At 38.0% G+C, this 1,153,433-nt stretch overlaps 2 protein-coding genes, 2 non-coding genes and 2 pseudogenes across 11 annotated transcripts; 2 read left to right on the plus strand and 4 right to left on the minus strand.

The window, feature by feature from the left end:
* Positions 1–785: 785 nt before the first annotated feature.
* On the minus strand, positions 786–104,368 carry YIPF6 (Yip1 domain family member 6). 2 transcript variants are annotated; one of them, XM_061137372.1, is made up of 7 exons: positions 104,020–104,368; positions 86,505–86,633; positions 85,382–85,460; positions 82,644–82,686; positions 80,284–80,409; positions 79,486–79,643; positions 786–1,329 (listed from the first exon to the last, which is right to left on the minus strand). In XM_061137372.1, the coding sequence occupies exons 1-7, from the start codon at positions 104,074–104,076 to the stop codon at positions 1,256–1,258; spliced, it is 666 nt and encodes a 221-aa protein (XP_060993355.1). In that variant the 5' UTR covers positions 104,077–104,368; the 3' UTR covers positions 786–1,255. The 2 variants fall into 2 exon arrangements, with proteins under 2 accessions (XP_060993355.1, XP_060993354.1); XM_061137371.1 differs by lacking the exon at positions 786–1,329 and adding an exon at positions 77,368–77,544 and having other exon boundaries at positions 104,020–104,357.
* A 6,987-nt stretch (positions 104,369–111,355) lies between these two features.
* On the minus strand, positions 111,356–111,458 carry LOC133053245 (U6 spliceosomal RNA). Its single transcript, XR_009692178.1, has one exon. It is a non-coding gene; the product is annotated as a U6 spliceosomal RNA (small nuclear RNA).
* Positions 111,459–156,799: 45,341 nt separating this feature from the next.
* On the plus strand, positions 156,800–156,871 carry TRNAG-CCC (transfer RNA glycine (anticodon CCC)). The gene has a single exon. It is a non-coding gene; the product is annotated as a tRNA-Gly (tRNA).
* Positions 156,872–181,702: 24,831 nt separating this feature from the next.
* OPHN1 (oligophrenin 1) lies at positions 181,703–932,640 on the plus strand. Of its 7 annotated transcripts, none has more exons than XM_061136930.1 (25): positions 181,703–182,359; positions 182,501–182,658; positions 366,025–366,120; positions 416,778–416,839; positions 437,123–437,194; positions 499,777–499,878; positions 508,993–509,103; positions 515,752–515,856; positions 517,604–517,733; positions 520,231–520,334; positions 525,615–525,706; positions 530,636–530,714; positions 532,596–532,629; positions 533,169–533,231; positions 536,427–536,501; positions 673,703–673,787; positions 679,112–679,170; positions 680,314–680,419; positions 708,936–709,095; positions 766,062–766,209; positions 782,983–783,306; positions 800,251–800,416; positions 801,507–801,557; positions 805,730–805,771; positions 931,974–932,640. In XM_061136930.1, the coding sequence occupies exons 2-24, from the start codon at positions 182,505–182,507 to the stop codon at positions 805,761–805,763; spliced, it is 2,412 nt and encodes an 803-aa protein (XP_060992913.1). In that variant the 5' UTR covers positions 181,703–182,359; positions 182,501–182,504; the 3' UTR covers positions 805,764–805,771; positions 931,974–932,640. The 7 variants fall into 7 exon arrangements, with proteins under 7 accessions (XP_060992913.1, XP_060992914.1, XP_060992911.1 ...); XM_061136931.1 differs by lacking the exon at positions 931,974–932,640 and adding an exon at positions 924,920–926,855; XM_061136928.1 differs by lacking the exon at positions 931,974–932,640 and adding an exon at positions 807,000–813,094.
* LOC133052154 (G2/mitotic-specific cyclin-B2-like) lies at positions 885,748–887,239 on the minus strand (annotated as a pseudogene).
* An 85,757-nt stretch (positions 932,641–1,018,397) lies between the features above and the next one.
* LOC133051608 (large ribosomal subunit protein uL4-like) lies at positions 1,018,398–1,019,791 on the minus strand (annotated as a pseudogene).
* Between the last annotated feature and the right edge of the window lie 133,642 nt (positions 1,019,792–1,153,433).

Below are 1,153,433 nucleotides of genomic sequence, written 5' to 3' on the forward strand. Positions count from 1 at the left end.
ACTATAATCCCCATGGGGAAAAAGTAAGAAAACAATAAAAAACTACAGTAAAAAAGATTACAAAGAAATTAAAATAGTACAGTGAAAATATATATTTAACATAAAAGAAGCCTAGAGAACTATTAATGGAGGATAGCAGTTCATGGGGTTGTAGAGTCGGACACGACTGAGCAACTGAACTAAACTGAATGGAGGATAAGTGAAAGTCGCTCAGTCATGTCTAACTCTTTGAAGTCCCATGGACTGTAGCCCACCAGACTCCTCTGTATGTGGGGATCCTCCAGGAAAGAATCCTGGACTAGGTTGCCATGCCCTCCTCCAAGGGATCTTCCCAACCCAGGGATCGAACCCAGGTCTCCTGCATTGCAGGCATATTCTTTACTGTCTGAGCCACCTGGTATCAGTACTCACATTGAATGCAAATGATTAAAGCACTACAATCAAAGGCAGAGATTTGAAGAATGGATATAATGTAAGTATGTGCTATTAATAAGAGATATTCTTTTTCTCAAAAACACAAATAAATTGAAAGCAAAATGATGGGAAAAGGGGACTTCCCTGGTGGTCCAGTGGCTAAGACTTCCTGCTTCCAATGCCAGAGGCCTGGGTTTGATCTCTTGTCAGGGAGCTAGATCCTACATGTTGCAACTAAGAGTTCACATGCCACAGCAAAGATGAAAGAGCCCTTGTGCCACAATTAAGACCCAGCACAAGCAAATAAATAATTTTTTTTTAATTCACTTCAGTTGGATTTTTCAACTTTGTCACTTCACTGAAAGCATTGTTTTAATACTAATAAATATAATAAAATACTGGGAAAAGATATACCATACAAACAGTAATCAAAAGAGAGCTGGAGTGGCTATATTAATATCAAACAAAATAGATAAGATAAAATTTGTTCAGTTCCGTTCAGTCATTCATTCGTGTCTGACTTTTTGCCACCCCATGGACTAGAGCATGCCAGGCCTCTCTGTCCATCACCAACTCCCAGAGTTTACTCAAACTCATATCCATTGAGTTGGTGATGCCATCCAACCATCTCATCCTGTCATCCCCTTCTCCTCCTGCCTTCAATCTTTCCCCTCATCAGGGTCTTTGCAAATGAGTCTGCTCTTCGCATCAGGTGGCTAAAGTATTGGAGTTTCAGCTTCAGCATCAGTCCTTCCAATGAATATTCAGGACAGATTTCCTTTAGGATGGACTGGTTGGATCTCCTTGCAGTCCAAGGGACTCTCAAGAGTCTTCTCCAACATCACAGTTCAAAAGCATCAATTCTTCGGTGCTCAGCTTTCTTTATAGTCCAACTCTCACATCCATACATGACTCCTGGAAAAACCATAGCTTTGACTAGAATTTGTTACTAAAGGCAAATATATTGTAATGATAGAAGAGTTAATCTATCAAGAAGATATAATTATAAATGTATATGAACCAAAAAATGAAGCCCACAAGACACATGAAGTAAAAACAGATACGAAGAAATAGACAATTCAACAATACTTGATGGAGACTTCAATGATTCCACTTTCAATTACACATAGAACAGCTAGATAGAAGATCAACAAGGCCTTAGAAGACTTGAACAATATTATATACCAACTATACAGCTCATAGAACACTCCATACAACAACAGCAGAATACAGGTTTACCTCAAGTGCACATGGAACATTCACCAGGATAGATCATAACATTATGATATAGGAAGTCTCAATCAATTTGAAAGCATAGAAATTATACATAGTATGTTCTACAACTACAATAGAATAAAATTAGTAATTGATAACAGAAAGAACTTTTGGAAATTCATAAATACGTGCAAATTAAGTAACATGATTGCAAATAACCAATGGACCAAAGAATAAATCATAAGAGAAATGAAAAAAAACTTTGAGATGCATGAAAAAATACTAAACACAAAACTTATGAGATATCCTCTCTAGGGTTTCTTTTACAAGAACACTAATCTCATTCAGGAAGGCTTCACCCTCATGACCTAATTACCTCCCAAAGGACCCACATCTGAATACCAACACATTAGGGGGGTTAAGATTTCAACATATTCATTTTGAGGGGACACAAATACTCAGTCTGTAGCATGAAATGAAGCTAAAGTAGTGCTTAGAAGGAAATCTATAGCTTCACAAGTCTATATCTAAAAAATAACACAAATCAGTAATCTAAATTTCTACTTTAGGAAACTAGAAAAAGAATAGCAAACTAAGATCTGGGCAGCAGAAGAAGAAAATAAATATTTGATAGAAACTAAATGTTATAAAGAATAGAAAAACAATAGAAAAAAATCAGTAAACCCTATAGTTGATCCTTTGCAAATGCCAAAAATATTCACAGACCTTTTACTAGACAGATGAGACAGAGAAATTAAAATCATTAAAATCAGAAATGAGTCTTGCATGTTATTTTTCACTTTTTCCTTGCTGCAAATGGGACCTAATTAAACTTAAACACTTTTGCACAGCCAGAGAAACCATAAATAAGACAAAAAGACAATCCTCAGCATGGGAGAATATATTTGCAAATGGAACAATGGACAAAGGATTAATCTCCCAAATATATAAACAGCTCATGCAGCTCAAAAAAAAAAAATGGGTGGAGGACTTAAACAGACATCTCTCCAAGGAAGATATACAGAGGGCCAACAAACACAGGAAAAGATGCTCAACATCACTAATTATTACAGAAATTCAAACCAAAGCTACAGTGAGGTAGCACCTCACGCTGGTCAGGATGAACCATGCATACGTGCTCAATTGTGTCTGGCTGTTCGTGACCCTATGGACTGTAGCCCACCAGGCTCCTGTGTCCATGGGATTTTCCCTGCAAGAATACTGGAGTGGGTTGCCATTTCCTCCTCCTGGGGGTATTCCCGACCTAGGGATTGGTCAGAATGCCCATCATCAAAAAGTCTACAAACAATAAATTCTGGAGAGGGTATGGAGAAAAGGGAACCCTCATGCACTGTTGGTGGGAATGTAAACCCTACAGCCACTGTGGAGAACAATATGAGGTTCCTTAGAAAACTAAAATTAGAGTTACTATATGACCTCCAAATCCTACTACTGGATATATACCCTGAGAAAATCATAATTCAAAAGGACACTTGTACCCCAATGTTCATTGAGGCACTATAATAGCCAGAACATGGAAACAACCTAAATGTCCATCAACAGATGAATGGATAAACAAGATGTGGTACGTATATACAATGAATATTACTCAGCCATAACAAGAAACACAATTGTGTCATTCTCAGAGACATGGATGGACCTAGAGACTGTCATGCAGAGTGAAGTAAGTCAGAAAGAGAAAAACAAATATTGTATATTAGTGCATACATGTGGAATCTAGAAAAATGGTATAGGTGATCTTATTTGCAAAGCAGAAATAGAGACACAGACACAGAAAACAAACTTGTGGATACTACAGAGGAAGGAGGAGTGGGATGAATTAGGAGATAGGGATTGACATATATATACTACTATGTATAAAATAGATAATTAATGAGAATCTAAAAAAAATTATGCTTCTCCAACAAGAAATTAGAAGAGCAAAGTAATTCCAAAATAGGGCAAAGTAAGGAACTAATAAAAAGTATAAATCAATGAAAATGAAAACAGAAAATCAATAGAGAAAATCAATGAAATTGTGCATGAATGCTCAGTTGTGTCCAACTCTTTGAGTCCCTATGGACTGTAGCCCCCCAGACTCCTGTGTCCATGGGGTTTTCCTGGCAAGAATACTGGAGTGAGTTGCCATTTCCACCTCCAGGGGATCTTCCTGACCCAGGGGTTGAACCCAGTTCTCCTGAATTGGCAGGAGGATTCTTTTACCACTGAGCGATGGAGAAATCCCAACAATGAAACCAAGAGCCGCTATATTTTAAGTCCAATACAATTACGAATACTTTGCTGAGACTGACAAAGGAAAAAAAACACACACACAAATTACCAATATCAGGAATTGAACAGAGGGTATTAATACAAACCCTGGGACACCAAAAGGATAATAAAAGAACACTACAAGCAACTCTACACACATCAATTTGATAACTTAAGTGAAATTGACCAATTACTTGGAAAAGAAATTACTCCAACTCATCTAATATGAAATAGATAATTGGTTTTTCCAGTGGTCATGTATGGACGTGAGAGTTGGACTGTGAAGAAAGCTGAGCACTGAAAAATTGATGCTTTTGAACTGTGGTGTTACAGAAGACTCTTGAGAGTCCCTTGGACTGCAAAGAGATCCAACCAGTCCATCCTAAAGGAGATAAGTCCTGGGTGTTCATTGGAAGGACTGATGCTGAAGCTGAAACTCCAATACTTTGGCCACCTGATGTGAAGAGTTGACTCATTGGAAAAGACCCTGATGCTGGGAGGGATTGGGGGCAGGAGGAGAAGGGGACGACAGAGGATGAGATGGCTGGATGGCATCACCGACTCGATGGACATGAGTGTGAGTAAACTCCGGGAGTTGGTGATGGACAGGAAGGCCTGGCATGCTGCGATTCATGGGGTCGCAAAGAGTCAGACACAACTGAGCGACTGAACTGAACTGAACTGATAACTATTAAAGTAACTGAAATCATAATTTTAAAACTCAAGCTCAGATTGTTTAAATTGAGAATTCTACCAAATACTTAAAGAATTAACAAGTCTACACGACATCTTCCAATAAATAGAAAACAATTTCCAAGTCATTTACGAGGGCAGCATTACCCTGAATACAAAACCAGACAAAGTACAAAAAGGAAAACTATAGACTGGTATCCCTCATAAACATATACACAAAAATTCTTAATAACATATTTGCAAATAGAATTCAGTGGTATATAATAGAAATTATGCACCTTGACAATATGAGGTTTAATTAAGGACCACAGGGATACAAGATTGGTTCAGTATTTGAAAATAAAATAATTTAATTCACCTCTTTAACAGGCTAAAGAAGAAAAAATCACAGAATCTGAACAGTTGATGCATAAAAATCATTTGACAAAATTCAGCGTGCATTCTTGATTTAAAATAAAAACTCTCAGAAAAATAAGAATAAAGGGCAACTTCATCAATTTGATACACATTTTCTGTAAAAAACCTAAAGCTAACATTATACTTAATGATGAGATCTTAAATGTTATCCCTCTAAGATCAGGAAAATTCTTACCACTTATTCAACATAGTTCTAGAAGTCCTACCAATAGGCAAGAAAGAAATAAAAAATGTACTGATTACAAAGGAGAAATTAAACTGTCCCTATTTTCAGGTGGCATGATTGTCTACACAGAAAATCTCAAAGGATCTACAAAAAAATTCCTAGAACTAATGAGTTCAACATGGTCATAAGACACAAGATAAACATAAAAATCAGTTATGCATCTGTATACTTGCAATGAACACATGGAAACCAAAACTGAAAAATACAATACCAGCTACAATTATTCAAAATATGAAATAAATAATCCAACAATGCATGCCTTTTGTATAAGTTTTTCCCCTATTCATCACATTATATAGATTTATCCATGTTGTTACATATATAATTTCATTCCATTTTGTTGTTGAGTAGTGTATTATTGTATATCACTGTCTGTTAATCATTTCTCATGTTACAGACATATGGATTGTTTCCAGATTGGAGCTACTATGAATAAGGCTACTGTGAGCATTCATGTTCATGTCTTTGTGTGAATATGTTTCAATTCTTCTTGAATACATACTTAGGTGTGGAATTGTTGTGTCATAGGGAATGCATATGTTTAAAAGAACTGCCTGTGTGTGCTAAGTCGCTTCAGTTGATTTCAACTCTTTGCAACCCTAGGGACGGTAGCCCTCCAGCTCCTATGTCCATGGGATACTCCACGCAAGACTACTGCAGTGGGTTGCCATGCCCTCCTCCAAAGGAAAGAATTGCCTAACTGTTTTTAAGGTGGTTATAACATTTTCACTACCCATTTATAAGATTTATGGTTGTTTTACATCCTTCAAAAGATTTGGTATTGCAGTGTTTTTAATAATAAATATTCTGGAGTGTATGTAAAGCTGTCTCGTTGTTGTTGTTGTTTTTCTCTGAGACATACTTGACATATCTGGGGCCACTGGAGAAGGGAATGGCAAACCACTTCAGCATTCTTGCCTTGACAACATCATGAACAGTATGAAAAGGCAAAAAGTTAGGACACTGAAAGATGAACCCCCCCAGGTTGTTAGGGGTCAAATATGCTACTGGAGAAGAACAGAGAAATAGCTCCAGAAAGAATGAAGAGGATGAGCCAAAGCAGAAATGACACACAGTTGTGGGTGTGTCTGGTGGTGAATGTAAAGTACGATGCTGCAAAGAACAATATTGCACAGGACTCTAGAATGTTAGGTCCATGAATCAAGGTAAATTGGAAGTGGTCAAACAGTAGATGGCAAGAGTGAACATCGACATTTTAAGAATCAGTGAACTAAAATGGACCTGAATGGGCAAATTTAATTCAGATGACCATTATATCTACTACTGTGGGCAAGAATCCCTAAGAAGAAATGGAGTAGCCCTCATAGTCAACAAAAGAGTCCAAAATGCAGTACTTGGATGCAATCACAAAAATGACAGAATGATCTGTTTGTTTCCAAGGCAAAAAATTCAACATCACAGTAATCCAAGTCTATGCCTCAATCACTAATGCAGGAGAAGAAGTTGAATGGTTCTATGAAGACCTACAATACCTTCTAGAACTAACACCAAAAAAATGTCCTTCTCATCATAGGGGACTGGAATACATAAGTAGGAAGTCAAGAGATACCTGAAGTAACAGGCAAATTTGTCCTTGGAGTATAAAATGAAGCAGGGCAAAGGCTATCAGAGTTTTGCCAAGAAAATGCACTGGTTATAGAAAACACCCTCTTCCAACAACACAAGAGACAACTCTACACATGGATGTCACCAGATGGTCAATATCAAAATCAGAATGATTATATTCTTTCTCACTGAAGATGGAGAAACTCTATACAGTCAGTAAGAACAAGACCTGGAGCTGACTGTGACTCAGATCATGAGCTCCTTATTGCAAAATTCAGATTTAAATTGAAGAAGTAGGGAAAACCACTAGGCCATTCAGATATGACCTAAATCAAATCCCTTATGATTATACAGTGGAAGTGACAAATAGACTCAAAGGATTAGATCTGATAGACAGAGTGCCTGAAGAACAGAGGTTTATAACACTGTAGAGGAGGCAGTGATCAAAACCATCCGCAAGAAAAAGAAATGCAAAAGGGCAAAATGGTTGTCTGAGGAGGCCTTACAAACAGCTGAGAATGAAAAAAGCTGGCTTAAAACTCAACATTCAAAAAACTAAGATCGGGGGCTGTCCTAAGATGGGAGGAATAGGATGGGGAGACCACTTTCTCCCCCACAAATTCACTGAAAGAACATTTGAACGCTGAGCAAATTCTACAAAACAACTTATGAATTCTGACAGAGGACATCAGGCACCCAGAAAGGCAGTCCATTGTCTTTGAAAGGAGGTAGGAAAAAATATAAAAATAAAAAGAGAGACAAAAGAGGGAGGGAAGGAGATCCGTCCCGGGAAGGGAGTCTTAAAAAAGAGATAAGTTTCCAAACACCAGGAAACACTCCCACCTGCGAGTCTGTGGCAAGCCTTGGAACCTCAGAGGGCAACAAAACCGGGAGGAAAAATAAATAAATAATTAAAACACACAGATTATGTGCCTAACAGCAACTCCCAGCAGAGCAGCAGCCCAGACGCTCACATCCTGACTAGCAAGTGGGGGAGTGGCAGGGAGGCGCGGGCTGCATTGCTTAGGGTAAGGACTGGGCAAATACCCCGAGGGCAATCTGAGGGAACTAACTTGAGATAGCAACCCAGATTGTGGGATAGCTATCCTGTGAAAAGCCCTAACCTAAGACACCGCCAGGCCGGCTCACAAAACAAAGGACTGAGCAGAGCTAGCTGGCTGCGGACCAGACCACAGGAGACAGGCAGGCGAGGGCAGCCAGAGCTGGAAGCGGGCAATTGAGGCCCCAGAGAGGCACCCTATACCAAAATGCAGTCAGACTTCTCTGCTAACCAAGACTTCTTGGGATTCTGGATGGTCGACACCTGACAGGAGGGTCACAGCCAGAGATCAGCTCCCCAGAATAGACACACGGCACACCTGGAAAGGTGCGTCCTGTTGTACACCCAGAAAACGGAGCGGCTGGGACAGGGGCGGGGGAGGGACGATAAGACGCATTCCCCAACTGGGGGCGACTGCCCTTGACAAGCACCTGGTCACCTGAGCTGCTTGGACCTGGGAAGGGCACAAAACGCAGGGTCAACCGAGTCTGTGCCTTTGTGGAGTACCTGAGAACCTGAACCTGAGTGGCTTAGACCTGGGAAGTGCATGCAACCCAGGACCCACCGCAGACAGTTCCCGGCAGAGCAACCTAGAGCCTGAACAGTGTAGACTGGGAAAGCACACACAACGTGAGCGGGGGCAAACCCAGTGTGGCCAAGACACTGTGAGCACTCCCTACACACACCAGTGATATTTGTTTGCAGTGTTCCTCCCTCCCCAGAGCATGACTGAACAGGTAAGCCTAAAAAACTGATCACCACCGCCCCCTTGTGTCAGGGCAGAAATTAGACACTGAAGAGACCAGCAAACAGAAGAAGCTAAAATAAACAGAGGGAACTGTTTTGGAAGTGACAGGTGCAATAGATTAAAACCCTGCAGTTAGCAGCAACTACATAGGAAGGGGCCTATAGATTTTGAGAAGTACAAGCTGGATCAAGGAACTATCTGAAAATGAACTGACCACCCCACACTGTTCACAACACAAGAGAAAGTCCTAGATATATTTTTACTATTATCATTTTTTTAAGTCCTCTACTACTCCTTTAATTTTCATTTTTATAGCCTACTATTACTTTACAAAAAAACTCTATTTTTAAAGCAAACTTCATATGTATGTATATATATATGTTATAATTTTTGTGACTTTGTTTTTTTCTTTAATATTGTATTTTTGAGAATCTAACCTCTACTCTAGATTTTTAATCTTTGTTTTTTGGTATTTGTTATCAATTTTGTACCTTTAAGAACCCAATCTTCAGTACCCGTTTTTACTTGTGAGCGAGATTACTGGCTTGATCACTCTCTCCCCCTTTTGACTCTCCTTTTTCTCTACCAGGTCGCCACTATCTCCTTCCTTCCCCTTCTCTTCTCTACCCAACTCTGTGAATCTCTTTGTGTGTTCCGGGCTGTGGAGAACACTTAGGGAACTGATTACTGGTTAGATCTGTCTCTCTCCTTTTGATTCCCCCTTTTATCCTCCTGGCAACCTCTGTCTCCTTCCTCCATCTTCTCTTCTCTGTGTAACTCCGTGAACCTCTCTGAGGGGTCCTTACTGTGGACAGCACACAGGGAAGTGATTACTGGCTAGCTTGTTCTCTCCCCCTTTGATTCCCCCTCTTCTTCTCCTGGTCACCTCTATCTCCTTCCTCCCTCTTCTCTTTTCCACGTAACTCTGTGTACCTCTCCAGGTGTCCCTCACTGTGGAGAAACTTTTCATCATTAACCTAAACGTTTTATCATCAGTGCTGTATAGATAGAGAAGTCTTGAGGCTACTGGAAGAACAAGACTGAAATCCAGAGGCAGGAGGTTTAAGTCCAAATCCTGAGAACACCAGAGAACTCCTGACTCCAGGGAACATTAATCGATAGGAGCTCATCAAACACCTCCATACCTGCACTGAAACCAAGCACGACCCAAGGGTCAAGAAGTTCCAGAGCAAGATATACCACGCAAATTATCCAGCAACACAGGGACATAGCCCTGACCTCAATATACAGGCTGCCCAAAGTCACACCAAACCCATTGACATCTCAAAACTCATTACTGGATACTTCATTGCACTCCAGAGAGAAGAAATCCAGCTCCACCCACCAGAACACTGAGACAAGCTTCCCTAACCAGGAAACCTTGACAAGCCACCTATCCAACCCCACCCACAGTGAGGAACCTCCACAATAAAGAGGAACCACAAACTGCCAGAATATGGAAAGGCCACCCCAAACACAGCAATATAAGCAAGATTAAAAGGCAGAGAAATACCCAACAGGTAAAGGAACAGGATAAGTGCCCACCAAACCAAACAAAAAAGGAAGACATATGGGACTCTACCTGATAAAGAATTCTGAATAATGATAGTGAAAATGATCTAAGATCTTGAAAACGAAATGGAGTTACAGATAAATAGCTTGGAGACAAGGATCGAGAAGATGCAAGAAAAGTTTAACAAGGACCTAGAAGAAATAGAAAAGAGTCAATATATAATGAATAATGCAATAAATGAGATCAAAACCACTCTGGAGAGAACCAACAGTAGAATAACGGAGGCAGAAGATAGGATAAGTGAGGTAGAAGATAGAATGGTAGAAATAAATGAAACAGAGAGGAAAAAGGAAAAAAGAATTAAAAGAAATGAAGACAACCCCAGAGACCTCTGGAACAATGTTAAACGCCCCAACATTCGAATCATAGGAGTCCCAGAAGAAGAAGACAAAAAGAAAGACCATGAGAAAATACCTGAGGAGATAATAGTTGAAAACCTCCATAAAATGGGGAAGGAAATAATCACCCAAGTCCAAGAAACCCAGAGAGTCCAAAACAGGATAAACCCAAGGTGAAACACTCCAAGACACATATTAATAAAGTTAACAAAGATCAAACACAAAGAACAAATATTAAAAGCAGCAAGGGAAAAGCAACAAATTACACACAAGAGGATTCCCATGAGGATAACAGCTGATCTCTCAATAGAAACTCTTCAGGCCAGAAGGGAATGGCAGGACATACTTAAAGCGATGAAAGAAAAAACCTACAGCCCAGATTACTGTACCCAGCAAGGATCTCATTCAGATATGAAGGAGAAATCAAAAGCTTTACAGACAAGCAAAAGCTGAGAGAACTCAGCACCACCAAACCAGCTCTCCAGCAAATGCTAAAGGATCTTCTCTAGACAGGAAACACAGAAAGGGTGTATAAACTCGAACCAAAAATAATAAAGTAAATGGCAACGGGATCATACTTATCAACAATAACCTTAAATGTAAATGGGTTGAATGCCCCAACCAAAAGACAATGACTGGCTGAATGGATACAAAAACAAGACCCCTATATATGTTGTCTACAAGAGACCCATCTCCAAACAAGAGACACACACAGACTGAAAGTGAAGGGCTGGAAAAAAATATTTCATGCAAATAGAGACCAAAAGAAAACAGGAATAGCAATACTCATATCAGATAAAATAGACTTTAAAACAAAGGCTGTGAAAAGAGACAAAGACGGACACTACATAATGATCAAAGGATCAATCCAAGAAGAAGATATAACAATCATAAATATATATGCACCCAACATAGGAGCACTGCAATATGTAAGACAAATGCTAACAAGTATGAAAGGGGAAATTAACAAAAACACAATAATAGCAGGAGACTTTAATGCCCCACTCACACCTATGTATAGATCAAATAAACAGAAAATTAACAAGGAAACACAAACTTTAAATGACACAATAGACCAGTTAGACCCAATTGATATCTATAGGACATTTCACCCCAAAACAATGAATTTCACCTTCTTCTCAAGTGCACATGGAACCTTCTCCAGGATAGATCACATCCTGGGCCATAAATGTAGCCTTGGTAAATTAAAAAAAATTGATATCATTACAGGCATCTTTTCTGACCACAATGCAGTAAGATTAGATGCCAATTACAGGAGAAAAACTATTAAAAATTCCAACATATGGAGGCTGAACAACACCCTGCTGAATAACCAAAAAATCACAGAAGAAATCAAAAAAGAAATCAAAATATGCATAGGAACGAATGAAATTGAAAACATAACAACCCAAAACCTATGGGACACTGTAAAAGCAGTGCTAAGGGGAAGGTTCATAGCAATAGAGGCTTACCTCAAGAAACAAGAAAAAAGTCAAATAAATAAACTAACTCTACACTTAAAGCAACTAGAAAAGGAAGAAATGAAGAACCCCAGGGTTAGTAGAAGAAAAGAAATCTTAAAAATTGGGGCAGAAATAAATGCAAAAGAAACTAAAGAGACCATAGCAAAAATCAACAAAGCCAAAAGCTGATTCTTTGAGAAGATAAATTAAATTGACAAACCATTAGCCAGACTAATCAAGAAACAAAGGGAGAAAAATCAAATCAACAAAATTAGAAATGAAAATGGAGAGATCACAACAGACAACATAGAAATACAAAGGATCATAAGAGACTACTATCAGCAACTATAAGCCAATAAAATGGACAACTTGGAAGACATGGACAAATTCTTGGAAAACTACAACTTCCCAAAACTGAACCAGGAAGAAATAGAAAATCTTAAGAGACCCATCACAAGCACAGAAATTGAAACTGTAATCAGAAATCTTCCAGCAAACAAAAGCCCAGGACCAGACGGCTTTACAGCTAAATTCTACCAAAAATTTAGAGAAGAGCTAACACCGATCCTACTTAAACTCTTCCAGAAAATTGCAGAGGAAGGTAAACTTCCAAACTCATTCTGTGAGGCCACCATCATCCTAATAGCAAAACCTGACAAAGATGCCACAAAAAAAGGCCAATATCACTGATGAACATAGATGCAAAAAATCCTGAACAAAATTCTAGCAAACAGAATCCAACAGCATATTGAGAAGATCATACATCATGACCAAGTGGGCATCATCCCAGGGATTCAAGGATTCTTCAATATCCACAAATGAATCAATGTAATACACCACATTAACAAATTGAAAGATAAAAACCATATGATTATCTCAATAGATGCAGAGAAAGCCTTTGACAAAATTCAACACACATTTATGATTAAAAAAAAAAACCCTCAAGAAAGCAGGAATAGAAGGAACATACCTCAACATAATAAAAGCTATATACAACAAACCCACAGCAAACATTATCCTCCATGGTGAAAAATTGGAAGCATTTCCCCTAAAGTCAGGAACAAGACAAGGATGCCCGCTCTCACCACTACTATTCAGCATAGTGTTGGAAGTTTTGGCCACAGCAATCCAAGCAGAAAAGGAAATAAAAAGAATCCAGATTGGAAAAGAAGAAGTAAAACTCTCACTGATTGCAGATGACATGATCCTCTACATAGAAAACCCTAAAGACTCCACCAGAAAATTACTAGAGCTAATCAATGAATATAGTAATGTTGCAGGATATAAAATCAACACACAGAAATCTCTTGAATTTCTATACACTGAAAATGAGAAAACAGAAAGAAAAATTAAGGAAACAACTCCATTCACCATTGCAACAAAAAGAATAAAATACTTAGGAGTATATCTACCTAAAGAGACAAAAGACCTATATATAGAAAACTATAAAACACTGGTGAAAGAAATCAAAGAGGACACAGATAGATGGAGAAATATACCATGTTCATGGATTGGAAGAATCAATATAGTGAAAATGACTATACTACCCAAAGCAATCTACAGATTCAATGGAATCCCTATCAAGCTACCAACGGTATTTTTCACAGAACTAGAACAAATAATTTCACAATTTGTATGGAAATACAAAATACCTCGAATAGCCAAAGCAGTCTTGAGAAAAAAGAATGGAACTGGAGGAATCAACCTGCCTGACTTCAGGCTCTACTACAAAGCCACATTCATCAAGACAGTATGGTACTGGCACAAAGACAGAAATATAAATCCATGGAACAAAATAGAAAGCCCAGGGATAAATCCACACACCTATGGACACCTTATTTTCAACTAAGGAGGCAAGAATATACAATGGAGAAAAGATGATCTCTTTAACAAGTGGTGCTGGGAAAACTGGTCAACCACTTGTAAAAGAATGAGACTAGAACACTTTCTAACACCATACACAAAAATAAACTCAAAATGGATTAAAGATCTGAATGTAAGGCCAGAAACTATAAAACTCCTAGAGGAAAACATAGGCAAAATACTCTCTGACATAAATCACAGCAGGATCCTCTATGACCCTCCTCTCAGAATACTGGAAATAAAAGCAAAAATAAAAAATGTAACCTAATTAAAATTAAAAGCTTTTGCACAACAAAGGAAACTATAAGCCGGGTAAAAAGACAGCCTTCAGAATGGGAGAAAATAATAGCAAACGAAGCAACTGACAAAGAATTAATCTCAAAAATATACAAGCAACTCCTGAAGCTCAGTTCCAGAAAAATAAGCGACCCAATCAAAAAGTGGGCCATAGAACTAAATAGACATTTCTGCAAGGAAGACATACAGACGGCTAACAAACACATGAAAAGATGCTCAACATCCCTCATTATCAGAGAAATGCAAATCAAAACCACAATTAGGTACCATTTCACACCAGTCAGAATGACTGCTATCGAAAAGTCTACAAGCAATGAATGCTGGAGAGGGTGTGGAGTAAAGGGAACCCTCTTACACTGTTGGTGGGAATGCAAACTAGTACAGCCACTATGGAGAACGGTGTGGAGATTCCTTAAAAAACTGGAAATAGAACTGCCATATGACCCAGCAATTCCACTCCTGGGCACACACACCGAGGAAACCAGAATTGAAACAGACACATGTACCCCAATGTTCATCGCAGCACTGTTTATAATAGCCAGAACATGGAAGCAACCTAGATGTCCATCAGCAGACGAATGGATAAGAAAGCTGTGGTATATATACAGAATGGAATATTACTTAGCCATTAAAAAGAATACATTTGAATCCGTTCTAATGAGGTGGCTGAAATTGGAGCCTATTATACAGAGTGAAGTAAGCCAGAAATAAAAACCCCAATACAGTATACTAATGCATATATATGGAATTTAGAAAGATGGTAACAATAACCCTATATGTGAGACAATAAAAGAGACACAGATGTATAGAACAATCTTTTGGACTCTGTGGGAGAGGGCAAGGGTGGGATGATTTGGGAGAATGGCATTGAAACATGTATATTATCATATGTGAAATGGATCACCAGTCCAGGTTCGATGCATGATGCAGGGTGCTCGGGGCTGGTGCACTGGGATTACCCAGAGGGATGGGATGGGGAGGGAGGTGGGAGGGGGGTTCAGGATGGGGAACACATGTGCACCAGTGGCGGATTCATATCAATGTATGGCAAAACCAATACAATATTCTAAAGTAATTAGCCTCCAATTAAAATAAAAATATTAAAAAAAAAAAAAACTAAGATCATGGCATCCAGTTCCATCACTTCATGGCAAATAGATGAGGAAACAATGGAAACAGTGACAGACTTTATTTTCTCGGACTCCAAAATCATTGTGGCTGTTGACTGCAGCCATGAAATTAAAAGACGCTAGCTGCTTTATGACAAACCTTAGACAGCTTATTCAAAATCAGAGATTTCCCTTTGCTGACAAAGGTCCATATAGTCAAAGCTATAGTTTTTCCAGTAGTCATGTATGGATGTGAGAGTTGTACCGTAAAGAAGGCTGAGCACTGAAGAACTGATGCTTTCCAATTGTGGCACTGGAGAAGTCTCTTTAGAGTAATTTGGACAACAAGGAGATCAAACCTGTTAATCCTAAAGGAAACCAACCCTGAATATTCACTGGAAGGACTGATACTGAAGCTGAAACTCCAACACTTTAGCCACCTGATGCGAAGAGCCAACTCATAGGAAAAGACCCTGAAGCTGGGAAAGATTGAAAGCAAAAGGAGAAGGGGTTGACAGTGGATGAGATGGTTGGATGGCATCACCAACTCAATGGAACTGAGTCTGAGGAAACTCCAGGAGATTGTGAAGGACAGGGAAGCCTGGTGTGCTGTAGTCCATCGGGTCACTAAGAGTTGGACATGGCTGAGCAACTGAAAAACAACAATAATTGACATGATATAAAATTCACAGTCTTGAAGTTTGCACTTCATTGATTTTTAATGTATTCATTATGTGCAACTACCACCACCACTATATATACATAGAACATTTCTATTACCCCATACATGGTAGCAACTAGTCCCAATTTCTCCTCCCTATGTCCCTTGGAAACCACTAATCTGTTTTGTCTTTATGGATTTATCTGTTCTGAACGTTTCATTTGAATGGAATCAAATAATATGTGACCTTTGTAACTAGCTTTTTTTACCTGGCATAAAGTTTTCGAGATTCATCCATGTTGTAGCAAGTAATAATACTTGTTTTTTTAAATGGATGAATAATATTCCATTGTATGGATTTACCACATTTTGTTTATTCATTCATCAGTTCATGGACTTTTTGATTGTTTCTACTTTTTGGCAGTTATAAATATTGCTGCTATTATCATTTAAATAAGTTTTGTTTGAGCATATATTTTAAATCCTCTTCATATGTATCTAGGAGTGGAACTGTTGGGTCATAAGGTAATTCTGTATTTAATTTTTAAGGAATTGTCAAACTGTTTTACACAGTGACTACACTATTTTATATTCTTTCCAGCAATGTATCAGGGCTCTAATTTCTCAGCATCTTCACCAACATTTATTATTGTCTTTATTTTTGATGATAGCTATCCTAATGGATATGAAGTAGTGTTTCGTTGTGGTTTTACTTGCACTTCCTTATTGGTTAATTATCTCAAGCACTTTTTAATGCACTTATTGGTCATTTATATATCTTCTTTGGAGAAATGTCTATTCAAATCCTTTACTTAGTTTTATATTGGGTTGTCTTTTTATTTATTGTTGAGTTTTAAGTTTTCTTTATATATTTTGGTCACTTGATAATGATATATAATTTGAAAATATTTTCTCCCATTCTCTGGGTTGTCTTTTCACTTTCTTGATAGTTTGCTTTGACACACAAGTTTTTAATATCTACAAAATCTAATTTGTCTTTTTTCTTTGATTGCTTTTACTTTTGGAGGCATATATAAGAAGTAGTTGCCTAATCCAAAGTCGCTCAGATTTACACCTATTTTTAAATCTAACAGTTCTATAGTTTTATATATTACATTTAGGTCTTTGATACATCATGGGTTAAATATATAGGATGTGAGGTAGGGAACAAAATTCATTCTGGTTATCCAGAATATCCATTTTTGTCCACATTATTTGTTGAAAATACTATTCTTTCTCATTGATTGATCTTGGAACTCATTAAAAAAATCAAAATTTATCTATTAAAGTCCTAACCTCCAGTACTTCAGAATGTGATTGAATTTGGGTTTTTAAAGAAGCAATTATGTTAAAATGAAGTCTAAGGGTGGGCCCTAGTCCAATATAACTGGTGCTCTTATAAGAGATCTGGATACAAACATACACAGAGAGAAGACCATGTGAGGAAATACGTTGGAGGTGGCCATCTAAATGCCAAGGAGAGCAGCCCAGAAGCAATCATTCCTGACAAAACCTTTATTTCAGATATCAAGCATCGATAATCATGAGGAAATAAACTTTAGTTGTTCAATCCATGCTGCTGTCTCTGGTACTTTATTATGGCAGACTAATATAACTATAAACATATTGATTTATTTACAGACTCTCAGTTTTATTTCACTGGTCTATATATATATCTTTCTTTTTATTCCAGTACCACAGTCTTGATTATTACAGCTGTGTAGTAAGTCTTGAAATTGGTAAGTCAGAGTGCCTCAACTTTTCAAGATTGTTTGTCTATTTGAAATTCTTTGCTATTCCATAAAATTTTAGCTTTTACAATATTCTGTATATGAAACATTTTCTTTCTCCATTTATCTGTCAATGGACACTTAGGTTGTTTCCACCTCTTAGTTATTGCCAATAATGCAGCAATGAATATGGAAGAAAAATATATTTACAAGATCTTGTTTTCATTTCTTTTGGACAAATATGCAGATGTAAGATTGCTGGATCATGTGCTAGTTCTATTTTTATTTTCTTGAGAAGCCTCCATACTGTTTTTCATAGTAGCTGCACCATTTTACATCACCCACCAACCAATTTCTCTATATCCACCAACACTCATTGTTTTCTGTTTTCTGGTTGTTGTTGTTGTTTTTTTTTAACATAATGGCCATCATAACAAGTGTGAGATGATATCGTGTGGTTTTAATTTGCATTTCTCTAAAGATTAGTGGTATAGAATATTTTCATATAATTATGAAATTATTCATAATTTAAATAATTTCAAGAAATAATTTCATAATTTCAATAATTATTCATTATTTCATAATTTGGCCATTTGTATATTTTCTTTGGAGAGATGTCTATTTAACTCTCTTGGCCACTTTTTAATTGGGTTGTTTTATTTTTGTGCTATTCAGTTGTAGGAGTTCTTTATATATTTCAGATACTAACCCCTTGTCAGATATATTGTTGCTGATTTTCAGTTGCTAAACTGTGTCGAACTCTTTGTGACCCCGTGGACTACAGCATGCCAGGCTTCTCTGTCCTCCACTACCTCCCAGAGTTTGCTCGAATTCATGTCCATTGAGTCAGTGATGCTATACAACTATCTCTGCTGTCCCCTTCTCCTTTTGCTTTCAATCTTTCCCAGCATCAGGGTCTTTTCCAATGAGTCAGCTCTTTGCATCAAGTGGTCAAAATATTGGAGCTTCAGCATCAGTCCTTCCAATGAATATTCAGGGTTTATTTCATTCAGGATCCACTGCTTTGATCTCCTTGCAGTCCAAAGGACTCTCAAGGGGCTTCTTCAGCACCACAACTCAAAAGCATCAATTCTCTGGTGCTTAGACTTCTTTACGGTCCCACTCTCACATCCATACATGACTACTGGAAAAACAATAGCTTTGACTATATGGACCTTTGTCAGCAAAATGCTGTTTCCTCCTTTTAATACACTGTTTATGTTTATCATAGCTTTCCTTCCCAGGAGCAAGCGTCTTTTAATTTCATGGCTGCAGTCAATGTCTGCAATGATTTTAGAGCCCAGGGAAATAAAATCTGTCACTGCATTCACTTTTTCCCCTTCTATTTGCCATGGAGTGATGGGATAGGATAGATACCATGATCTTAGTTCTTTTAATGTTGTGTTTCAAGCCAGTTTTTTCACTCTCCTTTTATTCTCATCAAGAGGATATGTCAGATATATAGTTTGCAAACGTTTTCTCTCATTTCATAGGTTGTCACCCTGTTGATTATTTTCTTTGCTGTGCAAAAGTTTTTTAGTTTGATGTAGTCCACTCACCTAACTTTTGCTTTTATCACCTGTGCTTTTCATATCATATCCAAGAAATAATTGCATTAGTAATTGTATTAACCAATGCGGTAGGGCTTTCTCCCTTTATTTTAGAATTTTACAGTTTCAGGACTTATGTTTAAGTCTTTAACTCATTTTGAAATACGTCTTAGTCTGCTTGGGCTGCTATAACAAAATACTACAGGCTGGATGGCTTATAAGTGAAAGTGAAAGTGTAGTCACTCAGTCGTGTCCAACTCTTTGCGACCCCCATGGACTGTAGCTTGCCAGGCTCCTCTGTCCATGGAATTCTCTGGGGTAGAATACTGGAGTGGATTGCCATTTCCTTCACCAAGGGATCTTCCTAGTCCTGGGATCGAACCTGGGTCTCTCACATTGCAGATAGATTCTTTACCATCTGAGCCACAGGGAAGTCTGGGGTGGCTTATAAGCAACAGAAATTTATTTCTCACAGTTTTAAAGACTGGAAGTCCAAGATCATGGTTCCAGCACAGTCAGTGAGGGCCTCTTCTGGGTTGCAGACTTCTTCTTGTATCCTTCCTGGTAGAAGAGGGCAAGGGAGCCCTCTCAGGCCTCTTTTCTAAGGACACTAATCCCATTCCTGAGGACTCTACACTCACAACCTGAGAACTTTCCAAGGCCCAACTTCCTAATACCATCACAATGGCTACTAAAATTTTAACATATAAATTTTGAGGGGAAACATTCAGTCCAATTATTCTGTTCCTGTTCCCCACCCTCTGACATTCATGTCCTTATCACATGCCATCAATTCAAAACTGTAAATCCAAAGTCTCATCTAAAGCATCTAGAGGAGATATGGGTGAAACTTAAGGTAAAATCCATTCTAGGGGGAATTTCTATCCAGCTATGAACTTAAAAAATCAAATAAGTTATGTGCTTTCAAAATACAATGATGAGACAGGCATAGGATAGACATTCTTATTCTAAAAGGGAGACATAAGAAAGAAGAAAATGGAAACAGGTTCAAAGCAAGTCCAAAATTTTAATGACCACTCAAGTAGAGGAACCTTCTGGACACACTGGAGCAGCGGTCCTTCAGTTTTTGGCGACCCTGCCCCTACAGCTTTGCTGGCCAAAGCTCATTCTGCAGCTCTAATGGATTGGAGTCACATGCTTGCCACTCTCTCATGCTAGAATCACACACACACACACACACACACACACACACATATGTCACCTGCCAGTCTGCAGTTGCAAGGATAGTCTGGCCCTAGAGTTCCATTAGACATTGCCTTAGCAGGGTCTGTCCACATAGTCCTCTGACTGGGTCATGTACCTGTGGCTAAAAATGACACCATACTTCAAAATCTAGGTGGGGCCACTTCCCTGGTGATCCAGTGATTAAAAATCCACCTTCCAATGCAGGGGACATGAATTCAATCCCTACTCAGGGAACTAGGATCCCACATGCTGTAGGGAAACTAGGCCCTACAGCAAATTAGTGCCACAACTTTCTAGTGCCACAACTAGAGAGGCCCATATGCTTCAACTAGAGAAAGTCTGCATGCCACAACAAAGACCCAGCAAAGCCAAAAAAAAAAAATCTAGGTGGAGGTAACCATGATCCCATGGCTTAGGCACTCTACACTGGTAGAGATAGCACTGCACCTACACAGCCAAATTACACCATCTGTACCCTTCAGTGGAGAAGGAAATGGAAACCCACCCCATTACTCTTGCCTGGAAAATCCCATGGATAGAGGAGCCTGGTAGGCTACAGTCCATAGGGTCACACAGAGTCGGACACAACTGAGTGACCTCACTATGCTACCACTATGTACCCTTCAAAGGGGTAGATGATTTTAGTACAGGAATGCAAGGAGCAGAGTTGTGAACTCATTCTGCCCCTCGGGCCCTTTCACCATGGGCTTATGATGGGAGAGGCAACCCCAGTGGCCTCTGAAATGCCTTTGAGGACATTTTTCCAATGTTTTAGACAACAATAAATCCCTATTTCTGTTTAGATGTCTGAGTAATCTCACCATTTTCTTAATGAATAGCACCTGGCTTCCATTGATATGATGATGCATACTATTCTTCTTAACAAATTTGGTCTTTGTGTTTTCTCCTGACAAGCTTTCTAATTTCTTTCATCAGGAATAGAGAGATCAGTTTGGGGAGAACCAGCATCTTAACAATATCGAATCTTCCAATACATAGATGTGGTTTATATCACCACTTACTCAGGTCTTTCTTAAGTTTTCTTAGCCATGCCTTGTAGCTTTCAGAGTGAAGATCTTGTATGTTTCTTGTTAAATTTACTCCTAAGGATTTTATGTTTTTGATACTATTGTATAGTTTTGAATTTAATTTTCAAACCTATACAACTAGTATATAAAATCACATCTGATGTTCTAACATTAACCTTGTATCCTCCAAACTTGTTAAATTCATTTATTAAGTCTAGTAGTTCTGCAAATTTCTTAGGATTTTCCATGGAAACAATTATGTACTCTACAAATATAAATAGTTTATTTTTGTTTTATATAATTTTAGACCCTTTATTTTTCCTGCCCTATTGTACAACACTCAGTTGTGGATGTGACTGGTGATGGAAATAATGTCTGATGTTCTAAAGAGCAACATTGCATAGGAACCTGGCATGAATCAAGGCAAACTGGAAGTGATCAACCAGGAGATGGCAAGAGTGAACATCGACATTTTAGGAATCAGTGAACTAAAATGGACTGGAATGGGTGAATTTAACTTAGATGACCTTATCTACTACTGTGGGCAAGAATCCCTTAGAAGAAATGGAGTAGCCATCATAGTCAACAAAAGAGTCCAAAATGCAGTACTTGGAAGTGGTCTCAAAAAACACAGAATGATCTCTATTCATTTCCAAGGCAAACCATTCAATATCACAGCAATCCAAGTCTATGCCACAAGAAGTAATGCTGAAGAAGCTGAAGTTGAACAGTTCTATGAAGAACTACAAGACCTTCTAGAACTAACATCCAAAAAAGATGTCCTTTTCATTATAGGGGATTGGAATGCAAAAGTAGGAAGTCCAGAAATACCTGGAGTAACATGTAAATTTGGCCTTGGAGTACAAAACGAAGCAAGACAAAGGCTAACAGAGTTTTGCAAAGAGAATGCACGGGTCATAGCAAACACCCTCTTCCGCAAGAGAAGACTCTACACATGGGCATCACCGGATGGTCAATACTGAAATCAGATTGATTATATTCTTTGCAGCCAACGATGGAGAAGCTCTATACAGTCAGCAAAAATAAGACCAGAAGCTGACTATGGCTCAGGTCATGAACTCCTTATTGTCAAATTCAGACTTAAATTGAAAAAAGTAGGGAAAACCACTAGACCATTCAGGTATGAACTAAACCAAATCCCTTATGATTATACACTGGAAGTGACAAACAGATTCAAGGGATTAGATTTGATAGACAGAGTGCATGATGAACTATGGATAGAGGTTCATGACATTGTACAGGAGGGAGGGATGAAGATCATCTCCAAGAAAAAGAGATGCAAAAAGGGAAAATGGTTGCCTGAAGAGGCCTTACAAATAGCTGTGAAAAGAAGAGAAGTGAAAGGCAAAGGAGAAGAGGAAAGAGATACCCATTTGAATACAGAGTTCCAAAGAATACCAAGGAGAGATAAGAAAGCCTTCCTCAGTGATCAAGGCAAAGAAATAGAGAAAAACAATAGAATGGGAAAGACTAGAGATCTCTTCAAGAAAATTAGAGATACCAAGAGAACATTTCATGTAAAGATGGACACAATAAAGGACAGAAATGCTGTGGACCTAACAGAAGCAGAAGAGATTAAGAAGAGGCAGCAAGAATACACAGAAAACTATACAAAAAAGATCTTCATGACCCAGATAATCATGATGGTGTGATCACTCACCTAGGGTCAGACATCCTGGAATGTGAAGTCAAATGGGCCTTCTTAGGAAGCATCACTATAAACAAAGCTAGTGGAGGTGAGGGAATTCCAATTGAGCTATTTCAAATCCTAAAAGATGATGCTGTGAAAGTGCTGCACTCAATATGCCAGCAAATTTGGAAAACTCATCAGTGGCCACAGGACTGGAAATGGTCAGTTTCCATTCCAATCCCAAAGAAAGGCAATGCCAAAGAAGGCTCAAACTACTGCACAATTGCACTCATCTCACATGCTAGTAAAGTAATGCTCAAAATTCTTCAAGCTAGGCTTCAAGAGTATGTGAACCATGAACTTCCAGATGTCCAAGCTGGATTTAGAAATGGCAGAGGAACCAGAGATCAAACTGCCAACATCTGTTGGATCATAGAAAAAGCAAGAGAGTTCCAAAAAAACATCTATTTCTGTTTTATTGACTATGCCAAAGTCTTTGTGGATCACAGCAAACTGTGGAAAATTCTTAAAGAGATGGGAATACCAGACCACCTGACCTGCCTCCTGAGAAATCTGTATGCAGGTCAAGAAGCAACAGTTATAACCAGACATGGAACAACAGACTGGTTCCAAATCAGGAGAGGAGTATGTCAAGGCTGTATATTGTCACCCTGCTTATTTAACTTATATGCAGAGTACATCATGAGAAATGCTGGGCTGAATGAAGCACAAGCTCGAATCAAGATTGCCAAGAGAAATATCAATAACCTCAGATATGCAGATGACACCACCCTTATGGCAGAAAGCGAAGAACTAAAGAGCCTCTTGATGAAAATGAAAGAGGAGAGTGAAAAAGTTGGCTTAAAACTCAACATTCAGAAAACTAAGATCATGGCATCTGGTGCCATGATTTCATGGTAAATAGATGGGCAAACAGTAGAAACAGTGACAGACTTTATTTTGGGGGCCTCAAAAATCACTGCAGATGGTGACTGCAGCCATGAAATTAAAAGACACTTACTCCTTGGAAGGAAAGTTATGACCAACCTAGACAGCATATTAAAAAGCAGAGACATTACTTTGCCAGCAAGTCAAGGCAAACAAGCAACAAGCAAGGCATTACTTTGCCGTCTAGTCAAGGCTATGATTTTTCCAGCAGTCATGTATGGATGTGAGAGTTGGACTATAAAGAAAGCTGAGTGACGAAGAATTGATGCTTTTGAACTCAGATGTTGGAGAAGACTCTTGAGAGTCCCTTGGACTGCAAGGAGATCCAACCAGTCCATCCTAAAGGAAATCAGTCCTGAATATTCATTGGAAGTACTGATGCTGAAGCTGAAACTCCAATACTTTGGCCACCTGATGTGAAGAGCTGACTCATTTGAAAAGACCCTGATGCTGGGAGAGTTTGAAGGCAGGAGGGGAAGGGGACGACAGGATGAGATGGTTGGATGGCATCACCAAGTCAATGGACATGAGTTTGAGTAAACTCTGCAAGTTGGTAATGGACAAGGAGGCCTGGCGTGCTGCAGTCCATGGGGTCGCAGAGTCAGACATGGCTTGAGCGACTGAACTGTACTGAACTCTCCGATAAGTTGTGACTCAAGGTCTCTAATGTAGTTGCACTTTAGATATTGGCAGGGGTTTCAGTCATCTGAAGACTTGCATAGGGCTGGAAGATTCACTTTCAGGATGACTCAGTCACTTTGCTTTTGGCAGGAGTCCCCAGTTCCTCACCATGTGGGCCTCTCCATCAGCCATCTGAGTGCCATGAAAATATATCAGTTGACTTAATCCAAAATGAGTGATCCAATACAGAAGGAGCTTAGGGGAAGGTACACTGACTTTTTATGACTAATATCTGAAATGATACAGTTAATTCTGCTTTATTCTGTTCATTAGAAGCAACTCACTAATGAATATTCATCCTATTCATTGGAAGCAACACATTACTGGCACTTGACCCTTAAGGGGACAGAAATAGGGTCTGCCTTTGAAGGAAAGAGTCACAAAGAATTGGTGGCCATATTTCAAAACTACCACAGTTTTCCCTCTGTCTACAAATTATTGATATTCCTCCCACATGCAAATTACACTCACCACTCCCAAGGATCCCCAAAGTCTTATCCAATTATAGCATCAGCCTGAAGCCCAGAATATCATATAAATCAGATCCAGGTGTACTTGAAGCTCCCCTCTTGCAGTTCTTTAAATATAGTTTCTCAATTACTGTTCCTCTCAACTTGGTGACCATGAACTACAGAGACAAACTATTTGCCTTCATCACTCCACCCCACTCCCATTACTCAACATACAGTGGTTAGAAAGCACAGGATAACCTATAGAGATATTGCTCTACAAAAAAGAGAGGAAATAGAAGGCACAAGGGAGTCACTGCTTCATAAGCAATTCTGAAATCTACCTGTGAAAATGTTGGAAGTTTCTTGATTCAGTCCTCCTCCTATCTGGGAATAATTCTCCATGGCTCTTGGCTCTGGCCCCCTGGAGTCTTGTTTCCACCTTCCAGGTAATCTTTCCTTTTCCTTGAAAGATAGTCTATGTTTACACTTGCAAAGTTTTCTCATATTTTTTCCTGCCAGAAGAGCTTTGGGGGTCCAAATGTCTCATTTCATTTTGTACTGTTTCTGCCCCTTTCAGTCCAAACTAATAGTGTTTCTCTAAATACAATTCTCTTTAAAACTTTGCAAGTCTTCTGTGAATCTTATTAATGTTTACTCTATTACATCAAAGACTCTCCCCAAAATATCTGTGAATTAAGTTCTTCCTAGCATTGAACTTCTTCTGAGAGTACTGAAGGAGGGTACCCTTAAGCTTCTTAGAAATTCTATTGCTTGACTGGCTGCTCTTTGAGCCGTGACCTTGGATCTTTCTGAAGTCTTAATAAAGGACTTTATAGTCATACTTTACTTAGGCTTTATCTCTAGAACATGCTATCCTGAGAAATCCCTGTTGTAAAGCCATTTCTTAAATTTTAGCATTATTTATCCCTTAGACGATTTAGAAATCTTCAAGAGCAGCAAATCTGGACTCCTTTCACGTTTCACTATAAGCAGCATGAAGAAACCATGCAGTGCCTTCAATACTTTAGCTGGGAGTTTTCCTAGCTGGACCATCCAGTTCATTGTATAAATTTTCTACTTTCCAAATAAGTTCAGGTGAAAGTGTTGCTAAATTTTCTGCTACTACATAACAAGGATTCCCCCTGCCTTCATTTTTCAGTAACATTCTTTACTTCTATTTAAATTTACATTGGAAGCCTCCTCAAAGTTTTAGATTTCTACTAACAATCTGCCCAAAAAATATTAGCTTCTCCTTCCAGTTTTTGACTGATTCTCAAGTCATTCCCACATTTTTGGATATCTGTTATGTTGGCATCCCACTTCCAGGTATCAAAATCTGTGTTAGTATCTAAAGCTGCACGACAAATTACTCCAAAACCCAATGATTTAAAACACACAGACACAAAATGTATTATCTTATAATTTCTGTAGGTCAGGAATTTGGAGTGGCTTATCTGAGAACATTGGCTCAGGGTCTTTCACGTGGCTGTAGTCATGATATAAGCAAGGTTGCAGTTATATGAAGGTTTGAACAGTGATACAGGATTTACTTTGAAAATTATTCACTCACATAGCTGTTGACAAGAGGCCTCAGTTCCTTACCTCATGGGTCTCTTCTTAAGCTGTTTGAGTGTCCTCATGATGTAGCAACTAACTTCACCCAGTGATCGATCGATAAAAGAAAGCTCAGAAAAAGCCACAGTGCCTTTTACGACCTAGTCTATGAAATGTGACACTGTTACCATTGCTTTATGCCTTTCATTAGGAGCAAATCCTAAAGGAAAGGGGACTTAGGCTTCACCTTTTGAAGAAAAGAGTGTCAAAGAATGGTTGACACATTTTAAAATCATATTTTAAATCATCATAATCCTTTGCTCCCAGCATATCATGACTGAGATGGGTGGGCAGAATACTCTAACTTAAGCAATAAAGAAGGAATACTCAGAGACATTAAGTGGCTTGACTGATACTCCACAATAGTTCTCATTGAACACTCAGTCTAGATACTCGGAGACAGCCAAAATAGAGGTAAATAAACAGGAATCAGACAATTCTACATCTTCTGAGAATGATGCTGTATATTTTCTATCTTCTTAGCCAGAAAATATCTCATCTTTATATATGCCACATTTTTTTTAAAATATGACAGTCTCCATGATCAGTGCTGTACATGCATTAACTTAGTTAAGATTCACAAAACTCTATGAAGTAAACATTTTATCATATCAGTTTAGAGGTATGAAATCTGTGGCTCAGGTTAAGGAAGAAGGAAGTAACATGACTGCAGAGCTAATGGCACAAAAGCCAAGAATCCAAAGGTTTGTCAAACAACTAGACTGCTTTAAACAGTACACAAGATGAAAAGTTTCCATCTTAAAGCTCCAAGAGAAGTAAAGATGAAGACTATCTGTGATTAGCCTGACTAGCAGTTGTATTATCAATGTATTTTAAGAAAATATGGCTTTAAAAGAATGAAAACTATCATTTATTGAGCACCTGTTATTCTCTAGACGCTTGACTCATGAAAGCTCATTTCATCTTCAAAACAGATGTGTGGGTAGAGTATAAGTAGCCCATTTTACAGAGGAGGAAACAATCTTTACAGATGAGAAAACACAAAGAGATGAAATTACTTGTTTTAAGTAGCACGAAAATAGTCAGGTGTGTTTCCAAAGCCTGGGTCCATGACAGTGATTTTTTATGAACTCCATATAGACTCAATATGGCCGCTAAGGTTTAATGAGGCTGGAAGGTGCTCAACAGAGCCGATTCCTTTGTTTTAATCTAGTTTACATAGTGAGCTTCTGTATATTTGAGTCAAGGGCATCTTGGTTTAAAAAGAAGAAAAAAAAAACCCACAAAGCCATTGTCAAGTACACCATAAAGCTTTTTTTGAGTCTACAGGTTTATGAAAACTTTATATTTATAGTTAATGCACTCTCATCACTTCTAACATCGTCTTTAGGTAGAATTGTGACAAAGTTTCCCAAAGGAAAGACAATAAACATGAGTTTAAGGAAGTCTAGGTCTTCAGGGAGTAATTCAGATGGTGGTTTGCCAGTAATTTAATAATTTTTATTCTGTTTATGACATTGTAATAACCATCGTTCTGGAGGAGGAAATGGCAACCTGCTTCAGTATTCTTGCCTGGGAAATCCCATGGACAGAGGAGCCTGGCAGGCTACAGTACACAGGGGTCACAAAGAGTTGGACATGACTTAGCAACTGAGCACACAATAACCATCACTGTCTATTTCTGAAATAAAATTAATTATTTTAAGTAAAAATCATCTTGAAAAGTAATAATTAGGAATTCTAGTTCTGGGTAAGCACATTTTACAATGTCTCTTCCACTGAATGCAGTTATAAGGCATGGTAGCATGAATGGAGCAGATAATTGAGGACTCCGAAAAGTAAACAGTAACAGGAGGATTGGAGGATTGGAAAAGAAAGTTGGAATTTGAAGTACCACTTCCACTGGCAGTGAGTTTACAGTTTTTTTTTTTTCCCTTGAGCATTCCCTAACCTGAATTCAGTACAGCTCCAAACCCAGAAGTGGGCATTAGTGAAGATATAGTTCCAGGAAATCTCTAGTTTTAGTGTAAGGAGGTGAAAAGGGATCCCCCTAATGCTTAAAAACAGTGCAAAAATTCCCTATTTTCCTTATGTGCTTTTTTCTCCATTCTCTTGTGCTCCAGTCTCCTGTTGCAGTATTGGTAGTGGTGGCAACAGTAACAAACAGGAGGCAACATATAAAGAGAGGGAAATATTCCTCAGGTGAACCCCTTTTGCATGTTTTCCTCTCTGTTCTCCTGTCACTTGGCCCTGAATATGGGCACAGTTGCTGAAAGTGCATGACAGAACAGAGTAACTAAAGCCCTAGTTTAATGGCTAGAGGATCAAAAAGAAGAGCTACAGAAGCAGAAAGTACCAGGAAGGATCATGGAGAGGGAGAAATTCAGAAAAGTGATCTTTAAAACTGTTTATGAACTCCTAAGCTTGCATTTCCAATTTTATGTGCATGGACCTGATCCAAAATAACATACATAGATTTTGAAAAGTAAGTTAAGGGATAAAATACTAGCAAAGTTCCAAATTGGTTATTGAGTAGAACTCACTTGGGCAGATTTGATTAGAACTGTAAAATCTTTGAATGAGCAAAAACTAAAATACAGCCCATACTAAACCTACCCTAAAATAAATATCAAAAAGTCTCCTCTAAATAGAAAAGAACCATCAATAGAAAATGTAAAACCACAGTAGGAAAGGCAAATATATAAAAGAATTGAAAATCACTTAAATAAGTTAGCACATAGGTTAAAAAACAATAAAAAATTTGTAAAAGCAATTTACAGGAAAAGGATAAGCATGACGATGTAAAAATAGGACATCAAAACCTGTGGGAGGGGAATATAAAAATGTAGATGTTTTAGAATAAGTTTGAACTTACATGACTATCACATTAAAGCTAGTAGATACAGTTATGGGTCAACATATTTGAATTCCATGGTAACCACAAATAAAAAGCACACAATAGAGTCACATAAACCAAAAAGAAAGGAACTCAAGAATACCACAAAAGAAAATCATCAAACATCAAACAGAAAAACAAAAAGAATTTAAAATGAGCAAAAGTAAATTATAAAAACAATTGGAAAACAAGGTTTAAGATGGCAATAAGTACATACCTATCAAAAATTATTTTTAATGTCAATGGATTGGGTGCTATAATCAAAGACATAGAGTGGCTGAATGGATACAAAAGCATGACCCAAAGATATGCTCCCTACAAGAGACTCCCTCTTCATGGATCACAGCCTTGTGAAGAGGCTTGCATAACTCAGTGAAGCTATGAGTCATGTCATGCAGGGCCATCCAAGATGAACAGTAATAATGAAGAGTTCTGACAAAACATGGTCCACTGGAGAGGGAAATGGCAGCCCACTCCAGTATTCTTGCCTGAAGAATCCCATAGACAGCATGAAAAGGCAAAAAGATATGACACAGGAAGATGAGCCCCCCGGGTCAGAAAGTGTCCAATATGCTACTGGGGCAAAGTAAGAGGGCAATTACTAATAGCTCCAGAAAGAATGAAGCAGGAACAACACTCGGGTGTGGACATGTCTGGTGGTGAAAGTAAAGTCTGATGCTGTAAAGAACAATATTGTATAGGAACCTGGAATGTCAGGTTCACTAATCAAGGTAAATTGGACATGGTCAAGCAGGAGATGGCAAGAGTGAACATTGACATCTTAGGAATCAGTGAACTAAAATGGACAGGAATGGATGAATTCAATTCAGATGACCATTATATTTACTACTGTGGGCAAGAATCCCTTAGAAGAAATGAAGTAACCCTCATAGTCAACAAAAGAGTCCGAAATGCAGTACTTGGGTCCAATCCCCAAAACGACAGAATCATCTAGGTTTGTTTCCAAAATCCATTCAACATCACAGCAATCCAAGTCAATGCCCCAACCACTGATGCCAAAGAAGTTGAAGTTGAATGGTTCTATGAAGACTTACAAGACCTTCTAGAACTAACATCAAAGAAGATGTCCTTTTCATCATAAGGGATTGGAATACAAGTAGGAAGTCTAGAGATACCCGGAATAACAGGGAAGTTTGGCCTTGGAATACAAAATGAAGCAGGGCGAAGGCTAACAAAGTTTTTGTCAGGAGAAACACACTGGTCAGAGCAAACAGTCTTTTCTGACAACCCAAGAGATGACATGGACATCACCAGATGAAGCAGGGTAAAGGCTAACAGAGTTTAAGTAGATACAGGGTAACAAGAGTTCTGTTGTTGCTGTTGAGTCACTCAAATCGTGTCCAACTCTTTGGGACCAACTTGGACTGCAGCATGCCAGGCCTCCCTGTCCTTCACCATCTCCCAGAGTTTGCTCAAACTCATGTCCATTGAGTCGGAGATGCCATCCAACCATCTGGTCCTCTGTCACTCCATTCTCCTCCTATATTGAGTTCTATACTGAACTATATCTGAGACTGAAACAAATACTAAGGGAAAAATCTTCTCGGGCTTCTAGCAAAAGGAGGGAAAAAGGAAACATTAAAAAATAGCCAGAGCACTCTGCACTTAGAAAGGCCTGCACTCGGGAAAATAGAGCCTAAACTGTTGGGGCATTATGAGGGCCCAATTGTCAGAGGGAAGGGAAATACCCAACTCCAGCCAACTGTAACCAACCTGTGCCACCAAAAGGGGGAGGAAAAAACTGAGAAACACTTGTGGAATACATAGTTCAGAGGCACAGGCTCACTTAAAGACTGAGACCTAATTATAGGACTACAGAATGCTTCCCCTCTTCCCTCACTTTCCCACATTACTAAAGGTCTATTTACAGCAATTCTTTTTTATACCTGGTACATCATGTCTGGCTATCAAGAAAAACATATAAGTACACCAAAAGGCAAAAACACAATATGAAGAGACAGCAAGCATGAGAGCCAGACATTGAGGGATGTTGAAATTATCAGATGAGGAATTTAAATAACTATGATTAATATGTTAAGGGTTACACAAAGAGACACATTTCCACTCCACTGACCTGATGCTTTCTACAGACTTGCCAAAGGAGTAAAAGTAACATGTGCCACTTCTAAGAATACTGTTTACCAGGAGCCATTGGGTGATTCATCCCACTTTATCTTTTCCCTTTCACACAAGACCAACAACATTCCACATAAGGAAAGCTCCTTCAGTCTGAGCCCCTAATTAAGATACGGTAGAGAAGTGCCACCAATGGCCTGCAAAGGATATAAGTGTGAGTGAGAAATAAACATTTTTGTGGTAAAAATATACATATATTAAGGGTGCTAATGGATAAAATACATAACATGCAAGAACAGATTGGTAATGTAACCTGGGAGATGGAAGTCCTAACAGCCAAAAAGATATCCCAAAGATAAAAAAAAAATCAAAAACAAAAAACACTGTAACATAAATGAAGAATGACTTTTTCCCCCTAGATAATACACATGTTTCGATGCTGTTCTCTCGAAACAGATCACCAGCCCAGGCTGGATGCATGAGACAAGGGCTCGGGCCTGGTGCACTGGGAAGACCCAGAGGGATCGGGAGAGAGGGAGGTGGGAGGGGGGATCGGGATGGGGAATACATGTAAATCCATGGCTGATTCATGTCAATGTATGACAAAAACCACTACAATATTGTAAAGTAATTAGCCTCCAACTAATAAAAAATAAATGGAAAAAAAAAAAGAATGACTTTGAGGAACTTATTACTAAACTGGACATGGTTAAGGAAAGAATTTTCTGAGCTAAAGATATATCAATAGAATCCTCAAATACAGAAAAGCAAAGAGAACAAAGACTGATGGAAAAAAGAACAGACCGTCCAAAGACTGTGGGACAATTACAAAATGTGTAACATATGTGTAATGGGAATACCAGAAGGACAAGAAAGAGGAACAGAAGAAATATTTGAAGCAATAATGCTGACAATTTCAACAAATTAATGCCAGACACCAAATCCCAGATTCAGGAAGCTCAGAGAACCCAAGCAAGATAAATACAATAAACAAACAAATTACACCTACGCATATCATTTTCAATTTACAGAAAATCAAAGATGAATTTTAAAATCCCAAAAGAAGCCAGAGGAAAAAACCAGCTTGACTACAGAACAAAGAATTACATACAACTTCTCCTCAAAAACCATGCAAGCAAGAAGAGAGTAGAAAAAAATATTTAAATATTTAGAGATATAAAACCACCAACCTATATATCTGTACCCTGGAAAGCGATCCTTCAAAATGAAAGAAATGAAGGCTTTCTCAGACAAACAAAAATATGATGAAATTTGTTGCCAGGAGAAGTGCCATGCAAGAAATATTATAAATTCTTTAGAAAGAAAGAAAATAATACAGGTCAGAAATGCAGATCTATGTAAAGAAAGAAAGTAAGTAAATGTTAGTCGCTCAGTCATGCGCGACTCTTTGCGACCCCATGGACTGCAGTCCACCAGGCTCCTCTGTCCATGAGATTTTCCAGGCAAGGATACTGGAGTGGGTTGCCATTTCCTTCTCCAGGGGATCTTCCCAACCCAGAGATCGAACCCGGGTCTCCTGCACTGCAGGCAGATTCTTTACCGACTGAGCTACAAGGGAAGCCCATGTAAAGAAAGGAAGAGCACTGAAAAGCAAAAAAATGACAGTTAAATAAAACTTTTATTTTTCTTATTTTTAATTGATCTAACAGATAACAATATGTTTAATATAATAATAGCAACAATATCCTCTATTATAGATACTGATGTATATGTCTCATGTACATGTACATACATTTATGTATGCTTATATATAGTTGAGATAAATGACAGCAATGATACAAGAGATGGAAGAAATTAGGATTATTTTATAATTCTAAGGCATTCACACTACCTGTGAAGTGGTATAATGTTATTTGAAAGTGGAGTTGGATTAGGTATAAACGTATATTGCAAAATCTAGGGCAGTCACTAAGAAAAGTTTAAAAAAGAATTATAACTAATGTATTAAGAGGGGAGAGAAAATGGAATCATATAAAATTCTTGATTAAAACCACACATACCAAAAAAAAAAAAAAAAACAGAAAAAGAATGTAAGCTAAAATGAGGGGGGAAAAGGGGCAACAAATAGAAAATGGTAATGAATATGATAGACATTATTCCAACTACATAAATAATCACTTTGAATGTCAATGGTATAAATGCATCAGTTAAAAGACAGATTGTCAGAATAGATCAAAAACCCCAACCCAACCACAAACCCAACACTTTAAATAAAGACACATACACATTGAAAGTAAATAGAGAAAAATATGCCACAGTAACACTAATCAAAAGAAAGCAGGAATAGCTATATTAATTTCAGGCAGAACACACTTCAAAGTAAGAAAAGTTATCAGGGATAAGAAGAGGCATCATGTAATGATAAAGGAGTCCACTCTCCAAGAACACATAAAATTCTTTACATGGATGTTCCTAACAACAGAGCATCAAACTGTTGAGGAGAAAACTGGTAGAACTTCAAGGAGAAATAGGTGAATCCACTATAGTAGTTGGACCCTTCAGTATCCTTCTCTCAGTAATGAACAGATACAGCAGACAAAAATCAGTAAGGACATAGTTGAACTCAACAATGAAGTGAAACTGACAGTCGTGTCCGACTCTTTGCAACCTCATGGACCATACAGTCCATGGAATTCTCCAGGCCAGAATACTGGAGTGGATAGCCTTTCCCTTCTCCAGGGGATGTTCCCAACCCAGGGATTGAACCCAGGTCTCCAACATTGAAGGAGGATTCTTTCTTTCTTCTTCTTCTTCTTTTTTTTTAATACCTATAAGAGAGTTGTTTCTGCAGGAGGATTCTTTACCAGCTGAGCCACAAAGGAAGCCCAAGAATACTGACTCAAGTGGGTGGCCTATCCCTTCTCCAGCAGATCTTCCTGACCCAGGAATCGAACTGGGGTCTCCTGCATTGCAGGCGGATTCTTTACCAACTGAGCTATGAATTCAAAAATATCATCAGTCAACTGGCTATAACTGACATCTATCCACTACTTCATTCAATAACAGCAGAATATACATACTTCTCAAGCTTACATGGAACATTCACTAACACAGACCACAGTCAGTCAGTTCAGTCACTCAGGTGTGTCCAACTTTTTGTGACCCCATGGGCTGCAGCACTCCAGGCCTCCCTGTCCATGACCAACTCCCGGAATTTACTCACACATGTCCATTGAGTTGGTGATGCCATCCAACCATCTCATCCTCTGTCGTCCCATTCTCCTCCCACCTTCCACCTTTCTAAGCATCAGAGTCTTTGCAAATGAGTCAGCTCTTCGCATCAGGTGGCCAAAGTATTGGAGTTTCAGCTTCAGCATCACTCTTTCCAATGAATATTCAGGACTGATTTCCTTTAGGATGGACTAGTTGGATCTCCTTGCAGTCCAAGGGACTCTCAAGAGTCTTCTCCAATTCAAAACATCAATTCTTCAGCACACAGCTTGCTTTATAGCCCAACTCTCAAATCTGTACATAACTACTGGGAAAACCATAGCTTTGACTAGCCTGACCTTTGTTGGCTTTAATATGCTTTTTAATATGCTGTCTAGGTTGGTCATAACTTTTCTTCCAAGGAGCAAGTATCTTTTAATTTCATGGCTGCAGTCACCATCTGCAGTGATTTTGGCGCCCCCACCCCAAAAAATGTCTGTGACTGTTTCCTTTGCTTCCTCATCTATTTGCCATGAAGTGATGGGACCAGATGCCATGATCTTAGTTTTCTGAATGTTGAGCTTTAAGCCAACTTTTTCACTCATTCATCAAGAGGCTCTTTATTTCTTCTTCACTTTCTGACATAAGGGTGGTGTCATCTGCATACTTGAGGTTATTGATATTTCTCTTGGCAATCTTGATTCCAGCTTGTGCTTCATCCAGACCAGTGTTTCTCATGATGCACTCTGCATATAAGTTAAATAAACAGGGTGACAATATACAGCCTTGACGTACTCCTTTCCCGATTTGGAACCAGTCTGTTGTTCCACGTCCAGTTCTAACTGTTCCTTCCTGACCTGCATACAGGTTTCTCAGGAGGCAAGTCAGGTGGTCTGGAATTCCCATCTCTTTCAGAATTTTTCAGTTTGTTGTGATCCATACAGTCAAAGGTTTTGGTGTAGTCAATAAGGCAGAAGTCGATGTTTTTCTGGAACTCTCTTGCTTTTTCAATGATCCAAAGGATTATAGCAGTTTGATCTCTGGTTCCTCTGCCTTTTCTAAATCCAGCTTGAACATCTGAAAGTTCATGGTTTATGTACTGTTGAAGCCTGGTTTGGAGAATTTTGTTTATTACTTTGCAAGCATGTGAGATGAGTGCAATTATGCGATAGTTTGAGCATTCTTTGGCATTGCCTTTCTTTGGGATTGGAATGAAAACTGACCTTTTCCAGTCCTGTAGCCACTACTGAGTTTTTCAAATTTGCTGACATATTTAGTGCAGCACTTTCACAGCATCATCTTTTAGAATTTGAAATAGCTCAACTGGAATCACATCACCTCCACTAGCTTTCTTCAATGTGATACTTCCTAAGGCCCACTTGATTTCACATTCCAGGATGTCTGGCTCTAGGTGAGTGATCACAACATTGTGATTATCTGGGTCGTGAAGATCTTTTTTGTATAGTTTCCTGCGAATTCTTGCCACCTCTTCTTAATATCTTCTGTTTCTGTTAGGTCCATACAATTTCTGTCCTTTAGGGAGCCCATCTTTATGTGAAATGTTCCCTTGGTATCTCTAATTTTCTTGACTCGATCTCTAGTCTTTCTTATTCTATTGTTTTCCTTTATTTCTTTCCACTGAGTCAGAGGAGAAACATTTAAAGCTGAGAGTGAAACAGCTGATCTGTGGCAGCCTGAATGCAATGAGAATCAGACAGTCCTTGCCACAGCCACACATATGCAGGGCAGGAACGCAGATCTCCTGGAAGGGGCAGCAGCTGGGAGCTGGAGTTTAGGAATTGTGGAGCTATCCGAGGGCAAGGGCTGCTGTTGACTGTGGAGAGATGGATCGAGGGGATGTGAGGGAGGGGATCATGGTGGGAAATGCCTGTGGAGGAAACCCAGGCAGCCATGGAAGCAAGGCGATGCTGCTGAGCCATGCATAGGGGGTGGAGCCATCACCATAGCCTCTCTCTCTCCACATGCCAACAAGGGCAGCTGAACAACAGAGAGCTGGCCCATCAAACGCCTGACACACTGAACTACAGAGTAGGACTCCACCCAGGGTGCTCCTTTCAGTGACTGATGTGCAAATCTATAGAGTAAGACCCCAGTCACGAGGGCCCCTCTATGTGCCTGACGCACTAAACAGAGAAGTACCCCAGGCAAGGGATCCCTCTAAGTGCCTGAATGTGCGGAGCTACGGAGAAAGACTGGCCAAAGAGGCCTGATAGCCAGCTATAAGAGGCTCGAAAAAAGACACTGATGGGGCCATAACTCCTGCTGTGGAGGCAGTCTGTGTCCCTGACCACTTGGCACCTCCAGGGTCCCCGCAAGCCAAGCAGCTGCATCACCTTCACACTCAACTCTCACTGGGGCAGAGCTGCCATAGGCAAAGAAAAAAAGTCTTGCATTTAGGCATGCAGTGTTGCTTCAGTCCTGTCTGACTCTTTGAGATTCTGTAGACTGTGGCCTGCCAGGCTTCTGTGTCAGAGAAGGGGTTCTCCAGGTAAGAATACTGGAGCGTATTGGCCAATACTGGTTACCATACCCTTCTAGAGCAGTATATTTCCTGCTGCCCTACCCACCAACCCCCCTGAGTATCTGGTGCTGCCAGAAACCCTGTGACCAAAGCAGCTGCACTACTTCCACCTGGCCCTCACAGGGGCAAACTCAAGCCCTCCAGGAAAGCCTCAGGAGCTAAACTCCAGTGGGACGACCCACATGTAGAGGTGGAAATAAAACCACAATTGAAACCCATGGGCACTGTGGCTAAGGACGAAGACCCAAAACCTTCCCACAAGCTGTACAAACTGCAGATTAAATCCACACAATCAAATAAGACTCTGTGTCTATGGAATATATAAAAGGCCACTGAGAGCTCCCACAAAAGAAAATGCACTAGCTCTGACAGCTATGGACATTGGAAGCAAGAACACACAGGAGTAGGGCCAGATTAGAATCTGAGTAGCCCCCACAGCAGGTCCAGAGATCAGTAAAGTGTTGGAGGGCATCCTAGGGAGGTAAGGCGGACTGTTATTCCCAGCACGGGAAAGTACTCTGACAGCAGTGACTCAAGAAAAACATTTATTATTCTAACTTTTTGACTTGTTCTGTAGATTCTTTTGGATTTTTTTCTTTTTTTTCCCTTGCCCCTACCCCCAGCTTTATTGTAGTCATCGATTTTATTGGCACTAAGAAATCCAATTAAACTTTTGACCTTTTTAATTTTTTTTCCATTTATTTTTATTAGTTGGAGGCTAATTTCTTTACAATATTGTAGTGGTTTTTGCCATACATTGACATGAATCAGCCATGGATTTACATGTGTTCCCCATTCCAATTCCCCCTCCCGCCTCCCTCCCCATCCCATCCCTCTGGGTCTTCCCAGTGCACCAGCCCTGAGCACTTGTCTCATGCATCCAACCTGGGCTGGTGATCTGTTTCATCCTTGATCGTATACTTGTTTCAATGCTATTCTCTCAGAACTTTATTTTTCTTCACTCACATTTTTTATTGTCATAAACCTGTGCCTCTACATTGGGATTTTGCAGTTCTGTGGAGTTTTCCTCTTTTCTTTTCTCTTTTTTAAATTTTAATATTTTAAACCTATTATTATTTTTCTACATTTATTCCTTTGTTTGCTTTTCCTACCATTCTTTTCCCCTTGCAGTTAATCTTTCACATATATAAATCTTCTTTATCTACCTCTATTTAAATTTGTATACCTATTTTTCTTTTCTTTCTCTCTTTTCCTCTCAACATATTTGTTAGTTTTCTTTTCATTGCTTTATTCCCCAGTTGGCACCTTGCTTTAGTTTTGTTTTCCAGTTTGTGCTTTAATTAGTTTTGTTCTGGTAAATATAATTTTTGGTTTCCTTTGTTCACCGGGTCAATCTATTGTGCTTAATTTTTGTTGGGCTGTTTTGATTTTGCTTATGGGTGTATATGTATATGTGTATACTCAGTCACACTTTCTATTGTTGTTATAAACCTCTGCCTCTACATTGGGCTTTTGCAGTTCTGTGGAGTTTTCCTTTTTTTCCCCCTTTCTTCTTTATTCTTCTGTTTTTTCTCTCTTTTCTCTTTTTTTATAATTATAATTTTTAATTTTTAAAAATCTATTATACTTTTCTACATTTACTCCTTCATTTTCCTTTTCTACTGTTCTTTTCCCCTTGCAGTTAATCTTTAATGTATATAAATCTTCTTCATCTCCCTCTATTTAACTTTGTATATCTATTCTTTCTTTCTTTCCTTTCCTTGCAACATATTTGTTAGTTTTGTTTTCATTGCTTTATTCCCCAGTTGGAACCTTGCTTTAGTTTCCTTTTCCATTTTGTACTTAAGTTAGTTTTGTTATTAACTGGTAAATACAATTTTTGATTTCCTTTGTTTGCCAGATCAATCTACTGTACTTTATTTTTGTTGGGCTGTTTTCACTTTGCTCATGGGTGTATATGTATATGTGCATATTCCACTATTTTAATTATTATTTGCCTGATTTTGTAACCGCCATTTGTCTGGGGTTCAACTTTGGTTTCTCGTTTTTGGATATTTGTTTTACTCTCCATTAATGCCATAAAAAACCAACTGTGGAATCTTTGTTCCTGACCAGAGATCAAACCCTGAGCCTTTGGAGTGGGAGCACTGACTCCAAGACCCTAGACTACTAGAGAACTAACCCTAGGAAGTATCAAATAGTGAGAACTCACACAGAGTAAATCACTTGAATACAAGACACTGCATTATCCAACCACCAGTAGCACCCTGTGCAGGATGCCTCATCTAAACAACAAACAAAACAAAAATACAAAACCAATCACCAGCAGACAGGAGTACCACCACACTCAGCCTTGCCTATCAGAGGAAAAACAAACAAAAACTCAGCACAAATCTCACCCTATATGAAGCTCACACAAACCACTGGACCAGGCTTAGGAGGGCAGAAACCAAAAGGAAGAAAGAATTCAACCTTCTTCAAGGAAACAATTCAACTTTCCTTGAAGCCTGGGAAAAGGAGACCTCAAACACAATAACTTAAAAAAAAAAATGAAAAGACAGAGAAATACTGCACAAATGAAGGAACAAACTAGAAACACAGAAGTCCAAATAAATGAAGAGGAAATAGGAAAATTACCTGGAAAAGAATTCATAATAATGATAGTAATGATGATCAAAAACCTTGAAAACAAAACGGAGAAAATGCAAGAATCAACAAAAAAAGACCTAGAAGAATTAAAGAATAAGCATACAGAAACAAGATAATTACTGAAGTTAAAAATACTCTAGAAAGAATCAAAAGCAGACTATCTGGAGCAGAAGAACGAATCAGTGAGCTGGAAGATAAAATGGTGGAAATAACTTCTGAAGAGCAGAATAAAGTAAAAAGAATGAAAAGAGCAGAGGACAGTCTCAGAGACCTCTGGGACCATGTCAAGTGCACCAACATTCGAATTATGGGGGGCCCAGAAGAAGAAGAGAAAAAGAAAGGGTATGAGAAAAATTTTAAAGTTATTACAGTTGAAAATTTCCTCAACATGGGAAAGGAAATAGCCAATCAAATCCAAGAGGCACAAAGAGTCCCATACAGGATAAACCCAAGGAAAAACACGCCTACACACACTAATCAAACTAACAAAGACTAAACACAATAAAAGCAGCAAGGGAAAAGAAACAAGTAACATACAAGGAAAACCCCATCAGTTTAACAGCTGACCTTTCAGCAGAAACTCTGCAGGCCAGAAGGGAATGGCAGGATATATTTAAAGTACTAAAAGGGAAAAATCTACAACCAAGATTACTGTATCCAGCAAGCATCTCATTCCAAGTTGACGGAGAAATAAAAAGCTTTTCGGACAAGCAAAAGTTAAGAGAATTCAGTACCACCAAACCTGCTTTACAACAAAAGTTACACAGACTTATATAGTTAAGAAATACAAGAGAAGAAAAAAGATCTACAAAGTCAACTGCAAACAATTAAGAAAATGGTGATAGGAACATATCTATCAATAATTACTTTAAATGGAAATGGATTAAATCCTCCAACCAAAAGACACAGGCTGGCTGAATGGATACAAAAACAAGACCCATATATATGCTGTCTATAAGAAACCCACTTCAGAATTCAAGACACATATAGACTGAAAGTGAGAGGATGGAAAAATACATTCCATGCAAATGGGAAGCAAAAGAAAGCTGGAGTAGCAATCCTCTATGAGACAAAATACACCTTAACATAAAGAAGATTACAAGAGATACGGAAGGACACTACATAATGATCAAGGAATCAATCCAAGAGGAAGACAAAAACAATTGTAAAAAATCTATGCACCCAACATAGGAGGATCTCACTATATAAGACAAACACTAACAGACATAAAAGGAGAAATTGACAGTAACACAATAATAGTAGGAGACTTTAACACCCCACTCACACCAATGGACAGATCATCAAAACAGAAGATTAATAAGGAAACAAAAGTCTTAAATGATACATTAGATGAGATGGATCTCATTGATATCTTCAGGACATTCCATCCAAATGCAGAATACACCTTCTTCTCAAGTGCACATGGAACATTCTCCAGGATAGATCACATATTGGGTCACAAATCAAACCTCAATAAATCTAAGAAAATTGAAATTTTATCAAGCATCTTCTCCGACCACAATGCTATGAGACTAGATATCAATTACAAGAAAAAAATAAGAAACCCAAACATATGGAGATTAAACAACATGTTTCTAAATAACCAACAGGTTACTGAAGAAATCAAAAGGGAAATAAAAACATTTCTAGAAACAAATGACAATGAAAATACAACGACCCAAAATCTATGGGATGCAGCAAAAGCAGTTCTAAGAGGGAAGTTTATAGCAATACAACCCTACCTCAAGAAACAAGAAAAACATCAGATAGACAACCTAACTTTACACTTGAAGCAACTGGAAAAAGAAGAACAACAACAAAAAAACCCAACATTAGTAGAAGTAAAGTAATCATAAAGATCAGAGCAGAGATAAATGAAAAAGAAATTAAAGAAACAATAGTAAAGATTAATAAAACTAAAAGCTGATTGTTTGAGAAGATAAACAAAATTGACAAAACATTAGCCAGACTCATCAAGAAAAAAAGAGAGAAGAATCAAATAAACAAAATTGGAAATGAAAAAGGAGAGGTTACAACAGACAATGCAGAAATACCAAGGATTATAAGAGACTACTATGAACAATTATATGGCAATAAAATAGATAACCTGGAAGAAATGAACAGATTCTTAGAAAAGTTCAATCTTCCAAGACTGAACCAGGAAGAAACAGAAATTATGAACAACCCAATTACAAGCTCTGAAATTGAAGCTGTGGTCAAAAATCTCCCAGAAAACAAAAGCCCAGGACCAGATGGCTTCACAGGAAAATTCATTCAAACATTTAGAGAAGAGCTAGTGTCTATCCTTCTAAAACTCTTTGAAAAAATTGCAGAGGAAGGAACACTTCCAAACTCATTCTATAAGGCCACCACTAACCTGATACCAAAACTGGACAAAAACAACACCAAAAAAGAAAACTAAAGGCCAATATCACTGATGAACATAGATGCAAATATCCTAAACAAAATTTTAGCTAACAGAATTCAGCAACACATCAAAAAGCTCATACGCCATGATCAAGTTGGGTTTATTCCGGGGATGTAAGGATTCTTCAATGTACGCAAATCAATCAATGTGATACACCATATTAACAAATTGAAAGATAAAAACCATATGATAATCTCAATAGATGCAGAAAAAGCCTTTGACAAAATTCAGCTCCTATTTATGATTAAAACTCTTCAAAAAATGGGCATAGAAGGAACCTACCTTAACATAGTTAAGGCCATATATGATAAGGCTACAGCAAACATTATTCTCAATGGTGAAAAGCTGAAAGCATTTCTCCTAAGATCAGGAACAAGATAAGAGCGTCCACTTTCACTACTATCATTCAACATAGTTCTGAAAGTCCTAGCTATAGCAATCAGAGAAGAAAAAGAAATAAAAGGAATCCAGATGGGAACAGAAGAAGTAAAGCTCTCATTGTTTGCAGATGACATGATATTGTACATAGAAAACCCTAAAGATAGTATCAGAAAATTACTAGAGCTAATCAGAGAATTTATCAAAGTTGCAGGATACAAAATCAATACACAGAAATCACTTGCATTTCTATATACTAACAATGAAAAATCAATTAAGGAATCAATCCCATTCACTACTGCAACAAAAAGAGTTAAATATCTAGGCATAAATTTACCTAGGGAAGATGAAAGAATTGTACATAGAAAATTATAAGGCACTAATGAAAGAAACCAAAGATGATATAAACGGATGGAGAGATATTCCATGTTCCTGCGTAGGAAGAATCAATATTGTGAAAATGACTATACTATCAAATGCAATCTACAGATTTAATGCAATCCATATCAAATTACCAATGGCATTTTTCACAGAACTAGAACAAAGAATTTCACAATTCATAGGGAAACACAAAAGACCCCAATAACCAAAGCAGTCTTGAGAAAGAAGAATGGAGCTGGAGGAATCAAGCTTCATGCTTCGGGTTATACTACAAAAAAGCTACAGTCATCAACACAGTATGGTACTGGCACGAAAACAGAAATATGGACCAATGGAACAAGATAGAAAGCCCTGAAATAAACCCATGTACCTATGGGTATCTTATTTTGGACAAAGGAGGCAAGAATATACAATGGGGCAAAGACAGCCTCTTCAATAAGTGGTGCTGGGAAACCTGGACAGCTACATATAAAAGAATGAAATTAGAACACTTCCTAACACCATACACAAAGTTAAACTCAAAATTGGTTAAATACCTAAATGTAAGATCAGAAACTATAAAACTCTTAGAGGAAAACCTAGGCAGAACATTCTATGACATTATTAAAAGCAACTAGAGAGAAAGCCCATAAGGCAGCAATGGAGATCCAGCACAATCAAAAATAAACAAAGATTTTAAAACATTATAAAAAAGACTAGTAAGCAGAAATCCTCAAGAATATAAAAGAGCTGAATAACATTATCAATCTGCATTTGCTTATTAGCTCAAATAAATTTTTGCTGATTCCTTGTAGTTTCACTTCTTTGATTTCAATCTGGATGTCTTTTCTCTTTTTCTTGCCTAGATTTCTCTGATAGAACCTCCAGTACAATGTTGCATAGAAGTGGCAAGAGAAGGGACTTCCCTGGCTGTCCAGTGGTTAAGATGCCAAGCTTCCAATCCAAGGGTCTTGAGGGTCAATCCCTGACTGGGGGACTAAGATCCTGCGTGTTGTGGGTGTGGCCAAAGAAAGTGGCAAGAGCAGAAATCTTTGTCTTGTTCCTAATCTCTAGGGTGGGGAGATGGGAGGGGGCATTCAGTCTTTTATCAGTAAGTAAGAAGCTGGATGGCATCACTGACTCGATGGACATGAGTTTGAGTAAGCTCTGGGAGTTGGTGATGGACAGGGAGGCCTGACGTGCTGCGATTCATGGGGTCGCAAAGAGTCAGACACAACTGAGCGACTGAACTGAACTGAACTGAAGAGGGTAACAGGCAGGAGGGCTAGGGGCCCCCAAACAGAGGAAATAGGCTGCAAGTGTCAGACATTTTTAATCTCTCTTAAGCAGCAAGAGAAAACAAACTACAAGTGTCAGATTTTTTTCCCTTCTCTATACAAATTCAAAAGGGGGTTTCTTTTAAAATTCTGTGTTGCCATGATGGCATCTGAACTTTTCTCAAACCTTGAGCTAACCAATGCATTTTTCTTATGGAAGTGTTCTTCTTAAGCTATGTTAATGAACTACACATTTACCTTAGACTCTGTCTTTCTTCAAGTTGGTTCTGCCTAAGATTCAGAGCTGGCTTGACACACCAGTATGTTTTACTCAACAAATCAGTATGTTTTACTCACACAAATGTTCTCTTAAGCTATGTTAATGAGACTATGTATTTGCTTGGAAACCTGCTTTTCTTCAAGATTCATGTCAATCGTTTTATGGCCTGAGATGACTCACCTTGTGCCAATGTTATCTCAAAATGCATGTTGTGGGTGAGGAGCCTGGTGCCACTCTCTGAGTTTTGAGACATTTCCTTTCTCTAATTAACAGCATGCTAGTAGGTATATAATCTCCCACTAAAAACTAGCAGGGGACACTCTTTCTGCCCCCTTCTGATGTCTATGTCAGAAGCCTTCTCTGTCTCTTTTATACTTTAATAAAACTTTATTAAGCAAAAGCTCCTAGTGACCAGGCCTCATCACTGGACCCAGATTGAATTCCTCTCCTCTGGAGACCAAGAATCATGGTGTCTTTCATGGCTCAGTAGCAACCTTTCATCTTGGGGGCTCATCCAGAATTCTTCAGGAAAAGGTAAGGATGCTTGGAGCTCTAGTTCTTTGTTCTCCTAGTGAACACGTTTTCTTCTGTACTTTACTAGTTCTACGGTGTGCTTGTGTGTGTGTGATTGAAAGAGACACACATGTGCTAACCAAGTGAAAGTCGTGTCTGACTCTGCAACCCCCTGGACTATACAGTCTATGGAATTCTCCAGGCCAGAATACTGGAGTGGGTAGCCTTTGCCTTCTCCAGGGGATCTTCCTAAGCGAGGGATCAAACCCAGGTCTCCTGCATTGCAGGCGGATTCTTTACCAGCTGAGCTACAAGGGAAGCCCTGTAGCTGTGTGCTAATCTATGGTTCAGAGGTGACCTCATATGGCTTATGGCAGAAACCCTGTCGGGGGATTATACCGACCTGATAATGTCAAGAGGTACCCAATGTCTCCTCCGGGGGAGTGGCCAGAGATGGACGAAGTGTGTGGACTGAACTCTCCTTTCTCAGTCAAACTTTCCAGTCTCTTTGACCATTTCATAACTTTCTGGGAATTAGAACTACTAACCTAATCTGTCAGATTATAGACTTTGAAGAGACTCATGATCTATGCTGTTACTGTGTACTGTTACTTAGGTCCCAAACTAGATTGGTAGTCAGGAAGCACGTAGCCTCACTAGGAGTTGAAAGTTCTGAAGCTAGATGGAGGTCTAGCTCCAACAGCATCTCCCAGGTTAAAGTTTACTCAGATAGGAAGTACAGTGGGCTTCTTCCTTTAGTAATGCTAGCTCTTAGTAGACCAGAGGAGGCTCTACAGTGGTTTTGTCCCAACTCCTTAGATATTCTTTCTGTGGAATTTATGGGAATTAACTGGAAGGACTGACCCTAATAACTTGAGGACCAATATCACTTTTTCCTCACTGGCCAGCCCTTCACTGTTTCTTTTGCTATCACTTATACTGGTGTAGTAATGCTCAGAAGGAACTTCTTTGCCTTATGTTTGTCTCTTTATGATTTACTGGTCTTATTGTAGTCAGGAATATACTCAAGGTTGTGCACAGGCACTCAGGAGACAAATGTTTCACTTAGTGGTCTTAGTTTGGGAGACATTCTGAAAGGTTACTCTGATTGCACCTCGGGTGGCATCAGAGGCAAGGAAAGGTTTTAATGATGAGGAACTGGACATTAGTCTGGGATGCCATCAGGTTTACCCCTGATGCATCTCCACCCCACCCCGGTGGTACAACAGGGAGGGACAGTAGTGGCATACCTGTGTCAGTAAGAGACAGGTTAACTCTGGCCAGGGAAGGAAGCTTAGGTGGAAGACCTGTCTCCACCTCCATCTAGAGCAGGGAGGGACGCCTCCAATAGAAAGATGGCACTGGTCGCTTTTTTTTCTCTCTTACAGATGGGAGCTAACAATTCCAGCCTCACTCCTTTGAACTGTATCCTGAAAAACTGGGATAGATTTGATCACCAGAGCTTAAAGAAGACACACCTGATCTTCCTATGTGATACTGCATGGCCACAGTATCCACTGGAAGATGGCAAACACTGGCCGGTTGGAGGGTCTCTTAAATATAATACTGTTTTACAATTAGGCAGGTTCTGTAGAAAACAAGGGAAATGGGTAGAAGTAGCATACATGTTGCCCTTTTTCTCTGTGAGACAAGCCAGATTTACGTCCTAAGGGTATAGATTTGGGTATGAAACTTTCAGCTCCCTACTCTGCTTTATGATCTTACTTGGAAAGAAGTGATGTATATCCTGGGACAGACACTAACTCCTGACTCAAAAAAATCGAATTTGGGGGAAAGCTGTTGCCTATGGAGATGAATGGTTTGGTAATAAATCAGTAGGAAAGAGGGAGGATGAGATAGCCGCCCTCCACCCTGGGAATAAGGTGGTCCCGACTATAGAACCAGATTGGGACAATACCACAGTTAAATGAAGATGGGATCAGAGTCATTTTGTCAGATGTGTTATTGAAAGACTCAGGCAAGCATGTGCTAAGACATTATGCCAAAGTGGCAAACATAGAACAGGAAGAGAAGGAAGCTCCTGATAAATTCCTAGATAGCCTGCTGCTGCTGCTAAGTCGCTTCAATCCTGTCCGACTCTGTGCGACCCCATAGGCGGCAACCTACCAGGCTCCTCTCTCCCTGGGATTCTCCAGGCAAAAACACTGGAGTGGGTTGCCATTTCCTTCTCCAATACATGAAAGTGAAAAGTGAAAGTGAAGTCACTCAGTCATGTCTGACTCTTCGCGACCCCATGGACTTCAGCCTACCAGGCTCCTCCATCCATGGGATTTTCCAGGCAACAGTACTGGAGTGGGTTGCCATTGCCTTCTCCAAGATAGCCTGAGGGAAGCCCTTTGCAGATTCACTGAGACTGATTCCAAAAGTTAAGAGGGAAGAGTGATCTTCAAAGACAGATTTCTCGCTCAGTCGGCTCCAGATATCTGCCGTAAACTACTAAAACGGGCTTATGGGCCAAATCAGTCTTTAAATAATCTGTTGCAACTGACCCAGACAGTCTATTACAGCAGGGAATATAAGGAAAATAAAGAAAGGCAGAGAAAGACCAAGAACAGGCGGAAGCCCTTGTAATGGCTGTCAGAATCGTTCTTAAACAGCCTGAGGAAAAAGGCAGGAGGGACCTAGGTGAAAAGGGATGAGCTTACTATTACTGTGGAAAAGGGGCACTTCAAGTGGGATTGCCCTCAGGCATTTAAGCCGCACCTGGCTCCATGTCCAGTTTGCAAGGGACCACCCTGGAGGAAAGACTGCCCCCAGAGGCAGGGATCGGACTCTCAGGACAATCAGAAGTGAATGTACCTGGGGATCCCCACACAAGCTTCTATCCTAATTACACCTGAGGGACCCCAGGTATTAATGACTATGGGGGGGGGGTCAATCTGTTGATTTCCTTTTGGACACTGGGGCAATTTACTCTGTGCTTTCTGGCCCACTTTCTCCCTGATTCGCTTCCACAATGGGACTGTCTGGGTGAGCCAAACATTATTATTTCAGTCATCCTCTAAGCTGCAACTGGGACTCTGTGCTATTTTTCACACGAGTTTCTGATCGTGCCAGAGTCTCCCTCACCCCTTTTGGGGAGGGATATACTGAGCAAGGTCCATGCCTCTGTTTTCATGAATATGGAACCTTCCCTTTCTCTCTCATTAATTGAACTAAATGTAAATCTTAGAGCATGGGCTAATGAAAAAACTGTGGGCCGAGCACAAAATGCTATTCCTGTAGTTGTCAAGCTCAAAGACCCACACGTATTCCACATCAAAAGCAGTATCCTCTGAAACCCGAGGTTAAGGAAGGGTTGAAACCCATCATTGATCATTTAAAGGAGCAGGGGCTATTAATACCCTGTAACAGTCTATGCAACACTCCTATATTGGGTGTAAAGAAGTCAAATGATAAATGGAGGCTAGTTCAAGATTTACAAATAATAAATGAGGCTGTAGTTCCTTTACACCCAATAGTGCCTAATCCTTATACTCTATTGTCTAAAATTCCTGAATGACCCAAATATTTCTCAGTAATTGATTTAAAAGATGCCTTCTATTCTGTACCATTGTTTGAGGAAAGTCAATTTTTATTTGCCTTTGAAGATCCTACTCAGCCAGCTTCTCAGTTAACCTGGACAGTTTTGTCCCAGGTATATCAAGACAGCCCCCATCTATTTTGGCAAAGTTTGTCATGGGATCTACAAAAGTTTAGTAGCCCCAAGGCAGTGGTGCTACAATATGTAGATGATATTCTGCTCTGTGCTGAGACAGAGGAATCTTGCTCACAAGCCTCAGAAGACTTCCTAAACTTTTTGGCTGGCTGCAGTTATAAGGCATCAATGGAAAAGGCTCAGTTTTGTCAACATCTGTTAAATATCTGGGCCTGATCATATCAGAAGGGACTAGGGTCATAGGCCCCGAGAGAATTAAACCTATACTAGGTCATCCTCTACTTATGATTTTGAGACCATTGAGAGGGCTTTTGGGAGTCACAGGCTACTGCTGCATTTGGATTCTGCATTATGGAGAAATTGCCTGGCCTTTATATAAACTTATAACTGAAATTCACCAAGCCGAAACTGACAAACTGGTTTGGTCTCCAGATACTCAAAAGGCTCTGAAGGCTCTTCAGACTGCTCTCCTGAAAGCTCCTGCTTTGAGCTTGGCCATAGGGTCAGAATTTAATTTGTCACTAAAAGAAAAGGTATGGTCTTGGGAATTTTGACACAACCTCAAGGGCCTCACCAGCAGCCTATTTCCTCTGTTTGGGGGTCCTTAGTCTTCCTGCCCAGTTGCACTCATCACACATGCTATTAAAGTAATTCTCAAAATTCTCCAAGCCAGGCTTCAGCAATATGTGAACCGTGAACTTCCAGATGTGCAAACTGGTTTTAGAAAAGGCAGAGGAACCAGAGATCAAATTGCCAACATCCACTGGATCATTGAAAAAGCAAGAGAGTTCCAGAAAAACATCTATTTCTGCTTTATTGACTGTGCCAAAGTCACAGTCTGTGACTGTGTGGATCACAATAAACTGTGGAACATTCTGGAAGAGATGGGAATACCAGACTACCTTATCTGCCTCTTGAGAAACCTGTATGCAGGTCAGGAAGCAACAGTTAGAACTGGACATGGAACAACAGACTGGTTCCAAATAGGAAAAGGAGTACGTCAAGGCTGTATATCGTCACCCTGCTTATTTAACTTCTATGCAGAGTACATCATGAGAAATGCTGGGCTTGAAGAAGCACAAGCTGGAATCAAGATTGCCAGGAGAAATATCAATAGCCTCAGATATGCAGATGACACCACCCTTATTGCAGAAAGTGAAGAGGAACTAAAGAGCCTCTTTATGAAAGTGAAAGAGGAGAGAGAAAAAGTTGACTTAAAGCTCAACATTCAGAAAACTAATATCATGGCAACTGGTCACATCACCTCATGGGAAATAGATGGGGAAACAGTGGAAACAGTGGCTGACCTTATTTTGGGGGCCTCCAAAATCACTGCAGATGGTGATTGCAGCTATGAAATTAAAAGACGCTTACTCCTTGGAAGGAAAGTTATGATCAACCTAGATAACATATTAGAAAGCAGAGACATTACTTTGCCAACAAAGGTCCATCTAGTCAAGGCTATGGTTTTTCCAGTGGTCATTTATGGATGTGAGAGTTAGACTATAAAGAAAGCTGAGCGCTGAAGAATTGTTGCTTTTGAACTGTGGTGTTGGAGAAGACTCTTGAGAGTCCCTTGGACTGCAAGGAGATCCAACCAGTCCAACCTAAAGGAGATAAGTCCTGGGTGTTCACTGGAAGGACTGTGACTGAAGCTGAAACTCCAATATTTTGGCCACCTCATGCGAAGAGTTGACTCATGGGAAAAGACCCTGATGCTGGGAGGGATTGGGGACAGGAGGAGAAGGGGACGACAGAGGATGAGATGGCTGGATGGCATCACCAATTCAATGGGCATGGGTTTGGGTAGACTCTGGGAGTTGGTGATGGACAGGGCGGCCTGGTGTGCTGTGATTCATGGGGTCACAAAGAGTAGGACATGACTGAGCAACTGAACTGAACTGAACTGAACTGAGTCTTTCTGCCTGTTACCCTCTCATGCATATGGTATTAGCTGTGGATATCTTGTATATGCCCTTTATCAGGTTGGGGATGTCCCCTTCTACTCCTCATTTATTGGGTTATATTTTTTCTTAATCATGGAGTGTTGGGTATGTTTATTGACATGATTTTTGTTCTTTGTTCTTTTAATATGGTACAGTACATTTACTTTTGTATGTTGAACCAACTTGACTGGGATAAATCCCACTTTGTCATGGTCCTTCTACTTAATCTGAGGGTTAAAGTCATGAAATTTGTGTTTTATTAGCAAAAGGAAAGTCACAAAAATCAACAGTACTAAAGTGAGTCCAGAAATAGATGACAGAAATATGGCTGATTAATTTTTGATAAAGTTATAACAGCAATTCCATAAAAGGTAGTTCTTTCAATAAATATATGGATATCCATATGCAAAAAACTGAAAATTGACTTAAACTGACACTTTATACAAAGTTAATTAACAATTTATAGCCAAATAAAGCTGGGAATAAATTAATTCAAAATCTGTCATAGATATAAATCAAAATTTCATGAACCACACAAAATTGCCCCTCATTAAGAACCACTGATACAGATATAAAATGTAAAGCAGAAAATACAGGAGTAAATATTCATGACCTGGGGTTATCCAAATAGGTCTTAGACATGTCACCAAAAGTATAATCCATAAAATTAAAATCTGATAATTTGGACTTCATAAAAATTAAAAACCTTTGCTCTGTGAAAAATACTGCTAATAGAATAAAAAAACAGGCTAGAGATCACGACATAATATTTGCAAATCATATCAGACAAGTGACCTTTGTCTGGCGTATATAAAAAACTCTCAAAACAGAACAGAAAAAAATACAAGCAATCCAACTAGAAAATGGGCAAAATACATAAACAGACATTTCACAGAAGATATATGAGTGGTAAATAACCACATGAAAAGATGTTAAACATCATTTGCTCTTAATGAAATGCAAACAAAGTCACACATGAACTTTAACTACAAACTTACTAGAATGTCTGAAATTCAAAAAATACTGACAACACAGGGTGTTGACAGCATGCAAAGCAACTAGAAATCTCCTATATTGCTGGTCAGAATGCACAATTTTATAGCCATTTTGGAAAACAGTCCAGCAGTTTCTTATAAACTAAACCATACATTTACCATATGATTCATCAATCCCTTTCCTAAGTAATGCTATAGAATTTAAAACTTATGTTCACATAAAGATTTGCACAGGGATATTCATAGCAGCTCTATTTATAATAGCACAAAACTGGAAAACAACACAAATGTCTTTCATGTGGTGGCTGGATAAACTGTTGTATAATACTTACAATGAGGTGGTAATCCACAATGAAAAGGACACATTCACACAACTTAGATGAATCTAAAATGTATCAATATTATGCTAACAATGATAGAAGTCAGTTTCAAAAGATGATAGGTTGTATGATCCTGTTTACATACTATTCTCTGTAAGACAAACTGTAGCAACAGAAAACAGCTCAGTAGTTGCCAGTGTTTGGGTTGGTGGAGGGTATCATAGGCTATAAATGCACAGTACTATGGGGATATATTTTGGTTGAAGGAAATATTCTATATTCTGATAACACAAATTTATTTCTATGTATACACATAGAACTGTATACCCCACAGAAAGGTCAATTATTACTGTGAGTGAAAAAAAAAAAACAAATCTGGCAACTGTAAAATATCTGTTCCCATTGTGAAATATCCTAGACAAAGCAATACACTCCAAAATTACATCACAGTTTATTACAAAGTGCTTTCACATAATATAGTCCACTTAACCTTCACGATGAATTCAGAAACAGGGATATTATATTCCCATTTCACATAAGCGGAATATGTGACTTACTGGAATTGACTCCCTCCAAGTGTTTATATAGTATATATATCTATAATACAATAATATAAACAATTATATATGTATATATAGCCAGTCTATATATCAAATATATGTGTGTATACATATATGTGTGTGTATACATATATATGATATACATTATATGAATATATTATATAAATTATTTATAAATATATTATATATGTAAATATACAAATTATTATATAAGTATATTATATTAATATATATGACACACACACACACACACACACACACACACATATATATATGACATAGTCAGTGGCCAAAGCCAGGGTGAAATCCAAATCCAGTTTATCTGATCCATAGTCCAGAGCTTTGTCCACTTTTCATGCTGCCTGTTCCAACTCAGACTTCCAACATTTTAGGTGTGTAATACAGAGCACATCACTTCATCTTAGTGTCTTAATTTGTAAAATGAAGATGATAATGCTTATTTGACATAGATGAAGTGACGTCTATTATGTTTTTGATTCCTCACATCTCTTTCTATTAGGGACCTGTCCCTCATCCACTGTGTGATTGCCGACAGTTATCAATGTGCAGGAGTCCATCTCCACCACCACAGAGAGAGACACTTAAACAATTAATTGGATTGCTCTATTCCCCTGGACACAGTGTTCCAAGGGAGTGCAAGTTACCCAGGCCAGCTTCATCCTTGTTGCTATGAGAGAAAACACCTGTCCTTCAAAGAGCTTGATTTGAGCTCTAAGGACCATGTACATTGTGAGCAGCTGAAGGCCATATTTGCAATTATACACTGCAGATGGTGATTGCAGCCATGAAATTAAAAGATGCTTACTCCTTGGAAGGAAAGTTATGACCAACCTAGATAGCATATTAAAAAGCAGAGACATTACTTTGTCAACAAAGGTTCATCTAGTCAAGGCTATGGTTTTTCCAGTAGTCACGTATGGATGTGAGAGTTAGACTATAAAGAAAGCTAAGTGCTGAAGAATTGATGCTTTTGAACTGTGGTGTTGGAGAAGACTCTTGAGAGTCCCTTGGATTGCAAGGAGATCCAACCAGTCCATCGTAAAGGAAAGCAGTCCTGAATATTCATTGGAAAGACTGATGTTGAAGCTGAAACTCCAATACTTTGGCCACCTGATGCGAAGAGTTGACTCATTTGAAAAGACCCTGATGCTAGGAAAGATTGAGGGCAGGAGGAGAAGGGGACGACAGAGGATGAGATGGTTGGATGGCATCACCAACTCAATGGACATGGGTTTGGGTGGACTCCGGGAGTTGGTGATGGACAGGGAGGCCTGGCATGCTGTGGTTCATGGGGTCGCAAAGAGTCGGACATGACAGACCGACTGAACTGAACTGAACTGAATACAGTCTATCAGAGAATGAAGCCAATCCCCAGGGCTGACAGATGGGTGAAGACACACAACAAGTCTTAAAGACATTGTTTGAACATGTGGATGATTCAGTTGTGCCAGAAGTTAGGCCAGCCCTCTGGACTTCCAGGTAAGTGAATATGTATATAGCTTAAGTTGGCTGATTTTCTGTTACTTGCAAACAGTTTATGAATATTGTAAAATCAAAGAGATTTTATATATATATATATATATATATATATATGTATGTATATATAAAATGTCTAGTCCCAGGGTCTGGCACATAGCTGCCACTGAATAAACATTAATACTGTTATTTAAATCTCCATCCACCCCAATCACCTCCTTATTTTTTAATATACTAAATTAACAAATATAGATCAAATACTATGGAATTTTTTTCCTCTTGCTATTCAGCTCATCTGAAGACCATATTTTGCTTATTTTCCCAGCATTTCTGCATGTATTTAGATGAAAGCCTCCAAAAAAAAGGAGTGGGGAGACATGGCAGAGCAGGGCAGGTCTTCACATTCTTGTCCTACCAGGGACCCATTTCCTACAAAAAATTGCCAACTATTTACTTCATAGAGAGCCAAAGATTTACATATTCTGGATATTTCATGTAAATGGCCTCATAATATATTATCTTTTATGCCTGTTTTCTGTTATTTCATATAACGTTTTAAAGTACATGTTCTACCATTTAACAGTACTTCATTCCTTTCCATGACTGAATAATGTTTCTATTTTTATTTGAGAGTCTTATCTTAGTTATATACTTGTTCATTTACATCTCCATTTATTTAGCATTCCTTACAGCATTAATTTCATTCCTTTTTCTACCTAATGACTTAATATTTTTTCTCACGTCTTCCATTCTAGTGCTAGGCATCTCAGATAGTGGAAAAAGCACAGGGTTTTTACTCAGACATGTCTAGGGTCAAACTGTGGTTATGTAAGGGATAAGAAGATGGTAGTCAATGACACACTGCTACACAAACACTATCAATGACACACTGCTACACAAGCACTAGGATAGCTAAAATTATTAACACCAAGTTTATAAAATGAGAAATACCAAGTGTTCAGGAGGATGTAGAACAATGGAACTCTCACACACCCACTTGGGTAAACTACTTGGCAATTTTTTACAAAGTTAAAAATACATACATTTACCATGTAACTCAATAATTTCCTTCCTAGGTATTTACCCAAGGTAAATGAAAGAACAGCTCATAAAACGACATGAAAGACAGCCCTCAGATTGGGAGAAAATAATAGCAAATGAAGAAACAGACAAAGGATTAATCTAAAAAATATACAAGCAACTCCTGAAGCTCAATTCCAGAAAAATAAATGACCCAATCAAAAAATGGGCCAAAGAACTAAACAGACATTTCTCCAAAGAAGACATACAGATGGCTAACAAACACATGAAAAGATGCTCAACATCCCTCATTATCAGAGAAATGCAAATCAAAACCACAATGAGGTACCATTACACGCCAGTCAGGATGGCTGCCATCCAAAAGTCTACAAGCAATAAATGCTGGAGAGGGTGTAGAGAAAAGGGAACCCTCTTACACTGTTGGTGGGAATGCAAACTAGTACAGCCACTATGGAGAACAGTGTGGAGATTTCTTAAAAATCTGGAAATAGAACTGCCATATGACCTAGGAATCCCACTTCTGGGCATACACACTGAAGAAACCAGATCTGAAAGAGACAGGTGCACCCCAATGTTCATTGCAGCACTGTTTATAATAGCCAGGACATGGAAGCAATCTAGATGCCCATCAGCAGACGAATGGATAAGGAAGCTGTGGTACATATACACCATGGAATATTACTCAGCCATTAAAAAGAATTCATTTGAATCAGTTCTAATGAGATGGATGAAACTGGAGCCCATTATACAGAGTGAAGTAAGCCAGAAAGAAAGAACATTACAGCATACTAACACATATATATGGAATTTAGAAATATGATAATAATAACCCTATATGCAAAACAGAAAAAGAGACACAGATGTACAGAACAGAGTTTTGGACTCTGTGGGAGAAGGGGAGGGTGGGATGTTTCGAGAGAACAGTATTGAAACATGTATATTATCTATAGTGAAACAGATCACCAGCCCAGGTTGGATGCATGAGACACGTGCTCTGGCCTGGTGCACTGGGAAGACCCAGAGGAATAGGGTGGAGAGGGAGGTGGGAGGGGGGATTGGGATGGGGAATACATGTAGCTCCATGGCTGATTCATGTCAATGTATGACAAAACCCACTTCAATATTGTAAAGTAATTAGCCTCCAACTAATAAAAATAAATGAAAAAAAAAAAGAAAAAAAGAAAAAAAACGACATGAACAAAAATGATCATAGCTACTCTATTCAAAATAGCCAAACACTGAAAGTCATGTGTGCGAGTCTGAGTCCTCTGATAGGGCTGGGTAAAATGTGCTAGATATGTATCAGGGAAAATCCCGAGAGAAAAAATGAGGACAGAGTTAAGGGAGATTAGAAGAGCCATCAGATCATCATGCAGGTCTGATATCGACTGAAGAAGAGAGAGAAGGAAAGTTGGCTGAAAGCATTTTTGACTATAGTGCTGTTCTAAGAACAGTATAGTGAGCCAGTCCAGGAGTCCTTAAACCAAAATCGCCCAGCAGAAAAATCCCATCGTCCAGGAATGAACCTGTCTTGGTATTCATATCACACTCTCATTGCAGGAAGCACCCTGTGGGAAATGTGGCTTTGGTGACAAATTATAGAGTGCAGATGAAATGTTCCTTAACAGGAGAATGGACTTTACTTATTTTTAATTTGAAAAGAATTTCCACATACAAGAAAGTTCTCTATTTCTTCTATATATGCTAGCTTTTATTATTATTATTTTATTGGAGTATAGTTGTCCAAGTGGATAGTACTGTTGTTTAGTTTCTACTGTACAGCAAAGTGAATCAGTCATACATAAACTTATTGGGTTGACCAAAAAGTTCCTTTGGTTTTTAAGTAAAAATAAGACACATTTTTTCTCATTTTCACCAAGAACTTTATTGAACAACATATTCACCATTTTGTTCCACTACCATTTGCCATTTTTCAGGCAACTTGATAATTCCATCTTCACAGAACTTTTTATCTTTTTGAGCAAAGAAATGTTGCAGGTGCCTTTTACAGTCTTCCAGGGAGTTGAAAATTTTTCCATTAAGAAAATTTTGTAAAGATCAAAATAAATGGAAATCTGAAGGTGCAATGTTCAGTGAGTACAGCAGATGAATCAGAACTTCCCAGACAAGCTTTATCAGTTTTTGCCTGGCCATCAAAGAAACATGAGGTCTTGCATTATCCTGATGGAAGATTATGTGTTTTCTGTTGACTAACTCCAGACACTTTTCATCAAGTGCTGCTTTCAGCTGGTCTAATTGCGAGCAGTACTTGTTGGAAATCATCCTTTGGTTTTCTGGAAGGAACTCATAATAGAGGACTCCCTTTCAATCCCACCATGTACACAACATCACTTTCTTTGGATGAAGACCTGTCTTTGGTTCATTTGTCCCACAGTCTCTTCTGTTCCACATTATTGTACAGTATCCACTTTTTGTCACCATTTGTTTTAAAAACAAACTTAAAATGTTTTAGTTACATTTCGGTAGAGAATCACATTTGGAAGTATGGTCAAGAAGTTTTGTTTTGTTTTTTTCTGCTTATGTGGAACCCAAACATCAAAGTGATTGACATAACCAACCTGGTGGAAATTATTTCAATGCTTGATTTGGATATTCTGAATATGCCAGTGATCTCCTGCATGACGTAACATTGACTGTTCTCAATTAATGTCTTGATCACTATCAACTTCAACTGATCTACCCAGCCATGGAAAATTGTCACACAAAAAAATCTCAGCACAAAATGACATGTTCAATCACACAGAGCACCTTCTCCATACATGGCACATTTTTTTGTGTGTTTCACTTGCATTTTTAACTTTCTTGATATAATAAAGCATAATATGCCAAAAATGTTGCTTTTTCCTTCCATCTTCAATATTAAATTCACTAAATTTTGTAACTTTTTAAATGCATGGTGACATAACAGCTGCATTCTAACAAAATTGTTAGAATGTTAGAACCAACTAAGTCATACTAGAGACATATTACCAAAAAAAGGGAATGAACTTCTTGGCCTTCCAGAACTCTTTTTTAAAGATTTCCTTCCCATTTAGGTCACCACAGAGCACCAAGTGATTTATAGTAGGTTCCCTGTGCTTTACAGTAGGTTCTCATTAGTTATCTATTTTATACATAGTAGCTTATATATGTCAATCCCAATCTTCCAGTTCATCTCCACCCTCCCCCCATTACCCTTGGTATCCATACATTTATCCTTGATGTTTGTGTCTTTATTTCTGCTTTGCAAATAAGTTCATCTACACTATTTTTCTAGATTCTACATGTATGGATTAACATAGGATATTTATCTCCTTCTGACTTACCTCACTGTGTATGATATTCCCTAGGTTCACCTATGTCTCTGCAAATGACACGATTTCATTCCTTTTTATGGATGAGTAATATTCCATTGTGTATATGTACCACATCTTCTTTATCCATTCCTCTGTTGATGGATACTTAGGTTGCTTCTATGTCCTGGCTATTGGAAATAGTGCTGCATTGAAAACTAGGGTGCATGCATCCTTTTGAATTATGGTTTTCTCTAGGTATATGTCAAGCAGTGGGAATCCTAGATGATATGGTAGTTCTTTTTAAGGAACCTACGTGATGTTCTCCATAGTGACTCTATCAATTTATACAATTTATATTCCCATCAACAGTGTAAGAAGGTTCCCTTTTCTCCACACCCTCTCCAGCATTTATTGTTTGTAGATTTTTTGATGATGGCCACTCTGGCCCATGTGAGGTGATACATCATTGAAATTTTGATTTGTATTTCTTTAACAATTAGTGATGTTGAGCATCTTTTCCTGTGCCTCTTTGCCATCTGTATATCTTCTTTGGAGAGATATCTGCTTAGGTCTTCCACCCATTTTTTTGATTGTGTTGTTTGTTTTTTTGGATATTGAGCTGTGTGAACTGTTTGCATATTTTAGAGATCAACCCCTTGTCAGTTGCTTCATCTGCAAATATTTTCTCCCATTCTGAGGGTTGTCTTTTTGTGTTGTTTATGGTCTCTTTTGCTGTGCAAAAGGTTTTTAGCTTTATTAGTTTTGTATTTATCTCATTTGTTTATTTTTGTTATTCTCATTACTCTAGGAGGTGGGTCAAAAAAAGATCTTTATGTGATTTATCAAAGATTTATCAACACTCTTGCAAATAGTATTCTGCCTATGTTTTCCTTTAAGAGTTTTAGTGTCTGGCCTTCCATTTAGGCCTTTAATCCATTTTGAGTCCATTTTTTTATGGTGCTAGGGAATGTTCTAATTTCATTCTTCTATATGTAGCTATCTAGTTTTCCAAGCACCACTTATTGAAGACACTCTTTTCTCCATTGTATGTTCTTGCATCCTTTGCTGTAGATTAATTGACCATAGGTGTGTGGGTTCATCTCTGGACTTTATATCCTGTTCCACTGATCTGTATTTCTGTTTTTGTGCCAGGGCCATACTGTCTTGGTTACTGTAGCTTTGCAGTATAGTCTGAAGTCAGGGAGCCTGATTCTTCCAGCTCTGTTTTTCTTTCTCAACATTGCTTTGGCTATTTGGGGTCTTCACTATTTCCATACAAATTACAAAATTTTTTTGTTCTAATTCTGTGAAAAAATGCCATTGGTAATTTGATAGGGATTGCACTGAATCTGTAGATTCCTTTGAGTAGTACAGTCATTTTCACAATATTGATTCTTCTAATCCAAGAAGATGGTATATATCTCCATTTGTTTGTATCATCTTTTATTTCTTTCATCAGTATCTTCCACTTTTCAGAGTACAGGTGTTTTGCCTCCTTAGGTAGGTTTATTTGGAGGTATTTTACTCTTTTTGTTGTGGTGGTAAATGGGATTGTTTCCTTAATTTGTCTTTCTGACCTCTTGTTGCTAGTGTATAGGAATGCAAGAGATTTCTGTGTTTTGATTTTGTATCCTGCAACTTTACTATATTCAATGATTAGCTCTAATAGTTTTCTGGTGGCATCTTTAGGATTTTCTATGTATAGTATCATGCCATCTGCCATCAGTGACAGTTTTACTTCTTCTGTGCCCACCTGGATTCTTTTTCTTTCTTTTTCTTCTCTGTTGTGGCTAAGACTTCCAAGACTATGTTGAATAGTAGAGGTGAGAGTGGACACCCTTGTCTTGCTCCTGATCTTAGAGGAAATGCTTTTAGCTTTTTAACACTGAGAATAATGTTTGCTGTGAGTTTCTCATATAAGGCTTTTATTATGTTGAGATAGATTCCTTCTACGTCCACTTTCTGGAGAGATTTTTTTTTTAAATCATAAATGGGTATTGAATATTGTCAAAAGCTTACCTATAAAGGTGATCATATGGATTTTATTCTTTAATTTGTTAATATAGTGTATCACATTGATCAATTTGTGTATATTGAAGAATCCTTGCATTCCTGGGATAAATCTCATTTGATCATGGTGTATGATCTTTTTAATGTGTTGCTGGATTCTGTTTGCTAGTATTTTGTTGAGGATTTTTGCATCTAGGTTCATCAGTGATATTGGCCTATAATTTGTGATGTATTTGTCTAGTTTGGTATCAGGGTGATGGTGTCCTCATAGAATAAGTGTGGGAGTGTTCCTTGCTGTAATTTTTTGGGAAGAGTTTGAGGATAGGTAGGTGTTAACTCTTCTAAATTTTTGATAGAATTAGCCTGTGAAGTCATCTCGTCCTAGACTTTTCTTTGTTGGAAGACTTTTAATGATGGTTTCAACTTCATTACTTGTGATTGGTCTGTTCATATTTTTATTTCTTCCTGGTTCAGTCTTAGAAGGTTATACTTTTCTAAGAATTTGCCCATTTCTTCCATGTTGTCCATTTTATTGGCATATAGTTGTTTGTAGTAGTCTCTTATGATCACTTGTATTTCTGTGATGACAGTTGTAACTTCTCCTTTTTCATTTTTAAGTTTATTGATTTGAGTCTTCTCCCTTTTTTTTCTTGATGAGTCTGGCTAAAGGTTTATCCATCTTGTTAATCTTCTCAAAGAACCAGCTTTTAGTTTCATTGATCTTTGCTATTGTTTTGTTTGACTTCATTCATTTTTGTTCTAATTTTTAAGATTTCTTTCCCTCTACTAACTTTGGGTCTTTTGTTCTTCTCTCTCTAGTTGATTTAGGTGTAAGGTTGGGTTGTTTATTTTTCTTGTTTCTTGAGGTAGGATTAGTTTGCTATAAACTAAGAAATGCTGTTGCTGCATCCCATAGGTTTTTAGGTCATCATGTATTGGTTGTCATATATTGCTAGGTTTTTTTTTTATTTCTCTTTGATTTCATCAATGATCCATTGATTATTTAGTAGCACACTGTTCAGCCTCCATGCATTCCTGTTTTCTATTTTTTTTTCCTGTAATGTACTTCTAATCTCATTGTACTGTGCTCAGAAAAGATGCTGGATATGATTTCAATTTTCTTACATTTACCAAGGCTTGATTTGTGACCCAAGATGTGATATATCCTGGAGAATGTTCCATGTTCACTGGAGAAGAAACTATATTCTGCTAATTTTGGATAAAATGTCCTATAAATAGCAATTAAATCTATGGTGTAATGTGTCATTTATGGCTTGTGTTTCCTTACTGGGGCTTCCCTGGTGGCTCAATGGTAAAGAATCTGCCTGCAATGCATTTTCTGTCTGAATGTTCTATCCATTGGAAAATGGGATGTTAAAATCCCCCACTATTGAGTTACTGTCGATTTCCCCTTTTATGGCTGTTACCATTTGCTTTATGTACTGAGGTGCTCCTACATTGGGTGCATGAATATTTACTATTATCTTTTTCTTGGATTGAGCCCTTGATGGCTATGCAGTGTTCTTCCTTGTCTCTTACAATAGTCTTTAAAGTCTATTTTGCCTGATACAAGTATTGTTACTCCTGCTTTCTTTTGCCCGGAATATCTTTCTATTCCTCCACTTTCAATCTGTATGTGTCCCTAGGTCTGAAGTGGGTTTCTTGTAGACAGCATATATCCTGATGTTGTTTTTGTATCCATTCAGCCAATCTGTTTCTTTTGGTTGGGGCATGTAATCCACTTAAATTTATCAATATGTATGTTGCAATTACAATTTTCTTAATTGTTTTTGGCTTGTTTTTGTATATCCTTTTGTGTTACCTACCTATAGAAGTTCCTTTAACATTTGTTGTAAAGCTGGTTTGGTGGTACTGAATTCTCTGAGCCTTTGCTTGTCTGTAAAGCTTTTGACTTCTCTGTCAAATCTGAATGAGATCCTTGCTGGGTAGAGAATTATTGGTTGTTGGTTTTTACCATTCATCACTTTAAATACATCAGACCACTCCCTTCTGGCCTACAGAATTTCTGCTAAAAAATCAGCTGATAACCTTATTGGGATGCCTTTGTATGTTATTTGTTGCTTTTCTCTTGTTGCTTTTTATGTTTATTCTTTGTATTTAACTTTTGATAGTTTGATTTGTGTCTCAGTGTGTTTCCCCTTGGCTTTATCCTGTATAGGACTTTCTGTGCTTCCTGAACTTGGGTGACTATTTCCTTTCCCATGTTAGTTGTCAACTATAATCTATTCAATTATTTTCTCAGACCATTTCTCTTTCTTTTCTCTTTCTGGGAACCCTATACTTCAAATGTTGGTATATTTAATATTGTCCTAGATGTCTCTGAGACTGTCATTTCTTTTCACTCTGTTTATTCTGCTCATCTGCAGTTATTTCCACCATTCTATCTTAAAACTCACCTATTTGTTCTTTTTCCTCATTTATTCTCCTATTAATTCCTTCTAGTGTATTTTTCATTTCAGTTATTGTTTGTTCTCTAGTTCTTCTAGATCCTTGTCCCTCTAGGTTTCTTGGATCATCTTGACATACGTCTATTTTATTTCCAAGGTCTTGAGTCATCTTTACTCTCATTCCTCTGAATTCTTTTTCAGTTATATTATTTATTTCACCTTCATTTACCTTTTTCTTGTGGGTTTTTACCTTGCTCCTTCATCTGAAACATATTTCTCTCCCATCTTATTTTGTCTAACCTACTGTTTATGGTATCCTTTCTCCAAGCTGTAGGGTCATAGTTCCTCTTGCTTCTGTTGTCTGCCCCCTGGTGGGTAAGGTTGGTCCAGAGGCTTGGGTAGGTTTCCTGGTGGGAGGGACTGGTGCCTGCACTCTGGGGGACAGGGCTGCATCAGGTGTTGTGTTCTGGGGGTGTCTGTGAGCTTACTACAGCTTCAGGCAGCCTGTCTGCTAATGGTTGGGACTGTGTTATTATCTCTCTGGTTGCTTGCAGTGAGGTGTCCAGGACTAGTACCTGCAGGCAGTTGGAGCTGGGTAGTGATGTCAAGATAAATACCTCCAGGGAGCACATGCCAATTAATATTCCCCGAGTCAGGGAATTCTCCAGCACTCCAGTATCTTAGACTCAGTGCTCCCACCCTGGAGACCAAGGCCCAACTCCTGCCTGGGGAACCAAGAGCCTGTAAGCTTCATGGCATGGTTAGAGAAAAGGGGAAAAAGTAAAGAAACAAAGCCCAAGACAAATTATAAAAACAATCCCAAACAAACAGAAACAACTCAGCAAAAAAAAAAAAAGAAAAGAAAAAGAAAAAAACCAAGAGAACAACCAAAAAAATGACCTCCAAAATGAAAACAATCAATAAAGACTAAGCTAATAAAAACAAAAAATAAAAAACAGAAAATAACAAAAAAGTAAAAAGAAACATAAAAGACACATTTTAAAAAGACATATTAAATATCTTTAAAAGAATAAATAAAACAACTGAATAAGATCAAACAATTGTAAAAGAATAGTAATAATATTTTCCTGTGGCTTCCACTATCAGTGTCCTTGCTCCCATAGTGAGTCACAGCCAACCCTCATCTCCCCAGGAGGCTCTCCAATACCTCTATCTAGTTCTCTGGACCTGCTGTGGGTATTGTGGGGTAGCTCAGACTCTGAGCCCTGGGCTTATCTTTGGTTTTGGCCTCACCTCTGCATGTTCACTACCCTCAAGTGTCTGTTCCCCACTCAGCTGAGAGGGAGTAAAACCAGGGGCTGATTGGGGCACCTTTACTTACTCAGGAGGGGCATGGCACCCACAACTGGGGTATGCACATAGTGCCTGTGGCAGCAGACAGCAGCATGCAGTTGCAACAGACTGAGGCATGGTCTCTCTGGTGGAAGTCTCTCCCAGAGCCCACAGAGGCAGGAGTTGGCATGTGGGGGTGGTGGTGGTCCCACCCTTTGTGCACCACTCAACAACAGCTCCTTGTTTCCTAGGCAGACCACACTTCCTCTAGGAGCATTCCTGGCCACGGAGCCCCTCATTCCTGTTCCCTCTGTTTTATCCATGCAGCCAACAGCAGTCTTTTCCCCAGATCTGATCTCTCAACCCCACACTTTAGCACTCAGTCCCCTCCAGCATTGGCTGAGTTTCCCAGGGCTGATCTCTTGAGACGTCTTTGGCATGGGTGGTACTCAGGACCTCAGAGCCTACGTGGGTAGAGGCCTTGGCTTGAGGGGTGAGTGACTCTGCTCAGATGAGTGCCCTTCCCAGTGCCTGCAGAGGCAGAAGCCAGCAGGTGGGAAAGGGGGTTGCAATGGTGGCTCCAACCCTTGCATGCCACTCAACAATGATGCCTTGGCTCTATGGTGTTCCAGGCATCTTCCACAAACTTCTCCTGTTGTGGAGCTCCTCACTCCTGTCCCTGCAGGCTGTCTTTTCACACCCAACAGCTGTCCCCTCCCTGGATCTGCACTCCCAATCCCACTTTCCAGCACCCAGTCCCCCTCCATAAGAGAAGACACATGACTCAGTCTGGGGTGTGCTGGGCTGTGACCCAGACCGTGCACACAGTCCTTACTTTGTCCTGCCTTCCACATACCATTTACTGCATTCCCCTTCAGTCCCCCAAAATGTCCCAGCAGATTTCCCCACTGTGAGGGGGTTTTTCGTGCAGGGACCTCTCCTCATCTTCAGCTTCCTGCCAGGCATGCTGGTCCCTTCCCAATTCCTCTTTTCTTTCATCCTATCTGGCTGCAAAGGGATTTTTCTTATTCTTTGAGGTGTCTGAAGTCTTATGTTAATGTTCAGCAGGTGCTCTGTGAGAATTGTTCCATTTGTATATGTATTCTTGATGTATTTGTAAGGAAAGCTGAATATTGCATCCTTCTATTCTGCCATCTTGACTGAGAATGGGTTTTTAAAACCGTGGGATATTTATACCATACAATACTCTTCAGCCATAAAAAGGAACAGACTATGGATACATACAACAAAAAGAATCAACTTATAAAACATGCAGAGTGGAAGAAATCAGACACAAAAGACTACATGAAATTCTATTGGGTTGGCCAAAAAGTTCACTCAGGTCTTTCCCAAATGAACTTTTTGGCCAAACCAACAGAATGGGAAAAACTAAAGTGACAGCAAATCGCTGATTGTCTGGGAACAGGGATTGGAGGACATTGCTTACAAGGGGACACAAAAGGCCTTTTAGAAATGATAAAAAATATTTAATATCTTGATTGTGGTGCTGATTATACAACTACTTACACTTGTCAAAACTCATCAGCTTGCACATTTAAAATGAGCACTTTATTATATGTAAATTATTCCTAAAATGTACTGAAACAATATTTTTACAGAGATTGCTTGGTGCACTCAATGCCTAGTCCCTCTTTTTCTTTAATAGCAATAGTCCACCTTTATTTGGGGCAGCAAATTCACTTAGCTGAAAGAGCACATTTCTCCAACCCCCCCTCCACACCCCAGCTATATATGCCTGATATAAGTTTCCTAGCAAGGAGATATAAGCAGAAGTGCTGTGTGTAACTTCTCAGAAGACAGCTTAAAGGGAGCTGACTTGCCTGGGGAAAAAAAATTACTCCTTTGTTTTCCCCTACTTCTAACTGCTGCCTGGTATGCATATATAATAGACTAGGCTCAGCAGCTGTCTTAGACCATGAGATAACCTCCAGGAAGGAAACTAATACTGAGGATGGTGGCACCAAGAAATTGGAGCTTAGGTCCTAGGTGATGCCAGGGAATCACCATACCAACTCCAGACCTCCCACCTCTAGACTTTTTTATATGAGAGGGAAATAAATCTCTATCTTATTTAATACATTCTTATCTGGCATTTTTTTCTACTATATGCAGTTGAACCTAATAATAACTGATTATGCTGTTTAGAATCAGACCTGGGCTCAAGTCCCAGCTCTGCCACTTACTGTGTGGCCTTGGATAAATAATTTCACTTCTGAGTCTCTGCTTTCTCATTAGTAAAATGGTACTAATTATACACAATTTGCAGGGCTAGTGTGAGGGAGGACTCAATGAAAGCATACACTGAACGTCAGCATATAATCTCTCCATTATAGTAGAGCAGCAGGCTTTCCCCTTTCCAGAAAAGATTGCTAACCATACAGAATGAATAGCCTCATGGGTCACCAACTACTTCAATACACTGCATAAAAACACATCTCTGGGCTCCCATAGCCTCTACTAACATGCTTCCCACATTGTAGTCAAATTTATCCCTTTATCTCTCTCTCCAGTCTCTCTTTCCCTGTCCCCCCTGGGATCAGACCTAACCCTACTCCTGTTTCCCTCCTACCCGTCTTCTGGAATGACCCTCCTGAGTCTAAATCAACCAACAAATATTGAGTGTCTATCATGTACCAGTTTCCTGGCCAGGTTCTAAGGATAAAAAGTTAAATTAGCCATGATTTTTGTCCTTTTATATCTCATGATCTAGCAGAAAAGTCAAACAGGTGAGTATAATTCAACTTAATTCAGTATAAAGTGCAGTGACTGATATGAACTTTACCACAAGGCAAGAAAATGTTACCTCCATGAAAGGAGAGGCTATCTTGTTCACTTTAATCAGCACTCAATAAATATTTACTGATGGAATGAAGGGTATTATGGTAGCACAGAAGACAATACCTAAACCAGGTGGAATAGGGCAGGAGTTAGAAACTGCCCAGGAGGAGGGCAGTTAACTTCCTGAAGAAGTAAGGGCAGGCTGATTTTTAAAGGAAAAGGCGGGTATGGAGAGGAGACAGCATGAGCAATGGCACAGAGGTGAGAAACAGCACAGTGGGTATTTGGGAACAAGTAGTTCATTGTTGCAACAGCACAGAATTTAAGGCCAGGAACTGAAGCTAGAGAGGAAAGCTGGGTCAGATAACAGAAGGCCTTATAATCCATGTTATAAAGACTTTCAGCTTTATCCTAGAGAAGATGGGGAGGCAGTGGAGAGATTTAAACTGAGGAGTTGTTGTTCAGTTGCTCAGTCTTATCCGACTCTGCAACCCCATGGACTGCAGCATGCCAGGCTTCCCTGTTCTTCACTATCTCCCGGAGTTTGCTCAAACCCATGTCCATTGACTTGGTGATGCCATCCAACCATCTCATCCTGTCCTCCCCTTCTCCTCCTGCCTTCAATCTTTCCCAGCATCAGGGTCTTTTCCAATGAATCAGCTCTTAGCATCAGGTTGCCAAAGTATTGGGGCTTCAGCTTCAGCACCAGCCCTTCCAATGAATATTCAGGGTTGATTTCCTTTAGGATTGACTGGTTTGATCTCCTTGTTGTCCAAGGGACTCTCAAGAGTCTTCTCCAGCACCACAGTTCAAAGGCATCAATTCTTTGGCACTCAGCCTTTTTTTTAAATATATATATTTTATTGAAGTATAGTTGACTTACAATGTTTCAGGTGCACAGCAAGGTGATTCAACTATATAAATACACATATATTATTTTTGAAATTATTTTCCATCATAGGTTATTGCAATGTATTGACTACAGTTCCCTATGCTATACAGCAAACCTTTGTTGCTTATTGCATATCTATTTTTTAATTAGAAATCTAGCATTCTATTCATACTAAGTCAAACAAGTGGAATCAAATGTGATAATTTTTTAGTTAGGCAAAAATTCATAAGTTTTCTAAAATATATATTATACATATTTATATCTATGTATACAAAAGCTTTTTTACTACACTTGATAAAGGCTTGAGAAAGAACATAAAAAAAAGAGATGGAGAGATTGGAGAACATAAACTAAATGAAATGGGAGCACTGAATACAAAATAACAAATGTGAAACAAACTAGATAAAAGTAAAAGATCATCATATAGTCCAGTTGTTTTTAAACATGACTATTCAGACACAACTCAGTGACTGAACTAACTAACTAACTAATTTATTAGAAACATATCTGGAGCTCTGGAGAAAAAAAGCCTTTTTTATTGCCCAGCTCTCACATCTGTACATGACTACTGGGAAAACCATAGCTTAGACTATATAGACCTTTATAGGCAAAGTAACATCTCTGCTTAATAAGCTGTCTAGGTTTGTCATTGCTTTTCTTCCAAGGAGCAAGCATCTTTTAATTTCATGGCTGCAGTCACCATCCACAGTGATTTTGGAGCCCAAGAAAATAAAGTCTGTCACTCTTTCCATTGTTTCCCCATCTATTTGCAGGAGAGCTGTGGTCAAATCTATAAAGGAGGTAACTCTGACAACAGTATAACAAATAGATTTGAGCAGGTCAACTACATAGAGGTTTCTTGCTATAGTCCAAACAAGAGAAAATGAGGACTGAAACCAAACTGTAAGTGAGGATAGACAGGAAGAGATGGAGTTGAGCTGAGTTCAGTGAGTAAAACTAGCAATATTGTTGAGAATAAATATAGGGAAGTAGGAAGAAGTTAAGGGCAAATTTTTAGATTTTTAACTTGGGTAACTGGATATAATGGTAATGATCTTCTCTACAATAAGGAACATAGGAGGAGGAGCAGACTTTGGGGGGACCAGTCAAAGCCAGTTAAGACATGACAAGCTTAGAGACCATATGGGACTTTCAAGTGACCATCCAGCAGGCAATTATTTCTATGTCATGTTAGATATCATACATCAAAGTTCTGGATAAGATTTCAAATTTATCAGAATTCTTCAAACTAATTATTGGCTCATCCATCCAGGAGTAGAGCTTGCTGTGTTTGGACACAGCTAGATTCAGGGCTCAAGCCTCCTGAAGTGTTCCTCAGTTGTCAGATTCTCTTTCTATAACTCATATTCTTTTGCTGTCTTCCTCCAGGTGGAGAAAAAGTTGGCCACTGACCACCCTAGGCCTGTATCTTTACAACTCACTATCCAAAAGGAAGACAGTCTTTCCTACTTTTTCTAGCAGAAAAGACTAAGGAGGCCTCTGATTAGGCCAACTTGGACAGATACTCATCCTTTCATTAATTACTGTGTTGAAGAAAAGGAAATAACTTGATTGGCTCAATTGGGGCTTCCTAGGTGGTGCTAGTGGTAAAGAATCTGCTTGCCAATGAAGAAGACATAAGAGATGAAGGTTCGATCGTGGGTCAGGAAGATCCCCTATAGGGTATGGTAACCCACTCCAGTATTCTTGCCTGAAGAATCCCATGGACAGAGGAGCCTGGAGGGCTACAGTCCACAGGGTTACAAAGAGTTGGACACAATTGAAGTGACTTAGCATGTGCACACAGGTCTCATGTCTACTTCTGTGGCAGGGAGGATATGAGCACCACAGATGACACCTCACAGTACCAGTGAGGGAGGAATTCTTCAAAAGAACTAGAAAGAGGATGGAAACGCACATTGAACAGGCAATAGCCTACTGTGGCAGTTGAAATTATGAGAGTAGATTTCACTGTGTAGGGAGTTTGTAGATTGAGAAGAGCAGCAGGCAGAAAGGAAGAGGAGCCCATTAGTAAGAAATAGGTGATTATGAGAACCAGCAGTTTGATTATCATGGACAAAAAGAGGAAATTATTTCCAGGAGAAATTAGGAGTGATAGTGTCAATGCAGAATAGTAATGTAAGGACTTGGCAATTAGGAATGAGAACACTAAAGTGAGCATAAAAGCCAGACTGCAGTTAGTTGAGGTGTTAGTTACATGTGAGGGTAGACAAGTTTTTTTGAGAAGTTTGTATGACAAGCTCTAAAGCTTAACCTATCAACTATATTCTGAATCAAAGTCCTTTTCATCTTTGGGGTGTTACTCCCTCAATAAACTCTTTTCCTTGGAGCCTATAACTCTCATGTGCTCCTTCCTATTTCATTGTTAAATATGCACCTATCCACTGACCAATACAGTGTTGGTTTCCTTTTTTCTTTCTTTTTTGATATCAGGTTACAGTCCTATTTAGGTATTCTACTCTCTGATGTTATAGAAAGAACAGACGACCAAAAGCAAAGAAAACTAGGTTATATTCTGATTCCTTTCAGTAACGTTGGATAAGTAACTTTCCCTCTCTGGGACTTAGCTTTTCATTGGTAAAATGAGCAGATTGAATCAAAATGAGCAAATTGAATCAGTTACCTCTTAAATTCCTTTCATGTCTAATGTTCTGTGCCTGAAAAGACCGTTCCTTCCTTCTCATCTTTCTTTTTGCAGCCCTGCCCTCTATCAACTATGCTTGTCACCAAGACTGAGACAACGCATTCTCTCAACATGCATCACATCTGTCAGCTCAAACCTACGTATCTATGATTTCTACAACTCTCCAGACTCCTATTTCCAGTTGTCTTTAGGATATAACCATTTTGATAGCCAAACTTGGCACCTCTACAACTGTTCTCAGAAACATGGCATTTTCCCAAACATACAGAAGAGCATCTTTCTTGCTCCTGGCACTTTCTTCCACCTTTCTCCCAATCCAGTTTCTCGTGTTCTCACTTATTCCTTCAAAGTCACTCTCATCAAGACATTACCATTTCAGAACATTTGGAGATGCCTGATTTCTTACCATGAGACCTAGCTTATGATTTCCTACTTTTCAATACTTTCAATAATTTGGTCTCACCTTATTCCACTAACTTCATTTCCCAAATTCAGTTGAATTCACTTCATTAATGTGAGTTATTAGAAAAATCACTGTATTAACAACTTTCCAATTGTGTTCTTAAGAGACTGGCTGGCTTTGTAACCCAAGGCGTACTACTTCATTTCCCAAGCCTATTTCCTTAACTACAAAATAATCTTAGTTTTACCTACCTCACAGAGTGAAGGAAGATGTATAAAAACAGCTAGAAAACTGTCACAAAGCACTGTGATTGTGTACAGGACAATGTGCCACACTCACACGTGCACACAGATGGCTTTACAGGCTTGCCTGCTCCCTCTCACCTTTGCTCATCAGTATTCTCTGCCATCTGGAATGCTCTTCCTCCTCTCCTCTTGGATGAAACATTCTCAATATTTCAAAGACTTTCCCCTAGTCTTACTGATGACTATGACATCTTATGTGGTACCAAAAATAAGAATCACCATGTATTTCAACTATTGTGTCAGTGGAGTAGGGAATATAGTTTCTCCACACAGACTGTATACTGAGGGGGGATAGTCTACAGCACAAAGCTGAAAGCTGTTTCTCACCACACTCGTTTAAGCTGCATGATTGATCTGGTTTAGTTTCATTTAAGTGGGTAAGCATATGATTTTAGTTTGGCAAGAAACTGATATAGGGGACTATGGAGTCATAAAACGTGAGTCTCAATCCTGGTTGCACCACTATGTCCCTTTGGGCAACTTTTTTAACCTCCTTGAGTCCCAGTTTCCTCAACTGTGAGATTAATGATACCACCATCAACCTCAAAAGACTGCTGTGATTAAAGATACTGTTGCAGCAGGCAGGTAGCTAGATATGAGCAGAGAAATGGGGGCAGGAACCAGGGTGCAAAAGATCATGCAGCTTGTAAACAGCAGGGGTCCGTGGACAGACAAAGTAAAGCAGACTGACAGGAAACCATACCTTTTGGGTGATAAGTGTTGGAGAAGCAAAGAAAGGTGGGGAATCTCCTATGTTCAAATGTGACCTGTTGCTCATTAGGCTCTCATTACAATAAAATTGGCCTTATATATAAGGACCCATCATGAACCAACACCATGACAATTACAAGCTAAATAAGGACAAAAATCCCTCCTGCCCTCTGAAAGATGAAGCTGGGATGAAAATCAGGGACTACTACCCCGAAACCCCTCCTTCCCCAGTAATTATTCCATCCCTTCATTTGTATACCTCTCATAACTGGCTTGCCAAAGAAATCCAGAGCGATAGCTCTGTCTGCCCACTCCTCCTGAGAGAGTATTCTTGCTCAAAGTCACTTTACTTTCTCAACTTCTCTGCTTGTCTCCTAATTCTTTTGCAGTGAGGTAAGAACCTAACTTCACTGGGAACAATGATTACAAAACAACTATTATGGAACTTTTCTGGTGGTCCAGTGGTTAAGACTCCATGCTTCTAATGCAGGGAACATTGGTTCCATCCCTAGTCAGGGAACTAAAGTCCCACATGCCCGCGGAGTGGCAAAAAAATTTTTAAAACAAAACAAAACAAAACAAAAAAAAACAGCACCTGGTAAATATTCTTTGATCAGTAAATGCGACTTCCTTTCTAACTTGCTGGCTGTGCAATCCTACACAGCATTCGATATTTTCTGATGACAGTATATCTGAAAATACTATGCAGCAAATATCCCCCTGCCTTTCAGCACAAGAAAGGCACATGCAAATTCTCCTTTTCCAGTGTTTTTTATTTGTACATTTAATATTCACAAATCATTTTACAGATTTATTCTTTTCACAGGTTCTTTATAGGAAAGATGAGGATTAAAACAGCATATTGAAGAAGACCAAGAAATACCAGCAGTGATGATGCAGAGTACAAATGCTCTGAAAGAGAACAGAGTGAACAAGAGCAGCATGTGGCCACTTCCTAAGAGGCTGGAACACTAAATTCATTAAGGCAAAACCTTTATTTACTGTGTTATTTCTCCCTCCCACCTAGTTTACCCAAGTAGAAAAGCATTCTATTCTCATACTACTGCTCTCTGAGGTCTTAGGAATATAGCTGGTACTATATGTGACCAACGGCATCTCTTGACTATAAACACCTGAATAGACAAGTTAAATTTTGATGTGTTAACTATCCCTCTAGAAAAAATAAAACAAAGAGGCAGAAGCTGCTTGATTATTAAGACCTGATTCTTAAGATTCTTAAGATCCCTTAAGGGGGAAGGATGTGTGTGTCTGGTGGTGTGAGGAGGGGAGGGGCTCAAGGAGTGAGGGCAGCAAACCTAACTTCCCAATGTACAACTGCTCTTGTGCTTTCCTCAGATGCTGCTAAATGTACTGCTCTAGTACTCAGAAAAAAAAGAACAGGTTATTGACCACCTATAACTGTAGGTTGTAATGGCTAATAATGGGGAACATACCCTGGGGAGGGTTTATTTCATATGCATAACAATGCAGTTCAAAACTATTGTCCTACTATGATCTCAGATAATGTGTTTTCCTATTTTAAATCAATTTACTGTGTGACCTTGGATGATTTAATTAATCTTTCTGTGCCTCAATTTTCTACCAGTAAAATGAGGATTTTGGAAAAGACCCTGATGCTGGGAAAGATTGAAGGCAGAAGAAGAGGGCGACTGAGGATGAGATGGCTGGATGGTATCACCAATTCAATGGACATGAACTTGGGCAAACTCCAGGAGACAGTGAAGGACAGGGAAGCCTGGCATGCTGCAGTCCATGGGGTCATGAAGAGTCGAATACTATTTGGTGACTGAACAACAACAAAATGAGGATTGTACCACTTTATGTTGAAGATTGGAGGAGACGCACTGGCCAAATCAACAGACACAGAAAGAAGACTGATGGCTGCCAGGGGGTGGGGAAAAGGGAAACAAGGAGTGACTGCTAATGGATATGGGGTTTCTTTGTGGAATAACAGAATGTTCTAAAATGAGATAATGGTGATAGGCGCACTATTATGTAAATATACTGAAAAATCACTGAACTGTACATTACTTTAAAAGGATGAATTTTGTGGTAAGTGTATCCCAATAAAGATGTTATAAAAATTCTTAAAAAAATAGAAGTGTTTGGTACACAGTAAGTGCCCAATAAATGTTAGCTATTATTAGTAGTAATATTATTGTTACATTATTATTTAGCCATCCTATGGCCTAAGTAAATCCCTAGAAATTATTTTTAATAAAAGCCCACAGAATCCAGAAAAGTATTTCTATTTTACATATATGATATATGGATTAACATTCACACATTTATTCTATCCAAATTGTCTGAGAAATGAACAGTTTAAGAATCACAATTTCAGTATTCTAATCTGGAATAAAACAACTGCATGCAATGGATGTCTGATCATATCAGGATAGGTTTTAGGTAAATTTCAATGACTTGAAGCTACCCAAGAATCTGAAATGATGGGAGATTTTCATTTTCATCTCCAGGAATAAACAAGAAGTCCAAACACAGTTAAGTGCTTAGATTATGTAGTGTACACAGTTAAACTTTCAAATATATGCTTACTAGCCTTCTAATCACTTTTGGGGGGACACTTTATAAAAAAACAACTAAACAGTAAAATGTTTACCATGCCCTGTGGTCCCCCTCACCTTGCACAAAAGAAAATCCCCAACACAACAAAAAGATACAACTCAACTCACGCAATAAGTCACTTAAGAGGCAAAAGGCAAAAGATCTGACAATTAGTGACTGAATTTTAACACTACTGCATAAAGATATTTGCATCAATTGAGTTTTTTATAATCTGAACAGCAATTAAATCCAATCTTCAACTTTCCTATTGCTAGAAGAATATGACAACAGTCAATCTCAGAAGTAGGAGCAGCAAGTGATAAACCACAATGGCAGTAATGCACCACATTAGGCAATGATGCTCACATGCTTGAATTTCATCTAAAACATGAAACCTTCCAATTCTTGGAACAGAGTTTCCTTTGTTCGAGTCCTTTTCCCTTCTGGTCTTGCTTTCTATAATTAGCCATGTGCCTCTGCAGCAAATCAGGGAAAGTTGTTTTGAGGGTTACGACTTCCAGATATTCAGATCTTCTGTGCCAGAAAACAATGCACTTTTTTGCATATATTAATATTTATGTATGCCCTCAAACTGACCACTCATTTTCAGAAAGATAATTTCAAATAAAACTATTCCCTAAGTCACCCAAAACCAACAGATTAAAACAGAACAAGTTACCTTAACACCCAATATGTGTAATACCCTCCCTCTACCCCCAACCACACACAGACCCCCACCAAAGTTGTGGCCTTAGGAATTTCTGATCAAATATTTAGCCTGAGTAAAATTCAGTAAAGATTTAATTCCCTTTTAAGAAGCATGATTATTTCTTTCATTTTACATTATAATCATTGGGACAGATTACAAAACAACTTTGGAAGAGAGTGTGTTTCATGAGAAGTTAGAAAATTTCAGACAGTGGAAACAGATGACAAGTTAGGACCAATTTCAAACTTAGAACCAGTTTCAAAATATTTCAAAATATAAATATTTACCAGTTCAAGAATGAAATATTGGCTTTGTCCTAACAGGATTTATTTTGAAATTGTAAAGGGAAATTGAAACAAATACATAACCAAAATATCTGGACAAGACCAGGACAGAGAGACCCACTTTGCAATGCTCTGTAATTGAATATCATTCCAAGGACTCATTTGTCCTAGTACTGTTCACTTGGTCTTGGTTAATCCAGGGATGAGGAAAATATGCTTTTAAAATTACATATCAATGTGTAGGTCATCTTCAAATGCAAATGAATAAATATTTAAATTTCATGATAAAGAAAAAATGTGGAATAAGAAATTGCTATATTTGTAAGTAACTGTATATTTACAGTGTTTTCTGCCTGACTCCTAATTTTTGTCTATTAAGAGTTCGTCACTGTGCAATTTACAGAAGTCAGCAGCTCATGTTAACTTAAAGGAGCCCCAATTAGCTCAGAATCAGCCTGTCTCAGACACTCTGCTCCCTTCAGACTTGTGTGCATAAACAGCTGAGAATACAAGTAGGTGCACATGTGCAAAAAAGTAGCTGTCTAAAAGAAATCTAACTGGCTTTACAAATAGAAGTTTAAAACCAAGAAAATAAACCGTTATTTCCCAACCTGAAAAACGCACCTAATCAAAAAACTGCTAAGCCCATTAGTAGAAAAGGTGGCAGCTGTAAACTCAACTCATCCTATGTAATGCTTTAAGCATGTAGCTATTCTGTCAATCAGCCATCAGAACACTAAATCCCTCCATGTTCACATGGTTGAATGCAGCCTTCTGATTTAGCTTTACTTTCTAGTTAGAGGCCAGACTACACAGAACAGCAAGAAATTCCTTAGAGTTATGTTGTATCCAAACTGCCTCATTCTACCCTGAATAGAAGGTGCCCACATGACAATATGCATCAGGGACCTACCAATCTAAATTTCTGAGGTCTTCTACTTGGGTAAGTTCAAGCATTGGTCCACTAAGAGCTTCAGTCGAAGAAAAATTACATGTTCACTGCTAATATCTTAGCTTGCAAATGCAGAACTTGGGAGTAAGATTAAAATTAAAGTGTCACTAAGAAAATTAAAGTGTCACTGAGCTGCTATTTAACATGGCAGAGAGGTGACTATACAGAAAGACTAAAAAAACTTATGCTTTAGATGTCCTTTGATTTTTTTTAAGCAACAAGTGCAGAATTGTCTCTAATCAAAATCTGAATTTTGGTTAGTGCATGTTTTCTCCTCCCACATCTATGAACCCCCTTCCCAACCTCTATCATTGTCTTTTTAAGCTTAAGAGAAATAAAATAGACAGGCTATCCCTTCTTATTTATGAAAAGAGAGGAATATTCTAATAGTCATAAGGCAATATGTTTAAGAGCTGCACCTGAACTGGTATTCTCAAAACTGAAAATATAGTTACCAACTCTATTCAACTTGCAGAATGAATCCATGTTGCTTTCCAAGTCATTGGCTGTCACCCAAATGAACCACAGTGATCCCATCATGCCTTAGGAGGCATTATATTCTGTGTACTATGCACACATATTTTAAAGAAGTAACATTAAGAGGGAAAGGACAGCTTTTCAAACAGTTCCTTACATAAATTGTGACGGTGCTTTATGGCTCCCTTTTAATCACCTCACACACCCAGTTACCAAGTAACTCCAAAATAGACAAAAGAGGGCCAGAGGCAAAGCTTCGTGGTGAACTGCATCTTTGAGATGAGTTTTGAATTCCCTGGTTTTTAATTTCCATTTACTGAGGAGTGAAGGTGAGAATCATCCAACTGATGACAAAATAAAACAAGAAAACAGGATAAACGGCAAGGGCTTTGCGGTTTGGAGGCTGGCTATCAGCAAGAAAAGCTGTAGAAGCTAAACAAAACAAAACAAAAGGAATATTTAATACAATACGAGTGCCACAACTATTAACATTTACTAAACTTGAATGTGCTTGGCATAGTCTGGGACACAGACTTATATACTACAAGTTCAGTTATATTTGTGACCTTAAAATTGCATTTGGCAGCAGCTGAGAGCTGCTTGGTTCAAGCATGGAAAGCTTCTTTCCAACCATTTTAGATAGAAACCTTTCTAAAAAGGGGTTTCTTACACTTTTCTGAGAAGCTACTGAACTGTGCTAAAAAGGCTTACAAAGCTCCTATGCCAAATGGTCTCACACTGTTGTATTTTTTGAGTAACTGCTCTTATTATGAACTCTTTTATTATCTATTTCTCTGGCTGTGCCAGGTCTTAACTGCAGCACACTGGATCTTCACTGCCACATGTGGGATCTTCACTGTAGCATGCGGGCTCTTTAGTTATGCCATGCAGGCTCTAAGTTGTGGGATGTGGAATTTTGTTCTTTGACCAGGGATCAAACCCCAAGCTCCCTGCATATGGAGCATGGAGTCTTAACCACTGGACCACTAGGAAGGTCCCTATCAGCTCTTTTAGATGCCAACCCTCCTGACCATTCAGGAAACACCTACTCACCTTTTTATTCAATAATGATCCTTCAAGGAAATCTTTCCTGAACAACCATCTGGCATCCTACCACCCCAGGTAGAACCACCCACTTACCTCTTCTGTGTCCCCACTATACCTGGCACAGACTTCCATTGCCCACCTGGAACACTTCATGGCCCTTAAGTGTTTACATGCCTAGATTGTGAACTCAGAGGATAGACACCATGCCTAGCACAATGCCTGACACATAGTTTGTGCTTAATACACATTAGCTGAATTATAAGTACCTCTCTCTCTTCTAAGATTCTACTTGCTGAACCCTGGTGGGCCTGGACACTGGACAACTAAGCTATTGAGAACTACATGTACAGTAAATCATCAGACTCTAAGTGAGGAAATGAGGGGTTTTTCCACAGGCAGTTGAAGTGCTCAAGCTTAATAGTCTTTGGGACAGCAGTTCTGGCATTCTCAAACCTTAGTTTGGATCACTTCTTGGATTTTAACCATTTTCTAAAACAAAGGGATGTTACTGCACACAAAAATATTAGGCAGCCTATCTATCCCATTAAAAAGAAGCTAGTGAACACTTTCAGTTTAAGGTGGGATTTCAAGAGAATTTTAGGGATGTACAAATAATGAATAAACAGCATTCATCGCCACTGCTATAGGCTCTCCTTAATCTTTAGCAGAATTTTCTACTGAAGCAGAAACGTACTATGTAATGATATTTAACAACTTATACTGGGTGGTGCTATAGTACAGTTCTAAAAAGGTATGTGATCTACTTGGGTTTGACACTTGACTCCCCTATTCTCTAGTTATGTGTCCTAGGGCAAGTTGCTTAACCTCTCTGTGTCTGTTTCTCATCTATAATTATGGGACCAATAATAACACAGTTTTTATTTATTACAGTTGTTGTGAGGGTTAAATGAGATGACATAAATCAAGTACTTACAACAGTTCCTGGCCTATAATAAGTAATCAGTAAATGCTAACTATTATCATGATTAATTTGTCTGGAAAAGGCTCAAGTCATTTCTCAAGTCACCTATGCCTCCTATATGCCAGGACTAAGCTAGTTCTAGTGTAATGTCCTTTCCCAACCCTATCCATTATTTAAAGATTGAAGAAACAAGAAAGATGTGACTCCACATCTCAGATGTCCAGATAGCCAACTCAGATAAGATGGACGTTATCCCTACTGAAAGCAGATGGTTCTATGGATGACATTAGCAAGAATCATACCATTAATGTGACTTATAAGTTACACTGCTCCTCACCTGGTCTTCATCTCTAACCCATATTTTCAGTCTGCTCTGCTACCACAGAGATTAAGTACATTCTTACCTACTATAGACCAGGCAAACATGATGATCACCACAAAAAGCCGGACCATGAAGTTTATTGGTCCTGGCTCAGCCAAAAGTACCAGCCGGCAAACCAGCATTGCCATTGTCAGGGGAAGTATACAGTATCCCAGCACACAAAGGCTCTGAAAAAAAGATCTAAAAAACAACATATATCCATAAAGATCATAAATATAGTTGATCTATATCATGATGCAATTTATTATACAGATTTCTATGTATCATGGATCATTACTTTCCTCCAGTTAGATATTACCTATACCCTAATGTTCATTTTATGAGGATAGGCCTCTGTATTAAACATATGCCTTAGTTTTTCTCTCCCCATACTCTCCTCCTCTCTACTTGAATGCCTTAACAGTCAGCCATTTAGGATCTAGATGATCTACTCTAATTCCTAGAGACCTCTTTCTCCCACTAAACTGCTAAGATTTTGTTTCTTAATCTTTTCTGGTTTATAGACCTATTTGAGCATTTGTTGAAAGCTATGGGGCATCTGTTCCCAAAGACAAATGTAATCTTCTAACACAAAACGTTCTGCACATAATTTCAGGGGCTGGAGAGAGAACATCTGAAGCTTATCAAAGGACCCCAGATAATTTAACATAATTTAATTCAACTAGGTTATTTCTGTTCAGTGTCTTTAAGAGAACTTTCCTTTTGCTCTCATTTATTTTGATTTTTCTTTTTGAAAAATACATAACAAGCCAGACTTCCTTAAAAAATCTAAGATATGCAACCTAGAAATGGAAAAAGGATGCATTTTAATAATACTCACATGTTTCCTCCAAGAAGTTTTGAGTTGAGGGTGATGGTAACTGCACCAAACCAGACAATGACAAACACTTCTGCAAACTGGGGCCCTCCATCTTTTTCGCTATCTACAGAGCCTCTTTGAAGCATTCTGTGACAAGGAAATGGCATGAGAATTGCCTAACCTTATTTAGAGCAACACAGTTAAGGTACGGGTTCTCAAACTTTGAATCAGGGTGCTGCTCTATATCTTACCTGAAGATCTGTTATAGGTTGTACAAAAGGAAAATGCCACAAGCATATAGCAAGGCTCCCTTATTTCAAATTCCAAATCCCTCAGGACTATAAGGGATGCCCCCTTTGATCCTGTGGGAATGTTTAAATGGATTACTGAAGACCTTTTTTGGTTAAGCAGAGGATATAAACTGAAGGCCTAAGTGTGACTTACGGACACGAGGTTGCTGGTCCATATAATACTTTTAAAAGGTCTTAAATTCATTTTATTTTAGAATTGGGAGATTTCACATAAAAATATGTATTTCTGGATTTTCTTAAAAAATCAGATGAGTTTCTTTCACCGGGCCTGCATTTCTACATGGCAACAATCAGGTGCAGTTGACATAGCAGCAGATTCCTTCACAAGGGCTTTTGGTCACCAATTTGCAACACATGCATATACACATTTGAATTTGTAATTCTTGGGTTAAGGTTCCAGTTCTGGCATTTAAAAATGCAAACAGCCTATCTATTTAGTTGTTGATCTTTTAAAAATCAAAACATACAGATTACCACTAAAAAGCTTTCTTTGAAACTGAGTAATTGAACAGTCACTTAAATCTTAAAAATTTAACACATAAATAAACTGTTTTGAATTTTGGACTTACACTTGTACTCTGTGTCATTATTTTCAGTAACAGAATAAATAACATCACCTCAAAACTTCTTTTTTAACAACCTCTTCTTATTACAAAGTATAGACAAATCACACTGTAAGTTTTGCACTGCTATGCTATTTGCCAGCACAGGCTTTTGTATTCTATGGTTCTGCATACTCCATTCCGAGTCCTGACAATTTGATGAGAAGAATGATAGCCCTGATCACTTGTTCTCTGGAACTCCTATTACTTCAGCATGGTATGACAGAAAGAGGATTAACTGGCCTGGAAGGCAGGAGACTCAGATATTGATTGTAATTCTGTCACCAGATATGTAAACTAGAGCAAATCACTTGATGTCTTAGGACTCCGATTTTCTTCTCTGCAAATAAGCAGGATTAAATTCCATAATCTCTAATCTTTCAAAACTAAAAAAGTATATGCTCAGAGCTTTTAATATAAACACTTACATCAAGGCACTGGATTATGTCCCTTGATATGGTTATTAAAAGCATAAGATAGAGCACTCCACGTTTTTACCTAAATTACCAGGCACTTGACTTTACATTTAAAAAGGGTTAGAGAAGCCAGTAAGAAGTTTGAATCTACAATCACAATAGGTTAGGCCTGGAAAGGACCCTCAACCATCTACTTTTATAGATATGGAAAAGGAAACCCAGAGAGGTTAGGTAGGAAGAGATGTGTAATAATCACAGAGGTAGAGAATGGGCAGTCAAGGAAACCTGAAGTGGAATTCCAGGTCTACCATTGATTGATTATGTGGTGTTTAGTTCAGTCCTCAATCTCTTTGAACCTGAGCTTGTCTGTCAAAAGAGGAGAATAAATATTCACTTCTTGTTATGGGGATAAGAGAAGGTATTTAAAAGTTTTTTTTAGAGGTCCAAAGTTACTCTGCTGATAGCAAAGTTAGTATTAGAACCCAGAAATGGATCCTAGTGTAGTATTTTTTCCACTCTACCAGTGGTTATATTACCCTCTCCAGCAGAACTTTTGCTTTCCTTTTTCTGTCCTCTTCCCCTTTACATACAATGAGTATGAAAAATACAACACTTTGTGAAACAAGATCTTGCTTTGAACTCAACCACTTCTAGTTTAATCTCTCTTATACTTTTAGCAAAATTTTAAAAGAATTATGTTTGCAAATAAATACTACTTTAATTGTTTAGTACTTAAACCTTTAAGATACTTAATTCACTTAGCTTAATGATGGGGAGGTAAATGAGTGTGAATAAATATTGAATAGAAATGACTAAAACAGGGTAAGAACTCACTGATAAATGAGGGTGGGCATAATTTTCATATCTTTAATTCCATCACTCTTTGAACTGATCTAGAAAGCTACTTGACTTTTTAGATTTAAATGCATAAGGAGTATAATTTGTCAAAGTCCAAAATGAAAAATTCAGTCAAAATCCCCTTCAATTTTGAAACTCCATGAAAAAAGTTTAGTCTATCTCAAATGACAAAGAAAGGAAATATAAGTACTTACAATGCAAGCGTCACACAAAGGATCAAAGGGCCCCATAAATCCCCTACAAGAAAAGAAAAGACAGAAAATTGTTAAGACACAGGCATATAACATTTTCTGTCTTATATTCTGCCATTCTTGGCATTCAGACATCAAGGCTTTCTCTGTCTGCCCAAAGCTTCCACCTCTCCTATCCCTCTATTGGCCTTCTCTGCTCCCCAATTCTGAATGCCCTTCTTCATATATCCTTTAAATTTTGCTCATTTCATACAACACAAATCACCCCTCTCCCCAGCTACTATGGTAAAGAATCTGCCTGCAATGCAGGAGACCAGAGTTCAATTCCTGGGTCAGGAAGAGCCTCTGGAGAAGGGAATGGCAATTCACTCCAGTATTCTTGCCTGGATAATCCCATGGACAGAGAAGTCTGGTGGGCTACAGTCCACAGGGTTGCAAAGAGTCAGACACGACTGAGTGACTAACACACACACCACCTACTAAGCCACATTCCAGCAAGCTATCATTAAAGACCAATAGGCAAGGAGTCAGAAAACGTAAATGCCCCACCCTGCACAGTCGGAAAGAAGACTAAAGCCAAGTCACTTCACCAATCTGAGACTACGTTAGACAAGGCAAGTATAATCAGGCTCACCTCAAAAATATGAAAAATGAAGTTGAGAAGAAGAGATGTGCCCAAGTTAATATAAACAGTTAAGTGTAGGGGTAGGACCAGAACCTAGAAACAAAACCAGAATCTTCTGATTCCCACTACAAAGTCCTTTCTACTCTACAATACAGCTTTCCTTTCATAATTACTACACTGAACCAGTACAGAACTGCTGTTCTCATAAAGTGAGAAAACAGCCCAACATTGGTAATTTCATAGGGTTAAATGTTAACAAATAACATGAAAACTTTTTGAAAACTATAAAGGCTCTGCCAATATCAGATCTAAGCACAGTGGTTCTCAACCAATAGCCGTTGGGTGATTAATACACCAATAGTTCAGGAACATAAAGCTTAAAGCACAATTATCTTCCTCAAATAATATGAAAAAGGGTACATACTACTTCCAACTTTAACTTCACTTGTACATAACTTTACCTGAAAGAGTAATTTTGACACCACTGTGGAATGTTTGTAAAAGATGTAAAAAAAAAAAAAAAAAGAAAAATCACAATCCTAATACTCTAATAGACTATGTTTACTAGGTAAACAATAAAATTTTCATCTCCCAAACTGAAACTCCAACCCATTAAACAGTAACTCCCCAATATCCCCTCAGTCCCTGACAACCATTTTACTTTCTGTTTCTATAAATCTCACTATTTTAGGTACCTAAGTAGAATAATACATATTCTTTTGTATCTGGCTTATTTTACTTATTGACTTCATCAATGTTGTAGCATGTATCAGAATTTCACTCTTTTTAAAGGATAAGTAATATTCCATTCATATATGATATATACCAAGGTGTATATAACATACTTCATTTACTCATCCATCCACTGATAGACATTTGAGTTGTTTTCATCTGCTGCTATGAACATGGGTATACAAATATCTCTTTGAGTCCCTGCTTTCTATTCTTTTGGGTATATACCCAGAAGTGGAAGTACTGAATCATGTGGTAATTCTCTACACAATTTTCCAAGGAACCACCATGCTGTTTTTCACAGTGGCTGTACCATTTTACATCCCCACCAGCAATGCACAAGGGTTCCAATTTCTCTACATCCTTACCAATATTTGTTATGCTCTATTTCTTTGAAATAGAATTTGTTATTCTCTATTTCTTTGAAATAATGGATCTGAAGTGGCATCTCATTGAATAATACAGCTTTTGTGAGGAAGAAACTTCAACCTCAGAAAAGTTAACTGTCTTATCCAGGATCACACAGCTTGTGATGGAACCACTATCCAAAATCACACAGCTAGTGACAGAATCACTATTCAAAACCCAGATTTGTCCATGCTCTTTCCACTATATACCAGCTGTAGCAAATCATGTGTTAGCTTCAACCCACAATGTACTTTGCTGAAAAAGTATTCTGACACTGCAGCCAATCACCACAGTGATGGCACATTTGCCACATATTTGACATCCCTATGTTACAGCAGAAATGCTGCCAAAATAGAAGGTACACTCATATCCAACATCATTGTTACTATTCTCAAACAAATGAGTCATTTTTTTTTTGATAAATGGTACTAAGAAAAACCAAGAATGTTTGAAAAGGAAAACTAAAAGTCTAACAATTTCGAGAATAAATTCTAAATAATAGCATAATTTTCTGCAAAAACTGTTTTGAAACTCTTAAAGCAGTCAACAATGATCGTTCTGAAAATAGAAATGTCAATAAAGTACTATTAATTTGTTAATCCTTAGTGGGTATTAGCTATTACTCTTACTCTAATGTAACATTTTAACATTTTGTCTTTCCCTTGGAGATCATTAAGTTTCTTGGCTGAACAAAGTCACTACGTGTTTGCCATTTACAGAAATACTTTTTGCAGTGTCTATTACAGCAGGTGAAAATATTCAGTCTATGTTTATTGATGAAAACAATATATTAAGCAAAATCTTCCAATCTCTGAAATTCCATCCTCAATTTTTAACTTTGTTCAAAAATGTCACCTATATTTACATATTTTTCATCATGCGAAATGATATCAGTTTTATTATCACAAAGCCTTACAAATGCTTATGATAAGGTATGATGAAAAATAGCAAAGCCTCGAAAACCACACATACTTACAATCTCTCAAAAGAGTATTACTTTTCCTTGGGTACAAAACATGCATGAATTTTTTCCCAACAGCTTTTAGATCACGCATCTGAAAGATAAAAACAATATGCTGTACTGTAATAACCAAGGCTGCTAAGTAGCCACTTCAATTTGCTCAAGTTTTTTATTTCAATCCCCCTAGGAGCCCTTCATTGAATTTTAGAGCCATAACTCCAGTCTAACTCCTTCACCATACAAACAAACCAGAGAGGTGTGGTTTTTGTATTAACTCCTTTTTCTATTAACTTTTCCTTTAACTCCTAAAGCCAACATCTAACTCTACTACATTCATCAGTTCTGCTGATTTTGATTTTTTAAACTCTGCAAAAGAGAAATACAGCCCTCTTAATATGCTACTTAAAGAAATGAAAATAATAGCACTAGTAAAATCTGTTCTGCAAAACACAGCATCTAACTTTCAGTTCACACATAAGGTCATAAGAGCCAAAGGGCCTGCTCCTAAGCTACCACACTCTTCACAATATGTAAAATCAATTAATTTTCAACATTCCCATTCATTCTGGCAAAAGAGTCCTAGAAGTCACATTTTAAAAAATCAAGACATTTGGAAAAAAAATCAAGACATTTGAAGAAGGGAACAGTCATTTAACTTCTCAAAATATAGTTGAGGTATTCTGTCCTAATTTTTTCACCTAGAAATTTCTTCACATCATTAATATTCTTTGAAAACATGATTTTTAATGGTTGTTTACCATTCTACCACACAGATGTAACATAATCTACTTAGCCGATTACTCTTCTGTTCAACTTTTCCCCACTATAAAGGCTGCTGTAACAAACATCTTTGTATAAATATTTTTCTTTTAAAATTATCTTTGTATTGAATTTTTTCTCCTTATACTATACAGAATTATCACCTTAAAAAATGTGAACATTTTAAGTTCCTTAATATCCATTACAGCCAAACTGATTTCCAAAAAGGCTGTACCAAATTATTCTCTAGGGGAGAATCTTAAATTTCAATAAATAAAATACACTGAAAATCAGTGAACCAAACAAAAATATTACAAAGTGCTATTAGTTATTTAGCATATGACACTGAACAGAAATTCTTTCAACCCATCTAACTTACAATGGTATTCTGAACAGACTCATTTAATGTGGAGCTGTCAAATTCCCGAACGCGTGATCTCACAGGAATGGTGATTTCTCCTTCCACAGGGATGTCTTGTGGGATAGATATATCAGAAAGGCCTGCAAACTGAGAAGAGTTAGGGAAAAAAATTTAAAGCCTGTAATATACTGCAGGATTCCCCCAAAGATATCATTTCCCAGTGAGCAGGACTGTATCTTTTTATAGGGTTTTATACAGTTTTTAAAGTAAGGTGTTAGTTCACCAAGCATTGAACAATACAGTTAACTAAAATTCTCAAATACTTGTTTCTTTTAAAGAAGGAGATGGAATATCTTTTTTTTCCCCAAAGTTTCTGTATCTTTATGTTTTTTTTTTTAATTTATTTTTATTAGTTGGAGGCTAATTACTTTACAATATTGTAGTGGTTTTTGTCATACATTGACATGAATCAGCCAGATGGAATATGATGAAAAAAGTTATCAAGTAAATGGCATAGATATTTTATGTGCTTTCCTAGTGGTGCAGTAGGTAAAGAATCTGTCTGCCAATGCAGGAGACACAGGTTTGATTCCTCAGTCAGGAAGATACCCTGGAGAAGGAAATGGCAACCCATTCCAGTATTCTTCCCTGGGTAATCCCATGGACAAAGGAGCCTGGTAGGGGGTCAGTCCACAGGGCCACAAAAGAATCAGACACGACTTAGCAACTAAAACAACAACAATAGATATTTTCTTGGCCTCAAACAGTTTCTTTCAAGCATGAAATCTTAACAGGACATAGCTGGTAAGATTGTAGAACTATTGAAAAAAAGTGACCTTTCAGTGATCACATCTTAGCACTGTCATGATTCTTTTACACTTCTGCTCTTTAGTTAGCTCTAGTGGCCTCTGCTGGCTAAGAAGGAACATTATGTAAAATCTAAAAGAAAACTGGGAAGAACACAGAAACAGTAAAGCACATTATTTATCCTCTTTTTTTTTTTTTACCAGATTATTGGCAACCACAGATCAAATAACATTTCCAAAGTGAACTGCAAGACTGTAAACTTTTAAACTCTTACATTCATATGCCAAACTTGATTATTGTGATTGAAACTCTAGAATCTTCAAGTTTCTAAGAGAACAGAAGCAAACCCTCCTCATATGGTTCTTGGTCCAATGGGTCTAATGTTTAGTGTACAACAGTTGCAGATAAATGAAACAGTTGCAGTACAGTAAAATTCTAGAAAGAATGAGGTTGTTCAAAAAATTTATTAAAAAAACAACTTTTTGATCACAGTTTTATTAAACGTACTTGAAAATTCTTCACACATTAGACTGGCAAAAATCCAAGTTTGACAACACACTCTGCAAGTAAAGCTGAGGGGAAAGAGCATTCACGGTTGGTGGGAAGGCAAAATGGTACTAGGCCCTACAGAAGATGAATCTGGCAATATCTAGCAAATTTACATATGGATTGCTCACCACTTTTAGGAGTCTAAAGCAGTAAATATACAAAAAGACATATACACAAGGCTCCTCATTACAATACTACCTGTAAAAGCAAAAAAAAAAAAAAAAAAAAAAACCCTGAGAATAGCCCAAATGTCCATCAACAGAGAATTAGTTGAATAAAGCATGGTATGTCATAATGGAATGCTATGCAGCTGTAAGAAGAATGAGGATATCTCTAAAGAACCATCTGGTTGGCCAAAAAGTTCCTTCAGTTTTAAAGTAAAAATAAAAGACACATTTTTCATCTTCACCAAGAACTTTACTGAACAATGTACTCACCATTTGTTCTACTACCTTCTGTGATTCTTCAGGCAACTACATAATTCCATCTTCCCAAAACTTTTTATCTTTTTGAGCAAATAACTATTCTAGGTGCCTTTTACAATCTTCTAGGGAATTGAATTTTTTTTCCATTAAGAGAATTTTATAAAGACCAAAATAAATGGAAATCTGAAGGTGCAATTTCTGGTGAATACAGTGGATGAATCAGAACTTCCCAGCCAAACAATTATGTTTTTGTCAGGTCATCAAAGAAACCTGAGGTCTTGTGTTACCCCGAGGAAGATTATGCATTTTCTGTTCACTAATACCGGACACTTCTCCAAGTGCTGCTTTCAGTTGGTCTCACTGGGAGCAGTACTTGATGGAAGTGATCTGTTGGTTTTCCAGAAGGAGCTCATAATAGAGGACTCCCTTCCAATCCCACAATGTACAAATTGACTTCTTTGGATGAAGACCAGCCTTTGGTGTGGTTGGTGATGGTTCATCTCACTTGCCACATGATCTCTTCTGTTCCACACTGCTGCACAGTATCCACTTTTCATTGCCCAAAACAATTTGTTTTTATTTTTTCATTTATTTATATTAGTTGGAGGCTAATTACTTAACAATATTGTAGTGGTTTTCGCCATACATTGATATGAATCAGCCATGGATTTACATGTGTTCCCCATCCTAAACCCCCCTCCCTCCTCCCTCCCCATCCCATCCCTCTGGGTCATCCTAGTGCACCAGCCCTGAGCACTTGTCTCATGCATCAAACCTGCACTGGCGATCTGTTTCACAATTGATAATATACATGTTTCAATGCTATTCTCACAGATCATCCCACCCTCGCCTTCTCTCACAGAGTCCAAAAGTCTGTTCTATACATCTGTGTCTCTTTTTCTGTCCTGCATATAGGGTTATCGTTACCATCTTTCTAAATTCCATATATATGCATTAGTATACTGTATTGGTGTTTTTCTTTCTGGCTTACTTCACTCTGTATAATGGGCTCCAGTTTCATCCACCTCATCAGAACTGATTCAAATGCATTATTTTTACTGGCTGAGTAACGTTCCATTGTGTATATGTACCACAGCTTTCTTATCCATTCGTCTGCTGATGGGCATCTAGGTTGCTTCCATGTCCTGGCTATTATAAACAGTGCTGCGATGAACATTGGGGTGCACATGTCTCTTTCAGATCTGGTTTCCTCAGTGTGTATGCCCAGGAGTGGGATTGCTGGGTCATATGGCAGTTCTATTTCCAGATTTTTAAGGAATCTCCACACCGTTTTCCATAGTGGCTGTACTAGTTTGCATTCCCACCAACAGTGTAAGAGAGTTCCCTTTTCTACACACCCTCTCCAGCATTTATTGCTTGTAGACTTTAGGATAGTTGCCATTCTGACTGGCGTCTAATGGTACCTCATTGTGGTTTTGATTTGCATTTCTCTGATAATGAGTGATGTTGCGCATTTTTTCATGTGTTTGTTAGCCATCTGTCTGTCTTCTTTGGAGAAATGTCTGTTTAGTTCTTTGGCCCATTTTTTGATTGGGTCATTTATTTTTCTGGAATTGAGCTTCAGGAGTTGCTTGTATATTTTTGAGATTAATTCTTTGTCTGTTGCTTCGTTTGCTATTATTTTCTCCAATTCTGAAGGCTGTCTTTTCACCTTGCTTATAGTTTCCTTTGTTGTGCAAAAGCTTTTAAGTTTCATTAGGTCCCATTTGTTTATTTTTGCTTTTATTACCAATATTCTGGGAGATGGGTCATAGAGGATCTTGCTGTGATTTATGTTGGAGAGTGTTTTGCCTATGTTCTCCTCTAGGAGTTTTACAGTTTCTAATCTTACATTTACATCTTTAATCCATTTTGAGTTTATTTTTGTCTATGGTGTAAGAAAGTGTTCTAGTTTCATTCTTTTACAAGTGGTTGACCAGTTTTCCCAGCACCACTTGTTAAAGAGGTTGTCTTTTTTCCATTGTATATCCTTGCGTCCTTTGTCAAAGATAAGGTGTCCATAGGTTTGTGGATTTATCTCTGGGCTTTCTATTTTCTTCCATTGATCTATGTTTCTGTCTTTGTGCCAGTACCATACTGTCTTGATGATTGTGGCTTTGTAGTAGAGCCTGAAGTCAGGTAGGTTGATTCCTCCAGTTCCATTCTTTTTTCTCAAGATTGCTTTGGCTATTCGAGGTTTTTTGTATTTCCATACAAATTGTGAAATTATTTGTTCTATTTCTGTGAAAAATACCGTTGTTAGCTTGATAGGGATAGCTGAATCTATAGATTGCTTTGGGTAGTATACTCATTTTCACTATACTGATTCTTGCAATCCATGAATAGATTCTCCATCTATTTGTGTCCCCTTTTATTTCTTTCATCAGTGTTTTATAATTTTCTATATATAGGTCTTTTGTTTCTTTAGGTAGATATACTACTAAGTATTTTATTCTTTTCATTGCAATGGTGAATGGAATTGTTTCCTTAATTTCTCTTTCTGTTTTCTCATTGTTAGTGTTTAGGAATGCAAGGGATTTCTGTGTGTTAATTTTATATCCTGCAACTTTACTATATTCATTGATTAGCTCTAGTAATTTTCTGGTAGAGTCTTTAGGGTTTTCTATGTAGAGGATCATGTCATCTGCAAACAGTGAGAGTTTTACTTCTTCTTTTTCAATCTGGATTCCTTTTATTTCTTTTTCTGCTCAGATTGCTGTGGCCAAAACTTCCAAAACTATGTTGAATAGTAGTGGTGAGAGTGGGCACCCTTGCCTTGTTCCTGATTTCAGGGGAAAAGCTTTCAATTTTTCACCACTGAGGATAATGTTTGCTGTGGGTTTGTCATATATAGCTTTTATTATGTTGAGGTATGTTCCTTCTATTCCTGCTTTCTGGAGAGTTTTTATCAAATACATAGCTTTTATTATGTTGAGGTATGTTCCTTCTATTCCTGCTTTCTGGAGAGTTTTTATCATAAACGGATGTTGAATTTTGTCAAAGGCTTTCTCTGCATCTATTGAGATAATCATATGGTTTTTACCTTTCAATTTGTGGTGTATTACATTGATTGATTTGCGGATATTAAGGAATCCTTGCATTCCTGGGATAAAGCCCACTTGATCATGGTGTATGATCTTTTTAATATGTTGTTGGATTCTGTTTGCTAGAATTTTGTTAAGGATTTTTGCATCTATGTTCATCAGTGATATTGGCCTGTAGTTTTCTTTTTTTGTGGCATCTTTGTCTGGTTTTGGTATTAGGGTGATGGTGGACTCATAGAATGAGTTTGGAAGTTTACCTTCCTCTGCAATTTTCTGGAAGAGTTTGAGTAAGATAGGTGCTAGCTCTTCTCTAAATTTTTGGTAGAATTCAGCTGTGAAGCCATCTGGTCCTGGGCTTTTGTTCGCTGGAAGATTTCTGATTACAGTTTCAATTTCCGTGCTTGTGATGGGTCTGTTAAGATCTCCTATTTCTTCCTGGTTCAGTTTTGGAAAGTTATACTTTTCTAAGAATTTGTCCATTTATTCCAAGTTGTCCATTTTATTGGCATATAGCTGCTGGTGATAGTCTCTTATGAACCTTTGAATTTATGTGTCGTCTGTTGAGATCTCCCCATTTTCATTTCTAAGTTTGTTGATTTGATCCTCTTCCCTTTGTTTCTTGATGAGTCTGGCTAATAGTTTGTCAAAATTGGTTTTTAAAAATGGAATGTTTTCATTATGTTTCAGTAGACAATCACATGTGGAAATATGGTCAAGAAGTTTGGGTTTTTTTTCTGCTTAACTTATGTGGAACCCAAACATCAATTAACATAACCAAACTGGTGCAAATGATTTTCAATGCTTGATATGGATATTTTGAGTAGGTCGGTGCTTTCCCACCTGATAATATAACTTTGATTGTTCTCAATTAATCTTGATTTGATCACTTTCAACTTCAACTGTTCTACCCAACCATGGAGCATCAACCAGCACACAAAACTTCCCAAACCACTTTTGACATGTTTTATCAGTCACAGCACTTTCTCCATATACTGCACAAATCTTTTTGTGTTTCAGTTGTGTTTTTACCCTTCTTGAAATAATAAAGCATGATATGCCAAAAATGTTGCTTTTTCCCTCCCATCTTCAATATTAAAATGGCTATACAAAAATTCACCATTTTGGTAAATTTTTACAAAATGAATGTGATATGACAGCAGTCACAAGCTAACAAAATTGGTTCAAATGAAGTTAAAGACAACTAAGCATTTCTTCTCAGCAATCATCCTCTCTGTTTTTTTCAATCTAACCTTATTGAATCTTTTGATGGCTAAGTTTAAGTAATCTCTCTTGGTAAATGTCACAATGCACTTGAAAAATGTGGATTATTTTCAAATATCTTTTGATATTGATTTCTAACATAATTCCACAGTGAGTGAAAATGGCAACCCACTCCAGTACTCTTGCCTGTAAAATTCCACGGACAGAGGAGCCTGGAGAGTCCATAGGGTTGCAAAGAGTCAGGCACAACTAAGTGAGCACAAGAGAACAGATTCTGTATAATTTCAATACCATTAGACCATGAAAATTTTGCACTTTATGTCCCTGGATATGTTCCAGTGTCTCTGAGTCTACAGTCTATGGGAATGTGAATAGAATTTGTATCCTACTGTTGTGTGAACTGGTTCACAGTGCTTTTCAGATCTACTATATCCTTCTACTTCTCTGTATATTCATATATTAATTTTTGAGAGTTTGATATTGAAACTCCAAATAAAAATCATAGTTTACTTAAAATAATTGTAATATACAGTGGAACTATATGCAATCTTGTTCTGTATTTTCCAAGTCTCCTATAAATGTGTTACCATACTTTCATAATTAAAAAAATAAAAATTAAAAGAGACAATGATGCACTCCTTGGGGCCATCTTACAGATAAAACCAAACTTTTTCACCACCTCAATATTATGGCGTGTTAAAAAAGAATGTGAAGAAAAGTTTGTATACATGCTACCTCTAAGAAAGGAAGGAATACACATACACATACACACATATCTGAATGTTACCTTTTAAAAATAAGAAATAAATCATGCAATATGACTTAGAAATGATCCCTGAAAATATAGTCTTCCCTCGTGGCTCAGACGTTAAAGAATCCGCCTACAATGCAAGAGATCTAGGTTTAATCCCTGGGCTGGGAAGATCCCTTGAAGGAGGAAATGGCAACCCACTCCAGTATTCTCACCTGGAGAAACCCATGGACAGAGGAGCTTGGCAGGCTACAGTCCATGGGATCACAAAGAGTCAGAATGACTGAGAGACTGAGCATGCACACACAAAGTGACTTAAGTCACATGCAATGTAAGTAGTATTTATAGATTTTTTTTTAAAGCTTCCTATTTTGGAAAGGAGGGGGAAAGGTGGAGGAAACAAGGAGACAAGTTAGGCTTCTTAGAATACACACTGTTCTGTATTTATGACTTGAAATCATATAAATACTTCACAAAATTATTAAACAAAATTAAAATTTAAAAGTAGTCCCTAAAACTGAAAGAAAAATGGAACAAATGAACCTGCTAAATTAAATACATAACCACACAAAGAGTAACTATCTCAAGTGAGCTTACAACACTGAAGTTTGATTTCTAATCAGGATATAGAAAGCTGCAATAAGCATTCCATCCACTAGAACAATGAAAAAAAGCCAGATTAATTACAAAATCATAATTTTCCTTGAACCCATCTGAGCTGAGGTTTTAGGGCAACCAAGTAGCATGAAAGAAATCTAAGCAAAGACACACACTTCCAAGGAGATGGGACATGAACACTTGCTCATCTGCAGCAAAGCATGAGAACAACACTGGGTAACACAGATGGCACTCAGCTTTCTTTATAGTCCAACTCTCACATCCATACATGACCACTGGAAAAACCACAGCCTTGACGAGATGGACCTTTGTTGGCAAAGTAATGTCTCTGCTTTTTGATATGCTATCTAGGTTGGTCATAACTTTCCTTCCAAGGAGTAGGCGTTTTTTTTTTTATTTCATTGCTGCAATTACCATCCTGCAGTGATTTTGGAGCCCAGAAAAATAAAGTCAGCCACTGTTTCCCCGTCTATTTCCCATGAAGTGATGGGACCAACATTTAGTTTTCTGAATGTTGAGCTTTAAGCCAACTTTTTCACTGTCCTCTTTCACTTTTATCAAGAGGCTCTTAAGTTCTTCTTCACTTTCTGCCATAAGGGTGGTGTCATCTGCATATCTGAGGTTACTGATATTTCTCCCGGAAATCTTGATTCCTGATTGTGCTTCTTCCAGCCCAGCATTTCTCATGATGTACTCTGCATAGAAGTTAAATAAGCAGGGTGACAATATACAGCCTTGATGTACTTCCTTTTCCTATTTGGAACCAGTCTGTTGTTCCATGTCCAGTTCTAACTGTTGCTTCCTGACCTGCATACAGGTTTCTCAGGAGGCACATCAGGTGGTCTGGTATTCCCATCTCTTTCAGAATTTTCCACAGTTTATTGTGATACACACAGTTGAAGGCTTTGGCATAGTCAATAAAGCAGAAATAGATGTTTTTCTGGAACTCTCTTGCTTTTTTGATGATCCAGCAGATGTTGGCAATTTGATCTCTGGTTCCTCTGCCTTTTCTAAAACCAGCTTGAACATCTGGAAGTTCACGGTTCACATATTGCTGAAGCCTGGCTTGGAGAATTTTGAGCATTACTTTGCTGGCGTGTGAGATGAGTGCAATTATGTGGTAGTTTGAGCATTCTTTGGCATTTCCTTTCTCTGGGGTTGGAATGAAAACTGACCTTTTCCAGTCCTGTGGCCACTGCTGAGTTTTCCAAATTTGCTGGCATACTTAGTGCAGCACTTTCACAGCATCATCTTTTAGGATTTGAAAAAGCTCAACTGGAATTCCATCACCTTCACTAGCTTTGTTCGTAGTGATGCTTCCTAAGGCCCACTTGACTTCACGTTCCAGGATGTCTGGCTCTAGGTGAGTGATCACACCATCGTTATTATCTGGGTCGTGAAGATCTTTTTTGTAAAGTTCTTCTGTGTATTCTTGCCACCTCTTCTTAATATCTTCTGCTTCTGTTAGGTCCCTACCATTTCTGTAAGAGTCAAATGGTAATGCTAGAAATAAAAGAACATAGTAACAGACTCAACAAGGTCAAACAAAGAAATCAGCGATAGGTCAGTGAAAATTATCTAAACAGAAACAAGAGCTGGAAAAGAAAATAAACACATATATTAAGTCATTCTATTGTATACCTTAAATTTATACAATGTTATATGTCAATATTTCAATAAAACAGGAAAAAAAAACATAAGACCACCCCAAACAGAATACAGCATGCAAGAACTGTGGGGTTGATATTAAATAATCTAATTTGTATATTATTGAAATCCCATGAGAGATAATGGATCTGAAAGCATATCTGAAAAGGTAAAGGCTGAATTGTTTTCCAGAATGACGAAGACCTCAAATGATGGATCCAAGTCCAAAAAACCCCAATCAAGATAAATACCTAAAGACAAAACAAAAGCAAAAATCCACAAACCTAGACACATTCACACTACTGAAAACCAAAGATAAAGAGGAAAACCTTAGAGGTAACCAGAGGAAAAAAGACACAATAGACATCTCACTCAAAACAATGCAAGAAAGAAGACAAACACACCTTTAGAGTGCTGAATGAATAAAACTTTCAACCCACAATTCAAAAAACAACAAAAATAGCTATTAAAAATGAAAGGCAATACATGTCTCAGGTTCATGGGAGACCACCAGCCACATCCATGGACTATGGGGCTCTGTGCAAGACATATCCGCCTGTGCCTTTGGCCTCTCCTCCAGAAAGAGGAAAAAAAAAAAATGGAGCAGAGGGAAAAGGCCCTGAGGTCATTCATACCAAACTCAAAGGCCCAGAAACTTGGAGCCTTCCAGAATATCCTTGACTTCCTGTTCTTGATGTCCTGTCCCAAGTAACAGGACATCAGTGAAAGTTGAAATGACAGCTGTCTTTTCAGGCATATGTGATTTTGCCATGCAAAGGAGCCAGAATCACAGATAACAAAGATGCTTCTCAGGACTGCAAACTCCAAACACTTTTATTCATTCTCCCAGTATGATCTCAGAAACAAGTATGTTTTGAAAACCCTCTACATACTTAAAATGGGTGATTTTTACTGAACAGGCATTATACTGGAGTAACACTGATTGAATTAAAAAGCCATTTAAAGAGGGACTAGTTCCCACTTCTTTGAAATGACAATGCTGCTGTAAAGCAATAATTGACTATTTCCTGCCTTGGATGAGGGATAACTGCTTTCCCTTTTTGTTTCTCAAAGAAAAGTGTAAACCTCTCCTGCTCCCTAAAATAAAATGAAATAAAATTAAAGTTTAACAGCATCAAAACATGAATTATGACTTTATACACTTACAACATACTCTAACCAACTCTCAAGGTAACACTGTCTTTGCTCAATAAAAGTCTTATAATAACCCCCTCCCAAAAAAAAGCCAGCAAAATAATGACTTTTCTCAGATGAGCAAAAACCTGAAACATGCATTCCAAGAAATGTTAAACAATAATCTTCAGAAAGGAATATGATATCAGAAGAAGGTTTGTATTTCCACAAGGAAATGAAGATCTCCAGAAGCGGTTTAAATGAAAGTCAATATAAAATGCATTGTTTCTTATTTTTAATGATCCTAAAAGGTAACTGCCTAAAGCAGAGGTCACCAAACTTTTTCTGTGAAAGATCCAAATGTAAATATTTTAGGTTTTGAGAGCTAAATGGTTTCTGTTGGAACTACTCAACTCTGCTTCTGTAGCATGAAAGAAGTCAAAGACAGTACATTAAAAAATGAAGTGCAGCTGTGTTCCAATGAAACTTAGGTGGTGGGTCAAAATTATAAAAATACAACATTTAGGAGAGAGCTGGAAGTTTGAACACTGACAAGATATTTGATATTAGGGAAGTATTGATTTTTTACATGTACTAATGATATTGTGGTTATATTCTTTAAAAACAGAATTCTTATCTTTTAAAGATACATATTAAATATTTATTAATGTAATGATGCTTGGGATTCGTTTTAAAATAGTATAGAAGGGAGGTGGGTAGGGCTACAGAAGAAAGAAGACTGGCCATAAACTGGTAATTATTATTGAAGGTTGGGTACACAAGAGTGCACTTTATTATTCTACTTTTGTATATGTTTGAAACTTTTCTCAACAGAAAGCTAAAAAATAAACAAAAAATCCTAATTTTAGGGGCCACCTAAGTTTGTTTTTCTTTCTGCCTCCCCTACCCAAGCCAAAATGAACCTAAATATAAACAAATCTCTAGATCTTAAGAGTTTACAGGAAATATGTGGACAGAGGCACCTACTAAAAATAGAAGGATACAATAGGCCAAATACAGAAAGTGGAGAATTCTATAAGACAAATGACTTTAAACAAATACATTACATCAAAAAGAGGACACATATATTAAAAGAAATTTATTATCCAAATGCAATTTGACCTTGTTTGGATCCTGATTTGCACAAATTGTAAAAACACATTTTTTTTAGAAAATTGGTAGATGAACTGAGATTAGATAATATTAAGGAGTGATTATTATTATGTGTGATAATCAAAGAAAACAAACAGTCCTTACCTATTAGAGAAACATACTGAAGTATTTATGGGTAAAGGGATACATCTGGGATTTGCTTTAAAATACTCATAAAAGATCATGAAAGACAAGGAAATACTGAAGAACCATTACAAACTGAAGAAAACTAAGGAAAAATAACAATTAAATGCAATGTGAGATCCTGGACAAGATCCTGGAAAGGGCATTCGTGGAAATCCTAATAAAATTCAAATAAGAACTATAGTTTAATAGTGTTGTATAAACATTAGCTTCCTGGTTCTGATCTTTGTACTATGGTTATATATAATGTTACCACTAGAGGAAGCTGAGTGAGGGGTATACAGGAACTCTCTGTGCCATTTTTGCAATTTATCTATGTCTAAAATTAGCTCAAAATAAAAAGGCTATTTTAGAAAAAAATGTGGTAAGGGAATAAATGAAATAATAGCAGAATGCTGAAAGTTATATGAGATTTGTTATACTACTCTTTATTTTATTTAAATGTTTGAGGAACTCTCCTGGTGGTCCAGTGGCTAAGATAAGACTCCCCAAATAGGGAACCCAGCGTTCCATTCCTAGTCAGGGAACTAGATCCCACATGCCACAACTAAGACCTGTCACAGCCAAATAAACAAATATGTAAGCAAACAAATAAACATTTTTAAAAATAAAAGTAAATATATGAAAGCTCACATAATAAAATGGTAAAATATTTCACTTTCTTGCTTCTTTTACCACCTCAAACTGCTCTCCTTCTTCTCCTCTTCTCTGATCAAACTGCTCTTCACTCTCTTACTTGCTTAATCCTTTGTAATCTGTACTGGTCTTCCCACAACTTTAGTGACACTGCTAACAGTGACCTCACAATCAAGAAGTATATGAATCCTGGGATTTCCCTGGCAGTCAAGAGTACTCTGTGCTTCCAATGCATGAGGCATGGGTTTGATTCCTGGTCAGGGAACTAAGATCCTACACACTACAGGTTGTCCAAAATAAATAAATAAATAAAATCTGCAATTAAAAAAGGGAAATATAAGAATCCTTTCTCAGTTTCATCTTCTGAATATTCTTCAGCACTTAATGTGTAAACCACCCCATTTTGAAGTCATTATTCTCTCTTCACTACTATGATACTGTCCTTTCAAACTCCAGGATTTCATGTTTTGAGTTATCTTGTTGCCTGCTACAGCTAGGGTAGGCAGGGCAGTGCAGAACGAATGGGCTTTGAAGCTGAATGGCCGTTCCTTGGAAACAACACTGCTATGAGAATTAGGTAACACCTGCAAGTCATGTAGCACATAATCAATGCTCAACATGTGGCATGTGGACAGCCTTGGTTAAGGGTGCAATTCTCCTGGAGGCTGCAAGAGTTCTAATCCTAACTTCTTCATTTACTACCTGTGTGACAATGAGCAGGTTCCTTTGCCTCTCTGTGCCTCAGTTTCCTCATCTGTAAAACTGAGATTATGGTACCATCATCACAGGGTTGTCCTGAGGAAGAAATATACTAATAGAAGTAAAGCACTTAAGTAGCAGGCTCACAGCAAGGACTAAATAAACATTAGGAGCTCAGGGTCCCAGGGAGTCAATTCAGGTTCTGTCACTGTTGTAGAATAAATTATTTGGCTAACCTTTGTTTCCTGTTTCTGGGAGGTAGACTCTAAACTCCTGGGTTTTCCCAAAGGATAGTAATGTTTTCGTTATTCATAATGAGCCTTAACAGTTTAGCTAACAAGTGAGTCCTGGTAGATCCTTACTTTATGCTAATGGTGACTCAGCATAGGGGCTAACCACTCCTAAAAGACCAAACGTAAGATTAGAGGATTGAGGTTAAGTTTTGAGTACTGTGAGGACTTCCCTGGTGGCTGAGATGGTAAAGCGTCTGCCTACAATGTGGGAGACCTGGGTTCGATCCCTGGGTTGGGAAGATCCCCTGGAAAAGGAAATGGCAACCCACTCCAGTACTCTTGCCTGGAAAATTCCATGAATTGAGGAGCCTGGTAGGCTTCAGTCCATGGGGTCACAAAGAGTTGGACACGACTGAGCGACTTCACTTGAGCACTGTGATACAAACCTGGTCTCTTGGGAGTGGAAGAAAAAACGATCCAATCAATCACACCTATGTAATGAAACCTCAATAAAAACTCTAGGTATGTGGGTGAGTTTCCCTGGATGGCAATATTCTACCTACTGTCTGTCATACATCAACGTATCAGGAGGGTAACAAGGTACTGCCTTTACTCCCCTGAGAGAAGACAAGGAAGCTTTGTGTTACAAACTATCTCAGACCTCAACCTACACATCTCCCCCTCTTGCTGGTTTGGACTGTACCGTTTTGCTATAATAAAAGTGTAATTTTAAGTATACCATTGTCCTGAGTTCGGTGAGTCATTCTAGTGAATTACAGAGCCTGACCATAGGAACCCTTGAACTTGCAGGCAGTAGTTCAGAAGTGAGGGTGGTCCTGGGAACCTCCAAACCTGTGGCTGGTATATGAAGTGGCCAATCTTTTGGAAGACTGGGCCCTTAACTGGGGAAGTTTGGCCTAACTCCAGTTACTTGGTTTTGGAAGTGACTGTAGTCACTAAAGTGCCATGTGATTCCCACTCACCCCTCATCCCAACCCTTCCTCAATATCTCTTCTCCAGAGAATCAGTAACATTGCTCAGTGAACTGAGCCAGGATATGAAGCTCTCCAGCCCCATATATGAGACAGTGCTACCAGGCCCTCAGCTAGTGGACCTTGCTCTCTGACTAGCCCCTTGGTGAGGATGAAAGGTGACTTGGACCTCAGGTCCTTCCCCTTCCTCTGTGCTGGCAGGCTTGTGCACATACATACATATGTGTATAAACACATGTGCACACTTTGCTGCCTGGCTTGGGCCAATGAGGGGAGCAAGTAAAGGCAGGGCCAAAAACACACAATAAATGTGGGGACTGCAGCCTTAAGAAAGCACTTGGGAGCAGATGGGTCATACTACTGGACAAAATTCTGAAGAGAAAAAGAAGTCAACAAGGTCAACAAGTGGGCTGGGGTGGATGAAATCAAGCAGGAAACAACTTGGTCCAAGCAGGCGGGAAGGGGCTTAGTGGCATGGTCCACCTGGGACCAACATCCTTCCAGACCCTAGGCTACAGTGATTATTATGGCTCTTTTTTCTGCTCCTTAAATAGATAGGCAATAGACAAGCATTACCCAAGATTCTATATTCTCAACTCTATACAGATGATTCCAAGTCAATCTCTCTAGTCCTGACCTCTTGTGAGCCCTGAAGTCCAGATTTTAGTGTCCAACTACCTGCTGGATATCTATTGGATGGCCTGCCAATATCTGGAACTAAACACTTCCAAAAGTGAATGAATGAATCAACATTTAGGGCCCTCATCCTCTTGTGTATTTCTGTTTAGGGTATCACTTTCCTCCCATTTATCTATAGTCTTGTTTTTCAAAATGTGATATTGGGAGCAGCCACACCATCTGGGAGCTTATTAGAAACGCAGAATCTTAGGCCTCATCTCAGACCTACTAAAAGAGAATCTGCAATTTAATAAGATTCCCCAGATGATTGCTAGCATGTTAAAGTTTGAAAAACACTAAGACACATTCTCCCTAGCACTGTAAATCCTCGAGGATTCTGCTTTTCTCAAATCTTCACATCTACCGCTGCTATAATCCAGGTAGCCATCACTTCATCCCAGAACTACTGCAACAATTGCACTGGTATTCTAGATTCCACACATTTCCCATGGTAACTTTTCCTTTGTTATGCTGTCAAATTCATGATTTAAAACCCTTCCCTCCTCAAAAATTTCCACTGACTCATTGCCTGTTAAACCTCCCAGCATAGTAGTCAATAAAAGGAAATAACACTTATTGCATGATTATTATGTGCCAGACACTCCACTAAGGGTTTTATGTGTATTAACTTATTCAATCCACCGAACAACCCTGTATTACTTTATCTCCATTTTACAGATAGGGAAACTGAGACATGGAGAGATTTTGGTAATTTCCCCAATATCCCACAGCTAGTTAAATAACAGAGCATAGAACCAAACCTAGACAATTTGACTCCCAGAGCACACAAAGCCACTGTTCTACACTGCTTCTCTACTTCAGTAGCTTTATCTTTTAAGGCTTCTTTTCTAATACTTCCCTGTGCTTCAACTAAAGTAACCTCTCTGTTGTTCTACAAATACATTAGTATCTCCTAACCTCTGTATCTTCACCGATGAGAGTCTGTGTAGCATTAATGGTAATAGTCTTGGTTTCAGAAGCAGACCCAGGTTCAAATTTCAGCCTTGTTACCCTACAGAAATCATCAAATCTCTCTGAGTCTCATCTCCTCACCTACAAGTAAAACATAGTCTAAACACCACCTAACTGAAATAGTTGCTATAAAGTTTAGAAAATATGCAAAGGATGTCTAGCACAATCCTGGCACATATCAGGTAGTCAATCATTCATAGCTCTTATGTTCACATCCTACCCATCCTTTGAGGCTCCCTCAAATATAACTTCTACCATGTTGCCTGCTTCATCACTTCAACAAGACATGATAGCATCTTTTAAATTATGTTAAAATGTTATTTGTAACTTTCTTACATACTGTCTTATGTTAGCATTGTATGTTTGTCTTATGTCTAAAATCAGACTGTAAGCACCAGAAGGACAGGCCGTTTGTATTTCTTAAAGCAACTAGCATAGTGTATTACACTTTGTGGGAGTTCAACAAACACTGCTGAATAGAATTGTATTAGATACTGAGTAATGAGTAATCAGAACCACTAAAATTAATTGGGGGAAAGCTTCATAAAAGAGAAGTGGGGCAGTTTAGATGAAAAACAGGAACTAAAAACATCTAAACACCTGTAACTATGGCATACCATGCCCTATGCTTATATTAGTTCATTCAGTACTCTGACTCTGTGGTGACTTACTATCATTTTCCAAAAGGCAAAACGGGTTCAGAGTTATTTCCTCAAGGTCACAAGTACTCCATGAGAACTTGGACCTACTCACTCTCTTTCACTGTTGTATCCACCATGTCTAAAAGAGTGCCTGGATCGTAGTGGATGCTCAATAAATATTTGTCAAAAGAATGAAGAGATGAACAAATAAAGCTAGTAAGCAGAACCATAACTGGAATCAGTTTCACCTGACTCCCAGGTCAGTCCTCTACTATGTTGACAATTTAAAACAGAGAAAAGGAATGTACCATTTATTGAGCACCTACTCATAAACACTATTTGGGACATGACTAAACGTTGTTTGGGAGGTGGGATGGGGGGCAGAATGTTGAGTTGACACTACTCAGTCATGGTACTAATTTTATTAGACGCTTCACATAAATTATGTCATTTCAACTTCCTAAAAACTCTTTGAGGCAGGTATTTTTATCTCCATTTTACACATGAAGAAATACTCTCCATTAAATGACTTGCCCAAATTCACACAAGTGCCAGAATGGGTGATTCCAGGCCAAGTAATTTTAACTCCAAACCCTGTGTTCTTAAATACATGTCCAGGCTTTGGACTTGTGGTACTTGCAATAGAAATTCTGTCCTCTGCAGAGACAGGCGCAAGAGATCATCATGAAGAGGACTGCAAGGAGCTGTGACAAGGGAGGGCAGGGATTAAAACAGGACGACTGGGGTTCACTGAGCAAATAAATAATCAAGTTATCATGTCCCATGAGAATCAATCTCTCATTAATCTCAGAATGCTGCTACTCCATCGAGGACTAGTGACAAGTCTCGATAAAATAGGGGACAGCAGATGCAGATACTTAAATCGCCTAAAGCTCAGCATTTAACAAAATGAAGGGGAGGAGGACAAGTGGTGAGCCTGCGAAAGGAAAGTGAATGAGAGTTTCACAAGAAGGCGTGGAAAGAAGTAGAGGGGCGGTGGCGAGGGGGATGGGGGGGCAGTCAGCCCAAAGAACAGGTAGAGGGTTGGGACTGGATCTGGCATCTGATACAGGAAGGGCCTGTCGGGAGGAAGAAATTCCAGTACTCTCAAGTACAAGCCCGTCACCCTACTTCCTTAAGGGGCACTTTGCCTCACCCTCGGTCCCCTTTGCCGCAGATCCCAAGCTCACCAGGGGCCTGGGCGTTGTTGTCCCCGGGTCTCCTGGAGACTCCACCGCTTCTGCCATCCTGGCCCTCCTACCGGTCGCTCCCACAGGCCTTTGCGGAACCTGAGACGTGGAATTCCGTGGCCCGTCACCGCGTCTGCGCGAGGCGGCCGCGTCACCAAAAAGCGCCTAACAGCTGCTGGCGGCCCTGGCACTGGTCTCTCGTCTTCTGGGTGTTGGACAGGGGGTTCGTGTCGCCTCAGTTCCTTTCTTCGGGGCCAGGAGTGTCGCTAAATACGCTCCCTTTTTAACATTCAACCCTGATTTTCAGCTGGCTCCGTATGCCAGAAGACTGCTGCTTCCTTCTCTCACTCCTCCCCCGGCTCAGCGCCACTCCCCCTCCAGCGCATGCTTCCGGCTCTCAGGCGGAGGCTCGGTGTGCCGCCCCCAACCTCACACCACAACTGCACTTTAGGGAAAAACCCTGCCCCTCCCCCAGCGGCCGAGCGGCTGTTTCCCAGCTGCTGAATAAAAGGATGAAGCCTTCCCTACCAATTGCTCCTTCTACTGTTGGCCCTAAGCGATCTGGGGCAAGTACTGAAGATGTTCCAGGCTGAAAGAGAATGAATATTAAAGTAACTTTTTAAAGAATACTCCTACATGTCCCTATCTCTTTTTCTGTCTCATCTCAGGACTTTCTCAGTGTATCAGACTCCAGTTCACCTCGCCCCAGGCTAAAATGAGATCAGGCAATGCATCCATTGTTGATGTGAGCAATACGCTAGAGTGCCTCTTGGGGCAAGTAAATACTAGTTTTCCACTTTTAACAAACAGGGTAGGGGATGATGTGAAATAGGGAGTTTTATTTTTGGGGGGCAATCTAGGAAAGCACACAAGTAGTAAACGTAAAAGAATGTGGCTGTAGTGTGATGAAATTCCCAAACTAATGAGGGGTGTGTGTGTTGTTCTGTTTTGTTTAAATATTCTTATAACTCACCTTGTAGGACCAAGCACATTTTCAGTACTTGGGCAAATACTGATGGGAATAATATTAAAAATTAGGCCAGTAGATATGAAACTTTAAAAAAACGTTACAAGAGAATATTATGTACAATTCCCCAGGCCCAGCTTCAGCCTCCCATACCTCCTCCACCATCCCTGCCAGTACCATTCTCACCCCCCAATGCCACCCCTACCCTGTCCTGACCTCAGCACTCTTATCAGGTTACCAAGTCCCTTCTGGCTTCCCTGAGGCCTTTAATAACCTTTTCTGTTTCCTTGCCAACCTCCAAAGTTAGTTATCTCTCCCCAACTGAAAACCACGACTATAACACCTAACCTTATCTCTTGGCCTCTTTGCCACTGATTTCAAGATGGCCTTGGTGCTGGCTTAAGAGGAGGACAGGCCATACAACAATTGTTGAGAAAGTCAGTGTTTGGCTTACCTAGGCGTTATTTCAGTCTAAAAATGCCAGTGTTCCTCATTTAACTAATAGGGTACAAGGTGAATGTGAGATAATATGCTATGAAGAGAGAAACTCAGGAAAGAAAGTTGAAGAGGAAGGGGGTGGCATAGGGTTACACTCCCAAAATAGTAATTGTTTTCTGTTCTTAATTGCAACCATATCTTAACAAAATTTCCAAACTGATTCATTACTCTTTAATATGCTACATCCATTACCCTCTGTTACACTGTGAACATTTACCCTACATCACGAGTCACAGGACTTGGCCCAAATTGCTTAGAAACTTTGTAAGTGGTGGAAGTGGGATTAACAGACCAATGGGTATGAAGAACTTTGTTAGTTGTTCTAACTCTGAAAACAACTGGAAAATATTGAGGAAACAGGCAGTTTCCTGAAGAAATGGTCAAAACTCAAAAAAGAAACAGCTTATTTCATTAGGACAAAATTTTGGAAGAAAATAAATTTTAATATAAAAAACAAGGTGCAGAACAGTTTACATGGTATGCTATCATCTCTGTAAAAAAATAGAAGGGAATGTATATCCATGTATTTGAATATTCAGACTATGTCCCAATGGCTACAAAGAAACTGTTAACAGTGGTTGCCTCTGAGGGAGAAACTGGTGGACTGGCAATAAAGTGGGAGGGATTGTTTATTGACTTTCAAGGGAAGGCTATTCATTGTATGAACTTTCATCCAGTTTGAAATTTTTACTATATACTTGTGTTATGTGTTACTTAAAAAAAAAAAAAGAGTTGACAAAGAGCTATCCTTCCCTCCCACCCCCAAGGTACTGAATGGATTTGAAGGCTACTCTCAGGGAGGAAGAAATTTTCCTCTATTCATCTACATTCTTCTGGCTTGTCTAAGAATTAAATTGACAGGAGAAAGATTAACAGGAGAAAATCACACAAGGTTTAATAACATTTCTGGGAAGAGACCCAGAAAAACTGGTAACTCACCAAGATGGCCAAAACCATCACCTTAAATATCATCCTTAGCTAAAGACAAAATAGGATTTTGGGGGTGGGGAGAGTGAGTTATGGGAGGTTACCAGGAAAAGCAACAGTAAACAAGGGTGATTAAGGAAGATTTAAGTAATTCATATTTATGACCATGGTCAGAACAAGTATGATTGGTTGTCCAAGTGAAGGCCTCCGATCTAGCAATATCAAAAGTGGCTCAAACAGAAATATAACTTCTTTCTTCTAGAGTAATTTTTCTAAGGGTTGTCCAATTAGAGCCTTGGAGAAACACACCAAGAAGTTCTTGATGTAGGTAATTGACCATAAATCCAACAATTGGATTAATTTTTAAACTCTACATGGGACTTGTGCCCCTGATATAAAAACATTTGAGTTATGTGCAAAAGTCAAAGAAATGAAAAAAACACTATAAATAATCATGTGGGTCAGATCCAGCATCTGGGCAAAGCTATCTCCTTCTAATGTCTTCTTCTTATCCTGGGGTGGAAGTAGTTTCTCCTCTGTTTGAGTATTATTTTAAGGTGAGTTTGAGGTCAGCAGTCCTCTCTATTGACAAGTCCAGTGCAGGGTCCCTTTCTAAGTGGGAAATAGGAATCCAAGAATCAATTCTCTTCAGTTATGCTGTGTATAACTGGGGCTTCCCTGGTGGCTCAGATGATAAAGTGTCTGCCTGTGGGAGACCTGGGTTCTACCCCTGGGTCAGGAAGATCCCCTGGAGAAGGAAATGACAACCCACTCCAGTACTCTTGCCTGGAAAATCCCATGAACAGAGGAGCCTGGTAGGCTACAGTCCATGGGGTCACATAGAGTCAGACAGGACTGAGCCACTACTTAAGTAACTAAGTAAGTAATGCTGTGCAAGAGTTAATTAAGAGAATCTGACAAGGGTCCTTTAATCTAGGTTGGAGAGAGTCATTTCAATGATCTCTTTTATATTATACATTATCTCCTGGATGTAGGCCATAGGTCACCCAGTCTTCATTCAAAAATAGATCTATGTGATAAGCTTCAGAAACAATCTTAGTATATCTTTTTAATAATTGGACTAAACTTTTGTCACAATGCAACATAGTGACAAGGATATCCATGAAGTGAGTCTTGGGCAGTAAATACAAAACCTCAAAGACAATTAACAACATTAGAACTCAGAATTCACAGAAACAATCATTTTCTCTCTAAAATTACCCTAATTTCTACAAAATATACCCAAATGAAATGAAGACTAACTTGTTTTCAAAAGAAGTCTGGTTTCAGTAAATTTTGCCTGATTATTTGCATAACTAATCATGCAGGCTTTTTTAAGTTGGCTCTGCTGGAACCTTCCATAAGGAATCTCAGATTGAATTTTAATAAAAGGCCTCTTAAGATCAGAAAAGTCATACCAAAGACTTGTCATCAGATCTGCCTGTACTATTTATATTTATATAGATACATATAGATCAGGTAAATACCCGTCTGCTTGGGGTCCTCAAAATATTTTGAGGTTCTTGGCCTTCAAGGATGTAACCTTTCTTATTTACCTGGTAAGGCTGCTGGGCTCCCTGTAAGTAAGGTAACAGGTTGTTTTTCCAAAGGGCTTTGTTATGGTTGTTGTTCAGTCACTCAGTCGTGTCCAACTCTTTGCATCCCCATAGACTGCAGCACACCAGGCTTCCCTGTCCATCACCAACTCCTGGAGTCCACCCAAACCCATATCCATTGTGTTGGTGATGCCATCCAACCATCTCATCCTCTGTTGCCCTCTTCTCCTGCCCTCAATCTTTCCCAGAATCAGGGTCATTTCCAGTGAGTCAGCTTTTCACATCAGGTGGCCTAAGCATTGGAGCTTCAACTTCAACATCAGTCCTTCCAATGAATATTCAGGGTTGACTTCCCTTAGGATTGACTAGTTCAATCTCCCTGCAGTCCAAGGGACTTAAAAGAGTCTTCCCCAGTACCACAATTCAAAAGCATCGATTCTTTGACACTCAGCATTTTCCACAGTCCAACTCTCACGTCCCACTGGAAAAATAGCACATGACCACTGGAAAAAGCACAGCTTTGACCATATGGTCATACTCATTGGTTTTTTTCCAATGAGTTGACCCTTTGCATTGGATGGCTGGCGTGTTGGAGCTTCAGCTTTAGCAATAATCCTTCCAATGAATATTTAGGATTGATTTCTTTTAGGATTGACTGCTTTGCTCTCCTTGAAGTCCAAGGAAATCTCAAGAGTCTTCTCCAACACCACAATTAGGGGCATCAATTCTTCAGTGCTCAGTCTTCTTTGTGGTCTGGCTCTCACATCTGTACATGACGACTGGAGGAACCACAGCTTTGACTTTGTGGACCTTTGTCAGCGGGGTGATGTCTCTGCTTTTGAATATGCTGTCCAGGGAATATAGCTGAAGATGTCAAAGAAATTAGAAGAGTGTGAAAAGAAGTGGAAACAATTTTTTAAGTGTGTGGATTGAAACTTTATATAAAATTTTTAAGTATAATATGAATTAACAAACAATAATGGGAATCCTTGTGCACTGTTAATGGGAATGTAAATTGGTGCAGCCACTATGGAACACAGTTTGCAGTTTCCTTAAAAGAGGAAAAATAGAACAACCTTATGTTCCAGCAAGCCATTCCTGGGTATATATCTAAAGAAAATAAAAACAGATATAAAAAGATATCTGTACTCCCATGTTCATTGTGTGTTCACAACAGCTAAGGTAGATTCATAGGTGTAGCAGTGCTGGACTTTCTCTGCTCTCAGTGTAGCAACTTATCTGATTCATAATCCTCAAGATGGCAGAGTAGAAGGATGTGCACTCACCTTCTGTGAGAACACCAAAATTGAAACTAGCTGCTGAACAACCATCAACAAGAGGGTGCTTGAACCCACACAAAAAAGATACCGCATGTCCAAGGACAAGGGAGAAGCCACAATGAGATTGTAGGAGGGGTGCAATCATGTTAAAATCAAATCTCATACCTGCTGGGTGGCGACCCACAAACTGGAGAACAATAATACCAAAGAAGTTCTTGCACTGTTGGGAAGGTTCTAAGCCCCACACTTCAGACTTCCCAACCTGGGGGTCTGGCAAAGGGACTGTGAATCCCCAGGGAATCTGACTTTGATGTACAGTGGAATTTGATTACAGAACTTCCACAGGACTGTGGAAACAGTGACTCTTGGAAGGCACAGACAAAACCTTGTGTTTCCCAGGGGAAAGGAACAGTGACTCCACAGGAAACTGAGCCAGACCTGCCTGTGAGTGTTTGAGGGTCTCCTGCAAAGGTGTAGGTCAGACTTGGCCTGCTGTGGGGACAGGAACTCTGGCAGCCATAGTCCAGAAAGGTGCATGTTGGCATAAGTCCTTTTGGAGGTTGCCTTTAGCCCTACCATAGAGCCTGTCGACTCCAGTACTGGGCACCTCAGCCAAACAACTAACTGGGAGGGAGCACAGCTCCACCCATCAACAGAAAACTGAATTAAAGATTTACTGAACATGGCCCTGCCCACCAGAGCAAGACCCAGTCTTCCCCACAGCCAGTGCCTCCTGTCAGCAAGCTTGCACAATCCTCTTATCTTCTTCTTTCATCAGAGGGCAAACAGAAGAAGCAAGAACTACAATCCTAATGGGCTTCATGGCTCCATAAAGTTCACCTTAGTTCTTTAAAGCTATCTGGTCATATCTGATTCTATGGATTTTCTCAAATATGACATTCCAGTCAAAACCATGGTAATGTAACCCCAATGTTTCCAGTATGTCCTGTTCTAAGAACAGATTCTTATCAAACTTATGCAAATAATTATATTGCCATAAAAATAAGAATCCTCACTAAGAGTTTCTAAATTCTGTAGGAATTTAGAGAGAAAAGATGAATGTTACAGTTCTGCTTACAAAGTTATAATGTATCAATTGCTGTAAGTCCTAGTTAACTTAAGGGGAACAGTTTCCTTATATTTGGACAACAAAGATTAAAAGCTAGTAATATTTCAGACAAAAAGTCATACACACTAACATTCAGCCTATGTAATTAATTCTTGTTGATCATGATCTTCTGTTAACAGTCTTATGAAGTCATCAGTTTCCATTATAATTATTTAATTTCTTAACTAGTTCACTGGTATGAGCTGAAAATTATCAGAAACATGATGTGTCAAAAGGCCCTTTCTATTAATATTTTTGAACATGAAACATTTTTGCAAAAGCATCAGAGTACAAAAATGACTATCTATTGAAGACAAAAGACTTAAAAAGCAAGGTTAAAAACCTGTTTACAATGAAATCATCAAAGAAATTTGCTATTGTAGTGGCATATAATATTAAAATAATAGCTAGAATTATGATTGATGACATCACACTGGGACATATTTAAATTTTAGAAATTTCATTTGATTTCTCGAACATTTATATTAATGGCATTTATCTATACAATGCAACCTAAGAAGGTTTATCACTATTCATTTAACAATGCTTCCCATGTAATTTAACTTACCAAATAGGTCTTAATTAGTTTAATGTCTTTCTTTGATAAGCAGAGAAAACATCTTGAGGTGTTCCAGGGGTGTTCTAGAAAACCTCAAAGTTAGCTAGAGGTAAAAAAAACTTCATTTAGAACTTGATTTGGGGGAAGTTTGTCAATTATATTAAAAGTGTTAAAACAATAAAATAGGATCATAGGTCACTATGTAACAATACTTAGTTATCCACCCAAAAGTTATGAAAGATTTCAAATGCAAATACAGAAATTACAACAGTTTACTCAAAAGGTAACAAAAAAACTTTACATATATACATATATATATACATTCTTTGACATGTTCTTTTTCATTATGGTTTATCACAGGATATTGAATATAGTTCTCTATACTAGACAGTAGGACCCTGTTGTTTACCATTCTATATATAATAGTTTGCATCTGTTAATAAAAATATAGAATGCTTCTGAAATTTGTGTGTCATCCTTGCACAAGGGTCATGCTAATCTTCTCTGTGTGATTCCAATTTTAGTATATGTGCTGCCAAAGCCCGCACTCTCTCTTTCTATTTTAAAACTAGCTTTAGGAACTAAACAGACATTTCTCCAAAGAAGACATACAGATGGCTAACAAACACATGAAAAGATGCTCAACATCTCTCATTATCAGAGAAATGCAAATCAAAACCACAATGAGGTACCATTACACACCAGACAGGATGGCTGCTATCCAAAAGTCTACAAGCAATAAATGCCGGAGAGGGTGTGGAGAAAAGGGAACCCTCTTACACTGTTGGTACTAGTACAGCCACTATGGAGAACAGTGTGGAGATTTCTTAAAAAACTGGAAATAGAACTGCCATATGACCCAGCAATCCCACTCCTGGGCATACACACTGAGGAAACCAGATCTGAAAGAGACACGTGTACCCCAATGTTCATCGCAGCACTGTTATAGCCAGGACATGGAAGCAACCTAGATGCCCATCAGCAGACGAATGGATAAGGAAGCTGTGGTACATATACACCATGGAATATTACTCAGTCATTAAAAATAATTCATTTGAATCAGTTCTAATGAGATGGATGAAACTGGAGCCCATTATACAGAGTGAGGTAAGCCAGAAAGATAAACACCAATACAGTATACTAACGCATATATATGGAATTTAGAAAGATGGTAACGATAACCCTATATGCAAAACAGAAAAAGAGACACAGATGTACAGAACAGAATTTTGGACTCTGTGGGAGAAGGCGAGGGTGGGATGTTTCAAGAGAACAGCATTGAAACATGTATATTATCTAGGGTGAAACAGATCACCAGCCCCGGCTCGATGCATGAGACAAGTGCTCAGGCCTGGTGCACTGGGAAGACCCAGAGGAATCGGGTGGAGAGGGAGGTGGGAGGGGGGATCGGAACGGGGAATACATGTAAATCCATGGCTGATTCATGTCAATGTATGACAAAAACCACTACAATATTGTAAAGTAATTAGCCTCCAACTAATACAAATAAATGGGGGAAGAAAAACAAACTACTTTTAGGACAAAATTACTTTATCTTCCTGGAAATAAATGTGTTTCCATTCCTCATATCTTCTTTTTTCTTGAAAGCAAAGATGTTTTCTTTATTAATTTTAGTGGTTTTAATTACATATTTTAATTAGAGTTCTCAACTCTTAAAAACCTTCATTTCTAACAAAAACTAAGAAGTAAGCCATTATGAATATTTGCATTCTGTAGATTAGCAAACTTCTAAATACTACTTATGATTTTTTAAAACTATGTGCTTTTTTATAGAATATATCTCCATGTGGCACCAAACATATTTACTAAATAGTCCTCAATATCTTTAGTTTCTCTGTAAAAGGAAGCTTATGTTTAGTAATTAATGTTACAGTATCTTATTAGGGGATGATCTAGATAGTCAATAAACTTTTGTCATTTACCTTAAATTAGCAAAACTCTAAAGTTTGAAGTTGCCAAAAAGATTTAGAGAAACTCTTAAGTAGACACACCATAAAACATGATTACTCTTAAAGAGTTCACTTAAAAACTCTGAACACACACTTAATTTACTATTAAAAAATTTTATTATATCAAGTCATTTTTCTGGCTGACAAATTTTCAGCAGATGTAATAAGATCTTATTTAACTTCTTATAAATCTAGGTACAACAAAAGTATTATATTTAATGCTGATAACTCTAAAGACATATCTATATTTATAAAGAACTAAACTATCTAATACCAGACATTAATTCAATACTGAATATTTCCCAAATCTTGTGAAGCTGAAATTCATTTTAGTTTCTTTTATATTTCTGAGAATTTATCTAAGTGCTTAATTTTCTTTAAACCAACCAAATAGGACTCTTTTACAAATTAATTTTGACTATACCACACATCTACAACATACACATATATGTAGACACACACAAATAGAGATCCCTTAGTTCCAATTCCAAATTTTCAGCCTTGTCAGGTACAATAAAACAATACCCATTCATTATAGAAAAGGTCAGATTTGAATTGGGTTTCTGGCAGATGGTCACTTATTTAGGTGGCAAACCCCCCCCCTTTTTTTCTACTAATATTTATTGAGAAGACACTGAAGACTTATACTTGTCCTTGACAAGTCAAGTTCCAAATGACCTATCTCCCTATTCATTTTCTTTCCATAAAAATTACATTCCTGAAATTTGCACTTTAAAAAGATGGCCTAGATAAAACCTTCTGGAGAAGACCAAGTTTCACATCTCAAAGGCTCAGGGAGAGAAATGCAAGATCCTTCTAGGAGGGCTTTGTTCCCATGAGGCCAGAATTTTTTTTTCTTTTAATACTTACAAACCTCTGAAGATAAATAGGGGAAATTTGGGTTAATTAGTGTTGGTTGTTGCTCCAACCCTTTGTGTCCAACCCTTTGCGATCCCATGGACTGTAGACCACCAGGCTCCTCTACCCATGGCATTCTTCAGGCAAGAATACTGAAATGGGTTGCCATTCCCTTCTCCAGGGGATCTTCCCAACCCAGGAATCAAACCCATGTGTCCTGCATTGCAGACCGATTTTTTTTTTTTTTTTTTACCATCTGAGCCACCAGGGAAGACTAGGGGATGTTTGAGGGAGAGAAAACAAACAAACAAAAAGATTGATGGGCTTTGAATTGTTTCTCAAGCCATGCCTCTGATCCTGAAAAGAGTATATCTGTAAAATTGAGTACTGCTGTACTCAAGGAATTGAGTGCATGCATCCTTTGCCCAGCCACTTCAGTTGTATCTGATTCTTTGCGACCCTATGGACTGTAGCCCACCAGGCTCCTCTGTCCATGGGATTCTCTAGGCCAGAACACTGGAGTGGGATGCCATGCCCTCCTGCAGTGGACCTTCTCAACCCAAATCTGCCTGCATCTGCCTACATCTCCTGCACTGCAGGCAAATTCTTTACCACTGATCCACCTGGAAAGCCCACGAAGAAATTGAGAAGTCACATCCTTGGTGGCTCAGCTGGTAAAGAATCTGCCTGCAAATGAGGGAGATTGGATTTGATCCCTGGGTTGGAAAGATCCCCTGGAGAAGGGCACGGCTACCCACTCCAGTATTCTGGCCTGGAGAATGCCATGGACTGTATAATTCATGGGATTGCAAAGAGTCAGACACAATTGAGCAATTTTCACTCACTTTCATAAACATCAAAGGATGGACATACCCGTCCACCTATGTTGGGATGCTTTTCTTTCCCTCTGGGTATGTTTAGCTTGGGGGAGAAGGCCAAAAAGTTCCTTATCAGGCTGTGAATATCAGCTGTGTTCACTAGTTTAATCAGACCAATGGCCTCCCATCAAGGTAATCCATTTACAAAAACTTTTGAGGATCCTCTCTGCATTTAAGGAATTCTTTAACTATGGCCCTCAGTTCACCCCTCGGCCCAAAGAGGATTGCCTACAGCCTCAAGTGGTCCCATTTCTAAAGGTAACTGCTTAACAGTCTCTTCAGAGTGGAAAAGCAATTCACACAGAAGATTATAAGAATGAGTACTCAAATAAAGGAGGATAGAGGGGAGTAGGAGCTATGTCAATCTTACAGTCTTTTGTTTTAGATACTTTTTATATCTTTAATCATTCATTAGCCTTATACCCACAAATCCTTCAAAGAAGCTGTTTTGGAAATTAGAAGTCTTTGGGGACTTTGCATACCAATTAAAATAGGTGCAAGTGTTTAAGATGAGCACTTTCTAAAATTTTAACAATTTCAAAGTCTTTCAAATTCTGAGGATCCTGTTGTCTATTGATGTTGTTCAGTCAGTAAGTCATGCATGCCAGGCTTCCCTGTCCTTCACTATCTCCTGGAATTTGTTCAATTTCATGTCCATTGAGTTGGTGATGCTATCTAACCATCTCATCCTCTGCCACCCTCTTGTCCTTTTGCCTTTAATCTTTCCCAGCATCAGGGAAATGAGTTTTCCACTGAGTTGGCTCTTTGCATCAGGTGGCCAAAGTATTGGAGTTTCAGCTTCAGCATCAGACCTTCCAATAAACTTTCATGGTTGATTTCCTTCAGGATTGACTGGTTTGATCTCCTTGCAGTCTAAGGGAATTTCAAGAGTCTTCTCCAGCACCACAAATCAAAAGCATCAGTTCTTCAGTGCTCAGACTTCTTTATGGTCAAACTTTCACATCCATACCTGACTACTGGAAAATTCATTAACTGTGACTGTACAGACCTTTGTTGGCAAAGTGATGTCTGTTGGAGTAGGATCTTAATAGCGACTCAACTCAATAAGCCTTTTTGTAGCTAAACCAAGTATGTAAGAGGCTTCCTGCAAGAGATCACAAAGGATGCAGCCCTCACAAGATGCAGACATTTCACTCCCAAGGATGTTCTAAGAAAGTAAAGACCTTCATTGTACAAATGGAAACAACAAAGTTTGAGATGACAAAGGTTGCTTATGGACTGAGATCCCTTATGACAAACTCCCCTGAGAGCTGACTCTGTCAGACAAAGAATTTCTCAGTTTGGAATTCCAGTATACTGAGTGACTGCCAAATGTACATGCACCTTCTGTATTTTAGAGACAAGTCTTCAGGATATATAACAAGATTAAAAGAAAACCTAATCAGACCAATAATTTTCCTCCATATGACCAAAGACACAAAAGACAGAAACAACAACAAGAAAACCTGACTGTGTCTGGGAGGAAAAGGATTAACAAACCTAGAATACTCTTCCACATTTCAAACCAAAAGTCACTAAATCCAAGGAGCTAACTCTACAAAAATTTATTCCCACTAACCTAATTTTAGAAAAGAGAACTCTTACCACTCTAATTTCCAGCAAACCCTGCAGGCAGAGGTCAAAGAAACTGACAGATATGGTAAGAATTTTTACCTTCTGCCAGCTTTCTCTAACTGCATGCATAGAAACTAAATTTGGAATGTCAACCGAGTCTCATCTTGGCCATTTCAGGGCAAGAGTTCCTTTAATTCACAGTGTAAAAGGACTTGTGAATTTAAATTCTCTAAACTGGGAAAATCCTCTTCAGTGTCTGTTAACTGAGGAGTCAGGTACCTTTTTATTCACAGCCAAATAAAACTCAGGATTGTCAACCAATAATTGGTAGATCTGAGAATAAGAGACGCTTATTCAATTTCATCTGTACATACATAAACCTGGCTGGGGTATTAAGTCAGAGGCTTTCTGACTCCCCTCATTTCACTGTTTGGGAAACTCTTACCCACTTTAAAGTTTGTTTGTTGGAATGAAATTGTTAATGAAATTATATGGTGAACCCATGTGCTGTTTGTGAGTTGAACTCCTCTAGATGTCACCCTAGAGTCTTTTCAGCTCTTTTATGTGTCTCAGCTTCTCCCTCATTCAGTCTAAAGCCACCATGGGGTGCTTAGAGTACTGCTTGGTCAACTTTTACATCGTGTGTCACTAGGTGAGCAAAATTTTAATTAATGAGTGGTTTTCCCCATTGGACCACTGCATGGTATGAGGACTTGCCTTCACCACTCCCATAAATTTCTCAATTTCTGAGAAAGCCATAATTGGCCAGAAAGAGCTGTGTCCCCTTTCCTTTTTTTTTTTTTTTTAAAGCAGAGAACTGTCATATGGTGTCTTCACTTTAATTCTGACAAATTCTATTAAGGTAGTCAAGTTGAGAAAAGATGTTAGGCCTGTCTCCTACCTAATCACCAAGTCCAAACTACTCAGTGTCTTTCAACTGAGCAAATCTTCCCAAGTCCAAACTACTCAGTGTCTTTCAACTGAGCAAATCTTCCCAGTGTTTCTCAACTACACACTTTTTCCAGTGTCTCTAAACTGGGAAAATCCTCACTGGTCTGGACTTGCTGAGGAGCAGGATGAACATAGGACCAGGGCTTCTAGGATAATATAGTTCAGGTGGGAAGTATGTCTTGGGTCCTTCATGGTTGCCAAAATCATCAACAACAAAAAATCCCCAAACAATGTGAGAACTATAAATTTCAGTTTTATTTTGGAACTTAACTGAGTACTATAGCCTGGGAGAGACAGCCTCCCAGATAGCTGTGAGGAACTGCTCCAAAGAATTAGGGGAGGAGCCAGTATATATATATGATTTGGGGGGAAGGCTGAGAAATACACATAGCTGTGGTTGTCTGAGGAGGACTTACAAATAGGTGAGAAAAGAAGCGACATGAAAAACAAGGGAGAAAGGGAAAGATATACCCAACTGAATGCAGAGGTCCAGAGAATGCAAGGAGAGATGAGAAAGTTTTCTTAAGTGAACAATGCAAAGAAATAGAAGAAAGCAATAGAATGGAAAAGACGAAAGATCTCTTCAAGAAAATTGGAGATATCAAGGGAACATTTCATACAAGACTGGGCATGATAAAGGAAAGAAACACTAAGAGCCTAACAGGGACAGAAGAGATTAAGAAGAGGTGGCAAGAATACACAGAAGAACTATATAAGAAAGATTTTAATGAACCAGATAACCACAATGATGTGGTCAACTTATCTAGAACTGGACATTATAGAGTGTGAAGTCAAGTGGGCCTTAGGAAGTATTGCTATGAGCAAAGCTAGTGGAGGTGATGGAATTTTAGCTGAGCTATTGAAAGTCCTAAATGATGATGCTGTTAAAGTGCTACACATATTGTCATCAAATTTGGAAAACTCAGCAGTGCCCAAAGTACTAGAAGAGGTCAGTTTTCATTCCTATCACAAAGAAGGGCAATGCCAAAGAATGTTCAAACTACCATACAATGTTGCTCATTTTACATGCTAGCAAGGTTATACTCAAAAACCTTCATGCTAGTCTTTGACATTATGTGAACCAAGAACTTCCAGATGTACGAACTGGGTTTAGAAAAGGCAGAGGAACCAGAGATCAAATTGCCAACATTCGCTGGATCATAGCAAAAGCAACAGAATTCCAAGGAAAATCTAATTCTGCTTCATTGACTATGCTAAATCTTTTGACTGTGTGGATTACAACAAACTGTGGAAAATTCTTCAAGAGATGGGAATACCAGAGCACCTTACCTGTCTCCTGAGAAACCGGTATGTAGGACAAGAAGCAACAGCTAGAACTGGATGTGTAACAATGGACTGGTTCCAAATTGGGAAAGGAGTGCATCAAGGCTGTACATTGTCATCCTGCTCTTTTTTGCAGAGTACATCATGTGAAATGCTGGGCTAGTTGAATCACAAACTGGAATCAAGATTGCTGGGAGAAATAATCAACAACTTCAAAAAAGCAGATGATATCACTCTGGCAGAAAACAAAGAACTAAAAAGCCTCTTGATGAGGGTGAAAGAGGAGAGTGAAGAAGCTGGCTTGAAGCCCAACATTCAAAAAATGAAGATCATGGCATCCAGTCCCATCACTTCATGGAAAATAGATGGGGAAACGATGGAAACAGTGACAGATTTTATTTTCTTGGGCTCCAACATCAATGCATATGGTGACTGTAGCTATGAAATTAAAAAGACACTTGTTCCTTGGCAGAAAAGCTATGACAAACCGATAGAGTGTATTAAAAACAGAGACAATTACTTTGCCAACAAAGGTCCATATAGTTGAATCTATAGTTTTTCTAGTAGTCTTATATGGATGTGAGAGTTGGGCCATAAAAAAGGTTGAATGCTGAAGAATTGATGCTTTTGAATTGGGGTGCTGGAGAAGACTGTTGGGAGTCCCTTGGGCAGCAAGGAGATGAAACCAGTCAATCTTAAAGGAAATCAACCCTGAATGTTCATTGGAAGGACTGATGCTGATGCTGAAATGCTGATATTTTGGGAACCTGATGTGAAGGGCTGAATCATTGGAAAAGTCCCTGATGCTGGAAAATTTGAGGTCAAGAGGAGAAGGGGGCAGCATTGGATGAGATGGTTAGATATCATCACTGACTCAATGGACGTGAGTTTGAGCAAGTTCTGGGAGAAAATGAAAGACGGGAAAGCCTGGCATACTGCAGTTCATGGGGTTGCAAAGAGTTGGTCACAACTTAGTGACTGAACTACAAAGCATACAGCTCAGTAAAATGTTACTTCTAGTCGTGAAGTTCAGGTATCTCAATTATTTTAGTGCTTTTTTATGTATGGGAATATGCAAGAATCTGGGGTCAATGAAATTCTTCCTTAGATATGCATTGCATCTTAACTATCTAGGGGCCCATATATACAAAACAAAGAATGCTTCATCCTAAATTCCTTTCAGTGTGTGCTGTAGGTCAGTGACTGCAACAGCTAATGACTTGGTACTTGATAACTTGAATGGCAGGTGATTTTTTTTTTTTTTTTACAAATTAAGTATATTAATAAAGTATGAATAGAAATGTGCTTACTTAACATGGTAAAGAAATCTGTATCAAACCAAAAGCAACCTCTTGCTATACCTGGCATTCCCATGAAACACAAGAACAGAAGAATGTTTATTATCACAACTATTTGATACTGTTCTGGAAGTACTAGGCAATGCAATTAGACTTTCCTCACTTTGGGGCCAAAGCCAGCCTTGCTCATTCTCTCTGAGGCAATTGGTCCCCATGGACATCCTCATCCATTAACCATATCTTAACCCTCTCTCTCAAATGTACAAGCAACCTTCCAGCTCTATAAACTTTAGGAATGTTTCCCACTTTCAGTATTTTCCTTTCTTGGCACTTGCCTCTTCCAAAGTATAGCATTTCTCTGTATAAACACTCCACGCTTCCTAGTGTAAATATAGTTTCTCTTTTCTCCTGTTGTAAAAAAATTAGTGATAAACCTTCCCTAACCTCTCTATTTACCTCCACCTCTTTCCCTGTTGCTGTCTTGCCCCAGCCCTTCCCTTATTCCATTCTCTAATCCTTTCCTCTTCCCTGGGGTTTTTATAACTCTTATCTCTACATCAGTCTCCAAAATAAGTTATCTTTCTAACTCCTCCACCGTATATTTTATCCCTGAGCTTTCCAAGAGCTTTCCAACTGGGCTAGGAAGAGGTCAGGTTAATAGTGCAGTTGTAGATTTAGTCAGTATTCAGGTTACCTGGCGGGGAAGGCAATGGCACCCCACTCCAGTACTCTTGCCTGGAAAATCCTATGGACGGAGGAGCCTGGTGGGCTGCCGTCTATGGGGTCTCATAGAGTCGGACACGACTGAAGGGACTTAGCAGCAGCAGCAGCAGCAGCAGCAGCAGCAGGTTACCTGGATGCCGTTTCAGGCTACACACACCTGTTCCCTGTTTAACAAATACGGTAGAAGACTGGTATAAGGTGGAGTACTTTATGTTTTTGGATAGGTGATCCTTAAAAAATCCACAGTTACTCTTGAGATAAAAAGTTGTGAAAACATGAACAAACTCACGAAATAGTAATTGACATACTTTTTCAGGTAGGAGTATATCTAGCAAAATTTATAATTGTGTATACCTATATTATTTTTATTTTTTTATTTTTTTTAATTGTGTATACCTATATTAATTATTCTGTTTCAAACCATCTTACTTTTATTAGAACAGTTGATATGTTACTTCTTTAATCCATAAAATTACATTCAGATACTTAGTGTGTGTCTTAGTTGTAATTTTATATCAAAAGAGATTGTTTCCAGTTTATTTTTCATACTTACACTTTTTTATATATTATTATTTTTGACTAATACTTTCCCCAGCATTTCACTATGAATATATTCAAATATATAAACATGTTCAAAGCATAATAGAGTAAAATGTGAAAAAATAGTACAGTGAGCAACCATATACGCACCACCTGGGTTCTACACTTGACATTTAGCTGTATCTACTTTATCAGATCTCTATCCATATATCCATTTATCAATCCATTCATGCATCATTTGTTTATTATATGCTTCAAAGTATGTTTCAGACATTAGTATATTTCATGCCTAAACATTTCTGCTTGCAGTTTTGAAAGAATAAGATGGTTGTTTGTGTATTGACATATAAAGATGTCCATGATACAGTAAATTGAAGAAAAAAAACAGCTTATAAAAAACACCATTTATGTTAAATGCAAGGATTATGTAGACATAAGAATTTAATTGCCTAAACAATAGACATTTATACCTTATTTCTTCTTATCAGAACTTCACTTTTGTTCAGTGTGGCAATGTGTCCAGGCCCAAATATTGAATCATCATTGATTCAAGTAGTTGGTCTAATCCTGATAAAACAGAGCCTGAGACAAGGACTTTCATATATGTTGATGTTGGGAGGTGACTGCAGGCAACAGGAGTAGGAAACCAGGAAGAATGAAGCAGAAATGGTAGGAAAGTCATTGTTGTTGTTCAGTTGCTCAGTCATGTCTGACTCTTTGCGACTCCATGGACTGCAGCACGCCAGGCTTCCCTGTCCTTCACTATCTCCCAGAGCTTGTGTTCTGTGTCCTTTGAGTCAGTGATGCCATCCAACCATCTCATCCTCTGTCATCCCTTTCTCCTGGCTTCAATCTTTCCCAGCATCAAGATCTTTTCTAATGAGTTGGCTAGTCTCATCAGGTGGCCAAAATATTGGAGCTTAGAAGGTTATGTTTTCAAGCTGTAAAACTGGGGATAGATCTCACTGAGGAACCACACAGAATGTACATGTAGAATCATCCTTTGGAGGGACAGAAGACTGTAATGTTTCTCTACAGCTCCCATATCTCATTGTTCAAGGGCCACTATATGGAGCATTCAACTCATTGCACTTCAAAACTTATGCATGCTTCAAAATGGCAGAACAGATTCCTACAGGCCTATGACAGAAAGTGAGATATATCACAGTATAGACAAGTGATATCAGGTTTGACATGCTTGTAGAATGTTAGGGTTAGGAGGATGTGAGGCAGGGCATGAAAGGTGTTTGATGCCCAGTCCACACACACGATGATAGAGATCTGAAAAATAGTGGTGGCACTGGGAGTGCCAAGGAAGAAAGTTTTCTTTCATTTTTCTTTACATTTATAAAAAGAGAGGCAACTTTGTGAAGTGAATAGGCACACGAATTTTGGACCAGAATACCTGCATATGAAACTCAACTCCACCATTTACTTCTCACTTGACTTTTGTCAAGTTACAAAACTTCTCTGTGCCTCAGTTTCATTATTTGTGAAACAGAGACAATAAGAATACCTTCCTTATAGAGTTGTGAGGACTACAGTTAAATGTTAGCTACTAATACTTATAACAGAAATACAGATTTGCTATAAAGAATCAGAATATGTAAATATATAAAATACAAAGTTGTGTCCTTTATTTGTTAGAATACTGTTGTTTTCAAGTAAAAGAAAATCTACCTACACTGCTACTGAAGCATTGGAGATAAAAAGTTCCATAAATGGGATATTGAGATGGGAGGCTTCGGGCTCACACAGTTGAAGGGGGACATAAAACTATTCTGTCAGCAAAGTCAGGTCAAATGGCCAAGGGAGACTGAGGTGTGAAATGGAACTCAGATAAACTAAATGGTGAATGTTAGTATTTGGCTAGCCAAGGGGAGGTGCTCCTTTCCTTACCTCCTTCTTTTTTTACTTCTGCCTCTTTTTCTGGCACTTTACTATCTTGCTTTTTAGCAGCAATACCTCCTCTTTTGTAACTAGGAAATGGGAGAATACGGGGCTGCTGTAGAAGAATTATTTTGGCTCAGTTGACAAAAAGAACTAAACAAATATGATACCTAGTCAATGTTTGCTCTGAATAAATTCATCTGAAAAGTGCACTTTTGAAAAGAAAACAAAACCTATGCAATTAGATTGTCATTAAAATTACCTCGGAACAAAATGTGCCTGTAGGTCTCTGCATTTCTTCCCACCTTTCCCTAACATCTCATTTTAGAAAGGAAGATTGTGAATAAGGAAATGAGGAAGGATAGAAAGGGATACACTGAGGAACGAAAAATAGCACCTCTCCTCTTACTCTAAGTAATCTACAATATGAAAAGCACCATATTGGAATCATTTTAAAGTAAGTTTCTTCTATCAGTAAGATTGGGAAAAGAGAACAGTGTGAGTGGACATAACAAAGGTGGGCAGAGGGCACTAAGTTTCCTATACTTAGCTGTCCCTTAGGATGAGTACATGACTGACTAATATCTGAGTTACTTGTGTGTAAATTTAGTCCAGCTCTCCAAATTATTTTCTACCTGTTTGTGTATGAATTACTGTAAAACCTCACTTCTTTAATATATATGAAATGAGTAAGAAATTAAAGCTCAGGAAGAAACAAGACCACCTCACTTCTATGCTTTGATCCTCTTGGGACATACAATTCATTGATCTACCAATATTTTACTAGCTGGCCTTCCTCCAACTGATGTCCTCCCTTCCCTCCTTATTCAGTTTAAATTCCATTGATAATTGCTAGCCACTCCTTTGCAACACTCTCAACTCACTTGCCCCACTTTTACTTTAACATTGTTGTTGTTCAGTCACTAAGTCATGTCTGACTCTTTGCAACCCCGTGAATTGTAGCTCACCAGGCTCCTCGGTCCCCCACTATCTCCCAGAGTTTGTTCAAACTTATGTCAATTGATTTGATGGTGCTAACTAATCATCCCATCTTCTGCTGCCCTCTTCTTCTTTTGCCTTCAATCTTTCCCAGCATTAGGGCCTTTTCCAATGAGTGGGCATATAGCATCAACTGGCCAAAGTACTGTAGCTTCAGCTTCAGTAACAGTCCTTCAAAATGAATACTGAGGGGGGATTTAGGAAGATGGCGGAGGAATAGGATGGGAAGACCACTTTCTCCCCCACAAATTCATCAAAAGTTCATTTGAACGCAGAGCAAATACCACAAAACAACTTTTGAACGCTGGTAGAGGACACCAGGCACCCAGAAAGGCAGCCCATTGTCTTCGAAAAGAGGTAGGACAAAATATAAAAGATAAAAAGAGAGACAAAAGAGTTAGGGATGGAGACCCGTCCTGGGGAGGGAGTCTTAAAAGAGAAGTTTTCAAACGCCAGGAGGCCCTCTTGCTGGCGGGTGTGTGGGGAGTTTTGGAATCTCAGAGGGCAACATAACTGGGAGGGAAAAATAAATAAATAAAACCCACAGATTACAGGTCTAACTACAACTCCGAGAGGAGAAGAAGCCCAGACACTCGTATCTGCCACCAGCAAGTGGGGGCTGAACAAGGAGACCTATATATAGAAAACTATAAAATACTGGTGAAGGAAATGAAAAATGACTCAAATAGATGGAGAAATATACCATGTTCATGGATTGTAAAAATCAACATATTGAAAATGAGTATACTACCAAAAGGAATCTATAGATTCAATGCAATCCCTAGCAAGCTACCAATGGTATTTTTCAGAGAACTAGAACAAATAATTTCACAATTTGTATGGAATTACAAAAAACCTCGAATAGCCAAAGCAATCTTGAGAAAAAAGAATGGAACTGGAGGAATCAACCTACCTGACTTCAGGCTATCCTACATAGCAACAGTCATCAAGATAGTATGGTACTGGCACAAAGACAGAAACATAGATCAGTGGAACAAAATAGAAAGCCCAGAGATAAATCGATGTACCTATGGACACCTTACCTGTGACAAAGGAGGCAAGAATATATAATGGAGAAAAGACAATCTCTTTATCAAGTGATGCTGGGGAAGCTGGTCAACCACTTGTAAAAGAATGAAACTAGAACACTTTCTAACACCATAGACAAAAATAAACTCAAAATGGATTAAAGATCTAAATGTAAGACCAGAAACTATAAAACTCCTAGAGGAAAACATAGGCAAACCACTCTGATGTAAATCATAGCAGGATCCTCTATGACCCACTTCCCAGAATATTGGAAATAAAAGCAAAGTATACAAATGGGACCTATTTAAATTTAAAAGCTTTTGTACAACAAAGGAAACTATAAGCAAGGTGAAAACACAGCCTTCAGAATGGGAGAAAATAATAGCAAATGAAGAAACAGACAAAGGATTAATCTGAAAAATATACAAGCAACTCGTGCAGCTCAGTTCCAGAAAAATAAGCAACCCAATTAAAAAATAGGCCAAAGAACTAAACAGACATTTCTCCAAAGAAGACATACAAATGGCTAACAAACACATGGAAAAATGCTCACCTTCACTTATTGTCAGAGAAATGCAAATCAAAACCACAATGAGGTACCATTACACGCCAGTCAGGATGGCTGCCATCCAAAAGTCTACAAGCAATAAATGCTGGAGAGGGTGTGGAGAAAAGGGAACCCTCTTACACTGTTGGTGGGAATGCAAACTAGTACAGCCGCTATGGAAAACAGTGTGGAGATTTCTTAAAAATCTGGAAATAGAACTGCCATATGACCCAGCAATCCCACTCCTGGGCATACACATTGAGGAAACCAGATCTGAAAGAGACACGTGCACCCCAGTGTTCATTGCAGCACTGTTTATAATAGCCAGGACATGGAAGCAACCTAGATGCCCATCAGCAGATGAATGGATAAGGAAGCTGTGGTACATATACACCATGGAATATTACTCAGCCATTAAAAAGAATTCATTTGAACCAGTCCTAATGAGATGGATGAAGCTGGAGCCCCTTATACAGAGTGAAGTAAGCCAGAAAGACAAAGAACATTATAGCATACTAACACATATATATGGAATTTAGAAAGATGGTAACGATAACCCTATATGCAAAACAGAAAAAGAGACACAGAAATACAGAACAGACTTTTGAACTCTGTGGGAGAAGGCGAGGGTGGAATGTTTCGAGAGGAATCGGGTGGAGAGGGAGGTGGGAGCAGGGATTGGGATGGGGAAGATGTGTAAATCCATGGCTGATTCATATCAATGTATGACAAAACCCACTGAAATGTTGTGAAGTAATTAGCCTCCAACTAATAAAAAAATTAAAAAAAAAAAAAAAAAGTCCTCTAGTACTCCTCTACTAGTCCTTAATTTTCATTTTCAATACACTATAACCTTACCAATTCTGGGCATACACACTGAGGAAACCAGATCTGAAAGAGACACGTGCACCCCAATGTTCATCGCAGCACTGTTTATAATAGCCAGGACATGGAAGCAACCTAGATGCCCATCAGCAGACGAATGGATAAGGAAGCTGTGGTACATATACACCATGGAATATTACTCAGCCATTAAAAAGAATTCATTTGAACCAGTCCTAATAGATGGATGAAGCTGGAGCCCCTTATACAGAGTGAAGTAAGCCAGAAAGAGAAGCCCTATTTTTTAAACTGAACTTCATATATATTTTTAAAATTTTTCTGTGTGTGTTTTGGTTTTTGTTTTTAATATAGTATTTTTAAGAGTCTAATCTCTACTCTAGATTTTTAATTTTTGTTTTTCAATATATGATATAAATTGGGAACATTTAAGAATCCAATATTCAGTTCCCATTTTTATTCAGGAGTGTGTTGATTATTCTCTCCCAATCTTGACTCTCTGTTTTCTACCTCAGAACACCTCTATTCCTTCCTTTCCCCTTCTCTTCCCAATCCAATTCTGTGATTCTTGGTGGGTGTCTGGGCTACGGAGAACACTCTGGGAACAGACAGCTGCGTAGATCTGTCTCTCTCCTCTTGAGTCCCCCTTTTTCTCCTCCTGCTCATCACTATCTCCCTCCTCCCTCTCCTCCTCTTCATGTAACTCTGTGAACCTCTCTGGGTGTCCCTAACGGGGGAGAATCTTTTTGCCATTAACCTAGAAGTTTTATTATCAGTGCTGTATAGTTGGAGAAGACCTGAGACTTCAGAAAGAATAAAACTAAAATCCAGAGGCAGGAGACTTAAGCCCAAAACCTGAGAACACCAGAAAACTCCTGACTACATGGAACTTTAAGTAATAAGTGACCGTCCAAAAGCCTCCATATCTACACTGAAACCAACCACCACCCAAGAGCCAATAAGTTTTAGAGCAAGACATACCAAGCAAATTCTCCAGCAACGCAGGAACATAGCCCTAAACGTCAACATACAGGCTGCCCAAGGTGACACCTAACACATAGACCCATCTCAAAACTCATTACTGAGTACTCCATTGCTCTCCAGAGAGAAGAAATCAAGTTCCATGCACCAGAAACCATACACAAAAATAAATTCAAAATGGATTAAAGATCTAAATGTAAGACCAGAAACTATAAAACTCCTAGAGGAGAACATAGGCAAAACACTCTCCGACATAAACCACTGCAAGATCCTCTATGACCCACCTCCCAGAATATTGGAAATAAAAGCAAAACTAAACAAATGGGACCTAATTAAACTTAAAAGCTTTTGCACAACAAAGGAAACTATAAGTAAGGTGAAAAGACAACTCTCAGATTGGGAGAAAATAATAGCAAATGAAGAAACAGACAAAGGATTAATCTCAAAAATATACAAGCAACTCTTGAAGCTCAATTCCAGAAAAATAAATGACCCAATCAAAAAATGGGCCAAAGAACTAAACAGACATTTCTCCAAAGAAGACAGACAGATGGCTAACAAACACATGAAAAGATGCTCAACATCACTCATTATCAGAGAAATGCAAATCAAAACCACAATGAGGTACCATGACACGCCAGTCAGGATGGCTGCCATCCAAAAGTCTACAAGCAATAAATGCTGGAGAGGGTGTAGAGAAAAGGGAACCCTCTTACACTGTTGGTGGGAATGCAAACTAGTACAGCCGCTATGGAGAACAGTGTGGAGATTTCTTAAAAAACTGGAAATAGAACTGCCATATGACCCAGCAATCCCACTTCTGGGCATACACACTGAGGAAACCAGATCTGAAAGAGACACGTGCACCCCAATGTTCATCGCAGCACTGTTTATAATAGCCAGGACATGGAAGCAACCTAGATGCCCATCAGCAGATGAATGGATAAGGAAGCTGTGGTACATATACACCATGGAATATTACTCAGCCGTTAAAAAGAATTCATTTGAACCAGTTCTAATGAGATGGATGAAACTGGAGCCTATTATACAGAGTGAAGTAAGCCAGAAAGATAAAGAACATTACAGCATACTGACACATATATATGGAATTTAGAAAGATGGTAACGACAACCCTTTATGCAAAACAGAAAAAGAGACACAGAAGTACAGAACACACTTTTGAACTCTGTGGGAGAAGGTGAGGGTGGGATGTTTTGAAAGAACAGCATGTATATTATCTATAGTGAAACAGATCACCAGCCCAGGTGGGATGCGTGAGACAAGTGCTCGGGCCTGGTGCACTGGGAAGACCCAGAGGAATCGGGTGGAGGGGGAGGTGGGAGGGGGGATCGAGATGGGGAATACGTGTAAATCTATTGCTGATTCATGTCAATGGATGACAAAACCCACTGAAAAAATAAATTAATTAATTAATTTAAAAAAAAAGGAAAAAAAAGAATTAGACATTGAACAACGGACTGGTTCAAAATTGGGGAAGGAGTATGACAAGGCTGTATATTGTCACCCTGTTTATTTAACTTATATGCAGAGCACATCATGTGAAATGCCAGACTGCATGAATCACAAGCTGGGGTCAATATTGCCAGGAGAAACATCATCAGACTCAGATATGAAGATAATATGATTCTAATGGCAGAAAGTGAATAGTAATTAAAGTGACTCTTAATGGGGATGAAAGAAAAGAGTGAAAAAGCAGACTTAAAATTCCACATTAAAAAAAAAAATAAACAATGATCATGGCATCTGTTCCCATCACTTCATTGCAAATAGAGGGAGAAAAGGGGGAAGCAATGACATATTTTATTTTCTTGGGCTCCAAAATCACTGTGAATGGTGAGTGCAGCCATGAAATTAAAATATGCTTGCTCTTTGGGAGGAATGTTATGACAAATCTAGGCAGTTTATTAAAATGCAGAAACATCACTTTGTTGACAGAGGTCCATATAGGCAAAGCTATCGTTTTTCCAGTAGTTATGTATGGATCTGAGAGGTAGACCATAAAGATGGCTGAGTGCTGATGAACTGATGCTTTCGTACTCTGATGCTGGAGAAGACTCTTGAGAGTCCCTTGGATAGTAAGGAGATCAAATCAGTCGATCCTAAGGGAAATCAACCCTGAATATTCATTGAAAGGACTGATGCTTAAGCTGAAGCTTCAATACTTCGGCCACCTGATACGAAGAGCTGACTCATTGAAAGAGACCTTGATGCTGGGAAAGATTGAAGGCAAAAGGAGAAGAGGGTGGCAGAGGATGTAATGGTTAGATAGCATCACCAAGTCAATGGACATGAATTTGAGCACAGTCCGGGAGATAGTGAAGGATAGGGAATCCTAGCATGCTGCATTCCATTCCATGGGGTCACAAGAATCAGATACAACTTAGTGACTGAACAATAACAACACATTAAGGATTTTATGTCTTCTTGGAGAATTATCCCTTTTATTATTATGTACTATCTCTATTTTTTTTATTTTTTTAATCTCTATTTTTTATAATATTACTTGTTCTGAAGTCTATGTTTTAATATAGACACTCCAGCCTTCTTTTGTTTAGAGTTTGGTTGGTACTTCATTTGCTGTATTTTTTACTTTAAACACAGTAGATTTTTATATTTAAGGTGATTTTCTTATAAACAGCATACAATTGGAACTTTTATCTATAGTTTTTTATCCGTTCATGTTTAAAATTGCTATTAATATACTTGCAGTTACATATCCATCATCTTGCAGATTTATTCTATGTTTGTTCCATCTGACTTGTGTTTCACTTCTTTTTTACAATTTCTTTTTGATAGACTTTTGTATTATTCAATGTTTTATCCTTTTTTGACTTATTAGCTATAACTCTTTGCTGTGTTGGTTTAGTGGTCACTTTGGGGTTCATATTAAATATCTTTAATATATCACAGTCTACTATACTGTTTTATTTATAGTATGAGAACTTAACATTTTGCTGCAATTTTGCACTTCCATTTGTCCCCTTGTTTTCATATATCTTACTTGTATATACATAATAAACTCCATCATACACTGTTGTTAATTTTTCTTTAAACAGTCAGCTATCTTTTAAAGATATTTAAATAATAGAAAAGAACATTTTTATATTAACATATGTAGTTACTTTTTTTTGTCCTTTCATCCTTTGGTGTAGACCCAAGTTTTCCACTGATATAATTTGTCTACCATTTAAAGGAATTTCTTTAAAATTTCTTGTAATGATGATTACAAGAAATGTTAACTGATGATAAATTATTTCAGCTGTTTTATGTCTGGAAATATGTTTATTAAAACTTCAGGGGGATTTGTAACAGTTTATTGAAATATAAACTCAAACTACCGCACAATTGCACTCATCTCACACACTAGTAAAGTAATGCTCAATAGTCTCCAAGCCAGACTTCAGCAATATGTGAACCGTGAACTTCCAGATGTTCAAGCTGGTTTTAGAAAAGGCAGAGGAACCAAAGATCAAATTGCCAACATCCACTGGATCATTGAAAAAGCAAGAGAGTTCCAGAAAAACATCTATTTCTGCTTTATTGACTATGCCAAAGCCTTTGACTGTGTGGACCACAATAAACTGTGGAAAATTCTGAAAGAGGTGGGAATACCTGGCAGACCACCTGATCTGCCTCTTGAGAAACCTGTATACAGGTCAGGAAGCAACAGTTAGAACTGGACATGGAACAAAAGAATGGTTCCAAATTGGAAAAGGAGTACATCAAGGCTGTATATTGTCACCCTGCTTATTTAACTTCTATGCAGAGTACATCATGAGAAATCGTAGGCTGGAGGAAGCACAAGTTGGAATCAAGATTGCTGGGAGAAATATCAGTAACCTCAGATATGCAGATGACACCATCCTTATGGCAGAAAGTGAAGAAGAACTTAAGAGCCTCTTGATAAAAGTGAAAGAGGAGAGTGAAAAAGTTGGCTTAAAGCTCAACATTCAGAAAACTAAGATCATGGCATCTGATCCTATCACTTCATGGCAAATAGATGGGGAAACAAACAGTGGTTGACTTTATTTTTCTGGGCTCCAAAATCACTGCGGATGGTGATTGCAACCATGAAATTAAAAGACACTTACTCCTTGGAAGGAAAGTTATGACCAACCTAGACAGCATAAAAGCAGAGACATTACTTTGCCAACAAAGGTCCGTCTAGTCAAGGCTATGGTTTTTCCAGTGGTCATGTATGGATGTGAGAGTTGGACTATAAAGAAAGCTGAGCACAGAAGAATTGATGCTTTTGAACTGTGGTGTTGGAGAAGACTCTTGAGGGTCCCTTTGACTGCAAGGAGATGCAACCAGTCCATCCTAAAGGAGATCAGTCCTGGGTGTTCATTGTAAGGACTGATGTTGAAGCTGAAACTCCAATACTTTGGCCACCTGATGTGGAGAGCTGACTCATTTGAAAAGACTCTGATGCTGGAAAAGATTGAGGGCAGGAGGAGAAGGGGACGACAGAGGATGAGATGGTTGGATGGCATCACTGACTCAATGAACATGGGTTTGGGTGGACTCCGGGAGTTGGTGATGGACAGGGAGGCCTGACATGCTGCGGTTCATGGGGTCGCAGAGTCGAATACGACTGAGTGACTGAACTGATTGAAATATAATTCACATATCACATAACTCACCCATTAAAATATATAATTTATTGACTTTTAGTATACTCAGAATTAAGCATTTATCACCACAGTCAATTCTGTAACACTGTGATCATCTCAAACATAAATCCTGCACCCTTACCATTTCCTGTCAATAAGTGTAATCATATGACATGTGGGTTTATTTCACTTAGCATATTTTCAAGGTTTAGGCATGTTGAAGTGTGCATCAATATTTCATCCTTTTCTATGGCTTAATATTCCATTGTACAGATATGCTGCGTTTGGTTATCCATTATCCATTCATTAGTTCATTGAGATTGGGTTAGTTTTCTTCTTTTGTCTACTATGGATAATGCTGCTATGAACTTTTTCATATGAGTCTGAATGTGGACATGAGTTTTCATTTCTCTTGTATATTTACATAAGAGTGGAAATACTGAATCATATGGTAACTGTATGTATTAACTTTTGAGGAAGTATTAGGTTGTTTGACAAAATGGTTATACCATTTTGCATTGCCACCAATAATTTATGAATAAATTATGAATTTATACATATATATAAAATATTGTATATATATATTTATATTATATAATAGCCATCCTGTTGGGTATGATATGATATCTAATTGTGGATTTGATTTGCATTTTCTTAACAATTATTGATGTTGAGAATGTTTTCATTTTTCTCTTTGGCCATTTATGTGTCTCCTTTGGAGAAACATCTATTCAAATCCTTGACCCATTTTAAAAATAAGTTATTTGTAATTTTTATTGTTGTATTATTTATATATTATTGATATATATTCCCTATTAGACATATGATTTGCAAATATTTTCTCCCATTCTGTGGGTTCGCTTTTCACTTTCTTGAATGGCACTATCTGAAGGACAAAAATTTTAAACTTTGATGATATGAGATTTATATTTTATCTTTTGTGGCTTGTGCATTTTGTCATAGCTAATTCAAAGCCATGAAGATTTGTTTTATATTTACCTTTTACAATTTTCACTCTTTTACTATGATCTATTTTATGTTAAAATTTCTGCATGATGTAGATATTTATTTTTCTAGATTTGTATCTCATTTATCTAAAACTATTTGTTAAGTTCTGCCTTTTTCCGTTGAATCATCATGCACCTTTGTAAAAGATCATTGACAAAAGATGTATGGATGTGTTTCTGTACTCTCTATTTTCTGTTTATCTGTGTCTTTTTCATCACTATCAACTGTTTTTATTACTTTAAGTCTATATTTAATATTGAAATAAAGTCAAGTAAGTCCTCCTATTTTTCCTTTTTAAAATATGTTAGATTATTCTAAGTGTTTTGCATTTCCACATAAATTTTAGAATTGTTGTATGATTGGGTTCTCATGAAATTTATAGATCAGTTTAGGAAGACTTACAATCTTAACAAAATTGAGTCTTCTAATCCAATAAATATGATATTTAAATCTTCATCTTATCAATATTTTAAAGTCTCTATTGTATGTATCTTAGATGTCTTTTATCAGATTTTTTTCCTAGCCATTCAGTTCAGTTCAGTTGCTCAGTTGTGTCTGACTCTTTGCTACCCTGTGGACTGCAACACGCCAGGCTTCCCTGTCCATCACCAATTCCTAGCCATTAAATATTTAATATATTTGCATTTTGATAAAGTTTTGACTTTCTACTTGCTTGTAGAATACAACTAATTTAAAAAATATTTTCTTACTAAATTCATTTATGTGAATTATTGTTCTAATAGTTGCTTTATTTTTGTTAGATTTTTTCTATTCTTGTGGATATGTAGCAGTATTTCACTGAAGTTTTGATTTGCATTTTTGATAATAATGCTGCATACTTTCAAAATTTACTTTCTTTTTACTTGGATATATTATGAGTCATACTTTTTACAAGATTTTTTCTTCAGTTTTCTTTTCCTGTTTATTGACATAAAACTGACATAAAATTTATATGCTTCACTCTAAGTTTAAGGCTTAAAGCATAATGATTTGACTTACATATGCAGTGAAATAATTATCTCAATAAGTTCAGATAGCATCTATTTTCTTATCAGATGCAAAAAAGAGAAAAAGAAAAAATACTTCTCATGTGACAAGAACTCAAAACTTACAGTTTAAACAACTTTTATATGTATCATACTATATACATAGCATTAGCTGTAATCATGATTTTTTTGTACATTATATCCCATTTATAGATTTAAAAAACTCTTTATAATTGACATGCAATGTTATATTAGTTTCATTTGTACAACATAGTGATTGAACATTTATATACACTATTAGATGATCACTAGGATAAGCCTAATTGCTATTAATATCTGTCACTATTTATAGTTATTACAATATTATTGACAATATTCTCTATTTAGTATAGTATAGTCTCATGACTTATTTATTTTATAACTGGAAGATTGTGCCTCTTAATCCTCTTCATCTGTTTCATCAGTTCCTCAACTCCCCTTCTCTTTGGCAAACACCAGGTTGTTCCCTACGTCTATTAATCTGTTTCTGTTTACTTTTGTTCATTTGATTTGCTCTTCAGATTTCACATACAAGTAAACTTGTATTATATTTGTCTTTCTCTGTCCAACCTATTTCACTTAGTGTATACCCTTAGGCACATCCATGTTATTTCAAATGGCAAGATTTCATTCATTTTTGTGGCTGAGTAATATCATATGAGGCTTCCCAGATGGTGCAGTGGTAAAGAATCCACCTGCCAATGCAGGAGACACAAGAGGGGTTTGATCCCTTGATTGGGAAGATCCCATGGAGGAGTAAATGACAACTCACTTCTGTATTCTTGCCTGAAAAATTCCATAGACAGAGGAGTCTGCCAGACTACATTCCATGGGGTTGCAAAGAGTCAGACACAACGGGGTGACTAAGCACTATATATATATATATATATATATAAGCAATATATATATATATATATGTATAGAACCATGTGGTTCTATACACTACATATATATCTTTATCCATTCTTGTATCAATGGACACTTTGGCTGTTTCCATATCTTGACTACAGTAGATAATGTGGCAGTGAACATAAGGGTTTTGAATTACTGTTTTCATTTTCATTGGGTAAACACCCAGAAGTGGAATTGCTGGATTGTATAGTAATTCTATTTTTAATAAGTTAAGGAACCTCCATAAGATTTTTCATAGTGACTGTACCAATTAACATTCCAAGAGTGAATGAGTTCCTTTTCTCCATAGTCTGTCCTGTAAACATTTGTTATTTTTGTCTTACTGACAATAGCCATTCTGACAGACATGAGTTGATATCTCATTGTGATTTTGATTTGCTTTTGTTTATTTTTGTATTAAAGTATAATTGATTTAAATATATTAGTTTTACATGTGCAGCATAGTGATTCAATATTTTTGTAGATTATACTCCATTTAAAATTATTACAAAGTAATGACTGTATTTCCCTGTTATACAACATATCCTGTTGCTTATGTATTTTATACACTAGTTTGTATCTCTTAATTCCATATTCTTATCTTGTCCCTCCCTCTTTCCTCTCCCCACTGGTATCCACTAGTTGGTACTTTATAACTATGAGTCTGTTTCTTTATTATCCATTTATTTGTTTTATTTTTTAGATACTACACATAAGTGATAAAACAGTATTTGTCCCCTTGTCTGACTGATTTCACTAAACATAATAGTCTCTAGGTCCACTCACGTGACTTTCCTGATAGCTCAGTTGGTAAAGAATCTGCCTGCAAAGCAGGAGACCTTGGTTTGATTCCTGGGTTGGGAAGGTCCGCTGGAGGAGGGATAGGCTACCCACTCCAGTATTCTTGGGCCTAATTGTGGCTCACCTGGTAAAGAATCCGCCTCTGCCTGCAATGCGGGAGACCTGGGTTTGACCCCTGGGTTGGGAAGATCCCCTGGAGAAGGGAAAGGCTACCCACTCCACTATTCTGGCCTGGAGAATTCCGTGGGCTATATACATGGGGTTGCAAAGAGTCAGACATGACTGAGTGACTTTCACTTTCAAGGCTGGATAATATTCCATTATATATATAATACATACATATACAATATATGTTCTATATATAATACATATATATACAGCAGCATTTTTGCAATATTTCATTGTGTTTTGATTTGGATTTCTCTATTAATTAGTGATGTTGAGCATCTTTTCATGTGCCTGTTAGCCATCTGTCTTCTTTGGAAAATGTCTATTCAGGTATTCTGCCCATTTGTATTTCTTGCTTTATTTATTAATTGAAGGATAATTGCTTTACAGTATTGCATTTGTTTCTACCAAACATTAACATGAATCAGTCATAGGTTGACCCATGTCCCCTCCTACTTGAGTATCCCTCCCACCTCCCTCCTCATCCCACCTCTCTAGGTTGTTATCAAGCCCCAGTTTGAGTTCCCAGAGTATTCCCATTATACAGCAAATATACAGCAAATTCCCGTTGTATTCTTCCCATTTTTAAAATCAGGTTGGAGTTTTTTGATATATATATATATATATATATATATATATATATAATTATGAGCTTTTTATATAGTTTCAAAATGAACTCCTTATTGGTCATATCATTTGTAAATATCTTCTCTCATTCAATAGGTTGTCTTTTCATTTTGTCAATAGTTTCTTTACTGTGCAAAAGCTTTTAAGTTTAGTTAGATCTCATTTATTTATGTTTGCTTTTTTCTTTTGCTTTAGGAGATAGATCAAAAAATATATATTGCTACAATTTATGTCAAAGACTGTTCTGCCTGTGCTATCTTCCAGGAGTTTTATGGTTTCAGGCCTTATATTTAGGTCTTTAATTCATTTTGTGTTTATTTATGGTGTAAGGAAATGTTTCAATCTCATTCTTTTATGCATAGCTGTCAGTTTTCCCAGCACCACTTATGGAAGAGACTATCTTTTCTCCACTGTATATTCTTGCCTCCTTTGTCATATATTATTCGCCCATGTATGTGTTGACTTATTTCTGGGCTCTCTATTCTATTCCACTGATATTTGTCTGTTTTTGTGCCAACACCATACCGTTTTGATTACTATAGTTTTATGTTGTAGTCTGCAGTCAGGGAGGGTGATACTTTCAGCTTTGATCTTTTTGCTCAAGATCACATTAGCTATCTGGAGGCTTTTGAGATTCCATAAAATTTTTAGAATTATTTTTTCTAGTTCTGTCAAAAATTTCATGGCTATTTTGGTATGGAATGCATTAGAATACCAGGTAGATTGTTTCAGGTAGTATAGATATTTTAACAATATTAATTCTTCCACTCCAAGAACATGGGTATCTTTCTATTTCCTTCATCAATGTTTTATTGCTTTCAGAGTATAGATCCTTCACCTACTCGGTTAAATTTATCCCTAGGTTTTTAATTTTTATGATGTGTTTTCTTGCTTTTTCTTTCTGATATTTCATTACTAATGTATAGTAAAGCCACAGATTTCTGTATGTTAATGTTGTATTCTGCAAGTTTACTGGATTCACGTATTAGTTCTAATAATTTTTGGTGGAGACTTTAGGGTTTTTTATCTATATATAGTATTATGTCATCGGTGAATAGTGTCAGTTTTACTTATTCCCTTCCAATTTGGATGCTTTTAATTTCTTTTACTTCTCTGACACTGATGGCTAGGACTTCCAATACTATGTTAAATAGAAGTGGTGATAGTGGACATCTGTGTCTTGTTTCCGATTTTAAATTAAAATTTTCAGATTTTCACAATTGAGTATAATGTAAATTGTGGGTATGTCATAAATGACCTTTATTTATGTTGTGATATGTTCCCCCATACCAACTTTGTTGAGAGCTTTTATCATAAATAGCTGTTCAATGTTCTCAGATGCTTTTTCGGCATCTGTTGAGATGATCATATGATTTTTTTACTTATTGTTATTGTGTTGTATCACATTAATTCATTTGCAAATATTGACCCATCCTTGAGTCCCGAATAATCTCATTTGATCATGGCATATGGTTCATTTACATATAGATTTAGTTTGCTAATATTTTTTTGAGGATTTTTGTATCCATATTTATCTAAAATACTGGCCTGTAATTTTCATTTTTGTAATATCTTTGCCTAGTTTTAATATCAGGGTACCATAGTTGAAAATGACACATGTAGCTCAGTGTTCATTGCAGCACTATTTACAATAACTAGGACATGGAAGCAATCTAGATGTCCATCAATAGATGAATGGAATAAAAAAGCTGTGGAGCATATACACAGTGGAATATTACTCAGCCATAAAAGGAAGGTATTTGAAACAGTGCTAATGAGGTGGCTGAACCTAGAGCCTATTATACAGAGTGAAGTAAGTCAGAAAGAGAAAAATAATATCATAGTTTAATGCATATATATAGAAAGATGGTACTGATGAATCTATTTGCAGGGCAGCAATGGAGACTCAGACATAGACAACAGACTTATGGACCCAGGAGGGTTGGACGAATAGAGAGAATAGAATGAAAACATACACTACTATATGTAAAATAATGGGAATTTTCTGTAAGACTCAGGGAACTCAAACTGGGGTGCTATGATAACCAAGAAGGGTGGGATGGGGTGGGAGGTGGGAGGGAGGTTTATGAGGGAGGGGACATATGTATACCTATGGCTGATTCATGTTGATATATGGAAGAAACTCGGCTTTCCAGGTGGCTCACAATAAAGAATCTGCCTTCAATGCAGAAGATGCAGGAGACACAGGTTCAATTCCTGGGTCAGGAAAATCCCTTGAAGGGGGGCATGACAATCTACTCGAGTATTCTTGCCTGGAGAATCCCATGGACAGAGGAGCCTGGCAGGCTGCAGTCCACAGAGTAACAAAGATTTGGGCACAACTGAAGCAACTGAGCATGCATACACGTGGCAGAAACCAACACAATATTATAAAGCAATTATCCTTTAATTAAAAATAAATTAATGTTAAAAAAATCAGGGTTAATTGTGTACTCATAGAATGTATATTGACACCCTGCTTATTTAACATATATGCAGAGTATATCATGAGAAATGCTGGGCTGGAGGAAGCATAAGCTGGAATCAAGATTGCCGGGAGAAATATCAGTAACCTCAGATATGGAGATGACACCACCCTTATGGCAGAAAGTGAAGAAGAACTAAAGGTACTCTTGATGAAAATGAAGGAGGAGAGTGAAAAAGTTGGCTTAAAGCTCAAATTTCAGAAAACTAAGATCATGGCATCTGGTCCCATCACTTCATGGCAAATGGATGGGGAAACAGTGGAAACAGTGCTGACTTTTATTTTTCTGGGCTCCAAAATCACTGCAGATGGTGACTGCAGCCATGAAATTAAAAGACACTTACTCCTTGGAAGGAAAGTTATGACCAACCTAGACAGCATAAAAGCAGAGACATTACTTTGCCAACAAAGGTCCGTCTAGTCAAGGCTATGGTTTTTCCAGTGGTCATGTATGGATGTGAGAGTTGGACTATAAAGAAAGCTGAGCACAGAAGAATTGATGCTTTTGAACTGTGGTGTTGGAGAAGACTCTTGAGGGTCCCTTTGACTGCAAGGAGATGCAACCAGTCCATCCTAAAGGAGATCAGTCCTGGGTGTTCATTGTAAGGACTGATGTTGAAGCTGAAACTCCAATACTTTGGCCACCTGATGTGGAGAGCTGACTCATTTGAAAAGACTCTGATGCTGGAAAAGATTGAGGGCAGGAGGAGAAGGGGACGACAGAGGATGAGATGGTTGGATGGCATCACTGACTCAATGAACATGGGTTTGGGTGGACTCCGGGAGTTGGTGATGGACAGGGAGGCCTGACATGCTGCGGTTCATGGGGTCGCAGAGTCGAATACGACTGAGTGACTGAACTGATTGAAATATAATTCACATATCACATAACTCACCCATTAAAATATATAATTTATTGACTTTTAGTATACTCAGAATTAAGCATTTATCACCACAGTCAATTCTGTAACACTGTGATCATCTCAAACATAAATCCTGCACCCTTACCATTTCCTGTCAATAAGTGTAATCATATGACATGTGGGTTTATTTCACTTAGCATATTTTCAAGGTTTAGGCATGTTGAAGTGTGCATCAATATTTCATCCTTTTCTATGGCTTAATATTCCATTGTACAGATATGCTGCGTTTGGTTATCCATTATCCATTCATTAGTTCATTGAGATTGGGTTAGTTTTCTTCTTTTGTCTACTATGGATAATGCTGCTATGAACTTTTTCATATGAGTCTGAATGTGGACATGAGTTTTCATTTCTCTTGTATATTTACATAAGAGTGGAAATACTGAATCATATGGTAACTGTATGTATTAACTTTTGAGGAAGTATTAGGTTGTTTGACAAAATGGTTATACCATTTTGCATTGCCACCAATAATTTATGAATAAATTATGAATTTATACATATATATAAAATATTGTATATATATATTTATATTATATAATAGCCATCCTGTTGGGTATGATATGATATCTAATTGTGGATTTGATTTGCATTTTCTTAACAATTATTGATGTTGAGAATGTTTTCATTTTTCTCTTTGGCCATTTATGTGTCTCCTTTGGAGAAACATCTATTCAAATCCTTGACCCATTTTAAAAATAAGTTATTTGTAATTTTTATTGTTGTATTATTTATATATTATTGATATATATTCCCTATTAGACATATGATTTGCAAATATTTTCTCCCATTCTGTGGGTTCGCTTTTCACTTTCTTGAATGGCACTATCTGAAGGACAAAAATTTTAAACTTTGATGATATGAGATTTATATTTTATCTTTTGTGGCTTGTGCATTTTGTCATAGCTAATTCAAAGCCATGAAGATTTGTTTTATATTTACCTTTTACAATTTTCACTCTTTTACTATGATCTATTTTATGTTAAAATTTCTGCATGATGTAGATATTTATTTTTCTAGATTTGTATCTCATTTATCTAAAACTATTTGTTAAGTTCTGCCTTTTTCCGTTGAATCATCATGCACCTTTGTAAAAGATCATTGACAAAAGATGTATGGATGTGTTTCTGTACTCTCTATTTTCTGTTTATCTGTGTCTTTTTCATCACTATCAACTGTTTTTATTACTTTAAGTCTATATTTAATATTGAAATAAAGTCAAGTAAGTCCTCCTATTTTTCCTTTTTAAAATATGTTAGATTATTCTAAGTGTTTTGCATTTCCACATAAATTTTAGAATTGTTGTATGATTGGGTTCTCATGAAATTTATAGATCAGTTTAGGAAGACTTACAATCTTAACAAAATTGAGTCTTCTAATCCAATAAATATGATATTTAAATCTTCATCTTATCAATATTTTAAAGTCTCTATTGTATGTATCTTAGATGTCTTTTATCAGATTTTTTTCCTAGCCATTCAGTTCAGTTCAGTTGCTCAGTTGTGTCTGACTCTTTGCTACCCTGTGGACTGCAACACGCCAGGCTTCCCTGTCCATCACCAATTCCTAGCCATTAAATATTTAATATATTTGCATTTTGATAAAGTTTTGACTTTCTACTTGCTTGTAGAATACAACTAATTTAAAAAATATTTTCTTACTAAATTCATTTATGTGAATTATTGTTCTAATAGTTGCTTTATTTTTGTTAGATTTTTTCTATTCTTGTGGATATGTAGCAGTATTTCACTGAAGTTTTGATTTGCATTTTTGATAATAATGCTGCATACTTTCAAAATTTACTTTCTTTTTACTTGGATATATTATGAGTCATACTTTTTACAAGATTTTTTCTTCAGTTTTCTTTTCCTGTTTATTGACATAAAACTGACATAAAATTTATATGCTTCACTCTAAGTTTAAGGCTTAAAGCATAATGATTTGACTTACATATGCAGTGAAATAATTATCTCAATAAGTTCAGATAGCATCTATTTTCTTATCAGATGCAAAAAAGAGAAAAAGAAAAAATACTTCTCATGTGACAAGAACTCAAAACTTACAGTTTAAACAACTTTTATATGTATCATACTATATACATAGCATTAGCTGTAATCATGATTTTTTTGTACATTATATCCCATTTATAGATTTAAAAAACTCTTTATAATTGACATGCAATGTTATATTAGTTTCATTTGTACAACATAGTGATTGAACATTTATATACACTATTAGATGATCACTAGGATAAGCCTAATTGCTATTAATATCTGTCACTATTTATAGTTATTACAATATTATTGACAATATTCTCTATTTAGTATAGTATAGTCTCATGACTTATTTATTTTATAACTGGAAGATTGTGCCTCTTAATCCTCTTCATCTGTTTCATCAGTTCCTCAACTCCCCTTCTCTTTGGCAAACACCAGGTTGTTCCCTACGTCTATTAATCTGTTTCTGTTTACTTTTGTTCATTTGATTTGCTCTTCAGATTTCACATACAAGTAAACTTGTATTATATTTGTCTTTCTCTGTCCAACCTATTTCACTTAGTGTATACCCTTAGGCACATCCATGTTATTTCAAATGGCAAGATTTCATTCATTTTTGTGGCTGAGTAATATCATATGAGGCTTCCCAGATGGTGCAGTGGTAAAGAATCCACCTGCCAATGCAGGAGACACAAGAGGGGTTTGATCCCTTGATTGGGAAGATCCCATGGAGGAGTAAATGACAACTCACTTCTGTATTCTTGCCTGAAAAATTCCATAGACAGAGGAGTCTGCCAGACTACATTCCATGGGGTTGCAAAGAGTCAGACACAACGGGGTGACTAAGCACTATATATATATATATATATATATAAGCAATATATATATATATATATGTATAGAACCATGTGGTTCTATACACTACATATATATCTTTATCCATTCTTGTATCAATGGACACTTTGGCTGTTTCCATATCTTGACTACAGTAGATAATGTGGCAGTGAACATAAGGGTTTTGAATTACTGTTTTCATTTTCATTGGGTAAACACCCAGAAGTGGAATTGCTGGATTGTATAGTAATTCTATTTTTAATAAGTTAAGGAACCTCCATAAGATTTTTCATAGTGACTGTACCAATTAACATTCCAAGAGTGAATGAGTTCCTTTTCTCCATAGTCTGTCCTGTAAACATTTGTTATTTTTGTCTTACTGACAATAGCCATTCTGACAGACATGAGTTGATATCTCATTGTGATTTTGATTTGCTTTTGTTTATTTTTGTATTAAAGTATAATTGATTTAAATATATTAGTTTTACATGTGCAGCATAGTGATTCAATATTTTTGTAGATTATACTCCATTTAAAATTATTACAAAGTAATGACTGTATTTCCCTGTTATACAACATATCCTGTTGCTTATGTATTTTATACACTAGTTTGTATCTCTTAATTCCATATTCTTATCTTGTCCCTCCCTCTTTCCTCTCCCCACTGGTATCCACTAGTTGGTACTTTATAACTATGAGTCTGTTTCTTTATTATCCATTTATTTGTTTTATTTTTTAGATACTACACATAAGTGATAAAACAGTATTTGTCCCCTTGTCTGACTGATTTCACTAAACATAATAGTCTCTAGGTCCACTCACGTGACTTTCCTGATAGCTCAGTTGGTAAAGAATCTGCCTGCAAAGCAGGAGACCTTGGTTTGATTCCTGGGTTGGGAAGGTCCGCTGGAGGAGGGATAGGCTACCCACTCCAGTATTCTTGGGCCTAATTGTGGCTCACCTGGTAAAGAATCCGCCTCTGCCTGCAATGCGGGAGACCTGGGTTTGACCCCTGGGTTGGGAAGATCCCCTGGAGAAGGGAAAGGCTACCCACTCCACTATTCTGGCCTGGAGAATTCCGTGGGCTATATACATGGGGTTGCAAAGAGTCAGACATGACTGAGTGACTTTCACTTTCAAGGCTGGATAATATTCCATTATATATATAATACATACATATACAATATATGTTCTATATATAATACATATATATACAGCAGCATTTTTGCAATATTTCATTGTGTTTTGATTTGGATTTCTCTATTAATTAGTGATGTTGAGCATCTTTTCATGTGCCTGTTAGCCATCTGTCTTCTTTGGAAAATGTCTATTCAGGTATTCTGCCCATTTGTATTTCTTGCTTTATTTATTAATTGAAGGATAATTGCTTTACAGTATTGCATTTGTTTCTACCAAACATTAACATGAATCAGTCATAGGTTGACCCATGTCCCCTCCTACTTGAGTATCCCTCCCACCTCCCTCCTCATCCCACCTCTCTAGGTTGTTATCAAGCCCCAGTTTGAGTTCCCAGAGTATTCCCATTATACAGCAAATATACAGCAAATTCCCGTTGTATTCTTCCCATTTTTAAAATCAGGTTGGAGTTTTTTGATATATATATATATATATATATATATATATATATATATATATATATATAATTATGAGCTTTTTATATAGTTTCAAAATGAACTCCTTATTGGTCATATCATTTGTAAATATCTTCTCTCATTCAATAGGTTGTCTTTTCATTTTGTCAATAGTTTCTTTACTGTGCAAAAGCTTTTAAGTTTAGTTAGATCTCATTTATTTATGTTTGCTTTTTTCTTTTGCTTTAGGAGATAGATCAAAAAATATATATTGCTACAATTTATGTCAAAGACTGTTCTGCCTGTGCTATCTTCCAGGAGTTTTATGGTTTCAGGCCTTATATTTAGGTCTTTAATTCATTTTGTGTTTATTTATGGTGTAAGGAAATGTTTCAATCTCATTCTTTTATGCATAGCTGTCAGTTTTCCCAGCACCACTTATGGAAGAGACTATCTTTTCTCCACTGTATATTCTTGCCTCCTTTGTCATATATTATTCGCCCATGTATGTGTTGACTTATTTCTGGGCTCTCTATTCTATTCCACTGATATTTGTCTGTTTTTGTGCCAACACCATACCGTTTTGATTACTATAGTTTTATGTTGTAGTCTGCAGTCAGGGAGGGTGATACTTTCAGCTTTGATCTTTTTGCTCAAGATCACATTAGCTATCTGGAGGCTTTTGAGATTCCATAAAATTTTTAGAATTATTTTTTCTAGTTCTGTCAAAAATTTCATGGCTATTTTGGTATGGAATGCATTAGAATACCAGGTAGATTGTTTCAGGTAGTATAGATATTTTAACAATATTAATTCTTCCACTCCAAGAACATGGGTATCTTTCTATTTCCTTCATCAATGTTTTATTGCTTTCAGAGTATAGATCCTTCACCTACTCGGTTAAATTTATCCCTAGGTTTTTAATTTTTATGATGTGTTTTCTTGCTTTTTCTTTCTGATATTTCATTACTAATGTATAGTAAAGCCACAGATTTCTGTATGTTAATGTTGTATTCTGCAAGTTTACTGGATTCACGTATTAGTTCTAATAATTTTTGGTGGAGACTTTAGGGTTTTTTATCTATATATAGTATTATGTCATCGGTGAATAGTGTCAGTTTTACTTATTCCCTTCCAATTTGGATGCTTTTAATTTCTTTTACTTCTCTGACACTGATGGCTAGGACTTCCAATACTATGTTAAATAGAAGTGGTGATAGTGGACATCTGTGTCTTGTTTCCGATTTTAAATTAAAATTTTCAGATTTTCACAATTGAGTATAATGTAAATTGTGGGTATGTCATAAATGACCTTTATTTATGTTGTGATATGTTCCCCCATACCAACTTTGTTGAGAGCTTTTATCATAAATAGCTGTTCAATGTTCTCAGATGCTTTTTCGGCATCTGTTGAGATGATCATATGATTTTTTTACTTATTGTTATTGTGTTGTATCACATTAATTCATTTGCAAATATTGACCCATCCTTGAGTCCCGAATAATCTCATTTGATCATGGCATATGGTTCATTTACATATAGATTTAGTTTGCTAATATTTTTTTGAGGATTTTTGTATCCATATTTATCTAAAATACTGGCCTGTAATTTTCATTTTTGTAATATCTTTGCCTAGTTTTAATATCAGGGTACCATAGTTGAAAATGACACATGTAGCTCAGTGTTCATTGCAGCACTATTTACAATAACTAGGACATGGAAGCAATCTAGATGTCCATCAATAGATGAATGGAATAAAAAAGCTGTGGAGCATATACACAGTGGAATATTACTCAGCCATAAAAGGAAGGTATTTGAAACAGTGCTAATGAGGTGGCTGAACCTAGAGCCTATTATACAGAGTGAAGTAAGTCAGAAAGAGAAAAATAATATCATAGTTTAATGCATATATATAGAAAGATGGTACTGATGAATCTATTTGCAGGGCAGCAATGGAGACTCAGACATAGACAACAGACTTATGGACCCAGGAGGGTTGGACGAATAGAGAGAATAGAATGAAAACATACACTACTATATGTAAAATAATGGGAATTTTCTGTAAGACTCAGGGAACTCAAACTGGGGTGCTATGATAACCAAGAAGGGTGGGATGGGGTGGGAGGTGGGAGGGAGGTTTATGAGGGAGGGGACATATGTATACCTATGGCTGATTCATGTTGATATATGGAAGAAACTCGGCTTTCCAGGTGGCTCACAATAAAGAATCTGCCTTCAATGCAGAAGATGCAGGAGACACAGGTTCAATTCCTGGGTCAGGAAAATCCCTTGAAGGGGGGCATGACAATCTACTCGAGTATTCTTGCCTGGAGAATCCCATGGACAGAGGAGCCTGGCAGGCTGCAGTCCACAGAGTAACAAAGATTTGGGCACAACTGAAGCAACTGAGCATGCATACACGTGGCAGAAACCAACACAATATTATAAAGCAATTATCCTTTAATTAAAAATAAATTAATGTTAAAAAAATCAGGGTTAATTGTGTACTCATAGAATGTATATTGACACCCTGCTTATTTAACATATATGCAGAGTATATCATGAGAAATGCTGGGCTGGAGGAAGCATAAGCTGGAATCAAGATTGCCGGGAGAAATATCAGTAACCTCAGATATGGAGATGACACCACCCTTATGGCAGAAAGTGAAGAAGAACTAAAGGTACTCTTGATGAAAATGAAGGAGGAGAGTGAAAAAGTTGGCTTAAAGCTCAAATTTCAGAAAACTAAGATCATGGCATCTGGTCCCATCACTTCATGGCAAATGGATGGGGAAACAGTGGAAACAGTGCTGACTTTTATTTTTCTGGGCTCCAAAATCACTGCAGATGGTGATTGCAGCCATGAAATTAAAAGACACTTGCTCCTTGGAAGGAAAGTTATGACCAACCTAGGCAGCATATTAAAAAACTGAGACATTACTTTGCCAACAAAAGTCTGTCTAGTCAAGGCTCTGGTTTTTCCAGTGGTCATGTATGGATGTGAGAGTTGGACTATAAAGAAAACTGAGCACAGAAGAATTGATGCTTTTGAACTGTGGTGTTACAGAAGACTCTTGAGAGTCGCTTGGATTGCAAGAAGATGCAACCAGTCCATCCTAAAGGAGATCAGTCCTGGGTGTTCATTGGAAGAACTGATGTTGAGGCTGAAATGCCAATACTTTGGCCACCTAATGCAAACAGCTGACTCATTTGAAAAGACCCTGATGCTGGGAAAGATTGAGGGCAGGAGGAGAAGGGGACGACAGAGGATGAGATGGTTGGATGGCATCACCGTCTCGATGGACATGGGTTTGGGTAAACTCCGGGAGTTGGTGATGGGCAGGGAGGCCTGGCATGCTGTGGTTCATGGGGTCGCAAAGAGTCAGACACGACTGAGCGACTGAACTGAACTGAGAATGAATTGGAATGCAGCATCCTCTTAAATTTTTTGGAATAGTTTGAAAATATTGGGTGTTGTTTTTTCTTTTTTGTTTGTTTGTTTTTGTTGTTGTTTGTTTTTTTTCTTTAAATGCTTGGTAGAATTTCACTGTGAAGACTTCTCTTCCTGGACTCTTGTTTACTTAGAGATTTTTCAATTAAAATTCAATTTCACTACTAGTGATCAGTCTGTTCAGCTTGTCTGTTTTTTCCTAATTGAGTCTTGGCAGGTTGTAGGCTTCTAAAAATTCATCCGTTTCATATAAGTTGTCCAATTTGTTGACATATAACTATTCATAATATTCTCTTATGATTTTTTAATCTGTAGTATCAGTTGTTACTTATTACCTCATTCATTTCTTATTTTATTTGAGTCCTCTTACTCTTCTTCCTGATAAACTGGTTAAAGGTTTATCAACTTTGCTTGTTTTCTCAAAAAGCTAGCTCTTGTATGAATGTATAAACGAGATTCCCACTATCCCTACCTACTATCCAGCGAAACCATAGTCAAGGGAATGGGCTTGGTGGAATCAGCAGGGAATGAAGACCCTGTTGAGTTTAACTCTAGCCTGACATGGTCAAGAGATGTGAGAGGTGTAGAATAAGTGGGAGGCCTTCAGCGCCCCCACCCCCACCCCGTCCCCATGAGGGAGTAGAGTGGGGTCTGCCAGCCTTGCCGCCAGTGAAATACCACTACTCTGATCATTTTTTTCAGTGACTTGGTGGTCGTGGGGTCAAAAGGGCAAAAGCTCGCTTGATCTTTATTTTCAGTAGGAATATAGACTGTGAAAGCAGGGTCTCACAATCCTTTTGCCCTTTGGGGTTTTAAGCAAGATATGCCAGAAAAGTTAGCACAGGGATAACTGGCTTGTGGCAGCCAAGTGTTCATAGTGATGTCATTTTTTGATCCTTCAATATCTGCTCTTCCTATCATTGTGAAGCAGAACTCACCAAGCATTGGATTGTTCACCCACTAATAGGGAAGGTGAGCTGGGATTAGACCCTCCTGAGACAGGTTAGTTTTACCCTACTGATAATGTGTTGTTGCCATAGTAATCCTGCTCAGTACTAGAGGAACTGCAGGTTCAGACGTTTGGGTATGTGCTTGACTGAGGAGTCAAAGGGGCAAAGCTACCATCTGTGTGATTATGACTGAATGCCTCTAAATCAGGAGAAGGAAATGGCAACCCACTCCAGTATTCTTGCCTAGAGAATCCTGTGGACAGAAGAGCCTGGTGGGCTGCTCTCTATGGGGTCACACAGAGTTGGACACGACTGAAGCGACTTAGTATGCATGCATGCTTTGGACAAGGAAATAGCAACCCACTCCAGTATTCTTGCCTGGGAGAATCCCAGGGAGAGAGGAGCCTGGTGGGCTGCCACCTATGGGGTCGTACAGAATCAGTCAAGACTGAAGCGACTTAGCAGCAGCAGCAGCCTCTAAATGAGAATCCTGCCCAGGCGGAAGGATACGGCAGCGCTGCCAAAGACTGAGTTGATCTTGATAGCCGGTTCCCCGCTGTCCCGCAGGTAGGCTGCCACACTGGCCCCTTGGGACTGGGGTCCGGTGCAGAGAGCCCTTAGTCCTGGGACATGGGGCACCGCCAGAAAGGCGGCTGACCCCTCACCCATCACACACCACACATTTGTGGGGAACCTAGTGTTAAACCATGCCTAGATGACCTGCTTCTGGGTGGAGGTTTCTTTCATAGCAGAGCAGCTCCCTCCCTGCGATCTATAGAAAGTCAGCCCTCGACACAAGGGTTTGTAAAAAAAAAAAGAAAAAAGAAAAAAGGAAAAAAATAAAAAGATAACAACTACAAAAAAGCTAGCTCTTGTTATCATTGATCTTTCGTGTTTTGGATGGCGGGTGCTTATTTACTCTCTGATATTTATTATTTCCTTCCTTCTACTGATTTTGGACCCAATTGGTTTTTCTTTTTATAATTCCTTTAGGTAGTCAATTAGATTGTTAGTGGTTTTTCTTGTTTACTGAAGAAGGCCTGTATCTCTAACTTCCCTCTTAGAACTGCTGTTACTGCATCCTGTAGGTTTTGGAGCATCGTGTTCCCATCTTCATTTGTCTCAAGGTAATTTCTGATTTTTTATTGATCCACTGGCTTTTAGCAGCATCTTTAGTCCCCACATGTTTATGCTTTTCCATTTTCCCTTCCTATAATCAATTTCTAGTTTCATATAGTTTTGTTATTGTTTTTCTGTCTGGATGATCTGTCCATTGATGTAAGTAGGGTTTACAGTCCCCCACTATTAGTATGGGGCTTCCCTTGTGGTTCAGATGGTAAAGATTCTGCCTGCAGTGAGGGAGACCTGGGTTCAATCCCTGGGTCGAGAAGATCCCCTGGAGAAGGGAATGGCAACCCACTCCAGTATTCTTGCCTATAAAATCCCATGGACAGAGGAGCCTGGCAGGCTACTATCCTTACGGTTGCTAGGAGTCAGATATGACTGAAGTGACTTAGCACTATTAGTATATATTATCAGTTTATCTCTTTATGTTTGTTTATATTTCCTTTATATATTGTTGGGTGCTCCTATATTGGTTACATATATATTAATGAGTATGATACCCTCTTCTTGTATTGATCCATTGATCATTATATACTGACCTTCTTAGACTTTTTTATAGACTTTGGCTTAAAGTCTATCTTTTCTCATATGGGTATTGCTATCCTTGTTTTCTTGTTGCTTATATTTGCATGGCATATCTTTTTTCATCCTCTCATTTTCAGTCAGTGCCTTTAACACTGGCATGAGCCTCTTATAAGCAGCATGTAGATGGGTCTTATTTTTTAGCCAATCAGACACCCTATATCTTTTGATTGGAGCATTTAGTCCATTGACATTTAAAGTAATTATTGATAGGTATGTACTTATTGCTATTTTGTTACTTGTTTTCCAGTTGCTTTTGATTTCTTCTCTGTTCATTTCTTCTTTTTATTTTCCCTTGTGGTTTGATGATTTTTCTTTTATTACCATGCTCATTTTATTTTCGGAGAAGGCAATGGCAACCCACTCCAGTACTCTTGCCCGGAAAATCCCATGGATGGAGGAGCCTGGTGGGCTGCAGTCCATGGGGTCGCTAAGAGTAGGACATGACTGAGCAACTTCACTTTCACTTTTCACTTTCATGCATTGGAGAAAGAAATGGCAACCCACTCCAGTGTTCTTGCGTTGAGAATCCCAGGGTAGGGGGAGCCTGGTGGGCTGCCGTCTATGGAGTTGCACAGAGTCGGACATGACTGAAGCAACTTAGCAGCAGCAGCAGCAGCATTTTCTTTTCTTTTTAGATTTTGTGTTCTATTATAGTTTTTTATTTGCTTACCACGAAGTTCATATATGTTGACCCATAGCTATATCTAGGTTTAAATTGGTAGTCATTTAAGTTAAAATATTTTCTAAAAGATCTATACTTTTTACTTCCTTCATACACATTTTGTGTTTTCAATGTCTTATTTTATATCTTCATGTTTATCACTTCATTGTTTATTCTAGTTACAGTTACAATGACAACTTTCTGTTTTTTGAGCTTTGTACTAGTTTATTTAAGTGGTTGATCCTCAGATTTTACTATATATTTGTCTTTCTTGGTGGTATTTTTCCTTTCCTATGGATTTTTACTTCTTGTTATAACAATATCTTTTCCACTTAAAGAAGATCCTTTAGCATTTCATTTAGGGTAGGTTTAGTATTGCTTAATTGTTTTAGTTTTTGCTCATCTGAGAATTTCTTTATCTCTCCAATCCTAAATAATACTCTTACTGGGTAAAGTAACCTAGTTTGCAGGGGTTTTTTTCCTTCCTTTTTATCACTTTGAATATATCATGCAACTCCCTTCTGGCCTGAAAAGTTTCTGCTGAAAAATCAGCACATAGTCTTATGGAGGTTCCCTTGTATATGACCTTGTTTTTCTTTTCCTGCCTTTATAATTTCTTTTTATCTGTAACTTTTGCCATTATTATGATTTATCTTTGGGTTAGTCTGTTTGGATTCCTCTTGTTTGGGTTCTCTGTGTTTCTGTATCTGGATATCTGTTTCATTCCTCAAGTTTGGGAAGTTTATAGCCATAATTTCATCCAGTACTTTTGACCCTCCTTTCTCTCTCTTTTCTTTCTGGGACCCCTATAATGTGAATGATTGTATGCTGCATGTTATCCTAAAGATCTGTTCAACTGCTCTCACTTTTTAAAGTTTGTTTTTATTCTTGCTTTACTGATTTGGTAAAATTTTCTACTATTCTATCTTATAGATTACATATGTGTTCTTCTGTGTCACTTAGTTTGCTATTAATTCCTTCTAGTGTGTTTTTCATTTCAGTTATTGTATTCTTCATTTCTAATTCCTTCTTTTATCTTCTCTTTACTTTTAAAATTCTCACTGTATTCATATACTCTTTTCCCTAATTCAATTAACATTCATATTACTAATGCTGTGAATTCTTTATCTGATTGTTTATTTCTGTTTTATTTTTTGCAGGGGTTTTCTCTTCCTTTTCAGTTGAGACCAGTTCCTCTATTTTCTCATTTTGCTTAACTTTCTCTGTCTCTATGAATTTAGGTGAAACAGTTACCTGTTGTGTTCTTAAGGGGATGTCCTTAGTAGAAGCATCGCTATGCAGATTGTTTGTGCCCAGTGCCTTTGGTGGGAGAGCTGGATTTGATGTTAACACAAGTCATAACTTTCCTCATGGTGTGCTGGAAGCTATCATCTTGATAGGAACTGGACTGGAGATTGACTTGTGCTAGAATCAGGTGTGTGATAGGGCATCCCCTCTGCTTCAGTTCAGTTCAGTTCAGTCACTCAGTTGTGTCCAACTCTTTGCGACCCCATGAACCACAGCACGCCAGGCCTTCCTGTCCATCACCAACTCCAGGAGTCTATGCAAACCCATGTCCATCGAGTCGCTGATGCCATCCAACTGTCTCATCCTGTCATCCCCTTCTCCTCTTGCCCTCAATCTTTCCCAGCATCAGGGTCTTTTAAAATGAGTCAGCCCTTTGCATCAGGTGGCCAAAGTATTGGAGTTTCAGCTTCAACATCAGTCTTTCCAATGAACACCCAGGACTGATCTCCTTTAGGATGGATTGGCTGAATCTCCTTGAAGTCCAAGGGACTCTCAAGAGTCATCTCCAACACCACAGTTCAAAAGCATCAATACTTCAGCGCTCAGCTTTCTTCACAGTCCAACTCTCACATCCGTACATGACCACTGGAAAAACCATAGCCTTGACTAGATGGACCTTTGTTGGCAAAGTAATGTCTCTGCTTTTTAATATGCTATCTAGGTTGGTCATCACTTTCCTTGCAAGGAGTAAGCGTCTTTTAATTTCATGGCTGCAATCACCATCTGCAGTGATTTTGGAGCCCAAAAAATAGTCTGACACTGTTTCCACTGTCTCCCCACCTATTTGTCGTGAAGTGATGGGACCAGATGCCTTGATCTTAGTTTTCTGAATGTTGAGCTTTAAGCCAACTTTTTTACTCTCCTCTTTCACTTTCATCAAGAGGCTTTTTAGTTCCTCTTCACATTCTGCCATAAGGGTGATGTCATCTGCATATCTGAGGTTATTGATATTTCTCCCGGCAATCTTGATTCCAGCTTGTGCTTCTTCCAACCCAGCGTTTCTCATGATGTACTCTGCATATAAGTTAAATAAGCAGGGTGACAATATACAGCTTTGACGTACTCCTTTTCCTATTTGGAACCAATCTGTTTTTCCATGTCCATGTTGCTTCCTGACTTGTGTCCATTTTGTTTAGTTTCTTTTCTTAGGATTTGTCTTTAGCTCTCATTTGGAACATATTGTCTTGTCTCCTCATTTTGCCTAACTGTTTCCATGTATAAGGTTTCTGTGTATCTATTTATCTTAGCCTTGAAGGAGTGGACTTATGTAGAATGTTTCCTGTGTAGTCCAGAAAAGCAGTCTCTTCTGGTCACCAGAGCCAGGCTCTCCCAGAATATCACCTGTGTAGACTACATGTACCTTCCTGTTGTGGTAGTCCCACAGTTGCCGCAGGTGCATTTGTGAGTGGGGCTGACAACCAAGCCAGCTGGATGTGAGACTAAACCATGACTGTTGTGGATGGACTTGTGGGTGTTACTGACTCCTGTTTGGAGGGCTTTCTGGCCTGGCCAACAGCAGTGCAGGTGTGCTGGTTGGCTGGGTTGGCTCCCTGGGTGGGAACCACTTTGGATGTACACAATTCTAGCTGACTCTGCCCTCCAGGTGTTACAGAGTGAAAGCCACTCTGAGGGGTCACTAGTCTTGTCTGAGTTCACCCAGTAAGTGTGGCATGGTGGGAGTTGCTTTGGGAGTGTGCCAGAACTCTTGAGGCTACTCGCTGGGTGTGGTAGCATGAGAGCCTCTTTGGACCCAAATGTGGCTGCCCACCAGGTCTGCTATTATGGTAGCCAATTTGAGAGAGGAGGGGCTGGATCTGACTGAGACTGCTCAGCAAGTGTAGTGAGGTGGGAGCTGCTTTGGAGAAGTGTGGGTCCCTATTGAGGCTTACCACCAAATGTGCCAAGGTAGGGATGTTTTGTGCTTTTTAATGTGCTTGTCTCTCATTTCTATATTTGCATTTATAAGTTATCTGTTAAAATATTTTGCATGTTTTTATTTAGGTTGTTTTTACTTTATTATTGAGGTTATTACTTCTTTACATAGTCCAGATATCATTCCTTTGTAAGTTTTATGTTTTGTATATATTTTCCCTAGTCTGTGGTTTGTCTTTTAATTTTCTAATATCTTTTGATGATACCTCTTTATTTTCACTGTAATGACTCTTGTTAATTATTTATTTATTTGTCCTATTTTAAATTTGTGGGGCCTCCTGAATCTGTTCATTGACATAGTCATCAGTTCTAGTAGATCTCTATTATTATGTCTTTATTGTCGCATTCTGTGTCTTTTCCACTTGTCATCCAATTAAGCATGAGCTAGACATTCTCACTGAGTTCTCCATTCTCTTACTTTCCCTTCTGCCTGACACTTTGGCTCAGATGGTAAGAATCTGCCTGCAATGCAGGAGACCCAGGTTGGATCCTTGGGTCTAGAAGATCCCCTGGAGAAGGGAATGACAACCCACTCCAGTATTCTTGCCTGGAGAATCCCATGGACAGAAGAGCCTGGCATGCTACAGTCAGTCCATGGTGTTGCAAAGAGTCAGACAGGACTGAGTGACTAACATTTTCTGTATCATTTCTTCTAACTTCTCTTCCGGATTACTAATTTTTTCTTAACTCCTTAATCAGTTGTTAAATCTGTTCATGGAGTTATTTTTCCCTTTCCTTTTTATTTTGAAACAATCTCAATCTCACATGAAACTTGAAATTACAGTACAAAGATGTTTTTTCTAACCTATTTGAGATCAAGTTGCCAACAAGATGCTTTGCCAGCTGTCAATATTTTAGTGTGTTTTCATAAAAGCAAAGGGCGTTCTTTTACACAAGTACCATTAAAATTAGGGAATCATCTTTAATACATTAATCCTCAGATCCAATTCAAATTTCTCCAGGTTTCTAATATCTTTCTTTAGAGCAAAATGACCCAGTGCAGTATCATGTGCTGAATTATTGGTTTCCTTAGATTTTTTTTTTTTTTTTCTGTCTGGAATAGTTTCCCAGTCTCTCCTTGACTTTCATAAGCTTGCTGTATTTGAAGATTAATGAATGGTTATGGTGCAGAATGTTCCCTGATTTGGGTTTTTCTATTTTCTTCATGATTAGGTATATATTATGCACCTTTGACACAGAGATGATGCTGTATTCTTATTGAATCCTATCAGGTGTCACTAAATTTTACTTAACCAAAAATAGAGTTATCATATGAGCCAACAATCCTACTCCTGGGCATGTATCCTGAAGAGATTAAAACTTTAATTCAAAAAGAGATGAAAGGTTGTTGCTGAACCTCGAAAAGATGCCAGGATTCTTGGCCTCCGGAAGAGAAGAATTCAATCTGGGGCCAGAGACGAGGCTTGATCGCTCAGAGCTTTTGTGTAATAAATTTTTTATTAAAGTATAAAGGAGATAGAGAAAGCTTCTGACATAGACATCGGAAGGGGACAGACAGAGTACCCCCTTTCTAGTGTTAGCAATGGAGTTATATACTCTCCAATGAATCCAAAGAGTGTCTGGATGTTGTAAAGACCTCACCAGACCTACTTTCATAATTTACATTTTAAGATAACAGGATTAGCCAGAAGGATGAATCCAGAGACTGTCCTCAGGCAGGATACATTATTGTTATATAATCCTTTGTAAAGACCAGACCTACTCCCATAATTTACATTTTAAGATAACTGGATTAGCCAGAAGGTTTACTCCAGAGACTATCCTCAGGCAGGATGCGTTATTGTTATATAATCCTAAGGAATGTAGAGGAAAGAAAAAAAAGTTTGTCCTTTCTTCCTTCTTGAGAATTCCAGACTCCTCTCTCCTTGGGGACCCCTAGACTTCTTATCAACCTGCCTGGGAAATGACTCAGATACATGCATCCCAATGTTCATTGCAGCATTATTTACAGTAGCCAAGACACAGAAGTCACCTAAATGTCCATTGACAAGAAGAATGGATAAAGAAGATGTGGTACATGTATACAACAGAATAGTACTCAGCCATAAAAAATGAAATAATGCCATTTGCAGAAACATGGATGGACTTAGAGATTGTCATACTGAATGAAGTAAGCCAGACAGAGAAAGACAAATATCATATGTTACCACTTATAGGTGGAATATAAAAACTGATACCAAATGAACTTATTCATGAAACAGAAATAGACTCACAGACATAGAAAACAAACTCATGGTTAACAAAGGGGATAGTGGTAGTGGGGGAGAGATAAATCAGCAGTTTGGGGTTAACATATACAAACTACTATATATAAAGTAGGTAATCAGCAAGGACCTACTCAATACCTTGTCACAATTTATAATGGAAAAGAATCTGAAAAATCATATATATATATATATATATATATATATGTAAACGTATGATCAAATTACTTTGTTGTACACTTGAAACTAAGATAACATAGTAAATTAACTATACTTTAATTTAAAAATGATACCAGGACTTCCCTGGTGGTCCAGTGGCTAAGACTCTGCACTCCCAATGCAGGGGCCTAGGTTCAATGCCTGGTCAGGGAACTAGAATCCACATGCTGTAATTAAAGATCCTGCATGCATCTATGAAGACCCAGTGTAGCCAAATAAATAAACAGATAAAAATAAACATTAAAAACTACAAAAAACTTACAAAACTCTCCTAGTATCTCTAATAACTAGTTGTACATTCTTCAAGATTTGTCTTATAGAGACAAATCATATGAAAATAATGACAGTTTTATGTATTCTTCTGTGCTGTGATTGTGCTTAGTCGCTCAGTCATGTCTGACCCTTTGCGACCCCATGGACTGTAGCCTGCCAGGCTCCTCTGTCCATGGGGATTCTCCAGGCAAGAATACTAGAGTGGGTTGCCATGCTCTCCTCCTGGGGAAAATTCCCAACCCAGGGATCGAACCCAGGTCTCCCCCATTGCAGGAAGATTCTTTACTGCCTGAGCCACCAGGGAAGCGCTTAGCAAATCATTAATTTTTCTTGTTTTTTGCTGATTTAAACTATGAATAGGAAATGGTGATTGTGGGTCTCACTGCCTTTTTCTAATTTTAGAGACAATACTTCCAACATTTCCTCTTTTAAGACACTGTTGTATGATTTTTGTTGTTTCCCTTTTTTCAGATTAAGGAAGTTCCCTTCCAGTCACAGTTTGCTAAAAGTTTTCAATTAAAAAAAAAGTTGACTTTTTGTCAAATACTCTTGTATTTACAGTGATAATCTTATGTTTTTTTTTTCATTTATTCTAATAAGTAGTAAATGTCATGGAGAGATTTCCTACTATGAAATTACCTGCATTGATGGAATAAACCCTGCTTGACAATGGCATATTGGACTTTAGGACACTGTAAGATTTAGTTTTCTACAACTTTTTTAGACTTGATATATCTATATTCATAAGTTAAATAGGCTTTTCCTTTTCCTTTCTTGTACTGTTCCTTTGTAGTGTTGATATCAAAACTAGTCTCATAAAATGAGAAACTGGAAGATCTTGCCCAAAATTGGAATATTTTCCTTAAGTATTTGGAAGAACTCTTCTATAAAATTATCTGGTTTTGGGAGCACAGAGAAGATGGTGGAGGAGTAAGACAGGGAGATTGCCAGCCTCCCCCAAATACATAAAAAACTCATCAAGATATGGAACAACTCCTACAAAGCAACCTCTAGGCGACAGCAGAAGACCGCAGGCCTCCAGGGGGACAGGCTAAGCTCCTTGAAATGAGGTAGGAGAGATGAGAGAGACATAAAAAGGGAAAAGATGGAGAACTTTTGGGCAGTAGCTTGTGCCCCAAGAGAGGGAAGGAACCCTGAAACAGGAGTTCCCACACACAGGGAAACTCCCTAACGGGCAGGCCCAAAGGGGAGCTGGGAAGTCTTCCAAAACCAGGCAAAGCAGGGACTTGGAGGGCAGTAAACAGAGAAAGCTGTACTTCTCAGCCCATTAACAGCTCATGGACTGTGGCTCCAAACAGACAGTGGGTTCGGGCTCCGGGAACCGAGTGGTGTGGCATACAAACCCAGCCAGCGCACACAATCCTTGCAGCACAGAGGGCAGGCCCAGGTAGCCTAGTGTGATGGGGCAGACAACCCCAGCCAGCGCGCACAACCCTTGCAGCACAGAGGGTGGGCCCAGGTAGCCGGCAGACAAACACAGCCAGCGCAAAGAGTGGGACTGGGGTGCGGATAGAGGGGAGACATAAAAACTTGGGCAGCACACACAAGCCTCCCTGCACAGCCAAAAGAAGAACAAATAACCCCCGCGACAAAGAATGCAGGCAGTGAGACGAAACAAATGGACATAAACCCTGTGATGCAGAGGGCCAGCATGGGAAGCTGAAACAAGTCCACACTAGCCCAGTGATGCAGAGGGTGGACCTCGGGAACTGAGAGTCAAATGCACACGGCCCTACGATGCAGAGGGTGAGCTTAGGGGGCTGAGGGAAGCCCACACAAGTCGCTATGATACCGAAGGATCCACACAAGCACCTATCTAGCAAGTTTCGGCCAGCAGCACAGGGCGGGACAGGGAAACAGAACCACTGGCAATGATCCCAGGGAGAAGTAGGGAACTGGTGGCACTGCAGTTATCCTGAGAGAGCCACTTTGAAGCAGTTGCAGAAATAGACTTGCCTAATAACATGAAAACTAGAATGACTGCCCATAGGCATACTGAACCCACAGACACTCCAAAACCTACTACTGGACACTGCACTGCCCTTCCGAGAGATGAGATCCAGCTCCATCAACCAGAATACAGGGACAAGCTCCGCCAACCAGGAAAACAACACAGGACACTAACCCAACCCCATCCACAGAGGCAGATTCCACAACTAAGAACTATGACCTTGAAAACCGTTTAAAATTTTTTCCCCTTTTTTTCTTTTTTTCTCTTATAAATCATACTGTTTATTCCCCCAGCATATCTCCACCTTCATACCAGCATTTAGCTGTGCTGTGGAGTTTTCCTCTTTGTTTCTCTTATATATAAAAAAATTCACTTTAAGATTCTTTCTTCTTATAAATCACACTGCTTATTCCCCAACATATTTCCACCATCACATTAGATTTTTGTGGTGCTGTGGAGTTTTCCTCGTTAAAAAAAAAAATTCACTTTAAGATTTTTTCTCTTTTTTTCTGATAAATCACATGGTTTATTCCCCCTACATGTTTCCACCTTCATATTCGCCTTTGCAGTGCTGTGGAGTTTTCCTCTTCGTGTTTATTGTCCAAAAAAAAAAAAAAAAAAAAAGCAAGAAAAAAATTCATATTAGGTTTTTCTTCTTTTTTTCTCCTCATTTTCTTTTTCTTTTTACTTGAGTTTTTTTTATTTTGTTTTGGATATGTTCAACTGCTTTCCCTACTGTTCTTACCAGCTGTAGCTATTTCTGAATATATAGAAACCCTTTCCACACACATCTATTCATCTTTGCTTTCCTATTTTTCTTTTTCTCTCTCTCTTTTTAATTTTTTAATCCTCTTCTCCACCCCTTCCTTTTCTTTTTTACCTCCCTTCTCCTCTTTCCTTTTTCTCTTTTTTTATTCTCTTCTTTTCCCTTTATTCTTTCTTCTTTCACCAAGTAAGTTAATTGTTGAGCTCTTTATGTTATATTACCCAGTTGGCCTTCTGCTAATGCTCAGATTTCCAGATTGAGCATTAGCTAACTCTGCTTTCAAATGGTTGATATTACCTCTGGTTTTCCTCACTCATCAAGTCAATATCCTGTACTCTTTTCTTTAGAATGCTTTGGTTATAACTGTATGTGTGGAAGTGTGTATGTGTATGGCCCAGTATTTCTGTAATTACCTACTTGATCTCCTACCACTAGAACACAGAACAAGTCACCCCCAACAAGAAATCAACACAAACCACCCAATCAACATTTCCCTCCAAGGGCAAAAATCAAAAGGAATAAGTAATACAACCATAAAACTTGGGAAAAGGAGACCTCAAGTGAGGCAAGTTAGAAACAAAAGATGATGAAAAGACAGAGAAATAAAACACAAATGAAACAGCAAGGTAGAAACTCACAAGACCAAATAAATGAAGAGGAAATAAGTAATCTCCCTGAAAGAGAATTCAGAATAATGATAGTAAAGATGCTCTGAAGACTTGGAAATAGAATGGAGAAAATGCAAGAAGCATTTAACACAGTTAATACAATCACAAAGGACATAGAAGAAATAAAGAATAAGCAAACAGAGATGAATAACACAATTACTGAAGTTAAAAATACTCTAGAAGGAACCAATAGCAGAATAACTGAAGCAAAGGATCAGAAAAATGAGCTGGAGGATAGAATGGTAGAAATAACTGTTGAAGAGCAGAATAAAGAGAAAGGAATGAAAAGAAATTAGGAAAGCCTCAGAGACCTTTGGGACAATCTTAAATGCACCAATATTCGAGTCATAGGGGTCCCAGAGGAAGAAGAAAAAAAGAAAGGCAGTGAGAAAAATTTTGAAGAAATTATAGTTGAAAATTTCCCCAACATGGGAAAGGAAACAGTCAATCAAGTTCAAGAAGCACAGAGAGTCCATCAAAGGTTAACCCCAAGGAGAAACACATCAAAAGACATATTAATCAAGCTAACAGAGATTAAATATAAAGAAAGAATATTAAAAGCAGCAAGGGAAAAGTAACAAGTGGCATACAAGGGAAAACCCATACGATTAACAGTGACTCTTTCAGCAGAAACTCTGCAGGCCAGAGAATGGCAGGATATATTTAAAGTACTGAAAGAGAAAAACTGACATCCATGATTACTATACCGGGCAAAGATTTCATTCAAAATTGACAAAGAAATCAAAAGCTTTATGGACAAGAAGAAATTAAGAGAATTCAGCACCAACAAACCAGCCTTGCAACAAATACTAAAGGGACTTACATAGCCAGTAAACACAAGAGAAAGGAAAGACCTACAAAAACAAATCCAAAACAATCAAGAAAATGCCAATAGGAACATATGTATTAATAATTACCTTAAATATAAATAGATTAAATGAACCAACCAAAAGATACAGACTGACTGAATGGATACAAAAGCAAGACCCATATATATGCTGCCTACAGGAGACCCACTTCAGACCTAGAGACACATACAGACTGAAAGTGAAAGAATGGAAAAAGACACTCCATGTGAATGGAAACCAAAAGAAAGCTGGAGTGGCAATCCTTATTTCAGACTAAATAGACTTTAAAATAAAGAATGTCATAAGAGATGAAGAAGGACTTTACATAATAATTAAGGGATCAATCCAAGAAGAAGACATAACAACTGTAAATGTCTATACACCCAACATAAGAGCACCTCAATACATAAGGCAAACACTAACAGGCATAAGAGGAAAAATTGACTGCAACACTATAATAGTAGGGGACTTTAACACTCCACTGTCATCAATAGATGGATTATCAAAACAGAGAATCAATTAAACACAAACCTTAAATGAAACATTAGACCAAAGGGACCTAATTGATATCTTCAGGACTTTCCATCCAAATGCAGAAGAATACACTTCCTTCTCAAGTGCACATGGAACATCCTCCAATATAGACCACATCATGAGCCACAAATCAAGCCTCAGTAAATTTAAGAAAATTGAAATTGTATCACATATCTTCTCTGACCACAATGCTATGAGACTAGATATCAACTACAGGGAAAAAAACAGCAAAACCCACAAACTCATGGAGATTAAACAATACATTACCAAATAACAAAGAGGTTACTGAAGAAATATAAAAAGAAATCAACAGGTTCCCAGAATCAAATGACAATGAAAACACGATGATCCAAAGCCTATGGGTCTCAGCAAAAGCAGTTCTAAGAGGAAGGTTTATAGTGATACAATCATACCTCAAGAAGAAAGAAAACCATCGAATAGACAGCCTAACTCTACATCTAAAGTAACTGGAAAAAGAAGAACAAAAAAACCCCAAAGTCAGCAGAAAAAAGATCATAAAAATCAGAGCAGAAATAAATGAAAAAGCAATGAAGGAAACAATAGCAAAGATTAATAAAACTAAAAGCTGGTTCTTCGAGATTAACAAAATTGACAAACCACTATCCAGACTCATCAAGCAAAAGAGGGAGAAAAATCAAATCAGTAAAATTAGAAATGAAAAAGGAGAGGTTATGACAGACAACACAGAAACACAAAGCATCATAAGAAAATATTATGAAAACAATCAACTTCACCTTTTTCTCAAGTGCACACGGAACCTTCTCCAGAATAGATCACATCCTGGGCCATAAATCTAGTCTTGGAAAATTCAAAAAAATTGAAATCATTCCAATCATCTTTTCTGACCACAGTGCAGTAAGATTAGATCTCAATTACAGGAAAAAAATTGTTAAAAATTCAAACACATGGAGGCTAAATAACACGCTTCTGAATAACCAACAAGTCATAGAAGAAATCAAAAAAGAAATCAAAATATGTATAGAAACGAATGAAAATGAAAACACAACAACCCAAAACCTATGGGACACTGTAAAAGCAGTGCTAAGGGGAAGGTTCATAGCATTACAGGCTTACATCAAGAAACAAGAAAAAAGCCAAATAAATAACCTAACTCTACACCTAAAGCAATTAGAGAAGGAAGAAATGAAGAACCCCAGGGTTAGCAGAAGGAAAGAAATCTTAAAAATTAAGGCAGAAATAAATGCAATAGAAACTAAAAGGACCATAGCAAAAATCAACAAAGCTAAAAGCTGGTTTTTTGAAAAAATAAACAAAATAGACAAACCATTAGCAAGACTCATTAAGAAACAAAGAAAGAAGAACCAAATTAGCAAAATTAGAAATGAAAATGGAGAGATCACAACAGACAACACTGAAATACAAAGGATCATAAGAGACTACTACCAGCAGCTGTATACCAATAAAATGGACAACTTGGATGAAATGGACAAATTCTTAAAAAAGTATAACTTTCCAAAACTGAACCAGGAAGAAATAGAAGATCTTAACAGACCCATCACAGGCAAGGAAATCGAAACTGTAATAAAAAATCTTCCAGCAAACAAAAGCCCAGGACCAGATGGCTTCACAGCTGAATTCTACCAAAAATTTAGAGACGAGCTAACACGTATTTTACTCAAACTCTTCCAGAAAATTGCAGAAGGTAAACTTCCAAACTCATTGTATGAGGCCACCATCACCCTAATTCCAAAACCAGACAAAGATGCCACAAAAAAAGAAAACTACAGGCCAATATCACTGATGAACATAGATGCAAAAATCCTTAACAAAATTCTAGCAAACACAATCCAACAACATATTAAAAAAATCGTACACCATGATCAAGTGGGCTTTATCCCAGGAATGCAAGGATTCTTCAATATCCACAAATCAATCAATGTAATACACCACATTAACAAATTGAAAGATAAAAACCATATGATTATCTCAATAGATGCAGAGAAACCCTTTGACAAAATTCAACACTCATTTATGATTAAAACTCTCCAAAAAGCAGGAATAGAAGGAACATACCTCAACATAATAAAAGCTATATATGACAAACCCACAGCAAGCATCACCCTCAATGGTGAAAAATTGAAAGCATCTCCCCTGAAGTCAGGAACAAGACAAGGGTGCCCACTCTCACCACTACTATTCAACATAGTGTTGGAAGTTTTGGCCACAGCAATCAGAGCAGAAAAAGAAGTAAAAGGAATCCAGATAGGAAAAGAAGAAGTGAAATTCTCACTGTTTGCAGATGACATGATCCTCTACATAGAAAACCCTAAAGACTCTCCCAGAAAATTACTAGAGCTAATCAATGAATATAGTAAAGTTGCAGGATATAAAATTAACACACAGAAATCCCTTGCATTCCTATATATTAACAATGAAAAAACAGAAAGAGAAATTAAGGAAACAATAACATTCACCATTGCAACAAAAAGAATAAAATACTTAGGAGTATATCTACCTAAAGAAACAAAAGACCTATACATAGAAAACTATGAAACACTGATGAAAGAAATCAAAGAGGACACAAACAGATGGAGAAACATAGCGTGTTCATGGATTGGAAGAATCAATATTGTCAAAATGGCTATTCTACCCAAAGCAATCTATAGATTCAATGCAATCCCTATCAAGCTACCAACGGTATTTTTCACAGAACTAGACGAAAGAATTTCACAATTTGTATGGAAATACAAAAAACCTCGAATAGCCAAAGTAATCTTGAGAAAGAAGAATGGAACTGGAGGAATCAACCTGCCTGACTTCAGACTATACTACAAAGCCACAGTCATCAAGACAGTATGGTACTGGCACAAAGACAGAAATATAGATCAATGGAACAGAATAGAAAGCCCAGAGGTAAATCCACGAACCTATGGACACCTTATCTTTGACAAAGGAGGCAAGGATATACAATGGAAAAAAGACAACCTCTTTAACAAGTGGTGCTGGGAAAACTGGTCAAACACTTGTCAAAGAATGAAACTAGAACACTTTCTAACACCATACACAAAAATAAACTCAAAATGGATTAAAGATCTAAATGTAAGACCAGAAACTATAAAACTCCTAGAGGAGAACATAGGCAAAACCCTCTCCGACATAAATCACAGCAAGATCCTCTATGACCCACCTCCCAGAATATTGGAAATAAAAGCAAAACTAAACAAATGGGACCTAATGAAACTTAAAAGCTTTTGCACTACAAAGCAAACTATAAGTAAGGTGAAAAGACAGGCCTCAGATTGGGAGAAAATAATAGCAAATGAAGAAACAGACAAAGGATTAATCTCAAAAATATACAAGCAACTCCTGCAGCTCAGTTCCAGAAAAATAAATGACCCAATCAAAAAATGGGCCAAAGAACTAAACAGACATTTCTCCAAAGAAGACATACAGATGGCTAACAAACACATGAAAAGATGCTCAACATCACTCATTATCAGAGAAATGCAAATCAAAACCACAATGAGGTACCATTACACGCCAGTCAGGATGGCTGCTATCCAAAAGTCTACAAGCAATAAATGCTGGAGAGGGTGTGGAGAAAAGGGAACCCTCTTACACTGTTGGTGGGAATGCAAACTAGTACAGCCACTATGGAAAATAGTGTGGAGATTTCTTTAAAAACTGGAAATAGACCTGCCATATGACCCAGCAATCCCACTTCTGGGCATACACACTGAGGAAACCAGATCTGAAAGAGACACGTGCACCCCAATGTTCATCGCAGCACTGTTTATAATAGCCAGGACATGGAAACAACCTAGATGCCCATCAGCAGATGAATGGATAAGGAAGCTGTGGTACATATACACCATGGAATATTACTCAGCCATTTCAAAGAATTCATTTGAATCAGTCCTAATGAGATGGATGAAACTGGAGCCCATTATACAGAGTGAAGTAAGCCAGAAAGATAAAGAACATTACAGCATACTAACACATATATATGGAATTTAGAAAGATGGTAACGATAACCCTATGTGCAAAACAGAAAAAGAGACACAGAAATATAGAACAGACTTTTGAACTCTGTGGGAGAAGGTGAGGGTGGGATGTTTCAAAAGAACAGCATGTATACTATCTATGGTGAAACAGATCGCCAGCCCAGGCTGGATGCATGAGACAAGTGCTCGGGCCTGGTGCACTGGGAAGACCCAGAGGAATTGGGTGGAGAGGGAGGTGGGAGGGGGGATCGGGATGGGGAATACGTCTAAATCTATGGCTGATTTATATCAATGTATGACAAAACCCACTGAAATGTTGTGAAGTAATTAGCCTCCAACTAATAAAAACATTAAAAAAAAAAAGAAAATATTATGAGCAACTATATGCTGATAAAATGGACAACCTAGAGGAAATGAACAGATACTTAGAAAAGATCAGCCTCCCAAGACTGAACCAGGAAGAAATAGAAAATATGAACAACCCAATTACAAACACTGAAACTGAAACAGTGATCAATAATCTCCCCCAAAACAAAAGCCCAGGGCCAGATGACTTCACAAGGGAATTCTATCAAACATTCAAAGAAGAGCTAATGTCTGTTTTTCTGAAACTCTTCTAAAATATTGCAGAGGAATGGAACACTTGCTAACTCATTCTTCAAGGCCACAATTACCCTGATATCAAAACCAGGAAAAATCATGGAAAAAGAAAAGTATGGGCAATATCACTGGTGAACATACATGCAAAACCCCTCAGCAAAATTCTAGCAAACAGAATCAAACAACACGTTAAAAAGCTCATAGTCATATCTGACTCTTTGCGACCCCATGGACTGTAGCCTGCCACACTCCTCTGTCCACGGGATTTTCTAGGCAAGAGTACTGGAGTGGGTTGCCATTTCCTTCTCCAGAGGATGTCTCTGACCCAGGGATCGAACCCGGGTCCTGCATTGTAAGCAGACACTTTACTGTCTGAGCCACCAGGGAAGTCCTACACCATGATCAAGTCGAGTATATTCCAGGGATGCAAGGATTCTTCAATATATGCAAATCAATCAACATGATATACTATATCAACAAATTGATAAATAAAAACCATATGATCATCTCAATAGATGCAGAAAAAGCCTTTGACAAAATCCAACATCCATTTATGATAAAAAACACTTCAAAAAATGGGCATAGAAGGAACCTACTTCAGCATAGTAAAGACCATATATGAAAAGCCCACAGCAAACATTATTGTCAATGGTGAAAAACTAAAAGCTTTCCCTCTAAGATCAGGAACAAGACAAGATTGTCCACTCTCACCACTATTATTCAACATAGTTTTGGAAGTCCTAGCTACAGCCATTAGAGAAGAAAAAGAAATAAAAGGAATCCAGATCAGAAAAGAAGAAGTAAAACTCTCACTGTTTGCAGATGTCATGATACTATACATAGAAAACCAAAAAGAAACTATCAGAAAATTACTAGAGCTTATCAGTGAATTCAGCAAAGTCACAGGATACAAGATCCATATGCAGAAATCACTTGAATTCTTATATACTAACAATGAAAAATCAGAAAAAGAAATTAAGGAATCAATGACATTCACCAATGAAACAAAAAGAATTAAATATCTAGCAATAAACCTAAGGAAACAAAAGACCTGTATACAGAATACTATAAGACACTAATTAAAGAAATCAAAGATAACATAAACAGAGAGATATTCCATGTTCCTGGGCTGGAAAAATCAATATTGTGAAAATGACTATACTACCAAAGGCAATCTATAGATTCAGTGCAATCACTATCAAATTGCCAATGGCATTTTTCACAGAACTAGAACAAAAAATTTCACAATTCATATGGAAACACAAAAAAGTCCGAATAGCCAAAGCAGTCTTGAGAAAGAAGAATGGAGCTGGAGGAATCAAGCTTCCTGACTTCAGGTTATACTACAAAGCTACAGTCATCAAGACAGTATGGTACTGGTACAAAAACAGAAATATAGACCAATGGAACAATATAGAAATCCCAGAAATAAACCTACGTACCTACGGGTACCTTATTTTTGACAAAGGAGGCAAGAATATACAATGAGGCAAAGACAGCCTCTTCAGTAAGTGGTGCTGGGAAAACTGGACAGCTACGTGCAAAAGAATGAAATTAGATCACTATCTAATGCCATACACAAAAATAAAATAAAAATGGATTAAAGAACTAAATGTAAGACCAGAAACTATTAAACTCTTAGAGGAGAACAAAAGCAGAACACTCAATGACATAAATCAAAGCACGATCTTCTATGACCCACCTCCTAGAGTAATGGAAATTAACATGAAAATAAACAAATGGGACCTAATTAAACTTAAAAGCTTTTGCACAAAAAAAGGAAACTACAAACTGGGCAGATCTTTGGTCTTCTTTTAGTGGAATGATGTGCATATATTAGGAATTCAGATATCTACATTTCTAAGAATGAGAGATGTTGAGCAACTTTTCATGTGTTTGTTAGCCATCTGTCTGTCTTCTTTGGAGAAATATCTCTTTAGGCATTCTGCACATTTTTTTAAATGGATTATTTGTTTTTCTGATTTTGAACTACATGAACTGCTTGTATATTTTGGAGATTAACCTTTGTCAGTTACTTCATTTGCAGTTATTTTCTCCCATTCTGAAGGTTGTCTCTTCATCTTGTTTACAGTTTTCTTTGCTGTTCAAAAGCTTTTAAGTTTAATTAAAACTTCAAGGTCCAATTTGTTTAATTTTGCTTTTATTTCCATTACTCTAGGATGTGGGTCAAAGAGGAATTTGCTGTGATTTATTTATGTCAAAGAGTGTTCTGCCTACGTTTTCATCTAAGAGTTTTGTAGTGTTTGGCCTTAGATTTAGGCCATTAATCCATTTTGAGTTTATTTTTGTGTATGGTGTTAGACTTGAAGTGTTCTAATCTCATTCTTTTACATGTAGCTATCCAGTTTTCCCAGTGCGACTTACTGAAGATGCTGTCTTTTCTCCACTGTATATTCTTGCCTGCTTTGTTAAAGATAGGGTACCCATAAGTAGATTTATCTCTAGGCTTTGTATCTTGTTGCATTGGTCTATGTTTCTGTTTTTGTTTCAGTACCATACTGTCTTGATGACTGTAGTTTTGTAGTATACTCTGAAGTCAGGAAGGTTGATTCCTCCAGCTCCATTTTTCTTTCTCAAGATTGCTTTGTCTATTCAAGGTCTTTTGTGCTTCCATCCAAATTGTGAAATAGTTTGTTTTAGTTCTGTGAAAAATGCTACTGACAATTTGATGGTGAAACTTGCTTGTAAAAGAATATGAACCTAGAGATTTATGATAGGGAAAATTTTTACTACTGCTTCTTTGTCTGTATAAATTATCTTTCTTTTTGTTCCTATTTTGGCTTTTTATAGATATATATTTGGTTATCTACTTCATTTATGTTTTCAAATCTATTAGCATGTAATACATTTTATTGTTTTAATCTCTATTGTATCTTATTTAATCTTCTTCTCATTTACCTTATCCTAATCCTTTAAAATATTAATTAGTTTTGCCAATTTCTATCTTCTTTTTTGAGAAGCAGTTTTCTTTTTGTAAATCTTAACTATTGTTCTTTCTCTTCTCCATTTCATTTTCTCTCATTCTTATTCCTTCTCTATACTTTCTTTATGCACTTTTTTCCAGTTTATGAGTTGAATGTTTAACTTCTTTTGTTTTTACCATTTCTTGTTTCCTGATCAACTAATACCATAAATTTTGACCTATATGCCTGTATAACATTTCTGAGTGTGGTCCCCAAATTCTGGCGTGTGTAGCTTTATTATCATTCTATTCTAGTGCTTTTAATTTTTTTACATTTCCTTTTTAAACAATGGGATTATTTTTTAAATTAATTTCTGTTGGAGTATAGTTGATTTACAATGTTGTGTTTCTGCTGTATGGCAAAGTGAATCAGTTACACATATACCCACTTTTTAAAAAATTCTTTTCCCATATGGGTCATTACAGGATGTTGAGCAGAATTCCCTATGCTATACAGTGGATTCTTGCACATTATCTATTTTAAATATGGTAGTGTGTACATGTCAAATACAAATTCCCAATCTATCCTTCTCCTCATGTTTCCTATAACAAAGGAGTTATTTATCAATATGTAATTCATTCCCAAATATATGTGAAGCTGTTAGCTGTCCTTTTTTTAAAACTAATTTCTCACCATACTGAATGAATTTTCATAGCAGCCTTCCTCATAATAATCCCAAAGAGGAAGCAATCCAAATGACCATCAACTCATGAATGGAAAAATAAAATGTGGTGTGTTTATACAATGGACTTTTATTTGGCAATAAAAAGGAATAAAATGCTGATATATACTATAAAATGGATGCACCTTGAAAACATTATGCTATGTGAAAGAAGCGAGACACAAAAGTTCACATAGTTTATGATTTTACTTATAGGCAATGTCTGGGGTAGGCAAACCTATAGAAGCATGGTAGATTTATGGATGATGGAGGCTGTGAAGTGGTGGGTTTGGAGGGCATTTTTTTTTTTGAGATGGTGAAAATATTCTAAAATTTATTGTGATGACAGTTGCTCAATTTTGTGAATATACTGAAATACGTTGAATTGTACATTATAAATGTATTGTATGAGAGCAGTGAAAGTGAAAGTCACTCAGTCGTATCCGACTCTTTGCAACCCCTCTTTGGACTATACAGAATTGTCTAGGCCAGAATACTGGAGTGGGTAGCCTTTCCCTTCTCCAGGGGATCTTCCCAACCCTGGCATCAAACACAGGTCTCCCACATTTCAGGCAGATTCTTTACCATCTGAGACAACCAGGAAGCTGAAACCAAAACTAAAAACAAAAACAAAAACAACCCCCTCCCCCGCCTCCAGAGCTTCCTTAGTGGCTCAGATGGTAAACAATCTGCCTGCAATGCGGGAGACCTGTGTTTTATCCCTGGGTCGGGAAAGTCCCCTGGAGAAGGGATTGGCTCCCCACTCCAGTATTCTTGCCCAGAGAATCCCGTGGACAGAGGAGCCTGGCAGGCTACAGTCCATGGAGTTGCCAAGAGTCAGATGCAAATAACACTTTCACTTTTCATGAAATCATTTTAGTGAGTAGTGACAAAAGTTTTTAAAACAATGAAATAAAGTAGAATAGAAAATAGTAAGGCACAGTCTATGCTGTATTTTGTGAAACTTATTTTCGTTATTTATATGCATATTCTGATCTCTGATGTACTGTATTTCTTACTGTGTTCATCATAAAAAAAGTTCTAATTGTACTGAATTAAATGATGCTCCTTGAGATTTTGTTTTTCTTTTTTGTCTTAATTTCATTCTTAACGAGATATGCTCATAGTAACAATCGAAACTGTTCAGAAGGGTGTAAAATGAAAGGTCCTCTCTCTCTTGATCCTATTTCCACTTTCACAGATCAAGACCATTAAAATTATTTTTGAATAAATACATATACAAATGTACCCAGTCCCATTTTTATTGATTCAATTTATATATATTACCAATTATAATATATAATATAAAACACACAAAATGATAATTCTCTAGATAGTAACATGAAACTAGTTTTCAGTTTTATTCAGTTATATGCCTTGAACCATACTAAATAATTAGTTTTATGTGTGCATAATCTCCCATTGCATGCATGTACATCGTTTGTATATTCAATTCCATAATTGTCATTTCAGGGATTTCCCAATTGGCTACTACAAAATAACGCTATAGTGAATGTGTTTGTCCATATCTTTTCATACTTTGATGAAATCTATAGCACAAATTCCTAAAAGTAGAACTACTTGGTCAAGGGGAATATGCATTTAGAATTGTGGTGGATATTACCAAATTGCTTTCCAAAACATTCATACCAGTTTAAATTTCCACAATCTGTCTGTGAGACCTCTTGTCTCTCCTTGTTAGCATCAGTGTTCTGCAAGACTTTATAAAGTTTGCCCAGTGTAATGAAAATGATATCTCAGCACAGATGCAGGCTAGCATAATAGTTAAGAGTGAGGTCCTGGGGTCCCAGCAACTAGATTTAATTCCCAGGTCAACCACTTCCAAGCTGTGTGACTTTGGATGAATTAGTTCATTTTTCTAAGCTTCAGTTTCCTCATCTGGAGAATGAGGAATGGCACTGTTACTTCAAAGGATGATTGCTGTTACAGTGGTTAGGTAGGTATCTTGGATGGAGAGGCAATTGCAACCCACTCCAGTACTCTTGCCTGGAAAATCCCATGGATGGAAGAGCCTGGTAGGCTGTAGTCCATGGGGTTGTGAAGAGTTGGACACGACTGAGCGACTTCACTTTCACTTTTCACATTCATACATTGGAGAAGGAAATGGCAACCCACTCCAGTGTTCTTGCCTGGAGGATCCCAGGGACGGTGAAGCCTGGTGGGCTGCCATCTATGGGGTCACACAGAGTTGGACATGACTGAAGTGACTTAGCAGCAGCAGCAGCAAGTATCTTGGATATAATAAATGTTAATGTTTTCCTCTACCTTTCAGTAATTCACATTAACTTAAACTTCAAAGTTGTTCTTAAGACTAAAAGTAGAGTAACATAGTGGCCTAATTAAGACTTTTGGAAATTGAAATGCAAATTCACCCACAATTCATTTTTAGTAAGTTTTTGAAACCACTTTCCTTCCTGTGGTAATGTTGGTTTAACAAAGAAAGAAAAAATGATTAGCATGTACTGGGTCCTTGCTGAGCATTGCCAACATACTCTTGCCTTCTTTAGACAACCATCTTGGTGTCCACTGTGTGCAGTGTCCATTTATAAAATCACTAATATTATATTATTGCTAATTTTGGGAAAAGGACAAATGTATATTGTTTTGGAATACTTTATTAAAGTATTTTACTTTAAGTATGAATGCATATTCATTTGCAGTCACTGACAGATTATTCTGAACATTTGTATACTACTTCTTTTTTGATGAAAAGATAAGAGATAGAAACATTCTTTGCTAGGCTTGATTGTCTGAAGGCTTCTTCATGGCATATAACACTTGAGACCAGAAACCTGTTGAAAAAATATTTTAAGTGTTTTATTTTTCCTAATTTATCATTCTAACAATTCTGTTAAAAAGTATGTAACATGCTATGTGCTATGAGCAAAACCGACCACATATAAAATGTTACACAAATACAAAGATCTTATACAAATGCCATACTTATTTAATCACATTAACTTAAGCATTAGCTTAGAATCAGATGTAAGTGGAATTAGTGTGGAAGCTGGAAAACCTAACTGTTGCCAAAATGTGGAGTAGAAACTTGCACTCATGTTATTAATCAAAATCGTTATTGTATGAGGACTCTCATTTCTCAACCAGTGTTTAATAGATAAAACCCCATATCAATGCATAAGATTGGATGACTGTATGTGGACCGCCTGCATCAGAATCAACTGTGGCACTTGTGTAAAATTAAGATTTCTCAAAGATTCACTTATCCCCCCCCCACCATTTTCTGATTCCTTATTGTTTCTAGGCCTCAGCCTGTATTACCTGGCCTCAGCCCATACCTGAATCTGTATCATGTCATCAGATTCACTGTGAGAGAGGTATAGGAAAATCTACATTTTCAACAAGTACCATAGATGATTCTTATGCAAGCCAAAATTCAAGGATCTTTAGTAGAACCTTATGATTTAGGTTCCACTATGCGCTAGTCATAGCAAACACCCTCTTCCAACAACACAAGAGAAAATTCTACACATGGACATCATCAGGTGGTCAATACTGAAATTAGATTGATTATATTCTTTGCAGCCGAAGATGTAGAAGCTCTATACAGTCAGCAAAAACAGGACTGGGAGCTGACTGTGTCTCAGATCATAAACTCCTTATTGCCAAATTCAGACTTAAATTGAAGAAAGTAAGGAAAATCACTAGACCATTCAGTTATGACCTAAATCAAATCACTTACGATTATATAGTGGAAGTGACAAATAGAATCAAGGGATTAGATCTGATAGACAGAGTGCCTGAAGAACTACGGATGGAGGCTCGTGACATTGTACAGGAGACAGTGATCAAGACCATCTCCAAGAAAAAGTAATGCAAAAAGGCAAAATGGTTGTCTGAGGAGGCCTTACAAATAGCTGAGAAAAGAAGAGAAGTGAAAGGAAAAGGAGAAAAGGAAAGATATACCCATTTGAATGCAGAGTTCCAAAGAATAGCATGGAGAGATAAGAAAGCCTTCCTCAGAGATCAATGCAGAGAAATAGCAGAAAACAATAGAATGGGAAAGACTATAGTTCTCTTTAAGAAAATTAGAGATACCAAGGGAACATTTCATGTAAAGATGGACACAATAAAGAACAGAAGTGGTATGGACTTAACAGAAGCAGAAGATATCAAGAAGAGGTAGCAACAATACACAGAAGAACTATACCAAAAAGATCTTCACGACCCAGATAACCACGATGGTGTGATCATTCACCTAGAGACAGACATCCTGGAATGCAAAGTCAAGTGGGCCTTAGGAAGGATGACTACAAACAAAGCTAGTGGAGGTGATGGAATTCCAGTCGAGCTATTTCAAATCCTAAAATATGATGCTGTGAAAGTGTTGTACTAAATATGCCAGAAAGTTTGGAAAATTCAGCAGTGGCCACAGGATTGGAAATGGTCAGTGTTCATTCCAATCCCAAAGAAAGTCAATGCTAAAGAATATTCACACTACCACACAATTGCACTCATCTCACACACTAGCAAAGTAATGCTCAAAATTCTCCAAGTGAGGCTTCAGCAGTACATGAACAGTGAGCTTCCAGATGTTCAAGCTGGATTTAGAAAAGGCAGTGGAACCAGAGATCAAATTGCCAACATCTGTTGGATCATCAAAAAAGCAAGAGAGTTCCAGAAAAACATCTACTTCTGCTTTATTGACTACCAAAACCTCTGACTAGTGAATCACAAAAAAAACTGTGGAAAATTCTTCAAGAGATGGGAATATCAGACCACCTGAGCTGCCTCCTGATAAATCTGTATACAGGTCAAGAATCAACAGTTAGAACTGTACATGGAACAACAGACTGGTTCCAAATCGGGAAAAGGGTACATCAAGGCTGTATATTGTCACCCTGCTTATTTAACTTATATGCAGGGTACATCATGTGAAATGCTGGGCTGGATGAAGCACAAGCTGGATCAAGACTGCTGGGAGAAATATCAGTAACCTCAGATATGCAGATGACACCACCCTTATGGCAGAAAGTGAAGCAGAACTAAAGGGCCTCTTGATGAACGTGAAAGAGGAGAGTGAATAAGTTGGCTTATTCAACATTCAGAAAACTAACATCATGGCAAATAGATGGGGTAATAATGGAAACAGTGAGAGACTTTATTTTATCGGGTTTCAAAATCACTGCAGTGGTGACTGCAGCCATGAAATTAAAAGTCACTGCTCCTTGAAAGAAAATCTATGACCAACCTAGACAGCATATTAAAAAACAGAGACATTACTTTGCCAACAAAGGTCAGGCTAGTCAAAGCTATGTTTTTTCCACTAGTCATGTATGGATGTAAGAGTTGAACTATAAACAAAGCTGAGCACCAAAGAATTGGTGCTTTTCAACTGTGGTGTTAGAGACTACTGAGAGGCCCTTGGAGTTCAAGGATATCAAACCAGTCAATCCTAAAAGACATCAGTCCTGAATATTCATTGAAAAGTCTGATGCTGAAACTTCAACACTTTGCAACCACCTGCTGCGAAGTACTCACTCATTTGAGAAGACCCTGATGCTGGGAAAGATTGAAAGCAGGAGACGGGGTAGACAGAGAATGAGATGGTTGGATGACATCACTGACTCGAGGGACATGAGTTTGAATAAGCTCCGAGAGTTGGCAATGGACAGGGAAGCATGGCGTGCTGCAGTCCATGGGGTTGCAAATAATCGGGCATGACTGAGTGACTAAACTGAACTGAGACAATTTTCAAAAGAATTCATTTTACTTTTTCATATGTGGAGAAAAGTAAATGATTAACAAGCATTGTAAAGAAATATTTTAATGAATCTAGCTATGGTCCCACATGGGAGAGATGAAACAGAAACTGGAATATTAAGTTAATACTGGATATTTAGTTTGCTTTCTTGGGCAAGTTCATTGCCTTTCCTAAAAATCTATAACATCTAATTTCTTTACTTTCCCTCTCTTCTGATTCCCTCTGGTTCTGGTTCCAGCATGAAGGATGGACAGACAGACACATCAAACTAATAAGCTCTTATCCTGGATGACCTGAACTGAACATTGTTGGCCCTTACAGCTGTCCTGCAACTCCACCTTTTGTTATCCACTAAAATGATTAACTCAATTTCGTGTTCTAGTTCTTAAACTCTGAGAGTCTTTGCCATGTTACAAAGCTGCAGACCCTGTCAATGTCCTGAAAGTTGAGATAGTATATTAATTACACCACAAATCAGATTAGAGTTTCTATGTGAGCTGAAATGTTAATTACTCTGAATGTGCCTCTTTAGTTTCCTATGATGATGATGAACAGGGATCAAGTTCTGTTATTTTACATATATATATATATGTATACACACACACACACACACACACACACACACACACACACACATATATATAGAGAGAAATGTTTTCTAGGAATATCATTGTGAATAATGACTCCTCCCTGCCTCTGATGCTATCCATCAGAACAAGAACAATGAAGAAGCATTGAATTCAACCAACATTTATAAAGGAGTTATTATGTGCCAGGGACTTTCATATACATTACCATGGTTAATCCTTAGAAGAAGGTACTACGCCAAGGACAGTTTACATGAGTTGTTCAAGGTCACAGCATTTCTAAAAAGTGGAGTCAGATTCAACTTCAGGCCTCTGTTACTTGTATTTCTTCAAACTCAGTATTCTTTCCACAGCATCACAGCTGAAATAGGATGATTCTTTAGGGATGAGGTATTTGTTGTGAATTAACACTGTGGAGGTGTTGTTACTTTGATGTACAAGATGCATGGGAAATAGGATTTCTGTCCCCTCCACAAAAGTTTAAAGACTTTATTTTTAGGGCAGTTTTAGGGTCACAAAAATTGAGAGGGAGATACAGAGATTTCCTCTATATCGTTGCCACCAACATATGCATGACTTCCCCTCATTATCAACATCCTCCACCAGAGTGGCACATTTGATGAACTTACATTGAAACTACATCATAATCACTCAAAGTCCAAATTTTACACTAGGGTTCACTCTTGGTGTTGTACATTCTATGGGTTTGGACAAATGTATAATGAAGTGTATCCACCATTATGATATCATACAGAGCATTTTTACTGCTATAAAAATCCTTTGGTATTCTACCTATTCCTTTCTCTCTCCCCTCCTCACAATCCTGGCAACAACCGATCTTTTTACTGTCTCTGTTCAGTTCAGTCGCTCAGTCGTGTCTGACTCTTTGCGACCCCATGAATCGCAGCATGCCAGGCCTTCCTGTCCATCACCAACTCCTGGAGTTTACTCAAACTCATGCCCATCGAGTCGGTGATGCCATCCAGCCATCTCATCCTCTGTCATCCCCTTCTTCTGCTGCCCCCAATCCCTCCCAGCATCAGGGTCTTTTCCAATGAGTCAACTCTTCGCATGAGGTGGCCAAAGTACTGGAGTTTCAGCTTCAGCATCAGTCCTTCCAATGTCTCTGTAGTTTTGCCATTTTCAGAATATCACATGGTTGGCATCATTTAGTATGTAGTCTTTTCAGATTGACTTCTTTCACTTAGTAATATGTGCATGTATTTCCTCCATGTTTTTTCATGTCTTAATAGCTCATTTCATTTAAAAAAAATTTTTTATTGGAGTATAGTTGATTTACATTGCTGTGTTAGTTTCTGCTGTACAGCAAAATGGATCAGTTATACATATACATCCACTCTTTTTTATAGATTATTTTCCCATATAGGCTATTACAGAGTACTGATTAGAGTTCCCTGTGCTATATTACATATCCCAGGACAACTTCCCTGCCCTTATTTTATATATAGTGGTATGTATATGTCAATCCCAATCTTCCAGTTTATTCCCCCTCCTACTTTCCACCCCACCCCTGTAACCATGTTTGTTTTCTACATCTGTGACTCTATTTCTGTTTTGTAAATAAGTTCATTTTTATCATTTTTTTAGATTCTGCATATAAGTGATATCATGATAGCACGTTTCTTTTTAGCCCTGAATGATATTCCATTCCATGGATGTATCATAGTTTATTTATCCATTTACAAATTATGAATAAAGTTGAAAGGGAAACAATTTTCAAGTCACTAAATTCATTTAGTACTATTTGCTAAATGATGTTTGCTAAATATTTGCTAAAAATGATTTACCTTTCCCACCTCTTTTCCCCACCTCTTTTCCCCAGTCTTTAAAAAGAAAAGCATACCTTTCAAATGTCAGGAATCTTACTGTGATACTTTGACTCAGGCTGTATAAACCCTTGGGGCTAAGTAAAACAACAATTCAAATATTCACATCCAGGAATCTTCTTTAACTCAAGACCCTGTAACTTACCTCTTCCTCATCCATCTCACTAACAGATGCATTTCAAATAAAATTTTATATTTTATGTTTAATAATAATCATGATGTATAATATCTTCATGCTATTTTTACCTATTATGTATGTATAACAATTGCAACTATAACTCAATCTAGAAGACTTTTTATAATTAGACACTTATGGCTATAAGGAAATAAAAATAATTCAGCTTCTATTTATGTACCTATTTTGTTGCAGAAAAATTCAATATGGAGTTCAGTAGAGGACTTTCTACTATAAAAATATATTATGATAGGCTATGATTCTGTGGGAAGAATGTAATGGATATTTGATTTCAAGGAGAAAACAGAAACAATGCATTTTTCCTGATGGTTAAAGATAAGTTTACACTTTCAAGTTTAATGTTTGATGATAGACATCAATTTCCCTGGTTTCTAGAATCCAATGAATATCTTTAAATATGTAATATAAGTTTTATTTTAAATTTTCAATATGTATAGTATGCTAGAAATTATACCTTTTTCAACTGTTTAAACATGATGAAAAAATTTAGATGTTAACTTAGAAATGAGTGAGGGAGTAAATAGCTTCTCAAAAAACTTTAGGAATTATGTGAACAAACATTTGAAGATACCAATACTATAGGGGGTGTTGTCAGGGTTAGGTTTAGTGTGTGGAAAGCATCTAGGATAAGAATTAATACTGCTATTAACTGAAGGACTAAGTTCTAATTTTAACCCTCTTTCTTCCTTGGTATTTGGTCTAGGACACTTTTATTTCTCTGCACTTTAGCTTCATTGTCTAGGTAAAGGATAACACAGATGACTGTAAAACACTTTGAGTGCAGGGATTAGATGATAGCTAAACATTAGTAATGTTAATGATAATTTTCATCATGATGAAAATATAGGCCTAGGCTCTATAAATCAAGAAATGAAGCAGGTGTTCAATAAATGTTTGTTGAATTAGTTGATGAATGTTATAGGGAATCTTCCTACAATGAAAGACCATTTACCCATTCCTTGGGCATCTTCCCTTAGTATCTGCATTGGTGTTTTTAAAGAAAATGGACATTTTCTCATAAAGAAAAATGTGTAGGAAATAAAATCCTTTCCTGGGACGTGGCTACCTATTAATTCTCAGAAAGTTTCCTCATTGGACTCTTGTCCATTACTGTGATATAGTGTAGTGGTTAAGAGCAAGGTAGGCTCCACATGTAGGACAGATGGCTAGTGGGAAGCTGCTATATAGCACAGGAAGTTCAGCTCGGTGCTCTGTGATGGCCTAGAGGGGTGAGATGGGTGATAGGAGGGAAGCTCAAGAGGGAGGGAGTTCAAGAAGGAGTATATATATGTATACATATATCTGATTCACATTGTTGTACAGCAGAACTGTATACTTGGCACTCTAAAGCAATTATACTCCAATTGAAAAAAATAATTTTTTTTGAAAAAAGCAGGGTAGGCTCAAGTTTAAATTAGCTGAGATTAAGTCACTTAACGTCTCTTCAACTCAGCTGTGTCATCTTTAAATGGGTATAATAATAAATAATAATACTAACTTCATAAGATTGTTTTGAGGATTCATGAAGTGGGTTATGGGCTTCCCAGGTGGCTCTAGTGGTAAAGAATTTGCCTGCTGATGAAGGAGAAGTACGTTTGGTCCTTGGGTGGGGAAGATCCCCTGGAATAGGAAATGGCAGCCCACTCCAGTATTCTTGCCTGGAAAATTCCATGGACAGAGGAGTTTAGTGGGTTACAGTCTATGGGGTCCCAAAGAGTTGGAAACGGCTGAGCCACTGAGCATGCACTCCCCCGTACATGTGCGAATTGGGTTATGGGATTATAGACTGTGTGGAAGGTAAATATTTCTCCCATAGACATCCATGTCACAATCCCTAGAATGTGTGACTGTATTGTCTTACATGACAAAAGGACTTTGCAGGCTTGTTAAGTATCTTGAGATGGGGAGATTATCTTGAGTTATTGGTGGGTCCTTAGAAGAGAAAGAGGGAGGCAGGAGGGTCAGTGTCAAAGTGATGCAGCGGGAGAGAGACTTGACTGGCCACTACTGGCTTTAAAGATGGAGGAAGGGGGCTATGAGCCAGGGTAAGTGGACAGCTTCCAGAGGCTGGCAAAGGCAAGGAAATGGATTCTCTCTTAGAGTCTCCAGAAAGGAACACAGCCTATTTGACATCTTGATTTGGCCTACAGAGTTCTATTTTTAATTTCTGACTTCCGAAGGTGTAAGATAATAAATTTTTGCTATTTCAAGTCATCAAGGTTGTGATAATTTGTTACAGCAGCAATAAGATACTAATGCAGGTAGGGAAACTGTTACTACTCTATTTACAATCTCCTTCAGTTCTGGCTTTCTTGGCTTTCTTCACAAGGCAATGTAATCTAAACACTTTCCCAAAATTAAATTCAATCTTTTTGCTCATGTACACACTATTTTCCAGCCCCTAGCTACTGTTAGTCTAAAGGCAGCCACCTGTAAGAGTAGCCCTAATTCTCCTACAATAGACAATGGACAAGAGGCCTGTCAGGGAAGCTGCAAGACAGTTTATAATATCCTTTTTATAGCTTTTCTACTTACACATGGAAAATCACATGCTTTAATCAACAGCCAATGCAATGAGTTGGATCACAAAAACCACACTTTGTGGTCCTATTCAGGGAAAAATGAATTCCTAAGTATGGCCTCCTTTTCTCTGGCAGGGGGTTCTGAGCTTAACACAGAGATCCAAGAGCAGAAGTCAACCCTTCAGGTAAAAGGCACATGGGAATTAGAGCTCATAGAAATGGGAAAGGGAGGAGAAATAGAAGTGGGTCAGTCAGAGGGAAGCTGGAAAAAGAAAGGAAAAAAACAACAAACAATCCAGCCAAATAAAGAGAAGTGAGAGACATCATCCCACAGTTGATCTCTCCTGGGTTCTCACTGCCTCCCATTTTGGAAGCTTTCCAGGTATATTCTAGGGGTTTCCCAGGTGGCTTAGTGGTAAAGAATCTGCCTGCTCATGCAGGAGATGGTGGGGAAGATCCTCTGAAAAAGGAAATGGCAACCCACTCCGGTATTCTTGCCTGGGAAAGCCCATGGACAGTGGAGCCTGGTGGGCTACAGTCCATTGAGTCTCAAGAGATTCCCACACGGCTTGGCGACTGAAAAACAACAACTAGTGCGGGCGCACCTGCCCCTGGAGGCTGCGCTGGGACAGCTATTAGCTCGGGTGGGCTGGGAATACTCTTTGTGAGAGCCGGCGCCCTGGTGCGGTAATGCGGAGATCGCAGGAAGGAGTCACAGGGCGCGAAACGGAAAGACTACATCTCCCAAGCCGCCACGCTTTCCAGCTGGAGTCTAGGGAGCTGACTGCTCCCCAGTTTCCGTAGGGAAGCGCCGGGCTACCGCAGCTATTGTGCGTCGCGCTGTTGCCCTCCTCTTCCCGTTCGGGCGTCTTTGGAGGAAGGCTACGTTTCGTTGTCGCCCGGCTTAACACCTCTGGCGCTTAGCAGGACAACAGGCCGCTCCCTCGGACCAGGAAGAACTTTAGGAGACGGCAGATTCTGGTAAAGAGACCCTAGGGTGCAAGTAAGATACAGTTTAAGGAACCCGAGTATCCTGCCTCGGTACATGGGCTTCGCCCGGGAAGGGCGGAGGCGCTGGCTTTAAGAAGGGGGAGGGGACTGCACTCCGGGTTACCCGCGGAGCTCGGCAAAGGAAATTTTCTGCTGGCTCGGCAGCTGGGAGCAAGGAGAGGCACCTCCCACCCTCAGTGCTCACCCCCGCCTACACCCTGGGCGGGCCGAAGTGTCACGTTTGCAGTTGCTCGGGAAGGATCCGGCCGCTCTCTGGAGGAGAGACGAGTTGGTTTCTGCTGCCTGTCAGGGGAGCGATGACTAGGGGTCATGTTGCTTGTTAAGCAGCACCCCGCCGGGCTCCAACTGCGTTAGTTAGCTCTCCCCGTCACCTGAAGCAATCGCCGGGCCGCCCGTTTCCGGTACAGACCAGCCAGCTGTCCCCAGGAATCTCTTCTGAACAGGTATCTGTCCTCTAAAAGGAGGGAGGCTACAGCTTCCTAAACGGGTCCTGCACTCTGCGCAACCCATCTTTTCCTCGTACTGTGCCACTGATGCTCTTGGTCTTTGTGTCTTTCCTTTCTCCTTCCAATCCCTGTCATCAGAACCATGGGGCATCCCCCGCTGGAGTTCAGCGACTGCTACCTGGACAGTCCTGATTTCCGCGAGAGGCTCAAGTGTTATGAGCAGGAACTGGAGAGGACCAATAAATTCATCAAAGATGTGATCAAAGACGGCAACGCGCTTATCAGCGCAATGAGAAGTAAGTGGAAGACTTCGATGAACAGTTTCCGTGAGCCGGTGGCTCTGGCCTTTGGAGATCTTCCACACCCCAGCCCAAGTGTCTGAGGCTCATGGTTTTCCGGATATTTTGGAAGTGGGGTCAGTAGAAGTGGAAGTTGGTGGCTACAACTAGAATTGGGGTTTTCCCCTTTAGTGGTTTTGGTTTTATGAGACAGGATCTGTAGCTGAGGGACTGTCTTGTTCGGCAGCTATCCTTTCTTGTCAGACTCCTGTTCTAAAGGGACAGGCCGCCTGTACTGTTGGACATGTTTATACCCATGTATGAAAGGAACATCTAAGCTGACCCATGTATGAAAGGAACATCTAAGCTGACCAAGGAACTGCCCCACAACCTCCTAAAGAATTGGAAATTCAGGCCAGCAGCTTGAGTCAGGGTTTTGTTTCTGCTTGGCCTCTGGTTGCTGCAGATAAATATGGGGGTAGTAAAAAATTGCCAATGGCAAGTTATTTTCTAAGGAAAGCACCTTTGCCTTAGTGTTTTTTTTTTCTCTTTAAGTTACTGAGTTATGGTTGTGTTCAACGTTGGTCTAAGTTCAGAATTATTAAATGACCTCATGTGCCACTGAATTCTCCTTGCAGGTGGAACAAAGACCTGCCTAGTCCTTAGCAGGAGGAGCCCAGCTCCCTGGGAGCATAGTAGAGAGCTCAGGTTGGGAGTCACCAGGCTGAAGGAACCTCACCTAGCTTGGCTTTCCAGGTCCTCAGAACTAAGAACTCTGGGACCCTCCCCCGCTTCCCCACTGTGTATAGATTTTTTTTACTTCTGCTAGTTGGCAGAAGGTTTGGAGTAAGACAAAGAATAATAAACATCCCCAACAAGAGTGCAGGCAGATCAATCCATTGTGCCAAAGTATATACCCAGAAAAATGGAAGATAGGGAATGGGTGGTGATAATTCATTTTTTCTCTTCTTGGTTGAAGGATGATTATGAAAAATAAAGTCAAAGTCACTGGCAAATATATTCTGTATACCTGTAATATTTTTTTCTGAGTGGATTTATCCCACAAATAGTGTGTCTGGTCCAGTGTGGGGACCTTCTTAAGGCAAATACAGCCAACCAAGAGCAAGGAGATAAGACTTGGCAGCCGCAGTGCAGTGGTGTTTGTTGTGCAGCTCCCCTGATTTTCCCCTTGGAGTCTGGGCTTTCCCTGTATATGTTGTCTGCCTACTTTGGTCATAAGTGTTGCAAGTTCCCACTTGTTGTTTCATTGAATTGGATCATGTGATGGTGTGTCTTATTTTAGTCTGAACAAGAGTAAACTCTTGGTAGCATCTTAAAGATGGGGTATTTGAAATGCTGATCCTTAGAGACTTTAGCCCAGGGTTTGGGGTGTGTTGCCACTTAATAGACTTCATTGAGAGGTTAAAGATATGCTGGTTGTGCTACAAAAGTAGTTAGAAAGGTGAGGGTTCCTGAAAGGAAAAGCGGGAAATGTTTGGATTTTCTTTTTGTTTACTTGTTCCAGTAAACTACTTAGTGCAGTATTCATAGTTAAATGAAGCTCATCTAAGCCCCCACAAGGGACTGACTTTGTGAAGTGTAGGATAAGCTGAAAGTATTTGTGCTAAAAAATGAGTTGTTAAGGCGTATCAGAGAGATTAAGATCCTTAAGAAAAAAAATACAGTTCAATAAAATGGTTGAGGAAGGGCGAAAGTTTTCTAGGCAAGTGGTAAGTTACGGTTTTTATTCTTTCCTTTTGGGGGATTAAAAGTGGTGAGAGTCGACAATTATGAAGGTTTAAACCTTTGCATATGGGCAGAAGATCCAAGAGTTATTTTGGCTCACGGGGTTCTTGGTATTTATGGTGGTTTTCCTTTCCTGAGTATACACAGAAAACCAAAAATAGGACAGTTAGGAAATAAAACCCAGCAGCTAACCCAGACTCCATTTCTTTTCTTTAAGTTACATGATTCTAAAAACATGATTTGCTAGAGGCAAAGACAGGATGTTTCCCTCTGTTTTGACCACAATAATGTTTATACTCCCACTGTGCTTCCTCAAAATGGGCTAGCTGGGCAACTTTTTCAGAGTATGTGAGGTAGACGCAAAACAAAGGTATACTTTTGCTTTGTATGGAGGAAAAAGGAAGAGAGAACACTGGATTTAGATTAGAAGACCTAGGTTACAATCTTGGCTTCACAATTTTGGGATAGGAAGGCACATATCATATATTTCAGATATAAAATGGGGGTAATTATATGCACCTCACAGAGTTGCTTTGAGGCTCAAAGGAGTTAATGGATTGTGAAAGTATTTTGTAAATGGAAACAGCTAAATATTTTAAGTTGTTGATAATACATCTTCAGGTTAATAATATACTGGCTGAATATACTTTTTGTAGGTTTCTAAAGGGAAATCCATAAACAAAAGTAGTTGGAAACATTTTTTTGCTGTCATCTTGTTGGAAAATTCATTCCCTATATTGGCGTGGCTCAGTGATTAATTTTGTATATGTGTGTGGATTCATTTTGTCATTTGGAATCTGGCATTAAAAGTAAAGAATTATTGGCACTTTTTCATTTAATTTATTAAATTGGCCATCAAATCAACTGGTTAGTGTTTCTAGTAACCAACAAAACCTGGTGCTTCATGCTTCAAAAATCAGCTGCAGTTTTTGTTTAAGTTGTTAAGCTAGTTGGAACTTGATTTCCTGCTTGTGTTTGATTTTGTCCAGAGCTCTAGATAAGGTTTTAGTCACAGCTGTGTGTGATAATTAGTTTATCAAATATGGATCCTATTTGAATATCTAGATTTCCTTAGATCTGTGCTCAGAGGTAATTGATGTTATGAATGATATTCAGTATGTCTTCTTTGGGAAAGTGGCTGATTTGCCCCCTCCCCTTCATTGTGATCTATTCATAACCGTTGGAGTGAAAAATGGTGATTATAATTTAAATCAATGACAAATAAAAACATTGGCACTCTGAAAGGTGAATATATTGCCCACTTTTCTTTTTGTTCTTTTTCAAAAAATATTTATTTATTTGGTTGCACTGGGCATTTGGGATCTTTTGTTGTGGCTTGCAGGCTGCCCCATGGCATGTGGAATCCTAGTTCCCCCACCAGGGATTGAACCCATGTCCCCTGCATTGCAAGGTGGATTCTTAACCATTGGATCACTAGGGAAGTCCCTGTTCTTTGTTTTTATATTGGCAGCTTTGGTCCCTGATGTTGTATGAATATTTTCTATGCACTTAGGCTAGGTATTTACAGCAAGTGAACATTATACACCAAATAAATGTTATATAATTCAGTGAACATGTATCATTCATTCAGTAAATACTCATTCACATACTAAATTCAAGCCACTGTTCTCAGGGTTGTTACAAATGTTACAGAGAAAGTCACAGATGGGATCCTGCCCTCATGGAGGTCCTAGACTGGTAAGGGAGATAAGGTATGTGTAGAGATCACTAAAGTATAAGGTAGTAGATATGGATCAGAGCCATAGAGTGGGACAGGTGGATATCATGGTATACAACATGACAGAGAGGTCATTTCCCTGTGGAAGGATAAGGGAAAGCAAAGGAGAAAGTAGCATTGTAGTTGGGCAGAATTGACTTATCACTTATTTAGCTGTTCCTATATGTTGTTGTTATTCAGTTGCTTAGTTGTGTCTGACTCTTTGCAATCTCATGGACTGCAGCAGGCCAGGCTTCCCTGTCCTCCACCATCTCCTGGAGCTTGCTCAAACTTGTGTCTATTGAGTCAGTGATGCCATCCAACCATCTCCTCCTCTGTCATTCCCTTCTCCTGCCTTCAATCTTTCCCAGTGTCAGGGTCTTTTCCAATGAGTTGGCTCTTTGCATCAGGTGGCCAAAGTTTTGGAGCTTCAGCTTCAGCGTCCATTCTTCCGATGAATATTTCCTTTAGGATTGACTGGTTTGATCTCCTTGCAGCCCAAGGGACTCTCAAGAGTCTTCTCCAACACCACAGTTCAAAAGCATCAGTTCTTTGGTGCTCAGCCTTCTTTATGGTCCAACTCTCACATCCATACATGACTACTAGAAAAACCATAGCTTTGACTATGTGGACCTTTGTTAACAAAGTAATGTCTCTGCTTTTTAATGTTCCTATATGCCAAGAATTAAAATCTTATAACAGACTTATGAGGCAAGGATTATTATTTCCACTCTTTATGTGAGAAAACTGAAGTTCAGAGGGATTAAGTAACTTTCTCAGCTGATAGGGGCAGGAGTCTGAATTAGAGCCCAGATCTGACTCTGAGGTCCCTGAATTGCACTATATTCAGGACAGGGAATTTCATGTAGTAGGAATGACATAGAGAATGTAAAGGGATAGCAAATAATTCAGGCCATCTGGGTTATATGGTGTAAGAAGAGAAGTTTGGGAGATGACCTTGGAATGGAAGGCTGAGGGCCTTGACTGTGCATGACCTGTTAAGTATTTTAGGCTTTTCTTTACAGGCAGGGAGTATTAAAAACGTTTTTGGTAGCAGAGAGGCATGGTCTGAACTGTGTTTTAGGAAGATTCATCTGAGAGTGATATAAGATGTTCCAATTCTAAACAAATATTTGTGACTTTTCTGCAGATTATTAGGAACTTTAAATTTTCTTTGATATCGCTCAGGGGTCAGCAGACCTCTTCTGTAAAGGGCAATATTTTAGGCTTTGAGAGCATGTAGTCTCTGTGGCAATTACTTAATTGCCATTGTTGCGAGAAAGCAGCTATAGATAATATGCACATGAAATGAGAGTGGCTGTGTTCTAATAAAACTTTATTTATTGACATTGAAAAGTAAATTTCCCATAATTTTCATGTCACAAAATATTATCTTCCTTTGAATTTTTCAGCTGTTTAAAAATATAAAAACCATTTTCAGCTTAGCTAGAGCAGGGGCATACAGAAATAGCTGTGGGCTGGGTTTGATTCAGTGGTTGTAGTTTGCAGAACTTTAATATGACTAGTTAACCTAAGTGGATTTTTTTATTGGTGAGGCAGTGAATATAGTTATTGGTAAAACATAATGCCATATTTAATATTTTCCATTAGTTTATTTAGTTTAGTTTATTTTAATTTGGTGTGCTGTTAATTATGCCTGCACTGGATTTAGGGTTCACAGGTTCCAGTGCTGTCTCCGTGGCCAAGGAGAAAACAGAAAAGTATGAAGCTATTGGAAGTGGGTTAATAGGACTGGAGTGATTGGGGTAAAATACAGCAGCTTCATCTTTATTACAAAAGCCTTCACTTTCTTTAAAACTGTGATAGCTAAATGAAATGTATTCACAGCCTGGATTCAATCAGGTTGCAATTCCTGAGCTAGATGATCTACTTCTAACAGTCTAGGAGTCTTGGAAATGGGCTAAGAAAATGAAAGGTGGTAGTCTCCAGAAAGAGATTTCTCTGGGAAAGCACCACTAGACACTGCAAATGAAGAGAGGCATAATGATGGTATAGTGGGAAAAAACCCTAGATGTGATGGGTATGGTGATGGTTCTGCTACTAAGAGGATCTGTGACCTTGGTAAGTCATTTTGCTGGGGTCCTTTGTCTGCAGTTTTACATAAGTGAGGATGGATAGGGGATATGTAAGCCCACTTTCAGATCTAACATTCCATGACTTTTTCATTGCATATTATAATTTAATCATTTGGGAAGGGAATGAGTAACTTAATTATAGGATCTTATTTTATACCTACATAAATTTTCACATTATATTAGTATACTGACAGTATTTAATTAAATACAAAAAAATAACATAAATTTAAAGTAATCATTCAAAAACCAAGGATAACATACTTTATATGTATAAAACAGATGTCAGAAAAAAGAATTATATCATTAAGCTCACTCATATACATGCACAAACCACAAACACATAGGCTGTATTGGACTAATGGAAACTTAGGTTTTAAAAGAATGCAAAAATGTCAATTTCTTACATTCTGTACTTTTAAAGATAAAGAGTTTTAGATGTTTACATTAAGGTGACTTTTTGGGGTACCTGTTCAGCTCTTGCTTTGGCCACTGGGACACTTATTTGGTAAGTTTTTGTTTTCCTGAAAGGATGGGTCAGTTCCATCTTTGAGGCAAATTTCATTTTGAATATACTTCATGGAGCCATCTCTAGCTTTACACACAGAGAACCTGGGTGCTGGTTCCAAATGTGCCACCTCCTAGCAGTATGACTCTGAGTAAGTCTTTAGTTTCATGAACCTGAGTTTTCCCATTTCTAAAATTAGAGTTTTGGTCAGTGAGCTTTAGGGTTCCTCCTGGTTTCCTCATTCTGTTTTCTGGGCTGCTACTGTATTGCACAGTCAAGCAACCTAAATTGATTCCATTGTAAACTTTGGAGCAAATTCGCCTTTCCTCTGAGAGAACGGACAAAAGGAAAATCGAACTGATATGTTTGATGTGAATAAATGACATGAATCATGCTAGCCTATTTGGTTATTCCCTTGATGAATGCTTCTTGAGAAGTGCCAACCTGGTGCCTTTCGGTTCTGTCCTGAACAGCTCTATACTGAGGGAGACCAAAACTTTTAATCCCTTTGGAGTGGGTGTAGTGCTATGGTGTGCAGGGAGGAGTTGGTGATGTAAGATACACATTCTCAGTCAGCAGATGTCCTGTCATTATCCTGGTGATAGTTAATCAGTGCCTTGGAGGACATGGTGTTGCAGTCGGCTCTGTATCTGCAAGTTTTGCCTCTCTGGATTCAACCAACTGGGGATAGAAAATATTTGGAAAAAAATTCCAGAAAGTTCCCCAAAGCAAAACTTGATTTGCCACATGCTAGCAACTATTTACATAGCATTTACATGAGATATTATAAGTAATAGGAGGATGTGGGTAGATTATATGTAAATACTACACTATTGTATATAAGAGACTTGAATATTCTGTGGGTTTTGGTATCCACAGGGGTTCTGGAACCAATTCCCCACAGATACTGAGGGAAGGACTGTATTTTAGATATTCTGAAGAGTAGCTCAGATCAATGTAATGAGTATGTTATATGGTATTGCTCTTAGTAGGTATGAAGCAAAGTCAAATGGAATTTCATAGAAGGCCCTCAAAAGACCACATTCCAAAGTAGCCAGACTGGAGTGCTGTGGGGCTAGGGTAAAAAAGTGAACCAAGCCAGCCTTTCAGTGTGTGACCATTTACAGGAAGGTTTTTTTTTTTTTTTAAATGGATGGTGAATGGTACAGGGAAGATTATGCCTTGATTTGCTTATTAAGAAAAGTTTTTCAGAGTTTAAAGTGATGAAGGAAAATTACTTTTCAACTTCATTTTTACAGCCTTGTTTTGTAAAGCATAGCCCAAACCTTTTGTTTAATCTGCCATCTGTTTCTCTAATCAGTTACTATAGAAATTTCCTAAAAGTCCATAATGATCTGGAAAGATACATGCTTTTCCAGAGGAGTTTCCTGGAAATCTTGAGCTGAATTTTTCACCTCCTACCTCCTTCGGGTGGAGGGCACTCATGATGCTTTACTGGGCTTGTATCAAGTGCTAAAGCCTTACACAATGTAAAGGTAATTAATTTTAATTCAAAAAGGATTTACGAAGCATCCACTATGTGTCCAGCAACTGGGCAACTGGAGATACAATGGTGAATAAGGCTGATATGGGCTTTGCCCTCTTGGAGCATACATTAAACGTCTGATTACTCACTTACATAATTTAATTACAGTTGTGAGAAGAGCTATGAAGAAGTTCAGGATATGATATATATTCTATCACATATTACAAAAGTGGATCATTGTAGGGGAAAAATGAGCTAGACCATGGGGATACAACTGTCCATAGCAAAAAAGAATAAACTGAAGGGAAAGAATTCTTAAATCAAAGATATCTGCTCTACTGCTGTGTTAGTTAACAGTCCTAATAATGAGCAAGACTCTCTAAGTGAATGAAGAGTGCCTCTTAAACTCTCAGTAGGGTGCAGTATTATCTCATGGTGTTTTGGTCACACTGCATGGCTTGTGGGATTTCAGTTCCCCGATCAGGGATTGAACCTGGTCCACAGCAGTGAAAGCATGAAATCCTAACCACTAAGCCACCAGGGAACTCCCCTCCTTCTCCTTTTATAATTATATTAAAAATGTTTTTTGAGTAAGTAACACATGAACATGGTAAAAATTTCAAAAGGTACAAAAGGGTAAGCCTTTTCTTGCCTCCTGTGTCCCAGTTTCCCAGTTCTTCACACTAGAGGTAACAATTGGCAATTTTTTGCTTACCTTTTGGAAAGACTTTTCCTGGTGCTTTTTTCAGCTTCCACCTACTCAGGAATGTGTTCATTGTAGGCAAGCTGTTAGTCATACTGGAGCAAGATTTCTTTAGGATTGTACTTGGAGGGAATGGTAAATTAAAGATCTCATAAAATCAGCTCCTCCATAAAAACAAAAAGGACACTGGCAAAAATTGTTAGAACCAACTTTTTCAGAACTCTGTAAATGAACCAAAAGGCTCATGACAATCTGAAGAGTGTTTATTGATGGAAACACATTGAGCCTTAGTGGCAGCAGCTTTTGTGGCATTTTATTTTATTTATTTATTTATGTATTTTTTATTAGTTGGAGGCTAATTACTTTACAATATTGTAGTGGGTTTTGTCATACATTGACATGAATCAGCCATGGAGTTACATGTATTCCCCATCCTGATCCCCCCTCCCACCTCCCTCTCTACCCAATCCCTCTGAGTCTTCCCAGTGCACCAGGCCCGAGCACTTGTCTCATGCATCCAACCTGGGCTGGTGATCTGTTTCACTATAGATAATATACATGTTTCGATGCTGTTCTCTCGAAACATCCCACCCTCGCCTTCTCCCACAGAGTCCAAAAGTCTGTTCTGTACATCTGTGTCTCTTTTTCTGTTTTGCATATAGGGTTATCATTACCATCTTTCTAAATTCCATATATATGTGTTAGTATGCTGTAATGTTCTTTATCTTTCTGGCTTACTTCACTCTGTATAATAGGCTCCAGTTTCATCCACCTCATTAGAACTGATTCAAATGCATTATTTTTACTGCCTGAGTAATATTCCATGGTGTATATGTACCACAGCTTCCTTATCCATTCGTCTGCTGATGGGCATCTAGGTTGCTTCCATGTCCTGGCTATTATAAACAGTGCTGCGATGAACACTGGGGTGCACGTGTCTCTTTCAGATCTGGTTTCCTCAGTGTGTATGCCCAGAAGTGGGATTGCTGGGTCATATGGCAGTTCTATTTCCAGTTTTTTAAGAAATCTCCACACTGTTTTCCATAGCGGCTGTACTAGTTTGCATTCCCACCAACAGTGTAAGAGGGTTCCCTTTTCTCCACACCCTCTCCAGCATTTATTACTTGTAGACTTCTGGATGGCAGCCATCCTGACTGGCGTGTAATGGTACCTCATTGTGGTTTTTGATTTGCATTTCTCTGATAATGAGTGATGTTGACCATCTTTTCATGTGTGTGTTAGCCATCTATATGTCTTCTTTGGAGAAATGTCTGTTTAGTTCTTTGGCCCATTTTTTGATTGGGTCATTTATTTTTCTGGAATTGAGCTTCAGGTGTTGCTTGTATATTTTTGAGATTAATCCTTCATCTGTTTCTTCATTTGCTATTATTTTCTCCCAATCTGAGGGGTATCTTTTCACCTTGCTTATAGTTTCCTTTGTTGTGCAAAAGCTTTTAAGTTTCATTAGGTCCCATTTGTTTATTTTTGCTTTTATTTCCAATATTCTGGGAGGTGGGTCATAGAGGATCCTGCTGTGATTTATGTCAGAGAGGGTTTTGACTATGTTCTCCTCTAGGAGTTTTATAGTTTCTGGTCTTACATTTAGATCTTTAATCCATTTTGAGTTTATTTTTGTGTATGGTGTTAGAAAGTGTTCTAGTTTCATTCTTTTACAAGTGGTTGACCAGTTTTCCCAGCACCACTTGCTAAAGGATCTTCTCTAGACAGAAAACACAGAAAGGTTGTATAAACGTGAACTGAAAACAACAAAGTAAATGGCAACGGGACCATACCTATCAATAATTACCTTAAATGTAAATGGGTTGAATGCCCCAACCAAAAGACAAAGACTGGCTGAATGGATACAAAAACAAGACCCCTATATATGCTGTCTACAAGAGACCCATCTCAAAACAAGAGACACATACAGACTAAAAGTGAAGGGCTGGAAAAAAAATATTTCATGCAAATGGAGAACAAAAGAAAGCAGGAGTCACAATACTCATACCAGATAAAATAGACTTTCAAATAAAGGCTGTGAAAAGAGACAAAGAAGGACACTACATAATGATCAAAGGATCAATCCAAGAAGAAGATATAACAATTATAAATATATATACACCCAACATAGGAGCACTGCAATATGTAAGGCAAACGCTAACAAGTATGAAAGAGGAAATTAATAGCAACACAATAATAGTGGGAGACTCTAATACCCCACTCAGAACTATGGATAGATCAACTAAACAGAAAATTAACAAGGAAACACAAACTTTAACTGACACAATGGACCAGCTTGACCTAATTGATATCTATAGGACATTTCACCCCAAAACAATCAACTTCACCTTTTTCTCAAGTGCACACGGAACCTTCTCCAGAATAGATCACATCCTGGGCCATAAATCTAGTCTTGGTAAATTCAAAAAAATTTGTGGCATTTAAATTTAACCCGGCCTCTCATTCCCTTCTCCAGAGCTTTGTGGTAGCCTTGAAAACTAACAGCCCTTTGACCACAGTAGCTATGGAAACCAGTAACCTTTTAACACCTTAGTGGGGAGACTGGGTTTGTAGTTCGTCAAAAACTCACAAACCTATAGTCTTGTCATTGATGACAAGATGACATGTTGTCATCTAATATGTCTTAAAGCTAGCTAGAGAAGCCTTATTCACACAGCTTCTCATTACTTCACCTGACTTAGAGCTAGCTCAGTGGGAAAAGTTCTATCCCCAAGATGTTTAACATCACAGGTGATTTAGCCTAGCTGAAAATAAGTAGGGCAAACAAAAACCTGGCCAAAACATAAAAGGGGAATGAAACATATAATGGGAGCTTTGAAAAGACCTGACATATTCCTGGGATCTAGATGGCCACATGCATGCCCTGGGCTGTGCATGTACCTAGAAAAGACCCGAGAAGGCCTTTTAATAATTTCTCTCCTATGACTGAAATTGAGGTAGTTATAAACTGTTTGGCTAAATGTTGAAGAAATGATCCAACATGCAACACAGAGCACCTCAGGAAAAAATATAGGACTTAATGGTTCAAGACATTTAAGGAGATCTGTGAACAGTTATTAGCTGGCCACTTATCTAACCAGGCAGAGATTTCAGGGGCCACACACTACAAGGAATACAAATATTATAGAATCTGTTTAAGAAATATGTCTAAACAAACAGCGACAATGACAGTGACAAAACAATAACAACAAAACCTGGGGGAAATCTGATTTCCAGAAGAACCATATTATATTGTCTGTCTGAAACATCCCATTTTCTACAAAAAATGATCAGATATGCAAAGATACAGAAAAGTATGGTCCATACACAGGAAAAAAGCTGTCAATAGAAACTGTCCCTGTTGGAGTCTAAATGTTGGAATTTAGACAGAAAAATGAAATCAGCTAATATGTGTGTTAGTCTCTCAGTCGTGTCTGACTCGTTGTGACCCCACAGACTCTAGTAACCTGCCAGGCTCCTCTGTCCATGGAATTCTTTAGGCAAGAATACTGGAGTGGGAAGCCCATTCCCTTCTCCAGGGGATCTTCCTGACCCAGGGATCAAACCCAGGTTGCCTGCATTGCAGGCAGATTCTTTGTCATCTGAATCACGAGGGAAAGAACTAAAGGCAACCATGTCTTAAGATTTAAAGAAAAGCCTGAGAACAGTGTTTCACCAAAGAGACAAGGAAAGCCTGAGAACAGTGTTTCACTGATACAATATAAAGAGATGAAAATAATAAGGAAGAGTCAGATAAAAATTCTAGAGTTGAAAAATAAAATAGCTAAAATGAAAAATCCATTAAAGAGGCTCAACAGTGGATTTGAACTAGCAGAAGAGAGTCATAGAACTTGAAGAGAAAGAAAAGATGAAAAGAAAATGAATAGAACCCCAGAAATTATGTGACACCATCAAGTGTATCAACATATGTGTAATGAGAATCTCATAAGAAGATAGAAAAAAAAAAACAGAAAGAATATTTGAAGAAATAATGGCCAAAACTCTCCAAATTTGATGAACAACACTAATATCCAGATCCAAGAAGCTCAAAAAACCCAAGTAGGATAAACTCAAGAAGATCCATACCTAAGATACATTATAGTCAAATTGATGAAAACCAAAGGCAAAGAGAGAATCTTAAAAGAAGCAAGAGAAAAATAACTCATCGGGTGAAAAGCACCCTCAATAGGATTGAGAGCTGATTTCCCATCAGCAACCATGGAGACGGGAAGGCAGTGGCTTGGCATATTCAAAATGCTGAAAGAAAAATGATGTAAACTAAGAATTCTTTATCAAAACTATTCTTTTAAAATAAGGGAGAACATTCAGAAAAACATGTTGTTCTGCTTTATTGACTATGCCAAAACCTTTGACTGTGTGGATCACAATAAACTGGAAAATTCTTAAAGAGATGGGAATACCAGACCACCTTACCTGCCTCCTGAGAAATCTGTATGCAGGTCAAGAAGCAACAGTTAGAACCAAACATGGAACTAGAGACTGGTTCCAAATTGGAAAGGAGTATGTCAAGGCTGTCTATTGTCACCCTTCTAATTTAACTTCTATGCAGAGTACATCATGAGAAATGCTGGGCTGGATGAAGGACAAGCTGGAATCAAGACTGCTGGGAGAAATATCAATAGCCTCAGATATGCAGATGACACCACCCTATGGCAGAAAGCAAAGAGGAAGGAAAGAGCCTCTTGATGAAACTGAAAGAGGAGAGAGAAAAAGCTGACTTAAAACTCAACAATCAAAAAACTAGGATCATGGCATCTGGTCCCATCACTTCATGGCAAATAGATGAGGAGACAATGGAAACAGTGACAGACTTTATTTTTTTGGGCTCCAAAATCACTGCAGATGATGACTGTAGCCATCAAATTAAAAGACACCTGCTCCTTGGAAGAAAAGTTATGAGAAACCTAGACAGCATAGTAAAAAGCAGAGACATCACTTTGCTGACAAAGATCCATATAGTCAAAGCCATGGTTTTTAGTCATGTATGGATGTGAGAGTTGGACCATAAGGAATGCTGAATGACAAAGAATTGATGCTTTTGACCTGTGGTGTTGGAGACAACTCTTGAGAGTCTCTTGGGCTGCAAGGAGATCAAGCCAGTCCACCCTAAAGGAAATCAGTCCTGAATATTCATTGGAAGGACTGATGCTAAAGCTGAAACTCCAATACTTTGGCCACCTGATGCGAAGAACTAACTCATTTGAAAAGACCCTGATGCTGGGAAAGATTGAAGGCAGGAGGAGAAGGGGATGACAGAGGATGAGATGGTTGGATGGCATCACTGACTCAATGGACATGAGTTTGAGCAAGCTCTGGGAGATGGTAAAGGACAGGGAGGCCTGACGTGCTGCAGTCCCTGGGGTCGCAAAGAATTGGACAGGACTGAGTGACTGAACTGAACTGAAGACATGCTCAGAATAACAGAAACCAAAACTGAGCTAGCAGAACTGCCTTACAGGAAATACTAATGGGAGTCCTTCAGGATGAATTAAACAATGATGTATGGTAATTTAAATCTGCACAAAATAAGAGTATCAGTAAATGTAACTATATAGGAATATATGAAAGGCAGTATAACTGTCTTTTTTTTTTTAGTAACTCCTTTCTTCTCCATATGATTTAAATGACAACTGCCTTGTGCAGTAGTTAGAAAACTGTTAATCAGCTTACAATATATAAAAATGCAACATGCACAAAGGAGGGGGATGAAACAATTATATTGTAGTAACATTTCTGTTGGGTTCCTCCCTGTAGCTCAAATGGTAAAGAATCTACTCGCAATTGGGGAGATCCCGGTTCGATCCCTGGGTGGGGAAGATCACCTGGAAAAGGGAATGGCAACCCACTCCAGTATCATTGCCTGGAGAATTCCATGGAGAGAGGAGCCTGGGGAGCTACAGTCCATGGGGTTGCAGAGTTAGACACGAATGAGTGACTAACGCTTACTTATGAAACATTTCTGTATGTTTTCTAAGTTAAGTTAAAATTAATCTAAACAATATTGTAATTTTAATTCTGAAGTTAGTCACTAAGAAAATAAAAAAATATAGTGAAAGTGAGAATCAAAATAGTACAGTAGACAATATTTAACACAAAGTTAGTAATGGGAAAGTAGAGGAAAAAAGATGACATACAGAAGACAAACTAAATGGCAGACAAATCTTATCAGGAAGATAAAATGTAAATGAAATACACACTTTTAGTAGAAAGGTACAGATTGGCAAATTGGATAAACTGATCAAAAATGGATTAATTAATTGAAATACATGCTGTCTTTTAAGATACACATTTTGTGTTCAAAGATACAAATACGTGGAAAGAAAAAGGATGGAAAAATGTACCAGGTAAAAAACAGTAACCAAAGAGAATTAGAATGACTATATAAACATCAGACAAAATATATTTTAAGACAAAATTTTCATGACATACAGACAAGACATTTTATAATGGTAAAACCATAAATATATCAGGAGGGTATCACTTATAAACATATGTACCTAACAATAGTGCCCCAAAATTCATGTAGCAAAAGTGGGCAGAAGTGAAGGGAGAAGTAGATAGTCTAACAGTAATAGTTGGAGACTTCAATACTGTACTTTCAGTAATGGATAGAACTACTAGACAGAGCTCAATGAGTAAATAGAGGAATTGAACAACACTATAAACGAACTAGATCTTCTATAGACATCTGTAGAATACTTGTACAGTAGCAGAATACACATTTTTCTTAAGAGCACATGGAATGTTTTCCAACACAGACCATCTGATAGGCCATAAAACTTGCCTGAATATATTTCTTTATACAAATTATGTTCTGTAGCCACAGTGGGATGAAATTAAAAATCAATAACAGAAGAATATTTATGCAGTTCATAAATATGTGCAAATTAAATATCACACTCCTGAGTAACCAGTTGGTCAAGGAAGCTATCACAAGGGAAATTAGAAAATATTTTGGAATGAATAAAAAATGAAAATTCAATGTGCCAAAACTGATGGAATGCAGCTAAGCAATGCTTAGAGGAAACTTTTATAGCTTTAAACAACTATATTAGGAAAGAAAAAAGATCACAATTCAATAACCTGACCATTAAGAAACTAGAAAAAAAAAAAAACCAAATCTGAAAGCAAGTAGAAGGAAAGAAATGATAAAATTACAGCAGAACTAAATGAAATAAAGATTAGGAAGATCTCTTTTCTCTGTTTAAAACAGAAAAATTTAAAAATCAATAGTTGGTTTTTAAAAATAACAACACTGAGAAACCATTAACGAGACTGACAAGAGAGAAAAGACTCAAAATATTAAAAGCATAAATGAAGGAGGAGACGCTATTACCAAACTAAAAAAATAAAAATAAAAAAGAGCAAATGGGAATATTATAAATAACTGTATGCTAATAAATTATATAGTTTAGATAGAATGGGCAAATTTCTAGGAGGACCCAAACTACCAAAATTGACTCCACAATAAATGGAAAGTCTGTATAGACTATAACAACTGTAAAAATTAGTGGGTAGTATTTTGAATCAGTAATCAAAATACTACCCACAAAGAAAAGCCCAGGCTTAGATGGCTTCACTGATGAATTTTTCCAACCATTTAAAGGAAAATTAATACCCCATTCTTCTCAAACTTCCAAAAGTTAGCAGTTTCTTAACACATTCTTTGAGGCTACTCTAATCAGGATACCAAAAACCAAAGACATCACAAATAAACTATTGACCTAATTCCCTTAAGAATATAGCAGCAGACTTCCCTGGTGGTCCAGTGATTGAGAGTCCAGCTGCTGGTGCAGGAGACATGGATTGAGTCTCTGGTCCAGGAGGATTCCACATGCCATGTGGCAACTGGGCCCAGGCACAACTACTGAGCCTGCACTCTAGGGCCTACCAGCTGCAATTACTGAGATTCAGTAGTTGTGTGCCACAGCTGTGTGCCACAGCTACTAAAGCCCTTGTGCCCTGGAGCCAATGTTCTACAACAAGAGGAGCCATAGCGATGAGAATCCCACCCATCACAACGATGAGTAACCCCTGCTCACCACAATTAGAGAAAACTCGCATGCAGCAGTGAAGACCCAGCACAGTCAAAAATAAATAAATAAAAAAAATATTCAAAAGAATATAGATGCAAAAACTCTCAGCAAAATACTAGCCAAACCAAATCCAGCAACATATAAAAAGAATTATACATCATAAGCAAGTTAAATTTATTCTAGGAATGCAAAGTTAGTTTAATATCTGAAAATCTGTCAGTATAATAGTGTAATATTTATATCATACAAAATAACTGGAATAAGGGGAAAACATCATCATATCAACAGATGCAGATATTTTTAAAAGTCCACTACCTTATTATGCTAAAAACATTAAATGAACTATGTATGTTAAGTGACTGGTTGTCTCGGGCTGAGAGAGAGGGTTAGGATTATTTTGACTACTAATAGATAAAGGATTTCTTTTGGGGATTGTGAAATTTTTCTAAAATTAGATTGTGATGATAGTTGCACAACTCTGTGAGTATACTAAAAACCACTTAATTGTACACTGTAATACATGAATTTTATGGTATGTGAGTCATATCTCAAAGCCATTTTTTTTAAAAGACTGCTTGGAGAAACAGAGGTCCTTGGCTTATGTACCTACATCTTCCTTTGGCTCTTCCTTATAGAACAAAAGACCTGGGAAGTTGCTTAGAAAGCTTCACATCCATTCTGTTGAGTTTATATCTAGAGAAAGGAAGCAAAGAGAGAACCACCAGGGACCTAGAGCTAGAGTATGAATTGGGGCCAGAATTAGGTTTTCTGGTTTCCCATTCCAAGGCTCTTTCTGTACTGTACTCTTAAGTAGGTTCAGTTCAGTCACTCAGTCATGTCCAACTCTTTGCAACCCCATGAATCGCAGCACGCCAGGCCTCCCTGTCCATCACAAACTCCCGGAGTTTACTCAAACCCATGTCCATCGAGTCAGTGATGCGATCCAGCCATCTCATCCTCTGTCGTCCCCTTCTCCTCCTGCCCCCAGTCCCTCTCAGCATCACGGTCTTTTCCAACGAGTCAAATCTTCGCATGAGGTGGCCAAAGTATTGGAGTTTCAGCTTCAGCATCAGTCCTTCCAATGAACACTCAGGACTTATCTCCTTTAGAATGGACTTGTTGGATCTCCTTGCAGTCCAAGGGACTCTCAAGAGTCTTCTCCAATACCACAGTTCAAAAGCATCAATTTTTCGGCACTCAGCTTTCTTCACAGTCCAACTCTCACATCCATACATGACCACTGGAAAAACCATAGCCTTGACTAGACAGACCTTTGTTGGCAAAGTAATGTCTCTGCTTTTTAATATGCTATCTAGGTTGGTCATAAATTTCCTTCCAAAGAGTAAGCGTCTTTTAATTTCATGGCTGCAGTCACCATCTGCAGTGATTTTGGAGCCAAAAAAAAAAAAAAAAATGAAGTCTGACACTGTTTACACTGTCTCTCCATCTATTTCCCATGAAGTGATGGGACCAGATGCCAAGATCTTAGTTTTCTGAATGTTAAGCTTTAAGCCAACTTTTTCACTCTCCCCTTTCACTGTCATGAAGAGGCTTTTTAGTTCCTCTTCACTCTCTGCCATAAGGGTGGTGTCATCTGCATGTCTGAGGTTATTGATATTTCTCCTGGCCATCTTTATTCCAGCTTGTGCTTCTTTCAGCCCAGCGTTTCTCATGATGTACTCTGCATGTTAGTTAAATAAGCAGGGTGACAATATACGCCTTGATGTACTCCTTTTCCTATTTGGAACCAGTCTGTTGTTCCATGTCCAGTTCTAACTGTTGCTTCCTGACCTGCATACAGGTTTCTCAAGAGGCAGATCAGGTGCTCTGGTATTCCCATCTCCTTCAGAATTTTCCACAGTTTATTGTGATCCACACAGTCGAAGACTTTGGCGTAGTCAAGAAAGCAGAAATAAGATGTTTTTCTGGAACTCTCTTGCATTTTCGATGATCCAGCGAATATTGGCAATTTGATCTTTGGTTCCTCTGCCTTTTCTAAAACCAGCTTGAACATCTGGAAGTTCTCGGTTCACGTATTGCTGAAGCCTGGCCTGGATAATTTTGAGCATTACTTTACTAGTGTGTGAGATGAGTGCAATTGTGCAGTACTTTGAGCATTCTTTGCCTTTCTTAGGGATTGGAATGAAAACTGACCTTTTTCAGTCCTGTAGCCACTGCTGAGTTTTCCAAATTTGCTGGCATATTGAGTGCAGCACTTTCACAGCATCATCTTTCAGGGGTTTGAAATAGCTTACCTGGAATTCCATCACATCCACTAGTTTTGTTTGTGATGCTTTCCAAGGCCCACTTGACTTCACATTCCAGGATGTCTGGCTGTAGGTGAGTGATCACACCATCGTGATTATCTGGGTTGTGAAGATCTTTTTCGTACAGTTCTTCTGTGTATTCTTGCCACCTATTCTTAATATCTTCTGCTTCTGCTAGGTCCATACCATTTCTGTCCTTTATTGAGCCCATTATTGCATGAAATGTTCCCTTGGTATCTCTAATTTTCTTGAAGAGATCTCTATCTTTCCCATTCTGTTGTTTTCCTCTATTTCTTTGCATTGATCGCTGAGGAAGGCTTTCTTATCTCTCCTGGCTATTCTTTGGAACTCTGCATTCAAATGGGAATACCTTGCCTTAAAACCCTGGATGTTCTTTATTGAGACTGGGGGTGCTTTTATTTGAAGTGACCCACTTGGCAGTGAAGAACTGTGCTAGTGAAAAGTTTCCTTTCATTTTTTTCCCTCCATTATCATGGCTGTGATCAGGTGGTGTCCCTGTTGAGCAATCTAGCCCCAATTTAATTAAGGCCTGGTTATGTTTTCTTTTTGTGCCAGAAGAATGGCAGTATATTACATCTTGGTGGTGTGCCACCTGTCCCCTTTATTTCCTGCTCCAAGAGCCTATACCAGCTGGTTGGGCAGTTCCAGAGGCCTCTCATCTTCTCTGCTCATCTGTTGGCTTTTTACAGCAAATGCAGCTGCTTTTCATGTAGAACATAGTGTATATTGGGAAGTGTATGGCGTTGCTAAAGGGTGACAAAGTCCTCCCCCCATGTTATTTTTATCCCTAGGCTGCATGGAATTTCTCACGAGAGGCAAGCAGTAGGTCCAGCCCTATAGTACCATATTAGGAATTTCAAGGCAGTTCTTTGCAAAAGGTTTTCATTAAGGACTTCCCAGAAGCAGGAGAGCCACATTTCAGCTTCCAACACTCTTTCCAGAGTCAGGCTGTTGTGGAAAGAGCCTTTCCCTGTGATTGAAAAAATATGTATTATGCATGTGGCAGTTGACAGCTGGAGACTAATCCTGAACTCATCCATCCTGAATTCATTAGGTGGGGGGAGGAGGGTGGATAACAAGCCATTGAGGTATTTTATAGCTGCCCCTTACAACTTTTGCTTAGAGCAGGAAAAACAAAAACTGAAAAGAGAGTTCTTAAGAGAATGTCTCTGCCACCATTATCACTATGCTGAATTTCTCTTGCTCTTAACATTGGAAATATTGATATCTTTTCATATTTGGTTTATCTGGAATGATTTGTCTTCTAGATTCTAAGCCCAGTGTTCCAGGGTTTGTGGAAGTGATTGTTCTGTTGTGGTACTAAATGGGAAAGCAGTTGGGTAACAACTCAGTCAGGGAGTATATGGCTGAATCAGCAGAATGAAAGGGGAGGGACATCTGGGGTTTCTTGGCATTTTGTTTGCATTTCCTTTGTGAAAAGCACATGTTGTGTAACTGTTCCCTTTTCTTTTTGATTAATGGGCAGTATCTTGCTGGAAATGGACTCATAGAATTCTAAGGGAATTAAGAGAACATTTCGTAGTGTATATGTACCACAGCTTCCTTATCCATTTGTCTGCTGATGGGCATCTAGGTTGCTTCTATGTCCTGGCTATTATAAACAGTGCTGCGATGAACACTGGGGTACACGTGTCTCTTTTAGATCTGGTTTCCTCGGTGTGTATGCCGAGGAGTGGGATTGCTGGGTCATATGGCAGTTTTATTTCCAGTTTTTTAAGGAATCTCCACACTGTTCTCCATAGTGGCTGTACTAGTTTTCATTCCCACCAACAGTGTAAGAGGGTTCCCTTTTCTCCACACCCTCTCCAGCATTTATTGCTTGTAGACTTTTGAATAGCAGCCATTCTGACTGGCATGTAATGGTACCTCATTGAGGTTTTGATTTGCATTTCTCTGATAATGAGTGATGTTGAGCATCTTTTCATGTGTTTGTTAGCCATCTGTCTGTCTTCTTTGCAGAAATGTCTGTTTAGATCTTTGGCCCATTTTTTGATTGGGTCATTTATTTTTCTGGAATTGAGCTGCTTGTATTGTAATTGAGTTGCTTGTATATTTTTGAGATTAATCCAATATTACTCAGCCATTAAAAAGAATTCATTTGAATCGGTTCTAATGAGATGGATGAAACTGGAGCCCATTATACAGAGTGAAGTAAGCCAGAAAAATAAAAACCAATACAGTATACTAATGCATATATATGGAATTTAAAAAGATGGTAATGATAACCCTATATGCAAAACAGAAAAAGAGACACAGATGTACAGAACAGACTTTTGGACTCTGTGGGAGAAGGCGAGGGTGGGATGTTCTGAGAGAACAGCATTGAAACAAGTATACTATCAAGGGTGAAACAGATCACGAGCCCAGGTTGGATGCATGAGACAAGTGCTCAGGGCTGGTGCACTGGGAAGACCCAGAGGGATGGGATGGAGAGGGAGGCGGGAGGGGGGATCGGGATGGGGAACAGATGTAAATCCATGGCTGATTCATGTCAGTGTATGGCAAAAACCACTACAATATTGCAATTAGCCTCCAACTAATAAAAATAAATGGAAAAAAAATAAAATTAACCGTGAACAGTTTTGGCATGTAAAAAAAAAAAAAAAAGAGAGAGAGAGAGAACATTTTGTTTAACTCTTCCATATTCCAGATGAGGAAACAAACCTAAGAGGGGATGTTCCTTGTCTAAGGTCACTGAGACAGTTAATCACAAAGTCAGTATGGGAACCCAGTTATCAGTTCCACTCTTGGGTTCTGTACAGTGTCACTGTGCCTTTCGAAAATAGTCTCTACCCTTCACCAACCTCCTTTTTGCTGAGGCTGTGATTTTTTTTTCAGAATCAATTTCAACTTGTGAAAGAAAATAATTATTTCCTCTTCACTGCTTCTTGCCAAGAATGCACCTCCAGTGTTGATCTGAAGGCAGCCAAGCATTTCACAGACTTGCAGGAATGGAGTAGGGGAAGTTCAGGAAATCTGAAGTCACTGATGTACTTTTTCTGGTTCGCCCTTCTTTAGTAGGAATTTGATGAAATAGAAGATTAAAAAACAGACCTTCTATGATAGAACATTTACCCCTAGATATGTGGAATTTAGAGAATCCAATTATGAATGAGGAAGAAGCAACTCTAATACAAATTGAATTGAGATTTAGGATTGGTCATGTTTGTACTGGGCAACAGTAAGGCTGAGATCCATGAGCATGATCTCACTCAGGTCGACCAATTACCTGGATGTGGGCAATAGATAGAGATATGGGCATAAGCTAGTATTTGCAGAGCACTTTATAATGTACAAGCTACTTCAACATACGTATTTAACTTAATCCGGGAAGAAAAGTGTTACCTCTGTTTTATAGATGAGGAAACTAAGGCTTACAGAGTTTAAGAACTTCATGCTGCTAGTCAGTAGTAGAACTAAGATTTTCTGAATATTTGCACTGTTCCATTTTTATTTTATTTCCTTTAATAATGAAAGAGAATATAAGTGCTGTTCAGAGGAACATGTGGTCAGAAAGTAGAGTTATGAAGACGAGACATAAGGCCTTCTGTAGAGAAATGGGAGCAGCTATTAGTACACACCTCTACAGGAAGTGGCCATTAGGATAGGCTTGTAAGCTGGAGAACAGCAGTAGATGAATGGTAGTTAACAGGACCAATAGACCAGAGCTTGTGGTAGAGTTTCTGGCGTCATCAAACTTGGGCTATTCTGTGAAGGTTCCTCCTGAGAAGACTGTCTGAGAAGACTGCTAAGAAGACTGTCTAGACCAAAGTAGAGGCCTTAAAAGGAGAATTCTCTGAAGTCAGTGGAGGCGGTTAAAAGGAATTAGGGAAACTTCATACTGGATGAGGGAGAGGGTGATCCTATGCTTTTTTGATTACATCTTTAGGATGGAATATAAACCTAAAATTGTAAATTAGTTAACAAGGAAGGAAAATAGGGACATATTTAATAGGCTGTTTGGATTTTGATTCTGAAAGTTTCATAGGTGGTGCAGACATTTATTTAGCCAAAGTTATCTGTGAATATTGAATTTTGGGGCTAATACACATCTTGTTCAAAATCAGCTTAATTCTTATGTGAAGTTATTTGTTTGAACTATTACCACAAATAATGACATTTCATAAAAATAATAGTAGTATAACATCTTTCTTAATATTTTTCAGTTTACCAAACAGTTTGATCTCTACAACAACCCTGTGAACCAATCAGGCAGGATATTGTTAATGTTCTTTTTATATAGATAAATTAACAAAGGGAAGATAATGGTTTCACAGTTTTATAGATGAGGAAATTGAAATTCAGGGTAGTTAAGTGATTTGCTTAGAGCTACTCAGCAGTGTGTGGCAAATAAGATCAAAACCCAGATATTCTGGCTCCTAAGGGATGCAAATTTTCTACTATGCTCTGATGTGTGCTCTGTAGAAAGGGGTCAGTACTTATACTTTACAGGATGTGTATGGGAAATTTGTGTCTCTGGCCTTTCCTGTATGGTGCATTCCTGTAATAGTTACGTTGTTGCAGGAACGGAGACCCCTTCCAGGGCTTGAGAGTGGACTCTTGTCTAACACTTGGCAATGAATTGTCTGAGGATGCGCATGTGCTGACAAAGCAGGAGACTTTATTGGGAAGGGGTGCCCTGGCAGAGAGTAGTAGGTTAAGGAAATCCTGGAGACTACTCTGTCATGTGGGTCACAGTCTCAGGTTTTATGGTGATGAGATTAGTTTCTGGGTTGTCTCTGGCCAATCATTCTGACTCAGGGTCCTTTCTGGTGGCACATTCACTCAGCCAATATAGATGTCAGTGAGGGGGATTCTGGGAGGTGGTAGGACACATCCTTTCATGAATTCTTCCAGTTGGTGGTGGCTTGTTAGTTCTGTGTTCCTTACCAGGACCTCGTGCCATGAAATAACTCACACAAATGGTTACTGTGGTACCTGGCCAGGGTGGGTGGTTTTAGTCAGTGTGTTCCTGTAACAACTTCCCCTTGAGAGACTTCATACTCAGGATACTTCTTGGGAATTGGGGTGGAGGTTTGTTTCATCTATAACTACTTACAGCTAAGAGTGGTTGTAGTTCTGCCTAGTAGAGCAGAAGTCTCCCTCTACCTGATCTAAATCAAGGTATTCTGTGCCTGAAACCAGTATTTACCCTCATAGTAACAGCAATTCAGCCAGAAACTGTTGGACCCTGTCAGAGATGAAACAGATAGGGGCCAAACAGGAGGCCTAACAGGACAGTCATCACCAGGCCTAGAAAAGGAAGACAAAATTTGGAGTGAGGGATGCAGGATATGTGACTTTCTTCTGATTGGTTGGTGGTGAGGTAACAGGGTAGTACTCCAGGAATCTTGCACTCAGCCTGGTTACCATACTCCACTTGGGTGGGGACTCCAGTTCTGCAATGAAATCAAAGGTATTGCTATGGATATTCCTTGAATAGGAACCAGGACCTTGCACCAAGGCTGTACCACCACTTTACTGCTCCTCCCCTGTTCCTGTATCCCCTCCCTTCCCTGACCAGCAGTGGTTTGAGTCTGCCCTTTGGAACTCAGGGAAGGTTGAGGATGCTGAACAAAGCCTATATCCTACAAACAAGAAACAGGGGACACAGAAAGGATTTGTACTGCAGAGTCCCAGAGTCCTGCTCAGTTTTAACTCAGGGAACTGGGCAACTATGGCTCTGACAACTTCCTGTCAAAATGGGGCATAGTGCTGCCTTCAGTTTGGAGAATAGACACTGAATTGGAAGTATTCGAGTTCCAAGTCCTGGATGTGAGTCTTGTATGATTAAAACCTCAATCCCTTGGTGTGCCATTTTGTTGTAACAGACCCAATTAGGAGTAGTCGGAGGAGCAACAACTAGAATTTTAATAGACAAAATAAATCTCATTTCTTTTCAGAAGAATAAGCCTGAAACCAAGTCTGGACCTGGCATTTTGGGGGCACTTATAGCCAGGTAGCCAGTTGTTTAGTTTTATCTAAGTAGGTTTTAACGTTTAAGGTAGTATTGACATACAGATAACAGGTGCTATTGGTCATCATACCTGTCTCTTCTTTTTGTCAATGTATGATCTAAAGCAATTTCCTTGTCTAGAAATGTAATACAAGAAGAAACCTTTAAAAAGTAGGGTTGCAGTTACTGGCTGCCAGCAGACATGGTTTGAGAATATTCAGGGACATCTGGTGGGATCCGCAAGGCGGACACAACTCAGAAAACTCAAGTTCCTGTAAAGAGCTCGTCTGAATTATACCCATAATGTCACCTAGTTATTTCCTTGGGCGTCTGAACCATAACTACTCCAGTTTGACTTCAATTGTCCTTAGTAGCCAAATCAGATGTCACCATTAACAATGTTAGTGTTTCTCTAGGTATGAGAAGATGCAAGAATTGGGACTCATCAAATCTCCTGAAAATATCTAACTATCTTAAGGCCTGTTCTGCCAGTATTTCCCAGAGCACAGAGTGCCTCATTCCTGATCTCCACCCTGAACTCCTTTCAGGGAGTGTTGCAGGTCAGAAGCTGCAGTGGGCATGGTCTAATCTTTGTAGAGGTAGGTGGCAAGTGCCAGTTTGCAATTGGCAGGGCTTATTCATGGTCATAAATTTGATCATGGTTTGGGTAGTGCATATCATGACCATTTCATCCCATGATGCTGGGAATGCTTATTCTCAGGTCTGGCAAAGATTTTGCTGATAGGCCACTTAATGTGCTATTACTGGATTAGGCCCTAAAACAGTATCCAAAAATTCTCTGGACCACCTCTCTATATTAGCCTTTTATGTATGAGGAAAATAAGAGTGGGCTCTTGTCTAACGTTCAGAAATGAATTGTCCAAGGTGACACATGGGCTGACAAAGCAGGAGACTTTATTGGAAAGGGGCACCTGGGTGGAGAGCAGTAGGGTAAGGAATCCCAGGAGAACTGCTCTGCCACATGGCTCACAGTCTTGGGTTTTATGATGATGGGATTAGTTTCTGGCCAATCATTTTGATTTATGGATCCTTCTTGGTGGTGCACACATTGTTCAGCCAAGATGGATCCCAGCAAGGAGGATTCTGGGAGGTGGTAGGACATATGGCATCTCTTTTCGACCTTTCCCAAATTCTTCCATTTGGTGGTACCTTGTTAGTTCTGTGTTCCTTACCACGACCTCTTGTCATGAAATAACTCATACAGATGGTTACTATGGTGCCAGGGTGGGTGGTTTTAGTCAGTATGTTTCCCCTAACAATCTGATTCTTCCCGATGTCTGTCTCAGCTCTGATTTGGCTTTGCATCCAGCCTTCTGCTGTTCCTTGAGCCTTTCCTCCTAACACCATCTCCTATGCAACTCTTTCTCTGTAAAATCCTCAGTGTCACCTGTTGCCAGCTGCCATTTCCTTCTCCCTCCCTTTCAGAGACCTTGACTTAATGTTCCTTGTTTTTTTTTTTTTTTTCATTTATTTTTATTAGTTGTAGGCTAATTACTTCACAACATTGCAGTGGGTTTTGTCATACATTGACATGAATCAGCCATGGAGTTACATGTATTCCCCATCCTGATCCCCCCTCCCACCTCCCTCTCCACCCGATTCCTCTGGGTCTTCCCAGTGCACCAGGCCCGAGCACTTGTCTCATGCATCCTACCTGGGCTAGTGATCTGTTACACTATAGATAATATACATGTTTCGATGCTGTTCTCTCGAAACATCCCACCCTCGCCTTCTCCCACAGAGTCCAAAAGTCTGTTCTGTACATCTGTGTCTCTTTTTCTGTTTTGCATATAGGGTTATCATTACCAACTTTCTAAATTCCATATATATGTGTTAGTATGCTGTAATGTTCTTTATCTTTCTGGCTTACTTCACTCTGTCCAGTTTCGTCCATCTCATTAGAACTGATTCAAATGAATTCTTTTTAACGGCTGAGTAATATTCCATGGTGTATATGTACCACAGCTTCCTTATCCATTCGTCTGCTGATGGGCATCTAGGTTGCTTCCATGTCCTGGCTATTATAAACAGTGCTGCGATGAACATTGGGGTGCACGTGTCTCTTTCAGATCTGGTTTCCTCAGTGTGTATGCCCAGAAGTGGGATTGCTGGGTCATATGGCAGTTCTATTTCCAGTTTTTAAAGAAATCTCCACACTGTTTTCCATAGCGGCTGTACTAGTTTGCATTCCCACCAACAGTGTAAGAGGGTTCCCTTTTCTCCACACCCTCTCCAGCATTTATTGCTTGTAGACTTTTGGATAGCAGCCATCCTGACTGGCGTGTAATGGTACCTCATTGTGGTTTTGATTTGCATTTCTCTGATAATGAGTGATGTTGAGCATCTTTTCATGTGTGTGTTAGCCATCTGTATGTCTTCTTTGGAGAAATGTCTGTTTAGTTCTTTGGCCCATTTTTTGATTGGGTCATTTATTTTTCTGGAATTGAGCTTCAGGAGTTGCTTGTATATTTTTGAGATTAATCCTTTGTCTGTTGCTTCATTTGCTATTATTTTCTCCCAATCTGAGGGCTGTCTTTTCACCTTGCTTATAGTTTCCTTTGTTGTGCAAAAGCTTTTAAGTTTCATTAGGTCCCATTTGTTTATTTTTGCTTTTATTTCCAATATTCTGGGAGGTGGGTCATAGAGGATCCTGCTGTGATTCATGTCGGAGAGTGTTTTGCCTATGTTCTCCTCTAGGAGTTTTATAGTTTCTGGTCTTACATTTAGATCTTTGTTCCTTGTTTTTATGTCTGGTTACCTGTCCTTACTCTGATGTGTCACCTGCCAACCTCCAAATTGTGATTTAAATTCTACTGGACCCTCTCATGCCACATATTAGCCCCCTTTCAAAGGAGCTCAAAAATATTGGTGTGCTTTGGTGCTATTTAGTACTGATCCTTTTGCCTTTCTCTTAACCCTGTGCCTTTAATCAGCTTCTGCTTCCCTGGCAGTTTGGGGATAATTGGCATATTTCTTAGTCAGAGCCAATTGTATAGATTTCTTTGACAGCAGGCAATTTTGCCCTAGTCCATATCTGGCATTAAGTGAAAGTCACTCAATTATGTCCGACTCTTTGCGAACACATGGACTATACAGTCCATGGGATTCTCCAGGCCAGAATACTGGAGTGAGTAGCCTCCCTTCTCCAGATCTTCCCAACCCAGGGATCGAACCCAGGTCTCTCACATTGCAGGCGGATTCTTTACCAGTTGAGCCACCAGAGAAGCCCATATCTGGCATTATTACCAAGGTGACTGCTATTGTTTTATCAAGTCTAACAAGTCCAGCAGGTCTGGCTGATTGAAGCATTGCAAAGAGGCACTTGCTTGGTAAGTCTCTCCAGAGAGAATTCTTTTCTTCTGGTAGTGGTCTCACCCTCAAGGAGTTAGTAGCCCCCCTCAGGACTCACTTTCTCAAAGTGTGGCTCTCTAGGAATTTCTGGGTGTTCTGAAGGCTGCTGGTCAGCTGTAGCTTTGATATTTCTTACGGGAGGTTGTCTGAATTTCTGCATCAGGTCAGAATTACTAACATGATATTTAATAAAATCTATGTGTCCTCCCATTGGAACACCAGAGAAGCTATCTCTGATCTGTCCATTGGACCAGAGAAGGTTTTAATTTTCTAATGGTGACAAGTACATTAAGTAGAATGGATACTCACAGGCCTTGTTTACTTTGAAGTATTTTATAGCCTCTAACTTTGAGAATAACTGATTGAGGAACTTTCTAGCCTTGCACCTTTGCTGTTTGTTCCTTCTCAGGAGTTCTGGGCACAAGGGCGAGGGAAAAACAAAGAGTAACCTGATTTCTCAAAGAGGTATCCTTCTTAATTTGCACTAAAGCAGGGGTCAGCATACTAGGGCCCATGAACCAAATTCTGCTCACCACCTGTTTCTGTAAATAATAATATCTATTTTTGTAATAACATTTTATCAGCACGTAGCCATACTCACTTGTTTACATATTGTCTACAGCTGCTTTTCCTCTAGAATGGCAGAATTGAGGGCCATTATAGTTCTCAAAGACTAAATTAAGCTGTGAATTTATTGGCTGTTGTTGGATAGGGCAGGACATTGAGTTTGTTGAGTGTTTCTTGGACCTTCTTATTGTTCTCCATCTTGAGCTGAGTTTGTGAAGAGAGATATGCAAGGAAGTGGTTTTGGAAATAGCCTACTTCCTCGTAAATAATGAAGATTTTTAGAATCCATATGATGTTACTAGGTGTTTTCCTGTTTGAATGGGCAAAATCTCCATTATCAGTGATGCATTCCTAGTACCTACCCCAGGGCCTGACACAATCTCAGCTCTGGTATCAATAAGCTATCATCCAGGGGTTCTGTTTTTCCCAGTGGCCAATCAGAAACATACTACTTCTCCAGTGTAGAAACAGTTTGCTCTTTTTGATTGTTGTTATTTCATCATGAACCCCTATTTCTTTCCCATTATAGACAGTCATTGGATTTTTTTACAAAGGCCCTGAATAGCTTGTATACATTTATTGATTTTGAATATTAATTTATTTTTATTTTATTTTTTTTTTTCAGAACTGATTTCCTTTATTTTTTTTTCCAGTGGGTTTTTTCATACATTGATATGAATCAGCCATAGATTTACACTTAACTGGTCTATTAAATATTAAGCCCTAAGGTACATGGTGTATGTGTGTGTTACTAGCTCAGTTGTGTTTGACCATTTATGACTCCATAAACTGTAGCCCGCCAGGTTCCTATGTCCATGGAATTCTGCAGGCAAGAATACTGGAGTGAGTAGCCATTCCCTTCTTCAGGAGAACTTCCAGACCTGGGGACTGAACCCACATTGCAGGCAGATTCTTTACCATCTGAGCTACCAGGGAAGCCCAAGGTATATGAAAGTGAAAGTGAAAGCACTCAGTCATGTCTGACTCTTTGTGACCCCATGAACTATACTCCATGGAATTCTCCAGGCCAGAATACTAGAGTGGGTAGCCTTTCCCTTCTCCAGAGGATCTTCCCCACCCAGGGATCGAACCCAGGTCTCCAGCATTACAGGCAGATTCTTTACCAGCTGAGCCACAAGGGAAGCCCAGTATATGGTACAACTAAATAATATATAAATAATGTATGGCTCTGCTGGAAGGGAAACCCATGATTTCGGATGTATTATTTATCATAAGAGATAAATTAGATGACAGGAATCTCCTTCTCTCTCTGACAAATTTGGAAATTGCTGGTTCATTAAAGGGGCTAGACCAGCATTTCCCTTTATAGTTAACAATGATGTAATATACCAAGTAGTGAAGGTGACAGGACAGGAACCACAAAAGTCACAACAGGGCATGTTGCCTAGTCAGACTTTCTCCACTGGTCAGATAATATTTCACTGAGGTCTAAAGAAATGAAATGTTATGAACAGGAGTACCTCTCAGCTTCCATGGTATTTATTCATTCCTTGTGATTGATTGGTATGATTATGGTATTTTGCTGTGATTATTCTGATATGATTTAAAAGGAATTTTTAAAATGTGACAGTTGCTGGATGCAATTTCATATTATTGGTGGTACTTTACTAAAACGGACCAATTAGGCATCTAAAACCTGGTTGATTAGACTAGCCTATATTTTATTCTCTTACATAAATAGGGCAAAGAGAATAAGAGCTATAGTATTGGGGTGGGGGTCTGGGAGTTCATGGAGTCCACTGGAGTGGGATTGCTTTGTTTTCCAGGCATCAAAACCAACCAACATAGGTAAGAGCTAGAGAAGGAATTAGATTGTTGCCTTGGTGGTGTTTTTCATCGTTAATTTCTGTCCTTTGGGAGCACTAGAAACTAGTTTGTTAGGGAAAATATAACTTTTGGACCCCAGGGCTTTATAATTAACTCTTCTTTTTTTTTTTCAATCTAACATAAATAACATTTGGGACTAAGTGGTCAAAGATACAGTTTTGGTTGAAGTTATATTACTGAGTTTAGGTATTTCAGCATATTCTCTATCTAGGAAAGAGAGCTAGCTCATCAGTAAGGCAGCATGGTGAGGCTTAACACAGTGGTTGCTCTTGTGGGAGTATTGTCATTGAAGGAACACAGACCCATGTTTGTATTCCATATCTGCCATGGACTAGTTGGGTGACATTTGGCAAGCTACCAACCTCTTAAAGTCTCAGTTTCCTCAACTGTAAATGGAGACAGTAATACCAACATTGGGTCATTGAGTGTATTAATAAAATAACATTTAAAAGTAGCATGCCTTTAATAAATGTTAGTCTCTGTTAGCTAAGAATTTTCTTAAAAAACATTTTTATTGAAGTGTAGTTGATTTACAATATCATGTTAGTTTTGGGTGAAAAACACAGCAACTCAGTTTTGTACACACACACACACACATATTCCTTTTCAGATTCTTTTTCCTTATATGTTATTGCAAAATATTGAGTATAGTTCTCTGTGTCATAGTTAAAAAATATTTATGGCTTTATTTGTGGCATAAATAAACTTTAATTTAATTAGCAACTTGGAGTTTGGATATAGGCCATTTCTCCAGAATTCAAAAACATGTTTTACAAAGAGAAGAGCAAAGAATGTGAATCATATTGCTTTCTGTCATACAGCTCTGCAGTTACTCTAGTGACAGTAAAGTAGGGACTGATCAGAAAACCTTCTAGGCTGGCTTATAAAAGCAACTTCATTCACAAAGAAAGTATAGGTATGCCTGGTCTTGGTCTCTTTTACTATAATAACCATTTGAGTAAGATTAACATTGTTATTTGTAGTGCCCTTGAGTGTGATGTTATATAATACCTTTGCTTTGACTGAGAAAGAGAACACTTGGTAGGTCTGGTCAAAGTGCCTAATCCTTAGTATTCTCTAAATGTTTTATTTGAATTGAATAGTGAGACCTTATTTTACAGCAGATGAATTGAGACACAGAACAGTTAAATGGCTTATCCAGGAATTAACACACAGAGACTGTGGCCTTGTCCATATGGGACCTGGTTTCCTGCCCTGGTTTCTTAAAACAAATCCTTCCGTTTCCAGCCTGTCTTTCCTCTTGCTCAAAGCATATTTTGCGGTATAAAGACTTCCTTCCCCTTTCCAGTTGGTGATTTGCTTTTACCTAAATTAGGAGAGTGGGTTAAAAATGCAGACAGAGTGTATATGGCAATTCAAATGTTTCATATAGGATTTTGCAGTTGAAATCACAACAAATAGGGACAACTCTTTTTGTCTGTTTCATCAGAGCTGAGGTTGAACAAAGGGTCTTGGGCGGGGCTGTGGAAAAGGATGGGTGGTCATGGCATAGATTTGTATAGACAGATGGTGTTGGCTTGGAAGAAAACAAACTAACAGTGGTGTGTGTGTGGGGTTATAGAGAGTATATCTCCTCCCACAGCCTGAATCTTTGAACCTGATTACATTCCCCAGGGACTTCACATTGATTTACTTAAAGTTGCTTATTCTGATAGAGAAAGTCATAGGAGGAAGGCTAATGTACACTAATGGGGCTGTGTGTAGAAATCCTCTTTTTCAATATGCAGACATCCTCTGTCTCTAGAAAACTGGCCTCTGTTTGAACTTATCACTATGCTCCAGTTGTTGCAGAAGTAATTTAGAAGCCCTAGAAGAAATATATAAATAAGGGCACCAGGCTTAAGTTGGAGAGGAATAGTTTCACATTTAATGGCAGACTGTTTGGCCTCTTTGTCTTTCCTCTCCCTTTGCTTCCTGTCTGATGTTGAGTCATTGCAACAGCTCTTTATGATTGTAGGGAGCCTTGGCCAAAGAGGGAATGGAACCCAGGCATTTTGATTTCTGATCTGATATCTGGACTACCTTCAGAATGCTCCTGGAACTTGTATAAATGAAGAGATGCTTTTAGGGTTAATACTAGACAAAAAATTAAATACTTCTATACGAAAAGCCAGCCTTTGTTGCTTAGTTGTTTTCTTCCCCTTTCAGGTCCCAAGTACACAGCTGAGATGGGCTTACTATCTTTCTCATGTACTGTTTTAGACAAATTCTTTTTTGTTCATAGAAGTTCCTTCTGATTGTCAGTATGCCTTACGAGGTCAGGAAAGAGATATGTTTAATAGAGTCTGATGAATAATTTAATATTATTTTTAATTATGGTAAAATATATATAACATAAAATTTACCAGTGTAACCATTTTAAGTGTTCGATTCAGTGGTTTTAAACAAATTCATATTGTGCAACCATGACCACCATCCATCTCCAAACTAATTTCATCTTTCAAACTGTAAAGTCTATCCTATTAAATAAGAATTCCCATTCCTCTTTGCCTCAGCTCCTGGTAACCATCATTCTGCTTTCTGTCTCTGTGAATTTGACTCTTCTAGGTACTCCATATTATGAACTCACACTATTTGTCTTTTTGTGACTGGCTTATTTCACTTAGCACAATGTCCTTAAGGTTTATTCGTGTTGTAACATGTATCAGAATTCCCTTTCTTTTTTAAAATTGAAGAATAATTGACTTACAATATTATATTACTTTCAGATATACAGCACAATTATTCAATATTTTTTACACATTACAAAATGATCACCATAATAAGTCTAGTTGCCATCTGTCACCATACAAAGTTATCACAATACTATTGACCATATTCTCTGTGCCAAACAATAATTACTTCTCTGTGATTTATTTTATAAGTGAAACTTTCTGTTTCTTAACTTCCCTCACCTATTTCACTCATCCTACCCACCCCACTCTCTTCTGTCAACTGCCAGTTTGCTCCATGTATCTATTAATCTTTTGTGTTGTTTTATTATGTTTGTTCATTAGTTTTGTTTTTGAGATTCCAACTATAAGTGAAATCATGTGGTGTTTGTCTTTGTCTGCTTGACTTATTCCATTTAGTATAATACCCTCTGGACCATCCATGTTGATGCAAATAGCAAAATTTCATTCATATTTATGACTGAGTAATGCTCCACCATATGTATTTATGTATGTATGTTGTTCAGTCATTCAGTCATGTCCAACTCTTCACAACCCCATGGACTGTAGCATGTGTGTATGTATGTATGGATAAAAATATCTTCTTTATCCATTTGTCTGTTGATTGGCACTTGGGTTGCTTCCATGTCTTGGCTATTGTAAATAATGCTGCAATAAATAAGGGGTGCATGTAGCTTTTTAAAAAAAATAAATTTATTCATTTTAATTGGAGGTTAATTACTTTACAATATTGTAGTGGTTTTGCCATACATGAATCAGCCACAGGTGTATATGTGTTTCCCATCCTGGATCACCTCCCACCTCCCTCCCCATCCCATCCCATCCCTCTGGGTCATCCCAGTGCACAAGCCCCAAGCACTCTGTCCCATGTATCAAACCTGGGCTGGTGATCCATTTCACATATGATAATATACATGTTTCAATGCCATTCTCCCAAATCATCCCACCCTTGCCCTATCCCACAGAGTCCAAAAGACTGTTCTATGTATCTGTGTCTCTTTTGCTATCTTGCACATAGGGTTATCATTACTATCTTTCTAAATTCCATATATATGTGTTAGTATACTGTATTGATGTTTTTCTTATCTGGCTTACTTCACTCTGTATAATGGCTCCAGTTTCATTCACCTCATTAGAAATGATGCAAATGTATTCTTTTTAATGACTGACTAATATTCCATTGTGTATATGTACCACAGCTTTCTTATTCATTCGTCTGCTGACAGACATCTAGGTTGCTTCCATGTCCTGGCTGTTATAAACAGTGCTGCGATGAACATTGGGGTACATGTGTATCTTTCAATTCTGGTTTCCTTGCTGTGTATGCCCAGCAGTGGGATTGCTGGGTCATATGGTAGTTCTATTTCCAGTTATTTAATGAAACTTCACATTGTTCTCCATAGTGGCTGTACTAGTTTGCATTCCCACCAACAGTGTAAGAGGGTTCCCTTTTCTCCACACCCTCTCCAGCATTTATTGCTTGTAGACTTTTGGATAGCAGCCATCCTGACTGGCGTGTAATGGTACCTCATTGTGGTTTTGATTTGCATTTCTCTGATAATGAGTGATGTTGAGCATCTTTTCATGTGTTTGTTAGCCATTTGTATGTCTTCTTTGGAGAAATGTCTGTTTGGTTCTTTGGCCCATTTTTTGATTGGGTCATTTATTTTTCTGGAATTGAGCTGCAGGAGTTGCTTGTATATTTTTGAGATTAATTCTTTGTCAGTTTTTTTGTTTGCTGTTATTTTCTCCCATTCTGAAGGCTGTCTTTTCACCTTGCTTATAGTTTCCTTTGTTGTGCAAAAGCTTTTAAGTTTCATTAGGTCCCATTTGTTTATTTTTGCTTTTATTTCCAATATTCTGGGAGGTGGGTCATAGAGGATCCTGCTGTGATTTATGTCATATGTCGGAGAGTGTTTTGCCTATGTTTTCCTCTAGGAGTTTTATAGTTTCTGGTCTTACATTTAGATCTTTAATCCATTTTGAGTTTATTTTTGTGTATGGTGTTAGAAAGTGTTCTAGTTTCATTCTTTTACAAGTGGTTGACCAGTTATCCCAGCACCACTTGTTGAAGAGATTGTCTTTTCTCCGTTGTATATTCTTGCCTCCTTTGTTAAAGATAAGGTATCCATGGGTGCACGGATTTATCTCTGGGCTTTCTATTCTGTTCCATTGATCTATATTTCTATCTTTATGCCAGGACCATACTGTCTTGATGACTGTGGCTTTGTAGTATAGTCTGAAGTCAGGCAGGTTGATTCCTCCAGTTCCATTCTTCTTTCTCAAGATTGCTTTGGCTATTCGAGGTTTTTTGTATTTCCATACAAATTGTGAAATTATTTGTTCTAGTTTTGTGAAAAATACTGTTGGTAGCTTGATAGGTATTGCATTGAATCTATAGATTCCTTTGGGTAGTATGCTCATTTTCACTGTATTGATTCTTCCATCCATGAACATGGAATATTTCTCCATCTATTTGTGTCCTCTTTGATTACTTTCATCGGTGTTTTATAGTTTTCTATACATAGGTCTTTTGTGTCTTTAGGTAGATATATTCCTAAGTATTTTATTCTTTTTGTTGCAATGGTGAATGGAATTGTTTCCTTAATTTCTCTATTTTCTCATTGTTAGTGTATAGGAATGCAAGGAATTTCTGTGTGTTAATTTTATATCCTGCAACTTTACTATATTCATTGATTAGCTCTAGTAATTTTCTGGTGGAGTCTTTAGGGTTTTCTATGTAGATGATTATGTCATCTGCAAACAGTGAGTTTTACTTCTTCTTTCCCAATCTGGATTCCTTTTATTTCTTTTTATGCTCTGATTGCTGTGGCCAAAACTTCCAAAACTATGTTGAATAGTAGTGGTGAGAGTGGGCACCCTTGCCTTGTTCCTGATTTTAGAAAAATGCTTTCAATTTTTCACAGTTGAGGATAATATTTGCTGTGGGTTTGTCATATATAGCTTTTATTATGTTGATGTGTGTTCCTTCTATTCCTGCTTTCTGGAGGGTTTTTATCACAAATATATGTTGAATTTCGTCAAAGGCTTTTTCTACATCTATTGATATAATCATATGGTTTTTATCTTTCAATTTGTTATTGTGTTGTATTACATTGATTGATTTGTGGATATTGAAGAATCCTTGCATCCCTGGGATGAAGCCCACTTGGTCATGATGTATGGTCTTTTTAATATGTTGTTGGATTCTGTTTGCTAGAATTTTGTTAAGGATTTTTGAATCTCTGTTCATCAGTGATGCCTGTAGTTTTCTTTTTTTGTAGCATCTTTCTCTGGTTTTGGTATTAGGGTGATGGTGGCCTCATAGAATGAGTTTGGAAGTTTACCTTCCTCTGCAATTTTCTGGAAGAGTTTGAGTAGGATCGGTGTTAGCTCTTCTCTAAATTTTTGGTAGAATTCAACTGTGAAGTTGTCTGCTCCTGGCTTTTGTTTGCTGGAAGATTTTTGATTACAGTTTCAATTTCCATGCTTGTGATGGGTCTGTTAAGATTTTCTATTTCTTCCTGGTTCAGTTTTGGAAAGTTATACTTTTCTAAGAATTTGTCCATTTATTCCAAGGTGTCCATTTTATTGGCATATAATTGCTGATAGTAGTCTCTTATGATCCTTTGTATTTCTATGTTGTCTGTTGTGATTCCTGCATTTTCATTTCTAATTTTGTTGATCTGATTCTTCTCCCTTTGTTTCTTGATGAGTCTGGCTAATAGTTTGTCTATTTGATTTATACTCTCAAAGAAGCAGCTTTCAACTTTGTTGATTTTTGCTATGGTCTCTCTTGTTTCTTTTGCATTTATTTATGCCCTAATTTTTGTGATTTCTTTCCTTCTACTAAGCCTGGGTTCTTCATTTCTTCCTTTCTAGTTGCTATAGGTGTAGCATTTGGTTATTTATTTGATTTCTGTCCAGTTTTTCGAGATAGGCTTGTGTTGCTATGAACCTTCCCCTTAGCACTGCTTTTACAGCATCCATAGGTTTTGGGTTGTTGCGTTTTCAGTTTCATTCATTTCTATGCATATTTTGATTTCCTCTGTGATTTGTTGGTTTTTCAGCAGTGTGTTGTTCAGCCTCCATATGTTGGAAGTTTTAATAGTTTTTCTCTTGTAATTGGCATCTAATCTTACTGCATTGTGGTCAGAAGAGATGCTTGGAATGATTTCAATTTTTTTGAATTTACCAAGGCTAGATTTATGGCCCAGGATGTGATCTATCCTGGAGAAGGTTCCATGTGCACTTGAGAAAAAGGTGAAATTCATTGTTTTGGCTTGAAATGTCCTATAGATTATCAATTAGGTCCAGCTGGTCTATTGTATCATTTAAAGTTTGTGTTTCTTTGTTAATTTTCTGTTTAGTTGATCTATCCATAGGTGTGAGTGGAGTATTAAAGTCTCCCACTTTTGAAATTAGTGGTTTTTGATTTTTTAAATATTCAGGAATTTCTATATAGTATGGTAGTGCATTTTTAAATTTTTGAGGACTCTCTATATTATTTTACATAGTGGTTGCACCAGTTTACATTTCTATTAAAAGTACATGAGGGTTCCTTTTCCAGCACATCCTTGCCAGCACTTGTTTTTTTTTTTTGTTTTTGTTGATAGCCCTTCTGACAGGTGTGAGGTGGTATCTCATTGTGGTGTTGAATTGCATTTCACTGATAATTAGTGATGTTGAGCATTGTTACATGTGTCTGTTGGAAATCTGTATATCTTCCTTGGAAAAATGTCTGTTCAGGTCCTCTGCCCATTTTTTAATCGTGTTATTTGCAGGTTTGTTGTTGAGTTGTGTTTTTTGTTTATTTTGCATATTATCCCCCATCAGAGTTATTGTCTTCAAATTTCTTCTTCCATTCACTAGGTCACCTTTTCATTTTGTTATTTCCTTCAATGTGCAAAAACTCTTTAGTTTGATGTAGTCTCATGTGTTTATTTTTGTTTTTGTGTCCTTGCTTGAGGTTACAGATGTCAAAAAATACATTGCTAAGAATGACATAACAAAGTGCCCATGCTTTCTTTTAGTTTTATAGTCTCAAGGCTTAAGTTTTTAATCCATTTTGAGTTAGTTTTGTAAAGTTGTATTTTATGTATGGTGTAAGTTGGTGGTCCAGATTAGTTTTTTTACATGTAGGTATCCATTTTCCCCAACATCATTTTATTGAAGACACTGCCTTTTCTCATTGTATATTCCTGTTTCCTGTGTTACAGATTGACCATATGTGTGAGTGTGTGTAATTTTGGGCTATTTTGTTCCACTGCTAGGTGTGGAACAAAATTTGTGTTTTCCCGCCAGTATCGTAGTGTTTTCATTATTATAACTTTGCAGTACAGTTTGAAGTGATTCCTCCAGTTTTGTTCTTTCTCAAAATTGCTTTGACTATTCAAGTTTTTTTTTTGTGGTTCTATACAAACTTAGGATTATTTGTTCCAGTTCTGTGAAAAATGCTGTTAGTATTTTGATAGGGATCACACTGAATCTGCAGATTGCTTTGGGCAATATGGACATAATAAAAATATTAATCCTTCTAGTTCATGTACATGGAATATCTTTTCATTTCTTTGTATCTTCTTTAATTTCTTTCATCAGTACCTTACAGGTTTCAGAGTACAGGTCTTTAAAAAAAGATGTTAGTCTCTCAGTCATGTCCAACTCTTTGTGACTGTAGCCTTCCAGGCTCCTCTGTCTGTGGAATTCTCCAGGGAAGAATACTGGAGTGGGTAGCCATTCTCTTCTCCAGAGGAGCTTCCTGACCCAGGGATCTAACTCAGATCTCCTGCATTACTTACTCTCTGAGACATCTCTTCAGTTAAAGAGATTCCTAGGTATATTATCCTTTTTGATGAAATTGTAAATGAATTGCTTTCTTAATTTCTGTTTCTGATAGTTTACTGTTAGTATATAGAAATGCAATAGATTTCTGTATATTAATTTTATATCCTACAGTTTTACCAAGTTCATTGATGAGCTCTAGTAGTCTTTTTGTGGTATATTTAGGATTTTCTATGTATAGTGTCATCTTCAAACAGAGACAGTTTTACTTCTCCTATTCCAATTTGGATTTCTTTTTTTCTTGTCTGACTGCTGTGTTTGATTCCAATACTTCCAGTACTGTGTTGAATAAAAAGAATGGTCATCCTTGTCTTATTCTTGATTTTAGAGGACATACTTTCTTCAGTTTTCACTATTGAGTGTGAGGTTGGCTGTAGGTTTGTCATATATGGCCTTTATTATGTTGAGGTATGTTTCTTCTATACCAATTTTTAAAGAACATTTGTCATGAAAGGGTACTAAATTTTGTCAAATGTTTTATTATGCATCTATCAATAGGATCATGTGATTTTTATCCCCTATTCTCTTAATGTGCTATATCAGGTTCATTGATTTGTAGTTGTTGAGCCATTCCTGGAATAAATCTTACTTGGTCATTGTGTATGATCCTTTTAATGTGTTGTTCAATTTGTTTTGCTTATCATTTGTTGAGGACTTTTGCATCTATGTTCATCAGGGCTTGCTTGTAATTTTCTTGTAGTAATTGGCCTGTGATGTCCTAGTCTGGTTTTGGTTTGGGTCAGGGTAATGCTGGTGTCATAAAATGAGTTTGGAAGTATTCCCTTCTCTTTAATTTTTTGAAAGAGTTTGAGAAGGACTGGTGTTATTTCTTCTGTAAATGCTTGTTAGAATTCACCAGTGAAGCCATCTGATTCTGCACTTTTGTTTGCTGGGAGATTTTCGATTGCTGATTCAATCTCCTTACTAGTAATCAATCTATTTAGATTTGCTGTTTCTTCAAGATTCAGTCTTGGAAGGTCCTATGTGTCTAGGAACTTAAGACGCTTCTTTTGGGTTGTCTAATTTTTGTCATATAATTGTTCATAGTATTCTCTTACTATTTGTGTATTTCTGTAGTGTCAGTTTTTAATGTCTCCTCTTTGATTTCTGACTTTATTTATTTGAGCTATATCTTGATTTCGTGGTGAGTCTACCCAAAGGTTTGTCAGCTTTGCTTATCTTTCAGGTCTTGGTTTCATTGATATTTTCTGTTGTCTCTTTAGTCTGTATTTCATTTATTTCCACTCTCTTCTTTGTTATTTCCTTCCTTCTACTGACTTTGGGTTTTATTTGTTCTTCTTTTTCTATCCTGGAGGTGTAAAGTTAGCTGTTTAGTTGAACTTTTTTCTTACTTCTTGATGTAGGCATGTATCACTGTGAACTTTCTTCTTAGAACTGCTTGTGTTGTATCCCATAAAATTTTGTATAATATATTTCCAGTTTCATTATTCTGAAGATATTTTTTGATTTCCTTGTTGACCCATAGGTTGTTTAGCAGTATTTTGTTTCGCTCTATGTGTTTGTATTTCTTCCATTTCTCTTCTTTTTTTAAAAAATGATTTTTTAATTTATTTTTGGTTCTTCTGGGTCTTTGTTGCTGCACAGGCTTTTCTCTAGTTGCAGTGAGTGGAGGTTACTCTCTAGTTTCAGTGCACTGGCTTCTTATTGCAGTGGCTTCTCTTGTTGTGGAACAAAGGCTCTAGGGTGTGTGGGCTTCAGTAGTTGGGGAAAGTGGGCTCAGTAGTTATGGTTCCTGGGCCTGAGAGCACAAGCTCAGTAGTTGTGGTGCATCAAACCCGGGTCTCTTGCTTGGCAGGCAGAGCCACCAGGGAACCCCCATTAGGTCTGTTAATACTTGTCATATTTAGGTGCTCCTATGTTGGGTGCATATATAATTGTTAGATTTTCTTCTTGGATTGATACTTTTATCATCATGTAATGTTCCTCCTTGTCTCTTGTTACAGTCTTTGTTTTGAAATTTGTTTTGTCTCATATAAGTATAGTGATCCCAACTTTCTTTTAGTTTCCATTTGAATGGCATGTCTTTTTTCCATCCCTTTACTTCATTCTTTGTTTGTCCTTACATCTGAGGTGAGTCTCTGTAAGCAGCATATAGATGGGTCGCTTTTTTAATCCATTCAGTCACTATGTCTCTCTCGATTGAAGGATTTTGTTCATTTTCACTTGAAGTAGTTTATTGATACACGTGTGTGTATTGCTTCCTGGCTGTTTTATAGTTTCTTTCTTTTATTTTCTTCTTCTCTTGTTCCCTTCCTTTGTGGTTTGATGATTTTCTTTAGTGGTATGCTTAGATTCTTTTCTCATGTTTTTTGGTATATACTATAGAGTTTGTTTTGTGGTTTTCATAAAGCTTACATATAACAATCTATTTTTATAGCCGCCTGTTTTAAGTTGATAAAATTATGTTTGAACACATTCTGAAACTACATTTTTACTCCCCCCAACATATTATGTTTGTGATGTCACATTTTACATCTTTTTATCTTGTGTATCCTTTATTGTACCTGTAGTTATCTTTACCACTTTTGTCCTTTAAAGCTTCATGTGTTGTGCTTAGTCACTCAGTCGTGTCTGACTCTTTGTGACCTCCTGAACTGTAGCCTACCAGGCTCCTATGTCAATGGGGATTCTCCAGGCAAGAATACTGGAGTGGGTTGTCATGCCCTCTTCCAGGGGATTTTCCCAAACCAGAGATTGAACCCAGGTCTCCCACATTACTGGAAGATTCTTTATTGTGTGAGCCACCCGGGAAGCCCTTAAACCTTCATATTTGGTTTATAAATGATTAATCCACTACTGTGACTATATTTATCTTTACCCGAGAGATTTATACTTTCATACATTTTCTTGTTAGTAATTAGCACCCTTTTTTCATCTTAAAGGAGTCCCTTTAACATTTCTTATAAGGCCAGTTTAGTGGTGATGAAATCCTTTAGCTTGCTTCTACCATTTGACTATTGTGAATAACACTGCTGTGAACATGGATGCACAAATATCTCTTGGAGACCACACTTTCAGTTCTTTTGGACATATACCCCAAAGTGGAATTTCAGAATTATATGATAGTTCTATTTTTATTTTTTGAGGAACTTGATAAATAATTTAAGATTTTTCTTCAGGATCTGTAATATTTGCATGAACTAGTCATAAAAGCATTGCTTTGATTCAGACCCATGATGTGTCCAACCCAAGGTTTATGGACATTGGACATTTGTTTTGATTTAAACCCATTAGAGCTGGTTTATGGGCAGAGTGACATCACCTCACAGAGTTATCAGATACTAAAAAAATCTAATTTCTCTGTCTTGATTCCATATTAATTTTTCTTATAGTTGCATTCCACATAACTTGGAGTAAAGAATTCCCTGAGTCTACCACATGAAAATATTACATGAAAAGCCTTAAACTGATTATTTGAAACTTCAAGAGGATACCTCCTTAACTTTTGTGATTTTAGACTTGCTTAAAAAATATACTAACATTTCCTTACCTTGTGTGACTCTAAAGTTTTCTATTTTCAGTCATTAGCCCCTAACTTTTCAGACAAAAGAATTGTAATTTTTCTATTTGCACCTCATTTTAAAATATATTAGTTTCTTGGCCAGTGGTTTTTTTTTTTTGGTCCTATCCCTGGATCATCTCTAGCTCTCATATGACATTCTGAACATTTGTCCTTAGCATTCCAGCTCATTGCCATGCCTTGGAAAAAGATTTTAGCCTGCAAAGTTTATAATCCTCTGCCTGGTGATGATCACCATTTAGTTTGGCTTGTATTTTGGGGGAAGGAGTCCATACCTCCTCCTCTCTAGGACTGTAGCTGATAAAATGTTCTTCAGAGGTAACTGCACTTATAGAGATGCTCCAGAGTGCCCATCAGAGTTTCCTTGGTTTCCTAGAACCAGAAATCAAGTCCCAAATCTTTGGTAACCAGTTCTTAGGTACAGATAATCTTTTAGAATCTCAGTTTCCTTATGTATGAAATGGGATTAAAAACACTTGCACTGTTCACCCCACAAGATTATCCTGAGAATCTAGTGAGATCATAGAAGTTAGAGTATTTTCTTATTAAGTGCTTGTAAGAAAGTTGAATAATTGAGACTTAAATACTGTCTTGTTTAATTGAAAAGTTGTATCTCACTCTTCTGTGGCCCCACGGACAGTAACCTGCCAGGCTCCTCTGTCCATGGGAATTTCCAGGCAAGAATACTGGAGTGGGTTGCCATTTCCTTCTCCAGGGGATCCTCCCAACCTAGGGATTGAACCTGCATCTCTTAGTCTCCTGCATTGGCAGGTGGTTCTTTACCACTAGTGCAGCCTGGGGAGCCCCCTAAAATACTGGAAGGTGTATCAGATAATTTTGCTTCCCTGGCTTAATTTATTCTGTCCCATGGGCCAGTTGCTGAGAATAACCAGCTAATCATTCATAACATTGGTCTCATTGCTTCATTACAGCAATAGCACTATGCATTTGGATGTCATTATTCTAACCTTAACATCTAGAATATAATTGGTACTCTATAGCAGTTAGCCCCCAAAGGCCTCAAATACATAAAGTGATTTTCAATGGGCACTCTAATTCATGGTAGAGGATGTGTTTTTCTACTCCTGAGAAAATTAGAAGTAGAAACTAGGGATGTGAATGTGAAGTGGGAGGAAGTCTAGAAACAGAACTTTGATATGAAAAGTTATTGGCAATTGAAGTGAAATTCAGAAAGAGACTAGAAATATCTGAAAAACAGATCTCTAAATCATTGTGCTTTGGGCACATTTTGTGTAGGAGTCTGTAGTTCTACATACTTGAACACTCAACAAGTCTATGACAAATTCAAATTAATTGTTGATGTCATTATGATGAAATTGAGTTATGTAAAATGCATTTAAGAAGATAGGAAAGTATTAAATGTTAGCTTTCCATTAAAATGGTTAAAATAAAAAAAATCTCAAAAAAAAATTCTCAGTGCTTAAAAGGATAAGCTTTATTTATGTTGATAATTAGTTTTCTTTAAGTTTATTATCTCATAATGCTAAATAAATAGGATATCACTGTATTAATATTAGTCATTATATTATATGAGTATTTTTATTTCTTGCAGTTGGATAATTTTGTATTGTTATCCCTAATGTATAGGTAGAGGGCATTGACAGGGTATTATTATGCCAAACTTAGAGCATCACTTGGAGAGAAGAGCAATACATGGTTCTTTCTTCTGGTATATTACCAAGCTCTATAAATTATAAATTGTATAGAACTTTCCTATAGGCATAGTCTCATTTACCTCCATCATGATCCATTGAGGTACATGTTGCCACCTCTGTTTTACAAATGAGAATGCTGAGGCTTCTAGGATCAATACAGTCTGATCATATAAGTGGTAAAGCACTGGATTTAAATTTTGTCTTTGACTCATAGCTTTTGTTTTTACCAAGTCTTCCACATGGGTATCATCTTTTGCTTTGTGTTTTAGAACACTTCTGGAAAGGAAGTTAGGACTTATAAGCATCATTAATCTTATTTTATTGTCTGAGGAGATTGAATGGGAAGATCAATCCATGTTAATTGCCAAGGGTCACATGATGACTAGAATCCAGGTCTACTGATTCCTGGGACATTAGCTATTTAAAAAATAGTTTATTTTGAATTATCAATACTTTCAAACTTACAGTGAAGTTTAAAAATAACACAAAGAACTTCAGTACATCATTCATTCAGATTCACTGATTGTTAACATGTTGCTAATTCTGTCTCTGAATATTTCCATATTATTATTTTTTTCTGAACCATTTGAGAATAAGTTGCATACATCATTAGCCTTTCCCTTGAATACTTCAGCGTGTATTTCCTAATAACAAGGATGTTTAGAAAGGAATCAAGGTGGTGGGGGAGTTGTTGGGTGTGGAGTTCATCTCTCTCCATGGGTGCATTACAAATATATCTACAGATATAACAGTTCTCCAGAACACTGGCTGAATAATAGTGGGAGTCCCTGATGACTGGAAAGGATTATATGAATCCACGCATGGCTGGATAGGACAAAAGAAAGAAGGAAGAAGGAGGAGAAGAGCAAGTAGGACTGGACTTGCACTTTGGGGTGGGGGAGCTGAAGTAGGGGAGAGACTCCCATAACCAGGGCAGTTGGTTGGGACAGAAGCATTTAAGGCTATCAGAGGAAGGTGAAGCAGCTGATCTGTGACAGTCTGAATAGAGTGAGAATCACACAGATAATCTGTGCCATGGTCCTATACACCTCAGACAAGGTTGTGGGTCTACTGATGTATGCAGGGCCTGAGAGATGGAGTGTGGCGTTTGGAGAGAAATCCTGGGGCAAAGACTGCTGTTGACCATGGGGAGATGGCTTAAGGGGACTGGAGGGAGGAAATCCACAACAGGGAATGCCTTTGGAGAGAAACTGGGTAGCCATGGAAGCAGGGAGCTACTTCTGAGTCATATGCAAGGGGTAGATCCACCACTGTAGCCTCTTTCTGTCTACATGCAGGCACCATTAGCTGCGAAATAGAGAAGGATCCCAGCAAGGGAAGCCCTTTGAGTGCCTGCTGCTGGAGGCTAGAAAAGGCTCCTAATAGAGTTATATCTCTTGTGCCTATGGCCACTGGCTTCCCGTGCACCTGGCCCTGCTGAGTTCTCTGCAATTCAAGCAGGCATGCCACCTCCTTGCTGTACCTTCACTACAGCAGACCCAAGTTCTCCAGGGCAGCCTCTTGGAGCAGACTCCTGTGGGTGGTCCACACACAGAGGTGGAGATAAAACCACAATGAGCTCCAGGGGTGGAGCAACTAAGGAAGAGTATTGAAAACTTTTCTATCATCTGCACAAACTGCAGATTAAATCCACATGATTAACTAGGTAGACTGTATCTATGGAATATATGAAAGGACAATGAGTTTTCCTCAAAAGAAAACACTATAGCTCTGGAAGCTGTGGATATTGGAGGCAAACACATGTGGAAGTAGGGCCAGATTAGAGTCTGAGCTGTTCCCATGCCTGGAGACCAGCCCTCCCCAGCACTGGAAGGACTCCTAGGGAGACAGAGGCGGGCTATGGCTCACAGCAGGAGCAAGGACATTGAAAGCTGGGACCTTAGGAAAATACATATTAGTATTTTTTGATTCATTCTGTTGTTGGCTCTTTTTTTTTTCTCTCTTTTTCCTCTGTTGTTGTGGTTGTTGTTTTTATTATTATTATTTAGGCTTTTGGGGTTTTTTTAAAAATCATACTTTTTATTTCCTTTATATATTTCTACAACTTTGGCTTTCTGCTGTTCTGTGTCTTTAAAAAGATATATATATATCTTTTTAAAATATACTTCTGTTTTAACTTTGCTTTTCTATTTGTTTGTTTGCTTGTTTGTTTTTTACCATTTTTGTCTTTTTGTCTTGTTTGCTTTATTCCTCAGTTGGCACTCCGGTTAGGTTTTGTTTTCTAACTTGTGCTTTAGTAAGATTAGTGTTTAATCACTTGATTTCGTTTTTGGTTTCTTTTGTTCTCCAGGTCGCTCTCTTGTAATTTGTTTTCTTTGGTCTGTTTTGGTTTCTTTTGTGTGTGTATGTTCCTTCATTTCTGTTTCTGTCTGTCTGGTTTTGTTTTTACCATTTGTCTGGGTTTTGTTTTTTTGTGTGTGTGTTTTTTGTGTTTTTTTTTTAAAAAATCTTCTTTATTGAAATGACAAATGGCTGGTGGGGTCTTGGTTCCCTGATCAGAAGTTGGGCCTGAGCCTCTGGTGTGGGAGCACCGAGTCCAGAACTCTAGACTGTCAGAGAACTCCTGACCCCAGTGGGTAATGATCAGTGAGAACTCCCATGAAGGCCTCCATCCAAATCTAAGACCCAACACTACCCACCTGCCAGCAGCACCCGGCAGTGAATGCCTCACTCAAACAACAAAGAAGACAGCAACACAAACCCAACCATCAGCAAGCAGACAGACTGTCCAGATATCCCAAAACACAGCATGTCATAGGGCTCTGCCCATCAGACAGAAGAAACTCATTTTCACCCACCAGAATGCAGAAAAAAGTCCCTCTCAACATGAACCTACACAAGCCACTGAAACACACTCGTCCACTAGGGGCAGAGGCCAGAAACAAGAACTACAACCCTACATCCTGGGAAAAAGATACCTCACACATAGTAAGTTAGTAAAAATGAAAAGTCAGAGAAATATGATGCAGATGAAAGAACAGGGTAAAGACTAACATGACCAAATAAATGAAGAGGAAATATGCAAATTACCTGAATAAGAATTCAGAGTAATGACAGTAAAGATCATCTAAAATCTTGAAAATAGAAATGGAGAAAATGCAAGAAATATTTAACACATTTATCAAGGACCTAGAAGAAATAAAGAACAAACAGTGATGAAAAACACACAATTACTGAAATTAAAAATATTCTAGAAGGAATCAATAGCAGAATAACTGAGTCGGAAGAACAGATAAGTGAGCTGGACGATAGAATGGTGGAAATAACTGCTGAAGAGCAAAATAAAGAAAAAATAATGAAAAGAACTGAGGACAGGCTTAGAGACCTCTAGGACAATATTAAACACACCAACAGTTGAATTATAAGGATCCCAGAAGAAAAGAAAGAGAAACGGTTTGAGAGAATATTTGAAGAGATTATAGTCAAAAACTTTCCTAACATGGGAAAGGAAATAGTCAAAGTCCAGTAAGAGCAGAAAGTCCTATTAGGATAAACCCAAAGAGAAACACACTGAGACACTTATTTATCAAACTAAGAACATTTATTAAAAACCCACAATGTATCTATTAAAATCAGGATATTTAACACTGATATAATACTGCTATCTAATATAAAGTCCATACTCAAATTTCACTAATGTTCTAATAATGATCTTTATGGCTGTTTGTCCAGGTCCTAGTCTAGGATTATGAATTGCTTTTATTTCTCACTGGATTATTACTCTTTATATAATACCTTGTTGCTCCCCTTAGCCCATTTTTTCCTAAAACTTTATGAAACATTTCTTGGATGAAAGATGTACATAAAATGAATTAAAAGACAATAATGGGAACGTGGGCACACTTTACTTTGTACTCACCTCAGGTTGCTTGCATCCTCTCTGAACCTCACCTACCACCTAGACCCGCTGAAGATGTTTGTGCCATCCCTCCAGTGTTCTTGAGATGTGATCATGGCACTTCTCTTTTAGAATTTTCCTTGATCCTATGTGGTACAGCTGTATCCTTTGCTCAAGAAATGCTCTACTAATCAGGCATTGTTTCTGGTACAGTTCCTGATGTCATAGAGGTCAGAATGCTGCTTCAGTTGAGACTTATCACTTCTCCTTTGCATTATGCTCTTGAGCCTGGGATTGCATAGAGGGCATATACGAGGAAGCTGCCAATTGGCACAGCTCTTTCAGTGATAGGGAGTTTTCCATTTTTAGAGTTAAAAGGCACAATTGGTTTTTGATTTAGCTGCTGAGCACTGAATCTCTTTAGATTTTTACAGATTTAAAGCGTATATCATTTCAACATAAATTTCTCCAAATATAACACACTCCTGCACTCATGCAAAATGATTGCTGATCTCTTAGAGATGAGTGACAGTTTAAAAAAAAAGCAAATGATTTTTATATTTCAATTGTAACAATAAACACTATCGTTTTCTCTAGGATATTTCCTATCAGGAGTTGTTTCTCCCTGATTTGAATTTTTAAAATTTGGTTTCCATTTTATTTGGTGCCTTTTCCTCTTTCCATAAGGATCATCTCAGTAATCTATTGTGTTAAAGTTAAAGGCATTTGACTGTGTTTTTCTTTTTTTTAAACTGGGCTCTGATGCAGTGGTGTGAAAGCTTCTATCATAAGACCTCTGAGTTACAGATTCCTGAATAAAGTGTCCTATTAGAGTGTGCAAACTTAAAATATTTGGCATTGTTCTCCTTTTCCTATTCAGCACACACGGACAGTTGGCAGCTGGAATTGTGTCTTAATTCTCTGTCCTAGGCTTTGTTTCCTTCATCATCTTTCCAGTTCACCCACTTCATGCTGGCCTGTTCAAGTTCTGTCTTCTAGGAAGTTATAATTTTTTCTAGGCAGGGTATCAAAAGGTTGAATTTTTATTTCAAATACTTCTGTATAACTCTTTGTAGAGTTTTGTGGAAATTCCTTTCAATTTTATATTTTAATGTGTGAGTAAGTGCTAATGTATGTTTTTCTCAGGGAACAAGTCTATAGTGTTCAATTCCCAAAGTTTAAAAACTGCTGGCCATATTCAGAAGTGAGTGGTATGATATATGTAAGTGATGAGAGAAAAAACATACAACCAAGAATATGTACCTGGCAAGGTTTTCATTCACTTTTGAAAAAGAAATCAAGAGTTTTACAGGCAAGCTAACATTTTAAAAGGCCAGTACCATAAAAGCAGTTTTATAAGAAATGTGAAAGAAATTTTTCTAAGTAGAAATGAAAAGGCTACAACTAGAAATATGAAAATTATGAAAGGAAAAATCTCATTGGTAAAGGCAAATATACAGTAAAGGTAGGACATCAATCACTTGTAAGGGTAGAAGGAAGGTTAAAAGACAAAATTGGTAAAGTCATCTATATCCACAATAAGAAGTTAAGGGATTTATAAAACAGAAAGATGTAAAATATAATGTAAAAAATGTTAAATGTGGTTGAGGGTTGTAAAAATGTAGGGTTATTAAAATGCATTCAAACTTAAGAGATCAGCAACTTAAAATAATCACATATATATAGATTGGTATATGTAAACCTTATGGTAATCATAAACCAAAAATTTGTAGTAGATACATATACATAAAAAGAATAAGGTTTTTAAGTGTAACACTGAAGATAGTCATGAAATCACAAGGGAAGAGAGCAAAAGAAGAAAAAAGGAACAAAAAAGTATCAAAATAATCCTCAAACATAATAAAATGCCAATAAATACATACCTATCAATATTTACTTTAAATGTAAATAGACTAAATGCTATAATCAAAGACATGTATTCACTGCTATATTTTAAATGGATCACCAGCAATGACCTACTGTATAGCACAGGAAACTCTGCTGAGTGTTATGTGGCAGCCTGGGTGGAAGGGGAGTTTGAAGAAGAAAGGATACATGTATATGTATGGCTGAGTACCTTTGCTCTCCACCTGAAATGATCACAACATTGTTATTTGCCTATACAGCAACATAAAATAAAACTTAAAAAAAAATAGAGTGACTGAATGGATAAAAAAGTAAGATCCATCTATATGCTGCCTACAAGAGACTTACTTTAGGGCCAAGATACATACAGATTGAAGTAAAGGGATGGAAAAAGACATTCCATGTAAATGCAAACTAGAAGAATGTTGGGTTACCATTACTTATATAAGACAAAATGGACTTTTAAACAAAGACTGTAACAAGAGACAAAGAGGGTCACTATATAACACTAAAAGGATCAATCTAAGAAGATATAACAATTGTAAATATATGTGCACCCAATATCAGTTCAGTTCAGTTCAGTCGCTCAGTCGTGTCCGACTCTTTGCGACCCCATGAATTGCAGCACACCAGGCCTCCCTGTCCATCACCAACTCCTGGAGCTTACTCAAACTCATGCCCATCGAGTCGGTGATGCCATCCAGCCATCTCATCCTCTGTCGTTCCCTCCTCCTGCTCCCAATCCCTCCAAGCATCAGGGTCTTTTCCAATGAGTCAACTCTTTGCATGAGGTGGCCAAAGTAAGTTTCAGCTTCAGCATCAGTCCTTCCAATGAACACCCAGGACTGATCTCCTTTAGGATGGATTGGTTGGATCTCCTTGCAGAGTCTTCTCCAACACCACAGTTCAAAAGCATCAATTTTTCGGTGCTCAGCTTTCTTCACAGTCCAACTCTCACACCATACATGACCACTGGAAAACCATAGCCTTGACCAGATGGACCTTTGTTGGCAAACTAATGTCTCTGCTTTTTAATATGCTGTCTTGGTTGGTCATAAATTTCCTTCCAAAGAGTAAGTGTCTTTTAATTTCATGGCTGCAGTCACCATCTGCAGTGATTTTGGATCCCCAAAAAATAAAGTCTGACACTGTTTCCACTGTCTCCCCATCTATTTCCCATGAGGTGATGGGACCAGATGCCATGATCTTAGTTTTCTGAATGTTAAGCTTTAAGCCAACTTTTTCACTCTCCTCTTTCACTTTCATCAAGAGGCTTTTTAGTTCTTCTTCACTCTCTGCCATAAGGATGGTGTCATCTGCATCCAATATAGGAGCACTTAAATGCATAGAACAGTTATTAGTAGATATAAAGGGAGAAAATAAGAGTAACAATAATAGTAGTGGACTTTAATACTCCACTTACATCAATGTACAGATCATCCAGCTAGAATATCAGTAGAGAAATACTGGCTTTAAATGATACACTAGATGAGATAGAATACACATACACACAGACACACAGACACAGACACACACACACACAATATTCCATCCCAAAGCAGCAGAATGCACATTCTTTTCAAGTGCACATTGAACTTTCTCAAGGATAGATCACATGTGAGGCCACAAAACAGGGCTCAGTACATTTAAGAGATTGAAATTATATCAAACATCTTTTCTGAACCCAATGTTGTGAGACTAGAAATCAATTATAAGAAAAAACTTGCAAAAATACAAACTTGGAGGCTAAAATATATGTTATTAAACATCCAGTGGGTCACTGAAGAAATCAAAGAAAAAATAAAAAATACATGTAGACAAAAAACACAATGATCCAACATCTATGGGATGCAGCAAAATCAGCTCTGAAAGGAAAGTTTATGAGGATAGTAGCCTAACTCAGAAAAGAAGAAAAAATCCAAATAAAAAACCTAAAGTTACATCTAAAGGAACTAGAAAAAGAAGAACAAAGGAAACCCAAAATTAGTGGAACGAAATAAATAATAAGGTCACAGCAGAAAAAAATGAAATAGAGACTAAAAAAAAGTAAGATCAATGAAACTAAGAGCTTGTTCTTTGAAAGGTAAAATTGAAAGTATTTAATCAGACTTATCAAGGAAAAAAAGAGAGGGCTCAAATCATACTTCCAGATGGTATATTTGACAATAGGTTAGCATCCAACATATACAAAAATCTTATATAACTCAACATTAAAAAACAAACAACCCAATTAAAAATGGACAGAAGAATTGAACAAACAGTAAATCACTTAGTAAATCCAAATAATTATCACAAGAAGAAATAATTTTTTTCCATTTTAATTTTCTATCTCTATGAAATGATCGATAGTCGTTAAACTCATTAAACTTATTATGGTTATCATTTCATGATGTATAAGTCAAATCATTATGCTGTACTGTTAAGCTTATACAGTGCTGCATATCAGTTACATTTCTTTAAAACTGGATGAAAATACCATAATACCAAAAACAAAACAAAGCAAAACAAAAACCTCCTGGCTATATGTTGAACCTGTCTTGGCTCTTTTCATTATGAAAATGTGTGGATTATTTGAAGACTTGATTTTATAAGAACTCATCTGAGTATCTTATCAGGGTTTATTTCTTTGGTCTCTAGTTCTTGGTATAGCACTATCTATAACTCTTATTGGGCAGTTTGAAGAGAACGGATCATGATACCTGTCAAAATAAGATATGCAACAGGATTATTTATACCTGGGTTTTAATGCTGTGATTTATGCTGACATCTAGTTAGCATTTACTTTGTCTTTGTTTTGAGTCAAACCCAGCTATGCATTTTCCCCACATCCTGCTGACTTCCTCATTTGATTCATGGCGTCCCCAACTGTGTGAGTTGGCCAGACTTGAAACCTCAAAGACAGCATCTCTTTCTTTGTGCCAAGAACCTCACATCCAATAAATGGCAAAGCCTGGGAAATTTACCTCCAGCAATGTCTTTTGCATATCGCTCTATCTTTCGCCTTCCCCCTCACACTGCATTTCAGCCAACCCTTTTTCTTTTTGCCTGAGCAAAAAATGTTCCCCAGCTATTCCTCTTTTTCATTTAGTTCCTCTCTTTTTCATTTAGTTCATCATTTACTAATTCCAGATGAAGTATTCCAAACCAAAGCATCCATAATACCCCTTCCTATGTAGATAGGCTAAGTGGCTTATCATTCTGTGAAACTCTTTTTTTTTTTTAAAGGAATATTCAGCCTGACCTTCAGGAATTTCCAGATTATGCACTCAGCTGTCTTTCTCCATCTTGTTTTCTGCCAATTCCATTTCTGTCGTTTGCTTCCAAGCTAAATTGGATTCCTCAGTGTTCTCCAAAACTGTGCTCAGCTTTGTTCCACTTCAGTCCTTTTTACTCAAGCCATTTCTTTTTCCTGGAATGCTGTTACCTCCACCCCTCTCTGTTTGTTGTAATCCTTCCATCTTGCAAGGCCCATCTCAAATCTCACCTTCTTGTATTCCTCCCAGGTACTCTCAATTGAATGTGATTTCTTCCTTATTTGAATTGTTATCTGTGTCACATGATGCTTGTGTAAGCTTTGATGTTAGATATTTATACACTCATCTTCACTGCTACATTGGATGCTGTCTTTGGAAGACAAGAGATGTTTCTTAATAATCTTCATGTTATTGAACAATATGAGGCCTCAAACCTTGGGACTATCCAGTTTTCAGTTTATTTGCACAACTGAGTTGTTTTCTTTAGTTTTTTTTTTTTTTATTGCTCCAAGTTTATTTTGAGTCTTTGTAGACCAGTCCCAAATACCACCTTCTGAGTTAGAATTACCACTCCCCACTTGATTGTGACTTATATGTTGTTTATATAGCCATCTATCTTATTAGTCATATTTGTGAATATCTTCCCTACCTTCATGGGAGAGGCATTGGTTCTGACTAATCTTTGTATATCTCATGCCACTTAGCACAGTACCTGGCTCACAGAAAACATTCAGTTAACTACCTTTAGTTGAATTGAGTAACTCTTTCAATACAATTATCTTAAAATTTCTATGTTGTTTTCACTTTTTTCCAAGGTAGGTATTCTTGTAACCAATGAATTCAGGTGAAAGAGTTATTTATTGTGGTCTTGGTGGTTTGCGCTTAGGTGGGAGCATCGCTGTGCAGACTGCACATGCTAGTGCCTATGGTGGGAGAGCTGTATTTGATGAGGACACAAGTCATGTCTTTCTTCAGGGTGTGCTGACAGCTATCACCTTTGTAGGGTGTGGGGCTGAAGATGGAGGGACTATAGCTGGATCTTGGTGTGAAGTGTGACCTCCCCTCTTCTCAGTGACCGTCACCACCCTAGTGGGAGTGCACTATAATCCCAGGTTGCTGGAGCAGTAGTCCTGAGTGGGCTCAGTTTCCTTTAAGTGTGTGATTTCTCTGTCTCAGCCTGGAACTTTTGCCCTAAAGTGAGCAGTGCTGAAGCAAAGGGGACCCAGGTGGGTTCTCTACTTGTGTTGTCTGTAGACAGAGTTTTGAGATATCTCTGATGTGTTGCCTGTGTAGGCACCAGCAGTTGTTCCCCTCACTCTGTTCAGATGCAGCCTTGAGTCAAAGTTCCCTTTGTCCCTCGTGGCCAGTCATTGTCCCCAGTTCCTGTGATCTCTGCCCTGTTTTGGAGCCAAACCACAAGGCAGGCAGGCCCTGCGTGGACTCTGGGTATTTAATGGGTCATGAACTGAGGTGACAGGCCACAGCCAGAGTTCTGGGCTATTGTTAGCACTGTTTGAGTATGTGCCAACAATGGTGGCTGCCTCCCCACCCAGATGCTTCCCCAGTACTGACTCGCCCCTGCTTTCAACAGCTGAGATTTTTGCTCAGTCATTGCAGTCTTAGATCCAGTGTTATGCTGTCTTGTTAAGTAAGTGGAAATGCGTTATTCGCTGGGGTGTGCAGTGAGGCAGTCACAGGTACCCTGTCAGCCAGTAGAGCAGTCTTCAATCTGCCCTCTGTGCTCTTCACGGGGAAAGCTAGCATGTGCATGCTCCTCACAAGTGGAGTCCAGTCTTCCACAGCCCTTCTGGTAGTTCCAGTGACTCTTCATCTTCCCTGTGTAGGACCACAGGACTGGGATGCCCAGTTACACCCTAGGGTGTGTCTCTGCCTTTTTCTCCCTTTCCTCTGAGATCCCCCCAGAGTTGCCAACTTGATCACTTTCTCTTCCTACCTGATTATGTGTGGATTTTACTTAGAGCTTTGGTTGTACAGGAGTCCTTCTGCCAGTTTCCAGTTAGTTTTCAGTGAGAATTGTTCCACATGCAGATGTACTTTTGATGTGTTTGTGGAGGGAAGTGAGTTCTGTATTCTCTTACTCCACCATCTTGATAAATCTCCTCAAAGGTTTATTTATTTATATTTTTATTATCATGCATGTCCTTGGAGGTTTGGCTGGGCACTCTACTTATCATAGATTCTCAGGCTAAGATTCATGGTGCTTCATTTTTATACATGCTTTCATGATAACTGGGGAAGGGGAAAAATAACATGAGGGATTTCTTTGTGGCTCTTAAAACTTTTATTAGAAATGACACATATCATTTCTGGTCATACTACATTTGCTAAAGTAAGTCACCTGGCCATAGCTGCATTTATAGGAGGTGGGGAGGTGCAATCCTAGTAAATGCCTTGATGGAAGAATCAGCAATATTTGGTGAGCAGCACTAAGATTTACCTCGGCTTCCCAGCTGACTCAGTGGGTAAAGAATCTGCCTGCAATGCAGGGGGTACAGGAGATGCAGGTTCGATCCCTGGGCTGGGAAGATCTGCTGGAGGAGGGCATGGCAACCCACTCCAGTATTCTTGCCTGGAGAATCCCATGGACAGAGGAACCTGGCGGGCTACAGTCCATAGGGTCACAAAGAGACACGACTGAAGTGACTGAGTATAGCACAGCACAGCCCATTAATATCTACCAAACATGGTAGTAACTTCATGAAAGGAATATCTCAGCAATCAAATTCAGAATGCTTAGAAAGGGTAGGCGAGAGGGATAAGGAAGTGTTCAGCTCAATCAGAACTCAAGTCCTTAAGAAGTAGTTAGCAATCACCGTTTATATACTAGGCACTGGATAGTGTGGTGAACAAGGCTAACATGGTCTCTGCCTTCAGGGAATTTATATTCCAGAGGAAGGCAAACAACAAGTAAGCAGACAAATAAAATGATTCTAAGTTGTGATAAAATTGTGAGGGGAATAACAAAGCCTGAGAGAATAACAGAGGGAGGGTTTCTTTTGGTAGTGTGGTTACAAAAGACTTCTTAAAAGAGGTGCTATTTCATTTGAGAACTGAATGATAAGAAGGCACCAAACATAAAGATCTGGGTAGGATATTAGGAAGAACATTCCCAGCATAGGGAACAGTGATGCAGAGACCCTAAACTTGCTTCCCCCCCCCTTCAAGATACTAAAAGAAGAGCAGTATGGTTGGAAGGTATTGAGTAGTATTGACCAGCAACTGCCTGGTCATTCAGGGCCTATAGGCCTGATAGGGAGATACAGTATGAACCCATCAGAGCATTTAAAGCAGGAATGTTTAAGTGGTGTGATTGATATTTTGAGCTTACTCTGGCTGCACTGCAGAGAATTACTTCAGCATGGGCATTAGGTGGTAGCTGCAGTAGAGAGATGATGATGGCTTAGACTAGAAATGGAAAAAAAAGTGTGTTAGAGACATATTTATGAGTTTAAATCAATGGGATTTGGTGATGGATTAGATATGGAAGGTGATGGAGAGAGAGATATCGTGGATGATTACCTGGTTTCTAGATGGATGGCGGGACTATTCTATGAGACGAGGGATTCCTGGAGAGGACCAGTTGTGTGAGGGAAGATTGGATGTTTCATTTATATATATTGAAGAGTCTTCAAAACTCACAGTCTGAGTAAGCACACTGCCTGTTGGTCAGTGCTTTAGCTCACTGATTCTGTGTAAATGTTACCCTCATTTAAGGCAGGAGCACCAGAGCAAGTGATGTCTTCCTTTTTTAAAACAAATTATTTATTTTTTAATGGAAGGATAATTGCTTTACAGAATTTGTTTTCAGTCAAACCTCAACATGAATCAGCCATGGGTATACATATATCCCTTCCCTTTTGAAACTGCCTCCCATCTCCCTCCCCATCCCACCCCTCTAGGTTGATACAGAGCCCCTGTTTGAGTTTCCTAAGACATACAGCAAATTCCCATTGCCTATCTATTTTACATATGGTAATATAAGTTTTCATGTTAGTCTCAGCATACATCTCACCCTCTCCTCCCCTCTCCCCATGTCCACAAGTTTATTCTCTATGTCTGTTTCTCCATTGCTGCCCTGCAAATAAATTCTTTGGTGCCATTTTTCTAGATTCCATATATGTGCATTAGTATATGATATTTATCTTTTGCTTTTTGACTTACTTCACTCTGTATAATAGGCTCTAGGATCATCCACCTCATTCGAACTGACTCAAATGTGTTCTTTTTTATGGCTGAGTAATATTCCATTGTGCGTATGTACCACAACTTCTTTATCCATTCATCTGTTGATGGACATCTAGGTTGCTTCCACGTTCTAGCTATTGTAAATAGTACTGCAATGAACAATGGGATATATGTGTCTTTTTCAATTTTGGTTTCCTCAGGGTATATGCCTAGGAGTGGGATGGCTGGGTCATGGTAGTATGAGACTTTAACACCCCACTCACACCAATGGATACATCATCGAAACAGAAAATTAATAAGGAAGCACAAGTCTTAAATGACACATTAGATGAGATGGATCTCACTGATATCTTCAGGATATTCCATCCAAATGCAGAAGAATACGCCTTTTTCTCAAGTGAACATGGAACATTCTCCAGGATAGACCACATCTTGGGTCACAAATTGAACCTCAGGAACTTTAAGAAAATTGAAATTGTATCAAGCATCTTTTCTGACCACAACGCTATGATAGCAGATATCAATTACAAGAAAAAAAAAGAGTAAGAAATACAAACACATGGATATTAAACAATACATTTCTAAGTCACCAACAGGTCACTGAAGAAATCAAAAGGGAAGTTAAAAAATTTCTAGAAACAAATGATGATGAAAACAAAACCTATGGGATGCAGCAAAAGCAGTTCTAAGAGGAAAGTTTATAGCATTACAATCCTATCTCAAGAAACAAGAAAAATGTTGAATAAGTAACCTAACTTTATACCTAAAACAACTGGAAAAAAGAAGAACAAAAACCCCCCAAAATTAGGAGAAGGAAAGAAATCACAAAGATCCAAGCAGAAATAAACAGAAAAGAAATGAAAGAAACAATAGTAAAGATTAATAAAACTAAAAGCTGGTTCTTTGAGAAGATAAACAAAATTTACACTTAGCTAGATTCATCAAGAAAAAAGAGAAGAATCAAATCAACAAAATTAGAAATGAAAAAGGAGAGGTTGCAACAGACAATGAAGGAATACAAAGGATTATAACAGACTATTATGAACAATTATATGGTAATAAAATGGATAACCTGGAAGAAATAGACAGATTCTTAGAGAAGTTCAATCTTCCAAGAATGAACCAGCAAGAAATAGAAATTATGAACAACCCAATTATATGCACTGAAATAGAAACTGTGATCAAAAGTCTCCCAAAAGGCAAAAGTCCAGGACCAGATGGCTTCACAGGAGAATTCTATCAAACATTTAAAGAAGAGCTAATGCCTGTCCTTCTAAAACTCTTTCCAAAAACTGCAGAAGAAGGAACACTCCCAAACTCATTCTACGAGGCCACCATCACACTGATACCAAAACCAGACAACACAAAAGAAGACTACAGGCCATTATTACTGATGAACAAGGATGCAAAAATCCTCAACAAAATTTAGCAAACAGAATTCAGCAACACATTGAAAAGCTCATACACCATGATCAAGTTGGGTTTATCCCAGGGATGCAGGGATTCTTCAATATATGCAAATCAATCAGTGTGATACACCATATTAACAAATTGAAAGATAAAAACCATATGATCATCTCAATAGATGCAGAAAAAGCCTTTGACAAAATTCAGCAAGTGACTTCTTTACAAGCCTGGCAGCTCTGTGTTCCTATGTGGTTTCTTTTCTGCCATTAAGTGCATGGTCAAAAGTGTTGGAGACATCTTTGTGGGTTTGAAAATTTCAAGCGAAAAATGTTTTGGCTTGAAATCTTTGGAAACCATTCCATAGGGTTGTTATAACTACAGCTGACATCAATTAATGGAACAGCAAATGAAAATCCAAAACATCCAAAGATTATTCAAATGCTGGGGCACTGTTGAAGAGGATAATCTTTAAGTTAACCTTTCTCCCACTGTATAGAGCGTAAGAAGAATGTATACACATGCAGTCATGAGAAACTATTAAAGTTCCTCATAAGAATAATAGCAAATGAAAGCTAGTAAATGGAGGTGGAGAGAAAACACAGGAGGCAACATAAGATCAAAATCAGCTCTGGTTTCTTTGCAGTACCTTGTGTCCCAGTCTGGTAATTTTCCTCCACATGCTCTGGTCTGGATAACAGCTTGCTTCTCAGTCTTTCTTTGAATCCCACTTCCCCCTGCAGCCCCAAACAAAATCATGGAATTCTATTTTTGTTAATGTTACAGGATGGAATAGGAAGGAGCCAGATCTGAGAAGAAGAAAAAAAAAGTAGCAAGGAGGAACAATGTTAGATATGCCATTGCTAAAAGAAAGCTGGTGGTGATAATGAAAAAAGTCCTGGGAATTAAGAAAGGGTTAACTAGTTAACTTAACAGAAAAATAAAAAGCCAAAAGAAACAGGCCCTAGGGCTGTGTTGAGGTCACAGTGTGGAGACTGTTCCAGCTACCTGAAAATCTGCAGGTTTGCAGTGAAATGTAATTGGCTTCACTGATAAGAGGCTGGGATACTGGGAGAAGCCTATTTTGTAAGCTTGTTGGGAATCCTTTAGGAAACACCTGTGGTCCCTAGTTTATAGCCAATTAGAAGTTAGGAGCAAATAAAAAAAAAAAAAAGAAGGAAAAGGTTGTTATCCTTGCTATCAGTTCAGTTCATTTCAGTCGCTCAGTCATGTCCAACTCTTTGCGACCCCATGAACTGCAGCACGCCAGGCCTCCCTGTCCATCACAAACTCTCGGAATCCACCCAAACCCATGTTCATTGAGTCGGTGATGCCATCCAATCATCTCCTCCTCTGTTGCCCCCTTCTCCTCCTGCCCTCAATCTTTTCCAGCATCAGGGTCTTTTCAAATGAGTCAGTTCTTTGCATCAGGTGGCCAAAGTATTGCAGTTTCAGCTTCAACATCAGTCCTTCCAATAAACACCCAGGACTGATCTCCTTTAGGATGGACTGGTTGGATCTCCTCGCAGTCCAGGAGACTCTCAAGAGTCTTCTCCAATACCACAGTTCAAAAACATAAATTCTTCTACACTCAGTTTTCTTTATAGTCCAACTCTCAGATCCATACATGACCACTGGAGAAACCAGAGCCTTGACTGGACGGACCTTTGTTAGCAAAGTTGTCTCTGCTTTTTAATATGCGGTCTAGGTTGGTCATAACTTTCCTTCCAAGGAGTAAACGTCTTTTAATTTCATGGCTGAATCACCATCTGCAGTGATTTTGGAGCCCAGAAAAATGAAGTTAGCCACTGTTTCTGCTGTTTCCCCATCTATTTGCCGTGAAGTGATGGGGCCGGATGCCATAATCTTAGTTTTCTGAATGTTGAACTTTAAGCCAACTTTTTCACTCTCCTCTTTCACTTTCATCAAGAGTGTCTTTAGTTCTTCTTCACTTTCTGCCATAAGGGTGGTGTCATCTGCATATCTGAGACATATTGATATTTCTCCCGGCAATCTTGATTCCAGCTTGTGCTTCCTCCAGCCCAGTATTTCTCATGATGTACTCTGCATATAAGTTAAATAAGTAGAGTGACAATATACAGCCTTGACGTATTCCTTTTCTTATTTGGAACCAGTCTGTTGTTCCATTTTATCTAAATAGAACTTAAATTGCAGGCTGAGAGGACATTAAAGAAAATTGTGTTGAACTCTGCTGGAGGCTATTTCCATACAGCTTCTGCTTAGCAGTCCCAAGGTGAGCACTACTTACCATGGGGAGATAGTTTTTATTAGCTGCACAGGGAAGATTAGCCCTTCAATCTAGAGACAGCCACATACCTCTGGGGGCAATCTCCTCTGAGAATATGGGGAGTGATGCATGACTTTCTAACCAGTTACTACTGACTGGGGCTCAACCTGCAAATAAGAGTATTCATTAGTATTGAGTCAGGAACTCCCTAGCAACGTCAAACTAAGTTTCAAGCCCTAGACATAGGGAGAAGGCATGTGGCTTTACTTAGCTTCCCCAACCTTGATGCTTATTGTTTGTACAGGGAAGTCCTGCCTTGTTCTGTTTCAGGGAGGAATGGCTGAGAGTCCTACCAGCCAACCTCCACCGTCAGTAATCTGTTCGTCTGAATATGTAAAATGCCTTTGAAGAAGGACCCTAGACTCCTCAAGTATCCTGAAATCATCCTGATATTGCCTTCATATAAAATAGTAACAGAACATATAATGGAAGAAAAGACCCCATTTAATTAGCAACAGAAGAAAGAAATACCTAAGAATAAACAACTAATATACAAGTTGTACATGAAGGAGAGTAAGTATTAGTGAGCAACACCAAAGAAGACTTAGACTAATAGAAAGACACTTCATATTCTTAAATGGAAAGATAATATAAAAGTATCAATTCACCTAAATAAAGAGTAGGATAAATTAAACTTAGTTCAAATAAAGATACATTTTTTTTGTTAATCTGGTTGTAAAATTCATATGTAAGAACAGGGAAGCATGGGACTTCCCTGGTGGTCCAGTGGTTAAGATTCCACACTCCCAATGCAGGGGTCCCCAAGTTTCATCTCTTGTTGGTGAACTAGATCCCACATTCTGCAACTAAGAGTTTGTGTGCTGCAACTAAAAGACCCCACATGCCTCAACTAGAAGATCTTGCATGCCACAACTAAAACAATAATAAAAACAAGCAGGCCTGAAAACCCAGAGAAATTAGGAAACAGGGAATAGTTAGGGGAAATTTATTTCAGCGGAGATTAAAAGTAAAATGCCATTAAGCTGCAGTAGTTAAAACAGTGTAGTACAGATACATCTGATAAAGATGGCATTGCAGATTATTGGGGAAAAATGAATTATTTAACAAAGTGGTTGGGACAACTTCTTCAGGAAGAAGAGTTATTTCCATACCTCATACTTAACACCCAAGTAAGTTACAGATAAATCAAATAATTAAATGTAAATGTAAATCAAATAATTAAATGTCAAATATAGGGCCATTAAACTTCTACAAATAGTGGGAGTGTTTAAAATTAGAGTATGGAAGGATTTTAAAAATAGGACATAAAATTAGGATGTAATAAAATGAAAAGTTGATATCTCTGAGACCATGAAACTCAAACTTTTGTATGGAAAAAGAACATCATATAAAGTCAAAATTGAAATGAGTATTGTTCATACATTGCTGTAGTAGAAATTGGCAGAACTTCTGTGGAGGGAGTTCAGCAGTTTAAGTCAAAATTTTAAAATGCACATATCTTAACCCAGGAATTCTACTTCTTTGATTTTATTCTATAACTATACCCAATATGTCCATACATGTTCAAAAAGATATATATGCAATGATGATCTTCATTGCCAGTGTAATAAATTGCCACAAATTTAGTGGACTGAAACAACACAAATTTATTCTCTTATAATTTTGGAGGTCATAAGTCCAAAATCAGTTTCACTTGGCTAAAATCAAGATATAAGCAGGGCTGGATTCTTCCGGAGACTCTGAGGGGAGACTCTGCTTCTTTGCCTTTTTCAACTTCTAAGGCTGCCTGTATTCCTTGGCTTGTGGCCCCTACCTCCATCTTTAAAGAGCATCACTCCAGTCTCTACTTCTGTTGTCACATTGCTCCCTTCTCTCCCATTAACACTCCTGCCTCCCTCTTGTAAAGACCCTTGTGATTATATCTTGACTTATCCAGACTATTGGTGATAAATGCCCTATCCCCACATCACTGAGTTAATCACATCTGTGACATCCGTTTAGGAATGTAAGGGAAGATAATAATAGGTTCTGGGGATTAGGACATGGCTATCTTTGAGAGAACTTATGCATCCTACCATAGACATGTTCTTGTATACCCTATCTCTAGAAGAATAAGAAATTGCTAATGATAAATGTCTTTTTTGGACAGAGAAACCTGGAGGCTGGGGACAAGGGACAAAGGACAAAGACAGTACTGCAAACCTCTTGTGCTTTTTGTTTATGTATCTGTAGTCCCTGGAGAAGGCAATGGCACCCCACTCCAGTACTCTTGCTTGGAAAATCCCATGGATGGAGGAGCCTGGTAGGCTGCGGTCCATGGGGTCGCTAAGAGTCAGGCACGACTGAGCGACTTCACTTTCACTTTTGACTTTCATGCATTGGAGAAGGAAATGGCAACCCACTCCAGTGTTCTTGCCTGGAGAATCCCAGGGATGGGGGAGCCTGGTGGGCTGACGTCTGTGGGGTGGCACAGAGTCAGACATGACTGAAGTGACTTAGCAGCAGCAGCAGCAGTCTCTATTTTTAAAAATGTGATATATGCTCATTGTAGAAATTTTAGAAATTGCAAAAAAGAGAAATGCATAGAATATTAATCATAATCAACCATACAAGCTGAACAACTGTTAATGTTCTTGGTATATTTCCTTCTATCATATTTTCTATTCATAATTATGTTTGTGATAAACAGAATAAATGGCTTTCCAAAGATGTCCAAACCCTAATCTCCAGAATCTGTGAACATGCTGCCACACATGGTTAAAAGGACTTTTGTAATGTAAGTGAGGATTGTGAGATAGGGAGATAATCCTGGATTATCTGGGTGGACTCAATGTAATCACAAAGATCTTTATAAGATGGGGTTGCAAGAAGGTGAGAGAAGGAGAGCAGGTGATCTGTAAAGGAAACCAGTGGTACAGTTATGTAACAAAGAGCCAAGGATAAGTACAGCCATTAGTAGATGAAAAATGGAATGGCTGAATTCTTGGACTTCTCTCCTCTAGAATTGTAAGAGAATAAACATGTCATTTAAAAATATTGACAGTTTGGTAATTTGTTACATTTAGGAAACTAATGCAATGTCTTTAAATGATAAATATTTCCCCATGTTCTTTAACATTTTTTGTGCATACTATAATGATCCCTTACTTAATATTATTATTTATGTATTTGCTTTCTCTTCTAGACACTAAATTATACAAGGTCAGGGACCATTTATGTCTTTTCCCCCAACTTTATTAAGATATTATTAACATATATGTATGTTTAGGGTACACAACATGATGATTTGATATGTGTATATGCATGCATGCTGTCACTTCAGTCGTGTCTGACTCTGTGCCACCCCATGGACAGGAGCCCACCAGGCTCCTCTGTCCACAGAATTCTCCAGGCAAGAATACTGGAGTGGGTTGCCATTTCCTTCTCCAGATATGTGTATATATTTTGAAATTATTACTGCAATAAGGTTAATTAACACCTTTGTCCTATCACATACTTTTATTGGGTATGTGATGATGACATTTAAGACCTATTCTCCTCAAAACTTTCAACTATCAATATAGAATACTGTACTGTAAATTATACTATACAGTTAATATTGTACTGGTGATGGACAGGGAGGCCTGGCGTGCTGCAGTCCATGGGGTCGCAAAAGAGTTGGACATGACTGAGTGAATGGAACTGAACTGTTAATTATAATCACCATGTTGTCTACTTGAGCCCCAGAACTTATTCATCTTATATCTGGAAGTTGGTAATCGTTGACCAGTATGTCCTTGTTTCCCCAAACTCCTAACCTCTAGTGAGACCATCAATCTATTCTCTATTCCTTTTTTTTTAAAAAAATTTTTATTGTTATATTATCTTTTGGCCACAGTGCACAGCATGTAAGATCTAATTCCCTGACCAGGGATCAAACTCGTGCCACCTGCCTTGTCAGCAGAGACTCTTAACCACTCTATCACCAGGGAAGTCCCTCTCCGTTCCTTTTTTTTTTTTTTTTTTAATTACAGTGATACAAGTAGCTGTGTTTATTATAGTAAGTCAGTAACAAATGAATTCATATTCTAATAGCTTTTTTATACCTAGTAGTTTGTACCTCTTAATTGCCTTCCCCATTTTGTTCCTCCCCTCACTCCTAAACCCACTGATAACCATTAGTTTGTTCTCTATATTTGTGAGTCTGTTTCAGTTTGTTGTATTTATTCATTTTATTTTTTATATTCCACATATAAGTGAAAGCACAATATTTGTCTTTATATGACTTACTTTACTAAGCATAATATTGTCCAGGTCCATCAATGTTTTTGCAAATGGCAAAATTTTATTCTTTTTTATGGCTGATAATATTCCATTGTGTGTGCATGTGTGTGTATGTCACATCTTCCTCATTCATTCATCTGTTGATGGAATCTTAGTTTGCTTCCATATCTTGGCTACTGCAAATAATACTACTATAAAATATTGGAGTGCATATATCTTTTTAAATTTCTGTTTTTATTTTCTTTGGATATGTACCCAGGAGTAGAATCACTGGATCATATGGTATTTTGAGATTTTTGAGGGCTCTCCACACTGTTTTCCACAGTGGCTGTACCAATTTGCATTCCCACCAACAATGTACTAGGGTTCCCTTTGCTTCACATCCTCACCAACATTTATTATTTGTTGTCTTTTTGACAATAGCCATTCTGACAAATGTGAGGCGATATCTCATTGTGGTATTGATTTGTTTTTTCCTTATGATTTGTGATGTTGAACATCTTTTCATGTGCCTGTTAGTAATCTGTGTTTATTCTTCAGGGAAATGTCTATCAGGTCTTCTGCCCGTTTTTTAATTGTGCTGTTTGTGTGTGTGTGTGTGTGTTTTCATTTTGAGCTGTATGAGCTCTTTATTTTGGATGAAAGTGAAAGTGTTAGTTGCTTAGTCATGTCTGACTCTTTGTAACCCTATAGACTGTAGCCCACAAGGCTCCTCTGTCCATGGAATTCTCCAGGCAAGAATATTGGAGTGGGTAGCCATTTCCTCCTTCAGGGTATTCCCGAGCCAGGGGTTGAACTTGGGTCTCCTGCATTGCAGGCAGATTCTTTACCATCTGGGCCACCAGGGAAGCCAACTTGTTAGACATATCACTAGTAAATATTTTCTCTCATTCAGCAGGTTGTCTTTTCATTTGTCGATGGTTTTCTTTACTATGCAATAACATTTATATTTCTTAGGTTCTGTTTATTTTTGTTTGAATTGACTGAGGAGACAGATCCGAAAAATATATTGATAAAACTTAAGGTCAAATGAGTGTGCTGCCTACGTTTTCTTCTATTAATTTTATTGTTTCTAGTCTTATATTTAGATCTTTAATCCATTTTGAATTTCTTTTGTATATGGTGTGAAAAAATGTTGTAATTTCATTTTTTTACATGTAGCTGTTGTCAATTGAGTGTGCTGCCTACGTTTTCGTCTATTAATTTTATGGTTTCTGGTCTTATATTTAGATCTTTAATCCATTTTGAATTTCTTTTGTATATGGTGTGAGAAAATGTTGTAATTTCATTTTTTTAAATATAGCTGTTCAGTTTTCCGAACAAAACTTATTGAAGAAAATGTCTTTTCCCCATTGTATATTTTTGCTTCCCTTGCCATAGATTAATTGATCGTGTATGTATGGATATATTTCTGGAGTCTCTATTCTGTTCCATTTGTCTTTCCTAGGTATTTTATTCTTTTGATGTGATTTTAAATGGGATTGTTTTCTTGCTTTCTCTTTCTGATTAGTATATAGAAAAACAACAGATTTCTATATATTAATCTTATATTCTGCAACCTTACTGACTTTATTAGTTCTAATAGAGTCTTTTTGGTGGATACTTTAGGGTTATATAATTGAAACGAAGAAGTACTTGCAGATGACATGATGCCTTTTATTTTTCTTCTATGATTGCTGTGGCTAGGACTTCCAATACTGTATTGAATAGAAGTGATGAAAATGGACATTCTTGTCTTGTTCCTGATATTAGGGGAAAAGTTTTCATCTTGTTACCATTGAGTATGATGTTAGCTGTGTGTTTATTTTAAATGGTCTTTAGTATGTTGAGGTTATGCATTTTCTGCATTTATTGAGATTGTCTGTGATTTTATTTTGTCTTATCTTTCCTTTTGTTAATATGGTACATCATATTGATTTGTGAATATTGAACCATCCTTAAGTCCCTGGAATAAATCTCATGATCATGGTATATGATTCCTTTTATATATTGTTGAAATTGGTTTGATAAAATATTTTGTGAAGATTTTTGCTTCTGTAGTCATCAGAGATGTGTGTGTGCTGAGTCACTCAATGTGTCCTACTCTTTGTGACTCCATGGACTGTAGCCTGCCAGGGTGCTCTTTCCATGGAGTTTTCCAGGCAAGAATACTGGAAATACTCCAGGGGATCTTCTGACCCAGGGAGCGAACCTACATCTCTTGTATCTCCTGTATTGGCAGGTGAATTCTTTACCACTCTACAATCTGGGAAGCTCCTCCATTCATCAGAGATATTGGCCTAATTTTCTTTTCTGGTAATATCTTTGGTTTTGGTGTCACGGTAATAGTGGCCTCAAAAAATGAATTCGGTAATGTTTCCTCTTAAATTTTTTTTTTTTTTTGGCAGTAGTTTGGGAAGGAGAAGTATTATGTTTTCTTTGTATGCTTGATATTCAATCGAATTCTCCCGTGAAGACTTATGGTCCTATACTTTTTTGGGGGGGGTTCTTTGATTACTGATTCAATTTCAATCCTAGTAATTGGTCTGTTCAGGTTATGTCTTTCTTTTTGATTCAGTTTTGGAAGATTGTATGTTTCTAGTAATTTATCCATATCTTCTTGGTTGTCTAATTTGTTGGCATATAACTGTTCATAGTATTCTCTTATGATTGTATCTTTGTGATATCTGTGGTGAAATCTCCTGTTCAATTTATTATTTTGTTTATTTGGTTCCTTGCTTTTTTCTTATTGAGCCTGGTTAAAGGCTTACCAATTTTGTTTTCAAAAAACCAGTTCTTGGTTTCATTGATCTTTTTTTGTTGTTGTTCTCTATTTCACTTATTTCCACTCTGATGTTTATCATTTCGTTTCTTCTGCTGACTTTGAGTTTTGTTGTTTGTTGCTAATTCCTTTGGATGGTAGTTTAGGTTGTGTATTTGAAATAGGCATGTGCTTACTGCTATTTTGTTACTTGTTTTCTCATTTTTGTAGTTCTCTGTTTTTCTTATTCTTTAGGTGTTGGTCCCTTGTGGTTTGATGATTTTTCCTTGTGTTTTATTTGTGTTCCTTTCTAATTTTTGTGTATCTATTGTACATTTATCATTTGTGTTTAAAATTGATAATCCCTTAAGTTCAAACACATTCTAAAAATCTACATTGCTCACTCTTGCCTCACATTTTGTGTTTTGGAGGTTGTATTTTACATCCTCATGTCTATCCCTTAACTATCTATTGTAGTTGTAGTTGACTTCACAATTTTTGCCTTTTAATCTTTGTACTAGCTTAGTTAAGTGATTGATCCACAGTTCTTTACTATATATTTGCCCTTGCTTATGGGTTATTCCGTTTCTTATAATTTATTTCTTCTAGCCTTTTTCACCCAGAGAATGCAATGGCACCCCACTCCCGTACTCTTGCCTGGAAAATCACATGGACTGAGGAGCCTGGTGGGCTGCAGTCCATGGGGTCGCTGAGTTGGACACGACTGAGTGAATTCACTTTCACTTTTGACTTTCATGCATTGGAGAAGGAAATGGCAACCCACTCCAGTGTTTTTGCCTGGAGAATCCCAGGGATGGGGGAGCCTGGTGGGCTGCTGTCTATGGAGTCGCACAGAGTCGGACACGACTGAAGTGACTTAGCAGCAGCAGCAGCAGCAGCAGCCTTTTTCACTTAATGAAGATCCTTTAACATTTCTTGTGAGATGGTTTAGTGTTGATGAACTCTTTTAGTATTTGCTTATCTGAGAAGCTTTTTATCTTTTTCAATTCTAAATGATAACCTTGCTGGGTAGACTGCCCTAGGTTGTAGACTTTTTTTCCATTCAGCAGTGAAAATAAATCATGCACTCTCTCTGGCCTATAAAATTTCTGCTGAAAATTCAGCTGATAGACTTATGAGGATTCTCTTGTATGTGGTTTTTTGTTTTTCTCTTGCTGCCTTTAAAATTCTCTCTTCACTTTTTGCCATTAACATTATGATACATCTTGGTGTAGGTCTCTTTGGGTTCATCTTGTTTTGGACTGTCTGAATATCTGTACCTGAATATCTGTTTCCTTCTTCCTGTTTGGGAAGTATCCAGCCATAATTTCATTAAATACATTTTCTATTCCTTTCTTTCATCTCCTTCTGGGAATTCTATAATATGAATGTTATTATGCTTGATGTTGTCCCAGAGGTTCCTTAAACTATTCTTTTACAATTTTTTTTCCTTTTTAATGTTTTGATTGGGTTATTTCAAATATTCTATCTTCCAGTTCTTTATGCATTATTTGCTATCACCCCATCTATTAATTCCTTCTAGAGAATTTTAAAATTCAGGTATTGTATTCTTCAGCTCTGACTGGTTCTTTGCATATTTTCTAGTTCTTTGTTGAAATTCTCACTGTGTTCATCTATTCTTTTCTCAGTTCATTTAGCATTCTTATTACTATTGCTTTAAACTCTTTATCAGGTAGATTATCTGTATCATTAAGGTTTTTTCAGATGTGGCCTTGTTCTTTTGTTTGAAACACATTCCTCTGTCTTTTCCTTTTGTTTAACTTTCTCTGTCTCTATGATGTTAGGTGAAACAGTGACCTATCCTAGTCTTGAAAGGTGTTCTTGTGTGGTAGCTCCCTTATGCAGTCTACATGTGTCCAGCGGCTTTCATGGGAGAGCTGGATATTGAGTGGGCAATGGCTGCATCTTTGCCTGGGGTGCACTGGCAGCCACACCTTGGTGGGAGGTAGGGCTGGAGTTGAAGCTGCCAGAGCCAGAGATAGAGCCATGTGTGAGCCAGAGCTTCTCCTATTCTCAGTGGCCATTATTGCCATAATGGGGAAAGTGACAGGACATGAGAGGCTGGAACAGGAGTCCTGAGGGAGTTGGGTTCTCCTGGGTGTAATGGTATTCTTTGCCTTGGTTGGGACCCTGGTTGGGGTTTGGGACTGCAGTTTTGTGCTGGTTTCATTCTGTTGTGTGCATGCCTTGGTTAGAGACTGGTTTGGGGCTAGAGGGGTTGGTGCCACACTAATGAGAGGCTTTCCTTCCTGCTGTAGATGGTGGTCTCTACTCTGGAGCTAGGTTTGTTCCTCTGTAATCTTGGTATGGACGTGTACACTGGCAGTGACTTCCTCAGCCCTGTTTAGAGGCAAGGCTGTAGTCCAAGCTAGCTCCATTTCTTCTAAGTGTGAGCACACTCATTGGCAAAAGCAGCCTCTGCCTTAGTGGGCAGCAGCACTGGAGAAAGAGGAGCTGGAGCAGAATCCTGGTACTGGCTGGTTGTGTGTGGTGGAGCAGTCCTACCAAGCTGGCTAGAGCCCCAGGCAGCTTTGAATATGCTGCCTCTGTATTTGCATTCTTCAAGAGTGGAGTCTTATTTTCTTCCAGGTTTCTGGGAAACCTGACTTATTTTCAAACCAGGTAAGGGGGGTCACCCTTCCAATGTGGAATCATAGGACTAGGGTACCTAATATGTGGCTCAGACTCCTCACTTCCCAGGGAGGATCACAGACTCTGATATCTCCTTCCTCTTCTGGGTCTTCCAACATGGGTGCATGACCTGACTAGATCACTTCTCTTTCCTTCCGGTCATACTCTGTGTGGATCTTCCTTTACAGTCGTGGTTGTGAAAGAGCTGTTCTGCCAGGTTATTTTCACATGCAGTTGTATTTTGGATGTGTTTGTGAGGGGAGGTGAGCTCAGCCTCCTCCTGCTCAGCTATATTTATCTCTCTCCCCTACTCTCTAAATTCATCTTTTTTTAGATTCTACATATAAAGGAGAATATATAGAATTTGTTCTTCTTTCTGACTTATTTCACTTAGCATAATGCCTTCATGGTCCATCCATATTGCTGCAAAATGCAGGATTTCATTCTTTTTAAATGGCTGATTAATATATTATGTTATATTTATCCAGGCAACATTATGTTGTTTCTGTGTCTTGGTTATTGTGAATACAGTGAACATGGGGATATAGGTTTCTCTTTCAGACAGAGATTTCATTTCCTTTGGAAAAATATCTGGCAGTCAAATTGCTGGATTGTATGGTAGTTCTATTCTTAATGTTTTGACAAATTTAAATACTGTTTTCCTTAGTGGCTGTACCAATTTACATTCCTATAAACAGTACACAGGGGTTCTTTTCTCTACATCTCCTCTCTAACATTTACTGTATTAAATTTTTTATCCATTCTAATAGTTATGAGGTGATATTTTATTGTGGTTTTGATTTCATTTCATGATTAGAGATATTATGCATTTTTTTCATGAACATGTTGGGCATTTGTATGTCTTCTTTGGAAAAATATCTGTTCTGGTCCTTTGCTAAGTTTTAAATCACGTTACTTTTTTGGCTATTGAATTGTTTGAATTAATTATACATTTTGGATACTGTCTTATCAGATGTCTAGTTTGCAGATATTTTCTACCATTCTGTATGTTGTCTCATCACTCTTTTGATTGTTTCTCATGCTTTGCAAAACTTTATTAGTTTGATTTGGTCACATTTGTCTATTTTGCTTTCACTTTTATTGTCATATCAAAAAAATGTTTTAAAGACCAATGTCAAGGAGCTTTTCTCATCTGTTTTCTTCTAGCAGTTTTACACTTTGAAGTCTTACATTCAAATCTTTAAGCCATTTTGAGTTAATTTTTTTTTCAAATTTTAACATGGTAAATATTTTTTGGGTGTTTTTTAAAAATTAATTTGTTTTTTATTGAAGGATAATTGCTTTACAGAATTTTGCTGTTTTCTGAGTTAATTTTTGTGAGTGGTTATAAGATAGGGGCCCAGTTTCATTCCATTGCATGTGTGTATTTAGTTTTCCCGACACCATTTATTGAAGAGGTTATCCTTTCCCATTGAGTATTGACTCCTTTGTCAAATATTAGTTGACCATGTTTATACATGGGTTTATTCCTGGACTGTTAATTCTTTTCCATTGTTCTATATGTCTGTTTTTATGCCAGTCGCATTCTGATCTGATTACTATAGCTTTGTAATAAAGTTTGAAATCAGGTATTATGATTCCTCCAGCTTTTTTTCTTTTAACTCAGGTTGCTTTGGCTATGTGGGTCTTTTGTTGCTCCACATGAATTTTAGGATTTTTTTCCTATTTTTTCTAATATGCCATTGGAATTTCGGTAGAGACTGCATTGATTCTGTCTATGACTTTAGGTAATAATGGACATTTCATAATACTAATTCTTGCAATCTATGAACAGGAGATATCTTTCTATTTATTTGTGTTTGTCAGTTTTTTCACCAATGTTTATAATTTTCAGTGTGTAGATCTTTCATCTTTTTGGTTAAACTTATTTCTAGGTATTTCATTCCTTTTGATGCTATTGTAAATGGGATTGTTTTCTTTATTTATCTTTCTCATTAGTTCATTGTTATTATATATAGATGTAGCTGATTTTTATATAGTGGTGCTATATAAGAAGGTATAACTGCCTTCTGTTTATGTCTTGATCAGCATTAGAATTCCACTGTCTTTTTCACAGTGGGCTCTTACTGGCTACTTATTTAATGTCAATGAATTTGCAATATCTTACTATTATTTCATTTTAGATATTAAGGTATTAGATATTTTCCCAATGCTTTGCTTTTTTGTAAGTAGCTCTAGCCAAATATAGCTGATACTGCTATTGATATTCCTACTGCTACTACTACTAAACTCTTAAGTGCTGTAATTACTTTATTTCAGCTTAATCTTAATGAAAACCTCATGGGATTGGATGCTGTTATACTGTCCCTTTTTCTGGATCACAGTAAGTGGCAGAAACCTAGTTCTGTCAGATCTAGCACTAAACTGATTGCTCCATTCTACTGTCGACCCACAAATTGGATCATATTGTATATGCTAATTTTGATAACTTGCTTTTTTACTAAATTAAACATCATAAATATCTCCTCATATGATTACAAAATTTTTCTATCATATAAAAATGTTGCTTAATGTTCCATTGTATGTATCTATTATTAATTTATAGGTCCAAGATCTTATTACTAAATATTTTAGATTATTTCCATTGCACATGTAATTAAATTTGTTTCCAGTTTTAACATGGAAAAATTTAAATATGCACAAAAGTAGAGAGGATAATATAAAGAGCAGTTATGTACCTATTGTTCAGCTTCAATAATTGTTAATGTATGGCCTATCTGTTTTATCTATAACCCTCATGCAGTATTTTTCCCTGGGCCTGGATTACTTTGAATCAAAATTTGCAGACTGTCATTTCATCTGTAAATACTTTATCATTGAACACACTTTTTATACTCTACAGTTATAGTGATAGTATCCTAGTAGCTTACTAATTCAAGTTACCTTAGAAATGAGTATTCAGAGACAACCTGGTAGAGCTAATATCTCACTTTGGTTGGAAAAAGCACAGTTGGATATCTATCATCCATGATCTGCAAATGAAAATTGTGGGTATTCCAGGAGGGGAAAAAGTTCAGATCTATGGTTCTTAATCCTGGCTGAACATTGGAAATACCTGAGATACTTTAAAGGTAGTGATCTCACTCCCAGAGATTCTGATGGAATTGGTCTAGGATGGGGGACTGCTAATTTTTTTGTTATTTTGGTAGAATATACATAACATAAAGTGTATCCTTTTAACCATATTTAAGTATACAATTCAGTGGCATTTAATATATTCACAATGTCATACAACCATCACCACCCCACAATTCCAGTACTTTCATTATCTCAAACAGAAACTCTGTACCCATGAAATAATTCCCTGTTTCCCTGTCCCCTCAGCCGCTTGCAATCGCCATTATTCTTTTTGTTTGTATGGATTTTCCTATTTTAGATATCTAATATAAAGTGGGATCATATTGTATTTGTCCATTTGTGTTAGGCTTCTTTCACTTAGCATAAAATTTTCAAGCCTCATCCACATTGTAGCATGCATCAGAATTTCATTCTTTTTTGAGGTGGAGTTATATTGCATTTATGTATCACCATATTTTCTGTATCTGTCAATCTGCTGATAGACATTTACATTTTTTCTGCCCTTTGGTTTGTTGTGAATAATGCTGCTGTGAATGTTGGTGCTTGAATATTGAATATCTGCTTGAATTACTGCTTTCAGTAATTCCAGAGTGAAATTATTGCTGGATCATATGGTAGTTCAATACTTAGTTTTTAGAGGACTCTCATCCTGTTTTCTACAGTAGCTGCACCATTGAATTTTACCACCAGCAATACACAAGAGTTCTAATTTCTCCACATCCCTGACAATGCTTGTTCTTTTCTTTTTTTATAGTAACCATCTTAATGGGTATGAAGTGGTATCTCCTAGTTTTGATTTATATTTTCCTAAATGGCTAGTGATATTCAGAGTCTTTTCATTTAGTTATTGACAATTTCTATATGAGAGAAATATCTATTCAAGTCCTATGCCCATTTATGAATTGGATTGTTGTTTTTTGAAAAATTTTTATTGGAATATAGTTGATTTACAATGTTGTGTTAGTTTAAGGTGTACAGAAAAGTGAATCAGTTATATATATATATACATATATCCATTGTTCTTTTTTAGGTTATTTTCCCATATCAGCCATTACATAGTATTGAGCAGAGGTCCAGTAGGTTCTTATTAATTACGTATTTTATATATTGTAGTGTGTATATGTCAATCTCATTCGCACAATTTATTCTTTTCTATCTCCTGGTAACCATAAGGTGGTTTTCTACATCTACATTTGGTTGACTCAAATTCTGTGTTGTAAATTAGTTCATTTGTACCCACTTTTTAGATTCCACATAGAAGTGATATCATATGCTATGGCTTTCTGTGTCTGACTTACTTCACTCGGTATGACAATCTCTAGGTCCATCCATGTTGCTGCAGATAGCATTATTTCATTCTTTTTAATGGCTGGGTAAGATTCCATTGAATATATGTACCACACTTCTATATCCATTCATCTGTCATTAGACATTTCAGTTGTTTCCATGTCCTGGCTGTTGTAAACAGTGCTGCAGTGAACACTGGGGTGCATGTATCTTTTTGAATTATGGTTTTCTCCAGGTGTATGCCTAGAGGTGGGATTGCTGGATCATATGGTAGTTCTATTTTTAGTTTTTTAAGGAACCTTGATATAGTTCTCCATAGTCTCTATTATCAATTTACCTTCCCACCAACAGTGTAGGAGGGTTCCATTTCTCCACACCCTCTCCTGAATTGATTGGTTGTACGTTGTTTGATGATGGCCATTCTGCCTGGTGTGAGGTGATACTTCATTGTAGTTTTGATTTGAACGTCTCTAATAATTAGTGATGTTGAACATCTTTTCATGTGCTTTTTGGACATATGTTTGTCTTCTTTTGGAGAAGGAAATGGCAACTCTTTCCAGTATTCTTGCTTGGGAAATCCCATGGACAGAGAAGCCTGGCAGGCTACAGTCCATGGGGTCACAAAGAGTTGGACACAGCTAAGTGACTAACACACATGCACACACACACATACACATACCCCTTCTTTGGAGAAATGCCTGTTTAGCTCTTCTATCCATTTTTGATTGGGTTGTTTTCTGATATTGAGCTGCTCTTTTTATATTTGGAGATTTTATATTTTGGAGATTTTATTTAAATTTTAATCCATTTTGATTTTATTTTTGTGTATGGTGTTAGGAAGTGTTTTGATTTCATTCTTTTGAAGTAGCTGTCCAGTTTTCCCACCACCACTAATTGAAGAGAGTATTTTTTCTCCATTGCATTATTCATTATTGACTGACTCTTTTGTATTTCTTCTAGGTCCTTGTTAAACATTTCTTGTATATTCTTAATCCTTGTCTCCAGTCTATTTATCTGTAACTCTGTTTTGTTTTCAAGATTTCGGATCATCTTTACTATCACCATTATTAATTCTTTCTCAGGTAGACTCCCTATCTCCTTCTCTTTTTTTGGTTTGGTGGGCCATTTCTTTACGTGTTGAATACTTCTCTGCCTTTTCATTTTGTTTAGATTGCTGTGTTTGAGGTGGCCTTTCTGTAGGCTGGAAGTTTGTGGTTTCTCTTTATTGTGGAGGTTGTTCCCTGTGGGTGGGCTTGTACTAGTGACTTTTCAAGGTTTTCTGGCTAGGGAAGCTTGCGCCTGTGTTCTGGTGGGTGGAGCTGGATCTCTTCTCTCTGGAGTGCAATGAAGTGTCCAGTAGTGAGTTTTGTGGTATCTGTGGGTTTGGCATGACTTTTGGCCACCTGTATTTTAATGCTCAGGGTTGTGTTCCTGCATTGTTGGAGAATTAGCATGGTATGTCTTGCTCTGGAACTTGTTGGCTCTTTGGTGGAGCTTGGTTTCAGTGTAGGTATGGAGGCTTTTGGATGAGTTCTTGTTAATTAATGTTCCCTGGAATCAGGAGTTTTCTGGTGTTCTCAGGTTTTGCATTTAAGCCTCCTGCCTCTGGCTTTCAGTCTTATTCTTACAGTAGCCTCAAAACTTCTCCATCCATGCTGCACCGATGATAAAGCATCTAGGTTAATGGTAAAAAGATTCTCCACACTGAAGGACACCCAGAGAAGTTCACAGAGTTACATGGAGAAGAGAAGAGGGAGGAGGGAGATAGAGGTGACCAGGAGGAGAAGAGGGGGAGTCAAAAGGGGAGAGACCAGTCTAGCCATTAATCAATTCCCTAAGTGTTCTCCACAGCCCAGGACACCCAGAGAGAGTCACAGAGTTAAGTAGAGAAGAGAAGGGGGAGGGAGGAGATAGAGGTAACCTGGGGGAGAAATGGGAGAGTCAAAACGGGAGAGAGCAATCAAGCCAGTAATCACACCCCTAAGTGAAAATGTATACTGAAGATTAGATTCTTATGGGTACAAAATTGATAACAAATACCAAAAAGCAAAAATTAAAAATCTAGACTAGAGGTTAGACTCTCAAAAATAGAATATTGAAAATACAAAACACAATCAAGCACAAAAATATATGAAATTTGCTTTAAAAATAGGGTCTTTTTTGGTAAGGTAATAGTAGCTTATAAAAGTGAAAATTAAAGGCATAATAAAGAACTTAAAAAATAAATTGAAAATGATAATAGTAAAAATATATCTGGGAATTTCTCTGGAGCCGTTGTGGGCAGTGTGGGATCAGATAGTTCCTTGTTCCAGCTTGTATTTCTCCAGGTCTATAGGCCCCTTCCCAGAGAAGGCAATGGCACCCCACTCCAGTACTCTTGTCTGGAAAATCCCATGGATGGAGGAGCCTGGTAGGCTGTGGTCCATGGGGTCGCACGGAGTCGGACATGACTGAAGTGACTTAGCAGCAGCATAGGCCCCTTCCAATGCTTCTTCAATGTTAAGTACAGGGTTTTAATTTGTTGCTCCTGTCACTTCCAGAGTGGTTCCCTCTTCTTTATTTATTTTAGCTTCCTCTGTTTGAAAGTTTCTTCAGTGTTTAATTTCCACCCTGACACAAGGGGATGAAGATGGTCACTTATTTAGGCTCACTTGGTCAGTTGTGGTGTGGGGAGGGAGGAACACTGCAAACAAATATCACTGGTGTGTGTGAAGAGTGCTCGCAGTGTATGGACCATATTGGGTTTGCCCCTGCTCATGGTGTTGTGTGCTTTCCGGATCTACACTGCTCAGGCTCCAGGGTTCTCTGCAGGGGTACTGTCCAAAGTGGGCACTGCGTTTTGTGCACTTCCAAGGTCTAAGCTGCTCAGGTCGATTCTTGGGGACTCCGCAAGGGCACAGACTTGGTTGGGCATGCGTTTTTTGCCCTTCCCAGGTCCGAGCAGCTCAGGTGACCAGGTACTTGGCAAGCTCACTGTCCCAGGTGGGCTGTGCATCTTAATCACGTCCCTGGTCCCGGCCGCTTGGTTTCCCAGGTGTGCTGCAAGAGCATCGTCTCTGGTATGCCCTGTGTCTCTGGGGAGATGATCTCAGGCTGTGACCCTCCTGGCAGATGTAAACCGTTCAGGATCCAAGGAAGACTTGGTTAGCAACTGGAAGCCTGCTCACAGTTTGGTGAAGGATGCTGGTCTCTGGGGCTGAGATTGCCCCTTGCCTTCTGGCTCTGGCTGTGGCATGCCTGCCTCTGTGCCTCTGGCAGGGGGGAGTGGCCTGTACACAGCTGGCTACCTCTCCTTTGGTGTTTGCTCAATCCTTTGTGCTGGGAGCGGGCCAGGCTATGGAAAAGTTCTGTTTTTTTTTTTTTTTTCCTCTCCCTCTGGCTATCCCACAGTTTGGGTTGCTATCTCCCATTAGCTCCCACAGATTGTCCTCAGGGCATTCAGGCCTGGTCCTTACCCTAAGCACTGATGATGCAGCCCACGTCTCCCTGTCCAGCCCCCCTTGCTGGTGGCGGATGTGAGCATCTGGGCTACTTCTCCGCTGTGAGTTGTGGTTAGGGACCTATTCTCTCTCTCTTTTTTTTCCTCCTGGTTGTGTTGCCCTCTGAGATTCCAAAATTCCCCACAGACCCGCTGGTAAGAGGGTTTCCTGCTGTTTGGAAACTTCTCCTTCACGACTTCCTCCTCAGGACGGATCTCTACCCTCTTTTGTCTCTCTTTTTGTCTTTTATATTTTGTCCTACCTCCTCTCAAAGAGAATGGGCTGCTTTTCTAGGTGCCTGGTGTCCTCTGCCAGCATTCAGATGTTGTTTTGTGGTAGTTTCTCATTCAAATGATCTTTTGATAAATTTTTGGGGGAGAAATTGGTCTCTGCGTCCTATTCCTCTGCCATCTTGGGACTGTTTTTGTAGGTCTTTTGGGTTTGTTTTTGTAGGTCTTTTTCTTCCCCTGTGTTCTGTGTCTGGAGAAATTCCTTTAGCATTTGTTGTAATGCTGATTTTGTGGTGCTGAATTTTCTTAGCTTTTGTTTTTCTATGAAGCTTTTGATTTCTCAGCCAAATCTGAATGAGATCCTTCCTGTGTAGAATAATCTTGCTTGTAAGTTTTTCCCTTTTATCACTTTAAATATTTAAAGTGCTCTTGCCACTCCCTTCTTGCCTGAAGATTTTCTGCTGAGAGACCAGCTGTTGACTTTATGGGATTCCCTTGTATGTTATTTGTTGCTTTCCCCTTACTGCTTTTAATACTTTTTCTTTGTGTTCACTTTTTTGTTACATTGATTTACATGCATCTCTGCATGTTTTTCATTGGGTTTATCCTGTACCGGACTCTCTGAGCTTCCTGGACTGGGCAACTATTTCTTTTCCCATGTTAGGTAAGTTTTCAAATAAAATCTTTTCAAATATTTTTCAGAACCTTTCTCTTTGTCTTCTTCTTCTGAGACCACAATAATTTGAATGTTTGTGTGCTTAATGTTGTCCCAGAGGTCTCTGAGACTATCTTCACTTCTTTTTAATTTTTTTCTTTTTTCTGGTCCATTGTATTTATTTCCACCATTCTATCTTCCAGCTCACTTAGCTTATCTTCTGCATCAGTTATTCTGCTTTTGATTCCTTCTAGTGTATTTTTAATTTTAATTATTATGTTGTACATCATTCTTTGTTTCTTCTTTAGTCCTTCTGGTTCCTTGTTAAATGTTTCTTGTATATTCGCCATTCTATTTTCAGTATTTTATATCATCTTTTCTATCATTACTTTGAATTCTTTCTCAGGCAGATTGCCTATTCTGTTCTCATTTATTTGGCCTTAAGCATTTTTTTTTTTTTTACCTTGCTCCTCAGTGGCAATGCATTTCTGTGTCTTTTCATTTTTTTAATTTACTGGATTTGGGATCTCCTTTCCACAGGCTGCAGGGTCTTAGTTCCTCTTTCTTCTGTTGTGTCTTCCCCCAATTGGTAACGTTGGTCCAGTGGTTTGGGTAGGCTTCCTGTTGGAGGTCACTGGTGCCTGCATTCTGGTGGCTAGAGATTGATCTTGTCCCTCTGATGGGCAGGGTCATGTCAGGTGGTGTGTCTTGGGTATCTCTGAGCTTTGTATGACTTTAGACAGCCTGTCTGCTAATGCATGGGATTTTGTTTCTGTCTCACTAGTTGACTGGTGTGAGGCATCCAGCAGTGGAGCTTGCTGTCAGTTGCGTGAGGCTGTGTCTTGGTATTGATATGGAAACCTCTGGGAAATCTCTTGCTGATTAATAGCCCCTGGTGCTGGGAGTTTGCTGGCAGTCCAGGGTCTTGCACTTGGCTCGAACAGCTCAGAGGCTCAGGCCTGACCTCTGGTCAGAGAACCAAGACCCCACAAACATCAGAGCATGCAAGAGGAAGAAAATAATCATTAAAGAAAAAGAAAGCCAACAGACAAGTCCCCCAAGACAAGTGGTAAAAGTAAAACCAAAGAAACAAAAACACACAAAGAAACACCCACAGACACACAAACTGACAAAAAAGAAAGAAAAAAAGGAAATGAAGAGAGTAAACAAGCAAATAAATGAACCCAAAGCCAAAAACAAGCAATAAAAACTAAAGTAAGAAAAACAAAGCAGCAAGCAAATTAATTAAAAAAAAGATAAAATCAGAACAAATGAAAGAAGGAAACAGCTGCAAAACACAGAACAAAAAAAAATGTAAAACTGGAAAATTATAGAATATAGTTTAAAAAGGTGATAAAAACAAAAGAAAAAATGAAAATAAGGAAAAACTGCCATATAGAAAGAAGTAAAGTAGAAAATAAAACAAAGTAAGATATATATTAAAAATGGAAGCATAAAAAGAAAACATAAATAGAAATAAAATAAAAGAATAATAAAGGAAAACAACAGAACAGAATGAAAGAAAAAATAGTACTACTACTATTAATATTATTGCCCTCAATTGTCAGTTTCCTCATCCCCACATTGAGCCACAGCCAATCTTCACCTCCACAGGAAGTCCTCTGATACTTCTAGGTAGGTCTCTCAACATGCTGTGGACATTGTGGTACCAGTTCAGAATCTGACCTAGCCCAACTCCCCCATGTCAGTTCAGTTCAGTCGCTCAGTCGTGTCCAACTCTTTGCGACCCCATGCATCGAGGCACGCCAGGCCTCCCTGCCCATCACAAACTCCCGGAGTTTCCTCAAACTCATGCCCATCGAGTCAGTGATGCCATCCAGCCATCTCATCCTCTGTCGTCCCTTTCTCCTCCTGCCCCCAATCCCTCCCAGCATCAGGGTCTTTTCCAATGAGTCAACTCTTTGCATGAGGTGACCAAAGTATTGGAGTTTCAGCTTCAGCATCAGTCCTTCCAATGAACACCCAGGACTTCTCTCCTTCAGGATGGACTGGTTGGATCTCCTTGCAGTCCAAGGGACTCTCAAGAGTCTTCTCCAACACCACAGTTCAAAAGCATCAATACTTCAGCGCTCAGCTTTCTTCACAGTTCAACTCTCACATCCATACATGACCACTGGAAAAACCATAGCCTTGACCAGATGGACCTTTGTTGGCAAAGTAATGTCTCTGCTTTTTAATATGCTATCTAGGTTGGTCATCACTTTCCTTCCAAGGAGTAAGTGTCTTTTAATTTCATGGCTGCAGTCACCATCTGCAGTGATTTGGGAGCCCCCCAGAATAAAATCTGACACTGTTTCCACTGTCTCCCCATCTATTTCCCATGAAGTGATGGGACCAGATGCCATGATCTTAGTTTTCTGAATGTTGAGCTTTAAGCCAACTTTTTCACTCTCCTCTTTCACTTTCATCAAGAGGCTTTTTAGTTCCTCTTCACTTTCTGCCATAATGGTGGTGTCATCTGCATATCTGAGTTTATTGATATTTCTCCCGGCAGTCTTGATTCCAGCTTGTGCTTCTTCCAACCCAGTGTTTCTCATGATGCACTCTGCATATAAGTTAAATAAGCAGGGTGACAATATACAGCCTTGACGTACTCCTTTTCCTATTTGGAACCAGTCTGTTTTTCCATGTCCAGTTCCAACTGTTGCTTCCTGACCTGCATACAGGTCAGGTGGTCTGGTACTCCCATCTCCTTCAGAATTTTCCACAGTTTTTTGTGATCTACAGAGTCGAAGGCTTTGACATAGTCAATAAAGCAGAAATAGATGTTTTTCTGGAACTCTCTTGCTTTTTCGATGATCCAGTGGATATTGGCAATTTGATCTCTGGTTCCTCTGCCTTTTCTAAAACTTGCTTAAACATCTGGAAGTTCTCGGTTCACATATTGCTGAAGGCTGGCTTGGGGAATTTTGAGCATTACTTTATGAGTGTGTGAGATGAGTGCAATTGTGCGGTAGTTTGAGCATTCTTTGGGATTGCCTTTCTTAGGGATTGGAATGAAAACTGACCTTTTCCAGTCCTGGGGCCACTACTGAGTTTTCCAAATTTGCTGGCATATTGAGTGCAGCACTTTCACAGCATCATCGTTCAGGATTTGAAATGGCTCAACCGGAATTCCATCACCTCCACTAGCTTTGTTCGTAGTGATGCTTTTTAAGGCCCACTTGACTTCACATTCCAGGATGTCCGGCTCTAGGTGAATGATCACACCATTGTGATTATCTGGGTCATGGAGATCTTTTTTGTACAGTTCTTCTGTGTATTCTTGCCACCTCTTCTTAATATCTTATGCTTTTGTTAGGTCCATACCATTTCTGTCCTTTATCAAACCCATCTGTGCATGAAATGTTCCTTTGGTATCTCTAATTTTCTTGAAGAGATCGCTAGTGTTTTCCATTCTGTTGTTTTCCTCTATTTCTTTGCATTGATCGCTGAGGAAGGCTTTCTTATCTCTCCTGGCTATTCTTTGGAACTCTGCATTCAAATGGGAATATCTTTCCTTTTCTCCTTTGCTTTTTGCCTCTCTTCTTTTCACAGCTATTTGTAAGGCCCCCTCAGACAACCATTTTGCCTTTTTGCATTTCTTTTCCATGGAGATGGTCTTGATCCCTGTCTCCTGTACAATGTCACGAACCTCCATCCATAGTTCATTGGGGTCTCTGTCTATCAGATCTAGTCCCTTAAATCTATTTCTCACTTCCACTGTATTTTCATAAGGAATTTGATTTAGGTCATACCTGAATGGTGTAGTGGTTATTCCTACTCTCTTCAGTTTAAGTCTGAATTTGGCAATAAGTAGTTCATGATCTGAGCCACAGTCAGCTCCCAGTCTTGTTTTTGCTGACTATATAGAGCTTCTGCATCTTTGGCTGCAATGAATAAAATTAATCTGATTTCGGTGTTGGCCATCTGGTGGTGTCCATGTGTACTTTCCCCCAAAGTCCACAGTTATTAACACTAGAGCAGCCTCAAATTGTGGGAGCCTTCATTTGTTCAGATAGTCCACAGCTGCAGGGCTTATTAAGTCAGTTGTGGGGATTTAATCTACTGCACTTGCTGTTCCTGCGCTCTCTTCTCACCGAGAGAATTCCTCCTTTTTTTTAGTTGTACCATCCCTGGGGCTCAGCAGGCTGTTTTGGGCACACTTATGCAGGTTGGGGTGAGGGATGGATATGGCAGCCACAGTTGGGATGTGTGGGGAGTGCCTGCAGCCTTTAGAGGATGGCAGGAATTTGCAACAGTCTGGGGCATGCCATGTACTCTCCCAGGGATGTTGTCCCTGGATTATGGGACCCTTGGCAGTGGCAGACTGCAAACGCTCCCAGTAAGGTGTAAGCATTGTCTTGTGCTTGCTCACAGGACCCTTGGAGGGACTGGTCGCAGCAATAGCAATCCCTATCTTCATTCTTTTGTATGTGGATGTCTAGTTTACCTAGCATCACATGTTGAAAACCCTGTTAGTTCCCCATTGAATGATCTTGGCATTTATATTGAAAATCAATTGATCATATGTGCAAAGGTTTATTTCTGGGATCTCTATTCTATTCCATTGTCCTATATGTCTGTCCTTATGCCCATACAATATGGTTTTGATGACTATACCTTTGTAGTAAGGTTTGGAATCAGAAATTATGAGTCCTCCAACTTTATTCTTCTATTTCAAAATTGCTTTGGCCATTTTGGGGTCCAAATTGAGGCCATTCAGATTCCTTATGGGGTTTTTCTGTTTCTGCAAAAACTGTTATAGGGATTTTTATAGGGCTTACATTTAATCTGTTGATTACTTTGGATAGTATTGTCATTTTAGTGATATTAAGTTTTTCAGTCCATGAGCATTGTTATTGGTCTTTAATCTCTTTCAGGAAATTTTAGTTTTCAGTGTGGAAATCTTTCACCTCCTTGGTTAGATTTATTCCTAAGTTTTATTATTATTATTTTTGATGTTATTGTAAGTGGAATTGTTTTCTTAACTTCCTTTTTGTTTTGTTTATTACTAGTATTTAGAAATACAACTGAGTTTTGCATGTAGATTTTGTATCTTGCCACTTTGGTGAATTTGTTTATTAGGTTTAACATTTTCTTGTGTGAAATCTTTAGGATTTTCTAGACTTAAGATCATGTCATCTGTGAACAAAGATAATTTTACTTTTCCAATTTGGATGCTTTTAATTTCTTATTATTCCTTTAATGCTCTGGCTAGAACTTCCAGTATTATGTTGAATGAAGGTAGTGAAAGCAGACATCCTGGTCTTGTTCCTGGTCTTAGAGGAAAAGCTTTTGTGTTTCACCATTTAGTATGATGCTAGATATTGTTCATGGGGAAAGAATACTGAAGTGGTTTGCCATTCCCTTCTCCAGTAGACCACGTTTTGTCAGAACTCTCCATCATGACCCATTTGTCTTGGGTGGCCCTACTTGGCATGGTTCATTGTTTCATTTAGTTAGACAAGGCTGTGATCCATGTGATCAATACATTAGCCGTCATTAATTTTGTTGGAGGTCTGGTTATACATTAGGTAATGCAAGAGGCAACAATCTTAGAAAATAGATATAGGTAATATAGCTAGTAACATTAATAAGATTATCATACAGCAGAGAGACACAAAGCATAAATAATTTGAAAACAACAAAAAGATAACAAATTTTCAATAACCGGTATAGTTAGTTGTAATTTGGTCACAAAGAGTTACAAAGAGTTGGACATGACTGAGTGACTGAACTGATGATGTTAGATGTGCACTTTTCATATATGACCTTTATTTTTTTTTTCTGATTTTATTTTATTTTATTTTTTTTTTATTAGTTGGAGGCTAATTACTTCACAACATTTCAGTGGGTTTTGTCATACATTGATATGAATCAGCCATAGATTTACACGTATTTCCCATCCCGGTCCCCCCTCCCACCTCCCTCTCCACCCGATTCCTCTGGGTCTTCCCAGTGCACCAGGCCGGAGCACTTGTCTCATGCATCCCACCTGGGCTGGTGATCTGTTTCACCATAGATAGTATACATGCTGTTCTTTCAAAACATCCCACCCTCACCTTCTCCCACAGAGTTCAAAAGTCTGTTCTGTATTTCTGTGTCTCTTTTTCTGTTTTGCATATAGGGTTATCGTTACCATCTTTCTAAATTCCATATATATGTGTTAGTATGCTGTAATGTTCTTTATCTTTCTGGCTTACTTCACTCTGTATAAGGGGCTCCAATTTCATCCATCTCATTAGGACTGATTCAAATGAATTCTTTTTAACGGCTGAGTAATATTCCATGGTGTATATGTACCACAGCTTCCTTATCCATTCATCTGCCGATGGGCATCTAGGTTGCTTCCATGTCCTGGCTATTATAAACAGTGCTGCGATGAACATTGGGGTGCATGTGTCTCTTTCAGATCTGGTTTCCTCTGTGTGTATGCCCAGAAGTGGGATTGCTGGGTCATATGGCAGTTCTATTTCCAGTTTTTTAAGAAATCGCCACACTGTTTTCCATAGTGGCTGTACTAGTTTGCATTCCCACCAACAGTGTAAGAGGGTTCCCTTTTCTCCACACCCTCTCCAGCATTTATTCCTTGTAGACTTTTGGATAGCAGCCATCCTGACTGGCGTGTAATGGTACCTCATTGTGGTTTTGATTTGCATTTCTCTAATAATGAGTCATGTTGAGCATCTTTTCATGTGTTTGTTAGCCATCTGTATGTCTTCTTTGGAGAAATGTCTGTTTCATATATGACCTTTATAATGATGAGAAAGTTTTTGTCTACTCCTATTTCTTTGAGTATTTTTATCATGAAAGGGTGTTGAATTTTGTCAAATTTTTTTTGCATTGATTAAGATAATCATGTGTCTATTTATATATTCTTTCATTGCATTGATTGATTAATTTGTGTGTGTGAGTTTAAATATCCTTGCATTCCAGGAATAAAACTTATTTGGTCATGGTCTATAATCCTTTTAATATGCTGTTGAATTTGGTTTGCTTGTATTTTGTTGAAGAGTTTTGCATCAATGTTCATAATGGATATTGGCCTATGGTTTTCTTGTAGTCTTTTTAAAAAAAATAATTTATTTATTTTAATTGGAGGCTAATTACTTTATAATATTGTGATGGTTTTTACCGTGAAGCAGGGCACTCAAAACTGGTGCTCTGGGACAACCCAGAGGGATGGGGTGGAGAGGGAGGTGAAAGGGGACTTCTTGTAGTATTTTTATCTGGGTTTGTATCAGGCTAATGTTGGCATCATAAAATCAGCTAGGAAGTATTATCTCCTTTTCTGTTTTTGAAGAGCTTAAAACTGATTGATCAATGACAATTTTTAAAGCTCCCCAGGTGATTCTAATTGGCAGGCAGTGTTGATAGCCATTGCTCAGCCAAGTGTGGTTCCTGTGCCAGCTGCAATGACATCACATGGGAGCTTATTAGAAATGTAGAATATTGGGTTCCTCCCCACACCTACTGACACAGAATCAGCATTTTCAATAAGATCCCTAGTTGACTCCTATGCACATTAAATTTTGGGACATGTTGGTTTATATTAGAATTGTGACAAGTGATTGAGATTACTTGATAAGGCTTATCTGGGGTAATTGTTTCCCAGGCTCAGATAAGATCCACTGACTCAAACTCTGGAGGGGAGGAGCCTGTTAAGCTCTCTTGTAAAAAAAAAATTAAAAGTACCCCAGGCAGTTCTTATTTTCTGTGAAAGTTTTGAGAAACTGCCTCGGAGATGGAGCTAAGCAGTGCAGTGATTCTCACTTTGGGCATTCTGGAGCAAAGGGACCTAGTTGAACAGCAGGGTGGTAGGGGGTCATGGGGGAATGGTTGTAGTCCTTGATGCAGGAGATAGGACGAGAGACTATTTTTAACTCATACCCTTCTGTACAGGTTGAGTTTTTTCCTCTCACGAACATGTATTGTTTTCAAAGTTAAAAAAAAAAAAAAAAAAAGAAACCCTAAAAGGTGATTTTTTTTAAAAAATTTACATTCTGAGAGATTTAGATTTACTAATTCTGAGGTGGGGCTAGGAATCCACGATGTTTAAAAAAACTCCCAGCTGAATTGGTAGCAGCTGCGCTTCTCTTGTGGCTCAGCTGGTAAAGAATCTGCTTGCAATGTGGGAAACCTGGGTTCGATCCCCGGGTTGGAAAGATCCTCTGGCGATGGGAAAGGCTACCCACTCCAGTATTTTGGCCTGGAGAATTCCATGGACTGTATAGTCTGTGGATTCACAAAGAATCAGACACGACTGAGTGACTTTCAATTGCTTTGCCTCTGTCCAGTTTGTTCCCTACTTTAGTGCACTCGTTCCCCTATTGCCTGGGTTATCTTCCTAAAAAACAGATCTGATCAGTAGATATTGCTTGGATGGATGAATCCCTTTTACTCTTTGCTTGTAGTTGACTCCCCCACCCCCTGCCCCCGTCTAATACCAAACTTCTTAATAAGACATGTTTAAGATTCTTTATAATCTGACTGCAGCCCATATCTTCAAGCTTCTTTTTCTATCATTTTCTTCTCTCTATATATGTATATTCTCTATTCCACATACCAAACTAATTACTATGTTTTGAACATAGCTGGAAGTCTTGTGCCCATATCCTTGCTTAAGATGGCATTCTTTGCCTGTGCTGTTTGCTTTGCCTGCCATGCCCTTCACAGATTTTCTCAGTGTGGAAAATGCACTCACTCTTCAGGTTCCAATTCAACTTTATTCTCACCCATGAAGCTTTATGCATCTCACCCAAACACGGTCAGGAGATTACTCTATATTGTTCCAGTGACTTTCAGTGATCTATCCTTTGTTTTTGAATTGCATTCACAGCATTGTGTTGTAATTATTTAATGTTAAAGTCTATCCTGTGACTTCTCCAGGTCGTGGACCGTATCTTCTTTGCCTCCATTGCACATAACACCTAGCAGAGTTTTGTCAGATAAGGGCTCACTGACAGTTTATTGAATAATCATTTATTTGTTCATTCTGAAAATATTTATTGAACATATCCTGTATGCCAGGAACAGTTCTAGGTGTTGTAGATACAGTAATTAAAGAGACAGACCAAGTCCTTTCTCTATGGATCTTGAATTTTAATGGGGAGAAACATAAAATACACTAGTAAACAAGGTATTTTCTGATAGTTATTAGTTCTATGAAGAAAATATAACAAGATAACAGGATAGAGAATATTATGTATATTGTATTTTTAAAAGAAAATTCTGGCTTCTGCAAGTTTAATGGATTATAGGAGTGAGGGTGGAAGCAGGGAAGTTATAAGTCTATTGCAATAATCTGGGCAAGAGATGATGATGGCCTGGACTAACGTGGTGGTGGAGGTGATGAGAAGCACCTTGGGATTCAGGATATATTTAGAAAGTGGAGCCATCATTGCTTATTATTTGTCAATGTATTAGATGGGCGGAGGGGAGGGGAAGGGAGAAAAATCAAGCATGAGTCATAAGTTTATTTGTCTTGAGCACCTGGATCATGTGTGTGTGTGTGTGTGTGTGTGTGTGTGTGTGTGTGTGAGAGAGAGAGAGAGAGAGAGAGACAGAGACAGAGAGATATTGAGAGTTCTGTTTGGACATAATATTGGATTAACCAAAAGATTCCTTTAGTTTTTAAGTAAAAATAAAAGACACATGTTTTATTTTCAACAAGAACTTTATTGAACAATTTACTCACCATTTGGTTCCACTACCTTCTGCCATTTTCCAGACAATTTTCTTAATTCCATCTTCCCAAAACTTTTTATCTTTTTGAGCAAAGAACTGTTCCAGGTGCCTTTTACAGTCTTCTAGGGAATTGAAATTTTTTTCCATTCTGAGAATTTTGTAAAGACGTAAATAAATGGAAATTCGAAGATGCAGTGTCTGGTGAATATGGTGGATGAATGAGAACTTCACAGCCAAGCTGTAACGGTTTTTGTCTGGTCATCAAAGAAACTTGAGGTCGTTATCCTGATGGAAGATTATGTGTTTTCTGTTGATTTATTCCAGTTGACTAATTCCAGATACTTTTCGTCAAGTGCTGCTTTCAGCTAGTCTAATTGGGAGCAGTACTTGCTGGAAGTAATCCTTTGGTTATCTGGAAGGAGCTCATAATAGAGGACTCGCTTCCAATCCGACCATGTACACATCACCTTCTTTGGATGAAGGCCTTTGTGTGGTTGGTGGTGATTTATTTCACTTGCTTCACGATCTCTTCTGTTTCATGTTTTTGTACAGTATCTACTTTTCATCTCTCATCACAATTTGTTTTAAAGATGGAACATTTTCGTTATGTTTCAGTAGAGAATCACTTGTGGAAATACGGTCAAGAAGTTTTCTTTTTTCTGCTTAATTTATGTGGAACCCAAACATCAAAGTGGTGAACATAACCAAGTTGGTGTAAATGATTTTCAGTGCTTGACTTGGAAATTTTCAGTATGTCGGCCATCTCCCATGTAATATAAAAGTTGATTGTTCTCAATTAATGTCTCGATTTGATCCCTGTCAATTTCAACTGGTCTATCTGACTGTGGAGCATTGTCCAGCGAAAAATCTCTGGCACAAAACTTCCCAAACCACTTTTGGCATGTTCGATCAGTCACAGCACCTTCTCTATACGCCGCACAACATTTTTTTTTTTTTGCCTTTTCAGTTGAGTTTTTAATCTTTCCTGAGATAATAAAGCATAATATGCTGAAAAATTTTTTTCTTCCATCTTCAGTATTAAAATGGCTACATTTTTTTTCACCATTTTTGGTGAATTTTTATTCACCAATTTTGATAAGTTTCTAATGCATACTGATATGACAGCTATCACAATACAATCTAACAAAATTGTTTCGAATGACGTTTAAAGACAACTAAGCACTATTATAGCCATCTTACAGAAAAAAAAAATGGATGAACTCTTGGGCAAAACCAATAAAATTTGAGATGCCTATTTGATATGAATAAAGCAAGATTACCTTTTTTCAGTCTAAAATTTCTGAAAATCATTTTGCTGAGGCATGCAAGTTGCTAGAATTTACCCAGGTTTCTTTAATATTGTACACTTTGCAAATATTAGATGGAGACAAGATGTTGTTTTCCCCTCTCCTTCCTTATTCAGTTTACAAAATAACCTGACTGACACAACTAGCCTTTAACAAGGGCTATGTAGGTCTATGAAGGTTGTGGGTAGAATTGGCCAGGATAGGTTAACTTGTCAATGGCAGGGAAAATAGCTGAGTTGTCAGAATCAAATATGGGTATTAGTTTCCCCAGAATAGACGAGAATTTACTGGTAGCAAAATATTCTTAGATGTAAGACACTGCTAAACAGTAAGGATTATTGTTCAGTATTGGGTTTGACCTTATTTGAAACATTAGACCCTAGAGTTTGAACAGCAGCCTCGTGAGGCCACTGGCAAAAACTACTAGCACAGTTTAGGATTTTTATATTTCTGGAATTTGAGGCTACGTTGTAGGAGACTGCTGCCAAGATGGGGCTGGCCACAGAGGTCTGCTTTTTCTCCCAAAGAAAATTACTGCTGTTTGAAATACACTCTTAAAAGGAAAGGGCTTTTTCACTATAGCTTCTTGTCTGGTTTCAGGAAAGGGTTAAATTTGGCTTAGATAAGCAGTGGGTTTGGATGGAATTATTACAATTTGTGTCCAGAGAAGTCAGAGAGTGATTTTTTTTTCTCAAAGCCATCTTCTCAAAAGATTCTATTTAACAGTTGACCCTTCATTGGGGTGTGAGAGACTTTGATTTTTTCTCTCTGGCTGCTGGTATTGTATCAGTGAGTTAACTGCTCATTTATAAAAGTTTGTGGTTAAAACCATGGGATTAGAATTTTTATTCCAACTGATTTACTTTCTGATTGACAAGTAGTAGACACAAAGAGTTCATTGTTTATTATCCGTAAGGCCGAGTATACCATGCAGTTTTGTGGGAAGAATTTCAGAGCAGACATTAAAAATAGGAAATTATATTAATAAGCAAAACCTCTTCAACTCCATCCTCTAAACTCTTGGGATGCAGCTGATAAAGAAGCATTCATGCTTTTTTTTTCTTTTATTGGGCTGAAACACATGAATCCAGAAGGGTGAACATTTTGCTGTTTTATGAATTCTTTTCCAAACTTCTCTTACTTGCCCCTAACTCAGACTTACTTGGATTTCAAATGTGAACAACAGCCTAATGGAATTCACTGTTTGTGTGTGTGTTTTTTTTTTTTAAACAAAAGGTTGTTAAAGAACATCTGGTTACAGTTAATAAAGTTCCTTGTGTATGTGTGTGACTGTGTGTAATATATCTCCAGTTATAAGGTTCATTTCATTCCCAGATTTAGATCTTCTTCTTAATGCTGTGGGTTCTAGAAAAGATTTTGTTAATTACACGTTTTGTGAAGTTGCTCAGTCATATCTGACTCTTTGCGATGCCATGGACTGTAGCCTACCAGGCTCCTCCATCCATGGAATTTTCCAGGCAAGAGTACTGGAGTGGGTTGCCATTTCCTTCTCCAATTTACACGTTTTAGAGCATGATTAAATGCAGGGTAAACTTTTCTATTTTTGACCAAGCAAAAGATGACTGATGTTTCCCCGCTCTTCAGAATTAATAGGACAATCACAATGTAGCAGTTTTCCTTGGCCGATGGAGTGAAAGATTTTAAGGGCTGATGAGATCTTAATTATTTTATCCAGTTATTTCTGGGAGGGACAAGTAATGTACTCGACATTTTGAGCAGCAGGTTCTTCACTGTTTGTCTGTGTTCTGCACATTGCTAGCTCTCCCTCCCTCCCCTGCAAAAAATGCCAGTAGTGTTCTCTGAGTCTTGCCAAACTAAATCACCTGCACACGTTTCCAGATGCCCTATGGAGTAATACTACTTTGAGATTGAGAACTACTGCTTTACTTTAAACCCCTCATCTTTCAGAGGAGGAAACTGAGGACCAGAGAGACCTGCTCAAGGCATAGAACTATTGAAAAAACTGAAATGAAACCCAGCTCCCTTGAATCCTTGCCTAGTGTCCTTTCTTGCACTTTATTTTGAAGGGCTTATTTAAATACTTCATACTGGTACCTTTAGTGGTTTTACGGACTTTTTTTTTTTTTCTGCTGTTAAGGTATTCTTAGCATTCATATGGTGAAAGGACAGTAGAGTGGAATTTAATTAAAGAATAGTAGGTTGTTGTTCAGTCTCTAAGTTCTGTCTCTGTGACCCCATGGACTGCAGCACACCAGGCCACCCTGTCTTGCACTATCTCCCAGAGTTTGCTCAAATTCATGTCCATTGAATCAGTGATGCCATCCAGCAATCTCATCCTCTGTCATCTCCTTCTCCTCCTGGCCTCAGTCTTTCCCAGTATCAGGGTATTTACCAATGAGTTGGTGTTCGCATCAGGTGGCCAAAGTATTGGAGCTTCAGCTTCAGCATCAGTCCTTCCAATGAATATTAAGCATTGATTTCCTTTAAGATTGATTGGTTTGATCTCCCTGCACTCCAAGGGACTCTTCTCCAGCACCACAGTCAATGCAAGGATGGGTATGATAAAGGACACAAATGATTAGGACCTAACAGAAGCAGAAGAGGTTAAGAAGAGGTGGCAAGAATATACAGAACTACCCAAAAAAGATCTTAATGACCCAGATAACTATGATGATTTGGTCATTCACCCAGAGGTAGACATCCTGGAGTGTGAAGTCAAGTGGGCCTTAGGAAGCATTACTATGCACAAAGCTAGTGGAGGTGATGGAATTCCAGCTGAACTATTTAAAATCCTAAAAGATGATGCTGTTGAAGTGCTGCATTCAAAATGTCAGCAAATTTGGAAAACTTAGTAGTGGCCACAGGAGTGGAAAATGTCAACTTTCATTCCAGTCCAAAAGAAGGGCAATGCCAAAGAATGTTCAAACTACTGTACAGCTGTGCTCATTTCACATGCTAGCAAGGTAATGCTGGAAATCCTTCAAGCTAGTCTTCAACAGTGTGTGAACAGAGAACTTCCAGATATACAAGCTGGCTTTAGAAAAGTCAAAGGGACCAGAGATCAAAGAATAGTATATTCTAATCTTATTCGACCAAGAAATTTTGTGCATGTCTCTTGTGTGACAGTTGGAAAAATGGACCTCTCATAAGACTCTACTCTTGACATAATATAAATGGAAATGGATGGTGATATGAAAGAAATTCCTTAAGCATCTAGAGAGTGATCTATTTTAAGTTGATATGCAATGAAATGCTTACAATCCATTTTCTCCTTTCCTCTCTATAGTTCCTTCCCAGTATTCAGTAGGAATCACCAGCAGCATTTTTTTTTCTTCAGTCACTCCTCCTCCATAAGTTGTAGATGATGTACAGATTTCTTCTCATTTTCTAGTTGTTTTGTCCAGATCAGAGTGTAAACTGATCAGGTGCATGGAAAAGACTGTTACTTCTGGGTCTTGGCTTTGTCACCAGTAAAACTAAGGCAAACGAGAGCATGAATTGAAAGTACAAGTTGGAGCTGTCTGAGGATCCTTGGGCCTTATCTCCTTCTGGATAGCCTATTGTTTTTCCATTTGTTTTTTCCTTGCTTTCCATGTTGAGCTTCCCTTTGGAGGACTTTCCCCCGACACTTCTGTTTAGTTACTTTTTGATCATGGCAAAACTTTTTCTGAGTGGACCTTTCCAGTCTGTAGCTGATCTTTTTAAAAATCCTCTTATTAGGGTCTTTCCCAGAACAAAAATTTTTACTTTTATAGAGTCCCATTTATTTAATTTTCTTTATAAATCATGCTTATGGAGTAATGTGTAAGATGTCACATAACCCTATGTCACTAAGATATTTTATTTTTTGTAGAAGTTTTATAATTTTAGGTTTTATATTTAGATATATGATCTATTTTGAGTTTATTTTTGTTTAAGTTTGTTGTTCAGTCTCTCAGTTGTGTCTGACTCTTGGCGACTCTATGGACTGCAACACACCAGGCCTCCCTGTTCTTCACCATCTCCTGGAGTTTGCTCAAACTCATGTCCACTGAGTCAATGATGCCATCCAACTATCTCATTGTCTGTTGTCTCCTTCTCCTCCTGCCTTCAGTCTTTCCCAACATCAGGGTCTTTTCCAGTGAGTCAGCTGTTCACATCAGGTGGCCAAAGTATTGGAGTTTTAGCTTCAGCAGCAGTCCTTCCAGTGAATGTTCATGGTTGATTTCCTTTAGGATTGACTGGTTTGATCTCCTTGCTGTCCAAGGGACTTTCAAAGAGTCTCCTCCAGCACCACAGTTTGAAGGCATCAGTTCTTTGGCTCAGCTTTTTTATTGTCCAGCTCTCACATCCGTACATAACTACTGGAAAACCATAGCTTTGACCACATGAATCTTTGTAGGCAAACTAATGTCTCTGCTTTTTAATATGCTGTCTAGGTTTGTCATTGTTTTTCTTCCAAGGAGCAAGCTTCTTTTAATTTCATGACTGCAGTCACTATCTGCAGTGATTTTGGAGCCCAAGAAAATAAAGTCTGTCACTGTTTCCATTTTTTTCCCCATTTATTTGCCATGAAGTGATGGGACTGGATGCCATGATCTTAGTTTTTTGAATGTTGAGTTTTAAGTCAGCTTTTTCACTCTCCTCTTTCACCTTCATCAAGAGGGTCTTTCCTCTTTACTTTCTGCCAAAAGGGTGGTATTCTCTGCATATCTGAAGTACAAGGTACAAGGCTTAAGTTGAGCTTTTTTAAACATTTATTTGGGCTTTTTTTACCTATGGATGTCCAATTGTTCCACACTATTTTTTGAAAATCTCTGCCACTTCTTAAGTGTAATATCTTGGGAAATGACTTAACCTCACATGGATTCAGCTTTCTCAAAACCGAGGATACTAATAGGTCCTACCTCCTAAGGTTGCAGTGAGGATTTCAGACTATATGTTTAAACACCTAGTACACAGTAGATAGTAGTAGCCATTATATTTATTTTATAGAATTTCAAATTTTGAGATTTTACTTTATGATTTATAAAATTTGAGAACATATGGTACATTATTCCTTTTAATCCCTTCCAACGATGTTAGGGTGTATGGATAAGTGCTGAGGTGGTGTTCTGATGGGTTCTATTGAGATGATGACTGAAATCATTTATAGTCAGGAAGTGATAGCAGTATCCAGTTGGGAAGGGAGCTGAGTCCAAGGCCAGTTCAATAAGGCAAGAGTGTGTAGCCAAAAACAGGAAATGAAAAGTGAATTCAGATGCTGTGGAAGTCAAGAAGAATTCAAGAAATTCTTCCTTATTAAATAGGTGAAGGCAAAAGAGTTTTGGACCTCAAGTATGACCAAAGTAGGATATTGAGGTATATGGAGTACTTGCCTCATAGCTTAGTTTTATGTCTTGGCCTTGGTTTTTCACTTTAGGATGGATTTCACTAGCTGTGTATGAAGTGTTTTGCTCTCTGTTCTCCAAACAGATCTAGTCCAAGACTGTTTTGCTGTGAGCACTGTTGTTTTGGTGCCAATAGCCTGGGGATGTGCCAGGTTTCCTTTGGGTAGTGTTTCTAAAACATACTGCTCAGGAGAGCTGAAAAGGCTGAAGAACCCTCTCAGGAAGCTGATTATGCCTGTGGTAGGTCTTCATCTGGGAGCCATTTCACAAGCTGGATACCACTGCCATTTTATTGTTCCTTACTACGCTCTCTGGCATTTCATGCTGTGTTGGCTCCCCTGGAAGTCTCCTTAGAAAGAGAGAAACAGCTAGCACCTTCAATGTGTGTGTGTGTGTTTTACTTCCTTTCTGATCAATGTTATGAGATCCTTAGGTGAATTAATCTTTTGTGACAAGCATGTGTAAGATACTTTAAAAGGTATCTTGTGCTCTTAAATGGAAAAGTTGTAGTCACAACCAGTCTGACCAGAGATCCTTATCAGGCTGGTCAAGTGTAAAGTTTTACCACTTGGAGTGTTGTCATTGGAAACTTAGAATGCTGCTGAAATTGCCTGAGCTGCAGGATATGACAAAACACATATGTTTTATTGCACAGTTCTAAAAAGCAACTTAATGTTGTAGTTTAGGTATAAATCTTCAAGATAATAATGGCACTTGACTTCAACTCTTTGTAGTTTAGAAATCCCTGTGCTATTCTTTATTTAATTTGATTCTTACAAAAGTATGAGAGAGAGAGAGTACAAGAATTATTATTTATATTTTACAGATATAGTGCTGTCAGTGTGTTCCAACTGGCAGGGCCTGGGATATCATCCATGGTGGTCAAGAGCACAGGCTCTGAGGCAGATTGTTTACTTAAAACATTTATTTTCAATTTTGAACAGAAGTGTACAGTTCAGTGGCATTAATTACATCTGACATGTTGTATAACTATCACCTGTTTCCAATTTTTTTCATCACCTCAAACAGAAACTCTGTAACCATTAAATAACTTCCCATTGCTTTCTCCCCTCAGCCAGTAATAACCTCTGATCTACTTACTGTCTGTATGAATTTTCCTGTTCCAGATATTTCCTATATGTGGAATCATATGCTATTTGTTTTTTTAATCTGGCTTATTTCACTTAGCATAATGTTTTTAGGGTTCATCCATTTTGTAGCACATATCTTCTTATTGCCAAATAATGGATATTTTATACACACATACTCACACACCACATTGTTTATTCATTCATCTATTGATAGGTATTTCACATACTGGCTATTGTGAATGAATAGTGCTGCTATAAACAATCATGTACAAGTTTTTATTTGAATATGTTTTAAGTCCCTTTGGGTATATACCTAGGAGTATATTTGCTGGGTCATATGATAATTCTATGTTTTGCTTTTTTGAGGAAGTTTCAAACTGTTTTCTAAGCAGCTACAACATTTTACACCCCCCAGCAATGTATAACATTTCCAACTTCTCAATATTCTCACCAACACTTATTATTTATTTATTTTATAATTATTGCATTAGTTATGAAGGGGGTATATTGTTATAGTTTTAATTTCAGTTTCCTTAATGATTAAAGATGAGTGTTTTTTCATGTTTATTGGCCATTTGTATATGTTTTCTGGAGAAATGTCTATTCAAGTCCTTTGCCCATTTTATTGCAAAATGGAGTTGTTTACCTATTTGTTATTGAGTTGTAGGAGTTCTTTATGTATTCTGGATATTAACTCTTACCAGAAACATGATTTCCAAATATTTTCTCCCATTCTGTAGGGGACTTAGTGTACCTATATCCACTCTTTTTTAGATTTCCTTCCTATTTAGGTCACCACAGAGCATTGAGGAGAGTTCCCTGTGCTTAACAGTAGGTTCTTATTAGTTATCTGTTTTGTATATAGTAGTGTATATATCTCAACCCAAATCTCCCTGTCCATCCCACCCTCTTTATCACCTTGTTAACCATAAGTTTTTCTCCATCTGTGACTCTGTTTCTGCTTTGCAAATAACTTCATCTATACTACTTTTCTACATCCCATATATAAGCAATATTAAATGATGTTTGTCTTTCTCTTTCTAACTTAACCTCACTCTGATGATGTCTAGGTCCAGTCGTGTTGCTGCAAATGGCATTATTCCATCCCTTGTTATGGCTGAGTAATATTCCATTGTATATATGTACCACATCTTCTTTATCCATTCCCCTGCTGATGGATATTTAGGTTGCTTCCATGTCCTGGCTATTGTAAATAGAGATGTAGTGTACATCAGAGTCCATGCATTCTTTCAAATTATGGTTTTCTTTGGATATATGCCCAGGAGTGGGATTCCTGGACCATATGGTGGCTCTATTTTAATTTCTTAAGGAACCTCCATAGTATTTTCCATAGTGACTCTTACCAATTTACATTACCACCGACAGTGTAGGAGAATTTCCTTTTCTCCATACCCTCTACTGCATTTATCGTTTGTAGATTTTTTGATGATGACCATTCTGATTTGTGTGAGGTGATACCTCATTGTAGCTTAGATTTGCATTACACTAATAACTAGTGATGTTGATCATCTTTTCATGCTTTTTTTTGCCATCTGTATCTTGTTTGGAGAAATGTCTATTTAGGTCTACTGCTCATTTTTTTTTTTTTGATTGGCTTATTTGTTTTTTATATTGAGCTGCATGAGCTGTTTAATCCCTTGTAAGCTGCTTCATTTGCAAATATTTTTTCCCATTCTGAGGGTTATCTTTTTGTTTTGCTTATGATTTCCCTTTGCTGTGCAAAAGCTTTTAAGTCCCATTTATTTTTGTTTTTATTTTCGGTACTCTAGGCAGTGGGTCAGAAAAGATTTCACTGTGATTCATGTCAAAGAGTGTTCTGCCTATTTTTCCCCTAAGAGTCTAATAGTATGTGGCCTTACATTTATGTTTTTAATCCATTTTAACACTCAAAATGGTGTTAGGTGTTATGGTGTTAGGGAGTGTTCTAATTTTATTCTTTTACATGTAGTTGTCCAGTTTTCCCAGATCACTTATTGAAGAGATTGTCTTTCTTCCATTGTATATTTTTGCCTCCTTTGTCATAGATTAGGAAGGCAAGATGCATTGGTTTATTTCTGAACTTTCTATCCTGTTCCACTGATCTATATTTCTGTTTTTGTGCCAGTGCCATAGTGTTTTGATTACCAAAGCTTTAAATTGTGAAGTCAGATAGCCTGATTCCTCCAGTTCTGTTTTTCTTTCTCAAAATTGCTTTGGATTTTGGGGGTCTTTTGTGTTTCCGTATGAATCATAAAAGGTTTTGTTCTAATTGTGTGAGAAATGCCACTGATAATTTGATAGGAATTGCATTGAATAGGTAGATTGTTTTGGGATAGTATAGTCATTTTCACAATATTGATTCTTCCAATCCAAGAACATGGTATATCTCTCCATCTGTTTGTGTCATCTTTGATTCCTTTGATTAGTATCCTACATTAATAGTTTACTGAGTACATGTCTTTTATCTTTTTTGGTAGATTTATTATTAGGTATTGTATTCTTTCTGATGTGATTGTAAATGGAATTGTTTTATAATTTCTTGTCACGGAATGTTTGACGGGAGGATTCCTATGTGCTGTGCTGTCTCTCATGAGTCCTTTGTCCCTCTTCAAGCGGAATAGCACGCTGCTCCCAGGGACTGAGGTCATTGTGTGAGGAAGGCTTGGGTCTCCTTTAGTAAACATTCTCTTTAGGACAAAACAGCTTAGTCTCATTCCCCTTTCTTGAGATATGGATTGTGTCCTGACCTTGTGACTAACATTACCCCTTGTTCCCTTAGTAACGGTTGCTGTACGTTTGGTTTTCTGATCTCTATCATCCCCAAAAGAAGTTTCTTGTACCACAGCCTATATATACTCATAGAGAAATCATTAAAGCACCTTTGCTCCATCAGAGCTTAGGTCCCCGGGTCTTTTTTTCTCTCTCTCTCTCTTTTACTTTCTTATCGTCGACTCCATACCACAAGGTTCCGGTCCATTAAAGGACCCCAACAATTTGTCTTTCTGATCTTTCATTGTTAGTGTACAGGAATGCAATAGATTTTTGTATATTAATTTTGTATCCTGCAACTTCATCAAATTTATTGATGAGCTCTAGTAGTTTTCTGGTGGTATCTTTAGGATTTTCTGTGTAAGAGTCATGTCATCTGCAAACACTGACAGTTTTACTTCTCTTCCAATTTGGATTCCTTTTAGAGGGTTCTTTCAGCTCTTCACCATTGAGTATGATGTTAGCTGTAGATTTGTCATATATATCCTGTGTTTTTATGTTAAGGTTACTTTCCTTTAAGCCTACTTTCTGAAGACTTTTTTTTTTAAATCATAAGTAGGTGTTGAATTTTGTCAAAAACTTTTTCTGCCTTTATTGAGATGATCATACAGTTTTTAATCTTCAATTTGTTAATGTCATGGATCACATTGGTTGGGCTTTCTCAGTGGCTCAGTGGTAAAGAATCTTCCTGCAATTCAGGAGCCACAGGAGAAGAGAGCTTGATCTCTTTGTCATGAGGATCTCCTGGAGGGGGTCATGGCAATCCACTCCAGTATTCTTGTGTAGAGAATCCCATGGACAGAGGAGCCTGGCAGGTTACAGTCCGTGGAGTCACAAAGAGATGGACATGACTGAGCGACCCAGCACAGCAAAGCACTCACGGTATAAATTGTAGCCCTGGTGATATTATTTCTTTGCATAGAGGTTAGGCCTGTGAAAAATGCATGCATAGCAAATTAGTGGGTTCTGCTGATTATCTGGAGAATGCAATGGCACCCCACTCCATTACTCTTGCCTGGAAAATCCCATGGATGGAGGAGCCTGGTAGGCTGCCGTCCATGGGGTCGTGAAGAGTCGGACACGACTGAGCGACTTCACTCTCACTTTTCACTTTCCTGCATTGGAGAAGGAAATGGCAACCCACTCCAGTGTTCTTGCCTGGAGAATCCAAGGGGAAGGGGAGCCTGGTGGGCTGCCGTCTATGGGGTCACACAGAGTCGGACAGGACTGAAGTGACTTAGCAGCAGCAGCAGCTGATTATCTAGTTTCTAGTAAATAGTGATGTGACTTGGAGATGGCTTTTTAAAATTTCTTTGATCATATTCATTCAGTTTCCTTAATCACTGTTTTATGGTTTTCAGTGTATAGGCTTTTCACCTCCTTGGTTAAATTTATTCTGAGGTATTTCTTTTTGACACAATTTTAAACGGATTTTTTTTTTTTTTTTTTACTTTCTGATACATCATTGTTATTGTAAATAAATGCAAGAGATCTCTGTATATTAATCATACATCTGCTACCTTGCTGAATTCATTAATTAGTTCTAATAGTGTTTGTGTGAAGTCTATAGGATTCCCTGTATCATGCCATCTGCAAATAAGGACAATTTTACCTTTTCCATTCCAATTTGATTGCCTTTTATATCTTCTTCTTGCCTGTTTGCTGTGGCTAGGACTTCCAATACTACATTAAAGGAAAGTAGTGAGAGTGGGCATCCTTCCTTGTATTGTTCCTGAATTAAATGGGAAGGCTTTCAGCTTTTCATTAAGTATTATGTTGGCTGTGGGTTTGTCATAAATGGCTTTTATTATGTTTAGGTATATTCCCTCTATGCCCACTTCAGTGACAGGTTTTTATCATGAATAGTTTTTGAATTTTTTCAAATACTTTTTCTGTGTCTATTGAGATGATAATATGGTTTTTGTCTTTTCCTTTGTTAATGTGATGCATCACACTGATTGATTTGTGTATGTTGAATTGTTCTTGCAACACTGAAATGAATCCAACTTGATCATGATGTATGATCCTTTTTATGTACTGCGAGATTTGGTTTGCTAATATGTTGTTGAGGATTTTTGCATCTGTGTTCATCAAAGGTGTTGGCCTGAAATTTTCTTTTTTGTAGTGTCTTTGTCTGGTTTTGGTATCAGGATGATGATTCATGGAGTGAACTTGGGAGTGTTTCCTCCTCTTATATCTTTTGGAATAGTCTGAGAAAGATTTGTATAGGTTCTCTGTATGTTTGGTAGAATTCCCCAGTGAAAGTGTCTGGTCCTGGACTTCTGTTTGCATGGGGTCTTTTATTATTATTATTATAGAGTCTATTTCACTTCTGGTGATCAGTCTGTTCAAATTGTATGTTTTTCTTGACTGAATTTTGGCAGACTGAATGTTTCTAGAAACTTGTCCATTTCTTCTAGGTTGTCCAATATTTGGCATATAACTGTTCATATTATTTCTTACACTTTTTGCATTTGTGTAGGAATAGAACATTTTAAATTGGTGCTTTCCCTTTCTGGAATTATATACAGATAAAGTGGAATTTTGTAATTCTCTTTTGAGAGCATTCTTGAATGTACAGTCATTGGAGAGGAGAGAGAAAATAATGCTACTGACTTCCTAGCCTATGTCTTCCCCTTCCTGTGACATAGTCATGTAGTTGAAATCTGCTTGAGGGAAACACCAAAAGAATCTCTGATAAATAAAGAAGTCACTAAAAGATAATATATGGGCTAAGAGATTTGAAAATATGGCAGAGGCAATCTTCAATCTTACACCTCAGTAACACTTAGCATGTTAAAGGCTCTTTCTGTGATGAAAATATGATTTGGTTATTTTTTGGCTCATAAAAGCTTTTGTAGGTTGAAATTTAAATTTCCTTGTGTGGCATTCAAGGCTCGTCACAGTTTTTCTTCTATTTATAATAATTCTTAAGTTTTATTTCCTGCTGCTTCTCCTCATACCCCCTACTGTCAACTGTGTTCTCAGAATCTTTCTATTTTTTTCCCCTGGATTCATTGTCTCTTTATTTGCTATTTTCTCTGCCTGTAATTTCACTTCCTTTCTTACTTGGGTGAATATCTCTTTACCTTTTTTTTTTTTTAATCCGTATATTCCAGGGATATGTGTGGGGAGCTTTTTTGTTTGTTTTTACATTTATGCAGTTTATATTGCTTGACCCATAAGTAACACTTATAAGTTTAATAGGGCCATAGTTTTAAAGAGTATTTACATTGCCCCACTGTGCATATGGGTTTCTCAGGTGGCTCAGTGGTAAAGAATCCACCTGCAATGCACGAGTTGTAGGAGATGCAGGTTCAATCGCTGGATCAGGAACATCCTTGGAGGAGGGAATGGCAACCCACTCCAGTATGCTTGCCTGGAGGATCCCATGGGCAGAGGAACCTGGTGGGCTACAGTCTGTAGGGTCGCAAAGAGTTGGACACGACTGAAGCCACTTAGTACGCACACATGCACTGTGTGTACTGAGCCTGTTTAATATTGAAAAATAAAGAAAAATGAATTTTCCATCACTAGGAAATATAAATTTGACCATCTAAACTTATAAACCCTGACTAAAATATAAGTGACCATTTCATCCATTCCCTGGTGGCTCAGCCTGTAAAAAATTGAAAGACTCATTTCCTAGGCAGGTTGATAAGAAGTCTAGGGGTCCCCAAGGAGAGAAGGGTCTGGAATTCTCAAGGAGGAAGAAAGGAAAAACATTTTTGTCCCTCTAAATTCCTTAGGATTACATAAAAAAAAATGTCCTGCTTGAGGACAGTCTCTGGAAAAAACCTGGCTAATCCTGTTACCTTAAGGTGTAAATAATGGGAGTAGGTCTAGTGAGGTCTTTACAAACTCCAGATATTCTTTTGATTCACTGTAATAACTAACTGGCTGCAACAGACCCTGCAGAAGTGCCCCAGCTGCGAAGGAATATGCAGAAGCTCGCCAAATGGGGCTACCAAACGCTGGAGGTCAGGGGCCCCGCCCGAGAGGAGCTACCCCACACACAAGGTCAGGGGCGGCAGCCGAGAAGAGCAAACCCATCTCCAAGGAGTGGCTGCTGCGGGGCACAGTAGGGCTGAGAGGAGCTACTGCACGTTCAAGGCCAGGAGGGGTGGCTCTGAGAAGATACCCCTCGTCCAAGGTAGGGAGCAGCAACTGCGCTTTGCTGGAGCAGCTGTGAAGAGATACCCCATGTCCGAGGTAAGAGAAATCCAACTGGGACAGTAGGTGTTGCGAGAGGGCATGAGAGGGCAGACACACTAAAACCATAATCACAGAAAACTGGCCAATCTGATCACAGCACCACAGTTGAGTCTAACTCAGTGAAACTAAGCCATGACGTGTGGGGCCACCCAAGAGGGTCGGGTCATGGTGGAGAGGTCTGACAGAATGTGGTCCACTGGAGAAGGGAATCGCAAACCACTTCAGTATTCATGCCTTGAGAACCCCATGAACACTATGAGAAGGCAAAATGATAGGATACTGAAAGAGGAACTCCCCAGGTCAGTAGGTGCCCAATATGCTACTGGATATCAGTGAAGAAATAACTCCAGAAAGAATGAAGGGATGGAGCCAAAGCAAAAACAATACGCAGTTGTGGATGTGACTGGTGATAGAAGCAAGGTCTGATGCTGTAAAGAGCAATATTGCATAGGAACCTGGAATGTTAGGTCCATGAATCAAGGCAAAATGGAAGAGGTCAACCAGGAGATGGCAAGAGCGAATGTCGACATTCTAGGAATCAGCAAACTAAAATGGACTGGAATGGATGAATTTAACTCAGATGACCATTATATCTACTACTGTGGGCAGGAATCCCTTAGAAGAAATGGAGTAGCCATCATGGTCAACAAAAGAGTCCAAAATGCAGTACTTGGATGCAATCTCAGAAACGACAGAATGATGTCTGTTCGTTTCCAAGGCAAGCCATTCAATATCACGGTAACCCAAGCCTATGCCCCAACCAGTAACACTGAAGAAGCTGAAGTTGAACGGTTCTATGAAGACCTACAAGTCCTTTTAGAACTAGCACCCCAAAAAGATGCCCTTTTCATTATAGGGGACTGAAATGCAAAAGTAGGAAGTCAAGAAACACCTGGAGTAACAGGCAAATTTGGCCTTGGAGTACGGAATGAAGCAGGGCAAAGGCTAATAGAGTTTTGCCAAGAGTACGCACTGGTCATAGCAAACACCCTCTTCCAACAACACAAGAGAAGACTCTACACATGGACATCACCAGATGGTCAACACTGAAATCAGATTGATTATATTCTTTGCAGCCAAGCTATGATATAAGGAATACTAATTTTGCAAGAATTTTGGTGAGGGAGAAGATGTGAATTTAGAGATAAAAAGAGATCTTAAACAACAGTTTAACAGAGCAACCTGTCAAGAAATACACATTGGCCTGGGAATCGGTAGACCTGGAGTCTACTTCTGAGGCTGCCAATTACAAGCTCTGTGACTTTAATAGGAACAAGAGGCTAGGATTAGGGAGGGCAGTAACATTGACAGAGCATCTCCTATGTGCCAGGCATATGAGTTATATAAAATGACAAGGGAGAACTACTTTCCCCAAGATTTTTTCCAACTTAAACATTCAAACATATTGTCTATTAAAACAAAGTATAGAAGCAGATGCTCTCAGTCATGCAAAATTCATATTCTGAGTGTTGGTTATATATGCAGTTTTATAACTGGAGGGCATAGCTGGCAGAGAGAAGAGCATCTAATCAAGTTTTGAAAAGGGAACTAGCAACTGTGAAAGTGGATGATGGAGAAGAAACATAGTAGCTGTATGAACAGGACCAGAGCAAGAAATCTATTACAGGAATAATGAAACATGAGACTGAAAAGAAAGAATAGAAGGAACAGTTTATTAAACACTATCAAATCAATCAATCGCCAACAGTCTACAAAATATATGATATGCATAGAGAAAAAGACTGGAGGAAAATGTCAAAAAAGTGGTTTTCACTGAGACTGTCCATGAGTGTTACTTTCTTATTTATACTCCTCTGTATTTTTTAAATTTTCTTAGTGACTATATACTACTATTATTATAATGGGAAAAGAAAAACCCTCATGCAAATGCTGATTTACTCAGCATCTATTTTGTGTCAGGAACTGTGGCAGGTATAGGGCTACAAACACAAACAAGAGGGCGAGTATTTTGGCATAGGATGGGTTTCATAAAATAATGATTTATATTTGGCTGTAATTTCAAAGATAAAGAGAATCTCTTGTGCCTGTTCGGTACATCACAGGTGCTTTGATCTCCAACCCTCAGAGATCCTCAAGAAGCTATTGAGAAGTGAATGTATGGGAGTGTTGATTTCAGACAGTGGAGAATCTGAGCTGCCTTTGTAAAGCAATAGTGTTTGTCATTCATCTGTGCCAGGTTGGTCCAGGTTCTAAAGGCTTGTTCTGTTGTGTGGCATGCATGTAGTCATGTGACCCAGCCAACACTGTGCATCCCATCATGTGAAGCCACCTCATCCCCTTCCAACCCTCACTAGCAAAGTAAACATTATATTGTATTAGCTCAAACTACAGATTGAAAAAAAAATTGCTATTTATAATGCAGTTCTTCATAGACTTAAGTGTATTCCTAATTTAATGGTACAAATATTAATATACATACTATACAGTTCAGATTTTAAAGTTCATATTTTTATATCCCTGAAATGTAAGATGTCTGTTACACTGCAGTACTAGATTTGTTAGTGAACCAAAAACAGCATTTATGGATGAAAGTGAAAATGAGTCGCTCAGTCATGTCCGACTATTTGCAACCTCATGGACTATACAGTCAATGGAATTCTGCAGGCCAGAATACTGCAGTAGGTAGCCGTTCCTTTCTCCAGGATATCTTCACAACCCAGAGATCAAACCCAGGTGTCCTGCACTGCAGGCAGATTCTGAAGGTTGTTGTTGAGCATGCAAAGATGTCGGGATTCTTGACCTCCGGAGGAGAAGAATTCAATCTGGGGCCAGAGACAAGGCTTGATCACTCAGAGCTTTTGTGTAATAAAGTTTTATTAAAGTATAAAAGAGATAGAGAAGGCTTCTGACATAGGCATCAGAAGGCGGCAGAAAGAGTACCACCTTGCTAGTGTTAGCAATGGAATTATATACTCTCTAATTAGTTATTCAGTTCAGTCACTCAGTCGTGTCCGACTCTTTGCAACCTCATAATCGCAGCACGCCAGGCCTCCCTGTCCATCACAAACTCCCAGAGATGACTCAAACTCATACCCATCGAGGCAGTGATGTCATGCAGCCATCTCATCCTCTGTCGTTCCCTTCTCTTCCTGCCCCCAATCCCTCCCAGCATCACGGTCTTTTCCAATCAGTCAACTCTTCGCATGAGGTGGCCAAAGTATTGGAGTTTCAGCTTCAACATCAGTCCTTCCAATGAACACCCAGGACTGAGCTCCTTTAGGATAGACTGGTTGGATCTCCTTGCAGTCCAAGGCACTCTCAAGAGTCTTCTCCAACACCACAGTTCAAAAGCATCTATTTTTTGGTGCTCAGCTTTCTTCACAGTCCAAATCTCACATCCATACATGACCACTGGAAAAACCATAGCCTTGACAACATGGACCTTTGTTGGCAAACTAATGTCTCTGCTTTTTAATATGCTATCTGGGTTGGTCATCACTTTCCTTCAAAGGAGTAAGCATCTTTTAATTTCATGGCTGCAGTCACCACCTGCAGTGATATTGGAGGCCAAAAAAATAAAGTCTGACACTATTTCCACCGTCTCCCCATCTATTTCCCATGAGGTGATGGGACCAGATGTCATGATCTTAGTTTTCTGAATGTTAAGCTTTAAGCAAACTTTTTCACTCTCCCCTGTCATTTTCATCAAGAGGGTTTTTAGTTCCTCTTCACTTTCTGCCATAAGGGTGGTGTCATCTGCATATCTGAGGTTATTGATATTTCTCCTGGCAATCTTGATTCCAGCTTGTGCTTCTTCCAGCCCAGCGTTTCTCGTGATGTCCTCTGAATATAAGTTAAATAAGCAGGGTGAAAATATACAGCCTTGACGTACTCCTTTTCCTATTTGGAACCAGTCTGTTGGTCCATGTCCAGTTATAACTGTCGCTTCCTGACCTGCATACAGATTTCTCAAGAGGCAGGTCAGGTGCTCTGCTATTCACATCTCTTTCAGAATTTTCCACAGTTTATTGTGATCCACACAGTCGAAGGCTTTGGCATAGTCAATAAAGCAGAAATAGATGTTTTTCTGGAACTCTCTTGCTTTTTCAATGAACCAGCTGATATTGGCAATTTGATCTCTGGTTCCTCTGCCTTTTCTAAAACCAGCTTGAACATCTGGAAGTTCACAGTTCACATATTGCTGAAGCCTGGCTTGGAGAATTTTGAGCATTACATCACTAGCATCTCAGATGAGTGCAATTGCGTGGTAGTTTGAGCATTCTTTGGGATTGCCTTTCTTTAGGATTGGAATGAAAACTGACGTCTTTCCAGTCCTGGGGCCACTGCTGAGTTTTCCAAATTTGCTGGCATATTGAGTGCAGCACATTCATAGCATCATCTTTCAGGATTTGAAATAGCTCAACTGGAATTCCATCACATCCACTAGCTTTCTTTGTAGTGATGCTTTCAAAGGTCCACTTGACTTCACATTCCAGGATGTCTGGCTCAAGGTGAGTGATCACACCATTGTGATTATCTGGGTCGTGAAGGTCTTTTTTGTACAGTTCCTCTGTATATTCTTGCCACCTCTTCTTAATATCTTCTGCTTCTGTTTGGTCCATACCATTTCTGTCCTTTATTTAACCCATCTTTGCCTGAAATGTTCCCTTGGTATTTCTAATTTTATTGAAGAGATCTCTATTGTTTCCCATCCTGTTTTTTTCCTCTATTTCTTTGCATTGATCGCTGAGGAAGGCTTTCTTATCTCTCCTGGCTATTCTTTGGAACTCTGCATTCAAATGGGAATATCTTTCCTTTTCTCCTTTGCTTTTCGCTTCTCTTCATTTCACAGACACTTGTAAGGCCTCCTCAGACAACCATTTTACCTTTTTGCATTTCTTTTCCATGGGGATGGTCTTGATCCCTGTCTCCTGTGCAATGTCACAAACTTACATCCATAGTTCATCAGGCTCTCTGTCTATCAGATCTAGTCCCTTAAATCTATTTCTCACTTCCACTGTATTTTCATAAGGGATTTGATTTAGGTCATACCTGAATGATCTAGTGGTTTTCCCTACTTTCTTCAATTTAAGTCTCAATTTGGCAATTAGGAGTTCATGATCTGAGCCACAGTCAGCTCCCAGTCTTGTTTTTGCTGACTATATAGAGCTTCTCCATCTTTGGCTGCAAAGAATATAATCAATCTGATTTCAGTGTTGACCATCTGGTGATGTCCATGTGTAGAATCTTCTCTTGTGTTGTTGGAAGAGGGTGTTTGCTATGACCAGTGCGTACTCTTGGCAAAACTCTATTAGCCTTTGCCCTGCTTCATTCCGTACTCCAAGGCCAAATTTGCCTGTTACTCCAGGTGTTTCTTGACTTCCTACTTTTGCATTTCAGTCCCCTATAATGAAAAGGGCATCTTTTTGGGGTGCTAGTTCTAAAAGGACTTGTAGGTCGTCATAGCTTTAAGCAAAGCTTTGAAAAGCTAACAAAGCTAACAACTTCAGCTTCTTCAGTGTTACTGGTTGGGGCATAGGCTTGGGTTACCGTGATATTGAATGGCTTGCCTTGGAAACGAACAGACATCATTCTGTCGTTTCTGAGATTGCATCCAAGTACTGCATTTTGGACTCTTTTGTTGACCATGATGGCTACTCCATTTCTTCTAAGGGATTCCTGCCCACAGTAGTAGATATAATGGTCATCTGAGTTAAATTCATCCATTCCAGTCCATTTTAGTTTGCTGATTCCTAGAATGTCGACATTCGCTCTTGCCATCTCCTGGTTGACCTCTTCCATTTTGCCTTGATTCATGGACCTAACATTCCAGGTTCCTATGCAATATTGCTCTTTACAGCATCAGACCTTGCTTCTATCACCAGTCACATCCACAACTGCGTATTGTTTTTGCTTTGGCTCCATCCCTTCATTCTTTCTGGAGTTATTTCTTCACTGATATCCAGTAGCATATTGGGCACCTACTGACCTGGGGAGTTCCTCTTTCAGTATCCTATCATTTTGCCTTCTCATAGTGTTCATGGGGTTCTCAAGGCATGAATACTGAAGTGGTTTGCGATTCCCTTCTCCAGTGGACCACATTCTGTCAGACCTCTCCACCATGACCCGACCCTCTTGGGTGGCCCCACACGTCATGGCTTAGTTTCACTGAGTTAGACTCAACTGTGGTGCTGTGATCAGATTGGCCAGTTTTCTGTGATTATGGTTTTAGTGTGTCTGCCCTCTCATGCCCTCTCGCAACACCTACTGTCCCAGTTGGATTTCTCTTACCTCAGACATGGGGTATCTCTTCACAGCTGCTCCAGCAAAGCGCAGCTGCTGCTCCCTACCTTGGACGAGGGGTATCTTCTCACAGCCGCCCCTCCTGACCTTGAACATGGAGTAGCTCCTCTTGCCCCTCCTGCACCGAAAACAAGACCTGGAGCTGACTGTGGCTCAGATCATGAACTCCTTTTGCCAAATTGAAACTTAAATTGAAGAAAGTAGGGAAAACCGCTTGACCATTCAGGTATGACCTAAATCAAGTCCCTTATGATTATACAGTGGAAGTGAGAAATAGATTTAAGGGACTAGATCTGATAGACAGAGAACCTGATGAACTATGGCTGTAGGTTCGTGACATTGTACAGGAGACAGGGATCAAGACCATCCCCATGGAAAAGAAATGCAAAAAGGCAAAATGGTTGTCTGAGGAGGCCTTACAAGTGTCTGTGAAATGAAGAGAAGTGAAAAGGAAAGGAGAAAAGTAAAGATATTCCCATCTGAATGCAGAGTTCCAAGGAATAGCCAGGAAAGATAAGAAAGCCTTCCTCAGCGATCAATGCAAAGAAATAGAGGAAAACAACAGAATGGGAAAGACTAGAGATCTCTTCGAGAAAATTAGAGATACCACAGGAACATTTCAGACAAAGATGGATTCGATAAAGGATAGAAATGGTATGGCCCTAACAGAAGCAGAAGATATTAAGAGGTGGCATGAATACCCAGAAGAACTATAGAAAAAAGTTCTTCACGACCCAGATAATCACAATGGTGTGATCACTCACCTAGAGCTAGACATCCTGGAATGTGAAGTCAGGTGGGCCTTAGAAAGCATCACTGCGAACAAACCTAGTGGAGGAGATGGAATTCCAGTTGAGCTATTTCAAATCCTGAACGACGATGCTGTGAAAGTGCTGCACTCAATATGCCAGCAAATTTGGAAAACTCAGCAGTGGCTACAGGACTGGAAAAGGTCAGTTTTCATTCCAATCCCTAAGAAAGGCAATCCCAAAGAATGCTCAAACTACCACACAATTGTACTCATCTCACATGCTAGTAAAGTAATGCTCAAAATTCTCCAAGCCAGGCTTCAGCAATACATGAACCGTGAAATTCCAGATGTTCAAGCTGGTTTTAGAAAAGGCACAGGAACCAGAGATCAGATCTCCAACATCGCTGGGTCATTGCAAAAATAAGAGAGTTCCAGAAAGGCATCTCTTTCTGCTTTATTGACTACGCCACAGCCTTCGACTGTGTGTATCATATTAAACTTGGGAATATTCTGAAAGAGATGGGAATACCAGACCACCTGACCTGCCTCTTGAGAAACCTGTATGCAGGTCATGAAGCAACAGTTAGAACTGAACATGGAAGAACAGATTGGTTCCAAATAGGAAGTGGAGTACGTCAGAACTGTATCTTGTCACCCTACTTATTTCACTTATATGCAGAGTACATCATGAGAAACACTGGGCTGGAAGAAGCACAAGCTGGAATCAAGTTTGCCAGGAGAAATATCAATAACCTCAGACATGCAGATGACACCACCCTTATGGCAGAAAGTGAAGAGGAACTAAAAAGCCTCTTCATGACAGTGAAAGGGGAGAGTGAAAAAGTTGCTTGAAAGCTTAACATTCAGAAAACTAAGATCATGGCATCTGGTCCCCTCACTTCATGGGAAATAGATGGGGAGACAGTGGAAACAGTGTCCGACTTTACTTTTTGTTGCTCCAAAATCACTGCAGATCGTGACTGCAGTCATGAAATTAAAGGACGCTTACTCCTTTGAAGGAAAGTTATGACCAACCTAGATAGCATTTTAAAAAGCAGAGACATTCCTTTGCCAAGAAAGGTCCATCTAGTCAAGACTATAGTTTTTCCAGTGGTCATGTATGGATGTGAGAGTTGGACTGTGAAGAAAGCCGAGTGCCGGAAAATTGATGCTTTTAAACTGTGGTGTTGTAGAAGACTCTTGAGAGTCCCTTGGACTTCAAGGAGATCCAACCAGTCCTTCGTAAAGGAGATCAGTCCTGGGTGTTCATTGGAAGGACTGATGTTGAAGCTGAAACTCCATTACTTTGGCCACCTCATGCGAAGAGTTGACTCATTTTAAAAGACCCTGATGCTGGGAGAGATTGGAGGCAGGAAGAGAAGGGGACGACAGAGGATGAGATGGTTGAATGGCATCACTGTCTCTATGGACATGGGTTCAAGTCTACTCTGGGCGTTGGTGATGGACAGGGAGTCCTTGCGTGCTGTGATTCTTGGGGTCGCAAAGAGTTGGACATGACTGAGCGTCTGAACTGAACTGAACGGAACTGATACCATAGCTTGACTGATCCACTGACCAACGTTAGAATGGCTCCTTCATTTGGTACGAACTCAGGCATATCCAGAGAACTTTTTGGCAAAGTTAGTGATAAAATCAATAATTTTTGGCTCTTATGTTTTGAATTTAGGCCATTGGACCAACTGGGTTCCCAGAGGAGAGTTCCTATTTGTCTCATAAGGAAATACACATTTGAATATATTCAATATGTTCAAACTCTATATAGGTGTTAGGAATTTGGTTATGGCAGTGTTAATTTAGTTTTCACGAAATCATAGTATGTTAAAGGTGGGAGAGACCTTTGAAATCATGTCACTGTAGCCCCCTCATTTACTGATGAAGGAAATTGGGTGCAAGATTACTTAGCTGTGAATATCCGAGACAGTACTAGGAGATCAGGCCCCCTGTCATTTGTTCTAAAAGACACTAGAGGATATGCCAAGTAGGAGCCAGGGGATAGGTGGAAGATATGGGCTTTGGATATGTGTCCTTCCTCTGACATATTATAGCAAGTATCATACTGACAAATGTCAAGTGGTCTACAGTTCTGCACTTGCTTCTTATACTCTGGTCCTGTCTTGTATATACATATGAGAGATTATTGAAGGTAGTTAAAGAAATTGGATTGTTTTCCCAGAAGTATTCTCTGAAGAGCAATTGAGATTACATTGCCTGATTTTTTACAATGAACACAATGTAGAATATAATGGTTTGGAGGCTTTTGATTTCCCTTGTAAAAAATAGTAACATTCTAAGCATACAGAGCTTTGAAGAAAACAGCTGGTGTTTGTGGAAAGAGATCTGACCTGGTATTAATTATTAGAACACATTAAGCCAGAACTCATTGTGAATTTTTCACAAGGTCTTTCTCCTTTTCTTGGCCTAGGTTTCCAATGGTGTACAATCATAAGTTACATTGGTTCCTCTCATGTGTCTTCCTGTACTGATATTCTAGGTTCTAGGGGCATTTTTAGCATTCTCCTAAAGCAGCCACTTCTCTCAATCACTTGATGTATTCCAGGAAGTGTCCCCATTATCTCCTTATTGCCTAATTAGATTGTTTCACGTTATAGACTAATGGATATGTTGTGCTTGTCATTTCTACAGATCTCTTTGTCTTCTCTTGAATCACTATTGTTTCTTTTCTTGCTCATTTCTCTTTGGACTCTATTGTACTCCTATTAATAGTGGTTTGTCTTCTTTTTTTTCATTTTTTTTTTTATTAGTTGGAGGCTAATTACTTCACAACATTTCAGTGGGTTTTGTCATACATTGATATGAATCAGCCATGGATTTACACGTATTCCCCATCCCGATCCCCGCTCCCACCTCCCTCTCCACCCGATTCCTCTGGGTCTTCCCAGTGCACCAGGCCCGAGCACTTGTCTCATGCATCCCACCTGGGCTGGTGATCTGTTTCACCATAGATAGTATACATGCTGTTCTTTTGAAATATCCCACCCTCACATTCTCCCACAAAGTTCAAAAGTCTGTTCTGTATTTCTGTGTCTCTTTTTCTGTTTTGCATATAGGGTTATCGTTACCATCTTTCTAAATTCCATATATATGTGTTACTATTCTGTAATGTTCTTTATCTTTCTGGCTTACTTCACTTTGTATAAGGGGCTCCAGTTTCATCCATCTCATTAGAACTGGTTCAAATGAATTCTTTTTAACGGCTGAGTAATATTCCATGGTGTATATGTACCACAGCTTCCTTATCCATTCATCTGCTGATGGGCATCTAGGTTGCTTCCATGTCCTGGCTATTATAAACAGTGCTGCGATGAACATTGGGGTGCAGGTTTGTCTTCTTGATCACATCTCTGTTCAGGTCTTCAGTTCTGAGATTACACCTTTCATTTAGTGCTCAGGGTACTCCACTTCTTTATTGTTTCAGCTAGTTTGGCTCCAACTATAACAGTATGTGTGTTTCAAGGTCATGCAGTTGGCACTTCTGCTAATAATGGTCTTTATAGCTCCTTTAAAAGAGGTATTTATTTACTATTAAAATACTCTTGTAGTAACAGTGAAAACTAATTTTACCCATAAAGTAAGCTTTAAAAAATTTTTATGCACTTATTTTACTCATATGTGTTTATGTATTTGTTTTTGAGTTTTTCCCCCCAAAGAAGTCAGTGCTGCAACATAAAAGTCATTGAAATAAAGAAGAGGAAAAGAAATCACCTCAGAATGCAATCACTCTAATTTTCTTGTTAATTAATAACATATTGTTTTATTTACTTCTGATTTCCCCTCTTTCTTTATTTTATTTTTTTAATTAAGTATTTTAATTGGAGAATGATTATTTTACAATATTGTAGTGGTTTTTCTCATAGATGGACATGAATCAGCCATTGGTGCACATGTGTCCCTCCCATTCTGAAACCCACTCCCACCTCCCTCCCCATGCCATCCCTCTGGGTTGTCCCAGAGCACTGGCTTTGGGTGCCCTGCTTCATGCATCGAATTTGAACTGGACTTCTATTTCACATATGGTAATATATATGTTGCTATGCTATTCTCTCAAATCATCCCACCCTCACCTTCTCCCACAGTGTTCAAAAGTCAGTTCTTTACATCTGTGTCTCTTTTGCTGCCTTGCATAAAGGAACATTGTTACCATCTTTCTAAATTCCATATATATGCGTTAATATACTTTGTTGGTGTTTCTCTTTCTGACTTACTTCACTCTGTATAATAGGTTCCAGTTTCATCTACCTCATTAAATCTGATTCAAATGCATTCTTTTTAATAGCTGAGTAATATTATATTGTGTGTTTGTACTACAACTTTCTTATCCATTCATTTGCCAATGGACATCTAGTTTGCTTCCATGTCCTAGCTATTGTTAACAGTGCTGCAACGAATATTTGGGTATACTTGTCTCTTTCAATTCTGGTTTCCTTGGTGTGTATGCCCAGCAGTGGGATTTCTGGGTCATATGGCAGTTCTATTTCTAGTTTTTTTAAAGGAATCTTCACACTGTTCTCCATAGTGGCTGTACTAGTTTGCATTCTCACCAACAGTGTAAGAAGGTTCCCTTTTTTCCACACCCTCTCCAGCATTTATTGTTTGTAGACTTTTTGATGCTGGCCATTGTGACTGGTGTGAGATGGTACCTCATTGTGGTTTTGATTTGCATTTCTCTGATACTGAGTGATATTGAGCATCTTTTCATGTGTTTGTTAGCCATCTGTATGTCTTCTTTGGATAAATGTCTGTTTAGTTCATTGGTGCACTTTTTGTTGGGTTGTTCATTTTTCTGGTATTGAGCTGTATGAGCTGCTTGTATATTTTGGAAATTAGTTGTTTGATTTGCTATTATTTTCTCCCATTCTGAAGGCCTCCTTTTTACCTTGCTTATAGTTTCCTTCCTTGTGCAAAAGCTTTTAAGTTCAATTATGTCCCATTTATTTATTTTTATTTCCACTATTCTGGGAGGTGACTCATAGAGGATCTTTCTATGATTTATGTCAGAGGGTATTCTGTATATGTTTTCTTCTAAGAGTTTCATAGTTTCTGGTCTTACATTTCGATCTTTAATCCATTTTGAGTTTATTTTTTGTATAGTGTTCGCAAGTGTTCTAGTTTCATTCTTTTGCATGTGATTGACCAGTTTTCCCAGCACCACTTGTTAAAGAGATTGTCTTTTCTCCATTGTATATTCTTGCCTCCTTTGTCAAAGATAAGCTTTCCATAGGTGCATGGATTTATCTCTGGGCTTTCTATTGTGTTTCATTGATCTATATTTCTATATTTGTGCCAGTACCATACTGTCTTGATGACTGTAGCTTTGTAGTATATTCTGAAGTCAGGAAGGTTGATTCCTCAAGTTCCATTTTCTTTCTCAAGATTGCTTTGGCTATTCAAGATTTTTTTTGTGTTTCCATACAAACGGTACAATTATTTGTTGTAGTTTTGTGAAAAAATACTGTTGGTAGCTTGATAGTAATTGTGTTGACTCTATAGATTGCTTTGGGTAGTATACTCATTTTCTCTATATTTATTCTTCCAATCCAAGAACATGGTATATTTCTACATTTATTTGTGTCATCTTTCCTTTCTTGCATCAGTGTTTTATAGTTTTCTATATATATATGTCTTTTGTTTCTGTAGGTAAATTTATTCCTAAGTATTTTATTCTTTTTGTTGTGATGGCAAATGAGATTGTTTCCTTCATTTCTCTTTCTGTTTTTCATTGTTAGTGTATAGGAATGCAAGGGATTCCTATGTCTTAATTTTATATCTTGCAACTTTACTGTATTCATTGATTAGCTCTAGTAATTTTCTGGTGGTGTCTGTTGGGTTTTCTATGTAGAGGATCATATCACCTGCAAACAGTGACAGTTTTATTTCTTTCAAATCTGAATTTCTCTTATTTCTTTTTCTTCTCTAGTTGCTGTAGGTAACACTTCGAAATCTATGTTGAATAGTAGTGGTGAGAGTGGACACCCTTGTCCTCTTCTAATTTTAGAGGAAATGCTTTCCCTTTTTCGCCATTAAGGATAAAGTTTGCTGTGGGTTTGTCATATATGGCTTTTCTTATGATCTGGTGTGTTCCTTATATGCCTGCTTTCTGGAGAGTTTTTTAAATCATAAATAGGTATTGAATTTTGTAAAAATCTTTCTCTGCATCTATCTATCTATCTGAGGTTTCTAGGAATTTTTTGATTTCCCTTTTGATTTCTTCAGCAAGCTGTTCATTATTTAGAAATGTATTGTTTAATCTCCCCGTGTTTGTGTTTTTTACAGTTTTTTAATTTTTACTTGTAGTGAAAATCTAATCTCATAATATCATAACAGTGTGGTCAGAAAAGATGCTTGATATGATTTCAATTTTCTTAAATTTACTGAGGTTTGAGTTGTGCCCCAAGATGTGGTCTTTCCTGGAGAATGCACTTGAGAAGAAGGTGTATTCTGCATTTAGGTGGAATATCCTGAAGATATCAATGAGATTCATCTGGTCTAATATATCATTTAAGATTTGTGTTTCCTTATTAATTTTCTGTTTTGATGATCTGTCCATTGTTGTAAGTGTGGTGTTAAAGTCTCCTACTATTATTGTGTTACTGTCAATTTCTCCTTTTATGTCTGTTAGTGTTTGTCTTATGTATTGATGTGCTCCTGATAGCTTATGGTGAACAATGTTGGATTCGTGATCTCTGAAGAAGATTTAGCTTCAGTACCAGGGACCAGGCTTGATCACTCAAGAGCTTTTGTGTAGCAGAGTTTTATTAAAGTTTAAAAAAGGACAGAGAAAGCTTCTGACATAGATATCAGAAGTGGGATGGAGAGTGCCCCCTCTATAATGTTAGCAAAAGAGTTATATACTTTTTCTATTGGTTATTAACAATAAATCAAGAGAATGTCTCAAGGTTGTAAAGGCCTTTTGGACCCACTCTCACAACTTACATTTTGTGATAATGGGAGTAGACATAACAATAGAAAGATCTTACTAGACCTACTTCCACAATATACATATTAAGATGACAGGATTAGTCAGAAAGTTCTTAAGAAGAAGAAATATGTCCTAGAGTAGGAGACATTGTTGTTATATAATCATTGGTATAGTGTTTAAGGAAAATCATATCCTTGAGCAAGATGAGTTTTTTGTTGTGTAATCATTAGCTCTGGGCTTAAAGTAAAAAACCTTTTATGTGACTAAGAGGAGGGAGTGTAAAAAAATGTTTGTCCTTTTCTCCTCCTCAAGAGCCCCACACCCCTTTCTCCTCCTTGGGGATCCCAGACTTCTTATCAACCTACCTAAACATTAAGTCTCATATTCCTCCCATTCCTTTTAGAAGTAGGTTGCCAAGGGTTGGCATTTTCATTCTATAACTGCTTCCTGCTGGGATGTGGTGCTGTCCCTAAATTTTTAAGGCAAGATATTTTCCTAACCCTCATATTGAGGGTTTCTGATCCAGGGGCCTCAAGTAATAGGTGGAGGAGGCTGTGGCATTCGTAGAAGCCTGGACAACCATTTGTAACTTAAAGCTTTTGAACGGTTCAAAACAAATCCAGTTACACAGTTACAGGTGCAGGGAGCAAACAGTTAAAACAGAACAATTAGAATTATTATGATTAAGATAGTTTTCCACCATGGGGAGTTAGTTAATGTTTACCAAAGTGAGGTGACTGAGGCTTCAGGAGTATCTATAGCCTGAATCATCTTGTTCATGTGTTTAGTAAAGTGAGTAACATTTGTGCTCATATCTGGTATATATATACAACATTGCATATGAATAATGACACAAGTTCCTCCTTGTGCAGCCATTAGAATATCTAAGGTCAATCTGTTTTGTAAAACCACCTTTCTAATTTGTATTTGTCTAGCATTAAGGGCTGAACTAGCTTTTTGAGAATCTTGTAAAGCCTGTTGAGTAAAGTTACTCAGAGTATCAACTCTGTATAGCATAATATCTGTAGTTCCTAGAGAGGGAGTGAATATTTTTAAATACAGACCTTGCCCAATGAGTTTTAGAGTGTGACAGATTAGCAGCCTTCTCTGGAAGCTTTGAAAATATTAGGCCATGAGTAAAAGCTAGACCTAGGGTAGATCTCCCTATCCAGCCAGGGGGAAGCCATGCCCATAGGTAAAAGCCACACATCCAGTAGGTCCTGTTTGGAGCAAGCCAGACTGAGGGATCCAGTCCCAATCAGTGTCTGGCCAGCCAAAAGGAGGAACTGAACTGGGATTGGAAAACAGGAATGATTACATTGCTTATTTCCTGAGGCAAAAATCTCAATTGCTTCCTGTCATTATAATTAAGTTGTTGGCTAACTTCTGGGAATGGCTCTATTTGTTCCTAGTATATGGGGGTATTAGATAGTAGGCATAACTTTTCAGGAGTTAGCCATATGACCTCATCTCTTATTTGATAAACATCAGGTAGAAAACCACCAGATCTAGACCCGTTTACCTTCTTATATGTAGCGAAATAGTCATTAAACCAAGATAATGTATAATTAAAGTTAAAAGTCACATTAAACCCATAGTTAAGGTACAATATGTTATACCAGTCCATCTTAGGGTTGTTAGATGTCATCACAGAGTTCAGAAAATTATTTTCCTTGAAATAAAGAAACCCACCATGGGAAGCTTTCAACTGATGAAGAGGGGGATGCTCCACAGACCCAGCAACTAGACTAATTGTGAACTGTGGAGTAAGAAAGAGCCCAGGACAGGAAGGCATTGTCTTGAGGGTCAAACGGCAGACTCAGGACTTTTGGAGCCAGTAGAAGCAAGCTCGTATATGTTATCAGACCCGTCTCTCTTCCTGGCTCAAACAGTGGCTTGTTTGACTTAGCAGCTGGGTCAAGAGTCACCTCCTGGAGTTCCTGTAATGTCTGTTGAAAAGCTAAAAGCTGAGTCACATAGTTAGTTATTTCTGAGGCTTCAGGATCTATAACAATATCTGTGCATAAAAACAGTCTGTCATAGAGACAGTCCCTTCTTAGGGGCAGTTCAAGCCCTCCTTAAAACTATGGGTAAAACTTTAAACCAACTGTCTTGGGTTTCCTGTGTTAGCTTATGCAGATGCTTCTTAATAATGTCATTAACCTTTTCAACCTTTCCTGAATATTGGCGTGTCCAGGAATAGTGTAAGTGTTAATCTGTTCCTGGAGTTTTGACACCCCTTGAGTTACAGCAGCTTTAAAGGTGGAGCCATTGTCACTCTGAACTTTAGAGTTTAAGATTCTGCTCACATCATGAGAAATCAGTACAGTAAGATTTCGCCCACTAGTAAACTTAAGAGCTTCAGGCACTAGCCTGGCAATAGAAGCTACAGGTTGTTGGTGAGGGCCTTGGGGTTGTGTCATACCTCCCAAGGCCATACCTTTTCTTTCAGTAACAAACAGATTAAACTCTGACCCTGTGGGCAGGTTTAAAGCAACCTAGATCATCTTTACTATCATTATTCTGAATTATTTTTCAAGTAGTTTGCCTATTTAATCTTCATTCATTTGGACTTGTGTATATCTGTGTTGTTCCTTCATTTGTGCAGTGTTTCTTTGACTTTTCATGATTTTTAAAAAACTTATTGTGTTTGAGGTCTCCTGTTTCAGGGTTTGAAGTTGAATTCTTTCTTCCTTTTGGTTTGTGCTCTTGTAGGTTGGTCCAGTGGTTTGTGTAAGTTTCTCATGGGATGTGAGTTCCTCTGGTGGGAGTAAGTGAGTTTTTTTTTTTTTTCCTCTGATGGGCAGGGCTGAGTGAGGTGGTAATATTGTCTACTGATGACTGAGTTTGTAGTTTTGTCTTGTTTGTTGTTTGGATGAGGCATCCTGCACAGGGTGCTACTGGCAGTTGGGTGATGCTGGGTATTGTATGCAAGTGGTTGCCTTTGTGGGAGTTCTCCCTGCTGGATACTTCCTAGGGTTAAGAGTTCTCTGGCAGTCTAGGGCCTTGGAGTCAGTGCTCCCACTCCAAAGGCTCAGGGCTTGATCCCCGGTTGTGAATGGAGATTCCACAGGTGGTGTTATGGCATTAAATGAAATTAAAACAAAGACGCAAAAATGAGAAACAAAAGACTCACCCCAGACAAATGGCAATTACAAAATCAGGCAAATAATAAGTAAAATAATAGAATATACACAGATACATATATACCCATAAGCAAAATCAAAACAGTTAAAAAAAAAAGTACAATAGATTGACCTGGCAAATAAAGGAAACCAAAAATGATATCCACCCGTTAAGAACAAAACTATCTAAAGCACAGACTGGAAAACAAACTAAAGCAATGTGCCAAATGGGGAATAAAGCAACAAAAACAAAACAAACTAACAAATATGGTGAGAAAGAGAAAGGAAAGAAGAAAAGAAAGAATAGAAATGCAAAGTTAAATAAAGGTAGATAAGGAAGATTTATATATATTAAAGATTATCTGCAAGGGGAAAAGAACAGTAGTAAAATGAAACAAAGTATTAAATGTAGAAAATTAATAACATTAAAAAGAGAGGGGAGAGGAGCCAAGATGGCGGAGGAGTAGGACGGGGAGACCACTTTCTCTCCTACAAATTCATCAAAAGAATAACTGAACGCAGAGCAAACTTCGCAAAACAACTTCTGATCGCTAGCTGAGGTCATCAGGCGCCCAGAAAAGCAGCCCATTGTCTTCGAAAAGAGGTAGGACAAAATATAAAAGATAAAAAGTGAGACAAAAGAGCTAAGGACGGAGATCCGTCCCGGGAAGTCTTAGGCGGCATTGCTTGGGGTAGGGTCCGGGCCTGAGTGCCCTGAGGACAATCAGAGGGAGCTTCTGTGAGTTGCCAACTTGAACTGTGGGAGACCAAAAGAGAGAGAGTAAATTAACCGGCCCGAACACACTGCCAGCCGTTCGCAGAACAAAGAGACCGAGAAAGTCCAGAGAAGAGCTCGCAGGCTGCAGACTGGCCCAGCCCCGCCGGAGGCAGGAGGCAGGGGGGAGGGGAAGGTTGCGGCGAGACACAGGGCGCAGGCACCCGACCGATGCGGGCGGGGACTGGGGCTGGGGACGCGGAGGGCAGAAGGCGCAGGCACCCGAATGGCGCCAGCGGAAACTGAGACTGGGTCCGTGGAAGGGAGTGGGCGTGCCACACCTGGGGAGAGTGTGCCCACCAAGCCCCTGGCTGCCTGGACCACTCTGACGGGGAAGGCACTGAGAGCAGGTGCAGCTTTTCGTTCCACGCTTTTGTGGAACACCCGAGGGCTGGAACCTCGTGCAGCGCGGGGCGTGCTCCATATAGAACAGCCGGGAGCCGGAGCAGCGCAGACAGAGAAAGCAGCATCAGCCCCTCCCGGCAGCGCCAGCCCGTCCCTGTGGCGCAAGCCCGTCCCCACAGCACCAGCCCCTCCCTGCAGCGCCAGCCCCTCCCCGCACAGCAACGAAACTAGCTACCTGAATAAGAGTCCAACTCTGCCCGCCTGTGTCAGGGCAGAAAGGAGGCTCTGAAGAGACCGGCAAACAGAAGCCAAATAAACAAAGGGAACCGCTTCAGAAGGGACTGGTGCAACAGATTAAAATCCCTCTAGAAAACACCGAATACACCGGAAGGGGCCTGTAGATATCGAGAAGCGTAAGCTGGAACGAGGAGCTATCTGAAACTGAGCCGAACCCACACTGACCGCAACAGCTCCAGAGAAACTCCTAGATATAATTTTACTTTTTTCTCTTTTTTTTTTCCTTTTTTAAAAATTTTTTCTTTTTTATTTTTTCTCTTTTATTTTCCTTTAAAATCCTCTATGACTCCCCCATTACTCCTTAACTTTCATTTCCATAGATTTTTATGATTTTTTTAATTAGGGAAAAAAATTTTTTTTCTTTCTTTTTTTTTCTTTTTCTTTCTTTTTTTTTCTTTTTCTTTCTTTTTTTTTCTTTCCTTTTTCTCTTCTATTTTCTACTTTTCTTTTTCTCTTATTTCTTTTAAAGTCCTCTAGTACTCCTCTACTACTCCTTAATTTTCATTTTCAATACACTATAACCTTACAAAAAAAAAAAAAAAAAAGCCCTATTTTTAAACCAAAGATTATTCTCTCCCAATCTTGACTCTCTGTTTTCTACCTCAGAACACCTCTATTTCCTCCTTTCCCCTTCTCTTCCCAATCCAATTCTGTGAATCTTTGTAGGTGACTGGGCTACGGAGAACACTCTGGGAACAGACAGCTGCGTAGATCTTTCTCTCTCCTCTTGAGTCCCCCTTTTTCTCCTCCTGCTCATCTCTATCTCCCTCCTCCCTCTCCTCTTCTTCATGTAACTCTGTGAACCTCTCTGGGTGTCCCTAACGGGGGAGAATCTTTTAGCCATTAACTTAGAAGTTTTCTTATCAGGGCTGTATAGTTGGAGAAGTCCTGAGACTACAGGAAGAATAAAACTGAAATCCAGAGGCAGGAGACTTAAGCCCAAAACCTGAGAACACTAGAAAACTCCTGACTACATGGAACTTTAAGTAATAAGTGACTGTCCAAAAGCCTTCATACCTACACTGAAACCAACCACCACCCAAGAGCCAATAAGCTTTTGAGCAAGACATACCATGCAAATTCTCCAGCAATGCAGGAACATAGCCCTGAACATCAACATACAGGCTGCCCAAGGTCACACCTAACACATAGACCCATCTCAAAACCCATTACTGGGCACTCCATTGCTCTCCAAAGAGAAGAAATCAAGTTCCATGTACCAGAACACTGACGCAAGCTTCCCTAACCAGGAAACATTGACAAGCCAATCGTCTAACCCCACCCACTGGGTTAATCCTCCACAATAAAAAGGAACCACAGACCTCCAGAATACAGAAAGCCCACTCCAGATACAGCAATCTAAACAAGATGAAAAGGCAAAGAAATACCCAACAGGTAAAGGAACATGAAAAATGCCCACCAAGTCAAACAAAAGAGGAGGAGATAGGGAATCTACCTGAAAAAGAATTTAGAATAATGATAATAAAAATGATCCAAAATCTTGAAAACAAAATGGAGTTACAGATAAATAGCCTGGAAACAAAGATTGAAAAGATACAAGAAATGTTTAATAAAGACCTAGAAGAAATAAAAAAGAGTCAATTAAAAATGAATAATGCAATGAATGAGATCAAAAACACTTTGGAGGGAACCAAGAGTAGAATAACGGAGGCAGAAGATAGGATAAGTGAGGTAGAAGATAAAATGGTGGAAATAAATGAAGCAGAGAGGAAAAAAGAAAAAAGGATCAAAAGAAATGAGGACAACCTCAGGGACCTCTGGGACACTGTGAAATGCCCCAACATTCGAATCATAGGAGTTCCAGAAGAAGAAGACAAAAAGAAAGGCCATGAGAAAATACTCGAGGAGATAATAGCTGAAAACTTCCCTAAAATGGGGAAGGAAATAGCCACCCAAGTCCAAGAAACCCAGAGAGTCCCAAACAGGATAAACCCAAGGCAAAACACCCCAAGACACATATTAATCAAATTAACAAAGATCAAACACAAAGAACAAATATTAAAAGCAGCAAGGGAAAAACAACAAATAACACACAAAGGGATTCCCATAAGGATAACAGCTGATCTATCAATAGAAACCCTCCAGGCCAGAAGGGAATGGCAGGACGTACTGAAAGTAATGAAAGAGAATAACCTACAACCTAGATTACTGTATCCAGCAAGGATCTCATTCAGATATGAAGGAGAATTCAAAAGCTTTACAGATAAGCAAAAGCTGAGAGAATTCACACCACCAAACCAGCTCTTCAACAAATGCTAAAGGATCTTCTCTAGACAGGAAATGCAGAAAGGTTGTATGAACGTGAACCCAAAACAACAAAGTAAATGGCAATGGGACCACACCTATCAATAATTACCCTAAATGTAAATGGGTTGAATGCCCCAACCAAAAGACAAAGATTGGCTGAATGGATACAAAAACAAGACCCCTATGTATGCTGTCTACAAGAGACCCACCTCAAAACAAGAGACACATACAGACTAAAAGTGAAGGGCTGGAAAAAAATATTTCATGCAAACGGAGACCAAAAGAAAGCAGGAGTCGCAATACTCATATCAGATAAAATAGACTTTCAAATAAAGGATGTGAAAAGAGACAAAGAAGGACACTACATAATGATTAAAGGATCAATCGAAGAAGAAGATATAACAATTATAAATATATATGCACCCAACATAGGAGCACTGCAATATGTTCGGCAAACGCTAACGAGTATGAAAGAGGAAATTAATAGTAACACAATAATAGCGGGAGACTTTAATACCCCACTCACAACTATGGATAGATCAACTAAACAGAAAATTAACAAGGAAACACAAACCTTAAATGACACAATGGACCAGCTAGACCTAATTGATATCTATAGGACATTTCACCCCAAAACAATCAACTTCACCTTTTTCTCAAGTGCACACGGAACATTCTCCAGAATAGATCACATCCTGGGCCATACATCTGGTCTTGGAAAATTCAAAAAAATTGAAATCATTCCAGGCATCTTTTCTGACCACAGTGCAGTAAGATTAGATCTCAATTACAGGAAAAAAATTGTTAAAACTTCAAAGATATGGAGGCTAAATAACACGCTTCTGAATAACCAACAAATCATAGAAGAAATCAAAAAAGAAATCAAAATATGTATAGAAATGAATGAAAATGAAAACACAACAACCCAAAACCTATGGGACACTGTAAAAGCAGTGCTAAGGGGAAGGTTCATAGCATTCCAGGCTTACATCAAGAAACAATAAAAAAACCAAATAAATAACCTAACTCTACACCTAAAACAATTAGAGAAGGAAGAAATGAAGAACCCCAGGGTTAGCAGAAGGAAAGAAATCTTAAAAACCAAGGCGGAAATAAATGCAAAAGAAACTAAAGAGACCATAGCAAAAATCAACAAAGCTAAAAGCTGGTTTTTTGAAAAAATAAACAAAATTGACAAACCATTAGCAAGACTAATTAAGAAACAAAGAGAGAAGAACCAAATTAACAAAATTAGAAATGAAAATGGAGAGATCACAACAGACAACACTGAAATACAAAGGATCATAAGAGACTAATACCAGCAGCTCTATGCCAATAAAATGGACAACTTGGATGAAATGGACAAATTCTTAAAAAAGTATAACTTTCCAAAACTGAACCAGGAAGAAATAGAAGATCTTAACAGACCAATCATAAGCAAGGAAATCAAAACTATAATCAAAAATCTTCCAGCAAACAAAAGCCCAGGACCAGATGGCTTCACAGCTGAATTCTACCAAAAATTTAGAAAAGAGCTAACACCTATCTTACTCAAACTCTTCCAGAAAATTGCAGATGAAGGTAAGCTTCCAAACTCATTCTATGAGGCCACCATCACCCTAATTCCAAAACCAGACAAAGATGGCACAAAAAAAGAAAACTACAGGCCAATATCACTGATGAACATAGATGCAAAAATCCTTAACAAAATTCTAGCAAACAGAATCCAACAACATATTAAAAAAATCATACACCATGACCAAGTGGGCTTTATTCCAGGAATGCAAGGATTCTTTAATATCTGCAAATCAATCAATGTAATACACCACATTAAGAAATTGAAAGATAAAAACCATATGATTATCTCAATAGATGCAGAGAAAGCCTTTGACAAAATTCAACACACATTTATGATAAAAAAAAAACCCTCAAGAAAGCAGGAATAGAAGGAACATACCTCAACATAATAAAAGATATATACGACAAACCCACAGCAAGCATCACCCTCAATGGTGAAAAATTGAAAGCATTTCCCCTGAAATCAGGAACAAGACAAGGGTGCCCACTCTCACCACTACTATTCAACATAGTGTTGGAAGTTTTGGCCACAGCAATCAGAGCAGAAAAAGAAGTAAAAGGAATCCAGATAGGAAAAGAAGAAGTGAAACTCTCACTGTTTGCAGATGACATGATCCTCTACATAGAAAACCCTAAAGACTCTACCAGAAAATTACTAGAGCTAATCAATGAATATAGTAAAGTTGCAGGATATAAAATTAACACACAGAAATCCCTTGCATTCCTATATACTAACAATGAAAAAACAGAAAGAGAAATTAAGGAAACAATACCATTCACCATTGCAACAAAAAGAATAAAATACTTAGGAGTATATCTACCTAAAGAAACAAAAGACCTATACATAGAAAACTATGAAACACTGATGAAAGAAATCAAAGAGGACACAAACAGATGGAGAAACATAGCGTGTTCATGGATTGGAAGAATCAATATTGTCAAAATGGCTATTCTACCCAAAGGAATCTATAGATTCAATGCAATCCCTATCAAGCTACCAACGGTATTTTTCACAGAACTAGACCAAAGAATTTCACAATTTGTATGGAAATACAAAAAACCTCGAATAGCCAAAGTAATCTTGAGAAAGAAGAATGGAACTGGAGGAATCAACCTGCCTGACTTCAGACTCTACTACAAAGCCACAGTCATCAAGACAGTATGATACTGGCACAAAGACTGAAATATAGATCAATGGAACAGAATAGAAAGCCCAGAGATAAATCCACAAACCTATGGACACCTTATCTTTGACAAAGGAGGCAAGGATATACAATGGAAAAAAGACAACCTCTTTAACAAGTGGTGCTGGGAAAACTGGTCAACCACTTGTAAAAGAATGAAACTAGAATACTTTCTAACACCATACACAAAAATAAACACAAAATGGATTAAAGATCTAAATGTAAGACCAGAAACTATAAAACTCCTAGAGGAGAACATAGGCAAAACACTCTCCAACATAAATCACAGCAAGATCCTCTATGACCCACCTCCCAGAATATTGGAAATAAAAGCAAAAATAAACAAATGGGACCTAATGAAACTTAGAAGCTTTTGCACTACAAAGGAAACTATAAGTAAGGTGAAAAGACAGGCCTCAGATTGGGAGAAAATAATAGCAAATGAAGAAACAGACAAAGGATTAATCTCAAAAATATACAAGCAACTCCTGCAGCTCAGTTCCAGAAAAATAAATGACCCAATCAAAAAATGGGCCAAAGAACTAAACAGACATTTCTCCAAAGAAGACATACAGATGGCTAACAAACACATGAAAAGATGCTCAACATCACTCATTATTAGGGAAATGCAAATCAAAACCACAGTGAGGTACCATTACATGCCAGTCAGGATGGCTGCTATCCAAAAGTCTACAAGCAATAAATGCTGGAGAGGGTGTGGAGAAAAGGGAACCCTCTTACACTGTTGGTGGGAATGCAAACTAGTACAACCGCTTTGGAAAACAGTGTGGAGATTTCTTAAAAAACTGGAAATAGAACTGCCATATGACCCAGCAATCCCACTTCTGGGCATACACACTGAGGAAACCACATCTGAAAGAGATACGTGCACCCCAATGTTCATCGCAGCACTGTTTGTAATAGCCACGACATGGAAGCAACCTAGATGCCCATCAGCAGATGAATGGATAAGGAAGCTGTGGTACATATACACCATGGAATATTACTCAGCCATTAAAAAGAATTCATTTGAACCAGTCCTAATGAGATGGATGAAGCTGGAGCCCCTTATACAGAGTGAAGTAAGCCAGAAAGATAAAGAACATTACAGCATACTAACACATATATATGGAATTTAGAAAGATGGTAACGATAACCCTATATGCAAAACAGAAAAAGAGACACAGAAATACAAAACAGAGTTTTGAGCTCTGTGGGAGAATGTGAGGGTGGGATATTTCAAAAGAACAGCATGTATACTATCTATGGTGAAACAGATCACCAGCCCAGGTGGGATGCATGAGAGAAGTGCTCCAGCCTGGTGCACTGGGAAGACCTAGAGGAATCAGGTGGAGAGGGAGGTGGGAGCGGGGATCGGGATGGGGAATACGTGTAAATCCGTGGTTGATTCATGTCAATGTATGACAGAACCCAATGAAATGTTGTGAAGTGATTGGCCTCCAACTAATTAAAAAAAAAAAAAAAAAAGTCTTTGGCTTGAAAAAAAAAAAAAAAAAGAGAGAGAGGGGAAAAAAAAGAAAAAAAGGAAAATTCCACAGAACTTCAAAAGGCCAACTAGAAATAAAAAGAGTGATTGAAAAAGAATTCTCAAAAGCTCAATTAGACTTGATAATACTAATAAATTCAACAACTGCAACAACAGAGGGGGAAAGAAATCCAGAATAAAGTACAGAACAAGTCAAAATAGAAAAATAATAAATGTTTTTCTTGAGTCTCTGCTGTTAGCGTCATTTTCCTTGCTGGGAATTACAGTCTACCTCATCTCCCTAGAATGCCCTCCAAACTTCTGTGGTCTCTGGATCTGCTGTGGGGGCAGCTCAGACTCTAATCTTGTCCTACTCCTGTGTTTCTTGCCTCCAATGTCCACAGTTGTCGCCAAGTAGTGTGTTTTCTTTTGTGAGAACTCTCACTGTCCTTTTAAATATCCCATAGATACAGAGTCTGCCTAGTTGATTGTGTGGATTTAATCTGCAGCTTGTACAGCTGGTGGGAAGGTTTTGGTTCCTCTTCTTTAGCCACACTGCCCCTGGGTTTCAGTTGTGGTTTTATCTCCATCTCTGCATGCGGATCATCCACAGGGGTTTGCTCCTGAAGCTGCCCTGGAAGACTTGGTTCTGACCCAGAGAGTGTCAGGTGTGGAGATGGTGCAGCTGCTTGGGTAGCAGCGGCCCTGGCAGCACCAGGTACTCAGGGGAATTGGTGGCTAGGGCAGCAGTAAATTTGGTGCTCTAGAAGGATATGGCTAACCATGCCAGTATTGCTTCCTGGAGAACCTGCCAGACAGAGAAGCCTGGCAGACTGTAGTCCACAGGGTTGCAAAGAGTTGGATACGAGCAAAGCAACCCAGAATGCACATAACTTTTTCTCGCCTGAGTCAGCTCTGTCCCAGTGAGGATTGAGTGTGAAGGCGGTGCAGCTGCTTGGGTCCTGGGGACCTTGGCGCTGCCAAGTGTGTGGGGACACGGACTGCCTCAGCCACAGGAGCTATGACCCTATCAGAGTATTTATCTAGCCTCTGGCAGCTGGAGATCAGAGGGTCTGTTTGGCTAGTCCTCCATTTTTCCGCCCATTCAGGCATTTAGAGGGCTCCCCTGCCTGCGATCCTTCTCTGTTGCTCAGCACATGAGGCACATAAAGGGGCCCCCTGGCTGGGATCCTACTCTGCTGGTGTTTGACAAGTCAGGCACTAAAATGTCTCCCCTGACTGGGGTCCTTCTCTGTGGTTTGGTGTGTCAGGCACTTAAAGGGGCACCCTGGCTTGTGTCCTACTCTGTTGCTTGGCCCATGTCAGATGCTTGAATAGTCAGCCTCTGTTGTTCAGCTGTGGATGCTGGTGTGTGAGGAGAGGAGGCTACGGCGATAACTCCACCCCATATGCTTGACTCAGCAATATCACCTTGCTTCCATGGCTGCCTGGCTTTCCTCTGTAGGCATTATCTACCACAATCACCTTCCTCATGTCCCCTCGGGATGTCTTCCTTCAGTCAACAGCAGACCTCACCCTTGGATTTCTCTACAGTCCCTATGCTCCAGCTCCCAGTTGATGTGCCTTGTATGGGACCTGTGTCCCTGTCCAGGGCATGTATGACTGTGGCAAGGATAGTCTGTTTCATTCTCATTCCGTTTAGGTTGCCACAGATCAGCTGCTTCATTTTCAGCCTCAAATGTTTCTGCTCTGACCAAAACAGTTTCCCCGATGTGGTGATAGGACCCCTGCTTCAGTTCCCCAACCCACCAAGGGCAGGTCCAGTCCTGCTAACTATTTTGGTTTTCCTCCTAATTCCTTCCTCCTACCCAGTTTTAAAAGTGAAAGTCACTCACTTGTGTCCACCTCTTTGCAATCCCATGGACTATACAGTCCATGGAATTCTCCAGGCCAGAATACTGGAGTGGGTAGCCTATCCCTTCTCCAGTGGATCTTCCTGACCCAGGAATCGAACTGGAGTCTCCAGCATTCCAGGTGGGTTCTTTACCAACTGAGCTATTAGGGAAGCCCACTGAGTTTTCCATGGTTCTATATATGCTTTTCTGGTGGCCAGGTACTCCTGACCACTCCCAGCTGGTGTTCTGCAAGCACTTCTGTGTCGGAAGGTGTATTCCTGATGTATCCATGGAGAGAAATATACTCCACATCCACCTACTCCTCTGCCATCTTGTTCCTCTCCAACTTTTATTCTTGAATTGTTTATTTCTCCCTTCAATTTTTTCACTATTTGCTCCATGCATTTTGATGACTCTATTGTTAGGTACACATAGGTTTATGGTTTTTATAACTTCATGATGGATTAGGCCTTTTATCATTGTGCAGTGTTTTTCTTTATTTCCAGTATCATTTTTTATGCTTTGAGATATGTTTTATCTGATACTTATATAGCCACTAAAACTTTTGTGTATCTATTACATCTTTTTTCTTTTATTTATATTAGTTGGAGGCTAACTACAATATTGTAGTGGTTTTTGCCATACGTTGATATGAATCAGCCATGGATTTACATGAGTTCCCCATCCTGAATCCCCCTCCCACCTCCCTCCCCATCCCATCCCTCTGGGTCATCCCAGTGCACCAGCCCTGAGCACTTGTCTCATGCTCCAAACTTGCACTGGCGATCTGTTTCACAATTGATAATATACATGTTTCAATGCTATCCTCTCAGATCATCCCACCCCCACCTTCTCCCACAGAGTCCAAAAGTCTGTTCTATACATCTGTGTCTCTTTTTCTGTCTTGCATATAGGGTTATCATTGCCATCTTTCTAAATCCCATATATATGAGTTAATATACTGTATTGGTTGGAGAAGGAAATGGCAACCCACTCCAGTATTCTTGCCTGGAGAATCCCATGGATGGAGGAGCCTGCTGGGCTAGAGTCCACGGGGTTGCAAAGAGTAGGACATGACTGAGCGACTTAACTTTCACTTTCACTGTATTGGTGTTTTTCTTTCTGGCTTACTTCACTCTGTATAATGGGCTCCAGTTTCATCCACATCATTAGAACTGATTCAAATGTATTCTTTTTAACGGCTGAGTGATATTCCATTGTGTATATATACCACAGCTTTCTTATCCATTTGTCTGCTGATGGGCATCTAGGTTGCTTCCATGTCCTGGCTATTATAAACAGTGATGGCGATGAACACTGAGGTACATGTGTCTCTTTCAGTTCTGGTTTCCTTGGTGTGTATGCCCAGGAGTGGGATTGCTGGGTCATGTGGCAGTTCTATTTCCAGTTTTTTAAGGAATCTCCACACTGTTCTCCATAGTGGCTGTACTAGTTTGCATTCCCACCAACAGTGTAAGAGGGTTCCCTTTTCTCCACACCCTCTCCAGCATTCATTACTTGTAGACTTTTGGGTAGCAGCCATTCTGACTGGCGTGTAATGGTACCTCATTGTGGTTTTGATTTGCATTTCTCTGATAATGAGTGATGTTGAGCATCTTTTCATGTGTGTGTTAGCCATCTGTATGTCTTCTTTGGAGAAATGTCTGTTTAGTTCTTTGGCCCATTTTTTGATTGGGTCATTTATTTTTCTGGAATTGAGCTTCAGGTGTTGCTGGTATATTTTTGAGATTAATCCTTTGTCTGTTTCTTCATTTGCTATTATTTTCTCCCAATCTGAGGGCTGTCTTTTCACCTTGCTTATAGTTTCCTTAGTTGTGCAAAAGCTTTTAAGTTTTATTAGGTCCCATTTGTTTATTTGTGCTTTTATTTCCAATATTCTGGGAGGTGGGTCATAGAGGATCTTGCTGTGATTTATGTCGGAGAGTGTTTTGCCTACGTTCTCCTCTAGGAGTTTTATAGCTTCTGATCTTACATTTAGATCTTTAATCCATTTTGGGTTTATTTTTGAATTTGGATTACTCTCAATTGTCTATTGCTTTTTAAAATTTTATTTTCTAAAATTCATCTGAAGATGTGTATATATTATATATTTTTTTCTTCTGGTTTTATTGAGATATAGAACTCTATAAATTTAATGTGTACAGCATAAAATGTGTACAGCACTTGCATACATCATGATGTGATGGTCACAGCATATTTGGTGAATATTTATCATATCATACAGAGGCAAAATTCAATAGTAGAAATCTCTTTTCCTTGTAATGAAAATTCTCAGGATTTGCTCTTTTAACTGCTTTCATATATAACATACAGCAGTGTTAATTATATTTACCATCCTGTACTTTACATCTCTAGTACTTATTTGTGTGTGTGTGTGTTAGTAATTGAAACTTTATTTGTAAAACCATCATTGTTTTATTAATATTACAGTGACAGAGCATGCAGTAAATAGTATTAATTATAGACTAAACATAAAGTATTAGTACTCAGATATAAAACATCTCCTTGACATATTGTGGAAACTGGCCATGAATCACTTCCCATGAACATAAAAAAATAAGCTCACATTCTTTTATTTTTATTAATTTTATTGGAGTATAGTTGATTTACAATTTTGTATTACTTTTTGCTGTTCAACAAAGTTAGTCAGTTATACATATACTCTTTTTATGGCTTATTTCTCCATATGATCATTATAATGTATTGAGTACAATTCCCTGTGCTATACAGTAGATCCTTATTAGTTTATTTATTTTATTTGTGTGTGTGTGTGTGCTTAGTCACTCAGAAATGTCTGACTCTTTATGACCCATGGTCTATAGCCTGCCAGGCTCCTCTGTCCATGGAATTTTCCAAGCGAGAATACTGGAGTGGCTTGCCATCTCCTACTCCAGTGGGTCATCTTGACCCAGGGATCAAACCCACGTCTCTGGCATCTCCTGTATTGTCAGGCAGATTCTGTACCACTGCACCACCTGGGTAGTCTATATATATTACTGTGTATATGTTGGGATCTCAATCTCCCATTTATCTCTCCCCGCACCTTCCCCTCGGTAACCATAAGATTGTTTTCTGCATCTTTATTTCTGTTTTATAAATATGTTCATTTGTACCACTTTTTAAGATTTAACATATAAGTGATATCATGCGATATTTGTCCTTCACTGTATCACTTACTTCACTGAGTACGACAGTCTCTAGGTCCATCCATGTTACTGGAAATTGAATTATTTCATTTTTTTTTTTAATGGCTGAGTAATACTGGCCTTCCCTGGTGATTCAGTAGTAAAGAATGTGCCTGACAATGCAGGATATGTGGGTTTGATCCCTAGGTTGGGAAGATACCCTGGAGATGGAAATGGCAACCCACTCCAGTATTCTTGCCTGGGAAATCTCATGGACAGGAGAGCCGGGGTCTCAAAAGAGTCAGAGATGACTTAGTGACTAAACAATAACAGCATATACATTCATAATAATATATGTTGTTCAGCCATAAAATATTACTCCACCATAGAAAAATAATAAAATATTGCTATTTGCAGTAACATGTATGAATTTAGAGATTGTCATACTGAGTGAAATGTCAGACAGAGAAGAGCAAATATCATGTGGTAACATATATATATATATTTATACACCACATCTTTATCTATTCCTCTGTCAATGGACATTTAATTTGCTTCCATGTCCTGGAGATTACAAATACTGCCACAATGAACATTGGGGCACATATATCTTTTCAAATTGTGGTTTACTCTGGGTATATGCCCAGGAGTGAGATTGCTGAATCATAAGGTAACTCTATTTTTAGTTTCTTAAGAATATCCATACTCTTCTCCATAGTGGCTGTATCAATTTCCATTTCCACAAGCAGTGTAGAAGTGGCAACCACTTTTTTGTTCTCTGAATGTATGACTGTTTCTGTTTTGTAATTTCATTTGTTTTATAGATTCCACATACCGATGAAATCATGTAATATTTGGGTCTCTGCCAAACTTAGTTAGTATAATACTTTCCAGGCATATGCATGTTACTGCAAATTGCAAGATTTCATTATTTTTGTGGCTGAGTAGTATTCCATTGGATGTATATCCCACATCTTCTTTATCGGTTTACTTATTGATGGGCACATAGGTTGCTTCTTTATCTGGGCTATTGTAAATAATGCTTCAGTGAGCATAGGGTTGCATATATCTTTTTGAATTAGTGTTTTTGTTTTCTTCAAATAAATTCCCATGATTAGAATTAGATCATATGCTACTTTCAGTTTTTGAGGAATACCCATACTTTTTCCATAATGACTACACCAGTTTACATTCCTACCAAGTGCATGAGGCTTCCATTTTTTTCCCACATCATTGCTGACATTTGTTGTCTTTTTGAAAATAGTCATTCTGACAGGTGTGAGGTGTAAGGTGATATCTCAGTTTGGGTTTGAATTGAATTTCCTTAATGATTAGTTATGTTGGGCATCTTTTCATGTGCCTATTGCCCAGCTATATGACTTTGTTAAAATGTCTACTCTTCTGTTTTAAAAATTGGGTGGTATGTTTTTTTTTTTTTTTTTAATTGTATGAGTTTTCTGTGTATTTAAGATGTTAGCCCTCAGATTGGTGAGAATGGGGATCTTTGTCTTGATCTTGGAGGAAATGCTTTCAACTTTAATCATTCTTTATGTTGTTATTTGTGGGCATATCATATATGGTCTTTGTTGTATTGCTGTATATTCCTTCTATACCCATTTTGTTGAGAGTTTTTTTTTTTTCCTCTCATAAATGAGTATTGACTTTTGTCAAAAACTCTTTCGGTGTCCATTGAGATGATCATATGATTTTTATTCTTCGATTTGTTAATGTGATGTATCACACTGTTTAATTTGTGGACATTGAACTATCCTTGCATCCTTGGGATAAATCCAAATTTATCATGTTGTATGATCCTCTTAATGTATTGTTGAATTCAGTTTGCTAATATTTTGTTGAGGATTTTGTGTATATGTTCATCAGTGATTTTGACCCCTAATTTTCTTTTTGTGTAATATCTTTGTCTGACTTTGATATCAGGAATGATTTCATGAACATTCTTTCCTATGCTTTCTTTGGTAATAATTTCAGGATAGGTGTTAACTCTCCTCTAAATGTTTGGTTGAAATTATCTGTATTGAAATTGAATCAGTAATAAAAACAACTCCGAAACAGACAATAGTGAAAAGTCCTGCACTTTTACTTGCTGGGAGTTGTTTCATATTACTGTTTCAGTTTCACTACTGGAAATAGGTGTGTTCATATTTTCTGTTTTTCCTGGTTCAGTCTTGGGCTATTGGACATTTCTAGAAATTTGTCCATGTCTTCTATGTTGTCCATTTTCTAGGCCTGTAAGTATTGGTAGTTATTGATTATGACCTTATGTATTTATGTGGTGTCGGTTGTAACGTCTCCTTTTTCATTTCTGATTTTACTTATTTGGGCTTTCTCATGTTTTTAGCCCAAAGTTTATCAATTTTGTTTACATTTTCAAAAAAAAAGCCAGCTTTTAATTTCATTGTTCTTTTCTATTATTTTTTAGCCACTATTTTATTTATTTTTATTCTGGCCTTTATGATCTTTTTCCATCTACTAACTTGTGGTTTTGTTAGTTCTTTTTTTCCCCTGGTTCCTTTAGTTATAAGGTTAGGTTGTTTATTTCAGATTTTTCTTGTTTCTCGTGGTAGCCATGGTTTCCTATAAACTTTCCTCTTAGAAATACTTTTTCTGTATCCCATAGATTTTGGACCACTGTGTGTTCCTTTTCACTTGTCTCTAGATATTTTAACTTTTCAATTTCTTCAGTGATCATCAGTTGATTAGTAGCATATTGTTTAACCTCCACATGTTTATGATTTCTGCAGGTTTTTTCTTATTGTTGTGTTCTAGTCTCATAAGATTATGGTCAAAGAAGATACTTCGTGTGCTTTCAGTTTTCTTAAATTTGTGGAGACTTGTTTTTTGGCATACCATGTAATCTGTTTTGGAAAATGACCCATGTACACTTGAAAAGAATGTAAATTCTGCCCCTTTTGTATGGAATCTCCTACATATATCTATTGAGTCCAATGGTGTAATGTGTTATTAACGAGTTTTTTTTGGTTAATGTTTCATTGTACATCTTCCGTCTGGATTACATGTCCATTTGCTATAAGGGGGATGTTAAAATATCCTATTATTGTTTTGTTTCTATAAATATCTCCCTTAGTATCTATTAATATGTGTTTTATGTATTTAGGTGCTTCTATGATGGGTGCATATGTATTTATAATTGTATTTTTCTTTGATTAATCCCTTGATTATTATGTAATGCCCTTCTTTTGCTCTTGTTACCTTCTTTGTTTAGAAGTCTTTTTTTTTATGATAACATTGTTGCTACTCTGGCTTTATTTTTATTTCCAGTTGCATGGAATTTATTTTTCTATTTTCTCACTTTTAGTCTGTGTGTGTTGTTAGATCTGAAATGAGATTCTTGTAGGCAACATATATAGGGGTCTTGTTGTTTATCCATATAGATGGGCCTTGTTTTTATATCCATTCAAGTACTCTTTATCTTTTGATTTGAACATTTAGTCAATTTACATTTAAGGTTGTTTTCCTTATTGCTGTTTTGTTGTTTTCAGTTACTTTTGAGTTTCTTTTTTGTTTCTTTCTCCTTCTTTCACTATCTTCCTGTATTATTTGATGACTGTCTTTAGTGTTATGGTAGAATTCCTTTCTACCATATTTGTGTATGTATCTGATATGGATTTTTGGTTAATGGGTTTCATGAGGCTTATGTATAACAATCTATAAGTATATCTGTACCTATATATGTGATTATTTTAAATTGTTGATTTTTTAAAGTCAACTACGTATTAATAACTATATCTTTTTGCTCCCCCACCCTGTTCACTTGCCTTACCCAGTGACTCTGTGGTAAAGAATCTGCCTGCTAGTTCAGGAGATGTGAGTTCAACTCCTGGATCAGGAAGGTCCCCCGGAGAAGAAAATGGGAACCCACTCCAATATTCTTGCCTGGGAAATCCAATTGACAGAAGAGCCTGGCAGGCTAGAGTCTATAGGGTTGCACAAGAGTCAGACATGGCTTAGCGACTAAATAACAGCAACCCCATTTACTGTTTTTGACATCATGTTTCATACCTTTTTCTTTTAGGTTTCCTTTATACACTTATTCTGGATATAGGTTATTTTACTGCTTTTGCTTGTAACTGTCTTACTCGCTTTATACATCCATGATTTACAAACTTTACTGTGTATCTGCCTTTATTAATGAGATTTTTTATTTTATAATTTTCATATTTCAAGTTGTGGCTTTTCTATTGCTTGTAGAAATCCCTTTAACATTTCTTGTAAGGCTGGTATGGTGGTGCTGAAGTCTTTTAACTTTCACTTGTCTGTAAAATTTTTTAATGTCTCCATTAAGTGTGAATGAAAGCTTTGCTGGGTAGAGTATTCTCAGTTGTAGATTTCCCCCTTTCATTTCTTTACATATATTGTGTTACTCCCTTCTGAACTGCAGAGTTTCTGTTTAAAAGTTATTGTTGTTCTGTCAATAAGATGTGTCCAACTTTTTGTACCCCCATAAATGCAGCATGCCAGACTTCCCTGCTCTTCACCACCTCTTGAAGTTTGCTCAAACTCATGTCCATTGAGTCAGTGATACTATCTAACCATCTCACCCTCTGTTGCCCCTTTACTCTCTTGTCCTCCATCTTTCCCAGCATCAAGGTATTTTCCAATGAGTCTGTTCTTTGCATCAGGTGGCCAAAGTATTGGAGCTTGAGCTTCACGCATCAGTCCTTCCAATGAATATTCAGGGTTGATTTCCTTTAGAATTGACTGGTTTGATCTCCTTGGTGTCTGAGGGACCCTCAAGAGTCTTCTCCAGCACCACTGTTGGAAAACATCAATTTGTCAGTGCTCAGCCTTCTTTATGGTCCAATTCTCACATCCATACACGACTACTGGAAAAACCATAGCTTTGAATATATGGACCTTTGTCACCAAAGTGATGTCTCTGCTTTTTAATACACTGTCTAGGTTTGTCATAACATTCCTCCCAAAGAGCAAGTATCCTTTAATTTCATGGTTGCAGTCACTATGCTCAGTGATTTTGGAGCCCAAGAAAAAAAATCTGTCACTGTTTCCACTTTTGCCCCATCTATTTGCCATGAAGTGATAGGACCAGAGTCATGATCTTAGTTTGTTGTGTTGAGTTTTAAACCAGCTTTTTCACTCTCCTCTTTCAGCCTTATTAAGAAGCTCTTTTCCATATATGTGTATTCATATATGTTATTTATCTTTCTCTTCCTGTCTTACTTCACTCTGTACAATAGGCTCTAGGTTAATCCACCTCATTAGAAGTAACTCAAATGCATTCATTTTTATGGCTGAGTAATATTCCATGGTGAGAAGTTGAGTGGGCTTTAGGAAGCATCACTACAAACAAAGCTAGTAGAGGTGATGGAATTACAGTTATGCTATTTTAAATCCTAAAAGTGCTACACTCAATATGCCAGTCAATTTGGAAAACTCATCAGTGGCCACAGGACTGGAAAACGTCATTTTTCATTCTAATCTCAAAGAAGGGCAACGTCAAAGAATGTTCAAACTACCATACAATTGCACTCATTTCACATGCCAGGAAAGTAATGCTCAAAATTCTCCAAGCTAGGCTTCAAAAGTACATGAACTGAGAACTTCCAGATGTTCAAGCTGAATTTAGAAAAGGAAGAACCAGAGATCAAATTGCCAACATCCATTGGATCATAGTAAAATCAAGAGAATTCCAGAAGAACATCTACTTCTGCTTCATGACTACACTGAAGCCTTTGACTGTGTGGATCAGAACAAACTGTGGAGAATTTTTAAAGACATGGGGACTACCGGACCACCTTATCTGCCTCCTGCAAAACCTGTATGCAGGTCAAGAAACAGTTAGAACCAGACATGGAAAAATGGACTTGTTCAAAATTGGGAAAGGAGTACATTAGGGCTGTATATTGTCACCCTGCTTATTTAGCTTATATGCAGAATTCATCATGCAAAATGCCATGCTGGATGAAACACAAGCTGGAATCAAGATTGCAGGGAGAAATATCAATAAGCTCAGATATGCAGAAGACACCAGCCTTATGACAGATAGCAAAGAGGAACTAAAGAGTCTCTTGATGAAGGTGAAAGAAGAGAGTGAAAAAACTGGCTTAAAATTCAACACTCAAAAAACTAACATAATGGCATCTGATCCCATCACTAAATGGCAAAGAGATGTGAAAACAATGGAAACAGTCACTGACTTTATTTTCTTGGGCTCGAAAATCACTGCAGATGGTGACTGCAGCCATGAAATTAAAAGATGCCTGCTCCTTGAAAGAAAAGCTATGACCAATCTAGACAGCATATTAAAAATCAGAGACATTACTTTGCAGACAAAGGTCCATCTAGTCCAAGCTATGGTTTTTCCAGTAGTCATGAATGGATGTGAGAGTTGGATAATAGGGAAGCTATGCACCAAAAAAATTGATGGTTTTGAATGTTTGCGGTGTTGGGGAAGACTTTTGAGAGTCCCTTGGACTGCAGAGGAGATCTAACCAGGCAATTCTAAAGAAAATCAGCCCTCAATATTCATTTGAAGGACTGATACTGAAGCTCCAATACTTTGGCCACCTGATGTGAAGAGCCAACTCTTTAGAAAAAATCTGATGCTGGGAAAGATTGAAGGCAGGAGGAGAAAAGGATGACAGAGGACAAGATGGTTGGATGCCATCACCGACTCAATGGACATGTGTTTGAGCAAACTCTGGGAGATGTTGAAGGACAGGGAAACCTGGCTTGATATAGTCCATGGGTTTGCAGAGTCAGACATGATTGAGCAAACTGAACAACAACGATATTCCGTTGTATATGTAGCAAAGCTTCTTTGTCTATTCATCTGTCGATGGACATCTAGGTTGCTTCCATGTTCTACCTATTGTAAATAGTGCTGCATTGAACACTGGTATATATGTATCTTTTTCAGGTTTGGTTTCCTCAGTCTAGTGGGATTGCTGGGTCTTATGGTGGTTTTATTCCTAGCCTTTAAGGAATCTCTGTAATGTGTCCATAGTGGCTGTATCAATTTACTTATGCACCAGTAGTGCAAGAGATTCCCTTTTCTCCACACCATCTCTAGCATTTATTATTTGTAGACTTTTAATGACTGGTGTGAGGTGATATTTGATTGTAGTTTTGATGTGCATTTCTCTAAAAATGAGCAATGTTGAACAACTTTTCATGTGTTTGTTAGCTATCTGTATGTCTTCTTTGGAGAAGTGTCTGTTTAGGTCTATTCCCCACTTTTTGATTGGGTTGTTTGCTTTTCTGGTATTGACTTGTATGAGCTGCTTGTATATTTTGGAAATAATTCTGTTGTCAGTTGTTTCATTTCCTATTATTTTCTGCCATTCTGAGGACTGTCTTTTAACCTTGTTTATAGTCTCTTTTACTGTGCCAAAGCTTTTAAGTTTAATTAGGTCCCACTTGTTTATTTCTCGTTTTATTTCCATTACTCTAGGAGGTAGATCATAGAGGATCTTGCTTTGATTTATGTCATCGTGTGTTCTGGATATGTTTTCCTCTTAGAATTCTATAGTTTCTGGTCTTACATTTAGGTCTTAATCTATTTTGAGTTCGTCTTTAGGTATGATGTTAGAAAGTGTTCTAATTTCATTCTTTTACATGTAGCTGTTTAGTTTTCCTAGCACCACTTATTGAAGAGTCTATCATTTCCCCATTTTATATTCTTGCCTCTATTTTCAAAAATAAGGTACTCGTAGGTGTATGGGTTTATCTCTGGGCTTTCTATCTTGTTCCTTTGGTGCATATTTCTGTTTTTGTGCCAGGACCATACTGTCTTGATGACTGTAGCTTTGTAATATAGTCTGAAGTCAGGAAGGTTAATTCCTCCAGGATCATTCTTCTTTCTCAAGTGTGCTTTGGTTTCTCTGGATCTTTTATGTATCCATATGAACTGTGAAATTTTTTGTTCTAGTTCTGTGAAAAATGCCATTGGTAATTTGATAGGAAACACATTGAATCTGTAGATTGAAATTGGTAGTATAGTCATTTTCACAATATTGATTCTTCTAGGCTAGGACCATAGAATATCTTTTTATGTTATCTTTGATTTCTTTTATCAGTGTCTTATAATTTTCTTTCATACAGTCCTTTCATCTACTTAGGTAGATTTATTCCTAGATATTTTATTATTGTTGCAATGGTAAATGGGATTGATTCCTTAATTTCTCTTTCTGATTTTTCATTGTTAGTATATAGGAATACAAGTGATGTATGTGTATTGAGTTTGTATCCTGCAACTTTGCTAAACACCACAAATATTTTGTATTGGGATGTAGCCAGTTAACACTGTTGTGATAGTTTCAGGTGAACAGTGAAGGTACTCAGTATGGCTGAGGTTATTGATATTTATGGTTGAGGTTGCTGACTCCGTCTTACGATTCATCCATTCTGGCATTTCACGTGATGTACTCAGCAATCAAAGCAAATAAATAGAGGAAAACAATACAATGGGAAAGACTAGAGACCACTTCAAGAAAATTAGAGATACCAAGGGAACATTTCATGCAAAGAAGGCCCAATAAAAGATAGAAATGGTATGGACCTAACAGAAGCAGAAGAGATTAAGAAGAGGTGGCAAGAATACACAGAAGAACTGTACAAAAAAGATCTTCACGACCCAGATAATCATGATGGTGTGATCACTCACACTCACCTAGAGTCAGACATCCTGGAATAAGAAGTCAAGTGAGCCTTAGGAAGAATCACTATGAACAAAGCTAGTGGGGGTGATTGAATTCCAGTTGAGCTATTTCAAATCCTTAAGGATGATGCTGTGAAAGTGCTGCACTCAATATGCCAGCAAATTTGGAAAACTCAACAGTGGCCACAGGACTGGAAAAGGTCAGTTTTCGTCCGAATCCCAAAGAAAGACAATGCCAAAGAATGCTCAAACTACTACACAATTGCACTCATCTCACATGCTAGTAAAGTAATGCTTAAAATTCTCCAAGCCAGGCTTTAACAATACGTGAACCGTGAACTTCCAGATGTTCAAGCTGGTTTTAGAAAAGGCAGAGGAACCAGAGATCAAATTGCTAACATCCGCTGGATCATTGAAAGAGCAAGAGAGTTTCAGAAAAACATCTATTTCTGCTTTATTGACTATACCAAAGCCTTTGACTATGTGGATCAAAATAAACTGTGGAAAATTCTGGAAGAGATGGGAATACCAGACCACCTGACCTGCACCTTGAGAAACCTGTATGCAGGTCAGGAAGCGACAGTTAGAACTGGACATGGACCAACAAACTGGTTCCAAATAGGAAAAGGAGTACATCAAGGTTGTATGTTGTCACCCTGCTTATTAACTTATATGCAGACTACATCATGAGAAATGCTGGGCTGGAGGAAGCACAAGCTGGAATCAAGATTGCTAGGAGAAATATCAATAACCTCAGATATGCAGATGACACCACCCTTATGGCAGAAAGTGAAGAGGAACTTAAGAGCCTCTTGATGAAAGTGAAAGAGGAGAGTGAAAAAGTTTGCTTAAAGCTCAACATTCAGAAAACTAAGATCATGGCATCTGGTCCCATCACTTCATGGCAAATAGATGGGAAACAGTGGAAACAGTGGCTGACTTTATTTTTTTGGGCTCCCAAATCACTGCAGATGGTGATTGCAGCCATGTAATTAAAAGACACTTATTCCTTGGAAGGAAAGTGATGACCAACCTAGACATCATATTAAAAAGCAGAGACATTACTTTGTCAACAAAGGTCCATCTTGTTAAGGCTATGGTTTTTCCATTGGTCATGTATGGATGTGAGAGTTGGACTATAAAGAAAGCTGAGTGCCGAAGAACTGATTCTTTTGAACTGTGGTGTTGGAGAAGACTCCTGAGAGTCCCTTGGACTGCAAGGAGATCCAAGCAGTCCATCGTAAAGGAGATTAGTCCTGGGTTTTCATTGGAAGGACTGATGTTGAAGCTGAAACTCCAGTACTTTGGCCATCTGATGCGAAGAGCTGACTCATTGGAAAAGACCCTGATTCTGGGAAAGATTGAGGGCAGGACAAGAAGGGGATGACAGAGGATGAGATGGTTGCATGGTATCACTGACTCAATGGACATGGGTTTGGGTAGACTCCGGGAGTTGGTGATGGACAGGTAGGCCTGGCATGCTGCGGTTCATGGGATCGCAAAGAGTCAGACGCGACTGAGCGACTGAACTGAACTGAACTGAACTCTGCACAGATGTGAAATAAGCAGGGTGACAGTATACAACTTTGACATATCTCCCTTTCCCAATTTAACCAGCCCATTATTCCTTGTCCTGTTCTACCTCTTGCTTGTTGACCTGCATACAGGTTACTCACAAGATAGGTAATGTGGACTGGTATTGCATTCTCTTTGTAAAATTTTTCCACAATTTTTTGTCATCCACACATTCAGAAATAGATGCTTTTTTTCTTGTTTGTTTGTTTTTTTCCTGAAACTCCCTTGCTTTTTCTTTGATTCAACAAATGTTGGCAATTTGATCTCTGGTTCCTCTGCCTTTGCTACATCTATCTTGTACATATGTAAGTTCTTGGTTCACATATTGTTAAAGTCTAGCTTGAAGGATTTTGAGGATTACCTTGGTAGCATGTGAAAATAACTGCTATTGTATGCTAGATTGAACATTCTTTGGCATCGTCTTTCTTTGGGATTGGAATGACAACTGATATTTTCCATTCCTGTGGAAACTATTTAGTTTTCCAAATTTGCTGAAATATTGAGTGCAGCACTGTAAAAGTATCATCTTGAAAATTTTAAGTAGCTCAGCTGGAATTCCATCACCTCCACTAGCTTTGTTTGTTGTAATGCTTCCTAAGGCCCACTTGACTTCACACTCCAGGATGTCTAGGTGATTGACCACACCATCATGGTTATCTCGGTCATTAAGACCTTTTTTTGGATAGTTCTACTGTGTATTCTTGCCACTTCTTCTTAATCTCTTTTGTTTTTGTTACATCCTTTCCATTTCTGTCCTTTATTGTGCCCATGTTTCCATGAAATTTTCCGTTGATGTCTCCAGTTTTCTTGAGATCTCTACTCTTTCACATTCTAATTTTTTTCTATATTTCTTTGTATTGTTCACTTAAGAGGGCTATCATATCTCTCCTTGCTATTCTTTATAACTGCATTGAGTTGAGTATATCTTTAAGTTTCTCCTTTGCCTTTTGTTACTCTTCTTTTCTCAGCTGTTTTTCAGGCTTCCTTACAATACCACTTTCTCTTTTTACATTTATTTTTTCTGGGGAATGGTTTTGGTCACTACCTCCTGTACAATGTTATGAACCTCTGAGAATTGTTCTTTTTTAAAGTTAATTTACTTAATTGAAGGCTAATTACTTTACAGTATTGTGGTGGTTTGACATATATTGACATGAATCAGCCATGGGTGTACATGTGTCTCCCATCCTGAAACCCCCTCCCACCCCCTTTCCCATCCCATACCTCTGGTTGTCCCAGTTCACAGTCTTTGAGTGCCCTGTTTTATACATCAAACTTGGACTGGTTGGTTATTTCACATATGGTAATATACATGTTTCAATGCTATTCACTCAAATCATCCCACCCTCACCTACTCCTACAGAGTCCAAATATCTTTTCTTTATATCTGTGTCTCTTTTGTTGGCTCACATATAGGATCATCTTTACCATGTTTCTTTTTTTTTCATTTTATTAAAATTTTAATTGGAGGCTAATTACTTTACAACATCAGAGTGGTTTTTGCCATACATTGACATGAATCAGCCATGGGTTTACATGTGTTACCATCTTTCTAAATTCCAAATATATGTGTTAGTATACTGTATTGGTATTTTTCTTTCTAACTTACTTTACTCTGTATTCATAGGCTCCAGTTTCATCCACCTCATTAGAAATGATTTAAATGTGGTCTTTTTAATAGCTAAGTAATGTTCCACTGTGTATTTGTACTACAACTTATCCATTCATCTGTCAGTGTACATCTAGCTTGCTTCCATGTCCTAGCTTTTGTAAACAGTGCTGTGATGAACACTGTGGTACACGTATCTCTTTCAGTTCTGGTTACCTTGGTGTGTATGCCCAGTAGTGGGATTGCTGGGTCGTATGGCAGTTCTAGTTCCAGTTTTTTAAGGAATCTCCATACTGTTCTCCATTGTGGTTGTACTAGTTTCCCACCAATACCCTCTCCAGCATTTATTGTTTGTAGACTTTTGGATAGCAGCCATTCTGACCGGTGTGAGATGGTACCTCATTGTGGTTTTGATTTGCATTTCTCTGATAATGAGTGATGTTGAGAATCTTTTCATGTATTTGTTAGCCATCTGTATGTCTTCTTTGGAGAAATGTTTGTTTAGTTCTTCGGCCCATTTTTTGATTCGGTCGTTTATTTTTCTGGTATTGAGCTGCATGAGCTGCTTGCATATTTTTGAGATAAATTCTTTTTCAGTTGCTTCATTTGCTATTATGTTCTCCTGTTCTTAAGGCTGTCTTTCACATTGCTTATAGTTTCCTTCATTGTGCAAAAGTTTTTAAGTTTAATTAGGTCCCAATTGTTTATTTTTGCTTTCATTTCCATAACTCTGGGAGGTGGGTCATGGAGGATCCAGCGGTGATTTATGTCGGAGAGTGTTTTGCCTTTATTGTCCTCTAGGAGTTTTATAGTTTCTGGTCTTACATTTAGATCTTTAATCCATTTTGAGTTTATTTTTGTGTATGGTGTTAGAAAGTGTTCCAGTCTCATTCTTTTACAAGTGATTGACCAGTTTTCCCAGCACCACTTGTTAAAGAGATTGTCTTTTCTCTTGTGTATATTTCTGTAAGACAAGGTGTCCATAGGTGCGTCAATTTAACTCTGGGCTTTCTATTTTGTTCCACTGATATATATTTCTGTCTTTGTGCCAGTACCATACTGTCTTAATGACTGTAGCTTTGTAGTATAATCTGAAATCAGGCAGGTTGATTCCTCCAGTTTCATTCTTTCTCAAGATTGCTTTGGCTATTCAACTTTGTTTTTTTTGTATTTCCATACAAATTGTGAAATTATTTGTTCTAGCTCTGTGAAAAATACTGTTGGTAGCTTGAGAGGGATTGCATTGAATCTGTAGATTGCTTTGGGTTGTATACCCATTTTGCTATATTGATTCTTCCAGTCCATGAATATGGTATATTTCTCCATCTATTTGAGTCTTCTTTGATTTCTTTCAGCAGTTTTTTATAGTTTTATATATATAGGTGTTTTGTTTCTTTAGGTAGATATATTCCTAAGTATTTTATTCGTTTCATTGCAATGGTGAAGTGAAATGTTTCTTTAATTTCTCTTTCTTTTTTTAAATTATTTTTAGTGTATAGGAATGCAAGGGATTTCTGTGTATTAATTTCATATCCTGCAATTTTACTATATTCATTGATTAGCTCTAATAATTTTCTCATTGTGTCTTTAAGGTTTTCTATGTCGAAGATCATGTCATTTGCAAACACTGAGAGTTTTGCTTCTTTACCAATTTGGATTACTTTTATCTTTTTTCCTTCTCTTATTGCTGTACCTAAAACTTTGAAAACTATGTTGAATAGTAGTGATGAGAGTGGGCACTTTTGTCTCGATCCTGACTTTTGGGAAACGCTTTCAATTTTTCACCATTGAGGATAATGTTTGCTGCAGGTTTTCATATATAACTTTTAGTATGTTGAGGTATTTTCCTTCTATGACTGCTTTCTAGAGTTTTGATCATAAATGGTTGTTGAATTTTGTCAATGGCTTTTTATGCATCTATTGAGATAATCATGTTTTTTTATGTTTCAATTTGTTGTTGTGTTGTATCACATTGATACAACAATGTTTGGAAATACTGAAGAATCCTTGAATCCCTCAGAAGCCCACTTGGTAATGATGTATGATCTTTTTATTGTGTTGTTGGATTCTGTTTGCTAGAATTTTGTTTAGGATTTTTGCATCTATGTTCATCAGTGATATTGGCCTGTACTTTTCTTTTTTTGTTGCATCTTTGTCAGGGTTTGGTATTAGGGTGATGGGGGCCTTGTAGAATGAGTTTGGAAGTTTAACTTCCTCTGCAATTTTCTAGAAGAGTTTGAGTAGAATAGATGTTAGCTCTTCTCTAAATTGTTGGTGCAATTCACCTGTGAAGCCATCTGGTACTGGGTTTTGGTCTGTTGTAAGAATTTTGATTACAGTTGGACTTCTGTGCTTGTAATGTGTCTGTTACGATTTTCTATTTCTTCCTGGTTCAATTTTGGAAGGTTATACTTTTCTAAGAATTCATCCATATCTTCCAAGCTGTTCATTTTATTGTCATATAGTTGTTGATAGTAATTTCTTATGATCCTTTCCATTTCTATTTTTTTCTGTTGTGATTTCTCCATTTTCATTTCTAATTTTGTTGATTTGATTCTTCTCCCTCTTTTATTTTTTTGATAAGTCTGGCTAATGGTTTGTCTATTTTATTTATCTTCTCAAAGAATCTGCTTTTAATTTTTGTTGATTTTTGCTATAGTCTCCTTTGTTTCTTTTTCATTTATTTGCTTTAATTTTTATGATTTCTTACCTTCTGCTAACCCTGTGGTTCTTCATTTCTTCTTTTTCTAGTAGCTTCAGGTGTAAAGTTAGCTTATTTATTTGATTTTCCTCTTCTTTCTTGAGGTAAGCTTGTATTGCTGTGAACCTTCCCGTTATCACTGCTTTTTCTGAATCCCATAGGTTTTGGGTTGTTGTGTTTTCATTTTCGTTTGTTTCTATGCATATTTTGATTTCCTTTTAGATTTCCTCTGTGATTTGTTGGTTATTCATAAGCGTGTTATTTAGCCTCCATATCTTTGTATTTTTAATAGTTGTTTTCCTGTTGTTGACATCTAATCTTACTGCATTGTGATCAGAAAAGATACTTGAAATGATTTCATTTTTTTGAAATTTCCAAGGCTAGATTTATGGCCCAGCATGTGGTCTATCCTGGATAATGTTCCGTGTGCACTTGAGAAAAAGGTTAAATTCATTGTTCTTGTGTGAAATGTGCTATAGATATCATTTACGTCTAACTGGTCCATTGGGTCATTTAATGTTTGTGTTTCCTTGCTAATTTTCTGCTTGGTTGATCTATCCATAGTGTGAGTGGGATAATAAAACCTCCCACTATTGTGTTCCTGTTAATTTCCCCTTTCATACTTTTTAGCATGTGCCTTGCATATTGCGGTGCTCCTATATTGGGTGCATATATATTTATAATTGTTATAACTTCTTCTTGGATTGATCCTTTGGTCATGATGTAGTTTCCTTCTTTGTTTCTTTTCATGACCTTTATTTCACAGTCTGTTTTTGTCTGATATGAATATTGCTACTCCTGGTTTCTTTTGGTCTCCATTTCCGTGAAATATATTTTTCCAGCTCTTCGCTTTAGATCTGTGTGTGTCCCAAGGTTTGAGATTGGTGTCTTGTAGACAGCATGTATAGAGGTCTTGTTTTTGTATTCATTCAGCTAGTCTTTGTCATTTAGTTGGGGCATTCAGTCCATTTACATTTAAGGTAATTATTGATAAGTATGATCCCGTTGCCATTTATTTGTTGTTTTGGGTTCAAGTTTATACACCTTTTCTGTGTTTCTTGTCTAGAGGATTCTTTAGGAGTTGTTGAAGAGCTGGTTTGGTGGTGCTGAATTTTCTGAGCTTTTGCTTGTCTGTAAAGCTTTTGATTTCTTCTTCATATTTGAGTGAGATCCTTGCTGGCTTTAGTAATCTGGGTTGTAGGTTTTTCTCTTTCATCACTTTAAGTGTAGCCTGCCATTCCCTTCTGGCCTGAGGAATTTCTATTGAAAGATCAACTGCTATTTTTATAAGGCTCCCCCTGTGTGTTATTTGTTGCTTTTCCCTTACTGCTTTTGTTTATTTATTTATTTTTCCATTTATTTTTATTAGTTGGAGGCTAATTACTTTACATTATTATAGTGGGTTTTGCCATACATTGACATGTATCAGCCGTGGATTTACATGTGTTCTCCATCCTGATCCCCCCTCCCGCCTCGCTCTCCATCCTGTACCTCTGGGTCTTCCCAGTGCACCAGCCCTGAGCACTTGTCTCATGCATCCAACCTGGGCTGGTGATCTGTCTCACCCTTGATAGTATACATGTTTCAATGCTATTCTCTCAGAACATCCCACCCTCGCCTTCTCCCACAGAGTCCCAAAGTCTGTTGTGTACATCTGTGTCTCTTTTCCTGTTTTGCATATAGGGTTATCATTACCATTTTTTAAAATTCCATATATATGCGTTAGTATACTGTATTGGTCTTTATCTTTTTTACTTTTTTTTTTTTTTATTAGTTGGAGGCTAATTACTTCACAACATTTCAGTGGATTTTGTCATACATTGACATGAATCAGCCATGGAGTTACATGTATTCCCCATCCCAATCCCCCCTCCCACCTCCCTCTCCACCCGATTCCTCTGGGTCTTCCCAGTGCACCAGGCCCGAGCACTTCTCTCATGCATCCCACCTGGGCTGGTGATCTGTTTCACTATAGATAATATACATGCTGTTCTTTCAAAACATCCCACCCTCACCTTCTCCCACAGAGTTCAAAAGTCTGTTCTATACTTCTGTGTCTCTTTTTCTGTTTTGCATATACGGTTATCATTACCACCTTTCTAAATTCCATATATATGTGTTAGTATGCTGTAATGTTCTTTATCTTTCTGGCTTACTTCACTCTGTATAATGGGCTCCAGTTTCATCCATCTCATTAGAACAGATTCAAATAAATTCTTTTTAATGGCTGAGTAATATTGCATAGTGTATATGTACCATAGCTTCCTTATCCATTTTTCTCCTGATGGGCATCTAGGTTGCTTCCATGTCCTGGCAACTATAAACAGTGCCCCTACTGCTTTTAATATTTGCTCTTTGGACTTGATCTTCATTAGTTTGATTAATATGTGTTTTGGGGTTCTCGAGAGGGACACCCAGCAAGGGACATCCAGAGAGGTTCACAGAATTACATGGAGATCAGAAAAGGGAGGAGGGAGATAGAGGTGTCCAGGAGGAGAAGAGGGGGATTCAAAAGGGGAGAGACCAATCTAGCCAGTAATCAGTTCCGTAAGTGTTCTTCACCACCCAGAACACCCAGAGAGATTCACAGAATTAAGTAAAGAAGAGAAGGGGGAGGGAGGAGATAGAGGTGACCTGGGGGAGAAATGGGAGAGTGAAAAGGGGAGAGAGCAATGAATTCAGCAATCACACTCCTAAGTGAAAATGGATACTGAAGATTCGATTCTTGAAGGTACAAAATTGATAACAAATACCAAAAAGCAAAGATTAAAAATCTAGAGTAGAGGTTTGGCACTCAAAAAAACAATATTAAAAATTCAAAACAAAATCAACCACAAAAATTATTAAAAAAGAATATATATATGAAATTTGCTTAAAAATAGGGTCTTTTTTTTGCAAGGCAATAGTAGGTTGTAAAAATGAAAATTAAAGGAGTAATAAAGAACTTAAAAAATTAAACAGTGTTAATAGTAAAAATATACCTAGGAATTTCTGTGGAGCTGTTGTGGGCAGTGTGGTGTCAGTTCAGCTTCAGATAGTTCCTTGTTCCTGCTTGTTCTTGTTCTCAAGGTCTATAGGCCCCCTCCAGTGCTCAGTCAATGTTAACTACAGGGTTTTTATCTGTTGCACCTGTCACTTCCAGAGCAGTTCCCTCTCCTTTGTTTACTTTGGCTTCCTCTATGTTTGCAGTTCTCTTCAGAGCCTAATTTCAACCCTGAAACAAGGGAGCAAAGTGGTCACTTATTTATCCTCACTTTTTCAGCTGTGTTGGGAGGAGGGCGGGACACTTCAAACAAATATTGCTGGCATGTGTGAGGTGTGCTCACAGTGTATGGATCACACTGGGTTTGCCCCAGCTCAAGGAAGCTTGTGTTTCCTGGGTATACATTGCTCTGCCTCCAGCGTGCTCTGCAGGGTCACTGCCCAAAATGGGCCCTGCATTTTGTGCACTACACAGGTTTAAACCACTCATGTTCTCAGGTACTTCACAAGGGCACAGACTCAGTTGGGCATGCGTTTTGTGCCCTTCCCAGGTCTGAGCACAACAACACAACACAAAAGAAGACTCTACACGTGGACATCACCAGATGGTCGACACCAAAATCAGATTGATTATATTCTTTGCAGCCAAACATGGAGAAGGTCCATACAGTCAGCAAAAACAAGACCGGGAGCTGAATTTGGCTCGGATCATGAACTCCTTATTGCTAAATTCAGACTGAAATTGAAGAAAGTGGAGAAAACCCCTAGACCTTTCAGATATGACTTAAATCAAATCCCTTATGACTATACAGTGGAAGTGAGAAATAGATTTAAGGGACTTGATCTGACAGACAGAGTGCCTGATGAACTATGGATGGAGGTTCATGACATGGTACAGGAGACAGGAATCAAGACCATCCCCAAGAAAAAGAAATGCAAAGAAGCAAAATGGCTGTCTGAGGAGGCCTTACAAATAGCTGTTAAAAGACAGGTAGTGAAAAGCAAAGGAGAAAAGGAAAGATATACCCATTTGAATGCAGAGTCCCAAAGAATAGCAAGGAGAAATAAGAAAGCCTTCCTCAGTGATCAATGCAAAGAAATAGAGGAAAACAACAGAATGGGCAAGACTAGAGATATCTTCAAGAAAATTAGAGATACCAAGGGAACGTTTCATGCAAAGATGGGCTCAATAAGGGACAAAAATGGTAGGGACTTAACAGAAGCAGGAGATATTAAGAAGAGGTGGCAAGAATACACAGAACTCCACAAAGAATCTTCACGACCAAGATAATCACGATGGTGTGATCACTCACCTAGAGCCAGAAATTCTGGAATGTGAAGTCAAGTGGGCCTTAGGAAGCATCACTATGAACAAAGCTAGTGGAGGTGATAGAATTCCAGTTGAGCTATTTCAAATCCTGAAAGATGATGCTGTGGATGTGCTGCACTCAATATGCCAGCAAATTTGGAAAACTCAACAGTGGCCAGAGGACTGGAAAACGTAATTTTTCATTCCAATCCCAAAGAAAGAGAATGCCAAAGAATGCTCAAACTATTGCACAGTTGCACTCATCTCACACGCTAGTAAAGTAATGCTTAAAATTCTCCAAGCCAGGCTTCAACAATACGTGAACTGTGAACTTTCAGATGTTCAGGCTGGTCTTAGAAAAGGCAGAGGAAACAGAGGTTAAATTGCCAGCATCTGATGGATCATTGAAAAAGCAAGAGAGTTCCAGAAAAACATCTATTTCTGCTTTATTGACTATGCCAAAGCCTTTGACTCTGTGGATCACAATAAACTGTGGAAAATTCTGAAAGAGATGGGCATATCAGACCACCTGACCTGCACCTTGAGAAACCTGTATGCAGGTCAGGAAGCAACAGTTATAACTGGACATGGACCAACAGACTGGTTCCAAATAGGAAAAGGAGTACATCAAGGCTGTATATTGTCACCCTGCTTATTTAACTTATATGCAGGTTACATCATGAGAAACATTGGGCTGGAGGGAGTACATCATGGCTGTATATTGTCACCCTGCTTATTGAACTTATATGCAGGTTACATCATGAGAAACATTGGGCTGGAGGAAGCACAAGCTGGAATCAAGATTGCCGGGAGAAATATCAATAACCTCAGATATGCTGATGGAACCACCTTTATGGCAGAAAGTGAAGAAGAAATAAAGAGCCTCTGATGAAAGTGAAAGAGGAGAGTGAAAAAGTTGTCTTAAAGCTCAACATTCAGAAAACTAAGATCATGGCATCTGGTCCCATCACTTCATAGCACATAGATGGGGAAATAGCAGAAACAGTGGCTGAGTTTGTTTTTCTGGGTCCAAAATCACTGCAGATGGTGATTGCAGCAATGAAATTAAAAGATGCTTTCTCCTTGGAAGGAAAGTTATGACCAACCTAGAAAGCATATTAAAAAGCAGAGCCATTACTTCGTCAACAAAGGTCCATCTACTCAAGGCTATGATTTTTCCAGTGGTCATGTATGGATGTGAGAGTTGGAGTGTAAAGAAAGTTGAGTGCCAAGGAACTGATGCTTTTGAACTGTGGTGTTGGAGAAGACTCTTGAGAGTCTCTTGGCTTGCAAGGAGATCCAACCAGTCTATCCAAAGAAAATCAGTCCCGGGTGTTCATTGGATGGACTGATGTTGAAGCTGAAACTGCACTACTTTGGCCACCTGATGCGAAGTTCTGGCTCAGTGGAAAAGACCCTGATGCTGAGAAAGATTGAGGGCAGGAGGAGAAGAGTACAAGAGAGGATTAGATGTTTGCATGGCATCATTGATTTGATGGACATGGGTTTGGGCGGACTCCGGGAGTTGGTGATGGACAGGGAGGCCTGGCATGCTGCGGTTCATGGGGTCGCAAAGAGTCAGACACGGCTGAGCAACTGAACTGAACTGAACAGGTCCTTGCACTCAGGCGACTAGGTATTTGGCGAATGCACTCTCCCAGTTGGACCGTTCCTCTTAATCACTTCGCTGGTCCCAACCACTCAGTTTCTGGAGTGCACCATGAGAGCACTGCCTCATGTGTGCTGTTGTCTTCCCTGGGGAGGTGATTTCAGGCTGAGACCCTCTTGGTGGATGTCAACTGTTCAGGATCCCAGGAATACCTGATTAGTAGCTGGGTGTCTGCTCAGAGTTTGGTGGAGGATGCTGGTCTCTGGGGCCGAGATTGGAGCAGCCCCTTTTCTTCTGGCTTTGGCTGTGGGATGCCTGCCTCTGTGCCCCTGGTGGGGTGAAGGGTGCTATATGCAGTCAGCTAGTTCTCTTTAGGTATTTGCTGAATCCTTTGTTCTGTGAGCAGGCCAGGCTGTGTGTTAGAGCCTTTAGTGGGTAAGTTCTCTCTCTCTCTCTCTTTTGTCTTTGGCAATCCCACAGTTTGGGTTGCTATCTCATGTTAGCTCCCTCTGATTGTTCTCAGGGCATTCAGGCCCGGTCCTTACCCTGAGGACCGATGATGCAGCCCGTCACTCCCTGTCCAGCCCCCACTTGCTGGTGGCAGATGTGAGCGTCTGGGCCACTTCTCCATTGGCAGTTGTGGTTAGGCACATATTTTGTGTTGTTGTGTTTTTCTCCTGGTTATGTTGCCCTCTGAGATTCCAAAACTCCCCAAAGTCCCATCTGTGAGAGGGTTTCCTACTGTTTGGAAACTTCTCTTTCACGACTCCACCCCCAGCACGGGTCTCTATCCCTAACTCTTTTTGTCTTTTATATTTTGTCCTACCTCCTTTAAACCCAGAATGCCTTTCTGGGTGCCTGGTGTCCTCCTCCAGCATTCAGAAGTTATTTTGTCGAAGTTGCTCAGCATTCAAATGATCTTTTGGTGAATTTGTGGGGGAAAAAGTGGTCTCCCTGTCCTACTCCTCCAGCATCTTCTCTACATCTGTCCATTGTTCTTCAGGCAGTCTGTCTACCAGATCTAATCCTTTGAATCTTTTCATCACCTCTATTGTATAATCATAAGGGATTTAATTTAGGTCATATCTGAAAGGTCTGGTAGTGTTCTCTACTTTCTTCAATTTAAGGCAGACTTTTTCAGTATGGAGCTCATGATCTGTGCCACAGCTTAAAAGTTAGCTGATAGCTTAATAAGAGTTCCTTTGTATTTAATGTGCTGCTTTTCCTTTGCTAATTTTAATATTTTCCCTTTCTCTTTATTGTTTTCAATTTTAATTAAAATGTGTTTTGATTTGGTCACCATTAGCCTGATCCAGTTTTGGACTCTCTATTTTTCTTGCAATTGGATACCTGTTTCCTTTCTCATGTTGGGTACCTTTTCAGCTACTGTGTTTTCAACTATGTTCTTTGCCCCCTTCTTTTTTTGGGACTCTTATATTGCAAATGTTAGCACACTTGCTGTTGTCACTGAAGTCTCTTTTATTGTCCTTATTTCTTTTCATTCTTTTTTTCTTTTTCTTCTTCAGCTTCAGTAATTTCCATTACTTTGTTTTCTAGGTTGCTGTTTACTTTAAATACTGTTTTTTTCTTTCTAGGATTTTTTTTAAAATTTACATGATTATATTCTTCATCTCTGTTTGGTTCCTCTTTATATTTTTAGCTCTTTGTTAAAACTTCTAACTTCTCCTCTTTTCATCCTGTCTTCTGAATTCTTTGGATATCTTTATTTTCATGAGTTTGTACTGTTTATCAGATTGATTACCTATCCCCACTTCACTTAGTTCTTCTTAAAGGGTTTTATTTTATTCGTTGCTTTTAACATATTCTTTTGTCAATTCATTTTGACAAATTTGTTGTTTTTATTTTTATCTATCTGGTTGTTTGGTTTCATTTTCCACTTTGGAGAAATGGCCTTTTATAGGAGCTATCCTGTGTATCCCAGCAGTGCATTTCCCACTCATCACCTGAACTAGATGCTCTAGTGGTGACTTTTATGACATCTGTGTGGATCCTTTGGTTGTGGGGCACTGCCTACTGTGGGCTGTCTAGTAGATGTGATTGGCCCTTGGTATAGTTGATGCCAGGCCCTACCTTGTGTGGAGGCTGAAGGCTACTGGTTGGTCGCATAGGTCATAAACTTTCTTAATGTGAATTCCTTGGTGGGGTAGTGCTGGCCCAGTTTGGGGTGGAGCTGGGTTCTTGGGTGGGTGATTGTGGGTTTGGGGGTTCCAGGACTACTATCACCATGCTAGTAAGCAGGCCAGTTCCTGATACCACTGATTGTGGTGTTCAGTGTTTCCCAAAACTCATGAGTGCTGTTGGATCCAGGGGCAGCTGACTAAGGGTTCCAGGGTGTTTCACAGTTGGTGTTGGCCTGCTAATGCATAGTGCTGGTTTCTGGGACCAGTGACTGAGGGGCCCAAGGCCCAGAGTGTTTCTCTGCTGATTGGTAGTTCCTAGTCTTGGTGAGTCCCTGGGCTGATGCCTGGAGGATGCTGATCCACAGTTCAGTGGATCCTGGTGCTGATGCCCATCCAGTGGTATGTGAAGCTGGTCCTGGGGCTCGTGTCAGCCAACATTTGGGTAGAGTCAGGTCCTGGGGTCTCTGGTTGCAGGACCCTTGGTTTCCTGGAGTTGTTGCCAGTCTACTTTTGGGTGAGTCCATGTCCCAATATCTGCCTGCAGATCCTAGGTAGTTGCAGGGATACTGATGGTGCACTGCTGTGTGGACCTCAGTCCTGGGCCTTCTGATCAACAGGGCTAGCTCCTGGTATGACTGTAGACTGAAAAGGTGTTCAGGCTGGTGGACTGATGGAGAGTTGGGCTATGTCCCTCTCTGGATAGCTGCTTGAACTCAGGCAGCCCAAGACTCATGTTGAGACATTAGTACGTAGGCCTTTTTCTTTTTCTAATAAGCTAGAGAGAAGTTTTCAAAATAGTGATTGCCAGCACCAGTGTTCTCATGGTAGAATGTGCTACTTCAAATGGCTGCCATCAGTGTCTCTGTTCCCAGGGTTAGCTTCAGTTTCTACCTGCTTATCCAGGAGCCTCTCCAAATCAGCAGTTTGTTCCTTTCACATGGCTGCTTTTACCAGGGAGTCCCAGAGTGTGTGAGTTTCTGGCATACCTTAAGAGGGGAATCTCTATTTCCCACTATCCTTGGCATCTCCCAGAAGTATGCCTTACTGGCCTTGAAAGCAAAATATCCTGGGTGTTTATCTTTCCCATGCAAAACACCTGAGTTAGGGAGCCTGACATGGGATTTGGATCCCTTGCTTCTTGGGGAGAACCTCTGTAATTTAGTTATACTCCCAATTGTTGGTAACCTACCCAGGGTTGTGTGTCTTCAGTATACCTGTCTCTGCCCCTCTTATTCATATCCTTTTGGTTCTTTCTTTGCATCTTTAGTTGCAGAAGGTATTTTTTTGCTAGTCTTCAGGTCTTTCTCATGGATAGTTTCTCTGCAAATCTAATTTTGGTATGCACTATTGTTTCTCTTGACTGTTCTTCCTTTGTCTCTCATCTCCTATCTTCCCTACTGTTTGAACCTGCCCCTTGGAATTCAGAGTAGATCGTGGAGGCTGTATGAAGCCCATTTTCTGTAATCAAAGAAATGAGGGACAAAGGAATGCTGCTTTTGTGCCCGGTAGCCCCACAGGGTTCTGCTTGGTATCAATGTCCCTTTGTAGAATATTGATATTAAGCCTGTATGCATATGTAAGACATCACAGTGAACAAAGGAAACTACAATTTTTGAGCATATATTCTGAGAAACTGTATATGTTATCTCATTTAGTCCCTAACTATTTTACAAGTAGTGATACAATAAGTTTGCAATCTATTTTCCAACTCTATTCGAATACAAACATTGAAATCCAACATTAAAAACCAATTATATAAAAATCCAACTACACCAAAATCCATAACTAAATAAAAATTCAATTATATAAAAATCCAATAGGAGAGATAGATGAGGCATGGTGTTTATTAAGGGTGTTAATAAGAGCATTTTATTGCACTCTTCTACCTCTTCACCAAGAAAAGCACATAATTGTGACTTGTCTTATTATTAGCTAGAGTCTGTTAAAATTTAGCTGTCATACTACACTAATTATGTTTTTGATTTAGGGGAAATCATGCTTCCTTCCTGTACTTCAGTCTTTTCATTTTAAAATAAGCTGTTTTACCAAAAACTCTTTAAAATATCCTTTTAAATTTCATCTGTTAGTTTAAGATGTGCTAAGGTGTGAAATTTAGTGATTATTGAACGCTATAAGAACTTTTTTCATAGTGAACTTTGAGAATTAGAGAAGCAAGTATCTTTCTGGTATGGATTAACTATCAGCATCAATATCAGATTAAGATTTATTGGATTGTATTGGCTGAAGTAGAAAATGACAGCTTAATTATGGAAAATTTCCCTGTCAAAATTGGGCCTTAGAGTATGATTAGAGGCTCTTACAAGTGAGAGATAAGCCTGAAATTAATGATACTTGTTTTCTGATACAGAGTTCAGTAGGTTCAGTCAGTTCAGTTGCTCAGTCCTTTCTGACTCTTTGCGACCCCAGCACTCCAGGCTTCCCTGGCCATCACCAGCTCCTGGAGCTTGCTCAAACTCATGTCCATTGAGTCGGATGACAACATTCTCTGTTGTCCCCTTCTCCTACTGCCTTCAATCTTTCCCAGCATCAGAGTCTTTTCCAGTCAGTTCTTTGCATCAGGTGGCCAAAGTATTTGAACTTCAGCTTCAACATCAGTTCTTCCAATGAATATTCAGGACTGATTTCCTTTAGGATGGACTGGTTGGATCTCCTTGCAGTCCAAAGGACTCTCGAGAGTCTTCTCCAACACCACAGTTCAAAAGTATCAATTCTTTGGTGCTCAACTTTCTTCATAGTCCAACTCTCACATTCATACATGACTACTGGAAAAACCAGAGCTTTGAGTAGACAGATCTTCGTCAGCAAAATAATGTCTCTGCTTTTTGATATGTTGTCTAGGTTCATCATAGCTTTTCTTCCAAGGAGCAAGCATCTTTCAATTTCATGGCTGCAGTCACCATCTGCAGTGATTCTGGAGCCCAAGAAAATAAAGTTTCCATAGTCTATCCATCTATTTGCCATGAAGTGATGGGACTGCATGCCATAATCTTTGTTATTTGAATGTTGAGTTTTAAGCCAGCTTTTTCACTCTCCTCTTTCACTTTCATTAAGAGGATCTTTAGTTCCTCTTCACGTTCTGCCATAAGGGTGGTATCATCTGCATATCTGAGGTTATTGTATTTCTCCCAGCAATCTTGATTCCAGCTTGTGCCTCATCCAGCCTGTTGTTTCACATTATGCACTCTGCATATAAGTTAAATAAACAGGGTGACAATATACTGCCTTCTTTCCCAATTTTGAACCAATTCATTGTTTCATGTCCAGTTCTAACTGTTGCTTCTTGACCTGCATACGGATTTTCGTGAGGCAAGTGAGGTGGCCTGGTATTCCCATCTCTTGAAGAATTTTCCACAGTGTGTTGTGACCCAAACAGTTAATGGCTTTGTCATAGTCAATAAAACACAAGTAGATGTTTTTCTGGAACTCTCTTGCTTTTTCTATGATCCAATGGATAAAGAGTTACTTTTTGTGTGATGAGTTACTGTCAGGGTGATGGTGCTCATTTTCTATATTTTATCACAGCCCTTTGATATATAGGTTGTGTGTATGTGTGTACATGTATATAGATGCTTTGAAGTACCAGTATTATTGGCTGTATATTATTACATTATATGTAGTATTTATATACATTTCTTGGTCACCATTATATATATGGACTGTAATATTGCTTTAATAAGGGCTAGAGTGTGAACTTGGAGCTGCAGCATTTTGGTTCTCTGTAAGTTTGAATAGGCTAGAAACTAGCTGATTGATAGAGTAGTCAGTCTCTGAAGAAACTGTTTTCCTGTGGTAAAGAAACAAATTGGCCCCTAAGGGACATTTGCTATTGTCCCTGCATTCAGGCAGCAGAATCTGTTCACTTTACCTCCTGTGTGTATGTGTGTGTGTGTGTGTGTGTATATATATATATATATATATATATATATATACACATATATATATATATATAGCAACAGCCTATGTTCTTATGGTTTGAAGACTTTAATCTTTCTGCTTAAAATAAGTTCTACACATGAAAAGTTAGAGCAGGAAAAATATTGGAGTGGTTATAAAGATTATAAAGATTTCCCCTCTATCCTCTTTGGCCCAGAACTCTCCTCTTTTGTTTTCTCAAAAACTGAATCTTTTGCAGAGCCTTTGCCAAGCAGAATTGGAGTTTTCCCTTGGGAATCAGGAAAGGCGTAGTACTCAGCAAATTTGAAGAAAGAAAAGCTTTTCAAATGTTAATGAGTCTAAGCAGGACCCAGGACTCTTTTGTGTTTTAGGGGGCAGATTAAATACATAAGCAGTATAACCTTTCCCTGGCGTATAGCCATGTTCTTAGTATTGTTGGTTATAACTGCAGTAAAGGATTACAAAGGTAGAAATCCCCCAGATGGCATCACTCTGAACTTGGAATTCAGTACAACTCCCAAAAGTCACAGTGAGTGAAAAAGTACTGACAATACCAGGCAACTTTTTGGGTGCCAAGTTTTCACATTTTCTTTAGTTTTCTCTATGTCCTTAACCTTGGCTGTTAGTGACTGCTGAACTGCCAACTGCTGCCACAAGCATTATATAGGAAACTTGAGGGGAAAAACTCTGCTTTGGAGAGAGCACAGGAGCTCAGGGAAAACCCAGTTACTTGTTTTATTATTATCATCGCTACTTATACTATTGATGCAAAGTTAAAAGCACAAAGAGTCATATAAAAAAAGATTTTTGGATCTACCCCTGAAGATGAACACTTTGTCATGTTTGCTTCATTGCTCTCTTTCTCTCAACAAAACATTACAGAGATAGTGAAATATGCTTTTAACTCTATCACCAGTATTCAATGAAAGGAACCACAACCCTGAATTGTGTGTTTATACTTCTTGGTCATATTCTAGGGGATATATATACATACATATATACATATATATATTTCTAGGATATACACACATATGTCTAGGATTACTTTATATATATGTTTTTTCCTCAAGTGGCATCATACAACATGTACCATTGAACTTAATTTTTTTACTTAGCATTATTCCTTTTAGATATTTAGATTTTTTTTTCTATTTCTTTTTTTTCCATTTATTTTTATTAGTTGGAGGCTAATTACTTTACAATATTCTAGTGGTTTTTGTCATACATTGACATGAATCAGCCATGGATTTACATGTATTCCTGATCCCGATCCGCCCTCCCACCTCTCTAGATGGAATTTAGAAAGATGGTAACGATAACCCTATATGCAAAACAGAAAAAGAGACACAGATGTACAGAACAGAATTTTGGACTCTGTGGATATTTAGATATTTTAACACTGAGATACATATATATATATATACACATATATATATATATACACATACACACATATGTACATATGTACATATATATGTACATATATACATACATATACATATATATACATATACACATATATATACATACATACATATATATACACACATATATAATCCCTTTTCTTTTTGTATAATGAAAATACAACTGTTATGAATGCTGCTGGGGAAAATTAAAAAATAAAATTTTCTGCCAATCCAGGAAGTATTTTCATAGATGTAGAAAAGAAAGAAAACCATTTTATGATTAAATAAGCATTAAACTATAAAGAGGAGTTGAACCATGAAGAAGGCTGAGCAGCAAAGAATTGATACTTTCAAACTGTGGTTTTGGAGAAGACTCTTGAGAGTCCCTAACCAGTCAATCCTAAAGGAAATCAACCCTGAATATTTATTGGAAGGACTGATGCTGAAGCTCAAGCGCCAATACTTTGGCCATCTGATGCAAAGGTGCCAACTCATTAGAAAAGACCCTGGTGCTGGGAAAGATTGAAGTGAGGAGGAGAAGGGAATGACAGAGGATGAGATGGTTGGATGGCATCACTGACTCAGTGCACTTGAGTGTGAGCAAAGTCTGGGAGATGGTGAAGGACAGGGAAGCCTGGCATGCTGCAGTCCATTGGGTCACAAAGGGTTGGACATGACTGAGTGACTGCACAACAACAAAGCATTAAACCAAACTGGGTTGCAAGTGACAGGCAATCCAAGAAGACTGCAATGATAGAAAAAAATCTTAACCCTATTAAATAGCTAACCGAATATAATCCATTATGTAGATATTCCAATATAAACCATAAACTGACCTCAAGTAAAATGACTTGACAGTACTATTTGCTATACAGAGTTTAATCAAAGTGCATCTGGCAATTGGGGTGGCCATGAATTAGTTAATTCCCTTTGTCCAAAGGAAGGAAAAAAAATGAAACTTTTCTTATCTCTGTGATAAGCAGGCAATTAAGATTTAACTAGGGGCCTAGGCCAAACTTCCAGGTTACAGGGAAATAGGACCTGTCTTCCTTGTTGTTGCTGTTCAGTTGCTAAGTCATATCTGACTCTTTGTGATCCCATGGATTGCAGTATGCCAGGTTTTACTGTCCTTCCCTATCTCCCGGAGTTTGCTAAAGTTCATGTCCATTCAGTTGGTGATGCTATCTAACCATTTCATCCTCTGCCGCTCCCTTCTCCTTTTGCCTTCAATCTTTCCCACCCTCAGTGTGTTTTCCAATGATTCGGCTCTTTGCTTCAGGTGGCCAAAGTACTGGAGCTTCAACTTCAGCATCAGTCTTTCCAATGAATATTCATGGTTGATTTCCTTCAGGATTGAATGGTTTGATCTCCTTGCTGTCCAAGGGACTCAGGAGAGTCTTATCCAGCACCACAATTGGGAAGCATCAATTCTCCAATGCTCCACATTCTCTATGGCCCAACTTTCATATCTGTACATGACTCTTGGAAAAACTATAGCTTTGAGTCTGTAGACACATTTTGGAAAAGTGATGTTTCTGCTTTTTAATATGCTCTATAGTTTTGTCATAGCTTTCCTTCCAAGAAGCAAGTGTCTTTTAATCTCATGGCAGCAGGTACCATCTGCAGTGATTTTGGAGCCCAAGAAAGTAAAATCTGTCACTGTTTATACTTTTTCCCCTTCTATTTGACAAGAAATGATGGGACTAGATACCATGATCTTAGAGTTTTGAATGCTGAGTTTTAAGCCAGCTTTTTCACTCTCCTCTTTCACCCTCATCAAAAGACTCTTTGGTTCCTCTTCACTTTCTGCCATTAGAGTGGTATCATCTGCATATCTGTGGTTATTGATATTTCTCTCAGCAATATTGATTCCACCCTGTGCTTCATCCAGCCTGGCATTTCATATGATATACTCTACATAGAAGTTAAATAATCAGTGTGACAGTATGCATCCTTGTCATACTCCTTTCTCAAATTTGAACCAGTCTGTTTTTCCATGTCTGGTTGTACATGTTGCTTTTTAACCAACATACAAGTTTCTCAGGAGACAGGTAAGATGGTCTGATATTGCCATCTCTGTAAGACCTTCCCACAGTTTGTTGTGATCCACACAGTCAAAGGCTATAGCTGATGAAGCAGAAGTATGTGTTTTTTCTAGAATTCTCTTGATTTCTCTATGATCCAGTGAATGTTGGCAATTTGATCTCTGGTTCCTCTGCCTTTTCTAAATCTAGCTTGTACATACTGTCTTGATGACTTGATGTCTTGATAAATGTAGCTTTGTAGTATAGCCTGAAGTCAGGAAGCTTGATTCCTCCAGCTCTGTTTTTCTTTTTCAACATTGCTTTGGCTATTTGGTGACTTTTTGTTTTCATATAAATTGTAAAATTTTTTGTTGTGGTTCTCTGAAAAATGCCATTGTTAATTTGACAGGAATTGTATTGAATCTGTAGATTGCTCTGGGTAGTATGGTCGTTTACATGATATTGATTCTCCCAATCCAAGAACAAGGTGTATCTCTCCATCTGTTTATATTGTCTTTGATTTGTTTCATCAATATCATACAGTTTCTTGCATGAAAGTCTTTTGTCTCTTTAGGTAGGTTTATTCCTAGGTATTTTATTCTTTTTGTTGTAATTTTGAATGAGATTGCTGTCTTAGTTTCTCTTTCTGATTTTTCATTGTTAGTGTATAGAAATATAAGTGATGTATTAATTTTATATCCTGCAACTTTACTATAGTCACTGATTGGCTCTATTTTCTGGTGTCTTCTTTAGGGTTTTCTATATATTGTATCATGTTGTCTGCAAATAGTGTGAATTTTACTTCTTCTTTTCCAATCTGTATTCCTTTTATTTCTATTTCTTCTCTGATTGCCATGACTTGGACTTCCAAAACTATGTTGAATGATAGTGGCAAGAGTGGGCACCCTTGGCTGTTCCTGATCTCAAAGGAAATGATTTCAGTCTTTCAACATTGAGAGTAATGTTTGCTTTGACCTTGTCATATGTGGCCTTTATTATGTTAAGGTAAGTTTCTTCTGCACCAATTTTCTGTAGAGTTTTTTTTTTTTTTTATCATATATGTGTGCTGCATTTTGTCCAAAGCTTTTATCTGCATCTATTGATATGATCATATGGTTTTTATATCTCACTTTGTTAATGTGGTGTATCACATGTATTAATTTTTGTATATTGAAGAATTAGTACATCTCTGGAATAAATCCCACCAGCCACATGACACAGAAGAGAATGAAAAAAAAAGAAACAAAAAAGAATGAACAGACAAAACTCTAGGAGAAATGATAAAAGTAAAACTAAACAGACAAAAGCACAGAAAGAAGTTCACACACTCACACTCAGTAAAAGACAAGAACTGAAAAAAAAGAGAGAAGAGGAAAAGCACAAAAGGGGAAACAAAAGAGAAGAGAGCAATCAAGCCAATAAGGAAACCCATAAATGAAACAAACACTAAAAACTAAAGTAGCAAAAAAACAAAACTGAAATTTAAAGAAATGCAGAAAGCCAACTAAAAAATTGCAGGGAAAGCATAAAACAAAGGCTTTGGAGAAGGAAATGGCAACCCACTCCAGTATTCTTGCCTGGAGAATCCCATGGACAAAGGAGCCTGGTGGACCACAGTCCATGGGGTCGAAGAGTCAGACACGACTGAGTGACTAACACACACATCAGCCTTTTTCTCACTGATACTAAAATAGCTTTGAACTGTTAGAAGAAAGTGACATGCGTGGACTAGGGTCTCCGCCTACGACCCCGGCTTGAGGAATTGAGGGGCTGTTGCTGCACCCGAGCTGCTCTTCCAGGCGCTGACGGGACAGAGGAGTGAACGGCCGGCCTTTCCTTCCTCTGCCCTCCCCCCAGACGGCGTCAGAAACCCTCCTCTCCTCCACGTGCGCGTCATGATTTACGTGCTGGTCGGTATGGAAGCAGCTGTGTTTTAAGAAGTTGGACTTTGGCGAGTGCTTCCGGCTCTCCAGCACCACCTCCGTCTCAGGCGACTCTCAAGGGCACCTGGTGGGCGGGGACGGTGCCACAGTGTTGGCGTGGGACTGAGCGAGGCTGGCCCCGTGCCCCATCCGGGCTCCCTGTGCCCCTTCGTTCCACCGTAGCCCGACAGTGACTACCAGCCAGGAAGCCAGAGGCCCCGCTGGAGGTCACTCACCGCAAGAAAAGGTCGAGGTGCCTTGGGTGTCCACGTGAGCGGCCTGGCCTCCGCTCCCCTCCCTTCCTTCCTTGCAGTTCGGGCATGGAGCGGGGCTACCGCGAGAAAGCACTAAGATTTTGTTAAAAAATAAACTTGGATTTGTAGCAAAAAAAAAAAAAAAAAAAAAAAAACCAACAAAGGCATCAATACAATGATAAGGAAAAATATAGAAATAAAAGAGAGATGAAAACAAAAGGAAAAAGTGTAAAACAACAAAGAATTAAAGATAGCAAAATATAAACTATAGTTAAAATAGATAAAAACAAAGGAAAAAAAGCAAAAACATGGAAAAAATGCATTGTAGCAAATATACTGTGGAGTTAGGAAATAAAGTAAATTTATTTAAAAATAAAAGCATAAAAACTGAAAAGGTAAATAAGAAAAATTAAAGAATAATACAACAAAAGAACAATGAAACAAAGGGAACATAAATGTATATATATATATATATAGAGAGAGAGTGGGCTTCTCTCATAGCTAAGTTGGTAAAGAGTCTGCCTGCAATGCAGGAGACCTGGGTTTGATTCCTGGGATGGGAAGATCCCCTGGAGAAGGAAATGACAATCCACTCCAGTATTCTTGCCTGGAAAATCCCATGGACAGAGGAGCCTGGCACACTACAGTCCATGGGGTCACAAGAGTCAGACACAACTTAGCGACTAAACCACCACCAAAGTGGTAGTAAGAATATTTTCCTATTGCCTCTGTTGTCAGTGTCCTCACCACCACAGTGATCTCAGCTAATCTGCCTTCTCAGGGAGTCCTCCAATATTTCTAGGAAAGTCTCTGGACCTGCTGTGAGCACCTTGGGACCAACTCAGACTCAGATCTGACCTTAGTCCCGATTGTAGTTGCTAAGTCCACAATTGCCCCCAATGTCCACAGCCTCAATGTGAGAACCCTCATTATTTATTCTGACAATTCACAGATGCAGGATTAGGAAGCCAATTGCAGAGATTTAATCTGCTACTCCTGTGGCTACACAAATAAAATTCCTTTCTGTTCTTTGGTCATACAGCTCCTGGTGCTTAGCTTTGGTTTTGGCATAGTCTCTTTTTGTATGTTGCCCTCTGGTGTCTGTTTCCCACCCCCCACCTCCAACCCAGACAAAAGGGGGTTAATGCAGTGGGTGATTAAAGCTTACTTGCTCACTTGGACCAGGGAGAGGGAAGAATATGGTGGACACATGTGGGATGTGTTGGGAGGAATGTCTGTTTCAGTAGAGGCCTGCAGGAATTTGCTACAGACTAGAACGGATTGTGTGCTTTCCCAGGGGAACTGGCCCCGGGTCATGGGTCCCTCAGCAATGTCAGGCTGCACAGGCTCCTAGGTGGGTATGGGCAGTGACCTGCGCTTGCTCACCACTCAGTGGGAGTGGCAGGGCTCTTGCTCCCACCTCTAGGTCAGAGACCACAGCCATGGGTCATCCCACATCTGGCACTCTGGAAATCAGTGCCCTGCCATCTGTGAGTGCACAGAGTTAGAACATCCCTGGCTGACCCGCCTTTCTTGCCTACCTGGCGTTGAGATCTCTTGCATCTCTGGCAAACCCAGACGTTTTTCAGCACCCTCTCAGCTGTTTCATAATACCCCTTCAGACAGTCTTCATGGCAGTCAACCTTAGTCTTCTCCCTGAGGTCTAACCTCTGAAGCCTGAGCCTTAGGACCCATCTCCCACCAGCCCTGGTGTGCATGCAGACAGTTGTTTCAGAGGGGCGGGTGCTAGTCTGGCACTGATCTCTGTGCAGAATTCTCTCTGCTTTACCTTCTGCACACATGTTACTGCACTCTCCTCTGAGGTTCTGAAGCTCCTCCATGAGGGGGTTTCCAAGTGTCAGAAAATTTTCCTCTTTCACAGTTCCCTCCCAGGGGTGCAGGTCCCATTCTGATTTATTTGTATTTTTTTTTCTTATTTCTTTTGCTCTACTCCATTGTGTGGAGATTAGCTTACCTTTTTGGAAGTCTGGGGTCTTCTGCCAGCATTCAGTAGGTGTTCTGTAGGAGTTGTTCCACATGCAGATGTATTTTTGATGTATTTGTTGGGGGAAGTTGATCTCCACATCCTACTCCTCTGCCATCTCGAAGGTCCTCCTCTCTTTTTTTTTACATGTGTCAAAGTTTTGCTTTCCACATTTAGGTTAGAATCCATCTAGTTTTACTTTTGTGTACGATGTGAATAGGTATCTAAATTTTTTGTGTGGATAGACAATTGTCCTAATATGTTTTATATAATAACATATCATTTTTGCACTGGTTTATCATGTCCTCTGTGTCATATACTGTTTTTCCATATATATATGGATCTGTTTCTGGGATTTCTATTTCTACTCCATCTAGTTACTTGCTTCTCCTTGCACTTATACTGTCTTGATTATTATAGCTTGTAACAAGTCTAGCCTATTGATAGGGAGAGTCTGACTAACTTGTTCTTAAATATTCTCCTGACTGTTCTTGGTTTGGGACTTCTCTATTGAATGAATGCATTTATCAAGTTCCATAAAAATTCTACTCATTATAATTGCATTTAGCTTATAGACTGACCGCTTATTATATCACGTTTTCCCATGTTTGGAAATGGATAATTATTTCCCCAATCAGGGGGCATTTATGTCTTTCAATATTGTTAAAAAATTTTTACATGAAATTCATGCACATCTTCCTTAGATGTATTTCAGGGTAGCTTATTTTTTTAGTTGTTATAATCAATCCCTTTAAATTATATTTTCTAATATATTTTTGACATATAGGAATTCTATTGAGTCTTCATGTTTATTTTTAAAATTTCTATTGAAATACAGTTGATTTACAATATTATATTAGTTTCAGGTATACTGCATAGTGATTCAAGTTTTTTTTTTTTTTTATTTTTAGTTTGTACACCACTAAACATTATCATAAGACCGTGGCTGTAATTCCTTGTACTATATAATATACAGTATCCTATAGGTTTTATCTCTTCATATCATACCTCTAATGGGCCCCTCCAGCTTTCCCTCTTCCCACTGGTAACCCCTAGTATGTTTTCTGTAACTGTGAATCTGATTCTGTTTTACTATATATTCATTTTATTATTTTTTATATTCTGTGTATAAGTGGTATCATACAGTATTTGTCTTCTCTGTCTGATTTATTTCATTAAGCATATTGCCTAGGTTCATCCTCATTGCTGCAAATGGCAGAATTTCTTTTTTATGACTGAGTAATATTTCATTGTACATATGAATTTTTATACCTACCATATCTTCTGTATAGATTAGGTTGTTGATGGGCACTTAGATGCTTCCATATCTTGGTTGTTGCTGCTATGTTGTGCATGTGTCTTTTTGAGTTGGTATTTTAGTTTCTTCCAGATATATACCCAGAAATGGAATTTCTGGGTCATGTGGTACTTCTATTTTTAGTTTTTTGAGTAACCTTCATACTGTTTTTCATAGTGGCTATGCCAATTTACATTCCTACCAACAGTGTACAAGAGTTCCCCTTTCTCCACATCCTCTCCAACATTTGTTATTTGTATATATTTGTAGCCATTCTGACAGGGATGATGTGATATTATTGTTTGGATTTGTATTTCTCTACTAATTAGCAGTGTTAATCATCTTTACATGTGCCTGTTAGCCATCTGTGTGCCTTCTCAGGTCTTCTGCCCATTTAATTTGGCTGTTTAGGATTTCTTGGATATTGAATTGTGTGAACTGTTTATATACTTTATATACTAACCCCTTGCCAGGTACATCATATGTAAATATTTTCTCCCATTCAGTACATTGTTTTTTTTTTTTTTTTTTTATCTTTTCAGTGGTTTCCTTTGCTGTGCAAAAGCTTTAAATTTTAATTAGGTCCCATTTGCTTATTTTTCTTTGTTCATTTTGTCTTAGGACACAGATTAAAAAAATATTGCTACCATTTATGTCAAACTGTTCTGCTTATATTCTCTTCAAGGAGTTTTATGGTTTCAGGTATTACATTTACATATTTAACCCATTTTGAATGCATATGTGCATATAGTGTGAAGAATGTTCTAATCTTATTCTTTACACAGAGGCGTCCAGTTTTCCCAGCACCACTTACTGAAGAGACTGTCTTTTCTCAATTGTATATTCATTTTTCCTTTGTTGTAGTAGACTAGTTGACTAATAGGTGCATGACTTTATTTCTGGGTTCTCTATTCTGTTCCACTGATGTATGTGTCTGTCTTTGGGCCAGTACTGTGCTGTTTTGATTACTGTAGCTTTGTCATATAGTCTGAAGTTCGGGATTTGTCACATATCTAGATTTTTTCTTTTTTTCTGATGATTGCCTTGTCAATTGGGGTTTTTAGTGTTTCCCTAAGAATTTTAGAATTGTTTGCTCTAGTTTTGTGAAAAATGTCATGGGCACTTTGAAAATGACTGCATTGTCTGTAGATGGCTTTGGGTATTAGGGCTGTTTTAACAGTATTCTTCCAATTCAAGGGCACAGGCTATCTTTTCACTTCTTTGTATCATCTTTAATTTCCTTCATCAGTGTTTTGTAGTTTTCAGAGAATTGGTCTTTCTGTTCATTGGTTAAGTTTATTCCTTGATATGTTCCTCTTTGATGAAATTTTAACTGATATTTTCTTAACTTTCCCTTGCTGATATTGCATTATTAGTGTATAGAAACAACAGATTTCTGTATGTTAATCTTATATCCTGTAGCCTTCCTGAATTTATTAGTTCTAATTGTTTTTTGGTGGACATTTAGGGTTCTTCATATAATATATCACATTCTCCTCACATAGTGAGAATTATTCTTCTTCCCTTCCAATATGGATAACATTTATTTCCTTCTCTACTTTGCTATAGGTAGGACTTCTAATTAATATGAATTTTTCTTGGTTCAGCCTTTGCTTGGTTCTTTAACTCAGATGACCATTATATCTACTACTGTGGGCAGGAATCCCTTGGAAGAAATGGAGTAGCCATCATGGTCAACAGAAGAGTCTGAAATGCAGTACTTGGATGCAGTCTCAAAAATGACAGAATGATCTCTGTTCGTTTCCAAGGCAAACCATTCAATATCACAGCAATCCAAGCCTATGCCCCACCAGTAATGCTGAAGAAGCTGAATTTGAATGGTTCTATGAAGACCTACAAGACCTTTTAGAACTAACAGCCACAAAAGACGTCCTTTTCATTATAGGGGACTGGAATGCAAAAGTAAGAAACACCTGGACTAACAGGCAAATTTGGCCTTGGAGTATGGAATGAAGCAGGGCAAAATCTAATAGAGTTTTGCCAAGAGAACACACTGGTCATAGCAAACACCCTCTTCCAACAACACAAGAAAAGAGTCTACACATGGACATCACCAGATGGCCAACATCAAAATCAGATTGATTATATTCTTTGCATCCAAAAATGGAGAAGCTCTATACAGTCAGCAAAAACAAGATTGGGAGCTGACTGTAGCTCAGATCATGAACTCCTTATTGCCAAATTAAGGCTGAAATTGAAGTAAGTAGGGAAAACCACTAGACCATTCAGGTATGACCTAAATCAAATCCCTTATGACTATACAGTGGAAGTGAGAAATAGATTTAAGGGACTAGACCTGACAGACAGTGTGCCTGATGAACTATGGACAGAGGTTTGTGACACTGTACAGGAGATAGGGATCAAGACCATCCCCATGGAAAAGAAATGCAAAAAGGCAAAATGGTTGTCTAAGGAGGCGTTACAAATAGCTGTGAAAAGAAGAGAAGCAAAAAGCAAACGAGAAAGGAAAGATATTCCCACTTGAATGTAGAGTTCCAAAGACTAGCCAGGAGAGATAAGAAAGCCTTCCTCAGTGATCAATGCAAAGAAATAGAGGAAAACAACAGAATGGGCAAGACTAGAGATCTCTTCAAGAAAATCAGAGATACCAAGGGAACATGTCATGCAAAGATGGATTCGATAAAGGACAGAAATGGTAAGGACCTAACAGAAGCAGAAGATATTAAGAAGAGGTGGCAAGAATACACAGAAGAACTGTACCAAAAAGGTCTTCACAACCCAGATAATCACAATGGTGTGATCACTCACCTAGAGCCAGACATCCTGGAATGTGAAGTCATGTGGGCCTTAGAAAGCATCACTATGAACAAACCTAGTGGAGGTGATGGAATTCCAGTTGAGCTATTTCAAATCCTGAACGACGATGCTGTGAAAGTGCTGCACTCAATATGCCAGCAAATTTGGAAAACTCAGCAGTGGCTACAGGACTGGAAAAGGTCAGTTTTCATTCCAATCCCTAAGAAAGGCAATCCCAAAGAATGCTCAACCTACCACACAATTGCACTCATCTCACATGCTAATAAAGTAATGCTCAAAATTCTCCAAGCCAGGCTTCAGCAATACCTGAACCATGAACTTCCAGACGTTCAAGCTGGTTTTTGAAAAGGCAGAGAAACCAGAGATCAAATTGCCAACATCGGCTGGATCATTGAAAAAGCAAGAGATTTCCAGGAAAATATCTATTTCTGCTTTATTGACTATGCCAGAGCCTTTGACTGTGTGGATCACAATAACCAGTGGAGAATTCTGAAAGAGATGGGAATACCAGACCACCTGACCCACCTCTTGAGAAACCTGTATGCAGGTCAGGAAACAACAGTTAGAACTGGACATGGACCAACAGACTGGTTCCAAATAGGAAAAGGAGTATGTCAAGGCTGTATATTGTCACCCTGCTTATTTAACTTATATGCAGAGTACATCATGAGAAACGCTGGGCTGGAAGAAGCACAAGCTCGAATCAGGATAGCCAGCAGAAATATCAATGACCTCACATATGCAGATGACACCACCCTTATGGCAGAAAGTGAAGAGGAACTGAAAAGGCTCTTGATGAAATTGAAAGAAGAGAGTGAAAAAGTTGGCTTAAAGCTCAACATTCAGAAAACTAAGATCATGGCATCTGGTCCCATCACTTCATGGGAAATAGATGGGGAAAGAATGGAAACAGTGTCAGACTTTATTTTTTTGGGCTCCAAGATCACTGAAGATGGTGATTGCAGCCATGAAATTAAAAGACACTTACTCCTTGGAAGGAAAGTTATGACCAACCTAGACAGCATATTAAAAAGCAGAGATATTACTTTGTCAACAAAGGTCCGTCTAGTCAAGGCTATGGTTTTTCCAGTGGTCATGTGTGAATGTGAGAGTTGGACTGTGAAGAAAGCTGAGTGCTGAAGTATTGATGCTTTTAACTGTGGTGTTGGAGAAGACTCTTGAGAGTCCCTTGGACTGCAAGGAGATCCAACCGATCCATCCTAAAGGAGATCAGTCCTGGGTGTTCATTGGAAGGACTGATGCTGAAGCTGAAACTCCAATACTTTGGCCACCTCATGCGAAGTGTTGCCTCATTGGAAAAGACCCTGATGCTGGGAGAGACTGGGGACAGGAGCAGATGGGGATGACAGAGGATGAGATGGCTGGATGGCATCACTGACTCAATGGACATGAGTTTGAGTAAACTCCGGGAGTTTGTGATGGACAAGGAGGCCTGGCGTGGTGCAATTCATGGGGTCACAAAGAGTCGGACACGACTGAGCGACTGAACTGAACTGAACTACAGAAACCTTTGACTGTTTCTCAGAGCTCCTAGACAGTTGGTTTAGATAGCTTCTGGTTGTTTTCGTTTGTTTGTTTGTTTTGAATTTCCTCTGGTGGACTAAGAGCCTGGAGTTTCCCAGCCTGTCATTTTTTTAACCTCTACCCCCATCCCTTTTACTCTCTTCTTTTGTTATTCTTATTAGGGCCTCTTGTCTTTCTGCCTCTTTAATTTTCTTTTATATTTTCTTAATGTTTAATTTTCTATGCTGTACTGGGGATGATATTCTCAGATGTTTTTCCAGTTCAGTAGCAGTATGTTGATTGTTGTTTTTCTTATCATGTTAAAATTAATACTTAATTTTATTATTTTTATTGGTTATTGCTGATAAGAAATGGTATGTTTGATTATTGTCCCTTCTGAGATAATCTGCACATGGATTCTATTTTTTACTTTATCTCTGAATATTATAAGTATACCTATTAAATTACCTTTTAGATTGTACTGTAATTCTGGTTCTCTCAGAAAATAGTATTCTGATTTATTTTAGCTCTCATGTTACCTTCCTTGTATCAGTTGTAGTTTTTGACTATTGAATTCTCCTGGGTTCAATGGACATGAGTTTGAGTAAACTCCGGGAGTTGGTGATGGACAAACAAACTTAGGGGCAATATTAAACAGCTCAATCACCAAGAAAAAGCAGAAAAAAGACATGAAAAGCATGCCAATAAACAGACCACAAAAAGGATACTTGTTTATGATATGAGAGTTGAACAAACAGTGTTGACAGCTTTGAACATCTACTTAAAACATTTACTCTTGTCTTGTAAAAATTAAAGTCGAATTGGACGATCAGTGGCTCTTACATAAAAAAATAAATAAGGGATTATGGACTTGTCAAGAGTATGATAAAAGATACAGAATTTCATTTCAAGTTCCCATAAATTCTGATGTCTACTTTAAGAATTCTTCAAGATGATCTTTATGGTCTCTTTTAGCTCTCACAGCCTTGAGTGTATAATTTTGCCTCTTTTAAATAAAGAACCCATTCACTAAGACTGATTTGAACAATAAATCCTGTTTCTAATCTAAACACATAAAAATGCTGAGTAAAACGCAACAAGTGAGTGTCTCTGTGTGTCTTTTAAAATAACCAATAGACATAAAAAGCAAGAAAAAGAAACTCTCAAATAGTAGAAATAAAGAGGAAATTCAGAACCAGAGCATAGAATAATTGCTGAGTCCAAGTAGCCAATGGAAGGGTATGAGTTCTTTGAAATTTCCTCATGTACCCTGGATTCTTGAGGTATCTTTAATGGGGCAGTTATCCTTTTACTTCTTGGAGCTTGCTGGTGCAGGTTCATGATCAATTTTAAAGTTAATTTCTTTTAACCTATTTGTGAAGTACAAATTTGAATCTCAACGAAGAAAAGCTTGTGGTTCTGGATCACTGTTTATTTTACCTCAGTGTTAGACTGACTGACTGCTGTATTCCCTGCAACATTTTAGGCCAGTGGGTTTCATGCAGAAACTTCATTCTAGCATTCACCTCCTAAAGAATATTACCCCTGCTTGTTGATAAAATTCCAACTCCCATATACAGTCACTTCTTTTTTTCATGGTAATTATCTTTTTAAAGTCATTAGAAACACTGACTTTGTGGCTACTGAACCATTGCCCCTTGATGAATTACAGAGGTTTCTTTAGTCTTCTTGTCACAACATATTTATCAAATGATCAATACATACCTTGCTTTTTGTGTGTTTCCTTTTAAAAACGTTGAACTCATGACCGTTAACACTATTAACTCATGCCTGATATAAGCTTATCTAATGTGTGAAATTCCTCTGTAAGGCACATCACAACCTTCTTATTTTTACGAACCTGAGACTACATTTAAGCACTATACTTAGGGGCAATATTAAACAGCTCAATCACCAAGAAAAAGCAGAAAAAAGACATGAAAAGCATGCCAATAAACAGACCACAAAAAGGATACTTGTTTATGATATGAGAGTTGAACAAGCAGTGTTGACTTTCATGATCTCTGCCAGGAATTGTATGTCAGTAAGTAGGCAAATATGCATTTAGAGAATCTGCAAAAGATGAGAATCAACTGTATCTAGTTCTCATACCCTTCCATTGGCTACTTGGACTCAGCAATTATTCTATGCTCTGGTTCTGAATTTCCTCTTTATTTCTACTATTTGAGAGTTTCTTTTTCTTGCTTTTTATGTCTATTGGTTATTTTAAAAGACACACAGAGACACTCACTTGTTGCGTTTTACTCAGCATTTTTATGTGTTTAGATTAGAAACAGGATTTATTGTTCAAATCAGTCTTAGTGAATGGGTTCTTTATTTAAAAGAGGCAAAATTATACACTCAAGGCTGTGAGAGCTAAAAGAGACCATAAAGATCATCTTGAAGAATTCTTAAAGTAGACATCAGAATTTATGGGAACTTGAAATGAAATTCTGTATCTTTTATCATACTCTTGACAAGTCCATAATCCCTTATTTATTTTTTTATGTAAGAGCCACTGATCGTCCAATTCGACTTTAATTTTTACAAGACAAGAGTAAATGTTTTAAGTAGATGTTCATAGCTGTCTTAATATTAGCAATTGTAGCCCAATTTTAAAATAAAAAGAATTGCATTTATAAAGTGATTTCTAGTTTTTATGCTATGACATCTTAATCTCCGCAATAACTCTCTGAAATAGATGATATTACAGTGTTATGTATAAACTGAAAGCAAATCACAGTAACTATTAGGTAGTGAGGATTTTTTAAAATCAAGGCCCAGAGATGTGAAGTTACTTGCCCAAACTCGCAAAACTGATTAATTCCAGAGCCAAGATTTAGAATTCCAGTCTTAGTGACCTTTCCACTACCTCATAGTGCTTTGGAAAACTACACAGCACTAACAGATGTTAATAGGAGGATTCATTTAAGCTATTAAATTTGTAAGTGTAAAGGGAGGCATATATTAAGAGAACAACTGCTTTTTCGAAAGCAGCCAGATTCACCAAGCCTGGCAATCCCTTGGGCATTCCATTGTTTATTATGCTTGTTTTTGATGTAGTTCAGTTGCTCAGTACTGTCTTGACTCCTTGTGACCCTGGGGACTGCAGCACACCAGGCTTCCCTGTCCTCGACTATCTCCCAGAGTTTGCGCAAACTCATGTCCACTGAATTGATGATGCCATCAAACCATCTCATCCTCTGTTGCCCCCTTCTTCTCTTGCCCTCAATCTTTCCCAGCATCAGGGTCTTTTCCAGTGCGTTGACTCTTCACATCCAGTGGCCAAAGTATTGGAGCTTCAGCTTCAGCATCAATCCTTCCAATGAATATTCAGGGTTGATTTCCTTTAGGAATGACTGGTTTGATCTTGCTGTTCAAGGGACTCTCAAGAGTCTTCTCTAGCACCACAATTCAAAAGCATCAATTCTTCAGTGCTCAGTCTTCTTTGTGGTCCAAATCTCACATCCATACATGACTACTGGAGAAACCAGAGCTTTGAATATATGGACCTTTGTGATGTCTCTGCTTTTAATATTCTGTCTAGGTTTGTCATAGCTTTTCTTCTAAGGAGGAAGCATCTTTTAATTTCATGGCTGCAGTCACCATCTGCAGTGATTTTGGAGCCCAAGAAAATAAAGTCTGTTACTGTTTTCATTGTTTCCCCATCTATTTGCCATGAGGTGATGGGACCAGACGCCATGATCTTAGTTTTTTAAATGTTGAGTTTTATGTCAGCTTTTTCACTCTCCTCTTTCACCTTCATCAAGAGGCTTTTTAGTTCCTCTTCTTTTAAGAAGTAGGATTGCATCTATCAGGTTTTGAGTCATAATGAAACTTAGCTTCTTGAGTTTTATCCAAATTGAAAAGTAAATGCAGTCTTTATTTCATTTATTTCTGCTCTAATTTTTTCATGATTTTGTTCCTTCTCCTAGCTCTGAGATTTGTTTTTTCTTTTTTTTCTTATTCCTTTAGGTGTACCTTTAGATTGTTTATTTGAGATTTTTCTTGTTTCCTGACATGAGCTTGTATTGTTATAAACTTCCCTCTTAGCAGTGCTTCTGCTGCATCCCATAAATTCTGGATCGCTGTATTTTTAATTTATAAATCCATTTTACCACTTCCTGAATTTGGAATTTTTACTACATTCATGTTTAATTTAATATTGACAAGGTGGGATTTACATCTACCATTTGCTACTTATTTTTGCTATACGTTTCTTATTCTTCTATTCTTTCACTATTGTCTTCTTTTGTGGAAAAAAAAATTCCTAGTACACTATTTTAGTTAGTTTGTTGTTTATTATACTATATATTTTCAGCTGTTTACTTATGGGTTGTCCTGGGATATACAGTTGCTATCTTAACAATGTAGTATTGATAAGTACTAATTCTTTATTCTATAAAAACTTTTCTCCAAAATAGCTATGTTATCTTCTTTTTCTTTTGTACTAGTATTTTCATATAAATTGCAATTTATACATTGTAATTACTTCAACATTGTTTTATAATTATTGCTATACACAGTTTTATTTTGATTCATACATAAAAAGACAACAGTTACAGACAAAATGCCTTTACTCTGTCTTCTTTATTTTCATATATTTCCTTTCCTGGTGCCATTTATTGCTTCATATGGATCAAATTACTGTTTAGTGTTCTTTGATTTTCACCTGGAAGACTCCCATTAACATTTATTGTAAGGCTCTTTTGCTTGCAATAGATTCTTTCAGTATTTGTTAATTTGGGAATATCTTAATTTTCTCTTAATTTTTGAAGGTTAATTCTGGTAGATATAGAATATTTTTTGATAGTTTTTTTCCCCCCAGAACTTTGGTTATGTCACTTGACTCTTTGGGAGCCTTCATAATTTTTGATGAAAAGTCAGCTCTTAGTCTTATGGAGGCTCTCTCTTGTGCATGATAAGTCATTTTTTCTTGATTCTTTTTAAACTTCCCTTTCTTCCTCTTTCAGTAGTTTGGCTGTGATATTTCTAGATGTGTATATCTTTGAGTTTATCTTCCTTCAAATGTGGTGAGCTTGTTGGGAGTACAGATTAATATTTTTCATCAAATGTGGCAAATGTTCTTTCTCTCCCTTTCTCTCTCTCCTCTTCTGGGATTCATACTATGTATGTAGTGTCATGCTGGTTGGTGTTACACAGGTCTCTGAGGCTTTGCTGATTTTTCTTCATTTTCTTTTACTTCCCCCAGTTTCCATAAACTGGGTTATCTCACTTGACCTGTCTTCAAGTTCATTGACTCTTCAGCTCAAATTTAATCTTGAGCCTTTGTAGTAAAATTTTTATTTCAGTTATTGTACTTTTTAGGTACAGAAATTGTAATTAGTTCTTATAAAATTATCTCCAACTCTCTATTGATATTGTCTGTTTGCTGACACATCATTCTCATTCTTTCCTTTAAGTATTTAGGGATGGTTTCCTTTAATTCTTTGAATATATTTAAAATAGCTAATTTAAATTCTTTATTTTTAGTAAGTCCAATGTCTGGGCTTCCTCATAGATAATTTCTCTTGATAACATTATTTTCCTTAAATACAGGGCAGTGTTCTCTGTGTGTCTAAATATTGTGTTGGAAAGGATACATTTAAAGTAATATAGTGTGACAACTCTGAAAGTTAGATCATATCCCTATCCCCAGGGTTTGTTGTAAGTGACTGTTGTTGTTTGTTTGTGTTTTGAACTCCTGGACTAATTCTATCTTAAAGTCTGTAGTTTTTGTTGTGCAAAGCCATTGAAGCCTTTGATAGGTTAGCTTAATGTTTAGCTAATGTTTAGGCAGTGAATTTATGAAATAATTTGAACCTGTAAGTCTCCAGGCTTTGCTGAAGGGCTTTCTGTATGTGTTGAGGCATTTCTTAAATATTCAGCCAGTAAATTTACAACTCTGCCTTACCACTCTCTTCCTGCTTATATAGGGCCTCAAATTCAGGCAGAAGAGAAAGAGAATTCTTTCATGGGCAAACACACAACCCAGAGTGTGCACATTTTTCTTTGCATAAATGTGTCTTTCTAGATTTTTAGAAAGAATTTGTATCTTTGTAAAGACCCCTTTGGACATGTCATTCTCTAATCTGTTACCCCCACCCCCACTTATTTAACTAAGTGTTTTGGTCCATCTCTTTATCACTCCAATTTGTACATTGCCTTAGGTCACCATAGTCTTAAACAATTTCAGATGATTGTTTTTGATAAATGCTCCAATGGCAGCATTGTTTACAGAGAATAAACTTTGGATTAAGCCAAGCAAAGATAAACTCTAAGAATGGAGCTTTCTATACCTGTCAAACTGGACAAATAGTGATAATTTTCTGAGAGTGGGGCCTTGTGAACCTCTGACACCCTTCTGCCTTCTCCAGTGGCTTGTAAAACTGTTGATTTCATAGCTACTATAGTTATGAGGCTGTTGGTTTTCAGTGGTTATTACAGAGCTGGAAAGTAGGTGATTTGATTAGGGTAACTTTATATACCAAAAAGTTCACTTGTTTTTTAAATCAAAATTTACTCATTTTTCTTCAATAGACAGCCCTCAGATTGTTAAAACATGAGTTAATTTAGATAGTATCTGATATATATATATATATATGTGTGTGTGTGTGTGTGTGTGTGTGTGTGTACACAAAACTTATATCCAGAATATATAAAGAAATTTTATAGCTCAATAATAAAATAAGAAACATAATTGTAAAACAGGCACAAGTTTGAACAGACCCTTCATGAAAAAGATATGACAAATGCTCAATAAGTACATGATAAGATACTCAGCACCATTAGTCATCAGGAAAATGCAAAGTAAAACTTGGTAAATACCACTATATACCCATTAGAACTAAGCTAAAATTAAAATGCAGAAGTAACTAGATGCTGGAAATTATGTGGATCAACTGAAATTCTCATATGTTGTTAATAGGAATACAAAATGGTACAGTTGTTGTTGAAGACAGTTTGACCTTTTCTTGTATAGTTTAATTAATAGGCACTTACCAATTAAGCATTCATTGTGCTCCTAGAGTGCGCTCCTTGGGAGAAGTGAAAGCATTTGAACCAGAAAGACTTTTACATGAGCATTTATAACAGTTTTTATTCACAATAATGAAAAGCTAGAAACATTGCAAATGTCCCTGAATAGGTGAATGAATGAACTATGGTATATTTATACAATGTGATATGAGTTAGCAACAAAAAGAATGAATTACTGATTAATAAATTACCAAGACATTGTGCAGACTTAAACAAGTTAGAAATAAAAGAAGATATTCTGTATAATTCTGTAGAAAAGTATAGTGATAAACAAGTTGTAATCTGTGTAACATGAATTAATTATTAACTAATCAATCCCATTTATGTACTACCTATTCCCACAAAACTTCAGTTGCCTCATAGGCACTATTCAACTACATTCCTAAATGAGTTAGAAAAAGATGAGGGGAAAACATTATAGAAAACACATGAATAAATAAGTAGTTGATGGAGAGAGAACCGACAAAGATAGTTTGAAAAATTATGAGAGTGGCTTTGTGGGTGGGGATGGGGAAATATCAGGGAGGATATAAGGGTGAGCTTACATGGTTTGCAGTGATACAGTGAACTTTAGAACGATAAGAAAATAAATGTCCTTTCCATGACAAGCCTTTCTAGGTTATCTGTTGATTCTTTGTAGCCAGGAAATTTCCCAACACTTTTATCTAAAATATATGAGTCTTTCTTGGCACTTCCCTCAGTACAGAGGCCAAATAAATGAGACACTGTTTTCATGAAGAGCTGTTAATTTATGTTTGTATTTTTGTGCATGTGACTTGCTGCGTTGTCTCATTTTCTGGGTTTGTTTATAAGGTGAGGATGGTAATAGCAATCTTTAGATACTTGGGGAGGGTAAATGAAAGGTATTTGTGCAAAGCCTTTCATAAACATTTTCAAGCTCTGTGCAGATGTAAGGGTAATGTTTTGAAGTCCCAGAAATCTGGAGAAGAGTGTTAATGCAAATAATGAAAAGGGGAATGAATGTAACTCCTTTCTCACTCCATGCCTTTACTTACAAAATACTGTAAATGTTGAAAATTGTAATATTTGTGGTTTCTGAAATGTTCATATAATTCTAAATGAGAAGTCATTTATAACTGTACTTATCTTAGTTCAATTTATGAAATCCTGGTATTTGTGAAACAGCAATGTAATGAATGTTATATTTAATTTCCCAGAGTCAAGCAGAGTGCATGGGAACTTCTGGGGTTGCTTTTTTTTTTTTTTTTTTTTGCTGCTGGCCAAAGCGGCCAAAGAAAAGGTTTTCAGATATGGAACCTGTTTTGTTTTCTCTTTGCTGATGAAATGTGGAAGGCAGTGTATTCATACTCCTCTCATATTTATGTGGCCTAGATTTGAAGTGGAAATGTGATTCTAAAATGTGGAAATTTTAAAAGACATGGTAACCCGTCTGCAGTCTCCAATCTCTGTGAAGTATTTTTTTTATTATTATTACTGCCATTGATGTGTTCAAAGGATCAAGGTTCTAAATAATGAAAATAAGAACTTCTGAAAACAGGACATAGACAAGATAATAAAACTCTTTGCAGGTTTATCTGTTCCAGACAAATGCTTGAGCATGTTTTATTGGGTTTAACCATGATAGTCTAACCATGATAGATTTTTACTGAAAGGGATAGATACTGTTGTTTGTATTGTCTCTCTTTCTGTTAGGGTGAAAGCAAAAACTTTCTGTAGTTTGTATATCTGATAGATAAGAAGTTGGGGAATGGTGAAACTAAGGAGTCAAAGAAGAAATAGGAAAGGGGGGACAAAAATTATAAGAAGCTTGATATTTCCTAGAATATGATCTTAATGTGTTACTTTAGTTGGTGAGAGCAGTGTTCTTCAAACTCTAAAGAGCATGTGAATCCCCTAAGGATTATATAAAAATGCAGTTTCTGATTCAGCAAGTCTGGGGTGTTACCTGGGAATGTGTATTTCCATTAAGCTCCCAAATGATGATGATACTGGTGGCCTGAGAACCACTCTTAGAGTAACAAAGTTGGAGGTTTGACTGGAGATCTTGGTGAAGGTCATATTTTAAAATTTTCAATAAGGATAATTTGTCATAATAGTAGCTGATTGTGTTTAATTTTCCATCATCAATAAACTTTTATATAATGAAATTTAAAATCATTGACCAAAAGTCACATACATATGTCTGACATACCACCCTCAATTTTTCATCAACTATTTCCTTATTTTAGATCCCTTAGTAAATACTCAGTGAGGAAGTTAAATTTGTGTTTCTGCCAGATAGTACCTTCACCAAAGCTGCCATCTGGTTAATGTGTAAAATGTTAAAGTGTTGTTTATGTGGTCATAGGAAAGGCCCCAGAAAGGCAGACAGACCACTAGGCTTCTAGTTCCAGTTCTCCCAGCTAGCTCTGGAGCCTGGAGCTATTTTTTTTCTTTGTAAAATGACTGTGAATATTTGTTTAGTGGACTTGAGAAAGTATCTAGTCCATTGTTCATAATAGGCTTAAGGAGACTCTTAAGAGTAGAACTAAGCAGCTTTAGGTCTCACAGGTCACACAGGACAGGGACTGAGGATAAAGCATTGTCCAATAACTTAAATGGAGGACTTCACTAAGCTGCCCTACTTCATCTTTAATGTGTGATTTTAGTTGCTCAAATCTTCCGTGGAAGGTCTGATCTTTTCCTTTAACATCTTCCAATGCAATTTGCTGCTTGCTGGTAGCACTTCCCTTTGTTTTTCTCCTGTCTGTCCTAACAGAGATGAGGAAATCAGGCAAAAGGCTGCAGCGTTGACCATTTCTCCCATTTCCCTTCCTTTGCAGATTATTCCTCTGCTGTTCAGAAATTTTCTCAGACATTGCAGTCCTTTCAGTTTGATTTCATTGGAGATACTCTGACTGATGACGAGATTAACATTGGTAAGTCTTCAGCTATTTGTGGCCATGTGACTCTCAAAGCAGGTCTGAGAAAAAACAGCCTCCTTGGTGAATATAGAGAACTTGGGCATCTTTTACCCCCCTTTGTCACCTGTTGTCCCAAGTTCCTTGGAGACTGCTCAAGAAACATAAAGAAACATTCCCTCCTAGTCCCATTTCCTCCTCATACAAAATCAATCAAAAGATATCCCTTTGGACTTCCCTGGTGGTACAGTGGATAAGAATCTGCCTACCAATGCAGGGAATATGGGTTCGATCCCTGGTCCCAGAAGATTCCACAAGCCTTGGAGCAACAGGGCCATGTGCCATGACTACTGAGCCCACGTTCTAGAGCCTGTGAGCCACAACTACTGAGCCCATGTGCTGTACCTACTGAAGCCTGTGCTCTTAGAACCTGTGCGCCACAACAAGAGAAACCCCCACAATGAGAAACCCATGTACCACAATGAAGAATAGCCCCTGCTCACCACAATGAGAGAAAGCACATACACAGAAAGACCTAACACAACCAAAAATAAATAAATAAATAAAGTATATTAAAAAAATATCCCTTAAGCCTCCATTTAGATCTTTGACTCAGTCTGCAGGGGAATTTTTCTTTAAAAAAGTCTAAAACATGAAAATGGGGTTTCCCAGATGGCGCAGTGGTAAAGAATCCACTTGCCAATGCAGGAGATGCAGGTTTGATCCCTGAATCAAGAATATCCTCTGAAGAAGGAAATGGTAAACCATTCCAGTATTCTTGCCTGAAAAATGCCATGGACAGAGGAACCTGGTGGGCTACAGTTCATGGGGTCACAAAACATTGGATATGACTGAGCAAAACACATGAAAATAGATATTTTTTGGTGAAGAATGAAAATTAATTTTTTGGTTTATTTTCCAAAATATTTCAGAATAAGGTTCTTCTAAGGAACAAATCCCCTAGAAAGTTTAATATTAGCATTTATGTATGTATACTTTCCAGGCAACAGGAGATTTGATATCTCCCTTGGGAACTGAATTTAACAACTTGCCTTAGTGTTCTCCTCTGTAAAATGTGGTTAATATGTATCTCTCAAAGATGTTATAATTAGGAAATTGAACAGTGGAAATAGAAAGAGCTTTGTGTTTGTGTCAGTTATGAAGTTTAGTAGTATCAGCACAGTATAAGTCTTCCCTGATAAAGAATCTGTAAAGAATCTGCCTGCAGTGCAGGAGACTGCCATCATAGGAGATGCAGGTTCAATCCCTGGGTCAGGAAGATCCCTTGGAGAAGGAAATGGCAACCTAGTCTAGTATTCTTACTAGAATACTGGAAAATCCCATGGACAGAAGAGCCTGGTGGGCTACAGTCCATGGGGGAAAATATGGCCCACAGACTTAACTGAAACACAGTTAAATATTGTCTATGGGTGGTTTTGTATTATAACAGCATTGAGTAGTATTTGCAGAGACTACATGGTTTTCAGAGCCTCAAATATTTGCTGTCTGGCCATTTAAAAAAAAGTTTTGTAACAACTGAGTTAAAGAGTTAGTGTAAAGCATTTGCTAGATGAGAGCACAGAACTATTATGAATGATCTAATGTCACTGAAATAATTATGTGTATGAGCCCAAGAAATAAAATATAAAAATGTATTATTATTATATTAGATGCTTGTGCAGTAAGTATGAATAATATATAAGTGTATAAAATAGGAAATTAAAGGTATTCCAACATAGAACTGTTTTGTGTGGATATAATTTAGTTCATACTAAATACATAACCTAGCATTTCATCAAGCATTTTCTCATATCATTTAAAAATCTTTGAATGCTTCATGGGAGTGTGGGACAAGGACATTGTTTTGTTCGTTTGTATTTCCCTAGCATGTAGAGGATTACCTAGCATATAGTAGATACTCAATACATGTTTGTTGAATGAATGAGTAATGGATGCATTTGAGATTCATTATTACAGGAGCTATACTTTACATGCTGTTCAACTATTGTTAGAAATTTGGCTTATTTCTAATTTTTCATGATTATAAATAACACTGCAATGAATATTTTTATGAGGTTGATGACTAATGTTTTGGATAAATGTGGCAGTATAACTAGTGAGGCAGACATTTGTATTTGGATGATTTCTTTACTCATGCCACTTCATTCTGCTTCTGCATATCTATATTGGTCTGAGGGCATGGCTTATTTAAAGGTTAATATCATGAGGGTTAGATAGCCCAAGTTTGAACTGTAGTTTCTTGACGTATTAGCTATGTAATCTTGGCAAGTAACTTCACCTCTATGAGTGTAACATTTCTCATCTGTAAAATGGGAGTGAGGTAATCAATGCCAAGTGTTCACAGTGTCTAAATAAATGTTAGCTATTTAATCATTGTTATTAATATAAGGTTTGATTACTTTATACTTTTTAATGAACTGAATGTTTTTCTATCTCCACAAATTCATATGTTGAAATTCTAACCTCCAATGTGACAGTACTAGGAGGTGGGTTCTTTGGGAGTTAATTAGGTCATGAAGGTGAAGCCGTCATGAGTAGTATTAGTATCCTTATCTCTGTGACAATCTAGGAGGGTAGGATGGGAAGGGAAATAGGAGGGAGGTTTCGGGAGGGAGGGGACGTGGGTGTACAGATGGCTGATTCTTTTTGATATATGACAGAAAACCACAAAATTCTGTAAAGCAATTATCCTTCAATTAATTCTTTTTTAAAAAAAAGACAGAGGGAAAAGAAAACAGATCCCAGAGCACTTTCTCACCCAATTTCCATCATGTGAGGATACAGTGAGAAGTTGGTAGTCTGCAGCCTGGAAGAGAATGCTCATGAGAAGCTGACTTTGATCTCAGCATTCTAACCTCCAGAACTGTGTGAAATAAATAAGCCCACCCAGTCTATGATATTTTCCTATAGCATCCTGAACTAAACAAACAAACAAACAAACAAACAGGAATTTATACTGAGATTTGGAGGGTGCTGCTATAATGAATACCTGAAAATGTGGAAGTGACTTTGGAACTGGATAATGGACAGAGGCTGTGAAAGTTTTGAGGTGCATGATATAGAAAGCCTAGATTGCTGTGAATAGAATTTTAAAGGTGATTCTGGAGAGAACTCTGAAAGAAGAGAGAGGGTAGAGAAAGCTTCAATATTCTTAGAGAATACCTAAGTCAATATTCTTAGAGAATACCTAAGTAATCATGCATGAAATATTGGTAGAATATAGATAGTAGAGTCCGTTTTGATGAAGTCTCAGACAAAAATGAGGAACATGTTATTGGACAATGGAAAAAGGTGATCCTTGTTATAAAGAGGCAAATACTAGGCTACATTGTTTGTTTTCTAATGTTCTGTGAAAGGCAAAACTTGTAAGCAATGAAACCAAACATTTGGCTTGTGCAATTTCTAAACAAGTGTTAAAAGAGAGGTTTGGTTTCCCCTGGCTACTTATACTAAAATGTGAGAGGAAAGAAATGAAGAGAAGGTAAAATTTTTAAGCAGAAAGTAACCAGAGCTTAAAGATTTGTCCATATTACAAAAAATGAGGAAGTTTATTTGGAATAAAGCACTATTGCACTTCCCAGGTTGTGCAGTGGTAAAGAATCTGCCTGTCAATGCAAGAGTCCTGGGTGTGACCCTTGAGTCAGGAAGATTCCATGGGGTAGAAAATGGCATCTCACTCCAATATTCTTGCCTGGAAAATTAAATAAACAGAGGAGCCTGGAGGGCTACAGTTCATGGGGTCACAAAAAGTTCAACACCACTGAGCAACTGACTGAGCACACATACACATGGTTCAGTGCAGTTCAGTTCAGTTCAGTCACTCAGTCGTGTCTCACTTTTTGGGACCCCATGGACTGCAGCATACCAGGCCTCCCTGTCCATCATCAACTCCCGGGGCTCATCCTCTGTTGTCCCCTTCTCCTGCCTTCAATCTTTCCCAGCATCAGGGTCTTTTCCAATGAGTAAGTTCTTCACGTCAGGTGGCCAAAGTATTGGAGTTTCAGATTCAGCATCAGTCCTTCCAATGAACATTCAGGACTGCTTTCCTTTAGGATGAACTGTCCTTACAGTCCAAGTGACTCTCAAGAGTCTTCTCCAACACCACAGTTCTAAAGCATAAGTTCTTTGATGCTCAGCTTTCTTTATAGTCCAATTCTCACATCCATACATGACTACTGGAAAAACCATAGCTTTGACTAGATGGACCCTTGTTGGCAAAGTAATGTCTCAGCTTTTTAATATGCAGTCTAGGTTGGTCATAGCTTTTCTTCCAAGGAGCAAACGTCTTTTAATTTCATGGCTGCAATCACCATCTGCAGTGATTTTGGAGCCCAAGAAAATAAAGTCTGTCACTGTTTCCATTTTCCCCTATCTATTTGCCTTGAAATGATGGGACTGGATGCCATGATCTTAGTTTTCTGAATGTTGAGTCTCCAATACTTTGGCCACCTGATGCGAAGAACTGACTCATTTGAAAAGACCCTGATGCTGGGAAAGATTGAAGGTGGGAGGAGACGGGGATGACAGAGGATGAGATGTTTGGATGGCATCACTGACTCAATGGACATGAGTTTGAGTAAACTCTGGGAGTTGGTGATGGACAGGGAAGCCTAGTGTGCTGCAATTGATGGGATCGCAAGGAGTTGGACACAACTGAGCGACTGAACTGAACTTTCACTCTCCTCTGTCATTTTCATCAAGAGGTCCTTTAGTTCTTCTTCACATTCTGTCATAAAGTGGTGTCATCTGCATATCTGAGGTTATTGATATTTCTCCCAGCAATCTTGATTTCAATTTGTGCTTCCTCCAGCCCAGCATGTCTCATGACGTACTCTGCATGTAAGTTAAGTAAGCCGGGTGACAATATACAGCCTTGATATACTCCTTTCCAAATTTGGAAACAGTCTGTTGTTCCATGTCCATTGCTAACTGTTGCTTCTTGACCTGGATGCAGATTTCTCAGGAGGCAGGTCAGGTGTTCTGGTATTCCCATCTCTTTAAGAATTTTCCATAATTTGTTGTGATAGACACCGTCAAAGACTTTGGCGTAGCCAATAAAGTAAACGTAGATATTTCTCTGGAACTCTTTTGCTTTTTTGATGATACAACGTATGTTGGCAATTTGATCTCTGGTTCCTCTAGCTGGCACTAGTGGTAGACATATCATTTGATAAGGAGATTATTGTGGGTGTGAACAATGGATTTAATCAACCATTTCAACAAAAACTAGGATGGGGATGCAATTATCCCAGCAGAAATGGTTCCAGCTAGGATGAAAGGAAATAGGGGAAACAGGAAAACATGGAGGAAAACTTCTTAGGTCCTATAAGTCCAGTCCACTGAGGAATGTGAACCTGCACTATTCTTCAAAACAAGGGAAGAAGGACTCTGAAGGTGATTCAGAGACCATCAGGACTGCCACTCCTACCACAGCCTAAGAGTATATAGGCTCTGGTGGTGCAGGGCTTCATCCACCTAGATCTCAAAGGACAAAGCCAATACCCAGGGAGCCATAGGGATAGGCATGGGGCCATTTTGCAGAATACTGAGGGTGCAATATACATCCCACCCCCGCACCACATAACTCCTCCAGAGAGAGAACCCAAGCGTTGGTGAGGCCACTGTAGGGAGCCACAGTGTGGGTTGCCCTCCACTAAAGTTTGGGGGTGGGGTTCCCTGTTGGTTCAGACAGTGAAAAATCCACCTGCAATTCAGGAGACGCGGGTTCAATTCCTGGGTTAGGAAGATACCCTGGAGGAGGGCATGGAAATGCATTACAGTATTGTGACCTGGAGAATCCCCATGGACATGGGAGCCTGGCGGGCTACACTCCATGGAGTCACAAACAGTTGGACATGACTAAGCAACTAACACAGTAAGCTATGGTGGTGTTGTTGCTACTTCAGTAAGTCTAGAAGGCTACACTGCTGTCTCTCTGGGTTTAGAAAGCAGAACATCGGGGGCAGTCCTAAGATGGTGAAGGAATAGGACGGGGAGACCACTTTCTCTCCCACAAGTTCATCAAAAGATCATTTGAACGCCCAGGAAATACCACAAAACAACTTCTAGATGCTGCTGGTGGACACCAGGTACCCAGAAAGGCAGCCCATTGTCTTTGAAAGGAGGTAGGACAAAATATAAAAGATAAGAGAGACAAAAGAGTTAGGGACAGAGACCCATCCCGGGGAGGGAGTCATAAAGGAGGAGAAGTTTCCAAACACCACAAAACCCTCTCACCGGCGGGTCTGTGGGGAGTTTTGGAATCTCAGAGGGCAACATAAACCGGGAGGGAAAATATAAATAAATAAAACCCACAGATTAAGCGCCTAACCGCAACTCCCAGCAGAGAAGTACCCCAGGCGCTCGCGTCAGCCACCAGCAAGCGGGAGCTGAACAGGGAGGCTTGGGCTGCATTGCTTAGGGTAAGGACCGGGCCTGAATGCCCTGAGGGCAATCTGAGGGAGCTAACATGAGATAGCAACACAAACTGTGGGATAGCTAGAGACAGAAAAAAGAGGAAAGAGAGAGAGAGAGAATTTCCCCACAAAAGCTCTAACCTAAGGCACTGCCAGGCCCGCTCACAGAACAAAGGACTGTGCAAATACCAGAGGAGAGCTAGCCATCAGGGGACCGGCCCATTCCCCGCCAGAGTCAAGGATGCAGAGGGGCAACAGCTAAAACTGGAAGGCAAGGGAGAAACTCGGCCCCAGAGACGGCATCCTCTACCAAACTGCAAGCAGTCTCCCAGTTGCTAACCAAGTCTTCCTGGGATCCTGGATGGTTGACATACACCAGTTGGGTCATAGCCAGAGATCAGCTCCCCAGAGGAGACACACTGCACACCTGAGATTGTGCTCCTGCTGCACAACCAGGAATCTGAGCGGCTGGGACCAGAGAGGTGATAAGATGCACCGCCCCACCTGGGAAGAGTGCACTTGCCAAGCACTTGGTCGCCTGAGCTGCTTGGACATGGGTAGGGTACAAAACTGAGTCTGTGCCTTTGTGCAGTACCTGAGAACCTGAACCTGAGCGGCTCAGACCTAGGAAGTGCATTCAACCCAGGGCCCGGTTTAGACAGTTCCCCTGCAGAGCAACCTGGAGCCTGAGCAGTGTAGACTGGGAAAGCACACACACTGTGAGCAGGGGCAAACCCAGTGTGGCTCAGACACTGCGAGCACTCCCCACACACGCCAGTGATATTTGTTTGCAGGGTTCCTCACTCCCCACAGCACAATTGAACAAGTGAGCTTAAATAAATGACCACCTTTGCCCCCTTGTGTCAGAGTGGAAGTTAGATACTGAAGAGACTTGAAAACAGAGGAAGCCAAAGTAAACAAAGAAGAGGGAACCACTTTGGAAGTGACAGGTCCAACAGATTAAAACCCTATAGTTAGCATTGGCTACATTGGAAGGGACCTATAGACCTTGAGAAGAAGTACAAGCTGGAACGAGGAACTATCTGAAACTGAACTGACCCCACACTGCTCTCAACAGCTCCAGAGAAATTCCTAGATATATTTTACTATCATCATTTTTTATTTTTTTAATGTTTTCTAATTTTAAGTTCTTTATTGCTCCTTTAATTTTCATTTTTAAAGCCTACTATTACTTTGCAAAAAAGGACGCTATTTTTAAAGCAAATTTCATATATTTTTTTTATAACTTGTAATTTTTTTAAAATATTGTAATTTGAGAGTCTAACCTCTACTTTAGATTTTTAATCTTTGCTTTTTGGTATTTGTTATCAATTTTGTACCTTTAAGAATCCAATCTTCAGTACCCATTTTTACTTAGGAGTGTAATTACTGGCTTGATTGCTCTCTCCCCTTTTGACTCTGCTTTTTCTCCCCCAGATCATCTCTATCTCCTCCCTCCCCGTTCTCTTCTCTACTTAACCCTGTGAATCTCTTTGGGTGTTCCAGGCTGTGGAGGACACTTAGGGAACTGATCACTGGCTAGATTCGTCTCTGTCTTTTTGACTCCCCCTCCTCTCCTCCTGGTCACCTCTATCTCCTTCCTCCCTCTTCTCTATGGAATTCTGTGAACCTCTCTGAGTGTTGCAGACTGTGGAGAGCAAATAGGGAATTGGTTACTGGCTAGACTGCTCTCTCCCCTTTTGATTCCCCCTCTTATCCTCCTGGTCACCTTTATCTCCCTCCCCCCACTTCTCTTCTCCATGTAACTCTGTGAACCTCTCTGGATGTCCCTCACTGTGAAGAATCTTTTCACCATTAACCTAGATTGTTTATCATTGGTGCTGTATGGATAGAGAAGTCTTGAGGCTACTAAAAGAATAAGACTGAAAGCCAGAGGCGGGAGGCTTAAATCCAAAACTTGAGAACACCAAAAAACTCCTGACTCCAGGGAACATTAATTGACAAGAGCTCATGCAACAGCCTCCATACCTACACTGAAACCAAGCTCCATCCAAGAGTCAACAAGCTTCTGAGCAAGACATACCAAGCTAATTATCCAACAATGCAGGAAGATAACCCTGAGCACAAAAATACAGGCTGCCAAAAGTCACACCAAATCCATAGACACCTCAAAACTCACTACTGGACACTTCATTGCACCCCAGAGAGAAGAGATCCAGCTCCACCCACCAGAACACCGATGCAAGCTTCCCTAACCAAGAAACCTTGAAAAGCCACTCATCCAACCCCACCCACAGGGAAGAACCCCCACAATAAAGAGGAACCACAAACTTCCAGCATACAGAAAGGCCACCCCAAACACAGCAACCTAAAAATGATGAAAAGGCAGAGAAATATTCAACAGGTAAAGGAGCATGATAAAAGCCCACCAAACCAAACAAAAGAGGAGGAGATAGGGAGTCTACCTGAAAAATAATTCAGAATACTGATAGTAAAAGTTATCCAAAATCTTGAAAATAAAATGGAGTTACAGATAATTGTCTGGAGACAAGGATTGAGAAGATGCAAGAAAAGTTTAACAAGGACGTAGAAGAAATAAAGAACAGTCAATCAATAATGAATAATGCAATAACTGAGATCAAAAGCACTCTGGAGGGAAGCAATAGGAGAATAACTGAGGTAGAAGATAGGATAAGTGAGGTGCAAGATAGAATGGTGGAAATAAATAAAGCAGAGAGGAAAAAAGAGAAAAGAATTAAAAAAAAAATGAGGACAACCTGAGACCTCTGGGACAATGTTAAACGTCCCAACATTTGAATCATAGGAGTCCAAGAAGAAGACAAAACGAAAGGCCATGAGAAAATACTTGAAGAGATACTAGTTGAAAACGCCCCTAAAATGGGGAAGGAAATAGCCACCCAAGTCCAAGAAAGCTAGAGAGCCCCAAACAGGATAAACTCAAGATGAAACACCCCAAGACACATATTCATCAAATTAACAAAGATCAAACAAAAAGAGCAAGTATTAAAATCAGCAAGGGAAAAACAACAAATAACTCACAAAGGGATTCCTATAAGGATAACAGTTGATATTTCAATAGAAACTCTTCAGGTCAAAAGGGAATGTCAGGACATACTTAAAGTGATAAAAGAGAAAAACCTACAACCCAGATTACTGTACCCAGCAAGGATCTCATTCACATATGAAGGAGAAATCAAAAGCTTTACAGAGAAACAACAGCTCAGAGAATTCAGCATCACTGAATCAGCTCTTTAACAAATGCTGAAGGATCTTCTCTAGACAGGAAACACAGAAAAGGTGTATAAACTCGAACCCAAAAGAAAAAGTAAATGGCAAGGGATCATACTTATCAATAATTATCTCAAATGTGAGTGGGTTGAATACCCCAACCAAAAGACAAAGACTGGCTGAATGGATGCAAAAACAAGACCCCTATATATGCTGTCTACAAGAGACCCAACTCAAACCTAGGGTCCCATACAGACTGAAAGTAAAGGGCTGGAAAAAGATATTTCATGCAAATGGAGACCAAAGGAAAGCAGGAGTAGCAATACTCATATCAGATAAAATAGGCTTTGAAATAAAGCCTGTGAAAAGAGACAAAGAAGGACACTACACAGTGATGAAAGGATCAATCCAAGTAGAAGATATAACAATTATACATGTACCCAAGATAGGAGCACTGCAATATGTAAGGCAAATGCTAACCAGTGGAAATAGGAAATTAACAGGAACACAATAATAGTGGGAGACTTTAATACCCCACTCACACCTATGGATAGATCAACTAAACAGAAAATGAGCAAGGAAACACAAACTTTAAATGATACAATGGACCTGTTAGACCTAATTGATATCTATAGGACAATTCACCGTAAAACAATGAATGTCACCTTTTTCTCAAGGGCAGTCGGAATGTTCTCCAGGATAGATCACATGCTGGGCCATAAATCTAGCCTTGGTAAATTCAAAAAAATTGAAACCATCTCAGGCATCTTTTCTGATCACAATGCAGTAAGATTAGATGTTAAGTACAGGGAAAAAAAAAAACTATTAAAAATACAAACGCATAGAGGCTAAACAACACACTTCTGAATAACCAACAAATCACAGAAGAAATAAAAAAAGAAATCAAAATTTGCATAGAAATGAATGAAAATTAAAACAAACAACCCAACATCTATGGGATTCAGTAAAAGTAGTGCTAAGGGGAAGGTTCATAGCAATACAAGCTTACCTCAAGAAATGGGAGAAAAATCAAATAAACAATGTAACTGTACACCTAAAGCATCTAGAAAAATAAGAAATGAAGTACCCCAGGGTTAGTATAAGGGGAGAAATCATAAAAATTAGGGGAGAAATAAATGCAATAGAAACAAAGGAGGCCATAGCCAAAATGAAGAAAGCTAAATGCTGGTTCTTTGATAAGATAAATAAAATTGACAAACCATTAGCCAGAGTAATCAAGATAAAAAGGGCGAAGAATCAAATCAACAAAATTAGAAATGAAAATGGAGAAATCACAAGAGACAACACAGAAATACAAAGTAACATAAGAGACTACTATCAGCAACTATATGCCAATAAAATGGACAACTTGGAAGAAATGGACAAATTCTTAGAAAAGTACAACTTTCCAAAACTGAACCAGGAAGAAATAGAAAATCTTAACAGACCTATCACAAGCACAGAAATCGAACCTGTAATCAGAAATCTTACAACAAACAAAAGCCCAGGACCAGACAGCTTCACAGCTAAATTCTACCAAAAATTTAGAGAAGCGCTAACACCTATCCTACTCAAACTCTTCCAGAAAATTGCAGAGGAAGGTAAACTTCCAAACTCATTCTATGAGGCCACCATCACCCTAATACCAATACCAGACAAAGATGACACACAAAAAGGAAACTACAGGTGAATATCACTGATGAACATAGATGCAAAAATCCTTAACAAAATTCTAGCAAACAGAATCCAACAGCATATTAAAAAGATCAGACACCATGACCAAGTGGGCTTTATCCCAGGGATGCAAGGATTCTTCAATATTTGCAAGTCAATCAATGTGATACAGCATATTAACAAATTAAAAGATAAAAACCATATGATTATCTCAATAGATGCAGAGAAAGCCTTTGACAAAATTCAATATCCATTTATGATATAAACCCTCCAGAAAGCAGGAATAGAAGGAACATACGTCAACATAATAAAAGGTATATATGAGAAACCCACAGCAAACATTATCCTCAATGGTGAAAAATTGAAAGCATTTCCCATAAACTCAGGAACAAAACAAGGGTGTCCACTCTCACCACTACTATTCAACATAGTTTTGGAAGTTTTAGCCATAGCAATCGAAGAAGAAAAAAAACTGAATCCAGATTAGAAAAGAAGAAGTAAAACTCTCACTATTTGCAGATGACATGATCTTTTACATAGATCCCTGAAGACTCCACCAGAAAATTACTAGAGCTAATCAATGAATGTAGTAAATTTTCAGGATATAAAATTAACACAGAGAAATCCCTTGCATTCCTATACATTAATAGTGAGAAAACAGAATAAGGAAACAATTCCATTCACCTTTGCAATGAAAAGAATAAAATACTTAGGCATTAATCTACCTAAAGAAACAAAAGACCTATATAGAAAAAACTATAAAACACTGATGGAAGAAATCAAAGATGACACAACCAGATGGAGAAATATACCATGTTCATGGATTGGAAGAATCAATATAGTGAAAATGAGGATGCTACCCAAAGCAATCTATAGATTCAATGCACTCCCTATCAAGCTACCAACCGTATTTTTCAGAGAACTAGAACAAATAATTTCACAATCTGTATGGAAATACAAAAAACCTCGAATAGCCAAAGCAATCTTGAGAAAGAAGAATGGCACTGAAGGGACCAATCTACCCTACTTCAGGCTATAGTACAAAGCTACAGTCATCAAGCCAGTATGGTACTGTCACAAACACATAAACTTAGTTCATTGAAACAAAATAGAAAGCCCAGCGATAAATCCATGTACCTTGGACACCTTACCTTTGACAAAGGAGGCAAGAATATACAATGGAAAAAAGACAATTTCTTTAACGAGAGGTGCTGGGAAAACTGGTCAACCACTTGTAAAAGAATGAAACTGGAACACTTTCTAACACCATACACAAAAATAAACTCAAAATCGATTAAGGATCTAAATATGAGTCCAGAAACTGTAAAACTCCTAGAGGAAAACAGAGGCAAAAACTCCAACATAAATCATAGCAGGATCCTCTAAGACCCACCTCCCAGAATAATGGAAATGAAACAAAAAATAAACACATGGGACCTAGATAAACTTGATAGCTTTTGCACAATGAAAGAAACTATAAGCAAGGCGAAAAGACAGCCTTCAGAATGGGAGAAAATAATAGAAAGCGAAGCAGACAAAGAATTAATCTCAAAAATATACAAGCAACTCCTGCAGCTCAGTTGCAGAAAAATAAGTGACCCAATCAAAAAATGGGTCAACGAACTAAACAGACATTTCTCCAAAGAAGACATACAGATGGCTAACAAACACATGAAAAGATGCTCAACATCACTCATTATCAGAGAAATGCAAATCAAAACCACAATGAGGTACCATTTCACGCCAGTCAGGATGGCTGCTATCTAAAAGTCTACAAGCAATAAATGCTGGGAGGGTGTGGAGAAAAAGGAACCCTCTTACACTGTTGGTGGGAATGCAAACTAGTGTAGCCGCTATGGAGAACAGTGTGTAGATTCCTTCAAAAACTGGAAGTAGAAATGCCATATGACCCAGCAATCCCACTGCTGGGTATACACACCAAGGAAACCAGAACTGAAAGAGACACATGTATCCCAATGTTCATCGCAGCACTGTTTATAATAGCCAGGACATGGAAGCAACCTAGATGTCCATCAGCAGACAAATGGAGAAGAAAGCTGTGGTCAATATACACAGTGGAATATTACTCAGCTATTAAAAAGAATGCATTTGAATCAGTTCTAATGAGGTGGATGATACAGGAGTCTATTATACAGAGTGAAGTACGTCAGAAAGGAAAACACCAATACAGTAGATTAACGCATATATATCTATATATATAGATATAGATATAGATATAGATAGATAGATAGATAGATAGATAGATATATGGAATTTAGAAAGATGGTAACGTTGACCCTATATGAGAGACAGTGAAAGAGATACAGATGTTAAGAACAGACTTTTGGACTCTGTGGGAGAAGGTGAGGGTGGGATGATTTGAGAGAATAGCATTGAAACACGTATATTATCATAATGTGAAATAGATCACCAGTCCAGGTTCGATGCATGAGATAGGTTGTGCAGGGCTGGTGCACTGGGATGACCCTGAGGGATGGGATGGGGAGGGAGGTGGGAGGGAGGTTCAGGATGGGGAACACACATACACCCATGGCTAATTCATGTGCATGTATGGCAAAAACCATTACAGTATTATAAGGTAATTAGCCTCCAATTAAAATAAGAAAAAAAAAAAAAAGAAAAAGAAAAGGAAAGCAGAACATCCAGCCAAAGCGTCTTATTCTCAAAACTTGAGATCACATGAAACTTGCCTTCTAGATTTTGGGCTTGCTTGGGAGCTATCACTCCGTCCTTCTTTCTTTTTTTCCCTTTTGTAGTGGTAATGTCTATCTTATGCATGTCTCATCATTGTATTTTGGAGGCACATAACTTGTTTGTTTTCACAGGTTGACAGCTAGACAGCAATTTTGTGTCCATATAATTTGTACCTTTAGTCTTACCCTTATTTGCTTTAGATAGTTAGATAAAAGTTTGGACTTTTGACCTTAGAGTTAATGCTGGAATGAGTTAAGACTTACAGGGCTGTGGTAATTTAATTAATACATTTTGCATATAAGAAGGATGTGGATTTTGTCAAGCAGAGGATGAGATGCAAAAGCTGAATGTAACTCCCCCCAAATTCATTTTGAAGCTTATCCTCAATGTGATGGTACCAAGAAGTAGAGCCTTTTGGAAGTGATTAAATCATGAGGGTGGAGCCCTCATGAATAGGATTCAGTTCTGTTCAGTTCATTCGCTCAGTCGTGTCCAACTCTTTGCGACCCCATGAATCGCAGCACTCCAGGCCTCCCTGTCCATCAACAACTCCCGGAGTTTACTCAAACTCATGTCCATTGAGTTGGTGATGTCATCCAGCCATCTCATCCTCTGTCATCCCCTTTCCTCCTCCCCCCAGCATCAGGGTCTTTTCAAATGAGTCAGCTCTTCACATCAGGTGGCCAATGTGTTGGGGTTTCAGCTTCAGCATCAGTCCTTCTAGTGAACACCCAGAATTGATTTCCTTTAGGATGGACTGGTCAAATCTCCTTGCAGTCCAAGGGATTCTCAAGAGTCTTCTCCAACACTACAGTAATCAGTAACATTAACCCCATTGTAGATACCAGCTTAGCAACGGAGATGATAATGATTTCTAGGGAAAGTCTAAAGCTTCTCTGAATGGTTTCTTCTTTTGATAATCAGCTTTTAGGTCTTACAGTCTACATATAACAGAGAAAAGTGAGAGGAAGTGTCTGACTGCCCTGACTGTGACATTTGTCACTGCTCTAGAGTATGACATCTATACTTTGAACTGGCATTACCTGACATTTTCTCTACCTCTATGGGCCAGTAACTAGAGGAAATTCTAAGTATTTAGGTAGTGTGTGTCTGCTTCAGGTTTGAGGTTTAGTTATTGGCTATGAAGTCTTGAAAAAATTACTTGAGTCTCTGTTTTCCTCATTTATAAAGTAGAGAGTATAATCTACTTCCCAGAATGTGTGAGGAATAAATCATATAAATAAATATATCAGAGAGTTTATATAAATCCTTTTTTTCAGTGTTAGGTGATCCTACTAGGAAGATGGAGAACCTAATTTTTGGAGAAGGATGTTAGTTTGAAATTATTGCCTGAGTTAACTACAAAATGAAAAGGTAAAAAAAGTCAATGTTTAAAGGAATCTTAGAAAGCATCTAGTTCAGTTAATCTTAATATAGCTTTGTATCAGAATTACCTGGAAAGCATGTTGATCCAGAGTCTCTGGACCCATCATAGGTGAAATGAATCTGTTTGTTTATTTATGCCTGGAGAAAGAAAAAGCAGTGTTTTCAAGTCTCAGAGTGCAAATCAAATTTATAATCTCGTCATTGTAATATATTTGACAACAGTCCTTCGTAGACCAAGCAGATTGATTTAAAATCAAACTTGCAAGTAGAAGTTCCATCAGCCACCCATTACTGTTTTATAGGAGCAGAAAGTTCTACATTGTCTATTCCACCTTGCCCCCACACTTGTATTCAATGTGAATATTATTAATTGCTATCAACTCACAGGTAATCATAAACCTGATTGGCATAAAGCAGGACTTAAGAAATAGTCTCTTGAGGATGTTTGTTAGTGTTTTTCTATAAAATCAGAACATCATTTTAGATTGTGAAGGTCAGTTGTTTTAGGGTCCTGAAATTCAGATATCTTAAAAGAAGAGGGATGCCCTAAATGAAAAAGAAAAATATTAATATAAAAGTTAAAATAATTTAAATTTTAATTTTATTGACGTATAGTTGATTTACAATGTTGTATTAATTTCTGGTATACAGCAAAGGATTGTGTTATGTATTGTGTATATATATAATCTTTTTCATATTCTTTTCCCTTATTATTTATTATAAGAAATTGAATATATTAATAGTTCCCTGTTGTATACAGTAGGACCTTGTTTAATGCAAGAAGACATGTATTGAACCCTGAGGGTCCAGTGATTTCTAAACGGTCAGTAGTCGAAATTTATTTTTGATTACATAGTGCCACTCATTGGAGTTTCGGTTTTTTTTTTAATCTTTAGGGTTTTTTTTTTTCATTTATTTTTATTAGATGGAGGCTAATTACTTTGCAATATTGTAGTCGTTTTGTCATACATTGACATGAATCAGGCATGGATTTACAAGTATTCCCCATCCCGATCTCCCCTCCCATCTCCCTCTCCACCCGATTCCTCTGGGTCTTCCCAGTGCACCAGGCCCGAGCACTTGTCTCATGCATCCCACCTGGGCTGGTGATCTGTTTCACCCTAGATAATATACATGTTTCGATGCTGTTCTCTCGAAACATCCCACCCTCGCCTTCTCCCACAGAGTCCAAAATTCTGTTCTTAACATCTGTGCCTCTTTTTCTGTTTTGCATATAGGGTTATCATTACCATCTTTCTAAATTCCATATATATGCATTAGTATACTGTATTGGTCTTTATCTTTCTGGCTTACATCACTCTTTATAATGGGCTCCAGTTTCATCCATCTCATTAGAACTGATTCAAATGAATTCTTTTTAATGGCTGAGTAATATTCCATGGTGTATATGTACCACAGCTTCCTTATCAATTCATCTGCTGATGGACATCTAGGTTGCTTCCATGTCCTGGCTATTATAAACAGTGCTGCGATGAACATTGGGATACATGTGTCTCTTGCAATTCTTGTTTCCTGGGTGTGTATACCCAGCAGTGGGATTGCTGGGTCCTATGGCATTTCTACTTCCAGTTTTTGAAGGAATCTACACACTGTTCTCCATAGTGGCTGTACTAGATTGCATTCCCACCAACAGTGTAAGAGGGTTCCCTTTTCTCCACACCCTCTCCAGCATTTATTGCTTGTAGACTTTTGGATGGCAGCCATCCTGACTGGCGGGTAATAGTACCTCATTGTGGTTTTGATTTGCATTTCTCTGATAATGAGTGATGTTGAGCATCTTTTCATGTGTTTGTTAGCCATCTGTATGTCTTCTTTGGAGAAATGTCTGTTTAGTTCTTTGGCCCATTTTTTGATTGGGTCATTTATTTTTTTGGAACTGAGCTGCAGGAGTTGCTTGTATATTTTTGAGGTTAATCCTTTGTCTGTTTCTTCATTTGCTATTATTTTCTCCCAATCTGAGGGCTGTCTTTTCACCTTGCTTATAGTTTCCTTTGTTGTGCAAAAGGTTTTAAGTTTCATTAGGTCCCATTTGTTTATTTGTGCTTTTATTTCCAATATTCTGGGAGGTGGGTCATAGAGGATCCTGCTGTGATTTATGTCGGAGAGTGTTTTGACTATGTTCTTCTCTAGGAGTTTTATAGTTTCTGGTCTTACATTTAGATCTTTAATCCATTTTGAGTTTATTTTTGTGTATGGTATTAGAAAGTGTTCCAGTTTCATTCTTTTACAAGTGGTTGACCAGTTTTCCTAGCACTACTTGTTAAAGAGGTTGTCTTTTTTCCATTTTATATTCTTGCCTCCTTTGTTGAAGATAAGGTGTCCATAGGTTTTTGGATTTATCTCTGGGCTTTCTATTCTGTTCCATTTATCTATATTTCTGTCTTTGTGCCAGTACCATACTGTCTTGATGACTGTGGCTTTGTAGTAGAGTCTGAAGTCAGGCAAGTTGATTCCTCCTCATTGGAGTTTCTTGAAACTCTCAAGGTAGGATGCTAGTCCTCTAGGTGACATTGTCCACAGTCTTGGCAATCTTTACTATAAGGCCATATATGAATTGAACATTTTACCAGACTTCCTTAATTCAGATAGTGGTTTGTCCAGGGAAAATTTTAGCCCAGTGCATGGTCTGCTATGGTGGCAAGCCGTTAGATTTATATGAAGTCATCAGATTTTAATTCATAGATATTCTTCAGATTATGAAGAAATGGTCAATTGCATGGTAACCTGGAATCCTTATAGGGATCTGGATCATCAAGTCTTTGGTCTCTCTGCTTCCAGGTCAGATGAGAAGGGGAAATTTACGATTGCTAATTTGGAGGATTATAACTAGATTTTGGAAGAAATAGAAGTGATTGAAGATTTGCTAAATATTTATAAATTGGGTAAAGTAATAGGATCCAGTTCAATTTACAAATGGATACCAAAACTGTTGTTTTTTTTTTTACAGAAGGGAAGCAAGCCATTTAAATCTGAAGCAGACAAGATTGAGTGTGTATCCTTATAGGTTACCCTTCACTAACAAGAGGTGCAAATGTTCAGCTAGCTCAAAGACAAAGAATAGGGCAAACCTCTGATAATCCAAAAGGATGTGATCTAGACAATGCATCATTTTCCACTGAAACAAAACTTCTCCCTTTTGATGAAAGTTAATCTTGAAGAAAAAATATTATTGACTAAAAAATAAGGCTGGTTTCATTAGATTTGCCCTAATTATTTGTAGTTGCAACAAGGATAATCATTTGCTATATGGGTCTGTTTAAGTTTGCATTACTGAATGTTTTCAAGAATTGTAGACTCGATTTTTTAAAACTTGTCTGAGAAGTCCAGCCAAGAATTATCCACCAGATTTCACCTGCAGAACCTAAAAATTTGAGTGAGTTCTTTTCTAGATAGGCAAAATATCCTGAAGTTTTCAGTTCTTCCAGGAAGAGACTTTCCTTACTCAACTATAAGGCCAGGTATTAACCTGGGTTTCCCAAGAGGGCTTTGTAATCATTGTTGGCCCCATAGTCAACCTTGCTCATTAAAAGTATCTGGTCATATCTGCTTCAGTGAGCATCATTTCAGATGTGTCATTACAGGTAAGGCCTTGGTTGTATAAACTAATGTTTCTAATAATTTCCTAATAATAAAGAGGACAGACCTTAATTTAACCTATGTAAATAATTATACTGTTGTGTAAGTGACAGTATTTAATTTCAGTTTCTGAATCCTGGAGGGGATTTGGCAGAGATAATTTGACTTACAAATGTAATTTACAAGTGAAAGTCATTTCATTCTCACTTACAATAGCAAAATCTAAATTGTTATCAGTTGTAATATTTGTAACTTTCCAAATCTTTATCTGTCATTACAGAATAAGAGAAATGGGTTCCTTTACATATCCAAAAATATAACTTCATAGCATCAGTATTCCCATGGACAGAGGAGCCTGGTGGGCTACAGCCCTATGGGATCACAAGTATGAGACATGACTTAGCAACTAAGTCACAGCCACATCAGTAATATTACAGATGAAACCCTCAATCATCCTTCATTAATTCATTCAGTCCTACGTAGTTCTTGTTTTATTAGACCTTGCATTAGCAAACCCATAAATTCATCTGATCCTCGATTAGAGTTCTCAGAATCCTGACTCAGTTCAGTGGTATGATCTCAAAGTTTTTTAAAGGGTTCTATCAGAAGCCTCAGTTCAGTGGTATGATCTCAAAGTTTTTTTTAAAGGGTTCTGTCAGAAACCTGTACACAAAAGGATTAGTATAGTCCTTTTCTCTGGGGTTCTGAGAAAGTCCTTCCTTGTTAACAGTGAAGTACTCTGGCGTGTAAACAATTGCAAGTGCTTTCAGGGATGCATTAGATTAAAAAATAAAGTTATATCTATAGATGAAGAAAAGGTTCTCATAGCTGTGGCTAACTTTTCACTAGGCATTTTTAAAAGTGAGAGATATGATGAGAGTTCATTATAAGAATAATAATGCACAGTCATCAAGACAGTATGGTACTGGCACAAAGACAGAAATATAGATCAATGGAACAGAATAGAAAGCCCAGAGATAAATCCACGAACTTATGGACACCTTATCTTTGACAAAGGATGCAAGGATATACAATGGAAAAAAGACAACCTCTTTAACAAGTGGTGCTGGGAAAGCTGGTCAACCACTTGTAAAAGGATGAAACTGGAACACTTTCTAACACCATACACAAAAATAAACTCAAAATGGATTAAAGATCTAAATGTAAGACCAGAAACTATAAATCTCCTAGAGGAGAACATAGGCAAAACACTCTCCGACATAAACCACAGCAAGATCCTCTATGACCCACCTCCCAGAATATTGGAAATTAAAGCAAAACTAAACAAATGGGACCTAATGAAACGTAAAAGCTTTTGCACAACAAAGGAAACTATAAGCAAGGTGAAAAGACAGCCCTCAGATTGGGAGAAAATAATAGCAAATGAAGAAACAGACAAAGGATTAATCTCAAAAATATACAAGCAACTCTTGAAGCTCAATTCCAGAAAAATAAATGACCCAATCAAAAAATGGGCCAAAGAACTAAACAGACATTTCTCCAAAGAAGACATACAGATGGCTAACAAACACATGAAAAGATGCTCAACATCACTCATTATCAGAGAAATGCAAATCAAAACCACAATGAGGTACCATTACACGCCAGTCAGGATGGCTGCTATCCAAAAGTCTACAACCAATAAATGCTGGAGAGGGTGTGGAGAAAAGGGAACCCTCTTACACTGTTGGTGGGAATGCAATCTAGTGCAGCCGCTATGGAAAACAGTGTGGAGATTTCTTAAAAAACTGGAAATAGAACTGCCATATGACCCAGCAATCCCACTTCTGGGCATACACACTGAGGAAACCAGATCTGAAAGAGACACATGTATCCCAATGTTCATCACAGCACTGTTTATAATAGCCAGGACATGGAAGCAACCTAGATGCCCATCAGCAGATGAATGGATAAGGAAGTCATGGTACATATACACCATGGAATATTACTCAGCCGTTAAAAAGAATTCATTTGAACCAGTCCTAATGAGATGGATGAAGCTGGAGCCCCTTATACAGAGTGACGTAAGCCAGAAAGATAAAGAACATTACAGCATACTAACACATATATATGGAATTTAGAAAGATGGTAATGATAACCCTATATGCAAAACAGAAAAAGAGACACAGAAGTACAGAACAGACTTTTGAACTCTGTGGGAGAAGGTGAGGGTGGGATGTTTTGAAAGAACAGCATGTATATTATCTATGGTGAAACAGATCACCAGCCCAGGTGGGATGCATGAGACAAGTGCTCGGACCTGGTGCACTGGGAAGACCCAGAGGAATTGGGTGGAGAGGGAGGTGGGAGGGGAGATCGGGATGGAGAATACGTGTAAATCTATGGCTGATTCATGTCAATGTATGACAAAACCTACTGAAAAAATAAATAAATAAAGGAAAAAAAAATAAAAAGAATAAAAAAAAAAAGAATAATAATGCAACAGACAAGGACTTGTGGCTATTTCAGTAGCTATACAGAACAAATTAAGTCAATCCAAAAAAAAAGTTTTGGTCAAAAGATTTATGAACATAATGATTTCTATCTCCAAGGAAGGGTGGGTGTTACATCTAATTTATAAAATGGGTGAATATAATCTTTAGAAAAAATCTTCAGGTACAAGGTAATAATAATGGCATAATATACCAACCATATAGTTAGAATATACCACAAATACACTAAAAATATCATGCAAAGAGTATCAATAATCTGGGGTAGTCCTAAACATCTCTATATTAATAAGATTCCAACAGTAAGAGAAATGAGTCCCCAATTAAAACCACTGATTTGAAGACACTAAATCCAAATTAAAGAATTAACATTACATTCAAGTTAACATTAAAAATAATTACAGCTGATAAGATTATACTGTTTTCAAGTTTCAGGCAGGGAGAAGGAAATGGCAACCCACTCCAATATTCTTGCCTGGAGATTCCTGTGGACATAGAAGCCTGGAGGGCTGCTGTCCATAGGGTCGCACGGAGTCGAACACGACTAAAGCGACTTAGCATGCATGCCTGCATTGGAGAGGGAAATGGCAACCCACTCCAGTGTTCTTGCCTAGAGAATCCCAGGGACAAAGGAGCCTGGAGGGCTGCCGTCTTTGGGGTCACACAGAGTCGGACACGACTGAAGTGACTTAGTGGCAGCAGCAGTATCAGGTAAGGAAGCACCAAGAAATGTATCATGGACAGTGAGAGCATTGAAAATTTTCTAGGAACTCCCTGTACAGCATATAATGTCTGAAATATGTGTATTAAAACATTTTACCCACACACACTTAACCCAGGGAAGGCTAGGCATTTCTTTAATTTGACAGTGCTTCCTATGCAACACAAATGATAAAATCAAAAGTACCCAAACTGTGCACTGGCCAGTTTAAGAAGGTGGTCGTATGCAAACTCTTCTCATAGGGAAAACCTACATTAATGAGGAACATTTTAAAGAAAAGGAAGGATACTTGGGGGTATTGCAGAGGCAGGTAAACAAGAAAGTCATCTGTGAGTCTTATGGTAGTCATGAGGAAAGATGGAGATAGGTCTTGTATGTGAGGATGGGATGGTCCTTTGTGGTTTGTTGTTTTTCAGAACATGAAAGGGTATTTCTTAATAGTCTCTGCTGTCCTGGAGCCCAGAGTTCAGAATAAGTTCAATGTCGTCAGTGTTCTAGGATTCACAGTGCAGGGCATAACCCAGAGTGCTTTCAAAGGGAAGTGCCAGCTCTCAAGGCCCTCTTAATTCCCATGGTGTTGTTGATTGAAGAAGATGACACCTTTGCAGAACGAGGAGACTGCAAAGCATGAGTGTCACCCTCTTCAATTCTCATGCTATGCTTCTCACCTGACTTATCTGTAGACTGCTGCTTAGGTGACAGCTAGGGGTGAATACGTGGTCTAAAATAATCCCAACATATCACTGGTTTTGTACCAGTTGAAGACAAAGTCAGTTTCTCAGGAACATTCTACAAGAGGCTCAGGCTTCAGGCCTGTCTGCCATTCACTCCTGCCTCATCATAAAGGTCACATAGACTTTTTTTTTTTAAAGATATATTTATTTATTTATTTTGCTGCATTGGGTCTTAGTTGCAGCGTGCAGAACGATCATTGCATCATGTGGGATCTTTCTTTGTGGTGCATGGACTCTCTAGTTGTGGTGAGCAGGCTCGGTAGTTGTGGTGCATTGGCTTAGTTGCTCTGCAGCATGTGGTACTTTAGTTCCCTGACAAGGGATCAAACCCACAGCCCTTGCATTGCAAGGTGGATTCTTAACCACACAACCACCAAGGAAGTCCCCACATAGACTCTTGTAATTGCACACTCTCAACTTTCCTCTCTATCCTGTGCTTGCCACCATCTTATGTCCTTGGTAATAACCCTTCTAACACCTTGGCTCACTGGTTCTCAATGGAGAGTTGATAAGAGTTAGGCATATGGGTAAAGGCATCCAGCCTTTAGTTGGCTGGATATGGGTAAATATTTTGACTTATCCATTTATTAACTATGTGATCTTAGTTTTCATTTTAAAAAATGAAGATCGAATTTACTGGAATTTGTGTATTATAATAGAAATATGGAAATAGAGAAAATCGAATATTGAAGGCTTCATTTGCTGAGTACCTACTGTGTGTAAAAAGGTTTGCATACATTATTTGATTTTCAGAGCAATTCTTAAGAGATTGAGACTAAGTTAAGGAAATATTTTCAGATGACATGATACCATATGTTGAAAGATGCCACCAGTAAACTACTAGAGCTCATCAAAGAATTTGGTAAACTTGAAGTATACCAAAGTAATATACAGAAATCTGTTATGTTTCCATATACTAACAAACAATTATCAGAAAGAGAAATGAAGGAAATAATCCTATTGAAACCATTGCATCAAAAATAATAAAATACCTAGGGATATATACCTGTCTAAGAAGGCAGAAGACCTGTACATGAAAGAATCTAAGACACTGATGAAAGAAAATGAAGACGGCATAAACAATCAAAAAGATATGGATTGGAAAAATTAAATAATCAAAATAAGCATAAGACCTGAGACAATCTATAGATTCAATGACATTGCTATTAAAATACCAGGGACATTTTTCAAATAACTAGAATAAATAATTTTAAAATATGTATGGAAACACAAAAGATCCCAAATAACCAAAGGAATCTTGAGAAAGAAGAAGAAAACTGAAGGAATTGCAGTCCCAGACTTCAGACTATATAAAAAACCAGAAGATTGTAGTGCTGCAGTTCTTGTGGTCGGAGAGTTGGACATGACTTAATGACTGACCAACAGAAACAGTTATTGAAAAAAAAAATATGGTATTGCACAAAAACAAACAACTAGATCAACGGACCAGTATAGAGCACCTTGAAAAACACACACACACACACTTATGATCAATGAATGTTGTCAAAGGTGGCCAGATATAAAATGAAGAAAAGAAAATCTCTTTACTAAATGGTGCTGGGAAAACTGGACACCGTATACAAAAATAAACTCAAAACGGACTAGAGACATAAATGTAAGACAGAGAACATAAAACTACTTGTTCAGTCACTAAGTCTTTTCTGCCTCTTTGAAACCCCATGAACTGCAGCACATCATAATTCCTTGTCCTTTACTATCTCCCAGAGTTTGCCCAGATTCATGTCCATTGAGTCAGTGTTGCCACTGAACTGTCTCATCCTATGTTGCCCTCTCCTCCTCGGGCCCTCAATCCTTTCCAGCATCAGGATCTTTACCAAAGAGTCAGCCTTTTACATCAGAAGAACAAAGTATTGGAGCTTCAGCATAATTTCAGTTCTGTTCAGTCACTCAGTCATGTCCAACTTTTTGAGACCGCATGCACTGCAGCATGCCAGGCCTACCTGTCACCAACTCCCAGAGCATGCTCAAACTCATGTCCATCGAGTCAGTGATGCCATCCAACGATCTCATACTCTGTCGTCCCCCTCTCCTCCTGCCTTCAATCTTTCCTAGCATCAGGGTCTTTTCCAATGAATCCGTTCTTCACATCAGGTGGTCAAAGTACTGGCGCTTCAGTTTCAGCATCACTTTCTAATGAATATTCAAGGTTGATTTCCTTTAGGATTGACTGATTTGATCTCCTGGCAGTCCAAGGGACTCTCAAAAGTCTTCTCCAACACCAGAGTTTAAAAGCGTCAATTCTTTGGCACTCAGCTTTCTTTATAGTCCAAATTTCACATCCATACATGATTGCTGTAAAAACCATAGCTTTGACTAGACAGACTTTTGTCAGCAAAGTAATGTCTCTGCTTTTTATATACTGTCTATGATCGTCATAGCTTTTCTCCCAAGCAGCAAGCATCTTTTAATTTCATGGCTGCAGTCACCATCTGCAGTTATTTTGGAGCCCAAGAAATAAAGTGTTTCGCTGTTTCCATTGTTTCCCCATCTATTTGCCATGAAGTGATGGGACCGGATTCCATGATCTTAGTTTATTGGATGTTGTGTTTTAAGCCAACATTTTCACTCTCCTCTTTCACTTTCATCAAGAGGGTCTTTAGTTCCTCTTCACTATCTGTCATAAGGGTGGTGTCATCTGCATATCTGAGGTTATTGATATTTCTCCCGGCAATCTTGATTCCAGCTTGTCCTTCATCCAGCCCGGCATTTCACGTGACGTAGTCTGCATATAAGTTAAATAAGCAGAGTGACAATGTATAGCCTTGTTGTACTCCTTTCCTAATTTTGAACCAGTCCATTGTTCCATGTCCGGTTCTAAATGTTGCTTCTTGACCTGCATACAGATTTCTCAGGGACAGGTAAGGTGATCTGGTATTCCTATCTCCTGAAGAATTTTTCACAGTTTGTCATGATCTACACAGTCAAAGGCTTTGGCATAGTCAATAAAGCAGAAGTAGATGTTTTTCTGGAACCCTCTTGCTTTTTCAATGATCCAATGGATGTTGGCAATTTTATCTCTGGTTCCTCTGCTTTTTCTAAATCCAACTTGAACATCTGGAGGTTCTCGGTTCACGTACTTTTGAAGCCTCACTTGTAGAATTTTGAGCATTATTTTGCTAGCTTGTGAGATGAGTGCAATTGTGCAGTAGTTTGAACATTCTTTGGGATTGGAATGAGAACTGACCTTTTCCAGTCCTGGGGCCACTGCTGAGTTTGCCAAATTTGCTGGCATATTGAGTGCAGCACTTTATCAGCATCATCTTTTAGGATTTGAAATAGCTTAACTGGAATTCTATCACTTCCACTAACTGTGTTCGTAGTGATGCTTCCTAAATCCCACTTGACTTCTCATTCCAGGATGTCTGGTTCTAGGTGAGTGATCACACCATCGTGGTTATCTGGGTCATAAAGATCATTTTTGTATAGATCTTTGGTGTATTCTTGGCACCTCTTCTTAATAACTTCTGCTTCTGTTAGATCCTGACCATTTCTGTCCTTTATTGTGCCCATCTTTACATGAGATTTTCCCTTGATATCTCTAATTTTCTTGAAGAGATCTTTCATCTTTCCCATTCTACTGTTTTCCTCTATTTCTTTTCTTTGATCACTGAGGAAGGCTTTCTTATCTCTCCTTGCTATTCTTTGGAACTCTGCGTTCAGTTGAGTATATCTTTCCTTTTATCCTTTGCCTTTAGGTTCTCTTTTTTTCTCAGCTATTTGTATGGTCTCCTTAGATAACCATTTTACCTTTCTTTTTCTTTAGTATCATATCTTCCAGTTCAGGGTTATTTTCCTTTAGGATTGATTGGTTTGATCTCCTTGCTGCCCAAGGAACTCTCAAGACTGTTCTCCAGCACAACAGTTTCAAAGCATCAATTCTTCAGCACTCAATCTTCTTTATGGTCCAACTTTCATGTCTGTACATGATTACTGGAAAAACCGTAGCTTTGACTATATGTACTTTTGTTGGCAAAATGTCTTCTCTGCTTTTAATGTTCTGTCTAGGTTTGTCAAAACTTTTCTTCCAAGAGCAAGTGTCTTAATTTCATGGCTGCAGTCACTGTCCACAGTCATTTTGAAGCCCATTAAAATAAAATTTGTTACTCTTTCTACTTTTTCTCCATCTATTTGCCATGAAGTGATGGGACAGATGCCATGATCTTAGTGTTTTGAATGTTTGAATGTTGAGTTTTATGCCAACTTTTTCACTCTCCTGTTTGACCCTCATCAAGAGACTCCTTAGTTCTTCTTCATTTTCTGCCATTAGATTGGTATCATCTGCATATCCTAGGTTTTTGATATTTCTCCCAACAGTCTTGATTGCAGTTTGTGATTCATCCAGCCTGGCCTTTCACATGATGTGCTCTGCAAAGAAGTTAAATAAGCAGCCTGACAATATACAGCCTTAGTGTATTCCTTTCCCAACTTTGAACCAGTCTGCTGTTCCATGTCCAGTTCTAACTGTGCTTCTTGACCTGCATACAGGTTTCTCATGAGACAGGTAAGGTGGTCTGGTATTCCCATTTCTTGAAGAATTTTCTGCAGATTCATTTGCTCCGCATAGTCGAAGGCTTTTATGTAGTCAATGAAGCAGAAGTAGATGTTTTCATACAATTCCTTGATTTTTGTATGATCCAACAAATTTTGGCAGTTTGATCACTGGTTCTTCTGCCCTTTGTAGATCTAGCTTGTATATATGGAAGTTCTCAGTTCACATAATGCTGAAGCCTAGATTGAAGCATTTTGAGAATTACCTTAGCATGTGAAATGAGTGAAATTGTATGTACTTTGAACATTCTTTGGCATTGCCCTTCTTTGAGATTGGAATAAAAACTGACCTTTTCCGTTACTGTGGCCCCTGCTGAGTTTTCCAAATTTGCTGACATATTGAGTGCAGCATTTGAACACTAATTTTTTTTTTAGGATTTTAAATAATTGAGCTGGACTTCCATCAGTTCCACTAAATTTTTTCATAGGAATGCTTCCTAAGACCAACTTGACTTTACAGTCCAGAATGTTTGGCTCTATGTGAGTGACCACATCTTTGTTATTAAGACCCTTTTTGTATAGTTCTTCTGTGTATTCTTGCCACCTTTTTGAAATCTCTTCTGCTTCTGTTAGGTCCTACCTGTTTCTGTCCTTTATCGTGCCCATAATTGCATGAAATGTTCCTTTGGTATCTCCAGTTTTCTTGAAGAGATCTCTAGTCTTTCCCATTCTATTGTTTTCTTTAATTTCTTTGCATTGTTCATTTAAGAAGGCTTTCCTATCTCTCCTTGCTATTCTCTGGAACTCTGTATTCAGTTGGGTATATCTTTCCCTTTCTCCTTTGCCTTTCAATTTTCTTCTTTTCTCACCTATTTGAAAGGCCTTCTCCAACAATCACTTTTCTGTCTTGCATTTCTTGTTCTTTCAGATGGTTTTGGTTACCACATGAACCTCCATCCATAGTTCTTCAGGCACTTTTTCTACCAAATCTAATCCTTTGAATCTATTTGTCACCTCCTCTGTATAATCATAAGGGATTTTATTTTGGTCATACATGGATGGTCTAGTGGTTTCCCCTACTTTCTTCAATTTAAGTCTGAATTTTGCAATAAGGAACTCATGATCTGAGCCACAGTCAGCTCCTGGTCTTGTTTTTGCTGATTGTTTAGAGCTTCTCCATCTTCACCTGCAAAGAATATAATCAGTCTGATTTTTGTATTGACCATCTGGTGATGTCCACGTATAGAGTCATCTTTTGTGTTGTTGGAAGATGGTGTTTTTTTTCTTCAGATTCTTTTCTGATACAGATTATTGCAGCTTATTGAGTTGTGCTATACCATAGGTCCTTGTTGATTATTTTACATAGAGTAGTGTGTATATGTTAATCTCAACCTCCTGTTTTATTCCTCCCCAACTTTCCACTTTGGTAACCATATATGTTTTTTTTTTTTTTTTTCCCTACGTTTGTGATTTTGTTTCTGTTTTTAAGATAAATTCATTTATATTTTTGGATTCCACATAAGTCACAATGTGGGAGACCCAGGTTCGATTTCTGGGTCAGAAAGATCTGGAGAAGGAAATGGCAACCCCCTCCAGTACTCTTGCCTGGAAAATCCAATGGACAGAGGAGCATGGTAGGCTACAGTCCATAGGGTCACAAAGAGTCGGACACGACTGAGAGACTTAACTAAGTCACATCGTATGATATCTGTCTCTCTTTGTCAGATTGCTTCACTTAGTATGATAGTCCTTATGTCCATCCATGCTGCTACAAATGGAAATATTTCATATTTTTATGGCTGAGTAATATTACATTGTATATATACACTACATATATAAATAGCATCTCAGACTCAGTGAATATGAATTTGAGAAAACCGTAGGAGATAGTGAAGGACAGGGGAGCCTGGCATGCTGCTGTTTCTGGGGTTGCAAAGAATCAGTTGTGACTTAGCGATTGAACAAAAACAACATTTATGTACCAGATATTCATTATCCATTCATCTGTTGATGGATATCTTGGCTATTGTAAGTAGTGTTGAAATGAACATTTTTACACATGTGTCTTTTCAAATTATGGTTTTCTTTGAATATTTGCTGAAGAATGGGATAGCTGAATCATGTACGTGTGCACATTTGTCTGCTAAGTCTGTATCTCCATTGCTACTCTGCAGATTGATTCAGCACTGCATCTTTCTAGATTCCATACACATGTGTTGATATACAATATTTGTCTTTCTCTTTCCGACTTGCTTCACCTCATTAAGACTACTCAAATGTGTCCTTTTTTACAGCTGAGTTATATTCTATTACACACACACACACACACACACATATATTATCCATTCTTCTATAAATGGATATTTAGGTTGGTTTCATGTTCTAGCTATTATAAAAAATGCTTCAACAAACATTTTGGTGCATGTGTCTCTTTATGTTATGGTTTTCTCAGAGTATATGCCTTGTAGTGCGATTGTTGCCTTGTATGGTAGTTCTAGTCCTAGTTTTTTAGGGAATCTCCATACTGTTCTCCAGAGTGGCTGTATCAATTTACATTAAGAAAACTATAAGACACTGATAAAGAAATCAGAGATGACACAAATGGTGAGATATATCATATTCTTGAATAGGAAGAATCAATATTGTGAAAATGACTATACTGCACAAAGTAATATACAGATTCAGTGTAGTCTCTATCAATCTATCAGTTGTATTTTTCACAGAACTAGAACAATAAATTTCTCAATTTGTATGGAAAAACAAATAGCCTGCGTAGCAAAAGCACTTTGAAAAAAAAGAATGGTGCTGGAGGAATCAAGCTTCCGGACTTTAGACTATACTACAAAGTCACAGTCATTAAGACAAAGCCAAAGTGCTTTAAAAAAGATGAAGAAAACTATAAGACACTGATAAAGAAATCAGAGATGACACAAATGGTGAGATATATCATATTCTTGAATAGGAAGAATCAATATTGTGAAAATGACTATACTGCACAAAGTAATCTACAGATTCAGTGTAGTCTCTATCAATCTATCAGTTGTATTTTTCACAGAACTAGAACAATAAATTTCTCAATTTGTATGGAAAAACAAATAGCCTGCATAGCAGAAGCACTTTGAAAAAGAAGAATGGAGCTGGAAGAATCAAGCTTCCTGACTTTATACTACAAAGCCACAGTCATTAAGACAAAGCCAAAGTGCTTTAAAAAAGACGAATGGAGCTGGAGGAATCAACCTCCCTTCAGTTCAGTTCAGCCGCTCAGTCATGTCCGACTTTGCGACCCCATGGACTGCAGCATGCCAGGCCTCCCTATCCATCACCAACTCGCAGAGTTTACTCAGACTAATGTTCATTGAATCAGTGATGCTATCCAACCATCTCCTCCTTTGTTGTCCCCTTCTCCTCCCATCTTAAATCTTTCTCAGCATTAGGGTCTTTTCCAGTGAGTCAGTTCTTTGCATCAGGTTTCCAAAATACTGGAGTTTCAGCTTTAGCATCAGTCCTTCCAATGAATATTCAGGGCTGATTTCTTTCAGGATGGACTGGTTGGATCTCCTTGAAGTCCAAGGAACTCTCAAGAGTCTTCTCCAATACCACAGTTTAAAAACATCAGCTTTTTTTGGCACTCAGCTTTCTTTATAGTCCAACTCTCACTGCATACATTACTACTGGAAAAACCATAGCTTTGACTAAATGGACCTTTACTTGCCAACAACTTCTCTTACTTCAGACTATGCTACAAACTACAGTCATTAAGACAGCATGGTATTGGCATAAAATGGAAATATAGAGCAATGGAACAAGTTAGAAAGCATCTATGGGCACTTTATCTTGACAAGGGAGGCAAGAATACACAATGTAGAAAAGACCACATCTTCAATAAGTGGTGCTGGGAAAACTGTACAGCTACATGTAAAAGAATGAAACTAGAATACTTTCTAACACCATACACAGAAATAAACACAAAATGGTTAAAAGATTTAAATGTGAGGCCAGAAACGATCAGGCTCTGAGAGGAAATCATGGGCAGTACACTCTTTGACATACATCATGGCAAGATCCTCACTTAGAGTAATGAGACTAAAAAAAAAAGTATGTAAATGAGACTTAATTAAGCTTAAAAGCTTTTGCATAGCAAAGAAAATAATAAACAAGTTTAAAATACAACCCTCAGAATGGGAGAAAATAATTGCAAGCAAAACAGCTGACAGTGGATTAATTTCCAAAATATATACACAGCTCATGCAGCTCAATACCAGAAAAATAAACAACCCAATCAAAAATAATGAGTGGAAAACCCAAACATTTTCCCAAAGAAGACATACAGAAAGCCAACAAACACGTGAAAAGATGCTCAACATTGCTTGTTACTAGAGAAATGCAAATCAAAACTACAACAAGGTATCACATCACACCAGTCAGAATGGCCATCATTTAAAAATCTACAAAAAATTAATGCTGGAGAGGATGTGCAGAAAACTTTTTTTCATTGTTGGTGGGAATCCATCATTTATTGTTTGTAGACTTTTTTTGATGGTATTCTGATCAATATGAGGTGATACCTCACTGCAGTTTAGATTTTCATTTCTTTAGTAATTAGAGATGTTGTGCATCTTTTCATGTGCTTTTTGGCCATCTGTATGTAGCTCTATTTTTAGTTTCTTAAGGAAACTCCATACCAATTTATATTCCCACCAAGAGTGTAGGAGAGTTCCCTTTTCTCCATATGCTCTCCATCATCGTTATAGACTTTTTGATGATTGCCATTCTGACCAGTGTGAGGAGATACCTCATTGCAGGTTAAATTTGCATTTTTCTAGTAATCAGTGATATTAAACATCTGTTCATGTGTTTTTGGCCATCTGTGTGTGTTATTTTGAGAAATGTCTATTGAAATATTCTGCCCATTTTTTGACTGGGTTATTTATTTTTTGATATTGTGCTGCATGAGCAGTTTGTATATTTTGGACATTAATTCCTTGTGTTGTTTGCAAATCTTTTCTCCCATTCTTTGGGATGTATTTTAACTTTGTTTATGGTTTTCTTTTCTGTGCAACAGCTTTTAAGTTTAATTAGGTTCCACTTGTTTATTTCTTTGTATGGGTTCAGTCACTCAGTCATGTCTTACTCTGCGACCCCATGGACTGCAGCACATCAGGCCTCCCTGTCCATCACCAACTCCCGGAGTTTACTCAAACTCATGTCCATTGAGTCGGTGATGCCATCCAACCATCTCATCCTCTGTTGTTCCCTCCTTCTCCCACCATCAGAGTCTTTTCCATTGAGTCAGTTTGCATCTGGTGGCCAAAGTATTGGTGTTTCAGCTTCAGCATCAGTCCTTCCAATGAATATTCAGGACTGATTTCCTTTAGGATGGACTGGTTGGATCTCCCTGCAGTCGAAGGGATTCTCAAGAGTCTTCTCCAACACCACAGTTCAAAAGTATCAATTGAACTTTGAACTGTATGGTGTTAGAATGTCCTAGTTTCATTTACATGTGGCTCTCCAGTTTTCCCAGCACCAATAATGAACAATCCTGTCAATTTTCAATTGTATATTCCTGCCTTCTTTATCTTCGATGAATTGACTAAAGGTGTCTGGGTTTCTTTCCAGGCTTTCTATCTTGTTCCATTGATACAGAAGCCTATCTTTGTGCCAGTACCATATGTTTTGATTCCTGATTCCTTCAGGCCTGTTTTTTTTTTTTTTTTTTCCTTCTAAATTGCTTTGGCTATTTGGAGTCTTTCGTGTTTTCATATAAATTTTAAGAATTTTTTCTTCTAGATCAGCAAAAAAAAAATGTCATTTTGATAAGGATTTCATTCAACCAATAGATTACCTTGGGTATTATAGTCATTTTGACTAAATCAGTTCTTCCAATTGAAGAAAATGGTATATCTTTCCAAATCTGTTTGTATCATCTTCAGTTTCCTTCATTACAATTTTTGGAGTACTCTTGTTTGTCCTCCTTAGGTAACTTTATGCCTAGGTATTTTATTTTGTTGCTGATGTGATGATTTGGGATTATTTCCTTAGTTTTTCTTTCTGATCATTTGTTGTTAGTGTATAGATATTCAACAGATTTTTTTGGTATTAATTTTGTATCCTGCTATTGTACTGAATTCACTAATGAGCTCTAGTAGTTTTTGGTAGCATCTTTAGGTTTTTTATTTATAGTATCATATCATCTGTAGCAGTGAGAGTTTTACTTTTTCTTTTACAATTTAGATTGCTTTATTTCTTTTTCTTCTCTAATTGCTGTGGATAGGACTTCCAGATTATGTTGAATAAAAGTGTGAGAATTCAGAGTGGCCATCCTTGTATTGTTTCTATTCTTAGAGGAATGTTTTCAGGTTTTTTCTATTAAATTTCTTACAATATTGCTTCTGTTTTGTTTTGGTTTTTTGGTCATGGAGCATGTGAGATCTTAGCTCCCCAGCAAGAGATCAAACCCACAAACCTTAATTGAAAGACAAAGTCTTAACTGGATTGCCAGGGAAATACTGTGGAGAGTTTTGTTTATTTGTTTGTTTTATCATATATGGGTATTTAATTTTGTCAAAAGATTTTTCTACATCTATTGAGATGATCATATGGTTATTATTCCTCAGTTTGTTGCTGGGGTGTACTGCAGTAATTGATTTGTGGATATTGAAAAAATTTTGTATCTCTGAAATATATCCCATGTGATCATGGTGTATGATCCTTTTAATGTATTTTTGAATTCACTTTACTATTATTTTGTTGAACATTTTTGCATCTATATTCATCAGTGATATTGGCCTTTAATATTCTTTTTTGTGGTATATTTTTCTGGTTGTGGTATCAGGGTGATGTGACTCATAGAATGGGTTTGAGAGTGTTCCTTCCTTTACAATTTTTTGGCATTGCAGTTTGAAAAGAATAGGTTTTAAATCTTCTATCAATATTTGATAGAATTTGCCTGTGAAGCCATCTTGTCTGGACTTTTGACTGTTGGGAGCTTTTAAATCCCAGTTTGAATTTAATTTCTTGTGATTGATCTGTTTTTTTTTTTTTTTTATTTCTTCTTGGTTCAGTCTTGGAAGCTTGTACTTTCTAAGAATTTGTCTATTTCTTATTGGTTTTCCATCTTAATGTCATACAGTTGCTTTTTGTAGTCTTTAATGATTCTTTGCATTTCTGTGTTCTCAGTTGTAACTTCTTTTTCAATTCTGAATTTACTGACTTGACAGTAAATTTTACTGAATTTACCCTCCTTTTTTTGTGATTCTGGGTAAAGTTTATCCATCTTGTTTATATTTTCATTGATCTTTACTGTTGTTTTCTTCATGTCTATTTCATTTATTTCTGCTTTCTTCTTTATGATTTATTTCCTTCAACTAACTTTGAGGTATTTTTTTGTTGTTCCGTTATATATAAGGTGAGCTTGTTTATTTGAAAATTTTCTTGTTTTCTTTTTTTTTTTCACAGCCATCTTTATTTCTATAACAAATTTACTGGTGCTTCTTGCATTACTCTGTTTTTTATTTATTTATTTATTAGTTGGAGGCTAATTACTTCACAACATTTCGGTGGGTTTTGTCATACATTTATATGAATCAGCCATAGATTTATATGTATTCCCCATCCCGATCCCCCCTCCCACCTCCCTCTCCACCCGATTCCTCTGGGACTTCCCAGGCACCAGGCCCGAGCACTTGTCTCATGCATCCCACCTGGGCTGGTGATCTGTTTCACCATAGATAGTATACATGCTGTTCTTTCAAAACATCCCACCCTCACCTTCTCCCACAGAGTTCAAAAGTCTGTTCTGTATTTCTGTGTCTCTTTTTCTGTTTTGCATATAGGGTTATCATTACCATCTTTCTATATTCCATATATATGTGTTAGTATGCTGTAATGTTCTTTATCTTTCTGGCTAACTTCACTCTGTATAAGGGGCTCCAGTTTCATGCATCTCATTAGGACTGATTCAAATGAATTCTTTTTAACGGCTGAGTAATATTCCATGGTGTATATGTACCACAGCTTCCTTATCCATTCATCTGCTGATGGGCATCTAGGTTGCTTCCATGTCCTGGCTATTATAAACAGTACTGTGATGAACATTGGGGTGCATGTGTCTCTTTCAGATGTGGTTTCCTCAGTGTGTATGCCCAGAAGTGGGATTGCTGGGTCATATGGCAGTTCTATTTCCAGTTTTTTAAGAAATCTCCACACTGTTTTCCATAGTAGCTGTACTAGATTGCATTCCCACCAACAGTGTAAGAGGGTTCCCTTTTCTCCACACCCTCTCCAGCATTTATTGCTTGTAGACTTTTGGATAGCAGCCATCCTGACTGGCATGTAATGGTACCTCATTGTGGTTTTGATTTGCATTTCTCTGATAATGAGTGATGTTGAGCATTTTTTCATGTGTTTGTTAGCCATCTGTATGTCTTCTTTGGAGAAATGTCTGTTTAGTTTTTTGGCCCATTTTTTGATTGGGTCATTTATTTTTCTGGAATTGAGCTGCAGGAGTTGCTTGTATATTTTTGAGGTTAATCCTTTGTCTGTTTCTTCATTTGCTATTATTTTCTCCCAATCTGAGGCCTGTCTTTTCACCTTGCTTATAGTTTCCTTTGTTGTGCAAAAGCTTTTAAGTTTCATAGGTCACATTTGTTTAGTTTTGCTTTAATTTCCAATATTCTGGGAGGTGGGTCATAGAGGATCTTGCTGTGATTTATGTTGGAGAGTGTTTTGCCTATGTTCTCCTCTAGGAGTTTTATAGTTTCTGGTCTTACATTTAGATCTTTAATCCATTTTGAGTTTATTTTTGTGTATGGTGTTAGAAAGTGTTCTAGTTTCATTCTTTTATAAGTGGTTGACCAGCTTTCCCAGCACCACTTGTTAAAGAGGTTGTCTTTTTTCCATTGTATATCCTTGCCTCCTTTGTCAAAGATAAGGTGTCCATAGGTTCGTGGATTTATCTCTGGGCTTTCTATTCTGTTCCATTGATCTATATTTCTGTCTTTGTGCCAGTACCATACTATCTTGATGACTGTGGCTTTGTAGTAGAGTCTGAAGTCAGGCAGGTTGATTCCTCCAGTTCCATTCTTCTTTCTCAAGATTACTTTGGCTATTCGAGGTTTTTTGTATTTCCATACAAATTGTGAAATTATTTGTTCTAGTTCTGTGAAAAATACCGTTGGTAGCTTGATAGGGATTGCATTGAATCTATAGATTGCTTTGGGTAGAATAGCCATTTTGACAATATTGATTCTTCCAATCTATGAGCATGGTATGTTTCTCCATCTGCTTGTGTCCTCTTTGATTTCTTTCATCAGTGTTTTATAGTTTTCTATGTATAGGTCTTTTGTTTCTTTAGGTAGATATACTCCTTAGTATTTTATTCTTTTTGTTGGAATGGTGAATGTTATTGTTTCCTTAATTGCTCTTTCTGTTGTTTCATTGTTAGTATATAGGAATGCAAGTGATTTCTGTGTGCTAATTTTATATCCTGCAACTTTACTATATTCAAAATTTTGTTGTTTTCTTAGGTAAGGTATTATTGCTATACACTTCCCTCTTAAAATTGCTGTTCCTGTTTGCACAGGTTTTGCATCATCATGTTTTCATTCCCATTTGTCTCTAGATATAGTTTGATTTCCTCTTTGATATCTTCAGTGATACATTCATTGTTTAGTAGAATATTTTTTAGCCTGCACATGTTGATGTTTTTTTACAGTTATTTCTTTCTTGTAGTTAATTTCTGATATCACAGTGCTGTGGTCTGAAAAAATTTTTGATATTTCAGTTTTCTTAAATTTACTGAGACCTACTTTTTGGCCCAGCATAAGATCTATCCTGTCGAATGTTTCATGTGCACTTGAAAAGAATGTGTATTCTGTTGCTTTTGGATGAATAAATATCAGTTAAGTCTAACGTGTCATTTAAGGCCTGTTTCGTTGTTGATTTTCTGTCTCGATCATCTGTCCATTGCTGCAAGTGAAATGTTAAAGTCCGTCACTATCATTGTGCTACTGTTTCTCCTTTTATGGATGTTAGCATTTGCATTATGTATTGAGGTGCTCCTTTGTTGAGTGCATGTATATGCTGTGCTAAGTCACTTCAGTCATGTTCCCAGGTTGCACTAGTGGTAAGAAACCTGTCTGCCAATGCAGGAAAGATAAGAAATGCAGATTTGATCCCTGGGTCAGGAAGATCCCCTGGAGGAAGGAATGACAACCCACTCCAGTAATCCTGTCTAGAGAATCCCATGAACAGAGGAGCCTGGTGGGCTATAGTCCATGGGGTTGCAAAGAGTACATATATATTTATAATTTTTATATCTTCTCCTTATTGGATTGATCTTGATCATTATGTAGTGTCCTTGTCTCTTTTAACAATCTATATATTAAGGCCTATTTTATCAGAGATGAATATTGCTACTCCATCTTTGTTTTGAGTAAAGTTTTCCTGGAATACCCTTTTCCATCCCCTTACTTTCAGTATGTGCCCCTAGATGTGAAATTAGTCTCTCTGACAGCATACATACAGGTCTTGTTTTTGTGTTTGTTCAGTCAGTCCATGTCTTTTGGCTGGAGCACTTGATCCTTTCACATTTAATTTAATTACCAGTATGTATGTTCTTATTGCCATTTTGTTAATTGTTTTGGATTGTTTTTTGTAGGTCTATTTTCTTTCTTTCCTTTTGTTCTCTTCTCTTAGTTTTTATGACTATCTGTAGTGTTGTGTTTGGATCACTTTTGTGTGTGTGTATATCTGTTATAGACTTTTGGTTTGCAGTTACCATTAGGTTTTTATATTGCAATCTACATATATACAAGATTGTTCTAAGTTGCTGGCCACTTAATTTCAAATGCATTACCAATATCCCGCATTTGTACTCTCCTCAGATTATGTTGTTTGGTTTTGATATCTTATTTGTGTGCGTATGGTTTCCTAACTTTATTGTATGTTTACCTTTACTAATGTGCTTTCCCATTCATAATTTTCTTTTTTCTAGTTGTGACCTTTTCTTTTTTGCCTAGAGATGTTCCTTTAGCATTTGTTGTAAAGTTGTACCAAACCAACTGAATTCTGTTAGCTGTGCTGAATTGTGTTAGGTTTTGCTTCTCTGTAAGTTTTTTGTTTGTGTGTTGAAATTGAATGAGAACCTTGCTGGATAGAGTATTCTTTGTTGAAGGTTCTTCCGTTTTATCACTTTTATTTAATTATTTATGTTTGCCACACCATGCAGCATGTGGTAGCCTAGTTCCCTGATGAGATTGAATCCATGCCCCCTGCATTGGAAGCACAGAGTCTTAATCACTGAATCACCAGGAAAGTCGCTCATCCTTTTAAATATATCATTCCATCCCTTCTGGCTTGCCAAGTTTCTGATAAAAATCAGCTAATAACTTTATGGAAATTCCCATGTGTTATTTGTTGCTTTTCCCTTGTTTCTTTTAGTATTTTTACCTTGTTTTTGTCAATTTGATTACTATGTGTCTGTCTGCCACTTTGTTCTTCTTTCTCAGGACTACTTTGGCTATTAGAGGTCTCTTTTCTGGTTCCATACAAAGTTCAGAATTATTTTTCTACTACTGAAAACAATGGCAATGGGATCTTGATAGGGATTATGTTGTATATATAGATGTCTTTAGGTATTATTGTCATTTTAACAATATTAATTCTTCTAATCGATGAAGATAAGATATTCTGGCATTTGTAACTCTTCATTTTCTCTTGAAGGGTTTTTTTTTTTTTTTTAGTTTTCAGCCTAGTAATTTTTTACCTTCTCAGTTAAATTTATTTCTATATATTTTATTGTTTGCTGTTATTATAAATGGGATCATTTTCTTTCTTTTTCAGCTAATTCACTATTAGTATATAGAAATTTTTCTGAATTTTGTATCCAGTAACTTTACTGGATTTGTTGATTATATATCAGTTTTTTGGTGGAATCGTTGGGATCTGTATACAAAATCATGTCATGTTCATAAAGACAATTTAAATTCCTTCTTTCTAATTCTGTTGCATTTTATTTCTTTTTCTTGTCTGATTGCTCTGGCTAGGAATTTTAGTACTCTGTTTAATAAGATTGTTGAGAATGGGCACACTTACTTGTTCCTCATCCTAGAGGAAAATCTTTCAGCCTTTTTCCTTGGAGCATGACATTAGCTATAGGCATGTCATATATAGCCTTTATTATGTTCAGGTAAGTTCCTTGTGTACCTAATTTTTTGAGAGTTTTAATGACAAAACAGACTTTTTTTAATGCTTTCCCAACATCTATTATGATCATATAATTTTTATTTTCCATTCTATTAATGTGACATATCACACTTATTGATATGCTTATGTTAAACTCTCTTGGCATCCCAGAGGTGAATCCTACTTGAACATGATGTATGATCCATTTAATGTGCTGCAGAATTCTTCTTACTAGTATATTTTTGAGAATTTTTGCATCTATGTACATCAAGGATATTTGACTGAAATTTTCTGAGAGTTCTTTTATATCTAATTCATTTAATCCTCACAGTCACCCTTAGGAGTAGCTAGAATTACTTTCATTTCATAGATAAGCAAAGATTGAGGGAGTAGTAATGGATAAGCTTTCTAAAGGAAAATGGTACAATAATCCTGAGAACTGAGTTTAGTTCCCCACAGTACTCACTGATCTAGAGAAATTTCTCTCAATTTAGCCCTTTCATGCCTCAATTTCCTTGCCCATAAAACAAAGATATTACTAATCTTTACTTCATAGTCATTATAAAGATGGAATGAAACAATTAGTTTCTAACAATTTTTGTAAAATATTCTGTCATTTTTCCTGTGTTAGAAGCACTGTGGTTGAATAGAAAGCACATATGAATTACTAACTCTGTGACCTTTGGCAAGTTACTCAAATTCTCTGAGACCCACGTTTGTTACCTAGAAATAATAATTCCCGTCTCATAGAGTTACTTCATGTTTGTGTTCAATGTGTTAGTCATCCAGTCGTGTCCAACTCTTTGCAACTTCTTGAAACCTTAGCTTTCTAGGTTCTTCTGTCCATGGGATTTTTCAGACAAGAACAGTGGAGTGGGTTGCCATTTCCTTCTCCAGGGGATCTTTCCAATCCAGGGATTGAACTCAGTCTCCTGTATTGTAGGTGAATTCTTTAGCATTTGAGCCACCAGGGAAGCTTTGTGATTAAATAAGATAATACATGCATAACTCCAGGCACCCACAAAATTCTTTTTAAAATGTTAGTTTTGCTCCTTCTAGAATGTAAGGCAGATACTCAACCCTGGCTACATGTTAGAATAATCTAGGGAGCAATACTTCATCTTTCCTCATAACAGTTATACCTAGACCCATCTGCTAAGTTTCAAAAAGCCTAGTTGGTGTGAAACAATACAGAAGTAGAAGTGAACACCCAGAGGCTGAGCCAGGAAATAAAGCTTAATTACCTGACAGTGTGTTCTTATATTGAAACAAAAAAATGATTGAAGAAAAGAAAATGACAGCAACAATAAAACTCTATTCTTGTAGTACAGAGAATCATAAATCCCAGTTGGTCTCTTGTTCTTTCTATGTTTTTTTTTTGTTTTAATTTTTAAACTTTAATTAAAAAAAGATGATTGATATTTGTCTTTTTCTTATTATATTTAACTATCAGCTGCTTGACCCAGTTCTATCAGAATTTGAACAATAGGTCCAAAACAAAACCAATATAAATAGTAACAGAGTCTGTCCACAGTAACAGTGAGGACTCAGATGGTCTTATTTCTTTTTTTTTAGTTTATTTTTTAAATTAATTAATTTATTTTAATTCGAGGCTAATTACTTTACAATATTGTAGTGGTTTTTGCCATACATTCACATGAATCAGCCATGGGTGTATATGTGTTCCCCACTCAGATGGTTTTATGTAGCTCTTCATGCAAAATCCATTAACAGCCATCCTGATCACACACCTCTAGTGATAATAATGTTAACAAACTTCTCTAGGTGTGCCCAGGACTATCACAGTTATAAAACTGAGCAACCCACATCTGCGGAAAACCTCTAGTGACAGTTTGACTAGGACTGTTAACCCACCCTAACTGACAAGGTCACATTCTCTCCTGAGGCAGGCCATTTCTCACTTTCAGCATGACCCCACTAAAAACCCATTCCTTCATATTAAACCTAAAACCATCTTCCTGCATTCTGCTTTTGTTATTTCTTGGGTTCCTAAAGAGCTCTTTTGGGACTGTAGATCCAAAATGCATGTGGTATGTTAGAAAGAACAATAGATGTGGTAAGAGATGTGGTAAAAATCAGAGACATTACTTTGCCAACTAAGGTCCATCTAGTCAAAGCTATGGTTTTTCCAGTAGTGATGTATGGATGTGAAAGTTGGACTATAAAGAAAGCTGAGTGCCAAAGAATTGATGCTTTTGAACTGTGGTGTTGGAGAAGACTCTTGATAGTCCCTTGGACTGCAAGGAGATCCAACCAGTCCATCCTAAAGGAAATCAGTCCTGAATATTCATTGGAAGGACTGATGCTGAAGCTGAAACTCCAGTACTTTGGCCACCTGATGCAAAGAAGTGACTCACTGGAAAAGACCCTGATGCTGGGAAAGATTGAAGGCAGGAGGAGGAAGGGAAGACAGAGGATGAGATGATTGGATGGTGTCACCGACTCTATGAACATGAGTTTGAATAAGCTCCAGGAGTTGGTGATGGACAGGGAAGCCTGGTGTGTTGCATTCCATGGGGTCTCAAAGAGTCGGACATGACTGAACTACTGCACTGAACTGAAGAGATGAGGAGGATTCTAAGTTAGGGGACAAGATAAAGAAGTAGAAGATAAAAACCCAGATAAGTTCAGGACATCAGACAATGGCATTTCTTTATTTTGGGGCTTAAGTTGCTGCACACACCTAAGGAAGTCATCAATGTAAATATGAAAAATTAAATCTCAAACTGAGCATTAAGAAGAATACCCTAATCAGAAAGAATAAATAGGAAAAATGAAAATATTCACTGATCTCCTGTATCCAAATACTTTATATTACAAAAGGAATCAGAGAGATATTTTTGTTATTCTGGCGCTTTTCAAGGGAAGATCAGTTTGCCTACAGAGGAAATGTAGTTATTATCTTTAATATTGGAACATTTAAAGGAAAATTGTAATTTCCTGAAAGGTAATTGTGTCAAGCCATTTGATTCAGAGTTTAATCCTCCCAGTGAATTTATTAGGTACATGTAATTATCCCTAATTTGAGTAGAAGAAAACTAAGATTCAGAGAGGCTAAGCAACTTGTTCAAGGGCACACAGAAAATAAATGGTAGAACTAGGTTTTAAATTCAGATCCATCTTGCTGCAGAAATAAGTTCTTGCCACTCTCACAATGTCTGCACTGCACCTCCAGGTGGAGGTAACTGAAAAATGGCTTACTAAATACTATTTGAACAGATGATTGAACAGACTTGGAGGAGCTGCTACTATCAATAGCTAGGCTTTTAAAATGAATAAGGCTTCATTATTCATGAAGAAAAACTTCAAAGTTCAGCCATACTAAGGATGCCTATAAATGAGCTTTGGCTAAATGATTATTTTATAGATCAAGATATTATTTACACAAAAATGTGCCATTTAGAAGTGTGCAGCTCAATGGCTTTTAATATCTGAAGAAAGTTGTACAAACATCACTGTCATAGAATTCCAAATCATTTTCATCACTGCCAAAATAAGCCACAAATCGTTAGTATCAATCCCCATTGCCACCTTCCCCCTACATTCAATGAACCACTGATCTGCTTCCTGTCTCTATGAAGTTGCCTATTCTAGACATTTCATTTAAACAAAAATAATATAATATGTGGCCTTTTCTGACTGACTTCTTTGACCAAGCATGTTTTCAAGGTTATTTCATGTTATATTGAGTGTCAATCCTTTGTTTCTTTTTACTGCTTGAAATTGTTCCATTGTATAGCTGTGTCACAACTGTGTAACCATTCAGCAATTGATGAATACTTTCATTCTTTCCATTTATTGGCTATTGTGAACAGTGTTCAAAACACCTTATAATTGTGTTCATTTCACATGCTAGCATGCTTATGCTCAAAATCCTTCAAGCTAAACTTCAACAGTGCGTGAATTCAGAAATTCCAGATTTACAAGCTGGATTTAGAAAAGGCAGAGGATCCAGAGATCAAACTGCCAACATTTATTTGATCACAGAGGAAGCAAGGGCATTCCAAAATAACGTCTACTTCTGCTTTATTGACTACGCTAAAGCCTTTGACTGTGTGGCTGACAGTTCAGTTCGGTTCAGTTGCTCAGTCATGTCCAACTCTTGGAAACCCATGGACTGCAGCATGCCAGGCTTTCCTGTCCATTAACAACTCCCAGAGCTTACTCAAACTCATGTCCATTGAGTTGGTGATGCCATCCAACCATCTCATCCTCTGTCGTCCCCTTCTCCTCCTTCCTTCAATCTTTCCCAGCATCAGGGTCTTTTCCAATGAGTCAGTTCTTCACATCACATGGCTGAAATGTTGGCGTTTGAGCTTCAGCATTAGTCCTTCCAATGAATATTCAAGATTGATTTCGTTTAGGATTGACTGGTTTGATCTCCTTGCAGTCCAAGGGACTCTCAAGAGTCTTCACCAACACCACAGTTCAAAAGCTTCAATTTTTCAGGGCTCAGCTTTCTTTATAGTCCAACTCTCACATCCATTCCCTTCTCCAGTGGGCCACATTCTGTCAGACCTCTCCAACATGACCCGTCCATCTTGGGTGGCCCCATACAGCATGGCTTACGACTTTAGTATTCTTGCCTTGAGAACCCCATGAACAGTATGAGAAGGCAAAATGATAGGCTACTAAAAGAGGAACTTCCTAGGTCAGTAGATGCCCAACATACTGCTGGAGAGCAGTGGCAAAATAACTCGAGAAAGAATGAATGGATGGAGCCAAAGCAAAAACAATATCCAGTTGTGGATGGGACTGGTGATAGAAGCAAGTTCTGATGCTGTAAAGAGCAATATTGCATAGGAACCTGGAATGTTAGGTCCATGAATCAAGGCAAATTGGAAGTGGTCAACCAAGAGATGGCAAGAGTGAATGTCGACATTCTAGGAATCAGTGAACTAAAATGGACTGGAATGGGTGAACTTAACTCAGATGACCATTATATCTACTACTGTGGACAGGAATCCCTTAGAAGAAATGGAGTAGCCATCATGGTCAACAGAAGAGTCCGAAATGCAGTACTTGGATGCAATCTCAAAAACGACAGAATGATCCCTGTTCATTTCCAAGGCAAACCATTCAATATCACCATAATCCAAGCCTATGCCTCAAGGAGTAATGCTGAAGAAGCTGAAGTTGAACAGTTCTATGAACACCTACAAGACCTTTTAGAACTAACACCCAAAAATATGTCCTTTTCATTATAGGGGACTGGAATGCAAAAGTAGGAAATCAAGAAACACTTGGAGAAACAGGCAAATTTGGCATTGGAGTACAGAATAAAGTAGTGCAAAGGCTAATAGAGTTTTGCCAAGAGAATGCACTGGTCATAGCAAACACTCTCTTCCAACAACACAAGGGAAGACTCTACATATGGATATCACCAGATGGTCAACACCAAAGTCATATTGATTATATTCTTTGCAACCAAAGATGGAGAAGCTCAATACAGTCAGCAAAAACAAGACCAGGAGCTGACTGTGGTTCAGATAATAAACTTCTTATTGCCAAATTGAGGATTAAATTGAAGAAAGTAGGGGAAAGCACTAGACCATTCAGGCATGACCTAAGTCAAATCCCTTATGACTATACAGTGGAAGTGAGAAATAGATTTAAGGGACTAGATCTGATAGAGTGTCTGATGAACTATGGACGGAGGTTCATGACATTGTGCAGGAGACAGGGATCAAGACCATCTCCACGGAAAAGAAATGCAAAAAGGCAAAATGGTTGTCTGAGGAGGCCTTACAAATAGCTGTGAAACGAAGAGAAGCAAAAAGCAAAGGAGAAAAGGAAAGATATTCCCATTTGAATGCAGAGTTCCAAAGAATATCCAGGAGACATAAGAAAGCCTTCCTCAGTGACCAATGCAAAGAAATAGAGGAAAACAACAGAATGGGAAACAGTAGAGATCTCTTCAAGAAAATTAGAGATACCAAGGGAACATTTCATGCAAAGATGGGTTCGATAAAGGACAGACATTGTATGGACTTAATGAGAAGATTTTAAGAAGAGGTGGCAAGAATACACAGAACTGTATAAAAAAATCTTCACAACCCAAATAATCATGATGGTGTGATCACTCACCTAGAGCCAGACATCCTGGAATGTGAAGCCAAGTGGGCATTAGAGAGCATCACTATGAACAAAGCTAGTGGATGGAGTGATGGAATTCCAGTTGAGCTATTTCAAATCCTGAAAGATGATGCTGTGAAAGTGCTGCACTCAATATGCCAGCAAATTTGGAAAACTAAGCAGTGGCCACAGGACTGGAAAAGGTCAGTTTTCATTCCAATCCCAAAGAAAGACAATGCCAAAGAATGGTCAAACTACCGCATAATTGCACTCATCTCACACACTCGTAAAGTAATGCTCAAAATTCTCCAAGCCAGGCTTCAGCAACACGTGAACCATGAATTTCCAGATGTTCAAGCTGGTTTTAGAAAAGGCAGAGGAACCAGAGATCAAATTGCCAACATCTGCTGGATCATCAAAAAAGCAAGAGAGTTCCAGATAAACATCTATTTCTGTTTTATTGACTATGCCAAACCCTTTGACTGTGTGGATCACAATACACTGTGGAAAATTCTGAAAGAGATGGGAATACCAGCCCACCTGACCTTCCTCTTGAGAAACCTATGTGCTGGTTGGGAAGCAACAGTTAGAACTGGACATGGAACAATAGACTGGTTCCAAATAGGAAAGGGAGTACATCAGGGTTGTATATTGTCACCCTGCTTATTTAACTTATATGCAGAGTACATCATGAGAAATGCTGGGCTCGAAGAAGCACAAGCTGGGAATCAAGATTGCTGGGAGAAATATCAATAACCTCTGATCTGCAGATGACACCGCCCTTATGGCAGAAAGTGAAAAGGCACTAAAAAGTCTTTTGATTAAAATGAAAGAGAAGAGTGAAAAAGTTGACTTAGAGCTCAACATTCAGAAAACTAAGATCATGGTATCTGGTCCCATCATCTCATGGGAAATAGATGGGGAAACAGTGGAAACAGTGTCAGACTTTATTTTTTTGGCCTCCAAAATCGCTGCAGATGGTGATTGCAGCCCTGAAATTAAAAGACGCTTACTCCTTGGAAGGAAAGTGATGACCAACCTAGATAGCATATTTAAAAGCAGAGACATTAGATTGCCAACAAAGATCCATTTACTCAAGGCTATAGTTTTTCCAGTGGTCATGTATGGATGTGAGAGTTGGACTATCCAGAAAGCTGAACGCCAAATAATTGATGCTTTTGAACTGTGATGATGGAGAAGACTCTTGAGAGTCCCTTTGACTGCAAAAACATCCAACAAGTCCATCCTAAAGGGAGTCAGTCCTGGGTGTTCATTGGAAGGACTGATGCTGAAGCTAAAACTCCAATACTTTGGCCATGTTTTGCGAAGAGTTGACTCATTGGAAAAGACCCTGTTGCTGGGAGAGATTGGCGCAGGAGGAGAAGGGGACGGTAGAGGATGAGATGGCTGGATGGCATCACCAAGTCGATGGAAATGAGTTTGAGTGAACTCCGGGATTTGGTGATCGACAGGGAGACTTGGTGTGCTCTGATTCATGGGGTTGCAAAGAGTCGGTCACGACTGAGTGAATGAACTGAACTGAACTCACATCCAAACATGACTACTGGATAAAACAGGTTTGACTAGATGGACATTTGTCAGCAAGGTAATGTCTCTGCTTTTTAATATGCTGTCTAGTTGGGTCATGGATTTTCTTCCAAGGAGCAAGTGTCTTTTAATTTCATGGCTGCAGTCACCATCTGCAGTGATCTTTGAGCCTAAGAAAAAAAAGTCTGTCACTTTTTCCGTTGTTTCCCCATCTATTTGTCATGAAGTGATGGGACAAGATACCATGATTTTAGTTTTAGAATGTTGAGTTTAAGCTAACTATTTCACTCTCCTCTTTCACTTTCATCAAAAGGATCTTCAGTTCCTCTTTAATTTCTCCAGTAAGGATAGTGTCATCTGTGTATCTGAGGTTACTGATGTTTCTTCCGGCAATCTTGATTCCAACTTGTGCTTCATTCAGCCTGCCATTTCACATGATATAGTCTGCATAGAAGATAAATAAGCAGGTTGACCATATACAGCCTTAACGTACTCCTTTCCCAATTTAGAACTAGTCTGTTGTTCCATGGCCAGTTCCAACTGTTGCTTCTTGATCTGCATATAGATTTCTCAGGAAGTTGATGAGGTGGCCTGATATTCCCATCTCTTGAAGAATTTTCCACAGTTTGTTGTGATCTACACAGTCAAATGATTTGGTATAATCAATAAAGCAGAAGTAGATGTTTTTCTGTTATTCTTTTGCTTTTTCGATGATCCAGCAGATGGTGGCAATTTGATCTCTTGTTCCTCTGCCTTTTCTAAATACATTGAACATCTGGAAGTTCACGGTTCCCATACTGTTGAAGCCTAGCTTGGAGAATTTTGAGCATTACTTTCTGGCGTGTGAGTTGAGTGTAATTGTGTGGTAGTTTGAACATTCTTTAGCACTGCCATTCTTTGGGATTGGAATGAAAAATGACCATTTTCAGTTCTGTCGCCATTGTTGAGTTTTCTAAATTTGCTAGTGTATTGAGTACAGCACTTTAACAGCATCATCTTTTAGGATTTGAAGTAGGTCAACTGGAAATCCATCACCTCCACTAGCTTTATTCATAGCGATGCTTCCTAAGGTCCACTTGACTTTGCATTCCAGGATGTCTGGCTCTAGGTGAGTGATCACACCATCATGGTTATCTGGGTCTTGAAGATCTTTTTTGTATAGTTCTTCTGTCTATTCTTGCCACATCTTCTTAATGTTTCCTGCTTCTGTTAGGTCCATACCATTTCTCTCCTTTACTGTGCCCATCTTTGCATGAATGTTCCCTTGGTATCTCTAATTTTCTTGATGCATCCTCTAGTCTTTCCCATTTTATTGTTTTCCTCTACTTTCTTTGCATTGATCACAGAAGAAGGCTTTCTTATCTCTCCTTTTTATTCTTTGGAACTCTGCATTCAAATGGGTATATCTTTCCTTTTTCTCCTTTTCCTTTACCTTCTCTTATTTTCTCAGCTATTTTATGGTCTCCTCAGACAACTGTTTTACCTTTTTGCATTTGTTTTTCTTACAGATGGTCTTGATCACTGCCTCCTGTACAATGTCTCGAACCTTTTTCCATAGTTCTTCAGGCACTCTCTATCAGATCTAATCCCTTGAATCTATTTGTCTCTTCCAGTGTATAATCATAAAGGATTTGGTTTAGGTCATACCTGAATGGTCTAGTGGTTTTCCCTCCTTTCTTCAATTTAAGTCTGAATTTCGCAATAAGTAGTTTGTAATCTGAGCCATAGTCAGCTCGTGATCTTATTTTGCTGACTGTTTAGAGCTTCTCCGTTTGGCCACAAAGAGTATAATCAATCTGATTTCAGTATTGGCCATCTGGTGATGTCCATGTGTAGAGTCGTCTCTTGTGTTGTTGGAAGAGATTGTTTGCTATGACCAGTGCATTCTCTTGGCAAGACTCTGTTAGCCTTTGCCCTGCTTCATTTTTTACTGGTGCATTTTGTGGATCACAGAAAACTGGAAAATTCTTAAAGAGATGGAAATACTAACCACTTTACCTGCCTCCTGCGAAACCTGCCTGCAGATTAAGAATCAATGGTTAGAACCAGACAAGGAGCAGCAGACTGGTTTCTAATTAGGAAAGGAGTATGTCAAGGCTGTGTATTGTCACCCTGCTTATTTAACTTCTATGCAGAATGCATCATGCGAAATGTTAGGCTGCATGAATCACAAGCTGGTATCAAGATTGCAGAGAATCATATCAATAACTTCAGATATGCCGATGATACCATTATAATGATAGAAAATGAAGAGGAACTTAAAAGCCTCTTGATGGTGGTGAAGAAGGAGAGTGTAGAAGGTGGCTTAAACTCAGCATTCAAAATCTAAGATCATGGCATCTGGTTCCATCACTTCATGGCAAATAGATGGGGAAAAATGGAAACTGTAGTAGATTTTGTTTTCTTGTGCTCCAAAATCACTGTGGACGGTGAGTGAAGCCATGAAATTAAAAGACATTTGCTCCTCAGAAGAAAAACTATGACAAACCTAGACAGCATATTAAAAAGCAGCGACATCACTTTGTTGACAATGGTCGTATAGTCAAAGCTTTGTTTTTTCTAGTAATCATGTAAAGATGTTAGATTTGGACCATAAAGAAGGCTGAGTGCTTAAGGTTTGATGCTTTCAATCTTTGCTACTGATGAAGACTCTTGAGAGTTCCTTGGACAGCAAGGACATCAAACCAGTCAATCCTAAAGGAAATCAACCCTGAATATTTATCAGTAGGAATGAAGCTGAAGCTCTAGTACTTTGGCCACCTGTTGAGAACAGCCATCTCATTGAAACGATCCCAATGCTGGTCAAAATTGAAGAGAAAAGAAAAAGAGGGCCTGGATGACGTGGTTGAACAACATCATCGACTCAATGGACACGAGTTAGAGCAAACCCCGGGAGTGAGTAAAGGCCAGGGAAGCTTGATGTGCTGCAGTCCATGGGGTTGCAAAGAGTTGGACATACTGAAGGACTGAGCAACAAACAGCAGTGAATAAAACAGTCAACAATATTTGTATAGAAATGTTTGTCTGGATATGTTTTCAGTTCTTTTGCAAATATTCACAGGCATGGAATTGCTGAATCATACGGTAACTATATGTTTAACTTTTATTTATATTTTTAGCACTTGTCAAAGTCAGTTTAAACTTACAGAATGTTATGTGTCAGTTATATATCAATAAAACTGGAGGGAAAAGCTGAGGTAAGAGCATTCCCCCAAGAAAAGAGAAGAAAAAAGAAATCAATATTGAATTGAATAGGTACTGAACTTTTTTTCTTTTGTCCTTAGATTTGACACTTTCCTGTAGTGGTGCCATTGGGTTGTGGCACTGGTTTCTACTTCTTTTCCCTTAGACCTCTGCCTACTTGCCCATCAAATACTATAATTAATTTGGTTTATCTTTTATTCTGTTCTTTCAGCTGAATCCTTCAAAGAATTTGCTGAATTGCTCAACGAAGTAGAAAACGAGAGGATGATGATGGTAGGTCATTAACACTTGGCCTGGAGCGAAGATCATGGCTGACTTTGGGGATTTTTTTTTTTCTGTCTTCATTGTTTGGAGTGATACTTTTAGTTTGAGTTTCTGTCTCATTACTACCTGAGTACTATAAAGACTGGAAATTGATTTGGTTATTCTATCTCAAGTTCCCATTCTGAGAGTTTAAAGGGAAATCACTCTATTCATTTCAGTGAGATAAGACTTGAGAGGACATTATATTTGGCTGTTGAACATATTGACAAAAATTGTGGTCTTCAGTGTTCTTAAACAAATTATCTATTTGTGTGTTTACCTGCTTTTAGAAACAGTGAGTTTATTTATATATGTTTACATTTAAACATGTGATACTTTAATTTATATCTATGTGATAACTTTTCCCCTTACATTTAAAATCTAATTCATTAATATTAATAGACTTTGATATTTAGAGCAGTTTTGGTTCTGTAGAAAAATTGAGTGAAAATGCAAAGAGATTTCATATACAGTTGCCCTTTGAACATGTGTTTGAACTCTGTGAGTCCACTTATATGTGGGTACTTTTCAATGAATACTACAGTACTACATGATCTGAGTTTGGTTGAATCTATGGGTACAGAACCTCAGATCCTGGAGGACTGACTGTGAGACTATATGCAGACTTTTGAAAGCACAGGGTTGGGACTTATGCCCTTAACACTTGCACTGTTCAAAGGTAAACTGTACTCCCTTTCTCCTTGCCACCACACCCCATACAGTTTCTCTTATTATTAACATCTTGCCTGTGTCGTTTCCCTTATTATTAACAACTTGGAGTTGTTCCAATTAATGAACCTATATGAACACAATATTATTAACTAAAGTCCATAGTTACTTTAGGGTTCAATTTCTGTGTTGAATATTTTATCGCTTTTGACAAATGCTTAATGACACATATACAACATCAAAGTTTCATCATACAGAATGTTTTCACTGCCCTAAAAATCTCCTGTGATTCCCCCTACCTTCTCTGACACTCAAACTCCTGACAAACACTTATCTTTTTTTTTCTGTGTTTTGCCTCTTCTAGAATGTCATATAATTGGAGTCGTATAGTACATAGCTTTTTCAGATTGACTTCTTTGACTTAGCAACATGCATTTAAAGTTCCTCTCTGTCTTTTTATGGCTTCATAACTCATTTCTTTTGGTCAGTGAATAATATGTATGCATATATTATAGTATATATTCCATTTTATGGATGGTGCCATTTCTTTCTTTTTTTTTTTTTTGCCATTTCTTCATCATTTCACCTTATGAAGGATACATTGGTTACTCCCAAGTTTTGGCAATTATGAAAAAATCTTCCATACACATCTGTGTACAGATTTTTATGTGGATGTAAATTTTCAACTCTTTTCAGTAAATTCTAAGGGATACAATTTCTAGATTGTTTGATGAGTAGGTCTAGATTTGTAAAAAACTGACAAACTGTCTTCCAAAGTGGCTGTATGATTTTGCAATCTCACCAGCCATGAATGACGGTTCTTGTTGCTGCACACTGTTGCAAGCTTTTGATGTTGGCTGTGATTTGGATTTCACCCATTCTAATATGTGTTTTCGTTGTTGTTTAGTTGCTAAGTCATGTTCAGCTCTTTGCAACTCCATGGACTGCAGCGTGCCAGACTTCCCTGTGCTTTACTATCTCCTGGAGTTTGCCCAAACTCATGTCCATTGAGTCGATGATACTATCTAATGATCTCATCCTCTGTTGCTCCCTTCTTCTCCTGCCTTCAAAATTTCCCAGCATTAAGTTCTTTTGCAATGAGTTGGCTCTTTGCATCAGGTGGCCAAAGTATTGGAGCTTGAACTTCAGCCTCACTCTTTCCAATTAATTTTCAGGGTTGATTTCCTTTATGATTAACTGTAAGGTTTGATCTCCTTGCAGCCCAAAGGATTCTGAAGAGTCTTCTCCAGGACTAGAATTCAAAGGTATCAATTCTTCAGCACTTGTCCTTCTTTATGGTCCAGCTCTCACATCTGTACATGACTACTGGGAAAACCATAGCTTTGGCTATACAGATTTCTGTTGGCAAAGTGAAGTTGCTGATTTTTAGCTTTTAGTACACTGTCTAAGTTTATCATAGCTTTCTTTCCAAGGACCAAGTGTCTTTTAATTTCATGGCTGCAATCACCACCCACAGTTATTTTGGAGCCAAAGAAAATAAAATCTGTCACTGCTTCTACTTTTCTCTCTTCTATTTGCCAGCAAGTGATGGGACCAAATGCCATGATCTTAGTGTTTTGAATGTTGAGTTTTAAGCCAGCTTTTCACTCTCCTCTTTTACCCTCATCAAGAATCTCTTTAATTCCTTTTCAGTTTTTGCCATTGGTGGTATCATCTGCATATCTGATGTCATTGATATTTCTCCCAGCAATCTTGATTCTAATTTGTGTTTTATCCAGTCTAGCATTTCGCATGAGGTACTCTGCATACACGTGAAATAAGCAGGGTGACAATATACAGCCTTGAGGTACTCTTTTCCCAATGTTGAACCAGTCCATTTTTCTATGTCCGGTTCTATTTGTTGCTTTTTGACCTGAATACCGTTTTCTCATGAGACAGGTTAGGTGATCTGGTATTCCCATTTCTTTAAGAATTTTCCACAGTTTGTTGTTGTCCACACAGTCAAAGACTTTTGTATAGTCAGTGAAGCAGAAGTAGGTATTCTTCTGGACTTCCCTTGCTTTCTTTATGATCCAGTAAATGTTGACAATTCAATCTGTGGTTCCTCTGCCTTTTGTAAATCCAGTTTGTACATCTGAAAGTTTTTGGTTCACATACTGCTGAAGCTTAGCTTGAAGGATTTTGATCATTACATAGCTATAATGTGAAATGAATGCAATTGTACATTAGTTTGAACGTTCTTTAGCATTGCCCTTCTTTGCAGTTGGAATGAAAATTGACCTTTTCCACTAGTCCTGTGGCCACTGGTAGGTTTTCCAGATTTGCTGGCATATTGAATGCAGCACTTTAACAGCATCATTTTCAGGATTTGAGATAGCTCAGCTGTAATTCCATTGCTTCCACTAGGATTGTTCATAGTAATGCTTCCTGAGGCCACTCGATTTCACACTCCAAGATGTGTGGCTCTGAGTGAGTGACCACGCCATTGTGGTTATCTGGGTCATTAAGACCTTTTTTGTATAGTTCTTCTGTGTATTCTTGTCACCTCTTCTTAATGTCTTCTGCTTCTGTTAGTTACTTATCGTTTTTATTGTTTATCATGCCCATCCTTATATGCTTATTTGCTGTCTATACATCATCTTCCATGAGGGATGTGTTCACGTCTTTTGCCTACTTCTTGAAAGTGAAAGTCTCTCAGTTATGTTTGACTCTTTGTCTTAATTGGTTCTTTTTTTCCTATTGTTAAGTTATAAGATTTCTTTGTATATTTCGGATGCCAGTCCTTTATCAGAAATGTTCTTTGCACAAAATATTCCAGTCTGTGGCTTATCTTTTCATTTTTTAAGAAAGTCTTTTGCAGAACAGAAGTTTTGAATTTGAATGAAGTCCATTTTACCAGGTCTTTAATCAATCATGCTTTTGGGGTTATATCTAAAAAGGCATTACCAAACAAAAAGTCATCTATATGGCTTCATATGTTATTTTGTAAGGCTTCCCTAAGGCTCAGTGGGTAGAGTATCTGCCTGCAATACAGGAAATACAGGAGATGCATGTTCAATCTCTGGGTTGCGAAATTCCCCTGGAGGAGGAAATGGTAACCCTCGCCAATATTCTTGCCTGAAAAACCCCATGTGTTGAGGAGCCTCATGGGCTACAATCTAAAAGGTCACAGAGAATTGGACATACTTATGCACTGGCAAGAAGATCTTGTAGGAGTTTTATAATTATGTTATACATTTAGGTCTATGATGCCTTTTGAACTAATTCCTTTTTTGTTTGTTTTCTTTTTAAAAAATATATTTATTTTTAATTGACGGGTCATTGCTTTATATAATTTTATTTTCTGTTAAACATTGACAAGAATCAGCCATAAGTATACCATGGACCCTCCCTCACAGATGTCCCTCCCATCTCCCTCCCAATCCCACCCTTCTAGATTGTTACAGACCCCCTGTTTGAGTTCCCTGAGCCATACAGCAAATTCCCATTGGCTATCTATTTTACATATGGTATTGTAAGTTTCCATGTTACTCTCTCTATAAATCTCACCTCTCCCTCCTCCCCTCCCCTCATGTCCATAAGTCTGTTCTCTATGTCTGTTTCTCTATTGCTGCCCTGCAAATAAATTCATCAGTACCATCTTTCTAGATTCCATATATGTATGTTTTAGTATATGATATTTATATTTCTCTTTCTGACTTACTTCACTCTGCTTAATAGGCTCTAGGTATCTCCATATTATTAGAACTGACTCAAATGCATTCCTTTTTATGGCTGAGTAATATTCCATTGTATATATGTACCACAGCTTCTTTATCCTTTCATCTGTCAGTGGATATCTAGGTTGCTTCTGTGTTCTAGCTATTGTAAATATTGGTGCATTAAACATTGGAATACATGTGTCTTCTTCAATTTTGGTTTCCTCAGGGTGTATGCCTAGTAATGGGATTGCTGGGTCATGTGGTGGTTTTATTCCTGTTTTTTAAAGGAATCTCCATACTGTCTTCCATAGTGGCTGTATCAATCTACATTTCTCCACACCCTCTCCAGCATTTATTGTTTATAGACTTTTTGATGATGGTTATTCTGACTGGTGTGAGGTGGTATCTCATTGTTGTTTTGATTTGCATTTCTCTAATAATGAGTGATGTTGAGCATCTTTTCATGTCTTTATAGCTGTCTGTATGCCTTCTTTGGAGAAATGTCTGTTTAGGTCTTTTCCCCACTTTTTGATTGGGCTGTTTGTTTTTCTTGTATTGAGTTATATGAGTGGCTTGTATATTTTAGAAATTAATTCTTTGTCAGTTGTTTCCTTTGCTATTATTTTCTCACATTTTGAAGAGTTGTCTTTTCACCTTGTTTTTAGCTTCCTTTGCTTTACCAAAGCTTTTAAGTTTAATTAGGTCCCACTTGTTTACCTTTATTTTTATTTCTGTTACTCTAGATCCTCATAGAGGATCTTGCTTTGATCATGTTGTCGAGTATTCTGCCTGTGTTTTCCTCTAGGAGTTTTATAGTTTCTGGTCTTATGTTTAGGTCTTTAATCCATTTTGAGTTTATCTTTGTGTATGACATTCAGAAGTGTTCTAATTTCATGGTTTTACATGTAGCTGTCCAGTTTTCCCAGCACCACTTATTGAAGAGGCTATCTTTGCCCCATTGTATATTCTTGCCTCCTTTGTCAAAAATAAGATACCCATTGGTGCATGGGTTTTCTCTGGTCTATCTATCTTGTTCCATTGTTACATATTTCTGCTTTTATGCCAGTGCCATACTGTCTTGATGACTGTAGCTTTGTAGTATAGTCTGAAGTCAGAAAGGTTGCTTGCTCTAGCTCCCTTCTTCTTTCTCAAGACTGCTTTGGGTATTTGGGCTTTTTTGTGTTTCTGTATGAATTGTGAACTTTTTTGTTCTAGTTCTATGAAAAATACCATTGGTAATTTGATAGGAAACACATTAAAATTGTAGATTGAATTTGGTAGTATAGTCATTTTCACAATGTAGATTTTCTTACCCTGGAACATGGAATATCTCTCCATCTGTTTATGTCATCTTTGATTTCATTAATCAATATCTTATAATTTTTGATTTACAGTTCTTTTGTCTCCTTAGGTAGGTTTATTCTTAGATATTTTATTCTTTTTGTTGCAATGGTGAATGGGATTGATTCCTTAATTTCTGTCTCTGATTTTTCATTGTTACTATATAGGAATGCAGGTGATTTCTGTGTATTGACCATGTATCCCACGGCTTTGCTACATTCACTGATTAGCTCTAGTAATTTTCTGATCGTTTCTTTTGGCTTTTCTATGTATAGTATCATGTCATCTGCAAACAGCGAGAGCTTTGCCTCTTCTTTTCTGATCTGGATTCCTGTTATTTCTATTTCTTCTCTAATTGCCATAGCTAGGAAAAATTATGTTGAATAATAGTGGTGAGAGTGGACACCCTTGTCTTGTTCCTGATCTTAGAGGGAATACTTTCAGTTTTTCATAATTGAGAATGTTTGTTGTGGGCTTATCATATGTGATCTTTACTATGTTGAGGTAGGTTCTTTCTTTGCCCATTTTTGATGCATTTTTACCATAAATTGGTGCTGAATTTTGTCAAAGACATTTTATGCATCTATTGAGATTATCATATGGTTTTTACCTTTCAGTTTTTTTATATAGTGGATCACATTGATTGATTTGTGTATATTGAAGAATCCTTGGATCCCTGGAATAAACCTGACTTGATCTTGGTGTATGAGCTTTTCAGTGTGTTGATGAATTCTGTTTGCTTGAATTTTGCGGAGGAGTTTTGGATATATGTTCATCAGTGATATTGGTCTGTAGTGTTCTTTTTCTCTTTTTTCTTGTGTTGTCTTTGCCTGATTTTGTTATCAGGGTGATTTTGGCCTTGTAGAATGAGTTTGGATGTGTTCCTTCCTCTGCAATTTTTTGGAATAGTTTCAGAAAAATAGGCATTAGTGCTTCTTTAAATGTATGATAGAATTCTCCCGTGAAGCCATCTGCCCCTGGGTTTTTGTTTCCTGGGAGAGTTTTTTTTTTTTTTTTTTCCATTTATTTTTATTAGTTGAAAGCTAATTAGTTTACAATGTTGTAGTGGTTTATGCCATACATTGACATGAATCAGCCATGGATTTACATGTGTTCCCCATTCCGATCCCCCCTCCCACCTCCCTCCCCATCCCATCCCTCTGGGTCTTCCCAGTGCACCAGCCCTGAGCACTTGACTCATGCATCCAACCTGGGCTGGTGATCTGTTTCACCCTTGATAGTATACTTGTTTCAATGCTATTCTCTCAGAACATCCCACCCTCGCCTTCTCCCACAGAATCCCAAAGTCTGTTCTGTCCATCTGTGTCTCTTTTTCTGTTTTGCATATAGGGTTATCGTTACCATCTTTCTAAATTCCATATATATGCGTTAGTATACTGTATTGGTCTTTATCTTTCTGGCTTACTTCACTCTCTATAATGGGCTCCAGTTTCATCCATCTCATTAGAACTGATTCAAATGAATTCTTTTTAATGGCTGACTAATATTCCATTGTGTATATGTAGCATAGCTTCCTTATCCATTCGTCTGCTGATGGGCATCTAGGTTGCTTCCATGTCCTGCCAATTATAAACAGTGATGCGATGAACATTGGGGTGCACATGTCTCTTTCAGATCTAGTTTCCTCTGTGTGTATGCCCAGGAGTGGGATTGCTGGGTCATATGGCAGTTCTATTTCCAGTTTTTTAAGGAATCTCCACACTGTTCTCCATAGTGGTTGTACTAGTTTGCATTCCCACCAGCAGTGTAAGAGGATTCCCTTTTCTCCACACCCTCTTCCTGGGAGAGTTTTGATCACAGTTTTGATTTCAGTATTTGTAATTGCCTTATTCATAATTTGTATTTTTTTCTGATTCAGTCTTGGGAGGTTAAACTGTTCTGATTATATGTCCATTCCCTCTAGGTTGTCCATTTTTTAGCATGTAATTGCTCATAATATTCTCTTATGATCCTTTGTTTTTCTGTGTTGTCTGTTGTAACCTCTCCTTTCATTTCTATTTTTTAATTTGATTTTTCTCCCTGTTTTTCTAAATGAGTCTGGCTAGTAAATTGTCAATTTTGTTTATCTTCTCAAAGAACCAGCTTTTAGCTGTATTAACCTTTGCTTGTTTCCTTCATTTCTTTGTCATTTATTTCTGCTCTAATCTTTATTATTTCTTTCCTTTTGATTAATTTGGGGTTTCTTGTTCTTCTTTTTCCAGCAGCTTTTGATGTAGAGTTAGGTTGTCTATTCAATGCTTTTCTTGTTTCTTAAGGTAGGATTCTATTACTATAAACTTCCCTCTTAGAACTGATTTTGCTGAACCCCATAGTTTTTGGCTTGTCATGTTTTTGTTTTCATGTGTTCTAGGGATCTTTTGATTTCCATTCTTATTTCTTCAGTAACATCTTCCTTATTTAGTAATCTATTGTTTAATCTCCATGAGTTTGTGTTTTTTTTCCCCTGTAGTTGATATCTAGTCTCAGCATTGTGGTCAGAGAAGATACTTGATACAATTTCAATTTTCATAAATTTACTGAGGCTTGATTTGTGGCCCAAGATATGGTCTATCCTGAAAAATGTGCCATATGCACTTGAGAAGAAAGTGTATCCTACATTTGGATGTAAAATCCTGAAGATATCAATTGGGTCCATTTGGTCTAATATTTTGTTTAAGGTTTGTGTTTACTTATTGATTCTCTGTTTTGATGATCTGTCCATGGGTATAAGTGAGGTGTTTAAGTCCCCTACTATCACGGTGTTGCTGTCAATTTCCCCTCTTATGCCTGTTAGTGTTTGCCTTCTGTATTGAGGTGCTCCTGTGTTGGGCGCATCAGTTCAGTTCAGTCGCTTAGTTGTGTCCAACTCTTTGCGACCCCATGAATCGCAGCACGCCAGGCCTCCCTGTCCATCACAAACTCCCAGAGTTTACTCAAACTCATGTCCATCGAGTCAGTGATGCCATCCAGCCATCTCATCCTCTGTCATCCCCTTCTCCTCCTGCCCCCAATCCCTCCCAGCATCAGGTTCTTTTCCAATGAGTCAACTCTTTGCATGAGGCGGCCAAAGTATTGGAGTTTCAGCTTCAGCATCAGTCCTTCCAATGAACACCCAGGACTGATCTCCTTTAGGATGGACTGGTTGGATCTCCTTGCAGTCCAAGGGACTCTCAAGAGTCTTCTCCAATACCAAAGTTCAAAAGCATCCATTTTTCAGCACTCAGCTTTCTTCACAGTCCAACTCCCACATCCATACATACATATTTACAATTGTTATGTCTTCTTCTTGGATTGATCCCTTTATCACTATATCCTTGATCATTATGTCTTTCTTTGCCTCTTGTAATAAGTCTGTTTTGTTTGAATTAAGGATTTTCACTCCATCTTTCTTTTGGTTTCCATTCTCATGGGGTATCTTTTTTCATCCTTTTATTTTCATCCTTTTACTTTAGGTCTGAAGTGGGTCTCTTGTAAATAGCATATATATGACTCTTGTTTCTATATCCATTCAGTCATTCTGTATTTTTTGGTTTGTGCATTATTTGTTCCTATTGGCATTTTCTTAATTGTTTTGGGTTTGTTTTTGTAGGTCTTTCCTTTCTCTTGTGTTTTCTGGCTATGTAAGTCCCTTTAGTATTTGTTGTAAGGCTGGTTTGGTCATGCTAAACTGTCTTAACTTTGGCTTGTCTGTGAAGCTTTTGGTTTCTCCATCAATTGTGAATGAGATCTTTGCCAGTTATAGTAATCTTGGTTGTAGATTTTTTTCTTTCAGTATTTTAAATATATCCTGCCATACCCTTCTGGCCTACAGAGTTTCTGCTAAATGATCCACAGTTTATCATATGGGTTTTCCCTTGTATGTTGCTTTTCCCTTGGTGCATTTAATATTCTTTCTTAGTGTTTAATCTCTGTTAGCTTGACTGATATGTGTCTTGATGTGTTTCTCCTTGGGTTTATCCTCTAAGGGACTCTCTGTGATCCTTGGACTTGATGGACTATTTCCTTTCCCATGTTGGGGAAGTTTTCAACTATAATTTCTTCAAAAATATTTCTCAGTGCCTTTCTTTTTTCCCCTCTTACTCTCGGACACCTATATTTTGAATATTGGTGCATTTATTGTCCCTGAGACAACAATTGTATGTCTCTGAGAATATCCTCAATTCTTTTCATTCTTTTTTCTTTATTCAGCTCTTCAGCAGTTATTTCCACCATTCTGTCCTTCAGCTCACTTATCCATTCTTCTGCCTTAGTTATTCTGCTATTGATTCCTTCTAGAATATTTTAACTTTAGTAATTGTGTTATTTATTATCTGTTTGTTTATTCTTTAATTTTTTATGCATCCTTGGTGATTGTATTAACTGTGTTGTTCCTTGCATTTTCTCCATTCTATTTTCAAGTCTTTGGGACATCTTTACTGTCATTGTTCTGAATTCCCTTCCAAGTAGATTGCCTATTTCCTCTTCATTTATTTGTTCTTGTGAGTTTCTACCTTACTCTTTCATTTTTTCTCTACTTCTCTGTCTTTCCATGCTTTTTTCTAACTTGCTCCACTTCAAGTCTCCTTTCACAGGTTTTAGAACTGTATTCCTTCTTTTCTTTGGTTTTTGCCCTTGGAGAGAAAGGTCGGTTGAGTGGTTTGCATTGACTTTTTGTTAGGGATGACTTGTGCCTGTGTTCTAGTTGGAGGAGATTAAGCAGATCAAGCAGGTAATTACAGAAATAATGGGACACATTCACATACTTCCACACACATAGTTATAACCAAAATATTCTAAAGAAAAGAGTACAGGTGACTGACTTGGAGAACAAGGGAAACCAAAGTTGATAATGACCAATTAAAAGCAGAGCTCACTAATGCTCAGTATTTAAAGCTGAGCCTGGGCAGAGTGCCAACTGGGGAATATAGCAAAGATAGCACAACAATTTAAATTACATGATGAAAAAAGAAAGAGTGAAGGATGGAAAAAATGGAGAAGAGAAAGAGAAAAGAAAGAGGAGAAGGGTGAGAAAAGAGAAAAAGAAGGGCATGGAAGAGAGGGAAAAAATAAAAAATAGCAAAGCAAAGATAAATAGACACATGTGACAAAGGTTTTTATATGTTCAGGAACAGCTACAACTGGTAAAGTAGTTTAAGAAAAGCAGTCAAATATATGAAAAACAAAATCAGAAAAATCACAAAAAATGGTGAAAAGAATCTTAAAATGAATTTTTTTAAACAAGAAAACAAAGAGGAAAACTCCACAGCACTGCAAAAGGGTAATGTGAACATGGAAGTATGTAGGGGGAATAAACAGTATGATTCATAAGAAAAAAAAAGTTTTCAAGATCGTAGTTCTTCTTGGTTGTGGAGTCTGCCCCCATGGATGGGGTTCGATTAGTGTCCTGTGATGCTTTCCTGGTTGGGGGAGCTTGTGCCTGTGTTCTTCTGGTTGATGGAGCTGGATCTCCTCTCTCTGAAGGGCAGTGCAGTGTACATTGGTCGGTTTGGGGGGTGTCTGTCCGTTCAGTATGCCTTTGAACAATCATTCTGGCTTTGTCAGTGTTGCTGCTGCTGCTGCTGCTAAATCACTTCAGTCGTGTCGGACTCTGTGCGACCCCATAGACGTCAGCCTACCAGGTTCCCCCGTCCCTGGGATTTTCCAGGCAAGAATACTGGAGTGGGTTGCCATTTCCTTCTCCAATGCATGAAAGTGAAAAGTGAAAGTGAAGTCGGTCAGTCGTCAGTGTTAGACACATCTATTTCCACAACCATTTCGAAGTGGCCCCCTCAGGATATCTTTACTGTCACCAGCCCCCTACTTTTCCCTGGAATCTTTGCTGGTGCTTCTGTACACTGGTCTTGCCTTGTATTGCAGACCAAAGCTTGCTAGGTCAGGGCTTGTATGGATCTTTTCTCTGTTCCCTGACCCTTCCCTTTGCATCACGGAGACTTGTGTGGGCTTCCCTCAGTCCCCTGAGGTCACCCTATATGTCACAGGGCTTGTGTGCATTTGCTTGGTTCACTGGACCTACCCTCTATGTCACGGGTTTTGTGTGCACTTGTCTCGGGGCCGCTCTCTGCGTGGAGGGGGTGAAAGGGGGACCTGTGTGCACTTGTCCTGTCTCACTGAGCCTGCCCTCTAGGTCGCAGGGCTTGTGTGTTCTTCTTTTGGCTCCCTGGGCCTGCCCTCTAGGCTGTGAGGTTTGTGTGTTCTACAAAAGTTTGTATGCCACATCTCTCTTGGCACCCTGGGCCCGCCCTCTGCACTACAGGGCTTCTGTGGGCTTGTTTCAGTTCCCCAAGCCCGCTGTCTGGTTGGGGCCACAGTCTGTGAGCTGTCTATGGGCTGAGAAGTACAGCTTTCTCTGTTCTCTGACCTCCAAGTCTCTGCTTTGCCCAGCCTTCTGAGATTGTGCAGATACCCCTCCCCACAATGAGGTTGCCTCCCAGTGCATGGGTACTGCCCCTGTTTCAGGATTCCCTCCCTCCCTCTTTCAGTGCACAAGCTCCTGTCCAGATGTTCTCTGCCTTTTCCCTTTTTATGTCTCCATCTTCTCTCCTACCTCATTCCAGGGAGCCTAGCCTTCTCCCTGGAGGCCTGGGGTCTTCTGCTGTTGCCTAGAGGTTGCTTTGTAGGAATTGTTCCATATCTTACTGAGTTTTTGATGTATTTGTGGGAAGGTTGACGATCTCCCTATCTTACTCCTCTGCCATCTTCTTCCAGCCTTTTCCCCCTTTTGAGTTAATTCTTGAGAAACTGTAAGGATTGTCTCCAGATTTTTTTTTTTTTTTTAATGTGGATATCTGGTTGTTTCATCACTATTTCTGAAAAGACTGTCCTTTCTCTATTGAATTACTTTAGCTTCTTTGGCAAAGATCAATGGATTATTTTTGTGTGAATCTATATCTGGACTCTGTTCTCTTCCACTGATCTATTTGTCCATTTCTTCAGCAATATTATACATTTTTTTTTGCAAAATTAAAAAATATTGAAATATAGTTAATTTAAATATTGTGTCAGATATATGTTGCTCTTGTTTAGTCACTTAGTCATGTCTGAATCTTTTGTGACCCCATGGACTGTATCCTGTCAAGCTCCTTTGTCCATGGGATTTCCCAGGCAGGAATACTGAAGTGTATTGTTATTTCCTTCTCCAGGGGATCTTCCTGAATCAGGGACTGAACCCATGTCTTCTGTATTGCAGGTGGATTCTCTACTCCCAAGCCACTGGGGAAGCCCATGATTCAGATACATATATATTAAAATTATTTGCATTATCAGATATTACAAGATGTTGAGTATAGTTCCCTGTGCTATACAGTAAATCCTCATTGCTTATCTATTTTAGGTATGGTAGTTTGTGTGCGTTAATCCTATATTCCTAATTTCCCCCCCCTCCCCTCCTGTTCCCCTTTGGTAACTGTAAATTTACTTTTTATGTCTGTGAGTGTGTTTCTGTTTTGTATATAGATTAACTTGTATTATTTTTTAGCTTCCACATGTACATGATATTATATGATATTTGTCTGACTTATTTCACTTAATATGGCTATCTCTAGGTCCATCCCTGTTGCTGCAAATGGCAATATTCCATGCTTTTTTTATGCCTAATATTCCGTTGTTTGAATGTATGCTTATATATACATATGTGTGTATATGTTTATATATGCATATATGGTATATATATATGTGTGTGTGTGTGTGTGTGTGTGTGTATATATATATATATATGGTGTATATATATATACCACATGTGTATGGGCTTCCCTGGTGGCTTAGACAGTAAAGAATCCGACTGCAATGTGGGAGGCCTGAGTTCAATCCTGAGTTGGGAAGAACCCTTGGAGGAGGGCATGGCAACCCACTCCACTATTCTTCCCTGGAAAATCCCCATGGACAGAGAAGCCTGGTGGGCTACAGTCCATGGGTTTGCAAAGGGTTGGACATGATTTAGTGACTAATCACAGAATGAAAATATATCTATATATAGATATATATATATATACACATATATATGTGATATGTGTAAGATATGAGATATATATATATATATATATATATATATATCTCACATCTTCTTAAGCCAAACGTGTTGATGGGCACTTAGTTGTTTCTGTGTCTTGGCTGTTGTAATAGTACTGCTATGTACATTGGGGTACATGTATCTTTTGGAATTAAATTCTCATTTTTTCTGGATATATCCACAGGAGTGTGATTGCTAGATCATATGGTAGCTCTAGTTTTTTAAGGAACCTCCATATTGTTTTCCATAGTGAATGCACCACTTTACATTCCCACAAACTGTGTAGGGGTTCCTTTTCTCTGTATTCTCTCTAGTATTTATTATTTGTAGAATTTTTAATGATGACCATTCTGACCAATGTGAGGTGATGTTATTCACTTGCCCCGTTGTGTCTGACTCTTTGTGACCCCATGGACTGCAGCACACCAAGCCCCCTGGTCCCTCACCATCTCCCAAAGTCTGCCCAAGTTCATGTCCATTACATTGGTGATGCCATCCAGCCATCTCATCCTCTGATGCCCTTTTCTCCTTCTGCCCTCAATCTTTCTCAGCATCAGGGACTTTTCCAATGAGTCAGCTGTTCACATCAGATAACCAAATTACTGAAGTTTCAGCTTCAACATCAGTCCTTCTAAATGAGTATTCAGGGTTGATTTCCCTTAAGATTAACTAGTTTGATCTCCTTGCTGTCCAAGGAACTTTCAAGAGTCTTCTCCAGCACCATAGTTGGAAGGCATCAATTCTTCAGTGCTCTGCCATCTTTATGGTCCACCTCTCACAACCGTATGTGACCACTGGGAAGACCATAGCCTTGACTATATGGACCTTTGTCAGCAAAATAATGTCTCTGCTTTTCAACACACTATGTTTGCAATTGCTTTCCTGCCAAGAAACAAAGGTCTTCTGATATCATGGCTACAATCACCATCTTCAGTGATTTTAGAGCCCAAGAAGAGGAAATCTGTCATTACTTCCACCTTTTCCCCTTCTATTTACCATGAAGTAATGGAGCTAGATGCCATGGTCTTAGTTTTTTTAATATTTAGTTTTAAGACAGCTCTTTCACTCTCCTCCTTCATCCTCATCAAGAGACTCTAATTCCTCTTTGCTTTCTTCCATTAGAATGGTATCATCTGGATGTCTGAGGTTGTTGATCTTTCTCCCGCCTATCTTGATCCAGCTTGGCATTTCTCATGATGTGCTCAGCATATGGATTAAACAAGCAGGGTGACAACAGACAGCCCTGTTGTACTCCTTTCTAAATCTTGAACCAACCAGTTGTTCCATTCAGAGTTCTAACTGTTGCTTCTTGACTTGCATACAGGTTTCTCAGGAGACAGGTAAGATGGTCTGATGTTCCCATCTCTTTAAGAGCTTTCCACAGTTTATTATGATCCACACAGTCAAAGGCTTTTGTGTAGTCGATGAAACAGAGGTAGATGTTTTTCTGGCATTCCCTAGCTTTCTCTATGATCCAGCGAATGTATGAGGTGATAGCTCATGGTTTTAATTTGCATTTCTCTAATTATTTAGTGATATTTAGTACCTTTTCATGTGACTGTTGACCATCTATAGTTCTTTGGAAAAATGTCTATTTAGGTCTTTTGTATAGTTTTTAATTTTTTAATATTAAATTGTGTGAGCTGTTTGTATATTTTGTCTATTAACTCCTTGTTATTCACATTGTTTGCAAATAATTTCTTCTATTCTGTAGGTTGTTTTTCCAGTTTTATGATTTCTTTGCTGTACAAGAGCTTGTAAGTTTCATTAAGTCTCATGTTTATTTTTCTTTTTATTTATTTTGCTTTCAGAGATTGAGCTAAGGAAACATTGCTGATTTATGTCAGAGAATGCTTTGCCTATGTTCTCTTCTAGAATTTTTATGGTGTCATGTCTTATATTTAGATCTTTTGCCATTTTGAGTTCATTTTTATATAGAGTGTGAGGGGCGTTCTAATTTCATTGATTTACATGTAACTGTCCAGCTTTTCCAACACCACTTGTTGAAGAGACTATATTTTATCCACTGTATATTCTTCTTGCATCCTTTGTTATAGTTTAATTGACTGTGTGTCTGTAGATTTATTTCTGAGCTCTCTATTCTTTTCTTGTTGTTGTTGTTCAGTGGCTAAGTTATATCTGACTCTTTGTGACCCCTGTGAACTGCAGCATGCCAGACTTCCCTGTGCTTCACTATGTCCTGGAGTTTGCTGAATCTCATGCCCATTAAGTCAGTGATACCATCCAACATCTCATCCTCTGTCACCTCCTTCTACTCCTGTCTTCAGTCTTTCCCAGCATTAAGGTCTTTTCCAATGAGTTGGCTGTTTGCATCAGGTGTCCAAAGTATTGAAGCTTCAGCTTCAGTATCAGTCCTTCCAATGAATTGATATTCCTTTCTATTGATCTGCATTTGTGCCAATACCATGCTGTTTGGATAACTGTAGGTTTGTAATGTTGTCTTAAGTCTGGGTGAGTTATGTCCCTAGCTTTGTTCTTTTTCCTCAGGATTGTTTTGGAAATTCTGAAACTTTTGTCTATTATATGTTCTAGCTTTGTGAAAAATGTTATGGACCAACACCACACTATCTTGCTTTAATGTAACTTTGTAAATAAATTGTGAAGTAGGGTAGGAACTTTAGAACCTATTTATCAATATCCACAAAATAAATTGCTCAGATTTTGGTATTATGTTGAATCTATAGATTAAGTTGGGTCAAGCTAACATCTTAAAAATATTGTCTTACTATTCATGAGCATCAATTATCTCTTCATTATTTATACCTTCTTTGATTTCTTTCATCAGAGTTTTATAGTTTCCTCCTATAGATCTTGTACATATTTTTTTAGATATATTTTTTGTGAATTATTTTAACAGTTTAGAAAAAAAAAACAAAATTTTTCTGTGATCCCTATGCCCATACCAGCAGTGTCACCTGGAAAAATTGGTAAAAATGCATGTCTTTAGCTATACTCCAAAGTTACTTGAGACTTAAATATGGAAGTACCTATGTTGTTCAATGTTTATTTTTATTAAGAGCATGTGGTTGAATTGGAAGCCATGTAAAGGACCACAAAATGGTCTATCTTCCCTTTCTGTCATTAGATGACTTTCTATTGGCAGCTCAGTTTTGTTAGACCCATTTATTCTGATAGCAAGAGCTGTTTAATCATCCTGCTTCAACAGGAAGTAATCACTCTTCCTTTTCAACAGTGTGGTTTCTCAGAATACTGCTACCATTTTATCTCGGCTCCTGGAGAGTTAGGATTGAAGGCGGGGCCTTTAAGCAGGGAAATAATTGCTGTGCCAATAACTTGGTTGTTAACTTCACACTAATCACTTTATTTCTTCTAGTCTCCCTTTTTTTTTTAATGTAGAATGAGAAAATACTTCCCACCTTCCAAGTTTGTTGTATATACTCCAAATGATAAAATGAATATGGAAGTGTTGCATAAATAGAAAAAAAACACTGATCATATAAATGTTTCTAGTTCTCTTTTGTTGACTAAAAGATTAGGCTTGTGGAAATTTGACTTTGGGAATTTTCTTCATTTAAAGAAATTTGCTTTTAAAAAGATACTTAAAAGTCTAATATGGGTAGTCTTCCCAGAGCCTATTAGATGCCCCACTAGTTTAATGTTTTCTTCTATCACAAGAGTTTTTGGACTGCTACAAATTTGATCTCAAAGGCATTCACCCCCATTTCATTCAGATGCCACTAGAAATGTCATCTGTACAGCTCTTAAGCCCTATTTGTTTCTTGATCTCTTTTATTTACCCCAAAGCTCTAAAATATGCACCTTTTGAAATGTTTTCCTCACCATTCTTCTGGCTGTTTTCCACAGGACTAACTAATTTTCTTCTGTCTTCAATTATAGTGTGCTCCCTCAATTCTTCAATCATATATTGAGTGTTGGCTTCCCATTTCCCATTTAATTACAGGAATGCTGCTGTGAAGGTAGGGCTGAATGAAGGCCTTTTACAACATGCCAGGGATTTATTGCTTGACTGCATCTCTTTCATCTCCTGGAAGTGTAGTAAAAGTGCTTGTATACCTCAGTATGGTAGCTGTTATAGAACTTTTTATCATTTCTCTAAGAGGAGGCCAAAAAATGCTTTAGTAGAAGAGGGAGGAAGATCACAGCCCTAGCATGTGACAACTGCAAATATCTAGTCATTCTCATAAATAAGTTTTAAAGTGTAGAAGAAACTATGGAGAAAATAAACAAAGAGAAGCTTTGCAGCCTTTACTTCTTAACAAGTACAGTGGAGGTGGTAGTAGTACCTCTGAAAGTATCCTTTAAAAATCTGGATAACAGACTTTCTCTATAATTAAAGATAGGAGGCTTGCCTAGGTGCCATTCTGACTCTGAAGGGAACTCTATTGGCAATGGTAAGGTCTGTGTTTGAGGACTGCCCAAAATGAGTTTAAACAGTATACTTTTAATGCCTTCTTTTTGTAATATGTTAACTATCAAAGACTCATTTACTAATGATCTATTGCTACATAACACCCTATTCTAAAACTTATCAAGTTAAACTAAAACTATTTAATTTTATTTCATGTTTTTTTTTTGGGTCAGGAATTCAGGCAGGGGTCACCTGGGAGATTGTTCTGCTCTATGTGGTGGTATTCACTTGGGATATGGGGTGGTATGGAAGATAAAAAATAGCTTCACTTACATATCTGACACCTTAGTGAGATGACTGTAAGCCTGAGCTCAGCTGGACTACTGACAAGAATGTCTACATTTGACCCCTCTAGCTTGGTAGTGGCAGGATATTTCAACTTCTTATACTGTGGCTCAGGTCTTATGAGGACTGTTGCAAGACAACCAGGTGGAAGTTACTGGCTTTTTATTACCTAGCCTGACATGTCATGTAGTATCACTTCCGCTGTATTTTGTTGGTTCAGAACAGGAACAAACTCACTTGTATTCAAGGTAGAGGGAATAGAGGCCTTTCTTCTCAGTGGGAGTAGTATCATAGAATTGGTGGTCACGCTTTAAAACGTCCACAGTAGTAAAAAAAAAAAAATATTCCCTGTATGTGATCTATGACACCAATGACTTAGTTTATTTCCAGGTGGGTACACAAAGTTGATAGCACATAATTCACAATCCATAGAAAAGTAGCAGCATGTATTAGGCAAGAGAGACAGGCTGGTACTTTTAGTAAGAAAATTATTGTTTTCAATTGAAGATAGTCATGGAGCCTTGATTGGATGAGAGTTTGCCCATTTATTTGAACCTTAAATCATACCTGGATGCAAAATAAGAGGTCCTGCTTGTAGGACCTGACTGCAATATGTGTTAATGCCTCAACTTGCCTTGTGCTTTGTTGATAGTTTAAAAATTGCTTCTTAGTTTGGAAAATAAGGGGTTCCCTGATAGCTCAGTTGGTAAAGAATCTGCCTGCAATGAAGGAGACCTGGGTTTGATCTCTGGGTTGGGAAGATCCCCTAGAGAAGGGAAACGCTACCCACTCTAGAATTCTGGCCTGGAGAATTCCATGGACTGTATAGTCCATGGGGTCGCAAAGAGTTGGACACAACTGAGCAACTTTCACTTTTGGAAAATATAGGACTGGTCAAAACTGGCTTTCTACTCTGTCTTCTGTTTTTGTTATAAAGACATTTCTTGTCTTACTGACACTTCAGTCTCATCAGATAAGGAAGCCAGTCCCTCATTTTTTTTCTTGTCTTGTAATAGATCAAAATTAAAGCATAGCTAACTTGCATCTCTGAAAAAACAAACCCTGCTTGTTGCTTTGGATAGATGCAAACTCCCAAGAGGTTTATATGAAAAACAAAGCTTTGTATATTTCTGCCTTCCCAGTGCACAAGGGCTCCGGTTTGACTATGATGTTCTTAATTTCCAAAACCAATATTGCCAATATTCTTATATTGGCAATATTCTTATATTGGCAATATTTTATTGCCAATATTCTTATATTGGCAATATTTTATTGCCAATATTTTTAGTATGTGGAAAGGCTGTTTCTGTCAGGTTCTGAGCATACAGTTATGTCTTTTGAAGGCCTGGTCTAGTATTCTCTGTGATACTGTAATAGATTCCTAGTTCTGAGGGAAATGTTCTGGCTTTATGACAAACCAGGGCAGGGCTAGAAACAATTTATACTGAGATCTTTCCTGGTGCTATTACTGTTATCTCATTTGCTTTCCATGAAATGATTTGTACTTGGTGCAGTTGTCCTTTTCATGTTTTTTTGCATTCCCCCTTTCTTCTCTTTTCCACACATACTTCAGGCTTCCTGTGTCTGTTTCTGGTCATGACTCTGGATATTTATCAATTAAAAAGTCAGATCATACTACCAGCAAAGTTACAGAGAAAGGCCCCTAATATTTCTTCTCTCATTTTCTCTGAAACCATTTGATTTTAAAAGACCAACATGGGAAAACAGTAACAAAACCCAACAAACCAGCAAACTAGTTAACATTTTGCACTAATACAAATTGATGGTGTATTATAAGGAAATATCCTAGTAGCAATGAATCTTGAATCTGAACCTTGCTAATTTGAAAGTTATTTTGTGTGTTTTTTCTTTTTCTCTAGGTCCACAATGCTAGTGATTTGCTGATCAAACCCCTGGAAAATTTCCGGAAGGAACAAATAGGCTTCACAAAGGTACATTTTCACTACGTTGTGTAGATATTTTTTAATAGTATGTGGATAGCTCTTTGGGCTACCACCCTTCACCTTTCAAGCTTGAGGAGGATTCATCTCTATAAGAAAACTTATCAGAAAGTGAGAAAGTCTGGATTTGGCTCCTGACTGTGCTTCCAGCTAGCTCTGTAACTGTGGACAAGATACGTCTCCTTTTGGAGCTTCACATTCTCCACTTGGGAAATGGGGAACTTGATAATAATAAATATTATTTAAAGATGACTTACTATGTGCTGAGCCCTGGGCTAGGTGTTACATTCATTCTCTTAATCACAACAAACCTGTGAGGTTCTGGTATTATCCCCATTTTAGAAATAAGGAAACTAAAGTTTGAACAAGATAAAGAACATGACCAAAATTATCCTGATGTAGTTAGTAACTGACAGTCACTAAGATTTAAAACTGAGTATCTATTTAGTTTCAAATCCCACATTCTTTCAATTAAACTATACTGTCTAGATCTGTGCTATCCAATATGGTAGCCAAAAACTATATAAAGAAAATAAAATTAGTTTCTCAGACATGCTAGTCACATTTCACATGCTTAGCCACATGTGGCTAGTGGCTGTTGTATCGGACAGTGCAAACATAGAACATTTCCATTATTGTAGAAATTTCTACTGGGCAGCATTGTACCAGATAATGTCAAATTCCCATGGATCTCTCTGATTCCCCAGTGTCTCATGAAGGGGCATGAATAATTGTCAAATTTCTTCTTTTTCATGAGAATATTTAGAGAAACCTTATTCATAATAGCCCCCAAACTGGAAACAGCCCAAAGGTCTGTCAATGAATAAATTATTGCCAATGAGTTTTCTAAGATGCTTCCATGCCCTGTTGTTGTTCAGTTGCTAAATTGTGTTCAACTCTTTGCAATCACATGGACTGCAGCCATGATATTTTCCTTGGCAATCTTGATTCAGCTTGTGATTCATGCAGCCCTACATTTTACATGATGTATTTTGCATATAAGTTAAATAAACAAGGTGACAATATATAGCCCTGTCATACCATCTCCTAGCTATTTCAATGAATATTGGGGTGCATGTATCTTTTTGTTTTTTTTTTCTTTTTTTTCATTTATTTTTATTAGTTGGAGGCTAATTACTTTACAATATTGTAATGGGTTTTGTCATACATTGACATGAATTAGCCATGGTTTTACATGGGGGGATCGGGATGGGGAATGCATGCATCTTTTTGAATTCCTTTTTTCTTTGGGTATATGCCCATTGCTCAATGTCATTAATTATTAGAGAAATGCAAATAAACTACAATAATGGAAATGTGTGAAGATTCCCTTTTCTCCACACCCTCTCCAGCATTTATTCTTTATAGATTTCTTTGATGATGGCCATTCTGAAGTTTGTGAAGTGATGCCTCATTGTAGTTTATTTGCATTTCTCTAATAATTAATGACATTGAGCATTTTTCATGTGCTTTTTGGCCATCAGTATGATTTCCTGGGAGAAATGTCTCCTTAGGTCTTCTGCACATTTTTTGATTGGGTTGTTGATTTTATTGATATTGAGCTGCAGGAGCTGTTTTTATATTTTGTAGATTGATTCCTTTTCAGACATTTCATTTTCAAATATTTTCTCCCATTTTATGGGTGGTCCTTTTGTTTTATTTATGGTTTCCTTTGCTGTGCACAAGCTTTTAAGCTTAATTAATTTATTTTTATTTTCATTACTCTAGGAGGTGGGTCAAAAAGTCTTGCAGTCATTTATGTCAGAGAGTGTTCAACCTATGATTTCCTCTATGAGTTTTATAGTATCAGATCATATGTTGTCTTTTTTTTTTTCTTATTTTTTTTCTTATGTTGTCTTTAATCCACTTTGAGTTTACTTTTATGTATGGTGGTGGTGTTATTGTTCAGTTGCTGAGTCGTGTCTGTCTCTTTGCAACCCCAATGGACTGCAGCATGCCAGAGTTCCCTGTCCTTCACTATCTCCCAGAGTTTGCTCAAATTCATGTCCATTAAGTCAGTGATGACATCCAACCATCTCATCCTCTGTCATTCCCTTCTCCTCCTGCTTTTAATCTTTCCCAGCATCTGGGTGTTTTCCAATGGGTTGGCTCTTTGCATCAGGTGGCCAAAGTATTGAAGTTTCAGCATTACTCTTTCCAATGAATATTCAGGGTTGATTTCCTTTAGATTGACTGGTTTGTATGGTTTTAGGGAATGTTCTAACCTCATAATTTTACATGTTGTTGTCCAATTTTCCCAGCACTACTTACTAAACAAACTATCTTTTACCCATCATATATTCTTGCCTCCTTTGGCATAGATTAGTTTACCTTAGTTGCATAAGTTTTACTCTGGACTTCCTACCCTATCCCATTGATCTATATTCTGTTTTTGTGTCAGTATCATCCTATTTTGATTACTATAATTTTGTGGTATAGTCTGAAGCCAAGGAGCCTGATTCTTCCAAATCTGTTTTCCTTTCTCAAGACTGCCTTGACTATTTGTGGTCTTTTGTGTTTCCATATGAACTGTAAAAATTTTTGTTCTAATTTTATGAAAAACAACATTGGTAATTTGATACATATTGCATTGAATCTGTACATTTATTTGGGTAGTATAGACATTTTCACAGTATTGATTCTTCTAATCCAACAACATGGTATATCTCTCCATTTATTTTGTCATCTTTGATTTCTTTCATCAGTGCCTTAATTTTCTGAGTGCAATTTTTTTTGTTTGTTTTAGGTAGATTTGTTCAGTGTATTTATTCTTTCTAATGTGATGAGAATTGGTATTATTTCCTTAATTTTTCTTTCTGATCTTTTTTTTAGTGTATAGAAATGCAAGAGATCTTTATGTATTAATTTTGTATCCTGCAACTTTTCCAAATTCATTGATAAGCTCTAGTAGTTTTCTCGTATCATCTTTAGGATTTCCTATGTGTAGTATCTTCTCATGGGCAAATAGTGACAATTTTCTTTTCCATTTTGGATTACTTTTTTTTTCTTCTGTAGTTGCTTTGGCTAGGGCTTCCATAGCTAAGTAGAATTAAAGTGGTGAGAGTGAATATTCTTGTCTTGTTCCTGATCTTACAGGAAATGCTTTCACTTTTTCAACATTGAGAATGATGTTTGCTGTGTGTTTGTCTATTTTCCCTTGTGTTGAGATACATTTTTCTATGCCTACTTTATAGAGAGTTTTTATTGTAAATGGGTGCTGAATTTTTTCAAAAGCTTTTTCTTCATCATTTGAGATGATTACGTTTTTTATTCTTCAGTTTGTTAACGTGGTACATTGCATTGATTTGTATATATTGAACAATCTTTGCATACTTGGAATAAATCTCATTTGATCATGGTGCATGATCCTTTTAATGTGTTGATGATTTAAATTTTCTAGTATTTTCCTGAGGATTTTAGCATATATGTTCATCAGTGATATTGGCATTTAATTTTTTGTGTATGTGTGTGATATCTTTTTCTGGTTTTGCTATCAGGCTGATGGTGGCCTCATAGAATGAGCTTGAGTCTTCCTTCATCTGCAATTTTTTCAGTTTCACAAGGATAGGTGTTATCTCTTTTCTTAATATTTGATAGTATTTAACTTTGAAGCCCTGTAGTCATGGACTTTTGTTTGTTGGAAATTTTAAAGTTATGGTTTCAATTCCAGTACTTGTAATTGTTCTTTTCACGTTTTCTTTTTCTTCCTGGTTTGGTCTTGGAAGGCTTTCTCCAAAATTCTTTATATCTTCTGAGTTGTCCACTTTCCAGGCATATAATTCTTATAGTAGTTTTCTATGATTCATTTCTGTGGTATCATTTGTACATTTCTCTTTTTATTTCTACTTTTTAAAATTTTACTTATTTTAATTTATGTACAATCACTTCACAACACTGTATTGGCCCCTGCCACACATCAACAGATCAGCCATGGGTGCACATGTGACCCCCAATCCTGAACCTCCCTCCCATCTACCACCCCACCCCCAACCGTCTGGGCTGTCCCAGAGCACCGACTTTGAGTGCCCTGCTTTATGCATCAAACATGAACTGGTCATCTATTTTACATATGATAATATACATGTTTCAATGCTGTTTTCTCAAATCATCCCACCTCGCCTTCTCCCATATAGTTCAAAATCTGTTCTTTACATCTGTGTCTCATTTGCTGTCTTGCATATAGGATCATCATTACCATCTTTCTATTTTCCATATACATGCATTAATATACTGTATTGGTGTTTCTCTTTCTGACTCACTTCACTCTGTATAATAGGCTCCAGTTTCATTCACCTCATTAGAACTGACTCAAATGCGTTCCTTTTTATAACTGAGTAATATTCCATTCTGTGTATGTACTATGACTTCCTTATCCAATCATCTGCCGATGGACGTCTATGTTGCTTCCATGTCCTAGCTACTGTAAACAGTGCTGCAATGAACATTGGGGTACATGTGTCTCTTTCAATTCTGGTTTCCTTGGTGCGTATGCCCAGCAGTGGGATCGCTGGATCATATGGCAGTTCTATTTCCAGTTCTTTAAGGAATCTCCACCATGTTCTCCATAGTTGGCTATACCGGTTTGCAGTCCCACTGAGTGTAAGAGGGTTCCCTTTTATCCACACCCTCTACAGCATTTATTGTTTGTAGACTTTTTGATGGCAGCCATTCTGACCAGTATGAGATGATACCTCACTGTGGTTTTGATTGGCATTTCTAAAATAATGAGTGATTTTGAGCATCTTTTCATGTGCTTATTAGCCATCTGTATGTCTTCTTTGGAGAGATATCTGTTTAGTTCTTTAACCCACTTTTTGATCGGGTTGTTCATTTTTCTGGTATTGAGCTGCATGAGGTGCTTGTATATTTTGGAGATTAATTATTTGTCAGTTGCTTTGTTTGCTATTATGTCCTCCTATTCTGAAGGCTACCTTTTCACCTTGCTTATAGTTTCTTTCCTTGTGCAAAAACTTTTCAGTTTAATTAGTTCCCATTTGTTGAATTTTGTCTTTATTTCCATTAATCTGGAAGGTATATCATAGATGATCTTGCTGTGATTTATGTGAGTGTTTTGCCTTTGTTTTCCTCTAAGAATGTTATACTTTCTGTTCTTACATTTAGATCTTTAATACATTTTGAGTTAATTTTTGTGTATGGTGTTAGAAAGGGTTCTAGTTTCATTCGTTTAGAAGTGGTTGACCAGTTTTCTCAACACCACTTGTTAAAGTGATTGTCTTTAAGCCATTGTATATTTTTGCCTCCTTTGTCAAAGATAAGGTGTCCATAGGTGCGTGGATTTATCTCTGGTCTTTCTATTTTGTTTCATTGATCTATATTTCTATATTTGTGCCAGTACCATACTGTCTTGATGACTGTAGCTTTGTAGTAGAGCTTGAAGTCAGGCAGGTTGATACCTCCAGGTCCATTCTTTCTGAAGATTGCTTTGGCTATTCAAGGTTTTTTGTGTTTCCATACAAACTGTAAAATTATTTGTTGTAGTTTTGTGCAAAATACTGTTGGTAGCTTGATAGTGATTGGTTGACTCTATAGATTGCTTTGGGCAGTATACTCATCTTCTCTATATTGATTCTTCCAATCAAAAACATGGTATATTTCTCCATCTATTTGTGTCATCTTTGCTTTCTTGCTCAGTGTTTTATAGTTTTTTGTATATAGGTCTTTTGTTTCTTTAGGTAAATTTATTCCTCAGTATTTTATTGTTTTTGTTGCAATGGTGAATTGGATTGTTTTCTTTTATTCATCTTTCTGTTTTTCATTGTTAGTGTATAGGAATGAAAGGGATTCCTGTGTATTAATTTTATACCCTGCAGCTTTACTATATTCATTTATTAGCTCTAGTAATTTTTTTGGTGGTATCTGTAGGGTTTTCTATTCAGAGGATTGTATCGTCTGCAAACAGTGACAGTTTTACTTTTTCTTTCCAATCTGGATTGCTTTTATTTGTTTTTCTTCTCTAATTACTGTGGTCAAGACTTCCAAAACTATATTGAATAGTAGTGGTGAGAGTGGACACCCTTGTCCTGTTCCTGATTTTAGAGGAAATGCCTCCTCAGACAACCATTTGCCTTTTTGCATTTCTTTTTCTTGGGAATGGTCTTGATCACTGCCTCCTGTACAGTGTCACAAACCTCCATCCATTGTTCTTCAGGCACTCAATCTATCAGATCTAATCTCTTGAATCTATTTGTCACTTCCACTGTATAATCGTAAGAGATCTGATTTAAGTCATGCCTGAGTGGTCTAGTGGTTTTCACTACTTTCTTCAATTTATTTCTGAATTTGACAATAAGGAGTTCATGTTCTGAGCCAAAGTCACCTCCTAGTCTTGTTTTTGCTGACCATATAAAGCTTCTCCGTCTTCGGTTACAAAGAATATAGTGAATCTGATTTTGGTATTCACCATCTGGTGATGTCTATGTGTAGAGTCTTCTCTTGTGTTGATGGAAGAGGGTGTTTGCTATGAGCAGTGGGTTCTTTTGGCAGAATTCTGTTAGCTTTTGCCCTGCTTCATTTTGTAGTCAAGGACCAAACTTGCCTGTTACACCAGATATCTCTTGACTTCCTACTTTTGTATTCCAGTCCCCTATGATGAAAAGGACATATTTTTTTGTTGGTGTCAATTCTAGAAAGTCTCATAGGTCTTCATAGAATCATTCAACTTCAGCTTCTTCAGCATTAGTGGATGTGACATAGACTTGGATTACTGTGATATTGAATGCTTTGCCTTGGAAAAGAACAGAGGTCATTCTGTCATTTTTGAGATTGCACTGAAGAACTGGATTTTGGCCACTTTTGTTGACTTTGAGAGCTACTCCATTTCTTCTAAGGGATTCTTGCCCGCAGTAGTAGATATAGTGGTCATCTGAATTAAATTTGCTCCTTTCAGTCTATTTTAGTTCAACAATTCCTAAAATGTCAATGTTCACTCTTGCCATCTCCTGTTTGACCACTTTCAATTTACCTTAATTCAGGGACCTAACATTCCAGGTTCCTGTGCAATATTGTTTTTTTTTTTTTTTTTTTTTTTTTTACAGTATCTGACTTGCAAATGGGATGATCCTCTTCAAACAACACTGATGCTATTACCTCTTGAAATAATAAAATGTCTTATTTGAAATTTGTGAAACGGTGATGGGGCAAGCATCATGAGGGGTGATGCGTGATACTCAATAATCTCTTGTGGCTCTTGTGTGGACAGATCTTGAGCTGCTGCTCAGGGACGCTTTTGCTGGATAGTGCAAATCAACACATTTGCAGAGTTAATTTATACACCAGTTAAATCTATTGTCAGTTTAACTTGTTTGTTTAGGCTCCAGTGGATAGGCTCTTTCAATACTCTGAATGTCAGAAGGCTGTTTTGTATCTGAATCATTTCACAAAGGCAATGGCTCCCAACAGATTAGCCTATGTGATACCTTCTGTTACACAGTAGCTTCTAAATGGTTGTCAGATGGTTGCCTTCCCAAGTATCATATAGATGCCAAGCAGGGCACTGTTGGGTTCCTGGACATGGAAGACTTTTTGTTCCCTTTTTCTTGTAGGCAAGACTCCAGTCTCCATGACCTTCCCTGAGTTCCAAAGGGCAAATTCAAACCCTTGCAAATCAGGTGAGGAACAGCCCAGAAACCACTTAGGCAAGATTAAAGGAACCAGAGAAGTTCATCAAGATTAGGAAACCTGGCCATCAGAGTTGCTGTAGACATTGTAATTTTGTCAGCAGTCACACCCTTTTGAAACTCTGCAGAAGAAAGAAGAATGCAAGACTGTTACTGCCTTGATCCTTATCACATTACCTCAGACGAGGAGTCCTAACTATATAACCTTTCCCTATTCCCCAGGGAGTGGGGGGCACAGTTCTTGAGGCACTGGCCTGCTGTGATCCCCCTTTGCCTGGCAAAGGAATACAGCCACTCTTTCTGTCTTCTCTATAGCTGTGTATCCATATTTCTGTTCAGAATCGATGCACAAAGAGCCAAGGTTTTGGCATCAAAATTGTGGGTCAGGTGATCTCACACATGTCCTCTTTATTGTAGTTTTTTTTTTTTTTTTGCATAGATGAAATCTTTTGCTTGGAGCTCCTAATTCTCTCCTTCAAGCAGGGGAGTTTCCTTTGGGTCTATTTTACAATCTGGATTTTTGGGGCAATGTTTGTTTTTAAACAGAACTCTATTAGGTAAAAGGTAAAGAAACGACTTCTTTTTGCTAAAACCTGACAGATTTCACTTTTCCAATTAAATAGTATATGTCTTTCAACCTCCATATGGCAATTTGTGTATTTATGCAGTTAGATAGACATTTGTTTTCTTCTAATTTTAATGTATCATCTACAACTTTATAAGAACTGAGGTTCAGTCACTAAGTAGTGTCCAACTCTTTGTGACCCCATGAACCACAGCACACCAGGCCTCCCTGTCCATCACCAAGTCCCGGAGTTTAGACAAACTCATGTCCGTTGAGTCAGTGATGCCATCCATCTCATCCTCTGTTGTCCCCTTCTCCTCCTGCCTTCAGTCATTCCCAGTATCAGGGTCTTTTCAAATGAGTAAGTTCTTCACATCAGGTGGCCAAAGTATTGGAGTTTCAGCCTCAACATCAGTCCTTCCAATGAACACTCAGGACTGATTTCCTTTAGGATGGACTGGTTGGATCTCCTTGTAGTCCAAGGGACTCTCAAGAATCTTCTCCAACACCACAGTTCAAAAGCATCAATTCTTTGGCACTCAGCTTTCTTTATAGTCCAACTCTCACATCCATACATGAGTAATGGAAAAACCATAGCCTTGACTAGATGGACCTTTGTTGACAAAGTAATATCTCTGCTTTCTAATATGCATCTAAAATGCATCTAATAAGCATCTAATATACATCTTTTATGCATCTAATAAGCATTTAATATGCATCTAATAAGCATCTTTTAATTTCATGGCTGCAATCACCATCTGCAGTGATTTTGGAGTCCCCAAAAATAAAGTCAGCCACTGTTTCCACTGTTTCCACATCTATTTGCCATGAAGTGACGGGACTGGATGACATGATCATAGTTTTCTGAATGTTGAGCTTTAAGCCAACTTTTTCACTCTCCTCTTTCACTTTCATCAAGAGCCTCTTTAGTTCTTCTTCACTTTCTTCCATAAGGGTGGTGTCATCTGCATATCTGCGGTTACTGATATTTCTCCTGGCAATCTTGATTCCAGCTTTTGCTACCTCCAGCCCAGCATTTCTCATGATGTACTGTGCATATAAGTTAAATAAACAGGGTGACAGTATACAGCCTTGACGTACTCCTTTTCCCATTTGGAACTAGTTGTTCCATGTCCAGTTCTAACTGTTGATTCCTGACCTGCATACAGGATTCTCAAGAGGCAGGTCAAGTGGTCTGGTATTCCCATCTCTTTCAGAATTTTCCACCGGTTATTGTGATCCACACAGTCAAAGGCTTTGGCATAGTCAATAAAGCAGAAATAGATGTTTTTCTGGAACTCTCTTGCTTTTTCGATGATCCAGTGCATATTGGCAATTTGATCTCTGGTTCCTCTGCCTTTTCTAAAACCAGCTTGAACATCTGGAAGTTCATTGTTCATGTATTGCTGACGCCTGGCTTGGAGAATTTTGACCATTACTTTACTAGTGTGTGAGATGAGGGCAATAGTGCTTTAGTTTGAACATTCTTTGGCATTACCTTTCTTTGGGATTGGAAAGAAAACTGACCTTTTCCAGTCCAGTGGCCACTGCTGAGTTTTCCAAATTTGCTGACATATTGAATGCGGGACTTTCACACCATCATTTTTTAGGATTTGAAATAGCTCAACTGGAATTCCATCACTTCCACTAGCTTTGTTCATAGTGATGCTTCCTAAGGCCCACTTGACTTCACATTCCAGGATGTCTGGCTCTAGGTGAGTGATCACACCATCATGATTATCTGGGTTGTCAAAATCTTTTCTGTAAAGTTGTTCTGTGTATTCTTGCCAGTTCTTCTTAATATCTTCTGCTTCTGTTAGGTCCATAGCATTTCTATCCTTTATTGAGCCCATCTTTGCATGATATGCTCCCTTGATATATCTTATTTTCTTGAAGAGGTCTCTACTCTTTCCCATTTTATTGCTTTCCTCTATTTCTTTGCATTCACTGCTGAGAAAGGCTTTCTTATCTCTCCTTGATATTCTTTGAAACTCTGCATTCAAATGGGTATATCCTTCCTTTTCTCCTTTGCTTTTCACTTCTCTTCTTTTCATAGCTATTTGTAAGGCCTCCTCAGATAACCATTTTGCTGTTTTACATTTCTTTTTCTTGGGCATGGTCTTGATTCCTGTCTCCTGTACAATGTCACGAACCTCCATCCATAGTTCATCAGGCACTCTATCAGATATAGTCCCCTAAATCTATTTCTCACTTCCACTGTATAATCATAAGGGGTTTGATATAGGTAACACCTGAATGGTCTAGTGGTTTTCCCCACTTTCTTCAATTTAAGTCTGAATTTGGCAATAGGGAGTTCATGATCTGTGCCACAGTCAGCTCCCGGTCTTGTTTTTGCTGACTATATAGAGCTTCTCCATTGTTGGCTGCAAAGAATATACTAAATCTGATTTTGGTGTTCATCATCTGTTGATGTCCATGTATAGAGTCTTCTCTAATCTCATCAGATGAGTCCCATTTTATAATGCTTCACTTTTGAAAAAGTATTTTGCAGTTTTTTCATTCTAAAGATTGAAATTACATATAGTCCCCCCCCCAACATATATAATTTCTAATGATATAATATTGTTGACTAAAAAAAATGCACCAGCTGAAATTTGAAAAGACCGTATCTGAACAGGAAAAGCAGGAGCCAGGATATATTCAGATTTTTTGCAGCAAAAATCAGGCAGTTAGAACATAAAACGATTACTGTTAATTAAAGAAAAGTGGACATCTCAAGTTAATGAAATTAACACATGGTTTTTCTATGGAAAGAAGCAAGAGCCTGGGCTCATTGAAATTATTCCTTTGATATGTATCATAACTATTAGGGCCAGTATCCTGTTTTTCTCAATCCTGAGTTCCCTCAGCGTGCACATTTGGAGGTGGATGCCGGCTGATGACTTGATGGCTGCAGCAGCCTTTGTTTGCTGAAATGGCAGGAGACATTCTTAGTTCACAGTATAATAAGATCTATAAAATGACTCAGCAGTGTCCACTCTTTCCTTCCTTCTCAGAGGCATCTTTTTTTTTCTGTCTTTTCCATTATTATTTGTTACAGTGTATTAAATATAGTTTCCTGTGCTATCAATAGGACCTTGTTGTTTATCTATTCTATATATAATAGTTTGCATCTGGTAGTCCCAAACTTCCAATCCAGTTGTCTCCCTTTCCCCATCCACCTTGGCAACTAAAAGTCTTTTCTCTATGTCTGTGAGTTTATTTCTGTTTTGTATATAAATTCATTTGTAATATTTTTTCCAATTCCTCATATAAGTGATATCACTTGTCTTTCTGTGGTTTGCTTCAGTCAGTCTAATAATCTTTATTTCCATCCATGTTGCTGCAAATGGCATCATTTAATTCTTTTTTTATGGCCAGGCAATACTTAAAGAGATGGGAATACCAGACCAGCTAATCTGCCTCTTGAGAAATTTGTATGCAGGTCAGGAAGCAACTGTTAGAACTGAACATGGAACAACAGACTGGTTCCAAATAAGGAAAGGAGTACGTCAAGGCTGTACATTGTCACCTTACTTATTTAACTTATATGCAGAGTACATCATGAGAAACCCTGGGCTGGAGGAAGCACAAGCTAAAATCAAGATTGCTGGGAGAAATATCAATAACCTCAGATATGCAGATGACACCCCCCTTATGGCAGAAAGTGAAGAAGAACTAAAGGGCCTCTTGATGAAAGTGAAGGAGGAGAGTAAAAAAGTTGGCTGAAAGCTCAACCTTCAGAAAACTAAGATCATGACATCTGGTCCAATCACTTCATGGCAAACAGATGTGGAAACAGTGACTGACTTTATTTTTTGGGGCTCCAAAATCACTGCAGGTGGTGATTGTAGCCATGAAATTAAAAGACGCTTACTTTTTGGAAGGAAAGTTATGACTAACCTAGACAGCATATTAAAAAGCAGAGACATTACTTTGTCAATAAAGGTCCATCTAGTCAAGGCTATGGTTTTTCCACTTGTCATGTATGGATGTGAGAGTTGGACTATAAAGAAAGTTTAGTGTAGAAGAATTGATGCAGGGTTGGACTATAAAGAAAGCTCAGCACCAAAGAATTGATGTTGGAGGTGCTTTTTTGCTGTGGTGTTGGAGAAGACTCTTGAGAGTCCTTTGGACTGCAAGGAGATCCAACCAGTCCATCGTAAAGGAGATCAGTCCTGGGTGTTCATTGGACGGACTGATGTTGATGTTGAAACTCCAATACTTTGGCCACCTGATGAGAAGGTTTGACTCATTGGAAAAGATCCTGATGCTGGGAAAGATTCAGGGCAAGAGGAGGTGACGACAGAGGATGAGATGGTTGGATGGCATCACCGAGTGAATGGACATGGGTTTGGGTTGACTACGGGAGTTGGTGATGAACAGTGAGGCCTGGCGTGCTGCAATTCATGGGGTCACAAAGAGTCGGACACGACTGAGCAACTGAACTGAATTGAATACCCCATTTTATACACATACTGCATCTTCTTTATTCATTCATCTGTTGATGAACATTTAGGTTGCTTACATGTCTTGTCTGTTGTAAATAGTGCTGCTATGAACATAAGGATGCATATATCTTTTTGAGTTATAGTTTCATTCAGATATATGCCCAGGAGTGGGATTGGTGGACAACTCTCTTTTTATTTTTTTGAGAACCCTCTATACTGTTCTCTATAGGGGCTGCACCAGTTTATATTCCCACAACAGTGTGGGAGTCTTCTCTTTTCTCTTCATCCTCTCCAGCATTTGTTATTTGCAGAATTTTTAATGATGACCATTCTGACCAGTGTGAGTTGGTACCAAATTGTAGTTCTGATTTATGTTTCTCAGAGCCATCTATTTTTAACCAGTTTTATTTGTACTCTCTTGGTGGTTATATTCCTATTTAAAATATACTTGTATTGTTGTTTGTTGATTTATCAAATTTAGAAATTATTTCTTCATGCTCTAAATAAAAGAAAGCATTGTTGATACCTGTCTTTCCCTCCCTTTATAATTTTTTTTCAATAGTTGTAAAACCCTTTTACTTCCTCTGTTACTTAACTCTGTTACTTTAAATAATATAATTAAACAACTATTTCATACTCATCAAGTTCTCTTTTTGTGTGTGTATCAATATTCCTTTTCATACCTTTTTTCTTCCAGTTTTCTTGAGGTATAATTGACATACAGCACTACATAAGTTTAAGGTTTGTACCATAATGATTTGACTTACATCATGAAATGTTTACTACAATAAATTTAGGGAATATCAGTAACTTCACATAGATACTAAATTAAAGGATTCTTTTTTCCTTGTGATGAGAACTCTTAGGATTTACTCTCTTAACTGCTTTCATATATAACATACAGTATGTTAGTTATATTTATTATGTTGTACATTACATCCCTTGTACTTATTTATCTTGTAAACAAACATTTGTACCTTTTGACTGAATACATCTAGTTCTCCCCATCCTTTACCCCTAGCCTCTGGTAGTCACAAAACTCTCTTTTACTGTAAGTTTGTTTATTGGTTACTTTGTTTTTAAAGTATAACTGACCTATACCATTATCTTAGTTTGTGGTACATAGTGATTCAATTTTTCTGTATGTTCAAAATAGTCACCATGATAATTCCAGTTGTCATCTGTCACCATACAAAGATTATATTGTCACTGACTATATTCTCCATATCATATATGTCATGCCAATTACTGATTTATTTTGTATCTGGAAGTTTGTACCTCCTAATCTCCCTCACATATTTTTTTCCTCCTCCATCTTCCCTCCCCTCTAGCAACCATCTGCTTGTTCTCCAGATCTATAACTCATTTTCATTTTGTTACATTTGTTCATTTGTTTCAATTTTTAGATTCCACATATAAGTAAAATTGTACAGAATTTATCTTTCTTGGTCTGACTTATTTCACTTATCATGATACTCTCTAGGTCCATCCATGTTGACATAAATAGCAAGAATTCATTTATTTATGATTGAATAATATTTCATTGTGTGTATGTGTTACATCTTCATCTGTTCATCTATTAATGGTACTTAGGTTGCTTCCATATCTAGGCTATTGTAAATAATACTGCAAGGAAATTAGTGTTTTCATATTATTCAGATAGATACCGAGGGATGGAATTGCTGGATCATATTGGAAACTCTATATTTAAATTTTTGAAGAATGTTCATACTGTTCATCATAGTTGTTGAACCAATTTACCTTCCTACCAACAGTGCATGAGGGTTTCTTTTTCTCCACATTCTCTCCAAAATTTGTTATTTGTTGCCTAGAACTCATCAATAAATTTGGTAAGGTTGTAGGATGCAAAATTAATATACAAACATCTGTTGCATTTCTATACATCAGCAATGAACTATCAGAACAAAAAATAAAAAAAACAATCCTATTTAGAATCAAGCAGAAAGAATGAAGTGCCTAGGAATAAATCTAAGTGAGGAATTAAAAGACTTAAAACTGGGAAAGAATTAAGATACCAATGGAAGAAACTGAAGATGAAACAGAAGGAAAGATACACTATGTTCTTGGATGGACAGAATTAATATTGTTAAAATGTCCATATTACCCAGGCCGAGCTACAGATTCAGTGCAATCCCTATCAAAATGCCAATGGTGTTTTTCACAGAACTAAAACAAATAATTATAAAATTTGTTTAACCACATAAGACTTCATATAGTGAAAGTAATACCGAGAAAGATGAATATTGGAGGTATCAGACTTGATATTTTCACACTATAATACAAAGCTGTAGAAATCCAAACAGTATGGTAAAAGCACTAAAACAGTCCCATAGACCAATGAAGCAGAATCCACAGGCCAGAAATGAGCTCTCACATATGGTCAACTAATTTATAACAAAGGAGGCAAGAAGATAAAATGGGGAATTATAGAGCCTTTCCAATAAATGATGTTGGACAAGCTGGGAAACTGGAATGCAAAAGAATGAAACTGAAGTACTCTCTCACACCACGCCAAAAAAAAAAAAAAAAATCAAAATGGATTAAAGATGTAAATGTCAGACTTGTAACTATAAAACTTTTAGAAGGAAACATAGACAGAAAGCTCTTTGATATCAGTCTTCAGTTCAGTTCAGTTGCTCAGTTGTGTCCGACTCTTTGTGACCCCATGGACTGCAGCACACCAGGCTTCCCTGTCCATCACCAACTCCCAGAGCTCACTCAAAGTCATGTCCATCGAGTCAGTGATGCCATCCAACCATCTGTTTTCCTCTGTTGTCCCCTTCTCCTCCTGCCTTCAATCTTTCCCAGCATCAGGGTCTTTTCAAATGAGTCAGTTCTTCGCATCAGGTGGCCAAAGTATTGGCATTTCAGCTTCAGCATCAGTCCTTCCCATGAATATTCAGGACTGATTTCCTTTAGGATGGACTGGTTGGATCTTGTTGCAGTCCCAGGGAGTCTCAGGTGCCTTCGCCTACACCACAATTCAAAAGCATCAATTCTTTGGCACTCAGCTTTCTTTATGGTCCAATTCTCACATCCATACATGACTACTGGAAAGATCATAGTTTTAACTAGATGGACCTTTGTTGGCAAAGAAATATCTCTACTTTTTAATATGCTGTCTAGGTTGTAATAGCTTTTCTTCCAAGGAGGAAGCGTCTTTTGATTTCATGGCTGCAATCACCACCTGCAGTGATTTTGGAGAAAATATAGTGTTTCACTGTTTTCACTGTTTCCCCATCTATTTGCCATGAACTGATGGGACAGGATGCCATGATCTTAGTTTTTTGAATGTCGGGTTTTAAGCCAACTTTTTCACTCCCCTCTTTCACTTTCATCAAGAAGCTCTTTAGTTCTTCACTTTCTGCCATAAGGGTGGTGACATATGCACATCTGAGGTTATTGTTATTTCTCCTGGCAATCTTGATCCCAGGTTTTGCTTCATCCAGCCCAGCATTTTCCATAATATACTCATGATGACATCAGTGTTAGTAATGTTTTGTTTTGTTTTGTTTTGGATATATCTCCATAGGCAAGGGAAACAAAAGCAAAAATAAACAAGCAGGACTACATCAAACTAAAAAATCAGTGACTATCAGGGAAATGCAAATAAAACCACAATGTGATACCACCTCACACCTGTCAGAATGTCTATCAGAAAACTACAAATAACAAGTGTTTCTAATGATGTTTCTTTTTTTTTTTTTTTTCGCAGTGGCTTTTGTCATACATTGACATGAATCAGCAATAGATTTACACGTATTCCCCATCCCGATCCCCCCTCCCACCTCCCCCTCCACCCGACTCCTCCGGGTCTTCCCGGTGTACCAGGCCCGAGCACTTGTCTCATGCATCCCACCTGGGCTGGTGATCTGTTTCACCCTAGACAATATACATGCTGTTCTTTCGCAACATCCCACCCTCACCTTCTCCCACAGAGTTCAAAAGTCTGTTCTGTACTTCTGTGTCTCTTTTTCTGTTTTGCATAAAGGGTTGTCGTTACCATCTTTCTAAATTCCATATATATGTGTTAGTATGCTGTAATGTTCTTTATCTTTCTGGCTTACTTCACTCTGTATAATGGGCTCCAGTTTCATCCATCTCATTAGAACTGGTTCAAATGAATTCTTTTTAACGGCTGAGTAATATTCCATGGTGTATATTTACCACAGCTTCCTTATCCATTCATCTGCTGATGGGCATCTAGGTTGCTTCCATGTCCTGGCTATTATAAACAGTGCTGCGATGAACATTGGGGTGCACATGTCTCTTTCAGATCTGGTTTCCTCGGTGTGTATGCCCAGAAGTGGGATTGCTGGCTCATATGGCAGTTCTATTTCCAGTTTTTTAAGAAATCTCCACACTGTTCTCCATAGCAGCTGTACTAGTTTGCATTCCCACCAACAGTGTAAGAGGGTTCCCTTTTCTCCACACCCTCGCCAGCATTTATTGGTTGTAGACTTTTGGATAGCAGCCATCCTGACTGGTGTGTAATGGTACCTCATTGTGGTTTTGATTTGCATTTCTCTAATAATGAGTGATGTTGAGCATCTTTTCATGTGTTTGTTAGCCATCTGTATGTCTTTGGAGAAATGTCTGTTTAGTTCTTTGGCCCATTTTTTGATTGGGTCATTTATTTTTCTGGAATTGAACTTCAAGAGTTGCTTGTATATTTTTGAGATTAATCCTTTGTCTGTTTCTTCATTTGCTATTATTTTCTCCCATTCTGAGGGCTGTCTTTTCACCTTGCTTATAGTTTCCTTTGTTGTGCAAAAGCTTTTAAGTTTCATTAGGTCCCATTTGTTTAGTTTTGCTTTAATTTCCAATATTCTGGGAGGTGGGTCATAGAGGATCTTGCTGTGGTTTATGTCGGAGAGTGTTTTGCCTATGTTCTCCTCTAGGAGTTTTACAGTTTCTGAACTTACATTTAGATCTTTAATATATTTTGAGTTTATTTTTGTGTATGGTGTTAGAAAGTGTTCTAGTTTCATTCTTTTACAAGTGGTTGACCAGCTTTCCCAGCACCACTTGTTAAAGAGGTTGTCTTTTTTCCATTGTATATCCTTGCCTCCTTTGTCAAAGATAAGGTGTCCATAAGTTCGTGGATTTATCTCTGGGCTTTCTATTCTGTTCCATTGATCTATATTTCTGTCTTTATGCCAGTACCATACTGTCTTGATGACTGTGGCTTTGTAGTAGAGTCTGACGTCAGGCAGGTTGATTCCTCCAGTTCCATTATTCTTTCTCAAAATTACTTTGGCTATTCGAGGTTTTTTGTATTTCCATACAAATTGTGAAATTATTTGTTCTAGTTCTGTGAAAAATACTGTTGGTAGCTTGATAGGGATTGCATTGAATCTATAGATTGCTTTGGGTAGAATAGCCATTTTGACAATATTGATTCTTCCAATCTATGAGCATGGTATGTTTCTCCATCTGTTTGTGTCGTCTTTGATTTCTTTCATCAGTGTTTTATAGTTTTCTATGTATAGGTCTTTTGTTTCTTTAGGTAGATATACTCCTTAGTATTTTATTCTTTTTGTTGCAATGGTGAATGGTATTGTTTCCTTAATTTCTCTTTCTGTATTTTCATTGTTATTATATAGGAATGCAAGGGATTTTTGTGTGTTAATTTTATATCCTGCAACTTTACTATATTCATGGATTAGCTCTAGTAATTTTCTGGTAGAGTCTTTAGGGTTTTCTATGTAGAGGATCATGTCATCTGCAAACAGTGAGAGTTTCACTTCTTCTTTTCCTATCTGGATTCCTTTTACTTCTTTTTCTGCTCTGATTGCTGTGGCCAAAACTTCCAACACTATGTTGAATAGTAGTGGTTAGAGTGGGCATCCTTGTCTTGTTCCTGATTTCAGGGGAAATGCTTTCAATTTTTCACCATTGAGGGTGATACTTGCTGTAGGTTTGTCATATATAGCTTTTATTATGTTGAGGTATGTTCCTTCTATTCCTGCTTTCTGGAGAGTTTTAATCATAAATGAGTGTTGAGTTTTGTCAAAGGCTTTCTCTGCATCTATTGAGATAATCATATGGTTTTTATCTTTCAATTTGTTAATGTGGTGTATTACATTGATTGATTTGCAGATATTAAAGAATCCTTGCATTCCTGGGGTAAAGCCCACTTGGTCATGGTGTATGATTTTTTTAATATGTTGTTGGATTCTGTTTGCTAGAATTTTGTTAAGGATTTTTGCATCTATGTTCATCAGTGATATTGGCCTGTAGTTTTCTTTTTTTGTGGCATCTTTGTCTGGTTTTGGAATTAGGGTGATGGTGGCCTCATAGAATGAGTTTGGAAGTTTACCTTCCTCTGCAATTTTCTGGAAGAGTTTGAGTAAGATAGGTGTTAGCTCTTCTCTAAATTTTTGGTAGAATTCAGCTGTGAAGCCATCTGGTCCTGGGCTTTTGTTTGCTGGAAGATTTTTGATTACAGTTTTGATTTCCTTGCTTGTGATGGGTCTGTTAATATCTTCTATTTCTTCCTGGTTCAATTTTGGAAGGTTATACTTTTCTAAGAATTTGTCCATTTCATCCAAGTTGTCCATTTTGTTGGCATAGAGCTGCTGGTAGTAGTCTCTTATGATCCTTTGTATTTCAGTGTTGTCTGTTGTGATCTCTCCATTTTCATGTCTAATTTTGTTAATTTGGTTCTTCTCTCTTTGCTTCTTAATGAGTCTTGCTAATGGTTTTTCAATTTTGTTTATTTTTTCAAAAAACCATCTTTTAGCTTTGTTGATTTTTGCTATGGTCTTTTTAGTTTCTTTTGCATTTATTTCTGCCCTAATTTTTAAGATTTCTTTCCTTCTGCTAACCCTGGGGTTCTTCATTTCTTCCTTCTCTAATTGCTTTAGGTGTAGAGTTAGGTTATTTATTTGGCTTTTTTCTTGTTTGTTGATGTAAGCCTGTAATGCTATGAACCTTCCCCTTAGCACTGCTTTTACAGTATCCCATAGGTTTTGGGTTGTTGTGTTTTCATTTTCATTCATTTCTATGTATATTTTTATTTCTTTTTTGATTTCTTCTATGATTTGTTGGTTATTCAGCAGCGTGTTTTTTAGCCTCCACATGTTTGAATTTTTAACAATTTTTTTCCTGTAATTGAGATCTAATCTTACTGCACTGTGATCAGAAAAGATGCCTGGAATGATTTCAATTTTTTTGAATTTTCCAAGACCAGATGTATGGCCCAGGATGTGATCTATTCTGGAGAATGTTCCGTGTGCACTTGAGAAAAAGGTGAAGTTGATTGTTTTGGGGTGAAATGTCCTATAGATATCAATTAGGTCTAGCTGGTCCATTGTGTCATTCAAGGTTTGTGTTTCCTTGTTAATTTTCTGTTTAGTTGATCTATCCATAGTTGTGAGTGGGGTATTAAAGTCTCCCACTATTATTGTGTTACTATTAATTTCCTCTTTCATACTCGTTAGTGTTTGCCGTACATATTGCGGTCCTCCTATGTTGGGTGCATATATATTTATAATTGTTATATCTTCTTCTTGCATTAATCATTTGATCATTATGTAGTGTCCTTCTTTGTCTCTTTTCACATCCTTTATTTGAAAGTCTATTTTATCTGATATGAGTATTGCAACTCCTGCTTTCTTTTGGTCTCCTAATGATGTTTCTTTAACTTTTGACTTGTAGCAAGATATCAGCACCTGTGTCTTCTTTTAATTCCTTTTAACCCTCAACTTCCCTTTTCACTTAGGTTTGATAACATTATTATTCTAGTCTGAACTTTCATTTAAACTAGTTTTTGATTACTATTATGATTATTTTATAGTGGTCAAAGCCAGTGACAATTTCAAGATTTGTCAAGTTTCTTACCTTTGAGTCCATGAAGGCTGACATTTCTTGTATCATGTTAATATTAGTATTGATTTATCGTGGCTAAGATAGATAGATTAAGGATGGTCTCTTTCTTTACTTTTTCTCCTAAGTTCTTGTCTACTAGGCTTAGAGTTCTTTGTCCACCTTCACTAGACTCCTGTTTTGTTAACTCTTTCTATTCTTGTCACCTCTCAAAAGTCCTAACACATGCAGTTTGTGCGTCTTCCTCCTTGTCTATATTTTCAGCTGTTACTTGACTGGCAGAATCCTTCTCACCACTATTCCCCTTCTCACCAACATACAGCTCCCCCCTCCACCGCTGCTCCACCTCTTGGTCAAGGGAGGACAAACAAAGCGCATTCCAGCTCTATTCATAATGAGTCTTTCTTCTCCACTGTAGATGCTGGGCTATCCATTAATGTTGACAGAATAATGACTCAGTCATCCTCCACAGACACATGACAGGGAGAGTATTTGCATCCTTTGACTCATATGTTTTGGGTCATATTAGAGTTGCCTACAGTATGATGTTTTCAGTTTTCCTTCAAGGATGCTTTTGCCAGAGACGAGCACCCCCTGAATGGATCCTCTGAGTAGATTCTGGTAGTACTAGAGCCAAACTGTCTAAGACATGTGAGTCTGCATTTAATGCACTTTTTGGGAAGTTGGAGCTGGTGTTATAGTTATGATATGGTGTGTGCCCACCGAGGAGATTTCTTCTCAATGCACAGAGATCAAAGAAAGAACTTTAGGCAAAGGGCTTATTCTGGAGTAAGATGAGGTTGAAAAAAGTGCAGAAGATAGAACAAGGCACAAACATGCTATTCTGGATAGATGAAAACAAGCGTGTTAGTCTGCCCTGCATTCCAAAGGCCAGTTTCCTAGGAGAAAGAGGAAGAAAGCAGCAGCAAATCACCATCATGTGCTACAAACGACTTGCATTTTAGTTGGCTCCTGCTCCAGTTAGGGTCTCAGTGACCACAAGATCACATTAGAAAGAAGAATCAAGTAGTTAAGGTACCCAAAAGCTAAGCTTTGTGATAGTAATCCATAAATGATTTATGAGCTAATATTGAATATTTTACAAGGCTTATAATCATCACCTACTTGGTAGTTGCTATATGTTTTCTTGGTGGTGGTTTGGTTGCTAAGTTGTGTCTGACTCTTGCAGCTCCATGGACTGTAGCCCAGCAGGCTCCTCTGTCCATGGAATTTTCCAGGCAATAATACTGGAATGGGTTGCCGTTTCCTTTTCTAGGGGATCTTCCTGATCCAGGGATTAAACCTGTGTCTCCTGCATTGCAGGCAGTCTCTGCATTACATGCAGATTCTTTACTGCTGAGTCACAAGGGAAGCCCTCATATGTTAAGCATTACTGTCCACACCCTATAGATGAGAATGTAAAGACGTAATAGTCAAATAGCTTGTCCAAGGACACACAGTTATTAACAAGCAAGCTTCAACCAAACTTGTGTTGCTACAGAAACTATATTCTTTCCACTATACTGCACTCTGAACCTAACTTTGTGGGGCTGCGATGCATGGATATGTTAAAAAAAATCAATAATGCCTTTGAATAACTGAATCAGTTCAGTTCGGCTCAGTCTCTCAGCCGTGTCCGACTCTTTGCAACCCAATGAACCGCAGCATGCCGGGGCTCCCTGTCCATCACCAACTGCTGGAGTCTACCCAAACCCATGTCCATTGAGTCAGTGATGCCATCCAAACACCTCATCCTCTGTCATCCCCTTCTCCTCCTGCCCTCAATCTTTCCCAGCATCACGGTCTTTTCAAATGAGTCAGCTCTTCACATCAGGTGGCCAAAGTATTGGAGCTTCAGCCTCAACATCAGTCCTTCCAATGAACACCCAGGACTGATCTCCTTTATGATGGACTGGTTGGATCTCCTTGCAGTCCAAGGGACTCTTAAGAGTCTTCTCCAACACCACAGTTCAAAAGCACCAATTCTTTGGTGCTCAGCTTTCTTTATAGTCCAACTCTCACATCCATACATTACTACTGGTAAAACCATAGCCTTGAGTAGACGGACCTTTGTTGACAAAGCAATGTCTGTACTTTTCAATATGCTGTCTAGGTTGGTCATAACTTTCTTTCCAAGGAGTAACTGAATAGGTGGTAAAATTCATATTGCTTTAGTCATGAGAATAAATGAACTAGAGATATTTTACACCACAGTGATTGAATCCAACAGATACAGGGTTAACAGAGGGGGAAAGTCAGTTACAAAATATTACTTGCTGCATGAGTCCATTTCTGTAAAGTTCAAAAACAGATAACTAAGTGTTGGTATTAGAAGTCAGGATAAGTGTTACCTCAGAGTGGGGTAATAGTGACAAAAAATAGCACAAGGGGTTCTTTACCAGTGTTGGTTTTTTTTTTTTTTTTTTATCTGAAAGCTGATTACACAAGTGTGTTCAGTTGGTGAACATTTATTGTGATTTATGCAGAGTAATTTTCAGAGTATATGTTATAATTTTTTTAAATTAAAAAAATATAAGATAGCAGTATTTTCTTATAGCATATTTTCCACTGACAGTCTGGTGTGTATGTACATATAAGGACACAGTGGTTGAGAGAAGCTCTGGATTTATCCTCCTAATTATCTTTACATATGGACCTTCCTACTCTATTATGACTTTCCTTCCCTTTTCCCACATATGTGAATTTCCTGAAGCAATACATAGTATTATTTTATATAGTGTAGTGATTCTACTATATACTACAAGTAAAACTACCTGGGTTTGTATCCTGGCTCTTCAATTTACTGGCTCTTGAGCTTAGGAAAGTCACTTATCTTCTCTGGGCCTTAGTTTCCTTAACTATATGGGGTAAGTAATACTACCTACCTTATAGAATTTCCCTCAGAACAGAGATTGAAAGCCAGTGACCCCATGTATCTTGGTTGTCTGGGCAGTTTCTTAATTGTGCCATCTCCCTTTTCCTAATTTTTCATGAATTTAAAGGTGATACTTTAAAAATGGATTAAAGGCTCAAATGTAAGGCCAGAAATTATAAAACTCTTAGATAAAAACATAGACTGTACACTCTTTGACATAAGTCACAATAAGATTCTCTTTGACCTACCTCCTAGATTAATGAAAATAAAAACAAAAAATAAACAATTGAGATCTAATTAAAAGATTTTGCACTGCAAAGGGAGCAATAAACAACATTAATATTAAAAGACAACCCTCAGAATGAGAGAAAATAATTGCAAACTAAACAACTGACAAAGGATTAATCTCCAAAATATGTAAGCAGCTCATACAGTTCAATATCAGAAAAAGAAACAGCCCAAACAAAAAATGAACAGAAGACCTAAACATACATTTCTCCAAAGAAGACATCCAGATGGCCAATGACACATGAAAAGATCCTCAACATTGTTCATTACTAGAGAAATGTAAATCAGAATTACAATGAAGTATCACCTCACACCAATCAGAATGAGCATCATCAAAAAACTACAAACAATTAATGTTGTAATAGATGTGGAGAAAAGAGAACCCTCCTTCATGTTGATTGGAATGTGGATTGGTACAGCCACTATGGAGGACAGTATGGAGATTCCTCAGGAAACTAGGAATAATATTACCATATGACCCAGCAGTCCCATTACTGGGCATATACCATGGGAAAACCACAATTCAAAAAGACATATGTACCCTAATGTTCATTGCAGTGTTATTTGCAACAACCAGGACCTGGAAGCAACCTACACGTCAAGCGACAGATGAATGGATAAAGAAATTATGGTACATATATACAATGGAATATTACTCAGCCATAAAATGGAATGAATTTGAGTCAGTTGTAATGAGGTGGATAAACCTAGAACCTGTTATAGAGTGAAGTAACTCAGAAAAAGAAAAACAAATATCGTATATTAGCACATATATATGGAATCTAGAAAAATAGTACTGATAAACCTAATTACAGAGGAGAAATGGAGATGCAGACATAGAGAATGGACTTGAGGGCACATTGCGGGAACGGGAGTCTAGGAGAAATAAGAAAGTAGCATTGACATATGTACACTCTCATATGTAAAACAGTTAAGTAGGGAGCTGCTATATAACACAAGGAGCCAAATCTGGCACTCTGTGATGAATAAGAAAGATGGAATGGGGTTGGGGGATGGAGGCTCAGTAGGGAAACTAATATATGTATTGTGCTCTGCTTAGTCACTCAGTTGTGTCTGACTCTTTGCAAGACCATGGACTGTAGCCCACCAGGTTCCTCTGTCCATGGGGATTCTTGAGGCAAGAATAGTGGAGTGGGTTGCCATTCCCTCCTCCAGGGAATCTTTCCAATCCAGGGATTGAACCCAGGTCTCCCACATTACTGGTGCATTCTTTACAGTCTGAGCCACCAGGGAAGTCCAAGAATACTGGAGTGGGTAGCCTATCCCTTCTCCAGGGGATCTTCTCAACTCAGGAATCAAACCAGGGTCTCCTGCTGCATTGCAGGCAGATTCTTTACCAGCTTAGCTACCAGGGAAGCCCCCCCCCCCCAACACACACACACACACACACACACACACACACACACACAAACACACACACACATACAGAGTCATGACTAATTCAGTTTGATGTATGGCAAAGACTACCACAACTTTATAAAGCAATTATCCTACAATTAAAAAAAAAAGATGATACCGAATCTGAACTTTATATGTAGTGTTAAAAGTGAATCTTACATTATAGTTTTAAGTTGTTTAAATTGTTATGTTTATTATTTCTTCCCTGAATCCCCCAGAAAGAAATTGTTAAATCTTTGCTGCTGCCCTTGTATAGAAGGGCCTGAGTATGTTGCTAAATGCCAGAGTCCCATGTTCTGTGAACAGAATCATCATCCTTCTTTACAAGGATTAATACACTCTACACATAAAGCTCCCAGACCTGTGTTTGCTGCATGCTGGGATCCTCAGGGATTGGTGCAAGTAGGTGGAGGAGGTTATATAACTTAACATCCCTTTCCAAGTGGGAGGAGGAGACGGTCAACAGCTGCCAGTTCCACAGTTTTTCTTGCCAGTCCAAGTGATCCCAGACTTATTTGACCAGAGGAGCTTCCTCAGCATTTAGAGGGGAGATTTGCTGAATGAGAAACAGTGTCTTAAACCTTTGGCGATTTATGTTAACTTCCTCCAGCTAGGAAAGAAGATTATTTTGCATACCTTCAACTTTGCTGAATACAGTTATTGGTTATTGTGACTTTCCAGTGAACCTTCGGATTTTGTATATATAGAATCATGCCATCTATGAATTGGCTTCTCTCGTGGCTCAGTCAGTAAAGAATCTGCATGCAATGCAGGACACCCGGGTTCAATCCCTGGGTTGGAAACATCCCCTGAGTAGGAAATGCCAACCCACTCCAGTATTCTTGCCTGGAAAATCCCATGAATAGAGGATCCTGATGGGCTCTAGTCCATGGAGGTCACAAGAGTCAGACGTGACTTAGTGACTAAATCACCAACCACCACCATCTATGAATAGAGATAATTTTACTTTTTCCTTTGCAATATGGATGCATTTTTATTTCTTTTTCCTGCCTAATTGCTCTGGTTAGAACTTCCAGTACAATGTTGAATAGCAGTGGTGAAGCCAGGCATCCTTGCCTTGTTCCTGACCTTAGGCGGAAATTTTCAGCTTTTTGTCATTTAGTACAATGCTAGCTATGCATTTTTTATAATTGCCCTTTTATTATGTTGAAGAAGTTCCTCTCTGTTTCTAGTTTTCAGAGTGTTTTTACAATCAACTATTTTGAATTTTGTTCAATGACTTTTCTGCATTAATTGAAATGATCATATGGCTTTTTCCCCCTTCATTCTGTTAGTGTGGTATACTACTTTGATTTTCTTATGTAGAACCACCCTCACATTTCTGAGGAAAAACTCACTTGGTCATGGTGTATAATCCTTTTAATATTATCTTAAATTTAGTTTGTTAGTATATTATTTGAGGATTTTTAAAATCTATATTCATAGCTGATATCGGTCTATAACTATTTTCTTGTGGTGTCTTTATCTGACTTTGGTATCAGGGTAATGTTGGCCTTGGGGCTTCCCTGGTGGCTTAGTGGTTAAGAAGCCACCTGCCAATAAAGGAGAAACAGGTTCCCTTGGAGATGGAAATGGGAACCCACTTCAGCATTCTTGACTGGGAAGTCCCACGGACAGAGGACCCTGGCAGGCTACAGGCCATGGGGTCGCAAAGAGTTGTACAGGACTTCTCGACTAAACAGCAATGTTGACCTCAGACAATGAAGTAGAATTTAGCAGTGAAGGCCTTGATTTTCTTTGTTGGGAGGTTTGTGATTACTGATTCAATCTTTGCACTTCTTATTGGTGTGTTAATATTTTCCATTGCTTCCTGAGGTGGCTTGTGTAATTTGGGTGTTTCTTGCAATTTGTCCATTTCATCCAGGTTGTCTAATTTGTTGGCATTTAATTTTTCACAATATTCTTTTATAATCCTTTTTATTTCTGTAAAGTTGGTAGTAATGTCACCAATTTTACTTTTTATTTTAATTCATCTCTTTTCTATTTTTTTGTCCATTTGCTTAAAGATTTATCAATTTTTTCCAAGGAGTGAACTTTTGTCTTTTTTTATTCTATTATTCTTCCTGTTATCTTATTCTGTTTGCTCTAAGTTTTATTCCTACATTGTGCTAGCTTTGGGCTAACTTTGCTCTTTTTCTTCTAATTCCTCAAGGTATATATGAAGGTTATTTTTGAATGAATGGGGAGATGTGTTAAATATACATGTTAGAATTTTAAGGTATTTAAATATACAACAATTTTTAGATTGATGCAGTTAGAGTTTTTTTTCCCTACAGTTTTATTGAGATATAATTGGCATACAGACTTTAAGTTGAAGTGTAGAACACAATCATTTGACTTATATACATCATGAGATGATTATCACAATAAGTTTAGTGAACATGTATAATCTCATGTAGATAGAAAATTAAATAGAAATTTTTTTCTTTTAATGAAAATTCTTAGGATTTTCTCTCCTATCAACTTTCATATAAAACATATAGTAGTGTTAATTATATTTAACATGTCCTTTAATTGTGTTCCCAGTACTTATTTATCTCATAACTGCAGCTTCATACCTTTTGACTACCTCCATTCAATCACCCCTCTCCTCACCCCATGCATCTGGTAGCTACGAATCAGATATATTTTTTTATGACTTTGTTTGTTTTTGAAGTATAATAACTTCCTAGTGAACAACATAGTGATTCAATATTTCTGTAGAGTTCAAAATGATCATCACCATATGTCTAGTTATAATATGTCATCATACAAAGACATTACATAGTCATTAACTGTGTTCTCCACATTTTTTGTACCTGTGAATTATTTATTTCACAAGAAAGTTTGTGCCTCTTAATCTCATCAACTGTTTCTTTCCACACCTCACTCCCTTACTCTCTGGCAACAACTGTTTGTTCTCTAAATTAATAACTCTGCTTATGTTAATTGTTCATTTATTTTGTTATATTGCTTTCACATATAAGCAAAATCCTGCAGTATTTCACTTTGTCTTATTTTACTTTGCATAATACTGTCTAGGTATATCCATGTTTTTGCAAATAGCAATTTTTTTTTAAAGCTAAGGAATAGTTTACTGTGTGTGTGTGTATATATATATATATATATATATATATATATATATATATATATATGTATGTATGTATATATATATACACACTTTATCCATTCATCTATTGCTAGGTACTTAGGTTGCTTCTGTATATTGGCCATTGTAATTAATGCTGCTGTGAACATCAGTTCAGTTAGTTGCTCAGTCTTGTCTCACTCTTTGCGACCTCATGTACTGAAGCACGTCAGGCCTCCCTGTCCATCACCAACTCCTGGAATTTACCCAAACTCATGTCCACTGAGTCAATGATCCCTCTGAGTCACTGAGGATCACCCAATGATCCACTGAGTCAACCATCTCATCCTCTGTTGTCCCCTTCTTCTCCTGCCTTCAATCTTTCCCAGCATCAGGGTCTTTTCAAATGAGTCAGTCTTTCGCATCAGGTGGCCAAAGTATTAGAGTTTCAGCTTCAACATCAGTCCTTCCAAAGAATATTCAGGACTGATTTCCTTTAGGGTGGACTGGTTGCATCTCCTTGCAGTCCCAGGGACTCTCCAGAGTCTTCTTCAACACCACAGTTCTGAAGCATCAATTCTTTGGCACTCAGCTTTCTTCACAGTCCAACTCTCACATCCATACATGACTACTGGAAGTGCCACAGCCTTGACTAGATGGACCTTTGTTGGCAAATTAATGTCTCTGCTTTTTAATATGCTGTCTAGGTTGGTCATAACTTTCCTGCCAAAGAGTAAGCGTCTTTTCATTTCATGGCTGCAGTCACCATCTGTAGTGATTTTGGAGACCAAAAAAAAAAAAAAAAAAAGGTCCGCCACTGTTTTCTACTGTTTCCCCATCTATTTGCCATGAAGTGATGGGACCAGATGCCATGATCTTAGTTTTCTGAATGTTGAGGTTTAAGCTAACTTTTTCACTCTCCTCTTTCACTTACATTAAGAGGCTCTTTAATTCTTCTTCACTTTCTGCCGTAAGGGTGGTACCATCTACATATTTGAGATTATTGATATTTCTCCAGGCAATCTTGATTCCAGCTTGTGCTTCATCCAGCCTAGCATTTCTCATGATGTACTCTGCATAGAAGTTAAATAAGCAGGGTAACAATATACTGCCTTGATGTACACCTTTTCCTATTTGAAACCAGTCTGTTGTTCCATGTCCAGTTCTAATTGTTCCTTCCTGACCTGCAGTGCATATATTTTCTAACTAGTGTTTTCATTTTCTTCTGGCAAACACCCAAGAGTGGAATTGCTGATTCATATGGAAGCTCTATTTTTAAATTGTTTAGGAATCTCCACCAAAAATGCATTGGGGTTCACTTTTCTTCAAACCTTCATTTACCATTTCTTATCTTCTTGATAATAGTCATTCTGACAGATGTGAAGTCATTTTGATTTTTGATTTGCATTTTCCAGATGATGATTTGTGATGTTGAGCATCGTTTCATGTGCCTGTAGGTATCTGTATGTTTTCTTTGGAAAAATATCTTTTCATATCCTCAACCTATTTTTCAATTGGAATTTTTTTTTATGTTCATTGTATGACTCTTTTTATATTTTGGATATTAACCATTTATTGGATTTACTGAATGAAAAATAGGTAGCTTTTCATTTTGTTGATAGTTTCCTTTTCTTTGCACACCCTTTTTAGTTTGATGTAGTTCCACTTGTCTATTCTTGCTTTTGTCTTCCTTATCTGAGGAAACATGCAACATATTACCAAGACCAATGTCAAATAATTTACTCCTATGTCTTCTGGAAGTTGTATTGTTGCAAGTCTAACATTTAAGTCTTTAAGCCATTTTCATTTGATTTTTGTGCATATTGATAGAGCATTCCAGTTTAATTCTGTTGGTTATAGATGTCCAGTTTTCTGATCACCATTTACTAAAGAGGATGTCTTATCCCTGTTGTATCTTCTTACCTCCTTTGTTGTAGATGAATTGCCCATATAATTATGATATCATTTCTGGGCTCTCTGTTCCATTCCATTGATCTTATGTATCTGGATTTTTTTTTTTCCCTTATCATACTCTTTCCATTGCTGTAACTTGGTAGGATAGCTTGATATCAGCAAGCATGCTACCATCAGCTTTGTTCTTCTTTCTTAAGATTGGTTTGGCTTTTCGGGGTATTTTGTGTTTCCATACACATTTGAAGATAATTTGTTCTAATTCTATGAAAAAATGTCATTGATATTTTAATAGGGATTGCATTGACTCTGTAGATTGGCTTGGGTAGTATGGCCATTTAAACAATATTAATTCTTCTAATCCATGGTGTATTTTTCCATCTTTTAACTCCTTAGTTAGATTTATTTCTAGGTATATTGTTTTCCTTTTGCTGTAATTTTAAAAAGACTTTGTTAATTTCTCTTTCTGATAGTTGGTTCTTAGTGTATAGAAATGCAACAGGTTTCTACTTAATTTTGCATCCTACAGCTTCACCAAGTTCATTGATAAGTTCTAGTAGTTTTTTTGGTGGCACATTTATGACTTTTCTGTGTATAGTATCGTGTCACCTGCAAACCATAACAGTTTTACTACTTCCTTTATTTCCACTTTGGATTCCTTTTATTTCTTTTTCTGGTCTGATTGTGGTGGCTAGGACTTCCAATACTATGTTGAATAATGATGGTGACCATGAGCATTCTTGTTCTTAATATAGTATTGTCCTCCTGGTAGGTAGGGCCAGTTCCCAAGGCAGCTGGCTGAAGGACCCAAAGTCTCTGAGAGCTGGTATTGGCCTGATGCTGTATAGATCTGGGGCCCAAGGAGACCTGGGGCTACAGCTGCCTACTGGTGTGTTATCTGGTTCTTGACAACACTGGCTGTGGAGCTAAGGTGGTCCTGGGGCTGTTGTCTGCCTACTGTTGGTTGGGCTAGGGCCCAGGAGATTTCAGGACTGGTGCCCACCCCACTGGTAGGTGGGAGTTCAGTATTGGGAACTTTGTCTGTATGGCCTGGGTATCCTGGAGTTGATATTTCTTCTCACTGGTAATTGGGGGGTAGGGCTCAGGGGGTTCTGTCAATGGTGCCTACCCACTGGTGGGTGAGACTGGCCCAGGTGCTGGTTCCAGAATGCTGGTATGTAGGGCAGTATCCTATGCCATCTGGTGGACAGGGCTGGATCCTGGGGTGACTGTGAGCTCAGGGCTTCTTTGGTAGCCAACCTGTTGGTGGGTTTTGGCTATTTTCCTACGCTGCTCTCTGCTTGGCCTGAGCTATCCCAGTACTGTTGCCTAAAGGCTCATGGGCAGGTTTGTGTTCTGGTGCTAATAAGCTAGATAGAGGATTTCAAAATGGCACTTGCCAACATTAATGTCCTTGTGATTGAGAAAGCTCCCTAAAATCATTGCCTCCAGTGTATATGTCCTCAGGATAAGGTCCTGCCTTTCTGACAGGCACTCTAAGATTAGAAGGTGGTTCTGATCCAGACTCCTTTCAAATTGCTGCTTCTGCCCTGGTTCTTAGAGTATGTGAGTTTTTGTTTGCCCTTTGAGAGTGGAATCTCTATTTCCCTAGCTCTCTGGATCTCCCAGAAGTAATCCTCACTGGCCTTCAAAGTCAAACATTCTGGGGACTTGTCCTTCCAATACAAGACCCCCAGGCTGGGGAGCCTGGTATGTAGGGTTGAGACCCCTCACTCCTTGGGGATAACCTTTGCAATTTAATTATCTTACTGTTTGTGAGTCACCAGTAGTATGGATCTTGACTGTACTGCATCTCTGTCCTTCACCCCTTCTACTTGTCTCATTGTGGTTGCTTCTTTATATCTTTAGTTGTAGAAAACCTTATCTGCTAGTCTTCTGGTCTTCCTCGTGAATAATTGCTCCGTGAATAGTTGTAATTTTGCTGTGTCAATGGGAGAAAGTCAGCTCACATTCGTGACCACTTCTATGACAGCTATTGGTTTTGCATCTTTCTTCTTTTTTAATATATACATTTGCAATTTAAAATTCCCCCTGAACATTGCCTTTGTTGCATCCCATACATTTTGTATGTTGCATTTTCATTTTTACTTATCTCTAGAAAGAAAAGAAAGTGAAAGTGTCAGTTGCTCAATCATGTTCGAGTCTTTGCGACTCCATGGTCTGTCCATGGAATTCTCTAGGCAAGAGTTCGGAGTGGTTGCCATTTCCTTCTCCAGGAGATCTTCCCTACCCAGGGATCAAACCGAGTTCTCCTGTATTCCAAGTAGATTCTTTACTATCTAAGCTATCAGGGAAGCCCCTTACTTATCTCTAAGTACTTTCTTATTCCCCTTGTGATGTCTTTTTTGTCCCATTGATTGAGAGAGTATTGACTGATTTCCACATATTTGTGAATTTTCCTGCTTCCCATCTGTTACTGATTTTGAGCTTCACTCCATTGTGGTTGGAAAAGATATTTTGAGTAATTTTAAAGTTTAAAAATTTATGTAGACTTATTTTGTTTTCTAGCATGTCATCTATCCTGGAAAATATTCTGTGTATACTTGAGAAGAACATGCTTTCTGCCATTGTTGGTAGGGTATTTTATATATGTCTGTTATATGTAGATGGTTTATAGTGTTGTTCAAGTATTCCATTTTGTTACTGATCTTCTGTCTAGATGACTTATGCATTATTGAAAGTGGGTATTCATGTCTTCAACTATTATTGTAGAATTGTGTATTTCTTCTTTCATTTTTTTAAACAATTTTTAAATTTTTTATTTCTTCTTTCATTTTTGCCAATGTTTGCTTTATATATTTGAGGGCTCTTTTGTTCGGTACCTAACTCTTTGTAATTTTTATATCTTCTTTATGAATAACCCTTTTATTAATGTATACTATTCTTATTTGTCATACCAGTTTTTTACTTTAAGTTTGTTTTTATCAGACATTCTACCTGATAAAGCCACCTCCGTTTGTTTTTGGTTTTTATTTGTATGGAATATCTTTTTCCACTTGTTCACTTCCAAACTATTTGTGTTTTTGAATCTGAAGTGAGTCTCTGGTAGATAGCACATAGTGGATCATGTTTTTAAATTTATTCAGCCAATCCATACCCTTTGATTGGATATTTTAGTCAATTAACATTTAAAGTAATTAATGACATGAAAGGACTTACTTCTGTCATTTTGCTATTTTTTCCTATATCTCATGTCTTTTTATTTCCTTATTACTATGTTACTTTGTGTTTGTTTGCATTTTGCAGTGAACCATTTTGATTCTCTTGTCATTACCTTTTGTGTTTATGCAAGCATATTTCAGAGATACTGCAGGTTCAGTTCCAGACCACCACAATAAAGTGAATATCACAATAAAATGATTTATACAATTTTTTTTGTTTTCTAGTTCATAGAAAAGTTATGTTTACAGTATACTTACTCTTTTATGTGTGCAATTGTATTATGTCTAAAACATTGAGGTGCACACCTTAAATTTAAAATACTTTATTGCTAAACATACTAATCATCCTCTGGAAGCTTCAATGAATCATGATTTTTTTGCAATAGTTGCATCACTGATCACTGAACACACATCACTATAACAAACATAAATAGTGAAAAAGTTTGAAATACTGAGAGAATTGCCAAAATGTGACATGGAAGCATGTAAGTGAGCAAATGCTGGTGGAAAAATAGCACTGATAGACTTCTTCAATGCAGGGTTGCCACAAGCCTTTAATTTGTGAAAAAAAGCAGTATCTGTGAAGAACAATAAATCAAAGTGCATAAAATGAGGCATATTTGTATTTTGGATATTTTATTTGTGGTTGCCATGGGGATTACCTTTAATATGCTAAATTTATAAGAACTAAATTAGAATTCTTGCTCACTTAACTTCAGTAACATACAAATACTTTGAACCTTCTCCTTTTATTGTCATGTTTAAAAATTACATTTTTTTTACATTGTGTGCCCAATAGCATAGATTTATAGTTATTTTATGCATTTGTCTTTTAAATGATGTAGTAAATGAGTAAGCAGAATTACAAAACAAAACACTAATCTGTTCTATGCATATATAGTTATTTTTACTGGCAAATTTAATGTCTTCATATGGGTTAGAATTTTTGTCTAGTGCTGGCCCATTAACACTTGAATGACTCCTTTTATTGTTTCTTGTAGAGCTGGTCTACTGATAATGAATTTTCTCAGCTTTTGTTTGATAGGCAAAGTTTTAATTTTCCATAGTTTTTGAAGGGCATTTTTGCTGTATATTGAATTCTTGGTTGTCAGGGATTTTTGTTTTGTTTTTAGCACTTTAATATGTTATCCCTATGCTTTCTGGCCTCCATGGTTTCTGAGAAAAAATTGACTCTTAATCTTACTGAGGATTTTTTTACATGACAGATTGCTTCCTTTTTGCTGCATTCAAGAATGTCCCTCTGGTTTTAGGCTTCAAAAAAAAATGTTAAGTGTGTTACCAGTGTATACATCTTTGAACTTATCCTATTGGCATTTGTTGAGATTCTTGGAGGCATAGACTCATGTCTTTCATCAAATTTGGGGTTTGTACCTTGAATTCCACATTAGGTGAAACAGAGAAAAGTGCTTTCATTGGTCCTTCAGCTAGTGCCCAGACAGTTTAGAATATACATACATAATAATTTGTAAATAATGCCTACTCTGCTCCTTCCCTAACCAGGGACACCAGTACATGAGTGGGAATGTGGTCTAACATCTTCAAGGTAATCATGAAGCTAACTAACTGCTGTGTGAACAATGCACAGTAGTAGGGCTAAAGTGCTATCAACTATGCCAGTTGGGAAGCTACTGTAGTCATCCAGGTGAAAGATGAGTGAGGTCTTGACTTGAGTGGCAGTAGTAGAGATGGTGATAATCATCACTCTCTATCACTGTAGATGAGAAGTGAGTCTATACTGCCTACAATAACTTGGTGAGTTAGAAGTCTACCTGCTCACTTCTTCCTGCTTTCACTCAAAACTCTTACTTTGAAGCAACTATCCCTATTATTAATACCTATTGCTGGAGGTTTTATATCATCTAATCAAATTGCAGTGTTGAGAGTTATGGACACAAAATATTTTAAAACTTATTCCATATTTCCTTTTAAAGAAATTTCTGTTTTTTTAAAATGAATTATATGTACTCATCATTTAAAGAACAAGGCATATAGTATACTAGAAAATATAAATCAAGGAAAATCCTTTTGCTGGAAATTACCTAGAGATAAGCAGGTTAACACTTTGATGAACCTCTGTTTAAGCCTGCCCCCTCACCCCCTTTCTTTCAGTGCCCACTCCTCAGTTGCTTTTGCTTGTTTCTGCTTTCTACCTGATACCTAACGTTAACATCAGATATATATGTATACATATATACACAAATGCTGATATATGTGCATTGTTGTTGTTGTTCAGTCACTAAATTGTGTCCAGCTCTTTGTGACCCCATGGACTGCAGCATGCTAGGCTTCCCTGTCCCTCACGATCTCCTGGAGTTCACCCAACTTCATGTCCATTGAACCAGTGATACTATCCAAGCATCTCATCCTCTGCCACCCACTTTTCCTCTTGCCTTCAATCTTTCCCATCATCTGTATGTTTTCCAATGTGTTGTCTGTTCACATCAGGTGGCCAAAGTATTGGCGCTTCAGCTTCAGCATCAGTCCTTCCAATGACTGTTCAAGGTTGGCTTCCTTTAGGATTAAATATTTTGATTTCCTTGCTGTCCAAAGGACTCTCAAGAGTCTTCTGCACCACCACAATTCAAAACCATCAATTCTTCAGTGCTCAGCCTTCTTTATGATGCAGCTCTCACATCTGTACATGAATACTGTAAAGACCATAGTTTTGACTATACAGACCTTTGTTGGAAAAATGATGCCTTTGCTTTTTAGGTTTGTCATAGCGCTCCTAAGAAGCAAGTGTCTTCTAATTTCATGGCTGCAGTCATCATCCACAGTGATTTTGGAGCCCAGGAAGAGAAAATTCATCACTTCTTCCACTTTCCCCCTTCCCATTTGCCATGAAGGAATGGGACTGGATACCATTATCTTAGTTTTTTGAATGTTGAGTTATAAGTCAGCTTTTCCACTCTCCTCCTTCCCCTCATCAACAGGTTCTATAGTTACTCTTCACTTTCTTCCATTAGAGTGATGTCATCTGTATATCTGAGGTTATTGATATTTCTCCCAGCAATCTTCATTCCAGATTGTAACTCATCCAACCTGCATTTCGCATGATGTACTCTGCATATAACTTAAATAAACAGGGTGACAATATACAGCCTCGTCATACTCCTTTCCCAATTTTTAGCTAGTCATTTGTTCCATGTATGGATCTAACTTGCTTCTTGACCCACATACCAGTTTCTCAGGAGATAGGTTAGATGGTCTGGTTTTCCTATCTCTTTAAGAATTTTCCACAGTTTGTTGTGATCCACACTGTCAAAAGACTTTCACATAGTCAATAAAACAGAAGTAGATGTTTTTTTTTTCCTGGAATTCTCTTGCTTTCTCAATAATCCAATGAATGTTGGCAATTTGATCTCTTATTCTTCTGCCTTTTCTAAACCCATTTTGTACATCTGGAAGTTCTCGATTCAAGTACTGCTGAAGCCTAGCTTGAAGGATTTTGAGCATAAACTTACTAGCAATTATCTGGTAGTTTGCACATTCTTTTTCATTGCCCTTCTTTGGTATTGGGTAAAAACTGACCTTTTCCAACCCTGTGGCCATTACTGGGTTTTCCAAATTTGCTGACATATTGAGTGCAGCACTTTAACAGCATCATCTTTATTTTAAATGCTAAAATATATCAGCTGAAATTTCATCACTTCAGTAGCTTTATTGGTAGTAATGATTCTTAAGACTCACTTAACTTCATACTCTAGGATGTTTGGCTTCAGGTGAGTAACCACACTATCATGGGTATTTGGGTCATAAAGACTTTTTTGTACAGTTCTTCTGTGTATTCTTTCTACTTCTTTTTAATCTCTTCTGTCTCTGTTAAGTCTTATTGTTTCTGTCCTTTATCATGTGTATCCTTGCCTCAAATATTCCTTTGATATTGTCAACTTTCTTTCTTTTTTTATTTGTTTTTATTAGTTGGAGGCTAATTACTTTACAATAGTGTAGTGGTTTTTGTCATACACACCGAGGAAACCAGATCTGAAAGAGATATGTGCACCCCAATGTTCATCGCAGAACTGTTTATAATAGCCAGGACATGGAAGCAACCTAGATCCCCATCAGCAGACGAATGGATAAGGAAGCTGTGGTACATATACACCATGGAATATTACTTGTCAACTTTCTTGAAGAGATCTCTAATCTCCCATTCTATTGTTTTCCTGTATTTCTTTACATTGTTCATTGAAGAAGGCCTTCTTATCTCAACTTGCTATTCTCTGGAACTCTGAATTCAATTGAACTCTGAATTCAGAACTCTGAATTCTTTCCCTTCTTACTTGCTTTTCACTTCTTTTCTCAGCTATTTGTAATGCCTCCTCGGACAACCACTTTGCCTTCTTGCATTTCTTTTCCTTTGAGATGGTTTTGTTCACTGCCTTTTGTACAGTGTTACGAACCTCTGCCTATATTTCTTCAGGCACTCTACCAGATCTAATCCCTTGAAGCTATTTGTCACCTCCCCTGTATAATCATAAAGGATTTGATTTAGGTCATACCTGAGTGGCCTAGTGGTTTTCCCCATTTTCTTTAGTTTTAAGCCTGAATTTTGCTAAAAGGAGCTGATGATCTTGAGCACAGTCAGCTCCAGGTCTTCTTTTTGCTGACTGTGTAGAGCTTTTCCATCTTCAGCTACAAAGAATGTAATCAATCTGATTTTAGTGCATCTATCTGTGTGTATGTATATATGCATAATTATATATAATTTTACATTATTGGAATCATATGCCATGCTGATTTGTAGCTTTTGTATTCTACTTACCAATCTCATGGCCATCACTCTATGTCAATAAATATAAATGACATGATTTTTAATGACTCATGATGTTCTCTTATATAAATAAATTATAATTTAGGAAATATGCTGTCGTTAGGTTTTGTAGGATTTTTCCCTTACTAGTAATTTAATAAGACATCCTCATGATAAATGAAATTAATGAAGTAGTTAAAACAGTAACTGTACTGGATGATTTTATGTGCCTCACAGAAATCAATTGTAATAGAGCAAAATAAGCAGCAATACCAAAGTCTTAGTGAAACATTAATCTTGAGATATTCAAAATACACAGAGGATAAACAGAAGATATATATTCTTTTTGAGAATACAGGGAACATTTGCAAAAGTAAAGTATATATTAGACTATACAGGAAGCCTCTCATATTCCAAGGAATCAATATCATATAGACTGCATTCTCCAACCATGATAATAAAACTGAAAATTAATTATAAATATTAAAATAGTCCACGTTTGGAAACTATCATAATGTTTAATATTCTTTGAATTAAAAAAGGAAATAATTTTAAATGGAATAATGAAATTACTATACATCAGCATTTGTGGAACACTATTTAATGCTTGAAATATATTGGCCATCAAGTATTGGTTAAAAACAAATGTGATGAGCATTTAATTGAATGCATTGGAAATAGCAGAGAATACCCAATGTAACAAGACAGACTCTTAACATACAAGAGTTAAGGGTAGAAAGTAAATAAATTAAAAGATTACTAGAATAACTATAAAAAATAGTCGAGATTATTAACAAGTCAAAATTGAAAGACTGAAAAGTTTAGCAACATAGACCACCTGTTGTACTGATGAAGGAAAGAGAAGATGTAAAGAAAAGATATACAGAATATAGAATAAAATAAATGGAATGTTATAGATACAACAGATTTTTTAAAAGACAAAAGAATCATCAATAGCTATATGATAACACATTTCAAGGATTACATTTCTAGAAAACATAAAAATACAAAAGGGCACGAGAGAAAAATAAAGACTCAGTAGACTAATACATTTTAATTCTCTTATCTACTTATTTTATTTATTTATTTTTTTTACTATAAATTTATTTATTTTAAATGGAGGTTAATTACATTACAATATTGTAGTGGTTTTGCCATACATTGACATGAATCTGCCTCGGGTGTACATGTGTTCTCCATCCTGAACCCCCCTCCCACCTCCCTCCCCATCCCATCCCTCTGGGTCATCCCAGTGCACCAGCCCCGAGCACCCTGTCTCATGCATCAAACCTGGACTGGCGATCCGTTTCACATATGATAATATACATGTTTCAGTGCCATTCTCCCAAATCAACCCACCCTCGCCCTCTCCCCCAGAGTCCAAAAGACTGTTTTATACATTTGTGTCTCGTTTGTTATCTTGCATATACGGTTATCGTTACCATCTTTCTTAATTTCATATATATGCGTTAATATACTGTATTGGTGTTTTTCTTTCTGGTTTACTTCAATCTATATAATAAGCTCTGGTTTCATCCACCTCATTAGAACTGATTGAAATATATTCTTTTTAATGGGTGAGTAATATTCCACTGTGTATATGTATCACAGCTTTCTTATCCATTCGTCTGCTGGTGGGCATCTAGGTTGCTTCCATGTCCTGGCTTTTATAAACAGTGCTGCGATGAACATTGGGGTACACGTGCCTCTTTCAGTTCTGGTATCCTCGGTGTGTATGCCCAGGAGTGGGATTACTGGGTCATATGGCAGTTCTATTTCCAGTTTTTTTAAGGAATCTCCACAGTGTTCTCCATAGTGGCTGTACTAGTTTACATTCCCACCAACAGTGTAAGACGATTCCTTTTTCTCCACACCCTCTTCAGGATTTATTGCTTGTAGACTTTTGGATAGCAGCCATTCTGACCTGCATGAGATGGTACCTCATTGTGGTTTTGACTTACATTTCTCTGATAATGAGTGATGTTGAACATCTTTTCATGTGTTTGTTAGCCATCTGTATGTCTTCTTTGGAGATATGTCTGTTTAGTTCTTTGGCCCCAATTTTTGATTGGGTCATTTATTTTTCTAGAATTGAGCTGCAGGAGTTGCTTGTATATTTGTGAGATTAATTCTTTACCAGTTGCTTCGTTTGCTGTTATTTTCTCCCATTCTGAAGGCTGTCTTTTCACCTTGCTTATAGTTTCCTTTGTTGTGCAAATGCTTTTAAGTTTAATGAGGTCCCATTTGTATATTTTTGCTTTTATTTCCATTACTCTGGAAGGTGGGTCATAGAGGATCCTGCTGTGGTTTATGTCAGAGAGTGTGTTGCCTTTGTTTTCCTCTAAGAGTTTTATAGTTTCTGGTCTAACATTTAGATCTTTAATCCATTTTGAGTTTATTTTTGTGTATGGTGTTAGAAAGTGTTCTAGTTTCATTCTTTTACAAGTACCTGACCAGTTTTCCCAGCACCAGTTGTTAAAGAGAATGTCTTTCCTCCACTGTGTATTCTTGCCTCCTTTGTCAAAGATAAGGTGTCCATAAGTGTGTGGATTTATCTCTGGGCTTTCTATTTTGTTCCATGGATCTATATGGATCTTTGTGCCAGTACCATACTGTCTTGATGACTGTAGCTTTGTAGTGGAACCTGAAGTCAGGCAGGTTGATTCCTCCAGTTCCATTCTTCCTTCTCCATATTGCTTTGGCTATTCGAGGTTTTTTGTATTTCCATACAAATTGTGAAATTATTTGTTCTAGTTCTCTGAAAAATACCATTGGTAGCTTGATAGGGATTGCATTGAATCTATAGATTGCTTTGGGTATTATACTCATTTTCACTATATTGATTCTGTCAATCCATGAACATGGTATTTGTGTCCTCTTTGATTTCTTTCATCAGTGTTTTATAGTTTTCTATATATAGGTCTTTTGTTTCTTTAGGTAGCTATAGTCGTATTTTATTCTTTTCGTTGCAATGGTGAATGGAATTGTTTCCTTAATTTCTCTTTCTGCTTTCTCATTGTTAGTGTATAGGAATGCAAGTGATCTCTGTGTGTTAATTTTATATCCTGCAACTTTACTATATTCATTGATTAGCTCTAGTCATTTTCTGGTGGTCTTTAGGGTTTTCTATGTAGAGGATCATGTCATCTGCAAACAGTGAAAGTTTTACTTCTTCTTTTCCTATCCGGATTCCTTTTATTTCTTTTTCTGCTCTGATTGTGGTGGCCAGAACTTCCAAAACTATGTTGAATAGTAGTGATGAGAGTGGGCACCTTTGTCTTGCTCCTAACTTTAGGGGAAATGCTTTCAGTTTTTTACCATTGAGGATAATGTTTGCTGTGGCTTTGTCATATATAGCTTTTTCTTTTATTTTGAGGCATGTTCCTTCTATTCCTGCTTTCTGGAGGGTTTTTCTTTTTATCATAAATGGATGTTGAATTCTGTCAAAGGCTTTCTCTGCATCTATTGATATAATCATATCGTTTTTATCTTTCAATTTGTTAATATGATGTATTATGTTGATTGATTTGTAGATATTGAAGAATCCTTGCATCCCTGGGATAAAGACCACTTGGTTGTGATGTATGATCTTTTTAATATGTCGTTGGATTCTGTTTGCTAGAATTTTGGTAAGGATCTTTGCATCTAAGTTCATCAGTGATATTGGCCTGTAGTTTTCTCTTTTTTTGTAGCATCTTTGTCTGGTTTTGGTATTAGGGTAATGGTGGCCTCATAAGAATGAGTTTGGAAGTTTATCTTCCTCTGCAATTTTCTGGAAGAGTTTGAGTAGGATAGTTGTTAACTATTCTTAAATTTTTGGTAGAATTCAGATGTGAAGCCGTCTGGTCCTGAGTTTTTGTTTGCTGGAAGGTTTCTGATTACAGTTTCAATTTCTGTGCTTTTGATGGGTCTGTTAAGATTTTCTATTTCTTCCTGGTTCAGTTTGGGAAAGTTTTACTTTTCCAGGAATTTTTCCATTTCTTCCAAGTTGTCCATTTTATTGGCATATAGTCACTGATAGTAGTCTCTTATGATCCTTTGTATTTCTGTGTTGTCTGTTGTGATTTCTGCATTTTCATTTCTAATTTGTTGATTTGATTCTTCTCTCTTTGTTTCTTGATGAGTCTGGCTAATTGTTTGTCAATTTTATTTATCTTCTCAAATAACCAGCTTTCAGCTTTGTTGATTTTTTCTATGGTTTCTTTTATTTCTTTTGCATTTATTTCTGCCATAATTTTAAAGATTTCTTTACTTCTACTAACCCTGGGGTTCTTCATTTCTTCCTTTTTTAGTTGCTTAAGTATAGAATTAGGTTATTTATTTCACTTTTTTCTTGTTTCTTGAGGTAAGCATGTATTCCTATGAACCTTCTCCTTAGTACTGCTTTTACAGTGTCCCGTAGGTTATTGGTTGTTTTGTTTTTATTTTCATTTGCTTCTATGCATATTTTGATTTCTTTTTTGATTTCTTTTGTGATTTGTTGGTTATTCAGCAATGTGTTTTTCAGCCTCCATATGTTGGAATTTTTAATGGTTTTTCTCTTGTAATTGACACCTAGTCTTACTGCATTGTGGTCAGAAAAGTTGCTTTCAACTTTTCTGAAAAAGTTGAAAAAAAAAACTGAATGATTTCAGTTTTTTTTTTTTTTTTATTTGCCAAGGCTAGATTTATGGTGCAGGATGTGATCTTTCCTGGAGAAGGTTCCGTGTGCACTTGAGAAAAAGGTGAAATTCATTGTTTTGGGGTGAAATGTCTTATAGATATCAATTAAGTCTAACTGGACTATTATATCATTTAAAGTTTGTGTTTCTTTGTTAATTTTCTGTTTATTTGATCTATCCATAGGTGTAAGTGAGGTATTAAAGTCTCCCACTATTATTGTGTTATTGTTAATTTCCCCTTTCATACTTGTTAACATTTGTCTTACATATTGCAGGACTCCTATGTTGGGTGCATATATATTTATAATTGTTATATTCTTTTCTTGGTTTGATTCTTTGATCATTATGTAGTGTCTGTCCTTCTTTGTCTCTTTTCACAGCCTTTATTTTAAAGGCTATTTCATCTGATATGAGTATTGCTACTCCTGCTTTCTTTTGGTCTCTATTTGCGTGGAATATCTTTTTCCAGGCCTTCACTTTCAGTCTGTATGTATCCCTTGTTTCAAGGTGGGTCTTTGTTGACAACATATATAGGGGTCTTGTTTTTGTATCCATTTAGCCAGTCTTTGCCTTTTGGTTGGGGTATTCAACCTATCTACTTTTAAGGTAATTATTGAAAAGTACGATCTCGTTGCCATTTACTTTGTTGTTTTGTGTTCAAATTTATACACCTTTTCTGTTTTTCCTGTCTAGAGAAAATCCTTAAGCATGTGTTGGAGAGCTCTTTTGGTGGTGTTGAATTCTCTCAGCTTTTGCTTGTCTGTAAAGCTTTTGATTTCTCCTTCATACTTGAATGAGATCCTTGCTGTGTCCAATAATCTGGGTTGTAGTTTTTTGTCTTTCCTCAGTTTAAGTACGTCCTGCCATTCCCTTCTGGCCTGAAGAGTTTCTATTGAAAGATCAGCTGTTATCCTCATGGGAATCCCCTTTTGTGTTATTTGCTGTTTTTCCCTTGCTGCTTTTAATATTTGTTCTTTGTGTTTGATCTTTGTCAACTTTATTAATATGTGTTTTGGGGTCTTTCACCTTGGGATTATCCTGTTTTGGACTCTCTGGGTTTCTTGGACTTGGGCGACTATTACCTCCCCCATTTTAGGCGAGTTTTCTTTCTTTGTGTCTTTTTCTTCTCAGACTCCTGTGATTCGAATGTTGGGGCATTTAACATTGTCCCAGAGTTCTCTGAGGTTGTCCTCATTTCTTTTAATTATTTTTTTTCTCTGCTTCATTTATTCTACCATTCTATCTTCTACCTCACTTAGCCTACTTTCTGTTTCTTATTCTACTGTTGGTTCCCTCCAGAGTGTTTTTGATCTCATTTATTGCACTATTCATTACATATTGACTCTTTTTTATTTCTGCTGGGTCCTTGTTAAACATTTCTTGCATCTTCTCAATCCTTGTGTCCAGTGCATTTATCTGTATCTCCATTTTGTTTTCAAGATTTTGGATCATTTTCACTATAATTATTCTGAATTCTTTATCAGGTATATTCCCTATCTCTTCCTTTTTTTTTTTTTTTTTTTTTTTGGTTTGGTGGGCATTTGTCCTGTTCCTTTACCTGCTGGGTATTTCTCTGCCTTTTCATCTTGTTTATATTGTTGTGTTTGCAGTGGCCTTTCCATATTCTGTCAGGTTGTGGTTCCTCTTTATTTTGGAGTTTCTTCACTGTGGGTTGGTTTGGATGAGTGGCTTGTCAAGGTTTCCTGGTTAGTGAAGCCTGTGTCCATGTTCTGGTGAGTGGAGCTCTTCTTTCTGGATTGCAATGAAGTGTCCAGTAGTGAGTGTTGAAATGTCCATGGGTTTGGTGTGACTTTAGGCAGCCTGTATATTGAAGCTCAGGTTTATGTTCCTGTTTTGCTGGAGAATTTGCATTGTATGTCTTGGTCTGGAACTTGTTGGCTGTTGGGTAGTTCTTGGTTTCAGTGTAGGTATGGAGGCTTTTGATGAACTCTTATCGATTAATGTTCCCTGGAGTCAGGAGTTCTCTGGTGTTCTCAGGTTTTAGACTTAAGCCTCCTGTCTCTGGGTTTCAGTTTATTCTTACAGTAGCCTCAAGACTTCTCCATATACAGAACTGATGATAAAACATCTAAGTTAATAATGAAAAGTTTCTCCACAGTATGGGACACCGGGAGAGTTTCACAGAGTTATATGGAGAAGAGAAGAGGGAGGAGGGAGATAGAGGTGACCAGGAGGAGAAGAGGGGGAATCAAAAGGGGAGAAAGCAAACTAGGCAGCAATCACTTCCCTATGTGCTCTCCACAGTCTGGACCCCTCAGAGATGTTCACGGAGTTACACAGAAAAGAGAAGAGGGAGGAAGGAGACAGAGGTGGCCAGGAGGAGAAAAGGGGGAATCAAAAGAAAAGAGACAGATCCAGCCATTAGTTAGTTCCCTTATTGTGCTCCACAGTGAGGAACACATAAAGAGATTCACAGAGTTGGGTAGAGAAGAGAAGAGGGGAGGGAGGAGATAGAGGCAACCAGGTGGAGAAAAAGGAGAGTCAAAGGGGGGATAGAACAATCAAGCCAGTAATCTCACTCCCACATAAAAATGGGTAGTGAAGATTGCATTCTTAAAATTACAGAATTGATAAGAAATACCAAAAAGCAAAGATTAAACATCTAGAGTAGATGTTAGCTTCTCAAAAATATAATATTAAAAAAAACAAAGCAAAGTCACAAGAAGTATAAAGTATATATATGAAGTTTGCTTTAAAAATAGGTTTTTTTGGAAGGTAATATTAGGTTATAAAAATGAAAATTAAAGGAGTAATATAGGACTTAAAAATAAAAAAAAATAAAAATAAAAAAATGATACTAGTAAAAATACATCTAGGAATTTCTCTGGAGCTGTTGTGGATAGTGTGCGGTTAGATCATTTTCAGATAGTTCCTTGATTTGGCTTATACTTCTCAAGATCTATAGGCCCGTTCCTGTGTGGTTGGTACTAACTACAGGGTTTTAATTTGTTGCACCTGTCACTTCCAAAGCAGTTCCCTCTGTTTATTCTAGCTGCTTCTGTTTGCAGGTCTCTTCAGTGTCTAATTTCCACCATGACACATGGAGGTGATGGTGGTCACTTTTTTTAGGCTCACTTGTTCAGTTGTGCTGTGGGGAGGGAGGAACACTGCAAACAAATATCACTGGCTTGTGTTGGGATTGCTCACAGTGTTTCAGCTGCACTGGGTTTGACCCCACTCATGGCGTGTGTGCTTTCATGGTCTACACTTCTCAGGCTCTAGGTTGCTCTGCTGGGAACTCTCTGAGGTAGGCCCTGGTTTGCGTGCACTTCCCAGGTCTGAGCTGCTCAGGTTCACGTTCTTGAGTACTCCACAAAGGCACAGACTTGGTTGGGCCTGTGTTTTGTGTGCTTCCCGGGTCTCAGCAGCTCAGGTGAGCAGATGCTTGGCCAGTGCAGTCACCCTCAGGTGGGGGGTTCGTCTTATTGCCTCCCCCGTCCCAGCCACTGGGTTTTCTGGGTGTACAATGGGCACACCTTCTCAAGTGTGCCGTGTGTCTCTTCTGGCGAGCTGATCTCAGGTGGCAACTCTCCCGGCAGATGTCAGCCATCCAGAATCCCAAGAAGTCTTGATTAGCAATGAAGACTGCTTGCAGTTTGGTAGAGGATGCCTCTCTGGGGCCACGATTGCCCCCTTCGGGCTCTGGCTGCTTCTGCCTACCTGTCTCCAGTGGGGAATGGGCCAGTCTGCAGCCTGCTAGCTCTGCTCAGTCCTTTGCTCTGTGAGCAGGCCTGGCAGTGTCTGAGGTTAGGGCTTTTCATGGTATAGTTCTTTCTCTCTCTCTCTCTCTCTCTCTCTTTTTTCTCTCTCTCTCTGGCTCTCCCACAGTCTGGGTTGCTATCTCATGTTAGTTCCCTCAGATTGCCCTTGGGGCATTGAGGCCTGGTCCTTACCCTAAGCAATGCAGCTGGAGCCTCCCTGTTCAGCCCCCGCTTGCTTGTGGTGGATGCGAGCAAATGGGCTGCTTCTCTGCTGGGAGTTGCTGTTAGGCAGGTAATCTGTGGGTTTTAATTATTTATTTATTTATTTTTCCTCTCAGTTATGTTGCCCTCTGAGATTCCAAGACTCGCCACAGACCCACTGGTGAGAGTGTTTCCTGGTGTTTGGAAACTGCTCTCTTTTTTAAGACTCCCTTCCCAGGACAGATCTCTGTCCCTACCTCTTTTGTCTCTCCTTTTATCTTTTATAGTTTGTCCTACCTCCTTTCGAAGACAATGGGCTGCCTTTCTGGGTGCCTGATGTCCTCTGCTAGCATTCAGAAGTTGTTTTGTGTTATTTGCTCAGTGTTCAAATGTTCCTTTGATGAATTTGTGGGGGAGAAAGTGGTCTCCCCATCCTATTCCTCTGCCATCTTAAGACTGCCTCGACTAATACATTTTAAAGAAATTTAAATAGAAGACAAAGATGTCCTCTTCTCTTTTATCATCAACAAAAAGTGGTCCCAGTTGGCTTTGCTGGTGAGTTGTAGCAAACAATTAAGATAACAGTTAATTGTTATTGATATATAAATTATTCCAAGGGATAACATAAGAGTTAAAGCTCTCAGAATAATTTGTAATAGTATCATGATTTTGATTGCAAAAATGAGATAAGGAAAATAGAGAATAAAAGTCATCCCCTTTTGCTTATGAACATAGATGAACTCTGAAGAATGAAATTAAAAAAGCAAAACAGAGACATATTTCATGTTCTTGGATAGGAAAACATAATGTCAAGATGTAAGTTCTTTCCTACTTTGATATACAGATTCAGTACAATCCAAATCAAATTCCTGGCAAGTTATTTTGTGGTTATCAGCAAAATTAAAGTTTATATGGAAAGACAAATATACCTAGTAGCCAACACAACATTTGTGATTTTATTGTTCAGATGCTCAGTCATGTCTGACTCTTTGCTACCCCATGGACTGCAGCATGCCAGGCTTCCCTGTCCTTCATCATCTCCTGGTGCTTGCTCAAACTCATGTTCATTGAGTTGGTGATGCCATCTAACCATTGGTCTTCTGTCACCTCCTTCTCCTCTGGCCTTCAATCTTTCCCAACATCAGAGTATTTTCCAATGAGTCAGCTCTTCACATCAGGTGTCCAAGGTATTGGAACTTTATTTGTGGTTTAGAGGAACAAAATTGGAAGACTAACACTATCTGAGAAGGGGATGACAGAGGATGAGATGATTGGATGGCATCACTGACTCACTGGATATGAGTTTGAGTAAACACCGGGAGTTGGTGATGGACAGGGAGGTCTGGTGTGCTGCAGTTCATGGGGTCGCAATGAGTAGGACATGACTGAGTGACTGAACTGAACTGAACACTCTCTGACTACAAGACTTAATATAAAACTATCGTAATCAAGACACTGTGATGTTGGTGAAAGAATAGATCAATGGAACACCGTAGAAAGCCCAGAAATAACACATATAAATATGGTCAACTGATCTTTGACATCATGGCATCTGGTCCCATCATTTCATGGCAAATAGATGGGAAAACAATGGAAATAGTGAGAGACTTTATTTTTTGGGGGGCTCCAAATACAGATGGTGACTGCAAACATGAAATTAAAAGGTGTTTGCTCTTTGGAAAAAAAGCTATGACCAACCTAGACAGCATATTAAAAAGCAGAGACGTTATTTTACCAACAAAGATCTGTCTAGTCAAAGCTACGGCTTTCCCAGTAGTCATGTATGGATATGAGAGTTGGACTATAAAGAAAACTGAGTGCCAAAGAATTGATGCTTTTGAACTGTGGTGTTGGGGAAGCCTCTTGAGAGTCCCTTGCATAGCAAGGAGATCCAACCAGTCCATCCTAAAGGAGCTCAGTCTTGAATATTCATTGGAAGAAGTGATGCTGAAGCTGAAACTCCAATACTTTGGCCACCTGATGTAAAGAACCAGCTCACTGGCAAAGACCCAGATGCTGGGAAAGATTGAAGGCAGGAGGAGAAGGGGATGACAGAGGATGAGATGGTTGGATGGCATCACCGACACAATGGACATGAGTTTGAGTAGGCTGTGGGAGTTGGTGATGTATAGGGAAGCCTGGCATGCTTCAGTCCATGGGATTGCAGAGTCAGACACGACTGAGCGACTGAAGTGAAATGAACGACCTTTGAAAATGGAGCAAAGAAAACACAATGAAGCTAAGATAATCTTTTCCACAGACGATCCTGGAGTTTCATGATATTCACAAAAAACAAACAAAAAAGAATCCACATGCAAAAGAAACCTTACCACTTCACAAAAATTGACTCAAAATAGGTCATAGGCCTAAGCATAAAGTGCAGAATTATGAAACTCCTAAAAGATAAAATAGGCAAAAAACTAGATGATTTGGGGAATGATGATGACTTTTCAGACACAATATCAAAGGCATAAATCACGAAAGAATTGTCAATGTAGACTTCATTAAAATTAAAAAAAAACTTCTACACCGTTAAAAACATTGTCAAGTGAGTGAGAAGACAAGCCAAAGACTGTGAGAAAATATTTGCAAAATACATGTGATCAAGATATATATGGACAGCTCTTAAATATCAACAAGAAGAAAGCAAACAACTGGATTAAATATGGGCTAAAGAACTTAATAGACGCCTCACCAAAGAAGATATACCTATTGAAAATAACCATATGAAAAGATTTTCTGCATCATGAGAGGCATTATTAAAACACGAATGATATGCTCCTTTACACCTGGTAAAATGGCCAAAATCCAGAACACTGATGAGGGTGTGAAACAATGGGACTTTTATTTACTGGTGATGGGAATGTAAAATGGTACAGCTACTTTGGCTTCTCAGGTGAGGCTAGTGGTAAAGAACCTGTCTGACAATGCAGGAGACATCAGAGACTCAGGTTCAATCCCTGGGTCAGGAAGATCCCCTGAAGAAGGGCATGACAACTCACTCCAGTATTCTTGCCTGGAGAATCCGATGGACAGAGGAGCCTGGTGGGCTACAGTCCATACGGTCGAGTCAGACATGACTGAAGCGACTTAGCAGGCACAGCTACTTTTGAAGACAATTTGGCAGTTTCTTAGCAAACTAAACATACTTTTATGAACCAGCACTCCTTGCACTCCTTGAAGGTGTTGAAAACTTATATTCACTTAAAAACCTCCACATAGGTGTTTATAGCAGCTTTATCCATAATTGCCAAAATCTGGAAGCAAATAGGATACTCTTCAGTAGGTGAATAAGTACATAAACTTTGGTACATAGAGGCAATGCAATAGTATACACCACTGAAAATTAAGCTATCAAGCCATGAAAAGAAATAAAGGAAACTTAAGTGCATATTGCTAGGTGAAAGAAACCAATATTCAAAGGCTATGTACTCTGTGGTTTCAATTCTGTGACGTTGTGGAAAATACAAAACTATGAAGATAGTAAAAAGATCAGGAGTTGATGGGGGAAGTCATGAATAAGTGGAGTACAGAGGATTTTTAGGGCAGTGAAAATATTCTGTATTTTACCACCATAATGATGGATATATGTCATTATGCACATGTCCAAACCCATGGACTATACCACACCAAGTGTGAACACAAATGTTAGCTATGGAATTTGGGAGATTATGTGTCAATGTAGATTCATCAGTGGTAAGAAATGTACCACTTTTGTGGGAGATGTTGTTGGGGAAGGCTATACTTGTATATTGGCAGGGAGTAGGTGGGAACTTCTGTAGTTTCGTCTTAGTTTTACTGTGAACCTAAAACTATTTTGAATAAATAAATTCTTTGAAAAAAACAAAGACTTCTTTTACTTAATGAAAATAGAATGCTGAAGTATTAGCTAACAACAAAAATACCCACACAGACGTACAACCACACACTCACACATTGAAGATATTGTGGTTCCAGATCCTTAAAGTGATTATTGCAATAAAGTGAGCCACATGATTTGTTGTTGTTGTTTCCCACTGCATATGTTACACCTACAGTATACTGTAGTCTACTAAGTATGCAATAGGTTTATGTCTAAAAAAATATATATATATAGCTTAATTTAAAAATAATGCTGTTATCAATGTATGACAAAACCCACTGGAAAAAAAAATAAAAATAATAAAAAAAAAAAAGGAAAAAAAAAATAATGCTGTTAGAGAAATGATGCCAGTAAACTTACTTAACGTGGGGTTGTCACAAACGTTTATTCTTCAAAAAACACAATCTGTGAAGTTAAATAAAGCATAATGCAATAAAACAAGGTATGCATATATATGTGTGTATATACATATACACATTATATATATATATATCTCAGGAATCCAAAGAAATAATCTTTAGAAATCAGTCATTGTAATTCACTTCATTTTTAGTGTAAAGGACAAAAATTTTATGCTTATCTTCATCTAGAATTGAAGGGAAATTCTTAACTTGATAATGGTTATACAGATATTCCCCAACTTAGCAATGACTTTCAGCTTTACAGTGGTTCAATACTCAGTCAGTAGATGCCATACTTCAAATTTTGAGTTTTGATGTTTTCCCTGGCTAGATATATGTCAAACAGTACTCTCTTTTAATGCTGGCAAGCTTCAGCTCCCAGTCAGCTATATATACATTCATGACAGTAAACAACTGATACACTTAACATCCATTCTGTACCCACACAACCATTCTGTTTTTCACTTTTAGTATAGTACTTGATAAATTGCATGAGATATTCAACACTTTATTAGAAAACAGGTTTTGTGTTAGATGATTTTGCCTAACTGTAGGCTAATGTCATTGTCCTGGGCACATTTAAGGTAGGCTAAGCTAAGCTATGATGTTGGTAGTTTAAATTAAATGCATTTTTGACTTTTGATATTTTCAACTTATGATGAGTTCATTGTATGTTGAGGAAGATATGTCTAATGAAAACTTGTAGCAAACTTTATACTTAACAGAGAAACTTTATATTCCTCTTAAGATGAGGAACAAGGCAAGGATGCCAATCACTTAATGCTTTTAGCCTAATTCAGGAGGGCTTGACCAGTTTTTAAAGAATGAAAATTAAATAAATGTATAAAGACATGAAGGAAAGATGTACAATTGGCTTTATTTGAAGATGATACAATGATCTTAACTACAGAAATCAATAAAAAACTTCTTAGGCCTAATAAGAATTTCAGCCAAAATGGTAATTACCAGTAGTTGTTATTTAGTTTCTGAGTTTGTGTCTGACCCTTTGCAACTCCATGGACTGTGACCTCCCAGGGTCTGCTGTCCATAGGATTTCCCAGGCAAAAATACTGGATTGGGTTTCCATTTCTTTCTCCAGGCAGTCTTCCCGATCCAGGGATCTAATCTGATTCTCCTGCATTGGCAGGTGGATTCTTTACCACTGAGCCACCAGGGAAGCTGGTAATTACCAGAGTAATATACAAAAATCAATATTATATTCAACATGAAAAAACCATCCAGTAAATGTAAGTTAAAATAGCATTCATATTAGCAACAAAAACTATGAAATAAGAACAAGTTACTTTAAACAGGAATACATAAAAACATTATATTAAGAAAGAAATTAAACTCTAGTGAAGGCCATAGAAGAAAACAGAATCTAAATAAATTTGAGACATTTCATGCTCTCTAATGTGTTTCTCTGGGTCTTCCCTGATAGCTCAGTTGGTAAAGTATCCGCCTGAAATGCAGGAGACCCCAGTTCAATTCCTGGGTTGGGAAGATTCTCTGTAAAAGTGATAGGCCACCCACACCAGTATTCTTGGGCTTCCCTGGTGGCTCAGCTGGTAAAGAATCTGTCTGCAATGCAGGAGACCTTGGTTCAATCCCAGGGTTGGGAATATCCCCCAGGGAAGGTAAAGGCTACCCACTCCAATATTCTGGCCTGGAAAATTCCATGGGGTCCATGGGGTCGCAGATTCAGACATGATTAAGTGACTTTCACTCACTCACTCACTGTGTTTCTTTAATATTCAGTTCAGTTCAGTCCAGTTCAGTCACTCAGTCATGTCAAACTCTTTGTGAGCATATAGACTGCAGCATGCCAGCACTCCCTGTCCATCACCAACTCCCGGAGTTTACTCAAACTAATCTCCATTGAGTGGGTGATGCCATCCAATTACCTCATCCTCTGTTGACCCCTTCTCCTCCTGCCTTCATTCTTTCTCAGCATCAGGGTCTTTTCCAATGATTTGGTTCTTTGCATCAGGTGGCCAAAGTATTGGTGTTTCAGCTTCAGCATCGTTCCTTCCAATGAACACTCAGGGCTGAGCTCCTTTAGGATGGACTGGTTGGATCTCCTTGCAGTCAAAGGGACTCTCAAGAGTCTTCTCCAACACCACAGTTCAAAAGCATCAATTCTTCAGTGCTCAGTCTTCTTTAGGTCCAACTCTCACATCTGTTGCCAACAAATTTGGAAAACTCAACAGTGGCCACAGGACTGGAAAAGATCAGTTTTCATTCCAATCCCAAAGAAAGGCAATCCCAAAGAATTCTCAAACTACTGCACAATTGCACTCATCTTACACGCTAGTAAAGTAATGCTCAAAATTCTCCAAGCCAGACTTCAGCAATACGTGAACCGTGAACTTTCAGATGTTCAAGCTGGTTTTAGAAAAGGCAGAGGAACCAGAGCTCAAATTGCCAACATTCACTGGATTATCAAAAAGCAAGAAAGTTCCAGAAAAACATCTATTTCTGCTTTATTGACTATGCCAAAGCCTTTGTCTGTGTGGATCACAATCAACTGTGGAAAATTCTGAAAGAGATGGGAATCCCAGACCACCTGACCTGCCTCTTGAGACACCTGTATGCAGGTCAGGAAGCAACAGTTAGAACTGGACATGTAACAACAGACTGGTTCCTTGGAAATGGAATACATGAAGGCTGTATATTGTCACCTTGCATACTTAAGTTATACACAGATTATATCATATGAAATGTCGGGCTGGATGAAGCACAAGCTGGAATCAAGATTTCCAGGAGAAATATCAATAACCTCAGATATGCAGATAACACCGCCCTTATGGTAGAAAGCAAAGAAGAACTAAAGAGACTCTTGATGAAAGTGAAAGAGGAAAGTGAAAAAGTTGACTTAAAACTCAACATTCAGAAAACTAAGATCATGGCATCTGGTCCCATCACTTCATGGCAAATAGATGTGGAAACAGTGACAGACTTTATTCTTTTGGGTTCCAGAATCACTGCAGATGGTGACTGCAGCCATGAAATTAAAAGTCACTTGCTCTTGAAAAAAAGGTATGACCAACCTAGACAGCATATTAAAAAGCAAAAACATCACTTTGCTAACAAAGTTTCCGTGTAGTCAAAGCTATGACTTTTCCAGTAGTCATGTATGGATGTGAGAGTTGGACTATGAAGAAAGCTGAGCATCAAAGAATTTATGCTTTTGAACTGTGGTGTTGGGGAAGACTCTGGAGAGTCCCTTGGACTGCAAGGAGATCAAACCATTCCATCCTAAAGGAAATCAGTCCTGAATATTCATTCGAAGGACTTGATGATGAAGCTGAAACTCCAATACTCTGGCCACCTGATGTGAAGAACTGACTCATTTGAAAAGACCCTGATGCTGGGAAAGATTGAATGTGGGAGTAGGGGAAGACAGAGGGTGAGGCTGTTGGATGGCATCACCATTCAATGGACATACATTTGAGTAAACTCCAGGAGTTGGTGATGGACACGGAAGCCTGGTGTGTCCATGGGATCACAAGTAGTGAGCCACGACTGAGTGACTGAAATGAACTGAGGAAATATGAGAAAGAGGACTAAGGATTGCTTATTGTCTTAATGTCCTACATGGAACTAGATGAATATTTGAATAATGAAAACTTTAATAAATAGTCCTAACCATGAATACTGATCTGGTCATATTAGCATTATGAGTGTGATGAGTCAGTCAAGTTCCTAGGCTCTATTTCCTCTCTTCAGTCTGTCATTCTGTATAAATTTCTATTCAATAATAAAATTTGAAAATAAACCTAACATTCAGAGTTGATATGAATATTTCAATTAAATAACATTATTAAAGTGTCTCACATTGTGCTTGGCAAATGTGTCTTCTCAACGTAGGATTTCTTTCCTTTATCCATCAGTCCAGTAGTGTCTTAATGTACCACTTTGACCTTAGGATAAAAAGTGACTCTTGATTAGAGCCTCTGTTACATTTGGTACTTGCATTCAAATTGACCCTGAAATGAAAGTTCTTTTTTTTTTTAACTGAAGTACATTTGATGTACCAGCTTCCCAGGTTGCCGTAGTTGTACAGAACTCAGCTTACAATGGAGAAGAACTAAGAGACAAGGTTTTGATCCCTGGGATGGGAAGATCCCCTGGAGGAGGGCATGGCAATCCATTCCAGTATTCTTGCCTGAAGAACCCCATGGACACAGGAACCTGGCAAGCTACAATTCATAGGGTTGCACAGAGTCGGAATGACTGATGTGACTTGGCATGCTTGCATATTTGATGTACAATATTATATGTTGTGTACATACTCAGTTACTTCAGTTTTTTCTGATTCTTTGAGAACCCACAGACTCCTCTTTCCATGGGATTATCCTGGCAAGAATACTGGAGTGGGTTGCCATTTCCTCCTTCAGGGGATCTTCCCAACCCTGGGATGGAACCCACATCTCCTTTGGCTCTTGAATTGGCAGATGAATTCTTTGCCACTGAGTCACGTGGGAAGCCCCCACAATATTATATGTTGCAGGTGTACAATATAGTGATTCACAATTTTTAAAGGTTATACCTCATTTATATTTATTATGAAAATTGACTGTATTTCCAGTGTTGTACAATATACATGAGTAGCTTATTTTATACATAACAGTTTGTATTTCTCAATTTCCTCCTCTTCTCTCTCCCCACTGGTAATCACTAGTCAGTTATATGTATCTGTGAGTCTGTATTCACTACTTTGTTTTAATTTTTGCATTCCACATATAAGTGGTATCATACAGTGTTTATGATTCTATGTTTAAAGAAGTAAAACTTGCCATTTGCAAATGACTGTATCTTGTGTATAGAAAATCCTAAGGAATACACACACACAATTAGAACTAATAGAGGAGTTCAACAAGGTTACAGGGTACAAGATTGATATACAAAAATACATTGTTTTCCTATGCAAATTAATGAACGACCTAAAAATTAAATTAAGAAAACAATCTTGTTTACAGTAGTATCAAAAAGATTCAAGTACTGACACAAAAATTTAACAGAATAAGTGCAAGACTTGTATACTAAAAAGTTCAAAATATCATTGAAAGAAATTAAGGGGGACTTCACTAAATAGAAAGACATTTCATTTTCATGAATTGGAAGGTGATATTATTAAGATGGTAATACAAAATATTTATAGATTCAGTGTAAATCTCTAGCAAAATAGCAACTGGCCATTTTGCACAAATAGATATGTTGACCCTAAAATCTATGTAGAACCAAATGGAAAAAGAAATCTTAAGAAAAGATTCACAATTGTTAATTTTAAAACTTACCACAAACCTGTTGTAATCAAAATAATCAAATAATCAAAATAATGTGGTGACATACTGGAGGCAAGAATACTGGAGTGGGTTGCCATTTCCTTCTCCAATGCATGCATGCATGCTAAGTCACTTCAGTCGTGTCTGGCTCTGTGTGACCCTATGGGCAGAAGCTCACCAGGCTCCTTTGTTCACCGGATTCTCTAGGCAAGAATACTGGAGTGGGTTGCCATTTCCTTCTCCAATATATACATATATATATTCATTATTTTTTAGATTGTTTCCTCATAGCGATTATCACAGAATATTGAATAGAGTTCTCCATACTATATAGTAGATCCCTGTTTCTTATCTATCTTATATATAGTAGTGTGTATGTGTTCACTCCAAGCTTCTGATTTATCCTGCCCCCCATTATATTTTCCCGTTGATAACTGTAAGTTTGTTTTTGATATCTGCTAAGTCTACTAACTTATTTGTAAATAAGTTCATTTGTATAATTTTTTAAAAATTAGATTCCACATGACTGATACCATATAATATTTGTCTTTTGCTGTGTGTCTTACTTCACTTAGTATTATAATCTCTAGGTACATCTATTAATATGTTGTGGCAATAGGCAATATTTCATTGTTTTATGGCTGAGGAATATTCCATTGTATATATGTACCACATCATCTTTATCCATTCCTCTGTTGATGGACATTTAAGTTTCTTCCATGTCCTGACTGTTGTAAATAGTGCTACAATGAATATCAGGGTGCATATATCTTTTCAAAATTGTGTTTTTTTCTGAATATATGCCCAGTAGTGGGATTACTGGATCATATGGTTGCTCTTTCTGATGGCTCAGTGGGTAAAGAATCCGCCTGAAATGCAAGAGACACAGGTAGATGTGGGTTCAGTTCCTAGCTTGGGAAGATCCCCTGGAGGATGAACTAGCAACCCACTTCAGTATTCTTGCCTGAAAAATCCCATGGAGAAAGGAGCATGGCAGGCTACAGTCCATGGGGTCACAAAGAGTCAGACACAACTGAGCACACACAAGCACATGATAGCTCTATCTTTAGTTTTTTAAGGAACCTTCATGGGCTTCCCAGATGGCTCAGTGGCTAGAAAATATGCCTCCAATGCAGGAGATGCAGGAGACGTGGCTTCGATTCCTTGATCAGGAAGATCCCTTGGAGGAGGGCATGGCAACCCACTCCAGTATTCTTGCTTGCAGAATCCCATGGATAGAGGAGCCTGGTGGGCTAGGGTCCATAGGTTCATAAAGAGTAGGACATGACTAAATTGACTGAGCACACGCGCATGCAAGGAACCTTCATAGTATTGTCCATAGCGGTTGTACCAATTTACAACCGTATAGGAGAGTTCCTTTTTTTCCACACTCTCTCCAGCATATATTGTTTGTAGATTTTTTGATGATGGCCATTCTGGCCTATGTGAGGTAATACCTCATTGTAGCTTTGACTTGCATTCCTCTGATTATTAGTGATGTTGAACAACTTTTCATGTGCTTTTTGGCCATTTGTATGTCTTTGGAAAAATATAAAGGTAGAACCCAATTTTAAAATGGGAAAAATAATTCAGTAAACATTTCTCCAAAGAATATATAGTTGACCCTTCAATAACTTTGGCTTGAACTTCATGGGTCTGCTTATAAGTCGATATTTTTGATATTTAATATTACAGTTCGACAGATCTGTTGGTTGAATCTGTAGATGTGGAGCTGTAAATGTGGAGGATCCATGTGTTCAGAGGGTGGACTATAAGTTATACACAGATTTTCGATTACAGGGAGATTTGGCATGCCTAACCCCCATGTTGTTCATGGGCTAACTTCATATACAAAGGGTCAGTAATCTTAGGAAAAAACATTTCATGCTGTTAGTCATTAGGGAAATGCAATGTGAATGCAGCCACAGTGAATGCATCTTTGCATCACACCCACTGGTTTCAGTATAGTCAAAAATAAGTAGTGGTGCATCTTCACACCACACCCACTGGTTTCAGTATAGTCAAAAAGTAAGTATTGTTGAGTATGTGGAGAAATTGAAACTCTCATTCATTGTTGTGGGGAATGTAAAATGAAACACAAACTTTGGAAAACAGTTTGATGGTTCCTCAAAAAGTTAAAAATAAAGTCACCCATATGACTCTAATTCCACTGAGCATATGTATATGCTCAAAAGAATTGAAAACATGACCACATAAAGTCTCATATGTGAATATTCATAGCAGCATTATTTATGACCACCCCCAAATGGAAATAAGTCTAATGTCCATCAACTGTAGAATTCATAAAGAACATATGGTATATCCATATAGCCATATAGTCAAATATTATTTTGCCATAGAAAGGAATGAAGTACTGACACATGCTACAATAGGGATAAACATTAAAAGCATTATTTTAAGTGTAAGAAAACAGTCACAAAAGGCAACTTATTGTATGATTTCAGTTATATGAAATGTCTAGAATAGACAAATTCATAGAGACACAAAGTAAGTTGTGGTTTTTGAGGAGAAATACAGGAAAACATGGAATGATTATTAATAGGTATGGAATTTATTTTTGAGGTGATGGAAGTATACTGGAATCATAAAACAGTGATGGTTGCACAGCTTTGTTGATATACTAAAAACTGAATTATTTACTTAAAAAGGGTGAATTTTATGATACATGAATTCTATCTCATAGTTTGTAATTTTAAAAATGGAAGTGGAGGAGAAAGTGACCCATAGAGCTTTATCTATTCTTAGAGAAGTCACTGACATTTTCTGGCTTCCATGATTCAAACAGTTGCTACTTTAAATAGATTCAGCACCTGGAGGAAAAGTTTTCCCTACCTATATTTTGTGTGAAAATCTCTATCTCATGTGTTTGGTATCTGAGTTGGGGCTAAGACTATAGTCAAGGCTCCCCAATTATTCATACTGCTACTGCTGCTAAGTCACTTCATTCGTGTCTGACTCTGTGCGACCCCATCCCTGGGATTCTCCAGGCAAGAACACTGGAGTGGGTTGCCATTTCCCTCTCCAATGCATAAAAGTGAAAAGTGAAAGTGAAGTCGCTCAGTCATGTCCGACTCTTCGCGACCCCATGGACTGCAACCTACCAGGCTCCTCCATCCATGGGATTTTCCAGGCAAGAGTACTGGAGTGGGGTGCCATTGCCTTCTCCGAATTATTCATAAGCCTCCTAAAAAGTATTTTCATGATTATCTGAACTTTATTTGACAATATGAAATAAAGTAGACTGGCATATTATGCAACCTTCAACAAGTTACTTCACCTTTTTTGAACCTTAATTTCCTTTATAATGTGTACTCTTCAGGGTTGTGAAGACTTAATGAGATATGAATTTTAAGTACTTAGCAAACTGCTTGGCCTGATTTAGGCCTCAGTTAATGTTAGCTTCCTCTCTTATTTTTTCTCCTCTGGTTAAAATGCACATTCTTTTTTTTTTTTAACACATGAATTATCTCTATTTTTTCTCTTTTTTAATTAATTAATTGACTTTTTAATTGAACGATAACTGCTTTACAGAATTTTGTTGTTTTCTGTCAAACCTCACCTCAACATGAATCAGCCATAGGTATACATATATCCCCTCCCTTTTGAACCTCCCTTCAATCTCCTTCGCCATCCCACCCTCTTGGTTGATACAGAGCCCCTGTTTGAGTTTCCTGAGCCATACAGCAAATTCCCATTGGTCATCTATTTTACGTATGGTAATGTAAGTTTCTATGTTACTCTTTCCTTATATCTCACCCTCTCCTCCCCTTTCCCCATGTCCATAAGTCTATTCTCTATGTCTGTTTCTCCATTGTTGCCCTGTAAATAAATTCTTCAGTATCATTTTTCTAGATTCCGTATATATTCATTAGAATATGATATTTATCTTTCTTTTTCTGACTTATTTCACTCTGTATAATAGGCTCTAAGTTCATCCACCTCACTTGAACTGATTCAAATGTGTTCCTTTTTATGGGTGAGTGATATTCCATTGTGTATATGAACCACAACTTCTTTATCCATTTATCTGTCAATGGACATCTAGGTTGCTTCCATGTTCTAGCTATTGTAAATAGTGCTGCAGTGAACAATGGGATACATGTGTCTTTTTTCAATTTTGGTTTTCTCAGGGTATATGCCTAGGAGTGGAATTGCTGGGTCATATGGTGGTTTCATTCCTAGCTTTTTTTTTTTAATTAATTTATTTTTCATTGAAAGATAATTGCTTTACAGGATTTTGCTGTTTTCTGTCAAACCTCAACATGAATCAGCCATAGGTATACATGTATCTCCTTCCTTTTGAACCTCCCTCCCATCTCCCTACCCATCCCACCCCTCTAGGTTTATACAGAGCCCCTGTTTGAGTTTCCTGAGCCATAAAGCAAATTCCCATTGGCTATCTATTTTACATATGGTAATGTAAGTTTCCATGTTACTCTTTACATACATCTCACCCTCTCCTCCCCTCTCCCCATGTCCATAAGTCTATTCTCTGTCTGTTTCTCCACTGCTCCCCTGTAAGTAAATTCTTCAGTACCATTTTTCTAGATTCCATATATATGTGTTAGAATACGGTGTTTATCTTTTTCTTTTTGACTCACTTCACTCTGTTCTAGGTTCATCTACCTCATCAAAACTGACTCAAATGTGTTCCTTTTTATGGATGAGTAATATTCTATTGTGTATATATACCATGACTTCTTTATCCATTCATCTGTCGATGGACACTTAGGTTGCTTCCATGTTCTAGCTGTTGTAAATAGTACTGCAATGAACAATGAAATACATGTGTCTCTTTTAGTTTTGGTTTCCTCAGGGTATATGCCTAGGAGTGGGATTGCTGGGTCATATGGTGGTTTTATTTCTAGTTTTTTAAGGAATCTCCATACCATCTTCCATAGTGGCTGTATCAATTTACATTCCCACCAACAGTGCAAGAGTGTTCCCTTTTCTCCACACACTCTCCAGCATTTATTGTTTGTAGACTTTTTGGTGATGGCCATTCTGGCTGGTGTGAGATGATATCTCATTATAATTTTGATTTGCATTTCTCTAATAATGAACAATGTTGAACATCTTTTCATGTGTTTGCTAACCTTCTGTCTGTCTTCTTTGGAGAAATGTCTGCTTAGGTCTCTTCCACACTTTTTGATTGAGTTGTTTGTTTTTCTGGTATTGTGTTGTATGAGCTGCTTGTATATTTTGAAAATAAATCCTTTGTCAGTTGTTTCATTGATTTTCTCTCATTCTAAGGATTGTCTTTTCACCTTGCTTATAGTTTCCTTTGCTGGGCAAAAGCTTTTAAGTTTAATCAGGTCCCACTTGTTTACTTTTGTTTTTATTTCCATTACTCTAGGAGGCAGATCATAGAGGATCTTACTTTGATTTATGTTATCTAGTGTTCTGCCTATATTTTCCTCTAAGAGTTTTATATTTTCTGGTCTTACATTTAGGTCTTTAGTCCATTTTGAGTTTATGTAAAAAGCACATTCTTGACAGGTAAGAGGTCACTCAGTTTTGCCCTGGCTTCCTGCCCAGCAATAGATTGCCTCTAGAAATAAACCATGGCTGAGATATATTTTTTCCTGTGTGTCACTTGCTTTGCCTCATCTAATACTTGGCACACTTTAGGTACTCAGTGAGTTTAGATTTCCTATGTGACAACACAAGCCTTTTACATGAATTTCCCAATGTGGTGCTGAGAGGATTGTAGGATGTCAACCTTAGTCTGTGACAAGCTAGCATTCTTAGTGCTCATTTGGAAACTGTGATTTCTATTAATTGTTGTGTTGAGAGGCAGAGAGCTTAACGCAAATAACGACTGAGTCTTCCATCTGTCATAAGGCTTTTCAACTCCTGATTTTCAGTTAAGCCTTGCAGGATTTTTCCATATCTTTAACATCATATTTTAATATGTAGTACTGAAATGCTTAAACAGTATCAAAGAACTTATCATTTACAGTCAGTCTTAGATTCCAATTTTCTTGGAAATGTTTTACTTATTATTAGACTGTCTAAATGCATTGTAGATTAACATTTGAAAGGCATATTCACTGTTGACTATTGTGTTCCTTCTTCTTCTTTTCAAAAATTAATGTAGTCAATGAATATGAAAAATATTAAGGGGAAAAAATTAACTGGTATACAGGTGCATTTTAAGTGCCATTGTCTGAGCATTAGCTCCCAGAGACTTTAGCTATACCAATAGGAACCCTTTGCGTAGGTGAAGTTGTTAAAGGTTATATTTGAAGAAGTTGAAACTGCTGAGGCAAAATCCTGACTTGCTTTTCTGACACTGTGTTGTTCCTTCTCATTTCTGAGCAGATTGAATTAAAATCACAGACATCTTACTCTCTACCTTCTCTCCCACCTCTAGGAGCGGAAAAAGAAATTTGAAAAGGATGGAGAGAGGTTTTACTCCTTGCTGGATCGGCACTTACATCTGTCTTCCAAAAAGAAAGAATCTCAGTTACAAGAGGTATGTTCAAAAAGCCTGTCCCTGCCTTCTATTGCCAGGTATGCCTTGGTACATGGCAGCTTCCTATTGCAAGGGTTTTCTCTTACTCTGCCTTAGCAGAGAACCATGGATAATGGTTGTGCTTGCAGATTAAACCATGGCCAGGGTTTCAGGACTCCTGAGTTCTCAAGTCAACTTCTCCACAAACTCACAGTGTGACTTTGGATAAGATATTTCTTTCTTGGCCTCAGTTTCTCTGTCAAAGGAAGTGTGGTACTACTCACAGATCCCTTCTAGTTCTAAGTTACTGATTCCAGATGAGGATATAGAGTTAAACTACCATTGTAGGATGGAAGAAGATGGTGGAGGAGTAAGATGGGGAGATCACCCGCCTCCCCACAAATACATAAAAAAATTGATCAGAATGTGGAACAAGTCCTACAGAACAACTTTTAAGTGACAGCAGAAGACCCCAAACCTCCAGAAAGGAAAGCAAATCTCCTTAGAATGAGGTAGGACAAAGGATAAACACCCACCCACACACACAAAGACAAAAGACTTCAGGACGGGAGCTTGTGTCCCAAGGGAGGGAGGGAGTCATGAAGGAAGAAAAGTTTCTGAGCATTTGTAAAACCCCTCACAGGCGGGCCCAAGGGGGAAGCTGTGAAACCTCAGAATGCTGTGCAACAGCAGCAACTCAGAAGGCAAAATACTGAGAAAGCTGCCTAACAACACTTCTCAGCCCATAAGCAGCTCACAAACCCCAACCTGGAATGGGCGAGTGGCGGTTCAGGGAGCCAAGGCTCCAACGAAGATCCCAGGGAGAGGTAGGGGGCTGGTGGCCATGATGATGTGTGCTGAGAGTGCTATTTGGACAAGGCTGTGGAATTAGACATGACTGCCACTGCCAAAGCCAGGAAAGGTGCTGGAAGCAACAGATGAAACACTGTTGATACATTCCCAATCACAGAGGTTGCAGCTAGCACCAGGCCATGAGCAGGCACAGGTTACTGCCCACACCTTGCAGGGAGCTTAAACAGCTTGGCTCTTAGAACCCTAGACCCCAGTTTTCTCTGGGAAAATTCACAAGCTGCCTTAGACTGTAACAGCATCCAAGAGCTTACTACTTTCACAGGCATTCCCCCGTACAACACTTATGTGGTTGCCATATCCTTCTCTCTCCCCAGCCCAAGAGAGCAAGTGAGTCTTAATGAGCCTCAGCCTTCACTCTCTTGTGTCCAGGTGGGGAACAGACTGTGGACTCTAGGAGAAACTGTGAACTTTAGGAGCAGCTATAAACTGAAATGAGGCCAGATGTGAGACTGACTCCATGCTGCACACAAGTTTCAGAGACCTTCCTAGAAGTATTAGAAGACCTTGGTGTAGGTTTCACTGAGTATTTTGGGCTACTGAGTGTTGCCTTCACCACAAGTATTGGGAACTTGTCTTTTGCATTGTGTGGCTTGTGAGTTCTTGGAGCTTCAATAGGCAATGAGCCTGAACCCCTGAGGTAGAGACAGAAGCCCAAGGCTTTGAACCACTAGAGTACACCTGACCCTAGGGAACATTAATAGATGAGAGACCCCGAAAAGGCCTCCATCTGAACACCAAAGCCAAGCCCACCCAAAGGACAGCAAGCACCAATACCCAGATACCCCATGCTAATCCTTCAAGAAAACAGAAACACAACATTACACACTAGCAGACAGGCTGCGCAAAGCCACACTGAACCCATAGACACCCCAAAACCTGTGACTGGACATGGTACTACCCATCAGACAGATGAGATCCAGCTTCATCAACCAGAACACAGGCACAAGTCCCCCCAACCAGGAAACCTTTACATGGCACTGGTCCAACCTCATTCATGGGGGACTGACTCCACAACTAAGAATAAGACCTTGAGACTTTTTCTATTTTAAAAATCACAATCTTCATTTCCACTATATACTTCTACCTCTGCACTGGCCTTCTGTGGTGCTGTGGATTTTTTTTTCCTCTATGAATTTTTTGTTTTTCTTCTGTTTGACTGTTTTTTTTAATTGTTCTTTTCCTGCTGTAGTTATTATTTAATATATTTAAATCATATTTACATACTTCTATTTAATTTTACTTTTCTTTTTTCTTCTTTTCTTCCTTTTCTTTTTCTTTTTTCCCCTTATTTTATTCTTTCTTTTTTCACCATGTTTGTTAATTTGTTTCGTTTTCTTTGCTTTATTCCCCAATTGACACCCTGCTTTGGTTCTGTTTTCCAGTTTAAGTTTTAATTAGCTCTGTTTTTAATTGGTTGATATTATTTTTGGTTTCCTTTGCTTACCAAGTCAGTCTCTGTACTTTCATTTCTTTGGAATATTTTTGTTATGTTTGTGTGTGTGTAAGCATATGTTTATGTTCCACTGTTTTTGTAATTGTCTGTCTGATTTGTATTTACCATGTGTCTGGGTTGGTCTTTTGTTTCTTTCAATGTTTTGTTTTTTTATCTCCCTGTGTTTGTTTTAATCCCATTTAATGCCATAACAAACAACTTGAGGAATCTCAGTCCCTTGACCAGGGATTGGGCCTGAGCCTTTGGAGTGGCAGTACTGAATCCATGGAAAAGAAATGCAAAAAGGCAAAATGGTTGTCTGAGGAGGCCTTACAAATAGCTGTGAAAAGAAGAGAAGCGAAAAGCAAATTTGAAAAAGAATCCAAGAAGCACAGAGAGTTCCATACAGGATAAACCCAAGGAGAAACATGTCAAGACACATACTAATCAACATAACAAATAGTAAATACAAAGAAAAAATATTAAAAGCAGCAAGGGAAAAGGAACAAGTAATACACAAGGGGAAACCTATATGACTAACAGCTGATCTTTCAGCAGAAACTCTGCAGGCCAGAAGGAAATGGCAGGATATATTTGAAGTACTGAAAGAAAAAAAAAATCTATAACCAAGATTGCACTACCTGGCAAGGATGTTATTCAAAACTGATAGAGAAATCAAAAGTGTTACAGACAAGCAAAATTTAAGTGAGTTTAGCATCACCAAATCAGCTTTACAACAAATGTTAAAGGTGTTATTATAGGCAAGAAACACAAGAGAAAGAAGTGACCTACAGAAACAAACCAAAACAATTATGAAAATGCCAGTAGGAACATATATAAAAATAATTAGTTTAAATGTAAATGGATTAAACACCACAACTAATAAACACAGGCTGGCTGAATGGATACAAAAGCAAGACCCATATATATGATGTCCACAAGAAACCCACTTTAAGACTGAAAGTAAGAGGATGGAAAAAGATATTCTATGCAAATGGAAATCAAACGAAAGCCAGAGTGACAATTCTCATATCAGGCAAAACAGACTTTAAAATAAAAAAATATTACAATATATAAAAAAGGACACTATATAATGATCAAGGGATCAATCCAAGAAGACATAAAAATTTTAAATATTTATGCACCCAACATTGGAACACCTCAGTACATAAGGCAAACTCTAACAGACATAAAAGCGGAAATTGACAGTAACACAATAATAGTAGGTGACTGTAACATCTCACTGATGCCATAGGACATATCATCAAATAAGAAAATTGATAAGGAAACACAAACCTTAATTGAAACTTTAGACAAAACGGACCTAATTGATATATTCAGGACATTCCATCCAAATGCAGAAGAATACACTTTCTTCTCAAGTGAACATGGAACATTCTCCAGGATAGACCACCTCTTGGATCACAAATCAAGCCTAAGTGAATTGAAGAAAATTGGAATCATATCAAGCGTCTTTCCTGACCACAACACTGTGAGGCTAGATATCAATTACAGAAGAAAAAAGACTGTGAAAGCACACACATGGAGATTAAACAATACATTTCTGAGTAACAAATAGGTTACTGAAGGAAGAAGGGAAGTTAAAATATTCCTAGGAAAAAAATGACAGGAAAAATATGAAAACCCAAAGCCTGTGAGATTCAGGAAAAGCAGTTCTAAGAAGGAAGTTTATAGCAATACAATCTTACCTCAAAAAATAAGAGAAACATTGAATAGACTAACTTTTCACTTCAAATAACAGCTGGAAAAAGAATAACAAAAAAATCCCAAAGTTAAAAGGAAAGAAATCATAATGATCAGAACAGAAATAAATGAAAAGAAATGAAGGAAACAATAGTAAAGATTAATAAAACTAAAAGCTGGTTCTCTGAGAACATAAACAATACTGAAAAAACCATCGTCCAGACTCATCAAGAAAAAAAGGGAGAAAAATCAAATGAACAAAATTAGGAATGAAAAAGGAGAGGTTACAACAGGCAATGCAGAGAGGTTACAAAGGCTCATAAGAGACAATTATGAGCAACTATATGCCAAATATGGACAACCTGGAGGAAATTGATAGATTCTTTGAAAAGTTCATCCTCCCAAGACTGAACCAGGAAGAAATAGAAATTATGAACAAGCCAATCACAAACACTGAAATCGAAAGTGTGATAAAAAGTCTCCCCAAAAAACAAAAGCCCAGGGCCAAATGGCTTCACAGAATTCTGTCAAACATTTAGAGAAGAGCTAATGCCTATTCTTCTAAAACTCTTCCAAAAAAGTGCAGAGAAAGGAACACTTCCAAATACATTCTGCGAGGTCACCATCACCCAGATACCAAAACCAGACAATGACATTACACAAAAAAAGAAAATTACAGGCCAATATCACTGATGAACATATATGCAAACAGCCTCAACAAAATTCTAGCAAACAGAATTCAACAACAGACTAAAATATCATGCACCATGATCAAGTCAGGTTTATCCCAGTTATGCAAGGATTCTTCAATATACACAAGTCAATCAATGGGAGACATCATATTAATAAATAGAGAGATAAAATCCATATGAAAATCTCAATAGATGCAGAAAAAACTTTGACAGAAATCAATAGCCATTTATGATAAAACTCTTCAAATATTGGACATAAAAGGAGCTTAAAATAGTAAAGGTAATATACAGCAAACCCACAGCAAACCTTGTTCTCAATGGTGAAAAACTGAAAGCATTCCCTCTAAGATCAGGAGCAAGACAAGCCTGCCTACTCTCACCACTATTATTTAACATTGTTTTGGAATTCTCAGCTATGGCAATCAGAGAAGAATGAGAAATAAAGGAAATCCAGATCAGAAAGGTGACTGAGATTGGAAAGGAAGAAGTAAAACTCTATTTGCAGATGACATGATATTGTATGTAGAAAATCCTAAAGATACTATAACAAAATTATTAGAGCTAATCAGCAAATTTCGTATCACAGGATACAAGATCAATACACAGAATGCCCACCATCAAAAAATCCACAAACCAATGCTGGGGAGGATGTGGAGAAAAGGGAATGCTCTTGCACTGTTGGTGGGAGTGTAAAGTGATACAGCCACTATGGAGGACACTATGGAGATTCCTTATAAAACTAGTAATAAATCTACTATATGACCCAGCAATACCACTTCTAGGCATATACCGTGAGGAAACCAAAATTGAAAAAGACACATGTACCCCAATGTTCACTGCAGCACTATTTACACTAGCTGAAACATGGAAGCAACCTAGATATCCATTGACAGATGAGTGGATAAAGAAGCTGTGGTACTGATGAACCTATTTGCAGGGAAGAAATGAAGACACAGACATAGTGATGGATGTATGGACACGGTGGAGGGGAAGAAAGAGAGGGTAAGACAAATGGAGACAGTAGCATGAAAGCATGTATGCTATGACTTGTAAAATGGATAGCCATTGGACATTTCCTGTATGACTCAGTGAACTCAAACTAGGGGTCTGTAACAACCTAGGGAGGTTGGAAATGGTGGGAGGTGGGAAGGAAGTTCAAGAGTGCAGGGACATATGTATACTTATGGCTAATTCATGTTGATGTTTGGCAGAAAGCAAATCAATTTTGTAAAGTAATTATTCCTCAATTTAAAAAAAATAAAAAGATAACTAGCATTGCAGTTGATAGGTCAGGAATAGATATAATTTTTTCTATGAGGTTTTCCAACAGTAAGTTTTTTATTTTAGGTTCTGCACTAGATCTACAATCACAGAAAACTAAAGAAACTGACCATATGGATCACAACCTTGGCTAACTCAATGAAACTATGAGTGATGCTGTGTAGGGCCACTCAAGACAGATGGGATATGGTGGAGAGTTCTGAGAAAACATGTTGGACTGGAGAAGGGAATGGCAAATCACTTCAGCATTTTTGGCATGAGAACCCCATGAATAGTATGAAAAGACAAAAAGATGTGACAATGAAAGATGAACTCACCAGGTTGGTAGGTGCCCAATATGCTACTGGGGAAGGAGCAGAGAAATAGCTCCAGAAGGAATGAAGAGGATGAATGAAGCAGAAACAGTGCCCAGTTGTGCATGTGTCTGGTGGTGAAAGTAAAGTCCTATGTTGTACAGAACAATATTGCCTAAGAACTTTGGATGCTAGGTCAGTAAATCAAGGTAAATTGGTGTTCAAACAGGAGAAGGCAAGAGTGAACATCGATATTTTAGGAATCAGTGAACTAAAATGGATGGGAATGGTACATTTAATTTAGATGACCATTTTATTACGACTGTGGGCAAAAATCCCTTAGAAGACATGGAGTAACCTTCACAGTCAACAAGAGTCTGAAATGCAGTACTTGGGTGCAATCTCAAAAACAATAGAAAGATTTCAGTTTGCTTTCAAGGCAAACCATACATCACAGTAATCAAATCTATGCCCTAACCACTAATGCCAAAGAAACTGAACAGAGCATTTCTGTGAAGAACTGCCATACCGTCTAGAACTAACAACAAAAAAAGATGTCCTTCTCATCTTAGGGGACTGGAATGCAAATGTAGGAAGTTAAGAGATACCTGCAGGAACAGGAAACTTTGACCTTGGAGTACAAAATGAAGCAGGGCAAAGCTAACAGAGATTTGCCAAGAGAAAACATTGGTCATAGCAAACACCCTCTTCCAACAAAACAACAGATGACTCTAAACATGGACATCACCAGATGGTCAATACCAAAATCAGATTGATTATATTCTTTGCAGCTGAAGATGAAGAAATTCTATTCAGTCAGAAAAAAACAAGACCTGGAGCTGACTGTGACTCAGATCATGAACTCCATATTGCAAAATTCAGACTTAAAGTGAAGAAAGTAGGGAAAACCACTAGACCATTCAGGTATGACCTAAATCAAATCCCTTACGATTATACAGTGGAAGTGACAAATAGATTCAAGGGATTAGATCTGATAGAGAGAGTACCCTAAGAACTATGAATGGAGGTTCATAACATTGTATAGGAAGTGGTGATCAAAACTATCCCCAAGAAAAAGAAATGCAAAATAACAAATGGTTGTCTGAGGAGGACTTACAAATAGTTGAGAAAGGAAGAAATTCAAAATGCAAAGGAGAAAATGAAAGATATACCCATCTGAATACAGAGTTCCAAAGAATAGCATTACTTTGCCAATGTCTTAGAAGTGTTCCTTTTGTCTTAGAAGTGTTCCATGTGAGTAAAATCAGATTGTGTGAGCTCCACAGAACTATCAGAGTCCCACATTACTTTGCCAACAAAGGTCTGTCTAGTCAAGCCTATGGTTTTTCCAGTAGTCATGGACGGATGTGAGAGTTGGACTATAAAGAAAACTGAGTGCTGATGAAGTGATGGTTTTGAATGGTGGTGTTGGAGAAGACTCTTGAGAGTCCCTTGGATTGCCAGGAGATCCAACCAGTCCATCCTAAAGGAGATCAGTCCTGAGTGTTCACTGGTAGGAGTGATGTTGAAGCTGAAATTCCAATACTTTGGCCACCTGATGTGAAGGGCTGACTCATTTGAAAAGACCCTGATCCTGGGGAAGACTGAAGGCGAGAGGAGATGGGGATGACAGAGGATGAGGTGGTTGGATGGCATCACCGACTCAATGGATATGAGTTTGTCTAAACTCCGGGAATTGTTGATGGACAGGGAGGCCTGGCGTGCTGCAGTCCATGGGGTCGCAAAAAGTTGGACACGACTGAGCAACTGAGCTGAAGTGAATTGATGCTGGTTCTTCAGACTGTGTTTGTTGGTTTATTTCACTTTTTTTGTACTCTTTGTAGCATTTTGTTGAATGCTGAACATGATGCCCTGGGTGAAAGGAACTGATATAAAAGAATGTTATTATGTGGTTTTATGCTTATCTGACTAGGATTTAGGCTGTGCTTAATTTGCTATAACCGCTCTTGCTAGAGGCAAAAACCTCCTCTGGTATCTTTGTGTTTTGCCTTCCCTATTATCTTTGGATTTTTTTTTTTTTTTTTTTTTTTTTTTAGGGTATAACTCCAATTGTTTTTTTTTTTATTTTTCCAGTGGGTTTTGTCATACATTGATATGAATCAGCCATAGAGTTACATGTATTCCCCATCCCGATCCCCCCTCCCACCTCCCTCTCCACCCGATTGCTCTGGGTCTTCCCAGTGCACCAGGCCCGTGCACTTGTCTCATGCATCCCACCTGTGCTGGTGATCTGTTTCACCATAGATAATATACATGCTGTTCTTTCGAAACATCCCACCCTCACCTTCTCCCACAGAGTTCAAAAGTCTGTTCTGTTCTTCTGTGTCTCTTTTTCTGTTTTGCATATAGGGTTATCGTTACCATCTTTCTAAATTCCATATATATGTGTTAGTATGCTGTTCTTAAATAAGGTCTGACACTGGTTGTGGCAACAGGCTTCTGCGTCTGGGCTTCTGCTCTGGTAATCTTGGATTCTCTGTATTCAACTATCTATCCAATTTGTTTTGGATACATTTTTTTTGGAGACAGTTGTTTTTCTTTTGACTTCAGTGGTCTGTTGGTTCTAAGAAGAGTGGTTGATTCTCAGTTTAGCTTTTCCTTGTATGAGGATGAGCACAATAACTTCCAAGCTTCTTATTTGTTAGGCCAGAAACTGGATATCCTGCATCAGTCACTTTTTCTATCTTGGCTTCATGTTCCCTATTTGTAAAATAAAGGGATAAGGTCACTGCTTGGTAGCATAATTCTCTTCCAGCCCTAGCATTCTGTTGAATCCATAAACACTGACTAGCATGAGTGACTATGCCAATGTGTGACATTTATTACCGTTCTTCTACAGGCAGACCTCCAGGTGGACAAGGAGAGGCACAATTTCTTTGAGTCATCCCTTGATTATGTTTATCAAATCCAGGAAGTTCAAGAGTCTAAGAAGTTCAATATTGTGGAGCCGGTAAGTTCTAATGATGAATGGTCTAAAAATATTTACCAAATGTCAAGTAAGTGTAGAGAACTGTGATTATAAAATTGGAGTTTCAAAGAATATGAATATAGTCAATGCTTAATAATGAATGTCAATGAAATAGACACACTGGCTTGTGTTATTCTTGCTCTCTAACCAATGTTCTCTCTCTCACTCTTCCCCACCTTCCTTCCTCCTCTGATTTCTCTCTATAGCTATGATTTTTCTTTATATTTCTTTTCCTCCTCTCCTTTCTTGTGTTCCTTGATTTTTCTGTCACCCTTCATTTTACCTTGTTGTCCTCCCTTCCTTCCTCTCACACTTTCATAAGGTTTCTGAAAATACCCATCATAACTCAGACACTGTTCTAAGAATGCATGTTTCTTGCATTCCGTGACTTCCCATTCTATTTTTACTTCTATCCTTTGAATATTTTTCTAATTAAATATCCTTAATATATTATAGAAGATGATGTACTGTGGTTTGATAAGTGTTTTGATTTTTAGCAACTTTCTTTTTTATTATAAAAACAATGTTAAAACAGTTGCAACAGTTGCAGAAAAAGCTATAAAAATTTATTAATATATGTAAAACAAATACAACATATCCCCCATACAGAGATGATCACTGTTAATATTGTGGTGTTTACCTCCTAAATTCTGTGTGTCTGTTATATTCTTTTGTCTATCTATTTTGCCTATGTACTTGTTGGTGTGGGTGTGTGTACACATGTGCATGTGTGTGTACACATATTACACATAAGCATGTATATCTGTGTACCTATTATCTGTGATCACAGTTGTATATATCTGTATGTGTACATTTGCAAACAAATGTTTATTCACTTATCTGATAAGCATTTGTTGAGTCTCTGTTATATGCAGGCACTGTGCTAAACACTGGGTATCGTATAGTGAAAAAGACAGACTCAGTTTCTGTCTTTGTGAAGATTACACTTTCATGGGGTGGAAAGAAGGATACACATAAATAAAATAATTTGAGTTATGGTAATGGCTAAAACAAAGAACAGGAGCAGACAGCTACTTTAGGTCAAATGGTCAAGGGGAGATCTCTGAAAGTGTCATTTAAGATGAGATCTAAAGAAAGAAAAGATAAGGCAATGTGAATAATGGGAAGAGAACTTTTCAGGCACAGAAAAAACACATGTACATAGTCCTTAAGTTAGTAAAGAATGGTGAGTATCACTGATGAGAGAAAAGGAGGGTGGCAGGAAATAGTATCTGATAAGAAGGCATAGGATCTGTAGGCATGGTGAAGGGGTTAGATTTTAGTCTGAATTGTAGTAGAAAAATCACTGATGTATATTAAATAGGATATGACATAGCTGATTTTGTTGTGTGGAGAATAGCTTGGAAGAAGGCAACGGTGGAAATGAGGAAATGAGTTAGGCTATTCCAGTGGTCTAGGCAAGTGAAAATGTTGCTTTGGGTTAGGGTGGTGGTAGTAGAAATAGAAAAGAATGATTGGATTAGAGATATATTTTGGAAGCGAAACTGGCAGGGCTTACTGATTGATTAGACTAAGCTGTGAGTGAAAGAAACCAGAATTCTTTGCTTTTTGGCTTGACTAACTAAGTAAGTAGGTGTTGGTGTCATTTCTTGGGATGGGAAAACTTTGAAAGAAAAAGGAAGGGTGTCTATATAACTGTGTGTGTGGTACATACACTCATGTGCATTTATATATATGTTTGTACATGTACACATATATAACTGTATGTATATATGTATATTTAGGGCTTTCCTGGTAGCTCAGTTGGTGAAGAATCTGCCTGCAGTGCAGGAGACTGGGGATTGATCCCTGGGTCAGGAAGATCCCCTGGAGAAGGAAATGGCAATCCACTCCAGTATTCTTGCCTGGGAAATCCCCTGGACAGAGGAGACTGGTGGGCTACAGTCAGTGAGGTCACAAAAGTCGGACATGAATTAGTGACTAAACCATCACCACCACCATGTGTATATATATGTATATATATACATATATACACATGTGTATAGTACATAACCTTGAGCAATACTACCAGGTTTGGGATGAATATTTCTGGATGACTCCTGAGAAAGGACAGTTGATTACCCCTGCTACTATTTGCTGGGAACAAAAAGAACAGAAAGTTGGATTTGGAAACCATCTCCTAGACCCAAAAGAATTGTTATTTGTCCCCTGAACAAAGTAAACAAATCTTGGAAGTTACCTATCACCTCCATCAGTCTGCTCAGTGGCCCGGTTCCGACTGGAAATATAATCCTGGAATCTGCTGGGTAGCCCCCAATGGGACCCAGTGGCTCTGTGGGCTTAACTTATGGCCATGGTTACCAGTTGGCTGGGTGCAGCGTTGCACATTAGGATTTGCTTTCGCCCATGGCAGAATTAAGCCTAGCCTACACCAGCCTCCAGTAAACCTGCCTTATCTGCATGCAAGATGGACAGGCTCTGTGTTCCAATGGTATGACTATCTTGCTGCCTTGTTTATACCCTCTGTAGGGACAACGGATATCATGGTTAAGGTAGAGGCCTTAACTAATTTCATTAAACAGGCCCTCTTAGACAGTACTAAAGCCATTCAAGCTTTGAACAAAGAACAGATTCAGATGAGGAAGGCAGTAATTCAAAATAGGATGGCATTAGACATACTCACAGCAGCCCAAGGAGGGACTTTGGTGAATGGTGTATACATCCCTGACCTGTCTGAAGTTGGATCTGCTGCCTTGGAGGATATGCAAAATCAAGTGAAAGCCATGTCTAATGAACTGTTGTTATAGTAATCTTGATCATACTGCTTTGTGGGCCCTGCTTCCTACAATGTCTTGTGAATTTTGTAACCCAGAGGTTGATAGCATTCTCTCATGTGGGTGGCAGGAGGGCTAAGGTAAAATATATCTCAATAAATGATGCTCGTTATGGAAACTAAGAGCATCAAGAGGGGGGAATGAAGAAGGAATTCATAGGGCCTGGACTCCATCTCAGGCCTGTCTGTGCTGGTCGTGTGTGGCCACCTCTCCAGTGGACTCTGAACTCTGTGCTTAGCACCTGTGGGAATGACAATGGAAGGATAAGACCCCCCTCTGGGCAGGGGAATCTTGAAGAAGAGAAAACAGACACTAATCACCCCTGCCTCCGGACACTATCTATCAGAATGTAAGCACAGGCTTATCGGTTATTAACTACTTGGAATGGAACTGCGGGCTTATTGATTATTGACTGTTTGAACACATAACACGTGAATGATGGGGTTATTGTAGTTGTATTTACCCTTCCTTTGTTTATGTAAGTCTCAAGGGAATTGCGGTAGTGGGTTTGGACACGTACACATGGGGTATAAAAGATTTTCACAAATGCTGGACGGGGTCCTTGGCTAAGAGGAAACTCTGCCTTGGGCCCGCCGGCATAATAAACTGCACTCCACTAAATAAATAAATAAATAAATATGTTTATGTATATATACAGAAGATTTATTCAAGTTTTCCCATAATAACATCTTACAGAAAAATCCAAATAAACTTTTTGGCTAACCCAATATATTTAATTTGTGTTTGTGTGTTTTTGTGTGTGTCAGTCGCTCAGTCATGTCTGACTCTTTGCGACCTCATGGACGATAGCCCACCAGGCTCCACTGTCCATAGGATTCTCCAGTCGAGAATACTGGAGTGGGTTGCCATTACCTTCTCCAGGGGATCTTCCCTACTATGGCATCAAACTTGGATCTCCTACATTGCAGTCAGATCCTTTACCATCTGAGCCACCGGGGAAGCCCGTAGTTTGTGGTTATGTACATATATATTTGGCAAATTTGGAAAACTCAGCAGTGGCCACAGGACTGGAAAAGGCAAGTTTTCATTCCAATCCCAAAGAAAGGCAATGCCAAAGAACGTTCAAACTACCACACAATTGCACTCATCTCACATGCTAGCAAAGTAATGCTCAGAATTCTCAAAGCCAGGCTTCAACAGTATGTGAACCATGAAATTCGAGATGTTCAAGCTGAATTTACGAAAGGCAGAGGAACCAGAGATCAAATTGCCAACATCCATTGGATCATCAAAAAAGCAAGAGAGTTTCAGAAAACCATCTATTTCTGCTTTATTGACTCTGCCAAAGCCTTTGACTGTGTGAATCACAAGAAACTGTGGAAAGGTCTTCAAGAGATGGGAATACCAGACCACCTGACCTACCTCCTGAGAAATCTGTATGCAGGTCAAGAAGCAACAGTTAGAACTGGACTTGGAACAACAGACTGGTTCCAAATCAGGAAAGGATTATGTCAAGGCTGTGTATTGTCACCCAGCTTATTTAACTTATATGCAGAGTACATCATGGGAAATGCTGGACTGGAGGAAGCACAAGCTGGAATCAAGATTGCTGAGAGAAATATCAATAACCTCAGATATGCAGATGACACCACCCTTATGGCAGAAAGTGAAGAAGAACTAAAGAGCCTCTTGATGAACGTGAAAGAGGAGAGTAAAAAAGGTGGCTTAAAGTTCAACATTCAGAAAACTAAGATCATGACATCCGGTCTCATCGCTTTATGGCAAATAGATGGGAAAATAATGGAAACAGTGACAGACTTGATTTTTCTGGGTTTAAAATCACTGCATGTATATTATCTATGGTGAAACAGATCACCAGCCCAGGTGGGATGCATGAGACAAGTGCTCTGGCCTGGTGCACTGGGAAGACCCAGAGGAATCGGGTGGAGAGGGAGGTGGGAGGGGGGATCGGGATGGGGAATTCTTGTAAATCTGTGGCTGATTCATATCAATGTATGACAAAACCCACTGAAAAAATAAATAAATAAATAAAGGAAAAAAAAATCACTGCAGATGGTGACTGCAGCCCTGAAATTAAAAGACACTTGCTCCTTGGAAGAAAAGCTAAAACCAACCTAGACAGCATATTAAAAAGCAGAGAGATTACTTTGCCAACAGAAATCCATCTAGCCAAATGTATGGTTTTTCCAGTAGTCATGCATGTATGTGAGAGTTGGACTATAAAGAGAGCTGAGCGCCAAAGAATTGATGCTTTTGAACTGTGGTGTTGGAGAAGGCTCTTGAGAGTCCCTTGGACTGAAAGGAGTTCCAATCAGTCAATCCTAAAGGAAATCAGTTCTGAATATTCATTGGAAGGACTAATGCTGAAGCTGAAACTCCAATATTTTGGCCACCTGATGTGAAGAACTGACTCATTAGAAAAGACCCTGATGCTGGGAAAGATTGAAGGCAGGAGGAGAAAGGAATTACAGAGGATGAGATGGTTGGATGGCATCACCGACTCGATGGATATGAGTTTGAGTAAGCTCTGGGAGTTGGTGATGGGCAGGGAAGCCTGGTGTGCTGCAGTCCATGGAGTCACAAAGAGTTGGACATGAATGAGCCACTGAACTGAACATATACATTAATACACACATATAGATGTGTTTGTATGCATATAGCATGTAAGTGCATATTTATATGTGCTTCATTGTTTACTTTCTAAAAAGAATAGAGCAGTTTTTACTACTTCCTGTTACACTTTACTCCCTGGTGGCTCAGATGGTAAACAGTCCTCCTGTAGTGCAGGAGACCTGGGTTTTATCCCTGGATCAGGAAGATCCCCTGGAGAAGGGAACAGCTACTCACTCCAGTATTCTTGCCTGGGAAATCCCATGGACAGAGGATCCTAGCGGTCTCCAGCCTATGTGGTCGCAAAGAGTCTGACCCAACTGAGCAACCAACACACACACACACACACACACACACACACACACACACACATATTACACTTTACTATTGCCAGCATTGAGCATTGATTTTTAATATGTTTGTATTTCACAGATGAAATTTTTATTTTGTTGTTATTTGTGTATATTTGATTTTTATTGGAGTGAACATTTGAGGCATTAACAATATATTTTATTGATCATTTCAATGTCTTCTGCAATGTCCAACCCCCTCCCCAATATATTTCTAATTTAAAAATTGTTTTTCAAAGAAAGATCCTTGGATATTTTAGCATTATGATATTGTTCATTATGATCATTTATCCATTTTTACTTATTGTTTTCATCAACAAATATTTGAGTCTCCTTCCCCAGTGGTTCAGTATTAAAGATTCTGCCTGCAATGCTGGAGTCACAGGAGACAGTGATTCAATCCTTGGGTCTGGAAGATCCCCTGGAGGAGGGAATGGTAACCCACTCCAGTGTTTTTGCCTGAACAATCCCATGGACAGGGGAGCCTGACAGACTACAGTCCATGGGATCACAAAGAATCTGACACTACTGAAGTGACTGAACATACATGTATTTATAAGTACTTTACTCTGTGCCAGTCCTGGAGATATAAAGGCAGTCCAATCCCACATTATGTTCATCCTGTCCGTAGTTGATTGGTTTCATATGCTATCTGAAAAGGGTATTGTTGAATAAATTTGTTAGTAGTTCTTATTTTCTGGATTTGAGTCCAGTGTGAATGTTTAACCTAATGAAAGAATAGCTATGTGTAGATCAATTTGTGTTGCATTACTGCTTTTAACACTATACTGGTTAAACACTGTGTGAAGTTTCTTTTTTGTATATCTTGTTTCCCTTTATTTGATTAATGAGAAGATGGTGGTGATACAGTTATTTTTATACATTTTCTCTAGGTCTTGGCCTTTCTTCATAGCCTCTTCATTTCCAACAGCTTGACTGTGGAACTAACACAGGATTTCCTCCCATATAAACAACAGCTTCAGCTCAGTTTACAGAATGTGAGTTTGCATGTGGGTTTCTTCACCAGTCTTTGCATTGCAATTGGATTTCAGTCTCAATATCTTGACTTTGGAATTTTAGGTTATTATATCCCAGCTAATTTGTGAGGACCAACTGGTGTGGATCACAAATATTTTAGTGTAATACATTGTTTTTACTCTTCTAGTTTCAACTATTCCCTGTCTTTGAGGCTGACTGTTGTTCAAACCCACCCTTCCACCCACTAACACATCTATCTATCCAATATTTATTAAATGTTGCTAATTTGCTATATCTCTCCTAGATTAGAACCCATCTATGGGCTTATTTAAGTACAGGTCAGTTCTTATGCTAGTTAGTCAAGATACCCTCTTTGTAGGTTTTATTAATATGAATGCCCATTCTTCCCTTCCTTTTCTCATTTCTTTTCTCATTACATTAGTATAGTTAAAAAATTATCTTGAAGAATTGTCTCAACCTTCTTTCCCATGCTGTTTCTTATAGATGGGCATCAGCACAGCCTTCCCTTCCTTGTCGCATATCATTTTTCTCATTTTGTTATTTAACCCACATTTAACAATTACTTAGGTATATAATGAACATATACCTTGTGCCAGGCATTGTAAAATGCACTGAACATACCTTAATGAGGCACGTTAGTTTTTGTCTTCAGGGATTATTCAGTCTCTTAGAGCTGAGAGAGATAAACAGAGATACAGCATGATTACTTATGCAAAGTGTTAAAATAGAGTTAAGACCAAAAAAGTTAAAAAAGCACAGAGTATAGAATAATTGTCTGATACAGTAAAAGAAGGCACCACTGAGGTAGTGATTTTGGACTTGTTACATTGCATAAAATTTATAGATGAATTTTTGGATGAAAACAATTTGTTGTTTAGGAGATTCCTGATTTACACTTGTTTCTTTCTGGGTACTCTCTTTAACCAGAATGTGAGAGTTCCTATCTTCTGCCGATTTACAAAATATTCCTATACCTAGGTCAATTGCTTAATCTTCCTCCAAATATAACTTGAAAAGTCTGAGTTTAGCAACAAATATTTGTGTGTGTGTATATATATATATATATATTTATATATACACACTAGGTAGGACAGCCCATGTCACCTTTTTCAATGACATCATGTGGCAGTCTTGAGACTAAACAGTGAAGACCTATCTCTAGTCATGATACACACATTTCAAACTGTGTTTTGCCATTGATTTTTAATCATGTACTTTTAAAGATACTACTTCTTAATATTAGCTTTTCTTATTCATGAGCATGAAAGTGTAGGTTTTCTGTTGACCTATGTTCAAAGAGAGCACATTTTCATATCCTTTATTCTAATGGCCAGGATTTGTTTCAGTGTCAAGTAACCAGTAACTTGACCTGAGACAGAATGTAGAAGTTGCCATGATAATATTATCCTAGGGAACCTTCTTGATAGCCTTCCTTTTTGTAAGGTAGAGTTCAATGTGATGGTCAGAATTCTTAGAGCTTTTGTTTCTTGGAACCTTTTGTAATTTCTATTAGAAAATGTCTCCCAGATACATTATTATTTACATTTCTCTCTCCCTTTTAGCCTTTAGTACTGTTAAACTACACTAAATTGTTTTCTAGTTACTATGCCACTCAGCACTTGTTTTTTGCTATGTTGTATCACATGATAAAAGCTGAGAAAACTCTGCACTGAATCTCTGACCATTGAATGCTTCTTCATGATGATGGTGCTGATGATAATGATTATGATGATAATATCTTGACAGACAAGAAATCATTTCTCCAGTACCCGAGAAGAGATGGAAGAACTTAAGAAAAGGATGAAAGAAGCTCCACAGACATGCAAACTTCCAGGACAGCCAACCATCGAAGGCTATCTCTATACGCAAGAGAAATGTGTGTGGGAATACAGGGATAGCCACTGGGTTTAAGTAGGCTGATATCCACTGCCATTTGGCCTCTCCAAACTCCAGGCACCCATATAGTTCATAGACCCCTTCCAGCTATACCTCTTTGGAAACCAGCATGAGAACAGAGAAAATAAAAAGGAGGGAAAAATTAAAGGGGAAGGTTAAGGATTTGTATTACAAAGGCTGTGGGATGATAAAATTTAAGATTTTCTCTGAGATTCAAAATGGGGATTGTTAATTGCTTAATGCTTTCAATGACTCTGACTTAGGCTAAAAGGAAGGTAGGAGAGAGGAGGCATCAAATAACATTTATTATTACCTATTATGTGCCAGGCATGGTATTAAGTGCTTTAAATATACTACTTCATGTAACCTTTGAAAGCACTTTACCATACCCGTATTCACATGAAGCCACGGAGGCTTAGAGAGATCACTAACTGGAAGTCACCTAACTATCAAGTAACAAGGCTAAGTGTAAAGTCAGGTTTGTGAAATGCCAAAACGTATGCTCCTACAACTGTACCCTATACCTTCCATTGCCTTAGGATCACAAGGTTGCCTTTAAAGCACTACCCAACCATTATGATTTCAGTGAACAACACAGTTGTTCATTACTAACTAAGGGAAGTGGGTTATCTTATCCAGTCACTGAATATTTCAGAGGTTTAAGCTTTTCTGCCTCCTAATGTTATGTAAACCTGTATGTGCTCTTTGATTTCCTTTTGAACTGTGATACAATGTCTCCAAAGCCTGTGACTTCAGTCTCTGACCTAGTGAGTAAGTAGAAGAGACTATTCAGAGGTTACCAGTGGCAAAACCCACTGAAATCCACAAACCATGGTATTTCAGCATTAGTATTATCATACTTTTCCTCCCTTAGAGCAGTCCACTTTGATGGTTTTCAAAGATGTGTTCTCTTTGTCAGGTTGTTCTTCACCTCTCCGTTGCAAGATCTCTCAATCTAAGTGCTATTGATTGACATTTCAGGTTGGGTAATTCTCTGTTTTGAGAGGTCATCCTATGCATTATAGGCTGTTTTGAAGCATCTATAGCCTCTCCCCACTTTATTCTGATAGTACTTCCAAACTCTGATAACCTAAGATGTCTTGGCATTGCCAAATGTCCTCTGGGAGGCAAAACTGCTCCTAGTTGAGAACCACTGCTATGTTATACGAGGGGTAGAGTAGTGAGTATGTTGTCTTGACTCTAATATCAACTAACTATGTGATCCTTCTATTCCCCAGTTTTTAAATTTTTCAAATGGATATGATATTCCTATTCAGTTGAATGTATGTTTACTAAAAATCCTTTTCCCCAGACAATGTGTAATGAACTGGGGGTACAAAAAATGGATCAAATTTAGTTTTTGACCTCAAGAAGTTTACAGTCTAGTGAAGACACAAGTATATTAAGAATTATAATGAAATGTGTTGAGCATTGCATTTGGAGAATGTATCTGTGGGCTTCACTGAGGAAGTGATATATGAAGTGAAATGTGAATTAAGAGTGGGGGTTTGACAGGTTAAAAAAAAAAGCAAAGAAAATTCCAGGTGTATACCATTGCATGAGTCAAGGCACAGAGGTATGTGAGAGTGTATTTTATTTGTAGGGTCTTAGTTATCCAGGAAGAGTCCTGGTTTATACTTGTTGTCCAGATACAATTATTAATAGTGCACTGTTCACTATTAAATATGTCCTGAATTTGATCTATCAATTATATCACCAACTATTTATTTGATAACTGAATGTAATTCAATGAGTCAAGGGCATAGAGGTGAGGAGGGCAAAAAGCCAAGTTGAAAAGCTAAATACAATCACATTATAAAAGGCTTTGTGAGCCAACCTAAGGAATTTGGAGAGAATGGGAAATCCATAGGTGGTTTATAATAAGAGGAATGATATAAATAGAGATATATATTTTAAAAATATTCTCTAACAAAAGAGTAGAGAATAGGCTAGAAAGGAGTGATCAGAGAAGGCCACTGAAATCATTAATTGGAGAAATAGTGAATTTTTGTTTTTCTTGGAATATCTTATAAAACATTTTTTTGGCAGACATCAGAAATAGAGTTCTGAATGAATTCAGCTATAAAAGGAGTGAAAGAAGAGACATGTAGGGGATAGAATGAGCAGAACCCTACCACCAGTCAAATAGGGCAGGTTATAGGGAAGGAAAAGCAGAAGATTACAGATGTTCCTAGCTCATACAATAGAATGTATAATGGGAACATTCACAGGGAACACAGTAAAGAGAGTGGTTTGGAGCAAGCCAGAGCAGATGTGGAAAGTAGTTGATGAGGATTACAATAACCATATGTGTAGTGGGCTGGTGGCACTGCATAGCTGGACCTCAGGGGAAAGGTAGGACTAGATCTGGATCATGACCATGAAAAGTAAACTGTGCACAGGTTCTGTCTTACAGGTAAACTGACCATGCAGCCAAAATACTTATTCTATCAGCTCATTGTTGCCTGTCTTTGTAGGGGCTTTGGGAATATCCTGGGTGAAATACTACTGCCAATATGAGAAAGAGACCAAAACGCTCACTATGACGCCTATGGATCAGAAGCCAGGTGCTAAGCAGCAGGTCAGTTCTTTGATGGATCACATTTTTTTGAAATGCAAGTGTGACTGAATCACAGAAAAGAATATATATTGACTTCATGTCAAAGAATTGAGTCTATCACTGTCACATGAACCCATATCTTCATATGTTTTTCTTGACCTAAGTTTGCATTGGCCCAGGTACTACTCAGTTGAGTGAAGAATCTCTGTTAATGATTTCTGGACTTCTGAAAGTGCCTTTACTCTTTTAGATCATTGTTACAAGTGTCTATCACATTGTACAAAGAAAATTTACCAAAAAATATGGATAAATTGGAGGAGGAGAGTATTACTTACTTTTAAGAAGGCTCTACTATGGATTCTTTTAAATAGTGTTTAAAAAGAAGCGTTTTCCAAAATTCCTTTTTTAAAGGAGTATTCTGTCATCTAAATTTGAAATAACCTGTACACTACATTTTATGCAATGCTCAAATATCTTTAAGCAGTTAATTCCTCTTCCAGCCTCCAGACTTTTCTCTACTCCCCAAAATGGCAAGATGAGTTTGACACACTGACATGATAATTAACTTACTATCATGAGGAGGAACTTGATACTATTTATATTATATTATAAATTCTATACTACTTCATGTGTGACCACCCAGCTAAATAATTAGTCTGTCATCTCACTTTTTCCCATCTTTGTAGGGGCTTTGGGAACATACATACATAGAACCCTGAAGGTTTCTTAAGATAAAAGCTGATAGACTGACTATTCATTTTCTAAAGGTAGTATCCTTTTAACTGTCTTTCAGACAGGGCCTTAGGGCATAATTTATAAAAGTTTCCATTATTCACAAATTACTTACAAAATTAAACAAGGTTTACTTGTTAGCACTGAAAGTTGTGATTCATGAAGACCCAATTTCCATAGGCAGAAACTCAGAGAATTTTGGGGCCAATTTTTCTCCATTGCTGGTGATTTCCATGGAAGATCGCTCTTGTGTGGCTTGTTCTTAGGACTATACTACAAAGCTACAGTCAACAAGACAGCATGGTACTGGCACAAAGACAGAATTATAGATCAGTGGAACAAAATAGAAAGTCCAGAGATAAATCCACACACCTAGAGACACATTATCTATGACAAAGGAGGCAAAAATATACAATGGACAAGAGCCAGTCTCTTCAACAAGTCATACTGAGAAAACTGGCCAACTATATGCAAAAGAATGAAACTAGAAAAATTTCTAACACCAAACACAAAAATAAACTCAAAATGGATTTTAAGACATAAATGTAAGGTGAGAAACTATAAAACTCTTAGAGGAAAAGCTGCTTCTCTTTTTTTGTCATTAACCAGAAATTTTGTGATTCTGCTTTGAATGTGGGTTAGGCATTTGAAAAGAATGTATATTCTGCAGCAAGCTTTTAAATAGAATGTTTTGTTTATAAAAGTATGCCCCTCTTTTGTTGGGGCCTACTGTTGTGGGCACACTGGTGAGCATGGGCTGACCCCTCCACCTGATTGTTTACCTACTGCTGGAACTGCTGCCTGCTGATGGGCCAGTCTGAGTTCTATTGCAGTTGGCGGTGGTGCCCAAGGAGCCCTGGTACTGGTTATTGCCCCTTGATAGTTTAGGCTGTGTCCTGGTCCTGGCCCACTGGTGGGCTTGGCTGGGCACTGGTTGGCTTCTTGTGAGGCCTAAAGGAAGTGTCCCAGAATGGTTGTCAAGCTGCTACTGGATCAAGCTGGGGCCTGGGGCTTGGTATCAGCCTGTTTGGTGGGTCTGGATCTTGGGTAAGCTGGTTGTAGGACATGATGTTTCTCAAAACTGGTTTCAGCACATTAGTGGGCAGTATTGGGGTCCAATATGTCCTAGGGCCGTTACCTGTCTGCTGCAGAGTAAACGAGTTCCTGGGACTCATGCCAGCTTACTGTTGGGTGGGGCGGGATCCTGGAGTTTCTGGGTAGTCCAGGGGGACCTATTGCTGCCTCTAGCCTGCTGGTGGGCATGGCTATATCCCTGTATGGCTCCTAGGGCTCGTGCCAACTGGCTGGTGGATAGGGCCATGTCCAACATTAATAAGCTACAGGGAGTACTCCAAAATGGTGCTTTCTAGCATCTTTTTCCTCATGGTAGAATTACAACCTCAAAATGGTTGCCTCCAGCTTCTATGTCCCCAGGGTGAGTTCCACCTGTCTCCTGTCTCTCGGTATGGCTCTCTACTATCAGCAGGTCAATATGACCCAGGCACTTTCCACCTTGCTTTTGTCCTGGTTCTCAGAGCATGTGAGATTTTGTGTGCAACATTTAAGAATAGAATACCTGTTTCCTGTACACCTCCGGCTCTCCTTAAAGCAAGCCCTGCTGGCTTTCAAAGCCAGATGTTCTGAGGCCTTGTCTTCTTGGTTCAGGACCCCTTGACTAGGAATCTAATATGGGGATCAAACCCCTTGCTCCTTGGGGATAAACTCTACGATTGTAACTATCCTCTTATTTGTGGGTCACCTATTTAGGGGTGTGGGCCTTGACTATATCATGCATGTGCCCCTCCTACCTGTCTAGTTGTGATTCTTTCCTCATATCTGTAGTTGTAGATCTTTCGTGCTAGACTTCAGGTCATTCTCACCATTGATTGTTGCTCTGTAAAATAGTTGTAATGTTACCGAACAGGGTTCTTGGCCTTCCCCAATCAATAGAAATTGACTACAGGCCAGACAAGAAATTCAGGGAAGGCTTTATTGTGGCCCCTGATGCAGCAGGGACAGCAAGAACAGACAACAGGTTCCCTTGCTTGATCGCCTCCCAAAGCGGGGCAAGATTGTTCCTTATAGGGGTGAAGATAGAAGTGTGTCCGTGGGTCAGAGCAAAAGGGTAGCTTAGGTGTTTTGACCACACCATAGGTGGTGGTGTGTGTAGGGGGCATGCACAATACTCTGCTTTTGCTCCCATCCCCCTGCTTTTGCTCCAGGCTCTTCAAAAGTGGCAGGTTTTTTTTGTCTCTTTGTATCTTTTGTCCATAATTTGTCCCAACTGGGCATGCATGCAGTTATTTTTAGTCCCATACAATATTTTTTGTATTTTGTTGCTGGAAGAGTGGTGTGGCCAGGCACAAGCATTGCAACACTGCAGTAAAGGGTCTGAGGTCTGTCTGTCTCAGTAAGTTTGGTGGGCCCATGGGAGGAGGTAAGCTCAGGTTCTTCCTACTCCACCATCTTGGACACTCTTGTTTCAAGAACTAGTCTTAAATCCTAGTTGCAAGGCCTAATAAATTGTGATCTTGAGTAAATCAGTTATGGTTGGTCACTATCATTTTTCTCATCAGAAAAAATGGCAAGGATGATAGTCTAATTTATAAATATTTATTGAACACTAACTTTTTACTAGGTGCTAGAGATATAAAGATAAATAAGACGCTGCCCACATCCTTGAGTTCTTAGTCAAGTGGGGGAATCAGATGTGAAAAAGAGAGGCTTTAATACAATGCAGAAAACACAAAGTAGACAGTATATATACTAGGAAAAGATATTTGAGGAAATGAAAGCTGAACTGCAGGTTGTAGCACAAGTAAGAGTTTGTCAGTCAAAGACTATAGATAAAAGTCATTTTGGGTGGAGGAAACAATATATGCAAAGTTGGAATCATGAAAGAGGATGATCCATGTGTGAAATAGTACTTTTACACTTATGGGACATCATAAATTAGATGAGGGTGGCTGAAAGTGAACCTGGAGTGGTGGGCAGAATGTTGTCCCCTGAGCTGTGATGTCATCTTACCAAATCTAATGGAGTTGAGAGTTTTAAAAGGGAATGTGAGCACATGATGCAGTTAATTACTCTTATCTTGAAAGGCTGAGAATGCCTGATATCCTAAGTGTTGGAGTTTTAGAAGACAAATTGAAAGATAAATATAGAATTTTGTTTCTATAGTGCAGGAGCAAGAAAAAGGATAGACCTGAAAAGGGCTTGAGTGTGACAGTGAAAGGGAATTTATTTGATGATCAACTGTATGGGCCAGTTAGGACAGTATAGTGCTTAGGTACAGACCTGGCACTTTGGGCAGAAACACAAATTCAGTGTTTCTGAATTTGAGACAGCAAGGTTGGTAGTATTATTCCCATTTAATAGATTATGAGGTTTATATTCAGAGAGGAAAAATTATTTACCTTGGGCCACATACCTAGTAAAAATCATAACTGAGACAAGACCCCAGCTTTTAAACTTCTTAGTTTATTGATATTTCTACTATACTGACTTGGGTGACTTTGGGTGAACCATTTTACCTCTCTGAGCTTCACTTCCCTCTGAGGGCTATTATGAAGGAAAGTGGTTTAAAAATACCTAGCATAATATGTGGCACATATTAGTAATCAATAAATGTTACTTCTCTTTTCTATACCACATTGCCTCTGTTATAAACTGAACTAGGTGGGATTTGAGGAATTTTATTCTGTGAACACGGGCTTCCCTTGTAGTAGTAAATAATCTGCCTGCAGTGCAGAAGCCACAGGGAACACAGGCTCGATCCTTGGGTCAGGAAGGTCCCCTGGAGGACATGGCAACCCACTCCAGTATTCTTGCCTGGAGAATCCCATGGACAGAGGAGCATGGCAGGCTATAGTCCATGGGATGGTAAAGAGTTGAACATGACTGAAGCAACTTAACACAAACTCAACCTGTGAACTCAATGGATTTCTATGGCCTTATTAAGTGCCCACAAGACTAATGTGGGACACATTGTCCTGCACACATGAAATACCAAATTCCACCTTGACTATCACAGAAATATCCTTATTTTCCTTATTCCTGCCTTGTCTTTGGAGAGACTGCTTTTGTAATTCCTGTCATATTTAAAGTTCTGGAAGTGGGGAACCAAAAATGTTTTCCCTCCTGTCTTCTATCTGCTACTGTAATGGAAGGGACATAGCAGAAAACCAGTTACCCAGTGCAATCTCCCTATCTAGAAGTCTCATGAAATTTTATTTTGTATACTTAATACCATTTGTGCACCCCATTTCTCCTATATCCCCCTTATGAGTTTCCTATTTAATATACCATACTTGGAAACGAACACTGGTTTATCCCGAGCAGTTTCTTCTGAACTGAGTCATTGATTTTTAGGACAGAGAAAAACCATCTGCCACGTTGCTGCAACTACCCTTTGAGGGGACAAGGTCCTCAGTGAGGCTAAACATTGTTCCTGCTGCCATAACAGATGCCTTCCAAGTGACATTAAGGACACAGCAGTAAGCAGAAGAAGCTTCTGTGTATTTCTGTGTATTTTTTACAAACTAGCTATTACTCCTTCTGTTATTTCAGGGGCCCTTGGACTTAACACTGAAGTACTGTGTGAGAAGGAAGACGGAGTCTATCGATAAGAGATTCTGTTTCGATATAGAAACAAATGAAAGGTAAGGATGTGAACTGGCAGTGTCCCATGTGCCAGTTTCTGAGCCTGGGTAGGTATTTTATTTTCATCTGTCATCTCTTTTTGATAAAAATTAGCAAAACTGTTCATGACACCATTGTCTTGGCTCTTTTGGCTGTGCCTCCCAGGGATCCCTGGACCAGAGCTGATTCTGACTATTCAAGGTTCAGTCAGATTTGCCTTACTTGCTGTAGGCAGAAGTCACTCCTAGGATTTAATTTGCTATGATATATGCAAAAGATCAGTATTTTGTGGTGCTGCAAAAGAACAGGGTAACAAAACTCATTCTTTTTTTATCTCAATATACAAGAACAAATTAATTGAAAGACATATTTAAGGGAACATAGATTGAATGGAGAATGGTGGTAGTACTGGGGATTCTTTTTTCCCCCATTTGGTGCAAATGATGTGGACTTTTCCTACCTTTCAGATATTTACATAAAATGTAAATAGTTTAATTATCAACTTTCTGATTTCAGCAAAGCTTGCAATCTTTGGACTCGGTTGCGTTTGTTCCTATCCAATTCTCTCTTTTCGTCTTTTCAACCTGGACAATTTATTGGTAGGGAATTTTAACTTTTACTTTTATTTATTTTTTTTTTATTAGTTGGAGGCTAATTACTTCACAACATTTCAGTGGGTTTTGTTATACATTGATATGAATCAGCCATAGATTTACACGTATTCCCCATCCCGATCCCCCCTCCCACCTCTCTCTCCACCCGATTCCTCTGGGTCTTCCCAGTGCACCAGGCCCGAGCACTTGTCTCATGTATCCCACCTGGGCTGGTGATCTGTTTCACCATAGATAGTATACATGCTGTTCTTTCGAAACATCCCACCCTCACCTTCTCCCACAGAGTTCAAAAGTCTGTTCTGTGTTTCTGTGTCTCTTTTTCTGTTTTGCATATAGGGTTATTGTTACCATCTTTCTAAATTCCATGGAATTTAACTTTTACTTTTAAATTTTAAAATAAGAGCATTTGGAGTTACTTTGGAAAAAGACATGTTATGTAGTTGGGAAGTTGGTCCAGAATTTAGTGAGTAAATGTGTTTCTATATTTTATTTCCATCCATTATTCCTATGTATTAGGCATTAAGCATTATAATAGAATTTAACAAAAGATCAGATTGCTAGAAAGGAACTTGGTTGAATTACAATATCATATGAGCAAAACTATTAGTAACTAGAATCATATAGATCAGATTAAGAAAATAAGGCATATTTTTGTCTTGGAATAAGTAGCTATTAGTTCTCTTCCCCATTTTAAGTTTATGTTTGTGAATCTATATGCTTTCTTTGTTCAGAATGGATGGTCCCAATCAAAGATGGCTGTATTAGTAAACAATGCTAGTGATAATCATGATGTTGTCACTCATTTCCACCCCACAACTTTGAGCTCAGTAGGAAGGGGAAAACAACTGTTGGCTGTGGCTTCCTTTTTATGAAGCTTCAGTGTCTTTGGGTCTGCTGAATTAATGTACTTAAAATTAAATTTTACTGTGTCTAATTCCATTCTGATTCACTTTTCAGCTTAAATTTGCAAGCCACTTGCAAGTATTATTCTCATAGACTCAAAGCATTTGCAAACAGTTTGGCCCTGAGGTTAAGGGCAAGGATCAATATATATTTATAAGGATCTATCTATCTATCTATCTATATTGCATCTAGTGCTATGTATGGCTCATGATAGATACTGAATCTGGTATTCATTTTTAAATTTTTTTCCCTACCCAAGAATACTGGGGAATTCTTAGACTAGAACCCAGGATTAAAGTTTTGATATAGCTGTGATTTTACTTACCATAGATTGGGCATTTAAATAATATTCCTGCACTGAACTCCACCCTCATTTTACAGGTGAGGAGACTGGGACTTGTATGTGTTTAACTGCCTTGCCTAATCAAAGTTACACAGTGGCAAGGTTGAGCTCAAACTCTGGTCTGTAGGTCTCCAAACCCCATGTTCTTTTAAATTTTATTCCATTGTCTATTACAAGGGAATACATGTAAATCCATGGCTTTTTCATGTCAACATATGGCAAAACCACTACAATATTGTAAAGTAATTAGCCTCCAACTAATAAAAATAAATTGGGAAAAAACAGAATAAATATGTTGTGAAATAGAGGGTCAAATATAATAATGCACAGATGCTGAGGTGCCTCTGTGCATGTGGAGTTTTCTGAGTAAAATGATATCTGCATCTGCTTTCGTGGCTGGTCAGTCTGATACAAGGGGCAGAGGCAGGCCTCGCAGTAGACATTAAGCATTTGTACTCATGTTCCCTGCTGAATTGAACAGATAACTCTTTGAATCCCCTTTACTATTTCTGGAATAGAGGATAATTTTTTTTTTATTATTGTTCCTAGTAATATTTGGAGCCGCAGTCTCATAGCCCATCAAAACTTGAAGGACAATAATTATAGCAATAATAATAATAACATTGATGATGACGATGACAGCAACAGCTGCTAACATTCACTGAGTACCTCTGTGTGCTAGGCACCATTCTCAGCCTTTATTTTATCGTTTTTCTTTGCTTTTTTAATTATTTATTTTAATTGGAGTCTAATTGCTTTACAATATTGTGGTGGTTTTTGCCATACATCAACATGAATCAGCCAGGGTGCACATGTGTCCCCCCATCCTGAGCCCCCCTCCTATCTCCCTCCCCACCCCATCCCTCTGGGGTTGAGGTGCTTTGAGTGCCCTGCTTCATGCGTCAAACCTGCACTGGTCATCTGGCCATTACATATGGTAATTACATATGGTAATATACATGTTTCAATGCTATTCTCTCAAATCATCCCACCCTCTCCTTCTCTCACAGAGTCCAAAAGTCTGTTCTTTACATTTGTGTCTCTTTTGCTGTCTTCCATATAGGGTTGTCATCACCGTCTTTCTAAATTCCACATATATGCATTAATATACTGTATTGGTGTTTCTCTTTCTGACTTACTTCACTCTGTATAATAGGCTCCATTTTCATCCACCTCATTTTAAATATATAATTTCCTTTAGTCTTCATCACAGTCACATGAAGTGGGCGGTGTTTCTATCCCAATCTCACAAAGACAAGGAGACAGAGAGAAGTTAAGCACTTAGATTATACAACTAGTATATGTTAGAGCTAGGATCCAAATCCAGGTATACTAATTTCCAAGCTCACATTCTTAACCACTGAACTCTACTACAAATATGTTATTTATGCCTTTCTGTTTTAGAGGAGTGACTGAGACCTCAGGGTGGGCACAGGATTTGTCTAAAATCATGATGGAGAAGCCTGGCCTAGAAGTCAGTACTCTTTCTACTTTGTCATTTTGTTCTTAACAATATTGTTCTTTGGATTTGACTTTTAGTAGCACCCGGGAATCTCCAAATGCTTCCTGAATAGTCACTTATTTATTCTTTCAGCTTCTCTGTATGATCAAGAGAGGATACATACCAGCTTTCTGATTTCCTACACAGGAAAACTGTGTCTGTAATAGGTTTAACTTCATATCTAGTCTACAGCATCTGCTTTATGTTTTTTGCCCATTTTTTTGCTTTCCTTCTTTCTAGTTTCAGGATCCAGCTGGGTAATTATTTTTATAGAGATTTATAGACTTTCTAGCCCCATAAGATATGTCTAAAATGTTGGATATTTCTTAGAGAAAGGTAAACTTGAAAGAGTCCAGTACTGAAAGCCAAGTCCTGGTTTTCATTTGGGGGCTTTACTTATTAAGGAGTACTTTAATATAGTAAGAGACAGAAGGACAGGTAGGATAGGAATCCCATGGTATCAGAACTAAAAAGGACCTACAATTCATCAGATTCAAATTTTTTATGGCTAAAGAAATTGAGGCACAGTGACTTTTCCACTGAACTCTCTTGTCATTACTCTGTTATATTTCATGACTCAGAGAGGTCTCATCTTAACATGGAAGGAGTAAGAGGAACAAATATCTCTAGTGGCACAACTAGGCAGAGAGTGGGAGAGACCTTATGCCTGCAAGTAATATGATTAATCCCCAAATTCCAGTTTGGTTTTGAAGGTCCGAGAAGAACGGTGTATACCAAATTGGGATATATCTGGGTATATAGTTGCAGTTACTGCAAATAAATAAAATAAAATTGGATTTCAAGTTGTACGTCATGCAGAAGAGGCCTTATAATATATTAACTAAGAAAGAACATGGCTGCTGGACTAAAATTCCTAAATCAACACCCTGGCTTTACACTTACCACAGACTCAGGTTACTCTCTGTGCCTCAGTTTCCCCTTCTGTAAAATAAGGATTTTTATAGTCCCTGCTTTATAGGCTTCTTGTGTAGATTAAGTGAATCAATACTTATAAAGTGCTTATAGTACTATGGCACTTACTGAGCATTCATTAACTAGTAGTTGTTGTTATTATTTATAAGATTGCTTAAATCAGCCAGAAGGCGTCCCTGTGCATGTTGTTGACTTCTTTCCAACGGAAATGCTCTTTGGACATCCTAGGTGGTAGAAGTAGCAAAGCCATTTTCCTGGTATATGTACTTATAGTGAACATGCTCAGAACCGCTTGAACTCAGACCAAATGACTAGTTTCTAAGAGCGAGAGGCAGGGAGAGCTTCAGTTTGTTTTAAGCACACAATGGGGTCAATTTAAGTCTGTATTATGGTGAGGTGTCAGCATCTGCCTTCATATTTCCTTGCCTGACCCTGACATTAAGCCACCAAGATACTACCTCCCCCAATGTTTCCAAAGTTACTGTTCTCTAAATTCCATTGTTTTTCTGAGTAAAAAAAGATTTTGAATAATTGGAAATCTATATTCTTGAGTCTGCTCAGTGTCATAACTCCCAGGGCTGAGAGGAACCCTAGATTATAAGACTCCACTCTCTTAGTTAACTTTTCTGCTCTCAACTTGTCATTTATTCCTTAGACCAGGAACCATCACTCTGCAAGCTCTTTCAGAAGCTAACAGAAGACTATGGATGGAGGCTATGGATGGGAAAGAACCTGTAAGTTACCCTGGGGAAACCTCAGTAACAGGCCAGTATATGAGTGTGCTCTAGTGGTAGCAGTGAGTCCAGGACAATTAAATGGTGATAGATAATTCATACTCAAAAGCTTAGAGTTAGAAGGAAATGCTGAATAACATTTCTTGTTTAACAAGTTAGGCAACTTGAGTTTCAGAGATGGTAAAGACTTCTCTAGAATTAGCCTCAGAAAGGCATCGCAATTGACCTGGAAACTAGGTCTCTCAGCTTCTTTCTTCTTATACAGCTATGCCCATAAGGTTTTCTTAAGAAAGAAAATTAAGCCTTTTTTGTAGTTTATATCATTAATATGTGTTCATATATAAGGATGAAAAATAATTTTCATGACTGTGAACAAGCATTTATTGAGATTTTATTCAGAATGGTTTTACTGCCCCTCCCTTACATTCCTAAGCCAACTTATTCTCTTTAAGGGCAGGAGATGGCATTGCCATCCTATATCCCAAAATGCACCATTCCATTTAGAACACTGTTACATAGGATTACAAGCAATACTTTTGCAGGGCTAATGATTATCATAGAAAGACCAATGTGAACAGTCAGGTCACCAAAAAGCATTTTTCTTCTCCAGTATCTTCTGTGTAGGTTTCTTCTTATGGTATATGACATAATGTCAGCTTCTTAGTTTTGGAATCCCAGAAGGTTATATCTGGGTCTGATTCTGCCATTCAATGATTGTGTGACCTTGAGCTACTTATTTAATTTTTTCTGAGATTCTTCTCTTCAGTAAAATGGCTTTAATAATTTCTGTTCTACCTATCTCACAGAGTTGCTTTGAAAGAAATCAATTGAAAGCCAGTTTGTCAACCATAATATGCTATATCAGTTTGAAGTTCTTCTCACTGGTCTGAAGGCTTGGTGCAAAGCTACTGAAATTCAGTAGTATTTGAGTACAATCCAATCGTCTTGCTTTTTGCAAGGCAAAAACTTGCTAAAATGGAGAATATATTACAGGGATTTTATTTTAAAAGGAGAGATTGTTAAAGCAGATTATACAGATGGCATGTAGAGGACTTATTTCCTGCATTACTAATGTTGCTTCTGCTCTACTAACAACCCCCCTCTCCAATCCACTAACATTATAAATAGTAAGAAGATCAGTTCTTGAAGGAACATCTACTGCAACACTGATCATTTTAGAGATATGAATTTTGAAGTCTAGAGGATGAATGGGACATGCCTAAGTTTCATAATGATGTAGCCATAAAGCCAAGACTAGGCTTCAAGAGTCAAGGATCTCCTCTTGTTTCTCACATGGCTATCACAATGCATACTTTAAGATGACTCAGAGGAAGTTTGGTGAATACATGGATCTCTTTCAGATGGGCACTTGTTTTTCTACCCATCTGGGTAGAAAATACCCACTAACACCTTTGGGTAAGGAGATTGGTATTGTAATATTTAAATTTTACCATCAGCTATTCAACACTGCAGTCTCTTACCCAGATCATTGAAGGTTTGTTTGGTGAGGATTATTATAGCAAGATCTAACTCTACTTTCTTCTGCCAATAACCTGGAGAAAACCACTTCCTTTCTGTCATACTCTCTTGCTCCATCAGGAAAATTCTCTAAGTTTTACATAAGTAAATGTCTAAGATGGGTAGGCTACCACTGCAGTGAGCTGTGTGAAATCCAATGTAATCTTCAGGGATTATTAATCCTACTGTTTCTAGTGACCTAGGCAAAGATGATTCTGTTTAGCCCCTTTTATTACTTGTTAAACTTTTAAAGTCACTAATGCTTTTGATGGTTTATTTGACTAAAGATCTTTAGTATTTGCTGTACTTACCTATAGTGATTCACAATATCCGTGGCTCTTTCTGTCTCTTTTTTTTTTGTAGATCTACCACAGCCCTATAACAAAACAGGAAGAAAGTAAGTCAGATTTCTGATCTACTGGTATTATAAACTGTTAGCTATCCTAATCACAGTAAATGCTATCATCAATGATTTGTAATATTGATGCAAATGTATTTATGGATACCTTTGTGTGAAATGAAATTCAGACCTGTTTTTAAAGAAGGTGTCTTTTGATTGAACTAAGGAAGTCACTTTATCTTAGCTTATTGGTGGGATAGTTGTAGTAATATAGAGAAACACTAATTATATTCTTCTTGTTCTAGACACACAATAGAAATTAGGCATTTCCAGTCTAATTTTTCACATTTGCTGTAGCTCATGCCTCAAGCAAATATAATACAAAAAGGGTCAAGTAAAAACATTTTGTGTTATAAAAGTAAAAACTTTAGCCACTTCTCTCTCCTAAATGAAGAATCTTTCCATTTAAAGGTGATTGAAGGAGAGAGACCAAACCCTAATTCTCTCACTGTAGTCTCTTAACCAGATCCCTGAAGGTTTGTTAGGTGAGGCTTATTACAGCAGGATCTAATTCTGCTTTCTTTTGCTTGAAACAGTGGAACTGAATGAAGTGGGGTTCAAGTTTGTTAGGAAGTGCATCAATATAATTGAGACCAAAGGTAAGATATGAACCATAGCCTTGGCATCGTTTGAATCTGATTATTCTTTTTTAATGATTTTTAAAATTTATTTAATTTTTATTGACTTATAGTTGATGTGCAATATTAGGATCACAGCCTTGTCATGGCAAAGAGGCTTGCATAACTCAATAAAGCTATGAGTCATCCCATGCAGGGCCATCCAAGATAGATGGGTCATAGTGAAGAGTTCTGACAAAACAAAAATCTCCAGTGACCCATTGGAGGAGGAAATGGCAAACTGTGTCAGTATTCTTGCCTGGAGAACCCCATGGACAGTATGAAAAGACAAAAAGATATGGAACTGGAAGATGAGTCCCCCAGGTTAAAAGGTGTCCAATGTGCTACTGCAGAAGATCTGAGGGCAATTACTAATATTTTAGAAAGAATGAAGCAGCTGGGCCAAAGTGGAAATGATGCTCAGTTATAGATGGTGGTGAAAGTAAAGTCCAATGTTGTAAAGAACAATATTGTATAGGAACCTGAAATGTTAGGTCCATGAATGAAGGCAAATTGGACATGGTCAAGCAGGAGATGGAGAATGCGAACATCAAAATTTTAGCAATCATTGATCTAAAATGGACAAGAATGGGTGAATTTAATTCAGATAACCTTTATATATATATATATATATATATATATATATATATATATGCGTGTGTGTCTGTGTGTGTGTGTGTGTATAATTTCTACTACTGTGGGCAAAAAACCCTTAGAAGAAATGGAATAGAACTCACAGTCAACAAAGGAGTCCAAAATGAAGTATTTGGGTGCAACCTCAAAAAGGGCACAAACAGTTCATTTTCAAGGCAAACCATTCAACTTCACAGTAATCTGTCTATACCCCAACCACTAGTGCTAGAAAAGCTGAAGTTGAACAGTTCTATGAAAACCTACAAGACCTTCTAAAACTAACACCAAAAAAGATGCCCTTTCCATCATAGGGGATTGGAATGCAAAAGTAGGAAATCAAGAGATACCCAGAATAACTGGCGAGTTTGGCCTTGGAGTAAAAAATGAAGCAGGGCAAAGGCTAACAGAGTTTTGAAAAGAGAACATGCTGGTTATGGCAAACACCCTTTTCAACAACCCAAGAGACAATTCTACACATGGACCTCACCCAGTGGTCAATACCAAACTCAGACTGATTATGTTCTTTGCAGCCAAAGATGGAGAAGCTCTGTATAGTCAGCAAAAACAAAACCTGGAGCTGACTGTGGCTCAGATCATGAGCTCGTTATTGCAAAATTCAGGCTTAACTTGAAGAAAGTAGGGAAAACCACTAGGCCATTAGGTATGACCTAAATCAAATCCCTAATGATTATACAGGTGTGTTGAATGGATTCAAGGGATTAGATTTGGGAGACAGAATATCTAAGGAACTATGTATGGAGGTTTGTAACATTGTCTAGGAGGCAGTGACCAAAGCCATTCCAAAGAAAAAGAAATACAAGGAGGCCATGTGGTTGTCTGAGGAAGCATTACAGATAGCTGAGGAATGAAGAAAAGCAAAGACAGGGGAGAAAGGGAAAGACATACCAAACAGAATGCAGAGTTCCAGAGAATGGCAAGGAGAGAAAAGAAGTCCTACTTAAACCAACAATGCAAAGACATAGAGGAGAACAATACAATGGGAAAGGCTGGAGATCTCTTCAAGAACATTGAAGATATCATGGGAACATTTCATGCAAGGATGGGAATGATAAAGGACAGAAACAGTAAGGACATAACAGAAGCAGAAGATATTAAGAAGAGGTGGCAAGAATACATAGAAGAACTATACAAGAGAGGTCTTAATGACCCAGATAACCACGATGGCTTGTGGTCACTCATCTAGAACCAGACATCCTGGAGTTTGAAGTCAAGTGCAACTTAGGAAGCATTACTACGAACAAAGCTAGTGGAGGGGACAGAATGCCAGTTGAGATATTTAAAATCCTAAAAGATGATGCTGTTAAAGTGTTGCACTCAATAAGTCAGCAAATTTGGAAAATTCAGCCATGGCCACAGGACTGGAAAAGGTCAGTTTTTATTCCAATCCCAAAGAAGGGCAATGCCAAAGAATGTTCAAACTACTGTACAATCGTGTTCATTTCACATGCAAATAAGTTTATACTCAAAATCCCTCGAGCTAGGCTTTAACAGTATGTGAACTGAGCTTCCAGATGTACAAGCTGGGTTTCAAAGAGGCAGAGGAACCAGAAATCAAATTGCCAACATTCTTAGGATTATGGAAAAAGCAAAAGAGTTCCAAAAACACGTTTACTTCTGTTTCATTGACTATGCTAAAGCCTTTGACTGTGTGGATCCCAACAAGCTGTGGAGAATTCTTAAAAAGATGGGAATACCAGACCACCTTACCTTTCTCCTGAGAAAACTGTATGCTGGTCAAGAAGCAACACTTAGAACCAAATATGAATAATTTGTGTTTTCCTGCTTTTAGTGATAAAGAACTTCAAATGGCATATAAAATATTTTAAAATACTATCTGGCACTTTTCAAGCAGTGTTATGATAGTTCCACCCTAAATAAATAAGAGTTCAGTTTCTGCCGCAAAACATATTGATTTAAAAATTGTTAGGGGCAAAGTTAAAATCCAGCAAATGTGGCATTAATATTTTTTCCAGGTTGGTGATACTTTCTTACTTCTGAGAATATTTTGAACATAGGCAAGAGTAGTGTATAAGCCAGGGCTCTTGCCCCGCTCCCCGAAATGTTGCTTCAATCTTTCTCAGTACATAAAATGTTTATTTGCTTCACACCTGCCATACTGTAGCTCTCTCTTACTTTATATCCCTGCTCAGGGACAATTTGAAGGTTAATATCTCCTCCTTTTGCAACTAAACCCAAGCTTCTTTCCAAAATGACGACACTGTTCTCTGTTATCCACTGCTACTCACATAAACATTTTTTTTCTATTTACTATAGAATGTGTTCTTTTCTAGTCATGTTATTGAGGGCTTGGTACAATCCAAATGAAAGTATGGAAAGAATAATTTGCAGAGATGTTTCAGGACTGTTCCCCTATTGTGGAGGAGGGCTGGAGAGACTGGAGACAGTAGGGAGATCCTTTCTTGTTTGAACTGAGTCCATTGTGTAAGTATCCACTTTCTCTACCTTAAGGGAGATGAAAGTTCTAGCTATATTAATAAAACTGACCTGGTTTTCTTTCTCTAGGAATCAAGACAGAGGGATTGTACCGTACCGTGGGCAGCAATATTCAGGTTCAGAAGCTGCTGAATGCCTTTTTTGGTAACAATTTTTTGTTATTGTTGTTGTTGGTAACAATTTTAATTTTATAATTCTTTTGGGGAGTTGTTTGTATATTAGAAAGAAATGTGACTATAAGAGAAAGGAGACATTGATAAAGGTTGTAGAATATATTTTTAAATATAAAATGTACACTTACTTGCCTATGCTGAGTCTGAGACACCTTTCCTTGAAACAATGATTAGCATCACTCCTTCTCAAATCTGGATTCTACCCCAATCTCTCCATTGGAACTACTCTGGTCAGGCATAGAAGGTATATTCTTGTGAAATTCAATTAACTCTTTTCAGTTTCTATCTTACTTGATATCCTTATTGACCTCTCCCTCCTTTTGAAACTTTATCTCTACATGACGTTTATGATTCAACAGTCTCTTAATTCTTCCAACATCATGTATTATTCCTTTCAAATGACTTTTGTCAGGTCCTTTTTCTTCTTATCTTCTAAATCTTGTCTGGGTATTTCCCAGCCTTCTATCTTTGCCCCCCTTCACTTCTTCTACATGTTTTCCTAATGATTAGATTTTTATCCTAGCTATGGATCATATTTTTCTTTTCTTTTTTTTTTTTTTTTTGCATAAGTCTGGTAAATTTTGTTACATTCTGTACATCGTGACTTGAGTGTTGCAGTTTTGGTGATTTCTTTTTTAGTGTGTTGAATTCTGTTTTGTAGTCAGTTATTTGTGTATCAGCTTGCTTCATTTGAAGATTATTTTTAATCTTACTAGGACAGATATAAAGTATTCTTTCCTGGCTAGTTTAGCCTTACAGCTAAGTTCTGATTTCTTTTGTCTCTTCATTTTTAGTGGTTGAAAGTTAAACAGTTGCCAGCTCTATGTGAGTTCTGGGTATTCTTCAGAATAAAGCTTCTTTGTATTTCTTTGTCTGGCCTCATGGATTTTCATCCTAGGCACTCATGGTTTTGTATTCAGTGACAGACTCAAGCAGACCCACAGCTAAGGATTTTTCAGTTCTTTTTCTACATAAATCCCTCTTCTCTGGTACTCTGACCTGCAAAGTTTACTCTGACCTTCTAGTTTACTCGCCTTTCTGACCTCTGATCTTTGTCTCTTCAACTGAGCAAGACGTCCATACTCAGCTTGAGCTCTCACTCCCCATGCTACCATCCAGAAAACGTTTTCAGGTAGCAAACTGGTAATGGTAAGGCTTATCTTGCTTTTCCCCCTGTTTCAGGGTTCTATACTGTGTATTGTTCAAGTACTACAAGGAGCTGTTTCATATATTGTGTCCCAGATTCTAATTGTTACCACAGGAAAGAAAGTCTGGTTCTAGTTACTTCAACTCTCTTTGGTTTTTACTAGCACCTCTGTGATGTCAACACACCAAAATCACTAATCCAAACATCATATCATGAGTTCTAAACTAATGGATCCAGTTTCCCACTGGACCTGTGCTTTTCAAACATATTTAGGTCATGGCGCACATTGGGCTTCCCTGGTGACTCGGTGGTAAAGAATCCACCTGTCAAAGCAGGAGATGCGGGTTCGATCCCTGGATCAGAAAGATCCCCTAGAGAAGGAAATGACAACCCACTTCAATATTCTTGTGTAGGAAATCCCATGGATAGAGGAAGCTGGCAGGCTACAGTCCATGGGGTCACAAAAGAGTCAGACATGACTTAGTAACTAAACAACAGCAACACACTAGAATGATCATATCTGTGTAACACACTCTGGTGAATGGATAAAGCTGATCATGACTGAGACAGTAATCCCCAAAGACTGAGGAAATCAGTACTGGAATTTTTGCACAAGATCTCTGTACATAGATATTCCACAGGTACATATGATTTACATGCCCAAAACTAAACTCATGTTTTATGTCTTCCTGCAAACCTGCTCTTCTTCCTTTTGTGAATGGTGATGAATTGTCTGGTAAGCTCAGTTCTCATAAAGTTTCATAGAATAAGTTGAGTGTGGAAAGTTGCAGTTTGGATAAAGCATATATTTTTAGTCTTTTCTGTGGTGCATAGCTTAACTTCCACAACCTTACAGACCTGACATCTCAAACTGTTAGCACTTGAGGGTAGTAACAGTAATAACAGTAATGTAGATTTTGCATTGCAGATTACATAACTGATGCCTCAATATATTTCTTTGTTTATCACTTTACACTGTTGACTTTTAAAAATGGATGTTCTGTTTTCCTGGCCAATTGACATTTCATTTTATAAGCTAAAAGACACTTCATATATAAAACAATTGACAGCATGGCCCAGGATATTTAGTCTCTGAAAAATTATTTAGTCTCATAAATTATTTGGAATTCTATTTCCAGTATCACTACATTCTTCTACCTGATGTATAATAAGCTAAAACAAAATGTCATACTACTCATCCTACTGATTCTGTTATAGGGTTCAATAGGACTGAAATGGTTCATTCAAATCACACAGGACAGTACAATTCAGTTGGTATAGTGCATCTGTGCACATCAACCTCCAAATAGGAATATCTAAAAAATAGACAAAGAAGTTCTGAATATAAATATTTATAAATATAATGTAAAATAGTGTTAATTTACTTATGTATGCATAAAACTGGTAAACCTTGATCCCTGGCCCATTATCTAAGTAATTCTAGATCTGGTGATGATCCTAATTCATTTATTCATTAATTTTAGCAAATATTTGAGTACCTGCAAAGGGCCAGGCATTACACTCAGGGCTATAGATTAAACACTGAACACCCTACTTGTATTTCCTATCTTTGTGGGACTTAACATTCTATGGAGAAGACTCAGCTAGCACATAATCTATACTTATGTATGGAGACCTCCCTTCAAAGCTTCTCTCATATTATGTCTTCTGGAGATTCTCACTGGGATACTCAATTTCCCTGCTTCTTTTGACCTATCCTGATCTTTTCCCACACCACTATGAATTGGCTGCCCTGCCTTCATGTAGGCTCACCATAATTTATCCAGGAAGAAAAGCATTCATTTTCTTTTACCAGCATGATAGCTTGTCCTTAATTTTTTCTTTATGTCTCATGCTCTTTTCCAGCTATTTTTTTACCCCTAAATCTGTATACTGTAGACTACCTTCTATGACATCTCCTATAACACTTAACTGTAGGCTTTCTTCTGTTGTTTACTAGAGCCTTTCATACTTCCTGTACCTGAAAATCTGTCTTTTTGGCATATAAAATGTAACAATCAAAAGGGATATATCCACAATTAATAATTATTTTCCAATCAGTTTGTTGTTTGACTAGTCACATCTCTCCCCTACCCTAGATTGTTGTATGATACCCTACATTAATAGATCCTACAAACTGTGAGGAATAGAGTCTACACTTGCATTAGATCCATCAGAAACTAACTTGGTTACAGAGAAACTAATTTGCTTACCTCCGAGATAGCTTGTACCTCATCTAACAGTTCTGCTTTTTCACCCTTTACCAAGTCATAGGCATCTTATCAATGATAATGCCTACTGCTATCATTATAATCTTGATAATCAAAATTATGCTCTTGATAATGCCATGTACTTAGTCCACTGTGTTCACTCAGTAACTGTTCCTTCAATGAAGCTCTGAAATCATGTTGTGCTTCAGAGACTAAGTGTTTGACAATGATGGGAGTAGATAGGGGGAATGAGGCATAGAGAGTGAAGAGACTGGATATATTAACTGAAGTCTTTGATGAAATTGAACCTGGCTAGGAAAACATTGCCAACAAAGGTCCGTCTAGCCAAGGCTATGGTTTTTTCAGTAGTCATGTATGGATGTGAGAGTTGGACTGTAAAGAAAGCTGAGCAATGAAGAATTGATGCTTTTGAACTGTGGTGTTGGAGAAGACTCTTGAGAGTCCCTTGGACTGCAAGGAGATCCAGCCAGTCAGTCCTGAGTGTTCACTGGAAGAACTGATGTTGAACCTGAAACTCCAGTACTTTGGCCACCCGATGTGAAGAACTGACTCATTTGAAAAGACCCTGATTCTGGGAAAGATTGAAGGCAGGAGGAGAAGGGGATGACAGAGGATGAGATGGTTGGATGGCATCACCGACTCAGTGGACATGAATTTGGGTAAACTCTGGGAATTGGTGATGGACAGGGAGGCCTGGCATGCTGCAGTCCTTGGGGTCGCAAAGAGTCAGACATGACAGAGAATGTAACCATGACTATACTTACTAACCTAGATACATTGATTATTCTCAGATCATACTTGATTTGAACCAATTCTACTGGAGGCTGAAATAATTTATCATCTATATGTAATGTTGTCCTTAAAATTATTTTCTATTTTTCTTTAGTTTTGAACTGACTTAAGAAACTTTTAGAAGTATAATTAGTAGACTGAGCATTTTTTCTATTGTTTTCTCAAGATCTGAATAGCTGATGTCAAATTGGTCTTTAGTTTCCAATCAACATATTGCCATTTATTGGGGATTCCTGTTAATATGTGAAAGATGGGACAAGAATTTTTGTTTCAGAGATATCTTAAGTTACAAAAAATAAATGAAAGCTGACATATGAATCTAGCAAACCCCTCACCCAACTTACTCCATGGTGCTGGGTTTCTGTTATAGGGACATTCTGTCACTTATCTTGTCATGAAAAAGCAACCAGGAAATTCTTCACATTAGTGTCCTGTGGCTGCTGTAATAGATTGCCACAAACATAGTGGCTTAAGATAACACAATTTGTTCTCTTAAAGTTTAGGATGTCAAAGGTTTACAGTCAGTCTTATGGAGTTAAAATCAAGATATTGGCAGGATTACATTCCTTCTGGAGGCTCTGGAAGAGAATCTGTTTCCTTACCTTTTGCAGCTTCTAGAAGAGGTCCATCTTCTTTGCCTCCTATGTGCTAAGCGTTATATTAGATGGTCAGTACATAACAGACAACAAGGCAGACAAAAATTCCTTTCCTCACAGAGCTTAGAGTCTAGCAGCAGCTATAGTTTATGAACAGAGTCATACATTTTCCTCTCAGAGTAACCTCTGTAATATTCCAGATCCAGGGCCCTGTTGATCTCTACTGGCAGAACAAGGACATAAAACAGAAAAGAAATCACAGAATTCCCTTTGGAATAAAATAGCCTGTTTCCTGAATGAAGATATTTCATAATATTTATATGATGCATATAAGGAAAACATATTAGGGATAATGTAAAATTGTTTCCCCCGCCCCCCGCCATGATGTGGCATGTATACGTCATTGCCTCTGTCTGAACTCCATTTGTTTTCATTTTCTTTCAGGTCTTATTGTTGTTGCCTGCTTCCTTCTCTCTTGACATATAAACATTTTTCTCCTTGAAACCAGTCTTATAATTTTATCTCATTCATTGATATACCCAGTGTTTATTGAATGCCTACTATGTGATAGACATTGGTGTTTATCACTACTGTTTATCTCGCTGTTCTTTTATCCCATTCTTCACATATCCCTTACTTTCCATTCTAATGTACTATGACTATTGATTCACTTCCATAAAATCTCTCCCATTGGGTCATATTGGAAACCCTTCCAGATACAAGTAACAGTCAAAGCAATCAGAAATGAAAGACTAGTATTCCCTATATCAAACATAGTTATCATCTGAGAAAATTGCATTTACTTAATTCTCAGTAGACGGTACATGCTCAAGCGTTTCTCTTATCTGTATTTCTTCATCAGATGCCTGGATCTAGGAATCTAGTACACAGCACGGTGGCTGACACAGAAAATATTTGTGGAATGAATGAGTGCTTTGGTGAATTAACTAATGATATTTCAAAACTAATGACATAATGCAGACCACAGCAAAATATACCTACAATTCCATATTTGTGTAATCCCCGTCTATCCCTAATAATTGTACAAGTAATTGATTGCCAGTTACATTGAGCAAAGTTCCACAAACTTGTCAATTAAAAACAAAGCAAAAATTTGAAACCAACACATTTGTAGTATAAGAATCCTCAGCAAGTCCCACTATAATGTGAATACATGTTCTAAATTGATTTCATGAGTCGACCAGCCTATACTTGCACTCACAATTTCACATCCCATGGAATGTATATCTACTGTCAAAAGATAAACTGAGGCAAATTAAAAATTTCAAGAGTCTATTTGAGCAAAAACTGATTTGAATAAGGTAGCACCCAATCTAGCAGATAGAAAGGAGCTCTAAGGAGCTATACAAAAATGAAGACTTCTATAGGCAATGGGGAGCAGGAATAAGGAAATAATACTGATATAAAAGTGGATTGGTTATTGCAATATTAATTTCCTTTAGGCGACAACAGGGATCTACCAGGTAGATTAACTAATTAGTTTTGATCATGTGATTCCTGACTGACTAGATTAAGATTGCATTTCTGGGAGAGCAGAAATTGTAATTATGTCTTTTTTTGATGACGTGTGGCTTAGCCTAAAAGACTCCATTTTGAGTCTGCTGTCTTGTTTTTTTAGTATTACAAGATGCTATAGAGTATTGAGAAGAGAACAAATAAGTTATCACTGAAAGCATGAAACCCATAAATAATGGACAAATTTAACAATAAGGATTTTTTATACCTTAAAATTAAAGCTATACATGTTTCACTCTTTTCTACCAACTGCACATCTTGAACACGTTTTTTGTATCAGTGCCTATCACCTATAATGTTGTATTGAAATTATTTTTTTGAATGCATGCATTTATTCATTTTTTTGAACTCTTTATTTGTACTATGATAAAGTATACATACTATGAAAGTTACCATTTAAACAATTCAGGGACATTAAGTATACTTCCATTAATGTGCAATCATCTCCATTGACCATCTACAGAACACTTCATACCTAACTTCATTTCTGTTACTTTAAAATAGTTAGTCCCACTCTCTCCTTCCCCATAGTCTATATTTTTGACTATTCTATTTACCTCATGTAAGCAGATTCATCCTATATTTGTCTTTGTAGCATGGCTTATTTTGTTTAGCAAAATATTTTATAGATTGACCTACATCGTATGTCAGAGATTTTTTTTCTTTTTAAAATTGAACAACATTCTGCTGAATGAATATACCACATTTTGTTCACCCATTCATTCATGGATGAAAATTTGGGTTGTTTACACCTTTAGGATCTTGTAAATAATAATACTAAGAAAATTGTTCAAATATCTACTAACTTTACTGCATCAGTTCTTTTGAGAATAGATGTAGAAGGTGATTCTATACTTGATTTGTTTCTTATTGTAATATGTTTTTTAACTCACATAGACATGATATATTATTTTGAGGCATAAAACATTGTGATTTAGTATTTTATAGATTATTCCCCATTAAAGTTATTAAAAACTATGGGTTATATTTCCTGTTTGGGTAATATATCATTGTAGCTTAATTTATACATAGTTTTTTTTTTCTTTTAAGAAAAATTTTAGTTGTTGCTCAGTTGCTAAGTCATGTCTGATTCTTTGTAGTCCCATGGACTGCAGCATGTCAGGCTCCCCTCTCCTTCACTATCTCCCGGAGTTTGCTCAGATTCATGTCCTTTGAGTCGGTGATGCTATTTAAACATCACATCTTCTGCCGCTTCCTTATCCTTTTGCCTTCAGTCTTTCCCATTATCAGGGTCTTTTCCAATGAGTTGGCCACATCAGGAAGCCAAAGTATTGGAGCTTCAGCTTAAGCATCAGTCTTCCCAATGAATATTCAGGTTGATTTTCTTTAGGATTGTCTGGTTTGATCTTCTCAAGAATCTTCTGCAGCACTACAATTCAAAAGCATCAATTCTTCAGTGCTTAGCCTTTATGGTCCAACTCTCACATCCATACATGACTACTGAAAAAACCATAGCTTTGACTATACAGACTTTTGTTGACAAAATGATGTCTCTGATTTTCAATAGGCTGTCTGGGTTTGTCATAGCTTTCCTTCCAAGGAGCAAGCATCTTTTAATTTCATGGCAGCAGTTACTGTTCACAGTGATTTTGGGGTCGAAGAGAATAAAATCTGTCAGTTTCCACTTTTTCCCCTTCTATTTGCCATGAAGTGATGGGACTGGGTAACATAATCTTAGTTTTTTCAATGTTGAGTTTTAATTGGTGAAAAATCGCTTTACAATGTTGTGCTGATTTCTGCCATACAACAGTGTGAAATAGTATATATGTGTGTGTGTGTGTGTGTGTGTGTGTGTGTGTGTGTGTGTGTGTGTGTGTGTATAATCTCCCCTCCTCTTGAGCCTCCCTCTTCCCCCATACCACCACTCTAGGTCATCACAGAACACCTGGCTGCACTCCCTGTGTTACATAGTAACCTCCCACTATCTGTTTTACACATGATCATGTATATATGTCAATGCTGCTTTCTCACATCTTCCAACTTCACCTTCCCTGCTTTGTTCACAAGTCCATTAGAGAATGGTTCATCAGAGCCCTTCTTCTAGACGCCATATGTGTTAATATATATTTGTGTTTTCTCTTTCTGACTTCACTCTGTGTAAGAGGCTCTAGGTTTATCCACCTCACTGCAACTAAAATTTGTTCCTTATTATGGCTGAGTAATATTCTATTATCTACCAAATTTTCATTATCCATTCATCTGTCCATGGACATCTAGGTTGCTTCCATAACCTGGCTATTGTAACTATTGCTGCAATGAACATTGGCATACCTGTGTATTTTTTTAATTAATTAATTAATTAATTTTACTTTACAACATTGTATTCTTTTGCCATACATTGACTTGAATCTGCTATGGGTGTACGTGTGTTCCCCATCTTGAACCCCGCTCCCACCTCCCTCCCCATCCTATCCCGTCCCAGTGCACCAGCATCCTGTATCATGCATCGAAACTAAACTGGTGACTCGTTTCACATTTGATAATTTACATGTTTCAGTGCCATTCTCCCATATCATCCCATCCTCGCCCTCTCCCACAGAGTCCAAAAGACTGTTCAATACATCTGTGTCTCTCTTGCTGTCTTGCATACAGGGTTATCATTACCATCTTTTTTTGTTGTTGTTGTTTTTTTGGGTTTTGTCATACATTGATATGAATCAGCCATGGATTTACACGTATTCCCCATCCCGATCCCCGCTCCCACCTCCCTCTCCACCCGATTCCTCTGGGTCTTCCCAGTGCACCAGGCCGGAGCACTTGTCTCATGCATCCCACCTGGGCTGGTGATCTGTTTCACCATAGATATTATACATGCTGTTCTTTTGAAATATCCCACCCTCACATTCTCCCACAGGGTTCAAAAGTCTGTTCTGTATTTCTGTGTCTCTTTTTCTGTTTTGCATATAGGGTTATTGTTACCATCTTTCTAAATTCCATATACATGTGTTAGTATGCTGTAATGTTCTTTATCTTTCTGGCTTACTTCACTCTGTATAAGGGGCTCCAGTTTCATCCATCTCATTAGGACTGGTTCAAATGAATTCTTTTTAATGGCTGAAAAATATTCCATGGTGTATATGTACCACAGCTTCTTTATCCATTCATCTGCTGATGGGCATCTAGGTTGCTTCCATGACCTGGCTATTATAAACAGTGCTGCGATGAACATTGGGGTGCATGTGTCTCTTTCAGATCTGGTTTCCTCAGTGTGTATGCCCAGAAGTGGGATTGCTGGCTCATATGGCAGTTCTATTTCCAGTTTTTTAAGAAATCTCCACACTGTTTTCCATAGCGGCTGTACTAGTTTGCATTCCCACCAACAGTGTAAGAGGGTTCCCTTTTCTCCACACCCTCTCCAGCATTTATTGCATGTAGACTTTTGGATAGCAGCCATCCTGACTGGCGTGTAATGGTACCTCATTGTGGTTTTGATTTGCATTTCTCTAATAATGAGTGATGTTGAGCATCTTTTCATGTGTTTGTTAGCCATCTGTATGTCTTTGGAGAAATGTCTGTTTACTTCTTTGGCCCATTTTTTGATTGGGTCATTTATTTTTCTGGAATTGAGCTGCAGGAGTTGCTTGTATATTTTTGAGATTAATCCTTTGTCTGTTTCTTCATTTGCTATTATTTTCTCCCAATCTGAGGGCTGTCTTTTCACCTTACTTATAGTTTCCTTTGTAGTGCAAAAGCTTCTAAGTTTCATTAGGTCCCATTTGTTTAGTTTTGCTTTTATTTCCAATATTCTGGGAGGTGGGTCATAGAGGATCCAGCTGTGATTTATGTCGGAGAGTGTTTTGCCTATGTTCTCCTCTAGGAGTTTTATAGTTTCTGGTCTTACATTTAGATCTTTAATCCATTTTGAGTTTATTTTTGTGTATGGTGTTAGAAAGTGTTCTAGTTTCATTCTTTTACAAGTGGTTGACCAGTTTTCCCAGCACCACTTGTTAAAGAGGTTGTCTTTTTTCCATTGTATATCCTTGCCTCCTTTGTCAAAGATAAGGTGTCCATAGGTTCGTGGATTTATCTCTGGGCTTTCTATTCTGTTCCATTGATCTATATTTCTGTCTTTGTGCCAGTACCATACTGTCTTGATGACTGTGGCTTTGTAGTAGAGTCTGACGTCAGGCAGGTTGATTCCTCCAGTTCCATTCTTCTTTCTCAAGATTACTTTGGCCATTCGAGGTTTTTTGTATTTCCATACAAATTGTGAAATTATTTGTTCTAGTTCTGTGAAAACTACCGTTGGTAGCTTGATAGGGATTGCATTGAATCTATAGATTGCTTTGGGTAGAATAGCCATTTTGACAATATTGATTCTTCCAATCCATGAACACGGTATGTTTCTCCATCTGTTTGTGTCTTCTTTGATTTCTTTCCTCAGTGTTTTATAGTTTTCTATGTATAGGTCTTTTGTTTCTTTAGGTAGATATACTCCTAAGTATTTTATTCTTTTTGTTGCAATGGTGAATGGTAGTGTTTCCTTAATTTCTCTTTCTGTTTTTTCATTGTTAGTATATAGGAATGCAAGGGATTTCTGTGTGTTAATTTTATATCCTGCAACTTTACTATATTCATTGATTAGCTCTAGTAATTTTCTGGTAGAGTCTTTAGGGTTTTCTATGTAGAGGATCATGTCATCTGCAAACAGTGAGAATTTCACTTCTTCTTTTCCTATCTGGATTCCTTTTACTTCTTTTTCTGCTCTGATTGCTGTGGCCAAAACTTCCAACACTATGTTGAATAGTAGTGGTGAGAGTGAGCACCCTTGTCTTGTTCCTGATTTCAGGGGAAATGCTTTCAATTTTTCACCATTGAGGGTGATGCTTGCTGTAGGTTTGTCATATATAGCTTTTATTATGTTGAGGTATGTTCCTGCTATTCCTGCTTTCTGGAGAGTTTTAATCATAAATGAGTGTTGAGTTTTGTCAAAGGCTTTCTCTGCATCTATTGAGATAATCATATGGTTTTTATCTTTCAATTTGTTAATGTGGTGTATTACATTGATTGATTTGCGGATATAAAAGAATCCTTGCATTCCTGGGATAAAGCCCACTTGGTCATGGTGTATGATTTTTTTAATATGTTGTTGGATTCTGTTTACTAGAATTTTGTTAAGGATTTTTGCATCTATGTTCATCAGTGATATTGGCCTGTAGTTTTCTTTTTTTGTGGCATCTTTGTCTGGTTTTGGAATTAGGGTGATGGTGGCCTCATAGAATGAGTTTGGAAGTTTACCTTCCTCTGCAATTTTCTGGAAGAGTTTGAGTAAGGTAGGTGTTAGCTCTTCTCTAAATTTTTGGTAGAATTCAGCTGTGAAGCCATCTGGTCCTGGGCTTTTGTTTGCTGGAAGATTTTTGATTACAGTTTTGATTTCCTTGCTTGTGATGGGTCTGTTAAGATCTTCTATTTCTTCCTGGTTCAGTTTTGGAAAGTGATACTTTTCTAAGAATTTGTCCATTTCATCCAAGTTGTCCATTTTATTGGCATAGAGCTGCTGGTAGTAGTCTCTTATTATCCTTTGTATTTCATTGTTGTCTGTTGTGATCTCTCCATTTTCATTTCTAATTTTGTTAATTTGGTTCTTCTCTCTTTGCTTCTTAATGAGTCTTGCTAATGGTTTGTCAATTTTGTTTATTTTTTCAAAAAATCAGCTTTTAGCTTTGTTGATTTTTGCCCTGGTCTCTTTAGTTTCTTTTGCATTTATTTCTGCCCTGATTTTTAAGATTTCTTTCCTTCTGCTAACCCTGGGGTTCTTCATTTCTTCCTTCTCTAATTGCTTTAGGTGTAGAATTAGGTTATTTATATGGCTTTTTTCTTGTTTCTTGATGTAAGCCTGTAATGCTATGAACCTTCCCCTTAGCACTGCTTTTACAGTGTCCCATAGGTTTTGGGTTGTTGTGTTTTCATTTTCATTCATTTCTATACATATTTTGATTTCTTTTTTGATTTCTTCTATGATTTGTTGGTTATTCAGAAGCGTGTTATTTAGCCTCCATATCTTTGAAGTTTTAACAATTTTTTTCCTGTAATTGAGATCTAATCTTACTGCTCTGTGGTCAGAAAAGATGACTGGAATGATTTCAATTTTTTTGAATTTTCCAAGACCAGATTTATGGCCCAGGATGTGATCTATTCTGGAGAAGGTTCCATGTGCACTTGAGAAAAAGGTGAAGTTGATTGTTTTGGGGTGAAATGTCCTATAGATATCAATTAATTCTAGCTGGTCCATTGTGTCATTTAAGGTTTGTGCTTCCTTGTTAATTTTCTGTTTAGTTGATCTATCCATAGTTGTGAGTGGGGTATTAAAGTCTCCCACTATTATTGTGTTACTATTAATTTTCTCTTTCATACTCATTAGTGTTTGCCGTACATATTGTGGTGCTTCTATGGTGGGTGCATATATATTTATAATTGTTATATCTTCTTCTTGGATTGATCCTTTGATCATTATGTAGTGTCCTTCTTTGTCTCTTTTCACAGCCTTTATTTGAAAGTCTATTTTATCTGATATGAGTATTGCGACTCCTGCTTTCTTTTGGTCTCCATTTGCATGAAATATTTTTTTCCAGCCCTTCACTTTTAGTCTGTATGTGTCTCTTGCTTTGAGGTGGGTCAGTTGTAGACAGCATATATAGGGGTCTTGTTTTTGTATCCATTCAGCCAATCTTTGTCTTTTGGTTGGGGCATTCAACCCATTTACATTTAGGGTAATTATTGATAGGTGTGGTCCCGTTGCCATTTACTTTGTTGTTTTGGGTTCACGTTCATACAACATTTCTGCATTTCCTGTCTAGAGAAGATCCTTTAGCATTTGTTGAAGAGCTGGTTTGGTGGTGTGAATTCTCTCAGCTTTTGCTTATCTGTAAAGCTTTTGAATTCTCCTTCATATCTGAATGAGATCCTTGCTGGATACAGTAATCTAGGTTGTAGGTTATTCTCTTTCATTACTTTCAGTATGTCCTGCCATTCCCTTCTGGCCTGGAGGGTTTCTATTGATAGATCAGCTGTTATCCTTATGGGAATCCCTTTGTGTGTTATTTGTTGTTTTTCCCTTGCTGCTTTTAATATTTGTTCTTTGTGTTTGATCTTTGTTAATTTGATTAATATGTGTCTTGGGGTGTTTCGCCTTGGGTTTATCCTGTTTGGGACTCTCTGGGTTTCTTGGACTTGGGTGGCTATTTCCTTCCCCATTTTAGGGAAGTTTTCAGCTATTATCTCCTCGAGTATTTTCTCATGGCCTTTCTTTTTGTCTTCTTCTTCTGGAACTCCTATGATTCGAATGTTGGAGAGTTTCACAGTGTCCCAGAGGTCCCTGAGGTTGTCCTCATTTCTTTTGATCCTTTTTTCTTTTTTCCTCTCTGCTTCATTTATTTCCACCATTTTATCTTCTACCTCACTTATCCTATCTTCTGCCTCCGTTATTCTACTCTTGGTTCCCTCCAAAGTGTTTTTGATCTCATTCATTGCATTATTCATTTTTAGTTGTCTATTTTTTATTTCTTCTAGGTCTTTATTAAACATTTCTTGTATCTTTTCAATCTTTGTCTCCAGGCTATTTATCTGTAACTCCATTTTGTTTTCAAGATTTTGGATCATTTTTGTTATCATTATTCTAAATTCTTTTTCAGGTAGATTCCCTATCTCCTCCTCTTTTGTTTGACTTGGTGGGCATTTTTCATGTTCCTTTACCTGTTGGGTATTTCTTTGCCTTTTCATCTTGTTTAGATTGCTGTATCTGGAGTGGGCTTTCTGTATTCTGGAGGTCTGTGGTTCCTTTTTATTGTGGAGGATTAACCCAGTGGGTGGTGTTAGACGATTGGCTTGTCAAGGTTTCCTGGTTAGGGAAGCTTGCGTCAGTGTTCTGGTGCGTGTAACTTGATTTCTTCTCTTTGGAGAGCAATGGAGTGCCCAGTAATGAGTTTTGAGATGGGTCTATGTGTTAGGTGTGACTATCATTACCATCTTTATAAATTCCATATAATTGTGATTTTTCTCAGGGTATATGCCCAGTGGGATTGCTGGGGTCATATGATAGATTTGTTACTAAAGAATCTCCATACTGTTATCTATAATGGCTGCATCAATTTACCTTCCCACCAGCAGTTCTGAAGAGTTCCCTTTTCTCCACATCCTCTCCATCATTTATCGGTTGTGTATTTTTTGATGATGGCCACTCAGATTGGTGTGAAGTGATACCTCATTGTAGTTTTCTTTTGCATTTCTCTAGTAATGAGCAATGTTGATGATCTGTTCATATATTTATTTGCCATCTGTATGTCCTCTTCAGAGAAATGTCTGTTTATGTCTTCTGCCCATTTTTTGTTTGGATTGTTTGTTTTTATGATATTGAGCTGTATGTACTGCTTATATATTTTGAAAACTAACCAGTTGTTAGTTACTTCATTTGTAATTATTTTTTTCCCATTCTGATGGTTGTCTTTTCATCTCGTTTATAGATTCCTTTGCTGTGCAAAAACTTTTAAGTTTCATTAGGTACCATTTGTTTATTTTTGTTTTTATCTCCATAAATCCAGAAGGTAAGTCAGAAGGAATCTTGCTGTCATTTATATCCAAGAATATACTGCATATGTTTTCCACAGAGAGCATTATAGCATCTGGCCTTACATTTAAGTCTTTAATCCATTTTGAGTTTGTTTTCATGTATGGTGTTAGGTAGTGTTCTAATTTCATTCTTTCACATGTAACTGTCCAGTATTCCCACTGAAACTTGTTGAAGAGATTGTCTTTTCTCCATTGTATATTCTTTCCTCCTTTGTCAACAATAAGGTGCCCATAGGTGCATGGGTTTACCTCTGGACTGCTCTATCTTGTTCCATTCGTCTCTATTGCTGTTTTGGGTCAATACCATTCTGTTTTGATGACTGTAACTTTATAGTATAGTCCGAAGTCAGGGAAATTGATTCTTCCAGCTCTGATTTTTATTTCTTATGATTGCTTTGGCTATTTGGGATCTTTTGTGTTTCCATACAAATTATAGATTTTTTTGTAGTTCTGTGAAAAACGCTATTGTTTATTTGATAGTAATTGCATTGAATCTGTAGATTCATTTGATTAGTATAGTCATTTTTACAATGTTGGTTTTTCCAGTTCAAGAATATGGTATATCTCTCTATCTGTTTGAGTCATCATTGATTTCTTTTCTTAGTGTCTTATAGTTTTCTGCATACAGGTCCTTTGTCTATTAAGGTAGGTTTAGTCCTAGGTATTTTATTCATTTTGTTATGGTAGTGACTGGAACTGTTTCCTTAATTTCTCTTTCTGAGTTTTCATTGTTAGTGTATAGGAATGCAAGGGATTTTTGTGTATTAATTTTATATCCTGCACTTTACTAAATTCATTGAAAAACTCTTGGAATTTTTGGTGGCAGTTATAGAATTTTCTATCTATAGTATCATGTCATCTGCAAACAGTAGAGTTTTACTTATTTTCTAATCTGGATTCCTTTTATTTATAGTTCTTCTCTGATTGCTGTGTCTAGGACTTCTCAAACTATGTTTAGTAATAGTGGCCAAAGTAGGTACCATTGTCTTCCTGATCTTTGAGAAAATGCTTTCAATTTTTCACCATTGAGAGTAATGTTTGCTGTGGGTTGGTCATATATGGCCTTTATTGTGTTGAGGTAGGTTCCTTCTATGACAATTTTCTGGAGATTTTTTAAATCATTTTTTTATCAATGTGTGTTGAATTTTTTCTATTGCTTCCTGTGCATTTATTGAGAGAATCATATTTTTTTCTTTTTATTTGTTAATGTGGTGTATCACATTGATTTATTTGCATATATTGAAGAATCTTTTCATCCCTTAGATAAATCCCACTTTATTTTTTTAATTTTTTTTCTTTTTCATTTATTTTTATTAGTTGGAAGCTAATTACTTTACAATATTGTAGTGGTTTTTGCCATACATTGACATGAATCAGCCATGAATTTACCCACTTTCTTTTAATATATTGTTGGATTCTGTTTGCTAGAACTTTTTGAGGATTTTTACATCTATATTCATCAGTGATACTGGCTTGTAATTTTCTTTTTTTTGTGATATCTTTGTCTGCTTTTGGTATCAGGGTGATAGCGGCCTCACAGAATGAATTTGGGGGGTTTCATCCCTCTGAAATTTTTTGGAAGAGTATAAGCCGGATAGATGTTAGCTTTTCTCTAAACATTTGATAGAATTTGCATGTGAAACTATCTGGATTTTGCTTGCTGGAAATTTTTTTTTATCACAGTTTCAGTTTCAGTGCTTATGATTGGTCTGTTCATATTTTCTAATTTTTCCTGGTTCAGTCTTGGAAGGTTATACTTTTCTAAGAATATGTGCATTTTTCCCAAGTTGTTCATTTTATTGCATGTATTTGCTCATAGTAGTCTGTTATAACCCTTTGTATTTCTGTCTTGTCTGTTGTGACTTCTCCTTTAAAATTTTAATGATTAAATTCTTCTGCTTTTTTCATGATGTGTGTAGTTAATGGCTTCTCATTTTTTTATCTTCTCAAAGAACCAGTTTTTAGTGTTATTGATCTTTTCTATTGATTCCTTAATTTCTCTTTCATTTATTCATGCTCTGATCTTTATGATTTCTTTCTTTATACTAAGTTTGGAATTTTTTTTTTCTTCTTTTTGCCATTGCTTTAGGTATAAGTTTAGGTTGTTCATTTGAAGTTTTTCTTGTTTTCTGAGCTGGCTTGTATTGCTCTAAACTTACCTCTTAACACTGCTTTTCCTAGTTGTCATGTTTCTATTGTCATTTGTTTCTAGGTATTTTTTAAAATTTCCTCTTTGATTTCTTCAGTGACCTCTTGGCTATTTAAAATCATATTGTTTAGTCTCTATGTGTTTGTGTTTTTTATGGTTATTTGTTGAGTCCAGTGCGACAGCACAGGTTCCTGAAAGCGCAGCACAGTGAAAGAATGAGAAACATTCAAGAAAGTTACAGCAGGGATCAGGGGACCAATACCACCATGAGATGAAGGTGCCCAAACTGATCTCAAGTCTGCTTTATTATACCTTTTGAGACTTCTTTGTACATGTTTACATGAGCATAGCAGGCCAGGTGGCCTTCAATGATAATCCCATGCCGTTAACATTTAACACTTTTGTATCCCTGTTTTTCTGCCTCAAGGACAAAGACCCAGTTAATCTTTTTGTGCTGCCCAGGCGCCAAAGATAGGAACAGTCTGTTGATGGCTTTCATCTCCAGGCATTGGAGAAGGTGATGGCAACCCACTCCAGCACTCTTGCCTGGAAAATCCCATGGACGGAGGAGCCTGTTAGGCTGCCATCCATGGGGTGGCTAAGACTCGGACACGACTGAGCGACTTCACTTTCACTTTTCACTTTCATGCATTGGAGAAGGAAATGGCAACCCACTCCAGTGTTCTTGCCTTAAGAATCCCAGGGATGGGGGATTCTGGTGGGCTGCAGTCTCTGGGGTCGCACAGAGTCGGACACAACTGAAGCAACTTAGCAGCAGCAGCAGCAGCAGCAGCAGCATCCCCAGGCTTACATTCTGCTTTCAAGATGTATTTTGTTCCTTCTTGAATTCCTTCAGGAGTCACATACTGGAGTCCTGTCCTCTCAGCAAGATTGTTTTAATTCTCTTGCCAGGCCTTTTAGTAGGCCTGTCTCCTACAGTTATTGTTCTGTACTTAATATGTAATTTTATAACATTATGTCAAAAAATTCTTGATCGAAATTTGAATTTTGTTATTTACCAAGACTTGATTTGCGACCCAAGATGTGATCTATCCTGGTGATGTTATAGGTACACTTGAGAAAAAAGTATACTCTGCTGTTTTTGGTTTGAATGTCCTGTAGTCATCAATTAGGTCTATCTCATCCAATGTGTCTTTTAAGTCTTGTATTTCCTTATTAATTTTCTGTCTGGATGATCTGTCCATTTGTGTGGGTAGGGTGTTAATGTTTCCACTATCACTGTGACCCCTATAATTTGAATGTTGGTGTGCTTAATGTTGTCCTAGAGGTCTCTGAAACTCTCCTCAGTTGTTTTAATTATTTTTTCTTTATTCTGCTCTGCTTCAGTTATTTCCATCATTGTATCTTGCATCTCACTTATCTGTTCTTCTGCCTCAGTTATTCCATTATTCCTTCCTCCTTGCATATTTTTTTTATTTCAGTTATGTTGTTGATTGTCATTTATTTCTTCTAGGTCCTTGTTAAATATTTCTTGTGTCTTCTCAATCCATGGCCCCATTTGATTTATCTGTGCCTCCATTTCATTTCCACAGTTTGGGATCATCTTTACTATCATTACTCTGAATGCTTTTTCAGGTAGACTGCCTAGTTCTTCTTCATTTGTTTGGTCTGGTGGGTTTTTACCATTCTCCTCCCTCAGTTGCATGTTTTCTGTCTTTTCATTTTGTTTCATTTACTGTGTTTGGTGTCTCCTTTACACAGGCTGCCACATCATAGTTCCTCTTATTTAGGGTTTCTGCCTCCAGTGCTGTGGTTTTTGCAGTGCCTTGTGAAGTTTTCCTGGTGAGGGGGACTGGTGCTTATATTTTGATGGGTGCAGCTGGATCTTGTCTTTCTGAATGTCAGTGTCATGCCCAGTGATGCATTATTGGGTGTCTGTGAGCTTGGTATGACTTTGGGTAGCCTGTCTGCTAATGGGTAGGGTTGTGTTCCTGCTTTGCTAGTTGTTTAATATGATTCATCTGCCTACTCAGTGAAAGTGCCAGAAATTGCTATAGTCTGAGGCGGGTTGTGCACTTTCTCAGAGCCATTCGTTCTGGTCATGGGTCCCTTGGATGAGCCAAGCTACATAGTCTCCCAAGATGTTGTGGGTAGTGAATTGTGCCTGCTCACAGCTTGGCAGCCACTGCAGCAACAATCATGCCCACCTCTGGAGTCACAGCCCTGTCTTTCCCCCCACCTCTGGCACTCATGCCAGCCTTGGCAGCAGCAGGTCCATAATCATATCCACCTCTGGGGTCATAGACCACAGCTAGCTCATCCCACCTATGGCACTTTCGAAGGTGGGTACCTGCCATCTGTGAGTGCATGGAGTTAGAGGGTCCCTGCAACAATGATCTTGTCTCTCTGGTGGGCCTGGCTTTTTCCCTGATTCCCTTGTCTGTGTTGTACTAACCCCTTCAGAGTATCTTCACAGCAGTCAACTCTGGTCCTATCCCTGGGGTTTGACCCCTTGTTCCTGAGCCTCCACACCAGACCGCATTTACCACAGTGGGTGTGCAAACCACTTCTTGGCTGGGAGGTGATGGTCAACAGTGATTACTATGGTGAACTCTCTCCATTTTGTCTTCCAAGTACCTACTGTGTCATTTCCCTCTGAGATTCCAAAGCTCCCCCCATCCCCACCTGTAAGGGGGTTTCCAAGTATGCAGAAGCTATTCCTCCTTCATAGCTCCCTCTTTGAGGTGAAGGACCTGTCTGGTTTCTTCTCATTTTTTTTTTCTCAATGCTATTTCCCTACTGCTTTATGTGGAGATTAGCTTGTCTTTTTGGAAGTCTGAAGTCTTCTGCCAACATTCAATAGGTAATCTGTAGGAGCTTTTTCACATGCAGCTGTATTTTTGATGCATTTGTGGGGAGATGATCTTCATGTCTTACTCCTCTGCCATCTTCAACCCCTCCTCTTGACATTATTTCTTGATGCTTGTCTCTCCCAGGATATTTTTTTTTCTCAGAAGCAGGAACCATTCCATATATGGCTTGGAGTGCTGTGCTCAGTTGCTCAGTTGTGTCTGACTCTTTGGGGCCCCAGGGACTATAGTCTGCCAGGCGCCTCTGCCTATGGAATTTTCTAGGCAAGAATACTGGAGTGGGGTGCCATTTCCTATTCTGGGAGCTATCTCCAACCCAGAGATCGAACCTGTGTCTCTTGCAACTCCTGCATGGCCAGGCAGATTCTTTTCCACTAGCACCACATGGGAAGCTTGTACTTCATACTGTTGCACAAGTTCCTACCTTGTATAGCTTCACAAAATAAAGCTGCTATGAATCACTACAGGTAGCATCAAGTTATTTGAACTGACATGTAATTAATATGTGGGAATAACAGTAATTAGCAAGTCATTAGGTTGTTTTTTTTTTTCTGTATGGGGCCTAGAATTTTCAAAGATAACTAAATTCCAATCAGATGCAATTCTTCATTTAAACTGTATAGAGGATAATGGGCAAAGGGAAATTGCAGCTGTTTTCTCTGTTTGAAGGCATCTTTTATTTGTTCTTCCTATTGTCCTCATCATTCCCCCATTTGCTGGCCAGATGATCACATCCAGGTTTCCTGTTGACTCTTCTTGCCTGGGTAGTTAATTCAGTTTTGACATTTCTCTCTATCCCAGTCATGTATTTTATTCATTCCATTTTTAGACATGTTGTGGTCTCCTTCTAGTGGAGAAACGGTGGTCTCGGATAAAAGGGAAAGAACCCAATGCCATCTAAATCAGGCTGTTTCGTCATTTGGTCATTCATGCTTCCACATTTGTCCACCATGTGAATTCTTGTTCATCATCAGATTTCTCTTTTGATATTGTATCATTTGAAGCCAAAACTCATCTTACCAAAAGAGTTAATCACTTCCTTTTCTCTACCAGTTCTACACTTTGCACTGTTTCTATTATTGTGTATTTCTTGCTGTGATATAATTACATCTGTGTTTATCTGACCTGTGCACCATGAGTGCACAGGAAGAGGGACTATTTCTCAATCTTGAGGAAGAAAGACTAGTCTTGAGGAAGAGGGACTATTTCTTAATCTTGGTTGAGAATCATGTGTGTGTAGGTCTCCAGAACTTCTAGACTTTTATTTTAGTGGACTATGACTACAGGTCTTTAATCAACTCCATTTCCCTCTGAAATTCCTGGAAATGTCTAAAATTTGGGGCACTTTTACCACCAAATTACCTGAATAATACTTAGATATAATATATCAGCAGTAGAGATGACAAAGCTTCTTAGCAGGGCCTCTTGTTTCAATATCAACTTCAGTTCTTATAAGGACCCTTTTTAGTCTGTTTTCCGTTGCACAGTCCCAGTTGGGTGCTTGTATCTCTGTTTACTTTTTGGACACAAAATGCTTGCAACACCTAAAATTCCAGAAAGTTCAGAGAGGATCCTGCTCTTTCTCTTCTCCCAGTGAGCCCCTCCTTTTCCTCTTCCCTCTCTCCGTTCTTCCTTTTTTTCTGCTCCAGACCCAGTTTCTCTTTCTTTTATCGTTTTCATATGTGAGTCTTTCTATCTTAGGATGCCTTTATTCCCCAAGCACTCAGTTACCCCCAAACCTTTTATTTCCCTAGACATATTCAGGATAGGACCCTCTCAGTGGATATTGGTTGTTGCACACATGGAGACTCCCCAGTGGAGAAACCTCTACCTTAGGAAAAGAAACCACAGCCCTTCTTATTAAGTTCATCCTAAGATTTTATCAAACTGTAATTGTTTGCATACCTCTAATCTGTTTTTCACTCTTGAGCCTAAGGTGCAACAATTACCCTATATCTGTGTGCATTTGCCAGTGTTCTGGGAGATCAGCCCGCTCTTAAGCCCACCTGCTCAGCTAAATAATTGCCTTCTACAAAGACTAATTACCTGCTAATGTCTCTAATCCAGCCACTGGTCAAGGTACTAGACATGGGATTTTTGTACCCCATGGACTGAAATTCAGATTTGACATGTGAGTGGAAAATGGTCCTAAGACATATATATATATATATGTCCAATAAAATTCCAATTTCAGATCAATAGATTTGGGGCATACTTATATTAAAAAAAATAACCATTGTTTATGTGAAACTCGAGTTGAACTAGGCATCCTGTATTTTATTTACCAATCTCATTCTGGGGCTTTGTCTGCAGGACCTTATCAGTCATATTAAGAATTTTATTCTAGAATCTAATGACCCATAAGTAAGTAAGTGTTAGTCACTCAGTCATGCCAGACTCTTTGCGACCCCATGGACTGCAGCCCACCAGGCTCCTCTGTCCGTGAGATTTTCCAGGCAAGGATACTGGAGTGGGTTGCCATTTCCTTTTCCAGGGGATCTTCCCAACCCAGGAATCGAACCTGGGTCTCCTGCACTGCAGGCAAATTCTTTACCAACTGAGCTACAATGACCCATATGTATGTGCAATAATTTTCCATTGAAACGTAAAATGTCTCTGTAGAGTCCTCCCCCCTTTTAGATTCTTGTTTTGAAAATTTTAGGGTCATTAAATTTTGATTGATTATTTACATAAGCACAGCAAGAATTGTAATTGACTACATAGGCCTTTTTAAGTTTGCTTTGCTGGAACTTTCTGTAAAGAATCTCAGATTATGTGGATATCATTTTCCTAGTGCCATTTGTTGAAGACTGACATTCCCCATTGATTGGTCTTGATAACCTTGTCAAAAATCATTTCATCACATGTGAGAGGATTTATTTCTGGGTTCTCTATTCGTTTCCTTTAGTCTACATCTGTCTTTATTCAGTACTATACTGTTTTTTCCCTATAGTTTTTTTTTTTTTTTTACTTCTGATGAGAGCTTCTTTTTTTTTAATTTTTAATTTTTGTTTATTCTTTTAAATTTATTTATTTTTTAAAAATTTATTTATTTATTTTGCTTTACAACATTGTATTGGTTTTGCCATACATTGACATGGTACAGGATGCTTGGGGCTGGTGCACTGGGATGACCCATAGGGATGGGATGGGGAGGGAGGTGGGAAGGGGTTTCAGGATGGGGAACACATGTACACCCATGGCGGATTCAAGTCAATGATGAGAGCTTCTAAGATCTACTCTGTTAGTACCACACTTTTTGATTATGGTAGCATTGTGAAAGACAAATGCTCGAGACAGTTAAGAAAATAGTTTTATTCAGTCTTTTGCAATAGCCAGAACCTTTATTAATGACGAGCATCTCAAATGCCTATCATAGAAAAGGAAGGAAATTTGGGGTTTGTAGAAGTATTATTTTATGTATTATGCAGTATTACTCAACCATAAAAAAGATTGCATTTGAGTCAGTTCTAGTGAGTTAGCTGAACCTAGCACCTATTTTGGGCTTCCCTGGTAGCTCAGTGCTAAAGAATCTGCCTGCGGTGCAGGAGACACGAGTTCAATCCCTGGGTCAGTAAGATCCCCTGGAGGAGGGCATGGCAACCCACTCCAGTACTATTGCCTAGAGAATTCCATGAACAGAGGAGCCTGGCAGGCTGCAGTCCATAGGGTTGCACACAGTCGGAAACGACTGAAGTGATTAAGTAGCATCAGTACCTGTTTTACAGAGTGAAGTAAATCAGAAAAACAAATATAGTGTATTAACTCATATATATAGAATCTATAAAAATGGTATGGATGAACCTATTTGCAGGGAAGGAATGGAGACACAGATATAGAGAATAGACTTGTGGACACAGTGGAGGAAGGAAAGGGTGGGATGAGTGATTGAAGTAGCATCACATGTATACACTACCAAGTGTAAAACAGAGAGCTATCTGAAATATATGTCTGGAGTTGCTGCTGTGTATGCCACTTGGGATGCTTTAAGTTCAACACCTAGAAATCTTCTCAACTAGTTGTCCTACTGCTAAATCACAGTAGATGGTTCAGCTGGTCCTTAATGAACAAAAAAGTGACTGTATGGGAAATGGACTTACATTGTTCAAAGGAGAAAGAGTGCCTATTGTATTGTATAATAGATAAGCAAGGGAGTCACCATGAGTTTTATGTAGGTAGTGTGGAAGGACAGAGATGTGTCTTATATTCAAGGGCAGGGTGGTCCTTTGAAGTTAGTTGTTCTGGACACAAAAATAATGTGGGTGATTTCTTAATCATCCCTGTTTCCTTGGAGCATAGGGTTCAGATAAAGTTCAACATTGTCACTATACTTAAGTTGACCCCTTTTCTTTGACAGAATTTGGATTAAAATATTAATACTATCCTGGATTTTGAACAGAAAATGATTCACTTTTTAAAGATATTTATTTAGATGTTTGAATAGGAAAAAACCTGCTTTGACTTAAATAGTCACATTTAATAGTGACTATTAAATTTTAATTAATAATTTTATTAATTATTTAATTTAATTAATTTAATTATTTAATTTAATTAATAATTAAATTAATTAAATGTAACATTAAATAGTTACATTCCTTTTTAAATCATGCTATAATTAATTTTTTCCAACTAAATACCTTAAACATACAACCAATTATGTACTCAAATAACTGTGTGTGCCTTGCAAAATAACATTTTGTGTGTGACTCAGAAGACAGTTTGATTTTTTTTAATGTACTTAGATGACATAATTATTAGGTTTACAGTATAAAGTTTGTTCTAAAACCTCTATCTCCATTTTGATTGTTGAGATAATCTCACAAATAATGATGTGTGAAAGTGAAAGTAAAAGTGACATAATTGTTTCCAACTCTTTGTGACCCCATGGACTGTACAGTCCATGGAATTTTCTAGGCCAGAATACTGAAGTGGGTACCCTTTCCCTTCTCCCAGGAATCTTCCCAACCCAGGGTTCAAACCCAGGTCTCCCACATTACAGGTAGATTATTTACCAGCAGAGCCACAAGGGAAGCCCAGGAATACCGGAGTGGGTAGCCTATCTCTTCCCCAGTGGATCTTCCTGACTAAGGAATCAAACTGAGGTCTCCTGCATTGAAGGTGGATTCTTTACCAACTGAGCTATCATCCTGTCATTTAAATTGTTCTTCAGCTTTTCCTTATGTGTTATGAAGATTACTTTTTGACTTACTCTAAAAATAGAACTTTAATATTTGGGATGAGAAAAAATCAAAACCAGTCTCGTTAGGAATGATTCATCTAAAACCAAGGAGCTATAAAACATCCATAATTATGTGAAAAAATTAGAAATTTTGAATTTTTTTTATAGTTTCTTGGGTTTTAGATGAATCATTCCTAAAAAGACTGGTTTTGATTTTCCTCCTCCCAAATATTAAAGCTCTATTTTTAAAGTTAGTCCAAAAGTAATCTTCATAACACATAAGGAAAAGTCCAAGAATAATTTAAATGACATGGCTATATCAAAAGAATATGAATGCATAGTTAGGAAGTGTGCCTTTAATAGGAAGAAAAGAGTCAGCCACTTCTGATAATAAAAAAAGTCCAAGAACAATTTAAATGACAGGGCTACAACAAAAGAATATAGCTGCATAGTTAGAAAATGTGTCTTTAATAGGTAAAAAAAAAGAGCCACTTTTGATAGTAAGAATATTTTTTCAATGTTTCAAGGATAGGCTTTTGGCTTTTATTTACCATTTTTATTTTATTTTATTTGCTTGACTATCTGTTTTATTGGGGTGAGGTGCACCACAAAGATGATGTAAACAAAACAAAACAAAACATAAAAAGGACAAAGTCCAAGAAACAAAAATAAAAACAGAAACCCACCCAATAAATGCCACATGGTAAAGATGCTTGCTCCTTAGACAAGCTATGACAAACCTAGACAAAGTACTAAAAAGCAGAGACATCATTTTGTGGGCAAACGTCCATATAGGCAAAGCTATGGTTTTAAAATTGAGGTGGACAGGGATATACATGGATCTTAAATGTATATTTTTAATAGACACTTTAAACTGTATATTGGAATATAGCCAATTAATAATGTTGTGACAGGTGACCAGCAATGGGACTCAGTCATACATGAACATGTATACATTCTCCCCAGTCTCCCCTGCCATCCAAACTGCCACATAATATTAAGCATATTACTGTATGCTATACAGTAGGACCTTGTTGAATATTCATTTTGCTTACAACATTATGTTGGTTTTTGCCATATAACAACACAAATCAGCCCTAATTAAACATATATCACCTCCCCCTTGAGCCTCCCTCCCCTCCCCCTATCCCACTCCTCTAGGTTATCACCGTGCACCAGGCTAGACTTCCTGTGTTATATAGCAGCTTTTCACCAGGTATTTATTATACACATGGTAGTGTATATATGTTGATGCTACATATATACATTTTCCCCACTTTTTCCTTCCCTCACTATGTCTATAAGTCCATTCTTTATATCATTTTTCTAGATTCCACATATATGCATTAATGTACTGTATTTGTTTTTCTCTTTCTAACTTACTTCACCTGTTAAACAGGTGCTAGGTTCATCCAACTCACGAGAACTGACTCGATGTGTTTTTTTTTTTTTTTTTGGTTGAGTAATATTTCATTGTGTATATGCACTTCATCTTTATTTATCTGTCAGTGGACATCTAGGTTGTTTCCATGTCCTATATATTGTAAATAGTGCCACTATGAACATTGGGGTGTATGTCTTTTTCAGTTATGGTTTTCTCATTGTATATGCCCAGTAGTGGGATTGCTGAGTCATGTGGTAGTTTTATTCCTAGGTTTTTGAGAAATCTCCATACTGTGCTCCATAGTGGCTACACCAATTTATGTTCCCACCAACAGTACAATAGGGTACCCTTTTCTCCTATATCCTCTGTAGCATTTATTGTTTGTATATTTATTGATGATGGCCATTCTGACTAGTGTGAGGTGATACCACATTGTAGTGTTGATTTGCATTCTCTAATAATTAGTGGTGTTGAAGGCAATGGCAACCCACTCCAGTACTCTTGCCTGGAAAATCCCATGCACAGAGGAGCCTGGTAGGCTGCAGTCCATGGGGTTGCTAGGAGTCAGACACAACTGAGCAATTTCTCTTTCACTTTTCACTTTCATGCATTGGAGAAGGAAATGGCAACCCACTACAGTGTTCTTGCCTGGAGAATCCCAGGGATGGGGAAGCCTGGTGGGCTGCTGTCTGTGAGGTCGCACAGAGTTGGACACAACTGAAGCAACTCAGCAGCAGCAGCAGAACATCTTTTAATGTGTTTATTGCCCATCTGAATGTGTCCTTTGGAAAAGTCTCTTTAGGTCTTCTGCACATTGTTTTGATTGAGCTGTTTGTTTTTCTGATATTGAACTCTATGAGCTATTTATTCACATTGGAGATTAATCCTTTTTTCAGCTGTTTCATTTGCAATTATTTTCTCCCATTCTGAGGGTTGTCTTTTAATCTTATTTATGGTTTCCTTTGTTATGCAAAGGCTTTTAGATTTGATTACGTCTGATTTGTTTAGTTTTGTTTTTATTCCCATTACTCTAGGAGGTAGGTCAAAGAGGATCTTGCTTTCATTTATGTTAAAGACTCTACTACCTATATTTCCTTTAAGAGGTTTATAGTTTCTGGCCTTATATTTAAGTCTTTTGTCCATTTTGAGTTTGTTTTTGTGTATGGTGTTAGGAAGTGTTCTACTTTGATTCTTCTACATGTAGCTGTCCCAGTAGTTTTCCCAGTGTCACTTATTGAAGAGGCTTTTCTCCATTGTGTATTCTTGCCTCCTTTGTCAAAGGTAAGGTGCCCATAGGTGTTTGGGTTTGTCTCTGGGCTTTCTATCTTGTCCCATTGGTCTATATTTCTGTTTTTGTGCCAGTACCATACTATCTTGAGGGCTGTGGCTTTGCAATTTAGTCTGAAATCAGAAAGGTTGATTACTCCAGCTCTGTTTTTCTTTGTCAAGTTTCCTTTGGCTATTTAAGATCTCTTGTTTTCCCATATAAATTGTCAAATTTTTGGTTCTAGTTGTACAAAAAATACCATTGGTAGTTTGTTAGGGATTGCATTGAATCTATTTGTTGCTTTGGGTAGTATAGTCATTTTCACAATATTGATTCTTCCAATCGAAGAACATGGTGCATCTTTCCATCGGTTTGTGTCATCTTAGATTTCTTACATCATTGTTTTATAGTTTTCTGCATTCAGGTCCTTTGTCTCTTTAGGTTGGTTTATTCATAGGTATTTTATTCTTTTTGTTACAGCAGTGAATCAGACTGTTTCCTTAATTTCTCCTGATTTTTCATTGTTAGTGTATGGGAATGAAAGAGGTTTTTGTGTATGAATGTTATATCCTTTGACTTTACTATATTCATTGATTAGCTCTAATAATTTTCTGGTCACATCTTTAGGGTTTTCTATGGATAGTATCATATTATCTGCAGACAGTGAGAGTTTTAACTGTTCTTTTCCAATCTGGATTCCTTTTATTTATTTTTAATTCTCTGATTGCTGTGTCTAGGACTTCTAAAACTACACTGAATAATAGCAGACAGAGTGGGCACCCTTGCCTTGTTCCTGATCTTAGAGGAAATGCTTTCAGTTTTTTGTCATTTATAATAATGTTTGCCGTGGGTTTGTTGTATATGGCCTATACTATATATTTTTTAAAGAAAACACTTATATTTCTTTTTTTTTAATATTTTTATCCTTAGTTTGTGTAATACTTTTTAAGAAAGTAATTTATTTATTTTGATTGGAGGCCAATTACTTCACAATATTTTAGCGATTTTTGCCATACATTGACATGAATCAGCCATGGGTGTACATGTGTTCCCCCATCCTGGACCCCCCTCCTACTTCCCTCCCCATCTTATCCCTCAGGGTTATCCCAATGCATCAGCCCTGAGCACCTTGTCTCATGCATTGAACCTGGACTGGTGATCTATTTCTCATATGGTGTGTACATGTTTCAATGCTATTTTCTCAAATCATCCCACCCTCAACTTCTCCCACAGAGTCCAGAAGTCTGTTCTTTACATCTGCGTCTCTTTTGCTGTCTTGCATATAGGGCCATCATTACCATCTTTCTAAATTTCATATATATGTGTTAATATACTGTATTTCTCTGATAATGAGTGATGCTGAGCATCTTTTCATGTGTTTGTTAGCCATCTGTATGTCTTCTTTGGAGAAATGTCTGTTTAGTTCTCTGGCCCACTTTTTGATTGGGTCATTTGTTTTTCTAATATTGAGTTGCATGAGTTGCTTGTATATTTTTTTTTCATTTATTTTTATTAGTTGGAGGCTAATTAGTTTACAATATTGTAGTGGTTTTTGTCATACATTGACATGAATCAGCCATGGATTGACATGTATTCCCCATCCCGATCCTCCCTCCCACCTCCCTCTCTACCCAATCCTTCTGGGTCTTCCCAATGCACCAGACCCGAGCACTTGTCTCATGCATCCAACTTTTGAGATTAGTTCTTTGTCAGTTGCTTCACTTGCTATTATTTTCCCCCATTCTGAAGGCTGTCTTTTCAACTTGCTTATAGTTTCCTTCTTTGTGTAAAAGCTTTTACATTTAATTAGGTCCCATTTGTTTATTTTTGCTTTTATTTCCATTACTCTGGGAGGTGGGCCATAGAGGATCCTGCTGTGATTTATGTTGAAGTGTGTTTTGCCTGTGTTTTCCTCTAGGAGTTTTATAGTTTCTGGTCTTAGGTTTAGATCTTTAATCCATTTTGAGTTTATTTTTATATATGGTGTTAGAAAGTGTTCTAGTTTCATTCTTTTACAAGTGGTTGACCAGTTCTCCCAGCACCACTTGTTAAAGAGACTGTCTTTTCTCCATTGTATATTCTTGCCTCCTTTGTCAAAGATAAGGTGTCCATAGGTGCATGGATTTATCTCTGGGCTTTCTATTTTGTTCTATTGATCTAAGTTTCTGTCTTTGTGCCAGTACCATACTGTCTTAATGACTGTTGCTTTGTAGTATAGTCTGAAGTCAGGCAGGTTGATTCCTCCAGTTCCGTTCTTCCTTCTCCAGATTGCTTTGGCTATTTGAGGTTTTTTGTATTTCCATACAAACTGAATTATTTGCTCTAGTTCTCTAAAAAAATGCTGTTGGTAGCTTGATAGTGGTTGCATTGAATCTATAGATTGCTTTGGATACTATACTCATTTTCACTGTACTGATCCTTCCAACCCATGAACATGGTATATTTCTCCATCTATTTGCGTCATCTTTGATTTCTCTCATCAGTGTTTTATAGTTTTCTATATATAGGTCCTTTATTTTTTTAGCTATGGCCTTTATTATATTGAGGTATGCTCCTTCTTTTCCTACTTTCTGGAGAGTTTATATCATAAGTGGGTAGTGAATTTTGTCAAAAACTTTCTCTGCATCTACTGAGATAATCATATGGTTTTTATCTTTCATTTTATTAATACTGTGTATCACATTGATTGTTTTGCATATATTGAAGAATCATTCCATCTCTGTGATCAGACCCATTTGATCATTTGATCATGATGTATGATCCTTTTAATGTATTGTTGGATTCTGTTTGCTAGAATTTTGTTGACGATTTTTGCATCTATGTTCACCAGTGATATTAGCCTGTAATTTTCTTTTTATATGATATCTTTGTCTGGTTTTGGTATCTGGGTGATGGTGGCCTTATAGAATGAGTTTGGGAGTTTTCCTTCCTCTGCAATTATCTGGAAGAGGTTAAGCAGAATAGGTGTTAACTCTTCTTTAAATTTTTGGTAGGATTTACATGTGAAGGCATACCTGGTCCTGGGCTTTTGTTTGTTGGAAGACATATATTTTTTTAAATTAGAGTTTTGATTTTGATTTTGATTCTTGTAATTGGTCTGTTCATATTTTCTCTTTCTTTTCTTTCCAGTTCAGTTTTGGAAGGTTATATTTTTCTAAGAATTTGTACATTTCTTCCAGTTTATCCTTTTTTTTTGTTTTGTTTTGCAATATTGTTGCTCATAGTAGTCTCTTATGACTCTGTATTTCTGCATTTTCTGTTGTAATTTCTCCTTTTTCATTTCTAATTTTATTGATTTGAACCCTCTTCCCCTTTTTTATGAGTCTGACTAATGGTTTGTTTAAGTATCCGGTTTTAGTTTTATTGATCTGTGGTATTTTCTCCTTCAATTCACTTTTCATTTATTTCTGCTCTGATGTTTATGATTTCTTTCCTTCTATTCACTTTTGGGCTTTTCTTTCTTTTTTCTTTTTCTAGTTGCTTTATGTGTAAGGTTAGATTGTTTATTTGTTGTTTGTCTTGTTTTTCAAGGTAGGCTTGTATTGCTGTAAACTTCCCTCTTAGCACTGCTTTTACTCTTTTCCATAGGTTTTAAGTTAGTGTGTTTTCATTTTCAGTTGTTTCTAGGTATTTTTGGATTTCTTCTTTGATTTCCTCAATGTCCTGTTGATTATTCAGAAGTATGTTTCTGCATTTTTATGTCTAGTGTTTTTTTTTTTCTTTTTGTCAGTTCAGTTCAGTTGCTTAGTCATGTCCGACTCTTTGTGACCCCATGGATTGCAGGATGCCAGGCTTCCCTGTCCATCACCAACTCTACAAGCTTGCCCAAACTCATGTTCATCAAGTCAGTGATGCCATCCAACCATCTCATCCTCTGTCTTCCCCTTTTCCTCCTGCCTTCAATATTTCCCAGCATCAGGGTCTTTGTCAATGAGTCAGTTCTTCACATCAGATGGCCAGAGAACTGGAGTTTCAGCTTCAGCGTCAGTCTTTCCAATGAATATTCAGGACTGATTTCCTTTAGGATGGACTGGTTGTATCCCCTTGCAGTCCAAGGCACTCTCAAGTCTTTTCCAACACCACAGTTCAAAAGCATGAATTCATCGGTGCTCAGCCTTCTTTATTGTCAATTTCTCACATCCCCATGTGATTACTGGAAAAACCATAAGTTTGACTATATGGACCTTTGTCAACAAAATAATGTCTCTGCTTTTTAATATGCTGTCTAGGTTGGTCATAGCTTTTCTTCCAAGGAGGAAGCGTCTTTTAAATTCCTAGCTGCAGCCACTGTCTGTAGTGATTTTGGAGGAAAATAAACTAAAGTTTCTGAGTTTCCATTTTTTCCCCATCTATTTGCCATGAAGTGATGGGACCAGATGCCATGATCTTAGTTTTCTGAATGTCAGGTTTTAAGCCAGATTTTTCACTCTCCTCTTTTACCTTCATCAAGAGGCTCTTTAATTCTTCTTTGCTTTCTGTGATAAAGGTGGTGTCATCTGCATACCTGAAGTTATTGACATTTCTCCTGGAAATCTTGACTCCAGCCTGTGCTTCATCTAGCCCGGTATTTTACATGATGCACTCTGCATATATGTTAAATAAGCACGGTGACAATATATAGCCTTGACATACTCCTTTCCCATCTTTGAACCAGTTCATGATTCCATATCTATTTCTGACTGTTACTTCTTGACCTGAGTACAGGTTTTTCAGGAGGCAGGTAAGGTGGTCTGTTATTCCCATCTCTTTAAGAATTTTCCAGAGTTCATTGTGATCCACACTGTCAAAGTCTTTAGCGTAGTCAATGAAGCAGATGTTGGTACCTAGGAGAATTGCTATATCATGTAATGAATTAGTAAATTTCTATTTAAGTTTTTGAGAAACTCTTCCAGCCTCTGTGCGTGACCCAGTTCCTAAGCAACTTCCATACTTTTATATGTTTATTGCAATAGCATCTGACTCTTCTTACCAATTTCTGTCATAATTACTTTGCATTCCTATAATAAAAATGTTATATTCTGGGTGTCTTAAAGAGCAAGCACATAATTTCTCACATTTCTAGAGGCTGGGCTGTCCAAGATCAAGGTGCTTGTAGATGGGATGTCTGGTGAGGGCCCACTTCCTGATTCATAGATACCTATCTGACTGTGGTGAAAGGAAAGAGCTCTCTGGAATCTCCTTAATATGGACACTAATCCCATTCATGAAAGCTCCACCTTCATGACTTAAATGCATTCCAAAGCCCCCCCCCCCCCTCCCCCTTTCTAATACTGTCACTCTGAAGGTTAGGAGTTTACCATAACAATTTCGAGGAGAACACAAACCTTCACTCCATAACAATTTTTCAATCCAATCTCAGTTTATATATATCTTGTTAAGTTCTTGTAACAAAGTTTTGTAGTTTTCAGTGTGTTAGTCGTGTTCTCCTTTTGGTAAATTAGTTTCTAAATATTTCTCTCTTTTTGATGCTAGTGTAAATACAGTTGCATTATTCATTTTATTTTCATGTTGTCCATTATTCTTATTTAGAAATACAGCTGGTTTTCGGATATTGGTCTTGTTTCTTGTGATTTTATGTTGAACTCATATATTAGCTTTGATAGTTTTTATCTGGCAGATTCCTTGGGATATTCCTGTGTATATACAACTGTGAAATTTGTGAAAAAATGATTTTACTTCTTCCTTTATAATCCAGATAACTTTCATTTCTATTTCTTGCTGAATTTCACTGGCTAGCCCTTCCTATGCTATGGTAAATGGAAGAGTTAAGAGTAGATATCCCCATCTTTTTTCCAGTTTGAGAAAACATTTAGTCTTTAACCATTTCTCTTTTATCAGTTTGGGACAGTTTCCTTCTAAATTTATTAATAACTTTTATTATGAATGGATGTTGAATTGTTTCAAATGCTGATGAACATGTATTTTTTTATCTGATGAATGTGATTTGTTATCAATTTTCAAATGTTCAACAAATCTTGCATTGCTGGGGTAAATCCCTCTTGGTCACAATGTATAATCTTTAAAAAATGTTTTAGATTTCTTTTCTTAATAATTTCCTGAAAATATTTGCATCCATGTTTATAAAATACTTTGGGTTTTTGTTTTCTTTATGCTGATATCGTTTTTTTTTGTTTGTTTGTTTTGTTTTGTTATGATACTGTCCTTATAGAAAGATTATGGAAGTGTTCTATACTCTGTTTTCTGGAAAAACTTTGGTAGTATTTGCATTAATTCTTCATATGTTTGATAAAATTCACCAGTGAAACCATCTGCACCTGGGGTTTTGCTTTGTGGCAAAATTCTGAATTACTAATTAAATTTATAATATTTTTAAGTTCTTATGGCTCAGTAGTGTTTTCTCATCTTTCATTTATTTTTTTGTGATATGTGTCTTCTCATATGTTCCTTATGTAATCTACCTAAGGATTTGTTGACCTTTTCAAGAACAAGCTTTCAGTTTCATGAATTTCCTCTAAGAACTTTCTGCTTTCTCTGTTTCTTTAACTTATGTTCTAATTTTTATTGTATGCTAGACTGGGTTTGGTTCAGTTTGACTTTTTATTCTTTTTATCTAGATGTCTAAAATAAATGCTTAAATTAATAATTTGAAATTTTTGTCATTTTATATTATAAACTTTCAAGATTATAAATATCCCTCTAAGCACCAGTTTAACATCATTCAATAAGTACAGATATATTATATTTTTGTTTTCCTTCAGATAAACATACTTACTATTTTCTTTTAATTATCTTTTGACACACAACTTACTTAGGGCTATAGTATATAGTTCCAAAGTACTTGCATCTGAAGTGAATTTCCTGAAGAACTGTATCATTGAATGATATCTTTCTGTAATTCATTCTGCCAGTTTTTCTCTTTAATATTTAATTTATTTACATTTAATGTAGTTACTGATAAGGTAGAATTTATGTCTATAATTCTCTTTCAGTTAAAGGTAACACCAGTCTTTAATGTCCGTCAGACACTGAGCAAAGCATTTCTAAATTCTATTATACTGTGAGTTCTTTTGGCTGGATTATCCTATTGTTTCAACCTGGACACATTATCTAACATCTTTGAGCCTGATCTCCATCCATAAAATGAGAATAAAAGTAATGCCTTCCTCAAAGGCTGTTTTGAGAACTAAATGACATTTTTTATGAAAAATATATGAGTAGATACTAAGGTAAATTAAAGAAGAAATGTATATTTTATCTTTCTAATTTTTTTTTTAAGTTTCAGCAGTATAGTTCACCATCTGTATAAAGTACAGAGTGATTACTACCAAACATCTAGTTTCTATCATAGAGTTTAAATTTTTGCCCATTTGCCTATTCCCACCCCCATTCTCCTCTGGTGACCAATAATCTGTTCTTTGCATCTATGCATGTTTTTGTTTTATTGGTTGATTTTTATTTTTAGTTCTTCATGTTACTGAAATTATATGTTATTCATCTTTCTCTTTCTGAATTATTTCACATAGTATCATATCCTCAGAGTTCATCCATGTTGTCACAAATGAAACTTTATTCTTTTTTTTAATAAATTTATTTAATTGGAAGCTAATTATTAACAATATTGTAGTGGTTTTTCTGTACATTGACATGAATCCAACATGGGTGTACCTGTGTTTGCCATCCTGAATCCCCCTCCAATCTCCCTCCCCATCCCATCCCTCTGGGTCACCCTAGTGCACCAGCCCCGAGCGTCCTGTCTCATGCATCAAACCTGGACTGGCGATCCATTTCACATATGATAATATACATGTTTCAATACCGTTCTCCCAAATCATCCCACCCTCACCCTCTTCCCCAGAGTCCAAAAGACTGTTATATATATCTGTGTATCTTTTGCTCTTAACCCTCATATATAGGGTTATCCTTACCATCTTTCTAAATTCCATATATACGCATTAGTGTACTGTATTGGTGTTTTTCTTTCTGGCTTACTTCAATCTGTATTGAATAGGCTCCAGTTTCATCCACCTCATTAGAACTCAGTCAAATATATTCTTTTTAATGGCTGAGTAATATTCCATTGTGTATATGTACCACTGCTTTCTTATCCATTCATCTGCTGATGGACTTCTGGGTTGCTTCCATGTCCTGGCTATTACAAACAGTGCTGTTATGAACATTGGGGTACATGTGTTTCTTTTAATTCTGGTTTCCTTGGTGTGTATGCCCAGCAGTGGGATTGCTGGGCCATATGGCCATTCTATTTCCAGTTTTTTTAAGGAATTTCCACACTTTTCACCATAAGGACTATACTACTTTGCATTCCCACCAACAGTGTAAGAGGGTTCCCTTTTCTCCACACCCTATCCAGCATTTATTGTTTGTAGACTTTTTGATAGAAGCCATTCTGACTGGCATGAAATGGTACCTTATTGTGGTTTTGATTTCCATTTCTCCAATAATGAGTGATGTTGAGCATCTTTTCTTGTGTTAGCCATCTGTATGTCTTTGCAGAAATGTCTGTCTAGTTCTTTGGCCCATTTTTTGATTGGACCATTTATTTTTCTGGAATTGAGCTTCAGGGGTTGCTTGTATATTTTTGAGATTAATTCTTTGTCAGTTGTCTTTCAGACATTCTGAAGGCTGTCTTTTCACCTTGCTTATAGTTTCCTTTGTTGTGCAACAGCTTTAAGTTTTATTAGGTTCCATTTGTTTATTTTTGCTTTTATTTCCATTACACTGGGAGGTGGGTCATAGACGATCCTGCTATGATTTATGTCAGAGAATGTTTTGCCTGTGTTTCCCTCTAGGACTTTTATAGATTCTGGTCTTGTGTTTAGATCTTTAATCCATTTTGAGTTTATTTTTGTGTATGGTGTTAGAAAGTGTTCTAGTTTCATTCTTTTACAAGTGGTTGACCAGGTTGCCCAGCACCACTTGTTAAAGAGATTGTCTTTTCTCCATTTTATATTCTTGCCTCCTTTGTCAACGATAAGGTGTCCATGGGTGTGTGTATTTATCTCTGGGCTTTCTATTTTGTTCCAATGATCTATATTACTTTGTGCCAGTACCATACTGTTTTGATGACTTTAGTTTTGTAGTATAGTCTGAAGTCTAGCAGGTTGATTCCTCCAGCTCAATACTTCTTTCTCAAGATTGTTTTGGCTATTCAAGGTTTTCTTGTATTTACATACAAATTGTGAAATTGTTTCTTCTAGTTCTGTGAAAAATATTGTTGGTAGCTTGATAAGGATTGCATTGACTATAGATTCCTTTGGGTAGTATACTCATTTTCACTTTATTGATTCTTCCAATCCATGAAAATTATATATCTCTCTATTGGTTTGTGCCTTCCTTGATTACTTTCATCAGTGTTTTATAGTTTTTTATATTTACATCTTTTCTTTCTTTAGGTAGATTTAAGTATTTTATTCTTTTTGTTGCAATGGTCAATGGACTTGTTTGCTTAATTTCTCTTTCTGTTTTATCATTGTTAGTGTATAGGAATGCAAGGGATTTCTGGGTGTTAATTTTATATCCTGCAACTTTACTATATTCATTGATTAGCTCTAGTAATCTTTTGGTGGAATCTTTAAGTTTTCTATGTAGAGGATCATGTCATCTGCAAACAGTGAGAGTTTTACTTCTTCTTTTCCAATTTGGATTCTTTTTATTTCTTTTTCTGCTCTGATTGCTGTGGCCAAAACTTCCAAAACTAGGTTGAATAGTAGTGGTGAGAGTGGGCACCCTTGTCTTGTTCCTGACTTTAGGGGAAATGCTTTCAATTTTTCACCATTGAGGATGATGTTTGCTGTGAGTCTGTCATATATGGCTTTTATTTTGTTGAGGTATGGTCCTTCTATTCCTGCTTTCTGGAGCATTTTTATCATAAATGAATGTTGAATTTTGTCAAAGACTTTCTCTGCATCTATTGAGATAATCATATGGCTTTTATCTTTCAATTTCTTAATGTGGTGTATTACATGATTGATTTGTGGATATTGAAGAATCCTTGCATCCCTGGTATAAAGCCCACTTAGTCATGATAATATGTTGTTGGATTCTGTTTGCTATAATTATTTTAAGATTTTTACATCTGTGTTCATCAGAGATATTGGCCTGTAGTTTTCTTTTTCTGTGGCATCTTTGTCTGGTTTTGGTATTAGGGTGATGATGGCCTCATAGAATGAGTTTGGAAGTTTACCTTCCTCTGTTTTCTGGAAGAGTTTGAGTTAGCTCTTCTCTGAATATATGGTAGAATTTAGCTGTGAAGCCGTCTGGTCCTGGGCTTTTGTTTGGTGGAAGATTTCTGATTATAGTTTCAATTTCCGTGCTTGTGATGGGTCTTTTAAGATTTTCTATTTCTTCCTGGTTCAGTTTTGGAAAGTATATTTTTCTAAGAATTTGTCCATTTCTCCAAGTTGTCCATTTTACTGGAATATAGTTTCTGATAGTAGTCTCTTATGATGCTTTGTATTTATGTGTTGTCTGTTGTGATTTTTCCATTTTCATTTCTAATTTTGTTGATTTGATTCTTCTCCCTTTTTATCTTGATGAGTCTGCTCATGTTTTCTCAATTTTATTTATCTTCTCAAGGAACCAGCTTTTAGCTTTGTTGATATTTGTTGATATTTGCTATGGTCTCTTTTGTTTCTTCTGCATTTATTTCTGCCCTAATTCTTAAGATTTCTTACCTTCTACCAACCCTGGGGTTCTTCATTTCTTCCTTTTATAGTTGCGTTAGGTGTAGAGTTAGGTTATTTATTTGATTTTTTCCTTGTTTCTTGAGGTAAGCCTGCATTGCTATGAACCTTTCCCTTAGCACTGATTTTACAGTGTCCCATTGGAATTGGGTTGTTGTGTTTTCATTTTCATTCATTTCTATGCATATTTTGATTTTTTAATTTCTTCTGTGATTTGTTTTTTATTCAGAAATGTGTTGTTCAGCCTCCATATGTTCGAGTTTCTAATAGTTGTTCTCCTGTAATTGGCATCTAATCTTACTCTGTTGTTGTCAGAAAAGATGTTTGGAATGATTTCAATTTTCTTGAACTTACCAAGGCTATATTTATGAGCCAGGATGTGATCTTTCCTGGCAAAGGTTTTGTGTGCACTTGAGAAAAAGGTGAAATTCATTGATTTGGGGTGAAATGTCCAATAGAAGTCAATTAGGTCTAACTGGTCCATTGTATCATTTAAAGTTTGTGTTGCCTTGTTAATTTTCTGTTTAGTTGATCTATCCATAGGTGTGAGTTATGTATTAAAGTCTCCCACTATTATTGTGTTTCTGTTTATTTCCCCTTTCATACTTCTTAGCATTTGCCTTACATATTGTGGTGCTCCTATGTTGGGTGTGGATATGTTTATAATTGTTGTATCTTCTTCTTGGATTGGTCCTTTGATCATTATGTAGTGTCCTTCTTTGTCTCTTTCCACAGCCTTTATTTTAAAGTCTATTTTATCAGATATGAGTATTGCTTCTCCTGCTTTCTTTTGGTCTCTATTTGCATGCAATATCTTTTGCCAGCCCTTCACATTCAGTCTGTATGTGTCCCTTGTTTTGACGTGGGTCTCTTGTAGACAGAATATATAGGCGTCTTGTTTTTGTATCCATTCAGCCAGTCTTTATGTTTTGGTTGGGGCATTCAACCCATTTACATTTAAGGTAATTATTGATAAGTATTATCTTATTGCCACTTACTTTGTTGTTTTGGGTTTGAGTTTATACAGCTTTTATGTGTTTCCTGTCTAGAGAAGATCCTTTAGCATTTGTTGAACAGCTGGTTTGGTGGTGATGAATTCTCTCAGCTTTTGCTTGTCTGTAAAGCTCTTGATTTCTCATTCATATGTCAATGAGATCCTTGCTGGGTACAGTAATCTGGGTTGTAGGTTTTTCTCTTTCATCAAAGTATGTCCTGCCATTCCCATCTGGCCTGAAGAGTTTCTATTGAAAGATCAGCTGTTATCCTTATGAGAATCCCCTTCTGTGTTATTTGTTGTTTTTCCCTTGCTGCTCTTAATATTTGTTCTTTATGTCTTATCTTTGTTAATTTTATTAATATGTGTCTTAGGGTGTTTCCTTTTGGGTTTATCCTGTTTGGGACTCTCTGGGTTTCCTGGACTTGGGTGACTATTTCCGTCCCCATTTTAGGGAAGTTTTCAACTATTATCTCCTCAAACATTTTCTCATGGCCTTTCTTTTTGTCTTCTTCTTCTAGGACGCCTATGATTTGAGTGTTGGGGCATTTAACATTGTCCCAGAGGTCTCTGAGGTTGTCCTCATTTATTTTAGTTCTTTTTTCTTTTTTTCTCTCTGCTTCATTCATTTCTAACATTGTATCTTCTACCTCACTTATCTTCAGCCTCCATTATCCTACTGTTGGTTCCCTCCAGAGTGTTTTTGATCTAATTTTTTGCATTATTCACTATTGATTGACTCTTTTTCATTTCTTCTAGGTCCTTGTTAGACATTTCTTGCATCTTCTCTATTCTTGTCTCCAGGCTATTTATATGTAATTCCATTTTGCTTTCAATATTGTGGATCATTTTTACTCTCATTATTCTGAATTCTTTCTCAGGTAGACTCCTGATCTCCTCCTCTTTTCTTTGGTTTGTTGGGCATGTATCCTGTTCCTTTACCTGCTGCATATTTCTCTGCCTTTTCATCTTGTTTAGATTGCTGTGTTTAGGGTGGCCTTTCTGTATTCTGTCAATTTGTGGTTCCTCTTCATTGTGGAGGTTCCTCTCTTTTGGTGGGATTGGACGGTTGGCTTATCAAGGTTTTCTGGTTAGGGAAGTTTGTGTCGGTGTTTTGGTGGGTGGAGCTGGATTTCTTCTCTCTGGAGTGCAATGAAGTGTCTAGTAGTTAGTTTTAAGATGTCTGTGGTTTTGGTGTGACTTTGGGCAGCCTGTATGTTGAAGCTCAGGGCTATGTTCCTGTATTGCTGGAGAATTTGTGTGGTATGTCTTGCTCTGGATTGTTGGCTCTTGGGTGGTTCTTGGTTTCAGTGTAGGTATGGAGTGTTTTGGATGAGCTCTTATCGATTAATGTTCCCTGGAGTCAGGAGATTTCTGGTGTTCTCAGGTTTTGGACTTCAGAGGTGACCAGAAGGAGAAAAGTGGGAATCAAAATGAGAGAGACAGTTCCAGCCAGTAATAAGTTTCCTAAGTGTTCTCCACAGCCCAGAACACACAGAGATTCACACAGTTGGGCAGAGAAGATAAGGGGGAGGGAGGAGATAGAGGCGACCTAGTGGAGGAAAAGGAGAATCAAAAGGGAGAGACAGCAATCAAGCCAGTAATCATACTCCCAAGTCAAAATGGGTACTGAAGATTGTGTTCTTAAAGATACAGAATTGATAACAAATACCAAAAAAAACAAAGATTAAAAATGAAGAGTAGAGATTAGACACTCAAAAGTACAATATTAAAAAAACAAAACAAAATCTCAAAAATTATAAAATATATATATGAAGTTAGGTTTAAAAATAGGGTCTTTTTTTTTTTACAAGGTAATAGTAGGTTATAAAAATGAAAATTAAAGGAATAATGGAGGACTTAAAAATTTAAAAAGTTAAAAAAATTAAAAATGATAATAGTAAAAATATATCTGGGAATTTTTCTGGAGGTGTTGTCGGCAGTGTGGTGTCAGTTCAGTTTCAGATAGTTCCTTGATCTGGCTTATACTCCTGAAGATCTATCAGTTCAGTTCAGTTCAGTTGCTCAGTCGTGTCCACCTCTTTGCGACCCCGTGAACCACAGCATGCCAAGCCCCCCTTTTCATCAGCAACTCCCGGAGTTTACTCAAACTCATGCCCATCGAGTTGGCGATGCCAGCCATCTCATCCTCTGTCGTCCCCTTCTCCTCCTGCCCCCAATCCCTCCCAGCATCAGGGTGTTTTCCAATGAGTCAACTCTTCGCATGAGGTGGCCAAAGTACTGGAGTTTCAGCTTCAGCATCAGTCCTTCCAATGTATACCCAGGACTGATCTCCTTTAGGATGGACTGGTTGGATCTCCTTGCAGTCCAAGGGACTCTCAAGAGTCTTCTCCAACACCACAGTTCAAAAGCATCAGTTTCTCAAGATCTAAAGCCCCCTTCCAATGTAGTCAGTGGTAACTACAGCATTTTAATCTGTTGCACCTGTCACTTCCAAAGCTGTTCCCTCTGTTTATTTTAGCTTCTTCTGTTTTCAGGTCTCTTCAGTGTCTAATTTCTGCCCTGACACAAGGGGGCGAAGGTGGTCACTTAATTAGGCTCACTCATTCAGTCGTGCTGTGGGGAGGGAGGAACACTGCAAACAAATTATCAATATTGTGTGTGGGGAGTGCTCACAGTGTCTTGACCACACTGGTTTGCCCCCGCTCACGGCACGTGTGCTTTCCCAGTCTATACTTCTCATGCTCTAGGTTCCTCTTCTGGGGAACTGTCTGAGGCGGGCCCTGGATTGCCTGCACTTCCCAGGTCTAAGCCGCTCAGGATCAGTTTCTGGGATACTCCACAATGGCTTAGACTTGGTTGAGCCTGCGTTTTGTGCCCTCCCCAGGTCCAAGCAGCTCAGGCGACCAGGTGCTTGGTGATTGCAGTCTCCCCAGGTGGGGAGTGCATCTTATCACCTCCCCGGTCCCAGCTGCTCAGTTTCTTGGGTGTCAGCAGGTGCACCTGTCTCAGGTGTGCCGTGTGTCTCTCCTGGGGAGCTGATCTCTAGCTGCAACCCTCCCGGCGGATGTCAACCGTCCAGAATCCCAAGAAGTCTTGGTTAGCCAGTGGGAGCCTGCTTGCAGTTTTGTAGAGGATGCCTCTTTGGGGCCAAGATTTCCCTTTCGATTTGTCTGCCCCCACCTGCCTCCCTGTCTCTGGTGGGGGATGGGCCGGTCCGCAGGCGGCTAGCTCTCCTGTGGTATTTGCTCAGGCTGTTGTTCTGTGAGCGGCCCCACAGTGCCTTAGGTTAGGTCTTTTCATGGGATAGCTCTCTCTCTCTCTCTCTCTCTCTCTCTCTCTCTGGCTATCCCACAGTTTGTGTTGCTATCTCATGTTAATTCCCTCAGATTGCCCTCAGGGCATTCAGGCCTGGTCCTTACCCTAAGCAATGCACCCCATACCTCCCTGTTCAGCCTCTGCTTGCTGGTGGCAGATGCAATTGCTGGGAGTTGCAGTTACGCATGTAATCTGTGGGGTTTATTTGTTACTTTATTTATTTTTCCTCCCAGTTATGTTGCCCTCTGAGAGTCCAAAACTCCCCATAGACCTGCCGGTGAGAGCGTTTCCTGGTGTTTGGAAACGTCTCCTCTTTTAAGACTCCCTTCCAGGGACAGATCTCCATCCCTACCTCTTTTGCCTCTCTTTTTATCTTTTATATTTCATCACACCTCCTTTCAAAGACAATGGGCTGCCTTTCGGGGTGCCTGATGTCCTCTGCCAGCATTCAGAAGTTGTTTTTTGGAATTTGCTCAGCGTTCAAATGTTTTTTCAATGAATTTATGGGGGAGAAGATGCTTTCCCCATCCTATTCCTCTGCCATCTTAGGACCGCCTCTATACCATATCTTCTTTATCCATTCATCCATCAATGAACACTTAGGTTGTTTCCATATCTTGGCTATTGTTAATCATACTGAAATGAATATAAGAATGCATGTATTTTTTTTCAAATTAGTGTTTTTGTATCATTTGGATACATATCCAGAAGTGAAATAATTGGATTGTATGGTATTCCTATCCTTAATTTTTTGAGGAATCTCTGTACTGTTTTACATACTACACCAATTTATATTCCCACCAATAAAGTACAAGGGTTCCCTCTTGTCTCCATCCTTTCCAACATTTGTTATTTCTTGTCTTTTTGATAATATCTGTACTAATCCCTGGAGTAAGCAAGGGAAACCCACTCCAGTATTCTTGCCTGGAAAATTCCATGGACAGAGGAGCCTGGTTGGCTACAGTCCATGGGGTTGCTAAGAGTCAGATACCACTGAGCTACTGAAGACACACACAGACACACATGCACATACTAACAGTTATGAGGTGATAACTCATTGTGGCTTTCTTTTACATTCCCCTATTAGATAGTGATGTTGATCATCTTTCCATGTGCCTTTGGGTCTTCTGTGTGTCTTCTTTGTAAAAATGTCTATTCAGTTCTTTGGTCCATTTTTCAGTCATGTTGTTTGTTTCTTTGCTGTTGAGTTATATGATTTAATTTTTTTTAGGAGGGGGATATTAACCCCTTATCAAATATATGATTTGAAAATGCCTTTTACCATTCAGTAAGTAACCTTTTGCTTTGATGATGTTTTCATTCATTGTATTGAAGCTTTTTAGTTTAGAGTAGTCTTGTTTGTTTATTTTTGCCTTTGTTTCCTTTGCATTTGGAGTCCAATCCACAGAAACATTGCTGTTACTGGTTTGTCAGGCTACTGCCTAAAGTTTCTTCTAGGAATTCTGTGGTTTCAGGTCTCGCATTAAGTAATTCACTTTGAGTTAGTTTTTGTGTATGATGTAAGATAGTGTTCTAGTTTTGTTCTTTTTCATGTGTCTATCCTGTTTTCCCAACACCATTTATTGTACTGAAGAGACTATTCTTTCTCCATTGTATTTTTTTGCTCCATTGTTGTGTATTATTTATGGGCTCTAAATTCTACACCCTTGATCTGTGTGTTTGGCTTTCTACTGGTACCATACTGTTGTTTTTTTTTTTTATCACGTATTACATTTTATCAAGGAAATATTATATATATTGTCCTGATGGAAAATTTCAAATGTTATGTCAATTATTCATATAACATTATACAGTATTATCACATTTTTATCTTTTTTTACATTTTTTTTTATTATCACATTTTTAAAGTTTTTTTAAACAATTTTCTCTTATAATGGAGCATAGTTGATTAACAGCATTGTATTAATTTTAGGTGCACAGCAAGGTGATTCAGTGATACATATACATGTATCTATTCTTCTTCAAATTATTTACCCACTTAAGTTATTACAAAATATTGAGTAGATTTCCCTGTGCTATATAGTAGTTCCTTATTTGTTATCTATTTTAACTGTAGCAATGTGAACCTGTCAATCCCAAACTCCCAATCTATCTGCCCCTCAATTCTTCCCTCCCCATCATGATTGTTCTCTAAGGCTGTTACTATGTTTCTATTTTCTAAATGAATTCATTTGTATCATTTTTGAAAGAGAAAGTGAAAGTTGCTCAATCCTGTCAGACTCTTTGCAACCCCATGGACTATACAGTCCTATACAGTCCTACAGAATTCTCTATGCTAGAATACTGGAGTGGGTAGCCTTTCCCTTCTGCACGGGATCTTCCCAGCCCAGAGATCAAACCCAGGTCTCTCGCATTGCAAGTGGATTTTTTACCAGCTGAGCCACAAGGGAAGCCCGAGAATATTGGAGTAGATAGCCTATCCCTTCTCCATTGGATCTTCTCGACCCAGGAATCCAACTGGAGTTTCCTGCATTGCAGGTGAATTCTTTACCCACTGAACTATCAGGGAAGTCACTTATTGTTTTTAAGATTCCACATATAAGCGATGAAATATGTTATTTGACTTACCTCACTCAGTATGACAGTCTCTAGTTTCATCCATGTTGCTACAAATAGCATTATCTGACTCCATTTTTGGATGAGTAACAACTTAGTATATATGTATATATCTCAGATTCTTTATCCATTCCTCTGTCAATGGACATTTAGGTTCCATGTTTTAACTATTAAGTAGTCCTACAGTGAACATTGGGGTGCATGTATCTTTTCAAATTACAATTTTCTCTGGATATATGCCCAGGAATGGGATTGAAGAATCGTATGATTGTTCTATTTTTAGTTTTATAAGGGACTTCCACACTGTTCTCCATTGTGGCTGTACCAATTTATATTCCTATTGCCAGTGTAGAAGGGTTCCCTTTTCTCCACATCCTCGCCAGCATTTATTGTTTGTAGACTTTTTAATGATGGCCATTCTAACTAGTGTTATGTGATAACTCATTGTAGGCTTGATTTGCAACTCTCTATTATTCGGTGATGTTTAGCATCTTTTCACGTGCATTTTGGCCATCTGTATATCTTCTTTTAGATCTTCTGCTCTTTTTTATTTCATTTTTATCTATCTTTTGTTTCAATTAAAATAAATTTTATTGGAGTGTAGTTGATTTACAATGTTATGTTAATTTCAGTTGTACAGAGTGAAGTAAGTCAGACAGTAATACAAATATCAAATGAAATAATTTATGTGTGGAATCTAAAAGAAGGATCCAAATGAACTTATCTACAAGACAGAAATAGAATTGCAGATGTAGGAAACAAGCTTATGGTTCTCAGAGGATAAGTTGGGGTGTATAATTTGCAAGATTGGGACTGACATACACATACTACTAAAGGTAGAGTAGATAACTGATAATGATCAACTGTATACCTCAGGGAACTCTACTCATTACTTTGTAATGACCTATATGGGAGAAGAATCTAAAAACAAGTGGATACATGGATATCTGCCTAATTTTTGGTTGGTTTTTTGTTTTTGTTTTTTTTTTAAGTTGAGCTGCATGTGGTGTTTGTATATTTTGAACATTAAATCCATGTTGGTTGTTCTGGTAGTAAATAAATTCTCCCATTCTGAGGATTGTTTTTTCATTTTTTTTTAAATTTTGGGGGAATATCTTTGATTTACAATGTTGTGTTAGTTTCAGGTTCTTGCTTTTCCTCTGTTGCTTTTAATATTTGTTCCTTGCTTTTAATTTATGTCAGCTTGATTAATATGTGTCTTGGCATGTTCCTCCTTGGCTTTATCCTGTATGGGACTCTCTGTCCTTTCTGGACTTGGGTGACTGTTTCTTTTCCCATGTTAGTGAAGTTTTTGGCTATAATCTCTTCAACTATTTCTTTCTTTTCTTCTTCTGGGACCTCTATAATGTGAATACAGATGTGTTTAATGTTGTCCCAGAAGTTTCTGATGCTGTACTCATTTCTTTTCATTCATTTTTCTTTATTTTGTTCTGTGGCAGTGATTTCTATCAATCACCATTTTCCTGCTCACTTTTCTGTTCTACAGCCTCAATTATTCTGCTATCGATTCCTTCTTGTGTATTTTTCATTTCAGTTATTGTATTGTTTATCTGTTTGTTCTTTAATTAAATTTTAAATCAAACATTTCTTGTATCTGTGTCTGTGCATCTATTCTTTTTCCAAGATTTTGAATCATCTTTACTATTATCACTTTGAAATTTTTTAGGTATCTTGCCTAGCTTCTCTTTGTTTGGTTGTTCTTGTGGATTTTTATCTTGTTCCTTCATCTGCTACTTGTTTCTTTGTTGTCTCATTTTGTCTTTCTGCACTTGTGGTTTCCTTTCTACAACCTGCAGGATCATAGTTCCTCTTGCTTCTGGTGTCTGTCTCCTGGTGAATGAGATATGTCCAGGAGCTTGTGCTGGATTCCTGAATAGAGACTCATGCCTTCCCTTTGGTGGGTGTAGCTGGATTTGATCCCTCTCATGGGCAGGGCTGTGTCAAGGGGTGTGTTTTGAAATGGCTGTGCTGCCCAGTATGACTTTAGGCAACCTGTCTGTTTACGGGTGGGGTTGTGGGTTGTTTTCCTATCTTGCTGATTGTTTGTCCTAAGGCATTCCAGCACTATAGCATGTAAGCCATTGTATGGAGCTGGGTCTTGTTTCCAAAATGGGGACTTTCTGAACAGCTCATGACAATAAATATTTCTTGGTTTCCCTGCTACCAATGTCCTTGCTCCCACAGTGAGCTGCAGCTAATCCCTGTCTTCTCCAGAGACCCTCCAAACATCCTAGGTAGATTTAGCCTAGGTTCCTATAAAGGTACTTATTTGTGCTGGGCCCCAGTGCCCTTGAGATCTTGTGTGCATCCTTCCAGAGTGGAGTCTCTATGTTCCCCAGCCCTGTGGAGTTCCTGCACTCAAACCCTGCTCGCCTTTGTCAACATAAAAAGACATAAAAGTTAAGAGTTTTTCATTCAGTGGAAATTTGTAGGACTTTAAGCCTGGGAGACAGCATCTCAAGTGACTCTGGGAGAATTGCTTCAAGGAGTCAGGGGAAAGAGTCAGGTTATATACAAGTTTACAAAAAAGGGCAAGTAGTCTGAATATCAAAAGTATTTTTGTTAATTAAAGAAAACCAGACATCCCAAGCTAAGGAATTTAGCACTTTTCTATGCATGGGAAAATGCAAGAATCTGGGCTCACTGAAATCATTTCTTTAATATGTATCTCAGCTATCTGGGGCCTGTGTTCTCTGTTTTTTACATCCTGAGTTCCTTGGTGCTCACCATAGGGTGTGGCTGCAGCCTGATGGCTGCCAGATCACAGGTATTGTTCTTCTTCCTGGGTGCCCTCAGGGCTCAGAAATTCACACTTGGAGGGCCTGAGTCACTGATGACTGTGACATCCTTGCTTAAATTGGAGGAAATACTCCATTTCTCATCTTCAAGACTAGATACCATGGGAGTTCTTCCTAATGCCAGATCCTCAGACTGTCTTAGAGGGCTATTTTTATGTGGGAATATCCTTATGTACCCTGCATGCTTTAATATTTTTTAGTGAGAGTGCTATTTTTAGTATGGATGTCTACCACCTCCTTCCTCAGTGTATGCTGGCCATTATCACCTTGATCAGTATAGCTGATATTGTAGTGACCAGAGCCCACCCTGGATATTGAGCTGGGCTTGCCCTTTGCTCTGTGGTTGTCATTGCACTGTTCAGGATGGAGTCTACTCCCTAATTGTTGGAGCATAGGCCATGGGATCTGTTTCTGTGTTGTGTTTCTGATCTGTAGTGTAAGGTACATGGGATTGGAACATTCCCACTGGGAGAATAGCCACTGAGTATTCTTCCTCTGGTTCTGCTCACCTGTGAGTGTACTCTGTTCTGTCATCTTTCACAAGTTGTACAAATTCCACTGTTTTTGTAACTGTTCTCAGCCCCACCTTAACTGTCAGTATGCTGTCAATTTGTACTGGTGCCTCTCAGGTGTTGTTTTCACCAGGCCACCAGCATAGATCCACTGATGTCATGTCCCTGTACTGCAGTAATCATGGACCAGTACATTCTGTGGGCACTATGGGAGCAGCTCAGACTCTGGCCTCTTTCACCCCTATATGTATGTACCCACAAAGCCTACAGCTGTTAAAGCTAGACCTGTCTCAGATGTGGAGGCACTCATGGTTTGTTCAGATGTTCCACAGACACTGATTTTCCAAAGCCAACAGCAGGTGTGTATGTCTGTGTTTTGCACAACTGTGAGGAGAGATTTTAGCTCTTCTTCCTTAGTTTCACAGCCCCTGGGACTCTGCTGTTGTTTTAGCCCTACCTTTGCATGTGAGCCACCCACCAACATCTGGTCCTGAGGCTACCCTAGAGTGCAGGAGCCTACTCTGGTGGGACTGGGGTAGGGGTGGTGCTTGACCAGGAAACATGAGCCTACCCTGAAGGGGGGTCTAGTTATATGTTATGTAGTAAAAATAAAATACAGTATCTTCTAGCCTAAAAAGTAAATTTTATTATTTAATGACCACATGAGTTGTTTTTTTCAAGAGAAATGACTGGTAAATACAATCAATTATGTGATCAACTTCTTTGTATTCTAGTAATAGTTTATGACACAGTTCCCATTTGATTAAGGAATATAATTATCAGGTTCACAGTATAAAACACATTTCTAAAATCATTTTTCCTGTAAAAAGTTGAATATTATTTCCCATATAATGACAGTTGAATTTACACTTTGGAAGGCATAATTTTAAATTATATAGCTATATTTTAAAGATTCTTGGCAATTAAAGAGGGATAATTTGGGGAAGTAATTCTTCCATTCTCCTCAGTTTATATTCTAAAATCATTTCTTTTTCTATTTTAGCAGTCTTGATAATATTTTTTATACTGTCAACTTAAAAAAAATTCACAACCTAAAGTTGAGAATTATGCTCTATTCAGTGGGAATTTTTAGGACTTCAAGCTTGGGAGACAGCATCTCAAGTAACCCTGAGAGAAGTGCTTCAAGAAGGTGAGGAGCCAGATTATATAGAAGTTTTCCAACAAAGGGCAGGTAGTCTGAACATCAAAAGGTTATTTTTAATAAAGAAAACCAAATATCCTAAGTCAAATTTAACACGTTTTTGTGTGTGGGAAGATGCAAGAGTCTGGGCTCACTGAAACCATTCCTTTCAGCTATCCAGGCCAGTATCCTGTGTTTTTCACATCCTGAGCTCCCTTGGGGCTCACCTAAGGCTCACCTGATGGCTGCTAATTCACAGGTATTTTTCTCCTTCCTGAGTACCCTTAAGGGCTCACCAGCTCACATTGGAGGACTGCAATCACTGAAGACTGTGACATCCTTGTTTACTGATATGGCAAGAAATGCTCCATTTCTCAATACCATTGAGAGGCTTTGACTGTTTGGCGTTTAAACACATGCATATTGAATGCTCAATCATATTCTTGAATAAAATTTTATTCCGTTATTTTATCATTAATAATTATTATGAAATTTGGTTTAGATAAAGAACTTTAGAAACATACAAAGTGTAATAAATAATATAGTGAGCATACAAGAACTGAGATTAAAAAAAGAGAACATTACTATAGAGTGAAAGCTCTCCACATATCCCTCACAGATCACATTCTTTTCTTATGTATTAGTAGATATCTAGCATCTGGAATTTCATACTTACTATTTTCTTACTTTGAAAGTATTTTTATTGGAATATAGTTGATTTACAATGTTGTATTAATTTCAGGTATACAGCAAAGTGAATCAATTTTACATATACATATATCTACTCTTTTTAAAATTATTTTCCCATATTGTCCATTACAGAGTACTGAGTAGCATTTGCTGTGCTATACAATAGGTTCATATTAGTTATTTATTTTACATATAGTGCTGTGTATATGTCAATCCCGATCTTCCAATTTATCCCCTACTTTCCTTCTTGATTACCATAAGTTTGTTTTCTACATCTATTGCTCTAGTTCTGTTTTGTAAATAGGTTCATTTTTTTTTAGATTCCACATATCAGTGATATCATATAATATTGTCTTTCTTTGTCTGACTTACTTCACTTAGTATAATAATCTCTAGGTTCTTCCATGTTGCTGCAAACATCATGTCACATACACACAGGCCTGTTTTTGAACATTGTATAAAGGTTCTAGTGTAGTATTTTCCCTCCACTTGATTTTTTCCTCAATTTTATATAATATTTAGATGTAGCCATGTTGCTGTGAAAATTCTTGTTTAGTTCATTTTTGCTGATATATAGTATTTCATTATGTGAGTATTCCATCATACTTCTTTATTAATTCTCTTGTTAATATATGTTTGTTGTTGCTTCTAGCAGTTTTACTTTTGTTTCACTTTTATGAATAATGCTACTATACTCCTTGCAAATGTCCTCACCAGATTCTATATTTACAGAAAATATATATTATATATTTACAGAAAACATATTTAAGAAGTTACAGAGAATTAGAGAATGCATCCATTCAATTTTTATAGACAGTAGTAATTTTTCCAAATTAGTAGACCACTAATATACTCTTACCAGAGTGTAAAGAGTGTTCCTTTAGACTTTCCTTACCAACATTTTTGTCATTTTCAGATTTTTAATTTTCCATATATAGTAGATATAACATGTTTTCTACCTGAGGTTTTAATTTGCATTTCTTTATTTTTTAACAAAGCAATGAAGTTTTACTTCATTGCATTTATTTTCCATTCGTTTTTCCTCCATGTGTAGTACCTGCTCATTGTCTGCTTATGGTATTAAGGTAATACAGGCTTCATAACATTAATGGGAAAATATTTCCGCTTTTACAATTTTTGGGAGAGTTTGTGGGAGATTTGTAGTCATTCTTCATGTATGGTAAATTTACCTACTAAGTATATGGTAACATTCACCAAATTATTAATTTTAACTTATAATTCAGTCCCTTTACTCATTACGGAATTATTCAGATTTTTCTATTTTATTTTTTGTTGATTTCAGTAGTTTGCATATTATCTAGGTATTCATCAATTTCATCTAGTTTATCTAATTTTGTGTCATACAATTGTTCATAGTATGCCTTTGTAATCCTTTTGACTTTTCTAAGGTCAGTAATACTAACCCCTCTTTCATTCCTAATTTTATTAACATATTTCTTTTATCTTGGTCAGTGCAGCTAGGGATTTGTCAATTTTGTTGAACATTTAAAAGATCAAACTTTTCATTGATTATGTTTTTCTATTCTGTTTCAATAATTTCCTCTAAAATATTTCTTATTTATTTCCATATCTTTGCATTTGGGTTTGATTTTTCTCTCTCCACTGTCTTAAGCTAGAAGGTAAGGCTATTCATTTGAGATCTTCCTTCTTTTGTAAGATTGGCACTTGGCTCTGAATGCTGCTTTAGCTGTACCTGAGATGTTTTTATGTGTTTTGTTTTCATTTTCACTCCCTGTCAAATTTTTTCCAATTTTTGTGTGATTTGTTCTTTGATTCATTGATTTCTTAGGAGTGTGTTGTCTACACATTACTGTGAAGTTTCAGAATTTGTTATTGATTTTTACCTTTATTCTGTTTAAGTCATATACATACTTTGTATGTTCTCAGTTCTTTAAAGTTTCTTGAGGTTTGTTTTATACCCTGGCTTCTGGTCTACTCAGGTGAATGTTCCAGGTGGTTTTGAGGAAACTGTAATTTGCTGATTTTGACTGGAGTGTTCTATGTTTGTCTTTTATGCCTGATTGGTTTATAATGTTGTTCAAGCTTTCTGTTTCCTTGTTGATATTCTGGTCAGTTGTTTTATCCACTATTTAAGGTGGAGTATTGCGGTATGCAACTGAATACCAGGTCACCTTACCTGTCTCCTGAGAAACTTGTATGCAGGTCAAGAAGCAATAGTTAAAACTGGACCTGGTACTGCAGACTGGTTCAAAATTGGCAAAAGAGTACAACAAGACTGTATATTGTCACCCTGTTTAACTCGTATGCGGGGTACATCTTGCAAAATGCTGGGCGGGATGAAGCACAAGCTGGAATCAAGATTGCCGGAAGAAATATCAATAACCTTGGATATGCAGATAACACCAAACTAATGGCAGACAGTGAAGAGGCAGTAAAGAGCCTATGCAGATAACACCAAACTAATGGCAGACAGTGAAGAGGAAGTAAAGAGCCTCTTGATGAAGGTAAAGAGAACAGTGCAAAAGCAGGCTTGAAAGTCAACATTAAAAAAAAAAAAAAACTAACTAACATCGTGGCATTTGGTCCCATCCTTTCATGGCAAATAGATGGAGAGAACATGGAAACAGTGGCAGATTTTATTTTCTTGGTCTCCAAAATCACTGTGGATGGTGACTGCATCCATGAAATTAAAAGACACTTGCTCCTTGGAAGAAAAGCTATGACAAAACTAGGCTGCATATTAAAAAGCAGAGACGTTACTTCGTCGACAAAGGTCTATATAGTCGATGTGATGGTTTTTCCAGTAGTCATGTACAGATGTGAGAGTTGGACCATAAATAAGGCTAAACACTGGAGAATTGATGCTTTCAAACTGTGGTGATGGAGAAAACTCTTGAGAGCCTTTTGGGCAGCAAGGAGTTCAAACCAGTCAATCCTAAAGGAAATCAACCCTGAATGTTCATTGGAAGGACTGATGCTGAAGCTCCAATACTTTGGCCACCTGATGCGAAGAGCCAATTCATTGAAAAAGACCCTGATGCTGGCATAGTTTGAGAGCAGGAGGAGAAGAGGGTGACAGAGGATGAGATAATTAAAATAGTGTCACTGAATCAGTGGACATGAATTTGAGCAAACTCTGGAGACAGTGGAGGACAGAGGAGCCTGGTATGCTGCAGTCCATGGGTTTGCAAAGAGTTGGACACAACTGAGCAACTGAACAAGCTGTTATTGTTGAATTATCTATTTCTCCTTTCAATTCTGTCAGTTTGCTTTATGTATTTTAGTATTCTGATTTAGGTGTGTGTATACATATATATATATATATATATGTATGTATAATTTTTGTATCTTCCAGATGTATTGATCTTTTATTCTTAAAAAATGTCCCATGTTAATCTCTAGAAATATTTTTCTTTAAAATGTATTTTGTCCAACGTTGGTATTGCTTGCAACTTACTTTTAGTTGTTATTTCTGTGATATAGCTTTTCCATTATTTCATATATATATGTATTTTATATATATATATATATATATATATATAATGTATGTATTTTTAATTGAGGTCTAATTGGCATATATTTCCAAATCCATTATAGGATTCCATCTTTATACTGCCAATCTAACTGTATCTTAGAATTTAAAGTGTATTGTTTAAAGAGCCTATTGTTTTACATTCAGTTTGAAAATATTTGCCTTTTGATAAATTTGCTTAATCAATTCTCATATAGTTTTATTACTGATGTTGTGTTTATATCTATCATTTTTATTTTTGTTTTCTATATGCCTCTTATTTTTTTGCTTTTCTGTTAATCTTACTGCTTTCTTTTGCCTTAAGTGATTATTTCCTAGTATAACATTTTAATCCTTAAATGATGTTTTTCTCTATATATTTTATTAGCTGTTACTAAAGAACTTACAATATACATTTGAATTCACCAGACTCTATTTGAGATTTATATTAACTTAATTCCATTGAGATATAGAAATCAGTCAGTTGGTCAGACACTCAGTCATGTCCGACTCTTTGCAATTCCATGGATTGCAGCACTGCCAGTCTTCCCTGTCCATCATCAACTCCCAGAACTTACTGAAACTCATGTCCATTGAATCGGTGATGCCATCCAACCATCACTGTCACCCCCTTCTCCTCCCACCTTCAATCTTGCCCAGCATCAGTGTCTTCTAAAGTGAGTCAGTTCTTCACATCAGCTGGCCAAAGTATTGGTGTTTCAGCTTCAGCATCAGTCCTTGCAATGAATATTCAGGACTGATTTCCTCTAGGATAGACTTGATGGATCTCCTTACAGTCCAACGGACTCTCATGAGATGAGTCTTCTCCAACACCACAGTTCAAAAGCACCAATTCTTCAGATCTCAGCTTTCTTTATAGTCCAACTCTCACATCCATATATGACTACTGGAAAAACCATAGCTTTGACTAGGTGGATCTTTGTTTGCAAAGTAATGTCTCTGCTTTTTAATGTGCTGTATAAATTGGTCATAGCTTTTCTTCCAAGGAGCGAGCATCTTTTAATTTCATGGCTGCAGTCACCATCTGCAATGATTTTGGAGCCCCCAACAATAAAGTCTCTCACTGTTTCCATTATTTCCCCATCTGTTTGCAATGAAGTGATGGGGTGAGATGCCATGATCTTAGTTTTCTGAATGTTGAGAGCTTTAAGCCAACTTTTTCACTCTTCTTTTTCACTTTCATCAAAAGGCTCTTTAGTTCTTTGCTTTCTGGCATAAGGGTGGTTTCATCTGCATATCTGAGGTTGTTGATATTTCTGCCCACAATCTTGATTCCAAGTTGTGCTTCTTCCAGCCCAGCTATTTGCATGATGTACTTTGCATATAAGCTAAATAAGCAGGGTGACAATATACAGCCTTGACGTACTCCTTTTCCTATTTGGAACCAGTCTGTTGTTCCAAGTCCAGTTCTAACTGTTGCTTCCTGACCTGCATACAGATTTCTCAGGAGGCAGGTCAGGTAGTCCGTTATTCCCATCTCGAAGAATTTTCCACAATATGTTGTGATCCACAAGTCAAAGGCTTTGGTCAAGAAAGCAAAAGTAGCAAAAGTATTGACTGGTCAATAAGGCAAAAGTAGATGTTTTTCTGGAACTCTTGCTTTTTTGATGATCTAGGAGATGTTGATAATTTGATCTCTGGTTCCTCTGTCTTTTCTAAATCCATCTGAAACATCTGGAAGTTCATGGTTCATATATTGTTGAAGCATGGCTTGGACAAGTTTGAACATTGCTTTGCTAGCAGGTGAGATGAGTGCAATTGTGTGGTAGTTTGAACATTCTTTGGCATTACATTTCTTTGGGATTGGAGTGAAAACTGACCTTTACCAGTCCTGTGGACATTGCTGAGTTTTCCAAATTTGCTGCATATTTAGTGGAGCACTTTCACAGCATCATCTTTTAGGATTTGAAATAGCTCAACTGGAAATCCATCACCTCCACTAGCTTTGTAGTGATTCTTCCTAAGGCCCACTTGATTTCACATTCTAGGATGTCTGGCTCTAGATGAGTAATGACACCATGGTGGTTATCTCTATCATGAAGATCTTTTGTTTTGTATAATTCTTCTGTGGATTCTTTCCACCTCTTCATGATATCTTATTCTTCTCTTAGTTTCATACCATTTCTGCCCTTAATTGTACCCATTTTTTGAATGTAATATTCCCTTGGTATCTCTAATTTTCTTGAAGAGATCTCTAGTCTTTCCCAACCTATTGTTTTCCTCTTTTTCTTTGCATTGATTGCTGAGGAAGGCTTTCTTATCTCTCCTTGCTATTCTTTGGAACTCTGCATTTAAATGGTATATCTTTCATTTTCTCCTTTGACTTTAGCTTCTCTTCTTTTCTCAGCTATTTTAAGGCCTCCTCAGACAACCATTTTGCCTTTTTGCATTTCTTTTACTTGGGGATGGTCTTGATCACTGCCTCCTGCATATCATGAACCTCTATCCATAGTTCTTCAAGCTCTCTGTCTATCAGATCTAATCCCTTGAATCTATTTTGCACTTCTACTGTATAGTCATAAGTGATTTGATTTAGGTCACACCTGAATGGTCTAGTGGTTTTCCCTACTTTCTTCAATTTACTCCTGAATTTGGCAATAAGCAGTTCATGATCTGAGCCACAGTCAGCTCCTGGTCTTGTTTCTGCTGACTGTATAGAGCTTCTCCACTGGTGGCTGTAAAGAATATAATCAATCTGCTTTCGGTATTGAACATCTGTTGATGTCCATGTGGAGAGTCTTCTCTTGTGTTGTTGGAAGAGGTTGTTTGCTATGACCAGTGTGTTCTCTTTGCAAAACTCTGTTAGCCTTTACTCTGCTTCGTTTTGTACTCCAAGGCCAAATCTACCTGTTTCTCCAGGTATCTCTTGACTTCCTACTTTTGCATTCCAGCCCCCTATAATGAAAAGGACAACTTTGCTGGGTGTTAGCTCTAGAAAGTCTTATAGATCTTCAGCAAACCGTTCAACTTCACCTTCTTAACCATTACTTGTCGGGAGATAGACTTCATTTTCTGTGATATTGAATGGTTTGCCTTGGAAATGAACAGAGATCATTCTGTCGTTTTTGAGATTGCATCAAAGTACTGCATTTTGGACTCTTTTCTTGACTGTGATGGCTACTCCATTTCTTCTAAGGGATTCTTGCACACAGTAGTAGATATAATGGTCATGTGAGCTAAATTCACCAATTCCAGTCCCTCTTAGTTTGCTGATTCCTACAATGTTGATATTCTCTCTTGCCATCTCCTGTTTTACTACTTCCATTTTGCCTTGATTCATGGACCTAACATTCCAGGTTCCTATGCAATATTGCTCTTTACAGCCTCAGATGTTACTTCCATCACCAGTCACATCCACAATTGGGTGTTGTTTTTGCTTCATTATTTCTGGAGTTATTTCTCTCCCAGTCTCTAGTAGCATACTGGGCTCCTAACGACCTGGGGAGTTCATCTTTCAGTATCCTATCTTTTTGCCCATGAACAGTATGAGAAGGCAAAAAGATGGGACACTGAAAAAGATATAGAAATGGCCACCCCTATTCCCCTATTCCCTGTATTCCTATTTTTTCTTCCCTTTTTGGTCAAATATTATTATAATACCTATTTTGCTGAAATCCAGTACAGCTTTGTACCAAGTGCATCCTTGTGCTGTTGTCGTCAAGTATATTTCATTCTACTTGTTATACAACTCCAAATATAATCACAGATATTTTAAAGAATTGATTTTTACACAAGCTATGAGAAAATACAAAAATTGCAGCGACACTGCTTTTTTTTCACAATTTTTGAAACTTTTAGAAAAATATTTTAATTAGAGGCTAATATCTGTACAGTATTGTGGTGACTTTTGCCATACATTGACGTGAATCATCCATGGGTGTACATGTATTCCCCATCTGGACCCTCCCTCCCACCTCCCTCCCCATCCCATGCCTCAGGGTCATTCCAGTGCACCAGCCCTGAGCACCCTGTCTCATGTATCGAACCTGGACTGGCAATATATTTCTCATATAATAATATACATGTTTCAATGCTATTCTCTCAAATCATCCCACACTTGACTTCTCCCACATAGTCCAAAATCATGTTCTTTACATCTGTGTCTCTTTTGCTGTCACGTATATAGGGTCATTGTTAACATCTTTCTAAATTCCATACATATGTGTTAATATACTGTATTGGTGTCTTTTGTTCTGAATTACCTCACTCTGTATTATAGGCTCCAGTTTCATCCACCTCATTAGACTGATTCAAGTGCATTCTTTTTAATAGCTGAGTAATATCCCATTGTGTATATGTACCACAGCTTTCTTATCCATTTGTCTGCCGATGGACATTTAGGTTGCTTCCATGTCCTGGCTATTGTAAACAGTGCTGTGATGAACATAGGGGTACACGTGTCTCTTTCAATTCTGGTTTCTTCGGTGTATATGTCCAGCAGTGGGATTTCTGGGTCATATGACAGTTTTATTTTCAGTTTTTGAAGGAATCTCTACACTTTTCTCCATAGTGGCTGTACTAGTTTGCATTCCCATCAACAGTGTAAGAGGGTTCCTTTTTTCCCACACCCTCTCCAGCATTTATTGTTTGTAGACTTTTTGGTAGCAGCCACTGTGACCTGTATGAGATGGTACCTCACTGAGGTCTTGATTTGCATTTCTCTGATAATGAGTGATGTTGAGCATCTTTTCATGTTTTTGTTAGCCATCTGTATATCTTTGGAAAAATCTCTGTTTAGTTCTTTGGCCCGTTTTTTGATTGGGTTACTTACTTTTATGAAATTGAGCTGCAGGAGTTGCTTGTATATTTTTGAGATTAATTCTTTGTCAGTTGATTCATTTGCTATTATTTTCTCCCATTCTGAAGGCTGTCTTTTCACCTTGCTTATACTTTCCTTCGTTGTGCAAAATTTTTTTAAGTTTGATTAGGTCCCATTTGTTTATTTTTGCTTTTATTTCCATTACTCTGGGAGGTGGGTCATAGAGGATCTTGCTATGATTTATGTCAGAGAGTTTTTCCTATGTTTTCCTCTAGGAGTTTTATAGTTTCTAGTCTTACATTTAGATCTTTAATCCATTTTGAGTTTATTTTTGAGTATGGTGTCAGAAAGTGTTCTAGTTTCATTCTTTTACAAGTTGTTGACCAGTTTTCCCAGTAACACTTGTTAAAGAGATTGTCTTTTCCCAGTGTATATTCTTGCCTCCTTTTCAAAGGTAAGGTGTCCATAGGTGTGTGTATTTATCTCTGGGCTTTCTATGTTGTTCCATTGATCTATGTTTCTGTCTTTGTGCCAGTACCAAAATCTCTTGATGACTGTTGCTTTGCAGGATAGCCTGACGTTAGGCAGGTTGTTTCCTCCAGTTCCGTTCTTCCTTCTCAAGATTGCTTTGACTATTCAAGGTTTTTTGTATTTCCATACAAATTGTGAAATTATTTGTTCTACTTCTCTGAAAACTACTGGTGGTAGCTTGTTAGGGATTGCATTGAATATATAGATTGCTTTGTGTAGTATACCCATTTTCACTGTATTGATTCTTCCGATCTATGAAGATGGTATATTTCTCCATGGATTTGTGTCCTTTTAGATTTCTTTCATCAGTGTTTTATAGTTTTCTATATATAGGGCTTTCTTTTTTTCTTTAGGTAGATTTATTTTTAAGTATTTTAGTTTTTTTCTTTGCAATGGTGAATGGAATTGTTTCCTTAACTTCTCCTTCTGTTTTCTCATTGATAGTGTATAGGAATGCAAGGGATTTCTGTGTTGTAATTTTATATCGTGAAACTTTACTATATTCATTGATTAGCTCTAGTAATTTTCTGGTGCAATCTTTAGTGTTTCTGTGTAGACGATCATGTCGTCTGCAAACAGTGAGAGTTTTACTTTAATGTTTGCTGTGGGTTTACCATATATGGCTTTTATTATGTTGAGGTATGTTCCTTCTATTCCTGCTTTCTGGAGCGTTTTTATCATAAAAGGAATTTGAATTTTGTCAAGGCTTTCTCTGCATCTATTGAGATAATCCTATGGTTTTTATCTTTCAATTTGTTAATGTGCTGTATCACACTGATTGACTTATGAATATTGAAGAATCTTTGCATCCCTTGGATAAAGCCCACTTGGTCATGGTGTATGATGTTTTTAATATCTTGTTGGATTCTGTTTGCTAGAATTTTGTTAAGGATTTTTGCATCTATGTTCATTAGTGATATTGGCCTGTAGTTTTCTTTTTTTGTGTGTCATCTTTGTCTAGTTTTGGTATTAGGGTGATGGTGGCCTCATAGAATGAGTTTGGAAGTTTACCTTCCTCTGCAACTTTCTGTAAGAGTTTGAGTAGGATAGGTGTTATCTCTTCTCTAATTTTTTCTTAGAATTCACCTGTGAAGGCATCTGGTCCTGGGCTTTTGTTTGTTGGAAGATTTTGGATTACAGTTTCGGTTTCTGTGCTTGTGATGGGTCTGCTAAGATTTTCTGTTTCTTCCTTGTTCAGTTTTGGAAAGTTATACTTTTCTAAGAATTTGTCCATTTCTTCCAAGTTGTCCATTTTATTGGCATATATATAGTTGCTGATAGTAGTCTCTTATGATCCTTTGTATTTCTGTGTTGTCTGCCGTGATTTCCCCATTTTCATTCTAATTTTGTTGATTTGATTCTTCTCCCTTTTTATCTTGATGAGTCTGGCTAATGGTTTGTCAATTTTACTTATCTTCTCAAAGAACCAGCTTTTAGATTTGTTGATTTTGGCTATGGTCTCCTTTGTTTCTTTTGCATTTATTTCTGCCCTAATTTTTATGATTTCTTTCCTTCTATTAACCCTGCAGTGCTTCATTTCTTCCTTTTCTAGTTGCTTTAGGTGTAGAGTTAGGTTATGTATTTTATTTCTCTCCTGTTTCTTGAGGTATGCTTGCACTGCTATGAACCATCCCCATAGTACTGCTTTTACTGAATCCCATAGGTTTTGGGTTGTTGTGTTTTCATTTTCATTCGTTTCTATGCATATTTTGATTTATTTTTTGATTTCTTCTGTAATTTGTTGGTTATTCAGAAATGTGTTGTTTAGCCTCCATATGTTTTTATTTTCAATAGTGTTTTCCTTGCAGTAGACATCTAATCTTACTGCATTGTGATCAGGAAAGATGCTTGAGATGATTTCAATTTTTTTGTATTTACCAAGGCTAGATTTATGGCCCAGGATGGATCTATTCTGGAGAAAGTTCTGTGTGCACTTGAGAAAAAGTTGATATTCATTGTTTTGGGATTCAATGTCCTATAGTTATCAGTTAGGTCTAACTGGTCCATTTTATCATTTAAAGTTTGTGTTTCCTTGATAATTTTCTGTTTAGTTCATCTATCCATAGGTGTGAGTGGTGTATTAAAGTCTCCCACTATTACTGTGTTCCTGTTAATTTCTCCTTTCATACTTGTTAGCGTTTGCCTTAAATATTGCTGTGCTCTTATGTTGGGTGCATATATATTTATTATTGTTATATCTTCTTCTTGGATTGATCCTTTGATCATTATGTAGTGTCCTTATTTGTCTCTTTGCATGGCCTTTATTTCAAAGTCTATTTTATCTGATATGAGTATTGCTATTCCTGCTTTCTGTTGGTCTTCATTTGTGTGAAATATCTTTTTTAGCCCTTCACTTTCAGTCTGTGTGTGTCCCTTAGTTTGAGGTGGGTCTCTTGTAGATAACATATATAGGGGTCTTGTTTTTTATCCATTCAGCCAGTCTTTGGCTTTGTGTTTGGGTATTCAACCCATTCACATTTAAAGTAATTATTAAGTAAGATCCCATTGCCATTTACTTTTTGTTGTGAGTTCGAGTTTATACACCTCTTCTGTGTTTCCTGTCTGGGGAAGACCCTTTAGCATTTGTTGAAGAGCTGGTTTGGTGGTGCTGAATTCTCTCAGTTTTTGCTTGTATGTAAAGCTTTTGATTTCTCCATCATATCTGAATGAGATCCTTGCTGGGTTCAGTAATCTGGGTTGGATTTTTCTCTTTCATCACTTTAAGTATGTCCTGCCATTCCCTTCTGGCTTGAAGAGTTTCCATTGAGATATCAGCTGTTATCCTCATGGGGATCCCCTTGTTAGTTATTTCTTGTTTTTCCCTTGGTGCTCTTAATGTTTTTTCTTTGTGTTTCATCTTGTTAATTTGATTAATATGTGTCTTGGGGTGTTTCACCTTGGGTTTATCCTGTTTGGGTTGTCCGGTTTTCTTGGACTTGGGTGGCTATTTCCTTCCTTATTGTAGGGAAGTTTTCAACTATTATCTCCTCAAGTATTTTCTCATTGCCTTTCTTTTTGGCTTCTTCTGGGACTCCTATGATGTGAATGTTGGGTCATTTAACATTATCCCAGAGGTCTCTGGGGTTGTCCTCATTTATTTTCATTCTTTTTTCTGTTTTCCTCTCTGCTTCATTTATTTCCACCATTCTCTCTTCCACCTAACTTTTCCTATCTTCTGCCTCAGTTGTCCTCCTGTTAGTTCCCTGCAGAGAGTGCTTTTATTCTCATTGATTGCATTATTCATTATTGATTGACTCTTTTTTATTTCTTTTAGTTCCTTGTTAAACTTTTCTTGCATCTTCTCAATCCTTGTCTCCAGACTATTTGTATGTAAATTCATTTTGTTTTTGTGATTTTGGATCATTTTTACAATCATTATTCTGAATTCTTTTTCAGGTAGACTCCCTATGTCCTCCTCTTTTGTTTGGTCCGGTGGGCTTTTATCATGTTCTTTTACCTGCTCAATATTTATCTGCCTTTTAATTGCTGTGTTTGGGGTGGCCTTTCTGTATGCTGGTAGTTTGTCAAGTTCCTCCTTATTGTGAAGGTTCCTCCATGTGGGTGGGGTTGGACGAGTGGTTTGTCAGTGTTTCCTGGTTAGGGAAGCTTGTGTCAGTGTTCTAGTGTGTGGAGATGGGTTTCATCTCTCTTGAGTGCAAGCAAGTGTATAATAGTGAGCTTTAAGGTGTCTGGGGTTTTGGTATTACTTGTGGCTGCCTGTACTTTTGCTCTTAAGGTTATGTTCCTCTGTTGCTGGAGAATTAGCTTGGTATGTCTTGCTCCGAAACTTGTTGGCTCTTGGGTGGAGGTTGGTTTCAGTGTAGGTTTGGAGGCTGTGGATGAGCTCTTGTCAATTAATGTTCCTTGGAGTCAGGAGTTTTCTGGTGTTCTCAAGTTTTGGATTTAAGCCTCCTGCCTCTGGCTTTCAGTCTTATTCTTACAGTAGCCTGAAGACTTTCTATCCATACAGCACCGATGATAAAACATCTAGGTTAATGGTGAAGAGATTCTCCACAGTGGGGGACACCCAGAGAGGTTCACAGAGTTACATGGAGAAGGGAAGAGAGAATAGGGAGATAGAGGTGACCAGGAGGATAAGAGGGGAAATCAAAAGGGGAGAGAGCAATCTAGCCAGCAATCAATTCCCTATTTGCTCTCCACAGTCTGGAACACTCAGAGAGGTTCATAGATTTCCTTAGAGAAGAGAAGAGGGAGGAAGGAGATAGAGGTGACTTGAAGGAGAGGAGGGGGAGTCAAAATGAGAGAGACTAATTTTGCCTGAGATCAGTTCCCTAAGTGTTCTCCACAGCCTGGAACACCCAAAGAGATTCACAGAGTTACGTAGAGAATAAAAGGGGGAAGGAGTAGATAGAGGTGACCTGGGGGAGAAAAAGGAGATTCAAAAGAGGAGAGAGCAATCTAGCCAGTAATCACACTCTTAAGTAAAAATGGGTACATAAGATTGGATTCTTAAAGGTACAGAGTTGATAACAAATACCAGAAAGCAAAGATTAAAAATCTAGAGGATAGACTCTCAAAAATACAATATTAAAAAAAAAAACAGTACAAAATCACAAAAGTTATAAAAAAATATGAAATTTGCTTTAAAAATAAGGTATTGTTTTTTCCAAGGTAATAGTAGGTTTTAAAAATGAAAATTTAAGGAGTAATGAAAATTTTAAAAAAATTCAAAAATGATAATAGTAAAGTATATCTAGAAATTTCTCTGGAGCTGTTGAAGGCAGTGTGGGGTCAGTTCAGTTTCAGATAGTTACTTGTTCTAGCTTATACTCTTCTCAAGGCCTATGGTTCCCTTCCAATGTAGCCAGTGCTAACTACAGGGTTTTAATCTGTTGCATCTGTCACTTCCAAAGCATTTCCCTCTTCTTTGTTTTGACTTCCTCAATTAGCAAGTCTCTTCAGTATCTAACTTCTGCCCTGACAGAAAGGGCACATTTATTTAAGCTCACTTGTTCAATTGTGCTGCAGGGAGTGAGGAAGCCTGCAAATGAATATCACTGGCATGTGTGGGGAGTGCTCGCAGTGTCTGGGCCACACTGGGTTTGCCCCCACTCACGGCTTGTGTGCTTTCGCAGTCTACACTGCTCAGGCTCCAGGTTTCTCTGCAGGGGAACTAAAGCGGGCCCTGGGTGGCGCGCACTTCCCAGGTCTAAGCCACTCAGGTTCAGGTTCTCGGGTACTCCACAAAGGTGGAGGCTAAGGTAGGCCTATGTTTTCTGCCTTTCCTAGGTCCAAGCAGCTCAGGTGACCAGGTGTTTGTCAAGCACACACTCTGCAGGTGGGGCGGTGCATCTTTTCACCTCCCCCATCCCAGCTGCTCAGTTTCCTGGGTGTGCATGAGGAGTGGCATCTCAGGTGTGCCCTCTATTTCCTTTGGGGGGCTGATCTCTGGCTGTGACCCTCCTAGTGGATGTCAACCATCCAGGATCTCAGCAAGACTTGGTTAGCAACTGGGAGCCTGCTTGGAGTTTGATAGAGGATGCCATCTCTTGGGCCAAGTTTGCTCCTTGCCTTCCAGCTCTGGCTGACACCAGCTTGCCTCCCTGCCTCCGGTTGGGGATGGGCTGGTCCACTGCCGGCTAGCTCTCCTCTGGTATTCTCTCAGTCCCTTGTTCTGTGAGCAGCCAGGCAGTGCCTTAGGTTAGAGCTTTTCACGGGAAAGTTCTCTCTCTCTCTTTCCTCTTTTATTTTTTTCCCCCCTCTCTCTGGCTATCCCATGTTGCTATCTCATGTTAGCTCCCTCAGATTGTCCTCAAGGCATTCAGGCCTGGTCCTTACCCTAAATAATGCAACCTGTGCCTCCCAGTTCAGCCCCTGCTTGCTGGTGGCAGACATGAGCTTCTGGGCTACTTCTTGGCTGGAAGTTGCAGTTACATGTGCAATCTGTGGGTTTCATTTATTTATTTTTTCCTCCCGGTTATGTTACCTTCTGAGATTCCAAGACTCCCCACAGACCGGCTGGTGCGAGTGTTTCCTGGTGTTTAGAAACTTCTCCTCTTTTACAACTCCCTCCCTGGGACGGGTCTCCATCCCTAACTCTTTTGTCTCTCTTTTTATCTTTTATATTTTGCCCTACCTCCTTTTGAAGACAGTGGGCTGCCTTTCTGGGTACCTGGTGTCCTCCACCAGCTTTCAGAAGTTGTTTTGTGGTATTTACTCAGTGTTCAAATGATCTTTCGATGAATTTGTAGGGGAGAAAGTGGTCTCCCTGTCCTATTCCTCTGCCATCTCACACTGCTTTTTATAATTGCCTGAAAGTGACAGTTGCTCAGTCATGTCCAACTCTTTGCTACCCCATGAAGTATACAGTCTATGGAATTCTCCAAGCCAGAATACTGGAATGGGTAACCATTCCCTCTCCAGGGGGTCTTCCCAACCCTCGGATCGAACCCAGGTCTCCCACACTTCAGGTGGATTATTTACCAGCTGAGCCACTTGTGAATCCGTTTATAATTGCCTAATTACCTTTACTGGTGCATGTGCATGTGTTTGTTTGTGTACTCAAATTATTGTTTTGCACTTTTGTTAGTCTCAATAGCTTTGTTTACCATTTCTTGAAAATTGAATCTGCTGGTAAAAGAATTCTTTCAATTTTTTAAAGATCCTGAAATGTCATTATTCCATCTTTGCTCTCAGAAAACAGTTTTACACAATATAACATCTGTGATTGATTTTTTAAAATTTCTTTTTTAAATTAGGCTCCATCATCTCATTGCTTTCTGTCCTCCATTATTCCTAAGTTGATGTCAGCTGTTGATCTTTTTAGGATCCCTTTGTACATGACAAGTCATTTTTCCCTTGCTGCTTTCAAGATTTTCTTTTCCTTTGTCTTGTGGCATGTTTGCTATAATGTGTCTAGGTGTAAGTGTTAGTTGCTCAGTTATGTATGACTCTTTGTGACCCAATGGATTTAACCTGCCAGGCTCCTTTGTCCATGGAATTCTCCAGGCAAGAATACTGGAGTGGGTAACCATTCACTTCTCCAGGGGATCTTCCTGACCCAGGGATCGAACTCCGGTCTCCTGCATTACAGGTTGATTCTTTGCCATCTGAGTCACCAGGGAAGCCTGGGTCTAAGTGTACATCTTTTTCAAATTATCCTACTTCAATCTCACTAGGCTTCTTGGATATGTAGATTAATAATTTTAATCAAATATGGGATATTTTCAACCATTATTTTAAAATATATTTTGTATACTACTCTCTCATTTTTCTGGTACTGCCATTTCATATATATTGGTGTGCTTAACGGTGTCTTAGATTACTCTGAATCTGTTTATTTCTCTTTAAATTTTATCTTCTTTATATTTTTGTCCTTCTTAAGATTGCATAATTTCTATCCGTCTATCTTCAGTTTCCTAATTTTTCCTTCTGCCAATTGAAGTCTACTATTGAGCCCCTCTTCCTTGGTAGCTCAGTGGTAAAGAATTCACCTGCCAATGCAGGAGATGCAGATTTGATCCCTGGGTTGGGAATTTCCCTTGGAGAAGGAAATGGCAATCCACTCCAGTAGTCTCACCTGGGAAATCTCATGGGCAGAGGAGTCTGGCGGGCTACAGTCCATGGGATTGCAAGAGTCAGATATGACTTAGCAACTAAACAAAATCAACAAGATAATTTTTTTTTAATTTCATTTTTGGTACGATTCACCTACCAAATTTGAAATTATCTTTAAAATAACTTGTTTAGGGAGGTGGGAAGCGGGATCAGGGTGGGGAACACATGTAAATCCATGGCTGATTTATGTCAATGCTTGGCAAAAACCACTACAATATTGTAAAGTAATTAGCCTCCAACTAATAAAAATTAAAAAAAAATAACATATTTTGCTTTATTGGCATTCACTATTTGCAGAGGCATTGTTCTCATACCTTCCTTTACTTTTTTAAAGCAGGTTTTTCTTTAGTTCTTTGAAAATATTAAAAATGTTTTTTCTGCAAGTTCAATACCCAGGCCTTTTCAAAGGCTATTTTCCATGTGATTCAGCCATATTTTTTTTTTCTTTGCATATCTTACAGTTTTTTGGTCTGTAACTGGACATGTTAGATTATATATATATATATATGTATGTATGTATATATATATGTAGATATATATACATATATATATATATGTAGATATACACACACATATATTATAGCAACTCCAATTTCTGATTTACCATCCCCTCTGTAAACCGAAGGGCTTCCCTGGTAGCTCAGAAAGTAAAACGTCTGCCTACAATGTGGGAGACCCGGGTTCAATCCCTGGGTTTGGAAGATCCCCTGGAGAAGGAAATGGCAACCCACTCCAGTATTCATGTCCAGAAAATCCCATGGACCGAGGAGCCTGGGGGGCTACAGTCCATGGGGTTGCAAAGAGTCGGACATGACTGAATGACTTCAGCTCAGCTCAGCTGTAAACTGAGAGCTTAGTGGCTTTATTTTGCTGTTTATTGGTTTGTTACTTATTAATTGTCTGGACTCTTTAAACAAAGACCATTTTCCCTGTAGTGTACAGCCTCTGATGTTGCTCCTCGAATAGCACTGCCTTGGGCATGTGCTTGTTCACTCTGACATGACAATAGTTTTACCAAGGCTGTCTTTAACTATCTCTCTAATCTCTACATTAAATCATTTGCTTTGTTTGATATCAAACTGAGCTGTTAGCCCTGAATAATTATTAGCTGATCACTACATTGACTTTAAAAATACTCAGGGACATAAGTTGTTTCACAGTGATTCAATTAAATTTGGGTACCTTCCCAGATAACTCATTTGGTAAGGAATCCACCTGCAATGCAGGAGACCCCAATTCAGTTCCTGGGTTGGGAAGAACCCCTGGAGAAGGGAAAATCTATCCACTCTAGTATTCTGGCCTGGAGAATTCCATGGACTGTATGTATAGTCCATGGGGTTGCAAAGAGTCAGACACGACTGAGCAACTTTCACTTCACTTACAGAGGGCGTCTTTGAGGCCATTGTTTCAGGTCTGGTCTATCTTTTCTTGGGCTACTCTTAGCTATCCATTTCCTTGTTTCTTTCTGTTAAACTGGCTGTCCTGTGATTTAGAGAGCTCATGAAGATACCGTGCATGCATGTGTGTTAAGTCACTTCAGTTGTGTCCAACTCTTAGCAACCCTATTGACTGTAGCCCACCAGGCTCTTCTGTCCATGGGATTCTCCAGGCAAATATACTAGAGTGAGTGGCCATGCCCTCCTCCCAGGGATCTTCCTGACCTAGGGATCAAACCTGTGTCTCTTACTTCTCCTGCATTGGCAGGCAGGTTCTTTATCACTAGTGCCTCCTGGGAAGCCCCATGAAGATACCACCTTCCTCTTAATTGGTTAACATAAGAAATTCAGTTATATTTGAGAGTACCCTTAGGTTTGAACTAACTCATATGCTCTTTTAAATAAAGTCAGTCTCTTTGGGGATAGGTTTTGCCTGCCCCTCCCCCTGGGTAGAACCTCTACACAAATGAACTTGGAGGTGGGGATGGGGACAGTGACATACTTCTCTCAGAATTACACTCATGTTCTATAGCAGAATCTCTTGGTCTTCTCAGTTTCTCTCTCCCTGCATGCAACCATTTCCCTGTGAGTGAGCAGTCACAGAGATAATTTAGACCCATTATTCTAGTCCTGCTGTTTCTAGAGTCAAGATTATGCCATATCAGTGGAGATTGTGTTGAGGGAGAGAGCTCCAGATTTCTTCGACATGCTTTCCTGGATAGAACTTCTGCAACCTGGTGCTAAGAGTAATGATAGAAATGTTGAAGACTTTCTTGGGGAGAGAGAGACCTGTCTTTTGGCTGCATCTTGCAGGAGCAGGGCTTCTGTCTTGCTGAACTGGCAGGAGAAGATTGAAAGTGGCAGATTTTGGGGCTCAAATACCATGGATTCTCACTGTTATCAGAGATATTTATTAGATTTTGCTAAATGTATTTATCCATTTATGACATTGGGGGAGTTTCTAGAGATTATAAATGGGTATAATTTTGTTTAAATGATTTTCTCTAAACACAGAAATGGTTGCTTTACTGGGAAGAGGATCCATGGAGTACCTCTTGCTGCCATTTGGAGAATGGAGAATCATTTGACATATGAAAAATGTGCTTTGTTAATAACATAACATAGCTTTCTGAGCACCATTAAGGTTTCTGCCCCCAAATCTGTATTTCCTACACTATTTTTTCTCAATTTTTTATATGTCACTGTTTGCTAGCCACAATAGCTGTCATGCTGTATTTAGAAGCTTGCCCAGCCTATAGTTGCTTCAGGCCTTTGCTCTGGCTATTTTGCCTTTCTGCAGTGCTTTTATCTCATATATTTATAAGGCTTACTCTGCATTTTTTTTCAGTTCTCTACAAAAACCTCATTGAGATTTCCCCAGACCATTCTATCTAAAACAGCATCTCATCTCCTCTTTCTTGTTCCCTCACACTTTTTCCATTTTATCACCATTTAATATATTCTATGTAATATATTTTGTTTATTTGTTTATCTTCTCTTTCCCATCATTAGCACTTAAACTCCATAGTGGTAGAAATTTTGCCTGTTTTGTGTATTAAAGTATCTCTAGTACCTAGAGTGGACTTCCCTGGCGGCTCAGTGGTTAAAAAAATCCAACTGCCAATGCAGGGGATGCAGGTTTGATCCCTGGGTCTGGGAAATCCCTTGGAGAAGTAAATGGCAACCCCCTCCAGTATTCTTGTCTGGGAAATCCCATAGACATAGGAGCCTTGTGGGCTACAGTACATGGGGTCATAAAACAGACACAGCTTAGTGACTAAACACAACAACAGTACCTAGAGCAGTGTCTTTTACATAATAGACTTTTCATTATTATTTTTTGAAGGAATGAATGAATCATACTATGACAGTTCTTTGTATCTTTAGAGCAGCATTATCTAATAGAATTTTCTGTGATAATGGACATGTCCTCTGTCTGTATTGTCCAATACAATAGCTGCTAGCTACGTTTGGCCATTGAAGACTTGATGTGTGGCTAGTGCAACTGTAAAAGTATATTTTAAATTTTAGTTTATTTAATTTAGATTAAAATAACCAAATGTGGGTACAGTTGTTTCACAACCCAGGTTCAGAAAGTCATATGCCTTGCCATAGAATCTTTTCATGGCTTATTTTTAATTTTTTATTTTCATTCATAGTGTTAATTCTACCATTCCTGACACTGCTATCATTTATCCTGTATACTGTGTATGGTGTAAGCTTCTTAGGTCTTTACAGAAACTCCCTTTGGTTATAATAGCTATTAATAAACAAAGTTATTAATTCCCAAACAAAGTTGGGAATTCTGGAATATTGTCTACAAATGAAATCAAATCCTCAGCTTTGCTTGATTTTGAAAATCAACATCTAATTTTATCCCCATCACTCATTTCATATGAAATAACTAGTATTTAAGATACACATTTTTGTGTGTACATTTAATGCAATATTTTCTGCAAATAAATAGGATAAATTACTGATACATGTTACAACATGGATAGACCTTGAAAACATACTGATTGAAAAAAGGCAATAATAAAAGACCATATGTTATAAGATTATTTTTATATAAAATTTCTGTAATATACTTATTCATAGAGAATGAAAGTAGATTAATTTTTGCATAGGGTGGTAGGGGGAAGAGGAAAGAAGAAAAATGGGTAGTGTCTGCTAAAAGTATGGGCTTTCTTCTACAAATGGTAAAACTCTTTAATAGATTATTATGGTGATGTTTGTACAACTTTGTGAATTCTATCTAAAGGTAAATGAATTGTATAGTTAAATAATTATTTATTTGTGTGCATAAATGTACTTATATGCTTTATTTCTTGGCCTATTCCCATAGATAATTCTGATTCAGTAGACCTAAGATGGGAGTCTGCATTTTAAACAGTTCAGTTTTAACCCAGATGACCAAAACTTATTTGAGAAATACTGCCTTAGGATAGAATGCTTATTCCTTATTTTACTTTTTTTTAAAAAAAGAAATTTGTGATAAAGTAAGGGGGGGTGCATATCTTTATCCTTGGTATATACTAATACCTTGGCCTCCTTGGCTATATTTTGCACTAATTCAGATCTGGGTGATGTTGACACATTTTCTGTATATGACAGGTCACTGCTACTTTAGGCAAACCATGACAGTTGCTGTGGGGTACTTAAACGGCTTTTATCTTCTCAGTTGAAATTTCTTTTTCTTTGCTTTTCCTTTCAAAACTAAAATTGATATTTTTTATAGTATATCCTCTACAATAGGTTTCAATGTAATTGTAAAAGCACTTTCTCTACATTATCCTGTGTGCTTAGTTGCTCGGTCATGTCTGACTCTTTGCAACCCCATAGACATTGTCCACCAGGCCATGGAATTCTCTAGGGAAGAACACTGAAGTGGGTAGCCTGTCTCTCCTCCAGGGGATCTTTCCAACCCAGGAATTGAACTGTGGTCTCCTTCATTGCAGGTGGGTTCTTTACCAGCTGAGTGACCAGGGAAGCCCAATCTTCCTATTTCGTTATATGTATCTCAGACTGTGGGTTGGGTTATCTACTGAGATATTTGCAAGATAGCCTACATAGGCCAGTGTATATCTACATGTGATGGTAGGCCACCTGTTTCTGAATCATCTAGAATGTTTGTTAAACTTCCCAGAACCAAAGATTCAAAGTCTCCAAAGGTAGAGCCTAGCAATCTGCATAAATATTGTACATACTGAAGTTTGAGAACCACTGACTTATGTAATGATCTTTGTCTTTGAATTTTCTAATATACAACTTGAGAATAGTTTTAAATTTCTTCGAATTTTTCTTGTATTATTTATTATATTTGCTTTTTCTAGGAAGTGTAGACTTTTGCTTCCATGCTTGAACCTCTTGAGTTTTATTTGTTTGTTTGTTTTTACTTCATCTTGCTGTTTTAGTAAAAACTGTACTTTTGCCATTTTTATGTCTAGTTATGCCTTTAGTCCTGCCCACTTTCCTGCTCTGATTTCCCCACTAATTAACTTTGTGAGTATGTAATTCATCTTGCTCTGTGGACAAAAAGTTATTGTGTGTGTGTGTGTGTGTGTGTGTGTGTGTGTGTGTGTGTGTACAGTACTATTGCTGCAAAATTTTTACTCATCTTTGGTTATATTTTTAATAGGTGAAAGAAAATAGGACAGGCTGTGGAATCAGACTGTGTACCTTTAAATTCTGACCCTACCTATTGCTAGTCATGCTGCTAGTTGAGTCAACTAATAATTCTGAGCATCTATTCCTCCATAGGTAAAAGGAGGAAAATAATAGTGCTCACATCATATAGTTATATTGAGAAATAAACCCATGTGAAGCATTTAACACAATGCCCAGAATATAATAAGTGAACAATACATGTTAGCTGATAGTTTTAAAGTAGGAATCTTAAATTCATATTTTGAACTCTGTACAATGCATCAGATAAATATTACTATTAAAATAATCATCATCATTCATGAAGTGATTCTGTGAGTGAAGGGATCTACATACAGTGTCTCATTTAATCATCATAAATTCACTAATCCTATCAATTTTATAGACAAGGACACTGAGTTTCATAATGATTAAAAATTTGACAAAGACTAATAGGTAGTAAATGGCAGTGTGGACATCAGGCATCTGGTTTGTCTTAAAGAAAATCCTGTGCTTTTTTTCTTCCAGTTCTTTTGAGATATAATCAACATACAACATCTTATAAGTTTAAGGTGAATAGTGTAATCATTTGACTTACATACATCATGAAGTGATTAGCACAGTGTTTGTTGAACATCTGTCATCTCATACAGATACAAAATTTAAGAAATAGAAAAAATATTTTACTTGTGATGAGAATTTTAAAGATTCACTCTTGAAAACTTTTATCTGTAATATACAGCAGCATTAATTACATTTATCATGTTGTATATTATATCCCTAGTACTTATTTATCTAGTATTCCCAGCCCCATTTGTTTAAGAGACTACCCTTTGCCTATTGGGTATTCTTGATTCTTTTGTTGCATATCAGTTGACCCTATATATGTGGGTTTATTTCTGAGCTCTCTGTCCCTTTCTTTTAACCTATATGTATAACTTTATGCCAATACCATACTGTTTTAATTACTGTAGATTTGTAATGTATTTTGAAATCAGGAAGTTTGATGCCTCCAGCTTTGTTTTTCTCAAGATTATTTTGGCTATTTGGTGTATTTTATGGTCCCATATGAATTTAAGATTTTTAAAAATATTTGTTTAGATATTGCCACTGAGAGTTTGATGAGGATAACATTGAATCTGTAGATCACATTGGGCAATATGAATATTTTAACAATATTAAGTGTTCAAATTAATGAAAACAAAATGCCTTTCCACATATTTGTGGCTTTAATTTTTCATTAAGATTTTGTAATTTTATGTGTACAAGTCTTTTACTTCTTTTGTTAAGTTTATTCCTAGGCACTTTAAATATTTTTTTTTGATGGTATAGTAAAGAAGATTGTTTTCTTTAGTTTTTGAAGTATAGTAGCTATAGAATATTATGCAAGTTACATGTGCACAATATAGTGACTCACAATTTGTAAAGGTTATACTACATTTATAGTTATAGCATATTGGCTATATTCCCCATGTTTCATGATATATCCTTGTAGCTTATTTTATACATAATAGTTTGTACCTTTTACTCCCCAACCATTTTATTGCCCCTCCCACTTCCCTTTCCCCATTGATAACCACTAGTTTGTTCTCTATATCTGTGTCTGCTTTTTTTGTTATATTAAGTAGAGGTTTTTTTTTTTTTTGTATTTTGTTGATTCCACATATACATAGTATCATACAGTATTTTTCTTCTCTGTCTAACTTATTTCACTTAGCATGCATGCTCAGCTGCTCAGTCATGTCTGACTCTTTGTGACCCCATGGACTATAGCCTGCTGGGCTAATCTGTCCATTGAATTCTCCCAGCAAAAATACTGGAATGGGTTGCTATATCCTCCTCCAGGGAATCTTCCCTACAAATTGATCAAACCTGGCATCTCCTGCATCTCCTTCATTGACAGGAGGATTCTTTACCACTGTGCTACCTGGGAAGCCCTCACTTAGCACAATGTCCTCCAATTCCATCCATGTTACTGCAAATAGCAAAATTTTGTTCTTTTTTATGGTTGAATAGCATTCCATTTAATCTCTATCACCATCTATATCTACATGCCACATCTTCTTTATCCATTCATCTGTTTGTGGACACTTAGGTTGCTTCCATATTCTGGAAATTGCAGATAATGCTGCTATGAACATTAGGGTGCATGTATCATTTCAAATTGCTATTTTTAAAAATTTTTTTAAATTTACACCCAGAAGTCAAATTGCTGGGCCATATGGTAGTTCTATTTTTATATTTTTGAGAAACCTCCATACTGTTTCCCACAGAGGCTGCATACCAATTTACATTTCTATCAACAATATATAAGGATTCCCTGTTCACCACATGCTTACCAATATTTGTCATTTGTGCTCTTTCTGATGATAGCCATTCTGACAGGTGTGAGATGATATCTCATTGTGGTTTTTTTTTGTTGTTGTTTTTTTGCATTTCCCTAACAATCAGTGATGTTCAACACCTTTGCAAGTGTATGTTGGTCATCTGCATTTCCCATTTGGAAAAATATCTGTTTAATTCTTCTGTCCATTTTTAACTTCAATTTTGTGGGATTTTTCTGATGTTGAATTCTACGAGCTGTTTATATAGTTTGAATAGTAATCCTTCATCAGTCATATAATTTTCAAATATTTTCTCTCATTCTGAGGCTTGTGTTTTTGTTTTGTTTATGATTTCCTTTCCTGTGCAAAAGCTTTTAAGTTTAATTTGTTCCAATTTTTTATTTTTGTTTTTATTTTCATTACTCTAGGAGGTGGGTCAAAAAAGATCTTGCTGTAATTTATGTCAAGGAGTGTTCTGCCTATGTTTCCCTCTAAGCTTTACATTTAGTTATGTAATATGTTTTGAGTTTATTTTTGTGTATGGTGTTACAGAATGTTCTAACTTCATTCTTTTACAAGTAACTGTCCAATTTTCCCAGTGCCAGTTATTGAAGAGACTGTCTTTTCTCCATTTTATATTCTTGCGTCCTTCATCTTCAGTACCATAATGTTTTGATTATTGTAGCTTTGTAGTATAGTCTGAAGTCAGGGTTCATGATTCCTCCAGCTCTATTCTTTTTTCTTAAGAATTGTGTGGCTATTCAAGGTCTTTTGTGTTTCCATACAAATTTAAATTATTTATTCTATCTCTGTAAAAATGCCATTTGTTCTGATAGGAATTGCATTGAATCTGTAGATTTCCTTGGGAAGTATAGTCATTTTAACATTATTGATTCTTCCAATCCAAGAATCTGGTACATCTTTCTGTTTGTGTTGTATTCAATTTCTTTCATCAGTGTCATATAGTTTTTCAAATATAGGTCTCTTGCCTCCTTTGGTACGTTTATTTCTAAGTATTTTATTCTCTTTGATGTGATGGTAAATGGGATGGTTTCCTTAGTTTCTTTTTTTTTTCCATTTATTTTTATTAGTTGGAGGCTAATTATCTTAGTTTCTTTTTCTGATCTTTCATTGTTAATGTATAGGAATGCAACAGATTTCTGTATATTAATTTTATATCCCATAACATTACTGAATGCACTGATGTGTCCTAGTAGTTTTCTGGCAGCATCTTTACAATTTTCTCTGTACAGTATCCTGTCACTCGTTAACTGTGACAGTTAAAGGAGATTTGTTTTCTTAAATCCCTTTACAGGTAGTTCCTTGTTACTCTAGAGAAATTCAGTTGATATGTTGATTTATATGTTTATTTTCTATCCTGCAACTTCACTGAATTAGTTTTTAGTTCTAAAACTTGGTTATCAGCACATAAGATTGTGTCATCTGCAGAGACAATTCTCCTACTTCCTTTCTGCTTTGGATGCTATGAATTTTTTTCTTGCCTAATTGCTCACTTCAGACTTTCAGTACTATTTTGAATAGAAATGGTAAGAGTTAGCATCTTTATTTTTTTCCAGATCTTAGATAAAAAGCTTTCAGGTTTTCTGCATTGAGGATGTTTGCTGTGGGGCTTTCCTATATGGCCTTTATTATGTTGAGTTAATTTCTTTCCATACCTAGTTTGTTGAGAGCTTTAAATCATTGAATTCTCTTGAGTTTTGTTCAATGCTTTTTTATGCAGGTGTTGAAATGATCATATGATATTTATCTTTTTTTTAACATGGTGTATCATATTTATTAATTTGCATATTTTGAACTATCCTTGCATCCCAAGGATAAATCTGACCTCCATCACAACTGGAAGGAACAAGCTGCATTCACATAGAGAATCTCAGAAAAATTATGCTGGTGGAAAATTCTGAACCTTCAGTTCAATGGCTTTATACCTGCTATGAACAATATGCCTGGAGGTTACTTTAATATGTGTTGGCTACAATTTGGTATAGCTTCTCATAAATTGGTTTCTTCTATATTCATTCTCATAAATTGGTTGCTTCTATATCCTGCCACTCAATGATGCAATAATAGTTTGACAGTTTGCAAGGGATTTAGAAAGGTAAGTGAATGTAGTGATTTTTTTCTTTGGGCTTAATCAGTTATTTCAATTGCGTGGGTTTCAAGGCTGCAGCTGCAAGACCAAGGAATTACTTAGTGGAGTGATTAAGACTGGCAGGGTCTGATTCATCAAAACGTCAAATGTGGCTTTGTTAGTCTTCATAATACTATTCCTAAATTTGGGAATTTTCACAAAGCATCTGCAGGACCAAATTATGTTTTCCAAAGGTTATATGCTCTTTCTCTTTAATAAGCCTCTTCTTCCATTAAAGTTCTATTCTATGACTGTTTTAGTATCAAGACAAATATTTTGCAGACTGGATTATATTGATATTTTATTTTCATTTTAAAAGAAATTGAAACATTTCATGGGCCTCTAAAGATATCATGGGCCCTAGACATAAAACATATTACTGTGTGTAGTGGATGTCAACCTTGAATATATGGACACATTCTTCATGATATATTATTGCCCTTTGTGATCTTATTGTCATTGACTTATGAATCCATAACAGTTACTGTGATTACTTCCTTGTAATATTAATAATATTCTTTATAACTGAATGTGTAAGTGTGTGTATGTGTGTGTGTGAGTCACTCAGTCTTGATTGACTCTTTGTGACCCCATGGACTTAGTCTGCCAAGGTCCTCTGTCTATGGAATTCTCCAGTCAAGAATACTGGAGTGGGTTACCATTCCCTTCTCCAGGGGATCTTCCTGATCCAGGGATCAAATCTAGGTCTCCTGCATTGCAGACAGATGCTTTACCATTTGTTTGAGCCACCAGGGAAGCCCCCTTAAAACTATGTTGAAACTATGATGAAATATTTTTACATCAGTTTCATTATGGATTAAAAACTATTTTAGAGTCTCAGCTTTTTCCATCGCATTTTCATTTTCTATTTCATATCCTGCCATTTTTGCAATATTACCATTTGAGCTCTCAGATGTTGGGAAGCACTTCTCAGATCAAGCCTTTGGTTCAGTATATTATTTTTTGTTTAAATATATTTCAAAGGATCAAGTTCAGTGTCCATTTGATGGCAACACCGGGGAGACATGACAACACAGGCTGGGGAAGAGAAATTCACACAAGTGAGGTTTTTTTAAATTGTGAAAAAATGGAAGAAATAAAAATCAGCATTTTATAAATTCACACAACAAAATACTACACAGTGATTACAGTGAATGAACTGTTACAAGAGTTGGCAAACTCTATAAAGAGCCAAATAGTAAATAGTTTAATTATTTATGGCTGTATGGTCTTTGTCTCAACTACTTTATTATGCTGCTCTAGTTAGAAAGCAGCTGTAAACAATATGTCAGCTAATGAGAGTGGCTATGTTCCAATAAAGCTTTATTTACAAAAATGGGTGGTAGACTGTTTTTGGCCCAATGATAATAATTTGCTGACCCTTAAACTAAAGCAGAATATATCAGCATGTATAAGTATCAGCCATGTAATTTATTAGAAAGATTCATACATTTTATTGCCATTTGGGAAAGTTTAAATACCTGCAAAGTATATGTTTTTGTATATGTGTCTGTGAGTGTGTGCATACTTACACTTGTGTGTGTGTATGTGTGCATGGGGATGATGAACACTGTATTCATGATAGCTATTATTTAGTAGAGTGAGTAAATTTAATTTCTTTATAAAAGCTATCTGATAGAAATATGACATCATCTTAAAATATGATTAGTATATGAGTGCTTTATTTTTTCTTTGTACCTTCATGTTTGAAATATTTTACAATAAAATCTACACTGGCAAAGCCAATCAAAACATATTTCCAGGCTTAATTTGACTCAGATGCCATCACTTTGCCACCTCTGCTGTTTATGCATCCAAGCATTCTAAAGAATACCAACATCATGGAAAATAATGAGACTTTATGTTAACAGGTTGGAATTATTCCATATGTATCTGGAGGTTTTAATGTGTTAACAGTCATTGACAGGTGATCTGGATATTAACCAGAATGTAAGCTACTTTCCGATGGACATGAGTTTGAGTAAACTCTGGGAGTTGGTGATGGACAGGGAGGCCTGGCATGCTGTGATTCATGGGGTTGCAAAGAGTCGGACACGACTGAGCGACTGAACTGAACTGAAGCTATTTTTCATCAATATAACCTTTCTCTTTCCTTGCAAAACTGTTACATAAGTTCTTGACAACATATATATCATAGTTACCTTTTTATGATTTTATTTGCTAGCTTTCCATTTCCTCTGTCATTTTGTGTATTCTTAGACTCAGCTTGTTCCAGTTAGAACTAAGTATTTCAAAATCCAATTAACTACCTCTCCTCATCATGAAAGCCTTTTCTCAGACTTGCCTCTAGACATCCCAGCACTATCCTAGAAAATTTGGAAAGCATTGTGCCTTTTTAACAATATTATGTTCTATAACCTTTGTTTTTCTTGGTCCAGTTGAAAGTTTGTTGCTGAACCTAGAAAAGGCACTGGGATTCTTGGCCTCTGGAGGAGAAGAATTCAATCTGGGGCCAGAGACGAGGCTTTATCACTCAGAGCTTTTGTGTAATAAAGTTTTATTAAAGTATAAAGGAGATAGAGAAAGCTTCTGACATAGACATCAGAAGGGGGTAGAAAGAGTACCAGCTTGCTAGTGTTAGCAATGGAGTTATATACTCTCCAATGAATCCAAAGAATGTCTTGAGGTTGTAAAGACCTCACCAAACCTACTCCCATAATTTACATTTTAAGATAACAGGATTAGCCAGAAGGTTTAATCCAGAGACTGTCCTCCGCAGGATACATTATTGTTACATAATCCTTGTAAAGACCAGATCTACTCCCATAATTTACATTTTAAGATAACAGGATTAGCCAGAAGATTTAATCCAGAGACTGTCCTCAGGCAGGATACATTATTGTTATATAATCCTAAGGAATGTAGAGGAAAAAAAAGTTTGTCCTTTCTTCCTCCTTGAGAATTCCAGACCCCTGTCTTCTTGGGGACCCCTAGACTTCTTATCAACCTGCCTAGGAAATGACTCTCACAGTATCAAGGCTGGGTAGCTTTTTTTTGGCTTTGAACTTGTTAAGAGTCATGAAGTGATCCATATATTGAGCTCTATTAGGGCAGAGATTTTGCTTTATTTCCTGCTATCTTCTTATTCATATGTGTGTATATATCAGATTGTATATAATATGCTATATGTTGCTTCATTCAATTTCATGTGTTGGATATGTTTTATAAACCTAAATATGCAAATGCCAACTTGTGGTTTCTAAACTGAAATTTGATTTTGTAACTATGCCAATTTTCTTTATACTTAATATTTATATCTGTGATGTAATCATTTCCATGGCATTTTAGTACATTACTCTCTATACTTGCCACCCTTTATGGTACAGTGTAACTAGTCAGTGTCAGTTGAGTTATTAAAGACTGAAAAGGAAATTTTTCCTCTTCTTAAACTAGTCCTGAAAATGTGTTACCTATATGTATTGGGGGTCTCAAAAACTACCCCCAGTTTGGTTATTTGCTAAAAGGAGTCAGAATTCAGCATATAGTCATACTCATAGCTATGATTTTTTATAGTCAAATGATATAAAGGAAAATTAGCAAAGGGTAAAGGCACATGTGGTAATATCTATAGGAAACTTGGCACAAGTTTCCAAGAGTTCTCCTCCAGTGGAGCGACACAGTGTGCACTTGATTCCTCCAGCACTGAATTATGACAATATATGTGAAGTATTATCTACCACAGGATCTCATTAGGTTTTTATTGGTAGCTGGTCATGAAGACAGCTTCATCCCAGCATGTACCAGAATTCTAGACTGCCAGCAGAAAGCAGGTGTTCAGCATAAACCATGGGGTTTGTACAACCAGTCTGGGCACAATGAGCCACTTTTTTCAGTTCTGGAAATGATGGAAACACTTCCAAAATTCGAAGTTCCCAGATACCAGCCAAGGACACACTTGAGAGGAGGACTTTCTAAGGATAGCAGTCTCAGGTCTTTTATGTTAGCTTCTTTCTGGACATAATATGAATATAATTCTATATGAATTTCCCTAAGTGATTAGCTTAATATAGGAAGCCTATTTTGGCATACTGCCTGTCAGTGAAAGGCAGAAGATAGAAGCTCATAACACATTAAAATGTTTGTAAGTTAAATGAATATTAAATATCATTGATTGGTTTGTTAGATTATGAATCTATCCAGGTCCTTTTCCCCATGGTTTAAAATTTCAGAAGTGGTGATTATCTGTCAGCCTCCAGTAACAGAAGATATAGGTATACCTTCGTTTGGACTACACCAATTATCCCATTTAGATGCTGTCAGTATGATCCCAGAAATGGTATGTCGGCTGACTTTTTGAGTATTCACTATCTCCTCACTTAGCCTCACTATCTCAGCTGCAGATGGGCCCTTGTTATTACCAAGCGCCAGTTTCCTAAAGATGAAGAAATCAAATTTCATTTTGTTGTCACTTAAGGTCTTTTCCTTTTTCTCCCCCTAGATAGTTTCAACTCTATGCCTTTACCACTAAGCATAACTTCAAACTTCCTCTAATGAGCTTCTCTCTTTAACTAATGTGAAGATTCCTTTTCCTACATTCTATCTCAGAATGCAGCTTGTTGGTTTTATATTTAGTATACTGTTATACATATAGCATGTTTTTTAGAAAGTTTCCACTGAAGCCCAGCACTGAGCAGTCTTGTTATGTGCCAGACAAAGGGTGTGATTCCACAAAGTATTAGCATAACTTGATTTCTGTAGGTACTTTTGGGGCTTCCAGAATATTCACTGATAGCCCAGTATTCCTTAGGAAAAGAGGAGGTTTTCACTTTTGAATCCAAGGTAAAGGAACTTATGGAGAAGGCTTGCCCTATATTACACTTAGTATAGAAGATAACAGGCCACAAACCATGTCAACTGACTAATATGGGGAAACTAAGCAACTGAAATCAGACAAGATGGAACGATTTTTGCAGGAGAATATGTACCAAGAACAGTGGCTAACTTTTCATCTAAGTTTTTGAACTCGAATGTATGATTTCCATCTGGCAATTTAATTTTTATGGAATAAATCTGATAGTAGATTTTCATTAAAGAAAAAGAGGCATAGCCACAATTCAAGTGCTGGCATACTCCATCCTAGCAAAATTTTCACACATATATTACATCTCAAATATTCCCAATATTGTTGTAAATAATTCCTAGTCGCTTTTCTTAACTTTCCAGAGGTAAAGTCAAACATAAAAGAGACTAGGGTAATGTATAAAGTAAAACTATTTCCTGGCGGTTCAGACAGTAAAGAATCTGCTTGCAAGACAGGAGACCTGGGTTCTTTCCCTGGGTTGAAAGATACCTTGGAGAAGGGAAAGACTACTGAGTCCAGTATTCTGTCCTGGAGAATTCTATGGATAGAGGAGCCTGGCAGGCTAGAGTCCATGGGATCACAAAGAGTCAGACACGACTGAGTGACTTACACTCACTGACATTATTTGCAAGGTCCAGACTTTTACCTAATTTCCCTACTCCCTAATTGTTCTCCTTTTTTATATTCTTCACCACAGATAGAGTATGGATAATTTATCTCAAGATTTTATTTCATAAATTTCTAAAATAATGATGCCATTTACCAATAAATATTCATCCTCCCCCAAATTAAAGCCAATCGAGAAAATGTTTCATTCCTTTTAACTATTAATTGCATACTTGTCCCTATCTCATTTTATTATAATGCTTTATTTTCATTATGACTCCTACACTACACTATATGTTCTTTAAGACTTTGAATAATCCTTTCTCATTTTCATTTGTGTAACACCTAAACACCTTTATAAAACTCAGCATGCTTTTGCAGGAATTTCCCAGAGTATTCATGGCCTGGAAGATTGCTGTTTGTGTCATAAGTCCTGTGTCAGCACCATCAAAACATGGACTAGCCACTCTTAGACTTCAGTCAGCTGAATAGATGCTTAACCAACATTTGAAAGACCATGGAGGAGAATTAGGGGAAGGGGACAATATTGGAACCCCAGGGCCTGTTTGCCAGGGGCTTAGTTGTGGGCATCATCCCTGGGACTGTTGAGACTCTGCCTGGCAACTGTCCGGGCAACTGTCTCATTTTTAACTCTTCTGCACTTGCCTCTCTAATTCCTTTTTTCTGAGCAGCATCACATTTTCTGCTATTAAATTGTCACCAACTTCATTTTCTCTCCCATTTTTAGCTTTTCCTTTCCTGGCCAGAATGTACTTCTGGTTTCTTCTAGGTACTTTCTTGTCCAGAAATCTCAGACTTCTGACCCTTTTTTGGTGAAATACTATATTCCTAGTGGGAATGAATCAGTCCAAACAACTATAAACCTCATATTTCATTGATTCTAGGTATTATACTTTTTTCACATTTTACTTCTGTTAAATTTGAATTCAATCTCATAATTTTTCATATGTCACAGTATAGTTGGCAGAGTTTTTTTCTTTCTTAGAAGCATAAAGATGAAGGTGGAAATTACAAGTAAAGCCATGTTAGACTTGAAGTAGCCATGATTAAAAAAAAGACACAAAGTTACACTGGTAACCTGCACACACAAATTTTGCTTGCATGTAATTTCTCTTTTCTTCCCTGACCTCACCACATTGCTTCATGCTGGCCTGTTAAATCAGAATGACAAACAGCCTTCACTCTGGTCTGAGTCTTCCCTGTTATATATATCTCTCTTGAGTCTGTCAGTTTAATGTTTACTGAATATTTGCTATGAGCCAAGCATGGTGGTAAGGATAGGAAGATGAGCAAAATCAGAAATAGTTTTTGCTGTTTTGATTATAGACTCTTTTAAGATAGTGTTATTGATTAGAATTATAAATTGATCTGATAATAGGTCAGATCATTCACCTGTTCCAGCAGTACATAGATTCCTCAATCTTTCCATCTTTCACAAGGAAGAAACTATTCTGGGTGATCATTTTGGACTTGTGTCCAATGAACCTGTAAAGATATGGCAACAGTTCGACTTGACCTCTTCAAGTTGATTTATCTCTTTCATGGAATCATCAGTTATCTCTCTAAGGTTTTCTTCCTAATGTGCAGATCCAGTCTGTTTTGAAGGAACTATAGCAAGTCCAAATAGAATTTCCTTAAGGATTGATTTTTCTCTTTATTCATAATAATAATTTTAAATAGTTCCAAGGAGCATTGCCCAGAGAATGTGTCAGCTAGCACTTGCTCTACCCTACAGGGGAGCTGTTATTCTCAAGAGGTCAGTGTCCGTATAGATATATCTCAGTGCCCTACCTGTTTTCTTGGTCTTCTATGCTTTATGTATAACCAATTTCCCTTGATACAGCAAGTACCCAATATGCACTCTCTTGATATGTGCCTGCCCATGATGAGGTTTTTTTCTTTTTAAAATTTTTTATTGAGATGTAACTGACAAATTTTGAACATATATTAAATATCTCTACCCAGCTCCTTGCTTTAGCATGTATCAACAAGTAGTTAGTCTTGTTACAGTTATACCATCACCCACTTTCTCCTCCACTTACTGAATTATGTATTTTTCCTTTTAAAAAAATCATTGAAGTATAGTTGATTTACAATGTTATTTTAGTTTTAGATCTGTAGCAAAGTGATTCAGTTGCTGTACTTAGTCACTCAGTTGTGTCTGACACATTGCAAGCCTGTGAACTGTATCTTGCGAGTCTCCTCTATCCATGGAGATTCTCCAGGAAAGAATACTCAAGCGGGTTGCTATGCCATCCTCCAGGGTTCTTCCCACCCTAGGGATCAAACTCAGGTCACCTGCATTGCAGGCAGATTCTTTATAGCTGAGTGGGGATTCCCTGGTAGCTCAAAGGGAAAAGAGTCTGCCTGCAATGGGGGAGACCCAGATCAGATCCCTGGGTCATGAAGATCCCCTGGAGAAGGAAATGGCAACCCACTCCAATATTCTTTTTTATTTTTTTATTTTTATTTTTTTAAATAAATTGTTTTACTTTACAATATTGTATTGGTTTTGCCATACATTGACTTGAATCTGCAATGGGTGTACATGTATTCCCCATCCCGAACTCCCCTCTCACCTCCCTCCCCATGCCATCCCTCTGGGTCATCCCAGTGCACCAGCTGCGAGCACCCTGTATCATGCATTGAACCTGGACTGGCGATTCGTTTCACAAATGATAATTTACATGTTTAAATGCCATTCTCCCATATCATCCCATCCTCGCCCTCTCCCACAAACTCCAAAAGACTGTTCAATATATCTATGTCTCTTTTGCTGTCTCGCATACAGGGTTATCGTTACCATCTTTTTAAATTCCATATATATGCATTAGTATACTGTATTGGTGTTTTTCTTTCTGGCTTACTTCACTCTGTATAATAGGCTCCAGTTTCATCCACCTCATTAGAACTGATTCAAATGTATTATTTTTAATGGCTGAGTAATATTTCATTGTGTATATGTACCACAGCTTTCTTATCCGTTCATCTGCTGATGGACATCTAGGTTGCTTCCATTTCCTGGCTATTATAAACAGTGCTGCAATGAACATTGGGGTACATGTGTCTCCTTCCATTCTGATTTTCTCAGTGTGTATGCCCAGCTGTGGGATTGCTGGCTCATATGGCCGTTCTATTTCCAGTTTTTTAAGGAATCTCCACACTGTTCTCCATAGTGGCTGTACTAGTTTGCATTCCCACCAACAGTATGAAAGGGTTCCCTTTTCTCGACACCCTCTCCAGCATTTATTGCTTGTAGATTTGGAGAGCAGCCATTCTGAATGGCATGAAATGGTACCTCATTGTGGTTTTGATTTGCATTTCTCTGATAATGAGTGATGTTGAGCATCTTTTCATGTGTTTGTTAGCCATTTGTATGTCTTCGTTGGAGAAATGTCTGTTTAGTTCTTTGGCCCACTTTTTGATTGGGTCTTATATTTCTCTGGAATTGAGCTGTAGGAGATGCCTGTATGTTTTTGAGATTAATTCTTTGTCCATTGCTTCATTTGCTATTATTTTCTCCCATTCTGAAGGCTGTCTTTTTACCTTGCTGATAGTTTCCTTTGTTGTGCAGGAGCTTTCAAGTTTAATTACGTCCCATTTGTTTATTTTTGCTTTTATTTCCATTACTCTGGGAGGTGGGTCATAGAGTATCCTGCTGTGGTTTATGTCGGAGAGTGTTTTACCTATGTTTTCCTCTAGGAGTTTAATAGTTTCTGGTTTTACATTTAGATCTTTAATCCATTTTGAGTTTATTTCTGTGTATGGTGTTAGAAAGTGTTCTAGTTTCATTCTTTTACAAGTGGTTGACCAGTTTTCCCAGCACCACTTCTTAAAGAGATGTCTTTTCTCCATTGTATATTCCTGCCTCCTTTGTCAAAGATAAGGTGTCCATAGGTGCATGGATTTATCTCTGGGCTTTCCATTTTGTTCCATTGATCTATATTTCTGTCTTTGTGCCAGTACCATACTGTCTTGATGACTGTGGCTTTGTAGTAGAGCCTAAAGTCAGGCAGGTTGATTCCTCCAGTTCCGTTTTTCCTTCTCAAGATTGCTTTAGCTATTCGAGGTTTTTTTGTATTTCCATACAAATTGTGAAATTATTTGTTCTAGTTCTCTGAAAAATACTCTTGGTAGCTTGATAGGGATTCCACTGAATCTATAGATTACTTTGGGTAATATACTCATTTTCACTATATTGATTCTTCGGATCCATGAACACGGTATACTTCTCCATCTATTTGTGTCCTCTTTGATTTCTTTCATCAGTGTTTTATAGTTTTCTATATATAGGTCTTTTGTTTCTTTAGCCAGATATATTCATAAATATTTTATTCTTTTCGTTGCAATGGTGAGTGGGACTGTTTCCTTAATTTCTCTTTCTGTTTTCTCATTGTTAGTGTATAGGAATGCAAGGGATTTCTGGGTATTAATTTTATATCCTGCAAATTTACTATATTCATAGATTAGCTCTAGTAATTTTCTGGAAGAGTCTTTAGGGTTTTCTTTGTAGAGGATCATGTCATCTGCAAACAGTGAGAATTTCACTTCTTCTTTTCCTTTTTTTTTTTTTTAATTTTTTTATTTTTTTTTGTCTTTTTTTTATTATTATTATTTTTTGTTTTTTTCCAGTGGGTTTTGTCATACATTGATATGAATCAGCCATAGATTTACACGTATTCCCAATCCCGATCCCCCCTCCCACTTCCCTCTCCACCCAATTCCTCTGGGTCTTCCCAGTGCACCAGGCCGGAGCACTTGTCTCGTGCATCCCACCTGGGCTGGTGATCATGACCCACCTCCCAGAATATTGGAAATAAAAGCAAAACTAAACAAATGGGACCTAATGAAACTTAAAAGCTTTTGCACTACAAAGGAAAATATAAGTAAGGTGAAAAGACAGCCCTCAGACTGGGAGAAAATAATAGCAAATGAAGAAACAGACAAAGGATTAATCTAAAAAATATACAAGCAACTCCTGCAGCTCAATTCCAGAAAAATAAATGACCCAATCAAAAAATGGGCCAAAGAACTAAACAGACATTTCTCCAAAGAAGACATACAGATGGCTAACAAACACATGAAAAGATGCTCAACATCACTCATTATTAGAGAAATGCAAATCAAAACCACAATGAGGTACCATTACACGCCAGTCAGGATGGCTGCTATCCAAAAGTCTACAAGCAATAAATGCTGGAGAGGGTGTGGAGAAAAGGGAACCCTCTTACACTGTTGGTGGGAATGCAAACTAGTACAGCTGCTATGGAAAACAGTGTGGAGATTTCTTTAAAAACTGGAAATAGAACTGCCATATGACCCAGCAATCCCACTTCTGGGCATACACACTGAGGAAACCAGATCTGAAAGAGACACGTGCACCCCAATGTTCATCGCAGCACTGTTTATAATAGCCAGTACATGGAAGCAACCTAGATGCCCATCAGCAGATGAATGGATAAGGAAGCTGTGGTACATATACACCATGGAATATTACTCAGCCATTAAAAAGAATTCATTTGAACCAGTCCTAATGAGATGGATGAAGCTGGAGCCCCTTATACAGAGTGAAGTAAGCCAGAAAGATAAAGAACATTACAGCATACTGACACATGTATATGGAATTTAGAAAGGTGATAACGATAACCCTATATGCAGAACAGAAAAAGAGACACAGAAATACAGAACAGACTTTTGAACTTTGTGGGAGAATGTGAGGGTGGGATATTTCAAAAGAACAGCATGTATACTCTCTATGGTGAAACTTCTTCTTTTCCTATCTGGATTCCTTTTGTTTCTTTTTCTGCTCTGATTGCTGTGGTCAAAACTTCCAAAACCATTTTGAATAGTAGTGGTGAGAGTGGGCACCCTTGTCTTGTTCCTGACTTTAGGGGAAATGATTTCAATTTTTCACCATTGAGGATCATGTTTGCTGTGGCTTTGTCATGTAAAGCTTGTATTATGTTGAGGTATGTTCCTTCTATGCCTGCTTTCTGGAGGGTTTTTATCATAAATGGGTGTGAGATTTTGTCAAGGCTTTCTCTGCATCTATTGAGATAATCATGTGGTTTTTACTTTTCTATTTGTTAATGTGGTGTATTACATTGATTGATTTGCAGATATTAAAGAATCCTTGCATTCCTGGGATAAAGACCACTTGGTCATTATGTATGGTCTTTTTAATATGTTGTTGGATTCTGTTTGCTAGAATTTTGTTAAGGATTTTGCATCTACGTTCATCAGTGATATTTGCCTGTAGTTTTCTTTTTTTGTGGAATCTTTGTCAGGTTTTGGTATTAGGGTGATGGTGGCCTCATAGAATGAGTTTGGAAGCTTACCTTCCTCTGCAATTTGCTTGAAGAATTTGAGTAGGATAGGTGTTAGTTATTCTCTAAACTTTTGGTAGAATTCAGCTGTGAAGCCATCTGGTCCTGGCATTTTGTTAGAAGATTTCTGATTACAGTTTCAATTTCCATGCTTGTGATGGGTCTGTTAAGATTTTCTATTTCTTTCTGGTTCATTTTTGGAAAGTTATACTTTTCTAAGAATTTGTCCATTTCTTCCAAGTTGTCCATTTTATTGGCTCATAGTTGCTGATAATAGTCTCTTATGATCCTTTGTATTTCTGTATTGTCTGTTGTGATCTCTCCATTTTCATTTCTAATTTTGTTGATTTGCTTCTTCTCCCTTTTTATCTTGATGAGTCTGGCTAATGGTTTGTCAATTTTATTTATCTTCTCAAAGAACCATCTTTTAGTTTTGTTCATTTTTGCTATGGTCTCTTTTGTTTCTTTTGCATTTATTTCTGCCCTAATTTTTCAGATTTCTTTCCTTCTACTAACCCTGGAGTTCTTCATTTCTTCCTTTTCTAGTTGCTTTAGGTGTAGGTTAGTTTATTTATTTGACTTTTTTTCTTGATTCGTGAGGTAAGCCTGTATTGTTATGAACCTTCCCCTTAGCACTGCTTTTACAGTGTCCCATAGGTTTTGGATTGTTGTGTTTTCATTTTCATTCATTTCTATGTATATTTTGATTTCTTTTTTTATTTCTTCTTTGATTTGTTGGTTATTCAGAAGCATGTTGTTCAGCCTGCATATGACGGAATTTTTAATAGTTTTTCTTCTGTAATTGACATCTAATCTTACTGCATTGTGGTCAGAAAAGATTCTTGGAATGTTTCAGTTTTGTTGAATTTACCAAGACTAGATTTATGGCCCAGGAAGTGATCTATCCTGGAGAAGGTTCCATGTGCGCTTGAGCAAAAAGTGAAATTCATTGTTTTGTGGTGAAATGTCCTATAGATATCAATTAGGTTTAACTGATCTATTGTTTCACTTAAAGTGAGTGTTTCCTTGTTCATTTTCTGTTTATTTGGTCTATCCATAGGTGTGATTGAGATATTAAAGTCTCTCACTATTATTGTGTTATTGTTAATTTCCCCTTTCATACTTGTTAGCATTTCTCTTACATATTGTGGTGCTCCTAAGTTGGGTGCATATATATTTATGATTGTTATATCTTCTTCTTGGATTGATCATTTGATCACTGTGTAGTGTCCATCTTTGTCTCTTTTCACAGCCTTTGTTTTAAAGTCTATTTTATCTGATATGAGTATTGATACTCCTGCTTTCTTTTGGTCTCAGTTTGCATGGAATATCTTTTTCCAGCCCTTCACTTTCAGTCTGTATGTGTCCCTTTTTTCCAGGTTGTTCTCTTGTAGACAACATATATAGGGGTTTTGGTTTTGTATTCATTCAGCCAGTCTTTGTCTTTTGGTTGGGGCATTCAACCTATTTACATTTAAAGTAATTGTTGATAAGTATGATCCCATTGCCATTAACTTTATTGTTTTGGGTTCGAGTTTATACACCGTTTCTGTGTTTCCTGTCTAGAGAAGATCCTTTAGCATTTGTTGGAGAGCTGGTTTGATGGTGCTGAATTCTCTCTGCTCTTGCTTGTCTGTAAAACTTTTGATTTCTCCTTCATATTTGAATGAGATCCTTGCTGGGTCCAGTAATATGGGTTGTAGGTTTTTCTCTTTCATCACTTTAAGTATGTCCTTCCATTTCCTTCTGTCCTGAGTGTTTCTATTGAAAGAACAGCTGTTATCCTAATGGGAATCCCCTTTTGTGTTATTTGTTGTTTTTTCCTTGCTACTTTTAATATTTGTTCTTTGTGTTTCATCTTTGTTAATTTGATTAATATGTGTCTTTGTGTGTTTCACCTTGAGATTATCCTGTTTGGGGCTCTCTGGTTTTCTTTCACTTGGGTGATTATTTCCTTCCCCATTTTAGGGAAGTTTTTAACTACTATCTCCTCACGTATTTTCTCATGGCCTTTCTTTTTGTCTTCTTTTTCTGGGATTCCTATGATTCGACTGTTTGGGCATTTAACATTGTCCCAGAAGTCTCTGAGGTTGTCCTCATTTCTTTTAATTCTTTTTTTCCTTTCTGTTTCATTTATTTCTATCATTCTGTGTTATACCTCACTTATCCTATCTTCTGCCTCCATTATTCTACTGTTGGTTCCCTCCAGGGTGTTTTTGTTCTCATTTATCACATTATTCATTATATATTGACTCTTTTATTTATTCTGGGTCCTTGTTAAGCCTTTCTTGCATCTTGTCTCCAGGCTATTTACTCGTTACTCCAAATTGTTTTCAAGATTTTGGATAATTTTCACTATCATTATTTGGAATTCTTTATCTGGTAGATTCCCTATCTCTTCCTCTTTTGTTTGGTTTGGTGGGCATTTATCCTGTTCCTTTACCTGCTGGGTATTTCTCTGCCTTTTCATCTTGTTTATATTGCTCTGTTTTGGGTGGCCTTTCTGTATTCTGGCAGTTGGTGGTTCCTCTTTATTGTAGAGGTTCCTCAGTGTGGGTGGGGTTGGGTGGGTGGATTGTCAAGGTTTCCTGGTTAGGGAAGCTTGTGTCTGTGTTTTGGTGGGTGGAGTTGGATTTCTTCTCTCCGGAGTGCAATGACGTGTCTAGTAATGATTTTTGAACTCACTGGTCATAACAAACATCCTCTTCCCACAATACAAGAGAAAACTCTACACATGGACTTCACCAGATGGCCAACACCAAAATCAGATTGATTATATTCTTTGCAGCCAAAGATGGAGAAGCTCTATACAGTCAGCACAAAAAAGACCTGGAGCTGACTGTGGCTCAGATCATGAACTCCTTATTGCCAAATTCAAACTTAAACTGGAGAGAGTAGGGATAACCACTAGACCATTCAGGTATGACATAAATCAAATCCCTTATGAATATACAGTGGAAGTGAGAAATAGATTAAAGGCACTAGATCTGATAGACAGAGAGCCTGATGAAGTATGGATGGAGGTTCGTGACATTGTACAGGAGACAGGGATCAAGACCATCCCCATGGAAAAGAAATGCAAAAAGGCAAAATGGTTGTCTGAGGAGGCCTTACAAATAGCTGTGAAAAGAAGAGAAGTGAAAAGCAAAGGAGAAAAGGAAAGATATTCCCATCTGAATGGAGAGTTCCAAAGAATAGCAAGGAGAGATAAGCAAGCCTTCCTCAGCTGTCAATGCAAAGAAATAGAGGAAAACAACAGAATGGGAAACACTAGAGATCTCTTCAAGAAAATTAGAGATACCAAGGGAACATTTATTGCAAAAATCGGCTCAATAAAGGACAGAAATGGTATGGACCTAACAGAAGCAGAATATATTAAGAAGAGGTGGCAAGAATACACAGAAGAACTGTACAAAAAAGATCTTCATGACTCAGATAATCACGATGGAGTGATCACTCATCTAGAGCCAGACATCCTGGAATGTGAAGTCAAGTGGGCCTTAGAAAGCATCACTATGAACAAAGCTAGTGAATGTGATGGAATTCCAGGTGAGCTATTTCAAATCCTAAAAGATGATGCTGTGAAAGTGCTGCACTCAATATGCCAGCAATTTTGGAAAACTCAGCAGTGCCCACAGAACTGGAAAAGGTCAGTTTTCATTCCAATCCCTAAGAAAGGCAATCCCAAAGAATGCTCAAACTACCACACCATTGCACTCATCTCAAACGCTAGTAAAGCAAAGCTGAAAAGTCTCCAAGCCAGGCTGTGCAATACATGAACCGAGAACTTCCAGATGTTCAAGCTGGTTTTAGAAAAGGCAGAGGATCCAGCGATCACATTGCCAATATCCAATGGATCATCAAAAAAGCAAGGAAGTTCTAGTAAAATGTCTATCTCTGCTATATTGACTATGCCAAAGCCTTCGACTGTGTGGATCACAATAAGCTGTGGAATAATCTGAAGGAGATGGGAATACCAGCGCACCTGACCTGCCTCTTGAGAAACCTGTATGCAGGTCAGGAAGCAACAGTTAGAACTGGACATTGAACAACAGACTGATTCCAAATAGGAAACGGAGTACGTCAAGGCTGTATATTGTCACCCTGCTTATTTAACTTACATACACAGTACATCATGAGAGACGCTGGGCTGGAAGAAGCACAGGCTGGAATTGATTGCCAGGAGAAATATCGATAACCTCAGATATGCAGATAACAGTACCCTCATGGCAGAAAGCGAAGAGGAACTAAAACCCTCTTGATGAAAGTGAAAGAGGGGAGTGAAAATGTTGGCTTAAAGCTCAACATTCAGAAAACTAAAATCATGACATCTGGTCCGACCACCTCATGGGAAATAGATTGGCAGACAGTGGAAACAGTGTCAGACTTTGTTTTTTGGGGGGCTCCAAAATCACTGCAGATGGTGATTGCTGCCATGAAATTAATAGATGCTTACTCCTTGGAAGGAAAGTTATGACCAACCTAGATAGCATATTAAAAAGCAGAGACATTCCCTTGCCAACAAAGGTTCGTCTGTTCAAGGCTATGGTTTTTCTAGTGTTCATGTATGGATGTGAGAGTTAGACTGTGAAGAAAGTTGAGCACCGAAAAATTGGTGCTTTTGAACTATGGTGTTGGAGAGGACTCTTGAGAGTTCCTTGAACTGCAAGGAGATCCAACCAGTCCATCCTGAAGGAGATAAGTCCTGGGTGTTCATGATAAGGGCTGATGCTGAAACTGAAACTCCAATACTTTGACCACCTCATGAGAAGAGTTGACTGATTGGAAAAGACCCTGATGCTGGGAGGGATTGTGGGCAGGAAGAGAAGGGGACGACAGAGGATGAGATGGCTGGATGGCATTACCAACTCGATAGGCATGAGTTTTAGTGGATTCCGGGAGTTTGTAATGGATGGGGAGACCTGGCATGCTGCGATTCATGGGGTCGCAAAGAGTCGGACATGACTGAGCAACTGAACTGACTGATGAGTTTTGAGATGTCAGTGGGTTTGGTGTGACTTTGGGAAGCCTGTCTATTGAGGCTCAGGGTTATGTTCCTGTGTTACTGGAGAATTTGCATCGTATGTCTTGCTCTGGAGTTTGTTGGCCCTTTGGTGGTGCTTGGTTTTGGTGTAGGTATGGAGGCATTTGATGAGCTCCTATCAATTAATGTTCCCTGGATTCAGGAGTTCTCTGGTGTTCTCAGGATTTTGACTTAAGCCTCCTGCCTCTGGTTTTCTATCTTATACTTACATTAGCCTCAAGATTTCTCCATATATACAGCACTGATGATAAAACATCTGGGTCAATGAGGAAAAGTTTCTCCACAGCGAGGGACACCCGGAGAGGTCCACCGAGTTACATGGAGAAGAGAAGAGGGAAGACGGAGATAGAGGTGACCAGCAGGCGAAGAGGGGGCATCAAAAGGGGAGAAAGCAAGCTAGCCAGTATTCACTTCCCTATGTGCTCTCTACACTCTGGACCCCTGACAGATGTTCACGGAGTTACATAGAGATGAGAAGAGGGAAGAAAGAGACAGAGGTGGCCAAGAGGCTAAAAGGGGGAATCAAAAGGAGAGAGACAGATCCAGCCAGTAATCAGTTCCCTAAATGTTCTCCACAGCCCAGAACACACAAAGAGATTCACCTAGTTGGGTAGAGAAAAAAAAAGGGGGGGGGGGAGATAGAGGCGACCTGATGGAGAAAAAGCAGCATCAAAAGGGGGAGAGAGCAATCAGGCCAGTGATCTTGCTCCCAAGTAAAAATGGGTACTAAATATTGCATACTTAAACGTACAAAATTTGTAACAAATACCAAAAAGCAAGGATTAAAAATCTAGAGTAGAGGTTAGATTCTCAAAAATACAAAAAAAAAAACAAAAAAAAACCAAAGTCACAAAAATTATTTGCACAAAAATTTTAAAAAAATTATTATTTATTTGATTTAAAAATAGGGTCTTCCTTTTTTTTTGCAAGGTAATAGTAGGTTATGAAAATGAAAATTAAAAGGGTAATGGGGACTTAAATATAAAAAAAATTACAATTTTTTTATTAAAAAAATGATAATAGTAAAAAGATATCTAAGACTTTCTCTGGAGCTGTTGTGGACAGTGTGGGATCAGTTCATTTTCAGAATCCCAAGAAGTCTTGGTTAGCAGGAAGTCTGCTTACAGTTTGTTATAGGATGCCTCTCTGGAGCCGCGATTGCCCCCTTCCAGCTCTGGCTGCCTCTCCCTGCCTGTCTCTGGCGGGGGATGGGCTGGTCCCCAGCTGGCTAGCTGTGCTCAGTCCTTTGCTCTGTTAGCATGCCTGGTGGTGTCTTAGGTTAGGGCTTTTCTTTCTTTCTTTTTTTTTTTTTTTTATTAGTTGGAGGCTAATTACTTCACAACATTTCAGTGGGTTTTGTCATACATTGATATGAATTAGCCATAGATTTACACGTATTCCCCATCCCGGTCCCCCCTCCCACCTCCCTTTCCACCCGATTCCTCTGGGTCTTCCCAGTGCACCAGGCCGGAGCACTTGTCTCATGCATCCCACCTGGGCTGGTGATCTGTTTCACCATAGATAGTATACATGCTGTTCTTTTGAAACATCCCACCCTCACCTTCTCCCCAGAGTTCAAAAGTCTGTTCTGTATTTCTGTGTCTCTTTTACTGTTTTGCATATAGGGTTATCGTTACCATCTTTCTAAATTCCATATATATATGTTAGTATGCTGTAATGTTCTTTATCTTTCTGGCTTACTTCACTCTGTATAATGGGCTCCAGTTTCATCCATCTCGTTAGGACTGATTCAAATTCATTCTTTTTAACGGCTGAGTAATATTCCATTGTGTATATGTACCACAGCTTCCTTATCCATTCATCTGCTGATGGGCATCTAGGTTGCTTCCATGTACTGGCTATTATAAACAGTGCTGCGATGAACATTGGGGTGCACGTGTCTCTTTCAGATCTGGTTTCCTCAGTGTGTATGCCCAGAAGTGGGATTGCTGGGTCATATGGCAGTTCTATTTCCAGTTTTTAAAGAAATCTCCACACTGTTTTCCATAGCAGCTGTACTAGTTTGCATTCCCACCAACAGTGTAAGAGGGTTCCCTTTTCTCCACACCCTCTCCAGCATTTATTGCTTGTAGACTTTTGGATGGCAGCCATCCTGACTGGCGTGTAATGGTACCTCATTGTGGTTTTGATTTGCATTTCTCTGATAATGAGTGATGTTGAGCATGTTTTCATGTGTTTGTTAGCCATCTGTATGTCTTCTTTGGAGAAATGTCTGTTTAGTTCTTTGGCCCATTTTTTGATTGGGTCATTTATTTTTCTGGAATTGAGCTGCAGGAGTTGCTTGTATATTTTTGAGATTAATCCTTTGTCTCTTTCTTCATTTGCTATTATTTTCTCCCAATCTGAGGGCTGTAGATTCAATGCAATCCCTATCAAGCTACCAACGGTATTTTTCACAGAACTAGAACAAATAATTTCACAATTTGTATGGAAATACAAAAAACCTCGAATGGCCAAAGTAATCTTGAGAAAGAAGAATGGAACAGGAGGAATCAACCTGCCTGACTTCAGACTCTACTACAAAGCCACAGTCATCAAGACAGTATGGTACTGGCACAAAGACAGAAATATAGATCAATGGAACAGAATAGAAAGCCCAGAGATAAATCCACAAACCTATGGACACCTTATCTTTGACAAAGGAGGCAAGGATATACAATGGAAAAAAGACAACCTCTTTAACAAGTGGTGCTGGGAAAACTGGTCAACCACTTGTAAAAGAATGAAACTAGAACACTTTCTAACACCATACACAAAAATAAACTCAAAATGGATTAAAGATCTAAATGTAAGACCAGAAACTATAAAACTCCTAGAGGAGAACATAGGCAAAACCTTCTCCGACATAAATCACAGCAGGATCCTCTATGACCCACCTCCCAGAATATTGGAAATAAAAGCAAAACTAAACAAATGGGACCTAATGAAACTTAGAAGCTTTTGCACTACAAAGGAAACTATAAGTAAGGTGAAAAGGTTAGGGCTTTTGTATCCCACAGTCTGGGTTGCTATCTGAAGCTAGTTCCCTCAGATTGCCCTTAGGGCATTCAGGCCTGGTCCTTACCCTAAGCAATGCAGCCTGCTTCTCCTTGTCCCTCCCCGCCACTTGCTAGTGGGGGATGCGAACATCTGGGCTGCTGCTCTGCTGGAAGTTGCTGTTAGGCCGGTCATTTGGGGGGGTTAATTATTTATTTATTTTTCCTCCCAGTTATTTTGCCCTCTGAGATTCCAAGGCTCGCTACAGACCCGCGGGGGAGAATATTTCCTGGTGTTTGGAAACTTCTCTTTTTTAAGACTCACTTCCCGGGACGGATCTCTTTCCCTACCTCTTTTGTCTCTCTTTTTATCTTTTATATTTTGTCCTGCCGCCTTTCGAAGAAATGGGCTGCCTTTCTGGGTGTCTGATTTCCTCTGCCAGCATTCAGAAGTTGTTCTATGGAATTTGCTCAGCGTTCAAATGTTCTTTCTATGAGTTTGTGGGGGAGAAAGTGGTCTCCCTGTCCTATTCCTCCACCATCTTAAGACCACCTCCCCCCTCCAGTATTCTTGCCTGGAAAATCCCATGAACAGAGGAGCTTGGCAGGCTACAGTCCATGGGGTTGCAAGGAGTCGGACATTACTGAGTGACTTAACTTTCATTTACACACACACACACACACACACACACACACACACACACACATTTCAGAGTAGTTTCCATTGCATTTTATTACAAGATACTGGATATAGTTCCCTGTTTATGAGTGCTAAGTCACCTCAGACGTGCCCAAAACCCTATGACCCCATGGACTGCAGCCCCCAGGCCCCACCCTGCGTCCTGTCATCCACGGTATTCCCCAGGCAAGAACACTAGAGTGGGCTGCCACACCTGGCTGTTTTTTCTTCCTTTCGATTTATTTGTGTAAATAAACTGGATTGTTTATCCTGTAGAATATTCCACATTTTTCTAATTTCGTCACCAGATACAGTCTGTCTGTCACCAAATACAACCTGTGTTCTATAAGCTGCTATTTTGATTTAGAGATTTGATCAGTGTGGTAGGTTCTATTTATGACACATACTTTATAGGCAGTGTTATGTGTCTATATTCAGTTTTAATATTATAGATAAATCAGGCAAATTGCTTGTTTTTGTTTTATTTTGTTTTGTTTTTTTTTTTTTTTTACAGCATTTTGATTAACTGCATGGACTCTAATCAGATTGCCTGAGTTTGTATCCAAGTGTCATAGCTTAATTGCTGTATAATTTTGGACAAGTAATTCCACCTCTCATTGCACTTTTTCTCATCTATAGATTGGGAATAGTAATAGCACCTAATTTATGTTTTTGTTAGGAATAACAAAGTTAAATATGTGTACTGCATTTGGAATAGTGCCTTGGCACATGATAGGTGTTAATGCGTATTAACTATTATGCTGTTATATTTTTATTTCTGTATCATCTGATATGGTATAGCCAGAATTTCCATATTACCAAACTCCAGGGATCACCATCTATGTCTGCGCATTGTGAATGATGTTCATCTGGTAGAGCATACATTGAACAGTCTGTGTGGCCATATGTGGCAAACCAGATGTAGCCTCACATCGTTCAGCTTTTATATTTTTTCAGCAATGTTTTGTAAACAGGATTTAGTCCCCATGTGGATTTCTTCTTAGAAAACATATATATCAACTGCTTGTTTATTTCTATCTTCCTCTTCCTTGAAATGTGTATGTATATGCACCCATACGTACATATACGTTTAAAATCTGAGCTAAACAATACTACTCATACAACCTCTCTCCCAACCTTGTGATGTTAAGATCAAGTGTCTTTGGTATATTCCATTTAACATTCCATAGTATACATCCATGGAGAGTTGAGGTTTTCAGTCACATACCAGCAAATTAGGCATCTTTATTCCTAGTTACCCATGTAGACATGTTCAGCAATCTCATGATATTTTTTTCTGTATCTGCCCTTAAACTATGGCCAAGAGCCCTTACTGTTCTAAGCAATGCAAGATAGATGCCTTCAGAATGAGGACCCTGTGAAGTGGCCTATAAAATTCTGGACATCTTAATTGTTCCCAAGCTTAATAGTTCCTCTGGGAGCAATTTACTTTTCTGTTTTTCCTCAGTTTTAGCATGGGAGCCATTAATGAAAAAGTACATCTTTCTAGACTGCACTCAAGAGGGCAAGTGAGAGGGGAGAAGGAATCAGTCACTAATAAAATGTTACTCATATCCTTTCTAATTTAATAAAAAGACAATATAATTTCCACAGATGTGGCACCAAAGAATTAAGAAATACAAAATCCTCATTTTTAAAGTTTTCTAACTCACAGCTAATTCACTCATGTACACACACAGAAACATACATACATGCCCAACTACCTAAATAATATATAGTTACAATAATCTGTTCATTAAAAGTCAGCTGTGGGCTTACTTGAAGCAATAGCAAATTTAGCTTATTGGGTGGTTTAGATGGAATGTGCCCAGCAATGTCCTATTACACAGAACAGTTAGGAAGAGCCCAAGAAAACTCCCTGGTGATTTAATTATTCTGTTCTGGATAATTACCATTAACCATCAACCAGTTTCAGATTGAACCAGAATATGCTTGATATTGAAGTAGGAGTCAAGTTGATAGTCTATATTCTCTGAGGTCACCATTCTGTTGACTAAGGTCTGCTTATGGGTTATGAGCCAGTCAAGTCTTTACCCAAGCTTATCCATGTAAACAAATGCAAATTCAAATTCTAAGATGTTCTTTATAAATCAGTCTCTCTTGTCTTCCTTTCCCATGATTTAATTCACTTTTTAGTGATATAGGCTTAGTTAGTATTACCTATAACCATTCAGTCTACCAAAGATATGCTGTCGTGCCTTGACAATACAGTGGAAATTGAGCGAGTTAGCCCTGGCAAATATAGAAATCACTGTAATGTATTGATTCATCCTGCCTCATATTATATCACCCCCCAGTAAGACACCTGCACATCTTCATAAATGTATTATTATTCAATAATTTTTATACAGTGCATATTTTACACACATTTACTTATTCATCATAGCAGTGACACTGGTACACACATAGACAATATTTTGAAAAATTGTGAGCCTTCTTCAAGACATTGGCTTGAAGGACTTTCCTGGTGGTTCAGTAAAGACCCTGAGCTCCCAATGCGGGGGTGGGGCTGGGGGGCGGGGCACTGGTTCAGTCCCTGGTCAGGAAACTAAGATCCTACATGCCACATAGTATGGCCAGAAAACAAACAACAAAAAAAAGACACTGGCTTGAAATCTTCCACGCACATGTTTTTGTAAAACATTTATTTATTCGTACTCTTTGCCCTGACTCAAGTTCAATTGTTGGCATCTAGTGATATATTCCAAATAGAATCAACCAATTTGTCACTGTGATTTAACAACACAAAGAAATATCATTGATTTGGCAGTTACTATATGCAATGATATGTGCTAAGCATTTTGTAAATATAAATTCATTTAAACCTCACATCATGTCAATGAACCAGATTTTTTATTATTCTCTCATTTTGCAGATGAAGTAACTTAAGGAAAAAATTTAAGAAGATTCCAAAAGTTAGAACCAGGATTTGAACCCAAACTTTCTGTGTCTAGTGTCCATGATTTTAAAACTACCTTATGTAATACACTGCCACTTTTGCTTCTAAAATTGTGACTTGTTAGGCTTGCCTTTATTTCTTTCTGTTGCAACTTGGTGGGTAGGATCTAATACAGCATGGTCCAAAAGAACTTTCCTGCTGATGGAAGCAGTTTTTTTCTGTGCTGTCCAGTATGGAAGCCAGCAGGCATAAGATGTTATTAAGAATTTGAAATATGACTAGTGAGAATAAAGGATCTAATACAGCATGGTCCAAAAGAACTTTCCTGCTGATGGAAGCAGTTTTTTTCTGTGCTGTCCAGTATGGAAGCCAGCAGGCATAAGATGTTATTAAGAATTTGAAATATGACTAGTGAGAATAAGGAACTGAACATTTAGCATGCCACATGTGGCTAGTGGTGACCGTAATGAATATCACAGGTTTTAGCACAATACCTGGCATAGGGATGACATGAAGTAAGTATTTTTTGGATGAAGGAATGACTCTCAGATTTATTTCTCCAGCCCAGATCTCTCCCCTGAACTTCTTATTTGGAGCACCTCCAAACTTATTATGTCTAAAGTGAACTACTAATTTACCATAGCCTTGACCAGATGGACCTTTGTTGGCCAAGAAATGTCTCTGCTTTTTAATATGCTGTCTAGGTTGGTCATAGCTTTTCTTTCAAGGAGCAAGCATCTTTTAATCTCATGGCTGCAGTCATTTTGCAGTGATTTTGGAGCCCCCAAAATAGGTTGGTCATAGCTTTTCTTCCAAGGAGCAAGCATCTTTTAATCTCATGACTGCAGTCATCTTGCAGTGATTTTGGAGCCCCGCAAAATAAAGTCTGTCACTATTTCCATTGTTTCCCCCATCTATTTGCCATGAAGTGATGGGAGTGGTTGCCATGATCTTAGTTTTCTGAAAGTTGAGTTAAAAACTGTATAGTTAAAAACTGTAGAGTTACCTTTAACTTCACTTTTTCTTCTTCTCACAACTATGCATGAACAAATTCTACAGCTCTTTCTTCAAAATGTTTTTATATAATCTTAACTATCTCCATTTTGTATGACTGAATAGTATTCAACCATATACCCACATTTTGCTTATCTGCAGATCAGTTGAGGAACATTTGGTTTGTTTCCACATTTTACCTGTTACGAATAGTGCTGCTATGAAGCCAACCATGATTTTGAAAAGGATCTCATTGAATCTGTATATCAATTTGTGAAATGGTGTCATCTTAACAATATTGTTTTCCAATTGATGAACATGGCCTATCTGTCCATTTGTTTGAGTCTTCTCTTCTGACAATGTTTTGCAGTTTTCAGAAAAGAGTTTGGTACTTTTTATATTAAATTTATTCCTAAATATTTTATTTTTGATTCTATTGTAAATGAAATTGGTCTCTTAACTTTATTTCAGTTTAATAGTCACTTTTAACATTAAAATTATGTTTACATTTTAAAGTTTTGAAAGAGTCTAGATTTCCAAAACAACCTATATTTTTCCTGAAAATTTATATATGATTCTTTTATGTGTTTTAAAGGAATCCTTTAATACCTTAATTGCTTAAGTAATTTCTACCATTTTTTTCAATAAATTGCTTTCTTGTATTATTTTTTCTTCTTTCTCACCTTTTGTTGGTTTCATTAAATCTTCTGTGTTCCATTTTTTTTCCACTAAAGGTTTGAAAAATTTACATAATATTCTATTCTGTTAGTTGTTGTTCCGTTGCTCAGTTGTGTGTGACTCTTTGTGACCCCAGGAATTGCAGCATGCCAGGCTTCCCTATTCTTCACTGCCTCATGCAGTTTGCTCAAACTCATGTCCTTTGAGTTGACGATGCCATCCAACCATCTCATCCTCTGTTGCCCCCTTCTCCTGCCCTCAGTCTTGCCCAGCATCAGGGTATTTTCCAGTGAATCAGTTCTTCACATCAGATGACCAAAGTATTGGAGTTTCAGCTTCAACATCAATCTTCCCAATGAATATTCAGGGTTTATTTCCTTTAGGATTGACTGGTTTGATCTCCTTGCTGTCCAAGGGACTCTCAAGAGTCTACTTCAGCATGGCAGTTCGAAATCATCAATTCTTCAGTGCTCAGCTTTCTTTATGGTCTAGCTGTCACATCCGTACATAACTACTGGAGAAACCATAGCTTTAACTAGACAGACCTTTGTCGGCTAAGTGATGTCTCTGCTCTGTTAGTGGGTACCCTCATTTTTCCCCTAATTTTTGATTATAATGATTGACATTTTGCCACATTTGCAAGTGTTCTCTATCTCTGTCATGACATCTGTCTCTATCTGTATTATTTATATATCTTTATCTTATCTTATATTAGACACAGGGAGAGAGAATACACACACACACACCCCACTCCCAAATGTGTCAACATGGAACTCCTAAGAATAATTCTTATATGTAACTATAGTATTATTAGCCTAAACAATTATTTCTATAAGATTATCTGATATTAATTCATAGTCAGATTTATCCAGTTTTAAAATAATTTTTGTTACATCTTTAATCTCTTTTAATCTAGAATAGTCCCTCAACCTTTTTTTCTGTGATGTTGACTTTTGGCAGAGTCCTATCCAGTATTCTCGGAGAATATCCCATGTTCTAGATTTGTCTCATGTTTTGATCAATTCATCATTTTATTTAATTTGTTCTTCTATCACCCATGTTTCCTACAAATTGGAAGTTGGGTCTAAAAGACTAAAAAGATATAGTCTAACAGACTATATCAGCATAAACATTTTTGCAAGAGTGCTTAATGGATGAGATAGCATACTTTTCATTGTATCACATCAAGAGAAACCTTTTACCAGTGTTAGTGATACAGTTTGATCACCTGCATGAGCTGGTGATTGCCAGTTATCCCCAATATAAAAGTGCATTTCTCTTTTGTATTTGGTAATTAATTTATCAAGTGATACTCTGGCATCATTTGAATAGTCTGCTTCCCAACAACCTTATTTGCAATGGCCTTACAATCTATTCATGATCCTGCCTGCTTGAATCAATTATCATATTGAGGGTGGCCCTTATGTATTCTTAACCCATATACTTAAACATATTTTTGATAGGTTTCAATGAATATTAAGTAATTTTATCTAAATTACTCTTGCTTATATTTAAAAATTAACTTATTCATAAGGAGTCAGTTAACTTGACCTGTGAGCTGTTGGTTACATTGATATATGTTTTTTTCTTAAAAGAAAGTGAAAGTGTTAGTCACTCAGTTGTGTCTGACTCTTTGCAACCCCCTGGAGTGTAGCCCACGAGGTTCCTCTGTCCATGGAATTCTCCAAGCAAGAACACTAGAGTGGGTTGCCATTCCATTCTCCAGGGTATCATTTCGACCCAGGGATCGAACTCGGGTCTCCCACATCACAAGCAGAGTCTTTATCATCTGAGCCACCCCTTGAATCAGCAGTGCACCATTATGCTTGAGAGTGAAGGCATATTCAAATCATAGCTCCTCTGCTTACTAATTGTGTGTCCTTAGCAGGTTTCTCAATGCCCATTTCTTTATGTATAAAATGAGACATTTAAGATTACTTGTTTCATAGAGTTTCAAGGATTTAATAAGATAATCTATGTAAAATATTCAGCAAATTTTCTATCATATAGCTAAACACTCCATATCTGTTAGTTATTAAAAATAAATGGTTGTTAGCATTATGATTTGGATTATAATGAACATTGTAACTCCCTCCTGATCTTCTCTGGCTTGTTTATAATCTTTCCTTTCCCAAAACAGGAATACTTTTTCTTTCTTTTTCTTAGAAATTCATCTACCTTTTCTTTCTGTTTTAGGTCATAGAGATGTCCCTTAGATATTTTGAGCTTCTTTAACCTCTGATTTATTGTAGTGATCCAGAATATAGTATACATTTTACAATGTGAAGATTCTGTTGCTAATTCCAGTACTTACTCCAATGACCTCCCTGGGGTGCTGGCAATGTAGATAAGACAAGTCTGCTTTTTAGTATCTTAGAAAAATTTACTGACTTCTTTCATGTCTTTCAGAAAGGCTTATAGAAGCTATACATCTGTCTTTATTACAGTAACTTTTTCAGTTCTCTCTCAATTCAACCCCATCTGGCATCATAAGCAGTAGCAAAATAAATGGGGATGGAGAGATGCTGACATCTTTCTTGAGATTCCTCTTATAGACTTCTGATATCTTGTGATATAAGTCATCTGCAGTTAGTACTAACAAATGGAACTAAATTCTTCTCAATCTAAGTGCCTAAGGACTTATTAAATTCATGTGTGTCCTGCATGCAGATATGAGAACGAAGAGTGCCAAAGGACAATAATTTTGCCAAGAAATTAGTGAAAGAAGCACCCTAGGTCTAACTATCTAAATAGAATCTAACAAGGAACCTGAAAAAATATGCTAAGGCAAGATAGATTGTAAGGTCAAGATGGTGAAATAGGAAGATATGGAGTTTTCCTTTCCCCACAAGTACATCAAAAATACATGTACAAATGGAACAATTCTCACAGAGCACTTACTGATCACTAGCAGAGGATCTCAGGCACCTCAAAGTACAAGAAAACCTCTCATGTAACGGGATAGGATAAAAAAAAAAAAAAAGAAAGAAATGAGACAAAGTCTGCACCCCTGGGTTGGTGAGCTAAAGGAGAAGACAGGTTCCCACACTCAGGGAAGCCCTTCCACCAATGGGGAGCTCAGCTAGGACAGAGAAGGAGTTTCAAGGGATCAAAGGAGAGCACAGCAAGGGATCTGTGCCAGGCAGGACATAGTAAGACCTACACAGATGATCTGTGCCACAGTCCTGTGTGCCCCAGCCTGAGATAGGTGTCTCCTAGTGCACAAGAGTTCTAGGTGCTGGAATGTGCAGTCTGGGGAATGGACAAGGGAGGGGACAGCGGTTTGTGAAGGGACAGACTGAAGGGATAGGACTAAGGAGCTCCACAACTGGGAAAGACTGTGGAAGAAGCCACCATAGGAGCAGTCACCACTGTTCAGTGGTGCAAAAGGGGAGGGTCCTCCATTGCACCCCTTTCGCCCATATGCCAGCCCCTACCTCCATGGGCACTAGGAGGGGCACCCATCTTGAGCAGGCTTCCTTGCCCCTCAAACCAAAGCCTTCTCTACCCATGCTGGCAGAGCTGCCTGTGCACTCCTCCCTGCCAAAGCTTCCTCTGACTATGCCAGCCCCAAGGGCTGCCTTTACCTCCTTCTTCCTGGTTGGGTGCCCGTGCTCTGGGGCAATCTTGGGAGCAGACATTGGTGAGAGGAACACACACAGAGGTGGAGCTCAAACCACAGCTCAGCCCCTGGGACAATGCAACTAAGGAAGAAGAACTGAAATCTCTTCTCATGGCTGAGGGAACCACGGATTCACACCCCAACTGCTGACTTTGTAAACCCAGTGCCTGTAGAATGTCTGAATGGATGAGTGCTCCTGCAGCTCAGATAGGTCTAGCTTTACCAGTCATGGACTTTGTGGGCACATGTTAAGGATTGAGTCAGATCAGAATTTAGTTGCCTCAAAAGCTCACACAGTAGTTTCAAGTAAACAGTTAATGCAGTTCTGGGACTTGACTTTGGTAGATGTGCACTGGTGGCCTGGTGAAAACAGCACCTGAAAGACATGAGGATCAGGTCTTATTGCCAGCATACCCATGTTAAGGTGGAGCTGAGATTAGATTCAACGATGATATTTATGAGCCAGCATCATGGGTGTAAAGTGACATGAGAGCACACTCACAGTTCCAGGGGAGGAATACTCAGAAGCTTCTCTCCAAGTAGGAGTGTTCAAATCCCACCTACCTCACATGGAAGATCAGAAACACAGCTTTGAAACAGATATGGGAGCCTCTATCCCAACAGCTAAAGAGTAGACCCTGCTCCTGGCAGGACAGTAGCAACCACAGAGAAAAGGAGAGGACCTCCTTAATATGCAGGGGAGGCCTAGGTCACCACATCATCAGTTCCTCCACCTCAATCAAGGGGATAATGGCTAGCATAAACTGAGGAAAGAGGTGGCAGACATCCATACTAAAAGCAACTCTCATACTCAAAAATATGTAACACATAGGGAATACACAGGGATGTCCCCACATAAAAATATCCCTCTAAGACAGTCTGAGGGTCAGGCATTGGGAAGAAGAACTCCCAGAGCATTTGCTTTGAAGGCTACTGGGGCCTGAGTGCAAGAGAGCCATAGGACTGGTAGAAAAAGGGACTCCACTCTTGGAAAGTGCACATAAGACCATACATGCATTAGGAGCTAGCATAAAACAATACCTTCATACAAACCAGGGATACACCTGACTGTGGGTCTGGGAGGGCCTCCTAGGGAGGTGGAGATAGACTGGAATTCTGTCTGGGGGCACAGACATTGGTGGTGGAGGTCCCAGATAACATTAATTGGTGTGAGCTCTCACAAAGTTCCCTATTTTTGTACCAAGACCCAGCCACACCCAATAACCTATAGGCTTCAGAGCTGGAACATCTCATGCCACACAACCAGCAAGACAGGAACACAGCCCCATCCAACAGCAGACAGGCTACCTAAAGTCATACTGGGCTCACAGTGACCTTAAACACAGGCTTGACACAGCCTTTCCACCAGAGGAACATGACCCAGCTCCACTCGGCAGAGGGCAGGAACCAGTTCATCCCACCAGGAAGCCATCATGGGCCCCTTGACCAACCTCATCCAACAGGGGACAGACAAAAGAAGCCAGAGGAGCTACAATCCTGCATCCTACAGAAAAGAGAAAATTAGACACAGGAAATTAGACAAAATGAGATGACAGAGAAATATGTTGCAAACAAAGGAACAATACAAAAACCCACAAGAACAACTAAATGAAGAAGAGGTAGGCAATCTGCCTGAAAAAGAATTCAGAGTAATGATAGTAAAACTGATCCAAAATTTGCAGAAAAGAATAGATGCATGGATCAAGAAGGTATAAGAAATTTATTAACCAAGAGCTAAAAGATTTAAAAAACAAACAGAAATGAAACAAACAACTGAAATGAAAAAATGCCCTAGAAGGAATCAATAACAGAATAACTGAGGCAGAGGAATGGATAAGTAAGCTAGGAGTCAGAGTGCTGGAAATCACTGCCACAGAATAAGGAAAAGAGAGTGAGAAGAAATAAGGACACTCCAAAAGACCTCCAGAACAACATTAAATTTACCAACATATAGGGGTCCCATCAGAGAAAGACAAAAGGTCTGAGAAAATGCTTAAAGATATTGTAGCCAAAAATTCCCTTAACATGAGAAATGAAACACTCCAATCCAGGAAGCACAGAGAACCCCATACAGGATAAATCCATGGAGGAACATGCTGAGGCATATATTAATCAAACCAACAAAAATTAAAAGATAAGGAAAACAAATTAAATAACAAGGGAAAAGCAACAAATAACATACAAGGAAATCCCCATAAGGTTATCAGCTGATTTTTAAGCAGAAAATTTGCAGGCCAGAAGGGAGTGGCATAATATATTTCAAATGAGGAAATAAAAATAACCTACAATCCAGAATACTCTCTCCAGTCATGCTCTGATTCAGAAACGATGGAGAAATCAAAAACTTTATGAACAAGCAAAAGCTAAGAGAATTTAGTACCACCAAACTAGCTTTAAAACAAATGTTAAAGGAATTTCTCTAGGTGGGAAAGAGACCAGCAACTCAAAACAGTCTTGTACACACACAAACGTCTTTATCAAAATTTAATGGGAAAAGCAAATGAAATAAACTGCAACAGATAGACATACAAAAAAGAAAATGCAACCAAAACATGACACCAAAAGTAGTTATCAAACCACAAGAGAACAAAAAAGGAAGGGAAGAAAAAGAGCTACAAAAACAAACACCAAACAAATAAGAAAATGGTAATAGGAACATACATATCAATAACTACCATAAATGTAAATGAATTAAATGCTCCAACAAAAAGACATAGACTCACTGAATGGATACAAAAACAAGACCGATGTAAATGCTGTCTACAAGAGATTCACTTCAGATCTAATGATACAGAAAGTGAAAGTGAGGTGATAGAAAAAAAAAAAAAAGCTTCCATGTAAATGGAGACCAAAAACTAAAATGATGGAGTAGCAATACTCATATCAGAGAAAATAGACTTCAGAATAAAGACTGTTACAAGAGACAAAGAAGGACACAATATAATGATCAAAGGGTCAACTCAAGAAAAGATATAACAATTTTAAGTATATATGTGCCCAACATACAAGCACATATAAGTATATAAGCCAAATGCTAACAGCCGTAAAAAATGAAATAGACAGTAACACATGATGGTGGGGTTTGAATTTAACAGTCCACTTACTCCAATGGACATATCATAGAGACAGAAAAACAATGAGACAAAAGCCTTAAATGACACATTAGAGCAGATAGACTTAATTGACATTTATAGGAGATTTCATGTGAAAGCAGTAGAATACACTTTATTCTCAACTGCAAATGGAACATTCTTCAGAGTATATTGCATCTTGGACCACAAATTAAGCCTTGGTAAATTTAAGAAAATTGAAATCTTATCAAGCATCTTTTCTGATGGCAACACTATGAGTCCAGAAATCACTTGCGGGGAAAAACTAAACACACACACACACACAGCAAAAAAAAAAAAAAAAACCCAGGAGGCTAAACAATAGGTTTGTTGTTCAGTCACTAAGTTGTGTCAAAATCTTTGTGTCCCTGTAGACTGTATCATGCCAGGCTCCCCTGTCCACTGTCTCCCAGAATTTGCTCAAAGTCATGTCCCTTGAGTTCCTGATGCTATCTTACCATTCCATACTCTGTTGCCTACTTCTCCTTTTGCCTTTAATCTTTCCCAGAATCACTTTGCCAATGAGTCTGCTCTTTGCAACAGGTGACCAAAGTATTGAAGCTTCAGCATCAGTGCTTCCAATGAGTATTCAGGGTTGATTTCTTTTAGGATTGACTGGTTTGACTGCCTTGCAGTCCAAGGGACTCTCAAGAGTCTTCTCTCTAACACCACAGATTTGAAAGCATCAGTTTTTCAGCACTCAACCTTCTTTATGGTCCATCTTTCACATCTGTACATAACTACTTCCCTGGTGCCTCAGACGGTAAAACATCTGCCTACAATGCAGGAGACCTGGGTTTGATCCCTGGGTCAGGAGGATCTCCTGGAGAAGGAAATGGAAACCCACTCCATTGTTCTTGCCTGGAAAATCCCATGAACAAGGGAGCCTGGTAGGCTACAATCCATGGGATCGCAAAGAGTCAGACATGACTGAGTGACTTTACTTTCACTGGAAAAAAACATAACTTTGACTATATGGAATTTTGTCAGCAAAGTGATGTCTCTGCTTTTTAATATGCTGTCTATGTTGGTCATAGCTTTCCTTCTAAGCAGCAAGTGTCTTTTAATTTCATGGCTTCAGTCACCATTGACAATAATTTTGGAGCCCAGGAAAATAAAATCTGTCAACATTTCCAGTTTTTCCCCTTCTCTTTGCCATGAATGATGGGACCGGCTTCCATGATCTTCGTTTTTTGAATTTTGAGTTTTAAGCCAGCTTTTCCACTCTCCTCTTTCACTCTCATCATCAGGCTCTTTAGTTCCTCTTCACTTTCTGCCATTAGAGTGGTATTATTTGCATAACTAGGTTGTTGATACTTCTGCCAGCAATCTTGATTCCAGCTTACGATTCATCCAGCTCAGTATTTCACAGTTTATATTCTTTGCAGCCAAAGATGAAGAAGCTCTATACAGTCAGCAAAAACAAGACCAGAACCTGATTGTGGCCCAGATCATGAGCGCCTTATTGCAAAATTCAGGCTTAAATTGAGGAAAGTAGGCAAAACCAGTAGGCCATTCAGGTATGACTTAAATCAAATCCCTTATGATTATACAGTGAAGATGACCAATAGATTCAAGGGATTAGATTGAAGAGACAGAATGCCTGAAGAACCATGGAGGAAGGTTTGTAACATTATACTGGAGGCAGTGACCAAAACAATCTCAAAGAAAAAGTTATACAGACAGGTGAAGTGGTTGTCTGAGGAGGCTTTACAAATAATTGAGGAATGAAGAAGAGTGAAAGGCAAAAGAAAAATGGAAAGATACGGATAACTGAATGCAGAATTTCAGTGAATAGCAAGGAGATAAGAAGACTTTCTTAAATGAACAGTATAAAGGAATAGAGGAAAACAATAGAATGGAAAAGACTAGCAATCTCTTCAAGAAAATTGGAGATATCAAGGGAATATATCATGCAAGTATGAGTATGATAAAGGACAGAAATGGATGGGACCATAACAGAAGCAGAGGTATTAAGAAACTCTGGCACAGGATAACTATATTCAAGACTGAGTGACTGAACTGACCTGAATCACCTGGATAACCAGGGTAGTGTGGTCACTCACCTAGAGCCAGACATCCTGGAGTATGAATCAAGTGGGCTTTATGAAGCATTTCTATGAATAAAACTAGTAGACATGATGGAATTCCAGCTGTGCTATTTAAAACACTAAAAGATGATGCTGTTAGAGTGCTACACTCAATATGTCAGCAAATTTGGAAAACTCAGCAGTGGTGATAAAACTGGAAAAGGTCATTTTTCATTCCAGTCACCAAGGAGGGTGATGTCTAGGAGTATGCAAAGTATCACACAGTTGCTTTCATTTCACATGCTAGCAAGGTTATGCTCAAAATCCTTCAAGCTAGGCTTCACCAGTATGTAAATTGAAAATACCAGAGGCACAGGCTCGATTCAAGATGCAGAGGAACCAGAGATAAAAATTGTTAACATTCATTGACAATAGAGAAAGGAAGGGAATTCCAGAAAAAAAAATCTATTTCTGCTTCATTGACTATGCAAAAGATTTTGACTCTGTTCAGTTGAATTCAGTCAATCAGTCATGTCCGACTCTTCATGACTCCGTGGACTGCAGCACGCCGGGCTTCCCTATCAATCACCAACTGCCAGAGCTTGCTCAAACTCATGTCCATCAAGCAGGAGATGCCATCCAACCATCTCATCCTCTGTTGTCCCCTTCTCCTCTTGCTTCAGTCTTTCCCAACATCAGGATCTTTTCCAATGAGTCAGTTCTTTGCATCAGTTGGCCAAAGAATTGGAGCTTCAGCTTCACCATCAATCCTTCCAATTAATATTCAAGACTGATTGCCTTTAGGAAGGACTGGTTGGATCTCCTTGCAATCCAAGGGACTCTCCAGAGTCTTCTCCAACACCATGGCTCAAAAGCATCAATTCTTCAGCACTCAGCTTTCTTTATGATCCAACTCTCACATCCATACATGACTACTGGAAAAACCACAGCCTTGACTAGATGGACTTTGTTGGCCATATAATGTCTCTGCTTTATAACATGCTGTCTAGGTTGGTCATAGCTTTCCTTCCAAGGACCAAGTGTCTTTTAATTTCATGGCTGCACTCACCATCTGCAGCAATTTTGGAAACCCCAAAATAAAGTCTGTCACTCTTTCCATTATTTCCCCATCTATTTGCCATGAAGTGATGGGATTGGATGCCATGATCTTAGTTTTCTGAATGTTGACTTTTAAGCCAGGTATTTCACTCTCCTCTTTCACTTTTGACAAAGGCTCTTCAGTTCCTCTTGGTTTTTTGCAATAAGGGTGGTGTCATTTGCATATCTGAGGATATTGATATTTCTCCCAGCAATCTTGATTCCAGCTTGTGCTTCATACAGCCCAGCATTTCGCATGATGTACTCTGTATATAAGTTAAATAAATAAGGAGAAAATATATAAGCTTGATGTACTCCTTTCCCAATTTGGAACCAGTCTGTTGTTCCATGTTGGGTTCTTACTGTTGCTTCATGACATGCACACAGATTTGTCAGGAGGCAGGTAAGGTGGTTTGGTATTCCCATCTCTTGAAGAATTTTCCACAGTTTTTTTGTGATTTACACAGTCAATGTATTTGACAGAGTCAATAAGGCAGAAGTAGATGTTTTTCTGGAGCCCTCTTGCTTTTTCTATGATCCAACCAATGTTGGCAATTTGATCTCTGGTTCCTCTGCCTTTTCTAAATCCAGCTTGAAAATATGGATGTTCTCAATTCACGTACTTTTGAAATCTGGCTTGGAGAATTTTGAGCATTACTCTGGCAGCATGTAAGATGAGTGCAGGTGTGTGGTAGTTTGAACATTCTCTGGCATTGCTTTCTTTGGGATTAGAATGAAAACTGACCTTTTCCAGTTTGTGGCCACTGCTGAGTTTTCTATTTGATGGCATGTTGAGTGTAGCACTTTCACAGTGTCATCTTTTAAGACTTGAAATAGCTCAGCTGGGATTCTATTACCTCCACTAACTTTGTTTGTAGTGATGCTTCCCAAGGCCCACTTGATTTCACATTACAGGATGTCTGGCTCTAGGTGAGTGATCACACCACCATGAATATCTGGGTCGTGAAGATCTTTTTTGTATAAATCTTCTGTGTATTTTTGCCACCTTTGCTTAACCTGAGCAGCTCATTTTTCAGTGGCATTTCTTTTTGCCTTTTCATACTGTTAATGGGGTTCTCAAGGGAAGAATACTGAAGTGGTTTGCCATCCCTTTCTCCAGTGGACCACATTTTTTCAGACTTTGTGGATCACAGCAAACTGTGCAAAATTCTTAAAGAGATGGGAATACCAGACCACCTTACATGTCTCCTGAGAAACCTACATGTAGATCAAGAAGCAACAGTTAGAACCAGACATGGAACAATTTACTGGTTCAAATGTGGGGAAAGAACATGTCAAGGCTCTATATTGTCACCATGCTTACTTAATGTATTTGCCATATATGTGTTAAATATTTCCTCTCAGTGTCAATTTTCTGTTAGTATAATTTATAATAGTTTTGGCCCATATTTAAAAGCTTTTTAGGTAGTGAATTATATCAGTATTCTACATTATTGCACCTAGATTTATAGTCATAGTTAGAAAGACTTTCCCTACATGCAAGATCTGAGTTTTCTCCTAGCACTTCTTTGGTTTCATGTTTTACATTTATATCTCAAATGTATTTAAGAGTTTATTGGAGGAGTGACCAAGATGGGAGGACTCTGAGCTCACCTCCTATCATAGAAACACTAAAGTGCAATTATTTACTGAGCAGTCATCAATGAGAAAGAACAGAAGACTAGCATAAATGTTCTTCTACAGCAAAACATATTTATATAAAGAGGAAACCACAGTGAGATTTTAGCAGGAGTAAAGATGCAGTATATTCAATATTCATACCCCCAAATGGGCAACCCACAAATGGGAAGATAAGTAAAATTGCAGAGGTTCTTCCCAAGGACAAAGGAGTCTGAGCCACCCATTGAGCTCCTCAGTCAGGTATCCTGTGCCAGGAAGATGAGCCCTTAGAATGTTTGGCTTTGAAAACCTGGAGAGGGGGGTTACTTTTGGGAGAGCCAGTGGACTGTGGGAATTTGAGACTCTATTCTCAAAGGGCACACACAAAATCTCATATATACTACATAACCCAGGGCAGAAGCAGTAATTTGAAAAGCCTGGGTCAGACTGACCTGATGATCTTAGCCTCCTGGAGAAGCAGAAGGCAACTGGAGCTCACCTTGGGGACATAGTCATGCATAGCAGACCTTTGTGGGAGCTTGTTCCATCACAAAAACACTGTGCTAGCAAGTTCCATTTTGGAATCCTCCCTCTAGCTTATTATTTCTGGAACCAAACCTCACCCACCAGCCTGTCTTACCAGTACTGGGATGCCTCAGGACAAGCATCTAGCCAGCTGGAGACTCAGGCCCATTCACCAGCAGGCTGGCTGTCTTAAGATACCCTGAGTCCACAGCCATCCTGGATCCTGAACTTGTCCAGGTATGACCCAGCCTTTCATACCAGGGCACTGGCACTAGTCCCTGGATTCCCAGGGCCTGACAGCCAGTGACCGCATGATCCAGCTGTGCCCACCAGTGGGTAGGAATGAGCCCTGCTACCCACCTGCAGGGCCCTTGCCTCATCACCAGGAGGCTGATACCAGCTCTAGGAGCCCCCAGCCCCACTCACCCACCAGCAAACCAGCATGTGCTCTGAAATATCTTGGACCCGTCAGCAAGTTCCCCTATAATTCAGTCCCACTCATCAGACAGCCAACACCAATTTTGAGAAACCATGGACCTGGCAGCCAACCATGTCAGAAACCAGCCCTATCCACTGACATTAGACTGACATTAGAATGACATTAGACCCAGTAACCCCATAATTTAAGACATAATAGCTGAACACCTCCCTAACCTGAGAAGTAGAGAGAGTCCCAAGTAGGATCAAACCAAAGAGGACCACATCCAGGCATGCTGTAAGTAAAATGGCAAAAAAAAAAAAAAAAAAAAAAATTAAAGATAAAGAGAAAAGCAAGCAAGGGAAAAGCAACAGGTTACATACAAGGGAACTCCTGTAAGACTATCAGCTGACTTCTTAGCAGAAGCTCTGCATGCCATAGAAAAGTAACACCAGATATTTAAAGTGATAAAAGAGAAAAAACTACAGTAAAAAATGCTCTATCAGGCAAGGATTCCATTCATGTTTGATGGAGAAATCAAAAGTTTTACAGATATGCAAAAGCTAAAAGAGTTTTGCACCACCAAACTAGCTTTAAAAGAAATGTCTAAAGGACTTTTCTCAGTGAAAATGAAGCCACAACTAGAAATAGGAAAATTATGAAAGGAAACACCTCATTGGTAAAGCCATAGTAAAAGTAGTAAATCAACCACATATAAAGCTATTAGGAAGGTTAAAAGAGAAAAGTAATTAAGGGAGGCACAAAGAAAAGATGTAAAATATGTTGTCAAAAACAGTAAATGTGGAGGGGTGGAGTAAAAATTCAGTGATGTTCAAATGTATTTGAATTTATACACACACACACCCTTCATTGTAACCACAAATCAAAAATCTCTAATGGATATATCAAGAAAAAAAAAAAAAAAGGAATCCAATGATAACACATTTTTCCAAAGACATTCCTTACTGAATGCTTCAATTGTTTTAACTTTCTCATTTGTTCTATAGATTTTTTTAGGTATACTCTCATATTGTCTGCAAATAAAAATAATGTGCCTTCTGTTTTCCAGTTCTTAGGCACTTCTCTCTCTCAGTGCATGTGTGTGTGTGTGTGTGTGTGTGTATTTTATCATGTTAAGAATTCTAATCTATCAATTTCTAACTGTAATCTTTTTTAAAGTCAGGAAATTTATTTTTGAATTTTGTTGAAGGTATTTTCAATATCTTTGGGGATAATCATGATTTTTCTTTAAGCCTATTAAAATGGCACATGAGTCAATTTCCCAATATTGAACCACTGTATATTTCTAGATGAAATTCTGTATTTTTGCAATAAATCCAGTTTGAAGTGAAGTGAAGTTGCTCAGTCGTGTCCAACTCTTTGCAACCCCATGGACTGTAGCCTACGAGGCTCCTCAGTCCATGGAATTTTCCAGGCAAGAATACTGGAGTGGATTGCCATTTCCTTCTCCAGGGGATCTTCCTGACCCAGGGATCAAACTCAGGTCTTCCGCATTGCAGGCAGATGCTTTACCATCTGAGCCACAAGGGAAGCCAAAATCCAGTTTAGCTATGGTATATTATTTCCTTGATATGGTATTGGATACTGTTCACTAATAATTTATCTTAGATTTATCATAATTATTTAGAGGTGATATTGTTCTGTAAGTTTCTGGTACTATCTTTATTAGATTTTATTATGAATATTATACTTATTTGGAGAAGGTAGTGGCACCCCACTCCAGTACTCTTGCCTGGAAAATCCCATGGACGGAGGAGCCTGATGGGCTGCAGTCCATGGGGTCGCTAAGAGTCGGACACGACTGAAGCGACTTAGCAGCAGCAGCAGCAGCATTATACTTATTTATACAAAAGTGTGGAGACTTTTTCTTTCTTTTCAATGTCCCAGAATGATTTATGGATTTATTGGAACTCTCTGTTCTATGTTTAGTAGAATTTCCTCTGTAAGTGTGCATGTGTGTGTGTCCCCACATTAGTTCAGTGATAACTTTCTCTATTGCCACTGTGAAAAATTATCTTTTAAAGCTATCTACTTCTAATGGGATCAACCTTGGTAAAATTTCATCTAGCTTTAATGTTTATTAGCAATGAGTTCTGAGTCTCTTATGACTTTTAAAATTTCTTCCATTTCAGTGATTTTTTTTTTCTTTTTTGTATATGTGTGCTTTTTGGATATTTCTTTTTTGATGAAGTTATGCTATGGTTTGTCTGTTTTGTAATGTTTTTTTTTTTAAAAAAGGATTTAAATTTATTAATTAGGTCAACTGTTTTTCTATTCCCCACCTCATTAATTTTGACGTTTTTGTTGTTTCTTTTCTTACTTTTGATTTGCTTTGCCATTCTTTCTTTAGCATTTTGAGCTGACAATTTATTTTTACTCTTTCACTTTATTGATAAATGCATTTAAATTAGTGACCCTTCCTCCTTATCATTTCATTAAATATATCTCATAGATTTTCACATGATATCATTATCATGGTATTTTTTTTTCAGAATTTTTGTGATTTTAACTTGCATTTCTTCCTTTACTAAAGAAGTATTTAATAGAATGTAAAAGTTTCCAGGTAGATTGGACTTATCATTTCTAGTTTTATTGCATTGTGATTAGAAAATGTTTACATTTCAACTTTGTGGAACTTATTGATGTTATCTTTGTGATCTAGTATGTAGTTAGTTTTTGTGTTTTACATGCACTTGAGAAGAAGTGTATTCTCTATTATCAGGGTATATAATTTAATATATGTCTATAATAACAACCATATTGATTATGTTATTTAGCCTCTGTATTTTAACTTGTTTGTCCACTTGATTTATTCTGTGATAGAACTGGTATGTTTAAAGTCTTTTAGTGTTTCTAATGACATCTCCTTGTATCTCTTGTATTTTTGCTTTATAAAGTTGGTTGCTGTATTATCTGATGCACCAATATTTATAGCTATTCTTTTTCTTTTTTTCCATTTTGAGTATGGCTGTTAGCATTTAAAAGTATCCTTTGTTCCATTTAATGCTTTTTGGCTTGGAATTTACTTTGTCTGATATTGATTCCATTTGCCTGGTAGATCTTTGCCCATTTCTAAAATTTCCTCCTTTGTTTCACTTTCTTTTGTCCGCTCAACCTTCTAAGGGTGTTTTCCCTTACTTTTTGCCTCCCTCTTTCTTAGAAGCAATACCTTTCAAAGACTGCCTTTTGAATACTGCTTAGAACACCTTTCCCTAAGTGCTCTCATCTACCCTGACTGTTTTTCAGTATTTTCTTACTTTGTATAGACTGTCTTTCTGGTGCTGGCTTTAAATTATTCTTAGGCCTCTAGCCCTCTTTCTTTCTCATGAATGAACTTCTACCAGGATTGCCCGTGCTTCCTGCAAAGATTTGTGGACAGAGACTGAGTGATATCTCACTAGGATTTAGTGTTCACTTTCCTAGTTACAGTTAACTTGGAATTTGGGTGTTTTCTGTGTTTTTATGTGGAGGGCATGGCTTTGTGTACTTTTAGGTATTTCTAGTGCTTCCATGTTGTTTTATGGAAGATGTGTAGGGAGATTTAGATTTTTCATGACCACCATTACCTTGACATAAGCATTTCCCATATGATTAAAAATTCTTTATAAATATTTTAATGGCTGCATAATATTATGATAGATAAAATAACCAAAATTTATCAGATAATGTCCTTCTTATTGAGCATTTCATTTGTCTCCTTTTTTGTGATTACATAATTTGTGGATGAGTTAATTCTAATGTATACTTTGCATAGATTTGCCAAAGTAGAATTAGTGCCTCAAGGTTATAAATATTTTTAGCAATCTTGATATAATTTGAATCCAGGGAGAACCAATAGGTCACATATGGAGTTATTTTAATCTGCTAAGTTAGCTTCTACCTTTTCTTCAGATAACATCCCTCTCTTCTATATATATAGCAGGAACCAGGTCTGAAATAGCTGAGATGCATCAGTCTGGCTATTTCTGATGTTTACAGCCAGCGCCTCGGCTTATTGATGGAACCATATGCCATTAATAGTTATTAAATATTTGAAGGTCTACTGCAGCCATAGTTTATAGCATTTGTTTTCCTATGGTTGTATTGTCTTTTATCACTGTACTTGAGATGCACACATATAGCAACAACAAAAGAAAAAGTGACCTTTATTTCAGCTATCCTTTAGTCTGTCATCCCTGGGTTTTATAACTAAGGAAGAGGGATAAGCAAGAGCATGAGCTGGCAAGAGTCTAACTTGGTGAAATTGATCAATCTTCACATTAGTCATTACTGCATTTACCACTTGTGTCAGAGCCCCATAGGTTATTTTTCTGTCCACTTTCTGTTAGTCACTTATCTTTTCTTCCTCTCACTCTGTCAGTTTCATCAACTGCAAGTAATCCCAGCTTATCTTACTATTAATGCAACCAGAATTTTCATAGTAATATTATGTTACTAATATTTTCTTCATTAATTGTTATACTCTGGCATGACTCTGGTGTTTTAGAGGAACCACTGTAACCTTCTTGTTATTTGCGGGGGGGTGTTTTTGTTCTTGTGTTTTTGTTTAGGGATTTTTATCTCTAAATGTGAGGGGAAAAATCATAGCCCTCATTTGGAGTGGATTTTAGAACTTTGACCAAGATATGATTATTTATACCCCCAATCTTATTATCTTTCATATAGTTGTTGCTTTTGTTGTTGTTTAGTCATTGTTGTGTCTGACTGTTTTTGACCCCATGGACTGTAGCTCACCAGGCTCCTCTGTCCATGGGATTTCCCAGGCAAGAATACTAGAGTGGGTTGCTGTTTCCTTCTCCAGGGGATCTTCCCAACTCAGGGATTGAACCCATGTCTTCTATATTGAGAGGCAGATTATTTACTGCTGAGCCACCAGGGAAGCCCTGTCTATCATATTACACAATAGGAAAACAGGCTCATCCTAGAATCACATGTGAGAAGTTGTTATTAAAAATCAAAACAAAACCTTCCAGGCTTAATCCTTGACCTGATGAAAAAATTCTCTTGTCTTGAGATACAGGAATCTGTATTTCACAAAGCTTCCCAAATGACTCTGATGCAGTTTTTCACCTGACTATAGGCTCATTTTGGGGATGCATAGTTTTAGTAAAAGTTCTTCACCAAATCATGACCCCATTATATCTCTCAAGTGGTCATTTCTGTGTCAATTTCTAGACCTTGCCAACTTTGCAGTATATTCATGACATGCTCCAGGGTGCATACAAATCTTAATTTTCTAACATACTCAGAGTGAAGTGAAGTCACTCAGTCATGTCCAATGCTTTGCGACCCCATGAACTGTAGTCTTTCAGGCTTCTCCATCCATGGGGTTTTCCAGGCAAGAATACTGGAGTGGGTTGCCATTTCCTCCTCCCGGGGATCTTCCCCACCCAGGGATCAAACCTAGGTCTCCTGCATTGCAGGCAGATGCTTTACCCTCTGAGCCACCAGGGAAGCACTTGAAACAGGGTAAGGGGTTCTGCAATAGCAGGAGGGGAGTGAGACATACTCAGAATGCCATTCCAAAACCAAGAGCCTGTAAAAATCCATTTGTGTTTTCTGTGAATTGAATAGTTATATTTTTTTTTTACATTTTAAGTCTTCTGTTAATTGGAAATTAACTATATTGTTTGATTGTAAAATAGGAATCTAACTTAATTTTTTTCAAATTGTTAATTTTCTATGCTCCATTTATTGAACATGTCTTCTTTATTCAATATTTTATAATGTTTTATTGTGTATTATTGAAGGTGGGAGGAGAAGGGGACGATAGAGGATGAGATGCTTGGATGGCATTACTGAAGTAATGGACATGGATTTGAGTAGGCTCTGGGAGTTGGTGTTGGGCAGGGAAGCCTGAAATGCTGAAGTCCATGGGGTCACAGAGTCGGACACGACTGAGTGACTGAACTTATTGTGTATTAAGTTCTTATATTTACATGATGATCTTTTCATGAGCTCTTCACTTTTTCCACTTATTCTTGTACTAGTATGACCTTGTTACTGTTGGAGCATCATTAATCATTTTCTTATCAAGTAGCACAAATTCTCCTTACATATTATTCTTCGAAAAAATGTTTCAGCCATTTTTGCCCACTGATTGTCCCACATAAACTTTTTATCATGTTCCAGAAAACAGAAGCTTTTTGACATTTTTATTTGAATCACATTAAATCTCAAACTTAATTGGAGTCAAGTTGATAACTTTTCAATATTTAGTCTGTATGTCCAAAATCACAGTATTTGTTTTCATTTATGCTGTTTTCTTTTTATATTTTGGACTTTTATCTAGATAAGTCCTAAATGTATATGCATATTTATTCCTAGGCTTGATTGTATAAATAACACACATACATGTACAGTGTGCCATTTTTCCTAATAAACTTTTGAATTGATTACTGCTAGTATTTAAGATGCTTATAATTCTCATATCTTTACTTTCTGACCAGGGATTTTAAGAAGGTTTCCTGTGAATTTTAACAACTTTTCTTTATTGTTTATCTTGGGTTTTTCAGAGAGAAACTTATATCTTAGATAAATAAATGTTACTCTGTCTCCTTTCCGACAAATTTAAGTTCCCTTTCTTATTTAATTACATTACACATCCTAGATATTCACTCTCTTTGACATTCATTAAAATCATCTGGAGACTTTAGGAAACAACCAAGACTCACCTTCTGAGTTTCTGATTAATTTACATAGAATGGAACCTGGGCATTCTTTTTTTAAAAGCTTCTCAAGAAATTTCTAGAAGCTAGATTTGAGAATCATTGCTCAAAACACTCTGATCCAATGATAAGTAGTAATGATAAAAGAAGGTTGAGATGGTTGGATGGCATCGCCGATTCAATGGATATGAACTTGGGTGAACTCTGGGAAAGGGAGAGGGAGACCTGGCATGCTATAGCCCATGGGGTTGCAAAGAGTTAGACATGATTTAGCGACTGAACAACAACAAAGAAGGATTCCTTTCTGGCTTCTGACCTTAAGCTTTAACTGTGATATCAACTGATCATTCGAGACAGTTTCAGTGGTGTACTGGATGAGCACATACTGGCTCATGAGACCTGATTGTGCACATTATTTCTCAAGTTTATTGAAATTACGTGGTAACTTGGAATTGGCCCCACACCACAGAAGTTGATATATGTTGCAAATCAAGGCTCACCTCCTTACCCAGGCAACTCGGTCATTAAACATTTACCAGCACATCATTGTAAATCTTTATTTATCTTCTATCCCTAGGCTAAGAATAATTTTTATCTTCATTAGTATTTGAGTTTTATTGAAGTCACCTTTCATCATATTGACAACTTATCACCGAAATTTTAAAACTTTCTATTTCTTACAATATTTTTTTTTTTCAGAGGAATCCTTGTATTCTGATTTTTCAGAGTGGTGTCTCCCTTCTTTCGAACTACATTGGCTTTTGCTAGATCTAATAACTTTTCAGTTTGTTGCTTTGATTGCATTATAGACATGGAGGAGTCAAATTTGAATTTGTACATTATTGGTTTAAATTCTTGCTCAAAAATTTCAGGTCCAAATGAGTAGAAAAGAGAATAATTACTCCAACCATCACTGCTGTGGTTAACCACAGATTCAGAGGGTAGTTTGGATAGAAAGGAAAATTTCAGTCACTTGAGTATCTTGACTGCATGTTTCTCTAATAATTCTCTGTAAATACTACCTTGTCACAAAGTTATTTATAAAAATTAGCTGATATAAAGCTGAAATTGTCATTGTCTGAGAAGTAATTGGAATGCAGAAATCATAACCATGTCAGTTACATGCAGATGCACATGCTTTACAATCAAATGAGCTGAAATTGGGATTGATAGATTCTTATGAAAATTAAGGAGCCTGAATAAGACACATGGCTAAATTGGTGGTCACTTTACTTTCACTGAGAATAGACAGGTCTTGGACAGGGCCAAGATTTTACATGAATAAAGCTGCAGTAAGCTTCGGAATAGACCAGTCACCAATTTATACAGGAAGATATTTTCATTCAAGCAATTGAAGTGCTGATTCTGTAGCCAGGAATTTTTTGCCTTTACGTAGTGCAAAAGAATGAAGCTTACCTACTATGTGCCAGACACCCTTCTGAGAGAAAAGGATTATATCAGGAGAAGCATAGGCACAGGCTTGAAGTGGTTGCCCCTCTGGAGGGCACAGGCACTAAACTTTGTGGGCACCAATGCAAGTGCCAGCATGCAGAGTGCAAGAGCTGTGGAGATATGACTACTTCCACATGCATGTTGGTAGATGGAGACAAGGGGCTATTGTGAAGGCATGGCCACCACAGATTTCCCCCACTGGTCCAGTGCTCAGTGGTGCTGTGGGGATGGGGCTGTCTCCATTACCCCAGTCTTGTAAAACCACATGTATGCAGGTCCAGCCTTTGAGAGTCACCTGCCCTGAACTCTAACCCAAGAGAGCTGCTGAATAGGCTGTGCCAACCAAACCATGGGAGCAAGGCTGTCCAAAGCTTTGGGGACCTGACCACTACCAAATATGTCTAGAAGGCAGGATCCCCACTCAAATTGGCCTTAAGATTTGGGACTTGATCAATACTAGTACCCCCTTTCAATTTTTCTATTTCTGTCTTTTAGAGTGAGAGTGTTTGTTCTATGCCTGTCCCATATTTCTGTTTTGGAAGCACCTAAATTGTTTTCACAGGTTGCCAGCTGGGGAGCACGTTGCCTCAGGATGAATTATCTTACCCATATCTGATTTAGATGATATGTAGCTGAGGCATTCAACTTAGACATTTTAAAAATCATAAACTTTTATTTAACCATCTAAAAGTCTATGATTTTAAGAATGTCTAAGTTGAATGCCTCAGCTACTCATGGGGTCGCAAAAAGTTGAACACGACTGAGCGACTGAACTGAACTGAATATGTAATATAATAAATTATTAATGAGGCAGTTTGCATTATAATTTGTATTAATTGTTTAAAATATTGTGTCTATTTCATATGTAAATAATATCTCAATTCAAAATAACTATTTTTCCTTCCATTTTTATTGAGATGTAATTGACTTTGAGTGTTTGAGTGTCTCCTGCAGAGTTATGGGTGAGCAGGGGCCTTCTGTGGGAACAGGGGCTCTGGCTGCAGCAGACCTGGGAGGCACAGCATGTGAGCCCCACCATAGCACCACCGAGCAGATAACCCACAAACTGGAGGACAATTATACCAAAGAAATTCATGCACTGTTGCAAAAGTTCTAGGACCGACAGTAGATTTCCCAACCTGGGGATCCAGCAAAGGGGCTGAGAACCCCCAGGGAATTTGACTTTAAAGGCCAGTGCAATTTGATTACAGAACTTGCACAGGACTGGAGGAACAGACTCTTGGAGGGCTCAAACAAAACCTTGTATGCACCAGGACCCAGGAGAAAGTAGCAGTGACTCCACAACAGACTGAGCCAGACTTGCCTGTGAGTGTCCAGGAATCTCCAACAGAGATGTGGATCAACATGGCCTGCCATGGAGTCAGAGACACTGAATGCAACGGTCCTGGCATAAGTCCTTTTGTAGGAGGCCAAGATTAACACCACTACCCCTACGGTAATTGGGCCTGAGGCCAAACTATAGGGAGGGAACACAGCCCCACACATCAACAGAATATTGGATCAGAGCAAGACCAATATTCCCCCACAGCCAGCCTCTCCCATAAGGAAGCTTCCACAAACCTCTTATCCTTACCCATCAGAAGGCAAACAAAATGGAAACCACAATTACAGAAAACTGACCCAACTGATCACTTGGATCACAGCCTTGTCTAACTCAATGAAACTATGAGCCATGCCATATAGGGTCACCCAAGATGGAGGGGTCATGGTGGAGAGTTCTGACAAAACGTGGTCCACTGGAGAAAGGAATGGCAAACTACTTCAGCATTCTTGCTTTGAGAACCCCATGAACACTATAAAAAGACAAAAAGATGACACTGAAAGATGAACTCCCCAGGTCGGTAGGTGTGCAATATTCTGCTGGAGAACAGAGGAGAAATAGCTCCAGAAAGAATGAAGAGGCTGAGACAAAGTGAAAACAATGCCCAGTTTGTGGATGTGACTGTTGATGGAAGTAAAGTCCAATGCTGAAAACAATAGTATTGTATAAGAACCTGGAATGTTAGGTCCATGAATCAAGGTAAATTGGAAGTGGTCAAATAGAGATGACAAGAGTGAATATCCACATTTTAGGAATCCATGAAATAAAATGAACCAGAATGGGTTAATTTAATTCAGATGACCATTATATCTACTACTGTTGGCAAGAATCCCTTAGAAGAAGCGGAGTAGCCCTCATAGTAAACAAGAGTCCAAAATGCAGTACTTGGGTGCAATCTCAAAAATGACAGAATGATCTCTGTTCATTTCCAAGACAAGCCATTCAATATCACATAATCCAAGTCTATCCACCAGCCACTAACGCTGAAAAAACTGAAGCTGAATGATTCAATGAAGATCTATAAGAACTTCTAGAACTAACATCAAAAAAAGGTGTCCTTTTCATCATAGGGGACTGGAATGCAAAAGTAGGAAGTCAAGAGATACCTGGAGTAACAGGTAACTTTGTCCTTGGAGTAAAAAATGAAGCGGGGCAAAGGCTAACAGAGTCTTGCCAAGAGAATACACTGGTCATAGCAAACACCCTCTTCCAACAACACAGAGACAACTCTACACATGGACAAAACCAGATGGCCAATACAGAAATCAGACTGATCATATTCTTTGCAGCTGAAGATGGAAGAGCTCTATAGAGTCAGCAAAATCAAGACCAGGAGCTGCCTGTGGCTCAGATCATGAACTCCTTTTTGAAAATTCAGACATAAATTGAAGAAAGTAGGGAAAACCACTAGGCCATTCAAGTGTGATCTAAATCAAATCCCTTATGATTATACAGTGGAAGTGACAAATAGATTCAAGGGATTAGATCTGATCGACAGAGTGCCTGAAGAACTATGGACAGAAGTTCATATCATTGTACAGGAGGTGGTGATATTGTAAAGTAATTAGCCTCCAACTAATAAAAATAAGTGAAAAAAAAAAATCCCCAAGAAGAAGAAATGTAAAAAGACAAATGGTTGTCTGAGGAGGCCTTACAATTATCTGAGAAAAGAAGAGAAGCAGAAGACAGAGGAGAAAAGGAAAGATATACCTAACTGAATACAGAGTTCCAAGGAATAGCAAGGGAAGATAAGAAAGCCTTCCACAGGGATCAATGGAAAGAAATAGAGGAAAACAATAGAATGGGAAAGGCAAGAGGTTTCTTCAAGAAAATTGGAGATATTAAGGGAATATTTCATGCAAAGATGGGCACAATAAAAGACAAAAATGGTATGGACCTAACAGAAGGAGAAGATATTTAGAAAAAGTGGCAAGAATACACAGAAGAACTATACAAAAAAATCTTAATGACCCAGATAACCGTGAAGGTGTGGTCACTCACCCAGAGCCTGATATACTGGAATGTGAAGTCAATTTACGTTAGAAAGCATTACTACGAACAAAGCTAGTGGAGGTGATAAAATTCCAGCTGACCTATTTCAAATCCTAAAAGATGAAGCTGTGAAAGTGCTGTACTGAAAATGCCAGCAAATTTAGAAAACTCAGCAGTGACCATAGGATTGGAAAATGTCAGTTTTCATTCTAATTCTAAGGAAAGGCAATGCCAAAAAATGTTCAAGCTACTGCAGAGTTGCACTCATCTCATACGCTAGTAACGTAATGATCAAAAATCTCCAGGTTAGGCTTCAACAATACATTAACTGATAACTTAATCAGTTCAGGCTGGATTTAGAAAAGGCAGAGGAAGCAGAGATCAAATTGCCAACATCTGTTGGATCATAGAAAAAGCAAGAGAATTCCAGAAAAACATCTACTTCTGCTTCATTGACAATGCCAAATCCTTTGACTTTGTGTATCACAAGAAACTGTGGAAAATTCTAAACAGATGGGAATATCAGACCACCTTACCTGCTTCCTGATAAATCTGTATGCATGTCAATAAGCAACAGTTAGAACTGGACATGGAACAACAGACTAGTTCAAATTTGGGAAAGAAGTACGTCAAGGCTGTATGCTGTCACCTTGCTTATTTAACTTATATGCAGAGTACATCATGTGACATGCCAGACTGTATGAAGCACAAGCTTGAATCAAGATTGCCGGGAGAAATATCAGTACTCTCAGATATGCAGATGACACCACTCTTAAGGCAGAAAGCGAAGAGGAACTAAAGAACCTGTTGGTGAAAGTGAAAGAAGAGAGTGAAAAACCTGGCTTAAAACTCATCGTTCAAAGAACAGAGATCATGGCATCCAGTCCTATCACTTCATAGTAAGTAGATGGGGGAGCAATGGAAACAGTGAGAGACTTTATTTTCTTGTGTAAAATCACTGCAGATGGTGACTGTAGCCATGAAATTAAGAGATGCTTGCTCCTTGGAAGAAAATCTATTGCAAACCTAGATAGCATATTAAATGGCAAGACATTACTGACAAAGGTCCATCTAGTTAAAGCTATGGTTTTTCCAGTAGTCATGTATGGATGTGAGAATTGGACCATAAAAAAACCTGAGTGCTGAGGAATTGATGTTTTTGAACTGTGGTATTGGAGAAGGTTCTTGAGAGTCACTTGGACAGCAAGGAGATCAAATCAGTCAATCCTAAAAGAAATCAGTCTTGAATATTCATTGAAAGGACTGATGCTGAAGCTGTAACTCCAATACTTTGGCCACCTAATGTGAAAAACTGACTCATTGGAAAAAACCCTGATGTTGGGAAAGACTGAAGGCAGGAGAAGAGGACAACAGAGGATGAGATGGTTGAATGGCATCACTGACTCAATGGACATGAGTTTGAGCAAGCTCTGGGAGTTGGTGATGGACAGGAAAGCTGGCGTACTGCAGTCCATGGGGCACAAAGAGTCTGACATGACTGAACGGCTGAAATGAAGTTTAAGGTATACAGAATAATGATTTAACTTACATACTCGGTCACTTCAGTCATGTCCCACTCTTTTGCAACCCCATGGAGTGTAGCCTGCCAAGCTTCTGTATCCATGGGATTCTCCTTGCAAGCATACTAGAATAGGTTGCCATGGCTTCCTCTGGGAGCTCTTCTTAACCCAAGGAATGAACTTGCATCTCTCATGTCGCCTGCATTGGCAGGCAGGTTCTTTACCACTTGCGCCACCTGGGAAGCCTGATTTGCCTTACTTATATCATGAAATGATTACCACAATAAGGTTAGTAAAAATTCATAGTCTCATTTAAATACAGCGTAAAAGAAGTAGAAAATAAAATTTACTCTCTTAACTTTCATATATAACATACAGCAGAGTTAATTATCTTTGTCATGTTGTAAATTACATATCGAGTACTTATCGATCTTCTAACTAGATGCTTATAGCTTTGACCACCTTCATCTAGTTCCCCCTTTCCCCCATGCCCTGTCTCTGGTGACCATAAGGCTCATCTCTTTTTCTCTGAATTTGTGTGTTTTTGAAGTACAGTTGACCTACAACACTGTATTAGTTCCTGGTACACAAAATAGTAATTCAATATTTCTTTACATTTCAAAGTGATCACCAGATAAGTATAGTTTTCATCTGTCAGCTTACAAAGATATTATATAATTATTAACTATATTTCCCATACTATACATTTCATAATGTATCTGGCAGTTTAATCTCCCTTACCTATTTCTCTCCTCCCCTCAACTACTACTCCATCCATAAATGACCTCTTTGTTTGGTTATATTGTTGCATATATTGGTGCATTGTTTATTCCACATGTAAGTGAAATCATATGGTATTTGTGTTTCTTTGTCTTACTTATATCACTTAACATAATACCCTCTAGGTCCATCCAAGTTGTGACAAATAGGAAGATTTCATTCTTTTCATGGCTAAGTAGTATTTCACTGTGTATCTATACCACTTATTCTTTATCCATGCATCTATCTATAGACACTTAGGTTGAACCTCCATATCTTGGCTATTGTAGATAAAGCTGCACATATGATCCATATGTTTTTTTTGAATTAGTATTTTCATTTTTTTCACATAAATATTCAGAGTGGAATTTCTGGATTGTAAGGTAGTTTTTCGATTTTTTTAGGGGATCTCCATATTGTTTTCTAGAGCCTACACTAGTATAGATTCTTACCAACAGTTAATGAGGGTTCTTTACTCCATGTCTTCACCAACACTTGTTATTTCTTGTCTTTTTGGTAATAGCCATTCTGACGGATGTGTGGTGTTAGCTCATTGTAGTTCGTTTGAGTTACATTTCCCTAATGATCAGTGATGTTGAACATCTTTTCATGTGCCTGTGGCTATCTGTATATCTTCTTGGAAAAATCTCTATTCATGTCCTCTGTCATTTTTTAAATTGAGTTGTTGATCTTTTTAAAGTCAAATGTATGATTTCTTACATAGGCAAAACACTCTCCGACATAAATCACAGCAGGATCCTCTATGACCCACCTCCCGGAATATTAGAAATAAAAGCAAAAATAAACAAATGGGACCTAATGAAACTTAAAAGCTTTTGCACTACAAAGGAAACTATAAGTAAGGTGAAAAGACAGCCCTCAGATTGGGAGAAAATAATAGCAAATGAAGCAACAGACAAAGGATTAATCTCAAAAATATACAAGCAACTTCTGAAGCTCAATTCCAGAAACATAAATGACCCAATCAATAAATGGGCCAAAGAACTAAACAGACATTTCTCCAAAGAAGACATACAAATGGCTAACAAACACATGAAAAGATGCTCAACATCACTCATTATCAGAGAAATGCAAATCAAAACCACAATGAGGTACCATTACACGCCAGTCAGGATGGCTGCCATCCAAAAGTCTACAAGCAATAAATGCTGGAGAGGGTGTGGAGAAAAGGGAACCCTCTTACACTGCTGGTGGGAATGCAAACTAGTACAGCCACTATGGAAAACAGTGTGGAGATTTCTTAAAAAACTGGAAATAGAACTGCCATATGACCCAGCAATCCCACTTCTGGGCATACACACTGAGGAAACCAGATCTGAAAGAGACACGTGCACCCCAATGTTCATCACAGCACTATTTATAATAGCCAGTACATGGAAGCAACCTAGATGCCCATCAGCAGACGAATGGATAAGGAAGCTGTGGTACATATACACCATGGAATATTACTCAGCCATTAAAAAGAATTCATTTGAATCAGTTCTAATGAGATGGATGAAACTGGAGCCCATTATACAGAGTGAAATAAGCCAGAAAGATAAAGAACATTACAGCATACTAACACATATATATGGAATTTAGAAAGATGGTAATGATAACCCTATATGCAAAACAGAAAAAGAGACACAGATGTACAGAACAGACTTTTGGACTCTGTGGGAGAAGGCGAGGGTGGGATGTTTCGAGAGAGCAGCATGTATATTATCTATAGTGAAACAGATCACCAGCCCAGGTGGGATGCATGAGACAAGTGCTCGGTCCTGGTGCACTGGGAAGACCCAGAGGAATTGGGTGGAGAGGGAGGTGGGAGGGGGGATCGGGATGGGGAATACATGTAAATGAATGGCTGATTCATGTCAATGTATGACAAAATCCCCCCAAAAAAAATAAAAAATAAAAAAAATAAAAATAGAAAAATAAAGTTAAATGTATGATTTCTTTTTATATTTTTAGTATAAAAATATTATAAAATAGATATATATTATCCTCGTTGGATATATCCTTGTTGTGTATGTGAATATATATGTATATAATATATATATATTTATTAATAGTTGTGTGTATATATATATACATATACACATATATATATATAGTTTTGTTTTTGTTTAGTCGCTAAGTCATGTCTGACTCTTTTGTACCCCATGGACTATAGTCTGCCAGGCTTCTCTATCCAAGTGATTTCCCAGGCAAGAATACTGGAGTGTATTGCCATTTCCTTCCCCAGTGGATCTTCCTGATCCAGAGATCAAACTTGGGTCTCCTTCCCAGGTGGTGCAGTGGTAAAGAACCCGTCTGCCTATACAGGAGACTTAAGAGATGCAGGTTCAATTCCTGGGTCAGAAAGATCCCCTGGAAAAGGAAATGGCTCCCCAATTCAGTATTCTTGCCTGGAAAATCCCATGGATAGAGGAGGTTGGCAGGCTACTGTCCTTGGGGTCACAAAGAATTGGACACAACTGGGCTACTTTATATATATACACACACACATTTATATATATACACATACTTTATATATATACACACAAAGAATTGGACACAACTGGGCTACTTTATATATATACACACACACATTTATGTATATATATACACACACTTTATATATATACACACACACATTAATTCTTGGAGAATTAATCCTTCTGTTTAATGACCCTTTTTATCCCTGATAATTTTCCTTAATCTGCTTTATTTGAAATGAATGGAGCTACCTCAGTTTGTTTGTTTGTTTGTTTTAATTGATTAATGTTAGTGTGGTATATCTTTCTCTATCACTTTTAGTTTCGGAAGTTCCTACTGACATTTCTTCAGGTTCACTGATTATTTTCTCAACCGTGTCCATCAATGACATTCTTCAGTTCTGCTATGGTGTTTTTGATTTCTAAAATTTCCTTTTGATTCTTTCTTAAAGTTTCTATCTCTCCACTTACATTAATCCAATTAATTGTTTTATGTTATCCACTTTATTCATTATGATCCTTAGTGTACTAATCATAGTTATTTAAATTCCCAGTTTGATAATTCTAAAGTGTCTACCATATCTGATTCTGATGTTTTCTGTGTTTCTTAAGGTTTTTTTTTTTTTTGTCTTTTACTGTTTTTTTTTTAGCTTTTATTTTTTTAATTTATTTTTTTAATTGTAGGCTAATTACTTTAAAATATTGTAGTGGGTTTTGCCATACATGGACATGAATCAGCCATGGGTGTACATGTGTTCCCCATCCTGACCCTGGAAGCAGTGAAAGGTTTTCTTTTCTTGGGCTCCAAAGTCACTGTGAACAATGACTGCAGCCATGAGATTAAAAGACAATTGCTCCTTGGAAGGAAAGCTAAGACAGACCTAGACAGTGTATTAAATGTCCTTGTTAAACATTTCTTTCATCTTCTCAATCCTCGTCTCCAGGCCAGTTATCTGGACCTCCATTTTGTTTTCAAGATTTCAGATCATTTTTACTATCATTATTCTGAATTCTTTTCAGATAGACCTCTATCTCCTCCTCTTTTATTTGGTTTGGTAGGCATTTATCATGTTCCTTTACCTGCTGAGTATTTCTCTGCCTTTTCATCTTGTTTAGATTGCTGTGTTTGGGGTGGCCTTTCTGTATTCTGGCAGTTTGTGGTTCTCTTTATTGTGGAGGGTCCTCCCTGTGGGTGTGGTTGGACGAGTAGCTTGTCAAACTTTCCTGGATAGGGAAGCTTGCATCAGTGTTCTAGTGGGTGGAGCTGGATTTCTTCTCTCTGGAGTGCAGTGAAGTGTCCAGTAGTGAGTTTTGAGATATCTGTGGGTTTGGTGTGACTTTGGGCAACCTATATGTTGAAGCTCAGGGCTATGTTCCTGAGTTGCTGGAGAATTTGTATGGTATGTCTTGCTCTGGGACTTGTTGGATCTTGGATGGTGCTTGGTTTCAATGTAGATATGGAAGCTTTTGGATGAGCTCTTATTAATTAATGTTCCCTGGAGTCAGGAGTTCTCTGGTGTTCTCAGGTTTTGGACTTAAGCCTCCTTCCCCCGGTTTTCAGTCTTATTCTTACCGTAGCCTCAAGACTTCTCCATCTATACAGCACCGATAATAAAACATATAAGTTAATGGAGAAAAGATTCTCCACAGTGAGGGACACCCAGAAAGGTTCACTGAGTTACATGTAGAGGAGAAGTGGGAGGAGGGAGGTAGAGGTGACAAGGCAGAGAAGAGGGGAAATCAAAAGAGGAGAGAACAGTCTAGCCAGTAATCAAACCCCTATGTGCTCTGCACAGCCTGGAACGCCCAGAGATGTTCACAGAGTTACATAGAGAAGAGAAGAGGGAGGAAGGAGATAGAGGTGACCAAGAGGAGAAGTCAGTTCAGTCACTCAGTTGTGTCTGACTCTTTGCGACCCCATGAACTGCAGCACATCAGGCCTCCCTGTCCATCACCAACTCCCAGAATCCACCCAAACCCATGTCCATTGAGTTAGTGATGCCATCCAACCACCTCATCTTCTGTCGTCCCCTTCTCCTCCCGCCCTCAATCTTTCCCAGCATCAGGGTATTTTCCAATGAGTCAGCTCTTCCCATCAGGTGGCCAAAGTATGGGAGACGCAGCTACAACATCAGTCCTTCCCATGAACACCCAGGACTGATTTCCTTTAGGATGGACTGGTTGGATCTCCTTGCAGTCCAAGGGACTCTCAGGAGTCTTCTCCAACACCACAGTTCAAAAACATCAGTTCTTCGGCACTAAGTTTTCTTTATAGTCCAATTCTCGCATCCATATATGACTATTGGAAAAACCATAGCCCTGACTAGATGGACCTTTGTTGACAAAGTAATGTCTCTGTGTTTTAATATGCTGTCTAGGTTGGTCATAGCTTTCCTTCCAGGGAGTAAGCGTCCTTTAATTTCATGGCTGCAATCACCATCTGCAGTGATTTTGGAGCCCAGAAAAATAAAATCATCAAGATGCTCTTTAGCTCTTCTTCACTTTCTACCATAAGGGTGGCATCATCTGCATATCTGAGATTATTGATATTTCTCCCAGCAATCTTGATTCTAGCTTGTGCTAGAATCCAGCCTATCGTTACTCATGATGTACTCTACATATAAGTTAAGTAAGCAGGGTGACAATATAGAGCTTTGATTACTCCTTTTCCTATTTGGAACCAGTCTGTTGTTCCATATCCAGTTCTAACTGTTGCTTCCTGACCTGCATACAGGTTTCTCAAGAGGCAGAAAAGGTGGTCTGGTATTCCCATATCTTTCAGAAGAGGGGGTATCAAAAAGAGAGAGACAGACCTAGCCAGTAATCAGTTCCCTAAGTGTTCTCCACAGTCCAGAATACCGAAAGAGATTCACAGAGTTGGGTAGTGAAGAGAAGGGGGAGGGCGGAGATAGAGGTGACCTAGGGGAGAAAAAGGAGAGTCAAAGGGGGGAGAGGGCAATCAAGCCAGTAATCATACTCCTAAGTAAAAATGGGTACTGAAGATTGGATTCTTAAAGGTACAAAATTGATAACAAACACCTAAAAGCAAAGATTAAAAATGTATTATAGAGGTTAGACTGTAAAAAATACAACATTAAAAACAAAACAAAACAAAACAAAATCACAAAGATTATAAAAAATATATATGAAGTTTGCTTTATACATAGTCTCTTTTTTGCAAGGTAATAGTAGGTTATAGAAATGAAAATTAAAGGAGTAATAGAGGACTTAAAAATAAAACATAAAAAAAATTAAATGATAATAGTAAAAATATATCTAGGAATTTCTCTGGAGCTGTTGCAGGCAGTGTGGGGTTTGTTCAGTTTAAGATAGTTCCTTGTTCCAGCTTATACTTCTCAAGATCTATAGGCCCCTTCCAATGTAGTCAGTGCTAATTACAGGGGTTTTATCTGTTGTACCTGTCACTTCCAAAGCAGTTCCCTCTGTTTGTTTTGACTTCTTCTGTTTGCAAGTCTCTTCAGTGTCTAATTTCTGCCCTGGCACAAGGGGGAGAAGGTAGTCACTTAATTAGGCTCACTTGTTCAGTGCTGTGGGGAGGGAGGAACCCTGCAAACAAATATCACTGGTGTGTGTGGGGAGTGCTGGCAGTGTCTCGGCCACACTGGGTTTGCCCCCACTCAAGGTGTGTGTGCTTTCCCAGTCTACACTGCTTAGGCTCCAGGTTACTCTGCAGGGGAACTATCTAATGCAGGCCCTGGGTTACGTGCATTTCCCAGGTCTAAGTCACTCAGGTTCAGGTTCTTGGGTAGTCCACAAAGGTGCAGACTTGGTTGGACCTTCGTTTTGTCCCCTTCCCCTGTCCGAGCAGCTCAGGCGACCAGGTGCTTGGTGAGAGCACTCTCCTTAGGTGCCGTGCATCTTATCACCTCCCCTGTCCCAGCTGCTCGGTTTCCTGGGAGCACCCTCAGGTGTGCTGTGTGTCTCTTCTGGGGAGCTGATCTCTGGCTGCAATCCTCCGAGCAGATGTCATCCATCCAGGATCCCAGGAAGACTTGGTTGGCCACTGGGAGCCTCTCAGTTTGGTGGAGGATGCCATTTCTGGGACTGAGTTTGCCCCTTTCCGGCTCTGGCTGCCATCCGCCTGCCTCTGGCAGGGCATGGGCCAGCCCGCTTCCAGCTAGCTCTCCTCTGGTATTCTCTCAGTCCTTTGTTCTGTGAGTGGGCCTGGCAGTGCTTTATGTTAGGGCTTTTCATGGGAAAGTTCTTTCACTCTCTCTCTCTCTCTCTTTCTCTTTCTTTTCTCTCTCTCTCTGGCTATCCCACAGTTTGGGTTGCTGTTTCACATTAACTCCCTCAGATTGCCCTCAGGGCATTCAGTCTGGTCCTTACTCTAAGCAATGCAGCCCGTGCCTCCCTATTCATCCCCTGCTTGCTGGTGGCCGATGCAAGTGTCTGCGCTATTTCTCCACTGGGAATTTCCATTGCGCACGTAATCTGTGGGTTTTATTTATTTATTTATTTTTCCTCCCAGTTATGTTGCCCTCTGAGATTCCAAAACTGCCCACAGATCAACCGGTGAGAGGGTTTCCTAGTGTTTGGAAACTTCTCCTCTTTTATGACTCCCTCCCCAGGATGGATCTCTGTCCCTAACTCTTTTGTCTCTCTTTTTATCTTCTATGTTTTGTCCTACCTCCTTTCGAAGACAGTGGGTTGCCTTTCTGGGTGTCCTCTGCCAGCATTCAGAAGTTGGTTTTTTTTTTTTTGGAATTTGCTCAGCATTCAAATGTTCTTTCAATGAATTTGTGGGGGAGAAAGTGGTCTCCCTGTCCTATTCCTCCACCATCTTAGGACTGCCCTTGTCTTTCAGTGTTTTCTAACGATTTTCGTTCCAAGCCAGACATGATGGGTAAAAGGAACTGAGATAAACAGGTTTTAGTGAGAGGTTTTATTTATCTGACTAGAGTTTAGCCTCTGTTTTTTGTTTTGCTTTTACTGTACATGTCAGAAGCTCAACTTACCTCTGGTGTTCTTCTTTTTATTATATTGATTGTCTTTTGTTTTCCTCAGAGTCTTCTTAAATATTTTTGAGAATAGTTCTTTTAGTCACATTCCTGTGTTATTATCCAGGAAGTCTGTTGATGTGGTGGTAGATTGTGAGGAGGTAGCATTCTATAATTCTACAATCATGTCTCAGTACTTTATTTTATTTTTTAATTAATTAATTTATTTTAATTGGAGGATAATTACTTTACAGTACTGTGATGATTTTTGCCATATATCAATATGAATCGGCCACAGGCATACATATGTACCCCCATCCTGAACTTCCCTCCCACCTCCAATCCTACCCTATCCCTCTGGGTTGTCTCAGAGCACTGTCTTTGGGTGCCCTGCTCATGCATTGTACTTGTACTGGTCATGTATTTTACATATGGTAATATACATGTTTCAATGCTATTCTCTCAAATCATCCCACCCTCACCTTCTCCCACAGAGTCCAAAAGTCTCTTCTTTACATCTGTGTCTCTTTTGCTGTCTTGCATATAGGGTCATCGTTACCATCTTTCTAAATTCCATATATATGCATTAATATACTGTATTGGTGTTTCTCTTTCTGACTTACTTCACTCTCTATGATAGGCTCCAGGTTCATATACCTCATTAGAACTTACTCAAATGCATTCCATTTAATGGTCAAGTAATGGTCCTTTGTGTATATGTATCACAACTTACTTATCCATTCATCTGCCAATGGACATCTAGGTTGCTTCCATGTCCTGGCTATTGTAAATAGTGCTTCAGTGAACATCAAGGTGTATGTGTCTCTTTCAATTCTGGTTTCCTTCGGGTGAATGCTCAGTATTTTAGTGAACCTGTGTTTCTGGCTTATGATCTTCACAAATATTGTTCAGTTGTGTTTCAGTTTCCCCCCTTAGAAGAGACAATGAGGCATTCTAGTTCTGGAGTTGTGAATTTCCCCTTTCTCAGGTCAGTCAAGCTCTGGTAAAATAGTTTCTCTTGAGGGTAGGCCTTATTAAGAGGAATGAAATGCTCTGTGCATATTTTTAAATGGCTAATTTTCGTGGCTTTTCAGAATTACAGTAACATGATGGAATTTTTCTCAGATCTTCACTGTGAGTAAGGCTCTTGTAGGTAATACTCCCAAAAGCTTGGGAATCCCCTAGGACTGGGCCTGCTTAAAATTTTTAACTCTCAAGCCTGTTCACACTGAGCCTCTAGCAATTTGCCAATTATTGATTAGGTTGTCATAGCCCTGCACTGGTTCCTGAGGACTTTTCCACTCTTGGGCTTCTGCCCTATATGTTTTGATTCTCTGTGCCTGCTTGTCTGTTTCTTCAGCTTGCCCTATGACCTCAGTTCTCTGATGGAGCTAAGAGGAGTTGATTTTCAGGTTGTTCCATTTTTTTTTCTTCTTGTATGAATGAAAGAGTTGACTTCCAAGCTCCTTGCATGCTTAACATGCATCGAATCCAAGGGAATTTTTTGAGACCTAAAAGACATGTTTGTTGTAAAGTTTTCATTTTGTGAAAACTGGTTAGAGTAAGTATCTTTTAATTAATGTACTGTATTTTTCTTGTAAAGGGGTAAAATCTAGTATCTTGTGAAAAATTAACTTTTTTCATTTTTTTTTCTTCTTGAATAGATCCAAAATGCCCAGGAGATGTTGATTTTCATAATAGTGACTGGGACATTAAGACAATCACCAGCTCCTTGAAATTCTACCTCAGGTATGTCTGATATGATTTGGAATGTTGCTTTTCAGAATTGATGAAAATTGTCTGGATGTAGATGGAGTTACTGTAGTCCCAATTTTTGGAGGTTAGATAGAATTGCTAAAGAAAAAAGAATGATAGGAATTTTTGTTAAAGAAAAATGTGCATTAAGAACCTTTTTTTAAAATTGGGAATTTAAGCAAGGGGAACATCAAAATAATAGAATTATTATTGAAATGTGGGTTTCTGAAGAAAATTTGCTTTAAAAACAATTATTTAAAAATCATGCCCTTAAATAATTGAAGTTTTGCCTCTGTGCACAGATAGAGTGATATCACAATGGGCTCACCAGCAAACTCAGGAGTTGTGAAAATTCAAGGTTGTTAACCTGTATTGTTGGATAATAATAATTTTGAAATATTAAATTGCATTTACACAATCATAATTTTGTATTTGTATGTCTTTTTTAATAATGTGAATAAAAACAAAAAAATACGAATATAGAAAAGTTAGAACTGAAAAAGAAAAAAAAATGTTAGAACTTAATGAAGTGATGGCAGTAGAAAAAAATTAACTCGTGAGCAAAATTTGGGGATGCACAATGACAGTTTATTGGCATAACTTTATATTGCATAAAATTATTTGTGACATATATACTTTTTAAAGTCTTATTTCTTACTGTTTTCTATGTCCCATAGTATGCACCATACTTTATGTGCTAAAATGTCTTTTCAATTATTGTACTCTTTAGTCATTAAGATAGCTATTTATGATATGAGAAATGTCATTAAGCCAAATAGATTGGGTCCCAGATATTGTTATTAAATGACCTTCTGCTATTGCATCATCTTAGAACTTTAAGTAAATATGAATGTTCTTTCCAGGAGTATTTCTCTTGCATTTGCCAACAAAGAAAATCACTGTTCTTGGAGGGTTTATTCTGTGTTAGGCAATGTTCTAGTTGCTTATGTTGACAATATCATTGTTTTTTTCTCACAATAATCTTATGAAGTAGGTGTTACCATACTTATTTTACAGATGAAGAAATACAACATACTTTCTCCCTCATTAAGTAATATTCATGATCACAACTCATATTATTTGAACATAAGTATCTCTAACTTGTAAAGCCACTGGTATTAGAGCATCTTATTTCCCTATTCTCCAAATTCCAGAGGCTGTGACCTTCTTGGAGTTGCTTGGGTAACTTAGTAAAGACAGAGCAATCTGCTATGCACACTTTCAAGAGACTCATGATGATGATAATAGTGCAAGTAAATGACTCTGTGTCTCTAGCCTCCTTAAAAGGGGTTAGTTTTTTCAGAGATTTATGTGGGGTAAGTCCCTCCCACATTTTATCTTTCCCAGCTCATTGCATAATAAGCAGTGAATCCCATTTGAAAGATGAACCTGAAACTTTGAATGGCCAGCACCTCCAATAAGAGATATTTATTGTTGAGAGTCTTATGAACCTTTAATATGTACTAGCCAGTTAACACCTTTTCAATTTCTTTTTTTTTTAATTGTGTCAGTATCTTCAAAATGAACTTGCTTCATCTGTGTTTTAGCCACCTAATTCGCCCCTTGTCTCCAACATTTCTAGACAATTACTCTAACAACCATCCCTTCTCTCTTCTGCATCTTTAACCTTTCTCATTTAATGGATTCTTTCCTCTGAGCATACAAATAGGAAGACCACAACCACAGAAAACTTACCAAAATGATCACATGGATCACAGCTTTGTGTAACTCAGTGAAATTATGAGCCATGCCATGTAAGGCCAGCCAAGACAGATGGGTCATAGTGGAGAGTTCTGGCAAAATGTGGTCCGCTGGAGAGGAGGATGGCAAACCACTTCAGCACTCTTGTCTTGAGAACCCCATGAACAAATATGATCCAGTATTGCACATCTCTCTAACCTTGTATTTTGTTTCATTCATTCATTTATACCACCATTCACTAAACCATTCAGTAAACATTTCCTGAGTACCTACTCAGTGCCTAGCATAGTATCTGGCAGCTGGTATTCAGCCGTGAGTAGATATGACCTTAAAAATTTATAGTTGGGACTTCCCTGGTGATCCATTGGTTAAGGATCTGCCTGCCAATGCAAGGGTCACCGATTCAATCCCTAGTCAGGGGAGATACCATATGCCACAGCACAAGTTTGTGTGCTGCAACTACATTTGAGGGATATGACAGTAAAGAGTAGCCCCCACTCTGCAACTACAGAAAAGCCCATAAACAACAATGAAGACTCCACACAGCCAAAAACAAATAAATAAAACATTTAAAAAAAGTTATAGTAAAGTGAAATGGACAGACAAAAAACAATTATACAAATATAATAAACTGTAATGAGTGCTCTGAAGGAAAACTGCAAAGTGCTATGCAGTCATATAATAAGAAAGCCTGATTTGTTCTGATTTTCATTTTGAACTGAAGTTTGAATTATAACTTGGAGTCAACTGGCAAGAGGAGGCAGTTCCATGCAGAAATAACTTCATATGCAAAGAACTTGAAGCACAAGGAAGACCCTTTTAAGGAACTACATGTACCGGTATATGTGGAGTATTGAGTGTAGAGGGAGGGAGAGATATGTAAGGCCAGATCATTCAAGACCTTTTAGGATATTTTTAGAATTGGAGTATGACTATATATTAAAAGCAATGGGAATATATTGAAAGATTTTAAGCAGGAGGTTGTATGATATTTGCATTTTGAAAAAAATATAGAGAGATAAGATTAGAGAGAGGCAAAATAAGTAGAGGTGGAAACCAATTAGCAAGCTATTGCTGTGGTCCTGGAGAGAGATGATGCTCTGTGGGACTAGGGAGTAGCATTGGGAATAGACAAAAATAAGCATAGTCAAGAGATTTAGGGAATAAACTTGGATATGAAGATGGAGGAGAGGGAGATAAAAGAATGATTTCCACATTTCCAGCCATGCAACCAAATGTTGGTCATACAGTTACTGATTTGGGAAACCTTAAAAAAATTACCTCATTTGAGGGAGATGACAAATTAGGTTTTTGATATGTCAAATCTAGGTGTCTTTGTAGAAACTAGGGCAATAATTTTAAGTAGGCAATCTGATATATAGGAAATATATAGGCATGTAACTCAGAGAATTCTGGGCTTGAGTTAAAAAATTGGAGATCATCAACAGTGCAGATGATAATAGGAGGCAGGAGCTTAGAAGAAATTGCCTAGTGAGATATTTCACCCCTTCCCAATCTAGCTCCAGTGTATGAAGTAATACACACTCCCACCTTTACTTTTAATCTCTAAGTTTACTTTTTAACCCACTGCAATCTGACTCACCCCCTCTCTGCTATGAAGCTGCTCTTGCCAACGTCACCAGTGATTCCCTCAATGCTAAACACAATGGATGATTGTCAACCTTTACCTTATTTGATCTCTTTGTAGCATTTGAAGCTGTTAACAAGCCCTCCTTGAAAATTTTTCTTCTTTTGGATTCTGCTAATCTATGACTTTTGGATTTTCTCTCACCTCTTTGATAACTTTTTGAAGTCCCTTTTATGGACTTTCTACCTGGTATTCCCCAGGGCTTTCTTCTCATTTTGCTACATTAGAGGAGAGGAAAATATAAATATTCACAGGAACAAGGACATGAAAGTGACTGAAGGACTACTTTCATATTAAACTACTTTCATATTAAACTTGTTGCCTATAAAACCCTTACTTGCATGGCAATCCCTTTGTTTATATATAAACAGCAATATTCTTTACTCCCACAAACAACCATAGGAGCCCAATATAGACAGATCTTTCCATTTTTCAATAGAGGCAGACAATATTGATCTTGTATGTGAAATACTCAATTTTCTTCATGTTATGATGACTGATTCAGTTCCATTTCTTTTTTACACACTATTCTGGACTGGACAAAAATGTTGAAAGACCTCATGTAACTGTTGGCTGCCAGTTTGCCATCTCTCCTTGAGCCATGGTATTTGTTCTTATGGTTCTAATAAGCCCTGCTTCTCAGATCTGGAAAAGCACTTCATCCATCTTCCTAATAAACACCTGCCTTTGGCTATCCCAGAAACCCCTCAGACATAGCATCTCTACTTCCCTCTGAATCAATTTCTAATATGTTCAGTCCCAAACCAGACTACTCTGGTTTTGTGTACCCAAATCAGATTACTCTGTCCCTCATCAACATTAATCTCTCCCTTATAACTGTTGAAGGAGCTGTCTTTAATGTCTTTCAAATAACTCTCCTCACCTTTTCTTTCTACCCCTAATGACACTATTTTCATTTAGGCTTTTATTATCTCTTGCCTATATTACTACAATAAGAGCAGTGGCAAGCAGTATAACATAATGATAAAGAACATGGACTTGAGACAGACTGCTTACTTCCTCCACTTACTAACTATGTGGCTTAGGATGAACTATTTAACTTTTTTGAAGCTGTTTCCTTATCTAAAAAATGGAGATAATATTAGCATCTACCTTACAGGGTTGTCATGAGAATTAAATGAGTAAATATATGTTAAACACTTAGAACAGTGACGAGTTTGCTATTATTACTATTATTAGTGGATTGCTTCCTTCTTCTGGGCCACATACTACCCACTTTTATCATTATACTTGTTACCTTACATTGCAAAGTTTGTATATGGTACTCTCCCCAACTAGACTGTTAGCTCCTTGAAAGTTTAGACTACGTCTAATTCATCTGGATCCCCAATACCTGGCACAATGCCAGTCACAAGTAGGTGGTCTCTATATATTTAGACCACACCACACAGCATATGGGATCTTAGTTCCTTGACCAAGGAACTAAGGGTCAAACTCTTGCCCCTTGAAGTGGAATTACAGAGTTTTAACCACTGGATCACTAGGGAAGTCATTCAACCAGTATTTTTTTGAGTAAATAAAGAAACCTATCTGAGCCTCAATTTCCTTCTCCATTAAACAGGGATTTGAATTACTTCTTCACAGGAATTTTGGAGGGATCAAATGGCAGGACAGATGTAAAAGAACTTGGAAACTAAGGAACTAACAAACTGTAAGGACTCCATAGTAGCAACCATAGTGGGTACACTTTGTAATTTTGCAGGGCTGGGTTGTGCCTCTTTTCACTTTGGGGAACTAGTTGGAGACTGCTCGAGATCTCGGCTCATACTTTCTTCTGTTGAATTATGAGCAATGAGGATTCCTCTGACGAATTTTCAGATGAACAAAAAATGCATATAGTCATGTCAATCTGTGAGCTCAGAAACTTCAGCTTTGCTTCTCACAGAACTGAGATTCTAAGGCCTCACTACTCCCTCCCCAAAGAACTTACAGTCTTCATTAATTTCAGGAATCTTTCTGAACCTGTCATGACCTATAGACTTCACAAAGAGCTGGTCTCTGCTGCCAGTAAGTATTTATGTTACTTAGTTAATTGTGTTTTCCTGGCTTCCAACTAATAATTAGAAAAATAAGCCTAGAAGACTGCTTGAGGGAAAGTAAGGGAAAAAACAAATATACTTACAGGTTTCGTCCACTGTCAAATGAGAATATTCTTACTTGCTAACTCACGTGCTGTATTAGTTTTCATAAATCAGTGTTAGTTGAGTAAATTGGAGAAAACTGGCTAACTTGAGGGATGCAACAGTTCTGAGGACTTGATTGATTGATTGTGCCTTATATCAGAACAAGCATATTGGCTCACATTGCCAGGAAACAGCAAAATGGTTCCATTACAGTTATTGTTTCAGCCTTTTTTCAACACTTTGCCCTTTCAAATGCTTTTCAATTGTGTTGTGAATTATTACTCTTAATTTTTTAGTGCTAGCTTCACAATGTTTAGATTATGAGACCAATGGTGAGACTGGAGGGGTACATAGGAAATAAGGTATCACTCAAAAAGTCGGCAGCTGAAGAAGCATTAAAAGTTTTGGCTGAGGCAACTGTATGAGTATCCCTCCCTACCTCCATGTGACTCTTCTGTATTGTGCCTTGTATGATATTGAGGAAAAAGATGCAAGGGATTTGTCCTCATAATGAATATTTGTTGAGGCAAGAGAGCCTTGATTTTTACTCTGAGCTCTCTCAATAATTTTCATAGGAACCCAGAGGCAGCAGCATACCTCCCAGTTCCACAAGGAAATTTACTGGGCAAGCGTTTCCAGCTAGAAGTTTATGTGTGGAACTTTAAGAGCAACCTGCTGTATTTAGAATTCTGACTTGTTCTGATACAGTCTTCTCTTCTCTGTTCTGTTTTCTCTTCTCTCTTCTATATTCTTCTCCTTTCTAGACCAATTTATTTGTTTTTAATTAATGTTTTTACCTTTTAGTCAGTCTCTCTCTTCCCCCTTCAGTGTCTTTATTTTTTGGTCTCTTTCTGTCATTTTGCCCCTGTGTCTATATATCTCTCTCTTTTCATCTCTCAGACTCTCTATGTGTCTCTGATTGTCTCTGCATGTGCACATGCATGGGTGTGTGTATGTGTGTCTGTGTATGAGAATTTTCTTAATCCAATTGCCCAGAAGGCAAAACTATCTCTCTGTTCTCTCTCAGAGTCTGACAACCTGGATTATCGATTGGGAGCTATTCACTCCCTGGTATATAAGCTACCAGAAAAGAACCGAGAGATGCTGGAACTTCTTATAAGACACTTGGTCAAGTAAGTAACTTCTAGGTTTTCAGGAAGAGTTCCTGTTAGAAGAATGAACCACATGATAGCACTACAGATAAACTTTCTTTAAGCTCATTAAGTCCCAACCCCCAATTGCTTCATCCTAGGCAATCTGAGTGCTCGGTGAGAAACATGATTTTGCCTTTACCCTTGTGTGTATCTTAGCCAGGTCATCATGCATCTTATTTGAGGATTTTTCTCAGTTTAGGCATTCATATCAGATAGAATGGGTTAAGCACAAGCTTTGCTGTCAGATAAATCTGATTTCAAATACCAGCTCTACCCCTTATTTAGCTTTATAATCTTAGGAAAACCTGTCTTAACCTCTGTTTGGTCATCTTTAAAATAAGAGTAGTATTGTCTGCCCCTTAAAACTGTTGTGTGGATTTGAATGAACACAGGTAAAGTGCCTGGGAAATAGGAAGTTCTCAAGACATGGGAGTTATGATTATAGTCACCTTCTTTGCTTGGGTAAGGCAGGTAGGAAGAGATAGCAGCATTTCAGAAGAGATCTGGTGATAGGCTCTAAGATGGGTGGATATAAGGGGCATGTGTGTCCCACTGTGGTGCTTCCTGACCAGAGGATTCAATGTTGTGAATACAGATAAATTTACTTGACTCTTAAAAGGCTGCTCTAAGGAAACAATATGGAACAGCAGAAAGTACTGTAGCCAGGAGTGAGCAAACCTGGATTCCAGCATCAGTTCTGCTACTTGCTTTCTTGATAACCATTGACAGGTCACTCTTAAGGCCACTCCTACTGTGTTAAAAAGTAAAAATGTTAGACAACAAGCTTAGAAAAATTGTGATGCATTCTAAGTCTATGTAACAAAATTAAGCTATCACTACACTCATAAAAATGCATCAGGAAATCACTTCAAAAACAACATTCATATTTCTTCATTCTTTTTCATTCCTGTATAATGCCATATTGTTTTAATACACCATTATTTACACAAGTAGTCACTTATTGTTGGAGAATATCTCAAACACCTAGGGGATAGGTGGTGAATAGAGTGGAAGGGATAGGCATGAATGCTAGACTCCTCTGAGTCCACCTCTTTTTGACTTTTGTGCCATATTAATATTTTATGTATCCAAATAGTAAAGTTAAATCAAAAGGAGAATATTACAAACTCTAAAGTGGAATGCAAAAAAAGAAAATTATTCTAAATATCAGATTCATAACACACTAACACAGAGAAAACAGTTCTTTCATCAAACTTGTCAACACAACCACTAATTCATGCTAATAAAATATGCTCTGAAAACAATAAAAGCCATGAAAAAGTTATAATCATCACCCAGTAAGATTATTAGTATGAGTTTTGCCAAGAGACTGCACTGGTTATAGCAAACACTCTCTTCCAACAACATAAGAGACAACTACACATGAACATCATCAGATGGTCAATACTGAAATCAGATTGATTATAATCTTTGCAGCTGAAGATGGAGAAGCTCTATACAGTCAGCAAAAACAAGACCTGGAGCTAACTGTGGCTCACGTCATGAACTCCTTATTGAAAAATTCAGCCTAAAATTGAAGAAAGTAGGGCAAACCACTAGGCCATTCAGGTATGAGCTAAATAAAGTCTCTTATGATTATACAGTGCAAGTGAGAAATAGATTCAACGGATTAGATCTAATAGGCAGAGTGCCTGAAGAACTATGGATGGAGGTTTGTAACATTGTATAGGAGATGGTGACCAAAACAATCCCCAAGAAAAAGAAATGCAACAAAGCAAAACAGTTGTCTGAGGAGGCCTCACAAATAGCTGAGAAAAGAAGAGAAACTAAAGGCAAAGGAGAAAAGAAAAGATATACCTATCTGAATGCAGAGTTCCAAAGAATAGCAAGGAAAGATAAGAAAGCCTTCTTAAGTGAAAATGCAAAGAACTGGAGGAAAACAGTAGAATGGGAATGGCTAGAGATCTATTCAAGAAAATTAGATGCCAAGGGAACATTTCATTCAGAGATGGGCACAGTAAATGACAGAAGTGGTATGGACTTAACAGAAGCAGAAGGGACTAAGAACAGGTGGCAAGAATATACACAGAACTATACAAAAAAGATCTTAATGACCCAGATAATCATAATGGTGTGATCACTCCTAGAGCCAGACATCCTGCAATGTAAATTCAAGTGGGCCTTAGGAAGCATTACTACAAGCAAAGTTACTGGAGGTGATGGAATTCAATCTGAGCTACATCAAGTCCTAAAAGTTGATACTGTTAAAGTGCTGTTCTCAATATGCCAGCAAATTTGGAATACTTAGCAGTGGCCACAGGACTAGAAAAGGTAAGTTTTCACTCCAATCCCAAAGACGCGCAATGCCAAAGAATGTTCAAGCTACTGCACAATAGTACTCATTTCACATGCTAGGAAGGTAATGCTCAAAATCCTTCAAGCTAGGCCTCAACAGTAAATGAACCAAGAACTTCCCTATGTATATGCTGGATTTAGAAAAGGCAGAAGAACCAGAGATCAAATTGCCAACATCTGTTGGATCATAAAGAAAGCAAAGGAATTCCAGAAAAACATCTACTTCTGATTCATTAACTACATAAAAGCATTTGACTGTGTGGATCACAACAAACTGTGGAAAATTCTTAAAGAGTTGGGAATACCATACCACCTTATCTGCTTCCTGTTAAATTTGTATTTGATCAAGAAGCAAAAGTTAGAACCAGACATGGAACAATGAACTGGTTTGAAATTGGGAAAGGAGAATCACAAGGCTGTATATTGTCTCTGCTTATTTCAACTTATATGCAGAGTGCCTGTGTGCGTGCTCAGTAGCTTTAGTATTGTCCAAATCTTTGCGAATCTGTGGACGGTTGCCTGTCAGGGTCCTCTCTCCATGAGATTCTCCAGGCAAGAATACTGAAGTAGATTGTTGGGCCCTCATCCAGGGGATCTTCCCCACCCAGGCATTGAACCTGAGTCTCCTGCATCTTCCATATTGCATCATGTGAAATGCAGGGCTGTCTGAATCACAAGCTGGAATCAAGATTACCAGGAGAAATATCAATAACATCAGATATGCAGATGACACCACTTTAATGGCAGAAAGTGAAGAGGAACTAAAGAGCATCTGGATGAAGGTGAAAGAGGAGAGTGAAAAACTGGCTTAAAACTCAACATTCAAAAAACCAAGATCATGGCATCCACTACCATCACTTCACAACAAATATATGGGGAAGAAATGGAAACAGTGACAGACTTCATTTTCTTGGGCTCCAAAGTCACTGCAGACGGTGACTGCAGCCAGGAAATTAAAAGATGCTTGCTCCTTGGCCGAGAAGAGCTACCCCACAGCCAAGGAGCAACAGCTGCGGGGGTGCAGGAGGGCCAAGAGGAGCTACTCCATGTTCAAGGTCAGGAGGGGGAGCCATGAGGAGATACCCCTCGTCCAAGGTAAGGAGCAGTGGCTGCGCTTTGCTTGAGCAGCTGTAAAGAGATACCCGATGTCGAAGGTAAGAAAACCCCAAGTAAGACGGTAGGTGTTGCGAGAGTGCATCAAAGGGCAGACACACTGAAACCATAATCACAGAAAACTAGCCAATATGATCACATGGATCACAGCCTTGTCTATCTCAATGAAACTAAGCCATGCCATGTAGGGTCACCCGAGATGGACGGGTCATGGTGGAGAGGTCTGACAGAATGTTGTCCACTGGAGAAGGGAATGGCAAACCACTTCAGTATTCTTGCCCTGAGAACCCCATGAACAGTATGAAAAGGCAAAATGATAGGATACTGAAAGAGGAACTCCCCAGGTCAGTAGGTGCCCAATATGCTACTGGAGATCAGTGCAGAAATAACTCCAGAAAGAATGAAAGGATGGAGCCAAAGCAAAAACAATACCCAATTGTGGATATGACTGGTGATAGAAGCAATGTCCGATGCTGTAAAGAGCAATATTGCATAGGAACCTAGAATGTTAGGTCCATGAATCAAGGGAAATTGGAAATGGTCGAACAGGAAATGACAAGCATGAATGTCGACATTCTAGGAACAGCGAACTAAAATGGACTGGAATGGGTGAATTTAACTCAGATAACTATTATGTCTACTGCTGTTGGCAGGAATCCCTTAGAAGAAATGTAGTAGCGATCATGGTCAACAAAAGAGAAGAAGCTGAAGTTGAATGATTCTATGAAGACCTACAAGACCTTTTAGAACTGACACCCAAAAAAGATGTCCTTTTAATTATAGGGGACTGGAATGCAAAACTAGGAAGTCAAGAGATACCTGGAGTAACAGGCAACTTTGGGCTTGGAGTACGGAATGAAGCAGGGCAAAGGCTAATAAAGTTATGCCAAGGGAACGCACTGGTCATAGCAAACACCCTGTTACAACAACACAAGAGAAAACTGTACACATGGACATCACCAAATGGTCAACAGCGAAATCAGATTGATTATATTCTTTGCAGCCAAAGATGGAGAAGCTCTATACAGTCAGCAAAAACAAGACCAGGAGCTGACTGTGGCTCAGATCATGAACTGCTTATTGCCAAATTCAGACTTAAATTGAAGAAAGTAGGGAAAGCCACTAGACCATTCAGGTATGACCTAAATCAAATCCCTTATGACTATATACTGGAAGTGAGAAATAGATTTAAGGGACTAGATCTGATAGCCAGAGTGCCTGATGAACTATGGACGGAGGTTCATGACATTGTACAGGAGACAGGGATCAAGATCATCCCCATGGAAAAGAAATGCAAAAAGGCAAAATGGTTGTCAGAGGAGGCCTTACAAAGAGCTGTGAAAAAAAGAGAAGTGAAAGGCAAAGGAGAAAAGGAAAGTTATTCCCATTAGAATGCAGAGTTCCAAAGAAGAGCAAGGAGAGATAAGAAAGCCTTCCTCAGTGATCAGTCTGAAGAAATAGAGGAAAACAACAGAATGGGAAAGACTAGAGATCTCTTCAAGAATATTAAAGATACCAAGGGAACATTTCATGCGAAAATGGGTTTGATAAATGACAGAAATGGTATGGACCTAACAGAAGCAGAAGATATTAAGAAGAGGTGGCAAGAGTACACAGAAGAACTGTACAAGAAATATCTTCACAACCCAGATAATCATGATGGTGTGATCACTCGCCTAGAGACAGACATCCTGGAATGTGAAGTCAAGTGGGCCTTAGAAAGCATCACTACAAACAAAGCTAATGGAGGGGACGGAATTCCAGGTGAACTACTTCAAATCCTAAAAGATGATGCTGTGAAAGTGCTGTACTCAATATGCCAGCAAGTTTGGAAAACTCAGCAGTTGCCACAGAACTGGAAAATGTCCATTTTCATTCCAACCCCAAAGAAAGGCAATGCCAAAGAATGCTCAAACTACCGCACAATTGCACACATCTCACATGCTAGTAAAGTAATGCTCAAAATTCTCCAAGCCAGGCTTCAGCAATACGTGAACATTGAACTTCCAGCTGTTCAAGCTAGTTTTAGAAAAGGCAGAGGAAACAGAGATCTAATTGCCAACATCTGCTGGATTATCAAGATACAAGAGAGTTCCAGAAAAACATATATTTCTGCTTTGTTGATTATGCCAAAGCCTTTGTCTGTGTGGATCACAATAAACTGTGGAAAATTCTGACGGAGATGGGAATACCAGACCACCTGACCTGCCTCTTGTGAAACCTGTATGCAGGTCAGGAAGCAACAGTTAGAACTGGACATGGAACAACAGATTGGTTCCAAATAGGAAAAGGAGTACAACAAGGCTGGATATTGTCACCCTGCTTATTTAACTTATATACAGAGTACATCATGAGAAACGCTGGGTTGGAAGAAGCACAAGGTGGAATGAAGATTGCCAGGAGAAGTATCAATAACCTCAGATATGCAGATGACACCACCCTTATGGCAGAAAGTGAAGAAGAACTAAAGAGCCACTTGATGAAAGTGAAAGAGGAGAGTGAAAAAGTTGGCTTAAAGCTCAACATTCAGAAAACTAAGATCATGGCATCTAGTCCCATCACTTCATGGGAAATAGATGGGGAGACAGTGGAAACAATGTCAGACTTTATTTTCGGGGGCTCCAAAATCAGTGCAGATCGTGATTGCAGCCTTGAAATTAAAAGATGCTTAGTCCTTGGAAGGAAAGTTATGACCAACCTAGACAGCATATTTTTTTTTTTTTAGACAGCATATTAAAAAGCAGAGACATTCCTTTGCCAACAAAGGTCCGTCTAGTTAAGGCTATGGTTTTTCCAGTGGTCATGTATGGATGTGAGAGTTGGACTGTGAAGAAAGCTGAGTGCTGGAGAATTGGTGCTTTTGAACTATGGTGTTGGAGAGGACTCTTGAGAGTTCCTTGGACTGCAAGGAGATCCAACCAGTCCATCCTAAAGGAAATCAGTCCTGGGTGTTCATTGGAAGGACTAATGCTGAAGCTGAAACTCCAATGCTTTGGACACCTCATGCGAAGAGTTGACTGATTGGAAAAGACCCTGATGCTGGGAGGGATTGGGGTCAGGAGGAGAAGGGGACGACAGAGGATGAGATGGCTGGATGGCATCAGCAACTCAATGGACATGAGTTTGAGTAAACTCTGGGAGTTGGTGATGGGCAGGGAGGCTTGGCGTGCTGTGATTCTTGGGGTCGCAAAGCGTCTGACACGACTGAGTGAGTGAACTGAACTGAACTCAACTGCACCTTGGAAGAAAAGCTATGACAAACCTAGGCAGTATATTAAAAAGCAGAGACATTAGTTTGCCAACAAAGGTCCATCTAGTCGAAGCTATGATTTTTCCAGTAGCTATATACAGATGTGAGAATTGGACCATAAAGACGGCCAAACAACAAAGAATTGATGCTTTTGTACTGTGTTGTTGGAGAAGACTCTTGAGAATCCCTTGGACTGCAAGGTGATCAAAGTAGTCAATGCTAAAAAAATCAACCCTGAATATTCATTGGAAGGACTGATGCTGAAACTGAAGCTCCAAAAGTTTGACTGCCTGATGGAAAGAGCTGACTCACTGGAAAACACACAGATGCTGGGAAAGATTGAGAGCAGGAGGAGAAGGGGGTAACAGAGGATGAAATGGCTGGATGGCATCACTGACTTGATGGACATGAATTTGAGTAAGCTCCGGGAGTTTGTGATGGACAGTGTGGTCTCTCATGCTGCAGTCCAAGAGTTCCCAAAAAGTTGGTCATGATTGAGAGACTGAGCAGCAACAGCACTCTACAGAAAAATAACTTTAAAATAGATTAAAGACCTAAATATAAGGCCTAATACTGTAAGTCTTAGAGGGAAACATAAATAAGCCACTCTTTGACATAAATTTTATCAATTCTTTTTAGATCTGTTTCCTAAGGCGAAGTAAGCAAAAGCAAATGAAAAGTGAGACCTAATTAAACATAAAACCTTTCTAACAGCAGAGGAAGCCATCAACAAAATGAAAAGACATTCTACTGAATTGGAGAATATTTTAGTAAATTATATGACTAATAAGAGTTTAATATCTAAAATATATAATCAACTCATGAAACTAAATATCAAAAAAGTGAACAACCTCATTAAAAAACAGAAAGAGGAATAACATTTTTCCAAAGATGAGATATGATGATCACCAGGCACATGAAAAATGTTCAACACTACTAATAATCAAGGAAAGCAAAAAAAAAATCGCATTCAGATATCACCTCATGAACATGTCAGAATGACTATCATTAGTGGAATTGGGAGATATGGAGATATATATATATATATCTCCATATATAAGTTGGTCATACCTTTCCTTCCAAAGAGTAAGCATATATATATATATATATATATATATACACACACACACACACACACACACTTCTATGTGTAAACTAGATAGCTAATGAGAACCTACTATATTGCAAAGGGAACTCTACCCAATGCTCCATGGTGATCTAAATGTGAAGGATATCTCAAAAAAGTAAACATATGTATATTTATGTCTGGTATACTTTGCATCATAGCAGAAACTGACACAACATTGTAAAGCAACTCTACTCCAAGAAAAATTAATTAAAAAACAAACAAAGAAACAAACAGACAAGACCATGCACCTATGGTAAATTTATCAAAGTAGACAAGACAACCCAACGTTGGAAAGAAGCTTTTCAACAAGTGGTGCTAGGAAAAGTGGATAGCCACGTGTGAAAAAATATTTTAGATTATTCCTTTACTCCATACACAAAAATAAGCTCAAAATATATTTAAAGACCTAAATTTGTGACTAGACACTATAAAACTCCTCAAGGAAAGCATTGGCAGAACACTCTCTGACATAAATCACAGCAAAATCTTTATTGATCCATCTCCTAGAATAATGGAAATAAAAACAAAAATAAATGGGACCTACTTAAAAGCTTTTGCACAGCCAAGGAAGCAATAAACAAAACGAAAAGACAACCCAGGTATTGGGAGAAAATATTTGCAAATGATGTGACCAATAAGAAATTAGTCTCCAAAATTTGCAAACAGCTTATAAGGCTTAATTGCATCAAAACAAACAGCCCACTCAAAAAATGAGCAGAAGACCTTAATAGACATTTCTCCAAGGAGGTCATACAGATGGCCAATAGGCACATGAAAAGATATTCAACATCAGAGAAATACAAATCAATATTATCAAGAGATATCACCTTACTACAGAGTGACTATCATCATCAAAAAATCCACAAACAGCAAACGTTGAAGAGAGTGTTGAGAGAAGGGAACCCTCCTACACACTTAGTAGGAATATAAATTGGTACAGTCTCTATGGAGAATAGTATGGAGGTTCCTAAAACAACTAAAAATAGACCTACCATATGACCCTGCAATCCTACTCCTAGGCATATATCTGGGGAGGGGGGGCATAATCTGAAAGGATACATTCACCCCAGTGTTCATTTTAGCACTGTTTACAATAGCCAAGATGTGGAAGCAGTCTTAAATGTCCATCAACAAAGGAATGGATAAAGAAAAAGTGGTATGTATATAGAATGGAATATTACTCAGCCGTCAACAGGAATGAAGGACTGTCATTTGCAGTAACATGGATGAACCTAGAGAGTGTCATACTGAGTAAGTTAGACAGAGAAGGAGAAATATCGTATGACATCTCTTATATGTAGAATCTAAAAAGAAATGAAGCAAATGAACTTAACTTACAAAACAGAAAGAGACTTACAGACTTAGAAAATAAACTTATGGTTCCCTGGGGGGGAGGGAGGGTTAGGAACTTTGGGAACGTCATATACACACTGCTATATTTAAAATGGATAGCCAACAAAGACCTATTGATAGCACATGGAAATCTGCTCAATGTTATATGCCAGTCTGGATGGCAGGGGAGTGGGGTGTGGGGAAGAATGAATACAAGTATATGTATGGCTGAGTCCTTTTGCTGTTCACCTGAAACTGCCAAAACATTGCTAATCAGCTATACAGGGTTAGTAGAAGAAAAGAAATCATAAAAATTAGCACAGAAATAAACACAAAAGAAACAAAAGAGACCATAGCAAAAATCAACAAAGCTAAAAGCTAGTTATTTCAGACGATAAATTAAATTGACAAACCATGAGCCAGACTTATCAAGAAACAAAGAGAGAAGAATCAAATCAACAAAATTAGAAATGAAAATGGAGAAATCACAACAGACAACACAGAAATACAAATGATTATAAGAGACTACTATCAGCAATTATATGCAAATAAAAGGGACAACTTGGAAGACATGGACAAATTCCCAGAGAAGCATAACTTTCCGAAACAGAACCAGAAAGGAAGAGAAAATCTTAACAGACCCATCACAAGAACAGAAATCAAAACTATAATCAGAAATCTTCCAGCAAACAAAAGCCAAGGACCACATGGCTTCACAGCTGAATTGTACCAAACATTTAGAGAAGAATTAACACCTATCTTACTCAAACTCTTCCAGCAAATTGCAGAAGAATATAAATTTCCAAACTCATTCTATGAGGCCACCACACCCTAATACCAAAACCAGACAAAGATGTCACAAAGGAAAAAAACTACAGGCCAATATCACTGATGAACTTAGATGCAAAAATCCTTAACAAAATTCTAGCAAACAGAATCCAACAACATATTAAAAAGATCATACATCATGACCAAGTGGTCTTTATCCCAGGGATGCAAGGGTTCTTCAATATCTGCAAATAAATCAGTGTAATACACCACGTTAACAAATTGAAAGATGAAAGCCATATGATTATCTCAATAGACGCAGAGAAAGACTATCACAAAATTCAACATCGATTTATGTCATAGAAGGAACATACCTCAACATAATAAGAGCGACATATGACAAACCCACAGCAAACATTATCCTCGATGGTGAAAAATTGAAAGCATTTCCCCTAAAGTCAGGAACAAGACAAGGGTGTGCACTCTCACCACTACTATTCAACATAGTTTTGGAAATTTTAGCCACAGCAATCAGAGAAGAAATGAAATACAAGGAATCCAGATTTGAAAAGAAGAAGTAAAACTCTCACTGTTTGCAGATGACATGATTCTGTACATAGAAATCCCTAATGAATCCACCAGAAAATTACTAGAGCTAATCAATGCATATAGTAAAGTTGCAGGATATAAAATTAATGCACAGAAATCCCTTGCATTCCTATACACTAACAATGAGAAAACAGAAAGAGAAATTAAGGAAATAATTCCATTTACCATTGCAACAAAAAGAATAAAATACTTAGGACTAAATCAACCTAAAGAAACAACAGACCTATATATAGAAAACTATAAAAAACTGATGAAAGAAATCAAAGATGACACAAATAGATAGAGAAATATACCATGTGCATGGATCAGAATTATCAACCTAGTGAAAATGAGTATACTACCCAAAGCAATGTATAGATTCAATGCAATCCCTATCAAGCTATTAATGGTATTTTTCAGAGAACTAGAACAGATAATTTCACACTATGTATGGAAGTTTACCCCAATCCTAAACAAAAAGTTTAAAATTTGGGGAAAAAAACATAGACAACAGCAACTTTTTTGATGTTGTAAAAGGTAAGGACATAGTGTCATGCAGTATTTTAAGTGAAAGGTACTCATTGAAAAAGCAAGAGTGTAAGGGTGAGTAAGAGGAAAATGATTTTTAATTGATAGCTCAGAAAAGTATTAAGTTTATAATATGTATTGTTTTGTTGTTGTTTTTTTTTCATTTAATGCAGATTTTATTTTTTTTCCCATTTATTTTTATTAGTTGGAGGCTAATTACTTTACAATATTGTAGTGGTTTTTGCCATACATTGACATGAATCAGCCATGGATTTACATGTGTTTCCCAATCCCAATACCCCCTCCCGCTTCCCTCCCCATCCCATCCCTCTGGGTCTTCCCAGTGCACCAGGACCGAGCATTTTGTCTCATGCATCCAACCTGGGCTGGTGATCTGTTTCACCCTTGATAGTATATTTGTTTCAATGCTATTCTCTCAGAACATTCCACCTTCGCCTTCTCCCACAGAGTCTAAAAGTCTGTTCTGTACATCTGTGTCTCTTATTCTGTTTTGCATATAGGGTTATAGTTAGCATCTTTCTAAATTCCATATATATGTGTTAGTATGCTGTAATGGTCTTTGTCTTTCTGGCTTACTTCACTCTGTATAATGGGCTCCAGTTTCATCCATCTCATTAGAACTGATTCAAATGAATTCTTTTTAATGGCTGAGTAATATTCAATTGTGTATATGTACCACAGCTTCCTTATCCATTCGTCTGCTGATGGACATCTAGGTTGCTTCCATGTCCTGGCTATTATAAACAGTGCTGCGATGAACATTGGGGTGCATGTGTCTCTTTCACATCTGGTTTGCTCGGTGTGTATGCCCAAGTGTGGGATTGCTGGGTCATATGGCAGTTCTATTTCCAGGTTTTTAAGGAATCTCCACACTGTTTTCCATAGCGGCTGTACTAGTTTGCATTCCCACCAGCAGTGTAAGAGGGTTCCCTTTTCTCCACACCCTCTCCAGGATTTATTGCTTGTAGACTTTTGGATAGCAGCCATCCTGACTGGTACATAATGGTACCTCACTGAGGCTTTGATTTGCATTTCTCTGATAATGAGTGATGTTGAGCATCTTTTCATGTGTTTGTTAGCCATTTGTATGTCTTCTTTGGAGGAATCTCTGTGTAGATCTTTGGACCATTTTTTGATTGGGTCATTTATGTTTCTGGAATTGAGCTGCAGGAGTTGCTTGTATATTTTTGAGATTAATCCTTTGCTGTTTCTTCATTTGCTATTATTTTCTCCCATTCTGAAGGCTGTCTTTTCACCTTCCTTATAGTTTCCTTTGTTGTGCAAAAGCTTTTAAGTTTCATTAGGTCCCATTTGTTTATTTTTGCTTTTATTTCCCATATTCTGGGAGGTGGGTCATAGAGGATCCTGCTGTGATTCATGTCGGAGAGTGTTTTGCCTATTTTCTCCTCTAGGAGTTTTATAGTCTCTGGTCTTACATTCAGGTCTTTAATCCATTTTGAGTTTATTTTTGTGTATGGTGTTAGAAAGTGTTCCAGTTTCATTCTTTTACAAGTGGCTGACCAGTTTTCCCAGCACCACTTGTTAAAGAGTTTGTCTTTTTTCCATTGCATATTCTTGCATCCTTTGTTGAAGATAAGGTGTCCGTAGGTACGTGGGTTTATCTCCGGGCTTTCTTTTTTGTTCCATTGCTCTATATTTCTGTCTTTGTGCCAGTACCATACTCTCTTGATGACTGTGGCTTTGTAGTAGAGCCTGAAGTCAGGCAGGTTGATTCCTCCAGTTCCATTCTTCTTTCTCAAGATTGTTTTGGCTATTGGAGGTTTTTTGTATTTCCATACAAATTGTGAAATTATTTGTTTTAGTTCCGTGAAGAATACCTTTGGTAGCTTGATCGGGATTGCATTGAATATATAGATTGCTTTGCATAGTATACTCATTTTCACAATATTGATTCTTCCAATCCATCAACTCAGTATATTTCTCCATCTCTTTGTGTCCTCTTTGATTTCTTTCATCAGTGTTTTATAGTTTTCTATGTATAGGTCTTTTGTTTCTTTAGGTAGATATACTCCTAAGTATTTTGTTCTTTTTGTTGCAATGGTGAATGATACTGTTTCCTTAATTTCTCTTTCTGTTTTCTCTTTGTTAGTGTATAGGAATGCAAGGGATTTCTGTGTGTTCATTTTATATCCTGCAACTTTACTATATTCATTGCTTAGCTCTAGTCATTTTCTGTTAGAGTCTTTAGGGTTTTCTATGTAGAGAATCATATTTCTGCAAACAGTGAGAGTTTCACTTCTTCTTTTCCTATCTGGATTCCTTTTACTTCTTTTTCTGCTCTGATTGCTGTGGCCAAAACTTCCATAACTATGTTGAATAGTAGTGGTGAAAGTGGGCACCCTTGTCTTGTTCCTGATTTTAGGGGAAATGCTTTCAGTTTTTCACCATTGAGGATAATGTTTGCTGTGGCTTTGTCATATATAGCTTTTATTATCTTGAGGTGTGTTCCTTCTATGCCTGCTTTCTGGAGAGTTTTTATCATAAATGGATGTTGAATTTTGTCAAAGGATTTTTCTGCATCTCTTGAGATAATCATATGGTTTTTATCTTTCAATTTGTTAATGTGGTGTATTACATTGATTGATTTACAGATATTAAAGAATCCTTGCATTCCTGGGATAAAGCCCACTTGTTCATGATGTATGATCTTTTTAATATGTTGTTGTATTCTGTTTGCTAGAAGTTTGTTAAGGATTTTTGCATCTACATTCATCAGTGATATTGGCCTATAGTTTTCTTTTTTTGTGGCATCTTTGTCTGGTTTTGGAATTAGGGTGATGGTGGCCTCATAGAATGAGTTTGGAAGTTAACCTTCTTCTGCAATTTTCTGGAAGTGTTTGAGTAAGGTAGGTGTTAGTTCTTCTGTAAATTTTTGGTAGAATTCAGCTTTGAAGCCATGTGGTCCTGGGCTTTCTTTTGCTGGAAGATTTTTGATTACAGTTTCAATTTCTTTGCTTGTGGTGGGTCTGTTAAGATTTTCTGTTTCTTCCTGGTTCAGTTTTGTAAATTTACACTTTTCTAGGAATTTGTCCATTTCTTCCAAGTTGTCCATTTTATTGGCATAGAGCTGCTGGTAATAATCTCTTATGATCCTTTGTATTTCAGTTTTGTCTGTTGTGATTTCTCCATTTTCATTTCTAATTTTGTTAATTTGGTTCTTCTCTCTTTGTTTCTTAATGAGTCTTGCTAATGGTTTGTCAATTTTGTTTATCTTTTCAAAAAAGCAGCGTTTAGCTTTGTTGATTTTTGCTGTGGTCTCTTTTATTTATTTTGCATTTATTTCTGCCCTAATTTTAAGATTTCTTTCCTTCTACTAACCCTGGGGTTCTTCATTTCTTCCTTCTCTCGTTGCTTTAGGTGTAGAGCTAGGTTATTTATTTGACTTTTTTCTTGTTTCTTGAGTTAAGCCTGTAATGTTATGAACCTTCCCCTTAGCACTGCTTTTACAGTGTCCCATAGTTTGGGGTTGTTGTGTTTTCATTCTCATTCATTTCTGTGCATATTTTGATTTCTTTTTTGATTTGTTCTATGATTTGTTGGTTATTCAGAAGCGTGTTGTTTAGCCTCCATATGTTTGAATTTTTAATAATATTTTTCCTGCAATTGAGATCTAGTCTTACTGCATTGTGTTCACAAAAGATAACTGGAATGATTTCAATTTTTTTGAATTTACCAAGGCTAGATTTATGACCCAGGATGTGATCTATTCTAGTGAAGGTTCCATGTGCACTTGAGGAAAGGGTGAAATTGATTGTTTTGGGGTGAAATATCCTTTAGATATCAATTAGGTCTAGGTGGTCCATTGCGTCATTTAAAGTTTGTGTTTCCTTGTTAATTTTCTGTTTAGTTGATCTATCCATAGTTTTGAGTGGGGTCTCTCACTATTATTTTGTTATTGTTAATTTCCCCTTTCATACTCGTTACCATTTGCCTTACATATCACAGTCCTCTTATGTTGGGTGCATATATATATATTTATAATTGTTATATCTTCTTTTTCGATTGACCCTTTAATCATTATGTTGTGTCCTTCTTTGTCTCTTTTCACAGCCTTTATTTTAGGTTTATTTTATCTGATATGAGTATTGTGACTCCTGCTTTCTTTTTATAATAAGTTTTGAATCAGTAAAATCGACACATTTTAACCTACTGCACTTTTCATCCAGAGAAGGTAGCATTTCACATAGTTTTAAAATCAAAATTCAGCTTTTATGGAAAAATAAATTAGAGTTTGGATATGAATGTATGCTTGATGTCATTAATTATTTTTGAGGAGAATTAATAAAAAGGAATTCCATATGAATGCTCCAGTTCCTACATGATTTGTAACTTTCTTGCCTGTGTTCAACAGTGTATCATAAGGATAGCTGGAAACATCCTGGATCTATGGGATGCTTTTTTTTTTGTTTATCATTATTATTATTATTTTAGATTGAAGGATACAATGTTGTGTTGGTTTCTGCCATACATCAACATGGATTAGCCATAGGTATATATATGTCCCCTCCCTCTTGAGACTTCCTCCCACCCCATCCCATCTGTCTAGGTAGTTACAGAGCCCTGGTTTGAGTTCCCTGAGTCATAGAGCAAATTCCCAGTGTTTATCTGTTTTACATATGGCAGTGTATATGTTTCCGTGCTACTCTTTCCATTCATCCCACCCTCTCCTTTCTACACCCCCATGTGTCCATATGTCTGTTCTCTATGTCTGCATCTCCATTTCTGTGCTGCAAATAGGTTCATCAGTACAATCTTTCTAGATTCCATATATATGTGTTAATATCCAATATTTGTTTTTTGTTTCTGACTTACTTCACTCTGTATTATAGGTTTTAGGTTCATCCACCTCATTAGCACCGACTCAAATTCATTCCTTTTTATGGCTCAGTAACATGACATTGTATATATGTACCACAGCTTCTTTATCCATTCATCAGTCAATGAACATCTAGGTTGCTTCCATGTTCTTGTTATTGTAAATAGTGCTGCAGTGAACATGGGATTGCTGTTGTTCAGTTGCTAGGTCATATCTGACTCTTTGTGACCTCATAAACTGCAGCATGCCAGACTTCCCTGCCCTTCACCATCTCCTGGAGTTCCCTCAAGTTCATGTCCATTGAATCAGTGATGCCATCCAACCATCTCATCCTCTGTCACCCCCTTCTCCTCTTGCCCTCAATCTTTATGAACATGGGGTCTTTTCCAAAGCATCACCTCTTCCCATCTGGTGGCTAAAGTATTGGAGCTTCAGCTTCAGCATTAGCCCTTCCAATGATTATTCAGGGTTGATTTCTTTAGGATTGACTGCTTTGATCACCTTACTGTCCAAGAAACTCTTAAGAGTCTTCTCCAGTGTTCATTACCATGTCAATTACAAATGCCAAGATGTGGAAGCAACCTAAGTATCCATCAACAGATGAATTAATAAAGCAGCCATGGTATATATACATACAATGGAATACCACTAAGCCATAAGAGGAATGAAATTTTGTCATCTGCAACAACATGGATAGACTTGGAGGGTATTATGCTAAGTGAAATAAGTCAGATAAAGAAAGAAAAATACTGCTTGTTATCATTTATATGTGGAATCTAAAAAAAAATTAAATAGATGTACATAGCAAAACCACAACAGACTCACAGATATAAAAAACAAACTAGTGGTTACCAGTGGGTAGAGGGAAAGGGGGAAGGGTAAGATAGTGGTAGGGGACTAAAGTACAAAGTATGTGCTTGCTAAGCCACTTCAGTCCTGTCCAACTCTGTGTGACCCTATGGCCTGTAGTCCTCCGGGCTCCTCTGCCCATGGGAATTTTCCAGACAAGAATACTGGAGTGGGTTGCCATGCCCTCCTCCAGGGGATCTTCCTGACCCAGGGATCGAACCTGCCTCTCATGTCTATATATATTACAATTATTTTTTTCAGTAGATAAATTAAGAATTTTAGTTGCAGTTTCAATATCAAACTCTTAAAATTAATAGAATAAATATACAGAGGAGTAGAAGGATATAGAAGACTTGAAAAGTACCATGAACCAATTCAACATAATTAAGATTTATACAGTTTTCACACAACAGTAGAATAAAATTCTATTCCAAAATGGCAACCCACGCCAGTGTTCTTGCCTGGAGAATCCCAGGGATGGCGGAGCCTGGTGGGCTGCCGTCTATGGGGTCGCACAGAGTCGGACAAGACTGAAGCGACTTAGCAGCAGCAGCAAGTTCCCATAGACTGTAAACTAGGACTGTAAACTTCTAATCTTGATGAGCTTCTCTAGTCTCTTTAATCTTGCCTCAGGTAGTTACTTGGCTGATCCTCACTTGATTAGCAATTGTTCAAATCTGCCCTTTGAATACAAGGAAAGTCATGAAGGCTGGAGTTTGTCTATAAGTAATGAGTGACAAAAAAGGCCTCCATGCCTGGGAGCCCCACAGGGTCTTGCTTGGTTTCAAGGACTGCTCACTTAGTGACAGACACTGAATCAATCTCACTCATTTAAAAACTGAATAATATAATTCAAGATTTCAGGTATATGCAATATTCAATACTGATATGATGTAGTTGAGTATTTAATATTCAAACATAAGAAACAGAAGGAATAGTACAAGGAAATCTCTCTCATATGCCTACTACCCAGGTTCAACAATTATCAACATGTAGCAAATCTTGTTCATTTATATCCCAATTATTTATTATTTCCCCTCCTCTATTTTATTTTGAAGGAAGTCTAAGACATTATATTATTTTATCCATAAGTATTTCAGTATGTATATTTAAAATTAAAATTCTTTGTACATATAAATTCAATATAATTTATCATATTTGAAAATAAATTGTTAACAATTACTTAATAGTATTAAATATTCTGTGATAAATTTTCCAGTAGTCTCAAATTTGTCATATGTTTTTTTCTTTGAATCAGGATCCTAGTAGCATCCACACATACAAATCTTTTCTAATATTTTTTTAAGTCTCTTAATCTCTAGCAGAAATCAGCAAACACTTTCTGGAAAGGATTAGATAATGCATATTGAAGGTTTTGTGAGGTATATAAATAGCCATTAAAATATGTGGAAGAATATGTATAACTATTCTCCAGTAAAACTTTATCTACAAAAACAGACTGGATTTGGCTGAAGGGCCACAGTTTGGTGATTCCTTATCTATAGCAGTAGTTCTCAAACTTTTGTGTGTATCAGAGCCACTTGTGTGTACTAGTCACTTAGTCCGTCTCTTTGCAACCCCATGGACTCTAGCCTGCCAGGCTTCTCTGTCCAGCCATTGCCTTCTCCAGAGGATCTTCCCAAGCCAGGGGTTAAACCCCAGTCTCCCGAACTGCAGGCAGTTCACCTGTGGCCATCTGAGCCACAAGGGAAGCCCATCACAATCACTTGGAGGGTTAATAAAGAACACAGAGGCCAAGGTTTAATAGGATAGAATCTCCAAGATTTTTTGTCATGTTCCTAATCTATAAGTTCCTTCATTTGAATGAAATTATTTATTTTTGGCTGTGCTGGGTCTTTTTTGCAACACGCAGTCTTTTGCTAGTTGTGGCAAATGGGGGCTACTCTCTAGTCACAGTGCATGGACTTCTCATTGTGGTGGCTTCTCATCACAGAACACAAGCTCCAGAGTGAATAGCTTTCTGTAGTTGTGCAGCATGTGAAATCTTCCTGGACTAAGAAATTAACCCTGCACATATGTCCCCTGCAGTGGCAGATTCTTTACTGCTGTGTTTCAAGACAGTGGATGAGTTGTGACTGGATGGTCATGTCCCATGCCTCAGGCAAGTCCCTGAGATGGCCACCAAGTGTAGGTTCTTGGCTTTGCACAGGAAAGAATTCAAGAGCAAGACATAATAAAGAAAAAGAAAGTTTATTCAGGGAGATACACACTCCATAGACCCATAGACAGAGTGTGGGCCATCTTAGAAGGCAAGAGGCAAGAGAGAGAAAATACAAGGTTGACAGTTTTTATAGGACTGGGTAATTTATAGGCTAATGAGTGGGAGGATTATTCCAGCTATTTTAGGAAAGAGGTGGGGATATCTGGGAGTTGGCCTCTGCCCACTTTTTGAACTTTCATGGTCAGCCTCAGGACTGTCCTGTTGCCTGTGGTATGTAATTTAGCTTGCTGGTGTATTACAATGGGACTTCCCAGGTTGCCCAGTGGTAAAGAATATGCCTGCCAATGAAGTAGATGAGGGTTCGATCCCAGGGTCAGGTTCGATCCCTGGAGAAGGAAATGGTAACCCATATCAGTTTTCTTGTCTGAAAAATCCCAAGGACAGAGGAGCCTGGTGGACTGGAGTCCATAGGCTCACAAAGAGTCAGACATGCCTGAGTGACTGAGCACACATATATTATGATGAGCATATACTAAGGCTCAAGTTCTAGTGGAGGTCAACTTCCCACCATCTTGGACATACTTAGTTCCAGCCAATCTGCAGTGTCTTTGGGCTATGTCATTCCTTCCTGCCCCATTCCTGTCTCTACTGGACCAATTTTGTTGTTGAGTCACTAAGTGGTGTCTGACTTTTTAGTGAACCCATGAATTATAGCTATCCAGGTTTCTCTGTCCATGAAATTCTCCAGGAAAGAATACTGGGTGGGTTCCCATTTCTTTCTCCAGGGGATCTTCCTGACCCAGGGATCAAACTGGAGTTTCCTTCATTGCCAGGAGAATTGTTTACCAGTAAGTCACCAAGGAAGCCCCTCAGTTCAGTTCACTTCAGTCGCTCAGTCATGTCCGACTCTTTGCGACCCCATGAACTTCAGCACGCCAGGCATCCCTGTCTATCACCAACTCCCAGAGTCCAACCAAACCCATGTCCATTGAGTCGGTGGTGCCATCCAACCATCTCATCCTTTGTCATCCCCTTCTCCTCCCGCCCTCAATATTTCCCAGCATCAGGGTCTTTTCCAATGAGTCAGCTCTTCCCATCAAGTGGCCAAAGTATTGGAGATTCAGCTTCAACATCAGTGCTTCCAATGAACACCAAGGACTGATCTCCTTTAGGATGGACTGATTGGATCTCCTTGCAGTCCAAGGGACTCTCAAGAGTCTTCTCCAACACCACAGTTCAAAAGCATCAGTTCTTTGGCACTCAGCTTTCTTTATATTCCAACTCTCACATCCATACATGACCACTGGTAAAACCATAGCCTTGAGTAGACGGAACTTTATTGACAAAGTAATGTCTCTGCTTTTTAATATGCTGTCTAGGTTGGTCATAACTTTCCTTCCAGGGAGTAAGCATCTTTTAATTTCTGCAATCACCATCTGCAGTGATTTTGGAGCCCAGAAAAATAGTCAGCCACTGTTTCCACTGTTTCCCCATCTATTTGCCATAAAGTGATGGGAACGGATGCCATGATTAGTTTTTTGAATGCTGATTTGAGCCAACTTTTTCACTCTCCTCTTTCACTTTCATCAAGAGGCTCTTTAGTTCTTCTTCACTTTCTGCCATAAGGGTGGTGTCATCTGCATATCTGAGATTTTTGATATTTCTCCCAGCAATCTTGATTCTAGCTTGTGCTTCCTCCAGCCCAGCGTTTCTCATAATGTACTCTGCATATAAGTTAAATAAGCAGGGTGACAATATAGAGCCTTGACGTACTCCTTTTCCTATTTGGAACCAGTCTGTTGTTCCATGTCCAGTTCTAACTGTTGCTTCCTGACCTGCATACAGGTTTCACAAAAGGCAGGTCAGGTGGTCTGGTATTCCCATCTCTTTCAGAATGTTCCACAGTTTATTGTGATCCACAGAGTCAAAGGCTTTGGTATAGTCAATAAAGCAGAAATAGATGTTTTTCTGGAACGTGCTTGCTTTTTCGATTATCCAGCAGATGTTGGCAATTTGATCTCTAGTTCCTCTGCCTTTTCTAAAACCAGCTTGAACATCTGGAAGTTCACAGTTCATGTATTGCTGAAGCCTGGCTTGAAGAATTTTAAGCATTACTTTATTAGCGTGTGAGATGAGTGCAATTGTGTGGTAGTTTGAGTATTCTTTGGCATTGCCTTTCTTTGGGATTGGAATAAAAACTGACCTTTTCTAGTCCTGTGGCCACTGATGAGTTTTCCAAATTTGCTGGCGTATTGAGTGCAGCACTTTTACAGCATCGTCTTTCAGAATTTGAAATAGCTCAACTGGAATTCCATCACCTCCACTAGCTTTGTTCGTAGTGATGCTTCCTAAGGCCAACTTGATGTCACATTCCAGGATGTCTGGCTCTAGGTGAGTGATCACACCATCGTGGTTATCTGGGTCGTGAAGATCTTTTTTGTACAGTTCTTCTGTGTATTCTTGCCACCTCTTCTTAATATCTCCTGCTTCTGTTAGGTCCATACCATTTCTGTCCTTTCTTGAGCCCATCAGAAGTACTATTAGTTCCTTCTTCATATTTTTCTTTTTTCTTATAATTTTTTTGTTAAAGAAAGCAGGTAATTTGTTCTTTAACATTTGCCATAATTGAATCAAGAGGCTTGCTCTGATTCAAATTCTTTTTATTTTTATTTTTTTTTTTTTTTGGAGCGATTTGAGTTTTTGTTTGGTTTTTCTTGTTGTTGTTGCTATTTTGGATTTTCCTTGAGAGGGTGTTTCGAGTAGGGAGGGCAAACATACTTAATAAATTTTTCTATGTTCTTCCAACAGTAGATACGTAATGTGTGGCTGTCTTTTTTTTTTTTTTTTCTCTAATTATCTTCCAGAGAAGGACACTCTTAGAGTCTCTGAATGGCAGAGCCAAAGGCTTTTTAAATTACACAATTATCTTCTTATTTTCAAGGTGAAGGAACCTAGGGATGGAAAAGATGGAAAAGGAACCTAGGGATGGAAAAAGATATGCCCAAAGTCATATAACACATTACTGATGGAACCAGTTTAATGAAGTTATTCAGGTTTTGCTTTTATTTTTTTCATATTCATTGAGGTATAATTGACAAATAAAAGTTGTATAATTTTTTTGTATAACTTATATACCATAATGATATTTGGTATATGTATATTGTATGAAATAGTTGCCATAATCTAATTAGATGCCATGTTTGATCCCTGGCTTGTGAGGATCCCCTGGAGAAAGAAATGGCCAGTCAGTCCAGTTTTCTTGCCTGGGAAATTCCATGAACAGAAGAGCCTGACAGGCTATAATCCACGCAATCACAAAAGAGATGGACACGACTAAGTGACTAAATAACAACATAACCTCATATAGTTACCATTTTCTTTCTTCCCTTCTTTCCATCCTCCCTTCCTTCCTCCCTTCTTCTTTTTCTTTCTTTTTAGTAAGAACACTTATGATATACCCTGTTAGTAAATTTCAAGAGCAAAATACAATATTGTTAACTGCATTCATATTGATATATACTAGATCTCCAAACTTACTCATCTTATATACCTGAAACTTTGTACTTCTTGACCAACATCTCCCCATTTTTCCACCACACTCCTCAGTCCTTGGCAACCACCATTCCCCTCTCTGTGTCTGGCTTATTTCACTTAACATAATGTCTTCCATGTTGACCTATGTTGTTGCAAATGGCAGGATTTCCTTCTTTTTAAAGGTGTATTGATAAGCCATTATATGTATATCCTTATATGTTTGTCCATCTAAAATCACAGGCTATTTTGACTAATGCTGAAGTGAACATAGGAATACAGATATTCTCTTTGAGATTTTGATTGCGTTTCCTTGGGATATGTACCTAGAACTGGGATTGCTGGATAATAAGGTAGTAATTTTGATTAGGTGATTTAGATCAGAGGTTATAAATTAAAATGTCTACAGAAACAAATCTTATGACCTCCTATCTAAACCATCCAATCAAAATTATTTTTTCCTAAACTGGAGGCTTCTTAAGTGCTGTGATTAGTCACTCAGTCATGTCCAACTCTTTGCAACCCCATGGACTGTAGCCCACCAGGCACTTCTGTCCATGGGGATTCCCCAGACAGGGATATTGAAATGGGTTGCATGCCTTCCTCCAGGGGATCTTCCCAAACTGGAATCAAACCCAGGTCTCTTGCATTACAGTCAGATTTTTTACTGTTTGAGTCACCAGTGAAGCCCTTCTTATAACCTCCCTATAATACCTGTTTCTTTGTTTTAAATTTGATGTTCAAATATTTGTACCCATTTTTTCTAGTCTAAGTGAACTAGAGAATTTAAGATTTCTTTGCTCTCAATTCATGTTACCAACTCCTACCTAATTCACTACTCATGATGCCCTTATTTTTGGTTTCATTCATCTTATTAACCAAAAATTATGCCTCTTAATGATTTTCAAAATGTATAATAAAAGGAGAGATATCAAATGGAAAGAAATCTCCCCAGAGAATAGAATAACTTTCAGATCTCATAAGAAAACCAAGAAGGAAAAGAATGTCCTAAATGAAATACCAAGAACATACATCAGAGAAATATAAGGTAGCTTTAGCTTAAAGAGGATCCCATAGGGGCTGATTTCTTGACAGGAACTGGATACTAGATAAGGAGGCGTTGGGATGCAATGAGATGACTTTAAGACTTGGAGCCCAACAGATATGGGTTTGAATCCCTGTATTGCCATGTACTCACAAATTGACCTTGACTAAGTGCTTTTCCCTCTGTGAAACTAGGCTTCAGAGATAAAACACTCTGCCTTTTGAAGTTATGGAATTAGGTGAACTGCATATTCAACCAAAGTAACTTTCTTTTAAAACTCTAAGAAGGAGATAAGCATTCATACATGCTGGAGGCTGTTGTCTCACTAGTGTCCTTGATTTGTTACTAGTGGTTTAGCCATTCTGGATACCTTGGTGGCAGAATGGAGTTGCTTTTCTGTTTTAACATCTAAACTATACTGTCACTAAAGAATAAGGGTTAATTAATTGTGTAAGTATTTAAGGTTAAAAGGGATCCATCACCAGTCCAGCAATATCAAAGGCCAGTGAATAGTTATTGTTCATTATAATCTGAATGGTACCCAGCCTTGGGATTAACGTACTTCATTAGGATTTGTTTAAGGATTCATTCCCTGTCAATTACCTACTCAGTGACTAGAGCCTGCCTCTTGATGCCAGTGAGTCTTTCAAGGGCCTTGATCTGGACAGGATTTTCAATTTGGTTTTCAGTGAGCTGTTCCACTCCCTCATCCCCCAACTCACAACCAAAGTGACCAAAGGCCAAACAGCTTTTACTTGACTGGCTTAACTACTACATGAAAGAGCACTAGAGTCCCTCAGTTCTATTAAAATAATTAATTAGTATCTGCTCTGTGTGAGGCACACACATACTTGGAAGTTATTTACCAACTAGTAGGAAAGGCAGATAGGATACAGAAAATTGCAACATGCTCAACTTACCAATGGTGTCAATCAAGATGAGGACAGTGGGCTAAGAGAGCCCTGAAGAAGATGTCACCTAAAGTGAATCTCAAAGGATAAATAGACATTCTTTGGATACAGGAGGATGGAGATATTAGAAACAGAGGAAATAGCATGAAGCAAAGATATGGAGATCTGACATAGCATAATATAGTCAGAAAACCTTATCTAGGAAGTGTAGTATATGTGTCAACATTTTAGGATTCAGTAAACTAAAATGGACAGTTAGGGGTAAATTTAATTCAGATGACCATTATGACTATTTGGGGGCACAAATCCCTTAGAAGAAATGGAGTAGCCCTCATAGTCAACAAAAGAGTCCGAAATGCAGTACTTGAGTGCAGTCTCAAAAATGACAGAATGATCTTGGTACATTTCCAAGCAAACCATTCAACATCACAGTAATCCAAGTGTATGCCCCAACCACTAATGCTGAAGAAACTGAGGTTGAACAGGTCTATGAAGACCTACAAGACCTTCTAGAACTAACACCAAACAAGGATTTCCTTTTCAGCATAGGGGACTGGAATGCAAAAGGACGGAGTCAAGAGATACCTGGAGCAGCAGGCAAGTTTGGCCTTGGAGTACAAAATGAAGTAGGGCAAAAGCTAACAGAGTTTTGCCAAGAGAACGCACTGATCATAACAAATACCCTCTTCCAACAACACAAGAGACAACTCTACACATGGACATCACCAGATAATCAATACTGAAATCAGATTGATTATGTTCCTTGCAGCCAAAGATAGAGAAGCTCTGTATAGTCAACAAAAACAAGACCTGGGGCTGACTGTGGCTCAGATCATGAACTCCTTATTAAAAACTTCAGACTAAAATTGAAGAAAGTAGGGAAAACCACTAGGCTATTCAGGTATGACCTAAATAAAATCCCTTATGATAATACAGTGGAAGTGACAAATAGATTCAAGGGATTAGATCTGGTAGACAGAGTGCCTGAAGAAATGTGGATGGAGGTTTGTAACAATAAACAAGAGGTGGTGACCAAAACCATTCCAAAGAAAAATAAATGCAACAAGGCAAAATGTTGTCTGAGGAGGCCTTACAAATAGCTGAGGAAAGAAGACAAGCAAAAGGCAAAGGATAAAGGGAAAGATACACCCATCTGAATGCAGAGGTGCAGAAAATAGCAAGGAGGAAAAAGAAAGCCTTCTTAAATGATCAATGGAAGGAACTAGAGGAAAGCAATAAAATGGGAAAAACTAGCCATCTCTTCAAGAAAATTAGAGATATCAAGGGAACATTTCATGCAGAGATGGGCACAATAAAGGACAGAAACTGCAAGGACCTAACAGAAGCAGAAGTGGTTAAGAAGACATGACAAGAAAACACAGAATAGCTTTACAAAAAGAGGTCTTAATGATTTGGTTTACCACAATGGTGTGGTCACTCACCTAGAGCCAGACATCCTGGAGTGTGAAGTCAAGAGGACCTTAAGAAGCATTACTATGAACAAAGCTAGTGGAGGTGATGGAATTCCAGCTGAGCTATTCCAAATCCTAAAGGTGATGCTGTTAAAGTGCTTCACTTAATGTGCCAGCAAATTTGGAAAACTCAGCAGTGGCCACAGGCCTGGAAAAGGTCAGTTTTCTTTCCAATCCCAAAGAAGGGCAATGCCAAAGAATGTTCAAACAACCTCACAGTTACACTCCTTTCACATGCTAGGAAGGTAATGCTCAAAATCCTTCAAACTAGTCTTCAGCAGTACATGAACCAAGAACTTCCAGATGTACAAACTGGATTAAGAAAATGCAGAGGAACAGTGATCATATTGCCAACAGCTGTTGGATCATAGAAAAAGCAAGGAAATTCCAGAAAAACATCTGCTTCATTGACTACTTTGAAAGCATTTGACTGTATGGATCACATCAAATTGTTTAAAATTCTTAAAGAGATGGGTGTACTCTGGTATACACATCTTACCTGCCTCTTGAGAAATTTGTATGCAGGTCAAGACACACAAGTTAAAACTGAACATGGAACAATGGATTGGGTCATAATTGGAAAAGGAGTACATCAGGATGTATATTGCCATACTGCTTTTTTAACTTATATGCAGAGTATATCATATGAAATGCTGGGCTGAATGAATCATAAACTGGAATCAAGATTGCTGGGATTAATATAAACAACCTCACATACGCAGATGATACCACCCTTATGGCAGAAAATGAAGAGGAACTAAAGAGCTTCTAGATGAGGTTGAAAGAGGAGAGTGAAAAGGCTGGCTTAAAACTCAACATTCAAAAATTAATATCATGACACTTGGTCCCATCTCTTCATGGCAAATAGATGAGGAAAAAATGGAAACAGCAGTGGATTTTATTTTCTTGGTCTCCAAGATCACTTTGGATGGTGACTGCAGCCTTGAAATTAAGACAGTTGCTCCTTGGAAAAAAAGCTGTGACAAACCTAGACAGCATCTTAAAAAGCAGAGTCTGTATGTCCACACTATGGTTTTTCCATTAGTCATGTACAGATGTGACAGTTGTACCATAAAGAAGGGTGAGTACTAAAGAACTGATGCTTTCAAACTGTGGTGCTGAAGAAGACTCTTGAGAGTCTCTTGGATGGCAAGGATATCAAGCCAGTCAATCCTAAAGGAAATCAACCCTGAATATTCATTGAAAGGACTGATGCTGAAGCTGAAGCTCCAATACTTTGGCCACTTGAAGGGAAGAGCTTACTCATTAATAAAGACCTTGATTCTGGGAAAAATTGAGGGCAGGAGGAAAAGCAGGTGACAGAGAATGAGATGATTGGTTGGCATCACTGATTCAATTAACATAAATCTAAGCAAACTCCAGGAGATAGTGAAGGACAGAGAAGGACTACAGACTTACTGTAGTCCACTGTAGCCTACCATAGACTGTAGCCTACAGGCTTCTCCATCCATGGGATTTTACAGGCAAGAGTACTGGAGTGGGTTGCCATTTCCTTCCCCAGGGAATCTTCCCAACCCAGGGATCGAACCCAGGTCTCCCACATTGCAGGCAGATGCTTTACCCTCTGAGCCATCAGGGAAGCCCAGTTACTACAGTCCATGGGGTTGCAAAGAGTCAGATACCACTTAGAGACTGAACAATAACAACATATGGGTGTTATATGTCTGCATTTTTTAGATGGAGCCTCCTGGAGAGGTCATTATAATAGTAAATCCTTCTAATTAAATATTTCCAGGATACCTTTCTAATGCAGTTTAGCTCTATTTCACAACCCTCTGAGATGGATAATATTTTCACAGTAGGAAAGCTTAAGCCCAGAGAGGTTTGGTCACCAATACTCACTGTTGCACATCTAATGGGTGACAGTGTTGGGATTCAAATCCAGGTCAGCTTCAGAGCCCAGACTGTGCATTGAGATTGGAAGTAGGCGTCAAGTTACTGAAGAGTTTAATTGCTACTTTAAGGACAATTGGCAGTGTCCTATAAGTAATAGGAAGCCACTAAAGATAATTTAAGTAAAGAACGTAATTAAGGACCAGAAAATTTTGGATTACCGGCCCTTCAGTAATCAAGCTAACTGATTATGGCTTCAGTCAAATCTCTTTCATTCATTGGACCTCTATTTTCTCGTCTATAAAGTAAGAGCAATGCAAAAGTGCTGTTCTTAAGGATCTCTTTTGGTTCTTTGAGCTCTTTGCCTCTCTAGCTAGAGCTGAGGAAGAGACTAGATTCTTGACTGATAAGAGTGGTAGGCACTTTCTCTCTGTGCTTTTTCTTTATATATGTTTTATACATACTGTAACTCTTGCTCCAGAGTGCCATCTTGCTTCTCACCTGTCTTTCCAAACACTATAGCCATCTACTCCCCTTCTCATGACTACGAACTAAGTTAGCTATGTTTCACTTTGGCCCCTAATTATATACTATCTTGTATTCGTTGCTAGTTGCTTTCTTTGTAATCTTTTCTTACCATTTATATTTTGGAACTCTCCTTTTCTTCTGCTTTGTAGTTTGTCTTACCCCCTAAAGCATCTAACACAGTTTTAGTTACAAGAGAGTCTTGGAAAAAATCTTGTTAATCATTTTCTTTCTCTTCTGGCAGTGTGTGTGAACACAGCAAGGAGAATCTTATGACCCCCTCTAACATGGGGGTGATCTTTGGGCCCACTCTCATGAGAGCTCAGGAGGACACTGTGGCTGCAATGATGAACATCAAATTCCAGAATATTGTGGTGGAAATCCTAATTGAGCACTTTGTCAAGGTATGTATTTCCTGTCCTCACCATCATTCCTCCAAACATGTGACACTTTCCCCTAGCCAGTTTTTAAAGCTGTGTCTTCTCTCTGGCTCAAGTTACAATGGAAGGAAATTCTATATGATACAGTGACATTTACTAGCATTGCTGACCTTGTGAAATTCATTTATTCAACAAACATTGCTTGAGCACTCAACTATTTTGTTGTCAAGCTCCATGCAAGAATGTATAGAAGAAGAAAAGCATCACTGTTCTAAGGAATTGATAGTATAATATAGAGATGTAAACAAAGGAAAGTGATAGGTGTAAAAATGGTATATGTACAATCAATTAAACCATAGAGAAAGCAATATTTATGCTTATTTAAATCTCATCACATTCTGAAAGAATTTAAGGTGTTATATTTTTATGGTATGTAAAATATGAGGTAGTGTACATTATAATTAGGTCAAATCAAAAATGAAAAATAATGACACAGACAGAAAATAAACCCAAGGATGAAGCTAGACAAGAAATACTTATTGACAAATCATATACACTTGCTATGAATGACCCTACATTTGACTCTTAGCTTTCTAGCACCCAGTACCTTCTTAGCAGAGCACAATTCAATAAAAAAGTTTCTTTATGGGGAGGGGACTGGAGATACAGTCCAGGTGGTATGTACAGTTCAAATCCAAGCTCTTAGGATAGGATACATTAGGTAAGATACATAGATTAAGCTGCTAAGACACCACAACAGCTTTAAGACATTTATTTATTGGTTCTGTAATGGTTCAGCAAGTTGGTCCAGGCCTGATATGGTGATTTGACAAAGACTATAACCCAGGTTACTTCTTTGTTGTCCTGTCATCCCTAAGGTGCTGCTTCATCTACATGACCAAATATCTTCTACATTATATCAACTGGGAGGGTTAAAAGAAAGGAAGTGGAGGATATAGCTGTTTCCTTTAAGGCAATGACCTGGAAGTCTCACATATCACTTTCATTTACATACCATTTGTCAGAACTTAATCTCATGGTCACATCTAGCTATAAGAGAAGCAGGGAAATTTAGTTTTTATTTGGGGCAGCCATGTGTCCAGCTAAGACTTTAGTTTTTGTTTGTTGTTTTTTTTTTGTTTTGTTTTGTTTTTTTACTAAAAGAAATAGAGAATGGATTTTGGAGAACAATTGATATTCTCTGCCATATTATCTTTGTTACATTAAACAATGTAACTTCTCTGGTAGTCATTTTTTTTTTCAGCTGAAATGTGAAGGTGATAATAAACACATGCTGTGTGATAGTTGGGCTTCCCAGGTGGCTCAACAGTAAAGAATCTACCTACCAATGCAAAGCTGCAGGAGACTCTGGTTCAATCCCTTAGTCAGGAAGATCCCCTGGAGGAGGAAATGGCAACCCACTCCAGTATCCATGCCTGGGAAATATCATGACTGAAGAGACTAGTGGGCTACTGTTCATGGGGTAGCAAGAGTCAGACATGACTGAAGCAACTGAGCATGCATCCACATGTGATAGTTACATGCCCCAAACTTAGCTAGTGACAAACCTGGAATTTAAATCCAAGTACCTGGCTCAGAATTGAAGTATTTAATCACTATGCTGTGCTGCCTCACCAATCATTTTGGTACAGTTGTATTACAGGGTATATACAGGGCACTTTGGGTTTATCAAGGATGGGTACTTGCAGAGAAGTATAACCTATGTCAGTATTTAAAGTGGGAAAGAAAGGGAAATAGGGAAATGAAATTTCCAAGAGATGGTTCAGCATGAACTAAAGCCCAAGGGCCTAAAATCCCTAACCATTTTATATTATTGGATTATGAAATGGAAATAGGAGTGGCAGGAGATGTGATTGGAAGCAGACAGTGGCCATATCTTAAAAGGACTAGACTTTGACTCGTTAAGGAGTTTGGAATGTTTGAAATAGTTCTTGCAAGTGATAGCTTATAATGAAAGATGTTGGATTCTGATCTCCAAAGAAGATTTAGCTTTGGGACCAGGGACCAGGCTTGATCACTCAAAAGCTTTTGTGTAGCAGAGTTTTATTAAAGTGAAAATGGGAAAGAGAAAGTTTCTGACATAGACGTCAGAAGGAGGGCAAAGAGTACCCCCTTCATTAGTCTTAGCAAGGGAGCTACTTTTTAATTGGTTATTACAATAAATCAAAAGAATGTCTCAAGGTTGTGAAGATCTTACTAGACCCACTCCCACAACTTACATTTTAAGATGACAGGATTAGAACTAACAATAGAAATATCTAACCAGACCCACTCCCATAATATACATTTTAAGATAACAGGATTAGTCAGAAGGTTTTCAAGAAGGAAAAACTGTTCTCAAGCAGGATACATTATTGTTATATAATCTTTAGTACAGAGTTTAAGCTGAGTTGTTTTGTTATGTAATTATCAGCTCTGGGCTTAAAGAAAAAAAACATTTTATGTGACTAAGTAAAGTAGAAAAAAAAGTTTGTCCTTTCCTCCTCTTTGAGAATTCCAGACCCCTATCTCCTCCTTGAGAGCCCCAGACCCCTTTCTGCTCCTCGGGGACCCCGGACTTCTTATTAACTGGCCTAAGAATTGACTCTCTCACAAGCTTGGGAAAGCCTTGCTTCAAACTTCAGTAATATGATGAATAGACTTACATTTGGGATACTGTGTGGATGGGACTGTACTTCATACATATAAGAAATACAGAAGGAGAAAATTTTGGAGAGATGGAGAAAAAGCTCAATTTGGGCCATATTGGATTTGAGATTTCTGAAATATATCCAGAGATCAATATCTTAGGAGTAGTTGACTATGAATCCAAAGCAGGAATTGACAAACTTTTTAAAATTAATTTATATTTTTATTGTAGGATAATTACTTTATAGATATTTGTTGTTTTCTGTCAAACCAATAAAATTCCATTGGCAAAACTGGGAGCAGACCTGTGAGCTGTAATTTTCTAACTCATGGTGTAAAGTGCAAATATCATTTATTGGTTAACTGGATTGGTTCATTCATTCAGAAAATATGTATTGAGAACCCACATTTGCCAGGTATTGTTTTAGGCACTGGAGATACAGCCTTTATGTAAATTAGAAAAGCAGTGTCAATGTAAGTAAAATATATAGTATATTAAATGGTGATGAGCATTTAGATGAACAGTAAAGCAGAAAAGGGGCGTAGGAATGGTTGAGAGAAGTGATTTTCAAATTTTAAATACAGTGCCCAGGAAGACCTCATTGAGAAAATGACTTCTGAGAAGAGACCCACAAGAAATAAAGGAATAGTTCATTCAGGTATCAGTGGAGAAAGCATTCTAGGTTGAAGAAATGTTAAGTAGAAAATCTCTGAGGCAGAAATGTGCTTATCATGTTCATGGTACAAATAGGAGGCCAGATTGGCTAAAATGATGAATCAAAAGAAAAAACAGAAGAATATAGGTTCAGAGAGGAAATAGGGAGGGAGAGCTGAATAGATCCTATAGGGCCTTAGAAACCATTGGAAGGAATTTGACTTTGCTCTCTGAGTAAGATAAAATGAGGTTTTTGACTAGAGAAATGACATGATTTGACTTAATAGGAATATTCTGGATGCTTTGTGGATAACAGCTGTAGGGGAACAAGGGTAGAAGCAAGGAGACTGATTAGGAACCTGTTTCAATAATGGAATCAAGAAGTGGTTTGTACCTCATATGATGGTGGTACAAACAGTGGACATGGTGAGAAGTGGTTAGATTCTGAATAATTTCGAAGGCAGAGCTGTCAGGACTTGCTGACAAATCATATATGGAATGTAGGAGACAGAGAGGAGTCATTGATAACTTCAAGGTTTTATATTTTAGGAACTGGAAGGATGAAGTTGCCATTTTACTATGATGGATAGGCTGAGAAAGGAGAAGAATTGGGAAAAAAAAAAGAGCAAGAGTTCAGTTTGGGACAAGTTATGATAGGGCTGTGAGACCTCTGAGGTCAGATAGGAGAACAAGATTAGGGACATACAGTTGGCCTTTTATAGCATAGAGGCAGTGGTTAAAACCATGCAAGCGAATAGTCTTGCCTAGGGAATACTTGAAGCAGGAGAATAAATGTTAGACCAAAGATTGAAACCTAGGGAGTGCCAATGTCTTAAGGGCCATTAGAAGAGACAACAAAATAAATTTTTAAGAAAAGAATGTTCAGTTACAGGAGAATGAAGGGCTAGGGAGTCATAGACTCCTGGAAAGGAGATCGTTTTTGGAAGGAAAGAGTGGACAGTGGCTTCCATTTCCCAAGACATGTCATGTAAGACAGGTACTGAAAAGTATCTACTGTTTTAAGTGTTTTTAAAAAATTTAAATATAAGCAATACATGGTAAAACTTTCCAACCATGAAGAAACTGTAAAATAAAAGACAGTTCCACCCTTTACCTATTCTCAACTCCTAGTTCCATTTGTCATTTCAATAATTTCTTCTTTGTCATTCTGTCAAAGAAAAACAGTGCATATACACACACACAAATGCATTAATATGCATATTTTATTCCTCTACTTGAAAAGGTTAAAAACACTAGACACTATATATAAAACCAACACAAAACAGAAACAGACTCATAGACTTAGAGAACAAATTTATGGTTAATTGGGTAGTAAAGGGCAGGGATAAACTGGGAGTTTAAGACTGACAAGTACACACTGCTATATTTAAAACAGATAACAATAAAGACCTGCTGTATAGCACAGGGGACATTGCTCAATATTCTGTAATCTAAATGGGAAAAGTATTTTAAAAATAATAGATACATGAGTATGTATAACTGAACCACCTGAAACTAACACACTTAATCAAGTATGCTCCAATATAAAATAAAAAAATAAAAAATAAAAAAAATAAAAACTCTGAAATTTGAAGGGAATAAGTCACACCAGACCAACTATGGATCTTGGGACCTGAGGAATGATGGGGCCACAAGTCATCAGAGATTTGTTTTTGCCTCGTGTTTCCCAGATTGAGTAGTGTAAAAGCTGACAACCTAAGAACATCAATGGGTACAGTCGAAATGGTCCCAGAAAAAGCCCGTTCTCACTATCCAAGGGAACTGGAGAAAAACAGCCTAACAACAAAGAAAAAACTTTTTGATAATAACCCCTTCACACCAAAATGCCACCAAAAACTTGAGGCCTCAACCCTAATCTCAGCAAAGGCTGAGTGGAAAGCCAGTCTGTAACAAGGCACCTCAACCAACCTCTTCCTGCTCCATGTGATTATCTCAAGGAGGCCCAGTTGGGAACCAGACTTCATCCTCACCTGGTGGAAATGAGACACCCTCCCCCACTGTCTATGGTGTCAGAGGAGGCCTGCTAGAAATACACGACATTATCACTCAGTGGTAATAAGTCTACCACACTGTGGTGTCAAAGGAGAGGAGGCCATGTGGGGAAAAGTAATGGACGCCCTTCTTTTCCAGCCAGAGTGGTATCAACAGGGCCTAGTTGTTATTGTTCAGTCACTTAAGTCATGTCTGACTCAGCGCAACTCCATAGACTGCAGCATGCCAGGCTTCCCTGTCCTTCACTATCTAAGAGAGTATACTCAAAACTCAGGTCCATTGAGTCAGTGATGCCATCCAACCATCTCATTCTCTGTCACTCCTTTCTCTTCCTGCCCTTAATCTTTCCCAGCATCAGGGTCTTTTCCAATGAGTTGGCTCTTTGAATCAGGTGGCCAAAGTATTGGAGCTTTAGCATCAGTCCTTCCAATGAATATTCAGGACTGATTTCCTTTAGGATTGATTGGTTTGATCTCCTTGCTGTCCAAGAGACTCTCAAGAGTCTTCTCCAGCACCACAGTTCAAAAACATCAGTTATTCAGCACTCAGCCTTCTTTATGGTTCAATTCTCACATCCATGCATGACTGCTGGAAAAACCATAGCTTTGACTGTATTGACCTTTGTCGGCAAAGGGATGTCTTTGCTTTTTAATATGCTATCTAAGTTTGTCATAGCTTTTCTTCCAAGGAGCGAGCATCCTTTAATTTCATGGCTGCATTCACCATCCACAGTGATTTTGAAGCCCAAGAAAATAAAATTCACCACTGTTTACATTTTTTCCCCATCTATTTGCCATGAATTGATGGGACCAGATGCCATGATCTTAGTTTTTTGAATGTGGAGTTTTTTGTGTGTGTTTTTTATTTATTCATTTGTTTTAATTGGAGGCTGATTATTTTACAATATTATAGTGGTTTCTGCCATACATTCATGTGAATCAGCCATGGGTGTACATGTGTTCCCCATCCTGAAACCCACTCCCACCTCCCTCCCCATCCCATCCCTCAGGGTCACCCCAATGCACCAGCCCTGAGCACCATGTCTCATGCATCAAACCTGGACTGGCGGTCTGTTTCACATATGATAATATACATGTTTCAATGCTATTCTCTCAAATCATCCCACCCTCTCCTTCTCTCACACAGTCCAAAAGCCTGTTCTTTACATCTGTGTCTCTTTTGCTGTCTCGCATATAGGGTCATAGTTACCATCTTTCTAAATTCCATATATATGTGTTAATATACTGTATTGGTGTTTTTCTTTCTGATGTACTTCACTCTGTATAATAGCCAGCCTTTTCACTCTCCTCTTTCACCTTCCTCAAGCGGCTCTATAGTTCCTCTTCACTTTCTGCCATTAGGGTGCTGTCATCTGCATATCAGAGGTTGTTGATATTTCTCCTGGCAATCTTAATTCCAGATTACGATTCATCCAGTCTAACATTTTGCATGATGTACTCTGCATATAATTTAAATAAGCCAGGGGACAATATACAGCCTTGACATAGTCCTTTCCCAATTTGAAACAGTCCATTGTTCCATGTCCAGTTCTAACTTGCTTCCTTACCTGCATACAGGTTTCTCAAGAGACAGGTAAGGTGGTCTGGCACTCCCATTTCTTTAAGAATTTTCCACAATTGTGATCCACAGTCAAAGGCTTTCATATAGTAGTCAATGAAGCAGAAGTAGATGCTTTTCTGGAATGCTCTTGCTTTTTCTGTTATCCAACGGAAGTTGGCAATTTGATCTCTGGTTCCTCTGCCTTTTCTAAATCCACCTTGTACATCTGGAATTTCTTGTTTCACATACTGTTGAGGCCTAGCTTGAAGGATTTTGAGCATTACCTTGCTAGCATATGAAATGAGAGTAATTGTATGATTGTTTGAACATTCTTTGACATTGCCTTCCTTTAGGATTGAAATGAAAACTGACCTTTTTAAGTCCTGTTGGCCATTGTTGAGTTTTCCAAATTTTCTGGTATATTGAGCAAAGCACTTTAACAGCATCATCTTTTAGAATTTGAAATAACTCAAGTGGAATTCTATCACCGCCACTAGCTTTGTTCATGGTAATTCTTCCTAAGGCCCACTTGTCTTCACATTGTAGAACAGGGCATAGTGAGGAGCCTCACCTCCTACTTTTGCCTATCAGTAACAAGAATTCTTACCTTCCCATAGGGATATAGAGAGAAAGTTGAAAATCTGGATTTCCAAGCATCCTGGTAATAATAAGATAGTGCTTCTCCCGTCAGAGACACTGCCAGAGGAGGCCTGCTCTAACAGAAAGTATAAGTAAAAACAAGATTCTCATAATTCTCAAAATATAGACTTCAGTTGAAAATTATTTTCCATACCAAGAACCAGGAAGATCTCAACATGAATGAGAAAAGACCTCCAATAGCAACACAGGTGACAAATGATATAGTTGTTAATTATCTGATAAGAATTTTAAAGCACCCAGCATAAATATGCTTTAATGAGCAATTGGGAATACATTTGAAACAAATTGAAGGCTTGCTCCTTGGAAGGAAAGGTGTTAATAGGTGAATGATGTTAGATGCCTGATATCTGAAGATTTACCTTCCGGACCAGGGACCAGGCTTACTCATTCAGAGCTTTTGTGTGGCAGAAGTTTTATTACAGGGAAAAAGGGCAGAGAAAGTTTCTGACATAGACATCAGAAGGGGGACGGAGAGTGCCCCACTTCCTAGTCTTATCAAGGCCTTATATATTTTTACCAGACTCACTCCCACAACATACATCTTAAATTAACAAGATTAGAACTAACAGCAGAAAGGCTTTACCAGACCCACTCCCACAATATAAATCTTAAAATAACAAGATTAGTCAGAATGTTCTTGTTAGGAGAAATATGTCCTTGAGCATACATTGTTATATAATCATTAGCACAGAGCTTGAGGAAAATATACTCTTGAGCAAGATGAGTTGTTTTGTTGTGCAATCATTTGCTCTAGGCTTAAAGAAAGTTAGTCTTAAAGATTGTTGTCATAACAGCTCATACTTTAAGAAAACAATTATGGAACTTCACTTATGGACTAAGTGAAGCAATGTAGAAAAAATGCTTATTCCCTTCTCCTCCTTAAGATCCCTGGACCCCTCCCTCCTTGAGGACTCTATATCAACCGACCTAAGAATTAGCTCTCTCAGTAAGACCTCAGTTCAGTTCAGTTCAGTCTCTCAGTCATGTCGGACTCTTTGCGACCCCATGAATCGCAGCACGCCAGGCCTCCCTGTCCATCACCAACTCCCGGAGTTTACTCATACTCATGTCTATCGAGGCGGTGATGCCATCCAGCCATTTCATCCTCTGTCGTCCCCTTCTCCTCCTGCCCCCAATCCCTCCCAGCATCAGGGTCTTTTCCAATCAGTCAACTGTTCGCGTGAGGTGCCCAAAGTATTGGAGTTTCAGCTTCAGCATCAGTCCTTCCAATGAACACCCAGGACTTATCTCCTTCAGGATGGACTGGTCGGATCTCCTTGCAGTCCAAGGGACTCTCAAGAGTCTTCTCCAATACCACACTTCAAAAGCATCAATTTTTCAGTGCTCAGCTTTCTTCACAGTCCAAACCTCACATCCTTACATGACTACTGGAAAAACCATAGCCTTAACTGGACTGACCTTTGTTGGCAAAGTAATCTCTCTGCTTTTTAATATGCTATCTAGTTTGGTCATAACTTTCCTTCCAAGAAGTAAGAGTCATTAAATTTCATGGCTGCAGTGATTTTGGAGCCCAAAAACATAAAGTCTGACACTGTTTCCACTGTCTCCTCATCTATTTCCCACGAAGTGATGGGACCAGATGCCATGATCTTAGTTTTCTGAATGTTGAGCTTTAAGCCAACTTTTTCACTCTCCTCTTTCACTTTCATCAAGAGGCTTTTCAGTTCCTCTTCACTCTCTGCCATAAGGGTGGTGTCATCTGCATATCTGAGGTTATTGATATTTCTCCCGGCAATCTTGATTCCAGCTTGTGCTTCTTCCAGCCCAGCGTTTCTCATGATATACACTGCATATAAATTAAATAAGGAGGGTGACAATATACAGCCTTGATGTACTCCTTTTCCTATTTGGAACCAGTCTGTTGTTCCTTGTCCAGTTCTAACTGTTGCTTCCTGACCTGCATATAGGTTTCTCAAGAGGCAGGTTAGGTGGTCTGGTATTCCCATCTCTTTCAGAATTTTCCACACTTTGTCATGATACACACAGTCAAAGGCTTTGGCATGGTCAGTAAAGCAGAAATAGGTGTTTTTCTGGAACTCTCTTGCTTTTTTGATGATCCAGCGAATGTTGACATTTTAATTTCTGGTTCCTCTGCCTTTTGTAAAACTTGCTTGAACATCTGGAAGTTCATGGTTCACTTATTGCTGAAGCCTGGCTTGGAGAATTTTGAGCATTACTTTACTAGCGTGTGAGATGAGGGCAATTGTGCGGTAGTTTGAGCATTCTTTGGCATTGCCTTTCTTTGGGGTTGGAATGAAAACTGACCTTTTCCAGTCCTGTGGCCACTGCTGAGTTTTCCAAATTTGCTGGCATATTGTGTGCAGTACTTTCATGGCATCATCTTTCAGGATTTGAAATAGCTCAACTGGAATTCCATCACCTCCACTAGCTTTGTTTGTAGTGATGCTTTCTAAGGCCCACTTGACTTCACATTCCAGGATGTCTAGCTCTAGGTGAGTGATCACACCATCTTGATTTTCTGGGTCGTGAAGATCTTCTTGTACAGTTCTTCTGTGTATTCTTGTCACCTCTTCTTAATACCTTCTGCTTCTTTTAGGTCCATACCATTTCTGTCCTTTTTCAAACCCATCTTTGCATGAAATGTTCCCTTGGTATCTCTAATTTTCTTAAAGAGATCTCTAGTCTTTCCCATTCTGTTGTTTTCCTCTTGCATTGATCGCTAAGGAAGGCTTTCTTATATCTCCTTGCTATTTTTTGGAACTCTGCATTCAAATCAGAATACGTTTCCTTTTCTCCTTTGCTTTTCAGTTCTCTTCTTTTCACAGCTATTTGTAAGGCCTCCTCAGAAAACCATTTTGCCGTTTTGCATTTCTTTTCCATGGGGATGGTCTTGATCCCTGTCTCCTGTACAAGGTCATGAACCTGCGTCCATAGTTCACTAGGGAAATGCAAATTAAGGCATGTCCCTTAAACAGTTAAAACATAGTGATAATACCAAATGCTGACCAGGATATGCAGAAACTGGAGTTCTCCTATACTTCTGGTGAGAACATAAATTGATCCTGGAAAAGTTCATAAGTTTCTTTGGAAAAAATATGTACTTACTGTATGACCCATTATTTTATACTCCATGGCATTTAATTCAATGGAACGAGAACATGTTCACACATAACTTCTACAGATGTGTACATAGCATTTTTACTTGTAATAGACAAAAACTGGATACAACCCAGATCGCCCTTCAATGGATAAATGATTAACAAATTACAGTAATTCATATTGTAGAATACTCTTCAGTAGTAAAAAAAAAATAGTGAATTATTGATGCACACAACAGCTTTGATGGAACTCAAGAGTAATTTACTGAGTGAAAAAGCCTATCTCAAAGAGTCACATAGTACACAATTCCACTCAGTACTCTCAAAATGAAAGAAAAAAAAAACTTCTAGAGATGGAAAACTGATTAGTGGTTGCCAGTGTTTAGATGATGGTAGAGGGGGAGGGTGGTGGGTGTGACTATAAGGGGGTAGCATGCGAGAGATACTTGAGATAATGGAATGGTGTCTTGAATGTGACGGTGGTTACATGAATCTACATGTGTGATAATATGGCAGAGCACTATTTATACACATTGTGCTAATGTTATTTTCCTAGTTTAGACATTATACTATTGTTATGTAAGATGTCCTCTGGGGGAAACTGTGTGAGCAAAATGTGCAACCTCTCTGTACTATCTTTGCAACTTCCTGTGAATCTATTTTATTTCAAAATAAAAATTTAGAAAGTGTAAACAAACTCAAATTTATATTTATTAACATGTGGGAATGACTTTTTGATATATTGAGTTTAATAAAGTATATTATAAAAATTTTAAATGAAAACTGCATATGGAATGCTTTCTATTATATACTCTCAAATTAAAATAGCAGAGTACAGAAATGTACCTATAATATGATACCCTTATGTAAGGAAGGAAGGGATATAAGAAAATATAAATGGGTTTGTTTTTGTGAAAGAGATTTACAGGACAGGTAAACCAGAACCTAATGAACTGGTTACCTATAGGTGTTCAGCTGGAGAAGGAAATGGCAACCCCCTCCAATGTTCTTGCCTGGAGAATCCCATGGATGGAGGGGCCTGGTGAGCTGCAATCTATGGGGTTGCAAAGAGTCGGACATGACTAAGCAACTCACACACACAGGGGTTCAGGAGGTATGGGGTGGTAATGATGGGATAATGACAATAGTACAGCAGGAATGAGAGAGGAACAACTCTTTGAATATACATTTTTTTTTTTTTTTTTTGCATCAGTCAGCTCAGTTGCTCAGTCGTGTCTGACTCTTTGCAACCCCATGGACTGCAGCACGCCAGGCTTCCCTATCCATCACCAACTCCTGGAGCTTACTCAAACTCATGTCCATAGAGTCAGTGATGCCATCCAACAATCTCATCTTCTGTTGTCCCCTTCTCCTCCCGCCTTCAATCTTTCCCAGCATCAGGGTCTTTTCTAATGAGTCAGTTCTTCACATCAGGCGGCCAAAGTATTGGAGTTTCAGCCTCAGCATCAGTCCTTCCAATGAATATTCAGGACTGATTTCCTTTAGGATGGACTGGTTGGATCTCCTTGCAGTCCCAGGGACTCTCAAGAGTCCACAATTCAAAAGCATCTGTTCTTTGGTGCTCAGCTTTCTTTATAGTCCAACTCTCACATCCATACATGACTACTGGAAAAACCATAGCTTTAACTAGAAGGACCTTTGTTGGCAAAGTAATGTCTCTGCTTTTTAATATGCTGTCTAGGTTGGTCATAACTTTTCTTCCAAGGAGCAAGTGTCTTTTAATTTCATGACTACACTTACCATCTGCAGTGATTTCGGAGCCCTCAAAAATAAAGTCTGACACTGTTTCCACTGTCTCCCCATCTATTTCCCATGAGGTGATGGGACCAGATGCCATGATCTTAGTTTTCTGAATGTTGAGCTTTAAGCCAACTTTTTCACTCTGCTCTTTCACTTTCATAAAGAGGCTTTTCAGTTTCTCTTCGCTCTCTGTCATAAGGGTGGTGTCATCTGTATATCTGAGGTTATTGATATTTCTCCCGGCAATCTTGATTCCAGCTTGTGCTTCTTCCAGCCCAGTGTTTCTCATACTGTACTCTGAATATAAGTTAAATAAGCAGGGTGACAATATACAGCCTTGAGGTACTCCTTTTCCTATTTGGAACCAGTCTGTTGTTCCATGTCCAGTTCTAACTGTTGCTTCTTGACCCAAATTTCTCTGGAGACAGGTCAGGTGGTCTGGTATTCCCATCTCTTTAAGAACGTTCCACAGTTTGTTGTGATCAACACAGTTAAAGGCTTTGGTGTAATCAATAAGCAAAAGTAGATAGTTTTCTTGAACTCTCTTGCTTTTTTGATGATCCAATGGATGTTAGAATTTTTTTTTTTGCATAGGTCTAACTTATATAATCATAGTATTGTTTCATGTACTCAAACTAAATAAATAAAAAAATCAACCTGACAGTTGGAAGAACCCAAAATGAAGCACAAAGAGTAACAAATCAACCTAATTATATTACAGATGAGGACCATAGCTATACAGAAAAGGATGGGAAGAACTAGACAAATTAATTTTGGAAAGCAGTATTTCTACTGTATATTTTAGGACTAAGGATAAAAAAGAACTTTATACAAACACAACCCTGATTGGTAAATATATCACTCACAGGGATATGAGCTAGTAAGTCTGAAACTTATATACTTACATTGTGGGTTTAAATAAATAAGTAAATATATTATGAATAATGAAAACTAGATTTCTTGCTATTGAAAAATAACATTTCAAATGAGCAAAGAAGAAATGCTAAAATTATCACTGTAGTATTGAATTGGATTCGAAGCAGTCTATGTTTTTAAAACTCATGTTTTACAAATGTACAGGTACAAAAGTAAATATAGGTAAGTATTTGTGTGTTCATAGAATACCTAGAAATAATGCCAGTCAAGTAACAATGAACTCACTTAGAACACAGGCCTTGCTTTCTAAATAACGTTCTCCTATAAAATAACCTGTGCTTCTTGTAGAAATAGCAAATTCCAGGGATGGGACAGGGAAAACTATGAGACTGGAATATCTTATGTGCCAAAAAGTAAGGGAGTACTAAAAAATATTACAGAAATATGATAAAAGAACATGGGAGCCAACATGGAACTGATCCCAGTGGTCAAATTGGGAATACTTGAGCAACAAGACAAATAAGGATATTCCTGGACTATAGCCCATAGAATAAAATAAGTATCTATGATACTACACTGATATAAGCTAACAAATGCACACACACACAGTGGAGAAAGAATAGCTTGCTCTTACAATAAACTATCATTTCATTTAAAACAAGACATGAGCAAAGTGGAAAATTACTACAATATATGCAACAGTCATTTGTGGGTGTGCATCATCAACAAAGACTAAAACTAGCGGGTGAAAATGTGGCAAGAATCAGGATAGCCTCAAATATCTCACTTCAAGATATCTATTAATGATAAAGGGAAAAATAATGTCTTTGCAGTAGATAATATCTTTACTGGCATCACCAGTAATAATATATAGGAACATCTTATAATATTAGTATGATTCACTGAGAGGGGTTCAGCATCACTTCTTCCCCAAAATGTTTAACCTAAATATATTCATGAGAAGACATCAGAAAAACCCAAGTTGAGTGAATCCTATAAAATAACTGACAAGTTGTATGTATCTTGCCATGTAATTTAACATTTTTATAGGTTTGGCGGTACTAAGATGTGGACATCTTTAGGGTCATTATTCTTTCTGGCCTCAAAAGATTTACATCAATCTTATTTCAACTTCCCCCAAATTCTTAACTGACTATAGCATCAATTCAAGTCCAAAATTTCACCTAATTATCATCTGCTCAAAAGTCCCAAATCTCATCATCTGAATCATCCAAGCTGGGTACAACAAGTCTCTTGCTATGATTCGTTGTAGGGTAAAATTCCTTACTCTCTATTCACCTGTGAATCTAAAAAACAACCGATTTGCTCCCAAAATACAGTAATAGGATAGGTTCAGTTCAGTTCAGTCGCTCAGTCATGTCCAACTCTTTGCAACCCCATGAATTGCAGCACACCAGGCCTCCCTGTCCATCACCAACTCCTGGAGTTTACCCAAACTCATGTCCATCAAATCAGTGATGCCATCCAGCCATCTCATCCTCTGTCATCCCTTTCTCCCCCTGCCCCCAATTCCTCCCAGCATCAGGGTCTTTTCCAATGAGTCAACTCTTTGCATGAGGTGGCCAAAGTATTGGAATTTCAGCTTCAGCATCAGTCCTTCCAGTGAACACCCAGGACTGATCTTCTTTAGGATTGTATAGGATAACAAACACAAAAATAAACTCAAAATGGATTAAAGATCTAAATGTAAGACCAGAAACTATAAAACTCTTAGAGGAGAACATAGGCAAAACACTCTCCAATATAAATCACAGCAGGATCCTCTATGACCCACCTCCCAGAATATTGGAAATAAAAGCAAAAATAAACAAATGGGACCTAATGAATCTTAAAAAACTTTTGCACAACAAAGGAAACCATACGCAAGGTGAAAAGACAGCCTTCAGAATGGGAGAAAATAATAGCAAACGAAGCAACAGACAAAGAAATAATCTCAGAAATATACAAGAAACTCCTGCAGCTCTATTCCAGAAAAATAAATGACCCAATCAAAAAATGGGCCAAGAACTAAACAGACATTTCTCCAAAGAAGATATACAGATGGCTAACAAACACATGAAAATATGCTCAACATCACTCATTATCAGAGAAATGCAAATCAAAGCCTCAATGAGGTACCATTACATACCAGTCAGGATGGCCGCTATCCAAAAGTCTACAAGCAATAAATGCTGGAGAGGGTGTGGAGAAAAGGGAACCCTCTTACACTGTTGGTGGGAATGCAAACTAGTACAGCCACTGTGGAGAACAGTGTGGAGATTCCTTAAAAACCTGGAAACAGAACTGCCATATGACCCAGAAACCCCACTCCTGGGCATACACACTGAGGAAACCAGATCTGAAAGAGACACATGCACCCCAGTGTTCATCACAGCACTGTTTTTAATTGCCAGGACATGGAAGCAACCTAGATGCCCATCAGCAGACGAATGGATAAGGAAGCTATGATATATATACACAGTGGAATATTACTCAGCCATTAAAAAGAATACATTTGAATCAGTTCTAATGAGGTGGATGGAACTGGAGCCCATTATACAGAGTGAAGTACACCAGAAAGATAAACACCAATACAGTATACTAATGCATATATGTGGAATTTTAAAATATGTTAATGATAATCCTATATGCAACAGAAAAAGAGAGACAGATGTACAGAACAGACTTTTGGACTCTGTGGGAGAAGGCAAGAGTGGGATGTTCTGAGAGAATAGCGTTGAAACAAGTATACTATCAAGGGTGAAACAGATCACCAGCCTAGGTTGGATGCATGAGACATGTGCTCAGGGCTGGTGCACTGGGAAGACCCAGAGCGATGGGATGGGGAGAGAGGCGGGAGGGGGGATCGGGATGGGGAACACATATAAATCCATGGCTGATTCATGTCAGTGCATGGCAAAAACCACTACAATATTGTAAAGTAATTAGCCTCCAACTAATAAAAATAAATGAAAAAAAAAAGATATTCCCATTCCAAAAGGGAGAAAATGAAAGGGGGAAAAAAAAATGAGTCCCCAATATCAAGTAATCTTGAAGTCTAGTGGGCAAATTCCTGTAGATCTCAAGGCCTGGAATAACCCTCTGTGAATGTGGCTCAATCCTTTCAGCTTGCAGCTCCTCCCTCTTAGTCATCCTTCTTATTTTGTGAAAAGTAGCTGTGTATTTGAGGCTGAGTAGTTTTATCAGCCTGTTTCTTGCTTGTAGAATTATGGGGGTCTGAGAGCCTTCTTTTTATTTCATCTTATCTCTGTCCCTTTTAGGCAAGCTGGCAGTGTTTACATTGGTATAACATCCTCAACATTTTGTGGTTCCCCCAAGTATGTCATTGAGATTCATTCAATTTGGAAAGAGGATCCTCCACAAGTCATTCTTAAATAATTGTCTTAACTGTCCATCCCCTCTCTAATTATGGTTTCTACTGAGATAGCTGAAGGGGTCCATGAGTCATGTCAACTTTAAGAAAAGATTCACTACATGAGAGTTGTGAATTAAGTTTTATCTGGAAGCAAAATGAGCACTGCAGTCCGAGAGACAGCACCTCAGATAACTCTGAGAAACTGCTCCAAAGAGGTGGGGAAAGGGAGGTCAATATATGTGATTTTGGTGAAGGGGACGTTCATGCAATCAAACATTTATCTTACAAAAGTTTTTCTGCTAGTCACAAAGAGGTAATGTCACCATGAAAGGATTTAGTGTTTTTCTAGATATGAGGAGATGCAAGGATTGGCTTCATAAACTCAGTTCCTGAAAATATATATCTATAAACCAGTTCTACCAGTTTTCCTGGAACACAAAGTGCCCATTCTTGTTATTCAGCCTGAACTTCCTTCAGTGTGTGTGGAAGGTGAACGGCTTCAACAGCACAGGATTCAGTCTTCTCAGAGGCAAATGGCAAATGCTCTTGGCAAGCACCAATTGACAGTCACATACCTCATCTCTTTAAAGAGCCCCGTAGGCCCCCTGAAGGAGAGCACAGCAACCCACTCCAGTATTCTTGCATGGAGAATCCCATGGAGATAGGGGCCTGGTGGGCTATGGTCCATAGGGTTGCAAAAAGTTGGACATGACTAAAGCAACTTAGCATGCACACATGCATTGTATAACTGAATACTGTGATCTTTTGACACTCTGAACCACTAGCAAAAGACTGTCCAGTGCCACCCTTTGCTTTGTCTTCAGAATATGCCTTCCTGACAATAAATCTCCTGATTTTGGCATTTTTTGCAGTCTGCATAGGCTGAGAATTTCCTAAATTAGTAGTCCTATAAGTCCTAGTTCCTTTTTGCTTAAAAGTTCTTGCCTCAATTTATCTCCTCACACATTTTACTATACGCAGCAAGAAGAAGCCAAGCAATACCTGTAATACTTTTCTTGGAAATCTCAGCTAAATAACCAAGTTAATGGCTTACAAGTTCTGCTTCCCACCTAACTGTACAACACAATTCAACTAAGTTTTCTGCTATATATAACAAGGATCCCCTTTCCCCCCAGTTTCTGATAATATGTTCATTATTTCCTTCTGAGTCTTCATCAGCAGCACTGTTAACATCCATATTTCTTTGAACAGTCTGCTTATAATAATTTAAGTGTTCCCTTAAGGGCTTCCCAAGTGGCTTAATGGTAAAGCATCCACCAGCCAATGTAGGAGATGTGGGTTCGATCTCTGGGTCAGGAAGATCCCCTGGAGGAAGAAATGGCAGCCCACTCCAGTATTCTCACTTGAAAAATCTCATGGACAGAGTAGCCTGGTGGGCTACAGTCCATAGGGTCACAAAGACTCAGATACAACTGAGCAACTGAGCACATGTTACGTCAGTATATATTTTTCTCTACTGTGCTCCTCACTTACTTCTGAGCCCTCACTAGCAGAATTGTTAATATGCACCTTTTAACAGTTTGTTCAAAGCAGTCAAGACTGTTTCTGACATGCTCCTCTAAATTCTTCCAGCATCTTCTCACTGCCCATTGCAAAGCAACTTCCACATGTTTTTCAGTTTTTATTTTATTTTTAATTGGAGGATAATTGCTTTACAATATTGTTTTGGTTTCTGCCACACATCAACATGAATCAGCCATAGGTATATATATATCCCCTCCCTCTTGAACATCCCTCCCACCTCCCACTTCATCCCACCCCTCTAGGTTGTCACGGAGCACTGGATTTTAGCTTCTTCGTCATACATCAAATTCCCACTGGCTATCAATTTTACATATGGTTATGTATATATTTTGGTGCTACTCTCTCAATTCATCCCACCCTCCCTTTCCCCCAGTGTGTCCACAGGTCTGTTCTTTATGTCTATGTCTCCTCTGTTGCCTGCAAATAGGTTCATCAGTATTGTCTTTTTAGATTATATATATATATTTGTTTTTATATTATATATATATATTTGTTTTTCTTTCTGACTTACTTCACTCTATATAATAGGTTCTAGGTTCATCCACCTCATTAGAACTGACTGAAATGGATTCCTATTTATAGCTGAGTAATATTCCATTGTATATATGCAACTTCTTTATCGATTCATCTGTCGATGGACATCTAGGTTGCTTCCATGCCCTAGCTACTGTAAATAGTCCTGTGATGAACATTGGGGCACATGTGTCTTTTTCAATTATGGTTTCCTAAAGCCAATAGGGAAGCCCCCAAAGATGCTCAACATCACTCATTATTAGGGAAATACAAATCAAAACTACAATGAGGTATCACTTCACATGGGGCAGAATGGTCATCATCAAAGTGTCTACAAACAATACATGTTGGAGAGGGTATGGAGAAAAGAGAATCCTTTTGTACTGTTGGTGGGAATGTAAATTGATATAGCCAGTATAGAGAGTCCTTTTTTAAAGTTTTGACTTCCATAGTTTTAAGTATTTAAGTATTCTTTTTACAAAAGCATACTACTTCCAGGCATCAAAATTTATATTGATTTCCTATTGCTGTTGTAACAAATTAGTACAAAATTTGTGACTTCAGTTCAGTTCAGTCACTCAGTTGTGTCCGACTCTTTGTGACCCCATGGACTGCACCACACCAGGCCTCCCTGTCCATCACCAACTCCCGGAGTTTGCTCAAACTCATGTCCATAAAGTCGGTGACACCGTCCAACAATCTCATCCTCTGTTGTCCCCTTCTCCTTCAACCTTCAATCTTTCCCAACATCAGAGTCTTTTCCAATGAGTCAGTTCTTCGCATCAGGTGGCCAAAGTATTGGAGTTTCAGTTTCAGCACCAGTCCTTCCAATAAATATTCAGGACTGATTTCATCCCTTTAGAATTGAATGGTTTGATCTCCTTGTAGTCCAAGGGGCTCTCAAGAGTCTTCTCCAACACCACAGTTCAAAAGCATCAATTCTTTGACACTCAGATTTCTTTATAGTCCAACTCTCACATCCATACATGACTACTAGAAAAACCATAGCTTTGACTAGATGGACATTTGTTGGCAAAGTAATGTCTCTGCTTTTTAATAAGCTGTCTAGGTTGGTCATAACTTTTCTTCCAAGGAGCAAGCGTCTTTTAATTTCATGGCTGCAGTCACCATCTGCAGTGATTTTGGAGCCCCCCAAAATAATTTGTTGTAACTTAAAACAAAACAAATGCATTATCTTAATACTTCTGGATGTCAGAAGGATAAACTTTGTTCACGGTGCTGCGTCTCTCTTTCCTATTCTTTTCACCTTCTGGAAGCCTCCTGCATTCTTTGGTTTGTAGACCTGTCCTTGATCTTCAAAGCATATAATTTCTCTCTCCCTCATTTTTATTCCCACTATTACTTTTACTGTCTCACTCACTTACTTTTGCCTCTGTCATCACATCTGATGATACCTGATAATATTTTCTCTCTGAATCTCCTGCATCTCCCTTATAAGTACCCTGTTATTGCAATGGGCCTATCCAAATAATCCAAGATAATATTCCCACCTCAAAATCCTTATATTAATCATGTCTACAAAGTCTCTTTTTCTATGTAAGGTAACATACTAACAGGTACTCGGGATTAACACATGGACATCTTGAGTATCATTATTCTGTGCACCACACCAGTACTCTTAAGTCTTAGTCATGAAAGACAGAGAGACTGAGGAACTACCACAGACTGGAGAAGACAAAGGTAACATGACAATTTAATGCTTTATGGGGGCCTGGATTATATCCTAAACCATAAAAGAATGACATTAATGTGAAAACTAACAAAATTCAAATAGAATCTGTGGATTAGATAATATTATTGTACTAATATTAATGTCTTGGTTTTGATAATTGCACAATGGTTATGTAAGATGTTAACTTTAAGGGAATTTGGATAAAGGTTATACAGAAACTCTGTAATATTTTACAATTTTTCTATAAGTCTAAAATCATTTCAAATTAAAACATTTAAAAAAGATATTATTGATGTGTCCCGGCACCATCCTGTTTCCTCACAGAATTGATAAACTTGGATATTCCCAAATATTTTAATGTCATTCAGCTCATAAGTGAATAATTATATTTCATTTTTTTAAAAAAAGATTTTTAAATTATAGATTAAATTTAATACCTTTTCGTACATTTATTGGTTGTTTTATTAATTCACTAGGGCTGTAGTAACAAAATGCCACATATAATATAGCTTAAATGACATAATTTATAAGTCAAGATGCTGGGATGACTGGTTTCTCCTCAGGCTTCTCTCATTGGCTGCTTTCTCACTGTGTCCTCATGCAGACTCATCCACGTGTATGTGTCTCTCTAGTGTCTCTTCTTTATCTTAAAAGGATACCGGTTATATTGGCTGGGGCTCAACCTATATGACCTCAAGGTAATTTGGAGCCCCTATCTCCAAATACAGTCACATTAAGGGTAAAGCCTTTAAGATATGAATTTTGAGGGGATACATTTCAGGCCTTAACAACTGTCCATTTCAGCTGAGAGATGGTGTGGCACATTGTTTTTATTGGATTGACATTTGAATGTGTGCCTTTCCTTCTTGTGCACTCATTTAACCCTCAATCACTGAAAACTCTACTTTACAATAGTGGTTAGCTCTGTGAGAGTAAAGAGAGTACAACTGGTAAATGTTGTTGCTCTTAAAGTGAGTGGTAGTTTCACAAAATATTTTAATCTTATTTCATAGAATATTTCATAATCATTTAAAATATTTAATGAGAGATGAGGAAATGAAGGGAATGGCAAACCAGTATTCTTGCCTTGAGAACCCCATGAACAGTAGGAAAAGGCAAAAAGATAGGACACTGAAAGATGAACTTCCCAGGTTGGTAGGTGCCAAATATGCTATTAGAGATCAGTGGAGAAATAACTCCAGAAAGAATGAAGAGACAGAGCCAAAGCAAAAACAACACCCAGCTGTGGATGTGACTGGTGATGGAAGTAGTCTGATGCTTTAAACAGCAGTATTGCATAGGAGCCTGGAATGTTAGATCCATGAATCAAGGCAAATTGGAAGTGGTCAAACAGAAAATGGCAAGAGTGAACATCAACATTTTAGGAATCAGTGAACTAAAATGGACTGGAATGGGTGAATTTAACTCAGATGACCATTAAATCTACTACTGGGGGCAAGAATCCCTTAGAAGAAATGGAGTAGCCACCATAGTCAACAAAAGAGTCTGAAATGCAGTACTTGGATGCAATCTCAAAAATGACAGAATGATCTCTGTTCGTTTCCAAGGCAAACCATTCAATATCAGAGTAATAGAAGTCTATATCCTGACCAGTAATGCTGAAGAAGCTGAAGTTGAGCAGTTCTATGAAGACCTACAAGACCTTCTAGAACTACACACAAAAAAAGATATCCTTTTCATTATAGGGGACTGGAATGCAAAAGTAAGAAGTGAAGAGACACCTGGAGTAACAGGCAAATTTGGCCTTGGAGTACAAAACAAAGCAGTTCAAAGGCTAACAGAGTTTTGCCAAGAGAATGCACTGGTCACAGGATACACTCTTCCAACAACACAAGAGAAGACTCTACACATGAACATCATCAGATGGTCAATACCGAAATCATATTGATTATATTCTTTGCAGCCAAAGTTGGAAAAGCTCTATACATTCAGCAAAACCAAGACCAGGATCTCCATATTCCCAAATTCAGACTTAAATTGAAGAAAGTAGGAAAAACCACTAGACCATTCAGGTATGACCTAAATCAAATCGCTTAGGATTGTACAGTGGAAGTGAGAAATAGATTCAGGGGGTTAGATCTCATAGACAGAGTGCCTGAAGAACTATGGACAGAGGTCTGTGACATTGTACTGGAGGCAGGGGTCAAGACCATTCCCAAGAAAAAGAAATGCATAAAGGCAAAATGGTTGTCTGAGGAAGTCTCATAAATAGCTGAGAAAAGAAAAGACATTAAAAGCAAAGGAGAAAAGGTAAGCTATACCAATTTGAGTGCAGAGTTCCACAGAATAGCCAGGAGAAATAAGAAAGCTTTCCTCAGCGATCAGTGCAAAGAAATAGAGGAAAACACTAGAGTGGGAAAGACTAGAGATCTCTTCAAGAAAATTAGAGATACCAAGGGAACATATCATGCAGAGATGGGCACAATAAAGGACAGAAATGGTATGGACCTACAGAAACAGAAGATATTTAGAAGAGGTGGCAAGAATACACAGAAAAACTATACAAAAAAATATCTTCATGACCCAGATAACCACGATGGTGTAATCAGTCATGTAGAGCCAGACATCTTAGAATGCGAAGTCAAGTGGGCCTTTGGAAACACCACTATGAACAAAGCTAGTGGAGGTGATGGAATTCCAGTTGAGATATTTCAAATCCTAAACGATGATGCTGTGAAGGTGCTGCACTCAATATGCCAGCAAATTTGGAAAACTCAGCAGTGGCCACAGGACTGGAAAAGGTCAACTTTCATTCCAGTCCCAAAAAAGGCAATGCCAAATAATGCTCAAACTATCACACAATTGCATTCATCTCACACACTAGCAAAGTAATGCTCAAAATTCTCCAAGGCAGGCTTCAGCAGTACCATGAACTTCCATATGTTCAAGGTGGAGTTAGAAAAGGCAGAGGAACCAGAGATCAAATTGTCAACATCCGCTGGATCATCAAAAAAGCAAGAGAGTTCCAGAAAAACATCTGCTTTATTGAACATGCCAAAGCCTTTGATTGTGTGAATCACAACAAACAGTGGAAAATTCTTCAAGAGATGGGAATACCAGGCATCCTGAACTGCTTCCTGAGAAATCTGTATGTGGGTCAAGAAGCAACAGTTAGAACTGGACATGGAACAACAGACTGGTTCCAAATCGAGAAAGGTGTATGTCAAGGCTTTATGGCTTTATATTGCCACCCTGCTTATTTAAATTATATGCAGAGTACATCATGGGAAATGCTGGGCTGGATGAAGCACAAGCTGGAATCAAGATTGCTGAGAGAAATACCAATAACCTCAGATATGCAGATGACACCACCCTTAGGGCAGACAGTGAAGAAGAATTAAAGAGCTTGATGAAAGTGAAAAAAGAGTGAAAAAGTTGGCTTAAAACTCAACATTCAGAAAACTAAGATCATGGCATCCAGTCCCATCACTTCATGGCGAATAGGTGGAGAAACAGTGGAAACAGGGACAGACTTTATTTTTTGGAGTGCCAAAATCACTGCTGATGATGAATACACCCATGTAATTTAAAGACGCTTGCTACTTGGAAGAAAAGTTATGACCAGCCTAGATAGCATATTTTGTCGACAAAGGTCTGTCTAGTCAAAGCTATGGTTTTTCCAGTAGTCATGTAAGGATGTGAGAGTTGGACTATAAAGAAAACTGATTGCCAAAGAATTGATGCTTTTGAAATATGTTGTTGGAGAAGACTCTTGAGAGTCCCTTGGACTGCAGGGAGATCCAACCAGCCTATCCTAAAGGAAATCAGTCCTGAATATTCATTGGAAGGACTGATGCTGAAGCTGAAGCTTCAATATTTTGGCCAACTGATGCGAAGAAGTGACATGTTGGAAAAGACCCTGAGGCTGGGAAAGATTGAAGGAGGGAGGAGAAGGGGACAGCAGAGGATGAGATTGTTGGATGGCATCACTGACCCTATGGACATGAGTTTGAGCAAGCTCCAGGAGTTGGTGATGGATAGCAAGGCCTGGCGTGCTACAGTTCATGGGGTCACAAAGAGTTGGACATGACTGAGTGGCTGAACTGAACTGAACTGAGGAAATTAATATCAAGCAGTTTGCTTGTAAAAGGAAAGAAGAATTGGAGGCAATGACTATAGAGGCCTTGATTCAAGAGGGAATTTTTTTAAGGCTGGGAAACATGTACATATTCCCAGGGACAGTGAAGCTCCTATGGAGGAAGAGATTGAAGATCCAAGTGAAAGAGAAGATAATTGATGGAGGGAAGCCCCTGATAAGCTTTGAGCATATGACCTCTAAGTTATTTTATTACCTTTCAGGGAAAGAGAGGAAAATAGAATTGGATGCATATAAGTCTGTAAGCTCTAGGCATGAGGAAGCAATGTCTGAAAATTGAGGGACATAATGTTTACTGCACTTCATTTTCTCAAGTAAAATGTAAGTTTTTCATACTTGCTGAGAGTAAAAGAAAGTGGATGTAGGGCTCGATGCTTGAGGAGAGTAAAAAGATTTAGAAAATATTGTGAAGGGAATGGAAAGAGAGGTAACCAAGGGCATGTTAAAGGGCTGTTATTAAAGGAAAATGCACACCATAATCTAGAGTGGTATCATCCCATGGGCCTCTTACATCCCCTAAAATACTGCTCAAAACCAGTGTGTAAATGTTTTCTCCCATTCTGTGTGTTGTTTTTTGTTTGTTTTATGGTTTGCTTTAGTGTGTAAATGTTTTTAAGTTTAATTAGGTCCCACTTGTTTATTTTTGTTTTTATTTTCATTACTCTAGGAGATTGGTCAGAAGAGATCTTTCTGCAATTTATGTCAGAGACAGTTCTTCCTATGTTTTCCTCTAAAAGTTTTATACTATCAGGTCTTACATTTAGGTCTTTAATCCATTTTGAGTTTATTTTTATGTGTGGTGTTAGAGAATGTTTTAGTTTCATTCTTTTATATGGAGCTGACCAGTTTTCCCAGAACCATTTATTGAAGAGAATGTCTTTTCTACATTATATATTCTTGACTCCTTTGTCATATATTAGGTGAACACAGGTACATGGGTTTATCTCTAGGCTTACTATCCTTTTCCATTCATCTGTATTTACATTTTTGTGCCCGTATCATACTCTCTTGATTACTGTAGCTTTGTATTATAGTCCAAAGTCAGGGAGCATAAATCCCCCACTTCTGTTTTTCTTTCTCAAGATTGTTTGGCTTTTCAGGGACTTTTGTGTTTCCATACAAATTGTAATTTTTTTGTTGTTCCAATTCAGTGAAAAATGCCATTGGTCGTTTGACAGTGATTGCATTGAATCTAGAATGCTTTCAGTAGTGTAGTCACTTTGACAGTATTGATTGTTCCATTCCAAGAACCTGGGATATCTCTCCATCTGTTTGTGTCATTCTTTATTTCTTTCATCAGTATCTTATATTTTTCTATGTACAGGTCTTTTGCTTCCATACATAGATTTATTCCTAGATATTTTATTCTTTTTGTTGCAATGGTAAATGGGATTATTTTCTTAATTTCTCTTTCTGAACCTTCCTTGTTGGTGTATAGGAATGTAAGAGATTTCTGTGTATCACTTGTTTATCCTGCAATGTTACTAAATTCATTGATGAGCTATAGCAGTTTCCTGGTATTTAGGATTTTCTTTGTATATTATCATGTCATCTGCAAACAGTGACGGTTTTACTTCTTTTCCAATTTGGATTCCTTTTATTTCTTCTCCTTCTCTGATTTCTATGATTAGAACTTTCATAATTATGTTGAATAAATGATGAGAGTGGACATTCTTGACTTGTTCCTGATCTTAGAGGAAATGTTTCTAGCTTTTTACCATTGAGTATGATGTTAGCTGTAGGTTTGTCATATATGGCCTTTATTATGTTGAGTATGTTCCCTTGCTGTTCACTTCCTGGAAAATTTTTATCATAAATGGGTGTTGAGTTTTTCCACAATTTTCTGACATCTTTTAAGATGATCATTCCATAGCTTTGACTATACAGACCTTTGTCAGCAAAGTGATGTCTCTCCATAATAATACAGTGTCTAGGTTTGTCATAGTTTTTCTTCCAAGGAGCAAGCATCTTTTAATTTCATGGCAGCAATTACTATCCACAGTAATTTTGGAGCCCAAGAAAATAAAATCTGTCACTGTTTCCAGGTTTTCCCCCATCTATTAGCCATGAAGTGATGGACCCAGATGCCACGATCTTAGTTTCTTGAATGTTGAGTTTTAAGCCAGTTCTTTTCATTCTCCTCTTTCACCTTCATGAAGAGGCTCTTTAGTACCTCTTTACTTTCTGCCATTAGAGTGATATCAGATTGTTGATATTTCTCATAGTAAAATTGATTCGAGCTTGTGATACATACAGCCCAGCATCTTGCATGATGTACTCTGCATAAGTTAAATACATAGGGTGAAAACATACAGCCTTGACATACTCTTTTCCCAATTATGAACAAGTCCACTGTTGCATGTCTGGCTCTAATTGGTGCTTCTTGACCTGCATATAGGTTACTCAAGAGACCAGTAAGGTGGCCTGGTATTCCTATTTCTTTAATAATTTTAAACAGTTTGTTGTGATCTGAACAGAAAAGATTTTCACATAGTCAGTGAAGCAGAAGTAAATGTTTTTCTGGAATTTCCTTACTTTTTCTATTATCCAGTGGATTTTTTTCAATTTGATCTCTGATTCCTCTGCATTTTAAAATCCAGCCTGTATATCTGGAAGTTCTCAGTTCACATAATGTTGAAGCCTAGCTTGACGGATTTTGAGCATTGCTTTGCTAGCATGTGAAATGAATGCAACAGTACAGTAGCTTGAACATTCTTTGGCATTGCCTTTCTAGGGATTGGCATGAACACTGACCTTTTCCAGTCCTGTGGCCACTGCTGTTCAGTTCAGTTCAGTTCGGTAGCTCAGTTTTGTCTGACTCTATGTGATCCCATGGACTGCAGTATGCGAGGCCTCCCTGTCCATCACCAGCTCCTGGAGTCTACTCAAACTCATGCCCATTGAGTTGGTGATGCGATCCAACCATCTCACCCTCTGTTGTCCCCTTCTCTTCCTGCCTTCAGTCTTCCCAGCATCAGGGTCTTTTCAAATGAGTCAGCTCTTCACATCATGTGGCCAGAGTACTGGAGTTTCAGCCTCAACATCAGTTCTTCCAATGAATATTCAGGACTGCTTTCCTTTAGGATAGACTGGTTGGATCTCTTTGCAGTCCCAGGGACTCTCAAGAGTCTTCTCTGATACCACAGTTCAAAAGCATCAATTTTTGGGGGCTCAACTTTCCTTACAGTCCAACTCTTCACATCCATTCATGACTACTGGAAAAACCATAGCCTTGACTAGATTGACCTTTGTTGGCAAAGCAATGTCTCTGCTTTTTAATATGCTGTCTAGGTTAGTCATAACTTTTTCTTCCAATTTAATTTCATGGCTTCAGTCAACATCCTCAGTGATTTTGGAGCCCCCCAAAATAAAGGCTGTCACTGTTTCAAATGTTTCTCCATCTATTTGCCATGAAGTGATGGGACTGGATGCCATGATCTTTGTTTTCTGAAAGTTGAGCTTTAAGTCAAAAATTCCACTCTCCTCTTTCACTTTCATCAAGAGGCTCTTTAGTTCTTAACTTTCTGCCATAAGGGTGGTGTCATCTGCATATCTGAGGTTATTGGTATTTCTCTCACCAATCTTGATTCCGGCTTGGGCTTCATCCGGCCCAGCATTTCTCATGATGTACTCTGCACATAATTTAAATAAGCAGGATGACAATATAAAGCCATAAAGCCTTGACATACACCTTTCTCTATTTGGAACCAGTCTGTTGTTCCATGTCCAGTTCTAACTGTTGCTTCCAGATCTGCAAACAGATTTCTCAGGAGGCAGGTCAGGTGGTCTGGTATTCCCATCTCTTTCAGAATTTTCCACGGTTTATTGTGATCCACAGAGTCAAAGGCTTTGACATAGTCAATAAAACCAGCTTGAACATTTGGAAGTTCACGGTTCACATATTTTTATTTATTTATTTTTTTTTTTTTTGGTTTACATATTTTTGAAGCCTTTCTTGGAGGATCTTGAGCATTACTTTACTAGCATGTGAGATGCATGCAATTGTGCGGTAGTTTGAACATTCTTTGGCATTGCCTTTCTTTGGGACTGGAATGAAAGCTGACCTTTACCAGTCCTGTGGCCACCACTAAGTTTTCCAAATTTACTGACATATTTAGTGCAGCACTTTGACAGCAACATCTTTTAGGATTTGAAATAGCTCAACTGGAATTCCATCACCTCCACTTGTTTTGTTCATAGTAATACTTCCTGGTTTTAGAAAAGGCAGAGAAACCAGAGATCAAACTGCCAATATCCGCTGGATCATCGAAAAAGCAAGAGAGCTCCAGAAAAAAACATCTATTTCTGCTTCATTGACTATGCCAAAGGCTTCGACTGTGTGGATCACAATAAACTGTGGAAAATTCTTAAAGAGATGGGAATACCAGACCACCTGACCTGCCTCTTGAGAAACCTGTATGCAGGTCAGGAAGCAACAGTTAGAACTGGACATGGAACAACAGACTGGTTCCAAAAAGGAAAAGGAGTATGTCAAAGCTGTATATTGTCACCCTGCTTATTTAACTTATATGCAGAGTACGTCATGAGAAACACTGGGCTGGAAGAAGCACAAGCTGGAATCAAGATTGCCGGGAGAAATATCAACAACCTCAGATATTCAGATGACACCACCCTTATGGCAGAGAGTGAAGAGAAACTGAAAAGCCTCTTGATGAAAGTGAAAGAGGAGAGTGAAAATGTTGGCTTAAAGCTCAACATTCAGAAAACAAAGATCATGGCATCTGATCCCATCACTTCATGGGAAATAGATGGGGAGACAGTGAAAACAGTGTCAAACTTTATTTTTTGGGGCTCCAAAATCACTGCAGATGGTGACTGCAGCCATGAAATTAAAAGATGCTTTCTCCTTGGAAGGAAAGTTATGACCAACCTAGATAGCATATTAAAAAGCAGAGACATTACTTTGCCAACAAAGGTCCATCTGGTCAAGGCTATGGTTTTTCCAGTGGCCATGTATGGATGTGAGAGTTGGACTGTGAAGAAAGCTGAGCACTGAAAAATTGATGCTTTTGAACTGTGGTATTGGAGAAGACTCTTGAGAGTCCCTTGGACTGCAAGGAGATCCAACCAATCCATCCTAAAGGAGATCAGTCCTGGGTGTTCATTGGAAGGACTGATGCTGAAGCTGAAACTGCAATACTTTGGCCACCTCATGCGAAGAGCTGACTGAATGGAAAATACCCTGATGCTGGGAGGGATTGGGGGCAGGAGGAGAAGGGGACAACAGAGGATGAGATGGCTGGATGGCATCACCGACTCGATGGGCATGAGTTTGAGTAGACTCCTGGAGTTGGTGATGGACAGGGAGGCCTGGTGTGCTGCGATTCATGGGGTAGCAAAGAGTCAGACGTGACTGAGTGACTGAAGTGAACTGAACTGAACTGAATGCTTCCTAAGATCCACTTGACTTCACAATCCAGGATGTGTGGCTCTAGGGGAATGACCACACCATCATGGTAATCCAGATAATTAAGACCTTTTTTGTATAGTTCTTCTGTGTATTATTGCCACCTCTTATTAATCTTTTCTCCTTATGTTATGTCCTTGCCATTGCTGTTCCTTTATTTTGCCCATCTTTGCATGAAATGTTCCCTTGATATCTCTGATTTCCTTGGAGGTAATTCTAGTCTTTTCCATCCTATTGTTTTCTTCTATTTCTTTGCATAGTTCCCTTTAGAAAACTTTCTTATTTCTCCTTGCTATTATCTGGAAATCTTCATTCAGTTACAGTTGTATTTCCCTTTCTTTTCCTTTCATTTCTCTTCTTTTCTCACCTGTTCATAAGGTCTCCTCTGACAACTGCTTTGCCGTCTTTTATTTCTTTTTCTTAGGGATTATTTTTGATCACAGCCTCCTGTAGAGTGTTATTCACTTCTATCCATAGTTCTTCAGGCATTCTATCAGTTCTAATGCCTTGAATGTACTTGTCATCTCCACTGTAAAATAATGCCCATCAGCAGACGAATGGATAAGGAAGCGGTGGTACATATACACCATGGAATATTACTCAGCCATTAAAAAGAATTCATTTGAATCAGTTCTAATGAGATGGATGAAACTGGATCCCATTATACAGAGTGAAGTAAGCCAGAAAAATAAAGACCAATACAGCATACTAACACATATATATGGAATTTAGAAAGATGGTAATGATAACCCTATATGCAAAACAGAAAAAGAGACAGATGTACAGAACAGACTTTTAGACTCTGTGGGAGAAGGCGAGGGTGGGATGTTTCGAGAGAACAGCATCAAAACATGTATGTTATCTAGGGTGAAACAGATCATCAGCCCAGGCTGGATGCATGAGACAAGTGCTCGGGTCTGGTGCACTGGGAAGACCCAGAGGAATTGGGTGGAGAGGGAGGTGGGAGGGGGGATCGGGATGGGGAATACATGTAAATCCATGGCTGATTCATGTCAATGTATGACAAAATCCACTACAATATTGTAAAGTAATTAGCCTCCAACTAATAAAAATAAATGAAAAAGAAAATAATAAGGGATTTGATTTAGGTCCCACCTAAATGGCCTAGTGGTTTTCCTACTCTCTTCAATTTGAGCCTGAATTTTGAAATAGGGAGCTCATGATCTAGCCCACAGTCAGCTCCAGGTCTTGTTTTTGTTGACTGTGTAGAGCTTCTCCAACTTTGTCTGCAATGAATATAATCAATCTCGTTTTATATATATATATCAGTCAATGTTGACTGTCTGGTGATATCCATATGTAGAATCATCTCCTGTGTTGTTGGAAAAGGATGTTTGCTATCACCAATGTGTTCTTTTGACAGAACTCTATTAGCCTTTGCTCTGCTTCATTTTGTACTCCAAGGCCAAACTTGCCTGTTACTCCAGGTTACTCTCTCTTTTTTTAAGTGGACTTTTTTTTTCATTTTTTAAAAATTAATTAATTTTAATTGGAGGCTAATTACTTTACAATATTGTAGTGATTTTTGCCATACATTGACATGAATCAGACATGGGTGTACATGTGTTCCCCATCCTGAACCCCCCTCCCACCTCCCTCCCCATCCCATCCCTCAAGTATCTCTTGACTTCTGACTTTTGCATTCCAGTCCCTAAGATCAAAATTACATCTTGATCAAAATTACCTTGACTCATGGACCTAACATTCCAGGTTTCTATCCAATATTGTTCTTTACAGCACTGAACTTTACTCTCACCACCACACACATCCACAACTGAGCATCGTTTCCACTTTGGAACAGCCTCTTCATTCTTTCTTGAGCTATTTCTCTGCTCTTCCCCAGTAGCATATTGGACACAAACTGACCTGGGGCCTCACCTTCCAGTGTCATATCTTCTTACCATTTCATACTTATCATGTTGTAATTGAGGCAAGAATACTGAAGTGGTTTGCCATTCCCTTCTCTAATGAACCATGTTTTGTCAGAACTCTCCACCATTACCCATCTGTCTTGGGTGGCCCTGCACAGCATTGCTCATAACTTCATTGAGTTACACAAGGCTGTGATCTATGTGATAATTCTGGTTAGTTTTCTTTGATTGTGGTTTTCATTCTGCCTGCCCTCTGATGGACAAGGATGAGGCTTGTGCAAGCTTCCTGATGGGAGGGACTGGCTTTGGAGAAAACTGTGTCTTGTTCTGGTGGGCAGGAGCATGCACAGCAAATTTTTCATCCAATTGCCTGTTGATGGTTGAGGTTGTGTTCTCTCCCTGTTCATCATTTGGCATGAGACAACACAATCCTGGAGTCTGCAGGCTTTGTTAGGTCTATTGAAAGTGAAAGTGAAGTCACTCAGTTATGTCTGACTCTTTGTGACCCCATGGACTGTAGCCTGCCAGGTTTCTCTGTTCATGGGATTCTCCAGGCATGAATACTGGAGTGGGTTGTCATTTCTTTCTCCAGGGGATCTTCTCGACCCAGGGCTTGAACCCAGGTCTCCTGCATTGTAGGCAGACCCTTTTCCATCTGAGAGTTAGGCCTATTGGCTATCTCTTAAAGGACTTATGCCAACATGAGACTCCCAGGACTGCTGCTGCTAGTCCGTCTGTCCCCATGACAGGCCTCTGCTGTCCCACGTCTCTGCAGGAGACCCTGAAACACTCACAGACAAGCCTGGCTCCGTCTCTTATGGGGTCACTGCTCCTTTCCCCTGGGTCCTGGTGTGACTAGGTTTTGTTTGTGCCCTCCAATAGTCTCTGTTTCTTCCATTCCTGTTAAATTTCTGCAATCAAATCCTGCTGTCCTTAAAAGTCAGATGCCCTAGGGAGTCCCAATCCTTTTGCTGAATCTCAAGGTTGGGAAATCTGATATGGGGCCTTGAACCTTCACAACACTGCAAGAACCTCTTTGGTATCATTGTTCTCCAATTTGTGTGTCACCCACCTAGTGGGTATGGGATTTGATTTTATGATGATTGCTCCCCTCCTGCTCACTGTGGCTTCCCCTTTGTCCTTATATGTGGGATCTTTTTTGGTGGGTTCTGCATCTTCCTGTCGATAGTTGTTGAAAAGCTAGTTGAAATTTTGGTGTTTTCACAAGAGAAGAAGAGTGTATGTCTTTCTACTCTGCCACCTTGGACTACAAAATCTTTTTTTGTGAACTTAGTATGTAGCCTGTCTGCTGATGCATGCAGCTGTATTCTTATCTTGATGACTGTTTGGCCTGAGGTACCCACCAATGGAGTTTGTACAGTTGTACAGTTGGGTGGAGCCCTATTTTGGTGCTGAAATGGGCACCTGGGGAGAGCTCATGCCAGTTAATATTCCCTCAGCCAAGAATTCTCTGACCATCCAGCATTGAAGACTCGGTGCTGTTACCACAGGGGCTCAGTTTTGACCCCTGGCTGGGGAACTTTGACTCCATAAACCATGTGGTGTAGTCAACAAAAACAGGGAAAAGAGTAAGGATAGAGAAGCAAAAATGAAGACAAACAACACAAACATAACTAAACAAAACAAAGGAAGAAAAAAACAACAGAGAAAACAACAACAAAAAAAGAAAGCATCCAAACAATTAACCCCAAAACCAAAATAAGCAATAGAAACAAAATTAACACAGTAAAAAAGAAAAGCAAAACTAAAACAAAAAAGCATAGAAAATAAAAATTAATTCACAAAGTTACTTCAAAACAAAAACCAAAACCAAAATAAGGAAAAGAGGCAAAAAACCAAAACAAAGAGCATAAATATAATCAAACAGGGACATAAAGAAACAAACAAAAAAACACAAAGAAAATAGAAAAAAATCAAAACACTTCAAAACCAAAAGAATAAAAACAAAAACCCAAACTAGAACAAAAAAGCAAAGAAAACAAACAAAGCAAAGAACATAAAAATAAACTCATGAAATGACAACAAAACAAAAACTAAAAAGGGGAAAGAAAGCAAATAAAAAGCAAGACAAACAATAAAAAATCCAAACATACAAAAACAAAAACAAAATAAAAAAATCCAGAGAACAAAAAACACAAAGAAAACAAAAAAAGAAGAAAACAACCAATCAAACAAAAATACCCAAAACCCGAAACAATGAAAACTAATTATAGGAGGATCCTTTTGTCTTTTTAGGTGTCTGTGGTCCTCTGCTAGTGTTCAATAGGTCCTCTGAGTGAATTGTTACACCTGTAGGTGTATCCTTGATGTACTTATGAGAAGAACTTAACCCTAGGTTTTCCTATTCCACCATCTTGACTGCTCCGTCTTCAAACTGACAGACGTTCCTGGGTGCAAATAGGGCTTTAGCTGGGGAGGTCCCTCCCAAGAATGGTGGCCTTGTGGCTGTGGGCAGCATTAGGGGTTATACTGCTCTCCTCTCAGGTTCTTGGACAGCTTAGTGACAGCAGAGGGAAAAGACACTGAGCCAGGATTTTCAGCCCTGCAGGGACCAGGGCTCCAAGCCTGGCAGCAGGGGTGGGGCCACTTGGCCCTTAGTCATTCAGGAAGGGACGTGGGAGCACCTGGGAGGAAGCCCCTGAGAGCACAGTGCAGTGCCTTGCCTCAAGGGGCATCCTGGAGGGGCATTCCAGGCATAGGGGTGAGGCCACCCTCTGTGACAACAGCCCCAGCCAAACAATACCTAAATGTCACAGTTTGGAGCTGAGAAAGGCTTATTGCAAAGCCATGCAAAGAGATGGTTGGCTTATGCACTCTAAAACATCTTTGTTGTTATTCTTTACAATTTTTTAGGTGAATTTCCAACTTCAGTTTTTTCCAGAAAATCTAGTTTTCAATGAATGAGCTCATCCCTATTGAGTTTTGAAAGTGTTATTTTTCTATGATTTTGACCAAGATATCAAAAGTGTATTCTGTTGGGTGATTTGCAGAGCAATTGCTCTGACCTAATAGGAGATTATTTCTGTTAACCAGGGGTCAGCTTTTAAGTGAAGTTGCTACACCCTTGTAACCTATAAATATGTATTGAATGAATGAAGTTCTGACCTTCATATGATACTAGAGATGAACTCTGATCATATTTTCCAAATGAAGACATGGTAATCAAAGATTTTTCTGATTTATGAATTTATTCATATGAAGATATAAATATGAAGATATATGGAGATATAAAAAGTACCAATTTAACAAACATTTATCAAATTCCATTTTTTGAAAAAGAGCAAAATGAAATGTGGGTGAGATTGTTTCAGAAATTCTGGACCTTATGTATGTGTAGCCTCATAGGATGGTTGTGGAGATTAAAAGAGAAGAGTTATGCTTCTTTACAAATATCAGGGATTATATGTTCCTGCCACATTGCTCTGTTAATGGGATATGACTTTTCAGTTGACATATATTATAATTTCAGTAATGTGGTTTTTTTCCATTTACACTTGATCTTTAATAGAAAAAGGCTTAAAAACATTGGTTTTACGTTTCTTTGTCATTCTCTTCCTTTTGCCTCTCTTTTAAGAATATCTATGATTCATGTCAATGTATGACAAAACCCACTACAATATTGTAAAGTAATTAGCCTCCAACTAATAAAAATAAATGAAAAAAAAAATCCACGAGTACCAAGAAAAAAAAAAAAAGAATATCTATGTTCTGTAAATAAAGTTTAAGTGTATCAGAAGTATTGATACTTAAAGGAGTGCATTCTTAAGTCTTTTAAAAAGAGTATTTGAAGACAATTTGAATCATCATCTTTAAATTACTTATTTTCTGAGTTGGTAGGTAGGTAAGTTACAGGGCAAGAAAATCCACCTCTACACTGATCCCTCAATGGTGTCAATGATTCTTAAATTCTTTCACTTCCAATCTCACTGAACAGTATCTATCAGAGTGCCCAAACCTAATGCTGATGCTTTTGAGACACAGAAGCCATTTAGATGGACAGAAGAATGCTGACTTCTGTTCTCTGAAAATTTTGTTTTTGGGAAATGTGGTGAATTACAGGGGAATAGAGAGGTCAGTCCTGAAGGCAGTTCTTAGCAATTTTTTTTGAGGACAATTATTTATTTTAAACTTATGGGGACAAAATGTGGAATAGAACCATTTGAATATTAGAACTATAAAGGGACCTTGAAAACCTTCTGGTACAGGCTCTTCATTTTATAAAAGTCCTTTTGTGCATGCTGCAGTAGTGGTAGCAAATTTTTATTTCTCTAACTCCATTCCTACTCATCTACTCTTTGGAACTTTAGTTCACCCTCACTAACCTAGCCCCACAGTTCTTCTTGTCTCACTTGTGCTTTGCAGACTCATCTTCTTACTTTACAGTCTGGCACTGGGCATTTCCTTCCTTTATTATTACTGGGATCATTGTACTGGGGCTAGGAACCTTTTAAATTTAGACTTGTATTCAGGGAACATGAAATCAGGCCATGTGCCATATATGGGGCAATGTACTTTTATCTCATTCAGTCATTATTCTAACTCCGTGAATGATGGATATTATTATTTCTTTTTTTTATTGATTAGAAAACAGAGGCACAGAATGTTGTAAGTGGCCAAGTTGAGACTTAACTCTAGGTCTGTTGGGTTAAGGCTGAACCTCAGGGAATGGGGACATGTTTAACATGAGATGTTAAAGACAACAGCGACTTGTACTTCTCTTTTCATCACTGAAGTTGACTTAGCTCCTCTAACCTTAACTCTTCTCTTGAATTCCTTTCTAATTGCCAATTTTTCTCTTTTACTGGGTGGTAAACTGCTCTTCTGGGCTTTTCTAGTAGCTCAGATGGTAAAGAATACGCCTGCAATGCAGGAGACCTGGGTTCAATTCTTGGGTCAGGAAGATCCCCTGGAGAAGGGAATGGCTACCCATTCCAGTATTCTTGCCTGGATAATTTCATGGACAGAGAAGCCTGGCAGGTTATACAGTCCATGGGGTTGCAAAGAGTCACACAAGACTGAACGACTAACACTTTTACTTTCACTTATCAAGCTGCTTTTTAATCCAACAAGTTCCTTCTTTACTGCCTTATGTACAGTTTTCTGGATGAATAAATTTTCAAAGTAATTAGAAAATCTATTATCAATGTCTGTGAAAATTGATTTTATTTTTATGTCTAAAAATGTATGGTTAGAAACCATGGTTGAGGGAACTGAATGGTACAATCTTTGCTGAAGATATAGATGGTTAAGAAAAATTATTCCTATAAATTGGCCACAAGAAGTTGGACTGTTCTCAACGCAGAGTTTGTAGGAACTCAATTGCTGCCTATGTTCCCAAATGGCCAAACGGGATCTTGTCCAGAAAAAAACCCAACATTATAGCAATGTAATGGATTTAGGGAGGCAAACAAGAGTCCCTTTTAAGGACCTGATGCGAAGGGCTGATTCATTTGAAAAGATCCTGATGCTGGGAAAGATTGAGGGCAGGAGGAGAAGGGGACGACAGAGGATAAGATGGTTGGATGGCATCACCGACTCGATGGACATGGGTTTGGGTGAACTCCGGGAGTTGGTAATGGACAGGGAAGCCTGGCGTGCTGCGGTTCATGGGGTCGCAAAGAGTCAGACACGACTGAGCGACTGAACTGAACTGAACTGATTTATGTTATTCTTCAGACACCCAGTCTAGCAACCTAGAGGAAACAGATTCTTCTAGTCCTAGCCTATGCCTCCTGTCTCTCTGAAATATGGCTTCTGTCAATTTTGTTCTGCCACCAGAGGGCAGCAAAGGAATAGATGAATATTTCCTTCTACTTCTGCTTTCTGGAATGATAGGTAAGTAGATTGGTAGGGAGATAGTTGTTTTAAGATATGTGTAAATATAAATATAGATTTGTATTTTATATATCTTAAAATATGTCTTTTTGTATCTATCTACACATATACATATAGATACAAAACACACACATGTACACACATTTGAGAGAGAGAATCTAATTAAGCCAGGTTTATACGTCATTACCTTTAAATTCTGAAATGATAGAGGTAAGCTAAAAGTTATTAAAAATAACATTTGTATTATTCTGTACATATGAGGACAGTATAAAGAGTATAAAAAGAGACAGTATATGAGAGTTAAAATGTACTTAACTAGGGATTTGGCGAACATTTTCAAATGAATCTTCAGAAAAAAAAATACTTTAAGTAGTGAATATTTAAAGCAAAGTATAACTTGAAGAAAAATATCTTTGAGCAAAGAATTATTAGATTGAGAAATTTCAAATATGTTTATCAGTCATAGTGAATCTTTGAAAACACAGCTTTAAGTTTTTTCAATTCTTACTAAATCAAGAAGATCTTCACACATTTCCCAAAAGCCTAATTCTCTTAGCTTTGAAGTGAGGTCAGGACCTGTTTGAAGTGAATAAGCATGTCCAAGCCTGATGAGATAGTGTGATAAGTGTAGGATACAGGTGTAAGCTGGGGCTTACCCCTCAGTGTTCAGAGAGTTGAAACCTTCATCATGAGTCATCCTTTTGATTCTTGTTGTCCTAAGAATTATTATCAAGATTCAGTAAAAGGCGGGGATACCCTCTCCCTTCCTTTTCCTGTCTCCAGCTGGCACTAAAACAAAAGTTACAATAGTACAAATAATAGTGGCATTTATCTAGATTTTGCTACTAGTGCCACTAGTACTTGTGCCACTGGATGTGCTGAAAATTTGGCGTTCAACATCTTCAGTGTCTCATTGAATTCTCATAACTTTTATGAGGTATTTCCTTATTTTGCTTATAGGTAACTGAGACCTGGAGGGATTAAATTTGTTACGGATTTCAAAGTCAATTATCTGTTTTTATTGTATTTTTAGTGGCTTCTGATTTGCTTGTGTGTGTGAGAGAGAGAGAGAGAGAGAGAGATAATGAGAGAATTAATATATAATCAGAGATTTTTGAGAATTTAATAAGATCTCCCAAAATCAGATAGCCCATTCCCCTCAGTGGCCAATGATTTTCCCATATCATATACTTTTGTCTTTGCTATTCTCCTTTGGGTAGTCTGAATCTCAGGTTTGAACATCAGAGTCTGAATAAGACTGGGGCCACTGTGCTAGAGGATCAGATAGGTATACTTTGGCAGCTAGACATGAAGCAGACCAAGGTTCCTCAGTCTGGTGACACTACCTGTAAGAATTTCATAAATCAGGTATCAGTGAAAGAGCTTTGAGATTGGGTGAACTTTTTCTTTGCTCTGAGATTTTGGGACTAATGGCTGTCACTGCTATTTTGGGATTAAGACTGAAAACTGAAAATGCCTAGCCCACGTCTATAGGTTTTCCAAATAACCCTAGAGGTGAGAATATTATGGAAATAATGGAAAATAACTTTGGAAGCAGATGACCCTGAGGCTGAATCCCAGCTCCATTATTTGCTAGCCAGGTAGTCTTCAACAAGCCAGTCTACCTCCCTGAAACTTCTTTCCTTCATTTTAAAATTGGGACTAATAATTAAACTTATCTCACTCAGATGTTGGGAGGGTTCAATGAGATAAATATATCAAGTATTTTGTACATAGTGTTGCCCACCAAATGTTAATGGGTTAGCCAAAAAGTTTCTTTGGGTTTTTCCCTCATATCTAACAGAAAAGCTCAAATGAACTTTATAGCCAACCCAATAATACTTTCCCATCCTTTTACTATATTGATAGGAAATTAACTTTATCTCAGTGATGACATTCTTCCATAATCTATGGTGTATACTAAGTCTTTGTAGTCAAAGTGGTACATTTTAGAAGTCCTTAGATCATTGTCTAAGTTGTCTAGGTTGGTCATAACTTTTCTTCCAAGGGGCAAGCATCTTTTAATTTCATGGCTGTAGTCACCATTTCCAGTGATTTTGGAGCCAAAAAAATAAAGTCCGTCACTGTTTCCACTGTTTCCCCATCTATTTGCCAAGGAATGATGGGACCAGATGCCATGATCTTAGCTTTCTGAATGTTGAATTTTAAGCCAACTTTTTCACTCACCTCTTTCACTTTCACCAAGAGGCTCTTTAGTTATTCACTTTCTGCCATAAGGGTGCTATCATCTGCATATCTGAGGTTATTGATATTTCTCTCAGCAATCTTGATTCCAGCTTGTGCTTCATCCAGCCCAGCATTTCTCATGATGTACTCTGAATATAAATTAAATAAGCAGGGTGACAATACACAGCCTTGACATACTCCTTTTCCTATTTGGAACCAGTCTGTTATTCCATGTCCATTTCTGGCTCTTGCTTCCTGACCTGCATGCAGATTTCTCAAGAGGCAGGTCAGGTGGCCTGGTATTCCCATCTCTTTAAGAATCTTCCACAGTTTGTTGTGATCCACACAGTCAAAGGCTTTGGCATAGTCAATAAAGCAGAAATAGATTTTTTTTCTGAAACTCTCTTGCTTTTTCGATGATCCAATGGATGTTGGCAATTTGATCTTTGGTTCCTCTGCCTTTTCTAAATCCAGCTTGTACATCTGGAAGTTCATGGTTCATGTACTGTTGAAGCCTAGACAGCATATTAAAAAGCAGAGACATTACTTTGCTAACAAAGGTCCATCTAGTCAAAGCTATGGTTTTTCCAGTAGTCATGTATGGATGTGACAGTTGGACTGTAAAGAAAGTTGAGTGCCTAAGAATTGATGCTTTTGAACTGTCGTGTTGGAGAAGACTCTTGAGAGTCCCTTGGACTGCAAGGAGATCCAACCAGTCCATCCTAAAGGAAATCCGTCTTAAATATTCATTGGAAGGGCTGATGCTGAAGTTGAAACTCCAAAACTTTGGTCACCTGATGTGAAGAACTGACTCATTTGTAAAGTCCCTGATGCTGGGAAAGATTTAAGGCAGGAGAAGGAGACGACAGAGGATGAGATGGTTGAATGGCGTCACCAACTCAGTGGACCTGAGTTTGAGTAAACTCCAGGAGTTGGTGATGGACAGGGAGACCTGACATGCTGCAGTCCATGGGGTCGCAAAGAGTTGGACACAACTGGGTGACTGAACTGAACTGAACTGAGATCATTGTTAATTCGTAGTTGTTTAATGATGCAGAACTCTTCACTTCCTGAGTCTGAAAGTATTGTAAGTAGGTCTTAAGAGAAAACTCCACTTGAAATCTGCAATCGCATTCTCAGTAGAACACATAAATCCTTGCCAAGTGGATGGAGGTGTCATTAGCAGATTCTGACTTCATTCTTTCCTAAGTATCCTCTTCCCAAGGCAACTGGGAGGCGAATGGACTGACAGAGTGTGGATTATAGACATGTTAGATACAATCAGCAGGAGTATAAAATAGTTTCACAAAGGAGGTACTTTGTTTTAAGGGGATAGGGCACTAGATTGAGGATTAGAATTTTGGGGTTCTAGTCAAAGTTTGGAGAAGGAAATGGCAACCCTCTCCAGTATTCTTGCCTGGAGAATCCCATGGACGGAGGAGCCTGGTGGGCTACATACAGTCCACAGGGTCGCAAAGAGTTGGACACGACTGAGCGACTTCACTTTTTCACTAATCAAAGTTTTACCACCTACTACCTTTGGAGACATGAACAAAGTGCTTCCTCTCTTTGGACATCAGTTTTACCTTAAGTATGTTGTATGGGTCATGTGTCATGTAGAAGAACCTTAAAGTCTATATGTTGCAGAGACCAAAGACAAGCCTGGTGACAGCCTTCTTTAAAAAATTTTGGCTCTTAGTAACAACAGACATGATATTTTCAAAGTTCTGTCCAAACTCTGAGAGAACTTGGTGACACACTTGATGTTTAAAGTGGTCTCTGCCAAATGCTAAGAGCTCATTATTTTTTAGCCAATCACCACCTTTGTTTCTAATGAACTTCAGAGTGCAGTTTTTGCTAGTGTAACCAGACCTCAGAAAGTGCAACACAGCCTCAGCCAGAGTGTAAATGGAGGCTCAGTAGAAAGCTGAGCTTCATCAGGGCCAAGTCTTATATCTTTGATTTATAGAAAGACAAGATGTTTTTTGTACAATCTGATATTTGCAACCCTGAAGCAGCATCTGGGGAGAATCTGGATAGTTACTGAGTTCTGTCAAAATTTCCAAGAGTTCAGATGACTGTGGATCTTGTTGCTTTTGGCAGTTGAAAAATGATTATCTTATGTTAAATTTCTTCTATCTTTCATGCCTAAAGACATGACAGAGAAGAAACTTGGAGGGGATTAATGTCATCAAATTCAGGCAAGGGTTTCATTAACTCCCTCCCCAATGAACGTGATACTTCTCCTGTTTGTGCCTCAAAGCCCAACAAATGTTATCATCCAGTTTTAGTCCTCAGGAGCCTTCAGAAAAAAGGATTTCCAGGAGTTGGACTCATGACCACCCCAGACAATAACCAAGGCCCAACAGAGTGAAATAATATCCCTTATATATTGATTTCTCTTAGATTTAGTCTTTAGAATTCAACTCAGCTAACATTCAGGACCAGCCATGTGCCCAGAAAACAAATATCACTGGCTTGCTCCCAGATTCTGTACTGGTTATTCTCTGAGACTTTTCCCAAAGTCACTATTAAAGACCACAAAATTCTAGGTGTTCTTAACCAGTTTGCAGAAAGCCAAATCAGTTCACCATCTTTCAGGAGTTTTGCATGGTGGGAAAATAAGTTTGGCCTGATACTCTTCCCATCAAAAGAATTATTTTTAAACTTAAAGAGTTTTCTTTTATGTTATATAGCGGAAAGAATATTAACCTTGATGTCAGACAAATCTAAGTTCATATCATAGCCCTGCCACTTAGACCTTCTCCTGCTACTGCTATCACTTCCCCTTTTCAAAGATTGCATGAGATACGGAGGAGCTAGTTTTGCATCCTGTGCCACCTGGTATTTCACTCCATTCACTCCTATAAGAAAGTCCCACACATTATGATTTTCCCATTCTTTTAGAATTTATTTTTTCTATCTTCAGAGGGTACATTGTGATTCCTCTCTTAGAACATACTTTTCATGGATACTCAAGAAGTCAATAGGGAATTGAGTAAAACAGAGTTTCTTTTCTTGGGCCTTTCTTAACATTAAAATTGAGTTGTCAAAATTAAGTTCAGAGATCTTGGGCCCATCATCTCTTCTTCTTCCTCTCTTAAGAGAAACTATGGATATTTGCCAGGTTTTCATTCCCAAGACACTAGTTATATCTGTAGTTTGTAGTCCTCCTTCAAATAACTAATGATACAAGTTAAATTTCATAAATACTAAATTCTTACACATACCAGGCAAAGTTCTCAGCAGTGAAGATAGATATACTTGTGAACAAAACAAACACCTTTATTTCATGGGTCTTGTATTCTATTGGGAAGGGACAGATGATAACCAAATATAACCTAACAAATATATTTGTCAGGTGGTGATAAGTGCTCTGAATAACAAAGTAAAGGATGGTTATCATGTAGAAAGTGATATTACTATGATTCTTAGGCAGAAAACTGAATAAAGTAAGAGTATTAGCCATGGTGGCTAGCCTGGGGAAGATCAATCCCAAGAATAGTAAACAGTGAATGCAAAGTTCATGAGGCAGAATTGTCCTTGGCATGTTGAACAGCAGTGAGACCAAACTGGCTAAGTTTGAATGAGCAAGGAGGGCAAGTTTACTCCATTTCTTTTACCAAAGGGAATAGCAGTGACACATCATTTAAAAATAGATCTCATGTAGGGCTTTTCGAGGGCCCACAGAACAGAGAGAGAGGTAAATGGATTCTTCCTACCACAGTAATTGCCAGTATTTCCACATTAAAGCTTGGCTTCAAGGTTTACATCTGTAGGACAGCTTTGGGAAGAATGTTGCAATCCATGTTGACTCTAGGTTTATTCAGGCCATGTTTTAATTTTAGAAAGGACACACAACAGGAAGTATCCCCTCGGCTTTTCTAGACTTTTTTCATTTAGAAAGACAGGTTTTAAGCCTACTGAGCAACTTCTCTGAGCCCAGCCCATGGGCACATTGGCAGAACTTGTCTCAAAACGTTCCCAACCAATGTCTCAGTCTACCTGGGGGAGACAGAGCATATAGATAGCAGCTTGTCCAGGTGGATTTGCTGACTTTCATTGCAAACCCTAAAAAGTAGTGATCCCATATCCTTCTTGGGTTCTGGGTAGCTCTTTGAAGATGAGCAGGCTGTGAGGAAAGAGTTTTGCCAATGAGAAATGAATAACTGCTATAACTAGAGGAAATAAATAAAATAACTTAATCTGGCAGAGACCTCAAAGAGCCATCAAGTCCACAACTTCTGGTTTGCATAGCACATAACCACTTCACCCTTTATTGCTTTAGTCTCAACCTCCATCTGTCCCCTATTCCTTCCCCCCTCCATCTCACCTCTCCATCCCTCTTTCCCTGCTTCTCTCCAAGGAAACATGAGTTTAAGTCATTTTTAGGGTTGCGGTAGTTAGCATTTATAGTGTGCTTAATATGTTCCAGACTAGGCTCTTTACATATATTTTCTCATTCAGTCATCACAACAACCATATGAGGTAGGTGGTTATAGTGATTATTATCACTATTTAGGAAATTGAGGTTTGCAAAGTGCAAACTGGACTTCACGTTTGAGGCACATATAGTTTAAGTACGTTTCCTGAGGTTGCATAGTTAGCAAGTGGTAAAGTGTCTACACAGCTGATTCTTGCTCAAAGTTAGTTCTTTAATCTCTGTCTTATAGTCTCTTTCCCCATTTCCAGTTGGAGAAGAAACAAGTGAGAAAAGTCTCTATTATTTAAAAGGCCTTGAGGGGCCTGGCAGCCAAAACCCATCCATTCATTATAAAAACTGTCACTGAACTGTTTTCTTTTATCTGGTGTCCTAATAAGGCTCTAGCTTGAATGAGATAAAAGTCTCTACTGTCAGGAAGCTCATGATACTAAGAGGGAATTGGGGGGGGGGGTAATCAGTACTCAGGATACAGTGTAATAACTAATATGAAGAGGTACATCAGATGTAATGGGAGCAAGTGGAAGTAGAACATATCTCTGGCATCGGAATCAGCTAAGGCTTCCCATAGTGTTAGTACATGAGTTGAGACACAAAAGTTAAAAGGGAATGAATGAATTAAGGTACAGTCTAACTTCCTGTAATACAAAGAAGAGCAAATTCAGTGACTTAAATAATAGACAAGTTCATTTTGCTTTCGTGTAAAAGTCCATAGGTAAACAGTCCAAAATTGGTGGAGTAGCTCTGCTATCCTTACTGCTTGGCCTTAATCTTTGGGTCCAACTTACCTGTTCCACTGGTCTTCATGAAAGATAAGGGGGAAAGAGAATGGAATGCAGACAAATTCTTTATAAAAACTTGATCCAGAAATTTGTATAAATCACTTCCACTTGTATTTTATTGTTTAAAACTTAAGTGCATGGCCTTACCTAGCTTTAAGGGAAGCTGGGACATGTAAGCTAAAATTCAATGACTTCTATGAATATTAGTCATATTCCTTTTCAATATTGTAAAAGGAAGAAGGGTGGATGGATATCATAGTATAAAGTGAAGGTAAGAATAGAGGAACATGAGACTGGAGATTGTAGTCAGGGGCCAGATTATAGAGCACCTTGTGTACTAACTACAGAGTTTGGACTTTGTCTCAAAGATAGTGAGGAGTCATTAAAATATAAGCAGAGGGGTAAGACAATTATGTTTTGAGTTTAGGAAGGTCCCTCTATTCATACTTTCACAGACAGATTAAATACAAGAGTGACATGAGGCACAGAGAATAGTTAGAAGACCACTGTAGTAATATTAGAGAGACATGATGAAACTCTGAACTGAGGCAGTGGTATTGAATAGAGAGAATAGATTAGAGAGATATTAAGGAAGTATAACTGATGGAACTCGGTGACTAAATGGATATGGGATGTGAGACAGAGGGAAGATGCTAGGATAACAATGCCCAGATTTCTGGCTTGGGCATTAGCATTGTTTTAATAAATAAATGAAAGAAAATAATTAAATCATTTAATTTTAGAAATGTTGAAGTTGAGATGCCTCTGGGATATCCAGATGTCAGTATTGAGTAAGCAATTATATATATATATATATATATATGGAATCCAGGTGAAAGATTATAACACCTGGTGAAGCAAAGAAATAAGAAAAGACACAATGAGGAAGAAAGATAGAGTCACCTGTGTTTCATCCCTCTCCCAAGTTTCAGCCCAGTGTGGAGAATGACAGTCTTCTTGGGAGAGGAGAATGAAATGAGCACTTGATTTCACTGTTAAACCCCAGTATCAGCCCACCTCAACATCAGACCAACTCCTGCAGACAGATGTCTTTCATGGCCCCAGGCTCCCAGTGGTGTCACACAAACCTAGGCCCTTGCCCCATGCTGTTATCCACCAGCTTCTGTGGCCCCAGGCATTTCCCAAAGTCCAAGATAGCTCCTGTAGCACCATGCTACCAGAAGATTCCTGCAAACCCAAGCTCTCAAAACACTCAACATTGCCCAGCACCTATATCCTCAGGCAGCTCCCAAGGCATATGTGTGCTCCCACAAACCCAGGTTCCTGGCTGACCCCACTGTCAGCCAGCTCTGTCACCAGGCTTCTAGTGGATTCCTGTGAATGCAGATTCCTGGCCCATTTCAGAATGGGTGACCTCCCACAGACCTAACCTCTAGACCAGCTCACATAGACTGAGGCACCCAGCCTACCTCAATGCCAGGATTGCGCCTATGGCTCAGGGTCCAGACAGGTTCCTGTGAACCCAAGCTTCTGGCCAACCTCAGTGCCAGACAAGCACTTGTGGCCTCAGCTTATAGGCTGGCTTCCAGAGAACCAGACTCCTGGCCGGCACCAGTAACAAGCTCAACCACATAGACTTAATATCTAGGTTGGACCTTGAGGCCCCAGATTACAGGCTGTCTTCCATGGCCCTAGGCTCCCAGTGTGCTCCAGTTCAGTTCAGTTCAGTCGCTCAGTCGTGTCTGACTCATTGTGATCCCATGAATCGCAGCACGCCAGGCCTCCCTGTCCATCACCAACTCTTGGAGTTTCCTCAAACTCATGCCCATCGAGTTGGTGATGGCATCCAGCCATCTCATCCTCTGTCATCCCCTCCTGCCCCCAATCCCTCCCAGCATCAGGGTATTTTCCAATCAGTCAACTCTTCGCATGAGGTGGCCAAAGTACTGGAGTTTCAGCTTCTGCATCATTCCTTCCAATGAACACCCAGGACTTATCTCCTTCAGGATGGACTGGTTGGATCTCCTTGCAGTCCAGGGGACTCTCAAGAGTCTTCTCCAATACCACAGTTCAAAAGCATCAATTTTTCAGTGCTCAGCTTTCTTCACAGTCCAACTCTCACATCCACACATGACCACTGGATAAACGATAGCCTTGACCAGATGGACCTTTGTTGGCAAAGTAATGTCTCTGCTTTTTAATATGCTGTCTAGGTTGGTCATAACTTTCCTTCCAAGGAGTAAGCATCTTTTAATTTCATGGCTGCAGTCACCATCTGCAGTGATTTTGGAGCCCAAAAAAATAAAGTCTGACACTGTTTCCACTGTCTCTCCATTTATTTCCCATGAGGTGATGGGACCAGATGCCATGATCTTAGTTTTCTGAATGTTGAGCTTTAAGCCAACTTTTTCACTCTCCTCTTTCACTTTCATCAAGAGGCTTTTTAGTTCCTCTTCACTTTCTGCCATAAGGGTACTGTCATCTGCATATCTGAGGTTATTGATATTTCTCCTGGCAATCTTGATTCCAGCTTGTGCTTCTTCCAGCCCAGCGTTTCTCATGATGTACTCTGCATACAAGGTAAATAAGCAGGGTGACAATATACAGCCTTGATGTACTCCTTTTCCTATTTGGAACCAGTCTGTTGTTCCGTGTCCAGTTCTAACTGTTGCTTCCTGACCTGCATATAGGTTTCTTAAGAGGCAGGTCAGGTGGTCTGGTATTCCCATCTCCTTCAGAATTTTCCACAGTTTATTGTGATCCACACAGTCGAAGGCTTTGGCATAGTCAGTAAAGCAGAACAGACCAACTCCATTGCACTAGGTCCTAGCCCAGTTCCTATGAAATCATGTTCCTGGCCCATCCAGTACCAGAATAGTCCCTGTGGACCCAGAATGTAGGCCCATCCCAGTGATTCCTTATCTTGGTCAGCCCCCATGGACCCAGATCCAGATTCATTCACATGAACCCCAATCATAGGCCTATCACTGCAAACTCAAGTGTTAGTTCAAGTGTTAGCTTGGATTCACCAGTGAATCCAAGCCCCAGTCAATACACTTGGACCCAGGCACTAGGCTTTCCCTAGTGGATCCAAACACCAAGCTTGCCCACCTGATGACCAAGGCACCAAATTTGTCCAAAGAACTCAAGCAGCAAGTCTCCCCCAGACACCACCAGAGGGCCCACCTAGAATCTCAGGATGAGAATGTGAAGAAAAGGGATGAACCCTAGTACATTGCTGGTGGGAATGCAAGGTGGTGCAGCCAATATGGAAGGTAGTGTGGATGTTACCTAAAAAACTAAAAATAAGATTACCATGTGATTCAGCAAGTCCACTCCTGGGTATATATCTGAAAGAAATGAAAACATTAATTTGAAAAGATATATATACCCCAATATTTATCATCGCATTATTTACAATAGCCAAGATATGAAAGCAACCTAAATGTCCATCGCTGATGAATAAAACAGCTGTGTGTGCACTATTAGCCATAAAAAAGAATGAAAATTTTGCCATTTGCAGCATCATGAATAATTTAGAAAGTATTATCCTAAATGAAACATCAGAAAAAAACAGATAATGTATGTTACCACTTACATGTGGAATCTAAAAGCTAAAACAATTGAATAAAATAGAACAGAAACAAACTCAGATATAGAGAACAAAAAATGGTTACCAATGTGATGAGGGAAAGAAGGAAGAGCAGTATGGGGTAGGGGATTAAGATATATGTATATATACTTTATATTAAATAAATAAGCTATAAGGATATATTGTATAGCACAGAGAATATAGTCAATATCTTATAATTACTTTAGAGTATAATCTATAAAAATATTGAATCACTATGTTGTATACTTGAAACTAATATAATATTGTAAATCAACTATGCTTTAATTAAAAATGATATTCAGTGAACTATAAGAAAACAAAGATAAACAATTAAATGAAATTAGGGACACAATGCATGAACAAAATAACCTCAACAAATAAACATAAATCATTAAAAAACAAAACAGAAATCCTAGAGTACAAAGAACAATGACTGGACTGAAGAATACAATAGAGAGCTTCAATATTACACTCTATCCAAAAGAAGAAAGAGTTAGTGAATTAGAAAACAGGTTATTTGAGATCATCTATCCATGGGAGCCTAGATGGGGAAAAAGTGGAAATGGTGACAGACTTTATTTTCTTTGGATCCAAAATCACTGCAGATAGTGATTGCAGCCACGGAATTAAATTTAAAAATGCTTGCTCCTTTGAAGAAAAGCTATGACAAACCTGGATAGCATATTAAAAAGTAGATATATCACTTTTCCAACAAAGGTCTGTATAGTCAAAGCTATGGCTGTTCCAATAGTTATGTGCGAGTCTGAGAGCTGGATCATAAAGAAGGCTGAGCGCTGAAGAATTGATGCTTTTGAGCTGTGCTGAAGAAGACTCTTGCAAATCCTTTGGACAGCAAGAAGGTAAAACCAGTCAATCCTAAACAAAATAAACCCTGAATATTCCCTGGAAGGACTGAGGCTGAAGTTGAAGCTCCAATATTTTGGCCACCTGATGCAAAGAGCCAAATCACTGGGAAAAATTCCTGATGTTGGGAAAGGCTGAGGGCAGGAGGAGAAAGGAGCGAGAGAGGATGAGATAGTTGGATGGCATCATCAACTCAATGGACATGAGTTTGGGCAAACTCAGGGAGATAGTGAAGGACAGGGAAGCCTGGCATGCTGCAGTCCATGGGGTCACAAAGAGTTGGACATGACTGAGGGACTGAACAACAATAACAATATTCAGGGTAGCAAAAAGAAGAAAGAATGAAAAAGAATGAGTATAGTCTATGTGAATCATGGGGTCCATTAAAAGAAACAATTTATGAATTGTTGGAGTCTCAGAAGTCCCAGAAGGAGAAGAATGAGAGAAAAGTTTTTAAAGAAGTAATGCCTGAGAATTTAAATCTAGGGATAAATTTATGAAGCCAACAGTTATCTCAAAATGTCAAGCCAAAACAGTCTTTTCCAAGACACATTATAATGAAACAGTTTAAAAAATCAAAGAAAGAGTGTTAAAAGCAGCAAGAGAAAAAAAAAATACCCTCACATATACAGCTATCAGATTTCTCAGCAGACCCCTTGCAGACCAGAAGAGAGTTGGATGGTATATGCAAAATGCTGAAAAAAAAACAAACTTCCAACCATGAATATTTTACCCAGCAAAGTCATCATTCAGAAATGAAGGAAAGATAAAGACTTTACCAAACAAATAAAAGCTGAGGGAATTTGTCCACACTAGCCCTGCCTTTCAAGAATACTGAAAGGAGTTCTTCAAGCTGAAATAAAAGGATACTAGTTAGTAATGCAAAAATATATGAAAGTATAAAACCTACTGATAAAATAAATATATTGTCAAATTCAGAATACTCTCATACTGCAATATGATAGTGTGTTAATTATGTAACTCTAATATAAAGGTTAAAGGACAAATATATTAATCATAACTTAGCTACAGTAATTTGTTAATGGATATACAATATAAAATTGGGTAAGTTGTGATGTCAAAAACATAAAATATAGAGGGAGTTGTAAAATTATAGGGTCTTGGTATATGATCAATGATAAGCTGTTATCAGCTTTAAATAGTCTTTTATATCTATAGTTTTGTTTATATAAGCCTCTTAGTAACCACAAATGCAAAAACCTGTAGTAGATAAACAAAAGATAGAGAGAAGGAAATCAAAACATGACATTACAGAAAATGATAAATTCACAAGAATAAAGACAACAAGTAATGAGGAAAGAAATAAGGGAATTTCAAAATGGCCAGAAAATAATTAAGATGAAATTAATAAATCCTTGCCTATTAATAATTACTTTGAATGTAAATGAATTAAATTATCTAATCAAAAAGCAGAGGGGCTGAATGGATTAAAAATAGGACCCTACAGTATGCTGCCTAAAAGAAACACTTAAAATTTAAAGACACACATAGGCTCAAAGTTAAGAGTTGGAGAAGTTATTTCCTGCAGATGGAACCCAACCCAATGGTTCCAGATGGATCCCAAAGCAGGGATACTTATATCAGAAAAAATAAACTTTAAATCAAAAACTGATTTAAGGGGATGAAGAAGGCCATAAACTAATGATAATGTGGTCTAGTCATCAAGAGTATATAACAGTTGTACATATATGTGCACTTAGCATTGCAGCACCTAAATATATTAAGCAAATACAGTGCTGAAGGGAGAAATAAACAATAACATAATAACAAAAGACTTTAATATTCTACTTTCAAGAATGCATAGATCATTCAGACAGAAATTCAATTAAAGAAACATTGTACCTGAACTATACCTTAGACCAAATGAACTTGAATGACATATACAGAACATTTTACCCACCAACAACAGAATACTCGTTCTTCTCAAGTGGACATGGAACTTTCTCTAGGATAGATAACGTCAGGTCATAAAATAAGCAAATGTATGAAGATTGAAATTTTGTCAAGTACTTTCTGGTCACAACTGTATGAAACTAGAAATCAATAACTGGAAGAAAAAAAATTTTCAAATATGTGGTAGACAATGCACTTTTGAACAACCAAAGGGTCAAGCAAGAAATCAAAATATAGAAAGCAAGAAATCAAAAAATATCTTGAAATACATGACAATAGAAAAACAGCCAATCAAAACTTATGAAATGGAGAAAAGGCAATTCTAAGAGGGGACTTTTACACAAATAAAACACTATATTTACATTACACTACATTTACATTACATTACATTACAGTACATTTACACTACATTACATTAAGACAAAAGAAAGATCACAAATAACCTAAATTAATATCTCAAACAATTGGTAAAAGAACAAACTCAGCCCAAAGTTTGCAGAAGGAAGGAAATAACAAAGATCAGAGCAAAAAAGAGAGAGAAATCAATGAAGTAGAGAACAGGAAACCAATAGAAAAGATAAATGAAATTACGTTGAGTTTTTAAAAAGATAAATAAAACTGAAAACCTTTAACTAGACTAAGAAATAAAGAGCTAAGACCTGAATATATAAAACCAGAAATAAACAAGGATACACTACAGAAATAAAAAGGATAACAAGAGACTACTATAAATAAACATATGCCAACAAATTGGATAACCTAGAAAAATTGGTAAGTTCCTAGAAATACATAACCTAGTGAAACTGAATCATGAAGAAATAGAAAATCTGAACAAATACTGAGTGAGGAGCTTGAATCAGTATTCAGAAATCTTCCAAAGAAGAAAAGCTCAGGTTCAGATTGTTTCATTGGTGAATTCTACCAAACATTAAAGGAAGAATTGATGTCAATTATCCTCAATTAATAATGTCGAAAGAGAGAGAACACTCCCAAACTCATTTTATGAGGCCAACATTACCATGATGCCAAAGCCAGTTTAGGACTCTATTAAAAAAAAAAAAAGAAGGAAGAAGGAGGAGGGGGAAAGAGGAAGGAGGAAAAGAAAGATATAGGCCACAGGCCAACATACCTGATGAATACAGAAAGCACAAATTCTCTACAAAATACTAGCATACTTAATTGAGCAGCACTTTAAAAGATTCATAGACTATTATCAAGTGGAATTCATCCCTGGGATGCAAGGATGCTTCAACATATGCAAATCAATAAATGTGATATACCACATTAATAGAATGAAAAAAAACTCAATAGATACATAAAATACATTTGCCAAAATTCAATATCCTTTCATGATAAATACTCAACAAATTTGGTATGGAAAGAACAGACCTCAACATAACTAAGACCATCTAGGAAAAGCCCATGGCTAACATCATCAGTTCAGTTCAGTTTCTCAGTCATGTCTAACTCTTTGTGACCCCATGAACTGCAGCATGCCAGGCTTCCCTGTTCATCATCAACTCCTGGAGATTGCTCAAACTCATGTCCATTGTGTCGGTGATGCCATCCAACCATCTCATCCTCTGTCGTCCCCTTCTCCTCCTGACTTCAATCTTTCACAACATCAGGGTCTTTTCCAATGAGTCAGTTCTTCCCATCAGGTGGCCAAAGTATTGGAGCTTCAGCTTCAGCATCAGTCCTTCCAATGAATATTCAGGACTGATTTTCTTTAGGATTGACTGGCAAGGTAGACAACTGTTGCTAAGATCAGGAACAAGATAAGAATGTTCATTGTAACCACTCCTATTCAATACAGTATTGCAGTCCTAGCCAGAGCAATTGAGCAAGAAAAAGAAATAAAATACACCAAAATTAGAATGGGCTATTGGGGAATTTGAGGGAGAATGGATACATGTATATGTCTGGTTGAGTGCCTTTGATGTCCAGCTGAAACTATCACAGCATTGTTAATCAGCTATACTTAAATACAAATATAAAAAGTTTAAAAAGAAATAGCTATGAATAATTTATTTCTGATAATTTTTTATCAGACATAAGACATTAATTTTACCTTCTTGAATTCTGGCTATTTTTTAATTACTATAGGTAATATTCTTGAGCTTTTTCTGGGGTGCAGCTGTTACCCAAATACAGCTTGATATTTACAAGTATTTATTTTAAACTTAAGCAGAAAAAGAATAGTATTTAGTCATGTTAATTTTTCTTCGTGAATGAGGCAAAACTTGTCTGTGTACTCTATTCAGTGCTCTGTGAATTATTTAATAGTTCACTGTGGCTGGTGAGAACAGGAACTCTTCCAGCCACTGTGTTTCCCTCTAATTTTGTCCTGTGGTTCTTGCCTTACACATATGTATTGCTCAGTATGCAGCTAAATTCTTAAAGAGGACGCCTGAAGATCTTCAGAGTTCTCTGTGCAGATCTTCTGTCTGGTACTCTGCCCTGAAAACTCTCACTTCCTTGCTCTTCTCATACTTACAACTCAGTGTCTTCAGCTTATGGAGCCTCTTGGGCTCTTCTGGGTTCCTTGTCCTGGAGTATGGCCTGAAGAATCTTTCTAGGCTTTATGCTGGAACAATCATGGAGTTCACTTCATTTATTTTTCCTCTCTCATGGATCACTGTCCTTCATTGCCAGATTTCAAATGCCCTAATAATGATCAGAATCATTATTACATTTTTTCTAGCTTTTTAATTGTTCCATGCTGATGATATAAATCTAGGCCCTTTTACCCTATTTTGGCTGGAAGGGAAAGTGGCTGTCATGTTATTTTCAGAGGACAATTTGGCCTTTTATATCAGAATTTTAAATTTGTTAGTTTTTTGGCCCAGAAATTCTAGTCACTCTTCTAACTGCTGGAGATATAACAGTGAATATGATGATATACTTTAGTATAGTATACAATCAAGTAGAGAGACAGATAACCAAAAGCTAAATAAGTACAATATATGGTGTTAAAAGACCCTCATGCTGGAAAAGATTGAAGGCAAAAGGAGAAGAGGGAGGCAGATGATGAGATGGTTAGATAGCATCACCAACTCAATGCACATGAACTTGAGTAAACTCCGGGAGATAGTGGAGGACAAGGAAGCCTGGCGTGCTGTAGTCCATGGGGTTGCAAAGAGGCGGACATGACTTAGCAACTGAACAACAACAATAGCAGTGTTAGAAAGTGATAAGAAAATAAGTTAAATAGAGATGGGGGATAGTAAGCACAACAGAGGGAAGCATGTCAAAATTTTGATACATTTATCTGCAAAGACTCACTGAGAGGAGTGTACTTGATCATTAATCCTACTGAAATCAATAGCACGAGCTATGGATATGGTTTCCTGGAAGAAGCTCACTCCAGGTAGATGAAGCATTCAGTGCAAAGTCCCTGGCGCATTTGATAAATAACAAGGAACATCTTTTCATGTGTTTGTTAGCCATCTGTATGTCTTACACTGTTGGTGGGAATGCAAACTAGTACAGCCGCTATGGAGAACAGTGTGGAGAGTTCTTAAAAAACTGGAAATGAAACTGCCATATGACCCAGCAATCCCACTTCTGGGCATACACACTGAGGAAACTAGATCTGAAAGAGACACGTGCACCCCAATGTTCATTGCAGCACTGTTTATAATAACCAGGACATGGAAGCAACCTAGATGCCCATCAGCAGATGAATGGATAAGGAAGCTGTGGTACATATACACCATGGAATATTATTCAGCCATTAAAAAAGAATTCGTTTGAATCAGTTCTAATGAGATGGATGAAACTGGAGCCCATTATACAGAGTGAAGTAAGCCAGAAAGACAAAAACCAATACAGTATACTAACGCATATATATGGAATTTAGAAAGATGGTAATGATAACCCTATATGCAAAACAGAAAAAGAGACACAGATGTACAGAACAGACTTTTGGACTCTGTGGGAGAAGGCGAGGGTGGGATGTTTTGAGAGAACAGCATTGAAACATGTATATATATATTATCAAGGGTGAAACAGATCACCAGCCCAGGTTGGATGCATGAGACAAGGGCTCGGGGCTGGTGCACTGGGAAGACCCAGAGGGATGGGGTGGGGAGGGAGGTGGGAGAAGGGATTGGGATGGGGAATACATGTAAATCCATAGCTGATTCATGTCAATGTATGGCAAAAACCACTACAATATTATAAAGTAATTAGCCTCCAACTAATAAAAATAAATGGAAAAAAAAATAACAAGGAATATTTATAACAACTACTACATCTGCTTAAGATGCTCACAAAATGGTAGCTATTTAGAATATTATTACTAATGATGACCCCAGAAATATGACCTAAACGTATATGGCCTCAAAGCTCATCTGCTTGCTACTATGTCATATTCTTTTTTCCCTATTCCATGAGATACTGAAACATGTACTGCCTTATGATTCTTATTACTTTGTTCTCTATCATTGTGCAGCTTTCACACAGGCTTGCCTTGTGTTCCCAATCATGTAAGTTCTGTGTCTATGCAAACTATGTTGATTCTTGCCTGATAGAATGTTGGGCTATGACATTATTTTGCACAAATCATTGGGATTGATTTCATTATTGTAATGGAACCAGTTCCCTTCCTCCATTATCACATATGTGTGTCTTTCCAAACTGTGTTCACTCTGGCCAAAAGGTCATTCTCCCCAGGGATAGGAAGATCCTTAAGTACATATGAGACACTATATACAAATTCTAATCACAGCTCCTCCCTCACTTATCCAGCAATTATCATAACTTCCAAAGAACTTTGTTTTTGTCCTTTCTCTTTTGAATAAGTAATGCATACATGGCTTGAAAATTTTTTAAATCAAAATGATATAGAAGTGAAAAATAAGTTTCCTCCATCCTTCCCTGAGCCACTCATTATTCCTGTCTTGTGCAAACAATGTAATCCGTTTCTTGGTATCTTTTCAGAAATATTGAATGCATGTGGGTGTTTTTAATCATTCTTCACACCCCACCTCTACCCATACAATGTCCTTTAACTAACTTCGCAGTTGGTTCTCACCACATCCTGTGATAGGTTGTGCTTCCTGCAATTTACAGATGAAGAAGCTAAGGCTCAGAGATGGGAGGTGAATATTTAATGAGTTTTGCTTGGAAACCTTTTTTACAGTTTTTGTTGGGAAAAGCTTTTTTACAGTTTCCCAGGCAGTAAGTGAAAAATTCAGGACTGATGTTGCACAATTCTTTAAATAATAACTTAATTGGTTTTGTTCAGTGAATATGTGTCACCCGGCAATCTCATCTAACATATAGAAGAGTACACTCCTGATGTTGCCATTTTTGTCTGCATTCTTTCCTCCACACTGAGAAATCCCAGGTCCTGCACCTCAAACATGGTGGGAAATCTCTACTTGCTGGTGGTTAGAGTGTTTAGGAAAAATATTCCCAATTCCTTTAGTAATATTAGAATTTCTCTGGCAGACACTAGATGTAATGCTGATGGGCATCAACTGGTAGTTAGCATTAGGAATACAAAAAGTTGATCTAATTGTTTTCTGGAAATACTCCCCTTCTGCAGATCTATTCAGGTCCACCTGAGGAAAGTACTGCACCCCCAGTGCCTCCACCTCGAGTAACAGCAAGAAGACACAAACCAATTACAATTTCAAAGCGCTTGCTGAGGGAAAGGACAATTGTCTATACTTCTTCCCTGGATGAAAGTGAAGGTCAGTACTAAAGTTTACCCTTATCTTCTTAATTGTGACTGGAGATAAAAAGTATATTGAAAAGCAGAAGTGGAGGCACAATAATTTTTTTCCATGTAAAGGTAGATTTTTTCTGGGTCCTGAGCCAGGCAAGGCAAGGTTTGTAAAATTTGTGCCCAAAGAGTGAATTAGTCTTTTGGCAATGGATAGGACAGAGATGAACCCATCCTAATGAACTTACAGAAGAATCTGTAAAATCATTTTCCCTTAGCAGGTCAGTGGGAGATACAAGGTGTTCTTAAATCTGTACCTCAATACATTGAAATAGGTGAGCAATGTGTTTTCTGAATATTCTGAGATTTTAAATAAAATTCTGTGAACACAGGGGACTGATGGCTTAATAGGAGTTTCTAGTGCTTGTCCCTTCACAGTAACATGAATGAATTCAAACAACTATATATGCAAGAAAAGTCCTTCAATGAGAGCTATGGAATCCATATGAGAGATAAGAATACCTGGGTGGAGTACAGAAATAAGAAAAAAGTGCATTGCAGACGCTAGAAAGGACACTTTCATATTACCCATGTCACCCTTCCCCAAAGCTCACACTATGTAGTCCAGGGAGAGATCCCCTCCACATGGAGAAAGGAGAGTGAGGGGAGCAATCAACTTTACCTTGGACTGCAGCACCAGGCCCACCCCAGTAAACCCAAAGCACCAACTCATCCCCTGTTTTCCTAGACTCCAGGCCAGCCTCTCCCAAGCGAGGCTTTAGACCTGCCCCAGTACTAGGCCATTCTGTGCAGTCTCAGGCTCTAAGCCTGCCCCTAAAGACCCAGAATCCAGGGCCAATACATGCCAAGCTGGCCCTGTGGCTCTAATCACCAGGATGTAACCACAGCTCAGCTTCCAGTCCAGTCTTCTGTGGACCAAGCCTCCAGGTCTGTCTCAGTGCCAGGCTACCCCTTGGGCCTAGGCTTCAAGATCCAGGCTGATCCCCTGCAGATCCAGGCTGAAAGCTTGCCCATTCACTGACCCAGGCACCAGATCAGCCTACTCAAGGACTCCAGCAGCAAGCTCACCTGTGGAGCCTGCCAGGTGTCCTACACAGAATCTATGGTTGTGCTGATGGATAAAAGGCTTTCCTCGCCAAAGTCAATCTATAAAGATGGGAAGATGTGCCTAGTTCTTCAAATAGGGAAACACCAACTAAAGGCCACTAGGCTGAGGATTAATCAGGGAAACATGACACCACCAAAAGAACAAAATAAGGCACCATGAACTGGTCCTAATGAAATGGATATCTATGAACTGTCTGAAAAGGAATTCCAAATAACCATTTAAAGAAGCCCAGTGAGCTACAAGAGAACTCAGACAACTAAACAAAATCAGGAAAATGATGCATGAGAAGTTCAAGAAAGTCATGGAAATCATAAAAAAAGAACCAAAAAGAAATTCTGGAACTGAGGAGAAGAAAGAATCACTGCATTCAAAGACAGGTCACTTAAAATTATCCAGTCAGAGGAACAAAAGGAAAAAAGATTATAAAAGAGACTTATGGGACACCATACACAAACCAATATACACATATGAGAGGGAGTCACAGAAGGAGCACAGAAAGTAAAAGGGTCACAAAGCTTATTTAAAGAAATAATGACAAAAAAATTCCTAAATTTGGAGGAGGAACTGAAAACCTGGATCCTTGAAGCCCAAAGAAATGCAAATAACCTAAACATAAAGAGATTTTAGCCAAGACACATTTTTATAAAATTCTCAAAATTCCAAGACAAAGAGAATTTTGAACATACCATGAGAAAAGCAAATAATCAAATAAAAGGAAACTCTGATAATACTATGAGCAGTTTCCTCATCTAAAACCTTGCAGTCCAGAAGAAAGTGGGATGATATCTTTAAGGTACTAAAAGGAAATAACTTCCAATCAGGAATACCATATTAGACAAAGTAATCCTTCAGAAATGAGGAGAGAGAAAACTTTTCCAGACAAACAAACTTGAAGGAATTGATCACCAATAGACTTGGTTCAAAAGAAATATTAAAAGGTAGCATACTAAGTGAAGTAAGCCAGACAGGGAAAGACAAATGTCATATGAAATTTGTTTATATGTAAAATCTCAAAAAAGAAACAGATGCAAATGAACATAATTACAAAACAGAAATAGACCCACAGACATAGAAAGCAAACCTATGATAACCAAAAGGGAAAGTGGGGGAGGGATAAATTAGGAAGTTGGGATTAACACATACACATTCAGTTCAGTTCAGTTCAGTTCAGTCACTCAGTCGTGTCCGACTCTTTGCGACCCCATTAATCGCAGCATGCCAGGCCTCCCTGTCCATCACCAACTCCCAGAGTTTACTCAAACTCATGCCCATCGAGTCGGCGATGCCATCCAGCCATCTCATCCTCTGTCGTCCCCTTCTCCTCCTGCCCCCCAATCCCTCCCAGCATCAGGGTCTTTTCCAATGAGTCAGCTCTTTAAATGAGGTGGTTTTAGAAAAGGCAGAGGAACCAGAGATCAAATTGCCAATATCTGCTGGATCATCAAAAAAGCAAGAGAGTTCCAGAAAAATATCTATTTCTGCTTTATTGACTACTCCACAGCCTTTGACTGTGTGGGTCACAATAAACTAGAAAATTCTGAAAGAGATGGAAATACCAGAACACATACACATTACTATATATAAAATAGATAAATGTGTTGATGTATGGCCAAAAAAATCACGATGTTGTAATTATCCTTTAATTAAAATAAAAAAAAATAGATAGCCAGTGAAGACCTACTGTATAACACAAGAAAGTGCACTCAGTCTTTTTAATAACCTATAAGGGAAAAGAATCTAATAGAGGTGTGTGTGTGTGTGTGTGTGTGTGTGTGTGTGTGTATAGAGAGAGAGAGAAGAGTCAAGATGGTGGAATAAAAGGATGTAGAATTCATGTCTCTTCAGAAGTACATCAGGAATACATATACAAATGTAAAAATTATCACAGAGCACCTGCTAAACACTAATAGAAGACTGTGGACAACTAAAAGAAAAGAAAACTGTCCTTGCAACTGGATAGATTGAAAGAAGTGAAAAAAGAAAAGAGGAATCAAAAAGGGACCAGTAACTCTGGCAGTAATCTGAAGGTGAGGAGAGTAAGCCAAAAAGGAAAAGCAAATACCATATATTAATGCATATACACAGAATCCAGAAATATGGTATAGTTGATCTTTTTGCAGAACAGAAATAAAGACACTAACTTATAGAACAAATGTATGGGAGGAGGAAAAGGGAAGTAGGGTGAATTGGGAGACTGGGATTGACATACATACACTGCTATGTGTAAAACAGATAACTAATGAAAATCTGCTGTATAGCACAGGGAACTCCACTCATTGCTCTGTGGTAACCTAACTAGGAAGGACATTTTAACAAAGAGGGGATATGTGTAAACATTTGGCAGATTCACTTTGCTGTACAGCAGAAACTGATGCAGCAGTGTAAAGGAACTGTACTCCAATAAAAAAGAATATATGTAACTGAATCACAGTGCTGTACATCTGAAACTAACACGACATTGTAAATCAACTGTACTTCAATAAAATAAGTAAATAAATAAGTAAGACATGCTAAAAGAGGGTCAGTCCAGTTCAGTCATTCATTTGTGTCCAAATCTTTGCGACCCCATGGACTGCAGCACACCCGGCCTCCCTGTCCATCACCAACTCCTGGAGCTTATTCAAACTCATGTCCATTGAGTGGGTGATGCCATCTACCATCTCATCCTCTGTCGTCCCCTTCTCCTCCTGCCTTCAATTTTTCCCAGCATCAGGGTCTTTTCAGATGAGTAAGTTCTCCGCATCAGGTGGCCAAAGTATTGGAGTTTCAGCTTCAACATCAGACCTTCCAATAAATATTCAGGACTAATTTCCTTTCGGATGGACCGGTTGGATCTCTTTGCAGTCCCAGGGACTCTCCAGAGTCTTCTCCAGCACCACAGTTCCAAGGCATCAGTTAAAAAAAAAAAGCATCAATTCTTCGATGTTCAGCTTTCTTTATAGTCCAACTCTCATATCATACATGACTACTGGAAAAGCCATTGCTTTGACTAGACAGAACTTTGTTGGGAAAGTAATTCCTCTGCTTTTTAACATGCTGTCTAGGTTGGTCATAACTTTTCTATCAAGGAGCAAGTGTCTTTTAATTTTATGGCTGCAGTCACCATCTGCAGTGATTTTGGAGCCCCCCAAAATAAAGTCTGTCACTGTTTCCATTGCTTCCCCATCTATTTGCTGTGAAGTAATGGAACCAGATGCCATGATATTAGTCTTCTGAATTTTGAGTTTTAAGCCAACTTTTTCACTCTCCTCTTTCACTATCATCAAGAGGCTCTTTAATTCTTCTTTGCTTTCTGCCATAAGGGTCGTGTCATCTGCGTATCTGAGGTTATTGATCTTCAGGCAATCTTGATTCCAGCTTGTGCTTCATCCAGCCCAGTGTTTCTCATGATATACTCTGCATATAAGTTAAATAAGCATGATAACAATATACAGCCTTCATGTACTACTTTCCTGATTTGGAACGAGTCTGTTTTTCCATGTCCAGTTCTAACTGTTGCTTCCTGACCTGCATACAGATTTCTCAAGAGGCAGGTCAGGTGGCCTGGCATTCCCATCTCTTTCAGACTGTTCCACAGTTTGTTGTGATCCACACAGTCAAAGGCGTTGGCATAGTCAATAAAGCAGAAGTAGATATTTTTCTGGAACTCTCTCACTTTCTCAGTGATCCAACGGATATTGGCAATTTATTCTCTGGTTCTTCTGCCTTTTCTAAATCCAGCTTGAAGAGCTGGAAGTTCATGGCTTATGTACTGTTGAAGGCTGGTTTGGAGAAGTTTGAGCATTACTTTGCAAGCGTGTGAATTGAGTGCAACTGTGCACTAGTTTTAGCATTCTTTGGCATTGCCTTTCTTTGAGATTGGAATGAAAACTGACCTTTTCCAGTCCTGTGGCCACTGCTGAGTTTTCCAAATTTGCTGGCATATTGAGTGTAGCACTTTCACAGCATCATCTTTTAGGATTTGAAATAGCTCAACTGGAATTCAAACACCTCCACTAGCTTTGTTTGTAGTGATGCTTTCTAAGGCCCACTTGACTTCACATTCCATGATATCTGGCTCTAGGTGAGTGATCACACCATCGTGATTATCTGGGTCATGAAGATCTTTTTTATATAATTCTGTGTAAACTTGCCACCTCTTCTTAATATCTTCTGCTTCTGTTAGGTCCATACCATTTCTGTCCTTTATTGTGCCCATCTTTGCATGAAATGTTCCCTTGGTATCTCTAATTTTCCTGAAGAGATCTTTAGTCTTTCCCATTCTGTTGTTTTCCTCTATTTCTTTGCATTGAACGCTGAGGAAGGCTTTCTTATCTCACCTTGGTATTCTTTGGAACATTGCATTCAAATGGGTATATCTTTCCTTTCCTCCTTTGCCTTTCACTTCTCTTCTTTTCACAGCTATTTTTAAGGCCTCCTCAGACAGCCATTTTGCCTTTTTACATTTCTTTTTCTTGGGAATGGTCTTGATCCCTGCCTCCTGTACAATGTCACAAACCTCTGTCCATAGTTCTTCAGGCACCCTGTCTGTCAGATCCAATCCCCTGAATCTATTTCTCACTTTCACTGTATAACCCTAAGCGATTTGATTTAGGTCATACCTGAATGATCTAGTGGTTTTCCCTTTCTTTCTTCAATTTAAGTCTGAATTTGGCAATAAGGGGTTCATGATCTGAGCCACAGTCAGCTCCCAGTCTTGGTTTTGCTGATTATATAGAGCTTCTCCATTTTTGCCTGCAAAGAATATGATCAATCTGATTCTGGTTATGTCAACGTGTAGAGTCTTCTTTTCTGTTGTTGGAAGAGGGTGTTTGCTATGACCATTACATTCTCTTGGCAAAACTTATTAACCTTTGTCCTGCTTCATTCTGTACTCCAAGGCCAAATTTACCTGTTACTCCAGGTATTTCTTGACTTCCTACTTTTGCATTCCAGTCCCCTATAATGAAAAGGACTTCTTTTTGGGGTGTTAGTTCTAGAAGGTCTTGTAGATCTTCATAGAACCATCAACTTCAGCTTCTTCAGCATTACTGGTCAGGGAAGACTTGGATTACTGTGATATTGAATGGTTTGCCTTAGAAACAAACAGAGATCATTCTGTCATTTTTGAGATTGCATCCAAGTACTGTATTTCAGACTCTTTTGTTGACTATGATGGGTATTCAAGTTGAAATTAGTGGACATAAACAATATGAAAACCTGAAATTATAATCCAAATTTTTAAAGATGAGAATATAACCCAATTCACAATATTCTACTTTAATAGTGATGTGTAAATCACTTTTAACTCTAGTATGAAAGTGAAAATACAAAAGTATTTAAAATTACTTTATGTATAATAATTTATTAATGGATACACAATCTAAAAATCTATAAATTATGGCATCAATAACATAAAATGGAGGGGTAAGAAAAAGTAAAATGTACAGTTATTGTATATAGTCAATGTTACTTTGCTAGTTTCAAACAGACTGTTATGTTTTATATAAACTTCAATAAAAAGACCCCAAATATGCAAAGCAATGTTGAGAAAGAAGAGCAAATTTGAAGATATCACACTTTCTGATTTTAAAATATAATATGAAACTATAGTAACCTACACAGTATAGTTCTGGCATAAAAGAAGACATATAGACCAATGAAATAGAATAATGAGCCTAGAAAAAGTACACACATTGTATGGTCAGTTAACCTTTGACAATGGGGTCAAGATTACACAATGGGAAAGTATAGTCTTTTCAATACATGTTATTGGGGAAAATGGATATCCACATGTAGAGAAACTGGATCCTTATCTCACACAATGTACAAAGATCAACTCAAAATGGATTAGAGACACAGATGTAAGACCTATAGATGTAAAACTACAAGAAGAAAGTGTAGGGGGAAAGCTACTTGGAATTGTCTCATCTGCGCAGTGATTTGTTTGGATATAATTCAAAAAGTACAAGCAACGAAAGCAGAATAGACAAATATGATTGCAGAATGCTAAACAGCTTCTTCACAGCAAAGGAAACAATCAAGAAAGTGAAGAGACAACCTACAGAACTATATGAAGATATTTGCAAACCATATATCTAATAAGGGATTAACATCCAAAATAAATAAGGAACTCATACTACTCAAGAATTAACCCAAATTTTAAAGGGCAAATTACCTAAACAGACATTTCTTAGAATATGACATATAAATGGTCAACAGATACATGGAAAGTTGCTTAACATCACTGATCACCAGGGAAATGCAAATCAAAACAATAATGAGATATCACCTCACACCTCTTAGGATGACAAAACATCATAAGTGTTGAGAAGAACTTGGAGAAAAGGGAACTCCTTTACATTGTTGGTAGTAATGCAAATTAGTGCAGCTATTATGGAAAACAGTATGTAGATTTCTCAAAAAATTAAAAATAAACTACCATATAAATTTGTCAAATGCCTGGTTGAGTGTCCAAAGTATGCTCAAACATTCATACAAAACCCCTTTTCAAAGACTTGGAGTCATATTTGTGCTTGGTGTTTTAAAGTAATCTCTGCCTAATCATTAGCTAACCAAAAAGCTAACTAAGCAGTGTCTTTGGTGGCCACACTCGACAAATGATAAAGATTTAACAGAAATGAGTGGAAAAAGTCAGTAAACAAACTAACAACAATAACTAAAACAAATAGTAACAACAACAAATTGGGGAGGAGAGAGAATCTGATTCCAGAGATGCTATATTACTTAAACTATCCAGTTTTCAATAAAAAATATGAGATATGTAAAGAAACAAGAAAGCATGACCCATACACAAGAAGAAAAACAAAAAACAGTCAGAACATGGTTTCACAAAGACTAACATTTGAATATTTGTAGCAGCTTTGTACATACCAGCCAAAAGCTGTAAACAACCTAAATGTTTGTTAACTGACAAATGAACAAACAGATTGTGGTATATACATACAGTGGAATACTACTCAGCAATAACACACAGGAATGAACCACTGATACATAAATCATCCCTATCCTCCAGGTATATCAGGTTCTTTCAAGACCTCTAGCATGCCCTCATAACCCAGGCCTCTGCACTTGCTATTCCCTTTGCTGGACACTTTCCCCTGTGCCTTCACATGACTGGGTATTTCTCATGCTTCAGGTCCTGAGACCTTGTTCAGATAAATGCTACCTCCCCAAAAGAACCCCCTTAGCCACACCCAAAGTGGCTGTCCTTGGTTGTTTGTCTCTGCCCTTAGTTTGTTTCACTCATGCCACTTACTAATAATTCTTCATATTTTGTGATCATGCTACTTCTTTTTGGTTGCCTATAGAATAATATTTACCAACTGTGTCAATTAAAATAAACCACTACCAGTAATTCTATTTCTGAATATATATTCAAAGGAAATGAAATTAGTATATCAAAAAGATATCTGCCCTGTCATGTTCATTGCAGCATTATTTACAATAGCCAAGATATGGAAATATCCAAGTGAATTATCAACAGGTGAATGGATAAAGAAAATGTGAGAGGTACACAGATACTTACCCAGAAATACACAGACTCACACACACACAATGGAATATTATTCAGCTTAGATAAAAAGAAGGAAAGTGTGTAATTTGTGACAACATGGATGAACCTGAAGGACTTTATGCTAAATGAAATGAACAAAGGACAGAAAGACAAATGCTGCATGATCTCACTTATATGTGAAATCTAAAAATGTCAAACTCATAGAAGCAGAAAATAGAATGGTGGTTGCCAGAGACTTGGAGAAGAGTGAAATGGGGAGGTGTTGATCAAACAGTACAAAGGTTCAGTTGTGCAGGATGGATACATTCTGGAAATATGATACAACACTGTGTTTGTCATTAATAATACTATATTGTATACTTGAAGTTTATGAAAAGAGTAGATCTTCACTGTTCTTATCACACATAAAAAAATGGAAACTATGTGAGGTAATTGATATGTTAATTAGATTGAGTGTGGTACTCATTTAACAATATATTCATATATCAAAATATCATATTGGATACCATAAACATATACAATGTTTGTCAATTTTATCCCAAAACGTTGGAGAGAAAATCAGCTCACATGGATTGAGTAAGTACTGTGTTAGGTGGAATTAAGACATCATCCCTGGCCTCAAGGATTTTATAGGCTAAATGGAAATAGATGACAGATAGATAAATAAATGCCATTGAGTAGAATAATTGTTAGTATGGAACCTGCACCAATTCTAAATGGGTCTTTCTCCTCAGTACTCTTTGGAGACCATTTTTTTTGTCAAGATAACCAGCAATCTCCATGTGCTACTCCACTATTCTTACCATACTCAGCTTGTGAGCAGCATTTCAGTTTACTTCTTCCTTCTTGAAATTCTTCCTTCTTGAAACATTTTGCTTTCAGGACACCAAACTCTCCTTCTACCTCACTAGACATTCCATCTCAGTCTCCTCTTGGTTTTCCTTCTCTTCTCAATTTCCGCATGTTGGAAGGTCCCAGAGTTTTGTTTTGTATTTCTCAGTCTGCCTTTCTGTCTATATTTGTTTCCTGCATGATTGCATTGTCTCACAGCTTTAAATATCTTTTAAATATGAGGATGATTTCCAAATTTGCATATCTGGGAGTATTAGCTTCCTTCTTCCCATCTTAAACTCACTGCACAACAGTTCTCCTTAGATGACTCAAGGAAATCTCAAATTTAAAATGTACAAATACCCTAGATTCCCTATTCCTCCTCAATATGGCTTTCCTCTGGTCTCCCTCGTCTAAGTAATTGGTAACATTTTTGTTGTTGTTCAGTCACTAAGTCATGCCCAATTCTTCGTGACCCCATGGACTGTGGTATGCCAGGTTCCCGTGTCCTCCACTGTCTCTGGAGTATGCTCAAATTCATGTCCATTGAGTCGGTGACACTATCTTAACTATCTAATCCTCTGCCACCCCATTCTCCTTTTGCCTTCAGTCTTTCCCAGCATCAGGGTCTTTTCCAATGAGTCAGCTCTTCACATCAGGTGGCCAAAATACTGGAGCTTCAGCTTCAACAATAGTCCTTCCAATGGATAATCAGGGTTGATTTCCTTTAGGACTGACTGGTTTGATCTCTTTGCAGTCCAAGGGACTCTCAAGACTTCTTCTCCAGCACCACAACTTGAAAATATCAGGCCTTTGACGCTCAACCTTCTTTATGGCCCAACTCTCACATCCATACATGACTACTGGAAAAGCCATAGCTTTGCCTACATGGACCTTTGTCAGCAAAGTGATGTCTCTGCTTTTTAATATGCTGTCTAGTTTGGTCATAGCTTTCCTTCCAAGGAGCAAACATCTTTCAATTTCATGGCTGCAGTCATCACCATCTGCAGTGATTTTGGAGCCCCCCAAAATAAAATCCGCCACTGTTTCCATTTTTCTCCATCTATTTGCCACGAAATGATGGGACAAGATACCATGATCTTAGTTTTTTGAATGTTGAGTTTTAAGCCAGCTTTTCCACTCTCCTTTTTCACCTGCATCAATAGGCTCTTTATTTCCTCTTCATTTTCTCCCATTAAAGTGGTATCATTTGCATATATGAGGTTGTTGATATTTCTCCCAGCAACCTTGATTCCAGATTGTGATTCACTCAGCCCAGATGAATTGACAATACCAGTCACCTAGTTGGTAAGGTCAAAAACTTTCAGATCATCTTTGAATATTCTCTTTGCTTTTTCCCTCATACCTAATTCATCAGCAATTCCTGTTAGCTCTATGTGCACATTATATGCTGAACCTACTGATTCCTACTGCTACCTTACTAGTTGAGCCAGCATCATCTTTTACTTGAGTGGCTACAGAAGCTTCCAAACTATTATCTTTACTTTTCTTCTTGCCTGACAACAGTTTGTTCTCTGAGGCAGCCAGTAAGATATGCAATCTTTTAAAATTTTAAATCATATATCATTCCCTCTGATCTAAATTTCCAGTGACTTCTCTTAATTTTTAGAAGAAAATTTACATTTTATTTTGCATTATATGGTCTGCACATACGTTTTTTATCTCATTTCTGAACTTCACTATCTCTCTGTATCCTTTGTTCTCTGCTCTGATCTCACTGGTTTTGCTGTTTCTTATAGATGTCAAACTTACCCAAGGGCCTTTTCATTTGCTGTTTTCTTGGTCCTAAACAGTCTTCCTCCAGAATTATGCAATTTCACTCATTCATTCAGATCTCTGCTAAATGACATCTCTTCATAGAGACCTTCTCTGAGTACTTTATTTAAATAGATCTTTCTCCTCCTCCATTACTCTCTGTCCTTTAAACTGCTTTATTTTATTCATATCACTTGCTGCCATTAATATTTAATCACATGTTTATTGTCTGTCTTTCTCAATAGAATGTCAGATCCACTTTCATCACCAGCCTCTAGAACAGTTCCTATATATTGCGTGTGTTCAGTAAATACTTGTAGAATAAATGAGTGAGTGTAGAGGGAATAATGAAGAGAAAAAGATCACCCAGCTTAAGGGATCACCTCCTTAGGAGATGATATAGCATTTAGGGAAAAGTGAAAGGGAACATTCAATGCTTACCCTGTTGTTCCATAATCTCATTTTAATTGGATGAACTCACTTATTTGTCTATTCACAATCTCCCCAAATACACATCAGAAAATATAATTTCTATGCTAGCAGAAAATTTTCACTCTGTATCCCATAGTATACGGCATATCATATGTCCTCAATAAATATGTGTAATTAATGAATGAACTAGGTGTTGATAGACCTGAGGTAAACTTCATCTTGGCTCCTAGCTTGCTGAATAACTTGGTCTAGTCATTTCCTTATTCTGGGTCTTAATTTGCCCCTCTGTGTGATGAGGTCTTCATGCCATAAGTTCACCAATGGGATCACCTACCTTAGCCATACTTTTTTTTTAACTGAGCTATAATTCATATGACATAAAATTCACCCTTTTCAAGGGTAGGTCAGTGCGTTTAGAATATTCATAAGCTTGTGCAACAGTCTAATTCCAGAACATCTTCATCATCCAAAAAGAGCCTTGTACCTCTCAATACTCCCCTCCTCCCTCATTCCTGATAATCACTAATTTACTTTCTGTCTCTATGGATTGCCTATTCTGAGAAAATTTCATATAAATGGAATCATACAATCTGTGGTCTTTCTGTGGCTGGCTTCTTAGGATAATGATTTCAAGGTTAATCCACTATGAAGCATATATCAGTACTTCATTCCCTTTTATGAATGAGCAATATTGTATTATATGGATATAACACATTTTGTTTATCATTCATCATTTGCTGGATACTTGGATTGTTTCCACTTTTTGCTATAATACTGCTATGAACATTTATGCACAGATCTTTATGTGGATGTATGTTTTCAGTGATTTTTGGTGTATATATAGGAGTGGAATTTCTGGGTCATACAATCACTGTATATTTTATCTTCGAGGAATCATTTTGAAGCTATTTTTAAAATCAGGTGCACCATTTTACTTTCCCACCAATAAGGTATGACAGTTCCAATTTCTCTGCATTTTCGCCAGCATTGTCTTTTGTGTCTTGATTTAGTAAAATTGTATATGTTCAAGTTACACAAAGTGATGATTTAATACACATATACATAGTGAATTGATTATTACAGTCAAACTAATAGACATTTTTTTGGGGGGATGACAGTACCTGAAATCCACTCTCTTCGCAAGTTTCCATTATTCAATGCAGTATTGTTAGCTAAACTCGTTATGGTAAACATTAGATTTCTAGACTTATTCATCCTATATAACCGCAACTCTGTATCCTTTGGCCAACATCTCCCCATTTTCTCTATCCTCTTGCTCCTGGTAACCACTATGCTCTCTGCTTCTAAGTATTTGACTTTTAAGCATTCCACATATAAATGAAATTATGTAATTTTTTTCTTTATTTGTCTGACTTATTTCACTTAGCATAATATCTTCTAGATTCATTCATATTATAGCAAATGAATGGCAAGAGATCTTTCTTTTTTAAGGCTGAAACAAACAAAGTCTTTATTCACTACTGATGGATACTTAGATTGTTTCCATATCTTGTTATCTTTTAATTCTAGCCATCCTAAATGGGTGTGAATTCATATTCATTTAATCCTCATCACTTCTCATAGAGAAAGCATTGGAGGCTTAGAGAGGGTGTGTAGTTTGCCTAATTCACACAGCTAATGAATGATAGAGAAGCAACTTGCATTAGTCTTATTCCAGAGCTCATTCATTTACTGTAATATTGTACTTCCTATAACCTCTTTGAACACTGTTCTGAGAAAGAACAAATCCCTCTACTCACCACTGTTCTTTGCCAGTAGCATTTCATTATCTTACCTCTAAACTTGTTATTCCCCTCATATATAGTATTATAATGACTCCTTTCACTATCATCATGGACTCCCTCACACCTCCATATCTAAGCCCTGTGCATTCCACTCTGTTAATATCCCTTGAATCTGTCTCTGTTTGCTGCTGCTGCTGCTCCAGTTTAGATCCAGCAGCCCCCATTTGGTCTTCCTACCTCCAGTCTCCTCCAGTCTCTCTGGTTCAGTCTACTCTTCATCATGAACCTAAGGGCATATTCAAAAAACACATGTGATAGTGCCACATTCCTGTGAAAAAAAGTCATGGTCCTCTGCAGCCCAATGATAAAATTCATATTCCTGAACATGGCATTCATGATATAGCCCCACCCTACCTTAATAACTCTTCTCCAACTTACTCACACTTTTTATCTAAAATTGGTTCCTATACTCAAACCATGCTAAATATTTTCTTTTATATTTTCTTAAACAAACCATGAACTTTCATTCTTTCAAGCTGCTCTCTCTTTGAAATTTCCTTTCCCTCTTTTTCCATCTTTTGCAATCCTTCAAGGCCTAGCTCAAAATTACCTCTTTCACAAAGTTTTCTTCAACACCACCAGAAAGAACTAGCACTGTCATTCTCATAGTGCTTATTTGCATGATTCTACCTGTATTATAATAATTGATCTATTTCTCCTGCTGGACTAGTGTGCAACCTCTTAAAGCTATTCCCCATCACTTGCCTACACTTAGAAGAGAGGCCTCTAGTTGGCCACTTGCCTATTTATGAGGCCTCCTTTCCTGATACTTACTCACTCCTAGTTCTCTGCAATTTCTGAAGCTAGCTTTTGTGTTTTCCCATGGAAATAGATGGCTGGTTAGAGAAAGGGGATGATGCTGAGCTTTATTACCCAACAGGAGCAATGAATGCTGTCTTCAGAAAGAGTATGTACTCTGAAAACAGATTTCAAGCTATGAAAACTGGCTCTACCATATTAGTTTTGTGACACTGAGACTTTTAGGGCCTTCGATTTCTTATCTGTAAAATGGGGCTAATAACAGTTTACAGAGTAGTTTTGAAGATTATAAGAGATAATCCTCGTAAAGCACTTAGAACAGGCCCTGACACAAAGAAAGTGTTTACATAGTGGTATCTGTTATCATTATTATTATCATTGTCATTATTATAATTATTACCATTTTATCATTATTATTCAGTATATCCCAGAGCCTTGAAATGTTTTTCCTGGCAGAATGGCCTAGTTCCAAATCCCTATTGCTGCTATCATCATATGTCCTATTTCCAAGCCAGGAAAAGATCCTTTCCAATGTGGAAGGTAGTGGCCTGAGACTGTGTTTGTGGATCATCTTTATGAGATTGGACCTTCTTTTACTGTACTGAGATAGTGATGATACCATAGAGCATGACCAATCCCTGTTATTTTCCCTAAATGAGAGCAGGGATGGAATTTCCTAGAGTCTCTTCACCAAAAGAAAGCATTCAGATAGAAACATGTAACTGAGACGTTAGACTCAAAGCATGTGGGAGAATGAATTTATATCACTTCATGTGTGACATAAGAATTTACTTCATACTTTATAGAAGGTACATGTGCTTGAAGTTAATCCTAAGTGCTGGCAGTTAGATGGCCTCTGCCACAAGGCATCTTCTGGAAGCATGTGATCTAATTACATGGCACTTTTGAGCTATGTCAATAGTATTATTATTAATGAGTCTTTGATATTTTTTGTTTGACTAGTCTGATGGCAGTTGTACTAGGGTTAATAAAAGCAGGGCTATATATCTATCCTGGGACCAAAGTAGGGGAACTATAGAGGAACTCCTTGGCTCTAACCCTTATGGTGGTAGCAGCAGTGCAGTGATCAATAAATAGCTCCCAAGAAAAAGAAAACTCTTGGGGAAAAATTCTTTGAAACAAGACTTACTGTTTCTTTCCGCATGGAAACTCTTGCCCCACTGCCTACTGAGAACATAATAGTATAAATAATAACTAACAATTATTGAATGTTTATTATGTACCAGGCACTGAAATAAGTATACTACCTCATGTAATCATCACCACAACCTCATGAGGTAGGTACTATTATTATTTCTATTTTACTGAGGAGAAAATTTTAGTAGAGAGATTATGAACTTGCCCAAGATCTCACAGTTGGTAAGTAGGACAACTGGCTCCAGAACTTGCAGTCCTTTTAAAATTTTATTGCAGAGAGTTTCAAATGTAAAAGGAAATTGTATATTTGATAAAAAAAAATATACAGGATAACATACAGCATAACATATTCCATATGTTCGTATTGCCCAGCTTCAACATTTACAACTACATGCCCAATCTTGTTTCATTTATACCCTTACCCATTTCCCTAAAACAGACATCATGTCATTTCATCCATAAATGCTTCAGTATGTACCTGTAAAAGATGAAAACTCTTTTTTTAACCAAAATCTCAATACCATTATCATAAGTAAAAGAAAAAAAAAAACTAAACAAAATAGTAATTCCTTAAAAGCAGTAACTATCTGGTCAGTGTCCTAATTTTCCTTCTTACATTAAAAAAAATTAATCAGGATCCAAATAGGACCCATGTGTTTTAATTGCTTGACATCTCTCTCAGGTCTCATTTAGCTGACTAGAACCTCTGTTCTTAACCACTACACTCGGATCTAGGTTTTCTATTACCAAGAAAGGTGACAATTTCCATATAGCAGGAGTTCTCAATTAGGGGTTCATTAACTGATTCAGGGGGATCTATGAATCTCTTAAAATTGGTTTTCAAAATTTTACATGTATTTGTGTAGGTTAATTTTTCTAGGGAGAATATCCTTGGCTCTCATTAGTCTCAAAGCTTTAATTAAGACATAAGACAACTGAAAAGCATATGCTTTTGTCACAGGAAATTGTAAACAATAGCTAGGGGAAGACCATATAGTGGCTAGTTGAGGATGGAAAAAGAAGTTAAATTCTGTTTAGCACATTACACTGAAATATTAGAGATATTTATAAATAACTTTTGAGATAAGTAGAAATAGTTAAGGATTAACTGATGTCTGTATTTGAAAGTAATATAATCTTGGCATATTGTGGTTTTGCTGAATTGTGCTTATGAAAATAATCAGATCTTGAATTGAATTCCTTGTGTTATGAGACCTGTGTCTCCACATGAAGTGGGGTAAGTAGAGATTGATTTTTGTGGGATATCATTGATTTGTTCCATAACAATAGCTCCTTTGAATATGTATATAATTTTACAATCTTATGTCTACATGTCTAAAATGAAAAGGTGATAAAGGCTGTCATTAATCTTTCCTCTACACCAACTTTTCCCAGATGAAATTCAACATAGAACACCCAATGGTACTATCATCAGCAGCATAGAATCCCCCAAGCCACCACAATACCCCAAAATGCCTATGCAAAAAAGTGTGGAAGCAGATCCTGAGAGGAAGTCCCCAAGCAGGCTTGTTTCAGATGTCAAGCTGGAGTCCTGCCTCGAGGTGGATGTGGGGAAGTTGGTGTCTAGGCTGCAGGATGGAGGGACCAAGGCCATACCAAAGGCCAGCAATGGACCTGTGCCAGGCCCTGGGACCACAAAGGCCCCCTCTTTCCACATAAAGAGATCAGCACCTCGGCCCCTGGCTCACCACAAGGAGGGTAAGTGCTTGGGAATTCCATGAGGAAGAGAAATGACCTCAACTACTTTGCACCTTGAAACACTTATGAGGTTGTAGGTATTTAAGTAGAAATCTGTCCTGGTTTATTACTACTAATGTTGAAATCCTCTTTGCGACCCTATGGACTGTAGCCTGCCAGGCTCCTCTATCCATGGGGATTTTCCAAGCAAGAATACTGGAGTGGGTTGCCATGCCCTCCTCCAAGGGATCTTCCCAACCCAGGGATTGAACCCAGGTCTCCCACACTGCGGGCAGATTCTTTACCAGCTGAGCCATCCGGGAAGCCCAAGAGTACTACAGTAGGTAACCTATTCCTTCTCTAGGGGATCTTCCTGACCCAGGAATCGAACCAGGGTCTACTGCACTGCAGGTGGATTCTTTACCAGCTGAGCTACCAGGGAAGCCCAAGAATATAAAAACCATTCACAATAATCACTAGAATGTAAGCTTTATAAGGGAGGGATTTTGGGCTGTAAATAAATACTTCTATATCCCAAGTACTTAGAACAATGCCTGACTGTCACATAGTAGGTACTCATTATTTGTGGAATAAATTAATAATAATTATATTATTTTTTCCTTTATAGGTTATTACAGGATATTGAATATAGTTCCTTGTGCTATATAGTATGACCTTGTTCATCCATTCGATATATAATAGTATGTATCTGCTAATCCCAGATTCCTAATCCATCCATCCTCCACATGACTCCCCCTTGGCAGCCACAAGGCTGTTCTCTATGTCTATGACTCTTTAAGGTTTCATAAAATAAGTTCATTTGTGTCATGTTTTAGATTCCATGAATATTAGTGATACCATATTTGTCTTTCTCTTTCTGACTTACTTTACTTAGTATGATAATCTCTAGATCTATCCATGTTTCTTTAAATGACATTAGTTCATTCTATTTTTATGTTTGAGTAGTATTCCATACAATGTATCCATATATATATATGTGTATGTATATATATATATATATATATATATATATACATACACACACACACACACACACACACACACACACACACACAGAGTGAGAGAAGATTCCCAGGTGGCCCTAGTGGTAAAGAATCTGCGTGCCAATGCAGGAGATGCAAGAGACTCAAGTTTGATCCCTGGGTTGGGAAGATTCCCGGGAATAGGTAATAGCAACCCATTCCAGTATTCTTATCTGAAAAATTCCATGAACAGAAGAGCCTGGCAAGCTACAGTCCATGGGGTCTCAAAGAGTCAGACACAACTGAGTAACTGAGCATGCACACACACACACACACACACACACACACACACATACTGCATCTTCTTTATCCATTCATCTCTCGATGGACATGTAGATTGCTTGCGTATGTCTTGGCAAAATAAATAATGCTGCTGTGAACAGTGGCATGTATGTATCTTTTTGAATTGATATTATTTATTAATATAATTTTTGCTGTTATTGCCATTTATTTATTTCTACTTCTGTATGCATTATGGCATGCTCACCACCAAGAATTTACTTTCTATCCATCACTATACCGTTTATTCCTTTTACTCATTTCGCCCCCTCCCTCCCCTCTGGTAACCATTGCTCTGTTCTTTGTATCTGCATGTTTGTTTTGTTTTAGTTTCATTTGTTCATTTATTTTGTTTTTTTTGTTCATTGATTATTTTTTGTCTTTTTTCCACATAAATGAAATCATACAATATTTGTTTTTCTCTTCTTTCACTTAGCATAATATGGTTAAGGTTCACCCATGTTGTTGTGAATGACAGTATTTCATCTTTTTGTGGCACAGTAGTATTCCTTTCTATATATCACATCTTTACTTATTCATCCATTGTTGGGCACTTAGGTTTTTCCCCATATCTTAGCTATTATAAATAATGGTGTGATGAACATAGAGTTGCATATATTTTTTTGAATTAGTATTTTCATGTTATTTGTATAATATCCAGAAGTGGGATAGCTGTATAATATGGTAGTTCTATTCTTAATTTTTGAGGAATCTCCATACTGTGTTCTATAGTGGCTATACCAAGTTACATTCCCACCAACAGTATAAGAGGGTTCACTTTCCTCCACACTCCTTTCCAAAATTTGTTATTGTCTTTTAAGAAATAGCCATTCTGATGGGCATGATGTGATATCTCACTGGGGCTTTGATTTGGATTGCCCTAATAATTAATGATCTTGGATACATTTTACTATTCCTGTTGGCCATCGTTATGTCTTTTTTGGAAAAACATCCATATAGTTCTTCTCTCCATTTTTAAAGTAAGTTGTTTAGGGTTTTTTGTTGTTGAGTTACATGAGTTCTTTAAATGGTTTGGACATTAACCCCTTATAAGACATATGGTTCAAAAATATTTTCTCTCATTCAATAGATTGTCTTTTCATTTTGTGGAAGGTTTCCTTTGCTGTGCAGAAGTTTGATATAGTCCTATTTAGTTTGATATAATCTTCTTAGCTTATTGTTGCTTTTGTTTCCCTTGCCTGAGGAAAATATTCAAAAAGATATTGCTAAGATCAATGTCAAAGAGTGTACTGCATGTTTTCTTCTAGGAGTGTTATGGTTTCAGACATTACATTCAAGTCTTTATTTTGAGATGATTTTTTTGTATGTTGTGAGATAGTAGTCTAGTTTGTTTGTTTCTTTTTTTGTGGCTGTGCAGTTTTCCTAGCACCATTTATTGAAGAAAATATCTTTGTCCATTCTAAGATCTTTGATTGATCCTTTACCATAAATTAATTTTCCATATATTTGTGGATTTATTTCAGGGGTCTCAATTGTGTTTTTTTTTTTATTATTAGTTGGAGGCTAATTACTTCACAACATTTCAGTGGGTTTTGTCATACATTGATATGAATCAATTGTGTTTTATTGATATATGTGTCTGTTTTTCTATCAACGCCATGCTGTTTGATTACAAGAATTTTATAATATAGATTAAAATCAGGGATTATAATACCTACAGCCTTGTTTTGTTTTCCTCAAAATTGCTTTGACTTTTCGGCTTCTTTTATCGTTCCATATATTTTAGAATTATTTGTTCTATTTCTGTTAAAGCTGTCATTGGGATTTTGATAAGGATTGCACTAAACCTGTAGATTGCTTTTAGTAATACAATCATCTTATTATTTTTTGATGTATTTTTTAAACTTTTATTTTGAATTGTGGTATAGATGGTTAGCAATGTTATGATCATTTCAAGTGAACAACAAAGGGACTCAGCCATACATATACATGTATCTATTCTTCCCCAAATTCCTCTCCCATCCAGGTTGCCACATAGCATTGATAAGAGTTTCATGTGCTATACAGTTGGTTCTTGCTGGTTATCCACTTTAAATATAGCAGAGTGTACATGTCCATCACAAAGTTCTCCCCATCCCTCCCACCAGCAACCATAAATTAATTCTCTCAGTCTATGAGTCTCTTTCTGTGTTGTAAGTTCATCTGTATCATTTCTTCTTAGAATCCACATATAATGGATGTCATATGGTATTTCTCCTTCTCTCTCTGACTTACTTCACTCAGTATAACTATCTCTAGATCCATTCATGTTGCTGCAAATGGCACTTTCATTCTTTTTAATGGCTGAGTAATATTCCATTTAATATATGTACCATATCTTTATCCCTTTCTCTATGGGTGGACATTTAGGTTGCTTTCATGTTTTGGCTATTGTAAACAGTGCTGCAATGTTAGGGTGCATGTATCCTTTTGGATCATATTTTTCTCTGGATGTATGCCCAGGAGTTGGATTGCAGGGTCATATGGTAGCTCAATTTTTAGTTTTTTAAAGAACCTCCATACCATTCTCCATAGTGGCTTTTCCAATTTGCATTCACTCCAACAGTGCAAGAGGGTTCCCGTCTCTCCACACCCTCTCTAGCATTTATTGTTTGTGGATTTTTTGATGACAGCCATTCTAGCTGATATGAGGTGATAACTCATGGTAGTTTTGATTTGCATTACTCTAATAAACAGCAGTGTTGAACATCTTTTCATGTGCCTCTTGACCATTTGTATGTATTCTGTGAAGAAATGTCTACTTAGGTCTTCTACCCATTTGTTGATTGGATTGTTTGTTTTGATGCTGTTAAGTGTCATGAGCTGTTTGTAAATGTTGGAGTCTAATCCCTTGTCAGTCACATCATTTGCAAATATTTTCTCCCAACCTGTGGATTGTCTTTTCATTTTTTATTGTTTCCATTGCCATGCAAAATCTTTTAAGTAGGTCCCATTTGTTTATTTTTGTTTTAATTTCCATTATTTTGGGAGTTGGATAAAAAAAGATATTGCTGCAATTTATGTCAGAGAGTGTTCTGCCTATGTTTTCCCCTAGGAGTTTTATAGTGTCTGATTTCACATTCATATCTTTAATAAATTTTGAGCCTTCTTTGTGTATGGTGTTAAAGAATGATCTAATTTCATTTTTGCATGTACCTTTCCAGTTTTCCCAGCACCATTTGTTGAAGAGAGTTTCTTTCAAGCATTGTGTAGTCCTGCTTCCTTTGTCATAAATTATTGACCATAGATGCAAGGGTTTATTTCTGGGTTTTCTATCCTGTTCCTTGGACTATACTTCTATTTTTGTGCCAGTACCATGCTGTTTTGATAACAGTAACTTTATAGTATAGTCTGAAGTCAGGGAACCTGATTCCTCCAGCTCTTTCTCAAGATTGCTTTGGCTATTCAGGGTCTTTTGTGTCTACATAAATATCTTGAGATTTTCTGTTCTAGCTCTGTGAAAAAATATCATTGGTAATTTGATAGGGATTGTGTTGAGTCTGTAGATTGCCTTGAGTAGTACAGTCATTTTGACAAAGTGAGTTTTCCAATCCATGAGCATGGAATATCTTTCCATCTGTGTGTGTCTTCTTCAATTTCTTTCATCAGCATCTTACAATTTTTGGAGTACAGGTCTTTTTACTCCTTAGGTAGATTTATTTCTAGTTATTTTGATCTTTTTGATGTGATGGTAAATGGAATTGTTTCTTGAATTTCTCTTTCTGATCTTTCCTTGTTAGTGTATAGAAATGCGAAAGATTTCTGTGTAACCTGCAACTTTACCAAATTCATTGATTAGCGCTAGTAGTTTTCTGGTGTCATCTTTAGGGTATTCTATTTATAGTATCATGTCATCTGCAAAGAGTGGTGATTTAACTTCTTTTCCAATTTGAATTCCCTTTACTTCTTTTTTTCCAAAACAGTTGAATAAAAGTGGTGAGAGTGAACTTCCTTGTCTTGGCCCTGCTTAGAGGAAATGCCTGCAGCATTTCACCTTTAAGTATGATGTTAGCTGTAGGTTTGTCATATATAGCCTTTATTATGTTGAGGTGTGTTCTTTCTGTGCCAACTTTCTGCAACGATTTTTATCATAAATAGGTGCTGTAATTTGTCAAAAGCTTTTCCTGCATTTATTGAGATGATCATATGGTTTTTATTCCTCAATTTGTTGATGTGGTTTATCACATTTATTGATTTGCAGATATTGAAAACTCTGCACCCCTGGGATGAAACCCACTTGATCATGTTGTATGATCTTTTTAATGTATTGTTGAATTCAGATTGCTAGTATTGCTAGTTTAGGATTTTTGCATCTATGTTTATCAGTGATGCATGTGTGCATGCTAAGTTGCTTCAGTTGTGTCCAATTGTTTTTGATCCTATGGACCATAGCCCACCAGGCTCCTCTGTCCATGGGATTCTGCAGGCAAGAATGCTGGAAGGTTGCCATGCCCTCCTCCCAGGGATCTTCCTGAACCAGGGGTCAAACCCACATCTCTTAGGTCTCCTGCATTGGCAGATGGGTTCTTTTCCACTAGAGCTATCAGTGATATTGGCCTGTAATTTTATTTTTTTGGTATATGTTTTTCATTTTGATATCAGGGTGATGATGGCCTCATAGAATGAATTTGGAAGTTTCCTACCTTCTGCATTCTTTTTTTAAAAAAAAAGTTTGAGAAGGATAGGCTTTAACCCTTCTCTAGATGTTTGATATAATTCACCTGATGTGAAGCCCTTAGGTCCTGGACTTTTGTTGAGAGTTTTTCAATCATAGTTTCAATTTCAGTACTTGTGATTCATCTGTCCATATTTTCTATCTCTTCTTGGTTCAATCTTGGGAGATTGTACCTTTCTAAAAATGTGTCCATTTCTTCAAGGTTGTCCATTTTATAGGCATACAGTTTCTCATAGTAGTCTCTTATGATCCTTGATATTTCTATGGATCAATTGTAACTGCTCCATTTTCATTTCAAATTTTGTTGATTTGAGTACTCTCCCTTTTTTTCTTGATGAGTCTGACTAAAAGTTTATCAATTTTGTTTATCTTTTCAAGGAACAAGATTTTAGTTTCATTGATCTTTTCAGTTGTTTTCTTTGTCTCTACTTCATTTATTTCTGCTCTGATCTTTATGATTTCTTTCCTTCTATTAACTGTAGGGTTTTCTGTTCTTTTTTCTCTAGTTGTTTTAGGTGTGAGGTTAGGTTGTTTGAAATTTTTTTTTGTTTCTTGAGGTAAGAACTGCTTTTGCTGCACCCCATAGGTTTTGGGCAGTTGCACTTTCATTTTCATATGTCTCTATGTATTTTTAATTTCCTCTTTGATTCCTTCAGTGACTCATTTGTTGTTGTTTAACTGCCATGTGTTTGTGTTTTTTATAATTTTTCCTTGCAGTTTATTTCTAATCTCCTAGCGTTTTGATCTAGAAAGACGCTTGATATCAAGTTTTTTTTAATTTGCCAAAGCTCATCTTTGTTTATTTTCATTTTATTGCATTTTGTTTATCAATGAAAATATCTCTTTGATGGAATCTTTAGAATTTTCTTTAGATAAAACAATATCATCCTCAAATAGTGGTAGTTTTACTTTTCAAATTTAGATGCATTTTATTTATTTTTCTTGCCTAATTGCTCTGGCTAAGACTTCCAATTTTATGTTTAATAGCAGTGATGAGAGTGTGCATCCTTGTCTTACTCCTTTTTTTGAAGGGATAGCTTTCAGTTTTTTCACCATTGAGTATGATGTTAGCTATATATATATAATATGTAGTCTATGACCTTCACTATGTTTTTTTTCCCCATTTATTTTTATTAGTTGGAGGCTAATTACTTTACAATATTGTAGTGGTTTTTGCCATACATTGACATGATTCAGCCATGGATTTACATGTGTTCCCTATCCTGAATCCCCCTCCCACCTCAGAAAAAGAGACACATGTATAGAACAGACTTTTGGACTCTATGCGAGAAGGCGAGGGTGGGATGATCTGAGAGAACAGCATCGAAACATATATATTATCAAGTGTGAAACAGATCGCCAGTCCAGGTTGGATGCATGAGACAAGTGCTCGGAGCTGGTGCACTGGGATGACCTTCACTATGTTGAAGTACTTCCTTCTATACCCATTTTGTTGAGAATTTTTATCATCTGTGAGTATTGAATCTTGTCAAATACTTTTTCTGCCTCTACTGAGATGATATTTTTTATTTTTCATTTTGTTAATGTGATGTAAACATTGATTGATTTACACATAATGAACTATCCTTGCATCCCTGGAGTAAATCTCACTGGATCATGTTGTTTGATATTTTTAATGTATTGTATTTGATTTGCTAATATTTTATTGAGAATTTTTACATCCATGTTTATAAGGGATAATGGCCTGTAAGAGTGTGTGTGTGTGTGTTGTCCTTGTTTGGTTTTGGTATCAGGATAATGTTTGCCTTGTGAAATAAGTTAGGAAGTGTTTCCTCCTCTTTAATTTTTTAGAAAAACTTGAGGAAAATACATATTACATTGCTTTTGAATGTTTGGTATAAACCACCTAGGAAGCTGTCTGGTCATGAACTTTTTTTTTTCCATTTATTTTTATTAGTTGGAGGCTAATTACTTTACAATATTGTAGTTGTTTTTGTCATACATTGACATGAATCAACCATGGATTTACATGTAATCCCCATCCCGATCCCCCCTCCCACCTCCTTCTCCACCCGATCCCTCTGGGTCTTCCCAGTGCACCAGGCCCGAGCACTTGTCTCATGCATCCTTGATTATTAGAGGTGTTGTTTACTGTTTTAATCTCTGTATTAGTGATCAGTCTATTCAGATTTTTCTATTTATTCATGACTTAGTCTTGGAAGATTGGAATTCAAAGAATTTGTCCATTTCTTCTAGGTTGGGCAATTTGTTGACATATACATTTCGCTGTTCATATCATTGCCTTACAATTATTTGTACTTCCGTGGTATCTGTTTTTATTTCTGTTCTTTCATTTCTAATTTTATTTATCGGAGGCTTTTGTTTTTTTCTTAGTGTCCAGCTAAAGGTTTGTTAATATATTTTTTTTTTTATTATTTCAAAGAACCAGCTGTTAGTCTCATTGACCTTTTCGGTCTCTGTTTCAATTTACTTCCACTCTGATCTTTATTATTTATTTTCTTGTACTGATTTTGGGCTTCATTTTTTCCTTTTTTTTTTTTCTAGTTCATTTATGTGTAAGGTTAGATAGTTTCTTTGAGATTTATTATTTCTGTTTTTAAAAGTTTCCTTCTTTATTTATTATTTATTTTTGGTTGTGCTCAGTCTTCATTGCTGTGTGGACATTTCTCTAGTTGCAGCAAGAGGGGACTACTCTCCAGTTGCAGTGTACAGAGACTACTCTCATTGCAGTGGCTTCGCTTGTTGCTGACATGGGCTCTAGGGCATTGAAGCTTCAGTAGTTGCAGCACTTGAGCTCAGTAGTTGTGGTTCCTGGGCTTTAGAGCACAGGTGCAATAGTTGTGATGAATGGGCTTAGTTGCTCTGCGGCATGTGGGATCTTCCTAGACCAGAGATCAAACCTGTGTCCCTGCATTGGCAGGCAGATTCTTTACCACTGAACCACAAGGGAAGCCCTAAATTTATATCTTGGGGTAGCCTCTATTGCTATAAACTTCTCTCTAGTACCACTTTTGATGCAGCTAATATATTTAAGTATGCCACGTTTTCACTTGTACTTGTCTTCAGGTGATTTTTCAACTTCTACTTTGATTTCTTTGTAATCTCAATAGTTGTTCAGCAGTATGTTGTTCATTCTCCACATATTTATAATTCTTAAAGATTCTTGTAGTTGATTACTAGTTTCATTCCACTATGATTGGAAAAGGTGCCTGATAAGATTTCAATTTTCTTAAATTTATTGAGACTTGTTTTTTGTCCCAACATATAGTCTTTCCTTGAGAATGTTCCATGTGAACTTGAGAGGAAAATATATTCTGCTACATTTAGATGGAATGTTGTGTACGAACCTATTAAGTCAATCTGTTTCATTTAAGACTTCTATTTCCTTGTTGACTTTCTGTATGGATGATCTATTCATTGATGTAAGTGAGGAGTTAAAGTCCCTTACAATTACTGTGTTGCTATCAATTTCTCACTTTGTTGTTGTTGTTCAGTCACTAAGTCATGTCCAACCTTCTGCAACACCATGGACTGCAGCATGCCAGCCTTCCCTGTCCTTCACTATTTCCTGGAGTTTGCTCAAACTCATGTCCATTGAGTCAGTGATACCATCCAACCAGTTACCTCTTTCAATTTAAGCCTGAATTTTTCAATAAGGAGCTCATGATCTGAGCCACAGTCAGCTCCAGGTCTTGTTTTTGCTGGGTATATAGAGCCTCTCCATCTTCAGATGCAAAGAATATAATCAATCTGATTTATGTATTGACCATCTGGTGATGTCAATGTGTAGTGTCTTCTCTTGTGCTATTGGAAGAGGGTGTTTGCTGTGACCAGTGTGTTCTCTTGGCAAAACTCTGTTAGCCTTTGCCCTGCTTCATTTTGTACTCTAAAGCCAAATTTGCTTGTTACTCCAGGTATCTCTTGACATTCTCCTTTTGCATTCCAGTTCCCTCTGATGAAAGGGACATCACTTTTTGGTGTTAGTTTCAGAAGGTCTTGAAGGTCTTAATAGAACTGTTCGACTTCAGCTTCTCCATCATTAGTGGTTGGGACATAGACTTGGATTATTGTGATGTTGACCACAAAGGATGAGATGGCTGGATGGCATCACTGACACAATGGACATGAGTTTAAGCAAACTCTGGGAGATGGTGAAGGGCAGAGAAGCCTGGAGTGCTGCAGTCCATGGGGTCACAAAGTTCAGACACACCTGAGTGACTGTACAACAGCAACTGTGATGTTGAATGGTTTACCTTGACAATGAACCAAGCTCATTCTGTCATTTTTGACATTGCACCCATGTACTGCGTTTCAGACTCTTTTGTTGACAATGAGGGCTACTCAAGTCCTAAGAAATCTATAAATGTGATGATTCTTTAGTTATGGTCATTTGATAGAGAATGGGGAGGGAAGGAACAAGTTGAGCTGGAGAGGCAGATCAAATTTATAGTAAAAGTCATGTTAAAGTCCAAGGTTAAACATAAATTATAAGGAAGTATGATTTGGTATAAATACCACTAAGCTGAAAAGGCTTAGTGAAGTCTGAGGTGTGACTTAGGCTCCAGAGTCTCTGAGACGTGAGTTTGAATCCTGGTCCTGCTTCATCCTAGTTGTGGGACCTTGGAGAAGTCACAGCCTCTCTGAGCCCAGTTTTCTAACTTGTAAAATTAAGATATTATGTGTATAGGATTGCTATAATGATGAAATGAGATACTATATAGTTAGCACATAAGGAGTACTCAGTTTAAGGTAGCATTTGTTTTGATTTTACAGGAATCCAGTTACTAACTACATTATCTTAATTAGGTAAACTTCACTTCTCTGAGCCAGTTTTCTCAACTGTAAGTGAAGACAATGCCTATATTGCAAGCAAGATTGTGTGTGTGTGTGTTTAAGTAAGATTAGGTATACAGAACATCTGGTAATATAAGAGAAGTTCAAAAAACGATAGTGCTACTGATTGGGTAACAGCCTCTTAGGAAATGGCAGGCTATGGAAGATGGTAGATGTTTACTCTTCTATATTCTAGAGCTGATGAGAAGCCTCAAGCTCTAAATGTAGAGGTTATAAAAGAGCTCAGAGCTACTTTTTCCACCCTCAGCCTATCTGTGACCATGCCAAACACTCAGAAATAGGAGGACCATTGATAAGGGGAAGGGGCAAGGAAGGCCTCTTAGCGATCTTCCTCAAAGTCCAGCCTTTTCACAATCCTGCCCCAGGGAACTCTCCCTTAACTCATTTCTTTTGGCACCCAACTTTGACTCTTGTGTGTGGATGCTGAGTTACAATATTCATGCTTATTTTCCATGGGATGACTCATTCTTCAACTCAGTTTTAAGCCCCTGGATGGCAAAGTGAGTGAAGTTGCTCAGTCGAGTCTGACTCTTTGCGATCCCATGGACTGGGGCCTATCAAGCTTCTCCATCCATGGGATTTTCCAGGCAAGAATACTGGAGTGGGTTGCCATTTCCTTCTCCAGGAGATCTTCCTAACCCAGGGATTGAACCCGGGTCTCCCACATTGTAGGCAGACGCTTTTTACCGTCTGAGCCACCAGGGAAGTCCCTGGATGGCAAAGTCTATGTCAAATAATTTGTTTGCATCTCTTGTGATAGCATAAGGCTGGGCACAAAACTGCTCAAGAAACACTCAATACACTGAATACCTTTCAGTTTATATTTTAGAATAACCCTCAAATTTGGATATATCATGTTTGTGTGTCACAGATGACACAAATGGGGACTTCAAAAAGAAAAGCTTTTCCCGTTGTCCTTCTAATGGAGTGAGATACATTTTTTTCTTTTCTCAATGAGTATTAAATAACATCTACATGCAAGGCAGTGTACTTGGGCCCTTGCTGAATACAGAGAGGAATCTCACCTAGATCTAGCTCTGAGGTTGCTCCATCTTAATTGGGGAGGTAGAGCCAACAAAACAAAGAGCCCTGAATCAAAGTACAAGGTGATTAGTGCTGTAAGAGTGAGAGAGAGGAATTTGCAGCATATTAGGCTTCCAAAAGATATGAAACTTAAGTTGAATCTTGATGGATGATGCAAATTGCAGTATATAAGAACGGGTAGAGGGCATCTGAGAAAGAGATTATTAATTGTAGGATATATACATGGAGCAAGAAGTAATGCTATTTGTGTGGACTATAGGATATGTGAAGAGGAATGGTGGAAAGGTAGACCAGAATGATCAGCTGAATTGAGACTGAAGAAGGTAATGAATTCCAGGTTTAAAAATGTTTGTGCTATGGATTCAAGTCAATGTATGACAAAACCAATACAATGTTGTAAAGTAAAATAAATTAATTAATTTAAAAAATGCTTGCGCTTAAACTGCAGATAACAGGGAGCTGTGAAATCTAACTATTATCTACCTATCCAGCTATCTGGAGATTTTTTTTTTTCAAACTTGTTAGGTACATGATCAGAACAGGCTTTTAGAGTAGCATATGAAGGTCAGCAGGGAAAGATATAGGCTTATAGACTTATATCATGGACCCATTGATCTGGAAAGCAGTCCAAGTCCACATTGTAAAGGTAGGGAAATGATCCATTCAAGGTCACACAGCAAGTTAGTTTTAATGTTAATACTGGAATCTAGGTCTCTTGACTCCCGGGTATTATTACTCTTCCATCCCTGCCTCAGTTTGACTTGTGGCTTTGCTGTGGCACTTTAGAGGTAGGAGAGAACATCACTGGGGTCTTTCAACCAAGAAAGCCCTTTGCTACTACTTCAAAGTTCGACTTATAATGAAACATCAATTTGTAGCTCCCAATAAAGAGTCTGGCAGCTGAGCTGGTAAAGAATCCGCCTGCAATGCAGGACACCATGGTTCAATTCCTGGGTGGGGGATATCCCCTTGAGAAGGGATAGGCTACCCACTCCAGTATTCTCAGGCTTCCCTGGTGGCTCAGATGGTAAAGAATCCACCTGCAATGTGGGAGACCTGGCTTTGATCCCAGAATTGGGAAAATCCCCTGGAGAAGGGAGTGGCTACTCACTCCCTTATTCTGGCCTGGAGAATTCCATGGACAGAAGAGCCTGGCAGGCTACAGTCAATGGGGTCACAAAGAGTCGGACATGAATTAGTGACTTTCACTTTCATAAAGAGCCTAGGAAGATGCAAGTCTAATGACATTTGTTTTCCAAGGCCTTGGGTTGATGTCTATTTGCATGTGCCTGCAACTGGTAAATGAATGGGTTTCATGTTTCAGGGAGTGTCATCCAGTTCTCTCATGAAAGGAAATGATAGCCTTAGGGTGGATACAGCTTCAGGTAGAAATGTTTTCTGACTCTGACTGAAGTGTATGCTTCCTATCCAGTACTCACTCCAGCAACCAGTAGAAATGGAACAGTGTTGTCAGCTGTTATAATCTGATCTGCAGGTGAGCAAGCACCATCATGTGGCTAGAGGTTCTTAACTATGTCTATACATAGCATCACTTGGGGAACTTTTAGATAATATCCATACCCAGGTCCTACCCTAATCAATTAAACTGGTATCTCTGGTGATTGGGTCCCCAGTACTATATAATTTCAATGTTCTCTATGTTTAGCCAGGGTTGAAAACCACTGGTACTTGTGAGTACTTGGGCTTTGGAAAGTAGATAGGCCAGAATCTATTGCCAATTAACTATGAGGTTACTTCTCATCTCTCTGTTTCTTCAGCTGTAGAACAGGTATAATACTTTTTATCTTTCAGGGTTATGGCTAGTGTTAAATGAGAATATGTGCATAAAGCACTGAGTATAGTATGATAGCATCTAGAACAGAGCAAGTGTTCAATAAAAAAAGTTAGCTAAATTTTTACCACTTATTTTATTATCATTATCATTATTGTTATCATTTATAACATTTTCCTTTTAAATTTATTTTTATTGAAGGATAATTGCTTTAAAGAATTTTGTTGTTTTCTATCAAACCTCAGCATGAATCAGCCATAGGTATACATATACCCCCTCCCATTTGAACCTTCCCCCCACCTCCCTCCCCATCCCACCCCTATAGATTGATACAGAGCCCCTGTTTGAGTCTCCTGAGCCATACAGCAAATTCCCGTTGGATATCTATTTTACATATGGTAATGTAAGTTTCCATGTTATTCTTTCCATACATCTCACCCTCTTCTCCCCTCTCCCCATGTCCATAGTCTATTCTCTATGTCTGTTTCTCCATTGCTGCCCTGTAAATAAATTCTTCAGTACCATTTTTCTAGATTCCATGTATGTGCATTAAAATACGATATTTATCTTTCTCTTTCTGACTCACTTCACTTTTACTACTACTACTAACAACAAAACAGCAAACACTGGGAAGAACAGTGGATGCAGAAATAGAAGTTATAAGTCTTAGTTCTCTCTCTACCACTTACCTAATTATGTGATTGTGGATGAGTGAGTTCACCTTTCCAAACCTTAGTTTACTTCTCTGTAAAGTGGAGAAGATAAGGCCCATCTACTATTCTTTCCTCACAAGCTTATTGTGAACATCAACAGTTATCTGGAAGAGTACTTTGAATGGTATAACATTTTAGAAAAATTAGATTATTATTGTTATTATTATTTTGGTCATTATTTAGCTACAATTCTGTGTACATGACCTGGTGCTAAGGGGAATGGTGTGTCCAGAAATGTAAGATACAGCCTAGATGGGGAGACAGAATTTCTCTGTGTGTGACTGAATAGTACTTGGCTCATATCACCATTAGAGCACCAATCATACTATATTATCATTATCATTTTTTTCATATCTGTCTCCCTCAACAGAATGACTAGCCAGAGGAATGAAAAAACCCTACAGAGCAATATATGTACTTTATGAGTATTTACATGGATGGAAATTACCTATGCCAGGTGGAGTGTTCAGAGGATTGAGATTTGAGTTGAGTGTTTAGGGGTGGTTTTAGTACAGATCAGGCTTCCCTGGTGGCTCAGAGGGTAAAGCGTCTGCCTGCAACACGGGACACCCAGGTTTGATACCTGGATCAGCAAGATCTCCTGGAGAAGGAAATGGCAACCCACTCCAGTATTCTTGCCCGGAGAATCCCATGGACAGAGGAGCCTACAGTCCACAGTAGGCTACAGTCCACGGGGTCACAAAGAGTCGGACATGACTAAGCGACTTCACTTTCTTTCTTTTCTTTTTCTTTCAATACAGATCAAACATGAAAACAGGGGTATATATCAGACAAGAAGCAGGGCAGAGTCTAACGGTTACTTATCCCAGCTGTCAGCTAGGTGCTCTCTGTCAACCATCTAATTTAGTTCTTACAACTACCATGTGAGGAGGGGTTATTATACCCATTTCTCAGATGAATACCTTGGTAGTCAAAGAGTTGAAATAACTGTCCAGGGTCTCACAGCTTAGAAGTAGCAGAACAAGGCCTGAAAACCAGATCTGTCTTGAGAAAACTCAAGACTCTGTACTTTCTACACTGTATCATACTATCTCATCTAGAAGTAAGAACCAGGGGATTGCTTTGATAGGGCCATTGAGGAGACTGGTTTAACAAAAAGTAGAGCTGGAGTTAAAGTCCAGTGTTAGTGCCTGGGATAATAATTTGGGACCAACTCATAGAGGGCCTTGAATTTTTGCTAGGAAGTTTGAATTTTATCCTGTACATTTTATAGCCACTGAGAAAACCTTTAAGGAGAAGAAAAACAATTTGCAAATACTTAAGGATTATGGATGAAAGTTGATATTTTTTACATTTACCTTAAAAAGTTTTGTAGAAGAAAAAAATGATTATCAAGGTTTACTGACAAAAATTGAGTGAATATCAAAATCTGCTAATACCCTTGCATAGTTGCACATGTGCCTATTTCCAGATGCTGTTCATCAGGCCATGAATATTTCTGTGGCCTTTTCTTCAGATAATATTATTTTATATGAATACATTCTTCACCTAGCCCAAATCCTTGTTAGTTCATGCATAATATGTATTGGTTAAATGCTTGTAAGAATTTAATTATTTGCCTTTGTGCTTGAGTCTGTCTTTTTGCTATTAAGAAGCATGTTTTGTGCTGATTGCTTATATTTTCCTCTTGGGTTAATTTCTTTGGGTCAGGTCTTCAAAGTGGATCAACTGGATTAATGAGCATGAACTGTCTCATATATATTATTTTGCATTACATCCACATTGTTCCAGAATTCCTGATGTCAGACAATCTAGATAGAGGAAGCCCACTGTATAGTGCCACGAGCAATGTGTGTATGCATCTGTTTCAATATACTCCTGCCAGAACTGTTTTATTAAAAAAATTATGTGTATTTATTTTGTGCTGAGTCACATGGAGACTAGAGACATAGAGGTAGAAAGTTCAGTTAGGAGACTGCTACAATAGTCAAGGTTTAAGTGAAAAGAACCTGATTTTTTGGTGATGATGACTATAGCAAATTCACCATCAGATATTGACTAAGCACATGCTATGTGTCAGTCATGATACCAAACATGTTAGTTCCTAAGTAAATTCTCTCAATGCCTCTGTAAGATAATGTATTGGTCTTAATTATATAGTTGAAGAAACTGAGACAGAGCAAATTGATACCCTCAGTTCAGTTCAGTTCAGTCACTCAGTCGTGTCCAACTCTGCGACCCCATGGACTGCAGCATGCCAGGCTTCCCTGTCTATCACCAACTCCTGGAGCTTACTCAAACTCATATCCATCCAGTCAGTGATCAGCTATTGACTAAGCACCTGCTATGTGTATTATTGGTCTTTATATAGTTGAAGAAACTGAGACTGAGCAAACTGATACCCTAGGTGACACAAATATGAAGTTCCAGAGCTGGAGTTCAAACATAGACTATCTGAAGGGATAGCTGCTAGAATAATTTTTTTTTAATCCAGAGTTGTTAGTGACCAAAAAGAAATGGGGACCAAGAGAGATGGCCAATATCACTGCAATATTGGGTATCTCTTAAGGAGTAGTGTTCCATTTGGCTAACTGTCCAAGTTCTTGTTGTTCTCTCTTCTAGGAGACTCTGACAATTTCAGCAAAGTGCGGCCTCCAGGAGAAAAGCCAACCATCATCCGACCCCCAGTGAGGCCTCCAGACCCTCCCTGCCGGGCAACTACTACACAGAAACCAGAACCAAAGCCAGATGTTATGGCTGGCAATGCAGGGGAAATCCCATCATCTGTGTAAGTAGGGCTGTTTTTCAACCTTGACCTCGGGCCCACCTTAGATCACTAAGAATGCTTTTAAGATTATCATTATGGTTGTAAAGGGTGTACAATGCACAGCCCTGGGGCATCATTCACTTAATAGTGAAGGGAACTGTCATAGACCAGCTCTGTTCAGAGTTTTCTACTCAACACTTAAGGCTGGGAGAGTTTTCCTAAGCTGAAGTATTTAAAACTTAATGCATGATAGGAGACCCATTTTTCTTAGTCACCCTGATCTCTGTAGGGTAATAAGATTATCTGCTGCTTCCATGCTTCCTTGGCTCTAGAAATTTTTTATCTTATTATTACTACTTGTTTTAAAAGTAATTTAATGAAAAGGTTTGTTCATTTTACTTGTACTTTAAGGCTTTTTTTTTTAAAAAAAAAAAAGAGAAAGTATGATTTTAAAATTTTTCCAAAATGACTCTCATTCTCCAGAGAGCATCTTACAGGGTAAGAACAGAACTGATATCCAGCAGGCCTTCCTGAGGCTGGTTTGCAAGCCAAGAAACCAGGGATAAAGCAGCTAAGATGGGGCCACAGCACCTCTCAGGGACCAGCCTTGCTTGGCCACAAAACTAGCCTGGCTGGCCTCTCCTTAGCCAGTGCCTGGGACCCCTCTCAGTCTACTGCCTCCTGGTTTTCCTTTTTCTTGTATTTATTGTCTCATAATTGTAAAATTGAGGAAGTAAGAAAATAAAAGCCTCTACCACTTGGACTGATTAGCTAAGTGTATTTACAAAATGCCAAAAGCTATACTCTGAAACCAAGAACTTGTTTCACTTATTTCTCCCAAGAGTAGCCTGAATGCATATCATACTTAGACCATTCTGAACCAAGGGGAAGCAGAGGGTCTCAGCCATAGCCTTGGGGGTGTCTCTGGTGTCTAATCCATTTCACATTCTGATATGCAGATTTTCCCTCAGACACAAATCCTTTGCAAGCTAAGGCAGAGTGTGGTATTGGTGGCCTGTCTGGTTCATATTTTATTCTCCTTTCCATTGGCCATTGGTTCTCACACATATTTCAGAGCAGTTCATGGGACTTGGTTGGCTTCTGTTTGCAGAGTGGCTTCCAGGACCAGATTCTTTGAAACAGCTTCCCGGAAAACAGGAAGGTAAGAGATGCAGGTGACAGAACTGAAACCAAATCACTTTTTAATAAATGCATCATGACTGTGTCATTTACTCTCTTAACATTCCCTTTTTCTGTTTATCTGTAGCTCTGTCTCTGTCTGACTGTGTTTGTTCCTTTCCCTCCCCCAACACTGTCTTTCTGTCTCCCCAATCTTAACTTGTGTTTCTGTCTTTTCCCTATACCTGTGTGTCTCTCTGCCTTTGTCACTCTTACCTATTTGCTTCTTTTTTTTTTACCTATTTGCTTCTTTTACACTATTTCTTTCTCTGTCTCTGTAATTCTCAGTCTCTTTCTCTCTTTTTGTGCTTTTCTGCTAATGTCTCTGTTTCTTTATCTCTTAGTTTCCCTATCTCTTTGACTCTTTTTCTGTCTCTCTCTCTCCATGTCTCTTTCTTTGTCTATCTCTGTATTTGTTGTCTTTGCCTCTCTGTTTTTCAATCTCTCTCTCTCTCTCTCTCTCTCTCACACACACACACACACACACAGAGTACTCACATGCCAAGTGGTATTGCAAAAATTTTATGCTCATTGTAGGTCTTTTTTTGTTAATTTGCTTATTTAGATCCTATTTTATTCTAAAAGGACAGCTGATAGAAATATATAGAGTGCAATATTCTAACATAAACAGCCTTAGAATAAACATAGTCCTGATTTCAGAGGTAAGCATTAGACTTAAGTGGTTGTTTTCAAACTGGCTGCACATATAAATCACCTGGAAAATTTTGAGGGAAAAGAAAATGAACCCAGATTCCTGCCTTCCACTCTAGACTCATTAAAATAGAATCTCCAGGAGTAGGGCCTGGGAATCTAGGTTTTTACATTTCTTTCCTTTCTTCCTTCCAATTAATTTGTTTTTAAATTCTTCAAGTGCTGGTGTAGACTTTTCAAGGCCTATCATTTGGGACCTTTTAGATTGGAACACATGGAGAAATGATTGCTTATCCTTCAGGGACTCGACTCTTCTGTGAGTTTACTTAGTGTTGCTTATCAGAGAGTTCAAAATTGTGTTTCCTGGTGGGTGATAGGAGTGTAACTCTTCCGGGTGTTCAGTTAAAAGCAGAGTAATATGCCTTTACCAGCACTGGAGCTGGGATAGGTTAGACATCATTTTAGTTAAAACTGTGGGCCCTGACTCACCAGGACATGATTCTGAATAGCAGGGCACTCAAATTCTGCTTAGCAGTCAGTCACACGGAACTCTAGTCTAGACCAAATTCTCCTTAGACAATAATTTACCATTTATTCTACCATAACAGGTGAAAGTGAGATCAAAGCCCTAGATTTCTCTTATTGATATAATGAAGATAAAGTTTTTACCTAGAATACTTTTTGAAGCAGGCTTAATCAGATAGGCTTGGTGGGGGGTGGGGGGCGGGGAAGGAAAAACAGAATGAGACACCTTAATATTCTTAAAGCATCTGCCTATAAGCAGGACTATTTACTACCTCTGGGTAGTCCTTCCTCCCTCCCTAGGATAAGCCATATGATAAATAAATACAAGGAAAATAGAATAAAACAATCTTGAATTAACAGAGTGAACTGGGCATATCTAAAGGAAAGCTTTTTAGAGGTAGTGGTATGGAGATGGAGCTTGAAAGATGGGTAGAATACACTGAAAATGAGAAGGATTGTTCTGTAGCCTTGAACAGGGACCCAAGGCATTAAGCTGTATATGTACTAGGCATGAACAAAGTCCAGTAGAATCTTTAAGGCAGCTTGATTTCTAATAGGGAAACTATAGCCAAACTGGTGTTGAAAATGTGGAAAGATTGGTAACCATTGCCTAGGTTGCCATATTTGTCATAGTGCTCAGAGAAGTCTTGGACCAACTGCAACATAGGGTACTATGGCAAAAGCAGGCACTTCAGGATGGAGGATGACCCTACCAGTCCTATGTTCAAGCCTCTGGAACCTAAATTTAATCCTCTTCCTTATCTCCAGATTCTATCTTGGCAGGAGTGTGTGTAAGACCAATGTGGGTAAACCAGTTCTCCAATATGTCATGAGTCACCTTCCTAGGTACCTACAGATTCCTCCCACTCAGCATCCACATGACAAAAGCACTCCTTCCATCTAGACCCGTTTTTTTAAATTAATTTATTTATTTTAATTGTAGGCTAATTACTTTACAATATTGTGGTGGGTTTTGCCATACACTGACATGAATCAGTCACGGATGTACATATGTCCCCCCCATCCTGAAACCCCCCTCCCTTCTCCTTCCCCATCCCATCCCTCTGGGTTTTCCCAGTGCACCAGCTTTGAGTGCCCTGTTTCATGCATTTAACTTGTACTGGTCATCTATTTCACATATGGTAATATACATGTTTCAATACTATTCTCTCAAATCATCTCACCCTTGTCTTCTCCTACAGAGTCCAAAAGTCTCTTCTTTATATCTGTGTCTCTCTTGCTGTCTTGCATATAGGGCCATCATTACCATCTTTCTAAATTCCATATATATGTGTTAATATACTGTATTGGTGTTTTTCTTTCTGACCCCAGTTTTGTAACCACCATTTTCATCAGTACATCTACATGCTGGCTGCTGGTCAAAATTCTTAGACTAGCCACAGTCAATCTCATCTCATCTCTAATGAAAATGATAATCTATTTAACCTTTGCTGTGCCCCTTTTTGCCTCCAATTTGTACACCTGACTATATGTAACCTGATATTTGAATGACCTCACTTCTCATTTATCTCCCTTATATAACAATTTAAAGATTAAAAACTCAAAAGAAGAGAAAAGAGGGGAAAGTATTTCAGTAAGGCAGAACTGCTTGTGCAATGCAGGTTCACAAAGTGATTAGTGTTCCACTTTGGCTGGAATGTGGGGGTGAGGGGAAGGAAACTCAGCTGGAACTGAGGCCAGGAAGATGGATTGGGGCCAGATTGTAAAGGCCTTATATAACATACCAAGGAGTTCAGTCTTTATTCTTTAGTCATTATGGAGAGCTTAAAAGCTTAAAAACATGACAATGCATATTCTAATCTTCATGAAGTATTTTGAAATACACACACATTGTGTTGGTAATGAGGAAGATAGGAGAGTAAAACCTGAAGGCAGTGAGACCAATTAGGAGGCTAATCATCCTAGCATGAGTTGATGAGGTCCTGATATATGGCATTGTTAGCAGGAATAGAATGAAAGGATAGATTTGAGGTAGACTCAGTAAGACCTTAATTACTTTTCAAATATGGAACATTGGAGGAAGATTAAGAGAGAAAAAGTCTAACTTGGACAGCTGGGTAGATGGTAGCAATACTTAATCATGGTGAAACAGGTTTTGTGGAAAACTTTCTCTGCTCAATTTTGGACACAGTGTGTATGAAGATTCTGTGGGACATCCAGATAGTAATGTCGGATGGGTAACTACAACTTAGACTAGTAATTGGTACTGGACCTACATACATTTAGGGGTAGTATTATTGAGTAGAGCCACTGTACAAATTTATTCACATATACTGCAATATGAATAGTAGACTTTGGGGTGGGGGGTGTCTCAGTGCTTGATGGGGATTGAAATCATGAATGGGAATAAGATCACTCAGGGAGTAGGTATAAATAGACTCAAGAGAGAATAGAAAAACAATGTTGAGAACATAGCCCTGGGACCAGCTGTTGTCTGGGATTTTCTGCCCACATTATATGGACCTTAATTCTCCAGGGTTTTCTCTTTCCTCCAACCATCTCTAGACAAGGTGACCGTAGGACTGATCTAAAGACATCAAGAGGCCAGGCAAAGCTTGTTTGGTCTCTGAGGCAAAGGAAGATTCATGTTTCATAGAAGGCATTTGCCTTCCCTCATTGCCCTTCTGTCATTGGAGATAATCATAGAATGTAGTCTTTGGTCTTAGGCCAATTTCTCTGGTCTCCCCTAGCCTCCCATTGTATGACACTCAAAGGATCGTGGTAGCACCTGAAAGATGTTTTTGGGTCTGGGACACTGGGCTCTCTAAATCTGCTAGAGAGATAGCCTAACCTATAAGCATGGAGTGAGATGTTTTGAAATATTTGGATGGAATCACTTCCTAATTTTTCAAATGGCCTAATTGGCACTGTCTCAGAAAGGTTACCCACCCACTTGTTTGCCTTTCCAGTTCTGATTTCTAGAGTCTTAGTGAAATGTCTTTCATCCTTTACCCGCAGTTCTCAAGGCAGACTTCCTGGAGATGAGAGTTGAGGCCTCAGGTATGTAGTATCCTCTTCTGATTACAAAACCTTGTTACACACATGCCTTCTTTATGAGATCTGAGTTTTTGAGAACTGGAATGCCATGTAGGTCCAGAGGGTGGGAATTCACCTCCGTGGCTCAGTTTACTACTTTGTAATTACATGACCCTTATACTTACTGTTGTTTAATACTGAGGTTCTCTATGTTTTTAAGTTTCCTTTCTCTTTCCTTTCTTTCTCTCTCAGCCAAACTACAGTATAATTTTATGAATTGCCTTTGAATCAAAGTCATTAGGAAGCCTAGATTGTGACATTTGGGGCAATTACATTTCCTTTCCTGGGCCTCAATTTCCTAATATGTAAAATGAAATGTTTGGAATCTTTTAATTCTGACATCCTTTGGGTCTGTAAGAATATCAGTAAAGTCTCATTTGATATTTTGGTAGGTCCCAAGAGTCTACCTTAGTATTTGTAGAGGGATTTCATTCCTTCAGCCCAAATCACTATTTCATACTCCTTGAATCTTCGTCCATAGTTCTTTATATATGTCAAATGCAAAGCAATTTCACATCCATTAACTCATTTAGTCCATATCAAATGTCAGAAATAAGGAAGATAATATGTACTTTCACTAAACATATAAAGAAACTGAGGTTCACAGGGGATACGTAACTTACTAAGATCACCAGAGCCATGGAGATCATGGAAATTTCTTTCTCTGCCTAGAAGTTCTGATTGACAATCAGATTGTTGGCATGCTATAAACCAGTACATGCATAAACAAGATCCAGGTATCTGGAGCAGAGCTTTCCATGTACTCCCCTTCCTTCCTTTTCTTCCTATCACTGCCAGTCCTCAGAGGTCTGTGGGTAGATAAGCTTTTTCTTATCAGCTCTCATGAAGGTAAAGTCCCAGTAAAAGGAAATCTGGAGTTATTGTAGGGCCATAGAGGCAGTGACCATTCTGCAAGGGTCGGGGGGGGGGGTAATCTCAGAGATATCAGGCTTCTATATCCCCTGTAGACTTTTTGAGGATTAGAGTTCAAGCTAAAGGCACAGGGTTTCCAGCCCTGATTATAGCACCATATTGGGACTGGTCTATGGAATCTGAGTTATAAGGGCTTTTTCCTAGCCAGCTGCTGTTGCTGAGCAGATTTGCTACCTACCACGAGAGGCCCTACTGCCCAGTGGCTATTAAGTGCTTAACCAATCATAGCTAATTCCTTACTCTCTTCTTTCCCTTTCAGGTTGTAAAATCCTTGGCCTCAGGGGACCCTTTCCAGGTTCTAGAAGGGTCTTCTTCAAATCCTTGTGTGCTGAAGAGCAGATTCTTCCTGTCCCTGCACCTTCAGGCTCTGGGAGGCTATAAAATAAGGGGCACATGTCCTATACACAAGTTTATTTCTCCTTTGTATTCTGTCTTCATTCCCCTAGAAGGTCTATCTTGAGCTCCTATAAGACTGTGAATGGCTGAACTCCCTCAAGCCAGACTGCAGAAACCAAGCTATCCACTGACCTGAGTTGAAGAAAGGAGCTCAGTTTTCAACTGTTCTCTGAACTTCCTGCCTCCTCAAAAGGCCATCTATCTCTGAAAGATTTGGGGCTAAAGATTGATCTTAGAAGTCTTACCCTGAACTAAAAGTTACTTGAGTTGGGGCCATTGCTTACCTTGGAAGTAGGGGAGTAGGAATATTTGCTGAACTTCGGAGGCTCTTACCATGTCTCTTACTGAAGATATGGACCCTAGTGCCAGTTTGGAGCTCTGGCATGGTACTACATTGCCAAGAATGCATCTGCTCCTATGGGCCAGACAGAATGAGTGACGCCTCTACAATCCCTCCAATGTGGACTCAGGAAGGTGGCCTTCCTGCTTTTGCATACAGCCACTTAGGACAAATCTGCAAAGCATGTTTTGCATGTCAAAGCCTATGTCTGTTTGAATTATTCTTCTTCCTGCTTTGTCCTAACAGCTTCCTTTCCAAGCAATCAGAAAGAAACAAAAGCTTAAAACAGTTCTTTTTTTTTTTTTTAAAGGCAGACTGTGTGTGTTCTGTAGGAGTTCCATTTTGGGATCAAATGCTGGGGAAAATTGTTAAAATGGATAAAAAGGCCAGGTAGTTGTCACTGTTGTTTCATGTTTGCTTTTTGAAGATAAGCTCTTTTATCGTCTGAAAGAAACAGTTCTTAACCCAGTATCTGTGGACTCAGGAACTTCATAAAGCCTCTGAAATGGTATGCAGACTTCCACAACAATGTGCCTTTTCTGAGGAAATGGTCCATAACATTTTAGTGAATTTCAAATTGGACCTGTGACATAATAAAGATTAAGAACCACAGCCCCTGAGACAAAATTTTGACTCTTTTTACAATTCCTAAAATAATTAATTAGAAAGGGCTTTCAGTATTATTTAGTCAAACTGCTTAGTTTACTATTGGGGAAACTGAGGCAGAGCAAGTTAGCAGCTGTGCCTAAACAAGATCCAATATCCCTACTCAAGGTTCTTTCAATTATACCATGCTTATCAAGCAAAGGGCCTCATGACTGGTAGCTTTAGGGGTCACCATTTTGAGAGTTTGACTCTTACCCTCTTTCTTGAGCCACATATACTTGCCACCAAGTGGGACTTCCAGAACTAAGCTCCTGGTCTTCCTCATTTGATGTTTCAATCATTGGAAAGGAACTAAAACACAATTAATTAGTGAGTTGAGTCAGAAATCTGACAAGTAGACATTTCTGATTCCTATTTGTTGAAGAGAAGCTGCCGGAAAAAGTGTCACCACTTGTTTCCACACAGGTGCCTTGATTTAAGGGTTGGTTTTAAGATAGCCTGTCTTTAGGATCTGTGTAATTATTGGGTTGGCCAAAAATTCATTCAAGTTTTTCCATATGAAAAACCAAATGAACTTTTTGACCAACCCAATATAATGTGGTCCAGTGTGAGAGAAAGGACTTTCCTATTGGCTCTTCTAGCAAGGCCCTGCTAGTGCACTTACTATAGTACCAAGAAGAAGCATAGACATGGGGAAAAGAGGAGGCGAGAGGAGATGATGAGAAGAGAATGCATGCATGCAGTAACCAACTCTGAGATGCCTTTAGAACAGTGTTACTGAAAGGCAATTGCTACTTTCAAGATTTAACTGTAAATATGGCTTATTGATGAGTTAGTGACATGTTATCTGACATAAACACACTGAGAGCCTTTGTGGAAGTGATTTAGTAGAAATCTGACAACATTCTTAATGAAGGTGTAACCAACTGGCCATGTTGAACTCTCAGCTCTACCTAGTCTCAAAGGCCAAGTTGCTAAGAAACCAGAAGCAAGTAAGCCAAGTGGCCACCATTCTACCTGCTGCTCACCCCCAAACAGAATCTCTGTGAGGCCTGGTGGACTCAGTCAGGAAATACTCATTGAGCCCTAATCTCAGAGCTGCGGACTCTCTGCTCTGTCCCATTGGATGACTAACTAAACCAAGCAGGTATGCAGATTTTAGCCACAGAAGCAGTGTCCATTCGAGCCTTGGTACTTTTGAAGATATTAGAGACATGGTTTCACTGTGGTTTCCTTGGGGGGAAATTCCACAATCAATTTGTATTCCACCACAAATATTGAGAGATTATTGAGAACCAGAGAAAGTGAAAGTCACTCAGTTGTGTCCAACTCTTTGCGACCCCGTGGACTGTACAGTCCATGGAATTCTCCAGGCCAGAATACTAGAATGGGTAGCCTTTCCCTTCTCCAGGGGATCTTCCCAACCCAGGGATTGAACCCAGGTCTCCTGCATTGCAAGCAGATTCTTTACCAGCTGAGCCACAAGGGAAGCCCGAGAACCAGAGAAAGATACCACAATTCCAGTGGAATATGTGTCCCAAAAATGTGGCTGTGAGATTGCTATGTGTTTCCTGGGACACAGATCAAGAACCTGGTCTAAAGAGTTGGGACCACCAGTCTGGCTGGAAGCCAAGAGCAGTGACTGTTCCTGCCCTGGGCTATACTCAAGGAATTACAAAGAATGAACCTCTGTTCCTGCCCTGGGCTATACTCAAAGAATTACAAAGAATGAACCTCAGCATCTACCCTTTTGTTCTTTGATTTAAAGAGAAAAAGCTTCTGTGAAATGAGATTGACTTGACTTGGGGTTGATGGATAGTCATTCAGAAGAGGCTATGGCAAGGGGTTGATAATTGAAGTGTTTCAACTATAGGAGATTATCTGCATACCTTAGTCAGCAGGCTAGAGAAACTGGCAATGGATGAACTGTAAATCTTGAACTGACAGTGATAGCATTTATTAAGCACCTACTAAGTGCTAGGTGCTTCATATATATTAAATCCTTTAGTCCCTACAACAATCATACAAGTGGGTGCTATCCTCATCTTACAGATAAAGGATTTATGGCCCAGCAGGCTAAAATAACTGGCACAAGCTCACACAAGTAGACAGAACTGTCATTCTAATCCAGGTCTCTCTGATTTTGCATCCCATGTTGTTTTCCTTTTGTAATATAAAGGCCATATTACTGGAGCTGACATGACTCTCTGACTCTTGCCTGATTAACAAAATATTAAAAGGCAAGCATTTGAGGGGAAGGAGGGAATGCAGGTCCAATTTACTGGGGAAGAAAAAACTGGGCTGAAAGCGATTTCTGTTATGTTTCCTCCTCCCATTCAGTATGACCATTTGTTAAGGTTTTAAAAAGGATCATTTACTTTTACCTTGTGACACGAAGGATTTCTTTTTTGTTGGTAGTTGTCAAATCCTTGGCTTAGCTGCCTTTCAAAGAAAAAAAGGCCCTTCTGTCTGTCTGTTACTTCCCCAAAGTTCTAGCATGTGCAGTGTCACCCTGAGACTGGTATAGCATCCACACATGTAGTTTGAGAAGATGAAACGATCTTGGTGCTGCTGCAATACTTGATGCCTTGGGATCAAATCCCTATTAAGGGTTTTCTGTGATGACAGCAAAAGTTAAGAAATGATTTAGAATAAAAAATATTATTGAATTTTTTGTTTAAAAAATATGAGGGATATTGTCCAGCCACTGAGGGGCAAAATTCAGCATCCAAGTTGAGTAATAAGTGATGTCATGTAGACTATTTCTAAAATAAGTTGCTATTGTATGAAACAATCCTTCCCTTTTCAAGAAGTTCTTCAATTCTGTAATAACTAGAATAAATAAAGTAATGAAAAAGTGCTTCTGTGACTAGAAAAAATTGCTTTTGAGAGAATGTAGATCAATAATACTATGTTTAATGTAGCTGCCTCTAATGGCCTTGACACATTACAAGCCCAGAGAAAGCTTCAGAAGCATTTAAAAAATGCCGAGAAAAGCAAGATACCTTGAAGAGATGTTTTTGATGAAGAAAAGCCTCCATTTTCATAAGGAAAAGAATCATTTGATACCAAGGACATTAATAGATCCTAGAAAGATGCCTTTATGAAATACATATGTAACATCAGAAGAAAAAGAATTAAATCCTGGAGTACATTCACATGACTTTTAATAAAGTATACAGACTGTCCAGTATTAATGGCCTCTATCTGCAGTTTTGTCATGGAAACAATCTTTGAGCATATTATGCATGATCCAATCATTGTTCCTATTGTCTTCTGTATTTCTAAGGAAATATAGGGCCCAGAATCTGTTTGTACCCAGGGATCTCCATCTACAGTCTATTTTGCACCAAGTCCAGTTATTCCTTAAGGCCTCACAACATCACTGTGTGAAAATGACAGCCCCATTCTACAGATAAGAAAACTTGAGACTCAGGAAGATGAGAAATAATTTGCCCAATGTCATACAGTTAGGGATTGATTAAAAACCCAGCACTAGAAGCCACAGGAGCATTCCTGTTTCTAATATAGCACACTACTCCAAGTGGTAAAGGAATTCTGACAGTAAGTGGAGATGATGTTTAGAAATGAGACTAACAACATCTGCAAGTCTTGCTACTCAAAATATGGTCCATAATCAGCCTCAGCATCAGTATTACCTGGGAACTTATGAGAAATACAGATTCCTGGGCCCCATCCCAGACATCTGAAATCAAAATTTGTATTTTAATAAGATATCCAGGAGATAACTATGCACATTGAAATTTGAGAAGCACAGATTGTAAGCCAAAATAGGTTGAGGAAGTAGATATCTTGGTGAGGTAAAGACCAAAAATGGTAGAGAAAACTAATCTGGTATGTTGGAAATGTTTACAAAGTTTGTGTCCATAGCTGCATGCTTCTTACATTGCTTTGTACATGGTCTTATACTTTGATGAAATATAAATGAAATTTTTCTACTTCAAAGAATAGTGAAACCACCTTAAGACTGAAAGTTATCTGAGTTTCAAATCTCTGAGCATTAAAAGCAGTAGAAAGGCAACATGGAGTATTGTAAAGAGTTCATTCAGGAGTGATGGGGGTCCAGACTCACTCCTCGCTTCCTGTCTGTAATGCTGAGCAAGTCTCCCCTAAATTGTCTGCCTTTAAACCAGGTAGTCTCAAAAGGTATTTTCAGTTTTGACATTCGGTTATTCTCAGCTGTGGATTTTAACTACAGTCAACCTTGTAATGAAAGCATGGACAATTCTACTGGGTTTTGTCTGCCTAGAGATTAGTATCTTAGTTCACATGAGGAGGAGTATTCTGAGAGGAAATACCACAGTCATGACAAAGCTACATTAATGGAAATTGCAAGAAAGTGGGAGGAGCATGACTCTAGTTAACTGATTTGAAATTGGCAAGTGTTTTAATTAATATATAAGCAAGGCATCCATATTTCTTTGGGAACCAGCTGCTTCAAACCACATACTTAGAAATCAACTCTTATATCCTGAATAGGGCATACTTAACAAAATTTAATAAACCTCCTCTAATTTGGGATTTGGGGGGTAGTTTATTGGGGGTAGGAGAGACTTGTAAAAAAGAGAAGACTCTTGCTCATCCTCCAGCTGGCATCTCTCCAGGTGATTCTGATGCTCGTTAGCTGAAAACAACTAGTTATAATCTAACCTCTTAAAATGGAGAAACAGACTCAGAGAGGAGAAGGAACTGATCTAAGGTCACATGCCAAAGCCAATGGCAGAAAACAGGTGCTCAGTGTACCACCCCAAGGGTCTTTCAACTCTGCTTTCTTTGGGTGACTAGTTTACCAGAATCAAGATCTCTGCTTCCAGCAGTAAGGCACACACTGGGAAGGATGAATATGCCTTCCATCTGAATACTTTGCTTCCATCACATGTTCACACTCATTTCTTTATTGAGGCTCAGAGAGATAATGTAACTTACTTAACCAAGGTCACACAGATAGGAAATAGACTCGTACCTAGGTTTTCTGATTTCACCTATGCTGCACTACTTCTCTAGGAGAGAAGCAGTCCTCCAAACCCTCAGCACTTCTCCTGGGAAATGTCAGGAGCTCTAAGCTTTTAATTGCTTTAATACAGTTGTTTCAAAACAGATCAATTTTTTCCCTACTGGAGAATATCCTAACAACTTTATAACTTGTAACTCTGCAGAGCACACTTATGTCCATCATTTTGTTCTCAGACCCATAAAGTAGGTAAGACAAGGTATTAAGCCCTCATTTGACACGTACAAAGTGAGGCACAAAACCACTGTATTAATTTTCTATTGCTGCTGTAACAAATGATGACAAACTTAGTAGCCCATCAGGCTCCTTTGTCCATGGAATTCCTCAAGCAAGAATACTGAAGTGGTGAGTCATTCACTTCTCCAAGGGATCTTCCTAACCCAATGCAGGTCTTCTGCATTGCAGGCAGATTCATTAGTGTGTGAGCCACCATCTGCTATATGCCAAATGTGAATCTTAGTGCTTTGCATGAGTTTACTAAATTTGTCCAGATAATATTCCTATGAGGTAAGTACTGGCATTAGCCTCATTTTACAGGTGAGAAAACTGAGGAACAGAATAGTTCCATAATTTCCCCACATTCCCCAGCCAGAAAAGGGTGAATTCAGGATTCAAATTCAGATTTTGTGCATGCGTGCTAAGTTGCTTCACTCAAGTCCGACTCTATGCAACCCTATGGACTGTAGCCTGTCAGGCTCCTCTGTCCATGGGATTCTCCAGGCAAGAATACTGGAACAGGTTGCCATGCTCTCCTCCAGGGAATCTTCCCAACCCAGGGATCAAACCCACATCACTTACGTCTCCTGCAGTGGCAGGTGGTTTCTTTACCACTAGCGCCACCTGGGAAGCCCACAAACTGAGACCATTTCCTTAACTAATTCCTTGTGTCTTCTACAAGACTGGGAAAATTCTCCTAGAGAAGACATAAAAGTCAAATTAATGTCCCTTGCACCTCTGATGCTCTAAGCTTGCCCTCAGAGCCCTGGCATTCTGATAACCCAAGTCAGCACAGCTGAATATCCTGAAGGAGTCAGAGACTTGCTGTGTTTTATGGGGTCAGTGGGGGGCTTTCCCATTGGCCCAGCAGTAAAGAATCTTCCTGCAGTGCAGTAGATGCAGGTTCAATCCCCGGGCCAGGAAGATCCCTGGAGGAGGGCATGGCAACCCACTCCAGTATTCTTGCCTGGAGAATCCCATGGACAGAGGAGCCTGGCAGGCTACAGTCCATAGAGTCACAAAGAATTGGACACAACTGAAGCAAATGAGCATGCACACACACATGGGGCCAATGGAGTGCAAAGTGAAGGTGCCCAACATTTTCTCAGAGCCTGGAAGGAAAGGAGCGTGTCAGTCCAGGTAGGTGGGGTCTAGATGGGTTGGTCCAGGGACTTCCCTGATAGCTCAGGGAATTCACCTGCAAATGCAGGAGACATGGGTTCAACCCCTGATCTGGGAAGATCCTACATGCCACAGATCAACTAAGCCTGTGCACCACAACTACTGAGCCTGTGCTCTAGAGCCTGGGAGCCGCAACTACTGAGCCCATGCACCACAGCTACTAAAGGCTGCACTCATTATAGCCTGTGCTTCACAAGAGCAGCCACCACAATGAGAGGCCTGTGTACTGCAACTAGAGAGTTGTCTCTGCTCACCACAACTAGGGAAAAACATTTGCAGCAACGAATACCCAGTACAGCAAAAATAATGTTTGTTTTTTTTTTTGTTTTTGTCTTTGTTTTTTTTAAGATGGACCATTACTACATGCAAGGCAGCAAAAGAGACAAAGATATAAAGAATAGACTTTTGAATTCTGTGGGAGAAAGCAATGGTAGGATGATTTGAGAGAATAGCATTGCAACATATATATTACCATATGTAAAATAGATGACCAGTTCCAAGTTCCATTCATGAAGTAGGGCACTCAAAACCAGTGCTCCGGGATAACCCAGAGGGATGGGGTGGGGAGGGAGGTGGGAGCAGGCTTCAGGATGGGGGTACACATGTGCACCTATGGCTGATTCATGTCGATGTATAGCAAAAACCATCACAATATTGTAATTATTCTCCAATTAAAATAAATTATTTTTTTAAAAAGATGGGGCAGCCCCAGGAATACCCTCTGCAGAATAATATTTCCACTGATTCCCCATGAGACAGGTGGGCCTCCCTGTTGTGGTGTGCATTCAAGTTGTATCATTTCCTCTGAAACTCTATGAGGCCCATTTCTTGAAGACCCAGGCCCTGAGCATGTCCCCAAAAAGTGCCTGAATTAAGGCTGCAACAAAGAGATTTCCTGATTCTGGAAAACAGGGCTACACAATGACTTTCACTATACCTTACATTTCCCAGCATTTGACAAGACTGTGGGAACTAAGTTTCCACTCATATTGTCAGCCCTGGATTTATTCCTCTTCTTTCTACTTCCTCAGTTATTTCCATCTAGGTACCATGATGCTGGCAGGTGCCACTCTACTGTAATTTCCAGAGCTATCATGATGTGAGGTAGGTAGGGTATGGACAACCTCAGTCTTGTCACTCACCTCTTCTCCACCCCTGCTACCATCCCTTAATACTCAGAATTCTGTCTCCTTTCTGAGCTTGAGATCTAGAGGAACTCGGTAGAAGTTGAGATCCTCTATTCTCCATGTCTCCTTTGCTAGCCTTGGCCTCTAAACCCCCTGAAAGGAACTCAAATACCATTATCCGTATTCATGCCTCAATCACCATTGGCAAGTTACTTTACCAAAATAACCATGGTTGGCCCTTAAATAATGCTCAATTAATATTAACCAATGGTGGTAGTAGTAGCAGCAGCAACAACAACAATAGCAGTGGCTGCCTCAGTTGCTATATAAGAATGGATTCTTCTCTATACCTATTCAGGGCTAGTGGACCATGCTCTGCCATTCAAAATCTTCCCAAATGTTAACTATCTATCACTTGATTCTTGAATTCTTCAGTATAGTGAAATGATTGTCTGGAAACAGTCATGTTCATTGGCCCTATACCTAGCCACCCTGATTACCATCACCCTGTGGAAACTGTCCTCATGCATGGCTCAGTTTCCCCCATCTGGCATCTTATGCCAGAGTTTCATGTCAATAATCCAGGCCCACTACTCTGGCCTGTGCAGTTTCCAACAGTCAGGTCTATGAAGCATTCCTGAAGCATTCCTATGACTTGAGGAACAGAGACTCCTTCCTCCTATGGCCATTAAACTCCTGGTTATGTGGCTTAGCTACCTTCACCCTCATGAAGACCCCTTATACTCTTCTGGGGAGCAGCTGTTTCTCCCACACTCCTTACTCTCTGTTCCTCTACATTTTTTACTCTTATTGTCATTACAATAGTGCTTATTGTGTTTCCTCAAATGTCTTCAGTGAGCAAGTGGGTAGATCTTGAAGGAGATATAGAAGAAAAGCATTATCCTGCTGCTGGCTGATTTCACACTTAATTAGAAATTAATCTTGCCTCTTGGCTGTCCAGGGTACATTCATATCCAGCAAAAAATCACATTATTTCCCCTGAAGTGAATAAGACATCACAAAATACCTTTGGATATGGGTGTAAAGATTCTTTCAGTGAATTTGAAGAGCTCTGGGAAAGAAACAGGCAGCTAAGTAGCCAAACTGGTTCCACTGTGACAAAGCAGAAAACGGACTTAGTCCTGACCACAGGTAAATAGTTTATAAGAATCTGATCCAAAACCTTTGCATAAAGTGTCCTTCTAGAATTCAGAGCCTGAGGAGTTGAAACAAGCCCCATAATGGAACTGGGTGTCCCCTGGGACCAAGGGAAGGAAATAAACTTGTTCAACATTTATTGTGTCAAACATAGCTGGGAGAGGCCTGAATCCTTAAGCCTTCCCAGTAGATCTGGCAAAAGAGTTAGGGTGGTAATTGGGTTTAAAAATGTACTACAATTGGACAGGCACTTTGCATATATTTTCTATACATTGTCTCATTTGAACCTTTTAACCACCTCATTTTAGTTCCATTTTACCTATAAAGACTTGAAATACAGAAAGATTGTTACTTGCTCAAAGTTTCATAGAGAGCAAAAGGTAAAAGTCTAGATAGGAATGGACTCCTAAGCCTATACAAAACATTTTCATTACTAAAACATTCTCTAACACAGAAGACTCCAGTACCTATTGTTGAACGTGTTTTCGAGAAAGAACTTTTCATTGCTTTTGCTGTGATGCTGGAGGTGGAGCAAGGAAGAGTAAATAAGGTTGTGGCCAGTACCTGAAGCAAGTTGTGATAGGAAAGGTGAAGGACCACTTATAGCTTATATGGAGACTGTGTGTGAATTAGACAAAGCACCCCTTGCTCAAGATACTTTATAACCATCTGCCAGAAAATTGTAACAAATACATAAATCTCTGATTAAGATGTGAGAGACACCACTAGATGTGGCCATATCAACTACATTTAATAGCCCCAAGGAGGTGAAATAATCATGGGGCTAACTGAAGCATTAATGAGTGTGCCTCAGATCCATGTAAGGACTAGATGGTCATTCTACAGATTATAGCCTTAGCAATTCTAAATGAGAAGAGATTATGGAGCTTGGTTAGTGGGAAGGATGGGCTTTGAATTTATAGAATTAACTTACATTTTCAAAGCCCTGAAAGTTTTAGGATGCTGATTGGGAGCTGAGAGAAAGAATTGGGCAATGGGGGAGGGAAAGGCCCTCTGCTAAAACTTTTACACTTTTTTATATACTCCTCACAACAGTCATGGGAAAGATAGTATTATCGTAATTTTAGATGTGAGAAAACTGAAGCTCTAAGTTTAAAAACTTACCTTAGATCACACAGATATTAATTGGTGGTCCTAGGATTTGCCCCCAGGTGTGTCTAACACAAGAAAACACAAGAAATAGTATTTTTCTCCCTTTGCAATGAAACTATTGGGCATTTAGGTGTGCATTCAATCAGTCAGAAGCATTAGGTTGGTGGCAGCCTTAGAGAATAAAGAAGCTCCACAAATCATATTCAGAAGTGCATGATCCTTGACTGAGCAAAGGGTAATAACCAATACCCAGACTATAATGATGGAAATCATACCTGTACAAGGCAGTGAGTGTCTCCCTAGTGATCGTCAGCTTTACCCTACTCACAGAAGGGTTTTCAGTGGTAAGTAGAGATCATACTTTCCTCCCTTCCCACCCCAGATTTCCAGGAAACCCCAAGGTATCCATAGACATATACACATCTATGAATGATATATACCTTTATCAGTTCTGGGTCAAGAAGGTATGGCCATGGAAATGTCTTCTTCCCTTGCTAATTTGACTCTAGTGTGAAGGAATCTGAAACATATGTAAGTTTCTGTTTTTTTTTTTTTTTTTTTTTGAGCCAGATAGTGTTATGATTCTCAAGCCCTGCTTTCATAATCTACAGTCAAAGTTCCAATCCTCCAGATGACTATCTCTATTCTTGCTGTCATCTCAGCAGCCATTTCCAGATATGAAGGGAAAATGGAGGTCAGAGAGAGCTAGCTAAGCAATATCAAGCTGCAGTGAGGGAACAAGGGAGGGTGGGCACAAAAATTCACAAGACAAAGAAACCACATACTTTATCTCAAGCTTTACAGATTGGGTCTCTCTAGTTCAGCTATTAGCCTTAGTCTTTCTCCAGGTTTAGGAGAAAAGCTGATTTCCTTCTGGGAGAGTCTGCTTCCTGATCTAGTTCCTTTCTTTTCTTTTCTTCTTCAGGCCCAAGAATGGAAGAATCAAGAGATTTTAAAGGAATAGAAATGGCTCTATATTTTAAATATATATGACATTGACTCTGTGTCAGACATTCTCAGTGCTTTACAAATATTAATGCATTTAATCCTACAACAATACTATGAGGCAGATACTATTGAGACACAGAAAGGTTATACATGACTTGCTCATGGTCATATAGCTAAGAAGTGAAGGAACCAGGATTCAAAACCAAGATTTCAATTCTGAGGTGTTTTTTTTTTTTTCCCATTTATTTTTTTATTAGTTGGAGGCTAATTACTTTACAATACTGTAGTTGTTTTTGTCATACATTGACATGAATCAGCCATGGATTAACATGTATTCCCCATCCCGATCCCCCCTCCCACCTCCCCCACCTGATCCCTCTGGGTCTTCCCGGTGCACCAGGCCAGAGCACTTGTCTCATGCATCCAACCCGGGCTGGTGATCTGTTTTAACCAGCATATTGTACTGCTCATGTAATACAGTAGGAAAAATATTGGCTTTAAAAGTCAAGTAGCGTCTGAATTCCAATGCTTATTCTGACACTTGTTAGCTACTTTACACCCTGACAAATCATTTCCCCTAAGCCTTAGTTTCCTCACCTGTAACATGAGGATGATGGCACATGCCTTTCAGGCTTGTAGTAAGGAAAAAATGGAAAGTGTTCAGCCCAGAGTAGGTATTCCAAGTTGATTCTTCTTTTCATTTTCCTAAGACTTGACACTAAATTGATTTAATATCCAAACTCAATAGCCACATCAACTTAGACTGTGCCAGAGTTAAACTAAGCAAACACTGGTTGGCACTATAGGTGGCATTCACTTCTGCTGGAGTGCTATATTTCCACCAGAAGAGCTGATATAACTGGCATTTCTAAAGACAGAATTCTATCAGAATTATTTAGCTATATGGTTGTTTCTGCACAGACATGGGGAAGACATGGCCAGCAGAGGGACATTTGCAGGAAATGAAGGCATTGTGCCCAACCAAGAAGTCTCATTCACACCCTTGCATGTACCCCACAAGGTACCACCAGCGCCTTTAGTTAATGGATGGACCAATGAACCTAGGTGGAGATACCTTTCTTATCCCATAGAGTATGAAGTTATAGGGCTGAAAGACACTCTAAAGGTCATGTAGACTACTTTATCATCCAACTTGGTCTAGTGAAGCACCCAAATGCTAGACTTAAGCAGGCACAGGTTCAAATCTTCCTTTTCTACTCATTAGCAATCTAGTAGGCAAGTTATTTCTCTCTTCTGAGACTTAGTTTTTTCACTTGTAAAATTGAGATCAATAAGTGCTCACCTTTAAGAGTTGTGAAGATTCAATGAGATAATAAAGATAAAATGTCTGGCACACGTAAAATATTCAGTAAATTGTAGATCTTAATTCTGGCCTCATCTGTGTAACAAATCAACAAACCTCAGGAGTTCCCAATTGAGAACAAAGTTGGTTCATAAAGGCTCTTCATGACCTACTCACAAAGTCTTTCATGAAAAGAGTCATACAAGACTCTGCCATGTAGACTCTGCCTCATCTTCTTCTTGTTCTACCCAGTCACACACTTTAAATTCTGTGAAAACTGGACCTGTGAATGTTCTCGGTTACATTTGCAATGGTCCTGCAGGAATTAAATTGATAACTTTCAAAACTGTGGGCAGGGTTAGTGGTATCAACAAGACATGGTGAAGCATTCAAGGTCTAAGAATGACAGGATGCCATTACACCTTTGAATTGAAGGAGTAAATAAATGGGAAAGTATTACCAGCACCTAGAGAGAGCTGGAGCTGTGAAGAAATTCCTAGTAGGAACTATAATCAGGAAAAATTCCAGACATTGTCAGAAATGAGAACTAGAGCAGTAAAGTAGTGAGGAAGAAATAGCAAGACCTCTTCTCCTCCCACTCTTGACCTGTCAGTGCCTCTTGTTAGCCAAACCCAGCCAGAAGCCATCAGACAAGTTAATACAATCATAAAATTAGCCTCTTGGAACACAGAGGAGGGAAAATAATGACAGAGAATGGATCTGGAGGTGGCAGATGACAGCCAAAGAATAACTACTAAGTAAGCTCAGCTTTCCTACCTCCATGCCTTTCATATTTGGTTCCCTAAAACTGTGATGATATTTTGTGAACCAATGAATTCCTGTTCATCTTAAGGTCCTGCTCACCTTCTTCATTTCATTATAGTCACTCCTTCTCCATTTCATTATAAAAATATAATGGGCTTTATTTTATGAGTCTTTCCCTGATAGCTCAGTTGGTAAAGAATCTGCCTGCAATGCAGGAGACCCCGGTTCTATTCCTGGGTCAGGAAGATCCCCTGGAGAAGGGATAGGCTACCCACTCCAGTATTCTTGGGCTTCCCTTGTTGCTCAGCTGGTAAAGAAACCACCTGCAATATGGGAGACCTGGGTTTGAACCCTGGGGTGGGAAGATCCCCTGGAGAAGGGAAAGATTACCCACTCCAGTATTCTGGCCTGAAGAATTCCATGGATTGTATGGTCTGTGGGGTCACAAAGAGTTGGACATGACTGAGCCACTTTCACTTTCATTTCAGTATTGAAAAAAAGCCTTTTCCATTTCATTATAGTCACTCCTTCTCCAATCATACTGATTTTAGTGCTGATAATACTATGTATTATACTATGTATACTATGTATTTTTGCCTGATTTCCTGAAGAGAATATAAACTTTTCAGGGGTATGAGCTTAGTTTTATTCAACTCTGTATTTCAAGCTCTTTGCACAAGGTATGGCCCAAATGTACCCCAATTAAATGGGTTAAACTGACCGAATCAACTCCACCCTAGAAGCTTTATCACAGGACAGTGTCTTCAAGACATCCAGACACCAAATTAATTTTCATTAACATCCTTTAGACTCCTTTCCCTGGGGTAGCCTTTCCTAACTAGCCAGGTGCTATAGAACAAGCAGCATTCTTTAGAGTTAGTTTCATTTGGAGGCCTCACAGAAACTATCTCTTGACAGTTAACAAAAGCTTTTAAAACAAATTTTATCCAAAGAGAATATTCTCAGTATATGCCATTTGGAAATATTATGGGAAAAGCAAAGTTCTCTGAAACAGGCAATTACATTTTTCACCAAATCCCAAATGTTGCTTTAGGCTTCACCTCCTGGAGAAGGACATGGCAACCCACTCCAGTATTCTGGAGAATCCTACAGACAGAGGAGTCTTAGCAGGCTACAGTCCATAGGGTCTCAAAGAGTTGGACATGACTGAAGCTACTGAGCATGCACACACGTAGGCCTCTCCTAGTGTTTTTTATCCAAGCCTAGGGAGCCAAATAAGGGCAGTGTGTGTAACAGGCAGTGGTAATAGAACATCAGTTCAATTAGTCTTCTTCAGATGGGAGCAGTACTTTTCAGATGGCCTCCTGAGTGCCTGCAAGCCCCTCAGACATTTCATTTAAGGATAATGACTGGACGGTGTGGATAGAACTGAAGAAGCTAAAAAGGATAAGAATATGTCCTATGAGTTGCTTTTCATCTGTGTCAACATGGTTAAAGATTGATTGCTCTTAGACCAGGCCAAAGTCAAGGGCTACTTCCTTTAAGAATGTTCCAACACAGAATTTTTTAAAGCTCAACTGAACTTAATTATCCTTCTCTCCCAGAGCCTTCAATACTTTCTGCTCTCTGTAACAGCTTCCATGAAGAAAAGTATGAAAAGAATGATGGGAATTTAGGCTTTAGCTCTGCCACTCACTTGCTGTGGAACTTAGATGTCTCCCTCTTTTCTATGGATTTCAGTTTTGTTATTTGCAAAAATGAGGAAAAAGACAGTTATGTACATTGGAGAAAGTAAGAAGAGATCAATAAATCTGCCAAATAGGGAAGGGAGACCCAGAGAAATATGATGTTCGAATTGGATAGATGTCCTAGGCATGGAGGTAAGAATGAGAATGGCAAATGGAAGGACTAGCAAGTTACCTGATACAGATGCAGCTGATGTGTGGAAAGCAGTGCATGGAGGGGAGTGACACAAAATGAGACATAAAAGGAAGCTTTAGGCCTGTTTATAAAGGGTCTTGAATTCTTGAAGGCCATTAAAGCTTAAGAACCAGGTAGATGACATGGGTAGTATAGGGGAATTGTTCTCAAATGTTTTGATCTCAGTATCATTTATAATCTTAAAAATTACTGAGGACTTCAAAGAAGCTTTGATGTTGTGGGTGATATCTATTAATGTTTACCATATTGCAAATTAAAACTGGAAAATTTAAAAATTTTTATTGCTTCCTTGAAAAAATAATAATACAATTATACTCCAATAAAAACAATATTAAACCAATATATATTAACATATTTTTATTTAAAAATATTTTTTCTTGTTTCATTTTAAAAAACTTTATTGTAATATAGTTGATTGACAATGTTGTGTTAGTTTCATGTGTACAGCAAAGTGACTCTGTTATGCAGATACATATATCCACTCTTCTACAGATTCTTTTCCCATATAGGCCATTACTGAGTATTGAGTAGAGTTCTCTGTGCTATACAGCAGGTTCTTATTAGTATTTTATGTATAGTAGTGTGTATATGTCAATCCCCACATCCCAATTTATCCTTCCTTCTCTTACCTCCTGGTAACTATAAGTTTGTTTTCTACATCTGTAACTCTATTTCTATTTTATAAATAAGTTGATTTGTACCAATTTTTTAGCTTCTGCATGTAAGTGATATCCTATGATATTTGTTTTTGTTTTACTTCACTCAGTATGACAATCTCTAAGTCCACCCATGTTGCTGTAAATGGTATTATTTCATTATTTTAAATGACTGAGTAATATTCCACTGTATATATGTACCACATCTTCTTTATCCATTCCTCTGTTTAATGTACATTTAGGTTGCTTCCATGTCTTGGCTATTGTGTAAATAGTGATTCAATGAACACTGGGGTTTATATATCTTTTTTTTTAATCTACTTAAAAATATAATTTACTAAATTGTTGTAAGCCATAATGATAAAAAAGGATTCATAGAAAGGACTATTAGACAAGTATACATTTCTGATAAATTTCAGAGTATGTATCTTTTTGAATTATGGTTTTCTCCAGTTTATGCCCAGGAGTGAGATTGCTGGCTCATATGAATGCTGTATTGTTACCTTTTTAAGGAACCTCCATAATATTCTCTTCATTCCTACCAACAATATATTAATAGGAAGATTTCCTTTTCTCCACCCCCTCTCAAACTTTTATAGTTGCTAGATTTTTTTATGATAGCCACTCTGCCAGGTGTGAGATGATACCTCGTTATAGTTTTGACTTGCGTTTCTCTAATAATTAATGATGTTGAGCATCTTTTCATGTGCTTTTTGGTCATCTGTATGTCTTCTTTGGAGAAATGTCTATTTAAATCTTCTGCCCATTTTTGATTGGGTTATTTGTTGTTGTTGTTGTTTTTCATATTGAGCTGCATGAGCTATTTTTATATTTTAGAGATTAATCTCTTGTCAGTTGCTTCATATGCAAATATTTTCTCCCATTCTGAGGGTTGTCTTTTTGTTTTGTTTATGGCTTCCTTTTCTGTGCAAAAGCTTCATATATTTTCCAAAAATAAAACACAGTGAGAAGAATGGTATCATTTCAGATTTTTCCTAAAACTCTTTTTCTATGGTTTAGTAGAAGACAGCCAGATTCTAGTGGCTGTTTCTGCATTCAATCTATTATGATGTGATTTTATTGGAAGGAAATAAAGAAAATTTGGCCTCACTCAGGTATGTGGATAATCTTTGTGCATGCATGGTCAGTCGTGTCCAACTCTTTGCGACCCTATGGACTGTAGACTGTCAAAATGCTACACCAAAACTCCACAAGTATAGTTTTTCAAACTTTAGTTACAATGTGGATCCAAAAACTATCTTAATGAATTTTGCATATTCTATGACATTGCAATCCATTGATCTGTATTGTACTTTGAATGAATCATTTACCCAGGAATGATTTTGTAGCACCACGTCTTGGTCATTTGGAAAACTTTTAGTACACTTAGTAACACAAATCCTGCATGTACATTTAATTATACACTAATTTAAAAAACTGTGTTAATAATACCATTGATCTTATAAAAAATGTTGTGGGAAACTCTCAAGCTTATGGTGGAAGATAAAATTTTTTCTAAAATTCCAATTTTTACTTGAAAACTCAAATATCATCATTGACAACAAATATTGTCACTTGTTTTCCTTAAAGTGACAAGTTCACATCATTCATTTTAAAGAAAATATTTGCCAAATACCCAAGTCTAACTAAGCATAGTTTATCTCTCAGCTGCTCTGTCAATCAAAAATTATGTTCTATGAAAAAAGCAGCTAGTTCAGCCCACCATTCACAAGTGCTTTCCCTGAGACAACCATCATATTTTGTTGTATTTGTTTTATTTTTAATTTCCATTTTATCACATACAATATTAGAAAGTTACATATTCTAGGACTGAGGTTTTAAAAAATTAATATTTTTGCTGCTTAATCAAGGACATTTTAAAAGTGAAAATGTCTTATTTTTTCTGGGAGTTAGTGGTTGTGAAGAATCTAGTGACCATTTAATTTTATGAAATTTTTATGCATGCTAAGGTGCCAGCCATGCAAATATCCACACAATGAAAAAGGTAAATGACTTTCATACAAAATACTAAAAACTTAGTATCATTATGAAAATAGTTTTGACCTCAAAGTGAAAGTGAAAGTGTTAATCGCTCAGTCATGTCCTACTCTTTTTGACCCATGGACAGTAGCCTGCCAGGCTCCTCTGTCTATGGAAGTCTCTAGGCAAGAATACTGGAGTGGGTTGCCATTCCCTTCTTCTCAACCCAAAGACTGAACCTGGGTCTCCTGCATTTCAGGCAGATCCTTCATCAACTGAGACACCAGGGAAGAATAGACACCCTAAAATTACCTCAGGAACCTCCATGAGACCATAATTCTCTTCTCTGAGAACTCCTTATAGAGAGGTGTTTTGAGCGAATGGATTATTGGAAACAAGAAGACCAGTTAGGAGATGGTTGCAGATAATACAAGTGAGAAATTATAAGAACTTCAACTAAGGCAATCTCAATATGAATGGTGTGGCAAGTATTAATGCAAAAAAAATTAAAATATTCAATCAGTGTGACTGTGTTCCTTCTGTTATATTTTCAGTAGCTTCCTCTAAACTGACCACTTACTGAAGTCCTATCAGTTCAGTTCAGTTCAGTCACTCAGTCGTGTCCGACTCTTTGTAACCCCATGAATCGCAGCACGCCGGGTCTCTCTCTCCATCACCAACTCCCGCAGTTTATTCAAACCCGTGCCCATCGAGTCGTTGATGCCATCCAGCTATCTCATCCACTGTCGTCCCCTTTTCCTCCTGACCCCAATCCCTCCCAGCATCAGGGTCTTTTCCAATGAGTCAACTGTTCGCATGAGGTGGCCAAAGTATTGGAGTTTGAGTTTCAGCATCAGTCCTTCCAATGAACACCCAGGACTGATCTCCTTTAGGATGGACTGGTTGGATCTCCCTGCAGTCCAACGGACTCTAAAGAGTCTTCTCCAACATCATGGTTCAAAAGCGTCAAATTTTCGGTGCTCAGCTTTCTTCACAGTGCAACTCTCACATCCATACATGACCACTGGAAAAAATATAGCTTTGACTAGGTGGACCTTTGTTGGCAAAGTAATGTCTCTGCTTTTTAATATGCTATCTAGATTGGTCATAACTTTCCTTCCAAGGAGTAAGTGTCTTTTAATTTCATGGCTGCAGTCACCATCTGCAGTGATTTGGAGCCCCCCAAAAAATAAAGTCTGACACTGTTTCTACTGCCTCCCCATCTATTTCCCATGAAGTATTGGGACCGGATGCCATGATCTTAGTTTTCTGAATGTTGAGCTTTAAGCCAACTTTTCCACTCTCCTCTTTGACTTTCATCAAGAGGCTTTTCAGTTCCTGTTCACTTTCTGCCATAATGGTGGTGTCATCTGCATATCTGAGGTTATTGATATTTCTCCTGGCAATCTTGATTCCAGCTTGTGCTTCTTCCAGCCCAGCATTTCTCATGATGTACTCTGCATATAAGTTAAATAAGCAGGGTGACAATATACAGCCTTGACGTAGTCCTTTTCCTATTTGGAACCAGTCTGTTATTCCATGTCCAGTTCTAACTGTTGCTTCCTGACCTGCATACAGGTTTCTCAAGAGGCAGGTCAGGTGGTCTGGTATTCCCATCTCCTTCAGAATGTTCCACAGTTTATTGTGATCCACACAGTTGAAGGCTTTGGCATTATCAATAAAACAGAAATAGATGTTTTTCTGGAACTCTTGCTTTTTTGATGATCCAGTGGATGTTGGCAATTTGATCTCCTGTTCCTATTCCTTTTCTAAAGCCAGCTTGAACATCTGGAAGTTCATGGTTCACATATTGCTGAAGCCTGGCTTGGAGAATTTAAGCATTACTTTACTAGCGTGTGAGATGCGTGCAACTGTGCGGTAGTTTGAGCATTCTTTGGGATTGGAATGAAAGTGGAAATTTTCCCATTCTGTGGCCATTGCTGAGTTTTCCAAATTTGCTGGCATACTGAGTGCAGCACTTTCACAGTGTCATCTTTCAGTATTTGAAATAGCTCAACTGGAATTCTATCACCTCCACTAGCTTTGTTCGTAGTGATGCTTTCTAAGGCCCACTTGACTTCACATTCCAGGATGTCTGGCTCTAGGTGAGTGATCACATCATCGTGATTTTCTGGGTCGTGAAGATCTTTCTTGTACAGTTCTTCTGTGTATTCTTGTCACCTCTTCTTAATATCTTCTGCTTCTTTTAGGTCCATACCATTTCTGTCCTTTTTCGAACCCATCTTTGCATGAAATGTTCCCTTGGTATCTCTAATTTTCTTGAAGAGATCTTTCCCATTCTGTTGTTTTCCTCTTGCATTGATCGCTGAGGAAGGCTTTCTTATCTCTCCTGGCTATTCTTTGGAACTCTGCATTCAAATCGGAATATGTTTCCTTTTCTCCTTTGCTTTTCACATCTCTTCTTTTCACAGCTATTTGTAAGGCCTCCTCAGAAAACCATTTTGCCATTTTGCATTTCTTTTCCATGGGGATGGTCTTGATCCCTGTCTCCTGTACAATATCACAAACCTCCGTCCATAGTTCATCAAGCACTCTGTCTATCAGATCTAGTCCCTTAAATCTATTTCTCACTTCCACTGTATAGTCATAAGGGATTTGATTTAGGTCATACCTCAATAGTCTAGTGGTTTTCCCTACTTTCTTCAATTTAAGTCTGAATTTGGCAATAAGGAGTTCATGATCTGAGCCACAGTCAGCTCCCGGTATTGTTTTTCCTGACTGTATAGAGCTTCTCTCTCTTTGGCTGTAAGGAATATAATCAATCTGATTTTGGTGTTGACCATCTGAGGATGTCCATGTGTAGAGTCTTCTCTTGTGTTGTTGGAAGAGGGTGTTTGCTATGACCAGTGCTTTCTCTTGGCCAAACTCTATTAACCTTTGTCCTGCTTCATTCCGTACTCCAAGGCCAAATTTGCCTGTTACTCCAGGTGTTTCTTGACTTCCTACTTTTCAATTCCAGTCCCCTATAATGAAAAGGACATCTTTTTTGGGTGTTAATTCTAAAAGATCTTGTAGGTCTTCATAGATCCGTTCAACTTCAGCTTCTTCAGAGTTACTGATTGGGGCATAGGCTTGGATTATCGTGATATTGCATGGTTTGCCTTGGAAACAAACAGAGATCATTCTGTCATTTTTGAGATTGCATCCAAGTACTCCATTTTGGACTCTTTTGTTGACCATGGTTGCTATTCCATTTCTTCTAAGGGATTCTTGTCCACAGTAGTAGATATAATGGTCATCTGAGTTAAATTCTCACGTTCCAGTCCATTTTAGTTCGCTGATTCCTAGAATGTTGACGTTGACTCTTGCCATCTCCTCTTTGACCACTTTCAATTTGCCTTGATTCATGGACCTAACATTCCAGCTTCCTATGCAGTATTGCTCTTTACAGCGTCAGACCTTGCTTCTATCACCAGTCATATCCACAACTGGGTGTTGTTTTTGCTTTGGCTCCATCCCTTCATTCTTTCTGGAGTTAATTCTCCACTGATCTCCAGTAGCATATTGGACACCTACTAACCTGGGGAGTTCCTCTTTCAGTATCCTATCATTTTGCCTTTTCATACTGTTCATGGGGTTCTCATGGCAAGAATACTGAAGTGGTTTGTCATTCCCTTCTCCAGTGGACCACATTCTGTCAGACCTCTCCACCAGGACCCGTCTGTCTTGGGTGGCCCCACATGGCATGGCTTAGTTTCATTGAGTTAGACAAGACTGTGGTCCATGTGATCAGATTGGCTAGTTTTCTGTTTTTATTGTTTTAGTGTGTCTGCCCTCTGATGCCCTCTTGCAACACCTACCATCTTACTTGGGTTTCTCTTACCTTAGCCGTTGTGTATCTCTTTATAGCTGCTCCAGCAAAGTGCAGCTGCTGCTCCTTACCTTGGACAAGGGGTATCTCCTCACTGAAGTCCTATAAACATACTCAAATATCTTCTATCTTAATAAGAATTCTCCCTCAACCAATATTTCCTTCTCATCCTCTTCTCTCTTTAGCTACTTCTAGTTCCTGCTCTATTTTTCTTCTGTACATAGCCAACCAAGGCTTTTGAAAGAAAGTGAAAGAAATTGAAGTCACTCAGTCTTGTCTGCCTCTTTGCTACCCCATGGACTGTAGCCTACCAGGCTCCTCCGTCCATGGGATTTTCCAGGCAAGAATACTGGAGTGGGTTGCCATTTCTTTCTCCAGGAGATCTTCCTGACCCAGAGATCAAACCTGGGTCTCCTGCATTGTAGGCAGACGCTTTTACCGTCTGAGCCACAAGGGAGGGCTTTTGAGAGACTTGATTATTCTCAAAGTCTCAAATTCCTTACCTTCTCTCACATCTCAACCCGCTACTATCTGGCTTCCCTTCCTACCACTTAACAAAAATTGTTCTTGCCAAGGTCACCAAATAACTCAGTGATGGTAAAACCAATAACACTTTTCAGTGCTGATTCTATTTTTCCTTTCTGTTACATTTGATGCCAGTGTCCAGTCTTCTTAACTCATTGAAATTCTTCCCAGGATAATATTTTAGTTCTCCTTCTGCCTCTTGGCTCTTTGTTCTTCATCTCCTCTTTTGGTTATTAGTGGACTTTCCTTAGAGATCAGTCTTAAGCCTTTTCCGTCTCTTCTGTACATGTTCTTCCCTGGAGATTCATACATGCTCATGGCTTTAAACAGCATCTTTTTGTCAAAAAATTTCAAATCTCTCTCTTCAGCCCATACATATATTCTGAGCTCCAGATTTACTAACCCAACTACCCATTTAACATCTCTGAAAGACTCTGGCATTTCAAAATAAACATGTTTAAAACCAAGCACTTGATTTATTTCCTATCTCAGTCTAAATATGTTCTTCCTTCTATTAATAAATATTAGCTCCATCTATTAATACAATTGCTCATGTCAAAGATCCTTTCTCTCACTCACCACCCAAGTGCATCAGTTGTTGTTGTTCAGTTGCTAAGTCATGTCTGACTCATTGGAGCCCCTTAGATGAAGCACACCAGGCTCCTCTGTCCTTCACTATATCCCAGAATTTGCTCAAACTCATATACATTGAGTTGATGATGCCATTTAAGCATCTCATCCTCTGTCACCCCCTTCTCCTCCTGCCCACAATCTTTCCCAGCATCAGAGTATTTTCCAATGAGTCAGCTCTACACAGGAGGTGGCCAAAGTACTGGAGCTTCAACTTCAGCATCAATCCTTTCAATGAATATTCCGGGTTGATTCCTAAAGGATTGACTGGTTTGATCTCCTTGCATTCCAAGGGCCTCTCAAGAGTCTTCTCCAGCACCACATTTAAAAAGCATCAATGCTTTGGTACTCAACCTTTTTTATGGTCCAACTCTCACATCCATATATGACTACTGGAAAAACCATAGCTTTGACTATATGAAACTTTAGTCGAAGTAAAGTTATGTCTCTATTTTAAAATTTTCCGTCTAGGTTTGTCATAGCTTTTCTTCCAAGGAGCAAGAATCTTTCAATTTCATGGCTGCAGTCACTGTCTGCAGTAATTTTGGAGGCCAAGAAAATAAAATCTGCCACTATTTCCACCTTTTCCCCATCTATTTGTCATGAAGTGATGGGACCAGATTCCATTACCTTAGTTTTTTGAAAGTTGAGTTTTAAGCCAGCTTCTTCATTCTCCTCTTTCAACCTCATCAAGAGGCTTTTTTTTTTTTTTTTTTTGCTTTCTGCCATTAGAGTGGTATCTTCTACATATCTGGGTTTGTTGATATTTCTTCTGGAAATCTTGATTCCAGTTTGTGATTCATTCAGCCTGGCATTTCACATGATGTACTCTGCATATACGTTAAATAACCAGGGTGATGATGTACAACCTTAACATAATTCTTTCCCAATTTTGAACCAGTCCATTGTTCTATGTCCAGTTCTAACTGTCGCTTATTGACCCACATACAGGTTTCTCAGCAGACAGGTAAGGTGGTCTTGTGTTCCCATCTCTTTAAGAATCTTCCACAGTTTATTGCAATCCACACAGTGAAAGGCTTTAGCACAGTCAATAAAGTAGAAGTAGATGTTTTCCTGGAATCCCTTTGCTTTTTCCCATAGCCTCCAGAATGAAAAACACTATCACAGAAAGCTAAATAAAATTAACACATGGACCACAATCTTGTGTAATTCAATGAAGCTTTGAGCCATGTCATGCAGGGCCATGCAAGACAGATGGATCGTGGTGGAGAGTTCTGACAAAACGTCGTCCACTGAAGAATGGAATGACAAACCACTACAGTATTCTTGGCTCGATAACCCCAGTATGAACAGTATGAGTAGGAGGGCTGATATTCTGAAATATCTGGAAATTTCTAACAAGAGTTATGTTAGAGTGCCATAGACAGGTATAAGCCTGCTATCCATATAAGGAATAGTATCCTAGTAGAGCACAGTTTGTATTGAGAGCATAAATATAATTTATTATCATAGGGGTGATGAATTTTTCTTCCTTTAAATGCACAGATACTTTGAGTGGAATCAAATCATTTATTTAAAGTGGACTGAAGTGCCTCTGAAGAGAACAAAATGACTATCATAGCCAAGATACCCCCCTAATATATAAGCCTATTTCTGATTGATTGGGCCTTGCTGATAGGATTATAATGACCTTCACATTTTGCTGACATGAAGTCAGTTTAATTTTTATAAGACTGAAGGTTTGGATAAAGTGATTAGCTTCCAACTAATAAAAATAAATGAAAAAAATAATAAAGGGACTTTTAAAAGGAAGTTGTCTCTTGAAAGATTTAAAGGAACAGCTATTAAATGTTTGATATAGAATTCAGGTGAGAGGTGTTTAGTAGTTATCATCTGGGGAAAACGTATAAGAGAATTTTGAGTCTTCTTCAATGATAGGAAACCATAAGGGTCAGAAATAATAGGATAATGATAAGGGAGATCAGGAGATCATCTTAGTGGTTTAGTTAATCAATCCCTCAAAGTGGATTAATAGGCAGATTAGTAGTAGAGTAAAGGGACAGGCACAGTGTTGAAGAATCAGAAAACTAAACTGTTCCACTGTCTTGAACCAAGGAACAGAGGGAAGCTGTCCCTATTGGATGTGATAGGCTCCAGGGGATTTGTAAGAATCCTGTTTAGGTTTTAGTTAGAATAGATATTCACTAGTCAGGAAGGAGGAATGTAGCTATTCTAAGCTGGGAAATATGCATGTATAACTTCAAGTTTTATTTCTCTGTCAGTTGTTAGCAGTATCTGATAAGGTCCTTTTCATCAAGCCTAAAGGGCAGTGTTTTTTCCAAAAGATTAAATCTCAGGTTTGAAGATCATATAAAGATTTATTTTTGTGTATGTTTTAGAAATGGAGTGTCTTGAGTGTCACATGAATCTCTTGAGGTAATTAATCATATCTGCTTGCAATATAAAATTCTTGGCGTGGTCTATTGTTATTTTATAAGGAGATAAACTTCAGATCCCAAAGAGAGTTGATCTTCTATAAATTAAAGGTAATGGCATTGCTTTAGTATATGAAAGTTCAAGAATTTCTGAGAATGTCTTTAATTTTAGTTTTAGAATTCTGTTCGTTTTCTTTTCTCCCTAATGACTGTGGGAAAAAAATGCCCTTGACTATTTTGGCTAAAAGTTTAAATTTTACATATTTCCCTGATAATATACTGGTAAAATGAGAATCTATGTTGATAGAGAGATAAATAGGAATTCCCTGGGTTGGATAAAGGAATCATTGAGATTGGGGACTGTTTACAGTGTTGTAGCTCTCCAGTAAGGAAAGCTTTAACCCACTTTAAGAATAAACAAAAATTAACTGGAAAATATCATAGCCTGTAGCATAAAGCATTTGCATGAAATTCATTTGGAGGCGCTTAAAGGGCTTTTAAGGCTTTGGTTTCTGCCCACGTCCTACCTTCCCAGTTTTGCCAGGAGTGATTTGTTGGCAAGTAGGACACGTTTTGGGTCATCCTCTGCAATACCTCTAAAATTACCCCACCAATGATGGCTTAATATTGTTGCCAGTTTATCTCTGCAATTGTGAATAATGACATGAAACACTTTTATTAAATTCCATTTTAAATTGTTTGATGCTATCAGTTGGCAACCCAGAGAGTGCCAATTATTCAGTTCAGTTCAGTTCAGTCCATCATCCTCATTCAATTCTTTGTTACCCCATGGACTGCAGCACGCCAGGTATCCCTGTCCATCATCAACTCCTGGAACTTGCTCAAACTCAGGTCCATTGAGTTGGTGATACTATCCAAACATCTCATCCTCTGTCATCCCCTTCTCCTCCTGCCTTCAATCTTTCCCAGCATGAGGGTCTTTTCCAGTGAGTCAATTCTTAGCATCAGATGGCCAAAGTATTGGAGCTTCAGCTTCAGCATCCATCCTTCCAATGAATATTCAGGACTGATTTCATTTAGGATTGACTGGTTTGATCTCCTTGCAGTCCATAGTCTTCTGCAAAACCACAGTTCAAAAGCATCAATTCCTCAGCACTCAGCTTTCTTTATGGTTCAACTCTGACATCCATACATAACTACTGGAAAAATCATAACTTTGACTATACAGACATTTGTCGGTAAAGTAACGTCCCTCCTTTTCAATATGCTGTCTAGATTTGCCTTAGATTTTCTTCCAAGGAGTAAATCATCTTTTAATTTCATGGCTGCAGTCACCATCTGCAGTGATTTTGAAGCCCCCCAAAATAAAATCTGTCATTCTTTCCATTGTTACCCCATCTATTTGCAATGAACTTATGGCCATGATCTTCATTTTTTGAATGTTGAGTTCTCAGCCAGCTTTTTCACTCTCCTCTTTCACTTTCATCAAGAAACTCTTTAGTTCCTCTTAGCTTTCTGCCATAATGGTGGTGTCATCTGCATATCTGAGGTTATTGATATTTCTCCCTGAAATCTTGACTCCAGCTTGTTCTTTATCCAACCCAGCATTTCATATGATATACTCTGTGTATTCTTGACACCTCTTCTTAAAATCTTGTGCTTCTGTTAGGTCCATATCATTTCTATCCTTTATTGTGCCCATCTCTGCATGAAATATTCCCTTGGTATCTCTAATTTTCTTGAAGAGATCTCTAGTCTTTTGCATTCTATTGTTTTTATCTATTTCTTTGCATTGATCACTTAAGAAGGCTTGTTTCTCTCTCTCTCCTTTGTATCCTTTTGAACTCTGCATTCAGATGGATATATCTTTCCTTCTCCCCCTTGTTTTTTTTTTCTTCTCTTCTTTTCTCAGCTATTTGTAAGGCCTTATCAGACAACTATTTTGCCTTTTTGCATTTCTCTTTCTTGGGGATGGTTTTGATCACTGCCTCCTGAACAATGTCATGAACCTCTGTCCATGGTTCTTCAGGCACTCTACCAATCAGATCTAATCCCTTGAATCTAGTTGTCACTTCACTGTATAATCATAAAGGATTTGATCTAGGTTATACCTGGATTGTCTAGTGGTTTTCCCTACTTTCTTCAATTTAAGCCTGAATTTTGCAATATGGAGTTCATGATCTGAGCCACAGTTTGCCCCCAGTCTTTTTTTTTTTTTTTTTTTGGCTGACTATATAGAGCTTCACTATCTGTGAATGCAAAGAATATAATCAATCTGATTTCAATATTGACCATCTGGTGAGGTCCATGTGTAGAGTCCTCTCATGTATTGTAGAAAGAGGGTGTTTGCTATGGCTAGTGTATTCTCTTGGCAAGACTCTGTTAGCCTTTGTTCTGCTTCATTTTGTACTCCAAGGTCCCATGTGCCTGTTACTCCAGGTATCTCTTGACGTCCTACTTTTGCATTCCAGTCCCCTATCATGAAAAGGACTTTTTCTTTTGGTTTTAGCTCTAGACAGTCTAGAAGGTCTTCATAGAACTGTTCAACTTCAGATTCTTCAGCATTAGTGTTTGGCACGTAGACTTGTATTACTGTGGTATTGAAAGGTTTGCTCTGGAAACAAAGAGAGATCATTCTGTGTCTCTATTTCTGCCCTGTAAATAGATTAATCAGTACCATTTTTCTAGATAACATATATATGTGTTTACCCACGGTATTTGTTTTTCTCATTTTGATTTACTTCATCCTGTAAAACAGGCTCCAGGTTCACCCACATCAATTCAACTGACTCACATTTTTTTCTTTTGTATGGCTGAGTGATATTCCATTGTATATATGTACCATAGTTTCTTTATCTATTCATCTGTTGATAGACACCTAGTTTGCTTCCATGTCCAGGCTATTGTAGATACTGCTCCAATAAACACTGGGGTACATGTATCTTTTTGAATTATGCTTTTCTCAGAGTATGCTGTCCTTGTTAGTATAGTGGTGAGTATCCCCGCCTGTCACGTGGGAAACCAGGGTTTGATTCTCTGACGGGAAGGCAACACACCCTTTTGGGTTTCCCTCATAACTCAGTCAGTAAAGAATCTGCCTGCAATGCAGGAGACATGGTTTTGATTCCTGGGTCAGGAAGATCCCCTGGAGAAGGAAATTGCAATCCACTCCAGCATTATTGCCTGGAAAATCCCATGGACAGAGGAGCCTGGAGGGCTACAGTCCATGGCATCACAAGGGTTGGACACATCCATATTGCTGCAGATGGCATTATTTCATTCTTTTTAATGGTTGAGTAATATTCCATTGTATATGTGTAACACATCTTCTTTATCCATTCCTCTGTTGATGGACGTTTAGGTTGCTTCCATGTCTTGTCTATTGTGAACAGTGCTGAAATGAATATTGGGGTGCATGTAATACTTTTGGATCATGTTTTTCTCTGGATATATGCCCAGGTGTGGGATTTCAGGGCCATATGGTAGCTCTGGGCTTCCCTGATAGCTCAGTTGGTAAAGAATCCGCCTGCAATGCAGGAGACCCCAGTTCAGTTCCTGGATCAGGCAGATCCCCTGGAGAAGGGAACAGCTACCCACTCCAGTATTCTGGCCTGGAGAATTCCATGGACCTGTATAGGTCCATGGGGTTGCAAATAGTCAGACATGACTGAGCCACTTTCACTTTTATGGTAACTCTATTTTTAATTTTTAAAGGCACCTTCATACTGTTCTCCATAGTGAATTTCTTGAATTTATTTTTCTGATCTTCTGTTATTATTGTATAGAAATGCAACAGGTTTCCATATATTAATTTCATAATTTTCAACTTTACCAAATTCATTGATTCACCCTAGTAGTTTTCTTGTGGCATCTTTAGGGTTCTCTATGTATAGTATCATGTCATCTGCAAACAGTGACAGTTTAGTTTTTTTTTTTTTTTCCAATTTGAATTCTCTTTACTTCTTTTTCTTCTCTGATTGCTGTATTTAGGACTTCTAAAACTATGTTGAGTAAAAGTGGTGAGAGTGGACATACTTGTGTTGTTCCTGCTCATAGAGGGAATGCTTTCAGCTTTTCACCATTGAGTATGATGCTAGCTATAGGTTTGTCATATACAGCCCTTGTTATGTTGAGGTATGTACCCTCTATTCCCACTTTACAGAGAGGTTTTTTTTTTTTTTTTTTTTTTTTTTTTTATCATAAATGGGTACTGAATTTTGTCAAAAGCTTGTTCTGCATCTATTGAGATCATATGGTTTTTACTCTTCAACTTGTTGATGTGATGTATCACATTGATTGATTTGTGTATGTTGAAAAATACTTGTATCCCTGGGATGAATCCCACTTGATCATGGTGTATGATCTTTTTAATGTGCTGTTTGATAGAGATTACTAGCATTTTGTTGAGAATTTTTGCATCTATGTTCATCAGTGATATTAGCCTGTAATTTTCTTTTTTTGTGGTATCTTTTTGTTATCGGGGTGATGGTGACCTTATAAAACAAGTTTGGAAGATTTCCTTCCTCTACAATTTTTTAGAACAGTTTCAGAAGGATAGGTGTTAACTGTTCTCTAAATGTTTGCTAAAATTCACCTTTGAAGCTGTCAGGTCCTGGACTTTTGTTTGCTGGAGGTTTTAATCACAGATTCAACTTCAGTACTCTATTTCTTCCTGGTTGTGTCTGGGGAGACTTTACCTTTAAAAAAAAAAACAGAATTTGTCCACATCTTCCAGGTTGTTCATTTTATTGGCATACAGTTGTTCATAGTAGTTTCTTATGATCCTTGGCATTTCTGTGGAGTCAGTTGTAGCTTCTTTTTCATTTTTAATTTTATTCATTTAAGTTTTCTTTCTTGGTGAGTTTGGCTAAAGGTTTATCATTTTTTTAATCTTTTCAAAGAATCAGCTTTTAGTTTCCTTGATCTTTGCAATTGTCTTCCTTGTCTTTATTTTATGATTTCCTGCTTTCTACTAACTTTAGGTTTTGTTTGTTTTTCTTTCTCTAGTTGCTTTAGGTGTAAGGTTAGGTTGTTTCCTTTCCCAGTGGATCTTCCCAACCCAGGGACCAAACCTGTGTCTCCTGAATTGAAGGTGGTTCCCTTCATTGCAGGCAGATTCTTTACTGACTGAGCCACCAGGGAAGCCATTTATCGTGTTTCTTAAAGTATGATTGTATTCTCTCTTAGAAATGCTTTTGTTGCATCCCATATGTTCTGGATCATTGTGCTTTCATTTTCATTTGCCTCTGCTGCTGCTAAGTCGCTTCAGTCATGTCCAACTCTGTGTGACCCCATAGACGGCAGCCCACCAAGCTCCCCCATCCCTGGGATTCTCCAGGCAAGAACACTGGAGTAGGTTGCCATTTCCTTCTCCAATGCATGAAAGTGAAAAGTGAAAGTGAAGTTGCTCAGTCGTGTCTGACTCTTAGTGACCCCATGGACTGCAGCCTACCAGGCTGTTCCATCCATGGGGTTTTCCAGGAAAGAGTACTGGAGTGGGGTGCCATTGCCTTCTCTGCCATTTGTCTCTAGGTATTTTTTTAATTTCCCCTTTGATTTCCTCAGTGATTGAATGGTTGTTGAGTAGCATTTTGTTTTACGGCCACGTGTTTGTGGTTTTTAAAGGTTTTTTTTTTTTTTTTTCATCTAGTTTATTTCTAATTGCATAGCGTTGTGATCAGAAAAGATGTTTGATATAATCTTGATCTTAATTTACCAAGGCTCACCTTGTGGCCCAGCATGTGGTCAATCCTGGATAATGTTCTGTCTGCACTTGAGAAGAATGCATAATCTGCTGCTTTGGAGTGGAATATTCTATAAGTATCAATTAAGTCCAACAGGTTTAAAATGTCATTTAAGGCCTGTGTTTCCTTATTAATTTTCTGTCCAGATGATCTGTCCATTGATGAAAGTGGAGTATTAAATTCCTCCACTATTATTGTATTACTGTTGATTTCTCCCTTTATGGTTGTTAATATTTGCTTTACATATTGAAGTGTTCCTATGTTGGGTGTATATATATTTATTTGTCATATCTTCTTACATTGAACCCTTGATCATTATGTATTGTGTGTTGTCCTTCCTTGTGTCTTGTAATATTCTTTATTTGAAAGTCTATTTTGTCTGACAGGAGAATTGCTACTCTGGCTTTCTTTGGCTTTCCATTTCCATTGTTTCGGTCTGTATATGTCCCTAGGCCTGCAGTGGGTCTCTTGTAGATGACATATATAGGAGTCTTATTTTTGTATCCATTCAGCCAGTCTATGCCTTTTGGTTGGAGCATTTAATCCATTTACACTTAAAGTAATTATATACACACACATACACGTGTGTGTGTGTATGTGTGTGTACACATGTGTGTGTGTGTGTTATTTGTGTGTGTTCCTGCTGGCATTCCCTCAATAGTTTTGGATTCATTTTTGTGGTTCTTTTTATTCTCATGTATTTCCCACCTAGAATAGTCCTTGTAGCATTTGTTGTAAAGCCGCTTTGGTGGTGCTAAATTCTCTTAACTCTTTCTTTTTTAGCAGTAAAATGTCGAATACTCTTTAAAATTGTGTTAATTTTCACCCCCCCATATATATTACTCACATTAAAACACACAGATTACATTCATGTAGATAAATTTATTGTCCATGAGTTATCTTATAGTCAGTGAGAATGGAAGCTTCAACTCTTTCTTCCCCAATAGGGGTTAGCTTAATTTCTATACCAGCACCTGTGTCTTCAGCATTTTTTGATATCCCCTTGGGATATATTTCACATTTTTAAAAATATTCAGTTTAATAGTACAGATATCTAGGGATTTAGTAGTTAAGGACTTTGAATGTGCATGTATTGTAGATTCATGATTTTTTTTTTACCAATATCTTGAACACCTGGACAAGAATGCATTCAGCTGATTGTTTTGCCATCCAGAAACTAAGGTATTAAAGGACATATAAAAGTGGGATTGGAGGCAGTGATTTTTTTTATTCCAGTGGCAGCAAAAATGTGGAGAAATTTTGGATATATACTAACTGGTTATTATTTTTTGTCTGTGTGTATACTTTATTCGTAGTTTAACAGTTGTTTCTTATAAGAAATGGAGCAAGATAATTTCTAGTTGCTACCAGAGTGACCTTTCATGACCACCTTAATCATTTACACTGTTTCTTTCTTTTTCCATTTATTTTTATTAGCTGGAGGCTAATAACTTTACAATATTGTAGTGGTTTTTGCCATACATTGACATGAATCAGCCATGGATTTACATGTATTCCCCATCCTGATCCCCCCTCCTACCTCCCTCCCCACCTGATCCCTCTGGGTCTTCCCAGTGCACCAGGCCCGAGCACTTGTCTCATGCATCCAACCTGGGCTGGTGATCTGTTTCACCCTTGATAATATACATGTTTCGATGCTGTTCTCTCAAAACATCCCACCCTCGCCTTCTCCCACAGAGTCCAAAAGTCTGTTCTGTACATCTGTGTCTCTTTTTCTGTTTTGCATATAGGGTTATCATTACCATCTTTCTAAATTCCATATATATGTGTTAGTATACTGTATTGGTCTTTATCTTTCTGGCTTACTTCACTCTGTATAATAGGCTCCAGTTTCATCCATCTCATTAGAACTGATTCAAATGAATTCTTTTTAACGGCTGAGTAATATTCCATGGTGTATATGTACCACAGCTTCCTTATCCATTCTTCTGCTGATGGGCATCTAGGTTGCTTCCATGTCCTGGCTATTATAAACAGTGCTGCGATGAACATCGGGGTGCACGTGTCTCTTTCAAATCTGGTGCCCAGGAGTGGAATTGCTGGGTCATATGGCAGTTTTATTTCCAGTTTTTTAAGAAATCTCCACACTGTTCTCCATAGCGGCTGTACTAGTTTACATTCCCACCAACAGTGTAAGAGGGTTCCCTTTTCTCCACACCCTCTCCAGCATTTATTGCTTGTACTCTTTTGGATAGCAGCCATTCTGACTGGCTGTACACTGTTTCTTTAACTAGATTGTAAGCTCTAGGAAAGTATGAATGGGTTTCTATTTCTCACCATTATATACACTATTGCTCCATGGTTGATGCTAGATTGTTATGTTGAATAAAATGAATGAATACCAGAGCACTCTCAAGTTTTCTGCAGTATGTCTCTCTTTCTCAATGAAACATTGCTGCCATCACCATACTGATGTTCATTTATTCATTTGTTGGAATAATTTTATTCCATATAAAATGCCTAACTTTTTTTTCCTGTTATAAATGGTTTTATTTGGTGTCTCAACATCTTTTCAGGATATTCCAATGATTACCAGTTTGGTTTTTGCACTGATGTTCTGTGATGACCTAGAGGAGTGGGATAGGGGGAGGAGAGGGAGGTGATATATGCACAATTATGGTTAGCTTGCATTGTTGCATGGTAGTAACCAACACAACATTGTAAAGCAATTTTCTGCCAATTTAAAGATAAATTAAAAAATAAAGGAGCAGAGAAAGTTGTAAACTTTAAAAAAAGTTTAAATATTTTTGAAAAATTAAAGAATATTACAGATCTCTTAACTTTTACTTGTCTGTAGAGCTTTTGATTTCTCCATTGATTTTCAATAAGATCCTAGATCAGAGTAATCTTGGTTGTAGGCTTTTCCTCTTCATTACTTTATATCCTGTCCCTCTGCAGAAGGGCCTGTAGAGTTTCTCCTGAAAGATCAGCTGTTAATGTTATGGAAAATCACTTCTATGTTACCTGTTACTTTTCCCTTGCTGCTTTTAGTACTCTTCTTTGCATTTAATTTTTTTTCATTTGATTAATATATATCTCAGCATGTTTTGCCTTGAGTTTATCCTGTATGGGACTCCCTGCTCTTTCTAGAGTTGATGACTGTTTCCTTTCTCATCTTATGGAAGTTTTCAATTATAATCTTTTCAGATATTTTCTCAGAACCTTTCTCTTTCTCTTCTTCTTCTGGGACTCCTAAAAAACTTGAATGTTTGTGTATTTGACATTGTCTTAGATGTCTCTGAGACTGTCCTTAATTCTTTTCATTATTTTTTCTTTTTTCTTCTCTTCAGCAGTTATTTCCAATATTCTATCTTCCATCTCACTTATCCATTCTTTTTAATATATTTTAATTAGAGAATAGTTAATTTACAATGTTATGATGGTTTTGCCACACATCAATATGAATCAACCACAGGTATACATGTGTCCCCCGCTTCCTGAACCCTCCTCCTCCCTCCCTCCCCACACTATCCCTCTGCGTTGTCCCAGAGCACTGGCTTGAGTGCCCTGCTTCATGCATCACACTTGTACTGGTCATCTATTTTACATATGGTAATATACATATTTTCAAAGCTATTCTCTCAAATCATCCCACCCTTGCCTTCTCTCACTGAGTCCAAAAGTCTGTTCTTTATATTTGTGTCTCCTTTACTGCCCTGCATGTAGGATTGTCGATACCAAATTCCATATATATGTGTCTTTCAGCCTCAGTTATTCTGCTATTGATTCCTCCTAGAGTATTTTAATTTCAGTAATTGCGTAGTTTGTCACTGTTTATCCATTTATTCTATGTCCTTGCTAAATGTATTAAATGATTGTTGCATTATCTCCATTATATTTTTGAGCTTTTGGATAATCTTTACTATCATTACTCCAAGTTCTTTTTCAGGTAATTTCCTATTTCCTCTTTGTTTATTTGGTCTTATGGGTTTTAATATTATTCATTTATCTGCATGATGTTTCTCTATCTTTTCATTTTGTATAACTTACTGTGTTTGAGTTCTCCTTTCCCCAGCCTATTGGGTCATAGTTCTACTTGAGTCTGGTCTCTGTCCTCCGTGAGCAAGGTTGGTTCAATGGCTTGTGTAGGCTTCATGGTGGAAGGGACTTTTGCCTGTGTTCTGGTGGGAGGAGGTGAGCTTTTTTCTTTCTGATGGACAGAACTGTGTGAGGTGATGTATTTTGGGGTATCTGTGGGCTGTCTGTCTGCTGATGGCTGTACTTGTGTTCCTGTCTTGTTTGTTGTTTGGTTGAAGTGTCCAGTGCTATGGTCCTGTATGTTGTTTGGTGGTGCCAGGTCCTGGGTTCAGGTAGAGGCCTTCTTGGGGGTATTTACTGATTAACACTCCCTGGAATGAGGGGTTCTGTCACAGACAAGTGCCTTGGACTCTATGCTCCCACCCCAGAGGCTCAGATCCATCTCTTCTTCAGGGAACCAAGACCTCACAAGCCATGTGTCATGACAATAAAATGGATTTAACAAAACAAAACAAAAACCACTAAAAAGCAAAAAATGAAAAACAGACAAATGATAAAAGCAAAATCAGACAAACAGAAACAAAAACAAAGGAACACACACATACACACAAATGCACACACACAAGAAACCCAAAGAGAGCAAAGAAAGCAAAGTACAAGAGAGTGACCTGGTGCACAAAAGAAACCAAAAATGAAATCAACTAATTAAAAACAAAATCACCTAAAACAAAAAACAAAACCAAAGCAGAGTGCCAACTGAGAAATAAAGCACAGAAACACAAAAGAAACAAAAATGGTGAAAAAATAGAAAATAAAATTTAAATAGAAGTATATAAAAATTATCTATGTATATTAAAAAACAAAGTAAGACAACCAAAACACTAAACAGATTTACAAAAAACAAAAACAGAACAGCAAAAAGCCAAGTAGAATTATAAATATTTAAATGAATTAAAATGCATTATTTTTAAAAATCCCAAAAGTCTAGAAGTAATAATAGAAGTAATAAAATAAATATAAAAATAGAAGTAATAATAATAATAAAAATCACAACAGTAGAGAAAAAAAACCAAAACAAACAAACAAACAAAAACTGAACCAACAACAGAACCAATCAAAGTATAAAATCATAATAAATGTTTTTTTAGGATCTTAACTGTCAGCATCTTTGCCCCTGCTGAGCCACAACCTCTGCCTCCCTAGTAGGCTCTCCAATGTCAGGGAGGGCTTGTCTCTGAACCTGTTGTCAGGAGAGAGCTCAGACTCTAGTTTGACCATATGCTTGTGTGTGCTTGCTTCCAATGCCCACAGCTGTCAGAGGTAGAGCATTTTCTTTTGTGGAAACACTCATTGTCCTTTAATATATTCCATAGATACATGCATGTGTGCTAATATGCTTCATTCATGTCTGACTCTTTGTGACCCCATGGGCTGTAGCCCACCAGGCTTCTCTGTCCATGGGATTCTCCAGGCAAAAATACTGGAGTGGGTTGTCATTCCCTTCTTCAAGGGATCTTCCCAACCCAGGGATCAAAACTGAGTCTACTGCATCTCCTGCATCACAGGCGGATACTTTACCACTAAACCACTGGGGAAGCCCATTCCATAGATATAGATTCTACCTATTTGATTTTGTGGATTTAATTTGCAACATTTGCAATGGATGGAAAGGTTTTTGTTCCTCTTCCTTACTTGCTCTGCCCCTGGAGCTCAATTGTGATTTTATCCCCACCTCTACATACGGACCATTCACAGGAGCCTGACCTCAAGGCTGCCCTGTAGGACTTGGGTCTGTTCCAGTGAGGACAGGGCATGGAGGTGGCATGGCTACTTGGATTTCGGGGACCCTGGCAGTACCAGATATGCAGGGAAGCCAGTGACCTTGGGTGCCAGAGATATGGCTCTATTAGGAGTCTTTTCAAGCCTCTGGCAGCTGGCAATCAAAGAGCTGCTCTGCCTGGTGCTCCTCTATTTCTAGGCACAGCAGGCAGTCCAAGGGGCATCCTTGCTGAGGTCCTTATTACTGTTTAGCTGCCAGCAGCAGGTGTGTAGGGAGAGAGAAATTAAAGTGGTACCCACTGTGTGTGAATCAGTAGTAGTGTCCCACTTCATTGCCAACCCAGTTTTCCTTCAAAAGCATTCCCTGCTGCACATTTCCTATCCCCCATTCCCTCTGGCCATCTCCTGACAGTCAACAATAGTCATCACCCCAGGGTTGCTCTCTAATCTCCATGCTCCTGCTTCTAGCTCCATCCACACCAATGGAGATGGGTCCCTGTCTGAGGTATGTATAACCATGGCATTGATTGTCAGTGTGGTTCTCACTCTTTTCAGATTGCCATACGATCTGACAGACTCAAATTCTCCCCCTATGTCCCAACGGATTTCCCCAGTTGTGGGATCTCTCCTCTTTTTTGGCTCTCCTGCAACCCAGGGTTAGGTCCAGTTCTGCTAGTTCTCCTCCCCACTTTCCCCCTCTTTCTTTTGCTTTACCTAGTTATGTGTGTCTCCTTATAATCCTTTCCAGTGGTCAGGGACTCCTGCTAGTTTTCAATAAGTGTTCTGTCAGAGCTGAGGCATCTGTAGATAAACTCTTTATGCATCCATGGAGAGAGATGTACTCCATGTCCACATACTCCTACACTATCTTTGCTGCTCCTGCATGAACTTTAGTAACTTTTAAAATAAACAAACATAAAATCAAATTTATTTTTCTGTTCACATACCTCTGACTTTGCAATTACTGTACCTGGCAGAATTGTCTACTTTCACTAATATCTTTAATTAAGGTAAACAATTTGCTCTTTTTTGCTCAAGACACAAAACTTCCTAAGGAAAGTTAAAAGCCATTTAGTTATTTGTTTTTCAGCTTCATTTATATCATTTAAACAATTTGAAGGTCAAAAACAGACATAGACAAATTATTAATCTAAACTATTTGCATATTGTTTACCTGACATAATAAGAAATGAGAAAAAATAAAATTTAAGCTTAGTAACCAGTATTTTGTAATGATTTTCTTTTTAGAAACTGTTCAAACATTCAGAGACTATTTATTTATGAACTTCAGTTCATTTCAGTTCATTTCAGTCACTCAGTCATATCCAACTCTTTGCAATTGCATGGACTGCAGCATGCCAGGCATCCCTGTCCATCACCAACACCTGGAGCTTGCTCAGACTCATGTCGATCAAGTCAGTGATGCCATCCAACAATCTCATCCTCTGTCAACCCTTTCTCCTCCTATCTTCAATTTGTCCAAGCCTCAGGGTCTGTTCTGATGAGTCAGTACTTCACATCAGGTGGCCAAAGTATTGGAGCTTCAGCTTCAGCATCAGTCCTTCCAAAGAATATTCAGGACTGATTTCCTTTAGAATTACTGGTTTGAATGCCTTACAGTCCAAGGGACTCGCAAGAGTCTTCCCCAACACCACAGTTCAAAAGCATCAATTCTTCGGTTCTCAGCCTTCTTTATGGTCCAACATTCACATCCATACACGACTACTGGAAAAACCATAGCTTTGACTAGATGGACCTTTTGTCAGCAAAGTAATGTCTCTGCTTTTTAATATGCTGTCTATGGTGGTCATAGCTTTTCTTCCAAGGAGCAAGCGTCTTTTAATTTCATGACTGCAGTCACCATCTGCAGAGATTTTGGAGCCCAGGAAAATAAAGTCTGTCACTGTTTGTATTGTTTCCCCATTGATTTGCCATGAAGTGATGGGACCTGATGCCATGATCTTTGTTTTTTGAATGTTGAGTTTTAAGCCATGTTTTTCACTCTCCTCTTTCACTTTCAAGATGCTCTTTAGTTCCTCTTCACTTTCTGCCATAAGGGTGGTGTCATCTGCAAATCAGGTTATTGATACTTCTCCTGGCAATCTTTTTTTAAATTAATTGATTTATTTTAATTGGAGGCTAATTACTTTACAATATTTTTGTAGTAGCTTTTGCCATATATTGACATTAATCAGGCATGGGTGCACATGTGTCCCCCCATCTTGAACACCCCTCCCACCTCCCTTCACACCTCATCCCTCTGGGTTGTCCAGAGCACCAGCTTTGAGTGCCCTGCTTCATCCATTAAACTTACACTGGTCATATATATTGCATATGTTAATATACATGTCTCAATGCTATTCTGTCAAATTGTCCCACCCTCATCTTCTCCCACATAGCCCAAAACTCTATTGTTTACATCTTTATCTCTTTTTTTCTGTCTTACATACAGGATCATTGTTACCATCTTTCTAAATTCCAAATATATGTGTTAATATACTGTATTGCTGTTTCTCTTTCTGACTCACTTCACTATGTAAAATAGACTCCGGTCTCATCCACCTCATTAAAACCAACTGAAATGTATTCTTTTTTATAGCTTAGCAATATTCCATTGTGTATATGTACCATAATTAATTACTCATTTGTCTGCCGATGGACATCTAGGTGGCTTCCATGTCCTAGCTTTTGTAAATAGTGCTGCAATGAACTTTTGGGTACATGTGTCTTTCTCAAATTTGGTTTCCTTGGTGTGTATGCCCAGCAGTGGGATTGCTGGATCATGTGGCAATCCTATTTCCAGTTTTTAAAGGAATCTCCACACTGTTCTCCATAGTGGCTGTACTAGTTTGCATTCCCACCAACAGTGTAAGAGGGTTCCCTTTTCTCCACACCCTCTCCAGCATTTACTGTTTGTAGACATTTTGATGGCAGCCATTCTGACTAGCGTGAGATGGTACCTCATTGTGGTTTTGATTTGCATTTCTCTGATAATGAGTGATGTTGAGCATCTTTTCATTTGTTTGTTAGCCATCTATGGGTCTTTTTTTTTGGAAATGCATGTTAATTCTTTGGCCAATTTTTTGATTGGGTCTTTTATTTTTCTGGTATTGGGCTGCATGAGCTAGTTGTATATTTTGGAGATTGATTCTTTGTCAGTTGTTTCATTGGCTATTATTTTCTCTCTTTCTGAAGGCTGTCTTTCACCTTGCTTATAGTTTCCTTCATTGTGCAGAAGATTTTAAGCTTAATTAGGTCCCATTTGGTTATTTTTAAAATTTTATTTCCATTACTCTGGGAGGTGGGTCATAGAGGATCTTGCTGTGATTTATGTCTGAGAGTGTTCTGCCCATGATTTCCTCTAAGAGTTCTAAAGTTTCTGGTCTTACATTTTAGATCATTAATCCATTTTGAGTTTATTTTTGTGTATTGTGTTAGAAAGTGTTGTAGTTTCATTCTTTTACAGGTGGTTGACAAGTTTTCCCAGCACCACTTGTTAAAGAGATTGTCTTTTTTCCATTGTATATTTTTGTCTTCTTTGTCAAAGATAAGGTGTCTATAGGAGCATGGATTTATCGCTGGGCTTTCTACTTTGTTCCATTGATCTGTATATCTGTCATGTGCTAGTACCATACTGTCTTGATGACTGTATTTTGGAGTATAGTCTGAAGTCAGGCAGGTTGATTCCTCCTCCTCCATTCTTCTTTCTCAATATTGCTTTGGCTATTCGAGGTTTTTTTGTGCTTCCATACAAATTGTGAAATTATTTGTTCCAGTTTTGTGAAAAATACCATTGGTAGCTTGATAGGCAGAGAAGGCAATGGCAACCCACTCTGGTATTCTTGCCTGGGAAATCCCATGGATGGAGGAGCCTGGTAGGGTGCAGTCCATGGGGTTGCTAAGAGTTGGACACGACTGAGCGACTTCACTTTCACTTTTCAGTTTCATAAATTGGAGAAGGAAATGGCAACCCACTCCAGTGTTCTTGCCTGGAGAATCCCAGGGACAGGGAAGACTGGTGGGCTGCCATCTATGAGGTTGCACAGAGTTGGACACGACTGAAGCGACTTAGCAGCAGCAGCAGCAGCAGCTTTATAGGGATTTCTATGAATGTATAATTTGCTTTGGGTAGTATACTCATTTTCACTGTATTGATTCTCCCAATCAAGAACATGGCATATTTGTCCATCTATTTGTGTCATTTTTTATTTTTTTCATCAGTGTTTTATAGTTTTCTATATATAGGTATTTTGTTTCTTTAGGTAAATATATTCCTAAGTATTTTATTCTTTTTGATGCAATGGTGAATGGAATTGTTCCTTAATTTCTCTTTCTGTTTATTATTGTTATTGTATAGGAATGCAAGGGATTTCTTATGGTATGGTATTATTCTTATGGTATGGATTTCTTATGGTATTAATTTTATGTCCTGCATAAAATGGTATTAATTTTATGTCCTGCAAATTTGCTATATTAATTGATTAGCCCTAGTAATTTTCTGGTGGCATCTTTAAGGTTTTCTATTAGAGGATCATGTCATCTGCAAACAGAGTTTTACTTCTTCTTTTCCAAACTGGATTCCTCTTATTTCTTTTTCTTCTCTAATTGCTGTGGCTAGGACTTCTGAAGCCATGTTGAATAGTAGCGGTGAGAATGGGCACCCTTCTCTTGTTCCTGATTTCAGGGGAAATGCTTTCAGTTTTTCACCATTGAGGATAGTGTTTGTTGTGGGTTTGTCATGTATGCCTTTTATTATGTTGAGGTATGTTCCTTATATGCCTGCTTTCTGGAGAGTTTTTTTTTTTTTTTATCATAAATGGATGTTGAATTTTGTCAAAGGCTGTCTCTGCATCTATTGAGAGATGTTTTTTATCTTTCAGTTTGTTGATATGGTGTATCATGTTGATTGATTTGTGAATATTTTTGAAAACTCCTTGCATCCTGAGGATAAAGCCCACTTGTTCATGGTTTATGATCTTTTTAATATGTTGTTGGGTTCTATTTGCCAGGATTTTGTTGAGGATTATTATATCTATGTTCATCAGTGATATTAGACTTTAGTTTTCTTTTTTGGTGACATCTTTCTTTGGTTTTGGTATCAGGGTGTTGGTGGTCTCATAGAATGAGTTTGGGAGTTTACTTTCCTCTGCAATTTTCTGGAAGAGTTTGAGTAGGATAGGTGTTAGCCCTTCTCTAAATTTTTGGTGGAATTCAACTGTGAAGCCCTCTGGTCCTGGGTTTTTGTTTCTTGGAAGATTTTTTTTATTACAACTTTGATTTCTGTACTTGTGAGGGGTCTGTTAAGATTTTCTATTTCTTCCTTGTTCAGTTTTGGAAGTTTCTACTTTTCTAAGGATTTGTCCATTTCTCACAAGTCACCCATTTTATTGGCATTTAATTGCTTATAATAGTCTCTTCTGATTTTCTGTATTTCTGTGTTGTCTGTTGTGATTTCTCCATTTTTATTTTTAATTTTATTGATTTCCTTCTTCTTCCTTTTTTCTTGATGGATCTGGCTAATGGTTTATCTATTGTATTTATATTCTCAAAGAACAAGCTTTTAGTTTTGTTGATTTTTGATATATTATCCTTTGTTTCTTTTTATTTACTTCTACTCTTTATTTCTTTCCTTCTACTAACTTTGGGGTTCTTCTTTTCTTATTTAATTGCTTTAGGTGTAAAGTTAGGTTGTTTATTTTATGTTTCTTTAGGTTCTTTAAGTAGGTTTGTATTGCTATGAATCCTCCCTCTTAGCACAGGTTTTACTGAATCCCATAGGCTTTGGGTTGTCGTGTTTTCATTTTCATTTATTTCTATGCATTTAAAAAATTTCTTCTGTGATCTGTTGATTATTCAGAAGCATGCTATTTAGCCTCCATATGTTTGTGTTTTTAATACCTTTTCCTCTGTAGTTAACATCTAATCTTACCACACTGTTATTGGGAAAGATGCTGGAAATTATTTAATTTTTTAAAAATTTACCAAGGCTAGATTTATGGCCCACGATGTGATCTATCTTGGAGAATGTTCCATATGCACTTGAGAAAAAGGTGAATTCCATTGCTTTGGGGTTAAGTGCCCTATAGATATCAATTAACTCTAACAGGTCCACTGTATCATTTAGAGCTTGTGTTTCCTTGCTAATGTTCTGTTTGGCTGATCTAGCCATACGTGAAGGTAGGGTGTTAAATCCCCCACTACTGTTGTGTTACTGTTGATTTCCCCTTTCATATTTGTTAGCATTTGACTTATGTATTGAGGTGTCCTATGTTGGGTGCATATTTGTTTATAATTGTTATATCTTCTTGGGGGTGATCCTTTGATCATTATTTAGTGTTCTTCTTTGTCTCTTATCATGGTCTTTATTTCAAAGTCTATTTTATCAGATATGAGTATTGCTACTCCTGCTTTATTTTGATCCCTATTTGCATGAATTTTTTTTTCCCCAGCGCTTCACTTTAGGTCTGTGTATGTCCCAAGGTTTGAGATCAGTGTCTTGTAGACAACATATAGAGGGGTCTTGTTTTTGTATCCATTCACCCAGTTTTTGTCTTTTGGTTAGAGCATTTAAACCATTCACATTTAAGGTAATTATTGATAAGTATGACCTCGTTACCATTTTCTTTGTTATTTTGGGTTCATTTTTATAAACCTTTACTGTGTTTCCTATCTAGAGAAGATCTTTTAGCATTTTCTGTAAAGTTGGTTTGTTGGTGCCGAATTCTCTCAGCTTTTGCTTGTCTGTAAATCTTTTGATTTCGCCTTCATATCTGAATGAGATCCTTGCTGTATAGAGTAATCTTCACTGTAGGTTCTTCTCTTTCATCACTTTAAGTATGTCCTGCCATTCCCTTCTGGCCTGAAGAGTTTCTATTGAAAGGTCAGCTGTTATCCTTATAGGAATACCTTTATGTGTTATTTGTTGCTTTTCCTTTGCTACTTTTCATATTTGCTCCTTGTGTTTGATCTTTGTTTGATTAATGTGTGTCTTGGGGTGTTTCACCTTGGGTTTATCCTGTTTGGGACTTTCTGGGTTTCTTGGACTTGGGTGGATATTTCCTTCCCCATATTGGGGGAGGTTTTGAGTATTATCTCCTCAAGTATTTTCTCATGGCCTTTCTTTTTGTCTTCTTCTTCTGAGACACCTATGATTTGAATGACAATGTTAACATTGTCACAGAGGTCTCTGAGGTTGTCTTCATTTCTCTTAAGTCCTTTTTCTTTTCTCCTCTCTGCTTCATTTATTTCCACCCTTCTATCTTCCACCTTATGTATCCTCTTTTCTGCCTCAGTTATTCTACTGTTGGTTCCTTCCAGAGTGATTTTTATCTCAGTTATTGCATTATTCATTATTGATTGAATCTTTTTCATTTCTTCTAGGTCCTTGTTAAACATTTCTTGCATCTTCTCAATCCTTGTCTCCAGACTATTTATCTGTAATTCCATTTTGTTTTCAAATTTTGGTATTATCTTTACTATCATTATTCTGAATTCCTTTTCAGGCAGGTTCTATATCTCCTCCTTTTTTGTTTGGTTTGGTGGGTTTTTATCACGCTTCTTCACCTGATGAATATTTCTCTGCCTTTTCATTTTGTTTAAATTGCTGTGTTTGGGGTGCCTTTTCTGCAGGCTGGAAGTTTGTGATTCCTCTTAACTGTGGAGTCTTCTCCCTGTGGGTTGGGTTGGAGTAATGTCTTGTCAAAATTTCCTGTTTGGGGGAGCTTGTGTCTGTGTTCTGGTGGGTGGAACTGGATCTTTTCTTTCTGGAATACAATGAAGTGTCCAGCAGTGAGTTTTGGGGGTGTCTGTGGGTTTAGCATGGTTTGGGCACCCCATCTTTTAATGTTCAGTGTTGTGTTCCTGTTTTGTTGGAGAATTAGCATTGTGTGTCTTGCACTGGAACTTGTTGGCTCTTGGGTGGAGTTTGTTTCAATGTAGGTGTGGAGACTTTTGGGTGAGCTCTTGTTTATTAATATTCCCTGGAGTCAGGAGTTCTCTGATGTTCTAACATGTTAACGTTAAACCTCCTGCTTCTGGCTCTCAGTCCTTCTTTTATAATAGCTTCACAACTTCTCCATCCACACAGCATAGAAGATAAAACCCCTAGGTTATTGGTGAAACAATCCTCCACAGCCAGGAACACCCAAAGAGATTCACAGAGGCATATAGAGAAGAGAAGAGGGAGGTGGGAGACAGAGGTGACCAGGAGGAGAAAAGGGGGGTGTCAAAAAGGGAAAGAGCAATCAAGCCAATAATCAAATCCCTGAGTGAAAATGGATACTGAAAAGTTGATTCTTAGAGGTACAAAATTGACAACAAATATCAAAAAAACAAAGATTAAAAACCTGGAATAGAGACTAGACTCTCAAAAATACAATATAAAAAATACAAAACATAATCACAAAATTTATATATATATATATATATATATATATATTTAAGTCATAGTAGTAAAAATGTATCTAGGAATTTCTCTGGAGCTGTTGTGGGCAGTGTGGGGTCAGTTCAGTGTCAGATAGTCCCTTGTTCTGGCTCGTACTTGTTCTCAAGGTCTATAGGTGCCACTCAAATGCACAGTCTCCAGTATTAAATGCAGGTTTTAATCTGTTACACTTGTCAACAGGTGCAGTTTCCCCTTTCCTTGTTTAGTTTGTCTTCCTCTGTTTCAAGATCTCTTCAGTGTCTACTTTCTGCCCTGACACAAGGGGGTGAAGGTGGCCACTTATTTAGGCTCACTTGTTCAGTTGAGTTGTTGGGAGGGAGGGACACTGCAAACAAATGCCACTGGAATGTGTGGGGAGTGCTCACAGTGGATGGACCACACTGGGTTTGCAACAACACAAGGTGGCATGTACTTCCCACGTTTACACTGCTCAGGCTTCAGGGTACTCTGCAGGGGCACTGTCCCAAGTGGGCCCTGTGTTTTATGGGGTTCCTAGGACTAGGGCACTCAGGTTCTCAGGTGCTCTGCAGGTGCACAGACTCATATGAGCTGTGTATTTTGTGCTCTTCCCAGGTCCAAGCCACTCAGGTTACCAGGTGCCTGGCAAGTACACTGTCCCAGGTGGGCCATGTGTCTTATTCACCTCCCCAGTCCCAGCCGCTGGATTTCCCAGGTGTGCCATGAATGTACAGTCCCAGGTGTGCCATGTGTCTCCTCTGGGGAGCTGATCTCAGGCTGTGACACACCTGGCAGATGTCAACTATCCAGGATGCCAGGAAGATGGGGTTAGCAACAGGGAACATGCTCACAGTTTGGTGGAAGATGCAGTCTCTGGGGCCAAGAGTGTAGCAGCCCCTTGCCTTCAGGCTCTGGCTGTAACATGCCTGCATCTCTGCCTCCAGAGAGAGAAGGCCCTATTTGGCAGCAAGCTTGCTCTCCTTTGCTATTTGCTCAGTCCATTGTTGTGTGAGCATGCCAGGGGTCACAGCGAGGCATTAGAGCCTTTTGCAGGAAAAGTCTCTCTCCCTCTCTCTTTTTGTCTCTCTGGCAATCCCACATTAGCTATCTCACATTAGCTCCCTCAGATTGTCCTCAAGACACTCAGGCCTAGTTCTTACCTTATGGACTGATGATGCAGCCCACGTCTCCCTGCCAAGCCCGCACTTGCTGGTGGCAGATGGGAGCATCTGGGTCACTTCTTCACTGGCAGTTGCAGTTAGGGGCTTATTCTGTGCTTATTTATTTATTTTTTTCTCCCAGCTATGTTGCCCACTGAGATTCCAAACCTCCCCACAGATATGCCTGTGAGAGTGTTTCCTACTGTTTATAAACTTCTCCTCCTTCACAACTCCATCCTTAGGATGGGTCTCCATCCCTAAATCTTTTGTCCCTGCTTTTGTCTTTTATATTTTGTCCTACATCCTTTTGGCGAGATTGGGCCGTCTTTCTGGGTGCCTGTTGTCTTCAACCAGGCTTTAGAAGTTGTTTTGTTGAAGTTGTTCAACATTCAAATGATCTTTTGGTGAAACTGTTGGGGGAGAAAGTGGTCTCCCTGTTGTATTCCTCTGTCATCTTGGTACTGCCCCACCTCCTGGCAAAACAGATTGTAGCTTGTGTTTCATCCAGTCCTGCATTTTGCCTGATGCATACAAGTTAAATAAGCAGGGTGACAATATAGAGACTTGACATACTCCTTTCCCAATTTGGAAATCTGTTGTTCTATGTCTGGTTCTAACTATTGCTTCTTAACTTGCATACTGATTTCTCAGAAGGCAGATAATGTGGCCTGTTATTTCCATATCTTTAAGAATTTTCCAGTTTGCTGTGATCCACACAGTCAAAGGCTTTGGCATAGTCAATAAAGCAGAAGTAAATGTTTTTCTGGAATTCTCTTGCTTTTTCTTTGATCCCATGGATGTTGGCAATGTGATCTCTGGTTCCTCTGCCTTTTCTAAATCCAGTTTGAACATCTGCAAGTTCTGGGTTCACATACTGTTGAAGCTTAGCTTGGAGAATTTTGAGCATTACTTTGCTAGCATGTGAGATGAGCACAATTGTGCCATAGTGTGAACATTCTTTGGCATTGCCTTTCTTTGGGATTGAGTTGAAAACTGACTTTTTCCAGTCCTGTGGTTACTGCTGAGTTTTCCAAATTTGCTGGCATGTTGAGTGCAGCACCTTAACAGCATCATCATTTAGGATTTGAAATAGCTCAGCTGAAATTCCATCATTTCCGCTAGCTTTGTTCATAGTGGTGTTTCCTAAGGCCCACTTGACTTCACATTCCAGAATGTCTAGCTCTATCATGACTATTTGGGTCATGAAGATCTTTTTTGTACAGTTCTTCAGTGCATTCTTGCCAACTCTTCTTAATTTCTTCTGCTTCTGTTAGGTCCATACCATTTCTGTCCTTTATTGTGCCCATCTTTGCATGAAATGTTCCTTTGAAATCTAATTTTATTGAAGAGATCTCTAGTCTTTCCCATTCTATTATTTTCCTCTATTTCTTTGCATTATTCATGTAGGAAGTCTTTGTTATCTCTCCTTGTTATTCTTTTGATGTTGCATTCACATGGATATATTTTTTCCTTTTCTCCGTTGCCTTTCATGTTTCTTCTTTTCTCAGTTATTTGTAAGGCCTCCACAGACAACCATTTTGTCTTTTTGCATTTCTTTTTCTTGGGGATGGTTTTGATCACTGCCTCCTGAACAATGTCACGAACCTCCATCCATAGTTCTTCAGGCACTCTATCAAATATAAATCTTTGAATCTATTTGAATGAAGGAAGTAAAAGGCTAACAGAGTTTTGCCAAGAGAATGCACTGGTCATAGCAAACACTTGCTTTCAACAACACAAGAGACGACTATACACATGGAAATCACCAGGTGATTAACACCATAATCAGATTGATTATATTCTTTTCAGCCAAAGATGGAGATGCTCTATACAGTCAGCAAAAACAAGACCAGGAGCTGACTGTGGCTCAGATCATGAACTCATTGCAAAATTCAGACTTAAATTGAAGAGCATAGGGAAATCCACTAGATCATTCAGGTATGCCTTAATTCAAAGCCTTACAATTTACTAACTTAGTAAGGTTAATTAATCTAGAAATTTTAATTTAGTTATCACACTAAATCTTTCTAAATTGTAGCATTTAAAAACTAAACCCTTAAAAAGACATTCACTATAATTATTTTTAATTAAATATAATTTTTAAATTATAAAAGTTATGGAAACAGTGAAATATTAAATTCATACAAGTAGTTTTAGGCTTTTTGGACATTTAAATCATGAGAAATTTACCGTTGGTTCTGAACAAATCAAAATATTATAGTAACATCTTATTTTTGGTAAACTAATTGATAATAATTGAATCATGTGAAAGCTTATCTTTTATCTTGAAATGCAAGATTTTTCATATTATTCCATAACTATAGTTAAAGTGGTTATTATATAAAACTATCTTTTTAGTGTCCACAAAAACGTATAATCATTTTGTTAATTTTTTGACAAGTTTGAGTGCTTATCTGAACTAAGTATTCTGAGAGTGTGTATATAACAGGGAAATAATTTTTAATCAGTTAATCTTAAAGTCTCATAATAGAGTGAAAGAAGAGAGGAAATGGCCCAGGAAAAATGAACAGGAGCCAGATTTAGACAAATAGCTATGATTTCTCTGTAAAGAAAAGGAAGTTTAAATGTATAGAAAAGATATTTTTACATGTACACATAATAGAATATCATGCAATTTTTAGATAATTTGGATTCTTGAGAATTTTATCAAGTTGTATAATTAAAAAGGCTGCACTTATTAATCCCCAGTGAATGGAAACAAATGAGATACTTCTCCTGTTAAGCAAAATGATCTTTTAGACAAACACTTTTCTTATAGGCTTTTTCCTTTCTGATATGTAAATTTTCTTTAAAATATTTAGCCAATTGTTGACATTCATGCAACAGAATGACTTTACTGTCAAGCTTTTATTTCTTACATATTGGATCTGCAATTTCAAGCTTTAAATAATTAACAAAAATATAAAGAACAATAGAAATGTCAACATCAGAAACTAATCCTAAATACTGTTTAGGAGACAGCTTCTCCTATTTTTCAACAGCTTTAGCTAAATAATATTTTAAGTAAGCAATTTTTAAGTCTGAATTGTATTTAGAAGCATCTTCATACCAATTAAAGAAAGTAGATTATTTGACGAGGTTTATCTCCTTTTGTTTTAAGACATTTTTAAAAACTATCTGTCCATATCAAAGTTTCCCCAAAGTTACCACTGTAATTCCAAACTTTCCTTGGTGAGACTGTGACGGTTTGAAAGCTATGCATATTAACATTCTAGTTAGAAAGCAAATGAAGCAGGTGTTTGACCTGAAGGAAGCAGATTTAGATGGAAAAGACTCTATAAAACTGCACCATGTCCATAAAAAGGTATTTCTATGACGTATGTATCCAGAGCTTGGTCAATGACCAGTAGTCATTGATCAAGAGGTGGATAAAACCTCCCAATTCTGGGAAGACTGAACTAAATATCAGAAATTCTCAAGAACACAAAACAAGACCGAAAAAGTCCTTATTAGATTTTGTTATGGAGACCTACGGACAAAGTTTGTCCTAAGGAAAAAAAAAGATTTCTAGAAAAAAATTTTTTTCTGAATTTCGCAGCTCCTAAGGTTACTGTGAGGACAGACTTATTGAACAAGTGCTCCTCCTCTCTCTATAGACTTTTCCTCTGATAAACAAGCAACAATCAAGACATTATACAAGAATATAGACAGAAAAGGCATTAGAGAGTGGGTGTTAGATGCTAGAAAATATTTCATCAAACAACAATGCAAATCTGATCAATAACCAAAATCTCAAAGAGGGATTTATTCTTAGGAAAGCAAAAATTTAACTCAATGTTAAAAGGCTTCTGTGAAATTGTGGAGCCAATTCAGCATGGATTTATTGCTCAGTCAATAGCATGTGAAACTTTGTTCATATAGAGACACAAGGATCTCAAATGTGCACAGTGTTATATACTAAAGTTCTCAGTCCAAGGGAATGAGTTTCTCTGGGAAATCTTTATTGTTACCTCAAGTTCTGTCAATACACGTCAACCAAAGACCACCAGGGACATCTTGTAATTAAACAAGTTGAGTTTATTACTCATTGCAGCAAGAGAGAACACATATCATGTAGAACCATGGGGTATCTCATTAAAAAAATGTTAATTAGAAAGAAACTGTTATAAGATTTGGGCTTTTGTGTGATTTTAGAGAGGGTCTAAGAGAGTGGAGGTTTGCTTTAGGAGCTGTTGAAAATTTGGGGGGGGGGGCAATTTTAAGATTGGATATGCTATAGGTGACACAGTCACGTTGATTTTGTCTCTGTTGTTGCTGTTTAGTCTACAAGTCATCTCCAACTCTGCAACCCCATGGACTGCAGCACACCAGGCTTCCCTGTCCTCCACTATCTCCTGGAGTTTGCTCAAACTCATGTCCATTTAGTTGGTAATGCTATCTAACCATCTCATCCTCCGTCACCCCCTTCTCCTGCCCTCTATCTTTCCCAGTATCAGTCTTTTCCAATGAACTGGCTTTTGTGTCTGCTTAGACAAAATTATGAATAAACCTTGTTTTGCTTCACTTTGACTTGGTTTCAGAGTAATATTGCCTGGGGTGGTATTCTATGAGATATTTTCTGTCCAACAGGAGAAGAAAATAGCCTGGCTGTGAGTGTCTGACCAGCGTGTAATAACACGGAGTTTGAATCATAAATACAAGATCAGTTGTGGACATCAGGGGCGATTTTTGTCTTGATCAGTGCCAAATATTATTCAATGCGCTGGTGTACAGAGGTTAAAAACAAACAAACTCCAAAGTTCTATTTTCTTGGAGCCCTAATTCCAGTTGTGGGGATAGGGAGAAAAATAATGCTGGGTAAAGGGAAGAGAGAATGATAAGGTTGGTATACTATGTTAAACAAGGTAGTTAAGAATGGACTATTTAACAAGGCTACATTTGAGCAGAGATGTCAAGTAGTTGAAAGAATGAGACATATATATTAAAGATGATTCCAGGCAGAAGGAAACTGGAATGATCGAGGCAAAGGTTCTGAGAAGGACACATGCTTGGTGAGGAAGAGAAAACATGCCAATGTGATTGGAGCACAGTGAGAGGGGAAATAGTAAGAGATGAGGTCAAGGAGTTTTTATGGACATTTAAATGACTGACTTTTCTCATTGAGTTTGGAAGCCATTCATGTTTCTGAGCAGAGGAGTGGCATGACTTTTGTGTGTAAAAGAATGGAAGGCACTTGATTTTTTTTATAGAGTGAGGGAAAGGAATAAATGGAGAGAAAGGTTGGGGATAAAGAAGAGATGGAGAGAATGGGAGAGAGAAAAAGTGAGAGGTTGTGGAATTTTCATAGATCCTTTTTTTTTTCCAGGTGAGGCTGTTTCTTTATATTCCTAGTGTATTAAATGTTTCTGCCATAATAACCTGACAGACTTTGTCAAATGTTTTATCTGCATGTATGGAGGTGATAGTGTGGTTTTTGTTTATTATTCTACTGATATGGTGTGTGTATATGTATATATATATAACATTAATTGATTTTGGGGGGATGTTGAAACAACCTTGCATTCCTGAGATAAATCCCATTTGGTCATTTTGTATAGGTTTTTTAATGTTTCTCAATTGGGATTATTAGTATTTTTTCATTTATATTTGAAGGATATATTGATCTTAGTTTTCTTATCTTGTGATGTCTTTGCTTTGATATCAGGTGATGCTGGGCTCATAGAAATCGGAAAGTTTTCCTGCCATGTCTATTTTCTGGAAATTTATATATATTATTTTAAAACTTTTGATAGAACTGAATGGTGAATTAATCCAGGCCCAGGCTTTCCTTTGTAGGTAATTTTTGATTATTACCAATTCAGTCTCTTTACTTGTTATAGATCTATTCATAATTTTCATTTCTTCTTGAATGAATGTTGCTAGTTTGTGTCTTTTTAGGAATTTATCTATTTCATTTATTTTCTAATTTATTGGCACACATTTTTTTCATAGCATTCCTACCTTTAATTTCTGTAAGGCCATTAGTAACCTCCTTTCTTTAATTTCTGGTTCCAGTAATTTGAGTCTTCTCACTATTTTCTTTATCAATTTAACTAAAAGTTTGTCATTTTTAAAATTTTTTTTCAAAGAAACAGTTTTATTTCATTATTTTTCTCTATATTTTCATATGTTCTATTTCATTAATTTCTTCTTTAATCTGTATTATTTTGTCCATCACTCTGCCTTTAGCTTAATTTTTACCATTATTTTTCCAGTGTCTTATAGTGGAAAATGAGATCTTGATTTGAAATAAACTTTATTTCTTTTTTTTCCCATTTATTTTTATTACTTGAAGGCTAATTACTTTACAATACTGTAGTGGTTTTTGTCATACATTGACGTGAATCAGCCATGGATTTACATGTATTCCCCGTTCCGATTCCCGCTCCCACCTCCTTCTCCACCCGATTCCTCTGGGTCTTCCCAGTGCACCAGGCCCGAGCACTTGTCTCGTGCATCCAGCCTGGGCTGGTGATCTGTTTCACCCTAGATAATATACATGTTTTGATGTTGTTCTCTTGAAACATCCCACCCTCGCCTTATCCCACGGAGTCCAAAATTCTGTTCTGTACATCTGTGTCTCTTTTTCTGTTTTGCATATAGGATTATCATTACCATCTTTCTAAATTCCATATATATGCCTTAGTATACTGTGTTGGTCTGATATTACTGTAGTCACATCAGTTTTCTTATGATTGCCATTTGTGTGATATTTCTTTCTCTAGTCTTTGACTTTCACTATATTTCATTTTTATAAACCTCTATTGTTTTTTTTTTTTGTAAACAGCATAAGTTGGATCTTTTCTTAATCCATTCTAATAATTTTAGTGTTTTGAGTTGATTATTTAATCCATTCCCATTTACTGATATTATAAATATATGTGGATTTACATCTGTCATTTTACTTGTTGTTTCTTTTTTGTTTAACATTTTTAATATAGGTCCTTAATGATAATTTTTTTTGTTTTGGAGAAAGAAATTATATTATTAAAAAAATATGATTTGTCAGGAAGCATTCAACAGGAGGCTTCCCTTATGCTGTTATGGATCTGTCAGGAAACCTTTGGCCCTTATTAATTCCTGAATATTCAAGGCACGCCTGAATATGAAAGGCATGCCTTTCCCAGGGCTGAGGAATTCAGGCATTTCCTTTGTTAGTTTCTCATTATGGTGATAAGTACCCTCTTCTCTCTTTAATAGGGATCACCTTGTGTTTTGTAAGTCTGGAATTTTAATCTTTATCTTTGCTGAGAATAACTACCTTGTAAGACAGTATATATGCCCACGCCCTGTTGATTAAAACACCTTTGCTCCATCAGAGCTTTGGTCCCCATGTCTTTCTTTCTTTCTCTTCCTCTCTTTCTCTTTATCTCTTTATTTCTGGCTGATTCCCTGGAGTGCAAAAGCTGGCTGCATAACCCAGGGAATATTAGTCTCTTTCCCTCTTTCACTTTCTCATCGTCGACTCCGGACCACCAGGTTCCAGTCTATTAAAGGACCAACAATGATTAACTTATTATCCTAGTCCTATTTATTAAATAGCTTATGCTTTCTTCCATTGATTTGCAATAATATCCCCTTCATCACTTATCAAGTTTTCATATACACATAGTGAGTTTGAGGGCTCCCTCTTCTATTCCTTTGTTTTATATCTCTACAATAGGCTAATACCATATACTCGTAGTTATTCTTACTTTATTGTCAATCTTCATGTTGAAAGAGTAAGTTCCTTAACCTTGTGACTTTTAAATATTGTTTTGGTTTTTCTTGGTCCTTTGTTCTTCCATGTAGATGTTATATCAACCTGTCAAGTTCCCTGCAAATTCTATTGTGATGTTAGAAAATATAAATCAATACACATGTTTAAGTAACAGAAGAGGGAAGAACTGATATTAAAAAAATATTTATGATAGTGTATTCTCAGCCATGATCATGGTATATCTTGTTATCTTTCATGATCTTCAGTATTATCTGTGAGGGCGTGATAATTAGACAGGGTTTTCAACTTGGATTTGGAAAAAATTGAGAAATAAAAGAGTAGTACTTTTTTTCATTTTTAATTAATTAATTAATTTATTTCACTTTACATCATTGTATTGGTTTGTCCATACATTGACTTGAATCTGCCACGGGTGTTCCCCATCCAGAATAGCCCTCCCACCTCCCTCCCCATCCCATCCCTCTGGGTCATCCAAGTGCACCAGCCCCGAGCATCCTGTATCATGCATCGAACCTGGACTGGCAATTCATTTCACATATGATAATTTACATGTTTCGGTGACATTCTCCCATATCATCCCACCCTCGCACTCTCCCACAGAGTCCAAAAGACTGTTCAATACATCTGTGTCTCTTTTGCTGTCTCCCATACAGGGTTATCATTACCATCTTTGTAAATTCCATATATAAGCATTAGTATACTGTATTGGTGTTTTTCTTTCTGGCTTACTTCACTCTGTATAATAGGCTCCAGTTTCATCTACCTCATTAGAACTGATTCAAATGTATTCTTTTTAATGGCTGAGTAATATTCCATTGTGTATATGTACCACACCTTTCTTATCCATTCATCTGCTGATGGACATCTAGGTTGTTTCCATGTCCTGGCTATTATAAACAGTGCTGTGATGAACATTGGGGTACACGTGTCTCTTTCAGTTCTGGTTTCCTAGGTGTGTATGCCCAGCAGTGGGACTGTTGGATCATATGGCAGTTCTATTTCCAGTTTTTTAAGAAATCTCTACACTGTTCTCCATAGCGACTGTACTAGTTTGCATTCCCACCAACAATGTAAGAGGGTTCCCTTTTCTCCATACCCTCTCCAGCATTTATTGCTTGTAGACTTTTGGATAGCAGCCATTCTGACTGGCGTGTAATGGTACCTCATTGTGGTTTTGATTTGTATTTCTCTAATAATGAGTGATGTTGAACATCTTTTTATGTGTTTGTTAGCCATCTGTATGTCTTCTTTGGAGAAATGTCTGTTTAGTTCTTTGGCCCACTTTTTGATTGGGTCTTTTATTTATTTATTTTTTTATTAGTTGGAGGCCAATCATTCACAACATTTCAGTGGGTTTTGTCATACATTGATATGAATCAGCCATGGATTTACACGTATTCCCCATCCCGATCCCTGCTCCCACCTCCCCCTCCATCCGATTCCTCTGGGTCTTCCCAGTGCACCAGGCCGGAGCACTTGTCTCATGCATCCCACCTGGGCTGGTGATCTGTTTCACCATAGATAGTATACATGCTGTTCTTTTGAAATATCCCACCCTCACATTCTCCCACAGAGTTCAAAAGTCTGTTCTGTATTTCTGTGTCTCTTTTTCTGTTTTGCATATAGGGTTATCATTGCCATCTTTCTAAATTCCATATATATGTGTTAGTATGCTGTAATGATCTTCATCTTTCTGGCTTACTTCACTCTGTATAAGGGGCTCCAGCTTCATCCATCTCATTAGGACTGGTTCAAATGAATTTTTTTTAATGGCTGAGTAATATTCCATGGTGTATATGTACCACAGCTTCCTTATCCATTCATCTGCTGATGGGCATCTAGGTTGCTTCCATGTCCTGGCTATTATAAACAGTGCTGCAATGAACATTGGGGTGCACGTGTCTCTTTCAGATCTGGTTTCCTCAGTGTGTATGCCCAGAAGTGGGATTGCTGGGTCATATGGCAGTTCTATTTCCAGTTTTTTAAGAAATCTCCACACTGTTTTCCATAGCAGCTGTACTAGTTTGCATTCCCACCAACAGTGTAAGAGGGTTCCCTTTTCTCCACACCCTCTCCAACATTTATTGCTTGTAGACTTTTGGATAGCAGCCATCCTGACTGGCGTGTAATGGTACCTCATTGTGGTTTTGATTTGCATTTCTCTAATAATGAGTGATGTTGAGCATCTTTTCATGTGTTTGTTAGCCATCTGTATGTCTGAGCTGCAGGGGTTGCTTGTATATTCTTCAGATCAAGCCCTTGTTAGTTGTTTCATTTGCTATTATTTTCTCCCATTGTGAAGGCTGTCTTTTCACCTTGCTTAGAGTTTCCTTTGTTGTGCAGAAACTTTTAATTTTAATTAGGTCCCATTTGTTTATTTTTGCTTTTATTACCAATATTCTGAGAGGTGGGTCATAGAGGATCTTGCTGTGGTTTATGTCGGAGAGTGTTTTGCCTATGTTCTCCTCTAGGAGTTTTATAGTTTCTGGTCTTACATTTAGATCTTTAATCCATTTTGAGTTTATTTTTGTGTATGATGTTAGAAAGTGTTCTAGTTTCATTCTTTTAGAAGTGGTTGACCAGTTTTCACAGCACCACTTGTTAAAGAGGTTGTCTTCTCTTTATTGTATATTCTTGCCTCTTTTGTTGAAGATAAAGTGTCCATAGGTTCGTGGATTTATCTCTGGGCTTTCTGTTTTGTTCCATTGCTCTATATTTCTGTCTTTGTGCCAGTATCACACTGTCTTGATGACTGTGGCTTTGTAGTAGAGCCTGAAGTCAGGCAGGTTGATTCCTCCAGTGCCATTCTTCTTTCTCAAGATTGCTTTGGCTATTCGAGGTTTTTTGTATTTCCATACAAATTATGAAATTATTTTTTCTAGTTCTCTGAAAAATAGCATTGGTAGCTTGATAGGGATTTCATTGAATCTATACATTGCTTTGGGTAGTATACTCATTTTCACTATATTGATTCTACCAATCCATAAACATGGTATATTTGTCCATCTATTTCTTTCATTTTTTATTTCTCTCAACAGTGTTTTATAGTTTTCTATGTATAAGTCTTTTGTTTCTTTAGGTAGATTTACTCCTAAGTATTTTATTATTTTCGTTGCAATGGTGAATGGAATTGTTTCTTTAATTTCTATTTCTGTTTTCTCATTGTTACTGTATAGGAATGCAAGGGATTTCTGTGTGTTAATTCTATATCCTGCAACTTTGCTATATTCATTGATTAGCTCTAGTAATTTTCTGGTGGAGTCCTTAGGGTTTTCTATGTAGAGGATCATGTCATCTGCAAACAGTGAGCATTTTACTTCTTCTTTTCCAATCTGGATTCCTTTTTTTTTTTTTTTCTGTTCTGATCGCTATGCCCAACACTTCCAAAACTATACTGAATAGTAGTAGTGAGAGTGGGTACCCTTGTCTTGTTCCTGACTTTAGGGAAAATTCTTTAAATTTTTCACCATTGAGGATAATGTTTGCTGAGGGTTTGTCATATATAGCTTTTATTATGTTGGGGGTATGTTCCTTCTATTCCTGCTTTCTGGAGGTTTCTTTTTTTTTTATCATAAATTGATGTTGAATTTTGTGAAAGGCTTTCTCTGCATCTATTTAGATAATCATATGGTTTTATTTTTCAATTTCTTAATGTGGTGTATTATGTTGATTGATTTGCTGATATTGAAGAATCCTTGCATCCCTGGGATAAAGCCCACTTGGTCATGATGTATGATCTTTTTAATATGTCACTGGATTCTGTTTGCTAGAATTTTGTTAAGGATTTTTGCATCTATGTTCACCAGTGATATTGGCCTATAATTTTCTTTTTTTGTGGCATCTTTGTCAGGTTTTGGTATTAAGGTGATGGTGAACTCATAGAATGAGTTTGGAGGTTTACCTTCCTCTGCAGTATTCTGGAAGAGTTTGAGTAGGATATGTGTTAGTTCTTCTCTAAATTTTTGGGAGAATTTAGCTGTGAAGCCGTCTGGTCCTGGGCTTTTGTTTTTTGGAAGATTTCTGATTATAGTTCCAATTTCCATGCTTGTGATGGGTCTGTTAAGATTTTCTATTTCTTCCTGGTTCAATTTTGGAAAGTTATACTGTTCTAAGAATTTGTCCATTTCCTCCAAGTTGTCCATTTTATTGGCCTATAGTTGCTGATAATAGTCTCTTATGATCCTTTGTATTTCTGTGTTGTCTGTTCTGATCTCTCCATTTTCATTTCTAATTTTGTTGATTTGATTTTTCTCCCTTTGTTTCTTGATGAGTTTGGCTAATGGCTTGTCCATTTCATTTACCTCCTCAAAGAACCAGGTTTTGGTTTTGTTAACTTTAGGTATGGTCTCTTTTGCTTCTTTTGCATTATTTCTGCCCTAATTTTACAATTTCTTTCCTTCTACTAACTCTGGGGTTCATAAATTCTTCCTTTTCACATTGCCTTAGGTATAGAGTTAGGTTATTTATTTGACTTTTTTCTTGTTTCTTGAGATAAACCTCTATTGCTATGAACCTTCCCCTTATCACTGCTTTTACATTGTCCCATAGGTTTTGGGTTGTTGTGTTTTCATTTTCATTCATTTCTATGCATATTTTTCTTTTTTGATTTCTTCTGTGATTTGTTTTTCAGCAGCGTGTGTTCAGCCTCCATATGTTGAAATTTTTAATAGTTTTTCTCCTGTAATTGATATCTAATCTTACTGCATTGTGGACAGAAAAGATGCTTGGAATGATTCCAATTTTTTTGAATTTACCAAGGCTAAATTTATGGCCCAGGAAGTGATCTATCCTGGAGAAGGTTCTGTGTGTCTTTGAGAAAAAGGTGAAATTCATTGTTTTGTGGTGAAGTGTCTTATAGATATCAATTAGGTCTACTGGCCTATTGTATCATTGAAAGTTTGTGTTTCCTTGTTAATTTTCTGTTTAGTTGATCTATCCATAGGTGTGAGTAGAATATTAAAGTCTCCCACTATTATTGTTTTACAGTTAATTTCCCCTTTCATACTTGTTAGCATTTATCTTACATATTGTGGTGTTCCTATGTTGGGTGCATATTTATTTATGATTGTTATATCTTCTTCTTGGATTGATCCTTTGATCTATATGTAGTGTCCATCTTTGTCTCTTTTCACAGCCTTTGTTTTAAAGTCTATTTTATCTGATATGTGTATTGCTGCTCCTGCTTTTTTTTGGTCTCTATTTGCATGGAATGACTTTTTCCAGCCCTTCACTTTCAGTCTGTATGAGTCCCTTGTTTCGAGATGGGTCTCTTGTAGACAACATATATAGGGGTCTTGTTTTTGTATCCATTCAGCCAGTCTTTGTCTTTTGGTTGGGGGCATTCAACACATTTACATTTAAGGTAATTATTGATAAGTGACTGTTAGGTCCATGAATCAAGGCAAATTGAAAGTGGTCAAACAGGAGACAGCAAGAGCGAATGTTGACATTCTAGGAATCAGCGAACTAAAACGGACTGGAATGGGTGAATTTAACTCAGGTGACCATTATATCTACTACTGTGGGCAGGAATCCCTTAGAAGAAATGGAGTAGCCATCATGGTCAACAAAAGAGTCCAAAATACATACTTGTATGCAATCTCAAAAATGACAGAATGATCTCTGTTCGTTTCCAAGGCAAACCATTCAATATCACAGCAATCCAAGCCTATGCCCCAACCAGTAATGCTGAAGAAGCTGAAGTTGAACGGATCTATGAAGACCTACAAGACTTTATAGAACTAACACCCCCCAAAAAAGATGTCCTTTTCATTATAGGGGACTGGAATGCAAAGGTAGGAAGTCAAGAAACACCTGGAGTAACAGTCAAATTTGGCCTTGGAGTACGGAATGAAGCAGGGCAAAGGCTAATAGAGTTTGACCAAGAGAACGCACTGGTCATAGCAAACACCCTCTTCCAACAACACAAGAAAGACTACACATGGACATCACCAGACGGTCAACACCGAAATCAGATTGATGATATTCTTTGAAGCCAAAGATGGAGAAGCTCTATACAGTCAGCAAAGGCAAGACCGAGCTGACTGTGGCTCAGATGATGAACTCCTTATTGCCAAATTCAGACTTAAATTGAAGAAAGTAGGGAAAACCACTAGACCATTCAGGTATGACCTAAATCAAATCCCTTATGACTATACAGTGCAAGTGAGAAATAGATTTAAGGGACTAGATCTGATAGACAGAGACCTGATGAACTATGGATGGAGGTTCGTGACATTATACAGAAGATAGGGATCAAGACCATCCCCATGGAAAAGAAATGCAAAAAGGCAAAATGGTTGTCTGAGGAGGCCTTAAAAGTAGCTGTGAAAAGAAGAGAAGTGTAAAGCAAAGGAGAAAAGGAAAAATAAACCCATTTGAATGCAGTGTTCCAAAGAATAGCCAGGATAGATAAAAAAGGCTTCCTCAGTGATCAATGCAAAGAAATAGAGGAAAAAAAAAAACAGAATGGGGAAGACTAGAGATCTCTTCAAAAAAATTAGAGATACCAAGGGAACATTTCATGTGAAGATGGGATTGATAAAAGACAGAAATGGCATGGACCTAACAGAAGCAGAAGATATTAAGAAGACGTGGTAAGAATACACAGAAGAACTGTACAAAAAAGATCTTCATGACACAGATAATCACAATGGTGTGATCACTCACCTAGAGCCAGACATCCTGGAATGTGAAGTCAAGTGGGCCTTAGGAAGCATCACTACGAACAAAGCTAGTGGAAGGAATGGAATTCCAGTAGAGCTATTTCAAATCCTGAAAGATGATGCTGTGAAAGTGCTGTACTCAATATGCCAGCAAATTTGGAAAACTCAGCAGTGGCCACAGGACTGGAAAAGGTCACTTTTCATTCCAATCCCAAAGAAAGCTCAAACTACCACACAATTGCACACATCTCACATGCTAGTGAAGTAATGTTGAAAATTCTCCAGGCCAGGCTTCAGCAATACATGAACCGAGAACTTCCAGGTGTTCTAGCTGATTTTAGAAAAGTCAGAGGAACCAGAGATCAAATTGCCAACATCTGCTGGATCATCGAGAAAGCAAGAGAGTTCCAGAAAAAACATCTATTTCTGCTTTATTGATTATACCAAAGCGTTTGACTATGTGGATCACAATAAACTGTGAGAAATTCTGAAAGAGATGAGAATACCAGACCACCTGACCTGCCTCTTGAGAAACCTGTATGCAGGTCAGGAAGCAACAGTTAGAACTGGACGTGGAACAACAGACTGATTCCAAATAGGAAAAGGAGTACGTCAAGGCTGTATATTGTCACCCTGCTTATTTAACTTATATGCAGAGTACACCATGAGAAAAGCTGGGCTGGAAGAAGCACAAACTGGAATCAAGATTGCCAGATGAAATACCAATAACTTCAGATATGCAGATGACTCCACCCATATGGCAGAAAGTGAAGAGGAACTACAAAACCTCTTGATGAAAGTAAAAGAGGAGAGTGAAAAAGTTCGTTCAGACTTAATATTCAGAAAACTAAGATCATGGTATCTGGTCCCATCACTTCATGGGAAATAGATGGGGAAATAGTGGAAACTGTGTCAGACTTTAATTTTGGGGGCTCCAATATCACATCAGATGGTGATTGCAGCCATGAAATTAAAAGACGCTTACTCCTTGGAAGGAAAGTTATGATCAACCTAGATAGCATATTAAAAAGCAGATACATTACTTTGCCAACAAAGTTCCATCTGGTCGAGGCTATGGTTTTTCCAGTGTTCATGTATGGATGTGAGAGTTGGACTGTGCAGAAACCTGGGCACCAAAAAATTGATGCTTTTGAACTATGGTGTTGGAGAAGACTCTTGAGAGTCCCTTGCAATTCAAGGAGATCCAACCAGTCCATCCTAAAGGAGATCAGTCTTGGGTATTCATTGGAAGGACTGATGCTGAAGCTGAAACTGCTGTACTTTGGCCACCTCATGCGAAGAGTTGATTCATTGGAAAATACCCTGATGCTGGCACCAATTGGGGGCAGGAAGAGAAGAGGATGACAGAGAATGAAATGGTTGGATGACATCACCGACTCGATGGACATGAGTTTGAGTAATCTCCGGGAGTTGGTGATGGACAGGGAGGCCTGGCGTGGTGTGCTGCGATTCATGGGGTCACAGAGAGTTGGACACGACTGAGGACTGAACTGAACTGAACTGATCTGAACTGATGATCCCATTGCCATTTACTTTATTGTTTTGGATTATGTTTATACACCCTTTCTGTGTTTCCTGTCTAGATTATATCCTTTAGCATTTGTTGGAGATTTGGTTTGCTGGTGCTAAATTCTCTCAGCCTTTGCTTGTCTATAAAGCGTTTGACTTCTCCTTCATATTTGAATGAGATCCTTGCTGGGTACAGTAATCTGGGCTTTAGGTTACTTTATTTCATCACTTTAAGTATGTCCTGCCATTCCCTTCTGGCCTGAAGAGTTTCTATTGAAAGATCAGCTGTTATCCTTATGGCAATCCCCTTGTGTGTTATTTGTTGTTTCTGCCTTGCTGCTTTTAATATTTGTTCTTTTTGTTTGATCTTTGTTAATTTGATTAATATGTGTCTTTGGGTGTTTCACCTTGGGTTTATCTTGTGTGGGACTCTCTGGGTTTCTTGGCCTTGGGTGATTATTTCCTTCCCCATTTTAGGGGAGTTTTCAACTATTATCTCCTCAAGTATTTTCTCAAGGTCTTTCTTTTTGTCCTCTTCTTCTGGGACTCCTTTGATTCGAATGTTGGGGCATTTAACATTGTCCCAGAGGTCTCTGAGGTTGTCCTCATTTCTTTTAATTTTTTTTCTCTTTTCTTCTCTGTTTCATTTATTTCTACTCTTCTATCTTCTACCTCACTTATCCTGTCTTCAGCCTTGTTTATTCTGCTCTTGTTTCCCTCCAGAGTGTTTTTGATCTCATTAATTGCATTATTCATTATATATTGACTCTCTTTTTACTTCTTCTAGGTTTTTGTTAAACCTTTCTTGCATCTTCTCGATCCTCATCTCCAGGCTATTTACCTGTAACTCCAATTTGTTTTCAAGATTTTGTATCATTTTCACTATCATTATTCAGAATTCTTTATCAGGTAGATTCCCTATCTCTTCCTCTTTGGTTTGGTGGGCATTTATCCTGTTCCTTTACCTGCTGGGTATTTCTCTGCGTTTTCATCTTGTTTATATTGCTGTGTTTGGTGTGGCCTTTCTGTATTTTAGCAGTTGGTGGTTCCTCTTTATTGTGGAGGTTTCTCGCTGCAGGTGGGGTTGGATCAGTGGCTTGTTAAGGTTTTCTGGTTAGGGAAGCTGTGTCAGTATTCTGGTGGGGGGAGCTGGGTTTCTTTTCTCTGAAGTGCAATGAAGTGTCCAGTAATGAGTTTTGAGATGTCACTGGGTTTGGTGTGACTTTGGTCAGCCTGTATATTGAAACTCAGGGTTATGTTCCTATGTTGCTTGATAATTTGCGTAGTATGTCTTGCTCCAGAGCTTGTTGGCCCTTGGGTAGTGCTTGGTTTCAGTGTAGGTATGCAGGCGTTTGATGAGCTCCTATCATTTAATGTTCCCTGAATTCAAGAGTTCTCTGGTGTTCTCAGGACTTGGACTTAAGTCTCACTGGCCTGATTTATCTCTCCCCCTTTTGACTCTCCTTTTTCTTCACCAGGTGGCCAGTGATCTCACTCCCAAGTAAAAATGGGTACTGAAGATTGGATTCTTAAAGGTACAAAGTTGATTAAAAAAATGACAAAAATCAAAGATTAAAAATCTTGAGTAGAAGTTAGATTCCCAAAAATACAATATTAAAAAAAAAAGAAAACAAAAAAACAAATAAAAAAAAAGCAAAGTCACAGTTTGCTTTAAAAAATAGGGTCTTTCTTTTTTTTTTGCAAGGTAATAGTAGGTTATTAAAATTAAAATTATAAGAGTAATGGGGACTTAAAAATAAAAAAATTAAAAATTAAAAAAGATAAAATTTTTTTTTATTTTTTTAAAGTTAAAAACTGATAATAGTAAAGATATATCTAAGACTTTCTCAGGAGCTGTTATGGACAGTGTGGGGTCGGTTCATCTTCAGATAGTTCCTTGGTCTGGCTTGTACTTCTCAAGGTCTATAGGCCCCTTCCTATGCAGTCGATGCTAACTACAGGGTTTTAATCTATTGCACCTGTCACTTCCAAAACAGTTCCCTCTGTTTATCTTAGCTTCTGTTTGCTTGTCTCTTCAGTGTCTAATTTCCACCCTGCCACAAGGGGGGCGGTGGTGGTTACTTTTTTTTTTTTTCTTTTTTTAAGTTCGCTTGTTCAGTCATGCTTTGGGGAGGGAGGAACACTGCGAACAAATATCACTGGCATGTGCTCACAGTGTTTCAGCCACACTGGGTTTTCCCCCACTCACGGCGTGTGTGCTTTCTCAGTCTACACTGCTCAGACTCTAGGTTGCTCTGCCGGGAACTGTCTGATGCGGGCCCTGGTTTATATGCACTTCCCAGTCTAAGCCGCTCAGGTTCAGGTTCTTGGGTACTCCACAGAGGCACAGACTTGGTTGGGCCTGCGTTTTGTGCCCATCCCAAGTCCGAGCAGCTCAGGTGACCAGGTGCTTGGCATGTGTAGTCGCCCCCATTTGAAGGCTGTGGCTTATCCCCTCCCGCATCCCAGCCGCTCGGTTTTCTGGGTGTACAACAGGCACGCCTTCTTAGGTGTGCCGTGTGTCTATTCTGGGGGGCTGGTCTCTGGCTGAGACCCTCCCAGCAGATGTTGATTGTCCAGAACCCCAAGAAGTCATGGTTAGCAAAGAAGTCTGCTTGCAGTTTGGTATAGGGTGCCTCTTTGGAGTGATTGCCCCCTCTGGCTCTGACTGCCCTCACCTGCCCGTCTCCCACAGGGGATGGGCTGGTCCGCATCCAGCTAGCTCTGCTCAGTCCTTTGTTCTGTGAGAGTGCCTGACGGTGTCTTAGGTTAGGGCTTTTTGCCTTGGATACCTATCCCACAGTCTGTGTTGCTATCCCAAGCTAGTTCCCTCAGATTGCCCTCAGGGTATTCAGGCTGGGTCCTAACCCTGAGCAATGCAGCCCGCTCCTCCCTGTCCCTCCCCACTTGCTAGTGGGGGATGCGAGCATCTGGGCTGCTGCTCTGCTGGGAGTTGCTGTTGGACATGTAATCTGTGAGTTTTAATTATTTATTTATTTTTCCTCCCGGTTATTTTGCCCTCTGAGATTCCAAGGCTTGCCACAGACCCGCCGGAGAGAATGTTTCCTGGTGTTTGGAAACTTACTTCTTTTTAAGACTCCCTTCCCAGGACAGACCTCTGTCCCTACCTCTTTTGTCTCTCTTTTTATCTTTTGTCCTACCTCCTTTCGAAGACAATGGGCTGCATTTCTGGGTGCCTGATGTCCTCTGCCAGCATTCAGAAATTGTTCTGTGGAATATGCTCGGCATTCAAATGTTCCTTTGATGAATTTGTGGGAGAGAAAGTGGTCTCCCCGTCCTATTCCTCCGCCATCTTAGCCCATCTCCCTACTTGTTGTTTCTATGTCACATATCTTTTTTCTTCCTCTTTTCCTCCTTTACTGCTTTCTTTTGAATTAAGTGAATATTTCCTAATATATCATTTTAATTTCTTTAATGATGTTTATATTTTTTAATTATTTCCCTAGTGGTTGCACTAGAGCTTACCATGTACATACTGATCAGAATCAGCTTCAGCTTTATGTTATTAATATCTCCATTACAGTGTGATATAGAAATACACACACACACACACACACACACACACACACACACATATTCCCCATTCTCCTTCTTTTATGGTATTATTATTATATATATTACATGTATCAATGTTTCAAATTCAATAATACATTGCAACAATTATTACTTTATATAATTTTATGTCTTTTAAGAAATTGAAAGAAGAACAGAGAACAAGGATATATTTTTATCTGTCTTATATTAATACTCTTATTTGCTATTTTTGGTTCCCTTCACTTATTCTTGTGTTTGAGTTGTCATATAGCTTCATTTAGTTAGCAAAATGTACCTTTTTCTTCACACCCAACCTTCTTTGTGCTGCAATTGGCAAATATGTTACATTTTGTTATGTTATAGGCCCCCCAAATACAATATATACATACTATTTTACACAGCTGTTTCTTAAATCAGTAAAGAAAAGAGACATTATGTTAATTTATATTATCTTTTATAATTACAAAGTTTCCTTTACCAGTGCTTTTCATTTTTTGTTTGTGAATTTCAACTACTATCTGGGATCACTCATTTTTAGCCTAAACAATTTGATTCAGTAATTTTTGAAAAGCTGATTATTAGCAAAAAATTATCAGCTTTTTGTTTATCTGGGAGTGTCTTTATTTTGCCTTCAGTTTCAGAGGGTAGTTTTGCCTGGGTAGATTTCTTGATTGACCAGTTTTTTATTTCCCTTTTCTACTTTGAATGTGTTATGCCACTGCATTTTGGCTTCTATTGTTTCTGCTGGGAAATCAGCTGCTAATCTTACTGAGATTCTCTACATATTTGGGAAACTCAACAACTCAAGTAGGATAAACATAAAGATACCCACAAATAGACACGCCATAGTAAAAATGCTGAAAGTAAGAACCAAGAAGATAATCTTAAGAGCAGTAAGAGAAAACTGTATTTTGTAATGAACTCTTCTTTTACATATGGATATCTATCTTTGACATCATGTTCAAAGGACCCTCAGTTAAACTCATCAAATTCATTCTTAAATTTAGGTATTATATTTTGCAGTTTTAACATTTTCTTATGACTCTTTTGTGAATTTCAAATATCTGAAGAAATTCTTTATCTTTTATCTATTTTATTTACCTATTACTTGTTTTGAACTTAACGATTATAATCATTTTAGGCTTCTTGTCAATTAACCCTAATATTTAGACCATCTTTGGGCATATCTTTAATGCCTATTCTCTCCACTTTTCATCAAGTGGTCCTTGTTTTAGCTCAACACAATTCTTTTTCAGTGAATGTCAGATATGGTATAACAATTTTGCTAAGTCAAATTAGGATTATCTTCCTTCAGAAAAGCTTCAGTCTTCACTCTATTAGGTAGACAGTAGGTAGATAGCATCGTGGGTGATGACCTTATTCCAATCAAGAACTGTGCTAAGTTACCTCTGGGTTGCACTTCTCCTGGTAAGGCTCAATATTTATTTGGTTTGCTGTAGGACTTTCAAGGTGTTCAACTCAGCCCTGGTGTAATTTGTGTGGCCAGTCTTCTAGTGGATCTTTAACTAATTTTTGATTAATGTTAGTGTCATAACTTAAGTACTCTAATTTTCAGGGTCTCATAGGGATTTGTCTCCTACTCCAAATATTCCTAGTATCTACCAATTATATGAGAGGATACAAGCCACACGTTTGAGGTATCTCCACCTCCACCAAAAGCTCTGCTGGTTCTATGACCCACAGCAGCAGCCCACACTACTGACAATACTGGATTACCAAGTCCCTACCCATACCTAGAACAGGTAAATTCTACCGAGGTAGAAGTGGCTACAAAATTTTGCTCACCTCTTTAAGGTAATATTATCTCTGTATTGTTATCTTCTCTATTTCCTGTTGTCTCAATAGTTCTCTATTACATTCAAATAGGATATTTTGTTTTATCCAGCTTTTCTGGTCATTCTAGATAGAAGTACTAGATTCTATCATCTGTTGTATGCAGTTATGAACATGACCCAGTATCTGCTCCATTCTTTTCTCTGTATCTTTTCTTCACTGCTAACCTTTGCTCCCTAATATACTCTACTCTCTCCTAACTATGGCTTGCAGTTACCTTATAATGGGCTTCCCTGGTGGCTCAGACACTAAAGAAGCTGACTGCAATACAGGAGACCCAAATTCAACCCTTGGGTTAGAACGATCCCCTGGAGAAGGGAATGGCAACCCACTCCATTATTCTTGCCAAGAAAATTCCATGGACAGAGGAGCCTGATGGGCTACAACCCATGGGGTTGCAAAGAGTTGGACACGACTGAATGACTAGCACAGCTAGCCTGTAATAACACTTCATGATTCTTCCAGTATTTCTTCATCATGATCTTTCAGCTTTTGTGCCTGCTGTTAACTGATTTCTTTTCTTGGAACATCCTAATTCAAATTTCTGTGAGAGAACTTAATTGGCTTATGTCAACGTTTGACGTCAGATTACACCTATAATTGGGTAACCTATGTATAGTTTTTTTTTTTTCCCCCTTAGTTAGGTGGTTACCTTGGTTCAGTTAGTAATGGCTAAGTTGGGGAGGGGGCACATCAAGTGACCCAAAGCATGGCTACCTAAGGATGGCCCTAATAGGGCTTTGGAAGGGCATCTTCCCTTAGAAAACACTGTACATATGTGAAAGATATCACAGTTGACACATCTAGGACAGAGCCCTAGCTTGCCAAGTCATTCTAGATACCAATATCCAGAGAAAAGGAAACACCATAATTTTCCTTTTGAAGTATCCTGATAGCAAGACTACAGGGCAGCTGCCATGTCAACAAGAGGATCTAGTTGCAGGGGTGTTAACAACGCTGTGTAGGCTGGGCTAGATGTGGGAGAAAGGCTAGAGACTAAGCTGTCTTCCGTTGCTCTTGACTGTCAGATTACTGGTCTTGTCAAATACTAATGCTCAGTCACCAGACTTGTGTGGGTGAGGAAAGAAGATAAACATGATTAATTTATTCATTCAACAAACACATATTAAGCACCTACTGTGTTCCAAGAACTGTTCAGGTGCTGGGAAACAACAGTGAATAAAGCAGATCAAATTTTTCTATACTTATAGAATTTATATTCCATTATAAACTTTAAAAGTACATATGGAGAATGAGAACAGTAACAATTATTGAGCACTTATTATGTATTTGTTATCATAAATATGTACACATATTAATTCATTTAAGTCTCTCATTGGGTAGCTACTAGTATTACCATCATAATTATTATTCCAATTTTATAGTTGAAAAAAAGCAGTAAGCAGCAGGATTAGAATTGGCACTCAGATGTGGTGGCTACAGATGCTCTTCCTTAAGCACAAGGCTCAACTGGCTGAATAATAAACTAGAAAAGCCTGTATCTAGAAGTTCCCCAACTCTTGTCTATGATGGAGAGGTAAATAATATGTATTTATTTTTTCAGTCATTATTTGCCAAATGTTTATAAGCCCCATTTCATTTGGCTCCTACAACCCCAAGGAATGTACTATAATTCTAATTGTATAAAACTAGAAATGAAGGCTTAATGTCTGGCCCAAGATCACGCAGCTAGTAAGGAACAGAATTTAGATTTGAGCTGAAATCCTATTATTCAAAAGCCAACCTTCCTCTTTTCACTAAACAGTGCTACCTTCTATAGCTGTCATTTTACCTGAGAGACACTGGAAATTAAAACTTTCTAAACTGAATTGAAGCATGTATTGGAATTGGTTGAGTTTATCAAGAGGACAGGTGGGAAAAGGATATGTGCTAATTATTCTGAAAACAAAAAGGATGCGATGTGTTGTAGAGTGGTTTCACATCATGAATATACACAGATGTGCTTAAGCCATATTTATAGGCCAACAAAAGGAGGATCTTTTGGTCTGTTTCTCTATGTCCACAGGATGTAGGTAGGGGGGGCACAAAGTATTCTGAATCACACTGACTGCTCTCAGCCACAAGTTCCCTTTCATTTCCTTCCTACAGGCCCTAGGGACTCGGCTTGCTTTTCTCTCCTCTAAACTGCCCCTACTATTCTGTTCCTCAAGACCCCACTCTCCACAGAGTTGGGATTAAAGTGAGCTTTCCCCTCCTTTGCTGCTCTCCCTTAGAAAAACCCTTTGTGGTTGTAGAATTTTACAGTAATTCATCTCAAGTGTGTGTGTGTGTGTGTGTGTGTGTGTGCGCGCGCGCGTGTGTGTGGTTGGGAAATAGAGGCTCAGAATTGGAGGACATCCTGAGGTGAGGAAAGAAAGAACACTGCAAGGAAATCAGAAGGGAAATGTAAAGAGGGCCACAGCTTCAAGAATCTAATTACCTTATTTTAACTGGGAGCTCTGCTTTACTCTCCTTGACCCCTTTGCAATACTCATGGGTGCTTCTTTGCATTCAAGCCCTTTTATTTTTAAAAAAGTGTCTCTGAGGGCTAGTTCACCACCCCATCCCTTCCATCTTCCAAAATTTAGGTTAATGTCAACCTCTTTCTCCATGAAAAAAGGAGAATGGATGAAAGAGAACCAGTATTTATTAAGATTATATCATGTGCTCAGTCATTTGATTCTATTAGAGGAAATTAAAGCTCAAAGAATTAAACTTTCCTAATATCCTATAGCTAGTAAGTGATATAGTCAGGATTTTGATCCAGGACTTTCTTACTCTAAAGTCTCGACTGTCTTCCTAGAGTGCCACAAGTCCTCTCATGTGCTCAAGTCTCAGCATTTAGACCTCCAAATACATACAGAATAGAAGGAAGATTGTCAACTAGATGATAGAAATAGCCACCTTACAAAAATTTCTCACACCTTGTGTGAGATGTGAGTGATCTCACTGGTCTTATTGGCAGAGTGAGGAGACAAACTTCTGGTCCCTATATGTGTTGTTTTTGCTGTTGTTCAGTCACTAAGTTGTGCCTGAATCTTTGTGACCCCATAGGCTGCAACACACCAGGTTCCTCTATCCTCCACTATCTCCTGGAGTTTGTTCAAATTCATGTCTATTGCATCAAGGATGCTATCTAATCATCTCATCCTCTGATACTTCTACTTTTGTTTTCAATCACTCCCAGCATTAGGGTCTTTTCGAATGAGTCAGGTCTTTGCGTCAGGTAGCCAAAGTACTGGAGCTTCAGCATCAGTCTTTCAAATGAATATTCAGGATTGATTTTCTTTAGGATTGACTGGTTTGATCTCCTTGCTGTCCGAGGGACTCTCAGGAGTCTTCTCCAGCACCACAATTTGAAAGCATCAGTTCTTTGGCACTCAGCCTCTTTATGGTCCAACTCTCACATCCATACATGACTACTAGAAAAATCATGTTGCTGTTCAGTCACTTAGTCATGTCTGACTCTTTGTGGCCCCGTGAACTGCAGCACGCCAGGAGCCCCTGTCCTTCACCATCTCCCGGAGCTTACTCAAACTTATGTTCATTGAAATGATGACGCCATCCAACCGTCTCATTTTCTGTCATCCTCTTCTCCTCCTGCCCTCAATCTTTCCCAGTATCAGGGTCCTTTTTAATGAGTTGGCTCTTTACATCAGGTGGCCAAAGTATTGGAGTTTCAGCTTCAGCATCAGTCCTTCCAATGTATATTCAGGATGATTTCCTTTAGGATTGACTGGTTACATCTCCTTGCAGTCCAAGGGACTCTCAAGAGTCTTCTCCAACACCACAGTTCAAAAGCAATAATGCTTTGGTGTTCAGCCTTCTTTATGGTCCAAATCTCATATGCATACATGACTACTAGAAAAACCATAGCTTTGCCTATATGGACCTTTGTTGGCAAAGTAATATCTCTGCTTTTAATGAGCTGTTCTAGGTTTCTCATAGCTTTTCTTCCAAGGAGCAAGTGTCTTTTAATGTCATGGCTGCAGTTGCCATCGGCAGTGATTTTGGAGCCCAAGAAAATAAAGTCTGTCACTCTTCCCATTGTTTCCCCCATCTATTTGCTGTGAAGTGATGAGACAAGATGCCATGATCTTCATTTTTTGAAAGCTGAGTTTTAAGCCAGTTTTTTCACTCTCCTCTTTCACCTTCATCAAGTGGCTCTTTAGCTCCCCTTTGCTTTCTGCCATAAAAGTGGTGTCATCTGCATTTCTGAGTTTGTTGATATTTCTGTAAGCAATCTGTATTCCAACCGATGCTTCATCCATCCTGGCACTTAGCATGATGTACTCTGCATATACTTTAAATAAGCAAGGTGGCAATATACAGCCTTGACATACTCCAAATTGGGAACAATTTGGAACCAGTCTGTTGTTGCATGTCCAGTTCTAACTGTTGCTTCTTGACCTGCATATAAGTTTCACAGGAGGCAGATAAGGTGTCTGGTATTCCCATCTCTTCAGAATTTTCCAGCTTGTTGTGATCCACACAGTCAAAGGCTTTGGCATAGTCAGTGAAGCAGAAGTAGATATTTTTCTGGAATTCTCTTGTTTTTTCTATGATCCAACAGATGTTGGCATTTGATCTCTGGTTCCACTGCCTTTACTAAATCCAGCTTGAACACCTGTACGATCTCAGTTCTCATACTTTTGGAGCTTTGCCTGGGGAATTTTGATCATACTTTGCTAGGGTGTGAGATGAGTGCAATTGTGCGACAGTTTGAACATTCTTTGGGATTGCCTTTCTTTGCGATTGGAATGAAAATTGACTTATTCCAGTCCTGTGGCCACTGCTGAGTTTTCCAAATTTCCTGGCATATTGAGTGCAGCACTTTAACAGCATCATCATTTAAGATTTGAAATAGCTCAACTGGGATTCCATCACCTCCGTTAGCTTCGTTATTAGTGATGCTTCCTAAGGTCCACTTGACTTCACATTCTGAAATGTCTGGTTATAGATGAGTGATCAGAACATCGCGATTATCTGGGTCATTAGGATCTTTTTAAAAAACATCTTCTATGTATTCTTGCCACCTCTTCTTAATATTTTCTGCTTCTGTTAGGTCCATATGGATCTGTCCTTTATTGTGCCCATCTTTTTTTTTTTTTTTTTTTGCTTGTTTTTTCTGTTTTTGCTTTTTTTATTATTATTATTTTTTCATTTATTTTTGTTAGTTGGAGGCTAATTACTTTACAATATTGTAGTGGTTTTTTGCCATACATTGGCATGAATCAGCCACGGATTTACATCTTTACGTGAAATGTTCCCTGGGAATGTCTAATTTTCTTTAAGAAATCTCTAGTCTTGAAGAGATCTAATTTTCTTGAAGAGATCTCTAGATCTCCCATTCTATTGTTGTCCCCTATTTCTTTGCATTGTTCACTTAGGAAGTCTTTCTTTTCTTTTCTTTTTTTAAGGAAGGCTTTCTTATCTCTCCTTGCTATTCTTTGGAACTCTGTGTTCAGATGGGTGTATCTTTCCTTTTCTCCCTTGCCTTTTGCCAAATCATAACTTTGACTATATGGACTTTTGTCAGCAAAGTGATATCTCTGCTTTTTAATATGCTGTCTAGGTTTGTCATAGCTTTCTCTCCAGGAGCAAGCATCTTTTAATGGCTGCAGTCACCATCCACAGAGATTTTGGAGCTCAAGAAAATAAAATCTATTGCTGCTTTCAGTTTTTCCCCTTCAGGGCTATTGTCTTTAGAACTCAGCATTCACAAACCTGATTGGTGGAGAGTAGGTGGATGCAGTGCATTGAGTCAGAATCTGTTAAAAACCAGCCTCCTGGGGATAGAACAAGTATTGTTGGACCCAGTCGTAGCTATTAGGCATAGAGGTGCTGTCAAGTGGTTACAGGAAGGAAGACTGAAATACATATCAATGATGCTTGTTCAACTTTGCTTTTCCATTATATTTATATTTTTATATGAGTAAACTGAGGCTCAGAGTAGTTAAATCACTTGCTCATAGGCATACAACTTGTTAATGGCATAGCCAGATTTTTAACTCAGCTCTTTCTGACTCTAAGGGTATACAGACACTGCTATACTGTACCAGGGAATGTGAGGTAGGAAAGATTCAGAAGTCTAAGTCAGTTCTACAGATCATTGGTCACTTTATAAGTGGACCAGGCCCCAGGCAAACTTATCTAAAGTTAAACCCTTATAACACAATTCATCTGAAAAGTAAAAGGAAATGAATCTGACAAGAAGTATGGTTTCTTAACTTGCAGAAATTGATCGCCAGTGGTGAAAAGGTCCAGAGCAGGTGCTGGAGTCATCAAAATATGGAACAAAGTAAAAAGTAATGGAGAGGAGGCACTACTAGGAATTGAGTTATTCCTTAGAACCAAATTAAGGTGATTCTTTGCTTTATGACCTTGTAGGGATATATGATGTGTAGGTAGGATGGCTCAGATTAAAGGGCTCAGAGAAGAAAAGACATATTCCCATCCTACCCTTCACTCTCACTCCATTCTTCTGGAGATCATATTTGGGGTATCACTAAATTTGCTTAGTAGGAAGTTTTAACATTTTTATGGGAGTTACTGAGTTGGGAATTGGCAGTTCTCTCTCCTACCCATATCCATGGAACTGGAGATTGGTGCAGACCATGATGCTCAAGGAAATTAAATCCTTCCACAACATGATCCAGAGTCTGACATTATGTTTATGGGGCTGTGTGTGGCAATGTGGAGTAAAAGTCAAGCCCTTGTTGGGTTAAGCAAAGGAGAAAGTGATGGAAGATGGGATGAATTAGTTGGATATCTAGATCTGAGAACTACATGTTTGAGGACTTCTGAAAATTTTTTTGCTATTGTTCAGTCACTAAGTCATGCCTGACAGTTTGTGACCTCATAGACTGTAGCACACCAAGCTCTTCTGTTCTCCACTATCTCCTGGAGTTTGCTCAAATTCATGTCCATTGAGTCAGTGATGCTATCTAACCATCTTATCCTCTGCCCTCCTTTGTCCTTTTGTTTTCAACCTTTCCCAACATTAAGGTATTTTCCAACAATTCAGCTCTTTGCATCACATGGCTTAAGTATTGGAGCTTCAACCTCAGCAATAGGAGATCTTCCTGACCCAGGGATTGAACTCACATCTCCTGTTTGGCAGGCAAATTCTTTACTTAACACTGAACCACTTGGGAAGCCCTTTGAAAACTTTACACAACACTAAATAGTGAGTCTCCATGGTTGCCTTGAGAAAGAATTTTGGTTAAAGGAGAATAGCCAACTATCCTAGGTAAACTTTTCAGTGGAAAAGTAGATGAGTTCAAGATTATGTCTGTAGGAGGTGTAGCAGATATTAATTTCCATGCAGCTAGCTGTCAATTTCTGCATGGTGAGCTCTGGACATGTAGAACAAGAAGTGGTGAGGATGAGTGTAAGTGAAGAGAAATCACAAACACTAGGATATATATTGAGAAGTAAATAAATTTTTAGAAGAGAATGGTGCTGGCACAAGCAAATGGGAGTCTAATGCAGGAGCTAAAATGAATTAGGATAAGATGTCCACCACCATCAGGATGGCATCATGACCTTTGTGTGTGCTGAGTTTCTTCAGTCATGTCCGACTCTTTGTGACCCCATGGACTGTAGCCTGCCAGACTCCTCTCTCCATGGAATTCTCCATGCAAGAATACTAGGGTGGGTTTTCATTTCCTTCTCCAAGGGATCTTCCCAACCCAAGGATCAAACCTGTGTCTCTTATGTTTTCTGCATCCACAGGCAGGTTCTTTACCACTAACACCACCTGGGAAGTCCATCATGACTTTAGGCAGGTTGTAAATTCATATTTAAGTTAGTCTCAAGGCTTTCAAAAGTTTGAGTTTCAAGGGCCAGAGTAATAAACTTTTGAGTTTGTCAGATGTTGCCAGTGCTAAGTGAATGAGACTCCAATAGTCTCCTTTGAACTATAGTTAGGGCTTTGAAGGAGTGGGCTAGACATTTTAATCTCCCAACTTTGTTAATAAAGCAGAACAATGAGATTCAACTAAATTAAATTTTATAGAAATGTAAATGACAACACTTAAATTCAAATAATCAGTTGCTCAAGGACCAGGATGTGTAAGAGACCTGGTTTAGTAGTAGCAGATGTGAAAGACTTTGAGCTTTCTTTGACTATAGTTATAGTTTCTTTAACTTATAAGCTCATTGACTGTTCTGTGGGAAAGTTTGTCAAAAGGTCACTGCCAACCTAACCTGCATTAGTAGAAAAATAAAATCTAGAGCCAAGGAGAAGATGGTTCTGTGCCCTGTGCCCTGCTAAGACCAAAGTAGAATATATGTTAAATTCTAGGCTGTCCGAATTTCCCAATTAATTTGTGTTTTCTTTTGAGGTAACAGGGATGCCAAAACAAAGGCAAAGGCAGAATAAAAATTTGTGTGGGAAAACCAAAGTCCAGAAAGCCAGGAGTGTTCTCAAACTGAAAGTATACATGAGAGGCAAAGTTTGGAACTGGGAAACCAGGACTAGTATGATGTAATTATGCACAAAGGAGGCGGGAACAATGCCCATCAATATTTTTTATTGATCGACTGAGACTTAGCAACTGGGTTATTTGACCTAATTAATTTCTAAACTACAATAGTCACTAAGTTGTACTAATTTAGGGAACAGATTGAAAAAGTTAAGTTGAATAGGCAGAAATACATTGTAAGTGTAAAAGCAGAAGCCAGAGGCCATGTACATGCCAAGTCTCTTCAGTTGTGTCCGACTCTGTGAACCTATGGACTATAGCCTGCCAGGCTCCTCTGTCCATGGGGTTCTCCAGGTAAGAATACTGGAGTGGGTTGTCATGCCCTCCTCCAGGGGATCTTCCCTACCCAGGGATCAAACCCACGGCTCCTGCCGCTCCTGCATTGCAGGCAGATTCTTTGCTGCTGAGCCACCAGGGAAGCACAGAGCCCAAAGAGAAAAAAGGAAGAGGCTAATGTAGGCACCCATGACTGGCTTTGGGAAATATCCTAGGAGCTCCAGGTCTAGCTGGAGGTTAGTATTTGGGGACTATGTAGGAGCCTGGTGCCCACCATTGTGCAAAAATATCCCAGTCTCAGGGGGGAGCTTGGGAAACTGGGTAGGAAAGATCAGTGGGCCCAGAAGTTAGGAATCTGGAAAAGTCTGCCTTTATGCAGGGATAATAAAGTCAGTTGTGAAGTTAACCCAGTGCTCCTTTCTATACCTCCAAAAGGTGGATATTTGTAAACCCAATACAGACTGTGTGTATGCTTAGTTGCTCAGTCGTGTCCAATTCTTTGTGACCCCCATGAACTGTAGCCTGCTAGGCTCCTCTGTCCATGCAATTTTCCAGGCAAGAATACTGAAACAGGTTGCCATTTCTTACTCCAGGGGATCTTCTAAACCCAGGGATTGAACCCACATCTCTTTTGTCTCCTGTTTTGGCAGATGGATTCTTTACCATCGCACTTCCTGGGAACCCATCCAACACAAACTATGAGTGAGTTTCTCAAATGAGTGAGGAGTATCCTGAGCTTATTATTCTGGAAAGCAGATACTCCAGGAGGCTGGGATCTTAAACGCAGGACCTTCTGCATATATTTTTTGGAATCCTGGGACAATTAGGAGCCTATTTGAGAGCATTTGGGGCTCAAAATAAGAATTTTGGGACTTTATTCCTCTGACCATTTGCATGAAATCAGAAAGTTAAGAGGAAGTAAATGCATCTGCCAAGGGCTTGTCCTGAGTGCTCTGGCTCATTCAGTTGCAAGGGAGATGAAAGTGTGTGTTTTGCATGTATTTCAAGAAGAGGGCTTGAGTAGAACAGGGACCACAATAACAGAGAGATAATCACAATGATGACAATAAAGATATATGCACACTTGAGGCTAATTTTGAGGAGACTACATAGAGATGCATATGACCTTTGTATGTATAGCAACAACTCCCACTAGTGAATATGACAATCGATGTCATAGGCTTCTTTCATTGTTATTAGTATTGCCTCCTCTTAGAGGAAGAGAGGGAGCAGAGGGGTAAGACAAGGGTGGAAGAAACTTTTCCTCTACATATGTACTCTTGTCACTATTCAATGCTTAAGCATACCAGTGTTCAGAGAGATTATATAAGTTTCTAAGAACAGTTTGTAGGCATAGTTAGTTGTCAAACATAGGTCTGTGTTATTCTAGACCAGTCTTTAATGCAATGCTATATTTCTTTTAATGGGTCTGAGGGTGTCAGATAAAAAAGGCAAGTGCTGAGAAATCCAGTGGACAGCCAAGATTTGCAGTTAGATCAGTAAGGGGAGGGGAAGAGATTATTAGACCAGAAAACAGTCTAAGAGGTACTAAGGGGGTTGCCTATGTTATTTTTAAGTTTTGTTGCAAGACAACAAGGTAGTTGTTAGCTAGGATAACTAGCTCTTCTGATGTGCCTAGGATTTATCTGTTTTTAGTGCTAAAATTCCTATGTCCAAGAAACCCCTCGGCCTCAGGCAAACTTAGACTGTCATTTTGTTAGCTCGCTTTACAAATGAAGACCATGAGTCTTTTTTTTTTTTTTTTTTTTTTACCTTAAGAAAATCAATAGCTTTATTTTTCCCCAATATACATTTAGAAAACTGGTCTAAGAGGTTTCATGAGATAGACCAGACGACTATATACAAACTCAGGAATTCCAGATCAGCAAGACAAAGTGCACAGACGACACACTCTTCCCCAGGGCCCTGAAGCCTAGGACCGTCCCAGCAGAGGTGAGGCAAGCTCCTGGATGGCTTTTGAGTTCAACTGAGGAATCGTGCTGATCTTCAGGAGTTTGCTGCTTGCATACTTGTTCTTGATGGTGGTGAACTTGGTCATGTTCTCATTGACATGCACGACGTTTTTGGCCATATGCCGTATGACCTCCGGCACCTCTCTCTGTGTAGCCGGTGTAATACTGCTGCTTTAAGTTCCATTTTCCTTGGCCTAGAACCTTCTGGGACAGGCAGAAAGCGGCTGCTGCCACCTTGCAAGGGTGATAGTACACCATGTCATAGTCAACGAGAGTCAGCTCCATCAAGTATTTGGCTAAAATGTGCTGTTCAACATCGACCTCCCCAGCTTTCGATACCCGCCTTAAGAAATGTAGTGGTACGGTCGACCCAGCTCAAATTTCAGTTCCTTCAAAACCAGAGTTTCCATTTCTCGAATTTGAGAACTGGTATAAGCATTGTCAGTGATGTAAACAAAGTCTTCGATGTTTGGAGAAAACATTTCCTCATACTTGGAAGCCAAGAGCAGTGCCATAATGCCAACCAGCTGAAGCTTCTTACGAGAGACTGGCTGAACCTGTAAATATCGGTCCATGATTGCAACACACATGTACAGCATTTCCTGCAGCAGCCTGAACTTGGAGTGCACTTGCACCAGCCAGTCCACCAGGGTGGCACGCATGCGGCTGTTTATATCTCTCCCATCTAGGAAATGTGTTTATGGACTGCAACACCTCAAGCTGCCTTAGATACTGGTAGATATCCTTCACATAGTCGCTGCAGAGCTGAGAGTTCTCCCAGTCCTCAGTATCAATATCCTCAATTTTGCAGAGCAAGGCATGAGAAAAAGCTTGGCAGAGGTTCTCTTCCTTCATGGAGATGTCCTGAGGTGTGGGAGAAGGACCTTTTGGAGCCAACACATCCATATGCACTGGTTTCACAGAAGCAGTCGGTTTCCAGTGCTTGTTGACATTTGTTGTTTTGGTGGGTGGAACAGGTACTTTAGTGTTCTGCGCTTTCTTAGCTACTTGTATGACTCAGGTTGTAACCCGATTTCCAATTTCTTCTAAAAATGCCCGCCTGATAGTCACATGACTTTTAGGTTTAGAATTAACTCCTGTGTCATTATTCTCTAAATCGGTGGACACCGTCAGGTGTCGGAGCAGCGCCATGAGGAAACGGACAGGCAAGATTGGCAGCCCTGCCCAAGGAAGGACGTGGACTGGACACAGAGCACTAGCTCCCGCCGCGCCATTAGGACTGTGCTCTGACCCGCAAGCTGGGAATCTTCCGACCATGAGTCTTATAAAGGTGAATAACTCATTCAGTGCCCTGAAATTAGCAAGAAACATAGAAAAGGCAAGAAACATAGAAATGACAACAAACATAGAAATGACAACAAACTCCAACAGCCAAATCTTTCAGTTTCACAATGCTATATCTATGCTGTCTCTCCAGCAGCTCAAGAGGGCTGAGGTGGTCTGGTAGTTCGGAAGGCTTTAGCTTTGATATCATCTATTCATTTAGTAAACATTCATTAAATGTCAATCATTATGAAAAGTGCTGGGAATGGCTTCAGGGCACAGACAAACTGAAAAATGGGTTCAGTGGAGAGTATAATGACTATATGAACCAGGCACTCTAGCAACACAGAGCCAAAGTCTGTATTCTTCCTGGAGGGATCAGAAAAAGGCTTCTCAGAGGAAGTGATATTTGAAGTGAGTCTTGAATGATAACTAGGAACTTATCACGAAGGCAATTTTGTCTAAGCAAAGACAAAAAAAGAGCATGGACATTTCTGGGATTTTAACAAAATTGAGAGCAGGATGGGAAAGGGAGTGATAAGAAATTGGAGATGTAGAAAAGAATAATTTATCCACCCTACACATATTTATAGAATATTTATTGTGTTCCATACACTATTGTGAGTACTAGGAATAGAGTAGTGAGCAAGACTACTCACTAGGCATTAGTGAGTCCGTAGGCAAAGTCCATAGGCAAATAGTCCATTAGGCAAAGTCCTAATGTTATGGAGCTTACTGTCTAGTATAAGAAGACAAGCAATCAACAAACAAGAAAATACCAGATAGTTATAAGTGCTGTGCAAAAAACAAAATAAGGTAGTATGATAGACTCACTGGGTGGATCTTGATTTGAGTGGTCCATGAAGGCCCCTCTAAGAAGATGGCATTTAAGTTGAGATCTAAATGATGAGAAGAAACTAGGCATGAGACATTAGGAAAGAAGAGCATTTGGGGCAGTGGAAATTGCTTCAGGAATATCCTAAGATGGGAATGAACTTGATATGTTTGAAGAACAGAAATCAGAGGTGAAGGTTTAGCAGGGGATAGGAGCATATTATTTAGAGTCTAATATGTCATTTTCTTTGAATGAGATAGTATCTCATTGGAGATCCTGAGCAGATGAACACCATGGTTTAATTTGGATTTATAAAGGACTACTATTGCTGTCCCAGGTCGCTTAGTGGGTAAAGATTCTGCCTGCTAATGCAGGAGATATAGGTTCAATCCTTGGGTCAGGAAGATTCCCTGGAGGAAGGCATGGCAACTTATTCCAGTACTCTTGCCTAGAGAATCCCATGGACAATGGAGCTTGATGGGCTACAGTCGATAAGGTCAGAAAGAGTTGAACATGACTGAAGCGACTGAGCGTGCATGCACACATGGCTGTCACGTGGAGAGTAGGCTGTAGGGAAGCAAGAGTGAAGCAGTTAGAAGGTTATTGTAACAGGGATTCTCTAAATGACAGAGGTTATGGTGGATCAGCCAAGTGTGATAGCTATAAATGTAGTGAAAATGTAGAGTAAAGTGTACAGATTCAAGATGTGTTTTAGAGGTCCATGTAGACAGAAGTTGCTAATGGACAAAGAATAAAGGAAAGAGAGAAAGCAAGGATGACCATAAGGCTTTGGCCTAAGCAACTGGGTGGTATAATGAAGTACCCCATGTTCCATGTTGAGTTTGAACTTCATTCTAAAGACAGTAGGAGTTTTGATGTTAAAGAAAGGAAACAATACAGTCAAATTTGTGTTATAGAACAGCTATTACAACTAAGTGAAGAATGGATTGAAGAGGCAAGAGACTAGAAGCCAAGAACTCTTTTCTGGCATATGCAATAGGCAATTGCAATAGTCCAGAAGATAAATTATGAATCTGAATTAAGACAGTGGCTATGGAAATAGAGAAAGGGATTGACTGGATATCTCCTAGCCAAGTGGAAACCAGAAGACTAGTGATAGGGGGCTTCTCAGGTGGCACTAGTGGTAAAGAATCTGCCTGCCAATGCAGGAGACATAAGAGATGTGGGTTTGATCTCTGTGTCAGGAAGATCCCGTGGAGGAGGGTATGACAATCCACTCCAGTATTCTTGCCTTGAGAATCCCATGGACAGAGGAGCCTGGTGGGCTACAGTCCATAGGGTCTCATAGAGTCAGACACAACTGAAGCAACTTAGCACGCAATGATAAAGGGTTGCTGAGTAAGGAAGAAAAGGGTTTGAGTTCCAGATCCACCAATTACCAGTGTGTGAATCTATGTGTTGAATAAATGATGAAGGAATAATTATGATTTCAGGAAAACTTTACCTCTCTTGCCTTAGTTTTCTACCTGTAAAGTAAGGATGTGCTACATCAATCTGTTGTTATGAGAATTAAATTTATTTATGAACTGAAAAAAAAAAAATAAAGTGAGCCTCTTGTAGGCAACATATAGTTGAAAAATCTTTTGTAACGCCCCCTTTATCCCCCAACTATGAGCCTCATACATAGCAGGCACTCATAAATGTCTATCCATTGTGAGGCAGGCTTATGCAGACAACTTATGAGGAGCTCAGCATCTATGGGATACATAACACAAGGGGAGGGGCAGGTCATGAATTTGGGACAATTATTTAATGACTATGAGCTGTCCCTCATATATGTCCCTTACCAATCTTTCATGATGTTGCTTGATTGGGACTTGCAGACTGAAATCCTTACCTAGTATATTTATCCTTTGGATAAGCCAACCACAGGTGTGCTCATAGAGAGGTGGTTATAGAGAGCTTCTGCTACCTAATAAAAACATGTTAGGATTAGACTGGCCCTCAAAAATCTTTAAGCAAGTTGTTTAAAACTTTTTTTTTTTTTACTAGTTAATCCCTTTTTTTCCCCAATGAAGCTTTAGTTTGGAGTCTCCTTATACTATAGACAGGAAAAAAACAGCAGAATTGCTCTGGTTCAAGTGAAGTGTGATAGGCCCAAACAACTATAGATCACAATTAGAAAACCATTTAATCAGAACTTGTTACTATTAATAAATCACTCTTCTCTATTTATCATTTAAGGAAGGTAAGTTCCAGAGAAGATAAGTGACTTAATTAGCTAAGATCATAGATCTAGAAAGCGATATAGTAAAATCTATTAATTTACTCCTCTACCAGCTACTATTTCTCATTAACATAAAACTTAGCTTGGCCCTTAGTTTAGCCAGCTTCCACTCTGAGCCCCAGAAAGCAGATATCTGCCACTAGAGGACTGACTTTTAGGGGTAAGGAAAGATATGGAGGCTAAGGCACTAAGTAGGAAGGGAGAAATAGAATCTTAGCATTTGTTCTAATCCTTGGGATGGTCCCAGAAAGGCAGAAATCCCTATTCAAGATAGGAGTTTTTTTTTTTTTTTCTTAACATGTTTCTATTGTGAGAGAGAGAGAATGTGAGTGAGAGACAAGAGAGGAAAGGAAAGGAGACAGGACAAAAGGAGGAGAGAGTCCAGACACAAGACTCTAAAATCCTGTCCTCAATCAGTCTATGAGGTCCAGAAGTAAATTGCAGAGGGAGCAGTGTGAAAAAAGGAAGACTTGATGACCAAATCTTACTGTGGAGCTCTAGTCCTGTTGAGATAGGCTAGATCTCATAGAGCCAGGAGGGCTCTATTTTATTTCCCTAGTAGGCAAATCTAAGGCCTCTTTGCTAGTTCCCATCTGGCTTTCTAAAAGATAGGAAGAGCAACCAATCCTCAAAGTAAACTGCTATATGTTTTTTGAAACAGGAAGCTGCAAAGCTGAAAGAGTGAAGCTTGATGGGCATTTCAAGCAGTATTTCTCAACAGCTGATCTGCAGATTCTCCTTAAAATGATGACATGTGCTTTAAGTCTCTCACATTTTTGATTCTGTGGGGACAATAGAAATTTCTCTAGATTAGCAATGAAACCAAGGCCTTGGATGATAGAACTAGTCAGTTGAAATACCTATCACATTTGGAGAGAACATCACTTTCACGTGAATCAGAGCAGTTTCAGATTCAACAAGTAACTGGATTAAAAACTGTCAAAACCAAAGCAGGAAGGAAGAGTAATCCCACACTCCAACTGCTTATTGAACTTTCCACCCCAGTTCCAGAATTAGGTGAGTAGGCAGAAGGAATTCATGACTTCAGCTAGAAGAGGCTGGGGGAGGGCAGAAGCTCACAGCTACCAGAATTTGATGTTCTCCCTCAAAGCATTCATGCTGTATACTCTGACTGCATTTACTCTAGGACTTTGATCTTGATTGTTTTGCCAAGTGTGTTTTTCCACTGAGAAGTGAATAAGCTGACATGAATACTCAACTTGTTCAGGACTGATATTACTCACTGAAAATTAATAAATAGAATCTGATTTATGAATTAGTCTTTTGTGGCTCAGTGAGTATAAGTCAGTTTCTTGGGGTCCAATTCATCCTCAGGAAAACTGTTGTAATGGTGCTTATTAATCTGTAAGTTTTAGTTTTTTATTTTTAAAATTTTATTATTAATTTTTACTTTATGATATTGTATTGGTTTTGCCATACATTAACATGAATCTGCCATGGGTATACATGTGTTCCCCATCCTGAAACCCCCTCCCACCTCCCTCCCCATCCCATCCCTCTGGGTCATCCCCGTGCACCAGCCCTGAGCACCCTGTATCATGCATTGAACCTGGACTGGCAATACGTTTCACATATGATAATTTACATGTTTCAATGCCATTCTCCCAAATCATCCTACCCTTGTCCTCTCCCACAGAGTCCAAAAGACTGTTCTATACATCTGTGTCTCTTTTGCTATCTCACATAGAGGGTTATCCTTACCATCTTTCTAAATTTCATATATATGCATTATTATACTGTTTTGGTGTTTTTCTTTCTGGCTTATTTCACTCTGTATAATAGGCTCCAGTTTCATCCACTTCATTAGAACTGATTCAAATGTATTCTTTTTAATAGCTGAGTACTGTTCCATTGTGTATACATACCAGTCTGTAAGTTTTAAATGGGATCTCTCAGAATAGAATGAGCTATTCAAATGTGAAGTAGCTTAGGGTCAGTTCAGCCATGGCTTGACTGGCAGAACAATACAAAATTCTTAACATATGGCTAATGGGAGGACTACAAAGAGAAGGAAGAGAATATGGAACAGAAAAGTTATTTGAAGCCTAGTAGCCACTGTCAGAAGGCAATGGCAACCTACTCCAGTGCTCTTGCCTGGAAAATCCCATGGACGGAGGAGCCTGGTAGGCTGCAGTTCATGGGGTCATGAAGAGTCGGACACAACTGAGCAACTTCACTTTCACTTTCATTCATTGGAGAAGGAAATGGCAACCCACTCCAGTGTTCTTGCCTGGAGAATCCCAGGGACGGCAGAGCCTGGTGGGCTGCCATCTGTGGGGTCGCACAGAGTCGGACACGACTGAAGCGACTTAGCAGCAGCAGCAGCCACTAACAAACTTTCCTGCATTACCAACCCCGTGTGTGCTTAGTTGCTCAGTCCTGTCTGACTCTTTGCAACCCCATGGAATGTAGTCTGCGAGGCTCCTCTGTCCATGGGAATTCTCCAAACCAGAATACTGGAGTGGGTTGCCATGCTCTCCTCCAGGGGATCTTCCCAAGCCAGGAATCGAACCCAGGTCTCCCGCATTGCAGGCAGATTCTTTATCAGCTGAGCTACTCAGAAAGCCCTTATGTGAAGAACAAATGGCTGACAACTCACACAATTTGGCAAAGGAAATCACGTTACAGATTCATTCACCACATCAGAACCCAAAGAAGATAAATATGAAGAAACTACACTTGAATACATAAGAGGCAATCTTCTAGAAATGAAAGATAAAAAGAAATCTAGAAAATAGCCAATTCCAAATAATACCTTATATATGGAACAATTATATATGGAACAATTTAAATATATGAAACAATTCAAATCATAATATCTAGAATTCATAAAGTCCAGAGGAGAGTGGAGGAGTATCATTAAAGTGCTGAAAGAAAAACTATCAGTTTAGAGTTCTACATCTAGTAAAAATAACCTTCAAGAATGGAGGTAAAATTAAGATATTCTCAGATAAAGGAATTCTGAAATAACTCATTGCCACTAGATCTAGACTATACAAAAACTAAATAGGATTCTTTAGGTTGTAGACGTGCTAGAGGGAAACCCAGATCTTTGGGACTAAATGAAAAGCATCAAAAATATAAATATCTGGGTGAATATAAAAAAGTATTTTTTTCTCTTACTTTCTTTAAAACATGACTTACTGTATATGTGTGTGAGTAAGATTGACTTAAGTTTATAATGTATGTGGATTAGTATACATAGTTATATGTATTAAACATTGTATAAAAGATTGAGGATTGCTGTAATAATAAATGTATATGTTGCCAGATTTATATTTTCTATGAAGTGGAAAACTATTAACTCCAAACACAAGGTGAAAAGTTAGGTATGTATACTACAATCTGTAGGATAACCACTTAAAATGCAAAGAAGATTAGCTAAAAAGCCAATAGATAAAATGAATATCTAAAAGATGTTTACAATGAAAAAAATTAGCAAATCCAAAAGAAGACAGGAAAAGGAAATAGTAGGACAAAAGCTAGAAGAGACAAATAGGAAAAAAAAAAGAATAAAATAATATTCTTAAGTTCAACCATTTCAATGAATTGCATTAAATGTTAATAGACTAAGTGCTCTAACAGAAAAGTAGGGATTATCAAAATGCACTAAAAAAGCAAACCAAACTATATGTTATCTACAAGAAGCACACTATAAATGTAACGACTCAGAGAGGTTGAAAGAAAATGGATTCAAATGGCTATGCCTGGCAAATAATCATATGAAGTCTGAAATGGCTATATTAATAACATAAAATAGACTCCATTATAAGAAATATTACCCCAAAATATTGCTATTTCATAAATGCAAAATGACATATTCATTAGGAATAAAAATCATAAACATGAATATGATTAATAAAAAAGCCTCAAAGTACATAAAACAGAAACTAGCAGAGCTAATGGGACAAATAGGCAATTGAGCCATTGTAGTAAGAGGTTTTAACACCTTTCTCTCAGAAATTTATAGAAAAAGACAACAAAAAGTCAGTAAAGATATAGAGGATCTAAACAATACAATCAAACACCTTGACATTTACATTTATAGAAAAGACCATGCAAAATCTTCTGACTGCATACTCTTTTCAAGTGCTCATTATACATTCACAGAGAGATCATAAAACAAGTTCCCCAAGAGACTGGTTCATAAAACAAGTCACAATAAATTGAGAAATTTAAATCATATAGAGAATGAAATCATGTTGAGAATGTTCTACAACCCTAATAGTGTTAAACTACAAATGTTGCAAGATAACTAGAAAAACAATAAGTAGTTAGACATCAATCAACAAACTTCTAAATAAAGAAGAAATCACAAAGGAAATTAGAACATAGTTTGAATGGAACAATGAAAATACAACATATCAAAATGTGTGGGATCCAGCTAAAAGCAGTGCTTGTATGGCAATTTATAACTTTATATGCTTAAATTGGAAAATAAGAAATGTTTTAAGTTAATGAAGTAAAGCTTAATTTTGAGAATCTAGGAAAAATAAACAAAGTATGCTTAAACTAAGAAAAAGATATTAAAAAAATAAAGATAGAGGCAGAAATAAATGAAATATAAAAAAGGCAAATGATAGAACAAATTAAGAAGGCCACAAGTTAGTTCCTTTAAAAAGTTCAATAAATAGTGACTTCCTTGGTGGTCCAGTGTCTAAGACTCCAAGTTCCCAATGCAGGGAGGCCAGGCTTGAAACCTGGTCAGAGAACTAGTTCCCACATGTCACAACTAAGTGTTTGCACTGCACAACTAAAGATTCCACGTGCTACAAGTAAAGCTCCCACATGCAGCAATGAAGGTAGAAGATCCTGCAAGCCATGACTAAGACCCAGCACAGCCAAATAAATAAATATTTTTAAAAAGCTCAACAAATAAAAAAATTCAACAAACTGATAATACCCTAGCAAGACTAAACAAGGAGAACAAATCAACAATGAAAGCAGCATTACCATCACATTTCTTTTCTTTTTTTAAAATTTTTTCCAATTATTTTTATTAGTTGGAGGCTAATTACTTTACAATATTGTAGTGGTTTTTGCCATACATTGACATGAAGCAGCCGTGGATTTAATATGTTTCCCACCCTGTTCAGGATGGGGAACCACTACATTTCTTACAAACACTAGTATACAATAATATGGACAACTCTATTCCAAAATTTCAGCAATTTAGATGAAATGAAGAAATTTATTTTTTAAAAAAATTTACCAAAATTCACTCAGCATTAAACAGAAAATCTGAATAGTTTTATGTCTATTAAAGAAATTGCAGTTATCATTAATAGCTCTTTCTTTTTTTTCTATTTATTTTTATTAGTTGGAGGCTAATTACTTTACAATACTGTAGTGTTTTTTGTCATACATTGACATGAATCAGCCATGGATTTACATGTATTCCCCATCCCGATCCCCCCTCCCACCTCCCTCTCCACCCGATTCCTCTGGGTCTTCTCTGTGCACCAAGCCCGTAATACCTCTTTCATAAAGAAAAATTGCAAGGCCATTCATATATTTTTACTGTTGAATTCTATCAAACATTACAAGAATGAATAATACTAATTTATAACACAAAAATTTTTCAGAGAATAGGAGCTGAAGGAAGATTTCCCAATTCATTTTAATAGACCAACATAACCTCAATACCAAAAGCTGATAAAGGCATTAAAAAAGAAAAACAAACAAACAAACAAAAAAGGCTTCCAGTTCAAGATGGTGAGAAAGAAGGATATACACTCATCTCCTCCTGCCAGACCACCAGCTGTAGAACAACTATTGAAAAGAGGACACTGGAACTTACAAAAAAAAAAAAAAAAGATATCTCAAGCCAAAAGACAAGCCACAGTAAGACAGTAGTAGGAGGGGCACAATCACAGTAAAATAAAATCCCATACCTGCCAGGTGGGTGACCCACAAACTGGAGAACAATAATACCATGAAGTTCTCCCACTGTTGTGAAGGTTCTGAACCCCACATAAGGCTTCCCAGCCTGAGGACTCAACAAAGGGACAGGAAATTCCCAGAGAATCTGACCTTGAAGACCAATGGGTTTTTTTTTTTTCCTTTTTGATTTATTTTTTTAATTGAAGGACAATTGCTTTATAGAATTTTGCTGTTTTCTGTCAAACCTCAATATGAAAAAGCCATAGGTATACATATATACCCTACCTTTTGAACATCCCTCCCATCTCCCTCCCCATCCCACCCCTCTAGGTTTATACAGAGCCCCTGTTTGAGTTTCCTGAGCCATACAACAAATTCCCGCTGGCTATCTATTTTACATATGGTAATGTAAGTTTCCATGTTACTCTTTCCATCCATCTCACCCTTTTCTCTCCTCCCCTTTCCCCATGTCCTTAAGTGTATTCTCTATGTCTGTTTCTCCACTGCTGCCCTTTAAATAGCTTCTTCAGTACCATTCTTCTAGATTCCGAATATATGTGTTAGAATATGATATTTATCTTTCTCTTTCTGACACATTTTACTCTGTATAATAGGTTCTAGGTTCATTCACCTCATCAGAACTGACTCAAATGTATTCCTTTTTATGGCCAAGTAATATTCCATCATGTATATGTATCACAACCTCTTTATCCATTCATCTGTTGATGGACATCTAGGTTGCTTCCATGTCCTAGCTATTGTAAATGGTGCTGCAATGAACAATGGGATACATGTGTCTTTTTAAATTTTGGTTTCCTCAGGGTACATGCCTGGCAGTGGGATAGCTGGGTCATATGGTGCTTTTATTCCTAGTTTTTTAAGGAATTTCCATACCATCTTCCATAGTGGCTATATCAATTTAAATTCCCACCAGCAGTGCAAAAGCTTTCCCTTTTTTCCACATCCTCTCCAGCATTTATCATTTGTAGACTTTTTAATGATGGCCATTCTGACCTGTGTGAGGTGATATCTCATTGTAGGTTTGATTTGCATTTCTTTAATAATGTGCAGTGTTGAGCATCTTTTCATGTGTTTGTTAGTCATCTGTATGTCTTCTTTGGAGAGATGTCTGTTTGGGTCTTTTTCCTACTTTTTGATTGGGTTGTTTGTTTTTCTAGTATTGAGTTGTATGAGCTGCTTGTATATCTAGGAAATTAATCCTTTCTCAGTTGTTTCATTTGCTATTATTTTCTCCTATTCTTAGGGTTGTCTTTTCATCTTGCTTACAGTTTCCTTTGCTGTGGAAAAGCTTTTAAGTTAGTCAGGTCCCACTTGTTTACATTTGTTTTTATTTCCATTACTCTAGGAGGTGGGTCATAGAGGATCTTGCTTTGATTTATATCATCAAGTGTTCTCTACCTATGTTTTCCTCTAAGAGTTTTATAGTTTCTGGCCTTACATGTAGGTCTTTAATCCATTTTGAGTTTATCTTTGTGTATGGTGTTAGAAAGTATTCTAATTTCATTCGTTTATAGGTAGCTGTTCAGTTTTCACAGAACCTCTTATTGAAGACGCTGTCTTTGCCCCATTGCATATTCTTGCCTCCTTTGTAAAAAATAAGGTACCTATAGGTGCATGGGTTTATTTCTGGGGTTCTATCTTGTTTAGTTGGTCTATATTTCCGTTTTTGTGCCAGTACCATACTGTCTTGATGACTGTAGCTTTGTAGTATAATCTAAGTCAGGAAATTTGAGTCCTCCAGCTTCATTCTTCATTCTCAAGACTGCTTTGACTATTCTGGGTCTTTTGTGTTTCCATATGAATTGTGCATTTTTTTTTGTTGTTGTTATAGTTCTGCGAAAAATGCCTTTGGTATCTTGATAGGGATCACATTGAATCTGTAGATTGCATTTGGTTGTATAGCCATTTTCACAATATTGATTCTTCCTACCCGGGAACATGGAATATCTTTCCACCTGTTTATGTCATCTTTGATTTCTTTCATTAGTGTCTTATAATTTTCCTTGTACAATTCTTTTGTCTCCTTAGGTAAGTTTATTCCTAGATATTTAATTCTTTTTGTTGCAATGGTGAATGGGATTGATTCTTTAATTGCTCTTTCTGATTTTTCATTGTTAGTATACAAAAATGCAAGTCATTTCTGTGTATTGATTTTGTATCCTACAACTTTGCTAAATTCACTGATTAACTCTAGTAATTTTCTGATACTATCTTTAGGGTTTTCTACTTACAATATCGTGTCATCTTCAAACAGTTAGAGCTTTACTTCTTTTTTTTCTGATCTGAATACCTTTTATTTCCTTTTCTTCTCTGATTGCTATAACTAGGACTTCCAGAACTATGTTGAATAATAGTGGTGAAAGTGAACACCATTGTTTTGTTCCTGATCTTAGGGGGAATGCTTTCAGTTTTTCACCATTAAGAATAAAGTTTGCTGTAGGCTGGTCATATATGGCCTTTACTATGTTGAGGTAGGTTCCTTCTATGCCCATTTTTGAAGAGTTATAATCATAAATGGGTGCTGAAATTTCTCAAAGGCTTTTGCTGCATCTATTTAGATTATCATATGATTTTTATCTTTCAATTTGTTAATAAGGTGTACCCCATTAATTGATTTGTATGTATTTAAGAATCCCTGCATTCCTGGAATAAAACCAACTTGATCATGGTGTATGAGCTTTTTGATGTGTTGCTGAATTCTGTTTGCTAAAATTTTCTAGAGGATTTTTGCATCTATGTTCATCAGTGATATTGGCCTGTAGTTTTCTTGTTTGTGTTGTCTTTGTCTGATTTTGGTATCAGGGTGATGGTAGCCTCATAGAATGAGTTTGGAAGTGTTCCTTTCTCTACAATTTTTTTGAAAGAGTTTTAGAAGGACAGCCATTAGCTCTTCTCTAAATGTTTGTTAGAATTCTTCTGTGAAGCCATCTGGTCTTGGACTTTTGATTTTGTGGAGATTTTTTTAATCACAGCTTCAATTTCAGTGCTTGTAATTGGGTTGTTCATAATTTCTATTTCTTCCTGGTTCAGTCTTGGAAGATTGAACTTTTCAAGAATCTGTCCATTTCTTCCAGGTTATTCATTTTATTGCCATATACTTGTTCATAATAGTCTCTTATTATCCTTTGTATTTCTGCATTGCCTATTGTAACCTTTCCTTTTACATTTCTTTCTTTCTTTATTTTTTTTTTTTTGTGGGTTTTGTCATACATTGATATGAATCAGCCATAGATTTACACGTATTCCCCATCCCGATCCCCCCTCCCACCTCCCTCTCCACCCGATTCCTCTGGGCCTTCCCAGTGCACCAGACCTGAGCACTTGTCTCATTACATTTCTAATTTTTAAATTTGATTCTTCTCTCTTTTTTTTCTTGATGAGTCTGGGCAAATGTTTGTCAATTTTATCTTTGCAAAGAAACAGTTTTTAGTTCTATTAATCTTTACTATTGTTTCTTTCATTTCTTTTTCATTCATTTTTGCTTGGATCTTTATGATTTCTTTCCTTCTACTAATTTTGGTGTTTTTTGTTCTTCTTTTTCCAGTTGTTTTAGGTGTAATGTTAGGTTGTATATTCAATGTTTTTCTTGTTTCTTGAGGTACGATTGTATTGCTATAAACTTCCCTCTTAGAACTTAGAACTGCATCCCATAGGTTTTGAGTTTTTGTGTTTTCATAGTCATTTGTTTCTAGAAATTTTTTTATTTCCCTTTTGATTTCTTCAGTAACCTGTTGGCTATTTAGAAACGTATTGTTTAATCTCCATATGTTTGTGTTTCTTACAGTTTTTTTTTTTTTTCCTGTAATTGATATCTAGTCTCAAAGCATTGTGGTCAGAGAAGATGCTTGATATGATTTCAGTTTTCTTAAATTTACTGAGGTTTGATTTGTGACCCAAGATGTGGTCTATCCTGGAGAATGTTCCATGTTCACTTGAAAAGAAGGTATACACTTCTGCATTTGGATGGAATGTTCTGAAGATATCAATGAGATCCCTCTCATCTAATGTATCATTTAAGACTTGTGTTTCACTATTAATTTTCTGTTTTGATGATCTGTCCATTGGTGTGAGTGTGGTATTAAAATCTCCTACTATTATTGTGTTACTGTCAATTTCTTCTTTTATGTCTGTTCATGTTGTCTTATATAGTGAGGTGCTCCTATTTTTGGTGCATAGATATTTACAATTTTTATGTCTTCCTCTTGGATTGATCCATTGATTATTATGTAGCATCCTTCCTTATCTCTTGTAATCTTCTTTATTTTAAGGTCTATTTTGTCTGATATGAGGATTGCGACTTCAGCTTTCTTTTGCTTCCCATTTGCATGGAATATATTTTTCCATCCTCTCACTTTCAGTCTATAAATGTCTTTAGGTCTGAAATGGGATTTTTGTAGACAGCATATATATGGGTCTTGTTTTTGTGTCCATTCAGCCAATCTGTGTGTTTTGGTTATAGCATTTAATCCACCTACATTTAAAGTACTTATTGATATATATGTTCCTATTTCCATTTTCTTAATTGTTTGTGGTTGATTTTGTTGATCTTTTTTCTTCTCTTGTATTTCTTGACTATATAAGTCCCTTTAACATTTGATATAAAACTTGTTTGGTGGTACTGAACTCTCAACTTTTGCTTATCTGAAAAGCTTTTTATTTCTCCATCAATTTTGAATGAGACCCTTGCTGGGTACACTAATCTTCATTGTAGATTTTTCCCTTTCAGTACTTTAAATATATCATGCCATTCCCTTCTGGCCTGCAGAGTTTCTGCTGAAAGATAAGCTGTGAAGCCTATGGAGTTTCCATTGTATGTTACCTGTTGCTTCTCCCTTGCTGCTATTAATATTCTTTGTGTTTAGTCTTTGTTAGTTTGATTAGTACGTGTCTTGGCGTGTTTCTCCTTGGGTTTATCCTGTATGGGACTCTTTGTGCCTCTTGGACTTCATTGACTACTTCTTTTTCCATGTTTGGGAAATTTTCAACTATTATCTCTTCAAAAATTTTCTCATACCCTTTCTTTTTCTCTTCTTCTTCTGAGACACCTATAATTTGAATATTGGTGCATTTGATGTTGTCCCAGAGGTCCCTGAGACTATCCTAAGTTCTTTTCATTATTTTTATTTTATTCTGCTCTTCAGAAGTTATTTCCACCATTTTATCTTCCAACTCACTGATTCGTTCTTCTGCTTCAGATATTCTGCTATTGATTCCTTCTAGAGTATTTTTAATTTCAGTAATTGTGCTGTTTATCTCTGTATGTTTATTCTTTAATTCTTCTAGGTCTCTGTTAATTGATTTTTGCATCTTCTCCATTTTGTTTTCAAGGTTTTTGATCATCTTTACTATCATTTTTCTGAATTCTTTTTCAGGTAGTTTTCCTGTTTGCTCTTCATTTATTTGGACTTCTGTGTTTCTAGTTTGTTCCTTCTATACTTGTGTAGTATTTCTCTGCCTTTTCATTATTTTTTAAACTTATTGCATTTGAGGGCTGCTTTCCACAGGCTTCAAGGAAAGTTGAGTTCTTTCCTTGAAGAACATTGAATTGTCTCTTCCTTTTTGTTTCTTCCCTCCTAAGGTTAGTCCAGTGGTTTGTGTGAGCTTCATATAGGGTGAGATTTGTGCTGAGCTTTTGTTTGTTTGTTCATTTTTCCTCTGATGGGCAAGGCTGAGTGAGGTGGTACTCCTGTCTGCTGATGATTTGGTTTGTATTTTTGTTTTGTTTGTTGTTTAGATGAAGCATCCTGCACAGGGTGCTACTGGTGGTTGGGTGATGCTGGGTCTTGAATTCAAGTGGTTTCCTTTGTGTGAGTTCTCATTATTTGATACTCCCTAGGGCCAGTTCTCTAGTAGTCTAGGGGTTTAGAGTCAGTGCTCCAACTCCAAAGGCTTAGAGCTTGATCTCTAGTCAGGAACAAAGATTCCACAAGTGGTTTGTTATGGCATTAAGTGAGATTAAAACAAATATCCAGAAAACAAGAAACCAAAGATTAACCCCAGACAAATAGTGGTTACAAAACTAGGCAAATAATAGTTAAAATCATGGAATATACACATATACATATACATATACACCTATGAGTAAAGTCAAAACAGTCCAACAGAAATAAAGATTGACCTGGCGAATAAAGGAAATAAAAAATTATATTTATAAGTTAAGAACAAAACTAACTAAAGCACAAACTGGAAAAAAAATTAAAGCAAGGTGCCAAGTGGGGAATAAAGCAATGAAAACAAAACTAACAAATATGTTGAGGGGAAAGGAAAGAAAGAATAAATAGATATGCAAAGTTAAATAGAGGTAGATGAAGAAGACTTATATACATTAAGATTAACTGCAAGGTGAAAAGAAGAGTAGGAAAGCTATACAAAGGAATAAATGTAGAAAAAATATAATAGGTTTAAAAAATTAAAATTATAAAAAAAGAAAATAAAAAAATGGAGGAAGGAAGAAAAAGGGGGGTGGGAGGAAAACTCCACAGAACTGCAAAAGCTCAATGGAGAGGCAGAGGTTTATAACAACAGCAAAAAATGTGACTGAGGAAAAAAAAAACTTAATTGGATTTCATAGTGCCAATAAAATCAACAACTACAACAGAGTGAGGGAAAAGAAAAAAAGAAAAATATTCAAAATAATCTAACAAAAAAGTTAAAACATAAGAGTAATAAGTTTTTCTTGAGTCGCTGCTATCCTTTCCCTCGCTGGGAGTCACAGTCCACCTCACCTCCCTAGGATGCTCTCCAACACTGTGCTGACTTCTGGACCTGCTGTGTGGGAAACTCAGATTCTAACCTGGTCCTACTCCTGTGTGTTCTTGCCTCCAATGTCCACAGTTATCAGAACTAGTGTGTTTTCTTTTGTGGGAGCTCTCAAGGACCTTTTATATATTCCATAGACGCAGAGTCTGCCTAGTTGATCATGTGGATTTAATCTTCACCTTGTACAGCTGGCGAGAAGGTTTTGGGTCTTCTTCCTTAGCCACACTGCCCCTGGGTTTCCAATTATGGTTTTATTTCAACCTCTTCATGTGCATCGTCCACTGGGATTTGCTCCTGAGGCTGCCCTGGAGGACTTGGGTTTGCCCCTGTGAGGGCCAGGTGTGGAGGTGGTGCAGTTGCTTGGGTTGCAGGGGTTCTGGGAGCACCAGGTATTCAGGGGGGTTGGTGGCTAGGGAAGCAGGAAATATAGTGCTCTAAAAGGGTTCAGTTCAGTTCAGTTCAGTCTCTCAGTTGTGTCCAACTCTTTGCGACCCCATGAATCACAGCACGTCAGGCCTCCCTGTCCATCACCAATTCCCAGAGTTTACTCAAACACATGCCCATTGAGTCGGTGATGCTGTCCAGCCATCTCATCCTCTGTCGTACCGTTCTCCTCCTGCCCCCAATCCCTCCCGGCATCAGGGTCTTTTCCAATCAGTCAACTCTTCGCATGAGGTGGCCAAAGTATTGGAGTTTCAGCTTCAGCATCAGTCCTTCCAATGAACACCCAGGACTAATCTCCTTTAGGATAGACTGGTTGGATCTCCTTGCAGTCCAAGGGACTCTCAAGAGCTGCCTCTTGAGAAACCTGTATGCAGGTCAGGAAGCAATAGTTAGAACTGAACACGGAACAACAGACTGTTTCCAAATAGGAAAAGGAGTACGTCAAGGCTGTATATTGTCACCCTGCTTATTTAACTTATATGCAGAGTACATCATGAGAAACGCTGGGCTGGAAGAAGCACAAGCTGGAATCAAGATTGCTGGGAGAAATATCAATAACCTCAGATATGCAGATGACACCACCTTATGGCAGAAAGTGAAGAGGAACTAAAAAGCCTCTTGATGAAAGTGAAAGAGGAGAGTGAAAAAGTTGGCTTAAAGCTCAACATTCAGAAAACTAAGATCATGGCATCTGGTCCCATCACTTCATGGGAAATAGATGGGGAGACAGTGAAAACAGTGACAGACTTTATTTTTTTGGGCTCTAAAATCACTGCAGATGGTGATTGCAGCCATGAAACTAAAAGATGCTTACTCCTTGGAAGGAAAGTTATGACCAACCTAGATAGCATATTAAAAAGCAGAGACTTGACTTTGCCAACAAAGGTCCGTGTAGTCAAGGCTATTGTTTTTCCAGTGGTCATGTATGGATGTGGGAGTTGGACTGTGAGGAAAGTTGAGCACTGAAAAATTGATGCTTTTGAATTATGGTATTGGAGAAGACTCTAAAAGGGTAGGGCAACAAGTATTGGCCATTATGCTCCAATATTCTTGCCTTGAGAACTCCCCTCACTGACAGAGAAGGCTGGTAGGCCACAGTCTACAGGGTCGCAAAGAGTCAGACACTACTAAAGCAACCTTGTACGCATAGACACAAGACATTTTTTGCCTGAGGCAGCTCTGCCCCAGTAAGAGTTGAGCATGAAGGTGGTGCAGTTGCTTGGCTTGCTGGAACCCTGGTTGCACCAAGTGTGCAGGGACACAGATTGCCTCTGTGGCAGCAGTTATGGCCCTATCAGAGTCTTTTTTTCAAGCCTCTTGTAGCTGGTGAGCAGAGGCCTCTTTGATCAATCTTTCTCTGTAACTCCCTCCATTCAGGTACTTAGAGGGCCCCCTTGCCTGGGGTCCTTCTCTGTAATTTGGTGTGTCAGGCACATAGAGGGGCCCCCCTGGCTGGGGTCCTACACTGTAGATTGGCTCATCAGACACTTAAAGGGGCACGTTGGGTGGGGTCCTACTCTGTAGTTCAGTGCATCAGGCATTTGATGGGCCAGTCCTCTCTATTGTTCAGCTGCAGATGGTGGCCTGTGGGGAGAGAGAGGCTATGGTGAAGGATCCACCCCTATGCATGACTCAGCAGTATCCCTTTGCTTTCATGGCTGTCTGGCTTCCCTCCACAGTCATTTCCCACCACAATCTCCTCCCTCACAGCCCCTCAATCCATCTCTCCACAGTCAACAGCAGCCCTCACCCTGGGATTGCTCCACAATTCCTAAACTCCAGCTCTCAGCTGCTGTGCCTTCCAGGGGACCTGCATCCCTATCCAGGGTATGTATGACTGCTCAAGGACTGTCTGATTCTCACTCCATTTAGGCTGCCACAAATCAGCTGTTTCACTCTTAGCTTTAAATGTTTCTCCTCTGACTCAGACAATTGCCCAAATGTGGGGATTGGACGCCTGTTGCAGTTCCCCCACCAGCTGAGGGCAGGTCCAGTCCTACTAACACGCCTGTTTTTTCCCCCCTAGTTCCTTTGTCCTATGGAGTTTTGGGTGGTTCTATATATTTTTTCCCACTGGTCAGGTACTCCTGTTAGCTCTCAGGTGTTCTGCATGCTCTTCTGTGTCTGAAGCTGTATTCCTGATGTATCCATGGAGAGAGATGTACTCCACGTCCACCTACTCCTCTTCCATCTTGTTCTCTCCAAAACTTATGAATTTTTGCCTAACTGAAATTTGTGACATTTTGATTCTATTTGTTTGAGTTAATGTAAATAGAATGCTAGATTTCTAATTTAATAAGATAGATGTGCAATAACCAACAAAAGTTTATTGTATAGCACAGGAATTATACTCAATATCTTATAATAACCTATAATGGAAAATAATTTCAAAAATAATATATGTATCTAATTATAACTGAATCACACAGAAAAAGAATTCTACTTTTTGAAATTTCATTAAGTTTATCTTTTTGCCAGTTTTTCTAAATGTCCTATGGACATCTAACAATGTATGAGATACAAAATTTTAAATATAGTTGTGTAGGATATACAATTAATAAAGTTAAATATAAACCTATTATTTTTAAACTATTAATATGACAACATTTAATATACTCCTCTTCTTATTTTTTCTGCACTTGATAAAATATTCAGATAAATATTAATATGTCTCACTATTATTATATATTTTTTATTTTCCCTTATATATCTTCTGATTTTTGCTTTATATATCTTTGTTGTTAGGCGTCTAATGTTTTGTGATGTCTATATTCTTTGTGAATTGTAACTTTTGTCATTAAAGATATTTATCTTTATTTCATTTAAAATAAATAAATATAAAAGAAAAAAGAGGAGGAGAAGGAGGAGGGGTAGAAAAAATGGGTTGGGAAAATAAGATTACAGATCAGTAAAATTCATGAATATAGATCCAAACATCCTTAAGAAAATATTAGCAAGTCAAGTCAAACAATATACATAAAAGCAATACACAGTGACCATGTGGGACTTATTCCAGAAATGCAAGGTTGGTTTTGCATTTGAAAATTAAGTGTAATTCACCATATTGGCAGATTAATGAGAAATGAACAAATATCATTTTAATACGTGCAGAAATACTATTTGACAGAATTCAAGGCTGTTTCATGATTAAAATCCGTCTGAAGCTGAAACTCATACTTTGGCCACCTGATGCAAAGAGCTGACACATTGGTAAAGACCCTGATGTGGGGAAAAATTGAGGGCAGAAAGAAAAGGGGCAACAGAGGATGAGATGATTGGATGGCATCATCAACTCAATGGACACGAGTTTCAGCAAACACCAGAAGATAGTGAAGGACAAGGAAGCCTGGCGTGCTGCAGTTCATGAGGTCACAAAGAGTCAGACATGACTTAGCAAGTGAAAAACAATTCATGATTAAAATCCCTCAAGAAAATAAGAATAGGTATAACTTCTCCAATATGAGGAAACAGTGAGTAAAACTACAGCTTAAATTATTTATAATGATTAAATATTGAGGACTTCCCTCTTAATATCAGAAAAATAAAACAATTCCTACCCTCACCACTTCTATTCAAGATTGTACTGGCGATCCTACTCATCATAATAGTGAAGTGGACAAAAAGGCATAAACTTTAGAAAGGAACAAGTAAATCTCACATTTTTATATAATCATGTTAAACATTTTGAAAATGAATTATTGAAAAAAACAAAATAGCACTAAAACCACAGTACACTTAGGATTAAACACTTACTAAAACTGTGCTATGTTGCTGAGATTAATAAATGAAGGACTAAATAAATGTGTAGATACATTATACTTATGAACTGAAGGCCTCAATATTATTAATATGTCGTCTTGCTAAACTGTTTTACAGATTCAACATAATTTAAATAGGAATTTTAGCACATTTTTGAAATAATTGGCAAGATGATTCTAAAATTTCTATGGCAATGCAAATACAAGAATGATTTTTTTAAAATATGGGATATAATTGCTTTACAAGTTGTGTTACTTTCTGCTGTACAACAAAATTAATCAGCTGTATGTGTACATATATCCTCTCCCTCTTGAACTTCCCTCTCACCCTACCCCAGTTCCACCCATCTAGGTCAATACAGAGCACTGAGGCTTTCTGTACTATACAGCATTTGCTCTAGCTGTCTCTTTTACACATAGCAGTGCACATATGTCAGTCCCAATCTCCCAATTCATCCCACGCTCTTCCTCCACCATGTCCACATGTCCATTTATGCCAGTGTCTCTCTTCCTGCCCTGCACATAGGTTCATCTGTACCATTTTTCTAGATTCCATATATATGTGTTAACATATGATATTTGTTTTTCTCTTTTTGATTTATTTCACAATGTACAACAGACTTTAGGTCCATCCACGTCTCTACATATGACCCAATTTTGTCCCTTTTTATGTCCGAGCAATATTCCATTATATATGTACCATATCTTTATCTATTCCTCTGTTGATGGACATTTAAGGTTGTTTCCTTGTCCTGGCTATTATAAATAGTGCTGCTATGAACATTGGGGTGTATGTATCATTTAAATTTATGGTTTTCTCAGTAGTGGGGTTGCTGGGTTATATGGTAGTTCTATTTTTAGTTGTTTCTTTTTTTTTTTTTTTTAAACTCTATACTGCTCTCCATGCTGGCTATTTCAATTTATACTCCCACCAATATTACAAGAGGGTTCCCTTTTCTCCATACTCTCTCCAGCATTTATTGTTTGTAGATTATTTGATGATGGCCACTCTGATCGTTGTGAGGTGATATCTCACTGTAGCTGTTATTTGAGTTTCTTTAATAATGAGTGATGCTGAGCATCTTTTCATGTATTTGTTGGATATTTATATATCTTCTTAGGAGATGTGTCTATTTAGGTCTTCCACCCAATTTTTTATTGGGTTGCTTATTTTTTTGATTCAAGCTACATGAGCTGTTGTATATTTTGGAGATTAATCCCTCATCAGATGCCTTATTTGCAAATATTTTATCCCATTCTGAGGGTTGTCTATATTTTATGTTTATGGTTTTCTTTTCTGTGCAAAATATTTTAAATTTAATTAGGTCTTATTTATTTATATTTTCTTTTATATTCATTAAATATGAATATCTACTCATTAATCTGGGAGGTGGGTAAAAAAAAAATTCTTGTGATTTATGTCAAAGAGTAATCTGCCTATGTTTTCCTCTGAGTTTATAGTGTCTGACCTTAAATATAGGTCTTTAATCCATTTTGAATTTATTTTTGTGTATGGTGTTATACTGCTGCTGCTGCTTAGTTGCTGCAGTCGTGTCCAACTCTGTGTGACCCCATAGACGGAAGCCCACCAGGCTCCCCCATTCCTGGGATTCTCCAGGCAAGATCACTGGAGTGGGTTGCCATTTCCTTCTCCAATGCATGAAAGTGAAAAGTGAAAGTGAAGTCACTCAGTCGTGTCCGACTTGTAGCGACCCCACAGACTGCAGCCTACCAGGCCCCTCCGTCCATGGGATTTTCCAGGCAAGAGTACTGGAGTGGGGTGCTATTGCCTTCTCCGGTATGGTATTATAGAGTATTATAATTTCATTCTTTTACAGTAGCTGTCCAGTTTTCCCAGCACCACTTATTGAAGAGACTGTCTTTTCTCCACTGTATATTAGAGCCCCCTTTGATGTAAATTAGGTGACCATAGGTTTATGGGTTTATCCCTGGGCTTTCTATCCTGTTCTGTTGATCTATGTTTCTGTTTATGTGCCAGTACAATACTGTCTTGATGATTACCTTTGTAGCTTATTCTGAAGTAGGGAGTCTGATTCCTTCACTTCCATGTCTCTTAAGATTTCTTTGCCCTGCGTGGGAAAACCATCTAAAGGTTGGCATCTGCAATATCTGTTCATGTTTACCGATCCTGGACTTCATTACTGACTCGCTCAGGTTTGTCTTAAGTCGGAGATTCTGTCAGCAACCAAGACCTTCTGTTCAATGATGGGTTTTACTTCCAATTCCAGGGCTTTTGTCTGTGTAATCTGCAGTGTTCAATACGTTGCTCCATTAAAAGCTCTGCCTATTGTAATTTTATTTCAACAATCATTTATTAAAAGCTCTGCCTATTATAATTTCAATAATCATAACATTGGTTTTAAATGTTAATAAAACAGTATACCTAAAAAAAAATTTCTTTGGTTATTCAGGGTCTTTTGTGTTTCCATACAAATTGCAGTTGTTTTTTTGTTCTAATCTGTGAAACCTGCCATCGGTAATTTGACAGGAATTGCACTGAATTTGTAGATTGCTTCTTGGTGGCTTCCCAGGTGACAATAGTGGTAAAAACAAACAAACAAGCAAAAAAACCCGCCTGCTATTTCAGAAAACATAAGAGACAGAGATTCAATCCCTGGGTCAGGAAGATTCCCTGGAGGAGGGCATGGCAACCCACTCCAGTAGTCTTGCCTGGAGAATCCCATGGACAGAAGAGCCTGGCGGGCTAAAGTCCATAGGGTCACAAAGAGTCAGATACAAATGAAACGACTTAGCGCACATGCACAAATTGTAAAAATTTTTGTCCTAAGTCTGTGAAAAAATGCCATTGGTAATTTGATAGTGATTGCATTGAATTTGTAGACTGCTTCGGGTAGTATTGTAATTTTTACCATATTGATTCTTCCTATCCAAGAATATTGTATATCTCTCCATATCTTTGTGTCATCTTTGATTTCTTTCATCAGTGTCTTACAGTTTTCTGAGTACAGGTCTTCTATCTGCTTAAGTAGGTTTTGTTGTTATTGTTCAGTAGCTAGGTCATGTCCGACTTTTTGTGACCCCATGGACTCCAGCATGCTGGGCTCCTCTGTCCTTCACTATCTCCTGAAGTTTGCTCAGATTTCTGTTCATTGAGTCGGTGATGCTATCTAAGCATCTCATCTTCTGCTGCTCTCTTCTCCTTTTGCTTTCAATCTTTTCCAGCATCAGGGTCTTCTCCAATGAGTTGGCTCTTTGCATCAGATAACCAAAGTATTGGAGAGTCAGCTTCAGCATCAGTCCTTCCAATGAATATTCAAGACTGATTTCCTTTAGGGTTGATTGGTTTGATCTCCTTGCAGTCCAAGAGACTCTCAAGAGTCTTCTCCAGCGCCAGAGTTCAAAAGCATCAATTCTTCAGTGTCAGCTTTCTTTATGGCCCAACTCACACACCCATACCTGACTACTGGAGAAAACCATAGTTTTGGCTATATGGACCTTTGTGGGCATTTTAATATACTGTCTAGGTTGGTCATAGCTTTTCTTCCAAGGAGCAAGCATCTTTTAATTTTATGGCTCTATCCACCTGGTAAAGGTGTCAACCCAAACCAGTAGTTTTTGATGTCCCTTAGCTTTTGGCATATGAGTGAAGTCTATCTGCCAGTCCTCTCCAGGATATCTTCCTGTACACTGTAAGCCTGGGAGAACTGAGTGGTTGTTATGGGGATTATTCTTTTGACAGCCTTTTCATCCTTTAACAATCTGGCTTATAAAAACAAGACTAATCAAAACTTATTAATCCTTTTCCCTTGAAAAGACTCTTAGAAGTTGGTAAGTATTTTCAATTACCAAATGGAAAGTTTGGTGTAGAGTTTTAAGAATTTTCCATTGGGTGCTAGAGGGTAACACAAGTTTGTCCTCTTCTGTTTGAAGTCATTCAGAGGGGAGTAGATAATCTTCACAAGAAAAAGAGTATTGAAGTTCCTCAGGAGAATATTTGAGTTTTATGTCAGTGGGGATCGTATCACAGAGGAGGGAAGCCTGAGTATTAAAAGAGTGGGTGGCTGCCTTTTTTGCTTGTCAGTTGGCTCTCTTATTTCCCTCCATTATGTCGGAATCATCCCTTTGATGGCCCCGGCAGTTTATTACTGCCACTTCTTTAGGTAGCTTAAGTGCATCTAAGAGGTGCATAATTTCTTGGTAGTATTTAATGGCGCTGACATTTAAGGTTGTAAAGTTTCTTTACTTTCAGATGGCAGCATGAGCATGATGGATTAAGTAAGCATATTTAGAGTCAGTATAGGTGTTCACTCTCTTGTCAGTCCCCAGCTCTAAGGCTCGGCTTAAAGCAATCAATTGAACTAACTGAACACTAGTTCCAGGGGGTCAGGGATTACTTTCTAAAATTTTAGGTAATGTGACCACTGCAAATCCTGCCTTCAGTGCAGTTCAGTTCAGTTCAGTCACTCAGTCGTGTCAGACTCTTTGTGACCTCATGAATCGCAGCACGCCAGGCCTCCTTGTCCATCACCAACTCCCGGAGTTTACTCAAACTCATGCCCATCAAGTCGGTGATGCCATCCAGCCATCTCATCCTCTGTCGTACCGTTCTTCTCCTGCCCCCAATCCCTCCCAGCATCAGGGTCTTTTCCAATCAGTCAGCTCTTCGCATGAGGTGGCCAAAGTATTGGAGTTTCAGCTTCAGCATCAGTCTTTCCAATGAACACCCAGGACTGATCTCCTTTAATATGGACTGGTTGGATCTCCTTGCAGTCCAAGGGACTCTCAAGAGTCTTCTCCAACACCACAGTTCAAAAGTGTCAATTCTTCGGCACTCAGCTTTCTTCACAGTCCAACTCTCACATCCATACATGACCATTGGGAAAACTATAGCCTTGACTAGACAGACTTTTGTTGGCAAAGTAATGTCTCTGCTTTTAAATATGCTGTCTAGGTTGGTCATAACTTTCCTTCCAAGGAGTAAGTGTCTTTTAATTTCATGGCAGCAATCACCATCTGCAGTGATTCTGGAGCCCAAAAAATAAAGTCTGTCAGTGTTTCCACTGTTTCCCCATCTACTTGCCATGAAGTGATGGGACCAGATGCCATGATCTTAGTTTTCTGAATGTTGAGCTTTAAGCCAACTTTTTCACTCTCCTCTTTCACTTTCATCAAGAGTCTTTTTGGTTCCTCTTCACTTTCTGCCATAAGGGTGGTGTCATCGACATATCTGAGGTCATTGATATTTATCCCGGCAATCTTGATTCTAGCTTGTGCTTCTTCCAACCCAGGGTTTCTCATGATGTACTCTGCGTATAAGTTAAATAAACAGGGTGACAATATACAGCCTTGATGTACTCCTTTTCCTATTGGGAACCAGGCTATTGTTCCATGTCCAGTTCTAACTGCTGCTTCCTGACCTGCATATAGGTTTCTCAAGAGACAGATCAGGTGGTCTTGTATTCCCATCTCTTTCAGAATTTTCCACAGTTTATTGTAATCCACATAGTCAAAGACTTTGGCATAGTCAATAAAGCAGAAATAGATGTTTTTCTGGAACTTTCTTGCTTTTTTCAATGATCCAGTGGATATTGGCAATTTGATCTCTGATTCCTCTGCCTTTTTTAAAGCCAGCTTGAATATCTGGAAGTTCACGGTTCACGTACTGCTGAAGCCTGGCTTGGAGAATTTAAGAATTACTCTACTATCGTGTGAGATGCGTGCAATTGTGCAGTAGTTTGAGCATTCTTTAGCATTGTCTTTCTTTGGGATTGGAATGAAAATGGAACTTTTCCAGTCCTATGGCCACTGCTGAGTTTTCCAAATTTGCTGGCATATTGAGTGCAGCACTTTCACAGCATCAGCTTTCAGGATTTGAAATAGCTCAACTGGAATTCCATCACCTCTACTAGCTTTGTTTATAGTGATGCTTCCTAAGGCCCACTTGGCTTCACATTCCAGGATGTCTGGCTCTAGGTGAGTGATCACCATCGTGATTGTCTGGGTCATGAAGATCTTTTTTTGAACAGTTTTTATGTGTATTCTTGCCTCCTCTTCTTAATATCTTCTGCTTCTTTTAGGTCCATAACATTTTTGTCCTTTATCGAGCCCATCTTTGCTTGAAATGTTCCCTTGGTATATCTAATTTTCTTGAAGAGATCTCTAGTCTTCCCCATTCTGTTGTTTTCCTCTATTTCTTTGCATTAGTTGCTGAGGAAGGCTTTCTTATCTCTCCTTGCTATTCTGTGTAACTCTGCATTCAAATGGGAATAACTTTCCTTTTCTCCTTTCCTTTTTGCTTCTCTTCTTTTCACAGCCATTTGTAAGCCCTCCTCAGACAGCGATTTTGGTTTTTTCCATTTCTTTTCCATGGAGATGGTCTTGATCCCTGTCTCCTGTACAATGTCATGAACCTCCATCCATAGTTCAGCAGGCAGTCTGTCTAACATATCTAGTCCCTTAAATAGATTTCTCAATTCCACTGCATAGTCATAAGGGATTTGATTTATGCCATACCTGAATGGTCTAGTGGTTTTCCCTACTTTCTTCAATTTAAGTCTGAATTTGGCAATAAAGAGTTCATGATCTGAGCCACAGTAAGCTCCCAGTCCTGTTTTTGCTGACTGTATAGAGCTTCTCCATCTTTGGCTTCAAAGAATATCATCAATCTGATTTCAGTGTTGACCATCTGGGGATGTCCTTGTGTAGAGTCTTCTCTTGTGTTGTTGGAAGAGGGTGTTTGCTATGACCAGTGCATTTTCTTGGCCCAACTCTATTAGCCTTTGCCCTGCTTCATTCCATACTCCAAGGCCAAATTTGCCTGTTACTCCAGGTGTTTCTTGACTTCCTACTTTCGCATTCCAGTCCCTTATAATGAAAAGGACATCTTTTTTGGATGTTAGTTCTAAAAGGTTTTGTAGGTCTTCATAGAACCGTTCAACTTCAGCTTATTCAGCATTACTGTTTGGGGCATAGGCTTGGATTACCATGATATTGAATGGCTTGCCTTGGAAACGAACAGAGATCATTCTGTCATTTTTCAGATTGCATCCAAGTACTGCATTTCGGACTCTTTTGTTGACCATGATGGCTACTCCATTTCTTCTTAGGGATTCTTGTCCACAGTAGTAGATATAATGGTCACCTGAGTTAAATTCACCCATTCCAGTCCATTTTAGTTCACTGATTCCTAGAATGTCAATGTTGACTCTTGCCATCTCCTGTTTAACCACTTTCAATTTGCCTTGATTCATGGACCTAACATTCCCGGTTCCTATGCAGTATTGCTCTTTACAGCATCAGACCTTGCTTCTATCACCAGTCACATCCACAACTGCGTATTGTTTTTGCTTTGGCTCCATCCCTTCATTCTTTCTGGAGTTATTTCTCCACTGATCTCCAGTAGCATATTGGGCACCTATTGACCTGGGGAGTTCCTCTTTCAGTATCCTATCATTTTACCTTTTCATACTGGTCATGGGGTTCTCAAGGCAAGAATACTGAAGTGGTTTGCCATTCCATTCTCCAGTGGACCACATTCTGTCAGACCTCTCCACCATGACCCATCCATCTTGGGTGGCCCCACATGGCATGGCTTAGTTTTATTGAGTTAGACAAGGCTGTGGTCCATGTGATCAGATTGGCTATTTTCTGTGATTATGGTTTCAGTGTCTGCCCTCTGATGCCCTCTCACAATACTTACAATCTTACTTAGGTTTCTCTTAGCTTGGACGTGGGGTATCTCTTCACGGCTTCTCCAGCAAAGTGAAGCTGCTGCTCCTTACCTTGGATGAGGGATATCCCCTCATGGCCACCGCTCCTGACCTTGAATGTGGAGTAGCTCCTCTCGACCCTCCTCTGCCTGTGCAGCCGCCGCTCCTTGAGCTGCCATCTGTAAACATAGTTTCATCAGGATTTTCTGAAAGTTTATCTTTTAAGCCCTCCCTGGCTGAGTAATTTAGAGCTAGGACTTGATGGCAATTGTGTTCTGGCTTCTTATCTAATGACTCAAGAAGGAATGTTGCTGGGTTTAAAGCTGAACAAGTTTTTAGCTGAATTATGGTTCCTTCTAAGAGCAGAGATTGGTATCTGAGAAGCCGATTGTCAGATAACCGTAGCCCTACCTTAGAGTTTAAAATTCCAGAGATATCATGTGAAATATAGACTATCAGATATTGGCCTATAATTAACTTAGCAGCTTCAGGAATTAATAGAGTTACTGAGGCCATTATTCATAGACAACCTGGCCATCCTTGTGCTATGGAATCGAGCTCTTTTCTTAAAGAAGAAACAGGTTGTTGTGAGCTTCCTTTGGCCTGAGTTAGAACTCCCAGTGCTATTCCTGATCTCTCTTACAAAACTATTAAAAACATCTCCTCCAATCAGGCTGAGAGCAGGAGCCTGAAGAAAAGCCTGTTATTCTCCAGTTTCCCATTGTAATATCTTTTGCCCTGATTGTTGAATCTCTTTTAGTAACTTATATAAAGGTTGAGCCAGCTCTTCATATCTGGGAATCCAAATCCAGCAGTAGCCAGTTATGTTGAGGAAATCATGGAGTTGTCTAAGAGTATTAGGGAGAGGATGTTTTAAAATGGATTCCATTATTTCTTTGCTCCATGGGAGAGTTTGAATCCTAAATATCTGATTTCTTGTTGGCACATTTGAGCTTTGGATTTTGATATCTTGTAGCCACATCCAGCTAGATAGTTAAGAAGGTCACAAGTGGCTTGGTTACATTTTTTTCTCTGTGTCAGCACAAAGGAGACTATCATCTATATATTGAATGAGTTTGATAGATTCAGTTGCCCCCAAATCAGCTAGGTCTTTGGCTGAAGCCTGCCTGAATAAATGAGGGCTATCTCTAAATCCTTGAGACAATACTGCCCAAGTTAACTGAGTAGAGGAATCAGTTGGATCCTCAAAAGGAAGCAAAATTTGTGAACTTTGAGCTAAGGGTATGCAAAAAAAGAAGGCATCCTTCTAATCTAAAATGATAAAACAAGTGGCTGTTTCTGGGATTTGGGAGAGTAGAGTATAGGGATTAGGCATGACAGGAAGTAATGGAATTACTGCTTCCTTAATGGGGCAGAGGTCCTGAATTAGACAGGATTCCCCATTAGGCTTTTGGACTCCCAAAATAAGTGTATTACACGGGCTGTTACATTTGATTAAGAGCCCCTGCCCTTTGAGATTTTTAATCAAGGGAATGAGTCCCTGTTTTCCCTCTGACTTTAGAGGGTATTGTTTCTGGTGAGGAAAGTTATTAGGATTTTTAAGAGTTATCTGTACTGGTTGAGCTGAGATGGCTCTTCCTATCTTTCCTCCGGTTGCCCAGACTTCAGGGTTAATTTCTACTTCTGTCAGGGATAAGCATAAGTTTTCTGTAGATTCCACTTCCATATGAATGGAAGCATGAATTTTACAAAGAATACCTCTTCCTAGGATGGGGGTTGGGCTTTCTGGTATTATTAGAAAGGCATAAGAAAAAAGAATGACATCCCAGTTACAATTCAACTGCTGTGTAAAGAGTGTTGTAAATGGCTTTCCAGAAATGCCACCTATAGCAGCTGACTTAATAGAAGAAAGACCCAGATTAGAGAGGAGGGCTGAAAAAAATGGCTCATGTATTGAGTAGGAAGTTAACAGGATGGCCTCTTACAGTTAGAGTCACCCGAGGCACCTGTAGCAGTGATGAGGACAGAAGCCAAAATGGGAAGCCCTGGGCTCCATCAGTCTTGATCCTGGGTCTGAGTTTCTGAGCCCTGAAATCTACCTCCCTGGGGACAGTTACTCTTCCAGTTATCTCCTTTGCAAGTGGGGCAAGGCCATGGTGGTGGCCTCTGCTTGCCTTGGGGGCATTGTGCCTTAAAGTGTTTATCCTTGCCACAATGGAAACAAGCTCTAGGGTTTGGCTTTTGTCCTCCCACCTTTGGAGTCTTAAAGTTAAATCCCTGTAGGGCCATAAAGAGAGCTTCGGATTTTCTGTTTTATCTCCTCTCTTTTTCCCTATGCTCCTCTTGGTATCTGTTAAAGACTATTGATGTGGCAGCTCTTAGGAGGCACTCTAAATCCATATTGGGACCGAAGGCCAATTTTTGGAGTTTCCTCCAAATAATTGGAGCCAATTGAGTAATAAATTAGTCTTTAAGAATAAGTTGGCCCCATGGGGAATCTCACACACTAGCAAAGTAATGCTCAAAATTCTCCAAGCCAGGCTTCAACAGTATGTGAACCAAGAACTTCCAGATGTTCAAACTGGATTTAGAAAAGGCAGAGGAACCAGAGATCAAATTGCCAACATCCATTGGATCATAGAAAACGCAAGAGAGTTCCAGAAAAGCATCTACTTCTGCTTTATCGACTATGTCAAAGCCTTGACTGTATGGATCACAACAAACAGTGGAAAATTCTTAAAAAGATGGGGATACCAGACTGCCTTATCTGCCTCAGGAGAAATCTGTATGCAGGTCAAGAAGCAAAAGTTAGAACCAGAGATGGAACAATGGACTGGTTCCAAATTGAGAAAGGAATACGTCAATGCCATATATTGTATGCAGAATACATCAGGTGAAACACTGGGCTGGAGGAAACAGAAGCTGCAATCAAGATTGCCAGGAAAAATATCAATAACCTCAGATATGCAGATGACACCACCCTTATAGCAGAAAGTGAAGAAGAACTAAAGAGCCTCTTGATGAAAGAAGAGAGTGAAAAGTTGGCTTAAAACTCAACATTCAAAAAATGAAGATCATGGCATCCAGTCCCATCACTTCATGGCAAATAGATGGGGAAGCAATTGGAACAGTGACAGGCTTTATCTTCTTGGGCTCCAGAATCACTGCACATGGTGACTGCAGCCATGAAATTAAAAGACGCTTGCTCCTTGGAAGAAAAGCTACGACCAACCTCGGCAGCATATTAAAAAGCAGAGACATTACTTTGCCCACAAAAGGTCCATATAGTCAAAACTATGGTTTTTCCCAGTAGTAATGTATTGATGTGAGAGTTGGTCCATAAAGATTGGGCATTGAAAAATTGATGCTTTTGAACTGTGGTGTTGGAGAAGACTCTTGGGAGTCCCTTGGACTGCAAGGAGAGCAAACCAGTCAATCCTAAAGGAAATCAGTCCTGAGTATTCATTGGGAGGACTGATGCTGAAGCTCCAATACTTTTGCCATCTGATGCAAAGAACTGACTCACTGGAAAACACCCTGATACTGGGAAAGATTAAGGGTAGGAAGAGAAGGGGATGACGGAGGATGAGATGGTTGGATGGCATCACCGACTCGATGGACATGAGTTTGAGCAAGCTCCAGGAATTGTAGATGGACAGAGAAGCCTGGTGTGCTGCAGTACATGGGGTCACAAAAAGTCAGACATGACTGAGTGACTGAACTGAAGTGAACTGAACTGGGGAATCTGGGTCCAAATAAGTGTGGTTTCTCAATGACTCCCTGAGCCTTTCCAGAAAAGCTGTGCAATTTTCCTCCTTTACCTGAGTCAATCCAGATAGGTTGAGGTAGTTTAAGGACTTAGCTCACAATTTTTAAAAGCCTTAATGCAAGTAGTGAAGTGAACTCTCCTCCAGTCATCACTGTCTTTGTCGTGTGCCCAATTAGGATCAGCTATGAGCACTGCCTGGAGCCCTGTAGGTAACCAGGATGATTCACTGTCAGCTCTCCCCTGCATGTTAGCAGAATATCATTCATTTCCCCATTCTGGGCATTTTTAATTACTCTACTTCTTTCGTTGTCAGTAAGGGTACTAGTCAGGATTAGCATAACATCTTTGCATGCCATTTCAAAAGATTAGCTTAGACTCTGGAAAACCCATATAATTGTCAGGATCTTCAGTAAAGCTTCCCAGGTCTAATTTAATTTGTCTTAAATCTTGGAGAGGGAAAAGGACATGGATTCACATGCATCCGAAGTTCCCATTAGGAACTTTCCGTAATGGAAGGAGGGAAGGATATAGCCTAGAGATCACCAGAATTGGTTAGGAGCCACTGGTGTAGGAGCTGCTGCTGGTTCCAGAGGCATTGCTAGAGATTGTGGTGGCTCCTCTTGGCTAGGATTGGGCAGCCCTGGATAAGGGGGAGAGTTTGAACCCAAGGGTTTGGGATAAGTTATAGGCAACATAGAAGGAACAAGCCCACAACTCCTGCATAAGAGGGTGTTTTCTCTCAAGACAAAGAAAACCTATATATATGGGACTTCTGAATATTTTCCGTCTCCTCTACAAAGGAGGTCTATTTGGAGGATGGTATTATAATTAAGTGAGCTTTCAGGGGGTATTTTTCACCATCAGGTAGATCATATTGAGGCCATGCCTCAGTGCAGAAAAAAAATCATACACGTCTTTAACAGGGTCTGATGGTCAAACTTCTTCCAGTTCTTAAGTATACATGCCAAAGGCATCAGCTTTGGGCCAGGTAGGGGACTCAAAGAAGTTGCTTCCATCTGAAAGAGAGAAGACCAGCATCCAGCACTCTTTGTCTTTTCTCTGGTTCCTCCGATAGAGGGTATCCCCTACTTGAGGAGTGGGAGCAAAGAAGCACCAATAATGTATGCTTCCCACAACTTTGGTGTGCCCCCGGGCTTGACTACCCTTATCCAGGTGCCCTGGGCCTTTGTCCTCTTCCAGTATCTATCTTCCCTTCCACCTAGAGATAGGTAGAGTGAGAGTCTAGCTTGGTGGTCTTCCTATGCTTTTGAACATTGGGTATGCCTGAAGTGGTGTTTCCTTTAAGCAAACTATGCAGTGCACAAGGTTTGTAGCATTTACACACAATCTAAAATGATTCTACATTAAGTGAAAAATCTCATGACCTCTAAATGTTAGGAAAGAGAAATGGTAGATGTCCTGCAGTTCTCACTGAGGCAGCAGCCTAGCAGAGGTTTTGCTCAACACCTCCAGATCAGTTGGCTGGCCAATACCGAGACCTGAGGCCACTGTCTACTAACTCTGTCTGCCTTTGGAACTCATGCAGGCTTGTGAAACAAAGAGTGGCTCAAGAGACTATGCGGTTAGATTAGGTAATGAGAGGAGAATGACAGTGTTGAGCGTGAGTGTCTGTGCTTATCTTGAGTATGCATTGAGGAATCCTTGATGAGCCCACAATAGATGAGACAGGAATCTGAGCTCTTGTCCATGGAGCTGAAGAATGGAATCCATGAACGTGCAAAAACTCATTCTAGCAAACAAACATGACTTATTAAAGATGAGGCAAGTACAAAGTTCTCAGCATAGACAATGGGAGGGGGTAAAGAGTGCCCTCAAGGTGGCACTTAAAGCAGTTTTTATATCCTTCCTTAAATCACATTATTTCTAACCAATCAATTTAAGGTCAAGATACTTAACATCTTTCTGGCTTCCCTTGATTCTTGGATTAAGTTACCACCCTTTTTCATGCCCTCTGGCTATTTTACCATGGACCAGATGCATGGGCTTAAGATTAATGATCTCCAATTGTTTTTCCCTCAAGCATATGGAACATAATTTAATTACTGTTCTTCCCTGGATCTGAGTGCTGATAATTTATCAGACTAAAGACACATTCCAGGAATTCAGGACAATGGAGCAGGATATTTACTGCAAACAAGACCCAGGTTTCAGAATTCTACACTGACTGCCTAGTAATTTCTACCTCAGTGAGGCCCTGATGACCTGCACCTCCACAGGAGACACTCTGACACTAGCAGGTAGTTTTGGTTCAGTCTCCTGTGGGGTCACTACTGCTTTCCTCTGGGTCTTACTGTGTGCAATATTTTGTTTGTCCCTCCAGTCCCTCCAATACTGGAGTCTCTGTTTCCCACAGTCCTGTGGAAGTCCTGTAATCAAATTCCATTGAGTCAAATTCCCTGGGTATTCCCAGTCCCTTTGTCAGATCCCCAGGCTGGGAAGACTGACATGGTGTTCAGAACCTTCACAACAGTGGGAGAGCCTCTTTAGTATTATTATTCTCCAGCTTGTGACTCACCCACCAGAAGGGTATAGGATTTGATTTTATCATGATTGCACCCCTCCTACCATCTTGCTGCAGTTTCTTTGTCTTTGGACATGGGGTATCTGTTTTCAGTGGGTTCCAGTGTCCTCCTGGCAATGGTTGTTCAATAGCTAGTTGCAATTTTGGTATCCTTACAGGAGGAGATGAACACACATCCTTCTACTCTGCTTGAATTGCAACCTCACATCAAACATTTTTGAAAATGCTTCTTATACATGCTTCTTTATATACAAATATTTATCTTTTAGTCTTTCAAAAGTGGCATTACTTCATTGAATGGTACATACAATTTTTTTTATTTTAATGAACACTACCTGCTTTCCACAAAGCTCTGTATGAATTTATATTTTCATCAACAATATATGAGAATATTTTTCCCTTCACCTTCATCAGTATTTTATATTATCATCATTTAAAATTCTTGTCAGTTTACCTCAACATAATAAAAGCTATATATGACAAACCCACAGCAAGCATCACCCTCAATGGTGAAAAATTGAAGGCATTTCCCCTGAAATCAGGAACAAGACAAGGGTGCCCACTCTCACCACTACTATTCAACATAGTGTTGGAAGTTCTGGCCACAGCAATCAGAGCAGAAAAAGAAGTAAAGGGAATCCAGAAAGGAAAAGAAGAAGTAAAACTCTCACTGTTTGCAGATGACATGATCCTCTACATAGAAAACCCTAAAGACTCTACCAGAAAATTACTAGAACTAATCAATGAATATAGTAAAGTTGCAGGATATAAAATTAACACACAGAAATCCCTTGCATTCCTATATACTAACAATGAAAAAACAGACAGAGAAATTAAGGAAACAATACCATTCACCATTGCAACAAAAAGAATAAAATACTTAGGAGTATATCTACTTAAAGAAACAAAGGACCTATACATAGAAAACTATAAAACACTGATGAAAGAAATCAAAGAGGACACAAACAGATGGAGAAACATACCGTGTTCATGGATTGGAAGAATCAATATTGTCAAAATGGCTATTCTACCCAAAGCAGTCTATAGATTCAATGCAATCCCTATCAAGCTACCAACGGTATTTTTCACAGAACTAGACCAAAGAATTTCACAATTTGTATGGAAATACAAAAAACCTCGAATGGCCAAAGTAATCTTGAGAAAGAAGAATGGAACTGGAGGAATCAACCTGCCTGACTTCAGGCTCTACTACAAAGCCACAGTCATCAAGACAGTATGGTACTGGCACAAAGACAGAAATATAGATCAATGGAACAGAATAGAAAGCCCAGAGATAAATCCACGAACCTATGGACACCTTATCTTTGACAAAGGAGGCAAGGATATACAATGGAAAAAAGACAACCTCTTTAACAAGTGGTGCTGGGAAAACTGGTCAACCACTTGTAAAAGAATGAAACTAGAACACTTTCTAACACCATACACAAAAATAAACTCAAAATGGATTAAAGATCTAAATGTAAGACCAGAAACTATAAAACTCCTAGAGGAGAACATAGGCAAAACACTCTCCGATATAAATCACAGCAAGATCCTCTATGACCCACCTCCCAGAATATTGGAAATAAAAGCAAAACTAAACAAATGGGACCTAATGAAACTTAAAAGCTTTTGCACTACAAAGGAAACTATAAGTAAGGTGAAAAGACAGCCCTCAGATTGGGAGAAAATAATAGCAAATGAAGAAACAGACAAAGGATTAATCTCAAAAATATACAAGCAACTCCTGCAGCTCAATTCCAGAAAAATAAATGACCCAATCAAAAAATGGGCCAAAGAGCTAAACAGACATTTCTCCAAAGAAGACAGACAGATGGCTAACAAACACATGAAAAGATGCTCAACATCACTCATTATTAGAGAAATGCAAATCAAAACCACAATGAGGTACCATTACACACCAGTCAGGATGGCTGCTATCCAAAAGTCTACAAGCAATAAATGCTGGAGAGGGTGTGGAGAAAAGGGAACCCTCTTACACTGTTGGTGGGAATGCAAACTAGTACAGCCGCTATGGAAAACAGTGTGGAGATTTCTTAAAAAACTGGAAATAGAACTGCCATATGACCCAGCAATCCCACTTCTGGGCATACACACTGAGGAAACCAGATCTGAAAGAGACACGTGCACCCCAATGTTCATTACAGCACTGTTTATAATAGCCAGGACCTGGAAGCAACCTAGATGCCCATCAGCAGATGAATGGATAAGGAAGCTGTGGTACATATACACCATGGAATATTACTCAGCCGTTAAAAAGAATTCATTTGAACCAGTCCTAATGAGATGGATGAAGCTGGAGCCCATTATACAGAGTGAAGTAAGCCAGAAAGATAAAGAACATTACAGCATACTGACACATGTATATGGAATTTAGAAAGGTGATAACGATAACCCTATATGCAGAACAGAAAAAGAGACACAGAAATACAGAACAGACTTTTGAACTCTGTGGGAGAATGTGAGGGTGGGATATTTCAAAAGAACAGCGTGTATACTATCTATGGTGAAACAGATCACCAGCCCAGGTGGGATGCACGAGACAAGTGCTCGGGCCTGGTGCACTGGGAAGACCCAGAGGAATCGGGTGGAGAGGGAGGTGGGAGCAGGGATCGGGATGGGGAATACATGTAAATCCATGGCTGATTCATATCAATGTATGACAAAACCCACTGGGAAAAAAAAATAATAATAATAAAAATAAATAAAAAAAATAAATAAAATTCTTGTCAGTTTGATGGGTGAACAGATCTCATTTTAATTAGATTAGAATCGCCAATATTATAAGTGATCTTTGAGCATCATTTAATTTGTTTTTTAGCCTTTTGGATTCCCTATTATGTGAATTGCTTTTCTTATTTCTCCATTTTGAATTGAATTGTTTCTCTTTTCTGTCTTGGTTTGTAAGTGTTCTTTTTATATTCCAGATATTAGTTCCATGAAAATAATTTTCTAATTCTATTAGTTTTATTTTATATTTGCATTTTGTTTTAGAAAGTTTTTGCATTTTGATGTCAACTTTATAAATCTCTTCCTTTAAAATTTGGATTTTTAAACTTATATAACAATTTAATACTCCAAATTTACAAATAGTTGCTAAAATTAATAACTGTTTTCCACATTTAACTCTTTAATTAATTTGAAATCATTTACTTTTGTAAATAGTACCAGATGGGGATTTCTTTCTTTTTTCTAATAATATGACCAATTGTTTACAATCTATTTAGTAAATTCAACCGTTCTTTCAACACTAATGTAAAATACCATCTTTGTCACATATCAGTTCACATCTTTATCTATGTTTATGGCTATAAATCTATAATCTGTTCCTGGACTCCATTTTCTTCTATTGATTTGTCTGTTCTTGTGCTGATTATACTTTTTCAATAATTAAACCTTCATAACATGTTTTGATATCTGATGGGGAAAATTTTAACGTTACTTTTATTTTCAAAAATATTTTACATATATAGGGGCATTTCTTCTTCAGAACAAATTTTAAAAGGAGATTATTAATTTCTACTTAAATAAGACATATTAGATTTTATTGAGATCTCTTTAAATGTACAGAACAATTTTGAGAGAATCATCATCTCTTTAATATTTTCTTTCTGTCTTTGAAATGGACATGTCTCTCTACTTATTTGTGATTTTTATATTGCTAAGTAATGTTTTATTGGTTTTTATTTCATATACGTCTTACACATTTCTTGTTATGTTTATTCCTAGATTGGAGAAGGAAATGGCAACCCACTCCAGTACCCTTGCCTAGAAAATCCCATGGACAGAGGAGCCTGGTATGCTACAGTCCATGGGGTCACAAAGAGTCAGACATGACCAAGTGAATTCACTCACTCATTCACTTTATTCCTAGATATTTTGTAGTTCTGGTTGGAATGATAATCATTATATTTTTGTCTGTGACATTTCCTAATTGATAACTACCAATGTATATTTATTTTGTGTCTGAGCTCTGTTATTACACAGTGGCTGATCGGGTCTATGTTACTCAATTTCTTATGTCCTCACATACGCCTCACATACTTGGGTGAGTGATGTTCTATTATCAACTGGCAGGCCAAAATCCTGACTGAGCTCCTTTTAGCCCTCTTCTTTTGTTGGCTGAATTCAGTTCTCTTTCTTGTGTAAATTAAACTAAATTTTGGTTTATTCTGAGAATGATCAATGGCCAATAATATCCTCTTTATACCCTCATTCATTTAGCATTTTGCTTTCACTGGATCCTTTTAGATCCCAATGCCTATTGTATTTAATGGAAGTTCACTGTCTTGGATTGTTCAATACTGGTCTTTTTCTGGGAAGTAGATATGGCCACTGCTTCTATGGTGTTAGGTTCTCTGTCTCATCCTTACCTGCAATACTCTTAGCTCATTCCATCATGCTGTATGTCTAAAGTTCTTGACACAAAATAGATGCTCTGGAAATGTTAATTCTATTTATGCTAAAAATAAAGTAAAATATAATCCTAAAGGACACTCAAATATCCAAATGAAGCAGATTCCCAAGTTTCCTGTCTTATCAGACCTCTACATTATGTGAAGAGCAGTAGTGGGATTCTCTAACCCCTTGGGGGAGTCCAAAGTTTCTCCTATTCTCCTCTCTCTTTTTTTAACCAAAGAGACAACAACAAAACAGATTCATTTAAGGTATAAAAATGAGGTCACTGGATTCATGAAATCAAGCATTAAACAGAGGCTTTTTCTTTGGGCTCACTGTTCAGGGGCGCCACTAGCAATTATGGCAATTAGATCCAGAAAACCATGATCTCTGTAAAATTCTGAGGGCTTTTTGAGGAAGGAGGGCATAGGGAAAGCTGCTTAGCCCTGTATCTGGTCCCTGACAGCCCAACCTGATTCACCCTGATCTTAGTGATAGGAAACAACCTTGGGGTTTTGGTCTAGACCCCTGACATGGAATAAAAAACTCTATGTTGGCTTAGAGTGTCAGTTTGTCATTTAAGCGTTATGTTCTTTGTGGATTTAGTATGATGGTCTGCAGCTGGTAAATCAGAGTTTCAGGGTCCTAGCCAACATCTCTTCCCATAAGAGACACAACTAGAGTCAGAGCCAGTATCTCTTCTAATTGTTGGCAGATGTGAGCAGACATTCATTTTATTTTAGTGTTTAACTTGAAGTTCTGAAATGTGAAATGTGTTCACTGTAGCTTGGAAAGTGTAACAGATATCGAGAACTCAGTTCTTCAGATCCTAGTCCAGTTCATAATATGTTTCCCAACCTCACACTTGCTCTAACCTTTGTTTCTCCACTGCCCATGGACAGACATTCAAGATGTTGCCTGGATCTCTCAATAAATTCTATTCCAGGCCTCTCCATTACTGTACTCCATATGTCCAGTAACCCTTCCATTGCTAACTGCAGGATATTTTGGAATCTATTGATCATTTGGGTCATCACCTGTTGCTATTCTCTGTATTTCCTGGGTATCATGTACTCTGAAGAATTAGATTTTCTGTTAGTACTTGAAACAGAGAGGGAGAAAAAAAAAAGAATAGACTGAGAGTTAGATCGACCTCAGTTTAATTATTTGTTCTGTTAGTTCAAAAATACATATTTTATGATTTAGGGATATATTTACTATATGGGAAATTTTTTAAGAACAGAAATTGCAGGAAAAATAGAACAAACGTCTCTATTAATCATGCAGAATTGGCAATTAAAATTTAAATAAATAATGCTGCTATTTTCCATTTTATCATATTTGTTTCAAGTATTTTTAATCTAAGTACATTATTATAGGTAAAGCTAAATCTCCCTTTTTTTCCTATCCTCATTCCCATTTCACTCTTTTTTTCCCTCTAAGCAGTTGTGATCATTAATTTAATGTATGCTTTCCTCTTTTTTACATATTCCTATATCCATGAACAATATATAGTAATGTTCTGTGTGTGCTTTAAAAATGCACATCAGTAGTATTATTTAATATTATATTATAGGGATCAATTGATATTTGTAAGTTTCTATGTTGACTGGTTATATGTTTTTACAAACATATAATGCATTACTTTTTCCATATAGTCTATCATGTACATATGCTGTTGTTCAGTCATTCGGTAGTGTCTGACTCTTTGTGACCCCATGGTCTGCAGCACGCCAGGTTTCCCTGTCCTTCACCATCTCCCAGAGCTTGCTCAAACTCATGTCGATTGAGTTGGTGATGCCATCCAACCATCTTGTCCTCTGTCGTCCCTTTCTCTTCCTGCCTTCAATCTTTCCCAACATCAGGGTCTTTTTCTAATAAGTTGGTTCTTTGCATCAAGTGGCCAAAGTATTGGTGCTTCAGCTTCAGCATCAGTCCTTCCAATGAAGATTCAGGACTGATTTCCTTTAGGATTGACTGGTTTGATCTACTTGCAGTCCAAGGGACTCTCAAGAGTCTTCTCCAACACCACATTTCAAAAGCACCAATTCTTCAATTGAGGAAAGAAAGCGCAGCCTTCTTTGTGGTCCAAATCTCACATCCATAAATGACTACTGGAAAAACCATAGCTTTGACTATATGGACCTTTGTCGGCGAAGTAATGTCTCTGCTTTTTAATAAGCTGTCTAGGTTGGTCATAGCTTTTCTTCCAAGGAGCAAGTGTCTTTTAATTTCGTGACCGCAGTCACCATCTCCAGTGATTATGGAGAAAAAGAAAATAGAGTTTCTAACTGTTTCCATCGTTTCCCCATCAATAGATGAAGTGATGCCATGAAGTGATGGGACTGGATGCCATTAGTTTTTTGAATGTTGAGTTTTAAGCCAGTTTTTTCACTCTCCTCTTTCACTTTCATCAAGAGGCTCTTTAGTTCTTCGCTTTCTTCCATAAGGGTGGTGTCATCTGCATATCTGAGGTTATTGATCTCTCTCCCAGCAATCTTGATTCCAGCTTTTGCTTCATCCAGCCTGACATTTCACATGATATACTCTGCATAGAAGTCAAATAAACAGGGTGACAATATACAGCCTTGATGTATTTGAAACCAGTCCACGTAGTTCCATGTCCAGTTCTAACTGTTCCTTTTTGACTTGCATACAGGTTTCTCAAGAGTACATATATATCAAGCGCATATACATCATATATATATGTACACATATATATGTACATGTATATATTGTACATATACCACAGATAAAGAGTGAATGTTTAGGTTTTCCCCAACTGTTTTCTAATACAAATGTTACTGCAATAAACATCCTTCTATATGTGTCCCTATATGTACAAGAGTTTAACTAGAGATTAAAGAAATACATTTGCTGGATCCTAGGTTACGTGAGCTTTCAATTTTTCCATTTACAGTCAAATAGATTTCTTAAGTGATTAGAGCAATTCTCATCTCCACCAGCAGTGTAAGAAGGTTTCTATTTACTCACCTTCTTGCCAAGACGTAAAATGATAGCCTTCATAATATTTGTCAATCTAATGGGTGAGAAGTAAAACTTATTGTCTTGTTTAATTTGCATATTCCTGACTGCTAATGAGGTTGAGTACTTTCTCGTATGTTCATTAGACATATAGATTTCTCTTCTGTAAATTGGTGATTCATTTCCTTTGGTGACTTCTTTCCTACTTAAAATATTTTGTTTTATTTACTATTGGATATAATTTAAAAATTTTAATTTGCTTCACTTTTTGAAAAGTAGATGAACAGAGTAAAGCAAAATTATGTGACATAAAATGATATACAATTAAAATTAATTCTGACTTTCTTCCTCTGATCCCAGTCACCAAGTTCCCCTTTCTTAATGCAACTGTTACCCAATTTTGTGTATCTTTTCAGAGATCTATATATTCATACACACAATATTTTTTCTTCACAAATATTAATTTGTTAAAGTTACACCTTGTAACTTTAACTTAATGTGTTGAAACCCTTTCCATGTAGTGCTGACTTGTTCTTTTATAAATTTAATTTTATGTTTTTAAATTAATTTTTGTTGGAGTGTAGTTGTTTTCCCAGGTGGTGCACTTGGTAAAGAATCTGTCTGCCAATGCAGGAGACACAAGAGACATGGGTTGAATCCTTGGGTTGAGAAGATCCCCTGGAAAAGGAAATGGCAACCCACTCCAGTATTGTTGCTGAAAATTCCCATGGACAGAGGAGCCTGGCAGGCTACAGTTCATGGGGTCACAGAGAGTCAGACATGATTGAGGATGCACATTATTTTATAGTTGATTTAAAATGTTGTGTTAGTTTCTGCTGTACAGCAAAGTGAATCAGTTATACATATACATATATCCACCCTTTTTAAGATTCTGCTCCAAAATAGATCATCACAGAGTATTGAATAGAGTTCCCTATGCTATACAATAGTTTCCTATTAGTTATCCATTTCATATATAGTAGTGTATATACATCCTTCCCAATCTCCAAATTTATCCCATCCCACTTTCCCACCTTTGGTAACCATAAGTTTGTTTTTTACATCTGTGCTTCTGTTTCTGTTTTGTAAATAGATTCATTTGTACCATTGTTTAAATTTCACATATAAGCAATATCATATGATATTTGTCTTTCTCTGACATCTCACTGAGTATAGCAATCTCTTAGATTCATCCATGTTGCTGAAAATGGTATTATTTCCTTCTTTCTTATGTCTGAGTAGTATATATGTACCACATATATATGTAGTAGTATATATGTGCCATGTATATGTGTACCACATCTTCTTTATCCATTCCTCTATCAATGGGCACTTAGGTTGCTTCCATGTCCTGGCTATTGTGAATAGTGCTGCAATGAGCATTTGGATACATGAATCTTTTTGAATTATGGTCTTTATCCTGATATATGCCTAAGGGTGGGATTGCTGGATCATATATTAACTCCATTTTAGTTTTTAAGGAACCTTCATACTGTTTGTTTTCCATAATGGCTCAACCAATTTTCACTCCCACCAACAGTGTAGGACAGTTTCCCTTTTCTCTGCATCTTCTCCAGTATGTATTGTTTGTAGATTTTTTATGGTGGCCATTCTGACCAGTGTGAGATGATATCTCATTGTAGTTTGATTTGCATTTCTTTGACAATTAGCGATATTGAGCATCTTTTCATATGCCTACTGACCATCTATATGTCTTCTTTGTAGAAATATCTAGATCTGCCCACTTTTTGATTGGATTTTCATTTTAATATTGAGCTGCTTGAGGTCTTTGTATACATTGGACGCTAATTTCTTGTCAGTAGCTTTGTTTGCAAATATTTTCTCTCATTCTGTGGGTTGTCTTTTCTTTTTGTCTATGGTTTCCTTTGCTTTTTATTTAAATTTAATTAGGTCTCATTTATTTATTTTTATTTTCATTACTCTAGGAGGAGGATTAAAATGGCTTTGTTGTTTTGATAGCTATTGCATTGTATTTTGCCATATAGTGTGAAGGCATTTTAAATTAATTTTCCAATTAATAGACAACTATAAGGCATATTTACGTGCTAATAAGGTACTTGAATACATAAAATGGAATTTCTGTAGAGGTGCAAACTTACAGAAATACACCTGTAGTGTGAAATTTTAATATAATACAATTTTTGAAGGGTCAAGTAGCCAAATATTATTAAGGCTACAAGGCTTTTGAAACATGTAATTATTAATAACTATATTGAACTTTTTACCCTATAAAACATAGACTAAATCTTACTTTCCAGTGTTCATTAAACATTTACAAAATTTGTACAGTTATCAAGTTTCAAAATTTTCAGAGCAAGTAGTCTATGTATGAAATGGTTTGCAACAACTAACAAATATTATATAATTTAAATATAGAATAACTTTACAATACCTAGTTTGCCATTCATTTTCTTAAAAAAATTATTTGTGTATAATTGGTTTACAGTGCTGTATTCCTTCTGTACAGCAAAGTGAATCAGTTATATGTGTACATATTGCACTTTTTAAAGATTATTTTCCCATATAGTAGGTTACCATTCATGAACATGGTCTAGCTCTCTGTTTATTTAGGTCATCTTTAGATGATCAGTGAAATTTCATATTTTTCTCTACAATGGCCATGAGTATTTCTTCTTATGCTTATTTCTAAGTTCTTTATATTTATGTTGTTATTGTGATTATAAGTTATATAACTCTCACATTTTTGACAATAAATGATTTGTAGGAAAGCTATTTTTTATATTTTGTGGCTACATATTTTCTTAACATATGTAATATAAAATTAAAAGATCCTTGCTCCTTTGAAGAAATGCTATGACAAAACTAGACAGTGTACTAAAAAGCAGAGATAACATTTTGCCAACAAATGTCCCTATAGTCAAAGGTATGGTTTTTCCAGTAGTCATGTATGGATGTGAGAGTTGAACCATAAAGAAGACTGAGTTCTGAAAAAGTGATGCTTCCAAATTGTGGTGCTGGAAAAGACTCTTGAGAGTCCCTTGGACTGCAAGGAGATCAAACTAGTCAACCCTAAAAGAAATCACTCTGAATATTCATTGGAAGGACTGATGCTGAAACTGAAACTCCAATACTTTGGCCAACTGATGCAAAATGCTGACTCACTGGAAAACACTCTAATGTTGGAAAAAATTGAGGGCAGTAGGAGGAGGGGGTGACAGGGATGAGATGGTTGGATGTCATCACTGAGTCAATGCACATGAGTTTGAGCAAACTCCGAGAGATAGTGAAGGACAGGGAAGCCTGGTGTGCTGCAGTTCATGGGGTTGCAATAAATTGAACATAACTTGGCAACTGAACAACAATTTTCCTTATATGATAGTTGTTCCTCTTTGAAAACATCTTTATTTTTTTGTTGTAGGTTTACCTGGATATTTTTCTGGTTTTGATAAAAATGATTTTATTTCAACTTTATGCTTCATATATCCTGCAAGTTTCTTGAAGGACTTGTTTTCAACTTATGGGAGTTCTGTTATATGTTAGCTTGCCAAGGTTTTTTCCGTGAAATAATGGATGTGAGATTTTTACCAACTACTTTTTCCACATCTGTTGAGATGACCATGTAATATTTTGTCCTTTAATTTGTTAAAGATAGAATTCCCGATTTTCTGTCCTTGCATTTCTGAGACAAACTTCACTTGGCTATGCTTTATTATTTTCCTAATATGCTGCTGGACTTAATTTGCCAATGTTTTATTTAGATTTTTTCATTTGTGTTAATAACCAGCATTATTGCATATTCATTAGAAATATGGACCCTGTAGTGAAAATATCTGAATTTGAATTATGGCTTAATCATTTATTAGCCCTGTGATCTTAGACAAATTACTTATTTCCTTTCACCATTTGTAAAATAGGGATAATAATTGTATTTATTCTCTATGGTTATTAAAATGATTAAATGTATTAATATACACTCTAGTTATCTCTTACTGTATAAAAGATGCACTGAGTATTTGTCTGCATTGGTTAAAATCCATTTCAAATGACAATTTCTGTTCCTTTTCTTCTGTTACATAACAAATAAACAAATATAGTGGCTTAAGACAATGATTATTCTTATTATGTCTTGTAATTATCTGGGATTACTAAGGTGTCAATCAGCTGGGAGCTCAGTGGGGCTGGAATGTCCAAGATGGCTCACTTGTATGACTGGCAGTTGATGCTACAGATGAGGTTGTCTTTGGGGATGCCTACATTTTGTCTAACTATGTGGTTTGACTTTCTCACAGCTTAGAGCCTGGCTCTTAGAGAACATTGCAAAAGAACCAGATGAAAGTTGAAAGGCTTCTTATAATTTAGCTTTTGAGGTCTCATAATACCACTTCCACTGGAGCTCAAGAACTTCTTCCAAGCTCATGGAGGATATAGGCAAAATTTATTTCTTGTGGTTGTAGAACTGAGTATCCATATTCTTGCTGTTAACTGGAGAGGGAAGGATTTTTCTCTACTCCTAGATGCCACTCTCAAGCCTAAACCATGTGGCCCTCTGATAACATGACAGTTTACTTCTGCAAAGAATCCTTTTTCAGTATACTATTTCAAGGGCTTATACGTAATTGTGACATTGACTATCTCATCACCTTTGTAAAATAGTGTAACCTAATAGCAACTATCCCATCATATTCATAAGTCCCACCCACACTCTAGTGAAGGACATGCTCACCAAGTACTGAGAATCTTGAGTTTTCATTTTAGAAATTTTCCTATCATAAAGGGCAAAAGGCATGATTAGGGAAACTACAAGAAATAGAAATTGCCATTAAAGACCTGAAAAATAATAGTAATAAAATAAGTGCGATTAAAATGTTGCCATTGTCCCCTTTGTCATATTGGTAAAGAGTTAAAAAGACTGATAGCTCAATATTGGGCAGGATGTGAAGAATTTGCCATTTTTACCTACTGACATGACAGCTTACATCCTTGATGGCTCAGCAGGTAAAGAATCCACCTGCAATGCAGGAGACACAGGTTTAATCCCTGGTCCAGGAAGATCCCCTGGAGAAGGATATGGCAACCCACTCCAGTATTCTTGCCTGGGAAACCCCATGGCCACAGGAGCCTGGCATGCTACAGTCCAAAGGGCCACAGAAAGTTGGACACAACACAGTGGTGAAGAGAGAGAGAGAATCTTTCATAAGATCAGCTTGAAGATCAAAAATATTATTACTTATATTTTTATAGTTTGAAATTCATTGAAGCACTGTTTGTAATAGCAAAGCAATTAAAAAGCACCTAAGTGTAACAATAATGTGGGATTAGTTAATTAAATCAGATCTTCAAATAGACTTTGCAACCGTATTTAATTACTGAGGGAAATCTTCATAAAAACAAATAAAATGGTACTGAAGAATTTATCTGCAGGGCAGCAATGGAGAAACAAGCATAGAGAATAGACTTATGGACATGGGGAGAGGGGATGAGAGGGTGAAATGTATGGAGAGAGTAACATGGAAACTTACATTACCATATGTAAAATAGATAGCCAATGGGAATTTGCTGTATGTCTCAGGAAACCCAAACATAGGCTCTGTATCAAATTAGAGGGGTGGGATGGGGAGGGAGATGGAAGGGAGGTTCAAAAGGGAGGGGATATATGTATACCTCTGGCTGATTCATGTTTAGGTTTCACAGAATACAACAAAATTCTGTAAGGCAATTATCTTCAATTAAGAAATAAATAATATTTAAAAAAAACAAATAATAAAAATGTCCAAAATTATCTCATTAAAAAAAAAAAAAAAAACTTTCCTATTTGCTGTGTTAAGGGCTCCTTGGGGTTGGGAGTGGTCAAACACAAGGGTATTTCACTTCACATAAGAAGCCATTCTTCCACACTTTACCATTCATTCTTTGAGTGTAAGGTTACATGAGGTGTATGTTGAGAAGTTTAAGTGAAGTGGTAGTAGTAGGCATCATGCCATATAGTACCAGATAAATGTAATGCTTTGAGGGAACTCAGAACTGTACTCGCTTTCTACATGGAGAAGCAGTGTGGAACACTAGAAAGAGTACAGGATTAGGAATAAGAAGACTTATACTCGAGTTCATGTCACTCACTTGTTATGACATCTTTGACATTTCTTTTCACCTTTGTGAGCCTCAGTTTGCTGACATGCAATGAAAAGATTGGACTATATCAGTGCTTCTCAACGTTGACTGCACATTAGAATTATTTATGAATTTTTAAAAACACTGATGCCTGAGGCCCCAGTCATGACTAATTAAATATGAATTTCTAGGGATAAATCTGAAAGGACTGATATTTTTGTAAAGGTTCACCTCTGTCATTGAAAATTCTAATGTTAATAGCCATGATTGAGAGCCATTCAACTAGCTAACTTCTACAGACAGATCCTCCCAAGTTTGATAGTTGAGATTCCACAATTCTTTGAGAGACCAAGACTTGACATTGAAGTGGTTCTGTCAGTTCAACAACCTCCCCTAAACACACACACACACACACACACACACACACACACACACACACACACACACACACATACACACACAACAAAAGGACACACACGATGTCTGAGGATCATAGGACTCAAGGAGAGAGCTATACAGCCAACTCCTAACAACTAATTGGAGAGCAAACACTGGATAGAATGGAACATACTTTAATAGCTGTGCCGAACTTTACCTCTTCTGGATTTTCACCTCCTTCTCTGCCAAAGTTCACTAATTTTTTTAAGATGCTAAACTTGGAAAACTTTGTCCACATTTGATCTCACCCATCTCTTTAGTGTTGAAGTGTGACCAAATCCTTTTCCCTTTATCTTAGCTACAAGTGAGTGGGAATGTTTGAAAGATTTCTCCTGAGAAATCTGTATGCAGGTCAAGAAGCAATAGTTAGAACCAGACATGGAAGAATGTCGATGGAACATGGTTCCAAATCGGGAACATGGTTCCAAATTGGGAAAGGAGTACGTCAAGGCAGTATATTGTCACCCTGTTTATTTAACTTCTCTGCAGAGTCTAGAAGTCACTCAGACATGACTGAGTGACTGAACAACAAGAGAAGAATTACTCAACAAGAAAACAGTAAACAATAGAAAAGATGAACAAAACTAAGATAAAAACATGAACAAATTTGACAACTCTTAGCTAGACTTACCAAGGAAAAAAGAAATGACTCAAATCAACAAAATTATAATTGAAAAAGGAGGCATCATACCTGACACCACAGAAATAAAAGGGAGCCCATGAGGATACTATCTGTCTATCTATATCTATATTAGTGATCTTAGTGAAGTTGCTAAGTCATGTCTGACTCATTGCGACCCCATTGACTGTAGCCCACCAGGCTTCTCAGTCCATGGAATTTTCCAGGCAAGAGTACTGGAGTGGGTTGCCATTTCCTTCTCCAGGGGATCTTCCCAACCCAGGGATCAAACCTGGGTCTCCCGTACAGCAGGCAGATGCTTTACCATCTGAGCCACCAGGGAAGTCCATATATATATATACAGTAACAACCTGGACAGCCTAGAAGAAATTGAATCACTCCTAGAAACATAAAATCTACCAAGACTGAATTAGAAAGAAATAGAAAAGTCTGAACAGACCAAATGTTAGTAAGGAGAGTAAATCAGTAATCAAGAATTTCCCAGTGAAGAAAAACCCTGGACCAGATGGTTTCACCAGTGAATTTTAACCAAATTTTTAAAGAATCAATATCAATCCTTCTCACACTCTTCATAAAAGTTGAATACGGGGTAACACTTCCCAACTCATTTTACAAGGCTGACATTATCCTGATACCAAAGCCAGAAAAGAGCACAAGAACAGAGATCTACAGGACAATATTCATGATTAATATAGATGTAAAAATTCTGTATAAAATACTAGCAAATGAATTTAGCTGAACATTAAAAGGATAATTCACTACCATCAAGTGGGATTTATTACTGGGATGTAAGAATGGTTCATTCTTTTTTTTTTTTTTTAATTAGTTGGAGGCTAATTACTTCACAACATTTCAGTGGGTTTTGTCATACACTGATATGAATCAGCCATAGATTTACACGTATTCCCCATCCCGATCCCCCCTCCAACCTCCCTCTCCACCAGATTCCTCTGGGTCTTCCCAGTGCACCAGGCCCGAGCACTTGTCTCATGCATCCCACCTGGGCTGGTGATCTGTTTCACCATAGATAGTATAGATGCTGTTCTTTTGAAACATCCCACCCTCACCTTCTCCCACAGAGTTCAAAAGTCTGTTCTGTATTTCTGTGTCTCTTTTTCTGTTTTGCATATAGGGTTATCATTACCATCTTTCTAAATTCCATATATATGTGTTAGTATGCTGTAATGTTCTTTATCTTTCTGGCTTACTTCACTCTGTATAACGAAGGTGAGGGTGGGATGTTTCAAAAGAACAGCATGTATATTATCTATGGTGAAACAGATCACCAGCCCAGGTGGGATGCACGAGACAAGTGCTCAGGCCTGGTGCACTGGGAAGACCCAGAGGAATCGGGTGGAGAGGGAGGTGGGAGGGGGGATCGGGATGGGGAATACGTGTAAGTCTATGGCTGATTCATATCAATGTATGACAAAACCCACTGAAATGTTGTGAAGTAATTAGCCTCTAACTAATAAAAAAAAAAAAAAGAATGGTTCAGCATGTGCAAATCAATAAATGTGATCATTGTATGCATCATTTCAATAGAGAAAAAAAAACATTTGGTGAAATTCAATATCAGTTCATGATAAAACAAAATTAGAGAAGAAACATAACTCAGTGTAATAAAGGCTATATATCAGAAACCCACAGTTAACATCATATTCATGATGAAAGGTTGAAAGCTTTTCCTTTGAGATCAAGAATAAGACAAGAGTGCCCACTTCCATTACTCTTATTCAACATAGTTCTAGAAGATCTAGTCACAGCAATCAGGCAAGAAAAAGACATAAAAGACATCACAATTAGAAAAGAGGACGTAAAATCAGCTATTTGTGGATGATATAATTTTATGTATAGAAAATCTTGAGGACTCCACCAAAAAAAAGCTGTTAGATCTGATCAGCAAATTCAGTGAATTCACAGCAAAAAAAAATTAACAGACAAAAATCAGTAGTGTATAACAAATTATTTGAAAGATAAAGGAAACATCCATTTGCAGTATCACCAAAAACAACAAAATATTTAGGGATAAATTTAACCAAAAGAGAACTACAAGATACTGATGAAAGAAATCCAAGAAGACAAACAAATGGAAAGGTATCTTATGTTCATGGGTCGAAAAATTGATATTTTTAAAAAGCCAGCATTGACAAAAGAAACATACAGATTCAGTTCAATGCAATCTCTGTAAAGATACCAACAGTATTTTTTACAGAAATAGAAAAAATTCTAAAATTTAGATTGAACCACAAAATAATCCATATATTCAAAACAATCCTGAAAAGGAAGAGCAAAGTGGGATTACATATACTTTCTAATTTCAAGCTTTGTTAGAAAACTATAGTAATTGAAACAGTATGGTACTGTCATAAAAGCAAACAAATAGACCCATGGAACAGAACAGAGAGCTCAGAAATAAATCTATTCACATCTGGTCAATCAATAATTGATGGGGGAACCCATAATACTCAATGGAGAAAAGACAGTCTCTTCAATAAATAGTTCTGGGAAAATTGGATATTCACACGAAAAGGAATGAAACTAGACCCCATCTTATGCCACTCACATAAGTTAACTCAAAATCATTTAAAGACATAAATGTGATATATTAAACCTTAGAACTCCTAAAGAAAACACAGGGAAAAAACTCCTTGACATGGTTCTTGGCAATTACTTTTTTGGAAGTGATACTCATAGTACAGCAAACAAAATAGAAGACAAACAAGAGGGATTTCAACAAACTAAAAGGCTTCTGCACAGTAAAAGAAATGAAGAAAAAAATGAAAGGAGAAACATTATGACATGGAAAAGAATTATTTGCAAGCCATTTATCTAATGGGAGTTAATATGCAAAATATGTAAAGAACTCATACAACTCAATAGCAAAGAAAGCTACACAATACAGTTAAAAATGTGCAAAGGACCCAGTCATTTTTTGAAGAAGATATACAAGCAAAGTGTTCAACTAATCATTAAGGAAATGCAAATCCAATACACAATGAGATATCACCTCATGTCTGTTGGAATGGCTATAATCAAAAAGACCAGAGATAATGTAGGCAAGGTTTTATTTTTTGTTTATTTGGCAAGGTTTTAAAGGAAAGGGAATCTTCTGACATATTAGCAAGATTGTATTTTTTTTCAGTTTTATTTATTTATTTATTTTCCTAGTTTACAATGTTGTATTGGTTTTGCCATACATTGACATGAATCCGCCATGGGTATACATGTGTTCTCCATCCTGAATCCCCCTCCCACCTCCCTACCCATCCCATCCCTTTAAGTGCACCAGCCCCGAGCACCCTGTATAATGCATTGAACCTGGACTGGCAATTCGTTTCACATATGGTAATTTACATGTTTCAATGCCATTCTCCCATGATCCTGCCCTCGCCCTCTCCCACAGAGTCCAAAAGACTGTTCTATACATCTGTGTCTCTTTTGCTGTGCCACATACAGGGTTATTGTTACCATCTTTCTAAATTCCATATATATGCATTAATATACTGTATTGGTGTTTTCTTTCTGTCTTACTTCATTCTGTATAATAGGCTCCAGTTTCATCCACCTCATTAGAACTGATTCAAATGTATTCTTTTTAATGGCTGAGTAATATTTCACTGTGTATATGTACCACAGCTTTCTTATCCATTCATCTGCTGATGGGCATCTAGGTTGCTTCCATCCTGGCTATTATAAATAGTGCTGCGATGGACATTGGGGTACACTTGTCTCTTTCAATTCTGGTTTCCTCAGTGTGTATGCCCAGCAGTGGGATTGCTGGGTCATATGGCAGTTTTACTTCCATTTTTTTAAGGAATCTCCACACTGTTCTCCATAGTGGCTGTACTAGTCTGCATTCCCACCAACAGTGTAAGAGGGTTCCCTTTTCTCCACACCCTCTCCAGCATTTATTGCTTGTAGACTTTTGGATAGCAGCCATCCTGACTGGCGTGTAATGGTACCTCATTGTGATTTTGATTTGTAATTCTCTGATAATGAGTGATGTTGAGCATCTTTTCATGTGTTTGTTAGCCATCTGTATGTCTTCTTTGGAGAAATGTCTGTTTAATTCTTTGGTCAACTTTTTGATTGGGTCGTTTATTTTTCTGGAATTGAGCTGCAGGAGTTGCTTGTATATTTTTGAGATTAACTCTTTGTCAATTGCTTCGTTTGCTATTATTTTCTCCCATTTTGAAGGCTGTCTTTTCACTTTGTTTATAGTTTCCTTTGTTGTGCAGAGGCCTTTAAGTTTAATTAGGTCTCATTTGTTTATTTTTGCTTTTATTTCCAATATTCTGGGAGGTGGGTCATAGAGGATCCTGCTGTGGTTTATGTTGAAGAGTGATTTGCCTATGTTTTCCTCTAGGAGTTTATAGTTTCTGGTCTTATGTTTAGATCTTGGTGTTAGAAAGTGTTCTAGTTTCATTCTTTTACAAGTGGATGATTGTAAATTGACACATCAACTGTAGAAATCTGTATAGTGGTTCTTCAAAAAATTAAAAATAGAACTACCATATGATTCACCAATTCCCCTTGTGGGAATATATCTAATGGATACAAAAACAATACTGGAGAGCTATTTTATGAATTGAAGCATATTCATAGAAGCATATAATCATTATTTGTAATAGCTGAGACATGGAAACTAATTAAGTGTGCATGGATGGATGAATGTATAAAGAAGTTGTATATATATAAATGCTGATTTGAGGAAGGTGGAGATAAATCCCTTTTCAGACAATCAAAAACTTGAGGAGAGTGAACAAGATTTTGGATGTGAGAACAGTCAGCACATGGCTTAAAAATACTACATAATGATTTCTTTTCTTTCCTTCTCATTTTTTAGGTGAGAAGGGAGAGTAACATCAGTTATTCCATCTTGGATGATAAGATCTAAGAGCAGAGAGTCTCTTGCTGTGTATCTAGTAGACATATTTATGAAACCACAGCTCTTGAATAAGTTCTTTTTTGAATGAATATAACTACAGAGATTCACACCAGGGAGTCTGAAAATTTTAATTTAATGGAATAATAAAATTACAGAGGTATAGCATGTCAGAGTAGGAAGGACACTTAGACTAAAAATTTAGAAAATGCTATCTCTTATCTGGGTAGATGAGCCATGGTTATATTTGAACTGATCTTTTAGTTCAGTTCCTCCAGAAGCATCTGTTGTATCCCTGAAATGTGACAGGAATGTGCCAGAATTTGGTATATATGTGTGAGTACAAAATATCTCTCCCTTTATGGATTTTAGTAGCCCAGTAGGGAGGACAGAGAACATACAAGTAAATAAATAAATAAATAAAAACGTATACACACAACTTGAAATGCTATAAAAATAAACAAGTACTGAGAGAATAATCATGTGGTGGAAGACAGGAAATTTATTAACCTTGTTGGTAGATGGTTTGTTCAGGAGAAACCTCAGACAAGATTTAACTTTTAAGCTGAGACCTGAAGGACAAAAAGTAGAAAACCTTCTGAGAAAGAGCATCAAAAAATGGTAACAGCATGTTCAAAACTGCTAAAGCTAGGAAGTGTTCCAAGAGCTAAAGACCAGTGGAGCAGGAAAAAAATTAGGGTGAGGTATAAAATTAAGTTGGTTAAATGATGAATGACCTTGTAAGCCAAGATATAGAATTTGGATTTTATTCCAAGTGCAGTGGGAAATAATTGTGAGGTTAAAGCAGAGGAGTGCTATCCGATTTAAATTTGCAAAAGTATACACTGTCTATCTTGTAGAAATTAAGTGGAGAGAGCAGTAAAGGAAATAGGACCAACAAGTTCAGCAAGACATGATGGCAGCTTGGAATAAGGTAGTGGTGGTGGATATGGAGACAAGAGCATGGGTAGAAAATACATTTTGCAAGTAGAATAAAAAAAAAAATTACTCAAGAAAATTTAAAGCCCAGGGAGGGAGAAGTCAACGAGTATTCCCAAATTGCTGCTTTGAGTAACTGATGGATAGTTGTATCATTTACTGAGATTCATAAGATAATGGAGTTTTGAAGGGGTAGTAGAAATCAAGAAATTCTTTTTGGAATATATTAAGATTAAAACAGTTGCAAAATTTTCAATTTGAGGTGTTAGATGGGCAATTGGATATACAATGCCAGAAAAGAAGTACGGGCTAGAGATTTAAACACAGGAGTCATCTACCTACAGGTAGAGTTTATAAAGCTATTGGATGAATGAGAGCAACTGGGAAGATCATGTGAAAATAAAATAGAAGAAGCCATCAGTTCAGTTCAGTTCAGTCGCTCAGTCATGTCCAACTCTTTGCAACCCCATGAATCGCAGCACACCAGGCCTCCCTGTCCATCACCGACTCCCAGAGTCTATGCAAACCCATGCCCATCGAGTCAGTGATGTCATCAAGCCATCTCTCATAATCTGTCGTCCCCTTCTCCTCCTGCCCCCAATCCCTCCCAGCATCAGGGCCTTTTCCAATGAGTCAACTCTTCACATGAGGTGGCCAAAGTACTGGAGTTTCAGCTTCAGCATCAGTCCTTCCAATGAACACCCAGGACTGATCTCCTTTAGGATGGACTGGTTGGATCTCCTTGCAGTCCAAGGGACTCTCAAGAGACTTCTCCAACACAATAGTTCAAAAGCATCAATTTTTTGGCACTCAGCTTTCTTCAGAAGAAGCTAGAGTAGGAAATTAAGTGCAAAGGAACCCAGGGGAGAAGAGTCAGAAAAGGTGTTGATAATGTGTGACCAGAGTATGGATCACAGCAAACTGTGGAAAATTCTAAAAGAGGTGGGGATACCAGACCACCTCACCTACCTTTTGTGAAACCTGTAGATAAAGAAGCAATAATTAGAAACAGGCATGGAACAATGGATTTCTTCAAAACTGGGAAAGGAGCTTGTCAAGGCTCTATATTGTCACCCTGCTAATTTAAATTCTATGCAGAGTATGTAATGTGAAATGCTGGGCTAGATGTAACCCAAGTAAAATCAAGATTGCCAGAGAAATATCAATAACCTCAGATACACAGATGACACCAGCTTTATGGCAGAAAGTGAAGAGGAACTAAAAAACCTCTTGATGAAAGTGAAGGAGGACAATGAAAACGTTGGCTTAAAGCTCAACATTCAGCAAATTAAGATCATGACATCTCGTTCCATCACTTCATAGCAAAAAGATGGGGAAATAGTGGAAACAGTGTCAGACTTTATTTTTTGGGCTACAAAATCAATGCAGATGGTGATTGCAGACATCAAATTAAAAGACGCTTACTCCTTGGAAGGAAAGTTATGACCAACCTAGACAGCATATTAAAAAACAGAGACATTACTTTGCCAACAAAGGTCCATCTAGTCAAGGCTATGTTTTTTCCAGTGGTCATGTATGGATGTGAACGTTGGACTGTGAAGAAAGTTGCGCACCGAAAAATTGATGCTTTTGAACTGTGGTGTTGGAGAAGACTCTTGAGAGTCCCTTGGACTGCAAGGAGATCCAACCAGTCCATCGTAAAGGAGATCAGTCCTGGGTGTTCACTGGAAAGGTTGATGTTGAAGCTGAAACTCCAATACTTTGGCCACCTCATGCGAAGAGTTGACTCACTGGAAAAGACCCTGATGCTGGGAGGGATTGGGGGCAGGAGGAGAAGGGGACAACAGAGGATGAGATGGCTGGATGGTATCACCGACTCGATGGGCATGGGTTTGGGTAGACTCTGGGAGTTGGTGATAGACAGGGAGGCCTGGCGTGCTGCGATTCATGAGGTTGCGAAGAGTCGGACACGACTGAGTGACTGAACTGAACTGAACTGAACTGAACACGTATCCTACTCAAATTCTTCCAAAAAATTACAGAGGAAGGTAAACTTCCAAACTCTTTCTATGAGGCCACCATAACCCTAATACCAAAACCAGACAAAGACAACACAAAAAAAGAAAATTACAGGCTGATATCACTGATGAACATAGATGCAAAAATTCTTAACAAAATTCTAACAAACAGAATCCAACAACGTATTAAAAATATCATACATTTTGACCAAGTGGGCTTTATCCCAGGGATGCAAGGTATCTTCAATATTTGCAAATCAATCAATGTGATACACCACATTAACAAATTGAAAGATGAAAACCATATGAGTATCTCAACAGATGCAGAGAAAGACTTTGACAAAACTCAACATCCACTTATGACAAAAAACTCTCCAGAAAGCAGGCTTAGAAGAAACATTCTTCAACATAATAAAAGCCATATATGATAAACCCACAGCAAACATTATCCTCAGTGGTGAAAAATTGAAAGCATTTCCCCTAAAGTCAGGAACAAGACAAGGGTACCCACTCTCACCACTACTGTTCACCATAGTTTTGGAAATTTTAGCCACAGCAATCAGAACAGAAATAAATAAATAAAAGGAATCCAGGTTTGAAAAGAAGTATAACTCTCACTGTTTGCAGATGACATGATCCTGTACATAGAAAACCCTAAAGATACCACCAGAAAATTATTAGAGCTAATCAATGAATATAGTAAAGTTTCAGGATATAAAATTAACACACAGAATTCCTTTGCACTTCTATACACTAACAATGAGAAAACAGAAAGAGAAATTAAGGAAACAATTCCATTCACCATTGCAACGAAAAGAAAAAAATATTTAGGGATAACTCTACCTAAAGAAACAAAAGACCTATATATAGAGAACTATAAAACACTGATGAAAGAAATCAAAGAGGACACAAATAGATGGAAAAATATACCGTGTTCATGGATCAGAAGAATCAATAGAGTGCAAATTAGTATCCTACCCAAAGCAATGTATAGATTCAATGCAATCCCTATCAAGCTACCAACAGTATTTTTCAGAGAACTAGAACAAATAGTTTCACAATTTGTGTGGGTTTACAAAAAACCTCGAATAGCCAAAGCAGTCATGAGAAAGAAGAATGGAACTGGAGGAATCAACCTGCCTGACTTTAGGCTATCCTACAAAACTACAGTAATCAAGACAGTATGGTACTGGCACAAAGACAGAAATATAGATCAGTGGGACAAAACAGAAAGCCCAGAGATAAGTTCATGCTTCTATGTACAACTTATGTTTGACAAAGGAGTCAACAATTATATAATGGGGAAAAGAAAATCTCCTTAACAAGTTGTGCTGGGAAAACTGGTCAACCACTTTTAAAAGAATGAAACTAGAACACTTTCTAACACCATACAGAAAAATAATCTCAAAATGGATTAAAGATTTTAAATGTAAGACAAGATACTATAAAACTCCTAGAGGAAAACATAGGCAAAACACTCTCTGACGTAAATCATAGCAGGATCCTCTGTGGCCCATCTCCCAGAGTAATGGAAATAAAAGCAAAAGTAAAGAAATGTGACCTAATTAAACTTAAAAGCTTTTGCACAACGAAGGAAACTATAAGCAAGGTGAAAAGACAGCCTTCAGAATGGAGAGAAAATAATAGCAAATGAAGCAATTGACAAATAATTAATCTCAAAAATATACAAGCAGTTCCTGAAACTCAATTCCAGAAAGATAAATGACCCAATAAAAAAAATGGGCCAAAGAACTAAACAGACATTTCTGCAAAGAAGACATACAGATGGCTAACAAACACATGAAAAGATACTCAACATCACTCATTATCAGAGAAATGCAAATCAAAACTGCAATGAGGTACCATCTCACACTGGTCAGAATTGTTGCTGTTCAAAAGTTTACAAATAATAAATGCTGGAGAGGGTGTGGAGAAAAGGGAACCCTCTTACACTGTTGGTGAGAATGCAAAGTTGTACAACCACTATGGAGAACAGTGTAGAGATTCCTTAAAAAAACTGCAAACAGAACTTTCACACGACCCAGCAATCCCACTGCTGGGCATACACACCAAGGAAACCAAAATTGAAAGAGACACTTGTACAATGTTCATCGCAGCACTGTTAACAGTAGCCAAGACATGGAAGCAACCTAGATGTTCGTCAGAGACTAATGGATAAGAAAGCTGTGGTACATATACTCAATGGAATATTATTGAAGTATTAAAAAGAATGTATTTGAATCAGTTTTAATGAGGTGAATGAAACTGGAGCCTATTATACAGAGTGATGTAAGTCAGAAAGAAAAACACCAATACAGTATATTAACGTATATATATATGGAATTTAGAAATACGGTAATGTTGACCCTATATGTGAGACAGCAAAAGAGACACTTTTGGACTCTGTGGGAGAAGATGAGGGTGGGATGATTTGAGAGAATTTAAACATGTATATTATCATATGTGAAATACGTCTCCAGTTCAGGTTTGATGCATTAGACAGGGTGCTCAGCACTGATGCACTGGGATGACCCTGAGGAATGGGATGGGGAGAGAAGGGGGAGAGGGGTTCAGGATGGGGAACACATGTACACCCATGGCTGACTGATGTCAATGTATGGCAAAAATCACTACAATATTGTAATTAGCCTCCAACCAAAATAAATAAATTTTTAAAAATAAAAATAAACTAATAATTCATTCAACAAATAGTTATTGTATGGTATGTGCTACTCACTATTCCAAAAACTCAAATTCATCAGTGTACAAGAAAAAACAATCTCTGCCTTTATGGAGCTTACATTCTAGTGTATGAAGAGAAATGAAAATAATAAACTGAATCAATCAGTCAAACAATCACATATGCTTATATGCAATGAAAAACATAGAACAGGGTAAGGGATATCAGGAGTTCTGAGAGAAGGAAGATTGTAATTTAAATAAGGTGTTTGAGATAGACCTCACTAAGTAAATGAAATTTGAGGAATGAGAAGGAAGTCTGGAAGGCGGATATGACATTTTCTAAAGGAAGAGCCTTTCAGACACAGGGAATAGTCCATGCTGAGGTCTAAAAGCTACAATATGCTTGATGTGTCTGAAAGATGGCAAGGAGATCAGTGTTACTGAAGCAAAGGGGGGCAGGGAGAGAGAATAGGAGAGGAACAAGATTATGTAGACCCTTAACAACCATAGTAAGTCACTTGGTTTTTCCTCTGAATAAAATGGAAATCCACTAGAGAACTTTTAGCAGTCCTCCTGGACTTTCTCATTTACCCCTTTGGGTGCTTATGAAAAAGCAATATTTCCCTGTGTCTGGCCTCCATTTCATCAGTTGCTCCTGTCTATTCCCTCTATGTCTTGCTCTTTGGAAATGGAGAGCAACTGGTCCTCCTCAGCTGTATAGCCAGCCTTCAGCTCCTCCAGGTACTGTGGGATGCAGGAGGACCCTCCTAGTTGAGGTAATAAATGAGAATTTCACTACTCCCACTCTGTTTTTTATGACCTAATTTGGGCCTTGTAACTGGATCTATCAACTGTTCTGTTGTGGTTTGAGTTTCCAAAGAGAAATGATCCCATACCTTGGAAATGTCTGCTGGGCCCATGTACTCCAAAGTTTCCCCTCATTCAGAAGTGTATGAATCTTACACCACATACTTGACTGTATAAGAACTATTATATATACTTGAAATGAAACCTCTCTGTGGTGATGGGAAATTCACCCTCAATGCTAGAAAGACCCCTTCTCCTCCCAAAGGTCTCACAAAAATCCAGAAAGTTTTGGTGGTATCTATAAAATGGGAGAAAACATTACAGTCTTCAATCCATCAATGCTGGCAAATCTTCTTGCTCTAAGCTCACAAAGTTCCTGTGCCAGATAGATTGTGTCAAACCTTACTGAGGCTGAGCATCCTTATATATAAGGTTCATATTTCCAGAGTGCTTCATGCCACCACTCACTTATGTTCTGCAAAAATTGTAAGGGTCAGCCAGTTATCATGGTATGGAAGCTCTCTACCTATGGGAAAACAGATTTAATCCCTTTTCTAACCTATGAAAATTTCTCTTTCTTAGTGCTTTTACTCTCACACAGAAGTCACTTAACTCACACCTCACTTCCTTTACCCAAATCCTTCCCCACCTTAAAACATTTAGGATGATGAAAACCAGTAAAGTGAGTTATCTGCAATTTCTTTTTGTTCAGGAACACAAACTTTCTTTGACACGAGGGAACACATGCTTATGATACTTCTTGGAGGGTATTCAGACTGTAGCTAATCTTCAATATCAGTTCTTCAATTTTCCCTTTGTTAATAGAATCCCCAAATTTCAGCTGGGCAAACAGCCACCCAATATAAATAATACTTTTTCCAGGTTTCTTTTCAGCTGTGTGTAGCTCTCTGGCCAACAGACTGTGATCCAAATCAATATGTGCAACCACCAGTTCGTCTCTTCTTTTTTTTTTTTTTTTATTAGTTGGAGGCTAATTACTTCACAACATTTCAGTGGGTTTTGTCATACATTGATATGAATCAGCCATAGATTTACACGTATTCCCCATCCTGATCCCCCATCCCACCTCCCTCTCCACCCGATTCCTCTGGGTCTTCACAGTGCACCAGGCCGGAGCACTTGTCTCATGCATCCCACCTGGGCTGGTGATCTGTTTCACCATACATAGTATACATGCTGTTCTTTTGAAATATCCCACCCTCACCTTCTCCCACAGAGTTCAAAAGTCTGTTCTGTACTTCTGTGTCTCTTTTTTTGTTTTGCATAAAGGGTTATCGTTACCATCTTTCTAGATTCCATATATATGTGCTAGTATTCTGTAATGTTCTTTATCTTTCTGGCTTACTTCACTCTATAATGGGCTCCAGTTTCATCCATCTCATTAGGACTGATTCAAATGAATTCTTTTTAATGGCTGAGTAATATTCCATGGTGTATATGTACCACAGCTTCCTTATCCATTTATCTGCTGATGGGCATCTAGGTTGCTTCCAGGTCCTGGCTATTATAAACAGTGCTGCAATGAACATTGGGGTGCACGTGTCTCTTTCAGATCTGGTTTCCTCAGTGTGTATTCCCAGAAGTGGGATTGCTGGGTCATATGGCAGTTCTATTTCCAGTTTTTTAAGACATCTCCACACTGTTTTCCATAGTGGCTGTACTAGTTTGCATTCCCACCAACAGTGTAAGAGGGTTCCCTTTTCTCCACACCCTCTCCAGCATTTATTGCTTGTAGACCTTTGGATAGCAGCCATCCTGACTGGCATGTAATGGTACCTCATTGTGGTTTTGATTTGCATTTTTCTGATAATGAGTGATGTTGAGCATCTTTTCATGTGTTTGTTAGCCATCTGTCTGTCTTCTTTGGAGAAATGTCTGTTTAGTTCTTTGGCCCATTTTTTGATTGGGTCATTTAGTTTTCTGGAATTGAGCTTCAGGAGTTGCTTGTATATTTTTGAGATTAATCCTTTGTCTGTTTCTTGATTTGCTATTATTTTCTCCCATTCTGAGGGCTGTCTTTTCACCTTGCTTATAGTTTCCTTTGTAGTGCAAAAGCTTTTAAATTTCATTAGGTCCCATTTGTTTAGGTTTGCTTTTATTTCCAATATTCTGGGAGGTGGGTCATAGAGGATCTTGCTGTGATTTATATCGGAGAGTGTTTTGCCTATGTTCTCCACTAGGAGTTTTATAGTTTCTGGTCTTACATTTAGATCTTTAATCCATTTTGAGTTTATTTTTGTGTATGGTGTTAGAAAGTGTTCTAGTTTCATTCTTTTACAAGTGGTTGACCAGTTTTCCCAGCACCACTTGTTAAAGAGGTTGTCTTTTTTTCCATTGTATATCCTTGCGTCCTTTGTCAAAGATAAGGTGTCCATAGGTCCATGGATTTATCTCTGGGCTTTCTATTCTGTTCCATTGATCTATATTTCAGTCTTTGTGCCAGTACCATACTGTCTTGATGACTGTGGCTTTGTAGTAGAGCCTGAAGTCAGGCAGATTGATTCCTCCAGTTCCATTCTTCTTTCTCAAGATTACTTTGGCTATTTGAGGGTTTTTGTATTTCCATATAAATTGTGAAATTCTCTGGTCTAGTTCTGTGAAAAATACTGTTGGTAGCTTGATAGGGATTGCATTGAATCTATAGATTGCTTTGGGTAGAATAGCCATTTTGACAATATTGATTCTTCCAATCCATGAACACGGTATGTTTCTCCATCTGTTTGTGTCCTCTTTGATTTCTTTCATCAGTGTTTTATAGTTTTCTATGTATAGGTCTTTCGTTTCTTTAGGTAGATATACTCCTAAATATTTTATTCTTTTTGTTGCAATGGTGAATGGTATTGTTTCCTTAATTTCTCTTTCTGTTTTTTCATTGTTAGTATATAGGAATGCAAGGGATTTCTGTGTGTTAATTTTATATCCTGCAACTTTACTATATTCATTGATTAGCTCTAGTAATTTTCTGGTAGAGTCTTTAGGGTTTTCTATGTAGAGGATCATGTCATCTGCAAACAGTGAGAGTTTCACTTCTTCTTTTCCTATCTGGATTCCTTTTACTTCTTTTTCTGCTCTGATTGCTGTGGCCAGAACTTCCAACACTATGTTGAATAGTAGTGGTGAGAGTGGGCACCCTTGTCTTGTTCCTGATTTCAGGGGAAATGCTTTCAGTTTTTCACCATTGAGGGTGATGCTTGCTGTAGGTTTGTCATATATAGCTTTTATTATGTTGAGGTATGTTCCTTGTATTCCTGCTTTCTGGAGAGTTTTAATCATAAATGAGTGTTGAATTTTGTTAAAGGCTTTCTCTGCATCTATTGAGATAATCATATGGTTTTTATCTTTCAATTTGTTAATGTGGTGTATTACATTGATTGATTTGCAGATATTAAAGAATCCTTGCATTCCTGGGATAAAGCCCACTTGGTCATGGTGTATGATTTTTTTAATATGTTGTTGGATTCTGTTTGCTAGAATTTTGTTAAGGATTTTTGCATCTATGTTCATCAGTGATATCAGCCTGTAGTTTTCTTTTTTTGTGGCATCTTTGTCTGGTTTTGGAATTAGGGTGATGGTGGCCTCATAGAATGAGTTTCGAAGCTTACCTTCATCTGCAATTTTCTGGAAGAGTTTGAGTAAGATAGGTGTTAGCTCTTCTCTAAATTTTTGGTAGAATTCAGCTGTGAAGCCATCTGGTCCTGGGCTTTTGTTTGCTGGAAGATTTTTGATTACAGTTTCGATTTCCTTGCTTGTGATGGGTCTGTTAAGATCTTCTATTTCTTCCTGGTTCAGTTTTGGAAAGTTATACTTTTCTAAGAATTTGTCCATTTCATCCAAGTTGTCCATTTTATTGGCATAGAGCTGCTGGTAGTAGTCTCTTATGATCCTTTGTATTTCAGTGTTGTCTGTTGTGACCTCTCCATTTTCATTTCTAATTTTGTTAATTTGGTTCTTCTCTCTTTGTTTCTTAATGAGTCTTGCTAATGGTTTGTCAATTTTGTTTATTTTTTCAAAAAACCAGCTTTTACCTTTGTTGATTTTTGCTATGGTCTCTTTAGTTTCTATTGCACTTATTTCTGCCCTGATTTTTAAGATTTCTTTCCTTCTGCTAACCCTGGGGTTCTTCATTTCTTCCTTCTCTAATTGCTTTAGGTGTAGAGTTAGGTTATTTATTTGGCTTTTTTCTTGTTTCTTGATGTAAGCCTGTAATGCTATGAACCTTCCCCTTAGCACTGCTTTTACAGTGTCCCATAGGTTTTGGGTTGTTGTGTTTTCATTTTCATTCATTTCTATACATATTTTGATTTCTTTTTTGATTTCTTCTATGATTTGTTGGTTATTCAGAAGCGTGTTATTTAGCCTCCATATCTTTGAAGTTTTAACAATTTTTTTCCTGTAATTGAGATCTAATCTTACTGCACTGTGGTCAGAAAAGATGACTGGAATGATTTCAATTTTTTTGAATTTTCCAAGACCAGATTTATGGCCCAGGATGTGATCTATTCTGGAGAAGGTTCCGTGTGCACTTGAGAAAAAGGTGAAGTTGATTGTTTTGGGGTGAAATGTCCTATAGATATCAATTAGGTCTAGCTGGTCTATTGTGTCATTTAAGGTTTGTGTTTCCTTGTTAATTTTCTGTTTAGTTGATCTATCCATAGTTGTGAGTGGGGTATTAAAGTCTCCAACTATTATTGTGTTGCTATTAATTTCCTCTTTCATACTCGTTAATGTTTGCCGTACATATTGCGGTGCTCCTATGTTGGGTGCATATATATTTATAATTGTTATATCTTCTTCTTGGATTGATCCTTTGATCATTATGTAGTGTCCTTCTTTGTCTCTTTTCACATCCTTTATTTGAAAGTCTATTTTATCTGATATGAGTATTGCGACTCCTGCTTTCTTTTGTTCTCCGTTTGCGTGAAATATTTTTTTCCAGCCCTTCACTTTTAGTCTGTATGTGTCTCTTGTTTTGAGGTGGGTCTCTTGTAGACAGCATATATAGGGGTCTTGTTTTTGTATCCATTCAGCCAATCTTTGTCTTTTGGTTGGGGCATTCAACCCATTTACATTTAAGGTAATTATTGATAGGTGTGGTCCCGTTGCCATTTACTTTGTTGTTTTGGTTCACGTTTATACAACCTTTGTGCATTTCCTGTCTAGAGAAGATCCTTTAGCATTTGTTGAAGAGCTGGTTTGCTGGTGCTGAATTCTCTCAGCTTTTGCTTATCTGTAAAGCTTTTGAATTCTCCTTCATATATGAATGAGATCCTTGCTGGATACAGTAATCTAGGTTGTAGGTTATTCTCTTTCATTACTTTCAGTACGTCCTGCCATTGCCTTCTGCCCTGGAGGGTTTCTATTGATAGATCAGCTGTTATCCTTATGGGAATCCCTTTGTGTGTTATTTGTTGTTTCTCCCTTGCTGCTTTTAATATTTGTTCTTTGTGTTTGATCTTTGTTAATTTGATTAATATGTGTCTTGGGGTGTTTCGCCTTGGGTTCATCCTGTTTGGGACTCTCTGGGTTTCTTGGACTTGGGTGGTTATTTCCTTCCCCATTTTAGAGAAGTTTTCAGCTATTATCTCCTCGAGTATTTTCTCATGGCCTTTCTTTTTGTCTTCTTCTGGGACTCCTATGATTAGAATGTTGGGGCGTTTCACATTGTCCCAGAGGTCCCTGAGTTTGTCCTCATTTATTTTGATCCTTTTTTCTTTTTTCCTCTCTGCTTCATTTATTTCCACCATTTTATCTTCTACCTCACTTATCCTATCTTCTTCCTCCGTTATTCTACTCTTGGTTCCCTCCAAAGTGTTTTTTATCTCATTCATTGCATTATTCATTTTTAATTGTCTATTTTTTATTTCTTCTAGGTCTTTATTAAACATTTCTTGCATCTTTTCAATCTTTGTCTCCAGGCTATTTATCTGTAACTCCGTTTTGTTTTCAAGATTTTGGATCATTTTTATTATCTTTATTCTAAATTCTTTTTCAGGTAGATTCCCCATCTCCTCCTCTTTTGTTTGACTTGGTGGGCATTTTTCATGTTCCTTTACCTGTTGGATATTTCTTTGCCTTTTCATCTTGTTTAGATTGCTGTGTCTGGAGTGGGCTTTCTGTATTCTGGAGGTCTGTGGTTCCTTTTTATTGTGGAGGATTTACCCAGTGGGTGGGGTTAGACAATTGGCTTGTCAAGGTTTCCTGGTTAGGGAAGCTTGCGTCAGTGTTCTGGTGCATGGAACTTGATTTCTTCTCTTTGGAGAGCAATGGAGTGCCCAGTAATGAGTTTTGAGATGGGTCTATGTGTTAGGTGTGACCTTGGGCAGCCTGTATGTTGATGTTCAGGGCTATGTTCCTGCGTTGCTGGAGAATTTGCGTGGTATGTCTTGCTCTAAAACTTATTGGCTCTTGGGTGGTGGTTGGTTTCAGTGTAGGTATGGAGGCTTTTGGACGGTCACTTATTACTTAAAGTTCCATGTAGTCAGGAGTTTTCTGGTGTTCTCAGGTTTTGGGCTTAAGTCTCCTGCCTGTGGATTTCAGTTTTATTCTTTCTGTAGTCTCAGGACTTCTCCAACTATACAGCACTGATAATAAAACTTCTAGGTTAATGGCGAAAAGATTCTCCCCCGTAGGGACACCCAGAGAGGTTCACAGAGTTACATGAAGAAGAGGAGAGGGAGGAGGGACATAGAGATGAGCAGGAGGAGAAAAAGGGGGACTCAAGAGGAGAGAGACAGATCTACGCAGTTGTCTGTTCCCAGAGTGTTCTCCGTAGCCCAGACACCTACAAAGATTCACAGAACTGGATTGGGAAGAGAAGGGGAAAGGAGGAAATAGAGGTGTTCTGAGGTAGAAAACAGAAATTCAAGATTGGGAGAGAATAATCAACACACTCCTGAATAAAAATGGGAACTGAATTTCGGTTTAAAAATAGGGCTTCTCTTCTTTTTTTTTGGTAAGTTTATAGTGTATTGAAAATGAAAATTAAGCAGTAGTAGAGCAGTACTAGAGGACTTTAAAAGAAATAAGAGAAAAAGAAAAATAGAAACTAGAAGAGAAAAAGGAAAGAAAAAAAAAAAGAAGGAAAAAAAAAAGAAAGAAAAAAAAATTTTTTCCCTAATTAAAAAAAATTGTAAAAATCTATGAAAATGAAAGTTAAGGAGTAATGGGGGAATAATAGGGAATTTTACAGGAAAATAAAAGAGAAAAAATAAAAAAAATAAAATAAAAAAATTAAAAAAATTTTTTTTTCTTTCTTACTTAAAAAAAAAAAAAAAGTAAAAATATATCTAGGAATTTCTCTGGAGCTGTTGCGGTCAGTGTGGGTTCGGCTCAGCTTCAGATAGCTCCTCCTTCCAGCTTACACTTCTCGATAGCTACAGGCCCCTTCCGGTATAGTCGGTGTTTTCTACAGGGATTTTAATCTGTTGCACCGGTGCCTTCTGAAGTGGTTCCCTTTGTTTACTTGGCTTCTGTTTGCTGGTCTCTTCAGAGCCTCATTTCCGCCCTGACACAGGTGGGCGGAGGTGGACTCATTCAGGTAGCTAGTTCTGTCACTCTGCGGGGAGGGGCTGGCACTGCAGGCATGGGCTGGCGCTGCAGGGAGGGGCTGGCGCTGCGGGGAGGGGCTGGCACTGCTTTCTCCGTCTGCGCTGCTCAGGCTCCTGGCCGCTCCATATGGAGCGCGCCCCGCGCTGTGCGCGGTTCCAGCCCTCGGGTGTTCCACAAAAGCGTGGAGCAAAAAGCTGTGCCTGCTCTCTGTGCCTTCCCCATCAGAGCGGTCCAGGCAGCCAGGGGCTTGATGGGCGCACTCTCCCCAGGTGCGGCGCACCCACTGCCTTCCGCGGACCCAGCCCCAGTCCCCACCCGCGCTGGTCGGGTGTCTGTGCCCTGTGTCTCGCCGCGACCTTCCACTCCCCCCTGCCTCCTGCCTCCGGCGGGGCTGGGCCGGTCCACAGCCTGCGAGCTCTTCTCTGGACTTTCTTGGTCCCTTTGTTCTGCGAACGGCCGGCAGTGTGTTTGGGCCGGTTAATTTTCTCTCTTTCTTTTGCTCTCCCACAGTTCAAGTTGGCAACTCACAGAAGCTCCCTCCGATTGTCCTCAGGGCATTCAGGCCTGGACCCTACCCCAAGCAATGCCGCCTAAGATTCCCTTCCCGGGACGGATCTCCGTCCTTAGCTCTTTTGTCTCACTTTTTATCTTTTATATTTTGTCCTACCTCCTTTCAAAGACAATGGGCTGCTTTTCTGGGCGCCTGATGACCTCAGCTAGCGATCAGAAGTTGTTTTGTGAAGTTTGCTCTGCATTCAGTTATTCTTTTGATGAATTTGTAGGAGAGAAAGTGGTCTCCCCGTCCTACTCCTCCGCCATCTTGGCTCCTCCCCTCCAGTTTGTCTCTTAAAGGTAAAGAATATTCTCCTTCTTTCTCTTTCCCCTTCCTGGTGGTTGAAATGCAGGAGTGACAATGGAAGCTGGAACAATCATTGAATATTTGGGCACTTTTAAGAATAGCATAATAATTATATAGACAGGGCCTCAGTCTTCAAATGTCCATAATTCAACACTATTAAGTATCCATTGGTTCAGTTCAGTTCAGTCGCTCAGTAGTGTCCGACTCTTTGCGACCCCATGAATCGCAGCACACCAGGCCTCCCTGTCCATCACCAACTCCTGGAGTTTACTCAAACTCATGTCCATCGAGTCGGTGAGGCCATCCAGCCATCTAATCTTCTGTCATCCCCTTCTCCTGCCCCCAATCCCTCCCAGCATCAGGGTCTTTTCCAATGGGTCAGCTCTTCACATGAGGTGGCCAAAGTATTGGAGTTTCAGCTTCAGCATCACTCCTTCCAATGAACACCCAGGACTGATCTCCTTTAGGATGGACTGGTTGGATCCCCTTGCAGTCCAAGGGACTCTCAAGAGTCTTCTCCAACACCACAGTTCAAAAGCATCAATTTTTCGGTGCTCAGCTTTCTTCACAGTCCAACTCTCACACCCATACATGACCACTGGAAAAACCAAGGCCTTGACTAGATGGACTTTTGTTGGCAAAGTAATGTCTCTGCTTTTTAATATGCTGTCTAGGTTGGTTATATCTTTCCTTCCAAGGAGCAAGGTCTTTTAATTTTGATGTCTGCAATCACCATCTGCAGTGATTTTGGAGCCCCCAAAAATAAAGTCTGACACTGTTTCCACTGATTCCTCATCTATTTGCCATGAAGTGATGGGACCAGATGCCATGATCTTAGTTCCTCTTTCACTTTCATCAAGAGGCTTTTTAGTTCATCTTCACTTTCTGCCATAAGGGTAGTATACTAGCCCTGAACTCCTGATCTGAATTTATAAGAATTAAGATTCTATTTCAAGGTATTATATTTTAGGGTGACTTTCTGTTAAATCAACCTACCATGTATACTCACTAACAGAATTTGTTACCAGAATTGAAATACTATCACAGTATTAATCATGAGTAGCACACATAGAAAACACAGTGCAAGCTAGAAAGCTGATAACCCTAGTCATATCATGGCAAAACACTTATGAATTATATTACAACTGATTCTTGTAAAACAAATCACATTCTAACAGAGCCTCTAGCTGTAGTGGTACGGGTTGCAAAATGTCATGTTATAATGTGTTGACTGCTGCTTGCCACTTTTAGAAAAGTCTTGTGAAAGAGACACACTTAAGCTGATTTAAGTGGTAACTTTGAAGAAGCAGCTTCAGCATGAAATAACCAAGTGGCCCTCAAACTTTCTCAAGCCAGCCCTTTTGAAAAATTTCAGTCAGACAGTGGTAGTCAGCCCAGCACCAAAGACCAGGTTGTTTCAGATAGCTTCAAGGTAACGGCCATTAAGATAAGAGAGAGGGGGCATAAACAATACAGATGCAAATACATAAATAAATAAAGTTTTAAAGTGTAAAAACTATTTCTTGGATGTTGAGAAAAGTTAAAGATTAGGTATCTCCAAAAACTTTCTGCTCAAAAAAAAAAAAATCAATGAGAAAACTGTCAAAAATTTCAACTTCATGTTTTCCAGAATTCTGGATATTAAACGCTTGTATAGTCTGGGGATGGACTATAAAGGTGGTTCAGTGGTAAAGAACCCACCTGTCAATGCAGCAGACATAAGAGGCTTGGGTTCAATCTGTGGGTCAGGAAGATCCCCTGGAGGAGGGCATGGTAAACCACTCCAGTATTCTTGCCTGAAAAATCCCATGGACAGGGGAGACTGGTGGGCTACAATTTCATGAAGCACAAAGAGTCTGACATGACTGAGCAACTGACAAACACAGACAGCAGTCTGGGCAGTATTTATTTAAGAAAAATGGATGAATCTTAGTAACAGTAAACAGTGAGATTTGCAGCAGTTCAAGTTGACCTATTCCCATTCCTCTATTGTCAGCTCTGTGGTAGCCTTGAAAACTGAGTCTACAATGACAGTGAAAACCAATTCAGGCTGGCAACCACTGGAGGTGGCAGAATGGGGTATGTGTTCCTTCAAAGCCTCATTTCCAAAGAACTGTCATTATTAACCTGTATATGGGTTGAAGATGCTACCTGCAAGGATATCTTTGTTTGGATTGACTCAAGCTTGCCCTGTGTGAAAAGATTTTTTACTGGGGGCATCAGCCAAAAGTATTTAGAGGTAATCTAACTTCACTGCTGCCTGAGGAGATGGATAACAACTGGGGCAAACAATAGGTTAAACAAAATTATTGAAGGAAAAGATGATCAATGAGATATCCATAAGGGCTTTGAAAAGCTATGACATAGTTCTAAGAATTTATAAAACTAGATACATCTCTAAGGCTGTGTGCATGTACAGGGAGCAATGTGCATGCTTAGGAAAAACATGACAAGGCCCCAATTTCTCACCTCTGGCTAACCTTCAAGCTCTGCACAAATAAGAAGTGAAGGCTAAGGCACAGCTGTCAGCTACCTGGCTGAGTGTTGAAGTCATATCCCAACATATACACAGATCTTCTTGGCAAGGATTTGAAGGCTCGTTAATTCCAGATATTTAAGAGAATTTCTGTTCAATGATTACCTGACTACTAATCTAGCCAAGCAGAGATGTCAATTACCATAAGAACAAAGAATGCAGAATTAGTTCAAAAAGTCAATAAGCAAAAATACCCATCACAATAGACATCAACAAGAACAAATACTGGATGAGATGGAAAATCTGATTTCCAGAGTTGTCAATATATATTCAAAATGTCAGTTTTCAACAATACAAATTGCAAGATAAACAAGATAATATGATCTATATAAGGAGAAATCAGTACAAACTTTCCCTGTGAAGGCCCAGATATTGAACTTACTAGATGAAGACTGTTAATCATCTATTTTAAATATATTAAACCAATAAAAATATGTCTGAAGAGTGATGTCTCACCAAAGAGAGAATTTTTGAACTGATGGAAAATTTTTAATTTAATAGAATACTTTGGTAGTATTGCAATTTTAACAAAATTAATTCTTCCAAACCAAAAAATGGGATATCTTTCAATTTCTTCAAATCTTTTTGCACTCTAAGTCGCCTCAGTCATGTCCAACTCTTTGCGACCCTATGGACTGTAGCCTGCCACGCTTCTCTGTTCATGGGATTCTCCAGGCAAGGATACTGGAGTGGGCTGCCATGCCCTCCTCCAGGGGATCTTCCTAACCCAGGGATCGAACTCACATGTCTTACATCTCTCTTGCACTGGCAGGTGGGTTCTTTACCGCTAGTGCCACCTGGGAAGACCAAATCTTTTTAAATTTTCTTGTTTTCACAGTTCTAAGTATATAAGTCTTTCACCTCTTTAGTCAGGTATATTCCTAGGTACTTTTTGATGCAATTTTAAAAGGGATTTTTTTAAAAAAACATTCCCTTTCTGATATTTCATTGTTAGTGTAAAAAATGCAGCTGATTTATTTTCTTTTACATATATGTATATATTCTCTTTCTTTTTTATTTTTTAGATTATGAAAGTATGGTAATACATTTAAAGGAGACTTGGAAAATACAGATCAAAGTTACATGTATTTCCACTATATGTTGCAATTATTTTTTTTTAAGTAGATGAATTTAGGTTTTTAGTTGGAATTTCTGGTTCTCACCAAGAGTCAGACATCCTGGAATGTGAAGTCAAGTGGGCCTTAGGAAGCATTACAACAAACAAAACTAGTGGATGTGATGGAATTCCAGCTGAGCTGTTTCAAATCCTAAAAGATGATGCTGTTAAAGTGCTGTACTCAATATGCCAGCCAATTTGGAAAACTCAGCAGTGACCACAGGACTGGAAAAGGTCAGTTTTCTTTCTAATCCCAAAGAAAGGTAACGCCAAAGAATGTTGAAACTACAGCACAACTGCATTCATTTTACATGGTAGCAAGGTAATGCTCAAAATCCTTCAAATAAGGCTTCAACAGTACATGAACTGATAACTTCCACATGTACAAGCTGGATTTAGAAAAGGCAGAGAAATCAGAGATAAAATTGCCAACATCTGTTTGATCGTAGAAAAAACAAGGGAACTCCAGAAAAATATCTACTTCTGCTTCATTGACTACATGAAAGCATTTGACTGTGTGGATCACAACAAACAGTGGGAAATTCTTAAAGAGATGGGAATACCAGACCACATTAAGTGCCTCTTGAGAAACCTGTATGCAGGTCAAGAAGCAACAGTTAGAACTGGACATGGAATAATGGACTGGTTCAAAATAGGAAAAGGAGTATGTCAAGGTTGTATATTGTCACCTAGCTTATTTAGCTTATATATAGAGTACATCATGTGAAATGCCAGGCTGGATGAAGCACTGCTGGAATCAAGGTTGCCAGGGAAAATATCAATAACTTCAGATATGAAGATGACATCACCCTAAGAACAGAAAGCAAAGAGGAAATACAGAGCCTCTTGCTGAAGGTGAAAGAGGAGAGTGGAAAGACTGGCTTAAAATTAAGTATTTAAAAAACTAAGATCATGCCATCCAGCCCCATCACTTCATGGCAAATAGATGGGTAAAAAATGGTAACAGTGGCAGACTTAATTTTCTTGGTCTCCAAAATCACTGTGGATGGTGACTGCAGCCATGAAATTAAAAGACACTCTCTCCTTGAAAGAAAAGCTTTGAGAAACTTTTGTTTGTTTGTTTCTTTGTTTACTCACTAAGTAGTGTCTGACTCTTGAGACCCCATGGTCTCACCCACCAAATAACTCAGTCCATGGGATTTCCCAGGCAAGAATACTGGAGTAGGTTGGCATTTCATTCTCCATGACAAACCTAGACAGCATATTAAAAAGCAGAGTCATCAATTGGATGGCAAAAGTCCATCTAGTCAAAGCAATGGTTTTTTCAGTAGTCATGAACGAATGTGACAGTTGGACCAGTAAGAAGGCTGAGCGCTGAAGAATTGATGCTTTTGTACTGTGGTAGTGAAGAAGACTCTTGAGAGTCCCTTGGACAGAAAGGAGATCAAATCAGTCAGTCCTAAAGCAAATAAACCCTGAATATTCATTGGAAGGACTGATGCTGAAGGTGAAGCTCCAAAGTTTGGCCACCTGAAGAGCTGACTCATTGGATAAGACCCTGATTCTGGCAGAGACTGAGGGCAAGAAGAGAAGGGGCCAACAGAGAATGAGATGGTCGGATGGAATCATTGACTCAAGGGACATGAGTTTGAGCAAACTCCAGAAGTTAGTCAAGGACAAGGAAGCCTGGAGTCCATGGCTGCAGTATATGATGTCCTTGGGTCCAAGCGAAACTGTAGTCCATGGTGTTGCAGAGTTGGACATGACTGAGTGACTGAACAAAAGTGAGTTGAAATTTCAATATCAAACTCCTAAAAATTAATAGAATATATACACAGAAAGTAGGAAAGACACAGTTGACCTGGAAAGTACCATGAGCCAATTCAACACATTTAAAATACAACAGTAGGATACAAGTGCTATTCAAGTTACCATAGACTATAAACTAGGAGACACTGGAGAATATCCAGGGACATAAACAAGGTGCAAAATTTTCATGGTCTAAAGGTATTGAAATCACACAGAGTCTGTTTGCTCATCACTGTGGAAATATGTTATAAACCATTGTCAAAAGATATTTGAAAATAAACCACATATTTTCAAGTGCTATGTGACACTTACCAAGAGAAATCTTTGACTTAGCCATGGAAACCTTCAATAAAGTTGAAGACTGAAGAAAACATAGTGGGTAATTGCAGAGAAGAGAACATTTAAATGATAAATTAATATCAAAATGAGAAATTAATATCAAAAATAATATTAAAGATACTTTAAACAAAATCCCATGTATTTGGCAATTAAATTGTTATTCAGTTGATAAGTCATGTCCCACTCTTCACAACTCCATTGACTGCAGCACACCAGGATTCCCTGTCTTTCACTATCTCCCAGAGTTTGCTCAAATTCATATTCATTGAGTCAGTGATGCTCTCTAACCATCTCATCACTTTTATTTTATTACTTTTTTTAGTAGAGAGTGGAACCATGTTTATTTTATTTTTTAATTTATTTATTTTAATTGGAGGTGAGTTACTTTACAGTATTGTAGTGGTTTTCTCATACATTGGCATGAATCAGCCATGGGTATACATGTGTTCCTCATCCCGAACACCCTTCCCATTTCCCTCCACATCCCATCGCTCAGGGTCATCCCAGTACATCAGCCCTGAGCAACCTGTCTCATGCATTTAACCTGGACTGGCGATCTGTTTCACATATGGTAATAAACATGTTTCAATGCTATCGTCTCAAATCATCCCACCCTTGCCTTCTCCCACAGAGTCTGAAAGACTGTTCTATACATCTGTGTGTCTTTTGCTGTCTCTCATATAGGGTTATTGTTACCATCTTTCTAAATACCATATATATGCGTTAATATACTGTATTGGTCTTTATCTTTCTGGCTTACTTCACTCTGTATAAGGGGCTCCAATTTCATCCATCTCATTAGAACTGATTCAAAGGAATTCTTTTTAATGGCTGAGTAATATTCCATGGTGTATATGTACCATAGCTTCCTTATCCATTCATCTGCTGATGGGCATCTAGGTTGCTTCCATGTCCTGGCTATTATAAACAGTGCTGAGATGAACATTGGGGTGCACGTGTCTCTTTCAGATCTAGTTTCCTCGGTGTGCATGCCCAGGAGTGGGATTGCTGGGTCATATGGAAGTTCTATTTCCAGTTTTTTTTAAGGAATCTCCACACTGTTCTCCATAGCAGCTGTACTAGTTTGCATTCCTACCAATAGTGTAAGAGGGTTCCCTTTTCTCCACACCCTCTCCAGAATTTATTATTTGAAGACTTTTGGATAGTGGCCATTCTGACTGGCATGAGATGGTTCCTTATTATGGTTTTGATTTGCATTTCTCTGATAATGAGTGATGCTGAGCATCTTTTCATGTGTTTGTTAGCCAGACTCCACCAGAAAATTATTAGAGCTAATCAATGAATATAGTAAAGTTGCAGCATATAAAATTAACACACAGAAATCCTTTGCATTCCTATACACTAACAATGAGAAAACAGAAAGAGAAATTAAGGAAACAATACCATTCACCATTGCAACAAAAAGAATAAAATACTTAGGAACAACTCTACCTAAAGAAACAAAAGACATATATATAGAGAGAACTATAAAACACTGATGAAAGAAATCAAAGAGGACACAAATAGATGGAGAAGTATACCGTGAGCATGGATTGGAAGAACCAATATAGAGAAAATGAGTATACTACCCAAATCAATCTATAGATTCAGTGGAATCCCTATCAAGCTACCAATGGTATTTTTCAGAGAACTAGAACAAATAATTTCACAATTTGTATGGGTTTACACAAAACCTCGAATAGCCAAAGCAATCTTGAGAAAGAAGAACGGAACTGGAGGAACCAACCTGCCTGACTTCAGGCTATACTACAAAGCTAAGGTCATCAACACAGTATGGTACTGGCACAAAGACAGAAATATAGATCAGTGAGACAAAATAGAAAGCCCAGAGATAAATCCACGAACCTATGGACACCTTATCTTTGAAAAAGGAGGCAAGAATATACAATGGAAAAAAAGACAATCTCTTTAACAAGTTGTGCTGGGAAACCTGGTCAACTACTTGTAAAAGAATGAAACTAGAACACTTTCTAACACCACACACAAAAATAAACTCAAAATGGATCAAATAAGACCAGAAACTATAAAACTCCTAGAGGAAAGCATAGGCAAAACACTCTCTGACATAAATCACAGCAGGATCCTCTATGACCCACCTCCCAGAGTAATGGAAATAACAGCAAAAATAAACAAATGGGGCCTAATTAAACTTAAAAGCTTTTGCACAACAAAGGAAACTAAAAGCAAGGTGAAAAGACAGCCTTCAGAATGGGAGAAAATAATAGCAAACGAAGCAATTGACAAAAAATTAATCTCAAAAATATACAAGCAACTCCTGCAGCTCAATTCCAGAAAAATAAACAACCCATTCAAAAAATGGGACAAAGAACAAAACAGACATTTCTCCATCTCCTCACTTTTAAATGATGGGTGTATCTAAGAAGCAATAATGAAGAAAATTAGACAATATTTTTTAATGGAATAAAAATGAAAAGATAATTTACCAGGTTTGTTGCATGCAGCTGAAGCTGCTCAATGCAACTAAATACAACATGGAGTTTTGAATAAGGTATGAAAACGAATAATAGACACTAGCATAACATTTTATGAAATTTGAACAAAGTTAGTTAGCAATATTGCAGCACAAGTTGATTTCCTGTTTTTCTTAAAATAGTATTTCTTCATACTTCCAAAATTGGATTAGAGTTGGCAAGTCTCATTCAATTTTTTTTATATCACTAAGATAATACACTTTCTAGACTTTTAGCAGTAATGTTAGATGCCAAACTACATGAAACTATATCACATTTTTGATCGAATATAAATTAGAAATCTATTAATAGCATTCTATTCATACAAAGTCAAACAAGTGGAATCAAAATATAAATTTTAGCTAGGCAAAAATTCATAAATTTTCTAAAATATATATTATACATTATATATATATATATATATGTATACACACAAAAGTTTTTCTACTATGCTTAAGAAAGAACAAAAGCAACAAAATGAAAAGGAGAAACTGTAAAACATACTAAATGAAATGAAAACACTGAATATGAAAAAGAAAAAGTGAAACAAATGATAAAAGTGAAAGATCATCACATAGTCCAGTAGTTTTTAAACATGTTTGCTCATTAGAAACACATCTGAAGCTTTGGAGGAAAAAAACAATACCTGGTCATTTATATTTTTCAAATAATTCCAAGATAATTCTGATATGCCTCTTGATTTTAAAAAGTGATTACAGGGCTTTATAGTAAATGGTAGGTTTAGTGATATTCTATTTTCTATTGACCAATCATGAAAAAATAGTATTATGCAAAGGTAGGTGTTTGTGTGTGTGTGTGTGTGTGTGTGTGTGTGTGTGTGTGTGTGTGTGTGTGTTAGTTGCTCAGTCATATACAACTCTTTGCTACTCCATGAACTGTAGCCCACCAGGCTCCTCTGTCCATGGGATTTTCCAAGCTAGAATATTGGAATAGGTTGCCATTTCCTTCTCTAGGAGATCTTTCTGACCCAAGAATTAAACCCAGATCTCTTGTATTGCAGGCAGATTCTTTACCATCTGAGCCTCTAGGGAAGCCTGGCTAAGTAATATTCCATTGTGGGCTTCCCAGATAGCACCAGTGGTAAAGAACCCACCTACCAATGCAGAAGACGTAAGAGACGTGGGTTCAATCCCTGGGTCAGGAAGATCCCCTGGAGGAGGAAATAGTAACCCACTCCAGTATTCTTGCCTGGGAAATCCCATGCACAGAGAAGCCTGGTGGGCTATAGTTCATAGGGTCTCAAAGAGTTGAACATGACTGAATGACTTAGCTAGCACACACATGCAATTTGTTGTTCAGTTGCTCAGTCGTGTCTGACTCCGCAACCCCATGGAATACAGAACGTCAGGCTTCCTTGTCCTTCACCGTCTCCCGAAGTTTGCTCAAATTAATTTCTGTTGAATCAGTGATGCCATCCAACCATCCTGTCCTTTGTCACCCCCTTCTCCGTCTGCCTTCAGTCTTTCCCAGCATCAGGGTGTTCTCTAGGGAGTCGTTCTTTGCATCAGGTGCCAAAGTATTGGAGCTTCAGTTTCAGCATCAGTCCTTCCAGTGAATATTCAGAGTTGATTTTATTTAGGATTGACTGGTTTGATCTTCTTGCAGTCCAAGGGACTATCAAGAGTCTTCTCCAACACCACAGTTCAAAAGCATCAATTCTTTGAACTCAGCCTTCTTTATTGTCCAACTGTCACATATTCCATATATAAAACACATCTTTTTTTTAACCTATTCCTCTGTTCATGGACATTAAGGTTGCATCTATGTCCTGACTATTAAAAATAGTGTTTCAGTGAACATTAGGAAACATGTGTCTTTTTTTTTTAATTGGAGTATAATTGCTCTACAATGTTGTGTTAGTTTCTGCTGTAGAACATAAAGATATATATATATATATATCATCTCCTTCTTGGACCTGCCTCCCATGGCCACCCATCCCACTCATCTGGGTTGTCACAGAGCACTGAGCTAGGTCCCCAGTGATATATAACAGATTTCCACTAGCTATCTATTTTACACATGGTAGTGTAGGTATCTCTCCCAATCTCCCAATTCATCTCACTCCCCCCATGTCCTACTGTGCCCACAAGTCCATGTCCAGGGCATCTCTATTTCTGCCCTGCAAATAGATCCATCAGTACCATTTACCTTGATTCCAGATATATACATTAATATATACTATTTGTTTTTCTCTTCCTGACTTAACATTGGATGATAGACTCTAAGTCCATTCACGTCTCAACAAATGTCCCAATTTTGTTCCTTTTTATGTGTGTGTAATATACAAAGAGAAGCTAAAAGCAAAGGAGAAAAGGAAAGATATTCCCATTTGAATGCAGAGTTCCAAACAATAGCAAGGAGAGATAAGAAAGCCTTTCTCTGTGATCAATGAAAAGAAATAGAGGAAAACAACAGAATGGGAAAGACTAGAGATCTCTTCAAGAAAATTAGAGATACCAAGGGAACATTTCATGCAAAGATGGGCTCAATAAAGGACAGAAATAAGAGGGACCTAACCGAAGCAGAAGATATTAAGAAGAGGTAGCAAGAATACACAGAAGAACTGTACAAAAAAGATCTTCACAACCCAGATAATCACGATGGTGTGATCATCTCACCTAGAGTCAGACATCCTGGAATGTGAAGTCAAGTGGGCCTTAGAAAGCATCACTACGAACAAAGCTAGTGGAGGTGATGGAATTCCAGTTGAGCTATTTCAAATCCTGAAAGACGAGACTGTGAAAGTGCTGCACTCAATATACCAGCAAATTTGGAAAACTCAGCAGTGGCCACAGGACTGGAAAAGGTCACTTTTCATTCCAATCCCTAAGAAAGGCAATGCCAAAGAATGCTCAAACTACCACACAATTGCACTCATCTCACACGCTAGTAAAATAATGCTCAAAATTCTCCAAGCCAGACTTCAGCAACACATGAACTGAGAACTTCCAGATGTTCAGGCTGGTTTTCGAAAAGGCAGAGGAACCAGAGATCAAATTGCCAATATCTGCTGGGTGGACTGCAAGGAGATCCAACCAGTACATCCTGAAGGAGATCAGTCCTGGGTGTTCATTGGAAGGACTGATGCTGAAGCTGAAATTCCAATTCTTTGGCCACCTCATGCGAAGAGTTCACTGGTTGGAAAAGACCCTGATGCTGGGAGGGATTGGGGGCAGGAGGAGAAGGGGACGACAGAGGATGAGATGGCTGGATGGCCTCACTGACTTGATGGGCATGAGTTTGAGTAAACTCTGGGAGTTTGTGATGGACAGGGTGGACTGACGTGCTGCGATATATGGGGTTGCAAAGAGTCGGACACGACTGAGTGACTGAACTGAACTAAATGTTCCATTGTATATATATATATATATATATATATATATATATATATATATATATATGTATATACACCATATATTCTTTATCCATTCCTTTGTTGATGAACAATTATATTGCTTACAAGTCCTGGCTATTATAAATAGTGTTGCTGTGAACTTTGGAGTGCATGTGTTAAAGTTATGATTTTCTCAGTATATATACCCAGTAGTGGGATTGCTGGGTCATATGGTATTTTTTACTGGTATTTTATTACTGGGTCATATTTTTAATTTTTTAAGAAACCTACATACTGGTCTCTATAGTGGCTTTATCAGTTTACATTGCTACCAATAGTGTAAGAGGGTTTCCTTTTCTCCACTCTTTCCCCAGCATTTGTTGTTTGTATTTTGTTTTGTTCTTTGATGATGACCATTCTGATTGGTGTGAGGTGATAACTCCTTGCAGTTCTTTTTTCATTTTTCTAATAATTAGTGATGTCAAGCATCTTTTCATGTGCTTTTTAACCATCTGTATGTCTTCTTTTGAGAATGTCTATTTATCACTTTTGCCCATTTTTACATTGGGTTGTTCACTTTTTTGATATTGAGCTGCATGAGCTACTTGTATATTTTGGACGTTAATCCTTTGTTAGTTGTTTCATTTGCAAATATTTTCTCCCATTTTAAGGATTGTGTTTTCATTCTGTGCATGGTCTTCCTTTTCTGTGCAAAAAGTTTTGAGTTTAATTAGGTTTTATTTGCTTATTTTTGTTTTTATTTTCATTAATCTAGGAGGTGGATCAAAAAAGATATTCCTGTGATTTATGTCAAAGACTGTTATGCTTATTTTTTTCTCTATATTTGTATAGTGTCTAGCTTTACATTTAGTTTTTTAATCCATTTTAAATTTGTGTTTGTGTATGATATTAGAGAGTATTCTAATTTCATTATTTTACATGTAGTTGCTCAGTTTTTCCAGCACCACTTATTGAAAAGACTTTCTTCAATGTATGTTCTTTCCTCCTTTATCATACATTAGGTGACCATAGGTGGTGGACTTACCTCTGGGATTTCTACCTTGTTCCCTTGATCTATATTTCTGTTTTGTGCCAGTAACATGCTATCTTAATTACTGTAGCTTTGTAGTGTAGTCTGAATTCAGAGAGCCTGATTCGGCCACTCCTTTTTTCTTTCTCAAAATTGCTTTGGCTATTTGGGGTCTTCTGTGCTTCAGTACAAATAATAAAATATTCTATTCAAATTCTATTAAAATTTATTGGTAATCACAGCACGCCAGGCCTCCCTGCCCATCACCAACTCCCAGAGTTTACTCAAACTCATGCCCATCGAGTTGGTGATGCCATCCAGCCATCTCATTCTCTGTTGTCCCCTTCTTCTCCTGCCCCCAATCCTTCCCATAATCAGGGTCTTTCCCAATGAGTCAACTCTTCGCATGAGGTGGCCAAAGTATTGGAGTTTCAGCTTCAGCATCGGTCCTTTATGAGTTTGAGTAAACTCCGTGAGTTGATGATGGACAGAGAGGCCTGGCGTGCTGCAATTCATGGGGTCGCAAAGAGTAGGACACGACTGAGCGACTGAACTGAACTGAATTTGATATGTATGCATTAAATTAGCAGTTTCTTTGGGTAGTATATTGATTTTCACATTGCTGATTCTTCCAAGGTCACCTGTTTGTTTTATCTTTAATTTCTTTAATCAGGATCATGTAGTTTTCTGAGTACAGGTATTTTGCCTCCTTAGATAGGTTCATTCTTAGATATTTAATTCATTTTGATCCAGTGTTTAATGGGATTGTTTCCTTGATTTCTCTTTCTGGATCTTTCATTGTTAGTGTATGGGGATGCAAGAGTTTTGTGTGTATTAATTTTGGATCCTACAACTTCCCCAAGTTTATAGATAAGCTCTAGTTGTTTTATGGTGGCATCTTTAGGATTTTCTATGTAAACTATCATGTTATCTGCAAACTGTGACAGTTTTACTTATTATTTCCAAGTTGGATTCCCATTATTTCTTTTTCTTCTCCATTTTGTATAGGGTTTCCAAAATGATGTTCAATAATAGTGGTGAGAGTGGACAACCTTGCCTTTTTCCTGATCTCAGAGTAAATGCTTTCACTTTTTTGACTGTTGAGAATGATGTTTGCTGTGAATTTCTCATGTGTGCCCTCTATTATGGTGAGTTAAGCCCTCTACACACATTTTCTGGAGAATTTTTAATCAAAATTTTTATGTTTAATATTATCAAAAGCTTTTTTTGCATATATTCAGATGATCACCTCTTTTTTTGTTTGATTTGTTGAAGTGCTGTATCACATTGATTGACTTGTATATGTTGAAGAAAACTTGCATCCCTAGGATAAATTCCACTTGATCATAGTGTCTGATTCTTTTAATGCATTGTTGGATTTCGTTTGCTACTATTTTGTTGAGGATTTTTTGCATATATGTTTATCAATCATATTGGCCTGTAATTTTCTTTAATTGTGACATCTTTGTCTGACTTTGTTATCAGTGTAATGGTTTCCTCATAGAATTACTTTGTTCGTGTTCCTCACTCTGTTATTTTTTGGAAGATTTTGAGATAGATAGATGTTAAATGTTCTCTAAATGTTTGATAGGATTAACCATCAAAGGCATCTGTTCCAGGACGTTTATATGTTGGAACATTTTTTCATCATAGTTTCAATTTCAGTACTTGTGATTAGTCTGTTCATACTCTCTGTTTCCTCCTGTTTCAGCCTTGGAAGGTTGTACTTTTAAAAAATTTGTCTATTTCCTCCAGTTTATCCATTTTATTGTCATATTGTTGCTTGTACTAGTCTCTTGTGATCCTTTGTATTTATATGACAATACTTGTAACTTCTTTTTCATTTTTAAATTTATTGATGTGAGTCCTCTCTTTTTTTTCTCCATGAATCTGGCTAAAGGTTTATCAGTTTTGTTTATCTTATGAAAAATCTGACTTTTAGTTTCATTGATCTTTGTGGTTGTTTGCTTCATTTCTATTTCATTTATTACTACTCCAATCTTTATGATTTCTTTCCTTCTACTAACATTTGATTTTTTTTTTGTTCTTCTTTCTCTAGTTTCTTCAGGTGTAAGATTAGGTTGTTTATTTATTTGTTTCTTTTGTTCTGAGATAGGATTGTATTGCTATAAACTTGCCTCTTGGAAATGCTTTTGTTGCATCCTATAGGTTTTGGGTCATCAGTCTTTTCATTGTGATTTTTTTCTTGTTTTTTGTTTGTTTGTTTGTTTGTTTTTGTAGATTCCTATTGATTTGTTCAGTGCTTTATTGGATATTTATTAGCATATTGATTAGCCTCCCTGTGTTTGTGTCTTTTACTTTTTTTGCCCTATACCTAATTTGTTTTCATGTACTCTTGTGTTCATAAAAGATGCTTGATAGGTTTTCAATTTTCCTAAATATACTGAAGCTTGATTTGTGGCCCAAGATGTGATTTATCCTGAAGACTATTCCATGTGCATTTGGGAAGAAAATGTATTCTACTACTTTCTTATGGAATGTTCTATAACTATCAATTAATTCTATTTTGTTTACTATGTCACTTATGGCTTGTGTTTTCTTACTAATTTTTTGTCTGGGTGATCAATCCATTGGTGTCAGTGGCGTGTTAAATTTCTGCAATATCATTGTGTTGATGTTGATTTCCTCTTTTATGGTTGTTCAGTTCAGTTCAGTTCAGTTCAGTCGCTCAATCGTGTGTGACTCCTTGTGACCCCATGAACCACAGCACACCAAGCCTCGCTGTCCATCACCAATGCTGGGAGCCCACCCAAACCCATTTCCATCAAGTCGGTGATGCCATCCAACACTCTCATCCTCTGTCGTCCCCTTCTCCACCTGCCCTCAATCTTTCCAAGCAACAAGGTCTTTTCAAATGAGTCAGCTCTTCGCATCAGGTGGCCAAAGTAATTGGAGTTTCAGCTTCAACACCAGTCCCTCCAATGAACACCCAGGACTGATCTCCTTTACGATGGACTGGTTGGATCTCCTTGCAGTCCAAGGGACTCTCAAGAGTCTTCTCCAACACCACAGTTCAAAAGCATCAATTCTTCGGTGCTCAGCTTTCTTTATAGTCCAACTCTCACATCCATACATGACCACTGGAAACCATAGCCTTGACTAGACGGACCTTTGTTGGCAAAGTAATGTCTCTGCTTTTTAATATGCTGTCTAGGTTGGTCATAACTTTCCTTCCAAGGAGTAAGTGTCTTTTAATTTCATGGCGACAATCACCATCTGCAGTGATTTTGGAGCCCAGAAAAATAAAGTCAGCTGCTGTTTCCACTGTTTTCCCATCTATTTGCCATGAAGTGATGGGACTGGATGCCATGATCTTAGTTTACTGAATGTTGAGCCAACTTTTTCACTCTCCTCTTTCTGTCATCAAGAGGCTCTTTAGTTCTTTTTCACTTTCTGCCATAAGGATAGTATCATCTGAGTATCTGAGGTTATTGATATTTCTCCCAGCAATCTTGATTCCAACTTGTGCTTTATCCAGCCCAACGTCTCTCATGAGGTACTCTGCATATAAGTTAAATGAGCAGGGTGACAATATGCAGCCTTGGTGTACTCCTTTTCCTATTTGGAACCAGTCTGTTGTTCCATGTCCAGTTCTAACTCTTGCTTCCTGACCTGCATACAGGTTTCTCAAAAGGTTTCTTGAGGTAGTCTGGTATTCCCATCTCCTTCAGATTTTTCCAGTTTATGTGATCCATACAGTCAAAGGCCTGGCATAGTCAATAAAGCAGAAATAGATGTTTTTTCTGGAACTCTCTTGCTTTTTTGATGATCCAGCGGATGTTGGCAATTTGATCTCTGGTTCCTCTGCCTTTTCTAAAACCAGCTTGAACAGCTGGAAATTCACAGTTCACGTATTGCTGAAGCCTTGCTTGGAGAATTTTAAGCATTACTTTACTAACGTGTGAGATGAATGCAATTGTGTGGTAGTTTGAGCATTCTTTGGGATTGCCTTTCTTTGGGATTGGAATGAAAACTGATCTTTTCCAGTCCTGTGGCCACTGCTGAGTTTTCCAAATTTGCTGGTATATTGAGTGCAGCACTTTCACAGCCTCGTCTTTCAGGATTTGAAATAGCTCAACTGGAATTCCATCACCTCCACTAGCTTTGTTCGTAGTGATGCTTTCTAAGGCCCACTTGACTTCACATTCCAGGATGTCTGACTCTAGGTGAGATGATCACACCATCATGATTATCTGGGTTGTGAAGATCTTTTTTTGTACAGTTCTTCTGTGTATCCTTGCTACCTCTTCTTAATATCTTCTGCTTCGGTTAGGTCCCTCTTATTTCTGTCCTTTATTGAGCCCATCTTTGCATGAAATGTTCCCTTGGTATCTCTAATTTTCTTGAAGAGATCTCTAGTCTTTCCCATTCTGTTGTTTTCTTATATTTCTTTGCATCGATTGCTGAGGAAGGCTTTCTTATCTCTCCTTGCTATTGTTTGGAACTCTGCATTCAGATGGGAGACAGCCAATTTGCTTTTTTGCATTTCTTTTTCGTGGGGATGGTCTTGATTCCTGTCTCGTGTACAATGTCATGAACCTCCATCCATAGTTCAACAGGCACTCTGTCTATCAGCTCTAGTCTCTTAAATCTATTTCTCACATCCACTTTTTAGTCATAAGGGATTTGATTTAGGTCATACCTGAATGGCCTAGTGGTTTTCTCCACTTTCTTCAATTTCAGTCTGAATTTGATAATAAGGAGTTCATGATCCAAGCCACAGTCAGCTCCCAGTCTTGTTTTTGCTGACTGTATAGAGATTCTCCACTTTTGTCTGCAAAGGATATAATCAGTCTGATTTCAGTGTCAACCATCTGCTGATGCCCATGTGTAGAGTCTTCTCTTGTGTTGTTGGAACTGGGTGTTTGCTACGACCAGTGCATTCTCTTGGCAGAACTCTATTACCCTTTGCCCTGCTTCATTCTGTATTCCAAGGTCAAATTTGCCTGTTACTCCAGGTGTTTCTTGACTTCCTACTTTCGCATTCCAGTCCCTTATAATGAAAAGTACATCTTTTTGGGTGTTAGTTCTAGAAGACCTTGTAGATCTTCATAGAACCGTTCAACTTCAGCTTCTTCAGTATTACTGGTTGGGGAATAGACTTGGATTACCATGATATTGAATGGTTTGCCTTGGAAACGAAGAGAGATCATTCTGTCGTTTTTGAGATTGCATCCAAGTACTTCATTTCGGACTCTTTTGTTGATCAAATTGAAAACAACCATTGGATTATAGAAAAAAGGAAGAGAATTGCAGAAGAACATCTATTTCTGCTTCATTGACTGTGCCAAAGTATTTGACTGTGTGGATCACAACAAACTGGAAAATTCTTAAAGAAAAGGGAATACCAGACCACCTTACCTGTTTCCTGAGAAATCTGTATGCAGGTCAAGAAACCACAGTTAGAACTGGACATGGAACAACAGACTGTTTCCAAATTGGGAAAGGAGTACAGCAAGGCAGTATATTGTCACCCTGATTATTTAACTTTTGTGCAGAGTACATCATGCAAAATGCCAGGTTGGATGAAGCACAAGCTGGAATCAGGATTGCCGGGAGAAATATCGATAATCTCAGATATGTTGATAACTCCACCCTTATGGCAGAAAGCAAAGAGGAACTAAAGAGCCTCTTGATGAAAGTGAAAGAGGAGAGGGAAAAAGTTGGCTTAAAATTCAACATTCAAAAAACGAAGATCATGGCATCTGGTCCCATCACTTCATGTCAAATAAATGTTGAAACAGTGGAAACAGTGACAGATTTTATTTTCTTGAGCTCCAAAATCACTGCAGGCAGCCACAAAGCTAAAACACTCTTGCTCCTTGTAAGAAATGCTATGACCAACCTAGACAGCATATTAAAAAGCAGAGACATTACTTTGCACACAAAGGTCTGTATAGTCATAGCTCTGGTTTTTTCAGTGGTCATGTATGGATGTGAGAGGTGGACCATAAAGAAAGATGAGCACTGAAGAATTGCTGCTTTTGGACTATGATGTTGGAGAAGACTTTTAAGAGTCCCTTGGACTGCCAGGAGATCAAACCAGCCAGTCCTAAAGGAAATCAGTCTTGATTATTAATTGGAAACACTGATGATGAAGCTGAAGCTCCAATACTATGACCACCTGGTTTGAAGAACTGAATCATTGGAAAATATTCTGAGGCTGGGAAAGATTGAAGTCAGGAGGAAAAGGTGACTACAGGAAGAAATTGTTGGATGGCATCACCAACACGGTGGCCATGAGTTTGTGCAAGCTCTGGGAGTTGGTTTTGGACAGAGAATCCTGACCTGCTGCAGTCCATGGGGTCACAAAGAGTCAGACACGACTGAGTGACTGAACTGAATTGATAGTTCAACTAGGAACTAGATATCTTGCATAATAAGATTAAAGAATGTCAGTGCCAGAGTCCTTATGAATTACTCAGATAAGCCTACAAGTTGTTAAACCGAGACTCTAGAGCAGTCATGTAACTTTCCTAAAGGCAAGTAAATAATTGTTGATGGACCTGGAACTGTAACATTTCCTGAGTCTCAATCTATTTTCCTATTTTCCAGTAAACCATGTGGAGAAAGAAACAGAAGATGAGAGTTTTGAGACAAAATGGAAGCCTGTATCAGGGTATCAGCTCCTGTACCCATGAGAATTTTCTTTTCCTTTCAACACTCTCCTTACAAACTGTTCTACTCATTATCTGAGGCCCCTGATTGTATGCTGACATGAAAAGAAATGAGCTATCCATCTGAGGATGATGGATCTATTTGATCTCAAGAGTATTTTTTCTTAGTAATAAGATGAGGATAGTTTCCAAGTAGAGCAGAATTTCTTTGCATATTTCATAAGGAAGGAGCATGTGAACACTGAGCACAACGTTCATAAAGGAAAAAAATGAGGAAGATATGGGAGCAATGTATGACTAAGTAGAGAAAAGATGAATTTAGGATATTAAATATTGTTATTATTAGTAACTTTTAAATTCCTTTGCTGAGGAGTGTGTGATATAAATTCATCCCTTCATCTCCTCTATTTTTTTTAGTCAAGATTTGTTTTATTTAACAATTCCTTTGTTTAATAAGATTTTATTGGAAAGAGGGAGCTTAAAGAGGAAGATGAAAGGAATATCTGCAAGGAACCATAAAATCTCAACTCAACTGATGCAAATAGTACCAATGCTATAATTTTCCTTAGGAAGAAGTCTTAAGTAAGGCAATTCAAAGGTTGGTAATTCAGTGGCTCTACAAATACAAGATCCCATGTTCTTTCCACCTTTCTGCTATCATATTCTCAGTATGTCAGCTCTTCTCGGGGTCAGCTCCCTTCAGTAACCAAGTTGGTGCCACACTTTCAGGCATCACATTTAGAGCTAATGACACGTAGCAGATTGGCTCTCACCTAGTGGTAACTCTGCCTCCCAAGGGACATTTGAAAATGTTTGGAGACATCATTGAATTGTCACAAATCAGAAAGGTTGCTACAGTCATCTTGAAGTTAGAAACCATGAATGCTGCTAACTATCCTCTAACACAAAGGAAAGCTCCATACAACAAAGGATTATCTAGTCTCACATATCACTGAGTAATCCAGCTATTGATAAACCTGATTCAGCAAAAGAAAAGGAGTTATACTTTCTCTTATGCTTCTGAGAAAACTTTCCATGTTTCAAACTTGGGTTGCTAGCCCATCTTTAAAACACTCACTGACAAGGACAATGAAACACTATTTTAAACTTAGACAAATCAGTATTTAACACTCAGCCCATTAGAGATGGAACAGCAAAGAAGAGGAGAGAATTTCTAGTATAGAAGTGATCATTAATCCTAGCTACAAGAGGATAGCTATTTGGATAACACATATTATGTCCCAAGCACAAAGCTTGGTGCATAAAAAATATTCAATGTTAATTTCTTAAAATATTTACTTAAGACTTTAGTTTCAAGATGGCAGAGTAGAAAGATGTGTGTTCATCTCCTCCCGCAAGAACACCAAAATTGCAACTAGCTTTTGAAAAACCCACCAAAAAATGATACCACATGTCCAAAGACAGGAAGCTACAATGAGATGGTAGTAGGTACTCAATCATGATAAAATCAAATCCTGTACCTTTTGGGTGGGTGACCTACAAATTGGACAGCAATATACCAAAGAAATTCTCCCACTCTTGTGAAGATTCTGAGGGCCATGTCAGGGTCTCAAGCCTGGGGATCCAACAAAGGGACTGAGAATTCCCAGGGAATCTGAATTTGAAGGCCTTCATGATTTGATTACAAGACTTCCACAGGACTGGGGGGAACAGACTCCACCTTGGAGGACACAAAGAAACTCTTGTGTGCACCAAGACCCAGGGGAAAGGGGCAGTGATCCCACAAGAGACTGAACAAGGCCTACCTGCTAGTGTTGGAGGGTCTCCTGGGGTGGCATTGGTCAACAGTGCCTCAGCATGAGGATGGGGGCACTGGCAGGAGTAGTCCTGGAAGGGCTCCCTTGGCATAAGTCCTCTTGGAGGTTACCACTAATCCTACCATAGAGCCCATAGATCCCAGGGCTGGGTTCCCTCAGGCTAAATAACTAACAGAGAAGGAGCCAACCCCACCCATCAGCAGACAATTGAATTGAAACTTTACTGAGTCCAGCCCTGCCCACTAGGACAAGATCCAGTTTTTGCCACCACCAGTCACTCCCATCAGGAAGCTTACACAAACCTCTTAGCCTTCTCTACCAGATGGAGGCAAAAGTAAGAAGAACCACAATCCCACAGCAGCTAGAACAAAAACCACATTAAATAAAGTTAATCAGGATAAAAAAGCAGAAAGTTATGTCCCAGAAGAAGGGACAACATGAAACCCTAGTAAAACAGCTAAATGAAGTGGAGATAGGCTAATATACAGAAAAAGAACTCAGAATAGTGATAGTGAAGGTAATCCAGGACCTCAGGAAAACAAAGGAGAATATGCAAAAAAAAAAAATGTTTACCAAAGACCTAGAAGAGCTAAAAGACAGAGAGAGAGAGAGAGAGAGAGAGAGAGAGAGAGAGAGAGAGAGATGAACAATATGCTAGAAGGAATTAATAGCAGAATAACTGAGACAGAAGACCAGATAAATGACTTGGAGGGCAAAATAGTGGAAATCACTGATGCAGAACAGATCATAGAAAAAGAAAGAGAACCACCTAAGAGACCTCTGGCACAACATTCAATGCACCAACATTCATATTATATGGGTCCCAGAAGGAGAAGAGAGAGAGATAAGACCTGAGAAAATATTTGAAGAGATAATAGCTGAAAACTTCCCTAACATGGAAAAAGAAATAGGCAACAAAATCCCAGGCAAGATATACCCAAGGAGGAACACACTGAGACATGTAGCAATCAAACTGACAAAAATTAAAGACAAAAATAAATATTAAAAGTAACAATGGAAAAGCCACAAATAATATTCAAGGGAACTCCCATAAGGTTATCAGCTGATTTCTCAATGGAAACTCTGCAAGCTAGAAGGGAATGGCATGATATACTTAAAGTGACGAAAAAGAAGAACCTGCAACCAAGAATACTCTACCCAGCAAGACTCTCATTCAGATTTGATGGCGAAATCAAAAGCTTTCCAGACAAGCAAAAGTTAAGAAAATTTAGCACCACCAAGTCAGCTTTACAACAAATGCTGAAGGAACTTCTCTAGGCAGGAAACACAGGAGAAGGAAAAGACATACAGAAAATAAACCCAAAACAATTAAGAAAATGGTAATAGGATCATGCATAGCGATAATTACCTTAAGTGTAAATGGATCAAGTGCATGGACCAAAATACATAGACTGCCTGGGCAGATGAGAACCTGTGCATATTTCCACTTCTACTTACCACATCACTCTACCTAATCTCTCAAATTGTATGTAATTATTTTGTATTGTTAGGTTAATCATGTTTCCATCATAGCTTGCAACTGTAGTGATCTTTTATTTTTTGTCTGGCTATTGATTGTGAAAACTGATAAACGTCTTTTACTATTGTGATTTTTGCTTAATGCAATGATTGTATCATGACTGGTCAATAGAAAATAATAGAATTCTATATCACTAAAACTACCATTTGATAGAAAAACCTGTAATCCCTTTTAAAAATCCAGATGCATATCAGAATTATCTTGGAATTTTTTGAAAAATGCAAACACCCAGGTATTCTTGTTTTCTTTTTTCTCCAAAGCTACAGATTTTTCTCTAATGAGCAGCCATGTTTAAAAAAAACTGGATTATGATGATATTTCATTTTTATATAGTTGGTTTCACTTTTTCTATTTCACATTCATTTCTCCTATTTCATTCATGTTCACATTTTCCAATTTATCCATCTTTTTAAAAAATGTTCTTTCTCAAGCCTTTACCAAGCATAGTAAAAAAGCTTTTGTATACATATATATTAAAAATGTATGTATATACAAGTCTGGGTACCAACCTTAGGCTTTGACATGGAACTATTCATCCTCTGACCAGACAACTGTGGTTTAAGACACATACTTTTTTTTTTTTTTAGGTTTTTGCTTTGTCTTTATTTTTTTTTTATAAATTTATTCATTTTAATTGGAGGTTAATTACTTTACAATATTGTAGTGGTTTTGCCATACATTGACATGAATCAGCCACGGGTGTACATGTGTTCCCCATTCTGAACCCCCCCTCCCACCTCCCTCCCCATCCTATTCCTCTGGGTCATCCCAGTGCACCAGCCCCAAGCACCCTGTCTCATGCATCAAACCTGGACTGGTGATCTGTTTCACATATGATAATTTACATGTTTCAATGCCATTCTCCCAAATCATCCCACCCTCGCCCTCTCCCACAGAGTCCAAAAGACTGTTCCATATATTTGTGTCTCTTTTGCTGTCTCGCATATAGGGTTATTGTTACTATCTTTCTAAATTCCATATATATGTGTTAGTATACTGTATTGATGTTTTTCTTTCTGGCTTACTTCACTCTGCATAAAAGGCTCCAGTTTCATCCACCTCATTAGAACTGATTCAAATATATTGTTTTTAATGGCTGAGTAATATTTCATTGTGTATATGTACCATAGCTTTCTTATCCGTTCGTCTGCTGATGGACATCTCGGTTGCTTCCATGTCCTGGCTATTATAAACAGTGCTGTGATTAACATTGGAGTACAAGTGTAAGATACATACTTTTTAACAGCTGATACTGTATAAGACAAAGCCAAAATGCAAAATTAGGTTTTGATTGGCACTTTTTGAAAAATATGCAACAATTAAGGGATATAATCTGGATGGCCACTTCTGTACTTAATGTGAAATATTTAGATACCTTTCGAACACTTAACAGTTTCTTTGATAATAACTTTTATAAGGATTGATAGTATATAATCCTTGGATTTTGCTGTATTGTCACCTAAATTGCTACAGGTACTGATGAAAATCTAATGGATAATCATAACACTCTTGGTCACATGTTTTTCCTGCAGCCTGAAAGTTTTTAAAAGAAAAGGTATCAAATGCCTGCTGCTGCCACCCTTTTAAGTTGCTATCTTTTGAAAAGCATCAGAATGTGTTTTAGATTAATTTCCCTATTTTAGGGAAATGACAGTCAACAGTTTCACATCTGATGGTATAAGCAAACAAATAAAACATGTTTATAAAAGTTGCATCTTGAAACACTGGTGTTCAACAGTTAGCAGCTTATGTGATTCACCCCATGCAGTTTAGTGTTACCAATTTTATGGTTATCTGCAGCAGCTATTTCTACAGTACTCGCCCTTATCTTTTGTATAACCCTAACTGAATTATCTGTTTCGCATGGAAGTATTAATTTTCAAAGTGGTGATTCCTTCCCATAGATGTATAGGGAGAGTCCAAAGTCTGATGATGATGGACAGTTTAGTAATTTATGTACAATGTTGAAATTTGTGCTAGCAAATGGAGTACTTGTTCTGTGTGCCTATGAACTTAATGCTGCTTGTTGTATCCCACTTTGACTTCATGGGGAATTAACCCCACCTTATGTTAAGCAAAGGCTACTAAGCTAATGGTACTTTCTGTGCAGAAATTGAATTTAGTTTTCAGCCTTTAGCTAAGGACTTTTTCCAGTAGGTGCTCAGCTACTTAAACCCATAAAACTATTCTCAAAACATTCATCATTAGACAGCTGGAGTTTTTGCTGGTTTTGTAACCTTCTAAAATGGATAGGCTATTGAACATTCCACATTCAAAAGTTTGTGGGGTGTTGGGGAAGGGGGGAATCTTCAATGTTTATTTTAAAATAAAAGAAGTTCTTGATTTAAAAAAAATGGATGTATAATATAATACATACATTTTAGAAAACTTACAAATTTTTGCCTAGCTAAAAAAAATTATGATATCTTGATTCCACTTGTTTGACTTTGTATGGATAGAATGCTAGAATTCTAATTTACTGTCACTTAAAATTTTGATATAGTTCCATGTATTTTGGCATCTAGTATTACTGCTAATGGCTTCCCTGGTAACTCAGCTGGTAAAGAATCTGCCTGCAATACAGGAGACCCCAGTTCAATACCTGGGTCAGGAAGATCCCCTGGAGAAGGGATATGCTGCCCACTCTAGTATTCTTGCCTGGCAAATTCCCATGGACAGAGGAGCCTGACATGTTACAGTCAATGGGGTTGCAAAGAGTTTGACATGACTGAATGACTAAGCACAGCACTGCCCATTACTGCTAAAAGTCTAGAAATTTTATTATCTTAGTGATTAAAAACAAAATTTGAATGAGGCTTGAAGCTTCTAATCCAATTCTGAGTATATAAAGAAATATTATGTTGTAAGAAAACAGGAAATTAACATGTGATATAGTATTATTAACTAAAGTATAAATTTTGTTTAAATCTAACAAAATTTTATGCTAGTGTCCTGTTCGTTTCCATATCTTATTCAAGGCTTCATATTATGTTTAACTGCATTAAGCAGCTTCTGTTACATGAAACAAATTCTGGTAAATTCTTTTTTCATTTTTATTCTATTACAAGTATTTTCTAATTTTCCTTGTTATGGCTTCTTAGATATACCCATCACTTAGAAGCACACATTTAATTTCCAAATACATGGGGTTTAAAAATAAAATCTTTGATGTTAGTTTCTCATTTTGATATTAATTTCTCACTTAAATGCTTTTCTCTCTGCAGTCACCCTCTGTGTTTTTTTCAGTCTTCTAACTTTATTGAGGATTTCAATGGCTAAGTCAAAGATCTCTCTTTGTAAATGTCACACTTGAAAACATATGGGTTATTTTCAAATATCTTTTGATATTGATCTCTAACATAATTCCGCAGTAATAAGAGAATAGACTCTGTATGATTTCAATATCTTTAGACCATGAAATTTCTGCACCTGAACTTCTGTCTCTGGATATTTTCCAGTGTTTCCAAGTTTATAGTCTATGGGAACTTGAATAGAAGTTTTATCCTACTATTGTGTGAAAATTGTAAAAATCTTAATTATGTCAAATTGGTTCATATTGCTTTTCAGGTCTACTACATTCTTCTACTTCTCTGTACATTCATTCTATTAATTTATGAGAATTTGATACTTAAACCCCTACTAAAAATCTTAATTTATCTACCTAAAACAAACAATTGTAATATATAGTAGAACTATATATAGCTTTGCTCTATGTATTTCAAATCTCCTGTAAATGTGTTATCATATTTTCATAATTTGAAAAATAAAAAAGATAAAAATTATTTACTTAGAACCCAAAGTAAGAAAATAATATTTTTAAATTAAAGGAATGATTATTGTCTTCCTGCAACAATGCGGAAGAGGGCATACTTACTCAACATGATTCCCATCTGGTAAGAAAAATAGAAGCCAATTCCAGATGTGCAGTCAGGCAGGCCAATCACAGTGGTAGAGGTATGAGACACAGTCATGATTCGGTTGAAATTTCCATTTCCATACTTCTATACTATACAAAATTCTTATATACTTTCCATAGAAGTATATAAGATTTCTATACTTCTATACTATAAGAAATACTTCTATGCTATAAGGACTATAAAGAAAACTGAGTGCCAAAGAATTGATGCTTTTGAACTGTGGTGTTGGAGAAGACTCTTGAGAGTTCCTTGGACTACCAGGAGATCAAACCAGTCAATCCTGAAGGAAATCAGTTCTGAGTATTCATTGGAAGGACTGATGCTGAAACTGAAACTCCAATACTTTGGCCACCTGATGTGAAGAACTGACTCATTGGAAAAGACCCTGGTGCTGGGAAAGATTGAAGGCAGGAAGAAAAGGGAATGACAGAGGGTGAGATGGTTGGATGGCATCCGGGAGTTGGTGATGGGCAGGAAGCCTGGCATTCTGTAGTCCATGGGGTCACAAAGAGTCAGACACGACTGAGCGACTGAACTGAACTTCTGAGGCACAAGGGGTAGTTGGTATCTCAAAGTAGAAGACCTTCCTCATACCTTTTCTATCAGTCTACATATGTTTCTATAAGGTAAGTAATGCTTGTTCTTCTATGCCCAAACAGATGAGGCATAGAAGAATGTGAGGGTTGCTTGGTATCAGAATACAAGGCATGATGTCTTCTTGCAACAATGCAGAAGAGGGCATAGGTACTCAGCATGATTCCTATCTGGTAAGAAAAATAGAAGCCAATTCCAGATGTGCAGTCAGGCAGGCCAATCACAGTGGTAGAGATATGAGACATAGTCATAGTTCAGTTGAGATTCAATCAGGCAGACAGCCAATCAGGGCAGTTCCTGCTACTTCTAAAGAGCTGCCCCTAATGGCTCTTTTCTTTTTCTGGAATCAAAATGGCTTACTTAAAGTTGCTTATCCAGAGTAGAAATATAATTATGGTTTTATTTTGTGCTGTAAATTTGGGCAATTGGTCTTGGAAATTTTAGGGAGGAACCCCACTGTTCCACTAACCAGGAAGTCTGTCAGTGAGAGGCAGATTGCAGTCACAAGTTAGGAAAGCATAGAGGCTAACAGAAAAGAATTTGGAATCAGGCAGACCCGAGTTCCAGTTCTGCCTCTATGTCTTCCTAGATGTGCAATTTTAGCTAATAACTTAACCTCTTTTAGCCCTGTAGGACCCACTCAAAATGAGGAGCAGAGGAAAGGAGATGACAGTGGGGTTCCTCTTTAAAATCTCCAAGACCAATTCCCCAAACTCACAGCACAAAATAAAACCATAGTGCTATTCCTACTCTGGATAAATAACTGTTAATTAAGCCATTTTGATTCCAGAAAAAGGAAAGAGCCATTAAAGGAAGCCTCCTTAGAGACTTGTCAGAACTCAGCACACCTCTTCCTCTGTGGAGAATTGTGGTAGAATGACTGACTGAGGTATTACTTTGTGTTTTGTTCTCATTGTATAATTTCCCTCACCACTTGATTTCAAACTGCACTTCTCAACACACATATCTTGTATTATTTAGGATGCATGATTGACTAATATAAAGAAATTAAAAAACAATGGCTTAAGTGATATGTATATGTACATAAGTGAGATATGTATATGTACTTAAGTGAGATAGATATGTATTTCTCTCTCACATGATAGACTGCTTATATTTATCCCAGGATATCACAGGTATAGGGATTTGACAGTGAAAGGTACCTTGCTATTTGTCATTTAAAATAAAACATGACTTCCTTCTTATGGTCCTAGATGACTGCTCCAGTCCGTATCATCATATCTACATTCCAACCAGGGGAAATGGGAGATCATGAAGGTGAGATGGATAATTGGGAAGAAACTAAAATTCTTTACTGATACTTTCCTTTGACTTGAACACCTAAGTTCTTCTCTTGACATGGGGCACAATCACCCACTCCCAGGGAAGACAAGTCAAATTTTCTCCCAGTTGCTAAATTTGGCCCTAAAGCCAGAATCTCTGGATGCTCCACAGTTCTATCAGATTTGAATGTATCTTCATGTAGTCTAGTGATCTAGAAACTGTGAGATATATTATCTACCTCTTCATCCCCCAAATCCAAAATATATTGATAGAGTAGGAACAGACAAATGTAAAAATACTTTCATATGGAAAAAGTAATAGTTAGAAACACACAGTAGTCACTGGTACAAAATAATTATCAAGTCTCAATGGACAGGAACTGTAAAACTTCCATGCCAAAGAAGTGTAAGTAAGTTTATAGCTTAACCCTGGAGGTTCCTGGCTATTTCTTGAGAATGACACTTTGGTCTAGCCTTCTCTACAGCCCCTGGTTCTTCAATGTTCATTGAATGTTCATTCATTCCCCTTGACTCAGGTATGGAGTCCATAGTTGATTCAGATGTTAAATGATAATGGATTTTTGCAAGCCAGGATGTGAATCCTTTTGCAATACAATTCATTCAAAAATTTATATCACTATTACCTCCCTCCTCTTAGTGCTGGTATGGTCACAAAGTTATACCTTTATACATTGCATGCCCATAAACACAGATTTATAATAGTTTATGCACTTGTTTTTTCAATGAGACAGGGTAAAAAAAAGAGCTACAAAAAATACTTACAGTAAACTGATATTTGCCAATGTGGTTTTCTTATTCCTACTTATTTCTTCATATGGATTTGAATAACTATGTCTTTTAATTTCAGCCTGGAGGACTTCTTCTAGTTTTTCTAATAGGTCAGGTTTACTAGCAATAAATTTTCACCATTGTTTATCTTGGAATGTCCTTATTTCTCCTTGATTTTTGAAGTGAAGCTATGCTGGATATAGAATTGATAAAGAATTGAAACATTTTTTCTTTGAACATATCATTCCACATCCTTCTGGCCTCCATAGTTTCCATGGGGTAAAAAAAAAAAAAAAAAAAAAAGAATTGTTGACTTATTGAGGTTTCCTTTTATGTGATGAGTTGCTTCTTTCCTGTTATCAAAATTTATTCTTTGCCTTTGACTTTTAATAGATTTTTATTTATCTATGGGTGAAAATCTTTTAGTTTGCCTTATAAAAGTTCAGAGATCAAATTTCCAACATCTGTTGAATCACTGAAAAAGCAATAGAGTTCCAGAAAAACATCTACTTTTGCTTTTTTGACTATGCCAAAGCCTTTGACTGTGTGTATCATGGCAAACAGTGGAAAATTGTTAAAGAGATGGAAATACCAGACCACCTTACCTGCCTCCTGGGAAATTTTTATGCAGGTCAAGAAACAACAGTTAGAATTGGACATGGAACAACAGATTGGTTCCAGATTGGGAAAAGAGTATGTCAAGTCTATATATTGTCACCCTGCTTATTTAAATTTTATGCAGAGTACATCATGAGAAATGCCAGGCTGGATGAAGCACATGCTGAAATCAAGATTGCTGGGAGACATATCAATAAGCTCAGATACACAGATGACACCATCCTTATGATAGAAAGTGAAGAAAAACTAAAGAGCCTCCTGATGAAAGTGAAAGAGGAGAGTGAAAAAGTTGGCTTAAAACTCAGCATTCAAAAAACTAAGATCATGGCATCATGGTCCCATCATTTCATGGCAAATAGATGGGGAAACAGTGGAAACAGTGGCAGACTTCATTTTCTTGGGCTCCAAAATCACTGCAGATGATGACTGTAGCCATAAAATTAAAAGATGCTTGCTCCTTGGAAGTAAAGTTATGACCAACCTAGACAGAATATTAAAAAGCAGAGACATTATTTTGCTGATGATGGTCCATCTGGTCAAAACTATGGTTTTCCCAGTAGTTGTGTATGGAGGTAAGAGTTGGACTATAAAAAAGGCTGAGCGCTGAAGAATTGATGCTTTTGGACTGTGGTGTGGAGAAGGCTTGAAAGTCCCTTGGACTGCAAGGAGATCAAAGCAGTCAATCCTGAAGGAAATCATTCCTGAATATTCATTGGAAGGACTGATGCTGAAGCTGAAGCTCCAATACTTTGGCCACATGATGAAAAGAACTGACTCATTTGAAAAGACCCTGTTGCTGGGAAAGATTGAAGGCAGGAGGAGCAGGGGATGACAGAGGATGAGATCGTTGGATGGCATCACCAAGTCGATGAACATGAGTTTGAACAAGTTCCAGGAGTTGGTGATGGACGGGAAAGCCTGGCGTGCTGCAGCCCATGGGGTCACAAAGAGTTGGACATGACTGAGCAACTCAGCTGAACTGATAAAAGTTCAATGAGTTTTCTACATATGTAGATTAATGTTTTTAGTCAAATTTGGGCAATTTTGGCCAGTATTCTTTCAAATGCTCTTTCTGTGTCCTTTCCTTTATCTCTTCTCTCCTTTGGGATTCCCTTTACATGTATGTTGGTATATTTGATAATGTTCAATAAGTCCCTTAAGCTCTGTTCACTTTTCAACATTCCCTTTTGTTTTTGCTTCTTAGGCTGAATAAATTCCAATCAAGTCAAATACCTTTCAATTCGCTGATTCTTTTGCTGCCAATTAAAATCTGCTGCTAAGTCCTTCCAGTAGTTTTTACATTTATTGTACTTTTCAGCACCATAGTTTTTATTTTGCTCATTAAAATTTTTCCATCTGCATTTTCACATCATTTTTAAAAATTTAACTTTGTATTGTAGTATGACTGTGTTGTGATAGCTTCAAGTGAAGAGCAATGGAACTCAGCCATATATATAAATGCATCCATTCTCTTCCAAACTCCCCTCCTGTCTAGGCTGCCACAAAACATTAAGCAGAGTCCCTTGTCCTGTACAATTGGTCCTTGTTGATTATTCATTTTAAATGTAGCAGTATATACCTGCTATTTTTATATTATTTTCCATTATGATTTATACTAGGAGATTGAATATAGTTCCCTGTGCTATACAGTAAGACCTTGTTTGTTTACCCATTCTTAAGGTGCGAATCTTAGTTCAGTTCAGTTCAGTCTCTCAGTTATTTCTGACTTTTTGTGACCCCATGAACTGCAGCATGCCAGGATCCCCTGTCCATCACCAAATCCCAGAGCTTGCTCAAACTCATGTTCATCGAGTTAGTGATGCCATCCAACCATCTTGTCCTCCATTGTCTCATTCTCCTCCTACCCTCAAGCTTTCCCAGCATCAGGGTACTTTCCAATGAGTCAGTTCTTTGCATCAGGTGGCCAAACTATTGGAGCTTCAGCTTTAGCATCAATCCTGCCAATGAATATTCAGAACTGATTGTGTTTAGGATTGACTGGTTTGATCTCCTTGCAATTCAAGGGACTCTCAAGGGTCTTCTCCAACACCACAGTTCGAAAGTATCAATTCTTCCGTGCTCAGCCTTGTTTATGGTCCAACTCACACATCCATACATGACTACTGGAAAAATCATAACTTTGACCTTACGGACCTTTGTTGGAAAAGTGATGTCTTTGATTTTCAATATGCTCTCTAATTTTGTCATAGCTTTCCTTCCAAGGAGCAAGTGTCTTTTAATTTCACAGGTGTAGTCAATGTCTACAGTGATTTTGGAGCCCAAGAAAATAAAATCTGTACCTGCTTTGAATTTTTACTCTTTTTCTTTCCATGAACTGATGGGACCAGACGCCATGATCTCAGTTTCTTGAATGTTGAGTTTTAAGCCAGATTTTTCACTCTCCTCTTTCACACTCATGAAGAGGCTGTTTAGTTCCTGTTCACTTTCTGCCATTAGGTAGTATTATCTGTATATCTGAGGTTTTTGAGATTTCTCAGGCAATCTTTATTGCAGCTTGTGATTCATCCAACCTAGCATTTTGCATGATGTCCTCTGCATATAAGTTAAATAAACAAGGTGAAAATGTACATTCTTGCCATACTCCTTTCCCAATTTTAAACCAGTCAGATGTTTTGCGTAAGGCTCAAACTGTTGTTTTTTGACCTACATACAGGTTTCTCAGAAGGCAGGTAAGGTGGTCTAATAGCCCCATCTCTTGAAGAATTTTTCAGTTTGTTGTGATCCACATAGTTAAAATCTTTAGCGTAGTCTATGAAGCAGAAATTGATGTTTTTCTGGAATATTCTTCCCAGCAAATGTTGGCAATTTATTCTCTGATTCCTCTGCCTTCTCTAAATTCAACTTGTACATCAGGAAGTTCATGGTTCAAGTAATGTTGAAGTGTAGCTTGAAGGATTTTTAGCATTACCTTGTTTTCTAGCTAGTGCAATTTTCCAGTAGTTTGAACATTTTTTGGCATTGCCCTTCCTTCAGATTGGAATGCAAACTGATCTTTTAAAGTCCTGTGGCCACTGCTGAGTTTTCCAAATTTGTTGGCATATTGAGTGCAGCACTTTAACAGCATCGTCTTTTAGGATTTTGAATATTTCAGCTGGAATTACACCTCCACTAGCTGACTTGAGACTTCACACTACAGGGTGTCTGGCTCTAGGTGAGTGATCACACCATCATGGTTTTCTGGGTGATTAAGACTTTTTTGTATAGTTCTCCTGTGTATTCTTGCCACCTTGTATTCTTAATCTCTTCTGCTTCTGTTAGGTCTTCACTGTTTCTGTCTTTTATTATGCTCATCTTTGCATGAAATATTCCCTTGGTATCTCCGATTTTCTTGAGATCTCTAGCCTTCCCCATTTTATTGTTTTCCTCTACTGCTTTGCATTGTTCACTTAAGAAGGCCTTCTTATCTCTCCTTGCTACTCTTTGTAACTTTGCATTCAGTTGCATTTATCTTTCCCTTTCTCCCTTGCTTTTTGCTTCTCTTCTTTCCTTAGCTATATGTAAAGCCTCCTCAGACAACCACTTTATCTCCTTGCATTCCTTTTCTTTGGGATGATTTTGGTCACTGCATTCTGTACAATGTTACAAGCCTCTGTTCATAATTTGTCAGACAGTCTATCTACCAGAAATAATCCTTTGAATCTATTCATCACCTCCACTGTATAATCATAAAAGATTTTATTTAATCATACTTCAATGCCTATTAGTTTCCCCTACTTTCTTCAATTTAAGGTTGAATTTTGCAATAGGGAGCCAATGATCTGAGCCACAATCACCTCCAGGTCTTGTTTTGCTGACAGTATAGAGCTTCTCTATCTTTGGCTGCAAAGGATATAATGAATCTTACTTCAGTATTGACCATTTGGTGATCTCCATTTATAGAGTTGTTTCTTGTGCTGTTGGAAGAGGGTGTTTGCTATGACTAGTGTGTTCTCTTGACAAAACTGTTTGCCTTTGCCCTGCTTCATTCTTCATTCCAAAGCCAAACTGGCCTGTAACTCCAGGTATCTCTTAACTTTTTATTTTGCATTCCTGTCCACTATGATGAAAAGGACATCTTTTCTTGATGCTAGTTCTAGAAGCTTTATGCAAATCTTTACAAAAGTGGTCAACATCTTCTTTGCCATCAGTGATTGGGGCATAGACTTGGATTATTGTGATGTTGAATGGTTTGCTTTGAAAATGAACTGATGTCATTCTGTCATTTTTGAGATTGTACACAAGTACTGCATTTTGGGGAGAAGGAAATGGAAACCCACTCCAGTATTCTTTCCTGGAGAATCCCATGGACTGGTGCCTGATGGGCTATGGTGCCACTGTGCCTGGTGGGCTACAGTCCTTGGGGTTGCAAAGAGTTGGACATGACTGAAGTGAGTTAACATACACTGCATTTTTTGACTCTTCTGTTGACTATGAGGGCTACTCCATTTCTTCTAAGGCATTCTTGCCCACAAGAGTTGATATACTGTTCATCTGAATTAAATTCACCTATTCCCATCCATTTTAGTTCACTGGTTCCAAAATTGTTGATGTTTAGTCTTGCCATCTCTTGTTTGATCACTTCCAATTTACCTTGATTCATGGACCTAACATTCCAGATTCCTATGCCTTATTGTTCTTTACAGTATCAGGCTTTACTTTCACCACTGGACACATCCACAATTGGCCATGGTTTCTGCTTTGGCTCAGCGTCTTTCTTCTGTAACTATTTCTCCACTCTTCTCCAGTAGCGCATTCAAAACCTACTCACCTGGGGCGGGGGTTGGATTTCATCTTTCAGTGTCAAATCTTTTTGCCTTTTCATACTGTTAATGGAGTTCTCAAGGCAAGACTACTGGAGTGATTTGCTATTCCCTCCTCCAGTGGACCAGGTTTTGTTAGAACTCTCCACTATGCCTTGTTCACCTTGGGTGGCCCTGCACAGCATTGTCATAACATCATTGAATTATGCAAGCCACTTCACCACAGTAAGGCTGTGATCCACGAAGTGGATGTTATCCTCCAGGGGTTTTATAGTTTCTGGCCTTACATTTAAGTCATTAATCCATTTTGGGTTTATTATTGTGTATTGTGTTAGGGTTTCCCAGATGTTGCAAAATTAAAGACTCTGCCTGCCAATTCAGGAGAAGAGGAGATGTGGATTCGATCACTGGGTCAGGAATATCTGCTGGAAGAGCTAATGCAGTCCGTTCCAGTATTCTTCCCTGGAAAATCACATGGACAGAAGAGTCTGACGGGCTAAAGTCCAGGGGGTCACAAAGAGTCAGATATGACTGAGCACACATGCATGGTGTTAGGAAATATTTTAGTTTCATTCTTTTACATATAGCTATCCAGTTTATTCAACTGGAATTCCATCACCTCCACTAGCTTTGTTCGTAGTGATGCTTTCTAAAGCCCACTTGACTTCACATTCCTGGATGTCTGGCTCTAGGTGAGTGATCACACCATTGTGATTATATGGCTCATGAAGATTTTTTTTTGTACAGTTCTTCTCTGTATTCTTGCCACCTCTTCTTAATATCTTCTGCTTCTGTTAGGTCCAACCATTTCTGTCCTTTATCGAACCCACCTTTGCCTGAAATGTTCCCTTGATATCTCTAATTTTCTTGAAGAGATCTCTAGTCTTTCCCATTCTGTTGTTTTCCTCTATTTCTTTGCATTGATCACTGAGGAAGGTTTTCTTATCTCTCCTGGCTATTCTTTGGAACTCTGCATTCAAATGGGAATATCTTTCCTTTTCTCCTTTCCTTTTCATTTCTCTTCTTTTCACAGCTATTTGTAAGGCCTCTTCAGACAATCATTTTGCCTTTTTGCATTTCTTTTCCATGGGGATGGTCTTGATCTCTGTCTCCTGTACAATGTCACGAACCTCCGTCCATAGTTCATCAAAATTTAGAAAACTCAGCAGTGGCCACAGGACTGGAAAAGGTCAGTTTTCATTTCATTCCCTAAGAAAAGCAATCCCAAAGAATGCTCAAGCTGCCGCACAATTGCACTCGTCTCACACACTAGTAAAGTAATGCTCAAAATTCTCCAAGCCAGGTTTCAGCAATACATGAACTGAGAACTTCCAGATGTTCAAGCTGGTTTTAGAAAAGGCAGAGGAACAAGAGATCAAATTGCCAATATCCGCTGGATCATTGAAAAAGCAAGAGAATTCCAGAAAAACATCTATTTCTGCTCTATTGACTATGTCAAAGCCTTCGACTGTGTGGATCACAATAAACTGGAAAATTCTGAAAGAGATGGGAATACCAGACCACCTGACCTGCCTCTTGAGAAACCTATATGCAGGTCAGGAAGCAACAGTTAGAACTGGGCATGGAACAACAGACTGGTTCCAAATAGGAAAAGGAGTACATCAAGGCAGTATTTTGTCACCCTGCTTATTTAACTTAAATGCAGAGGACATCACGAGAAATGCTGGGCTGGAGGAAGCACAAGCTGGAATCAAGATTGCCGGGAGAAATATCAATAACCTCAGATATGCAGATGACACCACCCTTATGGCAGAAAGTGAAGAGGAACTGAAAAGCCTCTTGATGAAAGTGAAAGAAGAGAGTGAAAATGTTGGCTTAAAGCTTAACATTCAGAAAACTAAGATCATGGCATCTGGTCCCATCACCTCATGGGAAATAGATGGGGAGACAGTGGAAACACTGACAGACTTTATTTTTTGGGGCTACAAAATCACTGCAGATGGTGACTGCAGCTATGAAATTAAAAGACGCTTACTCCTTGAAAGGAAAGTTATGACCAACCTAGATAGCATATTATAAAGCAAAGACATTACTTTGCCAACAAAGATCCATCTGGTCAAGGCTATGGTTTTTCCAGTGGTCATGTATGGATGCGAGAGTTGGACTGTGAAGAAAGCTGAGCACTGAAAAATTGATGCTTTTGAACTGTGGTTTTGGAGATGACTGTTGAGAGTCCCTTGGACTGCAAGCAGATCCAACCAGTCCGCCCTGAAGGAGATAAGTCCTGGGTGTTCATTGGATGGACTGATGTTGAAGCTGAAACTCCAATACTTGGGCACCTCATGCAAAGAGTTGACTCATTGGGAAAGACTGTGATGCTGGGAGGGATTGGGGGCAGGAGGAGAAGGGGACGACAGAGGATGAGATGGCTGGATGGCATCACCAACTCGATGAGCATGAATTTGAGTAAACTCCAGGAGTTGGTGATGGACAGGGAGGCCCGGCGTGCTGTGATTCATGGGGTCACAAAGAGTTGGACACGACTGAGCAACTGCACTGAACTGAACTGATCCAGTTTACTCAGCACCACATATTGCAGTGGGTGTCTTTTCTCCATTGTGTATTCTTGCCTTCTTTGTCAAAAATAAGGTGCCTATAAATTCGTTGGCTTTCTATCTTGTTCCCTTGGTCTATATTTCTGTTTTTGTGCCAATATTATACTGTCTTGATGGCTGCAACTTTGTAGTACAGTCTCAAGTCAGGAAGGTTGATTCCTCCAGCTCCGTTTGTCTTTGTCAAAATCACTTTGGCTATTTGGTGTCCTTTGTGTTTCCATACAATTTGTGAAATTGTTTTTTTGCTAAACATCTATGAAAAATATCATAGGTACTTTGATAGGGATTGCATTGAATCTGTAGATTGTTTTAAGTAGTATAGTCATTTTCACAATATTGATTCTTCCAACTCACGAACATGATATTTGTGCTCTGTGTCATCTTTGATTTTTTTCACCAGAGTCTTACAGTTTTCTGCATATACTTTTTTTTCCATTTAGATAGGTTGATTCATAGGTATTTTATTTCTTTTTGGCAATGGTGAATCGAATTCTGTCCTTAATTGCTCGTTCTGATTTTTTATTCTTAGTGTATAAGAATGAAAGGGATTTCTGCTTATTAACTTTATTTCCTGAGACTGTCCTATATTCCTTGATTAGTTCTAGGAATTTTTGATGACATCTTTGCTGTTCTATGCATGGAAGCATGTCAACTGCAAACAGTGAGAGTTTTACTTCTTTTCCAATTTGGATTCCTTTTATTTATTTTTCTTCTCTGAGAGATGTGGGTAGGTATTCCAAAACTATGTTGAATAATAGTGGTGATTATTGTCTTATTCCTGACTTTAGTAGAAATGCCATCAGTTTTTCTCCATTGATAATAACGTTTGCTGTGGGTTTGTCATATATGTTTTGTCATATATTTATTATGTTGCATCATGTTCCTTCTATGTCACTTTTTAGAGACTTTTAAAAATCATGAATGGGTATTGAATTTGTCAAAAGATTTCTTTTCATCTACTGAGATTTCAATTTTTTAATATGCCCTACCTCATTGATTTCTTTGCATATATTGAAGAATCCTTGCATCCCTGGGATAAAATCTAGTTGATCATGATGCATGATCCTTTTTATGTGTTCTTGGCTTCTGTTTGCTGGAACTGTGTTCAGGATTTTTGCATCCATGCTCATCAGTGATATTGGCCTAAAGTTTTGTTTTTTGTGGCATCTTTGTCTGGTTTTGGTATCAGGGTGATGGTAGCCTTGTAGAATGAGCTTGATAGTTTTCCTTCCTCTGAAATTTTCTGGACAGTTTGAGCAGTATAGATATTATCTCTTCCCTAATCTCTTGGTAGAATTCACTTGCAAAGCCATCTGGGCATGGGCTTTTGTTTGTGGGAAGAATTTTTATTACAGTTTCAATTACAACTGGTGATTGGTCTGTTCATATTTTCCATTTCTTCTTGGTTCAGGTTTGGAAGGTTATACTTTTCTAAGAAACTGTCCATTTCTTCCAGGTTGTCCATTTTATTGGAATATAGTTGCTCATGGTAGCCTCTTATGATCCTTTGTATTTCTGCATTGTCTGTGGTAACTTTTTTATTTCAAAGTTTTTTGACTGAATCTTATCTATTTTTATTATTAGTGTGGCTAGTGATTTTTCAATATTGTTTTCTTCTCAAGAATCAGCTTTTAATTTTATTGATCTATGCTGTTTTCTCCTTCATTTTTTATCATTTATCTCTGCTCTGATCTTTGTGATTTCTTTCCTTCTATTAACTTTGGAGTTTTTTTTGCTGTTGTTCTTCCTTTTCTAGTTGCTTTAGGTATATGTTTAGGTTGTTTATTCGATCTTTCTCATTTCTCGAGGTAGGATTGTATTGCCATTAACTTCTCTCTTAGCACTCCTTTTAGTGCATCCCATAGATTTTTAGTTTCTGTGCTTTCATTGCCATTTGTTTTAGGTGTGTTTTGATTCCCTTTTTGATACCTCCAGTGATCTGTTGATTATTCAGAACTGTATTGTTTAGCCTCCATGTATTTGCATTTTTAATAGTTTTTCCCCTATAGCTGATATCTAATCTTATAGCATTATGGTCAGAAAAGAGAGTTGACATGATTTTAATCTTTTTAAAAAATTTACCAAGGCTTGACTTGTGACCCAAGATGTGGGGTCACAATTCTTGGAGAATGTGCCATGGGCACTTGAGAAAAAACTGAAATCTACTATATCTTGGATGAGGTGCCCTTTTGTTGTTGTTCACTTGCTCACTCGTGTGTGACTGTGACTCCATGGACTGCAGCATGCCAGGCTTCCCTGTGTTTCACTGTTTCCCTGGGTTTCATCAAACTCATGTCCATTGAGTCGCTAATACCAACCAAACATCTCATCCCCTGTTGCCCGCTTCTCCTCCTGCCCTCAATCCTTCCCAAGATCTAAGTCTTTTCCAATGCATTAGCTCTTCACATCAGGTGGCCAAAATATTAGAGCTTCAACATCAGTCCTTCCAATGAATATTCAGAGTTGATTTCCTTTAAGATTAACTGGTTTGATCTCCTTGCTGTCCAAGGGGTTCTCAAGAGTCTTCTCTGGGACCACAGTTCAAAAACATCAGTTCTTTCATGTTCAGCTTACCTTATGGTCCAACTCTCACATCCATATGTGACTACTGGAAAAACCATACCTTTGACTATATGCACCTTTGTCAGCAAAGTGATGTCTCTGCTTTTTAACACACTGTCTAGTTTGTCACAGCTTTTCTTCCAAGAAGCAAGTGTCCTTTAATTTCATGACTGCAGTCTCTGTCCACAGATATTTTGGAGCCCAAGAAAATAAAGTCTGGCATAGGTTCCAATTTTCCCACTTCCATTTGCCATGAAGTGATGTCTTAGTTTTTTGAATGTTGAGTTGTAAGTCAACTTTTTCATTCTCCTCTTTCACCTTTATCCAGAGGCTTTTTAGTTTGTCTTCAACTTCTGTCATTAGGGTGGTGTCATTTGCATATCTGAGATTATAGATATTTCTTCCAGCAATCTTGATTCCAGCTTGAGCTTCACCCAGCCTGGCATTTGGCATGATGTACTCTGCATAGAAGTTAAATAAGCAGGGTGACAATATACTGCCTTGATGTACTCCTTTCCCAATGTTGAACCAGTCCATTGGTCCATGCCCAGATCTATTTTTGCTTCTTGACCTGTATACAAGTTTCTTAGGAGGCAGGTAACGTGGCCTGGTATTCCCATCTCTTTAAAATTTTTCCATTTTGTTGTCATCCACAGAGTCAAGGCTTTAGCATAGTCAATAAAACAGATGTTTTTCTGTAATTCTTTTGCTTTTTTAAACAATCGAGTGGATATTGTCAACTTGATCTCTGGTTCCTCTACCTTTTCTAAATCCAGCCTGCACACCTGGACATTATCAGCTGACATATTGTTGAAGCCTAACTTGAAGGATTTTTTGCATTACATTGCTAGCATGTGAAAGGAGTGCAATTGAGAAGTAGCTTGAACATTCTTTGGCATTGCCCTTCTTTGGGGTTGGAGTGAAAACTGATCTTTTCTAGTCCTGTGGCTACTGCTGAATTTTCCAAATTTTCTGGCCTACTGGGTGCAGCACTTTCACAGCATCATCTTTAAGGACTTGAAGTAGCTCAGCTATAATTCCATCAGCTCCACTAGCTTTGTTCATAGTAATTCTTCCTGAGGTCCACTTGACTTCACACTCCAGGATGTCTGGCTCTAGGTGAGTGATCACACCATCATGGTTTTCCTGGTCATTAAGACCTTTTTTTTTTTTTTTTTTGTACAGTTCTTCTGTGTATTCTTGCCACCTCTTAAAACCTTCTGCTTCTGTTAGGTCCTTACTGTCTGACCTTTATTGTGCATATCTTTTCATGAAATGTTCCCTTGGTATCTTTAATTTTTTTGAAGAGATCTCTGGTCTTTCCAATTCTATTGTTTTCCTCTGTTTCTGTGCAGTGTTCACTTAAGAATGCTTTCTTATCTCTCCTCGATATTCTTTAGAACTCTGCATTCAGATAGGTATATCTTTCCTTTTCTCCTTTGCCTTTCTCTTCTCTTCTTTTTTCAGCTATTTGTAAGACCTCCTCCTCAGACAACATTTTTGTCTTCTTTTGTTTCTTTTTCTTGGGGATGGTTTTGGTCATCACCTCCTGGACAATTTTACAAATCTATGTCTCTTGTTCTTCATGCACTCTGCCTATGAGATTTAATTATTTGAAGCTATTTGTTGCTTCTGCTGTATAATCATAAAGGAATAGATTTGAGCTTTCCCTCATAGTTTAGGTGGTAAAGAATCTGCCTGCAATGTGAGAGACCTGGGTTCAGTCCTGGGTTGGGAAGATCCCCTGGAGAAGGGAATGGCTACCCACTCCAATATTCTGCCCTGGTGAATTCCATGGACAGAGAAGCCTGGTTAACTATAGTCCATGGGGTCACAAAGAGTTGGACACAACTGACCAACTTTCACTTTTTTGAATGGCCTAGTGGTTTTCCCTGCTTTCTTCAATTTAAGTCTGAATTTTGCAATACGGAGTTCATGATTTGAGCCACAGTCAGCTCTTGGTCAATTTTGGTGACTGTATCTTCTCCATCTTTGGCTAGAAAGAAGATCAAAGAAATGCCCTGTAGATATCAATTGGATCCAACTGATGCAATGTGTCATTTTAAGTTTGTGTTTTCTCATTAATTTTCTGTCTGAATGATCTGTCCATTGGTATGGGCGGTGTATTATAGTCCCCCACTATTATTGTGTTACTGTCAATTTCCTCTTTAATAGTTGTTGGCATGTGGTTTATGTGTTTAGGTGCTCCTATGTTGGATGCATATATTCTTCTTGGATTGATTCTTTGATTATTGTTTAGTGTCCCTCTTTGTCTTCATTCTCAAGTCTATTTTTTCTGATATGAGTGTTGCTACTCCTGCTTTCTTTTGATTTCCATTTGCATGGAATATCTTTTCCTAGGCCCTCACTTTCATCTCTTGATCTGAGGTGGATCTCTTACAGACAACCTATATAGATGTCTTGTTTTGTATCCATTCAGTCAATCTGTGTCTTCACTGAAGCACGTAGCCCATTTACACTTAATGTAATTATCGATTGCATTGATTATTGTATGATCCTATTACCATTTATTGTTTTAGGTTTGTTTTTGTTTTTGTAGGCCTTTTCTTTCTCTTGTTTCTTCTGTCTAGAGATGTTCCTTTAGTATTTGTTGTAAATCTGGTTTGGTGGTGCTGAATTAACTTTGCTTGGCTGTAAAGCCTTTGGTTTCTCCTTTGAATCTGAGTGAAATCCTTGCAGGATTGAGTAATTTTGGTTGTAGTTTTTCTTCCTTTCATCACTTTAAGTATATCCAGCCCCATCCCTTCTGTTCTGCAGAGTTTCTGTTGAAAGATCACCTGTTAGCCTGTGGTAATCCCCTAGTATATTATTTATTGCTTTTCACTTGCTACTTTTAATATTTGTCTTTGTGTTTGATTTTTGTTAGTTTGATTAGTATGTTTCTTGGTGTGTTTCTCCTTGGGTTTATCTTGTATGGGACTCTCTGGGCTTCCTGGACTTGGGTGGCTATTTCCTTTCCCATTTTAGAGAAATTTTTTATTATAATCTCTTCAGATATTTTCTTACTTATTTTCCTTTTGCCTTCTTCTGGGACTCCTATGATTTGAATATTATTATACTTAACGTTTTCACAGAGGTCTCTGAGACCATCCTCATTTCTTTATATTATTTTTCTTTATTTCATTCTGCTTCAGTTATTTCTACCATTCTATTTTCCAGCTCACTTATCTATTCTTCTGCTTCAGTTCGTAAACTGTTGGTTCTCTCCAGTGTATTTTTAATCTCAGTGTTTGCATTGTTCATTACTGATTGTTTGTTCTTTAATTCTTCTAGGTCTTTTAAAAACATTTTTTTTATCTTATCAATCCATGCCTCCAATCTATTTATCTGTGCTTCCATTTTATTTTTAAGATTTTAGATAATCTTTAGTATCATTACTCTCAATTATTTCCTCTTCATTTGTTTTGTCTCATGGGTTTTTACCATGTTCCTTCCTCTGCTGCATGTTTCTTTGTCTTTTCATTTTGTTTAATTTACTGTATTTGGGGTCTCCTTTCTGCAGGCTAGTGGTCATACTCTCTCTTAATTGTGGAGTGTGGCCCCTGTGGGTGGGGTTGAATCAGTATCTTGGAAAGATTTCCTGTTTGGGGGGAATTTGTGCCTGTTTTATTGTGGATGGAGCTGAATCTTGTCTTTCTGAGGTGCAGTGACATGTCCAGTAGTGTATTTTGGTATGTCTATGGGTTTGGTAGGGCTTTGGGCAGCCTGCTAATGTGCAGGTCTGTGCTCCTATTTTGCTGAAGGACTGGTGTGAGACATCCAGCACTGGAGCTTGCTGACCTTTAGGTATGGCTTGGTCTTAGTGTTGAGATGGAGTCATTTGGGAGAGCTCTCATTGATTAATATTCCATGGAGTCAGGAGTTCTCTGGTGGTCCAAAGTTCTGGACTTGGGTCTCCCATCTCAAGCATTTAGGCCCTACCATTTACATAGTGCCAACACCTCACAAGCCACACAGCACAGAAGACAAAACCTCAAGACTATTGGTGAAAGCAGCACTAAACAGCCCTGAACACTCAGAGAAACTCACACCAAAATCCTCCAATATTTCTAGGAAGGTCTCTGGACCTGTTGTGGCGGTGTGGGGTCCACTAAATCTCAGATATGGCTTACTCTAGCTTGCACTTGCTCCCAAAGTCCACAGCTTTCCCTAGAGTTCATAGTCTCAGGGTAATTGTGGGGATTTAATCCACTTCACCTTTGGTTGCTGGAGCTAATTCCCTTTCCTGGTGGCTCAGACAATAAACAATCTGCCCGTAATGCAGGAGGACAACGTTTGATCCCTGTGTCAGAAAGATCCCCTGGAAAAGGAAATGGCAACCCACTCCAGTGTTCTTGCCTGGAGAATCCCATGGACAGCGGAGTGTGGTAGGCTACAGTCCATGGTGTTACAAAGAGCTGAACACATCTGAACAACTAATATTTTCACTTTCACTTTCTTTCATCACATAGTACCTGGTGTTTGGTTTGGTTTGGGGCCCAGGTCTGCTTGTAGACCACCCTCCAGTGACTCTTCCCCACCCAGAAATGAGAGGGTGAAAGCTGAGGCTTATTAGGGCTCACTTGCTCGCTTGGGCTGGGGAGAGTAAGGGGTTAGGCAGTCAAGATTGGGATATACTGGGAAGTGCCTGTGGTGGTTGAGACCTGCCAGATATTTTTACAATCTGAGTTGTGCACTCTCCCATTGGCTCCAGGTTGTGGTTACCTAAGAAGAGCAAAGCTGTTTAGGCTCCCACAAAGGTATTGGCAGTAACCTGTGCCTGCTCACAGCCATGTGGCAGCTGTTACGTTTGGGATTAGGACCATTGCAGCAGCATTTTTTCTGCTTCCTTAGGCACTTAACCCTGGCTTTGGTGGTGGCTAGTAGCTTACATTTCTCCTTCTGGGACCTTAAACTGCACTAGCATCTAATTCCACTGCTGGCACTCTGACTTGTTTTGCCTATTTTGGTGGCCACCAGCAGGCACTCAGCTGCTGTCTCTGAGTATGGATTTAGAGTATCCTGATGATAACAACCTCTTGCCACTCTTGGATGTCCAGTCTTTCCCTTGAACTCCATCTGCTGTGTCCTTCTAACCCCTTCAGAATATCCTCAGGATAGCCAACCCTGGTCCTCTCCCGGTTGTCAGACATTTGCAACCCCTGGTGTCAGACATCCAAGCCTGGGCTTCCCTGATAGGTCAGTTGGTAAAGAATCTGCCTGCAATGTAGGGGACCCTGGTTTGATTTCTGTGTCAGCAAGATCCGCTGAAGAAGGGATAGGCTACCCACTCCAATATTCTTGGGCTTCCTTTGTGGCTCAGCTGGTAAAGAACCCACCTGCAATTCGGGAGACCTGGGAAGCTCCCCTGGAGAAGGGAAAGGCTACCCACTCCGGTATTCTGGCCTGGAAAATTCCATGGACTGTATAGTCTATGGGGTCGCAAAAAGTTGGACACCACTGAGCGACTTTCACTTTCACTTTTACTTGGCACTCCGCCCCCACACTTTGCTGCAGATGGAGGCATGTGAGCTGCTTTTGGGCTAAGAAGTGCTGTTTGGCACTGACATCTGTGGTGAATTCTGTCTCTTTTGCCTTCTGAGTGCACGTTATTGCAGTCAGAGGAGGTTCTGAAGGTTCTGAGGTTCTGAAGCTCCTCCTGACCCTACCTGTGAGGGGGTATTCTAGTGTGCAGAGAAATTTCCTCCCCCACAACTCCCTTCCCTGGGTGCAGGTCCTTGTCCTGAAATCCTTGGTTTATTTTTAAATCTTTATCTTTTGCCCTACATAGTTCTAAGAAGACTGGTTTACCTTTTTGGAAGTCTAGGGTCTTCTTCCAGCATTCAGAAGCTATTCTGCAGGCCTTGTTCTGTATGCTGATGAATCTTTGACATGTTTGTGGGAAGGAAGGTGATCTCCCTGTCTGATTCATCCAACATTTTTTTTTTTAAATGTGTCTATTCTTTGCTTTTGAACTGTGGTATTGGAGAAGACTCTTGAGAGTTCCTTTGACTACAAGGAGATCCAACCAGTCTATCCTGAAGGAGATAAGTCCTGGGTGTTCATTGGAAGGACTGATGCTGAAGCTGAAACTCCAATACTTTGGCCACCTCATGTGAAGAGTTGACTCATTGGAAAAGACCCTGATGCTGGGAGGGATTGGGGGCAGGAGGAGAAGGGGACGACAGAGGATGAGATGGTTGGATGGCATCACCGACTCGATGGGCATGAGTTTGAGTAAACTCCCGGAGTTTGTGATGGACAGGGAGGCCTGGTGTGCTGTGATTCATGGGGTCGCAAAGAGTCGGACACGACTGAGCGACTGAACTGAACTGAACTGATTCTTTCTTAATTCAGACTTGACAGTCTGTATGTTTCTAGAACTATATCTTTTTCCTCTAGGTTGTCTAATTCATTGGCATGCAACTGCTAATAATATTCTTTTATGAATCTTTTTTTTTTTTTGCATTTCTGTTGTATCGATTGTTATTTATCTTCTGCAATTTCTTATTTTGTTTATTTAGGTCCACTTACTTTTCTTCTTGGTGAGCCTGGCTAAAGGTTTATCAATACTGTTTTTCTTTTCAAAAAATCAGCTCTTGGTTTCATTGATCTTTACTATTGCTTTCTTAAAGCCTCTCTGATCTTTATTATTTCCTACCTTCTACTGATTTTGTTCTTTTATAGCAGGCTTGCTAGTTTGTTTGAGAGTTTTGTTATTTCTTGAGTAGGCCTGTGTCACTATAAAATTCACTCTTAGAACAGTTTATGCTGCATCTCATACATTTTAGAAAATTGTGTTTCCATTTTCATTTTTCTCAAGGTTTTTTTTTTTTAAATTTCCTTTTGATTTCATCATTTACTCATTGATTTTTAAAATAGCATGCAAGTTTGTTTCTAAGTGTCTGTTCTTTCCTATTTTCTTTCTCTGTTTGATTTATGGTTTCATACTCTTACAGTCAAAAAAAATGCTGGATATAATTTCTATTATCTTAAATTTGTTGAAGCTTGTTGTGTAACATATTATGTGATCTATCATAGAATACACTCCACGTGCACTGAAAAAGAACACATATTCTGCTGTATTGGACATAATATCTTGTAGATGCCAATTAAGTGCAAATAGTCTCTTGTTTCATTTAAGACCACTATTGCCTGAATGATTTTCTGTTTCAATGCCCTTATTGATTTTCTGTCCATTAATGTCAGAGGAGTGCAAAATTTCCCTACAATTATTGTATTATTGTCAGGTTCTCCCTTTATGTCTGTTAGTATTTGTTTTACATATTTAGGTGCTCCTGTATTGGATGTGTATGCATTAAAATAAGTGTAATATTCTCTTCTTATGCTGCTCTCATTTATATTATTAATGACCTTGTTTGGCTTTTGAGATAACCTTTATTTTATGGCCTATTGCTTTCTGATATGAATATTGCTACCCCTGCTTTCTTGTCATTGCTATTTCAATGACATATCTCTTTCTATCCTCTCATTTCTAGTCTCTGTGTGTCTTTAGCTCTGAAGTGAGTATCTTGAAGTCAGCATATTGAAGGGTCTTTTTATTTTTATCTAATCAGCTACTCTATGTCTTTTCTTTTAATATATTGTGTTTTTCTATATTTATTTATTTTTGGCTGCACTGGGTCTTTCTTGCTGTGCATGGACTTTCTCTAGTGTGGTAACTGAGGGCTACTCTCTAGTTGCAGTGCATGGGCTTCTTTTTGTGGTGGCTTCTGTTGCAGAGCATGGGTTCTAGGGCATGTAGTCTTTAGTAGTTGAGGCACATTGTTCAGTTGCCTTACGGCATGTGGAATCTTTCTGGACCAGGGATCAACCCTGTATTATTAACCACTGGAACACCAGGGAATTCCCACCCTGTCTTTTGATCAAATCATTTATTCCATTGACATTTAAAGTATGTATCATTGTCATTTATTATTTGTTTTGCAGTTGTTTTTGTTGTTCTTCTCTGTTCATTTATTTTTTCCCATTGTGGTTTGATTGGTGTCCCTAATAGTATGATTGGGTTACTTTTATTTTAGTTTTCGTATATCTATTTCAGGCTTTTTAATTTGTCATTACCATGGGGTTCAAATATGTTGAACCATAATTACATCTACTTGATTTAAACTGGTAGTCATTTAAACTCAAGAAAATTTTTAAAAGATCTACATTATTTACTATGCTCCCCTACATTTTGTTGTTTTGATAGCATATTTTCATGCTTATTTCATGTTTATTGTAGTTATAGTAGCTTTTATAATTTTTTGTCTTTTAACCTATGTACAGGTTTGAGTGACCTTCAATTCTTACTATATATTTGCCTTTCCTGTTGGAATTTTCCCTTTCCTATATATATATTACTTCTTTTCCATATAGAGAAGATACTTTAATATTTATTTTAGGGTAGATGTAGTATTGATTAATTCTTTTAGTTTTTGCTAGTCTAAGAAGTTCTTTATTTCTCTTCTCTTCTGAATGATAATCTTGCTGGGTGGTGTATCCAGGGCTGCAGGGTTTTCCTTTTCAGCATGTTGCCTATATCACACCACTCCCTTATGACCTGCACAATTTCTGCAGAGAATTCAGCTGATAGTCTCATGGGGATTCCCTTGTATATGACTTCTTTTCTCTTGCTGTCTTTAGATTTATCTCTTTAAAACTTTTGCCAGTTAAATTATGACATGTCTTAGACATCTTTTTCCTTCTTTAGGCTTGGGAAGTTTTCAGCCATAATTACTTCCAATGCATTTACAATACTGTTTTCTCTCTTTCTGTCCTCATGGAACTCTTATAATGTGAATGTTTCCAAGTTTGTTGTTATGTGAGAGATCACTTATGTTGTACTCATTTTTAAAATCTTTCTTTATGTCTGCTATTCTGATGTGTTCTTCTGTGTCATATAGTCTCTTATTCATTGCTTTTAGAGTGCTTTTGATGTCAAATATTGAATTTATTTTTGATAAAGTCTTCTTTATATTTGGTAATTCTTTGTTAAAAAGATCAGTGTTTAGATCAATTCTCTTCCCTAACTCAGTTAACATTTTTATTAATATTTTAAAAATTGTTTTATATGGTAAATTGTCTGATTCTGTTTCATTATTTGTTTTTAGGATTTTTCTCATGTTATCTCAATTGAAAGGCTTTTGATTTTCCTTAACATTCTCCATCCCTGAATTTAACTGAAACTGTTAACCACTGTTACCTATTGTGGTCTTGAATGTGTGTTTTTATGTGGGAACTTCCCTACATATAGACTGCATGCACATGTTACTTTTGGTGAGACAGCTAAATTTGATGTAGTCACCAGTCACATCTTTCCTCAAGGTGTGTTGGCTGCTTTCACCAAGGTGGCTATAATGCGAGAGCTGGAGCCTGCACAAGGTGTGAGGCAGGCTTCCTTTCTGCTCAGTGTCTGACCACTATGTTAGTGGCAGGGTTCAGCTCCCCTCCAAGTGTTTCCTCTTCCCACACTGGGGCCTTTGTCTTAAAGGAGGGGAGTGTTGAAGCAAGTGGGGTTCATGCACTTACTAAGGTCCAGTGCTCTGTCTGTATAAGCACTTGTGGCTCTGCTCAGAGGAAATCCATGATTGCATCTTTCTCACTTTTGTGGCTATTCCAGATCTAGTGTTAAGCTGTGCCACAAAGTGAGTGAGATTGAATTGTTTGCTCTACTTAGGCTGGGGCATAGAGCAAGATGATCACAGGAAATTCAACAGCAGTGCTGCTGTTCAAAATTCTGAACTGCTTCTGGGGAATAGCTTGAATAAGTACCAAGAATGGCCACAACTGTTGCCTCACCTGGGCTAAGCCTCAGGGCCCCTAGGTCACCTCTGCATCTCTAGATGGCATTTCCCCCCAGGTCCTGGCCTCTCTAGATACATTGCCAAGCTCAAACTGAAGAGCACAGTGAGGTAGTCATGGAAAAATATGAAAGATAAAGCAATAATGTTTGTAGATGAAAATATGAGAAAATGTCATCATGGTTTCTTTATAAGACATAAATGCTAAGCATAAAAATTGGTATATTGCACTACATTGCAATTATTAATGCAATTTGTACCTTAAGAAGAGGGTGGAAAAAGAAAGATACATAGTGGGGAAAATGTTAGCAATAAATATTGATAATTATATATTTAGAATATATAAACATTTATAGATCAATAAGGAAAAAAATTAACAACCCAATAAAAATGGGCTAAAGTTAAAGAACTTTAGAAAAGAGATTAGCTCAATGGCTAATAAACATACTAAATCTGTTCAATTTTCTAAGTCGTTAAGGAATTTAAGAAGTTCAAATTGAAAATACAAAGAGTTCTCTGACCATAATGAAATCAAACTAGATATCATGATAGAAAGATGATAGAAAAATTATCAAACACTTGTAAATTAACCACATACTTATAAATGATCCATGAGTCAAATGGACGTCTTAAAGGAAATTTAAATGAATACTTAGAACTGAGTGAAAATGAAAATGCAACATATAAAAAATTGTGTCAATCAGTTAATGCAGTGCTTAGAGGTAAATATCTGATGCCAACTGTTTACATTGGAAAAGAAAAAGAGTTTCAAATCAATAGCTTAAGTCCCTACTTAAAGGAACTTGAAAAAAAGAGACAAAAATAAAAACAAAACTAGCAGATGAGAAGAACTAATAAAATGATAACAAAAATCAATAAAATGAATGTGACATGTCTATCATAGCAGCCTAAGACATCTCTCCTTCCCACCATACAGTCACTACGGAGAACAGTATGGAGATTCCTTAAAAAACTAGGAGTAAAACAACCATACTACCCAGCAATTCTACTACTTGGCATATACTTTGAGGAAACCATAACTGAAAAAGACAAATTTATCCTAATATTCATTGCAACACTATTTACAATAGTTAGGGCATGGAAGCAACCTAGATGGGCATCAACAGATGAATGGATAAGGAAATTGTGGTACATATACACAATGGAATATTACTCAACTATAAAAAAAAACTTGGTTCTTTATTTGGTTCCAAATAGGAAAAGGAGTACATCAAGGCTGTATATTGTCACCACGCTTATTTAACTTGTATGCAGAGTACACCATGAGAAATGCTGGGCTGGATGAAGCACAAGCTGGAATCAAGCTTCTGGGAGAAATATCAGTAACCTCAGATATGAAGATGACACCACCCTTATGGCAGAAAGTAAAGAACTAAAGAGCCTCTTGATGAAAGTGAAAGAGGAGAGTGAAAACATCGGCTTAAAGCTCAACATTAAGAAAACAAAGCTTACGGCATCCAGTCCCATCACTTCATGGCAAATAGATGGAGAAACAGTGGAAACAGTGGCTGACTTTATTTTTTGGATACCAAAGTCACTGCAGATGGTGACTGCAGCCATGAAATTAAAAGACACTTACTCCTTGGAAGGAAGGTTATGACCAACCTAGACAACATATTAAAAAGCAGAGACATTACTTTGTCAACAAAGGTCCGTCTAGTCAAGGGTATGGTTTTTCCAGTGGTCATGTATGGATGTGAGAGTTGGACTATAACGAAAGCTGAGCACTGAAGAATTGATGCTTTTGAACTGTGGTGCTGGAGAAGACTCTTGAGAGTCCCTTGGACTGCAAGGAGATCCACCCAGTCCATCCCAATGGAGATCAGTCCTGGGTATTCACTGGAAGGACTGATGTTGAAGTTGAAACTCCAATACTTTGGCCACCTGATGCGAAGAGCTGACTCATTTGAAAATACCCTGATGCTGGGACAGATTAAGGGCAGGAGGAGAAGGGGATGACAGGGAAGGAGATGGTTGGATGGCATCACCGACTCAATGGACATGAGTTTGAGTAAACTCTGGGAGTTGGTGATGGACAGGGAAGCCTGGCGTGCTGCAGTCCATGGGGTCGCAAAGAGTCAGACATGACTGAGCGACTGAACTGAACTGAACTGAATAAAAAAGAAGGCATTTGAGTCAGTTATAATGAGGTGGATGAACCTAGAGCCTATTATACCGAGTGAAGTAAGTCAGAAAGAGAATGACAAATACCATATGTTAATGCATATATATGGAATCTAGAAAGGTAGTACTGATGATCCTACCTGCAGGGCAGCAAAGGAGGCACAGATATAAAGAACAGGCATTTGGACACAGTGGGAGAAGGAGACAGTTGGATAATTTGAGAGAATGATATTGAAACATATATATTGCCACATGTAAAATAGATATCCAGTGTTAATTTGATGTATGATGCAGGGAACCCAAAGCTGGTGTTCTCCAACAACCTAGAGTTGTGGGATGGGAAGGGAGGTGAGAGGGGGGTTCAAGAGGTAGGGGACATATGTATACCTATGGCTGATTCATGTTGATGTATGGCAAAAACATCACAATATTTTAAGGTAATTTATCCTCTAATTTAAAAGAAGACCTATTCATTTGGCCTCCTTCCTTTTAACAATAAAATATGCCATTCTCTATGAACAGTTGAAACTCTGTACAAGTTATGGGATAACTCTCACATTTGAATCAGATGATATGCAGACAGATCTCAGTATGGGTTTTGGAATAAGCAGGTAATTGTGAACCAGTTCCACCCTTCTCACCACAGTGTGGGGAAACCCATAGAGTGATAACTTGGACTAATACCCACTTACAGGAGAGCTTTTGTAGAAGTCCAGGTATTCTGAGAAATTCAAACACTCCAATGGAACAAAAATATGAATTTTGATGCATTGGGGAGGGTAAGAGGAACTTTGCCTCAAGGTGGCACAGTGTGAGTCTGAACAAGTCAATAACTATAATACTTTTGGGGGAAAAAAGAATGGGGGGTAAGTGCCCAAATACCCCAGCTGTGTGGGACATTGTGAGGGAAATACATTTCTCTGCCACAGCACCCAGAGTATTGAGGTGAGACCTCCATTACTGGTAGGATGGAGGAGATTCAGAAGAAGGAAGATAAAAGTATGAGGGCATTAATGAGAGTCTATTCCTATTGACTGAGTTTAGGACTTGAGGAGGTAGCCGACACATTAGCCATTGGTTCAACCTCATCTGAAGATTCCCCACCTGGCCATCAGTTACCCTAATGCTCAGAGAGTTAAATCAACACATCCTTCCACTCTGTAATGAGCTTTTTGTCCAAGTGCAGCCTCTGGTAGACAAAGAGTGCTTGCAGAAAATAGGCCATGGTCTGTGGGTAAGAGTGAAACCACAAACTTGAGCTGCAGGGCTACCTGCTGAAAACAAAACAAAAAAAGGTTTCAAGCAGCCAGCCTGGTGAAGTGTAAGATCAAAGTCATGCAATTTTAAAAATTCTGCTACAAGGTAGAATAAGAAGTGTGAAACAGATGTATCCACACAGTCAGAGAAAGTCTCAGAAATAAACAGGACCAATGAAAAATGTCTCCATCCTGAAGGCAACTAGAAAAGAGTGAAAGTGGTGGGTGTAACATCAATTGCAAAAACAGAAATGCAAAACATGAAGGAATAAGTAGAATCAAGGAAACATAAAAAGTACCCGTAATTTCCAGTAACTGAACTCAAAGACACAGAATCCTATACTTTACCCAATAAAGAAGTCAAAATAGTTGTTTTGAGGAAACTCAGTAAGATATAAGAAAATACATAAAGACAATTCAATAAACTAAAGAAAAAAATCACAAATTAACTGAAATATTTAACCAAGAGCATTTGTAAAAAAGCTAAACGTAAATTTGGGAGCTGAAGAACTCAATGAATGGGTAAAACCCTGCAATGGAGAACATTAGAAGCAGAATAGACCTGACAGAAGATAGAATCTATGATCTAAAGCATAGGAACTTTAAAATAACCCAGTCAGGAGAGAACAAAGAAAATAAAAGAATGAAAATAGAGAAAAGAACTATATATTATTAATGGACATCAGCAAATGAAAAAAATATCACAGTCACTATAGCACCAGAAAGAAAACAGAGGGAAAGGAGGCAAAATTTTTATTGAAAAAATAGTAATGAGAAAATCCCAAACCTTGGGAGAGGCTTGGACATCTCAGTTTATGAAGCAAATAGATCACCCCATTATCATAATTCAAAATAAATTATCCAAGTAGAGTTCCAGAGGTAGACAACAAACTTATGATTACCAGGAATGAGAGGGGAGGGATAATTTGGGAGATTGGAATTGACATATATACACTATTGTATATAAATTAGATAACTAATAAGAACCTACTGTATAGCACAAGGAACTCTACTCAATACGCTCTAATGGCCTATATGGGAACATAATATAAAAAGGAGTGGCTATATGTATACAGATAACTGATTCACTTTGCTATACATCTGAAATTAACACAACCTTGTAAATCAACTATACTCCAATATTTTTTTTTAAATCATAAAACCAACACCTCCAAATCCCATAATAACCTCTCTAAGACACATTATAACGAAACCATCAAAATGAAAAGATGAAGAGAGTACCCTAAAAGCAGTAATAAAAAAATATTGTAACCTACATAAGGACCCTCATTAGGCTATATTTCTCAGCAGAATCCTGACAAGCTAGGAGAGAGTGGAATGATATATTCAAAATTTGGGGGAAAAACTGCCATCCAAGAATACCCTATCTGGCAAAGTTATATTCAGAAATGAAGGAGAAATACTTTATCAGGCAAAAGAAAAGTTGAGAGAGTTCACCACCACTACAGCTATCTTTAAGTAGTTCTTCAAGGTGAATAAAAACACTGCCTTGTAACATGAAAACACAGTACAATATACAACATAGTGGGGAAGGTAAATATCAAGTCATACTTATAAAACTATAACCATACATATTACGCTGTTTTAAGCACTTGTATATAAAGATTTTTTAAAAGTGTACTAAACATAACTGTAGCTACTATAGTTTGTTAATGAGTACAGAGCATAAAAGATAAATTTAACATTAGAAGCATAAAAGAAGGAAAAGTATAGTTTTTCATGCAATTGAAGTTAACTTGCTATTTGCTAAAAATGAACTTCCTAAGTGAAATATTTTATGTAAACCTCATGGTAAACACAAAACAAAACCTACAGTAGATTTGCAAAAGGTAAAAAGAGAGGAATCAGATCAGTGCATAAGACCATGGCTATTAACCAATTCACAAGTTTAGGAAGAGAGACAGGAGATCATCAGTCCAGGTTTGATGCATGAGACAGGGTGCTCAGGGCTGGTGCACTGGGATGACCTTGAGGGAAGGGAGGTGGGAGTGGTGTTCAGGATGGGGAACACATGTACACCCATGCCTAATTCATATCAATGTGTGGCAAAAACCACTACAATATTGTAAAGTAATTAGCCTCCAATTAAAATAAATAAATTTCTTTTGAAAAATGCATGCTAAAGTGCTTAAAAATAAAAAAAAGAAACAATGGAACTACAAAACAGGCAGAAAGCAATTAATAAGATGACAGTAATAGTTTATACAGCAATAATTACTTTAAATGGATGGATCAAAAGGCACATAGTTGCTGAATGGATAAAGTACAAAATCCAATTATATGCTATGAACTTTACCTTTGAGGACACACATAGGTTCAACAAAGTGGAAGGAGGGAAAAGGATATTCCATGCAAGTGAAACCAAAAGAAAGTATGAGAATTAATACTCTTATTAGACAAAATAGATGTTAAACTTCAAACAGGAACAAAAGACAGAAAGATCGTTACATAATGATAAAGTGGTCACTTCGTAAACAAGATAAACCAATCATATATGTGAACTCAATATCAGAGGGCCTAAATATACTAGGTAAATACTAACAGATCTGAAGGAAGAAATAAATCACAACACAAAAATACTAGAGTACCACAATACTTTCAACAATGAACCGATCATCCAGACAAAACATTACAATGAACTATTGGATTTGGGCTAAACATTAGAATAAATGGATCTAACAAACACATATACAACATTTCATTTACATGTTTCTCAAGTGCACACAAAATACAATAGGATAGATTATATAATAGGCCATAAAGCAAGTCTTAGCAAATTTAGGGAAGATTGAAATCATACCAAGGAACTTGTCTGAATACAGTGATATGAAATTAGAAATCAAAAACAAGAAGAAAGCTTCCCTGGTAGCTCAGTGATAAAGAGCCCACCTGAGAATGCAGGAGACACAGGTTCAATCCGTGATCTAGGAGGATCCCATGCCCATGCACCTCACTATTGAGCCTGTGCTCTAGATCCCCCCAAAACCACAACTACTGAGTTCATGCACCACATCCACTGAAGCCCATGCATCCTAGAGCCCATGCTCCACAACAAGAGAAGCAATCACAATAAGGAGACCAAACACCACAACTAGAGAGTAACCTCTGGTCCCCACAGCTAGAGAAAAGCCTATGCAGTAAAAAAACATCTAGCACACCCAAAATAAATAAATAAATGCATAAACTGATTTAAAATGAAATAAGAGGAAAACTGGAAAATTTACAAACATGTGGAAACCAAAAAGCATTATTGAATAAACAATGGGTTGAAGAAATAAAAATGGATGTTAAAAATATCTTGTTTCCTTAATTTCTCTTTCTGTTTTTTCATTGTTAGTATATAGGAATGCAAGGGATTTCTGGGTGTTAATTTTATATCCTGCAACTTTACTATATTCATTGATTAGCTCTAGTAATTTTCTAGTAGAGTCTTTAGGGTTTTCTATGTAGAGGATCATGTCATCTGCAAACAGTGAGAGTTTCACTTCTTCTTTTCCTATCTGGATTCCTTTTACTTCTTTTTCTGCTCTGATTGCTGTGGCCAAAACTTCCAACACTATGTTAAATAGTAGTGGTGAGAGTGGGCACCCTTGTCTTGTTCCTGATTTCAGGGGAAATGCTTTCAATTTTTCACCATTGAGGGTGATGCTTGCTGTGGGTTTGTCATATATAGCTTTTATTATGTTGAGTTATGTTCCTTCTATTCCTGCTTTTTGGAGAGTTTTAATCATAAATGAGTGTGATGGTTAACAAACACATGAAAAGATGCTCAACATCACTCATTATCAGAGAAATGCAAATCAAAATCACAATGAGGTACCATTACACGCCAGTCAGGATGGCTGCTAGCCAAAAGTCTACAAGCAATAAATGCTAGAGAGGGTGTGGAGAAAAGGGAACCCTCTTACACTGTTGGTGGGAATGCAAACTAGTACAGCCACTATGGAAAACAGTGTGGAGATTCCTTAAAAAACTGGAAATAGAACTGCCATATGACCCAGCAATCCCACTTCTGGGCATACACACTGAGGAAACCAGATCTGAAAGAGACACGTGCACCCCAATGTTTATCACAGCATTGTTTATAATAGCCAGGACATGGAAACAACCTAGATGCCCATCAGCAGATGAATGGATAAGGAAGCTGTGGTACATATACACCATGGAATATTACTCAGCCATTAAAAAGAATTCATTTGAATCAGTCCTAATGAGATGGATGAAACTGGAGCCCATTATACAGAGTGAAGTAAGCCAGAAAGATAAAGAACATTACAGCATACTAACACATATATATGGAATTTAGAAAGATGGTAACGATAACCCTATATGCAAAATAGAAAAAGAGACACAGAAATACAGAACAGACTTTTGAACTCTGTGGGAGAAGGTGAGGGTGGGATATTTCAAAAGAACAGCATGTATACTGTCTATGGTGAAACAAATCGCCAGCCCAGGTGGGATGCATGAGACAAGTGCTCGGGCCTGGTGCACTGGGAAGACCCAGAGGAATCGGGTGGAGAGGGAGGTGGGAGGGGGGATCGGGATGGGGAATACGTGTAAATCTATGGCTGATTCATATCAATGTATGACAAAACCCACTGAAATGTTGTGAAGTAATTAGCCTCCAACTAATAAAAAAATTAAAAAAAAAAAAGATTAATAAAAAAAAAATCTTGAGAAAAGTTAAAATGGAACACACAGAAACTTATGAATTGATGAATAAGGAGTTCTCAGGGGGCCATTTATAGCAATAAAGGTGTGCATTAAAAAGAAAGATATCAAATAAAAAACCCAGCATTATATTTCAAGGAGCTAAAAAAGTAAAATAATAATAATTATAATAAGCCCAGAATTAGCAGAGGGAAGTAAATAACAAAGTTTGGAGTGGAAACAAATGAAATGGAAACAAACAAACAAAAAACAACATAAAAGACCAAGAAAAATAACTTTCTTTTTTGGAAAGATAAAAAACTTAAAAAAAAAATTTAGCTAGTCTTATATAGAATTAAAAAAGAAGCACAAAAATAAAATCTGAAATGACAGGGGAGACATTGCAAGTGATATCACAAAAATGTAATCATAAGAGACTAATATTAGCAATTATATGCCAACAAATTTGATAACCTAGAAGGAATTAATCAATTGCTAGAAACATACAACCTACCAAAATGGAATCAGAAACACAAAATCCAAATATACCAATAAAGAGTAAGGTGAATTAAAAAAAAAAAAGATATGGTAATCAGACGACTTCCACCAAAGAAAAAGCCCAGGAGTAGATGGTTTTACTGGTGAACTTTAGGAAACATTTAAAGAGGAATGTGTGTCTTGAGAAAGAAGAAGGGAACAGGAGGAATCAACCTGCCTGACTTCAGGCTCTACTACAAAGCCACAGTCATCAAGACAGTATGGTACTGGCACAAAGACAGAAATATAGATCAATGGAACAAAATAGAAAGCCCAGAGATAAATCCATGAACCTATGGACACCTTATCTTTGACAAAGGAGGCAAGAATATACAATGGAAAAAAGACAACCTCTTTACAAGTGGTGCTGGGAAAGCTGGTCAACCACTTGTAAAAGAATGAAAATAGAACACTTTCTAACACCATACACAAAAATAAACTCAAAATGGATTAAAGTTCTAAATGTAAGACCAGAAACTATAAAACTCCTAGAGGAGAACATAGGCAAAACACTCTCTGACATAAATCACAGCAGGATCCTCTATGACCCACCTCCCAGAATATTGGAAATAAAAGCACAAATAAACAAATGGGACCTAATGAAACTTAAAAGCTTTTGCACAACAAAGGAAACTATAAGCAAGGTGAAAAGACAGTCTTCAGAATGGGAGAAAATAATAGCAAACGAAGCAACAGACAAAGGATTCATCTCAAAAATATACAAGCAACACCTGCAGCTCAATTCCAGAAAAATAATAGACCCAATCAAAAAATGGGCCAAATAACTAAACAGACATTTCTCCAAAGAAGACATACAGATGGCTAACAAACACATGAAAAGATGCTCAACATCACTCATTATCAGAGAAATGCAAATCAAAACCACAATGAGGTATCATTACACGCCAGTCAGGATGGCTGCTATCCAAAAGTCTACAAGCAATAAATGCTGGAGAGGGTGTGGAGAAAAGGGAACCCTCTTACACTGTTGGTGGGAATGCAAACTAGTACAGCCACTATGGAGAACAGTGTGGAGATTTCTTAAAAAACTGGAAATAGAACTGCCATATGACCCAGCAATCCCACTCCTGGGCATACACACCAAGGCAACCAGATCTGAAAGAGACACGTGCACCCCAGTGTTCATTGCAGCACTGTTTATAATAGCCAGGACATGGAAGCAACCTAGATGCCCATCAGCACATGATTCGATAGGGAAGCTGTGGTACATATACACCATGGAATATTACTCAGCCATTAAAAAGAATTCATTTGAATCAGTCCTAATAAGATGGATGAAACTGGAGCCCATTACACAGAGTGAAGTAAGCCAGAAAGTTAAACATCAATACAGGATACTAACACATATATATGGAATTTTAAAAGATGGTAACGCTAACCCTATATGCAAAACAGAAAAAGATACACAGATGTACAGAACAGACTTTCGGACTCTGTGGGAGAAGGCGAGGGTGCGATATTCTGAGAGAATAGCATTGAAACAAGTATACTATCAAGGGTGAAACAGATCACCAGCCCACGTTGCATGCATGAGACAAGGACTCAGGGCTGGTGCACTGGGAAGACCCAGAGGGATGGGATGGGTGGAGAGGGAGGCAGGAGGGGGGATCGGGATGGGGAACACATGTAAATCCATGGCTAATTCATGTCAATGTATGGCAAAAACCATTACAATATTGTAAAGTAATTAGCCTCCAACTAAGAAAAGTAAATGAAAAATAAACAACAAAATACAAACAAAAAATAAATAAAGAGGAATGTGTTAATTCCTCTTTAAATGTATTAATTCCAATATTTTTCAAACACTTCCAAAAAATTGAAGAGGAGGGAATACTCCCAAATTTATTTTATGAGGCCAGCATTACCCTGATATCAAAGCCACATAAGGGAACTGTAAGAAAACTGGAGAACACTATCCCTGGTAAATATAGATGCAAAAATTCTCAACAAGATATTGTCAAATTGAATTCAATAACACATTACAACACAGAAACAGACTCACAGACACAGAAAACAAATTTGTGGTTACAAAGGAAATAGGAAAAGACAGAGAAGCAAATCAAAGGTATAGTATTAACAGATATAACCATTATGCATAAAATAGAGAAGCAACAGGTAATTTTAGTCATTACTTTGTAATAACCTATAATGTAATATAATCCATAAAAGTACTGGATCATTAAGCTGTAAACCTGAAAATATAATTTTGTAAATTAACTATCTTTTAATTTCAAAATTCACATTGAAAGAATTGAGTATGATCAAGTGGGATTGAACTCTTGGCTCTGATTGTGGTCCAAAATAAATAAAATAAATGTGATATATCATATTAATAGAATGAGCAATAAAAGTTGGAGAAGCTCTATACAGTCAGCAAAAACAAGACCGGGAGCTGACTGTGGCTCGGATTATGAAATCCTTATTACCAAATTCAGATTGAAATTGAAGAAAGTGGAGAAAACCACTAGATCATTCAAGTATGACCTAAATCAAATCCCTTATTAGTATACAAAGGAAGTGAGAAATAGATTTAAGGGACTAGATCTGATAGACAGAGTGGAGGTTCGTGACATTGTACAGGAGACAGGAACCAAAACCATCCCCAAGATTAAGAAAGGTAAAAAGCAAAATGGCTATCTGAGGAGGCCTTACAAGTAGATGTGAAAAGAAGGGAAGCAAAAAGCAAAGGAGAAAAGGAAAGACATACGCATTTGAATGCAGAGTTCCAAAGAATAGCAAGGAGAGATAAGAAAGCCTTCCTCAGCAATCAGGGCGAAGAAATAGAGGAAAACAATAGAATGGCAAAGATTAGAGACCTGTTCAAGAAAATTAGAGATACTGAGGGAACATTTCATGCAAGGACGGGCTCAATAAAGGACAGAAATGGTAGGGACCTAACAGAAGCAGAAGATATTAAGAGGTGGCAAGAATACACAGAAGAACTGTACAAAAAAGATCTTCACGACCCAGAAAATCACGACGGTGTGAACACTCACCTAGAGTCAGACATCCTGGAATGTGAAGTCAAGTGGGCCTTAGGAAGCATCACTGTGAACAAAGCTACTGGAGGTGATGGAATTCCAGTTGAGCTATTTCAAATCCTGAAAGATGATGCTGTGAAAGTGCTGCACTAAATATGCCAGCAAATTTGGAAAACTCAGCAGTGGCCACAGGACTGGAAAAGTTCCGTTTTCATTCCAATCCCAAGGAAAGGCAAAGCCAAAGAATGCTCAAACTACCACACAATTGCATTCATCTCACACGCTAGTAAAGTAATGCTCAAAATTCTCCAAGCCAGGCTTCAGCAATACGTGAACCTTGAACTTCCAGCTGTTCAAGCTAGTTTTAGAAAAGGCAGAGGAATCAGAAATCAAATTGCCAACATCTGCTGGATCATAGGAAAAGCAAGAGAGTTCCAGGAAAACATCTATTTCTGCTTTGTTGACTATGCCAAAGCCTTTGACTATGTGGATCACAATAAACTGTGGAAAATTCTGAAAGAGAGGGGAATACCAGACCACTCGACCTGCATCTTGAGAAACCCGTGTAGAGTTTCCAAATAGGAAAAGGAGTTCTTCAAGGCTGTATACTGTCACCCTGATTATTTAAATTATATGCAGAATACATCATGAGAAACTCTGGGCTCAAGGAAGCACAAGCTAGAATCAAGATTGCTGGGAGAAATATCAATAACCTCAGTTATGCAGATGACACCACCCTTATGACAGAAAGTGAAGAAGAACTAAAGAGCCTCTTGATGACAGTGAAAGAGAAGCGTGAAAAAGTTAGCTTAAAGCTCAACATTCAGAAAACATAGATCATGACATCCAGTCTCATCACTTCGTGGCAAATAGATGGGGAAACAGTGGAAACAGTGGCTGACTTTATTGTTTTGGTCTCCAGAATCACTGCAGTTGGTGATTGCAGCCATGAAATTAAGACACTTACTCCTTGGAAGGAAAGTTATGACCAACCTAGACAGCATATTAAAAAGCAGAAACATGACTTTGTCAACAAAGCTCCATCTATTCAAGGGTATGGTTTTTCCAGTGGCCATGTATGGATGTGAGAGTTGGACTATAACGAAAGCTGAGTACTGAGGAATTGATGCTTTTGAACTGTGGTGTTGGAGAAGACTCTTTAGAGTCACTTGGACTGCAAGGAAATCCAACCAGTCCATTCTAAAGGAGATCAGTCCTAGGTGTTCATTGGAAGGACTGATGTTGAAGCTGAAACTCCAGTACTTTGGCCCCCTGATGTGAAGAGCTGACTCATTTGAAAAGACCCTGATGCTGGGAAAGATTAAGGGCAGGAGGAGAAGGGGATGACAGGGAAGGAGATGGTTGGATGGCATCACTGACTCGATGGAAACGGGTTTGGGTGGACTCCGGGACTTGGTGATGGACAGGGATGCCTGGTGTGCTGTTACAAAGAGTCAGACATGACTGAGCGACAGAACTGAACTGAACTGAATAAAAGTTATTAATGGAATAAGTAATAAAAGTTATATGATCACTTAAATAGATAAAAATCATTGACAAAATTCAGCAATTTTTCTTATTAAAAACTTTTTTCAGCAATTTGCTACTTCTAGGAACACACCTTCCATAATAAAAGCAGGTGTGCCAAATACACAGCTGATATTATATCCGTGATGATAAATTGAAACCTCTTCCTCTAATATTAGGAACAAGACAAGGAAGCCCACTATTACAATCATTTTTCAACACAGTACTGGAAGATCTAGTTAGAGCAATTAGACAAGATAAAGAAACAAAATACATCTAAATCTTTTTTTTTTTTTTCATGTTTCTCATTGCCTCTTTGTTCAGGTCTTTATTCAAAATTAGCTGTCCAAAATGATTTGGCATTTATGGAATAAACAAATTTAAGTTTATGCAGCAGCCTTCTTTTCCTCTGAGGTGGGTTTCTTTTCTGTGGGTTTCTTTTCAGCTGCTGGTTTCTTGGTCCCTGCAGCCTTTTTCCCACCACAGGCTTCTTCAGCTTCTTATCGCCAACAGCCTTCTTTTCTTTGTTTCCCAGCACAGTCTTCTTGCCCTGAACCCGCTTCTGATCTGATTTGGCTTCTGGTGCTGCTGCTGCCTTATCCATGTGGATTTTGTGGTTCTTGGCCTGTTGAAGAATGGTGTTCCGGCGCATGGTCTTTGCGTATGGGTTAAGCTTCAACATGATTCTCAGGTTTTTCAGTGGATTCTTCTTCAGGACTCTGCAATGAATCTTCTTGCATGGTGCTCGGAGTGCTCTTTGGATTTCTGGGCTTTTCAAGATTCTGCTAAGGTCTGTATTGAGCATCTTGTGCATGGGGAGTTGTAGTTACTCTTGAGGGAGACTACTTTACGCCAAGTGCTGTACAGCTCATCTAACTTTGGGAAAGCACTTTCAGTCCAAATGCAGAAACGTCCCACATGACCACCAGGAGCAAGTTTCAAAATGTTCAGCTTGCTTACATTAAGCAGAGTAATTCCAGGGTTGTTTCTGAAGGCCTTGATGATACCATTGTCTTCATTATAGATGATGCAGGGTCCCCTGCGCTGGATACGGCGACGGTTTCTCATTTTGCCTTTGCCAGCTCTCATTCGCTGAGAGGCGTAAACCTTTTTGATATCATTCCAGGCTTTAAGTTTCTTCAGAAGCAAAACAGCCTCCTTGGTCTTCTTGTAGCCTTCAACTTTATCTTCAACCACCAAAGGAAGTTCAGGAACTTCCTCTATGTGATTACCTTTAGACATGACCAGCACTGGTAAGGCTGAGGCAGCCAGTGCAGAGCAGATGGCATATTGCTTCTGTGTTGTATTCACTCTGCGGTGACAACATCGCCAGGTCTTGCTTGGTGCAAACATGCGGCCCCCACGATACATATTTCCAAAAGCACCCTGACCAGAATGGTGAGTCCCGCCACCTCGAACCCTGGGAATTCGAGCCACAGCTCTACAGGCACCCCAAGACTCAGCACTGGTTTGATGACCTGCTAATTCACTGACAGCATAGGGCTGTCTGTTGCTTTTGCGCAAGTTGGTGTGAACAAAGTTAACAATATCGGGTCAAATGGGAGCCTTGAACACAGCAGGCAAAGTGACATTTTTGCCAGAGGACTCCCCCTTTTCAGAGTACACTGATATCAGTGGACAAGCACACGCCATGGCGGGGAAAGGAGAAGGCCACACTCCTCTCAACCCGGCAGCTCCCACAGGAAAAGCCATCTAAATCTTAAAGACGACATAAAATTGGATTTTTGGGTCATGATCTGTGGCATGTGGCATCTTTGTTCCCTGACCAGGGATTGAACCTGTGCCTCCTGCATTGGAAGTATGGAGTCTTAATAACTAGACTGCAGGAGAAGTCCAAAGCTGTTGTTATTTGAAAATGATCTTTTGGGGCTTCCCTTGTGGTTCAGCAGTAAAGAATATGCCTGCCAATACAGGAGATGTAGGTTTGATCTTTGGGTAGGGAGAGTACCCTGGAAAAGGAAATGACAACCCACTCTGGTATTCTTGCCTGGGAAACCCCATAGACAGAGGACTCTGGTGGGCTACAGTCTATGGGGTCACAGAAGAGTTGGACATGACTTAGTGACTAAACGGCAACAGCACCAAAGTTTTATAAACAGGAAAACCTGAAGACTCAACAACAAAAAAAGTGGTTATAACTAATTAACAAATTCAATAAAGTTGCAGGATGTAATGTTAACACAAAGGAATTAGTGGCATTTCTATGCACTAACAAAGAAATATCTGGAAAGAAAGAAAGAATGCTATACCATTCGCAATAGTACCATAAACAGCAATATACTTAGGAATAAACTTAGTCAAGGAATTGAAAGATCTGTACAATAAAATCCATAATAATTTGGTGAAAGAAATGGAAAAATACAATAATGTTGAAAGATATACTTGCTCATGGATCAAAATAATTAATATTAATATCAATTCCTGATTTCAAACTATATTGCAAATCCATAGTAATTATTAATAAAACATTATGGTTTTGGCATAAAAATAGGCACATTGTAGTGTGGATTGGACTATAGAGCCCAAAAATTATCCCTGCACACACATATGAGAACAACTAATATTTGAGAATGGAGCCAAGTTTACTCAATGACAAAGAATAGTTTCCTCAATATATGGTGTCTGGAAAACCTAGAAATCACACAAGGTGAAATTGATCCCTTATAACACTCAAGAAATTAACTTGAAATGGATTATGGACTTAACCATAAGATGTGTTACCAAAAACTTACGTAGGAAAACTTTGGGAATAAGCTCCTTGACATTTGTCTTGGCAATGATATTTTGGATATAACATCAAAAGCATTATTAACAAAAGCAAAAATCAACAAGTGGGACTACATCAAATCAAAAAGCTTCTGCAAATAAAGTAAATAATCACCAAGATGAAAAGGCAACCTGCAGAATGGGAGAAAACATTTGCAAACCATATATTAGATGACGGTCAATATAAAAATGCATGCAGAATACTCATACAACTTCATAACAACAACAACAAACCAAATCAACTTAAAAATTGACAAACTGACCAGACAATTTTCCAAAGAATGTCTTCAAATGGTCAACAGATGCATCAAAAGATGCTTAACATTGCTAATAATCAAGGAAATGCAAATCAAAACCAAGAGGAGATATCACCTCACACCTGTTGGAATGGTTATAATTAAGAAAAAAGATAACATGTGTTAACAAGGATGTGCAGAGAAGGGAACCATTGAGCACAATTGGTGGGAATATAAATTGGTTCAACCACTACAGAAAACAACATGAAGGTTCTTCAAAGAAAAATGCAGCTACCATATCACACAGCAATCCTACTTCTTAGTATATAACCAAAGGAAGAGAAACAGAATACCAAAAAGATAACTGCATTTAAATGTTTGTTGCATTGTTACTCACAATAACCAAGATATGGAAACAATCTATTTCCATTAATGGATGAATGGATAAAAAGGATGTGGTACCTATTTATGTTGTTTTTGTTCAGTCGCCCAGTCATGTCCGACTCTTTGTGACCCCATGGACTGCAGCACGCCAGACCTTCCTGTCCCTCACCATCTCCCAAAGCTTGCCCAAGTTCAGGTCCATTACATCAGTGATACCATCCAGCATCAGGGACTTTTCCAATGAGTAAGCTGTTCACATCTGATGATCTAAATACTGGAGCTTCAGCTTCAACATCAGTTCTTCCAATGAGTATTCAGGGTTTATTTCCCTTAAGATTGACTGGTTTTATCTCCTTGCCATCCAACACAATGAAATATTATTCATCTATGAGAAATAAGGGGTTCCTACCATAGTGATGATATTCATGGAACTGAAAGGGGGTATGATAAGTGAGATAAGTCAGAAAAAGACAAATACTGTATAATACTACTTACATGTAAAATCTAAAAGAATAAACTTATAAAAACAGAGAGTACAATAGTTATTACCAAGGGCTGGAGAGCAAGTGAATTATGAGCTGTTGGTCAAAAGGTACAAACTTACAATTAGAAGATGAGTAAGTTCTGAAGATTTAATGAACAACACAGAATTTATAACCAACAATATGTTACTGACTCCAAGCTCACTCTGCTGGCCACAAGGCAGTTCAATAATCCAAGAAATGAGGTTTGATGAGGCTTTTTCAAATTATGGCTTTCTTCAGATATACACCCAGGAATAGGACTGGTGAATCATATGGTAGCTCTATTTTTAGTTTTTTAAAGGAACCCCCATATTGTTATCTATAGTGACTGTAGCAGTTTACATTTCCAAAAACAGTGTAGGGGGTTTCCTTTTTCTTCACATCCTCTCCAGCATTTGTTGTTTGTAGACTTTTTGATGACTGGTACTCTGACCTGTGTGAGGTGATAGTTTTGTACTTTTGATTTGCATTTCTCTAATTGTTAATGATGTTCAGCATATTTCATATGCATTTTAATCGCCTATATGTCTTCTTTGGAGAAATGTCTATTTAGATCTTCGTTTTTTTCATCTTGTTTTAATATTGAGCTACATGAGCTGTTTGTATATTTTGGAGGTTAATCCCTTGTTGGTGGTTCTGTTTGCAAATATTTTCTTCCATTTTGAGGTTTGTCTTTTCTTTTCTATATCTTTTTTTAAAAAATTTAATGGGATGATAATTGTTTCACAGTATTGCATTGGTTTCTACCAAGCATCAACATGAATCAGCCATAGGTTTACTCATGTCCTCTCCTACTTGAACATACTTCCCACCTCCCTCTCCATTCAACCCTTCCATGAAAATATATGTTATCATGGGTAAAATAGACATCCAATGGAAATTTGCTGGATGACTCAGGGAACTCAAACCAGGGCTCAGTAATAACCTAGAGCACTGTCTTTTCATTTTGCATATGGTTTCCTTTGCTGTACAAAAGTTTTTAAGTTTAAATTGGTCCCATTTTTTATTTTCATTATTTTAGGTGAATGAAAACAAAATCCTGCTGCAATTTATGTCAGAGGTGTGTTATGCCTATGTTTCCCTCTAAAAGTTTTATAGTATCCATTCTTGCATTTAGGTCTTTAATCCATTTTGAGTTTATTTTTGTGCATGGTGTTAGGGAGTATTCTAATTTCATTCTTTTACATGCAGTTGTGTAGTTTCTCCAGCACCACTTATTGAAGAGACTGTCTTTTCTCCCTTGTATATTCTTGCCTCCTTTGTCATAGATTAGGTGCATGGTTTTATCTCTAGACTTTCTATCCATTTCCATTGATCTATATTTTTGTTTTTGTGTCAGTATATGCCATATGGCATTTGGATTAGAGTGATCTTTTTTTTTTCATTTATTTTTATTAGTTGGAGGCTAATTCTGGGCATACACACCAAGGAAACCAGATCTGAAGGAGACACGTGTACCCCAATGTTCATCGCAGCACTGTTTATAATAGCCAGGACATGGAAGCAACCTAGATGTCCATCAGCAGATGAATGGATAAGGAAGCTGTGATACATATACACTATGGAATATTACTCAACCATTAAAAAGAATTCATCTGAATCAGTTCTAATGAGATGGATGAAACTGGAGCCCATTATACAGAGTGAAGTAAACCAGAAAGATAAAGACCAATACAGTATACTAATACATATATATAGAGTGATCTTTAAGAGGGCCATAGACTCCCTAAAATATGTGGCAAAGTATAATTAATGTGTAGCTTTTTCAGGAGGAAAAATTTTCATTATCCCAAATAGGTTAAGAAACCTTGTTTTGTATTATTTTGGATTTTGCATAGATCCCTGTTTCAGTTACTTGTGGCCAGAATATCAAGGTCCCATATCACATGACATGACAATCTATACAGAAACAACTGCCTAAGGCTGCTTCTCGAGAAGGGGTCAGTGTAAGAAGCAAGCATGTAGAACTTCCTATGCTATACATTTGCTAAACAGATACTGTTGAATTCTCAAATTATAAATCTTTATCATCATCATCATTATCCACAACAACTAACATTTTTATTACTATTTATTATTTACCATGGAACAAAAACAATGACACTCTCTGAGACAGGCATTAATTGATTTTCATGGTATGTGTAAGGAAACTCAAGCTTGAAAAAGTTAAATAACTTACTCAGAGTCATATAGCTAAGGCATTAGTTGAGTTCCGATTTGAATGTATGCAGTTTCTGAGTTTAGATCTAGGGCTCTTACCTGTTAAGGTGTAAATGTCTACAATCCATGATCATTATAGGTATAACAGCTTCTACTGAAAACACTATTAATCAAAACATCAGCTCATTAAATTGAAACAAGGTCTGCTCAAGAACCTAAGGTGAAATACTTGTCACCTTTTTACCCCCAGGACAGCTCTCTGGTGAAAGATAATCCACTTGGTTCATTGGGATACACTATATTTCTGAATATAGAATACACTATATTTCTGAAGATCTTAAAATGTGTGCAAGGTTTTTAAGTAAATATATTTCTAGGAATAATTTTGGGTAAATATTAAGGATGGTGACAAGACATGGCTGTGGTGGCCCTTCTTAATTTTATATTTTAAATTATTATTTTAAAAATTGATACATTAAAATTTACTTTTTTAGTGTGTAGCTCTACAAATCTTTCAATCACCTGCATGATCAGGATGCAAAAATGCTTTAAAAAAATTATTTTCTGTTGCCACTTTATATTCGAGCCTTCAGTTCACTTCCAAACCATGGAAACCATTTCTGTAGTTATATAAGTGAAACTTATAACATAAATGAAAGTTTAAAACATTTTCCAGAATGTTATATAAATTAAATTATGAAAAATGCAGTCATACTATAAAATATGCTTTTGTTTATCATAATACATTTGAGATTAATCTATATTTCACATGTTTTATTGCTGTGTAGTGCCACATTTTATGAATGTACCAGTTTTTTAATCCACCATCACCAATTAAATTGCATTTGGATTTTTCAAGCTCTTGGTGATTACAAATAAAATTACCATAATAATCCACTGTACAGTTAGTTTGTGAATATAAATTTTCATTTCTCCTAGGTAAATGCATAAGAATAGAATTACTGATCTAAATGTAAGACCAGAAACTATAAAACTCCTAGAGGAGAACATAGGCAAAACCCTCTCCAACATAAATCACAGCAGGATCCTCTATGACCCACCTCCCAGAATATTGGAAATAAAAGCACAAATAAACAAATGGGACCTAATGAAACTTAAAAGCTTTTGCACAACAAAGGAAACTATAAGCAAGGTGAAAAGACAGCCCTCAGATTGGGAGAAAATAATAGCAAACGAAGCAACAGACAAAGGATTCATCTCAAAAATATACAAGCAACACCTGCAGCTCAATTCCAGAAACATAAATGACCCAATCAAAAAATGGGCCAAATAACTAAACAGACATTTCTCCAAAGAAGACATACAGATGGCTAACAAACACATGAAAAGATGCTCAACATCACTCATTATCAGAGAAATGCAAATCAAAACCACAATGAGGTACCATTACACACCAGTCAGGATGGCTGCTAGCCAAAAGTCTACAAGCAATAAATGCTGGAGAGGGTGTGGAGAAACGGGAACCCTCTTTCACTGTTGGTGGGAATGCAAACTAGTACAGCCGCTATGGAGAACAGTGTGGAGATTTCTTAAAATACTGGAAATAGAACTGCCATATGACCCAGCAATCCCACTTCTGGGCATACACACTGAGGAAACCAGATCTGAAAGAGACACGTGCACCCCAGTGTTCATTGCAGCACTGTTTATAATAGCCAGGACATGGAAGCAACCTAGATGCCCATCAGCAGAAGAATGGATAAGGAAGATGTGGTACATATACACCATGGAATATTACTCAGCCATTAAAAAGAATTCATTTGAATCAGTTCTAATGAGATGGATGAAACTGGAACCCATTATACACAGTGAAGTAAGCCAGAAAGATAAAGACCATTACAGTATACTAACACATATATATGGAATTTAGAAAGATGGTAATGATAACCCTATATGCAAAACAGAAAAAGAGACACAGATGTACAGAACAGACTTTTGGACTCTGTGGGAGAAGGTGAGGGTAGGATGTTTAGAGAGAACAGCATGGAAATATGTATATTATCAAGGGTGAAACAGATCACCAGCCCAGGTTGGATGCATGAGACAAGTGCTTGGGCCTGGTGCACTGGGAAGACCCAGAGGGATCGGGTAGAGAGGGAGGTGGGAGGGGGGATCGGGATGGGGAATACATGTAAATCCATGGCTAATTCATGTCAATGTATGACAAAACCCACTACAATATTGTGAAGTAGTTAGCCTCCAACTAATAAAAATAAATGAAAAAAAAAAGAATAGAATTACTGAGTCATATGGTGAGAGGACATTTAATTTTATAAGAAACAACTGTTTCTCCAAGTGGCTCTAGCATTTTTCATTCTGATCAGCTATATATGTTAATTCCAGTTTCTCCTACCTCTCCTCAGCATATAGTATTGCTGCTATATATAAAAAAAAATCTTTCACTATTCTATTAGCTGTATTTTGCTGCCTCACTATGATTTTAATTGCATTTTTCTAATGAATAATAATACTAATATCTTGTTTTTAACAGTGAAGTAATTCATGTGTAAAACTGTAAGCTTTAACATTGGCAGGTCTTTTGAAAAGTTTTATTGAGGTATAATTCAAACAGAAAATACTGTGCATATTTAAAATATACAATTTAATACATGTGCACCCGTGAATTTATAGAGTTTTATCTTTTATCAAATTTAGTCAAACTTTGGAAATAACTTCTTCAATTTTTTTTCTTACCAGTATCTTTTTCCTCCCCTTCTGGGACTCCAGCAACCTAAATGTTATACCTTCTGATTTTATTCCATAGGCTTCTGAACCCCAGTTTGCTTTAAATTTTTTTCTCTCTTTTCTGCAGATTGGATAATTTTTACTGACCCAATCCTCTTTCATCTCTATAATGATATTGAGCACATTCAATGATTTATTTTTTTTTTTAATTTTGATACATTTATATAATTGTAATTATACAGATAATTAGCATCTCTATCATAGTACATAATTATCATTTCTATTTAATGACTGGAATAATTAAGTTCTAATCTCTTAGCAAGTTTTGATGATTATTGTATTAATACAGTACTGTTGTCTATATTCTCTATACTGTGAATTAGATCTCCAAGACTTGTTAGCTGCTTCTTTCAAGCTTGTACCCTTAAAAAACATCTGTCCTACACCCCTGTTTCTTTTGTTTTTTTGTGATTTTGACTTTTTTTAGATCCCACATGTAAATAATATGATACAGCATTGGCTTTCACTGTCTGAATTATCTGATTTAGTTTAATGCCCTCAAGGTCCATCCACATTGTTGCAAATGGCAGAATGTCCTTTTTTCTCACATCTGAATATCATTCTATTCTATTCTGTCTGTGTCTCTCTACACATACATATATATGTGTGCATGTATACACATCTATATATATTATCTATAGATTATTCTTATATATTATATCTTTATCTATCTACCTATATAATCTCATATCTTATTCTGTTCACCCACTAATGAGAACCTAGGTTATTTCCAGATATTGGCTATGGTGAATAATGCAACAGTAAACCTGGGAAAGAATATATCTCTTTAATATTCTATTTTCATTTCCCTCATGTATATACCCAGAAGTGGGATTGCAGGATCATATTATAGATATATCTTTAAGTGTTTGAGGAACCTCCATATTGTTTTCCATAGGAGCTGAACCAACTTAAATTCCCACCAACATTTCACAAAGGTTCCTTTTATCCACATAATTACCAACACTTGTTAGATCTTGTCTTCCTGATAACAGCCATTCTAACAGGTGTGAGGTGACAGCTTAATGTGATTTTGATTAGGATTTCTCTGGTAATTGATAGTCAAAGTGTTAGTTCAGTCGTGTCCAACTCTTTGCGACCACAAGGACTGTAGCCTGCCAGGTTCCTCTCTCCATGGGATTCTCCAGGCAAGAATACTGGAGTGGGTAGCCATTCCCTTCTCCAGGAGATTATAGGGATGCTGAATACTTTTTCATGCACTTGTTGGCCTTTTGGATGTCTTTGGGAAAATGTCTATTTAGTCACTCTGCTCATTTTATAATCATATTGCTTTTTGTTATTGAGTTGTAATAATTCTTTATATATTTTGGATATTAACCCCTTATCTAATATATAGTTTGCAAAATTTTCTCCCATTTTACAAGTTACACTTTCTTTGGTTAATAATTTATTTATCTGTGCAGAAACTTTTAAGTTTTATATATCCCATTTGTTGATTTTTGCTTTTGTTGTCTGTGGTTTTGATGTTCATCCAAAAAATCATTACCAACATTTATGTTAAAGAGATTTTTCCAAATGCTTTCCTATGGAAGTTTTTGGTATTATATATTAGGTTAAGTCTTAATCCATTAAAGTTAACTTTTGTGATTGGTGTAAGATAGGGGTCTAATTTCATTGTTCTGTATGTGTCTATCCAGTTTTCCAAGTACCATTTGTTGAAGAGATTATCTTATCTCAATTGAGTGTTCTTGGCTTCCTTGTATAATATTGTTGTTGTCAAGTTGCTCAGTCATGTCCACCTCTTTGTGACTCCATAGACTGCAGCATGCCAGGCTTCCCTGTCCAACACTATCTCCCAAGATTTGGCCAAACTCATGTCCATTGAGTCAATGATGCCATCCAAACATCTCATTCTCTGTCGCCCACTTTTCCTCATGCCTTCAATCTTTTCAAAATCAAAGTTTTTTTCCAAAGATTTGACAGTTCACATCAAGTGGTCAAAATACTGGAGCTTCAACTTCAACATCAGTACCCCCAGTGAATATTCAAGGTTGATTTCCGTTAAGATTGACTGGTTTGATCTTGCTGTGCAAGGGACTTGCAAACATCGTTGCCACCACAGATGAAAAACATCAGTTCTTCAGGACTCAGCTTACTTTATGGTCCAAATCTCACATCTGTACATGACTACTGGAAAAACCATAGTTTTGACTATGTGAACCTTTGTCAGCAAAGTGATGTCTCTGTTTTTTAATACACTGTGTAGGTTTATCATAACTTTCCTTCCAAGAAGCAATTCACTTCAGTTCAGTTGCTCAGTTGTGTCTGATTCATTGTGACCCCATGGACTGCAGCACACCAGGCTTCCCTGTCCATCACCAACTCCCAGAGCTTGCTCAAACTCATGTCCATTGAGTCAGTGATGCCATCCAATCAACTCATCCTCTGTCATTTGCTCCTCCTCCTGCCTTCAATCTTTCACAGTATCAGGGTCTTTTCAATGAGTTATTTCCTCACATCAGGTGGCCAAAGTACTAGAGCTTCAGCTTCAGCATCAGTCCTTTCAATGAATATTCAGGACTGATTTCCTTTAGGATTGATTAATTTGATATCCTCACAGTCCAAGGGACTCTCAAGAGTCTTCTTCAATACCACAGTTCAAAAGCATCAATTCTTCGGTGCTCAGCATTGTTTATGGTCCAACTGTCACATCCATACACGACTACTGGAAAATCATAGCTTTGACTAGATGGACCTTTGTTAGCAAAGTAATGTCTCTACTTTTTAATATGATGTCTAGGTTTGTCATAGATTTTATTCCAAGGAGCAAGTGTCTTTTAACTTCATGACTGCAGTCACCATCTGCATTGATTTCAGAGCCCAAGAAAATAAGTCTGTCACTGTTTCCACTATTTCCCCATCTATTTGCCATGAAGTGATAGTACTGGTTGTCATGATCTTCATTTTTTGAATGTTGAGTTTTAACCTAGCTTTTTCACTCTCCTCTTTCACTTTCATCAAGTGGCTATTTGGTTCCTCTTTGCTTTCTGACATAAGGGTGGTGTCATCTGAATATCTGAGGTTACTTATATTTCTCCCAGCAATCTTGATTGCAGCTTGTGCTTCATCCAGCCTGGCATTTTGCATGATGTAGTTTGCATATATGCTAAATAAGCAGCATGACAATATGCAGCCTCTTTACTCCAAGAAGCAAGCATCTTTTAATTCATGGCCGCAGTCACCATCTGCAGTGATTTTGGAGTTCAAGAAAATAGTCTGTAACGGTTTCCATTTTTCCCCCATCTATTTGCCATGAAGTGATGGGACCAGATGCCATAATCTCAGTTTTCTGAATTTTGAGTGTTAAGCCAACTTTTCACTCTCCTCTTTCACCTTTCTCAAGAGGCTCTTTAGTTCCTCTTCACTTTCTGCCATTAGGGTGTTGTCATCTGCATATCTGAGGTTATTCATCCAGATAATTTTGATTCCAGCTTGTGATTCATCCATCCCAGCATTTTACATGATGTACTCTGCATATACATTAAATAAGTGGGGTGACAAAATAAAGCCTTGACATACTCCTTTCCCAACTGTTAACCAGTCCACTGTTCCATGTCCAGTTTTAACTGCTGCTTCTTGACATGTATACAGATTTCTTAGGGAGGCAGGTAAGGTGGTCTAGTATTCTTATCTCTTTTCAGATTTTCCACAGTTTGTTGTGATCCACATAGTCAGAGACTTTAGTGTAGCCAATGAAGTGGAAGCACATGTTTTTCTGGAGCTCTCTTGCTCTTTCTATAATCCAATGGATGTTGGCAATTTGATATCTGTTTCCTCTGCCTTTCTTTTTTAAAATTAATTTTCTTATTTTAATTGGAAGATAATTATTTGCAATGTTTTGGTGGATTTTGTCATACATTGACATGAATCCACCATAAGTGCACATGTGCGCCTCCATCCTGAAATGCCCTCACACCTCCCTCTCTGAACTATCCCTCTGGATTATCCCAGAACACCAGGTTTGAGTGCCCTGCTTCATGCATAGAACTTGCACTGGTCACCTATTTTACATATGGTAATATCTATGTTTCAGTGCTATTCTCTAAATTTATCCCACCCTTATCGTCTCTCACAGAGTCCCAACGTCTGTTCTTTACAGCTGTGTCTCTTTCTGCCTTACTATCTTTCTAAATTCCATTTATATGTCTTAATATACTGTATTGGTGTTTTTCTTTCTGACTTACTTCACTCTGTAAAATAAGCTCCAGTTTCATCCACCTCATTAGAACTGACTCAAATGCATTCTTTTTTATAGCCGAGTAATATTCCATTGTGCATATGTGCCATGACTTCCTTATTCATTCATCTGCTGATGGACATCTAGGTTGCTTCCATATGCTAGCTGTTGTAAACAGTGCTGCAATGAACATTGGTGTACTTGTGCCTCTTTCAATTCTGGTTTCCTCAGTGTGTATGCCCAGCAGTGGGATTGCTGGGTCGTATGGCAGTTCTATTTCCAGTTTTTTAAGGAATCTCCACACTGTTCTCCATAGTGGCTGTACCAGTTTGCATTCCCTCAACAGTGTAAGAGGGTTCCCTCTTCTCCACACCCTCTCCAGCATTTTCTGTTAGTAGATTTTGAAGGCAGCTATTCTGACTGGCATGAGATTATGGTTTTGATTTCCATTTCTCTAATAATGAGTGATGTTGAGCATCTTTTCATGTGTTTATTAGCCATCTGTATGCCTTCTTTGGAGAAATGTCTATTCAGTTCTTTGGCCTACTTTTTGATTGGGTGTTCATTTTTCTGGTATTGAGCTGCATGAGTTGCTTGTATATTTTGGAGATTAATTCTTTGTCAGTTGCTTCATTTGCTATTATTTTCTCCCATTATGAGGCTGCCTTTTCACCTTGCTTACAGTTTCCTTTGCTGTGCAAAATATTTTAAACTTAATTAGGTCCCGTTTATTTTTGTTTTTATTTCCATTACTCTGGGAGATGGATCATAGAGGATCTTGCTGTGATTTATGTCAGACAGTGTTCTGCCTATGTTTTTCTCTAACAGTTTTATAGTTTCTGGTATTATGTTTAGATCTTTAATCCATTTTGAGTTTATTTTTGTGTACAGTGTTAAAAAGTGTTCTAGTTTCATTCTTTTACAGGTGGTTGACCAGTTTTCCCAGCAGCAATTGTTAAATAGATTGTCTTTTCTCTATTGCATACTTTTGCCTCCTTTGTCAAGGTGAGGTGTCCATAGGTGTTTGCTTTTATCTCTAGGCTTTCTATTTTGTTCCATTGATCTATATTTCTTTGTGCCAGTACCATACTGTTTTGATGATTGTAGCTTTGTAGTATAATCTGAAGTCAGGAAGGTTGATTCCTCCTGTTCCAGTCTTTTTTCTCAAGATTTCTGTCACTATTCGAGGTTATTTGTGCTTGCGTACAAATTGTGAAATTGTTTGTTCCAGTTTTGTGAAAAAATACCATTGGTAGCTTGATAGGGATCTCTTTGAATGTATAGATTGTTTGGGGTAGTATACTCATTTTCACTATATCGATTTTCCAATCCACAAACATGATATATTTCTCCATTTATTTGTGTCATCTTTGATTTATTTAATCAGTCTTTTATAGTTTTCTCTATATAGGTCTTTTGTTCCTATAGGTTAATTTATTCCTAAGTATTTCATTCTTTTCATTGCAATGGAGAATGAGAATGTTTCCTTAATTTCTCATTTTTTTTCATTATTAGTGTACAGGAATGCAAGGGATTTCTGTGTATTAATTTTATATCCTGCAATTTTACTATATACACTGACTAGCTCTAGAAATTTTCAGGTGGTATCTTTAGGGTTTTCAAAGTAGTGGATCATGTCATCTGCAAACAGAGTTTTAATTCTTATTTTCAAGTCTGGGTTCCTTTTATTTCTTTTTCTTCTCTAATGGCTGTGTCTAGGACTTCCAAAACTATCTTGAATAGTACTGGTGAGAATGGGCACATTGAGGTTAATGTTTGCTGTGGGTTTGTTGTATATGACTTTTATTATGTTGAGATATGTTCCTTCTATGCATGCTTTCTGGAGAGTTTTTATCATACATGGGTGTTGAAATTTGCCAAAGGCTTTCTCTACATCTATTGAAATAGTCATATGGTTTTGATCTTTCAATTTGTTAATATGGTGAATCACATTGCTTGATTTACAAATATTGAAGAATCCTTACCTCTTGGGAATAAACCCCATGTTACACTTCTATAAGAATTTGCCCATTTCTTCCAAGTTGACCATTTTATTGGCATACAATTGCTCATATAGGTCTCTTATGTTATTTTGTATTTCTGTGTTTTCTGTTGTGATTTCTCCATTTTAATTTATAATTTTATTAATTGCATTTTTCTCCCTTTTTTTCTTTTGAGTCTGGCTAACGATTTGTCTATAAGATAAAAATATTTTAAAAAAGATAAAGAACATTACAGCATACTGACACATGTATATGGAATTTAGAAAGGTGATAACGATAACCCTATATGCAGAACAGAAAAAGAGACACAGAAACACAGAACAGACTTTTGAACTTTGTGGGAGAATGTGAGGGTGGGATATTTCAAAAGAACAGCATGTATACTATCTATGGTGAAACAGATCACCAGCCCAGGTGGGATGCACAAGACAAGTGCTCGGGCCTGGTGCACTGGGAAGACCCAGAGGAATCGGGTGGAGAGGGAGGTGGGAGGGGGGATCGGGATTGGGAATACATGTAAATCCATGGCTGATTCATATCAATGTATGACAAAACCCACTGGGAAAAAAAAATAATAATGATAAAAATTAAAAAAGAAAAAAAAAATAAAAAAGATAAAAACTTTTAGTTTTGTTGATGCTTGTCACAGTCTTCTTCGTTTCTTTTTCATTTATTTCTGCTCAGATTTTCATAATTTCTTTCCTTTTACTAACTTGGGATGCTTGTCACAGTCTCCTTCATTTCTTTTTAATTTATTTCTGCTTAGATTTTCATAATTTCTTTGCTTTTACTAACTTTGGGGTCCTTCTGTTCTTTTTTGATAGTTATTTTAGGTGCAAAGTTAGGTTGTTTATTTTATGGTTCTCTTTTTTCTTGAGGTAGGCTTGTGTTGCTATGGATCTCCCTCTTAGCACTGCTTTTACTGAATCCCATAGATTTTGGGTTATTGTGTTTTAATTTTCATTTGTTTCTATGCATATTTTGATACTTTTTGATTTCTACCATGATCTGTTGGTTATTCAGAACTCTGTTGTTTAGTCTACACATTTTTGTGTTTTTTATAGTTTTTTTTTCCTGTAGTTGATATCTAATCTTACTTCATTGTGAGCATAAAAGATGCTTGAAATGATTTCAATTTTTTAAAATTTACCAAGGCTAAATTTGTGGAAAAGGATGTGATATATCCTGGAGAATGTGTGTGCAATTTAGAAAAAGGCAAAATCCATTGTTCTTAGATGAAATGCCCTGTCGATGTCAATTAGGTCTAACTGGTCCATTGTATTATTTAGAGCTTGTGTTTCCTTGCTAATTTTCTGTTTGGTTGATCTATCCATAGGTGACTGTGGTATTAAAGTTCCCCACTATTATTGTGTTACTTCTAATTTCCCCTTTCATACTTGTTAGCATTTGCCTTATGCATTGGGGTGCTTTTATGTTGGGTGCATGTATGTTAATAATTGTTATATCTTCTTGGAGTCATCCCTTGATCATTATGTAGTGTCCTGCTTTGTCTCTTATCATGGTCTTTATTTCAAAATCTATATTCTCTGATATGAATATTGCAACTCCTGCTTTCTTTTGGTCTCCATTTTCATGAAATAACTTTTTCAAGCCTGTCACTTTCAGTCTGTATGTGTCCCTAGATTTGAGGTGAGTCTCTTGTATAAAGAATATATAGGGTTCTTGGTTTTTTTTTATCCATTTGGCCAGTCTTTGTCTTTTGGTTGGAGCATTTAACTCATTTATATTTAAGGTAATTATTGATAAGTATGATCCCATTGACATTTACTTTGTTGTTTTGAGTTCTGTTTTATAAACCTTTTCTGTGTTTCCTGTCTAGAGAAGATCCTTCAGCATTTGTTGAAGAAGTGGTTTGGTGGTGCTGAATTCTCTCAACTTTTGCTTATCTGTAAAACTTTTGATTTCTCCTTCATATTTGAATGAGACCCTTGCTGGGTACAGTAATCTGGGTTGTAGGTGTTTCTCTTTCATCACTTTAAGTATGTCCTGCCATTCCCTTCTGGCCTGAAGAGCTTCTATTGAAAGATCAGCTGTTATTCTTATGGGGATCCCCTTGTGTGTTATTTGTTTCTTTTCCCTTGCTGATTTTAATATTTGTACTTTGTGTTTAATTTTTGTTAGTTAGATTAATAAGCGTCTTGGCATATTTGTCCTTAGGTTCATCCTGTTTGGGACTCTCTGGATTTCTTGGACTTGGGTGCCTATTTCTTTCCCCATATTTGGGAGGTTTTCAACTATTATCTCCTCAGGTATTTTTTTATGCCCTTTCTTTTGGTCTTATTCTTTTGGGACACCTGTGGTTCAAATGCTGCAGCATTTAACATTGTCTCAGAGGTCTCTGAGGATGTCCTCATTTTTTTTTATTCTTTTTTCCCCTCTGCTTCATTTATTTCCACCATTCTATATTCCACCTCGTTTATCCTCTCTTCTGTCTCAGTTATCCTACTATTGGTTCCCTCCAGAGTGTTACTAATCTCAGTTATTTCATTGCTCGTTATTGATTGGCTTTATTTCTTCTAGGTTTTTGTCAAATATTGCTTGCATCTTCTCAATCCTTGTCTCTACTCTATTTATCTGTATCTCCATTTTATTTCAAGATTTTGGAATCATCTTTACTATCATTAGTCTGGATGCTTTTTCAGGTAGACTCCCTATCTCCTCCTCTTTTGTTTGGTTTAGTGGATTTTTATCATATTCATTCACCTGCTGAGTATTTCTTAGTCTTTTTATTCTGTTTATATTGATGAGTTTGGGGTGCCCTTTCTGCAGGCTGGAAGTTCATGGCTCCTCGTAATTGTGGAATCTGCTACCTATGGGTGGGTTTGGATCAGTGGCTTGTCAAGGTTTCCTGTCTGGGGGAACTTATGTCTGTGTTCTGGTGGGTGGAACTATATCTCTTCTCTCTGGAATGCAATGAAGTGTCCAGTGGTGAGTTTAGTATGACTTTGGGCAGCCCACCTTTTAATTTTCAGGGTTGCATTTCTGTTTTGCTAGAGAATTAGCATGATGTGTCTTGCACTGGAACTTGCTGGCTCTTGGGTGGAGCTTGGCTTCAGTGTAGGTATGGAGACTTTTGGATGGTCTCTTGTCTATTAATGTCCCCTGGAGTCAAGAATTCTCTGATGTTCTAAAGTTCTGGATTTGAGCCTCCTGCCTCTGGCTTTCTGTCTTTCTCTTACTTGAGTAGCCTCAAGACTACTCCATCCATACAGCACAGAAGATAAAATCCCTAGGTTAATGGTGAAACAACTCGCCACAGCCAGGAATAACCAGAGAGATTCACAGAGTTATATAGAGAACAGAAGAGGGAGGAGTGAGATAGAGGTGACCAGGAGGAGAAAAGATAGAGTCAAAAGGGGAGAGAGCAATCGAGCCAGGTATCAAATCCCTAAGTGAAAATGATTCTGAAGATTAGATTGTTTAAGGTACAAAATTGATAACAAATATAAAAAAGCAAAGATTAAAAACCTAAAATTGAATTTTGACTCTCAAAAATACAATATAAAAAATACAAAACAAAACTGATCACAGATTTTTTTTTTTTAAATCTATAGAATTCAGCTGTGAAGATATCTGGTCCTGGGCTTTTGTTTGCTGGAAGATTTCTGATTACAGTTTTGATTTCCTTGCTTGTGATGGGTCTGTTAAGATCTTCTATTTCTTTCTGGTTCAGTTTTGGAAAGTTATACTTTTCTAAGAATTTGTCCATTTCTTCCAAGTTGTCCATTTTATTGGCATAGAGCTGCTGGTAGTAGTCTCTTGTGATCCTTTGTATTTCAGTGTTGTATGTTGTGATCTCTCCATTTTCATTTCTAATTTTGTTAATTTGATTATTCTCCCTTTGCTTCTTAATGAATCTTGCTAATGGTTTGTCAATTTTGTTTATTTTTTCAAAAAACCAGCTTTGAGCTTTGTTGATTTTTGCTATGGTCTCTTTAGTTTCTTTTGCATTTATTTCTGTCCTAATTTTTAAGATTTCTTTCCTTCTACTAACCCTGGGGTTCTTCATTTCTTCCTTCTCTAGTTGCTTTAGGTGTAGAGTTAGGGTATTTATTTGACTTTTTTCTTGTTTCTTGATGTAAGCCTGTGATGGTATGAACCTTCCCCTTAGCACTGCTTTTACAGTGTCCCATAGGTTGTTGTGAGACAGTATGGTACTGGCACAAAGACAGAAATATAGATCAATGGAACAGAATAGAAAGCCCAGAGATAAATCCACGAACCTATGGACACCTTATCTTTGACAAAGGAGGCAAGGATGTACAATGGAAAAAAGACAATCTCTTTAACAAGTGGTGCTGGGAAAACTGGTCAACCACTTATAAAAGAATGAAACTAGAACACTTTCTAACACCATACACAAAAATAAACTCAAAATGGATTAAAGATCTAAATGTAAGACCAGAAACTATAAAACTCCTAGAGGAGAACATAGGCAAAACCCTCTCCGACATAAATCACAGCAGGATCCTCTATGACCCACCTCCCAGAATATTGGAAATAAAAGCAAAACTAAACAAATGGGACCTAATTAAACTTAAAAGCTTTTGCACAACAAAGGAAACTATAAGCAAGGTGAAAAGATAGCCATCAGATTGGGAGAAAATAATAGCAAACGAAGCAACAGACAAAGGATTCATCTCAAAAATATACAAGCAACACCTGCAGCTCAATTCCAGAAACATAAATGACCCAATCAAAAAATGGTCCAAAGATCTACACAGCGATTTCTCCAAAGAAGACATACAGATGGCTAACAAACACATGAAAAGATGCTCAACATCACTCATTATCAGAGAAACGCAAATCAAAACCATAATGAGGTACCATTACACACCAGTCAGGATGGCTGCTAGCCAAAAGTCTACAAGCAATAAATGCTGGAGAGGGTGTGGAGAAAAGGGAACCCTCTTACACTGTTGGTGGGAATGCAAACTAGTACAGCCACTATGGAGAACAGTGTGGAGATGTCTTAAAAAACTGGAAATAGAACTGCCATATGACCCAGCAATCCCACTTCTGGGCATACACACCGAGGAAACCAGATCTGAAAGAGACACGTGCACCCCAATGTTCATCGCAGCATTGTTTATAATAGCCAGGACACGGAAGCAACCTAGATGTCCATCAGCAGATGAATGGATAAGGAAGCCATGGTACATATACACCATGGAATATTACTCAGCCATTAAAAAGAATTCATTTGAATCAGTTCTAATGAAATGGATGAAACTGGAGCCCATTATACACAGTGAAGTAAGCCAGAAAGATAAAGACCATTACAGTATACTAACACATATATATGGAATTTAGAAAGATGGTAATGATAACCCTATATGCAAAACAGAAAAAGAGACACAGATGTACAGAACAGACTTTTGGACTCTGTGGGAGAAGCCGAGGGTGGGATGTTTAGAGAGAACAGCATGGAAATATGTATATTATCAAGGGTGAAACAGATCACCAGCCCAGGTTGGATGCATGAGACAAGTGCTTGGGCCTGGTGCACTGGGAAGACACAGAGGGATCGGGTAGAGAGGGAGGTGGGAGGGGGGATCGGGATGGGGAATACATGTAAATCCATGGCTGATTCATGTCAATGTATGACAAAACCCACTCCAATATTTTAAAGTAATTAGCCTCCAACTAATAAAAATAAATGAAAAAAAATCTATAGAATTTGTTTTAAAAATAGCTTTTTTAAAAGAAAGGTAATAGTAGGCAATAAAAATGAAAGTGAAAGGAGTAATAAAGAGCTAAAATTTTTAACAAATTAAAAAGTGATAATAGTAAAAGTATATTTAGGAACTTCTCTGGAGCTGTTGTGGGCAGTGTGTGATCAGTTCATTGACAAATAGTCTCTTGTTCTGGCTCGTACTTATTCTCCAGGTCTATAGGTGCCCCTCAAATGCACAGCCTCAGCCTTAACTGCAAGGTTTTAATCTGTTTCACCTGTCACTTCCGGGATGGTTCCTCCTTTGCTTATCTTGGCTTCCTCTGTTTGCAAGTTTCTTCAGTGTCTATTTTTTGCCCTGACACAAGAGAGCTAAGGTGGCCACTTATTTAGGCTCACTTGTTCATCTGTGCTGTGGAGACGGAGGGACACTGAAAATAAATATTGCTGGCATATGTGGGGAGTGCTCACAGTGGATGGACCACACTGGGTTTGCCACAGCCCAAGGTGGCATGTACTTCCCAGGTCCACACAGTTCAGCCTCCAGAGTGCTCTGCAAGAGCACTGTCCCAAGTGAGCCCTGCGTTTTGTGCACTTCTCAGGTCTAAGTTACTCAGGTTCTCAAGTGCTCTGCAAGGGCACAGACCCAGATGGGCTGTGAGTTTTGTGACCTTCCCAGGTCCAAGATGCTCAAGTGACCGGGTGCTTGGTGAGCACACTGTCCCAGGTGGATCATTGGTCTTATGCACCTCCCTGGTCCCAGACGCTCAGTTTCCTGGGTGTGCCCTGAGGGCACAGTACCAGGTGTGCTGTGTATCTCCTCTGGGGAGCTGATCTCAGACTGTGACACTCCTGGCAGATGTGAACCATCCAGGATCCCAGGAAGATGTAGTTAGCAACTGGCAGCCTGCTCAGTTTGGTGGAAGATGTGGTCTCTGGGGCTGAGAGTGCAGCAGTTCCTTGTCTTCCATCTCTGGCTGTCACACACCTGCTTCTCTGCCTGGGGTGAGGGAGAGTGATAAATGGCAGCTGGTTTTGTCTCCTTTGGTATTTGCTAGGGCACAGTCCTTTGTTCTCTGAGCATGCCAGGGGACACCATGCAGTATTAGAGCCTTTTGTGGGAAAGGTCTTTTTTTTTTTCTTCGTCTCTTTGTTGATCCCAGGGTTTGGGTTCTTATGTCAAATTAGCCCCCTCAGATTGTCCTCAGGGCATTCAAACCTGGTCTTTACCCTAAGGACTAATGATGCAGCCCATGCCTCCCTGCCCAGCCCCCACTCTCTGCTGATGGATACAAGCGTCTGAGTCACTTTTCTGCAAGTCGTTGTGTTAGGTGCATATTCTGTTTCTTTTTTCTTTCTTTCTTTCTTTCTTTTTTTTTTTCTTTCTGGTTATGTTGCCCTCTAAGATTCCAAAGCTCCCTACTAAAACACCTGTGAGAGGGTTTCCTACTGTGTGGAAACTTCTCCTTCATGACTCCCTCCCCAGAAAAGGTCTCCACCCCTAAATCCTTTATCTCTGTTTTCGTGGGTTTTTTTTTTTTTTAATGTTCCCTAGGTATCTCTTATTTTCTTAAAGAGATCACTAGTCTTTCCAATTCTATTGTTTTCCTCTATTTCTTTGCATTGTTCACTTCAGAAGGCTTTCTTACCTCTCCTTACTCTTATTTGGAACTCTGCATTCAGTTGGTTATATCTTTGCCTTTCTCCTTTGCCTTTTGCTTATCTTCTTTTCTCGGCTATTTGTAAGGCCTCATCAGAGAACATCTTGCCTTTTTGCATATATTTTTCTTGGGGATGATTTTGGTTACTTCCTCCTGTACACTGTTATAAACCTCTGACCATAGTTCTTCAGGCATTCTATCAGATCTAATCCCTTGAATCTATCTGTGACTTCCACTGTATAATCAGGGCTTCCCTGATAGCTCAGTTGGTAAAGAATTCACCTGCAATGCAGGAGACCCTGGCTCAGTTCCTGGGTTGGGAAGATCCGCTGGAGAAGGGATAGGCTACCCACTCCAGTATTCTTGGACTTCCCTTGTAGCTCAGCTGGTAAAGAATCCCCCTGCAATGCAGGAGACCTGGGCTTTTTCCCTGGGTTGGGAAGATCCCCTGGAGAAGAGAAAGACTACCCACTCCAGTATGCTGGCCTAGAGAATTCCATGGGGTTGCAAAAAGTTGGACATGACTGAGTGACTTTCACTTCATTTCACACTGTATAATCATAAGAAATTTGATTTGGGTCATACCTGAGTGGCCTAGTGGTTTTCTCTATTTCAATTTAAGGCTGAATCTTTCAATAAGGAGCTGATGACTTGAAACACAGTCTGCTTTCAATCTTTTTTTTTTTTTTAAACTGACTGTATAGAGCTTCTCCACCTTTCTTCAGCTGCAAAGAATATAACCAACCTGATTTTGAATATTAGTTGACATATATGTAGGGCTTTAATTCTAGAATCTCTAACTTGTTCCATTAGTCTGCATGTGTGCATGCTAAGTTGCTTCAGTAGTGTCCACCTCTTTATGATCTTATGTACTGTAGCCTACTAGGCTCCTCTGTCCATTGGATTCTCCAGGCAAGAATCCTGGAGTGGGTTGCCATGCCCTCCTCTAGGGGATCTTCCTTACCCAGTGATCCATGGAATTCTCCAGGCCAGCATACTGGAGTGGGTAGCCTTTCTCTTCTCCAGGGGATCTTCCCAACCCAGGGAAAGAACCCAGGTCTCCTGCTTTAGTAGTGAGGTTTTTTGTTTTTTCACCCCTGAGCCACCTGGGAAGCCATCCATTAGTCTATATTTATGCAAACTCCATACAATCTTTATTATTGTAACTTTATAATACAGTTTAAAACCAGGAAGTGTGACATATCTAATTTTCTTCTATTTCCTTGGAATTGCTTTAGCTATCCTTGGTCTTTTCAGGTTTTATACAAATTTTAGGATTTTTTTTCTTATTTCTGTGAGTAATCCCATGGACATTTTGATGGGAATTGAATTGAATTGATATATGGGTTCTGTCATATGCCCATTTTAACAATATTAATTCTTCCAATCCATGAACATGGATGTCTTTTAATTTGTTTGTGTTTTCAATTGCTTTCAATAAAGTCTGTAGTTTGCATTTTATAGATATTTTATCTCTGTGGATAACTTTGTTCTTAGCTTTTTAAATTGTTTTTAATGCTATAAATTACAATATTTTTATATAGGATAGAATTTTAAAATTACCTTTTCAGATATTCTGTTGTTAGTGCATAGACATGCATGCAACCATAGTTTGCACCTTGATTTATATCTATCAGATTTACTGGAATTTGTTGATTAGTTCAAACTCTTTTTCTGTTGAGTCTTTGTGAATTTCCAAAATCATATCATCTTCAAATAGTAACAATTTTACTACCTCTTTCTTGATTTGAATGCTTTTTATTTTTTATTTCCTAATTGCTCTAGCTAAGAATTCTAATACTATATATAATGAGGGGTGAGAATTGGCATCCTTTTGTTTTTTGTTTTCCTGTTTGAAACTTTCAAACTTTCACCATGGAGTATGATGTTACCTGTGATTTTTGTTCTGTATGTCCTCTACTATTTCTTATCATGAGTGGATGCTAAATTTTGTCAAATTTTTTTCCTATATCTGTTGTAATCCTCATGTATTTTTTTCTTTTATTCTGTTAATGTGATGCATTAATTACATTTATTGATTTCATAAGTTAAACACTGCATCTAATGAATAAGTCCCACTTGGTCATGGTGGAAGCTTTCAAATGAGTTATTGAATTCAGTTTTCTATATGTTATTGATAATATTTGTATTTGTATTCATCAGGGTAGTGGCCAGTAGTTTTCTCATAGTGTCATTATATGGCTTTGATATCAGGTAATGTTAACCTTGTGGAATGAGTTTGGGCTGACCTCTCCTATTCAAAGTTTTGGAAAAGTTTGATAAGGGTTGTTTGTTATTTTTCCTTTAAATTTTCGGTAATAGCATATCAGTGAAGCAATGTTATGCTGAATTTTTATTTTTTTTGCATTGGGGAGATTTTGATTGCTGATTCAATCTCCATATACTATATTTGTCTCTTTAGATTTTTTATTTCTTTCAGATTTAGTCTTGTATTTCTAGGATTTCATCCATTCCTCCTAGATTACTAGTTTTGTTGACATATAATTGTTTATAGTAAATTCTTATGATCCTATGTATTTCTGTAGCATCGTGTTAATGTGCTCTCTTTCATCTAATATTAGTTATTTGAATCTTCTCTCTTTCTTTCTTAGTTGTTGCTGTTCAGTATCTAGGATGTGACTGGTTATTTGCAAGCCCATGGATTACAGCACACCAGGCTTCCCTGTCCTTCACTATCTCCCAGAGTTTTCTCAAACTCATCTCCATTGAGTTGATGCTGCCATCCAACCATCTCAACCTCTGTTGTCCCTTTCTCCCCCCGCCTTCAAACTTTCCTAGCATCAGGGTCCTTTCCAATGAATTGGCTCTTCACATCAGGTGGCTAAAATGTTGGGAGCATCAATTTCAGTATCAGTCCCTCCAATGAATATTCAAGGTTGCTTTCCTTTAGGAGTGACTGGGTTGATCTGCTTGCTGTCCAAGACACTCTCAAGAGTCTTCTCTAGCACCACAGTTATAAAGCATCAATTCTTTGGTGCTCAGCCTTCTTTACTGTCCAACTCTCAAATCTGTAAATGAGTACTGGTAAAACTACAGCTTTGACAAGACAGACCTTTGTTGGCAAAGTGATATTTCTGCTTTTTAATTTGCTGTCTAAATTTGTCATAGCTTTCCTTCCAAGAAGCAAACATCCTTTAATTTCATGGCTGTAGTCACTGTCTTCAGTGATGTAAGAGCCCTAAAAAAATAAAATCTGTCACTGCCTCCTCTTTTTCTCCATTTGCCATGAAGTGATGGATCCTGATGTCATGATCACAGATTTATGAATGCTGAGTTTTAAGTCAGCATTTTCACTCTCCTCTTTCAAACTCATCAAGAGGCTCTTTAGCTCTTCTTCACTCTCTGCCATTAGAGTGGTATCATCTATATATCTGAGGCTGTTGATATTTCTACTAACAGTCTTGATTCCAGGTAATGATTCATCAAGCCTGGCATTTCACCTGATGTGCTCTGCATGTAATTTAAATAAGCAGGGTGACAGTAAACAACTTTGACGTACTCCTTTCCCAATTTTGAACCAGTCCATTGTTCCATGTCCGGTTCTGACAGTTGTTTCTTGACATGTATACAGGTTTCTCAGGAAATCTGAGATAAGGTGGTCTGGTATTCCTATCTCTTTAAGAATTTTCATAGTTTGTTATGACCCACACAATCAAAGGCTTTAACATAGTCAATGAAATAGTAGATTTTTTTTCTGAAATTCTCTTGCTTTTTCCATGATCCAACAGGTGTTGGAAACTTGATATTTGGTTCCTCTGCCTTTTCGAAATCCAGCTTGTACATCTGGAAGTTCTTGGTTCACATACTGTTCAAGCCTAGCTTGAAGGATTTTTAGCATTACCTTGGTAGCATGGGAAATGAGCACAATTGTGTGGTAGTTTGAACATTCTTTGACATTGCCCTTCTTTGGGATTGGTATGAAAATTGATCTTTTCTAGTTCTGTGGCCACTGCTGCATTTTCCAAATTTGCTGGCATATTGAGTGCAGCACTTTCACAGCATCATCTTTCAGGATTTGAAATAGCTCAGCTGGAATTCCATCAACTCCACTAGATTTCTTTGTAGCAACACTTCTTAAGGCACACTTGACCTCACACTCCAGGATGTCTGACTCTAGGTTAATAATGACACCATTATGGTTACCCGGGTCATTAAGATCTTTTTTGGATATTTGTATTCTTGCCACCTCTTCTTTATCTCTTTTGCTTCTGTATACCTAAAGTTTTGATTATCTTTTTTCAAAATCCAGCCCTTAGTTTTGTTGATCCATTCTGTTTTTTTTTCCTTTTGTTCTCAATTAAATTTCTTTCAGCTCTTTTCTTTTTATTTATTTATTTATTTTTTTATTATTAGTTGGAGGCTAATTACTTCACAACATTTCAGTGGGTTTTGTTATACATTGATATGAATCAGCCATAGATTTACACGTATACCCCATCCCGATCCCCCCTCCCACCTCCCTCTCTTCTTTTAGTTTCCTTTCCTCAGCTAAATATGGACTTAAGTTTTTAAATTTCCTTGACCTTTATTTTATTTATTTTATTTCCTTGAGCTTTAAAGTTGGATTATAGAATTTATTTATTTATTACTGAATGATTGATTTATATTATTGTGTTTGTTTCAGTTGTACAACAAAGTGATTCAGCTATATATGTACAGCAAGTCCCCTACATATGAACCTTAAAGTTGCAGACTTTCAAAGATGTGAATGTGTTTTCCGTCAACATCAAGCATGGGTGAAATTGCAGATTGCCCTCTGTTTCTTACTACTGATGATCTTTCAACTCTAACATGTCCCACCTCATCTTCCTCCTCCCATTTGTAACTCTTCTTACCTGCTCATTTGATGCCAGGACCTGTATGCCAGCTTTTGTACTGTACTAATATACTTTTAAGAAACTGTATTATAAGATTAAAAATGTTTGTGTGTTTGTTATATATATATATATATATATATATATATATATATATATATATTATCCTTGTGAAAGTATTTTAAACCTATTATGTGGCTGCTGCTAAGTCACTTCAGTTGTGCCCAACTCTGTGCAACCCCCTAGATGGCAGCCCACCAGGCTCCCCCGCTCCTGGAATTCTCGAGGCAAGAACACTGGAGTGGGTTGCCATTTCCTTCTCCAATGCATGAAAGTGAAAAGTGAAAGTGAAGTCGCTCAGTCGTGTCCAACTCTTCACTACCCCATGGACTGCAGTTTACCAGGCTCCTCAATCCATGGGATTTTCCAGGCAAGAGTACTGGAGTGGGGTGCCATTGCCTTTTCCATAAACCTATTATAGTACAGTGCTATATATCCAAGTGTGTTAGTTGGGTACCTGGGCTAACTTTGTGGAACTTATGTACAAATTGAACTTATGAACCTGTTCTCAGAATGGAACTCTTTCATATGTAGGAGACATATTGGGGGTATATATATATGTGTGTGTGTGTGTATGATTACTTTTATATAAATTATTATAAGATATTATATATAGTTCCCTGTGTTGTACAGTGAATGCTTTTTGATTATCTATTTTATGTATAGTAGCTTGTATCTGTTAATCTCATACTCCTATTTATTTCACCTCTTCCTTTCCCTTTTGGTAACCATGAATTTTTTTGTTTTTTTTCTATGTCTATGAGTGGGTTTTTGTTTTGTTAATAGATTTATTTAAAAATTTTTTAGGTTCTACATATAAGTGATATCATATAATATTTTTCTTTCTCTTTCTGAATTTCACTTTGTATGATACTTTTTAGGTCCATTCAGGTTGCTACAAATGGCAATATTCCAGTACTTTTTATGGCTGAATAGTATTACATTGTGACACTACATCTTAAATCAAACATCTGTTGATGGACACTTGGGTTGTTTTCATGTCTTGACTATTGTAAATAATGTTTCTATGAATATTGTGGTGCATTTAGTTTTTTTTAATTATTTTTTTAATGTTTTTGGAACCTCTATGGTGTTTTCCATAGGGGCTGAACTTATTTACATTCCAAGTTATTATGGATCCTTAAAGTTTCAAAATATATGCATTTATTTCTATAACATTTCCTCTTAGAAACTGCTTTTCCATCATACCATAGAATTGAATATGCTATGTTTCCACTTTCATTAGTTCTAAAAATTTATTTATATTTTAATTGAAGGACAATTGTTTTACAGAATTTTGTTGTTTTCTGTCAAACCTCAACATGAATCAGCCATAGGAATATATATATATATATATATATATATACATCCCCTCCCTTTTGAACCTCCCTCCCATCTCCCTCCCCATCTCACCCCTCTAGATTGATACAGAACCCCTGTTTGGGTTTCCTGAGACATAAAGCAAATTCCTATTGGGTATCTATTTTACTTATGGTAATGTAAGTTTCCATGTTACTCTTTCCATACATCTCATGCTCTCCTCCCCTCTCCCCATGTTAAGGCTATTCTCTATGTCTGTTTCTCCATTGCTGCCCTGAAAATAAAGTCTTCAGTACCATTTTTGTAGATTTCCTATATATGCATTAGTATATGATATTTCTCTTTCTCTTTCTGACTTATTTCACTCTGCATAATAGGCTCTAGGTTCATCCACCTCATTAGAATGGGCTCAAATGCATTCCTTTTTATGGGTGAGTAATATTCCATTGTGTATATGTACCACAACTTCTTTATTAATTCATCTGTTGATGGACCTCTAGGTTGCTTCCATGTTCTAGCTATTGTATATGAAGCTTCCATATTCTAGCTTTCATATTCTAGCTATTCATGCTGCAATGAATAATGGGATACATACAATTTTGGTTTCCTCAGTGTATATGTCTAAGATTATAACTGCTGGGTCTTATGGTGCTTTTATTCCTAGTTTTTTTTTAAGGAATCTCCTTACCATCTTCCATAGTGGCTGTATAAATTTACATTCCCACCAATGGAGCAAAAGCATTCCCTTTTCTTCACATCCTCTCCAACATTTATTGCTTGTGGACATTTTGATGATGGCCATTTTGAGATGTGTGAGGTGATATCCACTGGATCATTGAAGAAGCAAGAGAGTTCCAGAAAAGTATCTATTTCTGCTTTATTGACTATGCCAAAGCCTTTGACTGTGTGGATCAGAATAAGCTGTGGAAAATTCTTCAAGAGATGGGAATACTAGACCACCTAACTTGCCTCTTGAGAAATCTGTATGCAGGTCAGGAAGCAAGTTAGAACTGGACATGGAACAACACGCTGGTTCCAACTAGGGAAAGGAATATGTCAAGGCTGTATATTGTCACCTTGTTTATTTAACTTATATGCAGAGTACATCATGAGAAACGCTGGGCTGGAAGATGCACAAGCTGGAGACAAGATTGCCGGAAGAAACATCAATAACCTCAGATATGCAGATGACACCACCCTTATGGCAGAAAGTGAAGAAGAACTAAAAAGCCTCTTGATGAAAGTGAAAGAGGAGAGTGAAAAAGTTGGCTTAAAGCTCAACATTCAGAAAACATAGATCATGGCATCCAGTCCCATCACTTCATGGCAAATAGATGGGGAAACAGTGGAAACTGTGGCAGACTTTATTTTTCTGGGCTTCAAAATCACTGCAGATGGTGATTGACGCCATGAAATTAAAAGATGCTTACTCCTTGGAAGGAAGCTTATGACCAACCTAGATAGCATATTAAAAAGCAGAGACATTACTTTGCCAACAAAAGTCTGTCTGGTCAAGGCTATGATTTTTCCAGTGGTCATGTATGGATGTGAGAGTTGGACTGTGAAGAAAGCTGAGCACTGAAAAATTGATGCTTTTGAACGATGGTGTAGGAGAAGACTCTAGGGTCCCTTGGACTGCAAGGAGATCCAACCAGGAGATTAGTCCTGGGTGTTCACTGGAAGCACTGATGCTGAAGCTGAAACTCCAATACTTTGGCCACCTCATGCAAAGTGTTGATTCATTGGAAAAGACCGTTAGGAGAGACTGCAAGGAGATCCAACCAAGGAGATCAGTCCTGGGTGTTCACTGGAAGCACTGATGCTGAAGCTGAAACTCCAATACTTTGGCCACCTCATGCAAAGTATTGACTCATTGGAAAAGACCGTGAGGAGAGACTGCAAGGAGATCCAACCAAGGAGATCAGTCCTGGGTGTTCACTGGAAGCACTGATGCTGAAGCTGAAACTCCAATACTTTGGCCACCTCATGCAAAGTGTTGACTCATTGGAAAAGACCGTGATGCTGGGAGGGATTGGGGGCAGGAGGAGAAGGGGACGACAGAGGATGAGATGGTTGGATGGCATCACCGACTCGATGGACGTTAGTTTGAGTAAACTCCAGGAGTTGGTGATGGACAGGGAAGCCTGGCATGCTGTGATTCATGGGGTCGCAAAGAGTCGGACACGACTGAGTGACTGAACTGAACTGAACTTATTGTATTACTTTCTATTTCTCTCTTAAGATCTGTTAGTATTTGATTAATACATTTATACGCTTTGATGTTGTGTGCATGCTTCATTGTTAAGTCATGTCTGACTCTTTGTGATCCCATGGACTGTAGCCTGCCAGGCTCCTGTGTATCCATGGGATTTTCCAAGCAAAAATACTGGGGTGGTTAACCATTCTTTTCTTCAGGAGATCTTTCCAACCCAGAGATTGAACCCAGCTCTCCTGCATTGCAGGCTCATTCTTTACCATCTCAGCCAGGAGGGAAACCCTTGATGTTGGGTGCTTATGTATTTATGTTTGTTATATCTTCTTGATATATTGACCCTTTTATCATTATATAATGAACTTTATGTCTCAGTGCTGTATTTGCTTTAAAGTCTATTTTGTCTGATATAACTATGGCTAACCCCCTTTCCTTTTGGCTTCCACTTGTTTAGAATATCTTCTTTCCTTTTATGTAAAGCCTATGAGTATCTTTAGAGCTGAAATGAGTTTCTTATTGGTAGCATATGGTTAGGTCTTATTTCTCTCTCTCTCTTTTTATTTTTTTGGTATCTGTTCTGCTACAGTATGACTTTTGATTGGTTAACTCAATTCATTTACATTTAGAATAATTATTGACATCTGAAGTCTTACTATTGCCATCTTATTTTTTGCCTTCTTTGATTTTATATCTCCATCATTTCTTTTTCCCTGTTTCTACTTACTTGTATAAATAGGTGGTTTTCTGTTGCAGTGTGTTCTGCCTTCCCATTTTATATGTTTTGTGACTCAACTCTAGATTTTTACTTTGTGATTTTCATATGGCTTAAATAAAAATTCTTGTAGATAAAAAAACACATTTCATGCTGATAACAACATCCATTTATTGCCCATATATGATCTACCTTCTTTACTTCTCCCCTTTTATGTTTTTCCCTTTTATATTTTTGATATCACAATTTACCACTTTTCATTCTGCATATTTATTAAAAATTATAGTAGCTATGATTATTCTCACTACTCTTTTCTTTCCAGTTTTATAAAATAGTTAAGTGATTAACATCATCATAATCCATAATCCACATCATCCTAATACAGTGGCAGTTTTCTAATTCTGATTGTTTATTTTTCAATCTATTAGAGTCTTTTTATGTCATTGATTAACATGTTTTCATTTCAGCTTGAAGAACTTTCAATGTTGTTTGCAAGGTAAGTATTTTGGTGGTGAGCTCTCTCAGCTTTTGTTTGTCTATGAAAACTTTTATTTCTCTTTCATATATGAAGGATAATTTTTCTGGATAAAATAGTCTTGGTTGGTAATTTTTAGGCCTCTCAACACTTAAGTTATACCATTCCACTCTCACAGCCCCACCCATCAGGATAAAATTGGGTTGAAGACTTAGTGAGCATGGCCCTGCCCACCAGAACAAGAACCAGTTTTCCTGAGAGCCAGTCCCTCCCATCAGGAAGTGTCCATGAGCTTCTTTTCCTCATCCATCAGAGGGCAGACAGAATGAAGACCACAATCACAGAAAACTAAATAAATTGATCACATGGATCACAGACTTGTCTAACTCAGTGTAACTATGAGCCAGGCTGTGTAGGGTCTCCCAAAGAGGACTGGTCATGATGCAGAGTTCTAACAAAAGGTGGTCCACTGGAGAAGGGAATTGCAAGCCACATCAGTATTCTTGCCTTGAGAACCCCATGAACAGTATGAAAAAGCAAAACCATATGACACTGAAAGATGAGCCCCACAGATCAGTAGGACCCCAATATGCTACTGGAGAAGAGCAGAGAAATAGCTCCAGAAGGAATGAAGATCTTGAGCCAAAGTGGAAACAACACCCCATTGTGGATGTTGTCTTGTGGTGAAAGTAAAGTCTGATTCTGTAAAGAAGAATATTGTGTAGGAACCTGGAATGTTAAGTCCATGAATCATGGTAAATTGGAAGTGGTCAAACAGGAGATGGCAAGAGTGAAAATCAATGTTTTAGGAGTCAGTGAACTAAAATGGACAGAAATGGGCTAATTTAATTGGGATGATCAATATATCTACTACTGTGGGCAAGACCCTAAGAAAAGAGTAGCCCTATAGTCAACAAAAGTGCCTGAAATGCAGTACGTTGGTGCAATCTCAAAAACAACAGAAAGATCTCAGTTTGTTTCCAAGGCAAATCATACAACATCACTGTAATCCAAGTCTACGCCCCAATCAGCAATGCTGGAAAAGATGAAGTTGAATGGTTCTATGAAAACGTACAAGACCTTCTAGAACCAATACCGATAAAAGATGTCTTTTTTGTTATAGTGGGCTGGAATGCAAAAATAGGAAGTCAAGAGATACTTGGAGTAACAGGCAAGTTTGGCCTTGGAGTACAAAATGAAACAGGGAGAAGAATAACAGAGTTTTGAGAAGAGAATGCATTGGCCATAGCAAAACCCTCCTCCAACAACACGAGAGATGACTCTACATATGGACATCACCAGATGGTCAATACCAAAATCAAATTGATTATATTCTTTGCAGCTAAAAATAGAGACTCTCTGTACAGTCAGCAAAACAAGACTGGGAACTGACTGTGGCTCAGATTATGAACTCCTTATTGCAAAATTCAGACTTAAATTGAAGAAAGTAGGGAAAACAACTAGGCCATCCAGGTATGATGTAAATCAAAGCCTTTATGATTTTACAGTGTAAGTGTCAAATAGATTCAAGCGATTAGATCTGATAGACAGAATGCCTGAAGAACTATGGATGGAGACTTATAACATTGTACCAGAGGCAGTGATCTAAACCATCCCCAAGAATAAGAAATGCAACAAGGCAAAAGAATTGCCTAAGGAGGTCTTACAAATAGCTGAGAAAATAAGAGAAGTGAGAGGCAAAGGAGAAAAGTAAAGATATATCCATCTAAATGAACAGTTTCAAAGAATAACAAAGAGAGATAAAGAAAGCTTTCCTAAGTGATAACTGCAAAGAAATAGAGGAAGGCAATAGAATGGGAAAGACTAGAAGTCTCTTCAGGAAAATTAGAGATACCAGGGGAACATTTCATGCAAAAGTATGTCCAATAAAGAATTAAAATGATATGTACCTAACAGAAGAAGAAAATATTAAGAAAAGATGGCAAGAATAAACAGAAGAACTATACCAAAAAAGAAATCTTAATGACCCAGATAACCACGATGGTGTGATCACTCACCTAGAGCCAGAAATCCTGGAATGTGAAGTCAAGTGGTCCTTAGGAAGCATCACTATGAACAAAGCTAGTGGAGGTGATGGAATTCCTGCTGAGCTATTTGAAATCCCAAAAGATGTTGCTGTTAAATTTCTGCCCTCAATACGCCAGCAAATTTACAAAATTCAACAGTGGACACATGACTGAAAATGGTCAGTTTTCATTCTAATCCCAAAGAAAAGCAATGCCAAAATATGTTCTAACTACCACACAGTTGCACTCATTTCACATGCTAGCAAACTAATGCTCAAAATTCTCTAAGCTAGGCTTGAATAGTACGTGAACCAAGAACTTTTGATGTTCAAACTGGATTTAGAAAATACAGAAGAATCAGAGATCAAATTGCCAGCCTCCTTTGGATCAAAAAAAAAGCAAGAGAATTCCAGAAAAAAAAAAAAAAAGAAACAAACAAACAAAAAATGTACTTCTGCTTCATTGACTGCACTTAAGCCATATTAAAGGTTGTGTGGATCACAATAGTATTGGAAAATACTTAAGGAGGTGAGAATACCAGAATTCCACCGTATCTGCCTCCTGAGAAACCTGTATGCAGGTGAAGAAGCAACAGTTACAACTAGACATGGAGCCATGGACTGGCTCAAAATTGGTAAAGGAGTACGTCAAGGATGTATATTGTCACCCTGCTTATTTAACTTATATGCAGAGTACATCATGGGAAATGCTATGCTGGATGAAGTACAAACTGGAATCAAGATGCTGGGAGAAATATCATTAATCTCAGATATGCAGATGACACCACCCTTATGGCAGAAAGCAAAGCAGAACTAAAGAACCTCTTGATGAAGGTGAAAGAGGAGAGTGAAAAAGCTGGCTTAAACTCAACATTCAGAAAATGAAGTTCATGGCAACTTGTCCCATCACATATGGCGCATAGACGGGGAAACAATCGAAACAGTGACATAACTTTATTTTCTTGAGCTCCAAATTCACTGCGGATGGTGACTGCAGCCAAGAAATTAAAAGACGCTTGCTCCTTGGAAGAAAAGCTATGATCAACCTAGACAGCATATTAAATTAAAAAACAGACATTACTTTCCCAACAAATGTCTGTCTAGTCAAAGCTATGGTTTTTCCTTTAGTCATGTATGGATGTGAGAGTGGGACCATAAAGAAGGCTGAGCTCTGAAGAATTGATGCATTTGAACTGTGGTGTTAGAGAACACTCTTGAAAGTCCCTTGGACTGCAACGAGATTAAACCAGTCAATCCTAAAGGCAGTCAGTCCTGAATATTCATTGGGAGGACTGATACTGCAGCTGAAACTCCAATACTTTGGCCACCTGATGTGAAGAGCCAAATACCCTAAATTTCTAAATTCCTTAGAAAATACCCTGATGCTTTGAAAGATTGAGAGCAGGAGGAGTAGGGGAGGACAGAGTATGAGATGGTTGGGTGGCATCACTGACTCAATGGACATGAGTCTGAGCAATTTCCTGGAGATGGTGAAGGACAGGGAAGCCTTACATGCTGCAGTCCATGGCGTTGGAAAGAGTCAAACACAACTGAGCAACTGAACAGCTACAATTCTCTCCTGACTTGAAATTTGTCCTTAGAAATCTGCTGATAGCCTAATGAGGATTCTTTTGTAGGTTACTTTCTTTTTTTCCCCTGGCTGCTTTTAATATTTCTTTTTATAGATTTCTGACATTTTCATTATAATGTTCATTGGAACACATATGAACTGGGAGAAAATACTTGCAAATGATGCAACCAATAAGGGTTTTATTTCCAAAATATCCAAAGAGCACATATAATTCAAGAATAGAACAACAAATACAACCCAATTAAAAATGGGCAGAAGTCCTCAATAGACATATCTCTAAAGAAAACAACAAATGGCCAACAGACACATGAAAAATTGCTAAACATTGCTAATTGTTAGAGAAATGCAAACCAAAACTGCAAGTTTTGCAAGCTTGAGGTACCACCTCAAACTGGTCAACATGTTTATTGTTTTTAAAAATGTCTACAATTAACAAATACTAGAGAGGGTGTGGAGAAAAGGAAAACCTCCTTCACTGTTGGTGGTGATGTAAATTGGTGCAACCACTATGGAAAAGATTATGGATGTTCCTCAAAGAGCTAAAAATAGAATTGCTATATGATCCAGTAATCTGACTTTTTGGTATATATTTGGACAAAACTATAATTCGAAAGGATACATTCAGCTCCATCTTCATAGCAGCACTCTTCACAATATCCAAGACATGGAAGCAACATAAATGTCCATCAACATAAATGGCTAAAGAAGATATGGTACACATGTATGAAATGGAATACTACTTGGTCATTAAAAAAATGAAATACTGCCATTTGCAGCAACATGGATGGACCCAAAGAGTTTCATACTAAGTGAACTAATTCAGAAAGAGAAAGACATATTATATGATATCACTTGTATGTGGAATCTAAAACATGACACAAATGAACTTAAACAGAAACAGACTCACGGACATAAAGTACAGACTTTGCGGTTGCCAAGGGGAAGGGGAGAATGAGATGGATGAATTGAAAGTTTGAGATTAGCAAATGCAAATCATTATATATATGTATAACTGAATCACTTTGCTGTATGTCAGAAATTAACACAAAATTATAAATCAAATATGCTTCAATAAAATAGATTAAAAACAAGCATAATGTGACTTAGAGAAGGTCTTCTGGCATTGAGATAATAGAGTGTTGTAGTAACTTCATGGATTGTATGTAAAAGTTCTTTCCCAGGTCTGTGAAATTCTCAGTTATTATTTTTTTTTCTTTTCTTTTCTTTATTTTATTCTTTTATTTTTTAAAGGATACTTGCTTTACAGTGTTGTGTTTGTTTCTACAGTACAGAAATGCAAATCAGTCATAATTATGTGTGTGTGTGTGTGTGTGTGTGTATCTCCCCTCCCTCCTTATCCTCTCTTTCCCCCTCAACCCAGCCTTCTAGGTCATCACAGAGCACAAGGATGGGCTCCCTCTGTTATTAGGCAGTGCAAAAGTAATTGCGGTTTCAGATGTTGACTTTCAAATCATTACAACTAGACTCAAACACATCTTTATTAATCAAAATAGGAACCATTACAATCAACACATTTTTGCCAATGAGAAATAAGTTTGTGTGTAGCATAAACAATCCATGCTTCGGGATTCAATGGACTCTTGGAAAGCATTTTATGCATCCTGTTAGTTGTGGAAGTGCTTTTCCCCTGCAAAAAGTTGTACAGGTGCTTGAAGAAGTGATAGTCGATTGTAGAGAGGTCAGGTGAATATAGTGGATGAGGTAAAACTTCATAGCCCAGTTTTTTCAACTTTTGAAGCATTGGTTGTGCAACGTGTAGTTGGGCAGGCATTGCCATGGAGAAGAACTGGGCTCTTTCTATTGACCAACACTAGCTACAGGTGTTGCCGTTTTTGGTTCATCTCATTGATTTGCTGAGCATACTTCTCAGATGTAATGGTTTCACCGTGATTCAGAAAGCTGTAGTGGATCAGACCAGCAGCAGACCACCAAACAGTGACCATGACCTTTTTCTGGGTGCACATTTGGCTTTGGGAAGTGCTTTGGACCATCTTCTTGGTCCAACCATTGAGCTGGTCATCATCACCAGTTGTCATATAAAATCCGCTTTTTGTCGTACATCACAATACAATCAAGAAATGGTTCGTTGTTGCACAGATTAAAAGAAGACAGCACTTCAAAACAAGTTTTTTTTTAAATTTCCACCCAGTTCATGTGGCATCCACTTATTGACCTTTTTCACGTTTTCAATTTGCTTCAAGTGCCAAATAACATAGAATAGTTAATGCTGAGTTCTCCAGCAACTTCTCGTGTTGTTGTAAGAGGATCAGTTTTGATGGTGGCTCTCATTGGTTGTTGTCAATTTCTGATGGTCAGCCACTACACTCCTCACTTTCAAAACTTTGTAAAACTTCTTGAATCACCACTGCACTGTACTTTTGTTAGCAGTTCCGGGGTCAAATGCGTTGTTAATGTTGTGAGTTCTATTCACTGCTTTACAACCCATTTTGGATTCAAATAAGAAAATCACTCAAATTTGTTTTTCCTCTAACATTATTTAAATAATAATAAAACAAAATACACAGCAAATAATAAGTCATTAGTAAAAAAAAATAAAGCAAGACATGTGCTTTAAAATGGTATATAGCATAATCACGTTTATTTAAGAATATATTCCAGTATCAAGCGGCAAATTTCAACAATGTAAAAACTGAAATTACCTTCATACCAACCTAATGTATAGCAGCTTCCCACTAGTTATCTATTTTACACATGATAGTGTGTATATGTCTTTAAACTGTATACCTCCTTCCCTTTCTCTTCTCCTTTTAGGACACCAACTATTCTAATTTTTGCCTCTCTTATAGACTCTGATAACTCTCATAATTTCTTCACTTTTAAAATGTCCTACTTCCTTCTCCTCACCTCACTAAGTTATTGCTGTATTTCTAGCCTCCAAGTCACTTATTCTTTCTTCCATCTGGTTTGTCCCAGTACTGATTTGCTTTCTTGCATTCTTTGCTTCATCAAATTATTCAGTTCCAGATTTCTGTTTGGTTCTTTTTTATAATTGCAATCTCTTTCATAAAGAATTCCTTAGGTTTATCTATTTTATTCTTGAGTTCATTGAATTGTGCTATGAGATTTCTTGTACTTATTGAATTTCTTCATAATGGCTATTTTGGAATTCTTTATCAGTTAGATCACAATATTCTGTGCCTTTGAGCTCAATCGCTGGATAATTATAATTTTCTTTGATATAATTTTTCCTTTATGGTTTTAGTGTTTGTAGGTATGTGCTTTGGTTTTAGCATTTGAAGTAACAGATAGCTCCTTAATTAAGTTTTTTTGATACCTTCTTTGTTTTGTGCAATTTAACAGGTTGGCTATCAGCAATATTTCTTTTGTTTTCCAGAAGGTGGCATTATAGCTCATGTTTGTGGTTTCTCCCTTGCCCATGGATTTTGCTCTTTTCTGAGTTCATTCTGTGTCTACCAGAGCTTACATTCATAAGTGCATTTAGGAGCATCACAAGGGCCTGGCAGCAGAGTGGGGTAAATTGTGGATTTAGCTCACCAGGTTTTCATGGTACCCATAGGCCTGGTGGAGGCATCCTTGAGTAGAGGTATTCCTAGGGTTTTATGAGCACAGTTCCTTCTGAAGTCCTGAAGTAAACATCAGTGAACATATTCGTTTAATTCTCTTTGATATTCTTATTCGCTGCCTCACTTACCCCAGACATGGAGGGCCCCCCTCAGCAACTCAAATGCTTTTGGAGAGAAAGGGGTTGCTTCAGTTACAACGTGCACATCTGGGTATCTGGACAGTCACTTACCAATTTCACTTTTCACCTGTTTCATGGAAACATTCACCACTTTCCACCTTCTCTGCCAAAAAAGTTGATGCTGCTGTGGTGAATGCCTAGCCTCTTGAAATGTCATCCTAGTGAGGGGGGCTGCCTTGGTGTGTTCTTCCCTCTCTTCTGTATCCAAAGTTGTCTCTAACCCATTCTGATGGGTGTGTGGGAATCCCCCTTCAGGCAGGCTGAACTTTCACAAATTCTCTCTTGCCCATGGATAGCTGCTCAGTTTTGCACTATCTAGGTTCTTTTATCCCCCTCACCCCGATTACCTTAAGTGAGAATGAGGCTGACATACAGATTCCTTGGGTTTACAATCTGGTTATACTCAAAGATGGTCTTTCTTTCAGGGTTTTATTCACTCATGATACCATGCAGTTACATATATCTGAGGCCATTCTCAGAGGGAAACAATTTGGGAGAAAAAGATAAAATTGTATAGACAGTCTCTAAACCACAGAATCGCCTTTTCCCTTTTCTTCAACAAAGAAGATGAATTTTTTCTTGTAGCTTTAGGTAGCACTGTACCACAGCTGCTACAGTACAACTCTATGATTGAGGCTACTCTTAATGCAGGGCCTGGAGAGAACCAGAGGGGGGGTGGGGGGGGGGAGAATAAAAACAAGGCTTATTTCAACCCTCTCTGGCTCAAGATGACCTTATTTCCCAATCCTACTGCCAGCAAGACATGTTTCTTTCAGAGTTTTAGCTGTCCCTGCCTGCTGCGTAGTCCTGCACTAGGCCTGCCTTAAGGACAAAGCCAAGAAAGGAAAATGGGGATAAAACCCAGTAAACTCACTCCCATAGGGATCATTCTGGTTTTAATTCCTTCATGAATCTACTCACTGTTATTAACTATTTAAAGTTTTCAGATAGTTACTTTTTGCATTTTTGTCCAGAGATTTTAGTTGGAATCATACGTGAAATAGACTGTGCTGGCCCACCAGAGAATTTCTTAGGATTATTTTTAATTGAAATTTTAATTTAGATAATTGTAGATTTACATACAATTGTAAGAAGTAATACAGAAAGATCCCTTGTGCACTTTGTCTAGGTTTTCCTGATGGCGACATTTTGCAAAACTATAGCATAATATTGGAGATACTGACATTGATACAATCTAAGCATTGATGCTTTTGAACTGTGGTGCTGGAGAAGACTCTTAAGAGTCCCTTGGACTGCAAGGAGATCAAAACAGTCAATCCTAAAGAAAATCAACTGTGAATATTCATTGGAAGGACTGATGCTGAAGCTGAAGCTCCAATACTTTGGCCACCTGATGTGAAGAGCCGACTCATGGGAAAAGTCCCTGATGCTGTGAAAGATTGAGGGCAGGAGGAGAAGGTGGCAAGAGAAGATGAGATGGTTGGATGGAATTACTGACTCAATGAACATGAGTTTGAGCAAACTCCAGGAGATAGTGAAGGACAGAGAAACCTGGCATGCACAGTCCATGGGGTCGCAAATAATCAGACTTGACTTAGTGACTGAACAGCAGCAACAGTAGATCCTATTCAGATTTCTTCAGATTTTTAATCATTTTTGTGTGTGTCTAGGTGATGAAGGTGAAAGGGGAGAGTGAAAAGCTGGCTTAAAACTCAGCGATCAAAAACTGGAAATTATGGCATCCAGTCACATCATTTCATGGCAAATAGATAGGGAAATAATGGAAACAATGACAGACTATATTTTCTTGGGTGCCAAAATCACTGCAGGTGGTGACTGCAGTCATGAAATTAAAAGACACTTGCTCCTTGGAAGAAAAGCTATGGCCAACCTAGACAGCATATTAAAAAGCAGAGACATTACTTTGCCAACGAGGGTCTGTCTAGTCAAAGCTATGTTTTTTTCCAGTAGTCATGTATGGATGTGAGCTTTGACTATAAAGAAAGTTGAGTGCCAAAAAATTGATGCTTTTGAACTGTGGTGTTGGAGAAGATCTTTGCGAGTCCCTTGGATTGCAAGGAGATCCAACCAGTCCATCCTAAAGGAGATCAGTCCTGAATATTCATTTGTGACTGATGCTGAAGCTACAATACTTTGGCCACCTGATGAGAAGAGCTGACTCGTTAGAAAAGATCCTGATGATGGGAAAGATTGAAGGCAGGAGGAGAAGGGGAAGACCGAGGATGAGATGGTTGAATGGAATCACTGACTGGATGGACATGAGTTTGAGCAAGCTCTGAGAAGACTAGCATGCTGCAGTCCATGGAGTTGCAAAGAATCAGACATGACTGAGTGACTGAAAAACAACAACTAGGCGTGCATGCTGCTGCTGCTACTTTGTTGCTTCAGTCATCTCTGGCTCTGTATGATCCTTTGGATTGTAGTCCTCCAGGTCCTCTGTCCATGGAATTCTCCAGGCAAGAGTACTGGACTGGGTTTCCATGCCCTCCTCCAGTGGATCTTTCAAACCTAGGGATGGAATCTAGGTCTCCTGCAATGTTGGCAAATTCTTTACCACTGAGCCACCAAGGAAGCCCCTAGGTGTGTATATTTAGTTCTATAATATTGTATCAATGATATAGATTCCTGTAGACACATCACAGGCAAATTATGGATATTCTCAACATCCCTGTTTAATGCCAGAGACAAGTTAGTGATTCATTCCAAGGATTTATCACATTGCTCTTTTATAACCAGACCTATTATCCTCCTGCCTCTTTCCTCTATTTCAAACCTAACCTAAAATTTTATTTCAAAAATACCATTTAAGTGGAGTAATACACTGTGTAACATTTTTTATTGGCTGTTTTTTTTTTCCCCATTCAGTATAATTACTTGGATATTCATTCAAGTGGTTTCAAGTTTCAATAATTTGTTCTATTTTACTGCTGAGTAGTACTACTTTATTCTTTATTCTTTTATCATTCACCAATTGAGACACATCCAGGCTGATTCCAGTTTTCAGTTCAGTTCAGTTGCTCAGTCGTGTCCGACTCTTTGCGACCCCATAAATCACAGCACGCCAGGCCTCCATGTCCATCACCAACTCCTGGAGCTTATTCAAACTCATGCCCATTGAGTCGGTGATGCCATCCTGCCATCTCATCCTCTGTTGTCCCCTTCTCCTCCTACCCCCAATCCCTCCCAGCATCAGGGTCTTTTCCAATGAGTCAACTCTTCGCATGAGGTGGCCAAAGTATTGGAGTTTCAGCTTCAGCATCAGTCCTTCTAGTGAACACCCAGTACTGATCTCCTTTAGGAAGGACTGGTTGGATCTCCTTGCAGTCCAAGGGACTCTCAAGAGTCTTCTCCATCACCACAGTTCAAAAGCATCAATTATTTGGTGCTCAGCTTTCTTCACAGTCCAACTCTCACATCCATATATGACCACTGGAAAAATGATAGCCTTGACCAGACGGGCCTTTGTTGGCAAAGGAATGTCTCTGCTTTTTAATATGCTATCTAGGTTGGTCATAACTTTCCTTCCAAGGAGTAAGTGTCTTTTAATTTCATGGCTGCAGTCACCATCTGCAGTGATTTTGGAGCCCAAAAAAGTAAAGTCTGACACTGTTTGCACTGTCTCCCCATCTATTTCCCATGAGGTGATGGGACCAGTTGCCATGATCTTGGTTTTCTGAGTGTTAAGCTTTAAGCCAATTTTAGGCTATTGCAAATAAATATGCTATGGTCATTAGTTTATAGGCTTCTTTGGGAACATTAGTTTTCTTTTCTTTTCTGTTTTTAAGTAAATGCCTAGGTGTCCAATTGCTAGGTCTAGTTATGGCCACACTTTAGTTTTTAAGAAACGGTCAAACTATTTTCCATAGTGGCTGTAATATTTTGCAGTCCAATCAAAATTGTGTCAGTGACTGGCACATCTGTGTCATCATTTGGTATTGTAAATATTTTTTATTTTAGTCATTTTGGTACATAAATGATGATATATCATTGTGGTTTAGTCTGCATTTCCCTGATTGAAAATTATATTGAACATCTTTTCATCTGTTCGTTTGCCATCTGGGTATCATTAGTAAAATTTCTTTTTACATATATTTTTCCTATTTTCTAATTGGACATTTTTCTTTGTTGTTCAGTTGTTGTTGTTGTTTTTGAGTTTTTTTTTTTGTTTTCTTTTTTTTTCCATTTATTTTTATTAGTTGGAGGCTAATTACTTTACAATATTGTAGTGGTTTTTGTCATACATTAACATGAATCAGCCATGGATTTATTATTCAGTTGTTTTTAAAAGAGTTTCTTTGACAGAACTTACATATCATCCAATTCACTCATAAAGTATGCAGTTCAATGAGTTTTCTTATATTTACAGACATGTATAATCATTATCATTCAGCTTTAGAATATTTTCATCAATAAAGAAAAGAATCAAATATTTTTTAAACTATTTCCTCCTATTCATCTTCCTATTTGCCTTACCCAACTTAGGTCCAAGCAGACACTAAGCTACTTTCTGAGACACCTAGGGTTCTTACTTCAGTCAAGCTTTAAAAAGTATTTTTTGGCCATGCTGCATGACCAAGATCCTCTGTCTATGGGATTTCCCAGGCAAGAATATTGGGGTGGATTGCCATTTCATTCTCTAGGGGATCTTCCTGACCCAGAGATTGATTGGTAGATAGATTTTTTATCACTGAGCCACCTGGGAAGCCCTCTGTTTCTATAGATTTCACTACTGTGAAATTTCTATGAATGAAATTATATAGTATGTGGTCTTTTGTGACTGATTTTTTTCCTTTAAGGAAAATCTTCAGCAAAGCTTTGTTTTAATGTTGCTTTGTCTAATAGTAGTATAACCACTTCAGTTTTCCTGTTGTTTGCATAATATATAGTTTAGCCATTTTAGTTTCAATTTGTGCTTTTTTAATCAAAAATTTGTTTTCTATAGACAACGTATAGTTGGATCATGTTTTATCTATCTTTTGATTAAATTATTTGTACCATTCACATTTAAAATTATTACAAGTATAATTGGATTTATCTCTGCCATCTTTTTGTTTTTCGTATCTCTCATATCCTTATTATTAATCTCCTCTTCCTTCACCAACTTATTTGTGTTGAGTGAATATTTTCTAATGTAGCATTTACTTTCATTAATGATTTTTCTTCATATTTTTGAATTATTTTTTAGTGATTGCTTTTGTGTTCACCATATTTCTTATAAGAACCAGTTTCAGATCTTTATTAAATTCCAGTATTATATACTGAAATGTTATGCTTGTATACCTATATTCACTTTTCTTCTTTGTTATATTTTGATATACATATTATTTCTAATGACACTATGAATGCAATAATATATGGTTATAATTATTGTTACCTATTTATGTCATTAAATTATCTATTATGTAATTTTCTAAACCCACTGCAACTTTGTTTATATCTACTATTAGTAGATACTAGTAGTGCTAGTATCTACTAGTATTAGTATCTATTAGTAGATATTAGTAGTACTATTACTACTATTACTCTGTGCTGTTATTGGCAAATGTATTACCCATATATCAATTTCTCTGTGCCACAGACCAATTAATACATCATATATAATACGTTTATATATAAAATGAATTGTTATATTTACTCCCATATTTTACTACTTTTTTCTCTTAACTCATTTAAAAATCAGTATTCTAAAACAATATATATAGGAGGAGATCAAGATAGCACAGTAGGAGGATGCTGAGCTCACCTCGCCCCATGAACACATCAAAAGTACATCTACACTTGTAACAATTCTCACTGAATACAAACTGGAGACTGTCAGAAGGACTTTTACATAACCATGGCTGTAAGAAAAGGTCCACATAGAGTTGGATAGGAAGAGAAGAGAAACAGGTTGGGACCTATGCTCCTAGGCAAGGACACAGAAGAGGAGAGGGATATCTTGGGTTCAGAGATTCTACCTCAGGAAGTGAGCAGTTTGAACTATGCATTGGGCACCACAACCCTGGGGTATGGCACCAGGACTATGAGTCACCTTAGCTGGTTTGAAGACCAGTAGGACTTGCTAGAGGGATGAAAGAAACTGAGATTGCACTTGTGAAGAGCACACATATGCTTACTTACTCCCAGGTACAAGGAGGAGGGAGAAGATTGAAAGTACCTGCAACTCTGGCCATTTTCCCATGACCACCTCAGCATATGAGTTCCTCCTCTGGCACTGAGTGCCTGCTCTGGAACATTTAGCCCAGAGCAGCTCCATACTAGGGCAAAGGCTAGCATTGCCAAAGAGAGTGCAGTTTAGGAGGACAGAGCCAACTGAAACTTGGCACAGCATCCAAATAAGGCAAGGGTGTCCATTACTGGCATTCACTTGGCAGCAGGTTCAGAGAGGTTTGGAACTCTGACTAATGGGCCAGGACCCCCAAGCATGTGTACAGGCCAATGCTGAGGACCCACTCTGGCCCTATTGGCTCTGGTGTAGCTTCATAAAAGGGAGAAGCCTGCCACTACTGAAGAGAGTATGCAATTGTTAGAGATGGAGCAGTTTGGACTTGGCACAACAGCTAAACTGAGCAAGAATGACCATTGTCGGCATTCTTGGTGGCATCAGATAGGGAGCAGTATGGAGTTCACTGGTGTCCTGGAACTGCCACAGACCAGGCCACATCCCATGCTGAGCATGCACTCTGGTCCCTGTTTGGACCAGTGCTGTTCCTCTCTGGTGAGAAAGTGCTATGTCTGGATGCAGAGAGAGCACACATATTCAGGGAATAAACCAGATCAGATGTGATCCTCAGGGCTTCAGCTTCAGCACCTTAAGACCTAGTTCTGTCCATGATAGGTTAGAAAAGAAACTCTGGTTTACACTTGGATCTGGATATATCCATTCTATCTCCAGCCCTACCACCCACCAAGGTGATAGCTGTCAGTCAACATTGGGGCAAGAAGTGACCATTCTAATTTCAGATCCAACACTCCCAACAAAGCCTTGGAACACTGGTAGACTGCATAAGGATACTTCCACATAAAGACACCATATTAAGAACAGGATAGGTAACTATTTCAACGAACTTAACAGAAACAGAAAGTTAAGCAAAAAGAAAGGACAGAAATTTGTCTCAAATCAAAAAACAAGGGAAAAATCCTAAAAAAATTAATGAAACAGAGGTAATTTACCAGATAAATGATTTAAAAAATTAGCAATAAGTATGCTAACCAAAATAGGGAAAAGAATAGATGAACATGGGGAGAAGTTTAACAAGGAATTACAAAATATTAAAATAAGAAGCTGTCAAGCTGAAGAATACAATAACCAAAATTAAAAGCACACAGAATAAATAAAATGCAGACTATATGAAACAAGAGAAACATAAGTAATCAGGAAAACAGAATAATGGAAATCACCCAATAAGAACAACCAGTAAATAAATAAAAGAAATGATAGTTTATACGACTTTGGGGACAATATCAGGAATTATTGGGTGCCAGAGACAATGGTTGAAAATGTACTTGATGAAATGATGGCTGAAAACTTCCAAAACCCGAAGGAAATAGATATCCTGATACAAGAATTACAGAGCTCACAAAAAAGATAGACCCAAAGAGACCCACATCAAGACATGTTATAACTAAAACAACAAAATTTCAAGGCAAAGGTAGATTTTTAAATGCAGAAAGAGAGAGAAAAAAAAAAAAAAAGATTCACACCCAAGGGAATCCCCATAAGGCCATCAGATGATTTTTCTGCAGAAATTTTGCAGGCCATAAAGGAGTGGCATGATATATTTAAAGTGCTAAAAGGGGAAAGCCTACAAATTAGGATACTCTGTGCAACAAGTCTAACATTCAGAATTAAAGGAAATATAAGGAACTTCTTAGACAATAAAAAGCTAAGAATTTGTCACTATTAAACTGACACAATGAAAAGTATTAAACTGTCTTCTCTAAGTGGAAAAGAAAAATTTACAATAAGAAGTAAAAATTCATAAGACATCCCACTAGTAAAGGCAAGTATATAATAAAGACTATGGAACAATCAATTTATAAAAGCTAGTATGACAATTAAAAGACAAAAATTATAAAACTGGCCATCTATAATAAAGAGGTAGCAAAAAACATGAAGATGTAAAATATTATATCAAAAAAAAACAAGACATGGAGGCAAATAAAAATGTAGAGTTCGTATAATGTTTTTGAGTTTAACCATTAGTTTAAAACAAGTAGTTTTATTCATAAGACAATGTATAAAACAATGGATGAAGCCAAAAGAAGAAGAAAACTGCAAAAGTAACCATAAAATAAGCAATAAAATGTCAGCAAGTACATACCTATCAAAAATCACCTTTAGGACGTGTGATCACCTCCTCCTGTGAGAAAACTGAAATCACAAATAAGTGTTGAATGATAATCAACAGAAAGATGCAGGAGTCAACCAAAAAGATACCCCACATCCAAAGACAAAGGAGAAACTACAATAAGATGGTAGGAGGGGCACAATCATGAGAAAATCAAATCCTATACCCACTAAGGGGGTGATTCACAAACTGGAGAATAATAATACCTAAGAAGTTATCCTACTGCTGTGAAAGTTCTGAGCCACACATCAGGCTTCCCAGGCTGGGGATCTGGCAAAGGCACTGAGAATCCTTGGGAAATCTGACTCTGACAGCAAGATTTGGTTACAGGAGTTCCATGGGACCCTGGGGGAAATAAAGACTCCACTTTTGGAAGGCAAAAACAAAGTCTTGTGCACACCAAGGCCTGGGGGAAGGAAGCAGTAACTCCACAGGAGACCAAACCAGACCTACCTGCTAGTTTTGAGGGTCAATGATGGAGGTGAGGGTCAGAAGTGTCTTGCTGCAGGAATAGGGGCACTGGGAGCAGATGTACTGGAAGGAGACCCTTGGCATAAGTCCTCTTAGAGGTTGACATTAACCATACCATAAAGCCCCTAGACCCCAGAGCTTGGTTGCCTCAGGCTAAACAACTAACTGGGAGAGAGCACAAACTCACCCATCAATAGGTAATAAGATTAAAGTTTTACTAAGTACTTCCCTGAAAACCAGAGCAGGATTCAGATTTATCCACCACCAGTACCTCCCAACAGGAAGCTTACAAAAGTCTTTTAGCCTCATCCACCAGAGTGAAGACAGAAGAAATAAAAAGAACCACAATCCTGAAGCACCTACAATGGAAACTGCTTTACAGGAAGTTAATCAGAATGAAAAAGCAGAGGACTATATCCCAGATGATGGGACAAGATAAACCTCCAGGAAAGCTGCTAAATAAAATGGAGATAGGCAACCTTCCAGAAAAAGAATTCAGAATAGTGATAGCGAAGATGATCCAGGATCTCAGAAACAGAATGGAGATGATGCATGAAATGTTTACCAAAATCAAGTAGAATTAAATAACAAAAAGATATGAACAATACACTAGGAATCAGTGCAGAATAACTGAGATAGAAGAATGGATAAGTGACCTTGAGGACAGAATGGTGGAAATCACTGCCACATAACAGAATTAAAAAAAAAAAAGGAATGAAGACAGCCAGTGGCCACAGGCCTGGGAAAGGTCAGTTTTCATTCCAATCCCAAAGAAAGGCAATGCCAAAGAATGCTCCAACTACCGCACAGTTGTACTCATCTCACACGCTAGTAAAGTAATGCTCAAAATTCTCCAAGCCAGGCTTCAGCAATACGTGAACCATGAACTTCCAGATGTTCAAGCTGGTTTTAGAAAAGGCAGAGGAATCAGAGATTAAATTGCCAACATTTGCTGGATCATCAAAAAAGCAAGAGAGTTCCAAAAAAGCATCTATTTCTGCTTTATTGACTATGCCAAAGCTTTTGACTGTGTGGATCACAATAAACTATGGTTAATTCTGAAAGAGATGGGAATACCAGACCGCTTGACCTGCCTCTTGAGAAACCTGTATCCAGGTCAGGTAGCACCAGTTAGAATTGAACATGGAACAACACACTGGTTCCAAAAAGGAAAAGGAGTATGTCAAGGCTGTATATTGTCACCCTGCTTATTTAACTTATATGCAAAGCTCATCATGAGAAACGCTGGACTGGATGAAGTGCAAGCTGGAATCAAGATTGCCAGGAGAAATATCAATAACCTCAGATATGCTGATGACACCACTATTATGTCAGAAAGTGAAGAAGAACTAAAGAGTCTCATGATGAAAGTGAAAGAGGAGAGTGAAAAAGTTGACTTAAAGCTCAACATTCAGAAAACAAAGATCATGGCATCTGGTCCCATCACTTCATGGGAAATAGATGGGGAAACAGTGGAAACAGTGGCTGACTTAATTGTTTTGGGCTCCAAAATCACTGCAGATGATGACTGCAGCCATGAAATAAAAGATGCTTGCTGCTTGGAAGAAAAGTTATGACCAACCTTGACAGCTTATTAAAAAGCAGAGACATTACTTTGCCAACAAAGGTCCATCTAGTCAAGGCTATGGTTTTTCCAGTAGTCATATATGGATATGAGAGTTGGACTGTAAACAAAGCTGAGGACCGAAGAATTGATGTTTTTGAACTGTCCTGTTGGAGAAGACTTTTGCGAGTCCCTTGGACTGCAAGGAGATCCAACCAGTCCTTCCTAAAGGAGATCAGTCCTGGGTGTTCATTGGAAGGACTGATGTTGAAGCTGAAACTCCAATAATTTTGCCACCTGATGCAAAGAGCTGACTCATTTGAAAAGACCCTGATGTTGGGAAAGATTGAAGGCAGGAGGAGAACAGGACAACAGAGGATGAGATGGTTGGATGGCATCACCGACTCAATAGACATGAGTTTGGGTAAATTCCAGGAGTTGGTGATGGATAGGGAAGCCTGGCATGCTGTGGTTCATGGGGTCACAAAGAGTTGGACACGACTGAGTGACTGAACTGAAATGAACTAAGAGACCTCTGGACAACATTAAATGCACCAACATTTGAATTGTAGAGATCCCAGAAAGACAAGAGAGAGAGAGAGAAAGGACCTGCAAATATTTGAAGAAATAACAGCTGAAAAGTTCCCTAACATGGGAAAAGACATAGTCATCCAAGTCCAGGAAGTGCAGAGAGTCCCGGGCAGGATAAACTCAAGGAAGAACACATACAGACACATGGTAATCAAAGTGACAAAATTAAAAGCAAAGATAAAGTATTGAAATCAACAAGGAGAAAACAACAGATAACGTAAAAGGGAACTCTCATAAGGTTATCAACTGATTTTTCAACAGACACTCTACAATCCAGAAGAGAATGCCATCATACATTTAAAGTGATGAAAGGGAAGAGCCTACAACCAAGAAAACTTGAGAAAGCAAGAATCTCTTTCAGATTTGATGGAGAAATCAAAAGTTTTCAGACAAGAAAAAGTTAAGAAAATTCAGCAGCACCAAACAAGCTTTACAACAAATGCTAAAGAAACTTCTCTAGGCAAGAAACACAAAAGAAGGAAAAGATGTACACAAAATAAACCCAAAACAATTAAGAAAAGGTAAGAAGATCATACATATTGATAATTACCTTAAGTGTAAATGGATTAAATGCACCAATCAAAACCATAGACTGCCTGGGTAGATGAAAACCTGTGCATGTATGCACTTCCAATTGCCACATCTCTCTACTCAATCCCCCACATTGTGTGTAATTATTTTATATTGTTAAGTTAATCACGTTTCAACTTACAATTTTAATTGTCTTTTATTTTGGTTCTGGCTATTGATTGGGAAAATTGATAAACATCTTTTACTATTGTGATTATGTAGTTATTATTTGTTTGATACCATTGTATCATGATTGGTTGACAGAAAATAATATAATTCTATATTAGTAAAGTGAAGTGAAAGTGAAAGTGTTAGTCACTCAGTTGTGTCCTACTCTCTGTGACCCCATGAACCATAGCCTGCCAGGCTCCTCTGTCCATGGGATTCTCCAGGCAAGAATACAGGAGTGGGATGCCATTTCCTTCTACAGGGGATCTTCCCAACCGAGGGATCAAACCCAGGTCTCTGGCATTGCAGGAACATTCTTTACCATCTGAGCCACCAGGGAAGTCTAGTATCAGTAAAAATACCATTACTGGAAAAATCTGTAATCACATTTTAAAATTCAGATGCGTATCAGAATTATCTTGGATTTTTTTTTTAAATATAAATGCCCAGGTATTGCTTTTTTCTCCAAAGCTCCAGGTGTGTATACAATGAGCAGCTGTGTTTAAAAACAACTGGACTATATGATGATCATTTATTTTTATCTAATTTGTTTCACTTTTTCTATTTCATATTCAGTGCTACCATTTCATTTAGATTTAGTTTATGTTTTACAATTTATCCATCTCTTTTTTTGTTGTTCTTTCTCAAGACTTTATCAAGCAAAGTAGAAAAGCTTCTGTGTGTGTGTGTGTGTGTGTGTGTGTGTGTGTGTGTGTGTGTGTGTGCTGTTCTTAGTTGTTCAGTCCTGTCTGACTCTTTGCGATCCCATGGACTGCAGCCCACCAGGCTCCTTTGTCCATGGGGATTCTTCAGGCAAGGATACTCGAGTGGGTGGCCATACCCTCCTCTAGGGGACCTTCCCAACTCAGGGATCAAAAACAAGGTCTCCTCAATGCAGGTGAATTCTTTACCATCTGAGCCACCAGAGAAGCCCAAGAATACTGGGGTGGGTAGCCTATCCCTTCTCCAGAGGATCTTCCCTTCCCAGGACTGAACCAGGGTCTCCTGCAATGCTGGCAGATGCTGAGCTACCAGGAAGCCCATATGTTTATAATATGCATAATATAATATGCATATTTCACAAAACTTATGAATTTTTACCTAGCTAAAAATTATATTTTGCTCCCATTTTCTTAGTATGAACAGAATGCTAGATTTTGAATTTATATTCACCCAAAACTTTGATATAATTCCAGGTATTTTGGCATCTAGTATTTCCACTAACAGTCTAGAAAGTTTATTATCTCATGATTTAAAAGGTTTGAATGAGACTTGAAACTTCTATTCCAGTTCTGAGAATATAAATTAATACTGTTTTTTACAAAAGAAATCAACATGTCACAGTAATTTTAACTAAGGTACAGATTTTGTTCAAATTTCACAAAATTTTATGCATGTCCATTATTTGTTTCCATACCTTATTCAAGACTTCATGTTGCATTTAATTGCATTGTGAAACTTGAGCTGAATGCAACAAATTTTGATAAATTCTCTTTACATTTCTATTCTATTGCAAACACTTTCTAATTTTCCTTTTTATGACTTCTTAGATACATCTATTATTTAAAAGTGGGCATTCAATTTCCAAATACATTGGATTTAAAATTATCTTTGACATTAATTTCTAATTTTGGTATCAATTTCTCATTGAAATGCTTTCTTCTCTTCAATTACTTTCTGTGTTTTTTCAGTCTTCTAACTTTATTGAGGCTTTTAGTAGCTAAGTAAAACATCTCTCTTGGTAAATGTCACATTGCACTTGAAAATATGTGCATGCATACATGCTAAGTCACTTCATTCTTGTTCGACTTTTTGTGACCGTATGGACTCTAGCCCTTCAGGCTCTTCTGTATGGGATTCTCCAGGAAAGAATACTGGAATGTGTTGCCATGCACTCCTCTAGAGGATTTTCTCAATCTAGTGACTGAACTTACATCTCATGAATCCTGCTTTGGCAGTGGGATACTTTAACACTAGTGCCACCTGGGAAGTCCCATGAAAAATTCGTGGTTTTTTTTTTATTTTTCATTTATTTTTATTTTTAAAATATCTTTTGATATTGATTTCTAACATAATTCAACAGTGATAAAAGAACAGACTCTATGATTTCCTTTTTTTTTTTTACAGGTTAAACTCACTTTATTTTTAATTTTTTCTTCTTTTTTTTCCATTTATTTTTATTAGTTGGAGGCTAAATTACTTTACAATATTGTAGTGGTTTTTGCCATACATTGACGTGAATCAGCCATGGATTTACATGTGTTCTCCATCCTGATCCCCCCTCCCACTTCCCTCTCCATTCCATTCCTCTGGGTCTTCCCAGTGCACCAGCTCTGAGCACTTGTCTCATGCATCCAACCTGGGCTGGTGATCTGTTTCACCCTTGATAGTATACTTGTTTCATTTCTGTTCTCTCTGAACATCCAACTCTCGTCTTCTCCCAAGGAATCCAAAAGTCTGTTCTGTACGTCTGTGTCTCTTTTTCTGTTTTGCATATAGAGTTATCATTACCAATTTTAAAAATACAATATATATGCATTAGTATACTGTATTGGTCTTTATCTTTCTGGCTTACTTTACTTTGTATAATGGGCTCCAGTTTCATCCATGTCATTAGAATTGATTCAAATGAATTATTTTTAATGGCTGAGTAATATTCCATAGTGTATATGTACCACAGCTACGTTATCCATTTGTCTGCTGATGGGCATCTAGGTTGCTTCCATGTCCTGGCTATTATAAACAGTGCTGCAATGAACATTGGGGTACACTTGTCACTTTCAGATCTGGTTTCCTTGGTGTGTATGCCCAGAAGTGGGATTGCTGGGTCATATGGCAGTTCTATTTCCAGTTTTTTTAAGGAATCTCCACACTGTTCTCTATAGTGGCTGTACTAGCTTGCATTCCCACCAATAGTGTAAGAGGGTTCCCTTTTCTCCACACCCTCTCCAGCATTTATTGCTTGTAGACCTTTGGATAGTAGCCATTCTGACTGGCATGCAATGGTACCTCATTGAGGTTTTGATTTGCATTTCTCTGATAATGAGTGATGTTGAGCATCTTTTCATGTGTTTGTTAGCCATCTGCATGTCTTCTTTGGAGAAATGTCTGTTTAGTTATTTGGCCCATTTTTTGATTGGGTCATTTATTTTTCTGGAATTGAGCTGCAGGTGTTGCTTGTATATTTTTGAGATTAATCCTTTGTCTGTTTCTTCATTTGCTATTATTTTCTCCCATTCTGAAGACTGTCTTTTCACTTTCCATATAGTACCCTTTGTCGTGCAAAAGCTTTTAAGTTTCACTAGGTCCCATTTGTTTATTTTTGCTTTCATTTCCAATATTCTGGGAGGTGGGTCATAGAGGATCCTGCTGTGACTTATGTCGGAGAGGTTTTAGCCTATGTTCTCCTCTAGGAGTTTTATAGTTTCTGGTCTCACCTTTAGATCTTTAATCCATTTTGAGTTTATTTTTGTGTGTGGTGTTAGAAAGTGTTCTAGTTTCATTCTTTACAAGTGTATGACCAGTTTTCCCAGCACCACTTGTTAAAGAGGTTGTCTTTTTTCCATTGTATATTCTTGCCTCCTTTGTCAAAGATAAGGTGTCCAAAGGTATGTGGATTTGTCTCTGGGCTTTCTATTTTGTTCTATTTATCTATATTTCTGTCTTTGTGCCAGTACCATACTGTCTTGATGACTGTGGCTTTGTAGTAGAGCCTGTAGTCAGGCAGGTTGATTCCTCCAGTTCCATTCTTCTTTCTCAAGATTGCTTTGGCTATTCTAGTTTTTTTGTATTTCCATACAAATTGTGAAATTATTTGTTCTAGTTCTCTGAAAAATACCGTTGGTAGCTTGGTAGGGATTGCATTGAATCTACAGGTTGTTTTGGGTAGTATACTCATTTTCACAGTATTGATTCCTCCAATCCATGAACACAGTATATTTATCCATTTATTCGTGTCCTCTATGATTTCTTTCATCATTGTTTTATAGTTTTCTATGTATAAGTCTTTTGTTTCTTTAGGTAGATATACTCCTAAATATTTTATTCTTTTTGTTGCAATGGTGAATATTGTTGTTTCCTTAATTTCTCTTTCTGTTTTCTCCTTGTTAGTGTATAGGAATGCAAGGGATTTCTGTGTGTTAATTTTATATCCTGCAACTTTACTATATTCATTGATTAGCTCTAGTAATTTTCTGGTAGAGTCTTTAGGGTTTTCTACGTAGAGGAGGATGCCATCTGCAAACAGTGAGAGTTTCACTTCTTCTTTTCCTATCTGGATTCCTTTTATTTCTTTTTCTGCTCTGATTGCCGAGATCAAAACTTCCAAAACTATGTTGAATAATAGTGGTGAGAGTGGGCACCTTTGTTTTGTTCCTGATTTTAGGGGCAATGCTTTCTATTTTTCACCACTGAGGATAATGTTTGTTGTGGGTTTGACATATATAGCTTTTATTATGTTGAGGTATGTTCCTTCTATTCCTGATTTCTGGAAAGTTTTTACCATAAATGGATGTTGAATTTTGTCAAAGGCTTTTTCTGCATCTATTGAGATAATCATATGGTTTTTATCTTTCAATTTGTTAATGTGGTGTATTACATTGATTTGCAGATATTAAAGAATCCTTGCATTCCTGGGATAAAGCCCACATGGTCATGATGTATGATCTTTTTAGTATTTTGTTGGGTTCTGTTTGCTAGAATTTTGTTAAGGATTTTTGCATCTATGTTCATCAGTGATATTGGCCTGTAGTTTTCTTTTTTTGTGGCATCTTTGTTTTGGAATTAGGGTCATTGTGGCCTCATAGAATGAGTTTGGAAGCTTACCTTCTTCTGCAATTTTCTGGAAGAGTTTGAGTAAGATCGGTGTTAACTCTTCTCTAAGTTTTGGTAGAATTCAGCTGTGAAGCCATCTTGTCCTGGGCTTTTGTTTGCTGGAAGATTTCTTATTGCAGTTTCGATTTCCGTGCTTGTGATGAGTCTGTTAAGATCTTCTATTTCTTTCTGGTTCAGTTTTGGAAAGTTATAATTTTCTAAGAATTTGTCCGTTTCTTCCAAGTTGTCCATTTTATTGGCATAGAGCTGCTGGTAGTAGTCTCTTATGATACTTTGTATTTCAGCGTTTTCTGTTGTGATCTCTCCATTTTCATTTCTAATTTCATTAATTTGGTTCTTCTCCCTTTGTTTCTTAATGAGTCTTGCTAACGGTTTGTCAATCTTGTTTATCTTTTAAAAAAACCAGCTTTTGGCTTTGTTGATTTTTGCTATGGTTTCTTTAGTTTCTTTTGCATTTATTTCCCCCCTAATTTTTAAGATTTCTTTCTTTCTACTAACCCTGGGGTTCTTCATTTCTTCCTTTTCTAGTTGCTTTAGGTTTAGAGCTAGGTTCTTTTTGAGTTTTTTTCTTGTTTTTTTAGGTAAGCCTGTAATGCTATGAACCTTCCCCTTAGTACTGCTTTTACAGTGTCCCATAGGTTTGGGGTTGTTGTGTTTTCATTTTCATTCATTTCTATGCATATTTTGATTTCTTCTATGATTTTTTGGCTATTCAGAAGCGTGTTATTTAGTCTCCATATGTTTGAATTTTTAATAGTTTTTTTTTCCTGCAATTGAGATCTAGTCTTACTGCATTGTGGTCAGAAAACATGACTGGAATGATTTCGATATTTTTGAATTTACCAAGGCTAGATTTATGGCCCAGGATGTGATCTATTCTGGAGAAGGTTCCGTGTGCACTTGAGGAAAAGGTGAAATTGATTGTTTTGGGGTGAAATGTCCTATAGATATCAATTAGGTCCAGCTGGTACATTGTGTTATTTAAAGCTTGTGTTTCCTTGTTAATTTTCTGTTTAGTTGATCTGTCCATAGGTTTGAGTGGGGTATTAAAGTCTCCCACTATTATTTTTTTTTATTGTTAATTTCCCCTTTTTTACTCGTTAGCAGTTGCCTTACATATTGCGGTGCTCCTATGTTGGGTGCATATATATTTATAATTTTTATATCTTCTTCTTGGATTGATCCTTTGATCGTTATATAGTGTGTTTCTTTGTTTCTTTTCACAGCCTTTATTTTAAAGTCTATTTTATCTGATATGAGTATTGCGACCTCTGCTATCTTTTGGTCTCTGTTTGCATGAAATATTTTTTTCCAGCCCTTCACTTTCAGTCTGTATGTGCCCCTTGTTTTGAGGTGGGTCTCTTGTAGACAGGATATATAGGGGTCTTGTTTTTGTATCTATTCAGCCAATCTTTGTCTTTTGGTTGGGACATTCAACCCATTTACTTTTAAGGTAATTATTGATAGGTATGGTCCCGTTGCCATTTACTTTGCTGTTTTGGGTTCGCATTTATACAACCTTTCTGTGTTTCCTGTCTAGAGAAGATCCTTTAGCATTTGTTGAAGAGCTGGTTTGTTGGTACTGAATTCTCTCAGCTTTTGCTTGTCTGTAAAGCTTTTGAGTTCTCCTTCATATCTGGATGAGATCCTTGCTGGGCTCAGTTATCTGGGTTGTAGGTTGTTCTCTTTCGTTACTTTTTTTTTTTTTTTGGTTTTGTCATACATTGATATGAATCAGCCATGGATTTACACGTATTTCCCATCCCGATCCCCGCTCCCACCTCCCTCTCCACCCGATTACCTCGAGTCCTCCCAGTGCACCAGGCTGGAGCACTTGTCTCATGTATCCCACCGGGGCTGGTGATCTGTTTCACCATAGATAGTATACATGCTGTTCTTTTGAAATATCCCACCCTCACATTCTCCCACAAAGTTCAAAAGTCTGTTCTGTATTTCTGTGTCTCTTTTTCTGTTTTGCATATAGGGTTATCATTACCATCTTTCTAAATTCCATATATATGTGATAGTATGCTGCAATGTTCTTTATCTTTCTGGCTTACTTCACTCTGTATAAGGGGCTCCAGCTTCATCCATCTCATTAGGACTGGTTCAAATGAATTCTTTTTAATGGCTGAGTAATATTCCATGGTGTATATGTACCACAGCTTCCTTGTCCATTCATCTGCTGATGGGCATCTAGGTTGCTTCCATGTCCTGGCTATTATAAACAGTGCTGCGATGAACATTGGGGTGCACGTGTCTCTTTCAGATCTGGTTTCCTCAGTGTGTATGCCCAGAAGTGGGATTGCTGGGTCATATGGCAGTTCTATTTCCAGTTTTTTAAGAAATCTCCACACTGTTTTCCATAGTGGCTGTACTAGTTTGCATTCCCACCAACAGCTGCTATCCAAAAGTCTACAAGCAATAAATGCTGGGGAGGGTGTGGAGAAAAGGGAACCCTCTTACACTGTTGGTGGGAATGCAAACTCTTTCATTACTTTAAGTATGCCCTGCTATTCCCTTCTGGCCTGAAGAGTTTCTATTGATAGATCAGCTTCTATCCTTATGGGAATCCCTTTGTGTGTTATTTGTTGTTTCTCCCTTGCTGCTCTTAGTGTTTTTTTCTTTGTGTTTGATCTTTGTTAATTTGATTAATATGTGTCTTTGGGTGTTTTGCCTTGGGTTTATCCTGTTTGGGACTGTCTGGGTTTCTTTGACCTGTGTAACTATTTCCTTCCCCATTTTAGGGAAGTTTTCAGCTATTATCTCCTTAAGTATTTTCTCATGGCCTTTCTTTTTGTCTTCTTCCTCTGGGACTCCTATGATTCGAATGGTGGGGTGTTTCACATTGTCCCAGAGGTCCCTGAGGTTTTCCTCATTTCTTTTGATTCCTTTTTCTTTTTTCCTCTCTGCTTCATTTATTTCCAACATTTTGTCTTCTACCTCACTTATCCGATCTTTTGCCTCCATTATTCTACTGTTGGTTCACTCCAGAGTGTTTTTGATTTCGTTTATTGCATTACTCATTTTTAATTGACTCTTTTTTATTTCTTCTAGGTCCTTGTTAAACATTTCTTGCATCTTCTCAATCCTTGTCTCCTGGCTATTTATTTGTAACTCCATTTTGTTTTCAAGATTTTGGATCATTTTTATTATCATTATTCTAAATTATTTTTCAGGTAGATTCCCTATCTCTTCTTCTTTTGTTTGGCTTGGTGGGCATTTTTCATGTTTCTTTACCTGTTGGGTATTTCTCTGCCTTTTCATCTTGTTTAGATTGCTGTGTTTGATGTGGCCTTTCTGTATTCTGGTGGTCCATGGTTCCTTTTTAGTGTGGAGGTTTCTCCCAGTGTGGGATTGGATGATTGGCTTATCAAGGTTTCTTGGTTAGGGAAGCTTGCATCGGTGTTCTGGTGCGTGGAACTGGATTTCTTCTCTCTGGAGAGCAATGGAGTGTCCAGTAGTGAGTTTTGAGGTGAGTCTATGTGTTTGTTGTGACTTTGGGCAGCCTGTATGTTGACGCTCAGGGCTATGTTCCTGTGTTGCTGGAGAATTTGCATGGCATGTCTTGTTCTGGAACTTATTGGCTCTTGGGTGGTGGTTGGTTTCAGTGTAGGTATGGAGACTTTTGGATGGTCTTTTATTCCTTGCTGTTCCCTGTAGTCAGGAGTTCTCTGGTGTTCTCAGGTTTTGGGCTTAAGTCTCCTGCCTCTGGCTTTTGGTCTTATTTCCAGTAGCCTTAAGGCTTCTCCAACTATACAACACTGATAATAAAACTTCTAGGTTAATGGTGAAAAGATTCTCCACAGTGAAGGACACCCAGAGAGGTTCACAGTTACATGAAGAAGAGGAGAGGTAAGAAGATAGAGATGAACAGGAGGAGAAAAGGGGGGACTCAAGAGGAGAGAGACAGATCTTCGTAGCATTCTGTTCCTTAAGTGTTCTCCATAGCCAAGAACACTCACAGAGATTCACAGAATTGGACTGAGAAGAGAACGGGGAGGGAGGAAATAGAGGTGATCTGGGGGAGAAAAAGGAGAGTCAAAAGGGGGAGACAGTAATCATCACACTCCTGAGTAAAAATGGGTACTGAATATTGGATTCTTAAACGTCCAAAATTGATATCAAATACTGAAAAACAAAGATTAAAAATCTAGAATAGAGGTTAGACACTTGAAAATACAATATTAAAAACAAAAACACAAAAAATTTAATAAATGTATATGAAGTTCACTTTAAAAATAGGATCTTTTTTTGCAAGGTTATAGTGAAATGAAAATGAAAATTAAGGAGTAATAGAGGAGCAATAAAGGACTTTAAAAGAAAGTAAAAGAGAGAAAAAAAGGAAAAAATGTTTTTAATTAAAAAATAGTAAAAATATATGAAAATGAAAATTAAGGAGTAATAAAGGAGAAAGAGGGAATTTTAAAAGAAAATGAAATTAAATAGTTAAAAAAAGAAAAAAATAACTTTAAAAATAGTAAATATATATCTAGCCATTTCTCTGGAGTTGTTGTGGGCAGTGTGGGTTTGGTTCACTTTCAGATAGCTCCTTGTTCTACCTTACACTTCTCGAAATCTATAGGCTCCTTCTGGTGTAGTCCGTGTTAACTATAGGGATTTTAATCTGTTGCACCTGTCACTTCTGAAGCGGTTCCCTTTGTTTATTTGGCTTCTGTTTGCCGGCCTCTTCAGTGTCTAATTTCCGCCCTGACACAAGCGGGCATATGAGGTCCCTTGTTTAGGTTCATTTGTTCAGTGGTGCTGTGGGGAGGAAGGGGCGCTGCAGACAGATATCGCTGGCCTGTGTGGGGAGCACTCACAGTGTTCCGGCCACACTGGGTTTGCCCCTGCTCATGGCGTGTGTGTTACACTGCTCAGGCTCCAGGCTGCTCTATAGGGAGTGGGCCCTGAGTTGTGTGCGGTTCCAGTTTCCGGGTACTCCACAAAAGTGCAGACTAGGTTGGGCCTGCATTTTGTGCCTTCCCCGCCTGAGCAGCTCAGGCAGCCAGGAGCTTGACGAGCACACTCTCCCCAGGTGCAACGTGCATTTTCCCCTCCACAGTCCCAGCCTCAGTTTCCATGCATGCCGGTTGGGTGTGCCTTCTGTCTGTTCTGGGGAGCTGGTCTCTAGCCGTGACCCTCCCGGCGGAGGTCAACCATCCAGAATCTCAGGAAGTCTTAGGTTAGAAACTGGGAACCTGTTTGCAGTTTGGTAGGGGATGCCTTCTCTGGGGCTGAGTTTGCCCCTTTCTCCTCCCCCCTGCCTCCTGCCTCTGGTGGGGGATGGGCCGGTCTGCTGCCAGCTAGCTCTTCTCTGGAATTGCTCAGTCTTTCTTTTGTTCCTAAGCAATGCCGCCAGCTCCTCTCTGTTCAGCTCCCACTTGCTTGTGGCAGATGCTGGCGTCTGGGGTACTTTTCTGCTGGGAGTGGCTTTTAGGCATGTAATCTGTGGGTTTATTTATTTTTCCTCCGAGTTAGGTTGCCCTCTGAGATTCAAAAACTCCCCCCAGACCCGCCAGTGAGAGGGTATCCTGGTGTTTGGAAACTTCCTCTATTACAACTCCCTTCCCAGGACAGGTCTACATCCCTAGCTCTCTTGAATCTCTTTTTATCTTTTATATTTTGTCCTACCTCCTTTCGAAGACAGTGGGCTGCTTTTCTGGGCGCCTGATGTCCTCTGCTAGTGATCAGAAGTTGTTTTGTGCAGTTTGCTCAGCGTTCAAATGTTCTTTTGATGAATTTGTAGGGGAGAAAGTGGTCTCCCCATCCTATTCCTCTGCCATCTTAGCTCCTCCTCTCTCTATGATTTCTTTATGACATCTTTAGACCGTGAATTTTTTTGCACTTTATTCTTTGTCCCTGGATATCTTCCAATGTCTCCTAGTTTATAGCCTATGGGAAAGTGAATAGAATTTTTATCCTACCATTGTGTGAAAATTGTATAAATCCTAATTATGTAGAATTGGATAAAATCATCTTTAAATATCAATGAATAAATGCTCCTATAAAAATGAATAAGATGGTTGATTGCATATGAAAATCAGAACCATCTATATGCTGCTTACAAGAGAGTCACTTCAGATGTAAAGATACATAAAGACTGATAGTGAGGGGATGGAAAAAAGATATTTCATGCAAATAGAAATAACAAGAAAGCAAGGTTAGCAATACTCAATCTAAGTAGACTTTAAAATAAAGTCCATAACAGATTAAAGATCTAAATGTAAGACCAGAAACTATAAAACTCCTAGAGGAGAACATAGGCAAAACACTCTCCGACATGAATCACAGCAGGATCCTCTATGACCCACCTCCCAGAATATTGGAAATAAAAGCACAAATAAACAAATGGGACCTAATGAAACTTAAAAGCTTTTGCACAACAAAGGAAACTATAAGGAAGGTGAAAAGACAGCCCTCAGATTGGGAGAAAATAATAGCAAATGAAGAAACAGACAAAGGATTAATCTCAAAAATATACAAGCAACTCCTGCAGCTCAATGCCAGAAAAATAAATGACCCAATCAAAAACTGGGCCAAAGAACTAAACAGACATTTCTCCAAAGAAGACATACAAATGGCTAACAAACACATGAAAAGATGCTCAACATCACTCATTATCAGAGAAATGCAATTCAAAACCTCAATGAGGTACCATTACACTTCAGTCATAATGGCTGCTCTCAAAAGTCTACAAGCAATAAATGCTGGAGAGGGTGTGGAGAAAAGGGAACCCTCTTACACTCTTGGTGGGAATGCAAACTAGTACAGCCACTATGGAGAACAGTGTGGAGATTCCTTAAAAAAACTGGAAATAGAACTGCCATATGACCCAGCAATCCCACTTCTGGGCATACACACCAGGGAAACCAGATCTGAAAGAGACAAGTGTACCCCAATGTTCATTGCAGCACTGTTTATAATAGCCAGGACATGGAAGCAACCTAGATGCCCATCAGCAGATGAATGGATAAGGAAGCTGTGGTACATATACACCATGGAATATTACTCAGTCATTAAAAAGAATTCATTTGAATCAGTTCTAACGAGATGGATGAAACTGGAGCCCATTATACAGAGTGAAGTAAACCAGAAAGATAAAGAACATTACAGCATACTAACACATATATATGGAATTTAGAAAGATGGTAACGACAACCCTATATGCAAAACAGAAAAAGAGACACAGATATACAGAACAGACTTTTGGACTCTGTGGGAGAAGGCGAGGGTGGGATGTTTCGAGAGAACAGCATGAATATTATCTATAGTGAAACAGATCACCAGCCCAGGTGGGATGCATGAGACAAGTGCTGGGGCCTGGTACACTGGGAAGACCCAGAGGAATCGGATGGAGAGGGAGGTGGGAGGGGGATCGGGATGGGGAATACATGTAAATCCATGGCTGATTCATGTCAATGTATGACAAAACCCACTGCAATGTTGTGAAATGGTTGGCCTCCAACTAATAAAAATAAATGGAAAAAAAATAAAGTCCATAACAAAAGATAAAGACAAGCATTATAAAATGATGAATACAAGATCAATACAAGAAGATCATATTATACTCATTAATATATGCTCCTAATTATATGAGTACCTTAATGTATAAAGCAAACAATAACAGACATAAAAGGAGAAATTGAAAATAATACAACAATAGTAGGGAATTTTAACACCTCACAGACATCAATTGACTGATAAATGCAGAGGGAAAATCAATAAGGCAGCAAAGGTACTACATGAAATTATACACCATTGGGCTTAATAGATATCTACATGACATTCCATGCAAAAACAGGGGAGTGTAGATTCTTTTCAAGTGCACAAGGAATTTCTACACTATAGATCCAATGTTAGGCCACAAGTCTTAGAATGTTTCAGAGGATAGAAATTTTATCAAGTAGCTTTTCAAACCAGAATGGTATGAAACAAGAATTCAATTACAGAAGGAGAAATGGGAAAAACACAAATACTTGGAGACTAAACATAAAAGACCAAATCAGTTGGTTACTAAAAGACCAATCAGTTAATGAACAAATGAAACAGGAAATCAACAAATCCCTGAGACAAACTGAAATCAAAACACACTTCCAAAATCTATCAGATGCAGCAAAAGCAGTGTAAAGAGGGAAGTTGACAGTAATCCAGGTCTACTCAAGAAATAAGAAAAATCTCAAATAATGAAACTTACAATGCAACGAAATTAGAAAAATAAGAATAAATACGGCCCAAAGTCAGCAGAAGGAAAGAAACAATAAAGATCCGTGAGGAAATAAATAAAACAGAGGCCAAAATAAAAGGAACTATCAGTGAAAGAGCTGTTTTCTTACAGGATAAACCAAAGTGATAAGCCTTTGGCCCTGCTCATGTGAAAAAAAAGAAGACCAAAATTTGTTCTTCAGTCAATCAGTCAGGTTTGACTCTTTCCTAACCCATGGACCACATCACACCAGGCTTCCTGTCCTTCACTATCTCCTGAAGTTTTCTCAAACTCATGTCCATTAAGTTGATGATTCCATCTAACCACCTCATTCTCTGTTTTGCTCTACTCCTCCTGCCCTCATTTCCCTTACATCAGGATCTTTTCCAATGAGTCAGTATTTGCATCAGCTGGCCAAAATATTGGAGCTTCAGTTTCAGCATCAGTCCTTCTAATGGGTATTCAGGGTTTATTTCCTTTAGGATTGACTGGTTTGATATCTCTGCAGTCCAAGGGACTCTCAAGAGTCTTACCCAGCACCAAAATTTGAATGCATCAATTCTTCATTTCTCAGTCTTCTTTATGGTCCAACTCTCACATCTGTACATGACTACTGGAAAAACCATAACTTTGATTATATGGGCCTTTGTTCACAAAGTGATGTCTCTGCTTTTTAATACACTGCCTGTTTGTCATAGCTCTTGTTCCAAGGAGCAAAGGTCTTTTAATTTCATGCCTGCAGTCACTGTCTTCAGTGATTTTGGAGCCCAAGAAAATAAAGTTTGTTACTGTTTCCATTTTTCCCCATATATGTGCATTGAAGTGATTGGACTGGATGCCATGATCTTTGTTTTTTGAATGTTGAGTTTTAAGCCAGCTTTTTCATTCTCCTCTTTCACCCTCATCAAGAGGCTCTTTATTTCCTCTTCATTTTCTGCCATTAGGGTGGTGTCATCTGAATATCATAGGTTGTTTATATTTCTCCTCACAATCTTGATTCTAGCTTGTGAGTCATCCAGCCCAGCATTTTCACATGATGTACTCTGCAGAGAAGTTAAATAAGCAGGTTGATAATATACAGTGTTGACGAACTGCTTTGTCAATTTTGAACCAGTCCATTGTTCCATGTCCAATTCTAACTGTTGCTTCTTGACCTGCATACAGGTTTCTTAGGAAGCAGGTAAGGTGATCTCATATTCACATCTCTTTAGGAATTTTCCACAGTTTGTTGTGATCCACACAAAGTCTTCAGTGTAGTCAATGAAGTGGAAGTAGATGTAACTGAGCAATTACAACCAATATCACAGAGATATAAAAATTCATGAACAAATACTAAAATCAGTTATATGTCAACAATTAGACAACTGAGAAGAAATAGATACATTTCTAGAAACATATAATCTTCACAGACTGAATCAGGAAGAAATAGGCAATATGAACAGAACAATCAGTGTTACTGAAATTGAATTAAGGGGGGGAAAAAAAAAAAGAAAAACTCCAGGCAAAGAAACATACAGAAGTGAGCCACTTCAGAGAGGAATTCTTCCAAAGGTGTAAAGACTAATGCTTATCCTTATCAAGCTATTCCAAAACAATTAAAGCAGTGAAAGTGAAAGTCACTTAGTCATGTCCAACTCTTTGTGATCCCATGGACTGTATGGTCCATTCTCTAGGCCAGAATACTGGAGAGGGTAGCCTTTCCCTTCTCCAGGGAGAACACTCCCAAATTTATGCTATGATGCCACCATTACCCTGATACCAGAACCAGACAAAGACTCTACCCCAAAGAATTTACAGACCAGTATTCCTAATGAACATAGGTGAAAAATTCCTCAACAAAATATTAGCAAACTACCTCCCAATACATTTAAAGTATCATGGTCAAGTGGGATGTATTCCAAAAATCAAGGATGGTTCAATATCCACAAAACAACCCATGTGCTATACCACATCAACAGAAGAATAATAAAAATCACATTATCACCTCAACAAAGGTAGAAAAGGGCATTTGACAAAATTCAACATCCATTCATGGAATAGCACTCAATAAAGTTGATATAGAGGGAACATACCTCATTATAATACAGGTCATACTTGACAAACCCATAGCTAACACTATATTCAGTGGTGACAAGCTGAAAGCTTCTTCTCTAAAATCATGAACAAGAGGAAGATATCCACTCTCATCATTTCTATTTAACATGGTGCTTGAAGCCTTTAAAAATCACACAATCAGACAAGAAAAAGAAATGTAAGGCAGGGCTCTCAGAGCCGGTGCACTGGGATGACACTGAGAGATGGGATGGGGAGGGAGGTGGGAAGGGGGTTCAGGATGGGAGACACATGTACACCCATGACTGATTCACATTGATGTATGTCAAAAACCACTACAACACTGTAAATTAATTAGCTTCCAATTAAAATAAATAAATTGATTTTTTTTAAAAGAAAAAAATGTAAGACATCCAACTTGGAAAGAAAGAAGTAAAACTGTATCACTATTGGCAGATGACAAGACACTATTTATAGAAAATCTCAAAGTCTCTACCAAAAAAACTATTATGACTAATCAGTGAATTCAGTAAAATTCAAGACAGAAGATTAATACACAGAAATTTGTTGCTTTCCTATACATTAATAATGTATAGGAAATAATATTCAAGACAAAATATGAAAAAAAAGCTCATTTAAAATAATACCCCAAAGAATAAAACACAAAGGAACAAAACCCTGTATTTTGAAAATGATAAGATATGGATGAAACTGAAAATGATACAGAGAAATAATGTTCCATATTCATGGATTGCAAGAATGAATATTGCTTTAATTTCCACACTAAACAAAGCAATCTAATATGTAATGCAATCCCATCAAAATACCCATAACATATTTCACTGAACTAGAATAAACCATCCTAACATTTATATGGAACAACAAAAGACCCTGAATTTCCAAAGCAATCTTGAGAAAGAGAACAAAGCTGGAGTATCATGTGCCAAGACTACAGACTACACTACAAATCTATATTAATCAAACCAGTATGATATTCATATAAAAACAGACATATAGATCCTTGGAACAGAATACTAAATCCAGAAATAAACCGACCCACTTAGGGTCAATTAGTATATGACAAAGGAGACAGGAATATATAGTGGGGAAAAGAAAGTCTCTTTAATAAGTGGTCTTGAGAAAACTGGGCAGCTACAGTTAAAATAATGAAATTAGAATATTTTCTCACACCATATGCAAAAGAAAATAAAAATGAATTAAAACTCTAATTTTAACACTTCAAGTCATAAGACTACTAGAGGAAAACATAGAACACTATTTGACATAAATTGTAGCAATATTTTTTATAATAAGTCTGTCTACTATGGCAAAGGAAACAAAAGCAAAAATAAATGGACCCAATTTAAAATTTTTGCACAGCAAAAGAAACCTTTGGCAAAAAAGATAATCTACCAAATGGGAGAATGTATCTGCATGTTATATAACCAGTAGAGGTTGGAATATGTACACTTCATAAGACTCAACATCAAAAAACAAATGACCCAGTCAATAAATGGACAAAAGATCTGAATAAACATCTTTCCTAAGAAGACATACTGATGACCAAGAGACTTATGAAAAAACACGCAACATTGCTAATCCTCAGGGAAATGCAAATCAAAACCACGGTGAGATATCACCTCACACCAGTCAGCATGGCTATCAACAAAAAGATTACAAATATCAAATACTGGTAAGGACTGCAAAAATGGAAACTTCTAGTACACTGTTGGTGGGAATGTAAACTAGTTTAGCCACTATGGAAACAGTATGGTGGTTCATCAAAAAAGTAAATATCAAACTACCGTATCATCCAGCAATTCTACTCATAGGTACATATTTAAAGAAAATTAAAACACTTTTTCCAAGTTCTGGCTATTGTAAATCAAGTAAACTTCAATAAAACTGCATACAGTTTATATAACAATTTTATAATATATAATATGATGTATAATATACACTATATGTAGATGTACCACCCAAATGACAGAAAGTGAAGAGGAACTAAAGAGCTTCTTGATGAAGGTGAAAGAGGAGAATGAAAAAGCTGGCATCTGGTCCCATCACTTCATGGCAATAAATAGGAAAAATGGAAACAGTGACAGACTTTATTTTCTTGGGTTCCAAAATCACTGCAGCCATGAAAGTAAAAGACGCTTGCTCCTTGGAAAAAAATCTATGCCAAATCTCGACAGTGTATTAAAAAGCAGACACATCACTTTGTGGACAAAGATTCGTATAGTCATAGCTATGGTTTTTCCAGTAGTCATGTACGGATGTGAGAACCCCTAAGAACTGATGCTTTTGCACTGTGGTGGAGAAGACTCTTGAGAGACCCTTGGACTTCAAGGAGATCATACCAGTCAAACTTAAAGGAAATCAACCCTGCATGTTCTTTGGAAGGACTGATGCTGAAGCTCCAATAATTTGGCCACCTGATGTGAAGAGCCAGCTCATGAGAAAAGACCATGATGCTGGGAAAGATTGAAGGCAGGAGGAGAAAGGAATGACACAGAATGAGATGGCTGGATGACATGAGTCTGGGAAAACTCCAGGAGACATTGAAGGACAAGGAAGCCTGGCAAGCTGCAGTCCATGGGGTCTCAAAGAGTCAGATATGATTTAGTGACTGAACAGCACTAAATATACAATTTAGACAGTTGCATATGTAACATCAAGTATATATGATGTATATATATATATATATATATATATATATATATATATATATATATATATAATTTCATTTTATTTTTTCCATTTCTTTTTATTCGTTGGAGGCTAATTTCAATATTGTAGTGGTTTTTGCCATACATTGACATGAATCAGCCATGGATTTACATGTGTTCCCCATCCCGATCCCCCCTCCTGCCTCCCTCTCCATCCCATCCCTCTGGGTCTTCCCAGTGAACCAGCCCTGAGAACCCGTCTCAATGCATCCAACCTGGGCTGTTCTCCCCGAACATCCCACCCTCACCTTCTCCCACAGAGTCTGTTCTGTACATCTGTGTCTCTTTTTCTGTCTTGCAAATAGGGTTATCATTACCATATTTTTAAATTACATATATATGTGCTAGTATACTGTATTGGCCTTTATCTTTCTGGCTTACATCACTCTGTATAATGGGCTCCAGTTTCATCCATCTCGTTAGAACTGATTCAAATGAATTCTTTTTAATGACTGAGTAATATTCCATAGTATATATGTACCACAGCTTCCTTATTCATTCGTCTGCTGATGGGCATCTAGGTTGCTTCCATGTCCTGACTATTATAAACAGTGCTGCGATGAACATTGCGGTACACCTGTCTCTTTCAGATCTGGTTTCCTTGGTGTGTATGCCCAGGAGTGGGATTGCTGGGTCATATGGCAGTTCTATTTCCAGTTTTTAAAGAAATCTCCACACTGTTCTCTATAGTGGCTGTACTAGTTTGCATTCCCACCAACAGTATAAGAGGGTTCCCTTTTCTCCACACCCTCTTCAGCATTTATTGCTTGTAGACCTTTGGATAGCAGCCATTCTGACTGGCATGCAATGGTACCTCATTGAGGTTTTGATTTGCATTTCTCTGATAATGAGTGATGTTGAGCATCTTTTCATGTGTTTGTTAGCCATCTGTATGTCTTCTTTGGAGAAATGTCTGTTTAGTTCTTTGGCCCATTTTTTGATTGGGTCATTTATTTTTCTGGCATTGAGCTGCAGGAGTTGCTTGTATATTTTTGAGATTAATCCTTTGTCTGTTTCTTCATTTGCTATTATTTTCTCCCAATCTGAGGGCTGTCTTTTCACCTTCCTTATAGTTTCCTTTGTTGTGCAAAAGCTTTTAAGTTTCATTAGGTCCCATTTGTTTATTTGTGCTTTTATTTCCAATATTCTGGGAGGTGGGTCATAGAGGATCCTGCTGTGATTCATGTCGGAGAGTGTTTTGCCTATGTTCTCCTCTAGAAGTTTTATAGTTATAATTTTAAACAATTTCTATTTAAATGAATTAAGAGAAAAATGAGTAAAGTATGTATTAATGGTGTCTACTACAATTACATAAGAATACCTATAAGTATCTTCTGCTTCATGCAAATTTAAATTATCAAATTATCATCTGAGGTCAATACTTTCCAGCCTGAAAAATATTTTTAGGTGTTTCTCATAAAGCAAGTCTTCTATCAATGAGTTTTCTCAATTCTTGTTTGTTTGTATAGTCTTTCTTTTGCCTTAATTTTTAATATTAATTTTGCTGTATGTAGGATCCTTGGTTGAAAGTGTTTTTCCTTTAACACTTTGAGTACATTATCCTACTGCCTTTTGGCTTCCATTATTTCTGCTGAGACATCACCTTTTAACCTTACTGGGGATCTTTTATAATAGAAGTTTTTTTTTTTTTTTCTTTTTCAGTGTTCAAGATTTTCTTAGTGTTGCTGATTTTCAGTCTTTTACCATCATGTGTCTGTTTATCAGTCTGTTTGAGTTTATCACACTTGGTCTTCGTTGAGCTTCCTAGATATGTATATTATAATTTAAAAAAAAATTTGAGAAGTTTTCAGCTAGTATTTCTTTGATAATTTTCTTCATCTTATTTCTCCCCTCTCCTTCTGTTATGCCCATTAGGCACATGTTAATTTTCTCAGTGTTGTCTTACATTTCTCCAAAGCTCTGTTACTGTTTCTTCATTCCTTTTTTTTGTTCTTTAGCTCTGTTAATCTGTCCATTTGTGCCTGTCAAATCTGCTGTTTAACTCCTCTAGTAAGAATTTTATATCAGTTATTGCAATTTTAAGGTTCAGAATTTACATTTGGTTCTTTTTAAAAATTTGATTCAAGTTTTTTTTTTAAATTCCTATTTATGCATTATCTTTTTTATTGAAGTATAGTAGATTTACAATGTTGTGCCAATTTCTGATGTACAGCAAGAGGACTCAGTTTTAAATATATATACATTCCTTCAAAAATGTTCTTTTCCATTGTGGTTTATCACAGGAGATTGGATGTGGTACTCTGTGCTGTGCAGTAAGACCTTGTTGTTTATCCATTCTAAATGTAATACTTTGCACTGACCAAACCCAAATTCCCAGTCCATCAGTCTCCCTCCCCCAACTCCCCTTGGCCAACACAAGTCTGTTCTCTATGTCTTTGAGTCTGTTTTGCAGATAAATTCATTTGTATCATATTTAAGTTTCCACATATAAGTGATATTGTATGGCATTTTTCATTCCCTTTTTGGCTTACTTCACTTAAGTATGTAAATCTCCAGGAGCATCCATGTTCTTGCAAATGGCATTATTTTGTTCTTTTTCATGGCTGAGTAGTATTCCATTGTGTATATGTACTACAGCTTTATCCATTCATCTCTTGATGGACATTAAGGCTGTTTCCATGTTTTGGCTACTGTGAATAGTGCTGCTATGAACACAAGGGTGTGTGTATCTTTCTGAATTATAGTTTTGTTTGAGTATATACCCAAGAGTAGGTTTGCTGGATCATATGGTAATTCTATGTTTAGTTTGCTGAGGAACCTCTATACTCTTTTTCATAGGAGCTGCACAAACTTATATCCCCACCAACATTATAATAAGGTTCACTTTTCTGTACACTATATCCAGCATTTATTTGTAGCCTTTAATGATGGCTGTTCTGACCAATGTGAGGTTGTTCTCATTGTAGTTTTGTTTTGCATTTCTCTAATGATGAGCAATGTTGAGCATCTTTCTATGTGCCCACTGGCTATCCTTGGGTGTGATGAGTCAATTCATTGGAAAAGATCCTGATGCTGGGAAAGATAGAGGGCAGGAGGAGAAGGAGGCAACAGAGGGTGAGATGGTTTGATGGCATTATTGATTCAATTGACATGAGTTTGAGCAAACTCCAGGAGATAGTGAAGGACAGGGAAGACTGGCATGCTGCAGGCCACGGAGTCGCAAAGAGTCAGACACGACTGAGCAACTTGGAGAAATGTCTTTTAAGATTTGCTCCTTTTTTTGGGGGGGAGAAGGGGATTGATTTGTTTGGTATTTTTGTTGTTGAGTTGAATGATCTGTTTCCACATTTTGGAGATTAAAGCCCTTCTTGGTCACATTATTTGCATATATTTTATCCCATTCCCTAGTTGTCTCTTTGTTTTGCTTATTGTTTCATTTTCTGTGCTAAAGCTTGAAAGTTTGATTAGGTCTTATTTGTTTATTTTTGCTTTTATTTTGATTTCCTTGCTAGATGGACCTAAGGAAACATTGATATGATTTATATCAGAGAATGTTTTGTCTCTGCTGTAAGAGTTTTTTTGGTGTCATGTCTTATGTTTAAGTCCTTAATCCATTTTAAACTTATTTTTGTGCATGGTATGAGGATGTGTTCTAACTTCATTGATTTACATGCAGCTTTCCAACTTTCCCAGCACCACTTGCTAAGAAGAATGTCTTTTCCCATTTTATATTCTTGTCTCTTTTGTTGAAGATTGATTCACCATAGATGTGTGGATTCATTTCTTGTTTTGTTATCATGCTCTATTAATCTGATGTTTTTGTATCAATACTACACTGTTGTGAGTACTGTAGCTTTGCAATATTGTCTAAAGTCTGGATGAGTTATACTTCTTGTTTTACATTTGTTCCTCAGGATTACTTTTGCAATTCTGGGTCTTTTATTGTTCTATACAAATATTTGGATTATTTGCTCTGGTTCTGTGGAAAATGTCATGGATAATTTGATAAGGATTGCATTAAATTTGAAGATTGCCTTTGGGTTCAGTTCAATCGCTCAGTCACGTCCAACTCTTTGCAACCCTATGGGCTGCAGCACGCCAGGCTTCCCTATCAATTATTAACTCCAGGAGCTTGCTCAAACTCATGTCCATTGAGTCGGTGATGCCATCCAACTAACTCATCCTCTGTCATCCCCTTCTCCTCCTGCCTTCAATCTCTCCCATCATCAGGGTCTTTTCCTATGAGTCAGCTCTTCACATCAGGTGGCCAAAGTATTGGAGTTTCAGCTTCAGCATCAGTCCTTTCAATGAATAGTCAGGACTGATTTCTTTTAGAATTGACAGGTTTGATATCCTTGCAGTCCAAGGGACTCTCAAGAGTCTTCTCCAATACCACAGTTCAAAAGCATCAGTTTTTCAGTGCTCAGTTTTCCTTATAGTCCAACTCTGACATCCATACATGATTACTAGAAAAACCATAACGACTAGACAGACCTTTGATGGCAAAGTAATGTCTCTGCTTTTTAACATGCTGTCTAGTTTGGTCATAGCTTTTCTTCCAAAGAGCAAGCGTCTTTTAATTTTGTGGCTACAGTCACCATCCACAGTGATTTTGGAGCCCAAGAAAATAAAGTCTTTCACTGTTTCCACTGTTTCCCCATTTACTTGCCATGAAGTGATGGAACCAGGTGCCATGATCTTAGTTTTCTGAGTGTTGAGATTTAAGCCAGTTTTTTCACCCTCCTCTTTCACTTTCATCAAGAGGCTCTTTAGTTCTTCTCTTTCTGCCATAAAGTTAGTGTCATCTGCATATCTCAGGTTATTGATATTTCTCCCAGCAATCTTGATCCTAGCTGTGCTTTATCCAGCCCAGCATTTTGCATGATGTACTCTGCATATAAGTTAAATAAGCAGGGTGACAATATGACGTACTCCTTTCCCAATTTGGAACCAGTCTGTTGTTCCATGTCCGGTTCTAACTGTTGCTCCTGGACCTGCATACAGATTTCTCAGGAGGCAGTTATGGTGGTCTGGTACTGCCATTTGTTGAAGAATTTTCCACAGTTTGTTGTGATCTACACAGTCAAAGGCTTTGGTGTAATCAATAAAGAAGAAGTAGGTGTTTTATTTTTTTCTGGAATTCTCTTGCTTTTTCTATGATCCAACGAATGTTGGCAATTTGATATCTGGTTCCTCTGCCTTTTCTAAATCCAGATTGAACATCTGGATATTCTCAGTTCACATACTGTTGAAGTCTGGCTTGGAGAATTTTGAGCATTAGTTTGCTAGCGTGTGAGATGAATGCAATTGTGCAGTAGTTTGAACATTCTTTCTCATTGCCCTTCTTAGAGATTGGAATGAAAATGGACCTTTCAGTTGGGTGGAGTTAACATTATAATAATGCCAATTCTTGCAATCCAAGAGCATAGGATAGCTTTCCTTTCTTTGAATCATCTTTAATTTCCTTTATTAATGGTTTATAGTTCACAGCATATAAGTCTTTCACCTCCATGGTTAGGTTTATTCCTAGATATTTTTTGGTGCAATTTTAAAAGGCATATTTTTTTACATTCCCTTTCTGATACTTCATTGTTAGTGTAAAGAAATGCCATCAATTTCTAAATGTTAAACCTGTATCCTGTTACTTTGCCAAATTCATTTATTAGATCTAGTAGTTTTTGTGTGTAATCCTTAAGATTTCCTATATGCAGTATTATGCCATCTACATATAGTGACAATTTTACCTCTTCCCTTCCAATTTGGGTACTTATAATTTTTTAAAGTTTTTTGGTCTGACTGCTATGGCTAGGACTTCCAACACTATGCTGAATAAAAATGGTGAGTCACACAGCAAATTCCTATTGGCTATCTATTTTCCATGTGGTATTGTAAATTTCCATGTTACTCTCTCCATACATTTCACCTTCTCCCTCCTCCCCTCCCACCATGTCCATAGGTCTGTTCTCTATGTCTGTTTCTCCATTGATGCCATGAAAATAAATTCATCAGTGCCATCTTTTTATATTCCATACATTTTTTGTGTGACTCAGGGAAGTCAAACAGGGACTCTGTGACAAGCTGAAGGGTGGGATGGGGAGGGAGGTGGGAGGGAGGTTTGAGAGGGAGGGGACATGACTCTACCTATGGCTGATTCTTGTTGACGTAAAACCACAAAATTCTATAAAGGAATTACACTTTAATCAAAAAATAAAATAAAATAAAACAACAACATAGAAAATGAAATGACAAAAAATGTGGTGAGACTGGGCATTTATGTTTTATTCCAGATTTTAGCAGAAGTCTTTCAGCTTTTTGGGCTTCCCTGGTGGTTCAACTGGTAAAGAATCTGCCTGCAACGTGGGAGACCTGACTTTGATCCCTGGGTTGGGAAAATCCCTTGGAGAAGGGAAAGGCTAATCTCTCCAATATGCTGGCCTGGAGAATTCCATGTACTATACAGCCCATGGAGTTGCAAAGAGTCAGACACGACTGACTTTCACTTGACATTTTTCAGCTTTGCACAATTATTATATTGGCTGTGTTTGTCATATGTATTTTTCATTATGTTGAGGAATGTTCCTGTTGTACTCACTTTGGAAAGAGTTTTTTTGTTTTATCATGAATGGATGTTGAATTTTGTCAAATGCTTTTTTCTGCATCTATTTAGATGATCATGTGATTTTTGACATTTGTTAAGGTGGTGTATTATATCAATTGATTTACATATGTTGAACCATCCTTGTGACACTGGAGTGAATCCCACTTGGTCATAGTGTATGATGTTTTTTTTATGCTGGATTTGACTTTTCAATATTTTGTTGAGATTTTACATGTATTTTCATCAAAGATCTTGGCCTGTAATTGTCTTATTTTGGTGGCATCTTTGTCTGGTTTTGGTATCAGGGTGACGGTGGCTTCATAGCATGTCATTGTGAGTATTCCCTTCCCTTCAATTTTTTGGAAGACTTTGAGGAGAATCGGTATAAGTTTTTGTATGTTTGATAGATTTCATGTGCAAAGCTTTCTGGTCCTGGACTTTTGTCTGTAGGGAGTATTTTTTTAAATTACAGATTCTACTTCACATCTTCTAATTGATCTGTTCAAATTATTTATTTCTTGTTGATTAAATTTTTGTGAGCTGTATATTTCTAGAAAGTTGTCTATTTCTTCTAGGTTGCAAAATTTGTTGCATATAGTTTTTTTTTTTATAGTTTTCTCTTAGGGATTTTTGCATTTCTGTGGTATCAGTGGAGATTTTTCCCTTTCATTTTTAAAATTTTGTTTATTTGGGTTCTTTTTCTTTCCTTCTTGGTGGGCCTGAACAGAGGTTGGTCACTTTTGTTTACCCTTTCAAAGAACCAGCTCTTGATTTTATTGATTTCTTCTGTTTTTTAATGTCTATTTTGTTTCCTCCATGATCTTTATTATTTCCTTCTTTCTGCTGAATTTAGGTTTTGCTTGTTCTTCTTTTTCTTATATATTTATAATCACTTTGATCAATACTTTCTTCATATTTTCTTGTGCTTTAGTCAAACTTTTCTTTGTTTCTGTGAACACATTTGTAATGGCTACTTTAAAATATTTTCTTCTTAAGTCTAACATCTACTGACTCTAGCAGGTAGTTTCTATGCTTTCTTTTGTATGGTCATATTTTCCTATTTCTTCGTAATATTTTTGTTAGAAACTGAAAATTTTATATATTTTAGCAATTATGTGTACTGGGCCTCCTATCCTGGAAATTGTTATTATTATTAGCTTGTTTAGTGAATGTCTTAATTATTTTACTGAAGTCTATTACATTCCAACTTTTCAGTTTTAAATCCCTGATATTCCTCAGTGAGATGAAATTTGGGTATGTCTACAGTTACCAGGGAATAATACTGGTAATGGTAGGGCTTGCTTCCTTTCTTTCTCTGACAATATTCAGCTGCTAAGCTACACTAATTGGTTCTTTATTGATCTATTGCTTACATAATATGATGGAGTGCAAAATTCACCTACAAACTAATATAATAAAATTGTGCTCCTTTTATGGAACTGTTACAGTGGTTAGTATTTGATATTTGTTCTGACCTCAACAGAGCTCCTCCTGGCTCTCTTTACCCCTAGTTTTCTCCTCCAAACTAGCCAGTCTACATTTTATATTGTTTGTTCATTAGGTATATGAATTTACTCTCAATTCCCTTCACCACAACCTCACTGGGTTTGGCAGTACTCTTAGTTTTATACTTTTCCATATTCTCATGAATGAAGTTGCTTACATTGCATGCTAAGTTGCCTAAGTCATGTCCAACTCTGCAACCTCACAGACTGCAGCCCACCAGATTCTCTGTCCATGGGATTCTCCAGGCAAGAATACTGGAGTGGGTTGCTGTGCCCTCCTCCAGGAAATCTTCCCTACCTGTGAATCAAATTCACGTCTCCCTGCATCTTCTACATTGCTGGGAGCTTCTTTACCCACTGTTGCTTCCATTAAGAAGGGATAAAAAGGTGTCAGTTTTATATCCTCCTTTTCTACCCAGGCAAAATCTCTGAACTAGGCTCTGGACTTGCCACAATGGCAAGCATATCTCTGAGTGACAATCCTATTATAGGAGCTGAGTGGTCAGTGGTGGTGAGGAAGCTGGGCAGTAGCCTGAAATCCTCTCATCTTGTTCCTCTTGGTGTTGAACCACCATCTCACATGCTAGAGTGTAAGCTGTTGGTACCTCAGTATTATAAACAAGCCATGCTCAAGGTATAGACTCCATTCCATATGCAGAGGTTATGCATAAGGGAGCCCCCACCTCTAGACTGAACACCACTAGTATTTAGCCTCAGCAACAAGCATGTGGCAGCAATGTGAGAAATGCTGTTTCCTGAAGTCTTGTTCCTCCAGGGAAGAATGTTGTCTTACTGGTAGTTGGGGGAAGAGGGAACCCTGTGTTCTTAGCTGAAGTTCTTTAGAGTGGCATCTTCATCTTATTAATCTGGTAGCAGAATAGAAGAGTGTGATAATAATTTAAACAGACTCTTGACTTTTGTATCTAATTTTCATATATCTTCTTGAATAGATATTGGTTCATTTGCTGTTTGCCCTTGAGACCATTTCCAGAGTCTTTACATGATTGTTTTTAAGTAATAGTCATGAGTTTCTCTGGGGACTTGATCAGTGCTGTCATGGCAAAAGCAATTTTAGTATTGATTTTATATATATATATCTTCAATTGGATATGTGTTTTGCAAATATTTTCTCCTGGTCTGTAGTTTGTCTTTTACTTCTTCTTACATGGTCTTTCACAGAACAAAGCTTTTATCTTTTTAATGAGCCGCAACTTATCAATTTTTTTTGATGGGTTATGCTTTGATGGCAAATCAAAGAACTCATTGCTTAGCTTTAGATTCCAAAGATTTTTTCCCTACATTTATAAAAATTTTAACTTTTGTGTTTAAGTTTTGTATTTAAGTTGATGATAAGTTTTGATGAATTTTTGTATAAGCTATGATTTTAGATCAAAGTTCCTGGGTTTTTGTCCATGAATATACAACTGCTCCAGGACCATTTATGGAAAAAGTTATCTTTCTTTCATTGAGTTATTTTTCACCTTCTAAAACACTCAGTTGAGCATATTTGTATGGGTCTATCTCTGATCCCTTGATTATGTTCCATTGATCTTTATGTCTTTCACACAGACCGTACTGAAGTCTTGATTATTGTGGCTATATAGGAAGACTTCATATCTCATAAAATTATTACTCTCATTTTGTATCATTTTTCCAAAATTGTTTTAGCTAGTCTAGGTTCTTTGCCTTTATATTTACATTTTATCAAGAGCATGGTCTTTTATGCATATGCAAAAATCTTGGGATTTTTATAGGAATTGACATCTTTACCATGCTGATTCTTCCAACCCATGAACACGGTATTTCCATTTCTTTAGGTTTTCTTTGTTTTAAATTAGTTTTTTTATTTTAATTGGAGGCTAATTACTTTACACTATTGTGGTGGTTTTTTCCATACATTGGCATGAATCAGCCATGGGTGTACATGTGTCCTCCCATTCTGAAACCCCCTCCCACCTCCCTTCCCAACCCGGCCTTCTGGGTTGTCTCAAAGCACCGGCTTTGTGTGCCCTGCTTCATGCATTGAACTTGCATTGGTCATCTATTTTACATATGGTAATATATATATATATATATATATTTCAATGCTATTCTCTCAAATCATCCCACCCTCACCTTCTCCCACATAGTCCAAAAGTTTTCTTTACATCTGTGTCTCTTTTGCTGTCCAGTTTTTCTTCGATGTCTTTTATCAGCACTTTGTAATTTTCACCATATGGATCTTCTAACCTGGACAAAAAATGAAGCAGTTTAAATATTCAACAATAGGGAATTTTAAAAATAAATATGAGACATAGTTACAATGAGGTAACCTGTAGACAGTTCAACTGACAATGTGGAAATGTAGTTTATATATATATATATATATATTCATTGTTAAATATCAGGATGCCATTCATCTTTTTTTGTTTGTTTGTTTCTTCATATTTCTGAAAATGGGATGCATACACAAAGGTCACTAGCCAAGTGTGAAATAAATGCTAATTTTACTCAAGGTAACTGTCAAGTAGAGCTTTGATTTAGAGAAAGCAGTGAAAGTTTGAAGCTGAATTGTGGCATTTTCCTTCTCATGAATCTGCAAAAGTGAGCTTGGGTACATTTACTCAGCCAGTTCTATGAATGAGGATGAAAGTTTGCTACATACTTCAATTACAGGCAGAAGAGAGTTAGGATAAAAGATAGCTAAATTGCAGGTTCTGGGCTCTTATCTAGTGCCTTTATCTTACAGATAGGATGTAGAAGAAGGTCAGAAGTGTCTAGGCACAGAAAATGAAAAGAAGGATACTGTTTTTAAGTACTGTAATATATATTTAAATGTGTGTGTGTGTGTGTGTGTGTGTGTGTGTGTGTGTCTGTGTGTCTGTGTGTCTGTGTATGAACAAACAGGGGATTAGTGAGGTTTTGAAGAAATAAGTCCCTCACTAGCATGAAACTCTATGGGGAAAGAAAACAGAGGTCTCCTCATTTTAAATCAACAGCATGAAAAGATTGGCATACATTTTCCATGCAACATTCATGATGCATTCCGTAGTGAAAAAAAAAACAGATTACAAAATAGTCTGTGTGTCATGATTGTATTTTTAAAAAAATTCAAACAGAATAAACAGGCAATTTTGCATAGAAAAATGTCCAGAAGGGTAGATAGCTCTCAATTTTAACAATAGTTATCTCTAAGTAATGAAATTCTGGTTGATTTTCTCTTTTCCTTTTATGTTGCTGTTTACATTCTCCTATTGTTGTATGGTAAATTTGTAATAATATTGTATTAATATGATTTTTAAAATTAAAGCATTTCAAAGTGTGTATGAGGGCACAGTGTAGGCCCAAAGGAATCTTTCAGGAATAGAAAGGCCCTTAGGTAACAGTTAATCCACCTCTTTATGGTTTAATGTAGAAACTAAGGCTCAAAGAGGAAAAGAGACATTTGAACCAATCCAAATCCCTCATAGTCCTGCACTGGAAGAACAGACAACATCTCTTCCTCCTCAGAGGCAACAAAGACTTAAATGACTACCCAAAATTCACAAGGCAAGTGGGAGGCACATTCATGTTTTGAACCTAGCCACAGCACCCTCCTCCAGGTATTTAGCTGTGAACAATCGTGAGGCTTTCTAGCTTATGCTTCAGGTAATGATTTTGCCAAGACTAGGTTGTTCTTTATTTCACTTACAGAGTCATGGTATCAGAAATCTCTTTGTTTGAGTATCTGAGTGAGGCACATTATCAGTCATTTGCTATGAATTATTAAATAATATAAAAACAATTTAAATAAGCCAGCCTGAAAGCCAGCAGAACTGCTACTCTTCTGAGCACACTGGAAACAGGAGCCTTCATCTTCTCTCATCATACATGCAGAGCAAGCCAAAGTCATTTTACCACTGCTGTCTGCTTCCTTCTCACCAGTTTCTCTTAGGGACTTGAAGGTTGAGCACCTTAGGCCTTGACTTAAGGGAAGGAAGGAAATGAACAGGAATAGGAAAATTTCCTTTGAGGGCACCTAGCATGGCAGTGGGGTACAGTGGGGAGAGTACCAGTTTGGGGACACACAAATTGAATTCAAATCCCACCACTGTCAGGTATTAATAGTAGAACCTCAACCAGGTCCTTCCATCTTTTATGTCTCAGTGTTCCCTCTGGAACACTGGAAAAATGATGCATGGTGGATTTCAATGATCCACTTTCACACTTATTTCTATCTTTTTAGTTTCTGTTTTAAATATGCCTTCCCTGTCTTCTTCCAAGAATTTGGCACTGGAAATGTTTCCCTTTTCTTAGACTGTGGGCACACTCAAACATTCTCATGTCTCTTGAGCCCCAATCCAGTGCTTTGGGGTTTGCAGTTTTCAAACTGCAAATGCAAAGCAGATTTCTGCTGCATACTCACATACTGCAGAGCTTTGCGTGCCTCCAGCAGTTCAGACAGAATGCTCCTAATGGAGTGGACTGGAGGGTGGGGCCTGTCACCAATCACTGAAAGCTTCATCCACTGGAGACCAGATGGGCTCTAAGGCTGCCAGCTCCTTGGCCCTGGAAATAGGGGCTTGTCAGTAGAAAGCTGATCCCACTGTGGGTGTAAACTATCCTGATCCAGAGGTCCATGGCAGAGCAGAAAGAACATTAGAGTGGGAATTACATAGTTGTACAATGTGGCCTTGCACAAGTCATAACCTCTCTCTGGAACATAGTTTTTTCATTTTGAAAATGGAGATAATAACCTCTGATCCATTTATTTCACAGGGAAGGATTAAAATAAATCATGAGCATGCGTGCCTTAAAAGCTTTACTGCTCTATTTACACATGTGTTATTATTATTATTGCAGAGGGCTTAATCTACATACCCAACTCTGGAATTTCGAGCTAGTAGAGACTAAGACCAGGGGAATCAGTTAAACCAAGGTCTGAGCTCTCCTGGGAAATATAGTGAGGGCAATTTTGTAACTGATAATAAACATTAGACTCTGGGACAAAAAGAGAGGACAACAAATGAGCCAGTTGAGGCATGGAGGCAGCAATTGCTCCTGGAGAGCAGGATACTCATCCTAAGGGAGTAGGAAAAAAATCAAACAAACAAGTACCTAATCTTAGAACCATGGGTTACTCATTTTTGAAAGTTGTTTGGGACATAACAAAGGATGATGTTCGTTCTCTAAGGAATTTCTTTTGATAAGTTTCTGAAAAAAAAATGTTGAATGCTTTCTGGGGGCTTCCAAATAATTGTGGCCTCATAAAGAGGGACTTTTGCAAGTTTAGCCTTGTGAACTGAAGTCCATTCAGGGAAACATCTTTCTGAGGAATAGTTGAGCAGATTCTGTTTTTCAGAATCAGCTCAGAGCTTGACTGAATAAGAAATCAACATAAATAGGCCTCAAATAATCTGAAGGAACAAAGTTTATAAAACAGCCTTATAGCAAGGTGCCAAGAGTACATGATCCAGTTCAGAGAGGTTTTGAGGAAATAAGAATATTTACATCATAGGCCATAGTCCAGCAAATGCAAGCCAGAGGCAGGGATAGGATGCTTAAACTCCTAGAAAACTTGACCGAACATAGGCTAGAAACCTAGTGTCCTCTTTTCTTGCTTCCTTTCTCTTCTCCATAGTCCCAACATCAAAATCCTCTGACTTGACCTTCAGTTTTGCATTCCCTACAGGCTTTGTCTCCTGAAGGCTCCTATAAGACAGCAATGTTTAAATGCCCCTGTCTAGACTGAATCAGCAACCCTAGCAGTTTTCTCTTTTCCTTACTTAATCCTCAGTTACCTTCCACAAACCTTCTGAAGGCTACATTTCTGCACTCAATTTTTAATCTTTCTGCTTTTGTCTTGATCCTCATTTACCATCTCATTGCTTCATGGTGTTCAGATTCTCCCTTTCTATCCAGTCCCAGAGTGACACATAGATAGTATTTAATGTACCAGAAAATCAATTAGTTGTGACTGCTTGGAACACCATATTGGGAAGTATTATCTGACTCTATCTGGGCTTGGTGGGAGGGAGTGCTCTGATTAGTACAGAATACCATAAGAGAGTAGATTGATGGTGGATTATTAGTGGCAGTATGTGGTTTGTATATTTGTTGACTGGGATGAGCCACTTTGGATAAATGCTTTGAGAATACATTTGGCTTTGACTTTTACTTGTTTGAGATACTGACTTTTAGATCAGTCCCAAGCCTTAGCATAACCCTTACTCAACCCACTAACTTTGGGACAGCCTGTAAGAAAGTATTCTTGAATACTGGATATGCTCTCAGGACTCCATGATGAAGTCAGTACTAGGACTGTGGGCTTCCTTCTGGGAGACAGATGTTGGGAGAGCAGGGAGGAAGTGCACTATGCAGACAACAGGAAGGTTCTACCACTATGTATTTTCTGGCTTGTGTGTGCCCAGTCCAGGGTCAGAACATGACTGATAGGATAAAGGAACACAAAAATGCCAGCTTATGCAAACTCTTGGTTTATATGCCCACTCTCAAATATCTGTTGGACCGTTATAAGAGCTCATGATTTCAGCAACACTTTTTTTCTTTCTTGGCATCTTAGAGGGAAGTAAACTTCTAAGAAATATTTTATTTTACATTTTTTGCAACCAAACCCAACATTTTTTTCCCAATTTTCAAATAAGCACTTCACATACCAAAGGAAAATCCATTTTTCTCAAGTGCCCAGAAAAAGATACAGATTTCTTTTTGCCCTGTCAATGATGGTCCTCACTGAAGAGCCCTGTCCATAGATATATAAGTTAAACAATGTATTTACCCATGAATAATAAAAAAATGGTGGTTTTTCTCTTTATTATGGGTCTTATTTTTCTCGCATAATGATAAGTACATTGTAAGTGACACTTTCATGTTCTGAGAAATTGAATCTGTTTCTGGTCTTCCACTCAGCCTGGACTGTCACATTTGGTTGTGACAATCTTCACTGTCCAATGATGCCTAGTGAAGGGGTAAGTAAAAGCTGAAATTGATCCTGTGTGTGGAGGTAATACCTTCTTCACTTTCTAACAAAGGTACCATATGATTTGCCTGTGGTTAGCTATATCTTCTCGAGACAGTAAGATGGCTACTCTATTTTCTGTATCATATGCATTTAAACATAAGAAAAAAAAAAGGGCAGAGAGTGAAAGAAATATACAATATGAATCATTCTGACTTAAAGAGCATTTCTAGAAGCCCAATCTAAAGTCTTCTACTTGCATCTCAGTGACCTGAACTCTGTCACAAGTCCACTGTGACAAACGCAAATAATGAATAAATTGCCTTAGTATCATTTATTCAGTAATCTATACATTCCCTATTGATATGGAAGCTGCCTTAATTCTACACTAAATCACAGTATATTCTTTTTCTTAGTTTTATTGTTTAAGGTATACAGCATAATGATTTGATAAATGAATATATTGCAAAATGATAACCACAATAACTTTGGTTAACATTTATTACCTCACATAGTTGATTTTTTTGTGATGAGAACTTTTAATATCTACTCTCTTAGAAAATTCCAAATATACAATACAGTATTGACTGTAGCCACCATGCTGAGTATATCTTTGTAACTTTGTATTAGAAATGTATTTTGCACCTTTTTGCTTCCTTCAACAATTTTACTCACTCCTATCCCCAACTCCAGCTACCATCAATTTATTCTCTGTTTCTATGAGTTTAGATGTTTTAGTTCCCTATATTAGAGAGATCATGCAAAATTTGTCTTTTTTGTCTGACAGTTCACTTTTAGCATAATGCCTTCAGAATTTTTCATGTTATCACAAATGGAAAGACTTCCTTCTTTTTCTGGTCGAATAATATTTCATTCCTTGTATTTACATCACATTTTCTTTATCCAGTCCTCTAACAATGGGCACAAGTTGTTTCCATGTCTTGGCTACTGAAAGTAATGTGGCAATAAACATGGAGGTGCAAATATCTCATCAAGGTAGTGATTTTATTTCCCTCAAATATATACCCAGAAGTAGAATTGCTGTGTCATTTGATAGCTATATTTTTGTTTTATAGAAACCTCTATATATTTTTTTCCCACTGTGGGTATACCAATTTATGTTCCCACCAATAGTACCCTAGGGTTCACTTTTTTTCTAATTCCTCGGCAACACTTGTTATCTCTTGTCTTTTTGATTATAGCCTTTCTAACAGGTGTGAGGTTGTATCTCATTGTAGTTTCATTTTTATTTCCCTGATGATTAATGATGTGGAGCACCGTTTCATGTATCTCTTAGCAATTTGAATATCTTCTTAGGAAAAATGACTATTCAGGCTGAAGCCATGATTGAATAGATGGTGATGATGATGATGATGATGATTTTGCTATTATATGATTTATGTGTAAATTTTATATATTAACCCCTTATCACATATTTGAACTGCAAATATCTTCCTCCATTCCATACATTGCCTCTTCATTCTGCTGATTATTTATCTGGCTGTGCAAGAGCTTTTCTCTTTGATGTAGCCATGATTTTTACTTTTGCTTTTATTGCCTGTGCTTTAGGTGTCATATGCAAAAAAAAAAAAAAAAAAAAAATCATTGCCAAGACCAATATCAGGGAGATTTTCCTCTGTTTTTTTTTTTTTTTTTCCCTAGGAATTTTATAACTTAAGATTGTATGTATAAGTCCTTAATCCACTTTGGGATAATTTTTGTGAATGGTGTAAATAGTGGCCTAGTTTCATTTATTCACACTTAAATATCCAAATTTCTCTAAATCATTTGGAAGAAACCATCTTTAGCATTAAATATTCTTGGATTCCTTGTCAAATATTAGTTGAACAAACATGCATAGGTTTATTTCTAAGCTCTTGGTTCTCTTCCATTGTTCTGTGTTTATGCCAATACTATATTTTAAAAACTGCTCTAGCTTTGTAATATAGTTTAAAATTAAGAAGTGTGATGCTTCCTGCTTTGCTCTTCTTTTTCAGGATCGATTTAGCTGTTCAGGATCTTTTGTGGTTTCATACAAATTGTTTGGTTGGATTTTTCTATTTTTATAAAAATGCCACTGATATCTTGATAGGGATTCCATTGAATCTGTAGATGACTTTGAGTAACATAGATATTTTAACAATATTAATTCTCCAAGGCATGAACATAAGATGTATTTTTCTTCAGTTGTGTCTTATTCAATTTCTTTCATCAATATCTTATAGTTTTCAGTGCAGAGATCTTTTACTTCAATAGTTAAATTTGTTCCTCAGTTCAGTTCAGTTGCTCAGTCATGTCCAACTCTTTGCAACCCTATAGACTGTAGCATGTCAGGCTTCCTTGTCCATCACCAACTCCTGGAGCTTACTCAAACTCATGTCCATTGAGTCGGTCATGCCATCCAACCATCTCATCCTCTGTCGACCCCTTCTCCTCCCACCTTCAATCTTTCCCAGCATCAGGGTTTTTGCAATGAGTCAGTTCTTCACATCAGGTGGCCAAAGTATTGGAGTTTCAGCTTCAGCATCAGTCCTTGCAATGAATATTCAGGACTCATTTCCTTTAGGATGGACTAGTTGGATCTCCTTGCAGTCCAAAGGACTCTCAAGAGTCTTCTCCAACACCACAGTTCAAAAGCATCAATTTTTCTGTGCTCAGCTTTCTTTATAGTCCAACTCTCACATCCATACATGACTAATGCAAAAACCATAGCTTTGACTAGACAGACCTTTGTTGGCAAGGTAATGTCTCTACTTTTTAATATGCTGTCTAGGTTGGTCATAGCTTTTCCTCCAAGGAGAAAGCGTCTTTTAATTTCAGGGCTGCAGTCACCATATGAAGTGATTTTGGAGCCTTCCAAAAAGTAAAGTCTCATTCTGTTTCCACTGTTTTACCATTCTCTTGCCATGAAATTATGGGACTGGGTGCCATGATCTTAGTTTCTTGAATGTTGAGTTTTAAGCCAACTTTTTCACTCTCCCCTAATGTCTCTGTTTTTTAATATGCTTTCTAGGTTGATCATAGCTTTCCTTCCAAGTAACTTTTAATTTCATGGCTACACTCACCATATGCAGTGATTTTGGAACCCCCCCAAAATAAAGTCTCTCACTGTTTCCTCATCTATTTGTCATGAAGCGATGGGACCAGATGCCATGATCTTAGTTTTCTGAATGTTGAGTGTTAAGCCAAATTTTTCACTCTCCTCTTTCATTTTCATCAAGAGACGCTTTAGTTCTTCTCCACTTTCTGCCATAAGGGTGGTGTCATCTGCATATCTGAGATTATTGATATTTCACCCGGCAATCTTGATTCCAGCTTGTGCTTCATCCAGCCTGGCATTTCTCATGATGAACTCTGCATATAAGTTAAATAAACAGGGTAACAATATACAGACTTAACATACTCCTTTCCTGATTTGAAACCAGTCTGTTTTTCCATGTCTAGTTCTAACTTTTGCTTCTTGACCTGCTTACAGATTTCTCAGGAGGCAGGTCAGGTGGTCTGGTATTCCCTTCTGTTTAAGAATTTTCCACAGTTTGTTGTGATCCACACAGTCAAAAGCTTTGGTGTAGTCCATAGAGCAGAAGTACATGTTTTTCTGGAACTCTTTTGCTTTTTCAATGATCCAGTGGATGTTGGCTAAGTATTTTGTATTGTTTTTGATGCTATTTTTTTGGATACTATTATAAATGGAATTGTCTTTTTAAATTTATTTCTGATGTTTCATGTTGAGGTAAAGAAACACTACTGATTTTTTTTTACATTGATTTTATATCATTCAACTTTACTGAAATTCATTGATTATATCTAAACTTTTTTTGGTGGAGTATTTAGAATTTTCTATATAACATAGTGTCATCTTCAAACAAAGACAATTTTATTTCTTCCTTTTTGATTCAGATACCTTTATTTCTTTTCCTTGTTTAGTTGCTCTGGCTAGGACATCCAGGACTAGGTTGAATAGAATGGTGAGATAGGACACCCTTGTCCTTATTCCTGAAATTTTAAAAATAAATGTTTTTAGTTTTTCACCTTAAGTATGACATTAAATATGGGTTTGTGATATATTGCCTTTATATATCGAGATAATTCTCTTTTAATTGAAATAGAGTTGATTTACAATATTTTGTTATTTCAGGTGTACAGAAAAGTGATTCAATTATATATGTGTGTGTATATGTGTGTGTGTATATATATATATATATATATATATATATATTGTTATTTTCTATTATAGGTTATTACAAGATAATATAATTTCCTGTGCTATACAATAAAACCTTGCTGTTTATCTATTTAATGCATAGTAGTTTGTATCTCTTAGTCCCGTACTCCCCATTTGTCCCTCCCTTTCCCTTTCTTTTTAATAACCATAAGTTTTTTTTTCCTATGTCTGTAATTGTGTTTTTGTTTGGCATATGCATTAGTGCTTAGTCACTCAGTCGTGTCTGACTCTTTGCGATCCCATGTATTGTAGCTCACCAGGCTCCTTTGTCCATGGGGATTCTCCAGACAAGAATACTGGAATAGGTTGCCATGCCCTCCTCCAGGGGATCTTCCCAATCCAGGGATCAAACCCAGGTCTCTCTCATTGCGAGCAGATTCTTTACCCTCTAAACTACCAGGGAAGCCTAGGATTTATATTTTAATTTATATTATTTTTTAGATTACACATATAATGGTATCATATATTTCTCTTTCCCTGATTTACTTAAGTATAATGCTGTCTATGTCAGTCCATAATGCTGCAAATGGCAATATTTCACTCTTTCTTAAGGTTAGGTAATATTCCATTATATATATATATATATATTACATCTTCTTCAACCAATCATCTGTTGATGCACTTGGATTGTTTCCTTGTCTTAGCTATTGTAAATTTTGTTGCTATGAACAATGAAGTGTTTTTTGTTTAAAGATTTTATTTACTTTCCAAATATATACTTAGAAATGAGATTTTTCAATCTTATAGTAGCTCTATTTTTATTTTTTTTTCTTTTTTAATTTTTATTATTATTATTTTTTTTTCCCAGTGGGTTTTGTCATACATTGATATGAATCAGCCATGGATTTACATGTATTCCCAATCCCGATCCCCCCTCCCACCTCCCTCTCCACCCGATTCCTCTGGGTCTTCCCAGTGCACCAGGCCCGAGCACTTGTCTCGTGCATCCCACTTGGGCTGGTGATCTGTTTCACCATAGATAGTATACATGCTGTTCTTTTCAAATATCTCACCCTCACATTCTCCCACAAAGTTCAAAAGTCTGTTCTGTGTTTCTGTGTCTCTTTTTCTGTTCTGCATATAGGGTTATCGTTATCACCTTTCTAAATTCCATATACATGTGTCAGTATGCTGTAATGTTCTTTATCTTTCTGGCTTACTTCAATCTGTATAATGGGCTCCAGCTTCATCCATCTCATTAGGACTGGTTCAAATGAATTCTTTTTAATGGCTGAGTAATATTCCATGGTGTATATGTACCACAGCTTCCTTATCCATTCATCTGCTGATGGGCATCTAGGTTGCTTCCATGTCCTGGCTATTATAAACAGTGCTGCGATGAACATTAGGGTGCACGTGTCTCTTTCAGATCTGGTTTCCTCAGTGTGTATGCCCAGAAGTGGGATTGCTGGGTCATATGGCAGTTCTATTTCCAGTTTTTTAAGAAATCTCCACACTGTTTTCCATAGCGGCTGTACTAGTTTGCATTCCCACCAACAGTGTAAGAGGGTTCCCTTTTCTCCACACCCTCTCCAGCATTTATTGCTTGTAGACTTTTGGATAGCAGCCATTCTGACTGGCGTGTAATGGTACCTCATTGTGGTTTTGATTTGCATTTCTCTAATAATGAGTGATGTTGAGCATCTTTTCATGTGTTTGTTAGCCATCTGTATGTCTTCTTTGGAGAAATGTCTGTTTAGTTCTTTGGCCCATTTTTTGATTGGGTCATTTATTTTTCTGGAATTGAGCTGCAGGAGTTGCTTGTATATTTTTGAGATTAATCCTTTGTCTGTTTCTTCATTTGCTATTATTTTCTCCCAATCTGAGGGCTATCTTTTCACCTTACTTATAGTTTCCTTTGTTGTGCAAAAGCTTTTAAGTTTCATTAGGTCCCATTTGTTTAGTTTTGCTTTTATTTCCAATATTCTGGGAGGTGGGTCATAGAGGATCTTGCTTTGATTTATGTCGGAGAGTGTTTTGCCTATGTTCTCCTCTAGGAGTTTTATAGTTTCTGGTCTTACATTTAGATCTTTAATCCATTTTGAGTTTATTTTTGTGTATGGTGTTAGAAAGTGTTCTAGTTTCATTCTTTTACAAGTGGTTGACCAGTTTTCCCAGCACCACTTGTTAAAGAGGTTGTCTTTTTTCCATTGTATATCCTTGCCTCCTTTGTCAAAAATAAGGTGTCCATAGGTTCGTGGATTTATCTCTGGGCTTTCTATTCTGTTCCATTGATCTATATTTCTGTCTTTGTGCCAGTACCATACTGTCTTGATGACTGTGGCTTTGTAGTAGAGCCTGTAGTCAGGCAGGTTGATTCCTCCAGTTCCATTCTTCTTTCTCAAGATTACTTTGGCTATTCGAGGTTTTTTGTATTTCCATACAAATTGTGAAATTCTTTGGTCTAGTTCTGTGAAAAATACCGTTGGTAGCTTGATAGGGATTGCATTGAATCTATAGACTGCTTTGGGTAGAATAGCCATTTTGACAATATTAATTCTTCCAATCCATGAACACGGTATATTTCTCCATCTGTTTGTGTCCTCTTTGATTTCTTTCATCAGTGTTTTATAGTTTTCTATGTATAGGTCCTTTGTTTCTTTAAGTAGATATACTCCTAAGTATTTTATTCTTTTTGTTGCAATGGTGAATGGTATTGTTTCCTTAATTTCTCTGTCTGTTTTTTCATTGTTAGTATATAGGAATGCAAGGGATTTCTGTGTGTTAATTTTATATCCTGCAACTTTACTATATTCATTGATTAGCTCTAGTAATTTTCTGGTAGAATCTTTAGGGTTTTCTATGTAGAGGATCATGTCATCTGCAAACAGTGAGAGTTTTACTTCTTCTTTTCCTATCTGGATTCCTTTTACTTCTTTTTCTGCTCTGATTGCTGTGGCCAGCACTTCCAACACTATGTTGAATAGTAGTGGTGAGAGTGGGCACCCTTGTCTTGTTCCTGATTTCAGGGGAAATGCCTTCAATTTTTCACCATTGAGGGTGATGCTTGCTGTGGGTTTGTCATATATAGCTTTTATTATGTTGAGGTATGTTCCTTCTATTCCTGCTTTTTGGAGAGTTTTAATCATAAATGAGTGTTGAATTTTGTCAAAGGCTTTCTCTGCATCTATTGAGATAATCATATGGTTTTTATCTTTCAATTTGTTAATGTGGTGTATTACATTGATTGATTTGCGGATATTAAAGAATCCTTGCATTCCTGGGATAAAGCCCACTTGGTCATGGTGTATGATTTTTTTAATATGTTGTTGGATTCTGTTTGCTAGAATTTTGTTAAGGATTTTTGCATCTATGTTCATCAGTGATATTGGCCTGTAGTTTTCTTTTTTTGTGGCATCTTTGTCTGGTTTTGGAATTAGGGTGATGGTGGCCTCATAGAATGAGTTTGGAAGCTTACCTTCTTCTGCAATTTTCTGGAAGAGTTTGAGTAAGATAGGTGTTAGCTCTTCTCTAAATTTTTGGTAGAATTCAGCTGTGAAGCCATCTGGTCCTGGGCTTTTGTTTGCTGGAAGATTTTTGATGACAGTTTCGATTTCCTTGCTTGTGATGGGTCTGTTAAGAGTAGCTCTATTTTTAGTTTTAAGGAAGCTCTACATCTTTTTCAAAAATAGTTGCATCAATTTACATTCCCAGCTACAGTATACAAGGACTTCCTTTACACATCTTCGGCATTTATTATTTGCAGATTTTTTTTTTTTATGATAACCATTCTGACACGTGTGAGGTGATACCTCATTGTAGTTTTGTGTTCAATCTCTCTAATAATTAGCAATGCTGAGCATATTTTCACGTGCCTACTGGCCATCTGTATGTCCTCTTCAGAAAAATGTCTATGTAGATCTTCTGCCCATTTTTTGATTGGGTTGAATTTTTTTAATATTGAGTTGTATAAGCCATTTATATATTTTGGATATTATTCTTGTCAGTAGCATAATTTGCAAATATTTTCTTTCATTTCATAGGTTGTCTTTTCATTCTATTGATTTTCTTTGCTGTGCAAAAAAGCTTGTAAGCTTGGTTAGGTCCCATTTGTTCACTTTTGCTTTTATTTCTTTCCTCTTAGGAGGCTGATTAAAAAAATGTTCCTACAATTTATGTCAGAAAAATATTTTGCTTAAGTTCTCTTTTAGAAGTTTTATAGTGTCATGTCATATATTTAGGTTTTTAAAACATTTGGAGATTATTTTCATATATGGTATGAGGAGTGTTCTAACTTCAGTGATTTACATGTAGCTGCCGAGGTTTCCCAACACCACTTGTTAAAGAGACTGTATTTCCTCCATTGTATATTCTTGCCTCCTTTGTCATAGATTAATTGGCCATGGGCATGTGGGTTTGTTTCTGGAATTTCTATTGTGTTTCATTGACCTACATGTAAGTTTTATATCACCAATACCACGCTGTTTTGATTACTGTTGCTTCATAGCATTTTGTGACATCCAAGAGGGGTATGCCTCTTGCTTTGTTCTTTTTCCTCAGAATTGCTTAGGCATTTCTGTGTCTTTTGTGGTTCCATGTAAATTTTAGGAGTATCTCTTCTAGCTTTGTGAAAAAAAATATCTTGGGAAATTGATAGGGATTGCATTAAATTTGTAGGTTAATTTGGATAGCATGGCCATTATAACAATATTAATTATTTCAACCCAAGAACATGGAATATCTTTTCATTATTTTGAACCATCTTCAATTTCCTTTATCCATGTTTATAGGTTTGAGTGGATAGGTCTTTTATCCCTAGGTTAAGCTTATTCTTAGTTGGTTTTTTTTGTTTGTTTGTTTTTTTGGTGGCAAGGTTTAAATAAGGTTTTATTCTTTTTTTTCCAATATTTTGTTTTAGTGGGAAGAAATGCAACAGATTTCTGTATAATAATTTTATATCCTCTTACCTTGTTGAATTCCTTTATTAGTTCTAATAATTTTGTATGGAGACTTAGGGTTCTCTATATTAGTGTATATGTCATTGGCAAATAGTGACCATTTTAATTCTTCCCTTCCAATTCAGATATATTTTATTTCTTTTTCTTTTTTGACTACTGTGGCTAGGACTTCCAATATTATGTTAAATAGAAGTAGTGAGACTGGGCATTCTTATTTTGTTCCTGAATTTAGCAGAAAGCCTAAATTTCTTTTCACCACTGAGAATGTGGATGAAAGGCTTTCAGCTTTTCACCAATATTGGCTATGGATTTGTCATATGTGGCCTTTATTATATACATGTATGTTTCCTCTATACCTGCTTTGCTGAGAGTTTTTTTTTTTAATAAACTGATGTTGAATTGTGTCAAATGCATTTTCTGCATCTAATGAAATAATCATATGATTTTTGTCTTTCCTCTTATTAATGTTCCTTATTACATTAGTTGGTTTGCATATGTTGAACCATCCTATGATCCCGGAGTGAATCCCACTTGATCATCCTTTTTATGTATTGCTGAATTCAGCTTGCTAATATTTTGAGGATTTTTACATCTATATTCATCAAAGATATTGGTCTGCAATTTTCTTTTTTTTTTTTTATGGTATCTTTGGTTTTGGTGCAAGGTTGATGGTGGCTTCATAGAATGAATTTGAGAGTGTTCTCATCTCTTCAGTTTTTTGGAATACTTTGAACAGGATAAGTATAGGTTCTTTTTTGTATGTTTGGATGAATTTCCCCGGTGAAACTATCTGGTTGTCGATTTTTGTTTGGAGGGAGTTTTAAAATTACAGACTCTATTGGTCTGTTGCAATTATGTTCCCTTTTTACTCCGCCTTGACAAGTTTTACATTTTTAGAAACATGTCCATTTCTTCTAGATTGTCCAATTTGTTGGCATATAACTCTTTATAATATTTGCTTATAATTTTTTGTAATCTGTGGTATCAGTTAGGTATCAGTTAGTTGTTATTTCCTCTCTTTCATTCCTTATTTTATTTATTTTAGTCTCCTCACTTTTCTTCTTGATGAGCCTAGCTAGAGGATTTTCAATTTTATCTTAATAACTCAGCTCTTTTTTATATTGACCTTTTCTATTTTATCCCTATTTTATTTATTTCCTCTCTGATCTTTATTGTTTCCTTCCTTCTGCTGGCCTTGGGTTTTTTTTTTTTTTTTTAATATACATTTCCTTTCTTTATTTTTTTTTTTATTTTTTTATTTTTTGATATGAATCAGCCATGGATCTACATGTATTCCCAATCCCGATCCCCCCTCACACCTCCCTCTCCACCCGATTCCTCTGGGTCTTCCCAGTGCACCAGGCCGGAGCACTTGTCTCATGCATCCCACCTGGGCTGGTGATCTGTTTCACCATAGATAGTATACATGCTGTTCTTTTGAAATATCCCACCCTCACATTCTCCCACAAAGTTCAAAAGTCTGTTCTGTATTTCTGTGTCTCTTTTTCTGTTTTGCATATAGGGTTATCGTTATCACCTTTCTAAATTCCATATATATGTGTTAGTATGCTGTAATGTTCTTTATCTTTCTGGCTTACTTCACTCTGTATAAGGGGCTCCAGCTTCATCCATCTCATTAGGACTGGTTCAAATGAATTCTTTTTAATGGCTGAGTAATATTCCATGTTGTATATGTACCACAGCTTCCTTATCCATTCATCTGCTGATGGGCATCTAGGTTGCTTCCATGTCCTGGCTATTGACCCACCTCCCAGAATATTGGAAATAAAAGTAAAACTAAACAAATGGGACCTAATGAAACTTAAAAGCTTTTGCACTACAAAGGAAACTATAAGTAAGGTGAAAAGACAGCCCTCAGATTGGGAGAAAATAATAGCAAATGAAGAAACAGACAAAGGATTAATCTCAAAAATATACAAGCAACTCCTGCAGCTCAATTCCAGAAAAATAAATGACCCAATCAAAAAATGGGCCAAAGAACTAAACAGACATTTCTCCAAAGAAGACATACAGATGGCTAACAAACACATGAAAAGATGCTCAACATCACTCATTATTAGAGAAATGCAAATCAAAACCACAATGAGGTACCATTACACGCCAGTGAGGATGGCTGCTATCCAAAAGTCTACAAGCAATAAATGCTGGAGAGGGTGTGGAGAAAAGGAAACCCTCTTACACTGTTGGTGGGAATGCAAACTAGTACAGCTGCTATGGAAAACAGTGTGGAGATTTCTTAAAAAACTGGAAATAGAACTGCCATATGACCCAGCAATCCCACTTCTGGGCATACACACTGAGGAAACCAGATCTGAAAGAGACACGTGCACCCCAATGTTCATCGCAGCACTGTTTATAATAGCCAGGACATGGCCTTGGGTTTTATATGTTCTTTTCCTGATCCCTTTAGGTAGTAGGTTAGGTGGTTTATTTGATATTTTTTCTTGTCTCTTGAAGAAGGTCTGTATTACTATAAACTTTAATCTTAGAACTACTTATGCTATATCTCATAGATTTTATAAGGCTGTATTTTCATTTTCAATTGTGTTGAGATATTTTCTGATTTCCTCTTTGATTTCATCATTTAGCCATTTTTTTCTAAGAGTGTGTTGTTTAGTCTCCATACATTCACTCTTTTCCCATTTTTCTTTCTGTGGTTGATTTCTAGTTTCATACCACTGTTTTCAAAAAAGATGCTTGAGAAAACTTCTATCCTCTTAAATTTGTTAAGGCTTTTTTATGACGTAGTTTGTGGTCTCTCCTAGAGAACACCCCATGTGCTCTTGAAACATTGTACATTTTTCTTCTTTTATTTTTTCAGATATAGTGTCCTGTAGGTATCAGTTAAATGCAATTGGTCTATTGCATAAGTTAGACCTCTCTTGCGTTATTGATTTTCTGTCTGCATGATCTTTCCATTGATGTGTGTGGATTGTTAAATTCTATTATTTCATCCATTTCTCCTTTATATCTGTTAGTATGTTTTTTTCCCATTTATTTTTATTAGTTTGAGGCTAATTACTTTACAATATTCTCGTGGTTTTTGTCATACATTGATATGAATCAGCCATGGATTTACATGCATTCCCCATCCCGATCCCCCCTCCCACCTCCCTCTCCACCCGATTCCTCTGGATATTTTGGATGTATTATTTGGATATTAATGAGTATCATATCTTCTCTTTGTATTGATCCATTTAACAGAATATAATGCCTATCTCTTTCTTTCTTTATGGTATTTGTTTTACAATCTACTTTATTGTTACCTCTACTTTTCTGTCCATTCCATTTGCATGAAATATCCTTTTCCATTTCCTCACTTTCAGTTTGTGTCTCTTTTACCTTGAAGTGAGTCTCCTGTAGACAGCATATTGTAGGTTCTTATTTTTTAATCCAGTCTTCTACTCTGTATGTTTTTAGTTCATTGACCTTTCAAATAATTACTGATGGGTATACACTAACTTCCATGTTAATCCTTGTTTTCTAGTTGTTTTTATAGTCTTTTTTGTTCATTTCTTCTTTCTGCTTTTCCTTTTGTGGTTTGTTGATTTTCTTTTGTAGTGTGCTTGAGTTGCTTTCTTTTTTCTTTTTGTGAATCTATTTTGTATGTGATTCAAGGTTACCATGTAGCTCAAGTTTATTAATCCATAAATATACCTACTTGCTTTAAACTGACAGTCATACAAGTTCAAACACATTCTAAATGATCTATATTTTCCTACTTTTCTCTCTCATGCTTTGTGATTTTGATATCATATTTCATTTTCATCCTTTTTTATTGTTAATTGCAATTATAGTCACTTTTACAATTATTTTTCTTGTTTTTAAGTTCATGTACCTGCTTTTAACGTGATCACCAATCCTTTTATATATTTGCCTTTCCTATTGTGATTTTCCCTTTCTAATAGATTCCTGCTTCTTTTCTATTTAGACAAGGCCCTTTAATATTTCTTGTAGGGTAGGTTTAGTATTGCTGAATTCTTTTAGTTTTTGCTTATCTGAAAAATTATTTCTCTCTCCTTCTACTCTAAATTATAATCTTGCTACATAGGATACCCTAGGTTGCAAATTTTTCCCTTTTAAGATTTGAATGCCACTCCCTCCTGGCCTACAAATTTTTCACAGAGAAATCAGCTGATAGCCTTATGGGGATTCTCTCATAACTGACTTTTAGAATCAGTCAGTATATTGATTCTGCATTTAGAATCCTCCTTTTAAATTTTGTCATTTTAATTATGATATATCTTGTGTAAGTCTCTTTTGGTTTATCTTCTTTGGGACTCTCTGTGCTTCCTGTACATGGATATCTCTTTCCTTCTTTATTTTTTTTTTTTTAATTTTTCAGTCATAATTTCCTCAAATACATTTTGATCACCTTTTCTCTCTTACTCTTTTATAAGCCTTAATATGTATAGGTTGGCAGGCTTAATATTATCCCATAAATCTCATGTGTTGCTTTCATTTTTTTATTTGTCTTTTGGTTGCTGTTCTGATTGGGTGATTCCCATTATTCTATCTTTCAGATTACTTACTTATTCTGTGACATTAATCTGCTATGCAGTGCTTCTAGATTGGTCTTTATCTTGGCAATTTGTCTATTTTTAATTGATTTATTTTTATAAGTTCTAGTTCCTTGTTACAATAATCTGCATTTCTATTGATAATCTTTCTTAATTAAGTTAGCATTTTATTACCTCATTTTTTCTTTTACTTTTTTTTTTCTTCCCATTTATTCTTATTAGGTGGAGGCTAATTACTTTATAATATTGTAGTGGTTTTTGCCATACATTGACATGAATCAGCCATGGATTTACATGTGTTCCCCTTCCCGAACCCCCCCTCCCACCTCCCTCTTCATCCCATCCCTCTGGGTATTCCCAGTGCACCAGCCCTGAGCACTTGTCTCATGCATCCAACCAGGGCTGGTGATCTGTTTCACCCTTCATAGTATACTTGTTTCAATGCTGTTCTCTTCGAACATCCCACCCTCGGCTTCTCCCACAGAGTCTAAAAGTCTGTTCTATACATCTGTGTCTCTTTTTCTGTTTTGCATATAGGGTTATCATTACCATCTTTCTAAATTCCATATATATGCATTAGTATACTGTATTGGTCTTTATCTTTCTGGCTTACTTCACTCTGTATAATGGGCTCCAATTTCATCTATCTCATTAGAACTGATTGAAATAAATTATTTTTTTTAATACTTGTCTTTAATATTTGATATTTATTTATTTATTTATTTTTCCAGTGGGTTTTGTCATACATTGATATGAATCAGCCATGGAATTATATGTATTCCCAATCCCGATCCCCCCTCCCACCTCCCTCTCCACCCGATTCCTCTGGGTCTTCCCAGTGCACCAGGCCAGAGCACTTGTCTCGTGCACCCCACCTGGGCTGGTGATCTGTTTCACCATAGATAGTATACATGCTGTTCTTTTGAAATATCCCACCCTCACATTCTCCCACAAAGTTCAAAAGTCTGTTCTGTGTTTCTGTGTCACTTTTTCTGTTCTGCATATAGGGTTATCGTTATCACCTTTCTAAATTCCATATACATGTGTCAGTATGCTGTAATGTTCTTTATCTTTCTGGCTTACTTCACTCTGTATAAGGGGCTCCAGCTTCATCCATCTCATTAGGACTGGTTCAAATGAATTCTTTTTAATGGCTGAATAATATTCCATGGTGTATATGTACCACAGCTTCCTTATCCATTCATCTGCTGATGGGCATCTAGGTTGCTTCCATGTCCTGGCTATTATAAACAGTGCTGCGATGAACATTGGGGTGCACGTGTCTCTTTCAGATCTGGTTTCCTCAGTGTGTATGCCCAGAAGTGGGATTGCTGGGTCATATGGCAGTTCTATTTCCAGTTTTTTAAAAAATCTCCACACTGTTCTCCATAGCGGCTGTACTAGTTTGCATTCCCACCAACAGTGTAAGAGGGTTCCCTTTTCTCCACACCCTCTCCAGCATTTATTGCTTGTAGACTTTTGGATAGCAGCCATTCTGACTGGCGTGTAATGGTACCTCATTGTGGTTTTGATTTGCATTTCTCTAATAATGAGTGATGTTGAGCATCTTTTCATGTGTTTGTTAGCCATCTGTATGTCTTCTTTGGAGAAATGTCTGTTTAGTTCTTTGGCCCATTTTTTGATTGGGTCTGATCGCTAGCTGAGGTCATCAGGCTCCCAGAAAAGCAGCCCATTGTCTTTGAAATAAATTATTTTTAAAGGCTGAGTTGGAGAAGGAAATGACAACCCACTCCAGTGTTCTTGCCTGGAGAATCCCAGGGATGGCAGAGCCCGGTGGGCTGCCATCTATGGGGTCGCACAGAGTCAGACACGACTGAAGTGACTTCGCAGCATTATTCCATGGTGTATATGTACCACAGCTTCCTTGTCCATTCATCTGCTGATGGACATCTAGGTTGCTTCCATGTCCTGGCTATTATAAACAGTGCTGCGATGAACATTGGGGTGCACATGCCTCCTTCAGATCTGGTTTCCTCGGTGTGTATGCCCAGAAGTGGGATTGCTGGGTCATATGGCAGTTCTATTTCCAGTTTTTTAAGGAATCTCCACACTGTTCTCCATAGCGGCTGTACTAGTTTGCATTCCCACTAACAGTATTAGAGGGTTCCCTTTTCTCCACACCGTCTCCAGCATTTATTGCTTGTAGACTTTTGGATAGCAGACATCCTGACTGGCATGTAATGGTATCTCATTGTGGCACTGATTTGCATTTCTCTGATAATGAGTGATGTTGAGCATCTTTTCATGTGTTTGTTAGCCATCTGTATGTCTTCTTTGGAGAAATGTCTGTTTAGTTCTTTGGCCCATTTTTTGATTGGGTCATTTATTTTTCTGGAATTGAGCTTCAGGAGTTGCTTGTATATTTTTGAGATTAATCCTTTGTCTGTTTCTTCATTTGCTATTATTTTCTCCCAATCTGAGGGCTGTCTTTTCACCTTGCTTATAGTTTCCTTTGTTGTGCAAAAGCTTTTAAGTTTGATTAGGTCCCATTTGTTTATTTTTGCTTTTATTTCCAATATTCTGGGAGGTGGGTCATAAAGGATCCTGCTGTGATTTATGTTGGAGAGTGTTTTGCCTATGTTCTCCTCTAGGAGTTTTATAGTTTCTGGTCTTACCTTTAGATCTTTAATCCATTTTGAGTTTATTTTTGTGTATGGTGTTAGAAAGTGTTCTAGTTTCATTCTTTACAAGTGTATGACCAGTTTTCCCAGCACCACTTGTTAAAGAGGTTGTGTTTTTTCCATTGTATATTCTTGCCTCCTTTGTCGAAGATAAGGTGTCCAAAGGTATGTGGATTTTTCTCTGGGCTTTCTATTTTGTTCCGTTTATCTATATTTCTGTCTTTGTGCCAGTACCATACTGTCTTGGTGACTGTGGCTTTGTAGTAGAGCCTGTAGTCAGGCAGGTTGATTCCTCCAGTTCCATTCTTCTTTCTCAAGATTGCTTTGGCTATTCTAGTTTTTCTGTATTTCCATACAAATTGTGAAATTATTTGTTCTAGTTCTGTGACGAATACTGTTGGTAGCTTGATAGGGATTGCATTGAATCTACAGGTTGCTTTGGATAGTATACTCATTTTGACAATATTGATTCTTCCAATCCATGAACACGGTATATTTCTCCATCTGTTTGTGTCCTCTTTGATTTCTTTCATCAGTGTTTTATAGTTTTCTATGTATAAGTCTTTTGTTTCTTTAGGCAGATATATTCCTGAGTATTTTATTCTTTTTGTTGCAATGGTTATTGTTATTGTTTCCTTAATTTCTCTTTCTGTTTTCTCATTGTTAGTGTATAGGAATGCAAGGGATTTCTGTGTGTTAATTTTATCTCCTCCAACTTTACTATATTCATTGATTAGCTCTAGTAATTTTCTGGTAGAGTCTTTAGGGTTTTCTATGTAGAAGATCATGTCATCTTCAAACAGTGAGAGTTTCACTTCTTCTTCTCCTATCTGGATTCCTTTTACTTCTTTTTCTGCTCTGATTGCTGCAGCCAAAACTTCCAAAACTATGTTGAATAGTAGTGGTGAGAGTGGGCACCCTTGTCTTGTTCCTGGTTTTAGGGGAAATGCTTTCAATTTTTTACCATTGAGGGTGATGCTTGCTGTGGGTTTGTCATATATAGCTTTTATTATGTTGAGGTATGTTCCTTCTATTCCTGCTTTCTGGAGAGTTTTTATCATAAATGGATGTTGAATTTTGTCAAAGGCTTTTCCTTCATCTATTGAGATAATCATATGGTTTTTATCTTTCAATTTGTTAATGTGGTGTATTGCATTGATTGATTTGCAGATATTAAAGAATCCTTGCATTCCTGGGATAAAGCCCACTTGGTCACGATGTATGACCTTTTTAATATGTTGTTGGATTCTGTTTGCTAGAATTTTGTTAAGGATTTTTGCATCTATGTTCATCAGTGATATTGGCCTGTAGTTTTCTTTTTTTGTGGCATCATTGTCTGGTTTGGGTATCAGGGTGATGGTGGTTCTTCATTTCTTCCTTCTCTAGTTGCTTTAGGTGTAGAGTTATGTTATTTATTTGACTTTTTCCTTGTTTCTTGAGGTAAGCCTGTATTGCTATTAACCTCCCCCTTACCACTGCTTTTACAGTGTCCCATAGGTTTTCAGTTGTTTTGTTCTCATTTTCATTCGTTTCTATGCATATTTTGATTTCTTTTTTGATTTCTTCTATGATTTTTTGGCTATCCAGAAGCATGTTATTTAGCCTCCATATGTTTGAATTGTTAATAGTTTTTTTCCTGCAATTGAGATCTAGTCTTACTGCATTGTGGTCAGAAAAGATGATTGGAATGATTTCAATTTTTTGAATTTACCAAGGCTAGATTTATGGCCCAGGATGTGATCTATTCTGGAGAAGGTTCCGTGTGCACTTGAGAAAAAGGTGAAATTGATTGTTTTGGGGTGAAATGTCCTATAGATATCAATTAGGTCTAGCTGGACCATTGTGTTATTTAAAGCTTGTGTTTCCTTGTTAATTTTCTGTTTAGTTGATCTATCCATAGTTGTGAGTGGGGTATTAAAGTCTCCCACTATTATTGTGTTATTGCTAATTTCCCCTTTCATACTCGTTAGCATTTGCCTTACATATCGCAGTGCTCCTGTGTTGGATGCATATATATTTATAATTTTTATATCTTCTTCTTGGATTTATCCTTTGATCATTACGTAGTGTCCTTCTTTGTCTCTTTTCACAGCCTTTATTTTAAAGTCTATTTTATCTGATATGAGTGTTGCAACTCCTGCTTTCTTTTGGTCTCCATTTGTGTAAAATATTTTTTTCCAGCCCTTCACTTTCAGTCTGTATGTGCCCCTTGTTTTGAGGTGGGTCTCTTACAGACTGAAGATATATGGGTCTTGTTTTTGTATCCACTCAGCTAGTCTTTGTCTTTTGGTTGGGACATTCAACCCATTTACTTTTAAGGTAATTATTGATAGGTATGGTCCCGTTGCCATTTACTTTGCTGTTTTGGGTTTGTGTTTATACAACCTTTCTGTGTTTCCTGTCTAGAGAAGATCCTTTAGCATTTGTTGAAGAGCTGGTTTGTTGGTGCTGAATTCTCTCAGCTTTTGCTTGTCTGTAAAGCTTTTGAATTCTCCTTCATATCTGAATGAAATCCTTGCTGGGCACAGTAATCTGGGTTGTAGGTTATTCTCTTTCATTACTTTCAATATGTCCTGCCATTCTCTTCTGGCCTGAAGAGTTTCTATTGATAGATCAGCTGTTATCCTTATGGGAATCCCTTTGTGTGTTATTTGTTGTTTCTCCCTTGCTGCTTTTAGTGTTTTTTCTTTGTGTTTGATCTTTGTTAATTTGATTAATATGTGTCTTTGGGTGTTTCGCCTTGGGTTTATCCTGTTTGGGACTGTCTGGGTTTCTTTGACCTGTGTAACTATTTCCTTCCCCATTTTAGGGAAGTTTTCAGATATTATCTCCTCAAGTATTTTCTCATGGCCTTTCTTTTTGTCTTCTTCTTCTGGGACTCCTATGATTCGAATGTTGGGGTGTTTCACATTGTCCCAGAGGCCCCTGAGGTTTTCCTCATTTCGTTTCGTTCTTTTTTCTTTTTTCCTCTCTGCTTCACTTATTTCCACCATTTTATCTTCTACCTCACTTATCCTATCTTCTGCCTCTGTTATTCTACTGTTCATTCCTTCCAGAGTGTATTTGATCTCATTTATTGCATTATTTATTTTTAATTGACTCTTTTTTATTTCTTCTATGTCCTTGTTAAACATTTCTTGAATCTTCTCAATCCTTGTCTCCAGGCTATTTATCTGTAACTCCATTTTGTTTTCAATATTTTGGATCATATTTATTATCATTAAAATAAATTCCTTTTTTCAGGTAGATTCCCTATCTCCTCCTCTTTAGTTTGGCTTGGTGGGCATTTCTCATATTCCTTTACCTGTTGGTTATTTCCCTGCCTTCCCATCTTGTTTAGATTGCTGTGTTTGGAGTGGCCTTTCTGTATTCTGGTGGTCCGTGGTTCCTTTTTAGTGTGGAGGTTTGTCCCAGTGGGTGGGGTTGGACGATTGGCTTGTCAAGGTTTCTTGGTTAGGGAAGCTTGCATCAGTGTTCTGGTGTGTGGAACTGAATTTCTTCTCTCTGGAGTGCATTGGAGTGTCCAGTAGTGAGTTTTGAGATGGGCAGCCTGTATGTTGATGCTCAGGGCTATGTTCCTGTGTTGCTGGAGAATTTGCATGGCATGTCTTACTCTGGAACTTATTGGCTCTTGGGTGGTGGTTGGTTTCAGTGTAGGTATGGAGACTTTTGAATGATCTCTTATTACTTAATGTTCCCTGTAGTCAGGAGTTCTCTGGTGCTCTCAGGTTTTGGGCTTAAGTCTCCTGCCTCTGGCTTTTGGTCTTATTCTTCCAGTAGCCTCAAGGCTTCTCCAACTATACAACACTGATAATAAAACTTCTAGGTTAATGGTGAAAAGATTCTCCACAGTGAGGGACACCCAGAGAGGTTCACAGAGATACATGAAGAAGAAGAGAGGGATGAAGGAGATAGAGATGAGCAGTAGGAGGAAAAGGGGGACTCAAGAGGAGAGAGACAGATCTCTGCAGCACTATGTTCCTTAAGTGTTCTCCATAGCCAAGAACACTCACAGAGATTCACAGAATTGGATTGAGAATAGAAGGGGGAGGGAGGAAATAGAGGTGATCTGGGGGAGAAAAAGGTGAGTCAAAAGGGGGGGACAGTAATCATCACACTCCTGAGTAAAAATGGGTACTGAATATTGGATTCTTAAATGTCCAAAGTTAATATCAAATACTGAAAAACAAAGATTAAAAATCTAGAATAGAGGTTAGACACTTGAAAATACAATATTAAAAACAAAAACACAAAAAATTTAATAAATGTATATGAAGTTCACTTTAAAAATAGGATCTTTTTTTGCAAGGTTATAGTGAAATGAAAATGAAAATTAAGGAGTAATAGAGGAGCAATAAAGGACTTTAAAAGAAAGTAAAAGAGAGAAAAAAAGGAAAAAATGTTTTTAATTAAAAAATAGTAAAAATATATGAAAATGAAAATTAAGGAGTAATAAAGGAGAAAGAGGGAATTTTAAAAGAAAATGAAATTAAATAGTTAAAAAAAGAAAAAAATAACTTTAAAAATAGTAAATATATATCTAGCCATTTCTCTGGAGTTGTTGTGGGCAGTGTGGGTTTGGTTCACTTTCAGATAGCTCCTTGTTCTACCTTACACTTCTCGAAATCTATAGGCTCCTTCTGGTGTAGTCCGTGTTAACTATAGGGATTTTAATCTGTTGCACCTGTCACTTCTGAAGCGGTTCCCTTTGTTTATTTGGCTTCTGTTTGCCGGCCTCTTCAGTGTCTAATTTCCGCCCTGACACAAGCGGGCATATGAGGTCCCTTGTTTAGGTTCATTTGTTCAGTGGTGCTGTGGGGAGGAAGGGGCGCTGCAGACAGATATCGCTGGCCTGTGTGGGGAGCACTCACAGTGTTCCGGCCACACTGGGTTTGCCCCTGCTCATGGCGTGTGTGTTACACTGCTCAGGCTCCAGGCTGCTCTATAGGGAGTGGGCCCTGAGTTGTGTGCGGTTCCAGTTTCCGGGTACTCCACAAAAGTGCAGACTAGGTTGGGCCTGCATTTTGTGCCTTCCCCGCCTGAGCAGCTCAGGCAGCCAGGAGCTTGACGAGCACACTCTCCCCAGGTGCAACGTGCATTTTCCCCTCCACAGTCCCAGCCTCAGTTTCCATGCATGCCGGTTGGGTGTGCCTTCTGTCTGTTCTGGGGAGCTTGTCTCTAGCCGCGAACCTCCCGGCAGATGTCAACAATCCAGAATCTCAGGCAGTCTTTGGTTAGAAACTGGGAGCCTGTTTGCAGTTTGGTAGGGGATGCCGTCTCTGGGGCTGAGTTTGCCCCTTTCTCCTCCCCGCTGCCTCCTGCCTCCAGAGGGGGATGGGCCAGCCTACCGCCAGCTAGCTCTTATCTGGAATTGCTCAGTCCTTCCTTTGTTCCTAAGCAATGCTGCCCGCTCCTCTCCATTCAGCCCCACTCACTGGTGGCGGATGCGAGCGTCTGGGGTACGTTTCTGCTGGGAGTTGCTTTTTTAGGTTGCCCTCCGAGATTCATAAACTTCCCCCAGACCCGCCAGTTAGAGGGTGTCCTGGTGTTTGGAAACTTACTCTATTATGACTCCCTTCCCGGGATGGGTCTCCATCCCTAACTCTTTTGTCTCTCTTTTTATCTTTTATATTTTGTCCTACCTCCTTTTGAAGACAACAGGCTGCTTTTCTGGGTACCTGATGTCCTCTGCTAGTGATCAGAATTTGTTTTGTGCAGTTTGCTCAGCGTTCAAATGTTCTTTTGATGAATTTGTAGGGGAGAAAGTGGTCTCCCCATCCTATTCCTCTGCCATCTTAGCTCCTCCCCTCTATTACCTTATTTTTGAACTCAGAGTCTAGGACAATGGTGAGGTCTGTTTCCTTTTTTTTTTTTTTTCTTTCAGGGGAGTTCCCTTGTCCTTGTAATTTCAAATAGTTCTGCTTTTTGATTTTACTTTAATTTCTCTGTCTGTATGAATTTAGGAATGTCAATTATCTGCTGTGTTCTTAAAAGGGTGTTTTTGTGTTGGGGTATTCTTGTGTATACTGTGTTCATCCAATATTTTTTGCGTGAGGTCTTGATCTGATATGGATGCCAGCCCCATCTTTCTTCAGAGGGTGTTGACAGTTTTCCCAGTGATAGGGAGTGTGGTTCGTGTTGTAGTATCTAGACTTGCTGGATGTGAGGTGGGGCTTCTTTTTTGCTTCATGGCTGTCACCACCCTGCCAGGGGTGGGTCTGCTCCCAGTTGGAGTAGAAGTTCTGAGTCATGATCCATCAGGCTTCATTACCCTTGAGTATGTGCCATGACCCAAAGGATGTGATTGTTGAAGCAATTGAGGCCTGTGGGGTCACAGCAAACCTACAAAACTGAGGAGTCCTCGGTTTTGCTCAGAAGCAGCAAAGTTCCTTGTTGTAGTCTTCCCAGATCTAGTGCAAAGCTGTGACCATGGCCTCTGCCCAAGTTTTAGCACTGAGTTGTTACATGCTCTTGTGATGCTGCCTGGTGTGAGCACTGACAATGTCTTCTATGGCTAAATCCTCTGTCACTATGTGTGTTCAGGCAATGAACTCTGAAATTACACCTGGATCACACCCCGGGCCATCTGGACTGTCTCTACATAGCTAGATCAAGTTCTCTCACATGGCCTATCTGCCTGATATTCACCACTTAGCATTTGCAAATTCTTGTGGCACCACCATAATGGAAACAGTGACAGACTTTATTTTGGGGGGCTCCAAAATCACTGCAGATGATGACTGCAGCCATGAAATTAAAAGATGCTAGCTCCTTGGAAGGAAAGCTATGACCAACTTAGACAGCATATTAAAAAGCAGAGACATTACTTTGCCGACAAAGATCCATCTAGTCAAAGCTATGTTTTTCCCAGTAGTCATGCATGGATGAGAGAGTTGGATTTTAAATAAAGCTAAGCACCAAAGAATTGATACTTTTTAACTTTGGTGTTGGAGAAGACTCTTGAGAGTCCCTTGGACTGCAAAGAGATCAAACAAGCCAATCCTAAAGGCAATTAGTCCTAAATATTCATTGAAAGGACTGATGCTGAAGCTGAAACTCCAATAGTTTGGTCCCCTGATGCAAAGAACTGACTCACTTGAAAAAAGCCTGATGCTGGGAAAGACTGAAGGTGGGAGGAGAAGGGGATGACAGAGGATTAGAAGGGTTGGATGACATCACTGACTCAATGGACAAGAGTTTGAGTAAGCTCCAGGAGTTGGTGATGGACAGGGGAGCTTGGCATGCTGCAGTCCATGGGGTCACAAAGAGTCAGACATGACTGAGCAACTGAACTGAAGTGAACTAACTGTGGCACCACCCAGTGCACACACTGTCAATGATTTCTATGGCTCCTCCTCATGGATCACACCCCAGGTAACCCAGTCTGTTTCTGTGTAGCCAGGTGGAACCTTTGCCCTGATCTCATGCCAGGGTGTGGTATGGAATGAATGGGTCTAGAATGTCAGTCCCTTCAGTTTGGAAAGTGCAGCAGGGTGGAAGGCACCAGTTCAAGGCTCTCTCTGTCCTCATTGTTAGCATGCAAGCATGCATGTATCTCAAGAGTAGAGTCTAGGCTTCTTCAACCCTTCTCTCTGTCTCAGCAGATTTCCTAGTAGGAAAGGGTGTGTTTCTCCTCTGTGCAGGAAACCAGGACTGGGATGTCCAGATTGTGAGTTGTCTTTCTCACTCCCCAGGGCAAATGTCCACCTGTGTGTGCCTTCTCTCCCTTAGATATCCCTCCTAGGGGCACAGGTACCAACAGTTGTATTTTTCCATCTTACCTAGTTATGAGAAGATCTTTTTTTTGCAGTGTTGGTTGCATAGGAGCTCTTCTACCAGTTTCCAGTTAGCTTTCTATGAGAATTGTTCCACATGTAGAAATATTTTTGATGTGCTTTTTAGGAGGGGGTGAATTTCACATTATCCTACTCTACCATCTTGATCTCCCTCTAAGGTAATTCTTTTTATACCAGATTTGCTGAGAGTATTTTTTTTTTTATTATGAATGGCTATTGAATTTTGTCAAATACTCTCTCTGCATCTCTTGAGATAATTTGATTTTTATCTTTTATTCAATTGATGTGATATATTGAATTTATTGTTTTGGTTATGTTCAACCATCCTTGCATTCTAGATATGAATACCACTTGACCAAGCAATGTGATCCTTGTAATGTGCTATAGAATTCAGTTTGCTAGTATTTTTTTGGTGATTGCTTGTGTCTATTATTTTCAGAGATATTAGCATATAGTTTTCTTTCTCATATTGTGCTATCTGCTTTAGTATAAGGGTAATGCTTGTTTTGTAAAAATGAGTTTTGGAAAGTCTTCTCATTTAAATATTTTGGAAGAATATAAGAAGAATTGTCATAAATTTTTCTTTAAATGTCTGTTAAAATTCACAAGTGAAACCATCTATTCCTAAGCTTTTCTGTGTTGGGAATTCTTTCTTTATGGATTCAATATTCTTACTTTTTGTTGATCTGTTTAAAATTTTAATCTCCTTACTCATTACACTTTTGTTCAAATATCTTATTTCTTATGAATCAGTTTTGACAGCTACATTTTTCCAGGAATTTATCCATTTCTCCCAGGTTTTCCACTTTGTTAACATATAATTTTCCAAATTATTTCCTTAAGATTGAGTTTCTTTGTTTTTGGCTGTAATCACTCCTACTTCATTTCTGCTTTTATTTTTTAAACTCCTCTCTTTTTCTTGTCTAGCTAATAGTTTTAAATTTTCAAAAAATTAAAGATTTTTTTCAGAAACACATCTTTACTTTTGGTGATGTTTAGTATTATTTTTTCTGTCTCTATTTTATTTATTCATGCTATGATTTTGTTATTTTCTTACTTCAATTACCTCTGGGCTATGTTCCATATTTTTCTAGTTCTTGAAGTGCAAAGTTAGATTATTATTTGAAATCTTTTTTTCTTGATGTATTCAGTTATTTCTATAAAATTTCTTCTTCTAGTATCTCCTGGAGGTGAACTTGTACACACTTCTTGTGCCTTGTTTTTTATACCTGGTGCTCTGCTTCTGGTGGCTGCCACCCAAGGAAAGCCCCTTGTTTGCTGGCCAGCAGAGCCTTTTTGTGGGTCCCATGGGAATATGAGACTCATGCAAACAGAGAAGTAGTTCTCGGCTGGCTTCAGCACAGACAGCAGAATGAAATATAACACTTGTTTTTCTGTGAAAGAGGCATATTTGCTGGTCCCGGAATTTTGACCTGAAGGGAAGGCTACTGGTTTGGCATAAATCTAGGGACTTACTGAAGTGCTGTCTAGGGACAGAGGCCAGCAGATGCCACCTTTGACTATCCCTCTGCCTTGCTCCTGGTCACTGGTATATTTCAGAAAGGAATTTCTAAATTCATCTGGCACCCCTATTTTGCAGCCCCTTCCCTGGAGACAACTCTATATCTTCTGAATCTGGTGGCCAGCAGGGATTATGCACACAGTCTCATAGCACTGTGCATATTTCCATACTTTAAAAGTAGCTTCCTGAGTTTCTGGATTCCAGACTGCCTTAATCTCAGTGCTGACTCAGATACTCCCAACTGGGACACTGACAGGTTTTGTTGTTGCTGTTCAGTGGCTAAATCATATCCAACACCCTAAACTATTAGGAGCCACTAAAAAATAAGTAGTCCACTTGTATAATCACATAGGTTTGAGAAATAGCCCAGGGCTTAGGCAGGGTTGAACAATAAGGTTAATCTCCAAAATGAAGCCACTCCTTCAAGACTGGCAGCAGGGGCTTTCCTGGTGATACAGTGGTTAAGAATCTACCTTGCTGTGCAATAGACACCAGTTCAATCCCTGGTCTGTGAAGATCCCATATGCTGTGGAGCAACTAAACCTGAGCATCACAAACACTGAGCCAGTTCTCTAGCGCTCATGAGTCACAGCTACTGAGCCCACGTGCTCCAACTATTGAAGCTTGTGTAATTAGATCCTGTGCTCTGCAACAAGAGAAGCCACTACAATTAGAAGCCTGCACACTGCAATGAAGAGTAGCTCCCACTCGTTGCAACTAGAGGAAGCCCATGTGCAACAACAAAAACCCACCACAGTCAATAGATGAATAGATAAATCTTAAAAAAGATTTGGAGCAGTGGCTGTTTTATCCAATGCATTGAAACCAAAACAGAAGGTCAAGGGAAAAGAAGAAACAAAGGAATGTGTTTAAAACCAAAAATAAAGTCTCATAAAAATAACTTGATGAAAGATATGTAATATACCTGATTAGGAATTTAAAGTAATGCTGATAAAGTTGTTAATGAGCTCAGGAAGAAGAATGGATGAACACAGTGAGAATTTTGACATAGAAAATATGATAAAACACCAAGTAAAAGTCACAGAGGTGAAGAAAACAATAAAGGAGTTGAAAAATATAATAGAGGGATTTAACAAAAGATTAGATGGAGCAGAGAAACTATCAATTAACTCCAAGGCGGGGTAGTGGGACTCAGTCAGAGTAGCAAAATGAAGCAAGAATGAATAGGGCTTCAAGGCTTGTGGGACATCATCAAGTGGACCAACATTCCCATTGTAGTGGTCCTAGAATGAGAAAAGAGAGAGAAAGGGGTAAAAAACTCATTTGGAGAAATAATGACTGAAAACTTTGTTAACATGAGGAAAAAAAGAGATATATAGATCCAAGGAGCCCAGAAAGTTCCAAATAAGATGAAACCAGAGAACTATACAAAAACTTATTATAATTAAAGTGTCAAAAGCTAAAGACAACTTAGAGAGGTAAGATGGGGTGAGGGTGGGAGGGAGGTTCAAGATGGAGGGGGCATATGTATACTTATGACTGACTCACGTTGTTGTATAGCAGAAACAACACAACATTGTAAAGCAATTATCCTCCAAGTGAAAATTAAAAATATAGAAAAAATCTTTAAAGACAAGGAGATAATCTTAAAAAACAGCAAGAAAGAAACAACACGCTATGTACCAGGGAACTCCCATAAGACTATTAGCAGATTTTCAATGGAAACTTTACTGTTCAGAAGAAAGCATCACAGTTTAAGCTGTTGGAAAAAAAAAACTGCCAAAAAGAATATTCTACTTTGTAAAGTTAGCATTCAAAATTGAAGGAGAGGTGAAAAGTTTTCCAGACAAGCAAATGGTAAATAAGCTCATTATTACTTATGAGTTGGACTTAAAAGACATTTTACAGGGAATTCTTTAAGCTGAAAAGAAAGGGCAACATTAGTAGCAGGAAAACATATGAAAGTATAAATCTCACTGGTAAATGTAAACACATAGTAAAATTTAGAATAATCTAATGTAAAGGAGATGGGTTAATCACTTAAAGTGTGAAGATTAAAAAAATAATAAAAGTAAACATAAGCACAATAATTTTTATCAACTTTAAAAAACTGTTCTATAAATAGATAAGTTGTTGCATGTAAACCTCATGGTAACAACAAAGCAAAAACCTATTGTATCTACTACAAAGATAAAGGAATCCAAACATTGGCACTACAGAAAATCATCAAATTACAAAGGAAGAGAACAAGAGAAGAAGAAATGAGAAGAAAAACTACAAACTAGCCAGAAAAGAATCAGCAAGATTAAAATAAGTATGTGCATATGTGCATAGTTGTTCAGTCATGTCTTACAGTTTGCAACCCCTGCCAGGCTCCTCTGTCCATGGAACTCTCCAGGCAAGAATAATGGGGTGGGTTGCCATGCCCTCCTCCAGGGGATCTTCTCAACCCAGGAATCAAACCCATGTCTATAATGCCTTCTGCATTGGTGGATGGGTTCTATACCACTAGCGACACCTGGGAAGCTTATATATGTGCACACACACATGCACACTTATATGTGTGCGTTCAGTCATGTCCAACTCTTTGCGACCTCGTGGACTGTAGCCCTCCAGGCTCCTCTATCCATGGAATTTTTAAGACAAGGGTAAACTTATCCATCGGTAGACGTATGGCTGATTCATGTTAATGTTTGGTAGAAACCAACACAATACTATACAGCAATTATCCTTCAATTAAAAATAAATAAATTAAAAAAAGAACACTGTAGTGGGTTGCCATTGTCTCCTCTGGGAGATACATATATGTATATGTATTTCAGCTTTCAAAAGGAAGGACATCTTGCCATTTGTGAAAATATGGACCTTGAAGGCGTTTTGCTAATGTTAAGTGAAATAAGTCAGAGGAGCAGAGAAATATCAATATGATCTCACTGACATGATATTTTACACAACAATGACAACAATCTTACAGATACAGAGAAGAGATTGTTGAGGCTGCCAAAGATGGGGAGATGGGTGTGGGAGAAATGAGTGAAAGTGGTGAAAAGGTACAAACTTCCACTTATGAAATGAATAAGTCATGATTATGTAACATGTTTCATGGGAGATTATAGTTAATAAAACTGAATTGTATATGTAAAAGTTACTACAATTGCGAACCTAAAAGTGTTCATCAAAAGAAAAAATTGTAACTATGCTTGGTTATGGGTGCTAACTATACTTATTCTGGTGACCAATTTGCAATATATACAAGTATTGAACTATTATGTTGTAAACTTGGGACTAATGTTATGTGTTAGTTGTATATCAATAACAAAAAAGTAAATAAAAAATTCACTTTATCTTAGAACTTATTTTGCTTTATGCCATTATTTATGATATGTTTGATTTTCATTTTCCTATCTATCAAGATATTTTAAAATTTCCTTTTTGATTTAAATGATCCATTGGTTACTTTGGATTTGTTTTCTTATTTGTTATTTTTTCTACTTTCTTCCTGTCAATTGGTTTATAGTTTATTTTTTAATATAAATTTATTTATTTTAATTGGAGGCTAATTGCTTTACAATATTGTAGTGGTTTTGCCATACATTGACATGAATCCTCCATGGGTGTACATGTGTTCCCAATCCTGAACTCCCCTCCCACCTCCCTCCCCATCCCATCCCTCTGGGTCATCCCAGTGCACCAGCCCTGAGCATCCTGTCTCATGCATTGAACCTCAGAAACGATTCTTGATATGATTTCAATCTTGTTAAATTTGCTCAGTTTTGATTTGTGGCTTAACAGACGATCCAGCCTAGAAAATGTTCTATATGCACATTAAAAGAATGTGTATTCTGGTGTTTGGGGGTGGTATATTCTATATATGTATGTAAGGTCCATTTGCTCTAAAATGTTGAAATCCATTGTTTTCTCATCAATTCACTGTCTGGATTATCTATTCATTGTCGAAAGTGGAGTATTAAAGTATTGCATTGCTTCTTATTTCTCATTTTACTTCTTTTAATATTTGCTTTATACATTTCTGTGCTGTGATGTTGGATGGATAGAATTTTCTAGTATATTTTCTTACCAATAATTGACCTATTCATCATTATATAATGACCTTCTTCTTAAAGTTTATTTTATTGGATATAAATATAGCTACCCTTGCTTCATATTTTTTTCCATTCCTTCATCCTCAGTCTATATGTGTCTTTAAAACCAAAATGTCTTTTGTAGGCAGTATATCATTGGCTATTGGGCTTTTTAAAAATCAATTCAGCAATCCCACATCTTTTACTATAATAATCCCTTTAATTTAAACTAATTATTAATAGATACACTTACTATTTCCATTTTCTTTATTGCTTTCTGACTCTTTGTATATCCTCTGTTCCTTCTTTCCTACCTTGCTACCTTGTTTTTCTAATGATCAATACCTTTACTGATGAAATAGAAACAGCTCATTGTGTGCTTAAAATATGACCCAAGTGATCACAATTTCTTCAAAAAACTAGGGTCATGGAATCTGGTTCCACCACTTCATGGCGAATAGATGGGAAAACAATGGAAACAGTGAGAGACTATTTTGTGGGGCTCCAAAATCACTGCAGGTGGTGACTGCTGCCATGAAATTATAAGATACTTGCTCCTTGGAAGAAAAGCTATGACCAACCTAGGCAACATATTAAAAAGCAGAGTCATTACTTTGCCAACAAAGGTCCATTTAGTCAAAATTATGGTTTTTCCAGGAGTCATGTATGGATGTGAGAGTTGGACTATAAAGAAAGCTGAGTGCTGAAGAATTGATGCATATGAACTGTGGTGTTGGAGAAGACTCTTGAGAGCCCCTTGGACTACAAGGAGATCCAACCAACCCATCCTAAAGGAAATCAGTCCTGAATATTCATTGGAAGGACTGATGCTGAAGCTGAAACTCCAATACTTTGGCCACCTGATGCAAAGAACTGACTCATTGGAAAAGACCCTGATGCTGGGAAAGATTGACGGCAGGAGGAGAAGGGGACGACAAAGGATAAGATGGCTGGATGGCATCACCGACTCAATGGACATGAGTTTGAATAAGCTCCAGGAGTTGGTGATGGACAAGAAAGCCTGGTGTGCTGCAGTCCATGGGGTCGCAAAGGGTTGGACACGACTGTGTGGCTGAACTGAACTGATAATGTATTGAGGGAGACAAAAACTGTATTGTATAGTTAGAGCAAAAAAAAAAAAAAAAAAAAAAAAAAAAAGAAGAAGAAGAAGAAGAAGAAGAAGGAAGCAAGCTTCTAGATAGGACCAATGTCTGATGTTAAGTAAGCCACAGGTCAGGAGGAAAAGTCAAGAGTTGGTGAAAGGGGCTAAAGAAAATATGAATGGTGAAGTATAAATAAGATTTATTGATTATTTATTTATTTTAAAGCATAATTGGGCTGGAAGGTCAAAGCAGTGAATGTACCTCTCAGTATCTTAGACAAAAATCATTTATAGTAACTTAGTTGATTAATGGAGAGATGTATAGCAAATAGAGTAAGTTATATTGATTTCCAGCTGGTTGAATGATCACTTCCTAAAAGATTTGGTAACTAATCTACACCAACTTCTTTTAAATTAAATTTTATCAGAGTACATTTGCTTTATAATATTGTGCTAGTTTCTTGCTGTACAGCAAAATGAATCCGTCATATGCATACATATATCCACTCCTTTTTAGATTACCTTCCCATTTAGGCCACCACAGAACGCCGAGCAAAGTTCCCTGTACTGTACATTAAGTTCTCATTAAATTATCTATTTTATCTGTAGTAGTGAATATATAGACTTTCTAGTAGCACTAGTGTAAATAACCCACCTACCAAATGCAGGAGACAGAACAGATGTGGGTTAGATCCCTGGGTCAGGAAGATCCCCTGGAGGAGTGTGTGGTAACCCACTCCATTACTCTTGCCTGGAGGATCCCATGGACCAGAGGAGCCTGATGGGCTGCGGTCCATAGTGTTGCAGAGTCAGACACGCCTGAAGTTACTTAGCATGCATGCATGAATGAATATATGCCAGTCGCAATCTCCCAATTCGTCCCATCACTCCTTCTCCCTCAGTAACCAGAAGTTTGATCTCTACATCTGTGACTTTACTTTCAAGTGCTATTATATGATATTTAGTAATATACTTATTTTTCTCTTTCTTACTTCACCTGTATGACAGTCTCTAAGTCCATCCACATCTCTAGAAATGACACTATTTTATTTTTTTCTGTGACTAACATTCCATTGTGTATATGTGTACATATATACCACATCTTTATCCATTCTTCTGTCAAAGGTCATTTGGGAAGTTCCTTGTGCTGGCTACTGGAAATAGTGCTGCAATGGACATAAGAGTGCATGCATCCTTTTGAACGATTTTGTTTTTCTGATTATATGTCTAACAATGGGATTATTGGATCATATGTTATCTCTATTTTTTTTTTAAAGGAACCTCAATACTGTTCCCCATAGCGGTTGCAACAATTTACATTCCCACCAACAGTGTAGGAGTGTTCCCTTTTCTCCACACCCTCTGCAGCATTTACTGTTTATATAATTTTCATAGCAACCACTCAGTTTTCTGTGAGGTGAAAACTCATTTTAATTTTGATTTACAATTCTCTAATAATTAATAATGTTGAACATCTTTTAATATGTTTTTTGGCCATCTATATGCCTTTTATGGAAAAATGTATATTTAAGTCTACAACCCTTTTTTGCCTGGGTTGTCCATATTTTTGATATTGAGCTGCATGAGCTGTTTGTTTATTTGGGAGATCAATTTATTGTTGGTTGTTTGATTTGCAAATATTTTCTATCATTGTGAGTGTTGTCTTTTCATCCTGTTTATGGTTTCATCGTGGTACAAAAAGCTTTTGAGTCTAGTTAGGTCCAATTTGTTTATTTTTGCTTTTATAGTTATTATTCTAGGAGGTGGACAGAAAAAATATCTTGCCGAGATTTATACTGGAGTGTTCTATCTATATTTCCCTGTAAGAGTTTTATAGTGTCTGCTTTTGCATTTAGGTTTTTAAACATTTTGAGTTTTTTTTTGTGTGTATATGGTGTTAGGAATGGGCTTCCCAGGTGGCTCAGTGGTAAAGAATCCACCTGCCAATGCAGGAGACAGGAGATACAGGTTTGATCCCAGGTGTGGGAAGATTCCCTGGAGTAGGAAATGGCAACCCACTCCAGTATTCTTGTGAGGAAAAGTCCACACAGAGAGGAACCTGGTGGACTAGAATCCATGGGATCACAAAGAATCATACAGTAATGGGCACATGCACCACATGGTATTAGGGAGTGCTCTAATTTAATTCTTTGACATGTGATTATCCAGCTTTCCCAGGACTATTTATTGATGAGACTGTCTTTTCCCCATTGTATATTCTTTGTCAAAGATTAGGTGGGCATAGGTGCATGGCTTTATTTCTGACTTTGGTTCCACTGATCTGTATCTCTGGTTTTCTGTAAGTATCCCACTTTTTTTGTTGTTGATGATGACAGTAGCTTTGTATAGTCTGAGGTCAAGGGAACTGATTCCTCCAGGAATCTTCTTTCTCAAGATCGTTTTGGCTACTCTGTCTTTTGTGTTTCCATATGAAGTGTAAAATTGTTGTAATTATGTGAAAAATGCCTTTGGTAATTTGATTGGGATTGCATTGAATCTGTAGATTGCTTTGGGCAGTGTAGTCATTTTTACAATATTGATTCTTCAAAACTAAGAATATGGCATATCTCTCCATCTGTTTGTGTTTTCTTTGACATTTTCATCAGGATATTTTCTGAAATTTATTTTTAATTATAGGATAATGGCTTTACAATATTCTGTTAGTTTCTGCCATACATCAGCATGAATCAGTCATAGGTATACATATGTCCCATCTCTCTTGAACCTCATACTACCTTCCACCCCAGCCCACTCCTCTATGTTGTCAGAGACCACCAGGTTTGAGCTCTCTGAATCATACAGCAAATTCCCACTGGCTATCTCGTCTACATATTGTAATGTACATGTTTCAGTGTTATTCTTTCAGTTCATCCCTCCCTCTCCTTCACCCACTGTGTCCACCAGTCTGTTCTTTATGGCTGCATCTCCACTGCTTCCCTGAAAATAGGCTTATCAGTGTCATCTTTTTAGATTTCATATATATATATATATATATATATATATATATATATATATATAAAACGTTTGTCTTTCTCTTTCTTACTTACTTCACCCTGTATAGGACTTCCCATGTGATACTACAGGTAAAGAATTGACCTGCCAATGCAGGAGATGCAAGAGACCTGGATTTGATCCCTTGGTCCAGAAGATCCTCTGAAGAAGGAAATGGAACCCCCTCCAGTGTTCTTGCCTGGAAAATTGCATGGACAGAAGAGCCTGGTGGGCTAGTCCATAGCATCCCACAGAGTCAGACACAACTGAGTACAAGCATCTCATCTCTCTCACTCAGTATAATAGGCTCTAAGTTTGTCCACCTCATTAAAGTGAATTGAATATGTCCCTTCTTATGTCTAAGTAATATTCCATTGTATGCATGTATCACAACTTCTTTCTCCATTCATCTGCCAATGGACATCTAGGTTGCTTCCACGTCCTGGCAATCTAAGTAGTGCTGGAATGACTGGGGTACATATGTCTCTTTCCATAGTGGTTTTCTCAGGGTATATGCCCAGAAGTGGGATTGCAGTATCAGATGGTAGTTTTGGGCTTCCCAGGTAGCTCAGCTGGTAAAGAATACACCTGCAATTCAGGAGACCTCAATTTGATTCCTAGGTCAGGAGGAACCCTATGCTTGGGCTTCACTGGTGTCTCAGACTGTAAAGAATCTGCCTGCAGTGTGGGAGAACTGGGTTCGTTCCCTGGTCTGGGAAGATCCCCTGGAGGAGGGCATGGCAACCCACTCCAGTATTCTTGCCTGAAGAATCCCCATGGACAGAGGAGGCTGCAGGCTGCAGTCCATGGGGTCGCAAAGAGTCAGACATGACTGAGCAACTAAGCACAGCACAGCATGGTAGTTTTATTCCTAGATTTTAAGGAACTTCTATACTGTTCTCCATAGTGGCTCTATCAATTTACATTCTCACTGACAGGGCAAACGGGTTCCTTTTTCACCACACTCTTCACCATTTATTGTTTGTAGGCTTTTGTGATGATGACCTCTCTGGCCATTTTAAGGTGATAGCTCATTGTCGTTTTGATTTGCATTACTCTAACAATGAGCAGTGTTGAGCATCTTTTCATGTGTTTATTAGCCATCTGGCTTATCCATCTTTGCTATGTCTTCTTTTGGTAAATGTCTGTTTAAGTCCTTTGCCCACTTTTTGATTGGTTTATTTGTTTTTATGGTATTGAGCTGCATGAGCTGCTTGTATATTTTGGAGATTAATTCTTTGCCAGTTTTTCATTTGCTATTAATCTCTCCCATTCTGAGGATTGTATTTTCACCTTGCTTAGAGTTTCCTTCATTGTGTAAAAGCTTTTAAGTTTAATTAGGTCCCATTTGTTTAATTTTGCTTTTATTTCCATTACTCAAGGAGGTGGGTCATAGAGGATCTTGCTGTGACTTATGACATAGAGTGTTCTGCCTATGTTTTCCTCTAAGAGTTTTATAGTTTCTGATCTTACATTCATATCTCTAATCCATTTTGAGTTTATTTTTGTGTGTGGTGTAGGATGTGTTTTAATCTCTCTTTTACATGTAGTTGACCAGTTTTCTGAGGACCACTTGTTGAAGAGACTGTCTTTTTTCCACTGTATATTTTTGCCTCCTTTGTCAAAGATAAGGTGCCCATAGATGCGTGGGTTTATCACTGAGCTTTCTGTCTTGTTCCATTGGTCTACATTTCTGCTTTTCTGCTAGTACCATACTGTCTTGATGACTGTAGTGTTGTAGTATAGTCTGAAGTCAGGAAGGTTAATTCCTCCAGCTCTATTTTCCTTTTAAAGGTTGCTTTTGATATTCAGGATCTTTTGCATTTCCACACAAATTGTGAATTTTTTTGTTCTAGTTTTATGAAAAATATCATTGGTAGTTTGATAAGAGTTACATTGAATCTGTAGATTGCCTTGGGTTTTATAGTCATTTTCATAATATTGATTCTTGCAATCCAAGAACATGGTTTATCTATCCATCTGTTTGTGTCATCTCTGATTTCTTTCATCAAAGTTTTAAAATTTTCTGCATAAAAGTCTCTCTCTTCAGGTAGGTTTATTCCCAGGCATTTCTTTCTCTTTGTTGCAATGGTGAATGGGATTCTTTCTTTAATTTCTATTGATCATGTTTCATTGTTAGTGTATAGGAATGAAGGAATTTTTGTGTATTAATTTTATATCATGTAACTTTACTATATTCATAGATTAGGTCTAGTAATTTTCTGCTGGCATCTTCAGGGCTTTCTATATATGCCATCTGCAAAAAGTGGTAGTTTTGTTTCTTCTTTTTCCATCTGGATTCCTTTTATTTTTTTTATATCTTTTTTTTTTCTTTTAGTTCTTTGATTGCTGTGACAAAGAATTCCAAAACTATGTTGTAAAATAGTTGTGAGAGTGGCCACCCTCATCTTGTTCCTGATCTTAGTGCAAATGCTTTCACTTATTCACCACTGAGATTAATGTTTGCTGTGGGTTTGTTATATATGGTGTTTATTATGTTGAGGTATGATCTTTCTATGCCTATTTTCTAGAGAGTTCTTTATCATAAATGGATGTCGAATTTTGTCAAAAGCTTTCTCTGCATCTATTGAGATAATCATATGGTTTTCTAATCTTTCAATAGTTAATATGATGTATCATATTGATTGATTTGCATCTATTGAAGAATCCTTGCATCCATGGGACAAAGCCCACTTGATCATGATGTATGATTCTTTTAATGTGTTGTTAGAGTCCGTTTGCTGGAAATTTGTTGAGAAAATTGTGGTAATTTTATCTGTTTTTGGTACCAGGTTGATGGTGGCCTAGTAGAATGTGTTCAGGAATTTTCCTTTCTCTGGAATTTTCTGGAAGAGTTTGAGAATTTCAGTGTTAGCTCTTCTGTAAACATTTCATAGAATTCGCCTGTAATGCTATCAGGCCCTGGGTTTTTGTTTGTTGGAAATTTTTTTATTATAGTTTCGATTTTTGTGCTTCTGATTGGTGTGTTCATATCTTGTATTTCTTCCTGGTTCAGCTTTGGAAGGTTATACTTTTCTAAAAATTCTTTCCATTTCTTCCAGATTGTCCTTTTATTGGAATACAGTTGCTCATAGTATTCTGTTATGATCCTTGGTATTTCTGTGTTATCTGTTTTAACTTCTCCTTTTCATTTCTAATTTTATTGATTTGAGTCTTATTTTTTCCTTGATGAGTCTGGTTAATGATTTGTGAATTTTGTTTATCTTGTCAAAGAATCAGCTTTCAGTTTTATTGATCTTGGCTGTTGTCTTCTTTATATCTTTTTCATTTATTTTTGCTCTAATTTTTTTATATCTTTCCTTCTACTAACTTTTGGGGGTTTTGTTCTTCTTTTTTTATTTGCTTTAGGTGTAACATGAAGTTATTTATTCAGTGCTTTTCCTTTCTCCTGAAGTAGACTTGTATTGCTATAAATTTCCCTCTGAACACTGTTTTTTTTTTTTTTTTTCTTTCTGCATCCCATAGGTTTAGATTTGTCGTATTTTAATTGTCATTGTTTCTAGGTATATTTTGATTCCCTATTTGATTTCTTCATTGATCTGTTGGTTATTTGGAAGTGTATTGTTTAGCCTCCATGTTTTTGTAGTTTTTATAGTTTTTTTTTCCCTGTAGTTGATATCTAATCTTATAGTGTTGTGGTCAGAAAAGATGCTTGAAATGATTTAAGTTTTTTAAATTGTGACCCAAGTTCTAATCTATCCTGGAGAAAATTCTATGTAATTTTGTGTGTAAAATTCACACTTAAGAAAAATGTGAAATCTACTGTTTTTGGATGAAATGCCCTGTAAATATCAATCAGCTCCAAATGATCCATGTATCACTTAAAGTTTGTGTTTCCTTTTAAATTTTCTGTCTTGATGATCTCTCCATTGGTTTGAGTGGGGTATTAAATCTCCTACTGTTAGTGTATTACTGTTGATTTCCCCTTTAATAGTTGTTAGCATTTGCCTTATGTATTGAGGTGCTCCTGTGTTTGGTGCATAAATGTTTACAATTGTTATATCTTTGTGGATTGATCCCTTGATCTTTATGTAATGCTCTTCCTTGTCTCTTGTAATGGTCTTTATTTTAAGTTCTGTTTTATCTGATATGAATATAGCTACTCCCACTTCCTTTTGATTTATGTTTGCATGAAATATGTGTTTACCAGCCCCTCACTTTCAGTCTTCTATATCCCTACATCTGAGTTGGGTCTCTTGCAGACAGCATACGTAGGGTTCTTTACTTTCATATCCATTCTGCAAATATTTGTTCTTTTGGTTAGAGCAATTAGTCCATTTACATTATCATTTATTGTTTTGGGTTTGTTTTTGTAGGCCTTTTCTTTCTCTTGTGTTTCCTGTGTAGAGAAGTCCTTTAGTATTTGTAGTAAAGCTGAACTACAACTTTACAGTGGTGGTGGCAGTGCTGAATTCTCTTAATTTTTGCTTGTCTGTAAAGCTTTTGATTTCTTCTTTGAATGAATGAAATTCTTGCTGGTAGAGTAATCCTGGTTGTAGGCTTTTTTCCTTTCGTCACTTTAAGTATATCATGCTACTTCCTTCTTGCCTGGAGAGGTTCTGTTAAATGATCACATGTTACTCTTATAGGGATTCCCTGGTATATTATTTGTTGCTTTTCCATTTCTGCTTTTAATATTTGTTCTTTGTGTTTGATTTTTGTTAGTTTGATTAAGATGTGTCTTGGCACGTTTCTTCTTTGGTTTATCCTTTATGGGACTCTCTGGACTCCTTGAACTTGGGTGACTAATTCCTTTCCCATTTTAGGTTAGTTTCTACTATAATCTCCTCAAATATTTTTTCATGCTTTTTCTATTGTCTTCTTCTTCTAGGACTACTATGATTCGAATGTTGTTACACTTAATGTTATCCCAGTGGTCTCTGAGTATGTCCTCATTTCTTTTTATTCTTTTTTCTTTATTCTGCTTTGTTTATTTCCAGCATTATATCGTCCAGCTCACTTACCCATTCTTATGCCTCAGTAACTCTTCTATGTGTTCCTTCTAGTGTATTTTTAATCTCAGTGTTTGTTTTTCATTGCTGGCTATGCATTCTTTCCTTTTTCTAAGTTCTTATTAAACACTTTTTGTATCGTCTCAATCTGAGGCTCCAATCTGTTTATCTGTGTCTCCATTTTATTTTCAAGATTTTGGTAATCTTTACTATCATTATTCTGAATTCTTTTCAGGTAGACTGCCTATTTCCTCTTCATTTGTTTGGTTATTTTTTTTTTTTACCATGTTTTTTCATCTGCTGAATATTTTTCTGTCTTTTCATTTTGTTTAATTTGCTGTGCTTTGGGTCACCTTCCTGCAGACTGGAAGGTCATAGTTCCTCTTACTTGTGGAGTCTGCCCTCCATGGGTAGTGTTGCACCAGTGCCTTGTGAAAGTTTCCTGGTTGGTGGCACTTGTGCCTGTATTCTTGTGGGTGGAGCTGGATCTTGTCTCTCTGAAGGGTAGTGCTGTGTCCAGTAGTGAGTTTTGGGGTGTCTAGGTGTCTATGGGTTTGTTATGGCTTTAGGCAGCTTGTCTGTTAATGTAAAGTTTTGTGCCCTTGTTTTGCTGAAGGATTGCATGAGACATTCAGCACTGCAGCTTGCTGGCCTTTGGATGGGACATTGTCTTATTGTTGAGGTGGAGGCTTTTGGGAAAGCACTCACAAATTAATATTTCATGGGTTAGGAGTTCCCTGGTGATTCAGAGTCCTGTAGTCTGGTCTCCCATGTCAGGAGTTCAGACCCAACCACATACTGTAGCACCAGGAAGTCATAGGTCACACAGCACAGAAGACAATACCCCAAGACTATTGGTGAAAGCAACATTCAACAGCCCAGAATACCTAAAGACACTCACACCAAAATCCTCCAATATTTCTGGGAAAGTCTCTGGACCTGTTTTTAGCAGTGTGGAGCCAACTCAGTCTCAAATATGGCCTTACTCGAACTTGTACTTGCTCTCAATGTCCATAGTTGCCCCTAAAGTCCACAATCTCAAGCTGATTGTGGATATTTAATACACTGCTCCTGCAACTACAGTAACTAATTCCATTTCTCTTTTTCGATCACACATTCCCTCGTGTTCTGGTTTGGTTCTGGGCCTGGCTCTGCTTGTAGGCTGTCTTTCAGTGTTTGCTCCTGAGGAAAGAGGGGCCAAAGTTTGAGGCTTATTAGGGCTCCCTTGCTCACTCGGACTGGGGAGAGGGAGTGGTAAGGCAGCTGCAATTGAGATGTACCAGTGAGTGTCTCCAGTGGTAGAAACTTGCCGGTTGTTGTTAGCCTGAGGTGCATTGTGCACTCTTCCAGAGGATTTGGCCCAATGTCGTGGGTCGCCAGGAAAATCCAAGCTTCTTGGGCTCCCAGGAAGGTGTTGGCAGTAACCTGTGCATAATCACAGATTGGTGGCAGCTGCCACCTCTGGGGTCAGGATCACAGAGGTGGCATTTTGTCTGCTGCCTCAGGCACTTTCGCTGGCTATGACAGTGGCTAAGGGTTTACGTTTGCTGCTCTGGGGTTGTAAATTGCAAGTCACTTCTAATTCTACTGCTGGCACTCCTACCGGTTTTGCTGGTTTTCGTGGCCACCAGAGCACACAGCCACTATGAATGTGCATGGAATTGAAGTGTCCCAAAGACAATGATATCCTGCCTCTATGTGACACCCAGTCTTTTCCCTGGATTCACTCAGCTGTTGTACTAGCCCCCTCAGAGTATCTTCATGGCAGTCAACCATGGTCCTCTCCCTGGGGTCTGATACCCGAGCCTGAGCCTTGGCACTCTGTGTCCCACATTCTCCTATGTGCACAAGCATGTGAGCCACTTCTCAGGTGGAAGTGCTGTTCAGAAACAAACACTGTGGTGAATTCTCTTCATTTTGCCTTCTAGGAACCTTCTGTTGTGCTCCTCTCTGAGGTTCTGAAGTTCTCTCCTGTCCTCACTCATGAAGGGGTTTCTGAGTTTGCAAAAATTTTCTCCTTCATGACTCCCTCCCCAGGGTGCAGGTCCCTGTCCAGAAATACGTTTTCTCTTTTTTTTATCTTCATCTTTGCCCTACCTCATTCTAAAGAGATTGACTTGCATTTTTGGAAGTCTAGGTTCTTCTACTAGTGTTCTAAAGGCGTACTGTAAGAGTTGTTTCATATGCAGATTAATTTCTGATGTATTTGTGGGGAAAAAAGTGACCTCACTGCCTTATTCCTCCACCATCTTCCTTTCTCCCCTCATCAATATCTTGTAGTTTTCTGAGTACTGGTCTTCTGTGTCTTCAGGGAGGATTATTCCTCAATATTTTGCTGTTGTTATTGCAGTGGTAAATGGTATTGTTTCCTTAATTTCTCTTTCTGTTCTTTCATTGCTAGTGTATAGGAATGCAGGAGGCATTTGTGCATTAATTTTGTATTCTGCAAATTTACCAGATTCTTAGAGTAGCACAAGTATTTTTCTAGTTGCCTCCTTAGGATTTCCTGTGCATAGTATCATGTCATCTGCAAACAGTGACAGTTTTGCTTTTTATTTCCAATTTTGATTCCCTTTGTTTTTTTCTTCTATGATTGCTATGGTTAGGGCATCCAAATCTATTGGGTTGGCCAAAAACTTTGTTCAGATTTTCCTGTAAGATATAATGGAAAAACCTGAACAAACTTCTTGGCAAACCCAACATGTTGAATAACAGTGGTGAGAACAGATATCCTTGTCTTGTTCCTGCCATAAGAGTGAATGCTTTCAGTTTTTTACCATTGTGAATGATTGCTACTGTTAGTCTGTCATAAATGGTCTTAATTATATTGAAGTAGTTTCCCTTTATGCCCACTTTCTGGAGAGTTTTTATCATAACCTAGATATATATATTTTTAAATTTCCTCTTCAGTTTCTTCATTAATCCTTTGGCTGTTTTGTAGCATACTCTTTTTTTTTTTTTTTTCATTTATTTTTATTAGTTGGAGGCTAATTACTTTACAATATTGTAGTGGTTTTTGCCATACATTGACATGAATCAGGCATGGATTTATATATATTCCCCATCCTGATTCCCCCCTCCCACCTCCCTCTCTAGCTGATCCCTCTGGGTCTTCCCAGTGCACCAGGCCCGAGCACTTGTCTCATGCATCAAACCTGGGCTGGTGATCTGTTTCACCATAGATAATATACATGTTTTGATGCTGTTCTCTCAAAACATCCCACCCTCACCTTCTCCCACAAAGTCCAAAAGTCTGTTCTGTACATCTGTGTCTCTTTTTCTGTTTTGCATATAGGGTTATCATTACCATCTTTCTAAATTCTCTATATATGCATTAGTATACTGTATTGGTGTTTATCTTTCTGGCTTACTTCACTCTGTATAATGGGCTCCAGTTTCATCCATCTCATTAGAACTGATTCAAATGAATTCTTTTTAATGGCTGAGTAATATTCCATGGTGTATATGTACCACAGCTTCCTTATCCATTCATCTGCTGATGGACATCTAGGTTGCTTCCATGTCCTGGCTATTATAAACAATGCTGCGATGAACATTGGGGTGCACGTGTCTCTTTCAGATCTGGTTTCTTCGGTGTGCATGTAGCATATTCTTTATCCTCCATGTGTTTGTGTCTTTTTTTTTTTTTCTTTTTTTTTTATTATTATTTTTTTTTTTTCCAGTGGGTTTTGTCATACATTGATATGAATCAGCCATGGATTTACATGTATTCCGTTTTCTATTTTCATGTAGTTGATTTCAGTCTCATAGCATGGTAGTTGGAAAAGATGCTTGATGTGATTTCAATTTTCTTAAATTTACCAAAGTTTGATTTGTGACCAAGGATGTGGTCTGTCTATCCTGGATATCTAACAGGATATCCTAGATATCCTGCTCCATGTGCACTTGAGAAGAAAGTTTATTCTATTGCTTTCAGATGGAATGTTTTATAAATATCAATTAAGTTTATCTGGCCTAATGTGTCATTTAAGGCTTCTGTTTCCTTATTACATTTCAGCCTGAGTGATCTGTCCATTGGTGTAAGTGAGGTGTTAATGTTCCCACTACTGTTGTGTTACTGTTGCTTTCCCCTTTTATGGTTGTTAGTGTTTCCTGTATTTATTGAGGTTCTCCTTGTTGGGTGCAAAAATATTTACAATTGTTATATCTTCTCTTTGGATTGATCCCTTGATTATTATGTAGTGTCTTTCCTTGTCTTTTGTAACAGTCTTTATGTTAAAATATATTTTGTCTGCTGTGAGTATTGTTCCTCCAGTTTTCTTTTGATTTTCATTTGCACATAGTACCTTTTTCCATCCCCTCACTTGCAGTCTGTATGTGTTCCTATGTTGGAGATAGCACATATGTCTGTCATGCTTTTGTGGGGTTTTAGGTTAAAGTATTTAATTCATTTAAATTTAAGGTAATTATTGAGATATTTATTCACATTACCATTTCCTCAAATGTTTTGGGTTTATTTTTATGGGTCTTTGTATTTCTTTAGTTTTTCCTTCCTAGAGAAGTTACTTTATCATTTATTGCAATGCTGGTTTGGTGTTGCTGAACTGTTTTAACTTTTGCTTGCCTGTAAAGCTTTTGATTTCTCCATCAAATCTAAGCGAGAGCCTTGCTGGTTAGAATAATTTTGGCTATTGTTTTGTCCCTTTCATCATTTTAAATATATCTTGCCACACCCTTCTGGAATGCAGTTTCTGATGAAAAATCAGCTAATAACCTTACGGTCATTTCCTTGTATGTTTGTTGCTTTTCCCTTGCTGTTTTTAATATTTTTTCTCTGTATTTAATTTTTGTTGTTTTATTAATATGTGCCTTGGCATGTTTCTCCTTGGATTTATCCTGTATATGACTCTCTTATACTTCCTGGACTTGGGTGACTATTCCCTTTCCCATGTTAAGCAGGTTTTTAACTATAATATTTTCAAATATTTTCCCAGACTCTTTTTCTTTCTCTTTTTCTTATTGAACTCCTGTAATTCAAATGTTGGTGGGTTTAATGTTGTCCCAGAAGTCTCTGGGACTGTCCTTGTTTTCATTCTCATCTTTTTATTCTGCTCTGTGGCAATTATGTCCACCATTTTAATTTTCTGCTTATTTCTTCTACCTCACTTAGTCTGATATTGATTACTTCTAGTGCATTCTTCAATTCATTTATTATGTTATTTATCGTTGTTTGTTTGTTATGCTATGTCCTTGTTAAACGTTTCTTATATCTTCTCAATGCTTTCATTTTATTTTTGAGATATTGAATCACCTTTACTACCAGTATTCTGAATTTTTCAGGTAGATTGCCTATTTCCTCTTTAGTTATTTTGTCTTGTGAGTTTTTACCTTGTTCCTTCATCTTCAATAAACTTCTCTGCCATCTCATTTTGTCTAAGTTGCTATGTTTGTGGTTTCCTTTTCACAGGATGTAGGGTTGTAGTTCCTCTTGCTTCTGCTGTCTTGTAGTTAGGTTTGTTTAGGGGTTTATGTTTGCTTCCTGGTATAATGGGCTGGTACTTGGCCTCTGGTAGGTGGAGCTGAGTCTTGTTCCTCTGATGGGCCATGTCTTCTCAGGATGTGTGTTTTGGGGTGTCCGTGAGTTTAGTATAACTTTTTGCAAGCTGTTTGCTGATGGGTTGGGCTGTATTCCTGTCTTTCTGGTTGTTTGGCCTGAGGCAACCAATACTGGAACTTGCAGGCAGTTGCATAGAACTGAGTCTTGAGTACCTCCAGGAAAGCTCATGTGTATTAATAATTCTTGGGGCTATGACTCAGTGCTCCCACTCTTGGGGCTAAGTCTCAATCCCTTCCCAGGGAACCAAGACCCTGCAAGCCATGCTTCATGGCCAAAACAAGGGAAAAGGAAACAAAGAGATGATCAAAACCCCTAAGATAAATAACAAAAACAATCAAACAATACTCATGACAAATAGTAAAAGTAAAATCATTCAAAACTAAACAAGAAACACCCTCCCCCCAAAAATTAAGAAGTCAAAGAAAATATAAAATAAGAAAACAACCAAATAGAACTCAAAAACCCAAGACAAACAATAAAAGCAAAACTAACAAGAAAAGAAAAGAAAAAGTAAACTTAAAAGAAATGCAAAGAAAACAGAAAGGAAACACTCAAGAATGATCAAAAAAAGAGAAAGGCAAAACAAAAAGAGAAAAAGAAAAAACAAAAAATCCTGAAGAGAAGAAAAATTTTTTAAAATAACAAAACAAAAACATGAAAAAAAAACTAAAAAACATAAAAGTAAAATTTGTAAAAAAAAAAAAAAAGAAAAATTAAACTAAACATAAATTTTAAAAATAAAACAAATAAATTAACAATTTTTTGTTGTTGTTGGGGTTTCCACTGTCAGTCTTCTTCCCCTAGTGTTGAAACACAGCTGACTCCCACCTTTCCACAACACCCTCTAATACCTCTAGGTGTATCTCTGGATCCCTTCTGTGCATTGCGGGGGTAATCTCAGACTCTCTCCTGGCCAACTGCCATGTATACTTGCCCCTAAATTCCACATCTGGTAAAGCTAGATTGGTCTCAGTTGTGGGATTACTTGTTTATTCAGATATTGTTCAAACAGTATGTTTCCCAAGTTGATCATGGGAGTTTAGTTTGCAGCTTGTGCAGCTGTATGGAGAAATTTCAGTTCCTCTTCCTTAGTCACACAGTCCCTGAGAGTCAGCTTTGGTTTTGGCCTCACCTCTGTGTGTGATCCACTCTCAGGAGTTTGTTCCTCCCTAGGCAACAGAAGGCAAAGTCAGAAGTGACTGGGGCACAGTTTCTCACTTAGATGGGAGGTACAAGAAGCAGTAACAGACTGGAGATCACATAATCAGTCAGGCAGAGAAGGGACAAAGCAGCCACAGTTGGGGTGTGCGTGCTTATTCTGATGGGAACCCCCTCTAATGCCCAAGGTGGCAGAGGCCTGCAGGAGTTTGCAACAGACTGAGATGGGATTGCTCTGCTGGGAGTCCCATCTAGTGCCTGTGGAGGCAGAGGCTGGCTTGTAGGGAGAGAGTCCATAATGGCAGTCCCACTCCTTGCATGCCACTCAACAATGGTTCCTAACTTCAGAAACAGATCACACTTCCTCTAGGAGCATTCCCAGTTCTGGAGCTCCTCACTCTCATCTCTCCAGGCTATCTTCTTACAGTCAACTGCAATCCTCTCCCTAGGTCCTCTCTCCTGTCCCCACATTTAGCACCTAGCCCCTGCCAACATTTTCAAACTCTTGTCTCAGGATTGGCCATTCCAGGGCTGACTCCCCAGGAGGTCCTGGCAAGGGTAGCATATGAGCCCAGGAGAGCCAAATTATGCCTTGGCTTGAGGTGGTAAAAATTTGCTCAGATGGGTGTCCATGGAGGCAGAAGCTACTGGGTGGAGAAGGAGTTTGCAATGGTGGTCCTGCCCATTGTGTGTCATTGAACAATGGCATCTTGCATCTATGGTGGCCTGGCTCTCCTCTGCAAAAGTTTCCAGTTGTGGAGCTCCCTACTCCCTTCCTTTCAGAATGTCTCCTCACAGCAAGCGATATCCCCTCCCTGAGTTCAGTCTCCAAGGTCCACTTTTCAACACCCAGGCCCTCTCTATACCAGGAGACTCACAACTCAGGTTGGAGTACACAGGAAGGCAGCACAGACCGAGTGCATAAGTCCTACTCTATTCTGCCTTCCACAGACCGGTTGCTCCATTCCCCTCCAAAGTTCCTCTCTTTCTCAGCTGATTCACCTTCTGTGAGGGGACTTCTCTGAGTGTGGGAACCTTTCCTTTCCTTCACCTCTACCCCCTCCCTTCAGGGGAGCTGTTCTCTTCCCATTGATTTTTTGTCTTTCTTTCATCCTGATCAGTTGTGTGGGGATTTTTCTTATCCTTTTAGGTGTCTAAGGTCCTCCACTAGTGTTCAGCAGGTGCTCTGTGAGAATTGTTCCATTTGTAGATGTATTTTTGATGTACATGTTAGGAGAGGTGAGCTCCATGTCCTCCTATTCCACCATCTTGACTCCTCATCTTGCTATATTCTTTTGTTATTTGATGACAATTACTAACAGTATGCTTTGATTCCTTTATCATGATATTTTATATATCTTCTACAAATGTTCCTATTTTGGTTACTATCAGGCTTAAATAAAATGTATTGATAACATCCTATGTTAACTTGATAACATCAGTTGCACACATAAACTTTGTACTATAACTTCTCACTTCTCACTTTTTGTTATTGAAATCACTATTAACATATTTTGATATTTTGTATCTACTATCAAATTACTGTCACTATAGTTATTCTTAGTATGTTTGTTTTTTTAACTTTAAATGTAAAGTTGTAAGTGAATTATGCACTACCATTGAAATATTAGACAATCTGAAGTTGTATATTTGCCATCATCAGTGAGTTTTACACATATATATTTTTACATTATTCACTATAATCCTTTCATTTTTTCTTTGAATAATTCCCTTACCATTACTTGGTAAACTAGATCCAGTGGTGATGAACTTCCCCAGCTTTGGGGGTTTGGGGGGGTAATCTTTATCTTTCCTTCATGTGTGAAGGACAGTTTTGCCAGGTAGTAGTATTATTCAATGAATAGTAATATTCATTAACAGTCTTTTTTTTCTTCTAATATTTTGAAATATCATTCCCCATTCTCTTTGTCTGCAGTTTCTGTTGAGAGCTTCCCTACAGTTTTATGGAAGTTACTAATATGTATTGAGTCATTTTTTTCTTGCTGCTTTTAATATTCTCTTTTGTTCTTTTACTTTGGAAAATTTAATTATGTTTCTCAGTATAGCCATTTTTTAGATTAAAATTATTTGGGGTTCTCTAGTCTCATGAATCTTGTCTGTACATGTGTGGGAAATTTTTAGCCATTATTGCTTTAAATAAATTTTCTGTTTCTATCTGTTTTTCTTCTCCCTCTAGGATTCTATAATGCTTATTTTTTTCTTTTCTTATGTTTTATGAATGCTGTAGGCTTTTTTTTTTACTCTTTTTATTTTTAAAATTTTATCTTTCCCTATCACTGGACAATTTCAAATGATATATCTTCTAATTCATTAAGTCACTTTTTTTTACTTGGTTGAGTCTGCTGTTGAAGTTCTTTAATTCTTCAGTTCACTTATTACATTCTACACCTGTTGGATTTCTGCTTGTTTCTGATGATTTTTATTTCTTTTTTAATTATTTATTTTTCTACTTTTGCTTAGTTGTCTATGCTCCTGTCATTAACTAATCTCCTTTTAGAGGATTTGTTCTGAATTTTTTGTCAGATATTTTATGGATCTCTATTTAGGGTCAGTTATTGGAACTTTATCAGTTTTCTTTGGTGATATTATGTTTACCTGATTTTTGATGATACTTCATTTCTTACATTGATATCTGTGCATTTGAGTAAGCAATCTCTTAGTCAAGACATTACAGGTTCACTTTGGCAGTGACTCTTCTTCATCAGTCAGTTCATCTTAGGATTATGGATAATTCAGCTGGTAACATCTTTGGGTAAGTGTGGCATGCTATTGTCTCTATTTTGGCAAGACTGCTTCCTGAGATCTGCTGGCTGGGAACAGTTGAATAGGACTACTGGCTTGGTTCCCCGTTCAAACATGGTTGTAAGATGGGCTCCATAGTTGCCTGGACTCTCTGGTCAACCTTCCTAACCAGGAGGCACTGGATGCCATAATTAGCAGTCAGGTAGGGATATAAATTTTTTTTTCCTTTCCTGGCAATGTGTTAGAACTGGTTCCATAGCTATTATGGCTCAATGACTAGATTCCTGAATCAAGCAAAGCTGTCCACCATACTCCCTGGCCAGATAAATAAATCAATTTAGTTCTGCAGATGGACAGTGTCACTAGTTGGGCTCAGGATCCTTTTAACTGTAAGATGAGCTACACAGCCTCCTAGATGTTTTTGTTTGATTTCATTGTTAGTTGGGGCTAGAGGTTATATTTATTCATAAGTACCACTTCAAATTTGCTTCATTGCTTTGATACAGTCATAGAACAAGTTACCCAGCTGGTATAACTAGTCTGTAAGGGATCTGAATCATGCAGAACTTCTAGCTGCATTCCGTGGACAGTAAAAGGTCACTGATTTGGCTGTGCAGAGTGCACAGAGCCGCTGGCCAGGCTCTCTGCTTGGGCATTGCCATAAGTTGGGGTGGAGAATGCGCCACAAAGCCTCACTGGTCTTCTGGTTAGGCTACCTGACCAGGCTGGATTGTAGGCTATATTCAGCTGTAGATGGAGCTTTTAATCCACTTCTTTGTTGAGACAAGGCCACAGAACAGGCTCCTCAGCCAGTGTGACTCATTGGTTGGTGATCTGGATCAGGCAGAACTGCCACCAAACTCCCTGGACAGTTAGGGACACTGGCTTGTCTCTGCAGATGAGCAGAATCATTGACTGGGATTCCTATTAGAGCATCATTGTAAGTGAGGTTACAGGATATACTATGAAGTTTCCTAGATGGTCTGAGTAGGCTTGTTGTTTGGATAGGGCTAAAGGTGGTATTTAGCAATAAACAAGCATACAAATTAGTTTCCCATGCCTGGCTTCTAAGGCCTGTATGGATTATTGGATGAATTAGGCAGAACTGTACATGGAATTAGGCCAAACTAGGAAGAATTCTGTACATGAATTAGGCAGAACTGTACATGGAACTCCTTAGCTATATGGGTTCAATAGTGGGTCTCTGTAGATAGAAAGATTGGTGGCTGGGATCTCTATTCTGTTCCCCCTTTGAGGAGGAATGTCATCTGCCAAACTCCAAGTGCTGATTGTTTCTCTATCTCAGTTGGATCTCCATTATTCAAGTTCTACAGATGTTCCAATGGTCCCATGGTTCCTGTAAAGTGAAAAACAAGTGGACCTCCTGGGAAACAATGCCACAATACTTTGAAAGCTAGAGGTTAACTTGAGGTTCTTTCATCTGATTAGAGAAATTGTGGCCCTCCAGGGTGGGGGAGGGGGGTGGTCCTCTCAGTGTGCTGCTGTTCTGGTCTAGAAAAGCGATAATGTGGTTAGAGTGTAGCTATTTGTGTTACTCTTTTAATGTGGTCTTCCTCAGTCTCTGTGATCCAGGAAGAGTTTTTCATCCTCACCCTCATGTTCTGGGATTTTCATAATGAGGTCTTGTCTATAAATGATTGCTAGTTAGTCTTCATGTGAGGAGAACTGAAGTTGGCAGTGACTTATATTGTCATGATGATGACATACACCTCTACAATATATTTTTTAACCTTACCTTGGGTTTTTATTCTATTTCTTTGAGATTGTACTAGTACCATACAATCATAATACAGTCATGTTAAATATATTTTAATATCTGATAAAAAATACTCTTATTCATCTTTCATCCAGAAATATGGTATTAATCCTTATTTATTATTTTTTTTCATTATGTCATTCACAATTTTGTACCTTGTTCATGTAGTTCCTACACATATCAGATAAAGTTTGTGCCATCATATTTTCTAGTGTTCACTGATATTATGAATAGATTATTTCTTGATACATTTTCTAATTGGTTATTTCTAGTGTGTAAAAGATGGAGAAGGCAATGGCACCCCACTCCAGTACACTTGCCTGGAAAATCCCATGGACGGAGGAGCCTGGTAGGCTACAGTCCATGGGGTCGCGAAGAGTCAGACATGACTGAGCAACTTCACTTTCACTTTTCACTTTTATGCATTGGAGAAGGAAATGGCAACCCACTCCAGTGTTCTTGCCTGGAGAATCCCAGGGATGGGGTCGCACAGAGTCAGACATGACTGAAGTGACTTAGCAGTAGCAGCAGCAGTGTATAAAAGAAGGTATTAGCTTGTTAAAACATTTATTTGTTAAACATTACAGTTTATCTACTACTATGGGCAAGAATCTCTTAGAAGAAATAAAGTAGCCCTCATAGTCAACAAAGGAGTCCAAAACCAGTACGTGGCTGTGGTCTCAAAAAACGACTGAATGATCTAGGTTCTTTTCCAAGGCAAACCATTCAACATCACAGTAAACCAAATCTAAGCTTCAAGTACTAATGTCAAAGAAGGTGAAGCTGATCAGTTCTATGAGGACCTACAAGACTTTTTAGAACTAACACCAAAAAAAGATGTCCCTTTCACCACAGGGGACTAGAATGAATAAGTAGGAACTGAAGAGGAAGCTGGAATAACCAGCAAGTTTGGCCAAAATCAAATACCCTGTGATTATACAGAAGAGGTAACCAATAAATTCAAGGGATTAGATCTGGTAGACAGAGTACATGAAAAACTATGGGAAGACAATTATAGCATTGTACAGGAGGCAATGACCAAAACCATCCCAAAGAAAAAGAAATGCAAGGAGGAAAAGTGGTTGTCTGAAGAGGCTTTACAAAGAGCTAAGAAAAGAAGTGAAAGGCAAAGAAGAAAGGCAAAAATAGACTCAGTTGAATGCAGAGTTCCACAGAATACAAAGGGGAGATAAGAAAGCCTTCTTAAATAAACAATACAAAGAAATAGAGGAAAACAACAGAATGGAGAACAGTAAAGATCTCTTCAAGAAAATTGGAGATATCAAAGGAACATTTCATACAAGGATGGGCACAATAATGGACAGAAATGGTAAGAACCTAACAGAAGCAGAAGATATTAAAAAGAGGTGGCAAGAATATACAGAAAAATGATGCAAGAAAGGTCTTAATGACC

The sequence above is a fragment of the Dama dama genome, chromosome X, assembly GCF_033118175.1.
Source record: "Dama dama isolate Ldn47 chromosome X, ASM3311817v1, whole genome shotgun sequence".
In the NCBI taxonomy this organism is placed as follows: domain Eukaryota; kingdom Metazoa; phylum Chordata; class Mammalia; order Artiodactyla; family Cervidae; genus Dama; species Dama dama.

What these genes read in the sequence shown, in the direction of transcription:
- YIPF6 (XM_061137371.1), bottom strand. Translation starts at nt 104,076, where the DNA reads ATGGCAGAAGCGGTGGAGTCTCCAGGAGACCCGGGGACAACAACGCCC. An exon ending in AGTCTGTTCAGAATACCATT is followed by an intron (nt 85,461 to 86,504) that starts GTAAGTTAGATG and finishes TTTATCTTTCAG; the next exon opens with ATGCGTGATCTAAAAGCTGT. An exon ending in AAACTTCTTGGAGGAAACAT is followed by an intron (nt 79,644 to 80,283) that starts GTGAGTATTATT and finishes GTTGTTTTTTAG; the next exon opens with ATCTTTTTTTCAGAGCCTTT.
- OPHN1 (XM_061136930.1), top strand. Translation starts at nt 182,505, where the DNA reads ATGGGGCATCCCCCGCTGGAGTTCAGCGACTGCTACCTGGACAGTCCT. An exon ending in TGATGACGAGATTAACATTG is followed by an intron (nt 366,121 to 416,777) that starts GTAAGTCTTCAG and finishes CTGTTCTTTCAG; the next exon opens with CTGAATCCTTCAAAGAATTT. An exon ending in TCCTTGAAATTCTACCTCAG is followed by an intron (nt 673,788 to 679,111) that starts GTATGTCTGATA and finishes CATTAATTTCAG; the next exon opens with GAATCTTTCTGAACCTGTCA.